We start from the raw sequence: 1,153,433 nt of genomic DNA, 5'->3' as shown, positions 1-1,153,433 counted from the left end.
CTGATTATTTCCTCAGTGGTGCCTGAAAGCTCATTGTCTCGCTCTGATACTTCAACACCAAGTTCATGAATAAACTGGGTTCTTCTGTGTGAAGCTGCTCTTGCTATCATCTTGGTTCTTTTTCACAATGATTATGGTCTTAAAGTATTCAGAATAATGGTTTCCCCTGCACCCTCCCCGACCAAATTGTCCACATTCTATTCTCCAGAACCTATGAATATGTTACTTTATGTGGCAAAGGGACTTTGTAGATGTGATTAAGCTAAATATTTTTAAATGGGGAGATTATCCTAGCTTATCCATATGGATCCAGTGTAACCGTAAGGAGTCTTATAGAGTGAAAGAGGGACACAGGAGGGTCAGAGAAGATGTGACAATGGAAGCAGAAGTCAGAGTGGCATGATTGCTGGCTTTGAAGATGGAAGAGGGTCACAAGATAAGGGCAGGCAACCTCTACATGCTATAAAAAGCAAGAGAATGAACTCTCCCACAGAGCCTCCAGAAGCATCACAGTCCTGCTGCACCTTGTTCTTAGCCAAGTGAAAGGCTGGTCTATATGGACTTCAGACCTCCAGAATTGTACAACAATAAATTTGGGTACTTTTAAGCCGCCAAGTTTGTTGTACATTATTACAGCAGCAAAAAGAAACTAATACATTTTGAGATGAGCTTTGTTTACTACCTTAACTGGATCTACACTGATTCATACTGAGATGTCCTGGCTTTCATATTTTCTTTCCACATGTTAGTGGACTAATTCAACCTTCAATTGTTAGTGCTCTTTTTGAGAGTTGCCCAAATGAAATAGAGAGCTGAGTTGATCAAATTAGGTTGCTTTTGCAGGCCAGGTACTGCTGGCCTTCTCCCACCACTGTTGCACAGTCAAGGAGACTCTCCAATGTTTTTGTCATATTCTTGCCTCATCAGGAATTGATGATCCTCCTCCTAGGGGGATGTGGTACTGGGGTGGGGTATGTTAGGGGTGGGGAGAAGTCCACACTCTCTCCTGCCTAAAAGGCAGAGGCTGGGGGAGTGGAGACAGGAGGATCTACCATCACTTTTCAAGAGGTGGTTTCTACTTCCAATTCTTCTAAACCTCTGGTGGGTAGAGGAGCTAGTAGCCTGGCTGCAGCTTTGGATGGTCCAGCTGGAAGGGAAGGCTGTGGAGAGAAGGAGGCTGCAAGCCTGTCTTTTGTTTTGGCCAGTTCAGCCTCACCTACAAGTCAAGAAACCTTTCCATGGAAAAAATTCACTCTACTCATTTTGAATAGCTTCACGTTACATGTTTTCTTCAATCAGAAACGTATAGAACCACAGCTCACTGATTATTTTGTTTGGGAATTAGTTCTCGGACTCCAACCACGGCAGAAGAGGCAGCTAACCATCTTTTGCTTTATTTACTGTATGTAAACGTGAATTGGAATACTTTTTCTGTAAAACTTCATCTTCACCTAAATATGGGTTACTTCACCACAGGCTGAATGTAAACAGTGCCTTTTAAATTAATACTTATTTTTTGGGTATGCAGTTTTGTAAATTTCTTATATTTATTACAGTGTTTAGTTTTGAAATGTAAACCCTAACTACTTACTAACAACTACCTACGAAACGTTTTTCTTTTTATGGTTACTTGCTACTACAATTACGGTAGTTTTCTATTTATAGAAAGGTTTACTTAAAAATAAATATTTATTTAGGAATAAAGGTGAATCAGTTTAAAGGACATATTAACTACATAATAACACAACTGGTTTGCACATACAACAAAGCTCGAGAGACGGTAGCAGCGCAAACACCAAATTTTATAAAGCAGGTTCAGCCTGGGTGATGGGGGCGCAGCGGGAGGCTACGGAAGCCGGGAAGGCCAAGGGGGAGGCTGCAGTTAAGCAGGATCTGGAGGAGAAGCCGGCCCCGCCTCCCCGAGTGCGGCGTAAAGCGCAGGCGCGGCGGCCTGCCTTTGCGGGCGCTGGGCTCACTGCGCAGGCGCGGCCGTCGGCGTGGGCCCCATGGAGCTGCTTTAGCTGAGCCGGCGCCGCCGTCAGCTTGCGAGATGAGCGCGGCTGAGGCCGACCGCTGGGCGTGGCTGCTGGTGCTCAGCTTCGTGTTTGGGTGCAATGTACTCAGGATCCTCCTCCCGTCCTTCTCCTCCTTCGTAAGTGGCTGCTTGGCCCTTCAGGGGCCGGTGGGCTCTCCGCCTCAGTCCCTGGCGAGCCTGATGTGGACACAGATAAGGGTCTCAAACTGGCCTGTTGAGGGCCGGATTCGGCCTGCGGAGGCCTCTTGGTTGGGCCGTTCTGTTTTTTAAGGTATTTTTGAGGTAGTTGCTAGCGTCTAACAGCTGTAAAGTTTTACTCTCAAATCCGGATTTCTGGATTATTGGGGAGAAGAAAAGAAATACCTGGCAACACTCGGCCACGTTTTCACGTGGCAACCCTCCCCAGGCTGAAGTTCCCAGTGCCCTGCCAGCCGCGCTCACTTCCGTTTCCCCTGGTCCCTGGGGGCATCGAGCAGCCTTGGGCTGCTGGGGGCCAGTGCCTGGGGCAGGACGGGGCCAGGGCTCCCTCGCATGCGGTGTTAGCTGTGCCATGTCCTGGAGGACGGACGCATCTCAAGTGCACGGGCCCCCATTCTTGGGGGGTGGGGTGGGGTGACTGACAGTGTAGACAGAGTCAGTGCTTTGTGATGTTTCCTGTACCTGAAGGAGCGACGGGCGCTTTGCCCATCATGAGTACTTTACCTCGTGTCCAGTTGCCACAGCTGCAGTGGCTGTCGTCTCATCTTCGTCACCTCTCGGAGGAGGTGTCTGACTCAGTCTAGTAGTTGTGCTAAGTCATCAAGCTAGTAGTGACTGTTGGGGTGGAGATTTGATCCTTGGTTTGTGATTCTCCGTTTGTGATTCTCCTCGGTCTGCCCTGCTTTTTGGAGCATGAATGGGGGTTTTGGTGGCAAATTTGATGGGAGGTGTGTAGGGGGAACATAGGGGGCTGATCCCTGGGGAAGGGCGCCCTCTGTATGCCCACTGTGGCAGTGAAGGACTGACTCGGAGACTTCAAAGATGGGGTGTACATGTAGCAGTGTCCTTGGAACTCAGTTCTGCCGCTTTTCTTTCCTGGTATAAAGTAGTGGTGGTGGGGTATTTAAGACTAGGCAGGATTTCTACTTTATGTTTCACCCTGTTGGTATCCATTGAGTGCCTGTTTTGTGTAAAAACTCTGTTCTAGGACCTTACCACTCAGGTTCTCCTGAGGCATAAGGCATTCTCTCTTAATGCTATCCCCCCCTCTTCAGATTCTTTCCTTATTTTACTTTGTCTTTAAGATGATGTCCCAAGCATTTAGCATGGCATAAAAGACTCCTGAAGAGCAAGCCCTTGCCCACCTGTCTTCTTATTAAAAAAAAATTGTGGTAAAATATACATAATAAAAGTAACCATTTTAACCATTTTTAGGTGTATATATAGCTCAGTGGCATTGAGTACATTCACATTGTTGTGCAATCATCACCACCATCCATTTCCAGAACTTTTTTATCTTCCTCAACTGAAACTCTGTCCACATTGAACACTGACTCCCAGTTCCTCCTTCCCCCAGAGCCTGGCAGCTACTATTCTACTCTGTCTTTATGAAGTTGACTACTCCAGGCACCTCATATAAATGAAATCATATAATATTTGTTCTTTTATATCTTGCTTATTTCATTCAGCATAATGTCCTTAGGGTTTGTAGCCTGTGTTAGGATTTCCCCTTTTTGAAGCTGAAAAATCCATTGTGTGTATATACCACATTTTGTCTGTCCATTCATCTTTTGATGGCCATTTAGGTTGTTTCCACCTTTTGACTATTGTGAGTAATGATGCTAGAATGTTGATGTACAAGTATTTATTCGAGTCTCTGCTTTCAGTTCTTTGGGTAAATACCCAGAAGTGGAATTGCTGGATCATATGGTAATTCTATTTTTAATGTTTTTGTGAAACTGCCATACTGTTTGCTGGAGTGGCTGCATCATTTTACATCCTCATCAACAATGCGCAAGAGCCCCAATTTCTCATTCTCCAACACTTGTTTTTTTAGATTTTTTTTGATAATAGCCATCCTAATGGATGCAAGTGGCATCTCATTGTGGTTTTGACTTGTATTTTCCTAATGATTGGTGATGTTGAACTTCATTTCATATGCAACTATCTATATTTTGAAAAATGTCTTTTTGGGTCCTTGGCCCACTTTTTAATGGGGCTTCAGGAGCTGTCCCTAGGGGAAGGGTGCCCTCTGGGGGCCCACATTGAATGTGAGGGGCTGTGTTTTTGTGGCTGAGTTAGGAATTCTTTATATAGTCTGGATGTTAACGCCTTATCAGCTATATGATTTGCAAATATTTTCTTCCATTCTGTGGGTTGCCTGCCCATCTTTCTTGCAACGTCACCTCCATTCTTCCTACCAACCCCATTTCACCTGATATTGGAACCACATGCGCAGCTAGTCTCAATTGTTCAAAGAGGCTGTGTTGGTTTTGTATTCCTCTATGAATTGTTGCTAATTTCTCATAAGCGGAGGGGGAAGGAGGAGTGTGTTTGCGGTATGGCAGCGGCTATAAATAAGACCTGTCATCATCTCTGGCTCCTTTGCCAAGGCTACAGCAAACCTGCGCTCCAGCACACTCTCCTAAGAAGCTACTACTGCAGCCTGCACATGCACGAGGCTCGTACCTATCAGGGTGGCTGTCATTTAGGTGAAAGAGCACTGGGTTCGCCCTTAGACCTGTGTCCGGCCTGTGCCGCATCCTACAGGCTGTACGGCCTCTCCAACCTCAAACCAGTTAGCTTCCTAAACCTGCTTCCCCTTGGTTGTAACACGGTTTGGTCAGAGTTGTTAGCCAGGTTCAAAAGCATAGCATTATTCTAACCGAGTACAGTCCCTGTTGTTGGCCTTCAAACCGGAAAAGTAATAAAGAGATCTGTTCCCCCTGGTCACTGGGTTTGTGCTGAGGGTCAGTGAAAAGCTGTAGGGAACGCACCGGTCCCGTGTAGCGTGAATTGCTGCCCCTGCACGGCCACTGGAGGCCGCCCCGTCAGGAGCTCTGATGTGAGGATGCAAGGGGAGACTCCGGATAAGCAGTTTGCCTGGGAATGTGCCATGCCGGTACTTCAGCCGTAACCTTCCCCCCAGCCAGAAGCAGGGGAGGGGCGCGCCACCCCACTAGTCAGGCAGGCCCTTGAGGAGATCTCTCAAGTATAAGAAGTCCTCACTTCAGCAAAGCGCTACAAGGACCTGGGTTGGGATCTCAGCCGAATACTGGGGTGCGGTGTTGGGGCGTGGATACGGACACCCAGTCCTTAGTGTTCACTTGATTAGAATTTTCCTGAGAGTTCTTTATTTTTTCCCCTTCAAGCTGGTCACAGGACACATGGATGAGAAAGCTTGGTTCATGTATGCGATCCAGGACTTTTCTACAGCCAAAGGCGTGGGAGGAAGGGACAAAAACGACCCTGGGTAGCACTGTGCTGCGCAGGTACCCCCAGATCTGGCGTGGCAAAGGGCGAGAGGAGGGTCCTAGTGAGCCACGTCCCCTGCGCAGGCGCCCCAAAACCTATGCGCTGGAGGGCGAGCCGCGTGCACTGCGCAGGCGCCCTAGGCTTGGCGTGGTGGAGGAGGGGTGAGGGTCCGGGAGAGCCAACCCGTCGCAGGCGCCCCAGGACCAACGGGCAGGAGGGCGGCCTGAAGGCCCCGGCGAGCCATGTGCACTGCGCAAGCGCCAACGGCCCCTCCCTCACAGACCAGCGTGTTACGGTCTTTGCACACGGGCACCGCGCAGGCTTCCGTTCTGGGAGTGATTTGTGTGGCTGACCACCACTTTTATATTTGACTTCAAAATTACTCTTAGTTTTCTGCTCTGAAAAGTGGCCGCCTCCCTTTCCCTCTAGGGGCCTGGGTCACTGAGGTGAGGGGTGGACACTGCAGGACCTGCCACTGCGGGTCTTCCTGAGACCCTCCCCGTTTCCAGGGAGCACGTCGTCTAGGGAGTTCTTGCTGTGGACCAGGCATGAGGATGGGCCCCAAGTATTAGTTGAGGAGATGACAAGAGGGGGCGATGGGGGTTGAGTACTCACGAGCAAGTGGGGCCTGGCTGATGGGGTCTTCCACGTGTGGGAGATCAGTGCCGCGAGGAGGGGGTCTGACTTGGTGGCCCTGGCCACGGGTGACATGTGGGCTTGTTCTGGGTCTGCAGCTTGGCAGGGGCCTTGGCCCCTTCCCGGGGTAAGGAGTCGGCCCCCGGTGTTAGGGACACACCTGAGCGTGTCATTGCCAGGGGCCCTTGCCGTTTTCCAAGAGGGACGAGCCTTCGAGCTGTAAGTGTCCTGCACAATGTTCACATGGGTCTGGTCCAGCGAATTCCAGCCAGTGAGTGGTGGAATGAGGATTTAAACCTCCCCAGTGTGACCCCAAGTTCAAGTCCTGGCATTTTGTTGGCAACGAGAATGTCGAACTTGGACAGGATCCTGAGGGGGATGCTGTGAGCTCACACCAAACAGCCAGCATCTGGGGACAAGAGTTACAAAAGGATTGGTTCTGCCCTTGTTTTCTCTCTAGATTCTCCAACCAGCCCATCATTTTGATAAGAATTTTAAAAAACTTACTGCTTTAGAGTTCTTTGTGAACCCATCTCCAGGTCCTTGAAAAGCTATACCCCATACAGCTTATCTTTTCCTGTAAAGCGGGAGATTTAATACACTTTTGAGTACATAAAACTTCAGAGATTTATTTTTGTTTTAAAAATTAGTATTAAGAATACATTTACATTCAAATCTTATTAAATCTTACAATTCAGTTAGTAATTCTGGTATATTTTAATGGTCATTTATAAAGAGCTCTTGGATTAATGTTGGTACCTACTGGCAAACACTTTTCAAAGTTTTTTTCATACCTCTTAATGCAATCCCCCACCCCCACCCCAGAGCACAATTGCCTGATTTTAACTATAGATCTTTTCGGTTGCCTTCAAGTTTATTATCCCACCTTCGTTCACCTTCCACTCCTGAGTAACCAGTTTTAACCAGTTTTTAATTGTTTTATGTACAGTGTACCTTGGAGATACTGAGGGTTCAGTTCCAGACCACTGCAGTAAAGTGAGTATCACAGTAAAGCGAGTTACACACTTTTCGGTTTGCCAGTGCATATAAAATTCACGTTTACACTATACTGTGATCTGTTAAGTGTACGATAGCGTTATGTCTAAAAACCCAGTGTACCTACCTTAATTAAAAAATACTTCATTGCTAAAAAAAATGCTAACCGTCTGAGCCCTCAGCAAGCTACAGTAGTAACATCAAAGATCACTAATCACAGATCACTGTAACAAATATAATAATAATGAAAAAGTTTGAAATAGTATGAGAATTATCAGAATGTAACAGACAAGAAGTGAGCAAATACTGTTGGAAAAACGGTGCGGATAAACTTGGTCAATGTAGGATTGCTCCAGGCCTTCAATTTGTTAAAAAAAAAATTGTGAAGCATAGCCTATTTTCTCTGTAGTGCTTATGTGTTTGCCCCTCTATTTCTTTTTAAATCCTAGTTTTAAAAGTCAGGCTTACTGATGTGTAATTTATATTCAACAAAATGCGCTTCTCGTAGGTGGGCAGTTTGATGAGTTCTGGCACACATAATCAGTAAGACAACCATCAAAACAGGATAATATCTCTGTCACCTCCAAATGTCCTTTCCCCACCTGTTTCTTGATTTACAAAGTTTAAGCAGCATCTGTAGAGTCCTTGCTCATTAAGATCATTCTCTGATTTTTAAGGATAATTTGCCTCATTCCTATTTTCTTCTCAGGGTGGATCAGGTTGGAGTTTATGTCCTTTAGTTAGAATGTTGGGTTGTGGTCAGTCCAGGACAAAGGGGAGAAGGCAGAGCCGAGTTTGAAGACCCCCTACTCCAGGCTTGGGGCCTGCAGGAAGTGGCACAGTGGTGAACACACCGTACTACTGCGCAGGCGCCCTCTGGAGACCAAAGGGCCTCGTTGCGCAGTCCCTGGACTGGCCTAGGAGACCCGCAGGAGGGGCTCCCCAGCTGGAACTGCAAAGTCGCCCTACTGTGCACCAGGCTGAGGGGACCGGGAGCTAGAGGGACAGGCTCACTTATTGTTGACAATAATAACTGTCAGTTGACAGACTCACTTGCTATGTGCCAGTACACTTAAATATATTATCCTCTTTCATCTTTTTTATTAATATATTAAAAAATTTTTGAAACAAAGGCAAATGTGCAGAAAAGTTACGCATACAATACAAAGAACTGGTTTTGTTTCCTGAGCCGTTTGTGAGTAAGTTGTCAGTCTGAGCGCCCTCTTTCTCTGATACTTCAGTGTCTAAGCAGGGGCCTTGCCCGCAGTACAGCCGTCAGGTACATTCCTGCTATCTGGATCAGGGTTTCTCCTCCCAGCGACGTCCTCTGGAGCAGAAGGACCGCAGTCAGTACTGTGCGTTGTACATGTTTGTCAAGTCTCTTCAGTCTAGAAGGAGTCTGGGTTTTTCCTTGGCTTGCATGGGCTGACATTTCCGAGTATCAGAGGGCAGTGATTTTGCTGAATGACGTTCCGTGGGCATCTCTGTCCGATGTCTGGTGGGGATGTCACATACAGGATGCTGTGTTCTCATTGCATCTCATCAGGTACTGTGGGCATTGATTTGGGCATGTACACTCATCATTAGGGGCAGGTGCCTGAGGAATTTTCAGTCCCCATGAGGCTGCCAGTGGACCTCCCCGCACCAGTGCGCTCTTGTGGTCTCCTTGCTCTCCTGGGACCCACACCTGTCCCCATGGTTTGTCGAGCGCCACCTGGCAGCCACTGCCATCTGGAGCCCTGCCACAGGTAGTGTTATGGCAGGTGTTGTGTGTGGGTGGGTGCATGGGGGATGCATCTGGGGACTGCGCGGCGGTGACCTTCACACTCGGGTCCGAGTCCGCTACACCTGGGGAGGGCGCCTGGGCCGGCTGTCTCCCATGTGGGGCCTTGCTGTCAGAAGTGCCACTTCACAAACATTTATGCCTGTTGTTTCCTCTGTGTATCTGTGGAAAACAGCGAGTTCACCCCATGTTTCCTATTCTAACCCGGCACCACAGGGCTCACTCTAGTTCTCTCCCGATCCTTATTTCCAAGCTCCCTTTTCTGACAGCGAGAGCACTGGCTCCCCTTTTCCTCAGTGTGTTTACTTGACTTACTCAGTTCTTTGTAACTGATCTGCCACCTCCACTACCTCCTCCGCAGTATGGATGCCCGCTGCCCCTCTGGGCTCTGACAGAGTGTTCTGCTGGGTGCCTTCCTCCCCTCTACCCTGACTCTCGTCCCAGGCAGCCCCTCTGCGGGAATACCCTCCCCACTGCACCACCAACTCATCCCTGACATCTGCCATCCTGAAGGGAAGAGAATGTACGGTCCTTGTCACCTGAATGCAGCTCTGAGAATGGCATCGGTTTTCACTTTATAATCACAATTTTACACCTAAAGTGAAGGATACGTGTGTACGGGAGCCATGCATGGACATACATGCGAAAGGAAAAACATAGCTGAGTAGAGACTCGCCTGGGAGGGAGTTCTTGTTTTTGTGGTTGCTGTGGGTAGGACAAGGACCAGGACCAGGACCAGGACCAGGACGAGGCAGCAGAGCCTGGCTCTGGAGGTAAAGGGCAGCTTGCCCAGCAGGAAGGAGCAGCGGGGTAGCATGGTGGAGGAGGTGAGGGGAAGGTGTACCCCACATGGAAAGGCACCAATCCCAGCTGTTTACTCCCCCAGATGTCCAGGGTGCTGCAGAAAGATGCAGAGCAGGAGTCCCAGATGCGGGCAGAGATCCAGGACATGAAGCAGGAGCTCTCCACTGTCAACATGATGGATGAGTTCGCCAGATACGCCAGGCTGGAGAGAAAGATCAACAAGATGACGGATAAGCTCAAAACTCATGGCATGGAAACACTTGTGGCATGGAAAGCTTCTTAAGGGCTGATTAATAGAGAATTCTTTATGGAAAGATTCATAGCATATCTGCTTTGATTCTTGAGTGTTCTCAGTGTTGATAGGAAGTTTTAAGTTGTCTAGAAGGGACCCAGTAATAATGATTACTTTCTCCTTAGTTGCTGGTGAACATTTGCTTTCTAAATGGAGAAACATCTAACATCCTCTTAGATTTTCTTCATTCTCTGTAGGTTGACATTTTCAAAATCAACACTTTTCTGAGAGAAGCCTAGAAAAATCCCATAGTGGATTCCTAGGGGCTTTTGTGAGCACTCTCTAAAAAATGCCTGGCGGTGTCCTTGTCTGAGTGTAGACTTCAGGGTAGGGATCAGGTCTTATCCAACTTTATGTTTGCCACCGTTCCTAACAGTCTCTGGGGATGGAGAGCACTTTTGTTGGACGGCCCGTGTGCCGAGAGTGTGCATGGCTGTGGAAACATACAGCAGGGCCTGCCCAGGCTGAGACAGACTAGCCTCCCACCTGCAGATTAGTGTGCCATGTAGACTGGGACATCGGGAAGAAAAGTTAGTCCTGTTGGTAACTGCATTGTAAAAAGGATCTCTGATATAGATGAATAGTTTTAAGATTTTTAAAGATTAAAGCCTCATATCTCATAGTCTGTGTGTGATTCTACTTTAAATAATAGCATAGCGGGTGACTTTTAAGAAATTCTATTTTATATTTTCTAGGTATATTGAGCACATACATAGTTAGAAAATATTTTATGAGAGGAAATAACACTTCTGTGTACTTGAATATTGTCTTCATTTTTGAGGACTAATATGATCATCATCCTGGTTTTCCTTTCAGTGAAAGCACGGACAGCTCAGCTGGCCAAGATAAAATGGGTGATAAGCGTTGCTTTCTACATATTGCAAGTAAGTGTCCTGTTGTGTCACCTGCAGCCGTTAAAGTTGATAATGGACTGTCCTCCAGAACTGTGTGGCCCCAGAAACCAGGCCTGGGAATTCAGGCTTTTCCACTTCCAGCCGTGGGGTTGAATGGTCCTGCAGGCATGCCAACTCTCAACACTCTGAATTTATAAGTTAAACTAAAAAAGAAAAAGTCTTTCTTCCTTTTAGTCTCTTTAGCCTTTCTCGTTTAGAGTTGTTAAATATTGGATTTTTTTAGCAAACGAGCTTCTCTGGAGTCTTTTCATATCATCTTTATTTCAGTGCAGTGTTGGGAGCCTGGGCGACCAAGTGAGGAAGCTTATTTAGACATGGTGTTTTCAGTGACTTGGGCCGCCTCTTGTCACATGGGGTGCGGACGCGTACATGAGTGTCCACGCTCCAGATGGGGGACACGCCAGTCACTGAAGTCCAGTATCACCGAGCCCCAACTTTCTTAGCCGGGGGATTTCTCCTTGTATCCTTTCCTGTGGGACTCTTCCTGCTGCTGCGTCCTCTAAGGTCCCGTGTCTGCTGCGTGTAGACTTCAGCGGCTGGTTTAAGTGATCGCTGAGGTTCGTGCTGGTGTGATCTCTGCTGGGGTGAAGGATGCGGGCCCAGCCCCCCACTGCGCAGGCTGCTTGGGTAGATTTGAGTGCGTTGATCCTGAGGCACTGTCACTTTGATTCGAGGTAGGTTTCCCGGGGACAGGAGTTAAGCGAGACGCCCTCTTTCAGTTCTGCTCATTTGAGTGGCATAGGCCACGAGGCGGATGAAAGACAGCTGAAGGAACGCTGCTGGGAACAGACGAGAAAGCCACGCTTCTCCACCCGCCTCGAGACTTAGCGGGCTCGGCTCTGCACGTGGGCGCCGGCACTCGTGCGCGGATGGAGAGCTAGCTAACATCGCTGACGAGGCGTGTTTAGCACAAGCTGGCTGCTTGAAGGAGATGCTCAATGAGAGGACACCTGTCTGATGGGAGATCTTGCTTAATTTATCAGCTAATTTAACAGCGTGTGCACGTGAGCGGTGGCTGTGCCTGTGTGTCTGTTGGTCGACAGAGCTTGAGATCGTTGATTTGGAGAGTTTCCGTTGTTTGCTTTCACGTTTCCCCACCTTTCATAGCGGTCGGTTGTGCGACAGACAGGATGTTCCCACTCACCAGCCGTGTCTCTGCAGGCGACCCTGATGGTCTCGCTCATTTGGAAGTATTATTCCGTCCCTGTGGCCGTGGTGCCGAGCAAATGGATAACTCCACTAGACCGCCTGGTGGCATTTCCTACTAGAGTGGCAGGTAAGAGGGTTCTGGAAACACAGTGGAAGAGCACGGACTGGCGTGTGTGGAGGTGTGTGGTGGGGACTCTGTCCGCGACGTCAGCCTGCCGCCCGTGGGCAGTGCCCTGTGTCTCAGCCCCGCACGAGGCCTGCAGTGAAGAAACTGACGTGTGGAGAAGCTCTTTAACTTGTCCAGTGCCACTGAAGTGTTCAGCAGCAGAGCTAGAGTTCAGCCCGAGCCTGCTCCCAGAACCCAAGCCCAGTTCCTGGGGTCTGATACCCCGTTTATTGAAGCACCACCTCTAATTCCCAACTCCTGTGCTTCCGTCTCAGGGCCCACGATGCTTAGCCTGTCCGCAGCATTTACTGCTATCAGCCACTTTCATTTTTGAAAGATAATTTCTTTCAGATGTTAAAATCAGTATATGTCATTGTAGAATGATTAGAAATAAAAGAACAGTGAAAAAAAAGTCTCACTATCTATGGATACCTCTTAACAAAAAGACTGTGGTATACCAGCTTTTTTTCTATCTGTTTTTATACAATAGAGGTCGTCTGACACGGGAACACTTTTGCCCCTTTTACTTTACGTTATGTATGCTTCTCCCGTATCAGTAAACTGCTGTGGATTAGGAGACTGGTGGTGCTGCTGGCTGTGCTGAGAGGACAGCTTAAGAAATTTCTTTATTAAGGGATTTTGAATAGCTGTTCTTCAGTTGGATGTACCCTAGTTTAACACGTCTCTCTGTTGAAGGATACTTATTTAGCTTCCGGACTTTTTGCTGTAGGGAATAGTGCAGGGCACATCCTTGTCGGTAGGCCTTTGGCTGCGATTTATGATAACGTGGAGGTGATTTCCTAAGCCAAAGGGATGACCGTTCCAAAGATTTCCAATTCAGTCACGCCCCCTGCCTCCCCTTCGCCCCTTCCCCTTTCCACACCCACCCAGGAGGGCTCTGCTGGTGGTTCTCTGGGTTGCTGAGCCCAGGAGCAAGAGGCCACCCTTCCAGGCATCTTGCCCCTGGTCTTCCTGTCTCTCAGCCGTCAGAGGGGCAGGAAAGGTGCGGGCAAACTGCTTGGTGTTTATAGTGCTTTTGTGAGAAGGGAAGAACAAATTGTCAGACAGGGTGGTTTTACAATCTGTTAATCTCCTAAATACTATCTCTCTGGCAGGAAAGAGAGGTTCGAATCAGTGTTCATTGTTCTGACTAATTCCTGCTTAATAAAGGCAGCTCTGTGAATCAGTAGAAAGTCTGAACATTTTGCACCACGGAACGCAGTCTTAGCCCAGCAGGACTCAGAAAGAACTGAAGTGCTCTTACTGCCTGTAAATAAGGTAGCAGAGGCAGGAAATGTGGGCGCAACTCCGGGCATGCTCTTACCTTATATTTCCTCGTTTTTAGGTGGTGTTGGAATTACCTGTTGGATTTTAGTCTGTAACAAAGTTGTGGCTATTGTGCTCCACCCTTTCAGCTGAAAAAGAAGTTGAATATAGCTCTGACACTTTAAAAAATGGATTTTCAGTTGGGAGGTTAAAAATCTGATTTATACTCTTTCATTGTTTTTTGTTTTTTAAAGGAAACACAAGTTAGTTTTTTGGTTGAACGTGTTTGTTCTTGGGCTTTGTCAGATTCTCGTAAGAATCGTGAATTTGGGTATTTGTCATGACCCGTAAATGTCAGTCTCACACGTAAGCACCGTCCAGCATGACACCAGATTTGTAGTAAGAAATGTGTGACATTGTGGGAGGTGGCATTTTGTTACTTGTGATTTACACTCTTGATATATTTTAAAGGTCACATTGACAGCTGGAAAGTCAAAGTTATTTAATAACTTAAGTACTTTAAAGACTTTGTGCTATTTTTAATCCTGACTAGAAAATAACTTAATTTTAATACCACTACTAGAGTTTGAAAATTTATTTTTTAATCTCATGCAGAACTTCTGAGAGAATAACACTAACTGACATTGCTTGTGTTCTTTCCTTCCTCTTGTTTAAAATGTCATTTGTTGGGCAGGACTTCATTTAGTATTGTCTACTTATTCGAAGCTGTTAATTTTTCATTATTGTGTTTTATAAATGTATTTCTGAGACCATAATGCATTGTTTTGTGCTTGAACTGTGTGTTTTATATTTAAAGCATTTCAAATGAAGGGTAATTTTAAAGCATTTAATATTTATACTCTGTATAAGGAACAAAGTTTAAAAACAACCTAGGAAATCTGATTAAATTAATTTGAATGGATATACATTTGGCCCATAAAATTTAATTCTGCTAAGTATTTTTAAAAACATTTTTTTCTAATTAAAGTTTTTGCAAGTGCTATGTGACTTCTTTCCTTGTGGCCACATATTTGCTACGACCAGTCTGTGGCAGAGGACCATACCCATTAACTAAGTGGGCCACAGCCACATAAAGCTGAATTCTGTCATCAGTTTTGACAAGGTCATTTTTGTATTCCTGTATTCTCTGATGGTGTAATAAGTTCGTTATTATTTCTGCTAATTGTGCTGTGAAAGACAGTGCTGTACTGCGTTAGTTTATCGTCACCAGAGTGGGTTTCATGGTCCCCTCCCCTCTCAGACATACGGGCACCCAGTTGACTTAGCTTTGAGGAAGGAGGCGGAGCAGGGGACATGGCCGTATTTATAGCGGACAAGCATCGTGGAGGACTCGGACACCAGCATCCCACATCCAGTCACCACACCGGGAACATTTTAGCCACCGAGGATGAGCAGCGACCTGCGGAGGAGTCGCCGCACGAGGAATCTGCAGGGGCTCAGGTCCCTTCGAGGCCACGTGCCCCACGCCTGTTTTTCGGGAGCTGCGGGCAGAAGTGGCAGGTCACACAGTGAACAGTCGGGTGGCCAGGGATGCGTGCCCGGGATGTCCTCGGACCACTGATCCGTGTAAAGCCTCCCTGACAGGACCCTTGTTTATCTGCTTACGGTATATTCTTTCAGTTAATCCTGCCAGGATTCTGACACGTTCACTAAGGCTGGGGGAAAGGATTTAGAGTTCACAGCTGCTAATTCTTTCCACGTTCATTAATAGTTTGTGAAGGTTAAGTAGGGGACATTTAAATATCCCTTGTGCTTCACATCATTGTGGTTTTTGAAAAATGGTGTTTGTTTTTAAATAGATAATAAACGTGGCACTGAATTCAGAAGATAGAGAAAGGGGTGTGATGAAGGTGCGTCTCCTGACCTGCTCTCACCTGGCCCAGGTTTCCGGGATTTCCTGCTGTAACCAGTTCCTGCGGTTCTTACAGTGATATTCCTTATGGTTATGAATACTGACGTGTGCTTTTAAAATAACTTTAAAAAATTATAAAAACAATACCTAAAAAAAACCCCACAAAAACTATTTGTCGCCTTTTTTTTTGTTTTGTTTTTAATCCTGCTTGGAAAGTACAGAGAAGGAGGAAGGAAGCAGAGTCGCCTCCGACTCCACAGAACTGGGACTCCTGATGTCACGTTCGTGCCCTTCGCTCCTCTAAAGTTGTATAGATAGCTCTAGGTTTTGTGCTTCTATTAAAGGTCCAGGATCTAGTTTATGGCTGCATATGAAAATAGACATGTGTTTGATTTAAAGTACAGCTGAAGCTCTCTTCGTGCAAGTTCGTTCTCCTTTCTATTTATGGTAAGTCAAGCAGGGAAATCTTTCTATTTACAAATCCACAGTCATTTCTGTCAGAGGTTAATATAGTTCTTCTGTTGCCACCGCAAGTGGGTGGAATGCTAACTAAACTCATTTACTCTTCCCTGACCTGGTCAGACTCTGGCCGCCCGTGGTTTTTCTTACACAAACATAGCTCTCTGTGGGGGCGGTGTGTGTGTGTGCGTGTGTGCGTGCGCACCCGGGCACGCTGATGTTCCTGTCAGTCTATATTTAATTGGCTTTAACACTGTATGAAGCCTTCTCTGGACCACCTTAGAGCATTGTGTTGTCTTTTTCCTTCCTCTCCTCACCTGAGCATCTTAAGTAGTATCAGTATGACTGATCTGCCACCTAATTGTGTATTGACTTGTGTCTGCTGTTACCTGTTTTTATTCCTAATGTTTTAGATGTTTTTGTGTGTGTGATAAAGGATTTTCTTCCTGTGAATGCGGCAAGTGCCTTCAGGGTCACCGACTGTTTCTTGGCCTTTTTGTACCCCTCCCAGCATGTCTTTAGTAATTACCCAGGAATATTTAATTTAAAAAAAGAAAAACTCAGGTAATCGTTTTCTACTAGGGCCATGTATACCTTTCACAGGAAGATTATTTTCATAGTTGAGGGGTTACCAATGAACACTTACTAGAATCTTGTAGGGTGCTGCTCTCTTACAAGTCTTCAGGACACAGCTGATCGGTGGTGTCACCAGATCCAAAGCTCCGTGTGTGGTGCTCTGCACACCCTGCGGATCCCGGGGCAGACGGCTCATTTTCTCTCTGGGTTCACTGTTCTTGTTTGGGTGGGTCCGCTTTTCTGCCCGCACGTCGGCAGCACAAAGTGTGTGCATCCCTCTTTCCACCCTCAGAATACTGACTCCTGCCACTGAGTTCAATCTTAAATTGAATGAATATTGTGTAGCTTTTGCAGTTATGTTTGTTGTTGCTTGTTCTTTTGGTGTCATCTCTAAGAATCCATTGCCAGAGCCAAGGTCAAAGACTTACACCTATGTTTTTGTCTAAGAGTTTCAGCTTTTACATTTAGGTCTTTGGTTCATTTTGAGTTAATTTTATATACAGAGAGGGGTAAGGGTTCAACTTTATTCTTTTGTATGTGGATATCCAGTTGTCCAAGCACCATTTATTGACGAGGTTATTTCCCCATTGAGTGGTCTTGGTAACCTTGTCAAAAGTCAGTTGACTGTTGATACGTGGGCTTATTTCTGGACTGGCAGTTCTATTCCATCCACGTGTCTGTCCTCACACCTGTTCCCCAATGTTTTGATTACTGTTACTTGGTAATAAGTTTTGAAATTGGGGAGTATGAACCCTCCAGTTTTGTTCTTTTTAAAGATCGTTTGGCAATCCTAGGTCCCTTGCAATTCCATATGAATTTTAGGATCAGCTTTTCAATTTCCACAAAGAAGCTGGGATTCTGTAGGGGCTGTTGAGTCTGTCAGTTTGGGGAGTACTGCTGTCTTAACGACATCAAGTCTTCCAACCCCTGAACATGGGTGCCTTTCCATTTATTTAGATCTTTAGTTTCTTTCAACAGTGTTCTGTAGTTTTCAGATGACAGGTTTTGTACTTATTTTGTTAAATTTATTCATTAAGTATTTTATTCTTTTCAATATGATAAGTGGAATTGTTGTGAAGTTTAATTTCAGGTTTTTTGTTACGAGTGTATAGAAATTGATACTTGTACATTGATCTTGTTTCATGCAACCTTCAGAACTCATTTAGCAGTTTCAGTAGTTTTTTAGTGGATTCCTTAGCATTTCCCATGTATAAGACCATGTCACCTGTGAACAGAGAGAGTTTTACTTCTTCCTTTCCAATGAACACTTTTTCTTCTTTTGTGTGCCTAACCGCTCTGGGGGAATGTCCAGTATGATGTTGAGTAGAAGTGATGAGTGTGGACTCACCTCTCTTCATCTGGTTTTGGTGTCAGGGTTCTGCAAGCCTTGTGAGAGTGAGCCAGAGAGTGTTTCTCCTGGTTTTGTATCCTGGGCCAGGTTGCTTAAGGTCTGAATGATTGACTCTTTGCAGGTATGTTGAACTTGCTGGTAAAAGCTGGGTTTTCTCTTATTTTTATTGGGAGGTTTTTAACTCCTGATTTCAGTTTCTTTAGTGATTGTAGGGTTATTCAGTTTAATGTTTCTTCTTGAGTCATATTAGGCATCTTAGTGTGGGGATTTATCTATTTCTTCTCAACTTCCAAATATACTGGGATACAATTGTAAATGCTCCGTATGTGATGGGAAATACAAGCTTTAAAATTGTGGGGGGTGGTCTTCTGTGTGTGTGTCCATTAGGTCAGACTTAACCAGTATCTTACCAAATCCTTATCTGTAGTTACACTACTGCTCTTTTATTTGCTGAGCTGTCCATTACTGATGAAGGCACTGTGATGTAGACTTGCAGTTATGTCAAGTTTTGCTGTGTGCTTCTAAGTTATTTTTAAATGTATGTATGTGTAGGACTTATGCGGCTTCCTAGTGGATTGGGCTCTTTTCTACGGTAACCTGTGTTTTCTCCAGTAATAATTTTTGCCTTCAGGTCTGTTTTTTTTGATAAACACCAACTCTCATTTGAATGGCCTTTGCCTGGCAAGCCTTTTGTCTCCCCGTGACTTTCTGTATCTCAGTGGCTTAGATATATGTGTAGAGAGCACACAGCTGTATTTTAAAAATCTAACCCATATTGTCTTTTAACTGGAACATATTGAAATTACTGATATATTCGGATTTATGCCATATTATTTTGTGCTTTTATTTTTGTTTTTATTTGTTCCACTTTTTTCTGTTTTCTTTTTTCTCCTTTTCAGCTGTTTCAGGAGAACCTGTAGTTCTTTCCTCCTCCTGTGTTTCTCCCGTGCAGTCCCTTCACTGCTCACACGGAACACTCTCCTCCTGACACTTCTGATCACCAAATGTGTGCGGCTTTTACCCCATAACAAGCAATTCTCGGGGACACCAGTGGGTGTCCAACAAGTTAACTCAATTCTGACACTCTTTACCTGGCGAGATCATCAGATCCCACAGGTTAAGGCCCATAGGACTGCTCCCCACTTCAGATGCCCGTCCCAAGTCCAGGTTGTCACCTGTGCCTCTGACTGATCAGCTGTAAGTCAGAGGGTCCCACGGCCCCCTCCTCAGGTTGGATTAATTTGCTAGAGTGACTCACAGAACTCAGGAAAACCGTTCACTTTCTGTTCACCAGATAATTATAAAAAGATGTGGTAAAGGACAGAGATGAATGTGCAGAGGAAGCGATGTGTGGGGAGGGTATGTGGGAAGGGGCAGGAGCTTCTGTGCCCTCTCTAGGCACGCCAGTCTCCCCAAACCTTCACGTGGTCACCAACCCAGAAGCTCCCCACCCTGCACTTCTGGGATTTCGTGGCGGCTCCATCCCGTAGGCGCGGTCAATCATTAACTCCATTTCCAGCCCTTGTCCCCTCTTGAGAATGTGGGGCAGGGCTGCAAGTTCTAAGCTTCTAACCACGGCTTGTTCTTTGTGGCGATCAGCTCCCATCCAGGAGCCACCCAGTCACCTCGTTAGAACAAAGGACACGCCTGTCACCCAGGGAGTGACAAGGGTTTCAGGAGTCCTGTGTCAGGAAGGGACCAGACGCTGGGACAAACGATGCTCCTGGTGCTCCTGTCACTTAGGAATTCCCAGGGTTCCAGGAGCTCCGGGCCGGGAAGCGGAGGCGGAGACCACCATACATTTTCTATTATCTCACCATTACTTTTGTTTTTCACGTCCCTCTGCCATACTTTTTGAAGTTATTTGATTTTTTTGTTTTAGTGCTTACACTAGAAAATTATCAATGTTTAAGTTAATATTTTACTGTCCCCATCTGCAGCGTAAGCCTAACTTCCCTCCTGTGCGCACCTGCGTGTAGTTAACGCGGTACAGCTATGCTGGGCTCCAGCTTCCGTTTTTGTAACCCCTCGAGGCAGCACTTGTGTACAACAGTGATGTCTGTTTAGAATTACTCACACATTTGCCACTGTCTTGCATGAGAGATCTTTTATCTCAAAATACCCTCCTTCTGCCTGAAGTCTATGTTAGAACAGGGTTAACAAACCACTATTTGAAAAACTAGGCAGCAGCTGGACGTGGCCCGTAGGCGGCAGCGTGTCTGTTTTATTGGAACGTAGTCAGGCCCGTTTACACGTCGTCTGGGCTTTTTCCTGGTGCAGCGGTGGAGCTGAGCAACGGTTATGACACAGGGTACCTGGCCCAGGCAGCCGAAAATATGTAGTATCTGGTCCTTTCCAGGAAAAGTTTGATCTTGTCACCAAACTGGGTTTGGATCCGCTTGCCCACGGCACAGCAAAGCCAACCTACTGACACCGGTTGTGATGAAGGAATGTACAGTGTTTATTTATTTGCAGGGTGCTGAGCAAGGAGAGTGGGCAGCTTGAGCTCAGAGGACCCGAACTCCCCGATGGACGGCTTTTAGGGGAGGGTTTTTATCTTATGTTTTAATTAAATATGAGGGGAGTAGGGGAGGGTTTTTAAAGGCAACATTCAGGGTGAGGGTTGCAGCTCACGGACTTCCTTCTGATTGGTAACAAGGTGGTTCTGAAAAATTTAATCATTAGCCATCTGGTTCCAACCAGTCTGGTGTCCGCTGCTGTTGGTCAGTGTATGGCCACCAGCCTCCACCTGGGTGAGGGTCTTAGTTTCTACAGAAGGACTCAAAGGTCTGCATCAGATGGTTACGTTTATTCCTTGAGGAGGAACGGGAACTCTGTTTTACTGCTGACTGTTGTTTAAACTGTTGTTACTTTCCTTGCTTGATTGCTTTTCCTTTGTTTCTGCCTGCCTTCACGTCCCTAATTAGTAACTGCTCGAGTCTGCTCTTTGGAACTCTGGGAAGGCCTAGGCGACTAAAGCCTTTTTCAATAAACAAGAAGCTGGGACATGGAGGGCCTTTTGTACCTGGGAGGGCCCCGCAGTGTCCTGCTGGGTCTCAGTCTCTGCTTTAGAATTTCCTTTGGAGAGGCTCTGATGGTGGCAAACTGTTTTCACTTCTCTGAAAATACATCTCATTCTTTTTTCCCCCGAATATGGAATGCTTCACAAGGTTCATGTCATCTTTGTGCAGGGGTGGTGCTCGTCTTCTCTGAATGGTTCTAATTTTCACGTGTGTGCTGTGGAAGTGAGCTCTCCGTTATTGTTGGTACTTTCAGAAGGTGTATGATTCTGGGGTAACAGTGCTTCTGTCAGCCTGTTAAAAATACTGGCCAGTCTCCTGCCTCCTTTGTTGCTCCTGAGAAGTGCAGTTGCTGCGCCTTTGATGATAAGCTTCTTTTTTCTTGTAGGCGCTTTTAAGATTTTCTCTTTGTGTTTGGTGCTCTGCATTTTCATTGTGATCTAGCTGGGGGTGAATTTCTTTTTATTTCTGCTTATTTCGTTTAGAGTTTATTAGGCTTTCTAAATCAACGGATTCATATTCTTTGTCAGTTCTGGAAACATTAGTCCTGCTCCATTCTTGAACTCGATCAGGACCCTGTGGGGCCCTTGAGTACCCAAGCCCCTCTGTGTCCCCTGTTTCTTATTTATAGGGAAAAAGTTTCAGTCTCCTAGACCTTCCTTGGGTTCCAAAGGGCAGATTCAAGTGGTTACTAATTAGGAAAGTGAGGAAATATAGAAACAAAGGAAAAGCAGTCAAGAACAATAGTGCAGTAATTGAGGGGGGGGCAGGGTATAGCTGTAGTGGTAGAGCACGTGCCTAGCATGCACGAGGTCCTGGGTTCCATCCCCAGCACCTCCATTAAAATAAATGAATAAATAAACCTAATTACCTTCGCCCCCAACAAAACAAAACAATAGAGCAGCAGTAAAGCAGAGCCCTAGTTCCTCCTCCAGGGGCATGCATAACAATCTGATGCACATCTTGGAGTTTTTTTTTACAGGAACTAAGGCTCCCCCCACGTGGAGGAGGGTAACTTTAGGCTGAGCACATGATTCCTGGAACATCTCTGTTACCTCCTCACCAACCAGTCAGAAAAAGTCACACCAAATTTTGCCTTTAAAAACTCTTCCCTAAGACCCATCAGGAAGTTGGAGTCTTTTGAGGACGAATGGCCCGTCCTCCTTGCTGGGCCCCGCAGCACACGTTTCTCTGCTCCAAAATGCGACATCTCGGCTTGTTTGGCCTCACGGGCATCAGGCACATGGACTTGGGTTCAACCACATTCTCTCTTCCTTCTTCTTCAGAAACAATGTGTTAAACTCTTTCTCTCTATTCGTGTCTGTGAACCTCATTCTGGTATTTTCCTTTTGCCTCGCTGAGCTTTCCTAGGGATCATTTCTTCAGCTCAGTCTTTCTACTTTCTTCAGTCTGGTCTCTTCTGCTGTTCAGCCTGTTTACTGAGTTAATTTAAATTAAAGTAGTATATGTCTTCTGAGGTTTTTGTTACATATACTGAGTAATTGTTCTTTTTATTCATATTTTTAAAAACTTTTATTTCTTGAAACATTTATTTTCTGTGTATTTTTAACTGGGGAAAAAATGCACAACATAAAAGTTGAGAATTATGTTTTGTTACTCCTGAGGACTATAGCCCGGGAAGGCAGCCTATCAGATAGCTCTGAAGGACTGTTCCAGAATAGTAAAGCAGGAGCCAGGATATATAGGAGTTTTTAGCTGGAAAAAAAAAAACAACCATGTAGTTGAACTTCAAAAGATTACTGCTAATCACAAAAAATGGGCATCTCAAGTTAATGATTTTAGTGCTTTTCTATGTATGGGAAGATGCAAGAGTCTGGGCTTTTAAAATTATTCCTTTAATATGCTTCTTAATTATCTAGGGCCTGTGTCCTGTCTTTCTCTGTCCTGAGTGCCCCTCAGGGTGCACCATCAGGGGCCCCTGCCGTGACTGATGGCTTTATGGCCACGACATCCTTTGTTTACTGAAGCTGCAGGTGACTTTCTTTGTCCCCATATACTACTACTAAAATGCAGAGTGTTTGCAAATCTGATCCTGTTGCTCCTTGCTTTCTTGTGTTTTTTCCTTACCTCTCTGGGGGAATTTCTTGAGGGCGGGGTTAAAGGTAGGTTCTTCTTGAGAAGATTTGCATTTCTACTGCCATGGGGGTACCACCAGCCTAGATCTCTTTAAACTTTAATTTTAGATTATAGAGACCAGGTAACCCAATTTCAGACTCTCCAGCAGGATGAGGGCTGCTTGTGGCTACAGAGGTTCAGAGTTAAGACAATTTTGGTAGCGCACGGCGGCTGGATGTCCCAGTTTGTGGGAAGGACCCCCTGTTGGGCACCTACTTGGGCTGACTTTGTCCTCTGGGTTTTGTCCTGAAGGCTTTTTGGATACTTAGCAAATGCCCGCTAGGCAGAAGCTGACTTCAGAGCTCTGCTTCCTTGCCACCCTGGGCACCCACTTTCCCTGGTGTTTACCAGCTGAGCAACTGATTAAAAAATATGTTTGTATAGTTAATACAGCATTTTTAGCTTTTTTACAGCAGGAGTGACAGAGTATCTTGTCTACCAGACTACAGGAAATGGATTTCTTGTTTTTATTTTAAAGCCTTTTTTTCTCCTGATTATAAAGGTATGTTCATTATAGAATATTGGGAGGAGGTGGGTGTAGCTCAGAGGCAGGGCATGTGCTTAGCATGCACGAGGTCCCAGCTTCAGTCCCCAGGACCTCCACTAAACGACAACAGCAACACAACCCAAACAAAAAAGGAAATCATAGTAGAAAAAATGCCAAGAATAAACTTAAAAATTGGCCACAATCTCATTCCTCAGAGATAAAAGGTTAGCATTTTAGTTTATTACCCTGTAACTTCCTATGCATATAATTTTAAAACAAGATGACTACAAAGTAACGGGCACAGATGATGTTTTTATTGAGTAATTCCCCACAGAAGCACTTTTAGGTAGCTCCGATTTAAAGTTATGATTTGTGCTTTTGTTGTGGGGAGGCATAAGGAAGAACCCCTTGAAAATTCCTCCATCCTCTGTAGAGTGGGGTTGGCGTCGTGAGACTGTGGTACCATGCTGGGCAGCGTTTCAGGAACGCTTTTAGTAAATGTCTCTGCATTTAGAGCTGGGCAGTTCTGTCCTTCCACGTGGGTTTGTGCATCTCCCTGTATGCGCCTCCAAGGATTCCAGCTCTCCTCCCCTCTCCTGCTCCCACTTTTGTCCTGCCTTCTCTTTCCCCCTCACTGTGGTTTTCATAAAGATCAAAGCTTATGCCAGTCGTAGTATGTATCTCATCTTTGGTTTTAAATGCAATTCTTTTTACACCACGACTTTCACTCCCTTTTGGAAGTTTATTTTACTGTTCTCAGTTTTCAAAAGTGTGTTGATATTGATGAAATACAATTCGTATTTTCTGGCAAGACAAGAAAATTCAAACATAAAAACTTTCTCTGCTGGTTGGGCCTCCCCCTCCCTTGGGTGTGTATCATACGTCTGCATTAACCAGTCTCCTGAGGAGACATTCCTTCTTAATCTCATGAAAGGTCATGACTCCTTAGAAGATAACCTTCCGTCTTAATCTGGTAAGGTGCAGTGACCCCACTGCTTTGTAGTGTAGATCTGGATTGTGTAAACTGTCAATAATACGTTTGACATATAACCTCTGTCTAAAAAACTTACATAACTGTGCTTTGACCTCTAATGGGCAGAACTGCCCTCAGAGCTTTCTGAAAGGCTGTCTCCCAGGTTGTAATCCTCAGCCTGGTTCAAATAAAATTTCCATTTCTTTCTTAGATCAACCATTATTTGCTCTTTTTGTCAAAAGTATTACACACCAACCCATAAACATGTTTGGAAATAGTATGGTCTAAATCATAAATAAGTTTCCCTTGTCAATAAATGAAGGTAAGTTAATGGATTAACACTGGGAGTACAGCCCCCTCTGTATAGTCCGAATATAAAATATTCCGGGTGTAACAAATACATTCATTAGGACTGAACAGCTCACTTGAATGGACACGAATTATACCATTATGCTTGTTTCTAAGAAGATTGACAGAAAAAGGGTCAAGGTACAGGTGTGCAACAAATATAAATAAAAAATGCTGAACCGTAGGTGTACATGAGGAAAGTGTCACCTACAAAGGCAGGACATTAGACGCCCAGTTTAGCGGAATAAGAGAACACTCAAAAATAATTTTCATAAAACCAAGCTTGGTCATCACTGCTTTTTTTAAAATTTAAATTTAAAGAGAGGCTTCTCATTATATGGGTTCCTTTCAGAGCTGCTTCCGTGGTTTTAAGTTAGAGTCATTTGACTCCTGACACAGTTCTCACTTGCAGGAGATGTGTATGTCTTGGGTTGACTAACTTACTGGCTACAGAGGCTCATGGAATATTGAACCATATGATAAATCAGTCTTCCAAAAGATAGTGGACATGTTTCAGTTGTAGGGAAAAAAAGATGTAATTTTGTTTTTGAAACGTTGTCCTTGGCTAATGTACAGTGGATTTTAAAGTCAGATGAGCACTAGAACAAAACCTTAATTATCCAAAGTCGATTTAAGTAGTGAAAACACATACACGTATGTAATTAAAATGGTAAGATTCAAGGCACATAAGACCAGAATATCAAACCAGAGTGGGTTAGGATATTGATTATATTTAAATAATTATTTTCCTCTTTCCTTCTGTCGGTGAAGATGACCTGATAGAACTGACCACAGTTACTTTAGAATCTCCGAAAGCATTGCTGGCGGAGGCCTGACCAGGAGGCACGCGGTGCATCTCACTCTGCAGCCTCTCCTCAGGCTCTTTAACGACCGCAGGACCAGCTTGGTCGTTTTTTAAGATGCAGCCTGAGCCGAAGAGCTCTTCCATCAGACTGCTTTTCTTCTCCCTGAAAGCCGTGTCCTTCGCGCTTGCTCGGGAGGACCTCCCGCAGGAGGGCGGGCCGGCGCCGGCCGGCCCCTCGGGCCTCGGCTCCCCCGCGGGCCCGCGACGCCGGCCGGTGCCGAGCGCGGCCCTGGCGCCGCCCGGGGCGGCCGCGCCCCCCGCGGCGGGAAGCCCCTGGTGCAGGTTTTCCGTGGCTTCTGTGAAGGAGTAACGCTTTCTCTGTCTGAAGGGTGTCTTGACACTTGGAGCGGCGTTTTTATCCGGCACGTCGCCCGTGTCATTGACTTCCGGACTTCGTCTAAACTCTTCTTTTCCTGGCTCGTCCTCCTGACCGCCTTCCCCTTCAGGATGGGTCATCTGAGCGCCTTTCGGTGGCAGTTCCTGTTCCTTCAGTAACGTGGGTTTCCTGTCTGGATCGGCCACTGTCTCTCTCTGCGGCCCAGCGTTCTCCAGAGACGGCTCTGCTTCCGGACGCCCCCCGTCCTGGGATAAGCCTGTGTTAGAAACGCAGCCAGCTTAGTGTCTTTAAGAGTGATGGGTTTCTACTGCAAGCTGGATACTTAGCACACTGAGCTACACCTCCGGTCGGGCACATTAAAATGACAAAAAGGAAAGAAAATACATGCATCTGACACTGGAATACAGAGGAAGGCGCTGTCATGTGAATTTATACACACACCGAATAAATGAGAATCATGAAACAAGAGAAAAATGGCATTCATAAAATTTGCGTGATCTCTCCCCCTTCCCCGGGCGTCTGCGGGGCACTCTGCCTGGAGTGCTCGTCTCGGATGACCCCGTGGGTCACTTCCTCCCTCCTTGCGAGTCCTACTGAGGTGCCATCGACACCCTCATCTCCCCACCACGGCCCCCTCCCCACCTCCTTCTCTGGCCCGTCTTTGCAGCGCCTGCCACCCGCTCACCTAAACGTCCCGCACATCTTCCCGCCCCGGGACACGCGCACCCAGGGCGGGCATGTTGCCCTCTCCGCTGCCCCCAACCCCCAATGCCTGGATCAGAGCCTGACACACAGCATATGCTCAGAAAATAGTTGTCGAGTGAGTGAGTCAACTTCCTAGGACGATATGAAGTACCAAAAGGACAAAAAAAAATAGGTGGAAAACGTCAATGGACCGGGGACCACAGCAGGACCTGCACCAGGCAGCGTGGCTTTCCGGGTGGGGCCCGGGGTGTTAATTAAACTTCATTCTAAGGCCACACCGCACAGCTCAGGTGTGGCCCCTCCCGGCCTGTACTGAGGCCCCTCCCCGCGGCTCCGGGGGAACCTGGGGGGCTATTCCCAGTGACTGCTCTCTCCAGGGAGGTTGGGCCTGCCCAGCCGTGTGCGGTTTCACCCGATTTCCCTTGAGCAATATGTTAACATGAAAACAACGGGGCAGCATCTTCAAAATTCTGAGGGAAAATGATCTCCAACCCGGAATTTTCTTTCTAGTCAATTATTAGTCAAGTCTAGGGTCGGATAATGACACCTCGGGATGAAAGGCACACAGATTTACCTCACACGCATCCATTCTCAGGGAGCAAGTAAGAGGTTGTGCTGGCAGGATGTGATGGTGTTAACCAAGGAAGGGGAGGATTTGGCGGAAGAAACAGAAGGCCCAGTGAAGAAGGGGCGCCAGGCGCCAGCGGGAAAGGTGAAGGGAGGCCCCAGGATGACAGCTGTGCTCCAGAGGGATGGGGCACAGGCCGGAGGCCAAGGGGCTTAAGCATTAAGGGCTGACCCTCCAGCCTCCAGCATCCCGGGTCCACTCTGACCAGGGCCTGGCGGAGGTGTCCCCACCCTCTGGTCCCGGCAGTCTGGGTTGGCCGAGGACCCTGGTTTCACCCCCCAGGAATGCTCTGCTCTGACAGACTCCTGAGAGCTGGACATCAGCTCTGGGATCTGAGCACAAGAAGCACCGAGCAGCCCACCCGGGACTCTCCCTGCACCTGCAGAGCAGCCCTGAGGCCACCCGGCTCCCATGGGCCCCTCCTCCCAGGACCCGTGACCAGGGCTCTGGCTGTGCCCCAGGCCTTCGGGAAGCTGCAGCCAGCCTCCGTCCAGCCTGCCTTCTCTGGATGCTTCGTTAGTCTCCATGAGGGGTAGTGCTGCCCTTGGCTCAGCTGGGTTTGGGTTTGTGACTCAGTTTTTCAGAACTGAACACGTTGTTGAAGGGTCCGCGCAGGATAGGGAGGGTGAGGAAAGGAAGGGATGACTGGCATCAAACTGAAGAGGGTGGTGTTTCTGGGGGGCAGGGGAGGGTTGTGGTCACGAGGGGCCCACGGGGTGTCCTAGGGGACACCCACGTTCTGCTGCTTAAGCAAGGAAGTGGCTTCACAGGTGTTCATTTTACAACGGTTCTTTAAATGGAAGATCTCTCTTTTATGTGTACTTTTATACACACACAGTAATTCACAATTAAAAGAATAAACTAAGCGTAAAGGAGACAAATCGACTCTACTTCAATTAAAAAAAAGACTAAAGGAGACTTAAAGAGCTGTTAAAATTACCTTCTTGTTTTCTCTTGGAATCCTCTTGGTTTGGGAATTTGCTGATACAGTGAGAAAGTGCATAGATTATTTCAGTTGGTTTTTCTTTATGCCCAATGTTTCCTGTTGTCTTTTTACCCTGTAATTTAGAAAAGCAGCAAAAACACATTTTGGAGGTACAGATAGTTTTACATTGTGTTTTATTCAATGAATACAAAATACCTTTTGTATAGAGCAAGTGATCATAGACTATTTTTGTAAAGAAATGTTTAATTAGACATTGCAAGAATTCAAATTTGCTGTACCTTAGTTGCCCAGAGATGGAACATCTTCTGATTTTTGGGTTTCCTGGTGTCTCACACTTGTAAAGGAAAAACTTCTCCTGTCTGCTTGTACTGACTTTGTTGAAGAAACTACAGAACAGGTAAATCATGTGTAAGAAACATATTTTACATTTGGAAGCAATATTGATTTTACATATAAAATAACACAGAAGTTTGTGATGTGATAATAAAACAAAATGTACTAGATATTTTCTAAAGGTTTTCAGTAAATTAATAACATTTGCCAGTTTCACTTTTTCACCTCCTATTTCCCCTGTTTTGTCTCATTTTGGGCCACAAGGGTTATGGGTTCCCAGGCAGAGAGCACCAAACAAGCAGGAGTTAGGCTGGGTCAGCACTGCTGTTGGAGGACACGGCTTCCCTGCTTGCAGAAGGGTTCAAAGCTGAAGACAGGCGGGGGGAGGGTATAGCTCAGGGGCAGAGCCCGTGCTTGGCATGCACGGGGTCCTGGGCTCAATCCCCAGTACCTCCATTAACAAAAAACACCAAAAACCAAAAACCAAAACTGTAGACATGCAATGGTGAGAGGGTGAGCCACCAAGGTCTCCTGTGCCAGAGTTCTTGGCCACTGATGGCTGCGCTGCCCACGCCAAAGGGCATGACCACTAAACCCAGCAGTCCCTTTCCTGGAAGTGTTATTCCATTTAAATGACCCCCTGCTTGATTTTAGCGTCCTCTCTGCTGGCTGTCACTCTGGTCTATGAGCCAGAAGGGAACAAAGGAAGGAAGGCCAGGAAATCTGAGGTCACAGCCTTTAAAAGTAAACATGTTGTTACTTCTAGCAAAATGAGAGGGGAGTGTTCCTACTGAACGTCTTCTGAGCAGAATCTTGGGCTGGGAGATCTGGAGGGGAAAATAAGGACGTCCTGTCCTGAAGGAAAAAATACTGCTCAGCAATAAAAAGGTGCAAACTAACCACATGGCGCAACATGGATGAATCTTAAAAACGTCATGCTGAACAAAAGCAGCCAGGCACAAGAGAGGACCTGCTGCATGAGCCCACGCAGGAAATTCCACAACAGGCAAACTAAGCTATTGTGACCCAAGGGAAACCAGAGGTGGCCGCAGGCCGGGGACGGGGGACCGCGGACTGCCAGGGCAGGAGGGGGCCTCCTGAGGAGATGGGATGTTCTGCATCTTGGCGGGGTGGTGGTTACGTGGGTACACGCGCTCGTCAGAACCTACTGAACTGCACACTTAAAATGCATGCATTTTATTGAGGTAAATTGTACTGAAATAAAGGTAACTTTAAACATCCACACACTGGCTAAGGGACATACTTAGAAAGGTCAGTATCTGGCAGACGTTTTGCTTCAAGCTGAAAAGTTACCCTCTAACCTGCCTGAGTAAGGACAGAGAGGACAGAGGATGGGAAGACAGGAAAGGATCTCTCTTCTCCTCTAGCTGTTTCAACCATGTTAGGTTTCATTATTCTAGAACCACAAAATGTTTCAATGCCTAATACAATGATTTTTTTTAAATAAAAAAATTTTTAAAAATTTTGATGATATAAATTAGGAAAATCTGACTAGAGACTTCAAAATAGATTCTGAGCAAACACAATGAAAACATACCTTACCTTTTGGATAATCTTCTTTGTCATGTAGATTTTTAAGTATCCGATTAGTATAGATGTTTCTAATTTCCAGCTCTCTGTCCTTCTCCTAAAGGGAATTGCAGTACCAACATTTCTATAAATGTTTGCTTTTTCTCAACCTGAGGTTCTTGTAAAAAACGATTTAGGGTGAGCTCAGCGGTCTTTGAGCAAAACTATAGATTCCAGCAGAAAGAGAAATGGGCCATTTTGTTATATATCATTTCTGACATCAGAAAGTACTAGCTTTTTAACAGTGACAAACCATTGTGATGGGGACAACATTTCTGAAGACTCTGCAAGCCAGTTCCTTTCACTGTAGTTTTTCTGTCCCCTGGGACTGTGTCATGAAGTTTTTGTTCTGTGTGGTCCAATACGGTGGCCACGAACCCCGCTGTGATTTAAATTAATTACAAAAAAATTCAGTCCTCAGTCATACGACCCATATTTCAAGCCCTCAGTCGCTGCATGTGAGTGGGGACCACAGTGTTGATCTGTGGGACCGAACACTCTCCTCACACAAAATTCTGTTAGACGGGGCTGCATTTACACAGCGAGTGCCAGAGGTGCAGCCTGCAACAAAGACATTGTTGTTCAGCTTTAAATCTCAGTGCTGACTTTTTAAAGTCTTGGCAAAACAAAAAGTTTGAAATCCTAGTTTGTTGAGGGAAAAAAAGGTGTTTTTTTTGTTTTTTAAATTGAAGTATAGTTGATGTACAATATACAAGTTACAGGTGAACAATATAGTGATTTACAATTTTTAAAGGTCATACTCCATGAATAGTTATTATAAAATATTGGCTGTATTCCCTGTGCTGTACAATATATCTTTGTAGCTTATTTTATACATAATAGTTTGGACTTCTTAATCCCCACCCCATTCTCCCCCTCCCCTCTCCCCACTGTTTGCTCTCTAGATCTGTGAATCTACATTTGTTTTGTTTTATTCACTAGTCTGCTGTATTTTTAAATTGAATGGGGTTCTGTGTCCCCTTAGGCTCAAATCTCTGGAATAGTCAGGAGTCTAAAACATCCTTAAAGTTTCTACTCCTCTTTCCCTTGGGTCGGCCCTAGAGGTGACCATGAAGCATGAAAGGCAGTCTCATCCTTCCGGATGAGACAGGACTGGTGGGAGGTAGGAGTATATCCTGAACGCAGGAGGGACCATCGGTGAGAGGCCTGGGTTCAATGACTGAGTCAGAGGAAGTGTCACAATGGGTGGTTTTAAATTACTTTGTGTAACACACTCCCTGGGTGTCTTATTTTTCTTCCATGTATTTTTTTTAACGTATCTTAAAAAAATATTTTATTTGTTATTGTATTATTTAATTATTTTCATTTTTGGTGGAGGTGGGGGGTTAGTTAGGTTTATTTATTTTTAGAGGATGTACTGGGGATTGAACCCAGGACCTCGGACATGCTAAGCATGCACTCTACTTGAGCTATTCCCTCCCCTCTGGCTTATTTCACTTAGAATGACGATCTCCAGGTCCATCCATGTTGCTGCAAATGGCATTATTTCAGTCTTTCTTATGGCTGAGTCGTATTCCACTGTGTGTGTGTGTGTGTGTGTGTGTGTGTGTGTATAAATATATATATATATACACCACAACTTTATCCAGTCATCTGTTGATGGACATTTAGGTTGTTTCCCTGTCTTGGCTATTGTAAATAGGCCAATACTTGTTTTTGATAGTAGCCATCCTCATGGTGGTTTTGATTTGTGTTTCCCTCATAAACACTTGAGCATCTTTTCATGTGCTAGTTGATCATTTGTCTATCTTTGGGGAAATGTCTATTTCAGTAATTTTTTTCATTTTTGAATTGGGTCATTTGTTTTTCCATTGTTGAGTTTTCCGTCATGGTCTCTTTTCTGTAAGTTCCCACCATCATCTCTTTTGTTTGTTTCACTTTGCTATTTATTTGTTGTGGAAACTGGGTTGTTTGTGCTGTAGAGTTTCCCACAGTGTGATGTTGATTGTGTCCCTGAGGTGTTATCTATCATGTTCCCCTGACCCCTGTATTTCTTTTAAATTGGTTGTTAGATCTAAATGTTTAATCAATCAAGGTATAGGTTTTTTTGGCAGGAACACTCCCTGGGTGGAGGTGTGTACAGGAGTCAGGAAGTGCACAGCGTCAGATGGTTTCCCTTTTGTGACGATCATTGCTTAGATTCACTAACTCATTAAAAGTTCCAAAATAGTGATATTGTCATCCTATCATTCCTTTGACATTATTGATCAGAATGCCTTTACAAAGAGGATCTTCCCTCCTCAGAAACTATTTGATTACTCCGGGTATGGGAAAGGTGAAAGTAATTGTTTCCTTTCCTTTATTTACCAGTTTTTGAAATAGTGTGCTAGGTTCCCTAGTATACTCAAGATGACTAATCACTGAGGTGTTCTGTTTTGTAAGCAGCCTTATGAACTTTTTGATTTCTATACATTTGATAAGTTTCTGTCCACGCAGTTCCCTTTATCAGTCCTTAAACCGCCTCATCTCTGGCCATTAGGAACCTATTCCAGACTGATGGCTCCTGAGTCTCTCTGACGTTCCCCTGATAGTTCTTACACTTTTCTTGCTTTTTTGTAGGACAGTGTCCCGGGCTCACATAGTACGTCTTTCATGCTCCAGACCTAGAATTTTTTTTTTAAGGTGACTCAGTTCTTTTTAGTGGGTTATGGATTTTGAAGAACAAGCTTGCACTAGGGGTGTTCCCTGCAGGTGAGTTGGTCGCATTAGGAAATATGTACTTATTTTTAAAGATAGAATGTCATAAATTCATACTTTCATTTAAATTCACAGCCAGGTCTACTATTTGACCTTATCTGACTTCTGTATTTTCTTTCTTCCATCCCCAAATCCCAGTTCTCAATGACATGAATATAGTTCACCATGTGGTTTATCTCCTAAGATATACACAACAGTCTCAAAATCACCATTCCTACACTGTCAGCGGGAGTGTGTTTCACTAGGCACATGCAGTGAAATTAACGTGCTTTAGGTCGCCTGGAATGGTGTCTCTCTGTGACATTATGCCAACAGTGAATATGCAGTGGGTTCATTTTTTTCCTTCATTTTACTTTGTATTTTTAGGGAATGATTTCCAATTTTTTTTACATTTCATTCTGCTTCATAATTATGCAAAACATTTACATGGTTCCAAAGTCAAATCTACCAAAAATATATTTGAGGAAACCTAGGTTCTACAGCTGTCCCTTCTACTTGCTGCTCTCTCCCCACTTCCGTTGTCATCCTACTACGGGTTTTTCTAATTATAAGCAAATATGTGGATGTATTTGTTCTGTCTCCTTTACTTACATGCTGGCATGCTGCACGCTCCTCTGCCTGCCTTTTTCATTTATCAATGTATCCTGGCGATTACTCATATTACAATGTAAAGAGTCCTCATTCCTTTTTACAGATGCACAGAAATCCATTGTGTGGAGGTATATTTACTTTTCTTTTTTAAAATAAATTTTGGATCTTTCTTTTCATTAAATATTTTATCAATCATTAAGCTTTTCTCCTGTCAAAATTGTTTTTTAATGACTGCATAGTATTTATGTGCATATGGTTGCATATGATAGCACAAATTTATTTTAAAATTCCCTGGTTGTGTCTCCGTGTGTGTGTGTGTGTTTGCCTCGACCAATGGATCTTGAAGCCTCTCCTGTTGGATTTCTAAGCTGGTGGTTATGGCCACGCCCATTTTCTGGCATATTCTCTCTGAAGTTTCCTGAGGCTCCAGAGAAGAAAGGAACAGGACTCTCTCCCTGCTTTACAAGGGAGAGCTTACATCCAGCTTTCTCCCCTAATATCCTTCCCCTGCCTCTCCGTGCTCTCATGGCTCCCAGGAAATCTGAACTCCCTACCTGTCATAAAAGTTAAAGATTCTTGTTTTAAAGAATCGAGCTTAAGATTTACTAGTTGAGGCTGAAAAGACCTGTGTTTCTTAAGTATCTTATCAAATACTTTAGAAATCTTCAAGGCAGAAAGAGCAAACTCTGAAAAAGTAAATATTTTTAATTCTCATTTTTTAGAGCACACTGTTAAAATATTGAAGTATAGTTGCTGTGCAATATGTAAATTACAAGTGTATAATACAGTGATTCATAATTTTTAAAGGTTATACTGCATTTATAGTTATTATAAAATACTGGCTATATCCCCCAAGTTGTACAATATATCCTTGTAGCTTATTTTATACCTAAGAGTTTGAACCTCCTACTCCCCTACCCCAGACTGCCCCTCCCCACCCCCCACCCTCACTGGTAACCACCGATTTATTCTCTGTATCTGTGATTCTGTGTCTTTTTTGTTACGTGCACTAGTTTGCTGTATTTTTCAGATCCCACATATAAGTGATCTCATACAGTATTTGTCTTTTTCTTATTTGACTTGTTTCACTTAGCATAATACCCTCCAAGTTAGAGCACACTTTAAAAGATAGTTTTGCAAGCGTATTGGCAAGTGAGACTGTAAAATGAATTTATGTATATATAAAATAGATATGCTAAAAGGGTTTACTGTATAGCACTGAGAACAGCATTCAATATCTTGTAATAACCTATAATGGAAAATAACCTGAAAAAAATAACTGAATCACTTTGCTGTATACCTGAAACTAACACAATATTGTAAATCAACTATACTTCAATTAAAAAAAAATAAAAAAATAAATAAAATGAATTTATGGGCCTCTAAAATTACTCTATTTTAATAATGTTAATTTTTTAATTGAAAAACTTATTTGGGTTTCCACTAAAGTGTTAACAAAAACCAGTAATATTACTTCATGTGATGACATAAAATGATAAAGTCTTTTTAATGATAGATTAGAGCTTTAATTTTTCTAATTACAGTACATACTCACCAGGCTGTTAACTCATTCTAATAATTTCAGATCCTCTATCTGTTCACATGATGGTAGGGAAAAAAGTTAATTTGAGAAAGATATTCCTAAAGTCAAGTAATTACAATTTATATTAGGCATAAATAGCTCTGATATTTTGGGAAGTGGAGTCTCAGAAATTCTGTTACATTTTGCTTTGCAAGAAGTACCTTAAGTTCCTGCTGCAGGCGCTTGACTTCCAGCTGCAGAGCGTTCGTAGCTGCGTGAGCTGCTAAGGTTTTCTGGCTCTCGCTGGCCAGCTGCCGGGTAAAGGCTTTGTTGTTCAGCCTCAGCTGTTTCTCCAAGTTCTGAAAACAGTATACATTTCAACTCTTCTAGAACCAATGTAACATTATACAAAACTTCAAACGTAATGGAACTAACTACATGTATGAAAAGAGCAAAATTTTAATACAATGTTAGTAGGTGGCTTGTCTAGAGGGTGTGTATTAGAACTAAAAAGCCCCCCTGCCCCCGACAAAGTGAAAAACCCCTGGTCCCAGCTTTAGAGAATAAATGTTTCCGGCCTAATGGTTTTTACATTCTGCACTTGATAAAAAAATTTTTTGAGCAGATCTTGAAAATCAGTAAATGTAATCAATGTCTTACTTTAAAACTAAACCAAAGCAGGTCTGTTGAAACGAAGTGTTTTGCTGACCTGGCACAGCGCACTCTCTAAAAGGCTTTCAAGCCTCTCTTGCCAGAGCTGACCAGTGTCAGCGCAGACCGTCCGGGACTACGATTCCCCGGAACTGAGACTGGAGGTTGTGATCGGAACTCAGAGCCACACCACTTAGATGGAGTAGAAGACAGCAAAAGGACTGATTTAGCACAGTGACCGTCTCCAAACACACAGGACTCACTGCTGCATAGCCACCTTCTCTCTGGGGTGAGACCTGTCTTACTGGAGAATTGTTTGATCTGGATTTTGACAGCAGCTTGGCTAAAAGGGCTTTTCTTTACCTTTTTTCCACAAAGTGTGGTCTCCCCCATTCTAACATTAATACTTTCTCATTAAAGAAAAGTGGGAAATATGGTAAGCTAATAGGGTGAAGTAATTGCTAAAAAATCCCACTTCCTGAAATACTAGTATTTTAAAAAATGCCTGTGTTTTAGCCCACAAACGTTTTCCCCCCACCAAATGCCCTACAACCAAATGAAAGTTCCCATACAACCAAGTGCTTCTGCCAGGAAAATAGCGAATTAGTTCTTGAATTCTTTTTGGCTTTGGTGACAGCATAAAAACAGGAATTACTTAAACATGTGTGTGTCAAAATCTGCGGATGAGAGAGAAACACACTTCCTGTTCCATGACAGAAGATGTTAAGATGAATCCAATTTACCTGAAAGGCCAAACAACGGAACTTTGGTCTAGTAGTTACATGACTGAAAAACGAGGTTGCTCTTTACTTTCTGTAGCTCACATGTCCATTTTATGTGAGAACAGAGGACGATTTTTACCCAAGAAGAAATAACTGAGATAAAAAAGGGGTTAAAGTGAACTTGATATCTTCTTACTACTTCAAGATCGTAGAAAATACTTGTCTCTCACCACTAAGGAATTAAACAGGAAATTGATTCCATTTATGTTCATGTCCATCGAGACCAAAAAATACCCAGTGTAAAACAGGCAGAATTCTCAATATAACTGACGCGTTTCTCCCAAATTACCCTTCATAACATAATCCCCAAGCTTTTGACAGCCGGACACGGCTGAGGAATATCAATCTATTCATTTCTTCAATGATTTAAATTCCTTTTCCATATTTGTTCCCAGGGATATTATTTGGGAAAAATTCCTGTTTCTAAAACACCAGAAGTGCCTCTGTGGTAGTGGCTGGACAAGCTGGTGAGGGGGTACCAGGAGAGGTGCTGAGGAGATGCAGTTTAGGGTTTAGGGAAGAGCCTTTTACTAAGCAGTTTGAAGTAGAGGGTTGCTTTCTGAGAGGTTTCACACAACACAACCCAACCCAGCAAAACCCCTTCAGCACACGAACAGACACCCCTGACACCAGCAGCTGGACTGCTGGAGAACGGTCATGTCCAGACAGTGAGCCCAGCCACAAAAGGAGCTGTTTCTGCCTCTCCTCCCTGCCCTCGCTGTCCCCCCTCCCCATCGGACACCACCATCCGTGTGCTGTGCCCAGTAAAGCAGCTGGTCACGCTTCACCCCACGGGGGCAAGCATGATGAATGTGCCCCCTCTTCATATTAATTTTGGAAACTGAACATTTCTAGGCCTCTGAAATACAGACCTGTATTTTTTTGTCATTTGCCTCCATTTTTGTCGTAAGAACAGACAATCTTTGAGTAAGTTCTTCCCTCTCTGCAAGGTTTTTGTCTTCAGAAAGCTTCTGCAGGGCCTGCAAGGCATCTTTCGTCTTCAACAGCTCGCTGTCTGTTTCTCTAAGTTTCCTAGACACAGTTCTCTCCTTTCCCTGGGATTTCCTAAGTAGCTGCCTTAAATTTTTTACTTCATTCTGATGTTTAACCATAATTTGAGGTAGATTATTTTGTGAATTCTCGTATTTTCCTATCGCTTTCAAGTGCCTAAACTGAAGTTGTTTCAGAAACTGGTTTTCTATGGCTGTGGCTTCCAGTTTGCGGTGTAGATCAGCTAATTCATTTCTCAGTTCTTTAATCTTATGAAGTCTTGCTGAGAGTACGCGGTGAGTCATAGCATCTCTTCTCTGCATAACCATATTGATTTGAGAATTAAAAAATGCAGTATTCCAGTTGTGCTTTTTTTCGGCTGAGATTTCCTGCTGGCCTGTGTGAGCAGATAACCCAGTTTGTTACTAGTGATATGTCTGTAGATATGTAGGTCCATAAATACACACGTATGTGTAATACCCCCCCCCCCACCACCACTCACATACACACGGACACACGCCAGCTGGAAGGGGAAGGAACTGACATTTAATGAATACCTGTGCTTTAGGCCAGGTATTTGTATTTAGCTATCTCATTTAATACAGTTCTGTAAGGTCAGTGGTAGTCCATTTTATAGCTAGAGATGATAAGTCATTTGTCCAAGGTTACATAACCAACCACAAAGTGACATAAAACAAATGGAAAGTAAGGTCTTCTCTGACACTAAAACCTGTATTTATTTCTATTATAAATCACAGCCGAGAGTCTAGACTCAGTAGAAGATGTAATACATTGTTGGATGAGCCCTTGTCATGAATCCCTGGGCCAGAGCGTTCCTGAATTTTGGGGGTTTATTTTTTGTGGTGCACCTATAGTGTTTCCATAGTACTCCCAGCAGGGTTGGCGACAGCGTACTTTCATCAAAGATGATTTCTGTGGTGAAATATATGACTATATTTCACTCTAAGTGAAATTAATAAAGATCGGTTTCATGTCAGTTCAAATTAGGTTTTTTACCAAATCAGTTTTGGTGCCAAAGATGTGAAAGACGTTTGGTTTTCAGAGCTTTGTAAATTTCAGATCCAGATAAGGGATTCGAACTGTGGAATCTAACTGTGCACGATGTATGTCCTGTTGTGATAATCTCTACAAACGGCCAGACAGACTTCTAACAGACTCTTCCGTCCTGGGCTTTGCCAGGGATGCGGGACCCCCACCTCTGGAGATAAAGGTCTGTTAACTTTTTGAGAATTTGGAGGGAAACTGTGGGTCCTCTTCTCCCTAGAAAAGTTCACAAATGCAAACAGAGACAAAAAATGCAAAGGATTTCCTGGGGTCCCCAGACATGGGTCTTAGATTAGGAGTCCTGGCTCTGTAACTAGGAATAAGGGGAACTGGAGAGTCTAGATGGTCCAGCAGTAGCACAGGGGGTCCCAGGCACAGCTGGTCATCGCAGGCTGGGGGTGGGAGACAGGCTCTGGGTAAACCTGACAGTAGATGTGCCCCGCAGAGAGGAGGCTCTTATTTCCCGCCTGGAGACTAGGGGCAATTCTTATGGTCATAGTGGGAAAAGAGTTCCAGCTATCTCTACATAGGGATTATTTACAAGCCTAGGATTGCCCACGTGTGAGTAATCACAGTCTGGGCAGGAGGTCAGGAGAGCGAGCAGATTGAGGATATCACACAGCCCATCCCAGTTTGGACCATTAGGAGCTGATGGTGTTGGCACTTTTAAAATCTACAAGGAAATGACATTATTAACAGCCTTTTGAACCAACTCTCTTTCTAAAGATCGTCTTTGCCAATATGCCTCACCGGACTCGAAGACCATCTTCCTGGGCTGTTGAGACAGATATTTACATTTCATTGGTGATGCAAACCTTGATCCTTCAGCTGAGATGAAAGGCAGAAACCCAGCGAAATCCAGGTACTGCGGTACTCTGCAACACAGCCTCCTGTTAACTGAAAACGGAACCAACCTCGCTAGTAGGCTGCAGGACGGGAAGTCGTGCCGGGGGCTAGGCTCTACATTCTGAGCCTAGCTTTCCATTCTTTTGTAATTATCCTTAATTTCTCTATTTCCTCATTCCTTCCATAAACATTCACTTATAACACACATTTTCAATCTAGGAAAACAGTAAAACTGAATATGGACCACTGCAAATACTAGTGCTTTAAATAACAATGTGATTATAACCAGAAATTTGGTCTTGGTTGGGAAATTTTGCTTCTTACCTTTAGGCTGGGAGATTTTAGACACATTATAGTTTTTCTTCTCCTCCTTTTTTTCTTTCACTACAAGCTTCTCTAAATAATTTTTAGTAACAGCTGTTTCTGAATATTCAGAGAGAAAGTCTTCTGAATAATCGTACTGAGAACTTAAACTTCTGCAGGAACACTGAGACCTGCTATAATCAACACTCTTATCCGAAGCGTTACTGTTTCTTTGAAAACTGGGGCTGTTCCTCCTGGACTGTGCAGACCTCCTGCCGTTTTCTAAGGCCACACTGGGGAAATGTCCGTCTAGATTTGTTTCTGGTAGATCAGCCAATGACATAGTAAACAACCTAATAGAAGAAAAGTATTTTTAGATTTACAGCTATTGACAGTCAAATGAACCTATGCTTTATTATATTTAGAAATGCGTAATCAGGAATGCAAGACAACACATTATTCTGAAGTATTTTCTGGAAAAATTTTCAATTTGGTTTTTATATTTTTTTCTACATAAAATATGACTCCTGAGACTGAACTTTGGTGCGATTACATTCACAGGAAATATAAAGTTCACACTGGATAACAGCAGTGACTACGATTTATAAGTGAGTGAATTACAGTCTCATTCTCCAAAGCTGGCTGTTGGTTGGGATTTTCTGCCTTGATCAGAACTGAAGACAATGACAGTATTTGCTAAGTTTGGAGGGCTGCTGTGAAATGCAGCATTTAAGGAAATTTGAACATATTTGTGGAGATACACACATTTTTATTTACTAATGATGAAATCACATACTTCGGAGATTAAATAAATAGAGTAGAATATAATTAATTTACTAGTTTTCTAGAGCTGCTGTTTGTTTTGAAATTAAACTCTTAGTTAATAGTGGGTTGTAAACTTGATCCATGATTATAAAGTTCTTTATACTTTAATTCAGGAAATTTGCTTTCCTTTCTAACCTTCATTTAAACTCTTCTGACATGAATATGACCTCCCTGATTATGTCCCATGTGACAACAGAAGAAACAGTTCAGAACATGCCAGCCTCCCTGGGAAAATCATCTGGGGCTTGGAACCTTTGGAAGGAAATCCACCCCATGGAAAATTTACGTTTATTTAATAAAGACCTGACCAGATTTTCATCCATACAAACCCCAAACTTTTATAAATAATGGATTTGGGAAATTCAAAAGTCAGTCTGTTTAATTATGAAAAATTTAACTGTTCAATGTGAAAAATCAAAATCTTTTTTGGGAACAAAACAATAGTAGAGTAAGGTAGCCTTCAAAGAAATGTGTTTAAAAGCCAAAAATGAAAATGAAGTTTGATGCTGTGATCCTAATTTCTAAAAACTAACTGCATTAAGATGTACATGGAGTCGCACTGCTTTTATTTAGGGTGAATTTGATTATAATTAAGTACATTTACAGTAATTTAAACATAGTAGTTCTTAATTTACAGATCAGGAATATTTTAGTTTAGTGAATTCATCCCCAAAGCAACTTCCACAGATGCTTCTGGGTTCTATGTAGCTAAAATAACTCTTCAACTTTTTGCTCCTAGCACCTCGCTTAAAATTCAGTGGAAAAATATTATGGTGTTTCATGTCCACTTTAAATTCTTGGTATAGGGCATAGGCGGTGGTATCAAAGTTGATGGAGCTGAATAATCTGTGCACAGACAAGGCTAGATGGTAATGTCTCTCATGTGTTTTGCACAAACTCTCCCACACTTGCAGGGGGTCTGCAATACTACACTGTGTTGTCCCCACAGTCTAAGGACTCTGGGAGAGGTGACAGCCCACAGTTAAATACACACTCTCTAACAATCCAAAAGTTTCATACAAAAGTTATCTCTGAAGAACACAGTGCAGCTCCACGATAGCTCAAGACGGCTACAAGAGAGCTTGTCACCGGTCCTGATCCTTGAAAATTTACAAATAGTGGATTCCAGTGCACACTGACTCCTGACACTGCTGATACGCCCTCTTAGTTGTCCAAAGTGAGAATTTAAAATGCAGAGAATAGGAAATCAAGCACAGAAGGACTTCAAATATATACTCCCCGTAAATAAGTAATATACCCTGGTTTAGTTACACACCAGATGGCTCCGCGTTTCTCTGTAATGCTGCCACCAGAATCCCTTTTATATGAGTCGACCTCAACCACAATTGAAACAAAGTAATCCATCTCCCAGGGGTCTTTAAAAGGGTTATCTTTTCACTCAGTACTTTGAATTCTCCTATTTTATCAAGAAAGTAAGAGAGAAATTAGCTGGCATCAGATCCTTCCTAAGAGGGGTCAAATATCACTCCCTCTGCTGAGAGGTTTTTCCTGTTAATCAGTTTCTGCCTCTTTCTGCATCTGATCGACCCTCAAGGTTTCTCCTCTTCTGATGAAATACATCAGGCAGTTCATAATCTCCCTACTACAGGAATCTTAGCCCATGCAATATTAGTGATACTAGCACTGTACTTAATATTTAACTAGTGCGTTTCTACCAACCACGTCCACACCATCTCATACTAAGCGCAGAAAGGGAACAGGCTCGGGCAGGGGAAGCGACTGTCCATGTTTTCCAGCTTCAGGGTCAGGACTTTTTTCATTAGGCATCATGACTGCGAACAACACATTGGTGGTAACACCACACAATCCTACAGCACAGAATCCATCCTTCCAGACACATTCTGCCGTGTAACTGGGCGGAAGCACAGGCAAAACCCTCAATTTTGAAGCTTTGCATCTGGGTTAAGAAGAGACCCGGATATTGATGTAAGAGACCCCGAGGGACCAAAAACGTTCTGCTGTAGCCCTCGCAGCCTCGCCTGTCCTCGTCCCTCGGAGCTGTTCCTCCTCACCCTCTTGCTCATGACCTCAGCCCCTAATTTCCTCCCCACCCACCTTGAGGAATCCAGGTTGCCCCAAAGTGGTTGCTAATCTGTAAGAATTTGTCTTTGACCAGCTGTTCCTGACACAAGCTACCCTTCAGATGACCCTTCCTGCTGAAGCCCCGTCAAAACCCCCTCCTTCTTCCCCAGCCTAGAACATGCCTTCTCGTGCCCGCCTTGGAGGATAAAGGCTTACTTCGAGTGCTCTCCGTGTGACAGTCCCAAGTTGTCCAACAGCTGCAAGAGTGGGAGTGTGACAGAGCGGAAGGTGACAGACATTTGAAGGCAGACTGACGTGGGTTTGAACCTTGGCCTGTCATTTACTTAGTTAAATGACCTTGGCCATCTGTAAAATGTGACGAACAACAGCGATTTTTTAGGGCTGTTAAAGGGGGAAGTAAGACAGTGTTGGAATCACAGTGCCTGTCACATAGTAAGCAATCAACAAATACTGGTTTCTCCTCTTGCAAGAGGAATTCTGGGGCAAATGCCAGGACCATCAAGGGCACTGCTGGCGTCTTCGTGTGGGAGGTGCAGACAGGAGTCAGTCTATTTGCCCCTCTACTGTTTTCCCGGGGACAGCAACTTGACCAATCCCATCTGATTGAAGACTCCCTGCAGACAGAGACTGGGCCTTGTTCCTGTTGTGACTTCAAGCCCAGCAGAGTGCTGCCCCACAGGCAGTATCTGTAAATGCCCGAATGATGGCCACGCCACCGCCATCACCTACTGTATGCCGAGCATGGAGGTAGGAGCTAACATACACTGCTTAATTAATCATGACAACAGCTCAGTGAAGTAGGTATCATTAACTCTACTTTATGGATGCAAACGAAGGCTCAGAATGATGAAGTAACTCGTCTGAGGTCACAAAGCCAGTGACTGGGAAGAACCAGGCTCTGGATCCAGGTCTGTCTGCCTTTAACCTTCCTTTCATTACACATACTGCTTGACCCCAAACAGACCTAGTTTGATCCAATTTGTTTATCATTGCAATCTCGCAATGTTAAATTGTGTCAAGACTTATGGGAAGCCTATGGGAATTACTTGCTACGTGGCTTTTCATTGTTTCAAAATCCTAGAATATGTGAAAATAACCACTTATTCCTTCATTTGTCAGACTTGGTAGGAACAGTGAGATGACGAAGGTAAGGAGGTCAGGGTGGGGAGGTGTCGTCTCCACTCCTAGATTAGAATGTTGAGGTAGGAGGATGTGGTCCTACCCCCCTATAATTAAAAAACCCTCCATCCGAATCACATGGTCATCAAAATGAGCTTTGACTGCCCCATGGCTGATACAGTAGAAAACTAGCCATCCTGGTCTCTCACTTTAACAAACATTGATGTAACACAGAAAAAGGGAGAAAAACTCTAATGGAAATCCATCGGAGCCACATAAACCTTAATGTCTATAAACATCTCTCCTAAAACAGTTGTACCAGATGAAAATGCACCCAGACGGAAGGCTGTCTAGGGTTAGCTGTAAGAGAGGGGCATTTAAAGGCTTCGTTGCCCCCTCCCTGTGGATTGGCAAGAGTCATGGCCTCTGTTGAGGGCTGCACTGTCCCCTGTGGGTCTCTATTTTGCACAGTCTCTATAGCAAGGAGACAGTAACTGTAGTTCTTTTAAAATGTTTGAAATATCACAATTAAAAATGTCTCAGTGACTAGGAATAGACTTACCATATGACCCAGTAATCCCGCTCCTGGGCATATATCCAGAAGGAACCCTACTTCAAAATGACACCTGCACCCCAGTGTTCAAAGCAGCACTATTTACAATAGCCAAGACATGGAAACAGCCTAAATGTCCATTGACAGGTGACTGGATAAAGAAGATGTGGTATTTATGCAATGAAATACTATTCAGCCATAAAAATGACAGCATAACGCTATTTGCAGCAACATGGATGTCCCTGGAGGATGTCATTCTAAGTGACATAAACCAGAAAGAGAAAGAAAAACACAATATGAAATCGCTCATATGTGGAATCTAAAAAAAAAAAAAAGAAGAAAGAAAAGAAGGAGACAAATGAACATAAATACAAAACAGAAACAGACTCACAGACGTAGAATACAAACTTGTGGTTGCCAGAGGGGAGAGGGGTGGAAAGGGACAGACTGAGTTTGAAATTTGTAGATACTGACAGGTATATATAGAGTAGATAAACAAGATTATACTGTATAGCACAGGGAAATATATGCAAGATTTTGTAGTAGCTCACAGTAAAAAAGAATGTGACAATGAATGTTGTTTGTTCATGTATAACTGAAAAATTGTGCTCTACACTGGAAGTTGACACAACATTGTAAACTGACTATAACTCAATAAAATAAAATAAAATAAAATAAAAAATAAATGTCTCAGTGAGAAGAAGCCTTGGTAGCAAAATTGCTTGTAATCTTTCCTGCTCGACAATTGGCTATTACTAGTCAGAATGAGATGTACCTTGAAAGCATCAAGCAGCTCTCTGGAATATTCAGTCTGTTAAACGGTGGTTTTTTCATTGGGCTGTTAAAAATTGATTGATGACTAATATCAGGTCTATAACTACACTTTTACGTTGATTAAGTTGTTTTAGAGTGTCTTTGTAGTAATAAAAATAGGCTACACCACATTGTTATCAGTAAAAAATGTAGGCAGTCTCCACACATATAGATTTCTGATTTTGTGGTGTATTATTGAAAAATCTAGGTTTTAAGCCAACCACCTAATTAATTGGCTAATTAATTTAAAGTGTTCAGTTAAGGAACATTTATTCAGTGTCTTCCAGGTACTGGGGTTAGGAAGAAGGCAAACTCTGTCTTCAAGGATTTGAAAATAAAGTTAGTAATTAGTGCTCACTATGTACTTAGCATACTAGTTTTTGATATATCAAATTTATGACAGTGTGGAGTTCAGATTTTTTTGGCAGCATCTATATTTTGAACAGTGTTTACAGCATAACTGTACCCATTTTATTGCACTTGAGGCATGATTTCATTATGTTCCTATCATTTTAGGGCTCATAGCAGTTTCCTTGCTGTCCGTCGGACTGAGGAGTACGACCCACAGGTGAAAACACTAATGGAAGGACATGATCCTGTCGATGATGCATCCTTTCTGGCATGCACGCACCATGGGGAAAAAGGATGGCCACTTATACGTACAATAAATGTGTATATCACATTCAGTTAATTATTTTTATTATAGTTTTTGTTTATCATTAACTATATTATAATTTTTATTATAATTATTCACTTAATTATAGAATGGGAAATAAGAATGTTCAAGATCAAGATATATATCTGAATAATTCTGAGTATTACAACATTGTGTAATTGCCTTCAATTTTGCTCTTATAACAGGGCAGACCAAAAATAAACATGTGCAAACACATTTTAAAAGGAACTAATGCATACCTGCCGTTTGTTACCAAATGTCCCTAAGATGTATGAGGATCAACTTTATGTTCTGAGAGGAGGGTTCTTCACACTGTAGTATTTATGAGGTTTCCAGGGTAGTGTTTATGGACATGCTTTGGTCTCTTTTTAAGAAAATAATGTATTTCAAAAAACCTAGAATGATATTACAAAAGGAAAATGTTAAAAGCTCACAAATAAACATTTATGTAAGAAGAAGAAGAACAAAAATGTGAACCAGTATCAATCTGTGTACATTTATTTGCATATGGATTGCTTCATACTTCATACCCTGTAAGGCTTTTTCTCTATCAAAGTGAATCAGCTGCTGGCAACTGATTGAAAAATTTTTGGTTGTAATTATCAAACAGTCCTGCTGAAACAAGATGTGAAGGTGCCCCAACAGAGCAGGGCCTCTCAAAATTTGGGGCATAAAACAAAAGATTCACATGGCTCACCTGTGCCTTCTTTCCAGTACAAAGTTGAACATGAGTAAGGAAAGGTTTTGGATTTTGTGTTATAGAAAATCCTAATTCTTAAAGGTAAATATTCTGTAGCAAAGTTATAATACTTCACAGGGACCATTTAGTTTTGGTTACGACCGTTTCCCAGCCCCAACTATTGTGTGGGTGGGAAACTGTATTATTCTTCACCAGTCCTGCTTCATGGGAAACAGCAGTGCGACTTACAAGATTTCCCTCTTTTCTCACCCATTCTCAACACTTCCTAGTCTCTTTCCCACTTTCTTTTTCCTCTTAGCACATAGCATCAATCTAATGTATGTATTTTACTTATTTAGTTGCCTGAACGTTGCCTGAACGCCCCACTGAACTGTACGCGTCATGGTGGCGGTACTGTTGACTGTTCTGTCTACTGCCGCATCCCCTGTGCCCAGAAGAGTCCCTGGGAAATAGTAAGGGTTCAACAAACATCGATGAAATAAATTAGTGTTCAAGGTGCCTCTGTTTCCTTAATTCCTGTCTCCATATCCACTACTCCTGGCAAACTTCTCGCTACTGCTGTCCCAACTCAAAATGCCCTAAACGAATGCTTTCCCAATATGATAAAGAAATACCTATCTCAAACTAAAAGATAACCGCATGCTTAAAAGTGAAACATTAATTTACATTGTTGTAAGGGTTAAGATAGAAATGCCAACTACCACTTCTGTTAATTAATTAATATTTTTCTGGAGGTACTAGCCAATGAAATTAGACATGAGAAAGAAATTACAGGTGTAAATACTGGAAAAGAAAAGGCAAATTATTTATTATGTGCACATAACATGATTTAAAACTTAGAAAGCCCCACACAACACTATAAAGAGAATTCAATAAAACTATAGGCTATTAGATATAAAAATCAATCTTTCTATATATTAATTAAAATGACTTAGAAAATAGATGAAGAGCTCCCACTTATCAGCTAAAAACTAATTAACTAGACAGGTTAATTCAAATAATACAAAGAAAACTCTAAAACAACTGAAAGAAATAAAAGAAGATTTATGTGAGTGGAAAGACATATTGTGTTCTTATATAAATAAGAAGGACCAAGGGGATAAAGATGTAAATTCTCCCTAATTTAATCTACATAATCAAAATACTCCTAGTAAAGATGTCAAGAGTAATTTTTTAGGAATTTGACAGAATTATCCTAAATTTATATAATTATGAATATGAAAAATAAATATGAGAGAACACAAAGGAATTTGAAAAAATGATGAGAAGGGACGACCTCTATCAGATACTGAGATATAAAGCTACAGTCATTAACAGAGCTGGATACCAGTGCTTGAATAGATAAAGCAATGTAATGAGATAAAGAGTTCAGAAACAGAAACAAATCCATGTGCAAACCTAGCATAAGATAAAGGTGGAGAGAAGCAGACATTCAGGAAATGAGAGTGAGTGGCAATGGGCTATACATCCGTCTGGAAATCAAAACAAAAATGAATCCTTATTTCATTTTTTATACTTGAATAAATGTTAGATGAATTAAAAATGTAAATGTTACTATATGTAAAATAGATAAACAACAAAGACCTACTGTATAGCACAGGGAACTATATTCAATATCTTGTAATAACCTGTACTAGAAAAGAATCTGAAAAAGAATGTACATAAATATGTATAACTGAATCACTTTGCTGTACAACCTGAAACACTGTAAATCAATTATACTTTAATAAAAAATGTAAATGTTAAAAACAAATCTTAAAAAGCATGGCATGTGTCAAGAAATAAAGCTCACAAACCACAAAAGAAACTAGTAAAACTAGCTACCTAAAATTAAAAAAAATTGAGTTATAATTGATTTACAATATTATGTAAGTTTCAGGTGTACAATATCATGGTTCTCACGTTTTTTAAAGGTTATACTCCATCTATAGTTATAAAATTTTGTCTATTTCCCTGTGCCGTACAATATATCCTTGTAGCTTATTTATTTTATACATTATTTGCGCCTCTTGATCCCCTACCCCAAACTTTTTCCTTCCCGCTTCCTTCTCCCCACTGGTAAGCACTAGTTTGTTCTCTATAACTGTGACTCTATTTCTTTTTAATATTCACTAGTTTTTAGTTTTAGATTCCACATATAAGTGATATCATACAATATTTGTCTTTCTCTGACTTACTTCATTTAGCATAATACCCTCCAAGTCCTATATATATCACATCTTCTTTATCCAGTCATCTAGTGACAGACACGTTGCTTCCAAATTTGGCTATTGTAAATAATACTGCTATGAACACTGAGGTGCATATATGTTTTTGAATTAATGTTTTCATTCTCTTCGGAAGTATTTCTAGGAGTGGAATTGCTGGGTCATGTGGTAATTCTATTTTTTATTTTTTTAGAAACCTCGTACTGTTTTCCACAGTGGCTGCACCAATTTACATTCCCATCAACAGTGCATGAGGGTTTCCTTTTCTCCACGTCCTCACCAATATTTATTATGTTTTTTTTTTTGACGATAAGTATTCTTTTTTGTGGGGGGGGGCAGGTAACTAGGTTTAGTTATTTATTTTATTTTTGGAGGAGGTACTGGAGATTGAACCCAGGACCTTGTTTATGCTAAGCATACGCTCTACCCCTTGAGCTATACCCTCCCCCATGATGATAAGTATTCTGACAGGTGTGAGGTGATATCTCATTGCAGTTCTGATTTGCATTTCTCTGATGATTAATGATGTTGAGCATCTTTTCATATGCCTTTTGGTCTTTTGTATGTCTTCTTTGAAAAAAGTCTACTCAGATGTTCTGTCCATTTTTTAATGGGGTTGTTTGTTTTTTTGTTGTCGAGTTGTATGAGCTGTTTATGTATTTGGATATTAACCTCTTATTGGTCATACCATTTGCAAATGAGTGTATCATTTGCAAATATTTTCTCCCATTCAATAGGCTTTTTGTTTTGTTGATGGCGTCCTTTGTTGTGCATAAGCTTTTAAGTTTAATTAGGTCTCACTTGTTTATTCTTGTTTTTGTTTCCTTTGCCTTAGGAGATAGGTCCAAAGAAATATCGCAACAATTTATGTCAAAGAGTGTTCTACCTGTTTTCTTCTAGGAGTTTTATGGTTTCCAGTCTTAACATTTAGGTCTTTAATCTATTTTGGGTTTATTTTTGTTTATGGTGTTGGAAAATGTTCTAATTTCAGTCTTTTACATGTAGCTGTCCAGTTTTCCCATCACCACTTACTGAAGAGACTGTCTTTTCTCCATGTATGTATGAACAGTACCAGCTCTGCCAGTACAACCAGCCATCTGGCCTCAACGGTTTAATGCATGAAATTTGATGACTGTTCTCAATGACTTCTCAGGTTCAGTCCAGCATGAAAATCCGTAAATTAAATAGACCTATATATATACATATGTGTGTGTGTGTGTGTGTGTGTGCGTGTGTGTGTGTGTGTGTATGTGTGTGTGTGTGTATATCAATCAGAAATTTCAAGCTTTATTGGATAACATGGAATTGTGCCATGGTCAGTTTGGGTGGTTATAGACAAGTTATGTAGGTTTCGGTTATTTAACAATTTTATATATTTTATGTATTTTTGACAAAAAGCTCAAATTCATTACCAGACTCAGCAACCAAAGAAACGCCTTCAGGGCTAGAAGCTGCGCCTCTCTACTCCCACCAAGTGGGGACAAATGCCACTACTGCACGGGCTAAAGGAAAAGTCAGCGCTCTCGGGCTAAATTTACAGAAGCACAAACTTTCAGCTCCCCCTCCTGGCCACTTCTTTTTAGTGTTGACCTGATTCTTTTTTACTAGAATTTTCATTCTATTTTAATAAAATTGCAAGACAATATCCCACATTTGACCTTACACATTTGCAATTTGCCCATTTCACCCATTCTTTCAACACACAGGTAAGAGTGGTTACCCTGTGCCAGGAGCTGTGTGAGGCGTGGGGGAAATAGAGAACACGGAAATGTTTCTGTTTCCGTGGACCTGATATGTCAGTAATAAAATAATCACCGTAGGGACTGTTCTCAGCGTTTTAAAGGAATGAGCTACAACTCTGTGAGGACGTATGACAAAGATCCAGACTGATCTAGACAGTGACCCGGGAAGCTCCCCCTAGAGGTGCCATCTGACTTGGGAACTAACTGGGCAAAGAAGAAGGGAGAGCAGGAAGGCAGAACACTGCAGACAGAGGGCAGTGCCGAGGCTGGCAGGGAGAGGAGGCCCACGTGGCTGGGGCCCAGGGGGAAGGGAAGGGTCGGTGGTCTTAGATGGGTCTCCAGAGGTAGGTGGGGTGAAGAGCTGCAGGGTCATGGGAAGGCAGGTTTATGATCTGGATCATTTATGGAAGAGCAATGGGCTATGAGCAGTAAACGAGAAAGAGAGCCTGGGGAAGGGATGACACCATCAGCTCTGCCTTTTGAAGAGGACTCTGGCTGCAGGGCGGAGGAGAGAACAGAGAAAAGGCAGAGAGACTCAGACTGCAGAAGGCTGGATAGAGGAAGGCGGGAGCTCAGACTAGGGTGCCCGTGACGATGAGGAGATGGGGAAGATGCAGAGGTGACAGTGTCACCACGGCTTGGTGACCCCTTGGATGCTGCGGTGAGGGAAAAGGTCAAGGAGGAATCCTAGGTTCCAGTGGAAGGGGGCCCCGCGGGGTGGGGGACTGTCTGGTCTTGAGGATGTAAAGTGTAGGTGTCTGGGAGGTATTAAGAGGCAATGCCACTCAGCTAGCTGGACTCGGGGGTCTCGCTCAGAGAAGGCCAAGCTGGAGAGATAAGGCTGGGGGGTCAAGAGCGCGTAGATGGCGAGCGTGGATTGGTGCCCCATGTCAGAATACAGGGCGCGTGGGAGGAGGACATGAGGACTGACACTGCACTTTGAGGAACTGCAATACGAAGGGGCCCAGGAGAGGAGAGCGAGCCGGGACGGAAGCAGGAAGAGCAGATGGCTGGGTGTCGGTGAAGGTGCCGAAGCCAAGGCAAGGCTGGGTTTCTAGAGTGGGATGTGAGCAGCAGCTTCAAATTTAAATGCTGCTGAGAGACGGAGCAAGAGGAGGCCTGGGACTGTCTGACTGGTGGTTTTTGTTTCACGGCAGAGATGACACTGGAAGGCAGACTGGAGGGGGCTGAGGAATAAGACAAGGGATGGGTGCACTGAATACAGCAATTTTTTACAGAAGTTTGCCCATCGAAGGGGATGAGAAATTGGGCCATAACTGGAAGATGAAGGGGAACTGGGGTAAGGGAGTTTGTGTGTTTGCTTTTTCTTCTTTCTTTTGTGATGAGAGGCTCGAGCATCTTGAAAAGCCCAGGTAAAGAGCCAGCTGAGATGGAACAGGTGATTACGCAGGCCAGAGAATCGAGAGCTGATAATGACAGCAGAGGGATTCTGACGAGCAGGAGGAGGGGAGATCCAGAGCACAGGGAGGTTTACAGCTGTGGCAGCTGGGGACCGAGGAGACTCCCACCACGTCGCTTTACCTGTCTCTCTGAAGTGATAGCCTGAGGGGAGGCAGGAGGGCGGACATCCCACAGTCCCTTTGCGAGTTTCAGCTGCCCTACATTGTTACTCTCGTCAGGCAGGGTTTCACTCCATGGAAAAAGAGACAATGGAGGCCGGGGTTTTTTGACTGGCAAGGAGACAGGTGTGTGGGGGCCGGAGGGCAGGGACCTGTCATATCCATCACTGTATCACTGTGACTGACTGGAATATCGGCGTCCAGGTACTTACTATCAAAGTGATCGGCACAGGAATGACCATTTGTCTCCATTTCAGTTTGCTTCTTTTGGTACTTCTCTAAAAAAACCAAGAAAGAAAGAATAGGGAACAAACAGAGCCTAAATTCCTACATGACTTCTTTTTCTCACTTGGAAGAAGTCTATGCATTCTTTTATTCTTCCGTATGGTCAGTTTTAAAGTTCTTGCCCTAGACACCCTGTCATATACTTAAGAAAGTTAAAGGGCATCTTTCCATTTTTAGCTGAATCCTAAGGTGCTAACTTAGCATCCTCTACTTGGTTTAAAAGTCGTAATTCTCAAAATACATATGAAAAAATACTGTATTCTTATCTATGGAAACTGTAAAATTCATATCCTTTTTTCCCCCAAAGCTTCTGTGAAATAACAGAGAAAGGAAAAATAGCATGGCTGTCTATTCTCAAGGCAGGGAGACCAAATAGGCCACTGAAATAACCCAGGCCAGGACCAGGGTGGTGATAGCCCGGGTTGGGAGAAACGGCAGGATTGTGCACCTATTCTGGGTACATTTTGAAAGATATGTTGACAGACTGAATGTGGGGAGGGAGAAAAACGGGAGTCAAGGAGGACACCAACGACCAGACAACTGGGAGAGAGATTTCCAGCGACTGGGGTGGATAAAGGTGTGGGAGGACCAGGTTTGGGGCAATGTTTTGGACTTGCTGTGTTGGAGATGCCTTAGACATCTAAGAAGAGATGTAGGCAGGCAGACATGGGTCTGAAGTTCAGAGGAGGGTCAGGGCTGGAGATACACCTTTGTGGTTCATTGGCATTTAGGTGGGTTTCGAGACTATGAAACAAGATGAATTCATCTAGAAAGTCATTCTAGATTAAAAAAGAAAAGGTTCAAGGTCATGCTCCGCAATGAAAAACTGGTCTGAAAAAAGTTACCTGTGGGCCAAAGCCTGCAAGTTGGGGGAGGGGGTAAAATCGGCCCCCGTCTGTCGGGGGTGGGCAGTGGGGTGGGGTGACTGGGGCCTGGCCCCTTCCCCTGGTGGTACCCGGGCCAGCTCCAGGCCCACCCCTGCCCGAACGCCTCCTGTGGCCGGACCGCGTGCGGGCGGGCCCCCGGGCCAGGGTGGCTTGTGAGGGTGCTGCGAAGGCGCAGTCACGCTGTCCGAGCAGGGAAGGACGCCGAGGGCGGCTCTCCACCAGGCTGCACGCGCTTTGCCGGAGGAAGGTGCGGGACGATCCGCTACGTTACCAACTCGAGTGAAAGCCAGGCAGCGAGGCCCGAGCTCGGCAGGGGCTAGGGTTGTGGGACCGGGCAACACCGGAAGGCTCGGAAAGTTTAGCAGGAGGCTCCGGCTGCAGCTGGGCGGAGACCTCGGGCTGCGGCGGCGGCGGCGGCGGCGGCGAGGCGAGGCGGTTACCTGCTCCGCGCGACTCCGCGGTAGCGCCAACCCCGCGGCCTCCGGGCTCGGACGCGTCGCCCTGGAAACTGGCACGAGGGGCCTCCTGGGACTGGTCTGAACAGGAGGGGAGGGGCCAGGGGCGGGGCCGCGAGGTCTGCGCGCACGCGCACTGGACACCAGGTCTCGCCGGGCAGGGGCCAGCGGTCTAGGGTCGGGGTGTGAGTCCCTCCCCACCTGACTGCCTAGACGTTTGCAAGCGGGCCTCCCGCCGTCCCTCGTTGGCGCCCTGGGCCCGCCTGCACCCTGGCCGCGCCCGATGCACATAGAGGGTTCCCAGCCTGGAAGGGGCGTGGACCGAGAGCGGAGCGCTCTTGTTAACGTCTCATAAAGATGGATTTCTTGGTGAAAGAAATTCTTGATAATAAAGCAGTATGTGTTGGTGTTGAGAATTTACAATGTATAGGAAAGTACCAAGAAAAAGTAAAAATCACCTCAATTTTAGAATTATAGGTGATTCTTATGCAGCGATTGCATAGACATTTTTAGTGATATAAGGGTATAATTAATGAATGTTAATATTACTCTCTTTTCTCTTCCTCACCTCCTCTTCCTCCTCACCTCTTCCATTGTATCAATGCCTTATTGAATGTCCTTGTATATGAATCTTAGGGGTCACCCTGTAATAGAAAAAACAAATCTGACTCCATATGAGATCTCTTCCTTTGCCTTTAACCCTGTGCCCTGTTTTCTGGGCTTAGTCTTGCCAGCCCTGCACTCACGTAAAGATAACAAGTTGCAGAACAGAGAATAGCATTTGTTTTGTTGGAGGTTTTGCAGGAGCACCGTGAGCTGGCCCACGCGGACAGCTGCAGGAACGAAGAGCTCCTACACCAAGAAGTTTGCAACAATCAACCACTCCCCCTCCCCTGTTTTCTTTGTATGTTGGGTTTTTTTGGTATAAAAGTAACCTGTATTCTGACTGGGGGAAGATGGTTCTCTAAGACGTTAGTCTGCCATCCTATCGTCTGCTGGCTTTTCCAATAAAGTCGCTATTCCTTGCCCCAACACCTCATCTCCCAATTTCTTGACCTGTCCTGGAGTGAGCAGAATGAGTTTGGACTCAGTAACAATCCCTGACTGTTTTCTTAGGATAAATTCCTCCAGGATGCCACAGCCGCCTCCTCCATGAGTAGCAAGAGACTTAAAATAAGACTCACTTATCTTAAGAGGACTTAAATATTCGCTCCCTCCTTTGCCCCTAAGACCCTTGGTCTTGATTTTGAAACCCATCAGAATTGGGTTGCTAGCATTTGAGCTTCTTACTAGATTTTTAATTCTTCTAATTTTCAACACAATTCATATTATCTATACAAATAAGATGGAGAGAGCCTGTTACAAATATCATTAATTTTCCCCCAACGTCTTGCTTGTTGGAGTCCCCGGTGCTGACAAGCCAACTACTTCCCTGCCTGGTCTGAGATGTCAGTGAAACCTTACACGGTCCTCCGCTTGTCAGCTTCTGTTCTTTAGGAGAAACAGGTGGGACAGGGAGAAAACTAGAAACAGGCCACTCATAAAGGAATCTATTGTCTGACAGTTCATTGAAGTTTTTTTCTTAATCTGCCAGAAAATTTTAAAGTAAGGAAGCCGCCCTTTATTTATTTAAAAACTCCTGTGGCAGGGCTGACTCTTCCTGTATGTTTGCCAAAAGCGCTGTAAACACAGCCTCCTGCGGCCCAAGACGGGGTTTTCTGAGCTTTTCCAGCTCCCGAGAGCGCCTCCCTCCTCCTTCCTCCTCCCTCCTCCCTCCGCCCGGAGGCATCTCTCCGCAGGGCTCTGATTGGTGCGCAGCTCAGCCTTGCCTTTTAGGGACTGCTGTCGGCCTTTTAAAATGATAAGGGAAAGAAAGGGTCCAGTGGCTGCTTTTATCAACCAATCAGATATTTTCCTAACAGATCCCCCCGTGTTCCCAGGCCAATGGAGGGGAGAGCCCAAGATGCCTGGGCTGCTCCTCGGAGAGGCAGGGCTTAAGTCGCGCGCGGGGCAGGAGCTCGGACAGCCCCGGGCCCCCGCCAGCCCCCACCTGGCGCTTGTCTGTGTCCCTGTCAGGATTTGTCCAGCGCCGCGTTCCCTCACAGGGGTGTGGGGGGGAGTCCTCTTCCCGACTATCAAAATGGTTATCAAAGTGTTTGTTGCCACATCTTCTGGGTCCATAGCGGTAGGTGTCTGATGGAATTTGGGGAAATTTCTTCCTGTCCTATTTTCCGAATAACTCAGACTTGGAGGTAGCAGGAGCGGGTATGGCCCAGCGCTGGCCTTAAATTTCTTTTTGAGGCGTGTGTAAGTAAACGCGGCTCTGCGGATGCCTGTGAGCCCTTTGCTTTCTGCCTTGGTTTGAATGGTGTTGAAGAAGTATTTATGTATTATCACACATTTATGTGTGTGATCCGGGGTAGCTGGGTGTGGAAGGGGACTCGAGGAAGGGGGCGTGTTTGATAGTAAAGCTTTTAACATGTGATGTGTGTCATGTTGTGCTGCATGTATGATAGACTCAGGGGCGCTTTTTTCTTCCTTTTCTTTTTTTTGTGGAGTGTTTCTGCCATTCATTCTTTAAGACTGAGACTAATTTAAAATTGCAAATAAATGGCACTTTGTGTAACAATATTTGGAGCAGATGATGGACCAGATCACTAAAATGACCCTGGGTGTGGGTGTAGTTACTTGCGTATGTGATGTAACCGTAAGGAAAGTGTAAAGTTAGCATGTGTAAAACTATTTATTATTTGAGGAAAATGATGTCACAGTCACAAGAGCAAACATCTCTAAGGCCACAGATTTAGATACCCTAGGAATCCACACAGACCCAAATTAGGGACTAAAAGCCAACCTCATAACATTGCTTTGTCTGATTTCCTTGCTAGGAATCACCCATCCACCTCTCCAAGTCCAGCCTGCGTTCTGTGCAGTGCAGACCTGCCTTAAGAAATAGGGGTAACAGAGGGACCCGTTTCTCCTTGGAAAGGACCCAGGCTTTAATTTTAGGCTTGAACCTGCAGTGTCTCCATGGGACTGAAATTTCCACCAGCATTTTAGCATAGGAGGCTGTGGGGAGAATACAGTTTTATTAATCCTGAGAGTTGGAGACCAGCAAAGGGGCTGTTTCCTTTTATATCTAGTTCCTGGGCCTTCTCAGCTTGCAGCTTGGGTTTCAGTGGTCACTCAGCCAGGGATGATAGCCTAGGCGAGTCGCTGGCAGGGGAAGGAGCCCTAACGGCATCTCCTGAATGCCGCCACCCCCAGCCCTGAAAGTTCTTATGGTTTCCACAGAGTGTAAGAAGAAAACACAAGAAAAGAGCCTGGTTGTCCCTTCTGAGCACAATTGATTGGCAACTGTGTAGTGATCTCTTGAACATCTTTTAACAGGAAAAGGTGAGGAGGAATTCTTAATGTAAAACTACAGAATCTCTTGTGGCTGTTGATGGATGACCTCAGAAACTTTCAGTTCATCTAAAAAAGCACATTTTTGGATCATTTAGATTAAAAAAAATTTTTTTAAAGAAAATGGCTTTGGTAGGTTTCAAATAGGCTGTTGATGCTCATTGCTGGAAACTTTTACCACTAACCTGCCAATCTTTTACATATGCTGTAGCCCAGGTTTGAGTGGCCGTGTGTATCCTTCCGGAGACAGTGGACAAATTGTATGGATTTCTTAGGATTATTTGGTATCCTACATTCTTGAAGTTTGGGAGCACGATTTAGTTAGCCTGGGAGGATCTGGAGGGGTACTGTTCATTCCAGGATCTCAGACAATCCAAGTTAATTCTGCTGCCCTAAGCACATGTTTTTGTGCCACTTTGGGCTGTATGACCTTGGGAAAGTTTCCTTCACCTTACTAAACCTCAAATTTCCTTAACTGTAAAATGCGGATAAGAATAGTATTCTTCACAGCATTGTCCTGAGGATTCTGAAAATAAGCGTGGAGGGCCCAGTGTAGTGCCAAGTAATAAATATCATCATTATTAATGTTGTAATTACTAGCTACGGTTAGCTAATATAATTGTTATAACCATCAGTTATTATAATTATTAGTGAGTGTTAGTTAATATTAATCAATATGATTGTAGTTATTATAATTATTAGTTATTATTAGATGTCTGCTTCTATGATGACATTTCAGAAGAATTGTGTCAAGCCACATGAATGGAAGAATTTCTGTCTTATCCTGAAGAATGAGAACTGGTTATTTCCACAGTGTCGGTGCTAATGGTTCTTCCTGGCTCGGGGAATTTCAGCCAGAAGCCTCTTTGCAGAAGAACCCAGCGCAGCTGCCTGTACTTACACTTTGTGCGTGGGGGTTGGTCTGCAAAACCTTTACCACTTATTTTTTTAGTCTGTAGACTTTAAAAATAGATTTTTGCCTGGAACCAAGGAGGTCACTATGACCTCTGTTGGATGAATGAAATAAATGAAAAAGGGAAAAAACACATGGTAATCTCTTTACAGGGATTAAATATGCAGCTGCATCTCGCATCTTTATTTTAACAGCTGATGCCAAAGTGTGCTCACATGTTTTACCACTTTACAGAGGGAGTTGGGTGACAGACCCTGGGAGCAGAAGAAGGCTGCATCTTCATGTGTGACCCTCCTCTCTTCCCGAAGACTGTTGTCACAGTGGGCAAAGGACAAAGGGAGAGAGGACAGTCCTCACTGTTTTCAAGGTGCAAAGATCCACCATCTTTAGGGACAGACCCTTAGGTGGCTCCTGGATTTCTCAATCTTTTTTCTAATTTGTTTTGTTTTGTTTTTCTTTCTTTGTTTTCATTTTGGGGGGAGGTAATTAGGTTTTTGTTTATTTATCTTTAGTGGAGGTACTGGGGAATGAACCCAGGACCTTGTGCATGCTAGGCATGCACTCTGCCCTCCCCCGTCCACCCCTTTTTCCAGTCTTGATTGAGTGTTAATATAGTGGGAAAAACATGGCTCTTAAATTAGATGGAGCTGGATGTGAACCTTGGAAAATTCTTTAATTCCCTGGCTCCTCAGCTTTGTTGTCTTAAAATGGTGATCAGAGTTCCTGCCTGGCATGGCAGTCAGGATGAGTGGATGGCATAAGAGTGTGCCGGGTGCCTGACGGCGCAGCTTCCAGACTGGTGGTGCAAAGTGATTTTCCACACATGCCTTGGTTCTCACCAACACCCGCCAAGAAGGCAGGGTTCTGTCCATTTTGCAGATGAGGCAATGGAAGAGCAGAGCCCCTGCCCAGATAGCAACTTTCCCAGCCAGGATGGAAACGCAGGGCACCTCTCACTCAAGTGCAGCGTGCTTTTTACTACAGTACAGTGACCTTGTTTGGAAAGGTTTCTAACTGTACAAGACAACAGACGGGAGGTGCCAAGTGAGTGACCCAAACATCACTCTGATGCATCGCAGTAACCAACAGTGGCCAGTGACTTCAAGGCAGAGAACAATACTTTTTGATGAATAAATGTAACAGGATAGGAAAACAGCACTCTGAGCCTCCACTGGGATCCCAAAGGCTCCAAGTGACAGACTCCAAGGACCCTGGACCCTCCAGAGGGGCTGCCCAGAAAGACCATGCAGACTGTGGGGCCAGCACTGGCCATGGTGCCCTGGAGAGGGGAGAAGGGCCGACAGGTGGAAGGGGAGTGTGTCTGGGGTGAGGACTACTGAGGTACTGTGCACGCCCCTCCCCTTGATGTCTTCAAGGCGAGGCTTCCTCTGGGAGCCGAGGCTGTGTCCCTGAGGTCAGCCCAGGAAGCCACGTGGAGAGGAGCTGTCCTTCGCCAGGGTCCAGTGGGGCTCCTTAACAAGGACCCACCAAGGAGGGGGACTACAGCGGGGTGCACCCCAACTCGGGTGGGCATCAGGGTGTGGGCCAGCCAGGTGAGCTCACGTGTTCCCCATGCCCCTGTCCCCTCCTATGGGCTCATCCTAAGACCCTTCTCCAGCCCTCGGCAGAAGCCAAGTTCTCCAAATAGCCAGATGAGTGATGTGATGCCTTTGGCTCAGTTTAAATCACTGGTGTTGGGGGAGTTCAGAGGGCCAGATTTCATTTTTCTACTCTTTTTTTGGGGGGGTGGTAAATAAAATTTAACACTCTATCATGCACCCAACAGTAAGTCAACTGCCCATAGATGTCATTGCTTGTCAGTAAACAGATCCATTTCCCTCTCCTGTTTTCTCCACGGCTCTTTGACTTTCCAGCAGAAGGAAACGTTAAGTCAGGACTTTGGGAAATGTTCTTCTTATGTTCAGAAATTGTAAAATCAAATGAAACCCTTTTTCATCCCACCCCAAGTCTTGACGCATGATAAATAGAGATGGAAATAATGCTGGTGATGGGGCAGTGGCTGAGGCTCCTGGGAGGGCATTTGAGGAGGGAAGACAGGAGTTTGGACAGAATAAAGGATGTTGCCTTCTGAATGTGTAATTAAAAGTCAGCCTGTCTAAAACAAAGACGTCTCTACTCTTTGAAACAGCAAAGTTATCTCTGAAAATAGCCAAAGGAGTAAGTAACTTATAAAGTGGCATGGATAATTACGGACAGGCTGGAAAGTACGTAGAGAAATCATGATTAGTTAAAATAATAATTTAGTCCAACAACCTGTCATCAGGTCTGGTGGGGTTTTGTAATATTCAGAAATTCAGCCGTGCAGCTATGGAATTTGGAGCACAGTTTCTGAGATGAGAAGCAGAAGGTTGGTCTGGGGTTTACCCCAGCGGAGCCTTGGGGGAGGGCCCGTCAGTGGAGAAATAGGCTGCTGGTCCTTTGATTCTGAGAGATGTGACACTCAGGAATGTGTCAGAGAACGTATGCCAGAAGCTAAAGGGACATTCCATCATTACATACTTGTCTGTATGACTTTTATTTTTATTTTTTGTCTACACTTGCCCCAAACTGAAATATTATCTTGGCCTGGATCTTCCTGATTATCTTAGGGCAGCTAAGAGCAGCCTTTAATTTATTGATCTCATGCTTTTAGTCACTTATTTTTGTTATGTTGATGGTACAAACGTTAATTAAAAAGTAAATGTGTGATTACCATTTACATATGTGTGTATAGGTAATTTATATACAAAATTTTATATATAATTTATATTTTTTATATATTAATTAAAATTTAAATTATGATATTTTATATTTATAATTAATATAATATATGCAATCAAGTTACCAACCAAACCAAATTATATAGAATTTAGTTTTGGTGGTGATTTTATTCCAGGACTTAAGCATCCAATATACACCTTACTTTTCCTTATATTAAAGAAGAAACACTCTTTTGGTTTTTTTTCTTTTTTGAATGGAGGAGGTAATTTCAGGTTTATTTAGTTCTTTAAACAGAGGTACCGAGGATCGAACCCAGGACCTTGTGCGTGCTAGGCATGCACTCTACCACTGAGCTATGCCCTCCCCCAGGGAAGAAACACTCTATACACAAGATGCTGATAGAATCATTCATTTTGGCAAAAATGAATAAGAAAAACATTTTTTTTGGCGTACAAATCTCTACAAAATGAATTGGGTTTAACCAAAAGAGAATTTGAATCTCGATGTTAGGTTTGGGATGGGTGTGTATCTTTTACAGCATTTGTTTGGAATCCTCAGTCTAGTCCCTCGCTGAGAAGCAAGTTACATGAAAGAGACAAGAAGCCTCAAAAAAGTCATTTTTAATGACTGTTTTCCTTATGAGACAATATTCTATTCAGGGTACTAAAAATTAAGATATTAGATATTTTCACATCAAAGGAAATTCTAATTTAAAATTTTAATCTTACTTTTAAGAAATGACCATATTCTACATCGTTAGCATCTTTGGTGTGATCTATACCTCGACTGTACAAATGAATTCTTGACATTTTTTTTCACCCAAATAAGCAGCTTATGAATCTGTTCATGTGAGGAGCTTGGCACTATGTTGTGTGCTGAGTAGGGGATCAATAAATAAGTATTGACTGGTTTGTTCAATTGATCTCTCCCAGAGTGCTTACAGCGGGGTCCACACAGTCTGCTGTAACCTGTTTACCAGTGTTTATGAAAGAGAGCATCGTGCCTTTCTGGGAGTGAATTCTCAGACCGATGAGAGAAAACTGTAATTGTTTCTGGGGAAGGAGTTCTGAGCTTTCAAGATGACCAAATGCACCATAAATGGTCGTTGTTAGATGCAGTCATTGCACGTGAACCGTGGGAAGGGAAAGGGCACTGGGGCATTGTCTTAGGTGTGGCTGGCACTTGACCTCAGGGAAGGAGTTGGGTGAGGGTCAGACAGGGGGAATCTGTGGGAGAAGGGGGTTATTTTACCGCGTTGCTCTTCAATGTGCTGGCAGAAATATCCACCAGCTTTTGTAGCTTTTTTTTTTGTCCTTCCCCCCAATAATCTCCACGTGGGCTTGTCAGCTTCCTGTATTATTTCTAAAGCTTACTCTTGTCCAACGTGACTCATGTTCCTATTTTCATAACTGTGAATGAAGGGCCTTTGAGGATGGGGGTACTGGGTATTTGAGTTTCCTAGCATCTGTTTCTTTGTAACCAGTTCTTATTTATCTATTTTTGGTGTTAAGGCTTAGCAGAAAATTGAAAGTTATTTGAGAACCTCAAATAAAGCTATGAGGAAATCACCATTATTCTTATTAGGTTGATTATACTGTGATTAAAACGTTGATGAGATTAAAAATTTCAGAATTTAAATGGTTACTCTGTTGATCCTTTATAATGAAGAGACGTGATTTTATTGTTTTCCTGGTTTAAATACTTAAAAGTATTCGTGTTGTATGGTGTAGTTGGAGAAAGGGTTTAATTTATGTAAACATAAGCAAAACAGTTGTTAGAAACAGCCTAACAGTCATCTTTCTCTACTCCTGAGCAGATTAGGAAGAAACAGCAAGAAGTAGTGGGCTTTCTGGAAGCTAATAAAATCGACTTTAAGGAATTCGATATTGCTGGCGATGAAGACAATAGGAAGTGGATGAGAGAGAATGTCCCTGGAGAGAAGAAACCTCAGAATGGGATTCCTTTGCCTCCCCAGATCTTTAACGAAGAGCAGTATTGTGGGGTGAGAGCTGATTTCTTAGAAAATTCTTCTGCGTGTGTATGTTTATCAGAAATTATTTAAAGCAGATCAATTTCGAGGCAGCATTTGCATCTATTCACATTTTTCAGGTCACGATCTATTTCTTCCATCCAACACCTGGATGGTAGGTCCATTGTGAAGAATCAATATTTAAGATTTACAAAATGATGGAAACAGTCAAATGATAATTCAGGAGTTCCTGGGATGATTTTAGGTTCCTTATTTTATTTTGAAGAATCGAGCTCACTGGTTCAAATAAAATATGCATTCAGTTGGAAAGAAATTCTGATCGGCCTTGCAGGGTGCTCCTTCATGCACTCACACAGAAACAGGGCTGGGTTTTCACTTTTGTAAAGAAATTGCAGAAGGAAAATCCTACTGCAGATACAAGAGCAGTTTGCGTAAATGCCTCTAAATAATTAGAAGCTGTTCTGGACGTTTTGATTACAACAGCAACTGTGTTTTATACCTTTAGTAGTTCATTTTACCATAAAAATCACTTTTCCCTCAGAGTTTACAGATTATACTTAGTAAGGCAACTTGTTGAAAAGAAACATTTAAAAACCCCAAGCATTGTAGAGCATGAGAGCTAGCCATCTTAGGGGCCATGCAGGACTTCTAGGCCGCTCTCCGGACTGCGGCAGCGGGTCCTGGAAGGTGGAGGCTGCTCAGGCCCGTGCTGCCTCTGAAGCCTGCAGCCTGGCGGGGGGACCTTGACTCACCTCTTCTCTTCTTGCTGCACAAAACTGCTGGTCGCTTAGCTTACGTTCTCTTTATGACATTTCTCTTCTGAAGCAGGTCCCACAGTCTAGCCTAGGGGCCAAGGCCTGCAGCTGCCCATTTTACGAAGTAAAGTTTTACTGGAGCAAAGTTTTACATCCACATGAATTCATTCACCTGTTGCCTACGGCTGATTTTGCACACAGCAGAGCCGAGCAGTTGTGACAGAGACCGCATGACCCACAAAAATATTTACTCTACACGTTTACAGAAAAGCTTCCTGGCCTCTGATTTGAAGCGTGGATTGTTCAGTTGTTAGGTTTTGTATTAGTGTCCTAAGGCTGAGGTAACAAAACAGCCCTGCCCCCAGATTCACAGGGTGAAGTCCCAGCGCCCAGTGTGGTGGTATCTGGAGACAGGGCCTTTGGGAGGGGGGGTTAGATGAGGTCACGAGGGTGGGGCCTTCACGCTGGGATCAGTGCCCCAGCAGAAAGAGGAGGCAGGACTGGCTCCCTCTCTCCTCGCCCTGTGAGCACACAGCTGGAGGCAGCCGTCTGTAAGCCAGGAAGAGCGCTCTGGTCAGAACCCGACTAGGCCACCTCTGGCCTCCGGAACTGGGAGAGGACACATTTCTCTTGCTCAAGCCCTGTCCTGTCGATGGTTTTTCGTTATGGCAGCCCAAGCTGACTATCACAGTGCTTTAAAGTAACGGAAATTTATTTTCCCGCAGTTCTAGAGGCCTGAAGTTTGAAATCAAGGTGCCAAGGGGGTTGGTGTCTTCTGGAAGCTCTGAGGGAAAAATCCATTTCCGGCCTCTCTCCTAGTTTCTGGTGGCGGCCAACAATCTTTGGCATTCCTTGGCTTGTTAAGGTGTCATGTCCAGCTCTGCCTCCAGCTTCACAGGGCCTCTCCTTGTGGGTCTCTCTGCATCTTCACAGGGCCTTCTTATAAGGACCACAGTCATTGGAACGGGCTCCACCCTAGTCCAATATGGCCTCACCATGACCAACTACATCTGTAAATATCCTTATTTCCAAATAAGGTCACCTTCTGAGGTTGTGGGTGGATGTGGATCTGTTGGGGGGCAGTACAGGGAGGTATGAATTTACATGGCTGTTCTTCAGAGGCTTGTCTCAAAGTCCTGTGGGTCTGTTTTCAGTCTTAATGTGGCCAGCACTTGTGTAGTGGAATGTAAATTCCAGTCCAGCTCTCCGGGATTTCAGCTGGAGTTTCAGGAGTGCAGAGAGCACTTCCTCTGTCAGGAAGAGCCCCTCCCTTACTCCCTGCCCTCCAGCCCTCCTGTCCCCCACTCCCCTCCAGACCTGTCACCTCCTGGCATCACTCCGCCCTGACCTGAATTTCTAAGAACTGTGGCTCTTGTTGGATGAGGAAAGGGAGAATTTTTCTGGGGGAGGGTAGTGGTGATGGACAATTTTTATTTATTTTATTTATTAAAATGTTTTTTGCTTTTGTTTTTTGAGGGGGGAGGTAATTAGGTTTATTTATTTTAATTTATTTTTTCATGGAGGTACTGGGGATTGAACCCAGAACCTCCTGCATGCTAAGCATGCACTCTACCACTGAGCTATATACCCTCCCCACTTATTTTATTTTTTATGAAATATTTTTTAATAATTGAAAAATGAATACACGTGCACACAGAACAATTAAAGCGGTTCAGAAGTTGCTTGCAGTGGAAATTATTCTTCCTCCCATTTCAGAGCCCTGTCACTCTGGTTCTGCCTCTGAGGTGGGCTGGCTTCACAGGCCTGCCGCCCGGGAAGTCACACAGGGCCGCATGCTCAAGAGAGCTCTCTGCCTAGTTTGATGCTCCACTGTCACTGTCTTGAAATTTATTATGATTTTTGAACAAGAGATACCTTGTGCTTTTTACACCAGCCCTGCAAATTATGTATCCAGTTCCTGCTCTGACCAATCAGCGTTGGCAATTTCTGGTTTGGCTTTCTAGAAATTTTTGATGTATATTAATGACTGTATATAACTTAAAAATGGGGGCGTACTCTATACAGTTCGTTCTTTTTACTTAATAATCGTATCTCAGGGAGCATTGCCTAGCTGCACATACTCCTGATTTTAATGGCTGCATAATGTTTCATTGATTGAGACGTTTATTATTGGCAGAGTCCTCTAAGGGGGAACGGTCTTTCACAGCTACAAATATTGCTGTAGAAACCCGCTTAGGCACCCAGAGCTTTGTATTCAGTCTGAGCATATATGTGTAGGATAAACTCCTAGAAGGTGTGCTGAGGTAGAGCATATATGCATATGCATATATACGCATCTCACGTTTCAGTAGATCTTGGCAAATGGCCCTGGACTGAAATGGCACCAGCTGACATTTTCAAACGTAGTTTGAGAATGGCTAGTTCCCTGCGACTTGGACAACACTGTACATGCAAACTTTTGGATCTCTGCCAATGTTTTAGATGAAAAATGTGTTCTCACTGCTTTGCCTTGGATTTCTGTCTTTATGGGTGAGGCCGAACGTCTCTTCCTCTGTTGATAAGCTGTCTGTGTTCTGTGACTGGCTGTTTTTCTGTTTGGTTACAGGTATTGTTTGTTGGTTTTTCTGTGTACGAAGGGAAGTCGCCCTTTCACTATCATAGATGTTGAAATAGTTTCCCATGTTTCTTATTTGTCTTTTAACTTTTTAAAGTGATTTTTTTGGAATAAAGAACTTAAAAAATTTTGAAATTTTTTTTAATGGTTCCCACACTCCTAGTCTTGTCTAGAAAATCGTTCTGTGCTCTAAAGTCATCAAGAGAATCATCTTATGTTTACTTCTAGTATTTTTCCAGTGAAAGTAGGATTTTTAACGTCTTACTTTTATTTTAACTGTCCTAGTTACAGTAGAGACAATATTGAGGTATTTTCTTTCAACCTATGTTAACTCCCAGGGTAAAAGGTTTGCAGGTATTTTTCTGCTATAAAAATAAAACTAAAACCTCAAAGGCATTTCTTACTCTGTTTTGCTGTGATCTAGCAATGTTTTTCATTTTAATTGTGGAGGAAAAAGAAAAGATTTTCCGAATAAGAAAAAAGACTTCAATTTTTAAGATGTATTTTCCTATTATAAGTATGGCTCTAGTGAAATAAGCATAGAAACTATTTTATGTTTAACTGTATTTAATTCTTTTCAGTTCTGCCTTCAGAGAAATATTAGTCGTTTATCTTACTTGCTGCTTTGCTAAATTTGCTTTTCTGCAGTCCGTGGATATTCTTAACAAAAAAGTGCATTAATGAGGCAGAGGGCTTTGTGTCTAGAAAGTAGTAAAAATGATTATTTGTATTGTAGGTGCAGATTTTAAAAGGAGACTCAAAGGTTCTGAAGGATATGTCAGGTTTAAAATGGCAGAAATCCAGATGGTAACTATTTCTTTCCACAAGATGGAAATGTGTTCTGTCGGAATAACTCTATTATTTAAGTTGACTCACTAGACTCTGGGGATTCTTGAATGGTCACCCAGAGGCCGTACCTGATGATGGCAGCAGGTAGAGGGGACGTCAAGGACAAGCAGTGGATTTCTCGGCACCAGGGCAGTGAGCAGACTGGAGGGCAGGGCTAGTCCTGAGTACCACCGTGCCCCTGCCAGGCTGAATGCCTGCTGCTCTGTGCAAAGCTGATGAAGACGTTATCCCAAGGGCATGGCAGACAGCTCTTAGCTAGAGAAAGGAGACACCAGATGGGAAGCCAGGCACAGCGGAGGCCAGGTTACCCGTCTGGCAGAGGAGTAGTAACTGGGGGTAGCAAACTGGTCTGGCGATGCCAAGTTGGAGTCTGTGCACCTTAGCCGAGGTGAGGGCTGGGATGCCTGCCTGGACCTGGACACAACCAAAGGGGACCTTGACCGTTCAACAGAGAGACAAGTATCTCTGGGGACTCCGGGCTGCAAGGGAGGACAGGATGCCCGCCCAATTAGGGCAGGGGGAGGGCGTTCTCAACACATCGATGCTACCGAACAAGCAACTTCATGTTATTAAAATTTTATTATGCAATATGCTGGAGATGAGAAAAACATATAGCTTATACACGAGTAATAAAAGTGAACAGCCGTGCACACACCATAGGTTTGAGAAGTGTGATATCCCCAGAAATTTAGAAGCACACTGAGTGCATCACCCCCTTCGCGTCTAGCTCCCTCGGCACGAGAGGGAGCCAGTGTCGTGAATTTTGTGTTCACCATTCCTTTTCTTTTCTTGCATCTCCCTTGTGTATATACCTAAGCAACAGGGTTATTGACTGGGCTTCCTGAGTGTAAGGACTGACATCTTCAACAAGTGTAGAAAATTATTAGGTATGTATTTTGAGTATGGCTTCTTCCCCATGATCTCTCTCTTTTAAAAAAATTTTAACTTAAAAAAATTTTTATTTTGGGGGGGGAATTAGTTTTATTTATTTATTTATTTATTTATTTATTTATTTATTTATTTACTTACTTACTTACTTACTTACTTACTTACTTAATGGCAGTATTGGGTATTGAACCCGGGACCTCAAGCACACACTCTACCCCTGAGCCCCTGAGCTATACCCCATCCCCCATATTATCTCTTAGTTTCTCCTAAAGCACCTGTAAGACGTGTGTTAGACCATCTCATTCTCTCTTCTCATTCTTCTCATTTTTCTATAATAATATTTCTTCTGCATTTCCCATCTTTTTTCTTTTTTCCTTCTCCAGGTAATGTCTTTGGTTGCATTTCCCAGTTAGCTAAGTTTTTCATCTGATGTGTCTGGTTGGCTATGTAACCCACATTTTCACTTTTAGGAGGACTTTTTGGTTCTTTTCCAAGTTTGCTTCCTTGTTTTCTCTAGTTTATTTCTTGTGTTTTCAGGCTTCTCTTTCATTTCTTTATCTATATTAAATATAGATATTTTATGCTTTCTGCCTGATAATTCCAGGCAGAGATCTGAGTGTGTGCTCCGCGATTTCTGCTGGCTTTCACTCATAGGCTATATCTACTTCCCTATTTATTTTGTCATTTTTGACTCTGAACTGTTCATTTTAAAAACGTTATTTGTGGATACTCTTTGAGGCCTGGAATTTGTTTCTGCTAGTTTCCTGGGAGCTCAATAAAAGCTAGAACCCTTTTACATTGGTTTCTGGACCACACATGCCTTGGGAATTTGGATCACAAGCTCTCATGAATTTTGGCTTGTGTTTAGAACGTCTCAGGGAAGAATGCCTTCTCTTTCACTGAGCACCAAAGTTGAATCAGGCAAGTTTCCTTCCTTTCTAGTTTTCATGGGAGGGTTATTTCTCATTTATACTTACATTGAGCATAGAGCCCTCAATGGGGTTCTAATGTGTGTGTGTGTGTGTGTGTGTGTGTATGTATATACGTGCATGTATGTGTATATCTCTGTCTGTATAGATATGTGTGTCTGTGTATATGTTTATATGCAAATATATGTATATGTATATGTGCACATATTTGCGTATATATGTATTTGTATGTGTATCTATGTATATGTGTATGTCATGTTCTTGCATGTGCATGTATATGTGTATATATGAGCATGTATGTGTATACATGTGTATGTATATGTGTGCACATGTTATATATGTGTGTGTATATATCTGTGCATGTACGTTCTCATATATTATGCATATATATGTGTATATGTATATATTATGTGTGTGTCTGTATGCATATCTATACATCTGTGTATAAATCTGTATGTATGTGTGTGCTTGTATGTGCATATGTATGTATGTGTATCTATATATGTGTATATGTATGTGTGTGTGTTTTATAAAACTCCACCTCAAGGAGACCCTGGCTTTAGCTCCGTCCCTGTTTTCTCTCTGTGGCATCAGAGTGGAAGATGAAGGTCTCCTGGGTTTGTAAGGAGCTCTCAGCCTGGATGGAAGCCTCGGTGTGTGCTTATTCTTAGGACTCTTGATCTCACGTGGCTATATTCTTTTTTTTTTTTGTACCAGTTTAGCAATGCTTTTATGATTTATTTTTTTCTTAATCTGATTTAAGTTTTTTTTTTGAGTTGGTGTTTCAGGGCATCTAATCTGCCATATTAACATAACTGGAAGTTGAAAAAAACATTTCATACTTACGATTTTCTACATCTATTTGTTAACATCAAGTAAAAAGCCCTGACCCACTGCTCTTCAGTCTGAAATTCTGAAGAAGCTATTTGGATTTAAGTTGAAGCAAAAGACAATCTCCTCAACTGTAGGAAAGCCTGTCTTGACTTGAAAGCTTCTACAGTTGGCAACTAGAGATGATCAGATATTTATCTATAGAATTTTGGGGAAATGGCATAAATTTACTTTATTACATTTTACCTACTTACTACTACTGCTGTTAATGCCTCTGTCCTGTAATCTTTTTAACACCACCTAGAAAGTGTGTGATCCAGGAGTCAATCAGAATTTCTGATACCAAAGAATCACTTACTCATGAAGCTGTATTTCCTTAGCTAAGATTTGAGGCAGCTTACAAAAATACTGTCAGTACAAAAGAATAAAATTAATCACTGAGAGAATCAAGGCAAGAGGTAGGAAAATAGTGAAGCTTTGGCTAGGATAAACACACAGGAATTACATAACATTTTCTTCCCAATAGAAGTGGCCTGTCTTTGGGTTTAAGCTCTTAACACACATGATAGTAGGGCAGGCAGTAACCCAACCATGTTGATTTGAGGGTTGTCCTGTTCATTCAGGCCAGACTCAACCATACCTGCTGAAGCCCTTGGCAACACTGTTTTTTTGTTAAATTTTTTTTGAGGGGGAGGTAATTAAGTTTATTTGTTTATTTATGTAATGGAAGCACTGGGGATCGAACCCAGGACCTCATGCGTGCTAGGCATGCGCTCTACCACTGAGCTAGTTTGTTTAGGGCTGGACCCACCTGGTGACATGCTGACCTGGGTGTGGCCTGGCGTGGGGGGCGGAACTTCACAGGTTTCACATCTCTCTATAGTTTTTCCCATTTTGGCAACACGAGTGTCTTTCTAAGCCTTCCACAATCCTGTGGCTCCTGGTATCGGAGGGGCCTGAGACAGGTCAGGTCTGGGCCCTTAGAGACTGCTGTGATACTAGCAGAGAAATCCTAAGTTGTCAGAGTCTTTTTAGTCCTGTGTTGTTTGGACCCCAATCAGAGTCCAAATCCATAGGAACAAATTACAGGGAAACCGGCTAAAGACGTGAAACTTTTGGAGAAGCCTTTTACTATGTATATCTGGGTCTTGTCAACAATTCCTGAACATGGATAATTTGTGTGTGTGTGTGAATTCTCACCGCACTGTAACAGGCAGAGTGAAAGGATGAAAAAAACAAATGTAAACTTCCTACCTTTTGGGGTTAGTCATCTCAGGCAAAGCAAGTGAGTGTAATCTTTTGTGTTAGCTCCTAACTTAATGAGTAATAAATATAAAGATCGACTTAGGTCAGTATTCTGGCTCACAAGTGTGCATTGGGTTTAATCATTCTTTTCCTTTGCTTCAAGGACTTTGACTCTTTCTTCTCTGCAAAAGAAGAGAATATTATTTATTCGTTCCTTGGCTTGGCTCCCCCTCCAGGCTCAAAGGTAAGCTTGGATACCCCCTTGGGGCCCAATACAGGTCATAAGAATTGAGGACAAATTTCACATCCAAGACTGTTTAATAAGTGGTGATCTTTAAATTAACATGGTTTTAATACACTTCTTATTCTGATGGAGTCTTTTGCATAGAGATAATGCATGGTTTCTACTAAAACATGTTTCAAAACTGTGCTTTTATTGTTTTTGCTCTGTTTACACCTTGTTACAGTAAGCTTTACAATACCTAAGTTAAGAAATATCATTGCATTAAATAATCTTAAGTGCATTAATTAAATATGTAAAAATATACATCCTCAGATTATGTCTATGAAATTACTTTGTTACAAATTTCTCATAACAGCTTATATTAGTTAATTTAATAGTGATCTGTGCTCCTAGATGAGTTATTTTTATTTAAAATAAATTGAATTTTGATTTTTTAGTCTGATAGGAGGGAAAAAGTAAGGTCTAGACTCAAGAACAAGATAAGTGTCATCAAGTTTTTCCCTCCCGTGTTGTTTCATCTTTGATTATGTATAATTATATCAGTTAGATAAATAATTATGCTAATAAAGCAAATACCATGAATTTGAGTGCCTAGTGGAGACCACCTGGATTCACTTTTTCTTGTCTTCACTGCATGCCTTGCCTCTTCCAAGTGTCTCATACAGGACTCTCCATAGATACAAGTCAAGCACACATTTGTCTAATTCAGTTACTTAATATTTTTTGGTGGAAGGAGGTAGTTAGGTTTGTTTGTTTGTTTGTTTGTTTATTTATTTATTTATTTATTTATTCAATGGAGGGATGGGGGATTGAACCCTGGACCTCGTGCATGCTAAGCACGTGCTCTACCACTGAGCTATACCTTCCCCTATTTCTTAATTAATTTGTTTGCTTGTGCCCAGAGTCATTTCAAGAGATTTGTGATGACTGAGTCCAAATTAATTCTCAGTGTAGGAGAAACAGCTCCAAGTCCTGCCTTATGGAGGCGGGTCTGTCTCAGAGGCAGGTGGGCGGGTGTCCATGTTCTTCAGATCACGCGTCTGCGGTTTCTTAGAACTTGGTTAACGTGTGCAGGTGCAGCACCAGATCCTTCTCCAAAAAGTAACATGTAGATTTCACAGTTGGTTAAGGGTTTTATAGGAGGAAGAAGCCTTGCCTTTTAATGAAATACCTTCTGGCTTTGGTCAACTTAAATGCAACATATTTCACACACTTTATTAACAGTTTTAAAAGTGCTAAAGGCATCACTTTATTTATTTGTTTTATTTGGTATAGGAGTTTGTTAACTGAGTCACCTTAGTTTAGCTGTTACGTTTAAGAGATGGCACCTAGTGTTAAGATACATTTCTTGGTGAGGACACTTCTGTCTTGAAGAAGGAAAGGAAGGGTGGAGGGAAGAGTGTTTTAGGCAACGGTAAAAGCAAGGGCAAAGGCCCTGAGGCAGGAAAGAGCTTGGCAATTTCTAAGACCTGCCATGAGGCCTGAGTCACTGGAGTGAGGGGAAGGGGCACCATGGGATGTGGGAAGGGCAGGTGGGTGGGCCATGGGCCACAGCAGGACTCTGGAGTCTATTTTAGATGCAGTGAAGACATTATTAGGGTTTTAAGCTGAGGGGTAAAGTCATCTTATTTCCTTCTCTGAAACTCTTTTGGCTACAATGGGATGAATGGATTGAAGAGGCACAAATTACTGTAGTTTTTTGGAAGAGATGATAGGGTGGCTTGGACCAGGGTGGTGGTGGGGAGTACAGTACAGAAGTGAATGACTTTAGTGTCTGTTTTGGAGGGAGAATGGGTAAGAATTGCTGATGAATTGAATTGTGATGGGGATGGAATGATTACTTCTAGCTGGTGGGTGTAGATACTCATTCTGAAGAAGGACCACATTTGGAAATGTGGTTGAACTGAGAGGGAGAGTCCAGTTTTTACAATCGAAGACTGCGTCGCGGTTTTCTAAACAAAATGGATTTTTCTATCCCTGGTCAATAATAATCCGGCAGAGCTTTGAAATGAGAGTTTTCCTTTAACCTTTCATAGGTCAAATTCTTAGAGCCACCCTCTCCACCCAGAGTCACAAAAACAGGACAGAAGAGTAATAGAAAAATATGTTCTCTCCATGTTCACAGCAAATCCCAGGAATCTTCATTTCTTCCCTTTGCACAGTTCTTTAATGTTTTTTTCATTCTTCTTCTTGTAACACTACAATTTTTAAACTGTGGCTATTGTCTTCATAATGATCTTTTGAAACTTTTGTCTAATGAGCTATTAAATTGTATCATGATCAACTTACTCATTGCTTTATTTTTAGTCTTATTAGTGTATCATCAACTTGTTTGTGCTGGCCTCGTGATGGTCCTTTATATAGCTTGTATAATACTCTATCAAGTTGGTGTGCCATAATTTTCTTTGCTTATATTTTTGAACATTTGTTGCTCACAGGTTTTTAAAAATTGTGAGTAACCCTTTCATAATTGTGGCCATGAAATTCCCAGAGCTTTTAGTGAGACAAAACTGCTTAAGTATTTTTATGGGCCAGAAATGTGCCACCCAGTAGCTCTCTGATAGGATGATAACTTTCACGGTGTACCAGCTTCACTAAATCAGTGATCGGTGTGTTTAATCCCCTCGATTTTAGGGCCATCAGATTCTATTTTAAAATTTGGCTTCTGATTTTGTTGTGCTACGAAAAGAAATTTGGTGTGATGAGTTTCTATCTTAAATGCATCTTTATAACCCAATGTGTATTTTCATTTCTCTACGAAAAGACTTCTTTGAATAATAAAATTTTATTTTTACCTGATTAATACATGCATAATATTGTAAAGGTCAAACAGTGAGGCCAGGATTATTACAGAAAGTGGTCGATGCTGCCTTGAATCCTCGCGTATGACTTTTCTTTAGTCGTTTATTTGTGCCTGTTTTTGTTTTTCTTGTTCCTGGGAGATTTTAGGATCTTCTTTTCGTTTTGAAGTTGTATGAGGAGCTGCTTGGAATTGATCTTTTCTTCCTCGTTTGTGCTGGGCATTTGCTGGGCTTTTTTAAAATCTGGAAAGTCATGTCCCTCAGTTCTCAGAAACACTGGGGGCACTATTTCTGTGGTCATTCTCTTCCCATTAGTTTCCATTTCCTTTGCTTTGCTCTTTTTGAAATTCCTTTTATTGGGATGTTGCCCCTCCTGGACTAATCATACAATATTTTATTCTTTGTTCTGGCTTTTTTTCACTTAGCTGTCAAGGTTCATCTGTGGGGCAGTACATGTCAGTACTGCTTTCCTTTTTATGGTGGGATAATATTCCATTGTACGAATAGACCACATTTTACGTACTCATTCCTCCGCTGATGGACATTTGGGTTGTTTCCACTTTGGGACCATTATGAAAAATGCAGCTATGTCCATTTGTGTATCTTTTGTTTAATTTTTCTTTAAATATTACTATGTTTTATTACAAGCTGCTTTGCAAAAGAATCACTTGGACAGTTTTTTAAAAACTCAGTTTTCAAATTTTTATTCATTTTTTTTTTTACATTTAAAAATTTTGGGGGGTTGGGGAGGTAATTAGTTTTGTTTGTTTGTTTATTTATTTATTCATTTATTTAGATGGAGGTGCTGGGGATTGAACCCAGGACTTCGAGCATGCTAAGCGTGTACTCTACCACTGAGCGATAATCTCTGCCCTAAAAAATTCAGTTTTTAAAAATGTAAGTGAATAAAAGCAGACAGTTGAAGTGTACATTCAATACCATCTCAACTACAAGGGGATAGACAAGGGACAAAAAAATATAATGAAAGGAATGATGAAAAAAAATGTTCACAGCGGGTTTCTTTAGGAAGATGGTGGGATTGTGGGTGATTTTTTTCTTTAAACAAAAATTCAGATGACAGAGTTCTACTTCAGACCTACTGACCCTCAATTATGAGGGGAGAGGGTCATGGATCTTCAGTTTTAAAAAGTTCCTTGGTTGATTCTGATGTACACTTCTGTTCAACAGCCACTAAGTTAGGGCTCACTTAGCAAATATTCATGTATATGCCTCTCTAAAGTGAATATGATGTCATATTTGCTTTAGTTAAAGAACTCAAACATTACAGAGAAACAATGGGGTCACTTTGTTCCTCTCCCCATCCCTGTTTCCCTCCTTTTTGGGGACCACCAACATCATGGATTTTTAAAAAAACTATATAAAACTATGTATTTATCTTCACAAGCAATACATATTTTTTTGTATTTTTAATGGTATTGCAATTTTTTGGAATGTTCTGCAGCTTCCTTTTTTCAAAATCAACATTATGTGTTGAGATACAGCCACACTAATGTATGTAATTCTGTTTCACCTTCTGCTGTGTTTCATCTTATTCAATTGAAAAAAAGGTTAATCTCAGTTTTTAGATCCTTCCCCCGCCCCAGTTTGTGCTTAGGTTCTGTCATATTGTGTGAAGTTCTGTTTGATTAAGTGGAAAAAGGGGATGGCCGTGGAATGATAAAGCCCAGCCCAGAGGGACCTGAGGGGACATCCAGTCCAGAGCCTTCTCTTTCTGGAGGAGGCGGCTGCAGCCCAAGGAACTTGGGTGGTTTGCGCTAATTAGCAGCACTGTCCGAGCTGGAACCTTTGGAGTTGTCAGCATTGCTCGGGTTTACAGGTGTTTATGCCTGGCACTCGGGCAAAGTCCTTCAAGTATCCTTTGGGTAGACGGACACTTGATGATTTATGGAAACGATGTTATTTGTCACAGTATCGTTTTGTAGTAAACAAGTCGTGGAGAAGTGTCAGCAAGGAAATTAATCTTGCTCAAGCTAAAAATAGACACTCTTGAGTATTATGGAGAGAATGTGTGCTTATACAATGATGTTCAGTATCATAAGCAGCATTACTGCTTTTAGAGCACGTTTCTTGTCTTAGGTGGGCTGTCCCAGGCCAAGGGCCAGGTCGGTTTTCCCGGGATAGCTCTGTAAGTATGCACTGTCTTCGTAAGGTCAACCCCAGCTCTTCACAAGCATCTGGTTGTGAGCATCACTCTTAATGCCACACTCAGGTGAGGCCTTGGTTGCATAACCAATTTCCAATTATGCCCCGGTAACAGGGGCACAGATTCTTACTGGACCTAGACAAATAATGATACTTCCATAAAAAGTAAAAAGAGTTGAGATTATAGTCATTACCTGTTAGAGAGTTTACAGGAGATTACTTGCCTGTACTGGGATTGGAATTGTCAGTGAAATTAGATTTTCACAACGATCGAGGCTAATGCTATTTATAACAATAAAATAATAATTCAAAGAAAAATAGAAATGAAGGGAATAAACAAACAAAAAGAAAGCTGGAGTGCATTAATAATATTATATGTAGAGGAATTCAAGACCAAAAGCATTAACTGAATAAAAGCACTAAGCTAGGTAAAAGAGGTCTTATATAATGAAAAATGTTAAAAATCTATGAAGAAAATATAACAGTCGTGGATCTTTATGGGTCGTACTACATGACAGTCAAGTACATAAATCAGAAACTCTTACAAATATAGTGAAACTTGTTAAAAACATACCTTTCAATAAACATATTGTACTTTGTACATATTACACACTATTTTAAGCATACAAACACATGGAATGAGCAAGCTTAATTTTTTCCAGCAAACTTAATTTTTAAAAATTTAAAACTTTTTTCTTCCAGCTTTATTGAGGTATATTTGACACGTAGCACAACAGTTTAAGGTACGCAGCATTGTGATCTGACATACATCTGTGATGGAATGAGCCACAGTAAGTATGGTGAACAGGCATCATCTCATATAGATACAGAATTAAAGAATAAGAAAAAAAGTTTTTCCTTGCGTGAGAACCCTTAGGATTTACTCTCTTAACAACTTTCATATATAATGTACAGCAGTGTTAATTATATTTATCATATTAGACAGTACACCCACAATACTTACCTTATAACTGGAGATATGTACCTTATGTCCACCTTTCATCCAACTCTCCTCCCTCTCCTCCTGCCTCTGGTAACCACAAATTGTTTCCTATGAGTTTGTTTGTTTTTGAAGTATACTTGACCAACAACACTATGTTAGTTCCTGGTACACAACATAGTGATTCAGTATATCGGTACATTTCAAAATGATCGCCATGGTAAGTCTAGTTACCATCAGTCATCATACAGAGATATTACAGCATTATTGACTATATTCCTCATACTGTACAGTTCATAACAGTGACTTCATTTATTTTGTAACTGAAAGTTTGTACCTCTGTTTATTCCCCTGAGCTCCTAGTTGACACTTTATTTGTAGGATAAAACTATTCTTGAAGCGACCTAAATCTCCAAGTGTTCTGAAAAACACTCAGGCACACCAGCAAGCATCTCGATTCAGGCTATAAATCACAGGCAGAAGAGTCAGCAGATTTTGAGAAGGGTCTCAGATTCTCTTGGCATCCTGCAAAGAGGCATCCTTGGACCCAGTTGCAGTTGGATGTACAATGGGGCTGTGCTCCATGAAGAAAGTTTGTCCTCTTAATCTCCCTTACCTACTTTTCTCCTCCCTCCATTCCCCTCCCCTCCGGCAACCATCTGTTTGTATCTATGACTCTGTTTCTGTTTGGTTATGTTTGTTCATTTGTTTTGTTTTTTAGATTTCACATATAAGTGAAATCGTACAGTATTTGTCTTTCTCTCTCTGACTTATTTTACTTGGCAGATCACCCTCTAGGTCCATCCATGTTGTTGCAAGATTCCACTCTTTTTTATGGCTGAGTAATATTCCATTGTATATAAATATACAAACCACATCTTCTTTATCCACTCATCTGTTGATGGGCACCTAAGTTGCTTTCATATCTTGACTATTGTAAATAATGCTGCAAGGAACATTGGGGTGCATATACTTTTTCAGATGAGTGTTTTCATTTTCTTCAGATAAATACCCAGGAGTAGAATTGCTGGAATATATGATAGTTCTATTTTTAATTCTTTGAGGAATCTCCATACTTTCTTCCGTAGTAACTGCGCCAATTTATAATTTCATCAGCAGTGTATGAGGGTTCCCTTTTCCCCACATTCTCACCAACTCTTGTTATTTGTTGTCTTTTTGATAATAGCCATTCTGACAGGTGTGAGGTGATATCTCATTGTGGTTTTGATTTGCATTTCCTTAGTAAGTAGTGATGTTGAGCATCTTTTCAGGTGCTGTTGGCCTTCGGTGTGTCTTCTTTGGAAAAATGTCTATTCAGGTCCTCTGCCCGTTAAAATTTTTTTTCATGTTGAGTAATATGGATTTTTTGTATATTTTGGATATTAATCCCTTACCAGATGTATTGTTTGCAAATATCTTCTCCCATTCAGTAGGCAGCCTTTTGTTTTGTTGATAGTTTCCTTTGCTGTGCAAAAGCTTTAAGTGTGATGTAGTCCACTTTGTGTTTGCTTTTGTTTCCCTTGTCTGAGGAGACGTATCCAAAAAAAATACCGCCAAGACTGATGTCAAAGAACATACTGCTTATGTTTTCTTCTAGAAATTTTATGGTTTCAGGTCTTACATTTAGGTCTTCACTCCATTTTGAGTTTGTTTCTGTACATGGTATGAGAAGGTACTCCAGTTTGATTCTTTTGCATGTAGCTGTTCAGTTTCCCAACACCATTTATTGAAGAGACTGTCTTTTTCTTGCTGTATATTCTTGCCTCCTTGTCATTGATTAAGTGACCATGAGTGTGTGAGTTTATTTCTGGGCTCTCTATTCTGTTCCATTGATCTGTGTGCCTGTTTTTGTGCCAGTGTCATGCTGTTTGATTTTGTGGCTTTGTAGTATAGTTTGAAACCAGGGAGCATGATACCTCTAGTTTTGTTTTTCCTTTTTAAGATGATTTTGGCTATTCGGGGTCTTTTGTGACAGCAAGCAATTTAATAGATATGTATAGGATATATGTACATACACACAAGAATAAAAGTATATTAGATAGATATTAATAGAATGTATCCTTCTCTTACACTTTCTGAACAATTTCCAAATCTATTATGTTCTTGGTTACAAAGAAAACCTTCATAAATTTCTAAAAGGGATGATTTTACAGACTACATTTTTATCCCAAGTGTATCATTACAACTTGAAAGAGAAATATCATAAAGGCTTAAGAAATAATTATATATACCATTTCAAATAACTCCATATCCAAGGGAAAATGAAATGGAGATTACAAATCATCAAATAATAAGCAAAAGAGATTATTTCATACCCCAAACCCAGTATCTAGCCAAATACCTATACAGAGGAAAATTGCTAACTTTAAATATTATTATAATTAAAAAGGAAAGGTAAAAATTTAGTAAAATAAATATTCAACTTATAAAAGTAGGAAAGCAGAAAAATAGAATAAAAATGTAGGCAGAGGATCAACAAATAGAAAAACCAAGATTAATTTAATACAAAAGGGAAGTATGTGTGCGCATCTCTGTGTGTATATATGTACATAACTTACATATAACTTGAGTACATTTATGTGTAATTTGACTATATATAATTTGAACAGACAAATGAAATAGGTGAAACCCCTGACCAGTTGACATGTTACTTAGAACACTTTCAGTTATACCTGGATCAAATTTTGTTATGCATTCAGAGGGGAAAAGTCTGAATAATACGTTAGTAAACTGTATCTAGCAATGAATTAAAGGCAATACCTCAAATTAAAGTAGAATTTATTTTATCAACATAGTTCATTATATGGAATTTTTAATGAAGAAAATCCATAAGATTGTGTCTATAAATACCAAGAAGATATTTTATATGTCATCAGATATTCCTAGTTAAAAGAAACATGGATTAAAATATAGTAGAAGTAAACTGATTAAATATGATAAATGTCAATTATCAAAAGACAGCTATATCATAATGAACCATGAAATATTGAAGCATTTCTCTTAAAATTGGAAGCAAGATAGGCATGCCTGTCACCATCACATCATTAAACATTGTTTTAGAGGCTGTAGTTATCACAATAAAGTAAAAAAATGAAGTATCTCATGTGTATATAACACATATGAAATATAAAAATTATCTTTATTTGTGCATGATATAATTGTATGCCTAGAAATCTCAAGAAACTCCAATAAAAGCCATTAGAATTAATAAGATAGTTTATGAAATTTCTGGGTAAAATAAAAACATACAAAAAGTAGTAGCCTTTATTTGTATCAACAATAATGGATAGGAAGTTAACATGTAGAAAACAAATCCCATTCAAAATGGTGATAAAAGTCTATAAAATGTTTAGAAATAAATTTATCTGAAAGGCAGACACCAACAAATACTAGTTAGAGAGACCTATGGTATCCTAGGATAGGATGCCTTGACAATAAGAAGTGAAACATTTCTAAAGTAATAAATACATTTACTACTACTTCAACGAAAAACCTATTAAAATATTTTTGACACTAGAAAAAGTGATCTTAAAATGTATTGGAATAGTGAATGCCTGAGGAGAGCCAAACATTTTTTGAAAAAGGAGACTTTGTGTAGCAACTTGCTTTTCTGAATATTAAAATTCATGTTAAAAACTACTGTGATAAAAGCTATATATTTACATGGGAACTGATAAATATGTCCATGGATATGTTTATATATTTATGTATAGACGAGTGTGTTAACGGATCCAAGTATACATATATAACTTAATAAATGACAAGAATAACATCTGTTTTTGACTTAATAGTGTTATTTTAAGTTTGTATATATACATTTGTTGAAATACAGTCAGTTTACAATGTTGTGTCAATATCTGATGTACAGCGTAATGCTTCAGTCATACATGTACAGACATATATTCATTTTCATGTTCTTTTTCACCACAGATTACTACAAGATATTGAATATAGTTCCCTGTGCTGTACAGTATGAACTTGTTGTTTATCTTAATTCAGTGGAAAATGATGGCATATAAATAGTACAGGCACAATTTGTCATCTGTCTGGAAAAAAACAGAGCCCTACTTAACATTATATACAAAATTAGATTCCAGGTGGGTTAAATCTGTAGATGTTAATAGCTGATATAAAATAATAAAACTACATTTCAGAGAATAAAAGTTAGCTAAATTTGTGTATAAAAGGCTACAAAACAAAAAATCACACAAGTTGTAAAAAATCATAGCCTGGAAAAAAAATTTGTGACCTGGTAAAGGCCTAATATTTCTATTATATAAAGAACCTCTGAATATTCACAGTAGAAGACAAACAACCCATAAAAACGGGCAAAACACGTGAAGGCATTTATCTGAACAGGAAATGTAAGTAGCTAAAACTCATGAAAAATATGCCCTTCCTTTTCAGTAAAGAGGAAAATGTAAATTAAGACAAAAATGAAATTCCAGTTTCTCCCCAACAGGTTGGCAAAGATTAAAGCGAGCAGTCGTCTTCACTGGTGACGAGGACAAAGGGGACGGGGACAGGCACCTTGTCCCGTGGGACTGTGAATTGTGGCAGTTTCTATTTTTAGAAGGAAATCTAATCTTCCCCACAATTTTATGCAGTTCAGTATAGTGTTGTTGGTAGAGGCACAGACGTGGGGACGTTCTGAATAACCATCAATCGGGAAATATTTGAATAAATGATTATATATTTAATATGAAGGAGATGTTAAAAATGGTGAGTTAGAACCACATGAATGAATCTGGACAAATGTCCATGAGACATCAAGCTAAAAAATTAAGCTGTGCATAGTGTGTTCCCATTTCTATTTTTAAAAAACCACAAAAATAAAACAAAAATAGCCTCCGTGTCTGTATTACAATAGAGTTAGGTACATGTAAAAATTCTGATAGTAAGTACTGTAGGAGCCTGGGGCTGGAGGGTGTGTATGTGGCTCAAATTGTTTCCAGGAGCTTGAAGGGCCTTTGTAATAAAAATAATCCCCCACCCCAGTTTTACTAAGGTATAATTAAAATGTAACATTGTATTAGTTTAAGGGGTACAGCATAATGATTTGGTATATATTTATTGCAAAATGATCACCACAATAAGTTTAGTTAGCATTCATCACCTCACATGGTTACAAGTTTTTTCCTTATGATGAGAAAAATAACCTACTATTTTAAAAGACTGGGAGCCACTGGATAAGTCAAGAAAACATAAAGTAGAAAGTGTATGCCAGCCCTGCCCCTAACTTGCAGTGTGACGCTTTTTTGCTTTTATTTTCTTGTCTCTAAGGTGTGAGCAGCAGGGACTGCCCTACCAACGTCGGTTTTGGTGGTGCGGTAAAGAGGAAGTGCGGGGTGAAGACAAACATACTTTGAATGATTAAACAATGTTGGGACACAAGCTACTATCCTCAAGAAAATTCTCAACCAGTCTTAATTTATATGATGCAGGTGACAAAATTGCCTGAGGAGGAGTCTTCCCTTCCCAGTGGTGACATGGCCGGAGAGGCACAGAGCGCTGCAGAGGTGAGAGTCGAGTCTCGAACCACCTTCCCAAAGACCTACTTCCTCAGAATGTAATCTTTCTAATCTTTCTAGAATCCTTCTACAGATTCTAATCTTTCCCTGTCTAGTTGTCCATCTACCTCCTCCATCTGTCTGTCTATCTGCCTGCCTGCCTATCTATCTACCTACGTATCTATCTATCTATCTATCTATCTATCTATCTATCTATCTATCTATCTATCTATCTATCTATCTATCCTTTCTATCATCTATCTTTTTCAGTCTTTAAAATTATAAAGCCCCTTTCCACGTAAGCAATAGAAAACCAATACTGCCTAAGTATGGAACCCTTTGGCATTGTCTTCATAAGCCTTAAATGGGTGAATGAACTTCTTGTTAGGGTCTGTCTTACCCTACATACACGGGAGTCGGCTCTGTTGACTGACACCGACAGATCCAATCAGCGACGTCGAAGTTGGCGACCCTGTCCTCTGGTGGCTGTGATTCATAGGTAGAGGTCCATGTTTGCTTCATTTACATGCTGTATGTCTTAAGTCAGAAAACCACAGCACACGTGGTCTGGTGTTTACCTGGAAGCTTATCCAAGGTTGGTGACACCATGGGTTTCCTTTCTGACCAGGGAACGGAGAAGACTGAAGAGAGTGGAGAGCACGGGGCAGAAAAAGAGGAGAATGAAGATGCGGGCGACCTCACCGGATCCCAGGAAAAGGATGTGAGTGTTTGCTGTTTTCACTGGCTTCAGTTCAGTTCCACAAGTGTTTTTGGAGCTCCTACCAGGTGTCGGCCGTCCTTCTGGGCACACAACAGTGAGTGTGAAAGTAGGGAGCTGAGGGTGTAGCCGGAAAAAAGCAGGCAATTTTCACTCAGTGCGCTAATTGCCATGTGGGAAGTGGGTAGGCGGCTTAAAGGAAGACTGAGAAAGGAGCCTGGACCCAGGCCTGGAGGGACAGGCTGCACAGGCTCCAACAACTGGTCGTTGTGTTGTTCAGATTAAGTTGGGTTCATGTTCTTTCTAACATGAGAGATCTTACGGTTTGGTTATGGGCCGTGACGGACTCCCAGAGTATATCCACCAAGAGGCTTTGTGGGGAGCCGACAGGAGCTGAGGACAAGAGGGGGGCTGTGGGGACGGAAGCCCATGCCAGCTCACATCCAGTCAGGGGAAGGGCAGGTCCTGGCGGAAGCAGGGCCTGTGATCTGATTCTAAAGGGATTCCAGCTCAGGGGCTGCAGGATAAAGGGCCAGGGGGAGACTATGTTGCTAGAAGCACCACGCTAAGGTAGCGGGCGATCAGACAGGCTGCTTATTCAAGGAATTCTGGAGATGTGGCTGGGAACCCAGGCAAGGTGGAGACCTTGGCATCCAGGGAGCCTGAATAGGGTGGGGTTGCCCGCATCCGACTGAGCTACCCCTTGGGGAATTTCAGTGTGCTTCTGCCTTGGTCCAGTGTAGCAAAGGCTGTTTACCAAACCCTGATCGTTTGCATTGATACCTATTTATTGATTCCAGGAGAGGCATGGACAGCTTTTAAAATGACTGGACCCTTGTTCCTAGCAGAAGGAATGTAGTTAGGAAAGGGGCCAAGACTGACAACCCCGCTTTGGAAAACGCGGGTTGTCATCAGTTTGTCTTTATCCTAAGAAATTTAAATTTGAGAGGAACCACGGCAGTAAATTCCCTCATATTTGAACACTGCTATTTCAGAATATTGATAATTTAAGACTCTTTGAAGTTTCTGCTTTGAAGAAACACAAGATCTTCAACCTTGACCTAGAAGTTAGGTAGAGTTTCATGGCAGCCTGTATAATTCAGAGATAATAAATTTAAAATGACATACAGTTTACTTATCTTATAATTTAAATAAATCCATGTTTTTATAATTTGAACTTTTCATGAATTTCCTAATGCACTCTTACAGCATTATTGATTTATGCATTGAAATTTAGTTTACTCCTTATAAGACAGAGACAAAGATAAAACACATTACACCCCAATCCCTTTTGCCTGGGAGACCAAGAGGAAGGTAGCGTGTTTATAATCAGACCCTGCCTCCCGCAGCAAGACTGGGATTTGCTTCAGAGGCTCAGCCGCTGGGCTGGTTAATCTGATGATGTGAAAAGCCATCCAGCCTGGCGATTCTCTTTGTAAATATTTTTTTAAAAAATCGTGAGCCCTTTATAAAGTAAATTATAATCTTGTGACTCCTATAGAAATTTAAAAAATCGTTTTGTTATTTTTGCACTGGCTGTGATGAAGAAGTAACTAAATAGGAGACATTCTTATTTTGGATGCACAGAGTATTAACATCAGTGACCCATTCTTTAATAATAGTTGCTCTGCGGGAAGATAGATTTTGACTTCTTCCCATCTGACAAGTCATACTCTTTGACTTACTGTAATTCAGTTAAATAAGAAAGAAAAAAAAAACCATGATCTGTCAGTGAACATGAAAAACGACATCATCACATGATCAGCTTTGGGACTGACTACATAGAAAACATGATTGAAATTTAAAAAGGAGGCAGAAACGACCTGATATTTAGAATACTCCTTGTGTTTCTGTGCTTCGAGAGCCTTCTGTCGGCATTTCTGGTTTCGGATTGTTTTTCAGGGTTAAGGTAGGAAGGCCGGCCTGGCCATTCGTCCTCACACCTTCCCCGCTGCGCACCCGGGCTTCCGTGGGCTCATTTGTGATGAACAGATAGGGCAACTCGAGCACCGTGTTCGACCTTCCTAACATGGATTTTTAAAGTACCAGTCACATCTTAGTAGGCTTTTCTGGATAATTACTGCCCAGATAAACCCAAGGCTTTTAGATAAAAACTGCTCTGTTGAAACCATCTGGAGAAGATTTCATGGCTTCTTACCTTCTGCTCCTCCCTGCCCATTTTGTATTTGTTTATTTTTGGGGGGAGGTAATTAGGTTCTTATTTATTTATTTATTTATTTATTATTTATTGGGAAGTAATTAGGTTTATGTGTTTATTTATTTCATGGCGACACCGGGAATTGAACCCAGGACCTCGTGCATGCTAAGCGTGTGCTCTGCACCTGAGCTGTACACCCCCGTACCCCACCACTGTCTTTACACAGCAGCTTCCCGTGCTCCCTTCTCTGACCAGCACGCTGTGAGGGAGGTAACACCCCATGATATTTGTGCGCTGAGATTTGGTTCCAGAGACTCATGTGCATGGAATGTTGGCGTCAGTGATTCCTCTGGACGTGATGAGATTCCTGCCTGCCCGCACCTCCCCCCGCAACCCCGGGCTGGCAGGAAATTCAATCCCGGCGAGGTGTTTGGGAGACTCAGTCTTCCCTAGGGACTCAGAGTCATCCTGGCTTCTCAGTGGTGGCGGGACGGGGCGAGGGCTCTGGTTCTTTGTGGTGGTCACGCTGGGACGTGGTTTATGCTGCTCGTTGCCACTGTTGAGAGCTGGTATCTCCGTGTGGGTCAGGCCCTCTGCCCTGGCTGGGCTCCAGCCCTCTGACCACATTCGGCTGCTCCCTGGGGCAGAGTGCCCAGGTGCTCCCCAGATGCCCCAGTGGTCCCTGACTCAGCCTCTGTATCGGGCGTCACTCCTGGGACACCCACCACCTTCTGCCCGCTTCTCTCTTCCACCTGGCTGCACCCATCTCAGCTCCAAGCTCTTCCTTCCAGGGAGCATCTAGCTTCATCGCCTCTCCGAGCCCAGGGCTTTGAAAAGCAAGGCCTATCACTTCTTCCCTAGGGACGGGGAACCAGAGCAGGCACGTGGCCATCTTCCTTGGAGTGTGGGGAGGGACAGTGGCTTTCTTCTCTCTCTAATTTTCTGTAGTAGGGAGAGCAAAGTGAGAGCTCACAGCCTGATTCAGCCCCACCATTCCTGATGAGGAAGTGTGAAAGTGTTTTAACCTTTTATCTGGAAACAGCTACACACTCGCAGGGACACAGTGCCGAGTCCTGTGTGCCCTTCCCCTGGCGTCCCCCAGGGGTGACATCTCAAATGACACAGTAGAGATGGAAACCAGGAATATCTCTGCTAGGTAGACTTACAGACCTTCTTCAGAGTTGGCCATTTTTCAAGCCTTTCATTTGTGTGTTAAGAACCATTTTCAAGTGTGCAGTGCTGACAGTTCCCTCCAGCGGCTGGCGGTGTTAAGCCGAGTGACAGACCCGCTAAGTGAGTGTCTGAGTCATGTTTGTCTCTGATCTCAACTATTGCCCGTGCTCACCCAGCACACACTTGTAGACACTCAGAGGGTGCTCTTTTAATGGGGAAAAATGTTTGTAGAAGAATATCACATTGATTAAAAAAATGAGAAATGTAGACAGAAACCATGGTCTCCTTTAATGACATGGATTTCCCCGTCCACCAACCCAAGCTTCTGGGGTTCTTAACCACAAGATGCTAAGATGTATATTACCTACTTGTTGACAGGTTGGGGCAGCATTTGGGAGGCAAGATGGTGAACACTGAAAAGACAATTAATTTCTGCCTAAGAAGATCTTACCTGTAGGACTTAACAGTCCCCTCCCCTGATGACCCAGGGAGGATGAGGAGACTCTTGTGAACGGTACTAGAAAAGTAAAGGAGGAAAGTGGAAGGTGACTTTGGCATCTGGGCACACCCTGAGAAAGGAACTGCAGACTGGGGGTGTTGTGAGAACTTTAGGAAACTCTGGACATATAAAAGATGCAGCTTATTCATCATTGCGTTTGGTTTTCATCGAGGTCAAAGGCTTTAAAGTTGCATTCTTTCCAACTCAGTGGTCCTCTTCAAAATCTTTTAAGACCTCGGCTTGACTGACTCCATGATTTTGGTCTGTACATCACTTCACTTGGCTTCCTCCGAAATCGGTCTTGAGGATGGTTGCTTAACTGGGAAGTAGGCGTTGGTTTAGGTCCTCAACCAGCTAGTGAGTCTAAGGTTGCATCCAAGTGGTGCCTGCAGATGGAGAGAACCCTTCTCTTGCCCTCAATCTCCGGCCTCCCTGAGATCGGCTGCCCTCCTCCGGTCACTCTGGGCTGGCCCTCCCCTTCCTCTCACACCAGCCACTGCCTGACACTCACCACGGCCGACACCTGTCCTTGGTCCTGGCCGTGTGCCACGTCAGCAGTCTGCCTCCCTGGCCAGGTTCCCAACAGAAATAGCGCTGGTGAGGTTCTAAGGCTTCCCACTCCAGAGGCTTCCTCTGACTAGCTTTCTTTGAAGCACAACAAGGTAAAATGATTTTGAGTTGTAGTTTCATCACGTGAATGGTTCACATCCTGTTCTAAGACCTTGCAAAAGCTTGGCTTAATGGACCATGAGATTATAATGATCTTAAACATAACCTTTTGCCCACAGTAATTATTTGCTAACCATAAAAATCAATTCAGGCATTATATCTAGATGACTTTTAAGGATCTGCCTAATTCTGATAGTTTACAATGCTGTGAGCTAAGGTTGGACATTTAAGTTTTTATCTAATTAGTATATCCCACCTCCTCCTAAGAAAGATTTCAGGCAGGAGTGGCATAAATACCTTCATTCGACGTTTTATTGACTGACTGAGTGCTGCCCTGTGCCCGGAAGTCCAGGGACTGGGGATGGAGGAATGAAAATGACCAAGTCCAACTCCCAGAGACCTTCTACTCTGGTAGAGCTGGTGATGGTCATATCTAAGATTCTTCAAAGCTTATTTGATTTTTTGAACGTAAGTAGTTCTATGAATTCTGTGAGCAGTTACTTTCTCAAATGTCTCTTTCAAGAAATTAAGGTATATTCAGATATTAATAAAAGTCCTAGTTCTCTTGGTAATTTCTGCTAACTAACCTGTAAAAAGTTGAGACTAGCACTTATAAGTAAGGCCCCCTGCTGCCCTCCAACCTAGCTCTAAGGATCCATTTTTAATAGTGTGTTTCTTGCTAATTCATTTGTTTCAGCTGTACACAATTAATAAAAATCATTGGATTTAGAAACATGTAAAACTCTGTACAGCTGATAATTCTGCATTGCATATCATGAATTTTAATTTGATCTCACGTGGATAGGAAAATTAATGTTGTTTGAGATCCAAAGAGTTAATGGCAGTCTTTATATGTTTATTTATCCAGTACCTTAACCCATTCATTGAGCTTGTACCTCGATTCTAGACAGTGGCAGGGTCCTGGAGATCCAAAAATAAATGAAGACACACTTTGTGCCCCAAGGAGCATACAGACTAGTTAGGGAGACAGATAAGTAAATGTTGATTTTGAGAGCCAATAAAGCCTTCTGGGTCAGGAAAGTCTTCCTTGAAAATATCATTTTAAGTAGTGTCCTGGAAGGTGTCCTGGAAAGTGTGGAGGAAGTTGCATGAGACTTGTCAGCTGAAATAAAGAATGATGAGCCTGAAGGGGTGAGTGGGGGCCAGATCATGATGGCCTTTCAGCCAGCCTAAGGTTTACGGATTTACCTTGATAAGGGAAAGGTGGGTTGTGTCTTAGAACGGTATCTCTGGCTACAGTGTGGAGAACAGGCTGGAGATAAGGAAGACCTGAGGTGGTGTAACCCCTGGAAGGGAAGATGGAGGTCATGGCCGATGAAGGTCAAGGTGTGAGCAGAATTAGGCGATTATAAAGAGGTGCAATCAACCAACACCTGAATTTGCAGCAAGAGCAGGACCCTCTTTTCCTGGATATTATTTTAACATTAAAATTTGGTGTTGCCTGGAATTTGTCTGGAGATTCCCAGTGCTGAGAAACCTCTTGGGCTGACTCAACCTGGGCCAGCTGGATCAGGTTTTCACATTTTGTCTTTTCTATTTTTGGGGGGGTTGTGTGGGGTAATTAGGTTCATTTATTTATTTATTGTTATTATTACTTTTTTAATGGAGGTGCTGGGGATTGAACTCACGACCTCAGGCATGTTGAGCATGCACTCTACCCCTGAGCCATACCCTCCCCCCTTACATTTGGTACTTTCCTTGCCAGAATCAGAAATCTGAGAATGTTACTCCAGAACTCCAAGACCGTGAGGCTGGGCCAGGGAAGGTGGCGGTGTGGCGGGTCCTCCATCACTTGCCTTCCATGATTCTACCTTTTCTGTTACTCATCTCAGAGGCAGCGTGGTAGAGTAGGAAGGACACTAAACTAGGAACCAGGAGTCTCAAAATGTTTCCTGGTTCTGTGACTTACTTGTTCTCTGATTGTTCGCAAATTACTTAAACTCTGTGGTCTCGGCGTCCTCATTTGTACAAAGAAGGGACTAAGTAAGAGGGTGTAAGTGAATATAAGATTGCTTTCAACTCCCCCAGTCTAAAATTCTGTGAGCTCACTGCCTGCGTTGTAAGGCCTTAGGGATTTTTAGGGACTGCTCTCCACTGAATTAAAGCAATTGTAGTCCTGTGGCTCCAGAGAGGCTTCTCAGAGGGCTGTTTTGGGGAGGGATGGAGAGGTTCTTACTTCCTTGCAATTTCAGGAGATATCACCTGGTTCTACTACTTTGATCCCGGGGAAAACAGAAATCCCAGTGTGTTGGCAGTGTAGAGACCTGTTTGAGCTGGGGATGGCCTCACCCTTTCTTACCTTAAAGTTTCTTTCTTTAACCAGAAATCAGTGTTAATACTACACGGTTCAGGAATGTTCCCATTTTGTTCTGATGGAGGAAGTTTTTGATCTGCTTTTATTAATTGGTTCAAAACTGAAGCAAAGGCATACTTATAAGGACACAAAGGCAGAAAAGACAATTTTATTCAAATTGTCTGACTGCTTACATATGTGGCCTGAATTTCCCCAGATAACTCTATAGATCTGCAATATGCTTTGGATATAGAGGCAGAATTAAACATGTAATTAAGCAGTACTACTAATGAATAGTATTTTCTCAGGAATGAAAGTGATGAAAATATGTCCTTAATCTTGTGAGATTCCAAGATGCATGAAATAAGTAGGCATTGCTGAGTTATCATATGTTTGCTGTTTTTTATTTTCTCAATAAACTAATATCTTTAATTTTGATGAAGCATGCATTTTATTATAGTTCACTTAATTTTTATTTATTTATTAAAATTATTTTTAATGAAGTATAGTTGATTTGCAATGTTTTGGGTGTACAGCAAAGTGATTCAGTTATATGTATTATGTGTATATATACATTTATTCATTTTCAGATTCTTTTCCATCATAGCTTATTAAAAGCTATTCAGCATAGTTTCCTGTGCTGTACAGCAGGTCCTTGTTTATGTGTTTTATGTAGGGTAGTGTTGTACATGTCAATCCTAAACTCCTAATTTATCCCTTCCTCCCTTCCCCTTGGGAAACCATAATAGTTTTCTGAATTTTTAAATTCAACTTAAAGCTTACATGAACTTCTATTTTTTCCTTTAATTTCTATTTATGGACCTAAGGAAGAAGAGGGAGAGACAGCCACGGAACAGGTACAGTAGCAAACTCCACGGTTGTGCTTAACAAAAACAGCTTTTAGGTGAGAGAATTGCAGCTTTGGCCTCATTCTCCTCGTGCTTCGTGATACAGAGAAGCTGATGCAACCCGTGCTCCCAGAACGTCCTCCTCTAGCTGCTGAGAAGAGAGAGATAAAATGAGTTGGAGGCTAATTTATCAAAGGGAAGTGGGCAGAAAAATAGGGAGTTTTGCTCCCTAGCAGGCACTGGGCGAGGAGTCCTTGATAAGGACCTTTAGGATAATTTTCACTAGTTGAGCATGACCAGGTCAGCACGCTGTTCTTGGATGGCTGACAACGTGGGAGAGGTGCTACCTGTCACAGTGATGCATAATTGAGATGCTTACCCGGCTGCTCGCCTGTTGAATCTGCGCTTTATTAGCTGGACACTGGGGAGTTGTAACTTTAAACTCTAACAGGGACAGAATCATGACAATGTGTAGACAGTTCAGAGAGTGTTGGTGGATTCTGGGGGCAGATCCCAAGTGACGTTCTCGAATTCTCCCTACTCTTACTTCATCCTCTCACGTTAGCTACATCGCAGCTACTTTCGTTGTAGTCAAGAGTTTTAAGAGTATTGTCTTTGAACATTTTTGGATTAATCACTTTAAAATGCTCATTGGAGAGCTAAATGAAAATCGAGAACGCAAAGATATGGAGAATATTGACCCAAAGTCATGTGTGTTGTCTGGGTATTTCAGGGCCGGGTCATCAACATTAGAAAGGGTCTCAGATGTCAAGAGAAACTCCCCCTCAAACTTGTGTTGATTTTTGAAATTGCAAATAATTCATGATCTTTACAGACAACTTAGAAAATACAGATAAAAGAAAAAAATAAAAATGGCTTATAAATGCATTTCCCAGAGATAACCACTAGCTACACACCCACACATGCACACACACACATTTATCAAACCTTGATGAATATACTTTTATAATCTACTTTTGTTCATGTAATTAATCTATATTTTGGGGGGATGGTAAATATAGATTGCTTCATTATTTTTAATGTTATTTCTATCAAAGTAGTCCCTGTTCTTAGACCTAAAAGTTATTTTTAGCCTATTCTATACCATGAGTCTTTTTTGCTTTTGTCAGTGAAGAACTTTTAATTGGAAGTGAGTGACACAAAACATAAACATAAAAATTCTAGATAGACTCTGTCAATGATAGCTGTGTAATGTGTGTATGTACATACACTGACAGTAGTCTGAAGGGGAACAGTATGTGCTGATAGCTTAGCTGTTTTACTATTTTTTATTAAAATTCTTTTATTCTAAAAGAGAAGGGAGTCATAATTGAGGCAATTCTATTATTTCATTGTCCATGATTTTTCATTATAAGTTACAGCTCTTCAATAATAATTCTTTAGTTTCTCTCTTGCTAGGCAAACTTCCATTTTTAAAAATCCCATTTTTATATATCATAGTAAGACAAACATGCTATTCATTTGGAAGTAATTCAGATTATATGTGTTGGTTGCTGAAAGCTTTGGCTTCAAGAAATTAGGGGGTTATAACAAACTATAACCAGCTTAAAACATTTAAAAGCCTCATCTTTTTGACAAAATTCTATTTGCTGAGATTCTTTTTGTATTTTATTCTCCCATCTGCCTTCTGAATTTTTAAAAGTCATTTGACGAGACTAGTCTGTTAATTTGAGTAAAGACTGTATGCTTAAGTGAAATCGTGAAACTCATCAGAAGTAATGCACTGCTCTGCAGAGCCATCCCAAATTGTGGGGTCTGTATTTGGGAGGATGATGTCTTTGTGTGTGTGTGTGTGTGTGTTATGTGTTGTGTGTGTATGGGTGTGTGTTGTGTGTGTGTTGTGTGTATGTGTGTTGTGTGTGTATGGGTGTGTGCTGTGTGTGTGTCAGGTGTGTACGTGTGTCCGGTGGGGGGTGCAGAAGGACCTCCACTCTAATCTGGTCTTTTACGCTCCTTTCCTCACTGTATCTGTTGACCCTGACTCTTCTCAATAACAATGTAATTTTTGTCAGAATGAGACGGAAGAAGTAACAGAGGAGGGAGCAGAAGGGGACGCAGAGGAAGCGGAGGCTGACAAGGGGCAGGAAGAGGAGCCCGGAGAAGAAGAAGAAGAGGAAGAAGATTCTTAGGCCTCCTCGTGCTTTGTGTGCCCGACGTTCCAGGTAGCCGCGTGGTTCTGGGGGTGAGGACTTGTGTGTCAGTCTCGTCTGGACCACATTCCACCTGGGGATAGGAGTGGAGTCCAGCTCAGCCTCTTGGTCTGGCTCCCCGAGGCCCTGGGCTGCGCCTTCTGGGGCCGCAAGGCTGGGGAAGCCTGTTTCTAGGGCGCAGTGGTTCATATGATTCCTTTAAAAAAGCCTAACTTTGAGACGAGTAGGGTTTGTGTTGCACTTGTCCCTGCCTCGTCCTCTTTGTTTAAGTGAAAGCACAGGAAATGTCCTGTTGTCAGCGTCCGATCACGTGGATTCCTTTACTGACCAGAACACTTGCATATCTACAGGGGAGTGACAGCTGATGTTCATAATGGTGGCAATAAATTATAACCTAAAATCCCCACAAAGCTGCCTGTTTATGAAAAAAATACTGCTGCTGGAGATTCAGTGATAAGGGCTTGATACTACATTTTCATTTATTCAATATTCGCCAGAGCACTCAGGTAGGAACACTTTGGAACATGGTGAAGTCACTGTAGGTATCTTTGGCAAGCCTGCTTACCACCTTGTAATTTTAAACTTCTACTGACGGTGAAAAAGAATGACGGCGTTCTCAACAGTCTGGTGAGTGTCACATAAACATATTAATAACGTAATGATAGTGGAGACTGAGGACACAGGGGACGTGCTCAAATATCATGGACCAAGCAGATAAGACGCTACACAAGAAAACACCTAAAGATCACTACGTGCTACAAAAACATCTGGTTCTAGCCGACACTTAGCCAGTAAAACGTTATGTTATTATTAACATTATTTGACCTTAAAACCAGATCTGAGGGCAGCCATTTATTTGTTCTCTAGGGCAGTGAAGCTGATAGTTTGTTCTGGTGCTATAAGGGTTCTTTTTAAAATTTAAAATAAAATAAAACTTTTTTTAGTCTCCTTATTGTCCATATTCTGCCTCTACTGAAACACGTAAGACAGATTTTGGGGCAGGAAGGAGAGCATGAGAGAGTAAGCACCAGGCACACAGTGGGTCTTCAGTTAAGGTCTGTGGTCAAACTCAGAGCCTTTCTAGGGAAGGACGGACAAAAGGACTCAGCTGGAGAAGGAAAAAGAAACCTTCGGTGTTTCTTAAATATCAGCTAACAAATAGCGCTGCTCTGAGTACCAAGGAGCGGTCTGAATAGTGTGAACCTCTCCTCTTCATCTCCTTAGGCTTACATACATAAGCATTAATATAAAAAATGGTGAATGTGTTTTTAGGAAACCTTGGAGCTGGTGAGAGTAGCCATCTCAATTTGTTCTTGGACCACTGAGGATTCATCACTCCTTTGTTCAGATTGCAAAGCCAGGCTAGCCCATCACTTGATCTTCTTCCACTGGTTTCTTCCCTGTTCTGGACACAGAGAACTTTACTTTAGGGCCAAGTGATTGTCATTTTGGAAGTGATCCCATTTGTTTATTTTTAATTTTCTTCTGTGGTTACTAGGGAGAAGTCTGTTTTCAGTCTTATTAGCCTCCCTAATAAGGGACCCAGTTTTAACAAAAGAAAAAAGACACATTTATCTTTAGAAATCCTGTCTGAAGAGTGATGAGAAAGGAAAAGATATTGATATTCATCATTATTCCCCAAAAGAAAAGCCCAAACAGCAAATACTGTTTAAATACATTTTTAAAAAACGTTTTTCTTCTTCTTCTTCTTATTGATTATAAATTTACTTTTTTGGGGGGTGGCGTGAGGTAATTAGGTTTATTTGTTTATTTATTTTTAAATGGAGGGACTGGGGACTGAACCCAGGACCTTGTGCATGCTAAGCACACTCTCTACCACTGAGGTATACCCTCCCCCATAAACCCATTTCTATTCACTCTGCTTGTAACGTTCGTTTAAAATCATGCAGTTTTAATGTGGTAATTAGAAAAAAAGAATTGAATGTGAAATGGCACATTGAGAGAGAATCCTTCATGTGGCCAAGCTGAATTTTTCTTTTTTTTGAAAGGCAAGTACAGTTATGACCAGCACATTTTGCCTGTTTCTCTGATGGTTTCTGGTTTGGAATTTAGTCCCTAATAGTCTGTTGGGAGGTCGACATGTCTGACAGTGAAGCCATGACTTCGGTACCTCCCTAAGTCCCACCCGACCCTGTGGAGAGATTCAATATCCTCCTTGGAAATGCAACCTGGCGGTGCAGTCATGCATTCAATGGGGCAAGACACTCTTCTTCCAAAGGCACACCCGCCCCAGAGCTCACGGATATACCAGGCATTTTATTTGAAAAGATGGTTTTTGGGAGAACGTGGCAATGAATGGAACTAGGAAAGATTTCTTGTGTCCTGTGTCTGTAATTGATGCTAAATGAACGTCCCAGGAGAAATAGTGTATAATATGAGATGAGTTCCGTCTCCTGAAAAGCTGCTGCTTAACACTGTCCTCTAGTCCAGCCGTGGACCGTTTAAATCTCCTCCTCCAGGGCTAAGCTATATACCCAGCCTCTCCATTTTCCATGGAAACGCAGTGGGGAAACTGTGTTTGGAGATGTCTGCTTCCTTTTGGTGTTTGATGATGTGTTGGTACAGAGAAAAGATAGAAATCTAGTCTGGTTTTCCCCGAGAAAAGCTGAGTTTCCTTTCTTTATGCTTGATGAGTAGTGGTTTCTAGAACAAGAGGCAGTGCTTCCCTTGGTTGCAAGTTAAATAATTAAGTTTGTGGTAAACTTTCTGTCGGTCTTGCACCATCTTCTCCCTAATCTTTCCCCTTTCTTTTAGGAAATCCAAGCACGAAGCACCATTTCAACTGTCTCCCCACAAACCGAACTCCACAAAATACTTTGGCTGGAAGCTACCCCCGCTCCCTCAGCCCACCCAGGGTTCACCAAGGAATTGTATGATCTGACACGGTTAGATGTACACCCATGTGTCTACTTAATCATATCAGCATGGAATTAGATGTGCAGACAACACACGCATCCCTTCATGGGCCTGACATGTGGCCTTTGGTTAATTTCTCTCTCTCTCTTTTTTTTTTTTTTTGCTCTGCATGAATAGACCTCGCTAATACCCTCTAAAAATGATCTCAAAATAGAGAACTTTGTAAAACGACCGAAGTGTTTCCTTGTATGTATCTATGCTTCCTTTCTCAGAATTAGCTTTCCAGAGATCAATCATACAAATAAAAATTAATAGCAAATATCTTGTCTCGAGGAGCATATTTCTTTTTTTCTTTTCTTTTTTTTTGGGTAAATGGTTTTACCCATTATCTTTTTTAAAATTAATTTATTTTTTATTGCAGTACAATCAGTTACAGTGTGTCAGTTTCTGGCACACAGCACGTCAAGGAGCATGTTTCTTCATTTATAGTCTCTGTGTAGCCGGAACTCTGTCTGTTGCCAAGTTTGAATTCTCGGTAGAGCTTCTCTGTCTCCACTGGGATGGATGTTTTTTGTGGCGCTGATTCTTTGGTCCAAATGACACTCATTGTCTTGTGATGTCACGTTTTGTGTTAGTCACTCTGCTGTGCATGTTATCTCCGAAGCTTTGTTCACGGGTAGCCATCACTGTCCACCGTGTGTAGAGATAATGGTGTGGACGAATAAATTTGCAACCTGGCATCCTTTGCACGATTCTCTGCCAACAGGAGTGGCTGCTTCTGCATCTCTTGCCCTTGACTGATTTGCAGCCATGGCTACGATGTGCAAAGCCTGTGGCTATAATTTTGCCTCCTGGTGCGGAGTGTCTGTTTACCAACAGCTGGTCCAGCCCCATGACTTTTTCACCAGGTAGATTTGAAGCATTTCTCTGCTCACCTTGCCCCACCTCAGTGTATGAGAGCTATTTTGTCTTTCTTGTAAGATTTTGCTGACACCTCTCCCCTCTCTGCGTCTAAATGCTACCTGGTATATTTCTCCTGCTGCAAACATCGCATTTGTACTGTCAGAAGGGCCCTTCTCCTGTCTGTTTTCCTATTTCAGGACAGTTATGGCCGTCAACTTGGAGTGGCCATAAACTTTTCCTTCTCCTGAATCTGCCTATTGATTAAAATATTTTTTTGGTTTTATTGAAATGTAATTGACACAGAACATTGTATTATTGTATTAGTTTTAGGAGTACAGCGTGATGACTTGATGGATGTAAACTGCCTATTGATTTTGCAGCTAAGCGTGTTTGTGGCTGTTGGAAATGTCATCCACGGTAGCAGAAGTCGTGTGGATCACGGGAACTCTGGAACAAACAGCTCTTTTCCTGTTACCCTGGCAACAAAAAGAGGCATTTAAAAGAGAATTAAGATTATTTTGTTCCAAATCATTGAAGTAGACAACTTTGGAAACAATTCTCCCTTTGTTAAAAATAGGATGAGAGACTGCAGTGAAATGGAAATTCATATAGCTGAAAATTAATGTCTCTTTTGTAGTTCATTGAGTTAAATTATGTCCTATCTGAAAAACGTGCACAGTTTTATAGAAACTCCATGCTCAAGTAGGCCCTAAGTGGTTGCTGTTGGGATGGAGACAGTTTATTTAGTGAGGTGCCAATTTTCCTCCTATTTCTCCTGTTTTTAAATGAAAATAAGTATTTGTGCTAATAAGCAAAAATAACAAACCAGGTCACTTATTTAAATTGAACTTTTTCCTATGTTGCCTTTCTATAGTCAGTAATGTTCTAGGAGAGCATTTTTATTTACCCATGTTTTATTTTCTTTATAAATTATTATTAAAATGCAAAAATCGCTTACATCAATAATATTATATGACTAGTATCACTTCTCTTCGAGATTTGGTTTCACCTGTCACACTAACCACCAGTGACTAGTGGCTCCAGTGGCCCAGTGACAAATATGGACTGTGTGATGTCAAAAGATAGTTTAGGGTGGGGGGTGTAGCTCAGTGGTAGAGCGCATGCCTGGTGTACACGAGGTCCTGGGTTCGATCCCCAGTGCTTCCATCAAGGGGGAAAAAAGTGAAAACCACACAGTGAAAAAGAAGGCAAGTGAGGAAAAGAGACATTTCTGACAGTACTATTTGAGACCTAGCCTCTTCACGAAATGAACCGTTACATTTCCTTAAAAAAAAAAAAAAAAAAAGAAGAGTTAAAAAAAGCCGCATGCTTTATCAATACAGGAAGCTTCTAGAAACTAAACAACATTATAAATATGTACAAAAGAATAACTCAAAAGGAAAACCCAAGTGAAAATAAACAAAATCCTTCTGCAAAAAAGAAAAGGCCAGCGACATGGAGTAATTATGTGATGATCTGAAGCCAATAGAAGGCTAGAGAGTTGATTTATTAGTCTACAGATGGAACATTCAAAGTAACAGTTTCTTTTTTAATTTGGAAAGCAAGTACACAAAAAACGGAGCACATTTTTCTAATGACCGAACAGTAAATGCTTTCTTCTCCTCATCTGTTCTCCACTCCCCTCACCTCCCCCTAGGGGTTTCCTAGTATTTTTTTTTAGGTTGAAATCTTCCTTTGGTTCAAGGATCTGAGATAAGAGTTAAGGGGGGGTTTGTGGTTGTCACTGAGTTTTCTGATCAAATGTGAAAGATGTAGAAAGGGAATGGAATGGATTGCCTACAAAATTCCTTGAAGAATGTTTTAAAATATTTTCTTTAAAAAACAGTGCGTAAGTGTCCAAGCTGCGCACAGCTGGTGAATGGAAGGTGACCCTAGTGAGCTGTAATAATAAAGAAGGACCACTAGGTGGTGATGAAAGAGAAGCTTCTTGATACAGTGTTGCTGTCCTGGGAGCTCCCCTGGTGCCTGCAGGTGAGGGTACTGTTGGGATCAGAAAGCGGGGGTTAGGTATTTGTCCACTGGACAGAGAAAAACAAACAAACACCCTCCACGCGAATTGGTCAGTCAATTAGTGTATCATTTAAAATGCTTTCATCCAAGATAATTAATTTTGGGCAAAATATTGTGCATTGTTAAAAGCTATTAAAACCCATCCTCCTCTTTGAATTTCACATCCGTAGGTCAGCTGTCTTCCAGAACTAGAGATCTGGAGGTTGTTTAAAGATGCAGTAATGCTTCCAGGGGTGGAATATTCAAACCGGACAGGGCTCAGCCAGGAGGTTGGGAGTAGCTTGGATGGAGGGGGTGTGGGGGTTGGGGAAGCATGTGGGGGGAACTCATTCAAGTCCAACAGATGCATCTTGTCAGCTCAGGAGTGGAATGCCTCCTCTCACCGACACATGAAGCAAACTTACAGTTTAGAATTAAAATTAGGTTGCTGATCATTGTGTTTCACAGTATTTTTATCCACTAGTGTTTATTGGGTGCCTATTGTGAGTCAGGCTCTGTATTAAGGGCTCTACGTGATCCCTACAGTAACTCGGTGAGGTAGACATGGTGCCCATTTTACGGATAAAGAAACTGAGGCAAGAGGACGTTCAGTACTCGTGTGAGGTCACACAGCCTGGAAATGGCCACGTGGGGACTGAGATCTATGTATGTCCCACTGCAAGGCCAGGACCAGCCTCCCCAGCAAAGCCTTTCCACTCTGTCCTTGACCACAGCCATGCCCCTGGGACAGTGCCTGGACGGGCGGAGGGCAGTGTGGGCCTTGTCCTAAGAGCGCCTTCTTCCCTGGAGTCCTCTGGTCCACATAGTCTGTCTTTAGACTCCACGTCACGGTCAAGGTATTCAGGCCCTGGAGGAAGGTGACCCGCCCTTCTCAGCTGTGATCTGTCGTGGGCTGATTTCTTAGTTAATCATCAGAGGGCAATTCCATTCCCTTCTCGCTGTGGCTACCAATGCCAGCCCCAGTTCTAGAGGGATCTGAACCACTGTCAGCCCACAGCACTCTAGAAATTGGTTGGTGGCTTCAGATCCTAAACCTTAGGTTATAGAGAAAAAACCCCTAAAAATTGTCATCTGCCTTTTCCAGTCTGGTTGTCCTGAGGTGCACCCCACCCACTGATGCTGAAGGATGCACCCAGAATCCTCTGGGGCTTACCTGTCAACTGCTGTCCAGTGATGCACCAGAAGCAGCCAGCCCCTCACGGTATTTGTAGCTGAGAGGATGGTTCCTTCTGGCCCCTAGTTGGGGATGACTTAATAAGGTGAATACGCCTTAATCCCAGCACATGAATTTTAGTTTGCCTGTTTTGTAGCAGGTCACCTTTCTCTGTGGTCCATTATAAAAAACGTTTATTTTCTTTGTCTACCCCCTGGAAAGAAACAAAAGTTATCTAAGGAGGAAAATAAAGCTTATATTAAAAAGCTTCACACTCATAGACTAATTTCTCCTCAGATTCTGCAAAAATAAAGCAGAGAAATGCAACCTGGTTTTATTTTTCTCTGAGGACTTCTCCTTAGGTAGTATCTACAGACAGCTTTCTCCAGGCTTTGACTAGATTCATAGAGATTTAAACCTTTAAATACTGGTAGGTCAAACCGACTAGAAATGCACCTTGATGGCGTTTCAGAGTAGTTACACAAAGATTTCTGTTGTTGATGAAAAAGTAATCAGTCAATCTGAGAAGGAAATGGAAATTTTTATTTGAGCCAAATTTGAGGATTATAACCTGGGAAGAGAATCTCAGAAAACTCTGAAAACTGGCCCACCAGTTAGAAATCAAGGTTTATAAGTTTTTCGAGACACAGGGCTGTACATCAAATGATGTATTACTGACAGTTTACACAATCCAGATCTAAGCGTCATCCTAACCCAGATCTAAGCGTCATCCGGTTGGGCGACTTACAAGATCAAGAAGGGATGTTATCTTCCAAGGAGCTGTCTTGTTGAGGCTGGGAGAATGTTGCTTTTGATGGTGGAGCAGGTGTTCCTGCCAGTGGGGGAGGTTTGGCCGATGCATGACACAGGTACACAACGCGCAGTCGGGGGAGAGGAGGTCAAAGGGCTGTGAAGACATTTTTTATGTTTAAATTTTTTCTTGTCTTGCCATAAGATAGGAATTTTATTTCACACTGTGCTATCTGGAGATTCTCTGTGCAACACTGAGGTAGGAGAATGGGAGTTCTGCGTGTCTCCTGAAGACACCTGTCGATGGTTCCCCACTTGGCTTGAATTTTTATTACCACGATGGCATCTTTGACCCACTATGAAGATTCTTGGTGGGGTTCAGACACCAAAGTATTCTTCGAAGCTCCTCAGATTATTAAGATGTGCACCTGGGTTTAAAAAATTCTGGCCAGAAGAAATTTAGACCCTGGGAACACCCAGTTCTTTCTCCCTTACCTGTAGGAGCCAATCAAATGGATCATTCCTGGTGGACTTTTACAGAGGAACCAGTGGTTTTCTAATGCATATTCTTTAAGCCATGGAACTCTTTGGTCAGAAGGATCTGCAGTGTGAAAATCAGACGGAGGGAGAGCCGCTCTGAGTATAATTGTGGAGACCTTGACCTCTATGGGGACTCAATTCAGGGTACAGTTTGAAAACCCTTTGTTTGGCGGTAGATTTTTTTCTTTTTCAATCAACTTCATTGAGGATTAATTTATATAGTAATAGGCACCTGTGCTGTTTTTGCAACACTAGCTGTTGGAGGACATGGCTGGCCGGTGCTGAGGGCGGTAAAAGAATTTACCAAAGACAAAGGGAAGTTTGAGAAACAAAGGAGAAGTTTCATAGACACGCTGCTAAAGGCAACAGTGGGCCACACAGATGAGAGGTGTCTGCGTGAGCACCGAGGGTGGATAGGGGAACACACTTTGACTGGCTATAAGTGAGGTAAGAGAGTTAGTGTCTGTGAAGAGACAGTGGGATTTATGACTCCGATAAGGAGGAAACACGGGCTGAGACAAGTCAGCCATTGTGAGGCTAGAAGTTTCCCAGGGCTGTTAATTCTGCCAGGGCAAACACACAGCAGGAAAGGGTGTACTTTGTTTTCTGAGGCATTTCAGGTGGACATCTGAGAGCCCAGGAGTGGGGGTGGCAGGGCCTCGGCAGACAGCAGTTGGCACTGCACTAGCCGGTTCTCCAATTTTCTGACACTAGCGGGATGTCTTACAATTCAATTCTGACACTAACCCCAGGGGTTAGCTCAGATCCTCCAGGTTAAGGGCTCAGTCCCATAAGACTGCCCCAACTTCAGATGCCAGCTGAAAATGGGGGCCCCAAGCTTTCTGCATTTCTGTCTGGAGGACTACAAATCAAGACATTCCCCCTGCCCTGCCCCAGGCTTGACAATTTGCTAAAATGACTCACAGAACTCAGTGAAGCACAATACACATAATCCATTATTTAAGGTACAAATGACCAGCCATACAGAGAAGGGTCCTGAGCATGCAACAGAGCAGGACCCCGTGGGGTCCTCCCTCGTACAGATCCTTTCCATGTCCTCCACTTCTTGTTAGTAGGACATAGGCTTCCTTCAGCCTCCTTGACCTTCCCTGAGTTCCAAGGGGCAGCTTCACACAGTTGCTAATCACGGAAGGGAGGGAACGCAGAGACAAGGGAGGAGCAGTCAAGAAACAACAGTGCAGCCTTGGGCAGGGTCCTGGTTCCTCCTCAAGGAACATACTTAACTGTATCTCTGAGATCTTCTGCAGGAACTAAGGCCCCCACCCACGTGGAGGATGGCAACTTCAGGCTGAGCACAAGGTTCCTGGAGTACCAGCCCTGTTATCTCCCCACCAGCCAATCAGAAGAAACACAACTGGCAGCCCCCACCCCAAATTTTGCCTATAGAAACTTCTCCCCCGAAAAGCATTGTGGAGTTCAGGGTTTTCGAGCATGAGCTACCCATTCTCCTTGCTCAGAATCACAGTAAACTTTTCTCTGCTCCAGACTCCAATGGTTTGGTTTGTTTGGCCTCACTCTGTGTCCAGCACACAAACGTTTTTGTTCAGGAACCTGCACAGGTGCCTCTGTCCCTGTGGAGCAGGAAGACACCACCCTCCCAGTTCACTGACATGCTCAGCAACTGGGAAGCTTCCCCTAACTTTCATTCATTTATTCCAGCAAGAAATGGATTTATTTCAGGATTCATTCATTTCAGTAAAAAATGGGTTCATTTTAGGGCTAACAGAGAATTGCAATACCAGGTCTGCAACCATGGGGAGCCACAAGCAAATTGTCTCATGGCAAGGGAGGGAAAACACTTTTCCTCTTTTTAAAATCAAGGTTTCTTTGTGTGGGCTCACGTGATTAAATCATTAGGTGGGTGAATGAACATAATCTTCAGCTCCTCTCCCTTCCTGGAAGATGGGGCAGGTGGTGCTGATCCGTTTAACCTTCTCATCACAAGGTTGGTTTTCCTGGAAACCAACTCTCAACCTGAAGCCACCTAAACTCCCCCCACACCTCTCCCCCTTCCCCAGTTATCTGATGATCCAAACGGGCTCCTTATGAATAACAAAGTCACTCCTGTGTCCTATCACTAGGAAGTTCCAAGGGTCTCAGGAGCTCTGTGCCAGGAATTGCAGATAAAGACCAGATATACAAAAACATTCCTATCTCTTATCACTAATGGAGTTCCAAGGGTCTCAGGAGCTCTGTTCCAGGAATTGCAGATAAAGACCAGATGTATTTCATATTATAACCACGGCACCAATGTTAATTGTTTGATGAGTTCTGAGAAATGTGCTTACTCATGTCCAACACCTCTGTCCATCAAGATCAGAACATTTCTATCACCGGGTACATTCTCTTGCATTCCTTTGCCTTCCAGCCCATCCACAGGCAACCACCACTCTGCTTTCTGACTCCATTGAGTTCCTTGTCTAGAACTTCAGATAAATGAGGAAAACAGCTATTTTCTCTTTGTCTGGCTTCCTTCCCTCTTGGAAATGTTTTGGAGATTCATCCATGTTGGTTTGTACCCTTCTGTTGCTGAATATGGGATTATCCTCTGGTAATTTGTTTCTTTATCTATCTGTTAATGGGCATCTGAGTCATTTCTAGTTTCTGGCTATTTTGATAAAAGCTGCCATAAATTTTTATGGAGAAGACTTTTCGTACACTAGTTTTTTTTTTATAACATTTTTATTGATTTATAATCATTTTACAATGTTGTGTCAAATTCCAGTGTAGAGCACAATTTTTCAGCTATACATGAACATATATATATTCATTGTCACTTTTTTTTTCTCTGTAAGTTACCATAAGATCTTGTGTATATTTCCCTGTGCTATACAGTATAACCTTGTTTATCTATTCTACATTTTGAAACCCCAGTCTATCCCTTCCCACCCCCCCGCCACCTTGGCAACCGTAAGTTTGTGTTCTATGAGTCTGTTTCCTTTTTGTATTTATGTTTTGGTTTTTTTTAGATTCCACATTTGAGCAATCTCATATGGTATTTTTCTTTCTGTTTCTGGCTTACTTCACTTTGAATGACATTCTCCAGGAACATCCATGTTGCTGCAAATGGTGTTATGTTGTCGGTTTTTATGGCTGAATACTATTCCATTGTATGAATATACCACCTCTTCTTTATCCATTTATCTGTTGATGGACTTTTAGGCTGTCTCCATGTCTTGGCTATTGTAAATAGTGCTGCTATGAATATTGGGATGCAGGTGTCATTTTGAAGTAGGGTTCCTTCTGATACATACCCAGGAGCGGGATTCCTGGGTCATACGGTAAGTCTATTCCTAGTCTTTTGAGAATCTCCATACTGTCTTCCACAGTGGCTGCACCAAACTGCATTCCCACCAGCAGTGTAGGAGGGTTCCCTTTTCTCCACAGCCTCTCCAGCATTTATCATTTGTGGATTTTTGTATGATGGCCATTCTGACTGGTGTGAGGTGATACCTCATTGTAGTTTTGATTTGCATTTCTCTGATAATTAGTGATTTTGAACATTTTTTCATGTGCCTATTGATCATTTGTATTTCTTCCTTGGAGAGTTGCTTGTTTAGGTCTTCTGCCCATTTTTGGATTGGGTTGTTTGTGTCTTTTGTATTAAGTCGTATGAGCTGCTTATATATTCTGGAGATCAAGAATTTGTCGGTTACATTTGCAAACATTTTCTCCCATTCTGTAGGTTGTCTTCTTGTTTTACTTATGGTTTTCTTTGGTGTGCAGAAGCTTGTAAGTTTCATTAGGTCCCATTTGTTTATTCTTGCTTTTATTTCTATTGCTTGGGTAGACTGTTCTAGGAGAACATTTTTGAGATGTGTGTCAGATAATGTTTTGCCTATATTTTCTTCTAGGAGGTTTATTGTATCTTGTCTTATGTTTAAGTCTTTGATCCATTTTGAGTTTATTTTTGTGTATGGTATAAGGGAATGTTGTAGCTTCATTGCTTTACATGCTGCTGTCCAGTTTTCCCAACAGCATTTGCTGAAGAGACTGTCTTTATTCCATTGTATATTCTTGCCTCCTTTGTCAAAGATGAGTTGACCAAAAGTTTGTGAGTTCATTTCTGGGCTCTCTATTCCATTGATCTATATGTCTGTTTTTGTATGAATACCATGCTGTCTTGATGACTGTAGCTCTATAGGATTGTCTGAAGTCTCGGAGAGTTATTCCTCCAGCCTCTTTCTTTTCCTTCAGTAGTGATTAGCAATTTTAGGTCTTTTGTGGCCCCATATAAATTTTATAATGCTTTGTTCTAGTTCTGTGAAATACGTCCTGGGTAATTTGATAGGGATTGCATTAAATTTGTAGATTGCCTTGGGCAGTGTGACCATTTTGACAATATTGATTCTTCCAATCCAAGAGCGTGGGATATCTTTCCATTTTTTAAAGTCTTCTTTAATTTCCTTCATCAATGGTTTATAGTTTTCTGTATGTAATTCTTTCACCTCCTTGGTTAGATTTATTCCTAGGTATCTTGTTACTTCAGGTGCTATTTTAAAGGGGATTGTTTCTTTACTTTCTTTTTCTGTTGATTCATTGTTAGTGTAAAGAAATGCCACTGATGTTTGAACGTTAATCTTGTAACCTGCTACCTTGCTGAATTCTTCGATCAGTTCTAGTAGTTTTTGTGTGGACCTTTTAGGGTTTTCTATATACAGTAACATGTCATCGGCATATAGTGACACTTTACCTCTTCTTTTCCAGTTTGGATCCCTTTTATTTCTCTCTCTTGCCTGATTGCTGTGGCTAGGACTTCCAAGACTATGTTGAATAGGAGTGGTGATAGTGGGTAGCCTTTTCTTGTCCCAGATTTTAGTGGGAAGGTTTTGAGTTTTTCACCGTTGAGTACTATGCTGGCTGTATGTTTGTCATATATAGCTTTTATTATGTTGAGATATGTTCCCTGTATACCCGCTTTGGTCAGAATTTTTGTCATAAATGGGTGTTGAATTTTATCAAATGGTTTTTCTGCATCTATTGAGATGATCATATGGTTTTTGTCCTTTTTCTTGTTGATGTGATGTATTATATTGATTGATTTGCATATGTTGAACCACCCTTGTGTCCCTGGCATGAACCCCACTTGGTCATGATGTATAATTTTTTTTTTATTGTCAGCTGGACTCTATTTGCTAATATTTTGGTGAGGATTTTTGCATCTATGTTCATCAGTGATATTGGCCTATAATTCTCTTTTTTGGTAGTGTCTTTGCCTGGTTTTGGTATCAGGGTGATTGTGGCTTCATAGAATGAGTTTGGGAGTATTCCCTCCTTTTCAATGTTCTGGAAGAGTTTGAGAAGGACTGGTATGAGTTATTCTTTGTATGGTAGAATTCCCCAGTGAAGCCGTCTGGTCCTGTACTTTCATTTGTAGGGAAGTTTTTTTTAATTGCTTATTCAATTTCATTTCTAGTGATCAGTTTGTTCAAGTGGTCAGTTTCTTCTTGGTTCAGTCTTGGTGGGCTGTATGTTTCCAGAAACTTGTCCATCTCCTTTAGGTTATCCAGCTTGGTTTCATATAGTTTTTCATAATATTCTCATATGATATTCTGTATTTCTATTTTATTTGTTGTAATTTCTCAATTTTCCCTTCTTATTTTGCTTATTTGTGCTCTCTCTTTTTTCTTTGTGAGTTTGGCTAGAGGTTTGTTGATTTTATCTACTTTTTAAAAAACCAGCCTTTGGTTTGATTTTTTTCTATGGTTTTTAAAAATCTCTATTTTGTATATTTCCTCCCTGATCTTTGTTATTTCCTTCCTTCTGTTGCCTTTTGGGATCTTTTGCTCTTCTTTTTCTAGTTCTTTTAGTTGGTGGGTTAGATTGTTGATTTGAGATTGTTCTTCTTTTTTGAGGAAGGCCTGTATCGCTATAAACTTCCCTTGCATCATTGCCTTTGCTGTGTCCCATAAATTTTGTGTGGTGGTGTTTTCATTTTCATTTGTCTCAAGGTATTTTTTAAATTTCAACTTTGATTTCTTCATTGACCATTCATTTTTTAATAGATTGTTGTTTAATCTCCATGCTTTCCTTTTTTTTTTATCTTTTGTTTCTCTGTAGTTGATTTCTAGTTTCATGGCATTGTGGTCAGTAAAGATGCTTCAGATCATTTCTATCTTCTTAAAATTGTTGAGGCTTCTTTTGTGCCCAAGTACATGATCAACCCTAGAAAATGTTCCATGTGCCCTTGGAAAGAATGTATATCCTATTTTAGGGGGGAGTGTAATGCTTTGAAGATATCCACCATATCTAATTTTTCTATTGTATTATTTAGATTCTCTGTTGCCTTATTTATTTTCTGTCTGGAAGATCTGTCTAGTGATGTTAATGTGGTGTTAAAATCTCAGACAATGATTGTATCCCCATCAATATCCCCCTTTATCTCTGTTAGTAATCATGTTATGTACTTAGGTACTCCTATATTGTGTGCATATATATTTATGAGTGTAATATCCTCACCTTGTATCACTCTTTTTTTCATTATAAAATGTCCTTCTTTATCTTACTTTATGGCCTTTGTTTTAAAGTCTATTTTGTCTGAAATCAGTACTGTTACACCTGCTGTTTTTGCTTTTCCATTTGCATGGAATATCCCTTCCATCTTTTCACTCTCAATCTTTGGAATGGTTTCTCCGCTTCTTCATCTTGCTCATATCTCTCTGGCACTGTGGCTTATGGAGTATCAGTTATCTATTGTCGTCCTTAAGGAGTTTATTTATCTATCTAATGCCTATGTAGGAATAAAACTTAAAAAAAAAAAGAGAGAGAGAGAGAGAGAAGGAGAATTTTAAAAGAAGGGAGAAGAAAGGTTTGAAAACAGTGTATAATCAATAATAGAGAGCAATTTGAATCAGACTAGCAATCGAGTTGAAATGTCTTTTTAAAAACCCTTAAAAGAAAGGAAAAAAGATTAAAAAAACAATATTTGAAACCCGAGTATAATCAATAACAGGAGATGAAAATCAAAAGAAATGAAAATGAAATCAGGTGGATTTAAAAAATAATAATATAACTACTTTAAAGAAAAGTTTAAAAGGAATTAAAACTGGACACATATACAATTATTCAGAAAGTAGAAATTAAAAAGGTAATAGAAAATGGAACAGATAAAAAAAATAAAGAGGGAATTTTAAAAGAAGGCAGAAAAAAAGATTTGAAAACAGTTTATAATGAATAATAGAAGAGCAAGTTGAAGCAGAATAGCAATCGGGTTGAGACATCTTTTAAAAACCTTTAAAAAAGGAGAAAAGAGGATAAAAATATTTGAAACCTGTGTATAATCAATTACAGTAGATTAAAACCAAGAGAAATAAAAATGAAATGACATGGACTCCATCGGGCAAGATGGCGGAGTAGAAGGATGCTTGTAGCTCACCCTCTCCCAGAAATACACCAAAACTCACAATTACAGGCCTATTCAGCCAACCAGAGCACCTGCTCAATTCCGACAGAACATTGCTGTCGTTGAAAGACAAAGACGCCAAAAATCTGGTAGGAGAAAAGGAAAAAAGAAAGAAGAAAAAGCAAAACAGTGCGGGACCAATCCTGCGGGGAGGGGGCGGGAAAGGAGGACTGGCGCTCGCTCGCTGGGTCTCCCCTCTCCAACAGAGAGGCCAGCGGGATGGAAGGGGAGCTTCTGAGGCTCAGATCTGCCCTGAGCACCCCTTGATCGACAGAACTGAGTTAAACAGGTATAAAGGGTGCACACGACACCCAGCCCGAGATGTGAGTTGGCAGCTGGGGCTGGGACAGGCTACCCAAACTGGGTAGAGGACTGGGGCGGCTGCACTGAGGCAGCCCCCAGGGACTGCAGGGGGCTGTGCGCTGTTACTGGGAGGGGATACGGAGCAGAACAACCTCGGTCCCCCATAAACTGCGAAAAAAGCAAAGCAACACGGCTGGTGTGCCCTGGAGGGAGGTGCGCTGTAGTCTTTGTCTCTTCAGACTTGCACCCCCAAGACTGGTGTTTCTTGCAAGAAGAGAGGCAGGGCGCAGCCACAGCCGCCATCTCTTCCTGTGCGCACGCCCGGGCAGGGGCAAGCCGAGCCCTGAATCCGCACCCGGGGGCTCCGGAACCTCCTAGGCAGGACTGAGACTTGTCTACAGCCCGTGGCAGATAGGATCTTTCTGCCCTGGCACCTCAGAGTAGTTGCGCCACCAAGACAAACAAGGAGATGAGATTTGGCATGGAGCAGGGGCAGAGCTGTTCCGTGGTCTTCCCCAAGCCTGCCTACAGAGTGCCAACCTGAGGCCGAGTGGGCAGCTGCACAGAGCAGCAGAGTGACTAGCACCAGGAGAGGGTGTGCGGCCACCCCAGTTCCTGGCAGGAACGCAGCACCTGACCACGGTGCTGGGAGGGGTGATCCACGCACCTGCCTCCCCCTGAGCACAGCATCTGACTGCGGCATCGGGAGGGGCAGTGACCCGCCTGCCCACCGGGTAAGAGCTCAGCTCCTGACCCAGTGTTGGGAGGGGGCATGATCTGCTAGCCGTCAGCCACTGGGAGCAGCACGGATGAGGGCACCAATAAAGGGCCTCTGGAAACAGCAAGCTGAGTTCGTGAAACAGGGCAAAGACACAAAGACCTCTTGAGAAAATCATTAAGAGCACATCGTCTCCAGGAGAACTAGATAACTGATACTCCTTAAGCCACAGTGCCAGAGAGATACGAGCAATATGAAGAAGCAGAGGAACCACTCCCAATTAAAAGAGCAAGGGAAATCCCCTGAAAGCACAATCAAAGACATAGACATTGATGGCCTACTAGATCAAGATTTCAAAAAAGAAGTTACCAAAGTACTGAAGGAACTAAAAGAAATAGTGTTTAGAGATATAAAATATGTCAAAAATGAAATAGAAGCTATAAAGAAGAGCCAAGTAGAATGAGTAAACTCATTTGCTGAGATGAGAGCTGACCCAAAGGCTGTGGAAAGCAGGCTGGATAATGCAGAGGAACGAATAAGTGACCTAGAAGACAGGACAACAGAAAGCACCGAATCAGAACAGCTGCGAGAAAAACAAATGAAAAACAATGAAAACAATATAAAGAACCTATACGATAATATAAAGTGTACCAATCTACGCATAATGGGGGTCCCAGAAGGGGAAGAAAGATAAAAGGGGATTGAAAAGGTATTTGAAGAAATCATGACTGAAAACTTCCCAAACCTAAAGAAGGAATCAGATATCCAAGTACAGGAGGCTCAGAGGGTCCCAAACAGGAAGAACCCAGACAGACCCACCCCAAGACATATCATAATCAAGATGGCCAGAGTCAAGGATAAAGAAATGATCCTAAAGGCCGCAAGAGAAAAACAAAGAGTGAGTTACAAGGGAACCCCCATAAGGCTCTCAGCGGATTTGTCTACACAAACACTACAGGCCAGAAGGGAGTGGCAAAATATATTCAAAGTCCTGAAAGAAAAAAACATGCAGCCTAGGGTACTCTATCCAGCAAGGCTATCCTTTAGAATAGAAGGAGAGATAACTTCACAGACAAGCAAATGCTAGAAGAGTTTAGCAACACTAAACCCATGCTAAAAGAAATATGGACAGGTCTACTCTAAATAGAAAAGAAGCAGGATGCTACAAAAATGAGAAACTCATAACTGGAAAGGAGATAACTGCCATGAATTACAAAAAGAATAAACACAAAATTGTAAAAGAAGACATCTAAATCATCAAGAGTGGGAGAGGGAAGCAAGGAAAGCCACTGTGGGAAACAGCAGGGAGATTCCTCAACAGACTAGGAATAGACTTACCATGTGACCCAGGAATCCCACTCCTGGGCATATATCCAGAAGGAACCCTACTTGCAAATGACACCTGCACCCCAATATTCATAGCAGCACTATTTACAATAGCCAAGACATGGAGACAGCCTAAAAGTCCATCAACAGATAAATGGATAAAGAAGAGGTGCTATATTTATATGATGGAATACTATTCAGCCACAAAAACTGACAGCATAACGCCATTTGCAGCAACATGGATGTTCCTGGAGAATGTCATTCAAAGTGAAGTAAGCCAGAAAGAGAAAGAAAAATATCATATGAGATTGCTTATAAGAGGAATCTTAAAAAAAAAACAACAAAAAAATCCCAAAACATAAATACAAAACAGAAACAGACTCAGACATAAAATACAAACTTGTGGTTGCCAAGGGGGAGGGGAGTGGGAAGGGACAGACTGGTATTTTAAAATGCAGAATAGATAAACAAGATTATACTGTATAGCACTGGGAAAAATATACAAGATCTTGTGGTAGCTCATAGTAAAAAAAAATGTGACAATGAATATATACATGTTCATGTATGACTGAAAAATTGTGCTCTACAGTAGAATTTGACACAACATTGTAAAATAGCTACTACTGAATAAAAAAAAAAGTTAAAAAAAATGAAATGACATGGATTTTTAAAAATAATAATAAAAAATATTTTAAAAGAAAAAATTTAAAAGGGAGTAAAACTGGAAGCATATATGATTGTTTAAAAAGTAAAAATTAAAAAGGTAACAGAAAATAGAACAGGTAAGAACAGATTAAAATAAACGGGGGTGTGTTCTCCTGGAGACTGTGTGCTCTTAATGAGAAGTCTTTCTGTCTTCGTCCGGTTTTGGAAGCTCAGCTTGCTGTTTCCAGAGGCCCTCCGTTGGCGCCCTCGTCAGGGCTGCTTCCAGTGCCGGTCGGCACGCAGATCGCGCCCCCTCCCAGCACTGGGTCAGGTGCAGCTCTCCTTCGCTGTGGACGGGCGGGCCACCGCCCCTCACGATGCCGCAGTCAGACACAGCAGACTGGCTCAGCAGGCAGGCTGATCGCGCCCTCCCAGCACGCGGTCAGATGCTGCCTTCCTGCCCGCAAGGCGGGGGCCGCCCGCCCTCTCCCGGCGCCGGTCGCTCCGCTGCTCTGTGCCGCTGCGCGCTCCGCCCCGGGTCGGCGCTCCGCAGGCGGGCTCGGGGACGACCGAGGAACAGCCCTGTCCCTGCTCATGGCCAAACCCCAGCTCCTTGTTTATCTTGGTGACTCGAATTCTCTGAGGTACCAGGACGGAAGGATCCTACCTGCCTCGGGCTGTAGACGAGTCTCCATCTGGCCCTTGAGGCTGCGGAGCCCTTAGGTGTGGATGCGGGTTTCGCCCCCGCCCCCGCCTGGGTGCTCAGCGCGGAGGTCATGGCGGCTGTGCCTGAGCCCCGTCTCTCTTTACCCGAAAACCTTCCGGAGGTTTTCAGAGATGGGGTGTGCATCCTTACCCCCAAGGGCACATCAGCCGTGCTGTTTCATGGAGGGCCCAGGTTGTTCTGCCCTGTGCACCCTCTCATCCACGGCTCACAGCGCCCTGCAGTCCCCAGGGCTGCCTCAGCGCAGCCGCCCCCGTCCTCCGCCCGGCTGGGGCGGCCTGTCCCGGCCCCCAGCTGCCGGCTTGCATCTCAGGCTGGGTGTCGCGGGGACCCTATGTGCCCGTTTAACTTAGTTCTGTCGGTCAAGGGGTGCTCCGTACAGATCCGAGCCTCGGAGGCTCCCCCTCTGTCCCGCTGGCCTCTCCATTGGAGAGGGGAGACCCAGCGAACAAGCGCCAGTCCTCCTTTGCTGCTCCCTCCCCGCAGGACCTGTCCTGCTCTGTTTTGCCTTTTCTTCTTTCCTTTTTCCTTTTCTCCTACCCGATTTTTGGCATCTTTGTCTTTTGAAGAGGGCGATGTTCTGTCGGAGCTCTGCAAGTGCTCTGATTGGCTGACTGGGTCCGTGGATGTGAGTCTTGGTGTATCGGCGAGAGAGGGTGAGCTATGAGCACCCTTCTACTCCACCATCTTGGCCTCTCCCTGTACACAAGTGTTTTTATTTCTCTTGAGTAAATACCAAGTAGGGAGATTTGATTGTAGGTGTTAGGGACAGAATGTACTTGTCATTCATTCACCTCTGTAACCAGAGCACTGTGCCTTAAGCCCAAGCATGAAGTGAATTTCTTGGTCAGGAAAGGGAACTCATATTTATTGAATGTTTGCTACATACCAGATACTCTTTAATGGACTTTTCATTTATTGTCTTATTTAATCCTTCCAATGGCTGTAAGACCTAAGTGTTATTTTTATAGAAGTTTATTTCCAGTTGGGGAAATAGAGGCTCCAAAAACTTAAGCATCCTGCTTAGAACACACACTAGGAAGTTGTAGACCTCGGATTCAAACCTCTGTTTGACTCTAAAGGGCAGTTTTCTTTGTTCCTACTATTTTTGGTCCCTTCCCACACAGCAAACGTGATCTAATCTGTGGGAGAATCCTTAAATTCTCCAGAGAGCCTCTTTGGGATCAGCAGAGACCTTCAGGTTAGGTCCTGCTGCAGTGACGTCTAAGAGTTAGCCCATAACCCTGGGACACTGATTGTTTTTGGCATCATTTACTGTTAAAAATAAGGCCATCATGAGCTGGGTTTAAATTTTCACCTGGGTTGCCTGTGTTGTCAACGTTTTGCTATTAAACTCATTCTCCCTGCCGCCTTGCGGAAGTTTAGACCAGTCACCTGGCACTTCATGTGTTCATTGACAAGAATGAACTCTTCCACCGTGTTCATTGGGTAGTCTGTATTCTGGAGCTCTTCTCTTGAGTCGTGGGAATCTTCGGGGCAAAAAAGGGAGTTTTGTGGGATCCAGTGTTCAAGACTTTATGTCCATCTGTCTTCTTCAAGTGGGCGTAAGATACAGGAGACGGGTCTCTGCAGAGTTCAGTGTGGCACCCACACCACAGTGAGGACAGAGTGGGCTGGAAGCAGGCTGCCCTTGCTGGAATGCCCTGGGTTGCTCATATTGATGAACAAAGTGTTGAAATACTTCTGCAGCAGTCGGTAAATAGTATCCTGCCCTGGCTCTCCTCCTGGGACGCCCTCCTCTCCACTGCCCCATGACCCAGCAACTAAAGGGTTAGCACCCAACTCTGCAGGGCCGCCCTCCCCCACCTGGTTCCAACGTCTTCGCCACCATCCACTCCCACTGATTGGCCACCATGACATGAAATTGCTAAGTCGTTTGAACATAACTCTTGAGTAAAAGTTATTTGCAAAACAGATTTATAGGCATTAGGTCACCTGTATTCTTACCTACTTTTCAGTATCAAAAAGCTGACAGCCCATTGTTTTATCCCTTTGTGTTTTATAATTTAAGTATAAACAGTTGGTTAAAGCTGATTTTCAAGTTTCTCTGGTCGTGCCAAAGCATAAGCAGACATTACAATATAACAGATATAAACATGAATTTTGGGGTCAGACAGCTTCACTTTTTAAAAATAATTTTTAAGTTTTTACAATTTTAAAGGTTACTTTCCACTTACAGTTACTACAAAACATTGGCTCTATGCTCTGTTTTGCACAATACATCCTTGAGCCTGTCTTACACCCAATAGTTTATACCTCCCAGCCCCCACCCTTATACTTCTCCTCCCTGCACCTCCTACTGGGAACCACTGGTTTGTTCGCTATGTCTGTGAACCTGCCTCTTCCATGTTACAGTCACTAGTTTGCTGCATTCTTTAGACTCTACGTAGAAGCACTGGAAGACAGCTTCACTTTTGATTTTTGGTTCCACTGCTACCTAACATGTGTGATCTCTGGTGAGTTATGGAGAGTCACACAACTTCTCTGTGCCTCAGTTTCCTGATCTGTAAAATGGATACAGTAATATCGACTTCACAGTTGTTAGGGAGAAGTGAGTTAATGGGTGCAAAGGCCTCACACCAAGTGCTCCCAACACGTTGGCTGCTGTATCTTGGTTGAATTCTTGTGGCTCCCTCTGATGAGTGCTGTTTTAAGACATTTGTGGCTCTAGCTGTTAATTCCAAAAGAGCTTCTTCTGTTGCTTCAGACTGACTTTGTCGAAGTTGATTTCAACTTCATGCTTTTCTGTCTTTATTTTTTGGTCAGAGATTCTTTCCCTAAGGATTAATTCATTTAAAATAGTAGAAAGTAAAGAGAAAACAGGCTTTACAAATGAAAAGCAAGCTTAATGCTTGAGTTTTGGTCCTTTTTTTTTTTGCCTATTGAATTGGAGGGGAGGAGGCCCTCACTGTGAGCCTTGCCTCTAAAGTCAACTGAGTACAAAGAAGTGTGGCTTTTCTGGGCAGAAACCCTGTGAACTCCTTAGGGTTTGAATCTTTGATTTTATTTATTTATTTATTTATTTATTTATTTATTTATTTATTTATTTATTTATTTATTTATTTATCTTTGATTTTAAATCATTAATGATAAATATGGCGATTTCTGTTCTGACCAGCCATTCTTTTCCTTGTATTTTTGAACTGAAGTAACAAAGCTTAAGGGCAAAAGCTATAGCAGCCTTCATTCTAAAAATGTCAGGGAGTTCCACTCTAAAAATGGAAAGACAGGCTTTGTTTTGTGTGTGTGTGTGCGCGTGCGTGCGCACGTGCATGCGTGTGTGTGTGTGTGTGTGTGTGTGTGAAGACGATAATAAGACCAATGAGATGGAGACACTGAGCAGGAAGTGGAGAGCAGGGAGCTTCCAGATCGAATGCACAGTCCTCACGATGGCCGTGCACTCAGACACTCGTCTTCCTTCTTCCACGCACAGACCCACGGAGAAATGGTTATGGACGGTCGAGAAAGTTTTTCTAAAAGATAACGATCATTTCCTATAAGAGTACTTCCTTTGTGAACACCTATTCTTGGTTCAAAGTTCATTTGATGTATCTTGGGGATGACAGGAAGAAACTAGAATTAGATCTAAGAAATGGAAAGTTTTTCTTTTTTGGTGACGGTGGTGGGAGATTCTTTCAAAAGATGCAATTGCAGATAAGGTTTTATTTTTTTTATGAAAAATAATAATACAGTAGCGGCCCCAGACTCCTCTTTCCATCTACCAGTATAATCTTGATGGCAGCTAAGGCTAGCTGTCCTTTAAGGTCTATTTAAATTTGGCTCAAACTCCTGTTTTGTTCATAGTAGAAAACCTGTCCTGCACTGGGAACTTTTCAAAGGAAAAGAATGTCTTAATGAGATGTTAGTGTACTGGAGAGAAGAGCTGCCATGACGATAGGTTTATGTGTACGTCGAACACGTGCGTGTACGTGTATCTGTTATAGCTGCTTTGCCTTATAAGACAAGTGGCATAATTTTGTTTGACTGAAATAATTTTTAAGTTAAAAGAATGGGAAGGCAAACCCCATGAAGATGGATTCTTTCCAAATAATTACAGCATCCATGTGGCTGAATTGGGACTGGTCGGATCTTGCCGTGTTTGGCTCACTGGGGTGTATTTGTGGGTATATTGGTGGCAGAGGCGGGACTCGAATATGGATATTATGACGTTGCACACTTCTCCTGGATGTGCCCTCTGAAATCATGGGGAGAACTGTGAATTTTATCTGAGTGCCTTTCTTCTGGTCTTGCCCATGTTCAATCTACTACCATCAGCGACATCAAACTTTATCACGTCACTTCCCTGCTTGAAATCCTTCCTTTCCTGCCTCCTGCTTTTAGCATGAAGTCTGGACTCTGTGTGTCCAACGAGGCTGTGCTGTCCGGAACTGCTCTCTCGCTACACTTCCCGTCACACTTGAACGATAGTGAATTGATTTTTTAAAAGTGTCTTATGTTCTCTTTTGCTTCTGAGCCACTGTCCCAGCTACTTTCTCCCCTAGGGTGCTTTTGCACATTTCATACCTAGAAAATCCTCATCATTCAAATTTTAGCCAAGACATCATTTCCTCCGTGCAGCCTCTCCTGATGACAACCCCCCTACCCCAATCTTTTCTGTGTCCAGCGAGCCTCTCTTAGCAGTTCACCCAGTCTGTTTGTTTAGAACTCTTATCACCTTGTTAAATGATAAACCCGAGGCCAGCCTGGGGTAACTGGGCAACGGCCACTGCGACCAAGGCTTCTAGGAGGGGCCCATCAGCTCACTCTTTAGTCTTCCTGGTTCACCAACACAGAAGAAGAGGTGATCCAGAAATGTCGTGCCCACGCCTCAGCCTGCTGGGGTCGGTGATCACACAGCCATCCCTGAACTGCTACTCAGTTGGCTTGGCCAGGGCTGGGGGACGGTGGGCACTGACAGTGTGTGGTGATGGGGTTTCTCGTACACCTCCCTTCCTTGGCTGGGGCAGCGGTGTGCCTGTACGTGCCACCCCCAACTCAGGGACAACTCTGTCATCGAGTCTTTGTCACAGAACCATCATGCACTTAACGTTGTGCATATTTCTTTATGAACCACGTCAGAAGAAGAAGGAATCATGGATGAAACTGGATGAAATCAGAATCAACCAGTGAAGGAAACTGTTATAAATAAATTGAGTTGAGAAGTTCAGTTCAGGAGGCTGGAACATGTAGTGCCATTTGCTCAAAAGCATGTTAATGGCTTGTGCTTGAATGTGAGATCTCTAAGTCAGTGGTTGGCTCTGCAGGGCAGTGTGTAGTCAGTCTCTCCCTTTGCTCTATTTCAGCCGCACAGGTGCACTTGGCTGTTCCTCAGACACCACACGTATGGCCTTGGTCTTGCCTCTGATCTTGCTGTTGTCTGCCTGGCCCTCCCCATCTCCATGGCTCATTTAGGTCATGAGTTTCAGACATCTGCTCAGTGTCATCTTATCAAGTCCTCCCCTGACCACTCAATTTTATTTGTTTGTTTGTTTATTTACTTATTTAGGTTGGGGAGGTAATTAGGTTTCTTTCTTTTATTTTTTTAAATGGAGGTACTGGGGACTGAACCCAGGACCTGCATGCTAAGTACGCACTCTACCACAGACTCTACCTTTCTCCGCTGACCATTCGGTTTAAAATGGAACTCTCCCCCCCCCAAATTAAACATAGAGTTACCATGTGACCCAGAAATTCCACGCACAGGTCTATCTCCAAGCAACATGAAAACATATGTCCACACAAGAACTTGTTCACCAATGTTCACAGCAGCATTACAAAGCAGAAACAGCCAGGTGTTCAGTCCACTGATGAACAGATTGTGGTCTCTGGGGAGCGTGGAGGGTTTTCAGCCACAACCTGGAACAGAGCTCAGAATGGAGTCCCGCACAGCCTGCAACGTGGGTGAACCTTAGAGACGTTGGGCTGATTGAAAGAAGCCAGACACCAAAGGCCACAAATGGTAAGATGCTATTTATATGAAATGTCCCAAATAGGCAAATCCAGAGACGGGTAGATCTGTGACTGCCAGGGACTGGGAAGAGGGGGCAGAGGGAAGTGGCTGCTAAGGGGTATTTTTTTTGTAGAGGGGCAATGGATAATGAAAATGTCCTGAAACTAAATTAGAGGGGATGGTTGCACAAGTCTAGTGAATACACTAGAAACCACAGAATTGGGCAATTTAAAAGGGTGAACTATATCCCAATAAAGCTGTTATTAAAAGACGTGAACTCTCGGAACTCCCTCCTGGTACTCATTATCTCCCTTTGCTGCTTCATTTTCCTGCTAATCCCCACTTACTGTACCATTTATTCTGTTTACTGCCTGTCTTACCCACCCTGGATTATTAACTCCATGCGATTGGAGAATTTTATCTGTGCTGTTCACGATTATATCCCTTGGGCCTAGATTAGTGTATACAGTAGGTGCTCAATAAATCTGGGTTGACTGATTGAATACATGTGACTATACAGCTGACCTTTGAACAATGTGGAGGTTAGGGGCAATGGCCTTCCACACAGTTGAGAATCTGACCTTAACTTATAGTTACTCTCAGTATCTGGGGCTCCAAATCTGCAGATTCAACCACTGTGGATGGTGCAGTACAGTGGTATTTACTACTGAAAAAAAAAAACCCATGTATAAGAGGAGCTGTGCGGTTCCAACCTGTGTTATTAAAGGGTCAACTGTATAAATTGAAGCTGGCACAAGGATGTCCTTTTGAAAAGATGATAAAAAGATGGTTGCTCAGATAATGAAAAGAGAATAAAAATGGAGACACTTCCGTGTTAGATGAGCATAAAAAAATGACTTAATGAAACTGAGTTTGAGTTGAAAACCTCAGTACAGAATTATGACCTAGTGTCAGACTCCATGCTCTGTGAATAACTGAACGTTCCTTTCTGGGGTCACTTTGCCTACAAATGTGTGGTCCAAGCAACTAATAATCAATCTTTCACTCTCTCTTCCTCCAGGAAAACTTTAGTTCCCTAATGTTTTAAAGTATAGTGTATTAAGAGAAAATTTAACTATTTACAATAGCCAAGACATGAAAACAACCTAAATGTCCATCAACAGATAAAGAAGATGTGATTTTTATACACACACACACACACACACACATGCACACACGCACACACTGGAATATTACTCAGCCATAAAAAAGAATGAAATAATGCCGTTTGCAGCAACATGGATGGACCTAGAGATGATCATATTAAGTGAAGTAAGTCAGACAGAGAAAGACAAATATCATATGCCATCACTTATATAAGGAATCTGAAAAAAATGGTACAAATTCTATTTACAAACCAAAAACAGACTCACAGACATAGAAAACAAACTATAGTTACCAAAATGGAAAGGATGGGGAGAGATAAATTAGGGGTTGGGGATTAACAGACACACGTTAGGATAGTATGAAATAGATAAACAACAAGGACTTACTATATAGCACAGGAAACTACATTCAATATCTTATAATAACATGTAATGGAAAAGAATCTGAAAAGAAAAAAAATATGTATAACTGAATCACTTTGCTGTACATCTGAAACTAACACAGTAAATCAACTAAACTTCAACAAAAATTTTAAAAAAAGAGAATTTGAGGTTCATTAAGACCAACCAATCAGCAGATGATTGCTACTGAAATGATAGTTTGTTACTCTCAGTTCCTGAAGGAGGGGGCACCCCGCGCCACGGGAGGGCTACACGGGAAAGCAGCCGAGTGGATCAGGAAGCAGAGGGACAGGGGGAAATGTGGGCAAGCGGCTTGATTGTGGTTCCTGTGGGAAGCAGCAGCCTAGGCAGGCAAGCTGGCTTAGGAAGGGTTAGTTTGAACAATTCCAGTGGACTCTGGGGCCTAGAGACGGCCTAATTGTCTGGTACCTGGACCTGGGGTGATTAGAGCAGGGGAATAGTGGTCCAGCATGTGAGAGGAAGTGGTCAGGGTGCGGGTTCCAGATCAGTTGGTTCTCATTTGGAAAGCATATAAGTTACTGGTTCTCTCTAGGAATTGGCTAGCCCTGGGAAGAGCAGTCTTTCCAGGGTCAGCAAGACCCCAGATGCCAAGGCATCAGAATACAGAAAATAAGTCATGGCTAATACACCTGAAGGGTGCATAGCACTAGAGCTCAGATCTTGGAAACCAAGATAATCCTGACATGTCTTGCTTTGAGAATACAGAAGCAATGGGGGTAAAGCATATGCTGGGGTGGGCACAGAGGTCATCCATGAGGAGGTTCCCAATGTGGGGTGGCCAAGTACTGGGGAATTGGGTCTGAAAAGCAATGATAACAGCCAGATGGAACAAGCCACATCTAGAAAAACCTTAAGTCTGTGAAGATGCTGAACAGATCCTGAAAAATGCCAGTGACTTGTGTCCTATCCTGGTCGTAATGTTCACAGGGGCTTATGAATTATCTGTTCCAGGCATACTGTAACATAGCTGAGCTAAGTTATGAGCTCTTCACTAAAATTTTGGCCGACACCCAGACATTATTAGTCTTTACACCCTTAGACCTGTTCAAGTCATTCTGTTGGAGGTTGTGAATGTATACAGTTCTTTTTTATTCTGGCCTACATGTATCTTTATTGAATAATGTGTTTGATACGTGTGAAAAGTCAGAGCTGATTTCTAACAATTTCTAACTATTAATTGTATTTCAAATGCTTAGCTTACACACACTGCACATGTACCTTCGCAGGCATGCTCGCACACACATGGTTGGATCTCCTGCTCCAAATTCCTAAAATGGCACCAGAACACTGCTCTTGGAATCAGGGAAATAACCCTGGTTCTTAGCTTGAAATATGCTGGGGAAATGTCTCAGCAAAAGATTAAAATCAGTGCACCATTATTTCCACAAGCCTTGTTTCTTTGCTAATTTACTCCCTGCCTCTCAGCTCTGAAGCCAACAATTGTTGCACAAAGCAGTAGATGACATCACATATCTCCTGCTCCTTGAAGTCCAGCCAATACTTGATTTCACTGTTGCTTGGTGGCATTTGGAGGGACATTTTATGAGGATGGTGGTTTGGTGGCCCCCACTAATTCTGAGCCATAACCCAGCCTCTGAGTCCCCCTCCTTGGCTTTGCTCTGGAGAATGGACATTGGAACAGAATGACTGTTCTGCAGAGAAAGAGAGTGAGACTGAGAGTTTCTAAAGCTGGATCCTTGTTTTGTTTTCTCCATAATGTTCCTGTTTAACTCAAGGGTGGTTGGGTGGAGTCTTTCCTTTAGTTAAGCTATAAGTAAAAAAGTGAACCTATGTGGTCTACAGGGAAGGCGAAACTAACACAGATGTTTCAGGGGTCACGAACAGATACATGTCAGACTCAGGATTTGAACTCAGGTCACTCCATATCTTGAGATAATGACTCAACTTCTCTGCCCTGTTTATACAAGACAGATATTGTAAACATTGTAACTACTCTCTCTGAAACTTTTCTCTCTTTCCTCTTCCTCCTGGTCGGGGCTCCTCCTTCCGATGCCCTCCCTCTTCCTCATCCTCCTCTCTTCCTTCTTCTTGTCATTCTTCTTCTCCCTTTCCTCCTCCTCCCCCACCGCCTTTCTTCTCATATTATCATTGTCGCCACATACCGAATGCTTACAATATGGTGTCTTGAGTCTCGTGTCACTGTTTTACCTTCCGTGTCTCATAAAGTCATACAATTGGTATCATCATTCCTATTCCAGCTGACACTCAGAAACATTACATGGTTCACCTCAGTTCTGACTGCTAGCAAGGGGCTGGGATTTGACCCCAGATCTGCCTATCTTCAAAGCTGGTGCCCTGAACTCTCATTGAGCACAGTGCCTTGATATCCACTTATCTGTGTCTTAATTGTGCAAAAAGAAAAAAAAAGCACATAGTTTTCCCCCTTGGAATGGGTTCAGCGGTGCTCAGTCCTTGTAGGTTTTGTAAAATTCCGAGGTCAGTAATAATGCCCCTCGTGTTGTTTTATACTTGTGTAGATTGGGTTGAAACTTCATAATGCCAGCCGGGATTCTGATGCCCACCCAGAGCTGGTCACATCTCAGCTTGTGTGACCCTCACATGGTTGATGTGTGGGGCCGGCTTCCAAAAGGTTCTCTGAGAGACCCCTCCTGGAGCTGGAGCTACTACAGTGACACAGATGGCCCCCCAGAGATCTTTGCTTTCCTTCAGGGCCCAGAATGATCCACCTGTGCTTCACCTTGAGTAATTCTGATCATCCGGAAAGAATTTATGCCTACAAAACATCAACTATGGGTTTTAGTTGGTCGCTGATATTTTTACTTTATTGTGTCAGTAATACATGTTTGAAGAGGAGTGTTTTTTTTTTCTTTATTGAAATAATTCATCATAGGAACCTCAGTAAGAGGCCCCACCAGGATGTGAAATAGTCATAAAGTAAAGACATTTACATAAAAACATAAATCCCATTCATCAAACCAAGCTGCGTGCATGGCTGTTGGTAAGACCACATCTCATTCACAGTGCTCTCCAATGCCAGATCTGAGACGGATTATTCTTTGATATCAGAGGGTCACGATGGTTTTAATCCAAGAATGCCACAGTAGAAAATGTGTGAATAGAAACCAAGATGCCAGTTTGTTTTTAAGCAGTATCTGTAATCTGGGAAGCAGGCTAGGAGGACCTGGTAACTATGGCAACAGCATTGCCACAGTGAAATGGCCCTCGGAGCTCAAGGCGGTCGGGCTGGGAGGCTGACTCCTACAACAAAGCCTTTTCTGTGTACAGTGAACCCAAGAAAGCTGTGGGCTATAACAGTGGCCATGATAAACCTACAACCTGAGGACCCATGAGGAAAAATGTGAGTCTTAATCATTGCACATTAATTATTTTAGGAAAAGATGAATGAAAAATGCTAGCAGATCTGATGAATGTTGCCACGTGATTCGAGCTCTTCTCCTAAAAGGTGTCTTGGCTTCATTTGACATAAGAGATTTGATGTTCGTGGTCCACAGAGTCTGGATGTGTTCTTTAACTAGTTTTTATTTTATGTACAAAGTGCATGGTGGCCAAAGCTATCTTGCAAATCTAGAAGGGACTGTAAAAGCCGTCTTTCCTACAGAGTTTGTTTTGAAATAACCCCCAGTTTAGAATATTCTACCTCCACGAGGTGCTATCTTCATTGGTTTTGCCATCAGTTCCCCATTCAGAAATTGAAGCAGGATTAAAAGTAGCACCTTTTTCGTTGTGTATGATTTCCAACGTTGTCTCCTGGAGTCACATTATTTAGGGAGTTTATTGTCAACAAACGGACGCTCAGCGTGTTATAAATTCAAGAGAAAAGATCCCAAGTTAATACAATATTTGGGATGGAAAGTACCGAGTCTGAAAAGGGGTTTAATTTGGAATTTTAAAGAAAGAGGAGTGACAGTAAAAATGTGTCTGAATTCCAGTTCATTCTGATCTATGACAATGGTCAGAAGTTACAGTGGTAAATCCTAGGCTTTGTGGTTTGATCTTGTTTTTTTTTTTTATTTTAGATGTTTTTTTTTTATTTTTCAGGTGTAAGATTTTGGGTGAATTACTTAATCTCTTTTTAGGTGAGTCTTTTTTTTTTTTTTAATTGAGGCAAACTTGGTATATAATATTATACGTTTCAGGCGTACAACATCATAATGTGACAGAGTGGTCACCAACAAGTCTAGTTACCACCCATTCCCACACAATTTACCCCCTTCACCCATTTTGCCCACCTCAACCTCCTTTCCCTCTGGTAACCACCAATCCATTCTCTGTATCTATGAGCTTGTTTTTGTTTTTCTTGTTCATTTGTTTTGTTTTAGATTCCACATATGAGTGAAATCATATGGTATTTGTCCTCTGCCTGACTTATTTCACTTCACGTAATATCCTCAAGGTTCCTGTATGCCGTCACAAACAGCAAGATTTCATTCTTTTTCATGGCTGAGTAGTTTTCCATTGTGTGTATGGAACCACAAATTCTTTATCCACTCATTCATTAATGGACCATCAGATTGTTTCCATATCTTGGCTATTGTAAATGATACTGCAATGAACATAGACGGTGTGTATATCTTTTCAAATTAGTGTTTTCATTTTCTTTGGATAAACACTCAGAAGTGGAATAGCTGGATTGTGTGGTAGCTCTATTTTTAATTTTTTGAGGAGTCTCCATACTCCAACTTACATTCTTACCATCAGTGCACAAAACTTTCCTTTCTTCTGCATCCTCACCAACACTTGTTATTTGTTGTCTTTTTGATAATAGCTGTTCTGACAGGTGATATCTCATTGTGGTTTTGATTAACATCTCCTTGATGATGAATGATGTTGAGCATCTTTTCATGTGCCTGTTGGCCATCTGTATGTCTTCTTTGGAAAAATGTCTATTCAAATCCTCTGCCTACTTTTTAATGTTTTTTTTTTTTGCTGTTATTGAGTTGTATGAGCTTTTTATATATTTTGGATTCTTTTAAAGGGGAAATAAAAATAATGTCACCCTTCAGAATGTTGTGAGCATTTAAATGACATAATCCACATGATGTGCTTAGCTCTGTGACAGGGTTCAGCACTGCTCTATAACATCAGTATACGTTAATGGAGCAATTATGGCTAAGTTAATCAGATCACGTGTGTGTATCTTGGAAACTATTATGCAGTATAGAATGTGTTGATGGAATGGTATAGTAAAAGTTAGCCTAACTCTCGGCTTGGGTTTGAAGATATTCAAGATGGTAGCTTCAATTTCTGGACTTGACAGCTCACCATAGGATTCACTATGGGATGGGAAAACCATTCTGCTTCATACTCAGCATCTTGCCCTGGAAATGGGAAGAAATTTTTTTTCCAACAGAGGAGAATTAGAAATGCACGTCTTAGTGAGTGGTATTCCTTGGGCAGCTGCCAGCCTGGGGTCTAGAACAGGGAAAAGGGGACACTAAGGGGAATTCCAAGGACAGGGAATCATAGACTATGGTCCAGGCCCATCTCCAACCTCTGGAAGCTTGAATTATGGCTAAGAGCCCAGCCCCATCCTCCCGTATCTTAGAGCCATGTCATCCTGTGTTTCACCTTCCCTTTATTTAGAGCCCCAAATTAGTCATCATTATTCTTGTTATTTTATACAGTCTGTGCTTTTCACTGACAGTAGAGTATTCTGTGAGTCTTAAACTTAAGAATGAAAACTGTTGGAAGTCTGACTGTGTCTTCCAGTAGATGGCTTGGGTGTTGGTTCCTCAAGTCATAAGGTCATAAGAACAAGATCTGCCACTCTTGTGTGAGGCGATAAGTCTAGGGCTCTGGGGGAGAAAGGACAGGCCTCCTGGCTCTTCTGCTTTTTGGTTGCATGGCCTGGAGTAGCCTTGGTTCATTAGGAAAGCCACGAAGAATACTAGCACCTAACCCACTGGGGTGACAGGAAGATTATATTAAAATATACCCCAAGTGCCCAGCATAACTCATGGTGCCTCCAATGTCCTCAGCTCAAATTAGCAAAAGTGCTTCCTAATACAGTGAGGGGGCTTCTAACTGTCCCGTAGCATCAAATTAGGTGAATGAATGAATGAACGAGCAAATGAATGAATGAGTGTAGGATGGGCTGAGATCCAGAGCAGAAAGTGTTAAAAAAAAATAGGTAAAATTTTATTGAAATCTTTTATTACTAACTAACGTCATATGAAGATTAACCATGGTGTGTAGAGTTAAAACCCAAAGGAGTATGTGTTTTTCTGGCAGGAAGGCAGTGAGGTCTCCACAGCCCTGAGAGTGGGGTCAATGCGGGGGTGGAAGGCGCCCCTTAGGGTGCAGGGCACTGAGGTCTTCGAGGGTCTTGGGTGGAAAGCCAAGTTCAAGGATTCCCACATATTGGGTAAGAGGACTGCTTGCTTTTTTTTTTTTTTTTCATTATATAAGACATATATCCTTGTTCCCTCCACCTGATGACATCTGTTGCCTGAGAAGGTAAACACTGTTGAAAGGGCCTCATAAATTTTAAATAATGTTAAATGATTTTTGTACCTTCTGTTTCACGACAGCCTCTATGCATATTGGAATGACAGAGTGCACGGAAGAACAAGACTCTTTTTCTGGGATGTGCACAACGTGGGGGGTGGGGGGCACACGGGGCAAAAACGCCTTTATAAAGCTCTCCACCCCTCAGCAGTTTGGAAACCCTGGGGAACTGAACATATCCTGGCTTCTGAGTCAGAGTTTCATATTTAAAGTTACATCCTGCCTCACAAAAGCTGTGTGATCGTGAGCAGGTCACGAGGAAAACTCTCTGAGGGAGCCTTGCTTTCTGGATCTGTAAATGGGGGGTAATGCTCATTCCCTTGTATGCTTCCTGTGAAGATGAACGCAGACAATGCAAGCCAAACAGCTGGCATACAGCAGGTGCTCAATAAAGGTAAGTGTCCTCTCTCTCGGCATGGGAGTTCCATTAAAATTCATATCCAATCATCAAAAGGCAAAAATCCTCCTTTGAGAAGAGGATCAATATGATTTTGAATATTTGATATCGAAATAGTTACTAGATAAATCAAGCTTTCTCTGCATGAGTTTGGAAGTGATGGTTTCTTTTTCTATTCTTTGGGTGGCTGTCCTTAAAACTGGACGAGGCACTCGTGACGGGAGCCCGAGGGTAATCCACCCTCTCACCTGCTGTGCGATGCAGACCTCACAGCGCGGAGCCCAGCCCCGTCCTCCCGCGTCGTAGGGCCATGCCACCCCGTGTTTCTCCTTCCCTTTATTTACAGCCCCAAGTTAGTCATCATTATTCTTGTTATTTTATACAGTCTGTGCTTTTCTTTTTCTTTCTTTCTTTTTTTAAGCTGTCCTTTTCCGTGAAAGTCTACTACTTTCTCTGTGGGGCGGGCATGGGATGGGCAGGGAGCTGTGGGATTCAGGGCTGTAGACACAAGGGTGCTCCCGCCCCCGCCCCGGTGGGCCACGAAAGTTGGTGGAGCCTCCCTGAACAACACATCTGGGAGAAGAAGGCAGCTTGCTAAGGGTTGTTACGCTCCTAGTGCTTCCAGAGGCCCCTGGGAAAGAACCGAGCCCTCCGCACTGGCTTAGAAGAGAGGGCTGGTAGCAGTTCTCTCCGTGTCCACCTGTCTCTTCCCCTGGGCCTCTCTTCCCCTCCTGCTGTTTCTGTCTGTGCCTCTCTCAGTAATGCAGCAATAGAAGCCGCAGGGCCTGGGCAGATCCTACCACACTCCACCCAACTCCGTATGTGTGTGTAATGACGACCCAAAGAAGGTCAAGAACATTCTCGAAGGGGTAAAGGCTCCAAAGTGTGGGTATGAACCATGTTGAGCATCAAAATGCATGCGTCTGCACCAAGTGCCCTTGACCTACACAGCGAGCCCGCCGCCATTCCCATCCCCCAACATCTGCATCATTTAAAAAAATTATGAATATAATACACGTTCATGATAAAAAAAAATTCCAACAGAAGGGAAAGTCAAAATTCACTTTCTCTTGCTGATCCTTTTCCTGGTCTTTAGAAGTAATAATAGTTTTTAATAATGGTTAATATTAGTAATGTATTCATAATTAATAAATACTAGTAACAGTTTTTGTATATTTTTTTTGGAATTCAAATATAAAGTTTTTGTAAGTGAAAAACCAAGTTGTAGAGTGGCAAGAAGACCACATGTAGTATAGGGTGGGATTATACATTCTGTTCTGACTTTTTTTCCTAATTGAAGTATCCAGGCAATCTTTCCAAATCAGCACATACAGATTTTTCTCTGTCTTTTAAAAAACCACGTAGTATTACTGTACTGACCTCCCCAGGCTTACCCTGTAGACTTTGGGGACAGTTTCTACTCATTTGCTGTAGTGAATAATGCTTCCACAAACACTTCTGTGCAGTCATTATTGTATATTTATGCAAATATCCATAGGCTAAACTCTTAAGCAGCATTTCAATAATTTAAACTGCGTGAGTTTGTACATTTTAAATACATGTTGCCAAATTCCTCCCCAGATATTGTACTGACGCTCCAGCCCACGCTGTATGGGAATGCTTGCTTCCCAAACTGAAACTTCAAACTTTTGCCAACATCGAGGGTAAATCATTTTCACTATTTTTGTCTTAGTTTCTGTAATCATGGCCAGTCTGGGACTGTTTTTCTGTGCTTTCATGTGAACTACCTATTCAAATCCTGGTTTTTTTTTTCTCCTCCCTATTGGGTGGCTCCTTACTGATTTGTAAGAGCTCTTTGTACAATGAAGAAATGGTTTCTTGTGCTCACAGACCATGTTTATTGAGACTAGTTTAATCATTTGTCATTTGTCTTCTGACTTCAGCTATGCTGTGTTTTTTTTCCCTCACGTAAAAACTGGGAAGGACTATGGAGTTGAACTCCCAGCCTCTTTTATGGCTGCTGGGTCGGTAGTCTTTCGCCAGGGAGGACCTTTGCATGAGGTTGACCTTGTGAGTGAGTGGTGGGAGGAGAAGCAGCTGTGTCTTGCAGAGCAATAGCTGCCGTCCTCACTTTACAGCCCCGAGGAAGTTGCTGGAAACCTAACCAAAACACCTCCGCCCTGCTGCTCCCAGGAGGGCTTCTGGCTCTGTGGTTATCCCCTCATGACAGGGGAACGCCTCTGCAGGTGTCTCCTTCAGGAATGACAGCTTGCTCTGCCTGATTTATTGAACGTCGTGGGATGTGGGCCTTTGGGGAAGCTCTGCTTGATCTGTGTGTTCCGCTGAGACAATTATTTGGGTGAAAACCCCAAAGAATGGGTGCAGAGGGAGTAGCATCTAAAATGCCTTCCTTTTCCCCTGTAAGCTCTGGGGAAACTCAAGGGACACCAGTTAAGTCAGATCCAGAGCCATTGGGCCTGTTAGTGACTCGGTCAGACTGTCTCTTGTCAGACATGGAATGACAGCTTAACAAACCATAATTATCAAAGTTTTCCAGTTTGGTGTTGTTTTATATGATTCTTTCAGATTATTTGCTTAGGAAGTATTTCCACGATGGTTCAAATAAGGTTCAGTTCTCCATGTTTAATTTAAATACATTAGTTTCCTAAGTAACAAATTACCATCAGCTTGGTGATTTAAAACAGCAGGAATCTATTGTCTCACAGACCTGGGGAAAAGAAGTCCAAAATCTAGGCGCCAGCAGGGCTGTGCTCCCTCTGAAGGCTCCAGGAAAGATCCTTTTTTGCTTCCGGTGACTCCAGGAATTCGCTGGTTTGTGGCTGCGTCATCCCAATCTCTGTGTCCCTATTCACGTGGCCTTTCCCTCTACATCTCTGTGTGTCCTCTCCTCTAATAAGGACACACTGGATTTAGGGTCCACTCTAAATCTAGAATGATCTCATCTTAAGATCTTCAACTTAATTGTATCTGCAAAGACTCAATTTCCATATAAAACAACATTCTGAGGCTGTGGTGGACATGAATTTTGGGGATTTGGTCCATTTAGTCCATCACATCACTATTCAGTTCATCACATCACTATTCAGTTCATTACATCAACTGAGGCAAACAATCTGAACACTTTGGGTGAATGCAGACTTATCTGCAATACTCTGATAACCTGAAAGCTGCAAGTAGCTGTTGAAGAATTGACATTGTTGAGAGTGAAATTTAAACTAGTGCAACAAGCTCCTGGAACCATTTTGAGAAGAAACTTATTGTCAACAAATTTCCCCCCCAAATGATAATGCCAAAGCAATAAAAGTCTTGAAGAGTCTTGGTAACTTCCCACAGGCAGGCACAATCTTTATCATGATCTTGGCAAGAGCCTTAGAGCCCCCATCTATAAAATGAGGGTAGCAGCGTGCTTTATTTACTGGAGTTGTCTGAGTTAAATAAGAAAAATGCGTTTGAAGTGTTTTGGTGCATATCTTGGAATATTGTAAATGTCCGGCAGAAGACAGCGTTCAAACTCTTAAGAACTGAGAAAAGACCCCCAGCACAGCATACACAATGAAAACGACGGGGATATAGGCGTTTCTTAAAAGCAAGTCATAAAATAAACACACCTAAGGGCCCAGGCATAGAGTTATAGATAGTTGGGTCTTATCAGTCAAGGTCCCCACAGAAAGTAAATCGCACAAGGGAAAGCCAAGAAGGGCTTGATAACAGTACTGGGTACAGAGGTGCACAGGCAGGTATAGGGAAACCATCAGGGTGAGTGCACTGATGAGGGCGGGTGGGAGGGAGTTGTACTGACTGTCACCATCCTAGCAGCAAGGAATGAGAAAGACGAAGTGGTCCAAGGGTTCTGGAAGGAGAAAACCTCTCTGTAGAAGGATTCGTTCTACCTTAATGAGAGCAGTGACTAAGTCACTCTGCAGGAGGCAGTTGAGGGAATAAACGCCATGAACGTACTGTTCTTCCTCCTTCCAGTCTCCTGCCAGGGATCCCCTTTGCTGAATCAATTTTGAAGCCAGAGAGCAAGGGGTGGGGGTGGGGGGCTTGGGGATCACCAGGGTGATGTGTGTGTTCAACCCAGCTCCCATAAAAGCCAACTCCCTGGGGCTGGGGACAGGGTGGAGAAGGCTGGGGACTAGGTCTTGGGGAGGCACACTGAAAGGACATCTGTCTGACTCACTCTCTTTATTGCTTGAGTTCTTGGTCAGATTGTGGCACGTCCTTTTTGTAGAATAATATTCGAGAATATTCTCTTGAATAACAGTCAGTTGGTGACTCAGCATTCTCTGCAATGACCGCATGCTGGCGTAGCTTCTGGTGACACCACTGGACAGGCTTCCCCGACAGGCTTATGGCATCAGCTAGCTTTGGCAAATGATGGAAGACTGTTGTGGGCAACATCGTGGTCTATGGCACCTTCAGGGATGGCTGTAGACACGTCCGTACCCCGAGGCAGCTCCTCCTGAGTCCTCTGGGAAGATACAATTCTGGGCTTACTCTCATGTGAATAATCAAAATTGCCTGGAGTACAGCAATTCACAGACTAAAGGGTTGGATCCTGGCTCCTGGAGAAGCACCCATCTCACTGGGTGGCACCTGGGTCGTACTGCTTCATTTCGGCTCCCTGCATCCCATCCCCTGCCCCACCCCTATGTACTTACAGCATGGGCTGACCTGGGACTGGATTCAACATCACTTGATTGTTTTCTGTGTAAGTTTAGTGCCCATATTCCCACCCATTTGTATACCCAAGGCTTTCCAAAAGATAGGTTCCAGGTGTGGTGGCTCAGCAGAAACTCTCTCCAAAGCAGGGTAGCTAGTGAGCGATTCGAATTCCACTTTCCAAGTCTGGGAAGTTTGGGGTGTCACCACTCAGCACACCTCAACCCAAGTGTCCCAAGTTGCTTCTAGGGCCAGAGTGAGCTCTTCCTGGGTCCATCTGCTTGAAGGTAAACCTCATCACCAATGTGTCCACCTCAGACTCAAGGGGGAGCTGGAAGGCTGCTTGGATCTGGGGGTCGGTAAGGGACAGAGCATCAGGGAGAAAAGAAGGGTTCAGGCTGTGATTCTGGTGTCTCACCGGCTCCCTTGATCTGGTCCACAATGTTAGGGGCCGTCTGCCTTGATGGAATCTTGTTTCCTCCAGCCCCCTCTACACACTTCTGCCAACATCCTATCCTAGGGTGTTGTTCTAAAACCTTACTGACCTGGCATTCAGAGATCAAGTTCAAGCTCTCAGTCTGGCTCCAACCTGTGTCCCCTGATTTACCTCCCACTGTGGCCCAACATAGACTCTCTACTTAAGCCTGGATGTTCAAGTAACACACCTCCTGTCACACCTGCACCCCACACACTTATTCACCATCATCCATCTCCCCAAGTGAAACCCTGTACCCACTGAACACTCATTCCCCATCCCTCCCCCCAGCCCCCGGCAGCCATCAGTCTCCTTCCTGCCGTGATGAGTCTGACCACTGCAGGCATCACATATAAGTGGGACCATGCAGTGTTTAGCCTTTTGTCATCTGTTTATTGCGGTAAATATTTTAAAACACGTCTCCACCATGAACTGTGTAAGAATTTCTACACCTGGGGTCAGAGTTGCTGGGTCATAAGGGTCATAAGGCTTAATTTCGCTAAGCTGGGCCAGACTGTGCTCCAGAAAGCACCCCCTGAGCCTTGACTCCCAGCAGCAGAGCCAGCAGAGCGGTCCCAGTATCCTTACATCCCTGCCAGTTCTTGGCATGAGCCAGCTTTTGAATTTGTGCCGGGCTAATGGGTGTAAAGTCAGTTTCCATAGGATAAATCTGCATTTCTCTGACTACGAATGCTTTTGAGCGTGCCTTCCCATGCAGGCCCCCATTCCCCGTCCCTCCTCTGTAAATGGCTTTTAACCATTCTTCTCTCACGGTTGTTGAAATGTTTGTGTTGCTTGCAGACATTTCTTGTTCCACACGTTTTGATAGCTTGTTGGTTTTCTTTGTCACAACATCTTCTCCCCCTCTGTCATCCATCATCTTAGTCTGTGGTGATCTTTTCTGGAGCAAAAGTCCTTCATTTTCATGTAATCAAGCTTACTAGCTTTTCTGTGCACCTGAAGTTCTGTCCAAGAAGCCCTCCCCCACTTGTTAATCATAAAGACATTCTCTTCTGTCTCTTTCTATCATCTTCATAGTTTTACCTCTCTCGGGGGTCTTAAGTCCATCTAGAGCACACCATTATTTAGGTACAGACTCAATTCTGTGTTGTTTGATTTACTTACAATTTCCTCAGTACCATCTGTGGAACAATTTACTCCTTGCTGACTAGTTTTTGCTACCACCATTACCATACATGACATTTCCATGTAGACCCAGGTTTTACTCTGCCCTCTCTATTCTGTCCTCTGAACACACTGTCTACTTTCCTGCCTTTTTTTTTATTACTATAACTTTGAGGTATGTCTTGGTACCCAGGTGGAGAAGCCCACTCCTTCACTTGGCTTTTGAAAAGCTGACTCAGCATTTACAGACCTTTCTTCCTCAGTGGTTCTTGATTTCCTCAAAACACCCACGTGAAATTTCCATTGTGATTGCACTGCATTCATGGGTTAATGTGGGAAGAATGATGTCTTTGTCTAGGGTTTTCCACCTAGGAGTTATACTTCATGGCCCTTGGCTCCTTCACACCCAGTGACGAGGGTCAAGAGCGACACCTGAGGGCTTGAAATGGGGCACTCCCGCCCCGGAAGGGGCGCATGTCTCTCCTGGTCCCTGCAATCCACCAGAATGGGTTTCAACAAGCCCAAGAGAGGGCCGCGAATGCTGTCTTCTCCCCAGGCCCCTCCTCCATCTGCGGGGGGCAGAGGGAGGGAACCGGATCATCTAATTCTTTCACCTCCAACACCCACAGACTCAGCACGCCCATGTGCCCGGTGACTCGTCTCCATGTGCCTTTTAGTCCATTTGTGTAGGTCACTGCCAGGCCCCCCAGAGTCCCAGGTCCTTCCTGCTCCCCTCACTCCGAGCACCCTGCGATGACAAGTAAGATTCTGGACCAAGACACAAACGCAAACAACCAAAAACACTTCCAGGCTCAGGAGAATGAAGAGAAGCAAGTGATTTAGGGTTGACCCTTGAAGGATGAGAAGGGAAGGGGACAAGTCACCCATTTTCATGGGGTTCAGCCTGGCAGCGTGGAGAAGACAAAAACTCCAATAAAAATCCCTGTTCGTTCTGGCCTGAAGAATCAGAGCAGAGTTTGGTGAAGCCACAGGCACTGAAGAGCCAGGGGAAACCCTGGGAAGGAGAGAGTCAGAGGGGGCTGTCCCCAGTTCTGGGCCTGAGTGTCACCTTCCTGTCTGACCCCTGAACCAAGCAGAGATGGGACAGAGCCCAGCTAAGGAAAAAGGAAGTCAACTGAGAAATGAGTTCCTGCTGGAGAGACAGTTTGCAGTTTGAGTCCAGGGAAATTAACTGTTTACTCAATAAACAAACATCCACATCCTTCGTAAGACGTGGTCTCCAAAGCACCAGGCTCATCACGTTCAGGGTCTGATACACAATTCTTCGGCGTATTTTTATTTCCCAGCCTCTGTTCTCACACATTCCTCCTCATAACAGCTGAGTTTTTCAGAGTGTAGTTTAAAATTTGTGATTTCTCAATTTTGACAACTTATCCTTCATAGAAGTGGTTCTCATCATTTGCAGCATGTTAAATTCACTGGGATTCTGATTCAGTTGATCTTGGAGGCAGCCCTGGCATCTCAGAGTATTAGCAGTGGCCCCAGCCCTCCTAATGGGCAGCTAAGGTTGACTGCCAGGGTCTGCCCTTCTCCCTGCTCCTCGGGGGCCCGCCCGCTCCCCACCCAGCTCACACTCACCGCTCCACCCAGGAAGGATCACCACTGGGACTGAGGGCAGGACGGCAGTGGAGTAAGAGGGGTCCAGCTGCCTGGCTGCTCCAAACCCCTGCTCAGGCACCGCCCCCCAGCCCCCCTGGGAAGTAGGCTGGGGCGTGAAGGGCCCTGAGAGCCATGACCCTCTTTGTGGATATCTGGGCGTTCCCAAACCAGCCCTTAACTTTCCGTCTTCCAAGGACCCTCCCCTAGTTTTCGGTCCTCAGATGACCCCTGGTTTTCCTGCTCAGTCCTGGGACCAGGGGCTGGAGGCGGGGCTGTAGCATCATCTTGGGCCAGAAGGTCGTCCACTCTCCCTTTAGTTATGAGTTCTCTTCTACCCGGTCTTTCGCTCTCTCTGGAACTCCTCGTGTTCACATCCCAGGTCTCCTGCACCTGGCTTCCGGACTCTGGCTTTCCCTCCTGGCTTCTGTTTCTTTGTGCTTTGTTTCGTGTTTGAGGTATTTCCTCCGTTTGACCTTCCTGAACCACAGTGTGGACCTCAGCTGTGGCCAGTCTCTCTGCTGCTCATCTTGCAGTTTTCAGTTAGGAAATTTCAGAATGTCTGTTTCTGCTCCGTCTCCCTCTGTGTCTTCCTTTTTCACTTGAAGGCACCTGAACCATCTGTTCAGCCTGGTCTTCCTCCTTCAAGTGGCTGGGAGATGCTGCATTTTAAAAATACTTTTGCCATCTTGCCAAACTGCTTTCAACAGGAGCTCGCTAATCACACCAGAAAATGAGTGTTGAAACATTTGATAAAAAATCCCATTATCCAGACATATTATCTGTGCCTTATTTGCCAGGCTTGGATGTGTCCTAAGGGTGAATTCATCTTCCACAAGAGAATATGACCATGACCCCAGTAGAGGGATTTGGACCCTCTTTTGAGCATTGTCAGTATGACTGTTGGGAATGTTAGAATGTCCTGCAGTGGCTGCCATGAGGACAGTCCTCACTGGGGTGTTCAGACTCGGACACCAAGCAGTCACACCTCAGCAGCATCCTGTAAACGGCACGCTCTGACATTGTGACGACTGTCCCTGTCTCTGCCAGTTACAGGAAAATCTAAGTACATATTCAACCAGATATTTTCCATTAGGATTTTAATAATTCCAAAAACAAAGACATATGAAAAAACACAGCCCCAGCTGTTAACACAGTGTTCACAGCTCCTTAGAGTCCCTTCTCCTGACTGTTACCTCATTATGTAATCACACGAACAGAAGTCAGTTACTTACATTAAAAGTAATCTAATCCAGCCTCCCAAATCATAGCTGAATCCACTTTACAGAATTTTATTTGGCTCAAAAGATTCTCTTTAGAGTAATTTAGACATTTAGAATGTCTCATTTAGACAAATGAGCCACTTGCCAAGATTTCAGAACTAAAAATGAATCTGGGTCACTAAACGTGTCCACCAAGCCAGGCAGCACCCTGCAACAAGGTGAAGTGATACTCCTTTTTTACTAAAACAGGCGTCATTTTGCTTGCCCCATCCCAGCCCTTGCTGAGAGAGTCTTCCGCCCCGCCACTCCCGCCACCACGAAGGAAAGGCGGTGCGCCAACCCGCTGCCTGCCAGCATCCAGTCAGCGCCTCTCTTGAGACTGTTTGAAAAAAGGATGCACTGGGTCAGACAGAGGTGAGGTCAGATCTGTAAGGCCTAGTAGCCCAGGGGCCGGTAGCCACTGGCCATCAGTCTGTGTGTGCTGATGAACCAACACCCAAAGCTGGAAGGTGAGTGAAGCGGACGTGCAGCAAAGAGCGTAGACATCTATGCGGCTGCGAGAAGGGAGTGTCTCCTGATGACTCCCCATTCCTGGGAGGCTCAGTCATACTTACAAGTCACCTTTTCACTGGATGTGATACTCCTGACAACCAAACCGGCCCTGCCCGGGATGAGAAAAAAAATTTAAAAGCAGTAATGCTGCTTAGAATCATATTACAAATATAAATTTTCTGTTCCTTTTAAAAATGGACTTCTTTTAGGTTAAATAAATATTTTTAAACATCTAAGTTCCTGCTGATTAAAAGAATTATATCTTTTTTGAGTTTTTCCCTTAGTGGTTGAGCTAGGTGTTACAATCTGACTGCAATTTCTTATAACGCACTTCAGACTAACACTCACTTAATTCTGGTAAAATACAGACTTTGCTCTAATATAGTTCTATTCCCTCCTCCAATTGTCCTGTTGCTATTATATATATTAAATCTATAAATGTTAGAAAACCAACAATACAGTGTTAGAGTTACTGCTTTGTAGCATCCAGTCTATTGAAGAAGTTAAGAGAGTAAGAGAGAAAAAATATATTTAGAGACATCAGCCTCCATGTTTACCATTTCCGGTGTTATTAATTTCTTTCTCTGGTTTTGTTACCAGCTGGGGTCATTTTCTTTCAGCCGGAAGGGCTTCTTTATTGTTTCTTGTAAGGCAGCTCTGCTGGCAACGAGTTCTTTCACTCTTTGTCCGGGAATATCTTTATTTTGCTTTCATTTTCGAAGAACAGATTTGCTGGATGTGGAATTCTTTCTACCCCCCCAACAGTTTTATTGAAGTATAGTTGACATCTAACATTGTGTTAGTTTTAGGTGTACATGGTGATTTGATATATGTGTATATTGCAAAATGGTTACCACAACAAGTAGAATTCTTGATTGATAGTTTTTTTTTAAAAAATTTTAAGCATATTGAATATGTCATTCTCCTACTTTCTGGCTTTCACTTGTCAGATAAAAAGACACCTATTAATCATTCATACTGATGCTCTTTGTGCCTGAATTGTTTTTCCCCAGATCTTTTCAATATTTCCTTAGTCTTTGTCATTCTACAATTTGCTATGCAGTGTATAGGTCTGGCTAGCTTTGAATTTATCCTATTCAATGTTCATTGGGCTTCTTGGATATGTAGATGTTAATGATTGAATATTTGGGTTCCTCCCCAGATTTATATAATGAAATCTAATTTCCATTGTGGTGGTATTGGAGGTGGGCTTTTGGGAGGTAATTAGGTGACTAGTGTCCGTATAAGGAGAGGCCAGAGAGCAAGCTTGCTCTTTTTCTGCCCTGTGCGGCCACAACAGGAAGTTGTATCTCATCGGAACCCAGCCGTGCTGGCACCCTGATTTGGATGCCACGTGAGAAGTAAATGCTTGATATTTACATTACCCGGCCTATGGTGATTGCTTTAGCAGACTGAATTAAGATGGTAGAGCAATGCCTTTTTGTAAATTTTGGAAAAACTTGGCCATTATTCCTTCAGTTTTTTTTCTGCCTTCTTTTTCTCTCTTCACCCTTTCTGGAATTTTCACTGCATGTAGATGTTACGTTTAATGATTTCTCACAGGTCTCTGAGGCCCTGTTTACTATTATTCAATCTTTCTTCTCTCTTATCTTCAGATTAGCAATTTCTATTGATCTGTCTTCAAGTCCATAGAAACGTTCTTCTGTCGTCTTAAATGTGTTGCTGGGCCCTTCTGGTGAAAGCTTCATTTCAGTTACTGAACTTTTCACCTCCAGAATTTCTGTGTTCCTTTTTATTTAGAATTTCTATCTCCTTATTGAAAGTCTCCATTTATTGATTCATTGTTGTATAATTTCTTTTAAATTTTGTACATGTGGTTTTCTTTAGTTCCTTGAATGTATTTATAATAACTGCTTTGGAGCTTTTGTCAGCTAAACCCAACCTTTGGGGACACTCAGTGACAGTGTTTATTGAATTTTTTCCCCTGGTGTTATGGGTCATTGTTTTATTTACATGTCTTGTAACTTTTTTTAAAACTTGGTATCTTAGACTGTATTTTGCATCAACTCTGAGTTCTGATTTTCCCCTAGATGTTTTTATTGGTCTTTTTTCCTTTGTTCCTTTGTTTAATGACTTATTTAGGCTAAATCTGTGAATTGGCTTTTTTTCCCTGTGGTATATAGCTGCTGTTGAATATGCTTTCTATAACTTTTGTTGTTGTTGTTTTGTTTAAAAGCCTGGTTTCTTAGGGTTCACTTCCCTATCTGTGCAGCTTAGCAGTCAGCCAGTGAGGCTGCACAAATATTGAACTCTGTTCATGGTAGAGTGGGTCTTGTCTAAGTACACAGATTCTGTCTCTGAAACTCTGTGTTGAAATTCAAAGTTGAGGAAAAAAAAGCGTTAGTGAGGGTCAAACTAGGAAATGGACTGATGAAAGCACACACTTAAAAAATTATTGATATATAATATATATTCAAAAAAGGGCATGTATCCTAAATATTCAGCTCAATGAATTTTCATAGGCAGAGCACACTTGTGAACTGGAACTCGGATTAAGACTCAGAACATAACCAGAACTCCAGATGTTCCCCTCAAACACACTTCTGCTCACTCTCATGCCACCAGGGTTGGCTGCTTTTCTGACTTCTAAAACTGGAGGTTAATATTGCCTGTTTTTGAATTTTGTGTCAATGGAAACTTACAGTAGGTCAGCTTTGCTGTCTGGCTTTTCTCCATGTTACGTCTGTGAGATTTCATCTACATTTCTGCGTGTTGTTGTAGATGGTGCATTCCTCTTTCTGTACGGACTTTCACTGCTTGAATCTGTGGTCTGCAAAGTACCCAATTTCCTAAGCACTCCCAGGTTTTACAACAGCAGAATATACAAATTTGCTCTTTGGGACCAAATGATATGCAGACTTTGATATCAGGCACATGAAAATATGCTCATCATTACTAATCGTCAGGGAAATGCAAATCAAAACCACAGTGAGGTCTCACCACACACCTGTCAGCATGGCTTTTATCAAAAAGACAAGAAATAACAAATGGTGGCAAGGATGTGGGGAAAAGGGAATCCTTGTATGCGGTGGCAGGAATGTAAATTGGTGCAACCACTATGGAAAACAGTATGGAAGTTCTTCAAAAAATTGAAAATAAAACTACCATATGGTCCAGCAATTCCACTCTTGGGTATTTATCCAGAAAGACAAAAATGAAAACATGAATTCAAAAAGGTATATGCAGTCCTATATTCATTGCAGCATTATTCACAATAGGCAAGATATGGAAGCAACCTAAGGGCCCATCAGTAAATGAATGGATAGAGATGTACTATATGTGATATATGATATATAAATATATATGTGTTTATATACATAAGACATAAAAAGAATGAAATCTTACCATTTACAACAACACGAATGGATTTAGAGGACATTATGCTAAGTGAAATAAGTCAGACAGAGGAGGACAAATATTGTATGATTTTACTTACATGTGGAATCTGAAAGACAAAACAAATAAACAAACACAACAAAACAGAAACAGAGTCATAGAAACAGAGGACAAATGGGTGGTTGCTAGAGATGGGGGAGGAGAGAAATAGGTAAGGGAGATTACGAGGTACAAGTGTGAAATTTACAATGTGGGGACTATAGTTAATTATGTAATATCTTCATATGGAAATGTCAAATCACTATGTTTTGTTACAGGAACTAACACAGTGTTGTAGGTCAATTATACTTTGAAAACAAACAACAGATGCATAGAAAAAGAGATCAGATTTGTGATGATCAGAGGCTGAGGGGGAGGACTGGATGAAGGTGAAAGGTACTAGCTTTCAGTTATAAGATCAGTAAGTATTAGGGATGTGATGTCCAACACGATAAATATAAGTAATGCTGCTGTCCATTATACATGCAAGTTGTTGAGAGTAAATCCTAAGTGTTCTCACTCAAGGAAAAAAAAATTTTTTCTGTTTCTTTTATTTTGTATGTATGTGAGTTGATGGATGTTTACCAAAGTTAGTGTGGTGATCATTTCATGATGTGTATAAGTCAAATCATTACACTGTCCACCTCAAACTTATTCCGTGCTGCATGTCAATTACATCTCCTAAAAATGGGAAGAGAGAAAAGAACTAAGGAAGCCCCAGAAAAGAATGAATGTGTTCTCCTTACAGAAAGCATCTCACAGCTCCAATCAGGGATTCAGAGAAGAAGAGGGCACTTGAAATTTACAGGAGATGAAGATGAGTTGGGGAAGCGGCTCTCTCAGCACATGGCTCTCATTTCCCTTTCAAACAATTTAGTTCCTTCAAAGTCCCTTGCAAGCTGACTGTTGTAGGTGCACGTCTTGTGGAGAGAGGAGGGAAAGCGGGTAACTCATTTCTCTTTCAGCATCAGTTCTTTGCTCTCCATTTCTCTCCCAGAAATGCTACAGACCAGGAGGAGAGGACACAGTGTTGTGGGGTGGAGTGAGGGAGAAGGAGATGGGAAAAGAAATATAAATACTGGTGAGAAATGAAAGAATGATGATTTTGACTAAATTTAGAATTTTTTGAAATATGGTTTATTTATTGTTTATAAATACATCCTGAAAAAAAATAGGGACAGACTTTAAAACCAGTGGATGGCTGTGTTTATTTTAATTTTGGGTGAAAGGTCAGAAGAAGTCTCCAGGGAATAGCTGGAAACAGATAGAAGCCAGTCCTTGGGTGAGTGGTTGGCCTGTCTGCAGAGAGAGCATCTGAGCACTAACAAAGAAAACCTTGAGTTGAGATGATAGGAAATTGAATTATGAACTCTTCTGGACCCCAATAAATGGATTATAAAATGACTGCTTTATGCCCTGAGCCAAACTTCTGTGTTTGGGCAGCTCCACTGATCTGCTGCCTGAGGATAGGTGGGTGTCTGTCACACTCAGGTAGGTTTCCACAAATGCATGGGAACACCTGCATTTTGCACATTGATATAATTCACATGGCAAGTTTTATACAAATAATAACAGAAGCTTTTATACACTGGCGGAAGAAAGACAGCCATAAACTGCTGCTTGAGAAATTACATTTTAGGAAATAGCGTTTTCCTTGGAGAAAACATCAAAATTAATGGCTTAGTAACTTTATCAAAATAATGCACTGAAGACAATATGGTGTCCTTAAGCCTAAAAAACCCATGCAGGTTGCAAACCCAGAGTCGATCATGGCTATTTAAATGGTATAGAAGTGGATTTTTAAAATGTGGAGAGGCAAATTTTACAATGTTACTGTGAATATTCATACCAAGCCAAGAATTTAATATGCTTTCTTTTATAATGTTGCAGCTCCTTCCTAAAGGGATGTGATTTTATGCTCTCAAAAGGCATTGTTGAAAAACTCCCCCAGGGGCCAGACGCGACCCGGACACACTTCTCTTGTGATGGCTACCTAAGTAATTTACAAATTGATGTGATTCAATCATTCACAATGTATTCAATCAAAACATTTGCAGTTATTGACGAATCTCAAAACTTTGTTATCAGAAACAAAATAATTTGGGGCTATGAAAGAAAAGCTGGTTCAGGAAAAAACCTGCAAAATAAATTGGCCCAAGTCTGGGAAAGTTGGTAAATAAGATCCTAAGGGAAGGGCAAGGCTGCTCTGCTGACCTTCATAGGCCCCCACCAGAGTTGGGGGGGGATAGCTCCGTAATAGAGCCTGTGCTCAGCATGCACAAGGTCCTGGGTTCAATCCCCAGTACCTCCATCAAAACAAACAAACAAACAAACAAACACAAAACCTTTAGGCACAGATCCCTTTTGGATACAGCTACATGGTCCACACAGGAATGGGGAGAAACTCGTCTCTGAGCCCCCAAATTACAAAGTCTTGATCAAAACCCATTCCATTTGCTTTTTAAAAAAAATTTTTTTTATTGAATTGTAGTTGATTTACAGTATTAGTTTCAGGTGTATAGCAAAGTGATTCAGTTATACATATACATACATATATATTTTTTCAGATTCTTTTCCATTATAGGTTAATACAAGATACTGAATGTTGTTCCTTGTGCTATATAGTAGGTCTTTGTTGTTTATCTATTTTGAATATAGTAATGTGTGTCTGTTAATCCCCAACCCCTAATTTGCCCCCTCCCTACCCTTTCCACTCTGGTAACCACTGTTTGTTTTCTATGTCCATGAGTGTTTTTGGTTTGTAAATTGAATCTGTATCTTTTTTTTTTTTTGGTTCCACATATAAGTGATATCATGACATTTGTCTTTGTCTGACTTACTTCACTCAATATGATAATCTCTAGGTCCATCCATATTGCTGCAAATGGCATTACTTCATTCTTTTTTATGGCTGAATAATATTCCAGTGTGTATATATACATATACACACATCTTCTTTATCCAGTCATCTTGTTGATGGACACTAAGTTTGCTTCCATGTCTAGGCTATTGTAAATAGTGCTGCCATGAACACTGGGGTGTATGTGCCTTTTCAAATTAGTTTTCTCTGAAAATGTCCCTTTTGCTTTTGACTTAGAACTCTACTTTCTGAAGGAGACCTCAGGGAGGGGCTGGGCTCCCCACATCCTCCCAGACTGTTCTCCTGGTTCCTTCCAAGCTTCTTCCCCAGGCCCCAAGCACCATCTCTTCCTTTCTCCTTTAACTCCAATGCCACCCTTTACAACTGTCTTATGAAAATGAATGCCTGGGTGGGGTGGAAGGAACCCCAGTCCCCCACCTCATCTGCACATGAGCTCCATTTGGACTCCAAGCTACAGTGAAGTGAAATATTTAGCACAATTCTTGGTATGGAGTAGCAGCTCAAAAAATAAATGAGGGCACACAGTGGACCAACGCTTGGGTTCCTTGCAAATTCACTCCCATGCCCTGCAATGCCTCACCCACATCTACAGCATAGGAGAGAACACGGCCCTCAGCGACAGGGAATGGTCTACATAACAATCTAGTTGGTAGGCTATGTCTGTCACCCTGCAGGTGTGAAATATGGCAGCTAAGACCCTGGGGTGCCTGTACAGGTCTGGATGGCCCGTGTGCGGAGTTCCTCTTGTCTGCTGTCAGGGTGCCTGGGCTCCCAGCCACGGGCACTGCTGACTCCTTCCCCAGAGTGGAGCTGCCTGGATGGGCTGAACGGACAGACCCTCAGCTGCTCCCTCTGCAGCTTTCCCCCTGCCGGGGAGACTTCTCCCTGTGCTTTTCTTTTCTTTTCTACTTTCTTCCTCCTTATACCTTCTGTGTTTCTTACTCTCCTGAGAAGGGCTGGTTTTCCACAGGTACTCAACCAGCTAGACCACAGATTTCTACAAGAACTGAGCGTAATCTTTGGAGCCTTGGTTCTTCTCTGATTTTGTCTTTTGATGCTGAAGACCTGCTTCTTCCAGATTAAAATGACTTTTGGGGTGGAAGCTGGAGGTGGGGGTGTGTTATAGGTTGAATTATGTAACCCCAATTCATAGACTGGAGTCCCTGACCCCCTAGTACCTCAGAGAGAGGCTGTTTTGGAGACAGGTTTTTACCAAGTTAAAATGAGGTCATTATGGCAGCCCTTCATTCAATATGACGAGTCCTTATAAAAAGGGGAAATTCGGAGACAGACTTGCTGATGGGGAGACATCCCGTGACCATGAAAAGAGCCATAGACAAGCCAAGGAGAGAGGCTGGACCAGATCTTTTCCTCGCAGCCCTCACAGGGAATCAACCCTGCCAACACCCTGATTTCAGATCGTAGTCTCCAGAAAGATGAGACAACGCGTTTCTGCTAGTTAAGCTGCCCAGTCTGGGCTACTCTGTTATGGCAGCCCAAGAACAATAAAACGGGGTGACTAACAGACTCAGAGCTATTTAGGAAACCTCGTGTTCAAGGTACGTGTGATGGCAAGAAAGAGGGATGTCTATGTATATATGTATACATACGTATGTATATTTGCAGATACATACATTTGTATAGTCTCATTTTATTTATGTATTATGAATGGGGTATCCTTTAAAACAGGAAAATATGCAAACCCCTCAGCAGGTGTATTTGGCTGGGGGCTCACCCACCAGCATCTGTCCTTCAGGAAGGGTGGGTTCGACAGCAACATTCTGAGCAGCTTCTTCAGAATTTCAGCTTGGATAGCTGCCCAGAAGACCGAATAACTCATTAAAAATGATTTTTGTAAATTTTGATTGAGAACATCCTGTTTGCCAAACATGACTACGTCTGAGGCTTCTGATACTTCTGCCATAAAAGCTCATTTGACCCTTCAGATTCAGTAAAGACTGTCTCAAAGAAATCCTCACATCTTAAGAAGATACATACAGAATTGTTCACCGTGGTTGTCTCTGGGTAGCGATCATGGCATTTGGGGAACTTGGCGCAGCTCCAGAATCTTTGGATTATTCCACAGCGAGCGTGTGTACTTTTGATGTTTTTAGTGCAAGTGTGGGAAAAACCCTGTGCCGTTTTGCTTTCATTCCCAAATACCCCTTTTACATTCCAATGAAAATAGAAGTGGCTTCCTGCTTTTGATGTGCTTGTATTAGAAATTCTGAATATGCTCGCTCTTCGTGGCCACAAACTTCTCAACTTATTTTCTTGGCATCCCCTCGACTTGATCTCTTGCTAGTATACAACTTTCCCTCCTTCCTGGATTTTTTCCTTCTCTTTATTTTAAAGAAATGTTAACATTCAGCAATCTAACTCCAGACTCTGAAAAGGGATATTTACCCATAAGGAATAGAAACTTTGAAAAAATAAAATGATGAATTAGAACTCACGAGTAATACTAAAGGGAAAGGCACCTAGAGAAGACAGAAGGCTGCACAGGACGGTCTTTGAGCTCAGCTTTATGAAATAATGTACGAAGGATGAGGGGAGGTGCTCTGTATAAATGGAATAAAACTCTTTGGCAGGGACCTGTAAGGAGAAGGTCAGGTGACTGAGAAGTGTAAGACCTCGGTGAGGAAGATGTTCTCGCGCCCTAGGTAGAGGAAAGCCAATGGAATCACTCAATCTGTGGTCTTCCAAAGAAGGTCTTCTGGCTGGAAAGAGTGGGACAATATATAAAGGGAGGGAGACATAGGAGAGATGAAAAGATAGTCAGAAAATTAATCCAGCATTTCAATGACAAGTGGACGCTTCAGCTCCAGACCAGTCACATCCCAGAGTATTTCTCAGAGCTCCTACCGGGCACCTGTGAGAAGCCGCAGTCGTGGGCAGTGACGGGGTCCAGACGAGGGGAAAAACAGAGAGTCTCTGTGCTGTTGAACTTAAAGTCAGTTCCTGGGAAACAGGTGGCATCTGAACATTTACAAGAGGAAATAGCGACCACCCTGGATAAAGAGTTTTGCTCCTCCCTGTCTTCTGTTGTTCAAATATGCATAAAAGCTGCCATGAAACAGAAGGTGCAGAATCATTTAACATTTATGAGGCCCTTTCAACAGTGTTTATCTTCTCAGGCAACAGATGCCATCAGGTGGGGGGAACAGAGGATATTTGTTTTATTTAAAAAAAAAAAAAGCAAACATTTCTCTTACCTACTATGTGGGAATCCTTGAACTTGGCTTTCCACGTAAGACCCTGGAAGACCTCAGCACCTTCACCTCAAGGGGTGCCTTCCACCCTCACGTTGACCCTGCTCTCAGGTGTGGAGACCTCACTGCCTTCCTGCCAGAAAGACACATGCTCCTTTTGTCAGAGCGGGCAGACAGCTAGATATGAGCAGAGAAAGGGGGACACAGACCAAATGGCAGGAATTGGGCAGAAAGGAGGGGCACAAGCCAAATGCAGGAAACCATACATCATGTAAGCACCTGGGGTCCCTGGGCAGAGAAAGAAGAGCGGGAGCCTTTGGGCTGATAAGTGGTCACCACTTTTGGGATGATGAATGGCCTGGAGATCGATAAAGAAAGGTGAGAAAAGGTAGGAATTCCCAGTGTCCGAATGTAACCTTTTGCTCATTATGCCCGCATTTCAATAAAATTAGCCTTGCGGATTAGAATTACCCATCATGCACCGTTGTCATGACACTTCCAATTGAGACTAAATAAGGACAGAAATCCCTCCTCCCTTTGGGAAGGTGGAGTTGGGATGATAATCTGGGAATGTGACCCCAAAACCTCCCCTCCCCAGTGAATATTCCACCCATTCATTTTTATACCATATGTAACTAACTTGCCAAAGAAACACAGGGCGGCCACTTACCTGAGCCTGCCCACTCTCCCCTTGAGCGTGTACTGTCCATCCCTTAATAAATCCTCACTTTACTTTTTTTGATCACTATGTCTTGCCCCTGAATTCTTTCTGGGATGGGTCAAGAACCTGGAACACCTGTTACATCCACCGGCAACACTTTGGGTTTTAACTCTACACGCCATGGTTAATCTTCGTATGATGTTAGCTAGCAATAAAACATTTCAATAAAATTTTACCTTTTTTTTTTTTTTTTTTAATACTTTTTGCTCTGGATCTCAGCCCATCCTACACTCATTCATTCATTCACTGGCTCACTTGCTCACCTAGCACTTGCTGAAGGCCACTGTGGGCCAGGCCCCGTTCTGATTGAGTCCACAGACAGCCCTGAGGTCTGACACCATCACAGTGGCTTGCCCAAGGTTAGGAGCTGGTACACGGAAGGGCCTTGCCTTAGATTCCTGGCATAAGGCTCTCTCATTTTATTGTACATATTTCTATTTAACTTCCTTTCTTTACTTGACAAATCTTTATCTAAATGGTTACTTGTTCCATATTTCCTGTACTTTATCAAAGGAGTTTTGCCTTTCTGTAACTCTTTTTTTGCTGGAGGCAATCTGGTCTGCTGTGAAGTCAGTCCAGGGACGAGGCAGATGGTGTCCCTGACAGTGTGGGGGACAGAAAGCTCAGGGTGGCTTCTAGCCCTGCCAGGGACACAGCTTAGGGTTGTCTCCAAGGACAGGGGCTCGAGTCTGAGCTGGAAGGATAAGTAGGCTTGGCCGCTGGGCAGCCTGGGTCTGTGTCTGAGAGAAGCGATTGGCTGAACACACTTGAAGCAGAATAGAGCTTCTGGCCCTCAGACCTGAGGGCCGTCCAGGGGGAGATGAGATTTGAGGGAAAATGGGTTCCAGAGGCTTTGCCAGCTCAGTCCAAGTTTATGCCTGGGGTCTCAGTGTCCTGCCCAATGAGCATTTGTGCTCTCTGTAAAGCAGCAGAATCTGAAAGATGACAGGTCAGTCTTCCTGACCTTTCTTGCCAATAAACGCAACCAGGCAGCTGGGCTGAGGGGCTGGGACTCACCTCCTGGGAGGTGCTGGCCGAGCTGTTGGCTGCTGCTGTCCCTGCTGGCCACTTCATGTACTAGCCAGTTGGCCAAGGTCCAGGCCAAGACCCGTGAACAGATGAACGGGACCCCTGCGCAAAAGCTGGAGAGACTCCGGGAATGTGGGATGTTTGTAAGTCAGATCCGAATGAGGGTGACAGTTTCTCTTGTCTACAGTTTTTATGAGAGTTAAATGGGAAAATGTACAAATTAGAGAATAAATAAATACCTAAACAAATAAACCACCAAAAACAGAGTTTATTATTTGCAGGTGGGAAAAGTGAGGGTTTTTTAGCTGCCAGAAAGGAGGCGTTCAGGTGGTTGGGTGATTAGGCACTGAGAGCTGCCCTCTAGGTAGAGTGGGTCAAAAGAAGACCCATCGTTCATGGGGTAGGAAATAACAGTCAGTTTTGATAACTCCTAGACAAGCGAGGCTGTAAGTAGGTTGGATTCTTTATAATTTCTCCTCTTGGGCCCACTTCCTGAGTCGATGGGGTGACCACATAAAAGGAAGGCAAATGGTCACACTTTCAAATCTCCTCTGTCATCTTGGTTTTGGTCTGTCATAGATTTAGGATGGTCAGAAAAGTTGGAAATAGAAACTTCATAACTAAACAATAGTGAACAAGTTAGATGTAAGTCTTATCTATTTGGAGTTATAATAATAATATCAGAATGAAAGAAAATTGTTTTCTTTAAGGCATAATGTATATAAATTTATAAGAATATTGTCAGTAATTACCTTAAAGTAGGAACATTATTATAGACAGCAAGGGTATTGACAGATTCCCAGCACTTTATCTTAAAATATAAAATGTGTTATAATTGTCCTTAACTGAAAGGTACTTAAATGTAGAAACAAAATCTTTCTTAAAAAAAAAAAAAAAAGCAGTGGGTAGGCGGTTAACATGTCAGCTTTTCTACATGAACATGACTATCCTTCTCAGCCTGAAAATTATGTAATCACTGACATAGCTTAATTAGCAACAAATTAATCCTATAAAATTAAGCTCAGGAAAATTAAATTTCTCTTTTAATTCGTTAGGTTTTTCTTATACACCAGGTTTGATAAACGAAAGAGCTCTCATGATAGTTTTGAATTAATTAAAGTCTGGAGAACACCAAACAAACTCAATTATTTTTGTTATTTCTTGTTTTATAAAGTGAAGGAGCCAATATTTATGTTTACTTAGAGGCTGTCCAGGAAACCCCAAAGATATTTTAGGTGTCAGAGACATCTTAACAGCTTCACGATTCTAAAATTGGTCTGAATTTGGGAGAATAATATTAAAATGACATGTTAGAAGAGATTGGTCACAGAACAAGAAACAGTCGTTGTCTTGGCATCCTCAGGAAGAGTGAAAAGACAGCATTTAAAATGAATACGACGGAAGCTAACATGACAGTAATTAAGAAGTAATATTAATATTAACCCTTACTAAGGAAGAATCTGTACCTGCTTCATCTAAAATGGCCTGACACCACCTTCTGGGGCTGGACCATGGGGTAAGCTTTTCTCCACCGCAGATTGCAGCGGTGAACTCCTGACAAAAGGCAAAGCAGTTACCTAACGCCTCTGGAAAGTGAAACCAGCCAGCGGGTTCAGCAGAGGGGTCAAAGCTTGAAGAAGTGACCCACATGGGGTGAATTTTCTGTTCTGTTTAGTTTTTTTAGTTTGTGTGTGTGCTGGGGGGGAGTAATGGGGTTTATTTATTTACATTTTTTTAGAGGAGGGACTGGGGGGTGAGCCCAGGACCTCGCACGTGCTAACTAAGCATGTGCTCTACCACTTTGCATTATACCATCCCCACTGTTTTTTTGTTTTTCTTTTATCTCTTCACCATTCAGCTCTGGCCTGTGGGTTGTCCTAGGTGTGGAACCGTGCACTGAGTGTCGGCAGCAAAAACTTGAAGAAAAGCCCCCCCCCCCTTTTTTTCCTGGCCAGAGTGCTGGGAAAAGAGGCCTCTGTAAACCTGACAGTGTGGTTGCAGAGACCTCCCCATATGGTTTCCCCTTTGACCATGTCCCACGTGGTGGTCCTAGTGTAGAGCTGTCTGAAGGTAACGCTGGTAGCTAACACTGTGGAAGAAACCCCATCTTCCTGGCAGACAGGAAAAGTTGGAGAAAGGGGCTCCTGTGTTCCAGAAAGTTATTTTTTCTCTCTCCTTTCTCTCACTGCTTTGCCCTAATAGAACTCCAGTTGCATAGAACTGCATGACAGCAATGCAGGCATCTAAAACTCTTATAGAAATGTATTTTTTTTTTGAACAAAAAAACCAGGAAAGGGTTCACTGGAAGCTGGAGAATGTAGAGATAATTCTGACTTTGAAAACTGAACCAACATTGAGACCATTGCCATAGGTTGTGAGACAAAACTTGTAGTCTGAAATTAACCAGGCTGATTGACTGCTAAAATGATAGCAGCAGCAGCAACAACAACAACAACAACAACAACAACAACAACAACAACAACAACAACGTCAATCTTCTCCAGAAGATTTTAACATAACCCAGAGTCTCCACATAATATTCAAACTGTCTGGGAAGTAATGCATGTTTACTTAACATATAAAGAACCAGGAAAATGTGACCAATTCTCAAGGGAAAACGCAATCAACAGATGCCAGCCCCACGATGACCCAAATGTTGGAATTACTGGCAAAGATGTGAAAGCAGCTGTTGTAATCATACTCCATGAAGTAAAGGTAAACAATCTTGAAATGAATGAGAAGTTAGAAATTCTCGTCAGAGAAATAGAAAGTATAAAAAGTAATCTGAAAAGTTCAGAACTGAAAAATGTGACTATCTGAAATTAAAAAAAAATTACTGATGAACTCAATAAAGATGACATAAAAAAAGAGTGAGGGAACTTGAAGAAGGATATAAATAGTGGCCAAAAACTCATCAAATTTGGTAAGACATAACTGAATAGACTCAAAACACTCAGCAAACTTCAAATAGGATAAAATGAACAAAAAACATATCCAGACATGGAATAACAAAATTGCTAAGAACCAAAGAAAAAGAAAAAAAAATTTAAAGCAGACACAGAACAATGAAAATTTACATATAGGGGAGTAACTGTTCAAATGACTTTAGATTTCTTATTTGAAACCTTGGAGGCCAGAAGACAGTGGAATAACATCTTTAACGTGTTGAAAGAAAAGAACTGTCAACTCAGACCTTCCCCCCATCCAAGTACTACCCAGGCCCAACCCTGCTTAGCTCTGGAGATCAGATGAGCTCAGGCACATTCAGGGTGGTTAGATTCCTACACCCAGTGAAAACATTCTTCAAGATTGATGGCAAACAGAAGATATTCTCAAATGACTGGAAACTGAGAGAGTTTGTCATCATCAGACCTGCTCTAGAAGAATTGCTAAAGGAAGTTCTTCAGGCCAAGGGAAAATGATACCAGAGGGATACTTAGAACAGGAGCAAAGGAAGGGTAATAAAAAAGGTAAATATCTGGGTAAATGCAGTAGACTTTTCTTCTCTTCTTAGGTATTTAAAAATATGCATTGCTATTGAAATACAAGGTAATAAGATTGATTATACTGAGTAAGATTGAAGAGATAATCCATATGACAACTACAAAATAAAGTAAGTTTATAATATAGACCATTTATAACTGTACGGTTATAAATAATATACATTTTACTTAAAGCAGTAAAATATTAACTCTAGGTAGACTGTGAAATCTTTATATACATATATATATAAATTTATATTATAATACCTAGAGAAATCACTAAAACATACTATGCATATAAAATATAGCCCAAAAGCCTACAGATAAGTAAAATGGAAATGAAAAACCACTGGAATAATCCAAGAGAAGACTGAAAGGAGGAAAATTGGATCAATAAACAAAAGGATAAAAATAGTCAATAAAATGGCACTTAGCCATATTAATAATTATGTGAGATGTAAATGATCTAAAAAATCAATTAAAAGTCAGAGATTGTCAGATTGGCTAATAAAACAAAACCTAACTGTATGATGACTGCAAGAAACCAATTGTTAAATATAATGACATAGTTAGGTTAAAGAGATGTAAAAGATATATCATGAAAATCCGAATCAATAGAAATGCAGAGTGGCTTTATTAATATCACACAAAGTAGACTGCAGAGCAAAGAAACTTACTGACATTTTGCATTGATAATGGCCAATCACCAAGAAGAATAACAATCCCAATACGTATACACTTAAACTTGAAAATACATGAAGCAAAACTGGACAGAATTAAAAGTAGAAGTAGTTAAATCCATACACTTGGGCACTTCAATACTCCTTTCTCAGCAGTTGAGAGAACAAATGACTCAGCAAGGACACAGAGGTTCTGAATAGCACTATGAACCAATTTGACATAAGTGACATTTATAGAACACTCCACGCACATATACATTGATTGCAAATGCACACAGAACACTGACCACGATAGACCATATTTTGGGTCACAGAACAAACATGAGCACGTTTAAAAGAATTAAAACCATTGGAAGTGTATTCTCTAATCATAATCGAATTATACTAGAAATCAATAGCAGAAAGTTACCTAGAAAACCCCCAAATACTTGGGAATTGCAAGTAATTACTTGAAGTTACTGACGTGACAAGGGAAATTAGAGTGTATTTTGAACTGAGTGAAAAGGAAAATATGGCTCATCAAAATTGGTGGAATTCAGCCAAAGCTCTGCATAGAAGGGATTTTTCTGGAATGAAATAGTCTAGTACTAAGTGCTTTTGATAGGAAGAAAGAGCTCTTATATCAACATTTTAAGCTTCCACCTTAAAAAACTAAACAAAGCTAAAAGTACATATAAAGGAAAAATAGATTATTCTAAAATTTATATAAAAAGGCAAAAGAACTAGAATAGCTATGACAATTCTGAAAAAGAATAAAATGGGAAGAGACAGTCTACTTGATTTCAAGATTTATTATATAGCCACAGTAATCAAAACAGTGTGGTACTGGCAGAGGGATGGACCCACAGATCAATAAAACAGAAGAGAAATCTAGAAATAGACCTGCGTAAGTAGGCTCAACTGGTTTTTGACAAAAGTGGAGCAATTCAGTGAGGAAAGGCAGACTTTTCAGGAAACGGTTCTGGAACAATTGGACATTCATAGGAAATTAAGCATAAATTAAGCACAAAAGTAAGCCTTGACATAAGTCTCACACTTTGTACAAAAATTAAGTCCAAATGGATCCTGAATGTAAATGTAAAACTACAAAAAATTTAAGAAAGAAATACAGAAGAAAAGCTTTGGGATCTAGGACTAGGCAAAGGGTTCTTAGACTTTGCATCAAAAGCAGAATCCATAAAAGGAAAGGCTGACAGACTGGACTTCACTGAAATGCAAAACTTTTGCTCCTTGAAAGACCCCATTAAGAGGATAAAACTACAGACAGAGAGAAAATATTTTCAAACCACACATCTGACAAAGGACTAATGTATATAAAGTAAAAATACTAGCAAATTATACACATATACATAGATGTACACATGTATAAAGAACTCTCAAAACTCAACTGTAATGTGAATGTTTTTAGACGTGATTAACATTTAAATCAGAAGGCTGTGAGTAAAGCAGATTTCCCTCAATACGTGGGTGGGCTTCGTCTAATCAGTTAGTGGACTGCCAGCCTACCTTGCAGATTTTGGATTTCCAGCCTTCACAATTGCATGAACCAATTCCTTAAAATCTCTGTCTCTTTCTTTTTCTGTTCACATCCTACTGGTCCTGTTTCTCTAGAAAACCCTGGCCAATACAAGTAGCTGCTTGAGGGGAAAATTCAGGGAGTTTTAAATTCCAGAAAGGGGAAGTTCATGAAAATCACGCTAATGAAGCACTGAATCTTGTCTTCTGGATAGGATGAGATGTTAGGTCTGTACACAGTTGGTCAAAAGAAGTCCCATTGTTCCTTGTTCAGGGAAGTGTCTTCAATTAAGTCCAGTGGGTTCTGACCCCCAGGTCCCTTCAGCTGGTCGAAGCCACTTGAGATGAAACATAACGTCTATTTTGATAAGTACTTGACAAGTGCTGCTGTGAAGTGGGGAGATTTTCTTTCTGTATGTTTGAAGCCCAGTGTCCAGCACACATTAGTTCTCAATAAAAGTTACGTTCAACTTTTCCCTTAAGATTCAAGCCATAAAATTGCCACATCAGGAAAAGAAGACTAGATCAAAAGGAAGGTAAGAAATAAACATGAAAGAAATTGAATAGGACCTTCCACTCTTTCCTCTTGATATGCTGATGTTAACCTTGGTCAGAAACCCTCGGAGTAGGAAGAGTTCAGATGACCTTTGGGCTTCATACTGTCGGAACCCTCAGCTCAGAAACCTGCGTGTTATGGTCTGAATTATGCCCCCCGCCCATTCTTATGTTGAAGCCCTACCCCGCAATGTGACTGTATTTGGGCCCACCAGGAGGTAATAAAGGTTAAATGAGTCCATAAGGGTGGGGCCCTAATCTAATGGGATTGATGTCCTTATCAGGAGAGGAAGAGAAACCAGAGAGCGCTCTCTCCAAGCATCCACGAGAAAAGGCCACGTGAGGACTTAGCAAGAAGGTGGCCTGGCTACAAGCTAGGAAGAGAGGCCTCTCCAGGAACTGACCCTGCTGGCACCTTGATCATGGACTTCTAACCTCCAGTTCCATCAGAAAATGAAGACCTGTTGTTAAGCCACCATTCTGTAGTACTCTGTATGGCAGCCCTAGCAGATGAGTATACTGAGATGACTTCCCCTTTGGACCAAGATCAGGGGAGCTAGACCTCTCCGGCCGGCCCACTAGTTAGGCTCCCGTGCACACAAGGCCAAAGATACATCTAATCCATCCTTCCACCATGTTTTACTTGAAAAATTCAAAGGTCCACCACTCCCTTGATTTAAGTCTTTCAGTGCTTTCTCAAAGGCTGCAAGATCACATGTTAAAAAAAGTTTCCTTAGTAAAAGATGTCATTTGCAGCAACATGGATGGCCCTGGAGATCGTCATACTAAGTGAAGTCAGCCAGAAAGAGAAAGAAAAATACCATATGATATAACTTATGTGTGGAATCTTAAAAAAACAAAAAGACACAAATGAACTTATTTACAAAACAGAAACAGACTCACAGACATAGAAAACAAACTTACAGTTACCAGGGGAAGCGGGTGGGAAGGGATAAATTGGGAGTTCGAGATTTGCAGACACTACTATATCTAAAACAAATGAACAAGTGTCTTCTGTACAGCACAGGGAACTATATTCAACACCTGGTAGGAACCTATAAGGAAAAGGCATATGAGAAGGAATATATGTCTGTACATGCATGACTGAAACATGAAGCTGTGCACCAGAAACTGACACCACATTGTAAACTGTCTATACTTCAATAATAATAAAAAATTTCCTTAGAAATCCTTTCAAAGGCCTCCACATGGTACCAGGTGCAGACCTTGGCCTGCACCCCTTCCACTCCATATACTCAGTCCCCCTGTGGGCGGATGCTGGGTGTGGTCAGCAGAGTCATGGTCCCCAAAGATGCCCACGCCCTCATCCCCCACACCAGTCGATACGCCACCTTTCATGGCAAGAGGGGCTTTGCAGGTACAATTCAGTCCACAGACCTTACGGTAGGGAGATTATTCTGGATCCTCAGGGTGGGAGCAGTCTAATCACACGGGCCCTTAAACGTGAAGGAGGAGGCAGAAAGGCCAGAGGGATGCTGAGAGAAGAGGCAGGAGAGGCTCAGAGAGGGACGGAGGCCTGACTGACTGATGCTGGCTGTGAAGACGAGGTGGGCCGCGAGCCGGGGAGGGAGGCAGCCTTCAGAAGCTGGGAACGTCCCTGGCCCCCAGCCAGCAAGCAAACAAGGCCTTCATTCCTATCACTCGATTCTGCCCACAGCCTGAGTGAGCCTGAGACTGGATTCTCCCCTAGAGCTCAGTCATGGCCACACCTTGATTTTTGCCTTGAGAGACTCCAACCAGCAGAGCCCACTGGCCTTCTCCCCTCCAGAGCTGCAGGGAAAGAAATCTGTGTTATTCGAAACCACTAGGTTTGTGGGGGTTTGTTTCAGCCGCAGTAGAAAACCGCACCCTGTACATTTGGGTATCTGTGGGCCTTTGCTCTTGTTACATGACTGCCAGGAACACCTTTTATGTTTCTCCACTTCCTGTGACGTTCCACCTGCCCTGCAAGGTCCCCTGAGCAGCCCTTCCCTCGTCCCAGGGCCGGGCAGAATCAGTCACGCCCTGCTTTTTATGTCAGAAGTGCTCCTAGGTCTGCACGCGATCACTCATTTGCACAATGGCCGCTCCTTGCCCTCTCTGACCTTCAGTGGCTGGTGTCCTTACCCCCAGCCTAGTGCCTGACAATCTGTCAATCAAGTATTTATCGAGGGACTGTGTTGTGCAGGGCAGATGCATCTTGGGGGGCGGGGGGGGCGTGACACAGTGACCCTGGAATCAGACCTGAGTCCCGTCCCCGTGGACCTTACAGGCTACACAAGGCCAGTGCCCAGAAACATTTGCTGAGTTAATGGGAGCAGTATGTTCCGGGTCAGCAGGAAGCAGGCTGGCCAGGTGTGCCTGTCGGGCAGCCTTCCCCCGGGCGGCGCAGCGTCTGCGGGCTGTGGGACCGGGTGCTGACTGGCGGGCTTTGTAGAAGCTGCCCACCACGATTTGCCTGGCGCGTAGTGATCGGCGCGCTGCTTTCTTTCTTTTTTTGTTAAACTTCCTTTTTCATATGATGGCTGAAATGAGAATATTTAGTTTCCAAACGGCTTTTCCACATTAACCTTACCATTGAATTTTCACAGGGTTATACACATACAGCTGAGAAATCTGATCCTGGAGGAGAATTTCTGAATAGACCTGAAGGGTATTGTGCTACGGGAAATAAGTCAGAGAAAGACAGATATGGCATGTTATTACTTGTATGTGGAATCTAAAAAATAAAACAAACAAATGAACATAACAAAACAGAAACAGACTCACCAATGCAGAGAACACGCTAGGCTGCTTCCATGTCTTGGCTATTGTACATAGTGCTGCTGTGAACACGGGAGTGCATGTGTCTTTTCGAACTAGAGTTTGTCTTTTCCAGATATATGGCCAGAAGTGGGATTGCTGGATCATACGGTGAGTCTGTTTTTAGTTTTTTAAGGAATCTCCATAATGTTCCCCATAGTGGCTGTGCCAAATTACATTCCCAGTTGTCTTTACTTCTTCACTTGCGTTTGTTTTTGTTATTTTAATGGGCAACGGGAAGTTCTGACTTGAGTCCCGAGAAGTTCTGCCTCAGACATGGAGTCTGGCGGCCTTGCTGGGCACACGGCCTCTCCATCCCAGAAGCTCTGCTCCTTTCTGTTCGCGGTGAAGCCGGGGGAAGGGTTGAACACGCCATATCCAAGATAACAGCTTCTGACAACGTGGGAGCGTAGCTGGGAAAGTGTTTCCCTTCAGAGAGCAGCAAGCCAGCCCCACAGACAGTTCAGGAGGGTGAGGCCAGGGCCTCTCGTCTTTGTAGGGGTACACAGTTAGCCCTAGAGAGGCCGTGCCTCTCCTCAGCCATTGGTAACCTCCCAGGAGGAAAGATGTGGAAATCTGTACCCGAGGAAGGGCGTTCTGAGGTTATATTACATGGCTCTGTTTGTGGGAGCTGAGGGGGATTGCAGAGGATGCTCAACAAAGCCACGCTTGGCTCCAATGCTTTCAGGCCCTCTTGAGGCAGCTCCGGTGCAAAGACGGTGAGAACGTGGTTCCGCCCTTGCTTGTTCGGAGGAGCCCCATGGGGAGGAACCAGGCTGTGTAAGTAATTGAACAGCAACTTCTCTCACCGATGGGGAGCTCTGACCAATTTCAGAACGGCAATTATCATCACTAAAAACACAGAGGCAGTGAAATTTATAGTGCTTCCTTTAGAGACTGGATCATTTAGGCGTTAAGCACTGACGCCATTTTCTGACACTATAAATGAGATTAATGATGTATCCTTTTTATGATCTTTTTTCTAAGATCAAAACCTTTGATGTGTCCCTGTTTTAAGACTGGCTGAATTACTTTAACCTCTCTGTCCACCACAGACGCCCACGTCCACTGTGAACTCTACCCTTCTTTTGTTTAAGTAAATAAAACTGATTATTCAGTTTTTGAGGTTTTCTAACTTATTAACTCCAGTGGTTCGATTCATTCCAGAATTTTATTCACTAACAGCATGACACTGCACTTTCTTGCTTGAGGAAGTTCTTTCATTGTTGGCAATGATTCTATCACCAGGAATACATGAAAATATCTTATTTATAGTTTTATAGGTGGAACTTGGTTAACCTAAGGCGTCCTGATTTGTTTGTCTGTGGCTTCCCATAAGGTACACAGCTAAAATAAAAAGGTACACAATTTTACTGCTTTTGAGCAGATAAATAAAAACTGATAGTTCACAGGGTCAAATAACTGCACTATGACCAAGGCTTGAAGTACGTGGCAACATGAACAAAAGCATCATTCCTCAAATATTGACCATGATGAAGCAAGACATCCCTCCCAGGCCCCTGTCACTGGCATTCCCTCCCCTCCTGCTGTCCCAGCCAGCAGCCCCTGGCACCGCAGGGGCTTCACCAAGGCCAAGGCTGCCGTCTCTGGTGCAGCTCGGCACGGCCCAAGCCACCGCTTCCCACTGAAATGTACCTGCCTTGAGTCTCAACACACACCCTAATGTGCCACTCCTTCTGCAAATAACACTCTATTTTTCAACATAGCTCTTCCACATTTTAGCCTAAATGACTGACAGCTGGCTGTGTCCAGTGATGAAGGTGAGAAACCCAGAACACAAAGAAACGTTGCTGCCTCTTCCTCCTCTTCCGTCTGCATGATGCAGCGGCTGGGCTTCTGGGGGGTCACAGCAAGGCAGGCAGCCATTTCCACGTGACAACACCATGCGTGGTTCGGGGGCATGAAAACAAAGGACATGAGGTCTCTGTTCCCAAGTGATGAAGTGACGAACGTGTGAGCCAGCAGCCAGCAGCCCCAGCAGGGCAATGTGGGGAGTGCTGCCGCACAGGCAGCGACCGATGTGGCAGGAGGCTGAAATCACTAACTCTGAGCTGGGGAGAGAAGGGGGGCATTTGATGTGGGTTCTGATGGCTGAATAGGAGTTTTCTAGGGACCTAAGGAAGGAAAGACTGGGCATGAGAGCAATAAATAATGCCAGAGTGTTATGTCATCAACATGGTTGGGAAGAGGGGCTGGGCAGGGCCTGGTTGGTACTGAGGCTGAGTGAGCAACTGAGGCCAAATCATGGTCTGTCAGTGTGGGCATGCATCTGGTTAGAAGCAACCACGGTTTTCAAGCAAGGGCCTGATTTAATTAGGTCAGCTTCTTCTAACAGTGGAGCTCAGGGGGAGGCCAATCATGGGTCACTTGCAAAGCACCAGCTACAGATGGTGAGGCCTGGACTGGGGTGGAATCAAAACATATGTTTAGAGAGAACTGACTGGATTTTGTGAGCGAGAGAGAGGAGGGACCCCAGGCTTCCGACCCGAGTGTCAGGATGGACGATAACATTGTCGGTCCAGGAAGGGGGTCGTAGGTCCATCTGGCTGGTGGAGAAGCTTGTGAGCCCAGTGATGGCGGCCGCTCCACTGGGGTCTCCCTCTGGGGCGGGAAGGCTCGCTAATGCATCTGTCAGCCCTCTCTGTCTCTCACCCCTTGCCCTGCCTACTTCACAGCCCTGTGCGCCTTGGCAATGTTAAAGAACAAAGAGATGATGGAAACTTGTGCAGAGGCAGAGCTGGGGTCCAAGCCCTCCCCAGCATGCCCGGGCTCCAAAGAGATGCAGCGGGAGGAGGTGTGACATGGCCGGGAGAAGCCCACCCACAGACGTCTGTTCTGGCATGGATTTGGGCTTGGGCTGGCGTTTCCATGCCTGGGCATTCTATAACGGGAGCCAGTCCATTGGCTAGGACTGAGGCTCTTCCAAACAAATAGATCTGGCGTGTCCTGGTTTTCCACTTGCTTTTTCTAGGACAAAGCACATAAGAGCGCTATCCTTGCTTGGCTGAGTTAGAGGCGTGGAAAGGCAGAAAAGGCCGAGAAAACATGTGCTCCTGGTTGCAGGAAGAGAAGAATCCAGTACTGTGCACAATGTGCATAACCACTTGGCTTTTATAATATTTAACTTTGTTTCCAAGTGTGGCCATTATTTTCTGCCCTGTGGACTTTGGTGACAGTGTCGTCCACCTGTGAATGTCAAAAACCAGGTTCACATCTCCGAGAGCCTCAACAAGTTTCCTTTTGTCTGTGCTTATGAACTTAAATGTCATGCTGTCAGACACAGTGGAAATGACAGGCATATCACACTATGATTCATTTCCCTTTGAGTGATTTTGCTTTAGAACACCATTCCCCAAAGCGAGGGCTTCAGAACATCCATCCTGCAACTGGTTCTTTGAACAATGAGTTGCATTATTAGATAGGTCTGGAAAAGCTGCATTCCTTATGCCCCACTTGAACATTCACAACTTACAATAAAGGCTCTGAGAAGTCCTGCACTGAAAAACTGCATAGACCGGCTCTCCCAGAGTTGTCAGTACACAAGACCTTAGACCTTGTTTTTAAATTTTTTTAAATACAATTTTAATGCCGAGGGGACAGACTTTTGTAAATGCTGCCCTTACACACAAACCAGACAAACCTTAAGAGTCGTGTTCTTAAGTCCATCAAAGAGGAAGACAAGAGGCAAAACCATGGGCAAGGGACACCAGGGCTGTCCCCAGACTTCTAGAGAGCACCTTACCCTTTTCTGCATGGCTCTTCTTTTCCTATTTTTACCCTGACTCTAATCAGCTGTTCTTACTGCTCTTCCACCTATTCCTCAATATTCCTTTCCTGAATGTTTTGTCTCAGAGGAAAATAGGGTAACTGGTTTCTTATCTCTTTGTCAAAGGCATCTTAGCCAGCCTCCAGCCCGGAGGCCAACTATGGCGCTAGGGATTTCTTCCTGGAACAAATCTCAGCTAACTTCTGCCAGCTTCCCATTCACTTCAGGCTAAAATGTGAGAAGTCATGTACATACATTACGACTTTAGGTTCTTTCTGGTTGGCCAGAGACTGCTTTCCAGGGGCCGACTGTTTGATTTCTCTGTAGCTTAGTTTCCTCAGCTGTAAAATGGGAATGGAACAGCATCTGCCTCACACAACTGTAGTGAACAGAAACGAGTTAAGGCTTGTAAAACATTTAGAGTCATGACTGACCCAGAGATGTAATAATAATAAATAATAATTTTACTCCTAGAAAAGAAAAGTGAGTGATGAGTTAGCCAGTCAATACCTACATTGACAATGAGTAATTCTTTGCCCAGGATTTACTCAATAAAACCAATAATGCAAAGTCCTGGATCATAGAGCCTTCCCATTACAGTGTCCTTCAATTACCCGGCAATAAAGGAATGTTAGCAGTTTTCACTTGATTTTGAAGATCAGAAGCGCTTCTCTGGGGACTCAAACAACCACACAAAGGACCCTGGAATAGCAGAGCTAGGGAAGGGGCACAAGGGGGGACTCAGAGGTCTGGGTCCCAGTCCTCAGCCCCCCACTTCCTAGAGACGTGCTGCCGGGTCAGGTACCCAGCCATCGGAGCAGCCGTGTGCGGAGGGCTCACGAGGTGCCGGGCAGAGTTCAGAACACGTCTCCTGCATCTCCTTTATGGGCACAGGACACGGAGGTGACAAGAGGCCACGGGGCTGGAAAGCGGCCTTGGGGCCCGTGACCTCAGCCACCACCGGGTCTCAGCTGCACCTGAAAAGCAGAAACATGTCCCGTGCACTCCAGCGGGTGGGATTATCCGCGGCCCGAACAAGACGCCTCACAGGCACGGCGCGTAGGAGGCGGGAGGGGCGCGGGAGCGTGAGAGACCCTCCCAGCCGAACGGAGCTGTTGGTTTTAGTGCGATTCCACCCCGCGGAAGGGAGCTGACAAGAGGTGCCCTGCCGATTAGTATTCCATTTCCTTGCCTTGCCCCGGCAGCCTCACCCAGGCGCTAAAGGGAAGGAATTGTCTAAAAAGTCGAAAACGGAGGGGAACTGGAGGGCCCCGCATATATTTTCGGAAGCAGCCGGTGCTCCGATTTCCCTTAGCCTCCTCCTCGTTCCGTACTTCGGTCCCTTAACCAGCGTGATAGAACCGGAAGGAGACGCCCTTGTCCTCGGATCTAGAGGTGCTGAGGCTCGTAGGCCGTAGTCCCAGGGGCATTAACCTGGTGTCTCTGGCATGATGGAAGGAAGAGGGGTGTTGAGTGGGCTGGGGTCACCCCCAACCCTCCAGCAGAACAACTCTGACCTAGCTTGTTTTGGGAAATTTGAAAAAGGAGTTTCTTTTTAAAAAAATTTTTTAATTGAAGTAGTCAGTCACACTGTGTCAATTTCTGGTGTACAGCACAGTGTCTCAGTCATGTATGTACATACTTGTATTTGTTTTCATGTTCTTTTTCATTAAAGGTTGTTACAGGGTATTGAACATAGTTCCCTGCACTATACAGAAGAAAATTTTTAAAAAATCTATTTTTATATATAGTGGCTAACATTTGCAAATCTCAAACTCCCAAATTTATCCCTTCCCAACCCTTTTCCCCGGTAGCCATAAGATTGTTTACTATGTCTGTGAGTTTGTTCCTGTTTGAAAAAGGAGTTTCTAATGCTTAAAAAAAAAAAAAAAAAAAAGGGAAAACACCTACTGTATAGTACAGAGAATTATATTCAATTTCTTATAATAACATATGATGGAAAAGAATCTGAAAAGAAAAATATATGTGTGTATGTTTATGCATCGCTGAATCACTTTGCTATACTCCTGAAACTAACATTGTAAATCTACTACACTTCAATAAAAATTTTTTTAAAGATGGAAAACAACGATGAAGTCCAACCCCCATTTATAACCAAATGGCTCTTCCTCGTTCTCCCACCCCATTTTGTTAAGCTTCTGTTAACATTCACGTCCAGATCCAGCTCCTAAAATCATCAGTTATTGATAAGTTGATCTCTCTTCTGCCACTGGGTGTCCCTGAAGGAGAAAGATGCTCACTTTTATCTTTTACTATGTCCTCCTCAAAGGACGATCGATGTATCAAGCCAATATTCCAGAATTTATACGCTTGGAATGAGTGTCCTCTCTTGCAAAGGGTCCCTGAGACTTGACCCTTTCTTCGGTGCCTCTCTGGTAGCTGTGAGCAGAGCGCACGGTACGTGAAACTCTCCTCAATCGTAAAAGAATCTTTGAGTGTGAAGTCGATTTCGACACCTCAGAAAAATCATTTCGTACTAGGTAGTTAGCTTTTCTGACCAGGATGGTGGGTACCTCTAAAGATGGGGGCGGTAAATGCTTCTGAGGACAATGTTGAGGTAAGTGTCGGTTGTACTATCTTATGTAACCCTTGTGACGACTGTTCAGATGCCCACTGTTCAGATGAGGAAGCTGCAGGAGCCACCTTCCAGAGCCAGAAGCTAGGAGGACCAGGACAGCTACGTGCTTTGTGGCCCCACCTCTCTGTCGCCTCCCTGGCCTGGAACCTCTGTCCTTAAGATACAGGATAAACACAATTTTTTTAGACTTTAGAATCTGGCGAGGTTTAGATGCTCCGGCCGTAACTGGAGGTGTCCATGAAAGCATATCCCCGCATGAATGATGGTGCACTATGCTAAGAATTTCGCACAAATAACCATCCCAACAGCTGAAAATCGTGGTCATTCTCTAAGAGTCCTTGGGTTTTCCATGTGTCATACAATTGCTTTATTCTGGAATAATCCTGAAATGAAATAAAATACTTATATTAAAGTACGAAATACAGAACTTCCTGATGCAAGCTTATATGCTGTTTACTACACTTGGGTGGTGGCCTGACGGCTGAAGGGCTCTGTTTTTTCAGAGGTGGCTGGGGTCATCTGAACTCAGCCTTCCTCCCTAACCTGACCCTCTTTAAATCAGTGTAGACCACCCTTTCTGGTCCCACTGAGTGTGATCCTTTCATGGCCTGGGAAGGTGTGGTCCCATTGACTTATAGGAATGAGGGACCATGCTCATCCTAACCTGCGGGCGTGACTGGCCACAGTCTTGTGTTATGACCATCCTGGCTCCGGCCAGTATTCTCTCCATGGGGCACATATTCTGGACCCTGAGCCACTTCTCTGAGCTCGGAATCTCAGTTTTCACAGTCCTTCATCTTGGACCGTGAGAGCTTTGTTTAACGCTTTAGAAAGCTGCTGTGGGCCCAAAAAACCTCTCTGGCACAGCGATTCTAATTAGGAGAGTGGCTACCCTGGGAGCACCATTTCCCAGGCCTGGAACCTCTGATGGGTTTTCTAAATTTGCGTGAGGGTCCCTGGGGCTGTCTCAGCCACGGATGATGGTTCCACCAGGTTCTTTAATCAGAAGCGCAGGATTTCTGCTGGCCGCAGCTCTAAGCTCTCTGAGATGAGTGCGAAGTATGGAAACCTCCACCTCCTGTGATCATCAGATGAGACAAGGAGGGAAAAGTTCTTCCCCCACCCCCCACAATACCCGAGACACAACCCAACAGCATAAATGGGGCTGGCTCCACTCCTTCCGGCTCCTACACGCATCCCTGCCGTTTGTCCATCCTCCCACTGCTCTATCCAACAAGTACTGTTCAAGCATGCACTCTGTGCCAGGCTGAGCTTCTGCCGAGTCCCTCACTCGGCGGCGTCAGGGGGCAGAGCAGGGTCAAGTAGGGGGACACAATAGAGGTGGTGAGAGTAGGAGGATGTGGGCATCAGACTCGGTTCAGGGAAGGCCTGTCTGGGAGGCAGCATCTGAGCAGAGATCTGAGTGAAGCCGGGGAGAGCCCAGTGGTTATCTGGGAGAATAACATTCCAGACAGAGAGGAGGTGCATAGCCTGATGAGCTCAACCAGTTTAAGGAGCACAGGAGGCAAGTGTGACTGGAAGGAGTGGACTTCAGCCAGGGGCCCTGTTATGGAGGGAAGCCTTCCAATCTGAGAAACAGCCCTTTTTCATGGGGCCATCACTGTAGCTATTGGCAGGCTGCTGGGGCCCAATCCTCCCTTTTAGAGCAGTGCTTCTCAATTGGGGGCAACTTTGCTCCCTGTGGGACATGTGGCCACGTCAGGAGACAGTCACTTGTGTGTGTGCGCTCCTGACGTCTAGTGGGAAGAGGCCAGGATCCTGCTAAACATCCTACAACACACGGGAGTCCCCACAACAAAGAGTTTGCTGATCCGAAACGTCAATTGTGTCTGGGCTGGGAACCCCTGGTCTGGGTCTCAGCAGCCTGGGAAGCCTGTCTGTTTAGACTGGCAGTCACGTGTGCCCTGCTCCAGAAAGGGAATGGGTGGGGGTGGGGGATGTATGGGCAGAGGTGCCTCTGCTTGTGCAAAAACCCTTTGCTCAGGGGGAGCAGTTTGCAAGATTCCCGGGTGAGACCCACCCTGAGCTGGAGGGGCGACAGCAGCCACTGCCTGGGCTTTTCCGGAAACTTAGCAGCACCAGCCAGCGGCCGAGCCTTAGACGGAGAGCTCTGGGTTGGGAGACTGTGCTTGCATTTTCCTACCTAACAGTGGTGCCCACGCTACACGATTTGTGCACACTGACCTCAGGGTCACCACCCAGTAATACTGAGTCCCGGGCAGGCAAATTGCAGCCTCAGGCTTCACTCTGCCAAGACGGCTTTTCATCTTTCCAGTCTCAGGGGACACTGGCTCCCCCACCCCTTGGTCCCCTTGTCCCCGGGTCCTCTTCTCTAGAACCTGCACCTTCCTTACTCCTCTCATAGCGATTAAAAGACACCTGGCCTGTGTCCCAGTCCCCGGGGAAGCCAGAAGCAGGCCGGTGAGCCCTCTGTGCTAAGGTGCCTGTGGCTGACAGAGGCTCGGCTCCGTACCACCGCGGAACAGAGGCGGCGCTAGGAAAAAAAGGCGGGATTGGGAGGGGCTTGAGGAGGGCTAGGGCTGGGGTGGGAGGCGAGGCTGGGCTTCAGCTCCCTCACCCTCTGGACACGGCCAGCCCCACCTAAGGGCTGCGGTGGCTGCATGCATCTGGCTATGCTGGCTAAAAAACGCTCAGCTGGGAGGCCCTTTCGGTGACTCCAGGAAACGTGCTGTACAAACCGAGTGCAGTGCAGAAGCGCGGGGGAGGCCGATCACCCCAGGCTCGGGATGGTGCTGCCCTGCCATTAGTGCTGATGACGTTCTGATCAGCCTCTTCCCGGGGCGGGTGCCCACCCTGCCACCCACAGCTCCGCACACTTGATCTCCTACCCGGCCTCTTCCTTCCTCTCCAACGCTGCAATGGTTCTGCACCTTTCAGGCGCTGGTGCGGCGGTGCACTAAATCTTTGGGGGGTCTCCTTCCTCCCTCTCCCCCACAATAGCTCACTTCATCTTCGCGCCGGAAGGATCACATGTTTTCCCAGGCAATTTTACTGTGCAGCCAGGATTGACAACCATTGAATTAGATAATTAACGCTATGTCAACTCCTAAAAAAATACATGTACATATTTGTACACGAATCTCCCTCCCTCCCTCTTTCCCCCTTTTTCCCTGCCAGACAGAGCTGAGGTCTCATTGGCACTTTCTCGTCCGACTCACTGCTCATCCTCCACCCCTTTAAAGCTCCTTAACTTCCCTGTGCCTCAGTTTGCTCATCTGTGAAGTAGGGAGAGGAATAGTGCATACGTCATCAGGCGGTCCTAAGGATTAAACAGCCCCTATAACTCCTCATTCCGTTATCTGACCTTGACTTTGCTCAGAACCAAACTGTTTGCTATGAAAACAGCATCTCTCAGCTGACAGGGGGAAGGGCCTTCATTCTAGGGGCATCTGGGGTTTGGGAAGCTCGGGACCGCGCGCCTTCCTGCACCGAGAGCGTTTTCAATGTTAACTTTGGGACCGTTTCCCAGGAGGGCAGGACGGTCAACTCAAAGCCTCGGCCTAAGGGGACCTGAGCAGACTCCACCATCGTGAACGTCTGGTGCTCCGTGAAAGATGCTCTTCCCTCGCGGGCGATGAAAGCGGAACACGGCAGACAGCGTCTGTCGCCTTCCCCCACCACCCGCGCGCGCTCCCGGCGATCGGCGCGTGGGTCCTGCCACTTTCCCGAGCCCTGCGTGGGGCGCTGACGCGGATTCGGGGCGCCCCGCCACCCCCAGCCGCTGCGCCCCGCGTCCCCGCCCGCCCGCCGCCTCGTCACCTATCAGATTTCCTGTGCGCACCGCGCACCGCTCCTCCCACCTCCTAAATGCTGTGCGGAGGGGACCGCAGTGCTCCGCCGGGACCCAGCTCCTCCGGGGACGGCGGGGATGCGGCTCTGAGGTCGCCGGAGTGCCGGGCTCACGGTGAGGGCCGGCGGGGCCGGGGGGTGCGAGGGCGCGGGAGGCGCGGCCCGGGGGACCCGGACCCGGACCCGGGCGCGGGGGCCCGCCAGCGCACGCCGGAGGACCGCGGACTGCGGGCTTGACGTCTTTTCTTTCTGTTTTAAATTAAGGAAAAGGAAATGGTTACAGACAAAATTACAGGTCTAACGGTGTATATTCGTATTTAAAATGTATCTTTTGTCATTGTTGTTGAGAACATTTAAGTTAGACTCTCTTTGGCAAGTTTCAGTTACACAACAGTGTTACCAACTCTAGTCACCTTGTTATATGTTAGATTCAGAACCTCCCCCTACTTCCCCCACCCCTCTAGCCTCTGGCAACCATTTTTTCTACTCTGTTTCTATGATTTCCACTTTTTAGAAAAGACTCCAGGTATGATTGATGCCGTTCAGTACTTGTTTTTCTCCCTATGGCTTATTTCACTAGGCGTAATGCCCCCGAGGGTTTGCATTTCCCAGACGGTTGGTGATGTTGAGCACATTTTTCATGTACCTGTTGGCCATTTTATGCCTTCTTCGGGAAAAAAAAAAGTCTGTTCAAGTTTCTTGCCCGTTTTTGAATTGGTTGATTTGCTTATTTCTTGCTATTGATAACAGTGTGTTTGTTTTGGAAGTGTTATCCCTAGCGACACTGCGCACCCAGGACGTTGTGTTACTGGGTGGGCACGGTGTGCTCGTAAGACTAGGGAATTAACTTGGATAGGGACGTCTCACAGTTAAAATGAATAACCCAATCTGAAAAAAAAAAACAAAACACCCCAAAACCCACTCCTTAGCACTCTGCACAGACAGCTCCCGGCAGCGTGGGCGTTTTGGAGGGTCTGACAGGCAATATGGTGAAAAGAGGCCTTTACACTGAATGTCTGTGGAGCTTTGACTTTGCGGAGGGGGCAAGGGACTCTCTTTGGGTCATTCCTAAATGCAGGGAGGTGCCTTACAATTTTATAACTGACATTTTTGCAATATCTCTGCCAGCTGTGTATGTGTGTGTGTGAGAGAGAGAGATATGAATGGAAAATAGTGCATCTAAAATTTAAAAAAAAATCCTGTTTCTGTTTCACTTTGTTTGTTTAGTTTTCTGACTTGTTAGGGTTAAATACAGCTTCCAAGAATAGAAGACCCTTTCCAAATCAGCAGCAATCAGATATGGTGAAGTTACTTTCCATTCTTCCTTTATATTAGTATGACAAACTTCAAAATAATTTTATGTATTTACCTTGTGTAAATATTAACATCACCTCTTATCTCCGTGTCTCTGTCGTTTACTGTTTCTGCTTTTGATGCAGGAGATGGAGGAGTAGAATTTAATGAAGATGAAGATCTGAGAAAGTGTCACATTCCAGTGAGCGCTGGGTTGGGGGTGGGGAGGGGTGGGGAATGGCTGCTGTGGATTTAATAGACAGGAAGTTCCTAGAGTCACATTTGTGGGTACAATGCATGCTGATTCTGCCCATCCTTACATGTCATAAAATGTTTCAGTTTAAGTTATACAGTCTTGTAGCTGCCTCATCTTTTATGGCTTTGCCTTTTAAACCCCTACATGTAATAGGCAGTTTGTTTCAATTTAGAGACAGCATTGAATATCTTCCTTTGAGAGAAAGAAATCAGAGAAAAATACTGTATGATCTCACTTATATGTGGAATCTAAAACAAACAAAAAACCAAAAAAAATCAACTCATAGAGAACAGACTGGTGGTTGGCAGAGGCTTGGGGTGGGGGTGGGGAGTGGGGGTGGGGCAGAGTCAGGGTGGGCAAAATGGGTGAAAGGGCTCAAAAGGTATAGATTACCAGTTACGAGAAGTAAATCCTGGGGATGTAATGTACAACATGGTTAAAAAAAAATCTATCTACCTCTCTCTCTTCTTTTAAAGGAATAGCTGCATATCTATTAAAGTCCTATTTTCTCCATCCTTTCATTTTTTTCCTTCTCAAATCAGTTCATCTTATATAGTTCCTTTGTTAGGTAAATTTAAAAATAATTAAGCTCTGATATGTGCAGAGAGGGTTTCAGTGTGAGGTCCACTGCTGTTTACCTTCTGGAAATGCAACTCAGAGTGTAAAGATATTTCACAACCTGTTACCTCAAAAAATTGACAGGGACAGGGCCATCTTTGCAAAGTTTCTTCCAGACACGGGCACGCTTTCTTTTGTAGGGTTTCTAAGTAGGTGTTATGAATAAACAAAGACCACAATTCATGTCTGGTTTCATGACCAGGTACATGCCTGGCCAGGCGTCCTTGCATGGGTGACAGTCTCCATCCTTTCACTGGGGACACCAGTGCACAGCCCTCCTTCCTCAGACTCAGACTCAGGTCAGTTCAGACCAGTCCTGGAAGAGGGTCAGGGGCTCCATCGCGTCCTACCTGGGCAGCCAGGCACTGGTGTCCCAGGGACCCCCCTCCTCCCCTACCATGCTTGTCCCTTTGATCAGGCTTCTGATCACATTTTTACTTGGTTCTCTGCCAGAACTAGATCCTCATCCAGGAACCTGGTTCCGGTGGTCAAAAATGCTGCTTGGCCCTGGTCAGCCTCTCCCCAGCTGCCTGGGATGCTAAGATGAACCTGGCAGTCTTTGAACCACCACAGCCCTCTCCCCCTGAATATAACTGTCAACAGTTCGTTGCTCACAGCTTTATTCCTGTCCACCCTCTCACTGGTGGTCTTGGGTGACCCAAGTTTGTAACTTCCTGTGGTGTCCTGTTGACCTTTCTCCTCTGCTGCCCCTCCCTGCCCCCCAGGAAAGTCCCTTGAATGGGCGAGGACTCCTTCCAACCCTCTCAATTCCAGACTTTTCTCCTTTGCCCTTGGCCTGAGGCTCCTTCCAGCTTGGTGGCTGGCCTCCTGTGGGTTTTGACAAGACTTCTCCTTGCTTACAGAGGGAGTGAGGGTTAACCTGAACCTGGGTTGGAAAAGGTGAGGTGAAGCAGTGGGTGAGGTGATGCATAGAGATTTTGACAACTAACGTGGCCTTCACTGAAAACCAGAATTAAGAGATAGGGGTATCATGGAGTGAGACTCATTCAATTAGAATTTTCATATCTAGTTTTGAACATTTTCCCTGGAGCCTCAATAGAAGAAAAAGAGCCATAAATCGTTTGAAATCAAGTTGTGCAAAGGAAGTAGCTGATGGTCTGTTCATGCGTTCATGGAGAGAGAGAGTTTGGGCTCTGAAGCCAGACATCTGGGTTCCCATCCCAGCTCCGTCGGGTACTTTTATGTGACCTTGGGCAAGTTACTTAATTTCTCTATGCCCCAATTTCCTCAATTGAAATCAAAGATAGTAATAGTATTTATTTCATCAGGGGTGTTACGAGGATTAAATGGTTACATTTATATTTCATTTGCTTATTATATGTCAAGCACTTAACCCTGTGGTATAAAATTGTTTTGGATCAAGAAAGAGGTGTGGGAGGGGAGGGTGTAGCTCAATTGGTAGAGTGCATGTTTAACATGCATGAGGTCCTGGGTTCAATTCCCAGTACCTCCATTAAGTAAGTAAATAAATAAATCAAATTACCTCCCTTCTCAAAAAAATAAATAAATAAATAAAAAAGAATGAGGTGTGAAAATAAAGTAACAAAACTAGTTTTCTTTCACTGAATTAAAAACCAAACCAAACCAAAAAAAACCCTTGTTTTAAAAGCAATTGCAAAAAAAAAAAAAAAAAAAAAAAAAAAAAAAGAAAAAAAAAAGTGCCCAAACTGTTTGAGCAACAGCAGAATTCCTGGAATAAAATTATTAATGTCAGGGGGCACCATGTTTAATTTGTTGTCTCAGTTTTGGTCCCTTTTATTTAACTTCTGACTGGGTAACTATTTGAAGCCATTCCTGAGTGTTACTGTTTAAGTTTTCAGCCCTGTCTTTTCTGTTTCTTCCTATTTCTAGTTCATCTATGGGTTTTGTGGAGGTGTTCCGCTCTCAGAGTGTTTCCTGAACTCTGGAGGTTACTTTTTAATCTCATTCCTTCCCCTTATCATCTCATGTTTCCTTACTTGTTTTGCTGATTGTATGTTTTTAGTTTCTTGGAGCAGCAGATCATTTACCATAAAAAAAAATTTTTTTTGTAGCTTAAGGTGTGGTCAATATTTTTAAAGCCTTAAGTGCGTGGTATTCCACAGACAGCTTTAAAAGTCATTGTTTTGAAGTAGTAATCCAGCTTCTAATGAAATATTCCAAGTTCATCTCAAAGCAAAAAATGATCCATCTAGAAGTGGGAGCAGGGATGATGAAATATCCATCCAGAGATACTTCTCTTGTGTTCGCTGAGCATCGCCAGGACCTGGGTGAGAACTCCCCACCCACTGCTGGGAGTGTATTTCCTTCCGCCCTGGCTCCTGCACTCTGCTTTCCCCTTTTCTTCTGTTGTTAGTACGTGTATACTCTCTACCAGCTCTTTTTATGCCAAGTATACTTAACAAGGGCAGGTTCACCTGTGCCTTCAGACATAATTTGAGTGGTGTGTCCTTGATTGCTTCTGTCCTTCTGTGAAATGTGCTTTCTTCCCAGGGCTTCCATTTGTGGGTATCAGGTTTTTCGCTGCCTTTTCGTTGCCTGATGAGTTGAAGGAGGAGCTGGAGATGGAATTGTGGATAATTACGATTTTATGGCTGGTGGACTTAGTCTCTTTGTTTTTCCTGTAATTTTATTCAAAGTTGCTCGGAAAGTTCTTGGAAATTCACAACATGACAGCAGCATTCTTGTATGCTTGTGTCACTTTTTGCACACATGTGTGAGTTTCCTTTAGAGTGCATTTCTAGAAAAGAATACTTGGGTGAAAGGCCGTGTTATTTCCATTCCTGGATACCAAAGAATGCTTTCCAAGGTGGTTGTAATACTTTAAACCCCCACCTACTGTATAACTCATAGCTTAGTTTCTGTTTCTCATCAAAACTTAGAATTATTGGGCTTTGAATTTTTTGTTCATTTGACGGGTTTGAAATAGTATCTGTTTTAATGTGCACTTGCCTGATTCTAGTAAAGCATCTGTTCATACATATGTATATATAATAATAAAAATACACATATTTATATCAAATAATCATTCTTCTGTAAACGGTCTATTTCCCCCCTTTAAGGTTTTAATTTTTTACTTTATTTATTGAGGTACAGTCAGTTTACAATGTTGTGTCAATTTCTGGTGTATAGCTCAATACTTCGGTCATTCATGAATATACATATATCCTCATTTTCATATTCTTTTTCACCATAAGCTACTACAAGATATTGAATATATTTCCCTGTGCTATAGGGTATAAACTTGTTTATATATTTTATATATACCAGTCAGTATCTGCAAATCTTGAACTCCCAGTTTATCCCTTCCCACTCGCCTCCCCTCGACAAGCACAAGTCTGAATTCTCTGTCTGTGAGTCTGTTTCTGTTTTATATATAAATTCATCCTTTCAAATTTTAAAGATAGTCTTGTCTATTTTGTTCTAAAAGCTTTCAAGTCCTGCTATTTATGTTTAGATTTTTGATCCTCCTTGGATTTATTTTTGATATGTAGTGAGCTAGGGATTCAAATTTAGTTTTTCCTTATGAATAGTCAGCAGTCCCAGCTCATTCATTCACAGGCAGTCCTTTCCCTGGTGACGTGTGATACCATTTCTGTGCACAGACGTGTGGATTTCTGGGCTATCTATTCTGTTTTATTGGTTGTCTTGACCTGCTCAGGCTGCCTTAGCAAAATGCTATGGACTGGGTGGTTTAAACCACAGAAATTAATTTTCTTACAGCTTCTGGAGGCTGGAAGTGGGAGAGCAGGGTGTCAGCAGGGCTGGGTTCTCATGAGATTTCTCTTGCTGGCTTGCGGATGGCAGCCTTCTGGCTGTGTCCTCATGTGAAAGAGTGAGGTCCTTCTCTCTTCCTATTCTTATAAGGCCATCATGTTGGGTTAGAACCCCATCCTTGATCTCACTTATCTTTAATTACCTCCCAAAAGCCCTGTGTTCAAATACAGTCACACTGGGCTTAGAGCTTTTTTGGGGGGGGAAATGCCATCCATAACTTTGGTCTATTTCTCTATAGCTCACAAATACCTCACTAACTTCATTAGGTTAGACTTACACTAAGTCACAATATATTAAGCAAAATTTCCCACTTGGTTTATCTTTATAGCGTATTTAGTTATTTTAGGTCTTTTATTCCACATATGGATTTTAGGTTCATTTGTCCTAAGTTTAAAAATTTGTGGGTCAGTTTCTGAGACTTCTATTCTGTTTGTCATGGTTTTGTGGTTTGCCTTGTCTCTGCGCCAGTACCACAGTGCTTTCTTTGTATGTCTTGCTCAGATAGGGTAAGTTTCCCCTGCTTGTTCTGGATTCTTTAGCTGTGGGGAGAAGTGACAGCATAGTTATGACATTGCATCTTCCATCTATACCTATGGTATGCCTACACATACTTCAAGTCTTTTTGTTATGTTTGTTATTTATTGTATCGCTACTTGTTACATTGTTCATTGAGTGTCCCTTAATAACATTTTATAAGAGAGCAGTCTTGCACATCTTTAGTTAGATTTAGTCCTTGATACCTTTCTTATAGTTTCTGATGCCCTTGTGAGTGAGATTTTTGTTGATAATGTATGCTGCTTTGAAAACTCTTTATTTTGAAATAATTCTGGACTTACAGGAAAGTTGCAAAACTTGCACAGAGAGTTCCTATGTATCTTTTGTCCAGCTTCCCCCTTACATGGTTATGCAAGATATTAACATTAATAGTTCAGTTATTGAGATCTGGAAATTAACATTGACACTGTACTCTTAATTAATCTTCCGACATTTCAATTTTGCCATTTTCCTTGCTAATGTCATTTTTCTGTTCTGGGATCCCAGCCAAAATCCCGTATTGCATTTGGTTGGCATGCCTTCTTAACCATCTTCAATCTGTAATAGTCCCTTAGTCCTTTTTCATCTTTCATAAACTTGACATTTTGGAAGAGTTCAGGGCAGTGACTTTGTAGCATGTTCCTCAGTTTGGATTTGCCTGACATTTTCTTAGGATTAGATTGAAGTTTCGTGTTTTTAATAATAATAACATAGAGGTTTGATAAATTTGATAAATTTTCTTATTGGTTATAATAATTTATATGTAGTCTTTATACCTGAGATTTTGGGGTGGTTTGTTAATGCGGCATAACCTAGACTATTGGGTTTGATACAGTATTTTCTGTAAATAATAGCTTAGTGTCTTTTCTTCTGATTCTTGTATCTCATTTCTTTTTCTGGTCTTATTGCATTGGCTAGGACCTTGAGTACAATATTTAATAAAAGCAGTGATAGTAGACATTCTTGTCTTGATCTTGACCTTAATGTGAATTCTCTCAAGTTTCACTACTAAGTATGACGTTCATGTTAGGAGTTTGATAAATACCCTTTTGTCAAATTAAGAAATTTCCCTCCTTTACTATGAATTAGTGTTGAATTTTATTGATTGTATGTATTTTTGGTTGCATCCTTAAAGACAATCATGTATTTTTTCCTTCTTTTAATTTACTTATATAGTATATTAATAAAAATCTAATATATTATTTAGGAACTTTCCTAATTATCTTTGAAGGAGATATTGATCATAATTTTCGTTTCCTTTACTTTCCCTATCTGAAGTTGAGATTTTTTCCCCCCTATTTCTCTGATGGAGCTTATACAAAAGAAGGATTTTTTTTGGGTTCCATTAAAATTTAGTAAAGTTTACCTCTGAGTCTTTTTGGATTTTGTCTTTCTTTTTGTCTAAGTCTTTCAGGGTGGGGTGAGGTAGAATTTTGATTACAGGTACAATATCTTTAATTGTTATTTATTGATTCAGGTTCTATTTCTTCTTCGAGTGAAAGTGCTGAAATTTATTACGTAAAGCTGTTCATAACATTCCATTATGATTTTTTAAATGTTTCTTTCTTTGTGGTTGTGACTTTTCCCATTTTCAGTCTGATTTATTTGTGCCCCCTTTCTCTTTTCTGGTTAAATATTTCTAGAACTTTACTTATTAGTGTTTCTAATAAACAGTTTTTGAATATGTAGATATCTTCTCTGTTTGTTTTATTCTGTATTTCATTCCTTGCTACTTATTTCCTCATTTCCCCTAGTTTTTGCCTTTTTTATGTTTATTGTCTTTTCTCTACCTTCTGGAATTATATGCTTAATTTATTTTATTTTTTATTTTTAAAATTTATTTTAAATCTTTCTTTTTCAACCTATAAATTTATTCCTAAGTGATTTTTAGTTGCATTCCATGGATTTTCATACTTTATTCTTTCATTGTTATTTGGTTTAAAATATCCATTGTGAAGTCCTCTTTAAGCCATAAATTATTTCATGTATACACTGAAAGGTTTCAAAACATACATTTTTTTCCATTATGCTTTTGTGTAGATTTTTAGTTCCTATAAATGGTACAAGTACAATTAAAAAGAATGTTTATTGTTTATTTCTCTATATAACTATTAAATGAAGTTTGTTTTCTTCATTAAATCATTATTATTACTGTCTGGTTTGCCTGTCATACTTTCTAAGAGGAATGTGTACAAATACAATTTATCCTTGTAATAGTGTCAGTTTTGGAGTTATATATTTTGAGGCTATGTTGTGAAAGGCTTACAGGTTTAGCCAGGATCCGTCTTATAAGATTAAATGGCGTACTGCTGTGTTGAGTTGCTGCTTTTGACTTGAATTCTCTACTGTGTCAAATAGCTTCGCTGGGCATCTCCCCCATCCCATCTCGCTGCCTGGCACTGCAGCTATCTGCCCCATCTCTTTTTGTACCTTTACTTTGGATGTGTTGTTTAGACCTACATATAGATGTGTTTCCCCCCAATCTAATAAATTCTGTTTTTGGATAAGTGCGTTTAATCCATTTATAATATGTATGATTTGTGAGGTTCTGGAATTTAATTCTATTATCTCATGTGTTTTTTCTTTACCAGCTTTTTTCCTTAGTTCTCTTTTCTTCATTTTTATACCTCCCATTGAATTGATAAAGTTGCCTATGTTTCCGTTTTTCTCCCTTTGCTGGTTTGCAAGCCACAGACTGTACTTGCATTATTTTAGTGATTAGCTATAATTTTGAGTCATGCTTTTTTAACCATATGTAGTTTAAAGTTTTTCAGTCTTTCTATCATTTTCCCTTTCATGACAAGGACCTTAGTACACTTTTAATTATCAAACAACCTCTTTCTTTTATTTTGTAACTGTTTCTGGAGTTTGGCTTTAACTTTCTGAACACGAAAAATTTGTTCTTTATATGGGACATAAATTGATTCAATCACATATTTGGTTAATTTCTATGCCATTGTGTTCTGTATCCCATGACATAGGTCTGAGTTTGTACATCTTGCTGAAGCGTATCCATTAATAACTATTTTAGTGATGCTACATGGGTCATAAATTTTCTTACTATTTGTGTGTTTGAAAAATGCCTGCATGTTAGTTTAAGTATAAAACTCTAGATTGGCAATTATTTCCTTCCAGCATTTTGAAATTAAGACTCTGTTATTATATTATCAGTCATGAGAAATTTCTGTCAATCTAATCATCAGGATTTTGTGGACACTTTGCCTTTCTCTCTGATAGCTTTTGAGACTTTCTCCCTATCCTCCTTGTTCTGCAGTTCCCCGTGATGTGCTGTGGTGCAGATTTATCTTTATTTATCATGCGGGGTACTTAGGGTGCAGTTTTGATTTGAGGACTTGTATCTTCAATTCTGGAAAAGTTTCAGCTCATGTTTCTTCTCTGCTATTCCCTCAGTTCTTTCCTTCTGGAACTCTTGCAAGATTGCGCCGACCCTCTCAGCTTCTCTGGAACATCTCCTCTGGTTTTCTGAGAAGTTCTGATTGTTGCTAGAGGTATCCCTGGGGGAAGATGCTGCTTCTCCTTGCAGTGGGGATCTCCCTTTCCCTGTGGAAAGCGAGAAGGCAAGTCTGGAGGCTTAATCTCATTTTACTCTAGAGGACCGTTTCCCGCAGGTTTCCCACTTCCACCTCTGTTCACTGTTCTACAGCCTGGCGAGGGAGGCAAGTAAGACTTTGATGAATTTCAGTTCCTGACCTTTTCTCATGTTCACCTCCCCGTTAAAGGTACACATAAAATTCTGGTGTTTTCAGCATTTTTCCCTGACCACTGCTTTCGAAGGTTATGCTGAGGGTTGTGTTCCTTCATTTGAGTGTTGCTTATATATTTTAGGCCCATTTGAACTTACTGTTTGCTTCATTTCAGTAGGTATAAAGTGCGGAAAGAAGTATCTCGCTGCCCTATCACGCAGTTAAGCAATAAGAGTTGCTAATATTATTCCACCCATCAGCAGTGGGTCAGAGTGGGTGTTCAAAGCCTGCTTTGTATGCAGTCTGGCACCATACCAAGGTGATTGGAATCTTTGGAAAGACACAATGACCCATTATAATTGGACGTGAATTAAGGAATTGAGAAATTCGAATGAGGCAAATAAATCGTAGAGAGATGGCTTTACTAAGGGGGAGGTGAGTACGGAAGGATGGTGTTTGACATTCCGTAGATACAGCCTGCCACAAATGCTCCACAGCTAACTCTCAGAGTTTTCTGGAGAACCCATACATAACTGAAACTGGATTTTTTGATACCCTTATTTGGCTTTCTCAAGAACAAAATGCCCAGATGCCCTCTTCACTAGTTAGTAACTAAGCAAGTTATCCCCTGAAAAAGTACAAGGAAGATTCATTATTCCAAGACTGAAGTTTTTTCTCTCTATCCTCACTCTCTTATAGATATTGTTCTTGCTCCTGCTCTAAAAGTCAGTTTACCAGCTGACTCCTGTGTGAGAAAATCATTTATAAGAAAGATAACTAAACTGCAAGGAAAATACGCAGTGTTCTCTGAGCTGCTCTTTGACAGACCTACACCTGCCATTTTAGACACGGTGTTGCACTTAGGTCCATCATCGCACACGCACTTTTTCAGTGTCTTGTTTTGCTGACTTCTAATGTACTCTTACCACTTGCCTTCAACTGAAGCTCCGTCTTGGATCATCTGTACAGTGGCCGAGCATTCTGCACTTGCTGTTCCATCAGGTTAAGCAGAGGAGCTTTTTCAGGCCGGCAAAAATCTACAGCGCCCAACACCATGTGGGAGATTTGAATAGTTAGAGAAGAAGACTGCTGAGGTTGGAAAGGCATTTTTCACGTGGTTGGCTACTCAGATTCATAGGGCCTGGCGGCTCTCACTCTCGCTGACCCCGGTCAGTCAGTCTTTTCTTTATCTGTTTGATTTCTTCATTAGTCTGTGGGATATGTTTCTCACACACTGTTTGAAGATCAAAGAAACTTGGGCAACCCTGCCTCTGAATCCTCTTTTGAGATTCACTCTGCATGTGAATTTTGTTAAGTTTCCAAGAAGTTTTGCAGTAAAGAAACCTGTTTAATTTTGTTCAATCTAGTGGTTCCCCAACTTGAAGTTCCACCTCCCTCCCACCCCCCACCCCACTGCCCTCAAACACACCCAGGTTGGCATGATGTCTAGGGGTGCCCAGTGTGGGAAAACCTGCCTTACTCTGTCAGAAAGGACTCTGTATTCCTTCTTACTCTAATTTTGGGCTTCTTTTCAATCTTTGATTCTTTCCTTTCTTTTTTATGAATAGTTTTATTGGAGTATAATATCCATAGCGTATATTTTATCCATGGAGTTTACAATTCCACAACAGTTGGTACATTCACAGTGTTTTGCAACCATCCCCACTGTCCAGTTGCAGAACATTTTCATCACCCCAAAGGAAACACTGGAACCACTGTCAGTCACTTCTTCACATAGTCCCCACCTTCTGGCAACCACCATTCTGCCTTCTGTCTTTATGGATTTGACCATTCCAGGGACCTCATATAAGTGGAATCACACAGTATTTGTCCTTCTGTGACTGGCTTATTTCACTCAGCATAATGTCTTCAAGTTTCATCCACGTTGTAGCGTGTGTCAGAATTTCTTTCCTTTTCAAGGCTGAATACTATTCCATTGTATGTATATGTTGTTTATCCATTCATCCATCAATGGAGACCTAGATTTCTTTCATGTTTTGGTTATTGTGAATAACCCTGTTATGAACGTGGGTGTTCAAATATTTGTTTCAGTCTCTGCTTTCATTTATTTTGGGTATATACTCAGAATTGGAATTACTGGATCATATGGTAATTTTATGTTTTGTTTTGTTTTGTTTTAGAAATTGCTACCCTGTTTTTTACAGTGCTGCACCATTTTACATTCCCACCAGCAGTGCACAGGGTGGGGTCCAGTTTCTTTACATATTTGCCAAAACTTGTTAATTTTAAAGAAGATGTATTTGTTTTTGTAATAACCATCCTGGTGAGTGCAAAGTAGTATCTCACTGCGGCTTTGATTTGCATTTCCCTAATGATTAGTGATGTTAAGCACTTTTTCATCAGTTTATTGGACGCCTGATATCTTCTGTGGAGAAATGTCTATTCAAGTCTTTTGCCCATTTTTTTAACACTTTTTATTGATTTATAATCATTTTACAATGTTGTGTCAAATTCCAGTGTAGAGCACAATTTTTCAGTTATACATGAACATATATATATTCATTGTCACATTTTTTTTCTCTGTGAGCTACCATAAGATCTTGTATCTATTTCCCTGTGCTATACAGTATAATCTTGTTTATCTATTCAACAATTTTGAAATCCCAGTCTATCTCTTCCCACCCCCTGCCCCCTTTTGCCCATTTTTAGATCAAGTTGTTTGTTTTTTTGTTGTTGTGGATGAGCCCCTGCTATTAACAGGTAAGATACTCTTACTGTCATGAATTTTATTTCTGGGAAAGATGTTTATTGGCATTTATTTCTTTTCTGCTTTTATCTCTCCATCATAGTTCCCCATCAGTTATCATGTTTTACTGTCCTAGTTTGTCCTGTCCTTAGGCTTGACCAGCAGATCTGTTCCTTCTCTCCCTTTTCCACACCCCATGTTTTGAATCTTTGTCTTTTAAACTGTTGGTTCTTTGTGTGGAAAGTTTTATTTAAGCCAACTTCTCCCTACCACCTTCTTTTTCTTCCTTAGGATTGTCATCTGCTGTCTGATTTTAGCCACAGTTCCTCCACTGAAGCTGCAATAGCTCTGGCTCCACAATTTTTTGTGCATTGATGATGACTCCTTCCTTCTTTAGTCTCCTTTGGTCCCTGGAACACTTCTCAGTGATGCCGAGGTGGGGAGTGAGCAGTGGGGTTTAGGACTGTGGACCTCTGCCTGGCTGTAGATGCTAATTTTGACCATTAATTCACTCTAGGACCCCGGCTGGTGACTTCACTCTGTGGAATTCCCCTTGGTGAAGGAGGACATTAGTGCCCACCTTGTAGGTGTGTGGCTGAAGACTGAATGAGTAAGCACATGAAATGTGCTTAGCACAGTAGCTTGTACACGGGAAGTGTTATGGTCAGACTTACAGTTACAGTTACGTTACAGCTTGCCCTCTGTATCTGTGGGTTTTGCATCCTTGAATTCAACTGACCATGGAGAGAAGACATTTGGGGGGAGAAGTTACAGAAAATATCAAAAAGCAAAACTTGGAGTTTACATAGCATTTACATTGTATTTACAACTATTGACATAGCACTTAAAGTGTGTTAAGTATTATAAGTTATCTAGAGATGATTTAAAGTAAACCAGAGGATGTGCCCAGGTTATGTGCAAATACTATGCCATTTTATATAAGAGACTTGAGCATCCTTGGATTCTGGTAGTCACGGGGATCCTGGACCCAATCCCTGGGGGACACCAAGGGACAACTCTAATCTGGCTTTTCTCATATGTGTCCAGTTGATCCCTTTCCACCTCCATTTGTCTTCCCACCCGACTCTTGTTCTAAATTCTGTTCTTTGCTCTTCATTATTTTCTTCCTAGATATTATCTTACTCTTGACATTTCAATGTCTGCCTTTATGCCTGCAGATTTTAACCAGGTCAGCTCTCTACATTTTAGTCGGAAGCTTCTTGTAGCATGAAACCGTGCTGTATGGACATAGTTTTTGGAGGACATTTTGACTTTAGTCAGATCAGTCCATGTTGGCTGCACCCTCACCAGCTTATGCACAGCCATGTCAGTTCCATTTCAGACTTGGAAGAATCTGACCTTTCACTAATTTCTATGAATTGCATTATCTTGAAGATGAAATTACAAGTGTCACCCTGCACAGTGGACCTAGCAGGGCCACACTAAGTGAGTATATCCTGAGCAGACGCAAGAAGGGATGGTAGGGCTTTACAGATCAAATGAACTAACGTCATGGGAGTCTTAGAATGATCTAGAATAATGCCTGAGAGCTTACTGGTTCCTGGATACTGTGAAGTACTGATCTGACTTTCACAAAAACCTTAGGAGGTAATCAGTATTATTTTCCATTTTACAAGTTTTCCATTTCTCATTTATAGAGAAACCTGAGTCTTAAGAAAGTAAATATGCTCAAGTCTCATAACCAGCAGGTGGCCGACTTAAGATTTGACTCAGTTCCCTTGGGTCCCAAACACAGAACTCTTAACATCTAGATTGTCTTCTCTATGTTATCATTTCCCATTTTTCCATTTCTCATTTTGTTTTTTCCTGTCCCTTCTTCTATACTGGATACGCTAGAGCTTAGTCCATTTCAAAGAGAGACTATATATGTACTTATCAATAATATCTTGTTTTAATGTTTAGATTAATTCAATCCTGCTTTTAGTTTTCTTATTCTTGCTCTTTTCTGTAATTTTTGTCTATTTTCTAAATTCTTTGAGAGCTTAGTCCTCTTCTTTCTTTTCTTTAATAATGGAAATACTTAAGGCTATGCATTGGCCTCTGAAAGCAACTTTGAACACATTCTAAAGAATCTTATCTAGTGTTCTTTTTTGTTTTGTTTTATTTTATAAGTGATCTGTTATTGTGCGTTTAATTTCCCCCCTTCCCTTATTTGTAAGTGGATGGGATTTTTGATGATCTTGTTAAACTTAATGTTAATCCGTGGCTTTCTTGCTCTATTGCCAGGACGATGGCCTGTTGTTTTCCTCTTGAGTCTACATACAGCGACCATATACAGTTGCTATTCAGGAGTACATGTAGTTATAATAATGGAAATGCAGGTTTAAAGTGAAAATGACTCAGATTTGAAAATGATGCTTATAACTCACTTATTTTAGTATACATTTGAGTTCTTGTTTCTCCAACTGGTATGTTTTGCTTCTTTTATTATTGAAATAAAAATACATATTCTCTGTAAAATCCTTAGGGCACATTTCCAGCTTTGGTTTTTATAGGAAAATGGTCCCAGCCTGTTCTGTAACAACCAGCACTCAGTGCCAGAGACCAGTGAAAAAATGAAGGGGTGTCATTAAGTGGAACAGTAGGTCTTGCTAACAAACCCATCAATGTTCAACAATTTTAATGAGCTTTTAAAAAGTGTCATATTTTCACTGTGAATCATTTCACATTAAAATCTGTGGCTTTCCTGCCAAAGTTATCTTTAATGAAATCTGTGTGCTTTCACGCAGATTTGGAGTGAAGTGAATGTGAGTGAGCAGGAAGCAGAATCCATAAGAAACCCACGTGTCTGAGGGGAAATTTCCTGAGCATCTGGGCCTTAGTTCTGTTCACTCCCTCTGGCAACCTCAGCCCCATTCTCCCGACACCCCATGTCAGGAACTCATTCAGGACTTCTTGAGAATTGGTGACTTAGGTCAGTGAACTGTCTCTCTCACACATTTCTGGCTCCTTCTGCTGCAGGAAAATGAGGGGCACGAGAGGACAGTCATGTCCCAGGTCTTGGGAGAGTCCCTGGGATGTGCCTTGTCAAGTGAGGGTCCTTGGCTTCTCATAGGAAAGAATTCGAGAGTAAGTCATAGTAAAGTGAAAGCAAGTTTGTTTAGAGAGATACACATTCCAAAGACAGAGTGCGGGCTGTCTCAGGAGACAAGAGAGGCGGCCTCAGGGCATGGGGTCATCTCAGGAAGTGAGAACAGCTTAGAAGATACACGTTCCATGGGCAGAATGCAGGCCATCTCAAGTGGCAATAGGCCTTGGGGTGCAGGGGTGATTAGTTTTATGAGCTTAGTACAGGTGGGAGGATTTTTCCAACTATTTCGGGCGTGGGACAGGGATTTCCCAGAACTGGTCCACTGCCCACATTTTGATCTTTTATAGTCAGCCTCAGAACCGTCATGGAACCTGTGGGTGTGTCATTTAGCAGCTAATGTGTTACAGTGGGCATATAAGGAGACTCAAGGTCCACTGGAAGTCAAATCCTCCGCCATCTTGGGCTGAGTTGGTTTTAACCAGTTTATGTTGCATCCTCAATTGCTGAGTCATTCCTTCCATGCTTGTGACCTACCTCCTCCCCTCCTGTCTCACAACCATCAGTGGATTCTGTGCTGGGTTTTCTGTGCAGTGAAAGGCACAGGAGGTGACTGGCATCTGACTAGGAGATGATGTTTGTAGGTTAGTACTCTTTTTTTTTTTTTTCCATTTCAGGAAAAGTGGTTTCTGTAGATTCACTGAAAAGCTGTGGTTACCTAGAGGTGGCCAGAGGAGACAGGGCAGTCCCTGGGAGGTAAGAGGAGGCAGAAAAAAACAGAGGAAGGATGGGACACAGAGGAATGAAAATAACCCCCAGCTGTTTTCGAGTCTTGAATGTTGTAACCCTTTGTCTACTTTTTGGAAACAGTTCCTCCCTATAGAGCTTTCTTTAAACAGAAATAAGAATCTAGTGGGGAAAATGTTTGGAAAACTTTGGAAAAACACTTTTCCTGTCAAAATATGCACAGAGAGAGGAGGAAGCATGTTCTGACAGATCTAAATGCAACGTTGCTTGTGGGCGGAATTCTGCCTAATACTGCTATTGTGTTTGCTGCTTAGCAAAGCTCGCACAAAGCCCGATGCAGATACTCAGATAATAACCACTTGAATAACTTTATTCATCTATTTACTTAGTAAGTGTATAGGTGTTCTAGGACTCACAGAACAAAGCACCACAGCGTGAATGGCTTGTCTCGCAGCTTTGGAGGCTGCAAGTCTGAGATCAAGGTGTCAGCAAGTTCTGAGGCTTTGAGGGAGAATCTGCTCCAGGCCCCTCCTCTAGCTGCATGATTTGATGACAAATTTTGATGTTCCTTGACTTGTAGAAGCACCACCCCGTCTTCATCTTCATGTGGTGTTCTCCCTGTGTCCGTGGCGTGTCCAGATTTCCCCCTTTTATAAGGACACCAGTCATACTGGATTAAGGGCCCATGCTATTCTGGTATGACCTCATCTTAACTAATTACATATGCAATGTCCCTATTTCTAAATAAGGTCACATTGAGGTCCTGAGGGTTAGGACTTCAGCATTTGGATTTGAGGGGAACACAATTCCACCCATAACAGGAAATATTTACTTATGCACCCAGTAAATGTTTAATGAGCATCTCTTATGTGAAAAGTACTTTATGAGGTATTGAGATTTAAGTAAATATGGATAAAATATTTCCTGTCCCAAGCCGCTTACAGCAGAGTAGGAGAGAGGCATATAAACATATAACTATAATTGGTGGTGGCATGGTAAAGGTACGTACAAGGGATTGTGGTGGATGGAAGGGGATGATTAAACCTACTTGTTGGAGGAGATGTCAGGGAAGCTTCACTGACGGGGCAAAGTTTGAGCTGGATCCAAAAGGATTAAAAGATCAGTCGGTAGACCATGGGCATTCTGGCCAGGGAGAGCAGCATGATGATCTGAAAGAAAATGATGCACTCTGGGACTTTAAACCGTCTTGTGGCAGGAGTGTCTGGGCACTGTGGAAGTGATGGGCTGTCACTGGAAAGCTTTAAGTGTTGGAATGACACTCGTGGACTCGTGGTTTTGAAAAATTCTGATTGACAGCACAGAGGCTGGAGTGGAGGTGGTTAAGTCTAAATTTGGGAGATAGAACAGTGGAAATGGGCACGAATCTGGTACTTGTGTCACTGAGTGGATCCTAATTTCCTTCAGCCTGAAGGGGGGAGTGAGGATGGTCCCTATTGCCTAACTCCAGATCCGAATGCCAAACCCTCCCTCATCAGTGCGTTCCTTGGCCAGGGGTCACGGTGTCTACATTTTGTCCAGAGCTTGGAGACAGGGATCTACTTCTGGCCAGGCCAAGAGATCTAGAACCCAATGGGCAGAAGTAATGAGATTTTCTCTATTTCTACTAGAAAAAAAAAAACTCATTTCCTAGTCATGTGTCATCAGTAGCATCCTCCCACTTTCTTAAAGACAATCAACAAGTAGTGACAAGCTGGAGGAAGCTATGTGATTACTGTATAGGAAAAAATGAGAGGCATAAGGAAATAGTCCACCACCTCGAGGTAGAAATCACCCACTCGTTACAAGATCATCCGCCGTGAAGTCAGAATGTTTCACCACACCTCCTGCAAGGGGACTGAGGGCCTGAAATAACCCACGGGCCAAAGGACATTCCAGCAGAAGAGAAACGATAGTGATTGCAGCGACCGCCGACAGCCTCAAGAGTAAGCCTGCCAGGGTGAGCGAGGGTGACGATGTGTGATTCAGCTTTTTTGCTTGTTTGTAGGTTTTTGTGGCTGCCTCCTGTCGGGCTTCAGAGGTAGCTGTGGGTGATGAACGCCATGGAGAGGAAGTGCTCCCACAGCTAGAGGAAGTGGCAGCTGCAGGGCGGTCTACGTGCGCCCCGGAGGATGCAGGTCTGCGCGCCGGGAGGCGGCTCTGCCGAGGCTGCACTGCTTCTGGGCCACTCCTGCTGTGCTGACAAATCAGGTAGGCTTTTGAATTTTGTGTTTGGACAGCCATGGTTTATTATTGGATGTGCACTATTTTCTGAACCAAGATTATCTTCCATCCTCTTAATCATCGTAAGCCTACCTCCTGGAGCCAGAGGGCAGAGGCTGCAACTTGTACCGTGGGGACCGTTAGCCCCCCATCTTTCTTCTCTGCACGGCTTTTTGTTCCCCTTCATGCTAAAGCATCCTGACAGGGGTTTCTGAGCGTTACCCAAACACCCCACGCTTTGCCTCTAGTAGCCCATCAGCCTCCCCCGTGTGAACGGTGGCGGGTGAAAGCCTTAATGTCACTTCTTCCTCTTCCATTGAAATAAGCCAGGTTCTACTTCTTCTGAGCAGTAAATGAAGTTGTTTGAAAGGCACATAAAGCCGAAATACCTAACGTGCTGAAAAATTTTGCAAACCTGTTTCATCCTCAGGAGAGGCCGCAGAAACCAAGCGCTCGTTTTCAGGTCAGGAACTGTATCCCAGTTACAAAGAAGCACCGTTTAGCTTTTGGAGACCTGGGCAACTTCTCTGTTGGTTCATTCACATCTTTCCTTTGGGCTTCTTTGTGTCAAATACTACGAGTCAGCAGCTGCGACAACGGTGGAAAACACAGAAAGTGGCCCCTGCTGTGTCTTTTTGGAGTTACTGACCAGTGGGAAGGGTGGGCGGTCGCCCAAGGTTTGCACAAAGAAATGATAAAATCCCATGGATAAAACTGATAACATAGCATCCGGTGAGTGGCACGGGGAGTGAAGGATCCCGGCTGCAAGGGGGACGCAGCAGGAGTGGGGTGCGGGGGGAGGGGGAGGGGAAACGCGCACAAAGCAGGACATTTGTACAGGAGGGAAGGAGAGAGTCTATTTAAGGATCTGAAAGGGAACAAGTGTGGCCTGAGAGCAGAAGCAGAAGGGAAGTCAGCCAGAACAGAGACTACACGACGTGGGCTGATGGATGAGGAACTCGTGGACGGGTGGATGGTCCTGTTGAAGATCGGCTGAGCTCGTTTGTCAAGAAATGAAAGTTCAAGCCATAGGGAGTTAGGGTGCGTTACAGACAGCACTGCCCCACCTGAATGCTCCCTGCTGTTCCCACGGCCTCTCGTTCAGGGCAGGTCCTAGAAACTGAAGGCTGGACAGGCCATGTTTCCGGAGTGATCACCCTCCTTTATTTTAATTATTTTTCTTCCCTGCTGGTGGTTTGCATGCTGAATTCCTGTCACTCTCAGATTCTGTCTTGAGACCTGACTCAAGCACCCAAGCTTCTGTGGCCCTGTCACTTAGACCGCCAGCGCCCAGAATAATCAGGGAGAAGGGGTTCTTAGGGAGGAACCGCTTGTGCTTGTTTTCAAAGTGACTTCTATGGGGCTAAAAAACGTTATCTTTCCTTTATGTCACCAGGCCCAGACAATCAAAGAGTTTTCCCCAAACTTTCAGGTTTTTCTAACCTGGTTTTTACACAGAATAATCAGCAACCATGTTTGTGACAATCTGCTCTATGCTTTTCTGGTCTATTATTAATTTGTTTTGTTCCATTTTTGGCTAGAAAAAAAGCCCCAATTCTTGGCTTATTGAAGTAGTCAGAAGCTTATTATTTTTAAGCCCATGGTAGACTGGCCTTCTTAAGTCTATGAGCACAAGTTTTTGTTCCTTTTGACACTGTGGATGAAACTGTTTAGTAAAGTTGAAATTGTTCAGTGCTATTTGGGCTATTCAGGAAAGAATGCTTCAGAGGTTTAAAAGAATCCGGTTTCAAAATACTTTGAGTTGTGCTCTTGGTTTCTTAAGAATTGGGAGCTGCACGTAAAGACACTTTTTTGGGTTTTTGTTTGTGTTTTTGTAAACAAGGCTTCAGCAGAGGGTAGATTGCAGAGCAAGGGTCCGGAAGCTGAACAGAGCACAGACCCCCCCCCCCCACTCCCATCTCTGTCTTACTGTCGGAGTTCGAATCTTGAGGTCCGGTGGGGCGCTCTTCTCCATCTCTGGGACAGAAGAAGAGACAGACGGCCCAGAAATAGAGCTTCGCAGGGAGAAGCACACCGATGGCCTGGAAAAGGGCGGTGCTTCCCTCTGCGCAGCAGTTTACGTGACTGAGGGAAATCCAAGGAGACCCCGGGAACATTCACAGTGACCAGTACTGCCTATCAGAGAGTCGGTGCCCTGGCAATGTTGGGAGGTGGTCCCTGCTGTGGACTGAATTTTGTCCCCCCCCCAACCCATATGTATTTGATAGTGTGTGGAGTTGGGCCTTTTGTGGGGTAATTGGATTTAGATTTAATGCACTCGCCCTGCCTCTGTCTCTCTGTCTCTCTCTCCCCCTCTCTCCCCCCATCTCTTCACCCCTGCCGGACGAGGGCTCTCGCCAGAACCCTGGCAGCCTGGTTTCTGACTCCCAGCCTCCAGCACTGTGAGAAAGTAAATGTCGGTGGTTTAAGCCTCTTTGTCTATGGCATTTTGTTATGACAGCCTGACGTGCTTCAATGTCAACCCCTAGAATGCCTTCCTAAAGCTCAGAAGTCATTGATTCTGAGATTGATGGTCACTGGTATGAATCTCTGGGCTCTGCTTCCCCAGTGCTTGGTTTAATGGGAGCTACCATACTCAAAGTCAGCAGGAGGCTTCTCTGTTGTATTAGGGATGGAGGAGAGAGGCCCCCTTGGGCCCCAGACTTAGCAGTCCCTAAAGCCTAGACCCCTGCGGACCGACCACTGATGTCCTCATAAAAGCCAGGCTCCTCCCATGCTCCTCCAGGCCACGCCGAGCTGCCCTGCCGGCCTCCAGCCTCACTTCCAAGCTTCCCCCCAACGCCTGCTGCCTGTTTCTGGAACCCACCAGGCTTTTCTAGATTCCTGCCTCTGCCCGTGTGCCTCCCCAGGGCAGCCACCCTGAACATCCTCAGGGGGACCTCTGTTCTCTCTTCCACCCTGTCTGAGTAAAGCCAGAGCTGGACCACAGCTACAGTGGCAGAAGCAGATTTTACTCCAGTACTATCAGGGGAAATGAGACCTCGGTGTAGAGCTGGGCTCAGCTCTGAATACAGCCCAGACACGGGGGATTTGTAGCCAAGGGCCAGGTTGGGGGATCAGCGGATGGGAAATCACTGGGAAGAGACATCAGGGGTTGGGGGATTCTGGCTAAACTGAACTTGACGAGATTCTGGCTGAAGGCAGCCCAGGGTGATCAGACACCAAGCCTGGGGGGATGAGGCGTTTGATCAGATATCATGGGTGGGGGGTTCTGGCGAGACCCACTTTGCAGGGTTCTTGCTGAAATTGGCTGATGCATAGATGACATGGGAGCCCAAGGCTGAGGCTTCGCCGAGAAGGGGGTTCAGAGGAGCCTGACTGCGGTTTGCTCAGGGAGGGTCTGCCAGGATCACACACCTCCTTGCTGGGTTGTGCCACAGCTCGTCCTGCAGGCTGCAAACCCCTCCAAAGTTTGTCTCCTTCATCCTTGGACTGCGGGCACCTGGACCCCGGCCTGCCACAGAGGAGGTGCCCAGAAGAGGTTTTCCGGGGCCGGAAAAGGGTCTGGGATGAGGGCGCAGTGCTCTCTCCCCCCTGACAGCCAGGGCCTGTTACGAAAGCTCTCCCAGTGCGACGTGCTCCTGTCTTAGCTGGTCAGCCTCCAAAGACGGGCGCAGGCTGCCCCCGAGACCATGCCAGTGGGGACACTTCCCCAGCATAATTTCCTCCGGCCTTCGGCAGCATGAAAGGTACATGATGAATGGGATTTTTGTCCACGGTTCTGGCCTGAGCTGATGAGGTGATGGGAGAGGCAGTGAAAGCCACTATTCCTCATGTGGCTGGGAATTTCAAATTCCCTCCTGACGAAAGAGGAGGTCGCAGGCGCCCCCTAAACGCCTCTGTGTGCAGACCTCGGCCACTGGCTCGGTGACGACCCACAGTGTCAAAGGCAGGTGGTGTGAATGGTCACAGCCCAAGGATACCACCTGGGGGGCTCAGCTGAGCGGCCACAGGAGCCGGGCTAGACGGCTTAGAACATGTTTTAAACAGGAGAGGGGTTGACAGAGTGGACGGTTTATTTCGGTAAGTAGGAATATTAAAAAAAAAAGAAAAAACACCTGTCAGCTACCATCACCACTTTTTTTCCCATAAAATTGAAAAACATATTTTAGAAAAAAAATGTGGTGAAAATGTGCAGCTCACAAAGGTTCCAGTCCACCTCAGCCCTGACTCCCAGGTCCCAGAGGGGAAGTCGGATAAAAGCAACAGCAAAAACCTTAAAGCGACTGCAAATGGGACGGTGATCTCACCCATGGCCTCAAACATCCACGATGCCATCTTCCCTCTCCTGGAGTCACTGTCGCTAGTTTTGAGGTGTGACCATCCCTCGGCTCAGGTGTATGAGCCCGTCTGCAGGTAAGCAGGTGACCCCGAGCACCAGAGCAGGACTAGTACTGTGAGGGCTGGCATCTCGGATGGGAAAAGAATTACGTTATTGTTTACATGAGCCTTTAATTGAAATGCAGTGCTTTCTTCCATCATGAATATGGGCGCTGTGTTAATTTCCTGGGGCTGTGGTAGCAGAGGACCACAGGCTGAGGCCTTCCGACCAGACGCGACCCAGATCCGGCGGTGTGGCCATAGACAGACAACAGATGTTTATTCCCTCACAGTCTAGAGGCCAGAAGTTGGAGGTCACGGTGTGCGCAGGGCCGGTTCCTTCTGAGGCTGCGAGGGAGAGTCTGTCCCAGGCTCTCCCCCAGCTTCTGGGGGCTGCTGGCATCCTTGAGGCTCCTCGGCCTGTGGAAGCATCACCCCGACCTCTGCCTCCGTCTCCACGTGGCGTTCTCCCTGTGTGCTCACTTGTGTCCAAATGCCCTCTTTTAATGAGAACACCAGTCACAACTCGATTAGGGCCCCCTCTAAGTGACCTCCTTGTAACTTAGTAAAGACACTCTCTCCAAATAAGGTCATATTCCTCGGTACTGGGGGTCAGGACTCCAACGTTTGAATTTGGAGGGTGGGGGCACAATTTACCCCCTAAAAGGCACTGACCCGCTCGGGAGAAGAGCCTGTGATCTTGTCTCCAAGAAGATTCATTGGTATTTTCACAACATAATAGTCATTGTGGACACTCTCAAATATGGGCGAAACTCATGCTGCCTTCAAAATTAAGATAATTATTCAACATGAAGCTAGAAATTATTATCAGATACAGAGCTGAAAAAGGGCATTCTGGCACAGAATATTGCTCGGGCACACTATAAAAAATATTTTGATGAATTTATGTCAGCATAGTTGATTTCCCCTGGACTCCCATATGTTTGGGTTTATGAACTGTGTTGGAAGGAGTCGTGGTCTAAAAATGTTTGTGGAGGGTTTGTAGCTCTTCCCCAGCTTCCACAGAGAACTGCAGCATCTTAAGCTGATTCGTGTTGGAAACTGGAGCAGGTCCTGATTTAACAATCAGTGAAATACTGAAGCACCCTTACAGCAACCTCACCCTGTGACCAAGGAGCCTGCCTTCCGTATCTGGCCAGCTGATGTTTTAAATAAGCCGATACTGTTTCAGAGTTTACGGAATAAGCCAACCCTGGACTTTACTTCCTGGGGTGATACTAATCCTATTTTTAATTTTCTGTATATTATGATGTTTTGACATCTTAAAAAACCTTTCTGGCTGGGGAGAAGAGCTAGCCAGTTCTTAGAGGTAACAAAGTGCCCAGCCGGAAGCAGGGCTTTACGCGCATGGGAACCCATCTGAAGCCACCCTTCCTCTCTGTGGCCCTGGGGCCCCAGGAGAATATTCCTCTGTCTCAATCTTCCCAGGGCCAGGTGCCAGGCAACTAAGGGCACCTCTTTAGTTCAAGGCCCGCCAAAATTATTCAGATTAGCCAGTCCTAAAGAGTTCACTCCGCCTTATCTGGAAGGGCCCCAGGCCTTTGTCCCTGTGAGATCTGGGATCTGCTGGCCCCCACAGCACAGGTCACCATCCTCAAAGAGAATGACCCCAGCGTGTCCTGTTTCAAAGGCAGGTCTCCTTGTGGTCACTTACTTTGCTGTTGTCCTCCATCCCACCCTTGGAGACCTGTGACTCAATACTTAGTAAGAAATAAACAAGGAGCAGTTGATCCCACCCGCTAAAGCCCCAGGGAGGTTTCTCAGCTCAGTTTTGACCACACGTCTCCCAGCTCACATCCTCAGGCACTTTTAGGTGTGGTGACCTACCAGCCCGCTCAATCTCCTCCTTAAACCAAATAGCCACAAGATCAGGATCCTGCCCACCGCAGGGACCACTTAGGACTGTGAAGAGCTTATCAGGTCAACATGCAAAAGGAGAAAAAAACAGACAAACGATGGCTGGGGATGGACAGGAGATGCAAAAGGAAAAGAAAATGAAAAAAGAAAAGTTAAGTGGCCTAGAAATACCAGCCAACCCGCCATTCTGAAAGATTTTGGGGGAAAAATAAAGGGGGAAGGGCTCATCCTAGGGCAAGGTCCCTGCAGACACAGGGCCTCCCTGCTGTCTTCTGACCCGCCTGAGAGAGGAACGGAAGACACGACTTCAGGTGGCTAAAACCTGAAACAGAAGACAAACCAGCCCGCCTCAAATACAGCTTTAGGAGGCTACAAGCCCAAGAGAGAGAAAAGAGAGAACTTGAAACTTCATTTACTGAACAAATGCCTGGTCTGACCAACATTACTCAAGCCCTAGGTTACTTAATGATTTCAAAACATACTGCTAGATGCAGAGGGAGAAATCAAGAGGCAATCAAATAAATTATAGATACACAGAATACTTTAATATAAATGTATGTTATGTAACCATGAAAGCAAGTTTATGATTAAAATGTTTACTATATTAATGAATGTTGACATTGAACAGATTTTTTATTATTTATAATATTAAATATTTAATTAGTAATATAATAAAAGTGATTATCTATCATTATATTATTAAATTAAATCAAAGCTTTTATATAAATAGGTACTAAGTTATAAAGAATTATGCAATGAAACAATGTTTCATAAACTGATCCAATTAAAAACCCAACATTTATATAATTAAAAAAATTGTATGACAAAAAAAAAGACACTGGTTCTCTTTTGTGACTGGCTTTTTGTGCTCTCTCTGGCCTCAGAGTGGATCATTGCTGTCCGCTCCAGATCTTTCCCTTCAGATCTGGGAAGCCACCCCCACCAACCCTCTTGAACTTAACTTTCCAGACCTTCCCCCTCTGGCTTTCCAGCCCTCGGGGATGTGGACTTCGGGATGCCTTTGTCTCCAGGCCTTGTAACCGTAGGTCCTTTAGCAGAAGCTGGAGTCCCTGGTCCTGTGTCACAGCATATAGACTCAGTCAAAGATGCAAATGCTTTGTAGTGGGGATTCCCAGGTACCAGCTGCGGAGAGTGTTTCTTGGTCACTGCACGGTAGGTAGGAAATTTGTTCCAACCGCACATGAAAGCGAGCGGCCCCAGGGAGCTCTGGCCAGTCTGGCCGCGGGGCGTGGTGTTTGCTCGGCCTCCTGCATGCCGTTTGGCGCCCGGCTAGAGACCAGAGCCGTGGCTGAGCCGAGCATCCCCTCCTGGGGACTGAGATTCATTCATGCGAAGGATCCCAGGAAGAGGCACAGGAGAGGGGATGAGAGCCAAGCTTTACTGCTGAGCCAGCTGCTGAGGGAAAGCCAACTCATCCAGGGAAGGAAGCAAAATAGAACAGAGAAATAATTGCATCTTTTTTCTGCGTTGGCTCTTAAGTTTCTCTCGCAAATGTATTGTGGGAAAAAATGCAGTTTGGTTCCCTTTACCCCTGCCCCCTGCCCCTGCTTCCCCTCCTCCCCACCGCCAAGATACACCACGCATCTGAGCCCTTCAGTAAACAAGCTCGCAAAGAAAGGGGTAGAATTCTTGGCACCCTGCAGGCTAAGACGCACCCTCAAAGTCCCTTTGCTTATGGCGGTGATTCCTCTGAAGTTGGTGGGGGCTCCAGCTGGTCAGGCATCCCACGGGGCGCCCAGAACAGGAGCTGGCCTGAGTCAGCCTCCAGAGAGTCGGCTAGTTCTGCAAAGCTCCATCCTTGTTCCATTTCTCTTGTGGGGAATGAATTTGGAACAGTTTTCCACTTGGTGAAATTTCGAGGTCCTCTTTTGCCATCAAAGTAACCAACCCTTTCTTCATTTCACTTGGCCACTTTCTTTTCGTGCTGGCCCCTCTGTCCTCTCGCTCAGGGTAACATTCTGAAAACGGACACTGAGTTGAGAATTGATGGGTTTCTTTCCTGTGTTAGGTTCTTTAAGCATCAGCTACAGACTCTGTTATGTAGAGAAGCTAAGTTATCAATATGAGAAGTTGGACTGTGATTGACTTATGATTACAGGTCTCCTTAAAAAGCTCTGGGTGTTGTCCTAACCCATTAGGCCAAAGAGATTCTCAGATATTCTCATGCTGTTATTATTATTGTTGACAGGTGAACCATGTGGTGGGGTTTGTCTTGATCATACCCATTTTACAGATAAGAAAAGTGAGGCTGAGATTCAACTTCTCATAGGTACGTAGGGCATTGGTCCTACAGCAAATGCTTCAGCCCAACAAATGGTGAAGAGCTGCTGGTGAGGCATGAGTGACTGGAGCAACACTATTCTTTTTTGTTTTTCCTTATAGGGTTTCCTGAGGAAGAGAATCATCTTTTTTTTTTTTTTTTTGGTAAACAAACCAAGCCCAGAAGCTGATAGTGCCGGACATCGTACGCTGACAGCTCTTTGGAAGGAATTTCCTCTTGGAATCTACCCTTTGGCTTAGTTTTCAAAACAGAGGTTCATCTCACCCAAGAAAGAGTGAGTTATTTGCTTTCTTAATGTTATAAGGCTGATGTGGATGATCCTGGATTTGTCGAGAATAAAAGAGATGGGTGAGCAGAAGATGAAAGAATCAGGAGATTATAAAAAGAAACCTAAAAACCAAACCAAAACAAAAAACAGCTACTGCCAGCAGGAATGGAATTCAAAGGCAGTTGTGGCGCATCTGAAAACTGGTCTTGCATCTCTCTGGGAGTGATGAAATGGTGCTTAAATCAATTAGAGAAGATTGCCAATGGCCCATCCTTTAGAGCTAGAAAGCCTGGTTTCCAGCCTTGCAGGCTCTCCAGCTGGATGCCATTGTGGAGTCAGTCCAGGCAGCACTGGCAGAACTTAGTGATGTGCTTCCGTATCCTTCTAGATTAGGAATCTGACGCTCCCATGGGTGAAGGCTGGCCAGCTCTGGAACCAGGACCAGTGCCCAGTTCCCTGTAGTCCTGATCTCCCACCGTGGAGGGAAAGATGCTGCCTCAGTGTGGGACCACAGCACTCCACTTCTGGGTGCAGTGAGATTCCAGAGTTTTCAAAACATGAGCCGTGAAACATGGATCTCTTTCCCCATCTCAGCCTCCCCGGGGAAAGCTAAACTTGCCCTCCTGCTTTCGAGGTCTGACTGTTTGACTTTGTTCCTTTCAGATGGCTTGTGTGAAGATGAGGTGGATTTATGTTTCCCTGGTGGTCCTGGGAGTCCTTTGTCTGTATCTTAGCCCGTACACTCTGAATCCTTTTGAAGAAGATTCATTTGTTTTCAAGAAAGAAAGTGGGAACTTCCTTCAGCTCCCAGATACAGACTGCAGGCAGGATCCCCCCTTCCTTGTCCTGCTGGTGACTTCGTCCCCCGAACAGGCATACGCTCGCATGATCATCCGGGACACATGGGGAAGAGAACAGACCGTGATGGGAAAACAAATAAAAACATTCTTCCTCTTGGGAACCACGCCCGATAAGGACATCTCGAAAAAAGTGGCCCAGGAGATCCAGCAGCACCGCGATGTTGTCCAGAAGGACTTCTTGGACGTTTATTTCAATCTGACTCTGAAGACCATGATGGGCTTAGAGTGGGTCCATCGCCTCTGTCCCCAGGCCGCTTTCGTGATGAAAACAGACACCGACATGTTTATTAACGTCTACTATCTGACCGAGCTGCTTCTCAAGAGAAACAGGACAAGTCGGTTTTTCACTGGCTACTTAAAACTGAACGAATTTCCCATTAGGAGTAGGTACAGTAAGTGGTTTGTGAGTAAACAGGAATATCCGTGGGACAAGTACCCACCCTTTTGCTCCGGCACCGGCTACGTCTTCTCCAGCGATGTGGCGAGTCAGGTGTACAATGTGGCTGAGAGCGTCCCGTTCATTAAGCTCGAAGATGTCTTTGTGGGGCTCTGCCTGGAAAAACTGAAAATCAAACTGGAGGAACTTCATTCTGAGCAGACTTTCTTCCCCAATGGGTTACCCTTCACCACGTGCCGTTATAAGAGGATCGTGGCCTGTCATCATATCAAGCCTCAAGATATCCTGAAGTATTGGCAGGCTCTGGAAAGTTCCTGGGAAGAAGAATGTCCACATAGCTGAGGGGAGCCCCAGGCACATCTGGACACGCTTCGGACAACTCCTGGTGATGGTTTTTGAAAGATCTTGGGTGGTGTTGCTAAGACTCCTCAGGGGGCAGGGAGGGAGTGAGGAAGGAGGAGGCAGAAGAAGAGGGGGCCGGAGCGGACGCCTGAACCACACGGCTGAGGAACCCCCACTTGGCGCCCTGAGCGATAACAGACAGCACCTCTTGAGTACCTACCTGTTGCACTGTGTCTGGTGGACACCTGCGTGGTCTCCTTTCAGGGGTCAGCATCCTCCAGAGGTGGCAGGTGGTACCATCCCCATATTACCCAGAAGGAAACAGCAGCTTCGAGAGGAACCGGAACCTGTGCCAAGGCGTAGGACCGACAGACACTGGAGCAGGGACGAGAATCCAGTGCTGTCAGCATCCAGGCAGCAGCCGCCAACTCAGCCCTCTCTGCCCCGGTGCTGCCTCCCTGGGAGAGGATGGTGGTGAGGAAGGCTGAGGGCAGTCTAGTTGCTGGCATCCATCAGGCCCTTTCTAGGGTCCCCTCCGCCTCAACTCCCATCCCTGTGCTTTTAGTATGGACACTGGGGTGGACAGATGCACCGCCAACTGCCTTCATTCACTTCGATGGGTCCAGTTAACCTGAGAGCCTGTTGGCAGCCTGGCACTCCACTCCTTGCAAAGCGCATCCTGGAAGATACCCCTACAGTGGCTGCAGCTCATCCCCGAAGAAACACCCAGCTCTAGACAGAAATCAGTTTTTATAGTTTTGGCTCAGAAATTACTATGAGGCTTGGCCCATGGTACAGACTTCTTGGTCCCTCTGCTGAGACCCCAAGAGTGTGGCATCTTCCCCCAGCCATCTTGGCAGCCCCGCCTGTTTGCCTGTTCACTCCACATGCCCTTGGTCTGCACTCCAGGTCTCCAAGTGTGGACTGAGGGGCAGTTGTCACCATATGTGAAGGATTCTGGGAGCTTTTTTGGGAATTCAGGTGGATTCAAATCAAGATACGCTCAAGAACCCCCTGGGACACTGAAAACTGAATGAGGTCTGGTCCCGGAGGGAGTCTCCCTGTGTCCATACCCCAAACCTCATCCCAGCTCAGCTTCTTTGAATTTCTCAGATGGCCAGGAAACAGCTGAGTTTTGTGGTGTGGAGTTTACCCTTTGATACTCGTCTCCAGAGGTTTGTACTAGCTTGTTCTACAGGGTGGTGTAGAAAGGAGGCACCTCTGCCCGTCAGCCACTGTCATGTGATGTGCAAAGCCATCTTGCTCCCGGTCATTGGATGACCGGTTCTTACTTTTCACTTTACAGGACTGGACTTTACCAGCACTCCAAGCCAGGACCTCATGTGGCTTGTAAGTGCTGGACGAAGCCCTTACCCAAACTCAGGAAGAGATGTTTGCTGCAAAATGTTCATGGCGATGTTGAACTGCAAAACGAGGTCTGGCACCCTAGTTTTCAGGGTATTTCTTGAGTCTGGATGGAGCTGCTTCTTGGGAGATGTGTTTCCTTATCCTGGCTGCTGTGAACATGCTCGGGTCATGTTCAGAAAAGCCACCTTCTCAGGTGGGAAAATCAGGGCGTAAGTTTCTCTTTTGAAGCCAGATATTGCCAGTGCCACACCCCTCGTAGGACTGGCTGCCTCGGATTTTGGAAACAATGATGGGTCTTGAGAGTGAAAGGTTTGTCTGGCAGTAGGGCTGGGTCGTGCGTTTATGTCCACCTTGTCTGGTATGCTTGTCCATGTGGCCACTGGGATGGGTAGTTGAGATGTGGCTAGCTCAGGGTCCGTCTTTTCAGCATCCGTCCAAACCCCACAGCCATAGGGAGCCCTGAGCACAGGCTCAGTTTCCCCCACAACCTCTATATGTTCTTAAAGGGTTTTCTGCAAAACACGTTTTTTCCCCGTCTAGTCTCTTTATGTAATGAAGTTTTTTTTTTCCCTTTAGGGAAAAATTACCTTGTGACTACAGAACTTGAAGGGGTCTTTGAGCTCCTGCCATCCTGCCTTTACATAGGGTGAAAAAAAAGCTCAAAGAGACCCAGAGACTTGCCCAGGACCTCACTAGTTATTTGTCATGGACTGCAGGTTCCAGAGGGAGTCGTCTTCCAGGACACAGTCTTGCCTGTGTGTGGGAGCAAGAAACTGGGGAGGCGTGAATTAGGAGGCAAAGCTTTTCCGGTAACACCCAACGTGAGTTTCGGAGTGGGAGAGGAGAGGAGTTGGCTGGTGGCACAGTGGCTTGTCTCATAGGCCTCCAGGGAGGAGTGCTGCTGAGAGATGGTGCTGTTGGCCAGGCCCTGAGATAGGGCTTTCCCAGCGTTACCTCCTTCAGTACTCACGACGGCTCCACCGGGGAGGTGACGACCACTTTCCCTGCTTTACAGGCGAGGAACCCGAGGTAGAGGAAGCGAGCAAGAACGGCTGGCCCAGCGTTATGTAGCTGAAAAGTAGCAGGAATAGGATGTGAAGACAAGCTGGGGGGCACCGTGCGCGGTGGGCGCACACAGGGCTGCGGCCCCTGGCCCTGAGCTGGCTCGAGGGGCGCAGGGAGCATCCCAGGGATGCAAGCGCCCACTGCCTTGGCACGTAGGCTGCACATCTGGCCCTTCCTCAGTCTCCCACCGCCACGCTTGCCCACCCTCCAGCATCTGAACCTCCCCCTCCTGTAGGAAGGAACCACTGGGGCTCCTATGGCACCAGCCCCTCCTGCTTTGGGGCTTCGTCCCCAGCTCATCTTACCTCTGCGAGAGCAAGACTCCTGCCCGGGCCTCGCTCTCGCCCTCGCCGTCCATCTCCCCTCGGCTGGACACCCCGCGTGCGCATAGGCGGGCCGTCGCTTTCCACCTTCCAAACCGTCTTAAGAATCCTTTCCCGCACTGCCCTGCTTCTGCTCCCTTTGCTTTGTTTGCCCCACAAGAGGATTTTCCATATTTGTCGACCCAAATTTGTCTCCTGGTCTGTCTGCAACCCCCCCTCATCAGTTTCTGGTGCTTGAGTCCCCCAGACGGGTCTCACTGAGGGCACTGAGGACCCGCGACGCCCCGCCCCCATCTTAGCGCTCTGGTCCCCGGTTCCAGGACACCTGGTGCTCTTGGTCCTTCCACTTGCAGGCCGCTCCTTTGCTTGTTCCACCGCCTCGCTCTGCATCCAAGAACGGGGCGCCCAGCGCTTGGCCTTGACCGCCTGCTTCCCTGGTTTACTCTGGTGGTCTCATCCAGCCCCAAGGTTTAAAATACCCTCTGTCCTGCTGATGGTGCCTGGCTATCTCCAGCCCAGAGCTCTCTCTTGCTCTTCAATCTCGTGTACTCCACAGCCTGCCTGACACCACGCAGTGAGCAAACTCAAACCTGAACTTGGGATGACCCTCTCCCCGACTCTTCCTGGGACACCCCAGGCATGCTCTGCCCGCCTCAGGGCCTTTGCATGGACTGTTCCCTCTGCTAGGGTCGCCCTATTTCTCAGTCTCATGGCCCACTCCTTTGCCTCTTCAAGTCTTTGGTCAGCTCTCTCCTTCTTGATGAGACCAACCCTGATCACCTTCTGTGGAATCGCATCGCCCAACCCTGTGTCCTCTTGCCCTGTGATCATTGCACTCATCACTTTCCAACAGAGTATACAATGTCTATTTATTGTAATGTGTCTTGTATTAAATTGACTGTTTATAGTTCATCTCACTTGAACAAAAGCTTGTGCAGGAATGGGGCTCTATTGTCTTCTTGATTTACTCAAATTCTTAGCACAGTTCCTGGCACACGATAGACGCTCAGTAAAGATCTGTTGAATGCAACTGAAGTGACCTTTATGGAAGGTGGTTTTAGAGGGGAAGAGGTGAACTGTGGCAGAAAGGGGAAGGATATTTAAAACGCAGCCAACACTGTGGTTACAACATACAGTTCCTCTACAAATCAGTAAGTGGGATCCTGAAATCCCCCTTCTGCTGAAAACTGGGACCTGAAACCCTAGCACTGCTGTATGGCAGGGCTTCTTGACCCACCCCCCCTTTTTCTAGAATGGAAAACCTCACGCACTGAGAAATGGATAGACCCCTATAATGTGCCTGTCCTCCAACCCCCGCACGGCTGACCTCCTCCCACCCACCACGTCCGTCTGTTTTCATGATTCTTGACACCTGCCTCTTTTCCTCAACCATATCCAGCTTTTAGTCCCAGGAGAATGACAGCAATAAACCATGTTGTCCAGAAGTAGATCAGGATCATGAGAATGACTTCAGTCCAGTTGTCTTCTGGGTAGAAGTAACTCCATACGTATGCATCCTTGGGACGTGAAAAACCACGCCATGCCAATATTCGAGGTTATTTTTTAAAACTGGAGCTACGGAGCAATGCCAGCTTTCTTGAGCTGTGCAAGTGAATTCTGGACTTGGGGGCCACTGCTTGGTGTCCCGGGATCTGGGCAGCCTGAGTGTCAGGAGTGTGGATGGTCCATGGTTACCCAGGAAGGGTGTCACCTTATGGGTCTATTTTGACCTCACTGAAGGGATTTAGCAGCTGAAAGCTGGGCCCTGGTTTAGGAGGCAATTTCCCTGATAAACAAGCCTTCAAGGACTATGTTTAATAATAGAAAAGTAAAGTTTAGTTGAACATGTCCTTGTTGACCTAAGAAACTGTATATACAGTGGCATGGAATAAACTGCTTGAATGTGGCAGCAAATTGCCCAACATTTTAACTTTACAAACTGCAGTCCTTCCCTTTTGTTTAATAACTGGACAGTGTTACCCTGCCGTCCAGTCTCAAAGACACCTAAGAGGAGTCACATCAGTCAGTTTGGGTGGAGACCCTAGTGTCACAGCGCCTCTTTGGAGGTTGCATTTTGCACACAGGTCTGATGGAATTATCCTAAAACTCCGGCCCCTTTCCTGCAAGCCCAGTCATTGAACTCTTTTGCAGAAGCCTTAGGTGCCCTGAAACGTCCTGCACACATTATATTCTTAAAAACATCTCTTCACATAGAATGCAAAGTCAGTCTGCCCTTACTTCCTGTTATGCTCTGAGGTTAACCACTTTCTCTGATACGGGTTCTTACCTTGACCCCAGGACTGGGGTTCTCCTTCTGACCCCACAGACCAGAGTTCTCAGCCTCATCCCATGTCCCAAGGTTCTCAGCCTGACCTCATGGACTGAGGGTCTCACCCCAAAAATGACGGGCCCTGGAAACCCCAAGACCCTCTCACTCTTCTTTTCCTGCTGCCAAGGTGTGTCTGGCCCGGGGTCACGGTCCTCATTTCTGTAGATGAGGACAGCTGGAATGAAAGGTGAGAAAACAGGTTCAGATGAAGGGAGAATTGCTGTGTTTCTGAACGTACAGGGGTTTTAGGGCTCTGGTCCCACCCCTTTCGTTTCGGCATGAAAACCAGAACTGGCAGAGTTCAAGCTTCAGCCCAGCACTCGGAGCGGCTCCTGGCCCTTGGCCTGATGCTACATCCATGGGGCAGAACTGCCTTTTCCTTAGTCTTGTTTTGAGCTAAATGTACTTACTTCCTATTTGTCTTCAAACACACCGTTGTGACCATGTAGCGCTCTGTAAAAAGGCAGGAAGGAAACACACAAACCAGCAAAACCTGTCAGGCCCCCTTTCCTACACTTGAGCTCCGTGTCTCGAGCCAGCAGCCCGAGTAGCCTCTGTTCCTGGAACCCCAACAGGTGCGTGTCTGAAATGCGCAGCTGGAACCAGACTCAGCTCCTCCTGCCCCCAAGCCCGGTCTCCCCTGGGGCTTCCGGTCTCAGGAAGCACTGTCACTGTCAGTCCCTTCAGCTCTGTGACTTCCCTCTGCCTTGCTTCGGTGCTGCCTTGCCTGACGGTTGCTGATTCCTGTGGGTTTGGCCCCTTTCCTCCGTGGCCAGCATTGTCACCTCGGTCCAGGCCACCACCTAGGCTCAGCTGGCCTCAGGCCACATACTCCTAATTGGCCTCACAGATCGGGTCATGTCACCTTCCAACCTGTCCTCCACTTTACCTCCGGAGTAATTTTTTTTTTTTTAAAGCAGACCTGATTAGGAAACTCAGAGACCCAGAGAAGCTGGGTGATCGCCCCAGGGGACTCTGTCCTCCTGTCCATAAGCTGTGGGCTGTTTCAGAGGTCAGACCAGGGATCCCCAGCTTCTGCTGGGCACCCCAGCACAGCTCCAATTACCCCTAAAGGCTAGCATCATATACTTTTAAAACACAGTGAATGAATTTTTATGAGAGTTCTTTGATCCTACTGAGTGTGGTTACTCTGTTGTTGGGCTGCCAGGGTTTGAATTCTACCTTCCTCCCTCCCTCTATAAGCAAATTACCTTTCCCCCAGTTGTTTCATCTGAAAAATGGGACCATAGTCATTCCCACCTCACAGGGTTATTGTGTGGTTTGAGACAATGTGTGTAAATTGCTTGATAATGTGAGTGCGTCCTGATGATTGGCGAGGTTTGGTCTGTGAATTGTGGTGCTCACTGTAGTGGCATGTTTATAGTGATCTGCAGGCAAATCAAGAGATCTTTGGGGTGAGTCTTTAAGACTTCATTTCAGCTCCTGCTCCGTTATCTTCTTGTAATCTTCCCTGGCACTCTAGCAGAAGTTATTACCTTCATGGCCTTCAAAATCTCAGATCCCAGTGTTTCTAGACTCGGTTAATTCAGTAAGTGTGACGAACTGAACAGGTTAAAAAAACAAATGGAGCTGGAGGTGCCTTAGAGATTTTCTGCACTTTAAAAAGCAGCCTCCTTTCTCCAGGTGAGAAAACCCAGGCTCAGGCTCAGGAAAATGGAGTCACTTTGCCAAGTCCTTCCATTAGCGGCTTCTCCAGGATTGGAAACCAGCATCAGAAAGCTCGTGTCAGCCATTCATTCTCTTATTTATTCATTCACTGGGCAAATATGCTCAATCCGTTTTATAGGACGTCAGGAATGAGGGTCAAGCTGAGGTTCACGGCCATTGAGTTCTGCAGACACACCTTGTCAAGAAGACGATGTGTTGACAACTGAAAGAAGTGTTTGTTCAGAGCCTTCTCTGTTGACAAACACCGTAGACCATTTCCACACCTGATGTGCCCTTGAGTCCTCAAAATAGCTCCTCTCATTATAATTAACCTCCTAGTTTTGAGTTGAGAAATCTGACGTTCAGAGTGACTCACTGTCTGACCAGGGAGGCTCAGATGTGGCAGAGACCACCCCCAACCCTGGACCTTCAATGCCTTGCCCTTCACCAGGGTGTGGTTGGTGAGTCCTCCCATGGCGCTTAGGGACTCCAAAGCCTCCTGGGTTCCCCACCGGAAGCTCAGGGCTGGCCCTGCCCAGCCGCCCACGGGGTCTGCCATCTTGTCTTTCTCCCACTTGCCATCACTTGTTTCCCAAGTGTTGACTGCATCTCTATCTGCTCCTTCCCTGTCCTCTTTGACCCTCTGAGACTTGACCCTTTGTCATCTGTGAAGTCCCCCAGAACCTCCTGTTTAGCTGGGTCCTCCAACTTGTCCTGACCAGCCCCATCTTGAGTTCATTCAAGTTCTCCATCTGACAGCTCCAACAAGTTCCTGGCTTCAGAATGCCAACTGAAATAAAATGTACAACCTGAAAGTTGAGAGTTATGTTTTATTTGGCCGACATTTCTCAGGACTTAAGACTTAAGCCCAGGATGACAGCCTCTCAGATTGCTTTGAGGGACTGTTCCTGAAAGAGGTAGGGGAGGAGCCAGGATATATAGGCATTTTTATAACAAAGACCAGGCAGTCAGAACATCAAAAGATTCCTGTTAATTAAACCAGACATCTCAAGTTAAATAGTTTAGCGCTTTTCTATGTATGAGAAGGTGCAAAGTTCTGAGCTCATTGAAATCACCCCTTTGATGTGCACCTTAGCTGCCCAGGGCCCGTGTCCTGTTCGTCCACACCCTGTGTCCCCTCAGGGGGCACCGCTGGGGGTGGCAGCAGAGGCGGGGCTGCCTGCTTGTCTGCATCCTGAGTTCCTTCTGCTCACTGCTGAGGGGGGATGGTAGTGGCTGATGACTTGATGGCCGCGGCATCTTTTGTTTACTGATACGTCTGGCAACATTTTCTGTTCACAGGAACATGAGCCCCTCCCGTCCAGTCCAGCCCACTTTCCACCTCTCTCTACCTAAAGCCCTTGCAAGACAAGCCATTTCTCGAAAGACTGTGGGTTTAACACTCCAGGCATTGGCTTCTATCAGTGTGTGTGTGTGTGTGTGTGTGTGTGTTTGTGTGTGTGTGTGAAGGTGTGATCCACGGCTCTACACAGAGGCACCACACTCGGGGAGAGCCGGTTTCTCTATGTTACCTGCCCTCCCCCGGAGTCCAGGAAGGGCAGTGAGGAGATCAAGGTGACTTTGCTCACGTGGGTTGTGAAGAGCAGGTGCCCTGGGGCTCTCAGCCTTCGGGGCAGCAGGGTGGAGCCTGAGAGGTCTCACCTGCCGCCTGTTACACAGCAAGCATGGGCCGTGCACTGTGCCTGGTGAGGCGGGAACACGGGTTGCGGGAATGGACCGCCGTCGCCTTGTTCCGAGATGTTCCTGAACTCCAACTTTCAGGCAGGAAGTTTAGAAAGAGTGAAATAAAGTGAAAGAGATCGGACAGCTTACTGGATATGGATGTACTTCTCAGAAACCAGGCCGTGCTCACGCTGCTGTTGAGAGCGGTCTGCACCGCGCCCGCGTCGCGCCCCGGCTGACCGGGGAAAGGCCAGCGTGGTGGCGCCCGGCCGCTCTCCCCGTGGACAGCGGGTGGCTCTGTAACAGGGCCAATAATTAACAAGCCTGCTTGACTGTAACGGCTGCCGTGCGCCTCGTTTTCAACATGGATGAGATGTTTACCTTTTCTGTGTGCGTCCCATTTGAAAGTATTTGTTTTCTCATTATTTTTTTAAGAAGAATTTTAGCATTTGTCTTATCAGGACTGACATTTCAGCAATTTCCTGATTGTTAACTTCTCCCGGGCGTCTCCGCCCTCCGCCCAGGCGCCTGGCGTGTGTCTGGCGGGGAGCGGGTGCTTGGTGATCAGCTGCCAGGTTAGGTATTCGGGCCTAGTGCTGGGCTGTCTGACTAAGCAGAGGATTAAGTGAACTGCGGGTCCCTTCAAACATTAGTTCCTGAAGTCTCTCTTATCGATTATTATTACCACTTATTTTTGTTTCTGTTGATTCTACCTGATCCAAAAATCTCTATGTGAACTTGATCTGAGGTGTCTTGGAAACAAACTCTCAATTCTGTGTCTGGGGATAGGAAACGTGCTCACATTTCTCTGTTTTGAATTTGATGGAAGGATTTGTAGCTTGTGGGAACTTAGGGGTTCCTCGATCTTCCTGGTTTGAAAGTATGACCATCAGGAAAAGAGGCTTTGTTCCCAGATTTGCCCTGAAACTGAGCCGTGAAGCTGCCTGCCCTCTCCCCCTCCCTCCCCCTCCCCCCTCCCCCAACCACCCTTTTGGGGCAAAGAGCCATGAAGGCTGGGCGGGCACAGGGGATGGGGGAGAAGCCTTGTGTCTTCATGCCTGCCAATTGGAAAACGGACAGACAAAAAATTTTTTTTAATTAATTAAAAAAAATGAATTCCTTTCTTACCAGGCACAGTCAACCTTAAATACAAGCAGAAACAAGAGCCAAAGGTAGTGCTTGCTGCACCAGTACTCTGCTTCGTCTGTCCACTCTGCTACCTCCACCCTCTGGTTTAAGAAGCCCGTGCCCACGCGGGCAGGTCCAGGTGGCCAGGGTGACGGCCCCCCAGCCTGGCCGTGGGCTCGTGCCTCGCACGCTAGCGGGAAGTCAGCGCAAGGTCTTCAAGGGCCCAGTGCTTTAGTTCCCAGACAAAGAGACAAACCAAAGAAGTAGTGATACTCTTAGTTAATTTGGGACTATATCAGATGGGGAGAATTGATTTATTTTCCACCTGGTCAAATGAGACAACAAGACAAATCTGGCTGTCTGGATTTCCATCTTCATGACTGGAAACTACTTAATGCCAACCGAGGACACTCTGTTTTCCTAAAAGAAAAGAAATAAACTACAGAATGACATTTGAAAACATTGTGTCCTTGTGTTTTAGGGGAATTTACTAGATTCTAATGTCATATTTTGGGAGTAGGCATATGTTTTTATTTATAATTTATTAATAATGGTATTTATCTTTAATCAAAATTAAATTATTACCGTAGCATAATGCACTTAATTACGTTTAATTCTAAGTTGTAGATAGAGCTGGTAAATGGGCTCTTCTTGAAAAGTCGGCAATGTAAGGTGGTAAACTGGACAATCTTTTTTTTTTTTTTTATCCCACATTGATGTTTTCTGTATTTATTTTGAGTTTGGGAAAATATTTTTTAAATTTGACTTTGATTGTATATGCTTAGAAAAATATGCTGACATGCTTATCTTTGTAAGAGATGGAGAGCTCCTGTTTCCTTTGAGTTTCAGAAGCACAGAAATGCTGACCCTGGCAGGGTGTTTGGTGGGGAGAGCCCGGGTGAGTGGGGCCGGTGAGGCCTCCCGTCAGGCACCAAGCTCAGGTGTTAGGAGGCAGGTGCCCTGTGGAATTGTCTTTCTCTCAGGTATATTTATATTTTTCAAAAGCTCTCATTTAAGTTTAAGAAATCAAGCCCCATGAATTGATGTAATTGTACCTTTAGAATCTTTGTGGTAACTCATCTCAAAGGCTTGGATTCGTGATCTTTCAAAGTGTCATTTCAATGGAAATAAAGCGATTGAAATGGATGTGTCTTTCTCTGACTTGAGTGTGTGGCTGCCACAATTCCTGTGCTGTTACGGGCCTGAAGTCACCGTTCACCCCTGGTCCCTGTGGGCTGCATCCTGGCCCGTCTCAGACCCAGAACAGAGGTGGGAGGGTCAGGGAGGGGCTGCAGGGCTGTGTGTCGGGGGCGTGGATGCCTGGCGGTGGGCAGAGCAGGGGACATCTTCAAAGAGTGGATGACCCTCCAGCCAGGCCTTGCCTTCCCTGCAATGACAACGTGGGGCTTTCCCTGGTTCCCTCAAAGGCCGGTCCTGTCCCACCTGCCACTCCCCTCCCAGACCCCACTCCCAGCATCGTCCCTTCCCCTACATCTGCAGCTCCAGTCACCCCCTCCTTTCTAGAACATTCTCACTGCACACAAACATGTTTTCATCTCCCACTCAAAGACGACTTTCTGGACCTCCCTCCTTTTCCAGTCCTGTCCCTTTTCTCTACTTTCCCTTAGTATGAAAACGTCTCCAAAGAACAGCTTTCCTCGCCTCACCCATCCTCACCTGGCCTCCACATCGACAGTTCTGGTGGAGGCCCGCGTCCTCCATCCGGCAGGCACCTGCGATTGGCTGGAGCCCTCAGGGCCATCTGACATCGCTGAGCCCGCTGTCCTCCCTCGGGCTCCCCTCCCGAGGCTTCCAGGACAGCACACTCGGCTGCATTCCCTCTCCTCACCTCACCTCTTGGCCTCTCCATCCTAGACTCCTTTGCTGATTTCACTTCTTCTTCCCAACCTTGCCAGCCAGCATTTGGAGCATCCCCGGGCCCAGACCTCAGACCTCAGACCTCTGCTCCATTGCTGCTTGCTCTGTCTGAGTCAAATGACCTCTTTCCATGTGTCCTAGTCTGCTCGGCTGTAGGAACCAAACACCACAGACTAGACAACTTAAACCACGGAAATGTATTTGCTCTCCATTCTGGATGCTTAAAGTTCTAGATCAAGGTGTTGGCAACCTTGGTTCCTTCTCAGGCCTCTTGGCTTGTAGATGGTCATCTTCTCCCTGTGTCCTAATCTTTGTAAGGACACCTGCCATACTGGATTAGGGCTCATGCTGACAAACTCATTTTACCTTAAAGACCCAGTCTCCAGCTAGCAGATAACCTTGTTGGGTCCTGCTGAATCATGCCCTCTGCCCGTGACAGGCATGGACGCTGGGGGCCACAGCCCACAGAAGGAGGGAACGTCTTTCCTAGCTTTGGTGGTTCAGTCCCTGCAGAGCCCTCTGACTGTCTTCTTTGGCCACAGGCCACGCCTGGGGCCAATCCGTGTTGCTGGGGAGGGGGGCGGAGGAGTTAGGAGGGGCCATGCCTGACCTGCGGCCCGTCCTTGTGGCCTTGAGGGGTTATAGACAGTGGCTGATACTGTCTCATCAGAACCACAGGGACTAGAGAGTGGGCTGCCTTGCCCTAAGGAAAGACCGCTACCTAGGCCAAGTAGGAGAGGCTGTCCACCACGGAGACCGTCAGGCAAAGGGCAGAAGCCAAAGGGGTAACGTTGTAGTAGAGAAACGGCAGAGCGCCTGGTGTGGGTCTGTCTTTGGGAGGAGATTGTCTCTTGCTCTTACCTCTTAAAAATTACTTCTTAAGTAGCCTCTACCTCTTCTGCCCATGAGTCCATGTCCTGAACAGCTTAAACGGTCCACTAATCACAAGCATTCTCTACATGTTAGTAATTGACTTAACACATACTGTTTCATTTAATGCCTATTTGAAACGCTACTGGAATTACCCCACTTTACAACAGACAAAGTGACCTGCATTAGATTATTAAGAAGCCAAAGGAGAAGTGGACTGTGACAGCAGTAATTCCCTTCACACTGGCCTGAGTTTCTCTGTCCACATAGAGCAGTGACTGAACTCAGGAATGTCCCTGGCTGTGACGAAGGCCTCACACAGCTGTACTGTTCCATGACGCAGAGCTGTGAGGTAGGTGCAGGGAGTCGGCTAGGCAGAAAACCACAGAGGCGACACACCCAGTGCGGCCCTTAAGGTTCTAGGTGGTGCCAGTCTGCATGTTCGTGCCTCAGGGCTGATGTCCATGAACCACGACAAAACACTCTTCTCATTAGGAGCCTGTGGCCACTCCCAGCTCTGGGGGGACAGATGTTTCTATTTGTTCTCTTGTTGTTTGAACAGCATCGTGGCCTTGAAGATTTTGGGGGAGGGTGCTGTCCTTTGTCAGTAGAGATGAAGATCGGAACTTAACAATTAGATTCCTGTTCAGGGATGAGAACCAGGCTGCATCTACATTAAGACAGTCTTTTAATTGGTGCTTTTAGCAGTAATGCCTTTAGTAATGCTGCTCATCTCGGGTAAGAAGTCAAGAGTATCAGACAGGAGAGGGACCTTGGCGCTCCACAGGTCCAGCTTCCTTATTGTAGAGATGATGAAACTGAGTCAGGATCTGATGTCTACAGGAGACAACACCAGAACAAGGATTTCCTACTCATTTCACATTAAACCATAGCATGTAAGATCAAATATCAGATCCTGTAATGTGTAAGCAAAGACCACAAAGTTAAAACCATCCAACTCAGAGGCTCAGAAACTTTAAATAATTTGCCCAAAGCTGTCCTTGCTCAGGTTTCTGTAGCAAAAATACCATAGACTGGGTGACTTAAACAAGAGAAATTTATAGCTCACAGCTCTGGTGGCTGGGATGTCCAAGATCAAGGTGCTGGCAGATTGAGCTCCTGGTGAGGCATGCTTCCTGGTTCTATCTTCACATGGTGGAGAGAGACAGAGAGGGCTTCAAAAGAAGAATCCGGGGGAAGGGGGCACAAACATTCAGTCCATAGCAAAGCTGGAAACTGATCCTGGAGTTCTAACTCCAACTGTAAAGCCTAGAATTCAAATTAGAGCCAGAGGTACACATTTTTAAAGCAAGTATATGCTTTGATTTCCAGCAGTTTACGACTGACAGTTGCTCCACATTAATTCATCAGATTTTTGTCTAATACTTACTGTGGGCCAGGGTTCCTGCCCTCTTGGAACTCACTTTTTATTAAAGAAAATGGTTTGGAGACAGGCATTCCCAGTGCAGAGTGATAAGGGCTTTGGTGAGCTTCATGCTGGGTGCAGTGGGTGCACGGAGATGGGGTACCTAACATATTCTTGAGGGACCAGGAACGCTCTCCAGGGAAAGTGAAATCTAACCTGAGACTTGTGTAAGACCCAGCCTCATGGGAGGAGCAGGAGGGCTTCAGAGAGAAAATCTATTGTGTGGAAAGGCTGGATGTGAGCAGGAGCGTGATGAATTGGGGAAAGAAATATTGTTCAACCCAGTAGAAGCAGAGTCCAAAGGGGTAAGACTGGCTGTGGACTGAATGGTTGTCCCCCCCAACCTCCTGCCCAAATTCACAAGTCAAATCCCTAGTCCCCAACATGATGACATTTCGAGTTGGGACCTTTGGGAGGTGACTAGGTTGTGAGGGTGGAGCCCTCCTGATGCGATTAGTGCCTTTATCTGAAGAGACATAAGAGAGATCATCTCTCTCCACCATGTGAGGATACAGCAAGAAGCCCAAGAAGGCATTTGTCTGAAAAGCAGGAAAGAGAATCTCTCACCAGGAACCGAATCTGCTGCTGCTTTGATTTTGGACTTCAGCCCCCAAAACCGTGAGAAACACATCTGTTCTTTAAGCCACCCAGGCTGTGGTATGGTTATGGGAGCTCAAGCTGACGAAGACAAGGCTAGGTCATTTGGAGCCAGATGATGAATAACTTCACAAGATGTGGTGGGACACAATCCACAATGGTCCTCCAGGACCTCCCACCCAAATCTCCAGGACTGTGAATATGATGAGACAGTACAGCCATGATTATGTTACATTACATGGAAAAAGGGGTTTTGCAGACACAGTTAAGGTTACTAATCATTGGCTTTGAGTTAATGAAAAGGGAGATTATCTGGGTGAGTCCAGTCTAATCAGACGAGCCCTTTAAAAGCAGAGAGTTTTTCCTGGCTGGTGGCAGAAGGAGATGTCAGAATGATGCCAAGATTGAGGGCAATACAACGTGCTGCTACTGGCTTAAGGATGGAGGCAGCCACTGTCAGGGAAGGTGGGCATCTTCAGCAAATGGCCAGAGTGGAAGTGGGACTTCAGTCCTACAGCTCTGAGGAACAGGACATGCCAACAACCTGGATGAACCTGGAAGTGGATTCTTTCCCAAAACTTTCAGATAAGGGCCCAGCCTGGCTGGCACCTTCACAATGATGTGAGGTCCTTAGCAGACCCCTGTCCAGCACATTCAGACTTCTTGCCTGCAGAGCTGTGAGATAATAAGTAGTGTGAGGTGATTTGTTACACAGCAACAGAGAACTCCTATTCAAGCCAAGTTAAAAACAGTTAGACATTATCTGAAAAAGATGAAGACAGTATCTTTTAAAAGTCCAGAGAGGGGGCCAGGATGGAGTGGCAGACTGGATAATAAAGCAAGAACCTTCAATAGGCTGCATACAAGAGACCCACTTTAGGGAGAAGGACACATATAGACTGAGAGGGAGAGGATGGAAAAGGATACTCCATGCAATTGAAAAGCCAAAAAAGCAGGTGTTGCAGTACTGATTTCAGACAAAATAGACTTTATAACAAAGGCCATAAAGAAAGGTAAAGAAGGACATTTTATAATGATTAAAGGAGTAATACAAGATGAGGATATTGCACTCGTTAACATACATGCACCCAATATAGGAGCACCTAAATACATAAAACAATTACTAACAGAGATAAAGGGGGATATTGATGGGAATACAATCATAGCTGGAGATTTTAACACCACATTAACATCACTACACAGATCTTCCAGATAGAAGATAAATGAGGCAACAGAGAATCTAAATAATACAATAGAAAAATTAGATTTGGTGGGTATTTTCAGAGCATTACACCCCCCAAAAATAGGATATACATTCTTTTCAAGTGCACATGGAACATTTTCTAGGGTTGATCATGTACTTGGGCACAAAAGAAACCTCAACAATTTTAAGAAGATAGAAATGATCTCAAGCATCTTTACTGACCACAATGCCATAAAACTAGAAGTCAACTACAGAGATACAAAAGATAAAAAAAGGAAAGCATGGAGATTAAACAACATGTTATTAAAAAAAAAAACCCAATGGGTCAATGATGAAATCAAAGTCAAAATTAAAAAATACCTTGAGACAAATGAAAATGAAAACACAACCACAAAAAGTTTATGGGATGCAGCAAAGGCAGTGCTACGAGGGAAGTTTATAGCGATACAGGCCTTCCTCAAAAAAGAAGAGCAATCTCAAATCAGCAATCTAACCCACCAGCTAAAAGATTTAGAAAAAGAAGAGCAAAAACCCCAAAAAGCAGCAGAAGGAAGAAAATAATAAAGATCAAGGAGGAAATAAATAAAATAGAGATTTAAAAAACAATAGAAAAAATCAATCAAACCAAAAGACAGTTTTTTGAAAGAGTAAATAAAATCGACAAACCTCTGGCCAAACTCACAAGGAAGAAAAAAGAGAGAGAGCACAAGTAAGCAAAATAAGAAAGAAAAATGGAGAAAGTACAACAAATAACATAGAAATACAAAATTTCATATGAGAATATTACAAAAAACTTTATGGAACCAAAATGGATAACCTAGAGGAGATGGACAAGTTTTTGGAAACATACAGTCCACCAAGACTGAACCAAGAAGAAACTGACCACTTAAACAAACCAATCACTAGAAATCAAATCAAATTAGCAATAAAAAAACCTCCATACAAATAAAAGTCCAGGACCGGACGGCTTCACGGGGGAATTCTACCAAACTTACAAAGAACAACCCATAACAGTCCTTCTCAAACTCTTCCAGAAGATTGAAAAGGAGGGAATACTCCCAAACTCATTCTATGAAGCCACCATCACCCTGATACCAAAACCAGGCAAAGACACTACAAAAAAAGAGAATTATAGGTCAATTATCACTGATGAACATAGATGCAAAAATCCTCACCAAAATATTAGCAAATAGAGTCCAACAGCACATAAAGAGATTATACATCATGATCAAGTGGGGTTCATCCCAGGGACACAAGGGTGGTTAAACATACAGAAATCAGTCAGTGTAATACATCACATCAACAAGAGGGAGGATAAAACCACATGATCATCTCAATAGATGCAGAAAAAGCATTAGATAAAATTCAACACCCATTTATGATAAAAACTCTCACCAAAGTGGGTATAGAGGGACCACATCTCAACCTAATAAAAGCTATATATGACAAACCTAAAGCCAGCATAGTACTCAATGGTGAAAAACTCAAAAGCTTCCCACTAAAATCTGGGACAAGACAAGGCTGCCCTCTATCACCACTCTTATTCAACATAGTCTTGGAAGTCCTAGCCATAGCAATCAGGCAAGAGAGAGAAATAAAAGGGATTCAAACTGGAAAAGAAGAGGTAAAAGTGTCACTATATGCCGATGACATGTTACTGTATATAGAAAACCCTAAAAGGTCCACACAAAAGCTACTAGAGCTGATTGAAGAATTCAGCAAGGTAGCAGGTTACAAGATTAATGTTCAAAAATCAGTTGCATTTCTTTACACTAATGATGAATCAACAGAAAAAGAAAGTAAAGAAACAATCCCCTTTAAAATAGCACCTGAAGTAATAAGATACCTAGGAATAAATCTAACCAAGGAGGTGAAAGAATTACATACAGAAAACTATAAACCATTGATGAAGGAAATTAAAGAAGACTTTAAAAAATGGAAAGCTATCCCATGCTCCTGGATTGGAAGAATCAATATTGTTAAAATGGTCACACTGCCCAAGGCAATCTACAAATTTAATGCAATCCCTATCAAATTACCCAGGACATATTTCACAGAACTAGAACAAAGCATTATAAAATTTATATGGAACCACAAAAGACTTAAAATTGCCAAAGCATTACTGAAGGAAAAGAAAGAGGCTGGAGGAATAACTCTCCCAGACTTCAGACAATACTATAGAGCTACAGTCATCAAGACAGCATGGTATTGGTACAAAAACAGACATATAGACCAACGGAACAGAATAGAGAGTCCAGAAATGAACCCACAAACTTCTGGTCAACTAATCTTCAACAAAAGAGGCAAGAATATACAATGGAATAAAGACAATCTCTTCAGCAAATGCTGTTGGGAAAACTGGGCAGGAGAATGTAAATCAGTGAAGCTAGTACACTGCCTTACACCATACACAAAAATAAACTCAAAATGGATCAAAGGCTTAAACATAAGACAAGATACAATAAACCTCTTAGAAGAAAATATAGGCAAAACATTATCTGACATACATCTCAAAAATGCTCTTCTGGGACAGTCTACCCAAGCAATAGAAATAAAGGCAAGAATAAACAAATAGGACCTAATTAAACTTACAAGCTTCTGCACAGCAAAGAAAACCATAAGTAAAATAAAACGACAACCTACGGAATGGGAGGACATTTTTGCAAATGAAACCGACAAATTCTTGATCTCCAGAATATACAAGCAGCTCATACGACTTAATAAGAAAAAACAAACAACCCAATCCAAAAACGGGCAGAAGATCTAAACAAGCAATTCTCCCAGGAATAAATACAAATGATCAATAGGAACATGAAAAAAAGCTCAATATCACTAATTATCAGAGAAATGCAAATCAAAACTACAATGAGGTATCACCTCACACCAGTCAGAATGGCCATCATTCAAAAATCCACAAATGACAAATGCTGGAGAGGCTGTGGAGAAAGGGGAACCCTCCTACACTATTGGTGGGAATTCAGTTTGGTGCAGCCACTGTGGAAGACAGTATGGAGATTCTCAAAAGACTAGGAATAGACTTACCGTATGACCCAGGAATCCCGCTCCTGGGCATGTATCAGAAGGAACCCTACTTCAAAATGACACCTGCACCCCAATGTTCACAGCAGCACTATTTACAATAGTCAAGACATGGAAACAGCCTAGATGTCCATCAACAGATGACTGGATAAAGAAGAAGTGGTATATTTATACAATGGAATACGATTCAGCCATAAAAACTGACAACATAACGCCATTTGCAGCAGCATGGATGTTCCAGGAGAATGTCATTCTAAGTGAAGTAAGCCAGAAAGAGAAAGAAAAATACCTTATGGGATCGCTCATATGTGGAATCTAAAAAACAAAACAAAACAAAACATAAATACAAAACAGAAACAGACTCATAGACATAGAATACGAACTTGTGGTTGCCAAGGGGCGGAGGGTTGGAAGGGATAGACTGGGATTTCAAAATGTAGAATAGATAAACAAGATGATACTGTATAGCACAGGGAAATACATACAAGATCTTATGGTAGCTCACGGAGGAAAAAAATGTGACAGTGAATATATGTATGTTCGTGTATAACTGAAAAATTGTGCTCTACACTGGAATTTGACACAACATTGTAAAATGACTAAACTCAATTAAAAAAGTTAAAAAAAAAGTCCAAATGTATCCAACAAGAATTTCAGGAGGACTGAGAGAATGGAGGCGGGGCAGTATGAGTATTCTCAGAGAGAGGAAGAAACAAAAGAAGGAGATGATTATTTTGCTAAAACAAGGCCTCTGTACCCCACTTACTGAGTTGAGACTAAAGGACAGGGTTTTGGATGAGGCAGAAAAGGCAGCTTTGTTTCTCTGCCATGCAAAAGAGGTCACAGTGGGCTAATGCTTCTAAGACTGTGAGCCTGCTGGGGAGAGAAGGCAGGGATTTTTACAGTAAAAGTGAAGAGTTCAAGGGTGGAGCTGGTTTCCATAGAGACCGCATGCAGGGTAACAAATTACTGCAAAGTTGTTTCTGTTTTTGCAGATGCCAACTTTCCCTTCCCTCTGCTGGGTATTAAGTTCAGTTCTGGCTTTAGGAGTCTCTTAATAGCCTTGTTTCTAGAACAAAGGATTCATAGGAAGGGACTCTGTGGAAAAGAGCTCTAGAGAGAAACTTGTGCAATTTAAAGTCAGGCTGATAAATGCTTTCAGCCTTTTAAGCAGGCTGAGGCCTGTAACCTCCTGCGGCAGGCTGAGGCCTACAGCTCCAACAATAGGATATAAGGAAACCACAAGGGGTTAGGAGCAGGGCACTGGAGTCAGAAGCAGGGCACTGAGCATGATCCTTGCACACAGCACCACAAGAGGGTTGGGTCGATGACAGAAACCCTTTAAACCAGTACACAGTTAAGCAGTTACAAAACCAGATTCTACAGGCCCTGCAAGCACTCAGCACACAGGGTGATGATCGAGCCCCACCAGCCACTGGGAGACACCAGCCACCAGGGTGTGTTTGAACACTCGGACAAAGAGAAGATCTCCAAAGCTCTGGAGAGAAAAAGAACACGTGTCAGAATTGTGCTGAATTTCTCAGTTTTACTCTCAGGGATTATTTCCAACCTAGACATTTTTACTTAGCCAAACTATCCATGGGGCGTAAAAGTAGAACGAACACATTTTTGAACATATATGGGTGAAAGAAAGGACTTTTTGTGTTAAAAATTGAGATTTTACTACTAATAGAGGTAAAGAATCACTGCATGATGGACTTCAGGAAGAAGCCTAGAAAAGCACACACAATTAATAACTCATGCTGGTTGACATCTCTCAATCCCTACACAGATAAAGGGAGAAATAAGTGTCTCTTCTCCCTCTCGCACAGGAAGAACACTGATAAATACCGCCCTGCCTCAGGCTATGGGGTAAATCTTAACAAATGCCTGAAGAGTGACTATCATGGGGACTGTATTTTCTGACCCCGGTGCAATATAAAAAAATGCCAAAAAGCCAGCCCCAAACCCCTCTTCCTTCCTCGCCATCACGTGTTTAGAAGCTGAAAAACATATCTCTAAAGAATTCATGTGCCAAAGGGGCCAAAACAGACATCACAAATGTAGAGGACTAAACACAAACTTACTTACCTACCACACTTTCGGGGCATGACTTGGGCTGCAGTTAGAGGGTTGTGCAGCTCATTCAGAGCATGAGGGCGCCGGAGAGGGGGTCGGGACACTAAAAATCTGTGGAGCTGAGTGGCATACTCCCAGAGGAAGGGCTTTTTTTTCTGTTACAAATAAGAGCGCCAGCCACTTGCCAAGCTGTGCCCCCAGGAAGCAGAGAGGCACCTTTAAAAGTCTGCACAAAGGGGCCCTAAGGGCTAGTGGAGCCCTGAATGAGGCTGGCATGGTACAGGGAAGCCAAGTTGTAACCCTGGAAGTGTTTGCTTAAAAAGAGAGTTTGGAAAGGCTCTAAACAGTCAGTACAAAAAAAATGCAATGAAATAATTGCAAAAAAAAAAAAAAGTAATGATAAGAAAATAATAAGAGCAGAAACCTATAAAACGGAAATTAAACAATCAAATATGAAACAGAGATTTAAAAGCCTCAAACTGGTTCTTTGAAAGTACTTTCAAAAAGCGGTATTTTTTTTTGTTGTGTTTTTTTTTTGGGGGGGGGGTAATTAGGCTTATTTATTATTGTTATTTTTTAATGGAGGTCCTGGGGATTGAACCAGGACCTAATGCCAAGTAACACTCTACCACTGAGCTATACTATTCCAGCCAAAGAGGTATATTTTTGGTATGAGGAATTAAGAAAAAAGGAGAGAAGCAACAGACAATATTAGGAGTTTTAAAGAGGAAATCCAATTATAGATTGAGTAGAAAGTGGAAAATTATAAGGGAGAGTATGAGCCAAAATATTGGAAAACATCTAAGAGCTGAGACAATTTTCTAGAAAAACAATGACCAAAACTGGCCCTAAGAAGAAACAGAACTACATCCACATGTAAGCACAACTTCATTATAAACACTGGATCGGTGGTCAATAAAAAGCTCAGGCATTTACAGGACATATTTTATCTTCCAAGATTCAATAACACCCATTGTATGCAAATTGTCCTAGAAAATAGAAAAAAGGACATCATTTTTCAATGAATATTATGAGGCTTGTGTGACATCAATACTAAAACCAGGCAGGCCCAGTACAAGAGAGGGAAATTTTGGACCAATCTCACCTACAAAAATAGATGTAAAGATCACGAATAATCTACTACTGAAATGAATGTTGCAGTATCTTAAAAAATATGATAGTATTGTTTAAGATGAGAAATGGTAGGTGTAATTTACAGTAACAGGATGTATTAGGGTGTAAGTTTGGCTCCTGGAACAGAGAGATCTAAAATAATAGCAACTTTAATAAGATAGAATTTCATGTCTTGAACAAAACTCTGGACAGGTGGTCTAGAGGCAGGGTGGTGACTCGTGATCAACAGTGACATAGACTCTGTCATTGCCTTGCCACCTTGAACATGTGGCTGCCATCGTGTGGTCCATATGGCCACTCCAGCCCCTGCCTTCGTGATATACTCTACGTAGAAAGAAGGGAGAATGGGCAAGCAGAGATCGTGCCTGCCTATCCCCTGGCCGCCCCCGCAACCCTGAAGGGCAAGAAGTGGAAATCACCCACACTTCTTCAAATCACAGCTCATAAGCCAGAACTAATTCATGTGGCCATGTCTACCTGCAAGGGATTTGGGGAAAGCATTGAGTAGGCATGTGTCCCCCTGAAATTTTACCACTGTGGAAGAAAAAAAGAACAGATAATAAGGGAAATCTAGCTGTCTCTGCCCCAAAGAGAGGAAAAAAAAGATTCTCTTATTGAATGCAGAGAAAACATTTAACAAAATTAAATCCCTTTTGTTATCAGTCAGTGTTCTCCAGATACGCAGAAAAAGTATATATTTCTACTCAAGTTTATATATTAACAGAGTGCATGTGTGTGTATGTGTGTATATACATACACACACAAACAGATTTATTTCAAGCAGTTGGCTTAGGTGATTGTGGAGGCTGGCAAGTCTGAAATCTGTAGGCAGGTCAGCAGACTGGAAACTCTCAGACAAGAGCTGACGTTGCAGTCTTGAGGCAGAAATTCTTTTCTAGGAAACTTCAGTATGCTCTTAAAGTCTTCAACTGATTAGATGAGGCCCACCCTCATCCAATTGGCGAGTACTTCATTGCGGTGTAATCTGCTTTACTTAAAGTCAACTGATTGTAGAGGCTGACCACATCTACAAAATATCTCCACTGCCACATCTCAATTAGTGTTTGACTGGATAACTGGGGACTCCAGCCTAGCTGAGTTGACTTTTACCAAACTAACCATCATACCACTCATGCAAAAAAAAAAAAAAAAAGGAAAAAGCAAGTAAATTAGGCTTTGAAAGTATTTCCTTAACCTGATAAAGGCAAATGCAGCCCATATTGGTTATGTTTTACATCTCAATATTTGTGCATATTTTTAGGCTGCCCAGCATCTGCATCTCCTTGGTACATTTGGGAATCCACCTTTCCGTGAATGTCAGTGAGAGTCTAGCCCCATTTACTACTCTAGAAACCCAAAAGGCCAGATCCCACCCCAACTCCTCCCCAGCCACTCTGTCTTTAAGTCTTGCTGATTGGATGGTCTACCAGTGACCTTGATCTGGAATGGGTTCCACAAAGAAGCAGCGCTAGCTAGGGACTGTCTCTGGTGGCAGCGGCAGAAGCATCTGGCCAGTGTCCTCACCAGGCTGCTCTTGGAAATTTCCCTGGGCCCTGGGTTTCCACCTGGCTTCTTTGGTTCATGCTTGTTCCCTAAGTCTGCTTTTTTCCTGCCTTCTTATTGATTCTGTCAGAAGCATGATACCTCTTTGTTGCTGTGGCTTTTGTGATCAGTTTAGCCTGAGTCAGTTTCTGCTGTTTGTAACCATAGACTCTAATTGGTATACACAGAAAGCTTACGGCGGAAATCAAACTTAATGGTGAAATGTTAGAACATCTTTTAGAGTGGTGTTTCTGGACTGGAACAGAGGCAATATTGCTTCCTGGGGGACACTTGGCAATGGCTGGAGGTTTTTCTTGTCCCAGCCTGGAGGAGCAGTGTGCAGGCGGCGGGGAGGGCTCTGTCCCAGGGCATCCAGCATCCGGTGGGTGGAGGCCAGGGGTGGTGCTGCACGTCCTGCAGAGTCAACAGTGCTGAGAGGGAGAAACTCTGCTTTACAGTAAGAACCAAGACAGGGAGCTTTGCTTTCAGTGTTTCTATTCAGTGTCATATTGGAGAATGTAGAAAGCAAAGTAAAATAAGTGAAAAAGAGATAGAAGGACTGCAAAGGGAAAAATGTTTATCTGCTGATGATATGATCTAATACCTGAAGATAACATCAGAAACTAGCAAAACCATAAACAGCTCATCACTGCTGCTGGATATAAGATCGACACGTGTAAGTCAATAACATGCCAACAACAACCACTTAAAAAGGAATAATAGTACTTCTCTGGGCTAGTTTGCAACTTCTTGTGAATATACAGTTATATCAAAATAAAAAGTTTTGAAAGCTAATTTCAAAAATTCCTTTAGTAACAGCAACAAGAAGTATATGATATTTCAGATTAATTTAGCAAAAGTATGTAAGAAGTTTATGAAGAAAATTACATATCTTAAATGAGGAACAAAATAAGAATTAAATAAGAGACATATCATATTCATATTTGGAAAAATCCAATGGGGGAGGATGTCATTTCTTTAAAAATTCCTCTATACATTCAATGCAGTGCCAACAAAAACCCCAGCAAGGTTTTTTTTTCTATAGAACTTGACACACTGACCATATGGAAGAGCAAAGGGCCAAATATGTAAACTCTGGGTTGTGTGTGCCTAGGTGTGTGCCAATTTAAAAAAGTTACAAGCAGAATCTTGCTCTGGCTTTCTCACATGGGTTGGGTTAAAAGCAGGTAGAACTGGAAGCAAGGAAATCCATGCTGCTAATCCAGGCAAGAGGAAATGACCAAAGCCAGGTGGGAATTGCATGGAAATATTTACGGAGTGAGATGTACAGATTGTGGCGATTAATTAAATATGCGGAACAAGAGAAGGAGGAGAATAGGATGATACCAAGGGTTTCAGATTTGCCAACTTGGTAGACAGTGATTCCATTTCCTGGCTTAGAAAACACAAAAGGAGGACTGGTTTTTGGGAGAGAAAATATTGACTGAGTGTAGGTTCTGTCGACGAAAATTCAATTAACTATCAAGTTAAGAGAAAAAAAGCAGGTGCATAACATAAATATATTTTTAAAACGTGGAATTAATATCAAAGAGCATAAAAATGATCCAACTGCATTAACATCTTTTAAAATACAGTCCCTTTCTAATAATAGTTAAGCAGTTTTGTAGCTTTAACACACGACCCAAAGCACAGGAAAGACTATGATGGCTCAGCACCACCCAATTTATCATTTCACTTACCAAGTAAAACTTCTTGTGTTATTCCTTAATTATTATTATTATTTACAAAATTCTTTAGCGAGTGCTGCTTTCAATTCATGTAGTTTCAAAGTGGGGAACCAAAGAGATTAAGTAATGTACTTTAAAAAGAAAAAAAAGAAAGCGAATTTTATTTGAGCCAAACTGAGGATTATAAGCCAGGAAGCAGATTCCCGGAAAGCTCTCAGAACAGTTCCTCCTTAAGAAGTCGAAAGTGTATCCATTTTCAAGACAAAAGATCGTACATCAAAATGACATAATTGATACTAATATTTTACAGAAAGTTCACAAAGGATGTGTAATCCAGGTAAGAGCATACAAAGCAAGAGCAGGTCACCAAGACCCCCTACAGAGGTGGGAAAGAACATTATTCTTTCAAGAAGTTACATTGCCAGTATCAGAAGAAAGGGAAAAATAATTGATCTTTATGCCCGAGCAGGCACTGCCATCTTTGAGGAGCTCTGGTTAATGTGTACTGAATATGCTCACTGCGTGCTAGGGAGGGAGAAGCCCCAGACAAACACACAGAGAGGATTTTATGTTTAATTTTTTCTTGTCCTGCCTTAAAATATAAGTTTTATTTTATCAGTTTGGGCAGAGAGAATTTGCACCGGGTGTGGCCATCCAAGTGGACGTGTCTGGGAGGTAGCTGACTGTACAGGCCTGAGAGCCCCAGAGAAAAATCTGGAGTGGAGACCTAAGTCTAGGACACCAGGTCATAATAGAAGCAGTAAAAATGAATGAAGATCACCAAAAACAGTCATTAGATAAGAAGAGGGTGTGATTAAGAACCCCGAGGAACAGGCAGAACAAGAAGGAAAAGAGAGTGAGGAGCACTCAGGGGGAGGAGGAAAGCAGAGGGCCCTCTGTCGCCGCGGCCAGGAGGAGACGTGGCGTGCGGGTGAGGCCAGCAGAGGCCCGTGGCCCAGGTTCACGGAGAAGAGGGCCTGCGATTGGGCACCTGGGTCCAGCAGCCGGGGCGTCATGGGAAACTTGGCAAGAGCCCTTTCAGAAGCACGGGAGGAGAGGAAGCCCGGATGGAGTGGATGGTGTGCACCAAAGGCGAGGAAGTGGGGACAGTGGCGTTTCTTTTCTCTCTTAACCAGTTTGGGTAACTGTGTGTGTGGAGTGGAGGTCAAGGACTGGCTGGTTATGAATGAGAGGCTTGGGAGCTAGGCCGAAGCTGAGGGCGCTGCAGTTCAGTCTCATTCTAGGTGCTGAAGAGGTGCGGAGACAGGGAATTTCAGCTTTCTTTATCCTGGGTCTGTCTGATGAGAATCAGTGATGAATTACAGAAGGCGGAAGCCATCTAGTTGTCCATCAGAAGACTCCCTTGCATAAAGCTGGACGCGTCCACACAGTGGATCACGCTGGAGAAGTGCAAAGGAACGGAGAAGGTTTCTCTATACAGATACGGGCTGATCTCCAGGCCATACTCGGTGAAACATGCAAGGTGCAGAGCCGTGTTCATGGTGTGCTGTTCCTCGTGTGAATGCATGTATTTGCTTATATTTTCAAGAAGAAAGCCTGGAAGGATACATAAAACTAATAGTGATGGTTATCCAAAGACAGGTGTGGAGGGAAGACGTCCATGAGTATATTTATTATATAGTCTTTCAAAAAAATACCTTTTGGGGGTGAGATAATTAGGTTTACCCATTTATATATTACTTTTGGTGGAGGTACTGGGGATTGAACCCGGGACCTCATGCCTGCGAGGCATGCACTCTACCACTGAGCTAGACCCTCCCCACTTTACATTTTAATATAGAGTGCCATCTTGGAACCATGCATATGTTTTATGTAGTTTAATACATTAAATCAAAGTAAGATAAAAAGCAATTTCTAAAAACTGGAAACAGTTGATCCTACCCCTATCAAGTTGTCACAGAACCGCACAGAAAAGAGATTTCCTTGGTGACTTTAAACACATTGTTTTGAATCTACATATCTAGGAAAAGGTGTTCTAAGGCTCAAAAGAAGAGTAAATACATCTTAAACTCCGTCAGTACTCTTACTGACAGTAGTAATAGTAATTCTGTTAATATGAGACTATTACATGTTATTAATATAAAGCAAATATGTAATTGTTGGACTGTCATTAGAAACCAAGATTTCTAGTATAAAAGAGATACAAGCATAAAGTCAAAGAATTTAAATAAAAACCTTCTAATACTAAATTTGAATGGGATATATCAAAATGGTCTTATGATTTTTTTTCCTCTTAGAAAATATTTCCAAGCTCTGTCCATCAAAAAGTCCAAGAAGCAATGACACCCAGACTGTGGTTTCTAATACAATTTCCCCGTGAAAGAAATCAGTTTTTTTTGTGGGGGGGGGGAAGAAAAGGACTGACTCGTGGTCTGAGAAAGAAAATGGACAAGGTGAGGCTCATCTTGTGTCAGAAAGCAAGGATGCTGTTCAAGGGGTACCACAGTGAGGACAATCAGGTGTCACAGGGCAGAGGAAGGACATACACCTAGGAATTTAGGTGGCAAATGGCTTATTAAAAAAATCCAGACTGGAACCTGGCTTCTGGCTCCCTAGCTCTGGATTTTGCCATCCCGTAAGACTTTTGTATAAAATAGAAAACTGCCCTGTCCTCCTGGCCGCTTAGCTAGGTGCCCTTGGGAAGATCATCTCCTGCATAAACTTAGGTGATGGCTGTATTAGTTAGCTAACACTATGTAACAAATTTCCACCACAGCAGCTTAAACCAACAACATCTGTTATCTCACAGTTTCTCTAAGAATCCAGGTATAGCTTAGCTGAGTGTCTCTGGCTCAGGGTCTCTTATAAGGCTGCAATCAAGGTGGCGGCTTATGTCTCATCCGAAGGTTTGACTGGGTGTGGACCCATGTCCAAACTCACTCAGCGGTTGTTGGCTGGATTCAGATCTGTATAATTTAGGGATCTACCAGAAAACAGAACCAGTAGGATATGTCTATGCCTATGTCCACATGCACATCTATGTCCAAATCCACACCAGCACCCACATCCACTTCAGCATCTGGACCCGCACCCACACCCACACCCACACCCACATCTACATCTCATCTCATCTCTGTCTATCTAGATCTATAAGTTGCAAGGAATTGGCTTAGTAATTGTGGTGGCTGGCTAGGTAAATCCGAAATCCAGAGGGTAGGCTGTCAGGAAGGCAGGTGAAATCTTTGGGCAGGAGCTGATGCTACAATCCACATCCTCAGGGAAACCTCAGTTCTGTGTTTAAGGGGTTTCAATTCATTGAATCAGACTCAGGCTATCCAGGAAAATCTCCTTTGCATAAAGTCAGCTGATTCTAGATGTTAATCACATCTATGAAATACCTTCACAACAACACCTGGATTAGTGTGTAATTGAATAGTTGGGTACTGCAGCCTGGCCAGGTTGACACATAAAACTGACCATCACAAATCCCACCCAGCCGGTGGGTGCTCTCAGTTCCCTGCCATGAGAGCTTCTCTATGGGGCAGCTCACAACACAGCAGCTGGCTTCCTCGGAGCAAGGGAGTGAGGAAGTCCAAGCTGGACAGAAGCTGTAGTTCTTTGTAACCTGATCTCTGGAGTGATGCCTCATCACTTTCGTTGTGTTCTTTTCATCAGAAGCAAATCTGTGGGTTCGGCCCACCCTCAAGGGGAGGAGATTACCCAAGGGCATGAGTAGGAGTCTGCAATCTCAGGGGCCCTACTCAGTAAATCCTGGAAGAGTGAGATAACGCGTGTGAAATATTTGAGTAAACCAGTAAGTAAATATTAGCTAGAATCACACAAAATTGCTGATATTAGATTGCTCATTTTTGAACTTACAGACATGTAAATGATTTCAGTAAAATAGGAAATAATAGGGCGTGAAACAACTTCAAAGGTTTTTTGAGGGGCCAGGTGTGAATGGAACCTTGGATAAATGGCAGAAGTGAGAGCGAGAAAAACATAGTGTCAATCGCATTAGGTTTGCGTTTGGCTTGTCTTCCTATCTAACTACCTACCTACCTACCTACCTACCTACCTACCATCTATCTACGTATCATCTATCAATCAATCATTTACCCATACCTGTCATTTACCTGTCTATCAGTCATTTATCTATTTCTGTCTATCAATAATCCTTATCTATTGACAGATCTATCTATCTATCTATCACCTATTTATTGTGTATTTTGACTGGTCAGCTACTGGGATTTGGGCATATTTAAAATGCAACCCAAGGCCAGTGCTTTGCAAATGTTTTGTCTGCACCTAGAGAAATGAGTTTCTTGTAAACTACAGAAGGACCCCCTTTTGCGGCATCTGTCCACGCTGGGAACAGTTTACCAGGGCACTTCCCTTTTCTGACTTCTGCTTCTTCTGAAGACAGACTCTGGACAGATCAGGGTGATCTATCACGGGACCCAGCCCTCTTGAATTTTCATTGTATTAATCCATTGTATTATCACTGTATCCCCCAGCAACCTGCAAACAGGGCTCTAACTAGTGTCCCCTTCATTTTGCAGGTGAGAATTAAGAGGTTTAAACTCAGCTGAGGGCACCCAGTCAGCAGGTGGCAGAGGTGGGAACTGAATACAGGCTATCTCAGTCCAGAAACTCCATAAACCACAATGACCATCTATAGCAACACACTTCTCCTTTCTCTAGGTGGGAAATGGGGTGCTTGGCCATGTGCATCTGAGCAAACAGTCAAAGGGAGGAGCTTGACAGGAAGCTGAGGGGGCCCAGAGCAAGCTGGAACCCACCAGCACATCTGTGTCTGTCACTGTACCTGGCCACGATGCTGCTCCGTCGTACCCTTCCAAACTTTGTTCAAACACCAATTCTGCCAACTCCACCCAGAACCCTACTATTAATGGGGATAATGGGAAACAAGAGTGTAATTTCACCAAGTTGGCCCCAGGAAACTACCGCAGGTTCTTTTGTGAAAGCTCCCGCTTTAGAGAAGGCCTGTGAGGGGCAGTTTGGCAGTCTCTACCGAAACCACAAATGCATCTGTCCTTTGACCAAGACATTCCAGTTCTGGGGATCTCTCCCAAAGCTACCTGGGCAAAAATACAAAGTGACTAATTCCTGGAGCACTGTTTGTTGCTCGGTGAAGAAAGTTTTGTTGGGGCACAACCACTCCTGCCTGTTTCGGGGTTGCTGGGGTGGCTTTCCTGCTGCAGCAGCAGAGCTGAGCAGCTCAGCAGAGACGTGTGGACCCCAGAGCTGACAGTGCTTACCACCTGGCCCCAGGGGAGGCTGACTGCATGTTCGCTGAGCGAAAGTTTCTTTTAACCGCTGTACTGAAGATCGTAAATAAAGGGAACATAGAACGGGAATGTTGCCATTTTGCAGCCCATAATTTACAAATGATAGAACCAAGCAATAATTATAAATGACTACTTATTGCAGAGAAAAGAAAGATAACTCAACATTATGGACCTTCTGATAGAATTGAACAATACTATCCATGAAGTATTCTTAAAACAAAACAAAACAAAACAAAACACAACTACCAGTGGGCAGGAAACACAGGGGACAGAAGAACCTGTGTGACAACACAGCACACAGCCAGTAAAGTCCCAGATGGTGGGAAACTCTATGGGACACACAACCCAGTCTCTGCCCGAAATACATTGTAAAGAGGAGAAAAGATGGTGATGTGGGGAGGATGCAATGAATTAAGAGAGAATGAAGCAGCATTTTGAACAACTGCAATTTATGGCCTGTTTTGGAGGGGAGTTCTTCTGATTCAAACACATAAAGTCTAATAAAACATTTCCAAGATAACCGCGGAAATAGGAATCCATACTGGCTATTCGATGATGTTACAGGATTACTATTAAATTAGAGCTGCGACAGTCGTGCCACGATTGTCTTTAAGAGTGGTTGTCTTTCACAGACATTTACTGGAACATTTAAGAATTGAAGGATAATGTCTGAGATTTGCTTCAAAATTATTTGGTGTGATTGAGAGGAAGTCGATGGGTGTGTCAATGAAGCAAGACGAGTGGGTAATTATTGAAGTTGGCCAATGGGTACAAGGGTTCTTATGCTGTTCTCTCTACTTTCATTTATGTGTTAGTTTTCTGAGTATTGTAAGAAATAACCAGAAAATTAATGACTTAAAACAACTTAAATTTATGATCTTACAGTTCAGCAGAACTCTGAGGTCTGGCATGGGCCTCTCTGGGGTAAGATCACGGTGCCAACAGGGCAGAGCTGCCTTCTTCCCCGGAGGCTGGAGGCGGGAGTCTGTTTCTTGCCCTTTCATCCTCTAGAAACTGTGTGTATTCCTAGGCTGCGACTCTCCTTCTTCCTTCATCTTCAAATCCTCCAAGGCAGGTTGAGTCCTTCTCACACTGCCATCACTCTGGTTCTCAGCAGCCAGGAAAGGCTTTCTGCTTTTAAGGACCCTTGTGATTCCATCGGGCCCCCCAGGTTTATCCAGGATAATCTCCCATCTTAAGGACAGCTGATGAGCAGCCTCGATTCCATCTGCAGCCTTAATCCCCCTGTGCTGCCTAACCTAACATATTCAGAGGTTCCAGGCATTCAGACGTAGACATCTTGGCAGGGGCATTCATTTGCCTACCCCCGTGTATATCAGGCATTTTCAAAAATAAAAAGTAAAAACAGACAAAAAAAAAAACATGCCAAAAAACATTTGTGAAAAACTACCCTCCTTGTATTCTTTAGACTGTTATTTGTAAGTCAATGGCACAACCATCTAGGCTTGGAGCAAAAACAAAACTTCCAGTTGAGTGTGGCCCATGCATGTGAGGATTCTATTTTTGCCCAATACATTGCACCAAGGAGGGAAAATGTGGGTGTTGTAATCTCATCACTACGTTCACTGCCTCTAAAGCATGAAACAGAAAGAGGAACCAACATAAGGTGATGTCACTGGTAAAATTTGGTTTGCCTAGTTTATTTCTTATTTTCAAAGCAAACTGTAACATGGTGCATTATATAAAAAGAAGCTAAAATTGGTAAAAACAACAACAACAAAAAAACCCCAACAACAACAACAAAACCCCCCATCAATTAAAAGGAGCACTTTACCACCACAAAACACTTTCACGTACAATCTCATTTGACTTCACGACAGCCTTTGATTTGGGCAGAACGAGTGTATTTTCTCCTTTTTTTTGCAGCTGAAGAACTTATTTGAGACGCAGCAGGACCCTGACTATCTTTAACTTTTGCTAGTTAATTGGCAGGATGGGGAACGGGACCACCCTTGTTTTACTCTGATGCCCTAAGCTGCCTTTGTAACCCCCAGAAAAAAAGCTAAATAGTGCCCAGAATACAGACACGCCCCGTGTTACGGTGCTTCACTTGATTGTGCGTTGTAGATATTGTGGTTTCCACAGACTGAAGACTTGTGACAACTCTGTGATGTCAAACGATGGGTAACATTTTTTAGCAATGAGGTATTCTTCAGTAGGTATGTGCCTTTTTAAAGACAATGCCATTGCACACCGAACAGCCTGCAGCGCAGTGTAAACAGCACTTCGATGTGCACCGCGAAGCCAAAGGTCTGTGCGCCTCGCTTCATTGTGACACTTGCTTTGTTGTGGCCTGGAGGTGAGTGGCCCGGTATTTCCGGCTTGCCTGCACTCTGTTTATTAAGGCAAAGACAAGTGGAAATCCACCTTGTTTCCAGAGACACTTGATACAGCAGGTGTGAACGTCAAGGTGTCTCCTTACAGTCGTTTGCTTTGAAGCCCTTCCTGCTGAGTTCCTGCGTCAGCCGATGAGCTCTGTGAGTTCCCAGTGAGCCTTTGTGTTTGTCTGTTAAGAGAGCCACAGTGTCACCAAATTCCATTTGTTTCCTCTTCCTGGTATGACAGAAGATGGCGTGACCTCTGCTGCCAGGTCGAGGTCAAATGACCAGTTCTAACCAGTAGCCTGCCAGGTGTGGCTTCTGGACTGAAGCATAAAAGAGCAGGTGTGATTTCTTCAGCCTTCTCCTTTGCCTTTGGTAGTGAGTTTGGGGGCCACTGCTGAGACGGTAGCACTCCAGTTGGGAAGTGGCTCACATCTCAGTGAACCACGAAAGTCTATTTGATGGTAGTATTGAGGGGCACATTTAAGGAAACTGAGTAGGAAACAGTGTGTGTCTTTCTTCCACAAAATCTTGGATGATCACAGTGAGCCAGGGTGTATATCCAATTGAATATTTTTTCTACAGTCTGTCATCAATATATCTTACTTTCTTATTAGAGATTCTTACCGCCATTAAAGAAAAAAAAGACTCGGCAAAGACTAAAATATATAGAGGTTAAGCAGTATTTGTAACTTTTGAGAATTACGAAGATGGGACAGAAAAATAATATAACTGGATTAGGAAGATAAGTATGCTAGAGATTTAAGTTAGTGGTGTAATTGACAATCATATTTAAAAGAAACCTGGTGGTTGGAGGCATAGCTCAGTGGTAGAGCATGTGCTTAGCATGCGTGAGGTCCTAGGTTCAATCCCCAGTGCCTCCACTAAAAAAAAATTAAGGAAGCCTTGCTCACGGATGAGAATGACGACTTGTGGGCTTACTTTACTGAGGACGGCAGCGTGCCTTCTGACCCCAACAGGAGCAGATGGCAAAAGATGAGGCAGGCGACCCACAACCGGTTTTTTTTTTTTTTTTTCCAGTCAGCTATTCAATTCACAAACCTTAGTTAAGACCTTTAAAAACAAAATGAATGATAAGGAAAACTTCTCCCAGCAATAACACGATAAAGAGATAGTAAACATGTTTATAGACTGATTTGGCAAAGAGCACACATGTCCACCTACCGATAATTTAAGAGCCTGCGTTTGTGTGCTGTTAATCATTTACAAAACCCATTTTCCTAGCACGTCTCAGGCCGACCCCGGGAAGCGGGCAGAGGGGCTAGAACCCCATTTCCTGAGGGCGCAGGTAAAATTCCAACACCTGACCCCTCCTCACTTTCCTTAGCCGTCCCCTTGCCTCTCCTGTCTGTTCCTTTGCAGACCCTGCTCTTCGGGGCTGTGCTGCCAGCTGAGCGTGTAAGTGCTTGCCTAGTAGTCTGTGAGCTCTTGTCAGCTTCCCAGCCTCCCTTGCAATGAGTTTGGGGACAACACCCCTGGCCAACGACCCAAGATGGAAGCCAGTTAAGAGATGATGTGCCTTATTCATTCTACTCTTCTCGGCAGAGGTGACCTTGGCTGGTGACGTGTTCCAGTTGACAGCTCCGTCCACAGCCTCCATCACACGTCCCACGAGTGAGCAGTAAGCCTTGACTGTGTGAGGTCTCTGACTCTCAGAGTTTATTTTGTTGTTTCCCCAGAATGTGTCCTGTCCCGGTTCACAGAAGTACCCCCCTGCCCTTCCAAGTGTGTGATTAAGACCTGTGCCCTGAAGAATCCAGAGAAGTCGGTCGCTCTGCGGTTGGGGTGCTGAACCACTTTAGAAGATTAGTAGTGTCGTTTCTACTTTTAAATTTATATGAATTTTCTGTAGGCACAATTTAAAAAAGTAATAGTGTTTATCAAGACAATACAGGTACATAGTGTAAAAGGCCACTGGTGCGGTAAGGCTTCAAGTAGTGAAAACCGCAGTCCTCTGCTTTCCACTCCCTTCCTCAGCCGGACCCCTCTGCTGTTTCTTCCAGCATTTATCCTGTATTTCAAGGTAACATGCTTACCACTATGTATTGTCACGTCACTTCAGACATTTTCTATTGACTTCCTATGACTGCAGATGAAGATTCAGCCACCTCATACCTCCCACCCCTCCTTTACCTCCCTCGTTTTCTCATTATAGCCCCATCTTTGCTTCCTATTTATTGTTTATGACCATGTAAATATCATTAACTGCTAGGAAAAGCAGTGCATTGTGGTTATACCTTTTGTTCTGTGAAAGTTCCTCCCACCCTGCTGGAATGAATGTTTACCTCATTTTCTTTTGCTTAGTTTACATACATAACCATCAACAATTCCTCCCTCTTCAACCAACTGCTTGTCAAGTCTATCTTCCACATGCCCGAAGGCAGTGGGAGTCTCCCTGTTGTAACTTGCCCTGCAGCCCTCTCTCTCAGAGCCCTTCTCACCCTGGTTGGATCTGGCTTGGTGGCTCTGTTACCAAAACTTGGGTCCAGCTGCTTGCTGCTTGAAAGCCAATACTCGAGAGGCACATATTTGTGGCAAGGAAAGTTTGCTGTATTCCGGAGGCCAGAAACCAGTGACGGGGTGGGAAGGGGTGGGAAGAGGGAGGGGAGGGGGGACAGGAAGGTGGACTCATGTCTAGAGGCCAACACCCCCCTTGGATAAGAGCTTTTAAAGGAGAATTTCAGGGGGTGTACAGGTGGAGGGAGGGGGCTACATGCAGAACATCGTATTCAGCTCTGACAGTCACCTTGAAGTTAGTCATGCCGTGGTCTGATCAGCGTCATCCTGATTTTTTAGGTACAGTTAATCTTCCGTTCCAGAGTCAGTTTGTTTCCATTCATTTGAGGCCAGTTCTTGGAATTGTGGCAGCTTATGTCATGACTACAGTCTGGTCATTGTATAGTTAACATCTTCCATGTGGTGGGGGTTTCAGTAGCTAGAAGACTGCTCAAAGGACGTGGCTCAGAATATTATCCGTAGCCCTTGGGGAGGAACTAAAGGTCCCTGACTTTGTTTAATGACTCAGTGATTATTTTTTGTTTTGCTTGACCATTTCCCTTTGTTTCTGTATTTTTAAAATTTCTCCAATTAGATTTATTCTTTGACTAACCTTTTTTTCAGATGTACAATTTGATGAATTTTGATAGATGTATATGCCTATGAAACCACCATCACAATCAAGATACCTAACATTTCCATCACTCCCCAAGAGGTGCAAATTTCAAACTCCCAATTTATCCCCCATCCCCAAAACCATAAGTTTGTTCTCTATGTCTGTGAGCCTGTTTCTCTTTTGTAAATAAGTTCATTTTTGTCTTTTTTTTTTTTTTTTTTAGATTCCACATATAAGCAATATCATATGGCATTTTTCTTTCTCTGTCTGGCTTACTTCACTTAGAATGATGATCTCCAGATCCATCCATGTTGCTGCAAATGGTATTATTTTATTCTTTTTATGGCTGAGTAGTACTCCATTGTATGTTTGTACCACAACTTCTTTCTCCATTCATTTGTTGATGGACATTTAGATTGTTTCTATGTCCTGGCTATTGTAAATAATGCTGCTATGAACATTGGGGTGCATGTGTCTTTTCAAATTAGATTTTTCTCCAGATATATGCCCAGGAGTGCAATTGCTAGATCGTATGGTAAGTTTATCTTTAGATTTTTAAGGAACCTTTATACTGTCCTCCATAGTGGCTGCACCGATTTACATTCCCACCAACAGTGTAGGAGTCCTTTCTCTCCACATCCTCTCCAGTATTTATTGTTTGTGGAATTTTTAGTGATGGCCAATCTGACTGGTGTGAAGCGGTACCTTGTTGTAGTTTTGATTTGCATTTCTCTGACAATTAGCGATGCTGAGCATCTTTTCATGTGTCTGTTAGCCATTTGGATGTCTTCTTTAGAGAAATGTCTGTTTAGGTCTTCTGCCCATGTTTTGATTGGGTTGGGTTGCTTGTTTTTTTCTGTTTGTTTGTTTTGTTTTTTGTTTTTGTTTTTTGATATTAAGCTGTATAAGCTGTTTGTACATTTTGGAAATTAGTTCCTTGTTGATTGCATCATTTGCAAATATTTTCTCCCATTCTGTAAGTTGTCTTTTCGTTTTGTTATGGTATCCTTAGCTGTGCAAAAGCTTTTAAGTTTAATTTTGTCTCATTTGTTAATTTTTATTTTTATTTCCATTGCTCTAGGAGCTGGTTTGAGAAAAGATGCTGTGATTTAGGTCAAAGAGTGTTCTGCCTGTGTTTTCCTTTAGGAGTTTTATATTATCCAGTCTTACATTTAGAGGTAGCTGTCCGGTTTTCCCAGCATCATTTATTGAAGAGATTGTCTTTTCACCATTGTGTATTCTTACCCACTTTGTTGTAGATTAATTGGCCATAAGTATGTAGGTTTATTTCTGGACTTTCTGTCCTGTTCCATTGATCTATGTATCTGCTTTTGTGCCAATACCATACTGTTTTGATTACTGTAGCTTTGTAGTATAGTCTGAAGTCAGGGAGTGTGATTCCCTTAGCTTCGTTCTCCCTTTTCAGCATCGTTTGGCTATTCAGAATCTTTTATGTTTCCATACAAATTTTAATATTTTTTTTCCAACTCTGTGAAAAATGTCATTGGTAATTTCATAGGGATCACATTAAATCTGTATAATGCCTTGGCCATTTTAACAATATTGATTCTTCCAAACCAAGAACACGGCATATCTTTCCATCCATTTATGTCATCTTTAATTTCTTTCATCAGTGTCTTATAGTTTTCAGAGTACAGGTCCTTTGCCTCCTTGGGTATGTTTATTCCTAGGTATTTTATTCTTTTTGGTGTGATGGTAAATGGGATTGTTTCCTTAATTTCTTTTTCTACTATTCCATTGTTAGTGTATAGAAATGCAACTGATTTCTGTATATTAATTTTGTATCCTGCAACTTTACTATGTTTATTGATGAGCCCTAGTAGTTTTCTGGCTGTGTCTTTAGGATTTTGTATGTATAGTACCATGTCATCTGCAAACAGTGACAGTTTTACTTCTTTTCCAACTTGAATTGCATTTATTTCTTTTTCTGCTCTGATTGCTATGGCTAGGACTTCCAAAACTATGTTGAATAAAAGTGGTGAGAGGGGGCATCTTTGTCGTGCTCCTAATCTTAGAGCAAATGCTTTCAGCTTTTCACCATTAAGTATGATGTTAGCTGTGGGTTTGTGATAGATGGCCTTTGTTATGTTGAGGTATGTTCCCTCTATGCCCACTTCCTAGAGAGTTTTTATCATAAATGGATATAAATGAAACTGGTAATTGTTTTCTTTCAATACACTGAAGATTTCATTCCAACCACTTTTGATTTTCACTGTTGCTCCTGAGAAAGCAGCTACCAGTCTGTTAATTTTTTGCTTTAAGATTTTTTTTGTCTGGTATTGTGCAGTTTCCTGTAGATGTGGATTTGCTTTTCTCTCTCCTTTTTGGAATCATTGGACTTCCTGAGTTTGTGAATTGGTGTCTTTCATAAATTTCTGGATCATTATTAGCCAATATCCTTTAATATATCATTTCTGCTGATTTTTCTCTCTGCTCTCCTTCTTAAACAACTGTTACATGGTCTCACACTACTCTTCTTTTTAATGTGTTTTTCATCTTTTTGTCTTTGTATAGAATTCCAAATAATTTCTTATATAATACAGCTTCTAGATCATGAATTCTCTCTTCTGATAGCTTACTATGCTGTCAAATTCATCTGTTTAGTTTAAATTTGGTTACTGTAGTTAAATTTGGTTCTTGTTATATAATGTATTAGTTCTTTTTGGCCACCGTTTTTGGTTTTCTGTTTGCTAATGATATTTCTAAGGTTGTCTTTCATTATTTGAACTTAGGAAACATGGATGTTTTATAATCTGATAATGCCAATATCTAAAGCCTATGCATGTCTGTTCAGCTGTTATGTTTGATATATCATTATGTCTGTTATATTGTGCTCTTGTGTGGTTGACTTTCTTTGATTACATGCTGCTCATTGTCTTTAAAATTATCTGTGAGATTCCTTGAGGTTTAGGATTAATATGTCTTCCTCTAGTGGGAGTTTGGCACGTAGGTTCACTACCAGTTTGGTGTATGTCAGCTTCACAACCCAAGGTTCCTTGTCTACTCCAGTGTGGTAAATTTGGGATTCAAATCTGCCAAACACCCACACATTTTGTGACAGATTTTTTTTATTTTCTTGTCTTTTCCTTTCTTTCCTTTCATCCCCTTTTCTTCTTTTATGTTTCCTTTTTTCTGACCCATGAAGCACCAACGGTTATAGTCTTCCCAGCCCTTTGTGGATGAAAGAAAAAGAGCAAGTCCATTCCAATGCTAAGGGTGTAACTTTTCATATGATAAACTACAGTTTGCTTGTCATCTTGAGTGATGACCCCTCAACAGCACACAAGCCCTGTACTTAGCCTTATCAAGAGAAACATATATATATTATTTCTCTATTTTTACACTATTCTACAGATGGAAATATTTAGCTAAAGAAATTTAAAAAAATAAGCAAAGAAACAAAAATGCGCATGGAGTAACTTTCCACTTGGCAGGTGCTCCCCCCGCATCCAGCGCAGGCCGGGGGGTGTGCGTAGGAGGAGGACCATGTGCTTGGCGTGAGCATCCCCCCCACTACTAGTCCTCTCCGGGATCACATTCCTGCAGTGATAGGAAAACACCTTGAGGACAGGGCTCTTATTTCACATGTGTTTGTGCCGTTCTTCAGAATTAAGCTTTGGGCCGATAAGCCACAGGTGCACAGTGAATATTTTTCTGGCTAAAATAATTCTGGTGCCATGGTCTCATAATTATTAAAAACTGGAAGTGTCAGAGTGATCACTTCCTTCCTGTTCCAGAGGATTACGTGCTTGCCAGTACAGCACTGTCTTTGGCTGCCAGCACAAGTCTCCCTCCCTGTTTCTCTGCAAACACTCCCCTCTGCTGACAGATGGGGGTGGGGGGGCACATGACCCAGTACTGGCCAATCAGAGAGCGTCCTCTGCCCAGAATGGTTCATGGATGGGAATATCAGGCAAGCTGGACTCCCCCGAGTCCTTTGAGAATGTTCTTGCTGGAATTTTGACAGCCTTCTGATGCTTTTGTCTGGGAGCTGGAAGGATGGGTTCCAGGCTGTTTTCTTCCATATTTCTTGGCATCTGGAGGAGAGGACACCAAGCAAACAAAAGACATGAGAGACAGAAAAGGGTCCTGTGGTACCAGCTCCCCTTTCCCTGTCTCTGGGTTCCCTGGAGATGTCTTGGCTCCTAAGCCTTTCCTTTAATTCTTTGACCTACCCAAGGCTCCTTTGAACAAATTACTCTTCCATTATCAATTCTCTTGAATTGTTTTTCTGCCATTCATAGCTGACACTTTTTTCCTAAGTTATATTTTAAAAAAAAGAAAGGAGTGGGCATAGTCAGAGGAAAGAAAGTTCACACCAGCTTTGATATAAGGTAGGGCAGGTAAACACACTTTTACCCATTTTCTTTGAGTGCAATTCTCTTGTCCCTCTGTTTCTTCTGTAGTTTTTCTTGGTCATTATCCTCAGATTCACATACCAACCATGCTTTCTTACCATCCAAGAAGGGCTGTGTTACTAATGGAAGAGAATGTTACCAGCAATGTGGGCTTTTTAAAACAACTTTGAGGGAACAGAAAATAACGCCACATGGTATCCAGAAATCCCAAATGTTACGCCCTGCCCACACCAAGAAAAAATCAATTTCATGGCACCAAATCCCTCTGGCTTACAGGATGACACTGAGGTTACACACCTGCTGTCCCCAACTCCTTCCCACTCAACCCCACCCCAATGCGGCCCGAGGGGGAGAAGCGTGAAGTTAAGTGAAGAGAAGGTATGTGTAGGAAACTGAGGTTTTCCTTTTCTTTTTTCTCCTTTAGTTGTTCTCATTCCCCCAAGACTTGCTCCTCCCCTTAATCCTTCTGTCTTCAAATAAAATATTGTCTTCTAAACCTGAATACAAGAAATATGATTAAGATTCAGGAATCGACTTCACCTATAGCAGGCACAGGTAAGTGCAGGGCAGCACTGTTCATTCTAGCCCCAGATGGGAAACAATCCAAATGGTATGATGGATCATACTGATGTGTTCATGTGGTGGAATACTATACAGCAAAGAAAACGAATGAACCAGCTCTACAGGCAACAATGTGGGTGAATCTCACAAACATGATATTGAGTGAAAATTACACAAAGGCAAAAGAAGAAAATGCATTTACAAAAATTCCCCAAACAGGCAAGACTAATCAGTGCTGTTGGAAGTCTGGACAGCGGTAATCTCTGAGAAGAAGGAGGAGGAGAGCAGCTGGGTAGGGGGTCTGAGAGGGGCCTCTGGGTGCTGACAACATTCTTTTGCTTTTATGACTTGGGTGTTCACACAGGTGTGGTCACTTTGTAAGAATTTATTGATTTGTGTACATACAGCTGGTGAACTTTTCTACATGTGACTTATACAGATAAAAAAGTTTAAAATAAAACCAGTACACTAATGGGAGAAAAACGTCATAAAGGAAGTAGCACACTTTGGAAAAGCTCCCCACAAATGCTCAGAAGTTGGCTGAGGGGAAAGCCAAGGAAAATTGGGTGGGATCAGGGTTGAGCAGATGTGATAGGAGAGAAATTGAATTCAGAGAATGAGTTCTTTCCCTGGACTCCCTTGGAGCTCTGATATAAGTGGAATTTGGGCAGAAAGATTGCTTTGCAATCCAAACTGAAGTCCTTGAAAGATTTCCAAATAACTCAGCCTATTGCCAAACTTAAAAAGAGAACAATTAATCAGCTCATCAACTTTTAGAGAGTGTGAAATCCAAAATCTGTACATAGTTCCAAAATGGTTCAGTGAAACTAAGCAAATCAGAGCCAAGGGCACATCATAACACTCAAAGAACACGGCCATCAGTCTAGCAGCTGGGCCTCAGGCCAGAGCAGGAACACAGGGCTGGGTTTGTCATTGTTCTGACACCAAATGCCATTTAAAAATTTCTCATGCAAAATAGTGGTATCTGTTGAGACCTGAGCCACCACGAAAGTACTTCCAAAAAGGTCTTCACCTCATTAAAGTGCAAACCCAGTGGGTCCTGCAGGACTGAGGCTGGAAGGGATATTTTCTTGCCTTCCTTGTCCTTCAGGGTCTCCTTTGTCTGTCCTTGATGGAGACTAGACCAACAGGAGAGGAGCTTCTCAGCCCCTTCCCCGCCCGGCCCTCCGCCCTGACCCGCACTGCCTTCCCTCCAGCAGCCGCTCCTCTTCTTCGTCAGGACCCCCATCTGAGGGCGTCGCCTCCTCAACACTCATGGAATCGACCCGGAGCTCACTTTCAGCCCCTCCCTCTCCCATCCAACGGGTCAGCAAACTCAGTGGCTTGCCCCTTCCCCCATCTCTGGAGCCGTGGTTTTCAACCTGAGCACACGCTGCAGTCACCTGCAGAGCTCGCTTTCAAGCACAGAGCCCTGGCCCTCACCCCCGGGGATTCTGATTCAGTTGGTCTGCAGGCCGAGCAGAGGCATCTGTACTTGGGAAGCCCCCTGAGTCTAACCTGCAGCCCAGGCTGAGAGCCTCGGCTCCAGGCCGGCCTCTTCCTCTCCGTCGTGGCACCGCCTTCCCTTGTTCTCAGCCTCAGTCTCTCTTCTTCCACTATTGCAACAGCCTCCTAACTGCTTTGCCAATGTCTGGTCTTCTTAATCATTTACCGTGTTCCGTTGGTGTCCTAGCCCAACATTCAAAGTCTGCCAAAAGTCACTCTTATCTATTTTTTAACCTTCTGTTACCCCACCCACCCGTCCCTGCCCCTCTAAGTACACAGGTGCGCTCCCTACCTGTCAGTGTACCCGTACTTTCCTGGTACCTGCTGAAGCTGGGTTGCCCATGCCTGCCCCTGAGAGATAAAGGGTCCTTGCCTTGCTTTATCTTGTGTTTATTTCAAAACACCAGTATTTGTCAGAGATGTTTTATAGCTGTGCTTCAAGAGATATGCAGTGGTTAACACTGTGAACCAGCTCTGACTGGGCCACAGATGCACAGATGAGATCTGGAGACGTCCGAAAGTTATGCTTTCTGCCTGAGGAGTGGGAGGGGAGACTGGCACTCTGCTAGGCACAAATCATGCAGAGTGCAAAGATGCCCGGAAGACTGAGCATGGCCCAGCTGCCCACAGGAATGTCCCCTCCTTTCCTAGAGCCCTGATGACATGCCTGCATCCTACCCCTTAAAATTCCTTTACTTCTCTCTCCTCCAGGAGAAGGTGTTTTTAGAGCGCAAGCCCTCACTTCTCCATTCCTTGATCAATGAATAAAGTTTCTGCTTTGTTGTATAGAACCTGGTTTTGTTTGGTTGGCATTTACAACTCTGGACAAAGTACCCATTGCGGGGTCTTTGGGGATCACAACACCCAGCTGGATCTCCATTCCTCTTGAAACCTTCCTAGGTCTTTCCATCGTTTAATGGCTCTCTTTCTTTTCCATTTTCTCCCAGTACATTGTTTATACCCAGGAGATACTCAGAGTCTGCCCAGTGTCCCCATGTATGAGTGGATTTTCTATTCCAATGAGATTGAGAGATTCTAGTAGACAAGGCCCCTCCATTGCAGGTGATGAGTGACCTGATCTCCTCTGCATCTCGGATGATGTGAGTAGAATTCCATCCAAGGGAGGGTTGAGCAATAGCCACTCAAATCATTCTCTGTGCTCTGTGGTTGGTCCCCAGCTGAGAAAGACCTTAAAAGTGGACGTTCTGTAAACTCGAAATACATGAGATTCTGCATCTGAATTCCAGAGACAATGGGATTGGAATCTGTGTTGGATCAATCATTCCACACCCTTTCCCCTCTTTCTTGCTCTACTCTCTACTCTAGAGGCCACCAAATAAAAATATTTAATTTTACAGGCTCCTTTGCAGCGAGGGTGGCTTTTTACAGAATTCTAGCTCAGGCAGAAGTCCCTGGGAGAGGCCTCTCTTGTGCTTACCCTCTTCTGTCTGCCTGGAATACAGATGTAATAGCTGGAGCAACAGCAGCCATTTTTTAACCCCTAGAGTCATGTGGTAGTAATGATGAAGCCAGAAGACACAGGATGACGTTGTTTGTGTCGGCCTTAGCCTATTGATAATGATGCTGTTGGCTAGGAATGCCTGGAGGCACCCACCTGAGCTCCTGCGGGAGTCCCCACAGACATTTCCCTGACCTGAGCCTATGCTGAGGCTGGGACTGGCCCTTGTGGTTCTTATTATGATTGCAAGATGCACCTCAGCATTAACCACTGAAAAAGCCAGGTTTATTACTTGTGGGTTCCGGAGGGCACACACCACACCTGAGGCTGCACAGTCGCAGGTGAGTGAGTGAGTGTGCACTCTCTTTGCTGGAGTTGAGGATGGGGTGCGTAGGGTGTGGCAGGCTCACTCTTTATTGGCAAATTTACATGAGTCAGGAATTCAAGTGCAGGAAGGGACACACAAGGTCACTCCAGTGGTCAGTTCTCTAGGTCACCCAGGGCTTTCTGAAAGGAGAACTTCATGGGTGCGACAGCCTGGTTCTTTACTTAGTTGTGTAGCTGGTAACGCATTTATTTGAGATGGAGTTCTTGGCAATCAAAAGCTCCATGTCAGCACTTAGAGTGCCCTCAGAAAGGCTAGTGGTCAGGCGTCCTCACTGCAAGTATCCTCGAGCGCTGGCATTGGCCTCGGACTGTTCACCACGAAACTTCACGTTACATGAGAAAAGTAAATCTCTTTACTTGTTTAAGCTATTCTGTGTCAAGTTTTCTGGTTTTGCCACACGCACACACACATACACAAGTGCCTGACATCTTTAACAGAGGAGTGAGAAAATTCTCTTCTTCCCTTCTAAGTTCCTTGGCTGGTTTAATAATTAAATCTACACAATACAGAGTACAGAGAAAATTTAATTACATACACATGTACGGGAATCCCATAAAAAGGTAAGACTCGAGAAGTGATCAGAGCAGGAAGCTTTTATATCTTTTGTACAAAGAAAATAAATTTGTGAAGAATTGACAAGCCAAAGGGGTTTAGGGGCTTGTGGTAGTAGATTGTGAAATAATAAGGTTTGTTTATACGGTTTTCTCTGCCCTAAATTCCCAGGCGCTGGTGATAAGGGTGACTTCTACCCTCCTGGTACAGGGAGGGCACCTTCACATGGGAGATTTCTCTCTTGCTTTCAGGGAGACAGAGGATCAGAGTGTTCTTGTGACAGCTGTTTCTCATATATCTTTAATTCAAAATAATCAATACACCAAAGCGGCATATTTTGGGGTGGCGTGTTCTGCTCTCCTTTGCTGGTCTTCGCAAAATCCTTCCCCCACGCTTCTGGTTAATTAAAGGAGAAGGTTCTTAAACTCGCCTGCTTTAAGCTAACGCCTTATGAGCAAGGTAGGCACATCCAACAGCAATAAGGTACTTGGCAAGTATTTTCTGCAGCACGTTTTCCTTTAGCCTCTGATAAGCCTCCTACACTTACTGAGAGATTTCTGAGCACTTGCTCTCAGCCGCGCTCTGGCTATGGAGTGGTCAGAAAGCCACATAGCGTCGCTGGCTGTGCTGTGCTGGTAAGTGGGCATGGGGGGACCTCTTCTGCGCATTTCCCGTTTCTGTGGTGTAAATACTGCCATCAGGTGGTTTCCAGCTTCCAACTGAGAAGCACACAACTGGCCCCGCGGGTCTGAATGCCGTCTGCAGCATGCCCCTGGGACTCAGTGCTCCCAAAGGTAGCACCATGGCTTTGCAAAAATTTCCTTAAGGGTGAGTCTTAAAACACACTTCTTCAGATAAAAGGCTCCCCATGACGAGATCCAAGCCCAGGGGGCTGAATGGCTTTGGCCTTGGCCAGTGGCTTTCCCAAAAGTCTTGTCAAGAGCTTCACAAACTTTCCACTCCCTTTCTTTCGTGTCATGCAGGTTATGAAACACCCCATCCTCACTCTCACTTCTTTTGGGGGAGGAATTTAATAGACCTATTTTTCTTTTAAAAAATTTTTTATTTTTAAAATTTATTTTTTTATTGAAGCATAGTCAATTTACAATGTTGAGTCAATTTCTGGTGTACAGCATGTTTCAGTCATACAAATACATACATCTATTCATTTTCACATTCTTTTTCATTATAGGTTACTACCAGATATTGAATATAGCTCCCTGTGCTGTGCAGTAGAAAATTGTTGCTCATCTATTATATATATAGTAGTAAATATCTGCAAATCTTGAACTCCCAATTTATCCCTTCCTGCTCCCTTCCCCTCTGGTAACCATAAGTTTATTTTCTATGTCTGTGAGTCTGTTTCTGTTTTGTAAATAAGTTCATTTGTGTCTTTTTTTTTTTCTTTTTAGAATCCACATATAAGTGATACCATATGGTGTTTTTCTTTCTCTTTCTGGCTGACTTCACTTAGAATGATGATCTCCAGGTCCATCCATGTTGCTGCAAATGGCATTGTTTTATTATTTTTTATGGCTGAGTAGCATTCCATTGTATAAATATACCACAGCTTCTTTATCCAGTCATCTGTCGATGGACTTTTAGGCTGTTTCCATGTCTTATTTCTTTCCTTTTTTTTTTTTTTTAACTTTTTTTTATTGAGTTATAGTCATTTTACAATGTTGTGTCAAATTCCAGCATAGAGCACAATTTTTCAGTTATACATGAACATACGTATATTCATTGTCACTTTTTTTTTTGCTGTGAGTGACCGCAAGATCTTGTATATACTTCCCTGTGCTGTACAGTATAATCTTGCTTATCTATTCTGCATATGCCTGTCAGTATCTACAAATTTTGTCTTAATAGGCCCATTTTTCTGACAGTTACGTTTGCTCATCTATTCCAGGCTGATCTGATGTGTTCAAAATTGCTATGAATTATTTCTGTCTTTGGTTATTAAACATACTATTTCTTTATGCTGAAGTTTGTGGAAGGAATTCTCCCACGAGGAAGCATATGCACCAAACGAGGCTGGCCCCACAGTGTTGCCGCCTGACTGTCGGTGAAGTGGGGAGGCCGCCTCCCCTCCATGTAGCCTCAGCTGCCCCAGTACTACCTGATCGCTTGGACTTAGGAACTTGCCCTTCCTCTTGGGCTGAGCTGGTGAGATCCTGATTATGTCACCTGAAGTTGTACGATTTCATTAATTGGACCTCATGACCTAGGGATTTGTGATAAGTCTCTGGGTTTAGCTCCTGTTTCCTGTTGTACTCTCGCACCGCACATCTGTTAGAATAGCTGTCATCCAAAACAGTAACAAACAAGGTAACAAATGCTGATAAGGATGCGGAGAAAAGGCTACGACCCTGCCCTGTAGGTGGGAAGTGTTTGCTAAGCAAATTAACAGTGTAATTGGGATCCCAGGGGGACTGTTTAAGGGACTGTCAAAGGCACATTACAATGGAGGATAATTACTGTTTAAATAAATACCTCAGAGTCTTTTCCTAGAAACATCTTGTGAGGCAAATGATCTTTGTTACCTTATACACCGAGAAACCATAAAAGCAGGCTTTTTTTTAAAAAAAACATTCTTCTGTAAATGCAGATTGATGTGACTTTACTCTAAATTGTCAAATGAGAACTTCTAGTACACTCCGAAGAAGGTTTACAGAAACACTAATTATATTCTACAAGGATTGTATTATTTTTAGCTCTAAACAAGATGTACAATGTTTCCATGTGACTCCAACTTCAGTGCAGAAAACTTGCTGGTCAATTCACTTCTATTGCTCGGTTTTCTCAGATTAAAAATAGCATTTATCTGCCCACACTGACCAGGACGTGAATGTTCGTGGCAGTTTTTATTTAGAGCAGCCCAAACTAGCAACAACCCAAATGGCCACCAACAGAAAAATGGATAAATAGGTTTTGATACATTCACACAATATAAATACTACTCAACCGTAAAAAGGAAATACTCACTATTTAGCCGACCGCAGTCTGCCCTCAGGCTCCCAAACAGTTGTGCCCATCCCACGTGCAAATTAGCCACCCCATGCCAGAGTCCCCGAGATTCTCAAATCTTTACAGCATCAACTCAAGTCCGTAATCTCATCTGTCTTATCGGCTCAGAAGTCCCAGATCTCATTATCTAAATCATGAAGTCAGGTATGGGTGAGACTCTGGGTATGACCCACATCCTGGGGCGAAATTCCTCTCCAACTGTGGGCGTGTAAAATTAGAAGACAAGCTGTCGGCTCCCAAAGTACCACAGTGGGGCAGGCGTAGGATGATGTTATAGATGTGCCTACGCAAAGGAGAAAATTAAGAGGAAGAGGGACTAACCGGTCCCAAGCAATTAGAAATCCAGCAGGAGAAACTCCACTAGGTTACAGGGCTGAAGGATAAGCCTTTGGGGAAATCATAAAACTCCTAGAAGAAAACGTAAGCAGGAAGCTCCTTGACATCAGTCTTGGCCATGATGTTTTTGGATCTGGCGTCCAAAGCAAAGGCAACAGTGGCAAAAATAAGCAAACGGGACTATCTCAAATTTTAAAAGCTCTTCACCGCAAAAAACCATCAACAGAATGAAAAGGCAACGTACTGAATGGGAGAAAGTATCTGCCAATCACATATCTGTCAAGGGGTTCATATCCAAAATATGTAAAGAGCTCATACAACTCAATAGCAAAACCCCAAACAATCCACTTAAAAAATAGGCAGAATATCTGTATAGATATTCATACAAAGAAGACACACAGATGGCCAACAGGTACATGAAAAGATGCTCAACATCACTCATCAGCAAATCAAAGCCACAATGAGCTATCATCTCGCACCTACCAGAATGGCTATCATCCAAAACAGAACAAATAAGAAAGCAAATGCTGATAAGGATGTGGAGAAAAGGCCATGACCCTGCGCTGTTGGTGGGAATGTAAATTGGTGCAGTCACTGTGGAAAACAGTATGGAGGTTCTTCAAAAAATTAAAAATAGGACTACCACATGATCCAGCAGTCCCACTTCTGGGCATTTATCTGAAGAAAATGAAAACACTGACTAGAAAAGACGTATGTACGAGCCTCTGTGTTCATGGCAGCGCTGTTACAACAGCCAAGATACGGAAGCAACCTAAATGCCCATTGACAGATAAATGGATAAAGAAAATTTGGCATATATATGTGTGTGTATATAACATTATTCAGCAAATGAAAAAGAATAAAATCCTACCATTTGCAGCAACATGGATGAAACTTGCTGACATTATGCTAAGTGAAGTAAGACAGAGAAAACAAATACTATGATCTCACTTACATGTGGAATTGGAAACAAACGAACAAAAAACCATGTTCAAAGATACAGAAAACAGATTGGTGGTTGCCAGAGGCTGGGGGTGGAAGGTGGGTCAAATGGATGAAGAGGGTCGAAAGGTACAAACCTCCAGTTATATCATAAGGAAGTCACGGAGCTGTAAGTTACCACGTGGTGACTATGGTTAATAATGCTGTACTGCATGTTTGAAAGCTGCTAAGAGAGTAGATCTTAAAAGTTCTCATCACAAGAAAAAAATCTAACTACGTATGAAGGATATTAACCAGACTCACTGTGGTGATCGTTTTGTAATATATACAAATATCAAACCATCGCGTTGCACGTTAGACCTCCATTAAAATAAGTTCAAAGGAAAAAGAATGTTTGGGGACTTGAGGCTCCACTCTCTGAGTCCACAGCTCCACCTCTGGGGACGGCCATCTGTTGTAGCCTGAGTCAGGATGTCTCCCATATAACGTAACAGACCGCCAGGTTCTAGGGACTAGGACACACACACACACACGTGGGGGCGTTATTATTCAGTTTATCACAGGTGGTTATACAAGTAAATCTGTTAAAATGCATCAGAATAGGTGCATTTTATCATATGTAAATTATACCTCAATAACATTGCTTTTTTTTTTTTTTTTTTTTTAAATAGGGTTGATTCTCCCTTGCCGTATTGTCACTAAGGATGTTTTTAGAGGTAAATGGCTTCAACACCACAAAGAAAGCTGCCATGGAATACGCAGGCCCCGTGTGTAATCATTATCGTAACTTACTGTAATTGTAAGACCGTACCTCTTATTTCAAAGTGGACTTCAGGTAGCAAGAGGCTCCTTAAAATGGGCGAACATTTTGGAAGGATTCTTTCCTGCGACCTAAGATGCCAAACGCGGTAAGGTTAGGAGAGCGTTTGAACTTTGGCGCTTAGACCTGTCTGGGCAGCTCAGCCTCGAGACTGAACTGGGAGGGGTCACGAGCAGGGTGTTGGGCTTTGCTCAAGGTTCCGTTATCCTTGCACGTGTGGTTCACCCGGCTCTCTGAAGGGAGTGAAGCCCTTGCTCACGGTGCTGTGTTTCTGGAGGCTCAGTCACCAAAGAGCGTGGGACTTGGAGCTGAGAACAGGTGTTGTTAACCCCAGTGAGCCACATGTCATTTTCATCCTGGAGTTCGCAGCTCCACAAGCGGCTTCTCTGCGGGGTCACCTGCCCCGGAATCCCCTCGGGGTGCACCAGAACTCCCCTGAACTGGTTGAAATGCACACTCCCCAGCCCCATGAAGATCTGTGAAACTGCAGTTTCCACGCGGTGGAGGCCTGGATTCTGCCTTTCCTAAGCTGCCCAGGTGAGCCTCTGCTCACCAAAGCCTGAGAACCACTAGACAGAAGAGGCTGAGAAAAAGTCGTCAGAGAGAGGAAGGACAAAGGCAGAAACATCCTAGAAACTAACAGCAGAGCTTTAGGAGGGGAATTGTGACACGATACTGTCCTGTGATGCTGGGAGGTGGAGTCAAATGTCACTGATGACCAGGAGGTCACGGGGGACTTCACTGGCGTGAGAGAGGCAGGCGAGGGTCAGCGGGGAGCGAGGAGAACTGGCTCTATTAAATGAAAGTGGACAAACTTTCTGGGTCCTGCCACCCCAGCTCTTGGTGGCTGCCCTGGCATTACATAACATACTTGCTCATGTGCACAGATGGATGTGCAGCGATGTTCCACTGAAAAATCATTTTTTGAAGAAAAATTTTAAAAAACTTTATTGTGGTACAATTACTGTACAGTAAATTACACATACTTCAGATGTACAGTTTGATGAATTTTGATAGATGTGTACAGCCATGAAACCACCACCACAGTCAAGATAGCTAACATTTCCATCGCTCCCCAAGAAGTGCAAATCTCAGGCTCCCAATTTATCCCTTCCCACCCCTGTCCCCTGCTGGTAACCGAAAGTTTGTTCTCAATGTCTGTGAGTCTGTTTCTGTTTTGTAAATAAGTTCATTTGTGTCTTTTTTAAAAATTCCACCTATAAGCCATATCATGTGGCATTTTTCATTCTCTTTGTGGCTCAGAATGATGATCTCCAGGTCCATTCATGTTTTGCAAATAACATTATTTCACTCTTTTTTATGGCCGAGTAGTATTCCACTGTATGTATGTATATGTGTGTGTGTGTGTGTGTATATATATATACTACAACTTCTGTACCTCTCCATTTACTGTCAAAACTGGACAGAGGAGCACTAACAGACACCTGAGTGGTGATGGGAATGGTGGAAACATTCTTCCTTCTATGTCACAGCATCCTCTTTGTGCTTAGGGTCAATTACTCCTGCCATAATGGTGATACTTTTCCTTGCCTGTGGGTCATACAACACCAAAAGCCTAAAATACCCAGGAGGCAGTTGTAGCTTAAAGTTCAATGAGACTCTTATTGTGTCTTTGAATGGAAAGAGTCCCCCTTTGGGAAGCAGGACCTCTTCCTGCAGGGTCCAGAGTTTCAGTGATGGGAAGAAAAATTCCCCAAGTGTGTCCTTGGAAGACGGTAAGTAGGACCACTGTTCCTTCCACACTTGATTCCCATGCTTGGATGTAATACTGACTGGGGACACAGTATCATGTTTGCTTGTTGATTTAGAGGGGGTACTACATCCTGGAGGGTGACAGCCACCCTCGTGGGGTACCACCTCCAAGCTGATGCTTTACCTGTGCCTTCCAAGGATTATTCCACTGTGCTATCAGGTCAGAGCCTCAGCGTGGTGCAGCAGGTGACTGGACCCGTGAATCTGTGGTCGTTTGCCCACTGTTAAACTTTTTTGCTCTAATGTGAGTCCTTAAGCCCAGTGAGATGTGTGGGATTTATATTGGTGCGTCAAATATTCTGTAAACCTCCTGAAGCCCTGTAGACGGGAAAGGCAAACTCACACAGGAATATGAGGTAATGCCTGTCACGTTGCCTCACTCCCTTCCAGGGTGGCTGGTTGGTCTCTGAATGATGGTACCATATTGAAAGTTCAGGGTGAGACCCCGTTGCTTGCAGCTGGACATTCGGCTGGACGTAGTAGCAGCTGGATCAGTCTTGGTGAGTCGGAGCCCACGCTCTCGAGCTCTTGAATAGCCTCCTTCCTGTCACCATGGCTGCTCTGTTCTTGTATCCATTTTGCAAACACTGGTGTGGTCAATGGATGAGGAGGGCTGCCCTCAGTTGGCTGGGGCATTTTATCTGCTTGGTTGTGTAATGTCTCTTCCATGGTGAACGCTCTCTGGTGGATGCTGGCATAGAACGCAAAGATTTTTACACTTACTGCCCACTCCTGCAGGATCATCACAGGCCTCCTTGTCCCTTAATCCTCAGATCTTCCTTCCCCCAGGCCACTGAAGCCAAGCCCACCGCCCATGAGTCCATACGCGTTCTAGCTTCAGGCCCCTTTTTCTGCTCCAAATGGATGACAGACGTCTGACGCTCTTCCCTCTGGGAGGATTCCATCCCCGTGACTTTCAGGGCCATCCATTCAGCGGCTGCAGTGCATCAGTAGCCCATTTTCAGGGAGTGCAGTGCAGCAAGCTGACTCATCGAGGAGCTAAAACTTAGCCTGTTACCTCCTCTTTCCCAGGTAATAAATGCACCCTCACCCATGTGGCCACAGGTGTGAGCTGCAGGAGAAACGCTGGTGCAACAGCAGTCAGTGACACGGGACTCTAGGCCACCTGCTGGTGCAACTTGCATTTCCCTTCCGGCCCTGCTGGTGCCTCGTGTCTGTAGGTTCCACTTTCATTGTAAGAATTATTTGCCTGTTGCTTGCCTGACCTCATGAGTGTGTGGGATCCTGACAGACCCCGAGTCATGATAGGGCAGTTATGGCTTCATTGGCCACTTGGTGTCTATAGCTAGGAACTCGGTCTCAGTTGAGACCCAGTAGCAGGACAAACGCTTTTTTTTTTTTTTTTTTCAAATAGTGTCTGTTTCTCTGCTGCAGTTGGCATGGTCTTGCTCTGGGATCCTAGAGGTCTACTCTGTGATTCTCCTGCTGGGGTTTGTCGTAAGTGACACTTAGCGTAGTACCTTCCCACCCTAGATATACAGGGTCTCCCAGGCTGCAGGCGCCGAGCTGCGGGCACACTGGCACCGCAGCCTGCAGCGCCCTGTCCCCCGCTGGGCATCCCTGAGAGCCGGCACCTCCATGTCACGTGGTAAATGTGTTAAGCAATATTCCCGCGTTAGAAACACGCTACTTCCAGAGCTGGGCTTCCTCCTCAGAGATGAGAGGTACAAGATGCAGTAATTCACCCTTTACTTTAGAGGGAAAGTCCCAGCAAGCCATTGACCCCTTAAAGTTTCCTAAATACCCCGCCCCCCCGAATCTTTATGGCATTTTCTCCCACGTCCTGGAGCACTTGTATCTTTCAGAAACTTCCAGCATCCTTGCCCCTTTTGTTTATTCAGTCTACTTAACATGTCATCTGGATGGTGGACCAATGTGATGCTCTGAGGAAGGTCCAGATGGTCCAGGTCTTTTCGGATTAAATTGTGATGCAGGGCAGGAGAATTAACACAGCCCTGAGGCAGAGCTATAAATAAATACTGATCTCCATCTCACGTGACTGTAAACTGCTTCTAATCTGCCTTCCTGAGAGAGGTGGAAATAATGCACTCATCAAATCAATGGCTGCGCATCAAATCCATGCTAATTGGCTCTAGAAAAGAGACCGCATCTGGCGCAGCAGTGCTCAGGCTACTGCACAGTCGGGTTGGCAGGAGCTCACATTTACCTTCCAAAATCTCTGCGATTTGGAAGGGGCCCAATGAGTAAATAAAATGGAGTCGTTTCTCTGGGAAATATAGTTTTTGATTTAGTTTCTTGGCCTGGAGGCAATTTTTTAAGTTTCTGCTGGACCTTGCCACTGTGGTAGCTCTTACCTCACGGGACAAGGAATCCAACGTGGTAGAGCAGAGTCCCGGGGCGTCTCAGACGAAGTGCCACAAGCCAAGCAGTTGAAACAAGTCATTCTCTCCCAGCTCTGGAGGCCAGAAGTCCACGGTCACGGTGTGGGCAGGGCCGTTTCCTTCCGAGGCTGCAAGGGAGAGTCTGTCCCAGGCTCTCCCCCAGCTTCTGGGGGCTGCTGGCATCCTTGACGTTCCTCGGCCTGTGGAAGCATCACCCCGACCTCTGCCTCCGTCTCCACATGGCGTTCTCCCTGTGTGTGTCTCTGGGTCCAATTTCTCTCTTTTACAAGGACACCAGTTAGAGCAGATCAGGGCCCTTCCTAATGGCCTTAACTGATTACATTTGCAACAGTCATTTCTAAATCAGGCCACGTTCTGAGGCACTGGGGATTAGAACTTCAGAATATGAATTCTGGGGGAAACACAATTCAACCTATCACATGTGGGTTCTGCCAGCTCCCAAGTCTGTCCATCCCAGTCATACGCGGAGGAAGGGGTCCGACCCCTGGGTAAGCCTGTGCACCTGCTGGTCCTGGGCCAAGTCTGTCTTTATTTTCTAGCCCCAACGTGCCCCCAGCTCCAACTGGGGTGGCCTGCTGATGCTGCGAATCCCTGAGTATCAACAATCATAAACAGCAGTCCTCGACCGCGACCGTCCCCTTTCCTCCATGTGCAGTCACCCACGTTGGTGGCTGGAGGTCCCTTTAGGGGGATGCCTGGGGAATTGTGACCAGATGCTTCCGCTGTGATGTTGAGGGTCTCTCCTCCCGAGAACCCAGCTTCTCCTTTAACGGGCTTCAGCCCTGAGGACTGGCTGAGGTACAGAAAGTGGGCAGGGGGCTGGTACCGGTCCTTGGCGGCTGCCCTCAGGGTCCCCATCACCCGTCCTGGATTTTGGTTGATTGTAGAGATAGGGCACTGCCCCACCGGCTGCTCGTCTGTGTTGCTCCTTGGAACACAGTCCTGGTACCACCACCTCCACCGCTCTCCTCGAGCTGCATCCCCAATCTTGTACCTGTGACGATAATTGCATTTGAGTGGCTGCTGACTGAGAAATGCTGCCCCCAGGCCTCTGAAGTTTGTGGGTTCCCTCCCACTGCTATCAGGGAGCCCCGACCTGCTGCAGCATCCTGATGTCAGCCACCCCTCAGCTGCCCAACAGTGCCAATGGCCTCTCACCTGAGGACTCCTCACCACTGTCCTCCAGACGGTCCCCAAGAACACAGCGGATGCTCGGCTGGGCTGGCGTGATCAGTGTGTTTGGCGTGCCCACGTCTCTGAGCCGTTTGAGCCTCCTCCGTCTTCTGCATCCTCAATTCTGGCATTTCTACTTCACTTAATATGGACTGTCCTCTCCACGTTTCCAAGGGCTTCTCCCAGGGGCACATCTGGAGGTCTTGGCAGGGCGCTGAACTCTGTGAATATCCCTGTGATGTAGGAGCATTTCCTTATGATCGTGAATTTATTCTGGACTAACAATACACATAGCTGGTTACCAAGTGGAATTTTCTTTTTGTTAAATTTCAAAAGGCCCACAGGACCCAATGTTCGAAAATGCTTCTCTTCTTCTGTTTTGCAGATGCACATTTTTGTAAGGTGCTTTTTCTGTGTGTGTCATTTATTAACAGAATTGTAAAAGGAATGATTTACTGTTTTCCCGGGTGCACTGGCCTGGAAAAATATTGTTCTCTTGGACCAGTTTTTGCTTAGTGTCTGCTGGTTCCTGAACACTGGGGTCTTCAAATCCCCCTTGAACGTGCTTTTCTCTCCTTTCCAATAAAGCGAGAAGAAAATCCTTCCTTTTTGTATTGAGCTTAGAATAAGCAAACATCGAGTTGGTGAATATTTTAGATTTTTATTCTAGTTGACCTCTTTTTCCCAAGGAGAGTATTTGATTCTCTCAAGACATAGAACTGATGCCGGATACCTCTCTCTAAATGTAAAGAAATATGTGCTTTTGTTTTCAACTGAGTCGTGTCATTCCCACTTTCAGAAAATTTCAGTCCGAGCTACCGAGGTCCATATATTTATCTTAATAATCAGCCCTGGTATGTGTGTATTCATTCATTCGTTCACTCATTCACTCACTTGTTCATCCATTCATTCACTCACTCGTTCAATCATTCCCTCACTCACTCATTTATCCTTTCATTTTTCATTCATTATCCATTGAGAACTTGTCTATCCCTGGTACTTTTCTAGAAGCTAATGATGTATTGCAAGCAAATGAGAAAATAGATCCTTGCCCTTGTAGAGTACAGAGAATGTTCTGACTAATTTTAGCCTGAATTATGAAAGTGGGAATACAATTTTAGTCTATTTGAGAAGAAAATATGGGTTTTATAATTAGCATTGTTTACAGTCGTCTTTTTTCTGTCCCAAATTTAAGGTGAGCATTCACAGAATTACTGAGTCATCCAGTCTCACTGAATAAAATGAAGAGTGTGTGTGTGTGTGTGTGTGTGTATAGGTGGGGAGTGACACCTAGATATGTTTATTAAGGTAAAATTTTATGTGCAACTTTCCCCTTCAGTTCATCACCCTGCAGTGCCATCTGGTGGTTGAAATTAAGGAAAACATTTCAACATACATGGAGACAATTACAGTATAAATTGTAATTGACAATTACAGTGTAAATTGTACAGTATAAACATTTGGTCCCTGTCCCTGTCGTGAACATATAAGCTATCATCCAAACTGGGAGAGTTTTCAGTGCAAAAACGGGAAACTATTAATGATTTCCCAGGAGCAACAGGGATAAACCAAGACTGTCAAAGGCAAACCTACACGAGATGGCAAGAGTCTGATGTTAATACATTGGGCATTTCTGATGCACCCATATTCTACATGGATTATTCAATAAAACCCACATAGCAACCTCATGAAGAGTAAGTTCAATTATTATCCTCATTTTGCTGTTGAAGTCATGGGACTTGCAGATTTTCCAGATGAAACAGAGGATGTCCATTTAATTTCAGACAATCCACCAATGAAGTTTTAGTATAAGTATGTCCCTAGCAGTCAGGTAAGCCAAAATCATTTTTAGTATAAGCATACCCTATGCAATGTTTAGGGCATATTTATACCAGAAAATTATCTGGTGTTTATCTGAAATTCAAATTTCACTGGATGGTCTATTTTTGTTGTTGGTGGCGCTGTTTTTTTCCCTAAACCTGGTAACTTGAGCTTGGGGAGGTTAAAGAACAAACTTAAAATCATTCAGACTGGAACTAGAATTTGAAACCAGCTCTTGCTTCAAGTGAAGCTCAGGCTCTCAAGTGCCTGACTTCCGTCTGGCAAACGCGACCCCTCCTGACCAAGGTAGGGAGGCGGCCGGCCGAGCTGCTCAACTGTTCTTCCTTCTCCAGTGAAAATGTAGGGCTGGGCTGTGTAGCATGTGAAGGCCCGGACAGTAATTTTTAGCAGTATAGTTTGTTTTAATTTAGTGACCTTCACAGAATTTGGGGGTAGAAAGTGTCTTTGAGCCGTGGAAGGATGCCGGGAGACTCGACAAAATTCCCACATGGTCAGATGGAGGTGCCAGTTTGGAACTTAGGTGCCATGATGGAGGATGTGAAGGCAGGAGAGTCACACTCAGAGCCCACAGTGTGAACCAGAAATTCTTTAAAAAGATTTTTTGATTAAAAAATGCTAAATTATTATTTCTAATTTTTTAATTAAAAATTTTTATGAACCAGAAATTTTAAAAAAATTTTAGTTAAAATTTTAGTTATTTATTTTTAAATTTTTAATTAAAATTTTTATGAATCAAGAATTCTTTAAAAAATTTTAATTAAAATTATTTATTAATTTCAATTTTTTATTAAAATATTTTTATGAACCACGTGTTCTTTTGTTGTTGTTGTTTTCAGCATCAGAGGATAGTTTCTGATGTGCAGGAATTCTTCCTTTTGAAAACCTTTTTTTTTACGTATATATTTTTCACATATATATATTTACATATATGTATTTTTTCTTTTCCATTAGAGCTCATCACCAGAAATTGAATATAGTTCCCTGTGCTATACAGTAGGTCCTTGTTGTTTATCTGTTTTATATATAGTAATGTTTATCTGTTAATCCCAAACTCCTAATTTATCCTCCCCCCCCCGCTCCCCCTGACCCCCAGCACATTTTGTTTTCTATGTCTGAGCAGGAATTCGTAAAGGGACTTTCCACACTCACTTCCCAGCAGGAGGGACACAGAGGAGGGGACACACTAAGGTCCCCAGGGATGGAGGCCTCTCTGATCCAGGCTGGAGGCCAGTCTGTGGTCGTGAGTGCTGGGCCTCAGCCTGAGCCACAAGCTTCTAGAATGTGTGTTTAGAGGAACCTCCTTGTCCACAAAGGCTTCTTAAGAAACTTACCCTCCAACCCACAGATAATACCCTGGCAGCTATTTTTGTACTTGGTGGCCCATCCCTGTGCCTACAACAGCAGGTGGCAGTGGGGACATCTGACCCAGGTGGGTGATCAGAGTCCATCCCCCAGGAACTTAGAACAGGGACCAAGACATGGGTTAGTCTCTAATGGGCCCTTGAGGAAGAGATGAAACCTGGGAGCTGGGAGAGGCCTGAGAGGGGGAAGGTGGGATGGAAGAGAAGGAGAAGGGATGGAGGGAGGAAGGGAGGAGAGAGGGAGGAAGGGAGGGAGCAGGGAAGGAGGAAGAGGGGGAACCTGTGGCTTCAGCAGCACCTGAGAGCCAGGCCTGGCTTCCTGTGGCCCCCAGCTCTGGGTCTGGAACCTGCTGCCCAACTGAGCATCATGTTCAGTTCTGGAAGCTCCTGAGACCTCCGTGCGCTCCCAGCAGCAGCTCAGCCTCCCTGTCTGTGTGATGCTCTCAGCACCGACATCCTGGGTGACATCCAGCACATGGCCCAAGAACCACAGCCCCTGCCCACAGGGCTCCCTCTCATGTTAGATGCAGAGGAAAACTGCGTTATCTCAATTTACCCAGAAACAGGCTTCTTTGGAGGCTATTCTCCCGGGACGTCTCCCCCATCAGTGAAATCCTGGATCTTAGCCTGAGAACCATGCCGAGTCTACCTCAATGACGTCAGAGTTCCTCAGAGGAGGCGGCCCTCGGGCCTGGGCTGCAGGGCCCTCACCCCAGGCCTCCGTGTCCGCTCCCCGCGTGAGCCCTGCCCTGCAGCCACGAGGGGTCTGTTACATTCCTGCCTCGGGAGCAGGCACTGTCCTAGTCTTCTGGGTATCCTCTCTGTGGGACTGGGGAGTCTGGTGTCAAAGAGGTAACAGGTGACTCTGGCTCCCTCTGAGGTCTTCGCCATCTAGTGGTCAGGTGTGGCCAGTGGCGAAGTAGTGCACAGGACAGATGGCGTCCGCTGGGAGGGTGAAGTAGTATCATCCGCGAGCCCCCAGGAGAGTCAGAGGGCCCCTGGGGACCAGCAAGTGCAGTCAGAAGCCACGTAAGTCAGAGAACAGGAGACTTGCATCTGTCGGCTGCAGCTAGAAACCTGGCCGTAGTGGACACAGTGTTGGCTTGGCCCCCATCACCCCGCTGTGGACTGTGTGGAGTGCTATTTCCTCTTGTGACCCTGCTCATCAGGCCACAGCGGACTCGCCTGGAGGTGAACACCAACTAAGATGGATCAGTGAGCTTCTGTCCTGGAGCTCTGGATGTGGCCGGAAGGATACAGTCAGCCTTTGTCCAGGGCTGGAGGTGAATGCCGATGGACTGGGGCTTTTGATGGAAGGACAGCAACAGGAGCTGGTCCTCATCCACACACAGAGGCGAGGGTGGCGGGGAGACGGAAGGGGTGTGGGGTCGGGCTCCCCCTGGGCCTGAAGCACGGCGCTGATTCTGTCCGCGATGTCGGGAGTCACTCGGCGGTCGGCGGTCCTTACAGTAAGTTGCTCACTTTTGTTCAGATGATCCGTGTTGGATTTCTGACACTGGCAGATGACCAGACTTGGATAAATGCACATTCAAAGCTAATGGTCACCCCCCTCAGTGAGTGCTGATCAGACCCCTGTCGTCAGGGAGCCGAGGCCCCTCCAGTCCCCTGAGGTCCTGGACAAGCTTGTGGGGAACCCGCCTGGCCGCGGGGTGGATGGAGGAGCCAAGGCCTCTGGGGTGACCTGAAGGGCGTTGGAAGGCCACGCATCCCCCTCCTGCCTACATACCTTCCCTTAGCACGTGTCCCAGCGCCTGGGACTCTCCCAGTGGGGACCCGTCACCCAGGTCTTGACTCTCCTCCCTCCTGACCATCCCCTAATACATACACCTTGCGGGAGGGCCAAACCGCATCGCCCACCCCTCGCTGCTGTTAGACTCCACACTTACACTTGTGGGATTCATTTTTATTGTACACCTTTCTCCTCCACCTGACTGTGAGCTCTCTGAGGGCAGAAACCATGTCTGTTTATGTCTGTGCGGCACGAAAACCAGACCCTGACAGGCAACAGGTGCTCCACAGTGTGCTGAGGAAATGAACGAGTATCGGGACTGCCTGTGTTGTAAACGACAAAATTCTGGAGGCGACTGCCCCTCTCCCAGGCTTCACTTGGGCCAGTTCTAGCACAGAAGGAGACCCCAGGCTCCCCCTGCCTACATGTTGGCTTAGCCGAGGGCCAGCCTGGCCTACTTCTCTCGCAGGTCAAGGTCAGGCTGATAACCGATGGGCGTTAACTGATGAGAGACAGAAGAAACAGACAAGAAATAGAACACATATATCTCTTGTGTATATAATACCCACAAATTCGATGCACACAGTGCTGCCCAATAAACGTCATTTGTCCCTAACACAAATATTACGTGTAGGCTACATGGGGCAGCCCGCTTGGCTTGGCATTCCTGTGCATTTTCCTTCCCGCTGTAGGTCCTGGTGTGCGCGCTGGCCCGGAGAGATAGAGACGTCATGCCCACCAGCACGTGAACGCCCAGCACTGATGCTAATGTCACAGAGCAAGTTTTGGCAATTTGACCCATGAAGATGGTTTCTTGATGATTTAGTTTTCAATTGACCATTTTTTTGGTCTTAGGTGTTTTAAAATAAACTTTAAATTTTAGAATTGCTTTATTTTTATTTTAATTTAAATTTTAACCCTTTTAATTGAAGTGTAGTCAGTTTACAATGTGGCATCAATCCCTGATGTGCAGCATAATGTTTCAGTCATACATGTATATACATATATTCCTTTTCGTGTTCTTTTTCATTATAGGTTAGTACAAGATATTGAATAGAGTTCCCTGTGCTCTACAGTAGAAAATTGTTGTTTATCTATTAGAATTGTTTTAGATTTACAGAAAAATTGCATATAGTCCAGAGGGTTTCTATATACTACCTGCTTAATTTCCCCTATGAAATGAACACCCCTATATCTGTATGGGACATGAAAAACATCCAACCCCAAATGAAGGACATTTTGCAAACTGTCTGTCTGGTTCTCCTGAAAACTGTCAAGGGCATCAAAAACAAGGAAAGTCTGAGAAGCTGTCACAGCTAAGAAGAGCCTAAAGAAACATGATGACTAAATGTCATATCGGATCCTGGATGGAATTCAGGAAAGAAAAAAGGACATCAGAGGAAAACAGGAAATCTGAGTAGAGCCTGGGCTTTAATTAATAAGAATGAATCGTTAACTGTGACAAGGGTACCAACTCTCTTGAGCTATTAGTAAGCAGGGAGGGGGTGGTACATGAGAACTCTCTGTACTATAAAAGGGATTTTTCAGTAAATTGAAAACTACTCTAAAATAAAAAGTTTATTTAACAAACAAAAAATCCATGTGGAATCCGAAAGAAACCAAGAAACCACCAAAAAACACCCCTAAGCTTTAGATACAGAGAACAGATTGGTGGTTCCCCAGAGACAGGGGGAGGGCGAAATGGGTGAAGGTGTCAAAAGTTACAAAATTCCAGTATAAGTCCTGGGGATGTCATGTACAGCATGGCAACTGTAGTTAATAATACTATATTGCATATTTGAAAGTTGCTAAGAGAGTAAATCTTGCAAGTTCTCATCAGAAGAAACAAATTTCGTTAACTATGTGAGGTGATGGATGTTAACTAGACTCACAGTGATAATTTCACACTATATACATGTATTGAATTATTATGTTATACACCTGAAATGAACATGTTATATGTCAATCATATCTCAATTTTGAAGAAGTCCAGATACTTAACAAAACAAGCCACCACCTCCCTACCAGAGAGGAACACTAGTATGCAGTGGTTGATGGGTTGACCAGCAGGGGGCAGGAACCTGGCCTGTAGAGAGACACCTGAAATCACATCTTTCAAGATAAGGGCAGTTTTCTGGGTGAAGGATTCGGTTAGTGAAGCACCTTCTAAACTTTACCATAAATTTCCTAATGAAAAGACTGTGCAGGAGAGCGGGAAGAGCTCGGGGAGACTTCAGAATCAGAGACAGAGGCAGAACTCCCGGCTTACTGATGGTGTGACTCTTGGCCATGCAATGAGATGTCTAGAGCCTCAGTTTTAGTCTCTGAAATGGGTATGATAATACCCACCTCTCACGACTGTTGGGCTGATTGAATGAGACTGTAGAAATGGCCCCCTACTCAGTGCTGGGCCCCGGGGAAGCAATTTCTCAACTGTTCACCAACATTGAGCCCCACAAGGGGTACAAATCACAGGGAAAGCACATTTGAAAGTGGAAATACTGTTTGAAAAACGTGTTTAGTTCAATAAGTTAGTTTTTTTTTCAAGTACCTATACTATCTAAAGCTGGAACACCAGTATTTTATTACCTGTTATAGGTAATTGGGATTTGCCTGCCAATAATTGATTAAAGTGCTTTAAAAATTATTTACAAAACAGAAACAGGTTCCTAGACATAGAAAACAAACTTTTGGTTACCAGAAGGGAAAGAGGTGGGGAGGGATAAATTGGCAGTTTGGGATTTGAAGATGTTAATTACTACATACAGAATAGATAAACAACAAGGACCTACTATATAGGACAGAAAACTATATTCAAATACCTTGTAATAACCTATAATAGAAAAGAATATGAAAAAAATACATATATGTACAACTGAGTCACTATGCTGTACACCAGAAAATACAACGTTGTAAATCAATTATATGTCATTAAAAAATTAAAAATAAATAAATTAAAAAATTATACTCTCTGCAGTAAACTTCTGTATTTTATTTGTGTTCTTAATTTGGTTCAGAACAGTTTAAGTTAATTCTAAGTTTGATATTACCATAAATTCCAAATTAAAGAAATCTAAATCCATGAGATTTTAATTTGTGGTGAAAATAACCAGGTACTTAAACAATGTGGTGTCCTCCGCTCCGTGGACCACATCCCTCTCCTGATAGCATCAGGTCTGCATCTAATGTGGCGGTGTCAAATACGAATAATGCACTTCTCTCCCACTGCTAAGCCAGGTGGTGTACTGATCAGTGGGGAGCAGGGAAACTCACATCCAGAACACCCTGGAAAGTGTCCGAAAGACCAAAAAGGACTCAGAGTGACATGGTAAAATAAACAAGCATCTAGCCAGCCAGGGTGGTTTCAAAAAACTTTCTTTGTTTTAACTTTGCCCACAATGATGCTTTAAATGTTGAGATGTGTGCTGAGAATCTTCTGTGAGAAGGAGGAGCAGAGAACTCCAAGGAGCTACAGCGTTTCCAGAATGATCCTCTTGCTTTCCCAGATGACAAAGTGGTATGTACATTTGTAGCAATCTTGGAATGCACAATTAAGAAAAAAGAGAAAAAAATGTAAACATCCTTTGTAGCTTTCCTTTTTCCTGCTCCTGCTACCAGCTGAGTCTACAGAGAAGACAGAAGGAAAGACTCTGTGAGCTGGTCCAGGACTCCTACCTCTGGACTGCTCTCTGCAGGAGAAAATGCCTTATGTGCATGAGCCCTGTCATCTGGGGTTTCTCTCAATATGTTTGAAGCACGTGTGGCTGACATCATAGCAAACATTTACAACCTAGGGATGTGTAATAACGAACCTATTTGCCGTCTCATCAGGTTAGCGAATGCTGTGAGGTGTTCAGTAAGACTCGGTTGGTCTATGTTTTGTTTTCTGCTAAATGTGCCTGATTCAGCCATTGTGATTTTCCACTCTTTCAAATAAAGAGATCAGGGCTCACTTGCCCCATGGCTTTATTACAGAGCCTGCCGTACCCAACTGGAATGGAAAACTCTACTTCTGTATTGGAGGCCAAGATGTTTAAACATTTTTGGATACTTTTTGCAAAGTCATAAAACACAACTAACACAGGAAATAGTAACAACTCACAAATAGCTCTTGTTGTTAATCATTTCAAACGGAACCAGGATATTTCTCCTTTCACTGTGCAAAGGCAAGCCCATTTGTTCCCCTGACATAGAAACTCCCAAGTGATTTTCAGCGTTTGAAAATGTTACCTCTTTCTTCTCTGCTGGGCTTAAAATAAAAGAGCTTCTGACAGTCCCAACATGTGAACCAAAAATTCACGTTTTAAACACTTCAACAGATTCAAAAAGAAGACAAGTTTCTTCCTCTGGAGACAAAACAGGACTAAATCTATAAAACTTGACTTTGGGCCAGATGACCACTTTTTCTACAACTAGTCCATTAAGTGAATTTGGAAGCACAAACACAATGTTAATTTTAGTAACTCTGACTTTATTTTAGTGTCAATTAGGAAATCATGCTCATAATTCCACAGATACTCCACATAGATTTAGGATGAGACCAAAGGAGGTAACTGTCTTTTAAGCCGGAAATCAAATCAAATTAAAGTATGAGGCACACACTGGCTGTGGGTGGCGGCTGCTCCTTCACGCTGGGCTCCACGGAAGGTGAAACTGGTCCAGGTGACAAGAGGTCACGGGCGCCGAGGACCTGCAGGATCCTGGAGGGAGTGCAGGCAAGGACGGTGCCAGGCACTGGCTGGTGCTTTAAGTCCCATCAGTCCATCTGAGTGAAATGTGATAGACATGTTTAATGTGAGGATTGACATTGACATGAGGTTGATATGAGAATGACACAGGGGCTGTGATTTTTCCGCCACTGCATGTTGTCTGGTCCCTAACTCCCTCTTACTGTACTAATTTTTAACCGTGTGTGTGTGTGTGTGCATGTACACATACGTGCAATCAACTCCAGCGGTTGGGGGTGGGGTGGTGCAGAGCGGGTAGAGTCAGAGAGGTGATGAGGAAAGACCTTGATTCATAGGTATGGACTTTGAGAGATCTCCCCCTCATTCAATCTGTGAGTCAGAGCAGTTAAAAAATTAACCAGAAATTCAGAAATTGGTTGGAGACCTCTGGTAGGGACCTAGAAGAAGGTATTGAGTATAGATTTCCTTGTGCTGTACAGTAGGACCTTGTTGCTTATCTATTTTACATACAGTAGTTAGTATCTGCAAATCCTGAACTCCCACTGTATCTCTCTACACACCCCTTTCCCCCCGGGAACCATAAGTTTGTTTTCTAGTGTTTGTGAGTGTTTCTGTTTTATAAATAAGTCCATTTGTGTCATTTTTTTGGAGATTTCACATATAAGTGATATCATATGGCATTTTTCTTTCTCTTTCTGGCTTACTTCACTTAGTATGATGGTCTCTAGGTCCATCCATGTTGCTGCAAATGGCATAATTTCATTCTTTTTTATGGCTGAGTAGTATTCCTTGTCTAAATATGCCACAACTTCTTTATCCAGTCATCTGTTGATGGACATTTAGGTTGTTTCCATGTCTTGGCTATTGTAAATAGTGCTGCTATGGACATTGGGGTACATGTGTCTTTTTGAATTAAGGTTCCTTCTGGATATATGCCCAGGAGTGGGATTACTGGGTCATATGGTAGTTCTATTTTTAGTTTTATGAGAAACCTCCATACTGTTTTCTGTCGTGGCTGCACCAAACTACATTCCCACCAACAATGTAGAAGAATCACTATTTTACAAAAGAGAAACTGGGTCTGGTAGTAACTTGCACCATTTATGGCCCTCAAATCCATATCCTTTCTAATTACCCAGGACCAAAACTTTGTGTAGCAAACCTTGAATTTCCCTAATGGTCTCCAGCTTTTACCCGTGAATCCTCTCATGTTGGTTGGCGTATAGATTTGGCTGCTAAAGAGACCAAAATAACAGTGTCTTGAACAAGGCAGATGTTTATTTCTCTATGCAAAAGCCTCCATGGGAGGCAGCCCTGCTCTCCAAGAGCCTCCTCAGATCCCTCTTAGTGCTCCCAATGCCCCTGGGGGTGTGGTTTACACTGGCTCCTTCTCACCCCACTCTCCAGCTGGTAGGAATGTGCGAAAACAGAGACAGGAGAACAGACTCCTCATTAAAGGCAAGATCCCCTCACATCCCACTGATGGGAATCGAGGTGCCCAGCCATGCTTCACTGCACAACAGAAGGGCTGGGGAATCAGCCTGTATTTGTGCACAACTGAAGAGCAGGATTCTGTTGCCATAGAATATGAGAAAGTGGATGTTGGGGCATGTCTGCCATCGTGCACAGGGTACCCCTTTGTGCATGGTGCTGTATCAAGCCTTGTTGGGAAGAGAAAGATGAACATATCTTAGTCCCTGAATTCCGAAGACAGAGACCACAAAGGGGAAGTTCTGTTAGCAGGCAGAGATGGCCAACGTGTTCCATGGAATGGGAAGAATACAGGAGCACAGATAACCCAAGTGTGATCAGCAGCACGTACTGGATGAGAGAAAACACACAAAAAGAAAGAAAGAGGGAAGAGAAAGTAATATTAAGCTAGTTCAAGACTTGAGATGCAGATCTCCTTGGGATATTATAAAAAACCCCGAACCACCCACTGACCTCAACTTCCATTTCTGAAGGCAATACAGCAGGTGAATAAATCAGAGTTGGGGCAGGAGAGAAATGAGACCAGAGAAGGTTCACTGGACTGGGGAATTTCAGTGACTGGTGGCAAGCCATTGGGGAAAACAGTGAGTTCAGCCAACACTGGTTTGTATCTTGGGGCTGCCAGAACAAAGAACCACACACTGAGCGGCTTGAAAGAACGGAAATGTATTGTCTCAGTTCGGAGGCCAGAAGAAAGAAACCAAGGTGTCTGCAGGGCCGCACTCTTTTTTTTTTCTCTCTATTTTTGTGGTTTCTTTCACTTATCATGTTGCTTTTATTTACTTATTTATTTATTTATTTAAACATTTTTTATTGATTTGTAATCATTTTACAATGTTGTGTCAAATTCCAATGTAGAGCACAATTTTTCAGTTATACATGAACATATATATATTCATTGTCACATTTTTTTCTCTGTGAGCTACCATAAGAGCTTGTATATACTTTCCTGTGCTATACAGTATAATCTTGTTTATCTATTCTACAATTTGGAAATCCTGGTCTATCCCTTCCCACCCCCCGCCCGCTTGGCAACCACAAGTTTGTATTCTATGTCTATGAGTCTATTTCTGTTTTGTATCTAAGCTTTGTTTGTTTGTTTGTTTGTTTTAGATTCCACATATGAGCGATCTCATATGGTATTTTTCTTTCTCTTTCTGCCTTACTTCACTTAGAATGACATTCTCCAGGAGCATCCGTGTTGCTGCAAATGGCTTTATGTTGTCAGTTTTTAATAGTATTGAATAGTATTCCGTTGTATAAAGATACCACATCTTCTTTGTCCAGTCAAGGGCCATACTCTTTCTATAAACCTATAGGGGAGCATCCTTCCTGGCCTCTCCCAGCTTCTGGTAGACCCAGACATTCCATGGTTGATGGCAACAGGATTTCAGTCCCTGCCTCTGTCTTCATGTAGCCTTCCCCCGGCGTCTCTTCCCACTGTCTTCCCTCGCCATATGTCTGTCTCTGTGTCCAAGTTTCTCCTTTTCATGAGGACATCAGCCAAGTTGGATAAAGGGCCAACTGAATGACCTCATTTCAACTTGATTGCTCCGTAAAGGCCTTATCTCCAAATCAGGACCACATTCTGAGGTCCTGCAGGTGTGGATTAAAACTTTTTTTGGGGGGAAACACAACTCAACCCATAATGGCTTGCTTGATAGATGTTCATAGCTGAAGGCAAAGTCAGTTTAACTCTCATCCTCAGAAGCAAGAAAGATCCCACGACCAGAGCCCACGTTACCATCCAGCGAGTTTCATTTCCCAGGCAGCTTGGAGCCCTTGTGTCAGCACGAATTGCCAAAAAAGGGCGATGTAATCATTTTTAAACCACACGCACCTGTGATGTGTCAAGCCATTTTGACATGCCTAAAATGAGAACTCTGCTGTAAAAATAGGAGAAATTAGATAATGGTGTTCCAAAGGCATTTGATACTTTCCTATGCTTTGGAATTCGTTTTCTAAAAAATTATTTGTCTTTGAATTGTCTACGTTCACTTTTAAGGGCTACTTTTATTTTGCTTTTTGTTCAACCGTTAATGTATGAACTGTATCAGGCCGTGAATAGGGCAGTAACTAAAATGCGGACCCCCTGGCTTGGGGCTAGGGCACCACTAGAAGACTCCCTAATTTAATAACTGCTTTGAAAAGATTTTGCACATTTTGAAGCCCTCTTACCCATCAGCAGGCACTACTCTTTGCCCAGCGACAGAAACCAGGTTGCCCTTAGAAAGCCTCTTGTCACATGGAGGACACCTGCTGCCTGAGGTCTAGAGCTGGGAGCCTGCTTGGTGAGGATGTCCTTGTAAACACAGGTCATCCCTGCCATTCCTTCAGGGTTTCTCCTCAAGCCAAGATGATCTGAGGGTGTGATGATTTTAAAACATTGACACCCCTTCCCCAAATTCTTTGACATCTTCCATTGAGGGGGCCTCCCTGAATCTGGATTCTGTGACTTCTCAGCCAATAGGATACAATGGGATGATTGCAGTAGGAAGAACTCTAATGACCCCGCAATAACCCCCATCTATGTACATCCTCTCCCCTTTGAGTGACGCCACTCCTTGATTATGTTACATTACAGGGTGAGAGGGAGACTGTCCAAGTGGACCCCGTCTAACCACATGTGCCTTTTAAAAGCAGAGCGGTTTCTCCAGCTGGCAGCACGGGGGAAGCTGGAGATTGGAAGCAGAAGGGGGTGTGATGCATCATTGTCGGCTTAGGAGATGGAGGGGGTCACGTGCCAGGGAAGGCAGGTGACCTTTAGGAGCAGGTAGTGGCCCTTGACTGACAGCCAGCAAGGGAACGGGGACCTCAGTCCTACAACCACAAGTAAGTGAATCTGGCTCCCAAAAGAAATAAATTGGCCAGACTTCTGACCTACAGCACTGTGAGATAGTAAATGGTATTGTTTTAAGTCACTAAATTTGTGGCAGTTTGTTATCAGTAACAGAAAACTAACACAGTGACATTGCCAGTTTCTAGGTCCAGGCTTTAAAAGACTAGTAGCTCCCCATCTCTTGTCTGATGGGGCAGTTGCTCTTGGAACCCAGTTGTCAGGCTGTGAGGGAGCCCAAGCAGTGCATCAAGAGGCCCATGTGGAAAGGAGTGAAGATCCTCAGCATCAGGACCAACCTTCCAGCGTGTGAATGAGCCACCTTGGAGGCTGGTCCAGCCCCGGCTGATCTGTCCCAGCTGACACTGTGTGATTCTGGGCAGGTCGTCTCTACTGAGCTCTGCCCAGGTTGCAAAATAAACGATGGCTCTTATTTTAAGGTACTAAGTTTTGGGGGTGATTTAAATAGAGTGTGAATTTTCTGCTGTTTGTCCTGGGCCAAGGCAGCTCATTATGTCCCTAGTGACATGATTGATGTTAGAAATAACCTAAATAAAGACATGCCTGCAGGAGAGGGCAAAATGGCCCTTGTGACTTTAAGGACACATTTTTCTAGTCAGCTTTCCTTCTGAGATTGTGTGATTGAGGAGTGCAATGGACAGAGAGCGTTCTGCGAATTCCTTCTTGCAGAGGGATGTATTACCTTTGTACCCCAGTTAACCGCACTCACGAGAACAGTGATCTTCAGTGCTGCTGAGGGGGTGGTGAGGGAAGCCGTCTCAGACACTGCATGGGCTTGTAAATTGGTGTAGTTCTGGAATTGAATTGAACTCTTTCAATAATTGTAAAATGAATAATGTTTGGACGTAGGATTCTAATTCAAAGGGCCCAAGATGAGGTACATTACCAAACGCAAATAAAAAGGCAAAAAACCCAACCCTCTACATAAACAAATACGTTCATCTCAGTATCATTCGCGATATTGAAAAGCTGGAAACAACATCGTGTTTAAGGGTTTGGGCATTCTCCCAGTTACTATGATTTACTTATAATGATATTATGCATCATCACGTAGCATATTACTATGAAGCTATTAAAGCAACCCTCATGCATGGTTTTTAATAATATGGAACGATACTTATTTATTGTTAAATTTAAAATGATTATAATATTGTACAAACAACATCATATTCTATTGTACAATACATGAAAGTATATATGGTTGTTCAAGGAAAAGATTTCTACCTATTAAAATACAGATGCAATAAACCCACACTTGGAAAAACAAAATGAAAAAAATAGAGATGCCAAAAAAAAAGTAAAAAAATACAGATGCAATTTAATGTTTAATAATAATTACTTAAATAACTGATAGGACATCCATAAAACATAACACTTTTTAATCCACTTAAAATTATTTCATAAAATGCATAAATTTATGGAGAAACACGGAAGCCATGCAGGCAAGTGGCTGCATGAGCTTCTTAGGGCTTCTATTACAAAGCACCACGTATTAGGGGACTTAGAACAACATGCGCTTATTGTCTCACAGACACGGAGGCTACAAGCCTGAAAGCAAGGTGTCTGCAGGGCCGGGCTCTCTCCGGAGGCTCTAGGGGAGGGCCCTTCCTTGCCTCTTCCAGCTTCTGGTGCTGGCTGGCAATCCTTGGTGCTCCTTGTCCTGGGACCGTATCCTTCCTGTCTCTGCGGCCGCCCTGTGTCTTCACATAATCTTCCCCCTGCGTGTGTCTCTGTGTCCACACGTCTCTCTCCTTGTAAGGACGCCAGTCATGCTGGATTTAGGGCCTTCTGTAAGCCAGTATGAGCTCACCTCGCTTTAACTAAACACTAAGACCCTATATCCAAATAAGGTCACCTTCGGAGGTTCTGGGTGGACACGCCTTCTGAGGGGGACACTATTCAAGCCAGTAGAGTAGATTAAGTGAAAAAAGGCAAGGTTTGTGGGCAAAAACATATATAATAATTCAATAAAAAGTTAAGAATGATCCATGACATACGCAGTCACACGCTCAGACCCACAGGTGCACATCCACACACGTAGAGGACTGGAGGGTTTATGGCACTCTATGGTGGGTCTCCTTGGGTGGCAAGGTCCTGCGTTCTGCTCAATGATCTTTGCGTACGTTTCTGAATTTCTACATTTTCTACATTGACAACACATTCTTTGTGTAATTAAAACAACAACGACTGAAAAAAATTTTGGCCATTTAAATTGTCAAAAATTAAAATAGCTGACGGTGTTGGGTGCATTGGACATTAGCTGCTAGGGGTAATGTAATTATCTTGGAGAGCGTTTTGCTAATCTAGGATGTTTCGGACTTCCTACAGTGTGCATGTCTTCCGACCTAGGGACTGCATTAAAAAGAAAAAAAAACTTTGTTCCTTAGTGTAGTTTTGGGTTCACAGCAAAACTGAACAGAAGACACAGAGAGTTCCCATGTATCCCCTGCCCTCACACACGTATAGCCTCCCCCCATCAGCCCCTCACCAGAGGGGTACATGTGTCGCAATTGATGAACCTACACTGAAACCATCCAAAGTCCTTAGCTGACCTTAGAGTTCACTCTTGGTGTTGTACATGCTATGGGTTTTAGAAAATGTAAAATGACATGCATCTAATATTATAGTCTCACACAGAGTATTTTCACTGCCCTAAAAATCCTCTTTCATCCTCCCACCCTTAAAGATCACCGATCCTTTTACTGTCTTTATTGGAGCAATTGCATTTTTCAGACCTGATCCCAAGGAAATCATTCAGTGTCTAAGCTCTGACCCAGCTGTGAGGACGTGCACCACCAAGTGTAATGGTCGGAAATGCAAGTTACGTGAAGCCCGACAGCAGGAATCTACTGAAATAGGTGACGCATCTTCATTTGACGAAATCACGCTTAGCCGTTAAAAATAATGCGAGCGTTCACTGACCGGGGCAGAAGCTTATAATGTATTAAGTAAATTATGATTACTAAGTAGTAGATAAAATATGAACCTTTTATTTTTAGCAGATACATGCCATGCTACTGACTGCTTGTCTTTACATGTTGAACTTGAGAGCAGTCAGTTTTAAAAATTTCCTCCCTTTCTGCTCACCTGAATTTTTTCTAGTTTCTCCATAGTTAATATATATCATTTGTAATAAGGAAAGTAATGGAAGCTACTTGTTAACAATCTATAATGCTTACCTAGGGGTCATGTTTTCAGATGAATTTTGTTTTCCTCTTTATATTAGGTTGAGCCTAATATGAAATTGCTGTCTCTGTAGGTGAAAAAGAGTTAAATGTGGGCACTTTTGTAACAGGGAAGAACAAATTTGACTTAATATTGGATCTGTTTCTTTTGCTTTAATCTTTGTATTCTATTGCTTTTGCTACAGGTTAATCACTAAAAGAATATTGCCTATGGCTGGATATATACAGGACAGCCCATTTTCAAGGCTTAGATCTTTAAAGGTACAACACTTTTCCATCCATACGGAGCTAAAAAGTTGCAGAAAAGAGAATAACATTTGTCTTGTTGGAGATTTATAGGAACATTGTGACCAGACCTGTGTGGGCAGCTGCAAGAACAAAGGATTCCAACACCAAGAAGTCTGTGACAACCAGCCACACCTGGCCCCTTTTTAATATAAAAGAAGCCTGAATTCTAACTCAAGTAAGTTTGCTCTTTGGGGTCCCAGTCCACCATCTTCTCAGCCTGCTGGCTTTCTGAATGAAGCTGTTATTACTTGCCCCCACACCTCATCTCCCGATTTATTGGCCTGTCATATGGTGAGCAGTATGAGCTTGGACTCGGCAACACTTTTATATGATTCAATCTAAATACTTTAAATATTTAAAAAGTATTCTGCAGAGATCACACCACATGTTCACTTAAATTCCTCAAAGAGCTCCTGTAATGGGTTTGAAATCATGGCTCTCATACAAATCTAATAGGAATGTGTCCCAGATTTTATTTAACTCAGTTAATAAGGGAACAAGCAAGGTGTTACAACAGATCCAATGGAAAATTCAAAGGACACACACGTCTATGTACCATCATGAATGCTGAAAAATTTACAAATAGATGCAAAACTGGTTGATATCTGCAGGGCAAAAGTCAGTTGCATGTTCACCAAGGTTCATTTGCATTTCTACACACTGGGATCATCTGTATTACCATCCGTTTGTTACAACTGTACATTAGTCAGTGTTCTCAGGGAGCAGAACCAATCGGTCATTCATTCACTCACTCATTATGAGAAATCGGCTCATGTGATTACAGAGGCTGAGAGTCCCACAGCTGCCAGCTCCCAGAAGAGCCCATGGTGTCATTCTAGCCCAAGTCTGAAGCCCTGAGCACTGAAGGACTGACTGTGTCAGTTGCAGTTTGAGTCCCAAGGCCTGAGAACCAGACGCACCAACATCCTAGGGCAAGAGAAGACTGGTGTCCCAGCCAAACGGTCCAAGAGACGGAGATTCCCGCTTCCTCCAGTTTCTGTTCTATTCAGGCCCCCTGTAGATTAGGGGAGGCCCTGCCCCCTCTGGGGAGGAATCTGCTTTACTCTGTCTACTGACTCAAGTGCCACCTTCGCAGACACAACCAGAAATAATGTTTAACCACGTATCTGGGTGCCCCATGATATGTCAAGTTGACACAAAAAGTAAGCATCAAAGAATTAGAATTTTCAGTAGCTCAAAGACAGCAGCTAACCCCACAAACTTCTTTGCCCATTTCAAAGTTTTTCCACTTACCCTTTTTATATCTGAAGATCAAGACCAGCCCCTTGCCTGAACCCTTGGTCTGGACCCTGTGTCCCCTCTGGGCTCATCTGAGGTCCCCTTGGCTCCCCACCTAGTAGCATTCAGGTTCCATAAGTCTCTTTAATGTTCTCAGGGTCCCAGGCCTCCTGCCACCTATCCTGCTGCGGAGGTGCACATTGTTCCCTCTGCCCCAGGAGTGGTTCCCCAGCCTCCACCTTCCTACCCAGTTAACTCCTGACATGCCCCCCACACCCACACTGACCCCGGCTCAAAGCCAGTTTCCTCAGAGAATCTCCCCCCTCCACCCCACCCTCTCATCAAAGCTGCCTTCAGAGATTTTACTGCAATTTGAATTACAGTGTAAATATGCTTTATGTAAATTTGAAGCTTTGTGATTTTAAAATAGCCCGGGCTAAAAATATTAGTAAAATCTCTGAAATGAGCACCTCCCAGATTAGAATTAAAAGTCCCTCAGGACCACACAACTTGAGCTGCATTTCCAGTGACTTGTAGGTAGTGTCTCCACTTTGCCCCGGGGTAGCCTCTCAGTAACTGGTGGACAGGAGTTACCCCCCCCCCCTCCCCGGGCTGGAGGGCCCTGCTCAGTGCTGTGGAACTTCTGGGCGTGGTTATGATCATTACACATGCAGAGCTGTTATGGCACTTGTAAGGGGTCAGAACGTGCAACTCTAAAGTATGCCACTTTGGCAAAGGATTATTTTAAGCTGAAGATAATTGAGAAACAGCAGACACCAAACAAACTCTCTGCCCTCCTTTCTCTTTTGTACCAGGAAGGGCAAAACGATCTTAATCGCCGGAGGCTTGTATCAGAATCCACATGACAAACCTTATCAAGACAACCCTTATCTTACAGTAGTTTCGCCCAGACGCTCACCTTCCTGCAGTTTGCCACCCCCCCCAAAGCCGAAACTCCTTTTCTTGTCACTTCTCTACGAATTCATTGTCTTGTTAGATACCATTTAAGCTTGAGCCCTAACTCACGCTTAGGGCTTGTTTCTCCTGCGTGTTTGTGTGCAGCATGTGTTAATAAACTCCTGCCAATCTCTTGTTTTTTTTCTTGTTAACTTAGCTTTGTCTATTTAATTTCTAGGGCCACAGCCATAGGCTGAGGGGGGTAAAGTGTTTTTCCCCCTCTCCATATGCACTTTGTTATTATAACTTGAAATTTTCTAGAAGCTCTAACAATATTCTCTCAGTAGTCAGTGCTGAGGCTGAGGGTAGGGCTAGAAATCTTGGTTGATACTGTGCTCTGAAAGCCAGTCCTCATGACTCCTGGTGCCGACTGATACTCTAAACATCAGGAAGGACTAAAACCAAGAAAATTAAAAAAAAAAAAAAAAAGCAAATTAGGACAATAACGAGCTACCTTGGCCTTAGATTTTTATTCCGTGGCTCATTGTTGGAATTATCTGAGTTTTGAATTATGCTAGGTCTTTGGGGACACAGCTCCTAAACAAGATCTACAATCTTACGTGTATTTATGAAGTTGTTTGATGAATATATTGACTCCCCAATTCTACCTGCCTATTCACCATTCTTCTGACCAGGTCCTAGTACAGAGCCTGGTAGGGAAGGGGAAAGAGTACTTTCCTCTACCCTTTTATGTTCTGTGAAAAAGGCTTGTGAATTAAACTGACAAAAGACAGATTAACAGGAGAAAAAAGTATATTTTGTGTGTATATGGGAGCCAACAAGGGAAGTACCTGACTCATTAAATGGTTAGGGTTAATGACTTAGTAGCTAATTTAGTAAGGGAAAGGGAAGGGGTAAGAAATATGGGAAGAACGTATACATTTCTTCAGGATGGACAGGCATTAAGAAAGCAGTAGTAATATTTGTCTGTGCAGGTATGAGCAGCCTTTCCATCTTCTTCGGCACCATAAATTCTGCTGCAGAAGGGATCTGGAGTAGATTTGTTTGTGTTCCCCTAGGGGGAGGAGATCCACCCTGGAGAGGAATTCATGGCAGCCTTGGAGTTGGTGGAGTTGCTGCTTTTAGTCAGAAAAAGGGAAGCTCTGGGAAGGCCTTTTTTTTTTTTTTTTTTTTTTCAATCTGTTCAATTTCAAAGGTCTTCATTTTAAAAATAATCCTTGTGCAAAAGTGGCATACTTCAGGGTGGCATATTCCAATCCCTTTCAACTGGAAGACGCAGCATTTCCCCCTATTTATTTGCTTCAGGACCTTCTCTAAGTGTATAGTCCACATGTCCCACTGGCACCTATTCTGTGCGGAAGCCCTGGACCCTGAGTCCCATGACAGAATTAGAATGTGGTGGGGACAAGCCACTTATTCCAAAAGAACCGTAAGAGAGCAGACAGTTCCATACAGTGCTGTGCTGCAGGATTTTGGGGGGTGGTCTTTTCTGGGAAGTGCCAGGGCTCTGAACAGCCAAGTTCCCTTGTTACTTCCAAGGGGCTGGGAGAGGGTGGGTGTCTGCAGAAACCTCTGAGCGGTGGCTCTGCTGGGAATTGAACTTGACTTCTAAACTGGCCCCATCCCGGAAGACTTCGCCCTCAGGACTATTTTTTTTCCTTTCACAAAAGAACTGTTCTTGTGAACATGGAGGAGCCGGGCTGGCCGAAGGAACCGGCTTGGCCAGCCTCGGGCCTGTGCTGGAGCCCAGGGAGCAAGGCTGGCGGGCAGCAGGCCACGTCCACGTGCACGTCCACGTGCACGTACACGGGCAGGAAGGGGCCGCCGGCCTCCCGCCCGGGCAACAGTGGGGCTGAGAAAGGCTCCGGGCCAGAGAGAGGGTGGAGGCCAAGTGCAAGGGCAGCCTTGGCCCCAAGGCGGGGCGTTCTCAGCTGGGCTGATGATTAACGAGGCGTCTGCTGCTCCGGAGGAAGGGAGGCCACCTCTGTGCGCACAGCCCGGCCTGTGACGCAAGCAACTTCCTGGTGACAGGTGAGCGCGGGCGGGATTCTCCGGTGGCTGGCAGATTTGAGCCTGCGTCTGCGTGAGGAGAGCTGGGAGGCAAGAGAGAAGCTTTTTGGGAATAGAGGACCTTTGTTGAAGCCCCGAGGTGCCGATCCACCTGCCAGAGGTGAGGCAGACCCTGGGCGCGTGCGGTGTGGCCAGCAGACTCCCCGCAGGTACCCGCTCTCCTCCCAGGAGCCGGTGCCCAGCCCCCGCCGGCCGCTGGCTGGTGTCCAGGGAAATGTTGGACGATCGAACGCGCATCTGTTTCCCAAATTGCACGGAGTTAAACATTAAAAGATCGGGCTGCTCTGTGAGTTTAGGAATTTGAGGCTATTTCTATCAAGCGTCCCTTCTCTGGGGATGCGTGGAAAGCCGGACTGGGCTGGAATGTGGGGAGATGGGGATTCAAAGGCTGGAAAATTCCCGGCTCTCGTGCTGTTCCCTGGACAGACTTTAAATGCCATTGTTCTTCCCCAGTGAGAGGCCTCATGGAAAGGAAATCGCTCTCAATCTCTGGAAGTTCGGAGACTCCCCAGGTCTGGCCAGCAGTGCCAAGACACCTCCGAATGTGGGGGCACCCAGAGCGGGGGTGCCGGGGTATAGGAGGGACCTCGGTGCCTGGCTCTGTGCACACAGAGGTTTGCAGGGACCCCCTCGCCTGGATTTCGCTGCAGCTGTTTCCCACTGAGCCCAAGAAACACCCTCCCTCCTTCTTTTTGGGTTTGGGCTTCATGCTGAGCCTAAAAACAGGATGTCTACAGCCTTTGATTTTGTGATATCAAGCTGTTTCCAAGAACCCAGACATAAAGATTTGTGTGTGGAGGGGTAAATGAGTGAGACGATCACATTTAGCAATTTTCTTCCCAAGATGACAAGGCTGGTGACCCCAGACAGGTCTTCTGAGTGTTTGTTTTCCCCTTGTTGGGGCATCGAGGAAGTGATTGGCATTTAAATCGTGTCTCTTTAAGGCACTTTAATAAGATTGAAGATTTAAAAAAGACTTTGCAGTTTTTTTGGCGAAAAGTTGGCAATTCAAATCTTCTATAGTGAAATGAATGAGAAGTTCCATCTCAGACTACTCCGCAGAAATATTAACTTGCAAATTACCTGGCAGAGGCCCTCATTTAATTAAAAGGACTTGTCTGAGTTCAGTTACGACTTGAACCAATTTGATGACAGTTCCTTCCTGCACCCACCCGTCAAATACCGTCCCCTCACAGATGCACATCTGGGACCCTGTAGGTCTCAAGGTGGTCCTGCCCCACCTGCCCTGGGGGCTCTGCTGGGCTCTTAGAAATGGACTCATTCTGTCATACAGAGAATAAGCAAGTTAAGTAATCCGGTCCTCGTCTGCCGCCTGGCTGACCTTGGTTTTCAGTGAGTAGAAGTGTTTCCTAGTGAACCTTAAGCTATGGCTGCAGTTTCAGTAACGTCGGGTCCACATGTCGCATTTATTGCTTTTGGTAGAATGTGTGACTCATAACTCGATGGCTCAGTTTCTCCTCCATCCTCTGCTGGGGCTAACACCCTAGATGACTGACTGGAGAGCGACTGGCTTATCCACTTGCATTCACTGAACCTTGAAAATGAGTAAATGATTTATACGGCATTCGGTTGTCGGGGATGTTGAATTGGCTCTGGGGAGCCTGCGATTTCAGTTCGGTCTGGGTTCAGCTGCTACACTGCTTGGTACTGAGTCAGGTTGGTAGGGATCCTCTGAGTCTGGTTTTGAGGATTGCCAGGGTTTGAGTCACACGGTGGGAAGGTCCTGCAGCCCAGGGTCTGTGACCCTTACATTACACCTGGCCGCTATGGTTTACTACACTGCCTGGACTTCGCCTCCCGAAGACATTAGAGAACAAAGAAGAGGAAACCCTATGTTCCCTCTCATGAGCTGTGAGCATCCAGTGACACACTGACATGTAAAACTGGGGGGAGGGTCTCGGGACAGGGTGTCCCTGAGCCTTCACACCCCGGCTCTGATTCATTCAGCACCTCCCATGAGGTGCCTTCCACAGGTGGAGACGGGTGGTTATTACCCGCGCCTGTCTTCCTTCTTGCATTCCTGCTTGTGCGAGGCTGTGGGGTCTGCCTCCTACAGCCCTTAAGAGAGGACAGGAGATCCATCCGTCACAGAATCCTGCATGGGGTCTCTGATGGAACCGGTGCCGCACGTGTTGGAGGGATGGGGTGGATCCCCCCACAGGGCTGTGAAATCTGTGTGGACGCCAAAGTGAAAACTACCCCCTAGGTCACGTCTCTGTGCTAAAGACATTTGAAATAAAGGGACACTTTCCTGAGGCCGAGGAGCCGAGTTTTTGCAGACAGTTCACAATACCTTCAGTGGCTGATTTAGCCCAAAGTGCTCCAGTGGCACCAAACGGTGCTGGTGACTGCCTTGAATGGGCCTGTCCCAGTGAGAAGGAGAAAATAAAAATAAAAAAATTCAGGGATGGAGAGTGAGCACAGGGTTTATCAAAGAGCAAAGGGGTTGGCAGAGAGGTGTACATGCCAGGGCCCGTGTGTGCAGCCAAGGGACCAGTAAGGCCTCACCTCATCTACTGTGACCTTACTCACACTGCTGTGACCTGCCCCTGCCCCTTGTCCCTCACTCTGCCCCAGCCACAAAGCTCTCTCTGCAACTCCTCAAATGCGCCAGGCATGGTCCCACCACAGGGCCTTTGCACCTGCAGTTCTAGCTGGGATGCTCTTTCGCACACGTGGCGGTCGTCTCCCCTTCTACACTTCATAGAGCCCCTTCTTGGGATCCTGTCTCTGACCTCCCTGTTCAGAACATCAGCCAGCCCATGAACACCCTCCCACCCGCCCCTGTTCTATTCTCCTCCCGACCTCTTACTACCTTCTAATAAGCTTATGCTCTAGTTCTTCATTCTTCGTCTGTTTTCCCTTTTGATAATGTAAATTTGTGGTGGGTAGGGTCTTTTTTTTTTTTTTTCTTTTTTTGTCCTGAATGATCAAAGCATCGTGATTGAAATGAGTGGCAGGAAGCCCACGCTCCTATCCCTCGGCCAGTAATTCTGTGGTAATGCTACAGCTTCTGCTTCCCCTGATTTATACACAGGCTTGGGAGCTACATCGTTTAATACAGTGATTCTCGAATGTGAGCGTCTACTGGGATCGGTGCACCGCTTAACTCTTCAGGCAGATTTCTGGGCTTGCCCCCAGAGTTTCTAATCCAGCAGGTCTGGGGTGGCCTGGAGAATTTTGCTTTTCCAGCAAGTTCCTGGATGAGGCTGGTGCCTTGGAGAGGTTAGTCAGGCTGAGGAGGGCTGACTAACCTCTCCAGGGACACATACGAGCAGGGAGGGTCCCCGTAATCTCTGGGTGGAGACACACAGTTACCTGCCTGCTTTGCTTCCCCAGGCTGACGAAGAACATTCGAGATGGAGGGCGGCTGCAGAGGCATCCTGGCCACGTTGGTCGTCCTGGCCGGGCTGGCAGGTAGGGCCCCAGGAGCTCGGTGGACAGTTCCTGGGCATCCATCTGGAGTGGGTAGAAGGGACCCGAGGAAGGCCACCTGGGTGTGTGGCTGCCAGGAGATTCTTCTTTAGGCACTTTCCACTGCGTCCCCTTCCCACCCCCACCTCGCCAGCGGGGACCACTCTAGTAGGTTCCTTCAGGTGCACCGGACCCCAGGGGTCCTCCTCACTGGGGTCTTTGCCCCCGGGGCTTGCTTTGCTACCTTCTCAAAGTCATTGCTCTTGTGGAAACATCCTGCCCCCAACCTGGATTTGCTCCTCTTCTGTTTCTCTCTGGTCTCCAAGGAAGACCAGACTCAGGTGTCACCTCCTCCCTGAAGCCCTCCTGACCTGGCAGTTTTCAGGGTGATAATCCCGGTTCCCATGACTGACAGGGTGGAGGACCCGCAGCCCTCCCAATTGCTCCTCCTCATCCTGGAGCTTTCCCAGGGTGTCCCAGGCTAGGGTGTCCTGATCAGACTCCGCACTGCAGGACACGGAGCGTTCAGACCACGGGGCCCGAAGGGTAACCGGAGTCTGTACCCTCAGCTTTATTTTGACTACATCTTGCCTTGATTTCATAGCTCCAGGTGCGTTTGTCTTGTTTTCCCAGTTAGGCTTCCGCCTCCTCAGGGCGCTCGTACCGCAGGGGTTTGAAGGCATTGTGTGGAAGGATGACATACCTGCAGAAAAGTGCTGAGTCACAGGTACAGCTCGACACACGTCTACAAACTGAGCGCCTTTGCGTACCCGCAGTGTGCCCCAGGGCCCTCCACAAACGCTTCCTGCAGTCCTCGCGCCCCTGCCTGCAGGGCCTGAGTTCTGGCTTCTGGCTGCACTGATCAGTCCCTCTTGCTTTATGCTTCATACACCTATAAGCTCTATTTCTGGTGGCTAGATAGTTAAAAAAAAACCACAAAAACAAATACAAAACTCTGTCCATGACAGCACTGAAAAAACAAAATCAATAAAATAGCGTAGTGACTGTCAGAGTGTGTCACGTGCGGTAAGGGCTGTTTTATAAATTTTGGTGCTGGGTATGTTTACATATTAAACCAAGGGGACGAGGCTGTGGTGATAACATGTATTTGGGGGCCAAAGATGTTTGGAAGCCCCTGTCTTGTCGTTGGAGGCACTAGGCGTTTAGTAAGTACTTGGCATTTGTTTGTAGAGGGGGAAGCAGCGTCCCTGCGGGGGTGGAGTCAGGGACCACGGGCTAGCAAGCCAGGCTCAGCACACGTTGCAGGGACGTGGTTCCGACGTAGGCTGCCCCAGCCACGCTGGCGAAAACATCTCTGCCCGTGGGAAACAGATAAGCTCTGGGTCTGCAGGTTTTCTGAGACATTTTCCCTGAAATACTGTTTTGAAGGCAGGGATGGCTTTGGTTGAGGCCTGGGTGTGGCTCTTCCAGGAGAGAAGAGGATTTGGGGCTAATTCTGGAGCCCCCTGGGGGATGGGGTCCATTGCAAGCATCTGAGCCCCTAGGATGCTTCATCTTGGAAAGAGCTGGCTAGAGACACCTCCATTTGTAGACTTGGCTTTGAATGACTGAAGGCAACCTCCATGTGCACCCAGAGGGCTCCTGCCCGCCCTCCCTTCTCCACCCCAGCATGATGGGTTATTAGAACTCGACCAACCTATTTGTTCACTCAGTGAATATTCGCTGAGGGCCTCTTATGTGCCATTTAGTTGCAGGCACTGGGATGCAGTGATGAGCAAAACCAGGCATAGTCCCTGCTAACAAAGAGCTTAGAGCCGGGCAGCGGATGGAGGTATCAACTGATAAAAAAATCAACATAAAATCACCACCATGACAATTACCTCACTGATTGAAAAACCTGCTATGGATAATTTGACCTAAGCAGGGCAGTCTGGGAAGGCTGGGAAGGCTGGGAAGACTTGACTGGGAGCTGAAGAGTAACTGAGACCAGCTCTCCAGGTGGTCACTGCCTGTGCAAAGGCCCTGGGGCCAGAAAGATTTGGTGAGTTTGAGACACTGAGACAGAAGACATAGTTTGGGGCAAAGTGAAGTTGGAGAGGAAGTTGATGTGAGACAAAGTAGGGTCTTAGGATAACGTCAAGGGTTATCTGGTCTGTATATAAATGATGGATATATTTTAAACAAGGTCTGGGCTGTGGAGGAGGGAGGAAGGGAAGGGCACCTGGCCACATGGGTGCGTTGAGAAGATCTATCTGGCGGAGAGCAGTTTTGGGCGGTGGCATAATAGTGATGCTGGCATCTCCTGCCGTGGTCCGCAGGACCCCTATTGGCAGCTCAGATCCACCTCCCTCCCTTCTCAGTGTCCTTCTGATGGTCCCAACCCCCAGTGTGCTTTGACTCCCATTTTCGTTTTTGGAGCTGCCTCACCTGAGCACTTCCCTTCCACTGCCCTTAGCTTTGTTTCCCTTTCTCCCTTCTGCTTTTGATTGTCTACTTTTCTATTCATCTCCAGTGTTAACTAAAAGAAGGGAGCAGGTGAGGGGTCTGTAGGTGCAGGAAGGAAGCCGGAGACGAGGCGAGTGGAAGAGCAGACTGGTTGGTGCAGACCCTCCATCCCCCATCCCCATGCCAGGGAGACACCAGCTGCTCTCCTAGGGAGCTGAGAAAAAGCCAACGCAGAAGAATGGTACTTATGTTTGGGATCACTCTCTGGAGGGCTGGGAGGGGCCCGGCAGCTGGCCAGTGTGCCGCCATATGAGTGATTTCAGTTTCCCAAGTGTTAGGACGCAGCAGGTGGAAGAGAAGCTTTTCAACCCTGGGTGGTGGCCAGTTGTTTACGCAGAGATGCTGATGGAGTAGGATTTGCAGGGCAGGAGAAAGCAAGGGCTGGAGCCCTGGGCTTGGCACTGGAGGGTGTTGGTGTGAGTAGGAATCTTGCAAGTGGATCAACTCCTATAACGGAGGACCCGGTGATGGGAGATCGCCGTAGCTGGTGGCCAGGGGCGGGTGGGGGGACACGGATCACTCCGTGGCTCTGCCCCCACGCGGGCCCTTTGCTCTACAAGGTGAAAGGGAGAGCACAGGAGAAAGGGAGGCTCTGCGCTGAGGTGGGGGACAGTTTGACTAAAGGTCTTATTTACAGTTTTCTCATATTTGCTCTGTGGAGGGCAGGTTACACACTCCATAGCTGATAGGATCCAGGTGAGAGAGCGGCGAGGTTCCAGGGCCCCACGTTACCAGAAACAGAGCTTCTGAGTCTCAGAAGCAGAGCCGGAGAGGTTTACTCCTGGGGGTGGCAGAGTGCAGGCCATGACGTCAGGGGGTTTAGTGATTAGGATTTGGTGCCGCCTGTTTAACTTAAAGGCTGAGTTCAAACTCCCACGTCCCTCCCTCCCTCGTTCCCCGCTGCACATTCAGGTACGTACCTGCGTGCATTCCTGGTCCCACATGCAGTCTAGAGGGGATCTACGCTTGGAGCGCATAGTGTTCTGAAGTGGATAAGCTACCTGGCACCAGGCAGTGATGGAACCTGGGTTTCAGATGCTTTGCTCATCCTGTTGGAGAGATTTAGACTCAGCTCCTGGCAGGACCAACCCAGGTGCCCCCGTCCTTGCCCTCCCAGCTCCCAGCCCCGCGGGCCCTGTCCAGCCAACCCCCAGGACCAGAGTCAGGAGTGGGGAAGGCTGCTATCTCAGTGCGGAGAGTGAGAGCGCGGCCTCGGGGTGTGGATGTGGCCGTTTCTTTTCGTTTCTTCTTAAGATGCAGTTCAGGGCTCGTGGAAAGATCCAAGTTGACACTGCAGCTGTGGCTTCCCTGGGGAATCATTTCTGACTTCCTTTCCTCAGGGATTTTTTTTTTCCTATTTTAAAATCCCAGCTCAAAGGGATCCTTGGATCAGAGAGCCGTGCCCAGGGGCAAGGGAGGATACCCAACTCGAGCCACATTTTCTCTCTTTTTCTATCACGCCCAGAGGCAAAACAAAGAATTGTGATCATGTTTACCCCCGAACGGGATTGGTCCCGGTTCATTCTGACCTTTCCTCAGTTCCGCCTCTTGGGAGCCTGCGGGCCCCTCCTTGACCCTGGCTGCCTCGCTGGCTGGTCCTGCCGGCCTCGGGGGCCCTGTCCCTGCAGCGCGTTCTCTCCCACGGGCCTGGCCCCGCAGTGGGCGTGCATCTCACAGTGCACGCTGGGTGCTCAGCTGGGTGACGGTGTGGTAACCGCGTGTCCGGCGGGGAGGCTCCTCCCCAGAAATCTTTAGAGGGGTAATGAGATTCTTTTAGAACTTGCCTTACAACTTGACCTGATAAGACTGGAAGTGCTAACTAAAAACTGGCACTTGCCATCTGCCTCTACAAGGATCGGATCACGTTGGCACTGGCCATCTACCTCTGCTTGGATTAAATCACGAGCCGCTGCAGCCACTGACCTCCTACACCCCCTGCACGGAGTTCAGGGTCGGGGTCAGGAATGAGGCGCTCTGCGCTCCGGGAAACATGGCTGAACAGGCCTTCAGATAATTAGATGTTTTCAGGAGAAGATTTTATGAGTCCAAATTCTTGCATCTCCTCATATCTCGAAAAGCACTAAAATCATTAACGGTGATGTCTGCTCCTTGTGACCAGCAGCAAGCCTCTGCCTGAGCATGTGCTTGACTGCACGTCCCCCCTTCACTGAAATCATACATAATGTTGAGTTGCCCCCGACTCTTTGGGACAGTTTCTCAGAGCTATCCAGGATCCTGTCTCCCAGGCTATAGTCCTCATTTTGCCCCAAATAAAACAACCCACAACCCTCATGTCGTGTGGTTTCATTGCAGTTGACAGAAGGAAGAAGGGGCTGCAATTATTTGGGGCTCCCAGTGGAGACGAGGGCTGCCTGGTGGACCCACAGGGGTCAGGTGGCTGCAGACAGTAGCGGGAGCGCATCGTGGTCTTACTGATGGTGGCAGGCATGGCTGCGGAGAAGCCGGGGGGTGGCCTGCCGGGGATCTCTTTGCCCTGAACTCAGAGTGAGATCAGAGTGGGTGAAGTGGGAAAGGGGGGAGATGCAGAGTGAGGAGGTCCTGCCTTGCGTCCCAGCACCACCGCTGTGATCACAAGTCCTGAGATGTTGCTGGTCTTCGTTTCCTCAGCATTAAAAGCAGGTGGTGAAAGATGAGAATCAGAAATCTGTATTTTATTCATTTTTTTAAAAAACTGAAGTACAGTCAGTTACAATGTGTCAGTCTCTGGTGTGCAGCATCATACGCCAGTCACACATATACAGACATATATTCATTTTCATATTCTTTTTCATTAAGGGTTATTACAAGATAGTGAATCTAGTTCCCTGTGCTGTACAGAAGAAATTTGTTTTTTAAATCTATTTTTATATATAGTAGTTAATATTTGCAAATCTTGAACTCCCAAATTTATCCCTTCCCACCCACCTCCCCCTGCCCACAACCATGAGATTGTTTACTACGTCTGCGAGTCTGTTTTGTAGATGAGTTCATTAGTATCTTCTTTTTTCTTTTTTTTAGATTCCACATATGAACGATCTCTTACGGTATTTTTCTTTCTCTTTCTGGCTTACTTCACTTAGAATGACGATCTCCAGGTCCATCCATGTTGCTGCAAATGGCATTATTTTGACAGAAACCTTGAAGGCTCTCAATTGCTATGCAAGTCCTACTCTGAATTATAACTACAAACATGGGAAAGTCTAGGAAAACCCTGGCCACCCATTTGCTCTTCTAGGGTGATAAGAAAATCAGTGTTAAATGCCCCCCAAATTTCTTGAGATCTTTAGGAGCAGAACAGGCTCCATCATGAGTGATTCTGACCAAGTTCCGGTGAGCCAGAGAGCTCTGGATGGAAGCCCAGGTGGAAAGTTTGTCAGAAGCTGTCATTTTGGTTAAAACCAGAGCATTTGGTGAGCAAAGAGTAGGATGCTGTGAAAAGTGTGAAGGCAACAATTTTACTTTAATCCAGGACTTTCTTGGCTCGTCTTGCAGGTCAACCCAGTCCCTTCTTCCAGGTCACATGATAGTGAGTGTTTACTGAGTGCTTGAGGGTCACCGGCACAAGGCTTTACACAGGTCATCTCACTGGGCCCCAAAGACACATTGCTGTGGTCCTAGTGTCCCTGCTTTGCAGCCGAGGGAGTGGGCACAGAGAACTCACCCAGTGAGCCAGGACTCGCTCCAGAGTCCACATTGTAGGTTCTAGAACCACCTACCCACCCGCTGGAGTTTTAAACTCAATACGAGATGTGAGACTCTCTCTGAGGCTGCCATGGGTGTCCCCTGACTCATTAAGGAGTCCCCCCTCCCACACACTTCTCCGTATTTCCCTCTCTGTGCCCCCCCCCCAACTCTGCCGTGTTTCTCCTAGTCCTGGGTAAGAGGGGTGTGGCCTCAGTGACACTTCTGCCCTAAGAGTCCAGGGAGCCGTGATCATGGCAAGCTGGGATTCCCCACCCTCTGTGTAAAGAGAGGCTACCCCCTGCCCTGTTCCCCCCTGAGCCTTGGGGTCTCCCAGAGGTGGAAATCACAGGTCCTTCCCATTTCACTGGGAAGGAAATTCTCATTTCATAGTGAGGCTGAAAAACTTGCCTAAAGTAACCGAGACAAGATAGTGGTGGCTCTCCAGGCCAGGCAGGGGTCAGATACTTAAGGTAACAGCCCTCCGGAGGTGGGAAAGGGGCACCGCTCCCTCCGCCCCCAGTCCTGCTGGGAGTGGTGTGGCTGTGGAGAGAGGGCACGGGCGAGGTCAGGAGGGCACGGGCTGGCTTCCTGTCCACTGGAAGCTCCCCACCCCCCTGGGACACCTGGTGTCAGGGCCAGTAGAACACGGAGTCTGGGTCATTGGATGGTCATGAGGGGCCACAGCTGGTCCGCAAAAGGGTTAAATCGTACACTTGACTTCTGTAGAGTCATCCACTCACCACCTTGAAACATCGGTTGTCTTTTAGCTTTTGGATCTGGCTATGAAATCATAGAAGGTCCCAAGAATGTCACAGTGCTGAAGGGCTCGGAGGCTCGTTTCAACTGCACCATCTCGCCGGGCTGGAAGCTCATCATGTGGGCTCTGAACGGCACGGTGGTTCTGAGCATCACGCCCAGGGAGCCCATCATCACCAACGACCGCTTCACCTCCGAGAGCTATGAGGTGGGCGGCAGCTTCATCTCCGAGATGATTATCCACAACGTGCAACTCAGCGATGCCGGGCAGGTCAAGTGCAGCCTCCAGAACAGTGACCGGGAGGGGGTTGCTTTCCTTTCCGTCCAAGGTGTGTATTCAGGTGGCTCCCAAGAGGAGCATCTGGGGTCCACTGGGTTGAATAGATGTCAGGGGCCTGGAAGGGACCTTCTGAAGTTCATGTCATACGTGGAGGCGTAGAGGGTCTAGCTTCAGCTGGTGCTGCACTTGGGCTTGCTCTGAGCTGGCCGATGTTTGCTGCTTTGCTGTTTGTCTGTCTCTCCCCTCCCGTCCCCACTGACCCTCTCCCTGCCTCCTTTCCTCCTTCTCTCTCCCGCTCCCCTTCCATCTTCCCTTCCCTTTCCTCTTATTACGACTATTGAAGACGGGTATTCATCACTTTCCCATCTGACCCACTTCAGAACTAACAGCTTTTCTGAAAATACACCAGGAAATTCCAGGGCCATTTGTAGTCACTTGTCTGATTTGGAGAGAGAGCTGATAATCATCCGCCCTTTTTCTAGTTCTTCATGTCCTTGACTCTATTTCTTTGCCTGACATCATGTATCCACTGTGAACCATGCTTTAACTTTTCCTCTTTCCAGATGAATTTTCCTAATCTAGTACCCTTTTCTGCCCCCCAGGGGACCTTAGAGTCAAAAGTGTGTGTTCACTAAACCATATTAAGTCTTTCAGAGAAAAGAAAAGAGTAAACACGATAGATACGATAGATATCTCAGTCTTCCTTTTATCATTTATTCATTTTCAAAGTAAGATTGTTTTGAGGTGCTGAAGATTCTGCTACATAGGGAAAAAAGTAAAAGGGTACTTTACAAGGATTCAGGACATCTTTATTGAAGTTTAATCACTTTGCATTCCTTAAAAATGTAATTATGTACATTTATAGATGCACTGGAGCTTTTAGAGGTCCTGATTTCACTGGCAACATTTCTTAAAACAGTCTAGAAACAGTGTCTTTGCTTTTTTTCTTACGCCTATTTGTTTGTCTAGGAGAAACGTCTAATGATTTGGTCTATATTCGTACTGCTATCAAATCAGATTTGATAACATTTCATGGAGATACATGTCTACCTATTATTTCTCTTTGTATTTTTTTTTAATTTAGCCAAATTGTTGTATCTTTACTTTTATATGTCTTTAATTTTGTGTGGTTTAATTAAGGGCACAATGATATTCTCTAAATAAGTGATTCTGTGCGGCTACCTGGATTTTTGACCTAGTTTGCATGACCAAATTGTTTTCATAGTCATTTGTGGTATAAAGGAAAGAACGCAGGGCAAGGAATCACAGATGAGAGTCCCGGCTTTGCTCTCATCAGTTAGCTATCTCAGTGACCCCTGACCTGGCTCGATGTCTTCACCTTTACGGTGGGGGTGAGTCTCCCCTGCCCACACCACCGGTTTACTGTGAGGATTAGATGGAAAAACCACTGAGGGCAGTTTGGAGACTCCAAAGCTCTGTCTGTTTCCACTTCCTGCACATGAGGCTTGGGGGCCAGGGTGGTCCAGTGGTTAACAGCACAGACCTGAGCCAGACCGCCAGGTTCAAGCACCAGCTTCGTCACTAACCATGTGACCTTGGGCAGGTTGCTCAATGACCCGGTGCCCTAGCTTCCTCATCACAGGGCAGCTGTGGGGCCAGGTGAGCAGGTCTGCACACAGCCTTTAGAACATCACCTAGTTCACGGCAGTCTTCATGCTGTCATTGGCTATTATTTACTGTGCTCCCCATAGGAGCACGCCATTGCGTTAGGCATTTAAGGGGGATTCAGGGTTAAATGGAATGAGACATAGTCCTGCCCTCAAGAACCTTACATGGAGAGCGGATAACTCAAGTGTGTGAGTACCAGTGGTGCAGTGTAGACGTTGGCAAGTCCGATGAGACGGAGCCAAGGCCAGGATCAAATTGGCAAGGGAGCGACTCAGCGAAGCCTTCTAGGATGACTCCATGGAGAAGGTACCATTTGAGATGTGCCTTGACGGTCTGTAGATGACAGGCAAAACGGGGAAGCGAGAGAGGAGGGCACCCGGGGTCAAGGCAACCCGATCAAAGGCGTGACTCACTGGTACACTTGTGGTCTGTTACGTTCATAAATCCATGTGGTTTTATAGCCTCTCCCCCAAAGCTCAACACCTGTAAAGTTGTCTGAACACCCCTAACATGCACGTTTATATGTTGGTAATTCCTTTTGCTTTTGGCTTTAACACAGCTGGAGGAACACGCGTCTAGGGAAGTTAAAGTCCTCCCCAAGGGCACACGGAAGGAACCCATAGAGCAGGACAGAACCCCGTCATCCATTTACCCTGGATGCGTTGGTCTGAATGGTGCTTTGCACTTAAAGGCAGAAAAGTTCGCGGAGCAACAGGGTCTCTTCAAGGGAAAAGAATCACAAAAAAGGAGGAAACATCCAATTTATTTCGCAAGTGAATTTTCCAAAGATTGTTTTTTTTTCCCTTCCCCAAGTGTCAACAAGAAAAATAAAGAGAACTTATATAATTCCACATTGAGTCTTCCAAAATCTGTGTGAATGTTCTAGCCATCACCCTGTGTGAAGTGTTTGTCCCGCTACTGGATAACCCTTGTGAAAGCCAGTGGGAAAAAGATGGATCTCAAATATATACTGAAAAAGGAAATGCTTCAGATTGCCACATTTGTCTGTTTTTTGCCCAATCCATCAATTAATCCAAACATACCAAACTCTAGACCTCCTGTGTTTTGAGGGCCACTAAAACTTAAGTTCAAGATCATCTGTTAACTGACTGAAATAATACCATCCCCGCCTGTCCCCCAGTGTCTCTCATCTTAAACCTCTCCGTCAAGGACACCGCGAACGAACAAGAATCAGCACAGAGCCCGTTCGCCTTAAGGGACAAGTCCGCTCCTTCCTCACCGTTGCATTTACAGTAATCCTTGCATTAACACAGGCGCTTTACTCGCTCCAGCACCTATTCAGGAAAGGAGTGGCTGGAAGTGTAACATCGCAGAGTGAGGAGAGCTTTCAGAGCCGAGCCAGCTCAGCCTAGTCTGGAAACTTCCAGGTGTCCCCTAGATCCTCTCAGGTTGGGCTGTGAGCTCACAACTGTTTTCACAGTAATAGTAAGATGTGACTTGCCTTTCCCACGCTCCTGGTCACCTGCGCACAGGGAGTTTTCCACGGTACATTCCAAGTGACTGGTGTCTAATGATACGAAATCAAACCAGGGTAAAAAATCCATTCAAAGTGACAGATAGAGCAATGGATTCCAATGTAACAGAATGAAAGTTCCTCTTTCATTTTTCAGTTTCCGCAGCGTAGCTAACCTTTAAGAAACCACTACTTGTTAAGTTTTGGTATAGGATCAGAGACAATCCATGATTATCTGAAAGGCCTTCTCACCATTTCAACTATATAGCTGCCCAAAGTCAGATTTTTTTTTTATATACTCTAAATAAAGCAATCCTTTTGCAACAGATTGAAGGCAGAAGCAGATATGAGAATCCAGCCATATGTTAAAGAGATTTGCATAAATATAAAGCAATGTCATTCTTCTTACTGGTTTATTTTGGTTTATAAATTTTTTTTCATAAAATATGTTAAGCCTATTAGCATGTAATGGGTTATTATTGGTATTTTAAAATAAATATTTAAAAATAAATATTTAATTCTAACTTCAAATATGGGAAATACTGATAGAACCCACATAAACCAGAAGTCTTTGGAGTCCTCAGTGCTTTTTTTTAAAAAGCATTTCCACCTCAGTAAAACCAATGATCTAGTTAAATTCTCTTGTTCAAAAAGTTCCAGCAGAGAGCCTGAACATTTCAGGGACTTGCCCAAGGTGATGGCAATTTTGGGGGGAAGCCAGGATTGAGAACAGATTTTTTTTTTTTTTTTTGGATTCTTAGTTCAGCGTTCTTTCCATTATACTACATGACACAGGGTTTTAGGATATTTTAATTCGAATGTTTCAATGTATATACATTTCGCTAAGGCTGTGTCTTTACCGGAGCCAGTCCTCAGGTTACTTTAGTGATATGAGCACACACAAGTGCTATTTGCAAATGAGTTCTTTACAGTGTGAACGCTGGCTTGTGCAACGGGGTGCTCACTAAAAAGTTTAAAATGATTTATCTGAGTCATATATTCTGACACATGATTTAAGGTAATTATTTCTCTGATTATATTAGATTTGATTTTTATTTAATTGGTACCTAGAAAAAGATTTTAAGGCAATATAAGTCATAGGAAAATGTATTTAAAATGTGTGACTCAAAAGTAAATGAAATGCATCTGACTGGCCAAAGGCCAGGAGAGACTTGCCTCTCACGAGATGCTGAGCTGTGTCCTCCTTACAGTGAAAAGAATGCAAAGGTTATTTCCCTTTTTGCTTTGGCTCCCAGGTCAGCCCCGGATGACTTTGGGATTCCACTGCTGTGGTCGTGTATCCGTCCACGACAGGCGCAGCTTCTCTCTCCTTCCCATGGAATTTGTATTCCCCCGGATCCTGATTCTTATTTACTCATTTTCTCTGATATTTATGCTTTCTGGGGAGCAACCTCACCTTCTTCTGTGAACCTGGCAGGTATAAATAAAAACAGATAAAACCTGAGCTCAGGTTTCCGGATTACAGACACAGCCAACTGGGGTTTGGGAAGATGGCTCTCACATAACGTGATTTGAAGGAAAAGTTTTTAAAAGTCTGGCACTGCAAGGCATGGATGTTTCTTCAGAACATTTCTCTTTTCTTCTTCAGTTGTGGGGCAGTTGCTCCTTCCTGGAGGCAGTCTGGTAGTCATTAAAGATGAGCCTTGTAACGTGACTTGCCGCGCAGTGGGCTGGACCCCACTCCCAGATATTTCCTGGGAAGTCGGGGTTCCGGCGAGCCATTGGAACTATTATTCCGTTCCGGAGCCGGATGGTCGTCAAAGTGCGGTGAGCGTCCTGGCGCTCACGCCCCAGGGCAGTGGCACTGTGACTTGTGTGGCTAACACGAAGGAGCTGCAAGTCCACGAGTCTGTAACTGTAAATCTGACTGTGGTTCAGCCTCCCTTGGGTAAGTGAAGACTTTCCACTTTATATAAAGTGCATCATTATTGCATGCTTTGTGCTTCCTCAGTGACGCCTGGGAAAATCATCGGCGACCTTGATTTCAGGCAGGGAAGGTAACGGAGACAAGTGTCTGGTGTCATGACCTTGTGATTTCACTTTTAAAATTTCATCTTCAGATGTTTCTTTTCTGTTTACATATGGACACCATTAAGAATCTTGACAATTAGTTACCATAAAACAGGATCAAGGTCAGATATAGATACTTAAATTCAATGTTTTTCTTCAGCTTTCACCTGTTGTTCTGGTCTGATTTCATTCCCCGGGCCAATAGGATGCAAGCTCTTTTAATATCTGAGAAGGATGTGCACGTTCTCAGGGATTCTGCCCAATCTTAGTGGAATTAAGAGGGTTCTTTTTTTAACAAATCCAGTGTATCTGAAAGTACTAGGTCTATGTATTTTTTTTTTTTAACTCAATAGAATGACTCAACAACAAGTTTAGATCCCAAAGAGAATTGTGGGAGGGTCCCTGGTAAACCCCAAACTTTGACCACACACGTTTACCTTCTGTACCCCTTGAATGACGCTATTGAGACCACGGCTTCCTGGCTTCCTTTTTAGCTCAGTCTCCGGCTACAAGGTCTGCCATCCCCAGAAAGAGAGAGTTAATAAATCCATTGGAGCACCCATGCTAAAAATCACTCCCCCCAAACAAACAAACAAACAAACAAACAAAAACAAAAACCAAACCCTTCACAGGGGCTATTGAGCTACTTGAGCTCAGAGGCTGTATTCCAGGTCACATGCGGACGGCACGGAGCGGCCCCAGCACAGGAGGAGCTTCTCCCTTGGTCCAAAGCTCTTCCCGCTATGAATACACCTTTACTTAAGATCTTCCAAAGTTTGGAACAAAGCTACAACCATAGCAAGGTTAATAATAATAATAATGATGATGATGATGATAATAATAATAAAAACAGCATTACTTATAAGTAAAGATACTCTTTTAAGCTGTTCTCAAATAGTAACCAGATTCTCCCGCACAGCATTCCTGTGAGTGACCCTGTTATTGGCTATTATTCCTGTTGTAAAGACCGGGTGACAGGGCTGCGGTGTTGTCTGGAACTTGCCCATGTTTATAGTAAATGGTGGAGGTGGCCCTGCCAGTTTGTCTCCAGAATCTGCTCGCCTGCCCCCCCCCCCCCCCAACGTGAGCAGCCCCTGGAAGGTGTGTGAGTGTCCTGGAGCGGCCGCGGCAAAGTGCCTCAGACTGGGGGCTTGAGCAGCAGATACAGTCTTTCACAGTTCTGGAGGCTGCAAGTCCAAGATCAGGGTGGTGGCAGGGCTGGTTCCTTCTGAGGACCGTGGGGGCAAACCTGTCTCAGGGGTCTCTCTGGCTTCTGGTGCATTGCTGACGCTCTCAGTGTCCTTTGGATTGTAGATGCCCCACCCTGATCTCTGTCTTCATCTTCACACGGCGTCTCCCTGTGCACGTGACGTGTCCAAATTCCCCCTTTTCATGAGGACATCTGTGATATTGGATCAGAGGCCACCCTGTCCAGTATGCCCTCATCTTAACTAAATTACAGCTGCAACAACCCTGTTTCCAAATAAAGTCACATTCTGATGTACTGGGAGTTAGTACTTTAACACACGAATTTTGAGGGGACATAATTCAACCCAATGTCTTTGTGAACCTGTGAAAAGCTATTCAGTGCCTGGTCTGTGGTCAGCACCGATAGCCTGTGCTCTGCCCTGCGGAGACTGACGCCCAGTGTAGTACCAGCACAGGCTCGTTCTCCTGATGTCTGGCCCTTGTCCCTTGTCTCCAACTCAGGGGTCTCCAAAGACCAGGCAGACAACAGAAATGAAAGCATGAGTGAATGCACATGTCAGGTGGAAGACAGAGTACAGGGGCCCGTTGCAAACCAGACAGCATGTTCCATCCACACACAGTAGTCATACCAACTCCAGCTGGTTGTTGCCAACAGAAATGGAGACCCATGACCTCTAGACCTTTGACCTAGTTCTGGTGAATACCAGTACTTTAGAGATTAAAATAACATAGAAATCTGTGCTTCTTTGGTTTTAAGTCAAGGTTAATTTATTTTAGCTTATTAAATTTAAAGGAATTTAACATATTTTCTACCAAGACTGTATATGAGGATGAAGCTAGAATTCAAATCTAGATTGCTTTTCTTTCTCTACATTGTTATTTTGAACAATTAAAAACCTTCAGAAAAGTTTCAAGAATAGAACCGTGAATACCAATGCACCCTCACCTAGATTCAACAGGTGTTAACACTTTGTCATGTTTGCTTCTCTCTCAACTTTTCTTCCCTTGTCTTCCTCCCTCCCTCCCTTCCTGTCTGCCTTCCTTCCTTCTCTCACCATCTGAGAGTTAGTTGAGGACTTTATAACATTTTACCCCTAAAAACCTCAGCACGTGTGTGATAAGAACAGGGCCGTTCTACACAACCCCAGTGTTGTTGGCAGTTTGGGGATTTAACATCGAAACAATACTATTGTACAATATTCAGTCCATGTTCAAATTTCTTCAGTTGTCCTTTACAGCTGTTTTTTTCCCCAAACCAGGATCCAGTTAAAGACCATGCTGTGCCTTGTCAGGTCTGCTTCAGTCTCCTTTCATGTCCAGTTTTCCTCCACCTTTTTTGTCTTTCCTGATATAAACGTCTTCAAAGGATCCAGGCTGTTTTTGCAAGATGCTCATCAATATGGATTTGTCTGAGTTTTTCCAACATACTTTGATTTAGGCTAAGTATTTTTGGCAAGACATAGGTAATGTCATGTGGGGACATGATGCCAGTTTCCTCTGTCATTGGTAATAAGTTTGATCACTTGGCTGGGGTGTTGTTCCCTGGATTTCTCTGTTGTAAAGCTACGTTTTTACCTTTATAATTAACACATAATCTATGAATACAGTGTGACTATCTTATTTCTGGACAGTCTATCACCTAATAACATTTGCATTTATCCATAAGTCATTACTTGAATCACTTATTTTTAAGGTGGGTGTAAAGGAATGATTTTATGGTTCCATCATTTTTCTGTATTTATTAGCATCCTTTTGTAAAAAAGAGACTTCCCTTTTTCCTTTTTTTTTTTTTTTACAGTTTTGGTATGGACATTATTTTTATTCAATACATTATAATTTACTTCTGTCATTGTTCATTTTGATGCTCAGATTGCTCCAGATCTGGCCAGTGGGAGTCCCTTCCAGCTGGCTCTGGTGTCCTTTTGATGTGTCCCTCTTAGTTTTTGAGCACTTGGCTCAGTAAGATGTCTCAAACTTTCTTTGTATTTCCCCTGTCCCAGCATGGAATCAGCCATCTCTCCAAGGAGCCAACCCAGCTTGCTTTTAAGCTATTTAAATTTGAAAAAGTGTGGTCCAGGCTTTGAATGGGAAGACTGGAAAAAAGTTCCATTAGCCCCAAACAGTGAGATGAAATAGTTTAAACCACGTCTTAACAAGGTGATAACGCAGCAGAGAGCGCTGGTCTGATTGAGGAGATGGATGTAGAGATTAGCTTGCCTGCAAAGTTTTCCTTTTGTGGGAGAAGCGCGAGGGGCGTCCGATTTCCCTCGATCAGGCCTGGTTCCGCTGAATCCCTCCCAGCCTGGGACCCGCGAAGTGAGCGGCCTTAATTACGGCAGCTGGGGTCCCAGCAGCCCCACAGAGGAGAGCGCGGTGGGTGCGTTGCGGTGAGCCTGACTTTATTGGGCTCATTTGGAGAAGGGTAATTTGTTTCTCAATTATTCATCAGGATCTAGAGCAGCTGGTGGCTGGCGGTGTTTTGTGTGTTTTATGCAAGGTTTAGTAGCTGAAGACCTCACTACGGCCTTGGCTGGCGGAGCCGGCTGGGGGCTGGTGACGGGCCGGCTTCAAGGAGCCCAGGCAGGTTTACGAAGCGCTGAGGATGCGCCAGGCTGTGCCTGTTCAGGCTTCCTCAGGACTTGGATAAGCATCAGTCCTGCCACCCATTTCCTGAGAGTGCAAGGAATTTGTGTCCTTTTCTGGAACCGTCCATCTGAGTCGTTGGAAGAATGGCCCTGGCGGTTTAGGAAGCCTCGCTACTTCAAGCCAAAAGGTTGTGTGAACTACTTATTGATTCTTTAAAGAAAAGCACATTGCTAGTGTTTTTAAAAAAGCCGATCTTCTCTATCATGGAGGTAATACAGATTTTAAGCACTGCAGACGTACGTGCTGGAAGAGGAAGGCCTGTCTTGCTCCTGCTTTGAGACAAGCCCCTCAGCCCTCTGTCTGACTGTCTGGGTTGTTTTCTCTATACGTTACCAAGTCCGAACTCGTCCTGCTCACCACACGACAGGCCAGTAAATCAGGAGACGAGGTATGAGGGCAAGGATTAACAACTTGATGCAGAAAGCCAGCAGGCTGAGAAGATGGGGGATGAATGTTCTGGAGAACCATCTTCCCCAGGTCAGAATTCAGGCTCCTTTTATACTAAAAAGGGGAGGGTCTGTGGCTAGTTGTTGCAAACTTGGTGTCAGAATCCTTGGTTTTTGCAGCTCTTCACGGGGGGCAGGTCACAATGTCCCTCTAAACCTCCAATGAGACAAGCGTTATTCTCTATTCTGCAACTTTTTAATCTCTATACGAATGGCAAAGTGTTCTACCCTTAAAGGTGAGAGCCTTGAGAATGGGCTCTCCTGCGGATTTCAAAAGGTGCCTCACCAGCAGGACTCAGTACAGGAGACAGAGCCCAGGGTTAGACCCAAAGGAACAGGTGTAATGTGGAGTCAGGTCTGTTCTTCACTATTACATTTATACGTACCCAAGTGTGAGGGCTGTGGAATGTGAAAATGAAGCAGTATTTCCAGGACACACGGTCAGCTTGTAGAATGGAGTGATTCCTGGTGTGATCTGAGTTCTGTGGGAAGGGGTAGTTTCGAAGGCAGGGGAGAGGGGCGGCAGTGACTGGGTGGTGGCTTCGGCACCAGCTGTGTGATGTTGGGCAAGTCACTGACCTTCAGGGCTCAGGTTTCTTGCCTGTAAAACAAGGTGCGGAGGAGAACAGGGCAGGTGCCCCTTCTCCTGGCTGCCCGTCAGCCTCTGGGGAGCTTTCACACATACGCTCAGGCCCCAGCCTGAGGTTCTGATTTAATTGGTCTGTGTAGGGCCTGGGAATTGGCATTTTAAAAAAAGCTCCCCAATTACTCTACAGGCTAGTCAGGGTTAGGGGGCTACTGAGATGGACGATCTCGAAGGCCCCACCTCATCAGGTGCTACTATCCACAGAAACTTGGACACTGGACAGCCTGGACTAAAACCCCAGCTTGCCTACTTATTTGCTGTGTGATTTTAGGCAAGAGACTTGACCTCTCTGTGCCTGAGTTTTCTCATCTGTAAAACTGAGATAATAATAATACCTACCTTATAGAGTTGTTGTTGGTGTGGGAAGTAAATGGGTTAAAACACCTAAAGCAATTAAGACCATCCCTGCCCCAGAGCCCACAGGACAGGAGAGTGAGTGATGGCTATCGTTTATTTTATTGATTCAGAGATCTCCCGTGTCCCTTTTAATCAGCACCCAGCATGCTTTGCATGTGCTGGTGGCCACATTTTGTAGTCACCCAGTTGGTTTTGAGAAATTCTATGTGCCCTTTTAGAACACCGAGCATTCCTGTGGGAGCATCTGGGAAACACTATTCTCCTTTTCCTCACAGATGGGAAAGGGACAGTCTGGGAGCTGAGTAAGGTCCCACAGTAAGTTCAGTCACGCAGCCCTAGCGTGCACACGGTGGTGTGAAGGAACGCAGGGAGGAGGGCAAGCGGTGTTGAACTTGGAGATAACCTTCCTTGGTCACTGTTTGTGGGTTCTCAGGCATGGTACCCTCACCCTCGCCAGCGGACCTGCCGTTCACCTTGCATCACCACGCCCACACCCCCCACTACAGTACAAGTCAGGGACTGGTGTCCACCTAGACTCCCCATTTCTTATAAGACCTGGAATCTAACTTCCCCAGAAGGAGCCTTCCACACTGGAGGCCCAGTGTGGCAGGACGGGGGGATGCGAGTCAGCGCCTGGGGCTCTCCTGCTCTCAGCACCCTTGACCCGCTGGCCGAGTCTCTTTGTCTGGAGTATCTTACCTGCGTGACACGGGGCTGGGCTATGGACGAGATCGTTCCAAGGGTCTGTTTTCTGTCCGCTGTCATGATTTTTGATTTATTGGTATGTGACTATGGTTTACTTTTCTTTGAACCCACCATACAGGTGCTCATTTAAAAATTAATCTCATACTCAACAAAAATACCCATGATACATGTGCCTGCGTGTATGTGAGTTCTAGATGGTAAATTGAAAGTTATTATTAAAATAAGAAAGGTTCTTCTGTGCAGCTCCAGTGCCAGATTGCACCTCTTCACAGCACAGACACCCTGCTTTGCTTGGGGCTCCCCTGGAGTGGAGGAAGGGCGTACAGTTTTCTTATGCGTGAAACTCCGTGGGAGATTCAGCCCCAAGTGGGGCGTGGCTGATGCCAGCTGCCATTGTGGGGGGCGCCTGGGGCTTTGGGGGGAGTGCAGGTGTCCCTTCACTGAGCTTGCTGGTTGAATTAAGGGACAAGGGAGGAAGGGAGGCCACACTGTCATCTGCTCTCTGCCTTGATTCTGTCTCCACCCTCAGCTGAGGTGGCCTCCCTTCCTTTAAGCAGGCCCTCCCTGAGGATGAGTGGCTGTCCCCATGTGAGACGAGAGGGAAGATTGTTACGCCAAGACTCAGCTGACAGAAGCCGGCACGCTGACAGTTCTCTCCAGGAAGAAACCACCCTGATAGGGAGGGCGTGAGTAAGCCAGTGGCGTGCTGACTTTCTCCAGGAAGAATTTCAAGCCTGTCTCTTGAATTTTGAGCCAGACCTTACTGTTTAACCCCCGTTGGCTCCTTTATTATGAAAGCTCCTATTACTTGCAAGCTTCAGTTTGTAAAGAGCTCATCAGACTGAATTAAGATGCCCACAGCAGTCTTGAACACGTGTGCCACAGCACGTGGACATGCATCCTTTGAGTCTCTGAACAGCCTGGTGGGGCAAGAATTGTTACCGATGAGCGAGCCAGAGGCCAAAGGGAGCACAAGCGCACGGCGGCCGTGAGAGCTGACTGGTTCCGTTAACATGAGGGCTGAAGGTCTTTGTCAGTTGTGAAGCTTCCACTGAGTAGCCTAATTTCAAACTGCAGGTTGTAAATATCCTAAATGCAGTTCTGGGCTTAGTGATTTTATCACCACGTCTGTGGGAGGGAGGCTAACCCTGTAATGTAATGGGCTGCTTGGGCAGCATTTACATTTTGGCTGCACACAGGGATGCTCAAAGCACCTGCATCGGTCACCTGGGGTTCCATCCCAGACCCCCGACTCAGCATCTCGGGAGGAGGGTTCTGAGTTGGTGCACGTAACAAGCATCCCAGGTGGTGCTCGGGATTCTGCCCTCGGTGGAGCAAGGGGATGAGCCATGTTATCGTCTGGATGTGAAGAGACTGGCTTGTTTTAAAGCTCCACTTATGGGGCTGGGAGGGGTGCCACGGGGAGGGTGTAATTCTGTTCCCTCCCCCTTCATCGTTCGTGGGGAGAAACTCTTGTCTTATCTGTCCATCCCAGCTCACCTCCGAAAAGTGGTGGGTGATGTGGAGATAGATGGTTTTAGTTTTCATTTTAAGTCCTGTAATTCTTCTCTGAGCATCTCAATATAGGGAGAAAGGTGAGGCCTAGGCCTGGCTCAGCTACAGCTGACTGCCTGGTGCACAGCGTTCTCTTCTCCATAGAGTCAGAAGGAACTCAGTCTCTTTGTCTGTCCATCCATCCATCCACCACGTCGCCCCATATGTGCCAGGTGCTTGGGGTCTCAGGAAAATAAGACACAGTCGTTGACCCTCAGGGGACTAGGTCTAGTTTAGGTAGTAGCAGAGGTGTGGAAAGAAATGGAAGTGACAGCGGTCCCTTTCAGAGACATTTAAGATGGCATCAGATGTGAGATGTTAAAAAAAAAAGAGAGAATTTAAACACCATTGCAGGTAATGCAGAGAAGCTTTGCACAAAGGGCAAAAGGAGGCAAATATCCCTTTCTGGTATGTAGTTCTTCGAAACACAGAGTTCCCTGAACTTTAGCACTTGCTTGGAGAGGAGTCTGTGGATAATCCTGCAGTGGGCAACTTATTCTGAGCATTTAACTTTGACACCGAGATAGAAAAGTGCGATTTCAAGGAAAAATCTAAGGAAGAACATCCAAGAGACCTTTTTCAACTATAATCTCTGGTTCCAAAGTGCTGGACGGCTACTGATTTAAAAGGAAACCTGATCTTCCTTCTAGGAAGTCTGTTGTTTTTAATATTTTTCTGATGACTAGCATCTAATAAAATAGCACGAACTTATACTGAGTTGCTACCCAAGCACTCAAGGCTGAGTGAGTGACTTTACTGACTAGCAATTCACATTTAAACAGATCGACCTAAAGGAGGCTTGACGTGTTTCTGCAGGGGAAGCGCTGCGGGATTGGGGCTTTTTGGAACATCGGTGCAGTTCCCGCAGCCCACGGCTAGGCGGCGCTGCCCCACGGGACTTCCCCAGATGGAGGCAGAGCTCCTTCCCCATCTGTAGCAACTGAGCCCTTGAAATGCGGCCAGTGGGACTGAGGCGCTCTGTACTTAATTGTATACAATTTAAATTAACTTAAATTTGAATTTAGACAGCAACATGGCGTGTATAGGAAAGTTCCGGCAGGGACATGGGCTGTGAGAAATCGAAATGTCTTTTCTTCTCTCCTTCTCTCCCCACCACCCCCCACCTTTTTTTTCCTGCCTGTCCTGCCCGACCTGAAACTTCCTCTCTCCCACCTCCGTGACTCCTGGATAAAACAAGAGGGCAAAGTAGACACTAAAGAAGGTGGGTCTTGGAGAGCCACGGAAGGAGCAGTTACTGGATGAGAAGCGAATGGAGGTTGGGGGTGGGTGGCGCTCGGGGGGAGCCTTGCCCTAAGTTCCTTCCGGAGTGACCCTCCCTGGGTTTGTCCTGATTTCCTCTCGGCTGGCTTTTGACTTTTGATGGGCGGGGACATGGAAGCAAGAACCAGCGTCACCCTTCCAGCCTTGTCCAGCAGTAGCGCCTCAAGAAATATTTCTTGAATGAACAAGGGATGCTGGAGCTTGGAAGTCACTGCTCCGACCGCAGGGCGTCATGGCCCAGCCCAGCCTATCTCCCTCTCGGGAATGTAAGAGGCGGTAACCAGCAAGTGCTTGGACCGTGTTCCTAAGCAGGCATCCACTGGGGGCATTAAGCGCTGTGATGGAATGTTGAGTGTTTAAGCACACTGAGCGGAACTTGGCCTTTGACACTTGGCCGTAGCAGACCGAATAGCTACATTATTGGAAAACATAATCTAGTTTACAGTGTGGCAGAACCATTGATCATACACCCTTGACACTGCCGAGCATCACTAAAACGTTTCTTTTTTCTTCTTTCGACCTTGTAGGCAGTATTGATAAACCAGAAGCATCGTTGCCTACCTGGGCCATAATTCTACTCGCAGTATCGTTGTCATTGCTTTTGATCCTGATGATTGTTCTGATTATAATATTCTGCTGCTGTTGTGCCTCCAGGAGCGAGAAAGAAGGTAATTTTTTAGTTCGTATCGATTTGTATGTATGTTTGAACTTTTGGTACACGCGTTTGAAGTTCATCAGCTCATTGGCTCTTTTAAAAGAGACACTGGCTTTTAGAGTTCTTGAAAGGACGCATGAAATTCACAAAGAGGGAAAGGACTTTCTCAATGAAGGAAGCCCTTCCTCCGGGGCCTGAGGCAACCCCTCCAGGAAGACAGATCTCCACACTTTGAGAAGGTAGAGAGGTGGTGCCAAAGATGCTGACTAGTTGAGTTTTGGGTTTATCTGCAAGGATATAAGGCTATCGCAGTCTGTCATTTAGATGCTGTGTTTTTTTTTTTTTTCCTAGAATAATTCCCACCTCTCTGAGCACATGAAAAGATTATTTTCTATTTTGTAGAATTTCCAGTCTCCTTTTGTAGGTGAATACTGTTGTAGTGGTAGAAAAAAAATATGGTCTTCTGTTAAGAAAATACAAATAAAATGAGTAAAAATAATCACACACTTCTTCTAAACGAGATCTTTTGACACAATTGAAGATAAATTTTGTTTGCGGGGCAGGCTCCGCCCTGGGCTGTCTCGCCAGCACTGGGGTGGTTTGTGAGTTCAGAAACCACAGGGTCTTCATCACGCGGACAGCTCAGGGCTTTCCAAGTGCTGAGTGTGTGTGTCCATCCTTGTCTCTCTCTCCTGAAACCGTCACCTACTTCTATTTGAATATTTTCTGAAGTTAAATTATCTTAAAGTCAGAGTTTTGACGTTTGGCTACATGTCAGTTTAATTGCACTTTTAATTATATTAATACTAATTGCCCTTCGATGAGCACTTTTGCAAGTCTGCCAGGCACCGTGTTACCTAACTCTTTTACCCGGAGCAGCTCTCTTAGTGAGATATTCCGTGTGAGCTGCGTGGTCCAGCATCGGGCTCATAGCCTAGCCTTAGCTCCTTCTTGGATTTGGGGAATTGATTCTGTGATAGGCTTTTATTCTCAAGGAAACAGAAATGAAAAGTAGTAAGCAACTGTTGACCCAGATATGATGGAAGTTTCTTTTTACCTGGGAATTACCCTGGACGCCACAAATGCGTTACTCAAAAAAAAAAAAAAAAAAAAAAAAAAACCAAAACACTGGATTTTAATGAAACTGTTGCATAACTTAAACTTTAATTCAGAACTGACGAGGATTGGTCGGTGCCTTCAGACGGTTGTTTTTGACATTAGCTCCTGTGGTGTAGCTGGAGAGCATCCTGGTGTGCGGACTTCAGCGTCTTTGAGGCTTGTGTCTGTTCCACACCAGTCCAGCAAATCTTGTGGTCCACACAGGATGTGCACTCAGGTGATGGTCTGAGTCCCAGCTCCTCATTTACAAAATGGGGCTAAATACCATCCTATATATTGGTTATGAGAATTAAATAAATGGATGTGATAAAAGTTCGTGTGATCTGTCCTAGATTTTATCCTTTATTTACCTTTGAGAGAAAAAGCTGATGCACAGCGGATTCCTTGACATAAATGTGAGGCGTCCAGTGAAGTCCTGGATTTCCCCATGATAATTATTTCTATGCTTAAAAATATTAAACATCAAGATTTTTAAAAAGTATTTTCTGGGGCTCTGCTTTCTTGGTGCCTGGAGGAGTCTCAGTGCTCTGGCTGGTTTCCGGGGGGCCGACTGAGGATGGCTGGGGCCCCCGTGCAGCGTGGCCTGGAGGCCGTGGGGTCTCAGCTTCTAGAGCAGGAGGACCAGGGCCCATCTCCCACAGCCTGGCCCTTGCGGTAACACTGGTGGCATCTCCCTATGACCAGAGGGAGACCAGACAATCTCTCTCCTTCAATTCAAATAAGATTGCTTCTGAGGTTCAGTTTGAGGCGTGACTCAGGAGATGTGATTAGAACAGAAAATAAGTGAGAACGGTATCAAAAAAAAGTAAAGAAAATGAGTCTTTTTTTGGATCTCAGTAAAGCTCAATGCTTTAAAAAAGGCAGAGGTGCAGAGCGCACTGGCTTTAGAGACAGATGGTGGGGGGCTGCCGTGTGGGCTCAGTGACCCCTCATTTTTAAATGCTAAACTCCCTCCAGTCCAAGAATCCATTGATTAAAACCATTAGCAATTTAATGAGAGCTTTTGGGGGATGGATACAACTGTCTGAATTGATACCATTGGTTCATACTGATTGAAAATGTGTTTTAAAATGAAAGAAATATAGTGCTTAAGGGATTTCATTCCTTATCTGTTAGAATATGGGTATATTTGTATAATAGTATCTAGTTTGTTAAAAATATGAGAACACTAACACCTGCTTCTTGGGTTGTTGTGACGTCTAAATGGGATAAGACCTTGCACGGTGCTGGCGTGGTTTCTGCACACGGTAAGTACTGAGTGACTGACAGCAGGGACTGGGAGCAGGGGACCTCTTCGTGGTGAACAAATGGAGTCTTTATAACCTCATGAATCAAATTCAGTATTCACTCAGCACGTATTGGGTATCTGCTCTATTTTGGGTACCTAGGTATTATAAATACTTATATTTATGATAGTGAATAGTGAATTCTACTTTCCTTATGCTTGGAAGTTATTTGATAGCTCATTGTGGGGGAACTTAATACCTACCAGATCCCAAATACTCAGTAATGTGCGTATTTAAAATCAGGGCGGTCTATAAAATTGATGAGATTTTATTTTCAAAATAACTATCCTGATTTTACTAATGTGATTTTATTTCTTTTTTCTTTTTTTGGCAGGATCTAGTTATCAAAGTGAAATAAGGTAAGTTTGAGATCACGTCAGTTTCCTAAATATAAGAAGAAACAAATGAAAACCAGCCAACACACACACACACACACACACACAAACAGCTGTGGGATTTTTAGGATTATGTTACTCAAAATTAAGTACTGAAAACGAACAACTCTGACAAACACATATGCCAATCACAAACTCATAGGGCAACATTAATTGTGGAATAAAGTAGATAGGTTCCTGCTGCCTAAGTTTGACTTGTGCACTTTGGAAAGTGGAGCCAACTTTTACTTGGCATCTGGCATTTGCAGCTCTTTCCACAAGAGGACGCTGTGCACCATGACTGTTGGCCCTCCTGCTTTGTGTCAAGGTTAAGGATGTGAGGACCGTTTCAAGGATGCTAAAGAACCAGGTGGAGGTCCTGCTGGAATTTCTGGGTGGTGGAGACCGTGGGGCCAGCTGGGTACCTTTGGGCAATGGAACAGAGCAGGTGGACAGATTAGGAGTTGTCACTGCTTGTAGCGCCCAGTGGGGAGGGAGGGAAAACTCCTGCCATTCTCACGGTTGCCTGGAAGTAGCTGCAAACACTTTTAAGGTAACTGTGTCAAGGACTACAATAATCAATTTAAATGTCTGCAATAATTATAAATAATTATAATTATAAATGCATGCAGGGGAGGGATTTTTAGGCAGCAATGGTTTAGTTGGGGGGTGTTAAAACAAAACCGCATCTAGCTTTCAGTATTTTATTAGATAATTTAGATTTTTTAAATGCTGTAATTTAAAACATCTTCCAGCTACATGTGGGGAATAAAGATTATATATAATCATCATGTAGCAGACTGTTGACTGTGTAACGTTTTTCATTTCTTCTTACAACAATTTTATTTATTTTTTGGAGGGGAGGTAATTAGGTTTATTTATTTATTCTTAGAGGGGGTGCTGGGGATTGAACCCAGAACCTCGTGTATGCTAAGCATACGCTCTAGGGCTCGAGCTATACCCTCCCCGCCACATTTCTCATTTCTTTTCTCTGGGGTCTTGGGTGATTTCAAAACCTAGTGCAGTGACCTACAACTGTTTGGGGAAATGGGTAGAGAATAATAATAACGCAACATCATCATGACGGGGGGGTGACAATAACACCTGATATATCCTGAGTGTCGGCACGTGTGCCAGGCACTGGTCTACACTGAGTAGAGGTCATCTTGCTGCTCACAATGATTTTATGAGGCTACGTTCCCTTCCTGTGGCTGAGGAAGCGGAGGGGCACAGACAGGTGAAGTGATGTGCCCGGAGACTCCGGAGCCCGCGGACCTGCTCAGGGCTTAGCGGCCCTCCGCCTGCAGCCTGGCCCTTAGATCCAAGTGCTCCAGGCCCAGGGAAGGAAGACGGGGCCGCTCCCTGGGGCCCCCGTGTTTACCTGCTTTCCCCTCCCACTGTGTCAGCACTGCTAACCTCGGTTGCTCACAGATTTCTTCTGTGTTAAAAGAACATCTGTATTTTTTCCCCATAGAATCAATGCATGTTTATTTTAGAAAAAATACTGATAGGTGTAAGCAATGGCTTTAAAATCACCCCTCATTCTGTTGCCCAGAAGTAATTATTGCTAAGTATCTACACACCTACACACGTGTGTTCACACAGACACACACACATGCATTTTGTGAAACTTGGATCATAATAAATGCCATTTTATATGTTGCGCCTCTCACTTGACACTATTCTGAAGAGAATTTCTGTTGACAAACACTTGCCTGTAATGTTCTCATTTCATTTGCTTGATAAAGTCTTTTTATTGAGATATAAGTGTACACACATCATAGGTGTGTGGCTTGATGAACGTTCACAAAGCATGTGCACCTGCACCTGGTCTGCAGATGTGCAGAACCCACACCCCAGCACCCCCACCTCTGCTCGGGCCCCCGTCAGATCATCTCCTGCCCCGTCCGCAGAGGTCACGTCTAATGACACCCACCCCCACATCCCCAGAGGTTAGAGTCACGTGAACTTGATATAAATGGAGGCATGTCCTGCTTCCTCATTCCCGCCTGCCTTCTTGAGCTTCACGCTGTGAGATGGAGCTACACTGTTAACGTAGCTGGTTTATTATTGCATAATCCCAAGTTCAGGGCGTGGACGTGATTTATTTTCCCATTTTACTTTCTAAGGGCATTTGGGGCCACGATGAACACTGCTGCACGAAGCAATCTAGTCCCTGTCTTTTGGTGACATGTCTGCCAGCATTAACTCCTGCTCTGTATCCTGTTGGGTGTAACCAATTAGTGAAAGTCGGGCCATGGGGTAGGGACGTGGTCAGTGCTAGGTGAGGCCGCCACGCAGTTTTCAAAGCAGGTGTAGCAGTTACACTTCTACCCGCAGCACGTGAGACTTCTCATCTACAATAATTCTCACAGTTGGCATGGAATTCCATTTCAGGGATGTCTCAGCATTTATTTCATGAGTCCCCTGTGGCTGGGCACCTGGCTTGTTTGCAATTTTTGTAACATAAGTAGCTCATGAATGAATCTTCTCTAGTGAATCTTTGCACATATCCTTGCTTATTTCTGTTGCTTATTATAATCAGTTCTTAGTAGTCAAATAAATATTTTAGATCTTTGGAAATCCATTGCCAAACTTCCTTCCCCTGGGAAGCTGCCATTTTTGCTTTATTTCAGGGGTTGGTATCCTTTTTTCTATAAAGGGGCAGATAGTAAATATTTTTGGTTTTTCAGGCCACGTGCTCTCTGTCCCAGCTCAACTCTGCTGCTGTAATAGGAAAGCAACCATAGACAAGATGGAAGCAGAAAGGTTCCAATAAAACTTTATTTACAAAAACAAATGGTGGGCCAGATCTGTGGGTCATAGCTGGCCAACCCTGCTCTATATGGTCACTGGTTTCTGAGAGCTGAGTACCGCCTGGGGACTGGACGCCATGCACCTATCATGATAAAATTCCATTTCTCCCTGCAGTGGGAGTGTGTGAGCAGACAGGCCGTCTACACAGCCATGTGGGGGGGCTGTTAGGGTCCAGCCTGACGCTGGCCACCCACCAGAGGCCAGCACCCGAGCTTCCACCTTGTGGAAAGTCCACCGTGGGAGAATGCTCTGGGTGGAGCAGGGTGATCAGGACATCTGTCGCTGATTAACATTTGGTTTTTTAAAATGGTCTAATTCTAGGAAATCTGCAAATGTGAAGACAAATAAAGAAACTTTTGAGACAAAGTTAAAAAGCGGAAATGAAAACTATGGCTACAGTTCCGATGAGCCAGGCACTGCCAGTGAGTGGGAATCGGGGGGGGGGCTGGGGGGAGGGGGGCAGAAAGATCTGGAAGGGTGCGTGTCGGGGGAGGGGCTGGCTCACCAAACACCGGCTTCTCAGGGCAGCTGCCTTACTTGGCTGTTGGTGGTCATTATTTTGGGGGTAATTTTTAGAAGAAGGAGAAATTCCAAAACTAGAAACACTCTAGGAGAAGGTAACAGTAAAAAATCTACCTATCTGCCTGACATTTAAAAGAAAGTGAGGTGGAAATCTAAGAGTTTTAAAAAATAATGTTCCAGTTTTTGTTTTTTTCATGCTTTTTCTTTAAAGGCGTCTACCTTAAAGTGTGTGAGGAGGACTTTTAATACATTTGAGGGTAACGTCCCCCAAATGTCAATGAAAATAGAAACTCAGCAAGAAATCTTTTCCTCTTCAACTTTACAGGCTGTTGGAGAATTCTGGAACCCTAAACCCGGCCTGGAAGCCTTTTTGCGGCACCCAAGTGTCTTACCTTTAGATGATGCAGTCATAACGGGGGAGGGGTGTCATATCGAAGCCACTGTCACTAGTGAGCAGCAGGGGTAGGATTTGAACCAAGAGCCTTTTGAAAGCAGAGAGAGAGAGTCTACAATGACTCCTTAGCAGTCGGGTAGGGAGACCAGCCCTAATGAGCTGCTAGCAAAACAAATTCCACGGGAAGACTCTTGGTTAACCGATTCTTGCCGAGAGGCCTGGAAACACTTTTTGCACTAAGCCTGGGACTGTCTTCTTGGTAGACCCTCTCTCCCCATCCTCCGGTGGGTGCCTTCCATGAGCGTTCCAAACTGTGTGCTTCAGACTCAAAAAATCCCACAGAGCATCAACAGTTTCCTTTGATAATCTGATCACAGCCTTTTGCAAAATTTCCCGTGGTAGAATATGTATTCATTAGTATTTTGAGTGATTAATCAAATAATTTTGCCCAAAATCATGGCCCAGACTGAACCTCTGGCTCCCTTCCCCCATTTCCCCCTGTGTTTATTTTCCTCCATCAACTGTTGAAACTATGGATTCATCTTGTCTCTGGATGAGACTAACAAGCCAAGAGAAGAATTGATTTCATTAGAAAGATAAAGTTCTAAAAGTATGTAACCTCAAGAAAACTTTAAAAGAAAACCTGTTTGTGGTTGAGGATGCTTTATGTCAGGGGAACTGCATAAAAGCGAACATATTTCTTTTTAAATCAAAATTGTTGTAATAGGTCATACGGTTTTCGGCACTTGCGACTCTCAGATCACTTTCTATTGCAGAGACGTCCTCTCTCCCTCCGAAGCCCGCGGAACCCGGCGTTCCCAAACAACACGGTGGCAGGCAGCCTCAGCAGGTGATTCAGACCGTCCTTCCCCATTTCGGGTTTTTCCTTTTTGCTGTTTAAAAGCCCCTGCCTTGTGGTAGGTGATTATAACACGGTGCTTGTTTTATGTTCGTGATGGAAGAATGTGGCCTTTGCTCACCTCCAAGTCACCTGCCAGCATGGAGGGAACGGGGCCAGGACACGTAGCATCTCTCCCTTTGTAGCGGTGTTTTTTTTTTTGGCGGGGGTGGGCTAGTAGTCTTGTGGTGTCTGTTTGACGTCCACACAGAGGTGTGGAGTGTGCAGGTGGGTGTGTGAGTCTGGGGTCCCAGGCTGAGGCTCAGTCACAGATATTGCTGTGGTTGACGCAACTTTTCTTGGGCGCCATCCTTCCACGGGACATTAACATAAAGCAAATAGTCAGCTGGGACCCGTGAGGACCCAGGACATTCATTTTCTGACAGGAAGTCAGTACTGGTTGTCAGTCATGAGTGAATCAGAGTTCATATGCAGAACATACGACTCTACATTCAGACGCCACATTAAGCAGATGTACGTGCAGCCAGGACTGCTTTGTGGCCTGTGCCGACGCAGCCTCAGAGGAGAGGCACTTGGATGCCATTCTGCGGTAGTGTCCCCATACGCAGGGATGTTCTCCCGTTTAATTTTGGGGAAAGCCAGGCTCTCAGACTGTGGTTCCAGCAGCTCAGTGGGTTACACGCCCTTGGCTTCGTTCTGCCTCAGACTCGCCTCGGGCCCGCGGTGCTGCCCGGCCGAGCGGGGGCCTTGGCGGCCCCACCCCTCCTTCCCGGCGCAGGGATTCATGTGCGTTTCCAGAAAGCTCCAGGCCGTAGTGTCCCTCCCTGCAGCTGGGCTTCAGCTCCGTACATCCATCTTGCCAGTGGTGTGTGCCTCCCAGGCCTCTGGGAGGAAGGGGAGCTTTGATGGACGCTCAGCCCTGCGTCGGGAGGAACTAAATGATGCTATTAGTGGCAACCCAGGTAGCCAGGCACCAAGACATATGAAGGGTCCTTGGCACAAAAGCAGTTGGGCCTACGTGATGAATCGTCAGCTTCCGGGACGAGTCAAGCTACTTCCTCAGGCCCCGCAGCAGGCCAACAGAGAGAGAAAATTCTTCCCATCAAGGCACATGTATCATCCGGCTGTGGAGATGGCAACCATCTTTCCTTCGAAGGGCCCATCTCTTGACTGAGAGGCGGTGGGTAGAAGGGAGTAATTGCCTGGCTGTGAAGGATGTTTCCTGTCCAGGTTCTACCTCCCGACCTGAGTGGGGGCTGTGGACTGATGTAAGGGGTTCTCTAGTGCCCCCTCACCCCTCCAAAAGTTGTCACCCCAAGAGCACATATAAGCCAATTGTTATTTCCGTGGCCTTTCTGTGGTTACCTTTTCAGCTGTGTGTCTTTCCACCAGACAAGCCACAGTGCTCGGGTCTGGGGTGATTCCGAAGTGGGTCATGTCAGATGGCTCCCCTCAACGTGAATGCGGAAAACCGGTAGCTCTCCATGCTTGCAGACACAGGAACGGGGGGGGGGGGGACGTCTGGGGCTCTGAATAGATGCTTCCTAAGCTTGAAGTGCTGCTTTGAAGCTGTGCCGGGTGAGAAATTTAAGAAGTTTCTGCTACTGAAACATGTAGCCGGTTAAATCATCTGTTGGTGGAAAAAGAACAGTGGCCACTGAGATGCTGGGCCCTGGGGGCTGGTCACACACACCTGTGCATCTTGAATTGTTTGTCCGGCTTCTAGGGGAGCTGGGCATCTCGGCCAGAGCAGCAGGGACCCTCAGAAACAGAGGATGCAAAGAGGATGGACTCTTCCGGTCTGAGCTAGAAACTGATGAAAGATTTTTGAAGAGCTGGAGTTTTCTCAGTGCGGGAACTTAGGACAAGCACATTTCTGAAGAGAACGGTCTTTGATCATTAAGCCAAGGGTTCCTGGGGGGATGGGCCCTGGCACTGCCTCCGGGATGCCCATTTGGAACCCGGATGTGAGGCACCGCCAGCGGGCTGTGCTTCCCTGGAGGCACTTAAGGGAGGGAGGGGGCAGGATGGGGGTAGCGGAGAGGGCTGGGATTTCAGGAGCTCCCTTCTGCGTCTTCAGTCCAAAGAAGACCTAGTCCTGTGTGTGGTCAGCTGCCACGTCTCGCAGCCACAGCTTGTAGACGCCGATCACCTTGACCCTGAGCCAGAGGCTCCTTGAGCACTTGCCAAGGCCAGGCATGCAGCCAGCCTGGTCTGTGTGGCCGCACCCCTGCTGTGCCGGCCACGCATGTGGGCCTCAGGGGCCGGTGGGCCTCCTGCCCAAGGAGCTGGCTCCTCAGCGTTCGGGATTGTTGACTCCAGATTACACAGTTTTGCAGAAAGTCTGCCCTAGGCTGGGGGCCTGAAAAGCCCGTAGGTTAAACCGAGAGATCTCCAGCCTTGAGTCAGCCTGCAGCAAGGACGTGGCCTGGCCTCCAGCTGTGGAGCTGGTGTGTCAGAAGGCGCGTCCCATCTGCCGAGACAGGGTGTGTCCGGCAGCACAGAGGCTCCGGCCCGGCGTGGACAGGTCTCAGAGCAGGGGGTCCTGGCTTCGGCTCACATATGCGTGTCCTCTGCATGCTGCCCCCTCACCTGCTCAGCCGGTGTCTTATCTGCCCTGAGCATTTTCAAGAGGTCTTACGTAGTGGACGGCCACTGACCACACGCGGTCTAGCACGGCCTTACTGGGCGCTCGTGACACAGTCATTCCTTCCGGTGGAGAGTGTCCCCAGCACCCAGCAGTTGTGGTGTCACAAGCAAGCCAACACCAGGAGTGCGTGTGCCAGGGGACTGATCATCACAGTGCTGTCACGATGAGAAGTGTGACTTGACCGGCGTCGACGAATATGCAACGTTATACTTTGGATCATTGGAGAAGAGTGAATAATTCCACATCAGAGTGTCATTTTACTCCTCTGTGGTCTTGGTCACTTTGGTTTCTTCAAGGCTGTCTTGTTCAAACAGGAGCCACGGCCGGGGCAGCCTGAAGGGCCAGGGCCTGCGTACCGGCTGAAGTAAACGACCTGGCCTTCGGGATGCCCAGATTCCGGGTCCTCACCTCCGGGCCTCCTGGCTCAGTAGAGCTGGGCTGGCCTGAGCGTCTTTGTGTTTTAGAACCACTTGGGGGCTGGGGTTCTGACACGTGGCTAGATGTAAGGGTTACTGGCTACCTTACCGTAAGGTGGAAGTGGGGCTTGCAGGAGGGGAGAGTGGGGCGTTGCCAAGATCAACTTGCGTACTTTGTAATTTCACCCCACCCAATACTTAGGATTTGCTCAGAGTCCAAGGCGTTTATGATAGCTGTGCTAACAAACTCCACTGGGCAGGGGCTGTCCCGGAGCCTCCCGGGGGTCGAGGGTACCTGTGCTCTTGCTGCAATCACGTGGCCTCCCCTACAAGGAGCGGAGGGTGCAGACACGGAGCCCTTCAGTCTGTGACCACGCCTGCTCAGGGCTGAGCCCAGGCGCCAAGGAGCAGGGCGTTTTCTGGGTCACTCTCAGCCTCACCTTCAGTCCCACGCAGAGCTCCACACATCTGTGTCTGCAACCCCAGGCTTCAGTGAGCTTCCACACGCTGTGTTTTCATCACGCACTGCCAAGCAGGATTGTAATTACATCTTACACCCAACAGTTACTAAAACAGGAGACTGGAATCTTAAGACTGTAGGAGGGGGCAGAACCCCCACCCGTCGCGGCACTGGCCTCCCACAGCTCTTGCTCCTACGACATCCTTCCGATTAGTCCAGAATGCCCGAGGCCCACACTGCCACGGGGGAGGTCAGGGTGAGATGTCGTGGGGGACTTTTTTTTTTTTCACATCTCCAGTTGTCTCTTGATGCTTTCAGTGCTGATGGTCCTTGGAAAACTTCAGAAGGGCTGAGGTCTCAGCTCAGGGACAGTGTCACTGGGGACCGGCTGGAGGCTGGAGGCTGGCCCCACCGAAGGCCAGGCACTGTGATCACAAGCTACAGGGAGGCTGTGGCAGATGCAGGTCAGGTCAACTGGGAGTCGATGGCTCGTGAACTATGGTAGGAAGGCGGCCCCTGCCGGCTGCCCGGCGTTCCCTCCCATGGTCATCCCCACCCCTCAGCCCCCAGCCCTGCGGGGTCTCCCCCGAACGTGGGCTCTTTATCAGAGGCGGAGATGGGGAGTCCTTGTTCCTGCCAACAACTGGTGGAAACGGCAGGTGCGTTTCCTGCATCCTGGATCCCAAAGGACGCTTGCTCAGAGGGCAGGTGCATCTAGTGCCTGTGAATGCCTCCATCTCGGTGCCTGGTGGCTGAGCAGTGGTTCTCAGGACAGAGAAGCGCTTCGAGTGCTTGTTAAAATACTGGCTCCTGAGCCTCGTCTGGACTTTCTGGGGCAGAATTTCTGGGAGACAGAGCTGAAGAGTGAGTATTTTTTACCACGTTCCCCAGTCAATCGTCTGGGGAAATTTTTTGTGGCTCAGTGTGAAAACAAAACAGATGTGCCCTGCATTGTTTCTCAGGGAAAGTCACCCCGGGGTTCTGGAGGTTTTCTTAAGACTGGAGTGACCTGTGTTTATGACCCCACTGCACCAAGATTTCCTCAAAACACAGAGAATTTGAGATGCTTGTATGCAGCTGTGATGAGGGTCAGGTGGACGAGTCTCGGCATGGAAATACTCCAGAACCAGGCGGCACCGTGGCTGGGGGACACTTAAAATCTCCCATGTGTTTTAGGGGGATCCTAAGGTGCAGTGCATTCAATGTGAATGAAAGAAAGAGGATTTTAGGCTATGGAGACCCCAGTCATGCACTAACTTGTAGGAAGGATCAGAAGGTTAAAAAAAGAGACTGATTTTCAAAACTGACATAAACCAAAATAGAACCCTTTATTTTAACCGATTATTTTTCTTCTGAAAATAATCTACAGTGAAGATATATACCTCTGACATTATTTTCCAGACAAGAGTTTCTGTTGGTGAAGTATAGTTAACGCAGGTTTAACTGTTCATGAAACATGTTAGTGCAAAACCAATAAGTAAAATCAGAAATTCTTCCTAAAAACAACAGTTCGTGGGAAAGGAAGGTGCCTTTTATTTTTATATGAAGCCATGGGGTTTGCCAATGTTTCACATTTTGAGGAATGCTTAAAACAAACAATCCTTCTTTTCCTCTTCTTGACTCACTGTCAGTCAATTTTTCTGGTTATTTCAGGCCATTCTGTGTCTTTTCTCTTGAGTCTGTTAGTTTTAGGGGGGAGAGCTTGGGAACAACTTGAAACCTGGAGATCACGTCTTCCCCCCTCATCTCTCCCCTTTTGAGATCAACTGAAATGAACTCGATAAATTTACAAAACGACAATGGCTCATGCAACCGTGTAGTGGGAACACAAGGCATATGACAGCAAAAATCCCAGACGTCATCACAGCAGGAGCACCACCTCGCAGCGCGAGGCTGAGGCAGCCCCGCAATCCCCCACAAGGGAAGGTCATCCCGGGGTCCTCCTTGTGTGATCGGGGGTCAGTGAATTAAGACCATGAGCCAGAGTGATTCCATCCCCAAGGCTCACTGACACTCTGCGGTGGTGTAAATAATTTAGGAGGCCCAGTTACATTATTGAAGATGTTAAATGCGGCTACGGTGCCCAGGAATCTGAACTGGCGTTGTCAGGACCGGCAGGGAAATGTGCTGCGTGTGTGTGGTTAAGGCAGTCCTCTCCCCCTGGCCCTGTGCCTCCGAGGAGGGAGTGGTCTGCGTGGGTCTCATTTCAGAATGAGAAGGACAAAGACTGCCTGCCTGCCTCCTGGAGGGGAGCCAGGACCCCACACTGTCCGAGGACACATGGGTCATCTACATGGAGTCAGTTCTTTAATTTTGCCTCTTTCCTTTAAAAAGAGTGTGTGTTATTTAAAGAAGGTTGGACAACAAGGACCTACAGTACAGCACAGGGAACTATAATCAATTTCTTGTAATCAGCTGTAATGGAAAAAATCCTGAAAAAAATATGTATGTATATGTATAACTGGACGTCTTTGCTGTACACCTGAAACTAACATTGCAAACTGACTGCACTTCAATCAGAAATATTAAAGAAGGTTAGAGATATTTGACATTTTCATACAATAGTGAGAATTTCCATAGGAATATTGAAAAAACAAAACAAAACACTGAATCTTTGCCATTAATTTGCCTTCACACACACACTGGATTCTTTGAATGAGATAGTTTTTTAGGCCCTGAACTCGAGAAACGTCTACAATGTGTGTTACTGAAAATAATAAAAGAAACACGTGTTAACATTCGTGTTCTGCTCTGTCCCTCATTTTATCTCATCGGACGAGTGGAGCCTCTTTCTCAAACACGCCCTTTACGGTGATCTCGACCACTAAACCCACCCTGTTCTCTCTGTCACCAGGGACCTGATGACCGCCGGCCGGCCCCAGCAAGTCCCCCACAGGTCTCCGTTTACTTGGGCAGTCCTAAGAAGGTCAGGAATGTGACTTTGGTATAGCACAGACGTCCCTTTGTCTCCACAAGGCACTTGGTGGACGACCTACGTCACGATGATGCCATCACTGCTCACGATGATGTCACTGTGCTCACAGTGACGTCACCATTGCTCTCCTGAAGTCCTCAGGCTGGGCTCCAGCTTTGCCAGCATGACCCGGAAGACACGATATTGCTTGGCATCATCAGAACGGATATGTTATAGCGAGAGAAGGAATCTATTTTCCCAGCTTCCAAAGCGGGATGTGACTTTTAAAATGTTTCAAGATTTCAGTGAATTCCATAGTGACTAAGTCAAAGCCGCACATTCATCATGACAGTGATCCTCATCACGCAACACTCCTGCTTGCTCATCCGACGGATGGTAGCTAAGTCTATATCCCACCATGACGTTTAAGAAGTTTTTGTTACCTTAAATTGTATGAAGATGATATTTATGTATCTTTAATATATAGATATTATTGCATATTGTCTGTGAAAAAAGAGGATAAAAATTAGAATGAACAAGGAGTCTAAAATTTCCCAGAAAACCAGAACTCACAGGTTATAAATAATATTACATTCTAAAGCTGACGTTCACCTTGCGAGATGCCTTGTTATTGGATATTTATACGAAGACATCATTTTTACCTGCTTCCTCGTCAGTCGTGCGCCCGTGTGCTGGAATGAGTTAGGTGTGGGTTATTCTTTGTGGGGGATGTCCCTCGAACCATGGAAAAACTGGCAATGGGCAATATAGTCTTTCATAAATAAAAGCCACCACAAAAGTTGTACTGCTTTTCTGAACTCTTTACTCTTTAGCTGGTAGTTAAAGCATCATAGGGTTTAGGAATCAAGCATTTTCCAAAAAACAAAACAGGAGACTTCCATACATTTTTTTTCTTTTTTCATGTGGAGATTCTCAGTGCATTTCACTGCACACCCCATCATTTCACATTTAACCTGGAGGCTGGGCGATTATTTGGCTGAGGTCCTTGCAGGTTGGTACAGATTTCTCTGATGGTGAGTAATTAGGAACTTCTCTGAACCCTCCATCACCCCCAAGCCCAACCATGCCATTGCCAAAGTAGAATTTGACTTTTAAATAGTGTTAAGACATTAGTGAATTCCTTAAAATTACCTAGCAAAAGACACAAATTCATCGTTTTGATGTTTCTTACCACTCAACACTCCCGGGTGCTAATCCATGGTTAGAGCAGTCTCTACAGGCAGACCTCGGAGATGCTGCAGGCTCAGTCCCAGATCGCAGCAACAGAGCAAGTCACATGAATTGTTCTGGTTTCCCAGTGCCTGTGAAAGCGGTGTGTACACTACACCATAGTCTATTAAATGTGCAACAGCATTATGTCTAAAAAACAATGCACATATATTAATTTAAAAATATTTTATTGCTAAAGAATGCTCACCATCATCTGAGGCTTCAGTGAGTCACAATCTTTTTGCAATAGTCACATCAAAGATGACTGGTCACAGATCGCCATAATAAATATAATAATAATAATGAAAAAGTTTGAAATATTGTGAGAATTACCAAAAAATGACACAGAGACTGGAAGTTAGCAAATGCTGTTGGGAAAATGGCACCCACAGACTTGCGCTGGGCTGTCACAAACCTTCAATTTGAAAATAATGCAGTATTTATGACACACAATAAAACAGAGCACAATAAATTGAGGTATGCCCATATATTATAATGATTTGTAAATTTTTTTTTAGCTTTAATCATATCAGCCCCTACCCTGGACTCCCTCTTATGAATCAACAACTAAATCAGGGATATTTATAATCTACTGCACAACACGGGGCTGTGTTGTCTTGTATCTGTTCTGATTGGCTGGTTCCCATACAGTATCCATTCTGATTGGTTGGTGCCCATACACTATCCATTCTGATTGGTTGGTGCCCATACACTATCGGTTCTGAGTGGATGGTGCTCCTGCCTTACAGGTTGTCCAATATTTTGAACATCACCACTTAGAGGATCTTGAAAAATAAAATCATCTCTTCTAAGACTGTGTCCCTGATGTGAGGGAACTGGTCACGTATTTTCTTTAGAGAAGAACTAAAAATGCAAAGCTTCAAAAACTGGTGACTATTGCTACATCCTTTTCCTATGAGTCCTTTTTATGGGAAAAATTGCCAATTCAACTGCTTAAAAATGAGACTCTTGTTTATTATAATGACTTCTTTACTCCCTGTCAACATGATTCTGTCTCCTGCCACCATCCTCAAATGGATACAAGTCAAGGAGGAAGATCAGAAACTCTAAGGACCCTTCAAGCAGAGCTGTTTGATGAGCGACCTCCATATTTTTTGCTTCATAGTTTACTCTCCTTAAATTGCCACAGAACCCGGATCCCAAGACAAGGCAAATGTCACGTCATTTATGCCTTTTGTAACCTTTACAGAAGCTGGCATTCAGTAGGCATTGAGTAAATATTGATCTCAAACAGGTTAATATTGAGAAAGACAGTATATTGAAGTATAATGAATATTTGCCATCTGCCTGCTGTAAGAATCATATTCCCGTGGGGTTATTTTAGGAGTCGGTGGGGGCGGGGGGGTATTGCATGTAAAATATAATTGAACTTAAAGTTTTAAACTCTGGAGAACAATGCCAGATGATATTTGTTGAAATTTCTCCAACTTGCTATGGGCTCAGTGAATCCGTCTATGTGATTTTTTCATTCTCCCAACTCTGGGAAGTTCTCCAGTGTCACTAGTAAACAGGTTCTTAATAGTAGCTTATTCCACAAACAAGTTTTCTCGAAAGGACCCCCAGCCAGATTCTATTTCACAAGAGGGATGTATATTTTGTGAATAGAACTACCTAGAGTTGCGCTGTTCAAAACCCTAGGCACATGCAGCTATTTGCACGTAAATTATTTGAAATTAAATAAAATAGAAGATTAATTTCCTCCATCCCACTGGCTACACATCAAGTGTGCAGTAGCCACGTGTGGCTAGTGTTTACTGTATTGGCCATGCAGATGACAGGTTTCATTGCTGCAGGAAGTTTTATTGGACCGTGCTGACCTAGAGCCAGCTCCTCGGAAATGACCTTGGCGTGTCCAGGATGGGCCCTTTTACACAAACACGTAATCCGTGTTTTCTCTCAGGGTTACGTCTGTGTACTTGCCAGTTTCTATTTAGGAGTCCTGCAAACCCCAAGGCAGCTCTCAGCTGATAATGGGATTTCACTGATGTGGTGGATTCATCGCTCACTCCGGCGATGTGGAGAGCTGAAGCAGGCTCAGGGGCTGGGGTGAGAGGGGTCGAAATGTCATGGCCAAGGGCATTTCTCAGAAAGATAGATGTGACTCTCTGCTCATGAATGGCCAGTGAAGCTAAGATAAATTAAACAGATTCCTCAGAGTCTCAGTCATAACATCCTACCCAGAGGGACCCCATCTGCCCATCTTTCCAGGGATCTTTGACCTTGGTTATGCGGTCACATTGCAAACCTACCCCATGAAGTCAGGGATTTTCCAGAGTTTACTTAGAGTAGGACTCACTTGAAAATGCCAACATATTGAAGATGATCGGAGCTCAAACAGATGCACCTCCTTTGCCATGTGCGGTCCTGATCTGGGAAAACCATTAGGGACGTTAAAGTTGTATTGCTAGTTCCTAGGCAGCGATGACCTAAAGGTGAGTGGATTTTGCCAAGCATCCGGGAGATGCTGTGTCAGCATCCGAACCTACCACTTAAGTGAGTAAAATGTCTCTGGATAAGAACGCCGTGTCCTGTGAGGAGCGGGAGTGTAGTCCTTTCTGGGGAACAGATAAGGATGCAGAGCTCAGAGATGAGAGAAGTCAGTGAGGGGCTGGAAGGAAGGGTTCAGGGGTGTGTAGGAGGGGATGGAAGGCGGTCTGGCATGCCTGAGGCAGGACCCGTGGGCCTGGGGGGCTGTTATGCTCCACAGGGCTCACAAGGCAGGGAGAGGAGGGCAGCCCTGGATGGAGAGGGCCCCTGCCAGTCGCTGGGGCACAGGTAGAGGGACACAGCCAAGTCGTGGAAGGGAGTCAGGCGACAAAGCCTCCGTCTCCTCACTTTCTTGCTCCCTGTCCCCAACCAGAGCCAGGGGTCCAGGTTGCCCACTGATACCATCGGGCTGGAGGAGGGTGACACACGGATGGGGAGAGGAGGCAGTGACACCCAGCCAGGAGGACGTGGATGTTTAGGAAATAGAAATCAGGGCCTCGAGAATGCGCCTGTGACGTCATGGGGAGGACGATGTGTCAGAAGGGTTCCACTTCTTCCTCTCCTTGGGATGAATCCATTTACCAAAAGAGGACACACGTGGGGGGAAAGGAATCTGGCGGCATTGAACTTGAGTGGGTCACGGCTCTGGTGACACATCGGTAGAACAGAGGGATTGAGTGCACCCCCATCCTACCTTCATGGAGATGTTCACACACACCCACACACACACCTGTGCCCTGTCCTCATCGGACACGGCCCGGCTTTTGGGACCGGGGCTGCCCCCCTGACTGCATTCAGGCCTCCCTCACTCCTGCAGCGTTTGGAGGGAGCCACGCTCCCCTGCAGATAGTAAATATTTAATTCTCATCTCACCCAGCTTGGAAATCATGCGGCAGACCATGACCTCGGGGAGACTCACTTTTCAGCGTTTACGAAGTAGGGGCTCCAGCCTCTCGGCCTGGAAGTGGGCAAACCCGAGGCAGCGGGCTGGGGCCCGAGCAGAAGAAGCCCCGCGTTGTCTTCTGTCTCTTGTTGAGTAAGACGTGTTATCTCTAAAAACGCAATGAGACTCTGAAGGGGCCGGTGGGACAATGTGTGAGAATCGTTGCTCAGCCAGTGGCTTCAGACGGAGAGATTCATGCCTGTCCTTGTAATCCACCTGGGTTGATAAAGCAGAAAATTTATAAGACTCCAGAAAAGTCTCTGGGGAGACACGTAGAACAGAAGGTGTGGATTTTATTCCTCCTCGGAAGCCTGAAGGATGTATGGTATTTCCTGGGGTAACAGTCTGGGAATTCAGTCACACTGGGCTTCACTTTCATGGCTAACACGGTCTCAGGGAGTTCAAATAATGGCGCGTGTTGTCTCAATCAGAAACAGATTTTAGAAACCGCAGTTGATCTAGTTTCTTTTTTTCTTTCCCTCAGAAAGTACACACTGGACTGGGTTAAGTGCAGTGTAGTCAGTGTCAAGCCTTGTATAGCGGCAGGAGCATCTTCACAGCTGTGTGTGTGTGTGTGCGCGTGCCTGTATACACGTGTGTGTGTGGTATGTATACACGTGTGTGTGCACACGAGTGTGTCAAGGGCCAGGGAAGGGGAGAGACGCTGGAATAAGTCATCCATTCTGCAGGCACTTAGCCACCCGTGCGGCCCTGGGGGCGGGGTCCCGGCTTCTGCAGGGCGCCTGCGCCACGGGGGGCTGGCGAGCTGAGGGAAAGGCAGGGGTCCCGGGCGTTCCTCCTGGGTCCAGGTCTGCGGGGCTGCTGGCCAGCTTCACCTCACGTCCCGCTCTTGTGCCGACGGTGTGTCTGCAGGGGCCGCGCACACCGTGGACATCACAGCTTCCCTCCCAGACCCTGGTTAGTGACTCTTTTCTGACCCTGTGAGCCTCCCCTTCTGGGCCTTTTCCTCCCCACCATCTCCTACGCTGTGGGAGGTGGGATCCAATAACGAATCCCTTATTCCCTGTCACTCAGAGCCTGGCGGGACTCTGACTCCCTCCCTGCTGGGCTAATGCCTCGACTGTATTACCACGTTGCCTTCGACGTCTCCTTCACTGTACTAATGATGTGCCTATGTAATCAATCACCGATTGCCTGCTTTCCCATTAAATTCCTCTAAGGTGGGCAGGCTTCACATCTGCCTGCTCCCCCGTGGCCCTGGCGCTGCTCCCATCAGGGCAGGGGTGTTTCGTGCGGTCGATAAATGCTTGCGGAATGAACGATTTATTCCAGAAGCAGCTTGGGGACATGGAAATGGGTTTTGCTCTTAGGCGATGGTTACCATTGTTTTCAGAACCTCCAGGCTGTCGAGGCCTGTTGGGTAACGTGTGTCAGAAGCCACTCTCCCCTCGTTGGCCCACCTGGTCCCACAGCATCTCCAGCAAAAGGGGCACAAGCACCCACCTGCAGCTGAAAGACACACCTTTAAGGTGACCATGAGGATTTGTTTGGTCTGGGGGAGCTGTTGTAGAGTTGGATTTTCCCTTGCAGAGGACACAGCCTGAAAACGAGCCATCGGGCTTGCAACCAACTTGCTGTGTGACCGTGGGCACGTTGCCTGACTTGTCCGAGCCACGGGCTCTTTGGTCAAAGGTGTGGCCCTTCCTCTGATGCACGTGTGATCCTTGAACTTCTTAGTGATTGACACGTGCTGGTGACTTTCAGTTGCGGGCGAGTTCCTAGATGCCCTGCCAGACTTGGGAGAAGCCACAAAACTTTCACCTGTCCCGTCAGGCGTCTATATAAGTGATAAATCTGTTTATCTGAGCCTATTTTTCACTATACATATTTCACAATAAATAAAAACATAGCATGTTTATCATGCGTGGAAATTACACTGAACTTTCCATGAAGGCAGCTACCCTGCAAATCAAGCAAAGATTAAAGTTGGTTTTGGGAGGAGCTTGCTCAAGAGTTGTTTGCCATTTTGGAAATCTGCACCACTAGGAGCACCGCCGCCGGCAGTGTCCGAGTTGCTAACACGATGCACAGGGGCCCGTCTGGGTGATAGTGGCTGCATCCCTGCATCCCTGGTGAGTCTAGGCTGGAGGCAGGAACTTCAGTACTTCCCGTCTTCTGGTGTGTCCCGTTGAGCGTTACACTTGCTGTCCTGTGAATCCTTTCATACCTCCTGTATCTCACATAGTGGGCGTTATGTTGGAGGTTTTCATCCTGAAATATAAATAAGTTATGTGATCTATGACTTCGATTTCAAAAAAGCAAAATGGGCATTGCAAAAGAATTGTGACTCCTATGGCACTGCATTTGAAAGCGTAAGAGACTTTAGACTATCTGTGTGTGAATATCCTTTTAAATTTAAAATATCTCTGCATTTCTCACCTTCCACAGCGTCACATGTGGCTTCTGAAGGAGGTTTGGTGAAGGAAAAAGAGAGGTTTTCCCCTGATTGTTTAGATTGGTTTAAGTAATCGTTTCTTCCCTTCCCCCTCTGTTGTTCTTCTCAACTGGATGTTTCCAAATTCCGGGTTATTCTTTGGAGCAATGGAGAAATATCAGTGATATCAGAGCCTCGTGGTAATTACAGTGCTGGGCTTGGCGTTGTCATGTTGGCAAAATACATCTCTGCTGGTGCAGAGCTCAGCATTTACCTCCAGCCAACGTGCCGCTTAAGACTGGACTTGGGTTCCTTTTCTGCCTGGAATGTAGAAAGCTGCAAGGACCATCACTCAGACCATCATGAGAAAAGGCTGGATAAGCTGCAAAATCAGAGCTTTTCCTGAGCCCAGTCAGAGGGGCAATCAAGCAGCCAGAAATCCAAGGTACTAGAGACTGGGGAGTTTAAAGCAGCAGAACTTAATTTTCTCACAGTTCTGGAGGCTGGAAGTCAAGGTCACAGTGTCGGCAGGGCTGGTTTCTCCTGAGCACTCTCTCCTTGGCTTACGGACGGCCGTCTCCTCCTGGGTCCTCATGTGGTCTGTCCTCTGTGCATGCGCATTCTTGGTGACTCTTCCTCTTTTTAAAAGGACACCAGTCAGATCGCCTTGGAGGTCACTCTTATGACTTCATTTAAGCTTTATTTCCTTTTTAAAGGTCCCATCTGCAAATGCAGTCTTGTTCTGAGGTTCTGGGGGTCAGGGCTTCCACAGGCAGACTTTTTGGGGAAACAGTTTGGCCTCTAACAGTAACAATAACTAAAACAACCCAAAGCCAGTTCAAGCCTAACTAGATTTACTCAACCCCCCATGTTTTTTTCAAAAAGTCACCTCTCATTATACTGCAAATATTTTCCCTGTTGCCGCACAGTCTTTGTAGTTGCCATTTTTAATGGCCACATAGTACTTCTCTGCGTGGCTTTGTCATTCTTATGCCCCTTACTGTTGTCTCGCATTTTAGGTTAGTTCCATATTTTTTTCTGTAAGAAAAAATCTTTTGACACACATTTTCCCTTTGTTTGGAATCCTTCCTTATGATAGGTCCTAAAAAGAGACATTGTTGCATCAAAGGGCAAGACCCCAGTCATGGACTGAATTGTGTCTCCCCCAAAATTCATGTGCTGTCCTAACCCTGATACGATGGTATTTAGAGGTGGGGCCTTTGAGAGGTAATTAGGGTTAAATAAGGTCATAAGAGTGGGGCCCTAATCTGAAGGGATTGGTGTCCCCGTAAGAGGAGGAGGAGACACAGAAAACTCTCTCTCTTTGCACTCACAGCCATGGAGGAGAGGCCACAGGAGCACAGAGAGAGGAGGCAGCCTCCTGCAAGTGAATTTCCTGGCACTTTGATCTTGGACTTCCAGCCTCCACTACTGTGAGAAAATAAATGCCTATAGTTAGAGCCATCCCTCCCATGAGATATTGTCTGGCAGCCTGAGCAGATTATTACAACCCCTTTATACACAGGCATTAACTTACCTATAAATTCCCTTGTCTATGAACAGCTATCTGCCTTTTTTTCTGGCTGTTTTCATGAACTTCTCTGTGCCTGCACCTTCACAATGGACTTTTCTGTCATCTATAAACATAGGATATTCGAATGTGCTTCCCTCATTTGAACAATTTTTGAAGATATATGCCAGATCCTAACACTGACATCCCATAATTCAAAATTATGAATTTTGTGTCTCTAAGCTTATCTGTAAAAGAGTGGTGCTGTCATTCTGATTATTTCTTTTTCTCTTTTTAAAATCATTCCTTTAACATACTAGGAAACAAACAAATGACCAAATGAATGAACAACTGAAGCAAAGAACAAAACTGAAAAAAAAAACCCCACACCGCCCAAACCAAAACACCCTAGAGTTACAGAAATTCACGTCTGGAGGGGAGGCTGCAGCTCAAGTGGCAGAGCACTGTGCTTAGCACGCACGAGGTCCTGGGTTCAGTCCCCAGGACCTCCTCTAAAAATAAATACATAAACCTAATTACCTCCCCTTCCCCACAAAACAAACTAAATAAAAACTAAATCCATGTCTAAACCATATATATATTTTAATATAGACATTTCTCAAAAGTATATTTTTATACCTTAATACACAAGGACTGTTATTTAAATACTTGCTTGCTATGACATGATTTGTGTTCATTTGAAAAATAGAGGGAAATTTTTGGAGCACAAGGGATTTTTAGGGCAAAGAAATTATTCTACATGATACTATAGTGGTGGCTATATTATGCATTTGTCAAAACCCATAGAATGTACAACATCAAGATGAACCCTAATGTAAACTATAGACTATGGTTGATAATAACGTGCCCACGCTGGTTCATCGATTGTACCAAATATGCCATACTGATGAGGGAGGCTGAGGGTAGGGGAGTATATATGTGTGGGTGGGGAGGGCTGTGTGCAACTCTTTGTATTTTCTGCTCAATTCTGTTGTGAACCTGAAATTGCTCTAAAAGAATAAAGTCTATTTTAAAAAATAGAGGAAACTTTTAATAAAACATTTTTCTGTCCTGTGAGTCAGCAAACGTGAGTGAAAGTCATATGATAATTAAAAATGAATAGTTGAGAAGAGATTTAACTTCATTGGGTGATCTGACTTCTAAGATAATCCTTTGATTTGCTCTGGGACAAAGCTTCTCGGGGGCTATAGACGTATCCCACCCATGGAAGGCCAAATTCGCTTCAGAACCTTTATTTTGCTATTATCAGTTGAACTTGAATAGCCAGTCAAATAGTCATTGATTTTCCAAGGTTCCTTTGGACACAAAGACTGAGACACTGTCCGCATCGACTTTTCCAGTCATTGGTTTGTCGAAGTCTTGCTTTGAGGTTGGCTGCTGCTTACCGTGGTCTCCCTGTGGACCTGCATTTGGGTTCTCACATGAGCTGATATTGTCTGAGAGGGACAAACACCTTCTCTGCTTCCTGGGCCTGCTTTCTGCTCCTTCTGAGACTGGCTATCTGGCAGCCAGCGTACCGGCAAGGGCTTTTTGAGGAGTTAGGGAGGGAAATTTTCACTTAACAAAATCGGCTCATAAATTCAGTTAGCCCTTCAGTCAATTTCCTGACTACACAAAATAGGTGGGGGGTGGGGCTTGGTTTGAGTTTTCACCTCCAGCAAAGAAGGGGATTCTGGGAGGCAGGAGGCGGGGAGAGGGGAGAGGGGAAGCCGACAAGCAGGTGTGGACATTCACCTGTAAAGCCAGCAGGGGTGCTCCAGCGCGGGAGCTCCTGCGAGGAGTAGGGAGCCCAGGAAAAGCCACGCCCCAGTCCCCCAAAAGGACAGGAGGCTGCAAAACTCGTTCAGCTGCTCCATCCCCATTGATGGGGACGTTAATTTCCTCCTCCTTCCCTCCAGCTCCTGAGAAGACCCTGCAGCACAAATGGGAAAGCCTCAAGGTGGCTGCCTGGGGCGGGAGCCGGGGGCACTGCCAAGTGTGCGATGAATCTGAGGCTCCCCTGATCCTTCACCTCGGGCCGAGAGACAGGGTCGAGGAGGCGGGGCTCCAGGCACCGGAGGCATCTGCCTCAGGCATCTTCCTCTCCCTTAACTTCGTTCTATCAATCCAGGACTCCGCAGTCAAACAGGCAAAGATTGGGGAGGCCTAGAAGAGGAGGACTTGGAAAATCTCAGACCTGAGGAATACAGCTTCTGGCACAAAGTGTTGGATACTTAAGTCTTTCTGCTTTATTGGAAAACCGCAGAGAAACTGTGCAGGGCACGCAGCTGCTCTTCGCTTATGATAGTTACTGAGGAAGCAAAGGAATGGAGAACCCTGGGGGGACTTCCTTATCACTGGTAAGCAATTGGTTCTCTCAGAGGCCTATGGGAGTAACAGGGCCGCAACATGAATGAGTGTAACCGGCTTTAAACTCGTTGTTTCAGGGCAAATGTGGGCAGGTGCAAACAGCGACCTGCAAAATGCAAACTTTAGATCTGTTCTCTGGAAAACGCACACTTCTAAGCTTCAGGGACCAATGGAAGATCGCGGTTACAGCTGGCCACACGTCAGGGTAGCGCCAATGTACTCTTGACTTTTTATTTCATCATGAAGATAAAAAATTGTAATGTCTAGAAAGATGTGATTTATGCCCTTCTTAAAAGCTTAAAATATTATATGTTTTATTTAAAACAATATATATTTATTATAAGGAATTAGCTCACATCATTATGGAGACTGAGAAGTTCCAATATCTCTCCAGCTGGCCAGCTGGAGACCCAGGCGAGCTGGTCTGTGTAAGGTCCCGTCCGGGTCTGAGTCTGAAGGCAGGAGGAGATTGCTGTTTCACCTCAAAGACAGTGAAGCAGAGGATAAGGATTCTTTCTTACTCAGCCTTTTATTTTATTCAGACCTTCCACTGATTAGACGAGGCTCACCCACACTGGGGAGGGCAACCAGCTTTCCTTGTATTGACCAGTTTATATGTCAATCTCCTCCAGAAACACTGGCACAGACATGCCCAGATTCACATTTAACCAAGTGTCTGGGAGCCCTGTGGCCCAGTCCAGCTGAGGCATAAAAACAGCCATCACCCCACACTTGTCACTGTCCTCAGCTCATTTTTGGGTCACTTCTCCTGGTTCATGGAAGGTTTGAACACTCAATTCATTCTTATTATCTGGGCACATGCTGAGAAAATATTTTTATGTCTCTGTCTAGTTAGGGTTCTCTGAATACATCTTACTGAAACTTGGGACTGGGGCTAAAAGAACAAGGCTGCGAGGTTAGGGGTGATGGGGTAGGGGCAGACCTTTCTGAGAGACTGCCCTCCCTGGAGGCGTGTGTTTATATTTCGAGCTGGGGCCGAGACTCGGGACCTTCACTCGTCCTGGGTCCGAAGCTGGAGACACTCATCTTCTCGCCTTCTTAGAGTCATTTATTTACATTCCGAAGGATAAGAACCCAGGATCCTTTCCAAGGAGGGTTTATTTACCTTAGGGAGTGACAAAGGTTCTTTCCTTGACCAATTTTAGTCAGAGTCCTGAGCCTTGTCCTAGATCCATCGGAGCATTTCCTTGTAGAAGCCAGTTTTGGCAAGAACCGTGCTAAGTCAGTTTAACCAGAAGGCCCCGTCCTTGCTATCTGACCCAGTTCCTTGTCCTCCACCATCCCCCGGATGGCGTCTGCTCGCCCAGGCTGCCTTCAGCAAGACCCTGATGGCTTAGTTTGCCCAGCAACCCCCGACCCCTGATGCTTCCTCTCAGTAATTTTCCCTCCGCTGTCCCCACTCAGCTCCCTGGCTGTAATTCCCAATTGTCCACATCATACTCAGAGTTGAACCTGGTCTATATGGAGGTCTCATTTTTTCCACAATTGCAGTCGTTCTGAATAAAATCTGTTTTTACCACTTTACCATCCAACTCTGTTTTTCCTTAGACAAGTTTTAATTTTCCTTTTTAGTAAGGGGAGGAGGGCTCCTATACCAGCCGTTCTATATAACAACTCAGATGCCCACATCTTCATTTGCAGCTGCAGTGTGCACAGGGGAGCATCTGGTGTGGCCCCCGTTGCATCACCCCGGGGACAAGAACTGGGCTGTGCGGGGAGGGGTGTGGTTATTATAAGTAAGTAAAACTTCATCTGTTCTTACTCTGGAAACTCACATCTACCTCCACCTTAACATGAGCAGATACGGCTACCGAGCACCGAGCACTGTCTTCAGCGCTGCTCTTCCGTTCTTGGTGTTTCAACATTCATGTCAAACCCGGCACGCCAGCTTCCCAGCTCCTTCATTTCCTCGCTGCTCACACACCAGGTTTTCTCTCCTGCGCCTCAGCCACCTGCTCCTTTGGTCATTTCTTAGACCTTCAAAATTTTAATCCTAAACGTGCTCCTCTCAGACTCCCACTTCTTATCTTGACTGGCTTGAGCCCGCTGCCCTCGCAATGCTTAGTCTACACTGGGACCACCGGTTTATTCCTCCTTTTTCACTATCTTTTTTTTTTTTTTTTTTTTTTTTACCCACTTTAGAATTCATGGTCCTTAACTATAATCACTCGCTTTGCAAACACCCTCAGCTCTTTGCCCCTCTTGACATCATTTGGCAAACCTCCAGCCTTGGCAGAAGTAAAGTTTCTGACTAATTCACACTTGCTTCCAAGCAACTGAATGTGGCTAGAAATGTTTTGCCAATAGTGCTCACTGGTCCCACTTTGAATTCATTTCATGATTTCCCTTAGTTCCTCAGCACTGCCCGGCTACCCTGTTACTTCCTCTGGTCAATTCTTTCTCTCACATCTTCACACTTTCTACTCTTCCTTGGAGCTGCCAGTATCCTTGTGCATCAGTCAGTTTTTGGCGTGTAACAAGCAAGTAGAAAATCCCCACTACATACAACAGCCAGTATTTGTGATTGCACCTACTAAGCCATGGATCAGCCAGGTTGTTTGTTCCATGTGTCTCTTCTTATTCTGGTGGCCAGAGAAACACTCTTCTCATGATGGTGGCAGAATCAAAGAGATCAGCCCAGCTGGGCCAGATCATTTCAATTCTCTGTTCACCTCACATTCACTCACATTCCATTGGCCAAACTAAGTCACAAGAGCAAGCCCCACATCAGTATGGTAGGAAAGTTTCCTCCTCAGGTGGAGATGTTGGAGGAAGGAAGTAAATATTTGCTGAAGGATAATCACTCCCAATTGGTGATCTTGCTTTAATTCCCTGAACAATCAAAAGACAACTACCTTATATTTTCCCCACCGAATCGCCAGCCCCACAATAGCCTCTGTCTGACTCATACCCTGTACCTACTTTCTTTGATAGAGTCTGCTGTGTCAAAACCACCCCCCACCCCAACGTGCTCTGGATCTTCTCTCTACTGGCTACTGTCAGTGGCTTCCGTGCACCATCAACATCCCCTTCTTGCTTGGATCACTGCCATCGGCAGATGTGTTGTACCACCTCCCACACCAAGACGTTGTCCTTCTTTGACTTTTCATCCCACTGTAGTCATCAACCCAATTTGCTGTTCTTTGTAACAAAAATCCTCAAGAGTTGTCCCAAATGACAATTCCTACTGTCTCATCTCCCTATTCCAATAAGCTTTTCACCTCCATATTAAAATCACACTGGTCAAGGTCTCCAACAACCACCATCTTATCAAATCCAATGGACGCCTGCAGCCTTCATCTTGCTTGACCCACTGGCAGTATTTGGTACAGTTGATCACTTCCTCCTTGAAATCTCTCATTTGGTTTCCATGAGGCTCCATTCTCCCCCTCCCACTTTACTAACTTCTTTTTCTATGTTATCTGTTTTGTAGGATTCTCCTCTTCTTGTGACGTCTAAATGTTGGTTCATTCTGGGCTGAGTTTTTATTCCTCTTCTCTATCTACAATCTTTTGCTAGATGGTTTCACATTTTACTTAGTCTCATGGCTTTAAAATCCATGCATAAGCTGATAGTTCTACATTTTTATATTTGTCCTTGACCTTCCTGCTAAACTTCACACTTGTTATCCAATTTACTACTTATCTCATTTTGCTGTTAAATAGATGCCTCAAATCTACCTATCTCCCCATTGCCCATCAGATCTACTGCTTCCCCAAATCTACTGCTCCTCGTTTCAGTAAATGATGCCACCTGGAGTCAGGCCACCTGGCTTTGGTTTTCCTCTTCAAATTTTTTATACATTTTCTTATTGGAAATATCCTTTAAATACATCTGGAATCCATCTACTGTCACCACCTCTGTGGTTGGCAGAATAATGGCTCCCCTCAAAGACGTCCATGCTCTAATCCCCAGAACCTACAAATGCCACCTTACATGGCAGCAGGGACTGTGCAGATGCACTTAAGGTTACAGACCTTGGATGGGAGGCTATCTTAGATTATCTAGGTGACCCAGGTTAATCATATGAGTCCTTAAAAATGAAAGAGGAAGGCAAAAGATGGATCAGAGAGAGATGACATGAGAAGGACTCAACCACTGTTGCTGGCTTTGAAGATAAAGAAAAGAGGCCATGAACTGAGGAACGCTGTAGCCCTCATTTTAGAGTCTGCAAAGAAAGAGGAACCTTGGCCCTGTAGCTGCAAGGAACGGAACTCTGACAACTCAGATGAGTAGGAAACAGTTTCTTCCCTAGAGTTCGTTCTGGACTATAAAGTAATAAATAAGTGTTGTTTTTAGGCACTAAGGCACTAAGTTTGTAGTGAATTGTCACAGCAGCCATAGAAAACTAATACAACCTCCATTACTATCAGCCTGTCAAAGGCAACACCATCTCTGGGCAGTAGCCTTCCAGCTGCTTCTGCTCCATACATTAACCAAAGTGGTATTTTAAAATTTAAACCAGGTCATGCCATTATCCTGCTCCAAAGCTATTCTGCTCTAAAAGCTTCTTTAAAAAAATTTTTTTTTAAATCCGATTTTTTTCATTATGACGCAGAAGTCTCTCCATGTCTGATGCCTGGGTAACTTTAGAATCTTGAATTCTTTCATGTCCTTCTCTCTCATTTTGCTCCAACCATGGAGCTCACAATTTCTAAAACAGGCCAAGCTCTCCCCTGCCTCAGAGCTTTTATCCTTGCAGCAACTTTTCCCTTAAATCCATGCTATTTTCCCAGATAGTCACCAGGTTGGTCCCCTCATTCCATTCAGTTCAGTGCTAACACGGCATCTCCATGGGCAAGACCCTTGGTTGGCTGTATCTATAATTGTCCCATGTCCCACTCCTGTCACCTCTGTTCCTTCACCTGTTATATTATTTTTGATAGCATTTATTAGTATTCAAAATGAGTGTGACAGGCTCATTCCTTTGCTAGTTTATTGTCTGTCTCTGCCAGTAGGAAATACGTTTCATGAGGGCCTCTAAAAGTTTGTCCTGTGTGTTGTTGCTTCGTGCACTGCTGGCCAGAACAACTTCTGGCAGGTAATGGGGGTTCAATATATTTTTGTTGAATGAATGAGGAAGGGCAGAGTGTAGCTAGAATATCCGGGTCTTTGATTCAATGAATCCGTCCCTCCCACATTTCAAGGGCTTGGAGAGGGAACAGAGAGACACGCCTTCAATTTTCTACATGGTTAATTGTTTATCAGGCAGGTTGACACCGCAGTGGCTCACTGGGTGGAAGGTCTCTGCAGAGCTTGGAAGGCAGTGGGGCTGGACTAGACGAGCACGTTGCTCATGTCCCAGCCCAGCAGGACCAGAGCTCAAGGGGGCAATTCACACGGGGGGAGCATCTGGTGGTGCTGGTCAGCTGCTGCCCCAGGGATCTGGGGCTCAGAGGTGTGAGAGGTCAAGGCATTTTGCTTGCTCCTTTGATTTTCCGCTGAAATGTTTTTGAATATAATGATGGCCTCCTCATACTTACAGAATGATCTGGCCCCATGCTGTCACAGCCTACAGGAGAGGTCACCGAGTTTGCCCTTCCAAGTAAGTCACACATCCAGCATCTTTCATTTCTGATGACACTGCTGAAGTGCGGAGACAGCAGGGCACGTGGTGTTAAAAGATACTTACTCACAGAACAGCTCCTTCGTCTAGGGAGGGTGCCCTCGGGTCTGCATGGCCAGCAGAACACCTCCATCTCACCGTGCACGTCTTCCTGCTTATGTTTCAGGACCCAACTGGCACAGAAAGACTCGAGCTTCTGCAGCCTGTTCATTTACACCAGGAGTTTTCTTGTGGTTTTGACCAAACATTTTTTATTATGACTGCAACATAGAAATTTACATTTCTTTCTATTAAAAATATTTTGTCCTGTTCAAGTTCTTCTGCTGGTACCCATTTCCTGGATGGAGTAGCATTTTGGAGTGCATGTTGACTTGAGGATTCCTGTCTGTAGCGATCTACAGCTTAGGAGTCTGCACAGGAACCATGCCTTGTGGTAGACAATGATGCATCCTGTCATCCATTGGCGCTGACTCTGCGCCGGGCTCTATGCTAAGAACAGCACCATATATGGACGGTGCCTCCTCCTCCATTCTCTTTCCCACTCAGTCTAGCTTCTGTCCCTGGTACATCAGGGAATCAGCTCATGGTCACCAACGACCACCATCTTGTCAGGATCCAGGACATCCACATGGGTTCCTTCAAAGGTCCTCTTGGCAGTGTTTGGCCCAATTGACCACTTACTTCTCCAGAAACACTTCCTTCTTTGGCTCCCAGGTTGCTTCATTCTCTAGATTTTCTTCCTCTCTCAGATTGCCTTCCTTATTGCTTGTTTTTACCATATGACATGTTGGAGAACTCTTGGTGGTTGCCCCTCCTTCCTTCTTCATTTATATTTTTCCCTGCGGTGGTTTGCTATGGTCCCATGACTCTAAATAACATCTACAAGGTCCTGTTCATCCCTCACCTCTTCCCTGAACTCTAGACTCATATATGCCGCTGCTCCCTTGCCATCTCTGTTTCAATGTCTACTAGGCTTCTAAACCAGAAAGTCTGAAACACAACTTTTGATCCCTTGTTATAAAATTTTAAAAATTCTAGAAATATTCCTTGGTTCTCCTCTTTCCAGTATGGCCACATCCCGATCCATGAGCAAGTCCTGCCAGCTCCACCTCCACAATGTACTTGCCCAGCCTACCCACTGGGCTCATCTTAACAGCTCCCAAGCATCAGCGCCACCTCTCTAGGTGCTCTAGCCTCTGTCCTGGTCTCCTTGTCTTCAGCCTAGCTCCAATATATGCCATTATCCAAACAGTAAGGAGAGTCTTTCAAAATGTAAATCAGATAAGACATATTCCTTTGTTAAACCATTCAATGGCTTCTCATCAGATTTAAAGAAAAATATCGTCCGAGCTCTCTTAACATGGCTGCACCTCATTTTTCTTACTTCAACGGCATGCCTACCCTGACATCACCCATCAACGTACTTACACAACGTGACCTTGTTTGGAAATAGGGTCTTTGCAGACGTAATAAAGTTAAAATGGGGTCATTAGAATGGGCCCTAAATCCATTAGGCTAGTGTCCTTACAAAACAGAAGATTTGGACACAGAAACACATGCACAGGGAGCCCCATGAAGACAGAGGCAGAGATTGGGGTGATATCTGTAAAAGTCCAGGATCAGCAAGGACAGTGGTAACCACCAGAAGCTGGAAGAGATAGAAGGTTCCTCCCCCAAAGTCTTCAGAGACAGCAGAGCCCTGCTGGTACTTTGACTTCAGTCGTCTGGCCTCTAGAACTGAGAGAGAATGTCTGTTTGTACAGACACGAAGGTTGTGGTCATTTGTTACGGGAGCCCCGGGAGACTGACGCAGTGCATCTAAGGAACTGGACAGCATCCGATGCTCAATGTAAGTACAAATCGCTGTTTTGGTTGTTGTTGAAGCAGCTTATTTTTATTTTAAAAAGTGGCTTCCAGCAATCTATATGGAGAGACAGTGCATTCACATGCTTCTCAATAAAAACAAGAATGCATGAAAAGCCTCGCTCCTTCTTCTGTCCCCATGTTTCCTCTCCACAGGCAATGCGTTTAAATTAGTTTCTTGTGGATTATTCCAGGAGAACATTGTGCATATACAAACAGTTCAAGGACATATTCTGCCCCCATTAAAAAATATCATAGCATGCTATACACTCTGCTTGGCACTTTGCTTTTTTTCACTCAATTATTTATCTTGGAACACTTTCCAAATGAATATATAAAGAGCATTTTGATTCATTTTTACAGTTGCAAAATATTCTACTGCATGCTGGGAAGGATGATTTATTTAACTGACCCTCTCCTGACGGCCATTTAGATAGCTTCCAATATTCTGAATAATGCTAATAATGCTAATAATGCTAAATAATGCTGTAACACATAAATTTGTATTTGTCATTTCATGTATTTGTGACTATTTGTAGGATTAACTCCACAAAAGCAAAATAGCATAATCCTAAAGGCATGTACATTTATTTTTAAAAATTATTTATTTTATTGTGATTAAATACACATAACATAGAATTCCCCATTTTAATGATTTTTAAGTGGCACTAAGCATAGCGTACATTTCAGTGGCTTTAAGTCCGTTCACATTGTTGTGTGACCATCACGCCATCCATCTCCAGAACTTTTTCATTTTCCCAAATTGAAACTCTGTATCCATTAAACGTTACCCTTCCCCTCTTTTCCGCTTCCTGTAGCTCCTGGCAACCACCTTTCTACTTACCGTCTCCGTGAATTTGACCATTCTAGGTACCTCATACAAGTGGAATCATATACTGTTGTCCTTTCGAGTCGGTGTATTCCACTTAGCTTGACGTCTTCAAGGCTTTTCATTGTTGGAGCATGTGTCAGAATCTCCTCCCTTTTTAAGGCTGAAAAATACTGCGTGGTATGTATATAAGACATTTGTTTTATTCATTCATCCATGAATGGACATCTGGATTGTTTCCATCTTTTGGTTATTATAAATAACACTGCTGTGAACATTGGTGTTCAAATATGCATTCAAGTCTCTGCTTTTCTTTCGGGTGTGTACTCAGAAGTTCCTCTCTGAGCCTGGATACTGGAGAGTCAAGGTTGCCACCTCTTGTGTTTTCCTTCCCAAATTTATAATGTCTCTGTTTTCCTATTTTGTTTTGAGTCAACAATTCAGTGTGCTTGTCCCCGAGAAAATGTTATTGGAAGACAGGCTTTGATCTGATGGATGAGTTCACACATCTGTTTGCATCTTGTTCATCTTTTATCCACAGCTCTTGCCACAGCACCTGGGACACAGTAGAGGCTCATAAAACATTAGCTGGATGAACGACTGAATTTACAGGAAGCTGGAGTCTGCAGCTTACCCATCTGGTGAAATAACCAACGCCCAGGCAAAGAGGGATACTCTGAGACACAGGGACTCATACATTCACTCATTCATTCATGCATTCATTCAACAAATGTTTATCTTTTAGACGAGGGGCATGATTCCCTGCCCCGGGGAACTTCCAGTCTCATGAGGGAGACATACCTTGGACAAATAAACAGTAACTATAAACTGATAAATACCAGGAAAGAGGGTGCAGGAAGGACTCAGTTGCATGGTCCCAGAATTGGCTGGTGCAGAGGTGGGGCGGAGCTCTGCGCTCAGTCACTCACCTTGGCGTCCTCCGAGCCCTGACACAGGTCCCCAAGGGGAAGGACCAAGGGGCCCAGGAATCTGCCAACCATGATGCATTAGGGGCCCTGGGTTCTTAGAGCGAACAGCTCTCTTCCAAGAGAGAGCAGTGCATTATCTAACACGCTCTGCGGGCAGAGCCAGCAGTTTGGATGGAGTGTGCTTTCTGACACCATTAAAATTTTATCTGCTGAGACTTCTGTTCCAAAGAGGCAATAAACTAAATATTTAAGAGAGCTCTGAATTAAAATTGATAGGCGGACCCAAAGAAGTCTCCTACTTTGTAATTATAAAAATTAGCATAGTTTCCACTTCATAAAAATGTACACTTACAGGCTTTATTGGTTCTCATTTTATGGTGGCTTAGCTAAATCTGAGCCCTCAGAGTTCGGAATTCTAAAAATTTTATAAAAAGCGTGACTTCATTCTCTTCTTTTTAAAGCTTTAATTTCTTTTCTCCTCTTTATGAAATGATGGGCCAGTTTCCAAATCCTCTTAAGACTTTGGAATGCTTATTCTGTTCTATTGGTTTTCCTTTTTCGTCTCCTCTCTTTCTCTCTCTGCAAAATATAAAATTTGAACCCTAAAATAAAACTCCTAAAATTAAACCCTAAAAAAAATCTAGAACCTGTATTCTCTTTACTAACACATTCCATAAAGTATTGAGGGCATAAGACAAAGGAGACCGTTTAAAGTCCCTTCTACTACAAGAATATTATAAAAGCCAGTACGTTTAAAGATTTAATCTTTAGTGATCCTCCCTTCATGTGACCGTAACATTGATTTCAAGGGGGTCAATATTGTCAGTTTTCCGTTTGCTTTTTTTAAAATTTATTTTTTATTTTTATTTTTTATTGAAGTACAGTCAGTTACAATGTGTCGATTTCTGTGTACAGCATAATGTCCCAGTCATGCCTGCACATACATATGTGTGCATTTTCATAAAAGGTTATTACAAGATATTGAATCCATTTGCTTTGGTATAGCAAATCTACCCATTGTTTATTCTTCCTCCCTGATCTCTGACGTTTGTGGACCCCTCATTTCTTCACTGGTCTTGGACAGTGTTTCTCAAATGTTCCTCTGTGTCCTCTTTGCAGCAGAGAGAGATGTATGTCCCCACGGTTCTGGGGGATCACCCAGGATGACTTGCCAAAAGCACAAAATTTTTGTGTAATCTCATATTTCAGTTTCCCATTTCCCCCATGATTTGCATGCTTACCATATTCCTACTTATTTTAACATGAAATTGTCTATTTTCCCAAACCCTCAAATCACGCTGGTCCTTTGGGATGCTGGGCCCGACAGCCATGCATCTGAGGAGCATTGGGAGTACTCGGCCCAGCTGAGCCGCACGGCATCTGGGGGTAGGACTTAGCCCAAGGTGGACTGAGAGTGCCACACTCTTGATGAGAGGGCGAGGACCAGAGCCTGGCCTCTGGTCGCCCCAGGAGCCTAGCAACAGGCTGTCTTGATAGTTTCTTCAGTCTCCTTCCACATCTCCAAATGTCATCTCCTTCCTGAGGTTTCCTGTATTATCCCAGCTAGAGGTGGACTCTCCCCTTCCTTTAAGTCCATATGGCAAAAAGCAAATCTGAACAAAACAAAGGGAGACAGAATTAGTTGGAAAATGATGGAATGAGAAAATTCTTATTTTGCAATGATCACTATAACCGAGTCAGCTGAAAGTCATGGGATGAAAGTTGTTGGGGAACAGGAGAGTCACACGGTCTTGGAGTAACCCTCCCTGGGTTATTCATTAATCACAAGGGGAAACTTCCCTTCCCAGCCCAGCCATCTGTCCGCATCAGGGTCATGCGAGGAGCTGACATCATGGGCTCATGCTCTGATGCAAGAGGAAGGGCCCAAGCATCAAATATTTAGCATTCTGGCCCAAATTGTTTTTAACCTGAATCTAACATTGAGGACACAGGACAAACTCAGACTGTAAGACCTTCTACAAAACAACTGGCCTGGATTCCAAAAATATGTTACAAAAAAATAAAACAGAAACATAGGCAAAGAGCCTGTTCTGGGTACAAGGAGGCTAAGGGACGAGTGACAAATACAAGGCATGATCCTTGATAGGGCCTTGGATGACCAAGACACTTGAATATGGACTGTGTATTTGCCAATATTATTTATTAGTGTTAAATTTCTTAGATGTGACAATGAGATTCAAGTGATGGAGGAAAACATCCTTTTTCTTAGAAAAAAATATTTGGGGATAAAACATTTGGGAATGAAATGTCATAATGACTTCAACTTACTTTCAAATGATAGGTGGGGAGAGAGAGAGAAAACACGTGCAAGTTGGGAAGATTTAACTGGTGAACTGGGATCAAGTGCATAGTTGTAAACTTTGGCTTGTTCTGCAGGTTTGAAGTTTTTCAAACTTCTGCAAAAAAAAAAAATTTAAACACCTGCGTAGCAACATCTCCATCTGCAACTCTCGCCTGGCAACGTTAACCTTGCCCTCCAGTTGTTTGTGGGCGTTCTACTGCCCCGATGAGATGCTGCCTTTTCTAGGATGAAGTCCCATCTCGTACACTCTCCAGGCACCCACAGGGGCTGATTCGTGGCTTTCCACACAAACTGTGTTCATTAAAGGTCACTTACATGAGTGCCGAGTACTCAATCTTCACCTGTTGAATGAATGAATGAACCCCTCCACCCATCCTAGGGCAGTAAAATGGCTCAGTTGCTGTTGCAAGGGGTAAGGAATTTTAACCTCTTGGGTCCTGAGGATCTTGTGAGCCTTTCCAGTAGGCTGGCCCCACATTTGGGATGCTGGACTTCTTGGCCTCGAAAGCCTGACCTTCATCTATACAAGATGAGATGTGTGTGCGTGTGTGTGTGTACACCTTGTGTGCGGGAGTGCCCCAATAGGCTGAGAGTTATGTAATAATAACGCTTTTATAATCGAGGAGGATGATGCACTAAGTTGCAGAGGCTGAAGTTTTTATGAAGTTCTGTTTTGAGGACATAGGGCGTGAACAATAGGAAGGAAACGCACATTTGAGTTAACGCGATCACAGTTTTTAGAGTGCTGTGTCTACCCAAGGCTCAGGGATGCTGTGGGCTTTTCTCATGCTCATGAGACTTGGGGAGACTTGATTTGTTTTCTGGAGGGGCTCAGTGATGGAGAGGGAGGGCTCCAAACCTTCACACGGCTTGTACCCTGTTTTACTGACTCCATCCTGGATGAGGTGGAGGTGGACGTATACAGTTTCTTCACTGAAGGGCCAGGTCTATTTTGGGAGACCGCTCCCCTTCCCTTAAGAGGACTGGTTTCTCCAGCATGGCCCCTCCACAGGGCTTGAATTCTGAGAGCCTCCAGGTTGGTCTGGATGCTAGTGGAGAACACCGCTGCTGCTGAGACCCCAGGGGAAGGGTCATTACTCTCCTGGGGGTGCGCAGACCAGACCCCCCACCTCTGGTTCAGTCCAACCATACAGGCAGCTGGCCGCCTTTCTAGCTCACCAGCAAAGCTGGCACACCTTGCCAAGAGAGTGCTATTTCTTTTTGGCGACAACGCAGTTGGTCTCACCCAATGAAAGCATGTTACTCCTATTACATGACCTTGTCATTGCCCCTTGCAAAACAATAAGCCCTGGCATCATTGTGCCCAGCAGTGCCTGGCTTCTCCCCAGGACCAGCTTCCATTACAAGTGCCTCCTCACTGGCTATGAATGGGTTTCTCTTCGCCCACAGGCAGGAGAAAGTTGCTCTAAAGAGATTGTTTTACCTCTAAATCTTCCCTGGTGATGGTACAAGGGCGGTGATAGGGGATATTATAAAGTATAACCATAGCCCCACATTATGTACCACTCTTTGTTTTTGTTTTTCCATTTTGATTCCATTTTGATGCTTTGATTCTACTCTGGACCCATGGGGACCAGCGAGGGAGAGGGCAGATGGATGTAATTCCCCAAGTCACACTGCTGTCTCTTTCATTCTGGGTCCCATTTTGTCCCAATGCTTGGCTTACTTGAATATTTAAATTTTACTTTATATTAATTTATTTGAACAGAAATCACATTTGCATGATACAAAATTCAAATCAATACAAAAGGCGTACTCTGAGATGTCTCCGCCCAACCCACCTCCCGCCTCCCCTGTGCCCTCCACTTGCCCTCCATGTCCATTCTCTACCCTCTTCTGCCTGCTCTGCCTGGAAGCTTCCCCATGGAGCACACAGACCAGGTTTCTTGGCTCTGTTTAGCCAGTGGGAGATGCTGACAGAGGTTCCTGAAGTTGTTGGTCTTGGGCAGTTAACTTCCTCTTCTGCTTTGTTAATCCTGCCTTGACTGGGTACAGCCTCTACAGTAAACTCTTTTCTGTTAAACCCATCTGAGTGGATTAACTGCTTATGGTCAGACCCAAATTGACTGAAGGGAGAGAGAGCAGGGCTCAAAGAGGTCACTCAGCTCTCTCAAAATCACACAGCTCCTTGTGGAGCAGAGTTCTGCTGTGGACTGAATGTTTGTGTCTGCTCTCATCCCCAATTTATATGTTAAAGCCCTAACCCTGAATGCGATGGTATTGGGAGGTGGGGCCTTTGGGAGGTGATTAGGGTGGGATAAGGTGATGAGGGTGGGGCCCTGTGATGGGATTAGTGCCCTTATAAGAAGAGGAAGAGACACAGGGGTTCTCTCTCCACAGGCAGGCACCAAGTAAAGGCCATGTGAGGACATAAGAAGAAGGTGGCCCCTGCAAGCCAGCAAGCAGATTCTCACCAGAAACCAAATCTGCCAGCACCTTGATCTTGGACTTCCAGCCTCCAGAACTGTGAGGAATCAAGTTCTGTTGTTTGAGTCCCTCAACCTGTGGTATTTTGTTAAGGTGGCCCAGGTGATCAAAACAATCCTGAAAGCCAGGAAGCCCTGTGTGTTTCCCTGACTTAGGACCCTCCATCCTCCTGAGGAGGGCATGGGGGTCAACAGGGGTTTGAGGTTCAGTGTGAGAAGTTCTAGAATCAGGGAGAAGCTGTTGATTTGATGGTGGCTCAGTGGAGATGGGAGGGCCTCAGCAGGAGGCCACTGGTTGGATTCTCTGAAGATGCAGAGATGGAGAACAGAGGGGACACCTGGGCAGGGCTTGAGGACAGCTGGACTGGGCAGGGGGCATGCCCCAGGCTGAGGGATTTGATCATGTGCACAGAGGTTCAGGTCTGTTTCCCCTCTGTCTGAGGAATGAGTGTCTTTGACCACAGAGTGGTCATGGTGGTGGTGTGGGGGGTTGCTCCTCTGCAAAGCTTCCTCCTCAGCTCTTTTGTCTGTAAGGATCTGGGGGCTTCTCAATTCTGTGACCTCAAGAGGTGCTAGGTGTCCAGCAGAAGAGCTACAAAGTGACCTACATTGGGGTCTATCAAATGAAAACAGATGCTTTTGCTACATTTGACCCAGGTTTTAGTTTATTTGTGGGGTGGATGTCCTCCCAGCATGGCACCCATCTGACATCACCTAATCATAGGAGCTGAAAGCCTCTGAACCTCTTTTCCTTTCCATTCTCAGTGGCTGACTTACTCTTATCAAGTAAGTGTTACCAGTACAATTTTCCTTCCTAGGAAGGAAAGGAAGGGAAGAAAAGGCTGGTTCTGGAAAAAGGAGGGAGAATATCTCAAAAGGAGGTTTTGGAGAGGAAAACGCCACAAGGTCTCGACGACTCAGGAGGCGCAGTAGAGAGGCACTGCTGTCCTCTGGGCGGCTCTGCACTGTGAGAGCGGCAAGGTGACGGGAGAAGAAGTCCCCTGATTTTCCTGCTGGGGATGTTTTTCTATGAGCTCTAGAAGCTTCTGAGTGTGGAGAAAATTCATTCTGACTTCGTGGCATTCCTACTTGCACTGAGAAAGCCAAGCTCTGTGGAGGGCGAAGCAGGAATAAACTAAAGAAGAGAATGGTCTGGAAGGGGGTCGGGTGCAGGACCATCTCCCAAAGGTGACCAGCCCGCCCCACTGGTCCTTTCTGCTGGCTGAGGTCCCCTTCCTCCCGAGGTTATCTTATAAAGGGGCCTTTAAATCTCAAGCCCTGGCGCCCAGGGATTGGGTATTAAATCTCGAGCCCTGGACCACAGGGGTTGGGTATAGCGGCCCTCACATCCCAGTTTCCTGAGACCAGAAGGGAAGAGAGCGGGCAGAGGTACACTTTTATCATCACCACTTTTCTAAACTGCAAGAAATAATTATCGAGGTCTTTTTTGAAACACATTAATTCCCTTGTCTGAATAGAGATTGAAATTTGTTAACTGATAATTAATGTCTTTTTTACCTTTTAATTAAAAGTTAACTGTCAGTGAAAAGTGCCAAGGAAATTCCTGGGCTGTACCCAGGCAGTTCATGCTCTCTGGGCTCTCCTGACCTGCCGGCCAGTTGGCAGCCCAGAAGGTGACATTTGTATGCAAGTAATTAGGGACTTGGGGAGCTTGGAAGAAAAGTTATTTCTTTTATGCAAAATTATGCAAGAGGTAAGGCTGAAATAAGGACAAATGAAAATCCTCTCCCCATCCACAGTGCCGTCTGCTACCAGCTGCGGCCCCACTTCCTTTGCTTCTGGAGAGGAGAGGAATGGCTTGCTTTGTCTTCCCAAGGATGAGGGATGAGTCATCATAATCGCTTTCTCCAGTGTCTTCCACAAGTGAAGGACAGCTGGCCACCATGCTGTAAGGCTCCACTGGGACAGTGCCTCCTTTTTGCCCTCCCGATTGTCATGAACTGTCACAGATGGCGTTTAACTAAAATTTCCCCAAAGGATACTTTCTTCCCACCATCGTTGGTACCTTAGTTCATGGCATGTGCTATGTTCTGTCCAAGGTTGGAAGGTGGAAGGCAATGTTTTTACCTAGAAGCTAATTTTTTTTATTGTATTTTGCACAATCCAAGTTTAATTTGCATCCTCAAAGAATTCATATTTACCATTTTTTGAGCTCTTATTATGTGCCGGGCACTGTGCTATCGCTCTGAACTCTTATGAATTTTATGAACTTTATGGAATTGCAGATTTCAACTGCAGTTTAACCTACAAAACCAGATACTTCCTATGGTTCAGCCTAAGATCTGGTTTCACTTTATCCTCACAGTAGGTCTATGGGGGAGGTATCGTTTATTAACTTTTGGGGTGGTGAGGAGCCACTGTTCAGGGAGGTTAGGGGGTTCGCTTAGGCTCGTGTGGCCAGAAGGCTGGCTTGCGTGAACTAGCTTGTGCTATTTTGCACCTTACTCTGGGGCTCAGGAACCGTACTGTGGGTTTCAAGAATTTTGGACTAAAATTCAGTGCTTTTCAACAGGATGCCGTGCTGTGCTTAAAACAAAGTAGGCAGGTTCAGAGTCACAGCAACTGGGGTGGGGGCCCTCCTAGCATTTACTGGGTGGGGCCAGGGGGCTCAGCATCCTGTAAAGGGTGGGGCGGTCCTGACCAATGATGAGTCATTCCAATCCAAGTGCCAGTTTCCTCCTCTTTAGGAACATGGGCTCGAGTGAATCCCAGGTTTCTTTAGCAGTAGAATCCAGCCATTCTGAGCCTTCAAAGGTGGTGCTTCTTTCCGTGAGTAGCTGACAGGCTGTCTGACCAGCCCCCCTTTGAGGATGTGCTGGTCCTGCCAGGCTCAGGGCTGGCTCCTGGGGAAGATGATTCTGGTTTGTGACCACATCCCCCAGGCATAGTTGACTCACCCAGGGGTGGACACCGAGCCAGGCTGATTTCTAGGAAATCTGACCACATGCACACACAGAGACCCCACCTGGCTGTAGCCACTGCGTATGAACTTGGGCTCGTGGCGGTCACCTTCCATCCATGTGGGCCTTGAGTAGCCGAGAAGCCCAGTTTGCAGTGGAGGAGGGTGGAAGCCACCTGTCAGAGCTTCCTTGACTCCCCAGCGGTCTCAGCCCCCACATCCAGCCTGCCTTGTCCATCATCTGCCTTCCTGTTCTTGGGTTCTAGGCGGCAGACTGCTTCCCTAAGACCAGTCCTCCTCTTTGGCTTAAGCCAGTTGGAAGTGGTTGCTGTTTTTCAAAACCAAAACAAGGTTGAGCAAGGGAGCTCTATCTGCTCTCCCTTCGCACTCACTGTGGAGGGGGGCTGTGAGGATGAGCAGGCTGCAGGCTCCATCCTTGGGAAATAAAGTTCAACTTCATGCAAATGTGAAGATGCTCATCTTAATTTGACTCCACAGGAGACTGATAGTTTTATAGTAGGAAAACTTAGCTTTCATTGATCGAGGTGAATTTTCCATAATTAAAAAGGCAAATTAACTTGTGAAACTGAAAGCTGCGATTAATTAACACATTTTACAAAGGAAAATCTCGTTTCCCAACTTAAACACATCTTTTTTCCCTTGAAATTCTTCTTTGAAATTGGCCTTGTTATTTGTCTAAAACTGTATCTAATATTCACTAATTTATTGTGCAGCTAATTTTAATAATGTGGACAAGCATGATCATAATTGAGCTATAATTCAAAGTAAGAACATAGGTGTTTTCCATATCAAATAACTATTACTTGTGAATGTTTTTCATCTTGTGGATTTTGGGGGGGCAATAAAAGCTATTTTCCTTATATTTAGATTGTCACTGCTAGAGTATTCCGACTTAATTACTTTCAAGGTTTTATCTTCATAAAAGTCACTGAACTACTTGGGAATAACAGTTTCAACATCCAGTGATAGAAATGTATGTGAAAAAATTCCATCCTCGGATGCTGAAAGAAATGATTACAGCAGTAGACATCTACACTCTGCTTCTTTTATTTTTATAATTAGAAGTACTGGAACCCATTATTATGAAAAAATAATATGCTTAATTTATTGAAAAATGGATTGTACCTGTTACATAATAGGAACCAGATTCTCAGCTCATCAGACAGTTAGGGAAATTCTCTGAGATACATGAATTTTCTGGAACAATTTTTTCTGCAGTTGACTTTCCAGGTGAGTCATCAGCAATCTAGATAACTTCTAGAATTTTAGAATGAAGCCCAGCTCCTGCAGAGGCCCCGGCTTTGCTTCATGTCTTGATCTGGATTGTTTACATCTGAACCCACTTCACTGATTTATTTTTCCTCACTCCTTCTGGGAGGTGGGGCAGGGAAGGGCTCATTGAGTAGAGTCTGGACGTCTCATGGTCCAAAAATGGTGGCAGAGTGCGTGTGTGTGTTTGAGAGAGAGAAATGCAGGGGAGTGGGTGGGGGCGCCACGATCTCCATCTTGGGTTTCACCTGCATCTGCTTGGCCGTCAGCCTTCATGACGATGATGTGATGGTCACAAAGGGTAAGATCAGCACCCTCATCAAAGCAGCCGGTGTGAACATTGACCCTTTCTGGCCAGGCTTGCTTGCAAAGGCTCCGGCCAATGCAGACACTGGGAGACTCTTCGGCAACGTAGGGGCTGGTGGACCTGCGCCAGCGGCTGGTGCTGCCCCAGCAGGAGGCCCTGCTCCCTCGGCCACTGCTGCCCTCGTTGAGTAGAAGAAAGTAGAAACAAAGAAAGAAGAATCTAAGGAGTCTGATGATGACATGGGTTTTGGTCGTTTTGACTAAACCTCTTTTGTAGCATGTTCAATAAGGAGCTGAACTCTTAACCTTGCCCCCCCCCCCAACTCCCCAAATGCAAAACCCCAGCAGCCTGTGGCGGTGGTTCTGCCCAGAGACCCTGATGCACACGTCCATGCGGATGGCGCCCCGGCTCCAGGCGTCTTAGTGGCTGCAGCGGCCCTTGTTCTTGCACTTCTCAGAGGTGGGCAGTGTGGTCAGCAGAATGATGACTCCCAAAATCTGCCCATGTCCTAATTCCCAGGGCAGGTGAATATGTTACCTTGCACGGCAAAGAAACTTTGCAGATGGGATTAAGTTAGTGATTTTGAGATGGGAAGGTTTTCCTGGATTAGCTGCATGGACCAATGTCATCACAAGGGTGCTCAGAAGATAGAAGAGGGGGTAGGAGGGTCAGAGGAGACGTGACAGCAGAAACAAGTTGGAGTGATGTAAGATCATGAGCCAAGGATTGAGGCAGCCTCTAGAAGATGGAAAAGACAAGAAAATAATTCTCTCCTCAGGCTTCCAGAGAAATGTAGCTCGACTCATTCACTTTAGACTCCTGGCATCTCGAACTATAAGATAGTAGATGCGTGTTGTTGGAAGCCACTAAGTTTGTGGTAACCTGTTACAGCAGCAATAGGAAACTAATACAGACAGATCGCTTCCCTTCTCTGAACCTCAGTTTTTTCATATTTAAAATGGGCTAATTCTGCCTGCCTCAAGGTGGGAGTAAATCTCATAAGGCAGATGAATGCATTGTAGAATCTAAAATAAGACACTAGGCCACTGAAACCTTTGCAGTGTGATCTGTCTGTGATGACAAGAGGCCATGAGGTCTGTAACCATGGGGCTGAAACGTGGGCCATCGATTGCTAGACATCTGGTTTCCACACTGATGCTGTCCCTTTGGGTTTGGGGGGCTTCCCCTATGTTCAGAGAGCAAACAGGCAAGGACAGGGGCACACACACACACACACACACTACAGAAGCTGAGCCGGGCTCACTGCCCAGGCCCCCGGGCTAAGGTGGAGGCACGTGGAGGTGAGCTGAGGCTTTGGAGCAGACTCCCTGGTGTTGAAAACCAACACCTGCTGGCTCTGAGGCCGCGGGCTGTGCTCAGCTGCGGTGAGCCTCATCTCTACCCTACGGTACTGCTCACCCTATTAGGATGCGGTGAGAAGTAAACGAGACTGTGGGTAAGAAATGCCAAGTGCAGGAGCCCTTGGTAATGTACCCACCTTGCATAACTCCTGCTTCCTGGGACAACCTGGCATTCCTGTCCCCGCCCAGGTTAACTCGGGGATGGGGGCGCGACTGGGTTGGTGGGGGGATAAACCCCGCACCTTCATCACCCCAGGGGGAATGGTTATCCACATAGTCACAGATGTGAAACCGAAATGCCATCTTCCCAAATAAAGTAAAATAAAACCTAGAACTGCCAGGACCGACACTGGAAGAAGAAGAAAGCTTCCTTTCTTTCTCCCGGGGAGTCTGCCTCCCTCAAGGCCTCTGGCTGATGCCCCCACTCTGCCGTCCGTGCCGGCCCTCAGAGCACGCTGTTCTCTTTTGCCATCTGTAGACGAAAGACCCTTTCCTGTAATCTCTGTTGCTCCAACAGGAGATTCATGTTCGAGAAGACTTTACAAGAACGGCTGGTGGATATTACAAAGGCAACATAGATCCGGAAGGACCAGGACCCTAAACATCTGACTCATGAGACAGAGCCTGTGGCCCAGGCTCCCAGGAACTCCATTCCTTCTGGGACTGACCCTCACCCTCTCTGGCTGCTGGCTCATGGGGAAAACCCAGACATCCTGGGACTCAGCAGGCAGGGACTCTAAAATAATGCCACTTGCAGTGACCAGTTTTGGTCACTCCATCCCCACTGGCCTCCTGCCTGGAAATGAGTGCCAGTGTCCCAGGAGCCCCTGGTGTCCACAGCCGTGTGAGAATCTGCCTCTGCTCGTCCTTCCTCTTGGCTCTGGCTCCCTCTTATTCACCATCGCTGCCTGCAAGCAGCATGTTACAGGTTCACCTCCGCCACCATGACAACCCCCATGGAAGGGCAGTCTTTAAGCTGAGATCTCTCCAGATGCACCCAGAACTTCAGACCCTCCAGGTGCTGGCCCCACGCCCAGGTAGGAATGGCCCCGGCTCTGGCTGTGAGCCACACTCGCTGCCACCAGGCTCCAGAAGCAGCTCTGCTCTGCACCTGGCCTCATCAGTCTCCTTCGAATGGGGGCACCAGACACCGACCATCACTCTGTGTCTAGGATCTCACCAAGACAGCTCTTTGAGCAGGTGGTGAGGCTCATGGAGAAGATGGTGGGGTTCATGCAGAAGGGGGTGCAGCTTCACACGACTTTCTCCCTAATCAAACTCTAGTCAAGCCCTCTGAGCCCTCTTCTTGAGTAAAACTCAAAGTCCCCCTGTAAAATCTGCAGCCTCTCAGCGCAAATGATTGAACCTCCCCGCTCCCCTTCCACCAGCATGCGTGCGCGCACACACACACACACACTCATTCAGAGGTTTCAACAAACAACTAAGAGAGTTTCTAACAGCTCAGGGCTGTGGACAGTAACGCAGCCCCCTTAAGTTCCCATCTGGGAGAGGTCAAGGGCGTCAAAGGAATGTACTTTCGCTCCAGGGAAAACCTGGTGATGGACAGAACCTACCTCCTCTGGACTCATAGAACTGTTACTTTGGAAAGTTTGTGATTATAGATCCTTTCTCTGCTCCTTTGAGATACAGATCTTCTACCACACACGACTGCCCTCTCAGGGACGCGAGTGCTGTCTTGAGCAGGACTCGTGGGGTTGACTCCTTACTCTCAGTCCCAGTCCCGGGGGTGTGGGGAACACCCAGCTTGGGTGGGCACCATGCTCTAACTTGAACCCCTACGTCCTTTCCTAAAGTCATGGGAAGTTTGTTTCTCTGAATAAGCACTGTGGACAAATCCAAGTGGCCTAGTCACCTAGACCCCCTCCTCTCTGCCCCCTTGTTGCCCCTCAGTGCCTTCTCTGCAGCATCTAGGCTTTTAAAGTCTCCTGGCTTTTGTGTTGGTGAAGCTGAATTCAATTCAAGCCAGTCCCTCTTCTCTGTTGCAAGAACGCGTGCTAATAAAATCCATCCTCGCCCCTTCAGCTACTGTCCGGCTTTATCTCAGACACGCTCATAGTTCCATCCATTTCCTGCCTCCACCCCGCAGAGAGGGACAGACTCATACTGCCTGCTTCATCCAGCCCCCATGTCTCCTTGGTCCCTCCTCATGGCCCAAAGTCTCACTCCTCCTGGAGCCTCAAACCAAAGCCCCTTCACAGGTGAATGAGGTGAGTCGTCTTAGCCACCGCTGCAGGGTACAGGGACGAATGTCGCCGGGCAGAACCTCTTTGTTGCCCTTGCTCTGGGGACCAGCCTGAGAAAGAGATGCCTTTTCTGTTCGCTCTGCAAACTCTGCTCTGGTTCTCCTGACTTCTGGAAGTGAGCGACCCCAGCGCGGTCCTGGTCCAGTGTTATAACCACACTGTGCTTTCAACTGGAGAGACACAATGGCCAGAAACGGAAGACGTGTTCCTAGAAAATGTCCTTTGGGTCGGCTCTCAGGCAGCCAGTACTGGTGCCCAAGAAGTTCCTCCCAGTTCACCCCTGAGTTTAGCCCAGTTTTCACCTGTAAGAATTCTCCATGCATAGTGGACACTCCAGGGTCTCATAGATGCAGTTTTTCCTCATCAGACCAATGTCCAGAACAGCCCCCCTTCTCCTGGCCGCCTGAGTCCGAGGTGCTGACCTCGCGGGCCCTGCCCAGCTCCTCTCACCCGAAGCACGAGGCACGTGCTCGTAACCCCGGCCCGCCTCCGTTCCTCGGCTCTGGCCTCTTCCCCTCTCCTGCACTCAGTGGCTCTTTGGGAGACTTTTGGGGGAAATTCCACTGGATACTCTCTTCCTGTATCTTTTAAAAGATTTTTAAAAATCTTTTTAAATTTTTTTTGTTGAGGGAGAGATAGTTAGGTGTATTTATTTATTTATTAAATGCAGGTACTGGGGATTGAACCCAGGACCTTGTGTGTGCTAGGCGTGCACTCTACCCCAAGCTATACCCACCCCCTTGTATCTTTTTTTTAGCTGAAGTATAGTCCTTGTACGATGTTGTGTTAGTTTCAGCTTAGTGATTCAGTTACATATTCATATCTATGTTCTTTCTCATATCCTTTTTCATTATGGGCTACTTACAAGGTATTGAGTATAGCTCCCTGTGCTGTGCAGTAGGACTTTGTTGTTTATTTTATATATAGTAGTTTGTACCTGCAAATTCCAAACTCCTAATTTATCCCTTCTTGTATCTTGACTCCACCCTCTCTCCAGTCTCCGCTGGTCCTTGGTCCTCCCAGGACAGACTTCACATATGGCGAGCGCCACAGAGCCACCCTCCGTCCCCACTGCTGGGCACCTCCCTTCTCCCGAGGGTGAAGCCTGGCCTGTAGCCATTCATCTCGCGCCTTCTGTCTACCCACCCTAGCCTGGTACTCTCACATATTCCAGGCTGCTCTTCCAATGGTTGAAGTACCTCATGAATTTTCGGTATCTTCCCATGGCCCTAGAGATCAGGGGATGCCCAGGCTCCTGGAGAGCCCCGTGTCCCCGTGGATCTTGTTAAAGGCGTTGCTGTCACTACTGTGGACTGTGTGCTCACGGGGAGTGGGCAGCCAGCCTGCGCACTTGAGTGCTTTGCATACGGATGTCGCTATAGGTGTCACTCTGGCCCTTAACCTGTTCAGGCCGGAAAAGGGCCACTGAATAGAATGTTATCACTCTAAATATGTTTTGACCTCTGGGTACCCGCTTGCCAAAACCATTTTTCAGAAGAGGAATGAGAGCTTTTTTTTTTCTGGTTAATTTCTCTATGTGATGAAAATGGCCTTGCCTTTCGGGACCCAAGTATACAATGACACTGAAGTATTTTTCAGCTTCTTTCTCCACAGTTATGCTTTAGTCCAAATGTCTCATTTATGAGGCTGGGGACTCTGTGGCCACTCTGGGAGAAACATCACACTTGTGCTCCCCCAACCCCCAGATGCTTAATTAGGGAATGAAATTTTTCTAAAGACTTTATTTCACTGACTTTAATTGACTGAGATCTTTTTTCTAATTTTACTACATCAGTAATAAGTTCTTCAGTGTGATTTAGCACTTGGAATTTTTTAAAGCAAATGTTCATATTAAGTGGAATGAACTTATCACTTTTTATGCTAATGGTTTGCAGTCTTGAAATGACTAAAATGACACGAAGGTTTTTCAGGAGATCAAATTTGGACATCATTTTTGCTTTCATTTTGAAAGATTCTAGCACAGTTTCCCAGGATCTATTGACATGTGCATGAGACCCAGATAGTGGGAACTATATATAATTCTTTAATGACCTATTTAAACGCTGTTCAATTTAGAAGGTGCCACTGGGACTATGTTATGGCTGTTTACTTTCTGCCTGCCCCTTTCTCCAGCCGCCACCGTTGAGACGCCCCCCACCCCCCAGATCTTTGTCCTGTTGGCTGGGCCAGCACAACCCCTAGTACAGGGAAGGGACTCTGTTAAGGATTCTGAGGGAACAAGACAGTGGTATCCGTTTTACACCCAAGAAGGAAAACCAGGATCGAATTTTAAAATTTTGCTATCATATAAACTTTTTTTTTACTTGAGGGTAAATGGTTGCATTTTCTGAACTCAGGGAATTCAAATTTATATTGTGGGTGAGTAACAACAGCTAAATCGCCTGTTCCCTGGTATTTTTATTTCCAGATCACTTGGGGTTTCTCACGGACATACTGTCTGAGGTGCAAGACACGTTTCATCCCACAGGACCCTGGTGGACTTTTCCTGGATGCTCTCTTGTGATCACAGACTGACCGGGCAGTACTTACAAATCCTACTAACCCCACTCCAGCCCCTGACGGACACTCCCCCACACCAGTGGGCCCAGGCGTGTTACCATGTGTGCCGCTACGCAGCCAAGCGCACAAATTTTGGAGTCAGTTTGTTTCTAAAAACAAGACTTCATAGTTACTAACTGTGGGACGCTGAGCAGATTACCAACTTCTCTGAACCACAGATTCTTTATCTGAAAAAATGAGGCTAATAAAATTACCTACCTCATTCAATTTTGTGAGCACTAAATGTAATATGGCATTTCAGGGGCTATACAGGTGGGTTAGATCAGGAGGCAGAAACCACACCAGTTTTCGCTCAGAGTGGAGTTAATATGAACATTGAGAATGTGGAGCAAAGTTGTTGGCTAGCTGACCGAAGCGGCAAAAAGAGAACTCTAAGATATTGTAGAGGGAGTGGGTACAGGGAGCAGCTCCTACCTGTAGGGCTGGGGGAACAAAGGGAGGAGTCAGGATTATTAAAATTTAGAAGCTTAGAGGAAGGGCCTCATGGAGCTGAAGTTTGGATCCTTGAGGTGGGGGGGTGCGGCTTGGCTTGTGTCTCTGGAGGGAGTGTGCTGAGGCTGGTTCTGTAAACATAGGGAAAATCACAAAGTAGCCAGGTAGAACCGCACTGCCAAGGTACAGAACGGCTGCCACCAACAGGAACAGGAATCAAACAGGAAGGGAGCAAAGGAAACATGAAGGAGGAAAAGGAAATAAAAAGGAGGAAGAGGAAACAGAAAGGAGGAAGAAGGAAACAGGAAGGAGGGAGAAGGAAACAGGAAGGAGGAAGAGGAAACAGAAAGGAGGAAGAAGGAAACAGGAAGGAGGGAGAAGGAAACAGGAAGGAGGAAGGAGGAAACAGGAAGGAGGAAGAAGGAAACAGGAAGGAGGAAGAGGAAACAGGAAGGATCACCTGCTGAGGAAACAAGAAGGAGGAAGAAGGAAACAGGAAGGAGGAAGGAGGAAACAGGAAGGAACACATCTCTCCTTCCTCCTCCAGCTTCGCGCAGTTCCTCCTCTGCTGCCTCTTGGCTGATTCCGGGAGCGAGTGGCTGGCCAACCTGAAATGTGCTTCGCAGCCCCCAGATAGAGGATGGCAGAGCAGAGGCACAGGAGAGCCTACTATTTCCATCCCTTCTGTGATTTGTTTCTGTGAAATGAACGAATCGTATTGTCCTGCTTTTTTTTGCCTGCCTGGTAGTTTTTGATGCCAGGCCCTATGAATGTCGTGTTGCTGGGTGTGAGATTTTACTGCATTCCTTCAAAGAGTGTTGGGTTACTTTTCTGGCACACAGTTACGTAACCTGTGGATCAGTGTGAGTTTTTGAGGCTTGCTGTCAGGCTTTGTTACGTGAGCCAAGAGGCGTCTTTGGGGCTAGTTTAACCCTAGTACCAAGGCCCAGCCCGCTGAGGCCGCAGCCTGATGCCTGTGTTGCCTGAGGCCACTCCTCTTTGGCTGGTGAGAGCAGGCATGGTTTCCAGTTCTGGGGGACCTTCCAGGAACTATTCAGGGGCTCTTTCCCCAGCGCTGGGAAGTTTCTTCCACTTTGACTTCAGTGAGTGTTTTTTGCACAGATCAGTGTTCAGATAGATTCAAGGGACCCTCTGCCCATCTCTGCAGCTCCATCCCTGCAGCAGCCTCCTTCCTGCTCTCCAATCTTGCAAACCTCGGGCTCCCTGCTGCCCCTGATTTCACACTTAGCCTTCAATTCCCGATTAATCAGCCCAGCCTGCTTTATTTCTCTCCAAAGCCTTGATTTCCCCAGCAGCAGCCATCTCATTCCATCATCCTTAAAGTTACCTTTCCTACTTATTTGTCTAAAGTCTGAGATGTGGCTCCCACCCTGTGCACTCACTTCCACAGGGAGACCACCCCACCTTACGTGATGAGTGTTTCAACCACCACCAGGCTGCACCCTTGGGGTCTTCGTGCCCCATCTGCTGCCACTGAGGGTTCTGGTGGCCATCTGGCCAGCAGGTGATCCAGCTCCCGACTCCAGGGCAGGGTCTGCTTTCTCCCGCCACCTGGTCCGACTGCGTCAGGTCGCACCTGTAAGCAGACCCGGGGGTGGAGGTTAGCAGGCAGGGTGATGCTCGGGGGTGCCCTGTCATCACACCCAGGGGGATGAAGGCCAGGATGGGGCAGAGGGGGAATGTGGACTGTGGTTCCAGCAGATCCCACAGGAAACTTTGGAGCTGGGATGGAGGACCCTGCAGAGTTCTCCCGAATTGGGACAAGGGGGCCAAGACTTTGTTGGATGTGTCTGAATGGCATGGTGACTCTGGGCGAGGCAGCTCCCTTGGGCTGAGAGCAGGCTCCCTGAGGACTGAGTGGAGCGCTGAGCCCATCACCATTGCCAACGGGCAGCAGCTGGGGAGTGAGCGCTTCCGTCCTGGGAGGGCGGGGGTCTGGGGCATCCAAAAGGGAGTCCTCTCCAGAAAGAACCTCAGCCACAGACTGGATGTCCCAGTCTGCTTGGGTTTCCACAACAGAGGGCCACAGATGGGGGCAGCTTAAACAGCAGACGCCTTTTCTTTCATGATTCTGGAGGCTGGACGGCCAAGATCAAAGTGCCAGCAGGGCTGGCGTCTCCTGGGGCTTCTCTCCTTGGGGTGAGGATGCCGTCTCCTCCCTGTGTCTTCACGTGGTTGCCCCTTGGTGTAGGCAGTCTGTGTCCTGACTCTTCTTACCAGGACACCAGACCTATTGGATTAGAGCCCATCCATACGACTTCATTTCACCTAATTCCCTCATTAAATAGTCCCACGGGTCTTAGGATTTCCATGTGTGCATGGGAGGGGGTGGGGGGCCATTACAGTTCAGCCCGTAGCACCGGACAAGTGGGCTGGCTCTGCAGAATCACTGATTTGTTGCTGGAGAGTGAACTGGAAGACTTCACCTGTGTCGGAAGCAAAGATAGAATAATTAAGGACACAACAAAGGACCCAACAAATTAAGGACCCAACAGTTCTGACCGCTGACCCTGCTGCGAGATGGGAGAGCCCTACCAGCAGGCCATCAGATTGGCCTTGAGCAAGGGACCCGGGCTGACGTGTCGGAGAAGGGGCTCTTTGAACACAAACACCCACTGACCTTTTCATCAAAGAGAGCGCTGTGGAGGGCAGGCATGCTGGCTCTGCGGGCCGTCCAGGCAGTCCCCATCCCAGGGGCAGATTTGGACATTTAATTGGGCGAAAGGGGCTGCCGGCTCTAAGGTGACCTTTTCATCCATAAACTGGGAGGGATTTAAACCTTAAGAATGGTAGAGGCTTCAGGTAAGATTGCAACCCTTGGAATTAGCCAATGAGATGAGCAGAGTTCTGTGGAACTGGGGCAGATGGATGTGACTGTACGTGTCCACCTCCTGCATAATCCCTCTTTCTCTCCTACTGGTGATGCCCTTTGCAAAGACAGAGTGACCTCACCGAGGGTCAAGGTGGGGTGGAGGGTTGGATATGTAAACGCAAGTTATTTTAGGTGAGAAAGAGACACAGGGGGCAACAGGGGGCAGAGAAGAGAGAACTCAAAGATAAACTTTCAATACCTCCCAGAAATAATAATATGTATGCATCTAGAGGGGAGGGTATAGCTCAGTGGTAGAGTGTGTGCCTAACATGCACGAGGTCCTGGGTTCAATCCCCAGTACCTCCATTAAAATAAATAAACCTAGTTACCCCTCCCCAAGTAAACTAGTTAATTAAACAATAAAACAAAATATTAAAAAATGTATACATCTATTATCCATGTTGGCCAGTGAAGGGCAACCTCTAGGGCAGAGAAGGGAGGGGACAACACACGTGTCAGGCTGGGGGGAGGAAGCGGGACTAAAATGCAAGGTATTTGCTAAACCCTTGGAAGGCCACCACTGAACATGTCTATTAATCTATTTTTTCTTTAAAAAGGCAGTAAAACCCAGTCATGTAGGTTGAAAGCAGGTCAGTCTTGACAGCAATTTTTTCAAAAAATGGTTTAAAAAGTTGGCTTAAACTCTGACGGCAGAGAGATGTTGGAAATACCCTCTTTTCTCATTTTCAAAAGAGAAAATTCTCAGATGTTAGCTTTGGAAAGTGAATCTAATTTTGTGGGGAAAAAAGAGTCTTCTTTACAGAGCGGTGTCCACACTCAGTGAGCGCAGAACACTGGCTTGTGCGGTCAGGGCGACAGCCGACAGGGGCGGGGTAGTTTCATGCTCCTGCAGGAGGTTTAAAAAGCCAAGGAGGTGGGAGACCAGACGTGGTAAACGGCACTCACAGGAAGGGAGCATTACAGTAAAGAAATGCTTCCAGGAGAGGTTTGTAGAATTAGGTTGCGTTTCCGCACTTGTAGGTAGAACCTGGGTAGCCTCCTGGCTCTGGGCCACGTGACGTTCAGAAGTTGGCACAGGGCTCCAGCCTGTAGGCGGGATTCACATTCAGGGTAGCAGGAAGCAAGGTGGGGGATGGCAGGCAGGAGCCCGCCGGGTCCGCCCATCAGGGTGGGGAGGGCTGAGTCTCTGGGGTGGGGACTGTGTAGTCACCAAGGGACTATATTTGGCTTGTGGTTGATGAGCAGTGAAGGCAGAAGGGAGGGATGACACCAGCCAGTGATGCTGGACCACGAATCCTCCATGATGGCCCTCCACAACCCTCCCGTTGTGAAGCCTTCCACATTCAGGGATTCGGATCGTGCTGTATGAAAGTCTGCTGGAAGGTGTTAGGTCATCAATATACACTGTCCCTATAAATAAGCCCAGAGGAAGATTTTGAAAGATTGCCTGGTCCAACCCAGTACCTTCCGGCAGGCTCACACTTCCAAGAAGATGAAAATAATCTATCCACATTACATATTTTTTCATAAATTACAGAACCACATGTCTGTATTTTAATTCAGCAAGGCTGAAGTATTCCCCTAGATCTAATATATGAAGCTGTAGATCTAATTCTCCTGAAGTTCTTTCAAAATTTATTTCCCAGCTCAATGTATTTAGTGTATATATTTTCGCTTAGGTTGGCAGGTATGAGGTTTTAATATCTCTATATTACCAGTGGGGGAAATGAGACACTGAGGGATGGACAGGCTTGGCCAAGGTCACAGAGAAAACTATCGCTCACTTCAAGGACCAAAGTCCTAAGCTTCTGGTTCATGATTCCATCTGCCATGTGATGTGGTGTTTGGCTGACCTGAGGAACATCGCATGGTAGTGATGTGCAGAAGCTGTTTAAATAGGATTGGTGCCTGTAAGAGCCAACAGGGGCCATGCAGATGCCAAAAGGAGGTGGGGTGGGGGAAGGGCAGATGGGCAGGAGGGAGCCTGGAAGTTTGGAAGGAGTGAATGAGTGACGTGTGTGTGTCCTATGACTGCCTCAAGCAGTGTTTCTCAGATCCGACTGCTCATCAGAACCTCACGGCCAGGTTTGAAGACCATCTGTTTATTATTACGCTGGTCCCTGGGGATTCCAAGACAAGGGTGGTGGAATCTTTGCAGTCCTTGGTCTGATGCAGTCATTGGTGTCACTGCCCCAAGAGAATGGATGGAGCTCGGAGGTGTGGTCCAGGTGCCCAACCTGGGACATGACAGAAGGAGCATTCAGTGCCTGGGGAGCTGGCCAGCGAGCACACGTGGAGATGTGCTGGGGGCACACTCATATGCATCGGGTGTAACCTGTGGGTGCTGATTTTCCCTTGGGCAGCTAGGTTCTCTCTCTCTGTGGCTGCACTCAGCATTTGCCTTGTGTTTTTTAGAACAGACACAAGCCCACAGGTCGATTTGCAAGAGGGCTCCCTGACCAGTGACCAGACCCAGCAGCCACACGCATCTCAGTTCCCATCACATTGGCCGTGATGTCTGCCTTGTACAAGTCCAGGGCCCACTTGGATGCTCTTCAGGGTCTCATGAGTCCAGGTGTGGGCCCAAGAATCTTCACAGCCAGGCTGGACAGGCAGATTCCAGGGTCAAAGCTGTGGTCACAGCGTGACTCTCCAAGTCCATGACGCCATCTGCTCACGTCCTCCTGCCAGGGGATGAGTACCCGGGGTACAAGCAGGCTGGCGGATATGGGGTTGGAGGAGAGGAGTGGAAAATATTCAGCTCTGAAGGCAGAGGCTTGTGCTACAAAGGCAGGGGAAACGGCAGCCCCGGAGAAAAGCAAGAGGCGGGTGAGATGCCTGGCCTCCGTGTTTCCAGAACAGCTCTTCCTTCGAGAAACAAGCCTCCAGTCCACTGCCACTGAACGTGCATTTTCCCACACGTCTAAGTCCTGTAACCTCTTGAAATCATGAACAATGGCAATCCTAGAATGATCTGTGTACCTTCGACTATGACTCTTTTTTTTAAATTGAAGTATAGTCAGTTACAATGTGTCAATTTATGGTGTACATAATGTCCCAGCCATGCATATACATGCATATATTGATTTTCAGATTCTTTTCTCATTAAAGGTTATTATAAGATATAGAATATAGTTCCCTGTGCTATACAGAAGAAATTTGGGGTTTCTTAATCTATTTTATATGTAATGATATGTATATTATTTGACTCTCTTGTAATCTGTCGTTTCTTCTCCCTGGCTGGGCTTGGAGCTGGGACCAAGCCCGCCTTCCTCCTTTGCTCCACTAGGTGGCCCTTGCTGCTCTCAGATATCTGCCAGGCGTTCAGACAGGTGAATGCATCTCATTGGCTCACGGGAGGCATGATGCTATCGGGCAGCCCTTTTTAAGAGAAAAGCCAGGACCGTGGAACAGCGACCCCTGAGCAGTGCTGTCCGTGCGAGCAGTGGGGATCCCGGAGCTGCTGTTAAGGCATCATGAGTGAGGTGAGCGGGGCTTCTACTCTCGCAGGGAAACTTGGGGGTGAGAAGGGGCTTTGCGGAGCAGCAAGGCTCAGCAAAATGAAGGGATTCCAAGTGGTGAGAGCACATCGACCCTGTGACTGTTGGCCTGGAGGACGGACACTCCTCCTGTCTCGGTTTGCATGGCAAGGGCAGAAATTGGTTAAGTTGGCAACTTTTAAACATTCACCTCAGATAGAGAGAGGGATTAACTGTTTGCTTCCGATTTAAAGGTGACTTTGGAAAGTGCTTTGAGATTTAGACCTCAGAAGAGAAAGCTGGGTTTTTTGGGGTTTTTTTCAGTCTCTTGTGAAGATTTGCGCTACACGCAGTGTGATTTCACGAGCCTTCCTTGGTGGGTACCTTTCAGAGCGCTAGCAGGCAGGCCATCTGGCAGACGTCAGTCTTGGAAGAGAAGTGAGGGAAGGATTGCAGTGCATGGCCGTGTGGACGCACTGCCTGCACAGACTACACCTGCAGTTAATCAGAGCACCAGTGGGAGAAATGCAGATGGTGTGAACCGCGAAATATCTGTGTGTGTGAGTGTGGGGCCCAAGACCCGAGAGACCCTGGCAGGAGACGAGCTCCAGTTTTCAATGAAAAGTCACTTCTCTGAATATGTTTATCCAGAAGATAGTTTGTTGGGGCAAACTGATAGTTCATTGTATTTTTAAATGATCACATTCTCTGTCTTCCTTTTAAAAATGGCAGATTTGGGGTTTGACAGCACCACCCTCTAATTTTACTTGGTAATCGAGACAAATTCATTTTCATTTCCTTTTGGTTGGCACTTAAATAATTACTTTTAAAAATCTTTTGTCTGTCTTTTTTTTTTTTTTCTTTTTTTGACAGACTGGTGATCCTTTTTTTGGACTCTAGAGTAAAATTAACAACTTCAGAAATAAAATGCCTCTTCCTGGCTTTTATCTCTCTGATGGGTGGTTTTTGGTATAAACATGACAGGAATCCTGAGCTGGCAAAACGTTATAAAATTTAGAAATGGGGTTTGGGATGGGGCCAAGGGCTTGGGCGAGGATGTGGGCAAGTGTGTGAGGAGGAGGGTGGGGAGGCTGAAACCATCCAGCAGCAACAGCAGTTATCACCACAGCAGCTCCCGCTTGCCCAGCGTCCCCAGTGCGCAGCAGGGTGTCTAGTTACCTTATTTGAACTTCCCTGACAACCTGTGAGGTAGGTGCCATTGTTATGCCCAGTTGACAGCTGAGGCATGGAGACGTTCAAGGTCAGCTGGCTCAAAGCCACCGGCTAGTGAAGGGCAGGGCTGGGACTTGGGAGGGTCTTGATGGCCAAACTGCGCGTGGAGTTCTCTGAACAGGGTGAACCATGGATGCCAGTGAAGGAGGAAGAGGCGGAGGGCGGGAGTGGGGATCCTCCCACTGGCTGTCACCCCGTCTTCAGCAGAGGCTCCTGAGCTTTCCAGAATGCCTCATCTTGGCGGTGTCCACTGCACAGTGGGTCCCCAGGGAGAGAGCACGGGTCCCAGAGCTCACCCATGATAAGGATCACAACCTCCTTCCTGCTGAATGTGTAATTAGGGCAGCTTTGCAGCCTCAGCCCCGCCCCCGCCTCCCCATTCCATCAGTAGGCAGGCAATTGCAAGAACTCTGCAGTAGTTCCCTTAATGTTGATACAATCCCACAATGTGAGCAGCTCACACCTTTGCCTCCCTTTGCTGCCCATCAGATGCCTTCCAGTTCCCTCCACCTTTCTCCCTCTGGTCCTGGTCCCGCCTGCTCCCATCCCCCCACCCCCACCTCCTGTGCAGCCCCCATCCTCTGGCCACCCGCTGAGTGACCAGCTCTTTGGCTGATCTCCAAGTTTCCAGAAGCGTGGTCCTCGGAGAGCGGGAATTTGTCCTTTGGCTAAAACTTAAATCTGCGTAAAACATTTAATAAAGTTGAACAGAAGCTCCTTTCTGGGAGGAGAACTGGATCCCTTCTCCACCCCCTCCCCAGTGTCTCCCCAAGCTTTTCTTTAGCTGGATGAGTTACACGTGGCTTCTAGTTTTAATAACTCTCAGCGGCGATGGATTTCAGATATTGTTGACGTACCCATGTAACTAATTACCCCGAGGGCTGAATAAATGGATTTTGTCAGACTTTCCTCCGACTTCAGGATTTACTTGATTCTGATGGGAAAACAGATCCTGATCCAGCTGTTAGGGCTTAGCTCCAGCTGCAGAAATTCCCAAGTTCACAGCTGCGTCTTGAGTCAGTGCAGGAGCTGGGCTGGGAGGAGAGGTTGCCGAAGAGCCAAGCGCTCCCCAGGGGTGGCGCTGTTCTTGCGGGGCCTGCGGCCTTTGGTGGGGGCGCTTCGCCTGGAGCTGGCTCTACACTGGGCGACTTTACAGGGGCAAAATGTCTTCTTTCTCCCCTTTGACATTGCTTTTTAGGGGGAACAGGCACGTGATTGAAAAGAGCAGCTCAAGTGTAGCGAGGAAAGTGAGGTCCAAATTTAGGGCAACGTGAGAGAATGGAGGTGGTTTGTGGGGGTGTCTGATTTGCATTTCAGTATTGAAGTGTGTCAGATGTGCCGGAACAGTCTACGAGATGAGCTGGAAGACAATTTAGCAGGGATCAAAATGCAGGCTTAGGTGCATTCGCTGGATCAGAAATCCTAACCACCAAGGTGGAAGTTTACAAAAGGCATTCTTGTCTCTCCCTGCTGGACTCCCTGCACAGAAGACGAAGAAAAAGAGCCTCCCTCTGTTTCAAACAGACCTAAACTGTTTGACAACAAGTCCCACCAACAATGACAGGCAACCCCGTTTTCTCATTCAGGCATCTGGTTTTAGGTTGCTTTTCAAAAGAACTTATTCAGAGGAGCTAGGAGCAACATTTGAATGCACAGAGGCACACATTTGGAGAGTTGATTTGAAACATGACACACACCATCACCCTGTGTGTGTGTGTGGGCCTCCCCGCTGTGTAACGCGTCAGCTGACAGCCATTAATTAGACTTGAGGCCCTTTGGGGGCACGGTCCCCAAATGCTTGTGTATTGCTGCCACAGCCTCTCTTCTTGCTTCGGCTTGGATGGGATGTTGCAACTCCGTGCCGGGCTTCTCGGCCTTTCTCCCATCCAGACATTGGCCACAACACAAGGACCACACCTGTCAGAGGCGTGGCTTGAATACACTGGGGGCATTTAAGGGCAAATCTTGAGACTCTCAGGGCTATCCTTCGCACAGAATCAGAAGCTACTTGCCTTACCATAAAATCTCTAAATGCAAGTGGAAAGCAGTGAACAGCATTGTTCCAGGACAGAGGTTGCCAGGGGAGGCTAATGCCACTTATGTCTTGGGATGAGGGCATGGAAAATAAATGATGTTTTCCCAAAAGGAGCCATTGATTTAAAAACCACATACGACGCTGGTTTAGGGCTTCACTTGTTAGCTGTCAGGGTGCCTCTTTGGTGAGACAAATAATAAGATGAAAAAGATCTAAAATAAGAATTACACTAGTTCCTATGATGTAACAGTGAGCCAAAATGCCAATGAGGGGGTAAAGGTCCTCAAGGGACCGTGCAATTTAGACCCGTTAAGCACAGATTCTGAGGGTTACTGTGTAAGACGTAGATTTTTGCACCTGGCCCCAAAGGCTTAGCAAGATGAGGTCCAATGAAAATTCAATTTCTTATGTCATTTTGACCTCCTTTGGGGTTGTACCTGCAGCCAGGAAGATCCAGAAAGATCCATACAGTTTTGCTGGATCACGTAATGGTAGATGCTCTCTCTACGCCGACTGGGGACGTTAGGTCTTGAAAGACACCGATTACAACTTGGGGTCAAGGTTCAACATTTCCCAAGTGGGAGGAGGCCACAGTTCAGCCAGAAGCTGTGTTTGCCAGGCTGATGACTGCAGTGGATCGCTGTAAGGTTCATTTCCCCAATCCTGCATGTTACTAACGCATGCTGTGGGACTGAGAAGCCTCACTGCTCTTCTCTTTTGAATTCTAAGAATGCCAGAATGCAAGATGGCTTGTTTTTTTTCAGAAAGAAAAATTGAATAAATGACTCACAATTGATTTAACTGAAGATTTGGTGGAATAGTGTGACCAGGATGAGGCAAAGAGTGTGGCTTTTTGTCACGGAAAGTGCCTTGAATTTACGATGAACACGTTTTCTCTGCAGTATTTTTTCAAATTCTAGTTTCTGCGCTCGGTGCTTTGTTGGGGGTGTTATAGGTGAAAGGCATTCATGGTTTGTCTGGGGTCCTTCTGTTCTTAGTCTACTGGGCACACTGTACTGTTTGAACACCTGAGTAATATGAGCCCAAGCCTGGGGTTTTCCATTAATTTAGAATGACTTTCTAGAAAGGGCCTCATAATGAGGGAGAAGAAGGACTTTCGGGGGTGAATATCTGCAGGTTTGTATCGTATTTGACTAATACTTTCATAAAACAGCAATAAGGTGATGCTGTCAAAGTGTTACCTTAATCTGTCTGGGCTGCTGTAACCAAGGACCACAGACTGAGTGGCTTATAAACAATAGAAATTTATTGCTCACAATTCTGGAGGCTGGGAGTCGGAGATCAGGTACAGCACGGTCGGGTGAGGGCTCCCTTCTGAGGGGCAGAGGTCCTGCGTCCTCACGTGGTGGGAGGGGTGAGGGAGCTCTCTGGGGTCTCTTTTATAAAGACACTAATCCCGTTCGTGAGGGCTCAGATCACCTCTCAGAGGCCCCGCCTCTTAATGCCATCACCTTCGAGTGTTGGGATTTCAGTGTGTGAATTTGGGGGGGACACAAACATCCAGATCATAGCAAGTATTACTGGCTACACTTTTTTTATTAGAACCACCTTACCTAGACTGTGAACATCCTGGCATCATCCACAGACTTGGCTCCTGGTTTGGCTCTTGGCAAACTTCAGTTACTGGATGAATTACGAGATTTCAGGGTGTAGACTTACCCGTTCATGTGACCAATGGACCAGCACCCTCTTTTCTAAATGTTGAGATTTGTGGTCCCGGTAGGTTTGGAGAGGAAAATTTCTCTCTTTTGTTCTTCACTCCAGGTTTGGAACCTGTGCTTGCCATTTAAATCCTTTTACATTGGAAATGGGTGCATTGTTACACCTGCAAAATAAATGCTTTCATGGCAGGCAAAGAAAATGAGAATCTCAACAGAAAGAACGCGTGACATTTGGGAAAATGTCAAGGAAAATAGGGATCTGAAGGAGGGATGGAGAATTCTAATATCCTCCAGTTTGGGGTTGTTCCCTGAGACTATTTCACTTCAGATAAGTTCTGTGAAATTCAAACAAAGAGGGATGGTGGCCCCAGGGGCAGAGCCCATGAATACCTTGAAGAAAACAGCTGCTGTGTTGAAATAAAAAACCAATTTGACTGGGGTTAGAGGAGAATAAGAAAGAGTCCAAGCTGATCTTTAGTAAGGTAGCTCCTTGTGCCCAACAATAGTCAGCCAAACCGTAAATTCTGGAAGATTGTTGAAGGCACAGTATATCTAGCATCCAGAAAACAAGTTGCATATTTAAATATTATAGTTAAATTGCCAATATTAATATTAATTAAAACAAATATTTTAACTATAGTTGCATATTTAAATATTATAGTTAAATTGCCAATATTAATATTGATTAGAACAAATATTTTAACTATGGTTGCATATTTAAATATTTCAGATTCACTTATATTTGAAATAGGAATATATGGCAATTCATATGCAAAAAAAGATCAACCCATATTTGTCCTCCTGGGAAGCTGGACACTGAACTGTGCGTCAGCACCACTCTGCAGTTTAATGGGGTCTCTCTCACTTTCCTATTATCTCCAGGCACAAAGTATTTATTATTCTTCCAATCTTTGCAATGAGATGAGGCATAAATAATGAATGGAGAAACGTTTTCCATTTGATTTGGTGCAGGCACCTTTTGGGTATGGATGTGAGAATGTTTTATAGCCCGTCGTTTTGTGTCATGCGTCAAAAACACCCATCAGTGGCCCAAACCCATAAATCCAACATCTATTTCTGGGCTGTTTTACACGAACGACTCAGCATGAGTTACACATTCCAGGCATCAGTCTGCTTGAATATTGTTTGTGCCTCGCAAATAGCCCTAAATTTATGCTTCAGAATCTCACTGAATTACTTCTTGTGCCGTTTCTGAAAGGGAAATGCTTGGCCATATTTATAACATTGCCAGTGGAAAAATCAATCACCCACTAAATGCCATTATTTTATATTTTACTCTTAAACTGCCACCTGGTAAGGAAAAGGAAGACAAATTAGAATCATAAAGCAGGAAGGTAATCACCCACAAATTGAAAACTCCCCTGCGGGTTATCTAAGGGGAAGATGCCAAAAGGCGTGAGCCAGCGGAACTACTCAAACGGGGTCATCCTCTCACGATGGCGCTATTATGGAGAGCAGGGGTCCTTCTCTCTGGGGGGGTCTCTGCTTCCAGTTTGAGGACACTGGTGGACTTCGCCAAATTTAAGATTCTTATGTATATCATTGCCTTATTAAGTAGTGTCCACTTTCTCATGAGGAGCTGTTAGAAAAACATTAATTTATCTTCTTGAGCCTGGTAAAATGGCTAAGGTACCTAGGATTTTCTTTTCCACATTTCCCCATGCCTCTTTTTTTTTAATTGAAATATAGTCAGTTCATAATGTTGTGTCAATTTCTGGTGTACAGCATAATGTTTCAGTCATCCATACACATACATATATTCGTTTTCATATTCTTTTTCATTATATGTTACTACAAATATTAAATATAGTTCTCTGTGCTATGCAGAAGAAACTTGTTGTGTAACTATTTTTCCCCATGCTTGTTTGGTGTGCAGAAGAGTCCCTGAGGCCATGAATTAGTCAAATTGTGAGTCAGCTGGAGATCACTCATGGTGTTGGCCGCCTCACCTGGGAGGGTCAGAGGTCATCTGTAGGCATGAGTGTTGACACAAACCTGCCCACATCCAAGGTGGCCAAGCGTGTTGAGCCCTGCTTTAAAAATCCTATCTCTTCATGTGTCTCAAAGCACTAAAGATGGAGATACAACAACAAAACTTCAAACCGTGACGCTGTAGGAACTCCTCCTGCAAACAATTCAAGGTGCTTTGAAAGGACTACGTTCTCTCCCTTGTGGATGCAAAAGGAAAGAAAGCGTCTATCCAAAGGGAGATTCTTTGACTTTTTACCATGAGCTGTCATTATTCTAATAATAACTATCCACAAGTATTTAAAAACTAACATTCAAAGCTTATCAACTTTTTGGGAACCATTGCCTCCGTCTTTCTGCAGATCCACGACAGAACAATGGCATAGTATCCACAGTGACCATCAGTATCAATCCTCAAAAAGTGTGGTCCTCAAAGTTTTTGATAGTGCACCCTCTCAGGAGGAAAATAAGAGCATGCATGCACAATACAGTTTTACTTACTTTAAAATTGTGTATGTACATGCTAATGTGCTCATATATTAGGTGCAGTTCTAAAGTATACAAAAATAAACATTGAAAAGAATGAGAGAATGATGATATAAACTATAGATACCTTGCTGATTGTGATGGCTTTACTAACCCAAGTCAAAATTTCAGGGCACCACATATACTCATGAGAGGTGATTGTTGATGGAAGAGCATGGAACTCTAGGATTCAAATAGTCTTGGTGACTTCATTTCTTTTTAAGCCGAATTTGTTGATCGTGGTTTTAAAGCTTGTATTGGTGCTTGTGTAGACATTCCAATAGTAGAAGGGTTATGTAGAGATTCCATCATTTCCTTGTTTCTTCAGCTGGGGGTATTCGTATTACTTTCAACCTGTGAAATTTTATGCAGGAATGTTTTAATTCCTGTAAAAAACATCATAAAATGTATCACCTTATTCATTTTTAAGTGTATCATTCAGTAGTGTGGTTCACTTACTTTGTTGGAAACAGATCTTCAGAACTTTTTCAATTGGCAAAACCGAAATTCTACCCAATGTACAACTCCCTTTTCCCCTCCGTCTATCCCCGCTAACCACCTGTCTGCTTTCTGTTTCTTTGAATTTGACTACTCTAGGTATCTCATATAAGTGGAACTATACTATATTTGTCTTTTTGTGTGTGTGTGTGTGACTGGCTTGTTTTATTTAGCATCATGTCCTCAAGTTTCATCCATGTTGTAGCAGGTGACCATGCAGGAATATTTTAAAGCCACTTACCTACTGCAGGGAGATTAGGTTGATTACAGGTAGATTGTATAAGCTATAAATCCTCTTACCCGAGTGCAAGGACCCGCAGTGCAGCACATTGTGATACGCCAAGAACAAGTTAAGGGTGAGGGTGTTCTGGACAATCCTCCATCATGGGAGTTCCACTCTTTCCTACCTACCAAATGATGGTGTCAATATCAATCCAGATATTGGCTGTTGATGAAATCTTATTTCTTTCTTATTGATCCTAAACTGATATAAATAGACATTCTAAAATTCTCTTTATCATGCATTGTTGTGAGAGTTGAGCACCTTATAACACCAGAAGTGTCATTCATACTGCAGTCGGTGTCAGTGGCGCCCCCTAGAGTTGTGCTGTGCACAGCCTGTGCAGCTGAACATGGTGGTCCTGTCCCTGCCTAGAGTGCAGCCGGCCTCCTTAAAGACTATTGACCTAGAGAAAGACTGTCATTTCTATAGTCCTGCTTAGAATTCAGGGAATTCAAGGAGGCTCTGTTGTCATTTCATTCAAAATAGTCATTTTAAAATAGGGAACTGAGTGCCAGAAGGCTAACTTTGTTCAGAATCACAGTTTCTTGAGGTAAAGCCAGGCCAGGTTTCGCTTACACATTTCCTGTCCCATTAAATTTCTCGTTTTCTGTCATATCCTGGATATAGCCCAATTTCTTTTATACCTGCCCCAATTCCATTCAGGACTTGGACATGAAATATATTAAAAATAATATCGTCCTGGATTTTTTTTTTAAGTCTTGAGTTAAAAAAAAGAACAACTACAGAAATCTTGACAATGTTGGCGTTGCTACCCCTGTGCAGTATCTCATAAGATCTCTGTTGACAAAGTTTTCTTCTGCCTCTCCTGAGAGATTTCCCTTGACTTTGAATTTACACCAATGGCCTTCATTCCTTACCTTGCCCTCCTGTATTCTGTTTTAATAAGAGAAACCATCCTGAATCCCCAAAGTAAAACTCATAGAAAACATCTGCCCAGGAAAGGGTGGCCTTTTCTATGGTCAAAATCATGACCAACCTCGGAGACACTGTGGATTCACTTCCACACCACCACAATAAGGCAAGTCACGTGATTTTTTGTTTTTGGTTTCCCAGTGTATGTAAAATTTATGTTTACACTGTACTGTAGTCTCTTAAGTGTGCAATAGCGTTATGTCTAAAAGAAAGTACATACCTTAATGGAAAATATTTTATTGCTAAACAATGCTAACCATCATCTGAGCCTTCAGAAAGTCATAATCCTTTTGCTGTAGACACATAAAAGATCACTGATCACAAATAGAATGATAACATAACAAAAAGAACGATAATGAGAAAGTTTGAAACATCCTGGGAATTACCAGAATGTGACCCAGAAACACCAAGTGAGCAGATGCTGTTGGAAAAATGGAACCGCTAGACTTACTTTATGCAAGGTGGCTGCAGCCTTCAGTTTGAAAAAAATGCAGTATTCTCAAAGTGCAATAAAAAGAGGTATGTCTAATCGGTAATCACTGACCTTGTCTGTCACATTTCTTCCTGCCTTCTAGATTATGAAACTTGAGAAGACAGAGACTGTCTTCTACACCCTTTCATCTCCCCAGCATGTACCATTCAACCCACAGGGATGAAGAATCCGTTATATGTTGGATATTGTGCTGGGTGAATGGCCCTACCTCTCAAAGAGCTTATAGGCTAGCAGGGGAGGCAGAGTCACCTAAAATTAACTGGATGATGGGGTCCATGCACAGTATAGGTCTACTCCCTATATAAACCAAGTGCCAGGGAAGTATTGGTTAACACCATTGTGATCAGGAAAGCCTTCCCAAAGGGTCAATGCTTACAAAAGTAGGGGCTCAGTTATATACTGGTTGGAGAATAACCTTCATAACTAATGGTTAATCTTAAGTCATGTATTTTAGAACCACCTGTGAATTTAGCAATCTTAAAGTCCAATGGATAAATACATGTCTATTAGGAAACTATTCAACCATCCCTCGGTATCTGAGAGGGACTGGTTCCAGGACCACCCTGTCCACAGATGGACACCAATCCAAAGACGGTCAAGTCCCTTGTATAAAACGGCCAAGTACTTGCATAGAACCTACACACATCCTCCCATGTGCTGTAACTCACCTCTAGGTTACTTATAATACCTAATGTAATATAAATGCTGTTTAAATAGTTGTAAGTGAAATGCAACTGTTATGTAAAGAGTTGCTGGCATGCAGCAAATTCAAGTTTTGCTTTTTGGAACTTTCTAGAATTTTTTAAAATATGTTTAATCTGTGATTGGTTGAATCCCAGATCCAGAACCATCAGATATGGGGGGCTGACTAGTTGATATCTCCCTAGAGATATAAATTCCTTTAAACGTGTTGGACATTTCCCCATCCTTACCAATGAATAATTGGGTTCTACTGACTTAACATATCTTCCTTCAAAAGTGTTGAGTGAAAAAAAATCTATTCAGGACTTTGGCAGCGGATTACGTAAGGACGATCAATAAGACTTTTGGAATTGTGCCTATTGTGTTTTTTTAAAAGTTCCATGCTCTAACGGTGAGAGACACCGACGTGAATTTAGATGTGCCTGTAATCTAGCTTCTGTGAGGGTATTAGTGTTTGTCCACGGCGGAGTATCACTGCACACCTGGTATCTCAGAGCCCCTGGCGGCTTCTTAACCATTATTACTATTTCCTTATCTCTCATGTTGGTTCCAGGCATGGGCTCATCCCTGTGTTTATAGCTCAGTTCTCACATACGCATAAATCCTGTCAAAGTATCGAGACAATGCAGCACCCCACCACAGATACCGTTCCTGGCGATGCTCTGTGCCTCGTCAATGTGGGCTATTTTCCCTCTTCTTGAAGATAGCGCCTTAAAACAGACGTGGCGGTTAGTCACTTTGTGCCCCTACCGAGTACCTCCTGCAAGTTCACTGTTATTTCTTCATGTAGATGTAACCTTTCCCGTCTTCCGAGCAGATACGTTTCACTTTGGGGGCACTGTTTCGTGAACTTCCATGTCATCGTTTATTCGCCGAGTTCTCGCTGAGTCTGATTTGGCTGAAGTACACGTGCGCGCTGCCCCACCGCCAAAGTTTGGAAGGGGATGTGGAATTCTCACGTGACAGACATCTAAAGGCAGCGTAACAGAGCGGTCGGGCTATAGGCAGTGCCCCCAGGGACCCTTCCCCGGCTCCCATGTCCCTTCAGAACTACAACAAGGAGGCGTGACAGGGGCGGGAGTCGGAGACGACTCTGGGATCCTTTGCTCCTGTCCACCTCTGCCATCAGCCTCTCTTGAGGTGACGGCAGCTCGGGGTGGGGAACTCTCAGTGAACCCGCAACTGGGCGGCAGGGATAGGACCGGCGAGAAATAGAAATGAGGTGCTCCATGTTGGACATTATTAAGAATCTCATGAGCATAAGACCACGTGCGGGCCCCTCTAATTGAGGGACCCTGTGTGCCTGCGTGGGTCACCCACCCACAAGGCTGGCCCTGGGAGGGCGGGGACAGGCAAGTGCTTGCTTTTTAGTGAAAAAAAAATGAAACAAAGCAAAAGAGAGAGAGACTGAGCTGATGAAACAGCATTCCAGTATCCCTTTGCAATGCCTGAAGTCTTTTATGTTTTTTTTCCCCTCTCTAAGCGGAAGTTTCTGGAATGGCTCAGGCCTGATTGTGGAAGCAGGTGGCTTGAGGGTCTCACCCACAAATCAGACGGTGTTTTCAGGCCAGCTTGGAGGATGACCACCCAGTGACACCCTTGAACAAGGAATGAAAGATGCTGGCTGACCCCACGTGGCTGTCGTGAGGATGGAATAATAAAACTAGTTCAAAAAGATGAGGAAAGCATGTATTTTGTGAAGACCACACAAATGCTAAACTCTAACCTCACTGAAAAGTTCCCCCAACTAGGATTCCAAATGTCTTTATTGAGTAAATGCTTTAAGTGGCCCGTTTTGTCCTGAGACTTTTCCTGTCCTTAAGCCTTCTGTCCTCACCCGTCTCTCCTTGCTTGTGTGATGTCAAGGGCACGGAGGACAAATGTGTCAGGCTTGTTCAATTATGAGACATTTTTGTGCTTGGGAAGCAAAAAGTTCTCACCGCAGGAAAAGCCGGGGTCAGCATGTGTAGGAAGGAAACAGCTGGGTGGTGTGAGTGTCTGTCATTTGAAACAGCCCTGTCCCTGTGAGGCAACCTATAACTAAATTATGGGTGGGTTTGTTCTCCAGCAAATGAAGTTGTTCTGGATTTCGGAAGGATTTGCAAATAAAATTTGGAGCAAGTATCTGTCATGAAGGGGATAAAGGTGCTAGACTGAGCTGGTCAGAGGGGCTGGGTGGCTCCGGGTGGCAGTGGGAGGTGTGTCTTTTGTTTTAAATGGAGAGAATGCTAGAATTTTCACCTCCCCCTGGTGGGGGCAGCTGATCAAATGGCCCGGATAGCTTCTATCCTGGCTTCTAGTCTCTGTCATTTCACTTCTTGAGCTGTGACAGCTGATTTAGGACAAAGCCCTGCCCTCTCTCCCAAAAGTATACAACCTCAGTCTTCTCCTGTGTTCTAAGGCTATTTTTGTTTTAGTTGAGTGGGGGCAAAAACCCTGGCTGCTTCTCTATTACCAAAAAAGAAAGCCTCTGGCTCCTGGTGCCTGGAGCCCCCCCCCCACCGCCCCTCGGAGAAGCATGTGGCACAGCGCCGGCAGCCAAGTCAACATCTGTGCTTTGTCTCGAGAAGTCATCGCGCGGGGACTGAGCTTTGCCCTTCGTAGGGGGAGTGTGTGTGCACGCAAGCGTCCATGGGGCTAGTTCGATGTGTGAAATAAATCCAGGGAGAGAGCTGTCTGCGTGGTCGCGGAGCCCTGTTCTAGCACTTTGCAGACCCCTGGGGCTTCCCAGGATGGCTGAGGCGGGTTAAATCGACTGTTGCCAGGGTGCACGGAGGTGGCTGCGTACTGACCCACGCACGCAGCCTTTTATTCAACCTCAGACGTGGGGAGGGTCTGCTGATTGGGTTAGGGCACCAACATTGTGGAAGGTGGTCCTTCCGGCATCCTTCCAGTTTCTTCCTTTGACCTTCAGCCTAACCTCCTCCCCCATCTTCTCTGTCTAGAAAAAAATAAAAGTAGTAACTTATACCAAGCAGAAACACATCCTCACTAGAAGCAAAGGCCCAGAAAACTTCACTGAAATCAATAGCTTACGAGCAAACAGGTAGAGGCTGCTTAATTTATGAAAAAAATGTTCATGCTAATATTTTGTCTTTGGAGTCTCATAATAGCCATGCGAAATGCATGCTTTATTTAATTGTACTTATTTTTTACTGAAGTTTAGTCAATGTACAATATTAGTTTTTCTTCTAATTGAAGAGCTGTCGATTTATAATGTTAGTTTCAAGTGCACAGCAAAGCGATTCAGTTACACATAGATATTTTTTCAGTTTCTTTTCCATTACAGCTCATTACAGGAAATTGAATACAGTTCCCTGTGCTGTACAGTAGGTCCTTGTTGTTTATTTTATATCTAGCAGGGTGTGCCTGTTAATCCCAAACTCCTAATTCTCCGTGAAAGGAAATTGAGCATGTGAAGTAGCCACGTGAAGTCACTCATTCAGGATCCTTCGGTCACTTCTGAGAGCCGGGCTTCATCCTTCTTCACACAGCTGAGCCTCCTGTGCTTCTGTTCCCTTAACTCACGACAAGTCGAATACGATGGGAAAGAAAGAGGGGCTGGTCTTTTCAAGCCTTTTACCATTACTTTGCAGCCTGACTTTTTTTAGGGACCGCATCCAGGCGATGTGACTCTTTTTGTCTCACTTAATTCTCACAACCTGATGAGGTAGGTGCATTGTCACTCCCATTTTATAGAAGCAGAAACTGAGGCTCAGAGAAGTTAAGTCAGGGTCACACAGCTGTTAAGTGACAGGGCTGGAGAGCCTGGACAGTCTGATACTAGGACATTTTTTTCATTCTTTTCTTTAAAAGTCAGGTTATTAAAGTATAGTTTATATATAGTAAAAATTACCCTTTTTAGTTGTACAGTTGATGCATTTTGACACATTTACAGTCTTATAATTTAGATGTAGACTATCTTATCATCACCAAAATTTATTTTGTGTCCTTTTGGAGTCAGTCCTCTGGCCCCACCCTTACCCCCAGAACCCACATTGTTGCCCCATCAGACGTTAAAGAAAAGTAAACCCAATTGGTGATGCAATGCATTTACACTGTCTGGAGAATGGCATGATCGCCCTGGGTTGCAAATAAGTTCAATCATATAGCGCAATCATTTCCAACTTTCCAGCTGAGAGCTGAAGTGGTGGAAATGTAAGAAAGTGGCCCAGGGAGTGGCGACAGTCCCGGAGCTCGTCCAGCACTCACGGAGCAAGCAGTCAGGCTGTGAAGCAGGGCAGCCTCAGCCCGGTCTCTGCCTGGGTTTCCGTCCTGCTCCCTAAACTGACACTCAGCATCACCACCTGCTCCCTTTTTCCTGAGGGCTGTTGAGGCAGGATCTGCTCCCGGTCTCTGCCCTTGGCATATAGCTGACCATCTTCTCCCTGTGTCCCTTTGCCTTGTCCTCCCTCTGCGTGTGTCTGTATCCAAATTTCCCCTTTTTATAAGGACACCAGCCTGCTGGATTAGGGGCCTGTCCTAATGACCTCACTTGAACTTGATTACCTCTGTAAGGACCCGATCTCCTAACAAGGCCACCTTCTGAGATACTGGGGGTCAGGACTCCAATCCCGAGGACACACAATTCAACAACTAACACTGCAGACGTGGTGGTGTCTTCCACCCCACTTCAAGGGCCACTTAGAACCTTCCACGCCATTCCTTCTCAAAGGTAAGTGACAGCCACATAGATGTCATTGCGACTCTTTGTTGAGCTATGCTGAATAAACAAAGCGAAGTGATTTTATTGGCATGTTTGAGATACATGGATTTGAAACGTAGAGGTGTTTACTGGAAATGACCTTCATAGGACATGCACTCATCCCATGATGAAGTCATAGGACACCATGTCATCATGTCGATACAATGGATAAAATGAAAGGATCCCACACAGAAGCCGTTAAACAGCAACTATTCTTTAAATGGCAACGTTCACTGGTTGTGAAACTGTATAGGTGTCATCCACCATTTTTATAAAACAGAAGCTGTATCTACCTGTGTCCATGTTGAAAAGAATGGGAAGCAAATACTCCAGAATATTTCACAGAATATTAACATGGATGGACTCTGAATTTCTGAATTATAAGTAGTTTTTAAATTCCTCTTTGTTCATTTATTTTCCAAAATTTTCATAGTGACCATATCTCACTTTTATAAATAGAAAACAGTGTATTCAGAAAGAAAATTGACACAGAGATTTTTAAGGGTAGAAAACACGAATTTAAAAATAAATGGCTATGGGATAAAGTATCAAGCAAACTGCAGCAAGACAAGCCACACATCCCTAAAAATGAAGGCTCTCTCATAAAAGGCCTGCCTACCGACAGCAAGGCTAATTACTTCTATTACCATAAAGGTCAGGATAAAAATGCTCGGAGCTGAATATAGCATTTGAGGCAGAATTATTTGGGTCTTTCAGAGGTGAGGGCGAGAGGAGGAAGAATTAGGAAGAATTATAAAGGCTAATGCACTTGCCACTGAAAGCCCATCATTTTGTTTTTAATCAACTTTTTTTTCTTTCTTTTGAACCCTTCCAGCTGAAATTCTCATCTGACATTGTTTTTCACACCGTTAGGGATTAAATTAGGGGATTTTTTTAATGCTCCATATTCAAAATATTACTGGGAGAATTATAGATGATTTTAAAATATCAGTGACAAGAAATTAAATCTATTCTGTCTTGATCACAAAATGTTGGCATAAAAGCCTCTTCCGCTCTTCAGACAAATTCGGGGCCTTTGATTTGCAAAAGGCCTTTAATGGTGTGCCTTTGATGTCTCTGAGAAGCCACTCCTTTCATGACTGTGGTGGCCCCAAGCAGTCACAGCCGCCTGGTGGCCGCCTGGGCTGTTTTTCCTATTTCCCTGTGTGATCGCCCTGGTCTCCCTCCTCTGTTCATTGAAAGCCTGATATTTCATCTGAGAGACTCACGATCTTTTGTCAATAAAACATTAAATATAATACCCTAGAAACAAGCTTTTTTGTTTTTTTATAAACACGGTGATCAAAAGAAAGCACAGAAAAAGATGCTCAGAATGGTGGACTGAGATCTTTGGGGCTGGTTCCCGTCTTGGTGTCTCTCCTGGGCAGGGTATTGATTCTGCAAAGAATATGAAACTTCCCGGTCCCTGAGTGCAGTCTATGAAAAAGACATGCGGATTGGTGTTTTCCCCCTTATTTATGACCCACCTGAGGAACTGCTTGTCACGATGCTATCATTTCAGGGGCGCCAGAGTCCCTGAACCCATTTGCAGTCTGAATTTCAGGATGCGACAGCATGAAAGGAAGACAGTGCCCCAGAGAAAAATGACTTAGGAGCAAATGCATCCAGCGGGGGAGCCGGGGCTCAGCAGCACTTGCTAACAAGCGCCTCCAAGCCGCCGTGGGAACAGGGTGGCGCTTTCTTTCTTTCTTTGGCCAAATCTCTGCAGCTAAGTGGTAGATAGAGTCCAGGGGAGGCCAGATATTGGGAACAGGGGGAAAATGCTAAAAAAAAAAAAAGAAAAATGCCTGGAAACAAGGACTGACTTTTTCTCTTGACACAGGGATGCTATCCACTTGATGTCACCAAATAATGCCTCTTCTGGAAAGCACTGTCACTGACGGGTGAGCGGGGAGGGCATGCCTACTGCATGTCAGGTGCCTACATGTGACCAGTAGGAGCCTGAGGTTATGATCTGTCCTTCTCAGACGGAGGGGACGCAGACTCTGATAAGGGTTTCCCCAGCCTCGCACAGCTGGTGGTGACTCATACTCCTCCCTCAAGATGGGGAACCCCCCTTTCCCCCATCCACTCCAATGTGAGTTGGGGGACCCTTGCCCATGCCCCTGACCCTGACCTTGGTCATCCTGGGTTAAGTCTCATCCACCATTTGAAATAGCTGGTTTAGTCTCCGTCAGTCCCTCCAGGCTATGAGCCAACTGATGTCAGAGAATGTGCCCTTCTCCTGGGGACCCTCAGGGACCGGCCCAGTGCCTGATTATCGAAGGATAAGTAAACCATTAGTCCAGGAGCGAGTCACCCCATGGGTTGAGTCTGGGTCTCTGTCTGACACTGAATCCATGACTTTCACTGCCAGTGATCTTGCACGTTGGTGAAGGTACATAATTTTGATTATCTGCTTTTGAAAACAACCTTTTATTTCTTAGCCTGGGAGAGACCGAAGTCCTCTTACTGGGGAATTTCCCGCACGTGGCAGCAGTGCCGGGCTGACCCAGGACGGTGAGGAGCCCCTTCACTTCCTCCCCTGCTGGTTCAGTCACGGTGCTGAAAAGAAATGTCTCCATGAGCCAAAGCCCTCTGAGGGCCCCTCTGTCCTTTGTCCCCTGTGGACCTGGCTCTGTGGCAGTTGCTGTATTTTCTCCAGTGTTGCCAAAGCAAATGCATGCTTGGAGCTCTTTCCAAAATTTTGTGACACAGTGGGCGAGTTGCTTGGGGAGATGGAGGAAGGAGGGGTGAAGAGTTGGGGGGAACTCTGGGGACTTCTGGGGACCCTGGGGATAGCCTGGGACCCTTACTGCTTCAGGAGGCTCTTGGTTCCCCAACTTTAAGGGGCCTTTGGAAGTGGTGACCCTCCAGTCAAGTCAAATCTCACCAAATACCAAGCCAAGTTCTTGGAGTGAAGGCAGGCTTGTCTAATTAAATGGTATAGGTGTCAATTCAGAAAATATTTTTGGACTGTCATTTGTGCCCCAAATTTTACCTACTGGAATTCGTTTCACATTTTATTCTCTTCAACTTTCTGCAATGAAAAATAAATGTCTTTTAATGGGAACTTGTGTTTTATCCTAAAGATGAAACAGCGTGTCCTGGCTGAATGCTTTTCCAAGCAGACATAATCTGTCTGGGGTTCTGAGTCCGCATTAACGAGGAAGCAGGTGTTTGTGATTCCGTTTCCCACATGACGTGTGGTTGGCGTACTCGGTTTTATGGGTATCATCGGCAAAGCATGAAAGATGGGACTCTCCACCGAAGTATTCTAGAAATCATATAATAAAAACTGGCAGAATGACAGCACAGAGTCGTAACCTACAGCCATGGCCCTTGAGACAGCTGTAAATGGGGGATTTCAAAGACCGTATTAAAATAATTTTCTAAATCCTTGAAATCACTTGACTTCTTGAATCTTTTACTTGCTTTAGGGAAACATGTGACCAGTGCCTGGTGGAGCCGTGCAGGAACCTCAGGCAAAAGAAGTATTAGTAATAGGATCGATCCTGTCTTTATGTAAATTTTGGTATTTCCTTTATCATGACTTTCTGCAGTACTTTTATTTTTATTTAAATTTAAAAATTTTTATTTTTATTTTTTTGATGGGGAGGTAATTAGGTTTATTTGTTTATTTATTTCTTAATGGAGGTACCAGGGGTTGAACCCAGGACCTCATACATGTTAAACAGGCACTCAACCACTGAGGTCTACCCTCCCCCTGCAGCACTTTTGATTTTCTAGAATATTGCATTAAAATAGTATTTATTTATTTTTTGCAGCTTTCATTGAAAAATAAAACATACTTGAAGCACACCACCAGATGAGTTGATACACGTGCACATTGTGGAAGGATTCCTACCATCGGGTTAATTACTGCATCCATTTACCTTCCTTTTGGCGAGAACCCTTAAGTTTCACTCTCTGGCAAATTTCAGTTACACAACTGAGTGGCCCCAACTACCATCCCCGTGTTACACACGAGATCCTCAGACTTAACTCACAACTGTGTGTTCGTACCCTTTTACCAGCTTCCTTTCCCCTACTCCAGCCCCTGGCAGCCACCGTCCTGCTCTGCTCCTATGAGTCTGACTGTTTTTGTTTTCCAGGTTCCACATAGAGGTGACTCCCCTGCAGCAGCTGTCTTGATTAACGAGTTTCTTGGTTCCCTCTTAACTTCCGTGCCTGAGGCGAATGCTCCACCCACCTTAGCCGACGGTGACCACTCCAAGAACACTAAGACTCTGTAGCAGATTTCACAAGGAGGAAGGGGGGGGGGAGTAACAGAGCCACTCATTTTCACAGGCGCATGGGCTTTGTGATGAGCACGCAGTGAGATTATTTTTGAGTCTGTCTGTGATGGTCCGGCTGCCAGCACACTTGCTATTCGAGCTGACACCGCTAAGACGGGTGTTAACTGCCGTGCGTACAGCTCCTCGGCGTAGCCTAGAAGGGGTGGGGTGATGCCCTCTCTAAGCTCAAAGTCCGGGAAGAAACGGCTCCAAAGCCAGTTAGGAACCGGGATGCTGGTGCGGCCTGTTCCACTGTGGCGTGTCTAGCGTGGAAGGGCTGTCTGTAACTTTGCAACTTGGTTGAAAAGAGCCCCGCAGCCAAGTTGATGTGCTGAGTCAGACACCTCTCCTGAGTCACTCCAGACCCTACCAGGGAGGCCCCTGCGGGTGGCCAGCTGGCATGGCTTCCGCAGGCTTCGAGCAGGTCTGACGTGACAGCACGTCACCGCCCGTCCACGCCGCGTGTCACTGCCTCTCCACCTCCTGCTGTGGGGCTTCCTCCTTGTCCCGGCCAGATGCCCAGTTGGAGACGTGGCCCAGTCTGAAAGCATCAGGTCCTGAGCTCCGTGGTGCTCATCTCGGACCAGTGAGAGACAGGAGCTGGGGGATACTCTCCCCCCTCACCAGAGGGCTGTCCCCAGACACGTTTGTCACCGCGTGCAGTGCAGGGTGGTGCAGGGTCAGGGGTCTGGGTGTGCCTGGCCGTGCCCGTGGATGACGAGTCCTCACGTGGGCTCTCCTGGCCCCACTTCCCATCCTGACCCCCTCATTTCCGGCATCTCCCTCTCCAACAAAGTTGTAGCCCAAACGGCATAGCCTCAGGCTCCGCTTCCCGGGAACCCGAGCTGTGATGTATTCCTTGTTCTTTTCCTGAAGCCCTCGGTGCAAGGGGGCTGTCAGGAAAAACCACTTCAAAAATCATCCCTTTCAATGCCAGTCCTGCCTTTTTATGAACACTTGGCACCTGCTGGATTACCAGAAGGAGCGATACATACTCACTCCTCATTTAGATGAAGCCCGTATTCACTGGGGTTTATGAAATTCTGGAACGCTGTCCTCTTATTTGTTGAGGTCATTGGAGAAGGGAACCTCCCTTCTGAGCCCGTGTGAGCTGCCCGGCCAGGGTTAAGGGCTGAGGACCCAGAGAAGACCTCTTCTGGCCGTGGTGCTGCCTCGTTCCCTGAGACCTCCCAGCCTGCGTGCCAGCCACCAGCGTGTGCTCACGAAGGCGACTTCTGCGTTGTGCTTTAAACTTGTGTCGTATCCTTAGATGGGGACCCAGCACGTCCTAATTGTGAAACAAGGGCAACAGAGAAGGAGAGGGGATTTTGAGGAAAATGCGTCTGTGTTCTAACGAGACCAGCGGTTTTCTTGCTGGTCTAGGATTAGTGATCGTACAGACAAGCTGTGTGAAATACCCTCCCCCCCCCCAAGACCCTCTGTACTTTAAAGAGGCCTTGGGGACGGTGACAGGGACGTGGTGTTGATGTGTGTGGAGTGGGAACGCCAGCGTCCCGAGGAGGTGGGCGCGGAGCTGGCTTGAGCAGCAGAGAGAGTTCTTCCAGACACGTAGGCAGCAGAGAAGGAAGGGGCGGTTCTAGACGCTTAGGAGAGGATGCAGGAAGGTCCCAGGTCTGTGGTGGGACACGATGCTGGGGAGGGTCCCACACAGGACTGTTTTATGAACCTGAGGTTGTTAGGGCAAAAGTGGGGCTGGAGTTGACCAGGGAAGTACCTGAAGGAGGACATCTGTGCCAAGCACCACGACCAGGGGCAAGAACCAGGGCCAGGCTCCTGGGAACTGAATTGGGAGGAGACCTGGCTCTGGTTTTGCTGTTGTTAAAACTGATGCTGATTTTTTTTGCCTGCACTTGCTCCCCCACCAAGGAAAAAAAATAAAAAGCCCATAGATTTCCACCACTGCTGATCTGGGCAGCCATCACGATTGACTCCCTAGATCAGTTTGAAAACATGGAAGCACATTTCTGCTGATAAGAAGGTGTGGGGTGGCACAAGTGGGAGGCTGTTCAGAGACACTGGTGCTTGGTTTTCTAGACCATTTCGACAGTGCAGCTGACACATCTGCTTTGACCTGGTCCTCGTGGCTGTGTACATTTCACTGATCAGAGAGGAGTTTTTTGCCCTCTGCGCATGCTAGCGCATGAGGCCGTGTTGATGTGCAAACTAAACGACGCAGTGGTGGTTCTCATGATAACACTGACTTCTTTCTGAAATTGCTGGAGAAGCCCTCAGAATCCCAGAATCTCACATCAGGGTTTGCTCTGAAGACAGTTCATAGTGTTCTTTCCCTTTAGCCTTTGATCTTGTTGTCAGTTTAGTTAGAACAGATGATGGTCTTGAGGTGTGGCTGCGTCCCTTCCTCAGGCAACACAGCTTCTCCGGGTGATGAACTCACGGTGGGGCCAAGGATGGAGGGTCTTCTCTCGCTTGGGGACAAGAGTAGGTGGGGAGTAAAGGCAGCTTCGTCCCCCCAGGGCGCTAACCTCTATCACTTTGTGAAAGAGAACCTTTTTCTTACTGGACTTTCGGAGAACATCCATCCATTCATTGATTTTTAGAGAATCTAGTTCTGAGTTCTTGTGTTATTTAAACTTTAAAAAAGATCTCACCACAACTCTGCAACTGAGCCCCTGACTGTTGGTTTGTCTCTGCTGCTTCTGGTTAAGTCAAGTGTCCTTAAAACTCTTGCCTGAGGGTGCTAATGAGGTCGCATTGACCTTCACGCAGGGATCTCCCCACCTGCCGAGGGGGAGGGTCTCAGGAGGTCACTGGGAGATGCGCAGGCTCAGTGGTTCAAGGGGAAACTCCGGTGCCAGTGTCTCTGGGTTGGGGTTCTGTCTCTGCCACCTCCCAGCTGTGTGACCTTGAGCAAGTCCTCTCTTTGCCTTAGTGTACAATGTGCAGAGCGAGGCCGATGAGGGCAGTGACAGTATCTACCTGGTTAGGGCTGTTATCAGAGTCCAGTGAGCCTGTGGTGCCCAGGGGCACTTGGAGGATGTCCGGCCTCGGGACCCAGCACCCAGCCTGACTCAGGTCCTCTCCAGAATGGGTCAGAGGAACTTCAGCCACCTCACCTGGTGATAAAACAATCATGTGTGGTGACCAGCACAGCCCGCAGGAGTAGGAAAGCTCTTGGATAGTTCCCCTACTGCTCTCAGCATTGCCTTAAAAATGTCTCGAGGTCTCGACGAACTCTGGAACGAGATGCTTTCAACGACGAGTTCTCTTTTGTCCGAATCATCTTCTGATCCAAGACAGCATCTCCTTATGACATCGATCGGCTTCATTTTGCCTCCAACAAATAAGACCTCACACAAAAGCTCGTCTTAGAAATCCTAAAAAAGGGAGTCCTTTTCTCCCCTGAGCACATTTCATTTTGCTTTTCTTCAGATTTCTAAAAGGTGATCTTTTATGGAATGAAGTATTCATGACATTTGAAAGCTGTCGATGGCTAAGGTCTTTGAAGAGAGTTGGGTTGAGTGGGCACCTAATTTGCACTTGTATAACATTTAATTTGACTTTATTCATCTCTAAAACCCTGTCCTTTTATTCTGCGGAATTTGCTTTGTTTTCCAAGTCATCTATGAATTCTGTGGGGAAGGATGGAGGGTTTAAACCCTGGACTAGTTCAGCCCCCAGTGATTTGACCCTTCACAATGGCGATCAGATTTCCATCGCAGGCAGCAAACTTACCAACTTTGCGTTTGAAAAGAGGAGACGAAATCTGCACAGGCAAGAAGAAAGTGGCAATTTACCTGCCAATCTGCTCTATTTAAGAAATGTGTAATTTGGTTTAAATCAAGAGGATGTGTTGTGGGGGATGGTATAGCCCAGTGGTAAAGCGCACGCTTAGCTTGCACAAGGTCCTGGGTTCAATCCCCAGGACCTCCATTAAAAATAAAAAATCAATAAAAATCAAAAAAAAATCAAGAGGATGTATATTACAGATTGAGTGCTTTAGATAATAATGCCATGAGCTGGGAAACTAAAAGGAGTTTATTGAAAAACAATTAATATTTGGCTAACAATTGCAACCTTCTTTTTATACGGGAGCGTGGGCAGGTCTGGATTCTGAAAACTCAAGATGTTTCAAATTAAATGTGAAGAAGGAACCCTCAAAAGCTAACCTTTCCAGCTTGTTGCCTTCCCTTCCCTTCCTGCCGGAGACAAGTGGTTTTTCTTCTCCTTACGAGGCACAGCATCACCCCCTCCCAACCCGACCTGGGTGGGCGTTTGCATACGCATGGACTGGGATGGGGTGTGTGTGTGTGTGTGTGTGCGTGTGTGTCTGTTTGTGGTGGGGCTGATGATAAACGGGAGACTTGACTTTGCCTCTCTCTCGAGATATCATCTGCACAAGGTGATGAGTGTACACAGGGTGGTTGACTTTGTTAACCTAAGTCTACGTCATTCACCCTAGTTATTTACACTAATCAGAACTTGAAAGCAAGATCCTCCCAGATGATTCAGCCACCATTAATCAAGGGTTGGCTAAGGACCTGAGAATTTCTCATGACAACATTGAACAATGATGGAAAGTGATTATTATTTTTTGCTATTGTTTTTAGGCTGAAGTCTTAGACCCAAATATAAAGTGTGAGGGCATGCTTGCTTACCGCCGGTGGGAGCCACCTGTGTTGCTTTTCTCCCTGTGCGGTGCCCTGCCTCTCCTTCCAGGATCCTGCTCAGACAGTTACATAACAATGACGATTCCTGCAAGACGCTAACCTTGGCAGGGAAGTCCAGTCTCCAGTCTCGACTGTGCCACCAATTAGCTATGTGACCTTGGACAAATCAGGCTCTCTGCCTGGACTCATTTCTTCTCCCTGAAAGTTAGAGACTTTACATTTGCTTCAATTTTTTCAAAGAGCATATTTTTTGATAATGACCAGGAAATTAGATTGACAAAATACTTCTCTCTCCACAGACTAGAACAATTCTGAACGTGTTATTTAAAAACAGTAGCTGGATAAGCTTTAGAAAACACGCTTCTATGTCTGCATAGGTAATGCATTGCTCAAGGCTCCCCAGACCACATAGCCAGAGACTCTTTCCTGAAGCTTCAAGACTAACCTTAAAGTATTCATCCTTTGAGTCAACCTGGCAGAATGAGAATACACAGAATAGGCATAAACACCGACAGAAAAATAACTCAACAATAGGAGAAACTCTGACTGTCGACATAAGATGTTTTTAGTTAATTAAAACTTATTTGAAGATAAGACATTGAACACAGCGATGAGAATAAGAACATAGCAATGAAATCACCGTCAAAAGCGACAGTTCTGACCTTCTCACATTCGGCACAGACTCTTGGCTGGTTCCCTCATATTTTTCAGCAAGCTTGTGCTCCATCAGCAGCCCCCCAGCTGGCTTCCCTTGTGACCAGTGAACTACATTCACAAAGCAGTGAACCTGGTCGAGGGAAGCAGCCTGTGGAATCTCAGCAGCTCCTTTCTTGGGTGAATCTTAGTTTCATGAGCATCACACTTTAACCACCTGAGCTGAGGTAACACAGAACTCGACACGATGCGAGAGGTATCTGAAACAGTAAGGGGGAGAAAAATAATTCTGAAACATGTCTGATAACAGTTTCTTTTCTCTCTTTTTCTTAACTGCCTTTAGCGACAAGGAGCTGGGGCAACCAATGGAAAAGACAAGACGCCTGGCGAAAATGGTAAGACCCCGTGAATTGTGGAGCTACTTACATTTTTTTCCCATCGGCAGCCTTGGGCATGTGGCAGGTGTGGATCGTGACTTCCTTGTAAATCAGCTGCTATATATTCTGCACATTGGTGTAGAGTGGATTTTAGCAATTTAAAGTGAGCACTGTGGTCTGGTTTTACAAAAACAACAACAAAACACAACAAAACTGAGCTAAATGTAGTGATAAGAATGTAGTCCAAAAGGAGGACTCCCATTTGGGGCGACATGATAATTGCAGTGCAAATATAGTTCTCTGCTTTCTTCATTAGGGTTGGTGAGAATCACCAGCGTTGTTGTGAGGAAAAAATGAGACCAAATGAGATAAGTGCTTTGAAAACTGTGAAGCGCTCAGCTAGGGAAGGAGGTTTCCAAACTGGCTTCGGCGCCCCGCGGTGTACAGAGCGCAGCGCTGGTCCCGGGGGTGGTCCTGGGTCAGCGAGTGTTGCTGCGGGATTCACCAGCAGATAAAAATAATAGCAGACAGAGCATTTGCATCCTTGAGTCCAGTCTCCACCTTGGCCTTAAATTGTAGGAATGATCGTCAGATTTTATGCATGGGGAAACAGGCTGCGAGTTAGGGAGCTGGGGTGTGGCTGGGAGTGGGAGGAGCACAGACTTTGAAGGAGCCGGAGCCGGGAGGAAGTGCAGCTCCCCAGTTTTAGCGGTTGTGATGGAGGATGACTGGCGATAGTGAAGAATCCCCAGTATGTGTCAAGGGTTCCGGTTCCGGTTCCGGTGAGGATAGATTCTGGGTGTTCTTACTTTTTGATAATTACAAAGTGAACTCATGCTCTGTGGAAGACTATTCATGCTTCCTGCCGGATGGAATTTGTGCTGGTGCTCACTTGTCCAACTGTGGACAATGCCAATCTCCAGCTGTAAGCATTCCTTAGGGGCCCCAGAACCACACTCTTGAGTTTGAGTAAGGCCTGAGCAAGGCAAAGTTCTAGAATGTTCCTTCATGGTGCACTCGTCTGGGGTCTGCTGGCTCACCCACCTACTTTGGCCATCCTACTGGGCGGGATCAGTGTGGTGACCCCTGGGGTGGAAAGGTCCTTGTAACAATAAGTAGAGGGGCTGGTGCTCAGGAATGTGCTGATCACAGTCCGGGGGTTGGGGCCGGGGGAGAAGGTAAGTTCTTTCACAAGCCTTTCACAACACCCACGGCTTTTCCCCTCTTCTCTGTATGGGCTGGCGTGGGTGTGGGCTATTGGCAAGGAGGTCGGACAGCAGAGGAGGAACAAATGACAGCTGCCCAAATGGAGAAGGATGGACTGCCAAACAGGACTGTCCCGATTTTCTGTGTTCATAGATTCACCTCCATCTTGTCATTGGAATTCCTGTCCATGGACCCTCCCAATCTCAGAATCATGGGGTTTTATAGTTGAAGGACTCCTGAGAGGTTCCCCTACTCCTGTGGCTGTTCTCAAACTTTTTGCTCTTATGACTTCTTTCCATTCTTAAAAATTCTCAAAGGCCCCAAAGAACTTTTGTTTCTGTTAGCTGTATTTACTGATGGTTTCCATATTAGAAATTAAACTGGAGAAATTTTTTAAAGGTCTACTTATTAATTCATTAAAAATAGGAACTATCTTCAATATCTTGTAATGCCTTATAACAAAAAAGAATCTGAAAAAGAATACATATATGTACATAAATGTATGATCAAATTACTATGCTGTACACCAGAAACTAACACCACATTGTAAGTCAACTATATGTCAATAAAAATAAATAAATAAATGACGGGTAACATAAACAACATTTAAAAAATAAAAAGTAATGATATTTTCCAAGACAGAAAAAAATACTTAGCAAAAGAGTTTTATATCTTTGCGAATCTCTTTAATGTCTGGCTTCATACATTCAATCTGTTATAACCGCAGGTTCTACATTCAGTGTGTTATAACATCCTGTGCTGTGTAGCTTCTAGAAAAGTCCACTGTGTACCTGTGAGAGGATGAAATTAAAAAAAAGCAGAATACCTTAATACTATAAAAAAAATAATTTTGATCTGGTGGGATCCCTCAAAGGAAGGAAGCGCCCCCAGGGTGCCCGGTCCACACTGTGGGAACCGCTGCTCTAGGGCAAGCCCTGTGTCATGCAGGAGGAGCCTGGAGTCGGGGTCAGGCCGAGTGGTGGCCAAGGCAGGACGAGATCCCTTGTGTTCGATGCCTCTGCAGCCCGGCTTTCCCCTGTCATCCGTAGATACTTCAGAGCAAGTCTTCATGCTCCGTGCCTTGTATGAGATGAAATTATCAGCTGTTACAGAAGACGCTACCTTCTGCTACGCTAAGGCATGAAATTTCTTTCAGATAAAAATCGATCCACTCTAGTGAAAATTCAGCGTGCCTTTTCTGAAGGTATAAAAGTTAATAGAAGGGAAAAAATCCAAGGTGCTAGGAGGTAAAGCTTCTCTTTATCTAATTCTAGATATTAGAGGATATTCATTTTTTGAGCAGAAGTCCGAGGTTATTTGGTAGTTATAGAATCATGGGGCTATGTAAACTCAAATTGTTACTAACATGTTCTACCTTCATTTCAGAAAAAAGTGCTCATTTTGATATCTGTACAGGATATTTTATTATAATACTAAGCTTGTGCTTTTGCCTCTAAAAACAGACAAAGATGAAAGTCAATAAAAACTCAACAAAAATTGGGGGAAAGATTTCTAGGTATGGTCTAAAAGACAGTTTTCTAAAAAATCTGAAGTTGCTTAATTCTTTATTCTTAAATTTGTTATATGAAAAGACCATCTTGGAATTTCTATTTTAACCTAAGATTGCATTCCCCTGAAATTCAAATTATGTAACTCCGCCATCGCAGGTGTCTAGAGAGACCTTTTATCTTAATGTATATTTCCTATTAATACAAATGAAGCTGCCTACATAGGGTGAAGGAAGAGGGACCCATGAGACTAGAAATACGAAGCAGAGATGATCAAAATGTTATGAGATTTAGATAGCAGTCAATTAATCATAAAGTGAATATTCCCACATTTCATTAGCTGACTAGAAGTCAGAATGTCCTTATTTTAACTAGTATAAATTGAGTCAAGGTCTTCGTTTAACAAAAAACAATGAAGACAAAGGGAGTTAATTACGGGTGCCTTGAAATTCTACTTTGGATCAGAAGACCCAAATCAGATACATTAAAACTCCAGAGGGATCCAAATTCTTGGGCTCTGCTGAAATTTTATTATATTAAGTATTATCTCAAGAGGGCCATTGGCTGGGATCTGAATTCTTCCAGGATTTGTTTTTGTGTTGTTGTTGCTGTGGTACTAACTGACGTGAAATATGACACATCCACCCCATACAATCCAGAACAACCCTGAAATCGTCCTTACTCTCAAGGATGCCAACCTCTGGATACACAACCCAGCAGATCCAGATGCCCCTCATCTCACCCGCAGTGTGAAGAAAGGTTTTTTTCTTTTTCCCAGAAATACTGGGGTTATATTAATTTTTTAATTTAAAAAATAAGTTAATTAGGATCTTGTTGGTTCAGAGATTTTCATTCCTAGATGCACAAAGTACCTTTATTATTTGATGAGTTTATGCGAAGGACGTCGTTTGTTTCTGGGTATAATGCCCTACTTGAGGGAAACAGTTTATAGCTCCGGTTACAATTCATCTGCTACATTAAATTCAAACGTGTTGATACGTACAGACACAACCGTCTGAATCTAGCTTATTCACCACTTTAGTTACCATTTGGACACAATCAAAAGTTTTTTTTGTAAGACAATAATTTGGCTGGGTATCTTGTTGTCAAAAGACACTTTATAAATCCTTTTTCTTTGTAGTTCTTAACTAGCTGGGTGTTCTGGCTGAATATCTTGATCTGTATCTCGATTCTCATCATCCATAGAGACTTCAAGAGTTAATGTTCTTTATTGACATACAAAAGTAGGAAAATGCTGGGAGGAGAGTGGCTGCTGGGAGACTTCCAAGGAAAGATTTATGAGTAATAAACTCAGATGGAGCTTACTTTTAGAGCTTGGAGGCTTACTCAAGCTAAATTGAATTTCTAAAGCTGGAATGGATTTCTCTTGACTTAGTGAGCGGTAACATATTTGTTTCCCAAATTCTGTCGTTGGAGGCAAAGGCATATGGACATACCTGATTTAGATAAGAGACTCCCGTCAGCCCAGGCTGCAGGCACAGGCTCAGAAGGCAGATCTTGTTCTGACCTACCTGTGGGGCTTGCAGCAATTCTCGTTTCTTTGAGGTGCAAGGAGCTGAGCAAAAATTCAACCACCATATGGAAAAGAGGTTATGGCTTGAGAAATTGCTAGAAGGTGTGGGAATATGCTAGGAGCACCTAAGACTCAGTTTGTGTCAATGTGATGACATCATTACTAATAATGAATAAGATGAAATGTTACCTGACTGGGTAATCTCCTCTCCTTGTTTTGAGTAAAACCAAAATCACAGACAGTTAAGTTTATCTCACCTTTGGATTTGAGGGAACACACACATGTGCGCGTGCACACACACACACACACACACACACACTCGCACAGAGAGTAATTTTATTTTTCTGCTATCAAGTAGTTGTAGAGAGAATTTGATTGAGAAGGACCTACATTCATAGATAAATAGATACCATTCATCTGAGTCTGATTTTCCAAATAAGAAGTAAAATTCAAGTATTTATTCCCAAAGCACCTCACACCCCACCCGTGCCCCCTCCCTCTTGGCTCCAGATTGCCCAGTTGATCCCCAGTTTTTTTTTCAGTGTCCTGGGTGATTTTTCCGTGCCTACAAATCGATTTGGGCAGATTTTACCTGGGATACCTTTAATCTATCACCGCTCCTTGGTTTGTGGAAGTGTGTGGGATGAGGTCTTTGTGCAAGGATGGAAGATCAGCTTGGAGAAAGCAGGGACCGCCTTTGGGGCCGGGAAGGAAAGGGGACTGTGCGCTCACTACCACACCCAAGAGAGACAGTCACTTCTGGTGGGAGATGCTGCTGGACTGATCTGGTTCCTGAACACAGGAGGTTGGGATGGGAGACAAGAAGAGGAAATGCAATTTCCAGAAAGACCACGGAGGGCTCACGGCCTGTAACTGCCTACAGCGGAGACGTGACTCAGTTCTGCCTAAGATACGGGATGTGACCGTTGAGTCCAGGGATGGATGCAGAGAATGTGGATGTGGTGTTTCTGCAGGCTGCTGTGGCAGGGGGCTGGAAGCCAGGGGCATGGGGAGCTCTGCTCCACACAGGATGTAATTCACCAATTCTGCCCAAATCTGGGTAGGAGTTTAGGTGGAAATTTACCATGCTTAATCCCTAATAAGCCTCTTCGAAAAGGGAAAGTGACACCTTAGAATGTTGAGCCGCCCTGCTCATCAGAAATGAGCTGGTTAAACTTTCAGACTGCATCTGGCTCTGGGAAAAGCACCTCCCCGAAGTTATCAATCACCAAGGTGTGCGACTGTTCCTGTGCCAGAAAGCTCTAAATTTGTTTCTTGCTAGAGCAATAAAACCGCGGGCTGCACGAAGCCCCGCATCCACCCGCGCTGAAGTGCTGTACGTGCTGCCGTGAATACCGCAGACACACAGAGCCTTCAAGGTGAAAAATCAGATGGCTCTGCTCTCCATCAGGGGTCGCCTGGCCCCTTTCCCCTTCTCTTTCTGTATTTGAAGTAACCAGAAAACAAATTCAAAACAAGGATGGATGAAACACTAACCGGCTTTCAGGCATTGTTAGCAGGATGTGCCCTCTGTGGTGTTGGCTCCGAACACGCCAAAGAATCTCTATTCCAGAAGGAATACGTGGATACACAAAGTTGCTTGTGATATTGAGTCAGACGGGGCTGGAATGAAATTGGAATTGCTTATTAAGCCAGGCCTTTCGACCGTCAGGTCTGCACACAAAGCTAGTCAATGGGTAATACTGTTCAACAAGTGAATCGATTCTTTGTGGGGCTCTGTTAGGGATCAGTGTTGACAGGGAATTTATTATTGCCAATCTCGGTTATAAGATTTTTTTTCCCCTTCAGGTGGAACATTATAATAACTTCAATGTGCTGGTAATACCTTCAATAAATACGATGCTTCTGACCCAGTGTCTAGGAGTAAACATGCTTGAAGCCTTGTTAATAAAAGCAGAGATTTTTACCTGTTCCTGGTTACGGTTCCCTACCTCTGTGTGCATTTGTGTAGGTTAAAACGCTCTCACACACAGCTGATTCCATGGCAGACTTGGGGGAGGGTAGGGAGGCCATGTCAGGCCAAGATCCTCAGGAAGTCAGGTGATAGGTCCAAGTGTTACCCAAAAGGGGAAGGGGAAAGACCCCAGTTCTTTTCTTACCTGAAAGAGAAGAATTCAGATGGGAGACAGGAGCATTGCGCAGCGAAAGATTTTAAAGGATTTATTAGCGGAGGGAAAGAACCCCTCCAAGCCTGGGAGGCCGGCTGACCCAGGGGTGGAGGGCAGTGGTCTTTGTCTGCCCCTACTTCTATACCCTCGCTCAGAGGGGGTCTCCTGATTGACTGATGGCTCTTGCCCCTGGCGTGCTTAGTCATGCTCGTCCCCTTTTGTGCGTGTCCTTACCCATGATGCACACAGAAAAGCGCGTGGGGGTGGCGTGCGGGGGAGCTAAACCGCAATGCTAATTATATTACAATGAGCATTGGGTTGTGTCTCGTTAGGTCCTTGTCACTATCGTGCAGTTGTGGCTGCCAGGTTCTAAGTGGTTTCTTGCTGGCACTCATTTAGAAGAAGTAAGGCCCCTTTATGCTGAAGATGGGCATAACGCCATCTTCCAGACCCTCCTCTCTCTCCTCCACCTTATCTCCCTGGTGTCCCCACTTACCTAACTACCTAACACAAGTCGCATAAATCAGAGGAGGGAAGACTGCAGGTCATCTGGCCCCCAGTCTAAACACACCAGGTGTCCCCAAGTACACTCTTTCCTGAGTTTTCTCTTGACCAGGTGGGTCTTGGTTGTAAACTGGCAGATAGGGTGGGCTGTGGTCGGAGCCCATATGACTGGAGGAGGTTAACAGACGTACATCTTGGCCAGGCTGGAAACCATAGTCTCAACAGAACCATCATGTCATCAGTGCAGTTAACTAGCCCCTGGCAAACAGGTGAGATCTTAGACTAATGACAGGGAAAGCCATGTTAATTTTCAAAACAAAAAAATGGAAGCGATGTTCTAATCTGTGGGCTTCTCTGTATTTTCTCTTTCCTCGCCTCCTTGCTTCCTTCCTTCTTTTTGAGATGAAACATTACTTAGCTTTAGACTAACTGAAGAAAGAATTTTGTGAAAACATGAGGTTAGAAATTATGCCAAAAGAATTGCCACTCCAGATCTGTTTTGGCTACGACGTAGCTTGTACCAGGACAATGGGGGCCCTTGTCTCTTTGGCTCCAATCAGGAGACAGGAATGTTTCATATTCACTCATCAATTATTTGTTTGGAAATAATACTTCTCCAAGTGCCTGGAAACATTTTGCTCTTTTAAGTTGGTGATGCATTCATAGTTTTATTTGTAGAATTAATTTGCACAGCAGCACGTTTTCAGAAGAGAGAACCAATTTCAGCCTGAGCTACATAATAAGATGGTTTAAATTTGTAGGGTTCCTATTGGGGGGGGTACATCTGTGATTATAAAGGTGTGTAGAAATGCTAACATTCCTTCTTCGGAAAGGATGTTTTCGAGCAAGACTTCCTCTTAGGCTGGACCTGCTCTTCTGTTTGAGTTGTGTGGGGGAAAGGCGCCTCCGAGCCCCTGTGAACGCCCCCAGGCACATCCTTAGAGCAACCATGGGACTTGCTCAGACCAGAGGGCCGAAGTCTCCTTGGGTCTCACACGAAAGCTTTCTGCCAGAGATTCTAGAACATAGCTTTGGCAGGAGCACCTGGGGATTGTTGTGAGCTTATGTAATGTCCACGCAACACAAATGATTGGTTTCTTCCAACTTCTTAATCAGTAATGAGTGGGAGTTTCGAATCGATATAATTAATTGTGAAGATTTGGCTCAATGCAGGTGATTCAGTCGAGAAATGGTGCTATTTCACTCCAAGTACAATTGATATTCTCTCCTAAGTGGGTCCTTTGTGCTCAGAAAGTGACCACTTTTCATTCAATTAGGCTAAGAACAGACTGGCTCTGAATCATCTTTCTTTTCTTAATTGTCTTTATTGAAATATAGTTAGGGTACAACATTATATAAGTTACAGATATACAATGTAGCAATTTACATTTTTAAAGATTATACTCCACTTATAGTTATTATAAAATGTTGGCGATAGTCCCTGTGTTGTACAACATATCTTTATAGCTTATTTTATATCTAATAGTTTGTACCTTTTAATTTCCTCCCCCTATCTTGCCTCTACTCTCGTCCCTCTTCCCACTGGGAACCACTAGTTTGTTCTCTCTATCTGTGAGTCTCCTTCTTTTTTGGTATAGTCACTAGTTTATTGTAGTTCTTAGATTCCACATATAAGTGATATCATACAGTATTTGTCTCTCTGACTTATTTCACTTAGCACAATGCCCTCCAAGTCCATTCATGTTGCTGCAAATGGCAAACTTTCATCCTTTTTAATGGCTGCATAGTATTCCATTGTAGATAGATGTATGCCACATATTTTTTATCCTGAATCCTCTTTTTAAGAGTGACTTCAAAGTGTGGTTGAGTTTTTTTGATCCTGGGCTAAAACCTAGTTTAGAGGATTGGCTGTATCAATGTGGCTTTCTCTCACAGAGGGAAGGTGCCTCCTGCTTTTTGGGGTGGAATCAGGAGAACAAAGTCCATGGGTCATCACATGGCAGAGTTTGTCTCGAGATTGGCATGACATCACCCAGCCACAGGCTCTGGAAGACAAGCCCCTATAAGCTCATTCTTAACTGTCCCTTACCTCTTTCGCTCTCTACCAAGGACAAGGGTCCAAGGGAAAATGGAAAACATAGGCTCGTTTCTAAAAAGTACTTAAACATTCTATTTGCAGAGGATAGATAGTTAGATTTATTTATTTATTTATGTATTTAATGGAAGTACTGGGGATTGAACCTAGGACCTTGTGCGTGCTAAGCACACACTCTACCACTGAGCTATACCCTCCCCCCTTAAAAAGTATTAAGCAGAGCATTAAACAAGCCTGGGCCTTCCTGAGAGTGGGTCCCTGCACACATTACCTGCCGTGATGCTGGTCTGAGGGTGTCACATACAAATGTATTTTTAAAAACAATTAAATATATATTATTCATTTCATGATATATTTTCCCCTCATGCTTTCTACACTGCTGTCCTGCAGCTAGGTCATTGGAAACCTTTTTGTATGGAAATTAATTTGACTCTAATTACTTTTCTAAGTCAGGGGCATAAAGCTTCCCTTCCTTTTATTATTATTGTATTTATTTATTTATTTGATTTTTAATTGAAGTATAGTTGATTGACAATGTTGTGTTAGTTCCTGGTGTACAGCATAGTGATTCAGTCATATATCTCTATCTCTATCTCTATCTGGATATAGATACAGATATAGATATATAGATATATTCTTTTCCATTCTAGGTTATGACCAGCTATTGAATATAGTTCCCTGTGCTGTACAGTAGGTCCTTGTTTATTTATTCTCTGTATAGTAGTATATTTTTCCTGACTTTAATCACCATGTGAATATTTCTGGATCACTTTGTGTACTGGCTGCGATTTTGTATGATTTCTGTTTTGGGATCAGATTTTGAAGAGGAGTAAAGACAGCTGCAGAGGAGAGGGAGTTCTAAGCCCCTCCTCTTGCTTCGGGCAGCTGGGACCCCTCAGGCCAACAGCACACAGCAGAGGGGAGGGAGGCCTGTGAGTTTCTGGGTTCAGACCTTAAGAAACTGGCACCTTCCACCTTTTTCTCTCTGGGAATGCTTGCTGTAGGAGAAGCCAGCTGCCACTCAAGAACTCCCACTACCTTAAAGCCATCGTGCTGTGAGGAAGCCCAGGCAGCCCGCGGGCAGCCCTGTGGACAGGTGCCCCCCAGCCCGCGGTCGTACCAGCTCTCCAGCCCGGCTGGCGGACGTGTGGGTGGAGGTCCTCCAGGTGCCTCAGCCGCAGGGCCGTCCGGCTGCAATCGCGTGGGGGACTTTGCCCAGGAGATGCCCCGCTGAGCCCACGCTGGGGGAGAGAATACTCGGTTCTGTGTTTAAGCTGCTAATCTGAAGTGACTCATGCTGCAGGGATAGTCAACTGGGATGCACGTAAACCGCTTCTTTGCTAACCCGTGGGCTCCTTCCCCTTCTCTTGCTCTGCCCTCCTTCACGTACATCCCAGACCGAGCTCTACTCTTTGCTAGTTGGAATAGAATCCCTCCTGGATACAGACCTTTAGGTCCTTAGTAACCAGACAAGGGAGGCCGTAAAGTACTCTGGACTCCAGCTTGGCGCTGAGCATTCATTCATTCATTCATTCAGGAAGTACTTGCTAGGCACCTGACATGTGCTGGAGAGGGCACTCAGAGCTGAGGATGGCGGACCTTGGAAGAGCAACACTGGGAGAGTGAAGCGGGGCATCCTTAGTGACGGGCGTGTCAGGCGTGGTCTGGGGAGGAGCTCCTCCACTAGCAATTTGAGGAGTGTTGACTACAAAGGGACCATTTGCAAAGGTGTTGGCAGGGTTTAGGGAAACTCACACAGACTGGCAGTGGCAGGGCCTGCAGGGAGGCCCAGAATCCAGAAAGGGTGTGTGCGGACGGGTAACCCACAGGGGCCGTGGTCTTTTGTTGAAGGACAGAGCTGATCTTTGGGCAATTTTGCAGACTCTTAGGGTTGCCAGATTTAGCCAATAAAAATACAGGGTGCCTCATTGAAGTTCAATGTCCAGTAAGCAAGAAACAAAATAGCATAAGTATATCCCACGGAATACTTGGGGGTATACTTACACTAAACATTTGTTATTGTTATTTGTTGTCGTTTACCTGCAATTCAAGTTTAACTGAATAGTCCACATTTTGTCTGGCAACCCTAGAAGAGAAGGGAGCAATGAAGTAAACCACCCAGAGCTCTCTTTTTCAGTTTTCTGATTACCTCTAGTATCACCCGCTGGAGGAATCCAACCAAAGCCACAGCACAAGGCTTAGGAGGAGTGGGGAAGGGTGGAGAGTGGGGAAGGGTGGAGAGTGGATCGGGGAGGGGGGGCAGGAGGTGACAAATTGCACTGCCTCTTACCCGTGCCTGCCCTTCTCTCGCTGGGCTCTGGGCCAGGTCGCCGGAAAGCCCCCCTCAGGCTTCCCTAATTACAGACGTAGCCTGCTATACTGTGCGACTGCAGCTTTACAAAGACAGAGCAGGCGTGATTTTTGTACACAAAGTCTAGACTAGTTTCAGGAAAAAAAGAAAAAATCAGGCCATCAATATCATCTTTCTATTTTAACTAGAGTGTCCTTGGTTGGCTTAATATTTTTAAAAGAAGGAAAACTGTCAGATATTTGAGGAAAAGAGGACATAGTCGACACTCTCAGAGCAATTAGGCTGCCTCTGTAAAGATCAATGTGTGTTCATGCTGTCAGTTTGAGCCACCCCCTGGCCCCGCTCAGGTGTCATTTGGAGCCAAGGGAGGTGGCCAGAGATGGAGGGGGCGGACGCAGAGGTGTGAACATCTCGGTCTGGTCTGAAGGGAAACCCTGCTGGAGACCGGCCCGCTGGGAATGGGGGTGTGAGCGCAGAGCAGGTCAGGTTCCCCCTGAATTCAACTGTGTCAGAGCAGGAGGGAGAGGACAGAAGCCTCCAGCCTCCTGGAATTTGGGGCCACCAGGGCCTGAACAGGGGTGAGCGGCATGGTCAGACCTCCTCCAATGAGCTGAGGCTGGAAGCCAGACACCACCCGTTGTGGGCTTCCAGAAAAGCTGCCTTCAGGAAGGGAGGGCACTGTGTCTGGGGAGACTCATTCAGCTGCTCTGGCCACCGGGAAGGTGGGGAGGAGCGGGACCGCCAGGACTCCAGGTGGCCCCGGGGGGAGGCTTGGACCAGCTGCCACGTGGCCTGGGGCTGAAGTGTTGATCTGCGGTGGACGGCCCTGTGCTCTCCCAGCCAGCGTTTCAGAAAAGAGACGCTAACATTTGCCTCCACTGTCCTGGGGAGGCATCAGGGAGAAGATTTGCTTTTTTTTAAGTCCCTCTTGGACTCCTGAGTTTCAGAACTTTGAGTTAAACTTCCAGCTTGTGACTGCGAGCCCAGCTGCTTAACAAAATACAAGGCATGACCATCCCTTTCTTTTAATTCAGTACGAAGCAGAGCCCAATCCTGCATTCCTCTTCCTCCCTGCACAACCAGGGGGATTGTTCTTTTGGGCACCATGGTGACAATATTTCCCAAAGAAATGAGGATTGGAGCCCCTTGAGTATAAGTCATACTTCAAAAGTTCAAGAGGGAAGAAGGATAACCAGTGTGTGGGGTCACTGAATATAAAAGGCGATTATTTATAGACTTTGCTTTTTCCAGCATTAATTTGGAGTATTTACTGTTATTGTTGCTGCTGTTGCTATTTACAAAATTGCCGCTTGTCAAGAGTGAGGGCAATTATTTGCATACTACTAGATTTAATTTAATAAGACATTAAAATTATATTTCTCTTGAAGATTACCCTCTTTCTCTAAAAGCTAACTAAAGAGGAGATGCTTCTCATCAACCCTCTGGGACTCCTTTGGGTTCTTGCCACTGCCGTCCTGTTGCAGCTGCCACCTTCCTTCTTCCTGCTGGGACCTGGAATCCAGGAGACCAGCGATCAGCTGAACTATGTACTGATCCCATAGCCCCCGATGAGGGGCCAGAGGAAGGGTGGAACCCGGGCCGACAGCGACATGGCCTCTGCACGTGTTTCTGAGAACGCTCCTTACTGTCACTTACCATTACGTGCGGTGGAAGCTTGCTGCTACTTCTGTGCTTGGCAAGTGGCTCCTTCAGTATTTCCAAGGCATATTCTTCTCTCTCTACCATTCCACCATCCCAGACCCTGGGGATAATTGAAAATTGAACCGTGCTCTGGCATTCATTTGGGAAGCAAAGTCTCCTCGGATGTCAGGGAGATGCTCGGTGCTGGTGCGAGTGAAGCCATTCCCGCTTCAGGCTCGTCCAGTCACACTCCGCTCACGGACCCAAGCGCGGTGGGACCGAGCGCCCTCCCCGGCAGAGCCCGTTTCCCTCCGCGCAGCAGGCGCTCAGTGTGCCAATCACGGTGAGACGCCGAGTCTGCCTGCCTCCGAGCTTTCTGAAACTTCAGGGTTTCAGAGCTTCAGTGCAAACATAAACCTCCTGGCAGTTGGAGTCCATGTGCCCTCACCGAAATCCAATTTCCCACCAGTCCGTAAAGACTGTGTTTTTACAGTGTGCTTTAAAAACAGGCAGGGTCATCAGAAACAGCCCCTGAAGATGCTTGCTTGTTATTATAATGCACTTTCTGGCCGTGAAGAGTGCTCTAAATGCTCCTCTCAGGCAGTTGTACTCAATAATTGTTGCCTGTTTCACAAAGAAGTAGAGAAACGTTTAGCATGAAATTTTCACTGGGTCTACTCATGGAAGAGCTGACACCAGGCTGCCTCCTTGGCAGTGCTTTTTCTGTTTTAGTCAATTGCTTTTAAGACCCTACTTTTTAGCCATTTCCTGATTGCTGCATCTCTTAGCCGGCACGGCTGCAGGGTCTGGCGAGAAAACCTTTTCTGATTCTTCATTTCCTCCTCGTAAAGGTGTGGGGGAAGGGTGAATCCCCAAGACCTCTGGTCCCAGCCATTCTGTGGTTTGGCCATTTGCTAGTGGGGGTTCACTCGTGGTGAATCGATTCATCTCTTTGGGTCCCAAGGTCCTCTTTGTGGGACGATGTTGTCTTTAGACTCTTGTCTAATTTTGACACTTTCTGATTCTGTCTTTTTCCCGGGACACTATAGCAGGTTTGACTTCTTTTGATCTTTCTGCACACATCAGGGGCTTGTTGCCTGGGAGTCCAGAGGGGAAATCACATGCTATTTCTTGGTGGAGGCCGTGGAAAGGAAAGAAGGTACAATGTCCAGAATCTGAACGGGATTGTTACTAGCCGGGAACATGTGATAACAAATAATGGAACTATTTCAACAAAATGGGTGAAAATGAAAAATACGGCCTTTTATAGGGACAAACTGTATTTCTAACCAGCTGATGGCCAAACATGGAAAGAGGGCTTATTTCTCTGGATGTTTCGGTAGTGTGCATTCGGGTTTGCAACAACCTGCCCTGCAGGTGACTGGCCTCCAGGCGAGGGCAGGTGTAGACAACAATGGCCCATGCATGATGGGAACACAAAGCAGTGGGTGGCCTCCTAGGGCTGAAATGGGCACACCTGTGCACATGAAGAGGCTGCTGTCAGCTCTCCCTTCACCCCTAAAATTAAATTGTTACTGTGGTTTTGCAGCCAGAAAGTATTCCAATTTTCTTTTGAAACTTGATAACCATTTCCCGTGTGGGTCTGGGAGCTGTCACCGGGTTCCCTGCCTCTTTGGAATCGTGTGTGAAGTTGCCGGCATGTACCTTCTCCAGCCCTGCGGCAATCGAATGTTGAGTTGCAGCTACTTCTTAAAAATGTCTCACTGGCATTTTCTACAAATCCAGCCCGGTGACATCTCCTTTTTTTTTTTTTTTTTAGTAATTTTTTTTTGTTAGTTTGTTTGCAGTGGGGAGGTAATTAAGTTTCTTTGGTTTTTCAGTGGAGGTACTGGGGATTGAACCCAGGACTTTGTGCTTGCTAAGCATGGGCTCTACCATGTGAGCTATACCCTCTCCCCACAGCCCAGTGATATCTTAAATGACAGCAGGGTGTGTAGGAATTGCACTATAATTTTGAAGTTATAAGCCAGATCTGTGTATGGAAGGCCCGAATGGGGTCTTAGAAGACAGTACTGAGACTCGTGCAAAAAAGATATTGTCTTTGTCTTTTCACACACCTCAGATTTGAACAAAACAAAACAAAACAAAAAAAATCTTGCCAATTACATATCTGGGCGGAAGCAGCCTGTTAAGCTGCCCTGGCCATTCCCAGCTGGCGGAGGAGAGCTCCCTGCCGTGTCGTGCCTCAGCGCAGCTTAAAGTGACTTCAGCAAAAGGTCAGATGCCGCCGCTCCGGGGAACCCTTCTATTCTCTAACAGACTGATGTTAGACACTTTCCCTCTAACGTTCTACCTAAATTGGTTTCTCTCATCCGTTTCTTGTCATCAGCCTCTATTTAATGCTCCCTTGAGCTGCTGCAACCAAAAAGGGCATTTTCTCACTGCTTCCATTTTTGATCTAGAAAGAAATGCTTCCACTACCTCTGTGAATAATTAGAATGCTTCAAAGGATGATCTTTCAAGGCTGGTCCTTTGAAAAAATATGTTTTATTAAAAAAATTATTTCAGAGTTGAATCATCATTCATCCTGTTGCCTGACACTGGAATTTGAGGCGGGGGCGGGGGTTGGAGTTCTTGAAATGAAAATATTCTGCTTGAGTTTTGGTTTATAAGAGCTTCTGGATGGGGGGCTTGGTGGCCCCCCTGTCACACTGTCACACGAAAGGTCTTGGCTAAGCAGTGGTGGTGGCTGTCCGACCAGGCACAGCCCACATCTGAATTCTTCGCCTGAATCTGTAGGAGTCTGGACTTCAGCAGTTGTCCACTTGCTGGAAAAACGTTCTTCCATGTCTCCTTGGGATTCGTTGTCAGCACATTATTATCAAATAATGCTTAAAATTAAAACCCAAACTCTACCGTGAGCTCATCCTTCTGACACAGAGGTGCTGTTTGTGGTTCGGCTCCCTAGCCCAGAAACCACATAACTTTATTTTTTCTTGGGTGTTTGATTTGATTCTCTTTTTACAAATATATGAGCCTGTCTTCCTGGTAAGTACGATAACAAAGCCCGAACCTTAAAAGGACTCGCCTCCAAAAAGCGCTTTCCGGCAAATCAACATGGGTCTGGCTGTGAGCCCTTAAGAAAGTATCACTTTAGAAAAAAGCAAATAGAAGCAATGTTTTTGCCTGAAATCTGCAAAAGGGAACATGGAAGGGAGACTGAGGCTGTGGGGCCAGGGGGCTGTGCATGCAGTTTAAACCCACAGAACAGCAGTTTCTGGAACTGAATGCAGGTCTCTGTTTACACGGAAATACACATTTATGAACAAAGGCACACGCCTCTGTGAAGAGCCCACCCTCGTCCTTCGGATATTTCAACGTGGACTGCCTGGTCATGGTCAGAACGTTTGGAGGGCATTTTAAAATATGGTAAGTCGGGGATGGACGTAGTCTCATCTGTTTCTGCTCCTCTTTTTTTTTTTTTTCTGTTGCAAAGGAAAAGGGTAAGGAATGAGGTGATGCATGACGGATGGGGGGTGGGTAGTCAAGGCTGACTGCAGTCCTGGGTTTGAAATGTTGAGCAGTAGCGAGCATTAATCAGCCCGGCTGCATCCGGACCTGCCTCTAGCTTTGCTTCACAGACCCCCTTTCAAAGCATCAGAGCTTTGCACCCAAAGTCAAATTCTTTATACACAACGGGCGCATCTGCCCGATAGCCTTGTGCGTCTAAGAAAGCTTGTAATCCCTGAAAATCCACAAAGGGAAACACCTGTCTGCCTGGATTAGAGGCACAGGGCTGAAGAGCCGGAAAGAGAATGTGTCCGGCAAGATAGCACAGCCCCTCGGCTCAGCTGCTGGCAGGGGTCCAGGAAGGATGCAGAGGAGCTGATCGGGGCTGATGCTCGATGCTGGTACGCTGCTGGAGAAAGTACCTCTAATCAGGCAGTGCTGCAGAGAGCACAGGGAAGGAGAAGAGTCTGAAAACAGCTTTGGTACCTTTCTGGCATCCTTGTGGTGATTTTTCAACCCACATTGCTGTTTGCTTTCCAAGGCATTCACAGAGCCTGACTAATTCCACGAGAGCCCTAAGGCATTCTGGCCTTTCTTCTTATCAGCCTTTTTCCTCCTGCACTGAGTCCCCGGAATGCAGTCCATCTGCCTGAGATCCTACTTTTCCGCTTTAAAGTCAAACTCTCTAGAATGATGGGGTGAGGGGAGGTGGACACTCAATGTTCTCAAGTCAAGTTTTTTATATTAATTAGGTGAACTAATTCTCCTTCAAGGCTACCTGAACATGTCCTGGGATTATGATTGCATTTGACTTTTCTTTCTATTTCAAACTGGGGAACTTTAGAAAATCCTCTATGGTGGTGAAATTTGCAGAGTTTAATCCTTTAAAATTGGTACTTTGGAGTTTAGAAGCTGGGGCCAACATGAGTCTGAGAAGGTTTCGCCCTTCTGAAAAGACAGGAAAACACTCAAATTATTCCAATGCTCTGAAAGGAAGAAAAAAGATGGACTTGGAGCAGAATGAAGGGAAGGGACTAAAACCTGGTTGGAGAGAATGCCTTCCTAGGAGCTGCACCTATTATTTCACATTTATTTCCTAGATTTTCAAACACATGAAAATCTATACACTTTCCAAATCTGTAAGGGGATGGGTAGTGGAGGAAAAACTGATGCCCCAGGAGAAGAAAAAGAATAAATGAAGCAGGGAAGACTGGAGAGTGATGGTTGGCAAAGGTTACAGGATATAGAAGCAATATTTCTGTAGGAAAAAAAACCCAAGATTTTTTTAAAAGTACTAAGTTCTATAAAGAAATGGCCATCCGTGTCAGAAACTGGGCAAATGTGTATATCAGAAGAATGATCATATAGTTAAGGGAAGAAAATGAAGCCATACTGTGCACAGGGATGTATATTTGAATTTCTGTTATCAGCCTAAAATGAAATGTTCTCAAATGAATTACATTTATTATAAGATATATGTCAGTAGATGAGGTTCATCTACAAGAAGCTGAAACTCTGAAATAACAATTGCTTAAAACAATAAAATTTATCCAACTCTCATATAAAAGGAGTCCAGAGGTAGGTAGTTAAGGGCAGTCAGAATAATTTCAAGGAGCATTTCAAGTATTACTGTTTTGCCATCCTCAGCATAAGACTTTCAACCTATGATCCAAAATGGCTGCCGGAGCACCAGCCATTGCATCTGCATTCCAATTAGTGCGAAACAGGAATAAGTAAAAAGGGCTAAGGGTGTCTGTCAGCTTTCTTTTAATGAGATTTCTTTCTTTTTAACCCACATCATATTGACTAGAACCTAGGTCACCAAATAGCAAGAAGGATGGAAACTTCATTCTGGGTAACTGTGTCCTCAGTCCCAAATCAGAGGTTTTTATAAGAAAAAGGGGGTAAGTAAAGGCAAGGAATAGTCTTGTCCACAACACATTTCAGCTAGTGGAGTTTCCTGAGCACTTACATACCTTGCTGGCTTGTGTGGAGTGCAGGTCTAAGGTGTTAGGTGACTGATTTGTTCTCCATCCTCCCCTCACCCCCCCGGGTCAGCTTCAAGTCTTCACAGCGGGAAGGGGGACAACTGTGGCTTTTCTGAGTGGTTTACTGTTAAGGAAGTTAGCTGCTGATCCCTGGGAAGGAATTTTCATTCTTTCCATGTGCTCAGAAGAGGAAAGAAACATTTGACGAGTTATCCTCACCTCCAAAAGGGTTCTTATTTACCTCCTTTTCTTCAAGTTATTCTCCAGGATGTACTAAAGAATTTTCTATGCAGGTAAAATGAAAGCCCCCATCTGATCTCAAAACACATGGCGTCGTTCTTTACCTTCCATAGCATCCCTCTCCTCCGCAGCCCCGTGTAAGCTCGGTGTGCCTGTGGGAGACGGTGGCTCAGAAAACAGAAGCAACTCTTGCTAGATTCAGCGGAAAGGGGTAACTACAGGGAATCCATGCCTTACAGAATTCCTGCATGGCCAGGACCAATGAATACAGAAACACTCGACCACACAGCAAGTTGTTCTAGCAGAAGCCCCACTACTGTCGCTGCTGCCTGGCCCATGACACTGGGCCCAGGACAATGGATGTCTGCCTGCTGCCCCAGAGAGACCCAGTCGATGCCTCTGCCTCTGTGCTTGCCAGAGGTGGGAGCTTCCTTTGTCTGGCTGCCTCCCCTGGGAGCTCACTTCTGCCCTCTCAGATCCTGCCCCAGGGCACCTGTTTGGCTGGCCCTACACCTGGGCAGCCAAATTCTACTCCCAGGACACCTGTGGTGGAGGGAAAAGATGGAAGGAGAGGGAACTGGGCGAGCCCGTCGGCAGGTCCCCGTCTTGGGTGATAGCCCCGCATCGCTCATTGTCATTCACACGATGCACACAGCCAGTGCGTGCTCTTCTTGCGCCTCTAAACATCTTGAGAGAGAAACAAGCCTCGATACATTCTCTCCCCTATTTCAAACCCAAGGGAGGAATGCGAACCTCAGAAAGGCAAATCTGACCTCGCTCAGTCAGTTGGAACTTGAATTTGAGCCTTGTCTAGTGAAGCTGTTTCGCATCATACCTCACCTGCTTGTCTGTTTTTTCCCCCTAGAAGGTGCAGGCATTTTGGCTACTGTTATGAGCTGCATTGTGTCCCCTCCTAAAATTCATATGTTGAAGCCCTAACACCTAGTGCTTCAGAATGTGACTGGATATAGAAATCTTTAAAGAGGCAATTAAGGTAAAATGAGGTCATTAGGGTGGGCTTTAATCCAAGGTGCCTGGTGTCCTTAAAAGAAGAAATTGGGGCACAGACACCCACAGAGGGAAGACACAAGGAGAAGACAGCCGCCCACTTTCCAAGGAGGGAGGCCTCAGAGGAGCCTGGCTCTCAGCACCGTGACCTTGGACTTCCGGCTTCCTGGACTGTGTGAGGATAAATTCCTGTTGTTTAGGACGACCAGCAGCCTGTGGTGTTTGTTAAGGCAGCCCCAGCGGACTGAAACAACTAGGAGCCAGCTTTGCCTTTCCAATAGGAAAACTACTTTTTTTGATGATATTTGTATCTTTAAAAATCTTTTAAACTAATTTATTTTTCAATAGAAGTACAGTCAGTTGCAATGTGTCAGTCCCTGGTGTGCAGCACAATGTCCCAGTCATACATTGTACCTTTTTTTGTCCTCTTCCTAGACTTAGTGAGTTTGGGGGAAGTTTTGATCCATCAGTGTTTATTCTTTTTCATTGATCCCCCCAGATGTGCACTCATCTGATTACCTGCATGCCGCAGCGGGGTGGGCATCTTTTCTGAACAAGGGGCATCCACAGAGGGGTGGGAGAAACAAGATAATGGGAGTCAGGGGACCTGGAGGGTTGGCAGGAAGCTGTCGCTCTCAGCTGATGCAGTGAGGCTTTGCAGCCACACAACCCTACGTGAACCTGTGGAGAACATGGCCTCTCTTTTAGGACGAAAGAGAATTTCTCTCTCTCGGTAAAAACTGTGAGGACCGAAAGGGCGCTAACTTGGGAAATGGGAAACTGAGAGAGATGGCAAATGGGTTTTCATTTGGTGCGAGAACACGGTGGAGGCAGAAAGCCCCCTTGCTGGCTAATGCCTGACCCCGCTCATTAATCTCTGCCACTTAGCAGAGACCTGGAAAATTGCAATTCTCTGCACCAGCAGCCTCCGTTCAATAAATCTCCAGCCAGCGGGCAGGAGCGAGAAACCGCCCGGAGCGCGGAGCTGGGCGCCAGCCTGCTGGGATTCCTCACTCCGGCCCAGCAGAGTTAAAACGCCCACTGTTTCAGCTCGGGAACGACTGTCTGAAAGCTCTGTGGCCTCCCCATGTTTATTTCCAGCTTTTTCCAGAACGTGATTTTCTTGACGTTTCTTTAAATGGATGCTCCATGCCATCATCATTAGGAACTAGATACACCAGTTTATGACTGTTTTTCCTCTGCAGGAGTGAACCTTTTCCCTAACACTAGATGCCTTGTTCTCTGCGTGGATTGTGATCCCACTTGAGGCTTAAGGGATAAAAATTCCAATGTCTTACTTGTCCCTTTGCTTTCCCTGCCTGGAGGGCTGGGTGGGTCCTTGCAAAGGAAGCCGCACTGGCCCTGGTGCGGGAGGGGGCGGGCGGCCAGCCCCGGGGCCAGGGAGCCCAAGCCCTCAGGTGTCAAGGACAGCAGATGTGGAAGACGTGCGCTCTTTGCAACTTAACATTTCACGTTGAAAGAAGGTAGGGCATTCTGCAAAACTTGGCATGGAAACACCCTATTTGCAAGTCATACTTAAGTTAAATGACTGTTATTTCTTGATGGCGTGCTAAAATTCAGGTCCTTTTATAGTACGCTCTGTGCTTTGCCTCCTAATCAAGGCGAACTCCTACTCAGCACAATTATATCCCAATTTACTGCTTATGTGCGAATTTCTGATCTACAGGATTAGGCCTTAGGAGGTAATTTGTGTCTATAAAATAAGCCTTAAAATATGGAGGGTTATAAGCATGTAAACGAAAGCCATTACCTCTGTGTGTGTGTGTGTGTCTGCGTGTGTGTGTGTGTGTGTGTGTGCTCACACGCCCCTGTGTTCACGACTTACTGCCAGTATGACTAGGCAATGACTTTACATCATTGTAAGCATAGAAACAAATATATTTGATATATTTGAGTTCCTGTGATCAAGCGTGTGGCTCGGCATGACGTATTTTAGAACGACGCTGGATTTCAAACTTTTAAAATCCTACCCGGAGTTGTTGCAGGTCCATGAATAGCGCTGCTATGCCCGGGACGACCGGATGTCTGTTAATTTCCGAAGAATTTATGCTAATGGGTTGAAGACTGCCACTTAGATTATAAATGCATGGGTGAAAAATAGTTTTTTCAAAAAGTGAAGAATAATTTTTCAAAAAGTGTTGTTTCTCGGGGAGGAAGGGCATCTGCCACCTCTCCCACCCTGGCAGGTGGGCCTTAGGCTCCCCTGGGGGACAGGCCTCTGCCCCACATCCGCCTCCGTCCCAGAGGCCGGACCTGACCACTTAAAGCATGCACACCCGCTCTCCCGCTTAGCACCCTGCTTTCTTCGTGGAATTTCAGAAATTCTGTTACTTATCCGTGCATTTACCTTCTAATTTTTTTTTTCCCAGGAGAGCAGGGTCTTGTGTGTGTCCCCAGCTCTCTCCCAGCTCCTAAGACAGTGAAGGGCCCAGTCAAGACGTTCCAGGCCATTTGCTGAGTGATGGAATTGGGTGTAAATTCTCCTGGACCGCCTGGTAAACGGGCAGATTTTCCAAGCTGGTAGACCATACCATGTGTTTCCACTTGGACTGTTTAAGTTTCTTTTCTCCCCTGAGCCACGTGAACTGGTCCACACAGAAGGCTGTCCTCCTGGCCTATGTCTAAGGAACTGCAAGTAATGATAGACCAGGGAAGAAAAACAAGATTTGGAGCAAGACAGGAATTCTGAATCAGCCGTTGGCCGCCACTCACCGGATGCTCTCTGGCAAGGCACATTACCGTCTCTGCGCCTTTGTAAAATGGGGACAGTGGATGTTTCCTGCAGATGCCAGATGAGACACAGAATACAAAGCTCCTTTAAAACCTATAAGGCCCCGAAATTAGATTAGGGGCTATTATGAACTGAGCTGTGTCTCCTCCCAAATATATACACTGAAGTCCTAACCCCCAGGACCCCAGAATGTGACTGTATTTGGATATAGGGTCCTTAAAGAGATGATTCAGTTAAAATGAGATCGTTAGAGTGGGTTCTAATCCAATCTAACTGGCGTCCTTAAGGAAGAGGAAGAGACCAGTTCATGTGAGAACATGGCCAGAAAGCGGCTACTGAAGCCAAGGAAGGGAGCCTCAGGAGGAACCACGTCATCTGAAACCTTGGTCTCGGGCTTCCAGGCTCCAGGATTTGGGGAAAATAAGTGTCTGTTGTTTAGGGCACCCAGTCTGTGGCATTTTGTCATGGCAGCCCTGCGGATTCCTAAAGGTGCCCAGGAAGAGCCGGCTGGTGGGCTGTAAGGCTGATCTGATGACCTCTCCTCTAGTGCTAGACTGTGTGTTTATCAGAATCAAGTCACGCCAACGGGACTTTAGTGCATCAGACCGTTTTCCCGTTCGATGGATTTTCATGACCACATCAGAGACGCGTAATATCCATTTGGGATTGTCTTCACCGCGTAGTAATTCCTTCCTCCAATATTTGCGATTCTCTATTTTTCATTTGCTGTCAAATGGTCCGTAAAAGAAAATCCACTTACGTCTGTGAGGGAGGAGCTCTTTAATGCTCCATGAAGACTGGTTCTTATTACAGTGACCTCTTTAAGAAGGGCTACCTGAACATTTCTCTTATGATGTCGTAAAATGCCAAACAGCAGAGCCATTTCCTGTCTCGGCTTCTGCAAGGAAAAGGCAATAGTATTCCAGGAAAGTGGCATGAGAAACACCTAGAGCCGTGCAGGATGTAACTCTGAACAGGACTGGGTTGCTTCCTGGTGGGGAGGTTGTGGCATTTCCGAGTCCTCAGATGTCCCGAGCCCCAGGGGGCGCCGTTTCTCCACTGGGCTCTCGTTGTCGGCAGAGCTCTGTGCTTTGGTTGTTTGAGGGAGTTTCTGCCCTTCAAAGGCAGGAAGGTCTGGTGGCTTGGGGCTGCTTTGCAGCTTGCCTTTTGTTCTGCGAGAGAAGACGGTTGGTGACATAGATGGATAAAGGAGAGGTAGACGGTGTGGACCGTGTCTGCTGCCCTGCCTGACAGATCCTGGTCCTCACATCCGTAGACTGCCTGGTGTCTTCGGGACCCAGTGCTCCAGGTAACAGACCTGGCAGTCTGGGTGAAGTCTGAAGGGCACGTGGGGGCCCTGCCCCTCAGGCACACAGAACATGGCCGTTTGGGGGTCCCTCTCACACCTCCTGAGCCATACAGTCAGGAAGCTGTTTTCCCTCCCATTCTCCAGGGCGGTTAGCAAGCCCTCTCTATATTAAATCAGCCGACGGGAATGGATAATCTCTAGACCATTCTCCTGGTCAGCTTCAGAGCCCCCTCACGGTGGGGACACACAGAAATGATAAACTTCCAGAGCCCGAGAGAGCTACGAAGGACAGCAGCCATGCGCGGTCCTGAGCAGTTTACAAAGCACACCGGCGAAACACTGCCCGCTTGGGCTGGGAAACCACCGCCAGGAACTGAGTGCCAGTGCGTTTTCCCTTCAGGCGGGGAGTGCTAAGTAAAACTGTCAGGTGCAGCCCACCCCGGCCACATGTGAGCCGGCAGACGTCTTCATGAAGCGGCAGCAGAGGATAGGGGTGGGGGTGGGCCGCAGAGCGATCCGGCACGAGGACGGCTGTGTCCCCGGCACGGCTCGCTCTGATCCGCCGCCCCTTCTGCTGGGGCCGCTGTGCTGAGCCGGGCGCCCCAGCCGCGGAGACCAGTCTCAGCCCTCTTTTGCGCCTGTCCCGGGTGCCCAGCCACAGGACTCGGGAGTCGTGGGCTGCACCGGTCTTTAGGCGTAGGAGTCTCCGTGTCCTGCTCTGCTGAGCAGTGACCATCCCAACACAAGCCCAGGGAATGCCACCCGCCACCCCAGAGCCTGGGCGGGGCCTGAAACTGCCGCACCCCTGCCTGGCTGTGTTTGATGGTTGCGTGGCCAGAACGGGAAAGCATTCCTTTCCCCTTTGCAATGGGGCCTGAGCTTCCAAGAGTCTCACCGCTGAGCAGACACAGGGCTCCGGCCAGGCCAGAGAACCACGTGATGGCCCACATCCTTCTCTGGCAGGGCAAGTCCTGCCCAACACCACTGGGCCCGCGTTTAATTTACACCATGGCCTTGATCTGCATGTGACGCTGGTGGCTGGGGGAGCAGGCTTTTAAAAAATAATTTTACTTCTCCATTTTTGAGATGAGCAAACTGAGACCCAGAGAAGCTAGGAACTTTCCCGAGGTCACAGAGCAGGCAGAGACACCCCCCAGTCCACCCTGAACCCACACACCTGATTCTGCTGGCTGCCTCACCTGGGTTGGGAGGGTCTGAGTGTTGGGGGGAGTCAGCCTCGCCCCCCCAGGAGGCCAGAGGGCGCTGTCTGCATGATGTGAGGCCTGCCTTCCATTTACCCCTCACCCTGGCGCTGGGGGCAGGCGCTGTCCTAGGCTTGCAAGGGCCAGAGCTCCCTGGCGTGGGAACCACCGTCACCGGGGAAGGTGCCCACCTCTGCACCCCTGTGTGCTCCGTCTCCCCGCCAGGGCCCTGACTGTTTCCTGCAGCCCTTCAGACAGCGCCTTCTGATGTCATTCCACGTGGCCGTGTCTCCCAGCCAGGAGAGAGGCCTCCCAGCTTCTTCCCTGTGTCCCCGTCCCCTGTGGGCGGTGCTCCCTGTGTCCTGGCCACGGAACTTCTTAGTCTCCTCCTTTCGAGGCCTGCTGCATGGAAATATAACGGTCACCACCAAGGGCCACTGGTGTGGCCCTTCGGGTGAAGGCCTGCACTGGACAGCTGCCTGTCTCATTAATGAATGGACTCACTTGTCATTATTGGTGACCCATTGAACACCTGCTCTGTCCTGTGCTAGCCGCTAGAACCAGACAGATGAAGTCTGGGACTTTATGGAGCTCACGCTGTGGTGGGGTGAAGGACCACAAACCAGGGAGGAGAGCAAGAAGTGAAATCGGATGGTGACTGCTCCGAGAGGAACCCTAGTGTGGGGACAGGGGATGGGGTGCGCCCTGCAGGGGCCACACCCCCCAGGACCCTTTCTGTCCCCAGCAGGCGTGGCTGAGGTTCTGCCTCTGGGCTTCAGCTGGTGCTGCCGGTGGGCACCCCAGCTCTGCCCTGGAGGGATGGGGAGGGGACCTCTCATACGGCTACCCTGCACCCCTCTGTTGCCACCATCGCCCTAGGTCGTGGGAGGGGAGCCTCGGCAAGCAGCTTGATGCCTGGGATTTGTGCAGGGCCTGGGGCTCTGTGGCCCTGGCTGGCTCCCTCCAGACACCCTCCTCCGTCTCCCTTTGCTCCTGCTGAGTCTGGGGTGCTCAGAGCTCTGCTTTTCTAGCTCTCAGGACCACATGGGCCATCTTCCGGCCTTAACATCGTTTGCATTCAGCCCTGTGACACTGAATCTAATTCGTTGTCCCTTCTCCACCACCATCGGGTCCCCCTCCTGCTTTGCACATCCCTGGTCAGCTCAGAGGAAGGACTAACAACTGCAGACCATCCCCCAAGAAATGCTTGACTCTACAAAGTAAAGGGAAAGTAACGATTCCCGAAATATTAGTGGTTTCTGTTTTAAACCCTGGAACATTTTTTCAAATGAGGAAGCAGTTGATGTATCACTTTTGGCTGAAGATATTAGTTTAAGACATAATTGTGAAATTCACTTTTATGACCCGTCCTTACTGTCTCATTATATATTCCCTAAATATACATAATTTTCTGCCTCTTCATTCATCATTTGTCAAAAAATAATATTGGCTGTTTTCTTCCATTATCATAAAAGGGAAAAGATGAACCAGGCCGTTCTGCAGCCTCAGGCTGCAGCCACATTTTAAATCTGAAAGAGAAATCTCCCGTTGCCTTTCGAATCAGAGCTCGTTCTGCCCCTTTGCAGCCATGGGACCACAGACGCAAGGGTTCCTTTGGGAGGAAAAGGACTTGGGACTCCAAGCCTCTTATGCCAATTCCTGGTGCAGAAGGTCCGGCCCTTCCTCCCTGGCCTGGGCAGGGGAGCTGGGGTAATTTGCACTTCAGGTTTGCCAGGTACGGGAGCTCCAGTCCCAGGCTCGTGGGATAACGTTAGGGAAATATTTTTAAAGGATGGACTTGAGCCTCAGGAAACTTGTCCCTCCCAGTGGTCCTGCCCCTCAGTAGAATCTCTGAGGAAAGCGCCCTGCGGTATGGATTGAAAGGCGAACAGCTACCCGATGCCATGAAAGACAACCCCACGTATTCTCTGTATCATCTGGGATCTCATGGGTTAAAACAGATCACCCCAAGTAGTCCCTAGACATCAGCGCACTCAAAATCTCTGCGCTTGTGAGCCTTGGCAGTCAATCTAGGACAGAGGAAAACAGTTCTACTGATTTAGGTGATTTAGGTCACGGACTGATCAGTCCTGCGAGGATTATAAAGTCCTCCCTTCCCAGATGGAGGCGGGGTTGGAAGGCTTGGGCGCAACCTGCTTGGTCTCTGGGAAAATTGAGAGCAGCCTGCTGAAGGGTCTGCAGAGGAAATCAGGCAGCCAGAGGCATCTATCTGTCATCTGTCTGTCTGTCTGTCTGTTTGTCTGCCTATCTATCTACCTGCCGACCTACCTATAGAGAGAGAATAGGACAGAGTTAGCAGGAGAGAAGGAACCTGCCTCACTTATATGTAATCCCAGTGTCCTGACCCTCTGTGCCGGGCGTCCTGCCTGAGCACTGTCCTCCAGAGGCACTGAGACAGGTTGTGAAGGATTGGACCACATTTAGGTTCAGTGATGAACTCATGCTGTCTGGTGACAAAGTCAGGAATAGAGCCCTGTCCCTGCTCCCTGGCTGGGCTTCTTCTCCTGCCTCAAATGCCCCTGATTCTGCCGTCCCCAAGCTGGACGTGCCCTCATGCTGTGGGGCCCCTCTGCTCCAGGTGTGGAAGCCCAGGGTGTCTATGTTGCTCTCAGCCCAGGTACCAAGCGGTGGGTTCTGGCCCCCAGTTCTTCCTTGAATTAACTTGAGGGCCTTGCTTGTTACTTCATCTCAAGTCAAGTAGCTGGATCTCCGTTCTGACTGTATCCTGGAATCATGTGAGAGCCTTCCAGAGGAAACTCTAATCCGAAAGGACACATGCAGCCTAGTGTTCATAGCAGCACTATTTACAACAGCCAGGATACGGAAGCAGCCTAAGTGTCCTTCGGCAGATGACTGGATAAAGTTGCAGTATATGTATATACAATGGAATACTACTCAGCTATAAATAAGACTAAAATAACGCCATTTGCAGCAACACGGATGGACCTAGAGATCATCGTACTAAGTGAAGTAAGCCAGAAAGAGAAAGAAAAATACCATATGATATCACTCATATGTGGAATCTAAAGAAAAAAAAAGACACAAATGAATCTATTCACAAAACAGAAACAGACTCACAGACATAGACATCAAACTTATGGTTACCAGTGGGGAGGAGCGGGGAGGGGAGGGATAAATTGGGAGTTTGGGACTTGCAGACACTAATTACTATATATAAAACAGACAAACAACAAAGTCCTACTGTACAGCACAGGGAAGTTTATTCAATGCCTTGTAATGTCCTATGATGAAAAAGAATATGAAAAGGAATATATATGTATAACTGAATCACTATGCTGTCCATCAGAAATTAACACAGCATTGTAAATGGACTGTACTTCAATTAAAAAAAAAAAGGTACGGCTGTTTGGCCCTGTCCCCAGGGAGGCTGGTCTATCTAACTTGGTCTTGTTCTCAGGAGCTCTTCCCGCCGTGGCCATACAGAGGGGCAGCCCTGGGTCTGGGGTGGGTCCTCGTGTCTGTATTTAAAAAAACCGCCTTTGACGATTCTGATGATCAGCCTTCCCTGGACTGAAGGAGTTTTGAAGGTTCTTCCCTTCTGTGACCAGAGGGCTTTGTTTATTTGTCTGTGTTCAGCATTTGGATGGAAAGCTACGCAGCACAGGGGGCAATCAGCACATGTTATCACCTCGCTTTGGTTTGTATCTTGTTTTCAGTGATCATAACTGTGAGTGATCTCAGTCTTCTGCCTTAGCAGACGAATTGCTAAGCCCACGTCATTTGGAACAAAGTGTAAGACTTGTGAGAGTTCAGCCTAATTGTGAAAGTCAAAGGGTGTCATCTGCCTGTGACAATGATGGAAACACAAGCCCTGATTCACTAAGTAAATCTCATCAGTCATAGAGGCATGTGTGCACAGAAACTCAGAGACTTTGTTAGCACAAGCTGTTGTGAGCATCACCAGCCATCAGCTCCACGTCTGTAGCACAGTTTACATTACCTATACGTGAGCAACCAGGGGTAAGGAACAGCAGAGCTGGCATTTTAACACTCTATGTAAAATGTGGCCGTGAGAAACAGACAATCACACACACAAGGTATCTAAGAGGTTGAGACCGTGTCCTTGAGTTTCTTTGTCCCTCCCTTGCAGGTGTAGAGTTCAGGCAGCCTCAAGCCGGCTGCTTCTGAGCTCTGATGAGGCTCAGGACACGCTCCACTGTACTTTGCAAACTAGGTCTTGTGCTGGGGGTGGTGAGCTTGAGCCCCGTGGTGCACCCGCGGCTTTGCTTTCCAGGGCTGCTGTCTGTCTTCCTGCGTGCAGCTCGGTGATTGCCGTCTGTTTGTGTTTTTCTTGCTGCAGATGGGCAGAAGAAAGTTCAGGAGGAATTCGACATCGACATGGACGCGCCAGAGACAGAACGCGCGGCAGTGGCCATTCAGTCTCAGTTCAGAAAATTTCAGAAGAAAAAGGCTGGCACCCAGTCCTAGGGGGAGAGCGCCTTCCTAGTCTGCCAGAAGACACCAAATTCACCCATCATCTGTCAAGAAATTAAAAGAACCAACCCCCTAGAGAGAAAGCGCCTGCACCTGGTACCCATGCACCCAGCATCCCACAATGCATGTAGAGACCCGTGATATTTATACCCTCGTAGGAAGGTGTAGACAGTGCCGTTGTGAGTGGCTTAAGCTCTGTTTATCTCCAGTATCATTCCTCCTGCAACTAATTATTTTCCTTGATGTTATAATAAAATGGAGTTAAGATGTGTGATTACAGTGTCTGCCTCCGTCTCTCCCCTTGTATTAATGCGGGCAGTTACCACTGTTAGAAGGGACTCCAGGCCAGGTGTTTGTTTTCTTCTCCCTCTAAGAAGAGTTAGAGCTGAAACAGGGCCCTCTGTGAGGAGCTCTCCTGCTGAGAAGGGGAGACCTGTTCTCAGCCTGCTTGTCCCATTTGGAGAGTCCTAACTGCTGACTGGCAATGGAGATGTGTTTTCTTCCCATGTTGGAAATAGAGTCTTGGACCCTGAGGGGAAGAGCAAAGATTCAGAAGGTTCCCTGGAGAATTGTGACTCATCAGGAGAACAAGAAGTGGGAGGGGGGCTGCGTCTGTTGGAAGGGTGTCGCCCAGGCTCACACAGCAGGTGCCTACAGCTTTCCGCACCTGTGGGGCTCCCGGGCCCGGTGGCTCTCTGGTGGCCCCTAACGCCCCCTCTCCCACCCTGAGCGCCTTACGCTCTTCAGGTAGCGATTTGCTACCTGCTAGGATTATTTAGCACAATCTGCAGTTTGCAGAAGCTGTGGGTTCTCCCTCACCCCATCTCGTCCCCTGCAAACCTTGTAGGTAAACTGCTTCCCACACCCCGAAGGGTAAGCAGTGAGGAGAGGGAGGCCTGCTACATGGGGCGGGCGCTGCACCGAGTCGGGAGCCAGGGGGCTGGGTGCGTGCCTGCTTTGTGGCCCCAGGTGGCAGGAGCCCCCAGTGCCCAAGTCTGGCTTTGAGTTTGCGCTTTGTCACGTGAGAGCCTGACATGGAAGCTGCATCCCGAGATGCTCTAGGACAGCATGGCGCACCGCTGTGGGGCGGCCGTTTTCTTTCCTTTGCCAGAAATTAACCAAGGATCAAGGCAGAGCCTTCCACTAACCAGAAGATAATGCAAAAGGGAGGAATCGTGTGCTGTATGTGTGTGTGTTCACACACGTATGCCTGGGGGTGACAGTGTAAAACACGGAGGTTGGAAGCTACCAGTGGGCAAGGCCACGACTCGCTACTCCTCCCACGGGGCCCCCAGCCTGGGGGCATGGCTCTCATACTCAGACTTGGGCGGCCAGCAGACAGGACCCCAGCACTCAGGATTCAAAACTGGATTCATTTCTGACCTACGGGTCAGCCAAGTGACCTCAGAGAAGTTATCTACCTTGTGCAGCTGGATTCTTTACCATCAAGGTGGTGATAAAATCTACTTGGCAAGGTGGATGGAACATGTCAGGAATTTAAAATGGCTCAAATGGGTGTCTGATAAATGGAAGGTCATTAATAGTAGACCCATGAGGTAAAGAGTCAGCCATTGCTCCACCACCAATATCCTTTTTCCTAACTCGATCCAGTTCATGGGACTCAGCTTCTCTTGGTCACAGCCAGTTGGACCAGCGGCGGGCGCCCGACCCAAGATGGGGCTCTGCCAATCAGAAGCTTTTCCTTGTGAGTCAGAACAAAGTGACTTGAACTGAGGCAGTTAATGGGAGGAGACGCCAAGCAGGGGCCAAAGCTATTGCTGCTGCCGGTCACAGCTGCGGAAAATGCTTAAAAAATAAACTTTTCTTTCCTTTTTTGCAAGAAAATGCAGAAGTTCATTTGGAGCAAGATGCAGGGAGATGTATGAAAGGATGCCAAGCCCAAGATATATGGGCCCACGAGAGGCGGAAGGGCAGCCCCGGTTGAGTTAGTCATTTGGTTGCCATGAGCAAAACCCCACTCACGTGACCCGATGAGAGAGAATTATTCAAGTCATCCAAGACCAGAACATCCAAGAGAAAAACAGAATGCCACAGGAATGCAGAATTACATTAAATTAATAACTAAACTGGGCACAGTGAGGGGAGAAGAACTGATGTCTTTATCTTATTGTCTATACAGCATTTTATGACCTTTTCAGTCAAGTTTGGTAGATACAGATATATCTTTCTTCATATAGGTCTTGCACATTTCTTTTGTTCTATTTCTAGGTATTTCAGAGTTTTTGTTGTTCTTCCAAATAGAATCTTTCCCCAGAGCATTCTCTGGCTGGTTTTGCTATTTTCTAGGAAAACTACTGATCTCTGTATATTTAACTCTAGAACTATACATCTTACTGAACTATGGAACATCCGGTCATTTTTCAGTAGATTCTTGAAAGATTTCCAAGTAGATAGTCCTGTAAATAGTAATTTTGTCTCTTCTTTTCTACTGTTTTTGGCTCCTCGCTTTATTCTTGTCTTGTCTACCTTCCACTCCATCCTTGTGTTTGGAGGGACATGTACGGACTGTTTCCATTTCAAGTGACAGTGAGAGACCATCTCATGCATGAGGTAGGCATTTTCATAGGTCATCTAAGCTTGATTTTAACTTCATAGGTCATCTTTTCCCAAGTCTGGTAAGCCCCTTTTATGTACCTCTGAATGCACACATTTTATGTAACCTGAGATTTAACCTTGATAAACTAATATGATTGTAAGGGAAGATTGGAGAGGGAGAAAGTGATTGGGTTAGAGCTTATTTAGGGCTTGTGTTTAGGGTGAGAATGCACATTAATGGCATGTTAAGGAGGTTTCACTTGATTCCAATTCAAATCACGGATGAGTAAGGTGGGGTTGCTTGGTCATTCTGCAGTGTCCAGTTTCTCAGCTTCCACCGCTCTAACAAAATGCCATAAACTGGGGGGCTTACCCAATCGATATTTATTTCTCATAGTTTTTGGGGCTGGAAGTCCGAGATCCAGGTGCCAGCAGATTTGATTCCACAGTCAGGGCTCTCTTCCTGGTTTGCAGACAGCCTCCTTCTCGCTGTGTCCTCACAGGGCGGTGAGAGAGGGAGAGAGCTTTGGTGTCTCTTCTTATAAGACCACTGATCTCATCATGGGGGCCACTCGCACGGCCTCCTGTAAACCCAGCTACCTCCCACAGGCACCCATCTCCTAACACCACCATGCCGGGAATTAGGGCTTAACCCTGTGAATCTGGGGGGAGGACACAAACACTCCATCCACTACGTCCACCTTCTTGGGAGCAGGGCTCGCCAGTTCTCCTGGATGACATTCACTATAATGTGCTCGGACTGAGCAACCCCCTGGACTTGACCCACAGCCCTGCTGACTTACTGCTGATGTGTTTTCACTGCCACTGTTTCCTCTGAGTCGCTGCTCTGATATTGGCTCTGCTTTTCTTACAGCTGTGACGGCGGACTCTGCTCACTGCCACGCGGCCCTTTTTGAAACAGTTTTTCTTTTGCTAACAGATACTTAATTGAATAAGAATGATACTGCTGCGCTTTATGTGACCTCCCCGGGAGTCAGGGGTCTGCAGGGCAGGGATAAGGATGGATTAGGGCAGGACCCCATCAGGCTCTATGGATAAAACAACCAGAGGATTGTTAAAAGTACAACCCCTGAAGGCGTCCTCTCTCTGCTCCTCGCCCTGTAAAGCTGATCTGAATATGGAGATTTTCAGCCCCAGTGCTGCTGGTCTCGCTATTTCTATGTGCTGGTGCTGCGGGGTTGCTGCCCCTGAGAGTTTAGAAAAATGCCATCACTATAACGACGGCCACTCACAAAGGATGGGTGGATGGAGAAGTGCTTCTCCGTTAGTGCTTTCTGGGTTTTGGGTAGGGGTTTTTCTTACAGCCCCTCAACTAAAGAATCATTTCCTAGCCCACCTGTGAGATGAACTGCCAAGCTCCAGTGAGACAATTGTCTTTTCCCAACCCTGTCTTTGACTTGTGAGATGGATTCCTGCACAGAGACAAGTTGACGCAGGTAAAATCACAGTGTTCACTTAGACTGGGGGAGTCTTCCGTGCCGTGTTCTTAAGTGAACCTTTCTGATGCCGAAAGCATCACCCTGATTGCACATTTCCCTCTGGTGCAGACATGGCCACCCGCATCCAGTCCTCTAACCATCCACAGTGGTGCGGAAGCCACAGATGGAGCATGTCCAGCTTGAGACAGGAGAGCTTGTGCCCCACTCTCTAATTACCCACTGGTCCAAAGGGCTAGAGAAAGCGGATAACTGGGAGAGAGACATGCCACTCCACACTGGAATCACTTTGTCGTTCCTGTGATTCCTCCACTTTGCACCCACGGCCCTCTTTCTAGGATGTTCCCCTGTGGCAGCCAGAGTAGTCTTTTAAAAATGTGCATCTGATCATGTCGCCTTTTCTTGCCTTCTTGCCCCCACGCTTAAAACCTTGCACCAGCTTCACTGAGCTCTTTGGATAAAGCCAATCACCTCGATGTGTCCTGTGAGGACCTGCACTGAGCTGATGTGTGACCTTCTGGAACAGCTGAGATAAAACGTACAGCTGGGAACGATCAGCCCCCGAATCCTGGAGGCTGCGCCCGATAGAAGCTTATTTCCCACCAGTGCAGAGCCTGAAGCAGGTGTTCCGAGTCGCGGCCATTCTCCAAGTGGGAGATGGCATCAAAGGTCTGCAGTGAGCCAGGCTTAGAAGGGACGCAGAGCAGCTCCCCTGGTCTGAACGCAGACACGTGGCCACGTGCAGCAGGAGATCAGCCTAGCCGTGTGTTCGGGGGGGAGAGGAAAGACACTGCACTTCTGCCACAGCCCCTCCCCTCGCACCCCATCCCACACATGAGGGCCTGTTCTTGAAGGCTCTTATTCAATCTTCAATTTCACAGGCATTTATGTGATTCTTCGATCCGTGCTCATCACCTCCTCTCAGCTCCACCAGGTCAGGGACGTCCGTTTGCCGGCAGGTTAGTTGCTCGGTAAATACTTGCCAAGAGAGTGCGTGAATAAACCCGTGCCCACGTTTGCTGCGAGCAGCCTGCAGGAATCGTATCTGAGGGCCTGAAGACCCATATGTGAGAGACATAGAGGAGCCCCATGTTTCGTTCAGTAACAGCCAAGAATGACCCTGCTTGGTCAGAGTTCAACGTCAGCCTGTACTCTTCATTTTACTTTCTTAAGAGGGTCTTAGAAAGGCAGCGCTGTTGAGGATTTTCTTGTCATCTGAGTTTACGATGGATAGACAGATATAAAATGGGATCAAGACAGACGGACAGATGGGCACTTAGACATGTACATTCTAGGCCACTTTCCTCCTAAAAAAAAAGCAAACAGATCCCCAAGCCTGTAGTGGCTGCAAAGACAGCAGGTTTCTGAACACTGCCAGTCCAGGATCCTGCTCAGCATATGTTTTTGTCATCCCTTCCAGGTGGAATGTAGCCCCTCCTCTCCACCCACCCTTCCCGGGGAGCAGACTACCCTGCACCTGTGGTCAGCAGAGCCAGACTTTGGCCCTGACTCAGTCTCTACCACCAGTGCTGTCCTGGGAAAGAACCATAACTTCTTCTGGCTTCAATCCCAATCTCAAAAGTGGGTATAATAGAGCCGCCAGGGTGGGAGGGAGGGAACGGAGTCCCTTCTGTGTCAGGCTGAAACAAACCACTGGGCACCTGATATGTGTGATCTCATTTAATCGTAATCATCTTATGTAGTAGGTGTTTTATCCCCACTTTACAGATGAGAAAACTAAGGCTCAGGGAGGACCAGGAAATGCTTAGGGTCATGCAGTTAGTGAGGGGCGAAGTGGGATTTCTCACTTGGCTCTGACTGGAGAGCCTGCAGTCTTTGACACCTGTATCAGCCAGTACACGGCACTGAAAACCAATTTCTTGTCCACATAGGCTGCCATTAGGGGCCCACAATCTTCAGTGACCCCCATGATGCTTTCCATCCATCCAAGACCTTAGGAAATCCTTTTGCCTCTGATTTCCGACAGTGGTGGTGGACAAAACGATGACCCCCGAAGATTCCCAGAAAATATAAATATGGCAAAAGGGACCTTGCAGACGTGCTTACGTGAAGGACCTTGAGGTGGGGAGAGTGTCCCGGTTGTCCGGGTGGCCCAGTGTCATCACTGGGGTCCTTATCAGAAGGAGACAGGAGGATCCCATCAGAGCAAGATATGACGAGGGAGTAGAAGCTGGAGCGGTGCCCTCTGAAGGTAAAGGAAGCGGTGGTGAGCCCAGGAGCGCAGGCGGCCTCGGGAAGCTGGGGAAGGTGAGGGAAGAGCTCGTCCCCCAGAGCATCCAGAAGGAACTCAGCCCTGCCCAGACCTCGATCTTCCACCCATAAAACTCATGTTGGACTCCTGGCCTCCACAACTGTGAGAGTAAATTTGTGTTGCTTGAAGGTACTAGATTTGTGGTAATTTGTTATGGCAGCAACAGGAGACTCACACACCGGTATTTTCTGTGTCCTGTCTCTGTGTCTTAGCCCTGCGTGTGGTCTTGTAACTTAACTGCTATGCATGTGGTCATTACTATCGCCCTGGCTAAGGGAGAGGCCCTTGGCGGGGGGTGTGGAGACCAGAGATTTTCCCCCTCCGTAAGGACAGTGCAGACCCATAAGACGGTCGAGTAGAAGTCTGTTGAGGTCCCAAACCATGAGCCAGTGGTGAGGCTGCTGAGATGACTGGCAGGTCACTGTGCCACCAGCGGGGCCTCTGGGATGGGAGCACTGGGAAGACCCTCCCCAGGTGGGCAGCACTGACGCTGAGCTGGGCCCGCAGCCTCAGGGCAGCTGCAGCTGGAACTCGGCCCGCAGAGGGGCCCAGACCCAGAGGCTGGCCCGGGGCAGCCCCGCTGTCACCGCAGACCTTCTCCTGGCTCAGATGTCACTGAGGCTCTTTGGCGTGCCATCTGTCTGCAGCCCAGCCAGGCAGCAGCCTCTGCAGCACCAGGGCCCAGAGCCAAAGCACAGGAACACAGCTGGAACGGCTGTGCTGCTGAGGAGCCACGGGCGAGAGGGAGCAGGGCGGGAGGTGGGAATGCTCCTCCAGCATCAGCAGCCTCCCGCTGCGCCTTCCTGGTGGCGGTGAACGCGGTGGGAAACCAGGAATTGGGTCCTTTGTTAACTTGAAAGCCTCCAGGGTGGGTGTGTGATGGTGGCGGGGCTCCATGGAGCTGTTTGTGGAGGGGCTTTTGTGACTGTCTGGGTCTAAATGAACTGCCCTGCGCTCAGTCCAGCACCCCCTTACTTGGCTCTCTCACCCCCATCAACAGCTCCCTTACGGGCCTTCCTGTTTATAAATCAAAGAGCGTTCAGTGCTGCGAGCTGCCGTAGGGGTCTCATCCGCTCCGGCATTTCATAAACTAATAAAGCAAGGCTCAGAGAAATGGAGGAGCTGGTCCACGGCCGCATGGCCCAGACCCCGCTGAGAGTCTTTCAGGGCCAGCGTGTCTTCTGATGGAGCTTAATCCACAAACACGGGCTGATGCCACCATCCTGACCTGCCATCGGAGACACGAGGCTGTGCTCTTGGCCAGCCTGGCCTCCAGAGGCCCCCAGCTGGCCGGGTTGCACAACCTTTTGCTGAAATTCCCTGGGAATGGAAGTGGAAGAAAGATCAGGAGTAAATAAATAGCAGGCCGCTCCACCACGATTTACGTCCAAATCTCAGAAGAGCGGAGAGGCGGGGGTGTGGCCATCAGGATTTAACTTCAGCTGCTTTAAAACACCCGGAATCAAAGTGGCTCCAGCAGGAGGTAGTGGCACCTGTGACTGTCTACATGAAGCGTCCCAGGGCTGGCAGGCTGGGAGGGCAGCTCCTGATAGAGAAACACATTCCTTCCGTCTCCTTGTTCTACCCCCTTTAGGTCCCGCCCTTTCCCGTCTGGTCTAGGATGGACCACCACGGCATTCACCTGTCCAGCTCCAGGAAGAGGAGACGAGAATGGACATCTCTGGGGGGGGGGATGTCAAGCAGCCTCTGCCACACGGGTCATCTTTCATGGCCTATGGAGACGGGCGTGTATGTGGCCCCAGTTCCCCAGACGGCTGGCTTCCCCCGACCTCTCTTGGCGCGTGTGGCCTGGGAGGTGTGGCTGATGTGGTGAGGCAGACACTTTACACACCCGCTCACATCTCCCCAGCACTGGTCACTCCAGTTAATACCGATGGCCTCCTCCCACAAGCACCTGTGCCCCTCAGGGGCACCTCCCAGCCTGCAAGCAGGGCCTGAGGGTGATGGGGCATCCCTGCTGGCCAGGGCAGTTTCCTGGCCAATGCCTGATGGGGTTGGAGGATAACCATCCTGGCTCCCTTGCTCCCCAGGTGGGATCACTCCAAGGCTGCTCCATCCTGCCCTCCAGAGATCCTAGTGTGTGGTGGGGTGGGCCCCAGACAGCACAGAGCCGCCTGCTGGACCACATGCTCTGTCCTTGGCTTTGCTGCCTTCCTGCCCCCTGCCCCCACCGCCCTCCCCATGCTCCCTCAGAGAGCCTCCCAGATAAACCACTCACATTCAAATCCTTGTCTCAAAGTTGGCTTCTCGGGTAATCCAACCCAAGACATATGGCAAGGGGGATGTGTGGGCATTTTTAGCCAAAACTCCAGGTTCCAAGAATTCTGGACATATGGATGATGCGTTTTGTTTATATCACAGTTTTTACAACCTCCTTTTATTAAGAAATCAGCTTCTTAAGACTTAAAAATGGGAAGAACTGACTTAGTTTTTATCCATGAAGAGTTTTTTTTCTTCCCGTCTTTGAAGGGAACACTTTCCTGTCTTGATGAAGGTAGGTGGAGTGAGATGGTGGAACCAATCTGCTGTGTGTGGGGCTCTGGCTACGTCTTGGATACAAAATGAGAGAGACCTGGCCTCTGTTTTTCCCGGGAGGTTTTCTCCAGTGGGAGACGAGGGCGTGCTTACTTCCTTAGTGTGAGAAGGTGAGTAGGATGCTGGCAGGGCAATGCAAGCTGTGTCTCAGTGGAGCTCTTGCTTATGAGATAGCGAGTGTGTCCTTGAGAACTGGAGAGGTCCCAGTGGGCGTGCTGGGAAGCCGGAAGCTTCTAGAACTGGAGACTTAGTGGGGAAGAGGTGGAAGGACATCCACGAATTAAGTGACGATGCCCATAACGAGACCACATGTTTCCGGAGCAGCCTCATCCACTCCGCCGGAACTTCAGCCACGGACCCCTCCCTCTGCTCCTTGGGCATTGCACTGCAGACGTCCCTCTGCTTTTTCAGGTCGGAGACCATGAATTTCAGGTTGTTTCAGGGGCAATGCCTTCTTTAATGATTTGTTATGACTTTGCGCCATCTGGGATTAAACTGGGTGCTGGTCTCTGCACACGTGCACCCCTCCCTCCCCTCAGTGATGCTCTCTGCCGCCCAAGCTCCCTGCTCCTTCCAGATGTCTGCTTCCTTGCTCTCTGTTGAGGCTCCCTCGGCCCCCTTACCCTCCAGATAATTCTCAAAATGGTCCTCGCTCCCTTGTGCTTGGTCCAGTCTAGTCAGCTCAGGACTCTGCCTGAGGGATAACTTCCTCAACACCTTGTGACAATACTTCTCAGATGGACAGAAGCTGCTGGCGGTCCTGGCTACAGAGGGGACTGAGGCTGTGGCCTGTCTCCCCATACCTCCGCTGTTCTAGGACCATGAGAAGATTCTCCAGTTAAAACCAGTTCAGTTTGGGTTGAGACTGATTACACTGTGGCCCCTCCTCTTTTCCTATAGTTTCTAAGCCCCTGGCTATGATTTCCCAGTTTTCTTAACAGGCAATTGAACAAGATAAGTTATCTTCTAGACAGATTAGATCATCTTTGTCTTGCTTTAACCTGGATGCCTCGCCTGCGCTGGAGCAGTCCTGGGTGTGCCTGATTTGGTTTGCTCTGACCTGAGACCACGTTCCTTCTCCATATGAGGTCTCCCTCGGACATCCCGTCGGACTTGACAGCTGTGTTCTGTAATAAGTGGGCTGACTTCATCTCTTGAGTCAGCGGTAGCACCGGTAGGCTTTAGGGATAAGGCGGGACTAGCCGGGTCTTGTGTATGGTCTGGATGAGAAAGACACAGAACTTGACGCCGCGTTGAGGACAAGGAAGCAGAACTGTGTATCTCCTCTTCTTTTCACCTTCCCTGCTCTCAGGTTGCTCTTCTGTTCTGACTCACCTGGATTCCTACGTTCCATCCCTTTATAATAATAGTTCCATTACTCAGAGTAATTAATGCTAGCTGCTGTGACAAACAACCCCACATCTCAATGGCTGGATACACAAGACGTGTGTTTCTCACTTCTCTACAGTCTGACGAGCACCAGACAGCTCTCCCAGGCAGCTCCCCATCCAGGCAGTGACTCAGGGATGCAGGCTCCCTCTCTTGGGGAGCTCTGCACCCTTTGGGCCATTCACTTTTGGGAGAAAGAGCTGGAGTGATTACCTGCTGTGTTACTTTCCAGGGGCTTCCATAACAAATGGATATAAACTGGGGCCTTAAAACAGCAGAAACTTGTGGTCCCACAGCTCTGGAGGCCAGAGTCCAAGATCAAGGTGTTGGTGGTGTTGGTTTCTTCTGGAGACACTGAGGGAGAATCCGTTCCTGGCCTCTGTCCTAGTGTCTTCTGCTTCTGGCAATTCCTGAGTTTCCTTGGCTTGTAGACATATAACTCCAGTCTCTGCCTCCGTCTTCACTTGGACCTCTTCTCTGTGTATCTGTGTGCTTCTCTCTCTCTCTCCTCTTATAATGATATCTGTCATTCGATTTAGGGTCTGCCCTAAACTTCAGAGTATCTCATCTCAAGTTCTTTGACTTAATTACATCTGCAAAGACCCCTTTGCCCAGAAAAGGTCACTTTCACAGGTTAGGGGCGTTAGGACTCGGATATATCTTTTTGGAAGCCACCATTTGACTCACATGGTTTGTTTTATTTTCAAGTCTAGAAGTGGCACACGAGTCCACCCACATTCCACTGGCCAGAGCTACTCACACAGCACAGCCCTAATGGCAAGGGAGCCCGGGGAACATAGGCTTCCTGCTTGCCCAGAGGCAGGAAATGGAGGTGGTGGGCATCTGGCTAGTCCCCAACATCTGCTGACACTCAGGGAGCACTCACTCTTTGCCAGGTGCCCTGCTAACGACTTCACCAGGATGATCTCATTTCAATCATTTTTATCCTCACAAGAAACTTGAGAGATAGATACTCTTGGTTATCCAAGTTTCAGCTAAGTAAACAGAAGCACAGAGTCCTCCGAAGAACTTCCCATGTCATTTGTAAATGGTGGGACCTCTGTTTTCAGGGCCTGTGTTTAGCTCCTGTGTGACTTGGTCTCAAACTGCACTGACTATAGGCTATTGGTCTCTGTGGGGCACAATTTTCCCCTTCCCCACACGTCCCCAAGTCTGGACTCAGACCTGTCTTTGCTCAGCACTGGGCACTGACCTGGCTGGGGTGAAGTGCTCACGGGGTAAAATGCTCTTTCCTTCCCTCTGGGAAATGCCTTATCTTTCTTCTCCCGGCTGTGACTTGTTCAAGGACACCTCAATGGACCATGATGAGACAGCTGAAGTTCTCACCGTCTATGTCAGTAACTGGGTGACACCAATCAACAAGGATGATGGTGCAGATTCCCCAAGTTTACTGAAGTACATGTGGACAAGTTCATCTGCCAAGAGCAGAAGCTGGCCAGGGTAGCCCGATGAGCATGCCCCAAGCACAGTGACTGACTTTTGAGTGAGAGGATTTATTTCTATCTTGGCTGCTCAGAGAACTGCATTTCGGCAGTGCTAGCACAATCCACATCAAGCTACAAAACATCAACTGGCAGCTTGTTTGAAGTGGATCCAAACTACCTTGTCTGAATGGAACACCACAGCACCTTGGTAAGCAAGAACACCTTGGATTCATGGCCAGTGGGGAGAAAAGGAGCAGGGTTACCCTCTCCCTGCTGCCCCTTCCATTCTGGAAAATTTGCTACTGGCTTGCAGAAGTCCAAAGAGGGGCAAACACGCTGTGTAACGTACCTCATTATGATTATTGATCCAGATTGTCTTGTACATAGAGAGACAAAGATATATTTTATCAAAGAATTAAAGTCCAGGAGAAGAGTGAAGATGGAGGATGGGTAAGAAGAAGGAAGAAAAGAATCAAAAAAAAAAAAAAAAAAAAGAGAAAAGAAAGAAAAAGGAAGAGAGGCAGGAAGGGAAGAGAAAAAAGGAAAGAAGAAATAATAGGAAAGAAAATAATTTCCCTCTAGCTGGATTTTGAGGTGAGGGAAAACTGTTTCTCACCATGCCCTTGGCAAGTGCTTAGTTAGGGGATATGTCTGCTAAAAGGTCTGGCAGATTCGCTCCCAGTTTCTGCAGATGCAGAAGATTTCGTCTTGGAGCTGGAGTCCTGTGATCAGTCCATGGATGGGGGCAGGGACACCTGAGGGCACCTGTTGACATCAGTTTACTTTGTACCCTGCTTATAGGAGGCATTGCATCGATTCTACGGGGACACAGAGAGAACGGCGTAATTAGGTACACCCCATCCTTTCAGGTCTGCTTTGATTAAGCACAATGTTAAGACATGACCATCTGTCTGCAAGGAGCTTGATTTTTAATGGTGGTGATGGATATGCCCACAAGTAAGGTAAAAGTGGCATGTTCTCTGGCAGACAGACAGAGAGACAGGGAATGGGAAGGGGATGAGATACATTTCAACCCAGAGAGTCTTGCATGGAGAAGTACAGGTCTTGAAGAAAGCACAGAAACTGAATGTGTGGAGATAGGGAAAGGCACATTCCAAGAGCGGCAGCCACAGGGGCGAGGAAACACTTTCGGGGATCCCAGCAGCTATTCCAATTTGGGAGACGTGTAGGGAGCTTAGAGTTGTGTGGTGGAGTTGATGCGTGAAGAGGCAGGTTAAAGCCAGGCCAGATGCCAGATGGCCACCGTGGCAGAGATAGCTAGCAGTTCACCTGCCTGTCTTCTCCTTGTTTTGGGAACACAGCCAGTCTACACTTCTCAGCCTTCCTCACAATTAGATGTGGCCAGGTGACTGAATCCCTAACAATGAAATGGGCAGGAGCCATCTGCCAGAAAAGAGGAGCAAATACCATGGATGGGTGGAAGGTGACCCTGCACAGCTGCATTCTTACCACGTCAACTGCTACCACTACCACCTTTACCATCATCACCACCACCACCAATACTGCTATCACCATCAACACCACCTCCACCACCGATCACCACCATCTCCATCACCATCATCAATATCACCATCATCACCACCGCTCTCATCATCACCTCCACCACCACCATCATCACCACCACCATCACCACCACCAATACCACCACCACCACCATCAGCACCACCTCCACCACTATCATCCCCACCTCCACCACCATCACCACCATCTCCATCACCATCATCATTATCAATATCACCACAACCACTCTCATCATCACCTTCACCACTGCCATCATCACCACCACTGTCACCACCATCAATACCACCACCACCACCATCAGCACCACCTCCACCACTATCATTCCCACCTCCACCACCAGCACAAATGGAAGAATCGTGCTTCAGGCTCTACACTCAGCATTCACTTCTTCTCTCCAAGATAATCTTGTTTATGCCCATAGCTTCCATCAGTTGGCTCCCAAATCTTCATCACCAGCTTTCTGGTTTTAAATGCTCAGGCTCCATATAAGGAACACCTGAAGGAAATAACTCTTTGGTTTTATGTAGGCGGACAAAGATGGTATTCAAAATACTGCTGTGATGGCTGGAGACACATGGCAGAGGGGAGCATGCTATCAGCCTGCTGTACTTCCTTAGTGAGTGCAAGCCATTAAGTGTAGAATACAGCCTTCTACCTCAACTAAAGACTCAGGGTGCCTACCCGTCTTCCACATGAAATCCATACCTTACTCTGTCTTGATTTGGGGCCTGTTTCATACCTAAACTGTTCATATTCTTCTGGTTCCCAAATTACCCTGAAATTACATTGTATGTTCTATTTTCTAAATTGGTAGATTATTTTTAGTACTTAGTAAGTGCATTATGGTATTTTTTTAATTATTATTTTTTATAGAGGTGTAGTCGATTTACAAGCGATTCAGTTACACACATACACACATATAAATACACTTTCAGATTCTTTTCCATTACAGCTCATTACAAGGAATTGAATATACTTCCCTGGGCTGTACAGTGGGTCTTTGTTCTTTACCTGTTTTGTATACAGTCATGTATATTTATTAATCCCAAACTCCTATTCTTCCCCCCCACTTCCTCCCTGGTAACCACAGTTTTTTTTTTTTTTTTTGAAATTACATTTTGTAGTCCAGCTGTAGCTAGGCCATAGAAATATGGTCTTTTATTCTTTTTAAGCTCAAAATGAAAGTGTAATTTTGTTTATTCTGTGGCTTGGAGCACAAGGGGCTAGCCAGACCTCTTCCAACTCCCACATTCACTCACGCGCTCGTTATGCTGCCCCTGGATTCAGTCTTGTTGCTGGCGTTCTCGGCTCTGGCTCAGACTAAACGCACCCACAGAGCTTCGGAAAAGCACCCTGGTTCAGGTTCCACCCTAGACCAGTTATGGGGCCTGGACTTCAGTGCTTTTGCATTGGTGCTTTTCATATGATTCAAATGTGCTGCCAGAGCTGAGAGCCACAGTTCCAGACGTTTTTTTTTTTTTTTTTTCCTTTGCCCAATTTGTATTCTCTCTTGGCCAAGATTCAAATCTTACTCTAGTGAGTCTCCAGCAATGCGTATATCAAAATCATCTCGAGCACTTATAAAGACAGATTTCTGAGCCTCACCCTTGGGGTTTCTGATTTGCTCGGTCTGGGGTGGGGCCCAAGAATTTTCATTTCTAACAAATTCCCAGGTGATGCTGACACTCTGGTCTGCGGACCACACTTTGAGAACCCACTCCATCTTAGTTAGGCCTAATCCTGCCTAAGAGTGTTGGTCTTCTGAAGTCTGCTTCTCAGAGTCAAGGTAACCAGCTAGTCCAAATGTTGGTGCCAAACATCCCACATCGTGGGGAACCCCGCAGGCTCTGGAAAACAGTTGGTCACCAAAATGGTATGTACACTTCCTAAGCTCTGGACCCTGTGAAAATCATCTTGTTATGAAAAAGGACCTTTGCCGATGTGAGTAAGTTAAAGATCTTGAGATGAGATGCCCACAACGGATTATCTGGGTGGCCCCAAAGCCAATGACAAGTGTCCTTAAGAGAATGAGGCAGAGGAAGATTATACGGACAGGAGAGGAGACGGCCACGCGGTCACAGAGTCAGAGAGTGGAGTGATCCTGTCACAAGGAGCTCCAGAAGCGAGAAGAAGTAAGGGCTGGACTCTCCCCTAGAGCCCCCAGAGGGAGTATGGCCCTGTCCGTACCTTGATTTTGGACTTCCCCAGAATTATGAGAGAATAATTTAGTACAGCAGCCACAGGAAGTTAATACAGTTGCCCTGATCACTGCTCTTCTCTTGGGGGTGTTTCTTGTCTCTTGTGCCTATCAAAAGTGAGATATTCACTTAGAATGACAATGTCCAGGTCTTAACAGGGAGTTCAAGATTTGCAGATACTAATTACTATGTAAATAATAGATATACACCAAGTTTCTACTGTAGAGCACAAGGAACTATATTCAATATCTTGTAGTAACCTACAATGAAAGAGTATGAAAAGGAATTTCTATGTGTGTATGTGTGACTGAAACATCGTGCTGTACACCAGAAACTGACATAATATTGTAAACTGACTATACTTCAATAAAAAAAAGTAAAAAATGAAAAAAATGACATATCTGGAAAATATATTGCCTCCACAGAGACTGGATGATTGACTAATGAATCTGTAAAAATATTTCCCAGAAAGAACGGGCTGGAAGTCAATGGAGTACAGCTAATCTGACATATTAAAAGTTCTGAAGATTGTCTCCAGTAGGTCATTAAGCAGCAAATGAACGAAACAGAAAGTCTATTAATATTAAATGTGCCACTTTGTTATGCAGGCTACGCAGCCCAGCAGTGGTGGGTGTCCTGTCAGGAATGTTCTGGAGCAGTGGGGCTCTGGGTCTGAAAAACAGACCAGGTAGAGAATCCGGAGCATGTTCGAACTCCCGACCAGCAGACCACCCGTAGAGTCAGGTGTTGAAGGGATTTCTGTGTTCTGAGAAGGTTCTGGTATCTTTACATCATTGGGCCACAGAGGGACAGAGCTCTTGTGAAAGGGCTGGGCCACCGTCAGGACACACCCTGTCAACTCTCGGTCACTCCTTGGGCCAAAATTCTTGGAAGGGGGAGGTTAAGATACATATGAAAATCCCAGAAATAGCAGCTTGCCCTGCAATGGTCTTTGAGTTCTATGCCCTGAGCTGGTTCTGCTCTGGAAAACCAGGTGTAGCTCTATCTGGGACCCCCTGACTGGCATCCTCCATTTTCTCCATCTCTTCTGGGTTTTCCGCTGGCTGCTCCTCAAGGAGACTCCGGCCCCTCCGTCCTTGCTGACGTCTGAGTCATGGTTTTCTCCTGACAGTCAACGTCTGGACTGGTCTCTGGACGTACCACTGTGTGAATTACCTTGTCCAGGCTGCCCATACTTAGTATATGCCCAGCATGTCCTGTGATGCGTCATACTTTTTCTTCTGTTAATTTTTTATTTTTTTTTTTTTGCGGGGGGAGGTAGTTAGGTTTAATATTTTTATTTATTAAAAAAAAATTTGAATGGAGGTACTGGGGATTGCACTCAGGACTTCATGCGTGCTAAGCATGGCTCTACCACTGAGCTAGACCCTCCCTCCTTGTCTATTTTTGTAAAGTTGTTTGTCAGTTGTCTCCTGTGTCCTCTTCTGCAAGTTGAGATTACTAATTATGTAACGACAAGGATCAGGCCCCCTGCCTTTTCTCATTTGCAAGACACCCACATCTGGCACCAGCACGAAGTAGGGTCTTATCTGGAACAGACATATTCACAGTTCCCCACCACAGTGTTGTTGTTTTTTTCATTCTTGGATCTACGTATTAATACAGCCTTCTGGTTCAGCTGTGAATTGAATGGGGTCCCCCTGAATGGGCCTCAGAAGGGGGTTGAATATTCTAGAATACAAAGACAGAGGACCAACACAGCAGACCCGGGAGAGGTGTGGGGAACCATGGGCCCTGCTCAGTATCTGGCACCTTTGCAAACACTCAGTGAATTTTTGCTGAATGAATGCTGCCTGAGAGAATTAGCCGTGTCCAACACCTCGTAACAGAGCACCTTGGGGTGTTTTTGCATTGCAGAGAAAATCTGCTTTGAAACTCAAGTTCTGCAAGTTCTTTTTGGATTTCATTTCTGCGACTGTAGAGGAGAAAACTCCAAGGTAAATTTAATGTCATGTTCAGCCTAAGACATGACAGGCTCAAAGGCCTGAGATTGGTTTGCAAGCTGGTGTTCTAGCCTCAAAACTCACACACACGTCTGTGCTATTCGCCAGTGTTTGCGTTGTAAATCACCCACCAGGGAAGAAAGCCAGTCTTCAGGGAAGATGGCTCTGTGTTTTGTTACTTTCTTTCCCTTTCTTTCTGAATCCTGGAGTTCAGGGTTCTCGTGCGTAGCCCTCAGATATGGCTGGTTCAGGCTACAGCTCTAAGGAATTGTGTTAAAATAGAGACATTAAAGAGGAAGTGACAGTTTATAAAATGTGAAGATGTAAGAGATACTTGGTTCTCCCAGCTACCTCTGGAGCAGCTATGAAGGATGCTCTCAGAGAAAATTTAAAGTGCTTATTGCTAAAACTAGAAGCCACCTGGCGAGATGCAGCGGGCTAGTGTCACAGGCTCTGTAACCTTTTCTCCAAAAAGCAGAATGGTCAGAAAGCTAAAACGCTGTGGGGTTTTAACTCACAGGTTTGCCACTGAACTTTTTACTTGGGAAGGCCAACATAAAAAATACTTTGCTTGCAAAGTGATCAGTAATTTAGGTGATGGTTTCTTTGGGGATTTATTCACTGATCTTACTGAGCCTTTGCAAGGTACAGAAGAGAGAGCAACAGTTTTTGAATATTGTTGAAATTATGCCACACAAAGGCTCTAAATTGGAAAAGAAGAGCTTAAAGGGAGATCAGAACACACTACCTCCTATTAGTGGGAAGAACAGGTTTAAGAAACTAAAAATCTTGTATCAGTCACTTTGGTGCAGAGTTAGGACAACCTTTATGTTGGTTCTTATAAATTTCCATTAGATTTGCTGTAGCATTCTGTTACTAAGTCCCAAATCCAAAGTGAATTTTGTAAAATGAATTTATTATACTAAAAAAAGAAAAAAGTGTATCCAAGGATAGTCAGGCTTCCTGCTGACAAAAAGTGGCTGTTTTCTCTTGGCTATTGTTCTAGGAACTATTTCTGGAAGCTTACTAATGTCTTTAAAACTTAGGATTGCGAGCCAGTGTCATGGAAATGAAATCAAGCTTATGAAAAATCAGTTTCTTTCTGGTTTTAGCACTCTCAATAAACAGTGCAAAATAGATTTTAAAAATAAGTTTTGACATTGGGGAATTATGGTGCATGGTAGAATAAAACAAAATGGAAATAGTATTTTTAAAAATTATGTGAGTCCACTAACTTTGTCCTTGGCTTTAAAGGTGTATTTAGCCTATAAGCCTCAATTTAAAGAAACCATGGTGAGAAATTAAGTTTCATGGAAAGAGGCAACACCTCTGTGGGTCTCAGGGTTAAGTTCATCTGAGGCTGAAGTCATGTCTATGGATGCGTGATTAAATCACGGAGCTCCATTTCAAGAGGCATCTAACAAGCCTTGGAGAGTTAACTGATGCTTCAGGTGCCTTACAGCCACATACCTGCAGCACACGTCAGCCCTAATTTCTCACAAATTATCACCTGTAGCTCCACAAGGTATAGATCACCATTAGGCAAACAGGCAGCATTAATTCTTCTTTTCCTTCTTTTTTTTAAGAAATGAATTATATTTATTGTACAATATTATATAAGTTACAGGTGTACAATTTAGTGATTCACAATTTTAAAAGGTTATACTCCATCGATAGTCATTATAAAATATTGGCTCTATTCCCAGTGTTGAACAGTTTATCTCTGTAGCTTATTTTATACCTAATAGTTTGTATCTCTTAATCCCCCACCCCTGTATTACCTCCCTCTTTCCCTCTCCCCACTAGTAACCACTAGTTTCTTCTCTAGATCTGAGTCTGCTTCTTTTTTGTTATATTCACTAGTTGTGTTTTTTAGATTCCACATACAAGTGATATCATACAGTATTTGTCTTTCTCGGTCTGACTTAATTTCACTTAGCAAAATGCCTGCCTGGTCCATCCATGTTGCTACAAATGGCAAAATTTCATTCCTTTTTTATGGCTGCATAGTATTCCACTGTGCGTGTGTGCACACATTGTGAGATATACGTATCTTGCATTTTCTTTATCCATTTATCTGTTGGTGGCCACTTCAGTTGCTTCCATATCTTGGCTATTATAAATAGTGCTGCTACTAACATTGGGGTGTATGTATCTTTTCAAATTAGTGCTTTGGGTTTTTTCAAATATCTACTCAGGAGTGGAATTGCTGGGTCATATGGTAGTTTCTATTTTTAGTTTTTTGAGAAAACTCCATATTGTTTTCCACGGTGCAGGCTGCATTAACAAACTGTTAAGTGAGGGTAGAGGGGAGGCTGTGGGGCTAAGGGCACAGACATCTTTGTTGCATTTTCCAAGTCACCTTTCCTCTGAGTTGTCCCAACAATCTGCTTCTATCAGTGCTGATGTTCTATGGAGCAGTTGAGCTGTCGGTCTGAGCTGGCTGTTCTGACTTGCTTCTCTTTTTGAAAAACGCTGACCTGATGTTTTCCACCTTGAATTTCAAGAGCCAGTGGATTTGGGGGAAGTTCAAATTCTGTAAGTTTGTATGTTACCTTTAGCGGGGGCTTGAAAAGCAAATAGATGGGCATTTATATAGGGTGACTTTTCAAAGAATGTTATGTCTATATTTTTATATTTAACAGTTTGACTAGACATTTAAAAAGATGGCTTCATGTCAGCAAGGAAACTTGCAGCATGAAACTTTTATTAAAAGTTAGAACTTAATGAAAAATCCCAGCAAAAACACTGCATTTTAGCGGAAGGTAGGAAACCGTGGGAGAAGATAAAGTATAGGGGAGGCTGTAGGGCTCTGAGCTGGGTTTTTAACTCAGATCTAAGGAAATGAAGAGACTGTTGGCTTCAGTTTTTCACCCGTCTTGACATCAGTGTTCTTCATTTGCATTTCATTTCAGAAACTTGTTCATGGCCTTTTTCTGGGTCTTATAATCGTGCAGAATTACTCTATTTTCAAGGAAGGCGCATTCCTCACCATGGCTGCAACCGTTGGTCTCTTCCTCTGTCTCACTCCAAATGTCCTTTTTTCCTCCATCAAACCAGCAGCTTACAACCTCCCCCCTTTTCTCCCAGTCCTTCAATCATTTTTTACTAGTTTCCCCACTTGGTCTGGCTGAGATGATCAACCATTTTCCATTTTAACTGTTCCCTTACTAGTGTCCTTAGTTTCAATATCTGCTTGATTTCTTCATCACCCATTTTGCTTTTGTCTAACATTGATAAAATTCTTGTGTGTGTGTGTGTGTGTGTGTGTGTGTGTGTGCCCATGAACACGCACATGTTTTTATAGTCTCGATGGTGAGCTTTTAGATACTATTAGAAAAAGATACTCAATAAAATTCATTACTCTCATCACAAAATTATTTTATATAACCTCAACTGAGGCCGCCTTGCTACTTGACATTTCTTATCAATTATTCTAGTTAATTCCCTAGTGAATTGCCCACAGTGGATGATCTACCCTTTTCTGTTCTCTTCAGTTATACTTACTTTCTAAAACTGCCTCACTCTGAAGGTGAACTTGTGCCCTGCTTCACTGAGAAGACACAGCTTCTTACACCTCAGTTTCAGAATTCCTCTTCATCCTCTCTTCTCTCTTGCTAATTAATATTTCAGAAGAGAAAATATCTCTCTTCCTTTTTTCATTGCTGCAAAATTCTCAGCCATTAATTGTTACTTCTGCCCAATTTTCTCCTCTGTGGGACACGAAATGTATGTATGTTGGAACTTCTGAGAGTATTCCATATGTCATTTATGCTCTTACTTGTTTTTCCCACTATTTTTTTCTGTCTGCAATTTGGACAATTTCTACTGGCTTTTCTTCCAAATTACTAATACTAAGTTCTGCATGTCCAGTCTGCTGTTAGCCTATCCACTATTATCTCAACTTGAGACATTATACTTTTAAAAGTTTTGGATGTCTGTTTGATATTTTATGAACATAAGTTCTTTGGAAAAAATCTTTATCTTTTTGTCTATATTATGATTCTTTCCCTTCATTTAAAGAAACATATTAATCAGGTTAAAATCCTTGATTGCCATCTCCAATATCTAGCTTATCTGTGTTTCTACTCCTATTGAATGTTTTTTCTACTGATTATTAGTCATAGGTCTTCTCTCTTTACATACCTGATTTAAAAATTCATATGATTTATAAAAGAACAGTAGACACTCCAGCTGATGTTATCTTCCTCCCAAAAGACTTGTTTTTTTTTTTCCCCCTCTTTAAGCAGAGAAGATAAGAGGCTGATCACTTTGGTATAACCAAGATTGAGCTGAGTTAGGGGCTGAGCTGCAATTTTAGTAAGATTCAGCTTACATCTGGCTTACCATGCTTCAGGCTTTTGATCCACAACCTAATAAGTCTTTATCTTAGCCCCGAAAGACCAGAAAGTTCAGTTCTGCCCTTCAGAGGTTTTTCAATTTAGCTCTTTAACTTTACCTATTTCTGCATCACTAATTACCCCAAACTTAGAAGCTTAAGAAGACAAGCATTATTGTCTCAGTTTCTGTGGGTCATGTATTTAGGAGCCACTTAGTGGGGTGATTTGGCTCAGGTTCTCTCCTGAGGCTGCAGTCAAGATGTTGGCTGGTGTTGCCATCAAGATCAAGACTGGACTGGAGCCAAGAGATTTGCTTGCAAGCTTGGTTACTTGGCTGTTGACCTGTGCCCTCTTTTTCCTCTCTGATTGTTGGCCAGAGGCCCCTTTTTCACAGTGTAGCCTCTCTATAGGACACTTGGGCATCCTTATGACATGGCAGATGGTTTCCCCCAGAAGGAGTGATTCAAGAGAGAGCAAGATGGAAGTCACAATGTCTCTATGACCTAAGCTTAAAAGTCACACCCCATTATGTCTGCCATATTCTATTCCCTAGAATTGTGTCACTGTGCAGAGCCCCCACTCAAGGGGAGGGAGATTCGTTCCATTAAGGGAAGAGTGTCAAAGCATTTGTGAACGTATTTTAACTCACCACACCTCCACACACAGTTTTCAAAATCTGGCAAATGTCTTCAGGGAAGCTCTGCCTTGTGTTCAAGGCAGACTCCCTTGTCTTTAAAGCACCAAGAGAATGCAGGTAAAGTCACTTAGTTGTTTAGAGATCTTGGCCAGCCTCCCCCATCTCCCAAGTGGCTCGGAACCCAGAGACTGTCCCAAGGCCCCTCTCATTTCCCGCTGCCACAGCAGCCTAGTTTGCTGTTAGAAACTTTGTTTCTCTCTGTTTCAACAGAAGCCTTCTGCTTGTCCTGATCTTCAGCACCCACCAGGAACAGAGCATCCCCAAGGGGAGAAATGGCTGGCCATCATCATTTAATCTGAGAATGACTTTCCCATGTTTGGAATCTTAGTTTGTCTAGGCCTTATTGCTTCTGCAGTTCTCTGATGCCTTGAAATTGTAGTTCTGTAATTTATCCACCTTGCTGTGGTTGCCACAGCAGGAGCGCTGGCCTGACTGCTACATCCTACCCCGCGGCAGAAGCAGACACTCTTCCTTTTAAAGGAAAAGTCCCATTTGTTGTCTTGCTGCTGAGTCCCCAGAAGCCCGGCACCATGAAGCGGACGCCCTCTCCCTGTTCTGCTCCCTTGGCTTAGAGACAGCTTTGTCTTTGCTCGGCTAAACAAATCTGCTTTTTATTTCAACGCTGACGACCCTTTACCACCACCCTCCCACGCCCCTTCCATGCCAGCTCTGCAGCTGCCTTAGCCTCGTGTCCCACGTGTGTCCCTTACACTCTGGTTTCTGAAAGCTCCACGGAAGGTCCTCAGGTGGCCTCTGGACAAAACCCAGAGGCTTCCCCGTGTCCCTCACCTCCAAAATTCCAGCCGGGTTTACTGTTCTTTTCTTTGGCGTTTCCCTTGAGGGGTCCTTTTGGGCACAATTTTGTTACTTGCTGTGCTCATTTCTCCTGCTCCTGGGTGTTCACTCCTAATTTCACTAAAACCCAGGGTTTCAACATCCCCTCCTCTTCGTGTGACCCCTGGGTTTTCATCTGTGGTCTTCTGCCTTTCCCTTGGACACTAAATCCAATGGTAAGGGCTAACCGGACATCTCCATAGGACTGGATAATTCTTACCCTAAAAACAATATTCTTCCCTAAAATTTGATTTTCACAATCTCCATTTATTTGTCAAGACTCAGATCCTGTTGTCCTGCTGACTGGCATCCATCTCTGGTCCCTTGGGCTGCTGGGGGCCGGACGGGGGTGGGGCTTCTCTGTGCGTCTCCATCATGCACTCACTACTGGGCTCTGCGTCATCTCCTCACTGTCCCTCTTGCTCCCCTAGAGCAGCAGTTCTCAACTAAGGGCCTTTTACAGCACTCCCTCCACCCAAGAGAATTTGACGATGCCTGGAGACATTTTATGTAGTGACTATATGGATGCTGTTACCGGCATCCAATGAGTAGAGGCCAGGGTTGTTGCTAAACATCTGATAATGCATAGGACAGCCCGGCAGCAAAGAATCATCCATCCCCAAATCTGGCTTCTAGTGCTGAGAAACTGCACTGGACTATGAGCCTTTCAGAAAGTAGTAGCGTGTTTCCCTGATCTGTGCACCTGCGGGGCTTGACTCACTGTGTGTGCCCAGGAGATGCCTGCTAAGTGTCTGAAAGAAAAGAAAATGTTAAATATGCTCCCCTGCCTTCCCTTCCAGATTCTGTAATATCTTATTTCCTCTTTGTTTACTAAAATCTTGTACATTCTTTATGATTCAGCTCAGATACCAGTCTCTCATGGTTCCTCCAGAATTCCTGTCTCCTACGTGCCTCCCACAGCAGTTTGCTCTCAGCTTTTATCACCTCTCCCGGAGAAGTATGTTTATTTGCTTCCGTGGTAACCTCCCTAAGTTAACTCAGAGGTCCCCTAAAGCTCTGTTGGCGAATTACTCTTTTTTGGAATGTTTTTCGGCCCAGTAAGTTGCCTCAGGAGAGTAGGCATGTTTTTTCATCATTAGTGAGTTGACTCAGTCTCTCCCACAGAGTCCTTTTTGTGGACCAGGTTGTGTCCCCTGAAAGGATGCAGAAACCAGTGGATCATTTGGACTTCCTGTTGGGTGTCATTGGTTGTCTGAGGATAAACGCCTAACTGAGAGCTGATGGGGGGCTGGTGATGCCCTGTGGTATTTGTTAAATAAATTCCAACAAAAAGGCTTCGGAAAACATCTTGCTCAACCACAGCATCAGAGGGATTAATACATATTTTTCCATAATGATGAATAATTTTTATTTCAATGTATAAATACGAGTATGTTTGCCAAAAATGAAAAAAAAAAAAAAAACCACAAAAATCAAGCATATCCCTCAACAGGCACACTTGGCCTACAGCACTGAAGGACAGGGGACTCTGCTGTCCCAAAATGTGCCACTTTGACTCGTTGATGAAAATAATCAGTAAACAGTCGATAAGTCTCATTATTATTTGAGCCAAACTGAGGACTATCCTGGAATCCGCTGCCCAGTGACTCTGAAAAACTGCTCCAAAGAAGCAGGGTTTCCAGCAGGGTTTTCTGTCTTGTCAGAACAAAGACCATTAAACAAGTCAGGGGTACATTTCATCAAGATTTCAAAAAAAAAACAAACAAAAAAAAAACACAGATCCACACGTACACACACATAGGCCACGTGGCCTCGGCACCTGGGAAGGGGTCTTGTCATCAAAGGAGGACCAGCTCTGGCGTCCTGGGAAGAGGGGCGCTTCATCTTTACATTTAACATGGACGTTCTTTACTTCTGGTCAATGTGCCCTTTTCTTTAGTAATTAAAACAGAGGTACAGGGTATGTTTGATAGGTTACAAACAGGCTGTTTTAGTCACCATCAAATTCAAGTGAACTCATGTATAAGCCCAAATGCCTTCCCTGTTTCTCAGAATGTGAACATATCGAGCAGATAGAAGGAAAGTTCCCCGCCCGACCCCATTTGCCTAAAAGCAAGATATAAATCTGTAAAGGTGCCCCCGCCCCTTCCCTTGCTACAAGGAAGGACAGAAGTTAATCCTTGGAGACAACACTGGACCTTTATCAGCCCAGTGGTGGCCCCAGAGCAATCTACAAGACACACCTTACTAGGTAGCACTTACCTCCCGTCTGTTCCCCGATACGTGCACCGTCCCAGAATTTGCCTTCCCTAGAAGCTCAGAGTCCTTTCCCTATGTCTTATCACTTGTCCAAAAATGTGTCATTCTTCTGTTAAGACGCTATACATGCCTGAGCTCCAACCCCCTTGAGTTATTCATCACTGGGTACTCTCTTGTGTAGATAAGCTGCACGTATCAATAAACTTCTGTTTATTTTTTACTTGCTAATCTGTCTCTGGTCAGTCTAACTTACACGGTTCTAACCAATAAACCTAAGATGGTAGAGGAGAAAAAAGTTAAGCTTTTCCTCCCCTCCAGGACATATCTAAAACATTATGAACAAGTTCAGAAGTATGGCTGTTTATTTAACAAGCCCCATGGGCTGGCGCTAGGCATATAATGGTATGGATAAAAAATGTTGCCTGTGTGTCAGCAGACAAAGGATGCTGTGCTCGTCAAGCCATCAACCATTACCACTGCCTCCGGTGGTGAGTCCGAGGGAACTCAGGATGGGGACAAACAGGCTGCCTGCTGCCAAGCCCTCAGCCTCTTCAGCCACCCACAACGGTGCACCCAGAGGGGACCCATGATGGGAAAGAACGGGACGCTGGCCCTGGACAGCTAAGGTGCACATCAGAGGAATGATTTCAATGAGCCCAGACTCTTGCATCTTCCTATACACAGACAAGTATTGCATTCATTAATCTGAGACGTCTGGTTTTCTCCAATTAACAATCATCTTTTGATGTTTCGACTACCTGGTCTTTGTTGCAGAAAACGTCTATATATCCTGGCTCCTCCCCTACCTCTTCTGAGCAGTTCCTCACAGCTGTCTGAAAGGCTGGCTAGAAGTCCTCTGAAAGTCCACCAAATAAAACATAACTCTCAGCTTTCAGGTTGTGCATTTTTTTCTCAGTTGACAGTGGTGAAAAAACAAATCCTTTCAAAGACGGACTCGTTCTTCTTCCCATTGGCAAATTCTTGCTCTTTGATGGTGGATTTGAATTTTTGAAATTGTCTGAAATCTTTCAGAGTTGAGAATAGTGAATAAAGGAGATTTGCCCTAGGCCTTCTCTGCAAGCTACAAACAGGGTATAAACAAAAAATTTAAGCTGTGTTTCTTGAGTTGCTTATAAACAAGTTCAGAAAGCCATTCCAACATGGTTTTGCATATTTCAGCATCACTGATACAGCTTCTGGAGACTTAAAATGACTACTTTGAGAGGGTCAAACTTATGTTCATATAAAAATTCTGTCAAAGTCTCATTATCTGCTATTCAAACCTTGTTTGGAAATGTGTTTAAGCACCTTGTGAAGAGGCAATTACTCCGACTCCATTAGGAAAGACTCGAATATTCAGAAGACTGGGGAAAAAGAAGAACATTCAACATCTTTCTTGTGAATGGCCCCTCAAAGTATTCCTATTGCTTTAAATCACGGTGTTGCTTTTTTTCTGCCTCTGTCTAGAAAACTTCCAGGCATTTTAGATTAGATTTTCTGTGCTTCCAACACAAGCGTATCATTGGGGAGCTAAATTACATTTAGAAGTTACATTTTTATTTTGATGATAGATTGTTGATTGACTTTGCACTCAATTTAATAGAGTGATCATCTTGCTCCCGAGGGTCTGTGACACCCTCAGTGTCCTAGGCCATGAGCCAGAATCAAGATCCTGTGTAAGAAAGCCATCAAGCTCTTTAAAGGAGAAAAGGAAGAGAATAGATTCTCTGCTGCACACCCTCCAGCCCCACCAGCTGTTTTGAACTCGCTTTCATTAGGTCTGCAGAATTAATAAATTATCTTTTCCGAAATAGCAATACCAGTTTACACAAATGGATGTGTCCTGAATGGACCAAATAGGTGTGTGTTTGTTTTGCAATAAGAAAGGCATGGACTTCCAAGGTTATAGTTTTAATGTTAGACGTTTAGTTCCATTTTTCTTTTCAAAATATGCACACACCCTCAGATACACAACAAATTGCAGTGAAAACTTTCAGAACATCTAATTTAATTCTGCAGTGCTGGGATAGGACTGCGATAGACACAATTCTACAGGGCCTCATCATTTACAGGGCCCATTTTGTGTTTTAGTTTATTCAGTTTCCAAAACTACCACTGGAGGTGAGATGAGAGAGTGATGGAGCCAGGAGCAAGTCGTCTGGCCCTGTTCCTCCACCCTCTTCTTTGTAAGAGTGTTTCCCAAACTTGAGTATTACACAGGCCCCTTTGAAATTAAGGATTTCTATGTTGCAGCCTCTAGCTGAACTCCTTCCTCTCTGGGAAAGCTTAGTCTTTGTTCTGAAGGCCTTCAACTGATTGGATGAGGCCCACCTGCATTACGGAGGGTAATCTGCTTTACTCAAAGTCTACTAACTTATTCTTATTCCTATCTACAAAATACCTTCATGGCAACATCGATGTTAGTGTTTGACTACCCAGCTGGGCATTCTGGCCTAGCCAAGTTGACATATAGTGTTAATCATTACACCCCTCCCTGCATGACTTGGCTCCAGAGGACAGACCAGCTTGGGCCCCTTCTCAGGACACCCATTGATCCTTAACTGTCAGGCATCCTTTTCTGTGATCCTTCACCCCAGCCTGGGGACAATTAAAAATTCTCCCATGGGGCAGGGAAAACTGGCTCTCACTTTATCCTATGTTCTTCCAACTCTGTTGCTTATGGTATAAAATGTCTTTCCCTGGGTCCTTCAGGATTGTGGCTTCTGTGACTCAAATGGCTTTTCTTATAAGACGTGGTTTCTCCAGTGAGTAGCAAAGGTTATTTTTCACTCAGAAACTGAGAGTTGATGCCCTGGTTCTGCTGTGTCATTGCAGAAGGAAGGATCACGCAGGGGAGGATCTCATGATGTTCAAGCTGCCTCCTGACCCAGGAAGCAGCAGAGGGAACAGGAAGAGTCCCTGGGAGTGAGGACACCAGTCCATCACATCAGCGGCTGCATTCCTAGGACATAATTATGTGCATCTGGACCAGAACCTCCTCTGTGGCCGCTTCTTCACCTTACTCATCTGCATTAACCACCGCTGGATTTCACTGAAAAGAAGTTGAATGGAACATTGGGAAGCTTCCAGGTTTTCCTCACCCCTGATTGACTGAGACAGGCTAGGGGGTACAGCAAGTATACATTTCTTTAAATAAGAACTCGAATTTCTTCCCATCTCTGGTTGGCACTGTTCTCTAAGGTGGCTGAATATTTTTACAACCACTGAGGCCAAAGGCTTAATGAATTGTCACTCCTCTCTTCATAAAGCCCTTGCTGATGGTAAGATTATAAAGCCAAAATCCATTTATTTTTGTCATTCAGATCAATTATTATAATTATGTTTTGAAAAATAAGACTTTCGAAGCACTGATATTGAATGAAGATTTAACTGCCTCACTCAGACTTAGTCCTCTGTGTCCTTGAACGAGTTTCTAATTTGTCTCAGGAAAGCTGGCTCTGTGAAATACAGCCTATCTTTAATTGCTGAGGAAGATCTGCATAAATCTAAGGCTCTATTTCTTTCTTCAGAGACATACCATCTTACAGAACCAGCGCAGAGGAGGCTCTCAGTATTATACGTTGAATGAAGGAACGCACATTAATAATACAGAAGCTCACATAAAACGTAAAACAGTCAGCGAGCCCCAGGGGAGACACAAACCCGTGTGGCTTAAATCATTGGTATTGTTGGCACAGATTTTACCATCTCCATTTTCTGATCTTGAGGGAATTTAATCAATGAGTAAATTGTCAGAATCTCTAGAGTGAAGCAGAGAGGAATTCACTGGAGGCTTCCAGAACTAAAGAGAAGGCTGGAGAACCTGACTCAGAGAAGGAGCAGAGAACAAAGTGGACTCAGCGGCAGGGCTGGAGCCAAGGGTCCTGCAGGCTGGTCATTGTTGCTGGCACTCTGCCCCCCCACCCCGGACACCAAACGCCAATGCTGACACACCCTGGGGCCGGAGGCCACCGTGTACCTGCCTCCGTGTGGCGGTCACTGTGAGTGATTTTCTCCATCTTCCCGGCATCTTTGGGTCACCCTCCCAGATGCGGAGGCTGGGGCAGGAGCTTCTTGTTGGCTGAATGGCAGTCACAAGCCTACTCAGAAGCCACCAGGGCGGCACGCCTGGCCTTGCCATCCATCAAGATTCACACAATTTGAGGACTCCCCTGTGTTCAGAATCCCGGGAAGCCAAACTCCCAGTGGCGCTCAATGATAGGCTGCAACTGAGCCATGAGCAAGTGGAGTTTCACAGAAATGAAAGCAGCACAACGCCGAGGGGAACACATTCTGCTCCTAAGGAGCCGCTTAGCACCTGAGGCGGGCCTGTAATAAACACTCAGCGAATATTGTCTCCTGCTGTTGCTTTATTATCTCATTGTTATCAGTAGGGCATCGTCCAGGTTCTTAAAAATGGTGGCTAGTCCATGGGCTGGCCCTTGGTCGAATGGTGAAGCCAGGGAATTTTACCTCCGGCATCCACTGCCCTGCATTGTCGCCACTCTATCCATCTCCCTCTTCCCGCCCCCACTTTCTTCCCCGCATTATCTGTTCCTCCTCCCAGTGCTATTGTGTTTTATTTATTCCTGGTGGTCAAGTCCCATTCCTTAAAGTAGTTAAGACTGAGAATGGCTTCCGTGCCAACTCTGCAGAGCTGTTAGTGTTTATACCACGAGCTTGCAAAGGTGTTAGAGTCTGCAAGGCCAAACGAACGAGTCTTCAATGGTGATACTTACTGTTGCAGGAAAAACGAGCATTCATCGAGGAAGCATCACATGTTGGCACCGAGCTAATGTTTTGAATGTATTACCCGCTAGGCATCAATGCGTTTAATCCTCAGGTTTGGGATCATTACTATTATTATTACTACCCTGATTTTCAGATGGGAAAACCAAGGCTCAGAGTTAAGGCTCAAACACAGTTTAGACTGATCTGCAGCTCATCCTGGGGGGTATAGTTCAAACTACCTCACTTTCAGCCTAATTTCTCATACTCCCAGGGCTGATTCTCAGCACTGCTGCACATTCAGTAAAGAAAATAACTTGTAGCACGTGGAGGAGTTCAGACTTAGTCAGGGTTCTCTGGAGAAATAGAACCAATTGGATGTATAAATATAAGGAATTGGCTCATATCTTGGGACATCCCAAGATCAACAGTAGACAAGCTGGAGTCCCAGGAGAGTTGATGGCATGGTTCTAGTCCAAGTCTGAGTCTGAAGACAGAAGACTGATGCCCCAGCTCCAGCAGCTCGGCAGAGAGAGAAGTTCCCTCTTACCCAGCCTGTTTATTCTCTTTAACTGATTGGACGAGACCCACCCACACTGGGCAGGCAATCTGTGATGCTCAGTCTACGACTCAAATGTCAATCTCATCCCCAAACACACTAGACACACATCCAGAATAACGTTGGAACAAATGTCTTAGGCACTCATGACCCTGTCAAGTTGACACATAAAATTCACCATCATAAATCCTCATTTTCTAAAGTGTTTTGAATTCCTCAAGGTCAAGGGCTAATTTTTACTCTTTTTTGGAGTTTTCTGCTATTTATTAGTATTCAGCACCCAGCTAGTTGAGTTGAATAAATCCACACCAGACTTAGTTCATGCATAGGAGTCACCCCAGTGGCTCTGGCGAGGAGTCCTGAGCCCAGATGTAGGAGCCGGAAGAGTCTGGCTTCAGCCTTGTGTCTGCAAAGAAGCAAGTGATTCTGCGTCTCCAAGTCTCCCTGTTTCCTCTATCGAATGGGGGATCTAGTTCCCAGGGTCACGGTGAAGGTTAGGGAGTCAGCAGGTGAAAGTCCCAGGCACACAGTAGGTCCACCTACTGGGTGCTGTTACACCTAAGAGAGGAGGAAACTGAAATCAATTTTGCTGGTAATGATCGAAGATGGCAGCATTTTACTTGAGCCCAAGCAGTTTAGGGAGAGGAGCATCCCCAAGCCTCTGTCCATTCACTGGCTGGGCCAGAGTTTTTCTCACAATCTATTCTGGATGGTTTCACTTTAAAGACACCCAGTATGCCTCCTTTTAAAAGATAACTCACTGAAGATATGACCTTTGTATTCCAAAGCAGCTTTGATCTGGGCCAACAAAATATTTGAAATGCTGAGAAAGCCTTTTATATAGAGACATTTACTGCTGACTGGCAGAGCCCGGGTAGATGACCTTTTAATTGACAGTGTACGGAGTTCTCAAAAATCAAGTTGAAAGTTAATTTGTTAAATAATGTTCCTTGAAAGAGTTAGAAGTTGTGATTTCTTTCTTGCTAATAACAACATAGGGCTTTACTTTTTTTTTTTTTTTCCACAAAGTATTTGCTCCCTGTTTTAACATCCCTCCCTTTCCCCCAAGCATCTCTGAGGCCTTGACATAGAAGTTAATTCTCTGTGGCTCGGGACCTCTGCTGAGATACCGCAGAGAAACAGATTAGTCTCCGAGACTCACAAAGACTTACAGAGAGTTCCCAAAGAAGCAGGAGGATAAATGCTGGGTCCGATGCTGCAGCTCACTGAAAATCTATAGTGCTACTCAGTCTTCCCGCTGAGCGCCCCTTGCTGAGTCTACATGGACGCGATGGTAGATGGTGGCTGTCGGTGGGAACACTTGGCCTCTGCCCTACCAAAGCAAGCACAATGCTCATTCAGGAGGAGGGGGTCGAAGGGTATTTCATTACTTGAAATAGACATTTCCTTTCTTACGTTACTCGGTCAAGACACCATTTCAACTTGACGCTTCCCTTTCCCAACTGCCCTTTGAACTGTGGATTCCCCAGGGACCATGGCTCTTGACCTTATTCCCAAGTATCTCTTTTGATGGGGAATTTTCTATTCTTTCAGTCACCATTATTTACGCAAATATTCAGATTTGTCTTTGTGTGTGTGTGTGTATGTTTGTTTAAATCCAATAGAACGTTTGACTGTGTGGGCTTCTAGAATGTTCCTTTTACTGCTGAGTTTGTTACCTACTCCTACTTTCTGGGCATCCTGGTTTGTCTCAAGTACACCAAGGCTATGAGTATAGATGGCCTGGGGTTTGGCCAGCATCCTGTGTTTGTCCAAAGGCATAAACTCAGAATGTTTACCATACTGGGCCACCTCTAACCTGAAGACATTCCTTTGATAAAGCCCCTACTGCCTCTCCCAGGGGAGGGTCAGCTTCTCTTCTGTCCTGCATCTCCCTCCCCTGGGGATGACCCACCGAGTCAGGGTACACAACTGCTTTTGGTGCCCTCGTCCCTCCACCCAAAGCACTCCTGACCCGGGAGGCTATTCCCCAGGGCCCCCCGCCACTGGAAATCATGTACAGTCAACTTCAGACTGAAGGAAATTGCTCCAGCCCAACGTATTTTTGGCTCAAGCTAGCTGAAAGCCATGAAATGCTGATTTTTTAAAAAATTTTATTTTTTTTTTGCCAGAAGCACATGGCTGCCTCTTTAAATTATTTCAGCTAACTTCCGTTGATGGTCTGTGGATAAACAAAAGTGCCAGTTGAACTGAATTTGTGGGGTGATTTCACACAAAAGAGGCATGGCGTGAGTAGGAGATCTGTACTCCAGAGCGTCTAATTAGGAAACCCTAACAACAGCCTCGGTAAATACCTCCCACGGATCCTGCATCCGAGCTCAATGCATACATTGCATATTAAAGATTCAGGGCTTTTGTGAGTCATTAAAAACTATGTAACAATCATAATGGCAGGTTCTCAGCTCTCGGGGAAAATGGAAGGCATGATTTGGGGTTTAAAAGTCATTGGCCTTTGTGTGTGTGTGTGTGTGTGTGTGTGTGACACAAAAATGCTCACTAGGAGACCTTTGCTCCAGCATGCCTCCTGCCTTGGCCCCCACCCTGTATTCTGCGTCTCCCCTACGGGCACCCATGTGGGATTTCATGTCATAGGTCCTCATTATTTTGCTAGCTGTCATGTTGGGGAAATGAACATCCACTAAGCTTTTTAAGATTTCGAGCAAACAAGTTTTAATATAGAGCTTCTGAACTGAAAATCTTTCCAGACCCACAAGGATTCATGTTGAATAACAGCCTGTGGGCTTCCGGAAGAGCTGATGGGAAGGTGATTGTGGTCAGACGTGTCCTCGCCTCACCTCTCAGTTCCCTCCATTCTGGAACGGAGTCCAAAATCGAGGTGTCGGCAGAGCCATGGCACCTTGGAGCCATGACGGCCTCTGAGGGCTCTAGCGGAGGATCCTTCCGCCTCTTCCAGCTTCTGGAGGCTCCATGTGGTCCTTGGTTTGTGGCTGCATCCCTCTGACCTCTGCCTCTGTGACCACACGACCTTCTCCTCTTCTGTGTAATTGCCCTCTGCTTCCCTCTTCCAAGGACACAGACCTTTGGATTTAGGATCCGCCTGGATCATCTCGGATGATCTTACCTTGAGATTCTTACCTTAGTTACACCTACAAAGACCTTTTTCCCAAATAAGGTCACATTCATGGTTCCAAGTGGACACATTTTTGGGGGAACACTAATCAATCCACTACCTATCTCAAAGCACAGTACACAACAGAGAAAAGGGCCACTACATTGCTCTAACTCAACTTCCAGGAGAAATCTGTTAGAAGGTCAAAGCTGGTACCAGCAGGAGCATCACTGTGTTGCCTCCACCTCCTTCCTTGCCTCCAAGATATTGTTCTGCAATTCCCAGCCTGATTCCTGGAGGATGACCCTTTGCATAGATCTGTGGCCAGCAGTTCCTTGGGGTAATGGTGAGCACTCTGGACTCTGAATCCAGCGATCCTTTGCATAGATCTGGAATTTTTAGTTTTTGCACCTAAAATTTGGAATCTGGGGATAAATCCTTGAATTAGGCAGTACTACTTGGACAATTTCTCATATATAAAAAAAGGGGTTTTATGAGTAAAAATCCCAAAGAATTAGCCTCAGATAATGGCATTTTATTTTCTTTTATTAAATTTTATTTTGTATTGAAGTGGAGTTGATTTACTATGTTAGTTTCAGGTGTACAGCAAAGCAATTCAGTTCTACATATACATATACATACACATATATATATTCTTTTCTATTATATGTTATTACAAGAAATTGAATATAGTTCTCTGTGCTATGTAGCAGGTCTTTGTTGTTTATGTACTTTATATATAGTGCTGTGTATCTGTTCATTCTAAACTCCTAATTTATCCCTCTCCTGCCCTTTCCCCTTTGGCCACCACAGTTTGCTTTCTTTAAAAAAAATGATACAAATTCTATTTACAAACCAAAAACAGAATCAGGGACATAGAAAACAAACCATAGAAAATCAAATAATGGCATTTCAGCTCCCTTAAAAATTAATGGGGCCTGATCTCTGTGGTCAGAGGTCACTCCTGTTGATTCTGGTTGGGGGGACCTGGCAGAGCAGCTCACCCTCCCCCTGTAAGAGGATCAGGGTCAGCGGGAACGAGAGGGTAAGAAGCAGGAAGAGCAAGGTGAGGCTGGAGAAGCAGAGGGAGAAGTGTGGGGACCACAATATGTCAGAAGGCAGGAAATGAACCCGAGGGGAGAAATGGAAGCGCAGGAAGAACGGGAGGCTTTGAAACAAAACATTGTGAGGATGCAAACTCTTTCTTAGGATGTGCTACATCCTGGAGCTTTTCCATGCCCTGATGTCAATGCGAAAGGCAACTAGAAACCATGCTAGTCTTCTCTGGATCTGGAATTCCGGCCTTGCGAGTCCTCACTTAGAGCCTGGACTTGGCTCAGAGCCGATCCAATGTAAAGCCATAAAGATCCAGCATGACCTGAAATCGAGGTGTACATTTACTTGTTTTCTTACCACCTTTCTTGTGAGAATGAAGGCTCCATGGGGCCAGAGCTCCTGTCCATCATGCTCACCCTCGGGAATAAGATACCCAGTTCCTAACCTCGATGTCTGACACGTAGCAGGTGCCCATAAATATGTGATAAATGAAGGAGTGACTGGTGACCTCAAGCTTTGTCTGCCTGTATTTTGTTCAGATTTGAATCTTTGAATTTTCTTTGACTTACTTCCTAGTCCTCGCTAGTGTCTGAGTTTCCCCCTGTTTGTCCCGCTGGTGGGGGATGCACTCTCTCCCTGGGGTTGTGGAGAAGTGTAGCAGGCAGGAGCTCTCCCCCAAATCACGTTACTCCTGGTGCTCATGTGTTAGGTGTTCACTTACATGGGTGCCATCTTCCCTCATCACAAACAACCAAATAATAATGTAATACAATAACATCAGTACTATTCTCATGTTTTTAGGAAAGTATAATATATTTGCAAAGAAAAGAGACTCTTTCTTGTCTTTGGAGTGAGACTGAGGGAAGTTCAACCAACCAGCTGACCCGGGAGAAGTTGCTTGACTTCTCTTAGCCTCAGTTCTTCATCTAAGTATGGAGAGTAAGGCTTTTACACAGATTAAATGTAAGGCAATATGATGTATAAACTTCCAGCCCAGCGTCTGGGGTGTACAAGGCTCTCCTTAATCATGATTATCTTCATCGTGATTGTGTGGCTAGTTCTTTTGAGACACATGTCTTAGCATAAAACATTCTTGAGAAAATACCAGTTTGCATGCATTTTAGAAGATAAAAAGGGCCACTGGGGGTGGGACAGTAGGCGTCATGGCCATATTCCAAATTGTAATGGCATGCTCCTTTGACAAAGTTCTAAGCACTGCTCTCTCCTTAATGATCATGCATACCTTCACACTTGCTTGCGGGTAAAGACTGAAGTCCATACATGTTTTGAACACACGTTTTGGCCATAAAGGATTGGGGCTCAGCCCTTCCCCTGGGTCCCACGGGAGGAGGTCAGCGTGGTTGACCCATGCTTGCTGTCTGGCTCCCCAGAAATCCTTTGTTTCCTCTTTCTCCCACCTTTTCTAGGCAGACTTCTAGGACGTGGTAGCCAGACCACATTCATCGGAGGGAAGATGAAAGGAAATCAGTGGTTCTGGCTTTACAGCCCACGTGGGAAATCTGTGCCCTTTCTCCAGGGGGTTTAATTTTTTTACATTATGAACTCTCTGGCAGGCAGTGAATTTCCTTTAAGACAGTCACTGCACGAAGCTTCTGTTGGCAGAAATAGCTTTGTGGAGCTATAAAAATTTTGGCAGAGTTCGAGAAACACACTGGTGGTCCCAGCCCATCTCCAAGGGACCGCTCCACCAAACCCCAGGAATCAAACAGTTTGGTCCAGGCCCCACTGACAGCGAGCATGATGCTGGAATTTATTACACAGTTCAGAGTCTAATGATCCTGGGAAACAATAAAGAAACAGAGATTAAATTCCCAGCCATGCAGCATAACTCTTCCAACAAATGGATCCGATCCTGTCTCTTATTGTGGACTCCCAAGATTGACTTTGAAGGTCTAGACATTTCTGTCGTGGGTGCTACTTAACAGAGAGGCTGGTTCCAAAATCATCGAGTGCTCTGTTGTAGAACAAATGGAGTCTTAATGACCCGCGGTGCCGCGTGAATACTGATGCTAACAGGTACTTTCCATTTAGGAAGTAAGGACAGGGTAACCCCAAATCAGCCCCTGATGGCCGGCTAGTGACTAGACAGGAGCAAACTGCCACATCCATTAAGGAAACTGAAGCGGCCGTCTTCTCTCGTCTACCTGCACTTTCTCCGCATCTGCTGAGCTTCCACAGTCTTCTGAATGTGTCTACCAGTTTTCTTCCAACCATTAAGTGCTCCGTTTCCCATTTACTGTTACTCAGTTAACAATAAAGGAACTCGATATAAAAAAACCTTAGTGCAAAGAGCCGAATACTTAAAACACATTAACTGGGTCCTTCAAGTAAGAGTGAGGCCTTGCAGATGGCCCAGGAGCTCTTGTGGGTTACCACTGCGTGCATCAGAACTGCCGTCGCTGAGCCCAGTTAAGAATGTAGGTTTCAAAACGTATAGAACCGGCTGGGTGGGAGGATGGATGGCTCTTCTGCATAATCGGACAAAGTGAAAGTAAAGGGCTCTCAGGATAAACAAAAATGATGACCTGTTAATTTCCCAGTCTTCAGTCAGAACCATGAGAATCATGTCTTGACCTACCAGCCGTCCCTCAAAATCAGTGTGTTAGACATCACAGCCTGCTTCCAGAGCTTGTCTGAAAAGAGTAAATTTTTTTTTGAAGTCCCAGCCATTGTTTGAGGGTTACTTTGCTTTCCGTTTTTCTTTTTAACCAAGAGTTAGTTACAGTCCAATAAGATCACCAGGACTGAGAGTCAGGCTACCTGAGTCTTAGCTCTGGTTCTGCCACTATCTAGTTTGGTGAACTACTGACAGACCTCTGAGTATTAACTCAGTGTCCTCGTCTCTGAAGTGGAGACATTGGACCAGATCACCTTCAGGGTCCACTTCTGTTTTAATACGCACTGAGACATTTAGACAACGGCGCTCCCCACCTGGTCAAACTTCTTCCCGCTTCCAAGCTCAAAAAGACACTTTAAGAACCAACACAAAACAGAAAAGAGAACAGAGTTCTGGGGTCTTGAACAGGACTGGAATACCCTAGGTGTGGAAATACAGTTTACACGCTTTAGCGCAGTGGTTCCCCTAATTTTCACCACGTACAATCCCGTCATTTGGAGATTGACTTCATACTTTGCCTATAAATGTACAACTTTGGGATCAGGACACACAAATTTCTCCAAAATACTTGAACTGTTTTTACTCACAACACTTCTGGTACCAAATGTGTGGGGTTTTCCATTCCAAGCAATTCCTCAAATTTTCCGAGGACACCAGCTGGGGGTCCTATAATTCGATTCAGTTCTGACACTAACTACTTGGAGGTAGCAGAGACCCCACAAGTTTAAGGCTCAGCCCACAGGCCTGCCCTCACTTCAGAGACCAGTTCCAAGTCCAGGCCACCCGTACATGGACCTGCCAGCTATAAACTGAGGGCTCCTACGACCCCTTCCTTGGGTTTATAACTTTCTAGAAGGCTCACAGAGCCAGGAAATCGTTTTACTTACTGTTCATTGGTTTATTATAAAGGATGTGACTCGGAACAGCCCGATGGAGGAGATGCGCGGGGCCAGGCACTGGAGGTTTGTGCTGGGCGTCCGTGCCCTCTCTGGTCTCAGTGACTCTCCCAGCACCCAGGAGCTCATCACGTCCTGTCCTTCAAGAGTTTTCACAGAGCTCAACCTCCAGCCCCATGTCCCCTTCCTGGGAGTCCGTGTGTGGGGCTGAGTTCCGGCCCTCCAATGCCTTGGTCTTTCTGGTGACCAGCCCCCCATCAGAGGCCAGCTGGGGACCCCACTCTAAGTCGCCTCATTAGCATGAACTCAGGTTTGATCAAAAGGGGCTCCTTAGGAACAACCAAAACCACTCCTATCACTCAGGAAATTCCAAGGGTTTTAGGAGCTCTGTGCCAAGAATGGGGACAGAGACCAACTATATTTAGTGCACGACACCACACTTCTTGGCTACGCAGCTGGGGTTCCCACAAACCCCTCTCCCTTTCAACTTCGATAGTTCGCTAGACTCACGGGACTCAGGGAAGTACTTTACTCACTGTGACTGACTTATTATAAAGGATACTATTCAGAAGCAGCCCAATGGGAGAGCCGCCCAGAGCAAGGTGTGCGGGGGGAGCACGGAGCTCCCGTGCCCTCTCTGGGCACGTGGTCTTCCCGGCATCTTGATGTGTCCCTCAACCCGGAAGTCTGCTGAACCCCAACGTGTGGTGGTTTTTATGGGGTTTCATTAAGTAGGCATGAGCGATTAAATCACCGGCCTTCGGTGACTGAACTCAGCCTTCAGACCTAGTCATGTAGGCTGCCCGGAATTCGTGCTGCAAAGGAAGGCATTTCATAGGATTCCATTGATGGGACTCAGAACTTAAGCATCCTTCTGCCACTTAATTAATAGATCAAAAAAAATGAAGTCTTTGTGTCGGAGACCACGTTTTACGCAGGAAGTGAATATATGATTAAGATAGGGTTCTTGTTCTCAGGGTGGGGGGAGGACACTCATTGTTCACCATTGTTTAAAGTGTCAAGACACAAAGGTACAGGCTGTATTGTGGGAGTTTAGCCTGAACTTCAGACCGAGAGTCAGGGCCTAACTCATTTTGTACTCAGCCATCAATGTCTTTGAATTTCAGCATCACATCCCTCTTCTGTGCCATTGCTGATGCAGTGAGTCTGCAGACAGTGATCAGCAGCCGTCCTGAGACTCCCTGCAGGGTTCAATGTGGCACTTCCCAGGACGGCTCAAGGGAGATTTCTGTTTAACAGTGGCACTTGCTTCATCACCAGATGATCTTTAACAAGAATGTTGAATCAAACATCGAAGCAAAAGAAGGGAGGGGAGGCAGCATGGTTTTGGAAACTCCCTGAATTCCCTTAAGAACACACAGAGCAACCAGGATAACAAAACCCAAAACCCACAGGCACCAACTTGAGATTTAGTGGTAAGGTAACCCCACAGATCCCGATATCTAAGCGAGTCAAAAGCCCGGGCCAACAGATGCCATCATGCCACCCCTTCCAGCTCATCTCCTCCTCAGGTCCTCACCATCTTTCCCTCCCTCCCTCCCTCCCTCCCTCCTTCCCTCATTCCTTCCCTCTTCCTTCCAAAAGGAGGGACAGAGGAAGTAATTTATTGGCCATTGCTCTCCCCCAGCCAGTGCCATCCACTGGACTCTCCTCAAATCTGAGGGTCACATGCATGGGATTTTCCAGAATCCCCTTGGTTTCATGTAATTTTATTCTTTTCAATAAAGTCAATTTGCTAAAAGCATAGAACGAAATGCTATTTTTGTAGGCTTGTAAAACTTCTCATAAATAAATTCATAAATCCTAAAAATAATCTTATTTCTAAAAGTGCACCATGACTATGGCTTGGGAAAAACAGTTTTTAGAGAGGACACAAAGGGACACATTTAAATTGAACAGCTGGAGAAAGAAGCTAGAAAAAACAGTTCCTCCTCTAAATAAGACAGAAGGATGTGATGGGCAGCGCAGTTCAGTGAAATCTGCTACGATTGCTTGTGAGATTTCACGGTGTTGGTTTGCGTTCCTGACGCGGCCCAGCTGTGACTGAAGTTTGAGTGGCCCAGGACTGTGTGCAGTTTTCTGCTACCAGGGGCTTCCTTTTCCTCACTTTGCTGACCCATCCCAGCCCCTCACTCTGCCAGGCGGAGTGAACGCATCCTTCCGAGTCCCTCACCAGCCCGTGGTACTCCCTGTTCCCTCCTTCCCTGGGGTCATCTCTGATGCTCACGCGTGTGCACAAAAACATGCCTGCAGACTCCCAGGCACACTTCTCTGGCCCTGACTGGTCTCCAGAATTCCAGACCCGTATTTCCAGGTAACTGGAGGACACCTCCAAGGAGGCTGGAACTTTGGAGCCTGGATCCGTGGGCACTTTTGGAGTCCAGGGATGGCGACTGGAGATCCACGTGCATTTTTCTGAGGAGATACATAGAATTTGTCAGATTTGTACGTGGTCCCTGGGGCCCCCTCCCTCAGCAAAGCTGATGCTCAGTGGGTGTGGACCTGGGTCAGGCATGGGTCCGAGCGCTTCATCTGAAATGCTACGTGATGCAGTGGTCCTTGTGCACCCTGAGTGGTCCCCTGTTTTGCCTATGACGAGATGGAGGAGCAGTGAAACCGTAAGCAGCCATGGTCAGAGCTAATGGACATGAAGGTCAGGTTCAGCTCCGGGCTTGTAGACTGCCCAAACGCAGGTTTTTAAGCCCCAGGGTTCTTCTGTCTCCTTTGCCTCCTAAAGTGAACAGCCCCCACTCTAATCCCATGCTCTCCACTGGACCCTGGTGTCATCGCTGTGACCCGTCCCATCCTCCAGGCCCTGCCTTTCCCTCCCTCAGCCAGTCATGGGATCTGTTCTTCTGCACTTTTGATCCTCTTCCGTCCAGATGTCTCTCATAGCCCCCGCTCCACTCTAACCCCAAATACCATGTCTGAGTTAGTTGGTCAGACCAAATTATCATCGCACTGGCCTCCTGCCCTTCCTTTTCACATCCATCTGCCACCTGCTGCCACCCTGTCTCTCTGAAGCATCGATCGGATTGATTGGCTCACATTCCTCTGCTCAGACACGTCCGTGGCTTTTAGTGAGAAGCCGAGTCACTCCATGATCAAGGTCACTCTGACCTTTCCAGCTGAAGTTCTGACCAGCTCACACACACACACACACACAGAACTGAGCCTTGTTCATGGTTCCTCCTCTGAGATGTGCCATCTAGCTCCTCTTTCTGGAATCTCTGTTGACTCAATCCCGTCCCCATCAAACCATACCAGTGGTCCATCACCTTTCCACGTGTGATCCCTCCTGAATCACCCCATTCAGAACACTCTCCTCCCTTCGGTCCCCAGGGCCTCACAGCAGGCGCCTGGTCTAAGGCGTTGTAGTCAGGGGTGTATGATTCTGTTCCCTCCAACACACAAATCAGGTCCCACTCAGCTTTTCCTCTGGCGCCCCTGTGCCAGTCCCTGACGTCTCCCAGTCTGTCTCCCCAGGTCTCCTGCAGGCGTCTGACACAGGACATTCAATGGCATCTCTGGTTGGAATGTGACCTCTTTTTCAGCTGCCACATTTTCCAAATGACAGCCACATGGTCGGATTGGTGGGTGGGGTGTGAAAGAAATACTAAGGGAGGTTTGCGCCCGTGGAAAGTCTGGGAACGCCCATCTGAGTGCTGGAACTCTCCAAGTCCTGCCGGTCCCTGAGCCTTGGACCCCTGGACCCACTGAGGGAGGAAACAATCACCAGTGAGGGAGAGGAAGGAGCGGAAGGGGGTGGGGTGGGGCAGACTGCGCCCCACGTGGAATGTCATGGACCCGTCCTGTCTGAGTTCAGGCAGCGACCGCTCAGAACACTCCTTGAGCTCCAGCCCCTCTGGGGAGGGGGACGCTCAACCCAGCTGTGCCTCTGAGATCCTTCACCCACCAATACCCCCAGCTGCTGGGGAAATGAAGGGGGCTCCGGGTGACCCACTGGGACACCAGCCATACCTTTATAACTCCAAACATAAGAGTCTTCTAGAACTTGTACGGGCACTAGAGATTCTCTAGTCCAAAAGTTTCATTTTATAAGTCAGAAAAATGAGGTCCAAATTCAGTAAAATGTCCATCCAAGTCAGTGGTGACACAGCTTTTCAGTGGCTGAGCCAGGACCAGAGGGCACCTCGCCTGCTTCGTGGTCCATCTCTTTTTCCACATGTGTAATGAACACCCACTGCCCCCCTCCCCACAATGGACCCAAGTTGCTTCTGGTGGTGGTGGGGTGTTCCCGTGTTGACAAACCACAGGTGACCAACCTGTAAGATCCTTTCTAAGTCTCTGCGAAGGAAGTCACAGGGCTGACACTCAGCACCCCTGCATGGAAGCAGCGAGACAGGCTGGAAGCATCTGCAGGATAAAAAGAAGGCATTAGAATTTTGAGCTTACCTCCAAACCTCTCGACAGTCGTGCCCAATGGCTACGAACTCCAGGAGGACAAGACCCCCCACCCAGTCATGGGCGTACCCCCAGCACCTAGCGCAGAGCTGGCACTTGGCGGGCCACACCAAAGGCTTTCTGAGCTAATAAACCTCTTCATAACTGGTAACTGGCTCATCCAAACTGCTAACATAGGCTCTCCTTCAAAAGTTCCCTCAGAAATTAGCATTATCTTCTCAAGTCTTATTCTGAACTAAAAAAAATGCTCTAAAATGAACATCATGATCTCATTCTATTCCAAGTCACCAACCTGCTGTCTTCCCACTGGGACTGTTATGATTTAGCACCTAGGAAATTCCCCAGCCAGCAGGTCCCATGGTGGGATGGAGGGCCAGAGACTCGCTGCGGTGTGTCCTGGGGAACAGTGCCTGCAAGGGAGGAGGGAAGCAGACCTGGGCAGAGGGAGATGCTGAGCTGAGAGGAAGGCACAAGGGAGGTCTTGGCTGGGGAGGGGGCTCTGGAACCAGGGTGCCCTCTCAGTCCTCTCAAGTCAAGGCTAAGGGTGAGGCCTCTGTGCTCTGCAGCGACCAGTCCTTGGACGCCAGCTGACCAGGGCAGGGAGCATCGCCATGGGTGGGGCAGCTCACTCCCCAGCTAGGGCTGGTCCTGGACCGTGTCTCAGCTGTGAGCCATGGCTTTGGTCTTGAAGCGGGTGACAGACACAGCATCGTCTGCATTCAGCGATTTGTTAATGTGTCTGGATATGACGAGGGGCCCGCTGCGGTCCCACAGCACCAGACAAGACTGATGCTCCTAGCACGTGCTGAGGCTCACGGTGCGGCCCACTCTGTGGGCACCTACAGCTGCCTCTGCTCTCGGCCCAGGTCACCCTCAATCTTTCCCTCATTCCCAAATTCCAAGGCTCTGCAGTACTGGGGGTTAGGACTTCAATATGGGAATACAATTCAACACATAACAAGAAGGAGGGGGGGAAGTGATTGTAAATACTATCGCTATAATTTATTTTCTCTACCTCTTGCCTAAGTACATAAGTCTTTGGAATCCCAGCTGGCCGTGGATATGGGCAATGTCAGAGAGTGGAGATTTTTGGTGGTGATCTAATGGTCCCTGGGCCAAAACAGGGCTTCTGGCTTTTACAATGAAACGTGTCCCTGGAAACTTCTTTGAAGGGCAGAGCTCCCCAAAGCAGACAGAGATGTGCACTGTGTTCATCTTTTGGTCTCTAGAAGTGTGTCTGCTTTTCAGATAAGGCATGCGGTGATTTGAGGTCAAGAGTTGGCCGAGGGCACCTGTAGCTGTAGCAACTGGTGTGTGTTTTCATTGTGTATTAATTGTAATAAGTGATAATAATGACTCTAACACTTTATTCGGGTTTCCTATGTGCTGGGCACTGGGCTGAATATTCTACACGTGTTATTTCACTTACGTTAGATGTGAAAATGGAGGATCAGAGAAGTCAAGACATGTGCCCAAGGTGAGCAGCCCGCAGACGCCCTGAGAGCCAGTCGGACAGCGGCGGGAGGAGGTATGAGGTGAGGCCCCCCACGTGGGGGAGGGGCTCCCAACTAAGTGAGAATCGAGGTCTGCCTCTGTTCCATGCACACCTGAACACCTGCTCTCGGGTGCCCTCCCAGGTGCCCTCCCAGGGGTCCTCAAGCCACTGCTGAGGGTGGCACTGTGCCCACCTCCTCACTTTTCTGCCTCTTCTACCCCAAACAGTGGTTCTCCAAGCCGGGCACCTGGGCCGGCAGCCTCAGCGCCACCTGAGCTCTTCTTAGTCATGCAGAGCCTGGGGCCCCTCCCCAGACACGCTGAGCCAGATACTCTGGGGTGGGGGCCAGAAATCTGTGCTTTTTCAAACCCTCCAGGTGAGACTGATGCACTCAAATCTGAAAGCACGAAGCCAAACTGCCAGGTTTACAAACCCTCGGCCAAGAATTGACTGAGAGGAATCTGCTTTTCAATTGGGATGGACTTCCCCTTGGATGCAGAAGACCCTGCTTCGCCCACTGGCCACGGACAGCTCCCCGGGCGGGGCGGCCGGGCTTCTGGGCTTGGGTCCCCGGTCCAGCATCTTTCTGCCCCACGGCATCCCTGCTTGTCTGGCTCATTCTTCCACAGCATTCTTAATGCCTGTCTGTGTAATAAGCATTTTTACTTTCCATCAGCAACCACACTTTAATTTTTGCTGTGAAATTAGTTTTAATGAATGGAAACCCTTTAGCACTTTGTGCTGTGTTTCCATGTTCCTGGAGAAGGGTCAAGTAGGAATGCTTATGGCGAGTTAATTAACATTTTGCAGTTAATTCAGAAATCCGAGGTTTTAAACATTTGACTCCCAGGGATGCTGAACACATCCCTTCAATAATTTATATGAAGGAGAGGATGGTCTTTGATCTGGCCATGACAGAAAGCAAATTAGATGGGCTCATTTTGTTTTGCCACTTGACAAGCGGCTCCCCCAACCCCATTCAGCTGCTTCACCAGCTACAGGGGTGGTGGGGGAGAACACCCAGACCATCTGGGCAGGGACAGGTCAGCGTTCAGGACCGAAGGGTGAGCACGGGCAGGTGAGTGCAGCCAGGTTCTGCCCCCCAACAGAAGCTGTTCCTAGTCCTCTGTCCACCCTGGGACTTATGAGTAGGAAGAGGGCAGACCTGGGGCCTCAAGTTCCTGAGCCTCTGATGCTGTGCTCCCATGACGCTGGGGAAAAGGGGCGAAGACAAGACCTGCCCAGCGTGGGTGCCGATGGTGTTACTGTCACTGGGTTTCAACCCAGATGCTGTCAATGTAACTGCGCAGTTTGATTGAATTAAATGCTCTTCCCCTGGGGGTCTTGTAATTCCCCCCAGCCCCCATGCTGAATGTTGAGATCTGTGTGGGGCAGGACTGGAACTGTCAGACCGCAGTGAGGTGGTCGGCTAGAAGGATGGGCGTTTAAGACAGGCGGGGTAGCCCAGTGGTCAAGGCCGTTGACGATGGGGTTGCTGCAGGGTGTGCGTCCCATCTCTGTGGCCTTGAGCAAGTTCCTTGGCCCCTTCTAGGCCTCAGTTTCTTCATCCACAGAGTGGAGATGGTGATAACCATCCCCACCTCATGGAACTGTCCTGCAAAACCCAAGACTCTGTATTCATCAAGTGCTCAGAACAGGCACTGAGTGTGAAAGTACAAGAGACTCAGCCAATGATCTGACTTGTTTTCTAGTGATTTCTTTTTCCTCCTAAAGACATAAGACAGAAACAATCATTCTGGTTAATGGAATTAATTGAGGGTTTTGGAGATGATGTAACTGAGAAGGATGCTGTGGGACCTTCCCAGGACAGACTCCCCCATGTCCTCCATCTGCCTCCTGGTTGTAGAGAAATTTTAGCCACCTTGGCCTTCCCCATTCCAAAGAATAAATTTAATCAGACAAATAAGAAAATGAAGAAACAAAGGAAAATAGTCAAGTAAGACAAAATAATAATAATAATAGTTTAGCCATTAACCTTTGGTTCCTCCTCAAGGGCTATAGATAATATTGTATGTCCTTTGAGCTACTTTGCAGACATTGAAACCCCTACCAGGTGGGAGAAGTTAACTGGACGCTGTCCACCAGCAGGTAGACCCCAGACTGACTGGGACCAGAAGGTTGATGAGGTTGACTCCGGATTACCTCACCACCAGCCAATCAGAAAAATGTCCGTGAGCTGATCATGAACCCCACAGCCCCCCTCCCTCACCCTGTCTTTAAAAACCTTTCCCTGAAAGCCATCAGGCCATTCTGGTCTTTTGAGCACTAGCTACCTGGGCTCCTTGCTTGGCGCCTGCAACAAACATGGCGCTTTCCTTCACCACAACCCGGGGTCAGTGGATTGCCTTTACTACACGGGCGAGCAGATCCAACTTTGGTTTGGTAACAATGACTTTGTATTAGTTTGCTAATGAAGCAAAATCATGGTAACAAATCATGGTGACAGTACCAGGCTTGCTGGCTTAAACAATAGAAACGTATTGCCTCCCTGTTCTGGAGGTGGGAAGTGTGAGATCAGGTGTGAGCAGGATTGGTTCCTTTGAGGCTGTGAGGGGAGGATGTGTGTCCCTCCTTGGCTTGTAGAAGCCCACCCTCTCCTTGGATCTTCATTGTCTTTTTGTGTGTCTATCTGTGTCCAAATTTCCCCTTCCTATAAGGACATCAGTCACACTGGATCAGAGTCACCCTGATGACCTCATTCTACCTCGATGACCTCTGTAAAGACTCTGTCTCCAAATACAGTTAGTTCTGAGGTCCTGGGAGTTAGGACTTCAATATAGCTTTTGGGGGGCCCACAATTCAACCCATGACAACCTTTAACCATTGTTTTGGTTTCTGTGATCATCTAAAGCTGTCACAAACTAGCTCCCCAAAAAGTCCTCCTTGCCACTAACTCAGCCTTCTCCAACACTGGCAATTTGCATTGGGATCTGTGCTCTGAACTCCTCTGGTCTCTGGCCATTTGGAATCCTAAATGAAATCAGTGTTTCCTCACAGATTTTTACAAGAGACTTGTACTTCCAGTTTTGAGGTCACCTCAGTGTGGTTTTGCTTTAATTGGTTTATTCTTTTCTGGTCTAGCCTGATTGCTACCAGCACTTGGCTTAGTGGACAAGCTTTGGGGATGCTCAGAAGTACGCAGCAGGCCAGAATCCGGCCCACGCAAAGGCTGGTGCAGGGCTGAGGGTCAGGCATGACTGTTAATGACAGTTATCACAGGGTGATGCTCAGAGCCAGTGTCATATTCAGAAACATTATTCCCCTCAGCATCTGCTCACTTGAAATACAGGCATGGGATATTTAAAGAATCAAATATTCAGAACACGCCTTTCTTCCCCCTGTTTCTGAGGAACTCAAATCACCATGACTCTGGCTTTCCATGGCACTTCATGATAACATGGCAACTTAAGGCACTAGGGAGTCAGATGTGGTTATACTGGGGTTACTGGAGTCCACACAGGCTGGGACGACTCACAGAGACATGCTCTGTGAAGCAGCAGGGAGACAGAAATAGGGATGCCAACATTGCTGACTCTTGGCCCTGTGTTCCAACTTCTGACCATACTTTATCTAGGTTGACCAAATTTGGAGACATCTGTCATTGCAAATCCCGTCTGTGCTCTGATGCGTGTCTTCTGCAAAGGCTTCGAGGAGCTTTGCTTTATGTGCTTTTTTAAATTATCCATCGCTGCCCTGAAGTACATCCTGGGTTGTCAAAATCCTGACATTTTTGGATGGTTCTTCAGTTGGCCAAGCAGATGCCAGGGACGCCCTGCTGCCAGGCCCCCGGTGTGTGGTGGGCCCGGTGGGTCCACATGCCCCTTTTCTTTCTGGAAAGACCCCTGCCACCTGGCGCCAAGAAAGACAGAATAAGGGGCCGTAGGGAGGGGTCAGTGGGGTCACATCTTCCCTCTTCTGACTTGTGAAATGTGTTTTTTTTTTTTTTTTTTTAATGAGCAAAATGAAACCAGCCTACCAACGATACCGAGACACTGTGGAATCCTGTGTTAGTTTCCTGGGGCTGCTGCACAAACTAGGTGGTTTAAACAACAGAAACTTACTCACAATCCTGGAGGCTGGAAGTCTGACATCAAGGTGTTGGGAGGGCGATATTCCGTCTGAGATTCTGGTTAGAGCCTCTCTTGCCTCTTCCTAGCGGCCGGTTGTGGCTGTTGCCCTTTGGCTTGCTTTAGTTTGTAGCTCTGTCACTTCAGTCTCTGCCTCTGTCATGACATGTGTTCTCCCGTGTGTCTCTGTGTCCAAATGTTGCTTCCCTTATAAGGACACCAGTCATGACACTTAAGGCCCCCTTTAATTCACTGGGACCCTACCTTAACTTGATTACATCTGCTAGGACTTTATTTCCAAGTGCAGTCACATGTCGGGGTGATCGGGGATTGAACCTTCAACATATCTTTTTGGAGGACACAATCCAGCCCAGGACACAGCCCATCATCCTCGCATGCACTCACTTGTCTTCTTGGCTTTTAGAAGCTTTATTTCAAGAATGTAAAGTCCTCAGAAAAATTGAAAATTATCTGACTTGGGGATTTTGATGCTGGGTTTTCAGTGGTCATGTGTCCTTTGTTGATAGGGGTAAGAATACAATTTGGAATGCTTTTTGGTTTGTAGGGATCAGGTCAGATGCCCAAAAGACAACTACCAAGCTGTCTGATCCCCACTCTGCTGCCATCAGAACTGGTAAACGCCCACTCAGACCCACAGCTGTGTTTCACTGGTGGAATTGTCTCTGTTGGAAAAGACTCCCCAGTGTTTCTATGTGTGGTGAGGGAGTTTGGGCAGGATCAACACTGAAATTAAAATAGCAAAGCAAAAAGCACGGGTGTTTTGTTAACAGCATTCTTTAGCATTCATTGGGAGTTGGAAAGTTTCATAAAGAAAAAACAGAAAAACTTGGGCAGTTGATTCACTTTTAGGAAGTTGACTGTCTCTTGTCCAGAGACACAGCCTGAAAAGAGGACACCCTGTCCATGTGGCTTCTCCATGCTTGTGTCGTTGAAGGAATAAAGGTGATGGACCCTCATACTCCCCACCAGGTTAAGAAGCCACCTGTGTGGACATTGAACTGGCAAGAAGACCCAGAGGATGTCCGTTGCATCTTTGGATTCACTTGGTTCTGACCTTGGGCAAAGCAATTCGACGCCTTTCTCTTTGCTTCTCTCAGTGTGAAGTGACGATCACAAGAAAGAAGCTCACACAAGAGAGGGTCCCCTTTGCTGTGTGGGAAATAGCAGGACCCTCAGAGCAGCTTATTGGGGTCTAGTGTGAATGGCATTCACAGCGAGGCTTTGAACACGCTCATTAATGTTTTCAGGGTACTAGGGCATTATTGAGTAAATTGCAACTTTAGGCATAAAAAATAAAATATAACTGAAAAATAATTCTAAAGATCCCAACAATTTTACATGAACTTTTTTTTTTTTAATAGGTAATTGGGACTTTCTAAATAGTTGGGCTGTGATGATTCTCCCACTCAAGGAATTCTCCCACAATCAGATTAACTGAAATAGTATAGGTCCTGAAACCTGCTTTGTAGCAAGTAGCTGAGTTTAAAGGACGTGTCTTTATGCAAATGTGGCTTTTTGCATATACATTTCATGTGTCTTTGTTAGGTAAAAGTAGCATTTGCCAAAACAGCCATTGTGGGAGAATTTCCACTCAACTGAAATCGAGGTTGCTGTGAATGAGGGAAAAGGGCTTCTGTTGTCACCTTAGAGCTTCTTAGGGCCACAGCAGGGGGAAAAGAAAATAACTCCATGAATTGTGTGTCTTATGCTCCTATTATCAAGCTAGTGATTTGCTATGTATTTGTTCATATTCCTTGATAAGCAACACCTGTAAAGGGACTGACTAAGCTTGAATCGTAGGTTTACGTGCACGTTTAAAATTCTTAACTTTTGGAAATTTGAACAGTTACTCACAGATGCGAGTTGAACTGGCTCCTTGTGAAGTGTCAGCTCATTAAGATGATGAACAAGAGCCCTGCAGTTTTATTTTTTCCCAATCTCTGTCCTTCCCCATTCTGCTGGGACGAACTCTCCCTCCAGGCAGCAGCTCCCTGGATCAGCTCCTGGACAGGACTGATTCCTTCTCAGTCCCTTTGATTCTTAGAGCTGTGTCACTCTGGTACCCAAGATTCAGGGTCGTTCCTTTGCAAACATCACTCTCAAGTTTGGTTCAAGTCTCTCTTCGCCTCACAGAGCAGGTCACACCTCCTTCTCATCTTCCTCCTCCCCCCCTCTTTCTCTTTTGGGTACTGGATCCTCTGAGGATGAGGTCAGGAGGTTGGCAGAAGGAGGTGGATGTTTCCTGGGTTGCCAGGTAAGACTCCGTTCTCCTGGCTGATGCTGACTGACCTCTGAGGCTCTTCTTAGGCTGAGAATCCAGGTGTTCGGTCCTTCATGGCTTAGACGCTCATGTGGTTCCTTGAAGGACCCTAGAGAGATCTTTGTCTCCTGGCCCCACCACAAGAAGTCCCATCCTTATATTCTTCCTGCTTTCATGGAAGACCCCTTCTTCACTCAGTCTCCACAAGTCAGCACCACCTTGAGATAATCAACCACAAGGAACTCAGTCACAAACGGTGGAGGAGCAGGCTGCTCCACGTGTGCTAGCTTAACAACCTCCCCACGGTCTTCACGGAGAAGGGGTGCTGCCCTACGTGGGTTGACTGGGGAGAGTGAGAGGAGATGGTGCGGAAGCTGGGTTTACGAAAAGCCCATGGGCTCCTCCCCACTCCTCTCCCACCCCTGAAGAAAGCCCGTGGGGGCCTGCAAAGCCAGCGGGCCCCTCAGCAGGCAGAGGGAGGCTTCCAGGCGAACCTCCTGACTGGCTGCAGAGTCATCTTCAAGTGAACCCCATGGTTTTTATCTTCACCATCAGTCTTGGATGGAAACACGCTGTCTACATAAATTTGCTTCCCACAGAAATTTCACAGGCTGAGAGGCTGATGAGTTCATTTTAAAGAAGAGGAAACATTCCAAGTACCAGGCTCCCCTCTTGTGTAATACTTTCCCTTCAGACACCTTCTCCTGGCACTTTCCATCGTTCCTCCTTCTGAGACAGAGATAACCACCTCCTTGAAGCCTCCCATGATTGGGTTGACCTTTATTGTCCTTCTTCCTGGATACTTAATTTGGCACTAAGTTTAATCTGTTTTGCCCTATTTTATCTGTCAACTGTATTGGTTTTGTTTCTCTAACCAGATGGTAAAATGTTTGAAGATGAGAATCACCTCTTCCAAGACGTATATTCTCCTCTTAATTACCTAGAAAATGCTGAAAAAAATTTAGGAGATATTTTAAAATAGTTCCTGATTGATGGGAAAGAGCAGCGCCCCAAACTAGTTTTAGAAGCTTGGATCATTCGGGCATTTCCTTGGATCCGTTTTTACGGGGCAAACTTTGATCCAGTTGAAGAGACCCGTGATTGATAGATGCCTCCATTTCCTTCATTTCATTTTACAGACAAACGTATGACCTTTGGCAGATCCAGCCAGGGCTGGGCCCCATTCAAACTCACCCCCGGGGAGGCGTCCCTGGACTGCCTGCTCTGAGACCCAGAACGTGCAGATGGCGGTAGCTGGGGTGTCCTGCCCTGCAGCTTCCTTAGTCTTCCTGGAAAGGTGCTCTCAACAGCGCCTCACAGAGACGTCCAAGGAGATGGCTGAGAGAGAGCGTAAGCGCACTGCGGCAAAGTGCGCGTGGCTTAATACGCAGGAGACGTCAGCGATAACGTGTGTGAGACCAGCGCCCCTCTGTGGTCGCAAGGAGAGTCTGATTCTGGTGCTGAGTGCGAATCAGTTCTCCCCGAAGGGCTGGGGAGACCTGAGCGACCATCTCTTTCCCATTCTTGCTTGACTCTCTTTTCCCCTCATCTGCTCCCGTGATGTCCCTGCGTCTCTTTCTGTCCTTCACTGAACTGCATTGGATGGGCAACTACTCGCATTTTGGCTGATTAAAATAAAACAGCAGCAAAGCCCTCATCCATTCAGGAATTCTTACTTAAGGTACTGACTTTAAAATACAGAGTTTCATGAATTTAACTCCTGCAACATTTGTGCTAAGGCAGCGGTCCCTAAAGTAACCAGAAGTGCAGTCTCCCCCCGGCCCCGACCGCGCAGTCCCCAGGCTGCAGTGTTTGCTCCTTCCCGAGGATGGCTCTTGTTTTCTCCTTGTTACCTCAGCGGCTGGAATCTGTGATCCCTTCCGGTGTCTGAGCAGATGAAAGCAATAATAGAGTCAGCCGGACATGGGTTCCGATCTCTACTTGGTTGCTTGTGAGCAGCAGTGACTTTGGTCAACTCACCTGATCTCACAGTGTCTTCACAATGCCACCCGTCATTCTGTGCACATCAGAGGGGACATGGGGCTCAAGGGTCAGAGCTCCCCAGCCTGCAGAGCCCCGTGGAAGGGGAGGGGACAAGGACCGCTGTTGCTGTCTCATGGTTTGGTGCCCACTTCCTTAAAGTCGCTTATGGTGACCTTTGTATAATAAACTAAAAAACTGCGTTGCCCCATGTGATGCAACATCAAAATAGCGATGCCGATGGTAACCTGGCAGTTGTAAATGCAATTTTTTCACGTGTACCATTACTTGGATTCTTATTTTTCACTGTCGCTAATTTTTGTCCGAGTATTTCACACGGTTTCCACAACGGCATTCTCGTTGACCACTGTGGATTTACACTCACTCCTCGCTTGAGTTTGAGGAAGGAACAGGTGGGTGTGGTGTCCCAGGGGCCTCTCACTGCGCTCAGGATGCTGTGAGCTGTGCCTCTGCGGTGAGTCTAGTGTGAGGGTCGGGTCAGCTTGACTGTGGAGGACAGAGTACTGAGCACCTGGAGGAGAAAACAGAAGGCAAGCCAGCCTTTAGGAGGGCTTAAGCCAAGTTCCAAGGTGAAAAGGGGGAAAAAATAGTAAAAACATTAAAAAAAAATCCTCATTAAACTGGAGGCATTTGGCCAAATCTAAATCTTTCACAAATTGCTCATTTGGGCCTCAACACAGATGTGTCCTAAGGCTGAAAATACCGAAAACACCAGCCTGAACTGTCACGTGACAGTCGTGACCCGTCAGCGGCGACGCTGTAGCTGAGCCCAGCCGCGCTCACCTCCGTGAGGGGACGTCCCGCTTAGGAGCAGGGTCTTCAGACTGGTCACAGCATCACGTTTGTTTCCTTCTGATAACAAACCTTTAAAACTTTCAGGAAAATAACAACAAAAAAGACTTTGTTGACACTCGTTGACCGGCGGGGCTGTGTCTGCGGGTGGCCTGGCTATGCAGCCAGGAGACAAGCTGCACATCCTCCCAGACTGAAGACGGAGCAGTGCTTCCCGAGGGCACCAGTCCTGCTTCCTCCCTCAGCGAAATCCATATGAAATCCATGGAGGGACAGGAGAGCTGTGGAGTCGCTGACACAAGCTGGGGGGTGGGGAGCTGAGCCTCGGCAGGTGCCGGCCGTCAGACGGCCTCGAGGATCATGTCCAGGGGCAGCGGGAAGTCACTGAAAATGTAAGTGGGAGAGCTATTTGATCATACTTCCGTTTCAGGAGGATGGGTTTTTAGGAATATGAAGGAGAGACTGGAGGGGGCACGACTGGGGTCAAAGAGGCTGGTTGGGAGCGCCGCCTTGCTGGGAGAAAGAACACCTGTCGCTCACGCAGACGATGAGATGGGCTCCTGCAGGCGCGGCGGGGGAGCGGGAAGGGCCAGAAATGGAGGCGGTTGAGTCTGGAGCAGACTGCGTCTAGAGCCACTGAGGGTGGGGGCTGAGGTGTCTGGAGGAGACAAGGCTGACGGGAGGGAGACGAGAGGCTCTGGCTGCTTGACATCTCAGCTCCTAGTCTTTATAATCTGTGCCTTTGGGCAAGTGAGTGTCTGCCAGCCTCAGTTTCCCCACAGGTAAGATGGGGGTAGTAACCCCTGCTTCGGGGGCTGGTTAGCACATCCGACAAGGGGCCGTGTGCCCAGATCATGGTGCCAGGAGCCTGAGGCCTGGCCGGAGTGCCCAGACCCAACACGTGCGGACGTCATCAGAATAGTCTGAGGCCATGTAAATAGAGAGGGTCGACCAACGACAACCGCGCAGTGATGTGAGGATTTGCCAAATGCAATTCTGGTCCCTATAAAAATGGGTCTTTGCTTCGCACACAGGAAAACTTTTGCCTGGATCCAAAGGGCGTCCTTATCCTGTCCAAGCTACAGAACTAGCTGCCACGAGCTTACGCAGACAGAGCACGGTCTCGCCCCGCAGGCGGCTGAGAGCCGGACGAGGGGGCTGCGGGCAGGATCGGAGAAGTCCGGGTGCGGGTCTCAGCATCGCCGCCACCTCCTGCTTACACCACCGAAGGCGAGTTTCTCGCCTTGTCTGCGTTGTGTTTCTTCGCCTGGAAAATGGGAATGCTCATGCTTGTTTTGGGAGGATTAGGGGTGACACGTGGCAAGACTCGGCCAACACTTACCATCAGTAGGGGAGCGGGCAGGCAATCACAGATAGTCACCTCGCACAGAACGGGGAGCACGCTCACAGGGGCAGGCTGTTTGGAAGTTCAGAGGAGAAGGGGACCATTTTCAGCTGAGACAGTCGGGAAGGCCTCCCCCTGGAGGAAACAGAACTTGCTCTGGGCTTGGAGGGGGCACTGTGTGGTGGCTTCACCGTGCAGACTTGGCCAAGCTGGACCTGCTTTTCCCAGCATCCCCTTCCTTGCGTAGGACTGGGTTGGGGGGGCCACGGGGCATTTGCCTGAGGTTTGGAAGGTGATGGAGAAGCAGCAGCCACGGTCCTTCAGACCTCGGGAGTTGATGCCCAGGGTCCAGGTGCGAGGCTGCACCCATGGTCCTCGTGTGCTGGCTCGTCTGGGTGGCGCAGCCGGGCCGGCCCCCACCAGGTGTGGGCTCTGCTTCTCCGACGCCTGGGGGTGGGGACGCAGGCTTAGCTCTGTGACAAAGAACACCAGCTTCTCTGGCAAAACACCCCGCATGCCTGTCATGGAAGTGGGAAGTTCGGAGGTGCAAGAGATTGGGGTAAGGTCTAAGTTACCTGTGCCCTCGCCACTGGGGAAACACAGGAGGGCCTCCCGTGGTCTCCTGCGGATGCAGTCCCCTGGCTAAACCGCTGTCCCGTCGTGGGGACCGGGTGCAGGGCACGCTGAGCCTTCAGCTGTCTGCCAGGCTGCCGGACTATCCAGGCCGACCCTCCATGGCCTCCCGGGGGAACTCTGCCTGGTGATCCTGCAGAGCCTCCTCCCTCCACCCCGGGGCTCACCCCGCTCCCGAGAGTAACCCCAACGCGGCCCTCCGCGGCGCGTGTGCCCTCCTCCCCGGGGGGGCGTGGGTGTGACCGATGCGCCGCAGCCGTCCCACTGTCCGGCGTCAGGCGCTGCGCGCTGGATGGGCCCCTCAGCCCTGCGGGCGGGGTGCTCCCTCCCCGGCGAGGCAGAGCGTCCGTGCTCAGCGGACACCCAGGCAGGTCCCGTCTGGCCGACGGACTCCTGCTCCAGTCGTGGTCCCGCTGTCCTCCTCCCCCTGGGCTCATGCCCATCCTTCCTTCCCCCCGCCTCCTTGGGGACCTCAAGCCCCAGCCCCAGACACAGAGGCCACGGCCCTGCGGGGACTGTTTAATCAGCTTCCAGAGCCGCACGAGTCAACGCGTGGGTCATAGAACTTAATTACTCCCCGGTGGCCCGTTTCTTCAAGGAGCAGAAACATAATCTCCCTAATTCAACTCTTCAGAAGGGGGAACATTCACTCTGGAGACCAGCATGGTGGCAGTTGTGCAGGGGAGGAGTTGGCCTCTGGCCGTCCGTACACACGGCCTCCTCTGCAGTGTTCAAGGTCAAGTTCTGCTGGTGCTTCTCTGCCCCATGCCCCGCTCAGGACGGCGACCCTCTCCTCCCACATTTGATCCTCCTGCCCTCTCTCAGGGGTTGGGGTCTCTCTGAGGCCACTTTGTGCCCTTGGCTTCAGCATCCCCTGCAGATGTCTGCTTGGTGCCCAGGGACCCCCAGGTCCTCGACTCTTGGGTCTTCAAACATACCAGAGGTGTTTCTGCCTCCTCCCCTTGGGGCTTGTCCTGGGCTGAGTTCATGGCTTCTTCTCAGAGACCTTGCATGCATCTAATTCTTCCCTTTTTCCTTTTTCTCTTCTGGTCTAAAGAGAGTATTTTTCCCTTTTAGGAGAAGCAAGTATTTCAAAAAATCTTATTATCTTTTCCTTGGGCTACAGCTTTAAAAAAGAGGGAAAAAATCCTCAGATATGAAGAACTTGACATCTTTCCTATTTCTTTCCAGTTGACCTGATGACTTTGGAGAAATGGCAGCCTCTGATACCAGCTGGGGAGGCCACAGGGCCAGTGAGGGAACAAAAGGCACACACACCACACAACCCTTCAAAATCCCAGATCGCAGAGGAGAGGTGCAGAACCCAGCATCATAGACTGAATGTCCATGTCCCCCCAGATCATATACTGAAGCCCTTACTTCCAATACAATGGCATTTGGAGGTGGGGACTTTGGGAGGTAATTAGGTTTCATTGAGGTCATGGGGGAGGAGCCCCGGCGATGGGCTAGCATGCTAGGAGGAGGAGGAGGAGACCCAGCCTGTGTGCACCCACCGAGGAAAGGCCACGGGAGGACCCAGCAAGGAGGCTGCCGTCCACAAGCCAGGAAGAGAGGCCTCATCAAGAACTGAGTCCATGGGCACCTGCTCTGGGCCTCCCGGCCTCCAGCACCATGAGGAGTAAGTGGCTGCTGCTAAGGCCCCGGCCGGTGATATTTCACTACAGCAGCCTGTGTGGACCAGGACCCTGGGGGAGCCAAGGGAGGGACTGGATTCCAAGGGAGAGCTGATGGGCAGCCGGCCCCCTTCTCTCGAGTCAGGAAGGCTGGGCCTGAGGAAGGCCATTCCATCTGACATGCAAGAGAGCATCTTGGGGAGAAGACCAGAGAGAAAACAAGACTGTAAAGGGTCATGAAGGAAGCAAGGACGGGAAGCACGGGCTGTGGCGTGTCAGCCTCCTACTTTCTAAGGCAGCCTAGTCAATACAAGTGAAGACAGACAACAGAAGACTTAGCGCCCTCAGGGGACAATCAGGTCCCAGCAAGGAGGATACTTTTAGGACAAGGGACACGTGGGTGTTCTGGTTGACAGGAGAAAAAGCCGAAGGTAAGGAAGAGATCAAACATGTAGTGACAAATCTCCACACTTGGAAATGGAAAACCTGTTTTGGAGTCTTGGCCACCATCCTGGCCAACGTGGTGGCCTTGGACAGGATAGTAAACCCCTCTGAGCTTCACTGTCCTCATCTGTATGACTTCTGCGGACGGCAACTCTGTCACAGGCTTGCTTTGAAATGTTTTGCTGTTGAATGAAAAGGACTTTGCCTAATACACCACCACTTCTACGAAGAGGGACACCAATATGGCCTCACTATGCATCAGGCCCTGCTCGCCGCCTTTAGCGTACACTGACTCACTGAACTGCGTTCACTGAGTGTCTTCCAGCTCACTTAATTCTCAGAGCAACACCGTAAGCTCGTCACTTTGATCATCTCCATCTTACAAATGAAGAACCGAGAGGTTCATAACTTGCTCAAGAACACAGAGCTTAACGAGGCAGAGAGACTGCCAACAACCTCTGCTCCTCACCGCTGTGCACACTGCCTCCTCCGAATGAGCTTTCAGGATGAAAACTGATTACATGGTGGATTGATGGGCTGAACAGAGAAAGACGAAGGATAATTTTCAGGAGACAACAGCAAAGAAGGAACTAAAGGGTGGGATCAGCAGCCCAAGAGGAAAGGATGACTTCTAAAGGGTGAAGGACAGAAGATGAAGAGATGGAGCTGCAGGCTGACAGTAACACTGTGCAAGCAGCTGTATCCAGCCGCTCCTGAAGCTGATCGGATCTCGTCCCCCAATTTCTGCCTGAGCCAACAAAATCTCTTTCTTGCTCAAATCAAGACAGACTGGATGTTCACCCACCTTGCCTCTGAAGGATGATAGCTGGGATGCCCATGGATTTTGGAAGAAAGGTGGATGGGCTGTCATTTAATGGACCTCGTCCAGCTGTCTGCATTAGTGTCCTGGGGCTGCCATGACAAGTTACACCAACTGAGTGGCTTAGAACAATAGGGATTTATTCTCTCATGGTTCTGGAGATGAGAATTGTGAAATCAAGGTGTTGGCAGGGGCAGGCTCCCTCTGAAGGCTGTAGAGAGAATCTGTTCCTTGTCTCTTCCTGGTTTTTGATGGTTTTGAGAATCCCTTGTGTTCCTTGGTTTGTAGATGCGTCACCCCACCTCGATCTCCCGCACCACGTGGCTGTTTGCCCTCTGCGTGTGTATCTTTTCTCTTATAAGGATACCGCTCATGTTGGAGCAGAGCCCACCCTGATCGAATATGACTTCATCTTAATTTGCTTGCAGCTGCAAAGAGTCTGTTTTGAAATAAGGTCACGTTGACAGGTACCGATTCACCACCCTTTGACATATTTGGGGGGAAACATAATTTGCTCACTACGTCCTCACAGCACGTTATACACAACCACTGCGGCAAACCATCGTTTTTATGTTTTTCCCATTTCCTCCTATCTTTCCACAAAAGTTCAGGCATCTTGCTGTCTCCCAGATCTCAAGGGGAAGGGATGATAACGTCTAGAACAAAAGCCAGATTCTGGGCTACGGGTTCCAAAACTGACTCTTGAAAGCCACTGTAAAGATAACAGTCTGAAAAATCAAGGGGTTTTTGATTGACAAGAACTGGGCTTTGTTGAAGGACAAAAGGATCTGTGAATTTCAGAGAGAAAGCTTTGATGGCTGAGCACAAAGAGTATAAAATAAGGCAGAGTCCGGGAGAAGACACGGAACACAAGGCAGTGGCAGCTTTTCGACTCCTTGCAGAGTGAAAGAAGCTTTCAACAAGCAGGGTGCTTAGGAGGCAACAAAGTTGGAACAGAGCTGTTGGTAGGCTTCTGTGAAGGCCTCCATCCTATACTCTGCTTCCTCCTGGAGTTAACACTCAAAAAAGGCAAGAATTCTGCAGCAGTTTGAGGAGCCCCAGAAGCACAGTTTGGGAACACTGCATGCCTCTTAGGATGGGCCAGAGCATCTGGCCCCGGGGTAGCAGGTGACCTAAGGTTGAGGGAGGTGTTTAGCCAGGCAGGTCGCAAGGCGGTCTCCAGGTCCCGCACGTCCCAGTGGGGAGCCAGCCTCCAGGCGGACTAAGTGCCCATACGGCCAGAACAGGGGGCAGAGCTGCCAGGGCAGGGACCGCAGACCTTAGCCGTGGCTGTTGGCATGAAATTCCCTAAGACCACGAGGGCTGCATCGCTGGGACTGAGGCAGAGGCAAGAGGCCAGCCCCCGCCCCAGGCAGCCTGTCCTGAGTAATGTGTGTGTTCCTTAAAGCGCACCCTCTCCCAGAACTTAGATTGTCACAAAGACAGGGACAAGAGGAGGGACAGGAGGGACCCCCCTGCAACAGGCTGAGCTCTAAACTGAACCTGATCAATTTCCTTGAATTAAGTTTTTATTTTTAATCATCAACTGAAATATAGGTTGAGTTCAGTTTTGGAGAAATAGAATGGCCACATCTTTACACACCTAAGGTTTCTTAACATATGTACCAGTTACCTACAGCTGTGTAACAAATGACTACACACTTAGCTGCTGAAAACCATACACGTTTATGATCTCAGGGTTTTTGTCTGTCAGGATTTGGGGTATGATGGACGTAGCTGGGCTCTCTGCTTTGGGGGTCCCACCAGGCTTCAATGAAGGTGTTGACTGGGGCTGAGGTCTCATCTGAGCACTCTGCGGGAGAAAAATTCACATCCAAGTTTGTACGGGTTGCTGGTAGATTCATTTACTTGTAGTTGTAAGACAAAGGCTGGTTGTTGGCTGGAGACTGCCTACAGCTTGTGGGGTTCCCCACAGGTCCCTGCCACCCGCCATTCACAACATGGCACATCCCCTCTGGAAGACCAGCAGGGGAGGGAAAGGGAGGTGTCTAGCAGGGTGGAGTCTTATGCAACATAATCATGGGAGTGACAAACCATCACCTTGGCCACATTCTATTTGCGGGAAGAAAGTCACGGGTGCTGCCCACACTCAGAGGAAGAGGATTCGTAAAGCCGTGGCTATCAGGAGGCAGGGATCACTGGGGGTTACCTAAGCGTCTGTCTGCTACAGTACATAAATTTTCAAACTTGCTCTATGTGTGCAATCGACTGCATATAGTTTTCATCCCAGTGTATGGGTTCGACAGTTTTCAGTGAAAGAGTATATTTGTTGAACTCTCTACAGAATTTATAAAGAAGCTGAGTAAATCGTATCCAACTTCTGAAGGATGGGAAAACTTGGATATGCAGGACTCTGTAGAGAGCACAGAAGGGATGTCTCCCAAGGTCTGCCACGTGGGTGTACTCTATGTTACAGTTCCCTGGACCACTAGGGTCCAAATGGACTGTTTCCTTTATCTACTCAGATGTTACTCAATATAATTTGGCTATTAAAAAAGGATATAACATTTGAGAAACAAGAACTTGTTTTTATTACTTTTATTAAATCTAGTAAATAAGAAATAAATGAGAACATGGAGCTACATGACTTTAGTGACCATTTCAGAATTTTAGATGTTCTTCCTTTAGGGAGATAATGGGGCTGCTGCTTTCAAAGTTGAAGTTATAAACGCTGTCACTTACACATTTCTGGTAGACATCCTTTAAGAAGTGGTTTCATTTAGTGCCTCTGCCCTCTTCCTTTCCCCATCCTTCCCCTTCCTCTTTCTTCTCTAATATATGTTAAAATAATTACCTTTAGGAACCAACCTGGTTCAGTGAAGCAGAAGACATGATCTAAAATTGAAAAGGAACTGCGTGGCTAAATGTTTAAACACAATTAAACAAATGCATTGTACATGCCGTTGGGCTGAGAACTGATTTCAGTACCACGGACAGGAGTCCAACCCTAAGCCCCCGGGAGCGTTGCCTTATGCCCAGATATACAAATATAATAAAATGACCCTTTTCAGCCCAAATGTTGAAACAGTGCTTGGGATGACTGAGTGGGATGTTTGTTGGGACATTCCCCATTGACAGGTGTTACTCACAATACATTGTCTTAAATCAGTGGGTCAAAAGGAATAGCTAATCACAACTGCTATCACTGATTGAGAACCTGTTATGTGCCAGACACTGGTTCTAAGCCTTTAAGATGCAGAACTTATTTCATACTCACAACATCCCTAAAAGGAGTTACCATTATTTCCCTTGCTTTACAGACAAGGAAATCAAGACCGGGAGGAACTTGCCCAAGGTTACAAGCTTATCCATGGTACAGCCTAGATCGGAACCCAGTAATCTGCCTCCAGATCTCACACTCCTAACCACTAGGTTTTAAGTTTCTGAGTGCACATGGGTCAATCCCTGTAAAAGTCTTTGGAATGACTGAAGAAAAGCAAGTCAGTCCTTTTAGAGCTGTTCCATTAAGTCTCAAAATTAACTGCTTAACAAAAAGACCAGGGTATGGTGTGCATTCAGGGTAGCAGAGTGGTTTCCATCTGGACAATGAGGCAAGTCCTGATGAAGCACATTCTCCTGGATTCATTATTTTTGGGCCAAAGCCTAGTTCATATTAACTTTGTGTGAAATGCTATCTTTTTTTGGCCCTGTTTTGAAATATTGTGCTCAGCTCAAGTCAACAATCTCTTGCCCCAGGTGTTAAAAACCCTGGGCTCTTCTTAGCCACAAAGGGAGCCTTAGAAGGAAGCCAAACTCAAATTCCGGGAAATGGTGTTAAAGGTTCCACATGTTTTGTAAGACGTATAAATATCTCATCTTCTATCTTAGCCCTTACTGCTAGTCCAAATGTTAATCCTCATTAGGTTAGAAACCTGGAAAGGATTTTGTCATCAAAGACAGTGCTACATTTGGATGCTTCCTAGCTGAGCCCAACCCTGCTAAAGAAACCGAATGACTTCCCTCTCCTGGGCATCAAAGCCCCAACAGATTTACCTCTTCCCCAAGCCTGCCAATCCAGAAGAAGAGGTCTTTGCTGAATGCCTGCTCTAGCAGCGTTCTGCCAGTTCTTCATCTGGGAGGGGGCCTGGCAGGGAAGGTTAAACCCGGAACCAGCCACCACCAGCCATGCGTCTGGCGCCATGTCAGGTGACTCTCATGCTGGTTCCCAATTGCCTTCCCTTCGTCTGATGGTGGGTGCGCAGCTGCAAAGCAGACCCTCCAGGCTGGCTCATGTTCATTTGAGACTGTAGAAAAGCATTTTGCATTTCAAGAGGATTTAATCTTACCCTTTCTCATTTACTTTTGGCCAAGATTTACTTGTACCATCCATCCAGAAATTCAGATATCATCCAATAAGCATCTCTCCAGAGATATCTTGATATGATTGAGAGCGATCATAATCATATTCCTTAATAAGGTGAATAAGAAAGGAGGCATTAACATTTGCAATGATATCTGATCTTAATTGTTTATTGTTAAATATGTATTGAACGTCTAACACACGCGCTAAGGTAGGTGTATGGGTAGAAAGAAGAGTAAGAATTAGGTAGGGCTCCCTGAAAATAGAGCTTGAGATGTGAATTTAAATGCAGATGATTTATTAAAGTGCTACCAGAAGAAAGCAGAGAGGGAGTGGAGAGGAAAGGCTGGAAAAGGGAAGAAGCAAGGATGTGATATCCGGCAAAGTCTCAGCTCCAGGTCAACCCCGCGGGGCGTTCTGGAGCATAAATGGCAGCTCAGCTCTGCTCCCTGTGGAGGCAAAGGAGCTCCGCACGTGTCACTCATCGGCCAAGCACTCTCCAGGGAGACGTGAACTCCCAGGCACTTGGACTCTCTGTGCTGGCAGGACAGGCACTCCCGGCAGCTCGAGAGCAGCCCAAGGGAAGTTCCAGGCGCTGCCGCTGGGAGGAAAGCACAGAGAATCCGGGGGACGAGCACACGGAGGCGCCAGAAGGGATCTGCGGGACGGGGTGGCACACCGCCAGGGGACCCCAGCCCAACCCTTGCTCTCTTTAGCTCTGCTCACTCCTCACAGTCTTGTATTGAGTTCACCCCATCCTGTCCCGGCTTCTTCAAGTCTGTGGCTGATTTCAGTTTCTGTGGAAAACCCTGCAAGAGGAGAAAGTAAGTGGGGCAAACTGTAGCTCCTTCTGCTGCACGTGGTCCCAGGGCAGGGTCTGGCCGTCAGCGCCTCTCCTCTGGCACCCATCCAAGGGCCCCTGCTCCTGCGGCGAGCGCTCCTGTGGTCTGGGTTGCCTGCTGGGCAAGGTCACCGAGACCTGCATCCCTGAGTGGACGGAGCCCTTGGTTAGTATCTCATTTAAGGCCCACATGCTGTTAACAATGGACGTGGGGCACCAGGAGATATCCACCCCGGTAAACCTCGTGAGTGCCAGACACGTTCCCCCTGCCCCTGTGGTGGAGAAACCCTGCCTTCTCAGGATGATGAGGGTCAGTTACTCTCGCCAGCGTGGTCACACCTTTTTGCCTGCTGACCTGCTGACCTGCTGTGAGAATCTAGAATGGCTGGGCAGTGGCTGTTGCTTTAAGTTCAGTGTGACTTTTACTGTGTCTCTCGATGGAGACATCTCACCTCTGGTACCTGGGGCTTCTGGACCCACTCAACCTGAAGTCGTGGGGATGAAATCACACATTTGCTTGTGAGTCACTGGGAGTGACAATGCGTGAGGTCACTCCTGCTTCCACACTTCTGTTTCTGGATCCGTGCATTTTACCAGTGAGGACTTAGCACCGTGTAACAGCTGTTGGCTTGAGATACATGCTGCTTCCCCAAGCACAGGACCCCAGCCGTGTGGGGTGTCACCTGCAACGTGGCATCTTGGCTGCATCTTTAAGATGCTATTACCAAGCTCTCTGGTAGCCTCTGGATGTAGCAGGACCAGTAGGTCCCATCGGCATGTGCCCAAAGCCATAATTTGTCAGCTGTAAGTGCGTCCCTTGGTTCCAGACACCATTTTGTTATGTGGGACCCCGTGGAGGTACATTCGTCATTCTACAATCTCTAAAGATGTCACACGAGCCTTGGCACTGGGGCAGGGAAGGCAGGGTGTTGTATGTTAATCCCAATCACAGTCGCTACTTTTTCCAGACCAGGGAAGAGGAAGGCAGATGTCAAACAGCAAAGATGTCACTTCCAGCGAAGTTCCAGGCTCAGAATTCTCTCTCAGGGAGAACTGGAGAGCAAGGTACAGCCCAGCAGAATGGTCGTTCTGCTCTTAAGCAAAGGGGCTTGGGTTCCCCGCGCCTGCACCAGGCTGCGGCTGGCCAAGGCCCCTTCACCAGGGTACATAAACTCCCAGTCACCTCCTGCTCTATTCGTTTGTGGGCAAAGTAGCCTCGGCAATCAAAGGGAATTCTCCCCAAAAGAATCACAAGTGTGGACACTTGAAGCAAGGGGATGGGAACGGAGGGTCTGAGGAAAAGGGGTCCAGGGAGATCTGGGCGAAGTGGAGCGTCTGTATCATGGGCCTGGTCCCTGGGTTCATGCAGGTCCCAGCCTTAGGGGAGTGGCAGCTTCTTTTCCATCACAGGTTACGACAAGCTCCTGGATCTAGTTCCCTGTGCTGCACGGTAGGTCCTTGTTGTTCGTCTGTTTTATATTCCCTAGTGCATATCTGCTAATCTCAGACCCTTAATTTATCCCTCCCCCCGGAAACCCCAAACTGTTAAAGGGGGTTGATGGCAACCCTACCTGCCAAATTGTGTGCCTCAGAAGGAGACACTGCTTTTATTATCCTGGTCAGCAAACAAGTCTGCTTTTTGCCCACCAAGAAACACCTCAATCTTCCAAGATGATTTGTTATATAAAATCCTTGAAGAGATAGGACAGAACGGAACCCACTCCTGCCCCTGCTCAGGAGACACACAGATGCCAGGGCCTCGTGGAGGACTGTTACTTCCCGCTCTCAAGCTGGATGACACTTGAGAGACCCAAGTGACGCTGAGGTGCACCGAGTCCCAGTCCCGGCCGGCTGGGGGCGAGGGGCTCAGCCAGGGTCCTGTCCCCCGATACCACTAACCGTGCTAGCCTGGGTTTGTCAGGCTCAGAAAGCCCTTCACCACTCAGGACTCCACCATCACAAGCCTCCTTCTCAACCAGGCGGTCGTACAGAGCAAACGCACACAGTTCTTGTGGGTCCCAGACTCCTTGACTGAAGCCCCGGGCAGGCATTCCGGTAGCTTGGTTTCTGCGAGCTGAAGAAAACCTTCACTCCAGCCTCATGCCTCCACTCTGTTGTTTGACAGGTCACTTTGGGCCAATGGGTGGAAAAGTAACGTGGGGCTTGGGACCCTTGGATATTAAATTGCTGACAGTCTTCCCAAGTGACCTTCAGAGAGCCGATGTCACCGTCTGAGACACATCCTTCGGACAGAGATGGCTTTGGGACGTGGTCGTGTGTTAGTTCCCTTTAAACCTTCGCAGAGCAGGTGACTGTAACGAACTTGCCCTCGGAGTCCTGATCCTGCTTCAGGCCCTGGAGGCGGCCCGCCCTGCCCACCGCTGATGGAAACAGAGGCAGGTCCCGCTGCTCCAGCGGAAGGCCTCTGCCATTTCTTTAAACTCTCATGAAGATGTTGGCACATGACGAATCCAAGCCCCAAGTCCGAGGGGCCTTAACTGAGTGATGACTGATTGCTTATTTTAAAGGCCACATATGTGAGTGTGTTTTCTTTTTTTAAATATAGATATATTATTGAAGTATGGTCAGTTTACAATGTGGTATCAGTTTCCGGTGTACAGCACAATGTTTCAGTCATAGATGTACAGACATATATTTGTTTTCATATTATTTTTCCCCATGAGTTACTACAAGATACTGAGTATAGTTCCCTGTGCTGTACAGTATAAACTTGCTGTTTATATATTTTATATATAGTAGTTAGTATCTGCAAATCTCGAACTCCCAATTTATCCCTTCCCACCCCCTTCCCCAGCTGGTAACCGTAAGTTTGTTTTCTATGTCAGTGAGTCTGTTTCTGTTTTGCAAATGAGTTCATTTGTCTTTTTTCTTTTTAAGATTCCATATAACTGTTATCATATGGTGTTTTTCTTTCTCTTTCTGGCTGACTTCACTTAGAACGACAATCTCCAGGTCCACCCATGTTGCTGCAAATAGCATTATTTTATTACTTTTTATGGCTGAGTAGTATTGTATTGTATAAATATACTATGACGTCTTCATCCAGTCATCTGCTGATGGGCTTTTAGGCTGTTTCCATGTCTTGGCTGTTGTAAATAGTGCTGCTGTGAGCACTGGGGTGCAGGTGTCTTTCTGAATTAAGGTTCCCTCTGGATATCTGCCCAGGAGTGGGATTGATGGATCATATGGTAAGTCTATTTTTAGTCTTCTGAGGAATCTCCATATGGTTTTCCACGTGGCTGCACCGAAATGCATTCCCACCAGCAGTGTAGGAGGGTTCCCTTTTCTCCATACTCTCTCCAGCATTTATCGTTTGTGGATTTTTGAATGACGGCCATTCTGACGGGTGTGAGGTGATCCCTTACTGTAGTTTTGATTTGCATTTCTCTCACAATTAGCGATGTTGAGCATTTTTTCATGTGTCTATTGGCCATTTGTACGTCTTCTTTGGAGAATTGCTTGTTTAGGTCTTCTGCTCATTTTTGGATTGGGTTATTTGTTTTTTTTTTGTTAGTAAGGTGTATGAGCTATTTATATATATTCTGGAAATCAAGCCCTTGTCAGTCTCATCTTTTGCAAACGTTATCTCCCATTCCGTAGGTTGTCTTTTTGTTTTGCTCTGCAAAAGCTTATAAGTTTAACTAGGTCCCATTTGTTTATTTTTGCTTTTGTTTCTATTGCCTGGGTAGACTGCCTTAGGAGAACATTGCTAAGACTTATGTCAGATAATGTTTTCCCTATGTTTTCTTCTAAGAGGTTTATAGTGTCTTGTCTTATATTTGAGTCTTCAAGCCATTTCAAGTTTATTTCAAGTTTATGGTGTGAGGGAGTGTTCTGACTTCATTGACATATATGCAGCTGTCCAGTTATCCCAACACCATTTGCTGAAGAGATGGGCTTTACTCCATTGTATGTCCTTGCCTCCTTTGTCAAAGATGTTCAATTGATCAGGTGTTTGTGGGTTTATTTTGGGGCTCTCTATTCTGTTCCATTGACCCATATGTCTGTTTTTATACTAATGCCATGTTGTTTTGATTACTGAAGCTCTGTAGTATTGTCTGAAGTGAGGGAGCATTACTCCTCCAGCTTCATTCTTTTTCTTCAGTATTGTTTTGGCAATTCTCGGTCTTTTGTGATTCCATATAAATTTTAGGATTATTTGTTCTAATTCTGTGAAAAATGTCCTGGGTAATTCGATAGAGATCACATTAAATCTGTAGGTTGCTTTAGGCAGTATGGCCATTTTAATAATATTCTTCCAATCCAAGAACATGCAACATCTTTCCATTTTAAGTCATCTTTAATTTCCTTAGTCAGTGTTTTGTAGTTCTCCACATGTAAGTCTTTTACTTCCTTGGTCAGATTTATTCTTAAGTATTTTATTTTTTTGGATGCATTTTTAAAAGGGATTGTTTCCTTGCTCTCCTTTTTTGATATTTCATTGTTACTGTAAAGAAATGCAACTGATTTCTGTATGTTAATCTTGTATCCTGCTACCTTGCTGAATTCTTTTATCAGCTCTAGTAGGTTTTGGAGCCTTTAGGGTTTTCTGTATACAGTATTATGTCATCTGTGTATAATGACAGTTTTACCGCTTCTTTTCCAATTCTTTTTCTTGTCTAATTGCTATGGCTAGGACTTCCAATACTACGTTGAATAGAAGTGGTAGTGGTGAGAGTGGGCATCCTTGTCTTGTTCCAGATTTTAGTGGGAAAGCTTTCAACTTTTCACATTGAGTATTATGCTGGCTTAGGTTTTCCATAAATAGCTTTTATTACATTGAGATGTGTTCCCTCTATACCCACTTTGGTAAGAGCTTTTTTTTTTTTTTTATCATAAATGGGTGTTCAATTCTATCAAATGCTTTTTCTGCATCTATTGAGATGACAGTGTGTCTTCAGTGTCTAAAGATATTATCAAGATTCTCTGTAGCAAAGACAGAAAGAACAATGGGATTAGAGCTTATCTGGGTGAGCCTGGGACCAGCTTTACAGCCTCTCACTCTTCTGTATTTTCCCGCCTCCATTCTCCATCTCCTTCTCTTTTGGGTGATGTGGCAGATGTGGGGACAAAGCAGGAGGCAGGCAGATGTGGGCGTTGAATGGAAGCATCATTGTACATTCCTGTGGCTGTACCAGTGCCGAGTGCTGTAGCCTGGCTGGAGGGTAACAGAAGACCTCACTCACTTCAGGAAGAAGGATGTTTTTCAGACTGCCAGCCAGATGGATGCCTCAGAGACCCAGTCCATTGACCCAATAGCTATTGTCCATTGACCCTATAGATTTTGGCCAGAAGATAAAGAATTTATCTGGCTTTCACCACTCTAAGATACAGCAATATGGTTGCAGACTCAGACTAATAAGGTGACCTCTGAAAGGCGTTATAAGTCAGATTAGAGATGGCAGAAGTCCAGAGGAGAAGTATTACTGCTCTCAGTAATGGTCTTTTAAGTACTCTGCGGCCCTTTACTCTGCACACCTGGATCTCTTTGTGGATGTGTATAACAGGCCCCTTCCTGAGTGGTAGGGTGGACTTCTGGATACAGTGCTTACGTGTCAAACTCATTTAAAAGAGCATTTTCAAGGCAGTATTATTGAAAACAATCCATTCCAGAGGCATACATGAGGTGGAATTTTTTATTTTTGCACAGCTTGAGATAGAAATTGAAATAAAAGGTAAACGTCTGAGTTTGGAGAATATAGAAGTTTTAAACTGATGAAAGACAGCGCTTTATTCCCCTCTGCCGAAAGTAGCATTTTACTTCTTTGCATTAAAAAAGCCCGTGAGAGTCGGTGGGGATGCAGAGAATAAGCTGTCAACATGAATTCTGAAGCCATGGCAAGAAAAAGACCAGTTCACATCCACGGAGTCATCTAATGTCAGTGCCAGCCGGTGGTCCTGACACGGTCCTGGACCTGCTGTGCAGACATGCTCGGTGTCACTGCATCCATGGAGGCAAATGGGCTTGCCTGGAAAAGAAATGGAAGGAAGAAATGATGGAAAAGGGGGATGGAAGGAGAGGAGGACAGAAGGAGAGAGGGAGGACAGGAAAAAAGTTTCCAACATGTCCCATGTGGCAGTAACTGGCCCCAGCCCATGCTGAGGGCTTAGAGGGGAGCCTGCAGATGTGAAGGGAGAGGAGGTGTTTGTGCAGTCTGCTACCTGGGCGACTTGGTCAAGGTTTCCAGTCAATGCCAAAGCCCTGACAAGAGACCTGAGAGAGTCCGGCCTGGGAGTGGGGGCCATGTGAGGATTATGTGCTCTTTCTAAAGCACCCCATGGGAGGGTCATGGGAAGAAGGGCGCAGTTCATACAATTTAAGAGTAAGTCCCCTGTTAGGATGAGCCATGTGGTGAATAATTTAAACAGAGGAAAGAGGAGAAAGTTAGGTCTCAGAGGAGCATCACTCACTCTGGACTCGCTGCGGACTCGCCTTCTCTGGGTGTAGAGGAGTGGGGCGGAGGTGACATCCACCAGGAAGGGCTGTTGCTCATTTAGACCCCAGTCCCTGTGGTGGCAGGACAGGTCCCTGAGGGCAGGGCGCCTGAACTTCTCTTGGGCCAGTCTTCTTTCCTCCAGCTGCGGGAGGGACTCTAGAGTAGGGGTCTGCCGACTTTTTCTATAAAAGGTCAGAGGCTAAATAGTTCCAGCTTTGAAGGCCAGACCATCTCCACTGTAACTGCTCAACGCCGCCATCATGGCACGAAACGGCCACAGACAGAATGCCAGTGGTGCGTATGACTGTTCTAATAAAACTGCATTTATATCAACAATGGTGGGCTGGATTGTCCCACAGGCCCTAGCCTGCCAACTCCTGGTCGAGCCAGAAGGCCAGGCGTCACTGGAGACAAGGGCAGCACGTGGGGGCGGGGTTAGGATACACGCCAGCCCCTCGTTAAGACTGGGACCCAGCGCACCTTCTGGGCCCCTCCCCGCCATCCCGGGCCGCTCGGGGTCTCGGTACCCTCTCTGCTCTGGGTTCAGCCCTGCTGTTTGCAGACACAGCATCCCTGGGAAGGGGACCCAGTGATCAGCAGGAGACGAGAGAAGCAGACATGGAAATAAAGGCCGACCACCTTTTCTTTTTTATTTCGCTTAGACAAAATGCAAAGAGTATCTCATTAAATTAAAAAATAAACCAAAAAGAAAACCAAATTGACCCCCCTACCCCTTCACTGACGCCACTCATCCTAAGTAACAACAGAAGAAGGTCAAACTGAGGACCCCGCTTCTAACGGGAAAGACAGGTGTGCAAACGAGACTAAAGCTGCCCCGCCCCCAAATCAATGTCCCCTGTAAATTCACAAAGCGGGTAAATTTTTTTTCCTGTTTTCTCTCTTGAATCTTGTGTGATAGAACCTCCAGTCAGAAGGTTTAATGAGTCCCCCATGCACTTTGTAGAAAATCAGTAAAAATGCAATAGCCTGTGAAGATCATAAAACTGGACTCTTTCCCAAAAAATCAGATGCCCAGGCGGATGGAGCTCACACTCAGACAGAAAAAAGGCAGGAGAGTCTTTGCACTGTCTGTGGCTTTTCAGTATTTTCTCTTTTTTTTTTAATATATTTTGGCAATTTTCTTTCATTATAAATATTGGAATTCCGTAAAAAAAAGGTAGCTTTGATTGAATTCTTTAAATCGTATGTACAACCGCTGTCCAGCCATGCTGTCTGTTATACCAAGGTGTAGGATTTTGCGTAGGGATTGTTGCCTTTCAAGTGGCCCCGCGAGTCCAGCAGGGATTCCTGGGAGCTGCTCATTTTGGCCGCCTGTCCCAGCTCCGCCCCTTCCCGCTGAGGTAATGTGGCCACGGCCCCCTGCTGCCACTGCTGTCCCTCCCGGGCGGAGGACGTGGAGGCGGCGGCTTCCATGGGGATGGGCTCGAGGACCGTGGGGCGCTTCAGGGTCCGACTTTTCTGAGGCTCCAAGCACGCCTGCCCTAAACTCAGGTCCCTGCTGGTGCCTGGACCACTTCGGTTCAACAAGAAGTCCATTCGAAGGTAGGGAGGCAAATGTATGAGGTCGCCTGGAAAGAGACACACAGGGTGAGTCGGCATCTTCACACGGTAAATGGGCGCCGGGGGCCCCTGGGCACACGTGGTGGGCCGCTCAGGGTTTAGAGGTGGGACTGTCACAGCACCTGCGTGCAAGTCCCGAGGCCCCTGTCAGAGCTCCTGCCCGCCATCGTCCTCATGGCTCTCCCACTGGACACAGGAAGAGCTGGCTTTTCTATGGCACATTCAGTTAAGCTCTTAAACGTCAGAGTTTAACCAGAGCAAGAGAGGTCACAAGAGCCTTTGAAACCCCACCAGGGGAAGAAAAACATACATCAAAGGCAACAGCGCACACTGGCTATAAACTGCTAGACCAAACCCTGCGTGTGGCGGCAGGTGCTCGGCAGAGCGCGGGGCTCAAGGAGGGGGGCACGGATGCCGAGGAACAGAGGGTGGAGGGCCGGCTCGAGCCTCAGCACTTCCACGGGCCATGCAGCCTGGACCGCCACTTAGTCATGGTTTCCACGACTGCTTTTGGTGGAATCGGAGAGCACGTGGCCTCCTTCCTGGGCTTTCCCTGCCTGCTAAATGGCTCGTACCTCTTCTGTTTCAGTTAGTGCCATGTACAGAGAGACAAGAACAGCTTAGACCTAAGTATTAGGGTTTCTGCTTCCTTCTCAGGACCTCTCACTTCGGCATCCATGGTCCCAGGCAAAGGCACCCTCTTCAGGAGAACTCACTGTGGGGTGAGAGGCTGGCGAGCAGACTCCAGCTGTGGCCCCGGACGCCGAGGCTATCTGTCCTCGGGGCTGCTCCCTGCACTACCTGACATGACAGGGTCTCCTGATGCCCGTCCCCCACCCGGTGCAGGATTTCTCCATGAGGGATTTGCTCAGGGCATCTCCATCATCCCAGCCGCAGGCTGCAGCCTCCTCAGCAGGGTCTTGCCGCTGAGGGTCCCCCTGCCCACTCCTTCCCTCCCTTTCTCCTCTCGCAGGTGTCACACCTTGTGTCATGGTCTGTGGGCCCTCCTTGCCTGCTCCTGCTGTAACTAAGCTGAACCCTGTGGGGCCTTCCTGGGACAGACTGCCCCCCTCCCCACTGTGTCCTCTGCCTGCCTCTTGTTTATAGAAAAACTTCAGCCTTCTAGGCCTTCCCTGAGTTCCAAAGGACAGATTTAATCAGAAAAATAAGAAAATGCAGAAAGGAAGGAAAATAGGCAAGCAAGACAAAATAAGAATAGTTTAGTCATTAAACAAAAGTGAAGGGCCTTTAGCTTCTCCTCAAGGATATAGATAATATTCTGGGCCATATCTTTGAGCTGTTTTCCAGATACTAAAACCCACACCAGGTGGAAGTTAACTGTATGCTGCCCACCAGCATGTAGACTCCAGACCAGGTGGAAACAGAATGTTGATGCTGCTGACTCCCAAGTACCTCACCAGCAGCCGATCAGAAGACTGTCCACCAGCTGATCACAGACCCCAGACCCTCTCCTCAGCACAGAGCCCCTTCCTCTTTTCCCTACAGAATCTCCCAGCAAAAGCTGGAGAAGGGGGAGCTGGTTCTTTGGGACATGAGTCCACCTTCTTCCCAGGACTGTCAGCTTCCTCAGTAAAGCTGTCTTTCCTTTAACCTAATACTTGTCTCTCAGTGTGGGATTCTTGAACAAAAAGCAGCAGAACCTGAGTTCAGTAACACTGCTACCTCTTTCTTTATTCTGCACAAGAATCTGCCCCCACCCCCAATCCCCTGCAGAGCTGATCTGTCTTGGCATCTGCTTCTTGGAAAATCAACTGGCACAGCTGCCATCACCATCAACTACTGAAACTGTTCTTTTGAAGTTCAACTATGACTTCTTTTTTAATGATTACATCACCTTTACTTACACTCATAACACTTTCTATGCTATATTCACTAATTTATATCTATAATTAGGGCTTGTTAATAAAGTATCATGCCATCAGAAAGCACAGGGCACAATGTTTGCAAAGGTAAAATAGCGTAATTCTGTCCTGATTCAACTATGACCTCTAATTGTCACATTCAGTGGTTTCTTCTTGGTCCTCACCAACTTGTAGCCCCGACATTTCACGCCGTTGATCTTTTGTTCTTGGGCCTCCAGCTTCCACGGCACTGTGCGCTCCCACATCTCTTCCTACATCTCTGACTGCCACCTGTCACTCTCCTTTCCTGGACCCTGCCCTCCATCCATCCTCTAAGACAGGGTTTTCTCCTCCATCCATCCTCTAAGACAGGGTTTTCCCAGTAGCCTGTGCTCAGCCCTCCAGGAGCTGCATCATCCCATTACGAATAGCTCTCATATCCATCTTTTCCATTTTGCTCTCTCTCCTGAGCCCTAGACTTGAATTTCAGATGCTTTGCTAGATATTTCTACATGAATGCCCATCATGAATTTTAAATGCCACAGTCTACCAACCCAGTTAATGAAGGCCTACCCAGACTCCCAAACTCATCCCCAAGTGCCTTTTTCTCCCTATCTTTTAAAAAGCCATCCTCATCTTCCCAGAAATTAATACTTGAATCCTCAGTGCTCTCACTGACACCTCCCTCTCCAGGTTACTTGTACTTGCAAAATATCTCTTGATTCCTTTTCGTTACCATCTTTATGACCCTGGTTCAAGGCTTTAACACATCTCATCAGCCCCCCGTAATGCATGAGTGCAATCAGGGCCCAGCTGCTGGACACAGGTTGCAAACGACATCCCCCAGGTTTGAGGTGGACTGAAGCCTGGATCCGACCCTCGGGCACTTTTGGAATAGACTGTGATCATCCCGCAGCCCAGTGCATCCCACCGGCCTCACTTCGAGATGCATGCAGACAAGGGGTATTTGTGCAGCACGCTGGGGTGAACGCAGGGGGATCTTCCTGGTCATGGTGGGGGCTGAGAGCCTCACCACCTTGGCTCACCTGTCCCTCCCTTGTGGCATAGTTGGTGAGCAGCTGTGGTGAGAAAACAGGTTGGGGGCTTACAGTCCCGGAGTCAAGAGCCGAGGTAGGAGGATGTGCAGGCAGGGGAGCCAGGACGACGGTCTGAGCTGGGAGGACGTCCACGGGAAGTGAGAGGGAGGGAAACCGTGAGGGCGGAGGAGGCGCAGGGCACTGGCCGCAGAACTGAGGACAAGCAGGGCCGGGGGAAGGGAGGGAGGGGCAGGGACGACTCCCTGCCAGGTTTCAAGCTTAGGGAACTGGATGGACTGTTCATTCCCTACGAAGCACTGCCAGGAGAAAGATCTTGTTTTGGTGGAAAAAGAGAATGGTTCGGACATGCTGAGTTAGACGTGGGTGGGGACACCCCAGAGGAGCTATCCAGTGGGCACGTCAGGCTTAATAACGTGTCTAAGGCAGAACTCATTCCTTCACTTTCTGACTCTAGAATAACTGGCAATTCCAGGTTCCTTTGCTTCAGAATGTTCCCTGCTTTCCTCACTGTTGCTCACGCCTGCCTCAGCCGGGCCTTTTGTGGGGGACAAGGGCCCTCCTGTGCCGGGCAGGGCTGCCCGTGGCTGGCTGTGCTAACAAAGTAGTGAAGTTCAGACAGTAACTGAAACCCCAGAGCTTCTGAAAATTCAAGCTGACTCATGGAATGGGAATAACCATTTAAACAGAAGGGAGAGACTGCTCAGTGGTACAGGAAAACCAGAAACAAAAGCAAGACAGGCTGAGAAACTACTGAAAAAATGCACACGCACAGTTTGAATGAGCACAAGAATCTTCAAAATGCTTGACTTCTCTTCAGATTTATTCTCCTCCCAGGGTACGAGGAACGATGACTTCATTTTGGGGAAATTTACCAAGCTGACGTCTGCGTCCTTGCATCCCACTGCGATGTCACTGGGGATTTACGATGCAAGAATCCACTTAGCATTTTCCTGTTGGCTTTCTCAGAATGTCTGTAACCCACCAAGCGATAGTGAGTAATTATAGGATTTTATTAATTTTTTTTGCATGTTATTTCACTAAAAGGGCCCCAGCAACGTCTGGGATTTGGCTCACTGAAATCACAGATACTCTGACTCAACGGTGGCTTCATACAGTGAACTGGATCAAAGGAAAACCCAGTAACAAATTCCTTGGCAATAATTTGGCTGTAACACTCTTAGAGAAAGAAATGATGTGACTTGGCATTACTGTGAAATGGGTTTTGGCAATGTGATATAGCTGGACTTCGGCTTAGGAAGGATGGTGGCATTAAGGTTATCATTACAGACTCCAGGGTTGAAGGTCTGCGTATGCTTGCTTTGTGTATTAGCTTTAGTCTTGAGAAGTAAAAGTATTTAATATTTAAAAGCAAAACCTTATGTCCCTAAAGCACTTCATGACGGCATTGAAAATTACGTGTCTTTGTTTATGGGAGTGATGTACATTCTTCAACCTTCCCTCTCGAGGGGTAATTGTTTACAAACAAATATCATGAAAGCATTAACAGAGATGTCATTAAAAATAAACTGAAAAATTCTTTCATAGTGTGAAGAATATTTTTTGTATATGAATCTATTACATCCTAACTTACTGATTTTGAAATTTGTGGATTTTTATAAATCCAATTTCCTAAAAGCGATGATCTGTCTTTAGTCTAAGTCCAATAAACAAATTAATTTGCTCTTTATTTATTTACATAACTAATATTATTTTTTAAATCATTTTGTCCAAATGATTGAGAAAATGTGGAAGGCATTTATCTCCAGGGTTATTTTAAAATATAGGTCAAGAGAGCCCGGAGAGCCATATGCTGCTTCTGAGACTCAGCTGAACCCCGAGCACTTGACCTGTCTGTAATCCACAGATTTAGGAAGGAGTCTAGCCCAGCAACTCCCCACTGAACGAACAGGGCTTATTAAGCCCCGAAAAGGCAACAGCATCTTGGCCTCAGCTGCCTTGCAGGATGCTCAGGTGTTAGACTGGATGGAACAAAGGTGTTTGTGGTTCTCCTGCACCACTGGAGCCCACGCGGGCTGCCCGCTGCCTGCAGGGGCTCTCACTTCACACCGAGTGATCGAGGTGGTGCCGGCAGCTGGGAAAGCTCGGTGAGAGCTGGAAATCCTTAATCATGGAGAGAAGCTCGGCACCACGTCTTTACACCCAAGGGCGTCCACGTTTGCTTGTGGCACGTCTGCCCAGCACCCCGAATACTCAGTGTCTCTGAGAGATCCGCTTTTTCACGCAAAGCTTTATTAAGTCGTATGAGGCTCTAATTAGCTCCTTTCAACAGTGTATGTTTTTTGATTGGCGCCCAAAGTAGCCCTTTCAAGTGTGTGAATTCTGCAAGCGAGCTCCCTTAATAATTCACGCACTCAGGCGGGAGAAAGCGCCGGAACAGTCGGTGGGGAGTGCTGTTCAGTAGAGGCATTTTATGGCCATTAAACCCCGATCCTTTGTGCTACTCCCAGTGCCAGTGCGGAGGCTGGATTCTCAAATCGTCTGTCTATCGTGTGTTCTTTGACGTCTACAGACGCCGAGACAGCCGTGCCCGGGTGACGCCGGACAGAGAACTGAAGTGAGACACTGCGGTGACAATCTCTCCCGCCTGAACAGGCAGACACAGGGCGCACGGGCTTTTCTCACCCTCCCTGCCCCGCATCTGCCTATTTTTCACGGGAGAGGCTGAACAATGCTTCTGACAGTGATGACTAAGAGGAGTCCGGACGACACCGCCGCACTGCATCTGACTGGTGTAAGTCTGGGCTCGGTTTCCTTATTCATAAAGTGGGACTAAGACCGGAGCCCACCGCGGAGGGCGGAGGTGAGGCCTTAGTTATCAGACGCACGTGGAAGTCTCACCGGCGGACGTCTAGCATGTCAGTGGGTCTGCAGTTATGGGAATGAGCTGGGAACTTTTCTTTTGACCTTAATTTCTGTCTTTTATGGGTTGATTAGTGCCCCCCACCAAAATAGGTCCATATCCTGACCCTCAGAATCTGTGAACGTGACCTTATTTGGAGAAAGGGTCTTTGTAGATGTAATTAAGTGAAGGATCTTGAGATGAGATCACCTGAATTGAAGGTGGGCTCTGAGTCCAATGGCAAGTGCCCCTATTCTTTAAAAAGCAGAGGGAGATTTGAGACACAAAGAGGGGAGGAGGCCACGTGGGGTGGAGGCAGAGGTTGGAGGGATGTGGCCACGAGCCAAGGCCCATCAGAGCCAGCAGAAGACAGGAAGGGGTTCTTCCTAGAATTTCTGGAGAGCGTGCCTCCCCAGCCCGCAAGTCGCACCCTTCGCCACAGCCTGCCAGAGCCCAGGCCCCGCTCTGACTCATGCCTGGAAGGGTGACAGGTGATTTAGCTATTTCCATGTTATGCCTTATTATTTGACGTAATGGTCCATTTCTCATCCTCCTGTCACTGCCTTCTGGGAACTTTCGGTGCCATTAATATCCCCCAAAATTCAGACTGAAGTCAGCATCGATTTCTCCCTTTGTCCCTAACCGCTTTGCTCACTGGTGCCTGGCCTCCGGCCCTGAACCAGCACGGATACCCCGGCCATCCCACGTCCACGCTCAGAGCTAGCCGCTCTCCGGCAGGGGGCCTTCCAGCCCTGCTCAGCCTGCTTATGTGAAAACTGCTGTATCAAACATGCCTCTTTTTAGCTGAAAACCAGGAGGCTCCTCCTTCCTATCAGGAAAGCAAAATGTCCTGAACTTTCTCAGTCTATTCAGACCCACATGCAAGGCTTGAATGAGTTTTAGCTTCGGAAGAAGACTGGCAAAGTCAACACTGAGACAGAATGAGAATGGGTCAGTTCAGAAAGCCTGTCGTAGATGCACATTCCCTGAGTCTGGCTCAGGCTCTGCCACCTGCCACTGGGGAAAGAAAGTCTTCGGTCTAGAATAGTCTCAGCTGAGAGCAATTTTGCCCCCCAGGGGGCACGTGGCCATGTCTGAAGGCTTCTTTGGATGTCAGGGTTGGTGAGACGGCTGCTACTGTCTTCTAGACAGAGGCCAGGGGTCCACTGGTCAACATCACACAAGGCACAGGCCAGCCCCGCACCACCATTGCCCAAAAGAATCACCCCATCCTGAATATTAATGGCGCTCCTGTTGAGAAAACCTGGTTTAGATGATCCAAGTTCCTAACTCCAAGTGGATCTTTATTTCACTTTAATTTTCCTTGAAAAGTGTCAGGTTCAATTAGAAGAAGGAACAGTACCCCTCTGCCTCTTCTAGACCACAAGGAATTACGGCCCCAGTTCTTTAGGGGAGAAAGTAAGGGACCGGCCCGATGGAGCAGCAGTTAGAAGGTCCGAGCCTGGCCTTACCTGACGAGGTGGGAGCTTAGAGCAACGGGAGGGGCACGGGTGGGAGACGGCTGAGCTTTGCCTCCCTCTGCCTCCAGGAGTTCCGTGACCCCTTCGCGTTTCAGTTCTCATCTCTAGTCAAGGGAAACAGGCATGATGATTTCCAGCGAAAGCCTTTAAGCCTAAAAGAATTTTTGTTAGGCACTGAACTATCTGGTTTGTGAGAACAGGTCAGGCACCTCTGCGTTCGGAATGGGGTTAAGTAAAGAATGAACAAATGCATTTCTGGGAGCCTAAAGTCCCAGGGGGCATGGCAGCAGCCTCCCCCCTGCGGTGCAATTCCTGGTTAGTCAGCAACCGTGCAGACAGGTGCATGCGTTCACAAAACGTCGTGCAGAGTGGAAATGCAGCAGCGTCCCCATGGGCTTCCGTCTCCTCCGGGGACACATCAAAAAGAACTTTCATCAACTTCTAACAAGGTCTGCGATCTCTGCTTGGATGGAGCTGGATACTGATGCAAAAGTGAGAAGCCAAGGATGCTTCCTCGAGTTCTAGCAATTTCCATAAAAACCACAGAGATCAGACTGGCAAAGACACTACAGTATCAAAGAGCCCGTCACAGAGGGGAGCGTGGCGTCCGCCCACGCCGGAGGCTGACAGGATCTAACACTTTCCCAGTTTAATATTAATGTTGCAGCTTGGTAATGAAAACCTGTAAACAGAACTCTCTCGGTAAATGCATCTTCACTCCCAAATGGCCCCCAGGAAAAACTCTAAATAAGTGATGTGAGATGGATATCGAGGTCCGTGTCCGCGGGCTCAGTTACGGCTCTTGGCTCGTCCCAGGGAGACTGCGTGCATTTTAAGAGCTCGTTGGTGTGATCCTCCCCCTCCCTCGCTGGTGAACTTTGAAAACTACACTGAGGTATGCAGCAGGCCTTTGTGCTTGGTGTGCTCCCCATTCTTCTGAAATTGAGTCTTTCTGAATAAAAAGTGGGATTGGAAAATCTGCTCAGAACGTGGGCAAGTGGAGAACTCGCCAGCGGGGATTTCGGAGCTCCTCGTGGGTAAGGGTCCATGAGGTTCAAAGCCAGCTCCAGCTCCCACGTGAGATGCCCCGGGACCCACACACTGGGTGCCCCCGAGGAGGACCCCTGGGGGGACTTGTACCTGCTCAGCCACGAGGCTGGCAGCCCCATCTCGATCACCCTGCGTGTCACCCCACAGGAGGCCTGAGGGAGCTGGAGAGAGGATTCCAGGCAGGGGAAATCAATGTTTAGGAGGCCAGAGAGTCGGAGCTCGGAGAGCAGGGATCAGATGTCGAGGAGGACGAAGCTGGCCTACCAAGAGCCCCCGAGGTCTCTACCCAGAAAGCAGTGGGTAGGCAAGGAAGGAATTTTAAAAAACTTTTTTTAATGAAGGGACTGGGGATTGAACCCAGGACCTTGTGCGTGCCAAGCATGCGCTCTGCCACTGAGCTGCACCCCACAGAAGGGACTTCAACACGAGGGGCTGGACTACATTGCTTGAATCCCGGTTTGCTGCGTCCCCGCCTGGGAGCAGGACGCACTGGAGCTTGGCGCCAGCCGCACCCACACGGGACCGCGGTGAGAGGCTGCCCTCTGCGCTCTACTTCCTTCCTTCTGTACCTTCTCAGGACCTTCAGGTTGCTCCGGCTTACCGTGACATCCCACCAGGCTGTGGCGGGGGGGGGGGGGGGAGGAGCCCCTGTCTTCCATAAGCTGGGCTTTGTCTTGTTTCTCGGACCTCCTCGGTTTTCTGTCTTGTGTCTTTGGGACCCTTTGTCTTCTGTCTATGGCACTACATGCTATTCTGGTTAAAATAAGGAGCCTGCTAGAGGGGGTGGCTTAATGCCTCTGATGTCTTAGGGTGATACCTGGAGTGGCATCTTTTACAGAGAAGATACTCGCTAGAGGTGGGTTGAGTAAGTGGGTGTATTACACTCGTGTTTGGACGGGGCATCTGGAGACGCAGCGCACTTGCAGGCAGGCGGTGAGCCTCTGCTGGGCATCCGTACGCCGCCCTGGAGTGCAGAGCTGCCTTCTGGTCACACAGCAGGACACAGGTGGCCATCCTGCCCTTCGTCACGGCCCAGGCCCCCTCCTCACCTTCCACCACCTTCTGCAGCAATGGGAGCTGAACCTTGATACATCAACCGAGGGAAACAGCAAGCCACCTACAGGCTCAGAAGCCAGAGCCAAGGCGGTCGGAATGAAAGGTGGGGGTGGGAAGGGAGGAACTGGGGGTTTGAGGTTTGCAGACACTAACTACTATGTATAAACTAGATAAACAATGAGTTTATACTGTGTAGCACAGGGAGCTATATTCAATATCTTATAGTAACTTATGGTTAAAAAGCACACGAAAACGAATAAATGTACGTCCCTATATGACTGAAGTACTGTGCTGTACACCAGAAATTGATACAACATTGTAAACTGACTATACTTCAATAAAAATATTTTTAAAAAAGAGAATGAGAGAGCAAATCTCTGTGTAGCTGGGGCTGCAGCAATAAAACAGCGGGAGCACGAAGTCGGCTCGGGGCTTCGGGGCTGTAAGCAGGCGGGGGCGACAGGCAGGCGGGCTGACAGTTCCAAGCCTGGGACCCTCGGAACAAGTCCTGCCATCGCTTTATGTGTCTGAGGGACATCGACAAAGAACAGACTAAAATTACAGACGGGTCCTTAAGAAGACAAAATTGCCAACGCGCATCGGGGAGGCTTGGTTTTCTAGCAGGAAGCCAGCTGGAATGGGCACATTCAAATGTTTAGGTCGACCTAGAGCTGCGTGAATAGCAATATTCAAAGGCGCTTCATGGCCCCAGGTCCTTCTAAGTTTAACTTCTAACTTTAGGTGGGACTGTTAGAAAGTTTCACTTTTGGCAGCTCAGAGGGAACTCCCCTTCTGTGATGGGGATGCCAAGTTCATTACTATCCGCCTTTCTCTCCGCTCCTCCCTTGGCCTGGACCACTGGCCCTCAGGGGCTCCCCTCCCCCCGCCCCCCGCGACTGACTGCCGATCACTCCTGTCTCCACTCCCGTCTCCAAAACGCCTCCTGCCAGACTTCATCCCCCTCCTCGGTTTACTTCTCTTCCCAGCACCGACCATGATCTGAAACAATATTACCTGTTTACTGGGTTAGTGTCTGGCACCCCCCAGGAATATAAGCTCCTTCCAAGTGGGGTCTTTGTGAATTTTGCCTACTGTTGACTCCCCGGCTCTGACAGCAGGGCCAGTCCTGGAATGGGCGCCAGGAAGCGCACACTGAGGGCGAGGGGAGCAGGGACGGTGTGGGGGGAGGAGCAGGGCCGTGTCTAGAAGGCGGAGGCCAGGGGAACACAGCAGCGTGCGGTGTGCGCGCATGCGTGTGTGTGCGTGACTGTGTGTGCAGGCATCCAAGATAGTTGCACATGAGACCCTTGCCGTAGCTCTTGGAATCACATTCATGACAGAAATTTCAAAATTGAATTTTAACGATGTGCCAAGAAGAGAAGGAGGATGTAAGCCCCTCATGGGGGTGGGGGCAGCCCCCGACCCAAGGAGAAAAAGAAAGAAGGAATATTCTTGCTTGAAGGGAAGGGGTGTGACACTTGGGTCCTGAGGTGGGAGCCCTGCACCCGTTTACCTGCCAGGAGCGGAGCTCAAGTCCTCAGGTGGTGAGGGAGATGCAGGTAGGGGAGGGGGTCGCTTGGCAGTGAAGCTCTGTGGATCATTCTGATTCATGAGCCAACAGGAGAGCCACGCAGGCTTCGAGGGGAGAAGAGCACGTCACGAGGACAGCTGAGAGCAAGGCCAGCCTTTGTGGGGGTGTGACCTGAGCAGAGGTCCGCTGGGCCTTCGGTGGGGGAGGGGGGCTGCCTCTCACTCCTCTCTCTTCTCTTCTGTTAAACACACACACCCAGAAGAGCATGAGGCATGGGACGACTGGATCCTAAAATTAAAATTCCAAACTGCTTTGCATAACTGGTTGTTCAGAGAAGCAGCAAGTTGGCGGCAGGCGGTGGCCACTTCCAGCTGGAACACCTCAGCCACGTTCATGGTGGTGGGGCTGCGGGCTGAGGTGCAGGTGTTTAAGGCTGGGGTCCCAGGGTCTAAGTGCAGAGATCTCATGGGCAGGTGCTTCTCCTGTTGCTGGCGGGGCCAGGCTGTATTAGGTTGCGTATTTGAAGCTTTAAATTGATTTAAGCAGCTCCCTGCAGTGGCAGCTTGACTGCACAGGATAAGCGTCATGAATAAAGAAGGAGCAGTAACCCAAGAACGTGAGACACTGGCTCCAGGTGCTCCCCGAAACCGAGAGAGGGACGGGCGTCAGAGAATCAGAGCATCAGAGCCACCTTGACCAAGAGGAAAAGAAGCTGCTAAACCTTCCAGCTATTTCTCAGGGGAACAGTTTTGTTTGTTTGTTTACTATGTTTTTTGTTTTTAAAGACGGAAAGAGTCTCGCCTTAGGGAAGAAAACAAATCACATGACTGGTATTGTATTTAAAATCCACTAGTCCTAGAAAGGCAGCTGATTCAAAATTCAGGTGTTGTTAAAAATCTAAAGCTGGATTCTGACGCCTGCCTTGGTACGAGCTGTCCACATTTCATGGCGAGCTCTTCCCCATCTGTGGAAGAGATTTCCTTTCAACTTCAGAGCAAGAATAGAAAATAAATCCCTTTGTTTCAAGTTAGGCTGGAAGAGGGCATAGACCTAAAGATACTCTTGCATTTTCCTCAAAATTTCTAACCATTGCAGTATGTGAACCGATTGGCCAATCTTGCCATCACAATCATGATACATTCATTTATTCAATAGCGTTTATGAAGCACCAAGTATGTATCAGACACAGTGTTAGGAGTCTATGTTCAGCACCATTATGTCAGTTAAAAATATTTCTTGAGCACTCACCCTGCTGACAGGTGTCTGCTAGACTCCGGGAGAGAAATACGGAGGTAACTAAGATACATTTCCTATTTTTTCAAAGTCACAAACTGGCCAAGTTCATTTAACTTAACCCCATTCACAGAGAATTTAGAAGTGTGAGACTGTGAAGGAAAAAAAAAAAGATCACAGAAGACGGAGAATTGATGGCGAGGAGAAGGAGTCCAGAGATCTGGACGGCTGACAGCACTCAGAACACAAGGAGCTGCAGGTAAGACTGGCGTGAGAGCCCCGCTCAGGGGACCGCTGGCCGGGGCACAGCCTCCAGCCAGCAGGACGGGAAACTGTGACTTGGGGTCTCGTGCTAAACTCCGTTCTGTTGTAAAGGAGCAAAACAAAGGCTTCCAGAAGGACGAACTAGTTTTCTAAAAGCATATCAAACGTCCAATAATAATACAGCCCTCTAGAGCGGACAAAACAAAGGCTGTCGGCATTGGAAGTCACACGGATTTAAAATCTTACTCAGACCTAAAGATGAAAACCATTTTAGTCTAAATAGAATCTTAAGACAGTCTTTTGTATCTCACTTAGCTGTGATCTTTCTGTTCCCACGGATCCAGGCAACAATGTCATGGGACTCGCTCACACATTTTTTTCAATATGAGTTGAACGACACGCCATCCAAAGGAAGCAGACTTTAATGACGTCAAGGTCTGCGCGCAGGACGGACGTTTGGCCCAGGGGATCATGCTCTGCCAGCGGGGGTGTGGCCCGTGCCTCCGATGGTAGCGTGAAGGACAGACTGGGAGGCCCACAAATGAGGTGGATGCTCTCCAGCAATCCGTGGCCACGGAAGGTAAATAAACCAAAGAAGGAAGGAGACGGGGGGGCCGGCAGCACGTCTGCCAAGCATCATGGGAGTCACCGTGGGAGCTCTGACAACAGGTAAAGGAGGCAGCGACTAAGGCTGGGGATGCCCGCACCCGGCGACCTACAGCTCACACAAGACCCCGATGGCGGGTGCTGATGGGACGCCCATTTCACAGATGGGGCAACTGCAGCCCAGCGAGACTAAACAACATGCTCGCGGGCACCCTTTCTCCTCTCTGGCCTTCCTCGCCCTCAAGCTGCATAGCCACAAAAAGCCATGGCATTTATCCTCCGTTTTCTGCATCTGCCTTGCAAATAAACGCCAACAACCAACAGTACTTGAATGCAAACACCCCACAAGTAACGACTCGTCCCCTTCCCGAGGAGAGGGACAGCATGGAAATAAATGAAGCCATCATTCTTTATTGTCTGTGGGCAGGGATCTTGGCTTGGTTTGGAAGATTAGTTGCCAGATAGACAATTCTTATTTTATGTATTTTTATGCATTTATAAAGCTCATTGCCGCTTGGCCGTATGCCATAAACCCCAAAGGGACCTTGGTAATTTAAAAAGAAGATAAATTTTTTAAATGGAACCTGTATGGTGGTTCAGAAAATGGGGACAAAGAGAGAAATAAAACTGGAGTCAACAAGAACGGATAGGCCGGTGCACGAAGCCAAGCCTACAGGCGGGTATTTCAGGGCTACGAAGAAAAAGCGATCCTTCAGACGAGACCCACAGCCCAGGCTGCAGCGGGGTGGACCCGACCTAAAGATGTGCTTTATTTGCCCCGCGCGATGGTTTGCAAATATCCGAGCAAACACTCAAAAACTACGAGTCTCCATCTAAAACCCAAATTTCTGCTTCTCTGGAGAAACTCGCTCGTCCTCGGCCCCACTTGGGATCAGCCAGCGGAGCTGCTAGAGTCCTCTTCCTCTAGATGGTCACTGACTCTTGAATTGTCCCTGTCTCCACCCCTCCCTCCACCTCCCTCCCCTTCCTCTTCGCTCATTTACATGATCTGCCAGGCCCTGCAGGTCTTAGAGTTGGCAGCTCCCACCCACACACCCAGAATACTCAAGGCAGAGACCAAACTACTGCTTTTCCCAACATTAGCCATTTACGGTCACTTGGGGTCACTCTGCGAAGCCAAGTCCCAAAGGCTGGCTCACTGGCGAGACTGCTCTCCTTCTGAAACCCTCAGGCCCCCACATTGTTGACGCTTCTCTCACTGAGCGGTAGAGAGCTCCCTCTCTAGAATCTGGGCTGCCTAGGGCAGAAGTGATGGGTCAGTGTCCAGGCCCTGCCTGAAGAAACTGGCAGTTTCCACTGTCTCTTGGGACGTTGGCTCCTAGAACTGAGTCACCATGACGTGAGGAAGCATGAGCCACCTCGCAGAGAAGCCCCTCTAGGGACGCTGTGCCCAGCACCGACTCTCTATGTGAGTGAGCTATTTTGAAAGTGGCTCCTGCAGCCCTAACTGAACCCCGCTGTGACACTGCTGGAACCGAGATGAGCATCCCCACGAAGCCCAGGCTGAATTTCTGATTCATAAACAAAATCAGTGATTGCTGTTGCCGTGTGCTTTGGGGGCACGGTTCTTTACGCAGCATGGGGCAAACAGAACACCAAGGGCTCTCACAGAGGACCGGTGGGAGTTGGGAAGACGCGCTTCCCTTGACAGTGGTCTGCGCAGCCTCGTCTCACCTGGCCGATGCGCCTTTGGAACCGCCATGTTCATCACTCGTCCTGCATCCTGAGGTTTGGGGGGAGATGCAGTGAACCTGCAGATCCCCGACTCTGAAGGGGTGCTGGAGGTCAGGCTGTCTGTGTACTCGTTTGTCCCTGCCGTCAACTGCTCGGAGGATGTGTCTGATATGAAGCACTCCGTGATGGTGAACTTGGCGTGCCGCAGCTGTTCCTCCATCTTGGCGTGCTCGTAGGCCCTGGCCAGCTCCTCGTACGTGGAGGAGGCACTCTCTGTGGAGACCATGCTGCTTCGTGCCCGATCTGTGCGGGCGGCGGTGGGGGGAGAGAAAACAAGGCAGGGGGTTTGTCAGCCCAGGTCTGCACTGACCGGTGGCTCTCTGGGGCTTGGGGCGCTCTGTCCCCGGACACCATGCGACCCTGCAGGACTCCCGGGTCTTTGTCTGAGGACTGCCTTTGTCACCGTGAGGCAAGCTTCTTGAGACTCAGCAAAGTGGCCTCAGGGTGTCAACTGAATCCCTGGAGTCAGAGGTCCCCAGCCGGGGACATACCCTGGGATCAGGAAGACACTCCCCTGGCAAAGTTCTGCCTCTAGATAAGACAACGGGGAGCCAGCGTAAATGAACTGCAGTGCCCCCTCCACCCCCCGCTCTGTCTCGCGAGTCCACTCGGACCCCAGAGCATCATTCATTCGGCGGGGAGGCCGCGAGCTCTGCGCTCAGCTGCTCAGGCCTCCGCGTGGCGGGAAGACGCAGTGATGGTCAGACGTGAAGCTGTGAACTGCAGGGAAACTGGCCCCTGGGCAGAAGTCCCCAGACCCCGGCTCCTCCTTTGTGTCTGCCACCGTTTCTGGGGCCCAGAAAACAGCCCGGGAGATGAATCTCTGCCTTGTAAGCTCACTAAAAAGTTCTCAAGTCACCTCTGTGGAACTCTGAGCTTCTTGTAACAGAAGTAACTGGCATAAAAATAAACGTACGTGGTGACACCCCACCTCTGGAAGACTATTTTTGAAGTATATCCTCCAGAACAAAAGAAAACGAGTATTCAAGCTCCCTACAGCTATTAAGTTGAGATATAATTTCTTTTCAAAATTTAAAGTTTGGTTGGGGAGGGAGGGTCACCCAGTGCTACACTCAGGCTGTCTCCTCTCCAGAGTGAAATCTGGCTGGTGGCTGGCAGAGACGAGGTGACTTACCTTGTCATCAGCCCTTGTTTAACAGTCAAATGGCTCAGCCACATCCCCTAGAGAGGGGGCCGTGACCTTGTCATGTAACTTCAAGTGCAGCGTCTTCATTCTGGAGGTGGCAGCGGGGCAGACGCCCTCAGGGTATAATCAGAATGATTGTAACCATGTGGGAGAACATTAAGACATTTCTGTGTTTTTCTCAGCAGGGCAGGAACTAAAAGGGGGGAGAGCACATGGGTCTGAGATTCGGGACGCCTGCAGAATAGATTCCCTTGGTTCTGTCTGCAGAATTCACCAGGCCCTGGACATCACCACTGCTGTACAGTGGCATTGGTAACTGTTAAGCACCTAACAATTTGAAAGTGGCCTTGAAAGGGAATAGGTGGGGGGCCCTGAGGCCCAGGGTGGGCCTTGCTCGTCCCAGGAGAGGAGGAGGCATGCAGACCCTACCTGTGTCTTGTGAGGGGCTGACGCTGTAACTGTCACTCTCCTTGTCCATCGACCCCGCAGCCCTGGGCGTTGGCAGCCTCCAGTCAGTGGTGAGGGTGTGTGTCGACACGGTGGGGTGGGGTCTGTTGAGAGTCCACTGGCTGGCGTATCGGTTTCTCGCCGTGGGCCCAGCCTTTGCGTTCCTCCTAGTGGTGGGATCTGGAAGGAACCAGAACAGGGTCTGTCTTTGTCTCTAGGCAGGTGGTGAGCCGTGATCAAGGTGCTGAGTGGGGTGCTCCCAACCCAGCCCTGTGACCCACCCAGCAGGTGGCTTCCTCCAGGAAGCCCTCCATGACTGCCCCTTTCTCTTATGGTCGGCCTGAAACATTCACGTGATACCTAAACACTTAACCCAGCCCTGTAGGGAAAGAATGTTCCATTTGGACTCAGGGAGTTACAGATTTGAGTCTTGCTCTTGGCTTTGAATAGTTTCATGACCCCCTCATATCACTTCCTGAGAATCACCACCTTCTGTCCAAGGAGGGAGTTAGGCCAAATACGCTCTCAGGTGGTTTCCTTTCTACGGTTTTGCCTGAAGGGGTTGAACTGTGTCCCCCAGATGAGATGCGCACATCCTATCCCCAGTACCTCAGACTTGCAATCTCGCTTGCAAATAGGGTCATTGCAGATGTAATTAGTTCAGATGAGGTCAGACTGGGGTCAGGTGGGTCCTGGAGCGAGCACGCCTGGTGTCCTCACAAGACAAGGAGATAGACCAGGGAGGAGGGAGCCGTGGGGTGATGGAGGCAGAGGCTGGAGTGCGGCAGCTGCAGGCCGATGCACCTGCAAGACTGCGGGCCACTGCCGCAGACTAGGAAGAGGCAGAGATGGGCCCGCCCCTGCAGGTTTCGGAGGGGGCATGGCCCTGTTGACACCTTGACTTTGGACTTCTGGCTAGCAGAACTGTGCAAAAACAAATTTCTGTTCTTTTAAGCCACCCAGTTTGTAGGATTTTGCTATAGCAGCTACAGGAAAGTAAGCAGGTGTCTCCTGAATGTATTGTCTTGTATTTACTCATTGCCTTTTATTCAGCAATTAAACTGCAAGTTCCTGGAGCAGGAGGAAGAGAGATCTCTAATCTCTCTGCATATGGTAGCATCTCTTCAATGGACTTGTCCGAACCTGGACAAAGACTTGGGTTATTCAGTGTGGGGAGCAAAGGGTTAATGCGTCTCTGGCTCTCACAGGTCCACCATCTTCAGAAACACACAGGTTTCTGGAAACAGAGGCGGGAGCCAGATGGGTTTCACGGTCTCTAAACCTGGAACCAGAGACAACAGGTCAATGGCGTGGATTGGGTTCTTAGCTCAACTCCTTGCTGAGCTAAGAAAAAAGATGTTCCAACAGCACAGAATGTTGGACACTGGAGTGGACGATCTTGCCTTTTCTGGAACTCTGTAGAGAAGGGGAGAGGCTCAGTTACCTGGAATGATTTTTCTGGGGATCCAGCCCAAAGGCCACATAAGGTCCTAGATACTTCTCTTCCACTTTGGAATTTGCTGCTTTTCATAGAGGAATTTTATGCAACAATATTTCAGTATGATTGGGCCACTTCTGAACACAGCAGCCTCTACTGACTGCTTACTAATAATTGGATTTCAAAAGAACAAAATCGAGAGGGCCGGCCCATAGCCTTATTACCCAGACTCAATTATGTGTGTTTATGAGCCTGAAAGTCTCTCCTGGGGACGGGGGCAAGGGTTACATCCTTGGATCATCCCGCAGAGCCTGCTGCAACCCCCGGCACAGAGCCCCCTGGGTGAACAGCTCAGGGTCACTCACAGATGAGGCAATGGAAGCTCAGAGAGGAGAAATGACACAGCTGTTAAGTGATAAAAATGGAGCTCAGGACTCCACCTGTCGGTTCAGAGATTACCCATTACTTGGCTGTAAGCATCCTCACGCCTGACATCTAAGTGTCCTAGTACAGGGTCTGCAGACCCTCACTCGTTTATAATTCCATGTTGGGTCATGGGAGGCAGACGCTTGAACATCATGGAGTGACTTTCTTTTTAAATGGAGGATTTTCCTTTTTGCAAGTTTCTAGTTATTGGACTTTGAACCTAATCCATCATTCGACAATCCTGGAGAGAGGCATTCACATGGCAGCCAAATCAATATATTTTAAGATTTCCTGGTTCATCAAAATGCACCGCCTTGGTGCATAATTCTCCGGGGCATTGATTTTTAAGACATATTTCATCCGTTACTTGCAAAATTCCACGGAAGACTTTATTGGAAGACTTTTTTTTTGCCTTGATTAGAATGTAAATGAGTTATGCTAGAACGCCAAGCTCTCTGGACAGCAAGGTATGAATGATAATTGGGTTTCTCTGCTGAAATGCTGAGAGAGAGAGATCCTCAAAGAGATAGAAAAACATTCGCCTGGGTGGAGGCTAAGTGCCCTCCAGGCGCTGCCGCCCGCCCGGTAAGTGGAGCTTAAACAGGGGAGCTTGTTATTTACATGCTAATGAATCTTTTCCAGAAAACCACCCAGTCCCTTACATAAGTTTTCAGGGTTCTCATTTTTATTCTTCTTTAAGTTTCTTATAACTACAGCTGTGAATCAGGTTTGCTCCCGGCGTGGATGCTTGTGAAAGAGGGGGTCAGACTGATAGTCCCACTTCAGGGACACAATTTCCTCAAACTCGCCAAACCCTCAGGACTGCGTCCCTCCTGCCCCGCTCGCCCACCAGTGGTGCGGCCGCGGCTTTCACGCGGACGGCCCTGTCCCGCCGAGATCACCCTGTTTGGAAAGTTTCATGATCAAGTTGCAAGTTTCAGCCTCTACTCAGGCCGGAAACCTTCTCATTAATTTTGTTCATGACCCCTGTTTTTCCTCGATGAGGACAGATTTACCAGCAGCCTGATAGCGCTGGGAAAGGAGGCCACGGTATTACCTGCTGTTCGTTCTGCTCTAAGCAAGCATCGTAGGCGCAAAGCTGTCTCAGTGGGTAGAATATTTGAGGAGTTGACACATTTGTTTTTTTAATAATCAGATTTTTTGGAGCTGTTTTGTACCTGAACTGAACTTTTCTGGGACAGCAGCTCAAATAAAACTGTTACTTGGACGGCATCGGCAGCCTCCTTTTTGGACCTTACAGGTAAATCCATTAACCAAATAAATGCTGGGGTTTACTGCCCCCGGGGGGAAAGTATTATTTGGGTCCCCAACATTCTAATATAAATAAAATTTAGTGATGAGGCATCATGCTTGCTAAACAGCCAACGAACAGAGGGTGAGTGATATAAATAACTCTTGGCCTTTCAGCCCTGGGTCTGAACCTGAATGAAGCTTCTGCTCATTGAATCAAATTATTTTAATTATCCTGAACTTGGGATAAGAGAGGATTTTGTGGATAATAGGGTTATAAAACATGCCACGTGTACTGTGACGATGGTATTAATCTGCTTTCAGTCTCTGCTGTTGCTTTTCATGTCTTACAGACGCCGAGCCCTCGGATTTGCGTGATGAATTACCAGTTGTCTCGCAGAGAAGATGAAGCCGGCAGGCCTGAACATTCCTATTATTTAATGAGCAAATATTCATCAAGGGCTTATTGTACACCAGACTGTCTTCACCCCATCAGGTATTTTCCTGCAGTATGTCTGGTACCATCTGAGGGGACAGAATATGCATTGTTTTAAAAGTTTCAACAAAAAAGATTTAATCCATGTCGTCAGCTTTCCTTATTTAATATGTATGTAAAGTCTATTATGTCCCTAGATGTCCTTTAAGAAGCGTCAGCCCCGTTTAGAGGCAGCTTGGAGGGGCTGAGAGCAGGGCCTGGGAGCGAGCTGAGTTTGATTCGGTTTCACTGCTCGCTGGCTGTGACCTCATCGATGTGCCCACTTCCTTCATCTCTGAGACTGGGGTGAGGACATCACCCACCACCAGTGCTGCTGGGAGGCAGACATGGGTGAGGCTGGCGGGCTGGGGCCTGCAGGTGTTGGGGGCGCAGTCAGTCTGGGGCTTCGCCCAGGATTCCTGAGTGACAAGCACTTGACAAGGGATGGGACATGTCCTGTTTAATGGGAAGATGGTGACGGGAGATTTGGTAGGTTGATCAGGAAGGCCAGAAACTCAACTTGGAGAGTTAGACAGAAAGATACCCATTAAAGCCCACAAAACTAGATACTAAGGGACACCTGCGATGCTGAAAGGTCTTAACTAGGAGAGCTGGGGAGGATGGAAGCCATGTCCTGCTCACTCTCCAGTCCAGCCCTGTGTAAACCAGGGGTGCTTGGTAAATGCTCTTTGCACGAATGTACGAATGATGAGTGAATGGATGACTTCCAGGAAAATATGACAAAACAAGCCTGGGTCAAATCTAATACTGACCGCTTCACATGTCTTGTACTCTTGCATAATTTGTGAGTAAAAAAGTGGATTCAGTTTCTCCAAAGCAATGATATCACTGATAAGTTTCTGCAAAGTGTCCTGGGAGGAGCTGAGTACATATGAAAAGAGACACGTCTAACTGGGTAAGGAGATACAGACACCCAGGCGGTCAGACGTCTCAGGAAACAGAGAGCAAAGGGGGAAGAAAGGGATTGCCCAACTCCTATTGAAAATTCTAAATATCCTTTCTCTTCCATTCCCTTTGAGACAGGAGGGAAGGGGGCAGGGAAAAACCTTTAAAAGAATGACACAGCCGTTGAGGATACGACCAAAACCAGATAGAACCTACTGGGCCCAAGACGGCGGAAGATTCTACTTCCAGTGGACCTCGAGCTCATTGTAATAATTAGCTGCTAAACGACACTCCTCCAGGCACCCTGACAGCTCCTGGGCGGACCGACGAAAGGCCAAAAAGTGGGCAGGGCCCCACTCCCGGAAACCCTTGCCCCTTCCCCAAAACAGCTGGAACAGTCCCCCACCTGTTAGCCTATGACATCCCCCAGAGCATGGAAACTAGGCACCCTGCCCCCGGGACTGCCCTCCCTTCTGAGACGGACCACATTCTGCCCACGGAGTGTGCATTTCTCTAATAAACTTGGCCTTCACTTTACTGTGGCTCGCTCTCGAATTCTTTCCTGCTCAAAGCCAAGGACCCTCTGGTCAGGGCACATCCCAGGGACACACCTGAGACCTGGGACATGGCTATCCTCTCACGCCTCGTTTTCCTGTAACATCTTACTCTTACTTCAGAAGCTGAAGTCAGGCAGTACTTAAATGTATTTACTGAAGGTCCACTGTGTGTTGGACCCTGTGGCAGGAGCTGGGGACACTGGCGTGAGTAGAACCCCAGCTTCCGAGTGCGCCCTAACCCACAGGAGGGACGAGAAGTGGCTAGAGCCAAGGACACAGCCGAGGCGGGAGCTCCCACAGGCTGAAGGAGAGGAGCAGCACATCACTGTTACTTCTCCCATCCTCGTGCTTAGAATTTTTGCAACTCTTTGGCAAAGTAATGAAATGCTTAGAAACGTAACTTCTACGATGCAATCATTCCAGTGTGCAAACAACATATTTTAAGTGTTCTCCTTAAAAATAAAAAATTTTAATAATAAAAAGTTAATTTATTAGCCCTGGTTTGGAGCCCAAGTGTCTGTACTTTGAAAAGCTTCCCGGGTTGTTCTGATGTACTGTTGGCACCGAGAACCACCAGTATATACAGAGGAAAATACAAGACCAGAGGGAAAAAACTCCTACAATAACCACATATTACAACAGAAGAATGTCTTCTGTAGCTGAGGAAACAGACCATGCATGGATCTCTGCAAATGCGCCAGATCGCAGTGAGAGGGACCTGTTCCAGGGGACAGAGGTGACACCGGGGCAACACCTGGGCACAGGTGACAAGCTCTGGGGCACCAGAAGCAAGCAGCGGACTGGGCTTCCGAAAGCGCAAGGCTTCAGCCTCCGGGATAACCTGCTGGGGGCGAGACACGCACCGTTTCTGCTTCCAAATAAAAAACGCAGTGCTCTTAGACCCTCACAATGCGGTTTTCAAGGAATTGCTGATGAACAAATGATCCCAGAGATCTTTTCCTAACGGAGAAAGTTCTGCAGATGCTAAATGAATAACTCTATTTTTTTTTGGAACTAGAGACTGAAGCTCAAATTTGAGTAGATTCGCCTTGTGTTTGTAAACATTATTTCAGTTCATCACAAATGAAAGCAGCACCATTCTACAGGCTGTAGCTGTTTCCATGGGATGTGACCGTCGCAAACCCCGGGCGAGCGCCCCAACCTGCTCAGATGGAATGGAAACGTGTCACTTCTGCCTGCAAGGTCCAGGGCGAGGTCCTACCAGCCCAGGGCGGCCGGGTCTCTGGCCCATCCTCACCCCCTTCCCCCTCGATCCCTGCACTCTCATCCCACTTCTGTCCCCAAAATGCCTTAGGTCTCCCTCCCAATCCTTCTGCCTGGCAGGCCGGCTCCCGCTGGTGACGCAGGCCGTGGCTCACACCTTCTCCGCCGTGCAGGTCTTCCCGGAGCCTCAGACTGAAGCAGCGCCGCCCACGGTCCCCCCGCCCCGCGGACTCTCCGTCACATCAGTCTGTTCTATTTTTCCCTAGTACAAACTGATAACCGATAAATGCTTCCGTTTCTTATTTAAGGTTTGGCTTCCTCCACTGAGATGCAGTGAATGTCTCTCTGCGCCTTGTGAGGTACCCCCATCGACTGAGCACCGGAGCCACATGGAAAGTCATTCCTTAATAAACACTTCTGAGTTTGAATGAAGGAATTCTTAACGTGCCCCAAGCACGCTCACACCCCTGGAGCCATGAGAGAGACACCTCCACGCCCCTTCCGTCGGCCTCGGGCCTGCCACACACCTCCCCCTGGCTGGACTTCTGCCTGTGGCTCGGACGCCGGTCTCTGCGGGTTTTCTGAACGGCCGTCACGTCGGCCTTCCCTCTGCTCTGGGGCCGACGGCGCGGCCGGAAGGCTCCCCGGGCTGGGGCGTCGCGGCCCCTCTCTGGCCTTCACTACTTATGACCAGCCTCTGTGTGTTTCTCCGCTCACTCAGCGTGGACAGGGATGTGGAAAGGCACTTCCTTTCACCTGGCGGGAAGGACTGATGTGACGGGAGCCCGGCAAGCTGGAGGGCTTCCATGTGGCAGCCCTGAAGGGGAGCAGACACGGTTCCTGGGGTTCTGTGTGACACACGTCTAACCCCTGGGGAAGCGTTTCTCAGCGAGGGGTCCAGGCCACCAGCACAGAATCACCCAGGGTGGCTGTTACAGTGCAGATTCCCGGCACCCACTCTAGACCAAGAGGATCAGACTCCCTAGGGGTGGAGGCCTGGAATGAGTGTTTTAAACACGCACCGGGGTAATTCCGCTGCACACAGAAGACTGGGAGCCAGCTACCTGGCGCATCTGTCCTGTTTTCTCTGCCTCTTTTTTCTTCTCCTGCTAATGTCTCCATTAACTTCCGCTCTGACTGGGACAAAGGAAGGCCGAGGTCAACGATCCATCCATCCATCCAAGTCCCCTGGGGTCTCGAATCTTTCCCTGGCTTTACGGCAGTAAGTGGCTCAGAAACCCAGCAGCGCAGCGTCCTGAAGCAGCCAGAAGCAGCCCAGGCAGCTCGGGATGGAAAAGACAGCTGCCGGAGAATGCCAGGGACCTCGGAGCAGTGTTTAAGAGCAAGGCTCTCGGTCCTACACTGCCTCTTCGCAAGCAAATCCTCACTGACACCACATTTATGTCTTCAGAATGGACTCATGTCACCAAAGAAGGGAGGAGGTGAGGTTACACAGAGGGGAGGACTGAGAGACGCCTTTAGAGAGTTCTTGAAAACAGTTTTCAAGTGAATTTCAGTGACTGCAGAACTGTTTTTCTACAGAGCGTGGTGGTATTCAGGAACCAACCCATTTGTTGCATAAACCTCAGTGCACTTTACAAACGCTTCCTAAGTCAGACATTGTAAAGAACAGCCGTCAATGGTATAATATTTACTTTTCTAATTATAGTGCTCTAAGAATGTAAGTTTTTGCAAAGAGAGTGATTAATGATTTAAAAGCTAGACATCAAAGCTTCCCAAAAGATAATCATCGGGACCTAAATTTCTCGGTCTTTAAGGAGATTTAGGAACAATTTCAATGATGAAGGAACAAGAATCTAATTAATAACTCTAGATACGTATTAGGGGATTTAATTTCATGGCAGTAATTTATTTCCATATAACATGGATGCAAATATTAATAACTAAACCAAACATAATCCCAGATTAGCCAGAAGTGTATTTTTCTCAAACAATGGTTCTGGAGAAAAAGCATGAGCTTGGAGGACAGACAGACCTGCAGCTGAATCCTGGTTTTACGATGTAGTATGTGTACAGCTTTGGGCTGGTTCCCTAACCTCTGTGAGATTCAGTTCTCCCATCCATAAAACAGGGGCTCTAATATCCACTGTGCAAGCAGGTGGCTTGCGGGGCTGTTGCAAAGGTAACAGACATGACCTCACCCTTCTGTCCCAGTCCTGGCACAGAGCAGATACCCACTAACGCTAACTCTTCTCCCATGCAGTCTAAATAAAAACAAGTAACAACTTGACCTGAAATTGCTAACACTTTCAGAATAAACCAATGCCAAGAGTTACTGGCTTCAACTGACACAATTTTACTAATAGCTAAAATCAGACAGTAAGAGCTCAACGTCCCAGCCAACGACGTTACCATCACTATTCGTTTCTTAGGCGCAGGGCTGAGAAGCTCCCCCGCCTTGTACTGGACAGGCACGCAGCGTTAACGCATGCTCAGCACGGACAACACTCACACAGGTTAACTGATGCTTGACTACTCACTGGTTCCCGGCCGAGCGTCTGAAACGTCTACCAAGGGCCCGGTGGCCTGCGACACCGATTGGTAGTGGACTGTGTGCGTCACCGTCAGGGACTTCTGTTTAGCTGCCTCTCCAAAGTCAGCATCCGTCAACAGGACCGTGGAGCGATCATCTACAGAACAGCGGGAACCCAGGAAGCCAGACACCGTTACCCACTGCTCAGGGACTCCCGGCCTCTCTCTCCTGGTGCTTGCGTTATTGTTAATAACAACGATGAAACAACAAAACAGTCAAGCACTGTATTAGAATTACTTGGGAATGCTAAAATAGACGATCACCCTCAGGGCTTGGCTTTGGAGCATGAATGAAAGAGAACGACCACAGCAGGGTCCCTCCTCTCTCCTGGGACTCGGTTTCTCCTCATCAAGCAAACATTGACTTGGGGAGCCTGCTGGGCGGCTGTCCCATTTAAAAGAGTTTGGGATTTATGTGTTTGTCAAGAGCTCTACTGAGACATCAACTGCCATGTCACCACCACCCGGGGACGGGACTGCCATTTAAAATAAGCTCTGTTTGCAGTCCTAGAAAAACTACACGGCGGTGGTCTATCCCGGGGTCACCTCTCATTCTGACCCTGGCAGGTGTCTGAGACGGGAGGTGGGGGAGGAGCAGACAGACCTGTCTTCAGGGTGTCTTGATTCCTGGACTGAAATGGCTCTGCAGTGTGTTACTTTTCTCCCCTCGTCTCCTGAGCTTTAACGACGCTAGAACACCCTTTAACAGACTTCTCAAAATGACTCCCTTGTCAGATTCCCCAGGTCCCATCAGCATAGGCACTTGAAGGTAGGGAGCTGGAGCCTGGGTGCAGGTGATGTGGAGGACTTTGGTGCTTGGAGAAGGAGTGGTTGGTTGGGCTTTGTGTCACTATTGGATCGTCTCAAGATTTTCCTTACTTTGTTATGATACTTTTCACACTTCCTTAGGAGCTTTTTGACTCCAAGGGAAAGTGGGTTAGAATGTACAAATTTTTCATACATTTTCAGGCACTGCAGCCTGGGATGATGCTCTTGTGAGTTTACCAGTCAGCCGGGACCACGCTGCAGCCTGCCCTGACACGCGACGGTGATGGGAAAGTCATAAACAACACAGCTAGACTTCTGTGCCCAAAAAAGGCCCTGAACAGAATGAACCTTACAAAATCCAATTACTCAGGGCTCTGGCAGGAAAGGAAAACCTCTTGAAGTTAGAATAAAATTTCTTGGCAGAGAAAAAGAGGCAGCCCTGCCAGGAAGTCTGCAGGAACTCTGCGCGTGGTGCAGCCCAGGCTGGTACTGCAGCGTGGGGAGCCGGGGCTCAGCTTGGGGGTCCTGGCCCGCAGCCCTCCCCCCCCCCCCCCGCAGATAGGGTGGCCTTTCCACCGAGACAGGTTCTTACGATTGGACCTGGTGTCAGAGGCCCAACACCCACGCCCGTTCTTCATCCAGAACACCGTGCTGCGGCTTCTACCGCGCAGCCCGGCCAGGAGCGCCCAGGGCACCTGTGGGGCTGGGCTTCCAATTTTAATGGGTCATTTCAAGCGCTGTCAGTTTGTGAAGTTAACCGTTCATTCTGGCTAGAAAATTGATGGCATTTTCCTATTGGATTCTTGTTGGCAGAGCCCAGAGCTCTTTAAAGCATCCAGTTTCTACTTCCCCAATAATTAGAAAATGCCATCGACCAAGCTGTCAGGCAGCACCGGGAGGTCAACGACTCTTGGTGATGGATGACCCTGCAAGGAATGGGCTGCATCCCTGGCCAGGGGTCGTTACTGTGTACAGAAATGACGGGCAGGCCTCCCTCCGGCGTGCGGTCAGTGGTGACTGGCTTTTAGGAGGCGATGCACTGCTCCCTGGATCTGCCTAGCCATCTGTTTTTTTCTTTTTCTTTTTATTGAAGTGTAGTCAGTTTACAGTGCGGTGTCAATTTCTGGTGCACAGCATTGTGTTTCAACCACACATATACACACACCTATTTGTTTCCATATTCTATTTCATTACAGGTTACTACAAGATACTGAATATAGTTCCTTGTGCTCTACAGCGGAAGCTTGTTTATCTATTTTATATATATAGTAGTTAGTATCTGCAAATCTTGAATTCCCAATGAATCCCTTCCCACCTCCTTTCCCCCTGGTAACCATTTAAGAGTGTTTTCTATGCCTACGTCTGTTTCTGTTTTGTAAATAAGTTCATTTGTGTCATTTTTTAAAGATTCCACATATGAGAGATCTCATATGGTATTTTCCTTTCTCTTTCTGGCTTAGTTCACTTAGAATGACAATCTCCAGGTCCATCCACATTGCTGCAAATGACATTATTTTCTTTAAACAGCCACAGGTAGAATTATTTGGACACAGGTGTTAACAGTCACCAAAGGCAAGGCAAGGGCCAGGCGGGGGCCCTGCCCGGTTCCGCTCCTAACTGTCCGAGTGACCTGCCAGCTGCGTCCCCTGTCCGCATCCCAGCTCCAAAGTGGTGCCTTTTCCCTAGGCTGCTCAGGAGGAGTAAGTTAACACACACAAAGTGCTTACAGAAGTGTGTAGAGCTCCTCTAAATGTTAGCTCTTCTTCTGATCGTTTCTGCGGTGGAAATAGAAAGTCTCTGATTCTAGAACAAATAGAACCATCTAGGTAAGCAGTGCAGGACAGCAAACTTCGAGTGGAAAGAAGCCAGAAGGAGTCAAGACACCGCGTTCTGGGTGGAAAGGCCGCTGAAAGCTCGCCAAGCGTCTGTTCTGCCGTCGTGAAACAAGGCGGCCGGGTCTTTCCCAAAGTACCTGGGCGGAAGCTATTCCAGGATGTTGAAGGGGCACTGGGGGTGGAGAAAAGATGCCTGTGCAAAGACCCCTGTTTGCTGAGTGTGAGGGGATTTCAAATGTTTCTTGAATAAAGGCCCTACTGGAGCTGTGGAGATTACATGAAGTGAACTTCCAAGCCGGATCTTAGTGTGAAGCCTTCCTCAGTTTGTTAGATTACAGACGTTGGTTCTTTGGAGCAGCACAATAGCCTCTCCAGGAAAGACCCAACTTGGGTCAGAGCTGGGGGACTCTGCTCAGCTGACCTCTGTGGAGTCTCTAAGTTCATTTCCTCCCATATTTGCTGGTACTTATTCGTCTCCTCAGTAAAAGCTGTCTACCTCCTAACTTCTCTGCTCATGTAGCATTCAAGATGGTCTCATGTCTCATACTTCCCATGGCCCAGGGTTTGGGCTGAGAGGGCATGGCTATAGCAGCCACGTTGTGTAAACAGGCAAACAGGGCACCTTACCGATGGTCTCCATGGTGTCTCTCTCCTCGATCAAAAGCTGAGCCCTGGGTATGTCAATGTGCATCCTCAGGGTCTGCTGTTGCTTGCTCAAGGTGTCCGAAGTCCGGGTGTTCTTACTGGGGATAAAACAGGGGGAGGCATCAACAAACTCAGTTCAGGGGTACATTAGGCCAACACGTGCTTGTCCACTAACTCGGCTTATTATCTAATTATGTGAATGCCTGTGGGGTGCGGAGGGGAGGGAAAGAGGCACATGATAGATTTTTCTTCCTTCATTCAATTGATATTTATTAATATTAAATTTCGACAGCCCATTGTGAGGTTTAGAAAATATAATCATCAGTAGGGATCGATTCTACATCGGTCGACGGAAATTTGGAGTTTCCCGTTCCTTGTGTAAAAGCCAAATGAAACACACACATGAGAAACCACTCATAAACCAACACATTTTCATTTGTCAGATATGAGTTATTCCAGTGACAGCAAGAGACGGAGCCTGGGTACTGGCTGTTCACTGACTAGGTTTGTATTTATATCTGGAGTCATTTTATTTTTGTTCTAGTAACAAATCATAAACCTTGTTAACTCCCCTTGCATTAGTTTAGTTTTCCTAGCCCAAATTACACTTTAGAATAGAAAAAAAGCAATTACTACAAGAATTTTACCTCAAAATTTGTGTACCAGAAAATTACTCTCAGAGTGAGCTGTCTTCTAAAAGTAAATGAAAACAAGTAGTAAAACTGCATGGCAGAATCAAAGGCAGCCACAGCGCGAAGTAACAACAAGTCTGCATGTTGGACAAAAACCCGCAGAAGTCGATGAAGACCTTAATTAACAATCCAATTAGAAGAATGGTTGCTCAGTCTTTGCAGAATTTTAAGAATTGAGTAGATTTAAAAAAACATCCTCCAGAAGCAGCAGCCATTCGGATAATTTAATCAATGTGGTGATCTATGGCATCCATAAATCCAGCTCAAAAATTGCCAAAATCTGTTTTGAAATGGTCTGTAGAGCCTCGTACACTCAGTGACGACTCATCGCCGTGTTGGCCACACTGAGTGGAGAGCAGTCAATGGGAAGCTGTACTGTATCTCAGATGCTTTTTGCTACAACCAAGCCTTCACCAGGAGGCCCAGATCCTTCCTCGTCCATGAGCACTCATCCACTCTTGAACTACGTGGCTGAAGAATGTTAATAACCTGAAGGTCAAGTTCACTCGAGAAGTTTAATGTTTGCAGTCAGGGGTCTATGTTAATATTCTAAATTTTTTTTAATGGCTCTTTCCTCACCTGAGTGTCAACAAAATAGCCCATGAAAATGACAGCTTTTGAAAGGCACAGGGGCCCAAGGTAGGACTTGCTCTTGAACCAGATTTCTTGCTCTGCAGACGAGTAACTGGGTTACGTAGCTAGATCATGCTAATTACGCAGAGCCCAAATTCAAGTGCCTTGGCCTGAATTTCTTGCATGGTCTACCGACTCTTTTCAATTATTTGCTTAACCAAGGCCTCATTTTATTTGTGTGTGTGTTTTAAAGCAAAGATTCAGATATTTACACAAAACAGAAAGCACTGGTGACCGCAGTTATGTCATGCGGAAACAAGCGCTCTTTCCAGGAAACACACGGGGAACTGCTCCTCGGTGAGTCTCTCGGAGTCTGTTTCGGAACCTCACTAGGGACGGGCGCTTGTCCTCGCACCAAAAACAGCAGCGCGAGCTCGTTCCTCCTGCTCACCTCCTGCTCGAGTAGGGATGAGGCGGCTCTGCTCAGCGGCTTGGAGCCCCGCCGGCCTTCCTCAGCCTCAGGGTCTGCTGCCCCTCGGCACTGGGCAGCAAACTACCCGCAGCCGTGCTCCACCGCGGCCGGCGCCCAGACTCAGCACATGATTTAACTTCGGGAACAAGGACAGTCAAAGCTGGAGGGAAATTCCCGCTCCCCCAAGGACTAAGCTGCCAAGCCCCGCTGCCGGAAGGCGAGGAAATGGCCCAATAAACCTTGAGATGCAGGGCTAACTGTTCCTCTCTCTCTTTGAACTTGCTGGTCCCTTTGCCTAGGACACACTCCCCCAGCTGGAGCCCACGTGGCCGGGTCCCCTCCTCCATCTCTTCAGGGGAGCCGGGCTGGCCCTGCGGCGGGGACACTCTGTGCTTCCTCCCCCGTCTCCACTCAGTCTTCTCCCCTTGTTGGGCACTTAATACTCCCCAGCAGGTGTTTAATGGATCCATCTCCTTTATTACCCCCCTCTCCCAACGGACTATCAGCTCCTTAAGGGATATTTTCATCCCTTCTGTCCCTGTGTATCCCTGGAATTTGGAACAGCATGTGACCAAAGTAGACACTGAACAAGTATTTGCGGAAAGTCTTGAATGAATTGCACTGTTTGGGGGCTGAGTGACGGTCCCAGAGCCCTTGTTTTGGGGGCAATAAGAGCCTTTTCATCTAAAAGGGTCCCAAGGAAGCTGTTTCTTTATCTTCACCTGCACTGCCATAGTTTACAATCTATTGTTATGTGATGGTTGATTCCCAAAATTGTAACAATTGATCATTAGGACAGCAGCAAACCTTCAAAAAAAAAAAAAAAAAAGCAATTTGGGAAAAAAAAAAAAAAACCTCATTTGTGACCTGGAAAAAGATTCTGGGTGTTTTCACTGTGGAAGCAAAAGTGCATCTTCATATGCTATGGGATCATGCTTAATGTATTAGTTATTATTGAAATACAAGTCGTCCACCATCCATTTGCCATCTGGTTGTCTGATTAAAATGACAGAGAGCTGACGATGGTTTGCAGAGGATGGTATTTCTGGGCTCAGCCAATAAATTACACGCACTTGCTACAGCTCTTTGAAGTCTTACTATTTCTTTAAGTTTTGTGGGAAAAAAAGTAATCATGGTGTTTGCATAGCATTCCCTTCTTCAAAATATGATATGGAACATCCCACAAGCATAAAATAACTGCGAGGGTATCGGCATCATCGCTCATTGTAATAGTCAGGTGGGCGTTTTTATCACCACGCGTATAAAAATATAAACATCAAAAACTAAACTAATTTAAACTCTCAACCAGAACCCTTCACTGTCTACAACTAGCTTTCTTAGGAATACTGGTCCTCGGACATTAACGACGCGTTGGTTAGTGCCTCAGGGCAAGCCAGTCTGACCTCTTAGAAGCCTGGTGTGTTTAAAAACCTTATTCTTGCCTAATCGTATAAAAGGAAAATCCTTCCTCTCTGAGCACGGTGGGGGTGGCACCAAGCAGGGGCCCCCCCGAAGGCTCTAGGATGTTGGTGTTTGCCCTGCAGTTGCCTCTGTCTGTCTGGCCCTGGGGGAACTAAGCTCGCCGAAATACTCGGATGCTTCCTTGTGGGACACGGACGGATAGTAAATGTCACATTCACCTGCATGTCACACAGAATGACAAAGCTAGAAACAATCTCAAATTCTTGTTTTCAGATGAGGAAAGCAGGACTCAGAGATGCAAAAGGATGCACCCCCCCATCCCAAAACCATCTCGTGGCAGCACTAGGCCTAAACCTAAGCTTGTGACTCTGTGTCCTCACGGCCCCAGCCTGCTAAGTCCTCAAGTCCTCGCCTTCCCAGAGAGAACACGGAGCAGGGGACAGCGAGGCAGTGCAACTCTGTACCAGTGGCCCTGACTCGCCTACACCTCCCGGGCCACGTCTGGAACGTGGCTTTCCTGACCCGGTCAGGCTGGGGCTGAGGCCTTCGGTTGCTTGGCCTGCTGACCTGCCAAACGTACATCGAGCTGGCCCTTCGTGAATAAAAGCAGTCGCTTTCACTTCTAAATTAATCCCAGAAAAATCCATCTATTTGAGGAACCCGGAAATTCCCTTCATTTTCAACCACATGCATCCTTTGGGAGAGAACCGCCTCGCACACCTGGAGCGGCCATAATCACTGGTGTCCATGTTCCTAACTTCATGCCGGCAGCTGCAAACCGCAAACATCGTCATTAGTTCTCGCTCTTGTCAGTGGGCGGTCTTCCAGCCACGCTGCCTGCCTGCTAACAGAGAAGGACGGGGATGCTCTCTAGCATCTAACCTGGGCTGACGAGCGCGGGTGCGGGGACGTCAGAGAAGCCAGCGCCAAGTCACCCTAACAAAGCAAATACTGACCGTGTTAGAAAACACGGACCCCGGGGTCACGGGCTTGGGCGGAGGCAGGGCTGATGGTCTGGGATGGATGAAGGAGGTGGCCAGGAGCTCTCTGGGGGAACGCGCAGCGCAGGAACCAGGCTGGGGAACACATCGGTGAGGAGGCCTGGGGTGGAGTCAGGGACGGGGCCACTGTGCTGAGCGGAAGCCTCACCCAAGTCTAAAGGGGGTGCTGGTAGCAGGTCCAGACATCCGTTATCACCTGGGCTGTGCCCAGTGCGACCAAGGGCATTTTCAGGAGAAGTCAGAAAGCCACCGTTTTATGTGAAATTTCTTGATTCTTAGACGCCATCAACAATTTCGTATTTTTAAGTCTACATTAGAAAATCTATTTTATTGGGTAGAGAACTATTATAAATCGAATGACTCTAGTTTATTTATTTGTTTTCCAGATGTTCTATCAGATTTGCTCAACACAAGTGCACACGTCTGGCTGCCTTCCACGTGACCACTAGCAAACAAGTACAGATATGCACAAGAGCACGGACTGAAGGCGTTTTATATAGATTTTCATAATCATGCAAGTTTGATCTAGCGTGATGTGGTTAGATAGACGAAGGATGTATTTTACAGACCATTTGTCTCTCTGAGCACTACTCTGAACTCCAGCTTCCTGCTACCAGCTACTTGACACCTTCACTGGACGTTTAAAAAATATCCCGAATTCAACACAATCCATGCAAGTCTTTTTGATCTGATCAACATGTCTTTCCTCCACCCTACAAAAAAGTCCACCCCAGCATCTATCTCCCTAATCCTGGCAAAGGGCATCAGTGTTTTTTGTTTTTTTTTTTTTAACATTTTTTATTGATTTATAATCATTTTACAATTTGTGTCAAATCTAATCACGCACACCAACTATTTCAGAGTCATCCTTGATTCCTGCACATCTGTTACCAACAATTCATACTGTTTTAAAACCAATAAAGACGCCCGTGGGAAATGTAACCTGTGAGCCAATGGTATTCAGCCTCTGACTTGGATCTTCAATGACACTGGTGATACGGGACATGACTCTCTGTGAATAACACAAAGTCCTAATTTTATATGCAAAGCTGGGGCAGGAAGTTAGAGCCAACTGCGGTGAGGTAGGGGATGGGAAGGGACCTACATCCCATCCACTTTATCTCCTACATTAGTCATCCTAAAATGACAATGTCAAGTTCACCATCACAGTCCTTGACATTTTTCTTACCTGGTTCCTAGACTCTGATTATCTCCCTTTCACTTTTGGTTTAATCACTACAATATAAAATACAAATACTGGAGTGCCTTCTATAGCTGTGAACATTCAACTACCCCTAGTCAGCCATCTACTCAATGGTTAAAAATGGGGCAACTCCAGTGCTGGGTACTCCTAAAACGGTGATGAAATAGGAGGCCGTGCCCTCCAAGACCAGACAGGGAGCAGACATTTGCAGCAGGAGTTGGTGAGTGCCTGGTGGAGGGATGCTGAAGGAGCTGTGGGAGCTGGGGACACGGAAGGTCCTTCTTGATCAGCCCATTGATTCTGGGGAGCACAACAGACAACCCATTTCACGAGGTGGGTTTCTTCTCGCCTGGCTGACTGCTAGCAAGAAGGCTTGGCCTCAAGGCGGCGTATCTGAGTGGAAGCAACACCAAAGCTGCTTATTCGTAACACGCCTCTCTATTCTCAGGTTTACGGGAAACACTCTATTGGTTGAGTCCAGGCTACAAGAAAACTACCTAGGCTGTGCAGAAGAGCGTAGTATCCTGGGATCTATGTATCCAACTCGGCATGACATGGATATTCCGGTCCATAGAATGAAAGCTGTATGTTAACCACAAAATGGGTTATCGACTTCAGACTGTCATTAAAAGGAAAGAAACCATCAAAGCAAGTTGGAGATTGTTCTTTTAAACATGACATTTGGGATGCTAGGTCTTGTTCTTACCTCATGAGCATCTCAGCCAAACTCTTCGCATCTGGGGAAAGAAAGTTGATATTAGTACATGATAAACAACTCATTAACATTCGCTTAAGCATTTGTGACAAATACTCTACAGATTCAGATGACAATGGCCATTTTTAAATGTGACTGTATATCCAAATTACTACTAATGACCAAAAGTTTTATGGATTCCTTATTTCTTCTAAATGAGGCACCTATCTATCTATCTGACAGCATAAAGAGATAGCCACAGATCTCTCAGATGCTTGCTAAAGGTTTTATTACAATCTATTCATTTGTCACTTTTTCAAAAACCCAATTTTACTTTCAGAAGGCAGAAATCAACATTTTGGAAGTAATTCATTATGTAATACAAATTCTACTCTCTTTGTTATCAAAATACCAAAATTAAAAAGATTATGATCACTTAACAAGGCATGTTATAGAGTTATGAGTCCCTTTGGCTGATCAAGGAATTGTATAAATGGAACATCACTGTGTCTGGAAACTTAGATGTTTATTTCAAATCAGAGATAAAACCCTTCTTTATTCCTTTTCTCTGAGGACACTGTTTACCAAGACCTGGTTATCACTCCTGACAAAAAGAAATCCTTCCTAAACATGATGCAAATCTTTTTTTTTTTTTTTTTTTACATTTTAATGGCATTGTTTTGAAATTCTCATTTCCCTTAAAATATAATTTCTTCTTTTTACACATTTTGTCCCAGCAAAAATGAATGTTTCCTTCCTTAGAACACAAAGGCCTTCTTTCTGTTTTTTTTTGTTGTTGTTGTGGCTCTCTAAAAGTCTCGATGTTACTACCTGCAGTGTTCAATGGACAGAACTTTCTGGAAATGGATTCAGCTGACTGTGTGACTGGCTCTAGAATGAAGACATGCGCATGCTGGAGCATTTCCATCTCTGGGCGCCTGACTTTTGAATGCAGTCGCTTTCACGTCAGGGAGCAGGAAGCTGTAACTGAGAGGTGTGGGCAGTGACAGGGCCAAGCACACGTGGCCCGGCACCCCATGACCTGCCAGGCCCGTTGCCACTGGCGACCTCACAACGAGGCCCCGAGTCTGTGCACAGATGGGCTCAGTCTGGGAAACGAAACAGCTCGCTTTACCCCACCCACATAGCAAAGCAAAGACAGCAAAGTCGCGTCCAGTCTCCCAGCTCATGCTGCTATATTTATCTGCAAAGACACAGTAAGTATGAGGAGCTTCTCCACTTCCAGAATGATTTCACACTTGCAAAGTAAACACACACATACACACACACACACACACACACACACACAGTGCCAGCAGCCTGGGATTAATTAGCTCTGTGTCGCAGCCGGGCCCTGGCTGGTTCAATTCTCTGAGTAAGAGAGGGGAACTCTGTGGAGCAGAATACTGCACAGCAGCTCACTGTGTGAGGGGAACTCGGACTCAAACGTCTCCAGAAGGGACCCGCTCTCCTCGTTTTGCCGGCACCGCTGTTCTTGTTCTACGCCTGACGTCAGTCATCAGAGTTTTCTCTCCTGTTTATCTCAGTGTGTAAGGAATGGTGGCGTCCGAGTGAGCACAGAGGTCCCTCGGGGACCGACATGCTCTAACTGCAGATCTTCCGTGTCTGCATCTAGCAGGCGCCTCCATCCCCACGCTTAGGGCCCAAGCCATCCTGGTCCACCCTCGCCACGCTTGTCATCTCACATCCCTTCCTCTTTTATCTTAGCTCCTACCTTCTCCTTCGGATTCATCTGAAGTTGTGAGACACATTATAGTCAGGGAAACTCACTTCTGTGAGTTCACCTTTAAGAAAGCTGAGAGCTGGTGGGGTTGAAAGCACAGTGATGGGGTCTGGACGGCACAGGTGGCACCATGGGCCAGCAGTGAATGGCTTCTGGGGAGTGGGGGACGGAGTGGACTGGGGTCACAGTGAAGCTCACGCCAGTTCCTTCTGGACGGCCGGCTCACGTCTGCTTGGTATCTGTCTCTGCCTGGGGGCTGTTATGCTCGCCTTTGGAAACCAGGAAACTGGGGCCCAGAGACGTTCAGTCATTTGCTGCAGCTGAGTGGGAAGTCATAGCGCATGTCTGTTGGTTCAATCTCTTTTTTAATCACTATCTCAAAGTCCTTTGTGGATTGAGTGCGATACACATCGTATCCGCAGGGACACCCAGAGGAGCAGGCGCCTCGTGCCAGGTGACTGAGGGACACAATCCCGGGAGGGCACTGTCTCAGGTGGGGTCAGTCTGAAAGGATGGAAGCCTGCCCCCACCTTCAAGGGAGCATAAACTCTCCTGGGAAGAGTGCGCCACGGCACAGAATGAATGTGTGCTGGGATTTGGCCCTCCTTCAGGAAGCAAGGAGAGGGTCAGGTTGACTACAGGGGTGGTGGTGAATTGGGGATGGTCAAGTCTTTAAGGAGCCAAGGGGATGCAACTTGGCACCACCGGTCATAATCCAGAAGCTTTTACCAGGGCCAAGCGGGGAAGTCGAGGAAGGAGGGCAGAGTGGGCAGTGATGAGTGGGTGTAAAACCAGCATTAATCAGACGGTCCAGCGCCTGAATGGGGGGCGGGCAGGGACTTGTTGGCAGGGGGCAGGGAGCGGACTGACATGATGGTAGACAGAGGGCATCTGCAAGAATCAGGGACCCACAGGCGTGGAGGGGACAGACAGAGGGGCCGCGAGGAGTCCAGGGGAGTGGTGAGATTTGGGACGTGTGCGGCTGGCTGTATGGTAGCGCGAGGGGCAGACACAGGAGTCAAAGACATGGAAGCAGGTGATTTGGGTGAAGGCGGAGGTGACTGGCTTCAAGCACAGTGAGTCCTCTAACATATTAATATAAAACGGCAACGTTAGGTGGAGCTGCTCAAGGCAGATTTGAAATCAAGTTTGGGAGCGAAGTCAGGGCTGAGGTGGGGCTTAGGGTCTTTCTCACACAGGGAGAGGGGAAGGAGAAGATGGAATTTCGGACTTGCTTCTGCTTAGGGGCGAGAAGATCTAGGACAAGTTAAGACGATATTTTCAGTCATGGAATCATAGTATCTTAAGAGCATGAAAGGCCTTTTGAAATCAGCCTCTTAGTAAATGTCCGAATCCCCTTCACAGCATCTTGGACAGATGTTAAGATGAGCTGGGGCTGTGGACACTCCAGGGAAGGGGCCGACACCCTTCCTGCAGGCACAGCGCCCCCTCTCACTCCCAGCACCGACCTGCCTACCACGTCTGTTGACGGCTCCCAGCTGCACAGGGAGCAGGGCCTTCTGCTGTTTCCTCTCTCAGTTCAGTTCTCACGGACTAGTCAGGACCTTCCCTGGCCTCCCCAGCTCCAGACGCCCAGCCCTCTGAGAGACACCCACACAGCAGGAGGGGTGATGGATCCGAAACACACCATCTGTGCTTTAAACCTCCCTGCCAACAGGACTCCTCAGTGCAGACGACCAGCCTTCTGTGCTGGGCCCAGGCTGCCTTTCCAGCTCGGCGGCCTCCTGCTTCCGACCTCCAGCCGTCTCTCTGAGTTTCCTGCGCTTGCGTTCCCTGCCGAGATGCCCGTGGCTCTGCTCCTCCAAGGCCGTCCTCCGCCCACACCGCTCTGTGCAGACACGACTTGCTCCGCACACCTCCCCAAGCCCAGCAGGGGACGGGGGTGGTCTGGTTCCCTGGGCTCCTGAGGACCCCTGCGCCGCAGCGAGGACAGCCTTCCCGGCTCGCGTGGGGACTCCCTGTTTTCATGCTGTCTCCCGTTGGCCCTTTTCTCTCTGTCTCCAGGCTCAGCCCAGTCCCTGGTACAGCAAAGCCACACGAAGTTTTTCCTGAGGATACAATTCATTGTGAGAGACACTTGCCTTCTCTGGTGTTGAAATCCTGTAATGTAATATCTACCTGGAGGAAGTGGCAGCACCTCTGGAATGACTGAAAAGCCGCTCGAATATTTCCAAGCAGCTATCATGTCCACTGTTTGGCTTCAGCATTCTCTTTTCCAGGTTGAATTCTTTAATTTTCTCAACCATTCCTCAGATGCATGATTTCCAGGTAACTCTCAACTTGGGACTCTCTTCTGTGAAAGACCTGTGATTTCTTATTGTCCTTTATTAAACGAGGCCAAGTGCAGAAACCAGAAATTTTTTGATGGTCTCTTTCCCCCGCACCAGTGAGAACACAATGCTCACTGTATGTTTTGTAAATGAATTTTCGCAACTTACACAGAAGACTTCACGATTATCCATATTGAATTTTATCTCCTTGGGTCTGGGCTTCATCCTCTAACACGTTAGCCTTCCCACGTGGATTGGCGCCATTTCAAAAATAGGTTTAGCCCGCCCGTGTTTCAGCCTGGCACTGCGGCCAGGTACTGTCCTCAGCCAGCCCTGTCAAACTGGGTGCCGGCCCAGCTTCTGGTGTGCCCCTTTACTTCTCTGACTGCTCACAAACTATCCTTTCTATAACCTAAACTAATTTATTTCAATCCGTAAGTTCTAGAATTTATTGTTTTCAAAAGTGGTATGGAGTACAACTGTTCTCTTAACAGGTCTGATGTGATTGTTCAAAGATAATCTACAAAGGTCTTTGGGATTATGTCTGGGAACATTTTGTTCAGAATCTTAAAACGTTATCTTTTTGGGTCTAGGGATGGGAGCCATGTGACCCCTTCCCCAATCATTCCAGTCAGAAAAAAAATCTTCCCCTTCGGTGGATTATCATGGCGTAGCCTGGTGCCCAGAGTTTCTACGTATCATTCAGAGCCTTTGTAATAGTTTGCTGTAAATATGGTTTGCCTCCCCTCATAGCAAAGGATTACAAATACTACTTTATGCAACATCCTCTCTCCTCCCCTGATAATGCCCAGGATATAGTAGGTTTTGAAAGAATAAGTCAATTTAAATCATCAGGGGCTCTCACGCACTGTCCCATCCAGGCCCTCACTTGGCCTACGGACTTCTTACCCATGTTCCTGGTTTGCAGGTTCATTGGTTCCTCAGCCCGTGACAGCTGAGGAGCCATGTCAAGGGTGTGGAGGAACTGTTGGAGTTGGAATGCTCCTGAGGGCCTGGCTTAGTGCTTGGCATTCTCTTAAACCTCAGAACAATGAGATTGGTACTTTCAGCCCCCATTTTACAGAGGTTGGAATGTACTGTTAAGGGATGGCCAAGACAGGGCAAGAGACGCAACAGCCGGAGGTCGGGAGGGGCCGGAGACCCGTGAAAGTAGCTTAGATCTGCCTTCACTTCACCTTGTACCTTGAGGGTTCCTATCACAACCCTGGGTCAGGAAGGGATTAATTTGGTTTATAATGTTTATATATTGTTTAGAATGTTTAACGAGAGCAAGAAGTTAATAAAAATTTTGGTGCCAAAAAAAAAAAAAAATCAGGGGTTCTCATTATTTTCTCAAGCAACCAACCTAAGTTTTCCTTTTTCCCTCCCCTTCCTTCCTTCCCTTCCTTCCTTCCCTTCCTCTCTTTCTTTCTTTCTCTTTCTTTCTTTTCCTTTCTCTCTCTCTCTCTCTCTCTCTCTCTTTCTTTTTCTTTCCTCCCTCCTTCCCTTCCTTCTTTCCTTCTTTCTTCCCTTCTTTCCTCCCTTCCTTCCCTGCTTCTAGGTCCCCCTCCACTCTTCCTCTCGCTCTTCCTTTCTTTTTTTATGCTTCTTGTTCCACGTTTCCGGCTTGAAGAGCACCTCTCCGTGCACATCAAAGCAAAGCAGACGTGGAGTCTCTCTTCCTCCACCTGCCGTCTGCTAACGTGAGAACATCACCCCAAGCCCCCTTCTTCTTGCCCAGCACAGCTAAATGGCCTCTTGTGTTGCCTGTCACATTTTCCCCCATAAATTTCGGCTCAGCCTGAGATTTAGACTTTGTGACACCTTTTCTAAAGCCCCCACTACTTCTGCGTCTCCACCCTTGGATTTGTGTTCTTCCCTGCATCTTTTGGGATGAGAAATGGTGGAGAACCACTACCAGGAAGTCTAGTGATACTGAAATGTGGAAGGGAGCAGTTTCAAAAAAATAACACGTGCTAACACTCTGTGCAAAAGAGGGCTAGAAAACGGTAACTGAAAGGAGAATTTGGGGATCAGAAAGTAATTGGTCATCTGCCTTTAGGAGAGCACTTTCGTTGGGGTAGGAGGAGGAGAGTGAGACCGTGAGGATGTGGGAGCTGGTGAGAGGCAATGCAGCTGAGCATCGAAGACCCTTTGAAGAATCCAGTGGGGAAAAGAAGTGAAGAGAGGCAGTAGGTTGAAGATATGCAAACAAGAAGGAATCCTAATTTTATTTTAATATAGGGGAGCCTGAGATGTAGTTAATATAAAGATAAAAGATAAATAAACCAAATATTTTTGGTGGGCAAGAATAAAATTATAAAGTAACTATTGATTCTGTGTCAATACAGCTTCTGATTCCATGTTCCATTGATAGATCTTTTTAAGCTAGCTTAGTGTGGATGGGACAGACTAGTTCTTTCTTGAATGTTCCAAAGCTGAAGAAGTTTCATGGAGAGAGAACAGGGGTGGACAACAGTGTTCTCAGTTCTGCTGGCTCTTCCCTGACTGAGCAGTGATTTTTGGATACGTTCCCTTCAGTCTTCTTGTCAGAAAAGTAGAGCATAATAATATTAAGTTCATTTGCACCTATTCACATAGCTACTTAGAGACTAAAACAGGATCGCGTATGGCAAAGAGTTACGGAACAGGAAGAAGAGAGAAAGCATGGAAGATGGCAGCTCTCTGTCGATTAAAACGTGGCTCGGCCAGTTCTGGGGACGAGGCGCCCGAGTGGGGCGAGGAGCGCCCCTGGTCCGGCCCGTGTGCTCTGCGGGTGGGCCACCGCTCCTCTGGGGTCTGCACGTGGCGCGGAGGTTCTTACTAACAAGGCACTGCGCTTGTGCCAGTCCTGAGAGTCTGAGCTGCCCCCTATTTCACAAGCCCACACATTTCTTTAAAAAAGAGACTCTCACTCATAGCCACTACACTTCCGTCTCCCAAGTTCTACGTACGTAAAACGGAAGCTGCGGAGGTGCGCACCTGTAGCGGGAAGTCACCGGTGCACACTCACAAAAACGCAGCATCAATCTGGGGACAGCAGGTTCCACCCTGCTTTACCATCTCTTGAACGCGCTTATTAGCAAGGTGCCTCGCAATATTCCCTGCCTTCCCGTGGAACTGAAAGGGTCTCTTAAAGTCACTATTTCACGAGGGCTAAAAACACACACTCACACTTCTACGGGACCACACACAGGACTTCCGGCCATCAGCATGCTCAAGTGAGAGCTGACTCCAAAACCACAGCAAACCATACGTGCCCCAGAGACCACCACGTGGACTTGCAACCTCAGAAACCTGCGTGCACAAACACGGATAAAACAGAACCCCTGGGCGGGGCCGAGCGCCAGGGCCAACGTCAGCTCCCTCCCTCCTGCCGGCCCACTGGCTGTCCTAGCTCCGTGGCTTGGCCCAGCCGAAGTCCCACTGCTTCTCTGCGTCCGCGTCTCAGAAACAGAAACTCTTTCCCCAGTTAGTTCTGCCCTAACACATTTGGAGTACTGAAAGGATAATTTTATTAAGAAATTAAGGTCAAAAGAAAAAAAAAAAAAAAAGGAAGGAAGGAAGGAAGGAAGAAAGAAAGGGAGGGAGGAAGGAAGGAAACAGCTGAGAACTAAAATTTCAGAGTCCAGGCTTCCAAGCCCACCTAAGCCACAATTTGGACATTAATCAGCCCGGCATGGAGGCTCTCGGGTGCTCACTCCCTCCTCGTCACTCAGGAACACTGGGGACCCTCTGCACACACAGGAGATCAAAGCATCAGTGTCAAGGCCACTTTTATTTGTCTACCTTGAGTCCAAGCGCCTTGGGGCTCCAAGATGCACACCCCTCTTCCTTTGGATTATTCAAGTTCAAGCTAACGTTTGGTCTTACGGATGAGGAGAGATCTAGTGCATTTGCAGAGCAGATAAATGGAATATGAGAACTTGGAAAGTGAAGACGACCCCTCGTGACCCACCCCTTAAACGGTGCCCACGTAGGACCGTAAGGCCAGATTCTCTCTGGGAACGGCCTTCTGGGACTGATCAGCGGCATAACTTGCATCCATTTCAGAGCCTCTTTAAAATAATCCGTATGTTTCTGTCTAAGGGGAGAAGAGCATTTTGCCTCTGAAACATGCTCAAATTTCATGTCCTCTACTGATTTTTGTCTTTAGCTTATTTGATACCCTGGGAGCAGCTTTTCGGTTTGGCTTTGACAGTTACCCATACCGGTTGGTGCCAACATAAAATTTTACCTCTTGGGTAAACTCACACTAAAGGAAGAAGCTTTTTGTGATCCTGGAATTGACTACTGACACGGGAATCACATTTTTATAAGCTTGAGGCTGCTGGGATGGTGGGCCCAGTCAGTGACTCATTCTGCAACCATGCGCTTTGAGGGACCTAGAGGTGGGGAAAAATCAGGGCATCATTAAAAGCACAATGTGGCTTCTGAACTCCCGGGTAAGGTTACAGGTTTTGTTTTTTTTTTTTTTTTTTAAATGTAGCACTTGAAGACAATTTAGACCTTAGGAGGTCGCTATGCTCTAAAATTAGTAAAGCGCTCAGGAAGGAAGAATATAGGTTGACTAAATTGCTTCAGTCCCATTTTTCTTTCTTTCCTTAAAAAAATTTTTTTTTACATAAAAGAACGTTCTGGTGCATTCATCTAACTAGGCTGCTCGTCTATACAGTGAAACAAACGCTGCTTATAAGCACCGAGTACTGACTAGCAATCAAACAAGGTCAACAATGTGAAGCTGACCTTACGGTGTTTATTAGAGACCCCTGCAGTATTACTCAAATTTTCTTATTTCCAGTTTTGATCCTGATCCGTGGTTGCTCAGGCAACACTGACAGATTATTAGAAATGTCCTTATTTTGCACAGTAAAATACCGTAGGAAGCAACTCTTTCCGTGGAATGTGTAAATATACTTGAACTCATTCTAACCCAGGGAGAGGATCTGCACCTTACGTGGGTCAGGCAGTAACTGGGTGACCGTACTAGCGAATTCTGTCTAATAGGTAGGCACTTACCACCTTAACCTCTGTGGCTGGATCTTTCCACAAGCAAATGGGAAATACCTTGTGTCACTAATTAACATCACATTTCAAGGGCCCTGCAGGCCCAAAAGACAAAGATCTTTTGGGGGCAAGGCCTGGCCTCTCAGATTCCCTCTTCATAACCCTGGTCACGTGCTCTGCCCTTTTACGACACAATTTTCAGCGTTATAAAAAGATGAGCCTGCCCCTTGTAAGCCCCTGCTGGCTGCCACTAGGACGTCCGTTTCCATAGCTCTGGGACAGGGCCTTAGGAAGCTTTTTTCTCTCCAGGACCTAGCCAAACTCTAGTGACCAAATAGAAATGTTAATAAGAAAACTTTACTGTTGGTTTTAAGAAATGTTCTGCCTGGTACCTGGGAGAGAATCAACAACGGTTTGCTGAGTTGAATATTTCAGTGCCTCCACAATAAAACCTGCCATCAGGAGAGGACGGGATTAGGCACCCAGTCCTTTGCATTCGTGCTGCCCTCTCATCAGATTCAAGCTTTTCTTCAGCCCGTACAGCATGCCAGACTGCAGATACCTCTGTGCATGTGAGCTGCTTCTCTGGAATTCTCTGCTCCTCAGCACCTCCCAGGAATACATCTTCTTTGCCTCAGCACTGATTTCCTTCCCACTGAAACCTTTGTGTTGGCTCTCTTTTCCAGCACAAAGAAAACAAAACCATTTCTGGGGAATGAAAGGCTGTTCCCTGTGATGTGACGAAGGGCTTTCTTTACCAAGACCAGTCACAAAATACTAGTGTCTAACAGAAGAGATGCCAACAACAAAAATGCCAGGTCTAGGATGTTTTCTGGACAGAGCCTTTGCAAAGCAATAACTAAATTACAAGGGACCTTTAAGAACCAAAAGAAAGGACTCCCAGCCACCATCAGCCTAACTCGAATGCACCTGGAAGAGTCAGCAACATCTTTAGCATCTTTTCCTCAACTCTTGGCAAAGAAGAGTGAGGTTGGCGTGCTTAAGTCATAAGTAGACTAGAAACACAAAACAATATAAATGCTACCAGAACAGACGGCCTTGGTACCTCAATGACAGTGTCCCCAAAGCCCGACTACGGGATTCTGTTTTTGGTGAAAGAGGGGTTACAAAAAGGTCCTTTTAGTATTTTAATGATGAAGCCTTGTGAATGGAATCCAGCACAGCTCACCTGATACTGAATTTCTCAATAGGTTAGGCAACATTATGTTTTTGTAGTGCTGTTTTCTGTAGCTCTTGAGTGGCCGCCCCTGCTCTCCCCAGCTGGGGTTCACCACCTCCTCTGTGGTGCTGACGGAGGATTGTTTGGAGCCCATGTTAGCCTTTGTGGCATTTTGGCTCTTTTTCTGGTCCATGCTTGTGTGTCTGCCTCCTACACTAAACCTCAAGTGTAGAAGGCTCTGTCTTTTCATCTTGTGCATGGAGCACCCAGCACAGTGCTTAGGGCATCGGATTCACTCAAGTGAATCTGCTAAATTAAAAGGTAAGTGGATAACATGATCGAGAAAGGATATTTCAGTAAGACCGATAGCTCATCTGAATGACTGGGCCGCAGAAGATTTAAACGAAAGGACTACTGAAGTGTGCAGGTGGAGTGCGACGCACTTCAATTGTTTTAATTTGTTGGCAAAGTGGAAGCCAATTGACAATAAAACGTGTTAGAGTCCCATCAAGCGGAGAGCTCGGGAGGCGCGAGGCGGGTGAGAGCAGCCCCGTGCTCCGCTGCGCTACCTGGACCAGGGTCCCATCCGGTATTTACATCTACACCAGAGGCTAGTGGTTCCCAAATCCACCAGCCAGCCTTCGGGCCATCGCAGGGGGCCTTTAAAGAGAGCGCTTCCAGACTTGCTCCGCAAATGCCACTTTGAAGGCTACACGGGACGTCTCATACTCCAGGCTGCATGGATATAAACATGCAAACAGCTCAGACATGCATGTTACCAAGAAGTGGCTTGGTTAAATACTCTGACAGGTAAAGAGGAGAACTCAGAACACTGTCTTGTGCAGGGTGTTGTATGTGAAGGAACTCACAGTCCTGACATTGCAGCCCAAGGGAAAGCAGGGCTGTTGGCCAGAAGCTGGAAGTCGCCCCGATGCGCAGAATCTGCAGTAATGATGGTGCCGCTGACAACGGCTCTCATCCAGCCTAAGGGCTCAGCTCCCATCATTTCTCATCTTAGTTAAAGCAAAACTTTTACAGTGGGCTTCGGCTCAAATGTCTAGCTCAGCAGTGTGTGCTTTCTGCTTCCCAGTGCTTTCCCAGTACCTTAAGCCCTCAATTTCCGCTTCCCAGTCATAAAAGCATTCTCATTCCGGCTCATTTCCAGGGCCAGTCTGACGGGTCTCTTTACAGGAGGCCGTCACGGGCGGCCCTGCGGCAGCAGCTGGAAGTGACAGTGGGACTGGTAAACCATGTGGAGACAATCCTCTTTGGGGGGCAGGTAGAGCACTCAGTGGTAGAGCACATGCTTAGCATGCACAAGGTCATAGGTTCAATACCCAGTACCTCCGTTAAACAAAAAACAAACAAAAAAACTAATAAATAAGTAAAACCAATTACCTCCCCCCCCAACAAAACAAAGCAAAGCAAAATTCTCTCTGCCTGCCCTGCTGACGGCTAGGACGCAGAAGACTTGAAAGAGGGGGACTATCGCTCGGTTTCTGAGTAGCTGCATTGATCTGAATTGCCCATGAGCCTCTGCGGTCCTGCTGAAGGCACATCACATGGGCAGGCAGTGGGGGGGCCTGGCCTGGAGAAGGAAGGTCATTCCGCTGGGGGTTAGGACCCTCCCAGCTGGCAGCGCGAGCCTGGACTCACCTCTCAGTCTCTTTAGCCTCTGCTCCCGCCTCCTTCTCCGAACTACCAGCAGAAGCACGGACAGCAGCAGGGCCCCCACCAAGATACAGGAGATGGTCACCAGCATCTTGAGCCCCTCGTTGGTCGTCAGCCCTTCATCGCTTTGGACAACTGACTTAATGAGTGGGGGGATTGTACCTGAAAGCAGGGTCATGATGTTAGGTGGCCGTTAATGACGTCAGGATGGCGGGTTACAAGAACGCCCGTGTGATCCGAGGGCGTCCGCGGTGATGAGCGATGAGAGGGACTCTTCCTCTGGGTCCTCCCTAATTTCTTGCCTTGCTCACTCGTCTCCTGTCTGTCCTACTTCAGACTTGCTCTCTGGAACATAAGACCAGGATCTACACCAAGGGCAAAGCCCACTTCTTTGAAAGGGACCTCACTGTGCAACGTACTGCTGGGTGCAGACACTGGAAAACATGATGTCCAGGCCGGGCGCTTAAAAAAGCCACACGCATTTGCCTGGAATTGAGTGTCACCCAGAGCACAACTGGGAGAGGCAGTTTGAAAAACTGCACATCAGAGCAGGGACAAAAGGTTTGGCAAGTGGACAGAAGGGAGTCTGCGGGGAGGCTGTACCAGATACGCTGGCTTAAAGGAGCTTAAAATCCTGGCTTTTTCATCACAGGTGTGACACCAAATCTACTTTTAAAACTCTCATTTCAGGGTATAAAAGCAAAGCCAACTTTTCAAAGGGGAGCCATCCAGGTCTCTAAAGCAAGCTACTTATGACCATATAATGCCATGAAATTCAGATTATTCAGAATCACAAGGAAACACCTAAGCAGACTGAACTCTAAGCTGTTTTAAGTTGCCTTCTGCACAGAGGCTGGAGGAGAGACAAACACAGGCATCCTTTTCTTCACGGGGCTTGTGTGGGGCCCACTATTATGTAAGATGGTCCCGCCCACTGTATTCTCCATGATTTAGGGAAAATAATGCAATTTCCTTCAGAGGAAAATGGTTAGTACCCTTCATTTACTGACTAGAGCAGGGACAACAGACCACCAGGCCCCTCTGCCATCTGCTAAGGCCAAGAAGAACATTCTTCCAACTTTACACATAGTGTTTTTCACTAGAAACCCAAGTCCGCAAATGCTCAGAACCCAGGTGAGAGGCACGTAAGGGGACGCAGGCGAGGGGGGGGTCTGCAAATCCAAGACCTACACAGGACAAGTGGAAGCGTTTGGCTAAGGAAATGGGGCAAGAAAGAGTCAAAGACATGGAAGAATCTGAAATGTGACTGGTAGAGGTACAAGGCTCATTCTCAATGTTTGTTTTTCCCAAAATGGAAAAAAAAAATTCTTCAGGCAGATGTAACAAAAGGGATATTAAAGCTATATCATCCACAAAATTAGTTCAAAGAAATATCTAACATTTTTCAAGGAAACAGAACCAAGTATTCTAATGTTTAGGGTAATAAAATCATTTCAGATTTCAGGACATTTTCAGTGTAGCTCCCAGGACTTTTTCCTGATTATAATCTATGATCTTGGGTAAAGTGAGAGCATTTTTTCTAGAAGACAAATATTTAAACCCTGCAGCGCACTTTGTAAGTCAGAACGACAGTTTCAAATTTTGCACATGAGCGGTTTCTAATTAAACAGTTAGCCGTGAACATATCACTGACATGCACCTTGAAGCTGAACGCACCGGCACCACACAGATTACGGAGAAGCTGAGCGCCAGGGTGCGACGCTCCGGAGGCAGTTAACAGAAGTCAATAGCCTGCAGTGAGCAATGTACTTACTGCCCAGACGTGGACCCTGTTAGCAAAGGACTTTGGGGAGCCCTTCAATGCTAGATAAAATGTTCGGTCTGTGTCAAAGTCCTTTATGTTGGAAGATCAAAGAATGAAACTGCGTTGGGGTGGAAAGTAATTTAGCTGCGCTGCTCTGCAGTGGGTGACGCTCTGCTATGAGACATCTCTGAATGAAGTCACTTGCGACTGAGGCTGGAAGGTTAGGGAGGGCGGCCCTCAGGGAGCAAACTCCTGAGGAGGGGCTGGGCCGGCCGCCCCAGGACTGTGGGACAGACGCGCCTTAGGGGCCAGGGCGGGGGGCTGGTGTCACCAGCACGAGGGGGCTCCGTCCTCAGAACCTTCCTGCATTCATGGGGCCTGGCCTGAGATGCTGGAGGCAACCCTGGGCTCTGGCTGAGACGGGCTTTGTCAGGGGATAACCTTGGGCAGAGATTCAGGGGTGGGTTTGCACAGGGTGCAGGTGGGAAGAACAGGCCAGGCCAGGAGAAAACGGCCAAGTGAGGAGCTGAGTCCACACCACCTCGTGAGCTTCCTCGGGTCGTGTCTGAGAGTCCTTGGCTTTATGGACACTCTTTTCTTAGGACAGTATAACCTGCATTTCAAGGAAGTTCCTGCCGGAGCTTTAATTAAATCCCAAGTGCACATAAGCAGAGAAGGTGTAGCGGTGAGCAGATATGGGGGAGTTTGCTCAGGTTCTGGCTTTCTGGGGAAGTCTTCCAACACCTGGTCCGACCTGATCAGAGGGGACGGGACAGAGGCTCCGAGGGGACCTCCAATCTGATGAACTGAGGCCGGTTGTACCCTGTGGTCACAGCACCTAGTCAGCCTCTGCCTTTCCTGAGTGAGGATCATGGCGAGGCTGCAGAGATCTGCAGCGAGGTGCTGCTGGGCAGGACTTTCTCACGTTCCCCACCACGTGGTGGTCAAGGGCACCCCACCTTTTAGCTTCACTGGGCTTGGCATTTTTCAGACATTAATAAATGGTCCTTGATAGCAGCCGTAGGAAAAAAAGGCTAAAAATCTGTGTCACTTATTTTCAGTTAACTAAATGTCACGAGACACCTCACCTGATTTTCAGAAGGCCCATGCAAACCGCCTGTGTGCACGCGAGTGTGCGTGTATATGTGTGCTCGCGTGTGCATGTTTGCACGTGTGCGTGCGTGTGTGTGCGTGTGCCCACTGCCACCCTATGACTTTACCCTATTTCCAACAGGGCCTCTATTTCTGCTCGGAGACTAACACAAGCCCCTTTACCATGGAAAACTGGTTTTGCACATGCAGTTTAAGGGCTAAATGAGCGCAGAAAAGAAAGTTGTTATGTGGGTTGGGATGGGGTGGGGGGAGGGGAGGGAGACAACAAAAGTAAGGTTAGCTCAGGGTCGTGGACCCGGCGCGCAACCACATGGTAGAGAAGCCTTCAGCCCGGAGAGAAGTCACTCCTGCACCAAGACTCCCTAAGGAGATTCCCGCAGGCCCTCAGCCCCCTTCCTGGGACGCAGCTGGGGTCACGTGGGAGCAGGGGCTGGGGAGCCCTGGAGGGGCCAGCTGAATGGCCCGAAGCCTAAGGGGCTGGGCGGGCAGTGTCACACTGTGCGGGGATGGCGGCGGGGCGGGAGCGGCCCCGCGCGGACTTACTGCCGTCGTAGTTGAGCGTGGCGAAGTTGGCCTGCTTCTCGGCGCAGCCAGCGCTGTTGCACACCCGCATCTGCAGCTCGTACCAGGTGGCCTCCTGCAGGTCGTACAGGATGTAGGACTTGGAGAGAGAGGTCCGCTGGGCTGTGGTCCAGACTGTGGTCCCGAAGGGCCTGTACTCGAGCGTGAAGGAGGTGATGGGGCAGCCGCCGTCGTTCCAGCCGATGAGGTTCAGCCTCACGCGTGTGGTGTTGATGGTGGCAAAGAGGTCTTGCTCCTTGGAGAACTGGGGCTCTGCGGGAGAAGGCACACGGTGGTCAGGATACCCAAGGGAAGGGCGTCAAGGTCACCCCACGTCTCCCTGGGGCAGCTGTCTGCCAGGCGGGGGGCTCACAGATCACCTGCTACTTGTCCACTATTTCTAGGGATGTTGTGGACCAAAGGGCTGGGCTGTCTCCAACCATAATAACCTGGGTGTGAAAGGGAGCGCTGGATGGGTGGAGGAGATTCTTGTGAATCTGAGAGTTCCCTGAAGAACAGCGCTATTCCCACGTGTGCGTTTCCTCGAGTGGTTTCAGAGGAAGCACTGCGGTGTGCTGGGCAGCCCCATGTCCTGCCGTGGACCTGGCTTCAGAGAAGACGGAGTGGGACTTGGGAAGTACCCGCAGGCCTCCTTCCCATCCCAGAGCTTCACGCTGGAGCCCGAGGATCCAGTGGGTGTATTTCCGCTACATCTGTCCCTCATCACCTGAACCCTGTTACGTGTTATCCAAAACTCAGGTGCTAGTTTATAACTAAAATAACACCCTCATCTCCCGCTCTCCTGCCGTCCGGGCCACTCGGTGGTGGGTAAGTTCAGAGGAGAGGAAACCTACAAAGACGCCCTTGGCCTCCTCACTGACACTCACGTGCAGCTGCCTCCCTCCCTCCTGGGGTTTCCGGGCTGCAAATTTCACTGCCAAACATCACTGCCCCCCGAAAGGGCAATGGTCACCTCCCTGAAGGTGCACGTTTCAGGGAAGAAAACCAACTCATGTTAAAGGTTAACAACCTACCACAGTGACTTCCCATCTGGAAAGCGGAGCCTAGGGGGCAATGTGAATATTATAGATGGGGGCATGGGGTTACCAAGGGAGAAGGTCACACCAGAACACAGTGAGAGGGCAAAGGTCACATTTCATGGCTGCTCAGCCTGGGACCTTTAATGTTGACACCAAAGCCCTCGCTTTTCAAATGAAAAAGGAGAACCAGAATATTCTGTAGGGACCGTCCATCTCTCTCAGTGCGCTGTAACACTGCCAAACCCATTTGGAGAAAAAAAAAGTGCAAAACTCACAAACATGCAAATACATGATGCATCTCTTGTGATTTCAATCTCCTCTTTGGTTTGGAAAATGGAGGGAATATAGAAACAAAAGAAGGCCGACCCACCTTTTCCTAATGTCTTCGCTTCGATGATCTCACTGATGCGGCCGGGGCCCACTCCATTTTGCGCAGTCAGAGTGAACTTGTACCAAGTACCACATTTCAGGTTTTCCAGGCGGTAAGAGCGTTCGCTTGGGCTGATTGGAAAGCTCCCCCACTGCTCACTGTTGTCTTCAGAATACTGCAGTATGTATCCTTCAGAAGACAAGACACGTTCGGAAGAGCACGATTAGGTTTCCGTCCGGGATGAGTTCCCAGCACCTCCCGTCTTTGGGAGAGAACGTCCCTGCTCTTCGCGATTCCAGGAAGCTCCCCCTAGGCCGGGAGAAGCACTGTGACGCTGTACCGAGGGTGAGGTACTGAGACCTCACCAGACGGGGGCGGTGCTGCTGGACAGTGCCACGAGGACAAAGCCCCTTCCTGCCCCTTCCCCTTTAAAGGTGTAAGTGGGCAGTGGGGAGTGGAGACTCCATCTCCAAACATCTGACCTTCAGAAAACGTGTGCCCGAATCCTGGGGCGTGGGCGTGCTCTGAAGCTGAGTTAATTTTTTCCTTTGTGTTTTGTTTTTATTCTGGAGTGGGGAGATAATCAGGTTTATTTATTTATTTATTTATTATTTAATGGAGGCACTGGGGATGGAACCCAGGACCTCGTGCGTGCCAAGCACGAGCTCTACCCCTGAGCTGTACCCTCCCCCCTTGAAGCTGAGTTATTTTTAAGAGAACCAACGCTCTGGAAAACGAGTAAGTTATCAACGGGGGCAGGGATATCCTCAACCACCCCACCCCGTCTGCAACCATGAAGCATCAAGCATGTCTGCAGTCTGTTACTCATATTACCTGACGTGACCCTGTGACATAGGAATTTTTACCTCCCCTGTGCTGATAAAGACACTGAGGTCCAAAGAGTTTAGGCGACCTCTAGAGTCTTATAAGCAAGATTCGAATCCCACCACGAGAATCTGAAGCCTGCCCTCCTGAACGCTGTGACGGCTGACATCTCTCCTTGTTACAGCCTTCGTCCCTGCCATCCTAACCACCTTCCTGGGGGCAAACATACGCTGTCGGCTCTGTCCCTGTCTCCTAAAGGTTCACACCCAGCAGCCCAGGCCTAGCCAGCCTGATGCACGATGCCCCCACACCAACGGACAAGTGTCTTCCATCCTGCCCACGAGTTCCATGGCTAACACAGCGAAGAAAGCGCTTCTCACCTCTGCGCTCCAGAGGCTCCTCGCGCCAGTGGGCAGCACTGAGTGGCTTCCACGCCTCTCACATGGAGCTCACCCACCTCTGGCTCCTTCTCCCTCAGCACCCTCCCCCGGGCTTCCTCCTTCTCTTTCCGGCCCTCTGCAGCCTGGGCCGGGGTAGGGGTGGTCCCCCTGCCTGCCTGGGCCTCGTCTCCCCTTCCCCGTCCCCGATCTGCACTCCTGGCAGCTCCTTCAGCCCCGGACAGGTGAGTGATGGATCAGGGCCCAGCTCCCACGGACACAGCCGGACTTCGCCACCTCCTCGGTGCCCTACGCTTCATGGGGACTGGGCTTTCCTTCTAACTTCCTCCATCTAAACCACGTCTAGGAAGCTTTTCTAACCCTTGGCGATGGGAACTTCTATGCCAACGGCTTTCGCCATCACTGGGTTCCAAGGATTGCTGGTTGATGTTGCCTGGAGACTGTTACTAAAGCTGGCTTCATCTCTAAGCCCGTCCACTCCCAGCCGTTCCAGTACGACCTCCCCTGTCACCTCCCACTTACAGAACCAGCCTTCACTTCACCGGGGCCTCGAGTGTGAGGGCCCCTTGAACTGTCCCCTCGGTGCCCCACTTTGCTTCTTTCAGAAGAAGGTCCTCCAGCCAGCCTAGAGCCCTTGGCAGGCCACCTCAATAAGGAGCCTGCTTTCACTCACTCTTGAGCCTGCTGCACTCACCCTGCCAGTCACCAGCTTTGGTCACCTGCAGTCCATCTGTCTGCCCAGCCATCCAGCATCACTGGAGAATGTCATTAAATGGTGATAACTGGGGCCACTACAACTTGCTGTTTATCTGCAGCTGGGGCCCGGCTCCTGCCTGGCAAAGCTTTGTTCATCTACTAACGACTCCCCGTGCGTTTCCCACAGCAGCTGTTGTAAATCTTCCCCACGCTCCCCAAACCCACCAGCACACCCTCACCCCTAGTCAATCTACTATTTAAAAAAAAAAAATCTCACCTTTTATTTTCCTAAGAAAAGGAAAGATCCTCCCCTTTGCCCAGTGGAATGCTAATCAGTGTTTAACAACTGGCTCTTGAGGGAAAAAAAAAAGAGCCCCAATGGCGAGCATTTCTGATTTCCGGCGGTGTGGAAACACCCCCAGCCGGGCCGAGGTCACTGAGAGCAAAGCTGGGAAGAGGGGCAGCTTTGACCCCACGAGCTGGGAGGGGCTGCTCCAGACACCGCTGGCCTCACCCAGGAACACTCCTGTATCTCCAGCTGTCCTCTCGCCTTCCTCTGTCAGAAGAAAGGATGTCCTGTGGAAATCCAAGCCGCCGTCCTCCCCCCACCTGCTCTCGGACCTCTTCCGTCACTCAGCTCCTTCATCCTGGGCCCCCTCAGTCTCCTCTGGAGCCTCTCCCCCGCCGTGGTCTACAACCTGCTCAGAACACCCTCCCGACGCCGCTGAGGCCGGGGTCATCACGCCATCTCGGCCCTTCAGTACAAACTTCCTTTATTCTTTTCCGCCCTGCACTAACTGAGAAAGATTTGTGCAAACAGACCATTTCCCATCTTTCGGGACTCTGTGGTCAGAACAGTAGCTTTGGTCGCTGGAGGGAAGGGTTGCGGACATGAACGGAGGATACAGCGCTGACAACACGAGGAAGACACACAACGTAGATCTCGGTGGGAGAGAGCACCACATTTGTTTTTTCTTTCTTTTTCATATTTGTTAATATTTCACTTAGTTTGGATGTTTGATACTCATTCTGTGGATGGACTTCCTTGGATGAATGATGAGTTTCAACAAATACTAGAAAAATAGATTTTTTTTGTCTAGGTAATGGAAGAATGAATTGTATGATGCGTTTTTTTGGAGGGAGAGATAAATTGACACATAACAATTATTTGATAAAGATGTGACACTAATCAGCCTGTGGATAATGACAATTAATCAACCACTGTGGGCAACTACGGCTTCTTACCTCTGATAGAGCTGCCCCCGTTGTCCCCAGGGAGCCACGAGAGGGTGATGGAGGACGATGTGGTTTTGGAAACGGTAAGGCGAGGCTGATCTGGTGGAACTAGATCGGAAACAGTTTTTAGAAAACAAGAGTTAGTTGTTCACATCTTCAGTCTTCTCTCACAGTCGTTTACTCAATGATTTTTAACAGCCATTTATTAAGTAAGTGTTTCGGGTTGACAAAATACGCAATTCACTTCTGTCAAAATGTCTGTTTCACTGATATTCTGGGCTAAAGAGACAGAACAGACTGAATCTATCACTTAAAGAGAACTCAGCCACATTTCCACTTGGAGTTATTTCCTCATTTTCCTCACCGACTCCTTGAATTTCTGAGTGCCTCATCACGAATTGAAATCTTCTGTGAACTTACTAAGGATCCATGCAGTATTTTAGTCTGAATTTCAGCCATGATTCAAGTGAGTAAGACCAGTGGCTTCCACTGAGCTGTTCTGTTCTCAGCGGTATGAGCGGGGGAGGGAAATGTGGCTAGTGGGAAGAAAACTGCAAAAACCCCCACTATTTTAGCTGCTCCCCAAGATGCAACACACACTCACACACACTCACACACACAGCTCCGAAATCAAAGGCGCGCACGTCACTGAGTGGCAGCATGTGAACTTGAACTGCCAAGCAAGGTCTGAAGAACACACACTTCTAATCAATGGGCTCAGTAATATTTTGGATTAGGTCTGTGGACAGAAACACTGAAGAAATTTAGGACTAGGTTATCCAAATTATGTAGAAAGTTTCCCATAAAATGTCCTTCTCTTTTTCTCCAAGAGAAGCTTGATATATTAACCAAAAGCCATGAAAAATGGATCCATCTCTTAATATAGTGTCTGTCTTCTAAAATGCCCTGGAATTCTCCTGACTTGAAGGTACTTGAAATTCCAGATCAATTTCGCATTATTTAAAAAATGTAATTCTTCTCCTGCCCTCCCCTCCCACTGACTGCGATGATTTTATTTTTACTTTCTGTGATTTATTAATGTGATGACACTGAAATCCAAAGAAGTACACACTTCGATTTTTTTCTACTGATACAATATCACTGTGCAGGCAAATCTGAACCCAATCAGTGGCCACGTGGGATTTTAGACACGATCTTAATCTGATGATCTTCAACTTGTCATGCACTTCTGGTGTGTGATATCAAGCAGCCTACACTGTATTCAACACACAGTTACATATTAATGCAACAGAGAGTTTCGGCTGGTGTCCTTTTTGCATGTATTGTATATAATAATTCAGTTGATTAGCAGACAAACCACTGCAGGGCAGCCTTATTTCCTGTTGGTGTTTTCCTGGATTACACTTGGACACACATGGAGTAAAACTGCAATCAGCAGATGTTACTAAGGAGGACTTTTTCAGCAACGTACACATAAAGAAAACTGAGAGTAGGCTGTCAACAGGAAAAGTTGTAAACTGTGTCATCTCTGGGAATATGAATGCTTTTAATTTACTCTGATTTGGTGACTCACACCACCCCCCCAAGTGAACATCTATGGTCTTGTGACGTAAAGGCGCCGGCTAGCCCTTCACAAAGGCTGATTCTGCAGTTCGCTCACATGCACTCTCCACACACAGGCGCGCCCACCAAAAGTATTAAAAAGGGTTCCAAAGTGCAATACCTTGTACTTGTAAATTTAAAATAATTTCGTCCGACCCCCAGTTGTTATTGACGATGCAGCTGTAGTAGCCGGAATCTTCCGCCTTCACCGTGCGGATGACGAAGCTCCCGTTGCTAAAGATGCTTCTCCGCCCATCAATTGTCACCAGGCTGGGTGTCCCGTTACTGCCTCACAGGAAGAAGAAGGCGCAGATTAAAGAAATTACAATCCAAGTTGGCTAAGGCTGGGGACAAGCACCAACACTGTCTCGGAAGCAAGCAACATGTTTGGAGGGTTACGCTGAGTGAGAGCTAAACTATGATTATACGAAGGAAACAGTCACAGAGCTGAGTTCTGGTCTTTGAAATAAACGCAATAAACGCTGTGTTGAGGTGAGGTCTGTGTGGTGGGGCCTGGATTTCAGCCCCGGACATGGGTCAGTGCTTGTCAAATCCCAGTGGGCCCCTCTCTCCTCCCCCAGGTAGGCACCGGGGGTGTCCGCTCTTTGGGAATTCCTTCTGTGAGCAGAAGTGCCATTTTGACCAAATCACCTGGGGACAACTAAATCTGGGGATCGCTTGTAGAGTCACTTAGAGTTATAGTTGCTAATGATTCTGGTATAAGAAGCGAGCCGGCTGTGTTGAGAGGGTGATGAGTTGACCCTCCTATAAAGAGTCCCCTTGGTGACATCACAGCCTTGGCAGTGGTGGGGACGGTCCAGTCACCTGGGGCCACCCCCACGTCCCACGGAAGGCCACTTGACCTTGAGAGCTTGCTTATTTCCTCTGGATTAACTAACTTGAAGAGAGATGAGAAAGTGGTCCCTGGACCAAGACCATTATTTCAGGAGTTTATGCCTTTTAAGCACTCTTGTTTGAAACTAGGAACTTCTGAATCCATTTGCTATTGAATCTCTATGCCCATCAGTGACTTCTCAGCCCTTTGTTTATATCTTAATTTCATCTTCTGAATAGAGATAAAGAACTTTATTTAAAAAGTCACCCAGGCAGGGTACATCTCACCCACTGTCTCCCTTCCATCACGATTGCTATTATTTTAGTAATTTCTACGAGCATGAAGACCAGATTTTACTTCCACTAAGTCCTAATGTATTCCATTCCTAAAGCCGTTTCTCAAGAGCATCTGAGTTAGGTTAGTTGGCCCATTATCTCAGAGAGGCAGATAACAGCTAAGTTGTGTGTAACCTTGGGTACGTCCATCTCAGATGTTTGGGGATTTTCGTGATAAGCACAGCAAACCTCCCCGGACATTACTGGACTGGTTAGACTATGTTCCTCGGGGGCGCTCTGCTATGAATTTAAAGCTCTGAATTTTTAGAGAACTGACAGAATAGATGGATCCCTTTAGTGCTAAAGTCAAGACTTCTCCCCCACTGTCGCCTCCCCACCTCGCTCCATCTCAGAAGAGTGGGCTGTGTTCCTGGAGCTTTTCGCCAGTGCAAACGTGAAGGAGACCACGGGGCCCAGCACAGCAGGCCTGCCGCCCGCTCTTAGAGCTTCACCGAGGGCGCACATTGGGTTACTGGTTACCTGTCTTTCATCCATTTTACCGCAGGAGCAGGGTCTCCAACAGCTTTGCAGGGCAAGGCGATGTCCTTCATCCACGGAGTAGTCACCGTGCCACTGAAGGTCAGGATTCGTGCAGGAGCTGGAACCCCAGACAGAGAGCTCAGTGGCCCCACAGGCTCATCTACACAGAGGCCCCGCGGACCCTCCCCGGCACAGCAATGGCCCAGAAAGGCGAGCGCAGCACAGCCGGTTCTCGTCACAGCCGTCCACACTGCCCCCAGTGTCGGGGCGCGCAAGGGATTGTTCCCGCAGGAAAACACAACGACCTGAAAATCCCCGATTGCCCCATTTTCTCCCCAGTATTGACGAAACACGAGGAGCCCAGATTAAATATATGGGACTTCACGAGCCCGGCAGCTCCACACCGTGCTCTCTATGAGCCCGATGATTTTTCAAAGCACTTTATTAAGCAATTTATCTCAACACCCCCGAACTGCACATTACAATGTATTTTTAATATTGGAGAGAATAGATGAAACAAAGCATAACGCCCCAAGACAGGAAGAAGTAAAACTGGAACAACTTCTATTTATCAATTTTGTGGGACTTTCCCAACTAATATAGCAACTTGATCTTCGGCACAGACGCCAAGAAAAACAAACGTTTCCAGAGCTGTGTCTCTTGGAGAACCACTGTTGGCCTGGGACAGTGATTCGAATGCTCAAGTGGGAGCACTGGCTGGGGACATCTGGCACTGGCCCAGTCCCTAGGCAGCAGGATGGCCCAGGAGGCGAGAGGAAAGAGCCCAGGATGGACCCGTGTCAGCAGGACCTCCTTGAGGACTGGGGGACCCCGTACTGACAGATTCCTAGCGCCAGCTTCTTGAGTGAGACACAGAAACCGACAGAGACATGAAGACACAGCTCTCCAGAGGCGACGACCTGCCTGGTCTTGGCCACTCACCGGGATGCTGCTTTCAGGGACTCTCCCTCCAGCAGCGCAGCCCCCAAAGATGCAGAGACAAGGAGACCACAGGTGGACGGTGGCTCCAGGCTGATTCTGGACCCACAAAGATGGGACCCCCGCTGGGACACCTGCACCACGCAGGGCTTGAGGGTTTAGGTCGGCCAGTGGGCATGAGGAACAGACTCCTCAGGAAAGCCCCGGAACTCCAGGAGAGGTGGGGTTCCCAGAGCCAGCTCATCAGGAAGTCATCCTGCTCTAGAACACAAGTCTCCTTCATCATTGAATCTGCCAGACAACGCCTGCTTTTGTTGATCTGAGCACCGGAGGCTAGAATAGAGAGAAAGAGGAAGGGCCAGGGGCTCAGACGCTGGGCCTGTTTTGTGCAGCAACTGTTACCACAGAACAGGCCCGAGTGTCAGAAGCGAGGTCCCCTGACTGCAGGGGCAGGCGACGCTCTCCCCGTTCGGCAGAGATGGCTCACAGGTGCCCCCCTGGATTCCAGAGGCCTCTTTATCAGTCAGTGACATTTCTGACTTTCTGTCACAATGACAAAAACATCCTGGTCCGGCAGCACTGGACTTCTGGCATGGAAGGATGGCAGCTCCCCTTTCAAGCCCTTCAGACCCCTTTCATATGACGAAGAATGTTCTTGCAGAAAAACGGGGTGATCAGGGAAACCCAACTAGAGTTGGGGGCTTTTATCTTTTTAACAGCCGCCTCCCCTCATAAGAAACACATTTGACAGTGACTCCCAGAAGCTACACACACAATGTGTCGGGGGGGATGGGAGCAAAGCTCTGCACGTCGGACTCTTACTGTGTGTGATGCGTTCTGCTGTTTTCTGCCTTTCTCCCCAAATCTAGTCTAGACTGTTGGGCTCTGCTCCGTTCTACCCCATTTAAGTGCTTTAACATGCCGGCCAGAATGCCTGAAATTAATTCCAGGACTTACGGATGATTTTCCACTAGCATTTTGAAAAACACTGGCTAAAACCAGTTTATCTTTAATCCCCACACACCCGGTTTCTGGAACGAAGGCTCGTTTATGGTGGCTGGAATTTACAGGCTCCTCCTCTGAGATTTTAAGACTGAGCAACAGAGCACACCAGAGCTGGTTTTCAAGCTGGAGCAGGGAACGGAAGCATCCGGAATCTTTGTGAGAAATGCAGACTCTTCTCTAGCTGAGCACTCCCTCTCATTCCAAGCATCTCTGGCGAATGCCTGACACTGCCCTCCTGGCCCTCCTCCTCCTCTCTGGCCCGACCCCTTTCCTCTGCCGGCCCCTGGGCCTCTGCCTCCCCAGGACGCCCCTCCAGCTGTCCCTGACCTGATCCTCTGCACCCCCTCTTCCTACAGGTGGGCTCTCCCCTCCCCGTCTGGGTGCCGACCCCTCTCCATCTCTGCCTCCTGCCAGATGTCCCTTAAGAGCCAGGACTTGCCCCCACCACACAGACTGCTCCAAGAGAACAGCTCTGTCACCTCAACGTGTCCAGATGTCCCCAGCTCCTGTCACCTGCCTCACAGCCCACTTCCTCTGCGGTCATCCTCTTCCATACATGATGCCTCCACCTACGGTAAGTTGGGCTAGAATCCGGGTGTTCATTCCCGCTCCCTCCCTGTCCACCCGCCGCGTATCTTCCACTGATTCCCGGAACTTCAGCGTGGTCTTCAAAACCACCCCTGCTGTGAGACGGCACAAACGCACCAGACCGACCAGATGTCAGAGATGGGAAAGCAGGTGCGAAGTGCACGGCAGCTCTGCTTACTGGCTTCACAACTTCTCCGTAAGCCTAAAGCTGTTCCGAAAAATAGTGTATTGCCTGTGCACACAAACTGGGTGGCGCCCCACACTGTCTTTCCATTTCACTTCGAATAGAACCTGAAATTCCTACCACAGCCTTGAGGGTCCAGCCTGGCCAGGCCCCTGCCTTCCTCCCCAGCCTCACTGAGACCACTCTCCCCTCCCCAGGCCCGTGGGGTCCAGTACCCCCGCCTCCAACACGCTAAACCCTTTCTAGGCTGGAGGCCTTCTAACACTGGGGTGCTTTTTCTTCCCTCGTCATGTAACTGCATTTACTCATCCTTGTGTGGCCAAGTCCATCCACCGCCTCTAAGGCTCTCAGGGGAGTCTGTTCTACACTGCCTTCTTTAAAGCACTGAATGCTGTCTGCATTTTTGTGGTGCTTTGTTCACTGACTATCTCCCCACCCAAGTTTGAGCCCCAGGAGGGCAGACAGTAAACAACTGTGCTTTATGTAATCTTTCCAAGAGACTCCTGTGTGCTCACCAAGCCCTGTTTCCTTTTGCTTCTGGACATCCAGCTTAGTTTCACGTTCCCGCTCCCTCCGCTTTGAAAACAGGTACAACAATGCTTCACTCTATGCAGTGGGATGTGGGTAAAAATGAAGTAAACATGTCCATGTCCGGCCTGTGAAAACCTCCTTGACCAGCCTCCACGCTGTCTTTCTCCATCTACAAGGCTGGACATAAAGGACCCCAGGACTACAAATCACAAGGTGGAAGCAGCCTGGATCCCTGAGTCACTGTGTGGACTGAGCCACCCAGGAAAGCCACCAGTCTGGAAACACCTGTGTTGGCCCATGTTATTCGGTGAAGCCACTGAAATGTACAGGATATCTGCTGCAGCCACTAAGGTTCCCTTGGTGAAATCACCCCTGAATGCCCCCACCCCCCGCATAATGCCTGCCACACGGTGAGCTCTCAAAATGATTTATTAAATGACCACATGGCAGTTAACCTCCCCAGACAAGTCCTGTTCCTGCAGAAGTAGCCACGTGCCAGTTGTGCCCCTCTGAGCCTGTCACCTTCTACATTAGCTGGGCCGTCCCGGCTGTGTCTGGTGAGAGAACATCGAACACACAAACGTAGAGAAGAGGTACAGCTATTGCCAACCCTACATCTCACAGTGCAGTTCCTTTTTTTTTTTAACCCGACAGTCTTTATGCCCTTTGATAATCATTGTTTTCTAACTGTTAAAGCGTGTATCCTAGGGGTGGCTGGATATCATGATATCAAGAGTAAAACAGACCCCAAATTCCACCGTTTACATTCCTCACCAGCAATGTGCTGATTGTCTGTATTTATGCTCAGAACGTGACGCCGCTCTCTTTCTACCCCTCACTCTGTGCCGCAGCCCCTTGCGCAGCCACCACGTCAACGAGCGAGTTCTCAAGAGCTCTTAGAGGGAAAGCTGGAACCTCAGAACGTTGATTTTCTCTGTCAGGCGCCTAGAAGCTTTATTAGTGATAAATGGCCATGTGGGGTATTCCAGAATCAGGGGCACCTCCTGTTGGTGTGGAATTATGAATTTTAAGTACAGTGACTGGTGACAGGTGCTAATTTAGGGGGCCACTAAACACTGCGTGGTAGCGATCACCAGAAACTGAGTAAGAACATTCTCTGCCTATACGGGCTTTGGAGGCCCAGCGTCACATCTCAATGCGAAGATACTGTATTCATTTTTAGGAACATTTTGTTTTTTGGTGAACGCAACTTTCTATTATTATTTAAAGTCTGTTTCCAGCTTCGTATCAGTAGAAGAAGAGGTTATGATCTCCTTATATTTGTAAGATTTCTAATTCCATAGACCAAAAGCCCGACATTTTTCTTTAAGAAGCATGATACCTGATTATGAAGAGAGCAGAACCTGCTCAGGAAGCCGCCACGTAGTGACTTTCACCCACGGAAAGGGGTGAATGGGGCTCCTTTTGCCAACTTTGCCCAAGGCCCATTCCTAGGAGGGCTCCTCTCTGGTTTGCACAAACGCTCAGTGCCGGCGAGCAGCAACCCTCTCCCCTGGGCTGAGATGTGATAACGTGATGTTCTGGTTTACTTGATTTTTAGGGCATTGTCAGCTTTATTGCAGAGAGAATAGGGACTTAAAATGGTAAATGATCGTGGGGACTGAGGTCCTCACTGCACACCTTTAGCTAACGGCTCCACCGTGATGATTTCACTGCTGTTGCCTCTCCCCGCCGAGGTCACGGCTACCACCCAGACGCTGTACTGACGATTCCGGCTCAGGTTAGGAATTCTGTAGGAAAATGAGTCAGGAGAGGCTTCAAATTCGCTGATCACCTGTGAGAGGAGACATAAATGTTCCCACATTCAAGGAGGCAAATGGCACAAATGGGTTTCCTAAAGGAACAGTTATGAACGTATTATCTCTTTTAAGAAACAAAAGCCACCACGAATCCTCCTCTTAAAGGGCTGGCTCTGCAGCGTCTACAGAGTCTGCCCTTCTTTGTGCAGCAGCTTTGACAACCAGCAATGAGTAATTTAACCCTTTAGATTACGGGGCACGTCTGTTTTCAGCAGGGATGGAGTAACAAGGACAGACGCCTCATCCTACCGGAAACAACCAAGGGACACATGAAATACACGCAATCAGTTTCAAAGGCACTGCACGCCAGCCAGCGAGGACAGTGATCACCTGCCTGAAACACGGGAAATACATGAGGGGAGGCCTACAGTTGCAAGGTTTGTACGTTTTTGTGAGAGTTTCCAGGGAACCCAGGAGGGGTCCAGCAGCCTCCCTGGGTTGAGAAGACAGTCCTGGGAGACTGGGAGGGACCTGGAGTCCACAGGACAGGGAACAGGAAGAGAGCGCCATACAGAGTAATATCCCTGGAGATCTAAAGAGGGTCCCACTTGGGTATTCAGCTGAGCGGATCTGTGCATGTGAGGAACCCATCTGAGGCCAGGGGAAGAGCCACCTGAAGGGACGGGAGGTCCCAGTGCCCAGCACTCACACAAGGCGGGGCAGAGTGCCCGTGCCCACCAGCCACGCTGGAAGCCCTCAAGATTCACGGGCCGGTGGTTACAGTGCATCAGGGTCTCACCTGGGTGGTGGGGGATATTAGTCCTAGACTGAACACCGCACTGGCACTGCCTAACAAATAGTAAAAGCAAGATCCATAAGGATCAAACTGTCACCAAGTAGCCGCAACCAAGAATGAAAGTCAAAAATATTTATAGAAATAAAAATACCCAGTACCCAACGAGGTGAAATCCATAATGTCTGACATTCAACACAAATTTTCTAGATGTGAATAACCCAAATATCTAGCAACTAATGGATGGATAAACAAGCGTGCTGCATCTATACAATGGAGTATTATTCAGCATTAGAAGGAAGAGAAGCACTGACACATGCTTAACTTGGAGACGTCTTGGTAGCATTATACTAAGGGAAAGAAGCCCAGCACGAGAAGCTGTAGGTCTATGATTACCTTGTATGAAATGTCTAGAATAGGCAAATCTACAGAGACAGGAAGTAGATTAGTGGCTGCCAGGGGTGGGGCGGGGCAGAAGATGGGAGGAGACTGTTAGTGGGTGCGGGTTGTTTGGGGAGGAGGGTGGATGTTCTAAAATTAGACAAAGATGGGGCTGTACAGCTCTCTGAGCCAAAAGCCACTAAACTGTACACTTCAAAGTATGAATTTCATGGTGTGTGAATTATAACTTACAAAAGCTGTTAAAAATTCTAGAAATGCAAAGAAATAAAAATGAATCATAAAGAAAACATAATTCAACAGTCAACTCGACCCATAATTGACATAGATATTAGATTTAGCAGACAAGGGCGTTGAAACTGCTATGATAATGTATTATAGCTGCATTATAACTATAGATGTTAAGAAACCTAAATAGATACATGAATGATATAAAAAGACCCAAGTCAAACTTGGGAGACGAAATTACAACATGTGAGATGAAAAATACACTGGATTAGATTAACAGCAGATTAGATCTTGCTGGAAAAAAAGCGTTAAATGAACTTGAAGACATATTAATAGATGAAGCACAGAGATAAAACAGAATACAATATTTAACACAGCATTAGTGAGCTCTGGGGCAACAGCAAGCAGCCTAACACACGTGTAACTGAAATCACTAAACGGGGAGAGAAGCAGAGAAGCAGGACAGAATTAGTGGCTAAACATTTTCCAAATTTGATGAAACCTAAAAATGGAGAGTCAAAAATCTCAAGAAATCCCAGCCACAAAAATATGAAGAAAACCACACCAAGGCACATCATAAACAAATTACTCAAAACCTAGTGATAGAGAGGAATCTTAAAAGTAGCCAGAGAAAGGACAAGTTATATATGGAGGAACAAAAACAAAGATGTCAGCAGACTTCTTGTCAAAAGCAGTCCAAGTGCGGTAGTCTGAGTGTCCCCTCTAAATTCATATATCGAGACCACATTCTCAAGGTGGGGTCTTTGGGAGCTGATTAGGTCGTGGGATCAGTGCCTCTCTCATAAGGGCACTTGTGAAAGTGGGTTGGGGCTGGAAGATTTTGAGATTGATGCTGGAAAAAGCTGACATTGCCATGAAGGGACTGCTAAAGGTGATTCTGGTGAGAGCTCAGAAAGAAAGAGGGGAGGTGGAGAGAGAGCCTCTATCTTCCTAGAGAATATGCAGATTACCATGAACAGACCGCTGGCTGACATGTGGGTGGTACGGGCCATTTTTGGATGTCTCGGACAGAAATCAGGAACGTGTTATTGGACAGTGGAGAACAGGTGGTCCTTGTTGCAAAGCGGCAAAGAACCTGGCTGAACTGCGGTCATGTTCTAGTATTTTGTGGAAGGTAAAAGCTCCAAGTGATGAAACTGGCTATTTAGCCAAGGAGATTTCTAAACAAAGTGTCGAAAAAGGGGCTTGGTTTCTACTGACAGTGGTAGTAAAAGTTGAGAAGAGAGACATACATTGAAGCAGGAATTGATAAGCAAAAAGGAACTAGAACTTAAAGATTTGGAAAATCCTCAGCCTCTCCGTATCGCAAGGAAACTAAGGCACAGAGTAAGCGACTCTCTGAGGTCACAGTGCCAGCCCAGGGCGAGCAGAGGCTCAAGCTCTGCTTCTAGTCACGCTCCGCACTGCCAATTACAAGCCACCAAACACAGGAAGGACTACACGTTTACCCATGTGAACTGCTAAGTAAACCTTATGTAGGCAGGAGGCTACAAAAGCCGCAGCCCCAGCTCTGCAATTAAACAGAGGACACAAATGTCAACTAGGCCTCTACATTGTCATAAAATCTATGTTCCCACAACAAAAAATAACATCAAAGAATTTCCCACTATCAAATATCTAACTTACAGGAACCCAGTGTCGGGTGGCTGAAGGGGGGCCACGGGGCTCCGGCACGGGCTGCTCAGAGGTACGGGCACACCAGGGGCGTGTGCGCCCGTGCGGGCACCCGTGCTTCTCGGGCCGCCTTCACCCACCCCGCCCCCCGCACACCAGCCTGTCTCCTCCTTAGGAAATCATGGGCAAAGTTAATTCCTCTAAAAGTCCACAGGGAATTTGGCTTGTTTCCTGGAAAACCGAGGAGACAATCCCATGACTGTGTGTGCTTGTGTTCTGCAACGTTCCAAGGCTGCGTTGCTGCCAAATTAATTTTACGAAGCTTAACGATGTGTGAATTATAACAACTGCTCTGATTGAACAGTCAGCATCAACAGAGCATTAAAATATAGTCACAAAATAAGGATTTTCCGTGAAGGGTGCATAGCTCTTCGTTAAAACTCAATCACTGTCCCGTCTATAAGGTGTAACTGGTCCTTGTTCAACTTCTACCTGAAACACAACGACTAGCTAAAACTGATGGTACAAATACGATGTCTTATGCAGTGGTACTTCTTCCACGCTTTATATAGAAGATAAACCAAAAGCTTAAGCAAAGGAAGGTTTATTTATAGAAGCTTCCTCCAGGTGGAATGACCTTTCTCTATAGATTAGACTGGAAAGTAAAAGTCAAGCTGTTCAGGGTTCCCATGGGTATCTGGGAACGTCAGCTGCACAGGTGCCGCTCTCCTTCGATGCCAGGACACCCCCAATGACTGCCATAACTGGGCACCATTTTCCTGTCCTCAGCAGAAGGGCAAGCAGAAAACTGACTGAACAATTTAAATAATTGAAGAATTGATTCATTTCCTTCATTATATATGTAACTGGATGTTTCTGTGAGTCTGTTTTCTTGAAATTTTAGCAATGGCCTTGAGAGGTGAGAGTCGTCCCCCAAATGCCAATACTTTCTTTCCTTACAGGAAATGTGAGACCACCTCTGCAGGCCTTTCTGAGTCTAATGTTTTGGCTGTCATCTATGTCTGGGCCTCGTAAGAGGCTGAGTCAGAAATAGGATATTTTTGTTGAGTGATGTCTGTGTTCACGCCCACCTGTGGGTGGTCGGGGCCTTTGAGCTCACCATAGGGACTGGTGGGTCATATGTGACAAGATTAAAGGCAAAGGCCTAGCCCTGCTCACAGCAGGAGAGAAGGCTGTGCCGGGACTGGCTGTCACTGCGGGTGGCTGGCGAAGGAGGCGCATGCGCGGACCCTGCAGGAGAGAGCAGGACAGGCTGTCTTCAGAGGGATGCTGAGAGATGCGAGGGAATGAGATGTCTCCAATAGAGGGGGTGCTGGAAATTATATAGTGTTTGTTTTAAACAGCATTACTTAACTATAGATGGTGCATAATTCAACCATCGTCAACAAGTCCAAGAGGTGGCAATAGGAAATGGGAGAAAAGATTAGTCAGAAGCTCATTCAGGGTAGTGAAGCGAATCGGTTTAAGTCCTTCTCCTTAATGCTCAGCCAAAACTGCTTGTTCTGAGAAAGAGGAAAGGTGAAGACTGTTTCCTTTGAAACATTTTCCTCAATTTTATATGATGTATAATAGCATTGGTTATGTTTCCCTAATTTTCTTTTTATTGGATAACAGGTTTTCTAACACAAGGATTGGATCATGTTTAAGCTGACTTTCTAGTTCATATATGCATTCTGTTTTGCTCTTTTTGCTATTGTTGCAGGAGGCAATTAGGTTTGTTTTGTTCGGTTTGTTCATTAATGGAGGCACTGGGGATTGAACCCAGGACCTCAGGCATGCCAAGCCTGCGCTCCACCACTGAGCTGTGCCCTCTCCATGCTAAAGCTCTTGCCACCATGCCTAGTGATAGCAAAAGCTCACGAGTAGCTTGCTGCGTTTGAATTCACAGACATTTATTGAGTTTAATGTCAGTGTATAGATTATAAGGTAAGTTTCTCCCCCACAAGGAACAAGATATGATCATGGCTGACAAATGGAGGGTTAATTAAAATACAGCAGCTGACAAACTCCTACTAAAATCTAGAAATACAATTATTTCAATTCCCTTCCCTGTCATAGTCAAGGACATGGACTCATATTTGTAAAATTCATAGGAAAATAAACGGAAACTTCAGGCATTTGATTTTTTTAAAATATTCCAGCAAGTTTTAACAAAGTTTCTGACATGTTTTCCTCCCTGAAAGTGGACCCGGAGTGGACACTGCAGCTAATGGCATACACCTGTGACACCCAAGCCAGACACACGTGTTCCCAGGGCTCTGCCTTTCCGCGTTACCGCTTTAGGTCTGGTGGGTGGAGTCGTGCATTTCTAAGGAACTCGACAGAATCCTCCTCAAAAGAATTTAAGGTTGCCTAGAAGGTTTGTCTCATCCTCGTGCTTCAATGTCACCCCATGAAAAGCCTGGGAACAGTGTCTTCCAGACCTACTTTGACTCCAGAATTATTCTTGTCTTGTGGTGCTGATGTATCATTTTTCCTTTCATCTAAGACACTTTTTAACTAGTAAATAAAATAAAGTTGGCCACAATGAGCTCCTTGAAATGCTCTTTAGTAACTTTCTCCAAAACTGGATGTGTACCCAATAATGGCTGAATCCTTCTCCAAATCCCTTACACTATGCAGTTCAGTGCACGAACTTGGAAAGCCTTGGATTTAATTCCCTCAGTCAGGTGTCATATTTGGCCTTTGTTCATCCATCCTTTGTGGTCCTTATCTTTACTCCACTTTGGATGATGGTTCTGCCTGTTCTTGCCATCTCTCCCCTGATGGACGGTCCAGGCTGTCTGAGTGGGCTTTGCCTCACCCTTTCCTCCACTTACCCCCCAGGGATCCCAGGTCAGACCATTACAGGGTTGGGACCCACTAACCCACTGGAGTGGACTGAGGAAATGTCTGTTGTGTTAGTGAGTTTAATAAGGACCTAGAAATTATTTGAATGCAACAGAGAAAAGTGCATAGAGAATGACTGTGGAGTCACAGCCTGCTCAGATCAAATTATCCAACGCTTCTGACAGATATAAAAGGAATTTCACTTTAAAAACATTTCAATTAACTTTTTAATGAAAAACTGATTCTATTAAAGAAATATGGTGCTTTAAAAAGCTTTAAAATCTAATTATTAACCTCCAATTTAAAAAAAAAATTGAATGCTCTGAGTTTGAGGATGGAACGTTAGCAGCAGTGATTAAAAAACAAACAAACAAAAAACTCCCCTAAAGCAGAATAAACAAAATGCTAGCTCCCTTCATCACAGGGCAACGACACTTTCAGAGCACATCAATCTTCCCGATTAGTGGCGGAGAAACAGCCTGGGTTGCAAATAAGCAGTTAGCTGGATCAGTTTAAGATTTGCTTCTTTTTAAAATTTCCGTGTATAATACATTTTGATCTGATTTCCATTTGATTTCACTACTTTCGCCTCTAGAAGAAGACAGTGTAGCACAAGGGTCTTCCTAACGGGACAGAGCAAGGTGCCAGCTCTCACAGAGAGAGCATTAAAGCTGCTTGTTTTCTCCTTTTGGTGGTTTCCTCTGTACTGCACCGAGATTACTGCAGCGGTCATGCTATGGGCTACTTTTAAAGAAGACTTCCAAACATAAAATATTTTATTTTTTGGCCTTCCAAATATAAAAACTATTGTTATAATGTTTTGCAAGTGAATTAAAGTTGATCTCCAGCAAAGATATGAAAGAAACTAGCTTCTCTGTGTTACTGTTTACAATCAGGCATCGTCCAATTAGCCAGACTCACGTCACAGGCTGCTTACATTTCCAGTCTCTTTCTAACAAAATTACCTCCATTTACTACAGTTTGGCTCATCCCTTCTGCCTTGTCATGCCATCTGCCATACAAATCCTCTCTCTGTAAAAGTGCTGTATTAACTAACTTGGCTGCTGTCACCTATTCAACAAATTTTGCACAAAAGGACCAGTGTAGCATTACGTAACTTCTCACGTGGAAGAAAAATTGTGAGATAGGCTATTCTCAGTAACAAACATAACATAGGTATAATATACAGCTTTGGGGAAAAAACAGCCATTCCATTAAGTCTTAATTTAAAAAGATTTGAAGCCGTTTATTTCCTTAACTAGTACTGCATGTCTGTATCAGGCCAAGTGAAAAAGATAAGATGTTTTCAAAGCTGGAATCTTTCAAAAGCTCCAAAAGCTAGTTGATCAAAAGGACATTTTAATCTGCGGCTACTTGGGAGGCAGTCAGCAGCAGTGGAGAAGCCACACTGGTCGTCCAGTCCAAATGGATGGCGGCGCAAAGCCAGAATACGTACTGGCAATTTGCAGTACAAAATTGGGCAGACGATCTTGTGAGACTGGGCCTGAAAAGAGTATCAGGGCTTGTTTCTGTACAGAAATTCCATCTGAGGACATGCTTCTGCTTCCCTTTGTTCAATAAAATGCAAAACTGGGCTCAGGATTTTAACGGCTAAGCTTTCTCCCAACCTTAGCATGAGCCACCTGATTTTGACCAACTATAGCAACTGGATAGCTTCACCTGATGCCCAGTGAAACAGAATGACCCCTGATGAATGATTTTCACAAAATTAAAATACGGACTTCACAGAAATACTGAGCAGTCAGTTATTGGCCAGGTCACTGAGGATAGGTAAGGGGGGAAGGAGGGCCACTTTTAAAGAACCAGATTATAAAAGATAAGATGTACTTCCCCTGACTCTCCGAAAAAGTTGGAATCTAAGTGGATGTAAACTGCAACATAAAAAAATTTAAAGCAGATTTAGAACATATTGCATCAGAACTGGCCGTGATAAACTGTAGTATTTCAAGGGAAGCTTCAAGAATATACTTCCCTGGAATTTTTATAAAACCAGAGTTAGCGTTCATAGGCTTAGGAGCAGGTATGTCTGAAGGACACTTGTCTAGTTTTTTCCCAGCCATATGATGATAAATGCTAGGGTAAAATCTGGTTAATCACAAGAGCAGAGAGGGCCTGAGATATGCCAGCCACCTCGAGGTGCTCAGCTAAGATGTGCTGACACGTAATTAATTGCATACATGTAAGTGGAATATGACTGTGCATTCTTTGGGTGACTTTTGGCATTTCTATATTTTCTGCTTTGCTGTTACAGAAAAAAAAAGAGGTCCAGCAATAGGTCATTGAGCTGGAACCATGGAAGAAGGTCCATGTCAGTGACTCAAAAGCATTTTAGTGAAATCCTTCTGGGATGGGATGTCTCCCAAAGTAAATAACACACTTTTCCTGCCTTATTAAGCAGCCACTTCATTAGACAACTTAACCTCTACTGGATGACTCACAGCCATCATCCATAAAATCTGACTCAACATAGCATTTGCTGAACATCCCCTCTTTCAGCAGAATACCAGGATTCCCCAGGGTATAGCAGCAACGAACTGTGGTTCCTGTACTTAGGAAACTGGCAAGCCACTACAGGAAACTAATATCCCCACCTAACAGTAATGCAGGATGTAATGGTTGCATCAAAGAGAGGTTGCTGGGGATCCCCGAGGCGAGACGGAGCCAGCTTCCCCGGGGAAGGCGGTAGGCTGTCGGGATGGGGGCCTGGATCCTGAGCTCAGACCCCTGTGGGCTGCAGACTGTCTTTACCTCGCTGAGCTGTGTGGCCCTGGCCAGACTGCACGATCTCCATTTCAGTACCAGTGCAGTGAAGAGAATATTAACAACTCCTGCCTGCACAATTAACCATCAGACTCACTGATGAGAAGCAGTATTTTTATACATGTGGGCCCTAGAAGCAGTTGAGTGGGCCTGACAATCATTTAAAAAATACAAGAAGAGAAAAAAATATCCAATAGAACAGAAACATCAGAGTGCATCATGTATGGTAAGTGTAAGATTTGTTTACAAAGCTTTTGTTGTATGGGTGTCCTGGGGTGTGATCCTGTTGTGAGTCATGGAAAGGACAAGTTTGGAAACCACAGGCAGAAAGCGTTTAGCACACAGTGCCTAGAATATGGCAGGTGCTCAGAAATGCTGGAGTAAATGATGTAGCATTTAAGTTGGGCCTTAAGAATAAACATTTCTACGTGGGAAGATGAGAGGGAAAAGATGAGGAGGACCCGATACCCAGGCACCCCCTCAACACACACACCCCACATCACACTCACACACACACACACACACACACACACACACACACACACACACGAGACATGCATGGCTCAGATTTTGGAGAGAGGAAGGTTAGTAGAATATGAGACTGGACAGGAGTCGGAGCTGAGTTGTGGAAATGGGTACAACTCATCTTGAGAATTTTGATCATTTTTAGGTAAAAACGGAGAAATCATCCAAGAAGTCTGCACAGAGGAATGACATGATTGGATACAGAATCTGGAAGAGTAATCATGACAGTGATGGAGACTGCAGACAGGAGTTGGGATCATAGTGGAAAGGCTTCTGCCCTAGTTTCGGTTTCCCAGGTGAGGACTTGAACCAAGGCAATGGCGGTGGGAGTGAAAGGAAGGGAGAGGATTAAAAAGACGTTGCAGAGAGAGCATCTACATAACACAATGTCACTTTGCAGATGTTATTTCCTCTGGTCATAAAACCCTTTCATCAGATAAAATTCTTCCCCTCCTACAAGCCAGGGCTGTGTACATGTCCTCAGTAACAGCCTCTGACCTGACTGAGTCACACTTCCCTTGCCTGGCTCCTGTGTCATCCTGTACTACTGCACCTACCACATCACACAGAATGGTGACACTCTCTGGTATTTTCTGCCCTCCTTAGAACCAAGAACTCTTCAAAGAAAGACACTCTATCCTTTGTCATTGCAGTTCTGTGGTTGTTGTTATAGCTATTTTCCAAAAATTCTGGTTTGCCTGTCTTCTCGGTACGTATTAGACTGTCCTTCCTGGTTCCCTTGTGGTTGGGTGAGGCTGTGCAATGAATTCTGGCCAGTGATTTGTGCTAGAGTATTTAATGCCTATGTCAGACCCTCCAGAGATTTCTTTCTCTCTGCCATAAAACTTGCATGGTTTTTTTTTCCTGGAGTGAGAATAACATGGGACAGAGCAACCACCAACTCACAATGGACATAAATGTGAAAGAAAAAGAAAGCTGTATGTTGGTGTAAATCACAGAGATTTTTTTTTTGTATGTTTGTTATGCAGCATAACTCAGCTTCTCCTAACTGATACACCTCAGAATCTGGCTCAGCCCTTGGCACAGAGTAGTGCTCTACATAGATTTGTGTGTAAATGAAGAAATGATCTGGTAACCAATCAGACAACAAGTGGAAAGAGAGAAGAGGAATCAAAGGTAATCTAAGGCTTCTGGTCAGAGGGCAAAGGATCTTGTTAGATCATTAGCTTAACTGGGAAACAGAAAGAGAAGAGGGGCAAGAATGAATTTGGTTCTGGACATGCTGGATGTGGTGGGATCTCCAAGAAGACATGGATGGTAGGAAGTTGGAAATAGAGAACTGATTGGTTCTCTAAGCTTGTCAGGGTTACAGAGAAACATTTTGAACCCACTAATTTCAGGTGAGAGTTAAATTATGCGAATAGATTCAGTTACTCATGTTGATACTAAAGAATATGAAAAGAGGTTAAATGAAGAGTATTGAAAAATGCCTACATTTAAGAGTGAGATATTGAGGGAGAGGGAGCAACAAAAGAGAAAGAATAAAAAGATAATGGAAGCTAAGAAAAACATTTAAAAACAAATAACTATATAACACTAAACATGCTGTGCTAAAACTTGAAATAGGAAGAACATTCTTAAGAGGTAATGCAGTTTCACAACCCGAAGGTCCCTGATGACTGCTGAGAGACAACCATCAAGATGCCATCATTATAGCTATAGATGGTCAGGTTAGAGCTCCTTGCCTGGTTCTGTTACGGCACTGTTTTTTGACTGGAGATTCCTGACCATTTCTGGTTCTCTGCAGCCACCCTCTCTCCTCCTCAGCCTCCCTGTGGCACTATGAAATGCAGTCTTGGGAGGCCCGGGAGGGAGAACCCACACCTGCTACCTTGGCCTGAATGTTGTCTGGACCTGGTGAACGTTCCTTTTCTGGCTTCCCAGAAGCCTTGCTGAGTTCTAAGTTATGGCTGCTCTGTGGAGAGTTAGTTGCCACAAGTCTCACTAGCTCATTCAGCAACATCTCCTGAGCCCTACTCTGTGCAGAAACTGGATGACCTTTTCATCTGAAACTAGAATCCCTGATGTGGTTCACAGCTTGTTGGTACAATTTAAAGGCCTTCTGATTTTTAGTCTTCATTAATGAGAAGTTTGTTCTATCTAATTTCTCATTTCTCAATCCTACTGCACACCAGCTTAGCAGTGGGAAATAGACAGTTTCTATAACCTAGTGCTTATGTGCTATGTAGCATTTTTCAGTCTGCTGCTACTATGCGGGGAGGGTCATTAAAGAGGAAATCCAGATTGGCTATACTTTTTATCTGGGTCCTCACAAGGTTAGCTCACTTATTTGGATTTCCACTGCTTATCATACAGTATGAATTGATCATTCAAACCACTGTATATTAATTAATAGCCACGGTCCAAAAATTACGTGGATGAGTTCCTGAATCAAACATATTTTGAGATTTTGCTCTGATTGGGTGGGGGTTGATGTTTTGTTGCATTTACTGGTCCCTCACAATGAGATTAATGTTTACCAAGCATGACTTTTAGACAGCCAGTCTTGAGATAAATTGATAGTTTCTTGTTGTGTGAATGAAAAATATTGCAGTCATATCAGTAAACAAAGGATGCTGTGGCCACCAAGTCATCAGCTGCTACCGCCGCCCCCGACAGTGAGCGGAGGGAACTCAGGATGGAGACAGGCAGGCAGCCCGGCCCCTGCAGCCGCCCCCAGCGGTGCCCCTGAGGGGACTCAGGATGCGAGAGAACAGGACACTGGCCCTGGACAGCTAAGATGCACATCAAAGGAGTGATTTCAGTGAGCCCAGACCTTTGCGCCTTCCCATACAGAGAAAAGCAGAAAATGCCTTAAGTTGAGAGGTCTGGTTTTCTTTAACCAGTAATCTTTTGACTACCTGGTCTTTGTTGCAAAAACTCCTATATATCCTGGCTCCTCCTCTGCCTCTTTGGAGCTGCGCCATCTGAGAGGCCACCTCCAGGGCTCAAGTCCTCAGAAAGTCCACCGAATAAAACACAACGCTCAGCTTTTAGGTTGTGCATTTCATTTCAGTCGATGTCTATCAACACAGTTTCCAACTCTAAAGACTTTTATTTCCTAAGCTGAACTGAGGGAACACCATGAAACCAATGCTTATAATCAGATAATGCATTTACATGGTAGAGAAAAGAACCTGTGTCTTTTAACAAGGAGGAGGATGGACGGAGGCTCTTGAGAGAAAATTTACATCAGCAACGACTTTAGCTGAGGGACTCTGATAAAGAAGATTAAATTACAGAGTGTGCTGTGTCCTAATTTATTGGTCCATGTTCTACATTCAGCTATGAAGTCATTTCAGAGGGAAAAAATCAGATATATGAGCAAGGAAAATGCACAGAGCTAGGGCTGCCCTCTGGTGTTCCTTGTGATACACAGGCAACCAGGTCGGAGCCTCTGAAAACTTGTTGGCATCCGGTTTTCTGACTTAAAATTAAATTACAAAAACTAAAGATGGGGGGAAAAAAAACCTTTTCCAGCAAGTTATAGTTTATTATTCATTCCATGTGAAAACACAGAATAGTAGGTGGGATTTTTCAAGGATTCGCCTCTGAAGAGAAGCGTGTCAGTTCTCTCTGATCTTCACCTGGAATGGTGTTGTTTTATTTTAAAAACAGGTCTCGTATGAGAAACCTCTGTGCCTCACACTCAGTTTTGCTGTCAGCCTAAAACTGCCCTGAAAAATGAGCTCTATTTAAAAACAGGCCTCGTACTCTTGAACGCTGTTTGAAGTAGGTGGATAGCAGCGTAGCTCTGGGGATGGCGTAGCCCTGGCTCTGGTTCACTTCACGTTACTGGGGCAGCTCCAGGGTTCTGGACCCTCCGTGCAAAGCTTAACCCAGAAGATCCGGGCACCTTGTGATAATCACATTTCCAGCTCACAGTGGGTTTTTGGCTTTTTTTTTTTTTTCTCAATACGGTCCAAAGGCAGCACAGACACACCTGCCAGTGGTTGTAAGACGTCAGTGAGGGAGAAATGGAGTTATTTCCCACCTTTTCTGGTTGGCCTGCTCGCATCACTTTGTTTCTGGAAGGCTCTTAATAGCATGTTTGAAACCAAATAAGGAACTCACATGGAAGTTCTGACGCCCAGCCGACACTGAGCACGCTACACCGAAGGCTCTCCTTCAGTGCCGGCGGTGCTGCTGTTGACCTAAAGCAGCAGAACTTACAACGTGATCTTTCTGAGCAGATGAGGACCCCTGGGAGTCACACACCTGCTCCCCCTCTGCTTTTTTGTTTTGTTTTGTTTAAGAAACAGTTAAATTCTGTAAGCATTCTTCAGCGGGAATAAAATTCATGGTAATCAATACCATAATGTGAAATATGGAGTGCTCTGACTTTTAATTCCTTCACAGTGAATTCAGGGCCACAGATTCTTCTTAAAGTCCCCCATTTGTCCCACAGCAGGGGCGGGCCTGTGCGCTGGCCCAGTCGGGGGTGGGCAGGGAGGGAAGCTGGGGGGCTGGGGGGCGGGGGGAGCAGAGGGAGGGCGGCGGGGGAAGCCTGAAGCCCCTTAATGACAATTCCAAGAGCCACATCAGTAGGTGTTGTCCACTATCAAGGCCTCTGGGCTTTGATTTTGATAAGCCGGCTGGCAGTTTTGTGGGAACTCACCAGATAAACAATAATTTCAGACGACTGTGACCCTTAGAAGGATTCAGACGCGTATTTTCAAAGGAGGACATTGATTTGTATGGGGAGACGACAGAGGGGGAAATAAAACCCCAGGAAAGACCCAAGTGGGCAGGAAAGAGGAGGGAGAATGCCCCACATGGGCCCCCCAGCTGGTTTCTGGGAGATGCTCGAGAGGCCCCTGGCTTTGCGGACTTACTGTGGGGTAGGGGTGGGAGCAGAACACCGTGTACTTCCGGATGACGCCGTTCAGCTTGAGCGGGGGGAGCCAGGACACGAAGACCATGGAGGCCGAGGCCGCGGCCGCCTTGACTCCCGCGGGAGGACCTGGAACTGGAAGGGCCGTGCGTTTAGTCCCCAAAATGGAGTGCCCCCCCCCCGGGGGCACCCCCCAGCAGCACCCCTGCACCCCCTGCACCCCCACTCCTCCTGCTCAGCTCTTCAGGAGTCGGTGGGGCGGGCTGAACTGTGTCCCCTCAAAACCCACGTGTTGAAGCCCTAACCCTACGGCCTCGGAATGTGGTCTTATTTGGAGACAGAATCTTTGCAGAGATGATTAACCAAGCTAGCCTGTGGTCACTAGGGTGAGCCCTGGCCCAGGATGGCTGGTGTCCTGTCCAAAAGGGAAAGGTGGACACAAAGCCACGTGTAAAGGGAAGACCACATGAAGACCCAGGGAGAAGATGACGGTCTACAAGCCAAAGAGAGAGGCCTGGGGACGGAGCCTCCCTCACGGCCCTCAACAGGCAGTAACCCTGCTGACACCTCGATCTTGGACTTCTCACCTCCAGAACCGTGAGACAATACATTCCTGTCCTTGAAGTCCCCCAGTCTGCCCTCCTTTGCTACAGCCTCCCTGGGACCTGACACAGTGTCTCTTGGACCAGTGACCCAAGAGCTCCACTGACCCCTCTCCTCGGGCCTGTCCTGTAAGAGCTCATCTTAGCAAGAATCCTGCTAAATCAGTTTAGCCAGAACCCCCAAGGTATCGGATCACCTTCGTTACCTGACTAAAGTCTTCATTCTCCCCCACCGCCAGGTAATAGCTGATCGTCCTCGCCTGCCTTCTGCAAAAGCCCTGTTAGGTCTACGCAGCCAGAATTGCGCTCATCCCTGAGTTTCCTCTTAGTCGCTGCTCACCCCATGACCCCACTCCCTCCCCTTCGCTCCTTGGCTATAAATCCCCACCTTCACCTGCTGTATTCAGAGCTGAGCCCCCTTTCTCGCCCCTGTTCAAAACCCCACCGTGGCTGTGTCCACACCGGCCACAACGGTTCCCCTGAAAACAGCCTGCCTTTCTGTCCTTTGACAAGCGTCAGGAATAACGGTTTCTTTAACAGAACTAATACAGTCAGTTCAAGTCCCCGTCTTCCTGGGAGCCTCCTCTGCCCTTTTCGGTCCCTGGTGACTTCCTGCCTCTGAAGAGGGAATTTAGCTTCTGGGTCATTCTGGATTGTGCTGCAGTGTTTGGCTTTGGACGGGCTGGGGTGGCACATCTTGCCTCCTGAGTCAGAGAGGAACGGGGGCAGTTACCTGTCTTCAGGGACCACCCTTCCGTGCCCAGCACCGTGTGGCCCAGGAGCGGTACGGAACCACTTGTTATGAGAATAGGTTTTACGTGAAAGGTTTGCAGAAAGTCCCCTCTTTAAATCATCTAAGAATACAGAAGAGGGTGTGAACAATACTAAGCATAATTTGGGAAGTGAGACTGAACTGAAGCGCCCCTCGCCCCATCCTTTTGTTTTCCCACAAGAAAGAAGAGGCAGGATGGGGTGGGGGGTGAGAAGGCAGGATAAAGGGGAAGAGTGTTGAACCTGCCATGAGGGGAGCGCCGAGGTCCTTGCTTGGTCCCTCACTGCTCTAACTGCACGCGAAGAGAGGCTCTCCGCTTGACGGAGACCTTCAAATTCAAACCAGTACGAGTCCCTTGTGAGCCCTGGAGGAAGCTTTGAGTCTCCTCCTGCTCCAACAACAACATAACTTCACAGTAAATATTTTTGGAGTTGAAGGTGTGTCTTATAATCGTGCCCTTGACTCTTCTAGGTCAAAGCGACAAGACTGACAGCTCTGGTGAGAGCTAACTCGGGCTGGACACAGTCATCCTTTGAACAGCTAGAATCTTGGGATCAGTTTTTGGCCAGTCCCACCCACCAACAGCAGAAGCTCAAGAAAAGGGAACACACATGAGAGGTGAAGGATGGACAAAAAGGTCCTTGGGAACAAGGTACCAGTGTCCCGAATATGCTGGGCATTTATGCCAAGTTTCCTACAGGTGAGGGCAGCTGCCAAGATGTCCACACCCTGGTTCAGAGCCACACGGGCGCCCCCTGAAGTCGTTGTAGATCAGACATTTGCTTCCTATTTCCACTCTAATGGATGCCCCAGCTTGGCCACACAATCAGTCTCTTCTGTAATGCAAGCACCCAGCTGCAGTCCACCAGGCCGGGCACTCCCTCGGCCTGGGACCCCCAAGGACTTGGCAGCAATCCCTTGGCTAGTTGCTCAACAAGACTCAGTCTGGTCGGTTGCACCCTGTTTACGACAATCGTAATTTACTGGAACCAATAAAATATGAGTACAAAAGAGAGCTGTTTTTATGACAATTGATGGGACTTTTTGGAAAAGCTTTCTAAAGCTTAGTTAGAATAAAAGAAACTTCAGGACCAGTGAGAAGAACAGGACACGTGGCAAAAAAACCAAGGCAAACAGGCAAGTTAAAAAGACAGGTTATTGGCCGGCAACTATATGCTTTTACTCCACTGTCAAGTAATTAAAGCGGAAGTTGCAGATGGTCCAGGATGAATACAGTTCAAGGAATGAAAGAACACAGAACTCTAATCGCTTCACCCGAAACAGCCTGGGGCATTCGATTAGCCAATGATTACATAATAGACATATATTTATATGTTTTAAGTTAAAATAGAATGGTTACGTCTCTTGGTCGCTGTACGATGCAGTGAATCTTTCTTTAGTTGATTATTTCCATTAACTTGCCTTGATCACATCAGATCAAAGCACTTCCATTGCACTTACTGTCTAAACCCCATCTGGCTTCTCAGACGCTGACTTGTGGTTTATCTCGTACAATCTCTCCTTGGAGGGTTATTAGAATTTGGCACAAGAAAATGGTAACTCTGTTGAAACTGAGGAACGAGACGTTCTGGAAGAATTTTCAGGATTGCTGAGCCAACCCTTTAAGAACCAGAAATAAATTTTTACTTCTGGTTTGGGTTATACCATAATGGTTAAAGGTCTGGGCCTTGCGGCCCCCGCGGCTGGCCCAGCTCCACCACTCGGGCCTACGTCCTGGGCGTGTTCACTAAGCTGCCTGTGTGAGTTTCAGTTTCCTCGTCTATGAAGCCGCAACAACACCTATTTACCATTTTACTGCTAGCATTATGAGGGCTAAAGAATTAACAGAGTCCTGAACACAATATGCACTAGATAGAGTCTAGCTATTGCTTGTAACACCCACTGTCATTTCTTTATATCGCATGTCGTTGAAGGAACCTGGCCTCTACTTTTGACTCAGGGTTGAATTACAAACACCAGATGCTGAGCGCGTAGGACGGTGTGTCTGGGACAGAGTTTGTGAAAACGCACCTAGCCATCAGGTCACATTTTGGTAATCCTTTTTCTTATGAAAAAGGCATGCTTAGGCAGCTTTCACAACTTTCCGGCCGCCATTTGGTGAATTTCTGACTCCAAAGTTGATTGGTTGAAGTAAAGCATGCAGCTGCCAAGAACCATCTCTCTCCAGTCTCCCAGTCTGCCTAGACCTCTCTCCGCTCCGCAGGTGCTTTTAGAATCATGTGTCTTGACTGCCAATGGCACTTGCACTTGGACGCATGGCATCTTACACCCGTCCTGCTCCAACCAGGGCTCAGCATCCTCTCTCCCAAGCTCCCTCCTCTCCTCCTCTATCGCCAGAAATGGCACAGCCATCTCCTCGGCTGCAAAAGCCAGGACCTAGAATTCTTCTCCCGTCCCCCTCCTCGCTCTCAGTGGATGTGTAAGGTCGGTGTGCCCTTCAGACCTCCGTGTGGACGTGTCAGGTCAGTGGCCAGGCTCTCTTCCACAGCCCTGGACCCCTTTTCAGGTCCCCAGATGTGGGATGTGGCATGCGTCGCCCACGTCAGGTCCTTGGCACGTGACGGCCGAGAGCCTTGGGCTCCCGCCTGGAACCGTCCCCACCCCACCTCGCCTCGGCAACTCTTACTCATCTCTCAGGTTCACTTTCTCAAGAAAGCTCTCGGTCACTAGCCTGGACTAGATCAGGGCTCCCATATTCTCTCTGAAGACCCCTCCTCCCAGCACTTATCACAGCTCGCTCCGGAGTGAGTAGTAAACCTGTGCCCCCACCAGCCTGCAGGCCCCACCTCGCCTGTGTTCTCTGCTGTGTCTCCAGGGCCTGGGCCAGGATCTGGAAATCCTAGGTCCTCCAAACAGATTTTCTCCACGAGCTCAGTGTGGTAGGCAGAATTCTCACCCCTGATGTACCTGCCTGTGTAATTACTTCCTGAGAATGTGGGCGGTCCCTGTCACTATGATGGATGGGTAACTCTCAAACTCAGGTGACATTCTGTGGCAAAGGTGAAGGGAGCTTGCAGATACAATCAAGGCTCTACTCAGCTGACTTTAAGTTAATCAAAAGGAGAGTATCTTGGGTGGGCCTGGCTTAATGAGACGAGCCTCTAGAGAGCCTAGAAGTCAGAGAGGGAAGAAGTGACAGCAGTTTGAAGCAGTAGAGACACGCTTCTGCTGGTGAGGGAGAGACAAACGGCCCTGCTCCGACCACATGACAATGTGACCCACTGGGGCCAGATGACAGGGGTTGTTGGTGGCCTCTGGGAACTGAGGAGCTGGTCTCAGCCCTCCAGACACGTGGACGGGGTCCTGCCGATCACCAGTGAGCTCGGGAGAGGATGGACCTCAGAGGGGACTCCAGGCCCAGCTGGCACTGTGACTTCAGCCTCTGAGATCCTGATCCAGGGGCCCTGCTGACTCACACCTGACTCCTGACCCAGGACACGGTGAGATAATAACGTGTTGTTTTAAGGTGCTAAATCTGTGATGATTTGTTCCGCAGCACAGAAGAGGGAGCCATGCAGTCAGGCCATCTCATATCTTAATGTGAAACATCAACGCCATTTTCTGTAAGAACATTGCCTTGATCTGAAGTAGGACAAAAGTCCAAGTCCCGACAGACACTTCTGACAGCTTCATTTAGGCATCATCGTTTTTCTGGTCTTGGTGATCAGCCGCAGGCAGGTGTGTGTGTGTATGTGTGTGGCTGTGGTTTGTGTGGTGTGTGTCTGTGATGTGTGCGGTGTGCGTGTATGTGACGCCTGTGGTGTGTGTGGTGTGTGTGTCTGTGGTGTGTGTGTATTGTGTATGGTGTGGGGTGTGGGTATGTGATCTTATGTGTAGTGTGTGTAAGTGATGCATGTGGTGTGTGTGATATCCGTGTGTATAATGTGTGTATATGTGATGTGTGTGGTGTGTGTACATCCGTGTTTGTGCATGTATGTGTGGTGTGTGTATGTAATCTGTGTGTGCAGTGTGTCTGTAACTGGTGAGTGTGATGTGTGTGTACACCCGTGTGTGTGTGTGTGTGTGTGTGCCCGTGTAACCCACCATGAAAACCAGATCCACCCAAACCCCAGAGTCCACAGTGGCTTCTCTGAGCCACGAGCAGATGACGTGACACACACAGACGTGCCCAGAACAGCAGGTGTCATCACGGCCAAGCAAGGCACACTTGTCCCTTTTCTCTTCCCATTTCCAGAAGACTCCACCATTTCTGGCCTTTGCTCTCAGGAGAGCAGTGGTTTTCAAACATCCTTTAAAGCAGACGATTCCTTCAGTGTGTCACGTGGGAAAGCAGTGTCTAACAAGGGAAGTGGGATGGCTCTTTCTGAAGCAGAGCAGGGAGCAGGGGGCCCAGGGGGCCTCTCCATCACTGCTGGGCGCCTCTGAGGCCCCCCAGGAGCACTGAGGCTTCACAGGAACCCATATGGGATCACCGCAATGCAGGCAGCTGTGACCTCCCAGGACATCCTGGTCTGCTGTGCGGCTGGTGTGCCTGCCACTGCACAGAGCACATCACAGCACTGCCAGATGCTCTCGGGCTGTGGAATCCTAAGCAGTATTGATACTGACTAGTTGATTGGCAGGTCATCCCAGGACACACACCTTCAGTGCCTACTGAGGGGCAGCACCGCTGGTGGTTAGGCAAACACACACACACACACACACACACGCCACACACAGGATCCCTCACTTCTAAGGTATCAAGATGCAGCTTCATCACCACCTGAGGACACACCATCCCTGCCTTCAAGAGAATGTGTGGCTCAAGACCCGGGGCCCAGAGGGCTCAGAAACATCCCGATACCCGTCTATCTTTCCCTTACTCGTAGCTCCACTTTCAGTCCTACCAGAGACGGTTAACGTGGCTGGAGGGACCAACGATCACGTGCCCCCCTCCTGCGGGTCTTCGTCCCACACACCACCTTACAGGGCTCTGTGCGTCAGCGACGCGCTCCATAAACAACTGCAGTAAGACCCAGCCGGCCACCGCTTTTACACAGACACAACGTTTACTCTGGCAGAAAAGCATCAGGGCTGAAACCACCTTCTGCCTGCGGAGTGAAGCCGACAACTAGACAGTTAACAGACTGCTGGTCTGTGTTCTCTTTCCCAGTGGCTTTGCTCAGATTACACTCTGAGCAAGCAGAGTGGTCTTAGGACCTCACAAACGTTACATAACTCAGAGTTAGTTGTCTTGTGTTCACAAACAGAAAGCTCGATAGGCAAGCAGCCTTCTGTGGCCTTGCAGCAGTGATAAAGGTGTGCGCTCTCACTGACTGAGCCGTCCTGGGAGGAGAACCTGAATCCTGAGCAGTTCTCACAGGCCCTGAGAACGTGCCCGCGGACCCAGGGCTGTACTTACAGATCTGAGACTGTGTCTATGGACTCAGGAGCATGTCCAAGGGTCCACTGGCTCAAGCATCCTTACAGAGGCTAAGAAACGACTTACGGCAAGAAGACTCGTTCTCTAAACAAAATTTCCACTGCTAACGGCCCTCTGTGAAAGTAAACTTCCTGTCTGCTTTATTTTTCAATTTTATGTATTTATTTAATCTATTTTAATTAACTAATTTATTATTTGATTCTGTTTTTGTCTCTTTCATGAGTAAGTGAAACATTTTTCCTTTTTTAAGGTGATCAGTGAACTAGCAACACAATTTAAAACTCCAGGCCCCTTGATACTGAGAGGTTTAAGAACAGTGCTGGACGCAGAGGATGGAATTGAATATTGTCATTAATGTGTTAGTATTTCTTCAGTTCCAAGAACATCAATAAACAAGGAAACTTCAACTTGTGCCTCTACTGAGGAAAAACTTAACAGATGTTGACAATTTTTGTTTTACTGGAATTCTATCCACATGTTTACATCATTTAACTGGAGTTGGCAGTGTAATCCAAATTGCAAAACTGTAAGACTTCATAGACGCGTAAGCAGGATCTGTACTCTGCATCTGACGAAGCATCTTTCAAGCAGACGCAAGTGGCACTCGGTTCTGTAAACTGCTTCAGTGCCTATTTAGATTAGATTTGGAGTCTATAAAGGTGGCTGGCACAGTTCTTCACCATTCCTAAATTAGTGAATTTTTCACGTGAATCTGGGAGATCAGCTTATTATTACACTAGTTTTTCTCTCCTTTTACCTAATCTCTGCTCTGCCTTTTTTTTGAAGATGTGATGATTTATCCCAAGTAAATACCGACATTCAGTTTTATAACACGCTTTGTTCCACACACTAAGCACAAGTGGAATTCTTCGCCTCCTCCCTGGGGCAACTGGTATACCAAAGGCAGGGCCTTCCAGAGTCAACGGCATCGCCACGCACCGTCAGCACTGGATATGAATGCACAGACTTCTTGATTGACAAATTAGACTTTGGGTCCCAGGGTAGGTCTTGAGACAGAACTCTACAACTTCTAAAACTGGAAGATCAATTAAAAATTGGCCCCAAATTACCAGTCAGTAAGGAGATGTGGGGAGCCTTTCCTCCTTATTGGATTTCTGTACATTCTTCTGAAAAATGCAGGTGTCAAAATGTATGTTGCTGATCAATTTGCCCTTTAAATAATAATTCCAGTGACATCTGTGTTATTGCTTAGCAATGCAAAAGAACGTTCCACCCTCGCTCTGCAGGCGTGGAGATCAAATAATCAGGTATCTCGTGTCAGGAGCCATCCCACCACATGTCAATCCAGGTGTTTGCACACATCACTTCACTTTTTATATCTTCCTTCTGAGCAGCCTGATTGTTACGGAGACTTTGCACACGGGGACAGTCCGGTTCAGAGGAGGGGCAAGGTGCCACAGTCCCAGAGCCAGCAGCTGGCAGAGCCAGCCTCCAGAGCAGCTCTGAGTCTATCACATTTTAAAAGCTAACTGTCTTCACTCGGGACATAGCTTTGTAGACTTCTCTATGTATGTGGGACTTCCTAATGGCATTGCATTCTGACCTTAGATTTCCCTAAATAATCCAATTTCTTTGAGCAGAATTGGCTGACACCTGCACATAACTGGGCATGATTACTTATGTGTTCTACAAAACCCCCCAAAACTGAAAGTAATGAGGTTTCATTTGGGTGCAGGAACTAGAATGCAAGAAGGGCTAGAGAGACAGTGAAGATACTGTCTGAGGGGAGATGGACGGGGCTGCTTGGGGGTGCAGGGCTGAGCAGAGAGTGGCTGACAATGTCAGCAAAGTGTTGAAAGGAGTCACAAAAGCTGAAGGGAAGAGTCTCTCCAGGCCTCTGAGTGCATGTCCCTCGCTTTGCTCCCACAGGACAGACAAGAAGCGAAGCAACAGCATGTTGATAATCTACATAGTAAAGGACACCAAACCTACCACTATGTGGTCAGTCACAGGCAATGGACAGCAGCCCCACCCCAATCCTACCCCACTTCCTGGGGAACAGAGTGGAAAAAATTGCAGAGCCAAATCAGCACAGAATTTAGGGACAGCAGTTCCCCCCAGTCCTGGCTCTGGAATCATTCTAAGCTCTGATTTGGAATTATTTCACACGGGTATCAATTTGCCATCAGTCGCTCCTTCCTTTTCTCACTATTGCTATTGTGCGTATTGGAACTTGAGTTATTCTTCAGAAAGCCTTGGATGAGACCCCTCAGGGTTTCCCTTAAAATAATACAAAAAACTACTTTGCATCCAGTTTTTGTGGGTTTGGGACATAGCCCTATAATCAAGTCCAAATTGTGTGGAACAGCAAGAATTAATGATCTGAAAAACATGCTATGGTTTAAAATTTTACTGAATCATCATAAATTCTTGTAATTAAAAAATCAAACATGAAGCTCTCAAATTGAGGGCTTACTCTCATGTTATTCTCAAGCTGGCATGGAACATGATGACTTAGACCATTATGTAATGTTTAAGTGGGGAGACGGAACTAATCAGAGCTTCCACTAACAGCTAAAGAGTCTAAAATTATTCTAATGGATAGAAGACAGGGATGGCGTGTATTATATAGCCCTGGGGTAAAAGGCATTTTTGTTTAAAATAATATGTGACACCCCCCCCCAAAAAAAAACAAGAAAAATTATAAGGGAAGAGAGAAACAATCGGTAAATCAAAGACTGCACAGGGAGTGACGGCCTGACTCGTGCTGGAGGATTTGAGAGGCAGCAAAAAGCTCTCGTGGAGCAAAGACCAGAATTGGTGGGTGAGTTCATGGCAGGCTCTCTGACCCAGCCTTCCTGATCATGGCTCCGGCCCCTGGGGTACCGCCTTCTGGCAGGAGCCTCCTGTGTGTCCCCCAGAGGTTCAGATGGGAACTGAGCTTTCTGCCCACAACCCCGTCTCTCACCATCCTCTTTGGTCCGGGTGAAGATCTGCTCACTTCGGACGCCGTCCCCAGCCCGGGTGAAGGCCAGCACCTGGATGCTATAGTTGGTGTATTTCTCCAGCCCGTCCAGCTCCAGAGAGGGCTGCGTGGTGGTGACGTTTTTAATCTCGCCCAGCTCTGGAGGACGGGAAAACAGACCCCGTTATCGCAGTGGCGGGCACGCGCCTTCCCCGCCCTGTCCTTGCTGCCAGCGCTGCCCCCGGCCTCCACCAGTCACGCCCTGAAATTACTCAGAGGGACACAGCCTTCATGCGGCGCCGACACTCTGTGGCCCTTTGGAAAAGGTTCTTTGCACCAAACTGCCACAGAGCACCAGGCAGAAATCGGGCCGAAAAACAGCAATTCACCCCAAGTTAAGTGTTATACATCCCCCGCCAGCGCTGTGGCTCCAGAAGGGTCCCCGCAGGAGCTGACCCCACACCCTGAAGCCAGGGACTGGGACCACGTGTGCTCCCTCCGTAGGGACTCTTCTAACTGCTCATCAAGAGGGTTAAGAAGCCAAACTGGCCTTCCATGTGCATGTGACTTTCAGGGCCTCACTTCTCAGACATCTGAGCGGAGCTGAGGAGGCTCGGCGAGCTCCTCCTGTCACCTGGAGTGAACTCCCCCCGCGTCCTCGCCGCAGTGACATGCTGGAGTGTCAGAAACTCGGCGACAGCTAAAAATGCTGCATGATCTGGGGTGGGATCCACTCGTACTGTGCAAAGACGGGACGATCTGCTCTCCCTTCTGAGGCCCAGGACACACGGCAATTTGAGAAAACTCCCAACCACGTGTGAAACACCTCCGCGGGCGCCCTGGGCTTTGAAATGAGCCGCCTGCAGGGGAGGCAGAGGAGAGGGGGGCCCGGGGAACTGCCCCCCACCCCCCGGGTCAAGTGGCCGTTGTGGAATGTCTGAGGGGGCAGCCTGGCCTGGTGTGTCCAGTCACTAAGAACCGGTGTGGGAGATGGGGTTCAGGAGACCGTCCTCCTCTATGGTTGGCTGTGGTGAGAGCCACCTCTGTGCACATCTGGACAGTGACGAGGCTGCCTGACGGCGTCTCTCACTCTCCCTGGCTTCAGTGAAGCCACCTCGAGCCGGCATGTGACTGAGGTGCCAGCCCTGTTCTGGGCACACACCTTAACTCATTTATCCCGCTCAACCATCCTCTGCTCTCCACAACCCATTCCTCTTATAGGTGAGGAAACTGAGGCAGAGAGAGGCTCCATTATCTTGCCCGAGGTCACGGATCCCAGCACGGGCCATGGAGCCACAGGGCTGGCCACGTGTCCCCAGTCCACGATCTCAGCCATGCGCTGTTGTCGCCCGGTGGAACTGCCACCGGGGCCAGATGAAACAGGCTTCTGCTGGTCTGGCTTTCTCCTCCTGCTGTTTTTCGATTCCCTGGTCCTTATAGCACAGGGCACATAAGCTCAGAGATGAACGGCCCCCTGTGTTGTGATTATGACGACTGTGTCTGTTTCGGCTTTTAGTCATCAAAAGGATCAGGGTTGACGTGGACACAGCAGAAAAGTCGAATTTAACGCAGTGGGTAGCCAAGGCTTGTCCTGTGAAGTCAGGGACCCCTGTGTGTGACGAGGGTTGGGAGAGGAGTGAAGAAATGGGTCCAAGAGAGATGAGTGAGCCACAGACTCAGCCCCAGACCCCGGCACCAGCCAAAGGTTCCCACCTGGAGCAGACAGGGGGCAAGTTCTGGGGGCAAGATGCTTCGCTGGGGGAAGAGAGCAGGGCAAGGGGGCAGCCCCCCAAAGATGTCTGTGGCCTAGTGTCTTCTGGGGGAGGCCAGCAGGTGGCAGACCTTTAGGGGCCACCATTTGGAAGCCACAGCAGATGGTTTATAAAAATAAGAAGAATGAATAAATTTAGAAATCATACTATTTAAATTACAAAAAGTTTTTTTAACTTTGTATTTTAAAACAATATAATTTTATGTGTTTATTTATACCCTCTCTTACTCTTAAATGGGTTTAAGGAAGAAATCAGAATAGGGGTAGAAATAACTTTTTTCCAAAGCCTGCCGCCACGGCAGCAGAATCCCCGGTTGGCACCTAAATGTTGCTTTGATTCAGAATCTGTCATTTTTGTCTTGAAGAAAGACAGAGAGGATGAAAAGTACCTCCAATTGCGATGGAAATGGTGAGTTTCTACAGTGTGCCCTCTTCCTAGCCATCTCTGACTCACTGCTTCTGTCAGGACTTAAAAATTATTTAATTTACAGATGATGCTAAGATACTCAGAAATTTCACCAACATCTTGTGTATGTAACCTGCCCTGTCAGATATCCTAACCGATTTTGTTTTATCTGATCACATTAACAAAGTATTTCAGGCAACTGCTAATCACAGAGGTAGAATAATCTTTCCTTCCCAGCCTACGTGTGTGTGTCTGTGCGTGTGTGCGTGCGTGTGTGTGTGTGTGTGTGTGATGTTCTCAAGGCTAGTGGAGATAGTTCCTTACACAATCACTCTGTAGTCTGTGTCTGTGGGAATCTTGGGGCCACAGCCTGAGGAGTTTGTGCAAAGCATCCAGTCATGCCATGAAATTGCCTGCTCGTGTCATGTCACCTCTCAGAGGAAGCAGCAGACAGGGAGTGATTGTTCGTAAGCAGGTTTATGTTTTTTTATGTTTCTGAGGGTTTTTTCTTATCTTTCGGAGACGGAGCATAGAACTTCTACTTTAGGCCTTAAGCTCATCACTTTGACCTGAATACAGTGAGTACAAGTGTCTTTAGGAACTGTTTGCCTTTCCCAGCATTCTTTACTTAAAGACTTTTATATTTTTAAATATTCAAGTTTTTAAAGCTTTAAAAGTGTAAAGTTGACTGAACCACGTTAACACATCCTCCATCGAAGAACTAAGGAGCTACGAGTGAAACGTGAAAATAAGATGAAGTCACCACTGGATTGTGGGAATATTTCCAACAAGAAGAAAAAAGGAGTGACTGTAGTGTAACGTGACCTTTAGGTGAGTACATTTCATCTCGTTCAAAAGGAGGATTAGAAACCAGAACAAGTCTGCATGGTATCTCATGGTACTGTGTCAGTAAAACAGATAATTTGCACATTTTCATTGCTTTATATTTTACATCAGTGGGGATTTTTAAATCTCTCTTTTGGGAGGAGGAGGGGCAGTGAGTCACCCGCCTGACTCCGTCCCACCGTGGGCGGGCGGTGCGCTGCGTGGCTCGCGGTTCTGTTTTCCCTACATCCTTCCGCACATCCAACGGGGCGGACACTGCGTCCTCAGCATCCAGCATGCACTTAGCATGGAGAAGATGCTCAGATAACATGTCTGCTCCGGGTCCAGCAGACGAATTAGAACGTCTCCCACTGGCGGTGCCGTGCAAAGTGCTGCATGCAAGAGGTCAGGTCCTCCGTGCGGAGAAGCACGTCTGGTTACAGGCACAGACAGCTAAGCCTCGGACTCTGCTACTGACCTAGAAATTGAGCTGAATTTGCCAACGTGTCTTCCTGCCTGTATCCTGGCACCAAGAGTGGCACCCCTGCAGCCTCCGAGGTCCGCTGTGCTCTGTCTACCTGGATGGAGACAGCCACCTGACTGGCAGAGCAGGCCCACGTGGGCCTAGGCAGGGGTGGCAGTGCCCTTGGGGCCTGGGCTGTGCTGGCTCGGACTCAGAGGGCAGCTGCCCCAGGAGGGACGTGCAGTCGGGAGGCCTGGGAGAAGCCCCAGACGGGGGATGTGGGGGGGGGCGGGAGGAGCTTGAAGGGGGCCAGGGGAAGGTGCCGGCTGCCTGAGAGTCTTGGGCCACCAGCAGAGAGCAGCCCTTGGCGGCCCTACCTTACTGGGGCTGTAGTGCAGGTGGGCCCAGGGTGCTCCCGGAGGGGGGCTCCACCTGGCTCAGCAACGTCCACCCCCCAAAAGCAGAGACACGGAGATGTGTTCTCCCCAAGATGCTTCGAGCCCCAGTCTCTGCCCCTTGAGCTGACACTCTCTCATGCAAAGTCTTGTCCCCAAACAGGAGAGTTTTGTCCTACAGCTTGAAAAGAAAAACTGAACACAAAGAAACAGGAAGAATGAAGGGAGAGAGGAAAGACAAAAAGAAAAAGGAGGAGACAGACATGGCAGGTCTGGGGGGAAACGGCTCCTCACGGGGAGTCATAATACTCCTCTCACGGTCCTGGCTTCCTCCTCCCCACTCTGTCGTGGCTCAACTGCAGGAGCTTAAGGCGTTTCCCTGCTGAGTCCTCCCGGGGAGCAGGAAGAGGTCAGCCTTTTAGGATACGCATCACGTAGAACCTTCTAGATACAGATCAAGGTTTTGGTGCTGCCTGCAGAGGCTTGACATAGATACCCATAATTACGAAAACACATCTATTCCTGGATTCCCCAGTGCCAGCCCCTCCCATCCTTCAAATTGCTTTGAAGGTAGATGATGGTTTCAAGAGCTGTACACACTTGTTTAAATGTCAGATGAGAGGTAAGAACAGAGTGATGAGGGGGAGAAGGAAAGCATCCACGGATAAAGACGTGCCCATCCTGTGCTGAATCCCACGGTGGGGGGCTGGGAGGGGGGCTCTGCAAATTCTATTGCTCATCCTTCGGGGCAAACTCAAAGCCCCAGTTTAATGCTCTTACCTCCGTCCATGAGGTTGGCCCAGTAAATGACTCTGAAGCCCTGGAGAATCCCATTCAAGGCTTCCTTGGAAAGTGTGGACCAGGATATTGATATGCTCTCTGGTGATGTTGCTATGGCTTGGACATTTTCAGGGGGGTAGCTGGGCACTGAAATTAGATAATTAGAATCTGCAATAACCGCGGGTGGTTTAATTAGCAAAGCAATACCAAATAAGCAACGTTAGTCTCATATTTCAGTGTGTAAGCAAAAGAAAAAACTTGCACTCAATTCTCAAAAGTAAGTGAGAAAAAAAAAAAAAAGAGCACCGTTTCCCTATGTAAGTATTATGGTCATTCGGTAAAGTGCGAGGAATCTGTGCTTCTGTCCGCACAGACCTCCTGTCTCTCCTTCCAGAAAAACTGCTTCACTTTTAAGGAGGTCGAGCTGGCCTTAAGGAGCTGCGAACATTTCTGATCTTACTGCGTGAGGAAAGGGCACTGCTGGCCTGGTTTATGCCCCATGACTCTCGCAAACTTCTGTTTTAAGTTACATGTCCTTTACACAGCGCCCCCCCTTTGGCAGGTAAACTGAAAATCCAGCTACTGAAAGCACTACAAAGCAGACAGGCAGCCGCACCTGCCGCCACCTCTCCAGCTGGCCCCCTCTCAATACTACAGCGTTCATCAGAGGAGAGAGAGAAAACGGACCAGGAGAGAGGCTAGAGAATATCTGAGATATTCTTCACGTCGAGTTTATGTAAACCGTAAACTCTGGCTGGGAGAGGGGGCGAAACAGTGACTGAGGCACAAACATCAATGGAAAACTGGCATCAAAGCTAAAACCGAGTGGCGTATTTAACCACAGCTGCCAAGATCGTCAAGATGGAAAGAAAACCCTGGACTTCAGGTTTCTGGTTATCTAGGACGTCTTTCCCTGTAAAAATGGTCAGAAATTATAGATGCAAATCACCGCATGTGTTCTCAAGCTCAGGACCAAGTGACTAGTTGCACAAGAGGCAACTGGTTGACCTGCAAGCTTGCTGCCAGAAAACCTACCACTTACGGCTGCATCTGACCCAGTATCTGACCTCTGCACCTGAAGGACTGTGCTTCTGGGCTCTTTTCAAGCACCCTTGGGAATATGAGCTTTCAGGTTGCGTGTCACGGTGGAAGGATACGTTAATGACTGGGCCACTAGGGGGCGCTCGGTCACCGTGAGATTTGCTCCAGGAAGCCTACTCATGCCTGCTCTCTGGTCTTAGAACACTTGAAAGTAGAAAGCAACAGGAGAGGAGAGGAGAGGGAAGGAGGAGGGGGAGGGGAGGGAAAGGAAGAGAAAAAAAGGAGGGAGGGAGAAAGAAAGAATCCTCCTTAACATAAATTTGTGAGAAATTCAAAAAGTTCTTAGAAAATCAGATTTCTACATTCTGGCCGGACTGCTGCAGTCACAGGGAGAGCCTTGGTTTCACTTGGGAAAAGCCCAGCCCTCGTGCAGGAAATGACAGAGAAAGATGCTGAAAAGGGGGCGGATTTGGCTTTGCAATCAAGATGTGTCCAGGATGAAACTGCCTGGGGTACTTTTTTGAAAGATGAGACTTCAGGTCCCTCCCCTGGGGCTTCTGCTTCAGCTCATCAGAATCAAAACCTGGAAATCTTTTTTTTTTTTGATTGAAGTATAGTCAGTTACAATGTGCCAGTTTCCGGTATACAGCATGGTGTTCCAGGCGTGCATATGTATATGCAGGCATTCGCTCCCACGTTCTTTTTCATTAAAGTTGTTGCAGAATGTCGAACGTGGCTCCCTGTGCTACACAGAAGATATTTGTTTTTTATCTATGTTTGTGTATGGTGGTTAACATTTGCAAATCTCAATTTTGACAAGCAGTTAAGGTGCATCTGTACTAGAACAAGCAAAAACTGCCCTTAAAAGAGGAATTTTAGGATACTAACCTACTCCTGTATCTTGTTAAATTTTGTTATTTTATAAGGGGAAAAAAGGAAAAAGAAAAAAAAAAAAAAAAAAGATGTGTCCAGGGCGGGATAATGAAAGCAGCTTCCCCTCGGGGACCTCCAGCTTCCGTTGTCACTGGGGGCCAGGCTGTGGGGACCTGGGAGGCGACCAGAACAAACCCTGGAGAAGGAAAGGCTCGGCACCCCTTCCCTGCGAACCTACCGTCCTCGAGGGTGGTGGTGATGATTTCCTGAGAAGAAGGCCCGGTCCCGGCACGGTTGCAGGCCTGCACCACCAGGCCATACTGCGTGAACTTATTCAGGTTGTCCAGGGTGTAAATCTCACTGTCCCCGGTGGTGTCAATACTGATAATGTTGAACTGGAAGTTGCCCCCGGTGCTGTACTCCCGGTAACCTATCTGGTAGCCACGGATAATCCCATTTTGTAAATGTTTCTTGGGAGCCTGAACAGGAAAGAAGAGAATCACTAAAGAACACTAAACGGACGCCAGTGGGGAAGCCAGGGCCCGCCCACCTCGTAGAGAAACACAAATGAAACACAAATGAAGCAGGAGCAGCGAGGTGTCTCCCAGAGCCGGCTCCTGGCCGGACGCCCTCCCTGTACCTGCGTGGACGCGCCCAGCACCCCTCCAACCCCGTCCCACATCCTGTGACAGCGCGACCAAGACCCTCACTGACGCAGGGGGCCACACACCTGAGGGACAGGAGGGGAATCTGGCCCCAGAGCCTGCGCGCTCAGCCCCTCCGTCCTGCTGCTGGGGTGGCCGCCTCCCCACGCGGCGCGGAGGTTTCCAAAAACAGGCCGAGCTCGCAGCGCCTCTGCGGCCGCCAGCCATCCTCGCGGGGGCCCGGCTCCACGCCTCCGCCCACAGCGTCTGCTGAGCTCTGCTCCGCCGGCCTGTCCCAGGCACTGGGGGACTGAAGGGATCTTTTGCTTTAAGGTCCCTGCCCTCGCAGAGCTTACACTCTAGTGGAATATCCCAGAATAAAGGTGTTTCCAGGTTGAAAGCCGGCTGTGAAGGGAGTCCCCAGGAAGGCAAACCTCTTTGATTCAGGTGAGTCATTCTGGAATAATTTTAGGTCGACTTTAGCTGAGCGAGCTGAGGCTGTATTTAGCGTCTCTCTGCCGAGGGTAAGGGGTCGCTGAGTGGAAGGCAGAACCGTTTTCACTGATAGGTTGGACTTTTTTAAGAATCCAGAATTTTTCAAGTCTGTTATGAGAGCAACATCGAAGCGATGCTCTAAAATAATAAAGGTGTTGTAGACTTTCAGGAAATCAGCAGGTGTATGTGTATGTGTATGTGTATTATGTCTGTGTACATGCATGTGAGCATATATGTGTATACATGTGCACGTGCGTGTGTGTATTTCAGTGCAAACCGTGGATTAAGGTCTCTTAGGGCTCTGAAAAGCTTTCTCAGCCCTGAAAATGCTTACAATCCAGTTGGAAAGAGGAAATAAACACGTGGGAAACTGTAGAGAAATCTGAAGCATCCAAGTGCATCCAAGTGTGTGTGACTAGACGGTGAAGACCAGCAGGCTTCCAAAAACTGGTGAAATGGGAGTGGCCTGGCGCAGGCAGAGAGGCCGGTCGAGGGACCCTGGAAGGGTGGCCAGGGCTCCAGGGGAGGCGAGGGGAGGCGAGGCTGCTGGGTGGGAGACACAGAGTGGCCAGAATGGACTGAGTGTGCTGGACCAACAGCAGTGGGGACTGGCAGAGAACAGACAAGGCGGACTGTTGGGGGCTGGTCCTGGATGCCCGGCCAGAAGAACTCTGTGAGCGGACAGCAGCATGAATGAGTCCAGCAGTCATTTGTGGACTGCTCACTACGCCAGCCTCCCAAGGGAATGAGATGTCTCCAGCTGTCTTTAGGCGTTGTCCGCGTTATACAAGAGCAGCCAAATTACATTTCTGTTTTTTCAAGCATGTTCCCTCACTTCTGGCCGTCTTGGATCCCACTTGCTCTTCTCAGCAACCCATCTAATCCATGCACTCACACGATGCTAATAGATGCCAGGGAGGTCGTCCTATAAACCGTCACTTCCGAAGTCAGGTTGGCGCAGTCAGACCTTGACGGAAGAGCTCATACCTTATGATGAGCTAACGTCTCTGCACCTGTTTCTGCATCGATGAACTGTAACTTTTCACTTTGCTTTCAAATTAGATTGAAAGAGTTCAGATTTTGAGAATTCCATTACCTGGAATTTGATTTATCTCAACCACTGAATTGCATTTGTATCATTTAATTAATTAACAAAATTAATTTCCTTCCCAAAGTCACAGATAAGACAAATAGAAAACAAAGATATTTCTACCAGTTTGCATAGTTTTTTTTAAATGAAGTGTAGTCAGTGTACAACGTTAGTTTCAAGTGTACAGCAGTGATTCAATTATACATATACACATATACATGTATATTTTTTTCAGTCTCTTTTCCATTACGGCTCTTTACAAGAGATTGAATACAGCTCCCTGTGCGATACAGTAGGTCCCTGTTGTTTATCTGTTTTATATATAGTAATGTGAACCTGTTAATACCAAACTCCTAATCTACTGCTCTGAATCTATAGTTTTTTACTGTTAAATACCATCATCCAAACATAACGGATTTTTTTAATTTTGAAAATTACTCTCATTTTTCAGTGGGCTTCCCTGTGACAATTTAAGCCTCCCCTTATAAGATACCAAGTCAGGATCACAGAACAGGGCCACGGAGCCAGGTCAGGAAGGAGGTGGACGGGGTGAAGGCAAAAGCCCACAAGAAACTGTTTACACACGGCACCCACTTTAGCTGAATCTTCTACAAGCAGTGGGACCTGCTTGCTGACTCCCACCTTCCGGGGCTTGGGGGGATTAATCGCGCCTGGGATCTGACTGCGCAGGTAGGTGGAGGAATCTTCTTTTGGCCCTTCTTCTCCCCGGGTGAACACACACTTTGACTAGGTTACATAGTTTAGAAACCACAGGGGGTTTCGTTCTGCTCAGTTTAGATATTTTGTACAAAATAAATAGAACATCTTTTACATTTTTCTTAGAACTAAATGTTAGTCCTACTAATTCTAGAGTGACACGAAGGTGATTTTTGTTTATTAAGTTTTCTGCCATATTTTGTGCATGTGGATTCAAGTTGAGAGCTGGCTCCTCTGCTCTCATAAGCGTGGTGGCCTGCCCATGAGGACGAGACCCAGGCAGGGTTTGGAGGGTCGGTTTCATCTCCCAGGCCCCGTCAGGGAAGAAACTAGCTTTGAAGGGCCAATTGGTTTGGACACTGTCGTCCACCTTTGTTTCCTGTTTAAAACAAGGGTTCCAGAGAGTCGTTTCACTTGCGCAGCCAGCCAGGGGGGTACATGTGTTTACAGTAAGGACCGCGGAAGGTGAACCTTTTGCTGGAGAATAAGTCCCTGTCTTACACAGGGAAGCATTTAAGAGCGAGGCACAGTAAAAGGAAGGTAAGTTTATTCAAGGAGACACGCACTCCACAGACAGAGCGTGGGCTGTCTCAACAGGCAAGAGGTGGCCCCAGCGCATGGGGTCAGCTAGGAAGTGGAGATCAGCCCCAGAGCATGGGGACGGCTCGTATGGGCTGCATGACTTCATATGCTGACAAGCAGGAGGATTATTCCAACTGTTTTGGGGAAGGGGTGGGGATCGCCAGGATTTGGGCTGCCGCCTACTTTTTGGCCTTTCATGGCCAGGTTTGGAAATGTCATGGTGCCTGTGGGTGTGTCATGTAGCAGCTAATACCTTACAATGAACCTAAAATGCGACTCAAGTTCCTCTGGAAGTCAGATCCTCCACCGTCTCAGGCTGAGCTGGTTCTAACCAGTTTATGTCTTGTCCTCAATTGCTGTGTCATTCGTTTAATGCCTGTGCCCTGCCCCTTCCCTCCTGTCTCAGACCTAAAGACTTACAGCAAATCTCACCTGGCAACCAGACCTCTTCATACATGTTAAAGGAAGACTGGGAAAATAGTGATTAGAAAAAGAAAGAAAGAAAGAAAGAAACTAAAGTGAAGGAGGGCTCCCTTCACTCCACAGTCAAGAATTCAGCCATCTGAGTCCCTTCCCATGCAGGAAGACGTCCTTATTGACAGATCGCTTTGATATGTGAGTGCTCTGTTTTTACCTTTTCTCAAATTCCTTCAAATGCACTACAGTTCGAAGAGAAGGCCTTCCCTATTCACTGTTGTGTTTCTCATGGAAGGAGTCACTGTTTTCCATGTTGAATTTTACTCTTGCTTCCCTTCGCCTTTGCATCCAGTGATGATCCTGACTCCTTTTCATCTGTCTCATTATCTGCCATCTGTGACTCTCTCTCCCCGCTTCCAGTCCTGACATTTTTTTTCTCCTGTGGTCTCCCTAAACAGCCTTCTTTCATCCTTCCAGGAGCCCTTTCTCCAGCCTCCAAATCCCTCCCCACCCCCTGCTTCCTTTAAGCCACTGTCTCTTTTGGTCTCCATGACAACAGGAACCCCGTGTCAATTTATTTGTGCGGTTTGCAAGTGCCTGTATTTTTTGTGTCCACCCAAATCAGCCTGCAAGCTGCCCATGGCAGATTCTTCGCTCTTTACAGAGATGGTAAAAGCAGGGGTGAGCAAATGCTCACAGCACCCGTGTGGATGTGAGTGATTAGAACAGGCATCTCTTCTGCAGAAAACCACCAGCCAGGCCTTGTTTCCGGCACGCTCCCCTCCCCCTTCCCACTGCTGGCGAATGGACTTTGCTCAGTGTCAGGCTCCGTCTGCTGACCCGGGGAGCCCACGCCTCCCCGGCAGGACTCTGCACTCCAAGAACACTGCTTCACTCCGGCACGTTGACTGACTTGGTTGAACGATGATTTGAAACATTTCCTTTTAGATTTCTCCAGATTCACTGCAAATGTAACCTGTTCTCATTTCCCTTTTATTACAGAGGTGGGGGGCTGTCTTTTTCATCTCTGTGTGCTTCCTCCAGCACCCCCTTCCATGCTCCCCAATATAAAGAGCATAAACTCAATAACTTGCTCAGGGAACGGATGCATTAAAGTGAACAGCCAGGAGCTGGTGCCTGTTCTATCCAAGGCATCGTGTGTAGGGGAGACCTACGGTGAATCCATGATTAGAGTCTGGTGCTTGCAGGGCGGAAGGTTTGCCCAGGGGACGATGGAAGGGAAAAGGGACGGCTTCCTTTTCCAAGTGGGGGCAGCACTATAGGAAACCAGTCAGTGTCCACAGCTGCGCTGAGAGATGACCTGGGAATGCAGAGCAGCCCGCAGTGACACTTTGGGGAGGTGTGTGTGGGGATCATCGGGGGCGGGGGGAAGGCAAGGGTGTAGGGAAACTGGGGAAAAGCTGGGCCCTGCCCAGACCTCCTGAAGCGGGAATACAGGCTGGCTGCAGGGGGGGGGGGGCGGGCTGGGGGCTCGTGTTTCAACAAGCCCCCTGGGATTCTGGTACACGCTCAAGTCCAAGGACCGCTGTTATCACTGGGAAGTCGTTAAAAGGTTTAGAATTGGCCTCACCTGGGATGGACTTTAGCCAAAAAGCAATGTCTGCACATTCCCTGATTTTTTAGGTCACCGATAACCCATGTATTTTCCTGGTGTCTTTGCAGAACAGAGGGAATGAGTGCGGACAGGGCTGGAGGCCCTCTGTGGTCCCAGGAGTCACACAGCAGCAGAGGGACAGCTGCACAGAGGGGCTGGGGTGGAGGAGGGGACAGCTGCCTCGCTGGACAGAATACTGCTGTGCCCCACAGCCACCACGGGCAGCCTCTCTGGATGAACGGACAGTGGGTTTTGAGGGAGAGAGGTCACAGAGAGGCGTCTGACATCCTTGCCTCAAAGCACATTTTCCTTCGGTCTCTCTCCTTTGAGTTGCATCGCACTATGCACGTTGTCAACCTTGCAGCTCTTGTGCAAGCAATATGTGTCACCATATGGCTCCCCGTCAATGTTAGTGTCCACTGAGGGACGCATGAAGAATGAGGAGGCCACATGTTAGGAAATCAAAAGTGGACACATGATCCGATAATGAGACATGTTTAGAACGAAGGAGCCTGAGAAGTCATGAGTAACCAAGTGTTGGAAGGTCTGCAGTGTCCCGAGGGGCCAAGAACGTGGACTTGGAGCTGACAGTCACCATGTTCTAGGCAAACTTGGCGGCCGAGGAGGAGATGGCAGCCAAGGGTGTTCCACCGGCTTGGAACACAAACGAGGACTTTCAGAAACAGGCTCAGAGAATGTTGTAGGATGAACTTGAGGTTAATGATTGCAAAACAGGGCTCCGTTTATTCAATTTCCAAACCATAGGGTGGCTCCCATTTCATTCACTCCCTCATTCATTCATCCATCCCACCAGCAGACTTTAGTCAAACAGCTACTCTGGGCCCTTCCTTGTTCTGAATCTTGCTGCCTTTTGCAAATCACACTCTCTGGTAACCACCTAGAGCACTTCGCGCCAGCCACGCCGGCTCGCCCATGACTTCTGCCAACGGCCTGACAGAGGGATTCCCAGCACACATGCAGACCGGGACTGGCTTCGTACATATCAGCTCCGAGGCCTCCGGGAGTTTCCCCCACTAACATCAGACCTCTAGATGTCCTGACTCAGGGAGCTGGCGAGGAGAGGGGGGTGGCTGCTGCAACCCAGCGAAGCCAGGGGAGACGTCCAAGTAGACTTGGCCAGAAGGGTGGTGGCTCAGTGTCTCAGAGCCTGGGAGTGGGGTCAGTCAGAGAGACATGGCAGGGAGAGGGACTCTGCCCTGGGTTCAGACCAGGGAAAGAGCAGGAGAGAGTGAGGAGGGGGGCTATGGAAGTTTCCGTGGCCAACAAGGCAGGCAGCCAAGGCCCAGGCAGGAAAGAATCCACCTGGAGACTGTGAGGTTTGGGAGACTGGTCCAGCCTGCACCGCCAAGCCTGCAGGTAATAGGGTTTAGAGGAAAAGCGGTTTTGATTTTGACGCCAAGAGACAGTGTGTACTAGACTGTGAGCATTAGGCTGGGGCCGCCATTTAGTAGCAGCTGAGTGATCCCAAAGGAGCTGGCTCCCCCCGTGCAACGGGCATCCAACCTGGAGTAGCTCCCCTGCAAGGAACAGGGGTCCCTGTGGATGGCAGAGTGGCCACGGAGGGCCAGAGGGACCCACCAGAAAGACACAGAGATCTGGGCGGGGGCACAGCTGACCCAGATCTGCTAAGCTTGTGCAGAAGGCAAGGAAGAGGTCGCTGGTGCTTTGAATCTCTGCCCAGGGGACCAGTGAAGAGGAAGCTACTGTGATGAGTTTCAGTTGTCTGTGGCTGCTTCTCCAGGTATCATCATGGTTTAGTAAACACAGCTGACAAACTACGGTCCTGGGGCCAAGTCAGATAGTCCTTGTTTTTCTATGGCTCTTAATTAAAACTGTACTTTTTTTTTTTTACATTTTTAAACAATTGCAAAAAATCAAAAGAAGAATAGTTTGTGACACATGAAAATTATCTGAGCTTCAAATTTCCCTGGACCTGAGTATGCTGTACTGGAGCCCAGACGCTCCCACTTAAGCACGCACATGCCATGTCTGCTTCGGGGCTACAGCGGCAGAGGAGCATGGCTGTGACAGAGACCTTTGGGCCCCGAAGTCTGGAGTATTTGCCCTCTGGCCCCTGACAGAGCCAGGGTGCAGACCCCTGGAGGACACAGCGCTGTGGACTGGCCCCTGCAGGTGGGATTCACTGGCTGGCTGGAGGCCGAGGGCGGGGAGGGAAGGGGGAGGAGGAGGGCGAGGAGAGGAGGGGCAGAGAGAGGCCAGGGTTTGGGTGAAATGAGAGTCAGCTCCCCTCCTTGCCAGGATGGCAAAACCCGAGCATCCGTTCAACTGGAGGACAAGGGGTGCGAGCACCAGCTGGCCTCTGGTCATGGACTGGTGTCTGCCAGGTGCACACTAGTGACGACGTCACTGCACGGCGGCACTGCGCCTGCAAACTGTTTAAGGAGAGTCTCTTGTCTGCATGACAAAGAAAGTTACTTGTCTGCATGACAAAGATTGTTTTTATTAAATGCAGAGACAGGAGCAATACTGAATTATGCTGAAGTCTAATCCAGTACTTTTCATACTGTACCAAAGTATTCTTATTATCTGTAATTTACCTGCTGTAGATGCATTTAACTTACGTGGCTCCTACTTTACCCATAATGCCATGGAATGCTGTCGAGCTATACTTTTACATGCACACTTTATTTTCAATGCAAATATCATATATTCATAAATATATGACACTGTAGGTTTTCATCACTAAATTATGCCGTGTACTAGATACACAATTGAATATATTTAACTTGATCCTGACTATAAGCAATTTTTAGCCTAATGTCCCAACTTTAGAAGCCAATCCACTTACAAAACCTGAGGTTGGTGTACTAAACAGAGACCCACGGCTGGTCACTAGCAAATGTCCAAAATGCTGCTTCAGTTCCAGCCTCATGGTTTCTACTCATTACCCCTATTTGCATTTCTGATAATACGTTCCGTCAGTCAAGGCAAAAATAACGATGCTAACCTTCTAACCTGTTGTAACCTAACAGTTCATAACTTGTTTATAATCAGAACAATGCAAGTGTCTGTCCTCAGATACCTTGCATTATGCCAGGTTCATCCAGGCTCAATGTGAAGCTTTCAGAGGAAACCATCCGAAAGGACTGCCAGCTGATGAACGGAGTTGGCCGTGATCTTAGCCCTTCATTCAAGTTCAGTTTACACCCTGTCAGGGTGAGTCAGCTGAGAGGCACAGCCTTTGCTCTGGGGCTGAATGGAGCCACCCCTCCTAGGCTGGGTCCCAGCCAGCCTGTCTTCCCAGCACGCCCAGGCGTAGACCTGGGTCCCACACTCTTGGCGCCAAGCAGCCTTTGGAAAGGTGGCCAGCATCTTTTCCCTGCACTTGAAGGCTGGGAGCCAGAAAGACAGCCTGCTTAGGGTGGGGGGCCAGCCGGGACCCTCTGGGCAGGCAGGCTGGCAGTTCTGCTCTGGGACAGAGAAATGGGGTCCCAACTCCGAGGACCCCAGGAAAAGACCGACCGATCACAGGGTTAAACCAAGAGGGCTAATCCAGTGGATACATGGGGAGAGATGTAGACTGTATTCTAAATGAAGCAAAAAAGTGATGAACGGTTTTATGAAAAGGATCTGTACGTTTTACGTATGTGCCAGAAAGTAGGATGCTAATATAGTCATGTAGGGCTTTTTATGGAGCCCCGAGGTCTCCAAAGGAAAGGCGCCCCTTCTAGATACGCATATCTGAACGTGAACAATGGGAGAAGTGGCTCCTGTATTTATTTAACAGGTATCTACTGCTCTTCTACTGGGATATTGCGAACGAACAACATAGGCCCTCTACCCTCCCTGAGCTCACGGTCTCGTCAACTGAAAGAAGCTGAGGGAGGGCAGTCCTCCATGTGGACGACCAAGAAGTTCTGAAATCAGTTTGGATTTTCCTTCTCTCATTATAAGGGGAAGAGCTTAGACTTGCTAACATGAGAAGGGCTGACAATTCCTTAAATATTTGTAAGGCATGTTGGTTGTCAGGATTTTTAATAAAACTGTTGAAAATCCAACTCTAGAACCAATTGATTAGCTCATAAAAGAAATGTAAATTTTGTAATTTTGCACAGCCTAAGGATGAAAGCGAGAGGTCAAAAATTAAGTAAAATTAACTCCAAGGCAACACTTCTGAATTTCAACTGACTTAGGAAAGAAGGGTGTGGGCTGACTGCTCAAGTTATGCTCAGGTGAAGTCTACAATTTGGAAAGAAAGTGGCAGTAGGTAGAAATGTGCATGTTACCTATTTTCTTTAACTTTAATGGGGATGGGTAAAATTTATAGCATGAGGTTGGAAGGAAAAGGAAACGGAAATAATATTTGTTGACCTTTCCGCGCACAAGCTCACTTCACGCGCATTAGCTTAGCAACTGCTTGGAAGAGCAGGCAGGCAGGCAGCCAGGCAGCCAGGGTAGGCAGGGCTTCTCCATCTGATAGTCACAAGCCCTCAGATCTTGGGCAAGTCCCTCCAACTTTGGAGGTTGTACACAACTAGGTCTACCTAGCGCACAGACCTCAGGGTAAAAAGCATGTCAGGGCTGAGCAGCGAGCCGGCCAGTGAGCGAGGACTCAGGAGGACAGGTCTCCCAGGAACCCCAGCCAGAAACGAGCAGCGCTGCCTGTAAGTCACCCTTCCCGCGCGGCACGTCTTACCCTGCGGGTGGAGGGACGCGGGTGTCTAAGGCAGGTGGAAGTTTATTACATCACTACTATGAAGGTCACAGGTAATAAGCGGCTTTATTTTTAAATGATAAACTAGGCTGTTTTCCCATCGTAAGAGCTCGTCTCTGAAACATTGAAATGAGTCCTCAAATAGTTGGAATTATTGTGCCTTGTGGAGATGCGGCACTCCAGTTAAAAGTACTCTTCAGATTACTAAAATTGAACTAAATCCCCAAATATTCAACGTTAATATTTTATGGACAGCATGTGTCTTTTCTGCAACACTGTTTATTCTAAATAAAATCCCAGTCAGAGACTAGGATACAGAAGAATAAGAAAGTGGCCACCTCATTATCAGGATTTTTACCCTGAGTCGTCAGTTTGACAATTGTTTTCAGCAAAGCAATGGAAAATTTCCATAATTCTCAGTTTTATTTGAACAATTGAAAGGTTCATATTTTCGGGATAGCCCATGGCTTTAAAAAGAGTTCTCACTCAAAACAAAACACAACACAACATTGAGGTCTACAGGAAAGAATGTCTCTGCCTTAAAATTGCGTTCTCTGGTAAATGTTTTGCGATATCTAGAGTAATTGAACAGTCTAAACTCTGAATGTCCCATGAGCTTATGTGAATAGTTATCAAACCATCCTTAATCTGCATAAAACAGGATCAGTTGATTCTGAGAGTGACCAGATTAGGTGACAGGAACTGTCAAAAGAAACACGTTCTGTCAGTGTTTTTACACTTAGGAGAGGGACTAAAATCAGAATTTTCTGAAAAGAACAGAGAATTCCCCTTTAGTTTTACAATTTTCAGGGACTTAATCAAATATATTGTTATCAATAATCTGTAGCTTTAAATATTCTCTCTGATTTTGAATAACCCCAGCAGAAACATACAGTAAACTATATCTGCTTATGCGAACCCTTCTGTTTTTCACGGGGTGTGGAGCAACAGTTACAAAGGGAAACTTTATTTTCATTTGCTTTATCTTTGTTTTACTTAGAACCCTTTGCTTTATATCTTGAGCTTTTGTTAAGGCATGGCTTAGCATTTTTGACTCAAAATATGTAACAGTATTGAGGAGGTTTCTGAGCTTATAAAATACAGACAATTTAATTCCTGGTTCCTGGCCATCTTCCTGGGGGCTCACACTTAAGTGATATGCTGCTGATGCCCATTTTCCCTACAATTTATCACACACTTATTAGATAATTATTGCCATTTTTTCCCCAATAAATTATAGTAGAAACCCACATGTAAACGGCCGGTCTGCCTGGTGCACGGAGCGTGGGTCGCGCCGCTGGGCGTCCACCACTGGACGCCCCACTCTGTTTCCTGCAGTGTGAACTAGACCCTCGCCGTGTTACAGCCTGGTGTTTGGAGAGCCTGAAAGCTAGGGTGCCTTCCTCACAGCAGCTTCTGAAAGACATGTGCTGCAGAGGCTAGTGTGACAAGAACACTTGTCATTTCCAACTCACATATGCACTCATTCATTCACGCAGAACCGCCAGGCGTGGGGACCAAAGACAACTGAGACACTCCCTGTCCCTAAGGAGCTCACAGAACAGCAGAGGAGATGCGACTGACGGGACCACAGAACGCGTGAGCTGGGGACTTCGTGGAGCCATCGCCGGGGTCAGGGTAGCTAAAGATGGAAGAGTTAATTCCACTTTGGAGATTCACGCGTCTTCACATCTTCATAGAGGGGTCAGGTGGGACCGGACGGGTGGGACCAGATGGGTGGGACCGCACGGGTAGGAGGGTGGGGTGCTACAAACAGGGTGAGCAGCAATGTCAGTGGAGGAGAGGAGATGACAGACCAGGGGGTCCCATATACCTGGGGAAGGAGAGGGCAGCAAACCTGAAACAGGGGCTGTGACCTGGTGCTGGTGGCTAGGCTGTCCTCTGGGGCTTGGCCTGTAGCCAGCAAGCCGCGGGGAACCTCTGCCGAACATGAAAATGGAAACATTTGACACTTTTCTTTGGTGAAAGAAATAACCAAGATAACCAGGGAAAGCTGTTATTTTGTTCACTGGAAGGTGTGCGTTACAGAAGTGTTGCTGGGTCAGTGAGAATTAAACTCATGGAACATGGCTCACTGGTGGCAGGAAACGGCCAAGAACGTGCCCCTGACCTTTAAGAGGGTTAGTTTCTTAAAGGGCTGGATTCCCACCCAAAGCCCGGAGCTGTTCTGCCCTCTACGTCCTGCCTCTCCACTGGGAGCATCTTTTACTTCTGATGGGTTGTCTCGTGACCCTAAATGAGTTTCCGCCTCCTTCTCCCCGATATTTCCATCCTGGCTGATGGATGTGCGGCCTCTTCCTTGGACTAATGCCATTTCTGTCTTTCTTTACTTTCTTCTTTTTCCTCCTTTCCTATCAGCCTAAAGAGGCTAATTACACAAAGCATAAATCTGGAATTTTTACACCATAAAATAAAAGCATGGTTTAGGCAACATATTGTACTTGGATTACCTAGAATTGTATGCAGGTTGGTTGAATCAGCGACGCGCTGTCATTACACGATCAGGCCAGTGTGAAACGACAGCCCGTCAACGGCAGCCCTATGTCACTCAGTGGTTCAATCACCCACACACCTGCCTGCGTTCTGACAGGCCGGGCAACGCCGGCAGCCCGCCACCCCGAGGTAACTCACTGTCCACAAACAGGACGTTACAATCCGCTCACCGTCTAAAGGAGACAAGGCCTCTTTTTTGACAGCCCACCACTTGTTCCTCCCTTTGACTCTAAGAAGAAATTTAACTGCAACCTACTGACTTCCTGCTGCTTTTCTATGGAGACAGAAAGGATTCCCTGCCTTTTAAAGCCTCCAGAGTTTCCACTTTTTAGATATAAGAGCTCTGTGGACAGACACGTCTCTGGTGCAGGACACAGAAAGCTCCAGGGGCCACCATAATAGCTGGTCTTGTCGTGCGAGAAAGTGCATGAAAAGACAGTGCAACGGAATGTGGGCGAAACTCCCCGTCTAACTCCAGGCGGAGTGAGTCAGCATTCCCCGGGCAGAGCGGCCGAGACGCGTGCGGGGCCGCGGCTCGCTGAGTGCGTTTCTCGCAGGGTATGTGATGCTCGCAGCTGGCGGACGCGCTCACAAAGACGGACGGCGCCCCTCCCCACACGGCTCAGCCTGCCCTGTCTGAGCCCTGAACAGACACAGACTGCCACCCGCTGGCATCACAGCTCCTTGGCTGGGCTGTGAGACTGCACAAAGCGGCTTGCTGCAGTAGTGTGTGTTAGCACCAAAGGTGGTGTCCACCCCAAGCAGGAAAACCCCCTTTTTGTTGTTACAGAGGCTGGTGGTTTTATGAAAGAGCTGAGGCTCAACCAACAACAGGCGCAACGGGCGAGGGTTTTCCGGGGGACAAGAGGAGTGTGGTTTGAAGACCTCACTCCGGCTGCCACCTTCTTCTTCGGGGAGAGCGCAGCGGAAAAGGGTGAGGAAGGAGGTAAGAAGAAAACGTGCAGTGAGAGAAACCCAGAACCGGAAAAGCAAGCGCACCTCTGCAGAAGTCCCGACCCAGCCACGGCACTCCAGATGACGTGGAACCTGCGCGGGAGCACAGGAAGGAGGTGGCCGGCTCCCCAGGCAGCTTCGCCGCCAGCCGAGGGACTTCAAGACCCCTGGGGCAGTGGCGCCGAGTGTGCTGGTTTGCAATGAACTTGGGCCAGAATATAAATCAGCGTCGCTTCCTTCCTTGAGAAAGTCTATTCATTCTATGATCTCTTTTGTACTGAAGTACAGTTGGTGGACGGTCCCACGTTAGTCTCCGGTGTACAGCGTGTGGATTCAGTCACACCACGGAAAACCCGTCGGCCGGACTCAGAGCCGCGTGCTGAGTGGTGTGGTCCTTTGCACTGCGGCAGGTTTTCTCCCCGCAGCGGGTGACAAGCTTTCCGCTCACCAGCAGCCTGTCTGCATCTGCTGGCCATGCCGGGGGCACCACGGCCTCCGACGGCAGCCGGCCCGTCAGCACCCCCGCCCCCGCCCCCGGGCATGTGCGAGGGCAGAGCTAGCTGGGGCTCAGCCAGCACTTCTCTCCTTTCTGCCACTTGGTGGACTGGCTACCATGCCAGGATTTGCCATTTAGAAAAAGCCGTTAGAAAGTTTCCGCTGGGCTGAAATGAACCCACAGAGTCATGCACATCCCCTGCACTACTCCTGTGGAGACCGACACTTAGGACCCAATCATGACTGAAAGACAAAAAACCAGACACCAATGACAACTCCACGCTCTGCAGATAACAGAACTGCTGTGGAAGTATTCCTGTGTGCATACACATGTCGGATTTCAGTAAGAGGGCTTTTCATCTAGCTTTGCAAAATGAAAGCTTCATAGAATGTTCCTGTCGGGGCATCAGAACACTTAACATGAGTGAGGTGCTCCCCGCTCCCCGCCCCGCACTCCCGTGGAAGAGAGCCCGAGACAAGTGTTTGCTGGGTTTACCTTCCAGGTGACCCTGATGCTCTGAGAAGATACGGGCTCCAGGTGAACTTCCTGGGGCGGGCCGTCGGGAGCTGAAAGACCAAGAGCCACGGGCCGGTTAGAGACGCGTCTGGGCGCAGACACCCCACAACCACACGCGGGCCCCGGGGACAGGCCCCGGCAGCACAGGCGAGCTTTCCGCTCTGGCAGGAAAGGCCACTTTGCAGAGTCCCGTGTACACACTTCGCCCTGGGCTCACTCATGCCGAGAGAAAATGAAGTTTCAGGACCTGTCCTCGTGCTTTCCTCCCCTTGTCTCTGACACCTTGATGAATAAACCCCAAGTTTGAGCACGTTAACCGGTGGGCCAGGAGGCTGTCACACAACCTGTCTCTGGGATCACTATGCAGTGCTTATAGGAGGCCCTTCTCGCTCCTTTGAAGCCTTGTGTAGGGACATGCTGAGGTCCTTGGGTTGCTCACAACTACTTGGGGAGGGGAAAAAAAAAGATTTCTCTGTCTTTGAGTCTCTCTGGTTGCTTTAGTTCTCCACTCTTTTCAATTAAAAACTCCTGTTGACCCGGGGCTGCAGCCAGAGGCAGAAGCAGAGGTGAAGGGTAAAGCAAAGTAGAGACTCTCACACACCCGCTCCCAGTGCTTGCGCAGGTGCCGATGACGCCCCAGGCACAGCCAGGCCCTCGGGACTAGGGGCAGACCGTGTCTGCGCACGCAACGCAGAGCTTAGAGAGAGGAGACATCCCTGGCCAGCAAGAGTCTAATCTCATCTGAACAACTGGATGAAGACACAACACAGCATATGCCCAAGTGTCTCTGGGAGCTGAAGGCAGTGGTCACCCAGGGGCCAGCAGGGAGAGACCCCTTTGGATGACAACGTTTTCAGTCACTGCTGAGCTGCACAAAGGGCCACTTCTCTGGATGCCAGTTTGCACGAGGGTCAGGAGCATGTGGGTGACAAAAAAGCAAGAATGATGGAGGGAAACCAGCCTGAGGGGCTTGGCAGCGAGAGAGGAAGGGAAGAGAGAAACGTCATTTTAGGGGAGAGGCGAGAGCAAGGGAAACACGTTTTCCTCTTCTCAGACAAAGAAGTTTTGAGTAGCATGGCCATGCAGCTGAAACTCAGAGCTTGTCCCCCCAGCAGGTCACGAGGACAGTTTTCTGGGGGACCCACAGCCTCTCAGGTTTATTGATTCTCCAGGCTAAAAGGCTGTGCTAGGCACTGAAGCTAATTTCTAAACAGTAACCAAGGGAGAGGCTGGCATTCAGCTAACTGTGATCATTGTTACGGCCCTGCACCAAATTTCTGCTCACATGGTCAAGCCCCTTATCAGATCCAGTGAAAACACGTGGGACAGATTTCCCTCACGCACAGATAATCCTGCGGTCGCGGAGAAGCATGCAGTTCATCCACAGAACCCTTGGGAGAATTATTTTGAGGGTCTGACAGCTATACCGATGCCAGATTATTTTAACTTAATTTTGCTAAATCCAGTTGAACAAGGAGCCTGCTTGCTCAGAAGCGGGGGCAAGGCTGGGGCACCCTCTGGGGGAGCGGAGCCACCGGCACAGCCTTTATTTTCTTGTTGAGATACATTCATAATCACAGACAAGGCACTAGAAGAGTGTTTCTAAAAAGCGCTTTCAATTCTATGAGAAAACAAAGTCAACGATGCAATTACGACTTGGGGACAATTTGTTTCTCGGCTGGCATTTTATGAAAGCCCCCTATGAAATGGGGGGAACAGTCCCTGTCTCCAAGACCACTTTTAAGAACCCAAGACCTTTTCCACTTAGACTAGCAATACTTCAGTGGTTTGTCAGTAATATTTTATTAGTCGGCCTCGTCTCTGAAGTGAGCGCATTCAGATCTTTCCTCGCTTAAAAATGAAGTGACAGAAACTATATGCATCCATCAAAACCCATCAAATTGTACATCTGAAATATGTGTAGTTTACTGTATAGGAATCATACTACAATAAAGGTGTTAAAATTTTTTAATTAAAAAAAATGGCAGAGGCTAAAATATTATAGCCCATAAACACACATTAGGGCTGTGCCCAATATAACTGGGTAGAGTCTTTGTCAGTTTGGGCACTGAATTTTCCACTCTAAATTTCTAAAACATTATAAGGAAAACCTTTTAAATGATATGAAAAATGAGTCGGCTTCAGAATTGTAGTGCTTTTCTTCCAACTCCTTAGCTATAATTTTTTCATGAGTCCTCATTTCATTGCGGAAGGACAATTTCTGTAAAATTATAATCCAAGGCAGACTGAATTCCCAACGCTAAAATGGCTGAAGATCAACCATTAGGCATCCATTTATTTAACTAAATTTGAAAATTGTGTTGACATTTGACATTTCAGAATTTATTTACATGCTCTTGAATTGAAGCTGCGCTATAAATAGAAAGCTTAGTTTCTTCTCCTTTTTTAAAATCAGAACGTTTAGCTTTTTCTGGCGGGAAAAAGGAGATGGCTAGAGGTAAGAATTAACAATGAATGTGATTTTCCAAAATAAATAATCTCTGCATTTCTACAGAAGCCAAAACTACTCAATCTGTAAAAGAGTAGTAAGTGAAGACTATATTTACAGTTCCTGAATGTTTTTTTCTGGGCAAGGCAACTTTCACGAATTCCTTTTGGCTAAAAACACAGCGATGACAGATTCTAACTGCCAAACCCACGATGGTCCTCTCTCGTTTCTAACCAGGGAACAAACGCCAAGACTCAAGCCTCAGCACTCCCCTCAGCCCCCAGATACCCTCTCCTCCACATATCTGTCTCCTGGCTCCACCCAGAGGCTTGGGGCGTAACTGCTCAGGGAGCTGGGCTGAGCCACCCCAGCAGGAAGCTCTCCCAAACTTCTCTCTCTGGTTCCTTTCTGAGGAATTTACTGAGGGCCTCTCGTGCGCCAGATCCAAAACTGGGCAAAGACTGGGGTGTAAAAGTGGGCAAAAAAAAAAAAAAAAAAAAGCCTGCGGTGCCCCTGCATGACCTCCGACCTCCCGCTCATCTCTGATAGCCTGGGTGAGCAGAATGTTCTTTGCTGGGCAAGGAGACCAAGATGCCATTCAGTAAAAATTAAAATAAAACCAAGAACAGTTGACGCCTCAACTGGGAAAAGATGAATTCATTTAATAATGATTTCTCAAATAAAGAGTGTATTCATTTAAACTCTTCTTTATTTAGGCCCTGCCATGTGCCAGACACTGCTCTACGTGTCTGGGAATAGCAGTGCACAAAACAGGCAGCTCTGCCTGCCTTTGAGGGACGGAGGGACCAAGAACAGGTCGTAAACAATATACGTCAGCAAACCGTATGGTATGCTGACGGAGATGGATTCCATTTTTTGCAAGGAAGGTGTTGAGGGAGGGAGGGGACCTGAGTGGGCGGTGGGTTGACATGAAATAGGGTGGTCAGGGTAGCACTCACTGAGAAGGTGATCCTGGAGCAAAGGTGTGAAGGAAATAGGGGAGGAGGGAAAGGACGCTCCAAAGCATTCCTGAATAATGCCAGAGTATCCCAGAACGACGGCTGACAGGAGTGCACTGGGCATGGATGAGGAGCAGTGAGGAGGGCAGTGATTATTTTGGCTTAATTTCCAGCATCTCTAAATAGAGGCTGGAGCACAGCAACACCTACGGAAGCAGGATGCTGAAGGCACAGGGACTCCTGCTTCTCGGCGGGCACCCCCTGTGTGTCTGACCCTCTCCTTGAACACAGATGGCACCACACTGGGCCCTCGCGTCTGCTGTTACATGTTGATGCCTTTTATTCACTAAGCCATCGTCACACTCCCTCCCCCTCTGCCTCCAGCTCAGCACACAGGACACTCTCCTTATAGATCAGACCAGCTATTCTGGAATGTGATGCAAGATGATGCAAGACTCGTCCACTCAGTGCGGGATCCAATGCAAACCCATCCCCTCCATGTGGTGACCCTTCCATAGTCCTGATCTTCCATTCTCTGATGAGTTTGAAAACTCACTGGTTATTCAATGAGCTTCGGCATCACTGAACATTCACGGTCTCGGGGCAGGTTCATAAAAGTGATGAAGAGATCAGCCACCCCAACTCGGTCACCACACTAAGTGACACTTGACCTTCAGGGCGCCGCTGCTGACGGGGAGGCTGGTCTTGGGTGAGGGTCAGCTGCGGACATGACCTGCTGCTTGGTGTCAAAGAAACCGGGCGTCTCAGGGCTCTTCTAGTCCTCTAGGAGCTAATCTCCTTAACTCCTGACCGTGTCTCCACTTTCTCTCTTGATTTCTCCTCTCCAGCGGACTAAGGATTGCTGAGGGGAGTCAGAAGGTGTGCTGGGCAGTGTGATCTGTGCTTCATGGCTATTTCCTGAGGTCAAGTGCATCAGAGGGTCTGATGATGCCCTTGTGACTCTAACGTGAAATTAACTGCACTGCTGTGCAGCTGGAACAATGCTTTTTCCAGCATTAGGTGGGGATGCTCTGTGAATGGCAGAGATTCCTTCTTCCCTCAGCTTTGCAGTGGATGATACAATGGGAATCCGAAACCCAAATCCCCTCTGTGGCAAGACCCGAGTTAAGAATCTGGAAACGTTTCCTGTAAGGGACCAAATTGTAAAGATTTAGGCTCTGCGAGCTATGTGCAGTCTCTGTGGCCTATTCTTCTTTTTCTTCTTTTTAAAATGTAAAAACTGTTCTTAGCTCGAGAGTTGTAAGTGGAATTTGGTCCATGGGTTGTGGTTTACTGAACCCTTACATGAAAGAGGGGTGGGGATGACAGTTAATCGGGGTGCATGGCCAGCCTAAAGGGTAACCAGCATCCGCGTGGCTCCGGCTGCCAGCTCGGATGCCTCCTTTGGTCCCAGCTAGAGTTCTGATGGGTGGACCTTCTTCCTTCTCTTGCCTCCTTCCTCCCCCCACCTTCTAGATCTACCCTTTTGCCTTTCCCTACCTTTCTCTCTTTATGATGCCACTCACGTCAGTGTGGTTTTAACCCTCCATAGATTTTCCTCACCACACACACACACACATGCACACACACACTGCTATTTGTCTGTGTCCTAAGACAATCCTACCAGGTATGTTTATGAACAATTCTCCCATGTGTACTGAGCCCTCTCCCTGTACCAGACACACACGAGGGGTAGAGACGCGAGGAGCATGTGGCCCTGGGGAGAAGTAACGATATGGCTTAAAGGCTGTTGTCAGAAAGGTTTCTCCTTGGTGCTGGGGGACAAGGCACAATGTCATCCAGGGAGACTGGAGAAGGTCCGGCACTGGGGGGCATGGCTGATCTGCACAGAAGGAGATGCGGACCTCGGAGGGCCCTCCAGACAGCGGTCGGCACAGTGTGCAGGCATAGGAGTGGGCAGGAAGGGGCAGGCTCATCTCTCATTGGGCCACAGGGAGGGAGAGGCACCCTCAGGTGCTGGGGACTTGAGGATGCCATTACCATAAAAATGAGTGGGTCTACAGCTTCCAGGAGCTTCCCTCTGAGGATTCTCACTGCTTAAAAGACAGGCCTCATTTCTTTAGGGAAAGGGGGCAGTAAGAGCAGGAACGGTTATCTCGAGATGCCTACGGCTCCCTAAAGGTGTGCCTTTGGGGATCCTGGCTGGTGTAAGCAGCTCTTTGACCCCTTTTCTGTTTTTTTGGCTCTGTTTTCCTCAGACCTTAATCAGAAAAATGAGATCACTAGGTAACACTGCACCTAACTTCTGAGTTCTGCTTTACCGAATGTACACCATGCCTGGCCTAACTTGCTGATTCTTTTCCTGGATTAAAAGGTGTAAGAATGAAGAATTAAGTAGTTAAGAGTAACCGATTCTCTACTCCCAGCTTCTCCCTTAGCAAATCTGCAGGTGGACCACGTGGGCCAGACAGCATCCAAAGGAAGCTCAGGAGGAGCCCATGGGTCTGCACGCAGTGGAACAGTGACGAGGAATTTGACCTCCTACCTCAATGATTAACTGAGATTGTTTCCCTTTTTTTCCTTTAAAAATTGTCATGACTGAGCAGAATCTTTGGAGGTGATCTTACGACATGAGTCCACTTTCTCCCCACACTGCTCGCTTTTCTGATTAAAGCACCTTTTCTTTCTACCGACACTTGCCTCTTGATTAGTGGTTTTTGAGCAGCAAGCAGTGGAGCCTAAGTTCGATAACACCAGGAGAGGGCAGGAGCAATGTGTGGTCAACACCTGTGGGAAGTTCTGGAGAGGGTGTCTTTGGTCAGGAGAGCTCCCCTCTGTTCTATGAGTCAGAGGAAACTTTTTCATTTCTATCACACAAAGCTACACACCCAGACAAAGCCAAATTCTGCTTTGTAGCTTTCCTTTGCTCAAGCCTTTCCTTTCCTTGCATGTTCCCTTAGCTCATCTGAGTAGTAAATGAGAGGGGCTGTGCGGCCGCCAGCAGCCAGCACCTGGGGAAAACCCAGAAGGCCGGCCCCGGAGCCAAGGAAGTGGCTCTGCATCTGTGTGTCTGCGGAGATGCTGGGAGTGGACTGCATGCTGGTGCCCAGCGACCAGGCGCGGCTGTTCACCTGCCTCCTGGCTGAAGAAAAGCACGTTACCATGGCAACAGCTGGCTGCAGGGAGGTCACCGAAGAGACAGCAGGAAAAGCAACCACAGCTGCCTTTGTCATGGCGACTGGGAAAGCAGCTCGAAAGGCATTGCCGGGAAAACAGGGCTACCTTGAGAAGGTTGTCGAGATGGGAAGAGTGGAAAAGTGGGTAAAGGAAGAAGGTTCAGCTCTGAGCCAGCGTTTTCCTTTCGGAGGCGGCTTATTCTCCCTAAATCTCCAGCATGATGAAATTCCAGGACGTGAGTGCATTGTTTACATAAATATTTAAATAATACTCTGTTTTTGCAGAAGCCTATGAACACTCATTTCCTACTTGTTTCTGAGCATGCAAAGGACTTTCGGAGACTGGAGTTTTTTTCAGTTCTCCAACTTGCGTGCGGTGAGGAGGAGAGAGGCATTACGCTCATTCTGCAGGATGAGAAGCCACGCAGGCTTGCCAAGTGCTGGAAGCGGCTCACCCTCGGACACAGGAGGGCGCAGCTACCCTGCCACCTGCCCGTGGAAACAATTTTCAAGAACCGACAAGTTCCAGAGTTGAGAAATGGATACAGGAAAAACAGTAAATTTTAACCTACATCCTTGAAGACCATGTTGACTATGCCTATCAAAAGAGTCATTTTTGCATTTGCTTTGATCCAGCCATCATACGTCTTGGAATTTACATGAAAAATCATGCCGGAAATGGTAAGAGATATATCACAAGGGTGTTCACTGCAGTAGTGCTGATGATTATGAAAAATAGAAGATAACTGACTTACTTAACGATATGGGATTTGTTTGAATGAAATGCTGGAAGGTATGAACACAAGTTGTAGGAAGCACTTAAGAGATACGGAAGAGTGACACCTATTCCAAGTCCATTGATGAGAGTAACTGAGAAGTTGGTGGGGGAGCACCAAGGACGACCCCAGGTGAAGGAGGCATCTGGCCTCTTGCGGAAGCTCCGTCATTTAGGCGCGATCACGTTAGTCTTGGAGATGGGCAGCTATGGATCTGAGACTAGGCTTCCAGCTTCCCCTCCACAGCAGGGACTGGCTGACGAAGCCCTGATTAGGGGCAGGAGAAGAAAAGCTAGGTTTGGGGCTGGACACTCTTCTGCCCCTAGAGATGAGCCAGGCCTTGGTTCCTGACCTTTTCTGCCCCAGAGAAGCCCAAGGGCAACCTGCTTCTTCCTCTCCTGCCGGGAGGAGGGCTGACAGTCAGCAGTCACTGCCTCTGCCTAACCGCTCAGTCCTCCACAAACAGGCTATTGTCACCGCGTAATCATGAGCGGACCCCCGTGTTGAAGGGCGTGTGTGTGTGTGCGCGCGCCTGTCTGTGTGTCTGCGCGGGTGAGCGTGCACGCATGCGTGTGTGCTGAACAAGTTAGTGACATCGACATGCTCAGGGTAACTCCTGGTGGTAGGACTGTAAGCTGTTTTGTCTTCAAAATCTTCTAAGTTTTCGACACTGAATACGAAATACTTTGTAACATGAAAAAGAGCAATACAGTTTATTCTAGGAATACTGACATTTCCAGTCAACAAAATAACCAGTGCTACCGTCCCCAACTCCCCACACAGAGAATGTTCTTGCTGCTCCCTAGTTATGCGACACTCCCTCAGCAGGCTGCACAGGGACTCGGACAAGACATACGGTCATGGTTCTCCATGCATCCAGACCAGGCACCATGAGAACAGCACGGTTCTTAAATCTCACCAGACTATTAGCCTCGTATGTCTTTCTTTTAAGTCTTAGCTATGAGAACCTTGGCCTAAGTCCTGTTTGACGAGCAGAGCCTTCCCAGTAGGAGGCAGAGCGCCGTCTATGTTTCTGATTGGGCATGGAGCCGTGGGGAGCAGCCATCAAAGGTGGGGTCCCGCACTGACCGCCTGAGCCCCGCGAGCCAGCTCCCGGCGCCTGGGCCCTGCCTGGCCGGCAGACCCACCTGCCTCGTCCGCAGTGATGGACAGCTCGTTGCTGGGCTCGCTCTTGCCGATCCGGTTCTTGGCGTACATGCGGATGCTGTAGGTGGAGGAAGGGTGGATATCAATGATGGTGGCCGAGTTCAGCTGAGGGGAAACATCTTTGGTTCTCTGAGCGGAATCCCAGGAGTCTTTTGGGTTTTGTTTTTCAAAAAAGAAGAGATAGAGACATGAGTTTTTTCCCTCTGCCTTTGAAAGTTCACAAGTAGGAATTTAAAAAAAAGAAAGAAAGAAAGAAGGAAAGAAAAAAAGTTACAACTCAAAGCGAATTCTCAAAGCAATGCTCCCAGTGTTCAGGTGGGCTGGCCATCAGAGGGGGCAGGACACCACACACTCATTATCCATGCGGAGGGGGACAAGTGCTGGGGGCAGCTGAGTTCAGGGAGGGACATCTGAGGCAACACTACAGACCTCCTGGCAGAGATCTCAGAGGAGAATACAAGCAGGGGATCTCAGGCCAGGAAACTGAAGAACAGCCACTTTTGAGCACTCATTGTACAAGATAATAAAAGAAATTACCATTTGAACAGCCCTTCACCCAAAAGGAAAAAAAAAAAAAAAAACAAAGAAAAAAACAAAACCCTTGTTCTAAAAGGTATTTGAAAACCAGCGACACCTGGAGCAGGTCAGATCCCTTCTTCTCCAAAAGGAGAGCGTTGACAATGAAACACTTACAGAAACTCTAGTCTCAGTCTCCAGCATCAACACTGCTCATCAGATGGACTTCTCAGTTCTACTTTTTGAAATCATTTAGTCTCAAATCCTTTACTGATTATGTTTTGAAAGAAAGAGATGATGCCAGTGATCAAGACTATTAGAATAGGGTTCAAAACGCTGGAGGGTGGATTCCTCAGCCAGAGGTCAAGAGGAGGAGAGAGAAAGAATGTGCTATTTAGAAGGATTTTTATTTTTATTTTTTAGGAGGGAGGTAGTTTGGTTTGTTTATTTATTTTTAGAGGAGGTGCTGGGGACTGAACCCAGGACCTTGTGCATGCTAAGCACTTGAGCTATACCCTCCTCCCTGGAAGGATTTTAAAGAAACTGATTGGAAAAGTCTAGTTAATCCCCAAATGCAGTCTCCCAAGTGGTAAGGCATCAGAGGAAGAATACCAACGGGGCAGTGAGTGGTGACCCAGGAGGAGAGTGAGACAGGCACTGAAAATGCTACTTCTGATCTCAGATGCTGACATGCAAACGGGCAGATCGTGGATCACAAAGTGTGCTTGAGAATATAACACTGGGAGTGAGAAACAATCACAGAGAGACCCTGACACTTGGCGCGGGGGTGGGGGTGAACCTGCAAATTGAAATACCAATATAACTAGCAAGAATAAGCCATAGACAAGATACAGAAGCTCCTCAGGAGGAGTGAGGCACAGAGAGGTGTGCCTGGAAATCCAAGAGCTAGCGGATGCGAGCGTGAATGGGGAGGCTTTGGGTGAAAGGAAGGGCCAGGGGAGGAACGATATGGCTGTGAGGGCTGATCGCCGGTCTCTCTGCCCAGTGGAGGAAGGCGCTGGTGGTTTCTGGATGTGGAGAGTCCATGCAGCACCAAGGGGGGGATTCTAAGCCATGCTGGAAGACGGTTTCCAAGGGCTCCACCCACCGAGGCGCGGGCTGGGCGAAGGGAGCCTGCAGCAGACGCTGAGCAAGAGTGGGGGCTTCTCCTTCTCGGGGCCGGAAGGGCCAAAGGGAAGGGACGGTGCTTCTGGGGTGTTGATGGGGCTGGAACCTCGGAGCAGGAGCCCAACAGAAGCTAGGCACACAGAACCCAGCCTCTTCAGGGCCCTTGTCTGAATCACTCTGAGTCTGCCCTCGGGGGAACCCAGCTAGAAGTCAGAGGGCAAGACAGCCTGAGTGGTGCGAGCCGTGGGAGGAGGAGACGGTGGGTCTGTGGTGGAAGTCAAGGCGGTGGTCAGAGAAATACCAGCAGCAAAGGGAACTCAGGCTTTGCAGGGGCATCTGCTTGCTGGCGCCATGCTGGGCACTTCACAAATGTGACTCCGGCAGCCCCCAAACCTGTGGGCACATGGCCAACACCTCCGAGCTTTCTGACAACTGCACTTTCAGAGCAACGCAATCAGAATCTCCTTGGGGAATGGTACCCCCACATCCGTGCTTTGATGAAGCTCTCTCTCTATGTCGTTCTGATGCACAGCGAGATTTGGACAGATTGCTTTGTTCGATTGGATTCTTACAACATCCTGGTGAGGTGGGGATTTTTATTTTCATTGTGAAGGTCAAGAAACTCAGACCCTGTTACAGAGCTGATCAGAAGCAGGGCTGGGAGTTGACCTCACCTGCGTTCTCTGCATGCCTGGGGCCATCTTCCTGCAGCACGTGACTTCCCCACAGTCTTTGCAGGATGCCCACGGAGACCGGGTTTCAGCCTCCAGGCACCTGCTGAGAGGCTCACATCCTTAGAGGAAGACTGGTGCCGGGTTTTGACTTGGCCGATTGACGAGGAGGAGGCAAGAGAGGGAAATGTTGGCCAAGAGTTATGGTAAATACTCTGGGTTTGTAGGAACCAAGGGTAGGTGAACAGTCAGATTTGTCTCTTGGTTTAGAAAGAAGCTGTCAGAAGCATTTGTTGAAAAAGTAGGTAGGACTCCATGTCCCGCCCCAGAGGGACATAGAAGAGAACGGAGCAGTTCAGAACCGCATTCCTGCCTCTGAAATTCCAATGGTCCCCTGTGGGAAAGGACTGGGGAGCCTATAGGAGCAGTGTGGTCACACTGGGTGCTCACTGGCGAGCCCAGCTTGGGGGTCAGACACCTCAAGTCAGACAGATGGCAGATCACCAGGGACAGATGGAATAGAGGGACGCTGATCTGAAGAAGGGCTGACATAGGCTAGAGTGGGTGCGGGGCACCCAGCGCTCCAGGGACAAAGCTACACAATAGGCAGAAAGAGAGGAGGCGGCTCCAAGATGGACAAGACTTACTGGCTGACAAACATGAAGGAGGCATCAGGACGCAGGGAAAGCTGCTTCGGCTCTGTCTTCCCCTCGGAGAAGAGCCTTCGGGTGAAGTGGGGACGGGGTCCCGAGAGAGGAGAAGGGGCTTGTGTCAGGGTGCTGAGGTGACCTGAGAGGCCTGGCGGAGAAGGGAAGAGGCCCCCCAGAGGGGACGGGGGACATGGCAGGCTGCCCTCGGGGGGAAGGACGTGAACGCAGCAGACTGCAGGCTGATGGCCAGCAGTGCGCACGGGGCAGGATGCTGGCAGGGGCTGTCGTGGGGGTTCTTGGCGTCACCTGGAGGAGAAGCAGGGGTTGCTAGGATCCAAGTCTGGCAGCCGAGGCAGTCAGCGGGATGCGGGCTGCACGAAGAAGGTCGAACATTCCAGATGAGGGGGCAATGGCTCCCTTGCACCTGTGCCTGGTCAGATGGCACGTGGGGTCTTGCCACTGGGCGTGATCAGAGAGAGATGGCCAGGAGACGTCATAGGAGATACTAGCAAAGAAACTTGGGATATTTTCTTTTTCTTGGTAAATAGAAAGCCAAGGAGTGTCATCTGTTTTCAGATCCTGGGAGGGATGTAATTTGACCACAGGGGTGGGAAGAGGGCTGCTGGATATAGGAAGGTCTCTTTTGGTGCAAGAAATGTAAGAACTTCTAACAGTCAAGGCTGGCTCAAGACAGACTCGTCCTTTCTTGGGGCTGATGAGTTTTTGCTGCCCGCCGGTTCAAACATAGACTGAACGATTGCTTGCAGGGACCCTCTTCATTAGGAATGTGACGTATGGTAATACATTGTATTCTTAACAATTGACAACAAAGTAGAAGGCGGCACCTTTGTGGGGGATGATTTCATTGCCTAAAACACAGGTTGAGAGTCAATCAGTCAACAGACGTGTCTTACGAGTCTAGTATGTGTGCTGGTGCTGCAGGGGACGCAGGGACATGGCACAGGGTTCCTCAGACGTAGTAGCTGCCCTGAGCGGTCACTAGATCCTTCAGAAGGACAAGTACCCAGCAGTGGAGACAGATATTAAATAAACAGTCCCAAGCCCACCACATGTTCCAAGGCATACAGGGCATTATATGAGTAGAGGAGGGCCATGTCATAAAAAAAATGGGTGGTCGGGGAAGGCTTCCTGGAGGAGGTGACATTAAAGCTGTGACTTGAAGGATCAGTTCTCTATGGACTCTGCCTATGAACTGCACTCACTTAAATCATGGCTGGACTGTTTATACATTCAAAACTTATTGAGAGAGCAACGAACACATGCAAATGCTGACTAACACATTTCCTACAGCAAGTGACCAGGATTCCTGCCGCCAGCATCGCCTCCCTGGACTTTCAGACTCAGAATGAAAGCGATGGAGGCCCTGGAGGGCCCTGGTGGAGACCACAGGCCGTGGAGCTGGGCCTGGCCTGGCCATGGGTTTTCCCCAGCGAGCCTCCTGGCACTCATTCTACCCCTCAGACGGCTGGGCCCCAGGGTTGCAAGAATGCAGGGGGCCCTGCGTATGGCTGAAGAGGAGTAGGAAGGATGGCAATACACCCCTTGATTCTGGCTGTGCCCAGCTTCACAGATGAGGAGCTTTCCTGATTTGGCTGCGTAGAGTCCAATCAGTTTACACATCTGAAAACACGGCTGGCAATAAGGATAATTCTCTGATTTGGACCGCGTGTCGACTGAATGCCACAAACACGACAGAGCGCTTCCTTCACGCAGGTGCTACGCCAGGTGCTGGGGACGCTCAGCAGTAGAGGTCCTGTCTTTGGGAAACTCCTGGGAAAGCTGGGAGTTTCTGAGGACTCTGAACGGGGCAAATCATTTAAGAAACACAGACAGTTCTAGAGGCCTTTGCCATGTGAGCGTGCTGGAGTAAGACTAAGAGCCACGCCTGTTAGATGTGTGCCCTGGGGTGACACGGGGTCAAGTGTGGTGGAAGCACACCCTCCTTAAGGAGAGCTCGCCAAATATCCACTGGGCGTGGACCCTGCGCTGGTCCCGCTCCAGGTGCCGGGGGGCGGGCTGGGCCCAGGGGCCCAAGAAGCTCCCAGTCTGTGCAGGGGACACGCTCCTCAACAGTCACAGCTTTGTGACACTGTTCCCCGGCGAGGTCACATTCTTTGGTACCAGGGGCTAGAACTTCAATGTGCATTTTTGATGGATCGAATCAGCCCAAGGCAACATCACAAAAATGTCAGTTTTCTCTGAAGTCAATGAACACATTTAATGTGGTCCCATTAACAAGAACAGAAAATGATTTTATGGAGCTAAACAGGTTGATCCTTCAGTTATGTGTGGAAAACTAAGGAAACATGGAGAAGGAAAAGCTGCGAGGGTGAAACTAGGCCTGTCAGATACGAAAACACAAAGCCTGCATGGTTAAAACACTGTGGTACTGGAGCACTGACAGACCAACTGGACGGACTGGAACCACAAACCCAGACACAGGCTGACACACAGGGGAAGTCAGTGCGCAACAAAGGCGGCGACGGAAGTCACCGAACAAAGGTGGTTTATAATAAGCAATGCTGGGGCAGCGGGGTCCCATCTGGGGAAGATGACACTAGATCTATCTCTCCCAGCATACACAAGAATAAATTCCAAACGGACTGGAAATCTAAATTGTGAAAAGAGAGAGAAAGAGAAACAACACAAAAGGCTGAATTACTTTATGGCCAGAGTGTACAGACTCCTTTTCTAACTTGACTCAAAACCCAGATATAGTAAAAGAAAATAGTGATAAATTTGAAAAAACAAACAAACAAAAACAAACAAAAACCCCAACAGCCCTGGCTTCAAACTTGGACCAGGGATGTGTCCCTGAGGAGGTGACATGGGAAGTAGGGCTGAGGAACAGGTAGATGTGATCACAGTAACCATGTGGCCCAGGTAAGGGAGGCAGCCTTTGAGAGGCCCTTGTCACAGGGAGACACTGTGCTATCCCATTTCCCAGAGGAGGAAGGCGAAGGGAGGCAAGAGACAGGGCAGCTGCTGAGCCAGGACGGGCTGGACCCCAGCCCTCCTTGGGGAACCACCGTGTCGTCACTAGTACCTAGAAATGAGCGATGCCCTAAGACAGGGAGGCACCAAGTTGCTCCCCTGAGAGGTCCCTGGGCTCCAAGACCCAAAGTCCTCTGGTCAGCGCTGGGCCAGAGAGACTGGCGGGGCCTGCCCCACTCTGGGGACTCCAAGTTCACGCCGCATTTTCATCGCTACTATCAGTTTCCGGGTCGTTCTCTGCAGGAACGTGCCTGCCTCACCTAAGAACTGCTTCCTTTACTTCAAGACCCAGATCTCAGAACCTGTAGCTCTTTGGTTCCCTCCTGACCTTATTTCTTCAGGGCAAAGGCAGGGCCTCCTCTCTTCCCTTGGCCCTGGGCGAGCCCGCTGGTCCTGGTTCCTGGAAGAGCCTCATGGGGTCTGCCCTGAGCTTGCTCACCGGGCCCCGGGTCCCTCCCCTTCACCTGCACCACATGCCACGTTTCCAGGGACCCTGTGACCACAGCCACCGGGCCCCTCTCTGGGAGCTTCCTCAGGTTCTGTGTAAGCGTCACCTCCCTTCTGGGTCTCTGGTTGCGACTCAAGGGATGCAGCTGAGCCGTCCCATTTGTCTTTTCTTACCCATTTCCAATCCACTGCTTATTGCAAGTCTTGGGCACTGCTGCGAAACCTCTGTTCCCGGTTTGATAGCGGCTGATTTCACCGTCCTGTGCTGCGTTCCTTACCACCACCCGCTCTCCCCGGGGGCCGCCCTCGGCCCGTCTCGCACCGTTTGCCTTCTCTGCCCCTTGCAGGCTCTCACTGAAATATTTCCTCCCTCCCGACCCGCCTTCCCAGCCACCTTCTGCTTCATTTTTCACTCCAGCTTCACCTCAAAAGATACTATGTGAGTCAGGACAGTAGGACCTGAAGCTAAGTTCGCTTGGTACCCAGAAAGCGGTCACTTGACTTCCATGGCCTCTGAGATGTTTGTTAACCCTTCACGTGCTGACGGCGCTCGACTTCCTTGTCTCTTTTGTGTAAAAGTCCAGACTAGAAGTCACAGCGGCAGTGGTATCCTACCCTCGGCCTGCAGGGTCACAACGTTCAAGGTGGCCTTATCACTGTCACTTTAAGACGATAAATAGACAGGCCTGTCATGGGCCTGACAGCTGGGTCTGCTTCATTTATGGGGCTGGCCACTTGCCGGCCCTGAGGCGGTACACGAGGGCTCGAGGTGCCATTCGTGCCATGGGCCAGTCCCTGGACGTCCGGGAGGGCCCTGCAGAGTCGGTGCTGGCCTTGCAAGACATGGCCCTCCTTTCTCGGCGCCAGAGCCACGGCACAGCTTGGCACTGAACACAGCTGGCGCTCAGGGGTTCGGACCCAAAGGAAGCAAAGAGAAGCAGGGGAGGCAGAAAAAATAGTGACGGTGGCCAGGGCTGGTCACAGCAGCCCACGTGCCAATCAGAGGCAAGAATGCAAAAGTGGCCCACGGGGAGCAAGACTGAGGTCCTGCTGGCTCGAAGAGAAAGGAGGCAGAGCTGAGCCGGCGGGGCCATCTCGGCACAGCAAAGGGAGCGTGGGTGTTCTTCGTGCAAGGAAGGAGGGGCGCTGGTCAAAGGAGCCCTCTGAGCTTCCTGGAGGCCAGGTTTATTCTTACAGGTAAAAACACATTAAAAAGGAGACCAATAAAAGGGCTGTTTAAAGTGGAAATAAAGCCGGAGGAAATCAAGGACTTACCTGATTTATTTTTGCATTCGATGTCATAGCCTGTGATGGGGCTGTTTCCATCGAATCCCATGGTCCACCGGAGGGTAATTGTGCGGGCCTTCACGTCCTTGATCTCAATTTCGGGAGGGTCTGGGGGCTCTGTGCAGGCAACAGGAAACCTGGGGTTAGCTCTGATGCGGCTCAGACATGAGACGCCGGTGGAAATGCGGAGTGCGAGTCCCCAGAGCTTTGTCAGCACTCGGCACTGGCAGATGGCTTTTGACCCTGAAGTAATTTTTTCCTAATCCCATTTTAAGACAGAAAAATTTCACTTTTCCAAATCTGCCAATTTTCACAGCATTTATAAAGCTGGACCAAACCTGGAGGGTTTAAATGCCACTCTTCTGACTTGGAATCTGTTAACCCAAAGATTATTTTGGCCCCAAATGTTAAACTCCCAACTTGGATCACCTAGTGTAAGGATCCCCAAAACTGAGCAAGGAAGGTGGCAAGAAAGCCCCGCGGTCCAGCCTGGCCCCTTCGTGGGCTTTGCTCTGGGGCTGCACCTCGACACGGCCCCAAGGCGAGCGCAACACTGCAGCAGTGCCAACTCTGTGGCTTTCAGGCTTTCCTGAGGGCTTGGGAGGCGCCCGAGCCTGGGCACACACTTACTGCCCGAAAATAGCTGTCTGTCCCCTAGGCTGTGCCCTTCCTACCTTGCACTGTGAGCTGAATTATTCCACGGTCCTCCCCGTAAGAATTGATGGCGTGGCAGGAGAAGAAGCCAGAGTCTTCTCTTACCGTTGGCAAGATCTACATGTAAAGCAGAAAGAAATCCGTCTTATCCAGTAGAACGGGGTGACGGAACAACTCAACAGGCTTTGGGCTGTAAAAATCTTCTGTCTGCTTTCACCCTCCTCCCACCCATAATTGCACGCACGCACGCACACACACACACGGACGTACACGGACACACAGTTCTAAGAGCAAATGATTTCAGCATCACTGTAAATGTGCAGGTGGATGGGTTCAGTGTACATCATCCATGTCTGTTGCCAGCTCGTTAAATTAGGTGTGCAGTTTCTGCAGAGTCTCATGGTCAGGTTGATATATATTGCACGCATATTTTTTTTCTCATAGTGAATTTTTAAAGCATCCAAACCAACCCTTGTTAAAAAGCACAGATCTTTAAATACTGCAACTGAGGTCTGATCTCCCAGGACTCTGGGATTGGACCCTGGGAGCGAATCAATAGAAGCATTTCAAACACAAGGTTTTTTTCCCCATGTGTGTTACAGCACCATTTCTCCCCCACGTTAAAGGAGTCACTCAGCTAACTACCACTATAAGAGACTGCAATATTTTTGTCGTTGAGTTTTTCTAAAGAAGCAAAATATTTTCCTTATCATATTTTTTATCCCACAGCCCATCTAATTTTTCCTTCTACAGGAAGTTAAAGCAGGTGCCCAGCATAGGCTGTCATTCCTCCAGGATTAACTGTCATTAAAAGACGCTATTTCTCCCGTCTGTTCTGGTTACAGTTGGACTCCCTGCTACGTTTGTAATAATTTTACTCTTCATAACACATTCGATAAAGCACTAGTCTTGCAGGCCACTCAGAAATCCTGTTGGATGAAGGGTGAGAGAGAGTGCTTCTTAAATAAGTTTCGAAAGATGGTTCATTGATTGCCACCCGCACGTACCCACTGAGGTGGAAGGACAGGCTCGTTCTGCCCGCGAGTCTGCCTGTGACTCTGCCGTGTTTGCCATGCCTTTACCTGCAGGGTGGAGATCACCTCCTCCCCCACCTCCTTGGTGGACACAAGGTAACGGGCCATCTCGGGGTTGATGATTCGGTCCTCCTTCTCCCAGCGGACGATGATGGGCTTCTCGCCGTGGGCCGTGCAGCTCATTTCCTTCTTCTGACCCTGAGTGGCCAGCGTGGTGTTCGGATAGGACGTAATCATCGCGGGAACTGAAAGCCCAAAAGTGACACAGCTTACTCGGTGAAGCAGGCGTCTCCGTTTTCCCCACCGGAACACGCGGCTCAGTCACACTTCGGGGTGGGGTGGGGGGTGGTTCTTTGAAACAAAATGTAGTCAAGAAACTGCTGAGCAAGAATCATGATCAAAATAATTGGAAGGTGGCAGAAAAATGAAACTGGACTCCATGAGCCCTCAGCGGGGCTGCCGTGTGCTGTCCTGCTGGAGGGGTGCTGCTCTCTTCCAGTCCCCGAGGAGGGGACACGTGGGTCACAGGGCACAGCCCACGGTGGCTCCTGAACACACAGGAAAGCGATTTGATTTGCTCATTGGACTGGAAAGGGGGGCTTCCTTAAGAACTGCAAAGAGGCAAAGTCCTACTGTGTCCTACTGTGTAGCACAGGGAGCTATATTCAATAGCTTGCAACAGCCTATAATGGAAAAGAATATGAAAAAGAACTTACACATGTATGACTGAATCACTTTTGCTGTTCACCAGAAACTAACAGACATTGCAAACCAACCACACTGCAGTTAAAGAGAAGAACCCCGCTCCTCCTTCTGCGATCGCCCGCACTTCTGACTCTTCTAACTCCACTTCAAGCAGGGAAGGAACCTTGCTAGTCAACTGGGGTGGCGCCTGGCGGCCGCCAACCAATCCCTGAAGTGACTGCTGCGCGTCCCCACCTCCCACAGCTGGCCCAAGCTCTGGCAGTCACGTGGAGACCTCAGACCTACCGTCCTCCCAAAGCTTATGGCAGGCGGGGGATCTCATCCCAGTGCACTGAGGGAGCAGGAAGCTTTATTTGGAAAACTTCTCAGTTCTCTCTCTCCATCTCAAAATGCATCTTTAGACTCCTGGGTGCTATGCTGGAGGCCACACCCCTATTCCACCAGCCACCAAGAAATGCTGGACAGCGTATAACAAATATCTTAAAAATACCTGCTAATCTTATACGGAAATGAGAGGAAATGCAGGAGCCAGAAACAGAAGTGGACGCTGAAAGGCCCAGGGTATCACGATGCTGGTGCTCTGACTACCTGAGAGGCCGGGCATTAAAGTGAAACCTGCAGACCAAGCTTCTCAAAGGGCTCTAACTTCAGAGCGAGCCTATCCCCCAAAATAAGTAAATAAGTAAAACCCACAACGGCAAAGGGAGAAGCAAACTGCCTTGGCTTGTGCTGTGAATGAAGGGAAAAATGTGTCCCCTGAGAATCTGTAGCTGGTCTGACTCCACATAGGTTTGGAGTCAAATTCATAGTAAAGGATTAATATGATGGTGAACCTAGTTTGGTAAAGGGCCTGAGGAACTCAGCGAAAGCAAACAAAAACACACTGTAGCGGGATGGGCCCTCCGTCCAGGCCCTTCGTGATTCTCCTAGATGAAGCTCTGCTAAACATGAGCTCACAAACCAAAACTCTAAAACACAGGAGAAAACAATCTACCCTCATTGAGAATCAAAGCCCCAAGGATTTTAGAATCACCAGATACAGACCCTAAATTATACATAAAAAGGCAAGATGCTCAAAAATGATGAGAAAGATTTGAAAAAGAACTAAAACAAATCTATAGCTCCTCCTGCTTTTTACCTCATTTTCCCAATCAACCTCATCTTTCCAAAGACCCTCCCTCATTTCCAAGGTCAAGCTCACATGTTGCTCTTTCTTGCCCACCTCAGAGCCCTCCAATGTCCTCTGGGCTCTTGACCATAGAAACATTGTCTTCTCCTGAGACTGGCACATCCTGGTCACATCTCCCCCAGGCAGGCCCGAATGGCTGGAGACACACCACAACCAGCCAGAGACCTACCAGTTGTGTAGCCGGGACACCCCTGGAAGAGCCTGCACCTTGCAATTTCTCCATAGTCAGCAGCATGCGGCAGAGAGAATAGCACGTGGGGCAGACAGACAGGGAGCCGAGGAAAAGCAGCATCGTGCATCCCACATTTTAAAGAAAGCTGCCTCTGACCACGGTGGGCGTATCCGAGATGCAGCAGAGCCGAGCCTACCATCTCCGACCTTCCCCTGGCCCTTCTTTTCCTCTCGCTTGTTTAAGGAAAACTTTAATCTTATGAACAGCTTCGCTGAGGTCTGATTTACTTACTATGAAGTGCACCTGCTTTAAGTGTAAAGTCATGGGTTTGAGGACTGTCTTTGCCTCCCGGCGTGGCTGTGACCAACTACCATGAGCTGAGCAGCCCCCCACAGACCTGCATCTCCTCATGGTTCTGGAGGTTCTGGGGGTCAGTCCAGAACTGAGGTGACAGCAGAACCCCGCTTCCCTGAGGATGCTGGGAAGAACTATGCTCACCTCTTCCAGTGCCTGGGGCCTTGGCACTGTGTGGCTTGTGGCAGCACTGTTCCCATCTCTGCCCCATCCTCACCAGGAGCTCCTCCTCCAACGTTTCTTTGTGTTTTCATATGGGTTTCTTACAGGGCACCAGTCACTGGATTTGAGACCCATCTTAGTGCAGTGTGACTTCATTTAACTAAGTCCACCTGCCAACGCCCTCTTTCTACATAAAGTCATATTCTGAGATGGACATGGGTTTTGAGGGAGCACTGTTCAACCACAAGCAAGGATATTCACAGCATCCAACACACGCACACACCATTACAACCCAACACAAGAATACAGAGCTGCACAATCATCGCTACACCAAATTTCAGAGCATTTACACCCCCCCTAAAGACTCCTCTTGTCCATTTAGGATTACTTTCCTTCCCCACTCTGGGTCCTACACAACCATCTAGATTTGCCTTTTCTAGACATTTCCTATAAACAGGATCTTATGACAAATGTTGTGTGTGTGTCTAGCTTTCTGGATTTTTTCCCACTGTGCATGTTTTCAAGGTTCATCCAGATTATAGTGTATACCAGTACTTTTTTTGCCCTTTTTGTTGCTGAATACTATTTCACTGCATGGATAGACTACATTTTGCTTCATTTTTGTCATTAATATATTCCCTATGGTTGAGGTTTAGTGAAATGATGCCACTGTAAGGAAAATTCTTATTCTATGTTTGAAGGACACCTGTGCCTGGGGCAGTGGGCCACACCCGCCTGTTGCATGGAGCCCCACCTGGGAGCCCAGCCTGCCCAGTGCACTATGATGGCTGGGATCACTCTTCTGAACATGGTCACGGGGAGAGGCCAGGTCAATCTGTGAGGTTTTTCTGATACATCTCCTTCTTCTATTTTCTCCTGTGCCAACCTGCAATCAGGATAGCTGGAGCAGCAGCTACTATCTTGGATCAGGAGGTGACTCTGAAGATGGGAGCTGGGGTCTTTGATGACACTCTGAAGCTGTGATCCCAAACTTGGCCTGCCTCACTCCAGAAAAAGAAAGTTTACATGACACAGAATTAAACTATTATGTTTATCCATTATTACTTTGTATTTTTCTATAACAGGAGACTGGGAATCGTTCTGAGCTGACCTTAATCATAGGTCTAGACTCTTTGGGAAAATATAGCATATGTTCTACATTGGAAAACAATTTCTATTGCATGACTCTGCAGAGAAGGATGTAGTACACAATGCATATTGTTTCCAAAACAAGCCCCCGCTGAATGCTCAGTGTTGATGGGTTGGGTTGTCATCAGCCTGTACGACGCAGTAGTTGCCTGAATCTGAATCCTCAGGTGTGACATTGGCTCACTGTGTGGCCCTAGACAGTCACTTAACTACTCTGTGCCTCAGTTTCATTTTTTGTCAAACGGAAATGGAAGTAATTATTGAGAGGATAAAAGAAGCCAGCCTACAGCACACAGTCAGCATTACCTGAGCAACAACAAGCATCTCCATGTGTCTGATGGTGGGGGATTCCTCACGCCCCAGGGGAGGTGGGGTCTTCAGATGGGGGACGGAGTGGGCTTTGGGCTTTGATTTGGGGGCTGTGGTCTGCTCAGGCCTTTGGCCACATCTTCTTCACGAGACTTCTTTACTGAAGACATTTTCATTTTTGCACCAAATCCACAAACCAAGATTTTTTTTCTCATAATGCCAGAGGACTAGGTCATGATCATTAAGGACCCCAAGGCCACCAAAAGTGACCTAAATTGCAAAAGTGTCAATAAGCCTGTTGTAGGCCTAAGAAGAAGAAAACAGCTACTTCTCATGTCTCCTTTCAAAGCCAGGAAACATGAAACCCACGTACAATTTAGCTTTGGCACGTGGCCCCCTGGTGCCTCCTGTCAAGAGCCCGATTCCCGGAAGCCCTGGGGCTGAGCCCAGAAGGGAGACACTCTGGCTGCGAAGCTGTGTTCTAGAAATCAGTCCGCGCTAATGCCTCCCGGGCCGTGAGCGTCTAAAGGCCTCAGAGAGGATTTCTCACTGTGCGGTATTTGCTAAAAGACAAGAAATTTGTAAAATGGCAGAGTATGAAAAAAACACAGATTTCTTGTGAGGAGCTGGAAGTGTGACCCTTCCTAGTCCGCGGCACTCTGTCACTCTCAGCCCGGACGCGTTGCTGCCCTACCCCGTGAGCCGCTACGCGCGGGAGCAAACGCACCGTGGAGGCCGGCGCTCATCCCGAGTGTGCAGACGTCCTGCTAGAAGAACACATGACTGGTCTCCAAGTAAACGCAGCAATGCTTTGAGCCTTGGTTGTTTTTGCTTTTTCCTTTTCTTACCAACGAAAAGCTTTATCGCACTCTACGTGGGAGAATAACCTTGACTAAATCATGGGCCCCTGGTTTATGTTTTGACTGACTTACTCTGCTAAAAAAAAAAAAAAAGCTTCTCTTTTACTCCTATTTCTCCTTTGGAAAAATGCCCCACTAAAATGGGTATTTTAGTTCTGGTGAATCATCAGAAATGGTCTGACAAACCCATGTTCTGTCCCACCCAAGTCTTTTCAGCTCTTTGAAGAAATGGTCAAAAGGATTTTTTTTAGAAAGTGACTGTTACCCTTGCTCTTTGCAGCGCTCATGTTTGAAGGCATGACCTTCTCACCCGTCACAGCCACAGGTGCTGAGAGATGACAACATCAGCAGAGCAGTGCTTTCTGCCAGGGTCCCGGATACAGAGCGAATGGCTGTGGGGGTGTAATGGGAACGGGCACCAAGGGGAGGCCGGGGAGGGAAGGAAATCCAGACCAAGAGGGCTTTGCTCACAGACTGCGTGCCACATGTTTTTCCTGGAAAACTGCCCATTTTGGAGAGTGCTGTTTTACTTTGGTACATTTCAGTTCATAAATTTCCTTCATAAACCAGGTATCGCCTAACAGCACCTTAATGTTCAGCAAATCTGCGTTCTTGCAGTATAGAGGCTCCTCCGACCTACCTGCTTGCAGCGTAAAGACGCAGTGGCACAGGGGAGCCGCGCCACCCACCAGGGAAAGCCGGTTCCGCACGCGGAGTTCAACTCTGCAGACCAGTGACGCCATCTATTTTGAAACTGGCAATGGTGGGAGGAGTTACAGCACTGGAACTGGCCAGTGCGAGAAATTAGGGCTTTCTTTCCTCCCTCCACCCCCATCAGCTAGTTGTTTAACATTTCCCAGAATTTCCCAGAACATTATGTAGGAGGGTATGTCGCTACAAAAATGATTTTAACAGATGTTTCCATCAAGCCAGAGGCACTGAGAAGATGGTGAGTTTACCTAAGAGCCATAACCAACCTTATTCATAACCATACATCCTGCAAATAGGAACAGCACATCACTGTACATTTCGACAGGAAATTCAGCAATAAATTGATGCACATATTAATTTTTCAACATATGGATATAGAGAAAATAAAACATATATTAATAAATCACTGATATTATGGATAATTTCTAAACTTTACTCTCCTGTTTTAATGCCTCTACCAATGATACAAAACTGAGCCTAATACAGTTTTGTTTCTTTTCTCCCTCCCTAGCTCTGCTTAAAAGACCACTTGAAAAGAAACAACAGGAAATACTAAATGTCTTGGATAAACTGGGCACTACGCCTGTCCAGATCGTCTGTTTAATCCCTTTATCCTGCAGAAAAAGAGAAAACCAGAGAAGAGGAAGGAGGGTCACAGGCCCAGATACCAGAGTCAAGCAGGTTCGGACTTTAATGGGCCCTGTCTGAAAACCGTCCTTGCCGTCACCAGTGGTGACCGCCAGCCTCCCCGAGCGCCCCGGACTTCCCATGCTTGAGCAGGCAAGACCTGCATCCTGCGAAGCCCCTCAGTCCTTCCACGTGGTCAGAACAGAGGTGGCAGAGGCGGGTGTGAGGCCAAGAACAAGGCCGCAAGGTTGCCCCAACACCCAAGATGGAAACTAGAGGCAGGGACACTCGGGTTTCTATTGGGAGGGCCAGGAAGGGAGGTGCTCTGAGACATGGGCACATTTTACAAGCTACTTCTTCTTCCTCTTTTTTTATGTCTTCCCGACAGTTGACTATAAAAATTTTCAAACACATAGAAAGTTGAACAGCCCTACGCTCACTCCTTGTGTCCGCAATGAACAGAGATTTGAATCAAAAGTTATTTTTGCTATTATTTCATCAATCAAAATTTGCTAGATACATAATTTTCATTATTCTGAATACATAAAAGAGACTTAGGTGAAACCGTGAAGCAGTGAGCGTCACAAAGATCAGGCACTGTCTTCTTGAGTTCTGCTGCTCAGGGTGGAGAGCCGTGGAAGTGCCTTGCTCTGGACTCTGCAGGTGTAGCTTGGGATCTAGTGGCTTTGGGTTAGAGCTCTGGTCCTCTCACCCATGTCCGATCAGGGGAGGAGGAGAGAAAGAGGGCTGGGAGGCTGGGCTCCAACATCACACCATCCACAGACACGCTGCTGTGAGTGGGCAAGACCATGGGCTGCCCTGGGGCCCTGTTTTCTCATCTGAGTCACAGGAGGGCTGAATGGGACCAGGTGCTTCAACCCGGGCTGCATCGCAGTGGTGGGAATCAGCTGAGGAGCTTTGAAAATATACCAATGCCAGGCCCCGGCCCAGACCAACTGCTCAGAGTCTCTTGGGGCGGGGCTCAGAAATGGGTTTCTTCAAAGCTCTCCAGGCACCCTAATATAATACACAGCCTGGACTGGAACAACTCGACTGGATGAGCTCCAAGTGCTTCCAGCTCTGACCGTCCTCTCCTTCCCTTTCTCTTTCTAATTTTCCCTTCACTCCCCCTCCCTCCTGTCCACCTTCCTTCCTTCTTTTCATTTTATCCCTCTTCCTCTTTCTCCTTCCCTCTCTCTCTTGATCATCACTCCATAATAACAATACTTATCTTTGATGTATGCCACGTGCTAGAAAATTTTTCATATACTCTGCACAACAGCCCGATGGGATAGAAACTCCGGTCCTAGAAGTGACCCAAGACATATTTACAGCTGCCATTTTAAGTGGGTTCCAAATTACACTACAAACATGTGTGAGAGATGGAGAAAAAACATTTCTAGCAGAATCATAGGATTTAAATTTATATGCAAATGATCAAAGAGAACCAGACTCCAAATACCTATTTTGAAGGGAAAAAAATTTGAGATGAAAATATAAAAGAATTTTAGGATTCATTCCCTGCTTGACATCCTGCCCCCTTCCTCTTTGTTTACACGTGAGGAAGCAGAGAACTGGAGGGTTGAAGGCTGGCTAAACTGGCACCTGCTCCTTTATGCCCCTCTCCTCCCCTAACGCAAAGCGCTATTTCATCTAGTAAGACTGAAGAAAAATCAGTGTCGCCATAAAAGTAATGTAGTAAAATGATCTTTACTCCCTGAGAGGATGACCCTTTCCCTCCCTTCCTTTCTGTCTCCAGGGTCTGCAGAAGTAGAGCAGGTCTAAGCTAAGCCACACAGAGTAAAGCACACACCTGGACCTCTGTGTCCATCAAGTTTCAGATCACTTCTACACGCGTGATCTCACAGAGACACAGGTGTTCTCAGCAGAGCAGGAACGCCTCATTCCACTCACCCACACTGACGCGGAGTCAGGCGAGGTAGGCAGTGAGCCTGAAGCCGTGCAACCAGTCAGCGGGAGACCTAGGAGGACACCCGGGCCTTCTGAACCCACGTCCAAAGCCTCTGCCAAACTGCAGCAGAGGCCCCAAGGCGGCTGGTCCTCGGCGCACAGAACCCTGCCTGCTGGGGCGAGGGGTGGCCAGAGTTTCCTTGGAAGATCCTCCATCGGGCGCTGGGCCCACTCAGGGGAGACTTCCCATGATATCCTTGACGGCTCCCTGTCCTCAGCTGCGGAATGAAGGTTCCAGCATCTCTCCTGCAAGCCTCTGGTGTATTTGAGTGATGATGCCGGCAGCACTGGCTACATGATTCTACCCCCTCTATTCTAATCACAAAGGTGGTGCAGACAGATGCAACCTGAATGAGGGAAGGGGTTAGACCCCTTTCAAATACGGTGCAACATACCAATGTGATCGTCCCTGTGACTGTGGTTCCCAGACTTACATCACCTGGGGACCATTGAGGACCTCCAGCCATGTTTCCCAGTCACAGCAAACACATGTTCTCCTTAGCATTCCTCTCCTTTTCAAAAAATTGGAGTGAAATGTACATAACATAAAATGGATCATTTTAGCCACAGCTCAGTGGCGTCGGGTGCATCCACACCGCTGCGCAGCCTTCACCAGCGCCAGCCGCTGCCCCCTCGGCCCTGGTGCTCCCTTCTACAGGACTCTCCCTGTGAATGTGACTGCCCCCAGCTCCTCATGTCGGTGGACTCACGCAGCACTTGTCCTTCTGTGACGGGCTTATTTTGCTTAGCATAATGTGCTCAAGGTTCATCCGTGTTGTCGTATGTGTCAGAATTGCCTTCCTTTTTAAGCCTGAATAACACTCTGTTGTGTGTAGGTACAATATTTTGTTTATCCATTCTTCCGCTGATGGACTCTTGGGTTGCTTTCCACCTTTTGCTACCGTGAATGATGCTGCGATGGTCACTGGGGTACAAAGCATTATTCTTGAAAATGTCAGTAGCCATTTGCTAGAGAAAACAGTTTGCAATTCTGTGCCTGCTTCTTCTCAACGTTCAAAGGCTGAGTGGCTTTTTCGCGGTTTGGGGTCCCTGCCTCTCAGCTGCACCTCCGTTTCCTCATCTGTAAGAACAATGGGGCCTCCAGCCTCCCGAGGCTGTGAGGAGGATTAATGAGATTGTGTTCGTGGACCCCACTGAGTGCGTCGCCAAGAAAGGCCCCGCAGAAACACAAAGTGCCATTATCGCTGCCGCAGAATCAGAAATCCCTCCTGTCCAAATCCACGTTGTTCATAAAAGTTTCAGCAAGTGAGGCTGCCTACTGGGCAGCTCTAATCCCCATAAAGAAAATGATTTCTCCAGCCAGGAATTAATAAGTTCTTAGCGCATCCTAAAATATCTCCTCGGCTGGGTTATTATGCTTGCATTTGATTATAACCATTAATCAAGCACAAGCGACAGTGGGCTGTACTTGATGCTAAACTTTAACCAGAGTGACAATGTCTCCACTTCCTGGCCGCTTTGCTGGGGCCTCGTGACATGATTAAATGTGTCAGGGGAAAGACAGAGGACACTTAGGGTTCTTTTTTTTTTTTTTTTTTGTCCCGTCTGGTCATGTGGAGAGATGCTACGTTTTGCCCAAAAAGAAAACTTTCTAATAATTAGATAGAAACCAAATATTGAGTAGACTTTGATTTTCTGCCAACAGTGATAGTAAAAAATAAATAAAAAATTGTGAGAAAACAGACCATCAAGTCATCATGAATTAAGTGAGGTCCAGAAAATTTATCAGAAAAAAAGTAACAATCAGCCAAGTGTCAGACAGCCCCCGAGAGGGTCCCCAGTGATCCCCACCCTTCTGGTACGCAAACCCTCCTACGGCCCCCTCCCACATTTCCGCAGAGTTGTCGGTCTCCGTGCCAATAGAAAACAGCAGAAATGGCGGTGTGTCACTCTGCGATTTGATCATAAAAGACTGAGCTTCCATCTTGGGCACTGGAGTCCCCTCTCTCTTCCTCTCTCTCCCATCACTCACTTGAGGACAGCCTGCCAACCTGTCACCAGGACACCCAGAGGCCCACAGAGTGGACCATGAGGGATGCAAGTGTCTGGCCAACCACCTGCAAGGACCCAACGCCAGCCAACAACCCGGTGCAGGATTGTTGAAGTGGATTCTCTCCAGCCAAGCCTCCCCTTCTAAAGTATTTGGATATGATTCCTGAAAGGCAAGAAGTTTCCATGGAAACAGGACCAGTGGTTTCCCATGGCTTAGGGATGGATACACAGAAGAGTTCGGTCCAAAGCCATGTTCTAATGTACAGGCAGGTGCTTGATACACAACTGTTTCTCAGGGAGAAGCAAAGAGAAGGAAGATAAACCATAATCCCACTAACGCTCCTGGTGGTGGCCTGCGCCTCACCCTGTAGGTATCGGCTGCAACGGCACATCGCCTGGGGCTCCCTGGAGTTCAGGGCCGTGTCTTCTGGCAGTTCTGCTCATGCCAGCCCCGTCTTCAGGGTATCCAGGGTCTTCCTCTACTTGAAGTTTCTTGTCAAATGACCACGACTTTGATCCTGCCGTGGACCCTGCCATCCCCACCATATTTTAAAATTTCTGACGTTTTGCCTTTTGCCTGAAGCCAATTTGACCACTTGGTCTTCATCTGTATCAGTATTCACTCCCCACAGCACTTCCGTATTTGGCCACGAGTGAGATGTTCCCATTAGCTTGCAAAAAATACACCATGTGCTTTTGTTAATTTGCTTATCTGGATTTGGTTATAACATCTGGCTTATTTACTCTGATTATCATTTTTTCCTGCATTTATCATTTGACTATGCTAGTATCAGGGATACAGAAAGTCCTGGTGTAATAATGATGATAATTATAGCTGGCCTGCACTAAGCCCTATGCTGGTCATTTTATTAGCTTTTAATCTTTACAGCAACTCTAGGAGGTAGGTGCTATTATTATCCTGATTTTATGAGCACAGAAATTGAGGCCTAGACAGACTGAATGAGTCATTCTGGGCCCCACAGTAAGTGGTGGAGCCTAAATTTTAACACAGTCATACAGGGAATGTGTCCGTAAATAGCTGAGTTTCGTCCTGCCTGGTTTTGAGTTATGTTTACAGTGGCATCACGCTGCACTGTCTTGTGTCCTCCAGCTTTCACTTCGCGTCATGCTTGAGTTTTGTGCGCGTATCTGTTATATCTGTCACATATACATGTGGTGCCTGCAGGCATTTGCATTGCTGTGTGCTATTTCTTCGCATGAATATTTATGGTTTACTTATTAGTAACATTTCAGAATTTGGCCATTGCAAACAATGCGACCATAAACATTTTTGTACATGAACCTGGTCCCTTGTACGTGAATTTCTCTAGGGAACACAGAGAGGAATGAAATTTCTAGTCAAGGTATATGTGTATCTTTAAATTTATGAGACAGTGCCAAACAGCCTTCAAAAATAGTTGGACAGATATGCATTCTTACAAGCTATTTTTGTTACTAATTTGTTCGAAACAGTGGTTCTTCAAGGGCGGTCCCTGAATGATCAGCAGAAGCGTCACCTGGGAACTTGCTCAAAACGCCAGTTTCCGGGCTGGCAATCTGTTTGAACCAGCACTCCAGGTGACTTGGGGCATGCTTACGGCTGAGGACCCCTTCCTCAGAACTGCCCTCTGCGTCATCTCTCCCTTCCCCGGCAAAGCACCCAGAGCCTTCCCCGAGCATCCTGTGAGGGTGCTGTGGAAACAGAGCAATATCTGAAATCAGAAGAGCTGCCTCTGAGTTTTGGCTCTGCTGGTTCTCGAGCTACACACTTAGGTGAGTGTCTACACTCTGAGCCTGGCTGCTCCGTGGGTACCATGGTGATGCCTCCCTCAGCACAGAACAGCTGCAAGGATCAAACACGTGAAAAGCCCTCTGTAGGCTGTGCAGGGTTTGTAGTATTAGTCCTTTTTCTTTAGCTAATATCTGCATCCATGACTTGTCTCCCCAACTGGACTTACATTCCACCAAGGCTAAAGGGCTTTTCACATACATGCCTATAGGCAAGGGCCAGAGGGAAAAACAAAACCAGTGTTACGATGAGGGGATCTTAGAGATTTTAAAGATTTAACAATGTTGTATGCTACCATAAGATATTGTGTATAGCTCATAGAGAAAAAAATGTGACAATGAATATATATATGTTCATGTATAACTGAAAAATTGTGCTCTACACTGGAATTTGACACAACATTGTAAAATGACTATAACTCAAAAAAAATGTTTAAAAAAACCATGTTGTATGGTTTTTATAAAGCTTGAGTGATAAAAAAATGTTTAAAAGTAAATTTCACTTTTGCAGGTTCTAAATGAAGTCTTTATAAATTTGGCAAATAATATAATGGCTGTATCCTTCGTATCACCTAGAAAACTGACAGCATAGGTTAAAAGGAAAAGCAGGTCTGTTTTTTTTTAAAGAGCTAAATTCTGGTAACTCAGTATGAAAAGAACAGACTGACGGTCTGCATACTCTCCAAGAAGAGGGTTTCCAGGGGCGTTTTCAAAGGGATCATTGCCGCAGATCAACAGACAGGTGGCGCATGTGTGTGCACGTGTGCCTGTAATTGTGCACAAGTGCCTGTATTCTTCTGTAAGTGCACAGGGTGCACATACGTGCATGCACATGTCACACACGTGCATGGATGTGAGCACACCTGTACGTGTGTGTGCTGGAGGCACAGAGGACAGTGCCTGAGCCCTTGGAGAATTTAAATTATCTGAAATTCTTTCTGCAAAATTTTATACGAATGCCATATGGAGGTGCAAAATATCACCAACAATTTTGCCGACAGGGAAACACCTCTTCTGAAGGAACCAGCAACACAGCTAAACCCATCCTGGTGGGAGCCCAAACTACCTGCCTTTTCTTTCTTAATTCAAAGTGGAGAGAATTCCCCTCACGTACTGAATTGTAGGATTAATGATGCTAAGGGGTGGAGATCGTGTCCCAGCTCAGGACCAGACGCCAGGATAAGTAAATGCACACGCACACCTCGCACACAGGCACCTAAAATCAATGCTTTCCCGTGCTCTGTGCTGTGGGCTTATGAGCTTCAGATCCAGGCATAGCATCAGTAAACCCCCGCTTGGCACATTTGCAGGGATATTTTCAGCATAACTGCTGGCAGGTGGCATCCCTCAGTGTCTCCTGTTTATGGCAGCTAATAAATCTAAACAAAGGAAGAAACAGAAAGGAGCAAGGTGTTCTTGGCAAACAGCGCTGTTACTCAGAAGATACTTTATGACCCAGCGGCTCTCTGGGGGTTTTAAGATTTCAGAGGCTTGAGAAGGGACATGTGTCACTGTCCCTCCCAGGGGAGGCGAGCAGGCACTAATTGAGGCATTGACGGCTCTAAATGAAGCAGAAACCCGCCAGGAAGACTCAGCTCCTATGGAAATGAGTGCTGCGGGCAGTGCATGCCGGGTTGTTGGTGGTTTTCATTCATGGCTCGTTCACGCCAGGAAGCGCACGCGTCAGCACAGTGACTCGGGCTCTGACAGCACAAGATTGGAGCAGAACAGCCGCCAAAATGATGCTCAAGAATTAAAAACACCTCCTTTCTGATTTCCTAAATTCACAGTCTTTGGGGATGTACATTTATATCGTGCATTTCCCCGTTCGCATGTGCAAGACAGGCGTAGGATGCATTTAAGCATGCCTCAAAGTAGGCGGAGGAAAGAAAGAACGCTTAACAGCATCACTTCAGTTCCCCGTGAAGAAAGATTGTAGCATTATTCTTCCCACCCCCGTGGGCAGCATTCATGCAACAGGCGCTGGAGTTTTGCCTCATCTGACCTTCCGTATTAAACGTGGAAACAGCACGCCTGCAGAGGCTTCCAGGCGCTTGCACCAGCACCGGCTTCCTTGCCAGAGAGCCTTGGGGCCTGATGGGGAGGGAATTGTGAGTTCTGACTCAACATTCAATCTGTGTGTTAACAGTGGCGCTCTTTCTAAAATCCACCAGGTTCTAAGAGTAAGTCGTGTCAATGCACGCGTGTAGCTAGGGCTTTAAACGTGTGTTTGTGTGCATGCTTGTGAACAGCAAATGAGCTGTAAGTAAAATGTCCTCTTCTAAGTGGGTGTGTCCCCAGTGACAGGGACAGAATGTCAGGTTTAACCCCTGGAAGCTGCTCTGGGGAAACACAGGGGAGGTCTGGGGGTAGCTCCGTCTGCCGCAGCCAGAGCAGCGGCACATTGGGCTGGAGCTGCTTCAGCATCACCCAGCAGCCGGGTTGAAGCAGTGATGACTGGGCTCTGCTGTATTTGATTCAGCAGGTGCAGGGAGGGGCCCCAGGATCTGCACGTCTAACAGTTCCCATGAGACGGTGGTGCTGCTGACCACACATAGGGACCCACCAGCCAGAGGAATGGGTGACTCCAGCACCAAACATCTCCTGACCTGTTCTGATGCAGCTATTTAGATGTGTTATCAAAAAGCATAAACACCATTTCTTTTAATTCCAAATATTGTGTGTAGAAAACATTCCCTCACCCTTGCTTTCCCAATGATACTTAGAAAATTTTCAAAAGAAATTTAGGTGCATACTCTGGGGAAAAGAAAAAGCATTATGCATGGAATGCAAGCCAGAAACTAGGAAGTAAAATCTTGATGGATCTGATTATATAACAATTTAGGAATTCCGTATGGCAATAAGCAAGCAAGCAGTTAAGCAAGACAACATGAAAAGGAAAATGGCAAATTGGAAAAGATACTGTAACATAATATAACAGAGAAAGAGGGGTGGGTAGAGCTTAGTGGTAGAACACATGCTTAGCATGCTGGAGTCCTGGGTTGAATCCCCAGCACCTCCATTAAAATTAATTAATTAATTAATTAAAATTTAAAAAAAGAGAAAGGATTATCATCTGATAACAGGAATTTTTAAATATTAAGAAAAACAAAACATCTCAGAAAAATATAACAAAGGATACAGAGAGGCTATTTAAAAAGAAGAAATGGAAATTTCAATAATCAAATATCAAGATACTTAACTCCTTCTGTGATGAAATTAAATGGCCATTTTTGCCTACAAATGCAGAGCAAGCTAAAGACTGAGCACTTCCAGTTTGGGAGGAGGTGGAGATGCTGGCTCTTAACTCCTGCACATGGAAATGGCAGTTGGTATAGCCATTTGGGAAGCTGGCTGGGCCACCTGTGACACAGTTTGGCACCAGCACATCTTCTGACCCTGCAATTCCATTCGAGTATTTTACCCTAAGAATTGATCTCACATATGTGCACAGTTTATGGATAAGGATGCTCATTGCCACCTTGTTTATAATAAAAACCTTTAGGCACAACTTAGAGGTTCATGATCATTTAAATAAGTAATTGCATAGCCACAGAATGGAACATTATTTGGCCATTAAACACCGAAAACTATATATATATATATATATAAAGTCCCATAATACAGGTATTGTTTGCTGGGCTACCATAACAATACACCACAGATTGTGTGGCTTAAACCAGAAAACTGATTTTCTCACAGTTCTGGATGCTGGAATTTTGAGATCAAGGCGTTTGCAGGTTTGGTCTTCCCTTGGCTTGCAGACAGCTGTCTTCCCCGTGTCCTCACATGTCTCTTCTCTGCACGTGAATTCCTGGTGTCTCTTCCTCTTCTACAAGGACATCAGTTCTACTGGATCAGGGCTTCACCCTCATGACCTCATTGAATCTTAATTACCTCATTAAAGTTCCTGACTCCACATGCAGTCACATGAGGGGCCAGGGCTTTAACACATGAATTCTGGGGGACACAATTCAGTCCATAACAATACCAATAATATATCATCAATTGACTGAAAAGGTCTATAAGACACAATCTTTTTTGTTTTAAAAAAGTGTATTTATAAAGTCCTATCTCTCCCCTCACCTCTCTCTCTATCTCTCTGTATATAAACAAATCTAAACATCTATATGTAGGAAAAAAATTAAAATATCTTAAAATATATAGTAAATATGTTAACAGTAGTGAATAACATTCACTTTCTATTCTATTTTTTCTGATTTGTCTGCATCTGTTAGAATAAACACATTTGCTTTTATAAACAAAAAACATACACGTTCTTTGGTTTCGATATAATAATATGAGCTTAGTGGCTGGCTTTTAAGGTCCCATTAAAATAGCCCAGATTCATAGCTGAGCAGCACAGTGCCCCCCTGAGAAAAGATGCATCCCCATGCCTTTCAGCCCTGGCTGAAGACTCTCCCGGAGGCTACACTGTGGGTTAAATCAGGCCATAGTTCTATGGTCTGTGCAAAGGGCAGCAAATCTCAAAGGTTTTCGGTTGGTCGCACAGTCTCTCCCATTCAGACAGTGCTTCACAGACGTTGCACATTTTTTCCAAGGAGCTCAAACTGCTGTATGTTCCCATATTGCTAAACGGTCAGGGTTCTCATCCAGTTGGGAAAAGCCAGGAAAAGCAGCAGCGTTTTCTCTCCCTCTTGCACGTGAAGGGGCACGTGCGCATGGTGAGGACACGCAGAAAGCTCTCCCGAGCAAATGCTCTCAACAGGACGGTCTGATTCAGCGCCAAGCGGAATTCCCTTGGGGCGCACCGTGCAGCTATGGAGAGGCAGCTGCGGACTCCTGCTTAGAAAACCTCCCATCTGGCCCACTCCCCCTCCTCTTCTCACCCTCTTATTATGAACCAAACAGCAACAGGAAACAGGCCGCTCTAATCCTCCAGGGAGCTCTAAGAAATGTTTGCTGGTGAGGACACGCATGCCTCCACCTCCAGCTAAGGGAGAAGGCCCCTTAGTAAACAGCCCCAAAGACAAGGTCTGAGCTATTGTGGTCTCATTCTGGAAGCTCTAATTGCAAGGAAGCTGACAGCCAAATGAGGGGGCCCACGTTTGAGAACTTGCAATCAGGATTAATTGTGGAGACAAAGCTCTGCGGGCTTGGAGAGGCTGCCTGTAGCCACTTGGACAATGAATGGCTCTCCCCTCATCTTCCTGCATTTGGGACGCTCGGAGCTGTTGCTATGGCTGATGAAGTGCACCTGCTTCCGCCTTGACACCAGCCTGTGGCAGGAGCTTGTTAAGGAATCAGTGGGGAGGGCGAGTGAGGGTTTTGCAGGGTACGCAGCCAAGCCTGGACCTGTCGAGGATGCTGTCAGGCTTTGAACAAAAGGAGGAGGGGAGGAAGGGCGAATCGAAGACTGTTTCTTACTTTCTAGACCCCGTATCAGGAGTGTTCACACAGGTAAGTGCTTCCACTTCTTTCCTTCTTCCTCCACTCTTGTCTTTCCCTTGTAGATCTCACTTGCCTGGGCTGTTCTGACAATTCATTATAAAGCCCTGACCCACCCTGTTTCCAGCTGCGGGCTCACATCTCTGGAAGTCAGCTCGATATTTCCCACTGGATGGCACGCCTCCACCTCAACGTGGGTGAAATGAGATGTGGCACCTTCTCCTCAAAACTCCCCTCCCCGTCCTCGCACCCCAGGCTCAGTCCTGCGTGGATTACAGGCGTCCACATCCCATCAGTGACCTGGTTCTTTCCCTTCCCCAATGACATCATCTTTCAAATCAGATGTGTCCTTTTTCGTCCCACGACCGTCACCGTAGTTCGAGCCCTAATCAGGACGCCCGCGCTGGGCTGTTGCAGCGGTGTTCTAATCGATTGGTCTGCCCCTGCCTTTCTCTCCCCACTCCAGTTTATTCTAAATTCCTGCCAGGCTCAGCTTCTGAAGAGGCCGCTTTTCGTACGACAGTCTCTCACTTGCAGTTTACAATGGCTTCTCACTATCCACTCTGTGTCTCCACAGCTTAAAATCTGCAGCCGATGTTTCCGGTCAGTAACAAACTCTTCCTTCAACTGAACAATCTTCTGCACTCAGACCCACTGTGTGTGTGGCTCCACCGCTCTCATCCCACATGTGTGGTCTGGGAACACGTGTCCCCTTCTCCACGCATCGCTGGGGGGCACTGTGCGGCCTTGCTTGTCTCCAGTTCTCCAGTTTGATTTCCACTCGTCCTTCGGTGTTACGCTCAATTCCTTCTTCCCCATAGCCTCCCCTGACCTCACCTCTCCAAGGTGACCTCTCCTCTCTGATCTCCCACAACACTGGCATGTCTATGTGATGCATATTTTACATATATTTTTGTATTTTGGAAATTTGGGACATTACTTATTAATATTATTTAATTTTCATAGAACCACAGGAAGTCTGAACTATAGAAATACAGACTCTCAGAGAGCTGCAAAATAGTATCAGGTCCCGTGTGCCTCTCACCCAGCCTCTCCCAATACTGAGATTCTGTGTAGCCATGGTCAGTCTGCGAACCAGGAAACTGACTTTGGAACGTTACTATTAACTAGTAGTCAGTTTTCACCATTTTGAAATGAACCTGCATTCATTTCTGTGTGTGTGTGTGTGTGTGTGTGTGTGTGTGTGTGTCTCTAAGTAACTATCTGATAGTAACTCATCACCACAGGCAATGCACACAACCACCCCATCACCACGAAAGCAGCACCTGTTGCTACCTCTTCATATCTGCACCTGGCCCACACCAGCCCTCCCTGTCCCCTGGTAACCGTTAAATGATTCTTCATCTCTGCAGTTTTGTCATTTTGAGATTAAACATAACTTTTTGAGATCAACTGTTTTCACTAAGCATGTCTTTCAGGCCCATCCAGGTTGTTACATGTATCAACAGTTCATTTCTTTTCACTGCTAAGTAACAGTATTTCGTTGTGTGGATGAACCAGAGACTTTTCAACCATTCACCTTTTGAAGGACATTTGGCTTCTCCCCAGAATCTGGCTATAATACATAAAGCTGCTATGAACATTCATGTACAGGTCTTTGGGGGAACATATTTTTTTCATGTCTCTGGGGTAAATGCCCAGGAGTGTGATTGCTGGGTTGTGTGATAAGTGCATGCTTAGTTTTATAAGAAACTGCCAAACTATTTGCCAGAGTGGTTGCACCATTTTACAGCAATGTATGAGAGACCCAGTTTCTCCACAGCTTTGCCAACATGTGATATTATAACTGATTTTAAAAAAGGAATCCAACAACACATAGAAAAAATCATACACCATGATCAGGTTGAATTCATCCCAGGATTATAAAGTTGGTTCAACATATGCAAATCAATTAATGTGATATACTACATCAACAAAAGAAAAGACAAAAACCACATGATCATCTCAATAGATGCAGGAAAAGCATTTAAATGGAAACACAGAATATCATATGAGAATATTACAAAAAACTATATGGAACCAAACTGGATAACCTAGAGGAGATGGACAAGTTTCTGGAAACATACTGTCCACCAAGACTGAATCAAGAAGAATCTGAACACTTGAACAAACCGATCACTAGAAAGGAAATAGAAATAGCAACAAAAAACCTCCCTACAAATAAAAGTCCAGGACTGGACGGTTCACTGGGGAATTATACCAAACATACAAAGAAGAACTCATACCAGTCCTTCTCAAACTCTTCCAGAAGACTGAAAAGGAGGGAATACTCCCAAACTCATTCTATGAAGCCACCATCACCCTGATACCAAAACCAGGCAAAGACACTACCAAAAAAGATAATTATAGGCCAATATCACTGATGAACATAGATGCCAAAATCCTCACCAAAATATTAGCAAATAGAGTCCAACAGCACATAAAAAAGATTATACATCATGACCAAGTGGGGTTCATCCCAGGGACACAAGAGTGGTTCAATGTATGCAAATCAATCAATATAATACATCACATCAACAAGAGAAAGGACAAAAACCACATGATCATCTCAATCGATGCAGAAAAAGCACTTGATAAAATTCAACATCCATTTATGATAAAAACTCTCACCAAAGTGGGTATAGAGGGACTACATCTCAAACTAATAAAAGCTATATATGACAAACCTACAGCCAGCATAGCACTCAACAGTGAAAAACTCAAAAGCTTCCCACTAAAATCTGGGACAAGACAAGGATGCCCACTATCACCACCCCTATTCAACATAGTCTTGGAAGTCCTAGCCACAGCAATCAGGCAAGAGAGAGAAATCAAAGGGATCTAAACTGGAAAAGAAGAGGTAAAAGTGTCACTGTATGCAGATGACATGATATTACATATAGAAAACCCTAAAAGGTCCACACAAAAACTATTAGAGCTGATTGAAGAATTCAGCAAGGTAGCAGGTTGCAAGATTAACGATCAAAAACCAGTTGCATTTCTTTACACGAACGATGAATCAACAGGAAAAGAAAGTAAAGAAACAATCCCCTTTAAAATAGCACCCAAAGTAATAAAATACTTAGGAATAAATCTCACCAAGGAGGTGAAAGAATTATACACAGAAAACTATAAACCATTGATGAAGGAAATTAAAGAAGACTTTAAAAAATGGAAAGATATCCCATGCTCCTGGATTGGAAGAATCAATACTGTTAAAATGGTACACTGCCCAAGGCATTCTACAGATTTAATGCAATCCCTGTCAAATTACCCAGGACATATTTCACAGAACTAGAAAAAAGCATAATAAAATTTATATGGAACCATCAAAGACCTAGAATTGCCAAAGCATTACTGAAGAGAAACAGAGTCTGGAGGAATAACTCTCCCAGACTTCAGACAATACTATAGAGCTACAGTCATCAAGACAGCATTGTATTGGGACAAAAACAGACATATAGGCCATTGGAACAGAACAGAGAGCCCAGAAATGAACCCACAAACTTTTGGTCAACTAATCTTTGACAAAGGAGGCAAGAATATACAATGGAATAAAGACAGTCTCTTCAGCAAATGGTGTTGGGAAAACTGGACAGCAGCATGTAAAGCAGTGAAGCTAGAACACTCCCTTACACCATACACAAAAATAAACTCAAAATGGATCAAAGACTTAAACATAAGACAAGATACAATAAACCTCCTAGAGGAAAATATAGGCAAAACATTATCTCACATATGTCTCAGAAATGCTTTTTTCTTTGTTTCATTTTTTGAACAGTAATTAATCCTTTAGGTCATCTGCTGATGATGAAGGTGCCTGGGGAGCCTGGTGTTACTCAGCACTGCTCTGTTTGGTGGCTGGAGCAGAGTCCTCATATGGTGCTTCACCTGCTTCAGTCTCTTTGCCATCTTGCAAAGTAATACATATATATATATTCAGATTCTATACCATTATAGATTATTACAAGATATCAAATATAGTTCCCTGTGCTGTACAGTAGGTCCTTGCTGTTTATCTACTCATACATAGTAGTATGTGTCAGTTAATCCCAAACTCCTAATTTATTCCTAGACTCCTTTCCTCTTTGGTAACTGTAAGTTTGCTTTCCATGTCTGTAAGTCTATTTCTGTTTTGTAAATAAGCTCATTTGTGTCATTTTTTTTAGATTCCACATGTAAGTGATATCATGTGATATTAGTCTTTCTCTTTCTGACTTACTTAACTTAGTGTGATGATCTCTAGTTCCATCCATGTTGCTTCAAATGGCATTATTTCATTCTTTTTATGGCCAAGTAGTATTCCATTGCATATAATATACCACTACTCTTTTATCCATTCATTGGTCAGTGGACACTTAGGTTGCTTCCATGTCTTGGCTACTGTACATAGTGCTGCTATGGACTTGATGTGCATGCATCTCTCCTAATTAGAGTTTTCCTTTTTTCTGGATATATGTCCAGGAGTGGAATTGATGGATCATATGATAACTCTATTTTTAGGTTTTTGAGGAACCTCAATACTGTTTTCCATAGTGGCTGCACTAAATTACATTCCCACCAACAGTATAGGAGAGTTCCCTTTTCTCCACATTCTCTCCAGCATTTATTATTTGTAGACTTTTTAATGATGGCCATTCTGACCAGTGTGAGGTGGTACCTCATTATAGTTTTGATTTGCATTCTCTAATAATTAGTGATATTGAGCATCTTTTTATGTGCCTATTGGCCATCTGTATGTCTTCTTTGGAGAAATGTCTATTTAGGTCTTCTGCCCATTTTTTGGATTGGATTTTTTTTTTATATCATACGAGCTGTTTGTATATCTTGGAAATCAAGCCCTTGTCAGTTGCATCATTTGCAAATATTTTCTCCCATTCCGTAGGTTGTCTTTTTGTTTTGTTTATTGTTTCCTTTGCTGTGCAAAACCTTATAAGTTTAATTAGGTCCCATTTGTTTATGTTTGCTTTTATTTCTTTGGCTTTGGGAGACTGACCTAAGAAAACATTGCTACAATATATGTCAGAGAATGTTTTGCCTATATTCTCTTCTAGGAGCTTATGGTGTCAGGTCTTATATTTGTCTGTTGACTAAAAAGAAATGTACAACCTAAAAGTTGAAAATTATGTTTTATTTGACAGACTTTCTGAGGACTTCAGGCCCAAGAAGCAGCCTCTCAGAATAGCTCTGGGGAACTGCTCTGAAGAGGTAAGGGAGGAGCCACGATACACAGGGGCTTTTGCAACAAAGACCAGGTAGTTGGAACATCAAAAGATTACTGTTAATTAAAGAAAATCAGGTATCTGAAGTAAATAAATTTAGCACTTGTCTATGTATAGGAAGATGCAAGAGTCTGGGCTCATTGAAATCATTCCTGTGATGTGCACCTTAGCTGTCCAGGGCCAACGTACTGTTCTTTCTTTCCCATTCTGAGCCCCTCTGGATGCACCATTAGGGATGGCTGCAGTGGCTGAGGGCTTGGCAACAGGGAGCCCATTTGTCTCCATCCTCATTTCCCTCAGGGCTCACTGTTGGGGACAGCTGTAGTGGCTTGACGGCTGCAAGATCCTTTGTTTACTGATATAGCAGGCAATATTTTTCAGTCTCAAGTCTTTAAGCTGTTTTGAGATTATTTTTGTATGCAGTGTGAGAGAGTGTTCTAACTCCATTGATTTACATGTGGCTGTCCAGTTTTCCCAACATCACTTGCTGAAGAAATAGGCTTTTCTCCATTGTATATACTTGCCTCCTTTGTCAAAGATTAATTGGCCATAGGTGTGTGGGTTTATTTCTGGGCTCTCTATTCTGTTCCATTGCTCCATATGTCTGATTTTCTGCCAATACCATGTAGTATTGTCTGAAGTCTGAGAGGGTTATTCCTCCAGCTTCATTCTTTGTCTTCAGTATTGCTTTGGCAATTCTGGGTCTTTTGTGGTTCCATATAAATTTTAGGATTGTTTGTTCTCGTTCTCTAAAAAATGTCATGGGTAATTTGATAGGGGTCACATTAAATCTGTAGATGCTTTGAATAGTGTGGCCATTTTGACAATATTAATTCTTGCAATCCAAGAGCATGGGATGTCTTTCCATTTCTTTGAATCATCTTCAGTCTCCTTTGTCAGTATTTTATAGTCCTCAGCATGTAAGTCTTTCAACTCCTTGGTCTGGCTTATTCCTAAATCAGGTTTGTCCTGCACTTCTGTGTGTTAATCCTGGGTCCTGCTACCTTTTTAAATTGGTTTATCAGTCCTAGTAGTTTTTGTGTGGAGTCTCTGTGGTTTTCTATACGTAGTATCATGTCATCTGCATATAGTGACAGTTTTACCTGTTTCCTTCCAATTTGGATCCTTTTCTTTCTTTTTCTTATCTGATTGCTATTCAAATACTATGTTGAATAGAAGCGGTGAGCGTGGGCCTCCTTGTCTTGTTCCAAACGTTAACAGGAAGGCTTTCAGCTTTTCCCTGTTGAATGTTATGTTGGGTTTGTCATAAATACCTTTTATTATGTTGAGATATGTTCCCTCTGTATCCACATTCATGATTTTTATCATAAATGAATGTTGAATTTTATCTGCAAAAAATGTTCTCCCATTCTGTAGGTTGTCGTTTTGTTTTGCTTATGGTTTCCTTTGCTGCGCAGAAGCTTGTAAGTTTCATTAGGTCCCATTTGTTTATTCTTCCTTCTATTTCTATTGCTTGAGTAGACTGTTCTAGGAGAATATTTTTGAGAGGTATGTAAGATAATGTTTTGCCTATATTTTCCTCTAGGAGGTTTATTGTATCTTGTCTTATGTTTAAGTCTTTGATCCACTTTGAGTTTATTTTTGTGTATGGTGTAAGGGAGTGTTCTAGCTTCACTGCTTTACATGCTGCTGTCCAGTTTTCCCAACACCATTTGCTGAAGAGACTGTCTTTATTCCATTGTATATTCTTGCCTCCTTTGTCAAAGATTAGTTGACCAAAAGTTTGTGGGTTCATTTCTGGGCTCTCTGTTCTGTTCCAATGGTCTATATGTCTGTTTTTGTCCCAATACCATGCTGTCTTGATGACTGTAGCTCTGTAGTATTGTCTGAAGTCTGGGAGAGTTATTCCTCCAGACTCTGTTTCTCTTCAGTAATGCTTTGGCAATTCTAGGTCTTTGATGGTTCCATATAAATTTTATTATGCTTTTTTCTAGTTCTGTGAAATATGTCCTGGGTAATTTGACAGGGATTGCATTAAATCTGTAGAATGCCTTGGGCAGTGTACCATTTTAACAGTATTGATTCTTCCAATCCAGGAGCATGGGATATCTTTCCATTTTTTAAAGTCTTCTTTAATTTCCTTCATCAATGGTTTATAGTTTTCTGTGTATAATTCTTTCACCTCCTTGGTGAGATTTATTCCTAAGTATTTTATTACTTTGGGTGCTATTTTAAAGGGGATTGTTTCTTTACTTTCTTTTCCTGTTGATTCATCGTTCGTGTAAAGAAATGCAACTGGTTTTTGATCGTTAATCTTGCAACCTGCTACCTTGCTGAATTCTTCAATCAGCTCTAATAGTTTTTGTGTGGACCTTTTAGGGTTTTCTATATGCAGTATCATGTCATCTGCATACAGTGACACTTTTACCTCTTCTTTTCCAGTTTAGATCCCTTTGATTTCTCTCTCTTGCCTGATTGCTGTGGCTAGGATTTCCAAGACTATGTTGAATAGGGGTGGTGATAGTGGGCATCCTTGTCTTGTCCAGATTTTAGTGGGAAGCTTTTGAGTTTCTCACCATTGAGTACAAAAATGTTCTTCTAGGGCAGTCTACCCAAGCTATAGAAATAAAAGCAAGAATAAACAAATGGGACCTAATTAGACTTACAAGCTTCTGCACAGCAAAGGAAACCAAAAGTAAAACAAAATGACAATGTACAGAATGAGAGAAAATTTTTGCAAAAGATGAAACTGACAAAGGCTTGATCTCCAGAATATATAAGCTGCCCATACGACTTAATAAGAAAAAGACAAACACCCAATCCAAAAATGGACAAAAGACCTAAACAAGCAATTCTCCAAGGAAGAAATACAAATATCAATAGGCACATGAAAAAATGCTCAATAACACTAATTATCTGAGAAATGCAAATCAAAACTACATGAGGTATCATCTCACACCAGCCAGAATGGCCATCATTCAAAAGTCCACAATGACAAATGCTGGAGAGGCTGTGGAGAAAGGGGAACCCTCCTACATGGCAGGTAGGAATGCAGTTTGGTGCAGCCACTGTGGAAAACAGTATGGAGATTCCTCAAAAGACTAGGAATAGACTTACCATATGACCTGGGAATCCTGCTCCTGGGCATATATTCAGAAGGAACCCTACTTCAAAAAGACACCTGCACCCCAGTGTTCAAAGCAGCACTATTTACAATAGCCAAGACATGGAAACAGCCTATATGTCCATCGACAGATGACTGGATAAAGAAGATGGTATATTTATACAATGGAATACTACTGAGCCATAAAAACCGACAACATAACGCCATTTACAGCAACATGGATGTCCCTGGAGAATGTCATTCTAAGTGAAGTAAGCCAGAAAGAGAAAGAAAAATACCAGAGAGAACGGAGAAGATGGCGGAGTAGAGGGACGCTTGTGGCTCACCCTCTCCCACAGATACACCAAGACCCACATCTACAGACCCACTAAGCCAACCAGAGCACCTGCGGAACTCCGACAGAACATCGCCCTCTTCAAAAGACAAAGACGCCAAAAATCTGGTAGGAGAAAAGGAAAAAAGAAAGAAGAAAAGGCAAAACAGAGCGGAACGGGTCCCACGGGGAGAGAGCAGCAAAGGAGGACTGGCGCTAGCTCGCTGGGTCTCCCCTCTCCAACCGAGAGGCCAGCGGGTCGGAGGGGGAACCTCCGAGGCTCAGATCTGTACAGAGCAGCCCTTGACTGACAGAACTAAGTTAAATAGGCACAGAGGGTCCCCGTGACACCCAGTCCAAGACGCTGGCCAGCAGCTGGGGGCAGGGTCAGGCTGCCCGAGCTGGGCGGAGGATGGCGACGGCTGCACTGAGGCAGCCCTGGGGACCGCAGGGCGCTATGAGCCGTGGTTGTGGGTGCACAGGCCAGAACAACCTGGGCCCTCCATGAAACAGCACGGCTGATGTGCCCTAGGGGTAAGGGCGCATACCCCATCTCTGAAAACCCGTGCAAAGTTTTCAGGTAAAGAGAGGCGGGGCTCAGGCATAGCCGCCATATCCTCCTGCGCTGAGCACGCAGGCGGAGGCGGGGGCAAAACTCCCATCCGCACCTAAGGGCTCAGCAGCCTCAAGGGCCAGACGGAGACTCGTCTACAGCCCGAGGCAAACAGGATCCTTCTGTCCTGGTCCCTCAAAGAACTTGCTCCGCCAAGACAAACAAGGAGCTGGGTTTTGGCCCGGAGCAGGGACAGGGCTGTTCGTTGGTGTTCCCAGAGCCCGCCTTGTGGAGCACAGACCGGAGGCAAAGCCCGGAGCGCGCAGCAGCACAGAGCAGCGGAGCGACGGCGCCGGGAGAGGGCAGGCGGCACCCCGCCTTTCCGGCAGGAACGGAGCACCTGACCGTGGTGCTGGGAGGGGGCGCGACCCACCCTCCTACCTGGCCAGTCTGCAACATCTGACTAAGGCATCGGGAGGGGCAGTGACCTGCCCGTCCGCAGCAAAGGAGAGCTGCACCTGACCACGTGTTGGGAGGAGGCGCGATCGGCTTGACTACCAGCACTGGGAGCAGCACAGAGGAGGGCGCCAATGGAGGGCCTCTGGAAACAGCAAGCTGAGCTTCCAAAACAGAACGAAGACAGAAAGACTTCACATTAAAAGCACACAGTCTCCAGAAGAACACCGACCCCCCCCCTTTTACTTTTAAATCTGTTTTACCTGTTCTATTTTGTATTACCCTTTTAATTTTTACTTCTCAAACAATTATATATACACCCAGTTTTAATCCCTTTAAAATTTTTTAAAAAATATTTTTATTATTATTTTTAAAAATTCTGCTTCAACTTGCTCTTCTATTATTCATTATACACTGTTTTCAAACCTTTTTTTCTCCCTTCTTTTAAAATTCTCTCTCTCTCTCTTTTTTTTTCCTTTCTAAGTTTTATTCCTACATACTCATTAGATAGATAAACTCCTTAAGGACCACAATAGATAACTGATACTCCATAAACCACAGTGCCAGAGAGGTATGAGCAAGATGAAGGAGAGAAAGCATTACCAATTAAAAGAACAAGAGAAATCCCCTGAAAGAAAGATCAATGAAATAGACATTGATGGCCTACTAGATCAAGATTTCAAAAAAGGAGTGATCAAAGTACTGAAGAAACTAAAAGAGATAGTGTTTAGAGATATAAAATATGTCAAAAATGAAATTGAAGCTATAAAGAAGAACCAAGTAGAACTGGTAAACTCATTGGCTGAGATGAGGAATGATCTAAAGGCTGTGCAAAGCTGGCTAGATAATGCAGAGGAACGAATTAGTGACCTAGAAGACAGGACAACAGAAAGCACCCAATCAGAAGAGCTAAAGATAAACAAATAAAAACAAATGAAAATAGCATAAGGGACCTATGGGATAATATAAAGCGTGCCAATCTTCACATAATAGGGGTCCCAAAAGGGGAAGAAAGATCAAAGGGGATTGAAAAGGTTTTTGAAGAAATCATGACTGAAAACGTCCCAAACTTAAAGAAGGAATCAGATATCCAAGTACAGGAAGCTCAGAGGGTCCCAAACAGGAAGAACCCAGACAGACCCACCCCAAGACATCATAATCAAGATGGCCAGAGTCAAGGATAAAGAAAGGATCCTAAAAGCAGCAAGAGAAAAGCAAAGAGTGAGTTACAAGGGAACCCCCCATAAGGCTCTCAGCTGATTTCTCTATACAAACACTACAGGCCAGAAGGGAGTGGCAACATATATTCAAAGTCCTGAATGAAAGAATGATGCAGCCTAGGATACTTTATACAGCAAGGCTATCATTTAGGATAGAAGGAGAGATAAAGAATTTCACAGACAAGAAAAACCTACAAGAGTTTAGCAACACTAAACCCATGCTAAAAGAAATATTGACAGGTCTACTCTAAATAGAAAAGCAGCAGGATGCTACAGAAATGAGAAACTCACAATTGGAAAGGTGATAACTCATGAATTACAAATAAAATAAACACGAAATTATAAAAGAAGACATACAAATCACTGAGAGTGGGAGAGGGAGGCAGGGAAATATAGAATATTTTTTTTCTCTCTTTTTTTAAATTTTTTTTAACAGTAGGAGGGGTTTGAGATCATGTTACTATCAGTTTAATAAAAACAGTTATAGTAATGGGCTAATAGACTTACAAAAAAGGGTAACCACAAGCCAAAAATTTACAAGGGAGTCACAAAAAATAAATAAAATCCAAGATAATACAAAGGAAAATTACCAAACCACAAAAGGAAGAAGAAAGGAACAAAGAGGATATACCAATTCAACTGCAAAGATAAGTTCAAAAGGGCAATAAACACACATCTATCATAAATTACTGTAAATGTTAATGGACTAAATGCTCCAGTCAAAAGACATAGAGTGGCAGACTGGATAATAAAGCAAGAACCTTCAATATGCTGCACAGAAGAGACCCACTTTAGGGAGAAGGACACATATAGAGAGTGAAAGGATGGAAAAGGATATTCCATGCAAATGGAAAAGCCAGAAAAGCAGGTGTTGCAGTACTGATTTCAGACAAAATAGACTTTATAACAAAGGCCATAAAGAAAGACAAAGAAGGACATTTTATAATGATTAAAGGAGTGATACAAGATGAGGATATTACACTCGTTAATATATATGCACCCAATATAGGAGCACCTAAGTACATAGAACAATTACTAACAGAGATTAAGGGGGATATTGATGGGAATACAATCATAGTTGGAGATTTTAACACTGCATTAACATCACTAGACAGATCTTCCAGACAGAAAATAAACAAGGCAACAGAGAAATTAAATAATACAATAGAAAAACTAGATTTGGTGGATATTTTCAGAGCATTACACCCCCCAAAAATAGGATATACATTCTTTTCAAGTGCACATGGAACATTTTCCAGGATCGATCATGTACTTGGGCACAAAAGAAACCTCAACAATTTTAAGAAGATAGAAATTATCTCAAGCATCTTTACTGACCACAATGCCATGAAACTGGAAATCAACAACAGAGAAACAAAGGAGAAAAAAAGGAAAGCATGGAGATTAAACAATATGTTATTGAAAAAACAATGGGTCAATGAGGAAATCAAAGCTGAAATTAAAAAATACCTTGAGACAAATGATAATGAAAGCACAACCACTCAAAACCTATGGGACACAGCAAAGGCAGTGGTAAGAGGGAAGTTTATAGCGATACAGGCCTTCCTCAAAAAAGAAGAACAATCTCAGATAAACAATTTAACCCACCACCTGAATGAATTAGAAAAAGAAGAACAAAAAGCCCCAAAAAGCAGCAGAAGGAAGGAAATAACAAAGATCAGAGAGGAATTAAATACAATAGAGATTATCAAGACCATAGAAAAAATCAACCAAACCAAAAGCTGGTTTTTTGAAAAAGTAAATAAAATCGACAAACCTCTGGCCAAACTCACAAAGAAGAAAAAAGAGAGAGCACAAATTAGCAAAATAAGAAAGGAAAATGGAGAAATTACAACAAATAAAATAGAAATACAGAATATCATACAAGAATATTATGAAAAACTATATGGAACCAAACTGGATAACCTAGAGGAGATGGACAAGTTTCTGGAAACATACTGTCCACCAAGACTGAATCAAGAAGAATCTGAACACTTGAACAATCCGATCACTAGAAAGGAAATAGAAATAGCAATTAAAAACCTCCTTACAAATAAAAGTCCAGGACTGGACGGCTTCACCGGGGAATTATACCAAACATACAAAGAAGAACTCATACCAGTCCTTCTCAAACTCTTCCAGACGATTGAAAAGGAGGGAGTACTCCCAAACTCATTCTATGAAGCCACCATCACCCTGATACCAAAACCAGGCAAAGACACTACAAAAAAAGATAATTATAGGCCAATATCACTGATGAACATAGATGCCAAAATCCTCACCAAAATATTAGCAAATAGAGTCCAACAGCACATAAAAAAGATTATACATCATGACCAAGTGGGGTTCATCCCAGGGACACAAGAGTGGTTCAACATATGCAAATCAATCAATGTAATACATCACATCAACAAGAGAAAGAATAAAAACCACATGATCATCTCAATCGATGCAGAAAAACCATTTGATAAAATTCAACACCCATTTATGATCAAAACTCTCGCCAGAGTGGGTATAGAGGGAACATATCTCAACATAATAAAAGCTATATATGACAAACCTATAGCCAGCATAGTACTCAACAGTGAAAAACTCAAAAGCTTCCCACTAAAATCTGGGACAAGACAAGGATGTCCAGTATCACCACTCCTATTCAACATAGTCCTGGAAGTCCTAGCCACAGCAGTCAGGCAAGAGAAAGAAATAAAAGGGATCCAAATTGGAAAAGAAGAGGTAAAAGTGTCATTATATGCTGATGACATGTTACCATATATAGAAAACCCTAAAAGGTCCACACAAAAGCTACTAGAGCTGATTGAAGAATTCAGCAAGGTAGCAGGTTACAAAATTAACGTTCAAAAATCAGTTGCATTTCTTTACACTAACGATAAATCAACAGGAAAAGAAAGTAAAGAAACAATCCCCTTTAAAATAGCACCCAAAGTAATAAAATACTTAGGAATAAATCTCACCAAGTAGGTGAAAGAATTATACACAGAAAACTATAAACCATTGATGAAGGAAATTAAAGAAGACTTTAAAAAATGGAAAGATATTCCATGCTCTTGGATTGGAAGAATCAATATTGTTAAAATGGTCACACTGCCGAAGGCAATCTACAGATTTAATGCGATCCCTATCAAATTACCCAGGACATATTTCACAGAACTAGAACAAATCATAATAAAATTCATATGGAACCATCAAAGACCTAGAATTGCCAAAGCATTACTGAAGAGAAAGAAAGAGGCTGGAAGAATAACTCTCCCAGACTTCAGACAATACTACAGAGCTACAGTCATCAAGACAGCATGGTATTGGGACAAAAACAGACATATAGACCAATGGAACAGAATAGAGAGCCCAGAAATGAACCCACAAACTTTTGGTCAACTCATCTTCAACAAAGGAGGCAAGAATATACGATGGAATAAAGACAGTCTCTTCAGCAAATGGTGTTGGGAAAACGGGACAGCAGCATGTAAAACAATGAAGCTAGAACACTCCCTTACACCATATACAAAAATCAACTCAAAATGGATCAAAGACTTAAACATAAGACAAGATACAATAAACCTCCTAGAGGAAAACATAGGCAAAACATTATCTGACATACATTTCAAAAATTTTCTCCTAGAAGAAATAAAAGCAAGAATAAACAAATGGAACCTAATGAAACTTACAAGCTCCTGCACAGCAAAGGAAACCAGAAATAAAACAAGAAGAAAACCTACGGAATGGGAGAAAATTTTTGCAAGTGAAACCGACAAAGGCTTGATCTCCAAAGTATATAAGCAGCTCATACGACTCAATAAGAAAAAAATAAACAACCCAATCCAAAAATATGCAGAAGACCTAAACAAGCAATTCTCTAAGGAAGACATATAAATAATCAAAAAGCACATGAAAAAATGCTCAATATCACTAATTATCAGAGAAATGCAAATCAAAACTACAATGAGGTATCACCTCACACCAGTCAGAATGGCCGTCATTCAAAAATCCACAAATGACAAATGCTGGAGAGGCTGTGGAGAAAGGGGAACCCTCCTACACTGCTGGTGGGAATGCAGTTTGGTGCAGCCACTATGGAAAACAGTGTGGAGATTCCTCAAAAGACTAGGAATAGACTTACCATATGACCCAGGAATCCCACTCCTGGGCTTGTATCCAGAAGGAAATCTACTTCAGGATGACACCTGCACCCCAATGTTCATAGCAGCACTATTTACAATAGCCAAAACATGGAAACAGCCTAAATGTTCATCAACAGGTGACTGGATAAAGAAGAGGTGGTATATTTATACAAGGGAATACTACTCAGCCATAAAAACCGACAACATAATGCCATTAGCAGCATCATGGATGCTCCTGGAGAATGTCATTCTAAGTGAAGTAAGCCAGAAAGAGAAAGAAAAATACCATATGAGATCGCTCATATGTGGAATCTAAAAAACAAAAACAAAAACAAACAAACAAACAAAAACAAAGCATAAATACAGGACAGAAATAGACTCACAGACAGAGAATACAGACTTGTGGTTACCAGGGGGGTGGAGGGTGGGAAGGGATAGACTGGGATTTCAAAATTGTAGAATAGATAAACAAGATTACACTGTATAGCACAGGGAAATATACACAAAATGTTATGATAACTCACAGAGAAAAAAATGTGACAATGAGTGTGTATATGTCCATGAATGACTGAAAAATTGTGCTGAACACTGGAATTTGACACAACATTGTAAAATGATTATAAATCAATAAAAAATGTTAAAAAAAGAAAAATACCATATGAGATTGCTCATATGTGGAATTAAAAAAAAAAGAACATAAATACAAAACAGAAACAGACTCATAGACATAGAATACAAACTTGTGGTTGCCAAGGGGACAGGGGGTGGGAAAGGACAGACTGGGAGTTTAAAATTTGTAGATACAGTCAGGCATATATAAAATAGAGAAACAAGATTATACTGTGTAGCACAGGGAAATATATACAAGATCTTGTGGTAGCTCACAACGAAAAAGAATGTGACAATGAGTATATGTGTGTTCATGTGTAACTGAAAAATTGTGCTCTACACTGGAAATTGACACAACATTGTAAACTGACTATAACTCAATAAAAATGTAAAAAAAAAAAATAAAGTGACTCTGGAGGTGCTCAAAAAAAAAAAAAAAAAAAAAAAGCAAAAAGCAGACCACAACCTTACCAACACCAAAGGAATGTCCAGCAGTGAAGTGGAAGACTAATAACCAAGATGCGGAGATTAGAATGTTTACTATTATTCCTTACAAAATGAACAACTACACAAGGAAAGTATCAGCCATTTTTTCCAGGAACCTGAGATCCTGGGAATGCCTTCAAGAACAAGAGAGCAACCACCCCAGTTTCAACCACCAATAGATTTATATTTTAACCCTGGTCTGTACTGTTTTGGTAATATGAATTGAAAGAATAAAAATTAACACCACATGGGGAGACCCCCAGTGAAAGAAATCTGAAATATATACTAAATGTTTTTCTTCCCCCCCCTTTTTTTTTGTTCATTTTGGATGCTGTTGCTAAACTTCCGAATGTCGTGATTTTAAAATAAATTGTATGCCCTTCTTATTTACTTCTAGGATGAGGGGAGGATAACATTTTGTTTTCTTTCCTGACTCTCTTTGAAAATGTGCAATATGAAGTTTCTCAAAAATAACATTTTACCCTTAAAAGGTAAAAAAATATCCTGCTGCTCTTATAAATGTGTAGCAAGACATCACATGTTCAATGTGCAGAACTGTCTGTTCATAAATCAGGCAGGGGGCTGAGCACTCCCAAAGTCAGTTACATGCGCTTTGTAGCCCTACTGCTCCTTAACATCTGCGGACCAAGTGCATTTCCCTGCAACTCCTGCCACACCTCTCAGTTCAGACTCTGTCAAGTGGACATTTTTATCCATGCCTCACTCCATCTCTACCTCTCCCCTCCAGATGGTGAACTCCATGAGGTCAAAGATCATGTCTCAATTGTGTAGACCCAATTGTTGGCATGTAGTAGCTGATACATGTAGTCATGTGAGACTAAAATTCTGGAACTTCTGTCCAAGGAAGGGTGTTTGAGGCAGAGAAGGCAGCACATTCAAAGGCACGGAGGTATACAGTGTGGATCATGTGAGCAACTTAAGGTTGCTCCATACAACTGGACTGCAGAGAAAATGTTGGGAAAGGTCAAGACTGGGGCTTGGGGCAGACCATGAAGGACCTTCTGGGCCAGGCCAAGGTGTCTAGATTTAACATGAAGGACATGACAATCTATTTAAGAATTCTAAGCAGGAATCAAATATCCAATTTTTTCATACATTGTGGTCAAAGAACATATCCCATATAATGCATTTTATTTTATTTTTTCTTGTTTGAAATGGAGTTTTTCCTTAATCTTTGATATTCTGCTATTAACTTCACTAATCACACTGTTTAGGACCTCTTTGCCTGCCTGCTTGTCTGCCTCCCTCCCTCATCTTCCCTCTCTCTCTTTTTGTTTGTTTGTTTCTCTTTCTCTATTTCTTTTCTCTCTCTCTCTCTCTCCATTTTTTAAGAGAAGTTTAAGTTTCATAGCAAAATTGAGGGAGGAGTATAGAAATTTACCATATGCTTCCTGCCCCTTCCTTATTTTTGTTCAGTTTGATCTGTCAGAGGTGGAGAGGCATGTGCTGAAACCCCTCTGCATTCTGTTTCTTTGACTTCCTGTTGTATTCTAGCAGGGTTTCTTATGTTCGGATACCACAGTCAGTATAAAGCCCTCCTACCACCCTCAGATTATCAGCTCTCCATTTGGTCAATATAGGACCATCCTATTTGTCTAGATAAATGCTTTCTTCCTGGGATTCTGTTTTGTTTGAATCAAGATTGCATTGCCTGCCTTTTTGTGCATTCATTTCCTTGACATGTCTTTGCCCATCATTTCTGAGAAGCACTGTTTTCTCCTCAAAGGCTTTTTGCTTCTGATGTGGCAGATTCTCTGAGGTACAAAGAAGAGACATTGTTCTTTGGAATCTTCCAGGTACCGAAGCTCTTCTGAGCTCTTTACCAAGAGGAGAAGACTGCCTCTGTCTCTCTGGTAATAAAGGATCCACTTCATCTGACAGACTTGCTCTATCAGACCTCAATGCACTTGAATTGCAGCAGTTGATGCAGCAGGTTGAGCTAAGCCTCCTGCTACTCAGATAGTCAATGATGTTGGCAGAGTGCTCAGGAATACCAGATGCCCACGGATGAATCAACAGCTTCCCTACACATCAGCCATGGCTCCCTGGGCATTACTATGGTGGGAATATGGGGGATAACATTTTCCTTGTAACAGCATGAACACGCACTCAATTTGTCATATTTTTCTATTGAATGCTGTTACATGTATTCTCATAATTTATTAGAAAATATTCCATTTTTATAAAAAGAAATAGAGAATAATAAATGAATATCCATATGCCCAAATAAACATTGTCATCATGTGACCCTAGATGACTGCTTATCTTTACTTTCCTGACCCTCAAGGCCATGTGGTGTGGGGGCTATGCAGTGAGAAGAAACGAGGATGTTTATTTACCAATGCAATATTCCCATGTGACTTCCTTTTTCTTTGGAGACTTTTTATAGAGTTTCAGGTTTACATTATAATTGCGAGGAAGGTAGAGACGCCCCACATACCTCCTGCTTCCACCTGCAGAGTCTCTCTTATTACCAATATCGCTCATCGGAATGGCACATTTTTACCAAATGTACCTACATCGGTAAATGTAGAATGAACCTACACTGACACACCATTTTCACTCAAAGTCCTTAGTTCACCTAAGAGTTCACTCTTGGTATTGGACATTTGTGAGTTTGCACAAACGTATACTGACATGTATCCAACATTACAGTACCATTCAGAGTATTTTCACTGCCTTAAACATCCTGTGTTCTGCCCATTCATCTCTCTCCCCTGCCCACCCCGGCAACCACTGAGCTTTTTACGTTTTACTGTTTTGCCTTTTCTAGAATGCTATACAGTTGGAATCACACAGTATTTAGCTTTTTCAGATTGGCTTCTTTCACTTAGAAATATGCATTTAAGGTTCCTCTGTGTCTTTATGTTTTGATAGCTCATTTCTTTTTAGCACTGAATAATATTCCACTGTCTGAATATACCACAGTTTATCTATCCACCTACTGAAGGACATCTTTATTGCTTCCAAGTTTTGGCAATTATGAATAAAATGGCTGTAAACATCCATGTGCAGGTTTTGGCATGGGCATAGTTTTCAACTCCTTTGGTAAATACCAAGGAGCTGCAACTGCTGGATAGTGTGGTTAAGGGTATGTTTAGTTTTGTATCAACATCTCATACAATGCATGAGAGTTTCTGTTTCTCCATATCCTTGTCAGCCTTAGGTATTGGCAGTGTTCCGTATTTTGTCCATAATAATAGGTGTGTAGTGGTATCACATCATTGTTTTAATTTGAATTCCCCTGATGACATAAGATGTAGAGAATCTTTTCATAGGCTTTTCACCATATGTATATTTTTTTTGGTGAAGTACCTGTTAAGATATTGGATCCATTTTTCAATTGGGTTGTTTGTTTTCTTATCGTTGACTTTTTAAAAATTCTTTATATATTTTGGATAACAACTCTTTATCAGATGTGATTTTTGCAAATATTTTCTGCCAGTCTGTGGCTTGTCTTCTAATTCTTTTGATATCATCTATCACAGAGCAGAAGTTTTTTAATTTTAATAAAATCCAACTTATCAATTAACTATTTTCATGGTTCATATCTTTGATGTTATATCTAAGACGGCATCACCATACCCAAGGTCATGTAGATTTTCTCTTATGTTATCTCTTAGGAGTTTAATAGCTTTGTATTTTACACTAACGTCTGTGGTCCACTTTGAGTTAATTTTTATGATGACTGTAAATTCTGTGTCTAGATTCCTGTTTTTCGCAGGTTAATGCCCAGTTGTTCCAGTGCCATTTGTTGAGAAGACCATCTTTGTCCCATTGTACTGCCTTTGCTCCTTTGTCAAAGATCAGTTGACTATATTTACGTGGGCCTATTTCTAGGCTCTTTATTCTGTTCCATTGATCTATTTGTCTTTTCTTTCACCAGCACCACACTGCTTTGGTTACTGTACCTTTATAGTAAGTCTTGAAGTCAGGCAGCATCAGTCCTCCAACTTCATTCTTCTTCTTCAATATTGTATCGGTTATTCTGGGTCTTTGCCTCTCCATATAAACTTTATAATCCGCTTGTCAATAACCATAAAATAACTTGCTGGGACTTTGATTTGGATTGCAATGAATCTATAGAGCAACCTGGGAAGAACTTACATTAACAAAATTGGGTCTTTCTATCCATGAACATGGAATATATCTCCATTTATTTAATTCTTTGATTTTGTGCATCCCAGTTTTGTAGTTTTCCTCATATAGATCTTGTATTTACTTTGTGAAATTTATACCTAAATATTTCTGTTCTTTGGATTATAATGTAAATGATACTGTGTTTTTAATTTTAAATTCCTAAATGTTAATGTTACGTATATAGGAGAGCAAATGACTTTTGTATATTAACCTTATATCCTGAAACCCTGTTTTAATAACATTAGTTCCAGGACTCTTTTTGTCCATTCATCCAGATTTTCACAAACATGTCATCTGCAAACAAAGGCAACTTTGTCTTTTTTCTTCATCTAGATACCTTTTATTTCCATTTCTTATTTTATTGCATAATTTAAAACATTCAATACAGGAGTGGCTAGAGGGGACACACTTATCTTGTACCTGGTCTTAGTGGGAAAGCTTTGAGTTTCTCACCATTAAGTATGATGTTGGCTAAAACTTTGTTTTATAGATTATCAAGTTGAGAAAGTTCTTTCTATTTCTAGTTTACTGATTCACTGAGAGTTTTGTCACAGCTGGATGCTGGATTTTTGTCAAATTTTTTTCCTACATCTATTGATATGATGTGACTTTTCTTTTTTAGTCTATTGATGTGATAGGTTACATTAATTGATTTTCAAATGTTGAACCAGGAATAAATACCACTTGATCATGGTGTACAGTTCTTTTTATAGTTTTTCGATTCAGTTTGCTAACATTTTGTTGATGACTTTGCATCTATGTTCATGGGAGATATTGATTACTAGCTTTATTTTCTTGTAATGTCTTTTTCTGGTTTTAGTATTAGGACAATGCTGGTACGGCATTCCCTCTGCTTTTATTCTCTGAAAGAGACATGGAGAATTGGTATAATTTCTTCATTCAATGTTTCATTGCGTGCACTGGTGAACCACTCTGGGCCTGGTGCTTTCTTTTTGGAAGGTTATTAATTATTGATTCAATTTATTTAATAGATATAGGTCTACTCATATAATCTATTTCTTCTGTTGTGAGTTTTGTCAGATTGAGTCTTTCAAGGAATTGGTCCATTTAGCCTCATTTGCCCAGGCAGAGACAAATTAGGGTGAGTAAGAATGGAGATAACTGATTCTACTGCATGGCACATGCCCAAAGCTCATGACATGCCAGCCACAGGCAGACATGCGGTGACCACGCACCACCCTCTGCCAGGTATGACAGCATGTCTGTACTTGAACCTGTGGGAGGCCTTATTAACTCTCATCTTGCCAGAATGGTTTTCCCTTAAGTTTTACCTCAGCTCCTGCACTGTACCCTCAAAACAGAGTTTAAATTTCCTTTCTTCTTCCTATCTTTTGCACTCAAAAGTGAACCTTACACAAATTCATTAAATTTGTTTAATGTAATGTGTCTTAATTTATATATCTATCAATCTAAAGAGGAACTAATCTTTAGACTTCTTCAGATTTGTGTACTGGTCGAGGGAGTATACAGTGATAACAATTAGGGGCCCCAGGAACCAGAGAGATAAGGTACTTGTGACGTAGCCCACGCTGGCCTAGAGCAGAAATACGTACGCATAGTAGGAATTCTTAGCCAGGGTTCCACCGATCCTTAGGGAATTACAAATGGAACTCCAAGGTTTGATTTTGGGTCAAAGCAAGAAGCTGTAGTTACCCTCTCATGCTCAAAGGGGTCTATGACCTCCAAATTTCCAAATTTTTGCTCTAAAGCCACAGATTGGCCCAGAGAACCAAAGTTGGCTGTGACCTGACTATAAACCTATCAAGGAACCTAGAGAAAGAGAGTGTCCATATGAAGGAGATTGACAGCTAAGAAAAGAGGAAAAATGAACACAAAGAAGGTGCTGTCTATGTTCCTTCCAGAACAGAGGAATCCTGACCCCCAAACGTCAAGCATTAGGGTCAGATTGGCAACACATCCACAGCGGCAGGCAATGCAGAGCAGCCAGGCTGACCAGTGTGATTAAATGCTATGTTTCTGTTTCTAGTGCCTCTGTTCTGATTCTGATTGTGCCCAGCCCTCTCTGGCGGTCCTCTGGCTTCGATGTGGGGCTGATTTGAGGACAAATCCATGTCAGTGCACAAAAACAGTCCCGAGCCAAGGAGCACGGGCTGTGGCAATCCCACCAGGGCATGAATGACAGGAGGAGGTGACATCTATAGCCCTTGGCATTCCTGCGGAGGGAGCACCTTTCCTAGGAACTTCCCTGACTGTGTGACGCGTAGGGATGCTACACAGTGACGAGAACCTATTACTGTTTGAAGACTTGACACTTATATGGATCTTTAATGACTAGTGATGAACTTTCTTGAGATCAAAACAAAGATGCCACTTTAAATGCACTTTAAGACCTTTGTCCCTCTTTCCCAACAATATCCTCAAGGCAAATCAATCCCATTCATTTCCCAATGAAACTAGTAAGTTAAATCGCTCAGGCAATCAACACAGTGCCAGAAGGGAAGACACAGTGAACTTGGAAACAAAGCTTGAAAATGCCCCTCATGCCAACACTTTCTGTTGAGTATCAGGATGCCATCCTCACCAGGAAATGCTTTCAAGCCAACTGCTGCTGCATTTCTTTACGGCCGTGAGAATGTGTATCACCACGGGAACGAGAAGACACACACCTCTGCAGAGTTTAGGCTGCTTCTTTGGCTTCTCATCCTTCTCACACAGGAAGACATCTAGTTTGTTTCCATGAGGAATTTAAACATTTTTCCCTGGATGCGCCATCTTCTCTTGAGTCTCAGTGTTCATCCTTAGAACCTCTGAAGCCCTGACTGCGCAGTGCCACCCCCTCCCACACCCACAACATTCTGCCAAGAAACTCAGTCCCCAGACCCTCTTTTTGGCACTGTTTTTTCTCCACCATGATTTTCAAGAGTGAGAAGGCTCAGGCCAACTGCAATTCACTGTCCCAGACACCAAAGTTGCCATGACTTTTGCTGAGAGCTGTTTCAGGGCCTTAGAATGCAGAGTTCCTGAAGTTCAAAGCAACACCCAGGGAATACAGATATTCTGATCTGATGGAGGCAACTCAGGGGACCCCATACCCCATTAACCCTTCACGCTTCTGGCCACTAACAGGCAGCAGTGTCAGCCTCATTGGTGAGGGGCTCCCCCAGTCTTGCTGTGCAGTGGCCCAGCATCTGGTACAGACCCGGGGCACACTGCTGCTGAATGAATGCATGGTGGGGGCATGAGTTCTGGGCAATCCACAGTGACTGATGCCCTTAGATCCGTGTAAAGATGCTATGAACTTGAGTCCAGGGGATGTTGTGTTGGGAGCAGAGAGTTGGCTTTGGGGTCCAGAGACCTGGCTCTCTGCTGGGGCTGCCTCTCCTGCTGTGGGAAGCACCTGCGGGGAGCCCTTCACCGGCCAGTTCATTTGTACAATCTGGGGCTTGACCGAGTGGCTGTAAGGTCTTTCCCGCCAGGAGATGCTGACTTCGTTTGGCACTTTCAGCCTTCTGCCAGATGGGGTTCCTGAAGGAGTCATCCCACATTGGGGGTAAGTAAGGCGTCCACTTTAACAAAGGAAAGGGTAACTGCCCAGCTTTACATGGGTCCAGAGCTGGCGTAAAAGCTCAAGCAATACAAACAGAATAGAGATCTGCACTCATTTCACTTAAGCTGGTGTGAACCCTCAGGACAGTCTCTGTACAACACGATGTTAGTTTAATATTGTTTCCTTTATTCCCGAGTAAAGATCTCAAAGCTCTTTAAAAGAAATGAGATGGGGTCCATCTCATCTCTTATTTGAACAATAGTAGTTTACTGAATATTAGATGATTAAAACGTGGCTGGCTAAGCAAAAAGACCAAATCAAGAATAAATTACTACCATTTGTCTGTTTGCTTTACAGAAAAGATAAAGCTGACCCTTTTTTCCTCCTTTTTTTAAAAAAACCTCTATGTTTGTATTCAAGACTCTCTTCAGATGGACCCAGCCATTAAAATGCATTTCATTGCAATACTCGTTCTGCAGAATAAGTGATAAGCTTAAGTGAGCTGAGGAAAGCCATCATTTCGTTTGGGCTCCTATCAACATCATTCCATTTTTAATGAAATTTATATGAAATCAGTTGCTTCCTGAAAACTCTTAAAAGATGTCTAGAGGCGAGCTCTGCTGATTCTAGAATCTTGTTTGAAATCACTGAGACACATATGTGGCTGTCCATAACCAGCACTTCCTATTAATCTATAATCAGTTACAACAGTGAGAGCGGGGTGTGTGTGAAAAGACGTCCATTAACAGCTTAGAATTAGATTTACGTGACCGTGAGTGAAGTCACTCAAACAGTTAATCACAGGAGAGCAGACAGCACTTTGCTTACAACACAGCCCAGGGAGCACCCAGGAGCGAGGCTGGGGGACCCCTAATGCAGATGACCAGGGCAGCCTGTGCATGAGGAAGCAGCTCTGTGTGGGGACCTCTTGCCTGGAGCTGCTGCCCTGTTAGAATGTGGCGGCAGAGACGAGACAGCTTGGCAGCACTAGATGACAAATGTCTCTTTCTGGCTGAGAATTAGCATCATTTGCCTTATTTTTCAAAGTCAGTTTCCATAAGGGGAAAACAAAGATCACTGGGTCTGAAAACTGAACAGAACCAATGATCCCCCACTACGCTGGGAAAGGGTCCAGTGGATAGATTTCTCTCACACATCCTTTCTTAAAAAGAACCTCTCTTATGTGGTATATTTATACAATGGAATATTACTCAGCCACAAAAAAGAATGAAATAATGCCATTTGCAGCAACATGGATGGACCTAGAGATTATCATATTAAGCGAGGTAAGTCAGACAAAAACAAATATTGTATGTTATCACTTATATATGGAATCTGAAAAAAATGATGCAATTCTACTTACAAACCAAAAACAGACTCACAGACATAGAAAATAAGTTATGTTTACCAAAGGGGGAAGTGAGGGGGATAAATTAGGAGTTCGGGATTAAAAGATACACATTACTATATATAAAATAGATAAACAACAAGGACTTGCTGTATAGCACAGGAAACTATATTCAATTTCTTGTAATAACCTGTAATGGAAAAGAATCTGAAAAATATATAAATGCATGTATATGTATAACTGAATCACTTTGCTGTATACTTGAAACTAACATTGTAAATCAACTACACTTCAATAAAGAAGAGGACATCTCTTACTCCTTTCTTAAAAGTGTTGTGAAGAAGATTTTCATCACTTCCAGACTGCTTCATATTCAGCAACTCAGAAGGCAACATATATTCATAATATTCTATTATATTTGTTTATTATTTTTTCCTGTGTTTTTTTTTTTTTTTCAGATAAAAAAATGAAGTCTTTAGGGGAGGAGATTATGGGGGGTTGAGCACTGGGCTGGTTGGCTTGTTTTACTTTTGTAAAGAAACCTGGGACCCAAAGGCACCGAATCTTTGGGATTAACAGATACACACTACTATACATAAAACAGATGGACAGCAAGGACCTGCTGCACAGCACAGGGAACTATATTCAGTATCCTGTAATAGCCTACAATGGAAAAGAATCTGAAAAAGAATGCATATGTACATATATAATGTATGTATAACTGAGTAACTTTGCTGAACATGTTAAACACTGTAAATCAACTATACTTCAATTTTTAAAAAGGCACAGAATCTACTCTTTCATGTACTTATTTTTCTTTTTTAACTAGTGACAGGTAGTGGAGAGGGAAAGAAACGAGGAGTTTTACCAAAGCTAGCTTCACAGATACTACCTCAGCACAAAATGAAAATGTGGAGCCCCTTGTTCAAAACTATTAAGAATTTTCAGACAACGACAGCAGAGTGTTGGTTGGAGCACATGCCAGCCCTGCTTGTAACATGGTAGCCTTTCAAGATTCTAGAACATGTTTTGCTTTTGCAAACTTTGTTCCTGCGCTGTATTCCATGACCACGGAGAGCACAGGGCGATGGCAGCTGAATTAGACCGTCAACTCTGGAGGAGAAAGAGATGAGGCAAAGACAGAGAGGAACTCTCTGTCCAGCAGCCACTCCTTATCACCCCATTAGTTCCCCCGTGTCATACAGAGGGCCCACGGTGGCAGTGACCCCCACAAGGAGCAGAGGGAGGGATCTCTCGGGGGTCTACCTGGCATTTCCCATCCGTGATGCTCAATTTAGCCCTGTCAACCTCAGAATGCCGGGCCAAGGGAAAGCAGAAATCAATGGCCCTCTGTGCCCTCATGAATTCTTATTTTCACATTTAGACAACACCTGGGGGAGACGATTTCTCAGCTGGTGTGCTGCCCTATAGACACTGACCGTTCTCTCATCATGGCCTGACAACCTACCTCTTTTATCCTACAGGCTCCAGCAGAACAGTTATTAAAATTCACAGTTTTGCTGCCGTCAGCTATCTCCCATTTAATCACTTTCTTAAGACTCTGTGCCTGTTCTGCGTTTCGTTTTTCATTATGCAGTCCTAAGGGGTGTCAGAGATAAACTCTGAAGGAACAAAAGCAATATAAACGATGAAGGAGTAGCTATGGAGGTAGGAGCCCTGCTCGGGTGGCAGGGGGCACCAGGGGTGGGCAAGGCAGGCCAAAAAACACAGAGGTGATCAGATGTGCATTCTGGAGCAGGCCTCACTTTTCTCCAGCAGCCAGTGGAGAGGTGGACAAAAGCAGGGTTTTAAAAAGCAAGACCAGTCAGGGCTGTCGTGATTTGCATGCAGAAATGTTTGAAATTCTGCCCGGACAATTATTTAACAAGACAGCACTCAGCCCACTGACTGCCGAGGGCCAGACCTCACTGAGAGTCCAACAAGGCTCCAGGAGGTGATGCGAAGGACCTCCAGAGGGACAAAGAGGGCGAGCCTGCTTTCCACCAGCTTCCTCGAGCTCACTCCCTTCCACCCCGTGGCAGAGGGTGCCCCGTTGCCCGAGGGCCCCCAGCTGCCTCAGAATAGCTGGGAGGGAGAATCAGCAAAGGATTGCTCCAGCGACTTTCAGCCGATTTACTGGCATGTGTGTCTTGGGGCTGTTGCCACCAGTCGGGGTAATGACACATGATGGGTGATTAAAGGGCACGTCCTTAAATCAAAGCTGTGCCAATGGTTGGGAAAGGTAGCAAACAGCTCTGGGAGCTAGCTCACCCCTCCAACAGGAGGACCTCATGAGGACAAAAAGGGGCCTGTCATCCTAAAAGAGCGAGCCTCCCATCTGAGAACCTTCTCCTGTTTGCAGGAATTCCTTGAGCTCCTCGGGGATGCCTGAGAGAAGAGGGGGCTGGGAGAGCGGCCAGAGCATCACAGCTCGCCAGGCATCAGCACAGCACAACCTCTGCAGACCCCAACTCCCCGCCTCCACCCCTCCCGCAGAGGCCTGAGGGATGAAGGGCAGTTGCCAGGCAACAGTCCTGGAGCACAGCCTGCCCCTCTGTGTCTCTCCTTCCAGGTGGGTGCTGGCAGGGAGGGTGGCCTGAGCCATTGGAGCTCATAATTCCTCCTTTCCCTTGATCCCAGGAGTCCAGAAGTGAGGAAAATATGGTACCTGGGCCTGTCCAAGCAGGTAAATGAATCTCTGGACTGCTGTGGGCTCCACATCCCTCATCATTCAATGATGCTTGCAGCTTTCATGACGACCTAGCCAGGATGGGGGATGGGGGCAGTGGAGAAGGAACAATCTTCCAGTTCGGACAAGATCCAGGTTCCTGCTCCTTACAGGGTCATCAGGAGGCATCTCCAGGGGGTCTGAGTGAACAGGGGTCCCCTACCCACTTTCCCCTCTCCCAACAAGGAGCAGGGCCAACCAAAGCAGAGGCCCCAGCCGAACAGGACCTGGGGTGGGTGGGTGTGCGCCGCTAAGGACTTGGTGGCGATGGAACTAACATGGAGGAAAAGCAGAGCACTGATTAAGACTCTGAAGAGCAGAACTGGAAAAACAGGCGGAAGCCTTGGTGAGCGGCCTGGAAGAACAAAGGTTAAACCTCAGCTCCTTCACTTCCTGCTGTGTCGGGACACTGAATTTTTAATGCTAAAACCGAGAATGTCAGGCAAACCAGGACAGCTGATCACCCTGTATGTGACCTTGAGTCCATCTTAACCTTCAAGAACATCAGTTTATCATCTGAACCAAGGCAAACAGATGACTGCGGTGCTGTTGGAAATCAGCATATAAATATATTGAAAATATCTAGCATGTTTCCTAGAATAGTGTAGGAATTCAATAGTATTGTCCAAAATGACGGTCATGATATTTCAGTTAGAGTAAGATGCCTGTAAATGTGGTGAGTTCTCTGCCAATGGATGCATTCAAACCAAGGCTAGATGAGATTCTTCCCCGGTTGCTGGAGGGAGCTGAAGCCTCAAGCAGGACCAGGGGACTGGGTGAGGTCCCTTCCTGCTGGGGAGTCCAGACTTCTGGAATGGAGGATCTGCTGTGTAGCAAACAAGGACACACGTGGAGCCAACGTCCCAGGAGGTTCCGGAGGTTGTCTGTGACGGCAGCTGTTCCTCTGAAGTGTGGGGTGGGCTGGGTTTCCAGGGGCAGGAGTGAGGCAAAAACTCTCTTTGTAGCCTGGGATGCCCAGACTTGAGGTCACAACTTCACAGGGAAGGAGAGAGATCTTGTGCGACCACTGCCTGATGGAGAGGAAGGGGGATCCCCTGGCCTGGAAGGGGCATGCTGCCCATTGGTGGTGAGAGAACCCAGAGGTGGCGCTGGCTCCGGAGCACAAGATCCTAATACTGCTAGAACCTGCATCAAGGGCTGGGCCTCCGAGCCAGGCCACTCAGCACTGTTGTCCTTCAGGGGCACGAGGCCTCCATGTGGACACAGGTCTCAGGCCTGGCAGAGCTGTTGTGAGTAAACACTGTGGTCTCCTTGTTGATTTATTTTTTTTAATTAAAGTACAGTTGATTTACAATGTTGTATTAGTTTCTGGTGCACAGCATAGTGATTCAGTCATACACATACATATAGAAACTGACACATTGTAACTGACTATACTTCAATTAAAAATACATATATATACATAATCTTTTTCATTATAGGCTATTACAAGGCATTTAATATAGTTCCCAGTGCTATACAGAAGGACCCTGTTGTTTATCTCTTTTGCATATCATAGTTTGTATCTGCTAATCCCAAACTCCTAATTTATCCTCACCACCCCCTTTCCCCGCTGGTGACCATAAGTTGGTTTTCTATGTCTGTGAGTCTATTTCTGTTTTGTAAATTAGTTCATTCGTCTCATTTCCTTGTTGATTTTTAAGCCCAGCTGTTTTTGCAGAATCTACTTCGGCTGTCACCTCCTGCTGTTTTTGCAGATTCCACTCACCGTGACCTTGACTTCATGATCTTTGCACTTAAATCTGAGACTGCATATGTCCTGGCAGGGCCCTGCAATACAAGGCTCAGGCAGGCAGAGCGATCCAGGAAAGGCTGGAAATTCTTGGACTCTGTTCTGAGCTTCATCCATGCAGCCTCTGGGAAGCCAACGATTCTTTCTGGGTCTGAGATCTCTGAAACATTCCTACAGGGCTGAACAGTTTTATTTTAAGGAAAAGTCAGGTGCGTGGATGAGAAACATGGGGACAGGGAGATGAGGACCCTTGGCTGAAGGATGTGTGGGGGCAGGAAGGGAAGGTATCAAGAGAGGAGAGGAGGTAAATGGCGCTGCTTCGAGAGCTGGAGATGAAACACTTTAAATTATCCCGATGCATCTTCTGTGGTTTGTTTTAATTGTTTCAACATCCCACACTGACAGTGGACGTTGTGATGAATGGCCTGCCAACGCAGGGCAACATGTGGGCCTGTCCTACTTCCTCAGGAAGAATCAGCCCAGAATTTCTGAATCCCCAGATGGCCTCGCTGTGGCCTCCTTTTATCTCTGCTGCTCATCAGTGAAAGGGCAACTTGCACATTAAGACAGCGCTGAGGTGCCCTGGTGGTGGGGCCGGCTGCTGAGCCGCGCTGGGTCATGATGACGTTCCCAGCCTCGCCGCTAATGAGAACATTTGAAGGATTACTGACAGCCGGTGTCCATGGAGGTTGCTGGAAGTAATTAAGCAGTGCTTCAATGATGGCCTTCATTGGCACATTTGAGACTTGAATGATAAATGAGTGAGAGGCTGGGTTGTGAGCAAACTTTACCTGCCTCCGGCGTCTCCAAGACCCTCTCCTTCCTGGCATCCTTCCCAGCTAATCAGGTCAGTGTCAGGGACAGCTGGACTACCAAGCACCTCCAGTCTCCACCCTGTGATATCACGAGATGTGCAGTGGAGGCCTCTCTGCGGATTTCTGGGCTCCCACCTCCTTTGTCTGGAGCACGTAGCCTGAAATGTCTTTGTGCATCGATGAAATGTGGTGTAGAAGCTGTGCTGTTGATACAGCAAAAAAAAAAAAAAAAAAAAAAAAAAGGCAAAACTGGCCACCAAGGACAGGGCTAAACCCACACAGGACTAGCCAAGTGATGGAGAGGGCAGACCACTAAAAAGCCCATGGCAGCATCACACTGAATGACAGAAAATTGTCGACAGCACGTAGATCAGAACAAGGGTGGGTGATCCAAGAGTAATTTCCGATATTTGTAGGATTAGAAAAATGTATAAGCACGTGCAGAGAGAAAGCAGACGTCTGCTTGTGCTGTGCTGGAGGGAAGAGATGCTTCCCAGCACCCTGCCGCGCTCCTCCTTCCACAGGGTCAGCTCTCCGGTGTAACACTCCTCGCCTCCCCTACTGCCACCCCGGCTGGGGAGAAGGAGTGGGTTCGGAGGGAGGAACAGGAGTACATTGCGCTGCCTTTTCCTCCGCTTCTTGTTGGGGGGCTCGCAGAAACACGCACCTTCTGGTGGGCAGACTTTAGAACGGCCCCCAGTGATCCTGCCTCTGGCACCCACGACCTCAAGGAATCCCTTCCTCTTGAGTGGGGGCAGCACGACAAACGTGATACAGTGTCACTTCCGTGCTCAGGTGACAGAGATCCTAACTTCCATCTTGCGACTCTCTGCTGCCTCCTCAACTCACACGTTTTGGTGAAGCGAGCAGCCACGGTGGAGACACCCTCCCTGCAAGGAACTAAGGGCGGCTTCTGGCCAACAGCCAAGTGGGAACTGAGGTCTTCAGTCCAACAGCCCGCAAGGAACTCAGTCCTGACACCAACCACGGGAACTTGGAAGCACAGGCTTCCCCAGTGGAGCCTTCAGGTGACACCTTGGCAAGGCTGACAAGTTGACTGCGGCCTCAAGAGACACTGAAGAAGGCTCCGGGAAACTGTCCCTGGTCTCCTGACCCTTGGACACTAGGAGCTGCTAAGTTTGTGTTGTTCTAAACAGCTAAGTCCGGGGTACTTCGCTGCAAAGCCGTCGGTACCCGTGGTGCTGTGAAGCGTGCGTGGTGGGTCTGTGCTTTGGGTGGGCAGAGGCCGCCAGGATGCGAGGGATCCTTAGGGTGGCCTGGGAGCAACTGTTGGAGTCTTGGCTCCAGTCAGGAAGTTCACTTCCTCGTAGATGTAAGCAGCACTGTCCCACGTCACTTCTGTCAGTGACAAATGAAATGCTATTATTTGACTCCTTTGTCTCATTCACATTTTTCAGATCTTGGGCAGGAAAAGAGAGTTCCTTCTATGAGGCATCCTTTAAAACACCATCTGTGAATGCTGGGGTCAGGGGAGATTCTTCTGCTTTTTAACGTATTATTCCATTTAAAAAGACCTGGGAACGTGTATAATTATTATAATCAGGAAAAAAGCATTTTCCTAAAAAGGGTCGGCTAGGTGGCCAAGAAAATGCAAGTGGATGCCAAGCAGGACTTTTACTACTGTCCCTGATGTGGTTTCTGTGACACACGCTGTCATGTCCTTAAACTTTCTAGAATCTTGGGACCAGATTCCCACTAAGCTCTGCTACTTCCAACCACCATCCCAGTCCCCATCCTTTTCCACTGCATAAAACAAAATTGGGATAAATGGAAGATGAAGAGGAAGTGGTCCTGAGTTATGAGAGTGCCATGGCTTGTGTCACCTGTCCCCCTCAAACTCAAGTGAGGGGGCAACAAGAGAATCCCCACAGAGGTTGGGAGAACAGAGGTCATGTTCCGCAACTGCTGCTTCAGTAGGAGGTGACATGTTCGTCCACTGTACACCTACCTGAGCAGAGAAAAGTAAGTCAGAGGGAGAGAGATGTCAGATGGAGGGAGAGGTAGGACAAGGGCGCATGGGACTCCACCAGCACTGCAGAAACTGTCCGCGCTTGACTGGTGCCTTATCCAGGACAGCTGGTTACCAGGAGCAGGTCCAAAGGCCAGTATCTCTGCATGAGAGTGGGGAGCATCGTGGGGGGGGCAGTTATTTATCTCTTTGTCATCCCCCTGAAAATCACCTGCCAAATAAGTCACACATGTTTTCAGAATGGAGCCCGTGTCTGGCTATGTGCTCTAATAAGGAATATACCTGGTCTTTGACCTTGAGTCTTGGCACAGAGCTTCAAAATTCTTGGAAATCCCTGAATGCTGAGAACGTCTTCTGTTATTCACAATGAACTCCTTTCTGCCTAGCAGGATTTGTGTTAATGAGGTAACTCTAGGTGGACCCTCTGGCAGTTTCTAGGGAGGGGCTGGTCATGCCAAGAAGACAAAGCATCTGATTAGCGAATAGTGATCATTCCCACTCCCAACCTCTGGGGAAGGGAGCAGGGCTGGAGACTGAGTTCCATCACGGTCTCATCAGTCACATCCAGTAATGAAGCTTAGATAACAGCTCTGAGCAAAGAGCCTTGGAGACCTTCCTGGTTTTGAACGTTATCGATGTACTGGGTGAGTGACCTGCCCCGCCCTACAGGGACAGAAACTCCCGTGCCCAGCACCAGATCTATGCTGTACACCTGTTCACCCGGCTGTTCATTCAGATCCTTTCAAATAGAACACTCATTGTTAAGCAGAGCACTCTTCTGAGTTCTGTGAGTCCTTCCAGCAAAATATCAAACCCGAGGGGATGGTAGGAAGCCCCTAATTTGTAGCTGGCCTTGCACACCTGTGGGGGGCCTGGGGACCCCACTTAATGCTGGCCTCTGAAGTGAGGGCAGTTCTGTGGGACCAAGTCCTTTAATTTTGTGGGGTCAGACACTAAGCACAGGTAGTTAGTGTCAGATCTGAATTGTACTGGAGGACACCCAGCTGGTGTCAGAGAACGGGGTTGGAGTGTAGGCCTTTTGCCATTTAGAGAACTTTGATAGGTAAGTATCAGAGAAATTACAAGTCGAGATAAATAAGGGCCCCTTTGTCCCTCACCGTCTCCTCCTGTAACCCAACTCAAGACAAGAAGGTGACCAGAATGAAAGACCAGACTCTTCAGCCAGGGGGAGCGTGCAGTGTCACAGTCTAAGTCAGACCGGCCATTATGATGCAAGGAAGCAAGCGGCAAGCTCTAGGACCTGCCCGGGAAGTTGTCACAGGAGATTCAACAGAACCCAGTTGAAGGCAGTCATGCGAGAAAACACGAATTGATTCGTTACACTTCCCCAACCAGGCCCCATCAAGACCACATTTTTCAATAATTCTCTTTGTAGAAAATATACAGTGGATAGTATTAAATGTATTTGATTATTATAGTTGCAAGGTTTTCTAATCACTAGAAGCATACATTACACCAAGTCCAAGAGATTTGAGGCGCACTGCAACTTAACACAGAGAGCCAAGGTGACTGGCTGATGGGCGTGAGAGCCAGGCCTTCAGCCTCGGCAGGGCCAGGTCAGCTCCACAGCTCTCTGCAGAGTCAGCAAGGGCCCCGCTTGCACCTGCTCCCCAGCGTCTCCCTCTGTCCGTACCTCCTGCCTCCCTCATAGGCACCAACCCCAAGTGCCCCACAGTCAGCTTCCTGCACACAAATTCCCACCTCCGAGTCTCCCTCCCCTGGAAGCCAGCTCACGACACCCCTCTTTGTTTTCAGCTTTCCATCTCTAAGTCAGCGACCTCTGAGTCTCCTTCTCACTCATCCCGCACGGGGCCTTCACCACATGCCGCCAGAGCACCTGCTGTACTGCTTCCACAGCACTAGTCGTGTGTTTAACCATCGTTTATTCATCTGGATACACGTCAGTGCCAGACTGGAGGCGCCATGAGGGAAAGGCCCCCGGTCTGTTCACCGCTGACTCCCCAGGGCCCAGCGTCGAACATAGTCTGGAGCGTATCTTCAACATGTACTTATGCAGTGAACAAGTGAATAAAGGATGCCACATCACCCTGCAGGATAATTTCATTATCTGTAGTCTTCTGCTCAACTTTTATTTCTACTCACTCATTCATTCAACCACTGAGCACCTACTGTGTATGTGGCAGTGCACTGGGTATTGTGGGTTGGGGGCAATGGCACCGACAGCTCCTGCTCCACTGTTGTCATGTGATTCCTGAAGCCAGATGCCACCCTACAACTCCCTGTCATTGTCTGCCATGGTATTATGACAGATCTGTCATTGGCCCATGACTCTTTTCTCTGGTGAACCATAAGGGCTCCTAGCAGGTGTCGAGGCAGAATAGTGGCATCCTCAAGATCTCTGGAATATGAATATGTTACCTTATGCGACGAAATGTAATTCTCAGATGGAATTAAGGTTGCTAATGCTGACCTGAAAATAGGGAGATGGTTCTGAATTATCTGGGTGGTTCAATGTCATCACATGGCCCTTGGACCTACAGGTGGAAGAGGACAGCAGAGGACCCGGATAAGTCTGTGCAGCAGCAGGAGAGGCGGGAGGGGTGGGGCAGGAGGAGAGTCAGAGGATCGGAAGTGGGAGAAGGACTCAACCTGAGCTTGCTGCCTCCTGACATGCAAGTGATCTCACGCAAGGGACGGAAAGGCTTCATGGGATGAAGGGCGCTCCCTCGGGTGGCAGCCAGCCCAGAAACAAGGACCTCAGTCCTACAGCCACAAGGAGCAAAATTCTGCCAACAGCCTGAACAGCCTGGAAGTGGATTCTCCCCCAGAGCCTCAGAATGGAACGCAACCCCAGTGACACTTTGATTCTGGTTTTGTGAGATGAAAGCAGAGAAGCCAGCTGAGCCCACTAGATTTCTAAACCTGCAAAGTCTGAGATCATGAATGGGAGCGTTTTATTTTGTTTAAGTCACTAAGTGACGGTTATTTGTTACGGCAGCGAGAGAAACTAAATGTAGTAGGTATCCAATGCATATTTCCAACTTTAAATTGGGGGTATTCCCAAATCAAAAGCCTGACCCTGAGTGCCTGTAGAGAATATTTTTAGTTCCAACTCTGCGTAAACAATATGGGACTTCCATGGCACGTTAACACGTACGACTTTGCGGAAGCCACCGCTACAAGGTGCGTGTGGACACATGGTCCCTCCTGAGCTGCCAGCCGCTAGCACCAAAGTCTATATCTACAGGACCCTCTGGAGAAAGAGAACTGACAGGGTGGAGGTACCAACAGATTTGTGCTAAGGAATAGGCTCACGTGATTATGAGGACTGGCAAGTCCAAAATCCACAGGGCAGGCTGGCAGGGTGGAGACCCCGGGAAGAGTTACTTTGGCAGCTCCAGTGAGAAGGCAGCTGGAAGGCAGAAGTCCTTCTCCCTCTGGGCAACTCAGTCTGTTTTCTCTAAGAACTTCTAACTGATTGGACAAGGCCCACCCACATTAAGGAGGGAAATCTGCTTTTCTCAAAGTCTATTGATTCAAATGTTAATCTCATCCAAAAAAACACCTTCACAGCATCATCTGAATGGTGTTTGACCACACACCTGAGCACCACAGCCCAGTCAAGACATATAAGATTAACCATTGCAAGCTCACCGTGTGTCAACTCAGCACCGATACACGCTTCCTTACACCACACTTCATCGCTGAGTAAAGACAACAGCCAGGCCATACTTCCACCTAACACGATAGAACTGTCCTGTGTACGACCTAAACCGCTCCAACCCCTTCCTCAGAAGAGGAGGTAAAGTACCTGGGGACAACATTCACTCCTCCCCTTGATGTCTTATAACTTAAACACAATGATGTAAAGTTAATGTGTCTTTATTATAAAATACGGAGAGAAGAGAGAGAAGAAAACAAAGGTAATTGTTACAGGCACACAGACACACACCCAAGACCGCTGCCTGGGGGATAGGATCGCCCGAGCAGAGGGGATCCACTTAGCATCTGCACAGTAACAGTAACAACGTGGGAGGCAGTCGTTACACCCCTACTTTTTACAGTTGCAGAAATAATTCCACGGGGTGCGTGAGAAAGGGGGGCTCATCGGCGGTCTCAGGAGTGACTCTGCAGACAACTCAGGAGACGGCAACTATTTCAGTGGTCCTGGGCTTATCCTGACTCTCCTCCGCTCTCAACACAAGGACAAGGTAGCAGTGTGACAAAGTGACAGCAGTCACCATTGCCATGCACCTGTTAACACAACAGACGGTCACCAAACTCCCTTTTCTCCTCATTCTTTTCAGAGGGCTGTGCCTTTCCTCTAATGTATTATCAATAGCCTTGAAGAAAATGTGCTTTTTCTCTCCTTTGTCACATTCAAAATTAATAGCTATGGACTCAGAATTGCAAAGCACATCTGACTTATTCTGGTTCGATTTTCTAGCAACGGCCCATTCGTATCACATCTATAGCTGAGCCACAGAGGACTGGGCGTGTGACCTGTGTCTCTGGGGAGAAAAAACTGTTCTCCAGGAGCAAGTAGCTGAAAAGTGCAGAAATGATGAAAACCGAAAAATACACATTCTGAAAAACGTGCCCTCAGGGTCTGCTACGGTCTGGCCTCAGCTTTCTTGCTCATTCCCTGCTGCGTTTCTTCCCGCTGCAAACAGTGGGGAGGACCCACTTACAAGGCCCAGAGGAGGTTATTCTCAAGGGACACGAACACACGAATTGGTTCCCAAGCTGAATGTCTAAGAAAAGAACGGATATAAAAGTGATGCCAAACCATGCAGTGAAATGTGATGCACTTGTTAGAAATAATGAGATGGAGTAAACAAACAAACAGCCTAATTACCTTCCCCCCAAAGTAAATAAAAAAGTATAAACAAGCAAAAAAAAAAACCCTAAAAATTAATAGAAAGTTTAAAAAAATGAAAAAAAATGAGATGAAGCTACACATATTTACCTAGAAAGACAACTAGGAGATACTGTCAAACAAAAAAGCAGACGCAAACCAAAGTATCTCACGTGATTTCATTTTTTTAAAGACAAAGCTGACACAGATACACTCACTAGGAGAAAGGACAGAGGACAAGGCTTATCCAAGGACAGATCCTCGTGGGCTGTAAGGGCTTCATCCCGGCCCCTCCTCCCAGAACTCTGTCCTCTGCGCCGGTCGCACCACAAAAGAGACACATCAAGCTTTCTCCTGCTCCCGGCTCCCCTCTCATGAACAATCAGGACTCCACTCCGAGCAAGGACATGAGCTAAGTAACAAGGTACAGGGAGCAGGGCGGGGACTTCTCTGGATGGACTTCCGCAGTGAGAACCAGGCCCCACCAGCAGGAAGCGATGCCTTTGGGCCATTTCCTTAGGCAGAAGGCTAAATTAGAATCACCTGAATAATGTTTACCTTATGGGTCTCCTTAGAGAAAATAAAGAGTATTGAGTCAGTCATTCTCAGCAATGCTTGCATCATGCTTACAAACCTTGTGTGGTCCTCCAGTGCTTGATACAGAACACTGACCGTTAAAACCACACTCTGGTGCCCAGGATGAGCTAAAAATCAGGTACCTGTTCCGCTCACACAGCTTCAGAGTGAGGGGGATTGTACTTGTCTGTGTGTAAATGGGCTCTGCTCCTCTGTGACCCCCTGAAGATCAGCAGCTACGTGGACAGACGCATGTGCCAGAACCTCCCCCTTGAGGTGCTGGCATGAACTGGCTAAGGGTGTGGGATTTAACTGAATAAATGGGAAAACATATACTCAAAGGCTCACTTCCCACCTCCTGACACAACTATGTCTGGAACTGCAAAGAGCAGACGGCCAGTCACTCCCTGGTGGCCAGGGCATCCCCCCAGGACCTGCCCTTGCATTACAGATGTTCCTCAGTCACCCTTCTTTGGGGCTGCTGTCTTTGGATGTGTCCTAATGTGAGTAGTTCGGACTGCCTTGCAGAAAGTCAACCCTGGGAGTCCCCAAGAGAACAGCGAGCATTTCAGCACAGATACCCAGACTCTACATGGTATAAGGCATCAGAGGAACATCTCTAAGCCTCATCTTTCCGTTAGCTTTTTTCCATGCACCTGTTCACAAGGTCCATAACAAGACAGATGGGCTGTAAGCTTATTCCCACTGAAGTCACAATAAAAATGGTCTGGAGCGAGGCTATAGCTCAGTGGTGGAGCGCATGCCTAGCGTGCGTGAGGTCCTGGGTTCAATTCCCAGTACCTCCATTAAAAAAAAAATAATAAAATAAACCTAATTACCTCTCCCCTCCAAAAAGTGGTCCAGTAGTCCCTGAAGATGGCATTTATCTGTAGCTGCTTTTCTTTCCTTTTGTTGTGTTTAAACAGAACTACCCATTGTCTTCCGCATTCTTTTCCAAGGGAATTACGTTAAATCAGCGACGTGACAGCAATGATTCAGAGAAACACAAGAGAGAAAGGCAGCCCCTGAGGTCCAGGAGCCGGCTGAGAATTCCCGGCCGGGCTTGGTGCTCTCTCGTTGAATGTAAACAGTTTCACAGAACAGCAACAGCAAACAAGGCTACTTCGGGGCTGAGATGGAACAAGATGAAACAAGCCCACTCCATCATCATGTGTGAACACAGACACAGCATGAGTACCGTCGTCTAAATACACAACAGAATGACCAAACATTCACTGTCCTCGCTCATCTGAGTGACGACTGCATTTTACTAACCACAGCTTCGGCCTGGCTCCATCCCTCCCAAGCCATGGATGAGATTTACAAGATATCCAATTGTGGAATCACCCCCATTGCCTACAGCATCCAATCCCGAGCCGAGTGCTGCTTCCTTGACCCTTGCTCCAAATCCCTTAACACAGGCCCAGGTATCCAGTACATCCTTTCTGACACCCTCATATGTAGACACCCCACTGGTCTCCATAGTGTGTGTTCTCCAGCATGACAAGAAAAAACCCAACTTCGTCTACTACTTGTGTGAGGCTGGTGGGCTGTGGCTGGCAGGCATGGACCCACCATTAAATGGGAGCACAGAGGTTTGCGAAATCCCAGCTCAGATGCGTGACTGACTTCCTGGCACATAGAGGAATGTAGCAAATGTTTGCTGAATGAATGAAAGGATGAGTCAGCTACTATTGAAACTGAAATGCATATATCTTTGAGACTTCTGGTCACAGATCATCCCACCATGAAGCTGTTAAAACTGCAAAAACATTCCAACAACATTTGGAGTCTGATAATAACATAAAATTATTAAGAACTGGGGAATCAACTGTACACATAAAAGGGAAAGGCAAAATATCTACTTAAAATAGCATACAAAATTCAAAATTCTGTGGGGAAAAATAATAAAATATGCCTATGTCCCAGATGGAGAAACCTGCACACCTCCAGTAAGGGACACGCAGGCAGAACAGAGAAAGCACAAGCTCCACATTCCTGGATGTGAGGACTCAGCGCTGTAAAGATGTGGGTCCCCCACCCCAAATTATTCTACAAATGCAATGAAATTTTAGTCACCCCCAATGATTGTTTTTTTTTTTGAAATAGACAAACGTTTATCTGGAAGAATAAACACATGAGGAAAGCAAAGAAAATTTCAAGTAACAGTGAGGGGAGGACAGGCAGGTTCCTATCAAATCTTTACCGTGTCACACAGACACAACTGTTTTACCACGTGACGAGAGCATAGGAACTTTTTGAAAAAAGAACAACAAACAAACTCAATGCAAAAGTATCCATGAGCATGTAGGGTCTGAGTGCAGCCACTTCTGCTAATGAAGACCTGGTCCTTCCTCCTTCTAGAGACACTCACTGCCAGAACATTCTATCACTTGATCCTCACAGCTTTAGACAGTCTGCACAATTATTTCCGTTTTACAGGAGAGGAACACGGGGCTTGGAAAGGTTAGAGAACTCCCCCAAGTTTATATAACTAAGAAGCCATGGAACTGGGACCTGAAAACAGATTATCAAATTTCAAAACCTAAACTCTGAACAACTGTGGCACAGATTCATTAGAAATTGCTGGATATTCTAGGATTTTTTTAAAAAAATAGCTTTGTTAAGGTGTAATTCACATACCATAAAACTCATGTTTACAGTGTATAGTTGAGTGTTTTTTAGTCTATTCACAGAATTCTGCAACATTCACCACTTTCTAATTCCAGAACATTCCACATCCCCAAACGAAACCCTGTTCCCTTTAGCAGTAACTCTCCGTGGGCCCACCCCTCCAGCCCTTGGTAACCACTAATCTTTTTTCTGTTTCAATGGATTTGCCTGTTTTGGACATTTCATATGAATGGGATCCTATGATATACGGTCATTTGTGCCCGGTTTCACTTACTGGAATGTTCTCAAGGTACATCCATGTTGCAGAATGCATCGTGGCTTCACTTGCCGGTATGACTGAGTGACATTCTATTACATGATATACTACATTTTGTTTATCTGTTTACCACTTGACGGCCATCTGAATTGTTTTCACTTTTTAGCTCTTATGGATAATGTTGCTATAAACATTCATATACAGGTATCCATGTAGACACAGGTTTTCATTTATCTCAGGTATATACCCAGGAGTGGAATTGTTGGGTCATATGATAACTGCATGTTTAACTTTTTGAGGAAGCGCTAAACTGCTGTCCAGAGCGGCTGGACCGCTGCACGTTCCCACCACCTATCAGCTCCACATACAGAGGACAGAGTGAGGACCGGCAGAGCCATCAGAACGTCAGGGGGAAACCCTGGGAAGAAGGGAGTCACAGAGAGTATAAGTCCTAGTATTTGCATATACAATCTGCCCAAATCTTGGATGACAACTAACAATTCAGGAGATCACAGGGGCTCAGGGGAAAAGCATCACCAGAGGCTGGAAGAATGGCCCAGAGACTTCAACTGCAGCCCAAGGCAAGGGAGGGGGGTAATTTTGGAGGTCAAGTCCAGCTAACTGAGGTTCTGCTAACACAAAGGCCACCCTTTGGAGGGACATGCCAAAATCTAGAGTCTCTGCAGTGTGTCACCTACAACATCCAGTATCTGATTTTAAAAAATTACCAGACACGCAAAACAACGGGGAAAACGTGCCCCACGCTAAAACAACAGTGGTCAACAGAAACCGACCAGAAAAACACTCAGGTGTAAATAACAAACAAGGATTTAAACAACTATCATAAATATGTCCATCATCACAAATTAATATATATGCATCATAATTAGACAGATTGGAAATTCATCAAAGAAATAGAGAATACAAAAAACGAAATCCCAGAGCTGAAGATTGAAATAACTAAAATGAACACCTCAGCACAGGTGTGCATGAGCTTACAATATGTTGGAGAAAGATGAAGGAAGAGCCAGGAATGACTAAAGTAGATTTAAAAACATGCAACCTAATGAGAGAGAAAAATGATTGAAGAAAAATGACCTAAGAACCAGAAATCTTGATATTGGGAAAATATCAAGTGAGCTAACATGTGTTCTAGAATGAGAGGCAAAGAAGAATAGGACAAAAAAATTACTTGAAGAAATAAGAGTTGTAAACATCTCAGCTTTGATTCCCTGTGCCTGATACAAGCCTGAGTAACATCAGGGGAGGACAGCCCAGAACCTTCCTTGCTGCGGTATCTGGAAGACTCCTGTTACACCACAGGGGTGCATGGCAGCAGGGAACCAGCTCTGCCCTCCCCACCGTCAGATCGGAGCCAGCACTCTCTGTTCCCACTGCTTCCCGTTTTCTCAGTAGAACAGCAGATCTCCCATTGCCATGTGCATAGCCTAATGCATCAGTTTTCAGGCACATAATAATCCTGTCAAGCAAACACACAAGGAACAAACGGGAGTCATCCCTGTGTTGTTTTGTTTCAAGGGTACCGCCCGAGGGACAGATATGTTCACGGGACATCTTTTCTCTTCATGCTCCTATGTCTCTTTATTAAATTATTATTATTTTTCACTTTTCAGAATTTAAATATTACAATTTTAAAGGGTTAAAAATACTGGATGCCTGAAACAAGAAATAATTTATAAAGCCACGTGAGGGTTATCAAGAACTGGTAAAATGAACTGTGACATAAATGTTCCTCTCCACTAGTCGTTTGTGAGATTGAAGAGGGAGAAGCTAAGACTGGCCAACTCTAGGAACCATTTTTCTGTGATGAACACTCACTGTAAATGTTTCTTTCTCTAAGCCCCCTCCACGCACTGGGTACAACATTCAAACACAGTTACCTCTTGCCTTGGGTCTCTGATTTCTTACATCTGCTCTCTCTGTTCCCTCTCCCTCCAGTACCTCTGTTTACCTTCAACAATCTTATCGTTTGGAATCCACTGCGTTCCTTAGGACTGAACTCAGATGCTGGACATCCATACAATAGAATATTATTCACCAGTAAAAGGAGCTACTCAATACAACATACATTTATTATGCTAAGTGAAAAGACAGTTCATATGAGCAATTCTACTCATATAATAGCCTGGAAAGGCTAAACTAAAAGAACTGCAGTGTATCAATAGTTGTCATGAATGGGGAGAAGAGATGCCCTCAGAGGCATAAGGGAATTTTATGGGATGATGAAAAATGTTCAATATGCTAATTTTGGTGGTAGTTATACACTTACATATATTTATGAAAATTCATGGAATTGTACACCTAAAAGAGTGAATCTTACTCTATGTAAGTTATTCTTCAGTGAATCTAATGTTTAAAAAAACCCAGATCTATTTTTCTAAAGAAAACTCAGATGCCACGTTTCATCCTGTCATCACTGATCCTACAAGCAAGTATAAACCGCACCCTCGTCTGTGCATTCCCAGAGTCCTGCTCTCTGTCCCGTGGTGGGTTCAGCTGGACAGGAGTTACCCACACCCAGGCCTGACGGCCCCACAAGACAGAAAGCTCACTCGGGGCCAGGGGATAACTTTGTAGTCCTACGTCCACTACCAGCATCAAAGGTATGGAGAGAGGAGCTGAGGAGAAAACCTTCAGTTTCTGCATTTTTAAATTCTACCCATCTCTAAAGATTGTTAGCCCTCTCTTAATCCCCTCAGAACAACAGTGCTGTCCTCCTTTGAGAGACACATCAGCGTGCACCTCCCTCCGCACCTTGTACCACAACCAGCAGGCTCAACGGGCTGCCGTGCTCTCTCCCTTCTCAAAACGTAAGCACTTTCGCTCACGAAGGTAAGGTCCATGGTTTGCTGTACTTACATCCTTCACAGGGTCCTGTATCTATTAGAGCCCAGATACACTCGAGTGGGATAAAAAAAGTTCTATAAATTTAAAATACATAAAAGCAATTGCAAAATATATTCCTTTCATTGGGTAAATATGGATCAACACTGGTCAATACTGGTCTTCAGATCTTGGGTTTCCTTTATATTTCACCAATATATTATTTTAAAAAATTACCATTTCAACCTTGGATTTAAGTAATATGATCATTTGTCTTCAGATTCTTGCAGATCAGTTCCTCTAGAGCATAAAATTTAGAAGTTAAAACTATGTATTGGATATGTGCCCAATATATTTCAAGGCAACCTTATTTCAGAACTATAATTTTCTAAGATACGGAAGTATAGCAAATAGGTGGCTTGATATTTTCATTGTTCTGTTAGAAAGAATGGATTAACCAGAATAAATTCTTAGTAAAATAGGATGGATACAAGTCTTTGTGTAGCTAGCCTTTAAATCTTTTTCTCTCTCTCACACACCCCACTGAAATTCACTTTTGAATCCAATACCCCTAATGAATGACATGGCAGAGATCCTTGACAACCTATCAACAGCATATTTAAAATAAAAAGACGAAGCCTGATCAAAGCCTTTAGTCAGAAACAAACCACCATTTACCCAATAGAAAAGAACATGAATGGAGAAAGATGTAAGTCCTTTGCCGTAAGTTAGACACACCCATTTGCTAGCAAGCAGCGCTCAGTAAAAGTTGGTCCACTTCGTGTCCTTTCTTTGGTGGTTCAGTTACCAAAGTATAAAAATAATTCCACTGTAAGGTGCCCCGTCCTATAAAATGGGTCAGCAACATGGACCCGGAGCAGAGCACTACATGTTTTAGCTCATCGTAGGGATGTGTGTGTGTGCGCGTGTGTGTGTTGATAAGGAAGTTTCCAGTTTCTTGATTTCATAAGGATCTTAAAAAGAAAACCTATGGACAAGCCAGCTTGCAAATGACAGAAAGCATGAAAAAATAGACATCTGAAAAGAACACAGCTGAGACTGGGTTCTAGGCCTTTCCATAATACAACCAACAGGAGAGAAATGTGGGTGCGAAAGGCAGAGAGCCGCTGGTGGGCTGGGGGGCCCAGAGCCCGTGCCCATCTCCCTCAAGTCAGGGGAATCCCAAAGAGAGAAGCACGTGGCTCCCTGCCCCAGACACGAGGGGACAGGCATGCTGTGACAACCAGCTGGACTTCTACCGTCCTCTCCACTCTGCTTTTAGGACAGCAAAATCTCAAACCCCGGCTGCAGCAAACCACATTTTGTTTCTGTTGTGTTGTTTTGAAACAGTGTGTGTGGAGAGCACTGCAGATAGAAGCCCCCAGAGACCTCTTTAGTTAAAACAAAGTGTTCTTCTTCCTTACTTTTCACCGTGAGGTACATGGACTTGCTGACGTCCGCGCCCACATCGTTGCTGACCTTGCAGAGGTAGTAGCCGCTGTCTTCTTCCACGACGTGCTTGATCAGCAAAGACCCGTTGCTGAGGACCTGAATTCGGCCATTCAGGGCGATTGGTTGGAACTGGGGGACCCCAGCACCTGGAACAGAATAAAAGAGGAGTGGTGATGCAAACACCACTATGGGGAGGCAATGAGCTCAGGCCACCTCAGCCAGTAGAGGAAGTGGTGGATTCCGAACACGCATCATAGAAAACAGGCACCAGATACACCAAGCTTTTTTTTTCTTTCCTCCAACGTTGAAATTCTTGTCTAGGGAAAAACACATTTATTCAAAATGACTGTATTTCAAATTCTGACATAAAGAGTAAGAGACCCTACAGATAGTTTCTACCTAAAAAGCCAGATTTGATGAGTGTTAAGTAGTTCTTGAATTACTCACAGAAGTCACAGTAGAATGACTACAGAAATTGACATCTCTCGTGTGACTAAACACATTTTTTGTGTTCCTAGGGACTTAACATGAATGCAAACAAGGAGTGCTTCAGGGACACGGCATCTGAAGACCTCCTGTGATGCACACATCTGAGACAACAAGGAGAATCCCAGCACTGCAGACTTCTCTCCTACGTGTGTCGCTTCCAGCCTAGAAATATGATGCACTGCTGGCATCATTTAATGTCACTGAAACAAATAAGTCAGGTCATTGCACTAAGACAGCACAAACCCAAAACACTACTCTCTTCAGAGTGCTTGCGTTCAAAGAGATAATTGTGCAGATGTGATATGCTATGATCATAGATGTGATGAATGAAGGATATGAAAGACCCATGTGAAACCATTCTGGAAAATCAACTTAGAAATAATAACCCAGGATTAAGGTCTCAGGAGATTTGGGGGAAGATGGTAGTTGGATTAACCTGCTATGTTGCCCGTCCCTCTTCTGGGACTAAGAGGATGCAGTCCAGGCCTTGCAAGGCTGATAGAGCTTCTCTCTTCTCTGACCTGAGTCAGAAGATTTCGGGGGTAACACTCACGGGTAAGGACCAATTCCACCTTCCTGGGGAAAGCCCGAAGTGTGGACCGAATGTGTGTTCCAGACAGGAGCTGCTAGTCTCTGTGTCCCCAGAACCTACACAGGAGCTGAACAGGTGGGCAGTCACCTGTTTATGCAGGAAATGTCAGGCTTTGCATCCGGGGAACGAGAGGGGGATGCACTTCCTTCCATTGTCTCCACACCAAACTGACCATTTACCTCTTGGCAACCCTCAGCTCACAGTGGCAGAGACTTGGCCGTGCCTTCCCTCCCTTACTCCTACTTCAGATATCTGGGCCCCTAAAGAGACAAAGGAAATTAATAATGTATCTAAGGGGACCTTTCACAGGGAACAAGAAGGGCAAGCAGAATCCCTCCAACAGGTGGTTTCTATCAAAACAGAACAACTAGAGAGGATGTATGTGTATCCATGACTGGGACAGCGTGCTGCACACCAGAAACTGACACATTGTAACTGACTGCACTTCAATTAAAACAAAACAAAACAAAAACAAACAAACAAAAAAATATATATATATAACAGGGTTCCATTTCCACTAAGGATGGAGTAAGACACAAAAGAATAACACTTCCAGGAGGTTTATTGTATCTTGTCTTATGTTTAAGTCTTTGATCCATTTTGAGCTTATTTTTGTGTGTGGTGTAAGGGAGTGTTCTAGCTTCACTGATTTACATGCTGCTGTCTAGTTTTCCCAACACCATTTGCTGAAGAGACTGTCTTTATTCCATTGTATATTCTTGCCTCTTTTGTTGAAGATTAGTTGACCAAAAGTTTGTGGGTTCATTTCTGGACTCTCTGTTCTGTTCCATTGGTCTATATGTCTGTTTTGTACCAATACCATGCTGTCTTGATGACTGTAGCTCTGTAGTATTGTCTGAAGTCTGGGAGAGTTATTCCTCCAGCCTCTTTCTTTTTCTTCAGTAATGCTTTGGCAACTCTAGGTCTTTTGTGGTTCTATATAAATTTTATTATGCTTTGTTCTAGTTCTGTGAAATATGTCCTGGCAAGATACAATAAACCTCCTAGAAGAAAATATAGGCAAAACATTATCTGACATACATCTCAAAAATGTTCTCCTAGGGCAGTCTATCCAAGCAATAGAAATAAAAGCAAGAATAACCAAATGGGACCTAAGGAAACTTACAAGCTTCTGCACAGCAAAGGAAACCATAAGTAAAACAAAACGACAACCTACAAAATGGGAGAAAGTTTTTGCAAACAATGAAGCCAATAAAGGCTTGATCTCCAGAATATACAAGCAGCTCATATGGCTTAATAAGAAAGACACAAACAACCAAATCTAAAAATGGGCAGAAGACCTAAACAAGCAATTCTCCAAGGAAGAAATACAAATGATCAATAGGCACATGAAAAAATGCTCAATATCACTAATTATCAGAGAAATGCAAATCAAAACTACAATGAGGTATCACCTCACACCAGCCAGAATGGCCATCATTCAAAAGTCCACAAATGACAAATGCTGGAGAGGCTGTGGAGAAAAGGGAACTCTCCTACACTGCTGGTGGGAATGCAGTTTGGTGCAGCCACTATGGAAAACAGGATGGAGATTCCTCAAAAGACTAGGACTAGACTTACCATGTGACCCAGGAATCCCGCTCCTGGGCATATATCCAGAAGAAACCATACTTCAAAAAGACACCTGCACCCCAATGTTCGTAGAAGCACTATGTACAATAGCCAAGACATGGAAACAGCCTAAATGTCCATCAACAGATGACTGGATAAAGAAGATGGTATATTTATACAATGGAATACTACTCAGCCATAAAAACCGACAACATAACGCCATTTACAGCAACATGGATGTCCCTGGAGAATGTCATTCTAAGTGAAGTAAGCCAGAAAGAGAAAGAAAAATATGATATGAGATCGCTCATATGTGGAATTAAAAAAAAAACATAAATACAAAACAGAAACAGACTCATAGACAGAATACAAATTTGTGGTTGTCAAGCGGGCAGGGGGTGGGAAGGGACAGACTGGGATTTCAAAATTTGTAGATACTGACAGGCATATGTAGAATAGAGAAACAAGATTATACTGTATAGCACAGGGAAATATATACAAGATCTTGTGGTAGCTCACAGTGAAAAAAAAAATGTGACTATGAATATATGTATGTTCATGTATAACTGAAAAATTGTGCTCTACACTGGAATTTGACACAACATGGTAAAATGACTATAACTCAATAAAAATGTTTTAAAAAAAGAATAACACTTCCATTCTAATAACAAAAAAACTGTTAATCTACAAAATCATACTTTCCTTTGAATGAATCAGAAAGTTGGAGTCACAGGCAAACTACTAGGTAGACCTCATTGCAAAGCATGAAAAACCCTGCAAGGAGATAAGGCACAGGTAAAGAATTTTATCTTTGGCACATGGTGAAAGCACAAGGTCCTGGGCATGAAAGCAGGTAAGAAGTAAAGAACTGGAAAAAAGCATAACCTACTTCAGTTTCTACTCTTTACGCACCATGGCCAAAATTCAATAAAATATGACACACACACAAAAAGTCAGAAAAAAAGAATCAGAGAAGAAATCATCAATAGTTTTGAAAACTTGGTATGGAACTATCAGACAGGGACTTTACAATGACTGTGATTAATACCCATATATAGGTGGGGGATTCAGAAAGAATATTAAAAAATACATGAAAGAGACAGATAAATAAAATGTCAAAAATAACAAACACAATATTAAGTCTAAAGAATTCCTTAAGCTAATCAGTAGATTGGACATGGCAGAGAACATAACTTGAAGCTAAGTCAATAGAAATTATCCAGATTAAAACAAAAAGTGCAAAAGAGTGAAAAATAAAGAATAGATTATCCTAGAGCTCTAGCACAATATCAAATGTTCTAACATTGAGCAATTACAGCCTAAAAAGAGAAGCAAAAAAGATAGGAGTCGAAGAAATAATATGTGAAATATGGAAGTCTCTAATACCACCATCAATCAATTTGACTTCACTGACATTTACAGAGCTCTGCACCCTGCATTAGCAGAATGCATACTGGCTGGGAGTACACGTGGAACTGCTATCCAAAGAGACAAGACTGTGGGCCATAATACAACATGCTGTAAGATAAAATAATACAAATTATATTCTAAGTCCAGAGAAAAACTGAAATTGCAATCAATAGCAGAACTATACCCGGGAAAACCTCAAATATTTGAACATTAAATAATATACATCTAAATAACTCATGAGTCCAAGAATAAATCATGAATAAGTAGAAATATATATATTTAGAGTTGAATAAGAATGTGAAAACAACATATCAGAATGTGTGGGATGCAGTTAAAAGCAACACGTAGATGAAAGTTTGTAGCATTAAATATTTGTATTGGAAAAGGAAAAAATCACAAATCAATGATTAAAGCATTCACCTTAAGAGGCTACTATAAGAAGAGCAAATAAAACCCAAAGAAGGGGTAAGGAAGAAAATAATGAGGAAAACTAAAATCAATGAAATAAAAAACAGAAAAACTATAGAGAAAATAAATAAAACCAAAAGCCAGTTCTTTGGGGAAAAAAGTAGATAAGCCTCTAGTTGGACTGATCAAGAAAAAAGAAGGCACAAGTTACAAATAACTATAATGAAAGAGGCCATCACTGTAGACACTACTTGAATTAAAAGGATAATAGAAAAAAATATTAGGAATAACTTTGTGCCAATAAATTTGAAAACTTACATTAAATAGATAAATTTCTGGAAAGATACAAATTCTCAAAGATCACTCAAGAAAAATTAGATAACCTTAATAATCCTCTATCTATAAATAAATTTTATTTTTAGTCAATAACCATCCACAAATAACATTCAGAGCCCAGACAGCTTCATTAGTGAATACTATCTAACACTTAAAGAAAAACATTATCAATTTTACACAAAGTCTTTCAAAAAATACAAGACGAGGGAATACTTTACCACTGATTTTATGAGGCCAGTATCATTTTGATACCAAAATCAAAGACCTTAAAACTCTAGACCAATATCCCTAATGAACACAGACGTAGAGATCCTTAACCAAACATTAGGATTTATCAGCAATAATATGTCATCATCAAGAGAGAATTACTCTGTGAATGCAAGGTTGGTTTAAATTCAAAAATTAGTCAGTGAAATTCATCATATCAACAAAGAGAAAAAGAAGCACAATATAATTACTTGAATAGATAAAAAGAAAAAAGAAAAAATATTTTATAGAATGAAACATCCTGATAAAATCTCATAGTAAACTAGTCACAGAATGGAATAACTTGGCAAAAGGTTTCAAAAGACTCACAGCTAACATTATACTTAATTGTAAAAAAAAAAGAAATTATTTTCCATCAGAGATCAAGAAAGAGATAAGGATGTCTGGTCTTGCTCTGTTTATTCAACATTGTTCTAAAGAATCTAGCAAGAGCAATAAAAAAAGAAAATGAAATAAAATACATATGATTTAGAAAAGAAGACTATAACTGTCTTCATTCACAGATGATATATTTACTTGGATAATCAAAGAGTCTACAAAAATGTTGCTGTAAGTGCTTTTAGTAAAATCACAGGATACATCAAAATACAAAATTCAAAAATAATTTTATTTTATATATTAGTAACAAGCAATTGGAAATTGAAATAAAAAATAAATTTGCATTAAAACATTAAATATTTAGAGACAAATTTAACAAGTCTGGCCTACTGAAAACTATAAAAGTTACTGATAATTACGGAAGACCTAAATACATGTTTATGGAGCACTATACCATGTTCATGGAAAAAGTTCTCAATATTTTCAGACAGTGATTGAAAATTTTTTTCTATAAAGGCCAAGTAATAGGTATTTTATGGTTTGCACGCCATATGGTTTGTCACAAGTACTTATTTCTGCCACTGAAGCATGAAAGTAGCTAGAGAAAATACATAAACAAAATCAGCATGATTGTGGTCCAATAACATTTATTTACAAAAGCAGGTTTTGGGCAGAATTTGACTTGTTGGCTGACATCTGATACAATGGTATGTGAAAAGCATAGATGTAATATAATTGTAAAGTTGGAAGTGGGGATATACTAACGATACTCACATATTTGGATTAGTTCTTTATCTCCTACCTAATGTATGAAATACAACACCATTCTAAGTAGAAAAAAATTTAATTCACCTTATTTGTAAAGAATTCAAAATCATGGATGAAAAAGTCTTTAAAATATAATAATATTTTAAAATAATTTCAATACGTTGCTTTCCTCAGTATCAGCTACTGAATATTTTATAAAGTGAGACAAAACGAACAAAATCATTCTTATCCCTGTATCTGTTCATTCCTTGGGAAAAGTTAAAAAGTTGTCAAAATGTATAAAATGTGAAATTACAAGAGAAACATTATAATACAGATCATTTAAAACTTAATTCATATGAAAATTCACAGAAGATTTAAACAAGTATTTGATGAATAATGAACATATCAGTAAATGTGTGACTGATTTTGGAAAATAATGAAAGCTATCTACTAGTTTACCTATTGGGGTTTTAAAACATGAGAATTTCAGATTAGGAAACTGAATTTTTTTCTCAAAAATTTAAACAGTGAAACAAGTAGCTGCCCTCTTTTCTCCTCAAGATTCCATTATCCTGGGGGATTAAAGCATTCCTAATCTTTTATAAGCCCATATAAAATTGTGGTTTGTCTTTACCAAATGGTTTTTATTGTCCAATTATTAAGCACCTACTCTGTGGTGGATCTTGGGCAAGTAGCTATGGTTACAAAAGTTTGTGGCCTCTTTCTAAATCTCTCTCTCTGAGGTCAGAACTCACTCTGCAGAAATGTGAGCTGCCATATTGTGAGTGCCCTAATGGAGAGGCTTCCAATAGGGACTCCCTCAACCTACCATCTGTGAGAAACTGAGTTCTGCCAGCAACCACATGAGTGGGTTGGAAGATCTTCCCCAGTTGAGCCTTGATATGACTGTATCCCTGGCCAACAATCTGACTGGTAATTTGTTACACAGCAATTACATTGTGAGAAACTAGGTAATTAGGTAACCTTTATTTCCTTTACTTCCACCTGTAAAATGGAGGTAACAGAATCTCCTTCATAGGGTGGTGTATGCATTTATATTTAAACTAGGGTATGGCATATAGAAATCCCACATGATTGTTGTTTGTTTTTTCTAATTTCTGCTTCTAATTATTTAATCATTTTATGAGTAGTTGACTTTATGTCTTTCCCACTCCACAAGACTAAGGATCATGTTGAAATGAACCTCTCCACTTATCAATCAACATCAATAGAGAGAAAGATACAATGGTAGCCATTCTCTTGGGTTAATCCTTGAAGTGGAATTTTGTACCTTTAAGTGTTAAAATATACTGCTAAGTTGCTTAGTAAAAAGTAGGAGCAATTTTATTTCCACTGGTGCTGGCTAAGGTTAATTATTTTCCTCACACATATATACTATTAATCTTCTTGATCTTCATCAATACAGCATATATCTCATCAGTTTACATGATTTTACTAATCTTGGGGTTGCGTTTGCTTATAGATAAGTTTAAGCATCTTGTCATGAATGTATCAGTAGTTTGTACTTGCTCTTTGGTGAACACTCTATCTTCTTTGCTCATGTATCTTTTCGTCTTTTTTTCTTTCATTTGTCAAAGCACTTTGGGTTCTAAAAAGTGCTCCTATATTCCTATTTAACAAAACTTAATTTTTGTACTTGTTGTTTTAATTAAGATTGGATCTTGAATATTATTAATACCTTTTTATCATCTATTGAGATGATCGTATGTTTTTCTCCTATAAAATTTATTGTATCTTTTAAGGATTTGATTTCACAAATTATAAAATGCCTTCTTATGGATAATATGTTCTTTAGGGTAAGGATAAAGAATATTATTGGAACTTAAAAATCAAAGAAAAAATCTTTAATTTTTATTTAAGTGCTTAAATTTGGTCATTTGAGAATCTATAAAGGCTGTTGATGGTTTCTTCAAGTTACTGCAAATTTGAAGCGAGATCTAGTTTAGTACACACAACCTGAAAATTCAGCCAAATGTAGAATTAAAAAATACATCTACAGTACAGCAAACCAGAACATCTGAAAACACTATGAGAGTTACTAATTATGTAAAACCGTGTTACAATCCTGAAAATCTAATGAAATACTGATAGAATGTGAGAAAGTTATAGGATTATACATGTCAAAACCATAAATGTTTCCTTTTCCTCAAAGAATTTTCACCAGAAAAATACTTATAATAGTTGACATATTCATACTAAAGAATTACAATATAAAATTTAGCTACCTTGCTAAGCTTTCTGAATTAAATAGCTGAAAAGGATTATCTAATAATTCCTATCTGGACCAAGGGAAGCCTCTGCATTACTAAAAGGTCCTCATGGAGACAGATAAAGCACAAATGCAATTGAAAACAATTAAATTTTTTTTTAATCTGAAAATGAACCTAACTTGAAGGGTTCCATGATTTATAAATGCAATCACTCTTGCTAACAGAACAACGGTGAACCAGTTCATCCACCCTAAGGACAACAGTCCCAAGGTCAGTACTGGTTAATTTGAGGGAAGTGGACCTGACCATGGTTTGACAGAATTCTTGGTCATCTATTTTAGATTCATCATTATTGTACCGAGCGATATTTAACACAGTGCATGCTATATTTCAAAACTTTACAATCTTGTTAGCAGAAGGTAAGCACTCTGGGTAATTAGCTGGAAGACAGATGTATAGCAACCAGAAGTCATTAATTAAAAAGCTGTCAGTTTTCTGAGGATAGCTGGGGTCAAGTGGGGACAATTTTAATGCTCCATTTCATGAAAAAGAAACATTCAGGCATTAGGTGAGGCACACACTGACTTACTGGGCGTGTTAATACAGTGGGACCTTTCTTATTTATTGGAAAAATACGCCCAGCAGTGTTCTCAAGGACTTAGTGGGTGGGAAGAGCAGAAAAAGGATTGCTTCCTGTCACCAAGTGAGCCTGCTTTGAAGGAGCCGCAAATACAGTCATTGGTCCATCTTTTCTTACACTCTGAAGTCTTGGCTGGTCTGCAGTGAGAACACTTGACTAAGAGCCAGAAGAGCTGGGTCCTAATGCTGTCTCTGAAACTTATGAAATGTGCCCTTGAGCAAGGGGCCGATTCTCACGGTATTGTTAATTTTATCACATATGAAACGGGAAGAAGACTCCATTTACAGAGTATACAGATCGTTCACACGAAAGGAAGCAAGGCTGCATGAAGGTAAGTGAGTGTCCATGCCCACATGCTGGGACCAGAAGAAGGTGGTCCACGAGCACATGCAGAGTCCCCCAGCAGGGTGGACGAAGATCGATTTGGAGTAGAATATAATAGGAGAGAGGAGATCACTTTTATGCTCCTGGGGTTGCACACAAATGCTAAGGCTGGAAGCGACTCCTTCTCCTCACCAAGGAATCAAATCACAGTCCCTTTCGTCCTTATGGAGAGGGTGCCGTTGTCCTGAGGAATGAGTTTGTTTCCTTGTTCAGGGAGAGGGCGCTCCTTCTCTGAGAACAGCTGGCGGGTTGAAGGGAGTGAGTAGGTACAAAGACAGAGGTGGGGTGGGACAAGGAGAGAGCAGGTGCCCATAGCAACAGCAGACGCACCTCTTTCAGGCATAGCAGCTGGGAACGGAATCTTGATCTGTGATAGATGGCTGGGTTCTGGGGGTCCTGTTCCAGAGAAGAACCCTGAAGTGGACAGAGGCACAGTACTGAAGCACGGGTCCAGTTCCAGGCTGGGGGGCTATTCCCAAGACCAAAGAAAGAAGCTTCCACGTGGTACAAAATGCGCCTGTCATGTTTTGTATATCTGCATCTTCGCATCAGACATTGTCTGCCGATCCTTAGCACTACTGCTGTCCTTCTAAACTCTTCTCTAATTTACAGCGACGGGAAGCCTGAGGAAAACATTTCCCCAGCTGATTGCGTCCCAGGTTCTGGTTTGTATTTCTTCAGTAAGAGGCACTTGAATATGATTTGGAAGATGCCAGGAAGGAGAAATCACCTTCTCCTTTAGAAGCAGTGAGTTGACGTGTGGGCAAGATGCCAAACATCCAAGTCCCGGAGAACAAACCACTGCTTTAGTTCTCTGGGCGGCTGTAGCCACAGATGGGAGGGGCTTCTTGTGGTTCCCACATTTCTCAAATTCCTTAAAGGTAGCTGGATTCCTCCCATCTGTCTACAAATTTGCACGCATCTAATTCCCCGTACTCAATTTCTTCTTAATAAAACACCACACCCTAACTGGGACAGCGTCAAGGTTATTTCTTTTGTACATCTGTATGTTATTGTGTTCACTGTGTAATTCTTTCTTTCTTTAATTTCTTCCTGTCTGTCCCGAAGAATCCTATCCAATGAAAACAAATGAATTCAGGTGGCCTAGATTAGGGCCTGCCCAGAGGTTGTTAGAACTTGGTGGTCCACTAGTTTATCACATCAGTTTCATGACTTCAACTCTGTACCTAACCTGTAAGGATCCTTATTTATCATCAGGATGGAATATTTGTTCCTCGTTCACTTATCAGAAAGTAGAACCATGAACTGACACAAATCAGCACTTACTGATGGGACAAGTGATGCTGGAGGCAGCTTAAGCGGCTGGACTTGGCTGGTGCCACCTGGGCTTTGCACTGGGACTGTGGGCAGTGAGGCACCCCTGCAGCTATGTCTACCATACCGAGTCCTCAGCCACCTGAAGCAAGAGCTCCCCAAACATCTGTCCTCGGTGGGGCTGTCTCTAACCACAGAGGACTGCTAGAAAGTTCCTGGGGAAAGACGAGAAAGGAGAAAGACAGAGGAGTGGAGAAAAAAGAAGGGAAGGGAAGGCAAGATGGACCCTGGGGCCCAGCATCCTGGTGACTCTACCAAGGCTCGGGTAACTGCAGCTTCCTTGGGTGGGAGTAGGGGTCGGTCTAAGATGGTCTCAGAGTAGCTCCCAGAGCCACAAAGACTCCACTTATTTTGGCAGAGAGAATGGCTGAAGTTTTCTATCCCCAGTGAGTTTTATTCTATCATCACAGGAAGAAAATAAAACAATATGTTGAACACCTATCGTCTCTGTTCTGCTCACCGTCCTTTTCCAAGAGCTCATTGTTGCTCAGTGAGACCCACTGTTCCCACTTGGCGACGAGACAAGCAGAGCTGCTTTGTGGTACCTGCGGAGTCATGTTTGACTTCGAAGTTGGGTTTATTTTCACCACTAATGTCACAGGTGTGCTACAGCTAAGAGCAGGAAGGGCACAGGGAGAGGGGTGAGAGAAACAGGCAGGAAAGGGGGAGTCCCATCCCACTGCAGCCCTCTGTATGTGTTAGAAGAGTGGAAGAAAAAAAGGACTCCGCAAATTAAGAACAACTTCACCTTTGCCCGTAAAAGAAAGAGACACAGACAGCTGCAGAGTCAATAAACACTGGCTGTGGATGTAACACCTTTCCACACAGAAAACCAAAGAGGATCAACGAAAACTGTAGGCAGAAGCTTACAAATACTCACTACCACAGACCAAAGTAAAAAAGCAATAGAATTACAGTGGACATAAAAAACATCTGAGTAAATGGACTCTCCATGATACTGTCTGGGAGGCTCAACAGGTGAGTGATGCTGCTGTTCTCCATGGCAACCTTTAAGTTTATTACCATCTGCTGAGCTTTCCAGAATATTATCTTTCAGTTTGATAAAATTTGCCTAACATTTATCTAGAGGAAACACACAAACAAAAATTCATGTGAGAAATCTAGGACATTAAAAAAAAACTTTAGGGGAGGTGGTAACTAGGTTTATTTATTTACTTATTTTAATGGAGGCACTGGGGATTGAACCCAGGACCTCATGCATGTTGACCAGGCACTCTACCACTGAGCTATACCCTCCCCTCCAGGACGTTTTTGAAAAAGAAAAATAATGAGGGGAGGATTGTTGTATGAGATATTAAAACACATTAGGAAGAGACAGACCTCTGATATGCATGGTCCTGGGGCAAGAAAGATGGGTCACTGCAACAGAGAGAGGGATTCAAAAACAGACTTCAGCAGATGCTTGTTTTTTCATAGACTATAAAGGAATTCAAGTTAGCGGGGAAAGGCTGGGCTGCTCAACACACGGTTTTAGGACAACTGGCTGACCATGTGAGCCGGTGATGATGACAATACTGATGGTAACAGATAATGTGTACTGACTAACTGCTGTGTGCCAGGCACCATGAATCATCTTCTTAAGTCATCACATTAATCTCCTTATTTCATTGGCTTCCCATAGGAGGGCGCTGTGGTTCATGCAGTAATTTTCCTGTAGTAACCCAGAAAGATGGTGTATGTCTGGGGTTTGAACTCAGCTCACTTTAAGTGATGATTTCTACTACCTCTCCTTTATTTTTCTGAAATAAAGTCCAAATTTAATAAAGCTTGGTATATAAACAATAGGATTTAAGTTTAAAGGGTTTAAAGGTGGCAGCATAAAATCAGCATTTCTTTTCTTCCTGGAAACCATACAAAAGCAAATGGGAGAAACAGGAATAGAAAATACAAACTCTTTTATTTTTTTTGCATGAAATTAGAAAATGGCTAAAACTCAACCACAAAATAGTTAACTGGGCAACCAACAGTGTACACTGAGTAGAGGTACAAGCAGAAGACAAGGAGAGATGGACCATGGCTGGAACTCTGAGCAAACATCAGCAGAGTATGCACTGTACAAGTTGGGGGCACATCAGAGAGACAAAATGGACATCAGTGACCACAGTGCGCCCGGGCTGGGTGGGGCAGGAGCCTCCTTGGACCTAGTGTGGTCTTAGAACCAGTGAAGGAGGGCTCAGTGAGGCACCAGGCATTTTCACAAAGCAATTTCTTTCTGAGGATATGTATTTTCTCCATGTGAACACTAAAGAGGAAGCTAGCAAGGAGCAAATGAGCAAAGACACCACAGAAGAAAATGGAAGAATAAAACAGGGAGAGGAATCAGATTACAAACTCTCATCCGAAAAATGTCATGATTTAGACAATAACTGTGAATTAAACAGCCACATGTCTATGAAGCGAGAACTTGAGAAAGAATGGTGAGCTGGCAGAACTAGAGAAAGAAGGGGAAAAATAAAATCACAAAAATGAGGGCAAAACTGGAGAGAGCACAAAGGAGAACAGATTTTGTGGGGGGAGAAACAGAGAATAAACATAAAAAAATTAAAAATGGAAATTAAGTAAGTTAAAAAATCAGAGAGAAAATGACAGCTCTGGAGGACAGGTCAAGGGAATCTAATGCCACCATAATTGGAGACACTGAAAACAAAATGCAAACATTGACAAGAAGAAATATTTAAAGATATGATTCAAGAAAAATTTTCTTACATGCAAGGTGATTTGAATCTGCATATGAAATAGGCATGCCACAACTGTGGGAAAATTGACCCCAAATGAATAACATCAAGGAACAGACTATAAATTTACTGGACTTCAAAGTCAGCTCTTTGGTGTATTCAGGGGAAAAAAAATAAAGTTCTTTCTAAGAGGAAATCAGGCAGCCTCCATTCTCTCCCTGGAAGTAATGCAAGCTACTAATCTCCTTCCAACTAAACTGACTAAAGTGCAAAAAGGCAGGAATCAATATGAACAAAGAACCTGGGATATTCCTCACTGGAAAATGACAGCTGAAGGATGAGTGTTGAACACAGATCAATCTGACATGGAACTGAGGTGATGCTAATGTGGGCCATATGGTGGCAGAGCAGAATGTAGAAGGGATAAGCCCTGACCACGGAGAAAGTGTTCATCAATAAAAAAATAATTAGGGTATTTGAAAATGTATCATTGCTTAGAATACTGGGAATTGGGCTGTGTCTACAGAGAGAGAGGCCCAAACTCCTGATGTTGACCCCAGGCTGAAATGACACCTCCACCCCCTCTCAAAGACCCGGACTTCATATTTAGCTCCTCCCTTTCTCTCGAACATCCAGTCCATCAGCCAGATAGATTCAGAAACCAACTGCCCCTTCTTGACTGCTGGTTCACCCAAGCCACATCACAGCAAAGGCCTCCTAACAGGTCTTCAGCTGCAAATCCCTCCCTCCATACAGTCTGCTTTCAACAGCAGGGCCAACTGGATCCTATTAAAACACTGCTCGAGATTTTCAAATATTAACTACTATATATAAAAATAGATTTAAAAAAACCCAATTTCTTCTGGAAAGGACATGGAACTGTATTCAATGTCTTGTAATAACCTTTAATGAAAAAGAATATGAAAGTGAATATATGTGTGTATATATATATATGCATGACTGGGACATTATGCTGTACACTAAAAATTGACACTGTAACTGCCTATAGTTCAATTAAAAAAATGCTATGCAGAGCACACAGCTTCCCTTCATTACTCCAGTAGCCTCCTAAGTTGTGGTTTCCACTCCGTAGAGGAGGAGAGGAGAACATCACTGTCACGACTGATTCTAATCCCCACTGCCTGCACTCCCCCCACCCCCACACCCCCAGGCAAAGCTACATCTTTAAAATGACTGATGAGGAATCTGACCTGCTGGGACCTCTAGAACCTCCTTTTACTCACTCTGCAGTGAGTGAGCAGGACCCCACTCCAATGTCTTCCTTAGTGTGTCTGAAACATTCCAGGTATAGACCCACTTCTGTCCCTGGCTGTGGTCACCTGACCTTCAGTGCTCCCTCAGATATGCACTTGGCTCATCTCCCATTTCTTTTAAGTTTTTGCTCAAATGTCACCTTCTTCTGAGTCCTTCTCTGACCACCTTATTTTAAATGCAAATTACTCCCCACTGCTCTCTCACCCCCTACACCTGGCATGCCTTGACTCTTGTCCTTGGACATGGCTATGACCACAGCTTCCATGGAAGTCAGAAGTGGTCCTATCTGTGGGCAGCCAGAGAGCAAAGGATGTCCAAGCCAACCATGGGTTGGTGATCTGTGTATCGCTTGCATTAGCAGCCCCTGTTTGTCCCCCAGAAGCTAACAAGGGGATGGCTCCAGTCCCCAGAACAGCAATTGAAACCTATTTCCTCCAGTGTAAATGACACACATTTGTTTAGCTATGGAGTTCTGGGAGCACAGGTGAGGTCCACCACGGTATTAAGCCCTGATTTTTTTTCCAATCCCTTTTAGACAAGAGACCATTTGTTCATGTAAAAGAAAAAGAAATCAGGAGACAGAATTGAATATCTTAGACTTTGTGTATCCAGACCCAAGGTCAAAAATGTAATAACATTATTTTTCAACAAAGATTGTTTCATTTCTGCAATAGCTGCCCTTAAACCACTGCAATTTACTTTGGAATTCTGCCGCCCCAGGATTAAATTGTTGCATCTCACAGAGGAACAGCCTGCGTACGTTTATTTATTTTATTTTTTTTCTCTTTTTTGGTGTGTGTCACACATAGGGGAGCTGTACTTATGCTCTTAGTGACTATTTGATTATGGGAAACACATTCCACAGTGTGGCTGAATTTTTCTTAAGAAACATCTTTATTACTTGCACAATTAAAATAATAATATACAATTTCCCCCTATTCTATTGAAAAATATTTTAAAACCAAGCATAATAACTGGTATTATTTTCATTGTTAAAAACAGGCAATACTATAAACTGCGGGAGGGCGCATAAGTGAAAACGATGATGACCAGCGGCCAATGCATACTGAAATCTATAGAAATTGATTATTCTTTGAGCCAGCAATTCTACTTATAGAAATTTATCCCCAGAAATAAAATGGACACATGTACAAAGATCAGTGAGACAGAAGTCACTGTGACATTTTTATAACTGAAAAACTGGAAGAATCAAACACAATATCCAGCAATAGAATTGGACACCCTTAGTTGCCTAGAGTCCATCCTCCCCTCTCACTTAGTGAAATAGCTTGTGTTGTAGTCATGATGTCCACAGGCTTAGCTATAATACAGCCTGCAGACCACCCCTGGGCAGTGAGCAGAATAGATTTATGAGGTATTCTGGATAGATCCTTAGAGGGAACTGACTCTGTGTGCTCTTCCTCCTCCATGGAAATGCAGAAATGGTCATTGGACCTCAGTGGCCATTGACTGATGGTAGGAGATGCTTTTGAAGAGTGGCAGAGAGGAAGATGTAAACAGTGGGGGTCTCTGATGACTCGGGAGAAAAACTAATCCTGACCTATCTATACCCAGACTCCTCTTATGAGAAGGAATAAACCCTTGTAGCATTAGGTCACTGAACTCAGTCCTAATAAAGGCAAGAGAAGTTAGGCGTACTCATTGATATATGAATATAAACTCAACAGAGATATTAAAAAGTCATGCTGAACACCCATATTTGTTGTCATGGAAAGACATTCACAGCCCATTAACTGCAGAAAGAAGATTATAGGTCAGAAAGAATCATATGCTCACAATTTTTTAGAAAAACACAAAATTACATGCATATCTACAGATGTGTGTGTGTATATATACACACACACTTGCCGGGGTATGAACTTGAAAAACTAGATAAAATTGTTTACAGTATTTATCTTTGATTATCTCTAAGTGATGTTATTCAAGTGGAATTTTAACTTTTAAAAAATTTGCTCAAATTTCTAATTTTTCTTTAATGATTTTAAGTTGCATGCAAATTTCAAAGATAAAAAGGCTTCTATAATTTAATCTGCACATCAGTGATGGGAAGGAATAAAGTGTCTGTAACGCGCGTAACAGTCAAAGGGTTATTTAATCTATGAGAAACACTTACAAATAAATGAGACAGGGAGATAAGTGTACAAGTAGCATGAATATGAAATTCCCTAAAGGGGAAACAAAAGTGGCCCATAAAAAAGAATAAAACATTTTAAACATCATTAGTAATCTAAATTTGTAAATTAAAATGGGAAGCATTTCACCCAACACATGGTCAAAATCATGGAAAAAAAGGCTACTATCTGGCGAGAATGCAAGAAACACACAGCCTCCTACTACTGGTCAGTGAGTCAATTGCCCTAATATTTTCCAGTGTGTCCTGATCCAGAGGAGATCAAGAACGTGGTCACAGTATTTATAGGAATTTGCCTCAAGAAAGTAATGACACATATGCACATTGATTAACACACAAGGACGCTCAGTGCTGCAGTGCTCGCAGCAGTGAGAAGCAGGAAGCACCCTAAGGGGGAGGGAACATCGCACAACAGCAAACATTAGAAATTATTTTGAAGAAGAAAAGTGTCACGGAAAATGTTTGTCATATCACATAGTCTCATTATATAAACTAAAATTAAATGTATGCTGTTTGTTTGCATGTAAGGCAACACAGGGGTACAAATGTGCCCCAAATAAAAAGTTTCATGGGCAGATACTCGGAATAACAGGCTTTTATTTGGGGATAAAGTGCTTTTCACACAGACAATGTATGCTCCGTGCTACAGGGGAGTAGCCTTAGGAATTTAAAACAAGTTTAACTGATTCTTCCCCCCACTAAATGGTATCAGCACTCTCTTTCCTCCCTCTGCTCTCTCTCTCTCTAGTATTTATTTATTTGTTGTTTGTTTATTTATCCCATCAGCATATATTTGGCCCTCAACTGTTTAATAAATAAGTTACTGGATTAAGATATGTAAATGAGAAAAGAAAGAGAATTGTCAATACTTTAGTAAGCAGAGTTAAGGAAACTTTCCTGGAGAAGTTGATAGGATTGACATAAATTATTCTTATGGTGTCCAGAACGGCTTCCCCGTTGGTTTCCACATTGCACATTTCTATTCATGTAATGTTTACAGTGTTACCTTACCACTGAGAAATGCTGCTTTGCTTTTGAAGAGAAAACATGATTAAGGGTGAAAGTTTGTTATTAAAAAGAGAATACTAAGGAGATGATGGGTCATTTTTTATATCTAAGGCATCTAGGTAAATAAAGCAACCAGTCATTTTATTTTAACCTTCTAAAACCACTTAAGCTTACTTGTCTAAATACTGGGGAAATAATTTTCCAAAGATGAGTAATTCTGACAATTTATACTGTGTCTCCAGATGTGTGGGCTTGCAGGGGTCTCCAAGCAGATCGTGGTTATCCAACATAGGCAGTCAAGGTAGAGCTTTCCCAGGTGCTGAAATAACATACATGAACCACCTGCCTTCCCTACGTGGTCTTTCCAGGGGTATGTTACACAGGACACTTCATGGTCTGAATGAAAACACTCAGGTGGGTTTCTAGGGGTGTATATGAGGGAAGGAGTGTGGCACATATCTACTTGCAAGAAACATCTCTGGAAAAAATGCTCATCTCATCCTTTAGAACATAACATACATTCGGTAGATACCAAGCAAATCAAGTAACTTAAACTCATACCTTTAGAGAATTTCCACACAATAGTGGGGACAGGATAACCCTCAGCTGAGCAATTGAGGATAACAGCTTTGCCATAAATCCCATCCTGGTCCCGTGGCTGAACCACGAACTTGGGAGGAACTGAAAAGAGAAAAATGTTACCAGTAATTCAGACAAGATTGTGACTTATTAAAGGTGTGATTTTAAGAAATCCAAGAATTATAATGAACATTAAAATATAGAGAATGCTTTACATATATGGAAAAATAAAACACAAGGTTTGTAATTTGGGATCAATTAAGGAAGGAACCTCAGTGCAGGTGATTTTTCTTATTTATATCAATGATCTTATGCAGCTGGAAGTTGCTTTGCACTGGGGAACACTGGACCCCTGAGTGTGGCAGTTTGACTAAAGCCAGGGAATATGGTATTCTGTCTTTGATTTGTGTGATGGAAGATCTTCAGGGATCCATTCTTGGGTGTGAAATGTTTAAAACACCTGATATCTTGTCTTCCTCTAACAAGAGATGAAGGGAGAATTACTAGGCCCTTTCTAAACACAAAAAGGAATAAACACGGTATTGCACTTTCCCAAAAACCTGATGAAGACACATACAACATTGTTCCTGATGTCAGTACCCTTCTAGGCCAAAAGAGGCCTATGGAGGCCAGCTGAAGTGAGGTACCATGATGGCTCTACAGAGCATGTATTTTTTTTTAAATCAAGTTAAGTAATTACTTATTTGGTGAGTTTTGTGAGGCACTGAAAATACCCCATCCCTACACAAAACAGACACATGCATTCTGTTTACAACATACCTGCCAAGAGAAAGCAAATGCTTTAAGTTATTGTGACTGTAAGAGTATTCAAGTCTTCTCTTAAAGAGAAGATATAGATTCTTCTAAGAAAGGCAGCATCTAAAAGTGTTAAAATCCCCAAGTATTTTCCAGCAGATCAGTGATTAATTATAGGATGGATATACAATGAGACATTCCCAAGACTATGTGACACGATATGGATTATGTCCACCATATATTAGATACTCAGCAAATGTGGGTGTTCTTCTCCTTCTCACAATTCCCAGTAAGACTAATCTTTTCTGTCTTGCAATTTCCAGAATTCTTCATTTTGAGGCAGAAATGTGGGCCTAGGTGCTACAGATATCTAGGAATTGGAGCCACCACATGAAGTGGACTGGGAGAAGGTTAGAGTCTACAATAGTTAGGCTCTTAGAAGTACGCTGAAATGCTATGAGCCATAGTCAACATCAATTTGCCTACAAAACAGCCAAGGAGGAGAAAACAATATCAAGACAAGAAACAGCTGGAGATGGAACTCTCTGCTGTGTCCCTGGAAGCAACAACAGAGTGATGACTAATAGCACAGAGCCAAAGGCTAAACACCTGGGTTTGATCTTTTGCTCTTCAACTTTGCTACTCTTAGCTGAATGATCTTGCACAAGTTATCAAATGTCTCTTGGCTTTGATTTCCTTATCTGAAAACTGGGGACTCATTTCATAGAAGTGGTATGGGGATAAAATGAATCAAGATTATAACATTTCTCAGAACAGTGCCTGATAGATATTAAGTGTTGTTAAGAGTGTCGGTTAATTTAGTAAATGTAGGTATGTCCAGCTTTAACATATTAACAAACACAGTTTCCAACTCGCAAACTAAGTAATTTACACAGCCGAGGGGTCTTTTCAACATTGCTTAATTAGTAAGAAATTTTACCTCATTTATTTTGAGATGGTATTCTGAGACAAATGTCAATAAAATGCAAATATATTTAAAATAAGGTGATAAGGATTGTCTGTCTCATGGTGAGAAAATTATTCCTAGAAAAAAAAATGCTGGAGATTTTCTAGAGCAAAGTCTTCTAGTAAAATTAATCAAACAACCTCAAGGATAGATTATAAAGTTTAAGACATCATGTCAGAATCAGTCTGTCCAGGGTGGAAGGTAAATATGCAGTCATCTGCATTCTGTGTCCATTTGACTCAAATTCTGTTAAGAACAAGGAATCTCTTGTCAAATGGGCAAGATAACTAACCTCTTGCATTCTCTCCTGCTGAATGTCTAATTATAATTGATCCACGATCCTTCCCGCAGTTTGGTTCTAATCCAAAGAAATGTTACTTAAAAACTGATCATAGATGTTTACACAGGAAATAATCATTGACAAATTATATATAAGGTAATTACAGATGGAAATATCCTATTAAAATTGAGAATTATCTGTCATATGCCCCTCTTTAATCTCCTTGTATTGGGTACTGGTTCTTCCTTGAAAATGTGTCACGTATCCTCAAACTCTCCTCAGTGCTGTGTCCTAGTCATGACAGGAAGGCAGAGTGGGTGGTGAAGTGCTACATGCCTTTTGTCCATCTAGTTTCAGCACTTCTAGCTTGGACAGCTCCACACATCTTGTCTGAGCATCAAGAACAGGAGTCTCTTTGTTGTCTCAGGGCCTTAAAGCAATGAATATTCACCCTTACAGGTGCAGTCCATTGGTGTGGGAGACTATCATCTACCAATGAGGGAGGGGCGTCAGGATAAATGCCCTGCCTCTCCATCCTCTAATCCTGTGGGACAATTCTGAGGTGTGTTCTATGCCTGCGCTGCTCAAACATCAGAGGGAATCTGAGTCACCTGAAGAGCTGATTAAAACCCAAATTGTTGAACTCTGTCCCCAAAAATTTTGACTCTGGAGGTCTGAGATAAGATGCAAGATTCTGCCTTTCCCCATAAGCTCTCAGGTCATGCTGAGACCAACTTTGAGAATCATTGCTCTGTGTGATTCCTTGGAGGGTTCCCAGGAGGATCCTATCCTCACACTTTGCTTTCAGGGGAACTTAGCCTGAGACAAGGCCAAAACTGGCTCTTATCTGGCTTTCTGAAATAGCTTCCTAACTGGTCTACCTGCTGCTGACTGCCCTACTTGAATCCATTCTCCACACACTAGCCTGAAAGATCCTTCTAAGACACAAATTGCATAATATGACTTCACTGCTTAAAAATCATCAGTGCTGTCCCATTGTCCCTTGATACAATCCAAACCCTCACAGTATTCTGAAGGCTGTTTATGACTTGGGTTCTTGGTCTCCAGTATCATCTCTTGACATTCTCCTCTTGCAGGTTTTGTTCCAGACTGCCTATTCTCCAGTTCCCCCTGGGTCTTCACACATGCTTCTGCATTTCTTTGTTTAACATATAAATTATTATTTACATCTCCCCTCAAATTTCACTTAGTCTGGGACACCTTTTCAGATGCTGTGGACAAGACTTAGTGCCTCCACAGAATCCTGTGTTACTCTGTCATAGCCTTTACCACACTTGTTTGGTATTGTTGGTTTAAATGCCTGTCCCCCACATTCAGCTGTACACCCCAGGGCAAATAAGAATCATCCGTTTCTTGCAGACCATTGCACCCCAGCACACAGCACAGTGCTGAAACATATAAAGTATTCTGCAAATGTTTGTTGAATGGACAAATGAATAAAGGGATATTATTATTATAGTTTTAAAGAGTAAGAAATAGACCTTATCCAAGCAGCATGGCTCAATTAATAACTCAGATCAGAAGGACATCAGTGCACAAAGTCTTTGAGTAGGATGGCTCCAAAAACACCGTATGATGGAAGAAAGCAGAGAGTACTATAGGAAAATTTTGGCCATTAAGATACAGAACAGGAGGTGGAAGGATGGAGAGCCACCAAGACTGTGACAACTTGGGCCAAAACTTATGATTGGACCCAAAGACTGAAGACTCTGTACTGTCTTGGTTATAATTCCCCAAAGTTGCAGGTTTCCTTTAAAAAAATTCTATTTTGGTTTCCTTTTATTTGCATAACACCTAATTTTTAGTGAACATAGCTACCAATATAGTTGGATTTCCAACAGTGAGGCTTTTCCAGTGGGGATGAGGGTGATTCAAGAGGTAAAAGGAATGGGTTCAACCAAACAATTAAGTCACATCCCCAAAAGGCAGTGTAGGCCTTGTTGCCATGCATTTCTCTGAACCACAGTTGGATGCACATCACTCCTGCCCCCCTAAAAAGAGTAATTTGAGATACATGTTTTAAAACACCCAAATCCTGTCATGGGACCCATGTGATTCGACAGTATTTGAAGTCCCAAAGGGATTCCTTTGAGGGAGAGCTGCCTGCCCATGATGCTTAAAATGAGGGTTGTTTAAAATACATGATCTTTGGCTTGGTCTGTTTCTTAAAGGAAAGAATTATTTTTGCTGTTTGTAAGGGAGATATAGTATGTTTATCCTAGGACAGGTATTTTTCAGTCTTAGGTGCAGACCGTTGTTTTATGTTTGGAATTCATGGCCTCTAAGTAGCTGTATATCTCTGAAGAATGGATGCAGGCTTCCCTAGCTGACAACAGGGACAGGGATTCAGTTTTACTGAATAAAACTCGAAGCTATTTGGTGTTGGCAGTGGATGGTGGGGGTGCTGTGTAGATAAATACTGCCATTTTCTGCTGGATGGCATTTAGTCAAGACAGTGACTAATCAAAGTCTAGGTAAGATTTAATTTATGACACTGGAAACTAAACTCCAATGGCTTCCCATCACACTCAGAATTGATGACTTGACTCCTGCCTTCAAACCTTCCCCTACTTTCCTACTGAGTGGTTTCTTGCTGTCCTTTGAAGGCACAAAACTCACTCCTGACTCAGGGTCTTTGTTCTTGTTGGTTTCTGACTGTAACTCGCTTCCTATAGAGAGACCTGTGTTTCACCCCTTTTTGGTCAAGTCTCTTCTCAAAATTCTCTCTGGAAAGTCTTATCCTCCCCATCCTAACATGCCATCCCCTCATCGCTCACAATCCTCTTTCCAGGATTTACTTTTCACAGCACAGGTAGACACCTGACATCGTTTGTGTGTTATTCTCTCTCTTCCACTGGAATGTGAGTTTTACAGGGCGGGGACTTGGTCTCTCTGTGTCAGTCATCACTGTGCCCCCAGCACTCAGAACATCTATTACAAAATAGGTGCTTGGTAAATATTTGTTGGAAAAAGTGATCGGATGCATGAAGCAAAATGATAGCGTGAATATGGTATCAAAAACTGGACCCATAAACAGCAACAAGATAGCGGCCTCATATAATTTCTATTTTTCCTGCCAAGTAAAGGGCAAGTAGGGGCTTTTTAGATAGCATGTTTGTTTCTCTACGTGGCAGTTCATCATTAAAAGCCAGAAACAACAGACGCGTCAGAAGATACAAAGAAGTGTAAGAAAACTGACCTTTGGAATCACAGATAGGAAATCATAGTATTGGCAGCTTTTCTCTCAGTGGTGCAGAGCCAATAATAGGAAGCAAAGGGCAGGTGCTTTTTGCCATTAAGTCCAGTACTTTCCCTCCAAATGGCTTCATCAATGCCAAGGTCACCCAACTGAGCAAGACATTAGGGTGATTATCAGTCCACCGCCAGTGCTTAAGCCCTGGGGCATGTATATAAGAGCTAATGGCATTTTATCTTTTAATTTCACTTATGATAACAGCAATTTATTTTAAATTAAGTCTTCATAAATCTTCCCAGTGACCCAAACTACCAAAAACGTGCTAAGCTTTACAATGGCCCAAAGTCATATGACTCTGGTATAAGAAATAACCAGGAACTGGGTCTTGAAATTCCATTTCAATCATACCCCCATTCTTCCCACACCTCAGCTTTAACCTCCAACTCCCACACACAAATTCTCCCCAACTGCTGTAGATTCTTCAAAAATATATTGTAATTTTACCTTTTTGACTGTGTTCCCAAGGCCATCATTCTAATTAATCGCCTGATACTTGGATTATCCTCAGCCTTTTCTATGTAATGTGTCCTCAATCATGTTCCAAAGTTATGTAGATGTGAGTAGATGTAGCAGGAAGGGAAAGACAGAAGGAGAAGAGCCAGGGAAGAGAGTCACCATCCCCTGAGGGCTCATTATGTGTCAGGGGCTGTGATAAATAAATACATTATTTTATTTAACCTCCAGAAAACCTCTATTATCCTGCTTTAGGAATAAGAAAACAGAGGTAAACGTAAGTTAAGAAATTTACTCAAGGTCACACAGCTAATAGGTGTCAAATTGTGATAAGGATGCAATTAAAACAGAGAGGAGCGGGGAGCAGGGCAGAGGTCTGAGGAGTCGGGCCTGCAGGCCGGGGGCCTTTCCCTGGTGCCCGCATCTGCAGAGGCACAGCCCACTAATGGCTGCCAGGCTGGTCCCCTCACCCCAAGGCAATCAGCTCCAGGGCTTCTGGAGTTACCATCACTTCTGTAAAGCAGGTGCTTGTTCATGGCAACAAGCGTATGAGCTAATCGGACGATGGCATGGCTTTTATGTCTTATCTGGTGCTGTTTATCCCTCATTGACCCCAGAAAATATGCTTGAATGCCTCTGTCTTCCTTCTACTCATTTATTAAATGGAGAGGAAAGGGAGAGTCCTGCTACCAGCCAGGTGCTACGGACAAAGCAATCGTTACCTAATTCCATTTTCTCAGCAACTCCAAGAAGTAAGTCTCATTATTTCTATTTTACGTATGAGGAAACCAAGGCTAAGAGAAATTCAATCACAGTCCCAAAGTCATACAGAAAATGAACAAGTAGAAATGTGGACCTTGGTTTATTTACTGAAAGTTCCATGTTGCTGTGTTTTTAATTTTCTTTCTAAACCCTACTTACACATCAAGGCTGATGATGTACTCGCTCCTTCCATGAAATCTATCACACAATGAGCTCTCCCTGCTCAGAGTCTGTTTTACTCTTGTCATTAACAGTCTTATCACTTGGAGACTTTCCAACCACCCAGTTGTGACCATGCAACTTCAAGGTCTCAAAACTTCTTATTCTACTTCTGCTTTTCCCAAGCTACATCTCAGGCCAAAAACTTTAAAGCCTCTAAGAGGAAAACATTTCCCAATTCGAGTTAAAGGTTTAAATAACAACCCATATTCTCTAACACTGTTGCTATTTTCATGTGGGTTTTGTTTCCTCAACTATATCTTTGCATTTTTTTCCCACGAATAAAAGGACAGATTATGTCCCAAAGGTAGTAAATCTACAGTTTGCAATACGGAATGCACTTTATTCTAAAAGACAATAATAGATGATAAGATCTTTCATTTTACCTAAAGATCTATATTTAGCTTTTTCAGAATGTGATCTAGCTAAAGTGGTGGTAAAATTCGACTACTTGACCATTCAAATTAAAACTTACAATTCTGAGAGTAGCTGCCTGATCTCTACCTATCAGAGAAAAGAGGCTGTCACCCACAGCGGGCACTAGTCCCCCAGGGAGAAAGACCCCTGGCCCAATCATTATGTACTAAAGGCAGAGGGGAAACAGATGAGACGGGAAGATATTCCACAACTGGAGCAACTCCCTACTCCAACACCCAGCACAGACCTTGGCCAGCTGCTCTTGGATGTCTGTCCTCAAGACTTTTCACACATTCCCCTTGCACAACTGGCCATTAGATCCTGCGCAGTATCTTCTGATTTTGCCCATCCTTGCCATCCCTACTAGGACCACCTTAGCTCCGATCACCACCACTTCTCATGTGGACTAAAAAGACGTCCCTTCAGGCTTTTGTGCTTCTGGTCTCATTTTATTCCAATGCATGATGTGTCCTGCGATGGACCATATGATTTTTCTGCTTTAGATCACTTCATTCTTCATTTCTTTCCTAGGACAGAAAACCTTCAAGATGTGGACCAGAGTTAGCTCCGAAGTCTCATCCTTCCTCATTTTGCTCCCTAGCCACACCATTCCATCAGACACAGGGAAATAAACGTATCTGCTCTGTCAAGCCTTCCTACCATTGCAGGTAATAGATCTTCTTCCAGGAATGTGTTATCTTCCTTTTTCTCTTCTTAACTATTTGCTGTATTTTCCAGTCCTTCAGGATCCTTCCCTCCCTTCCTGAATCTGCCTCACTCCCACTGGAGCAGGAGTTCTCAACGGGAGGAAATGAGCTTTTCTCATCTCAGCAACCACCCCGAGGACCGCCAGTTAGGAGTATGTGCTAAATACTTTGTTGCTTCATGATAGAACAAGGGAAAGATGAAGTAATGAAGGACAGAACAAATGCAGTGTATTGGGAGTGGGGTTAAAGATTATATTTGTATCTACCCACTGATGCTTTGAAGAGGTAATGCTTAGTAATTTTTTTTTTTCTTTTGCAGGCAAGTAAAACACAAGAAAACATCAAACTCATGGGATTGGGAAGTTTCTGAAAAAACAAGCAAAATAAAATGCTACAGATAAGGACTTTAAAATAGAGAACACTTCATTAGAGAGTTAAGACTGTCTTGTAACCTTTATTTAATTAACTCATTTTAGCCATTGCCATGCCAACTGTAATTAGACGTAGGCTCAAAGAAAGCTGCCTTGACTTTATTAAGGTGAATTTAAAGGTGATTGATTTTCTGAAATCAGAATGATGATCCATTATGGTATTTTTACAACATGAGCTCAAGAATTGGGCCAGGTTTAAATTTTAATCCGATGAATCATAAACCCATCTCCACTGCAGCATGGATTAAGGGAAGCTGTATACCTCATGTGCCTTATTTATGTTATTAAATAGAATTAACAAATAGATACATTTACCTAAAGTCATGCTGAAACTAGAATATTTTCCATATGTGTTATAAAATACGATACAGCCTGTGAGGGAGGAGTGCAAATAAGAGCCTTTAATTTTAAGTCACTGAGCATTAATGCCAGAAGCAAAGCTCCTATTTACTGAGATCAGCCACTAACCTATGACACCTACACCTTTCATACAATTCCTTTCAAAACATAGTTTAGCTTTTGGTAAATGATGTCTCCTCTGCTGGTAGGAAAGTTAGTATTTTGCAAAGCAAATTATTTCATTATTTCATTTTTGAAGGGTTTTGAACATTAGAAAATTTATATTTAAAAATTTTAAAAACTAGAGGGGGAAGCAAGATGCTGGAGTAGAAGGACACTTGTAGCTCACTCTCCCCCACAAATACACCAAAACTCACATCTACAGACCTACTCAGCCAACCAGAGCACCTGCCGAACTCCGACATAACATCACTCTCTTTGAAAGACAAAGATGCCAAAAATCTGGTAGGAGAAAAGGAAAAAAGAAAGAAGAAAAAGCAAAACAGTGTGAGACTGATCCCACGGGGAGGGAGCAGCAAAGGAGGACTGGCGCTCGTTCACTGGGTCTCCCCTCTCTGACGGAGAGGCCAGCGGGGCGAAGGGGGATCCTCCAAGGCTCAGATCAGTCCCGAGCACCCCTTGACCAACAAAACTAAGTTGAACGGCACAAAGGGTCCCAATGACACCCAGCCCGAGATGCGAGCCAGCAGCTGGGGCCAGGACAGGCTGCCTGAGCTGGGCGGAGGTTGGGGCGGCTGCACTGAGGCAGCCCCAGGGGACTGCAGGGTGCTGCACGCCGTGGCTGGGAGGGGATACCGAACAAAACAACCTCAGTTCCCTATAAATTGCGAAAAAAGCAAAGCAACACGGCTTGTGTGCCCTGGGGGAAGGGGCACTGTAGCCTTTGTCTCCTCAGACCTGCACCGCCATTACTGGTGCTTCTAGCGAGAAGAGAGATGGGGCGCAGCCAGAGCTGCCATCTCCTCCTGTGCGCACGCCTGGGCAGGTGCAGGGCCAAGACCTGAATCCGCACCCAGGGGCTCCGCAACCTCCTAGGCAGGACTGAGACTTGTTTACAGCCCAAGGCAGATAGGATCTTTCTGCCCTGGCACCTCAGAGAACTCGCGCTGCCAAGACAAACAAGGAGCTGAGATTTGGCACGGAGCAGGGGTGGAGCTGTTCCGCGGTCTTCCCCAAGCCCACCTCTCGAGCACTGACGCAAAGCAGAGTGGGAAGCTGCATAGAGCAGCAGAGCAACAGGCACCGGGAGAGGGCAGGCGGCCACCCACCTTCCTGGCAGGAATGCAGCACATGATCCCGGTCCTGGGAGGGGGCATGATCCACCCACCTGCCTCGTCAGAGCACAGCATCTGACTGTGGCATCGGGAGGGGGAGTGACACACCCGCCCACCGGGTAAGAGCTCAGTACCTGACCCAGTGTTGGGAGGGGGCATGATCTGTTAGCTGACAGCCACTGAGAGCAGTACACACAAGGGTGCCAACAAAGGGCCTCTGGAAACAGCAAGCTCAGTTCGTGAAACAGGGCAAAGACACAAAGACCTCTTGATAAAATCATTAAGAGCACATCATCTCCAGGAGAACTAGATAACTGATACTCCTTAAGCCACAGTGCCAGAGAGATATGAGCAATATGAAGAAGCAGAGGAATCACTCCCAATTAAAAGAGCAAGAGAAATCCCCTGAAAGCACGATTAAGGAAATAGACATTGATGGCCTACTAGATCAAGATTTCAAAAAAGAAGTGATAAAAGTACTGAAGGAACTAAAAGAAACAGTATTTAGAGATATAAAATATGTCAAAATGAAGTTGAAGCTATAAACAAGAGCCAAGTAGAATGAGTAAACTCATTTGCTGAGATAAGAGCTGACCTAAAGGCTGTACAAAGCAGGCTAGATAATGCAAAAGAACGAATAAGTGACCTAGAAGACAGGACAACAGAAAGCACCCAATCAGAACAGCTGAGGGAAAAACAAATAAAAAACAATGAAAATGATATAAGGGACCTATGGGATAATATAAAGTGTGCCAATCTGTGCATAACAGGGGTTCCAGAAGGGGAAGAAAGAACAAAGGGGATTGAAAAGGTATTGGAAGAAATCATAACTGAAAACTTCCCAAACCTAAAGAAAGAATCAGATATCCAAGTACAGGAGGCTCAGAGGGTCCCAAACAGGAAGAACCCAGACAGACCCACCCCAAGACATATAATCAAGATGGCCAGAGTCAAGGATAAAGAAATGATCCTAAAGGCAGCAAGAGAAAAACAAAGAGTGAGTTACAAGGGAACCCCCATAAGGCGCTCAGCTGATTTCTCTACACAAACACTACAGGCCAGAAAGGAGTGGCAAGATACATTCAAAGTCCTGAATGAAAAAATGATGCAGGCTAGGATACTCTATCCAGCAAAGCCATCCTTTAGAATAGAAGGAGAGATAAAGAACTTCACAGACAAGCAAAAACTAAAAGAGTTTAGCAACACTAAACCCATGCTAAAAAAATATTGACAGGTCTACTCTAAATAGAAAAGCAGCAGGATGCTACAAAAATGAGAAACTCATAACTGGAAAGGTGGTAACTACCATGAATTCCAAATAGAATAAACACAAAATTGTAAAAGAAGACATCTAAATCATTAAGAGTGGGAGAGGGAAGCAAGGAAAGCCACTGTGGAAAACAGTATGGAGATTCCTCAAAAGACTAGGAATTGACTTACCATGTGACCCAGGAATCCCACTCCTGGGCATATATCCAGAAGGAACCCTACTTCAAAATGACACCTGCATCCCAATGTTAATAGCAGCACTATTTACAATAGCCAAGACATGGAAACAGCTTAAATGTCCATCAGCAGATGACCGGATGAAGAAGAAGTGCTACATTTATACAATAGAATACTAGTCAGCCACAAAAACCAACAACATAATGCCATTTGCAGCAACATGGATGTCCCTGGAGAATGTCATTCTAAGTGAAGTAAGCCAGAAAGAGAAAAATACCATATGAGATCGCTTATATGAGGAATCTAAAAAAACAAAGCAAAACATAAATATAAAACAGAAACAAACTCATACACATAGAATACAAACTTGTGGTTGCCAAGGGGGCGGGGGATGGGAAGGGACAGACTGGGATTTTAAAATGCAGAATAGACAAACAAGATTATACTGTATAGCACAGGGAAATACATACAAGATCTTGTGGTAGCTCATAGTGGAAAAAAAATGTGACAATGAATATATATATGTTCATGTATAACTGAAAAATTGTGCTCTACACTAGAATTTGACACAACATTGTAAAATGACTATTACTCAATAAATATAAAAAATTTTTTTTTAATTTTTAAATTTTAAAAACTGAGATGCAATTTATATATAGTAATATGCACAGGCTTTAAGTGTACAGTTTGATAGGTTTTGCACAAATCTGTGAAACCCACACCCTTATTAAGATTTAGAATATTTCTATACTCCCGGAAAGTTTCCTCATGTCCACTCCTTATCAATTGCCCATCTCCCTTTGCAGTAGCAACTACTATTCAGATTTGTACATTCATTAAATAGTTTCCTATTTTATTCTTACAAAGAGAATCTTAGAATATGTTACTCTTTTTGCTCTGGCTTCTTTTACTCAGCATTCATGAATGTTCTGGGTATTTCAGCAGTCTGTTCTATTTACATTTAAAGTAATTCTTGATAGGTAAAAATTTACCATTGCCATTATCAAAATTTTTTTGTTTGTTTTGTTCTCTTGTCTCTCTTTTCCTCTCTGTCTTCCTTTTTTCTGTTTTTTTTTTTCTGTATTGATACACTTCAATTCCTTTCTTTTTTTCCTTTGTGCATTGGTAAATTTCATAACATTTTTCTGTACATATCTATGCCCTCAGCAAATGTAAGTACATTTATGCCTACCATTAAAAATGTTATCCCTTATTTCTTTTTCTTGCCAAGTGCAAAGGCTATGACCTTGAGAACAATGCTGAATAGAAATGTTAAGAGCAGACATGCTTATCTTGCTCATAAACATGAGGATAAAAAGTGTAAGACACTATGGTTCTTCATAGGTATCTTTTATTATATTGAGACTGTTAACCTTCTATTACTTGCTTGAGAGTTTGTTTTTTCTTTTTTAATCAGGGATAGATGTTGAATTCTGGAAAATTCTTTTCATCTATTTTATTCATGTTTGTGACTTTTCTACTTTATTGTGTTAGTATGGTGATTTCTACTGATTAATTTTTAAATATTACACCAAAATGGCAATCTGATGATAAAGCCCACTTTCTCACTATATGCTATCCTCTGATTATAGTGCTAATTTAATATGTTAGTATGTTAAAGTTTTTGCATCTATATTTATGAGAAACATGTATAAATTTGTATAAATTTTTCTGGGTAATGTCTTCGCAACTTTTTATATTAGAGTTATGTTGTATCATAAACCAATTTGGGAACTCTTCCTTATCCTTTATCTGAAGGAATTTGTAGATGAGTGTTATTATTTCTTCTTAAACGTCTGTTAGGATTTATCAATGAAGCTATCTTGACTTTCAGTTTTCTTATGACAGATGTAGGGCTATTCTGATTTTCTCTTTTATCTCATGTCCATTTTGATAAGTTGTATCATTCAAATCATTGACCATTTGATCTAAATTATGAAATATATTGGCATAAAATTCTCCAAAGTATTTCTTTATTATCCTTTTAATTAATGTATGCAGAAACTATAGTAATGTTTGTCTTTGTATTAGTTTTCTATGGATGCTGCAATAAATTAAAATAAAATTCACACAAATTATTGTCTTACTGTTTGGGTGATCAGACATCTACATACGTATTCTGCAGTTGTTGGGTATAACATTCTATAAACATCAATTAAGTTACATTGGTTGATAGTGTTCTTTAAATCTTCCCCATTCTTACTGATTTTCTGTCTCCTTGCTCTACCAAATACTGAGGAAGGACTGTTTAAAACCCAACTGTTACTGATGATTACCAGAATTTGTATCATGTGTTTGGACTTCTGCTATTAGGTGCATACATATTTAGGTTTTTATGTCTTTCTGATGAACTTACCATTTTATTATTATAACAAATCCTTATTTGCTTTTAGTAATATTCCTTGTTAAAAGATTTATTTCATCTAATACTAACACATCCAATCAAGATTCTTTGATTGGTGTTTTATATCATTTTACTTGAAATTTTTTATATCTTTATATTTGAAGTATAGCAGCAGATACTTGAATCTTGCTTTTAGATTGTCAGTCTTTGCTTTTCAATTGGTATATTTAGTCCATTTATACTTAATGCAGGTATTGATATGGTTATGTTTACTTTTTCCATCTACTTATTTCTTTTACATTTTTTTCCAACTCTTGTTACCTGTTCTCTTCTTTCCTATAGTCTGTTTAATTGAGCAATTTTAATGTTCTTTTATCTGTTCTGTATAATAGCTATGCCTATTTGTTTCATTTTTGATCAGTGCTCAAGAATTTACACTGTACATACTTAATTAACAAAATCTATGTTCAAATAATATTATACCACGTTATGTATAATGTAGGAAGAATTTTGGAATAGTAAAATTCCATTTTCTTTCTTCCTGTACCTTCTGTTATTATTATTTGTATATTTTATTTTCATGTTATAAATCCCACAATAAATTATTACTATTTAAACATCTAAATATTTTCAAAGGAAATAAAATGTCTTTTATCTTAGCCATAAATTTATCACATCTAGAGATCTTCATTCTTCTTGACTATCAAAATTTCTGTCTGGAATTGTTTCTTTTAGTGCAAGAAAATTCTTCAATATTTATTGTATTGAGCTTTCATTAGTAATTAATTCTCGCAACCTTTGCTTGTCCCAAAATGCCTTATTTATCCTTTATTTTTGAAGAATTTTTTCCTGATTATAGAATCCTAGGTTGGCAGTTTGTTTCCTCTGCCATCTCCTCCTTTTAGCCCTTTAAAAATACTGTTCCATTCTCTTCTGGCTTGAATTGTTTTGGACGCCTAGTCTGAAGTTTTCTTCCCTGGTTCCCTTGTATGTAATGAGTCTAATTTCTCTGGCTGCTTTTAATATTTTATCATTAGTTTTTAACAATTTGATTATGATGTGCTATGGCATGGTTTTTCTTCATGCTTTTTTTCCTTGGGTTTCATTAATCATTTAGATCTGTAGATTAATATTTTTCATCACATTTGAAAATTTTCAAGTCATTATTACTTAGATATGTTTTTTCCTGCCCTTTGTCTGAGACTATAACTATATTTATATCAGACTCTTGACATTTCTCCAAGTTCACTGAGGCATTGCTTACCATTTTCAGTCTGCAAAAAAAAAAAAATATATATATATATTTCTCTTGCCCTCTTTTCAAGTTCAGTTATCCTTTGTTCTGTAGTGTCCAATATCTAACTAAATATATCCAGCTAATTTTTCATTTCAGATTGTGTTTTTTTCAGATCTATAGTTTCCTTCTGGTTCTTTTGAAAAAAAGTGTTTTACACTTCTCTCCTTGCATTCCCTATGTATTCACTTATTGCACACATCTTTTCATTTGAATTTCTGAAAATGTTTATGAAAGCTACTTTAAAGCCTTGCCTGCTAATTCCAACATCTGTGTCTCCATTAATCAGTTTCTTTTATTTTTTTTCCTTTTATTTATGGCTCACATTTTCCTGTTTTTTCTCATACCCAGTAATTATGTGCAAAGCATTGTGTATATGCTATGATATTGAGAGTCTGTGTTTTGTTGTCTTCCGTTTAAGAGTGTTGAATATTCTTCTTGCAGAAAATTAATTTACTGGTGAAGAAGTTTTATTCTGTCAAGGTGACCTTTGCGTTTTTTATTAGGGCTGATCTAGAGTAGCTCTTATTCCAGGACTAGATTTGGCCTTCTTCTATAGTGTGACCTCTCCAAAATTTCAACTGAATTCTCCATGTGTTCTCTACTCTGGCTAGTCAGAACTCCAACATTTCTCAACACTGTGCAACTTCTGGAGTCTTTATTCATCTCACATACTCTTGGCAGTTGTTCTCTGCTAGATTTCATAGCATCTCATCCTATGTACATGAAGTGTGGTATTCAGCTAAAGACTCAAAGGGAGCCTTATACAGATTTTTTTTAGAAATATTTCTTTGAACAGCTCCCTACTCTCTAGCACTCTGCCCTTCAATATCCAGGGCCTCAAAAGTTCTTTCTATCTTTGGTTTTCTTCACCAAAAATATCACTATTATCCATTTGGGCTCTGCATCCCTGTACTGTGGTTTGGAAAGTGCACCAGGAAGAAATCTGGGGTGAATTTGGAGCTTAACTCAAACACACCTTTCCTCTCAAAGATCACAGCTCCCTGTTTCACTGCCTGAAATGGTTACTTTATAAATTTTTGTCCAGTTTTATAATCATTTATGGTAGGAGAATAAATCCATTATATGTTACTCTCTGATGACCCCATTCAATAAATTTTAAATTTATCTTTTAAGTTACTTGACCCAAATCTGTCTCCCTGAAATTTCCTGCCATTTCTGTTGGTTCTAACTTCTGGAGACCTAACATGGTTATTACTATTCTAAACTAGTGTAGTGGACTTAATCCACCGGTGCAAAGAACCCAATTCACTAACTCAAGGACTCGGGTCCTATAATTCTCTCTTTATCCTGCTACATTTTTTCCCTGTCTATTGGCTCATTCCCATCAGTGTGTAAGCTTCTTTTGTCTCATGTCCATCTCTAATTTCCTGTCCATTTTTCTTCCTCCTGTCATTGCAACATTCCCGAAAATGTAAAAATAGTCATATTTTATTCAGTTTCCACACATTCATTTACCTCCCTTTCTTTCCTCAAGCCCAGTAATCAGGCATTCACTGCAGCCACGCCACTCTGCAAGTTCACAAACAATATCCTTCTTCCTAAAACTCTGACCAATATTGATTTTCCTCTTTTTCTACTTTCAGTGGGACTTGATATACTTTATTACCTATCTTCCTTGCTATATTTCCCGTTTTGCTTTCAGGGGCCCAGAGTCCACTGGATTTTTTCTTACTTCACTGGCTTCTCCTTCTCCCTGTTTCCTTTGCTGACTCCTCCTCTTATTCTGAAATTTTAAATTTTGAAATGCCTTAGGTCTAGACCCTCTTGTTTCTTCCATATCATTGTTTCCCTTGGGACAACTGCTACTTTTTGCATCTTCTCCACTTGCACTGAAGACACTTTCACATTTACCTTATTAGGCAAAATATGTGCTTCAGTTAAGGATTCCTCTTTCTCTCACTTGCTACATTCACCTTATACACTTTTTGTTTGCTTTGCCTCCAAAACAGTATTTTATATTCAACTGTTTCTCATTACCTTGACCATGACCACCCTCATTCAAGGCACTATTTATCTTGCCTCAATTTCTGAAATAGCCTCTTACTCACTATCCTTGCTTTCTGGACAGCTGCTAGTGTGATAATTAAAAACATAAATCAGGCCTCGTTAAAGGTACAAATGGCCTCTCTTTGCATTTAGAAAAAAAAATCCAGACTTCTAAAATAGCTGCATATTCAAATTATGCAGGGTGCTTAGACTTAAACTTAGCTGCATATTAGATTCAACTTGGGGAAATTCCTGGTACCTGGGTCTCACCTCTAAAGATGTTTATTTAATTGAACTTCAACCTGGACATCAAGAATTTTTTAAAGCTCCCCACATAATTCTAATGTGTGACAAAACTTGAGAACCACTAACAGGGGAGTTTTGAATTGAAAAAAAAAAAACGCCCCAGAGATCTGGGAGATAGATCTATACTCAAAGATTAGGATTTAACTTGGCCTAGTTAGGACCAGAAAATAGTCATCAATGTTTTCATAAATCTCTCAGGAGATCTTATGGTGAAGTCCAGATCAAGAACCGCTGCCCCACATCATCTTGCCCTTGACTCCTTATCTAGTCACTGACCTGCTTGTGAAGCACATTTTCTTTCTCGGGACTATATTAGCTACCTAGTGATTTAACATTAATTTCATAGACGCTTACTTAACAGATTTGAAGAACAACATGGACACAAACTGCATCATCCTGAATGGCCAGGCTCAATTTCAGTTCAACTGACCTTTCTCTCAGTCAAAAAAGCCTGGTTGCCTTTCCTGCCAAAGCAAGAGATTCAAAGAATATCCAAGGATATTTTTATCTAGTATTTCTGTTCTCTGACCTGGATCCTTCAGAGCAGATTATGTAGGGAACAGGCTGATGCACTCCCTGCTTTGCCCTTCACAGATGATAGTCAGAGTCAATTCTTATGAGAAAACCCTTGGGAAGCAGTACCAAATTGGCTTCCATTTTTATTTATCTTCAAAAATGGGGAAAAAATTCATGCATCCCAATTATTATCAGCATAAAGCCATTTCTGCCTTTAGTTTGTGTCTATCTTTCTTACTTACTCACTCAGGGAAAATCTCTTCCACAAATACAAAGTTGCTGTCTTCATGTAAATTCTAAACATGCTTTGCTTTCTTTTGTTGGCAAATAGACAAAATGGGGATTCCTTTTCAGCCAGAAAGGTAGGAGAGGTATCATGGAGACAAGGTGGAAGGACCGAGGAAAGGCATGGGAATCTACTGCTCAAGAAAGAGTCTGCTCAGACAAATGGACTATCCTGAAAGCCATGAAAATCATTCCCTCCTGACAATTACAATAAGAGCCCAATATTCAAGAACTTTAAAAGGCAAATAATCAACATTAATATAAACCTTTAATTTCATCCAGTTACTTTTGCAATGTGGATGAATATTGTGCTGGTGGATGAATGCACACAGTTCTTGGAGAATCATAAAATCACAGAATATCCATGCTCAACGCTCAACGGACTTTGTAGAACACTAGCTGCTCATGTTGCAAATGGTAAGTGTGAACCTTAGCGGGCGTCTGGCGACCTGGACTGGGATTTGCAGTAAGACGGCTGCTTACATTTTAGGTGCACTGTGAGCAAGCCCTGATAAAGTTCTCTGCAAGTTAAACTACCTTATCTTAATTTTTTCATAAATATTACCACACTTTGCTTAATTTATTAAGTATTATTTATTAAACATCCTCCCAAAATGATGAGAGATTTAATGCTCAATAGAAGAGAGGAAGTAAGAAAACTGTATTTCTAAAACTGAAACAAAAAATATAAAAAGCTACTATTTTTTGACATTAGAAAATGTGATATATGGCTTTGAGAAATATTTTTAAAAGTCATCAATCTAAATAATAATATAAAAAGTGCTATCTAAAATAAATACAACACAGCAACAGCTCATGGACTTTCGTCCTCAAAAAACATTGAGTTAATGTAGGGACGCTCTATTTCATGAATTAAATCCGATGACCCCCACATCTTCATTCACACATTTCTTCTCTAATTTTTGGAAGCTTCATACTTTAGGTAAATAAAACCTGGCTTGGAGTTTAGGGGAGTCCATAGTTGGTATCTATAGCTGTGTGTGTGTGTGTGTGTGTGTGTGTGTGTGTGTGTGTGTTTTAAGTGGAATGACAGCAAATTTTGTGAATTCTGGTTATTTTCAAATTTCAAGCAAACACCATCGGTGAGTGCTGTTGAATCTGCCGCATAGATGCCAGGCTTCCTCAGTCATTCCTTACCTCTTACAATTAGCTGGCTTTGGTGTTCCACAGCCGCTGCCTCGTTTCGGGCTATGCAGGTGTAATTCCCATTGTGCATCAGGGAGAGATTGGAAATCCTTAAGGAGCTCGTGAAGTCGATGTTGTCAATGGTCACCCCGAGGCTCGCTGGGATTGGCCGGCCATCCTTCTGCCAGGTGATCGTGATGGGTAGGTCCCCTGAGACCACGACACACGGGATGAAGACCCGCTGTCCGATGGAGAATCTTGGAAACTCAAAAGGTTGGATAAAAGGTGGGACTGAAAGGAAAGAAAAGAAAAAGTAATCAAAGGGAGATGACAAGGAACTGTGTAACATCCTACACTCTCCTCCCCTTAACCCTTTTGCATGACACTGAAGGGTAATACAATCACTGCTACAGCGTGTAAGTATCTGAACTAGTAGAAGATGTAAAACTGCTCTCTTCTTATTTGAATTTTCTCATTGATCTAAATGAAAAGTGTGGCTTGATTTGTACTTCAGCAAATATGCTTAATCTAATTTATTTTGATAAATTAATACAATAATCATTTCAGATTCTGTACTTTTCAGTGTAAATACTGTGAAAGAGGGATTGGGTTTGGTTTCCTCCTGGAAGTTTTAAAACTATGTGTATGAGAGACTTCCTTCCTGCTTTGCTAATATTAGCACTACAATTCCTGTTCCCCCTTCAATCCATCCCATGTCTTGTTAATTGGTGTATATACTTTAAGCTTATTGAAGAAGGAGAGATTCCAGTTTTACTGTTAAACATTTTTTAATACTCAATGTCCAACTAATAGCAAATGTTAATTTAAAAGATTGACATTAGGACAATTGCATCTTTACTCTGCATCCCTCAATTTTACACATTCCTTGTACATGACCTTAAAGTATGAACTGGTCTATTACCAGTTTGCTGAGTGGTTAAGATGTGTTGCTACTGAGGACAAGGTTATAGCCTTCAGTCCGGCCAGCCATGGACACAGCCAAGCTCAATCTGGAAAGCTCTTTCCTGATTCAATCTCCCTAAAAAACTCCTATTTATCCTTCTTGCCTCAGGACCATTCTTCCTCAGCAACTTCCTAGACGGCCTCACAGGGTATCAGCATCATAAAGTGGTCAAAATGGAGCCAGTGGTGCCCACTCTGAATCCTATTTTGGTTCCTTGTGAGTCATGGGCTCATGGGCAAGTTGTCAGTATGCTCTTCCAATCAGCATCTCAGAGTAGTAATTCATAGATTATTAAATTATTAAGACCATAATAGCTTAATATAAACCAGTTATTTTAGTAGGTGATTTTACAGGATGAAGTTATTAAATAGCAGGGTGTCTGCAGACTTTATTCATTAAATCAACTGTAATCTCATTTAATGATCAGCTCAGGGGAGTGTTAGGGATCCAGCTGAGAAACAACTGAATGAAAACCATTCACTCACTCATTCATTCATTCATTCTCTCAAGAAGTGCTTGCTGAGCACCCGGGATGTGCTTGACCACACTGTCTGTGCTGGACAGACAGCAGTGAACACAGTATACCATCTCTACCCACTGGGGCCGTCATGCACAGTCATAGGCAGCGGACATCAACAAAGTAAAGCAGCGGCTATTCTGCTATTCAATACTATGACTACTACTATATGCTTTTAAAATAAGTTGGAAGCTCTATCTCTGAATTGCAAATACAGCCAGAGTAATTGGGCAGGTGGCTCATCAGGTCTCATCAGAGAAACAAGCAGGCAAACAAACCACTGAAAGTACAGACAAGCATATTCAACGTCAAAACTGCTGGGGGTCATCAGTGAAAAGTCAGAACTCCGGGTGTGCAGGAAGCTGATCTTATGCGAAGAGAAAAAGATCTCAGGATGAGGGTCTACGTGATGCTTAACACCAAAGAGTCAGTGACACTTCAGAAATGTGGGTAACATGAGTTTTGTTTTTGTTTTCTTTTTTAACTGATTCCTCTGCAGCTAACTCTTGCCTCTGTTCTTGTAAAATTGAGACCTTCCTCTATCTTGTAACTTTCTTCTACTGTAAGGAGACATTCTTATATTTAATAATCATGGACAGCCGACATCCTGCCCAGTGTCTGTTCACAGTTGCCATCAGACACGGAAAGTGCCGCTGTAGCAAAAGTGCTTGTGTTTCTCTAAATCTTGCCCCAAGTGTCACAGATGTTCACTCCATCTGTAAATATTAACACTTAATAAATTGCCATTTTTTAAAAATGAACTACATTTCATCTTCTTTGGTTTCTTACACACAGAAACCTATTGTGAGTCTACTCAGACTCGGCACCCACTGCTGGCTTGGTGCTGCTCCTTATCTGATTTACAGATCATTTTTCTAGTTAGAACTTTGGGGCCAGATGCCTTGGGTTTAAGTCCAGCTGTGCCACTGGCTAAAGTCGTTAACACATCTCTGTGCCTCAGTTTCCACTCCCAGGAGTGTCGCTGTGAGCAGTGAGTGAGTTAGCACAGGGGTTCACAAACCTTCACATGCACCTGAATCAGTTGTTGAGCACTGATTCTATTTCATAAGGAAGTAGAGGGGAAAAAACATAACAGTCAAGTGAAACATTATTGGGCCAGGGAGAGCACTCAATTTCTCTTATAATAGGGAGAAGGAAGAAATACATAAGGACTTACTTTCTATTCCCCAGATCAAGAAAGAAAAGCAAGACATAGCACATTTTGATCTGTTTAATAAGAAAACAACATGGAGTGCAGGCTGTCAATAATTATTAAATATGAGTGTCTTCTTTATAGCAGAAGAAAATTATAGAATAGAAAAAGGGCACATACCTATTATTTTTCAAGAACAGAGGCAAGACATAGCTACAAGGGAATCAGTTAAAAAAGAAAAAAAATAGAATTCATGCGTTCCATAATTCTAAAATATCTGTAATTTATTGGTTTATAGAATTCTAAGAAATAGAATTATAGTTACAGAAGTGAATTTCAGAGTGTTTTGCCAAGAAGCAACATTGTTAGTAATGAAGACCCATGCCTCCAAAGCAGTGAAAACACAGGTCAGAAAGCGCAGGCACTAACACTCCCCCACGTCACTCAAAGGATAACCCCTCGTTTTGAACGTCCTTTGTTAGACTGTTGCAACACTCTTAGTTATCTCATTTCTTGGTCTAAACCAGATGCTGATATTTCAGGCTTACTGATGAAGGCTCAGTAAGAAGCCATGGTTGGTAAGCCAAAGATGGGGAGAAACTACAAAAAGAGCAGACACAGTGCAACACACATAGCGGCTGGGGGACACTGCCCTTCATAGCCAGTTTGTTTTGGCAGTTAATACAATAGCATAGTGCCTGATTAAGACTCTGAATCATGTTGCAGTCAATATATCTAATGGGGAAAATATTTTTATGTATTTTTACTTATATATTTATATATCTAAAATGTTTTAAAACATATTTATAAAAAAAACTTTCCAAGATATTTTAAACAAAAATGTTCATGATGGAAGAAAGGATTTATTTAGAGGGAAATGTCATTTTCGCAGAATAATGTCAGAATCAGTTTTGTGGCTTGTTCTTTTGCTTGCCACGTTACATTGGGATGCACTTTTTCTTAATTGAAGTAGTCGGTTTCTAATGTGTTTCTAGTGTACAGCATAGTGATTCAGATACACACACACACACACACACACACACACACACACACACATATTCCTTTTCATATTCTTTTTTATTATAGGCTATTACAAGGTATTGAATAGAGTTTCCTAAATGCAAATCAAATCAAAAGACCTATGTATCAATCATATCACTTCTCTCCTCACTACATACATTGTTGTCTCCTTTGCTTCAGCCATGACTCACAAGTCAACTATATAAAATATTTAAAAATGTCTTAAAAGGTCCTAAATCTTGTATTTTACATCCAGAAGATAGAATATTGGAGGCAAAAAGTAAACCAAGTGATGCAAAAACTCCTGTAATGATATTGGTAAAGCCAAATCACTTGTTTGAGACCCATTGCTTTATCTGATTCACTATATCACCTTTGGAGGTAAAATCTCTGAATATTCTTGACAGTGAAACCTTGAAACATTACAGGAGCAGAAATTCTGAAAGTGATCTGCAGCAGGTTTCCACATAACCTTCCTACATGAAGTATGTAAGTATCTGCTAAACGTCACTTCTTACCAAGTCTGTATATTTCATTCTACGCAATAGTGGGGGTTCCTTTCCCTGAGGCAGTTCAGAGCCACTGAACATTGCCAAATGCTAATTTAGACTCATTCTTTTCAAACCATTAACAATGGCATTAAATCAGGCTAATATATTTCTGTGTCCTGTCCCTCAAAAATTAACAATATATTCTTTTTCATAAGGCACAAAATAATTTTTATTTTTCTCCCCAGAGCAGAGTATGATATATTGAAAGAAACATCAGTTGAGTGTTGGCCAATCTTGGGTAGTTGGCAGTGTTATCTTGATTCAGCTTTTTCAACTCTATGATTCCATTTCTTCATGTGTAAAATGTTGACAGTGCAACAATTCATGAGTGCTGGGGGAGGCTTTCTGTAACACGCCAGCCCCAGAGCCCAGGTGGTGCATAGAAGTAGCTCAATTTAGCATCCTTCTACCTCCCCTTTTCCTAACTCTTTTTTTCCTTTTTGTCCCAACGCCCAGAATTCATTGGGAGAATCAAATGTATTACATGCATGTTGAGACACATAAGGCTCTATTTCCATTGCCATATATAATTTCATCAATTCCATATTCTGCCATTTCATTTCCAGTGGTAATTTAACTCCACGAGTCTTCATACAATTCTCAGGTTGACAGCTTTCGGTATCAGACTGCTCAAGAAGTCTGCTTGAAGCCAAAGTCCTCTGAGTCGTGGCTGCAGATGTTTTAATTTTCCCAGCTCCTTCTCTCCATTCTGTTTAATAAGCCCTTTCTTCCCAGCCTTTAAGAAGTTTTTCATAAAGTCTTCATAAAGTCTCCTCTGAGTCGTGGCTGCAGATGTTTTAATTTTCCCAGCTCCTTCTCTCCATTCTGTTTAATAAGCCCTTTCTTCCCAGCCTTTAAGAAGTTTTTCATAAAGTCTTCATAAAGTCTCCAAAAATTGCATCTCCTAGTCCTGCCCATTATGGGAATGCAAATCCCATGGCTGGTCTCTGAGAGTTCAGTCCCAATTACCTACCCATCTTAGGTGCCATATGCCCACCAGGTATGCCTAGAACCTGTACAAGCTTAGAACTCTGGACTGTCCACTATCTGTGGCTCCACAACTGTGATGCTGAGGCACATATGTGACCTGTGGGTTGAGCACGTCGCTTAATGGACTGTCAACCCATAAGACAGATTACTTGCCCAATTCTGCTACTTTACAATGTGCTTCAGGTTCCAAAATTGTAAATTACTGACCCTGGGTGATACAGTCAGTCCTCCACTCTGCTCACACAATTGAAGTCTTTCTCCATCCACCCCAAGTTCAAGATTCTACAATGAAATGCATGACTCACTCATGAGTATAGTGATCAAAGTACATGCCTCTTTCCTGAGTGACCCGGGAGACAGGAGATATAGCGAGTTTATCTTTTTTATTTCCCACAACTAGTGGAATAAATAGCATCTTACTCATTGTAATTGCATAATAGGTTTTGAAAATATCTTTCAGAGGTGATGATGAGCATGTGTTTCTGCCCTGCACATCAGACAATCCTGAAGTTATGAATACAAAGGGAGACATGCCCAGGACATAACAGTGATGAGATGTGAAGGACAAAGGTGAGGCTCCTACTCTGTCTGATTAACTGAGGGACCAGGACTTCTCACTAGCAGATCCACTGAGCCATGTCTCCCACTGCTGGTACAGCAAGCTGGGGAGATGCAGTCAAGACCCGGCGGTGTATTCAGGTATAGCCATCCGTGCCAACTCTGAACCACCCTGTGAGCTTGTTCCCCTGAGCTGGGCTGCCTCTGGCTTACCATGAATTAGACTGCCGGTCCTCGGCTGGTGCCTGCTAGAGGAGGAAGGGCAACGGGTAGCTATTCAGGGGGGATGATGCAGGAGCAAGAAGGGCATGGCTGGGAGTCAGCAGGTGCTACATAAAACAAAGCTCCTGTGTGTGCACATAAACGTGGGCTCCTTGGGAAGCCCTTCTTGACTTCTCTGTCTAAGCTCCCCTGGGGTTCAGTATGAACTGATTTTAACTGACACACAAATACTGACCTAGAAATAAAAGGCAGGCGTGAGCCAGCAGGGTGTTCTCTGACGCTGCTACTGGGTGGGAAGGACAGAGGAGTGAGGCGTGGTCCCTCTGGGGCAGTAGGACTGCTTTCAGGGTCCATCTATAACGTTTCCTAAGGGAGTTGTGAATTGGGCATACTTATGACAGCCGAAACCATATAAAATATTAGAAATTAAATAGGTTAAAAGTATCTATTTTTCTTTAGCCAGAGATTGAATATACCATATTTATATTTCTGTAGCTGAGTTAAGTGGGAAGTTTGGATACATTGAGGGAAATTCACAACCATGCATTACTTAAGTCATGCTGAACTGAGGAGAGAATCCCTGCTTGGCTGAGAACTCTGTAAGACAGGCGTCATTACAGAAACAGTAAGCTGGAGTTTCAGAGATTACTCAGCTCCAGCCACATTCTAAGTGATAGGCAACATTCTCCACGGACAGAAAACAACCGTGGGACCAAATTACACAGATTTACCCCAATTTCAGAAAGCTCTAGGTTCAAGGAACCTGCCCTGACTTGAAGGACTGTTTACAATTAAAACAAATGAACACACAAAATCATATAGACAAATTTCACAATTCCCACTAAAGATGAGTACCTACAGTCCTCAGTCTCTGCACAACTGTCCTACTGCGGTTAGAACATCGTGTACTGCAGATATTGCTGTGGTAAAACACACCTTTTCTCAGATTACACTGCAATTTTGACAACGAGTTGGAACTATTTTGTTTTCTGTTGTTATTTTTTAATGCCTGTTATTTTTTCAATGTAGAATTATTGTCCTCATTTTACTCAATGAAGAGTTCAAGATAGCCAATGAGGCGTTAGGGTTTTTTGTTTTGTTTTGTTTTTCAATTATTAGAATTGAATTGCAAAGTGTTTGTATGGTAAATATGATTCAAAATTATCTAATTTAATTAAATGGACTAGTAGAGTAGGAATAATAAATGTTGTCACCATCTCTGCTTGCTTATGAGTGTCTATAAATCCTAGACAACTGTCTATAAGAGTTTAGAAGAGTTCCTAGATTCCATAGCAAAGGGATAGGGACCTCGTTCACTTGAAAAATTCATACAGAGTATGAAGAATATTAAAAACCTTAAATAAGCAGTTCATCAATTCGAATGGAGCCTGTGTGCCCCTGACTAACAGATCTCACCTACCCACTCTGTTCCATTTGTCAGCTCACTGCCGTTGATTTGCCTCATCTCCATTTTCATCCAAAACTCCTTCCCAACTTCCTGCCTGCTTGTTCACTTATCTGCTAAGATCTTCATCTTGAGGTCCCAGAAGCATCTCAAATTCCAAACCAAATGTGTCATGTTTCCCCTTGATGTAAGCCTCTCTTTCAATTCTCTGTTCCTATTAGTGCTAGCCAAGTCTCCCAGCTGCAAGAAGCTCAGAATAATAAAAGTTACTATATAAAGCTTGTATGTAATGTAATGTAATGTAATGTAATGTAATGTAACAGAACAGAACAGAATAGACTTTTCCTAGCTGTAGCTTCCTCTGTATCTCCAACCACTCTCAGGGCTGCAATGTCTTGTCTGCTCCATTTCTCAGTATCTCTTGCATCTGGCTCCTTTCCCCCCCGCCCCAAACACACTACCATCACCTTCTATTAAAACATTTCAATTGTGTCTTAACTACTGGTCTTCCTAAATTTTTTTTCTTTGTAGACTGCCATCCATCTCATATACCTCAACGTATTAATTTTTCTAAAACACTACTGTGAGTACCTACGCCCTGCTTCAGTCACTTCACTGCCTTTAGGAACAAGCAGGGACCACCAAACGCTACAAGATCTGATACTGTCTCTGTGCTGGCCCACACCGTCCACCTACAGGGAGTAGCCTTCAGTTCAGCCACACTGACTCTGAATGTGAAGGCTGCACCCTGCCCTCCTTCTGTCCCTAACTCCTACTTGGCCCCACTCTCACCCCTACCAGCTTAAAGTGTGAAAACACAACTCAGCTGTCACCTGCTTTGGAGATTTTTTTCAGGCTGTAGACCCCTTGGAGCCTCAACTCAGTTTCTCTTGGAAACTTTTTTTTGACTCTAGACTTTATGTCCAGAACTGGCTAGATGTCCATCTGCTCTGCTTCCAAAACCTCTCACACATGTTTCTTTGATGACATTGTGCAGAAATCAGTGATTTTCTTACTTGTCTATCTGTTCTCCCATGACTGGTTGAAATGTTTTGTTTCTCACCCTGTGCTGTTTTTCTCATTTCCTACCTCCTGCCATGTATTAGTTATTTGTCTGAAGGTCCTCCCACTGACCCCAGTCTCTCAATACTTGATCTCAGTAACAGTAGATGCACAGACATTACCTGAATAAGTCAAAGAAATCATAGGAATCAAAGAGATTCTATGAGTTAAAAACTGTTTTCATGACAAAGATCTAGTCTAATTTTGCTACTATCATACACTGTGACAGTTTTCATCTCCTTTTTCAAATATTGGACTAATGTTATTAGAGAAAGTAGAAGCAATTTAATGAAGACATAATTTCAGGAAAACGTGTTTGACATGCACATCTATAGCTGTTTGCCAACTGTGTAAGTGGTGGCCTCTGATATACGTGAAGACACATCTACGTGGCCCAGAGTCCTTTGAGGACGTGTGCCCCAGATTCTGCAAGTGATGTCAGGTAGTACCCTCTAGTCATCAGCCACTTCAAATATGGCCCCAGCTGCAGTGACCCACCTCATCCAAGCACAATTCCTTTCTGGGGTGGCCTGTATCCAATGAGTGACTGAAGAGGCCACTTTTGCCCCCACTTAGGACAACTCTGAAGAAACACTCTTTCTCCAGAGCTCCCTGTAGAGTTGGATGAGTCTGTCATCGACCTGCATCACAGTTCATCTTCTTCCTCTGCCCACTCCTTCCCCCTTTCCCTCCATCCACACATGTTGATTGCAAGGACGCTCCCTGATAAATACCCTGCACACTGAACTCCATCTCAGAGATGGCTCCCTGGAGAACACAACCTGCAAGACTTTGCTTCATTTAAAATGAAAAACCAATCTACTATTGATAACACAACCACGTTTGTTTGTAACACATTGCCTCTGCATACTCCACCCATCCATCCACGTTGCTATTATTCATTTTGGATTGTAACCAGGGGACAGTTACCACGTGTGCTGGGTTCTCTTTTAATAAGACCCCTCTGGATGTGACTATCAGTGTGTTCCCATGCTCCTGAAGAACAGAAAAGGGATGACAGAAACAAGGGAAAAAGTAATTTGAAAATTCAAGACTGCTGCTCATAACCTTTAAAAAGTCTGTGCTTGTTTATTCATTTGTTCATTTTACTAATTTTCCTGCCCCAAGTTGAGCCAGTGTTCAGAACTGAATTTTTGTCTTTATCTATAATATGGGGATATGCATATTCACAAGCTCAGTAAGGATATGTGGAAAAAATGAGGAAGAATTCAATGCCAATATCTGAATTAGAGCCCAAGAGATCCCAAAAGACTCAACTTAGAAATACAAGAAAACCTGGCAAATAAAAATCACATACACACACACATACACAGATACCCAAGCACACACACATACCGCATACACTGCATCCTGGATTTCCAGTAGATGACGCCAAAAGCCCAGGGAGGGTTCATGAGCTGAACACAAGCCAACAGAGCAGCACAGCTGACGTAAGAACAGTGTAAATAAGCCCAGGCACTTACAGGCAATTAACCTACAACAAAGCAGGCAAGAAGATGCAATGGAGACAAGACAGTCTCTTCAGTAAGTGGCGCTGGGAGAACTGGACAGCCGCCTGCAAGCAAATGAAAGTAGAGCATTCTCTAACACCACATACAAAAATAAACTCAAAATCGGGTAAAAACCTAAATGTACGACCAGATACTATAAAACCAGAGGAAAACAAAGGCAAAACACTCTTTGACATAAATCGCAGCAACGGTTTTTTTAGATTCATCTCCTAGAGTAATGGAAATAAAAGCAAAAATAAACAAATGGGACCTAATTAAACTTAAAAGCTTTTGCACAGCAAAGGAAACCATAAACAAAAACAGAAAGACAACCTATGGAATGGGAGAAAATATTTGCAAATAATACGACCAACAAGGGATTAATTTCTAAAATATACAAACAGCTCATACAGCTCAATATAAAAAAAATAAAACAACCCAATCAAAAAACGGGCAGAAGACCTAAGTAGATATTTCTCCAAAATGATACAGAGATGGCCAACAAGACACATGAAAATATGCTCAACACTGCTAATTATCAAAAATATGCAAGTCAAAACTGTGATGAGGTATCACCTCACACAGGTCAGAATGGCCATCATCAAAAAGTCTACAAATAATAAATGCTAGAGAGGGTATGGAGAAAAGGGAACCCTCCTACACTGTTGGTGGAAATGGAATTTAGTGCAGCCACTATGGAAAATAGTATGGAGGTTCCTTAAAAAACTGAAAATAGACTTACTATCTGATACGGCAATCCCATTCTTGGGCAAATATCCAGAAAAGACAAAAACTCTATTTCGGAAAAATACATGCACTTCAATGTTCATAGAAGCACAATTTACAACAGCCAAGATATGGAATCAACCTAAGTGTCCATCGACAGATGAGTGGATAAAGAAAATGTGGTATATTTATACAATGGAATACTACTTAGCCATAAAAAGAAGGAAATAATGCCATTTGCAGCAATGTGGATCGTCCTAGAGATGATCATACTAAGTGAAGTAAGTCAGACAGAGAAAGACAAATACCATATATCACTTATATGTGCAATCTAAAAACTGATACAAATGAACTTATTTACAAAACAGAAACAGACAGAAAACAAACTTATGGTTACTGAAGGGGAAAGATTGGAGGGGGCATAAATTAGGAGTTTTGGATTAACAGACACACATTACTATCCATAAAATAGATAAACAACTGTATAGCACAGGAAACTATTCAACATCTTTTAATAACCTATAATGGAAAAGAATCTCAAAAGAATATGTGTGTGTATATATATATATGTATGTAACTGAATCACTTTGCTGTACACCTGAAAGTAACACAACATTGTAAATCATCTCTACTTTAATAAAAAAAGAAATAAAAAATAGAAAAGTGTAACGGGAATAAATCAGAGATAAGAGTAGCTAACTCTTCCATGACTAGCAAGGTAGTTCTTAAGTAGGATGCTTATCCTGGAATACCAGATGGTGAGAAGAACCGGAGAGCCATAACTATGACAACTTAAGTAGAAAGGTAAGAAAAATAAATAAGTAAGTAAGTAAGTAAGTAAATAAATAAATAAATATATAGATAGATAGATATTAAATTACCAATAAATCAATGAGCAAAAATACAATTAAAACATTTTAGAAAGAAAAAAATCCATAAGGCATAATGGAGACATATAATAAGAGAAACAAGAACTGTTCTTTCATCAGCTGGAAAGATGTACTTTAGACATAAAGGAGAGAAAAGACAAACTGCTTGAAATTTGAGGAAGCAAAACACTAAAACAAGCTACAAGAAACATGACAGCATCTCCTTTCAAAGCACTTTCGAGAAAAATGAATTACCTGTGCTCTTGTTAACCAGATGTCTGCAGTGAGAAATGGGGGAAGGAATTGGGTGGTTTCTTCAGGTGATTTTTATTTTTAGTCAATGAGACATTCCTTCAAGGATTTTCATGGAAGGTGTTTTATAGCTATAACCATATTATGTTGAAATAAATAGTTTCTTTAACATTTAAAAATGATGAACAACTTCAGAATTCATGAGAATTTCCATCTTTAACAATCAGAGTTACCTTGGACTTAGGAGCACAGGTTACTTTTCCCCTGGTTGGGGGCAATAACATATTTACTCAGAGACTTGTTAATAAAACAGTAGTTTTCTAATTAACCCAAACGAGCTTGCATCTCTAATATTTAAAGAAAAGCCATTTGAATCATGATGCCATCAAGAAAATGAACCATAGCTCATGTTGTCCTAACCCAGGTGGAGAAAAGACTCATCCAGATGGGTTACACTTATTTTATTTATATGGACTATCAATGCAGGCAAAGCCAGAGGACTCCAACTAGGGGTGATGGCAGCTAGGTTAAATGACAGGGACAGCCAAGATCCATAAAATCACTGTCATTCATTTTAAGACTTATCTTGTTTTCCCCATTAGCTTCTTTATGATAATTGTTAGTAATAGCTAGGTATTTACTTGAGGAGTATTTTTCATGACCTTGACTTACAAAAAGGTCATCCTTTTTTAGAACACTGGTTATTAATCATATAATTGATAATTCAACAAAACTGTAAGTCAATGAAATTTGGAAATTTCAGGGCACTGAATTAGTGATATAATGAAAAAGGAATACTATTAAATGCCTGAAAATAGGCCAATTAAAGACTTGTTCCTCTATATTCTACCCACATAATATTCACAGCAGCATAGATCTATGCAAAATGAATTCTATAGACACCCCCCCTCTCTACTCCTTCAGCCAACTCTGTGTTCCTGCACAAGTCTCTTCAATTCTCTGAATCTCAATTTCCTCTTGATGAGACTCAGACAAGATGGCTTTAAGCACTAATATGTTTTGATTCTTTGAATGGAAGGTACAGAGTGAAATTTTCCAAGTATTTGTATCACTTGTAGACAAATTGGAAAATTCAGGTCTGCAAAACCAAGGTATTCTATTGTGAAGCCTAGATTAATACACATTATAAGTAACTAGCTCCTGCTTGACGAAATTAACAAATTCTTTCACTGACTTGAGTAGTTAGTACAAGGAAATCTATGTGCCTGGAGATATGATTGCAGCATATTTATGGTCATCAAGTATCAACAGATTTTATTATAAATCTAATTATCAGTATGTGAAGAATCCTATCTAGTGCAAAGAGAGAACAGGAAATAGAGAGTAAATTAAAAATATAAAATAATTTGACTAAAATAATTTCTGATATAAAATTAATTCAAATAAACATACATGTTAAACATGTATCAAAAGTCACACACACACATTGGATTAAAAACTGAGTTCAAGCAACATCATAAAATAAAAGGCTACAGAAAAGCAGGAGTTGAAAAAAAAAATGGGAAAAGATCTACCAGGCACAAAGGAGAGTAATTTTTAAACCATATAATAGATAATACAAGGCAAAAAATACCAGAGGTCATAGCAGAAAATAGATAAATCAATTGTCTTTGGTAATATTAACACCCACTCTGATAAATTGATTATTAATCAATTTATCAGAGGACTAAAAAATCAGCAAAGCTAGAGATGAGATATAATATAATTATTAAATTTAATCTGACACATACAAATTTATACCCAACAAATATAAGAAAAAACAGATATTCACTAAATAGATGAAACATTCATAAAGAAAGCTTCAATTCAATTTACAGACTAAAATGATCTCTGACCACACCACCATGATCTCTTGATACACGGAGAAGAGTGGGAAGTATGGGTCACTCACTAGATGATATTAAGGGAACTGACTCAATAGACAAAGAAGACACTGGGCACTCACTTCTACTGTGTCTACAGTCCTCAATGTGCACCGAAGACCTACACGTAGGTGGTGGAATATAAACATAGAGCAAAAACACGAAAAAATGTAGGAACGTATCTTCCATGAGCTCAGAGACTTCTTAAACATGATCCCAATGAAGACCATCAAAGATAAAGAGTCAAAAGACAGAGCTGGAAAATATATCGACAACCATTTCTAAGTAACAAGAGTTTCTTATTTACATTAAAGAACTATAGCCAAGCTGGGAGAAGTAGCAGGAAGACAGATATAAAACGGGCAAAGGAAATGCACAGATGGGACACCAAATAGCTAAAAAGAATATGAAGAGATGCCCAGCCTCAGTCGTGATGGAAGAAGTAACAAATTAAGACACTGCATCCATTATATTTGTTAGTGAGCCCAGAAGAATGTCTCAACAGTGGGGACTTGGGTTACAACAAACGAATCTTGGTGTCAGGACGGAGGTGATGCTCTCATTTCCCTCTTTAAGACATTCAAAAATTCCTAGAGGGCTGTGTTTCTTTGAGAGTAGACAGATGCATCAATGTATCCTTATAGAGGAAACTAGTTTCTGAGTTTGTTGTACGACGCAGTTGAAGGAACGAGGATGTTAAAGAATGTGAGGGAATAAAGTATGAACTTGTTGTGTATCTATTTTATATGTATTAGTTAGTATCTGCAAACTATAGTTCAATAAAAATATATATTTAAGAGTTTCTTTAAAAAAAAGACAGCGAGGCAGGAAGGCAGTGGCTCACTGCTGTCCCCAACTGGTGGCTTCTGTGGAGAAGGGGGAGAATTCCTTGGAGCTGCCCTGGAGGGAACAAGGGGACCAGAAAGAAAGGGGAGACTACAGAAGACAACGTGCATCCAACAGGAGGAAGACATGTCTGATAGCCACGGCCAAAATCTGAGCACAGCTGAGGGGCAAGCTGTGGATCACACAGGAAGCTGGTCTAGATGAACTCCAACTTCAGGTGTGTTGCTGAAGTTCTATCCTTGTGTCATCTATTTGCACATTGGTAGGCATATATTAGATATACTTATCTATGTCTATCTACATATGAATATAATACACATAAATATTATACATGATTTTAACACACGCAAATACTTCATGTGTGAATGTAATATCTTCCTATTTATAAATAAGTATAATACACATGGATATTATTTATGTCATATTGTGCATGTGCATAAACTATACAATTCTGTTGAATTTATATATTTTTACAAATTACTTTTGTTCGTACCAATCCATATTGAATGATTTTGGGTAATTGAGAGTTATTTTTTCCTGATTTAAAATATCATCAGAGAACTCTCACTTAGCTACCAAAGTTCTTCCTGCGTGTGTGCATATCTGCACAGAGACTGATTATGAGTGAGGCACTGAAAGTGTGAGGAATCTTCTTGCCGTTTTTTCCTTCCTTTTTCCTCTACTTAATTCTCTCCTCTTTTAAGTCTCCATGTTTAACAAGCATAATAAATACTGCGAAACACTGTTTCTCCTACAATTTTAATTTTAACCGAGTAAAAATTTGCATTCTTTGACTTCAGAACAAACCCAATACCTCATCTCTTTCTTTTCCTCTACTTGGAGGAAAGCAATTTGAGATATTATTTCTTAAAAAATGTAATACAGTGTTTCCTTAAAGAAAGGTACCAGTCTCATTTTCCAGAATGGAAGAAAAATTACAAAGCAATCTACCTCCAACACAAATCTGTCTGAAGTAAGCACTCAGGCTGAGTCTCCAGCTCAATTTTGACATCTTAACCAAAGTAAAGAACTCTTCCGTGGAGGTCTGAGAGAATGAATCCTCAGGTCAGGCGAGTAAACGCGGCCATTTAAGCACATCTGAATGTGAGTGCTTCTCTGGTAGTTTGGAAAGGAGGGATAGTGAAAACTCCCTACTTGATCAGCCTTCTTCTGTCACATTAGGGTGTTAAACTAGCAAAGAGAACGTAAATTTGAAATCATAAATGACCACAAAAATGTTACACATTTCTTGTATTCCCTTTATATTCCCTCAGCAGATCTATTATCTTCTGTTATTCATAATACAAGCTATACATTCCCTAAGTAGTTGTTGAAAATCGACATAAAAGTTATGCCAATGACTAAAATTTTGGTCACAGAAGACCCTAGCAAATAGGACCCTAAATTAAACATTGCTCATCTTTAACAACGCACCTAAAAGAGAAAAATAACCTGGAAATGTTATGTTTTCTATAAACAGTATCGCAAACAACTCCAGTAGCTGGAGAGAGGAGAGTGTGAGAAAGCGAAAGCGGTGAATTCGGACTCCCCTCCCCCGGCGGAGCTGGGTTTAGTACCGGCTGGGAGCGGACGGTGCTCTGGTTGGAACAGCACATGAGAAGATGTCGGAAAGCGGGAGCGGGTGACACGGCCAAGGTGGTTTCCGCGCACAGAGCTGTAGCTCTGCCTGGGCCAAATGCCATTAGCTGTCAGGGGCCCTTGAAGAATGATGTCATTAGAAGACCTCACTCCTGGCTGCTCACTTAGAGATGGAGACATTCTCAGCAGCATTTTTAACACAGCGTCCACTCCTCCAACGGCACCAGCGCGGCCTGCCAGACTGCTGCGATGCCAGTCAGGTGAAATGCAGCCTATGGTCCGAAGCAGGAACTTCGTGCCAAATCGTGCAGCAGAGGGTCTCCGCTAGGCTGCGGAACACAAAGGGTCACCGCCGTAAGGGTCGGAAACGCTGTCGACGACGCCTAATTCTTCAACCAGTTTGAAGCAGGACACGATAAAAATCTGTCTCAGATTAGAACTGGAAAAGTGCTACAAATATGAGCACTGAAATGAGACATGGAAGAGTGAGTTCTGTGATTGCTTTTGCTGCATTTCTAACATCATCATCTCCTCTCATTATTGGCAAACGTTAATTTTAAAAACTCACAAAATACAACTCTGAAAGTTAGGTGCTTCTTAGACTACAACTGCACCCATCTCTCTCTGCTAATTTTAGCCCACTCCCCAAATCCATACTTCAAAGTTCCCCTGGTCTGAATCCAGAATGGTGGTCCACAGACACTTGATAACCAAACTCTACCCTTCTTAAGACTCTCCCAAGCCTCTCATATTTTAGGTTCCCTCTCTTGGCCTTTCCATCAACCAGATTACAACTTCTGGAGTCATCTTTGGTTCTTAACCACCCTCACTCACCAAATCCATTCCCTCCTCTTAATCTCTTCAATTTAACTAATGCTCTCTCTCTCTCCTAAAATAGGTGCTCAATATTTCATGCCCTTATTTCTAAAATAGTCTCAGGTCAAGAAACTTGACTTTTTAAATAGTGTTCTTCCTAGGCTTTTGGACTTAATTTCTTCTCACTTCAATCCTGGCTTCCCACTGCCATGTAGCTTACTTTTCAAAAACACACCACGGGGTAGTACTGAATGCAAGGATGTGTGTTTGAGTCTTGAATACATCACTAGACAACCCTGAGCAAGTCTCCTGCTCACTCTTACTCTGTTTCTCTGATGATGCTTTATCTACATGACAGAGTCACTGTGAGTATTAATTAAGGTGACACATATGAAAGTGTTTTGTAAACGACGAAGTTTTATATAAATATAAATATAAGGTGACATTTTTATCTAGTAGCCAATTAACTTTCTTGGCAGTGTTGGTCCCTAGCAATTAGAACACTCAATTAGGCTACTGTTCAAGTTCAATGTGGTGCCTAAAATGAGGCAGGGAAAGCTGTGAAATGTGTTAAATATAACACTGCCTGTTAAACTGAAATGAAGTGAAAGAAGGGATTCTGACTTTTATTTCTCCCTACAAGTTTGAAGGCAGCACAATTGTCTTCTGATTAATATATTTTTGAACTGCTGAAGTTTCCACCATTATCAATGATTAACGTGTCATTTACATCAATCTTTGAGGGTTTTTTTTTTTTTTCCAAATTTCCCAAGTCATATGCTACAAAATAAATGAAGGGGACAAAAAAGCAAAAAAGACATGACAGAAAAATAGTATTGTTTCCAAATGTCAGCCAAACACCGCTCCCCTCCACACACACACACACACACACACACACACACACACACACACCACTCTATTCAGGTTAAAAGAAGAACTTCCAGGAAACAAGATAAAAATGGCTGGTTTCACAGTTTGCAGCATTATTCATGGGAAAAAGTGGGACCTTTTCCAATGAACTTTTGAGGTATCATATTTGCTCCTCTATAATTATCTGAATAAAATATTCACTGTGTATTCTACCAGCAAAGGTAACGGAGTTGTATTTATATGCATAAAATAAGAAAGACTGTCTTCTGATCCTGATCCACAGAGAGTCAAAAAATCTGTCTTTTCCTGTAATTCAGTTGATTTCTTATCTCTCCCTTTATCATAATACTTATCATAATTGAAAACAGCAAAGGTTATTAATTTTTTAAAAGCTTTGATGGACTGTACTCCTAACCACTAGAGTATGATTTAATTTACATGTTTTATTTCAAAACATTTTAAAATTCAAATTGAAGTGTTCAGAAGTTAATTTGGTTACAACCTTTCTTGTGACATCTGAGGAAAGGCTAATATTATTAATGGTGTATAATTGTTACTATATATTGAAAGTTAGAAGTCATCTTAAGCAAGAAATGCAAGTAGTATCTTAAATCAAATTACTCTGAGTAATTTTGCTAGAGTGCAGTGCATGTGAATCTGATTAGCAAAAAAGCATGCCCTAGGCTGACATACAGGAATCCAGAACTTACTATTCTTCACCTGGGAAGCCCCATGCAGCAGGCCCCTCCCCAGCCTTCCCTATCCATGGTCGTACTTGGCTTCCATTGTCTAACACAGTTCTTTTTACCTCTGAGGTTGGTTTCCTGTTGGAGAGAATTCTTCATCATTGGGTGGGACTTACTTTCTGAGGTGCTGGGCTGCTCGGGGGCCTTCTTTATGGGGCATATTTTAATAAATATAGTGAATTCACAAACTAGAGTCACTGTCAGTCCTGTTCATACTTTAATTCACTGTCTTAAGACAACCTGAAATGTCTGTTGTCTTCAATTCCCCCCCCTTCTTCTGATAACCGCGTCTTCTCCCTGGTTTGGGGGTGCAGGTGGAGGCAGGCAGCCGATCCAGGCACCCGCTGTCCTGGCCACTGTGACTGGAGCAGCAGTGGGCTGTGGCTGAGTGAGCTGACCCAAGTCCCTCCCTAGGCTCTTCCTAAGCAGAATGGCTGGGGAAGGGCTCTTTTCTTTACTGTAGCTCGTGGGCATGTGAGTCCAGAGATGTCTAGGGCCAGTCTTCCTGCCACCTGGAGAAACTGCTCTGAGGGAAGTAAGCCAATGTTAAGAGGGAAGTGCCAAAAAGAGACGAAGGAAGGTTCAAATGGCAACTGAGAGCCTAGATCAGCCTCCTTGACTCCTACACGCTCCATGTCCGCCCCTCTCAAAGTCTGGCTCAATATGTCAGTCTCCATCCCTACCTCCCCCAACACACTGTTGTAACTGCTGTTAAATTAGTTTGATTTGGGTTCCTGCACTTTGAAATCAATAGGATAATGTTTAATAATAAATTGATTCATTCTAATCTAGGAAATTTAAAAAGAGACAAATTTAAATTTCAAACAGTCCTTATTTGAATGTTTGTCAGACTTTACCTTCAGATTTTTAGTGAATAGGTTTTACCGTGAATCTGACTAAGGGATTGGTAAGTCTGTCTGTATGAAGTTAAACCCTGCAGTGAGGCACGCAGAGTCCCCTGATGGTCACACCTAGTCGCCGGCTTTACACATCGTCTATTCACAGATGTCTCCAAATCCACAGCTTGGATTCCTAAACTCCACCCTCACATATACAGATAATTTCCTACTTTATGGGCCCACCTGTTTGTCTAATGTGTGTTTTAACCTCAACACATCAAAAACCAGAGTCCTAATTTCTTCCCTCAAACTCCTCCATTGCATCTTTTGCCAAATCGTGGATGACAGCGCTGTTCTTCTCTTGCTCAAACCAGAATTTTGCAGTTGTCTTTCCATCTTTATTCCTCTGACAACCACATCCAATCCATTAGGAAATGCTGCTGATTAGATCTTAAAAATAGACCCAGAGTTTGTCTTGCACCGGCGACCTCTACTGCTACTCCCTGCTCCAGGCGCCCTCCCTCTCACCTGGATCAGCTCTCTGACAGGCTCCTCTGCTTGTCCCTTTGGCCCAGTCTCAGCACAGGAGTCAGAAGCATTCTTCTAAAACCTAAGTCAGGCCATATGACATCTCTGTTTAAAATCATCTGATAAATGTCCTCATCTTATTCAGAAGACAGACTCAAGTCCTCTTAACCCAACCCCTGGTGTACCAGGCCCTCCATGAAACAGCCTTGCTAATTCTGACCTCCTCTCCTATTAATTTCCCCCTTGTCCACTCTGCTCAGGCCACACGACCCTCTCGGCTGTTCCTCAAGTTTGCCAGGCACACTCCTGTTTTTGTTCTGTCTGTTCTCTTTGATAAGAATGTGTTTCCCCCAGGTATCTACTTGGTATCTTGCACACCTCCATGTCATTGCTCAAATCTCACCTCCTCAGAGAACCCTTCCCTGACCCCCCTGTTAAATACTGCAAATCCTAAATCCCAACAACTGCCCTGGCTCACCATCAGCCACTTCTCACCAGTCACCTACAATGAAATACTGCACAAAATAACATTGTCCACACAAGACAGGAGGGAAGGGGCAGGGGCAGCCATTAAAAGAGTGACGCAGCAGTTAGTATCACGATGACGGCAGATCCGACTCCCAGTAGAACTGGTGCTTCAATACGCGCTCATTGAAATGCAACAGCTGCTAAATGGCAGCCCCACGGGCGCCTCGGCAGCTTCAAGGCTGACCACAGAAGGTCAGAAAGTGGGCAGTGGCCCAGTTCCTGGGAATCCCAGCCCCATCCCGAGGTAGCTGGAACAATCCTCCCGCTTGTTAGCACATGAAGCTACTGAGCCCATAAGAACTAACAGCGCTGCACCTCGTGGCCTTTTCTCTTGCCTTTGCGAAGTGTGTGTTCGCTTTTGCTCTAACCACCCCCTCAGCTTGTGAACTCTCTGGGCTTCTGAGAAGACCTACACTTGCTCTGTGGAGTGTGCATCTCTCTGAGTAAGTCTCCCTTCACCCAACTACGGCTCGCTCTTGAATTCTGTCCTGTGAGAAGCCGAGGACCCTCACCTGGTGGGACACGTCCCTGGGACTCCCCTGCGCCTGGGACAGGGCTGTCCTCTCATGCCCCATTTTTCCTGTACCCTCCTTTTGTTTGGCAGTCCTTGCAAAGAAGCTGAAAGTGTCTATATTATGTAACATATGCTAAAATAAAGGAAACTCCTGAAAATAAAACATTTGATTAAATTGTTTCCTAAAATCATAGATACACTGGTTACAAGAGCCAATAAATTCTCCTTTGCAGCACATGCCAGTTTGAGGTGGTGTCTTTCACTTACAGTCAAAAGACTTGAGACTAATACACTGATGGATGCTGGTCTGGAAACTTTAAGAATAAAAGATTCGAGTGGCTGTTGTTTGAATTTATGTCTCTTAGAAAACTGGCATTGAACTACTTATATTCATTTATTCAGTGGCCATATTTCTGGCAACTTTTTGCTGAAAGAAATAATATTAAAACTAGATAAAGCTAATGCATAAAGCAGTTCATTTGATACATCATTTATCACGGTTAAACATGAGAAATTAAATAGTTAGCACTTAAACAGACATTTTCAAAATGCAGATTGCAGACCCCAGGGCATCACAGAGACTCTTTTAGGGGGTTTACAAGAAGACGATGATTCTCATTGTGATACCGACACAATTTGCCTTTCTCGTGTTGACATCTGCATAGATGTGCAAAAGTGAGTAAGACTGCTGAGGTCTTAGCACAGATCTCGGCAGTGACCCCAAGTGTACCAACAGGCATTCTACTGTTACCATCACATACTCCCAATCTTGTTTTTTTTTAAACCAGTTTCATGTAAGAACACTTGATGAATCAGTAAAAAATTGACTATTTCAATAAACCTTAACCCTTAAGTTAAAGTCATTTCTAATGTTCTATGATCTGTGTAATAAAATGCAAAGAATGCACAAAGCACCGTGCTGCTTACTGGATAGAGGGGTGACCTGAAGCAACGTATTTATGCACTGGCTTGTGTTACAAGCTCAACTAGCTACTTTTTTTCCATGGAATTCTAATTTTTCTTCAAAGAATGGATACTTATAAATTATAGTTAGTCAGGCTCGTGTAATTGGCAGATGTTTTTGTGGAAAAGAAATAAATGAGCACATCACTCTTAAAACTGATCACAGCAGATCGTGTCTGTTGCAGATAATGATATTCAAACTTCCAAGCAAAAAAAGAAAAAGAATAGATCTTTGGAAAACATGTATCTGCCACCATGAGCTTGACAGCTTCCCAACAGTTAAAGGTTTTTTTGGATGAGATCATGGTGATATTTTGATATTGTATAATGAATTGTGTCAACATTTCGAAGACTTGTACAATTCAGTGAATCAATAATTTCCAAATGATCAACTTGTTGATCATGTTACAAAACTATGTGTGGGTAAAACATTCATTCAAAGGGCATGATGGATCAGTCGACTTTAAGATAGCGGAGTACCATAGCTTCACTGCTATGGCTTCTAGTTCTCAGCTGTAGCCAATCATTAAGGTGCTGCCATGTGGTCATTCTTTACATAGTACTGAATACTAGCAGGTATTTTATGGGTATTTACTCGTTTTAGTTGTTTACTGTTCATCTGTCCTGACTGGAAGGAGGGCTCCATGAGAGAAAGGACTTCGTCTATCTTTCCATCATTGTTTTCCTTAATGCCTACAGTAGTTTAGGGCACAGAGTAGATGTTCCATCCATCATGGTTAAAGAAATGAATACAATCACAAAATGAAGTTTTACGCAGCTATAACCAATCTGGCTTACCAAGAACTTTTAATGATTTGAGAAAATTCTCAAGATATGTGGTTATTATAAAAAGATTCAAAACTATTTATGTGCAGGTATATCTAATAATATAATACATAACACAAGTTATATAACACATACTACATGATATATCACATACTGTGTGTGTTGGAGGGGTGTAGTTACAGGTGTTCCTAAACAGGTGAGCTAACAGGGTTTGTGAGAAAAGATGGTTGGGGAAGACCATGGGAAACCCGTGCAACTTTGTAACCAGGATACTCAGAGACAATCACTGGCACTGAAACAGGTAACTGGGCAGCTCCGGCAGACAGCTTAGCCCGGTAGGAGGCTGCTTCTATGTATTTTTGATACTGTTTCATCACACATTAGAGCTACTTCTATGACCCGCTTCGTGCAATTATTTACATAATTGAAAATTTCCATTTTACGTTCAGTTGAGGAAGCTGAATTGGGGAGTGGAAGAAATGGGTCCCCCCAAGGGTCTACCACTACAGGCTGTGTGTCCCCGGGTGGGTCTTGTCACTATTGGGCTTTACTGACGAGGAGGTTGGAGTTGAGGTGCATGAGCTCCAAAACTCATCCTGATGGTTCGAGTCCACGACTGTCTGCGGCATGATGCCATGACATGAAGTATAATCTAAAAGCCAGGAAACTTTTCTCTGAGGACCTTTAGTCAAGTAACTCCTATGGTGTTGCTTTGACCTGCTCATCTACTTTGTCTGAAGTCTTTATCCATCTTAAAATCTCCTCCAGGTGGATTCTAAGAATTCACTTTTAGGAGTTCTTAGGAAAACAAAGCTATTGCGCTTTAAAATGATCTGCCAGACAGCTAGATAACCAAGCCAATGACATGTTTCTTCTTCCTATGGTATGCTGAACAACACACAGCCTCTGGGAAACCAAGCCAAAAATTCACACGAAAAGAAGCCTGCATCAACCACAAGTCTTGTGAAGATGCATGAGCAGAGAGAACAGAGCATCTAACGATGTACTTTAACACGGCTCTCAACATGCAGGCCCTCAGGTTACTCCACTCCTCATCGCTGGTCTGGTGAAACGGGAGAGCTAAGTGATGGCGAGCTGCGTGGGGACACTGGGGAGAAAAGCCTTACCTTTGACTGTCACGTGGACACTCTGGCTGGTGGAGAGCTGAGGCTGAACCAGCACGTTGCACGTGTACTCGCCCTCGTCCACTTCCTTCTGCACATCCGAGAGCTTCAGAGTCCCGTTGTTCTCAAATGCCACTTGGCGGTGGTTAAAAGGCAGCAGATTAGAGTTCTTGTACCATTTGATGGAGTAATATGGATAGCCAATCACCCGACAGTGAATGTACGTGTCCCGTCCTGCTATTGCTGTGATATTTTTCATTGGTCGAATGCTTGCAGGCCCTGGAGAGACACAGAGAAACTCTTGAAAATGATTTAAGGGTACAGCTTACGTGTGGAAGTGGGCACACTTTCCCCTGAATTAAAAATGTCAATTATTTTCATGTAAGGACGTCTTTTGAGATTAAATGCATTTTTTCTGCATTTGGCATTTTCTACTAAGAAGGGTTTTTTTTTTCCCTTCTAATTTCATTACATTCAAATGAATTGAAGGAGTGTTAAATGCTTTAATGATCAACTACTTCTATTAAAACATTTTGAATTACAGGATAAAAGGCAATTTAGTCAATAAAAAGTAACTAGCTGTACTGAACGACCGTGCTCCTTTGGTGAAAACGCTGGCAGCAACTCAATTGTTTAGCTCTCTCTAGAAAATCGATTATGAGGATGGAGGTTATGCCACGTTGCACTATGAATGTAAGTTAAATTCTACGTACATGAAGGTTTGCCATGAATGCAGTAGGACGGAGGAAGAGGAGGAAAGCATGCAGAGCATAAACCAGGGAAAGAAAGCTCTGGAGGACAAGTCTAAGAGAAAACAAGAGGCCGAGCTGACTGCAGAAACCGAGATGCCATCTCCAACAGTGACCCCGCCACTGCCACTCTGAGTGGGAAGGAGAGGGTCGGAAATGGGGAGGACAGTCACTTTGCTCCGGCATTCCAAGACTCGGCTCAGTGCATGCAGAAACCTTCTCCACTACAATGAGTTATGTGTGTTTTTTGAGGAGCTGATTTGACAAGCACCTCTTACGTTTATTCGAGCCTGGTACAGGACGACTCCCGCCGAGTTGTTGGCAGTGCAGCGGTAGACGCCCCCGTCCCGGACCTGAGAGCTGGAGATGTTCAGGTAGCTGACCACATTCCCCTCAGACGTGATCATCTGGCTGATGCGGTGGCCGCCGCCCTTGAGAATCGGGTCGTCATCCAGGGTCCATGTGATCGTGGGCAGCGGCGTCCCCTTCACGTTGCACATGAGGGACACCGGTTCTGCCGGACTCACCACTTTTTCACTAAAGGCAGAAATAATTTTGGGAGTTCCATCTGCAGGAAGACAAATCATGGAAGGAAGTGGCGATACAAATAATTAAACGACTTCCAGGTACGTTTAGTTAATGGTTAGGCGGTGGATGCAGGGATTCTCAAACGCGACTCAAAGGTCTGGTTTTACAGATGAAGCTAAGTCCCAATCAGAACAAAATTTCCTTTTCAAAATAAGTGAACACCCCATTTGCAACCTTTAATGACTCTCTTGTGTATTTCCTGATTGTCATAACAAGAAGCAAGATAATGCAACTCAGATGTTCATGTTAAAACAATGTCATCTGCCACCAGGTTTATAACTCAAAACTGGTATGTTCCCAGCCAAAGTTATAAATGTGGAAGAAATCCACACAGCCCCACTGGTTACTTTAGCTTTCTAGTTCCCGCAAGTTAACTAGGCATGGCCTCCCAGGGAACTGTTTAGAGGAATAAAAGAAAGAGCTAAGAGACTGAGTATCTCATCTTTATCATTTTCTCATAAGAAATCACCTTTTATAGTTTTAATGGCAAGTCATAAACGTATGTGAATTTCCATGAAGGCTCTGAGGATGGGTAGATGCTAAATAAGGTTTGACTTCCAGCATGTATTAAATATCTCCAAAAGTATCTCCTGAAGCATGGCCATATAATTTATCATCCATCCTGAAATACTTTTGAGAATAAAATGGATACCAGGAACAATAACACTAGGAGAACACGCACAACCCAAGACTGTCCCAGGCAAACGCGGAGCTCAGTCTTAGGGGAGTTTCCATAGGAATTTCCAACATTTTCGACAAAGATCAAATTTTTATATTCCATTATTTTTCTATCATTCATATATATATATATATATATAAAATTTCCTCATACTGTCTGATAGTAATTACAAATGCATGTTTCTCTTATATATATATACATATATATGTATATGTGTGTGTGTGTGTGTGTATATATATATATATACATCTCCATTAAAAGAGATACATACACATTAGAGAAAAATGTATCAAAACTAATGGCCAAGCAGCCTCAGGCATATAAATCAACACTGTGACATGTTTTCCTAGGCGTTAAGTGGGTCATTTTGACATAACTGTGACCACATGCAGCAGGATTTCTGAGTCAGGTAATAAACCTTGCTGGAGGAGATATTAAAAACTTTGGAGCTAACTTTAACGGTTTATCAGTGATGAAAGACGAAGATTAAGAGAGTTTTTTTAAGCTTTTAATTATAAAAGTTACGTACATTCACTGTTGAAAAATTTGAAAGTACAGGTAAGCAAATGAAATGCAAAAAACAAAACTGAAGATGCCTCGCAGGCCTCATCATGGAAAGCTAAGTGTTGACGCTTCCAAACACTCCTGAGGGGAGCGGCACCCATCGTCCCCAGACCTGAGGCCTGTTTCGGCAGCACTGAGCCAGGAGGCTTCCCTGCAGCTCTCTACCACCTTTTAATTTGCAAATCCCTGAACCTTAACTTCTTAATTCCACCTCTGCTTTGGGAGGCTGGAGAAGGCTTTCAAGCATGTTTGTTTTGTTTTTCCTCCCCAGAGGCATTCAGAAGTAGCGCCTATCAGGCCCCTTGGACTGCAAACACCTTTCCAATTGCTGGTGCTTCGGAGTGTTGAAGTTATTTTATTTGACCCTACAATTCAACATTTTTTTCCATGATGTGTTTAGCTGTAAATTCCTTTTCAGTGATTTTTACACTAAACACTAAAATCTCTAAGTCTTCTTTTAATATGTTTAGGAAAGCTTTCATCAGTTACTCTTTTTTTTAAAGATAAAGTTTACCTACAGTGAAATGTATAGCTCTTCAATGTGCAAATACTGGGTTTTGTTAAACACATACACTTGTGTAACCTCCGAAATACCTGATGAGAAGCCGTCCATCAACTGTACTGATGGCCTCCTTTAAGTAGTGTTTTCCTCCCCCAGAATGATAAGATGTTCCATTTATCCCTGGTTTTTAGCTCTGTTGCGCCTGCATGTGGTTTTCTGCGTATTTATTCTTTTTGGGGTTTGCGGGGGTTCTGAGATCTGCAACTTTATTTTATACACCAAATTTGGGGAAATTGTGGCCATTGTATCTTTAAATATTTTTTCTCCCCCATTCTGTCTTCTATTTTGCTGAGCCTCTAATTATCTGCATGTCAGGACATCTGACAAATGTCCCATATGAATAAAGCTCTGTTCACCTTCTGTGCCATCTTCCTTCTCTCCGTGCTTCAAGTTGGAGACGTGATTTTAATGTCTTCAGTTTCATGGATGCTTTTTCCTTCCTTCTCCAGTCTTCCACCGAAGCCAATGCATTTTCACGTCTGCTGGCTCCTTTTAGACCCCACTGCCCCGCTGGCCTTCCCGTCTGCTCACGCTTTACGCCCAGGTTCCCCTCTACGCTGTTGAGCAGACTTCAAGCAGCAGCTCTGAAAGCCTTGCTGGCTGGGTCCTTCCCAGGGCCTGTTCCTATTCTTCTTGGTCTCTGGTCACAGTAACCTATTTGTTTTTCATGCTTGGCTATTCTTATTGTAGACTTGGGTTCTCCTTCACATTTCTGCAGTTCATGTGTCAACCAAGTTTTTCAAGGAAGTTTATTTTCAGATTTTAGGATTCCCTACTGTTATTTCCTTCTTCCTGAAATCTCCACTCACCTCCCTCAGTTTGCAGGTAATCTGACAGCCCAGCCCTCTGTCCTTCTACACCTCAGTCCCACCAAAACTGCAGTTTTCTGCTTTTCTTTTTCTGTTTTAGATTCCCCACGCCCTCATCCCACCGGGACTGGAAACTCTCCTTAGGGGAAATGTGGTATCAGTGTAGAAATCACCTAATTTTCCCCCTTCTTTCAAGGATCAAATTCTTTCTGCCTGTTTGCTGGTGTCTCCCCAGTGTCTGCATACAAGTTTGCATTTCCCGAAGCTCATAATTTTCATCTTCTTGTAGGTTAGTCTGACACATGCTACTCTATCATCTCCAGAAATAGGTCCTTATTCTCTTTTATTATTTCATTTTCCAGATGTTCTGGCTTGATCTTGAACCTACAATTACTAGATCCCAGTTTCTTTAGACTTCCATCCAGCTTCCTTGTCCTCATAGGGAACATTCCCAGATTCTACATTACGTCAATGGCCACTCTTAGTTCCCGGTATTGTAAGAGTTTATCATCTGTGTAAATCCATAGCTACTATAGGAGGTCACGTCGGAGGATACTAGTTAGACATCATTTTAAGGCAGTTACTAGATGTGTATTTGTAATTCCATTTCTGCTGTCTCTGGCTACATTAGCACCGTCATCTCTCAGAAAAGAAAAAATAAAATGAAGCTTCTTGTCCTGAATGGAAACTGACATACAACAAATAAATCCGTGCTCCTCTGCCCCCTCTTTCTATTCAAGTGACAGGCTGTTTTGGAGATGAAAACAGACATAATTTTCCCAGTGAGATCTGTGTGTCAGAAATCTTTCTCGCTGTCACTCTCTGATAACCTGAACTCTTTCGACATCATTATGGATTATCAATATGCTTTTTAGGTCTCCCTCGTCACACGAGATGGTTGCCAAGGTAACCAGGCCTAGACAGGTAATCTCTCCCTTTTCTACAAAGAATCTAAAAATAGTGACTACGTGAGGACTACAGGGCATTGGCCCACTGGCTCTGTGCAAACTGATTACTTTCTGCACTTAATTACTATATGTGCGCCACAGTGTCAGGCTTCTAATCTGAGTGCCATGCCTTCAGCTAATTTCACCTCTGCTTTAAAACACTCATTGTCTGCAAAGAAATGCTTGAATCAAAATAAGGATGCTATTCTAAGCTTGCTTCTTCTTAAAAATTGGCTAAGGTTAAAAAAGTAAGAAGAGAAATCTCCTCTTAGCATCAAGACATACTTTAACTTATTTTCATACAAAAATGAATTTCTCTTTTTCCCCCTTTAGGTTATATGAAAGTCATGTAATTATTTTAATCAGCTGATAACAGATGAATTTTAAATTATATATAAAGACACAATTTCCAACAGCACATGCAAATATACAGATAAATGCTAGTTCAATTATCTGATGATAAACATGTATCTCTCAAATGAATGTTACCTTGATAGCTTCTTTCCCTGGCTGATGATAAGCCTGAAGATGTAAGTTAAGAGAAGAAAACACGTAACGTACCTAAACCCATGATGACACCCCCAGGGAATTCCTCAAAACTTCCAATCACCTACATCTGTGACAATTCGGACACAAACAGGGACAACCCTACAACCCAAATGCCATTTTTCACTCCACCGAGCACTGCACTGAAGTGCTGCTCTGCATTTTGCCTCTAAAGCTGTGTTTCTCAATGAGGGACATCTGGCAATGTCTAGGACATTTTTGGTTGTCACGACTGGAGGGTGGGTACTGCCAGCATCTGGTGAGCAGAGGCCAGAGACACTGCTAAACATCCTGCGGTGCATGAAGCAGCCCCCAAGCCAAGCATCACTGACAGACCCTGGTCTAGAGAATAATGAACTGTCAACCCAACCGTGAGTCTCGAGTTTCTTAGGCCTATATCTTGACAGGTAACTTCAAACACGTGAGTAGGCAACATTTATGTTACTGAACTTTTATGTTAAACCACATTCCTTATGTTACTTCTACCCTGGACAAATTTCACTTCACCAGAATTTATTCTTTAATCTGCCCGATTTAGTTTGAAAAACTAGGGTAGAGTCATTAGCTGGTCAGATGGATGGAAACCTTAAAACTGAGTTATGAGCAATGCTTCACCCTTCACTCTTCCTTTTGGGTGCTCTGGGTTTGGGTTCTTTTTCAGCTGAACCCTGTAACAAGGCCCACTGACCTTCAAGGACCACCTGCACATAGTCTTGAGCGGACAGCTTATCCTTGCGCACAAAGCACTGGTACGCGCCCCCGTCACTTCTGACCATGTGATCCATTATAAGGTTTTCGTGGTTGATCCCTGTGATCCTCACATTTTTTCCAGGGTTGAGGATTTCACCGTTTCGGTACCAGGAGAGTTCCTGGTCCTCACTTCCTGTCACGCTGCAGGACAAGGAGACCTGGCTGCCCACGCTGCTTTTAACCTTCCTGGGGCTGATGGTAGCTTTCAGCGGCTCTGGAGTTTTTGGTAAAAGAAGAGAAAAAGGTAAAAAACATCACGTATGTAGAGACTGTTTCGACCACAGGGTGGACTTCTGACAAGACAAACGCATCGTGGCAAGCACACCGCATAATTTCGTATTTCAGTAGTATTTCATGGGGCACCGTTTTGCTTGGGAACGCTCTCACTCCTATTTGTCTTTTTTTTTTTTTTTTACTGGCCTTCTTTCTTTCTCTGTGTAGCGAATAGACTGCTGTTGGTCAAATCTCTTTCTCATCAAATCAATGTGAGTGTTAATCCACTGACAATGAGAAATGCAATGTGCTGGTTATCGGCAAGGACAGAAATATTTGAATATTTCAATCCTATTTGCCTGGTCCCCCAATGTGACACTGATGGGTTTGCTCTGGGCTGTTCTCTCACACATATATACTCACTCACATCCCCTATGTGGCTTAACCAGGGTCCATGACACAGCTGTAAGAAAGCAGGCTGATATTATAATTTGCAACCATGAAACAGGATATTTTTCTTTAAAATGAAGCTAACTGCTTTGGACAGTGTTGTTAACTCTCATCCTTGACTTCTTATGTTTTCATTCAACAAACCCAATTCAATGCAGTAAGCATTTATTGAACATCTACTGTATGCCAAGGACGGGGTTAAACTCACAGGTGAGACAAAGATGAATAACTCTTGTATGCAGCTAGCATGTGTCATAAAGTTACCAAGTATCCCCTGTACATTATTTAAGTCAGTCTTCCCACAGTCCTGTGAGTTTTGTATTATCTCCATTTTACAGATGAAGAAATGGTTATTCAGAGAGATTAATTAATTTAACCAAATCCACTCAACATGCAGATGGCAAAAAACAGCTGTTTACCCCAATGGTTACTGACTTCTCATGTCACCACACTGTGAAGTCTTTAAGGAGCTCAGTCTTGTAAGTGGGTAAGACAAATATGAAAGCGAAGGATAGTAACCAAAAGGGTCCATGAGAGGTGTACAATCTGTGCAAGAGGATCAAAAGAAAGTCCTCAGACATCAAGGACGGACAGAGCCGAGGCCAGTGGGAGTGCAGAGCGCACGGCGTGCAGAGCAGGGACCGCATGAATTAGAGCACGAAGCAGAGCCATGTCTTAGGAAGAGCTCTGCATCAGTCTGGATGCAACACAGGGTCTCTGAAGGAGACCAGCGGGAGAAAAATGACAAAGGCAGTCTGGGACAATCCTGCAAAGGGCTTTGAGATTTTGGAATCAAATCAGAGGGAACTAAAGAAAGCTCTCCAGAATTTTTAGCAAGTTAGCACTATAGGCAAACACACTTTTAGGAGAATCGACTGATCATATTGCGTTGGACAGGTGAGAGTGGGGAAACTGGTCAGCAAAGGGGCAATGCCGACGTCCAGTTGTGGCGCAGTTAAAACCTGACCTCGGACCGGGCAGAGGTGGAGAGCACAGCTGAGGAGCGCTGTGAGGCACAGCCTCTAGGTCGTGGCAGGATGTGGTTGCAGAAAGGAAAGTCTGAAAGGGGATCCAGGACTTAAAGCCTGCATCTGGAGGATTCGGGGGTGGGAGAGGTCTAGAACACCAAGAGCCATTTGCAAGGTGGAGACTGATGGTGGAGAACAGTTTGGGACATTGTTCTTCAGAAGTGCCAGCTAAACATCAGATATAAAATTGGGAGACATAGTCATTTGACACTCAACACGGAAGCTCAGGCTAAGCCAGCAAATTCAAGGCTGTTTTCAGAGGGGAGGAATTCGAAGCCCTAAAATAAAAGAGAGCACCAGAAGAAAAGAGAAGAGATAGAAGAGAAGGCGGTTCTGAATTTGGAACCCAAGAGCATGCTTTCCTCCTAGAGAAGAGACCAAACAAAGGAGCAATCAGAAGGGGGAGGGGGGACATGAGAGAATCATCTAGAACTTCGCTGGATGTGGCAGAAGAGTACAAAGATGAAAACAAGCACCGCCAGAAAGAAAACCTTTCCACTGATAACTCTTAAAATGTAGACAGTGATAAATGCTTTCAGAGAGAAAGCCACAGGATGCTCTGAGGGTTGAGCAGTAAATAGGAGGACAGTGGGGAACGTTTGGGGAAGGAGGCGTTGCATTTAACTTAGATGGGACATTTTAGACATTCAAGTACTTGAAAACCATCTTCCATATGGAGAGAGCAGCATGGCCTGCGATTAGAGAAGGAATGGGTTTATATGGGGAAAAGGAAGAAGTTAGATTTTGCGGGAATGGGTTTTTTTTGAAGTAAAACTCTGGGAAATATGACCCTACAGGTTTACATGAGATGCTTTCCATACTATCCTAAGTTATCAACTTCATTCAACAGAAACTGGGGAGCCATGAAAGGTGGTTCTGATCCTGCCTGTTGGAACACTTCTTCCTAGCCGCCCAGTGCTGCGCTGCTTCGCCTGCAAACCACAGAAATACAACCGTGCAGATGTTATCCTCTGGCTCCTTCTCATCCCACCCAGCCTGAGCTTGTCTGAACGACACTTGCAGGACTGAGCATGGGCAGCACGTCCCAGGCAGGCACTGGGATACTTGCTCTGAATGTATTCACTTGGCTGGTGCTGTGCTTAAGCAGTCTACACCCCCGGTGACACTGACGAGTCAGTTCCACAAGAGGCAGAAGGCTGGAAAAAAGCCAGGGTAAGGAAATGCCTCCCTTTTCAATGCTAGACTCTGGTATTCAGTTTGCTTAGGTTAGTTCATCAGATTTTTACACATATGCACATAAATATATATGACATCATACTGGCAACTAAGAGGCATGTATTTTGACCTAAGTTCTGCGACTCATTTCTGGCCATGTGATCACTTTGATTTGGTTTCTAAGTAAGTAAAATTAAGCCTGTTTAGCCAGAGTCCTTCCTTCCAGTCCACCTTCGGCAGTCTTCTCAACACCCTCCTCAAGTCAGTCACTCCAAGTCAACTGGAGATGACACATATCCAGCATACTTGGCTAAATGATCAATAATATTGAGTCCAAGTCCAATATAGCTAATAATGGTCCCACTTAGGAATTTAAAGTAGCGTCTGGAAACAGGCAAGGACAACTCCTTGGACCTGACTGCCATCGCTTATGTGGACAGCACAGTCCTGCCCCTCTTCCTACATCAATTTTTAGACAGGCTGACTGTCCTGAATTCAACAGCTCAGTACTGTCATCTTCGAAATGTATCCTGCGTCTTAATGGAAATCTTGGATGTTTGGGATTAGACAGACCTGAAGTCACCCTAAGCTCCGAGTCTCCAGCCGTGTAACCTTGAGCAATTTGAGCCTCAATTTCTTCATCTGCAAAATGGGGCTGAGATGAGCCTCAACAGGACTGTTGTGAGGGTTCGTGGGGGCTGCAGAGAAAGCCCAGAGGTCGTTCTGAAGCAAGAGCTCCACCAGGGGCAACCAGCATCACCGCTGCAAGTTACCACCCAACTTACGTTTCACGTACAGGTGGCCTATCACCTTAGCAGTTCCGTATCTGTTGGACACTTCACACACATAGCTGCCCGAGTCTGAGGGACGAGTGTGCTCAATAAGCAGCCCCGTCACGGTCTTCTGGAACCTTCCAGAAAGTTCCAGGGGCATGTTGTCCTTCAGCCAGCGGTAATCTGGCTCAGGGTGCCCAAGCGCTTTGCAGGGCAACTCCACACGCTGCCCTGCCATGGCTTTGCGATGGTCAAACCCATCCAGTATGGATGGGGCTGAGTTCGCTGGGTCTGCAGAAGGGAAAAAAAAAAAAAAATTCTTAGATATGATGCATGAGTTAAAGTAGTCATGCAGAATCATAGGGCTGTCTATATAATTCAAATTCCATGTATCAGACCAACTACTGATGCAGATCTTTCAGGTTTTAGATACCTATGAACAGAAAAAAAAAAGACCTATTCATGTAAATTTCTTCCCCTCAGAATTTGCAGAAAGTTGAAGCAGATGTATCACCAAAGGAGGTATACAAACGACGAATAAGCACATGGAAAGATGCTCAGTATCATTAGCCACTAGGGTAATGCAATGAAAAACACTATGACAGCTACCTCACACCTGCTAGGATGGCTATGATAACAATAAAAAACACAAACAATAACAAGGGCTCGTGAGGATGCGGAGAAGAAACTGGAACCTTCACACACTGCTGATGGGAATATAAAATGGTGCAGCCACTTTGGACAAGAATTTGGCAGTTTCTTAAAATGTTAAGCTTCAGTTTACCTTAAGGGCCCAAAGCTCCACTCGTAGGTACCTACCCTAGACCTAAATGAAAACCTATGTCCACTCAAAGACTTGTTCACAAATGTTCATAGTGGGATTATTCATAACAGCCAAAAAGTGGAAATAGTCCAAAAAGCCACTATTTAGTGAATGGATAAGCAAAATGTGAATACACACACATACTACTCAGCATGCAAAAGAGTGAACCACTGACACATAGTACAACATGGATGGACCTCAAAAGATGATGTTTGGAGAAAGAAGCTAGATGCAGAGCCCCGTATTGTAGGATTTGATTTATATGAAACATGAAGAAAATGCAAATCTATAGAGACAGATGGTAGGTTAATAGTTGCCTAGAGCTGGGATTGAACTGACTGTTGCGAATGGGCAGCAGCAATCTTTCTGGCTGATAAAAATGTTCTAAAATTGGATTACAGCGATAGTTGCAAACTCTATACATTTACTAAAATCATTGAATAGTTTGTGTAAAATGAGTGAAGTGTATGTTTGGTAAACTGCATCTCAATAAAACTATTTTACAAGAAAAGAATGGGGCATTTCTTTTACATTTTATTTATTTATTTATATAAGGATTTTTATTTTTTGTTGTTTAATTTGCTTTTATTTGATGATCACATTTATTGTACATTTTTATTTCTTGTTTATAATTGTCTCTTCATGCCAATAGCCTTTGGTTCTTTTTTTGTTTTCTGGTTTTTTTTATTGAATTATAGTCATTTTACAATGTTGTGTCAAATTCCAGTGTAGAGCACAATTTTTCAGTTATACATGAACATACATGTATTCATTGTCACATGTTTTTTCGCTGTGAGCTACCACAAGATCCTGCATCTATTTCCCTGTGCTATACAGTATAATCTTGTTTATTTTTTAAATAGACAATGTAAGCAATGCTTGAGACATGCTCTCATGGGGATATGTGGTCAGACATAGAATTAGTACAACCACATAACACTGGATTTAATTTCCATGTTTTGTCTTCAAACTTTTAATCTACACTTTTAAAAATTAGCTTTTATCATAAAAATTTGCAAACTCACACAGAAGTAGAGGAAATAATATAATGCATCCCATATATTTATCGGCCAGATGCAGCAGGAATCACAGCATGTTTAACTGTCGCCTGCGTCTCTGCAGTCTGTGCTTTTGGTGCTAACACGCTTGTCAAGTCATAGAATCTACGTTATTTTCTCATGAATCATTAGTATGTTTCTCTGATGGAAATTAGATTTGTCTTACATAACCACAATGTCAGTATCACACAAGAATAGTAATAACCTTTTGGTATCATCTATTATCTACTCCATACTCATTTTTTTCCTTATAAAAAGTCATATTTTTATTTTTACAACTCATCTAATTAAATCAGAATTGTTCTACAGTTAACATTTAGTTATGCCTCCTTTTTAAATGTTTTTCAGCTTTATTGAGGTATAACTGGCAAAAATTATATGCACTTAAGGTGTACAATGTGATGGCTTCATATAAATATAAATTTTGAAATGATCACCACAGTCAAGCTAATTAGCATCCACTATCTCACATAGTTACCTTTTTTTTTTTCTTTTCATCCCCTGACCTCCCTCCCCTCTGACAGCCACCCATTTATTTTCTGTACTGATGAATCTGGTTGTTTTGTTATTCACTTGTTTTAGATTTCACATATAAGTGAAATCATACAATATTTGTCTTTGTCTGACTTTTTCATTTAGCATAATGCCCTCTATGTCCATCCATGTTGTCACAAATGGCAAGATTTCACTTTTTATGGCTGAATAATATTTCATTGTATATTTATATCACATCTTCTTTATCCATTCATCTATTGATGGACACTTAGGTTGCTTTCATATCTTGGCTAGTGGAAATAATGTTGCAATGAATATAGGGGCGCATATATCTTTTCAAATTAATGTTTCTGTTTTCTTCTGATAAATACTCAGACATGGAGATGCTGGATCATATGGCAGTTCTATTTTAAATTCTTTGAAAAATCTCCATACTCTTTTCTACAGTGGCTGTTCAGTGCATGACAGTTCCTATTTTCCACATTCTTGCCAACATTTGTCTTTTTGATAATAGCCACTCTGACAGGTAGGTGTGTAGTGATATCTCTTTGTGGTTTTCATTTGCATTTTCCTGATGACGAGTGTGTTGAGCATCTTTTTATGTGCCTGTTGGCCATCTGTATTACCTTCTTTGGAAAACTGTCTATTCAGTTCCTCCACCCATTTTTAATTGAGTTGTTTTCTTGATGTTGAATTGTATTAGCTTTTGTATATTTTGGATATTAATCCCTTATCATGTAACTTCTTTTTCATTTCTGATTTTATTGATTTGGGCCCTCTCCCTTTTTTTTTTTTTTGATAAGTCTGGCAAAAGGTTTATCAGTTTTGCTTATATCCTCCCTTTCAGTCTGTGTGTGCCTGTAGGTCTGAAGTGAGTCTTGCAGGCAGCATATACCTGAGTCTTTTCTTATCCATTGGGCCACTCAATGTCTTTTGATTAGAGGTGGTCAATCTACATTTAAAGTAATTATTGATAGGTATATATTTATTGCCATTTCGTTCACTGTTTTCTGGTTGTTTTGTTCTTTTTTGTTCCTTTCTTCTTTTCATGCTTGCTTCCCTTGTGATTTGATGACTATCTTTAGTGTTATGTTTGGTTTGCTTTCTCTTTATCTGTTTACCTATTACAGATTTCAGTTTGTGGTTATCATGGTGTGTGTGTGTGTGTGTGTGTGTGTGTATGCATATGATTATTTTAAGTTGACGATCTCTTAAGTTGGAACACATTCTAACAACCTTGCAGTTTTACCTCCTCCTGTTTAATATATTTGACTTTATCTTTTACATCTTTCTGTTTTCTGTATCCCCAGCCACGTATTGTGGGTATAAGTGACCTTGTTGCTTTCATCTTTTAACCTGTTTACTGGCTTGATAAGTAGTTGATCTACTGCCTTTACCGTACGTTTGCCTTTACAAACGAGTTTTCTTCTTTCATAATTTTCATATTTGCAGGTGTGGTCTATTCTCTTTTGCTTAGAGAAATCCCTTTTTCATTCCTTGTAAAATATGTTTAGTGGTGCCTTAAATCTTTTAGCTTTTGCTTGTCTGTAAACCTCTCTATCTCACCTTCGTAGAGTATTCTTTGTTTCTTTCCTTTCATCACTTTAAATGTATCATTCCACTCCTTTCTGGCCTGCAAAGTTTCTGCTGTAAAGTCAGCTGACATTCTTATGGGAGTTTCTTTGTACTTAACTGTTCCCTTTCCCTAGCTATGTTGAAGATTCTTGCTTTATCTTTAATTTTTGCCCTTTTAATTGCAGTCTGTCTTGGTGTGGCTCTGTGATTCATCTTGTTTGGGACTCTCTGTGCTTCCTGGACCTGGATATGTGTTTACTTTCTCTAGATTGGGACGTTTTCAGCTATTATTCCTTCAAATAAATGGTCTTCCTCTTTCTCTCTTCTCCTGGAAGCCCTATCATGACAAAGTTAGTATGCTTGATGCTGTCCCAGAGGTCTCTTAAGCTCTCTTCATTTTTAAATTCTTTTTTCTTTTTTCAGCTTAGCTTGAGTGATTTCCACTGTCTCCCAGTTCGCTGATCTGTTCCCCTGTATCATCTAATCTACTGCTGATTCCTTCAGTGTGTTGTCATTTCGGGTGCTGTGTTCTTTAGCCCTGTTCGGCTCTTCTTCACATTTTCTAGCTCTTTGTTAGACTTCCCTAGGGGCTCATCCATTCTGCTCTTGAGTTTGCTGAGCATCTTTATGATCATTATCTTTAGCTCCTTATTAGTAGATTGTTACCCCCACTTCACTTAGTTCTTTTTCTGGGACTTTATCTTGTACTTTTGTTTGCAATATATTCATCAGGTGCTTCATTTTGCCTAATTCTCTGTTTCTGTTCCTATGTGTTAGGTAGGTCAGTTACATTTCCTGATCTTGGGAAAGTGGCCTTATGTAGGAGACGTCCTGTGGGTCCCAGCAGCATGCTCCTCTGGTCACCAGAGCTGTATACTCTAAGAGGCCTCCCCTGTGTGGGCTGCGTGGGCCCTCTGCTGTGCTGGGGCTGACTGCTGTGGGCGCACTGGGAGGCAGGGTCAGACCGCAACCTGGCTGGCTGGCAAGCCCTACCTCGTACAGAGCCTGCTGCCCCCCTGGTGGGTGGGTTTGGGTCTTCATGCAGCTGGCTGCTAGCCTTGGGGGCGGGGTAAGCTTCCAGCAGTAAGACGCAAAAGGGAGAACTCTAAAATGGCACTTGCCAGCACTAGTGTCCGTGTGGTAGAATGAGGTCTGCTGCCACCAGCATCTGTACCCCAGGGGGAGTCCCATGTGCCTGCTGCCTCTGCAGGAGGGTCTCCAAGATCAGCAAGTGGGTCTCATCCAGGTTCCTTTCAAATTACGGCCTCTCGCAGGTCTCAGTGGGTGAGCCCTGTAAGAGTCCTACTTAGCCCTCCAGCTCTACGGTCTCATTCCTCCAGCACGAACTATCTCCTCCCTCAATTACTTCATTAAGACTTCTGTGACAGAAGCCATCAGAGTTATGTGTCACATGCAATGGAATCTCTTTTGGAGCCTTTTGATTACGTGTGATTGACCGCTTCCTTCTCCTCGCAACTATCAAGTGCACCTTCAACCCCAGATGTTCGGTCTTACTCTGTCTCTCCTCTTCTGCTGTGTCTAAGTGTGTGATACTCCCTCATTAGGTTATGCTCTGATGCCCCTCACTTCTCCTCACAAATGCTCACGAGGCTATTGGACTCCCACCACTTCCATGGTGACCCAGTGGTCATGAGTCCTGCTGCCTGTGTTTTCTGAAACATCAGTGAGAACATCATTCTTAAAATTTTTTAAGTAAATAAATAAATAATAACCCTAGGTTTAAGAAAAGCAAATATTCCTTTCCAACTCTGAGAGTTAAATTTGAAAACCAGTACTAATTTAGAGTAGAGATACACAAGGTTATCTTTCTGGGTTTCTCACTTTTTTTTTTTAAAGGTTTTCTCTTTCTTTTCAGGTTTCTCTTTAGAGAAGGATGAGCTCCCGGATTATCATCACTTGGCTCACTTTTTTTTTGGGATGGAGAAATGATTATTTGCTTCTTTCGTGAAGTCCAAATTAATCTTATATCCAGCTCCATCACACCCCCTGAAGCCTTCTCCTTTCTTGTCTCAATATTGTCATGAAGCTCCCCTTCAAGGCAAGCAAGACCTCTCCTTGGCTATTCTGAACAAGTAGACCATTGTGCTGTCATTAAAGCTGCTGCAGAGTAGATGGCAGATGCCATCCACTTTCTAATTCATCTTCTCTACAGTTTTTTCTTAACTGAGCATATTTTCACTGCTGAGTACTCTTGCCCTTAACAGAGCCAACAAGACGTAACTGTAACACAAGGGATAAAGTAACACTTGACTTGAAAAAGAACAGGTAAAGAAAAAGCGCTTTCAGGCTCAGAGGGTAAATCACTTACTTCTGACTTACGTTGTGCCACACCTTAAAAGACAGGTGGGTGTTGCCTGTTTTAAAGACTTAAATAGGGAGGAGGAACCCAGGCAGAGCGCTATGAAGAGCAGTAAGTGGCTGTTCAGAGGGCAATGTTTTAACTGCCCCAACGTTTAACAACTTCCCATCACTTCTTCCTCACAAAACATCACTATAATTGAAATAGATATTCATCACATGGATCAATTTAGGGCAAAGGTCATATATTTTGCACTTGATTTCTAGTACTGAGATGGTCATGTCATGCTTTTCAACTGCTGCATGAAGTGCTAATGCATCACTGTATGAATGGATTGCTGATTTGTTCACAGATGGGCCAAAAGCAAGTAGACTGCAGAGACTGTGTGCAAGGTCAGTATTTTCTCAACGTCGAAGTCTCATTAACAAGGGCACAAAACTGATGTATTTATCAGAGTGGAATAAACTGCTCTGGGGTTTCCTTCACTTGAGAATAATCCTGTAAGGGGGTGAGAGGGTGTGAATATTCCCTTAACTTTAAATGTGGACAATCTCCCTGCTGCTGTTAGACACAGTATAGAAGAGCAGGTGGTGTGTTCTGTGTGCCTCCGTTCTGCCCCCTCAGAGCTGTGGGTGGTCTGAAGCATCGTGAAGCTGGCTGCTGTTGCCAGTGACAGAAGATACAAATTATAGGACAAGGAAGCATTGTCAATAAAATAGAAATCATATTGGGTCAAAGGAACTCAGAATTTTACAAAATGTAAAATTACTTCATTTGGAATATCTATTTTTGCATTGTATTATATTGTATTATATCAGTATTTATTGCTTTAACAAATCTCACATTGCTGAAATGTTTTGGGGAAAAAAAAGGCTTCATTTTAGTCATGAATTCTATAATTTTGATTACGTCCTCCCTGGGGAACTAACAAAGGAAAACAGAAATAGGAAGCACACTCTTGATGAGTTTTTACCTGATACAAAAAGTCTAGCGCTGTTACTCTGCCTCGTCTCCCCAGTGTATCTGTGCCGCGTGATACAGCGGTAGTTATACAATCCATCTTCATTCTGTACATCTTTAATATACAAGGCTCCCGTGGATGTGATGAGAAATCTAGATCCTGAAACAGAAGGAAATAGTTACCCAATTAAAATAGAACAAAAGCAACCCAGTGATATAAACAAAGTCACTGCAGAGTGTTTCTTTATGTGAAGGAAACTCGCGCTAAGGCAAATAATAGGTGTACGTGTTCAGTAAGGATTCAAGCTATATTAATTTTTCAACTATCCTAAATTAGGAGTTTTAGTAAGTGTGCTACACAATAAATCATATCCTTGTAAAACCCAATCTCATGAATTAATTTTTCAGGTCATGGATTTATTTAACACCAACAAAGCTGACGTATAATTGGTATGTAGCTGATTTAGCAGATTTTCTTTGATCATCGCTTTTCTCTTAGAATGTGACAAATTAAAGGAATATTAACTTCCAGTTGTAAGTTCCTACCTCAGGTAAGTATAAACTTTTGCCTCAATTTGAAGTATTTCAATAAAAACACAAAAATGTTAGATTATAAAGCAATAAAATACTCCACGAACTTCCAGGAAAGATGGTCTTATCTTCTCAGTAATAACCAACACCTACCTCCATATTCTAAGATAAAGATCAATTCCGCCTATATTCAATGTTTTAGAGAATCCTGATATTTCCTAATTACTACTCAATTAATGATGACAACATTTTCACCTTGGGGAGAAAAAGTCATACTCAGCCGTTTCTCCTTCATATCAGCGCAGGACACAATGTGCTCACTATGACCTGTGATTTTTGCCTGGACATCTCTAGTTGTACAGAAATGGCCAACATTAAGAGATCAAATACCAGTGTTACTTGAAGAAGAATAAAGAGGATTTTTCCTTTGAAAATGTAAATATCTAAAGGTAATTTTTCACTGTTCAATTATAATTTGATGATAAATCAAATAAAAGCAGCCCAGGTGAGTTGTAGCACCTACATCGTAGGTAACTCAAAATACTTTCTGCCACTGTTAGACTTTTCCTATTTCCTATGGAATTTCCTATGGAATATTCCTGCATCTGATGCAATTCTACTGGAAAGATAACGTGATTTTTGTCTCTTTGGGAAAAGACTAAATTGCCAAAAATTCACCTCCTTTTATTGTTTGTTTTCCTTAGGTTCATTTGAAACATTCTTTGGTTTATTTTCATCAGAATTTGCCAGGAGTCTTGACTTCATTAATTTTAGGTCTCAGATATTTATTTAGGTTGTGAACACAGTTCTTACAGCCCTGTTATTTCTTGTAAGAACTATATTCCATTTATAGATCAGATGCTCAGATAAGATAAAAATGGCTTATTATTCTTACATAATACAAAAACAATTCAATAGACATGAATAACTGAAAAATCATAAAACAAATACTGATCTAGCATAAGCTTTTCAAAAGAACACCAGTTAATTACTAAAGTATATAAAATATCTTTAAGTAATAAATTTACTTTTTAAATAATTATACTTAGTTACTTATTTTAAAATAGGCTACAAATATGCTAAATATTAGAATAGCTGCAAAAGTGAATGCTTTTTCTAGATATTTTTGCTTTATCCTTTCCTCCAAAAGAAACTAAAAATACCTTTACCACTTGTCATATGTCATCATATGCCAAGCATTTCTTACCAGTATATATTGTAATTGAAACAGTTTTCTCCTTTCATATATTTTGCATACTTACATAATGCTGTAATAGCCAGTTCCTTTAAAGTGCAGAGTGATAGACAGAAAAGAAGGACAGAAAACATACTGTATTAACACCTGTCACCTCTCTAACATGGAGCATCTTCATGAGAATTGGCAGGCCATCAGCAGTGGTGGAATGTGAGTGACAGCATCCGTGCCCCATTTTTCACAAGTGTCCAGAGACGCACAGCACAGGGTTGCAGCCGCCGCCTACACTCAGGACTGCTCATCCCTGCCAGGGCTCCAGTCTTGGGGCACATTTAATTTAATCACTCACTTTGCTCCTGTAATATCTGACTTCTTTTTACCCACTTAGCATGCTAAATAAGACTCTCTTAAGACCTGCTGTTTCAGGAGGAGAGGGTATATAGCTCAGTGGTAGAGCATGTGGTTAGAATGCATGGGGTCCTGGGTTCAATCCCTAGTACCTCCACGAAATAAATAAATAAATCTAATTACTCCAAAAAAAAAAAAAACCCTAAAATAAAATAAATCGATTAAGAAAGACGTTGTTTCAGAGAAACGTAAACCTTGTTTGTCTTAAACATCTTCTGAAATATTCACAGGAAGGCAGAAGGAGTTGACTGAATTTCTGTACTAATTTCAATGATCTCTGTCCAGCTCTTCATTTCTCCCTGAAACCCATCCTCAAACTGATCAGCATTTTAAAATCTAAAATAAGGACAAAGAATAGAAGCCTTTGATTAGGAGAGGACAACAAAGACCTAGGGTCTCTGGGTTCAGCCTGAACTCCCAAGATACGTGGAATTCTCAGGACAATGAGCACAGCAAAGCCAGGAGAACATCTTGACTCTGTGGTGACAGGGACCCTGGGAACTTGCCCCTGCACTCCCCAACTTGCCCCTGCACCCCTCTCCACGCCAGTGTCATGCAACAGAGAACTACCCGGTGTGGAAAGATGTAAACAAGGCCCCAAGAGTAGCTGCATACACCCCAGGGAGGGGCTGTGGGGGGAACAGGGTCATGTAGACAATGTCATCAGAAATCCCTTCTGCAGTAGAAAGAAGCTGGGTTGAAACTAGGTGGAGAGATAAAGCGTAGACAGACAGAGAGAGGGAGCAGATGAAGACTCAGGGACATCCTCCATCATCATCGTGAAGCTGTGTGAGTAAGAACATTCCTTGGCGTATTAGTCAACATCTGAACCCAAGACACATATTCTGAAGTTTTCCAAATGAGTCGTTCCTACCCTCATATGATGTCCCCAGAACATCCTTCAGTTCCTATCTCTACAATACAGCCTGAATGGTCCACTTCGGTCTTGGTGGCACCACCGAGGTCTGAGGATCCCCGCCTTCTAACAGTCTCCACTCCTGCTCCTTTTCAGCCCATTCTCCACTCAACATCCACGCAGACCCTTCAGTGTCTTGACGGAGTCCCGCTAGACCGAATTATTCATGGTGGACACGGTGGTTCAGGTTTGGCCATCTCTCTCTCTGAGAGTCCTTCATCTGCTCTCTCCCTCCGTCCTGCCCCGGCCACACTCTATTCTTTTAGTCGCTCTACCTGCAGGGCCCTGAACCCCAATATTTCCCTGGCTGGCACCATCCTTCTGACCTCAGTTCCTGAATCAATGTTCCAGCAATGTCAGCCCACACGAACCACATCATGGTCACTCATGCTCAGAGCACTTGATTTTATTACATCTGTGTGAAGTTACCCTGCATGCGTCTGAGATTGCTTTAACATTTCTCCCCTCCGACTAGAACAGCAGGAGCTTGATTTGTCATCTCTATGACACAGAGCAGTGCCTGGCTATGCTATTTGAAAATATTTGTTAAAGAGATGGGTGGATGAAACACTTTATCATGACTTGTACACAAAATGTCTCTTCTTAAGTCTGGGTAAAAAGAAAGCAAGCTAAAACTCTTCTTTTTAGATTTCAACATGAAATCTCCGTATGTATAACACATAAAGAGTCTCCCCCACCCAGGAATGGCTATAATGTATTCTTACATGAAAAACGAGCACGCTTAAGATTTTGATGTTAATTATGCTTTCATTATGCTCTCTGGCTTTTTCCCGCACAGCTGAGCTGTTAGATCTACAATAAGGACCACATTATTTTCAGGAAGATTTTAAAAGCATATCTGATTTTTCATTAGTCAGAAACATATCTTTGGGCTCTTTTTTTTGGCTATTGCAATCTCAACTGAGTTAATAATAATTAAAAGAACAGACGGTTCTTTTAATAAGATGCCAAATGGCAGCACAACACAGTGAGACTCCTATCAGCTGTGCCTGCCACCTCCAATCGACATCCGTGCTGTGTAACGAAACTGTGCTTTCTCCTAAGCAGTTTTCATAACAGTTTCTGAAAAATTAGAGGAACACAAGATTGAAATCTAAGCTCTAAGTATATGGCACTAGAAATGAGGTGAGCCTCTGAATGGATCTTATGTTTTTATTTTGAAAGTTAAATTAGCAGTAACTAAAATAGAAGTGGAACTAGAAAAAGATATATATGCATATAAAAGATAAGGATATGTACATATATATACACATAGATAATCCATGATAAAACTTTAAAGCCATCAGTTTCTCTTGATTTGGATGTAGACTGGAATTTAACTCATTTCAGTGGTTCTGAGCTGCGTCTATTCTGTGATGTGATGGGTGGGTGCCTATCCGTAATTAGATGTAGGCATGAAGGAGCCATGGATACTTCTTGAGCAATTCAGTGGCCTGATAAAAATTATGGTTTTAAAACATTATGTGGAGAGCCTCACATACGAGAGAGAAAGGAGTAGGCCCTCACAGTAAGATGTCTCACCAGTTGTTAACGGGTTGAACTGTGTTCCCTCCAAGAATCGTAAGTTGAGTTCTAAACCCCAGGACCTCAGAATGTGACCTTATTTGGAAACAGGGTCACTGCAGATGTCATTAGTTAAGATGCGGTCATCCCGGAGTAGAGTGCGCCCTAATCCAATGGCATGGTTGTCCTTATAAAACAAGAGGAGATGTAGACACAGAGACATCTGGCTATTAATCCTAATCCTAATCAGAGCCGATAGGTATTCTGTGCTTACTGTGAGCCACCACTGCTCTAAATGCCATACGTTTTGACCCATTTAGTTCTTAACAACAACCTACAGGCAGGAACTATTATTATTCCCATTTTTACAGACGAGAAAAGTGAGGAACAGAGGTTAAGCGACTGCGTATGTTCACACAAGTAGACGCATCCAGGCCAGGACGACATCCTGGTGTTTAAGCTGAGAGCTCAGGCCCTTATCCACTGTGCTCTCTGGCCCGGGCCACACCAGAGGGGAGACGGGAAGGCCTGGGCAGAGCAGAGGAACAACTGTAGGAACAAAAGTGACTTGCACAGAAACATATTTACACTGAAGGAGCAACAAAAACTGGCTGGGGAGAGAAGCGCTCCAAGTACTGAGTCTGAAGGGCCCCTGGGGTTAGGACAGCACTGACGGAGCAGAGAGCTTGGGCGAGGATGTCTCTGTTTTGGGGGAGACAGGAGTTCAGCCCTGAACATGCTGGGTCCTTAGGGTGGATGACAGAAGTGGAGCTGGAGACAGAACTTTGGGAATCAAGCTGTGATGTCGAGGAATCACTTATGGGAACCGATGCCCAGGAATCCCCTGGGGCGGGAGTAAGGGAAGAGGCCAGAGAAAGACAGCAAGAGAGCGGAGAGCAGAGGCCCAGGAGGCGTGGAGCTCTAAACCCGGTGTGCTGGGGGGGCGGGGGGAGGACTTCAGAAAAGGATAACGCAAACATCTCAGTTCCGTGTCTTCCTGTCAGTATAACCAAGAACACAAATAGAGCCTAACAGAGCCTCAGTTTCCTTATTGTACAATGGAGCAATAGTACCATCTTGGGAATATTGTGGGATTAAATAAGAATGTTCATGTAAGTTTCTGCTAGAGAAAGGCACACTAGAATAGCTGTAATCTGAAATAAAATATAATAGTAAAATATCCAACTTGCTAGGTCAATAAAAATATTAAATACCTAGGCATAAACAGCTAGTAATATAGAAAATGAATTTAAAGAAGACTACCAATCATTACCAAAGGGAATAATGGAAGTCCTGGATAAACAGCAAAGCAGATCAAATCCCAGGATTAGACAGCTTGAAATTGAAAAAAAAGTCAATTTTTCATAAATGAAATTATTTTTAATTGATTTATGATCAGAATTTATGTACAGTTTTACCAAATCAATGCAGATTAAAACAAAATGCTATTTTTCATACAGAAAATTAGAAAAAATTAAAATATTTGATAGTATGTAGTCTTGACTAGGGTGTGGGGAAGTGAATACCTACTGGTAAGTGTGTAAACTGGTGAAGCCTTTTGCTCTTTGGTGGGTAATCTATGAGCCTATTTTACATGTAAGAATTGCATACATTTTGATCTGGCCTGTCCCCTTCAAAGCCTATCCGATGGGGACATTCATACACGTGCACAGATCAATGTATGCACAAGTAGCCCACTGCAGCATTGTTTAAGAAATGAAAAACTGAAAACGAGTCCAATTGCCAATCAAGGGTGAACACATTAATAATTAGGGTGTATCCATATTATGTAGCCATTTAAAAGTAAGTTAAATCTAGGATACTCCATGGAAAGATCTCCAAGACATAACATACAGTAATTACAGAACATTATATAATGTCATACACAAAAGACAATGAATGTGTGCACACGTGTGTGTGTGTGGGGGGGATTTCCGTATATATGTGAACAGATATCCTGCCAAAATGTTAACTGTATTTGCTTCTAAAGCCATGAGTGGATTAGGAGAAGGGAAGGGGGAATTACATGTTCCATTTCATAGTCTCCTGTACTTGAATACCCTAAAAGTGCACTACTTGTGCAGATGAAATTTACTTTGAAGAAAGTGTCAGTATGTGGTGAGCGTATGGACCGGACGCAGCAGGTGTAGCCCAAACTCACATGAGCCGCATGGCAGAGGGGAAGGAGACAAGTCTCCAATAGTATTTATGTTGAGAGCAAATGTGTCAAAAGACAGACTTTCGTTTTGCTTGGTTTTCAACCCAATCACATATGTGCCTGCTCACAACCAGAAGGAGAGGCTTTCAATACTTACCCTGGTCTTTGTAATCCTTCCCCTCCAAGCACCTAACCCCAGTGCCTACGCCATCATCTAGAGGAGCTCCCGGTCTTCCTGAACTATGTTGTGACACACGACTTCACAGCTACCCGCTTTCGGTCTGCTCAGTTGTGTCAGTGTTAGCGCTGCCTTCCCCAGAGGACAGCAGCCTGTCCAAATACAAGGTGATCGCATGTTCGCCTTTCTTACCTGATGCTTCCCTGACCTGGTATGATGCTGAATGAAGTGCCTGATGATATACATTGAATTTTCCCCGAAAAAAAAAAAAATAGCCTCAGTACAACAAGGCATACTACCATTGGGGCCTGCCATATTTATGAAAATATCAAGATATCTAAGAGACAGAAAATTCCTGAAGCCCCAGCTTGGACTTTGAGCTGCTTGGAAGCCCACTTGGCCGGAAAGGGTGAGGTTACCTCTGCACATGGGGCAGGAGGTTGGACTTGATCTGCAGAGTGATTTGGCAGATAGATGTCTAAATTCTCCCAAAGCAATCTCACTCAGACATTTTCCTCATGTAAATAAAATTCTCTCAGTGGAATTCTCCTGCAGTTAAATTAGGGCTCAATTATACACTGCTAATTTAAGCCTCGGTGCTCCATTCCGACTGTATACCTAATTACCCCATTTAGGCTGTTAATGATCAGATCAGCTCTTGAGCAGATATTTGAGTCTGTCATTAATCTTTCCTCTAGTTAGATTTCTAGTTCTTTAAAAAACTAAATCCTTGGAAAGGACAGAATTTTGTTTTTAAAGATATTATTTCAAGGAATTTTTTTAAAGAGCCAAAGAAACTTATAAAACTTGAGTTGTATCTATTCATGTATATGATGAACAAAAAGAGTTTTGGCCCCTGACCTCTAGGAGCAAGTATTTTAGTTGGAGAGAGAGAAAAAATTAGAAAATAGACCAAAATTTTTTTTTTAATAAACTGTGAAAAAAATGTTAAAAAAATACACTGTGAAAAGTGCTTGTAAGAGGATTAAGCCAAGATGGTTGAATCCAGATGGAGAACTGCTGTGTAGACGTGGGTGTTGGGAGGCAGGGTTTCTGTGGAGGGCGCATTTCGGACGGAGCACAGTGGATGAGAAGAGCAGGGCTGCGAAACAAAAAGAGAGAAAATGTGCAGAAGTCCTGAGTGCAGCGGCCTGGATGCCAGGATGAGGCAAAGGGACGTGGTCAAAGGTAGCTCCCCCATTTTGGGGAGGTGCTGACTGGCTGGAGAAGGACGCCTTTGCTGGGAAAGAGACTTGGATGGGGTGTTGGTTGTCCGTGGGTGACATATTTTGAACTTCTGGGATCAAAAGTGGCCCCTTGTAGATTGTAGGAAACATAAGGAGAAGAACGTCGTGGAGTCTGCTTGCTGTGTCAGGTTAACTAATCCTTAGAAGAAGTGTATCAACACTATTTCCTGTCCCCCGAGATCTCTGATTTTGAGGCTGAAAGGGAATTCATATTTCATGCTGATCATGTGTCCCGGTTGAGGTAGGTGCTGATTAAAAGGCAACAAGTTCAAAAAGGAAAAGAAAGTGAAGAAAGAACAAAGCCCCACACTTGGATCCTCAATGATTGCGCTTTTCCTGTCTTTTATGTTATAGACCCACTTGGAATTGAAGACCCTGGGCTTACTGGTGAAACGCAGTGAAAATTAATCATAAGGAAAGTCTGTCTGATGCAGATGACAGATGGTTATGGGAGAGAACGTAGAAAAACAGGAACCATTAAGAATGAAATAGACACTACATTGTGGCCACTTAATATCATGGGGTAATGGTTTTTCACGTGGTAGGGAATGACCTATTAATGGGTTGTGAAATCAATTTCACGGACTGTAACTTTACTTTTAAAAAATAAAGTAGAGTAGATAGAACGAATCAGCGTGCCTCACAAACAGTCGGTTAAATACTCATGAAGGCTTTGTTTTAGTTCTAATGTGCCTGTGCAGGGTCGTGTGTGTCAGACAAAGAAAGGCAAATCACATATGACATCACTTATATGCAGACTATAAAAAAAAGATACAAATGAACTTTTTAAAAAGCAGAAACAGACTCCTAGACTTAGAAAACAAACTTATGGTTACCAAAGGGGAAAGGTTGAAGGAGGGATAAACTAGGAGTTGGGGATTAATAGATATACACTGTTATAAATAAAATAGATAAACAACAAGGACCTACTGTACAGCACAGGGAACTATATTCAATATGTCATAATAACCCAGAGTGGAAAAGAACCTGAAAAAAATATATGTATGCATATGTGTAACTGAATTACTTTGCTGTACACCTGAGACTAACACAACATTGTTAACCAATTATGTTTTAATTAAAAAAACTTACATAAATATCTTACCATTTACTATGGAAAAACTTGTTTTTTCCACCCAATGTTACGTGTTCTTAAGTTTTATCCATGTTGCTATAGAGAAATCTAGTCCATTCTTTTTAATAGAAATATAGTATCATTCTGTATAAACATAACTCACTCTAACAACTGCAACGGACCTTACTCGGCATATGAGTTTTTCCAGTTTTTTTCACTGCTGTAAATTTAGCATACAGAACAGTTCAGGGCACATACATACCAGTTATCTATCAAATGAACGAATGAATCCATTCATTCCACTACTGATGGACCTTAAGACTGATGTCAATAGTCCACTATTGCAACAACAAAAAAAGGTTCTTCAAACTTTGACACGATTTCCTCGGCCCAGATGAGAGAGTTTCACTAGCATGTCTACCTAGATCTGTAATCACTGGGTTGAGAGGTTTTGTGTTTTCCATTTTCCTGGGTCCTCTGCAACGCTATGCACCTCCCGACGGCCTGGTGTGACGCACTGTTGGTGTGGGTCCCTGCTCTGGCTGGGTGACCGATGCTCACGAGACCACTGAAGACAGGGTCAGGGCACTGGCTGCTGCTTTGCAATGCCTCTGCCTCTTCAACTGTAGCTTTGTCTTTTCTTCAAAAGCATTAGACACATTTAAAAAAATTGATGAATCTTCATCAGAAAGATGAAGTTGAGTTATTCCAAATAATGAAATAATTCTAAGTATAAAAAAGGGGTAAAATGATTCACAGCCAGTGACAGGGGCCTCTTTGGGCTGTCGGGGTACTGCCATCAATATTGTCTCAGAGCCCTAAAGCAGAGTCCCTTTCTGCCAAGAGTTGGCAGCAGTAACAATAAGCTCAAGGTGGCTCTAGCCTGGACCATCACACCCCGAGTGCCACAGGTAAACGTTAATGCACGTCGCTGTGTAAAAGCAATACCACGCTCCATTAATCACACCTGCTGCCGTGTAATAGCCTTGTAGATCTTACCACGGTGCTGCTTTTATTTCGTTTTGCCTCGGGCCACCTCCCAGGCAAATATAAAAGAAATAAGGCTTTTGAAAAGGAATAAACACTTGAATAAAACATACATACTTCTCATTGCAAAGCAACCCTTAATGGGTTTTGTAACCTCCTTAGGAAAATTAAAAGGACCCTAAGTCTTTTTGCAGATTTTCAGATTCTGAGACTTTGGTTAAAGGCAATTTTAAAGGCTGTTTCTGACACTTACTGTGAATATGAATGATTGTTATTCACTGCAGAAGGACTGGCGTGGTGCTGAGGACTCCGTGGTCAGGCATTTGAGGGGCTGCCCACACCGGGCCACTGTGGGGAGAGCGCTTGGCACCCTGCTGGTCTGTCTGAGGCCCAGAGGACACGGCTGAACACATGTGTGGTGTGGGTGATGCTCTCAGAAATTAAATAGTGAATTCCTGAGGATTTGCGCCACCTTAATACTTCCTCATTAATGACACATGATTCTTGCTTTGTTAACCTATAACCACTTCCTATGTTTACTCCTTCTGAGGCTCTGATAGAAACTGGTGATCAGCAAAATTCTATTTTCCCAGGTACCTTGTCAAATTACTTTTCAATTTAAAGGGTAAGCAATTATTCTTCTCAATTCCACCTACATTTCTTTTTCATTATTATTTTAATTGCAGTTTTATTATACAACCATCTAATGGATTTTCTTTTAGAATACTGAGAAAAAACTCCTCCTTGAATTGATTTTTGGGTATTTCTGTCATGAAAATGGTTTCTTATTTGGAATCTTATTTTCCTTTTTTCTCAAATAGTTTAATATGGTTAATAAGTCAAATGTGCACTGGAGAAGCTTTCATTTCTGACAATATAAAGGTTGATTATTATGAAATACTTCCTGGTATAAAAAGTTAAATTCTGGATAAGTATAATAAATACACATTTAAATAAATAGCAGAGTTCTCAAACGAGGAAAATCCTTGGGGTTCTATAATGAAGAGGGAATTGAACACTTAGAGCAAAAAGTGTGGCCACAGTTGCTATGGGACATTTTCTCTTCTAGGAAGAAATGAGGAAAGAAGAGAGAAGATTTTAGGCCTACACAAATTGAGGAAACCTCTACAGAAAACGGTAAACTCACTGAAGGGATAGACCAAAAAAAAAAAAATCTTAGCAAACACCCATGCCTGTTCCTGCCTAAGCTTTGGGTAAAAAATATGTCTAACCATAGTACTAGCCTTCTCAAGTTTGGTGTTTAGATTTACCCTCTGCCGGGTCTAAGAAACCTCATGCCAAGATATTAACATACAGTGACTCAGTTTCCAAGAGTGTCTTGCAGAAGCAAAGGCAAATTTTCCCTGGAGGACTGAGCCTCCAGGATGTCTACAGATAAAGCCCCAATCCTTCCTTCCAATCTGAGCTCCCAGTCCCAAACCACTGAACATATAGGGAACAGATTACCATAAAAGTCAGAAAAAACAAGAGAGACTTCAGATAATGAAACAACTGAATATAGATTATTCAATAAATATTTTTGAAATGTTTGCAGAAAAAGAAAAGTGAATCAAGAACAAGATAAAGGAACAGACTGGTGTCAGAAAAAAAGATAAATCAGATAAAGAATGAAATAGAATGTGCAGGAGTAAAAAAAAAAAAAAATAACCCTTGATATAAATATTTAGATTAAACACCATTGGGGAGATTAGTACACAGTAAAATAAATCTAAAGGAATTAGTACCCAGATTATTGCTTAAAGAGAAAAAGAAACATAAACACGAGAGAGAATAAAGACAGACGAGGGATGCAGATCATATGGCCAATGACAATTTCAGGAAGAGAAAGTAGAAAAAAGTGGCAGACAAACAATATTTGGAGGAAAATCTGAAAATTTGCGAGGATTTGATAAAAACTGAGAGTTTGCCCATAACAGGCTCTCCTCTGGAACTAAAAGACGTGCATCAGGAAAAGCAAGTGTATTCAAGGATGGAATGATTAACAAAGAAGCTGGTATGACTGCAGAACTCTAAGCAAATAATGACTGGATATACTGATTATAATAATGACTAGTATGACAGGCATGAAAAAATAAGACATCTCCAGAACACTGGACAGCAACAGCCTTTAAGGTGGGAGGGATGTCATAAGAGGCAGGGTATTCTGAGGTCCCGTGTTACCCAGCGTGCGGTAGGTCAGTGATGTTGTATCTGTACTTGGAGAAAAGCAATCTCTCTAGTACAGTTATGATACTGACCCACAAATTCCATTTCACTCAGGTCTTCATTGAGCAGGCACCTACTCACTATTTGAGAATCCAGACCATGCGCCTTATAGCTTACAAAGGGGTTTTATGAATCATCATAGAAAACTACGGGAATAAAGGCCATTTTAAGACCTTCCATTTTCCACTGATTAGTCAGGCTGTGTTTGAAAATATTTGATAAAATTCTAAGCATTGTCAACTTTACATTTTGAGAATTATGTCCAGTCTTACTAAAAACTATTAGAAATGATTACTAGGGGAAAAGGGGTGGGAAGTGATAAATTTGGGAGTTTGAGATTTGCAAATGTTAACCACTATATATAAAAATAGATAAAAAATAAATTTCTTCTGTGTAGCACAGGGAATATATTCAACATCTTGTAATAACCTTTAATGAAAAAGAATATATGTATCCAAATGCATGTACATTTCTTGTGCACCAAAAATCGACACATTGTAACTGACTACACTTCAATTAAAAAAAAAAGTTTAACATTTGGAACAATGACAAGAAAGTAAACACAAATAAAGAATAAAACCTATTAGAATGCATTCCAATGCTAATGAAGTACTGGAGTATTGTTGTATGAATTCACTGCTCTAGGGTAAAGTAAATCTTGCTTTTTTTTTAAATTCCCCACATCTTCTTCCCACATTTTCCCACCGAGTAACTTTTTAAATTCCATGTAGAACATTCATTTTCTATTGGCTTCTATGAGCGATTCTCACAGTGTAACATGGTGCACATTCAGAAATCCCATACAACATGGTAAACTTACTCTTCCTTTCAATCTAACTCAACACGTATTTAATAAAGGGAGGATATTTCTTTATAAAGGACAAATAAAAATTCCTTGTTTTAAGATAACTTGCTCTCTTCTTGAGAGAGTATGAAAGGGTTTTCTCCAACATACATTTTACTCATTTTGATCTCTTCTGATAAATTATTCTCACATCATGCTGAGAAAACTTCCACTTGTCATTTGAGCAAGGATGTGATAAAGTCATTGTAAATGTCTAGCATTGAAGCCATTTTTCTTTCATTTCTTGCTATTAAATTTTAACTAGAGAATATCCTTTTAAAATAACCAATATTTTATGAGGAGAAGTAGCATAAATGAGGGCCAAAAGGAAAAAGCTAATGTCATAAAAAAGACATCTGATGAATGAGCACCACTTTTTCTCTGGTCCATTCCAAACTGAATCACTGTATATGACAAAAACTGAAAAGGGTTACACCAAATTAGTGCTGAATTTCCATCATAGATCTTTAAGCATGCATTCATACTTTCCAAGTACATTTACAAAATTTTTTTTGTTGAATTCCCCAAATCATTTTAACTACATGAACCAAGTTGATGAGGATTCAACCATCAAAAAAAAAATAATCTTGAATCTAGAGAAATCTAGATTCAACTGACTTACAGTAATGAAAGGAGTTATAAAGCATACCCTCAATTCTTGTTCTAAAAAGAAAATATAACCTGTTATAATCACTGGATGGATAAGCACATCCCCAACTGTTTTGCCTGCACTGTTTCCCATTCAGTGGTCACTGCACACATTGTCACAATGCTCACTTGTTGTGTAAGAGGAAACTTGAGGAGAGACATTTCGTGAGACTGTGGGGTGGAGAACGTGCGTGCAGCTGAGGGAAAGGACAATACATGGGAGTGAATGGCTCCTTGGAGGAGGACAGATGTGTGACCACTGTCTTGGGGATCATCATTACACAGTACTGAGAATCAACCCCAAGTGTCATCACATGTCCACGTGTTCATCATGTGGCTCTCCCTCCTGTTCCCATGAAAACCTCTCGGAGAGGAAGTCATCGTATGTGGGAGGGAGAGGCTGATGTCATCCCAGTTTAGTTTTGTCTAATCAAGTTTTTTGACTTCTCTTGCCCAGTTTCATATTCAAACCTTCTCAGCAGGTGTGTGAGCCTAATCTCAAAATTCAGTCAAAAACTCAATTCTTGTTCTTTTTTTCCCTCCACTGCACACAAGTAAAGACCTGGAGTCTGTCAGTCATCTGTTAGACAGAAACAATTTTAGAAGGATCTGTAATAGTCAACCAAGAGATGAAAATCTTGGTTTTTGAATGGACAGGAACAAAAACAAAGGACTTGAATAATTCATGGCAAGAAGATGGAAGATCTGTGAAGAGTTGATTGCCATTGAAACTTGTTTTGTGTTTTACCCTTGGCTTCATCTTTCAATGTGGCATCTGTATTAGTTCTTAGGGCTGCCATAAAAAAAAGTATATATAAAAAAAAACACAAACTAGGTGGCTTAAACCACAGAAATGTCTTCTCTCACATTTCTGGAGGCCAGAAGTATGAAACCAGGTTAGTGGCAGGGCCATACTCCCTTGAAAGCCTCCAGGCAGGGCTCCTTCCTTTCTTCTTCCAGCTCCTGCGAGCCCCGAGCATTCCTTGGCTTCTGTTCACATAGCTCGAACTCTGCCTCTTCACATGGCCTGTCCTCTCTAAATCTGTGTCCAGATTTCCCTTTTGTTATAAGGATGCAGTAGTATTGGATTAAGGGCCCCATACTCGTGTCTCACCTCATCTTCATTTAACTAGTCACATCTGTAACAGTCTATCTCCAAGTAAGGTCACATTCTGAGGCACTGAGGGTGAGGGCTTTAATGTATCATTTTAGGGGACACGATTTAACCTATAACAACAACTCAAAGCAGTTCATCCTCTGCCTTCATGAAGAATGAGTTTAAAATAAGAGTGAGCAAACTCAACCTACAGTTCTTTGCAAGGGAAGAGAGGTGGGGAGAGAGTTTCTCCTAAGAGAATGGCTTTATTATGAAGAAAGATTTCAAGGTATATAACATTTCACATCAGATGAGTTAGGTGTGTGAAATCACTGTACTCTGGGACCCCTCCAAGGAGCACCAGTCACCTGAGCAGCCACTGCCAGGTAAGCTGTGTTCATACACAGGTGTAGAGGCTCTTACCCTTGGTAGACCTTGTGGCTGTTAGAATGGGTGTCGATGTTCATTTACCCACTCAGATGAGCTTTACATAAGAAGCCAATTCTATACTTAAAATCTATAGGTGCATAAACACAAAACACAGAAATCTTGAGGGAAATAATTTTAGGCAATATGCCCACCTCCTCTTTGAGATAAAAATGTCACAGTTATTAACACCAATTATAAGCCAAGAGTGCAGATCAGTGAGAACATGAAAGAACTCTCAACTTGCTCTAATCAAATGAAATAACGTGCCTGCAAGAGATTTAAAAGTACAACTACAAAGCATTCTCATTTTTCTTCCTTTGGGGAAAAACACTTTTAATTTTGTCAGCTCGGACTGACAGGTATCCTTCTTTGCAAGTTTGCACCCACCATGGAGTCTCCTCTAGGCAAGCATAAGTACAATGTCAATGACATGACCTCTCCAGACGGCCCACTCCATATGAACTGGTGCAGGGAGGTGTCCTCCACTGTGTCCCACACAGCATTAGCCATGTTCACTCAATAAATCCTTGCTTACTGACAATGTCTGGAGAAGTATATAATCCCACTGCTTTTCTTGGAAATTCCTTACCATAAAAATTTGAAGAACGTTTAGCCCTATAACATTACTTTGAGTAGAGTGTGTTAGAACAACGCGCAGAGACTAGGAGCTGGAACGTGGCTGTGGCTCATCTCGGATGAAAGGAACTTGACTAACCCCTTCGCTCTTGCCCTCCCGGGCAGCAGCAGGTGTGTAGAGCAGCGGTGGGCTTGGGGCTGCGGGAGCTAATACGCATTAAACAACCACCTGAGGTTGAGTCTTCACTTCTTTATCGTTCTTTTCAGGAGCATTGTTTTACTCCAGTCATTGTCTCCGCGGTCATTCTACACATCCTCATCCAACAGCCCATACGTTTCTTCAAATCCCATACCTGAACACTCAATGAAGGAGATAAAGTCCTGAGTAACTAGTCTTCTGTGCGTCCTAAGTAGGTAAGCTTATCAATTCCACTTTGTAAAGAAACCCTCCTGTGATACATAGTTATAGCATTTATCAAGACTCTAAAAATCATTTAGTGCCCTAGTGTGGACTACAAAGGAACAACTTTTTAAAATTAATTTATTTTTTAATTTTTTTAAATTAAATTATAGTCAGTTACAATGTGTCAATTTTTGGTGTATAGCCCAATGAACAACATTTGGTAAGCATTTGGAAAATGCAAATACCTATAAACCACCCTCAGATGATCAGATCAGAGGTTCATCTATAAGTCATATGCTTCCTAAAACAAAATATGTATGTGTGTGTGTATCTGTCTTAAGCATCCCTCAGAATCACAAACAAGGATAAAACACAAATTCATACAACAGCCTAAACTCCAGGATGGAGAATGTGCTACATCTCTTTGATTTGGGGGGAAGACGAGCCACGTGTGAGACAGAGAACCCTCTGGGCCTGCTCTGAACACTGAGTGTCCTCCCTTGGTTTCTGCCAAGCTCTATGAGATCCAACTGAAGAGATGCTTTCCACAAAGGACCAAACAGCAACATCATAGGGAATATAACTTCAGAAGCAAGGGTTATGACTCAGCGAGGTTCTTTAAACCGCGATGCAGGTAAAAAGATAAAGCAAGCACACACATGATTAGCACTCCCAGAGGCTTCTGTTCATAAGATAGTATCAATTTTAGGTGAGCCGAATTTAACAATGAAAAAATATTTTAAAAATACAAACATTCAAAAGATAGTAAAATCTACCACTCCTAAAACAAGCATTAAAAGAGCCATGAGGTGATAAATATGTACAGAACTGAACATTCATGCATTGGGTGATAAACGTCACTCAAACTCTGCTTCCTTTTGTCCAATATAAGCCTGCATTTAATGCACACGGAGTGCACATCGATGACGTTCTCTACGTCGACTCCACACTGAGACCACCAGAATCTTCTTGGGTGAAAGGTTTAGAAGGCCTTCAAATCTAAAGAGTTCAAAATCAGAGAAATACAGCCTAGAGAACACACTGATTTCCCAACCCTGCCCACTTCTCAAAGCCACGTCCAAAGAACCTGGTATATACTCCTCACCAGCCGAAGATCTTTCAGGACCTGAGCACGCAGCCTCAGCACAGAGCAGCACTCAGTGAACATTAGTTATAAGAAAAGTGACAAATTAATGAATTTCTACCAAGAAGTGAAGTGGTATTTAAAACATGAAAAGACACATTCCAAGCCCTTGGCAGTTTATATTTTATAGGAGGAGAAAATACAAAGAAAACTCTACCTGAAGAATAACTTTATTAAATGTATACGTTTATCAGCATATATTTAAAGATTCCAGCCTGTAGAAATCCATATTTTCATTTTTATAAGGTTTTTTAAATGACTTTAATGACAAATAGAATTTGGCACAGTGTGAAAATTCTGAAAAACACATAAATGTAGAAGAATAAAATGTAAATCCTTCATAATTCCATGACCAAGACACAAGAGCTGTCTGACAAAGAACTGACCACTATTAACATATTTTTGTATTTACTTCTATTAATTTTTCTACATATATATGTATGTACATTCATATAACTGATATTACATTGTTATTTAAATAGCTTTGCATTCAGTTTATTTTACTCAGTATTTTTATTATGTGTATATTCAATGGATATTATATGACTGTTACTGAATCATGAATGATTTCCTGTCACTAAAATGCTTTAATACACCATTTTAATACTGTGCAATAATCCATTGAGTAGATACACAATAATTTAATTAACCTATCTACTCCTGGGTGCTTCTAATATTTCACTATTATAATTAAAATAAAATAACATAAAAGTCTCTTATAGATCTTTATCTGTATTTCTAATTATTTCTTTACCTAGGTCCCTAAAGTAAAGTTTCTGGGCTCAAACCTATACTTTTTAAAGAAAGACATTAAACTGATGAGTTTTTAGAATAGTTAAGACGTAAGTTCCACAACGTCGCTGTTGGGTGGTTGAACACAAAGGCAATCTGCTTGGCATCTAAATACAGCCGTGGACCCACACTGTCCCCTTCACTCAAAGTGTTTATGAACATAAGGGGAGACAAAGAGAAAGCAGTGATTTTCATTGATTACTGCATTCCAGGCATTTTGCATATCTCCTCATTTAATTCCCCCAACACTCTCCCGAGTTGAATGAGGGTCTGAGGTTCAGTACAGTCACATGACTTGAGACTAAGGTCACGTAACACAGGTTTGCCCAACTGCCAAGGCCACACTCTTGCCACTAGGCCAAACAACATGGCTCTTAATAGTTAAGATGAACAAATGGTAGTTCATGGATCTGGACCTCCCTTGATGCCCCAGACAGTATCCCAACCACTTCCAGAGCCTGGAACAAAAGTATCTGAGAAGAGGGCTTTTTGCTTCTAAGTCAGCCCAGCAGGGAAACCAGAAGGAGGTGAAGATGCACGTTGAGCAATCCAAACAAAGCCCCTGCTCACAGGGAGATACTTCCAGAAGAGGCAGCAAAGATGAGGGCCAAGCCTTCTTTCCCGAGGAGGGAGGATGGGGGAGCCTCTACCTTATGCTGAACTTTTGAAAAAATGGATGAATTTCACCCAAAGCACAGGGGAGAGGAGGATTTTCAACAGAACTATAGGACCGAAGGTGCACAAGTTCATACTTGGAGGGGTGTGTGTGTGTGTGTGTAATTGGGGAGCACTAGGAAGAATTAGGATTGAAAGATATGTCGTCCTAGATGGGAGAAGAGTTTAAAAATCAGTGAATCCCAGGATCTTTTATATACATGTTATATACATAACTTACTTCTCCAAGGGACCCTACTACAAATTTAAAAGAAGTAAGATAATTTTTTACATGGTTAAATTGGCATGGGGGCAGCAAGAAGGATGTTTATTATCATAATTGATATGAGTATTACTGAGTCCAGTTAGTTTAATTTGCCAAAAGACTTGCAAGATTTTTATGAAAACTCTAACTCCAATAAGAAATGGCAGTTTATGATATTCGAACTTCATCCTTTTTTTCCCTTTCGTGGCTGGTTCCAGAAATAATTGGATGTGGCTCTGTATTTTTAACTTGAGAAGAGGCTATTCTGGGATGTTCTTTTTATTATATTTTTATTTTTATTTTAATGAAAAAGAATGAAAGTCAGATTTGAAGACAAGAAATTTTTCTCTTCAAAGGTCAGATCTATTTTTATTTCAGATTTTTTTTTGATCAAAAATTCAGCATCTTTGGTATCTGGCTTTAAAATGAAGCAAGTTTTTCTACCTGGAGATTGTAACATTTTCGTCTGTTTTAAGTTGAAAGGGTTGACAGCAATTTGTAAGTTCACATTTTAGGACCACTGAAATTAGGTAGATTGGTATAATAACACAATTTAGAGATGTCTGTGTAGATTCCAAAGTTGCCTTTGCAAAGCATTTCTCTTTGCTTTCTTTTTCTTAAATCACAAAATTTTAAAAAACAAAGAAACTCAGAAATACTGAGATCTTGCTATTAGTTTTCTTTTCTCTTTGTATAAGTGAACACAAAGAAAACAGACAATAAGGCAGTTCTACAAAAGAAGCACTCTCTATAGAGAAAATTCTGTTAAGGTTTCTTGGTGCCTGCAGTTCATTTTTATTTTATTTTATTTTATCAGTTTTGTTTTTTGCCCAGGGGCCCTCCTGCGGAACAGGTTGGGTGGGGGGTATTGGCATTTACTGTGTGATTGACTGTGTGTCCTGTTTATTTGCCAAGTCTTGTTAAAAGTCCCTGAAATCACTGCATATCTTGGCCCTTTCCCTCGATCAGCCATCAATTCAGAATGTCCAACCTGATTACCAGGACTCTTGCTGAAGCCCCTTCTAAGCCATTAGCGGAGAGAAAGCTGTGTCTTGGTGCCTGTGTGGATGTAAATGTAGCTCATCAAGGTTTCCAACTCCAGGGCAACTCACTACGCTTCAGAACAGCACCGACAGTGCTGACTTCCTAAATCAAGGGAGCATTTACAATTTCAAATTTTAACTTAATAGAAGGATTTTGTTTATTTCTGTCTTCATTGCTACTATATCACATCAAAAAACAATTTTAATTCAAATTCTAAAATATTTAGTTCACAAAAATATGTTAAAAGGATGTTTACAGGAAACAACCGTGTGACAAAATTTCACTATCACCCATAACAAGAGACTAGATAAAAGAGATTCTTCACAATTTTGCCAACTTTCCAAACAAATTCTAACCTTGGGAATTAGCTAAATTTAGTTAGATCAGATTTAGCACTCATTAATACATTATGCTAAGAATGATTTCTAAAAACAACGATGGTGTTGATTTGTTGTGGTGGTTTCAGTTGAGTGAGGAGGGAGACTGCCAGGTGGAAAATACACTTGTTTGGAGCAACTTACATTCTCTGTCCCCTGGGAAGTTCCAGAACTGGGCGCTCATCAAGTGTAAAACACTCAACTTGAAATGGCCACAGACACTCACGTGAGGAAAACACTGGTGAATGAAGGGCCCTAAATACTGCTACTGCTGTTTCCACCACTGGCGCGTTATTCTACCCCTCCGTGAGGGCAGCTGCAGTATTAGCGGCTCTCCGCTTCTACAGCAAGTCAGTTTACAAGGCAGTGTCACCACAGGACCTCACTGAGGACACTGCATTCAGCTGCCTGTTGCCAAAAACACTTGTTTGAATTCCCTGGTACTGGGGCTACCGGCAGCTTACAGAATCCTTGCCCTCTGGGCTCTTACACACCTGGGGCGACGTGTCACTTACATTTAGCATTTTAAGAAGTGACTCATTTTAATGGCCGCTCAGTGCTTCTGAGCAAAGTGTAGCGCTTACCCCAAAGTTCAGGGTTGCCTTAAACTTGATCTTATCCCACATCCTAACCTACAACCTATACCTTTTTTTCAGTTGGCTACAAATGGCCCTTCGTTCTCACTATTCATTTCCTCTTCCTAACATGTCAGAACACTACCAGCTCTTCATCCCGTGTTTAAAACAGTGAATCACTTGTTCATGATCACACAGCTGAAGAAAACTGTTAGAGCCAGGTTTAAAGTAAGTCTCCCAGGCTCCAACATCCGCGCTCTGCCTCCCACGATCATTTTGGAACCGGGCATACATACTGAGATCTGCACGATGAGACTAGGAGTTTTTTTTTAACACCTTTATTGTGGTGTGGTTCCTGTACTGTAAACTACACATATTTCAGATGTACAGTTTGATGAATTTTGATAGATGTATACAGCCATGAAACCACCACCACAATCAAGATAGAGAACATTTTCATCCCTCGTCAAGAGGTGCAATTTTCGAGTTCTCAGTTTATCCCTTCCCACCTCCTTTACCCCCTGGTAACTGTAAGTTTGTTCTTTGTGTCTGGACCTGGAGATCGTCATTCTAAGTGAAGTTAGCCAGAAAGAGAAAGAAAAATGCCATATGGTATCACTTACATGTGGACTCTAAAAAAAAAGGACACAAATGAACTTACCTACAAAACAGAAACAGACTCAACAGAGATGAGGAGTTTCGTATAAGAAAATGCAGTGTTGTTTTCTTTGTATCTCTTGAGTAAACACTCATTGTTTGAGGAATGAATGATTCAGCCAAATGGGAGGCCAAAGATCCTACTGACAAACAGGTATTTCACATTGCTTTGGGGGGTGTAGGCAGGAAGGGGGTTTCTGTATTGGAAGCTGGGTCACTTTTAATTTCTAAACATGCTTAGAGCTCTTGAGGGAAACCATCCGCTTAAACTGCAGATCAGGGTCCTTAATTCCTTATGTGCCTGCTATTTGATCAGACTAGCCTTTTATAATCTTTACATTTCGCTATGTTCGAGAAGTGGGACATTTAAAGAGAATACCTACCCAATGGAATTCAGAAATCTAAAGGGGTCCTCCCTGAACCTGAGTTGGACAAACATCCTGGATCTCTGGGCTCAAGTCACATCAACCTGGGTACCTGCCTAGCAATGGGACCTGCAAATATGTCATCATTCGTGGTTGTTTATGCACTTATTTTTACTTAACAAGCACTTATACGAACTTAGCAGTGGTAAGAATGTTCTAAGTGTGTTACAGACATTGACTCCCATGAATCTTACACTGTTAAAAGGTAGGGGAAACAATTACATGTGTGTTTTTTGTCTGACATGGCAAGTGAAACGTAATGGTTTATTTTCTGTCTCTGAACTCCTCTGCTCCAGGAATGTATTTCTAAATTTTACATTGATGTGGAATGGATTCTTCCAATGGGATTTTACACAGAATCCCAGATGAACAACAGTCACCAATCTGCTGTGATGGAGGCAGGCACAGTGGGGTGAGTGGTCCCCAGTGTCACTTGTTTCCCTCCATTCCAGAGGCGCCTCCTCCAAGGCCTTACTGTAGCAGGTCTCAAATTTTTAAATCTCTGGACCCCTTTTTACACTCATACAGATTATGGAGGACCTCAAAGAGCCTTGGATAGCTGTTCTAATTTAGTGTGGCAGAAATTTCAGAAGATTTTGAAATATATATTTATTAATTATTTTAAGGAATGAAGCAGTAACTGGCTACATGTTAACATAAATAAACATTTTTAATGGAAAATAACTACAATTTTAAAACAAAAAATGGTGAAAAGAGTGACACTGTTTCCATTTTTCCATTTTTATAAATCTTTGCAATCTCTGTCTTCATAGGCTCTTGGGATGTGTTGTTTTGGTGGAGGGATATCAAGACAAAATGGCTTCACACAGATGTAGTGAGAAAAGGGAGGAGTGTTTTAATAGCTTTCGCAGATAATTATTGATAGTCTTTGGTAGTTTCTTAAAGGTTAGTTGCAGTGATCTTTTCATACTCTGTTACAGTAAAATTCACTGCTCAAAGTTCTGCTTAAACTGTGAACAGATGTATAACTGGTGCATGACTGTTGTGATATCATGCATTAGTCATTTATAGAGTATTGGATCAGTGAATTATATAGATCTCCTAAATGTTGACACATTTCAATATCCAATATCGAAAAATAATAACTGTGAATATCATCACTGATCTCATCAGAAAAATCTTTAAATACTGGGAAGCTGTCATGGGGAAGCACACCATGGTAGATAGAAATTTTTCAGAGTTTTAATTTTTGCTCAAATGTTTAAATTACACCATTGAACTAATACTGTCGGCAACTCGCCTTGACGTGACAGGCTCACCTCGGCTCCTTTTTAAGAAACGGTCTTCTAAGTATCTATAGTCTGAATAATCATCGTTTTCCCATCCATTTCTCTTTTAAGTAAAAGGGCTGTTCCATGAAAAAAATCCCGGAATTCAGCTCGTTTCTCCTTGAGGTAACTCCCTACTAGTGTGTGTTGCCGAAGTACTTTATGCAAACCTCCCAGCCCTTCACAAAATTAAAGGTCATGAACTCAAGGGTTGAGATTTAATAAAATTAACACTTTATGGCTGCATAAGGGATATTCCTTCTTTTTTCTATGAGTGTGTGCAGGGAAGAATATCTAGTACAAGACTTACACAATCTGAGAACAGCTGGATCCCAGCCCTTGATCTGTGCTGAGCCATCAGCAGTTTTACCCATCACGGCAAATATCAAAACAGTGAAGAAGGCAAACAGAACATTAGCATTGTTTTGAAAATACTTTTGACGTTGCAGATCCAGACAAGTGTCTTGGAGACACTCAGGGGTCCAAGGTCACATATGAAGAATTGCTGCTCTTTGGCATTATGATTCAAAGTGTGCGTTTTTGATCATATTACGTTTAGAAAGGATGAAAGACTAGACATGATGGTGCTGTCCCAGCCATGCTCCCTTGGGGCCATGTGCAGCGAGTGAAGTCCAGCACTTCCTAAGGCTCTGCCTCCTAAACTTGTCCCCTCTCCATCTCTGGAGAATGCTCACCTGGTGACCTACTGAGGGCCAGTTTTGCTGGCTCTCCTGGTTCTTTCTACAGAGGCTGTTCAGCTTGTGAGCAGTATTTCAAACAGACAGAGCAGAGCAGTGCTGGGAAAGAACTGAATGGTTCACCTTTTTAAACTCCCAAGTAGGGAACCATTATGATTTCTAAATAGTTATGCAAATTTTATTCTTTCAAGGACAGATGATATTTGATTCCTAGGAAGTGATTTTAGGTATCTCAGATTATGATGACAAGTATCTGCTTTGAGAAGAAGAAAACTTCTTAAGAGCTTAAATATGAAACAATTTCTAAATGGAAGAAAGACTATTTTTCCAAAGAGAATAAAATATCTGTATATTTCCAAATGATACTGTTTTTCTTTACCTGAGGTCAGGCAGGCTCTGAGATAAAAAATGGAACTATCTCAAAATTGACATCATCTTTGTCCCTTTGTTTTTAATAACTATTTCTTAAGGGGGGGAAGCTCTAAATGCAGTGAATTCTAATACATATATTTGGATTTTAATTTTAGGAAAACAGGTCCATACTACACTAACTTTTTTTTTCCCTGTTGAAAAGCAAAACTTTAAGACTTGATTTTAATTAAATACTAAAAGTCAGAGTAATATAGCAGCCAGCAATAAATCATCTCTTTACATCCCCTGAGAGAGACAAGTTGAGAAAAAATGAATGAACACATTGGAGAAAATTTAGAAGACATCTCATGCCTCTCTCTCCCTCCTTCTCCACTTCCTTATCACAGTCCAGTTTAATCATCTATCCGTCCCCTCCAACAGCCTCTGAATAAATGCACTTCCTATAATGTGCTCATCATAGTCTTTCCATCAAGCACATACCTTACACACAACATGCATCAACAAGGAAATGATCAGAACAGAGGTATCTATAAAAGTCACCGTTAGATATTACCGATGATCCCTTAAAATACCAAAAAGGAAACTGTATCAGTGAACTAGGATACCCAATAGAGAATGTGCATTTATACATTAACATAACATTGTAACAAATTTTTAAGTATAAGTGATTAGTAAATCTACATATTTCCCAAACAATAGATTAAAGATGAAGTTCACTGCAATTTTCCCTGGAATTACACACCTTAAAAATCAGATGTGTAGTTTACCAAACGGTGCCCTAGACACCCTTGTTCTTACACGGGTGGTTTGCCAGTTTGATGTGGTTAATACGCTTGCAGCTGGAGACAAGAGAAGGCTGCCTGCAAGACAACAGGGGAGCACTCCAGGTGTCATTCGCCTTCTACCGTGACGTCCACTTCCTGCGGTGATACTGAAGCATCATTATCATCAGTGTGCACACATGCGCACAGCATGCACACGGGGACACAAACGCATGCGTGCATGCACTTCTGCTCTTACGAGCATCCCAGATGCTGTCCATGATACCAATCACAAAAATCAGGCAAAATCCCCTGGGGCCTGTCACGTTGGTAGGGGCCCTAGACTTGAAAGCTGGTAAAGGCATCATGCTCTTTAACGCAGCCTGAGTATTGGATGTGCTCTTGAACATTTTCCATTTAAGTGCTCAGAAAAACTGACTAATACAACATCTTAGAAAAGAGTATGAAATTCAGGCATTTCTGTTTTCATGTAATTAACCATCATCATCATCATCAGGACGACCACTCATTAAACTCCCTGATAATCAATGTGCCAAGTAACACCAGAGCATAGATGGTCTGATTTAACTCCCTAGTGCCTTGGTCCGCTCAGGCTGCCAGAACAAAACTAGCATACACTGGGTGGCTTATAAACAACATAAACTTATTTCTCACAGGTCTAGGGGCCAGAAGTCCAAGATCAAGGCACCTACAGATTTGGTGTCTGGCGTCGGCCTTATTCCTGGTTCTGAGACAGCTACCTTCTTCCTGTGATTTCACAGGGTGGAAGGAGCAGGGAGCTCCCTGGAGTCTTTTTCAAAATGTCACTGATCCCATTTAAAAGGCTCCCCTCCCCTTATGAATTAATCACCTCCTAAAGGCTCCACCTTCAAGTACTATCACATTGGGGTTAGGTTTCATCATATGAATTTTGGGGAGACACAAACCTTCAGTGTATGATAAAGCTCCGAGATGAACTTCAGTTTCTCAGGCTGATTTCCTCTTAGACCTCTCTCTTACCTCTTTCTGATTTTTTGTGAATACAAGTTCACATATGTACCTTGACAACTGTCTCACTGAGAGTTAATTTCAAAGGGATTCATCTCTGGCTTAAAGAAAAAACTGCTGTGAAACACTTTACATTTGCAAAAATGTTCTGGAAATGTACATGAATGGCAAAAGGGAAAGGATTCAGACACTGCATTTACCATAATCTTTCAGATTCTGTGAACAAAGGGAAGGCTGGAGATCTGTTAAAGCAAAGATTTCAAAGGAAGTTTGAGACATTAGATAAAATTTTGCAAATGAGCTCCTAAGATCCAGCCTCTCGACTAGTCAGGGACACCTGTGTGCTCACGTGGTGTCTTGAGGACTGGAGACCGAAGATTGAGCATGAGGATAAGAGTGTTTCCTTGGAAACAAGGTGCTTCTTCAATATAGCAGACATCACACATTTTCTGTGTGTCTAGAAATCTGCTGTATGAGTTGTACTTCAGTATTTTTTACTGTTTTTTTTTTAATTGAAGTATAGTCAGTTTACAACATTGTGTCAGTTTCTGGTGTACGGCTTAATAGTTGAGTTATCCATTTGAACTTCATTTAAATGAATAAACATGCAGAAGAATTCGACTTTTAGATATTCTCTTTAGAAAGTTCTACTGTTGCCTTAACTCCATTCAGCAAATCGGCACCAGGCTGCATGCCCAAGGCCGGAATAGAAGGATGCTCAGAGGAAGATGTGGTCTTCCCTGGACTGGGGCTTATCGTTTTGTCACTGTCTAAGAAAGGCTCTTCAATTTGTTTGCCTGGCGTTGTTTTCTTTGTACTAATTTCCATTTTGATTCAATGAATGGGTCCTCTCTCCTACAATGACCACATTCATGAGGTCTGCAGGCATAACCGGTCCACACAATCATACTTATTTTATGTGGCAGAATAAAACCGTTGAACGGAATGCTATTTTAGCTCCGACTGTTACTTAGATCAAGAGGAGCCTTGCAAAAACCTTAGTCATAGGAGGATACAAGAAGCTCTCTATGTGCCATGGGGGAAACAGAACAAAATCTTCACTGCCTTTGAAACACTGCTTTTATTCATATGTTAGATTACGACACAGAGAAGATCTAGGCTCTGGAAGATATGGAAAAATCATCTAATCTGGGGGCAGTAAGAATTTTAATTTAGTTCCACACAAAATACATATTATTAAAGTTGAGTTATTTATTTTCATTCAGTGAACATATAGCTCCTATACAATAGGAGACACGCCAAGTGTGGGAGATGTACAAAGGAGAGCATCCCTGGGCCCCAGGAACTGAGAGTCTAGTAGGAGGGACAGTCGAGTAAAAAGTCTAATTTCCTACTGAGTGACACTTGTATTCTCAGGGCACTGGACACAGGGGACTCTGGGAAGCATACTAGGGGCTCTTAGCCCATCTGGCTGGGATCAGAGGAGCCATCTCATCATTTTATCCTTCGGAGACTGTACGTGTATAACAGTTATGTTTAAATTTAGAAGTTGTGCTATTTATCATGACCTAGAATTAGAGTCCCTGGTGTAGTCTTGGGATAAGCCTTAGTGATATGTGTTAAAAGTGGTCCCCAGGACATCAGGCCTCTCTGTGTCAACACTCCTCCTGTGATGTGACTTTGCCTTGAATCCCAGATTCAAGGGGCAGAGTCTATGCCCCCAACCTATGAGTCTGGGAATGGTCCTGTCACTTGCTTTGACCAAAAGAATGACATGCAGGTGATGTAATGGGAGTTCAGGGCCATCACTTGAGAGGTCCTGTAGCCTTCACTTGATTCAGGTAGAATCCGGCAGCCACAGGAGGGAGTCTAAGCAACCCTGATGGAAAGAGGTCATGTGGAAGGGGGACTCTGGAGCTCCAGATGCTCCAGGTAAAGATAAAAGTCACATGAAGGAGAAGCAAGGCTCCAGGCATCAGAGGGCCCAGCTGTCTGGGTTGCCTTGTCTGAGGCTCTAGACTGGTGGGAAGGCTGCCTTCAGCCTTGAGTCCAGTTGACCCCATGAGGAGCAGAGACAAGCAGTCCTCCTGTGCCCTGCTCAGCTCCCTGTCCCAGAAGATCACGAGCTACAAAATAACGTTTATCTTAGGCGTGAAGTTACAGGGCGAACCTGTTAAGCACCTATTGATAACCGACACAGTCCTTCTGGGTAGGAACCAGACACTAGTGAGTCACTGCAGGGCACACAATACTGTCTTTTAAGGGTCCCATGAAAGGAATCCAGCTCTTTACAAGGGTCTCTGGCTCCTCGGTGGGTTTGTGCCCACCGAGTTGTTAACAACAACAACAGCAACAAAAGACGCTGTCCACCTTTGCCTGAAAGTAGGCTCGTACTGTTAAGGGACACGGGACAATTGAGTCCCAGGCCAATGGACTGTCCAACATGAGAATAAATCATGAAGAAATAAAGAAGTGTTAATAAAGCATATGTTAAATAAGAGAAATAATAAAAGACTCCAAACTAACACTGACAATGTTTGTCAAAGATGTCGATGGTGAGAAAGAAGAAAGGGTATTAAGTTTGAAGGTGCAAGATAGGCTGGGTAGGATGGCAAACTCTAAGACAAGTGGAATTTAATGTAACTTAGTAAGATGGACTGGAGTCAGAATCAAAAACAATGAATAAAGTGTGAACTGTGAGGTTTCAGGGGTTGTACTAAGTAGCAGTAAAAGCTACTTATTAATAATATGAAAGAAAATGCTGGTTATGAGGTATTTGGCAGAAAAAGCTCCAGGGCTGAGTGAACGATGGTAAGAGGTCACCTCGGGGCATCACGTTCAGTTTTGGGGACCATTTAAAGAGAGACAGTGACAACCTGAAAACTGACTAGCTTCTAGTTCTGACATAACAACAGAACTTCAACAGTCTTAAATTGGTATTAGCTCTCCCTGAAGGGTTCTCGTACCCTAGGGTGCAGTTAAGCAATTTATGGAAATGGAAACTTAGTAGGCTTTGTTTTGCCTATCGGCTGACTCTGAATTTTCCTTCCCTGAGTCTGTTTATTCACCTGGGGGATGTACAGGGGTGCACAGGACCCCGTTTCTGTAACACAAGCAGAATGGTGGCTAATCGAGGTGTCCACTCATGCATGCAACACAGTATGCCAAGTGCCCTGTGATGTCAGTCATGATTTTAAATGACATAACTTGTGTTCTTAGGATGATGTGGTTTTGATTAATGAGGCATTTGTTCTCTATCAAGTAGCAATTTAAAATAGTCCATTTTTGATGAGTTATGGGTGGAATTTGAATATTATCCTCCGTCCTGTCTAGATCTTTAAGTGATTTGTGGTTATCTTTTTCTATTGAGAAATCACTTACTATTGCTTTGAATAACAGTGTCATGGCCCAGTATTAATGCTCGTGGAGGAAAAAACATGGTAACCATAAAGAGTAATTTACGTACTTCAGTGTGGATTTAAATACAACTTCCAAATGTTCATTCATATAAAAATTCCACAGTAAATAATGGCAATACTTTCAGTCCCTGAATATTGAGAGCTTTAGCATTTTCGCTACAGAGTTATTTGGACTTTTTAGATGTTCAGTTATGTAGCAGTCACTTCCACTTTCAGCCGTGGTGGAGTAACAGGGTGCATATTTAGCCTCTCATCTTAAACACTTGAGAAATGAACAAGATATTTAAAATAATGTTTACAGGATTGGAAAAGAGGGAGCACAGGACCATGAGCCCCGAGAGAGAAAAAAAATGAGATATCTCTGTGATCTCCCTAGACTACTGTCTGGAGACAGGTTCTTGGCCACAGTGCAGGGAAGGAGACTCCCAAAGCCTAATGGTCTCCCCTCTGAGTTGAGAGCACAGTTTTGAAGAGGCCAAGGCAGCTAGAATTTACAAGAGGAGGATATTGTGCAGTGCAAATACCTGACAATTGGGTTTTTTAAAAAAAATTTTGTTGTAACCTAAGTGCCTGACATTAAGCTTTTGATTGTCAAGGCATCTGACTCAAAGACATCCATCTCCAATAAACATCTTGCCAGTTACACAACTAGATAAAGCACCAGGCCACCCCACCCATGCAACTACTTGGTTTTAGACTAATTATAGAGTTATGCAACAAGATGGTGTATTACCAGCATAAAAAAATACAGGTCAATAGAACTGAATGGAGTCCAGAACAACTGACAAACATGGCCAACTGATTTTTGACTGATGTTCCTAGGTAATTCAATGGGAAAGAAAAGTTTGCAAGATAACTTAGACATCCATATGCCAAATATGGGCCTTAATTATTCCTTCAGACCATACACAAAAGTTTACACAGTGGATCACAGACCTAAATGGAAGCTATAACTATAGCTATAACACTTCTAGAAGAAAACACTGAAGTTATTAAAGTGACTTAGGCAAAGACGTTTTATTAAAGATGCAAAAGAAACCATAAAACTGAAAAATTTGATAAAACAAATTTCATTACAATTAAATACACTTGTTCTTCCAAAATCACTATTAAAAATGAAAAGTTTCATTGCAGATTGAGAGAAAATATTCACAAAGCATTTTTTATTTCTGATGAAAGACTTGTATTAGAATATATGAAGAATTCTTAGAATTCAATAGTAAGATGATAAATATCCCAATAAAAAATGTCCAAAATATTTAAAGAGACACTGCATCAAAGAAGATATATGAATGACCACGAGTGAAGTGATTAATATCATTAATACAAAATGAAATCACAATTAGATACTACTGCACAGTTCCTAGAACAGCAAGAATGAAAAGCTGTTGGTGAGGAAGTGAGGTAACCAACCTCTTGTATGTTACTTGTGGGGATGCAAAATGTCCATAAATAATCTACTGCTTTTACATGAGATGCATTCAGAGAGTTCTAGCCCATCCTTTTCTATATCTTTTTATTTAATGCTTGTCTGGAAACACCACATTTATTTCATATCCAACAATGGGTTGCAACCGTGGTTTGAAATACACTTACCCAGTCAGCAACATAGGCATGTCTTGAAAACCACAGGTTATTATAATCAAGGTGCAGAGAAGATCTGGAAGAAGTTACTCGCCTGCCAACACAAACCTGCCTAAGGCTACAAAGTGTTCTGTAAACCACCAGGTAAACCATCAGGCCTTAAAGCTAAAGAGATTTGTCAAGAAATGGGAGAAAAGAGGAAAGAGATATTTAACAGTCCAGCTTCATTCAGCATGTAAGTATTCACGAGGGACTGAGGGGATACTTTCTCGCCCTCAGTAACATATACCCACAGTTACATATAGCCGGACTTGTGACACACACTGGAAACTTTTCCCATAATCAAGTCCACACATACAAGGTATGATTAGTGAAAGTGAAGGAAGAAATTTCTCAGGAGAAAGAGAATTATCTAAAATTTGATTTGGACATGTTTTGCATATGTTAGGCACTCAATAAAACTTACTTATTAATATTAATACTAAAAATTATCATCTAAGAATGTTGATGTTTTGACTGAAAGATCATGCTGTACACCAGAAATTGAAGCAACATTGTAAACTGACTATGTATCAACAAAAAAATAAAATAAAAATTTTAAAAAAGAAATTTTTCTAACTGAAGGCTTTGCATATAATTTAATGAGGTAGACATGATTTTATAATAGCTATTATAAAAAAGAAAACACAGATGGAATTTAAATGGACTCAAATTCTAGTACAAAATAGCAGTGTACATGCCTGAATACAAGAGGTAGTGTCATCTTTGGCCTCCTTAATAGAATTCCCCAGGAAGTGGTAGCACTGTGGTTAGCCTGTACTGTAAGTGGGATTAATATACTAAGTCCCAGACATATCTGAGTAAGAATTGAATAAATGGTTGAGAAACCAAAGGACTTCCCAGCAGCAGATGGTCACCATGCAAGACGCTGGGGAGGTAGACCAGTTTGTAAGGAGCACAGTGTAGTGGGTGTGGTGACTGGGAGGCAGTGGTAACTACGAGAACAGAGGTCCCGAGTCCTGGAAGGACAAGGAAGCTGGCCCAGGCCTGGACAGAGAGGCAGCCCAGGACCCAGAGAAAGAAATGAGCTCCGATCTGCATACCAGCCCATGTCCCACCTTCCAATAATGGCTAAGAAGTCACCAAGGGGCACCCTTCACAGATGCTCCCTAGTGAGCAGGTGAGACGCACTCGGGAGGCCTTCTCACACTCAGTGGGCCACTTCCTTTCTCTATTCTCACCCCACCATGATCCCCATGCACGCCTCCACCTCACCCCCCACCTCCAGCAGGGCACAACTGTGTTACGCATCTGTCATACTGTCCACTTTTCCCCAGCTTTACTGAGGTATAATTGACAAATAAAAACTGTGTGTATTTAAGTTATACAATACTACACACTTTTATTAGCAATATGTGTGTCTTTGATAACTCAGATTTTCCTTTTTTAGATGGAAAAAAGTCTGAGACCTTCTACACAAAGAATTGTGTTCAAACTCTTGAAACTGGCACAAGAGGCATTCACCATCCAGATGCCACAGTCTCTCTGGCACACAAACATCTTAGTTCAACAAGGAGACCCACACACTCTAGCTCACGTATAACCTGAAGAGTCCTGCTCTGGCTGGACACTGAGGTTATTCTCTTTTTCTGGACTTGTATCTTTGATGTAACTCTTAAATTCCTACCTAAACTTCAAGCATGGGTTCCCTTCCACTTCCCTGTTTCCTCTGGGAGTCTCCTCAGCCACCCTCATTCAGAGCTGACTTCTTCCTCTTCCCTATTCTCTGTCCCAACTTCTTGGTCTCCATCAATCTCTAGACCCACCACGTTCAGCCTGAGATTATGTCTTCAACTGTCTGTGTGCGCTTCATCAACTAAGGAGGGGGAAGCCTTGTAATTATTTGTAGAGACACACAAAGCAGTGCCCTGCACCTGTAGGTTCTTCATGTTTAACAGATGCTTGTTAAATTTCCATCTCATAGACAAAACACATTTCTCCAACCATTTCTTGCTTAAATGCCGGTTGTTTTGCTAAAATAAGCAGAAATATAGTATGGAGATAAGACTGAAATGCACGCTTCTTATATTTCAAGACAAAATAAAAATTTTGCAGGCTCTTTCAGGATTTGGGGGAAATCACATTTGGCTACTTAAAAAGAAAACTATAGAGACTGATCTTAAGGTCAGTTGAATTGATCGAGTTAGTAAAATAAAAGAAAAGAATTGACTGAGTTAGTAAAATAAAAGAAAATAATAAAGATGCTATATTGAAAAACTGCAGTAATTTTTCATGCCTGATGATGTCTAGGTACAGTATTACACTACTCTCTAGTGGCCAGATTATAGAGCAGGATGCTTTCAGCTTCAATTTAGGATACCTTTATAAAGAGTAACGTATATAACATTTAAGATATTATTATTTAATGAAAATTTTGTAAAAAAATTTCTGTATAATTTAAACATTAAAGACCTCCTCATGTAATTATCTATCATTATATGTGCAAATCGAAGGACTCTGAATGCATAAAGCTCCTTCAGGATTTTTCAGTCTCGTATTCTCTCATCTGGAAAGGTGGCACTGGTGTGATGTGGTACAGGTATCTGGTTACACACGTGACTTTGATGTCCATATTTTCATTTCCTTTATGACCATTTCTAACTGTGTAGGGAATTCCCTAAAATTATTGTCTTAATAGCACATAAAGTTGTAAGAATTGATTAAATACCTATTTTTCATCTTTGCTTTTATTTTTCATTGCCAATATATTTCACACAGATTTTGTTTCCGTTGATCAAAAGCCATTTTCTAGACATAAGGCAGAAGAAATAAATGGTTTTTAATAATCATAAAGATTTTGCAAAGAACCAGTGAATTTTTGAAAACAACGGAAAACACACTAGAATCTACTTCAGAAACATGACCACAAGTTAATTATTATGTTTGACATAATACTGGATTTGATATTTGATGAAGACAAAAAAACAGATACATACAGCCATGTATATATCCGTATTAGACAGTAAATAACTAAAACTTTATCTTACTATTGTAAGGTGAAATTTAGCTACAATAGCCGCCCAGATATTTCTGATATGTTTTCAGGTATATAAGGTGTATTTAATTCAGTTTAACTCAGCAAATAATAATCACTGTGCTTAATAAATGTTACCTAGAAAAAGAACACAAAGATTACTGAAGAAAGATCCCTGTCACATAAATCAAATCACCGTGCATAACGGACATGGATGGTCACAACAGTAAAAGATAGCACACTTTGTCGTAGATCATAGTATCTCTTTATTCTTAAGAAGAACGGTCCTCTATCATGACCCCCGTGTATGAACGAGAAGTGCAAGGCTCCAGATGGTTACCACTTTGCCAAGAATCACTCAGCGAACCAGTGGCTGATGCAGACTCAAACCTAGATCTTTTGCTTGATCATGTGTGCTCTTTCTTCTGCACAAAGACATCTCAATAAAAGGTGAGGAAACTTCCTTGGGAGTGACCACTGCTACTAATGTAGGGGTTTTGGAGAGAGTGAAGATTCTCTGTGACCATGAAGAGATCCAGTGAGACCAGAGTATCAAGTGTGTTGGGCAGATTTCTACACTATCCATCTCCGATTCTGGCAAATTATCACCAGTTTGGAAGTCAGGAAAAATAAGGTTGGGTAGAGAAAAGGATTAAATGAAATTACTCTAAACTCTCACATGCTACCTGAGCAAAACACCCTGTTTAAAAAGGATTATGTTTGAATCAGTCAGTCAGTTTTGATTAAAGCTCAAATTAAGATGAAGATGCTCAAATAAACTAGACAATCTGTAAATCTAATTCTTACAATAGTTCTAGAGCCTCGCCTAGAATTTTGTAACATTCCAGGAAAGGTGAGGTGTGACTGGAGCCACAAGAACATGGGATTTATTTTCAATGAAGACAAGCCCTCTCCAGCTCAGGACTTCCAATCCTGGCGGGCACAGGTATGAATGTTTTAGCAAACAGTACAAAAGTAGATGGTTTTAGAAAGAGACTACTTAATTATCCCAAGATAGAGAAGGCTTTACATATATGAAACTAGAATAACCTACTGAAGTGAAGGGACAAGCTGGGATAAGGATGAATTGATTGGGTGGCACTGAAAACATAATTACTGAACTAAAAATTCTAAGTAGAAGATCAAATATTGCATAAAACTGAATGAGTGGGATAAAAGAAAAACTTAAAATTTCACTGACAAGAGTGAAAATTAAAATGCTGATGTACTTAAAAAACTAAGAAGTGGGCATGAAGATATAACCTACTTTGGCCATAAATCTTAGTAATTGAGAATTTAAAAAAGGGAAATCATAATTTTTAAAAACTAGGAACTCACAAATCCTGTGCTTTCAAATAGAGCTCATGATGTATCAGGTATCAGGCAATTTTACTGAAAATAAAAGAATTCTTAAGCATATACTGAAGACATTTTGAAATGTCTCCTAATTATAGGCTGGCAAAACAAGTTATCTATAAATGGAGCAAAATATACGGCCCTCTAAGTAAATTTCTGCACCCAGCAAACTCAATAACATATTGTGTGATTTACAATAAACTCATTTAAATATAAATTAGGTAAAAATATGTGTTATTGATATGCTTATAAAACAATAAAATGATTAAATAATTCTCTCATCATCATCATGTAAAGTCTCAGATTGTTGCTATTAAAACAAGGTACTGGCATGAAAAGACTAACAAAATCAAAAGGACACTGAATTCCTCCCCTCACACCCAAGAAACACGTATATACATTTTGTTCTGGGCATTTATCACTAGAAAAATACATGTGCATGTATCTATATAAAATTTGAAAGTAACATTAGTAGAATAAGTACTGAATGCACGCCTTTCAAATCTCTAGAGAAAGAGTATGAAAGTAGTCATATAGAAAAAGTTAAGAAAAAGGACATATTAAATGAGTAAAAATAGAGCACAACAAAAACATTAAGCACAAAGCAATAAGAGACCAACTATAATGATATAACTCAATGAAACCCGTGTTTTCAAGAACATTGAATAGTTTGATGAAATAATCACAGTATACCAATTAGTGAGATAAGCTGGGTAAGAAACTGTAAAAATTCTAGTTCTCATTTTAAAATATGTATGTATATGAAGTATGTTCGTACTTGAAGTATGTGTCTTTATGTATATGAAGAACTAGGAGGAAACAGGCAATCACGCACATGGACTTTGTGTCTCAAGGTCTGTGATTGAGGGTCTGTGATTTTGTTTACTTTGTCCTTTTCAAATGCTTCTAAATTTGCTAAACTGAGAAAGTATTACATTTATAATCAAGAAAATTAATACTTTTTTCTTGTGGGTTTTTTTTTTTTAAGATGGAAAGCAACAAGGATATATGGTACAGCACAGGGGACTACAGGCATTCCTTTGTAGTAACTTTAAATGGAGTATAAGTTATAAATATATTGAATCACTATGCTATACACCTGAAATCAACATAACATTGTAAATCAACAATACTTCAATTTTTTAAAAAAGATGGAAAAAACTGAAATCTTAAGGAGCTGAAGGAATGAGATTGAATTTCATGAAACTGCTTGCTCTGAGGAGGATCAGAAGTCTGCAGAGTTGGGGAAACAGGGAAAATCATAGGTTTGAACCTTAGTGTAAACTTTGGCAGGGGTTGAATTCTTCCCTCAAAATTTCTATGCTGAAGCCCTCATCCACAGTACCTCAAAGTGTGACCTGATTTAGAGATAAGGTCTTTGCAGATGTAATTAATTAAATTGAGATGAGGTCATTAGGGTGGGCCTTAATCCAAATGAAGCCCACAAGATGTATGAGGAATTTGGCTACTTTCATTTCATGTGCATGGATAGAAAGTTTTATTTTAAAAGGCTTAATGCAAAGTCTAATTTTTAAAACTTTATATATTTTATTTAGGATTTTAAGTAACAACTTGCAGAAATCATACTTTTTATTTTTTTCCAAACAAGGCAGTCACTAAACCAAAATCTCTTTGCAGGTTTTTCCAACAGTAAAAGGTTTTACAGAAAAAGTAAACTTTCAGATACCTTCTCAATATGCAATGAACCTCAATAAAATGTGCATCCATAGACACAGAATACTGTTGTCTAATAAGGTCTTTTACTAAGTAATTATAATGACAGAATTTTATCAGTAAAGGTTAAGTATCTTTATCTGAGCAGAATCCGATGAAATTAGTCCTGATGTAATAAGTACCATTTGTCACTATTAGAGCAAGAGGTGTTGACAGGACTTGGATGTCTCCATGGCAACCCCAGTGTTCCGCTTCTTTTTTCTGTAACCTTAGACACTAACAAGGCATAAAAGTCCAGAGGGCATAGGAGGTATTGCCTGGGTAATTTATTTACCCTTTTCTGACTTTACCAGGCAGTGGCATATGCGAGATTCTGGAAACATTTTATATCAAATAGGTGTTTCTTTCCAACTTTGACTCTGCTGATGAACATTTTAAATAGAAATACTGTACACAGGTTTTTATAACAAAGAGAATCATTAACATTTAAGTGAGTCATTATCCATTAGGCAAGAGAAAGACAGAGAGGGAATGTGTAAACAAAATATAGATTTCTCCATTTCAGAAGTTTATAAGAATAAATATCCCTAAGCAATGCTACATGTTCCACTAAAATTAACCAATTTTAATGAAGTGCTAGGTATAGCTCACGTCTCAAATAAGGCCATTTGTGGAGTAGAGCATCCTAAGGGGGCACATTTGCATCTATGCTTGAAGTAGTAGGACTTACTAGGAGATCCCAGCCAGTACAAAGGCACTGGGGCTCTTATATCACAAAAGATCCCCCTTCAGTTTCTGAATCAGCTGTAGCTCAGTTTCCAGACAAAATAATTCCTGAAAACATGGACACACAACTTGAAGGTTTCCATTTGGGCCAAAATCTGTGACAAAATAAAATTATTAATGGCACCTTATAGATGTTTCTGTTATCAATATTATTGGGCAATGATCCAAGAGTGGAGGGCTGTGCGGTCAGGTGAAGGGTGAACACTAATAAACATGCAGAGAAATAGTGCAAATGAAATCTTATATATAATTTGTTTCCCATTGCTTTTATAAATAGCAAATTGTTTTCCACTTTAATAGACAAATATGAAAAGTAATCACTTATTTTAAAAAAATGTGAAGTTAAAATGTAATTATTCCATTTAAAAAATTTGTATGCATGGATAACCAAACTTGGAACACTATTCATGAGCAGATACCTTAGCAGCATGGCATGTTGTTTAAAATTTATTTATTTTTTTCCATTTAGAACTTATAAGTTGTGTCCCTTCTCCCCCCAAATATGTTAAAGTTTTAATCCCAAAACCTCAGAATATGAATTTATTTAGAGCCAGGGCCTCTACAGAGGTTTCAAGTTAAGATGAGGTCATTAGTGTGGGCTCTAATCCAGTAGGACCAGTGTCCTTATAAAAAGGGGAAATCTGGACACAGACAGACATGCACCCCAGGAAATGATGTGAAGACATGAGGAGAAGGTGGCCACGTGACTGGGGGATACAGCTACAAGCCAAGGGACGCCAAGGATGCTGACAACACCAGAAGCTGCCAAGAGGCAAGGAAGGACCCTCCCCTAGAGTTAATGAGTGTGCATGGCCCTGCCGACTCCTTAATTTCAGGCTTCCAGACTCCAGACTGTGAAAGAATAAATTTCTGTTGTTTTAAGCCATGCAATTTTTAGTAATTAGTTGTGGTAGCCACAGGAAACGAATACAATTTACTTTGGATTAAGATAAAGTATCTAATTCCAGACTATAATGACAGTTAAGACTTCAACATTGATGTCATCCTACCACGTAGTAAATGACAGTGGGTCACAAATGAATGCTAAGGTAAAAAGTTAAGAAAAAACTTAATACTACGGCCAGGATTAAAATTCTCTGTCATAAATTTCTTGTTTACTTCATAATTTAAAATCAGATTACAACATTTTTTTCTGTTTTACTAAATTATAAATATATTTACTTCAAATCTTGTTCACAAATGTATATATGAACAATATGCTTGTGAGTATGTTTATATATATGCTAAATGTGTGTCAGCTACATCATGTATGCATGGATATATGTGTATATATTTTTATATATGTATATATTTTATATATGTGTATTTTTTTGCCAAAAGGGAGGATAAGGAAGCTAAACTTTTCAAATAAATTAGAGGTCTTCAGAAACATCACTTTGTCTGCTAGTCAAAAACAACTTCTCTAAACCTTGTGGTTGGTTCTTACATTTGCAGACAACCATGGGCCCAGGAGCAAGAGTGTGGCAAGACCAGGTCCATGGGCAGCCCCAGAAAAAAGATCAGCCCAAGATCACGTCCAGCAAAGCTGGTGCAGAGATACGGATCCTGTCTGGGGCTGGGTCCCCCGTGGCCAGGGCTGGAGGCACACTTAATGTCAGTTGCATGGATAAGTCAGCTTGCAACGGTCACATGTGGTCTCACGTCACATTCCAGGCTCATCAATTCCACGCAGCGAGCCTCCCTGAAGAGGAGCAGCAGGGGGACAGGGCCTGCCTCTTCCCGCTGACCACTGTCCCTGGCACATCTGTTCCCACGCTGGCGGGCTGGAGCACTCTGAGGCCCCCATCCGCTGTGTTCACAGGAGCTAGAGTTCCCCAACTCCCAGTATCATCACATCTGGAGCAGTACGAGGATTGCACCCCGATCCTAGAAGGCCAAGGTCAGGCCTCAGGTAGGAGAGATCTGCCAAAGGCAGTGGCCCCTTGATGTAAGCGTCAGGATCCCTCTGCATCCCTGAGGATGAAGGTTCCTGCTCTGTCAACTTGCAGCTTTCGATTTGAAATCTCTGCGGTGCAGAAGACGCAGGGAAAACAGGCCAGGAAAGGCCCGTCCCCCATACCAGCTCCACCATCCAGAGGCTGCCAGGGATCCTCACCCAGGGAGTGTGTCAGACGAAACAAAAGAAAAGCTCGTCCGGCTCCCTCAGTTGCGCCTGCTGCGCTGTTCTTTCTTTCTGTGACATCTGATTGGTGACACGACTGTTTAAGTCAGCCAAGTATTGTGTTTCTGGTGAATATCGACATGTTAGGCAGAAAGCCCTGTTTTCCCAAAGGGAATTCTCTAAGGGATATGGATCTGATGAATTTTGACTCTAAATGGTTCTAGTTCTCTACCAATTATACTTCGACCCTTGTCCATCCCGGAGGAAGCGCCTCACTCCCACCTTTTTGTCTGTCCTCGGAGTTCTGTTCAGCTTGATCTCTTATGATGGTGAGTCTGCCTCCTAAATTCCTGAACTCTCCTTTGATCTCTGAGCTAGGCATGCAGCAGGCTGGCGTGTTCCTCCTCTGTCTCACCCTCAGACAGATGTTCCAGCACAGATTTACTCACTCTCCACGCTCTACAAAGACGCTGGCCCTCAGTTGTGTGAACAATGAATCCAAACCTTACTTTATGACCAGTTGTTAAACTGCAGTTGTGGGTGTTTTTATTGAGTCTAAGACAACTCGGGACTACATAGGGAGACAGAAGTATCTCCAAGTGTGACATGAAACACAAGATCCGCTCTAGAACACACATCCCTATTCAGTGTGGGGTATCATGACACTTGCCGTTCCACACAGTGGCCCAATACAGGTGCACATACACATCTAGACACACCCCACATCACATGATTCATTTCCTTCAAGAAAATAAATTACAGTAAAAGAGGAATTAAATCAGTGTGTAAAAATCTTGCATTTTAGGCACTTCTCACAAGTATACTTGTCACCCCCTACAACCTGATGACTTTCACAGTCAACACATATTTAACTTCGACCTACAATACTTGAAGTCTCACGTAATAGGCTGCATTAGCTTCCTTTCACTGCTGTAAACAATGACCTGGTTTAAGGCAACGCAAATTGATTCTTCTACGGTTCTGAAGGACAGAAATCTGAAACCAAGGTGTTGGCAGTGCTGTTCTTTTCTGGAGGCTCCAGGGGAGATACTGTTCCTTGCCTCTTCCACACTCTGGCTGTTGGCTTCCACCAACATTCCTTGACTCCTTGGCCACCACTCATCTCTGCTTCTGTCCTCAAGCTACCTGCTCCCTCGTTGACTTTCTCCCTTCCCTCTTACAGGGACCCTTGTGCTTACATTTAGGGCTCCCCCATAATCCAGGATAATCTTCCTACATCTCAAGATCCTTAACGTAACCACATCTGCAAAGTCCCTTTTACCATGTGAGAGAACATTCACAGGTTCCTGAAATTTAGAGTGCGGACATTTTTAGAGGAGAGGGGGCGTTATTCAGCCTACAAGGGCCCAGGGCAAAGTTAATTAACCTTAATGCAGAATGCCCTTTTTCATAAATGAAGCAAAAAATTAGCCATGAGCAGGTACAATAAAGGCAAATAATAGTCAGTAGCCTTCATTCCACCACCTGTCAACCTACTGGACCTCCATCGTTCAGCAGCCCTGTGGTCTAGGTTTCACCACCTCTGTGACACAGATGAGGAAACTGAGGTCCAGAGGGCGAAGTTTCTTGCCTGATTCCAGGGCTGCCAAGTGGGGTTTGCACTCAATTCTCTGAACACAAAGCCTGTTCTTGTCACCTGGGCCACACGTGCCCTCCTGGTTCACGCTTCTCTCCCTGTTGTAAAAGGCAACATTTCTGCTATCACCACTACACGTTTTCTATTTGTCTCCAGTTATCAGCACCTTGCAGGTATGGAAAAAAATCAGTCCCATTGCTCCTTCATGAATGCAGCCATCAAAAATAAAATAAAATGAGCACAGATGGCCCGCACAGCACTGGCCACTCGAGGTGCTGTGCGGCACCGACGGTGAGAGCCCAGCACCGGCCCCTTCATACGCTGCTCCTGCGCAGACACCCCCCGTCTCCAGTCCACACACGCCTTTATTTCTCTTGGAGGACTGTCTTCCTAAAACCCAGCGGCGACTTGGAAGCTTGCTCACACTGCGGGCTGGGGGCAGAACCAGGATGCACCTCCCCTACCTCTCCTTCCGCCTGGGCGCTGGCCTGGACAATGGACTGGATGACCCCCCACATCAAGGCCACCAGCTTCCCTTGGGAGAAGCCAGTGACCTTCAGGGCATATTGGACCCCACCTTATTTCTTAACTGGGTCCTTCAGCACAGCCTTCCCTTGGGCTCTTGTCCTAGTTATTAAGTTACTCAGCCCACGCAACTCCGTAACTTTCCCTACCAACCACTTCATCACTATTTTCTTTCTCAGGAATATTTGCACACTCGTCATAATTTAGTGGCAGGAAACACTTATTCTCAAATGACACTGCCTCGCAAAGTTCACCACGAGATTATACATTTACCGTCACGTTGATGGACGTGTAGGGGAAGGAACTAACTGCCATCCCTTCAGCTTACACAGCCGGAGCACGTGTGAGCAAACAACTGGCAGGTGGAGAGAGAATGTCAGCACACCTCAAAATGGGGTGGAGAAATAGCTTAAAATATCAGCAAATGTGAACTAGTCCATCAGCTCCCAGTGTCTTGGGGTTAACCAAAACGCCTCTCTTGAAAACAGACTATTTGAATTTAGAGGCTTGAAATCAAGTGGCTGAACTCAAAATCCTTCTGGACGCTGGGAAGGCCATGCTCACTTTGGGACAGAAGCTCAGCTGGAGGCTGGGGGCATGGACTCTCCAATAATTGTTCCTGGTGATGGCACATTATGCAAGGAAAACACTGTGAGCAATTTTCCTAATCAGGCCATCAAGTGGAAATAATTAAACAAAATAACGCCACAGTGCCTCAATTATAATTACAAAAAAGCAATTTCAATAGGCCCTGTGTATGAAGAAGGAAAAGGACTTCTGGATTTGCATAATTATTTATTATTCTCAATAAACTTATATTAATTATCAGCAATACACTGGGTGTCACAAGAAATACCTGATTAGACATCAGACCAAGATCTTCTGGAGAGCATACTATTACCAAAATGATCTACAAGGCCTATTCCAGCTACCAATTGTTAGGTTATTTTCTCGTAATGTTGAAAATTAGCCACAATTATGCTCATTTGTAGATTGGGGCTCATAGAAGATGAAGAGAGAGTTTGAACCTAGGGTCACCTGTCTCTAAAGACCCACAATTCCCCTTACAATGCTCTGGAGACCTTTCCAATGATGGGACGGATCAGCTCTAACAGAAAGTCCAGCACAGACAGGGGTCTTTACATTAGGCCGGAGACCGAAGGAGATTACTCCAGAATCGGGCTTTTCCAGCTCTTAGGTTCAGTGACTGAGGTACAATGCGGCGTGCGACCCGGGGCCTCGCTGCGCAGCTGCCGAGCTGAGTGGCCTTGGCTGGGAGGACGCCCACCGGGCAGCAGGCTCTGTGACCGCTGGGTCTGAAGCACAAGCTAGCTGGCTCGTACGGCCCTTTCGGGCTTTCAGATTCTATACTTTTGGTTTGGTTTAGTTGGGATTATGCTTTAAACAAAAGCGAGTTTTACAATTTTACATTTAAGTCTGTGATCTATTTTGAGTTAATTTTTGTGTAAGATACAAGGTTTAGGTCGAGGTCCTTTTTATTCTCTTTTATTTTTTTTGCCTATGGCTGTCCAATTGCTGGCTCTAGCACCAATTACTGGAGGGAAAAGATGATCCTTCCTCCACTGAATTGCTTTTGCATCTTTGTCAAAAATGAACTGGGCATATGCGGATGAGTCTACTTCTGGGCTCTCTATCTTGTTCTACTGATCTGTGTTCATCCCTCCAGCAAAACTATAAAAATTTTAAAATCACCTTTGTGCTATTTTGTGCAATTGCTGGATCGATTATAGGCAATGCACCTAAAAATAGTCTTATAACTCAGAAATTCATAAAGCTGAATTTGGGGACTGTCCCCCTTGAGATGCTTAGCTTATACAAATTACACTTAAGTCATACTTTCTGGCTTAAGTGACCAGTTATAGTCCTTTGGGGGAAGAACCCAGAACTCTGGTTCTCAAAACAAGGCTGGGGTCACTTCTGTCCAGCAAGCCAAGCACCAGGTCCTTCTAATCGCTTGGCCCTGTGTGACTGCACGGGTCACATATCCATGAAGCTGTCCCTGAGGTGTGTTTCTTGCTCAAATAAGTTGTAGAATTGAGCTTTCATTACCCCAGCACTTTCTGGAGACTTTAATAAGCTACTGTAAATTCTGAGTTTCCAGGAAAGGGATGTATTGTTTTTCAAATGGGGGTGTGTGTGTGTGTGTGTGTGTGTGTGTGTGTGTGTGTGTGTGTGTGTGTGGTGACTGCATTATGGGAACTACTGTGTTACAACCACCACAGGTTGACTGCGGACGGATTGAATTTAACTAAAAAGGTAGGGATTTATTTTCAGAATTCTTGAAAATGGTCAAATTCAAGAATGTGGAGTTAAGTAACTTAAAAAATACTCTCTAGACAGCTTTCTTCAGAAGTGTAAGCAGATTCAACAGCATGGTCACCATTTGGTTCATGGTGAGGACAGCTGTCAAATAAGGGGCATTCTGCAGTGGAACGTCCCACCCTGAGAATCCCAAAGGGAGGATCTCAAACTCGACCACACGAGGTGTTCACAGTCACGTAACAGTAACAGCAGTCATCATAGCAGCTAAGTTTTACCAAGTGCCCACCAGGGGGCAGGCACGAAGCTTCCAGGAATGACATCATAATCTTGGTGAGAATCCCACATGATCTCTATCATTACCCCCACTGCAAAGAGAGGAACAGACACAGAGGGGTGGGGTGACTTTCCCGAGTTCCACCCCCAGGAAGAAGAGTCAGAGCTGGAGCCCTGGCAGTCTGGCCCTCAAGTCTAGGACCTGATAAAATTTAAATCTTTGGCAGTAGTAACAGACCCACAACTAGGAACCTAGGGACACAGGATCTGGGTTCTGCCACAGACTGACCATGTGACCTGCAGAAGTCACTATGTCACTGAGTTTAAAATGAGGACAAAATAATATCTGAGGTTCCTTTTTAACCCTAAAGTGCTGTAATCTCATTTAATGATCCAGCACAATAAGACAGAGCTTGTGCTTCGATCCAGGGCAAAACTAGTCTAGAACATAAATTTGTTGAGGGCAAGGATCATGTCTTATGTCGATCTTGACATCTTGAAGGTCTAGACCAGCGCCTGACACACAGGAGGCTTTCAAACGTTTATTGAGTTGATGAGTGAATGAGTGAACAAGTGAACGAATAGTGAATGAGTTAATAAACGAGAGTAGCCAATAATCCAGCACATAGCAAATGATCATAACAGCCAGCCCTCTGTATTCACAGGTTTTGCATCTGTGGATTCAACCAACTGTGACTTGAAAATATTTTTTAAAAATCCAGAAAGTTCCAAAAGGCAAAACTTGAATTTTCCATGTGCAGGCAACTATTTACATAGCATTTTACATTGTCTTTACAACTATTTGCAAAGCATTTAACTTGTACTAGGTTTTATAAATAATCTAGAGATGATTTACAGCATAAGGGAGGGAGGATGCATGTAGGTTCTATGCAAATACTGCACCGCTTTACATAAGGGGCTTGAGCATCTGTAGATCTTGGTACTGGCATAGGGTCCCGAAACCAATTGCCCTTGGATACTGCGGGATGACTGTATATGTTCTCAGAAGCCTCACACAACATGGCACCAAGTGAAGCCTGCACTTACAGCATGGTCTTGGCCAGCCTCAATGTCAGAAGTCCCATTTAGTTACGGGACATATCGTTGCTGGTTACGGGAACTCACGAGCACTGTATCTAGGTGACAGCTTTCCTGTCGCCCTGAGGAAGACATTCATTCGGCCTTTGTTTGGTGCCAAGAGCATAAGGAACAGGGGCTGACTGAGATGACATAATTTTGCACTTAAGAATCAGTGTGTCTTCTGGCACCTTTTGATATTAAGCAGAGCTTCACTCTCCCATGAGGCACTAAACGTAGGTGCAAAGTGCAGGGTCGGTGGAGTTAGTCTTCATGGCTTTACTGGCCTCTGCACTTTGCAGATACTGACACCTTAATTCATATATTTTTATGACTTTTTTTTCCAGAGGGTGGCAATAGAATAGTATGTTCTAATAAAATCAGTATATTCTGATAACTCTTTAACTGGAAGATCTTTTTCTCTTTCACAGAGTTGCCATGTGGACTAGCTACATCCCTGTTTACCATGCATTTGCTGTGTGTATTCAGGCTTAACCTCTCTAGGCCTCAATTTAGTCATTTCTAAAATGAAGACATTAATAGTACCTCCTGCATCACGGAGATATTGTGCAAATTAAGTGAGAAACTAGATGTTAAAGCATCGGTGACAGTGTCTGCAGACTTCAAGTAAGTGCTCCAACACTTAGTTACTATTAGCTTCACCAACACATACACGGGCGAAACTTAGTCTCCTAAGTTCTGATCCCTGTGAGAAAACGTTTCCAGCCCAGACGAGGCCTGGATCCGACTGTTCAGTTAATTCTACAGATGGACTAGCATCAAGTTAGAAAGGTCGGATTAGAAGTAGGACACCTTAAGTGAAAGCTGTCTGGATGAGGGCAGGACCAGCATCACTTCTGGGGTTTGGACAGAAAGAATTCAGTGCTGAGTCCTTAGTGTGCATGTGTTTGGAACCTCAGACCGATGCTCGCTGAGTGCTGAGTCCCCTGCACACAGCACAGCCACTGAGCCATCCTCAAATACAGCATTTTGTCTGGACCCTGTCTCAATGCAGGAATCAGACAGGATCACACTGTTCTCAACAATTAGCTTTCCATTGCAGCTGAGTCTTTAGAGAAGGGCTCTTATCTCTGAACCCTTCAAAGTCTTCTCTGATGAGCTGGTAGTGGGACATAAGAGGAGCTTGGTCCCAGACGCCGGTATCAGTAAGGACTCCAGCCCTTTTCAAAGCAGGGGTCCAGGAGGGCCCTCGCCCAGCTCCGGCTTTTGATATATACACTTGCTCCCTACCATCACAAGAGTCCCCAGCAAAGGCCACTTCATTGAAAAGCTCAAACCTAGGAAAGCCAGGTGAGGTGAGTGTTAATAAAGCTGATGCCTTGTTCAAGGTAAACCATATTAAATATGGAGAAAAGCTTTTTTTTACTATAAGGCTACTTGGGCCACAGGGTGGAAATTTTCTGAAAATGTAAGTTGTTGGGACATATAACTGTCACATTAATAACATGAGTGGCCATCATGAAACTGGCATGCAAAATCCCAATCCTTGGAAACTGACTCATTGTTCAATTCAATGATAGTTCTCACCCATGGAGAGAGGCATTCAAAGAAAGGGTTAATAGCAAATCTTAAAGGCTCTAGAATCCAAAAGGTGTAGGATTAAGTCCTGGCTGTGTGACACTGAGCAACTTACTTAACCTCTCTGAGCCTCAGGGCCACCTTATAAAACAGAAACTGCCACATAAAATTGTAAAGGAGACTGAATGAGTTGATGTGTGAATTATGTCTTGAACAACACTTGGCACATGTGTTAGCTATGCCTATTATTAATAGCTATCGTTGATGTCCCTAGACTGGGCCATCTGGAGCCTTGAAGAAACTCTTCAGAGCGGGGTCTGGGGCCTAGAGTGTTAGCGGGCTGGGGAGCATCCTCAGTCCTCCCCCAACACCGGGCTGTTTCACTGGATGTATGTTCCTGCCATTCTGAGGGCAAGAAATGGTAGACCCAGGGGAGGCCCCACCCAAATACAGAGGAAACGGAAAGTCTGTCTGAGTCCATGGCAGACCCAGTCTAGACCCTGACCCCAGGGTTCCTAGGAGGAGGCAACCCTGAGGCCATCTTCCCTGAGAGCCTGACCCAGGAAGGCAGAGCCCCAGCTGTGGAACTGTTCCTCTGAAAGGAACAGTCTTTCCTGTGGTCAGCACCCATCCCTACCCGGGGGCTGAGCTGGGTTAGAGCCCTGAGTGCACAGGAGTTATCCTGTGACTCTTAACCGCCGGGTTATCAGTCGTGACTTAATTATCCGAGCTATAGAAACCTGTCATCTTTTTTTTTTTTTTCCAGCTCATTTTGGTAATAAAGAAATAGCCCACAATGTGGAGAAGGGTTAAGTAATGTCAGACATATATTTGTAAATTTATGAAGCCATTTACAACACAACGTGCTTCACAGCGGATTCTTCCACCCACCATCTCCCCTAGACTTCCTCCCACAAAGCCATCAATTAACTTCCTGTTCTGAAACACGGATCATGCCCCTCCCTTGCACTAAAGATATGAAATGATTTTAGGATAAAATTTAAACTCCTCGCCCTTCCCTGTAAAGAAAGCCTCAGTCTTTGGCTCACCGTGTTCACCCCCACATCTTCTCTTTCTTACTCACCAACCCCTCTCCTGCTTCAGGGTCTTGCACACGCAGGGTTCCCTTCTCATTGAATTATTCCTGAGTTCTCTGGCAACCTGCCTCCCAGTTCTGCTCTGCACACTCTCACCTGCCGTAGGTCTCTGTCCTGGCACCCTGGCTACTTTGCTTCTGTAACAACCCATAACACTTCCTTTCACTGCACTCTATTTTGCTTGCATAACATGTATCACAATTTGGAATTACAGACTTATATATCTGGTTCCTTATCAACGATTATTTTCTTCTCTAGACTGTAGGTCCAGAGGATACAGGTTATGAACACAGCTGAATAATCTCACCTACCAAAGGGAGGACTCATTGAAAGGGACCAAAACTATTTCTGCAGAAAGAGTGAATTGCTATACGAATATATTTATTAACAGAGAAAATGATTCATAACATATTGCTGAGTAAAACAGTGCATGAGAAAACATCAGATACTGTGTGACTCCTTTAAAAATATATATGTAAAATGTCCGTGTATAGAACTTTTATATGCACTTACATGCAAATGTGAAAAAACAAGTCTGGATGTAGAGACTGAAATAGTCACAGTCTCCACCTAGGCTTGGTGGCATTAGAGTGATTTTATTTTATTTTATTTTTTACTTTACTAATCTATATCTCCTAGTTTTTTAAAAATGGGCATGTACAACTTATGTATTAAATATTTTAAAATGAATAAAATGTAATTTAAAATCCCTGAGTTACTTAATTTTTGATTACCGTCTAGACTCCCCCTGGCATACATACTCTCTGATGGAGGAAACTACACAATACATCTATGAACACCTACTTTTTCTACCAGTTCGTGTGTGTGTGCATGGAACAAAAGTACAAAAAATAGCAGATGGAGTATAATTCGTATTTGTGTAAATTAGTAGATGGTGAAATGCCAAGATGCATAAATCAGCACTACAGTTTCCCTAGTCATTTCTTTATGTCTGCTCACACATCTGTAGGTTGCTTGGTGATGTTGGTGAAAGAAATCTATGTGAGTGGCAGGGAGATCGTGTGCATCTTCTAAGTACTGGCTAATTTATGTACTTCGCTTAATCAACTTCTTATACCACTATAAAACGCTAACTCATTCCAAAATAAAAAAATTTTGAACAAGGTTTTAATTAACATTTGTATTGCTATGGGCATAAATCCACATAATGTTCCTTGAGTGGTCTATGGATTTATACTGTAATGGAGGATCAGTAAAAAGCTGTTGAAAATCCTTTATTTTGGCAATATTTCATTATGTGGCAATACTGTAACATCTCCTAATTAAAGAGAATGCTCATATGGCCTCATTGTGAGTGAGAGGGTAGGGACTGTAGGTGGATTAAGGGGTCCCCTTCCTGGTGGTCTGTGTTTGCACCTGTGTCCCGCTGGGGATGCCAGCTGCCCAGGGTTCCACTGCTCATCACATCCCTAGGTTGCTACATTATCACAATAAAACCCAGGTTGATGTCATCACCTGAATGTCCAAATGGAGTTCATCGCTATTTTTAAAAAGTAGAATCACATTAGCCATCTATGACTTTTCATTTGGGCCAACATAATTCCACTGGCAAAACCAAGAACAGGGAAAGGCAATGTCCTAATAATAAATACTAGCAGACAGAAGATGGGTGCTATTTCCTCCAGCTTTACATCAGTCCTACTACTGACGTGATGACAGGTGACAGCAGCATGAAATACTCTAGTGTTTTAATTACTCTACCAGATTTACAATGCCTCTACCTCATGCTTATATTCCTATTCACTCCACAAAGTTGACAAACAGGCATTTGTGTTAAGCTTTTTGGCTGTTAACTTGATATTTTCATGGAGAATTCAGAAGTGGGTGGAGGAAGAATACTTAAATACCTTGAATTTGTGCTGACTGAAGATTTCATTAGGATAAACAATGCACAGGACTAAAGAAAAACTACTGCTTTTTCTTTTTTTTTTTTTTTTCTCTCTTACTTTTGGCAAAATCAACAGAAGCTACTCTTCCCTTTCTCAACTTTAAAATATGCTAAAACATGCTTGTGGAAGGATCAATAATTAATCTGTGAGACTCAGGATACCAGACTATAGTCAATCCATCATTGGTCTCTCCCTTCACCAGTCCTGCATTTAAGAAAGTACAAATTTTTCAGTGCCTCTAATGTTAGACTTGAACAAGTGACTTACAGTCAAGATCATGCTAGCAAAGTGTCTGGACCAGAGGTTTTAAATGTGCTCACATGGCTTGACATGATTCTGATGCAGCTGTGATCTGCCCTAAGTACAGAAAACCCCATATACCTGCTGGTCCAAGGAGAAGGAAAATCAGTGGAACCCACCTGGCCTAATCTGATACTTAGTAACAAGCCCAGTCCAGCCCAATCTAGCTGAGGTCAGCCAATTCCCAGCTAGCCAGGAAACTCAAAACCAAGAGAGAGAAATTTTTAGATTTAGGGATTATTTGTTATACTGCATTATTGCAAACATAGCTGACCAATACACAACCTTATTTTTAAAATACTGAGTTATAGTATCATATGTTAAAGACTGAACAGGAACTGAAGTGATCATCTGGACCTGATCCTCTCATTTGGTAGGTGAGAATACTGAAGCTCAAAATCAGTAACCTACTCCGAAGTACAGATGAGGAGAGTAGGATTTGGGTCTCCTGATTCCTGGCGCCTTTGCTGACAGAACAATGGCAGATTCTGGTTAGCATGGATCTTTGTTATGAGCCCCAGATTATACTGTCCACCTCCCTGATTTACACGCTCTTCACTCTCTGACCCACTCTCCTCCCTCCTTCCATCCCTCCCTCCCTAGTGCTTTTCCATCATCGATCTTCAGTTGTCCTCAGAGTTTGCTATGATTTCTACTTGGTAACCTCACAAGCCCTCACTGCGTGCTGGCCTCTGGGCTGTGACATGGCTCAGTTCACTCTCGGATAACACAAAGATAGGTCTGTTCCAAGATTGGTGACTTAAGTGAAATAGATTTTGTTTTTATTTGTTTATTTTGTTATCCCAAACCACTTTCCAAATCTCACATTTAATTCTTAGAATCACAGAATCTCACAGTCCCATGGGGTCTTGAGGTTACCTCATCCCACTCCATCCTAAGTGGGTTTTAGAGGAGAGGGAGAGTTCTTAACACATCTGAGGCCTGAGTCAAAACGTCTAGAAGTCAGTAAAAATCCAACACAAGCAGATTTTTCTTTTGTTAAGCATTGTGGTGGTGATATTATTCAACACTGTGATCATTTCTCTCTCCATTGCTTTGAAAACACAGTCCTTGAACATCTTCCCATCTCCTGCAGACTTCATTTGATCATTTCATTACTCTCCGTAGGGCTGAAGCTTACAGTTCAGGACCTTTAAAGATCTCCTCCATGAGCTCCCCCCAATAAGTACTGTTTCTCTTAAAAAACATACTGAGTGCAGCCAAAGTTTTACTCTGCACATGGTGCCCCAACCCATAAAATGCTTTGTGGGATCTCTTCTGACCTGTGTATAAACCAAAGCTACATAGTCCATTGCTCCCTTAGACCAGGTCCCTTGATTTGACCAACCCAGGTGTGCTGACCCCCAAAAGGTTCACCCAATGATCTCATCAGTTCAGGATTCCATGTTAGCCTCTAATCCATTTTATACATATCTCTCTGACTCTCCATTAGGATTTGCCTTTTATCTCTATAGAAACCCTGTGTATCATATAATGTTAAGATCACATTAATTTACTGGAAAGTCACATGAAGCTGACTTTGCCCAAGAGAACATCTTAGCATGTCCTCCTCTGTGTGTGTGATGGTCCTGGGTCAGTGAGATAGGAGAAATCAACAACTGGGCAGGCCAAGCCTGGCAGGCTGGAGCTGGCATTGAGGGACCAGGGGGAGTGGGATACAGGGCAAATCAAATCCCTTTAGGCACATTCTGGGCTCTTGGCAAACAGAATAGACAGGAGTCTGCCCCCATGGAGCTTAGCACCTAATCAGGGAGTCAGAATATAATGTAAATGCGCATGCAAATAAATTGTTGCATAATTAAAGCTCACAATGCTGGCGAGGAGAAAATGATGGGCTCGGGCAAGTAGAGGTCTTTCTCTTTGAGACCTAAAGGCTGAATGCAAGAGTTGGCTGGACGGATAGGGAGCTGGAGCCACATTTGTGAAGACTCTGAGTCAAGGAAAAGGTGGTGATTCGGGGACCTGAAAGTAGTGAGTGTGGCTGGAACTGGCAGAACTAGATGTTGGGTGCTGGGAAAGGAGGCTACAGACATAGCCAGGGCCAGATCAGTGAGGCTGGTGGATTCTGTTAGGAATCCTGGTTTATCCTTAAACAGAAGAGGCATCCAGTACAGTCTGCTCCTGATTAAGGAGAAATGAATAACAGATTGACCTAAAGACTGTGCCAAGAAGTCAGACCAAATGTAGAGAATGGAACATCCACAACAGTTGTGGGAAGTCTCCCTTCTGCCCAGACAACTGCTACCACTTACTCTGGGAACACCTGTCCTCTTGCAGACCTTATTGAAGGCAATTTCTCCCACTTCTTCCTTTTCACTAGGGCATCTTTGAGATGGTGATAAAGGATAGTGGGACTTCTGTGCATTGTGTGGGTCTACTTAGTCATAGAAAGGATGGGCCAAGTCATTGGTTTATAGCAATTAAGTCATTTCAGAGGATAATGCAAAGTTGACAATCAGCTCACACTAAAATGGCATGCATACCTTTCCGCTTGACTGTGCTGTCAGTCAAGGAAACACCGGACTCCGCTAAGGCCATATCGTGGGATCTAACAAAGAGGGTTCATTCCTAAGGGCACCAGGGCTGGCCAATCTCCAAAGTTATCATGGAAACCCTAACCACACATAGCGATTCACTGGTGATCACACACAACCCAGTATCCCCCAGCTGATCTTCTGTTAAGCTCACTGGGCCTCCTTGGCAATATAGCAGCTAATCAATTTTATTAAGAAGGAGCCATTCCCTGTCAGTGCTACTGCTGAGAAATAGTAAAACTGGCAACAAAAAAGCAAATGCATTCAGCTTATGGTTTACAATGGCCAGAACAGATTCTGACCAAGTCACAAAGTGAATCTCATTTAAGAATCCTCAACAACTCAAGGATCTAGCTTTTCCCCCAAAAGAACTCATTCTACTCGCTACCACAAAAGGAATAATGCTTGGTCCCAACATGAGACAGAGCAACTGTACGTTTTCTAAGAAACCTAAAGTCTTACATTGGAAATTGTATTTAGGAATAAAAATATGAATCCCCACAACCTTCAGAGTGATAATGACAATGACAATGCCAGCTCTAAATGCATCAAGGGCATGCCTCACGTAAACAAACAGAAAGGACTGAGGGTTACTGTGGACCCCGTGTTTCCTCCTTTATCATGTGGACAGCCTGCCTGTCAGGAGTGTCCTCTCTTTCTGTCACCTCCTGTGCTCCTGTGTTATGCTGACTTCTTCCTGCTCAGCAGGAGAGGGGCAGAATGGTGGCGGGGTCCCATTCCAAGCATCCTTGGTGGTCCTTTACAGTCCACTCTTCCTTGGGATGGAGGAGGAACTACTCATCTGGTTAAGGGTGGACACGTGGGTAAATGAAGCCCCACCCCTTCAATGACTGAGGTTTTCACACCTGGTGGGGGCTTACTGTGTAAGACGTGGGAGACCCCTGTACTAACAACGCCAAATCGAAGACCCACAATTTCCTTCTAAAATCCCTATTTTTCCACTTTTGGCTCTAGAAGATCTAGGGTAAGTAGAAACCAAAAGTAATTTAAAACATATTTATGGTATTTTCAATAGACAAGTTGAAACACTTATTCTTTATTTACTGGGGACCAATACTGTTTCATACACTTTATGGCTTAAAAATAATGAACCACCTCCCTCTAGGGCTGAAGTGAATAAGAAGCAACTCAGGATTAGAGAAATATTGCTCAAGCTGAGACAAAGCATCTTAGACATTCCAGAACAACTAAATGGGAGGATTGGTTCCCCACAGGTTCATCCCAAAGGCCATGGCAAATTTCCTTCTCTTTGTTTTTCTAATTAATAAAAACAGGTTCATCATATAACATATCTCATTCCAGTGCCGATACCCTGAAAGCGAGACCTTGTACCTTCAGCAGCAATAGTCCTCTTTGAAAGAACACCCCATTTCTGTTGGTGTTAACTGACAATTTCTTTCTCCTAAATTAGACAACTTCTTTGTGAAAAGGTCTATTCTCACATAAAGATACACCACAAAGCAAAGCTGCTTAGTTAGTAATCAGCTGTGTGATGCTTGTATCAACCAACCTCAAACCTACTTGGAAATTTTGAGGAAAAAAAAAAACAGTCAAAACTGTATTTTTATGAGATGGTTTTACTCTTAAAACTCCATCTGCTTCACCAAAGAGGATTTTTGATCACACAGACTTTTGTCCCTATGGCTGCTGGGATATTGGCCTAAGAAAATTAAACATTTCTTGCAAATCCCAAGGAAAATACAGTATGAAGGCCAAGTTCCTTGGTTCTATCAACGTGGAAATCAACCATGTGTGTTTACTCTTCAAACATAAAGCCTGTTTCTCCTGTTTGGAGGGGCTGCACTTCCACCAACGACTCTGAAACACGGTGCTTACAGCTCTGTCTCTGCGCTGAGGGAGAGAACACTACGTTATGCTCCCGTCTGCGTGGGTTTCCTGGGGCTCCGCTGACACTGGACCACAAGGTCGTGCCCGCGGCAGCACAGGGTCATCATCTTACACTTGCGGACGTCAGGAGCTGGACATGAGTCTCATGAAGGCAAGGAGGGCTGCGTTCATTCTGAAGCCCCTGAAGGAAAAATATGTAGGGTTTTGGGTTTTTTGGGTTTTTTTTTTTTGCCCTTTTTAGCTTTCAGAGGCCCCCTGAACTTTATAGCATGTGGCCTTTTTTCATCTTCAAGTCCAGTACCATTGCTTCTCTGACAAATCTTCTGTGGTCACACCTCCCTCTGACCACACCCAGGAAAGGCTTTCTGCTTCTAAGGGCTTGTGTGATTAAATGCGCCCATCTGGACCATCTAAGATAATCTCCCCCTCTCAAGGTCACGTAATTGTATCTGTAACTTCAATTCCCTTTTGCCAAGTAATGCACCATATTCACAGGTTTTGGGGATTGGAATGTGGGCATCTTTGGGAGGATATTATTCTGCTTCCTCAGTATCTCTCTATATACATAATTACCTTTCTGAAATATTGCCCTATGTATAAAAATTTTGCATACCACAATGCTAGGTATATGCTCATGATACTAATTTGTATTCTCATACTCTCAGAAATCAAAGATGGAAAAGAAAACACATGGAGTCATCACACTGACTCTTCAGTAATCAAAATGAAGTTTCCCCTGACAGACTTTCAGGTATGGGCAAAACAAGTGTTTCACAAGTCATCAGTGATGTATTCCTCAATGCTATATTCTAAATAGTAATTGAACAGATTTTTTAAAGACAGTTTTACTGTATCACATAAGCTTACACCTGTATTTATCTGTTCGTAGTTTTTGTTGAAGGCACAAAGACATCAAAGCCTTGGAGTTAAAATAATCAGAGGAGCTAAACTCTAACCTAGCTTCCTTCCTACCTAACCTTGATTAAAGCTCCTTAATTAGAAAAAAATAAAAGATTTAAAAATTCTTAATAAAGATTACATTTACCTTTCTTGGTAGGAATTCTCACAATTACATATTTGATTTTAGTCTATTTTTATTAATTCTAAATCATTATAGTTTAAAACAAGATGGCTACATCTACAGTATCTAAAGCAACTAGAAGCATTCCTTAAAGGCAGAAATAAAATCAAATACATTGTTTGATTTTGTTTGTTTGTTCCTTTTAAATAAGTTCTGACTGCATTATACAGAAATAACAAGCCAAAAAAGCAGTTAATGACACAACAAAATGGTTAATATATATTAACACAGATGTTAATAAGTCCTGGGAAGTTCTATAATGTTCTACAGGAATCAGTTAACAAGTTAACTCTGATATTCTTTTGGGGATCTTTTTGAGTGGCACATCATGGAACTATAGCACTTTTGTAAACAAAACCAAAGTAAAAAACATAACATGAACTAAAGTGTGAGGATTCCTCCTTGGCTTGAATACTGGGAACACCAGCAGAACCAGTCAGGCTCTGTTTCCTGAGGAGCCTGAATCTTCTGAATGTCCTGGGCCCAGACTAGCCCTTGGAAACAGTCTATGATATGCCATTGCCTGCTTCAAATTCTGGCCAGAATCTCACTCATTCATTCACAACTACATGATGATACTTGGCATTTTACTTCTGGTAACACACTAAATGTTATTGACTCATAAATGCAAGTTTAATGGCTTTGGAAAATAAATATTTATAGGAATAAAGTTTGAGCTTAAGATTCCATGTAGCTTTCATGGACAATGACTTCCAAAACATTTGACTAACTGCCAACATTTTTACCTAGGTTTTAATTCAGAAATGAACTTGGTTTGCAAATTTTTGAGATTTTGTCTTTCACGTGCATTAAGTTTATCTAAGGCGGCAGGGCTCACCAGTTCCTGTTATACATGGCTTTTATAAAGCACATTGAGACTTTATTGAAGGTGTATTTTGTTGTTGTTGCTGTTTTTTAATTGCAGACATCATTTCAGCCCTGAAAGGAAATGTTTAGGAAGCTGCTAATTTATATAGAATTCACATGGAAATTTCTGTCTTTGCATCTTAGGATTTAAATCGTGTTCTGTAAATGTATGAATCTCTTGTGGCTCACCTGCCTTCCTGCCAGAAATTTTGTCCCATTGGTTGGTGTCCTGGCCAGTAGGCTGAGCTGAGCAAGTCCAGGATACATTAAAGTTTCTATGTCTTGTTCCTCAAGTACAGAGCTATAAATAATCCTGCAGTTTTCCTACTGTACACTGCAGTGGGGAGGGCGCAGGAAGATGAAAGATTTCTGATATGTTTAGCAAGTCATCTTGGTCATTCAGCCTCATCATCCAAAGATTCTGCCCAGCTGGAACTTGAGTCTCCACTGAATGGCTAAGAAATCGTTCAGACTCCAAAGGACCTTAATATAAGAGAAGGCCAGGCTCCAGGATTTGTAAAAGAAAGCAGATGGACTTTTAATGAAAGAAGCGTGCTTACCTGTCATAGTCTAGCACCCCCTGGTGGTTTCTACTATCATCCCTTCTCTTTGAAAGAAATATCAATCTTCATAAAAGATTAAGGGGCTGCTTTAATGGCCTATAAAAGGTAACAGACATAGGGTACCGAGGGAATTTCCATATCAAATACATGCGACAACTGAGTGTCTGTTGGTTCCACATCCATGTGTTGTATTCTTAAGAATCACGTGCAAGTGTATGGTGCATGGCTTGTCTCATATTAAGTCTGTACCAGGTATATATAGTTGTCAGAATAAATTAAGTTGAAATCACTCTCAACTGCATCAAACATCAATGTAGTTAAACCACAATAATGATAGTAATTTAGCCACAACTGTTTCCAGGAGAACACGTGCTGGACTGCACTGGAGTGCACAAATAAATCAGATCACGATGGTTAGAATCTGACGATAGCTACAAGATGTGTGCATACCAGACACTATGTGGACAGTCAATACAAATGCAATACTTAAGAAGGAATTATTAGTCACTGTGGATACCAGCTATGACTGCCAGGACCCTCAATAGTCACAATAGTCACCCTCAATATCTTTAACCAGGACCCTGCTTAAAGATACCAATTTCACTACCTCCTAAAGCTCAGGTACCGATAGGCACCTCAACCAGATGAACTTCAACATGAAATTTACTTTTTGCCTACCTACACAGAATCAAGATAATTAAAATATGAAGAAAATGCATAAGCAATGCAGATACAGAGCACTAAATATATATACCAAGAAAGAGTTATCCCGGAAAATACCCTACAAATCATCAATCTAACTTGTGAAACAGAAATTCAATATTCAAAACAGATTTCTGAACAACTGTTACCTTACACAAGCTGGTTTCGGACATGAAAAAGTTTAAGATATTTTAGTGGAGTTTCGAAATTAAATAGTGATATTACATGCAATTCTTGCTTTACCATGTAAACATTTTTATATTAAAATGAGTTTCAATGTTATTCTAACAACCTATTAATATTACACAAAGTATGAAATATATTATCTGGCTATTGGTATAGAGCAAAATGTTTATATTTTATTTCCATAAAGCATGCAGTGTGGCATTCACATTCAGGTAAAGAGTGAGATGGTACTGTCAGCGCAGGCAGGTAGCTAGATATGAAAAGAGAACAGGGGATGCCAAATGGCAGGAAACCATACATCATATAAACAATGGCTGTTGGGAAGAAAAAGAGAACCAGGAACTTCCGAACTGACAAGAAATCACAAATTTTGGGGTGACGACTGTCCTGAAGGCAGGCAAAGAAAGGTGAGAAAAGGCAGGACTCTCCAGTGTCCAAATGTAACCTTCTGCTCATTATGCCCTCATTTCAATAAAATTAGCTTTGCAGATTAGAAGTACCCATCATGCACTGATGCCATGACACTTCCATCTGGACTAAATAAGGACAAAAATCCCTCCTTCCTTCAGGAAGGTGGAGCTGGGATGAAAATCAGGGAATATGATCCCAAACCTCTCCTTCCCCAATGAATATTCTGCCCATTCATTTTTACACTCTGTGTAACCAACTTGCCAAAGAAACTCAGCTCAGCTGCTCACCTGAGCCTGCCCACTCTCCCTTTGAGAGTGTACTGTCCATCCCTTAATAAATCTGCACTTTACTTTCTTAACCTCCACATCCCATCTCTGAATTCTTTCTACGATGAGACAAGAAACTAGCTGCTGACAACACTACCAGGTTATATGGGGTATCAATGTGTGTAAGGGATCTCCCAGCAGAAAAGGAGGAACTGGATATTCGGGATTTTTTTTTTTTTTTTTTTGGAATACATGATGAAAACAATTCTCTGTCCAGGCTAATACTTAGTAATACAGCTGCAAAGGATGTCTGATCTAGGATTTGTGCCAAATGCTACATTCTGTACAGGAAAACAGAATAAATCTGCAAAATTCTGGCTGAGGCTGAAATTAGTAGTTTATGTCTCAGTTATTCAATCAGATATAATTAGATAACTCTCACTGAATTCAGAACGACATTTAAAATGAGTTCTGGTATTTCCAGTCTTTCCTACCAGGAGCTGAAAGATGGCTGCCTCTGGTTCTGAAGTTTATGGGCTGGGCGTGTGTGAGCGTGTTTCGGTGGAGATGTACACACACAAGTTCTATCACACAAGCATGTATGTTACTGCATAAAGTACATCTTAATTAATGCATAAGCCTCCCAGCTGTTTTCTGAGCTTGTGGGACTGATCTGTGATAAATACGCTCTTTCAAAACATACTCTTTCTTGAGGAGATGAGGAGGATGGGGAGACTTACTGAAAAAGCAATGCACAGTTCTGTCATCCTATCTTAGTGTGACATAAAATTCCATGGCATGTGACACTAGGAAAGGTCACACTGACAAGCTGACGGCTGCAATTCTGGCGAATTCTGTAGCATAACTGGCAAATGACTTTATGTCCTTACTGCACAAAATGCCTGCAACAACAAAATGTATGCTTTCCACTGCATTTTCCCCAGAAAGCTGCATTTGCCTCAACCTTCCTTCAGCCATCCTTGGGGACCATTGCCCATCTCCTGATCCACTTTGTTAGGATGAAAATTTACCATGTGAGTATTGGTTAGTACAATGTCAATAGATATTTACTATAGTCAATGATGATGGAGAAATAAAAGTAGGACATCAAAAATGCTACGACCCCTTAAGAAAGGATAACATCCAATTAAGAAATATTTATACAACAACTTAAAATGCTTGAAGCACTGAAAATGTATAACGAGCCAACAGCCTTGTCAAGTTCTCCTAACTGAAAAGATCAGGAGATGAACTGATTACTTACTAATAAGACTGAAGTAAGAGCCCTGAATCGGCAAAGACATTCCTTGTGTCTAAGAACAGAAGAGGAGGGGTGCGTCCTTGGATGAGACTATTCACATCACATGAAAGCCATTCCTCTCTCCAACAGGGCCCCAACGTGGCAACAAGGTCCATAAGTGGCCCCGAATCCCTGCCCGGCTGGGATAAAGATAATCACATATTAATGAGCAGAATCATATACTGAAATGGAAAGATATCTACGAGCCAATTAGACAGTCTGTCACCATGGCAAAGCCTGCTCATGATAAATAAAGGCAATTTTCTATTTTCTCTAATCTATTTCAAATGTCAAATCTCTCACCGTGTTCTGAGGGCTGTTTCTCTTCGTAAGTTTGGGTTCTTTTCCCAGTTTTGAGAGGTGGTGTACTGAAGTGATGAAGGATGCCAGGAACTCAGCCCTGCTATGTTTAGCCATGGGGCATTGGCCATGGCACGTGATCTACCTGACTTTCCTTTGTTCATCTATAAAATGAGGATACCAATGCCTACTTTGAAGGCCTGTCAAAGGATAGAATGCAACTGCATATGTGAAAGTCTTCTGTCAGCACTACTCTGAAGGAAGCACCTGACTTTCAATTATCCAAATTTCTCACCTTTGAAAAGGTAGGAGTAAAACAGAAAAAGCAATAAACAACTTTAAAGACTCTACATAGAACAGAAAGAAGCTCTGTGAGAAGTAAGAGGAAGGATGGCTGTGCATACACTTTGCAAATGGAGGAGTGTTTTCAGATGGAAGAAATCCATCAAGTCATATACAATTTGCCTTAAAAAAAAAAAAAAACTAAAAGATTTCCATAAACTCAAATCACCAGAGCAAAACAAATGGGAACGCAGGAAGTGACCATGAAGAGATATATGTAGTGACTCAGGCACAGCCAGCAAAGCCTCCTTCTCATAGCAGGGGATTGTCCTGAAAGGAGTAACTACTCATGGTAATCACAAACTTCAGTAATATGATGACAGGCTACTGGTGAGAGTTTTTCCAGAGTTTGTTTGACACCATAAAACACCAAGAGAGGTGGGACTGGATAATTACTATCTTTATCTCTACAGAAAATGGGTGGAGAAGAGATACTCAGAATTAGGAGCTGCCTAGGACCTGCTGACTTCTGTTGGCTGGAGAGAAGTGGAAAATAATTCACACATTAACATAACCATATGTCAGAAGTTGCTTCATTATAAATTGTGAATAATTCTTGTTAATCTGTTATGGTTCCATCCTAAGCAAATCAGGTACTTTCCTAAGTACTTGATCCTGGATGGCCTTTTATCAAAAGGTGTGAAATAAATCAAAAAGTTCCCAGCACAGGGTTTATATAAATACAATACAAGACAAGGCTAGGAAAAGCACTGAAAAAACAAATGGAACATAAACACTCAACCAGAAAAGGTAGTTACTTAGCGGATGCACTGTTTATATTTAAACATATAGCCATGAATGAAAAATAAAATAATAAGGTGGAAGGGCATAGCTCATGTGGTAGAGCACATGCTCAGCACCCAAGAGGTCAGGGGTTCAGTCCCCAGGACCTCCTCCAAGCAGAAATCAATGAAGAAACCTAATTACCACCCCCTCATAAGACAAACAATGCAAGCCAAAAATGTGTGCTTTCATTTTAAAAAAAATAGAAAGAAAAATAAAATAATGAACAATCTGATAGTTGAAAACAGAGGTATAGGGCTAATCGCAGACAAGAAGGAAGTGGAACATAAACCATTTAAGAGCATGGGAGAGAAAAAAAGAGATTTTCTTTTATTCACAAACTGACTGCTATGTTGTGATCAGCCCAAAGAAAGTCAGCACAGTCCATATATGTAGGACTGGTTTATAAAAATAGCCTAGGGAGACACTGGGTAGATAGATAGTTCAAAAGGGCTTGAGAGAGTTACGTAAGGAAGAAGAGAAGGACTTTCAAAATCTGCATAACTGCTGTTCCTGGGTAAGAGAGGCATACATATTAACCGAAAAGTACTAAAAATGTTATTTAGGAAATAATGCAGAAATATTAAGGTAAGAAGACTTGAACACATAAATTAAAAAGGTCACAATGTCCTAAGAATAGCTGATATAGAAAAGTCAACAAAAATTTTATCTCTATTAGGATTTATTTTATAGGACTTTTTAAAATAAGTAAGCATTTTATAATTGGGTTAAAGAGAAAAAAGTCAAGTCACTTAAGAGAAGAAGGTAAATCATAATTATACACATGTTTATCACAATAACATCCCATTTTTGAAGACAGGGAGACAATGTAAAATATTCACGGAAATAAAATGTTATAGGCAGGCAAAGTAGCATTCAATTATAAAGACTTCAGAGCACATTTCCAAATAGAAATACAGTTACAAATTATAGCTACTGTGAAATCGTCCTGACAATTGGAAAAAGAATTAGCTAATGGAAAAATTGAATGATGACTATTAATATTAAACTCTAGTTAATGATGTGTATGCTGAAGCGCAAATTACTTTGAAATTCATATCTGCAGATTATTTTGGAATGCATCAAGAAGTAAGGAGGATTGATGATTACAGGGATCAATAAATGGATTGCTAGTTGATAAAGCAAATACAGTAAATGTCAAGTGTAGAATTGAGGTAATGGTTAATGGTGTTCACTATACAATTATTTTAATTTTTCTATATGTCTGAAAGTGTTCAAAATAAAAATACGGAAAAATCATAGAAAAAGATTGGCTGTCCCTGCATCAATTCTGTTTTACTATAGGATTAGGAGAAAAATAACTATGGAAATTTTAGAACAGAAATCAATTGTTTTAAATAATGGCAATTTAGAATTACTATAACAAAAATTTATAGGGGAAGGGAGATAGCAGGTAATGTTTATAACCAGGGATAAAATATAGATCCTATAATAGTCATAAATCAATTGATTAAGATATAAATGTATGTTATATATTTGGGGGGGGTTAGGTTTATTTATTTTTAATGGAGGTACTAGGATTGAACCCAGGACCTCAGACATGCCAAGCACGCACTCTACCACTGAGCTATATCCAAAAAGATACATGCACTTCAATGTTCACAGCAGCACTATTTACAATAGGCAAGACATAGAAACAATCTAAATGCCATCAACAGATGATTGGATAAAGAAGTTGTGGTATATTTATACAATGGAGTAGTACTCAGCCATAAAAAAGAATAAAATAATGCCATTTGCAGCAACATCAATAAGAGCTGTAGATCATCATTCTAAGTGAAGTAAGCCAGAAAGAGAAAGAAAAATACCATATATCACTTATATGTGGGATCTAAAAAAAAAATTAAAAAAGACACAAATGAACTTATTTACAAAACAGAAACAGACTCACAGACATAGAAAATAAACTTACAGTTACCAAAAGGGAAAGGAGGTGGGAAGGGATAAATTGGGAGTAACTAAAAGAACTTTTTTTAACAAGAAAGAAAGAAAATACATAAATGTAAATACCAGGAGAACCGATATATATACAATCAAGTAAAATTGAAGGGTGGCATATTCAGGATACTTCATAATTTCATCACAGGTCATTGTGAAGGCTTGACAGTCTTTTCAGAAAAAGAGTATCAAGTATCTTACAGAAATTTGTAATTACAGGTTAGCTATTATAAGAACTAAAAACAGCCCATCAACATTTTATAACATAAAAAGAAATAAACACATGCCAGAAATAAAGGAAGGGGGAGCGATGAACAAAAGAATATAAGGGACAGCATAACATAAAATATGATATATGGCAAAAAAATTTGCTCACCTCACTCTCATATTGGATTGAAAATTTAATGACATACTATTTTAGTGAGTTTTAAGGCAATTTAAAGTACTAAGTATTAAGGATGTGGAAGGGCACATAAGGCAATGCAAACACAGAGATGGCACTGCTCACACTCTTAAGTAGTAGACAAGGTTAAAACTAGGATGGACACCGTTTGTGTGACAAAGAGTGACCCTTTATGATGGCAAAGGGTGTAATCTGCAACAAAGATATAAGAGGTATAAATATCTACACATAATGCAAATATCACATCAAAATTCATAAAGCAAAAAAATGTACAGGAATAAGAGACAAACAGCTTGGGCCAAGATGGCGGAGTAGAAGGACGCTCGTAGCTCACCCTCTCCCACAAATGCACCAAGACTCACATCCACAGACCCACTCAGCCAACCAGAGCACCTGTGAAACTCCGACAGAACATTGTCCTCTTCAAAAGACAGAGACGCCAAAAATCTGGTAGGAGAAAAGGAAAAAAGAAAGAAGAAAAGGCAAAACAGAGCAGGACGGGTCCCGCGGGGAGAGAGCAGCAAAGGAGGACTGGCGCTCGCTCGCTAGGTCTCCCCTCTCCAACCGAGAGGCCAGCGGGTCGGAGGGGGAACCTCCGAGGCTCGGATCTGTACAGAGCAGCCCTTGACTGACAGAACTAAGTTAAATAGGCACAGAGGGTCCCCGTGACACCCAGTCCAAGACGCTGGCCAGCAGCTGGGGGCAGGGTCAGGCTGCCCGAGCTGGGCGGAGGATGGCGACGGCTGCACTGAGGCAGCCCTGGGGACTGCAGGGCGCTATGAGCCGTGGTTGTGGGTGCACAGGCCAGAACAACCTGGGCCCTCCATGAAACAGCACGGCTGATGTGCCCTAGGGGTAAGGGCGCATACCCCATCTCTGAAAACCCGTGCAAAGTTTTCAGGTAAAGAGAGGCGGGGCTCAGGCATAGCCGCCATATCCTCCTGCGCTGAGCACCCAGGCGGAGGCGGGGGCAAAACTCCCATCCGCACCTAAGGGCTCAGCAGCCTCAAGGGCCAGACGGAGACTCGTCTACAGCCCGAGGCAAACAGGATCCTTCTGTCCTGGTCCCTCAAAGAACTTGCTCCGCCAAGACAAACAAGGAGCTGGGTTTTGGCCCGGAGCAGGGACAGGGCTGTTCGTTGGTGTTCCCAGAGCCCGCCTGTGGAGCACAGACCGGAGGCAAAGCCCGGAGCGCGCAGCAGCACAGAGCAGCGGAGCGACGGCGCCGGAAGAGGGCAGGCGGCCCCCCGCCTTTCCGGCAGGAACGGAGCACCTGACCGTGGTGCTGGGAGGGGGCGCGACCCACCCTCCTACCTGGCCAGTCTGCAACATCTGACTAAGGCATCGGGAGGGGCAGTGACCTGCCCGTCCGCAGCAAAGGAGAGCTGCACCTGACCACGTGTTGGGAGGAGGCGCGATCGGCTTGACTACCAGCACTGGGAGCAGCACAGAGGAGGGCGCCAATGGAGGGCCTCTGGAAACAGCAAGCTGAGCTTCCAAAACAGAACGAAGACAGAAAGACTTCACATTAAAAGCACACAGTCTCCAGAAGAACACCGACCCCCCCCCTTTTACTTTTAAATCTGTTTTACCTGTTCTATTTTGTATTACCCTTTTAATTTTTACTTCTCAAACAATTATATATACACCCAGTTTTAATCCCTTTAAAAATTTTTAAAAAATATTTTTATTATTATATTTAAAAATTCTGCTTCAACTTGCTCTTCTATTATTCATTATACACTGTTTTCAAACCTTTTTTTCTCCCTTCTTTTAAAATTCTCTCTCTCTCTCTTTTTTTTTCCTTTCTAAGTTTTATTCCTACATACTCATTAGATAGATAAACTCCTTAAGGACCACAATAGATAACTGATACTCCATAAACCACAGTGCCAGAGAGGTATGAGCAAGATGAAGAAGGAGAGAAAGCATTACCAATTAAAAGAACAAGAGAAATCCCCTGAAAGAAAGATCAATGAAATAGACATTGATGGCCTACTAGATCAAGATTTCAAAAAAGGAGTGATCAAAGTACTGAAGAAACTAAAAGAGATAGTGTTTAGAGATATAAAATATGTCAAAAATGAAATTGAAGCTATAAAGAAGAACCAAGTAGAACTGGTAAACTCATTGGCTGAGATGAGGAATGATCTAAAGGCTGTGCAAAGCTGGCTAGATAATGCAGAGGAACGAATTAGTGACCTAGAAGACAGGACAACAGAAAGCACCCAATCAGAAGAGCTAAAGATAAACAAATAAAAACAAATGAAAATAGCATAAGGGACCTATGGGATAATATAAAGCGTGCCAATCTTCACATAATAGGGGTCCCAGAAGGGGAAGAAAGATCAAAGGGGATTGAAAAGGTTTTTGAAGAAATCATGACTGAAAACGTCCCAAACTTAAAGAAGGAATCAGATATCCAAGTACAGGAAGCTCAGAGGGTCCCAAACAGGAAGAACCCAAACAGACCCACACCAAGACATATCATAATCAAGATGGCCAGAGTCAAGGATAAAGAAAGGATCCTAAAAGCAGCAAGAGAAAAGCAAAGAGTGAGTTACAAGGGAACCCCCCATAAGGCTCTCAGCTGATTTCTCTATACAAACACTACAGGCCAGAAGGGAGTGGCAACATATATTCAAAGTCCTGAATGAAAGAATGATGCAGCCTAGGATACTTTATACAGCAAGGCTATCATTTAGGATAGAAGGAGAGATAAAGAATTTCACAGACAAGAAAAACCTACAAGAGTTTAGCAACACTAAACCCATGCTAAAAGAAATATTGAAAGGTCTACTCTAAATAGAAAAGCAGCAGGATGCTACAGAAATGAGAAACTCACAACTGGAAAGGTGATAACTCATGAATTACAAATAAAATAAACCCAAAATTATAAAAGAAGACATACAAATCATTGAGAGTGGGAGAGGGAGGCAGGAAAATACAGAATTTTTTTTCTTTCTTTTTAAAATTTTTTGTTCTTGGTAGGATGGGTATGAGATCATGTTACTATAAGTTTAATAAAAACAGTTATAGTAATGGGCTAATAGACTTACAAAAAAGGGTAACCACAAGCCAAATATTTACAAGGGAGTCACAAAAAATAAATAAAATCCATGACAACACAAAGAAAAATTACCAAACCATAAAAGGAAGAAGAAAGCAACAAAGAGGAAATTACAAATCAACTGCAAAGATAAGTTCAAAATGGCAATAAACACACATCTATCATAAATTACTGTAAATGTTAATGGATTAAATGCTCCAGTCAAAAGACATAGAGTGGCAGACTGGATAATAAAGCAAGAACCTTCAATAGGCTGCATACAAGAGACCAACTTTAGGGAGAAGGACACATAATAGATTGAGAGTGAAAGGATGGAAAAGGATATTCCATGCAAATGGAAAAGCCAGAAAAGCAGGTGTTGCAGTACTGATTTCAGACAAAATAGACTTTATAACAAAGGCCATAAAGAAAGATAAAGAAGGACATTTTATAATGATTAAAGGAGTGATACAAGATGAGGATATTACACTCGTTAATATATATGCACCCAATATACGAGCACCTAAGTACATAAAACAATTACTAACAGAGATAAAGGGGGATATTGATAGGAATACAATCATAGTTGGAGATTTTAACACCACATTAACATCACTAGACAGATCTTCCAGACACAAAATAAATAAGGCAACAGAGAAATTAAATAATACAATAGAAAAATTAGATTTGGTGGATATTTTCAGAGCATTACACCCCCCAAAAATAGGATACACATTCTTTTCAAGTGCACATGGAACATTTTCCAGGATTGATCATGTACTTGGGCACAAAAGAAACCTCAGCAATTTTAAGAAGATAGAAATTATCTCAAGTATCTTTACTGACCACAATGAAATGAAACTAGAAATCAACAACAGAGAAACAAAGGAGAACAAAGGAAGGCATGGATATTAAACAATATGTTATTATAAAACCAATAGGTCAATGAGGAAGTCAAAGCTGAAATTAAAAAATACCTTGAGACAAATGAAAATGAAAGCACAACCACACAAAATTTATGGGACACAGCAAAGGCAGTGCTAAGAGGGAAGTTTATAGCGATACAGGCCTTCCTCAAAAAAGAAGAACAATCTCAAATAAACAATTTAACCCACCAGCTGAATGAACTAGAAAAAGAAGAACAAAAATCCCCAAAAGGCAGCAGAAGGAAGGAAATTATAAAGATTAGGGAGGAAATAAATATAATACAGGTTAAAAAGACCATAGAAAAATCAACCAAACCAAAAGCTGGTTTTTTGAAAAAGTAAACAAAATCGACAAACCTCTGGCCAAACTCACAGGAAGAAAAAAGAGAGAGCACAAATTAGCAAAATAAGAAGGGAGAATGGAGAAATTACAACAAATAAAATAGAAATACAGAATATCATATGAGAATATTATGAAAAACTATATGGAACCGAACTGGATAATCTAGAGGAGATGGACATGTTTCTGGAAACATACTGTCTACCAAGACTGAATCAAGAAGAAACTGAACACTTGAACAAACCGAACACTAGAAATGTAATCGAATTAGCAATAAAAAACGTCCCTACAAATAAAAGTCCAGGATCGGATAGCTTCACCGGGGAATTCTACCAAGCATTCAAAGAAGAATTCACACCAGTCCTTCTCAGACTCTTCCAGAAGATTGAAAAGGAGGGAATACTCCCAAACTCATTCTGTTAAGCCACCATCACCCTGATACCAAAAACACTACTTTACCAGGCAAAGACACTACCAAAAATGAGAATTATAGGCCAATATCACTGATGAACATAGATACCAAAATCCTCACCAAAATATTAGCAAATAGAATCCAACAACACATAAAAAAGATTACACATCATGACAAAGTGGGGTTCATTCCAGGGACACAAGGGTGGTTCAACAAATGCAAATCAATCAATGTAATACATCACATCAACAAGACAAAGGACAAAAACCACATGATCATCTCAATCGATGCAGAAAAAGCATTTGATAAAATTCAACACCCATTTATGATCAAAACTCTCACCAAAGTGGGTATAGAGGGAACATGTCTCAACATAATAAAAGCTATATATGACAAACCTACAGCCAGCATAGTACTCAATGGTGAAAAACTCAAAAGCTTCCCACTAAAAGCTGGGACAAGGCTGCCCACTATCACCACTCCTATTCAACATAGTCTTGGAAGTCCTAGCCACAGCAATCAGACAAGAGAGAGAAATAAAAGGGATCCAAATTGGAAAAGAAGAGGTAAAAGTGTCACTATATGCCAACGACATGTTGCTACATATAGAAAACCCTAAAAGGTCCACAAAAAAACTACCAGAGCTGATCAAAGAATTCAGCAAGGTAGCAGGTTACAAGATTAATGTTCAAAAGTCAGTGGCATTTCTTTACATTAATGATGAATCAACAGAAAAACAAAGTAAAGAAACAATCTCCTTTAAAATAGCACCCAAAGTAATAAAATACTTAGGAATAAATCTCACCAAGGAGGTGAAAGAATTATACACAGACAACTATAAACCAGTGATGAAGGAAATTAAAGAAGACTTTAAAAAATGGAAAGATATTCCACGCTCTTGGATTGGAAGAATCAATATTGTTAAAATGGTCACACTGCCGAAGGCAATCTACAGATTTAATGCAATCCCTATCAAATTACCCAGGACATATTTCACAGAACTAGAACAAATCATGATAAAATTTATATGGAACCATCAAAGACCTAGAATTGCCAAAGCATTACTGAAGAAAAAGAGGCTGGAGGAATAACTCTCCCAGACTTCAGACAATACTATAGAGGTACAGTCATCAAGACAGCATGGTATTGGTACAAAAACAGACATACAGACCAATGGAACAGAATAGAGAGCCCAGAAATGAACCCACAAACTTTTGGTCAACTAATCTTTGACAAAGGAGGCAAGAACATACAGTGAAATAAAGACAGTCTCTTCACCAAATGGTATTGGGAAAACTGGACAGCAGCATGTAAAGCAATGAAGCTAGAACACTCCCTTACACCATACACAAAAACAAACTCAAAATGGATCGAAGAGTTAAACATAAGACAAGATACAATAAACCTCCTAGAGGAAAATATAGGCAAAACATTATCTGACATACCTCTCAAAAATTTTCTCCCAGAAGAAATAAAAGCAAGAATAAACAAATGAGACTTAATTAAACTTACAAGCTCCTGCACAGCAAAAGAAACCATAAGTAAAACAAAAAGACAACCTACGGAATGGAAAAAAATTTTTGCAAATGAAACCGACAAAGGCTTGATCTCCAGAATATATAAGCAGCTCATACGACTCAATAAGAAAAAAATAAACAACCCAATCCAAAAATGGGAAGAAGACCTAAACAAGCAATTCTCCAAGGAAGACATACAAATGATCAATAGGCACATGAAAAAATGCTCAATATCACTAATTATCAGAGAAATGAAATCAAAACTACATTGAGGTATCACCTCACACCAGTTAGAATGGCCATCATTCAAAAATCCACAAATGACAAATGCTGGAGAGGCTGTGGAGAAAAGGGAACCCTCCTTCACTGCTGGTGGGGATGCAGTTTGGTACAGCCACTGTGGAACACTCCACAGTATGGAGATTCCTCATAAGACTAGGAATAGACTTACCATATGACCCAGGAATCCCGCTCCTGGGCATATATCCAGAAGGAACCTTACTTTAGGATGACACCTGCACCCCAATGTTCATAGCAGCATTATTTACAATAGCCAAGACATGGAAACAGCCTAAATGTCCATCAACAGGTGACTGGATAAAGAAAATGTGGTGTATTTATACAATGGAATACTTCTCAGCCATAAAGACCGACTACGTAACGCCATTTGCAGCAGCATGGATGCTCCTGGAGAATGTCATTCTAAGTGAAGTAAGCCAGAAAGAGAAAGAAAAATACCATATGAGATTGCTCATATGTGGAATCTAAAAACAAACAAAGCATAAATACAAAACAGAAATAGACTCACAGACATAGAATATAAACTTGTGGTTGCCAAGGGGGCGGAGGGTGGGAAGAGAGAGACTGGGATTTCAAAATTGTAAAAGAGATAAACAAGATTATACTGTATAGCATAGGGAAATATATACAAGATCTTATGGTAGCTCACAAAGAAAAAAATGTGACAATGAATATATACATGTTCATGTATAACTGAAAATTTGTGCTCTACCCTGGAATCTGACACAACATTGTAAAATGATTATAAATCAATAAAAAACGTTAAAAAATAAACAATAATAATAAAAAAAAGACAGGCAAAAATACGTTAGTAGCAAGATATTTTAATTTACCTCTCTCAGCCCATGACTGATCAAATACTCATAAACAGTGAAGTTAATGAAGATTTAAACCACATAGTTAACATGTTAGATCTGTATTTAACTTACTTACTTCCAGAACCCAAGGAAAAAAACTGCCAATCTTGAAGACATGTTAGGCCACCAAAAAAATTCATTAAATTTTTGCATGTAGAAATGATACAAAACAGAACTTTCTTTGAACACAATATGACAGAACTGCTATTAAACAGGATTTCCCACATGGAATTTGCTCTTGAGTCACAAAAAAGACCAAAACGGAGATTGGAGAACATCTGTAAAATAACGTCAGTGTGTTTAGTTCATGTCAGAACCGATGTACTATACCAAAATCAATACTCAGAAGAAATTTTATAGCCTTGCACAGTCATATAAGGAATAAGAAAGCATGAAAATCAGTACCCAATTTAAATAATTCAGAAAAAGATCAATAAAATATATACAAGTGAAACAGGAGAAAATTAATTAAAAATAAAATAAATGTAAGAATCAATGCATTAGAAAGCAAACTGATATTAGAACTATTAAATAGACATAAAGTTTTAAATAACAAAATAGATAAATGATTGGTTAAACTAACCAAGAAAAGGGAAACGAATCACAGACAGTGATAAAATTAACTGCGATAACACACAACTTGATAAGAGACAGAAATTAGAACCATGCATATTAAAAAAAAAGAAATTATCATTCTTTGGATACAATATAATTGCATAACTGAAAAGTTAATGAGAATCAATTGAAAAACTATTACAAATAGTAAAAATAATTCTGCAAAGTGACTGAGTATAAAATAAAAGGTAAAAATAGACTGCCAAAGGATATGCAAACAACCACCCTTTTTGAATCTAAGATCCTAGTCACAACAGGAACAGAAGAATAAATGTATACAAACCATATGAACAACATGTTGAAATACTTCTCAGATATACAAAAGGACATTTGAATAAGTGGAATGACAGATCTTTTTTATGATGAGAGCACTTGACGCCCTAAAAAAAGGCAATTCTTGAATTAGTCTATACCTTTCAGCCAACAATAATGAAATACCAAACAGATTTTTTCCAGACAGATAATCTAATTTCAGAGCAAACATGTAAAAACAGCCAGAAAAATTAATCTTCAAAAAATGAGTAAATAAGTCAGAAATATATCTACCAGATATTTAAACATATTTTAAGACTGTGGCAGGGTGCACTGATAGACAGAAGAATAGAACTGAAAGGAAAGACCAGAAAGACAAATAAATATAATTTTTTTAGTGCATGATAAACACTTTGGAAAAAAATTGAAGTGGTACACCTAACCAACTTGTCAAATTAAAACAATTTCCAGAGATTTAAAAAACACAAATAAAATAATGCAATCAAGAGAAGAAAAGTGGAAAATTTTTGTTTTATATAACCTAAGACAGGGAACATTTTTCTAAGTATGATGCAAAACTGTGATGTCATAAAACAATTTGTAAATTCAGTCACATAAAAATAAAATATTTCAGTAAGGCAAAATCAAAGGCAAACAAAGTAAGAAAAATTTTTGTAATTCATATCATGGGAAAGATAGTTCCTTAAACTGTGATAAAATCCTACAAATAAGTCATGAAAGAGAAAATCAACCACTCAAAAGAAACATAGATGAAGGATCTAAATCAATGGTTAACTGAAAAAGAAATATGATTGTGAAGGAATATATGAAAAAACACTTGATTCATTCATCAGAGATGTTAATCAATTATATGAGATACTGTTTTCACCTCACACGGAGGCAGAAATAAAAATGACTGATGACACGAGCTAGCTAAGAATGTGCAGACACACACATACAGCACCGATAGGTGTGAAAGTGGACAGAAGACCTCAAGAGACATAACTTGGCAATCTGTATCAGATTTTAACCTTTGATTCATAAGGTTCAGTTCCTGAAATTGATATAACAGATACACAGGCCATATGCAAACTTACTAATTTATAAGAATATTAATTTAGCCCTGTTTGTAATTATCAAAGAACTGAACAATACAATGTTCATCAACAAAGGACTGGCTAAGTAAACTGAAGTACATTTATGAAATAGAAACTATACAGCCATTGAAAAGAATGAGGAAGCTGATGTGAATTAAATTATTATTCAGAAAAATGAGTTATAGTCTACCACTTGTGCAAATAAATTATATATTTGCATATGTTTGTAGATGCAAAGAACATCTTCCAAAGGATACCCAATGAACTAGTAACAATTTGCCTATGAAGTAGCGAATTGGTGACTGCAGGCAGAGATGTATAACTCTTATAAAACAGTGACAGTTACACAACAATAATAATAGCTAAGATTTTCTAAAATTCCCTTGCCAGAATCTGGTCTGTCTATCTATCTATCTATCTATCTATCTATCTATCTATCTATCTATCTATCTATCTATCTATCTATACATCCATCCATCCATCCATCCATCTATCATCATCTATCTAAATAAAAACCCACATATTTAATCTTATCTTAACACTGTGAGGCAGGTACATTAAGTCCTTGACTTCTAGCAATTTAGAGAAGTTCAATAATCTGCTCCAGGTCACCCCACCCTGCTCTGAAGTGTAAAGCTGGCTTCACAGTCAATCTCTCAGCCCCTGGATTTTGGAGTCGAGAAGGCAAGTGTGATAGGCAGAACATTGCCCAGAGACGTTCACATCCAGTTCCCAGAACCTGTGAATAAATCAGCTGATCTTAAAGTAGGAAGATTATGCAGGATTATTCAGGTGGGCCCAATGTAAAGATGAGGGTCCTCAAAGGTGCAAGTGAGAATCCGAAGAGTCAATGTCAGAAAGACTTGATCAGCCATTGATGCCTTTGAAGACAGAAGGGGACTGCGAGCTAAGGAATGCAGGTAGTCTATAGAAGCTGGAAAAGGCAAGAAACCTTTTTCTCCTCTGGAGCCTCCAGAAGGAGACACGGCCCTGCCAACAACCTGATTTTAGCCCAGTGAGACCCATGTAGCCCACTGGACTGCTGGTGTCCACACCTGGAAGACACTAGCCTTGTGTTGTCCTAAGCTACTTATATTTGTACTATTTTGTTAAATCAGCAACAGGAAATTAATACAGTGGATAAGAACAGAAAAATGACTATAGGAAGGTAAGAAGGCAGGAGGGAGCAGAAGGGATTTAAACCCGCTTCCTTCCTCCTAGAAGCCCCTTCCTGCAAGCGCCCACAAGCTTTCACACAGGCACTATGTGAGACCGCAGCAGTACCGCCTGCAGGCAAACCCAGGTGTGTCCCTCAGCCGAGCTCAGTGGCTCTCGTGGATGGTCCTCACACCGGCAGCAGTGCCACCTGAGAACTGGTTACAAAAGCAAATTCTTGGACCCCTCTTAGGATATCTGGAATCAGAAACTATGAGAGTGGTGGCCAACAATCTGGTTTAACAAGCCCTACAAGTAATTCTGAAGTGATGCTTGTCCGAGAACCATTGCCTTAATGTAGCTGTTGGTTGAGGCTGGGCAGTGACTCCTAAACTTTACAGCATGTTGGAATCACTTGGAGCTTTTAAAAAAAATCCCAGTGCCCAGCTGCAACTGAATTAAAATGTTCAAGCGTGGGAGGTAGGTATCAGAAAAATAACCCATTCAAATTGATATATATCAACACTAGAAACTGTGTCTGATTAAAAATAATGAGTTGAGTTGACTCATTCACTCGGAGAATAAAATTATGTTCTTTTTAAAGGGCACTGCAGCTAAGTCTTGAGATATTTAAGAAAGGAACAGTGACCCTTTCTTCTGGAACAACTTGTTTGACTATAAGCATGTTTGGTAAAAAAAAATATTTTCTGCAAGATTGTCAAATTCTCAGGTCTGTTTGTTTTTTTAAAGCATAAAAATAAAAGAAGAGCATATCCTTGCTGTTTTGGGTGACAGAATCATGCCTGCAAAAATCTCAAAAAGACCGTGAAATATGCAGATGTGGTCACAAGGGGTGCAATATAAATGGAACTGTTGCTCAAAAAGAAATGCCAGCATCCCACAGACATATGCACAGTCCCATCTGTGATTCTAAATTCATTGCTCATGAACAACTAGGGAATTGCTGGGGATCAGAAGCGATCTGCACGTTCATGCTTTCAGAAACAAGGCAACATACAGCCTAGATACATCTACCCTCCTGGAACTTGAGATAAATGACACTCGCCCCGGTCTAGACCCACTTCTGCACTAAACACCACCTTCCAGTCCTGAAACTCTTTGATTTAAGCAGACAGCCTCCAATGCCATCGGCAACTTCTGCAGGACTGGTAATCTGTAACCCACACAGTCCCAGGGCTGGAGGTTGAGGAGGGACAGTATAGTCCAGGCCATTCTTTGAAAGCCTGAATCCCCTCCATGGCAATTCTGACAAGCAGGTCTCCATCTTCTGCTTGAATACTCACAGAGATGGGGAACTCACTACCTCATAAGGCAGCCCATTCTATTTTTTAAAATATTGTTTTTAATAGTTCAATTCTTCCTTACATGGACCTGAAACTGCTTTTTTCCCCCAGCTTCATATTTCTGCCTTCACTGTTCAAGTGAGAAGGGGAATCACTATGACAAATGTGTCCTTCTGACCCTTGCAGATAACTAACACACCTCTTTTCTCCACTTTACATACCCTTCACTTTTCTCAAGGCAAAATGATAGCAACTCTTTGGGGCCATCTCAAAGGGCTTCTGAACTGCTGAGAGGGGACATCAAGGCTCCAAGGACATTGGGACTCCTCCATGACCTAACATACAGGTTTGATTTCTCTGGTTTCCAGAAACATTCATAAGAACTTAATTAAAATTAGCTGATCATCATCTCAAAAAAAAAAAAACTTAGTTTTTCCCTAATGCAGTTATATTTGAAAGTTTCAAAAAATTTTTAGTTAACTTTGTTATTCTTTTTATTAATTTTTTTCTATATTTTCAGGAACTTTAAAATAACTGGATCTCATGAATCTAGAATTTAAGCTGAAGGATAAATATACTAGGCTGTATCTAACTTTACCACCAGAGGGCTCCCACATTTTGGTTATTAGTACTTTACCCGCATTTAAACAATTAAGAAAATAAAGAGGATTTGTAGAAACAGCAATCAAGTTTAAATGTAAGTCGTTACTGACACAACAATAAATCAGAATTTTTAAAATTTGATTTGCCTTTGTTTCTTAACCCCAACACCGTAACTCTTTACACACACACATGCACACACATTTAACCCAACTTACGTAGTAGTTAATAGATCTTTATCCACAAATGTATTTAATTTTTAAATTTTTTTTCTAAATTTTTTAAGGTTATTTTCCATTTAGAGTTATTACAAAATATTGGTTCTATTCCCTGTGTCGTACGATGCATCCCTGAGCTTGTCTTACACCCAGCAGTTCGCACCTCCCAGTCCCTACCCCGATACTGCCTCCCCCCACACTAGTTTGTTCTCTGTATCTGTGAGTCTGCTTCTTTTTTTATTATAGTTTCACTAGTTTGTGGTATGTTTTAGACTCCATGTATAAGTGGTATCATACAGTATGTCTTTCTTTGTCTGACTTACTTCACTTAGCACAATGTCCTCCAAGTCCATCCCTGTTGCTGCAAATGGCAAAATTTTATTCTTTTTTTAATGTTTAAGTAGTATTGTATTGTATATACACTCAGCCATTAAACAAATAATACATGTATATATCACACCTTCTTTATCCAGTCATCTGGTGATGGGCATTTAGGTTGCTTCCATGTCTTGCCTATCGTAAATAATGTTGTGATGAACACTGGGGAGCTGACTATGGGACAAACTAACTCTATCGCATTATGATCCAGCTATGGAAAAAAAAAGTCCTTTGTCGAACAGGAAAAAAAAATGCTCCCTCTAAACATGTATTGAAAATAAATTTTATTTATAAATGAGAAGACTGAGGGCAAGATACTGATTCAGAAATCCTTCAGTGTAATAAAAGAAGAGGAAATGACATGCCTCCTGAGATCTGAAGAAAAACAATGCAGCAAAAGAAAGTTCTTCACATTAGAACATGTATCATTGCATCACATTTATTTATTTTTCTAGATATTTTTATGGTCCTTAATAAAAATAATAAAAATTTAAAAAACTCACAAATCTATTTAAATTTTTATCATCTGTTTGTCTATATCTGTAGAAATTATCACTATTTACGTGGAAGAATGAATGCTCTACTTTCAGAAATATATAGCTTTGCAAAGGCATATATTCAGAAGTATGAAAGAAGGCATGAAGTGAATTTGCCTATCAAATTGAAAATGATAAGAGATAATGCTTAAAGTTGGGAACCGTAAGAGTTGAGCCATCACTCTTATACAAACTTGTTAGAAATGCAATTTGTTTATTTTGGAGGGTAATTTGGAAAATTACGGTATACTGTAAAAAATGCATGCATTTTAATTGGAGTACCTCATCTAGGCGTGGATAAAAGAGACATGCACAAATATTGGATTTTTTTCTAACAACAATGTTTATAGCAGTGAAAATGGAGGGAGAAGACTAAAGGTTCATCAACAAGAAATTAGTTTAAAAAAACAATTCCATAGTAGAGAGAGACTGAGAGAGACAAGAAGCAAGAGAAGGAGATGAAGGGGAAGAGAGAAGGGACAGAGAGGAAAACAAATACCAGTTTGGAGCCTCCAGTATTTTGGGGCCACTACAAAACGTCCACAAGCCCAAGGCCCACTCTCTGAAGCAGGACGCGGATGGAAGAGCAGCAGGTGTGTACACATAAGGATGGGTAACCAAGGATAACTTTTTTTTCTGCCCACACAGAAGCCTGGAACAACCCAGGGACTGGGGGCACCAGATACTTGTGATGTTTGGTGTGAGCAGGGGCTTGACAAGGAGACACTCCTGAAAACCCCAAGGTCCTCATCACCCCCACACATTCACACGACCACCCTTCTCTCACCTTCTCAGTAGCCTAAAGATTTACTCTCTGGCTACATAGAAACAGAGCTTTTGGGTATTTAAAATATAAGTGTAACTTATGGTTACCAGGGAGTGGGAAGGGATAAATTGGGAGCTCGAGATTTACAGATACACACTAGTACAGATAAAATAGATAAACAGCAAGTTTCCACTGTGCAGCACAGGGAACTCTTCAGTATCTTGTAGTAATCTATAATGAAAAAGAATATGAAAACAAATATACGTATGTATAGGTATGACTGAACTATTATGCTGTACACCGGAAATTGACACCACACTGTAAACTGACTATACTTCAACAAAAAAAGAGAAAAATAAAAATTAATTAATTAATTAAGATGTAGAATATTTTAGAAAGTTAATATGAAGACAAGAAGAAAAAGCTGAAGAAATTTTCTGGACTGTCAAGCAAAAAAGACAAGATTTGGAGAATTAAAGAATAAAGATTTAAAATATGAGCAAACAATGGAGTCCCAGCAGGGAAGAAGGCTGGAAATTGCTGGGGAGGGGGATTGTCCAAGAAGTGCTAAGAGGGAACTGCCCCGCCTTGAGGGTCAGGAATGTTTGCACTGTGGTGGTCACTTAACGTCCAGTGTAGTGAATGAAGCAAGACCTACAGCTGGAGTCATCCTCATAACATTACGGGATGTCAGGGATTAAGAGAAAGGCCTGGATATTTCCAAGGAGAAAAAATAAAAGTGTGTTTACTACCAAAGATCAGGAAATGAAATGGCAACAACCTTGGGGTCTAATAAGCAATGAAAAAATTATTTCATATGAAATGATTTTAAGTTTCTGAGAGAAGAATTATTTTCAGATTTATTAAATTCTTTTACCAAACTTAAGTTCTTAAAAATGTACTTCCCATGCACCCTTTCTTGGAAGTGACCAGATGGAGGAGAGAGAAAGATAACCCAGAGGGAGATACAGAAAATCTAACATCTAACAACAGGGACAAGTGCACGGACACCTGAGGGTCACAGGACGGGGCGGAGGCCCCGCCAGGAGGCGGGGAGGCAGCGGCCACTTCAGACTGGCAGCGAGCGGAGGGGCTGAGGAAGCCCTTTGCCGGGAAAACAAACTGGAACTGATAAATTCCCTGACACACCTGGCCATGCAGAAAACTGTTCTGGGCTGTGCACTGTGGAAGTCTTAGCTGTTTAAAGCAAAAAAGGGGAAATGCAATCATAGTATACTACCTGTCTCAGCAGTTAATACTTATTTACATGGTTATAATGGATATGACTAAAAACTGAGAAATACTAGGAGCATGGTGATACGGGGTATGTGACTAAATTTCTCGTCTATCATAACATGAAGTCAGTTGATACATAAATCAAAGTAAATACCAAAAAGACTAGTAAAAACAATGAAAGTGATTGCCTTTATGGAGGGAAGTTGGGGAACGTTATTACAAATTCTTTTTTTCTTTAATTTTTTTTCCTTCCAGTTTTATTGAGATATAATTGACATACAGCCCTGTATACTTTTTCCCCCCGGGGGGAGGTAATTAAGATTTTTTAATGGAGGCGCTGGGGATTGAACCCAGGACCTCATGCTTACTAGGCATATGTTCTACAACTGAGCTATAGCCTCCCTCCTATAAATTCTTTATAATGATATGACATTCAAATTATTTACATATAATGTTTGATTTAAAAAGTCCAATGAAGCAAAGGTACTTTGTGCAAAAGTGTTTTAATAGGTTCAGTAGGGGAAAAAATGTAACCTTACATATTATCATGGGAGAAAACCTAAGTAAGGCTACTTCAACACGCTTAAACGGTTCATCTCTGGGGCACAGGATTATAGGGTCTCTCACTTTTTAATATCATTCCTGTTTGCTGTACATCTATCTTTTGTCTTTTACCAAAAATTACATAATTAATATAAATGTGATAATTCATACAAAGTAATGCAGTTATATGTTTTGTTTATTTCAGGTTTGGCCACAAAAGGAAATGTTCTGTAGCTCAATACAGTTCAAAGAGCTTTGTAACCAATGAAAATTCAGTAAATATGACTAAAACCAAGAACTCTATTAGGCCATTAATTTAATGTTTCTGCTTTACAGGACAAAGCCATGGAAACAGAGTATCCAAGAGCCTTGAATCTTGCAATTTATGCTGGGGGTAGGCTTACAACAGTGTCACAACAAAGCCACCTGTCCTGTTCAGTGCTTTCCTCACCATGGGCAAGATGTGCTTGTTGAAGGTGATTCAAGAGCTTTATGCCACCCCGTCTCCAGCAGGACCAACTGCAAAGTAACACGTAGCTCAGTCTCCCATCTGTCCTTCCTGACTGTTCATATTTTGAACTCAGACCTGAAGTTATTCTTAGTCATGAAGCTTAAAGTTGTGTTTTTTTAGTTAATATGACTAATTCAAGGGTAACAAGGGAGTCACAGCCTGAAACCAGCAGCTTTGGGATGCCACAGGTACAAGATGCAGTGCTAGGAGTTACTTCGGTTTTGTTCAGCAACTTTACTTTCATACGGGTATTTTACGGTCCTCCTGGTCTACACTCTAGTTGTCATATTCAGTTGTATCTACCCACTTCCTTTCTGGTATTTTCTCCCTTTAATGTGCCAGAGAGGGTGGCATGTACCTGGTAAAGCTCTGCACCTGGAGACTTTCTTTTCAGGGATTTAGCGTAAGCAACGTGAACTCTGACCAGTTAGGAGCAAGTTACCCCTTCTACTCCAGCAAGATTTTACTTCTCAGGTTCTTAACCTCACACGCAGAGAAAAGTGGGCTGTTCTCAAGCCAGAGAAACAAGCTCACGTCAATCGCTTTACGCAGCAGGCAGGGACCAACCGACTACAGAGTCAGGGCCGTTTTGGACCCGCCCTCATTTTACAGCCAGGTGGTGGCCTTAGACCCACACTGGTTTTTAACCCAGTGTTTTTAAAACAGTAACAGCAACTAGCTGTGCATGGAGTGGTTCTAGGGCCCTGACTCTGTGCTAAGTGCTTTGCAGGGATGAAATCACTTAATCCTCCACAGCAACCTGATCGGCAGGATGTTATTTTCCTTGCTTTATTGATGGAGAAACTGAGAACAGAGGATGCAAAAACCACCTGCCCAAGGGCACATGGCTGAGAAGCCATGGAGCCAGCCCTTGATTCAGGTAACCCGGCTCCACACCCCACGAAGCTGTGATCACATCAGATCCGGGCTTAGAGGGAGAAGTTCTGCTCCACTGTTTTACCAGGAGGGAAAGCTCAGAGGAGCAAAGAGACTGTCCAAGCGCCTCGTCACTTGTCTGGTGACAAAGCTGGTCTGGAGCTCATTTTTCTGACCCTTAAGTCTCATTGTGGCCACTTTTAGTTCTATTATGTCATTTAGAATGAGAAAGAAACGTTGTGTCTGTGCATAAATATGGGAGTGAGGACATGTCACCCTTCAGTTTTTAAATTTAGAACAGAAGCTTACATCACATCCCAAAACATATGTTCCTCAGGAGATGGGTGCAAAGAATTTTTTCATATTGAATCACAGTTTGAATCATCATGAAGAGCTATTTGAAGTTACCCTGAAGTATTCCGTATTTTAAACTAAAGATAAACTTTTGGGAAATAATCATCTTTTAATCTACCAGTATACCAGTCCTAATTTTCATAAATTTGTTTTAGTTGACTGGAGATACACAGGCATCTTGTTACATTGGCTATATTGTTTCCTAAACGAAAGAGAGAGAGAGAGGGAGGGAGAGAGAGAGAGAGAGAATGGTAAACTTCACTTTGAAATCATTTTATCCTGACTTTTCAATTATTAGGGAACTCGGAGAGTTAAGATGATATTGTAGATAGTTCAAAGTCAAATACAAGAATAGTTCATTCACTCTGTTTTCTGTGTGGATTTGTTTCAGAGTGGGTGGTTTATTTTTTATCTTTGTACGTTAAAAGGTTTTTTTGGTTAAAAAAAAGAATCACTAGTACTTATATCTCAAAACAAGTTCACGATGTGTCTCCTGTCCTATTCCCTCCAGAAGGCTTCCTCTCCCCTGATCTGCACGCCCACTGCAGAAACTGGGCGCAGCTACCGTGTACCACCGTGATGCGGGAGACCAGAAGGGAAAGCATGGCCTCCCAAGCTCATTGGCACAAACGCAGTGGCGCACTTGATATTTTTGTTATAAAGGTCATATGGGTCGGCCCTCTCAATGAAGGATGAACCTATTTTCCAGCAAACAAGACAGTCCATATGCAGCACAAATTTATTTGAGCAGATGCACCCATGTCACTTTGGGGGAATAAAGGGACAGTTCATCCAACTGGCAGAGACCTTGCTAAAAAAGCAGACACTGTAACTCGGTTTACCCTGCTGGCAAGAACCACTACCTTATCTCAGTTAATGGTTGGGAATTTATCAGCCAGACTGAAATAGAAAGACAGGATGACCTGCACGCATGGAAGAGTGGCACAGTCTTTTCGGACCTACAGATGATCAAGGATATATCAAACATGCAATTTGAAGGAGACAAATACTGGAATTCTCTGTGAAGCCTGTTGAGGACCTACCACTGAGATAAGCAGGAACTAAAGAAAGGGGAGGGCGCAGAAGAAGCCACCGACAATGAAACAGGCCAACCTGAAGGCAGCTGTGCTTTCCACCTGCTGGAAGGTGAAATACGACCATAAATGAGGGCTCTGAAATGGGGCTGTGGCCTTTATAATGTAAGTCACAGAGATTCTCTGTGATGCAGAATGTGCATGCACAACTTTTTAGATGATGGACTAAACTGTGTCCCTGCAAATCTTATGTTGAAGCCCTAACTCCCAGTACTTCAGAGTGTGATTGGATTTGGATGTGAGATCTTTAAAGGGCTTACCTCTTTAAAGCCATGAGGGTGGGCCCTAATCTAATGACAGGTGCCCTTGTAAGAAGAGATCAGGACACAGACCCACACAGAGGGAAGACTACATGAGGATACAGGGAGGAGACAGCCGCCCACAAGCCAAGGAGAAACATAGCCTCGAAGAAATCAGCCCTGCCAGCACCCGGATTTTGGACTTCTGGATTCCAGAACTGGTAAAAAAGGAAGTGTCTGTTGTTTGGGCTCCCAGTCCACGGTACTTTGTTATGGCAGCCCTAGCAAACAAATACAGATGACTGAAAATAAAAACACACACAGACGAGTCTAGAAGATTCCAGAAAATGGTCCAAGAACTCCCCTGGCATGCTCCTTTCAACATATACAATTCCATCCAATTGTTTTCTACCTATTTTTTTTTATAGACAACACTTACTTGTCTTCATCCAAAATATTAACAAGAATTATAAACAGATAAACACAGAAAATAGCTAATGGAGCAGCACCCACCGGGAGCTGCGGCCCTCCCCCTCCTCCTGGAGCCAGCGCTGCCCTCCAGCAGAGCAGAGTTTGAAAAATGCTGCTTCCATCCTGGTGCCTCACAAAGATCTAATATGTCAGCAAATTACCTCAGGTTTGCACATTATCATTAATCATGGTTGTCACTGGGGATGGCCGCGTTCCCCTAGACATAATAAATAATGATGACCTTAAGGCTTGTGCAGGCAGAGTCAGTGTGCATGTGTGTTTGTGTATGCGTGTGCATGGGGGAAGGGGGGTCCAAGTCCATTAGAGACAAAGGGAAACGCTGTTCTTGACATCTTCTTGACCCTCTGAGGGTCCCTACAAGGAGACCATCAGAAGCCTGGCCCCTGCAGACACCCAGAGCAGGTGAAGCAGCAGGACCCAGGCCAACAACCTTCAGAGTGGTTCTGCAGGCTCTCAGGGGCATCTGAAGATTTGCATCTCTACAAAAAAAAAAAAAAAATAATAATGCCCGTCATCCCAAACAAGAACACGGCTTCTGTCACCTCTCCTATCCTCAGTCCTGGATGCTGAAGAGCACTTGACTCTCCGAAGCGTCTCCAGCAGGGGGGCGCCCCCATCCGTCAGCCGGCCATTCACAATTACTGACAAGCTTTCATTTCCTAGGGCATGAGCACTTCACTCAGCTCTTCTGGGGCTCCCCTGAGTTCATTCTCTGTTTAAGACTTCAAATTGCTTTGATTTAGGTCTTAATATTTAGATGGGTGCCCTTCAGAAGGACATGAGGGTGGCATATCCTAACTTCCAGGGTAACTGGACCCGCATGGCTCCTTCTGTAGAACCCGTGATCACACGTGGTGGGGAGGCTTCTCCCGGAATGGGGTTGGGCCCGTCTGTCTCATGATTGTAGGCTGGAGTCAGGGGCTCTTTCTGACACCTTCATCCCAGTTTAGTTATTTTTTGTATTGTGTTACTCTCAGTTGTATTATCAACATGTTCCTTAATAAATGTGCACACCTTTGAGTGTAAAACTGCCAGCCTGTTCAGCTTGGATAGTTTCGAGTTTCCTTGGCCTTTCATTTCATTCTTGATTTTGTAGGGGACTCAAAACTATTTTTAAGTTATTAATTACCCAACACTCTAGGCTACTTTATTCCACATCATGTTTCATCTTTGTGTAAATGCTGCTTCACTCACAGGCTGGACCAGAAACCTCATGGGAGAGGTTTCTCACGGGAGGAAGTTTACGTGAAACGTCCTAGTATCTCTACTGAGGCATCTCTGTTTAAAGACATTTAGTCAAGGTACACTGATAATTTTAGGGAAGCAACACAGCGTGAGGAAGGCCAGTTCACTCTGAGTTTGAACTTCACCTCAACTATTCATTGCTGATGTGCCCCTGGACAATTCCTTAACTTTAACTATCCTGAGACTTGGTTTCTTCTTCTGCAAGATGGGGCTAGTATCACCCATTGATGTTATAAGGTTCAAATACTTAGATAATGGATGCAAAAGGCACAGCTAAATGCCTGTCACATAGTAATCAATTAATAATGATCATATTGATGGTGATGATGATGACAGTGATAATGATCACAAATATTTATAAAATGTAGAGTTTAAAGTAGAGTTTGCTAACAACTTAATCAGATAAAGTGTCTGTGGTCTTAAGGAACCAACCAAAGAGATTTTGAGTGTGTTTATGGAGGTCAAATCAATATGATCAATGCAGTTGACCATGAACTGAGAAACAAACTTGAGGGGAAGCTGGGAGGGAGAAGTGAGGTTTATTCCCTCACCTTAGTCCAGTGACTATTGTTTTGACAACTCTAGACCTCATAAAAATACTGTTTATTTATTTATTTCTAAAACATATTTATCTCCAAGTTTAAATTACAAAGTAACACATTTTCATTGCATAAAATTGGGATACGTGGAAGAGCTAGAGAAGAAAACAAAAGTTCTAGAACTTCTTTAAAAGTGTTTAATGATGACTGAAGCTAGGCCGTATGCATTTATGATCTCAGTGAGGAAAGGCACAAAATGCATTATAATTTACCAACAAATTTCCCAAATACGTCAGTTTGAGCCTCACTGACACAATACTCATAAATTAAGAGGAATATGAGAATAATCCCTTTTCACTGAATATCCTCGAAAAATAAAAACAGTTCTCTATCCACATAGAAGACTCAAACTTGATCTAATGAAAGGTAAGAACCAAAAAAAAAAAAAAAGGAATGGGATAAAGAAGAAATCCTATCCTTAAAAAATGAAGTAAAACAAAAATGGCTGACAGTGTTTATCTGCTAGCCTTTTCTATAGTAGAACTTTGTAATTTCTCTAATGTTCAGCACTAGAGTTCCAAGTGAATGTTTAATTCCCATTGATGCTTATGAATCACCTGTAATTATTTCCACCATATGTACTTACATCCTCTCTGATGAACCCACCAATTAGAAGAGCATTCTAAACATAACGTTTCACTTTTTTTCTGTTTTGCAAGGAAATGCTAACCCACAGTAACTGATGTGCTCAATTACATATAGTGTCCATCAACATTGAGAGGTATGCTTTAAATCTGAGCCCAAATTTATTATTATTTTAGAATGATATCAAAATTATATGTTTAATTTCAAATCCAAGCATATATTTCCATTTAAATTGTTAAAATTGTTTTCTATGTTTTAAAAGACAAAAATGAAACATTTCAAGCACTGACCTTTTTTTGTATTACTTTTTAAAAACTTGCTAGTAAAGTATAAGACACTTAGAGAAGAGTACATTTATTTTAAGTGAATAGTTCAATTAGATTTTCACCCACCAGCCCCATACCATACCAAGGAAGCAATGAGCAGATCAAGAAGCAATAAATGGCCAGCACCCCTGAGTGCCCCCTCCCCCTAACGTCCAGAGTCATCCACACTCTAACTTCTAACAGCACAGGTTGCTTTTGCCTGTTTCTGAACTTCATGAAAACAGAACCACACGGTACGTATCTTTCCGTGTCTGGCTCCGTTCACTCAACGTTGCTTTTGTGAGATTCACCCGTGTTATGTGTGGCTGCTGGACTTTCATTCCCATCTCCTTGTGGTGTTAGATGAGTGTGAACATACCTCAGTTTACCTCTCCAGTTAGCTGTTTGGGGTATGTGGGTGGCTTCCTGTTTGGGGCTCTTATAAAGAGTGCTGCACCCGTGTATTGTGAACAAAGGTGACTATTTCTGTTGGGGATGTACCTCGGTATGGAATGGCTTTGTCACTGGGCAGGTATATGATCAGCTTTATAAGATACTGACAGTTTTCCACAGTGGTTGTTCATACTTACTTTTTATATGCCAAGTAAAGCAGTAAATTACAAAAATGTTATGTTATACTGAAGTTATGACCATTTCTTGGTTACATGTAATTTTCAAAACCTATAGAGAACCCTAAAAAATCAATTCTTGACAAGAGGGAAGACTTGCAATTTCAGATGAACAAAAAATTATATATCTAACTGACTGTCACTAATACTACCATCACAACAACGACAATGACCAACTACAGCATCTACAACAACATAACTAATAACGGGAGCTTCTCTGTGCCAGGCAGCAAGGCACTTCATCTTCTCAGTAATCCTGCAGGTTCTACTCCTGGCCCCCATTATCCACTATGAAACCAGAGACTCGCACTAAGAGTAACCTGACTGAGATCACGAAGCTCCACACCCAGCTCTCCCTGTCCTCTGAAGCCCACGCTCCTGTTTCTGCTCCAGGAAACACATGAACCGCTATCAAAATACAAACGGAGGCGTGGTCGTATATCACTCATCTGGGTTTCCTGTTGTGGTTAATTCCTTAGTCCTAGAGGGATTCTCTACATGGGATGTCATAAATACATTTTCTTGTAAGTGTATAACTTTGTATCTAGCCGTAGAGAGAAATAGGTGGCAAATATTTCATGTTTCATTTCCATACACGTGCGAACACACACAGACACAAATGTAACGGTCTTTTGTTATCAGGTAAATGATAGCAACGTGTGTGAGCTATGACAAAAATAAAATCAGACTCCCATTACCATGCTGTTTGTATAACTTAGCAAAACTGAATGTTGTGTGAACAAATAGCATGTCAGAGACTGATACAGGCTGTTCGCAGACTCATACACATTACATCAAATTCTGTGCATGACAAATTGAGAAGATTTTTAGAACATCATAGACTTGGTTTCCTAAGCACCTGAGACATGGTCGAGATGAATTTTAAACCATTGTAGAAATTATTTATTTCTCATATACATTCCAAATTAAAACATATCTATACCCCAATGTTCATAGAAGCATTATTTACAATAGTCAAGACATGGAAGTAACCAAATGCCCATCAACAGATGAATGGATAAAGAGTTGTGGTATACTTATACAATGGAATACTACTCAGCCATAAAAAAGAAGGTAATAATGCCATTTGCAGCAACATGGTTGGCCCTAGAGATTATCATATTAAGTAAAGTATGGCAAAGAGAGAAAGACAAATATTATATGGTATAACTTATATGTGGAATCTAGAAAATAATATAAATGAACTTATTTACAAAATAGAAATAGGCTCACAGACATAGAAAACAAACTTACAGTTACCAAAGGGAAAAGGTAGGGGGGATAAATTGGAGTATGGGATTAACAGACACACACTACTATATATAAAATAAATAAGGATTTACTGTATAGCACAGGGAACTGTATTTAATATCTTACAATAACCTATAATAGAAAAGAACCTGAAAAAGAATATATATGTGTGTGTATAACTGAATCACTTTGCTATACACCAGAAATTAACACAATATTGTAAATCAACTATACTTCAATTACAAAAATGTCTGAATATGGAATGTATATGATTTTGACGGTAGAAATTTGGTTCTACTGTTGCAGAAAGGTACGAACTTAGGGCCCAGCGCTAGACTGAGTTACTATTACAGGATGATGTGCCTTACATTTTGAGAGCAGAATGTTAAAGCAAGAATATATATAAATATATATGCTAGGAAGGCCATTATTAATCCCCACTTAAGACTTCAGGTAACTTAAATTATAATATGGGGTTAAGGACAAAAGACACGCTTAGATACTAGTATCTATATATTTTCTCTATGTGCAATTGGAAAACATTTTAGTAGATCTACCAAATATATTGTTTTGGAAAAGATTTAACAATGTCATTCATCTAGGAAAAAATTGATTTTAAAGCTGTTAAAATAAAGCTATTCACTTTTAGCTCCTCCCACAGCAGTCCATGCAACAGAAGCCACTTATTGTAGAAAGTTCATAGGAGTGAAGGAAAGCCTTGCTCAGGAATATGAAATGTACTCAAGACCAATGTCATTCAAAAGATAATCAACAATGCTACCAAAGTATAATTTCCTTCTATTTTTTTTAAATGTACAATAAAGCCTGCCACATTCACTAGTGCAAACAGTAAATTATGACAATAAAAGCACTGTCCAAACTCACATGTAGCCTGGGCACTTCATTAGAATTTGGGTTTGGGGTCACATAACTAACTACTCCCTCTGAGAGGCTGACTGGATAGGTATCAGACACTCCTGAAGGCAGGAGGCAGCTGAGTGAGGGACAGAACAACTTCATGGGACTACAGGCGAATGAAGGACAGAGCAGGAACAGGAGACCACCGCACTGGCTGTTGATACAAGGCTGTTCCCCTCACCCTACAGAGTCCACCTGTGGTTCCCAGCTGAGGGTAAAACAAGAAAACTCAGAAGTTGCTGAAGTCACTATATTATGGTGGAGCAACACAATTCTGATACGAAGAACAAGTGTGGTCTCTCTCCTCCCTGTGAGCTTGTCTCTCATTTATTCATATCTGAAAACTGCAACACCACCCTTTTGTGGGGATTCTTACAATGGAAATGAAGACCATTCTAGCCTCTTTACTGGCACAATTAGATTTCTTCCCTATATTTCATGATTATATACTATGGCCTTGCTAACCAGCACTGCAAACATGACTGCTGTATACTTACCCACTCTATGGAGACCTTCTCCAGTGCGTGCTTAATTTTTGCCTTTATAGCAAGAGTAACAAAACTAAACTGGACATGTTTTCTTTGAACACATTTAAAACACATGCCTAGCCCCCAAACTAATAACTATGATTATTTTTGCCACATGTAGATATTTCATGCTTTACTTTTCCCCCTTGTCTTCTCTAGGCTCAACTTTTTTTTTTTAAACTTAAAAGTAGAGAATTTCTCAGAATTTTTCCTCACTATGGCCTAGGCATCATTCAAAACAATTTCAGGTTTTTAAAAATGGACTAAAGAAAACTTTGTTGGATTTGAGAATCAAGACCAGAGCAATCATGACTTTTCCCATTTTCTGGACCTATTTCAGAAAGAAATAGAGCAAAAAGTAACCTATGTTCCCAGAGGCTGGGCCCTGACAGGGGAGGGCAATAAATGCTTGGATTCTGCAATTTTTGATTCCCTTTGTTTACATTATATGTGAGGCCCCTGTGTTTTTTACCAGAGAATTTCAGCAAAACAACTTACAACTCTCAGCACTCTGCCTCTTCACCCTCCTAGGTGTGAAATAGAGGAGAGGGGAGACCCAGAGTGGCTTATTTCCAACAGACTGTGCTTGAAATAAGGTGATAACACACAGAATGCTATCAGGGAGCCTCATGATACACTGCCTGCCTAACTGTGCAAATGCAATTAAGGTAGAGTGCCTGCACCACCCATGTAATTACTTTCAGAAATACATCTGACTCGCTTTTCATATACTGATTGACTGTGTCAGTGAAAGACCGCTCATAAAATTTAACAACGAATTACTCGTGACTCATTTTAAAAAAGCACAAATGATTCTTCTTAATTTCTAGTTAGAAATGTATAATGAAATGCAGTTTGTGGGAAAGCAAACATGCATGTACGTATTATATGCACCCAAAGCACAGATTTCTACTGATTTTGTGTTACTTAGACAATAGCAAATATCTATTTAAAATTTTTCAAAAGCATTTCACTAGTCTGAGATTTTATTTTGATTTAATTTTGATTCTATTTTCAAAATAAGGAGGAAAGAGTAAACATTTATTGAGATCCCGTTATGGATAAATATGGTTTTAATCATTTAAAATATCATTATAGTTTTTTTTTATTTGAAGAGAAAATCAAGCTAGACGGGCAATGAATTGATTTAAGGATTAAGTCGGCTTGGTTTTAATGCCATTGGGCTAAACACTTTGACAAGAACTGTGATGGGAATTTTTCTTGGCAGTTTTATTGAATGGAATGACATGGCATGGTATCTTCAGTTAAATAACTATGAAAAATTTCTCTTTAATAATATCTGCTGTTTTCCCATAGAATAGAGGCAAATTATAATTAAACATATACAACAAATCTGTTTAAGCTGCTAATCAGGCATGTTTTATATAATTCATTTAACAACTATGAATGTCCATGAAGAAACCTAGATGGCTATTTTCCATTTAAAGAGTCGCATCTCTGGGTCGGGCAGGAGAGTATGTCCCTGGTTTCCTGATCATGTTAACAGCAGAGTGGAAACACACCTGGGCTGCCCAGTATATAGATATCTCTTGGGAATTGGTAAAACTTTCTGTGGAGAAGAGTTCCATGATTGTGCTTCTTTCAAAATCAAATGGAAGTTTAAACATCGGATAGTTAATCATTTCATTTCCTACCACGCCACCGAGTGAGCACTTTAAACATTTTTAGGAATTTAGCTATTTTAGCCTCCATATTTCCACTATTGGCCAATATTTATGAATTATTCATTCCATGGAGTAGTGGGGTCCTGCTGGATGAAAAACTAGGTGCAGTTCTTGCTTTCAAGGATGTCCCAACTCCACCCAAGCCCTTCTAACCTTCAGACGTCTCCCCACCTGTGAACAAAGTCCGAATCTAAAGATTGCGAAGATTACGAGTTGGGGTTAAGTCCAATATTTCACCATTTTAAGTATGATGTCAGGAAAAATTGTAAAAGATTGAAATGGGCAAAAAGTGATTCAGTGGGCATTGTGCGTGCTTATTTAGCTCACCACCCGGGCTGTCTTGACTTTTGCTTGTCCTTCACTAGGCTTTTTACAACTCCGCAGACAGAAGTTAACTGATAGAAAACACAGAGCAATGCAAACATTTCCTGCCTATAACAATGCAAAGGACTCCCGCTCACGGTGATGCAAATAGATTCTGTCCAGTAGACAATACAAACCCCCCAGTAAATTAAACACTCAGCTGAATCAGCTGTAACAGCTTACCCGTCGTTCCCTCATTAATAAATGAGTTAAGTAAAATCTTTGACTTTGGTTCACTTTGTGTTTGCATGAGAATTACGATTTTACTTCCAACAAAAAACAAAATCCCATAATCCAACTTGTTGCTCTTTGCTCTGGTTTCCTGCTGGGTGTGTCAGCTCCTAACAGCTCTTGTCCCTCCTCTGTCTGGTGTGACACCAAGCGCGACACACAAATTCCCCAGAACACTACTGACATAAGCCTGCCATGGTTACCTGGCTTTTTTCTGGGGTCTAGGATCGTAGCGTGAAGGGGCCCACAACTGTGCAAGATTATTTTAAACTTCGTCTTTTCGCCTTGAAACGCACACAGATCTTGTATCCTAGCTCACGTTACAGCAGCATTTTACCATTAAAACTAACACTTCGAATTTCTGTGGAGTAAACCGGTATTCCAGGGGGCCGGGCAGCACTTCCTTTCCGGTTTCCCGCGTCCCCTGAAGGGCATCAGCCTGCATCCTGTGATCCACACCAGACATCAAACAGTGCTGGAAGTAAGCTCACATCAGGGGGGTGTCTGTGGGGCAGCTGCACCCTGTGGGCTCCTCTGAGCTCCTGCTTGGCTCTTTATAGGATTTCTCTCCATCCTCAGTGCCTGACCTGGCCCCTGGTGTGGAGGCATCAGTGCTGGCTTCAGCCACCGGCTCATCCTGCTTTCTGTTTCTAGGAGGCTGGGAGCATCAGGTATTGAGGTAAGAGACACACCAAAAGAAGAGTATAAGACCGTGATGAGCTCTCCTGAGCCTGAAGTGGAGGATCCTTCGCTCAAAGGCTCAGTCCTTTCAAATTCAGCCTTCATGGGTCTTTTATTTAGTTCCTGGTTCTGAACTTCCGATGAGCCAGCTGAACAGTCTGCAGAAGGAGGAGGTCTCCTTCCTCCTCTCACTCCCTCTCCTCCTTCCTTCCCTCTCTCCATCTCTCTCTGTTTACAGATAGGGGTATGCATATCAGCAGCTGTTAAGACTTCACCAGGTAAAGGGCACTGCTGTCCTTTCTCAAATCGACTTGGGAGTCGCTGGAGGGGCCAACTGGAACCGCATGCCTCGCGACGGGATGCCACACCAAGCAGAGTGGACTTACCCCGAGATCCATGGGGAGCCGCTCCAGCCTTTTCAGCAGGGAGGTAACATGAACAGATTGGAATTTTAGCAAAATCAGCATGACTGTGGGGTAGGGAATCCACTGGAAGGGAGCCAGGGTGAAGGCAAAGAAGCCATGAGAAGGCTGGAGATCTGAGAGAGAGAAGCAGGGCGGTGGAGTGAAGACAGGCAGCTTCTAGAGAGAAACGGCAGAGCTGCTGTGAGGGGCTTCCTGAAAGCTGGCCAGGTGTTTGGCCCTGGGACTAGTGGATGGTTTGCTGTTCCCTGAGTTAAGGAGCATGGGAGAGGCAGCAGAGTTGGAGTGAGCGTGAGCGGAGAGGCTATTGCCAGTAAACCATAGTCAAATTCATGAGTTCTAGTTGGTGGGCAGTCTGAACCAGTGCTTCTTAAACCCTAATACACATTCCATTTGCATCCCCTAGGCACTTCGTTAAACAGACTGATTCAGGAAGTCTGGGGTGGGGCAGAGGTTTCCACCTTTTCTAACAAGCCCCCAGGCGATGTTGAGGCTGCTGGTCCAGGAACCAGACTTTGAATTAAGGCTCTTGATTAATCAAAACCTTTCTGTTGATGCTTCAGCTCTCCGTGAACTTATCCAGAACTCCATAAGGGCATTCGCCTCTCCATCCTCCGCACCTAGAATGGCAGCAGTGGCTGGCGGGCTGTAGTAGACACACACAAATGCACTGTGAGTCCCAGCACCCACGGCAAAGCCCTCCCTCCCGCCAGCCCTCCTGTTTCCACACGGAGAGGTGAGGCAGCTGAAATGGAGCCAAAGGGTCTGAGACATCTCGGTGGAGGTCACAGCTCCTCCCCATGCTGGGGACACAGGAGGACTGTCTTTGGTCTCCATTAACTTCCACTGGAAGACTCAGTCATGTCCAGCGTTCTCTTTCAGCATCAGACTGTCTGACAGTTGGGATAAAGAAAACCTTCAGCTCTGAAGTCTGACTCTGCTCTGCATTTGAGGGGGAGGAATAAGCTTTTTATCCTTTTCTGGCTTCATGGACACCGAATAACACACGCACATCAGGAAGAGTTCGAGAAAGCCACCCACCCCAAAGAGAAGGGAGTAAACCTCAGTTATCCTACTCAGGATGCCATTCTGAAGAGAGAGCCCTTCAAGGATGACAGCTGGAAACCTCTAACTTGGGAGGGAGACAGAATCATCCTGATTGTACCCTGAAGAGTAGAAAGGAAAACCTTAATTGTACTATTCTCTGCTCTAACTCCTACGCTCATCCAAAGATTTATAAAATGATTTATTTTCCCTCAGTTTCATTTCCAGAATCATCCTCAGCAGACATAATTTAAATTCTAGATATTTCCCCAGCAAAAGGCAAAAAAAGACCCTTTCAGGAGAGTGCACAGAGATTTGAAACAAAGTTCACGGGGATTCACCAGCTATGTGTAAAGAATACTATATGAGATTTACCACACTATGCTAGACTCGTGTGTAATTGATAGTCAGAAACTATGGGCCACTATGTCCTTTTTTAAAAAGTAATGCTATAAAATATGCACAAAGGAAAAAAAGAAACCTTCCATTTCCTAAATTTTAGAAATGGAAATAAAGATGAAAGATACATTGTTTTAGCCAGGACACAATGTGAACCTTTGGAGGTCTGTCTGATTTGCTGAGAAGAGTACTGTTCATGATAAATGTAGCTCGTTTTTTAAAAACTGAATCTGCTACTGGAGTCTGGACATTTTTATTTTCCACTTATCATGTTCATACAGTGGAGCAGCGTTACATCAATCTTAATGCTTAGTCCTTTCCTACTTTGAGTCCCATCATCATACGCTCTGCTCCCTGGTCAGAAGTGCCAGGTGGAGGTGAGAGAAGGGTGAGGGCAGGGATGTGCTGGGACCCCTCCTCCCTCTGACTGCCCTAGCGTTACTTCCACCTAATTACTGAAAAAGGATCTGGAGAGCTCTGCCTGGAATCTTCGAATTCAAACCACAAGTAATCCTCCCACCTGGACATCACAGGGAGGTTGTATGGAGTGAATGAACTACTGCCAGTGGTACCTGGTACTCCTGGTGGTAGCTTGTGGTTCCGATGTTAATTTCCTTTCTTTATTGTCCTCTGGGCTCCATACTCTTTGCCATCCTCTTGGGATTGTGTACATTTTGAATGTAATTTTCTTTACAAGAATAAATATCTTCTAGTGAAAAATCTATTTTGCATTTTGATAGTAGTGATGTAAAACATCAGGGAGTTACTGTTAATTGCTTTCTTTTGTTCGTATCTCACATCCAGGTCACCAACAAGTTCCGTTCACTCTACCTGCAAAACAGATCCAGATCTGGATCCCTTCCACCTACCTCCACTGCTGTCACCCACTGTCACACGGTCATTTACTGCTGTGACTCCTGCAAAAGCCTGCACATGGGTCTCCCTCTTTCTAGTCTTGAGACATCATTCGCGCCCCTCAACTTGTCTTTTCTCAACTCAGTAGCCACTGAAGTTTCTAAAACAGAAGTCAGATCCTCTGCTGAAATTCCTGCAGTGTCTCCACACACCACAGAGATCCTACGGGGAGCACTGCCCTGGGCTCCCCGTTTCCTCTCTGAGAAGCCTGCAGCTCCACCCCCCACCTCATTCATCAACACTCCAGTCAGGCCCTCGCCCTAAGACCTCTGCGTTTCTCTCTGCTGGGAAAGCTCTTGCCCCAAATACATTTCACCAGACACCTCTTTCCTTGTGTGTCTCCTCAAATGCCACCTTCTCAGCGAGGCCCATTTCAACCACCAGCCCCTATTTAGACCTGCTGCCTGACACACCATTATTCTTTCCCTGTTTCCAGGTTTCTTTCACCCACAGTGCTTATCACCATCTAATATATGACATGATTAGTATATTAATGATGTTTAAGTAGATTTTGGGGGGGGGGGTAATTGGGTTTATTAATTTTTTAATGGAGGTACTAGGCACCGAAGCTAGGACCTTGTGCATGCTAAGCATGTGTTCTACCACTGACCTCTACCCTCTCCACCATGTGAATGGTGTTTAATACCCCTCCCCACAACAGAAGTCCCATTAAGGGAGATTTTTGTCAGTTTTGTTCACTGAAGTATCCCAGACACCTAGAACAGTGACGCGTATCATAGGCACTCAATAAATATCTCTTGAATAAATCAAGTTCTTTCATTATTTTAGGGGAATGTCATTCCAGAGCTTCAGAGTTTTAGTAAATTCTACTTTATGATGCCTATATTATTAGGTATATATTATACATGATGAAGATAAGCTCCACTGAAATTAAGAAACTGGTTCACTTTGGATTTGTGTTTCCTTGAATTGTAATGTAGGTCACTGAAGGCCAAGTACATAAAAATAAGAGAAAGGAAATAGTTGAGCACAAGGCTCACTTTCCACCCACCCCCCAGAGCAGATGACTTCCACTTTTTCTGATCCCTTACCTCTGATTATGTGTCTTTTAACAGCAAGATGTATCTTTCCTTCTCGCCCTGCCACAGGAGACCAGAAAGGGCCCCCTTCACCACCTGAACAGGGTAGGACTCTCAGACAGGCACAGGACAGGGCTCCCACGTCCATTGGCTTCACATGGCTTAACAGAGATTAAGCAGAAACCCACAGAAAGACATCACAGAAACATAAATGAGAGAGCCACAACAGCAAAGCCTAGACTGTGTAGCATCCCACGGCCAGAAGGTAAGAGTAAATGTTTTCATTAGAAGGCAATCATCCCCTTGACATGGGAGCGCACCAGAAATCGTTTCAATGGTATACTTTCAACTGGTCATTCTCCAGCAAGCATTTAACCAATTTATTCTCCTTGACTGAATAAATATAAATGATTCAGAGCACGCTTTCAAATTTTCTACAATTAGCATTTACTATATATGTCACTTTCCTCTCAACAAAAATTCAACATTGCACTCCTGTTCCAAGGAACTCAGATTTAAAGATAATTAGGATATTTGCGTTCCATAAAAATCAGGTATATACATTTGCCTTGGCATAGCTTTGTGTCATCAAAGAGAAGCTTATTTCTAACTTGCATTTCCAGCTAACATTGGGAAAGACTAACATGGTCTGTCAAAGGGCCATGAATTTTCAAACCATTGCAGTCGTGAAATGTGAAGTATTAGATTTCCAAAGGAGTATATCCTTGATGGTTCTCCCAATATACTCATAAAAGTTGAACACCTCAAAGGCCACAAAATCTAGGGTAAAGACATGGGCTCTGTCAATAGATCTGGGCTTAAATTCGACCTGGGACTTAACCTTGCTTAGTCTCAGTTTCTTCATTTGTAAAATAGGATTAATAATTACATTTACTTTTTATCACTAGCCTAAATGCTCAACACAGTGCCTGCTTCACAGCGGGTATTCAGGGACAGTCAGCCATCATCATCACAAGGCTCACTACTGCCATTTCGTATGCATGTTCTGACACTAGCGTCCCTCGCTCAGTGCCCTTGGAAAGCTTAAGCCTTAGTCTGTTCATCAGAAATTGGGGATAACACCACCTGCTCTACAAGACTGCTGGGAAGGCTAAACAGAGTAATGCATGTAAAGAACCGAACATAATGACTGGCCCAGGGTAGGGAGTCCAAAGACAGGGGGTCTTGCCTTCTCTTTCTTTTACATAAGGGTGTTTTGGACACATTTTCTGTAAGAGTGGAAGAAAAAACGATAGATAAGTCAGTGAGATTATCAATGAACAAGTATCTACCATTGTTCAGAATTTGTAAGCAGATCTACAAGAACTACACCTTAAGATTATACATACATATAATATATAATATTTTATGTATGTATCCATCACCAATATATGAGAAAGGTAGCAAATATTAAAATGGGAATAAACACTACTGTAATTCTCAAATAGAACTCTAGAATGCACGGAATTCCTGAAGCCATGCACCAGGGGAGAGCAACTAGAACACAAGAGAGTTCCTCATTACAGCAACATGACTTGCAGCCGCTCCTGAGTAAGTAAGAGAGCCGGAGCTTTACATACATCACAGAGGTCGGGTAACAACCCCTGGAAAAATTATCTGGGAATAAACCAGATTATTAACTCAGTATTAAGTAAAATCACCTAAATTTACCTAAGCTAGAAAACAGACTACATTGAGATAAGCGTATGAATACTTACAAACTATAAAGGACTGAGAACAAACGATTCTATCTGTCTGTGTGGTCTTAGTACAATGATGTAAAACACAACATGTAAGACATGGAGAGCTAACTCAACACACAAGTGATTCCAGCCACAGCGTTTATCAAGGTTGAAGAGTTTTGACAAGAACAGCCAATCTCTTCACTCATTTCTCTCCTGCCTTCTACCACCTTGCTCCAATATTCAAATTAAAAGAAACAAAAAACCTGGATCTCCAAAGCATATTGGATGATGGCAGCTGGAACCTTTCAATCTGGGCCAACTTTAAGTGAAAGATCCCAGGTCTTAATTAAGAAGCCACCCACTGGCAAGGTGTTTGTCTTCTTTACTGTGTGGGACAGGCCACGGTCAATACGTCTGCCAAATCTTTGCAAGAGTTCAGAGAAATAATTAGGGATTTTAACTTATTCTGCTGTCACTTCTCTCCCAATCACATCTAAGACAACTGGGTCAAAGGAGCAGAAATGCAGTTAAATTTAGCAAGTACTTCTTGAAAACCTACTAGATGCACAGAAAGGAATCATCCAGGTTTCTGGGCTGGAGGTGAAGGGCTGAGCACCGTTCTTTGAGAAGAGACCCCCAACAGCGCTGGGAGGGAGGAGCAGGGGGGGCGGAGACAGCAGGAAGGCGTGTCACAAGACAACTTAGTTTTTCTCTCTCACTTACTAAATATTCTGATTTCTAAATTTTCTGAAGAGATCTCCTTAAATGCATACCTTCTATAAACATAGGCTTCATGGTCTTGTTTTATGGGGGACACAGGCATTCATTTGAGTGATACATTTCTTATTTACATAGAGGTTATTTTCTAAATTTTTTCTGGCTGATGAAGACTCCCACTTCCATTCATTCCTTCCAGGAATCTTTCAGGACTAGATGTCCACTTCACATGGGCAATCACGTGCCCGTCAAGACCTCGCCATCCGAAGGGCACAGCCAGAACGCCAGCTCTGTCGTTTTCTCTTCCAGCCTTTTCTTCTTTCTAACTCATGCTGTCCTGGTCACAGATCACACCATTGATACCGGATATCTATCACACACCTCGCTGTACGAGGGTCCAGCAGGGGAAGAGATGGGCCCTCCAGCCCAGTACTCTGAGAAGAATCTAAAAAGGGATGATGGACAAAGGCAGTCAGAGTCCAGGGCCGAGAGCAGCTCAAAGCTGTTATCTCCTCAAGGACCAAAGGGTTAACGGGAGCCTGACAGGATCCACAACCTGGCAAGGAAGGAGCCAGTGAAACAAAATAAACACCCCAACCAAGCTCTTCTCCTGCTCTCAGGTCTCCTGCTGGTGCCTCCCAGGAGCTGAATCCAACAGGAAGCCAGGTAACCATGGAGCCCATTGATGTGTCCAGCCTCCAGGGGCCCAGAGCAGCGCAGAGACAGGTGAGAGAGTAGACCTGGAGAAGCATGTAGAAGGCGTGCAGCCAAGGCCACTCTTTACAAACAAGGCAAGGTCAAAGAGGATGGTGGATGCAGGGATACTCAACACACTCTCCCTCTGCTACGGCAAAAACCACTCCCTTCTCATAGCCTAGAGATGATGGTCAATAGTCTCTTCTTTGTAGGTTTGGCAGATTTAGTTAACAATACCGGATACCAGTTAAATCTGAATTTCTGATAAGCAATGGGTAGTTTTTAGTGTAAGTATGCCCCATGCAATATTTGGGATATCAATATGCTAACATTATTTATTGTTACTGAGTGTCCTAATTTAATCTGACAACCCTTTCTCTTTGTATAAAATTATTACTTCTGTCTCAGAAGACAAGGGCAAACAATGAGTTTCTACAAGTATGTTGCTATATTTAGTATTAATCCTGTGAGTTGCATATTTCTGCTTTCCTTTCCAACTTAATTCTTGAGTCCTCCCTTTTTAAAAATTACACTCTCTATTTTTATTCATTGTGATATATAAAAACTCTCCGCTGAGAATGTACTGATTTTATTCTCACTGAGGTCATCTGTGAATTGCCTCTTTTCTCATGAGAATACATTTTTAAAAGAGCATTAAGCTTACTATTCTGTTGCAAGGCAATGAAGTTTTGTTATGTGTCTTCTGTGTGCAAATGGAAATGTGAATTTTAAAGATGAGTTCTCATTTAAGAATCTTCAGAATACTTCTAAAGATAAGAAACCTATGAATCTATAGAAATCAACAGAAGAGCAAGCAAGAACCTTTGAGGTTCCACAGCCCCAAAGGATTCCAGGGCGGGGGTTGAATGACGGAAAAGTAATCTTCGGGATGGTTTAAAGCATGAACATTCTGGAAACTCTGCTTTCAGGAAGCCAACACAGTTCCTCAGCTCACCAGCCCTGAGAGAGAAGAGGGGCCCCAGTGGCCAGGGCTGGGCGGAGACAGAGGGGCAGATACAAGGTAAGAGCAGAGATAATGTCTGCCTCCCCCTTCCACTTGCCTTCTGTAGGCTCCTTAAATGATTCCCATCTCGCTCAGAATAAAGCCCAGAGTCCTCACGGGACTTTTCATGACCTGCTCTCCAACACTCAGGTCTCCTCTATTCTCTTCTCTTCTCTTCTCTTCTTCCTACCTTCTCACCTTCAGCGACACTGACCTGCCTCTGAAGTCCTGAATTTCCAGGTGCACAACTGTGGCAGCCGGGTTCCCGCACCTGCTCCTCCTTCTCCCTAGACCCCCCCTCCTTTCCATCGGCTCCATACCCTCACTCCCTCATTTTTACAGTCTTACCTGACCAGTTCCTTTAAAATGGTGCCCTGTCCATCACTCCCTGACCCTGTACCTTGCTTTCCTTTACTTGTGGGCATTGATCATCAGCTACTAATACATGATTATTTATCTATCTCCCGACTTTGGAATGAGACCTCCATCAGAACGGGGATATCTGTCTTTTGTTTTTGTCTACTACTATATAGCTAATGTCTACAGCAGTCCCCTGCACACAGGGCATCCAACATATTGGCATAAAGCCCCAACCCTCCTGGGACATCACACCACATGTTTATTCTAAAGATATGCATGCCGTATTCACCAGCGGGCTTTGCAGGTGACCATTAATTAAGGTCACCTCCACGTGATCAAGAGACTAGATCTTTCCTTTCTTTTTCCATAGTAGCTAAATTCAAATTGGATTGGAGTAGGATGCTATCAACATCAAAGCCTAGTATCTAACCTATATTGACCAGCAACCAACCCCCCCATCCTTCTGTTGTTGTTCACTTGATTTTACCCTTTAATACACTGCATCACCCTGTGGAGTTACACTGACAGTCTTGCTGGTTCTTCAACAATACGAACTCACTGCATACTTTGGGAGATGACTGGTCATACCCCACTGTATTGAAAAGTGTATTTAACAGCTGTTGACCCTCTACCTACAGGCCACTAAACAGCTTCAGTCTTATCATGAAGTTACTCTTATTTTCCCTGAAAATGTTTCCATGAATTGAAGCCTTGAGAATCTGCTTCTCCATGTCTCATCCTCCTAGCTTAAGTTCACCACAGAGTGAACTCTTCCTCAACACAAGACGTATCAGCCCCATTGGTAGCCCCATCAATGTCTTTTGGTTTTGTGTAAATTTTCCTTTCTTTCTTTGTTTTTTGGGGGAGGGAGGCAATTAGGTTTATTTATTTATTTTTTTAATGGAGGTACTGGGAGTTGAACCCAGGACCCTGTGCATGCTAAACACATGCTCCACCACTGAGCTACACCTATAGGTTTTATTTAGAAATGCACCAAATAATAATTCCCGACATCCATACAGTATATTTGAATTTATAAAACATATTTGAGATGCATTGTCTTATTTCATCTGTACAGTAGGATCCATGATGGATTCTTTCCCCAGTTTTACAGAGTAGGAAACTTGCCAGGTTGAGAGGCCAACTGCCAAGTGATAAGCAGGGCCAATGGCTATGTGCAGCCCTATGGGAGCTCTTCCCTCACAGCAGGCATGAGGCTGGGCAGCAGACTCTGCTTATAAGTGACTTGGCCCACAGGTTACTTCAGCAGAGAAGGCAGTGGTATATGATTACAGAATCTACATCAGGCATTTTTCCTGATTGTCAGCAGTTCTTACACATACAATAAAAGGATCCCTTAAGCAACTGTTCATGATCAAAGTGCCTTAGTGGGGAGCTGGCCCCCTGCATATACCACGTAGACATATTTTTCTCACAACCCAGTGAAATATTTCTACAAATGGTATTTTAATTTATATTAACTTATTCTGGAAGTGGGCATTTTGGCATCCACAAAGAGTCATCTTGGGCACTCATGCACAGAGACACAATCTGGTCTTTGATGTCACCCATATATGGATGACACAGCCCTTGGAGCCCAAGATTTTAGAGCTGGAAGAGACCAGAGGCAATGCAGCCCCACAGTTCCCAAACAGAGGTACTGGTAATTGGGTGACAGGATATGAATCCAGGGTATAAGCACAGTCCATAATACCAAAGCTTCATTGTCATGTAATAATAAGTGATTCCAAATATTATTTGTTATTAAACCAAACACATATAATGTGACAAAGAATAAAAATCCACATGAATTTTCAAGACTTAATACAACTTTCACAGATGGTTTCAGCTAATATCAGGCTGCTTTGGGCAAATCCCAAACCCTCTGGGGTTTTATGTTACATTGCCCTTAGGGGCAGGCAACTGGAAAGATTTCAGAAAAGCTAAACCTCCTCAATTAGCAGCTGAAAAAACTTGAGATCTAGACAAGCAAAATGACTAATACAGATGTTGGAATTCGCTACCAGACGCCATGCCTCTCCTGCTTTTTATAGGATGATATGCCTAGTGTCGGAACTGGCTGAGTGATGAAACTGGTCTGGAGCACGTTAAAGGAGTGATGTCAGTGCTAGGAATGCCGGAACAGTGTAGTGCTGCAAACAGAGTGGCTTAAGCAGCAGTTCTGGAGGCTAGAAGTCAGAGGTCAAGATGTCAGGAGGGCTGTGCTCCCTCGGAAGTCTCTAGGGAAGGCTGTGTTGTTCTAGGCCTCTCTCCGGGGTCTGCTAGTTCCTTGGCTTGTGGCAGCATAACTCCAGTCTTGACGGGTGTGTGTGTGTGTGTGTGTGTGTGTGTGTGTGTGTGTGTGTGTGTGTGTCTGAACCCAAATGTCCCCATTTTATAAGGACACCAGTCATTCTGGATTAGGGTCCTACCCTACCCCAGTATGGCCTCACTTTAATGTAACTAATGACATCTGCAATGATCCTATTTCCAAATAAGTTCACATTCTGAGGTCCTGGGGGTTAGGACTTCAACATGTGAACTGGTGAGGGGACATAATTCAACCCTAACATAAGTCAGGTCCATTTGGCCCAGACTCAGTGAAACAAGTGATTCTGAAAAATGGTAGCCAGGTTCAAGGTCTATCATGAAGGTCTCCTTAAGTTCAAAATTTACAATTTACTTCATCCTCAAAATTCATTGCAACTGCACAATCTAAGACTTTCAACTTGATATCTGACCTGTGGAATCCTAAAGAGTCTATCTTTGCAGAGCTTTGGCTAGTCTCAGGTTAAGATATGCAGGAAAAATAAGCAATGGAGGTTTGAGCTAGTTGCCCATAAGAGAGGAGAAATCCATTTGCTGGCACTGCATTCCAAAGAAGGCTTTTTTGGGATCCTAAATATTTGTGACGTGATAAGCAAGGGATGGAAAAGTCTCAGTCACTCTTGATCTGACTCATCTTTTATTTTCGGAATCAAGACTTGGATTTATTTTCATGGACTGTGTATTCCTGCATTTTTATTGAAGAAGTCAGGTCATTCCCTATCACTGAAGACTCAAGACCTAGTCTGGAAGAAGTACTTGGAGACAGTGTTCTGTGTTCTGGCTTCAGTGCTGTGTTGGCTTTTGCTCATCTTCATGTGTGCAAATGACCCTGAACTCCTCCCTATGGCCAGTCTTCCAGCATTGGAGTAATGAGGGCTATTTAGCAATGGCTACTTTTGAACCCTTCCTGAAATGTTTCTCCTTTTATTGAAAGTAGAGGTTTACAACAAGCAGAATTTGAAAAATGCTAGTTCTACTTCTGAATACATTAGCACATTTTCCCTCACGATAAACATGCCACCAAGAAATAAGAGTTGTAATTTCAAAGCAGTTACTTTAACCAATTAGATGTCAACTCAGTTATGTTTCTATGGCTCTAGGAAATGAGACTTTGAAAAATTGTCTCTTAAAAATACATTTTAATGTCACACTGGAGTATCTAAATTAACAAAGGTTCAACATTGACCATCACTCACAGTAAAAGTGATTCTTTGATTCAGCAAAACTGCAGTATTCACAGATACCCAGGACAATCTCCTTATGTCAGAAACGTCTGATCAGCAACCTTAATTCCTTCTTCCCAGGTCACATAAAATAGTCACAGGATCTGGGGATTAGGACAGGAACACCTTTGGGAGCCATTACTCTGTCTACCACAGACACTAGTAAACACCTGATAAATGACTCCGTCCATAACACTACGCATTTTGTTTACACGTCTAGAAGCGCTGACCTGAGGGAGGGTCTGCAGATTTCATCAGATTGCCAAAGAGCTTTGCAACATGCAACAGGGTAAAAGCCCCTGATTCCAGACAGTGAAGCTGCGGACTTCCTGTAACGAAGCATCACCCACAAAGGCACTGGCATATAATTATGAGTGAGTGATGGTGAGCTAATTCTTACTTAATTAATTCTTATTTACCTACAAACTTCTGCAGTAAGAGGATTTATTAGGTTAGTTTCGTAGATGAGGAAACTACGGTCTGGAGAGTGATTTGCCAAAGGCCACACTGCTGATGAGTTTGCCGAGCTGAATTCAAAGAGCGCTCTGCTGTTCCCTGAGTTGAGAGGCTCCCCCTGCATCTGGGATGTTTACATCATCATGTGTCCATTTACTGCCTGATACACTTAGACTAAGAAAAAAATTAGTATTAACATAAGCCTGCAATTCCCCCCCCCCTACCTTACTAATTAATGCATCTGACCAGAGTGGAAAAACATTTTTGAAAAATCAACTTCCATTACTTTTGTCACACACTTTCTGATATCATCAGAGACCTCGTTAACATGCGTACATGAGGTGTGTTTCTCCTGCTGTAGCAAGAATAAGCCAGTGAGCAGGTGCCAATGCTCTCAAGGAGCTGTCAGATACAAACTACCCACAAGATCACTTTTTCAGTCTGTTACCTTCTCCAGGTAGCTATAAGAAATCACTGAAATTAAAATACATTGAAGGTCTTTAAGGTCTAATACAATCTTTAAGTCATTGATGATCAATCTCTTTAATTGAATGGTTTAATCAGGATTCTATTTCCTTTGGATTTTTCAGCTCACCAAGATGGAGATCTAGTTCTGCCTATTTTTTGCTATTGTTTGTTTGTTTGCTTTGTAAAAGCTGGATAACATCTTCACTGTGTAACTTAAAATTCAGCCCAGAATTGCACACTGATCTCTTGCTATTGTGCATTGGTTATCCTTGATTACTACGGTAGTTTATCGCTGTCACTAGTTCACTGACTAGGAGGACTTCTCTTTCAAGCTTTCAAAGGAAAGGTGCTATTCGCTTATTTTGTAACAGCTCCAAAGTTTCTCATTAGCAGCATTTAAGCATGTCTGGTAGAGCCAACCCACAGGACACAGACTTCTCACCCTCACTGTCCGCTTGGTCAGCTTTATAAGCTCGTGTCCCATGACTGGAATAGTGAGGGAAAGAAAGTGAAGACAAAAGGAAAGGAGCAGAGAGAAGATGAGAGGAGAGGAGGAGGAAGGAGGGAAGGGGACGTAAAAGAGACTTTGCTCATCATCCAGTACCAAGTCTGTACTGGGGACGGCGGCTGACTCCCAGGCCAGTGGAACCCAGGACTCGGGTCACAACCGTGGTCGTGGCTGTGAGGACTGAGCTGGACATGAGGCCTCCAGCCCTGCCTTCATTCTTCCTTTTTTTCTTCTCCAAGTCCCAGCACTTTTTCCTGTCTCAGCCCTTCCCCAGGTGAACAGAATTCTTGAAGTGGAATTCTATGGTCAGCAGGCACGACATGATGGTATACAAGACAAAGCAAGCTTTAAACTGGCGGTCTGGCTTGATACCAATTTTGTAAAGCAAAAGAAAAACCAGAGAGGTTCTGGAAAAGACTCGAACGTCACATACCATCAAGTGATAGTGGGGGTTCCGACCCCCGAGCCGCTCAAGTTCAGGGGCCGCCTTCTACACTGTGCTCTATGTGAATTTGGACTCCCCTCTTGGAATTGGGCCTGATTAATTACCTTGGGGTGAAGCAGTGAAACTATAAGTGCTTTTTATTTTCTTCTCGTATTTCTCTGTAGGTTTTAAACTATCCAAATGAAATGTATATTATTTTTATTGTCAGAAAAAAATCCCATTATTAAAAAAAATCTAGTGAAAATGGTATGTCACACCAGCTTTCATGTTTTCCTCTGTGGGAGATGCCCGGGGTAGTTATATGGTCCTCTGGTGTCACAGGACTCAGAAGAGCAAGGTAAGACTGAGGCTTCTGCCAGGTGGAAAGGAAGGTAAGACCTTGTTCATGATTTGGTTTCGTGGCTACCACTGTCTCCCATAACCTGCCTACGCGTTTCATAGTTAGTTGACAGAAGAGAAAAGCTCTGAGACAACCTCAGCAAGATAGAGTTGGAGGAACCAGTGGAAATGGACTTAGCTCACCATCACTCACAGGGTATGTCCAGACCCAAACTGCTAGGGGCAGGCAGCTGAGTCCAGAAATTGTCAGAAAATCAGCACAGTTTTAAAACCACAATGTTTCATCATGTTATCCTGCAAAGGTAAATAGAAAAGAACCATGTCCGTGGAGGTAAGTACTCTCACATGATAAAACTTCCTTCCAGTTATTTTTAACTGGTTTATTTACTGTTTAATTAAGCTAGGAAAGTCCAGAGTTGTTTATAATTCATTCATAACATTCTGCGAAAACATCTGGTAAATTCTAAGAAAACTTCTATCACTCGGACTTTTCTCAATCCTTCACAACTGCTTTTTGCTGCCTCTGCCTCGTAGAATTCCAGAGAACACCTCTATGGCAAATGCTATACTGAGTTTTCTCCGCTTGATGAACACTGGGGGTCCCGTAATCTCCCCCCATTTACAGGAACCCTTACATTACCGAGTGAACAGGGTGGTGCTAAGGTATGAGGTAGGCTGTCAGAAACTTTTAGCTCCAAACATGTCAATTAAACTACTCTTTGGGATCTCAGCTCGGCATGAAGGATCTCCCCGGGAGTTGCTGATGACCGTGACACGCAGTGTTCCTCACTTAAAACCCCACTGCGACTCCCATACTCAGTCCCTCTGCATGTGCTGATCCCAGCACCTGTGACTTCTAACACTCCACCAGCAACTCTATTAATCAAGTGTCTATCTATGAAATGAGCAAAGTAACTATAGCTCTTTTTCATTCTGGAAAATGTTTAAAATGCTGCCAAGAACCATTAAAAAAAAAAGACACAAAATCATCCACTGTAAAGTATAAATTGAAGATAACATTCTTAACTAACTTGTGTTTCTTTTGAGACTCTTAAAGGTTTACTGGGAAAGCTTTGTAATGAATGCACTGCATGCTTGCATTCAAAGATATGCAACCAGTTTTATAAGCAGCTCTGTTAATCTCCAAGACAAACGAGCACTGTCAAGACTTCCTCACCGCTGATCTCAACAGCCAAGCTAGCGTGCGCTGGGGACAGGTGACGACATCTATCACACGGGTTTTCAGACAAGCAATAAAGAATGAGTATTCCAGCTAATTAGATCCCTGGTTTGAAGGTTTGAGGCCATTTTCTAGAACCCCTGCTGCCCCGGGCTTTCCCTGATAGACATGAAAAATGCCAATGGGAGCTGCTGACTCACTGACTTCATAGAAGAAAGATGAAAGAATCCAAGGCTGTTTGACCACTTTATTTGCTCCATCTCGCTGGAGTGGGAAAACTGAGAGGCTCAGAGTCGGCTTCATTCGGATACAGAGTGGTACACGGTATTTGAGGATCAATTACTGACTGAAAGCAGCAGATTAGGAAGAGTTAGGAGCCCTTTCTACACCCCAAAACCTCGTGTGCTCACCAAAATGTCAAGTTTATAGATGTGGCCAAAGGAAATGGTGGTTCTCTAGGAAGAGAAAACATATCTTTTTTGCCTTATTGTGTTGGTAAAACATTGACTCCAAGTATAATATGGAAAATGTTGATCAGGTAGTAATCAAAGGAGGAAAAATATACTTTGCCTTACTGTTACTAAAACATTAACCGCAAATATAAAGCATATTATGAGAGAAGTGACACTTTGATTTGAAAATAGACCTTCCTTGTTAAAACAACAGCAACCATTATTAAATGCCAGGGTCTGATTTCAGAGAATAAGTAGTCTCTTATGTCATTAAAACAGGCAGCTCTTCCGTTTAACCATGGATGACAAACAGTAGTCACACATTTACATACAGGGTGCTTGCTGTCTTGATATAGCGGTTAACTCATGCACTTCTGATGTATATTTCCCTTTTCTTCTTTTTTAAATAAGCTGCATTTACAGGAGGTGGTTAGATCTGCCCTCTGTGCAGACCTATGTGGCAACTTCCTCTGTGTCCCTCAGCCTCTAGCTCTCTTCCACACACTTGTGAACTGATGCCTCCTGATACAGCTGCTTTACAGAAACACCAATCCCTGTACCTTTGGGATCAGAAATCCACAGGTATTTGCTAAATGTAGTTGTGAAAAGATGGGCAGAGTTTAATGTTTTGTTTTGCTTTGTTTTATTTGCTAAAGTGGAACAACTTTAAATCAACAGATCGTCTTTAATCTGGTTATAGGGAAGGGTGTGACAGGATACACATCACACCATCAGACAGGAAGGAGACTGTTACCTGTGGGTATTCACCATACAATTTACCAAATCGTTCAACTCGCAAAACCAAGCAAGAACTGCTTGTGGGACTTTTGGAAAATAAATGAAATAAATCCATAATGAAATAGGTCAAATGGAATATGCTGAGATTTACACTTCATCCACATTTCAAATGGACATTAACATGCTACCTACAACTCAAAAGGAGACGGGGAAATATCCCCAAAGTCTATTTTTTATTATTAGAATAAACCCAATTGTTAAATGCAATCTGGTCATGGTAAAAAGATCCCAAGCACAGGTTAATTTAAATCAAATTGAAATAAGCTAACTAAAGAGTTTGGCATTTAAATATGCAGAAAAACATTTTGATGGGAAGAATAATGGCCAAATGATGCATTTCTGAAGCAAAGTTTGGATCTTGAGTACTAAGAACATGGTAAGAACAGGACCAGGGCCCAACACGGGTAAGCTGTCCAATGTCTAAAACACAAAGTTCTCACTGCTTCCTCTTGCAACTGCACTTTGCACTCATTGAAAAAGTTGTTTCCACCTCTATCCCCCAAATTCTGCCTCTTTGATGTTGTTCTAGTGGAGTCGTATGCCACACGGGAAAGGGGAAAGCTTTCACTGGACTCTCAGTTTCCTAAAGCACAGTCATTTGCAGCCACAGATTCCAAGGAAATAAAACAGTAAGCAGAATGTAAAAGCCATGTGGATAGTGAACCCCAAAGACCTGAGATGATGCCAAATCTCTCCACCACTTCCTACTGATCTACTGATTAGCGAAGGCTCTTTGACCAAGATGCTTCTCTTTTGCACTAGAGGCTGGAGAAATCGCTGGCAGACCCTGCCAGCATGCAGATGCCTGAGGGACCGCATTTTCCATTCTTCACTGAGAGGACTTTGCGGGGGTGCTCTTTGCTCATCTCACTCAGAGGCAGGGGACTGTCCCTGATTTCCCAGGGGGCCCGGGCACGTTCACCCCAATAGCAGATGCCAATAATGCAGTGGACGCAGCTTGACAAGGAAGACCTGACACAGACGTGGACCCCGCAATGAGCGGCTGGCCAGTGGCAATCCTGTGTGAGAATCGCATCGCATCACATTAAAGAGCAAGGATAAGGCCTAAGCACAATACCTTAATGACTCGTAAAGCTCTAAAAATTTCATACGTGCATTGTGAAGCAAAAAAAAAACTAGAAGACAAAGCAACTTGCATAAGAAATGCTTGGAAATTTTTTTTTCCGAAAGATCCCAAAACTGCCCCCCAAACATTCCAAGATAAATAACAAAACGATCACTATAAAACACTTATAAATACAGATAAATCTAACATAGAAATAAACACTGTATTGGTTATGCTTCAATCAAAGACAATCACATTTAGAGGAGAATTTATTTCTGTCAGTAGGGTTGGTATTTTTATCCCTAATAGTCTAGTTGCGTAGTCAGACATCAGCAGTTGTTGCCTTCTAATAAATACTTTTGACAATTAAAATATATCTTTACTTTTAAATAATGAGTTGTTCAAGATATCAGTACTGTACTTATCTACATATTAGAATAAAAGCAAGAAATTTTTATTTGAGAAAAGTTTATCATGTTTATGCTATAGTTCAAAAATTCCATAAAATTCCTGCCTTTTAAAAATATGTCAGAATTGTTTTGTGCACATATGTGTTAATCATAAAAGTTACATTTATTGGGAGGATAATAAAATTCTATTAATTTGCTTAATTCTGTTTGTGGAATAGGGCTTTTCCAGTTCAGCAATTGCTTTCCCATGTTCTCAGCCACTCTTGAGAAAGGAGAGAGAGAACAGATAATTTCATGCCCATTTTACAGATAAAGAAATGAAAAGAAATTTTTTAACAGCCCTCATGAAAGTGATGTTAAAAATATAGTCACATATAGATACAATCAAAGGCAAAGAATTAAGGTCATTCCATGAATTTCTTGGTTAGAGTAACACATGAGAGCTCCCACTGAAAAAAAACATTATAAATTTAATGTATGTTACTTAATAACAAAAATAATCAAGACAGAACATGATTCTGGTTGAGCCAAATTAACCATTTCTTCAAAGAAAACAGCTCTTCAATCAAAAAAAAAATGCAAAGGATCAAACCAGAATCAAATTATTAATGAAACTCCCATGAGTCTCTTTATCTTATAATTCTTCACTGAATAAAATTAGAATCCTGTACTTCCACCAAAACAAGCCACTCACAACTCTGATTATCAGCTGACCTAAAAGGTACTAGAGTTGAGGTCCAGCTGCAAGGAAAAGACTTGCACACAGAGTAGCATTCTCTGGAAGGAGGACAGAGGGAAGCAGGTTGTATAGTTTTGCAAGAAGGTGTGTGTGTGTGTCTGGACAAGAGAATCCACCTAACAGTGTTGTCCTTCTAATTAAACTTGATTCAACGGTCGCAAATGAGAAGAAATTAATTTGTCCATTCTACCTGGACTGAATCCTGCTCTTTCACACTCACAAGAACAACTGAGTCTATTTCCCTTCATTTCTACCATTTAACAAATATCAATTTAACACCTGCTCAGGGTAGTCACCCCACTGCACGTTGGAGATACAACAGCAAGTAGACAAGCATAATCATTGTCCTTCTAAACCTTACAGCTATGACTTCAAGCTGTTGGAAATATGGACATCTTGCGATGTTCTGGAGCCAAAAATGTCAGAGACAGAGACATTTAATGATCTTCAAGGCCTGTAGGAGAAGGGAGAGGGCAGCGTGTGGGAGACTTTCTTCAAGTTGCGTTATTCTATGTCCATCTATTGCCAAGAGCAAGTAGATCTCAGGTTTCCTATAATTAGACATTTCTTAGGAAAGCACCAACTTCTGACTACTTGGTTAATCAGTAATGAAAATCGTCATCAATTTGTTAATTTGTACCTTTGCATATCATCTTTAAATCTCACTGTATGTTTCATCTTTGGCGAATGCATACCACCCTGTATAGTTACATGCTTTAGGAGTAATAGCGCATTAGCCTCCCCTGTTCATACTCGGGCAGTGCCCCCTGCTGGACCTTTTAACAGCACAACCGCATCCTGGAAGGCTCTGAGATCAGCAGGGAAGGGACTACAGATACTTCCAGCAGCCTCAGTGCTTGCCCATTTGCTCCAAAACTTCTGACTGCAAGCCTCAATGGTGCATAAAAGGGGCTCTCATGTTCCCCTCCTCTATCTTTTTCTTACTACCTCTTTCTTTTCTCTCTCACTTTTGTCTGTCTGTCTTCCTGGCATCCTCCTCTGCTTTACTCAGCCCACCTTGTCTTTTTGTCTTCTCTTCTCTCCACCCCACCATGAATACTATGGAATTTCACTCTGAGCAGACAGGTGTTATTCTCCACAACAAAGAACATGCATTAATGTTCTCCTACAGCAGTCTACCCAAGCAACAGAAATAAAAGCAAAAATAAACAAATGGGACCTAATTAAACTTACAAGCTTTTGCACAGCAAAGGAAACCATCCAAAAGCAAAACAAAATGACAACCTATGGAATGGGACAAAATATTTGCAAAAGATTAAAACTGGCAAGGGCTTGATTTCCAGACTATATAAATAGCTCACATGACTTGATAAGAAAAAAACAACCCAATCCAAAAATGGGCAGAAGACCTAAACAAGCAATTCTCCAAGGAAGAAATACAAATGATCAACAGGCACATGAAAAAATGCTCAATATCACTAATTATCAGAGAAATGCAAATCAAAACTACAATGAGGTGTCACCTCACACCAGCCAGAATGGCCATCATTCGAAAGTCCACAAATGACAAATGCTGGAGAGGCTGTGGAGAAAAGGGAACCCTCCTACACTGCTGGTAGGAATGCAGTTTGGTGCAGCCACTGTGGAAAACAGTATGGAGATTCCTCAAAAGACTAGGAATAGACTTATCATATGACCCAGCAATCCCACTCCTGGGCATATATCCAGAGGGAACTCTAATTCAGAAAGACACCTGCACCCCAGTGTTCATAGCAGCACTATGTACAATAGCCAAGACATGGAAACAACCTAAATGTTTCCATCAACAGATGACTAGATAAAGAAGTTGTGGTACAATTTATACAATGGAATACTACTCATCCATAAAAATGATAAAATAATGCCATTTGCAGCAACATGGATGTTACTGGAGAATGCCATTCTAAGTGAAGTAAGCCAGAAAGCAGAAGAAAGATACCATATGAGATCACTCATATGTGAAATTTAAAAAAAAAATAAAAAGCCAAATGAACTTACATATAAAACAGAAACAGACTCACAGACATAGAATACAGACTTGTGGTTGCCAGCGGGGAGGAGGGTGGGAAGGGATAAACTGGGAGTTTGAGATTTGCAGATACTGACTGGTATATATGAAACAGATAAACAAGTTTATACTTTGTAGCACAGGGAAGCAGATTCAATACCTTGTAGTAGCTTACAGTGAAAAAGAAAATGAAAAATTTATATTTATATATATATATGTATATATATATTCATGTATGATAGGATTGTGCTGTACACCAGAAATGGACACAACCTTGTAAACTGACTATAACTCAATAATAAATGAAACAGTTAGAACTTCTCACTCAGATCACTCACCTCTCTGAGATGTAATTTGCCCTTGAACAAAAAGAGGTTGCTGTCAGGGCATCCTGTCAAGACAGGAGTAAAATCACGCCCAGGATATACGGGTACATCGTTCACACAAGTGCAGGAACGACAGTGGTCAAGAGAATGAAAATCCCTCTCGGGAACAAACAAAAATTTAAGAACTAAAACAGGTGTATGGGTGTCAACTAAATGGAGATAATACAAGAAAAATAACATATTTAGAAGTCAGATTTAAAAATCAGAAAATGCATATAATAATGAAGAAAACATAAGAACAGTCAAAAACAGTCATACAGTTCTCCAGGAACCGAATCACAGATTGGAAGAGGCAACAGAAAGGCACTTCATAAATTCCTGAGGCTTTGGTCTCAAAACTGCTGGGTAAATAGGCGGTGAGAGACTGTACAGAATCCATATGGAAATCCGAGGCCACGTGTGTAAGCAGAGACAGGCGTCAGCTGGGCACGAACCAGCAGTCACACATTTTTCTTAAAAATGTCGCCTTTGAAAAAATGAAAACTTCCTGAGATAATTTAAGAGAAACCGTGACAAGTACAAAGACAATCCAATGAATATGGTAATCCATACCCCATGTTCCCGCAGGGTTACCTTAGAGCTGCCAGGGTCACCTCCATCCTACCTGCTCTATTTACAATTCCAGAAACACCTTTCCTCCCACCGAGCCAGGTGTCCTGCGGTGCTTCAACATCCCAGGGAAAATGAACAAGGTTGTCTTACTAATTTTACTATATCACACTTACTCCTCTTAAAACACAGCTCACTGTTAGAACTCTGGATGAGTAAAATGCCCCAGGCTGCAACTTAACACATCAGAAAATCGGAGCCCATCTCCTTACTCAAAAGAAAGCTCAGCACCTCTGGATCTTGGTTTTCCCTCCTGACGTTGCATAAAGCAGGTAGAGATTTCAGTAAACTACAGTCAGACAACCCAGGTTGTATCAGTGCATATTCCAATGCTCTGTGGCAATATCTAACAGTGTAAAGGAGATGAAAAAAATATTGACATTCATTTAAATATGAAAGCAGATCTTTTTTTCTTTATAGCGCAAAGTAACAGCATGCACAGATGGACCTGAGAGCAGTCTGATTTCATTCTTTGTTTTCTCTTCTGTAGTAGTAAATGTGATAGAAATGTGTGATATCTGCTAAGTAATAGTGGTTATTAAACCATCTCTAATACAGGTTTATGGACGAGCTAATCAAACTCTGGGTATTCTTGTCCCGTGAGACTCTGAAGAGAGCAGCTCTGATTGACATGGACAGATGTTGAGTGGGTCAGCTGATCACTCCATTCCAGAACAGTGGCACGTGTGTAGTTTGGGAAGGAAGAGGGGAAAGAACATACAACAGTGTTTTTAAGAAGAGGTGGGCAGTGTGCAGAATTTATTTTTATTTTTCCTTAAAGAATGAGTTCCCAGACTTTATTAAAATCTAGACCTTCTATATGTAGAAGTATACCACTTCCCTAGGTCTCTGAATGTAACAGAAATGTCTCTATTGATATTCTGAAATGGGAAATAGCCTTTTCTGAATGTGTCAAATGTTTTGAAGGAGTACCATTTCTACAGCAATGGTTTCTTAATGCTGTTTCTGAAATTTTGAAAATGATCATTTTATCAAAAGCTATATACTCCATTAATTGTTAACTTATAATTTTGGAAAAAATACAAAGAAACATCTACAAAAGTGATCATTTCATCTGCAGCGTAGCTTTCACTGAGCGTTGCTACTTGATAACAATTTGTCACTTTTTCTCCATCATTTTCTCTTTTTCTATCTGCAATAATAATATTGTTCTTGCTGCTGTTCCACAATTTAAAAGTAAGCTGTATATCTGATGCCCCTTTGCCCCTAAATACTTCCACACTGTCTTCTAAGAATAAGGACAGGCATTTATATACTACAAAACATTGATCAGTTTTCGAAAATGAAGATTTAACTGTGAATGCCTTTGAATTTAGTAATGTACAAATGGTAGTGTCATAAAACTCCAATCGCAGGCAAAGATACTTTTCCTTAACTATAAATGGTCTTTTCTGACTCCTCACTCCAGGAAACTAAGAGTAAAAGCTTCCTGAGGGCAAAGATTGTCTTTCTTATTCCCAGGTGCCCGGGAGCTCCCAGGAGAGCCTCACAACAGTACACGTGTAGACAATGCTTAATGACTTCAAAAATTATTCTTCAAATTGCATTTAATGACTAAAGTATCCCACATGTCTAGAGTAATGTATTAAGTGATTCTCGGGTATGTCCAATGTCAATAAGGTTGACATGAACCCATGTATTTGGCAATGTGGTCGTTTTTCTGAACATGAGCATTTTTTTCCCCACATATAACCCTCAAACATCACCCTGATTCTTGATCAATTCTGAAAAGCCCTTGGCATCTGTACCATTGATTTGGACTTTCACCATCCAGTGCAAACACCCACGGATAAGGATGGTTATCATTTTAGGTTGATCATGGGATCACTGAATTGGGATATCCTTTTATCTCCCTTCAGTGTCAAAAAGAAAAAAAAAAATCTTTCAAAAAGTAAAGCAAGACTCTCCAAACTGACTTCTATGAAAATTAATTTTTTAATAACTGCTCGGTTTTATCACTACTTCCCCCAATGCTAATTAATTCTAACTCTAAACTATGTAATTATAATACTTCTGCTGAAATACAAATTATCTGGTGCCCCTGGGGTGAACAAGTTGGAATATATTTCACGTTCCATTCAGCGATTTCTGAGACCATGGAAACAATGTAGCCGCCCCCGGCGGGCGCCCCTCCCCCCAAACGTTTGCAGTTCTGTTTCTTCCTCTTTAGCAAGAAGATGGCAACGGAGCTGACAGTTGGCATCCAGTCAGTTTAATGCCTCTCTCTACACGGCTGGGAGGCACGGTGGCATGCCAAGTTATTTTTGGCCAGGCACCGAAACGCACAGAACCTTCAGGAGCCTTCATTTAGTCAGTGGCCTAAGTGGCCGCCCATACACCTGCAGAATGTGAATTGACGTTGCCATGGAAATAGAACAACTCTTCCCGGTTCTGTCAAAATTCATCTCTATCTGCAACTAGGCAGGGGTCAGGAAGGGAAGAAACACCAGCTCCAGGGAGAAAACAGGCGGGAGGGACTGCAGCACCCGACAGCACTGGAAGAACCCAAATGGCTTCTGCTGCTAACAGAGTCAACACATGTTATTGCCTTTAGAAGCCAAATCTCCTTTTTTTTCTTTCTTTCATTAGATGGTAGCTAATCCAAGTTTTTTTGTTGTTTTTTTTTCCTGTAACCTCAAACCAGCATTCACAGGGCTGCCATGTAACATCTTTAGGGCCCTGGTTCCTCCACTGTCATGTGACCAGATGCTTGCAGAACCCTCTGATTAGTTATTTCCACAATATGCTATTTAATGTTCTGTTTTCAGTCTTAACAGACATCAATTAGCCCATTCTGCCTGGAACCTGAACAGAAATGTCACCATTTAAGTACAAGGCAATAGGGCCTGGCATGAAGGAACAGCAAGCAAGTAAGAGCCTTGAAAGGAGCCGAGATGACTTCTGTGGGCCTCCGGGTTGCAGTTCTGTGATGATGCTCAGGCCTTAGCACTTGAGAATGCAGCAGACAGGTCGGAAGCGTGCTGTCCATGACAAGGCCTGGCCTCCCATCCCTGTCACTGGGAACCTGCAGGTGCAGCCTGGTCCTGCTTTTGGCCTGGAGCCAGCCCACTGGTCTCACCTTGAGTCAACTGCTCCGGCCCACATGTGGCTCTGAGGCCCAGCTCTCGAGCCCAGGCTCGGGGCCCCACGCTCTGCTGGCCCAGCCCCGGGCTGACCACCTACTATTGCAGAGGTATTGCTACTTCACGTGCACCCACTGTCCAGCAGTGCAGCCCAAGGAGGGGATGCGGAACCTTGACAATGGTGATACCACACACGTGTGAACATTGGGTACCCCAGTTCCGTAGGAATCTGTGTGCCCATTCTAGCAGACCCGTAGCATAGAAGGACATCACCCTTGTGTCTGACCACTTACAAGAGGCCCCAAAGGCCTGAGACATGTCCTGCTTTGCTATTTGAATGAAGCATGAGCCCAGTCATCAGCTGACATGGGGCAGCCAGTCAGTTAAACAGCCTTGAAGACCATATGACACAGGTGGTCAATGAGCCTATGCCCTTATCTACATGCCATCCCCACCTGAAATGTCTATGAAGCTATATGCCAATTTCAGGAAGAAAATCCATGCAGCATCACACGTATGAACCTGGTAATTCAAGAAAATGTTCAAGTAGCCCTCTATTTTAGCCCCCGTAGATGTGTGCGGGGGCGGCATGCAGGTATGTGGTGGTCAGTTTTAAGTCAACGTGGCCAGAATGCAGAACCCAGTTATTTCATCAAATACTAATCTAGATGTTGCTGTGAAGGTACTTTGCAGATGTGGTGAAGATCTGCATCAGCTGGCTTTACTGAAAAGACATCCTTGATGGTAGAGGTGGGCCTCATCCAGCCAGCTGAAGGCTTTAAGAGCAAGCACTGAGTTTCCTGGAGACAAAATTCTTATTTAAGACTAGAGGATAGAACTCCTGCCTGAACTGTCAGTCCATAAGCATGTGAGCCAGTTCTTAAAATCAACCTCTGTGTCTGTGTGTGTGCGCGCGCAAGCATGTGTGTGTGTGCCCATGTGCGTGTGTGTATCTTACTGGTTGTGTTTCTCATGCATGTGTGTGTGTGCCCGTGTGTGTATCTTATTGGTTGTGTTTCTCTGAAGAACCCTAATACAATGTATCCTTGCCTAACGTTTGAACAAAAACAAAAAAACAAAAAAATTACATACCTTTGAAACTTAAGTCACCTGGGTAATTTAGGTCACAAAACATGACTTGCCTTCTCAATGGGGTCATCCTAGACCCCATCTGCAGCCCCTGCCTCCTGATACAAGTGAATACTTCCATTATTTCCCATCCCTCATGAATTAGAAAGCATTTAACTCCTCTGAACCAGCATGTTTCGGGAGTGATGTTACTCACTGGCCTGCATTATGCATGAAGTAGACTGGCCAGCAGTGCAGGGATCAGGGATCAGGTTCTACTCGCAGAAATTCTGTGAGCCACAGACCTGCAAACTCCGAGGTGGACTTAATCGGTGCACTGAAAGGCCCATGTGCAGACAGCACATGTGACAGCAGCTCTGCCTTACTTTAAGTACCTTCCCTCTTCAAGACAAAGTGATTTTCTATAATCATTATAGCTGAGGCCAGCAGGAAGGGCAGGACTGACAGATGCCATTGTGTTCCCGCAAATACACTGTCCATGAAAGTGTTTCAAAATCAAAGTTTGCCGTCAACAGTTTACATGCCGTATGTATGTTTATACATTTATAGGCTCTCGATGGGGAGGGGGAAATAGCAACACTAAACTGAGAACGGATGAAAAAGTATACACAGAGTGTACATAAGGCATCACAAATAATGACACGAGTTAGCCCATGGAAACTGAGCCGAAGTGGGCTTTGTTTGCTCAGCTTCTAATAGACTCTAATCAAATCAGTTTGCGAGGGACTCCTGGAAGCATTTTCTCTCTGTGTGGTTTTACAATAATCCTACAACCCCTGTTGTATCTAGAACAGTGGTTCTGTCCTGGGGGCAGTTCTGCCCTTCAGAGGACGTTGGGTACTATCTGGGGATACTCTGGGTCACAAGTGGCAGTGGGAGGATGGGTGATGCTGACATCTAGTGGGCAGAGGCCGGGGATGCCGCTAAGTATCTTAGATACACAGGACAGGCTGCTACCCCCAGAACAAGAATCACCTGGCCCCAGATGCCAGCCGTGCTGAGGCTGAGAAAGCGTGCCCTGCTCTAGAACAAAGCTAGGCATAAAGCATGTCCTTTCCACTGGGATGTGTTCCATTGAAGTGAAGAGGGAGCTGGAACTTTGGATTAAAGCCGGGGCGATGCCAGGCAGTCAGTAGGTGGGAAGCTGGTGTAAACTGAAGTAAGTGGCTTGCTGTCCTCCTTAGGAGAGCTGAGCAAACACAGCCCACTGCTGCCCTGCTGCCACGAGCTAACTCAAATCAACAAGAAGGGAGAATAGCAATGCAATTTGTTCCACTTGATTACAGTTCATTTTGCTCAATAGAGAAGTCAGATTTGATGTTCGTGATCATCAAGCAGCCATCCTACAAAATGTATTTAATGAGAATGCAGTGTAGTTTTAAATGCTTTCATTAATTTGATTTTTCCCCTTTTAAGACAATAAATGCCAATAACTAAGTCTGAGTCACGTTACCACTCTGAGTTTCAGTGCCTTGGTTTTAATAGTGGAGAGTTCTACTTGCTGAGTCTTTCCAAACTGGAGGTCAGGAACCCTTGCTGACAGGACACACACTTTCCCTTGGAAAGGCAAGAGCTGATATCTGTGGTCAGTTGTGAGTAAAACTCATTTCACTCTAGGAAGGTAATAAATCTCTTCATCTAAAGGGTGTGTTTGGTCAGGGGTGGGTAGAACTCAGATGCCAGGGGCTGGCAGTAGAGAATGTCCTGGTCCATCCACGTTGCCACCTTGGCAGCCAGAAATGGGGGTAGCCTGGCACTCGGGGTTGGGAGTGCAGAAGCCACATGTAACTGTCCCATAGGCATGAAGTCCATAAATCAACAATGCGGTAACATTCAAAGAGCAATGGACACTGAAGAGTAAGGTATGGGTTTTGTGCTTAGATCACACACAGCACAGACAACTTTCCATCAGGCATCAAGAGACCAAGACTCCGATGAAGCATTTATATTTATGAATTTTACCGACCCTGGAGAAGTAACTTTACTCCTCTGAGTTTCCTAATAAATTAACACTTGCAGAAACCCAAATACTTTTTAACCTTTAAAAACAACAGTATTTCTAATTAATTTAAGATAAAGTGTCTCAAGAACTTTTCGAATGAATGTGAGAGCTTCATTTGATGAAAGGAATCTGGTTTATAACAAAAAGTGCCAGCATGTTTCTTTAGAAAAACAGCTAATGGAAGTTCTGGTCCCTAAGAAAATTTAGATCATGAGCAACTTGAAGTTAGAATTTTCATGAACAATTCTTCAAAATTAAGCTTTATTTTTTAATTTTTTATTTTCCAATATTATTCCTCAAAAATTTTTTAAATTTGGAAAATTAACCAAGTACTATTCAAAAATTTTTACTGTTTCTGTGGTTATGGGAGAATACTACACATATGGATTCTCTTTTTTCCTTTCCTCTTCTGTGTTTTTATTTCTAAACTTTTCACCAATTTTACTAGTGCAAATTTGCTAATTCACAAAAATAACATATTAAGAATTTGTACAGTGACAGTCTCATTTTTTCGCTTTGATTAATGAAGGAACTCAAAATATTAGATATTTTTTCAAAGTTTGCATAATGGAAAAAGTAGTATTACATATAACGTTAAGTGCTTATATATACATGAATAACCATTTTACCTAGAGTTAAGATTTTTCATCAATGTGTTTCTATATGTGTGAGTGTAGCCAGTGAAAACTCTTGGTATGTAATATGTCAGCCAAACACAGAATCTGAACTAGCAAACTAATTCATTAAATTTTTTGGTTGAGCTTTCCAGTGAAAGGGGATTTAGGCTCAGGAAAATCTTTTTATAAAACTGGATGGAAAAATGGAAAGGCACCTTTTTAAATAAACAACTTAAATTTCTGATGACAGAGGACTGGTAAAGAAGCTGTGGTATATTTATACAATGGACTACTACTCAGCCATAAAAAAGAATAAAATAATGCCATATGTAGCAACATGGATGGATCTGGAGATCATCATTCTAAGTGAAGTAAGCCAAAAAGAGAAAGAAATATGATATCGCTTATGTGCGGAATTAAAAAAAGAAAAGAAAAGAAAAAAGAAGACACTAATGAACTTACCTACAAAACAGAAACAGACTCACAGACATAGTAAACAAACATGGTTACAGGGGTAAAAGGGGGTGCTAAGGGATAAAGTGGCAATTTGAGATTTGCAGATGTTAACTACTATATATTAAATAGATAAAAAAACAAATTTCTTCAGTTTAGCACAGGAAATTATATTCAGTATCTTGTAGTAACCTATAATGAAAAAGAATATGAAAATGAAAATATGTATGTATGCATATGACTGAAACATTATGCTGTGCATCAGAAATTGGCACATTGTAACTGACTATACTTCAATAAAAAAATAAAATGAAAAAGAAAGAAAGAAATGCATTATTAAAAAATTCACGGATACCTGTGAAACTCAAGCAACTCTGTTTAATTCACATGGCATCGATACCACTGACATGCCAGAGAGATCTTAGAAAAGTTCATCATAATTTTACAAATACATACGTTTGTACTATTTGTGTTTTTAAATACTGTTCTTAAAGTGGATCTTTATTTGTGATGTATTTATTTCACACAAGCATATACATATAATAGAGCATAAAATAAATCTACTTGGGAACAAAAAACTAAACTGAAGAGTGACACCATCCCTCCAGCATTTGGGGGACAGAGAGTGTCTCCCTCTTTCCTGTATAGCAGCAGGCAGGGACGCAATTACAGCCAGATCAAAACAGATGCCGTAGAGGGCCAGCTCTGTGTGGGGTGATATACACAGAACCACCACCGTCCATCACAGAACTTGGGGCTTTCTGTTACAGGCCCCAAATCATCATGAAACAAGCATTATTTGGGTAAGAAGGACAATTATGCATTGTTGAATCAGTCCTCCCCAGATTTTATCAGTGGTTTGCTAAGATATTAAAGCAATAACTTTTCAGAATAAGTTTGGTTTTCATCACCAGGCCTCTGTGCACGGAGGAAATATCATTGTCTTGAATCTGAACGCTCCAGCTCTTCGTTTATTATCAGTTTCTCTCCTCTCCTGCTCTTTCTCATTTTGCTTACTTGCTGTCCGTCTCTGCAATGTCCAGCTGGTCATCCTCAGTGCCCTCGGGCTGCTCACGTTCACAGCCTCTTCCCCAGCACCATCTGCTGCTTTGGTCTTCTCTTTCCCTTCTTGGGCATCGCACTGTCTGTGGTTGGAATGGGGTCTCATCCAGTGAAAAAGAACATGGACTGGAAAGTCAGGCAGGTTCTGTTCTTGGATGTGTGGCCTCACAAAGTCTGCCAAATGCTCTGCGGCACCCCTTTTCCAGTTCCAGCCAACAGGGCTCCTAATGCAAACACCTGTACCCTGACCTGACCTGAGAGTCTTCTCCAGCCAGCAAATAGGACAGGGGGTGCTGGCGGTCAGAGCCCCAGGAGCAGCCCGCACGCAGCCCTTGACAGAGCAGGTTCCTCCTCCCTAGGTCTGACCACTCTGAAGTGTGCTGGGCCAGCTCTCTCAGGGCTCCCATGTGAGACCGAGCCCCATTACAAAGGGCAGCCCCACTGGACAACAAGCGCAATTGGCTGCTTCCATTCCCCAGTTCCTCAGGGTATTTTCTGGCACTGCCTCTGAAAGCAACTGTCTGCACTCAATTTCCCATCTTGGGGTCTACTTCTGGGGGACCCCAGCCTACGAGAGGACCGGTCAGCAGCTCAGACGGGGAACAGCCCCCATATGTGGTACTCTCTCTCCTAGGGCCAGGCTGTGCTCACCCAGAGCCCTGTGAGCACTTGGCAGGGACCAAGCTTCCTCCAGAGAACCCTAAGTGTAGATGAGAAAGCATGTGTGACTTAGCACAAGACAGTTTCCAGGGAAGGGCCCCCGCCCCAAGCCAAATCACACTCACTCTGACTCGGCTAATTCAGGCTGAGGGCGCAGGGGCTGTTTGGGGTGAGAGGGCCCCAGGCCTCGCAAATGCTCATCTTGTGATGATGGGATGAGAGCATTAAACAGGATCCTCCCACTGTCCCCCCTTGACCAGCCCAGGAGAAGACAAAGCATCGTCCAGGAGAGGGCTGGGGTGAGAGCTGGTGTGGCAGAGGGTGGGATTTGGGGTATGGAAGACAATGAGAGCAATCCAAGCGCCTGCAGGAGGGCCAGGCACTCTCCAGCCTGATTCTAGGGTAGTTTGGAGAGAACCACAGGAGGTGGCCTTGGATCTTGCATTGACCCCTAGCACGTGGTAGAGTCTCTCTATGTCAGCAGGGAGCTGGGCTTTCAAGGGGCCTTGGGCACTTCTGCTGTCTCTGAGTTCTGCTGTGGTGCCCTGTGCACAGCCCAGGCTGGCCTGCTGGCTGACAGGACAACAGCCCTAGCACGCAGCTGGCCGGCCACCTCCCTGACCGGCCGCCGATCACAAACTCATGGCTGAGCCCAGCTGAGCCCAGCCTGAACTGCCAGCCTACAGAAGCATGAGCTAAATAAAGAGCTATCGTTTCAAGACACTGACTTTGGGAGGTTCGTCACACACTGATGGATGACTGTGCACCCTGGATCAAGTCTAACATGCCCATCTTGCAGTGCCCATTTTGGCTGCTCTGGCTTCTGGGGCAAAGGGAATACGAAGTCACTCTTGGCTCTGTAAGAGGGATCTTGTGTGAAATTCTGAGATGGGAGCCCTATGCGTGGTCTCCCATCTTTTTCTCTGAAGACTGCACTCCTCGAAGTCGGGGGACCCCAGAGTGAGCCTCCAGTCCAGTCATCAGGGAGATTTCCACACTGTAAAGTGACACATGCTGGTAGCCATCCTCCATCTTTGGGTCCCAAAATCTCACAGCCCCATTTAAAAATTCTAAGCCCCAAAGCAATCCCGTTGCACTGGGGTGTCTCAGTACCAAAGACCACAGTATTCCTGCAAAGGCCTGGTGATGATTTTTGGTAAATTATCATTGATTTAACCTCACAAAGATCTAATATAAACATACAGCCACAGCCACAAGTCCTGGGTCATATTTGATGGCGAAATGCCAGAATTCCCTTATATGCTGGATTCTCTTCTTTAGTCTCTGTGGCTCAGATAAGACGTAAGAGACATAGGCAAGACTCACGATGTTCATTTAAGGACGGAAGCAGCCCCTAAGAACATCATGAATTCATTCTGCTATATTAATTCTGGGTTTCTTTTATTTTATTGTACATATTCAATGATTATAAAAAAAATGCTTTTTACAGGTAGAATATGCATAAACATTTGCCCTGACTTTTCCAGGACAGCTCTGATTTAGCCTATCCCTTCCCAATATTACACTGGCTGGCGTCCTTCCTTGAACTGAACAAAGGAATCGCTTCCTATAGTCTCCACGTCCTGACATGGCGGCACTGCTGTCCTAGATCACGGATAGACTGTGTCTGCTTCTGCCTCATCTGCCTAACAAATGTTCAGTTCCTCAAGGTCACAAGGCTGGAGGAATGCCCTCTTATATCGCCCCTCCCTTGCTGAAGGATAGTGAGGGTATGTTTTTGCCTTTGCTGAGCTGGCCTTAATAAATCACCTTCTAAGTCAGTGTCTCTGATTTCAAAATTCTGGAAGACAGAGAGTGTAGCAACAAGTAGTTGGGGGTAAGAAGCAGTCAGAGAGTCTCCCAGGTAAGACGTGTTTTGTCCTTGACAGTGTCATCTCCATTTTCAGCCTCTCCTCTTTCTCAGAGTACACAGGACACACAGCTTTGGGGAGAGCGTCCAGTGAGCCACCAGGAAGCCTTCACCTGCCTCCCAATAGAAAAGGACCTGACATGCCTCTCTCATGAGTGGTGTATGTTTCTATCACAGAACATGGTCTTGGTGGCTGTTGATAGCTTTCAATCTGGAATATGAATGATGTTGGCAAAGATTCCACTCCAAGTTCTAATATTTGCCTGTGTTAATGAGGAATTACCTTATCTTAAAAGTCTTGGATCCTTTCCGTGCCTTTCAGAGGCAGACAGGTCTTCTTAATTCAAAGCACTCAGCCGATCAAAGAGGTCTGCACCTCATCCTCCAAGCCTAGTGGTCCCTCCTGTCCATCAACCAATAGTTCACAGTTGTCGCCTCACATCAGCTCCTACTTGGACCACAATATGATTGGGTAAGAAACATTCGAGGTAGATTTCTGAACTTTTTAGCTCTTTAGATATAAAAAGCTTGAAGAGTGTTGGAAGTTTCCCAGTGTGGAAGAGTGTTTGTAACCACCTTCAGAACCCCCTTTCTTCTCAAAGGGGATCTTTCTTTTCTATAAAAGCATCAGAGTATTAGGATGACCCTTGGCCACCTATCCCTGTGCTACCCCCTCTTTCTTCCCTTTATGCTAAGAGAACAGAACTAAGACCCTTTATTTACCCAGAAAGCACAGTTACAGGAGGCAATAAAGTTTATGTAAACAGGCTTGCCATTTTTATTCCCCAGTGGCCCCAGTGATATTTTGAAGAAACAATTTCTACATTAAAGATACATTGTTTTAACTCTAAGGGTGCTGTTTATTTTCAAGAGATGCCTTACAATGAGAATGAAATAAGAAGAAGAACGAAGCATCCTTTCCAGTCGCCTCAGGCCCACTTCAGTCACCCTCTGGTTCAGCTCAGCACTGCCCCTCAAAGAGGCTGGACCAGACAGAACACACTAGATACACATCCACTGCTGCTTCCTGACATGTGTATCTTCCTAGACTAATTGTTCTCATGCTGGAATTGACCTTCCTGTTCTCCTTTGTGGAGTCACATACAGACCTGACAAGCTCTTTCTTCTTCAGCTGACCTCTGTTGGTAAACAAGAAATGCTTTTTATGATCAAGAAGAGAAAGAAGCCCTAGCCCTTGAGTTGACCAGTTGTCTACAGCTTTATCTACTGGGAGCCCTGGTTTTATGAGGATCCTCTAACTGTTTTTACATCATTGAATGTAAGCCTTCTGCCCCATTCTGTCATGATAAGACAATTCTGAATGATCCCACATTCCCCCTATAAAAGTGCCTAACAAATTTAAAACAGCAGATAACCTAAAATAATCTCTTTTCACATTAAAATATTCCCAGAGAACATTTAGCAGGAGGACAGAAATAGGTGAGGGAGATTAAGAGGTACAGAATTCCAGTTGCAAAATAAACGAGTCACGGGTATGAAATACACAGTGTGAGGAACATAGTTAATAATTATGTAATATCTTTGTGTGGTGTCAGATTATAACTAGACTTATCATGGTGATCATTTTGAAATGTACAGAAATGTCAAATCACTGCCATGTAACAGGAACTAATGTAGTGTTGTAGGTCAATTATACTCCAAAAACAGACAAACCCATAGAAAAAGAGATCAGATTTGTGGTTACCAGAGGTGGAGGGGGATGGAGGCAGTTAAATGGTACAAACTCCCAGTTATAAGATAAATAAGTACTAGGGAAGTAATATACGGCATGATTGCTATAATTAACATAGCTGTATGTTATACATAAAAGCTGTTAAGAGAGTAAATCGTAAGAGGTCTCATCACAAAGAAGGAAACATTTTCTATTTCTTTAACTTTCTATCTTTATAAGACAATGTTCACTAAACTTACTGTGATAATGACTTTACGATGTATGTAAGTCAAATCATTATGCTGTACTGCATACCTTAACCTTGTACAGGGCTGTATGTCAAATTACACCTCAATAAAATTGGAAGGAAAAAATGTTCCCAGAGGAAATATATTTTCTCATATACAAAACCAGTCTCACTCCACCAGGAAACTGCAGGGACAATTTGAAGTCAATCCATCCAATACTGAACTCCGCCAGCTCCACCTTAAACTCACTCTTCAAATGGTTCCCTCTATGCAGGTCCAAATTTCCATCACCCACCCTGTTACCTGATGAGGAAGTTACCACACCCTCCCTATTTGTTCCTTCTCCCTCTCAGCACCCACAGTGTCACCAAAACCATGTGGTTTTCTGCCATAGCATCTCCCAGCTCCACCTGCTCTCTGCATCCCCACTTGTCCAGTGGTTCAAGGCCTCCCCTAACTCTTCCCAGATTAGGACACATTTCGTATGCTTATATTTACCCTCCTTCTGGTGCTGGCCTGCCCAATTCCCCCAACCATTTGCCACACCTCAGGCAGGGTAAAATTTATACTATGTTTGATTGTGTCTCTCCCAAGCAATGATCTCTCTGTGTCTCTTCAATACTAAGAGGACCATTATCACGGCATTCAGGACATGAGAGGTTAAGTACCTGCTGGCATCAGCAGCCTTGCCTTCTGCTCAGGCTGTTCCTCACCTCAAGCGTACCAGACTCTCTCTGGTCTCCAGGTTCCCTCTGCGTGATTCACCTCCACCCCTGCTTGCCATCAGTTTGTCTCACCCCTATTTCTCTTCCCAGGTCTCAGTCTGCTCACCTTTTCCTACAGGTGACGTGCCCACGGGTCCCCATCACTTATCCCGCCACTAGCATACATCACCGTTCCACCACAGCCTGCGGGCGTCAGCGCCTGCACTGCAGACAGGTGAGCAGGGCCCCTGTCAACATCGGGCCCCTGTGCCTGGCGGTTTCCTGCTCAGAGAGGCAGCTGCTCAGACAGTATGGGGTGAAGGCAGGACAGAGTGGATTCCACCGTCCAACACGAGGTGACTCGTAGACGCGGCACTGGGCTTGGGAGGGATAAATGTTGAGTCCAAGGATGTTCAGCCACAAGGAAGCAGAACTGGGGTCCGACTGCCCTCCCAGACTTTTGAGAACGTTTACCTTATGTTTTAATAAACTTTTAAAAACTCTTATCACTGCTTAAGAGAAAACTCATACACATTGAGTAGTTCTAAATCAATGTTTGTATAAAAGAGGTTGTCTTCAATATTTTACACAAAGAAGTTCTAAACGTCAAACTGGTTCACACGTCACACTTGGTGGGGAAAACCAAGAATGAGCTGTGAGGCTGAAGCACTAACACACTTCAGTGAGGACAGCTGCTGGTTTCCAGTAAAACAAATCGTTTGCCTCATCCCTCCTCCCAAACCAAATTCTATCTGCTCTTTCAAGGCAGAAATCTCTCTGGCCCCGTTTTAGGAGCTGGAGGCACATCACTGAATGAGCAGAGCATAGGCCCTGGGTGTGGGGGACACGGGCCACCAACCACATAAGTGTACATGGAGTTTGTGTGGCAGTAACGAACGTTACAGAGGAAAACGAAAGGAAGAGTCGTAAGAAATGTCCATGCAGTCCTGGTTTCAAATATGGTGGTCAGACAGGTTTTTCTGGAGGCACACGAAGCTCTGGACCAAAAAAAAATCAGGGATAGGACATCGAGGGTGGTGGGTGTGCTATGATGTAAGATGGTCACTGTGAGGAGCAGAGACACAGAGGAAAAGGGTGAGAGAGGCTGTGATTAGCTGGGGGAGAGCTTTCTCATCAGAGACGCCTACGAATGGAACCACTGAGACAGCATGTGGGAGTGTCTGGAGTGGACTAAGGAGAGAGGGACCCCGAGGCCAGGTCCCAAGGCTCGGGGACATCTCACAGTGCCCTGGGGACCACCGCAGAAGCCTCAGTCAATGATGGAGTCAGAGCTAAGCCTAGATGTGTGTGTGTGTTAAAACAAAGAATGTCGTGTGATTTGACTGACTTCTACCAGAAGGACAGAAAAATACCTCACTTGTAGCTGGACAGCAAGGGCAGGGAAGCTGAGTAAACAGGGACATGGAAGATGTTACAGCTGTGTCCGGATAAGGTAAACTCAGTGGGAACTCATCATCCTTCATAGTGATCAAAATACCCTCATCTCTGGCCTGGGTGTGTGATTAGCGCCAGACATCTGTGAATGCATAGTAAAACCACTTTCTTTGTGTTCTGCTATAAACATACAGACTTACAATAGCTGACTTATTCCACACCTATTTAAAAACTGGTTCCCTTTCTTCAGTTTCCTAATTAAAGATCTGAAGCGTAAAACTTAACCAACGTCCAAGTATTGTTCAAAGAAATGAATCCAGCTCTCTATCCATTTTCCCATCCATTCATTCATCCAAACCCCACTCCCATCCATCCCTGCAACTATCCATCCCTCCTCCCTCCACTGAAGTTTGAAAATTAGTCCCTAAAGCCTATTTAGGTGCTTATAGCACATTACCGCTCACAACACTCTGGCTGCTTAGGAGTTAACTTCCTGAAACAGGTTACCTCGTAAGAGTTCTTCGGATTGTCTGTGAGGTCTTCCCTTACCAATACCTGGTGCCTTGTAAGTATGATTTGAATGTAAAGTGGTCCAATATTTTAAAATTTACTTGAGTGACTTTGCTTTTACTTTATTCCTAAGGAAGATCAGAAGTTTATAAAAGAGAGGATAAACTCTTAACGCCAATGCTCTGTACTAAAATAAAAATTTAAACAGGCAACTATAAGCAGTTTTTTACCCACTGAAATTAGGATAGTCCCAAGTTATGGCATGTGAATTTTTTTCATGAAAATTGACTTTTGTAACAAGAATGGAAAATTTCACCCCAGGTGGCAAAATCAATTCCGATTCCTTCTGACATTTTCTAACCTTCGGATTTCTCTAGGAGCAAAGTAGCTGTATAAAGATTATATTCTTGGATATTAATTATTTCGAGGAATTTCCGAGGGGGATAAAAGTAAATGTCATTTGTGACAGTTCAGAATAAAGTCAAGGTTTGCTTTCTCTGGCTTATAAGAGGGAAGAAAAATAGGAAGATCGAGTAGAAAATGCATGCATCTCAGCTATAGCTGAAGGGGGCCTCCCGCATCACGAGAGGATGCAAGGTGACCCACCGTGCAGACTCTGAGATGGTAACCCGAACTCCTGCAGGCATGTCCCCAGCCTTTTCATTTCACTCTTCAGGGCGATGACATATGTCATCAGGTGTTCCTTTTTAGGAACAGATTTCATAAGATGCTGCCTTGACCAACATTCTTTTCACTTCAAGAGCATTAATCCCATTTATTATCCAGAACAACTATTTAGGAGTGACATGTACCTTTTAATTTATCCATCATTTTACTCAATAATTCTGTATAAGATAATGAGCCCACATCACTTTCAGTATTACTTTCACTTTATTTAGTATTTATGAGCCTCTGATTTGGAAATAACGCACCAGACAGCGGGTGGACATGATGCTCTCTCCCAGCACTGCCTCTGGAGCCCTCACAGCATTTTAATCAAGTCTCTGAACCTCGGTGATGTCATCTAACACAGGATAAGAAAAAGAGAACTCTAGTTTGGGGGAAGAAGGATGGACTTTAGTGACAGATATCCCTGGATTTGACCAAATCTCCATTTCCCCAAAAGGGGGTCAGGGGTCAGAGTGATACCAAGTCATTGGGTTTTAATCCTGATCTGCCATTTATTTCTATCTAATCCGCTTGTGTACTTATATCCTCTGTGCCTAATTATTCTAATTTGTAGAACGGATATAATGACACTCCCTGTTCTAAAGGTTTATTGGAGAATTAAGTAAAATCATCCATATCATAAGGCTTGGAACAGTGCTTCATATAGAGTAAGCACTAAACCAATGTTTACTCTTCTTATTGTAACACAGAGGGACTTGGGCAAATAATTTCCCTAGATTTATGTCCTCATCCATAAAGTCAGGCCAAAATAAGAACAGAATCATTTAAAAAAAAAATTTTAACAGAGGTACTGGGAATTGAACCCAGGACCTCATGCACACTAAGCATTCACTCTACCACTGAGCTAGACCCACCCCCCTAAATTTAGGAGTCTGAGATTTGCAAATGTTAGCCACTATATACAAAAATAGATTTAAAAAAATGTCTTCTGTATAGCACAGGGAACTATATTCAACATCTTATAACAACCTTTAATGAAAAAGAATATAAAAACAATATATGTATGGCTATGCGTGACTGGTACACTGTGCTGTACACCAGAAACTGACACATTGTTACTGACTATACTTCAATAAAAAAAAATAAGAAAGAACAGAGTCAGAATGAGGATGAACAGTGGTAGCATGTGCTGAGTGCCTGTCAATGCTGGCTGCATCTCAATAATCATTAGTTTCCCAATCACCTTCATTCCTCATTTGCTCATCAGGACATGAGATTTACAATGTTTGATGGGGTCAAAGAACAAATTATCAGCATTGTGAATATTCTGGAAATTGCCATTAACTTTGTGTATGATAACTAGATTTTTCAAAAATGTATTCATTACAATTCTTAACACATATTAATTGAGCATCTGCTACATACTAGGCACTGTGCTGGGTGCATAGGATACAAGGATGTATAAAAGTCAGTTCCCATCCACGAGAAGCTCAAGGTCTAGTGGGATGGACAGGAAGATGGACATGTGACACACCAGGGGCTGGTGGGAGCCCTGAGGAGATTTTAGCAGAGACACAGGTGCTGAACAGAAAACCTCTATGAGGGTGGAAAACGAATTCTCCTCTGCTCCAAATGTTCACAGCAAGATTGGTCTGGAACAGAATCCCACTCTGACAGGCCTGCATACGGTTCTAAAGAGATTTATCAGAGGAACTGTGGCCAAAATGAGGCAGCCTCAGGCAGGAATACTAGGACTGAACTTGGACTCCCTGGCATCTATTTCAGCCACCTTCTAGTGATGTGATTTGGGGCAAATAGATGTCTCAAATTTCATATTATTAAAAAAAAGTATAGTATTCCTACAGGTTTGTGCTTGATAATCAAAAGAGATAATATATGCTTTTTAAAAACTCCTAATTTGGGAAACACAGTGCGAAGGCAGGCACTGTGGCATAGGAAACACAACCTTTTGCTGTGAGGCATTCCGCCGTCTCCTCAGCAGAGGGAGCTGCAGCTGACCCCCGAGTTCTGCTTTGCCCGCAGATTGTCGTGTCTGTGGTGACAAAGTCCCCTGGTGCAAACTGATGCCTAAACAAATCTCTCAGGTACCCTCATTTAAACCATCACATGATCTTTGCTATTCCCATCTTTGGTTTTTGTTTTTTTAATGCTGCTTTTTACAATTCTGATCATAAAGGTAACTCGTGTTCATGATAGAAAACTTCAAAAGAAACAGAAAAGGAATAAAGATGTTACAATCTGCTAAGTTGGTGCTTCTTGCATAACACAGGCCCTGACTTAGAGCTTTACAATACTAACCACGGAGCCCTTGCAGTCACCCATGAGGCTGGTACAGTGGTCATCCCCATTTCCAGATGAAGAAATGAAAGCCCAGAGAAGTGAGCTCATGTGCCCACCATGCAGGTCAGAAACGCGCCCGGCAGTCATGAGGGCTCAAGTGAAGCCCTGTCTGTGCAGCCCTGCCTTCCAGGGTTGTCACTCGCCGTCTGCTGATGCATATGCTTCCCAGTCCTTATGCTTTTGTCCAGCCACCTCCACCACTTACAGAAGAGAAACCCTCTGCGCAGGGGCCATCCCACACACTGAGGAGGAAGCAGCCAACCAAACAGCTCCCAGAGCAGCGTACCTTGCAGTGGCGGAAGGCAGATGACAAGCAAAGACAAGCATGACATGGTAGATGGCTTTAAGGTTACAGAAGTCAGAAGGAGGCAGGTTACAATTTATTGCATGGAACATAAGAAAGAACTTTTGGGAACTTTGGTCTTTCCTCTAATGAAAGACATTGGATAAAGAAGTTGTGGTGTATTTATACAATGGAATACTACCCAGCCATAAAAAGAATAAAATAATGCCATTTGTAGCAACATGGATGGACCTAAAGATCGTCATCTAAGTGAAGTAAGCCAGAAAGAGAAAGAAAAACACCATATGATTCACTTACATGTGGAATCTTAAAAAAAAAAAAAAGCCACTATAAACTCATCTACAAAACAGAAACAGCAGACATAGTAGACAATCTACAGGGGAAGGGGGGTGAGAAGGAATAAATTTGGGAGTTTGAGATTTACAAATGTTAGCCACTGTATATACAAATAGATTTTTAAAAAGTTTCTTCTGTATAGCATAAGGAACTAGGCTCAGTATCTTGTAATAACCTTTTATGGAAATGAATATATGTATGTATAGCATGACTGGGACATTGTGCTGTACGTCAGAGATTTACACACTGTAACTGGCTGTACTTCAATTAAAAAAAAGAAACACAAAGCCATCAGAGGGTTGTCAGTAGACGGTATGATTTTACTTATGTATTATTTTTTTTAAATCACTCCATCCATCAATGAACAAAGCGCTTAGATGGAAAGAAAAAAGGAGAAAGGAATTATCCCCAACATGTGAATGTTGGGGGAGAGGGGCACAATTCAATCCTTAACAGGTAGCATTCTCTTCTGTGAATTAATTTTTTCTTGTGATGTTACATCTGCCACAAGTGAAAGAACAGTTACAGTTTTCCCACAATTATTTGAAAGTCCTGACCATTTCTGAAAATGTTTGCAAGGATAGAAGTAGTACTAACCTATGCACAACACTGGTCTGTCATTTCTCTCTCTCTCCCTCTCTCTTCCCACCTCCCTTCCTTTTTACACACACACTGACTTAACTTGGGGTTGAGGGAATATGGTATTTCTAGCCCCCAGGACTTCAGACCCTCAAGTGGAAACAGGGCTGTGGAAGACGTAATTAGACAAGACGAGGTTATATTGGAGTAGGGTGGCTCTTACTCCATGGGAAGATGAAGGCAGATATTTGAGGTGTTGCATCTACAACTCAAGGAACACCAAGGACGCCAGAAAACCAGCAGAAGCTAGAGGGGCGAGGGACAGATTCTCCCTCACAGCCCTCGGATGGAACCAACCCTGCCGACACCCTGGTCTTGGACGTCCAGTCTCCAGAGCTGGGAGAGAACATGCTTCTGTCGTTTAAGCCCTCTGGTTCACGGTACTTCCTTTCAGCAGCCTTAGCAAACAAGTGCACTTCCCAATCACCTTTCGCATTATACAAATCACACCTCTTTCTTCCATGTGGCTTTAGAGCTTCTTGAAGTGAGTATTCCCCTGTGGAACCGAGACAGAGGGCTCAGTAAACGCTAACTAGGAGGTGAGTGAGTGAGCTAGTGAGCGAGCTTGGGAATGAAAGAAAGGACAGGCGGAAGGTCTGGCTATCATGGAAGCAGAGCAGGGGCTGCCCTCCTGGAAAAAGAAAGGTGTGTTTGACAGTTAAATAATGTGGGGTAACCCTTTGGGTCTCTCACCCTCAGAGCCCCCTGCTTTCTCCACTGAGAGGACACAGGTTGTTAAAGAGATGAGGTTTTAGTGCTTCTTCATTTGCAGTTGAGAGAGATGGTAAGAGCCTTACTTCATTCCAAACACAACCCAAGGGATAGTGAAAAGTAGGGCATTAAATGTAACAGGGTCAGCTCCATCAGTCCAGGGCCATCCTATAGGAACACGAGCTGTTGAGTACTCCAAATGGGGCAGAATCCCCAATAACATTACTTATTATAACAGCCCCAAACTGTAAAATGTCCAAGTTTTAAATCATTCCTTTCAAAAGAATTCTGATTTCTTCAGTTTGGTGCTAAGTAGAATTTGGCCCAAACCTCAAAGGGAGCAATTCCTAAGTATGAAATGAAAATTTGCTTTGACATGGTGCTTCCTTTCTGTGTTTGTCATCCTATAGATTCCAGAGCAATGATTTCATTTTTCTGTTGTTTTTTTTTTTCCTCTTTGTCCCACCTGCTGTTAAAATCAACAGGGAGGCAGTTTTCAAATCAGACGTGATGGCCCCTCAGACAGACTTGCTCCTCAGGAGTGGGGCACATGTACAGAGGGAGAAACAGGGTAATGCCCTGCATTTTAATTAACTATCCAGCTGATTCACACCCACTAATGGCTGGGATCTATTTCTCTGGGCTCTTTTTTCCTTACACAAAATAAAGTATCAGAGGATGAAGATGGTACTAGGAAAATTAATTTATATACTGAAGAGAGGGACTTTCACTTTGCAGCATGAAAAGAAAACCAGAAACACTGTTCTAGGTCAGGATAGGGGCCAAGGAGGGCAGCTCATGACCATAGGCCAGGGGTTGCTTAGGGAGCCCACACACCAGGAGTCCCATATTTTTTAGAGAAGCCTTAGGGATCTCCAGGGAAGAGCATGTGGTGCGGATTCAGGGCAGGCTGGACTGCAGATGTCCACATGGGGTCAACCAGAGTATCTCTGAGATTATCTGTTAGAATATTGGGATTTCAAGTGAGATTCTTACTTGAGAAAGGAATTTATTGCTTGAAAACAACTTTGCCAGCCTATGACCACTTGCAAATAAAACAAATAGAATCACAGTAAGATGGAATATGGCTAAAATCACCTAATATTCACGCCAGAGCTGGAGCAAGAGCTCCATTTTCCTTCCTTTGTATCTGCTTTCCACAGGACGAGAAAAATGCCATGAGAAGTCAGTTCAAAAAAATTCCTGAATTTTTTGAAAAAGGAAAATGTGGCATAGATATCTACATTTAGATCAAGACATATTCTCCATATCTGGACATAATCCAGGGCAGTCCCAGTGTGTCTTGTTTTTGTCTAATGCCTTTATTAATAAAAAGTCCTTTTTACAAATATTCACAAATGTTTTTACATTTCCATTTTTTTCTTAGATACTATGGGAAAACATGATTAAAAAGACACTGTTCTTATGTGCATAGTGCCTCTAATTTTAGATAGAATAAATAAGTTTTCTGCAGATGTTTTTACACTGAGTTACATTATACATTTAAAGATGCTTTATTTTCACGTATGATCCAACCTCAATGCCCTTATTAGAATTCACGAACTCTTAACAAATATTGACCAGTTAACAGCTGTCAAGCTTACGGACTGTTCCTCTTCTACTGGATGCTGGCCCACTTCCCTGTCATGTGCTCAACCTCAAAACAGAAAAATGAAATTCTCTCTGTTCACTAACTCATCCACTAAACATTAAGGTTTGCTTAGATTCTCAAGAAAGTAGAATACAGATTAAACAACAAGTCCTTAAGAATCCTCCATTGATTTTCCAGATGGAACCAATTTCTCTCTCCTACTCCCACAGGACTCGGAGGGTCTCCTTTCACACATGGAATAATCTTCTTTCTGTCGATCTTAATTACTAAGTCCATTCCTCCCATCACCCCCACAGGTGCCGGCAGCTTCTGGAGTACCACAGCCAGGTTTTATTTTCTTTGTGTGTTCTACTCTCAACAAATGTGACTTTAATCCTTCCAAATTGTATGAAGCTTGGTAACAGAGCCAACAAGTGCAATTTTCTAGATACAAGAGCTTAAAACATGTAAATCAGAAAAAGACTGATAATAAACATTTACAAAATGATTTTTTTTTTAGTCTTACCGCCCTGTTTTGTCTCCTTAGCTTTATGTCAAAATGCCCTAAATGGGTTTTCCACCCTTTTTTGCCACCCTGTTTCCTCTTGGATGCTCTCCCACCTAATTTTAGCCATGTTACTCCACCAACAAATAATACTGAGCCCATCACCTAACCACTGAGAGAAAACATTTTATTAAAAGAAACTATATATATAACATGGATTCAAGGTTTAAAATGAAGTGCTGGCAGTGCTGGAAGAAAATGCAGCTGCCTCTCAAAACAACCTGGATACAGAGGGCATCTTTCCATACGTCAAAATATTAATGAATGCCTTTATTTTTACAGGCAGTCTTTATTTTTATTTTTGTTTATCTGTGTTTTCCACCTATTACAGAAAGAACATGTATGCATTTTCAAGGAGAAAGCAACTCACATCGCTACAATCTAATCAACCCAGAAGTTTCTGCAAGGGAGGCTACTTCAATATTTGCTCTACACTGTGCTTTAGTACCAGATACATGTGAGCATTTCTTGGAACAAACAAAATAAGGCCTACCCTCATAAGCATTAGACAATAAATGTTTCAAATACATGAGAATACACTGCAAAGCTCAAATTCAAGTATTTTAGGAGGAGAGTCATAACAATAGCACTCCTCACAAGCTGCTGTTGGCACCATTTCTTTTGGTGCAGTTTACTTTTTACACTGAAAGTTATTTTCTTGCTAAGGACATGAATAGGGGTCTTTTCCAGAGCTGCACTTTAAACATGCTTATTAGGAGACACTGAAATGTGTACATCACTCTTAGGCAGTGGGTTTATATGATTTTAGGAATGGATTTTCCTTTCTTATAGGTTCTCAAGTCTGAGGCACTATGCATATATGAATTTTGAAATCTGTTAAGAAGTAAGAGAATACAGAGAGCCAGAAATTAAAAAGTTAAAACACAGTAAAAGGAAATAATAGTTTGGGCTAACATCTGCAACCCTGTGGGTTTTCAGATACAGATACACATACATACATATATATGCACATAAATATATGTATTATAAGACCTACAGCCAATTTTTTGCAAGTTGTAGTGTTATTAAATCTATTAAAATGAACTTTAATAAATGAAACAGTAAGACTCTCCCTAAGGAAGAGTCTTTTTCAATATATTGCTGTCTAAAAAGAAAGACTTTGAAGGAATGCATTCAAATTCAGCAACATTTACTGCTCTGAAAGTCATAGGAAGTGAGTAATTGGAGGTCAATCTAAATTCATCTTTGCTTTGGATCTGGTAGATGACACAATGGACAACAGGAGTGTCTGGCTGGTCTTAAAGTCTGTCGCTTAATATGGGAGGAACCCATTTGGGGTTTCGCTGTAGCCCTGATGCTTAGGAAGAAAGCCACCCGCACAAGTCAGCAGCTGGAAACAAAGAAAAAGCCAAAGAGAACACACACAAAAAAAGGTGGAAAAAGGGCACAGTAGCTCAAAGACTGAATAAGGGAAACGACTTTTCTGAAAGCACATGACACTTCTGCTTCCCTTCTTACTTATAGAGACCACCTGTCTCCTGATCTTTGATTTTGGAAGAGGTACTCAGTGATTCGAAATCTACAGAATGTCTCAAAAATAAATATGTAATCTCAATAGAGGAAAGTTAAAATGCCATTTATAGACATGGTTGGAAATGACCTATTAATGTGCATTCGAAGCTATAATGAAAGAAAATATTTAGGTTTAAGCATGTCACAAGGAACACATGCCAGCTGGATATACTCACACATAATGCACAAATTAGAAGGACGATTTTCAAACTATGCTCCGAGGAGTCAGGGGAATGAGAGTCCTCTGGAAGCAGGGACCGTGGCAGGAGCATGGTCAGAGCATCTCCTTTCTTATCCATTTTATGTATTTGGCATGCACTTAAGAAGAGAAGGCCTCGTATATCTTTCAATTTGTAGGTAGTTTTTATTCTTTTGAGATGGAAGCCATGCATTTTTAAATGATTAACTTAATAAAAGTTGAGAAGAAAGGATGCAGAGAGAAACAGAGAAGACCTTGTGATGACGGAGCAAAGACTGGAAAGATTCTACAAACCAAAGAACACCAGGGACCGCCAGCAATCACCAGAAGCTGGACAAGGCCAGACAGGATTTCATTCCTCCTAAGAGCTTCAGGAGGGAGCCAACCCTGCCAACACCTTGATTTTGGATTTCTAGGCTTTAGGTATACGAGAGCATAAATTTCTCTTGTTTAAAAGCCTCCCAGTGGGTGCTAGTATGTTAGGGCAGCCCCAGGACACGAACACTGTAGCCATTATTACTGTTGTTGTGATTAATTTATCAGTTGAACCTTTCCAAATGAAAATTACCTTTCAAAATTGAACTTGGGAGGCAGGTATCAAGCTTTTTCCAAATAAAGAAACTGAGCCATGTATTCATCATCATTTAATTAAAACGATGTAAAACAAGGTAGAATGGGGCCAGAAGTTAAAGCCTAACAAGCTACCAAATGTTCGTTAATCTTCACAAATCCAAATCCCGAAAACCATTTCTCCTCTGAGATCCCTCAGTGACGTTATCAGGCTCTGCGATTTCTGGACCTTCACACGTGTTGGCTCCCTAGCAAGTGAAAAGCCTTACTTGTAAGCCCCACCTGTTTTTCCAAGTCTTTGTTTTACTATTTTATAAAAGCCAAAAACACATGAGAAGTCAAAGAGGCTGAGAGCAGGGACCAGAAGCACGGTCTTTGAACCTCCCACTGACTCCTCAGGAGCCTTGGTTTCCTGAGCTACAGGATGGATGCACTGTGACACCAGGGCTGGGACCTGTGTGAGACAGTGAGTGAGGGGCACATCCCAGCCCAGCACAGCAAGCAGGGCTGCAGAGTTGCACGGAGCCATGCCAGGCATCAGCTCTCAACGTTTACTGCATGAAGGAGGGAAGGGCTATGTCAAAGAGTAGGCACCCTCTGGAACTTCTGAATGACACCAGAAGCGATTTGGAAGCAGAACATGTATTTCTAGCCATTAGTGGTGCTTCTGAACATTTGTCCCCATTCGTCCACTGCAATAATCTCAGCCCCTCCACCCTCCCTGTGTGGCCGGGGTTACCTGTTAGGGAGGAAAACAATCACCTGGGGGACAGGGTGGCAAGCCAACGCCTTTGGTGACAGAGAGTTGGATCCAGTCTGGGCTTCTCCTCTGGGCACACAACCCTGGAGGGTTTCTCAGCCTTTCTAAGCCTTTGCTCCTTCCTCTGCAAATGAAGACTCCAGTAATTTCTAATGAGACAGTCATGAGACTTAAATTAGGATCACAGATTATGATGCAGTACCCAAGGCCTGGCCTAGGATGGGTTTCCATCTTCCCTTACAAGACTCCCTGCAAAAAACTCAGACTGAGGACTCTCCTTCTTCTAGCACACAGGTATTTTAAGAGGGCCAATGTGTAAGGAAAGTCCATTTCCTGGGGAAAATGGATTTCAAGACCTCCAGGGGAAATCCTTGGGGTAGAAAACCAGGAAGGGGGGTGGGGAGTGGCTTCCTGGAGGCGGTGAACTCAGTATAATTGTAGGCAGTATTTCACTGGCCAAGGGAACTATCTGGTGAAAAGTCCCAGCCAGGTTAGGGACTTCACCACCAGCACACTGGGCAAGCTCCGGCCACAGCAAGATGCAAAGTGGCCAACAGACTATGGGCTTGGAGACAGTTCTGGGTCAGAATGTCACCACGTCACCACGTCCTCTTGACCTTGGGCGAGCTGCTAAGACTTCTCTGAACTTTAGTTTCCACACGTGGATAATGGGTAACATCTACACCACAGGATCTGAACCCCCCTGAGCACAGCTCTTGGCACGGACGGGAACACAAATAAATGGAGTCCCCCAGCTGACCTACAGGCCTTAAAATCCTTTGGTTTTTCCTGTTTTGTTTTTTTAAATTCCTTTGAGATGCAGTCTATTGATTTAAAAAAAAAAGGTAACTTTGATTAAGTTTAAAGTTTGTAGATGACACTCCCTAAAGTTGAATTTGTGACTCATTTAATATTTATTAGGATCAAGTCACTGCTGGCCTCACCCCAGAACTCATCTAGAAAAGCAGGAAGCGCAGGTATTTTCAGGAAAGTCCCCACAGTACCTTTTCGGGAGAGAACTAGAGAGAAGAGGGCTTTGTCCTGGTGGTCAGGCCTGGGGATACTTTAAGAAGGCTGACATCCAGTTTTGGGGGTGACTGGGGAGCATTTCTTCTTGAGACCTAAGTCAGCCCCGTCCAAATCCTCCCTAGTCAGACCAAGCTGAGCAACCAAAATGGTGCCCAAAAGCAAGCGACTCTCAGTCAGGAAGGGCTCTTTCCCATCCTCTTCACCCCTAACCCCACCCATCCCAGGGAGGACAGGACCACACTGCCCCTGGGGAGGAGGTTCAGCTCAGCGGGGAGCAGTGCCGCCCCCTCACCCTCTCTGCAATCCCTTGTGCTCCACACCGCCCCCCACCCTAGCCTTCCTCCTTCCTTCTCAAGCTCCTGCTGTCGGAAAGGTCTTAATCCCGGTGACTGAGGGAAACATGAAATGATGGCTCAAAATCAGATCAGCCCAGAAGCCAACCTGCTCCCAAACCCATCACCTGAAGGCACCTGAAAGCTAATTCCTCAAAAGCACAACACAGTCATCTCCTTTTCAAAGCCCTGGGATTCAGCTGTCAGGCCACATGAGAACTATTCTCCTCAAGGTTAAAATTTTAATGCACTGTTTACACATTGAAGCAAAAGAGGTTTGCATAATTAATAGAGCACAGAAAATTGAGAGACAGAGCACAAAGTGTGTTTTAAAGGAAAAAAAAAAAAAAGCTGAGAGGGAGGACAGCTCAGCCTCCTGACTTGTTCTGTGCAACTACAGAAAGCTCAATGGAATCAGATGACAGGAGCCTCTCCCACTTCTATAGGGCAGTGACCCAGCCACAGAGGACCTCTTTCCAAAGGCTGCCACTCCAGCAGCGGGCACAGGAAGGTGCACAGAAACGGAGCACCTGGTCAGTTTCCGGGGCAAAGCTTCCACTGTCCTCCAAACACACATCAGATCCTTTAAGCAGACTCAGTGTCTCTGCCACATTCCCTAACAATGGGCAGCTCTCCCTGGGAAGGCAGCGGAAGGAGGCAGCAGGCATACACAGCTCCTCTGCAGACGGTGCTCCGTGGGCCCACAGCCCCACATCGGGCAGGAATTCCTTCTTGTGTCATCAGCAAGGGGCACCCAGCAGAGGCAGCCTGGCATATGGTGTCTGCAATTTTTTTAGTGACAAGTGGCGTGTTAGCAGAACCGCAGAGGAGCAGGAAGAGCGCCGGTTGGCTAATCACTCCCCGTTGCCTGCACCCTCAGGCAGAATCATATTGCTTTATGCAGATGAGCTCATAACAGTTTCTTCAATTTGGCTTTTATATAAAAAAGTGCCAGCTCCTCACACTGTGTCAACAGCCGCCCGAGGGCCTACCACTTTACAACGCCAGTGTATTACTATTTAAAGACAAGCTTTTAGCTGAACATCAGTGCTGCCTTCAGAGTTTAATTACCGCCCTCCCCATGGGGCCCAATGAGCCAGCGACTCCTCCCAAGGGGGTTCTGCTCGGTGATGATCTTTAACTAAGTAAGTAAATGCCAAACCGGCTGGGCTTAAAGCGCCCGCGTCTGATTTCCTGCTCCACTGTGAGACTGTGGGTGACTGGTAATGATCCCTGCGCAGCTCAGCATCCTGGGGCAATTCATTCCCATTGGAAAAAAAAAAAAAACTAGTAGAACATATACAATAAACTGGTAGAATATAATATATGTATATATACTATTACATCTATGTTAAAATATATATTAAGTTTTTATTTCCTCTTCCGAGTTACCAGAGAAAAAACTCAGTGGCAGAAGCAAGCACATGAAACCACTTCTAATTTTATTAAAGCCGTCATTTAACTCCAATACCAAAAGAGGGCCTTCTCCTCTTAAAATCCTTGCTCAATGCACTGAATTGAACTAAGTGGATTTGAAAGGCTGGGTCCTGGCTTCTTTGCTTCCTACCTAGTGATCATTAAACTAGCTCTTTCTTCCAACCACCATCAAGTAGGCACGGATTGGGGATCTATCACTGTCTGTTAGAGGACAAACTGACATGTCAAGAGTAGTACACGTTGAAATTTTATCTGAAAGTGGTCCGTCCAGAGAGTGAAAAACCTAGTAAAAGCTACCCAAGTGTTGAAATAGGCCAAAAGATAAAGAATGCCTTTTATCTTCTTGTTTTTCAAAATTACAGAAAAAAATATTTAAGATGAATCGAGACATGAATTTCATTTTTAACTAAACAGAGCTTGGCAGAATGGTCCTAAGGTGCTGACTAAGCTCCACATAGGCCAAGGTATTAAGTTTTCACTCCAGAAACTTCCAGGAGGTTTTTCAGTCACCTACTTTGGGATTGAAAAGCACCCAAGATTGTTCAGCTGTGCTGATGAAGGGTGCAGAGAGTGGCTAAGTAGGGTAAGTGGTGGTCTCTCAGCATCCGCGTAACCAAACTAAGTAAAATAAAACTTCCTGAAACCTCTGTTTGCGGCACTGAGTCAAATAAGTCCTGAGTTTATTTTAAAATGTTTGAGGTGGTGAGGCAGAGTGAAGGGGCTTCCTCTTGGGATCAGAAGACTCAAGTTCTAGTCCTGCCTCTTCTGTTTAGGAGTGAAATCTGAGAACAAGTCCTACACTAGCCTCAGGACCCTCTTTACTTAACAAAAGGCTATATTTGTTATACAGCATTTTGGAAGCCCATCTAAGCAAGTGGAGAGCAGGGCTGGGACAAACCACTTGGAGGAACCCCAGACAAGACACTGCTGCTGAGTAATGGTCTACAAGCTGACACAGGGCGTCAGCCAAATCATAGATTAACGTCATGCTGACATGTACAAAAGTTAACGAATGAAACGTTGAAATGGATGAAATGATGTTGAAATGGGTAAACTAATGAGAAGTTAGGAAAGAGCCTGGCTTTATTGAATGTCTATGAAGTACTGAGCCCTACACTTGGTCCTTTGTGTACTTGACCTCATTCACTTACAAACAGAACCCCATCAGAATACCAGCCCTCCTTTAAGGAAACGGCCAGTATCACCCAGCTGGATCCCAAAGCCAAGCCAATATCCAGCCTCAACCTTGCCACTCAACTTGACTCAACCAATATCCTTTTTCTGAGCTGCCCTGCCCTCTGCTTTCTACCTCTCACACACTGAGATTAAAAAAAATTTATGAAAAGATCAGTAAAATACTGCATAGTCTTTACAAATCCCTTTGCTGATAAAAACTGTGTTTTCATCAAAATTGCTACCAAGTGAGGTGGGCCCTGGCCACTCCCCTTCTCCTCACTCAACGCGCTGTCCCCACCTACCGCGCGGCAGGCACCGTGTAGTGCTTTTCTAGAGCTCTAGGTGCCGAGGTATATGATGACTGCAGCCACCCCTCAAAGGTGAGGGCCAGGGCCTCGGGTCCACAAGACAGGGACACGCAAGGTGACTGGTGGGGGAGGGGGTGTGGCAGGTGGATGGCAGGCTCCAGGCAGCCTGAGCTACACCACCCAGTCACCAGGCCTCAGCTCTCTTACTCTGAGCTTTATAGATGAGAGGGGAGAGCGCTGAGGGTCCCTCACACCCCACTAAGTGTTCGTCAGGGCCCAGACTTCCCAAACAGAGGGTGTTTCCAACCACACTCATCTTCTGAGGGGTGGGCCAGCAAATCAAGGTGGGGGTGAAATCAGCAAACTGGGAGAAAGGTGTGCTCCTGAGGCTCACGGCATAGAAGGTTGTCCTTCCACTCAGACATGAACACCTGCCCAGTCCCCGGGGAGCTGCCATTGTCACAGGCCTGAGGAACACTTTGTGCAAGGGCAGCACCCGGGGGAGTTGAGACCCAGAGAGGCCAAAGCCCCAACTCCAAAGGGAGCTGGTGAGGCCGCCCTGGGGTCGTATGGCCGCCGCCTCCTGTCCACCCCATCAGGCCCAGTAAGCCGGTGGGGACTGTAGTGATCAGGACCAAGTCAGGACCACAGGAGCTCCTTATGTTATCTCAACAGAGAGATTAATGCCAAGAACTGTCAACCAGCTACTGGAGAACAGGAAAGGCCCAGGGGAGATGCTGCAGCTTCAGAGAGTTGTAACCGCGGGGCTGAGAGAATGAAAGGAAACTAACTGGAACCCAGAGGCCTGAGGAAAGGACCCATGGCGCTGGACATACAAGGTGAACATCCTGGTGGCTGGCAGATGCTGGAACCTCGGGAGCTCAGAAGAGGGACCTTGTAAATTCAGACCTCTGAACAGAGGAGGCAGCTGGCTGACATTTGCATCCCAAGAGGGTGCAACGAGGGTGACTTTGCAAGTGTAGAGTGGAAGCCCTGCAGGCTGAAACTGAGTGTGGACTGACCCACCACTGCTGGGCAATGTTGAGGTTCCACTGACCCAAACTGGAGCCCGTGAGTGGGATGTGCCCCGTCTTTGCCTCTCTGCCAGCCTCGCAGACAACACAGGTGGCCCTGATGGGCAGAGCCCAACAGAGCAGCTTGTGAAAGGGAAGGGGGTTTGTAGAACCCCAGCCTTAGCACCACAGTGCAGAACAGAGAGGGTGGAGATGAAGCAGTTAGTCAGAGAAACAGCATGGTCCAGCTGACTGCCGCTGGGCCTGAGCACTAGTTTTCCGTCGCTGTGGACAAAGCCTCACCAGCTCAGAAGCTTACCGGCGCACCCACTGTGGGCTCGGGGCGCTGCCCGTCGGGTCCTGCACGCCCTGGAGGGGCTCTCTGCTCAGGAGAGCAGGCTGAAGTCAAGGTGATAGCCAGGCTGCTGTCTCAGGGGGAGGCTCTGGGCAAAACTCCACTCCCAAGCTCTTTTTTGTTGTTGGCAGTACTCAGTCTCTTGAGGTTTTTGGCACTGAGGCCTCTGTTTTCTTGCTGGTTGTCAGCTGGAGGCTGTTCTCAGCTCCTAGAGGTCACCCTTGCCATGTGGCCCTCTCCCAAAAATTTCTTCTCATGCTCTGTCTGACCTCCAGTACAAGTTTAAAGGTCAGGCTTATACCGATAATCTCCCTACCCAAGGTCAGCTTACTTGGGACCTTAATCACATCCACAAAATCCTCTTTGCCACTGGATGTAACAATCACAGGAGAGAGCTCTCATCATCCTCAGGGGTCCTCCCACTCAAAGGGAGGAAATCATACACGGGCAAGGGTCTTTATAGGTCACCTTAGAATTCTGCCGGCCACAAGAAGCATGTAGGAAATCCCTTCTGTTCTTTTAATTTAAAGAGTGAGAATTCACGGGGAATTTTACCAGGTATTCCAAGTGGGCCCAAGCTAAGTTCTGGTCAAAGGTAAAGCTAAATTCTTAGAAGAAATGCACTTAGATCTTGAATATAGTTCCCTGTGCTATACAGTAGGTCCTTGTTTATCTGCTTTATATATAGAATTGTGTATATGTTCCTATGTTCAATATCTTGCAATAACCTATAACGGAAAAGAATCTGAAAAGAATGTATATGGGTCACTGAATCACGATGCTGTACACCTGAAACTAACCCAACACTGTAAATCAACTACACTTCAATTAAAAAAAAAAAAAACAGAAAAGCTCTCAGATCAAAACTTAGACCACTTGAAATATTTCGAATAAGATGTTAAATTGTGGGGCAAGGGAAGCTCTGTAGCAGTATTTTGTAGCCTCTGGGTAATCTCAGCAGAGGCGGTGAGGGACAAGTATGCTGTGTGTGGGTAGGAGTTGGGCTGGCCACACCTACTGCTTCCCTGCATGTGGAAGCTGCACCCTGCAAGCTGGTCGTAGGTCAGGTTTTAAACAACAAGGACGAGTCTTCTTACTTAGCTATTCTGCACGATGGAGAGGCAAGGCTAACGATGAGGACCAGCGCTACTCAGCTCCAGAACTTGCTGCCACCATCCTGTCCTCAGAGGAGCATCAGGGCTCCAAAAGTGGAAAGAGAAACAGACAAACAGAAAGCGGAAGTTCCTAAAGAGAGAGCCAGAAGAATCACAGCAGCCGTTTCCCCAGCCCCAGACCCATCCAAAGTAGGAGGTGAACCCTTAGTTCTACAGTGAGAGTCGGGACGGGTGGGCTTCAGCACATGACATCCCAGTGTGAGCAGCACCTAGAGTCTGCCTGTTGTCCTGAAATCCTGTGTGTTAGAAATATCATCTTTAAGCATCGAATATTCTGTATATGAATATTCAGTCATTCCCTCTGCATGCTGTTGCCAAAGGTTAACTGCTTCATGTACTTTCCATCTGAACCAGATCTCAAACTATATTTAAATCTAACAGCCCTGACCAAATCTGAGGAATAATTCTTTCATTCTTTGTTTTTAATTTAGAGGAACTGGCACTTAGACAATCTTTATGCATTTTCACCTTTTTACGTACCTTGGCGAACTAATTTCACTATGATGTGTACCATACAGATAGTCTTGAGATGCGTAGTGTTCTTAAAAAGCTTTCTCCTCGCCCAACATAGTTACAAGCATTATTTCCTATGCTTAAGGACTCCTGGAGTATCGCAGCGGTTTTCATAAAAGTGCATTACAGATCATCTGCAGTCTCCTAATTTTTTTTTTTAGTCTAGGATTAAGGATGCAAATCCAACCCGGAAATTGAACCATTCCTAAACTGCATTATTGTTTATCTGATTACTGCTCAAAACCATCTGCACTTAATTGTAAGACAACAAATCTTTTAACAATCAGCGAGGATTAAAGAACAGAGCCTCTTAGGAACAGTCTGTATGGATAGAATTTAAGCACAGAAGTAACAGCACATATCCCAACATTTCTTTCTAGATTTTAAAACTCCATCAAGAGTTGTTGTTGGTGTATCTGAGTAGTGCCATTGTGGAAGTACTGGACGGCTTGTCTTGTATTTGTATCCCAGAAGGGACACACACACCACCTGAGGATCAACTCTGCCCTTCTGAGAATTTGCAGTGAGCTCTAGAGACCAACACAGTAACAGCATCTCATTCAAAACAGCATTTCATCCGGAAGGGCTGGTGGTGACATGGCAGGAGTCTGCCGTGGCTTCTGTGAGTGGAAAGGACACATTCTGTGTGGAAGTTCTGGAGCTGTGTGAGGAAGGGAGGCCTCTGCATTAGAACACGTAACACAGGAAAATACATATTTTCTTCTCTTAACTGCAAACAAATAAGGTATACTTTTTATATTATTAAACCAAATCCATATTCAGCTCTCCTCTAACCAATCCTTGCTCTTCTCACCACGTATTGTGGAAAGATATTGAAACGCTACTCATTCTTAATTCTCAGGACAGTCTTCACCCAAGAATATATTGGAAACACTTGCCAGTAATTTCTATTTCAGTTCTCAAATCCAGTTGAACCTGTAACTTTTTTCTTCTGTATTTTTTTTAACCATGCTAAGGCAAAATCTTATTATCACTGAAATAAGACTATTAGAAATGAAAGGTCCCCAAGAGATTGCTTAGTCCAATTTCCTCATTTAACACATGATGAAACAGAGGTCCAAGGAGTTACCTGATTTGCCTGGGCCACAGGAAGTGGCAAAGCCAAGCCAGGAGGAAACCAAAAGAATCCCCAATCCCTCACGAGAGTGCTTGTCATCTTGTCATTTGTAGAAGTTGATTTTTTTTAATTTTTAAAATTTGATTGTTAGGTATTTTTGTTTGGGTTTTTTTGATTGTTTTTACTGAAGTATAGTCAGTTTACAATGTTGTGTCCATTTCTGGTGTACAGCATCATGTTTCAGTCATACATGTACTGACATGTATTTCTTTTCATATTCTTTTTCCTAATAGGTTACTACAAGGGTATTGAATATAGTTCCCTGTGCTGTACAGTAGGACCTTGTTGTTCACCTATTTTATATACAGCACTTAGTATCTACAAATCTCAAACTAGTTTGTTTTTTATGATAATAATACAAATTATTGTGTTGAGTTAATTTTTAAAGTTCTGGAACATAATTGCAAACTGAACAAAACTGGTCCATTTTGCAGTAAAGTCTTATTTAGGTAGAAGTTCCAGGGGAAAGGGTAGCTATCATTTTTAAAATTTGAAGACAAGATGATTTCAGCGTATCGTGAAGCCTGTCACTGACTGTAGAAACTTTTGCTCCTGGCCAGTTCTGAGGAGGATGTTCCTGTGTGAACCCAGCCTCAAGGCCCCTCAAGTCTCTAACCATGTGGGCAGTTCTGGGGAAATCAGGCCAATTTTGACAGTCATCTGGTCAAAAATAACTGGAATTCCATTGTGTACTGAATATGATATTGAGTAAAGAAGATAAACAGAAATCCTCACACAGAAAATTATACAGAGATGGTTACTCCACTCATATAGAAATATACACAGTCCTCATAATATTCCACTGAATTCTGTTTTTAAAAATTACAGAAGTTATTTATCTTTTTAGGTGTACTTGAAAGATAGCAGACCAAATTACATGTGAAATATTAAATGTATTTTGGTAACTTTCTTTAGGTTACTAAGTGTAATCTCTCTGTTCCCATAAATATCTCATAGCTTTCTGTAACAATTAACACATTGTATTGGAATTTATCACTTAGCACATTGTGTTGGAATTATGTATTTAATTTTTAGTTTCCTCTGTTTACACTGTGAGAAACTTAAGGACAGTGTCTGAATTATTTTTCAGCACCTAGAACCAAGCCCACATCTTCGCACATTCCATACATGGTTGGTAAATGATGGAATCAATCAATCAATCAATCAATCAATCGATGAGTGAGCGAATGAAATGATAAATGGCTTATATTCCAAAACACTTCATGGTTTTTAAATTGCTGATGTGCACTTTTTTAAATGCAATATTCAAGCACTGCTGTCCCCACTTAGACTAACCTGACAAGGCTGGGTGACTAGCTCAGGTTTGCATTGCTACTACATGAAATGGCATGAGAAAGCCAGATCTAAAATCCAAGCAGTTCTCCATCTGCCCAGGGAACCCAGGAAAGGTAAGAGAGCATAAAACACACAGACCTGGACTCAAGCAGATATTTTATAGCAGCATATAAAAGTGTTTCAACGGTAAAACGCCAAGAGCAGTAATCATTCCTCACTACCAGAAACCTATTACTGATCACTTGTATGGTACTGAGCTACTGAAGACACTATTTAATTGGCTTCTGAAATGTGCTTAAAATCAAGATTCAGTTGAAGTAGCACTTTTTAATAATGCCAAAATAAGAATCAGAATGAAAATTTGATCACTGGTCCAAATAAAATTCTATTTGGTTATAGAAAGTGACATATTAATTTAATTGTCTCATATAAAATAATTATTCCAAATGTGAGTGAAAGACACTTTGGCAAACTTTAAACCAGGTTTTGTTCTAACAGTAGAAAATGTATTAGTTGGGTGAGAGAGGTATCAATTGGATAATATTGTTATATATGAAGTCACATTTCTGTCATTAAGAAAAACAGAATGTATAGAATGAAAAGTGGTATATAACATTTGCTTCAATTTGCTCCCGACTATTTTCCATCTCTACTCTATAGAATCACTACCTTTAAGGAAAGACATATGTCTGATTTTAATGCTGGTATAAAATTCAGGAGATGAGATTATTTACACAGGAATCTCACAAGTACTACTAGTGAGATGCCAGAAAGATCCAACGTGGATTGATAGAGTTGTTTTGTTTGTGTTTCTGTTTGTTTTGTTGCCTTTGTTTTTGGTGTCAAATTGAAAAAATCATCACCAACACCAATGTCAAGGAAATATATGTATATTTAAATATAGTTACATCTCTCTAGATACACAGCATCTCTCTCTATATATTATTGAGGCATAACTGATATATAACATTGTATTAGTTTCAGTGGTGCAATAGTATTTAACTACAAGTATTAGGTTTACCTGATTCGTGGTTTGACAGTATTTTGATATACAGTTGCATTTCACCTTTGTGCCCTTGGGCACATAGGACAATATTTTTAAAAGACCTTGTGTTTTTGTATACATGATACAAGTCTACCTAAATGACTAGTATCCAAGGATCATTAGATACATGAATGCCCATCCCTTTCTTCAATATTTTTATCACTGAGAAAAGTATGTCACTTAATACTTCCTTTATCAGTTATGGCTAAATTAATCTAAGTTAATTGTATTTATCAACTACAGATTCCTATCCAGTGGGTCAGTTTGTAGCAAGAAATGGGACTGTGTTTGCAAGTAAAGAAAATCCAGCCTGCAAACTGACAACCAAGTGATCCAGGGTCCCACCAGACATTTCTCATTTACAGCAAGACAGAAACACTGACAGTTCTCTTAGTAGCATAAACATTGATAAAAACAAATATTGGAAGATTTCTTCTTTACATTTATTCTCAAAGAGGCAGTCCTCTTTCTCTCTGTAAATTGTGAGACACTTTCAATGCTATTTTTTACCAAGTTTTCATTCCTTTCCAAAAACCACCCTGGTTATTTTATCGCCTTTGGAAATCTAAACCTTGATTGTTCTTAGCAGCACATGGAGAAATGTCCTTCACTAGGGACACCAGGATAAAGTGAATTTATGAACCCATACATAGATCTGATAAGCAGGCAGAAATCATCTTTATCGTGTACATAAAACAATGCCTGATTAAAGGACAGCCACATTCTTCCCTGACAACCTGTCTGTGTCACTCCAGAAAAAAAAAAAAAAAGGCTTTCTTTTTAAAGGCAACCTTACAAGAAACTTAACTTTAAAATGGAAAACTATAAAATATAAAGGTAAGAGATGCGATTAAGCAAGGAAGTCACAAATATTTAGGAATATTTGGAGAATAAACTCTGACAGTTAAGGACAGTACAGTGACAACAAATGATTATAAGCAGAATAAGAAGGTAAGAGAAATGGATGCACATTTTGAGCACTTCACAGGATCCACAGTCTTGCCAACCTTTAAGAGTGAATTCAGACCTTCTTAAGTGAAACAGACTTCAGTAGATCTCGGCTCCAAAGTCATGTTTAGAATTTGAGATTTATCATAATTATATGCAAAATAACTAAAGAAGTAAAACCATGTTCTACTTGGTGATGGCCAAGATGAGTGCCTTGGTCAGCACCTTTTATAATGGGAGGAGAAGGAAAAAAGGAATGAGATAAATGTTACCCTGTGTTTTGTTTCTTATAGGAATTAAGAAAACTATTAACAGAAAAAGCAATTTTAAACCAACAATTAGTAAGAAAAAGATGGAAACAAAACTATGGTCCTTGAATGACTGACTACATGGCAGAAGAAAATGAGTGAGAAGTGATTTTTTCAAATGGTATTGGCAAGTCAGTGAACAAATGCATGGCTGAGTTTCATAATAATATTTTTAAAGTACTAATATCTCACTGCTTGTATATGAAAAAAATCACATTTATACATCTTTTTTAAGATTAATATGCACAAACATACATTTTTAAGATGTATATATATATGCACCAAACATATATACGTGTTTATTTTTCAAACGGTCAGTAAGATGAAATAATCCCTGAAAAAAGAAGTCAAGTCCTAACCAGCAGACAGGTTCAAAGGCAGAGGGTCTCCAAGTTTCAGCTGGGAGCCTGAGTCCATATCCCTATCCTTTTCTAAGACTCTGTGTGTGTTTGTGTGCGTGTGCGTGTTCGTGCTGGGAGGAGAGCTGACCTAGGCTTCACATTTTTAGACTTCTCTGGGAGATTATTAATACTTTGAGAAACCAATGTTTCAAAGATGTCAAAAACTCAACCTGAATTTTGCTACGACCTAGGCACCCAGCAACTTTCACTTTGAGGAGCACAAATCTCATCCCCACCCCACCGCCCACTCCAAGGCAGGCCAGGTCACCTCAAGGGGAGGGGCGCTCTTCTCCAGACAGCCCCTCCAACTGCCTTCTCCTGCTTCCAATGAGAAATATTCCCTTATCTGACCATGACTTCCCAGCAAGGGGGCGATGCTAGGGAAATTAATATGTGCTGTCCTCCGACCAGGCCTGCTGATTTCAGCTTCTGAGTTCTGTCAGCTCAGTAGGGGAGCTGGGGGGGGGGGTCTGTGCAGCTAAAGGCTTAGCTCCTGCCCCAGGGCTCCCCAATTTCCTCTCCAGCCTTTCTGCAGCACTGAGTAAAAAATGACCTGGTTTCTGACTTCCTCGTTGGCTAATTTTGAGGATTCCCACTGCGATTTTTTTCTCTGTTGGAGTTTTTTCCCAGTGGGATCATAAAGCAGGAGTGGCAGGGAGCAACATTTTACTTCCCTGTCTATCAATTAAATCAACTCAAATATTACTATCAGAATTGGTCTCATTTTGTTAACCTTTTTTAAAAAATTAAGCTATAGTTAGTTTACAATATTGTGTTAGTCTCAGGCAAACTGCAAAGTGATTCAGTTATATATACATAAACATATACCAGGAGATATATATAATCTTTTTCAGATTATTTTCCATTATAGGTTATTACAAGTTATTGAATATAGTTCCCTGTGCTATACATTAAATCTTTATTGCTTATCTATTTTATATATAGTAATGTGTACCTGTTAATCCCATACTCCTAATTTATCCCTCCCCGTCTTTCCTCTTTGGTAACCATAAGTTCGCTTTCTGTGTCTGTGAGTCTGTTCCTGTTTTGTAAGTAAGTTCATCCGTATTGTTTTTTAGATTCCACACATGAGATATCATACAATATGTGTCTTTTTCTATCTGATTTACTTAGTGTGGTTAATACCTAGGTCCATCCATTATTTTCTTTTAATAAAGGCAACAGCTGACAATCTGTTACCCTTGTCTCTTGGGCATCAGAATACAGTCAAGAAAAGAAAAATATTTATCTTCCACCTCACGCTACCAAAACAAATTAGAATCACTTGAACTAACAGTTTTTGGAAGCCATATTAAAATATTCTTTTTAATTATTATTTTTTCCTTTATTTCTCCTGTGCCACTTGACAAACTATCACTAAGAGAATGAGAAAAATATACAGTTGACCCTTGAACAAGGCAGGGGTTAGGGACCCTGCCTCCCTGCACAGTCCAAAATCTGAATATAATTTACAGTTGGCCCTCCAGATCTGTGGTTCTGTGTCCATGGATTGAACTAATCATGGATTGTGTAGAACCACAGTATTTACTATTGAAAAAAATCCAAGTGTAAGTGGACCCACACACTTCAAACTTGTGTTGTTCAAGGGTCGCCTGTATACATAAGAACGCATCTGAAACTGCGGTTCTTGTTCCTTCTGCTTTGCTGTAAAGTACAGACAGCCCTGTAAGTTGGTATCTTTGGGTGTGTGTAGGGGTATCAGTAGGAAGTGCCCATTATAGAAAACGATGAAAATTCCCCACATGAGGGTGAAGAAGCAGAACTCATTAGAAGTCCATGTTGTAGTTCTGGGGCCTGAGGATCTCATTTACACAACAGATAAAATTTTGCAAGTATAAAATATCAATGGTTCAAGACATACAAGTCATATGAAAGTCATCTTATTACTCCTGAAATGGAGCAGCACAAAGATTCTCTAGCACCTTGTCACTCCCTATAAAGGCTGTATTTCTGCTTTCAAAATTTTCTGCTTTTTAGACTCAACACTTTGGCCAAATTCTCATCCACTATTGCTCTTGGAACAGTAAGATGAGAAGGTGTCACAACCACGTGGCAGGCTTCCCCGTGAGTTCACATACGTCGCCTCAACACACGGAAGGCTCCTATGTGCATCAATGGAATAAGGTGCCTGTGAAGTAGGACGTGCCTGGAAAACCTCAGAGCAGGACTGGAAAAAAAGCAGTCAGGAAGGCCAAAGGGCTCTTCCAGGGACTCCTGCTTTGGGTGGGGAGCTGGAGGGTGCCATCTGGAAATCCCTGGCTAGCTCCAAATTCCATGACCCCATGTTTCTGTGACTAGCCACAAGCACCTTGAGGCTGACATCTGTCCCATGCTGAACCAGGTGAAGACATGAGCGTTTTCAGTCTCCCACTGTTAATCTTATACTAAGTCCTCACTGTTTGTGGGGATTACACTAGGTGTCAGGGGTTGACAAACACTGATAAATGCTTCTTTGGGGAAAGAAAGAAAAATCTGCAATAGCCAACTTTGACGCTGCCAACAGTAGATTGAATGGCAGAGTATAATAGCTAAGGATTCAGATTTTGGATTGATAAGGAGATGATGGTCTGTAGCCTAGGCGGGGTGACCCTCATTTCCATACCTGCCTCATGACCTGAGCTAAAGGTGGTGATAACTAGTCAAAAATGGAACCCTTGTTGGAAACCGTTTAGTCGTTCAGACTAAATATGCATGTACTCAGCACTCCCTTGTGACAACATATTCCACACACAACAGTTCTTTTCAGGGGTACACAAATCCCCAGAAAGTACAATCTACAGAAAGTGTGTTCTCATGCACATGTTAAATACATGTCATTCATTTTCTCACAGGCAGAAAGTTCGTAGGAAGAACGTAAACCACCCTGTTTTTATTTAAGTCTGTTTCAGCTAGCTCTGTTTACACAGTGACAGATCACTGCTTTCAGGGCTGCTATTGGAGACCATTTATATGGTCAGCCTTCAACTTTTGTTTGGTGAAATGACACCTCATTTCCTCTATTTCCTCTGGCTTTTCTTTAAATGGTTTACATCTTAGTAAAACATGGGATTTGTGGAGGACTGTCACAGGGAAATAGTCTTCTTTTCTTTCTCTCTTTTTTCCAAATTTTAGTTCAAAATCCCAGATCTCACAATGACACTCTTTCATGAAATAGAGTAATGACCAAAGCAAATGGACAAAGTAGTTGATTCCATTTTTGGAGACGAGAAGGCATATACAGGCAGTTACTGAAATTGCTTCAGAAATTAACAGAACTAGTAGTAAAAGTACTAAGGGAGCCTCGATTTGGGAGCCCTTTGTGTATATTTTGATTTTTTAAAACAACATCTAGGCATATTTCACTTTTTAAACTGTTCATTTTACATACTTTTCATTATTTAAAAGGGACTTCAATTATAGTTGCCAAATCTTAGAAGTAATCAAGATATCCTTCAGCTTGAAGGGATAAATAAACTGGTACATCCAGACAATGGACGTATTAATCAGTGATAAAAAGGAAACTATCAAGCCGTGAAAAGACAGATATGAAACTTAAATGCATATTATTAAATGAAAGAAACCAATCTGAAAAGACCATGAACTGGATGATTCCAACTCCATGACATTCTGGAAAAGGCAAAATTACAGAGAGAGTAAAAAGATTAGTGGTTGCCAACAGCTGGGGGTGAGGGAAGGGAGGGAATGAAACGGTTAACAGAGGATTTTAGGACACTGAAATGATTTTTTTGGGTACTGTAATGGTAGAAACATGTCATTGTACAATTTTCCAAACCTACAGAAATTACAGCACCAAGAGAGAACCCGGATGTAAACTACGGACTCTGGAGGACAATGATGAACTGATGTAGGTTCACGGATTGTAACAAATGCACCACTTTAATGGGGACGTTGACCCTGGGGGAGGCTGGGTGTGTGTCGGAGCAGAGAGTATATGGAAATTCTCTGTACCTTCCCCTCCGTACCTTCTACTTCTCCTTCTTAATTTTGAGTGAACCTAAAACTGCTCAGAAATATAAAGTCTTTAAATAAAAAGGCTCCTCTGACTTCTTCAGAAACTAAACAAACCTGGCCATCTGCCCATTTTACTGACTTTCCCCACATATTGGCCTCACTTAATGAGGGGTGTGTTCAACTCCTGTGACATAATCTCCCTCTTTTTGGGGTCCTCACAGCATCACGTAGTGGCTCCCTCCCCAGACGAGCACAGCCTCAGAGAAAGCTGAGAGCTGTGTTCGCCTCTAAGCCCTCCCCCCCTCACTCATCACTTTCCTATTTATTTCCTTCACAACATCATCTCTTCCTGAACTGATTTTTCTACTACCTCTGCAAATAACAGCTCATTAGAAAGTCATCAGAGATTGAGTGAGCAATTGAATATAATTACACAAAATTATACAGATCCTAAGCCGGCGCTCCACCGTGTGTCTGCGTGTGGAAAGCCAAAGTCTTGTGTTTTACCACCCGGTGCTGCTGGAGGTCACCCGGAGAGCCTTAAAAGGGTAAAGGGAAGGGAGCTGTCACCACAATACACACAGAACCTGCCCTAGAAAAAGGACCATGGAGGTGACAGTGGTGGGACTTCGGCAGTCCACACACAGAAACTCAGTGGACAGGAGGGAGATGCTAAAAAAAAGCATGTCTGGATTCTGGCTGACAGAGGCAGTGGCTGATGGGCATGAGGCAGGCTGACTCCTTCCGCAGTAAAGCTCACACAGAGAGGAGGAGGCCACTGTCAGGGGGGCAGCTGCATCACAAAGTGGCAACACTGCCAGGAAATACTTGCAAATTGAAACAACTTGGAGGGTGACTAACCTGCCCGGTTTGCCCAGGATTGTCCAGGTTTTTATGCTGAAAGTCATTCATCCTGATTACCCCTCTGTCCCTGGATGACCTGGTCAGTTAGTCACCCTACTTAAAGTTACCCGAAGTCATGCAATCTACAAGCACATGGTAGTGAGGAAATGAAAAACCAATCTAGGAGTTGGCAAAGGTCTACCAGATCAATGCTGTTACCTTGTTTTTGAAAAACATATATACTATATATGTTTTATAAAATGTCAGTGAATGAAAACCTACAGCTGGTTTAGTAACTCATGGTTTCAGTCACATGTTTGGAAGCAAAGCTATAAAATCATGAAAACTAAAACAACAACAAAAAATGCGTCCTATAAAAGTGCATTGTAATGGAGAAGTGGCAGGGGTAGTCCAGAATAAAAAGCTGAAAGTGTGATTTTAAGGCTCAGTCACTGCCTGAGACCAGGACCGGAACTCTCTGAGCCTCAGCCTTTCTCCTCATCAATTAATGAGACACCTACTCTCTCCCCGTCGTTAAATTTAATCATTACGGCAATACATGCATTGGGTCAGGCTTCCCAAATATGGAAAAAGAAATCACCATAAAATATTTTTGGCAGTTTTTCCCCAAATTTGTTTTGGAGAGAAGCATACAGTTACCACACTGGGGACAAAGGGCTTTAGTGTCAAAACAGACCATCTGCAGGAAAAAAAATTATCAAGCACGAATTTTCTCATGAAGAGCAGAAATGAAAACAACGGTAAGTCTGTTTTATCCAGGTTCTTCCCGGAAGCCGAGTACTTAATCTTCAGAGTAAATCTGGGGGAACACACAGATAAGCTAGAGTGGACAGGCGGGGCTGTTGTATTTATTCAGTGCTCCTCCCACCACCCTCTTCCTGCTACTTTTCTATCAGCGTCTCCGGCTCTTCTTTGTCCTGTTTTGGGGCACAGCCTTGGGGAGGGTACTGAGTACCTCCCAGCCATGCCTCCTACAGTCCAGGTGGCTGTGGGCCACTTTGCTCCCCTCTCCGAGGCTGCCCTAGTTCCCGGGACTGTTGCCCAGACACCGCGGAGGGAGCCTGCCCAACAGGAGTGTGATGACTGACACACATAAACAGCCAGTGAACGTCCGACTTTGTCGGTCCTGTCTGCACAGTGTCACTGAGGAGTTTCCATCATGCTATACACCAGAAATTGACACAATATTGTAAACTGACTATATGTCAATAAGAAATTTTTTAAAAAGGTGGGGGGAGGTTCCATGTTCAAGGCGACTCTGAAAACCTGTGGGGATTGTGTGTTCCCTTATGACTGGAGCCCAGTGGAGGGAGACGCAGGGATTCCAGAGGCCCTAAGTATGCAGGCCAACCCCACATAGTGAATAACCATCCCCGAGTCTCACAAGCCTTTTGTATGTTAACATAGATGAGGAACCTGTTTATCATTATCAGAACCTACAGTCTAATTCTATTTAGCTTACGAGTATTTTTTGTACCCAGTTCTAAAGTGTACTGAAATTTTCAAGAATGTGACTACTCTGTCAGCTAAAGGAAGGCAATATGTTTTTGTAGCTCAGAACTTCACTAGGGTCATTCACCCATTTAGAGACACCAACGGTACTCTTGAAAATAAAAACCGGTATCACTTTCCTAACCACGCAGTGACTGAACATTTGTAAGGGTCTCCTGTACAGGTATTTGTAGCATCATCACTTATGACTCATGAATGGCTAAACAAAAGGCGACATATCCACATGGGAAATATTTTTTAACAATAAAAAGGAACAAAGTACTGCCACAATTTCAAAAGCATTATGATAAGTGAAAATCAACAGATATAAAAAACAACAGAAAGTAGATTAGAGGTTGCCTAAGGTTGGGGCAGAAATGTGGAATGACTGCTCATGGCGTGGTGGGTTTTCTTTATGGGTTAATGGAAATGTTTCAAAATTAGATTTTGGTTGAGGTTTCATAACTCTGTAAATATACTAAACATTAAATTGTACATGTAAAATGGGTGAATTTAATGATATGTAATTTCAGCCTGAATAAAGCTATTAAAAACTCAATATGTTGAATTAATAATCATCTAAAGACAGGATTCACAAAAACCAGTTTTTAATAAAATATGTGTTTCACTACATACATGCTCAAGCACAAGAGGCTGGAGGTTTGCCCCTCCACGCTGAATCCCTGTTGATGAGACACCCAGAAATGCAGACCAGGTATGTGGGCAGGTGGGAAATATTACTTATAAATTTCACTTCAGTAAGTTGAGAGTTTTTCCAAAATATTTGTTATCAAAAGGGTAGTTAGACTTAGTGTTGAGAGCAACTGGTCTTGTTATTTCTTTTAATCACTGCATTCTTTCTTGTCTCTCTTCTGGAAATAACCTCAAAGGGGTTGAATAAATTAGCCAAACTCATGCCTGCAGATACAATCCTGGTTTATCCATTTCCCAAGGCCAGACCCCCAAACACTGGGCTGCACTCAGCCTCCCGCATTATCTCCACTCAAGGAAGCTCTCCTGTCTCCTCTGCATGTAACCCTCTGTGGTTTTCATGGTAAACAGGAGCATCTGTATGGTTCTCAAGCCTTATTTTAAGGTGAGCTCCATAGCCTACAGCAGCAGGTGAAAGAAGGGTTGAGTTAAAAACTGCACAGAAGACAGAGAGAGAGAGAGAAATGGCCCCTAAGGAGAGAAAGGGGGAGCTGACTGCAGGTCAGACCATGCAGCGGGGCCCCTAGGCCCCCATGGCCCTGTCTGAGAAGCTCTGAAAAGCTCCCTGATCCTGTCCCCCCAGGTCTCTGTCCTGAAGGGTCATGCTTTGTCCTACAAGACTCACCTTCCTGCCACAGCTGTTTGGTCCTGAGGCTGGCCTGTAGGGGAGGGCTGTGCCCTGCGAGACCCTCCGCCTGGGGAGCTTCCATGGTTGACCTGCAAAGGTATCAGCAGACAGGGAGCAGGCAGAAGCTGAAAGGTGGGTGGACAGCGGTCTGAAGAACAGAAGCCCTGACACACTGAGAAAAGGAGAGGACTGACTTTGGCAGAAGAGGAGAGAGAGAGGTGAAGACACAGCCTGAAACACCGTAACAGACTCACAGCTTTGAAATAGTGACAGGAAACTGACCAGGCCAGATCCTCAAGTGTCCTCTTGCAGATACCAAATTTCTTGAAGTTTGTGTCTGACGCAAAAATGTGTGAAACCACGTTTTATCCATAGTATGTGCCAGTTTTTTCTAATACAGAATTAGCATGAGAAATTATCTTGCATTAAGGAAAATTGGTGTGCCTACAAAATGCACTGTATTGATCTAGTTTCTTTCCCTGCACCCAGGATGGGTACCTGGAAGCTGGAGGGGAGGGAGGCAGGGTTTCGGATGGGCAGGGGTAGGGTACAGAGAGAATGCTGCTTCCCCCAAGCACATTACCCCAAGGTGGTACCTCTTCAATAATACTTTAAGGTAATAATGCTGCTGAGACTACCAAGTAAAGACACAAGACTGTAGCTTTTGCCCACATGCTCTCCTCTGCCAGCCAAGGTACAGGCTTCTCTTCTTGGGACAGGCCATGCCCCAGGGATGCTGGACATCTATGTCTGAATGACCCATGTGGCCAGTGAAGCCTCTATCACCTAACAATTTGGCAGCATCTGGGGCAATTAGTTAAGAAGACACTGTAACTTGGAGAACAGAACAAAGAGGAAGGTCTACTCTCATAGAAACGAGAAGAAGCCATCTGTAGCTACAAGATAAACTCTCAGTGGTCAGAGTGGGGGTCCTGGGTCTTTGAACTGGCTCCAGACCATCCAGGATTTCAGACATCTGATTGATGTCAATCCCAACAAAAGAATGCTAAGATGCTAATGTGCTATGGAGAAGGCTCACGACTGTCGCCATAGAGATAAGTCCTACAAGAGGAACAGCCAGGATAAGTAACATATCAGATTTAAACTGGAATTTATTTCCACAAAGCTCAATTGTTGTCCCTACGTTATAAATGGCTTCTGAATTATCATCAACTCTCATATGTTTGCAGTCAGTGCCTTGAGGTCTTCAAGATGTACAAAGGCAGCAGCCAGACTCCCTCTCTGTGGAAGGGCTCATGGTTCCTGTCCACATTTTTCTTTAACATTATGTAAAAAGGCAAGATTCAACTTTAAGAGAGGGGAGATAGTTCCTAATGACTCAATTTCAGCTACAGTTAGGGATCCATAAAGATCTTCCTCCAAACCCCCAGCCTTTCACTGGAAAACTGGACCACTATATCTCCTGTCATTTCCACATGTGCCCGTCCCCCACTCCCGATACACACACACCGACAAATATGCATCCTTTTATGTAAACTTTGCTTGCCCGCTAACAGAAGCTTCATGAAAAGAGGCATAAATAAAGCTGAAATGTGAATTCTCAAACTGAGAGGGTAGACATTTAAGTCCCGATTTAAGCCCAGTTCTATTTCCCCTCTGCTAAATGGACCATTTAGCTTTCATCCTTTTCCCACTTTCACACATGTTATTATTGTCCTAAATTTCATGGTTCAGGGTTTTCCAATTAGCCTACCGTAAGCATGTGCTTCAGGAGACGGTGCAGAAGCATTTGGCACCGTTGATGCCGGAACACTGCAGCTCTGGAAGAGCCAGGCCTGTCTGAGAATATTTTCTGAGGTGGTGGCAGGATGCCACAGCCCAACATATGCTTAACACTTCATCGCACAGGCAAGGGAAAAGATGAAAATATGATGGAACCTCAATAACATCATCAAGGGAATCCCATGTAAACTGCTCTACATTAAAAGACTGGGACATTGTGCTACTCACCAGAAATGGACACAATGTAACTGACTATACTTCAATTAAAAAAAAAAAAAAAAAGATGGCGATGGCTGGACCTGTGACCCTCAATGGCACCTAAATGGTTTAAGTCTCTCTAGGGGGTCAGTGATTCTCAAGAATCAAGTTTATCATGATTTGGCTTTCCACCCTGATGCTCACCACCCAATACAGTCTTCACTGCTCAAAAGTAACTTGAATTTATCAAGGACTGGATTTAGCAAGTTTATCTTTATCTGAGTTCCAAATTATTTCTAATTCTCCCTTTGGTTCAAGGCAGCAGGCATGGTGTGGTACAGAATGCTTTTAAAACAACCTCATTGTTTGAAATATTCAGTGGGGTTGGTGCCACATTTCTCTGAAACAAAAAGCAGTCAGTGAAAGAGAAAAGGAAATAACATCATCACCACCACCACAGGCATCCATTCATTCACTCATCCATTCATTCACTCAAGCACTCATCCACTCATTTATTCACTTAAGAATTTATTAATTCACTTAATCATTCACAGAAGTATTTACTCATTCATTAGCTCAAGCATTCATTCATTCACTCAATTATTCACTCATTTAAGAGACATGCATGCCAGTGCTGCCTGGCGCTGGGCACTGTGCAAGGTGACAGTTGGCCTCAGTGCTCCTCCGTAGGCATCTCTTTATGGTGCATGAGAAGGCATGAGTGCAGGTTGATGCCCCCATTCTATATGCATAAGCATCTTTCCTTCAGTGTGAAGGAGAAATGCCAAATAGTAACAAAACAGAAGGAGGGGGTGTTGGCAATATTACTGTGAAAGGCACAGGGCTGTGGGTAGTGCCACATTAAGACATTCATGGGTCTTTCCTCCGTGAAAACTGTTAAAAATTATATTTTATGACTGGCAGTAGAAAGACAAATGCAGTCTGGGCTAGAATAGGTTCATTTTTTTCTTCTGATTTAAAAAAAATTAAAACACTTTCATGGGCTCCTAAAATTATTGTGGCCCTAGACACTGTGCCTACTGCGTTAGCCGGTAAGTCGGCCAGGCTTCGGGGTCGCTCAGGCCAGCAGTCCAGTCTTTCAACAACCATAATGGCACAGCCCTTGCACAAAGCCATGCACTTCTTCATGCCACGTGTCTTTGTTGCTAAGACACAACCAGGGCTCTTGTTTCTGCTTCTCCTCTCTCCATCAAAGAGCAAGAAAAATGTAATCCACTCTGCAGGCCAGTGAACACTGAGTGGCGAGATCACAGAAGTCTCTCATTGTTTACTCCTAAGACCAAACTGGATCATTCAGACTAAGTAAATATCATGAAATTGGAGCCATTTTCGTCAGTTACCCACGACAAAGTGGGCTAAACCAAACAGGTCCCACTTCAGGGAAAGGATCAAGTAGCACCTTTGTATTTTCTCTTATGATAATTCTCACTTTACAGCCCACTTCTCCTCCTCAACTCTGCCTTCTTTAATTATCACTTTTAACATACTTCATAACTGACTTATGTGTTGTGACCGTCACCTGACCCTCCTCACTGGAACATTAGCTCTACAAGGGCAAGCATTAGCATGTTTCATTCACTGTTGTACTATTATTCCTGACACCTAGGTTAGTGTCAGGCACAACGCAAGCACTAGGTGAGTATTACCTGTTAAATTGAATCATTCGAGAATTATCAGAAACTGGTTTGAAAAACGTTAAAATTCAGACTTTAGGATATTTTTGTTATTTTCTATGAGGATTTTTTCCCTACGAAACTGCAACTCTTGATCTAGCATTCCTGGTAGTGTAGCCTAATATTTTTTCTGTCTGTTCATCTTTTCCCTTCTGCTATACAAACTATATCTAACTAAAGTGTTCAGCAAGGGATGCAGAATGCGTGTGTCCCACCCTTTGTTTCCCCTTTCAAATTCTTATGTGCCAGAATTTCTTATCTAAATTTTATACCAATCTGACAGTTTCTTATAAAGCAAAAAGAACAGAGAGCATATTAGCAAAGTTACTGAGCTAAATTTATTAGGGAACAAGGTGTTTTAGGATATGATTCAATTTTTTTTCTTTAAGGTTGGCTGGTCTAGTTTTTTTTAAAAAAAAAAAGACACCAACTTTGGATTAACCATTTCCAATACCCTGTATGTACAAGGTATCCCGTTCCCCACAAAGGGGAGCTCTCGAGGTTTAGAGCATTCTTTGTTGTCCCCATGGACCACTGTGATCCCCAGACACTCCAGGATGGACACTGAGGGAGAAGCTCACAGGAATTACAGGTGGACTTATGGAAAAGAAACAAATGTTAAGAATTCTATTTTCTTCCTCAAGGAATATAAACCCATTTCCATTTTCGTTCAAAATGCTAATAGTTGTATTGTTTTTTATTATAAAATTAATATATTCACATTGTAAAAACTTCTGTAAATAAAGGTAGGAAAAAAAATGAACCATGATCACATAATCATAGCTTGCCAAAACAAAACGCCTTCTGTTAACATTCTGATGTATACCCTATAGACTGTTCTGGTGCAGTGAGCAGAATAATCTGAGAGTGGCCCTGGGGGTTCACTCAGGACAGTGGGCCAACTGGAAGCAGGGCCCCCTCCTGCTGGCATAAGGGCTGTATCTGAGTAAGGCTTCTCCCCCTGACAGAAGGGACTGCACCTTCCCATGGGCCTGGGGGTCTCCAGGTGCTGGGCTGCTGGCTCTCTCAGAATATTCCAGTAGCAGCTGATACCTAAACCCAGACAGAATGTTTATCCCCCTGCTTAGTAGGATTTCTCTCAGGCTTATAAGAAAGGAGAGTCACGATACACAGAGAGGGTCCCCAATTCCCAGCCCTATGCCCTGTCCACAGTACTCAGCCCAGCATGAATTTCTGTGGAATGATGAACAGATGAGGAACCCTTTCATTTTCTCCCTTACACAAGGTTCATGACTTCACACGTACTGTACCCCGTTGTAGAATATACCCTTACCTATCAAGACAGCCAGTTTTATGTGTCAATTTGGAGCTGGGCTGTAGCACCCATATATTCAGCCAAACACTAGTCTAGGAGTTGCCAAAAAGGTACTCTGCAGGTACAGTAAACATCAGCAGTTGGCTGACTTGTTTACGTAAAGGAGATGACCCTGGATAATCTGAGTCAGCATCATCTTATCAGTGAAAAGACCTTAAAGTAGAAATGGGCTTTCCCTGAGAAAGAAGACATTTTCCCTGTAGACTGCAGCATCAGCTCCTGCCCCAGTTCCCAGCCTGCCCCGATGGCTTACCCTAAGGACTTCAGACTTACCCACTGCAGCTCCATAACTGTGTGAGCCTAATCCCCTGAAATGCATCTCTGTCTGTCCATCACCTATCCATCTCCTACAGGTTCTGCTTCTGTAGTGGACCCTGACTGGCACACTCACCTAGCACCAGAGCTATATAGTTTCTTTCATAAGCTTCTGTTTAAGTGAGAAATGATCTATTTAGGTAAGGTTTAAGAAACTTGGACATTTTTCCCCATTTATTTGCTTCTTTGTTTTTTATGCCTCCCTCTTTCCCCCAAACTGGGTTTAAGATATCAATATAGCAAGATATCATACATTTTAATACAACAATAACAAAACATAGGATATTTCTTATCACATAATTAATACATAGCCAAAGGAAGTTTATGATAGGAAAGTAAGGAGGCAAGAATACATTTAGCGAACAAAATTGTTGCCTAAAGGTGGGAGAAGCGTGGAAGAACTGAGATGAGATTCCTACGAAGATCACTGGATGTTCACCAAGTACAAAGGTTGAGGGCAGAGCCAGAGGCAGAGATGCGCTCAGGTGCAGAGAGCCATGCATAGATCTAGAGAATAAAGAATGCACCAGAAACTCAGAATGCTGACAGGATGGCTCTGTGGCAGAAAGAGCATTCCTATGGTTTGGAAAGCTTGTGGCTGGCCCCATAAAGCACAAAGAGATCTAAAGAGTCTTGCTAGTGCACAGATCCTAAGCCCTCTGAAGGCAAAGTTTCAACCTCACCTTCATAACATGTGACGTTTGTAGTGAACTGAATCTAACTTCAGATTCCAACTCTGCAACAGAGTTCAGGAACAACTCAGCTACGTGTGAAATTGATGCAGCCTTGCACCATCAGCCTGACAGGGGGCATGTCCCTCCAAGAGGTAAATATCCCTTTACCCCAAAGGGACAAAATTTAGCATAAAAAATAAAAAAAAACCCACAAGATACACAAAGAAATGAGAAAAAGAGGCTGACATTTACAAAAGGAAATAGTTCATGGAAACAAATATGGCAATGACCCAGATGTTTGAATTATCACTCAGAGATTCTAAAGTATCTGTGATGAAGGATCTCGAGGAAGATGCTGACAACCAGTAAGAAGTAGATGATGAATTTCACCACATAAATGGAAAGTGTAAAAACGAAAATCAAACGGAACTATCAGAGTGGAATTATGTGATGTCAGAGAGGAAGAAGAGTTGATAGGCTGATTAGCAGACTGGACCCAGCAAAGAAAAGAATCGGTGAAATCAAAGGCAGCTCAATAGACACCATCTAGACAGAGAAATAAAAAAGTAAAGAGAATTAAAAGTAAAATAAAATAAGGCAAAGCATTCAATCAAGCAATGCAAAAAAAAATTGGAGTCCCAGAAGGAGAGAAGAAAGACGTAGGAGAAAAAAATATTTTGAGACAACAGTCACTACATTTTAAATTGATGAAATACATCAATATACATATCCAAGAAGCTCAGCAAACCACAAACATGATAAATCTTTTAAAAATAATGTAAAAAAAACTTCAGGGTGAAGACTATGACTCCAGATAGACGCACAAGTCTGCAGATAAAAAAAGAAAACCACAGAAAGAACAATATATAGGTAAAAATAAATGATCTATTTACTATCTTTTTTATGTGTGTGTTTGTACAGATACATATCTATGTTTGTGTAATATATATAACATATTTATAGGTAGATAAACATATATATGTGTGTATATATATATAACATATACAGATTAAAGCTGCAACTGTTTGAGTAAAAGTAGTAACAACATGTTGTGGAGTTTACTGGTTCATAGAACACAGAAGAATAAAAGAGCACAAAAAGTGGGAGGGGAATAAATGGATTTATATTTACAATCATGAAGTTCCTACATTTTGTATAGAGTTTGATATAATTGGAAATCGGACTCTGGTAAGTTAAAGACACATATTTTAATTTCTAGCAACCTCTAAAAACTTATATAAAAATGACATTTAAAAAGTTAATAGAATTAAATAATTACTTGGTCATTTAAAATAAGGCAGGAGATTAAAATAAGAAACATATACCAAGATGAAAGATCTAAACACAAGTATATTGATAATTACATTAAATATGAATAAACTAAACACCACTTAAAGACTAGTTAAAAAAGCAAAATCCAAATGTATTCATTCTACAAGAAGTACATTTAGAATGTAAAGAAACAGATGGCTGAAAATAAAATGTTTAAAAACAACATACTATCCAGCCACTGTGCATCATAAATCTAGATGGCTTTGTTTATACCAGACATAGTATAATTCAAGACAAATGTAGCATCAGAGATAGAGAGGAGTATTTCATATTATTAAGAGTCACTCCACCAAGAATGAATAACAAACCTAACTTTATATGCACCTAACAAAATAGCTAAAACATGATGCAAAAGTTGACAGATTAAAAAAAAGCTCAAATTCTTAATGGGAGATTTTAAATGCCTCTCCTTATGACTGATAAAACAAGTAGAAAAAAAATTGAAAAAAATTTGAATATTTGGTTAACACTATAAACCAATTTAACACAATAAACATTTAAAGAACACTCCACTCAACAATTATATAACACAGATTCTTAACAAGAGCACATGAAATATTAAGAAAGAAAAATCATATTCTTTGACATTAAAAAAATCCTCAAAATATTCAAAGAATAGTCATTGAAGCTATGTTCTCTGAAAACAAAATTAAAATTGAAATGATAGTAATAGAATAGCTTTAAAAATACTCAATTAGTTGGAAATTAAACAATGTATTGCTAAACAGGTGATGGCCTGCAGAATCCATGAGGGAAAACAGAAAATATTCTGGATTGAATGACAATGAAAATACAATATATCAAAATGTGTGGAATACAGAGAAAGAGGTTCTTATAGGGCAGTTTATAGCTTTAACTGTTCAAAAAGAAAAAAAAAGGTATAAAATTAAAAATCTAGGCTTCTATCTTAACAAGCTAAAATAGAATAAAGGAAACAACCAAAACTATAGAGAAATTAATAAACTAAAAACAGATAAAAAGTTCAGTAAATCAACAATCTGAAAAGTTAGTTTTCTAAAAAGATTAATAAAATTGATAAGACTCTAGCAAAACTGTCCAAAGGGAAAAAAAAGAGAGAGAGAAAATTACCCATATTAGGAATGAAGGATGCAACATCTCTCCATATCCTACAGGTATTTAAAAAGTAATCAGAGAATATTCTAAACAATTTTATGCCAATAATTATGACCACTTACATAAAATGGACAAATTCCTTGAAAATCACATCTTACCACAACTGACACAAGAAGAAAGAAAATCTAAATAGCCCAACATCCATTAAATAAATTACTTATCATCAGACGTCTTCCCATGAAAACAAAACAAAAAAGAAAAAAAAAAAAAAAAACCTGCAATCCAGATGTCAAATTTGAGGAAGAATATCAGATACCAATCTTCACAAATTTATTTTAGAAAATAAAGACAGGAGGATTATTTCCCAAATAATTTTCTGAGGCTATTTCTGTCTGCTATTAAAAGCTGACAAAGATATTATAAGATAAAAATAGTAAACAATATACATCATGAACATATAGACAAAAATCATTAAAATATTAGCAATTGAATGCCATAAACATAAAAATAATAATACATCATGACCAAGTAGAGTTTATCCCAGAAATACAAAAACAGTTTAGGAATCAAAAAATTAATCAAAATAATTCATATCAACAGAATAAAAGAAAAAATTTATATAATTATCTCAATATACACAGAAAAAAAATTGACAAAATGAACCCCATAAAACTCTCAGAAAACTTAGAATAGGAGGAAACTTCCATAATGTGATAAGGGGCATTTATAGAAAACATGTAAATAATTTTATATCTAATACTGAATTATTAAACATTTTCTCCTTATGATTGGGAACAAGACAAAGTTGTTCACACATCACTTTTATTCACATTCTAATCCAACATTGTACTAGAAGTCCTAGCTAGTGCAATACAGCAAGAAAATAAAATCAAAAAGTCAAAGCAACCTCAAAAAAGAAAATCACTTATAGTACCTGATTTTTAATACTGCAATAAAGCTTTAGTAATCAAGACAGGATAGGCCAAACCACTCCAAAAAAAAAAAGTTCCATGATTTGATGTTTAGACCAACCACACATAATTAAAACAGTGTGGAGTTGACGAGTATAGACAAATAAATCCATGAAACAGAATAAAGATCCACACACATATGATTATTATTTTTTTAACTAAGATGCAAAGTTGATTAAATGGGTGAGGAGGAGGAAAGTCTTTTTCACAGATAATTCAGTAACAATCAGATAAACAGATGGAGGAAAATGAACCTTGAATCCTACCTTACTTTTTATGTAAAAATTAATTAAAAATGGATCATTAAGACTTAAATGTAAAAGCTGTAACCATATATTTCTGATGCAAAACATAGAGGAATATGTTTACAATCCTTAAGATAAGCAAATATTTTTGTTAGACAGACAAAAGGCACTAATCATAAAAAAGAAAAAAGAAATCAAAGAGTTAGAGTTCATCAATTTTTTAAAATTTGCTAACTGAAAAGCACCATTAATAAAATACATGGTCAGGTCATCTGACCCACTCTCACCTCAAATACATAGTGAGGCAGGCTACAAACAGGAAACAAAATATTATACCTGACAACTGATTCATCTCCAAAAAATATAAAGAACTCTTACAACTTAGTAGTAAGACAAACAGCCCAATACAAATTAGGTAAAATACATGAACAGTTACTTCACAGAAGAAGATGTACTATAGCCAATAAGTGCATGCAACAGCATCACTAGTAATTATGTATATGCAAAATAAAACCATAATAAAATACCATTTCATACACACTGGAATGGTTAAGTTATAAATAGTGTCATAAAAGTTGGTGACAATGTGGAGCAGTAAGAACTATCACACAATTTTGGAAGAGTTTAAGTGGTACCTTTTTGAAGTTTCTTACAAAATTAAACACGTAATCCACACCTAGTATTTACCCAAGAGAAATACTACCATATGTCCACAAAAATATTCATAGCAATCTTTCTCATATTAGTCAAAGACTGGAAAAAGCCTAAAAGTCTGGCATCAGGAGAATGGGAGTTTTTTTCTTTCTTTTTAAGAAAAGAACAAACTTCTAAAGCTGGTAACAACATGTGTGAATTTCATAAGTATTATACTGAGAAAAGGAAGCTAGTTACCAAAGAAGGATACAGCTTAATTCTATTTATATGAAGCCCAGAAATAGGTAAAATTACTTTGTGTTGACAGAAATAAAAAGCGGTTTGACAAGTGAGGTGTGACTGGTAATAGGAACAAGGGAACTTTCTGTGGTGATTTGAAACATTCTACATCTTGTTTTGGGTGGTGTTAACATGAGTGTATTTAAATGGCAAAACACATTAAGTTGGAAAATTGTCATCAGTGCATTTTATTGTATATAATTATAACCCAAAAAAATAAATAAGAAAAACTAAGGACTTCAGTTTAATGCAGGAGACCATGGAGAAAGTTAAAATAGTAACAGGATAGGAGAAGATATTTTAATGTACAAAATCAAAAAACTTCATAGAATATACATAAAACTCCTGAAAATCAAAAGAAACAGATGGAAACATCAATGTAACATAACAAAGGCTATAAATCATCAATTTTTAGAAGAGAAAACCCATAAGGTTCAAATAAATATAAATAAATCCTAAAAATTTTTAGTTATTATAAAAATAATAATTAAAATAATTAGATATTCATTTATCAAAAATTTGAGCTTTTCATCTATCAAAAATTAGAAAACCAGATATTTCCCAGTGCTAGCAAAAATATACAAATACGAGAATCCTCATGCAAAAAAAGAGTGCAGGCTAATGCAGTCATGGTGCTGAACAGTCTGGTAATATTTAGTCAAATCATCTTCTATTTAGAGAAAGAAACTCTAACATGGGTCCAGAAAGGGACAAATACAAGGATATTAATTGTAGTAATATTTGTGGTGGTGGGATCTTGAAGATTTAATTTACACACAGCAATGTGGAAGAATTCCAAACACACAGTGCTCATGAAAATTGAAAGATGTTTTACACCATTTGATTATGCAAATGTAAATTAAAACCAACATTTGCACAACCAACAATACAAAAATATATACAAAAATGCATTCAACACACTAGCACACTTCAAATGGGGGGGATCCTAGAGGGAGTGGACAATAGGAATAAAAGGAAATAAACAGAACAAAAGGGGAAAGAATCTCACATAGACCAAAGACCATCATGGGCTGTAAAATGAGAGCAGAGTGCCAGAATCCCCTGAAACTGACCTCAAACAAACAAAAAATGTAACAAACTTCAGACTAGACACAGAAGAAATAGGAAGAGTGAAGAAAAATGCTGATATGATGAATCACCAGAGTGCAACAGAGTAGAGTCAGACACCGTGGAAGAGAAGTTAGGAGAAACAGAGAAAAGAATAACAAATTCCAAAGCATTTTTAATAGGGACCCTGGAAGAAGACAATGAGACAGACAATATTTGAAGAGATTAAAGCTGAAGGAATTTCCAGAATTGATAAATGGCATGAATCTTCAGATTCCAGAAATATTACAAGCCAAGCAGAATTAAAACAAATAAACAAACAAATAAAAATGGATATTTTAACCAGATGAAACTATAGATCATCATTGAGAAAGAAAACATCATTAAAACCTATTGGAGAGAAAAGATTACTAGCAAAGTAAGGACAAATAAATTGACAGCAGACTGCTCATTAGCAATAATATAAGTGAGAAAATCATAAGAAGATACCACCAAAATTCTAAGGAAAGGAAATGTCAATATAGAATTCTATACCCAGCTATGTTATCAGTCAAAAATGAAGCATGACAGAGATCTTTTAAGACATGAAAAGAATGAGAGAACTTACTACTCCTAGACTCTTACTGAAGAAACTATTGAACACTATACTTCATCAGGAAGTAGTCCTGCAGTATCCGGTGGACCCTTAGCCAGTGTGGTCAGCATACCCGGCCACGCCCATTCTGACTGGTCAGGACTCTGTCTGGATTGGTTACAGTCCATGGCTTACAGATTTTAACTATTCAGACCATCTTAGCAGAAGCAAACATAAGAAAAGAACTCTGTGAATACGATGGTAAACCCAAATAAATATTAACTTTAAAAAATACTGATAGGGATGTTACAAAAATTAAAATTCTAAACAAAACAACATAGAAAGTAGGATAAAGAGATCAGAATTAAAGAAGTTAAGTTCAGGAGAAGGGTAGACAAGATCACTAGCTTTGTGTGTGAAGGATACATGTCAAAGTCATTGGGTTAGTAACAAAGAATAGAAATAGAATTTTGTAGCTTCCACACCAACAGAGGAAATAAAGAGAATCCGACCTAGCAATCTAACAGACAGCAGGAAAGTTTGGTAGGGGAGCAGGAGAATCAACAACACTGATAAATGGAAAATACCAAATATACCAGAAATTCAAAGAAATATAAATGTGCTTAAATGGTCTACTACAAATAAACAACAGTGTATTTTTAAAAGTATCTTGTGAAGTATAGCTATAGTGCCTTGTTGGAAATTTATAGCTTGAAATGCATTTCCTTTTAAAAAAGTTTTTATTAAAGTGTGGTTGATTATAATGTTAGTTTCAGGTGTACAGCAAAGTGATTCAGTTATAATATACATACACATATATATTTTCTTTTCAGATTCTTTTCCATTATATGTTATTCAAGAAATTGAATATAGTTCCCTGTGCTGCACAGGGAAATGCATTTCCTTTTTAAAAAGAAAAAGACTGGAAACAAATCACTCAAAAACTCAATTCCGTAAAATAGAAGAACGAAGCCAATTCAAAATCAGAAGGAAGACATAAAATACAAAATAAGAAATTAAAATGAAACAAAAGTTACATTTTTAAAAAGACTAATACTATAGAAGAAAATCTCAAGCACAGGTAATAAATGGGAATGAGGAAGGAGACACTACTATGGCTTAAAACAGGTCTTTTAAATCACAAGAGAATCCTTTAAATGAAGAAGGTAATATGGCGGTCCTCTCTCAAAGTTCAGCGGTTGCCCTGCAGCCTCAGCGTGTGGCCAGAAGTCTAGTGTTCCTCTTAACACCCAGAGGCCTCCTTGTGCCAGTGTTGGGCATGGCTACTGCCCCATGGCCGTTCTGAGTTATGGGGCTTTGGGTCAAGCTCTGATCCAGAAGTGTCCACACAGTACCTGTTTGCATCTTTAACAGTGATGGGGTAAGGACATCATCCCTGTTCCACAGGTAAGGAAACAAAGAGGCCCGGTGTGTGAAACAGCACACCTACACTCACCCAGCTAGTTAGGGGGGGGGGGGGAAGCCATGTCTCAAATTCAGGTTTGTCTCAGTTCAAAACATATAATCCCCAAACTGCAGCAACCTTCAGTTTCTCCCAGATGTGAGTGTAGGGGAGCTGGGTTAGGATGAGAAATACAAGGAAGTGTCAGGTTAGCAGATAAGCTTTCCTTCCCTCTTTCCAAAATGTGACTTTCTAGTTTTCTCTGGCACGGGGTATTTTCCCACTGTGGCACTGAAGCCTTCCAGGGTACACTAGAATCTGAATACATATGTCTCAACATGAAACAGATGGAAAGGTATTCAAATCGGCAATTCATAGCTAATACTGACTTAGTCTCATCCTCTTTTAAAGCCTAACAATGACGCCTTCGTATTAATAAAATTTATTTCTTAAAATTTTTCCTTTTAAAATATATAAACAAGTAACTCAAACATATTTTCACTTCCAGAATCACATTTATCTGATCTGCTTCTTATTTTTAATTCCCTGATCCCGTATGCTTGTGAGATTAGCAAATACTTCTGAAGTGTGCTGGAGTCACAAGACAATTACTTTAGATAAATGTCATTCTGTGGTTTAGGATTATGGCCCTAAGTCCAGCTTTTAATGGGGCCTGATTAAGCCCTCCTTGGATTGGCTAGATGGTCCTGGAGACTATATATAATAAAATCCCACAAAGTAACGCATTCATACATCAGTTCTGATGTGCATACTCCCCAACGGCTGCGTTCATGCCTAAATTCAAATCTTTACGTCAAATGTCAGTGAGCAGGGGTGAACCAGCTTGTACAATCGTGTTTAAATAATGAGAATGTTATTCAAAATGCACACATCAAAAAACACCTATATCAAATGTGTTCACTTTCAGTTTGGGGGCATTTTGTATGTGTGCCAAAATGGTATAAAACATACAAAGAAACACATACTCTCAAGCACACACACTCCAGATTCAGAAATCAAGATAATATTCTCAGCAAGAAGGAGCAAAATTAAAATATTACCGGGTTATACGTCCTAAACATCATGTAGTAAATATGTCCTTGGTAGCGACACCCAGAAAGTGTTCTTAAAATGCACCATTAGGCAGAGGAGGAGAGAGAGCAACGTGGAGAGATGGATATGGACACACATAATAAATGTTTCAGGGATTTCCAGCCATTGGGAATCTGTACATATCCCCTGCACATAAAGATAAGGTCTAGAGAAAATGAAACTCTGGTCAGGTAACAGAAAACCTTACTCATAAATACTTACTAGAAGCTGAGATGGTATTGTAAACATTGCCTACCTAAAAGCAAAATGTGGGTGTTTAAAACAAAGTGCTCTAGATTTGGAAGAACACGTAAGTGAGCAGAACCCTGGACCAGATGGAAGAAGAGGTATGACACAGAATGATAGTCCTTAAGTAAACAGAGGGATAACCTTCATATAGACTGCACACTGATATCTGAGCAATGGGACAGACTATGAATTTTACACAAATTTTTAGAAAGCAATAAAAAAAGACCAAGACAACAGATTATGTATGAACGATTGAAGAAAACCCATGTAAGAGTTCAGAAAAGTACAGGATGGAATCGTAAAAGGATGCCTCCAAAATCAGTACTGCATTTTCCAAGAGACCCACTTTATAAATGGAAGGGCATGGCATGTAATGGGTCTGGCTGGCAAGACAAAAGGCTATCTGGGGCAAGCACACACTGTACCATCCAAAGCACTTGCTAGTTTCCAGGTTGAGAACAGATTATATCAACAATTCCAGGCTGGGTTTGATTTCCATTGATTTAATGCTTGGTCATTCAACTCGTATTTGTGGCGTATCAACTTTCAGGACTAACGGCCACAAATAAACCCTCAGACACAAATATGTTTCTGGGCATGACCAGTGAAGGAAATATGTACTTCCTCTGCCCTCCTTTCTTCCACTATGCCCCTGTACCTGCCTCAGCTGTCCCCAGTGGTCTACTCCCAACATCACTGCATCTCTGATGGTCCTCAGACCAACTAGAGAAAAAAGGCAGGAGAAAATAGAAAAGTGCAAAGAGGGAGAGAATATCTTGTGTTTTATTTTTAATGTGAACTTCCTTTTGGTTGGCCAACTAGCTCTAAGGGAAATTCCTTGATTCTTTTCTTTGATTCAGTGAAACCAACAGAATAATTGGATAAACTCAGGAGAATGTTGAAGAACTGTGTTCGTGTGCCTGTATAAAGAATGGGTTCTCGTATAGGGCATAGAAGGCAGGATCTAGAATATTCTGGTTGTATTCTCCATCATCTGTGTGTTCCAGATGATGGAGCTAAATTTCAGAAACGTTGGCTGACTTGATCTCCATCTTCTTACTTAGTGTGATGTTGTGTAGCCCATGAACATGGCCAATGATGGAGCAAAAGCCTTCTTTACACAGAAGAAAGTCATTCCATTTGTGAAGGAAAACCACCAACTTAAAAAAACAAAACAAAACAAAACAAAATCCCCACTGTTATCATCTCATAGCTCCACCTCTGTTCCATTCCTGAGTATGTTTGTAGGCCCAAGTGGCCTGGAACTGACAGACCAGTGCACAAATGTCGGGGTCTCATGTCAGCAAGGTCAAGTCATCGAGCGTGTGGACTCACGTTCAAACTGGGTGTGTGGCATCTCAGAACTTAACCATCAGGCTTCTTTCTGAACTTGGCAAAAAAGGACCGTAAATGATCAAAGTGAGTAAAATTTAGTGATGAGAGAGTTTCTAGGTTTTGAAAGGCAAGATTACTACGCATTAAGGAATGAGGCAAAATTGCTGGTGTGGATGGAATTATGCCTCATGTAAACTGAAGGGAAAAACAATTCCATGTCAGTCAGAGAAAGACCCACAACTGATCTGCTCTGCTCATGTGTGTCATGTTGAAATTTGTTTTAAAAAGGAGAACAGGAAATTCCATAATTGTCCCATGAACCCCCTTGTGGGTTCCTTTCCTTGATGTTATATGGGGGTTTGGGCAGAGCTCAACTGAGGCACCAGTAGCTCCAGCTCAAAGCCCTAGAGGTGAGTTACCTGGTGGTAGAGGTCACTGGGTCAGGCCTGGAGAGTAAACAGATGACATATATTTTGCAAATCTGTCTGTAAAATGAAAGGCAATCTGGATTTAGCTCTAGACACGAAGCTAGAATGTTACAATGACAAGGACCGAAATCAACTCCCATCTCAGAAGTGATGGCAGAGGGGAAGGAGGTGCTGGGAAAAGCATGGATCTGTGAAATTAGCAAGAGGTGCAGAATGGAAGGAGAAAGCAAAGGGTACCCATGGTGACATGAGGAACCCTGGGCAGTTGGTGAAGTGCTTTTTTATCCATCAGCATCATTAGTTCTCATTCCATCCCCATCACTCAAAGAAGAGACAGGACTCTGCAAAGTCGGGTTAACAGGACCCAAACATGCCACATTGCCAGAAACCATTGAGATTTTCACAGGTACCAATGTCTGGGGCCTGTGGTCTAAGGGAAGCTCTGGAGGTGGGCACTGTGAACCTGGAACTGTGAGGAACCCATCTTGGTGATTCTGATGATTCGTAGGTATAAGAACAAAAAAGGTGCTGAGAGATGGGAAGTATTGGCACCCATTAGGTCCACGAGGAAATTCTATTAAATGTTAAAGAATAATGCTTATAAAGACTTATATTCAAAAAATTGTGAGTATTTATATGTCTACATGTTCTTTTTTTCAGCATGTCAATACAATAGCAAGAAACAAGGATGATTTCAGAGAGGTTTTATTTTTCCTCATTTAATGCTCCAGGGAAAATAACCCCTTACACCTCTCATCAGTAATGACAGATGAAAGGAGAGGGTCCTCTCTGACTCTTCCATGTCCCAGAGGCAAAGTCGGTTAAGGAAAACAACAGCTGCATCCTAGGAAGAGACATTCAGAAACTCCCGGCCCAAGGCTGAGATGAAGGAGAAGGATGTTGTAGAGCAGCTTCTCAAACCTGAGTGTGTGTAAAAATCACCTGAGGACTGTTAAAGTGTGGATGCTGATTCAGGAGATATGAGGCAGGACATGAGTGTCTGCATTTCTGACCAGATTCCAAGTGATGCAGAAAGCCACACAACACCCTGGGGTGTAGTGAGATGTTCCTGGAGGCAGAGCAGTATATATTTGGAAGAAAGGCAGAAAGAGTGTGGACAAAGACCCATGCTTGAAACCCAACTTTTGTGGCAATCCATTGACCACTGCAGAAAGGAGCATGGTCTCTCAATTATCTCTGCAGTCCTCAATTTGTGTCTAAAGCAAATTTCTGTAACGAATAATTCATATTCCAATCATAAAATCATAAAATTAAACAACAAGGAAGCTGGTTTCTAAATAGCAGCGAAGATGATATCTGGGGCAGCAACCACATTACGTGGCATCTAAAAAAAGACGAGGCATTGATTCCGTTACACAAAAATTTAAAAGAGCAGATGAGTGATTCAAAAGGTCCGTTAAAGGGTACAGCCTTTTCCAAAAATTAAAAAGAAAAATCTTGTAAAATCATTTTACTTAAAAAATAGATAATAACAACATACATACAAAAAAGAGAATAATCTTTGGGAGGAAATTAATAATAACAACACCTGTAATAATCTTATCAATGAAGCAAAGATTCATTGGAGAGGCTATGAGGAAGATCACAGATCACAGACTTTCAGCTAGCAATTACCTTGAAATCATCTACGTTTTTTCTACACATCTTCTGAGTAGAAAACTAGGGTCATGTCTGAGCCTAAAGCACTTAATTTTCATGACAAAAACCTAGGCTATAACTCATATAACTACATATATTTTCTAACGTAAATACTAATTTACACACTAATTTTTTTAATTAGGCATTCACAATATAGGTTAATTGTAGTATGTATTCATGTTGGAAAATATTTTCTATGTTTATCAAGTTTTATACAATATTTTATCAGCATCAGTTAATTAAAGAAAAAAGATGATGTGTAGCTCGTAACTGGTTGCATCACCGAAAGAGTAGAACGTACACGGTCTTCAGCACAAAAGACTAAACTTGTCATTTGGTAAGTCCTTTCCAAATTCTAGTAAGGCCTCCAAATAACAGCATCTCTACTTAACACATATCTACCACTGAAGTCTTGTAAGAATCATCAGCTGTATTATATAACTTAAAACATTTAAGATGCCGCAATTTAAGTTTTAGCTCATTCAACTGAATAGTCTGTAAAAATCAACATTTTCTGATTTACAAACCAGGATTTTCTCTTCATGCACTTGAAAAGCCTTCAGGCATGAGCTGGAATTGAAAGTTAAACATCTATTTGCATTTGGTTTAGGAAATCCTCGTCACCTTCCCATGAAATTTCAGCTGTCTCCGTGGATGTGGCGAAGATCAAAGCCCCCACGCTCAGCGAGCTCGTTTTAATCCCTGCCAACAGTCAATCATTTGATTCCCGAGTACAAAGAGCTACTTCTGGTGCAGCGCGGCCCGTGCAGCTCCGACTTCACATGGCCTTGTTTTCACTGACTTCCAGTCAATGGGATTCCTGGGTTCCAGGTACTGCAGGGACTCTACAAAACTGACACAAGGAGAATCTCACAAGCAGACTCCTGCTCAGAACTCAGTGACAGAAAACACTGACGGAAGCCCTTCCCTTCTCTTCTGAGGGTGAGCAGGGCCCTGGGTAGTGCTGTCAGGCGAGGGCTTACATCACCCCTGATCTGTGCACCTCAGGTGTACACCCAAGGACCTTGGCAGGGCCTGCGACCACACCAGGGAGAGGCAGAGGCCCTCTGACTTCAAAGTCTACCCCCTCCTTCAACTGCATCACATAACCTCATGACATTACATTTTGTCATATTTTCAGAAAAAATCACTTTGTGTGTATCATCTGGCTAATATCAACATTGGTCAGAGCATCTTTAAATAGGGGGAATACGCTTGTAATTAATCTCGAACAGTGGACCAGGATGGTAAAAGTTTTTATAAGCATCGATAGATACCATAATTTCAGCTAGTGGTGATGGGGAAAACTGCAGTGAAACTGCCATTTTTAGAACAATAGGATCTTTCTTGAAATCATGAAAACTCTATTTTTGTTTTTGTTTTACTATAGATTCATAAAAAAACGGATAACAATGACTGATAAGTAAAGCAATAAATAATGATAACTTAATATACATAATTACAGTATAGAATGCTCATGAATATTCTAGTCTTTCTTCCATGATCTGGACAAAAGAAAAAAATAGAATTTTTTTCCAGGCATACTGTTCAATTTGTTCTATTCTGCATGTGGAAAATGTTTAAAAAGAAAAATAACTGAGTAAGAATAAAGGAAATTATCTTGACCAAGGGTGAAGAAGAAAAACTTTATTCTCATAGAAAAGAAAGTGAAATCATTTATGTGAAGAAAAAGGAATCACAATCAATTATCATTATCTGCAGTCTGATTTTCAAGAGCTGAATTTTCCATCTTAATAATTAGGAACACAAGACTATATTTTTATGGAAAAAAGAAGACTCAGGCAAGTTATTTCATGTGGCACATCACAGCCCTGCCAGTGTAGCCCTCTCTACTTCTAGGTGCTGTTTTTCAAAGATCATGAAAATAATGATTATTTACAACGGAACTGTAATCTATCAACAAGTCACTTTTTCCATGGGAATAACTGATGAAGAAATAGCAATATACCCTGCAGCTCTGATCTCCAAAATTTGATTTCTATACTTTGGCAGTCAATACAATGTGATCAATGTTTTATTCATGCTTCCTCACCAAGTAAAATAAAAATAAAAAACAAACGATAATGAATTACCATCCTTTTAAGACATAAGGTGTTGCACCTAAGAAAAGAAAAAGCAAACAAACAAACAAAAGCAAACCGACAAACCAAAAACCCACCAAGCTTGTAATTTTTGAAATCATTTTCAAAAATGAGTATGACATTATCAAATGTGCAGAGATGAAGTACAGAGCTTGCAATCAAACACCTGTAATCATCACAAAACCACTCTTATCACTAAATTTCTCAACACAAACTATTTTAAAAATAACAGACATAGATACAAACTGCTATATATGAAATATATAAACAGAAAGGTCCTACTCTATAGCACAGGGAACTATATTCAGTATCTTATAATAACCTATAGTGAAAAAGAATATATCACTATGCTGTACACCAGAAACTAACATAACACTGTAAATCAACTATACTTCATTAAAAAAAAGAAATACATAATAGACATATATTATTTTGTCCTCTGGTGGCTTATGTCTGGATAGCATAGCCCAAAATTCTATACAAATGGAATGGCTCTACTTTTTATTCCACCATTATAAATTAATACATCCTTTTCCCTCCATCCACCAGTTTCTTCTAAAACATTAAAATCTAAGCATATAACCCCTCTTCCCCAGAATTGAATTGATGGAGACTGGCAGGCAGTTTCTGCCAGTTAGTAAGACAGCCCACATGCTTGATCTGAAGCCCCAGGGCACCTAAGAAATGGACCCAATACGAAACAGTTTTCATACCCAAAGGAAAGGCCATGCCTGGAGTCAAAGGCCTAGATGCATATACTAAGTCTGCATCTTACTCAAGAATATATAAAAATGGAATATTTTAAAATGGAATATTAATATAATGTTGGACAGTGACACTTTGGAAAAATGTGAGTTTATAATATCCCCTATTTTATGGTCCACTATTAGATCCCCTTCCCTCCCAGGCTTGGGCACATTAACCATTCACAGGTCTCTGCAAGGCTTCTACTCTGTGTACTGAGATCACGATCTAATTCTTGATCCACCACTTTGATAACTGTGTGAGCATCAGGGAAGTTAAGCACACTCTCAGATTTCTCACACATAAATGGTGTGAATAACAGCCCTGACTTCACAGAATTACTGGAAAGAGTAAATAGGATAATGTATTTAAAAGGTGGCTGGGAAAATAACCTGCCGAGAGATAGTATAGCTAGTAATAGCAATAATGGTATCACTTAATATTATTTTGAACAGTATGTCTCAAAGTTGAAAATACTTAAAAACTGACAAGAGACCATACCTGGTGTCTTCCTTTTTTAAAAATAAATTCGCGTTGTATTTTTCCCTTCCAGTTTTATTGAGATATAATTGGCACACAGTACTGTATTAAGTTAAAGTGTTATCACACATTTTGCTTACATACATCATGAAATGACTACCACAGTAAGTTTAGTGAACATCAATCATTTCACATCAATACAAAATAAAAGAAATAGAAAAAAATTATATTATGGTAAGAACTCAAAGGGTTTACTCTCTTAACTTTCATGTAACATACAGCAGTCTTAATTACATTAATCATGTCATATATTACATCCCTAGTACTTACTATTTTATAACTGGAAGTTTGTACCTTTTGACCATATTTATCCAACTCCCCCTCCCCTCCAACTCCTGCCAAAATCTGATTCTTTTTTCTATGAGTTTGTTTGTTTGTTTTTGAAGTATAATTGACCTACAACACTATGTTAGTTCCTGGTACACAACACAGTGGTTCGATATTTCTATGCATTTCAAAACGATCGCCATGATGTCTAGTTACCACCTATCACCATACAAAGATGTTACATTTCGACTATATTCCTCGCACTGTACATTTCATACCTGTGACTCATTTGTATAGTAACTAGAAGTCTGTACCTCTTAATCTCCCTCACTTATTTTTCTCAACCCTCTCACCCCTCTTTTTTAAGATAACTTTTTGAACATTATGTCACTACCGAGAGCCCTACCCAAAGATTATCAGTCTCTTAGATGAGAAAACAACTTAGAGGGTCTGTTTCTAGTCCAAGCCATCCAGCTACCCAGGCTGGGGGCCAGGGTTCTTCTCTTTCCTCAGCTCTATCTCTGAGAGACGTACTCCAGGTAACCTTTCAGAGAGAGGGGTAATGAACGTAAATCAGTCACCCGGTCGTCACTCATGGATTTGAGCACTGTGCAGGGGACACAGTAGCAGCGAGCTGAGCAGAGAAGAGCCCTGTCCCTCAGGAGCTTCCCTTCTGAAGAGGACAAACAGCAGACACAGCAGTGTATCACGTACCATGAGGTAGCGATCACTCTTCAGGAAGGCAGCATGAGAAGAGGGACAGTGATGCGGTGCTGGCAGCCAGGGCAGTGGGAGTGCTTCCAGAAGGAGACAGCCAATGGCTGAGTGAGACTGGAGTGAAGCGATGGGCTTTTCTCGGGCTAAGAGAAAATTCTGGGGCACTTTTTCAGTTTTTCCAATAGCCCTTTTCACATAAAGAGTTTTCTGACTTTGCCAGTTCTGTGACACTACTCTCAATTTCAGAAATCTGACGTGAATAAAGAAAACCCTAGGGCTTTGATCATTTGGAAAAAAGAGACATGACCATCTTGCAGTCCAGTGGCCCTCTTGTTCAGATAAGGGGATGGCGCCCTCAGGAAATGAAGTCCCAGCACATGTGCTTGGGGCTGGAGAAAGAGCTAGAACTCAAGTCTTTAGACCTTCCCATCCTGTCTGGGTCATCCTACCTCCTGTCCATGAAGGCAAAGGTTCTCCCACTGACTGAAATCTCACAAAGGTAGGAAAAGAGAAGGCCTGCAAAACAGAGATTTCCTTCTCACACCCGAGTAGGGACTTGGTGAAAGCCTGATCTGAGCAAATGATGTTCACAGGAAGAGAAAACTCAACTATAATAAATTAAAGAAAGCAAATATAGTCAGCATCAGGATTTCAGCTGATTGAATTCATATGTTAAAAAAACAACCTTCTAGAGGTCTCCCAACATCACCAACTTAAATAATCATCTAAAACCTCCCATCAGGTGGACCTGATAAAGGATGGCAGAAAAGAAACCACAAATCTTCCTTCTGATGAGGAAGGGACTCTGGAGCACAGGGAGATGTGTATTTATGGTGCCAACAAACAAAAACAGCCATCAGCACCACTGCCAAAGAAGGACCGAGCCACCACGTGCTACCTCAACACGCAACACTGGTTTTATATAAAATCATTTGTTAAAAGTCTCCTTATCACCGAAACCCATACATTCATTTGATTAAAGTCAGAAAACATCATTTAGCTTGGATTCTATTAGAAATGTTTGAAACACACAGAGGGACTGCCCTGGGAGGGTAAGTTATGCTGAGAGAAGGAAAGTGTGCACCAGGGTTACGATTCTCGGCGTAATTCTATTCAACATGAGTTCTGAAAGAACCAAGTGAGCCTACAGAGGATGGGTATTCAGGGACTTCCAGAGTCATCCCAGGGCACTGTTTGTGGCTATGGTGGGGACATGCTGAATTCTAATTTAATGATTTCCATTTCAATATCTTAATCACATTGACAATACGAATGGTCCAGGACATTTGGAGAAATCGCCTTGGACTTATAATGACATTTTAACAGCTTATCAATCATTCCCCTACACGTCAGCTTGCTGAACCCTTCTAGTACATCTATGAAACCGACACCAGCCCCATTTTACAAATGAGAGAATTGCATGCCATAGAAATCACATGATCTGCCCAAGAAAAACACAGCAAGAAGTGGCAGGGCCTCACTCAGACCTCACTCAGCCCGGACTCTTCCTCACAGCCCAGCTGCCCAGGGGCATTCGGAATTGCTACATATGCCACATTTAAGGAGGTCTACACCTTCCAGGATGGGGATGATAGCACAATAGAGTTTTAGCACTAAATGTAATTTTGTTATTTTTTAATCTGACTTTTACATATGCAAATGGTATATTTTTTTCAGATAAGAAATTAGCCTTAGAATATGACTGTTCCCCAAGGAGTTCTGATGTTTTTCCTAAGTCAAGGTACCAGTTATTCCAAAAGACTGGAAATCATCATCTTTATAGGTGATGGATAAAGAAACCCCATTAGCTAAATGTCAATCAATTACCACATAGTTGCATGGGCTTGTGCATCTTAATGACATTTTTAATAAGCAGAAGAGATTCAAATTGGTAGCAGAAGGGCAAACTTACTTGGTTTGGGGCAGTGGCTTCCTTCTGCAATTAAAATAAAGCGTGAATGCCTCAACGTAAGTCTACAAGGCTCAACTTAATTTCTGCCCTGCCAGTCTCTCCCACTTCACATTTAAGCCATCCTCCTCCTGACCTGTTCTCTCTGAAGCAGCCATTCTCCCTGTCCTTCAGGTACACTGAGCTCCTTCCTACTTCTCCACCTTTGCTGATGCTGTTCCCTCTGCCAGGCTTCTTCCTTCTCACTCAGGTCTGACTAAAGTCTCACTTGCTCAGAGAACCCTTAGAGAACTCTTATTCTCTTCTATCATCCTCCACCCCAGGTCCTCTCAGCACATTAGCCTGGGTCATTGCCTTCAGCACTCTTGTCGGAATCCCTTTTGATTATAAATTGATTGTCTTTCTTACAGAATGTAAATAAGCCCCATGAAGGAACAGATCTCATTCTTACAAATCTCTGCCCCAGCCCTTATAAAAACTCCTAGGAATTCATCACGGGCACTCAATAAATATTTGTTGAGTCAATGAACGGCAGAGTGTATTAGTGATTCAACTGAATTAAGATTTGGGAACACACAAAACAAAATACATCTGTCTAACTTAAATGTTTAAAGAACAAAAACAGATCCTGAATTGTTCAAAATCAGGACAAATATTTCCTTCCCCAAAATTGAAGTTTGCAACTGCCTCAGAAACTTTTTGATTGACTTAAACCACACTGAATACATATGAATTAAAGTATATACTTTTTATGTTGGTACTTCACAAAAAAGGTTTGCTATGTTATTTTTGTTATTAAGTCTCTGCTATTAGTAATTTTTGAAATTACTGACCCATAGAATAAAGTGCAAATTCCTACACTTAAGTCATCATGACTTGGCAGGCTCACCTGTCAGCCTTCCAAACCCCACCTTCACATAATATGCTTCAATATCATGAAACTGAAAAGATCTGACACCATCATTCAGTTTTAAGTCTCTGGAAAGAGAAATATTAAGGATGGTGTTTTGTCCGAGATCACTGACGAGCGAAAGGTAGAGCCAGGATCAGAGCCCTGGTCTGGGCCAACTGCACAGACCATGCTTTTCCATCTCCCAGCTTTCACTGTGGCTCCACACAATACCAGGGGGGAAGGTATGGACAGGAAGGCAGGGCTCACAGGTGTTCTAAGACCAGGAATGGCGATCCAGACTCACTTTCAGGTCCAAGCACGACCAGGGGGCGTGTGGAGGAACTGGGGGGGAGGCAACAGCAAGTTGCTGACATGTGTCGTGTGCAAGGAGAGAAAGGCTGCGTGGCTGCCCTTGACCCTTGATGTCTCATCAATTTCTAATGTGAGAAACTACACTTTAACTCGCTCAGCTGGCCTCACAACCACACCCTGTTCACGAGAGTTCTTGACATCATGTCACTGTTCAGTCCTAGAACTCCTAGGCAGAGTAATCTGACCAGGTGCGCACCCTTTAAACACATGACACATGGGCTGAAATTTCCAGGTGACCCTTTTCTGGTGTTCATCATTGAGTTAGACTTAGATCTTAAGTAGCTGCTAACTTTGGCACTTATCTGCATGTTTTCCACTGACTCTAATATTCCAAAGCGGAATCTTAAATCTGCTCCTGGGAATTCAGGTTAGACAGTGTCATGTTATTTATTGTTGTTTTCTTGTGTTTCACTTATTTTCAGAAAATCACTTCAGTCCGCTTATACACTACAGAATATTTGATACAAAATTCTGCTATTTCTCATAAGTCCCTTTTCAGTTGAATGCATGCGCTATACTATTGAAAATCATGAGGAATTGTTTTCATCTGTAAAGTCTATTGGAAGATGCCCTCGCTGAAAAAAAAGATTGGAATAAGGTCAAAAAAGGATCACCCTCTAAAATGTAAAAAAGAAAAAAGCATAACCAATACTAGATTTGGCATAATATACACTGTGCAGTAGGATTTAGAAATGTGTTGCTGGGAGCTTCTGCAGAGCCATGAGTCACTGAAAGGTGACCGGCACGTGTGTGTGACACAGATTGGCAGGACATCATGGTAGATGGGTGCCTGGGATTGGAGTCCGCTCACATGGGTATTAATACTGGTTCTGTCCTATTTGGAATTTGACCTTGGGCAAGGCACTTACATCTTTGAATCTCTCACATTCTATCATCTGAAAAATAAAAACACTCAACACTGTCTCATTAGATTGTTGTGAGTATTAAGTGAAACGACATTTGTAAGACCATTAATGCAATGTTTTGCATGGAATGTGGGGGCTGAATAAATGGTAGCTTCTGTGATAATGTTGAAGGTGATAATGGAGAGAGGATGCCGGAGCAGAGGGGGCCACGACCCAGTGCCACTTGCCACACCACAACCAAGCTGCCTACAGCGCAAAAATGTGGTATCTCAACAGGGCACAGCGATGGGAACCAAGGAGCAGGAACAGATTCCTGTGATGGTGGTACTGTTCAGGAGCTGATGCCAATAAAGCAACCAGTCCTTCTGGCGGGTACTTCTAATGCTTAAGGGGTATCGCTTGAGAATGTTCCATGCTCTCGGCCCTAACTCTGCATGCTTTCTGATGGGATAGCGGGCAGGAACTGGGTTAGGTGAGGTAATCTACAGTCACTAAGTTCACCTCCCCTCTTCAGCACTTTCTGAAGTCCCTCCGGCCCCAGGCAGCACTGATCATGCCCTCCTTGGCACTGCCACGTGTCCTTATGTTCACCTTTTACTTTATCATCCTTATTCATTTCTCCCCATCCCATCCATCTACCTCTATGTACCAGAAATTGACTCTTTTCAGAATTTAATCTGAGACAGCACTGAGTCCATGGTAAGTATGTCACAATGGATGAACAGAGGAATACATAATTATATTTGCTTCTTTGCATTAAGAACTTGCTAGGGAAAGGCACATACTGGGTTATAAGGAAACATATCTACTGGAAGGCATACGCAGGCTTGCGCTGCTGAAGGGACAGCCAGGCTCCCCACGCAGCACAGAGCACGCAGGTCCGCTTGGTCAGGAGCATGAATGCGCTTTCTTACCTGAGGTCCATCAATTCTTCAGGGCCACCCCCCAACATAATTTATCCTTCCTAATAACTTATTGTCACTATAAACAACTAGAGCCACTCTTATTTTCTCACTTGAAATTTGTCATAAACTTTCAGGGATGGTCTTCTGAATGTACTGAACAACATGTGTGACATTCCACCTTGCTGTTAAAGATCCCTGACTTTGGCTGAATACCATTTCAAAACAGTGCCACAGCAGTGTTTTGATATATTTGTAACACGGTTATTCAAAATAGACTGAGTTGCTGAGAAGATCAAAACTACACAGATGCACACACCTATGTGTGTGCATTTACTTATACTGGAATAGCAGCTAGAAAAACTTTTTCACCCACAAGAAAGTCACATTTGATTTGTTTACTTCCATTTCATCCACACAAACTATAAATGTTACAGGTACTTCTTAAGTGAAATGGTTTCTTTCTTGGAGAGGAAAGTGTTCAGTATTTTGCTTACCAGATCAGCTCATATTTAATTCATTGCTTCTCTGGCCAACTCTATAAAGAACAAAGCCAAAAAGAGGAGGCACAAGTCAACCACACATCACATACAGGTTCTGGTTTATAAGGGGACCAGATCCAAATTCTATTCAATGTTATATTAGAAGGAAAGTTCTGAAAACTCAACATTTTTAAAAGAAAGAAAACAGGGAAAAAGAAAGGAAGCAAGCAGGTTGCAATATCACAATAGCCCTAGGACATGGGCATCACTGATGATAAACTCTTTGTTAGACAAAGTTTATGATACAGACAAGATGCAGTATTCTGGCATCTAATGTCGTCACTATTGCTAATGGAATATATGTTCCAGCAAATTGTGGTCTCTTTGTTCTGTGTGTGTGTGTGTAGTTTTTTTCTTATTTCCCAGCTGGCCTCTGACTTTACTTTGGAAAAAGACTAGGGAGACAAAGCACTCTGAGCAGCCCATCGCCCCTGCAGTGGTTTCCTGAGCCCTGCACTAGGGACACACCTTGAAACGGTACGTGAGTTTGAGCAAGAAATACCCTGATACTGACACATCAACGTGGCCATCTCTCTTGTTCCATAAAAATAGTGTTTATGGAAAAGTAGGTGTTTCAGAAAAATGATTTTATATTCACAGGATTGGTCATACTATCAAACTTCCTGATACTTACTTTCAAATACAAACTTGCTTCCTATAAATAACAATCTTTTAAAAAAGTATTAATTTTAAAGCATATTAGAGCCAATATTCTTATTTCACTGACAGGTGGAAGGTGATGAATCTGAGGCTACTCAAGAGCCTTGATGCTCACACTTGGTCAGAGTTTATTGCATTTTTCAGTTATTAATTTATTCTGTTCAGAGAAAAAAGGAAACTCTTGTCTATTCAGAGTTCTACAACATGAGAAACCAAAGGTCTTTACTGGAGAGGCTGGGAAGAGTAAATAGGCTGTATGATTTACAGGTAAGTATCCTGGGGGAAAAAACAATAACAACAAAAGAAAACAGAATACAGAATTGTGGTGATTCCTTGCAGCAAGAAAATATTCTTGAACATTAATCCCCCCAAACAATCTAGATGATACCAAATTTATACATTAAGAAAAACTACTGAACTCTATTCAGACAAATTTTAAGGGCAATAAAATGCTTCTTCTGTGATTTAAGGCCTGGATCACATGACAGTTTCATAGCTTAAAATCACTCTTCAGGAAAAATAAAACAGCTCATGTAGGCCTCATTTCTTGAATATATCATACAAATATATGCATAGCTGTGTTCCTCAGTGTTTCAGAATCCATCACAAGATAAAAGGTGAGTCAATGTGATGTTATGTTAAAAATAAAATAAATAGCATTGTCTTCTGCACTTGTCTTGCCCTTAAAACAAAACGCTTTATAATTCTTTGTAATTAAGGCTCTTCCAGATTATACACACACACACACACACATATGATATGGAAGAAAACTAATTTATTATGTATTGGCATATACATAATATATATAAACTAATTGATATATGTATCTTCTTTTACCAACCCTAATACTTTGACCTATTTTCAGAATCTACAATCATTTCACACAATTCTCCTTTCATAAACAGTAAGCACTGACAACATACAGAAAATATTTTTGCAATCATTTCTAAGCCAGTTTGGCTCTTGCTGGTTTAAACTAGCTTTTGCCTGATCAGATGTCACTGCTAAGTCTCAAGTGTAATAGTATATAAGGAAAATAAAAATAATCTACCTTCCCTATGTCAAGTGGCCTTGTATATTTGACACTGGAGCTTGATTTCTTGGAAAAACACTCTCTTCAAACAAATGAAAACTTACCACATTGATACAAGATGTTAATAGGGAAATTGCAGGAAGAGGTAGAGAGTGGTGTAAGGGGATTCTGTACAATCTACTCATTTTTTTCTATAAAGTTACTTTTTCTACAACTGTTAGAGAAATAAATTCTAATAATTTTTAAAAGATAAGTTAAAAAAATGATTTGCCAATCCTGGTCTGGCGCCATGGACCTTTCTCTATTAAAACCCTGTGAGATGCTTGGTAAATATGTTACAACTAATAAACCTCTATTAATACATTATTAAATAAAGTACCTACTTTATGGTAAGCTTCACCCTTTGTCTTGTACATTCTATGGGTTTTGATAAATGCATAATGTCATGTATTCACCATCACGGTCCATCATACAGAATAGTTTAACTACCCTAAAAATCCTGTTTAACGTATTTTTCTCTGGCCCTTGCCTCAAACCCCTGATCTTTTTGTCTCTGTAGTTTCAACTTTTCCAGAATGTCATACAGTTGGAATCATACAGTCTATAACTTTTACAGACTGTCTGTCTTCATTTAGTAGTACACATGTAAGATTCTTCCATGTCTTTTTGTAGTTTGATAACATATTTCTTTTTTTCACTAAATAATATTCCACTGTATGGATGCACCAGTTTGCACATCCCATTCAATTACTGAAGGACATTTTGGTTGCTTCCAATTTGAAGCAATTACAAGTAAAATTTCAATAATGACTTGTGCGCATGCTTTTGTGTAGACATAAGTTATCCACTCATTTGACTAAATACTTAGGAACGTGATTAATGGATGGTACAGTAAGACTTCCTTTAGTTTGAAAGACTGTCAGCCTTTTTTGAAAGCAGCTCTATCATTCTGTATTCCTACCAGCAATGAAAGAAAGCTTCCTGTTGCTCCACATCCTCATCAGCATTTGGTACTGTCAGGTTTTGGGATTTTAGTCATTTTTATAGATACATAGTGGTATTTCATCATTGTCTGAATTTGCAATTCCCCAATGATATAAGATGTTGAGCATCTTCTCATATGCTTATTTGTCATCCACATGTATTTTCTTGGTGAAATGTCTGTTCATGTCTTTGGCCCTTTTAAAATTGGATTTTTGTTTTCTTATTGTTAAATTTCAAAGGTTCTTTTTTTATTTGCAATGCAAATATTTTTCAGATCATTGTTTTGCAAAGATCTTCTCCTAGTATGTGGCTTGTCTTATTATGCTCTTAACACTGTCTTTTGCAGAGCATAACTGTTTAATGAAGCCCAACATCCTATTTTTTTTCTTTCATGGATCATGCTTTTGTGGTTTTATCTTAAAAGTAATAACCGAGTAAAATCTGAGGTCACCCAGATTTACTACTATAGTATATTCTAGAAGTTATATAGTTTTGCATCTATATTTAAGTCTGTAACTTATTTTGAGTAACTTTTGTAAAATCAAGTTTTGTAAAATTTTTGTTAAATTTTGTGTCTCGATTCTTTTTTTAATATGGACGTCCAATTGTGTTTGGCACCATTTATTGAAAAGACTGTCTTTTCACCATTAAACTGTCTTTGCTGTCAAGAATCAGTTGAATATAATTATGTGGATCTGTTTCTCGGCTCCCCATTCTGTTCCATTATTCTATTTGAATATTCTTTTGTCAATCCCAAAATGGCCCAATCACTGGAACTCTTGAAGTCAGGTAGTGGTAGTGCTCTAACTTTGTTCTTCTACAATATTGAGTTGGCTATTCTGAGTCTTTTGACTTTCCATAACTTTAGAGTCAATTTACTGATATGCAAAAATTAACTTGCTGGGTTTTTTACATTGAGATTGCACTGAATCTATAAAACAAGTTGAAAAGAACTGACATTTCAGCAAGACTGAATCTCTCTATTCATGAATATGGAATATTTCTCCAATTATGTAGCTCTCTGATTTCTTTAGTCAGAGTTAGTGTTTGTAAATTCCGTACCTATTTTGTTAGATTAATGCCTAAATGTTTCTCTTTCTTGGTGCTCATGGAAATGGTATGGTGTCTTTAACTTTGAATCCCAATAATTTATTGCTAGTATATAGGAAAGCAATTGAATTCAGATATTAACTTGTATCCTGAAACTTTGCTATAACCAGTTATTAGTTTCGGGAGTTGTTTATTCTTTGAGATATTCTAAATTGATAATATGTCACCTTTGAACAAAGACAGTTTTATTTCTCTCATCCAAATCTGCATATCTTTTATTTCCTTTTCCTGTCTTATTGCATTAGCTTGGAATTCCAGTATGATGGTGAGTAGGAGTGGTGGGAAAGGACATACATCCTTGCCTTGTTCCCAATCTTAGAGGGAAAGCACTTAGTTTCTCACCATTAAGTATGATGTTTGCTATAAATATTCTGTAGGTATAGATCTTTGACTTACAATCAGTTATGTTCTAATAAATCCCTTGTAGGTTGAAAATATCATAAGTCAAAAAAGCATTTAATTCACCTAACACACTAAACATCATAGTTTAGCCCTACCTACCTCTAATGTGTCCAGAACATATATATTAGTCTATAGTTGGGCAAAATCATCTAACATAAAGCCTGTTTTACAATAATGTGTTAAATATCTTACGTAATTTATTAAATTCTGAACTGAAGGTGAAAAACAGAATGACTGTATTGGTATAAAGTGGATATATCTGTTGTTTACTCTCATGATTGCATGGCTGACCAGGAGCTGCAGCTCACTGCCTCTGTCCAGCATAAGAATAGAATATCATACTGCATATCACTAGCCGGGAAAAAGATCAAAATTCAAAACGTGAATGTATATCTCTTTCACACCATTGAAAGGTTGAAAAATCATAAGTGGAACCTTCATAAGTTTGGGACCATCTGTATTCTTTTTCAAGGTGAGAAAGTTCTTCAATATTCCTAATTTGCTGGGAATTTTTTATCAGGCATGGATGTTGGTTTTACCAAATGCTTTCTTTGCACTAGTGTTATGATCATATGATTTTTTTTTTCTTTAGCTTGTTAATGTGATGGGTTATAGTCACTGATTTCCAAATGCTGAAAAAGCCTTCCATACCTGGAATAAATCAACTTGGTCATGGTGTATAATTCTTTTTATACACTGTTAGATCTACTAATATTTCATTGGAGAATTTTGTACCTATGTTCAGAGGAGTTGTTCCGTATTTTTTTTTTCCTTATGTTTTTAACTGGTGTCGGTGTTAGGGTAACACTGCTCTCCTGGAGGGCATTACGAACTATGTCCTCTGTTTCTATTCTTAGGAAGAGAATTGGTATCATTTCTTCCTTAAATAGCTGGTAAAATTCACCAGTGAAACCATTTGGACCTACTGTTATCTTTTTTAGAAGGCTATTAATTATTGACTCAATTTCTTTAATAGAAATAGGCCTATTCAGATGATCTACTTCTCCTTGCACAAATTTTGGCAGTTTGTCTCCTCCAGGAATTAGTTCATTTCCTCTGAGCTATCAAATTTGTGGCATAGGGTTTTTCATAATATTCCTTTATCATTTTAATGTTCATAGGAACATTGGTGATGACCTCTCTTTAATTTCTAATATTACTAATTTGTGTCTTTTCTCTGTTCTCTTGGTAACCTAGCAGGTAGTGTACCAGTTTTATTGATCTTTTCAAATAACTAGATTTTAGTTTTGTTGATCTTTTTCTATTGGCTTCCTGCTTTCAATTTAAATAATTTCTGCTCTAATTTTTATTATTTTTCCCTTGCTTTAGGCTTGCATTGCACTTCTTTCTCTATTTGCCTAGGGCAGAAGCTTGTATGACTAACTTCAGATCTTTCCTGTTTTCTAATATATACACTGTTACAGTTATGTTATGTTAAAGCAATGCCTTCATTGCATCCCACAAATTTTTATAAGTTTTAGTTTTATTCTTATTTAGTTTAAAATATATTTAAATTTATCTCAAGACCTTTATATGACTTATGTGTTACCTAGAAATGTATTTTTATTCTTCAAATATTTAGGAATTTTCTAGCTATTTTTCTGTGATTAAATTAAATTAAAGTTTATTATAGTTTAATTCTATTATAGTGTGAGGCCATGCATGATTTCTACTATTTTAAATTTGCTGTGGTACATTTAATGGCCAAAATGTGGTCTTGGTGAATAATTTGTTTGAAAAGAATATGTATTCTGCTGTTGTTGATAAAGTATCCTATAAATGTCAATTACATTCAGTTGATTGATGGTACTGTTTGGATCAACTATATCCTTACTGATTTGCTGCGTGCTGGCTCTGTCAGTCACTGATAGTGGTGTTAAAGTCCATATAACTGTGGATTTCTCTATTTCTCCTTGAAAATGTTATTTTATCATTGTTTATTCCTTCCATGATGCTTCTCCTTTCTTTAAGTAGATCCAAGTTCCTGACGTAATCATTTTCTTTCTTGCCAAATAACTTATTTTAATATTTTCTATGAGGCAGTCTTAATGGGGATGAATTCCCTCAGTTTTTTGTTTATCTAAGAAAATATTTCTCCTTCACTGTTGAAAATCACTCTAACGGATATTAGAATCCTATGCTGGTAGATTTCTTTTTCTTTCACTACATTACATATTTCACTACACACTCTTGCTTATACAGTTTGTGGCCAAAAGTCCATTGTAATTCTTATCCTCGTCCTTTTACACGTAAAACTATAGCTTCTTTCAATATTTTCTCATTTTCTTTGGTTTTCTGAAGTTTAAATCTGACATGCTTAGGTGAAGACATTTTTAGTGTTCATCCTGCTTGGTGTTATCTGAAACTCTTGGATCTGTAATTTGGTGTGTGTCATTAATTTTGGAAAATTCTCAGCTATCATTTCTTCAAGTATTTCTTCTGCTCCTTTTTCTCTTTCTTCGCCTTCTGGTATTCACATTATATCTGTGTTATGCCTTTTGTAAGTTTCCCATATTTCTTAGGTATTCCCCTTTTTCCTCTTTGCTTTTCAGTTTATGAAGTTCTGTTGACATAACTTCAAGCTCACTGATTCTTTCTTGGCTAGACCCAGTCAACTAATGAGCTCATCAAAGGCATTCTTCATTTCTGTTGCATTGGTTTTGATTCCTAAGATTTCCTTTTGATTCTTACTTAGAATTTCCTTCACTCTGCTTACATTACCCATCTGTTCCTGAATGTCATCTATTTTTCCCATTATTGCCCTCAACATATTAATCATAATTAATTTAAATTCCATTCTGATATTTTCAGGCTCCCTTACACCTGAGTCTGGTGCTGACTTTTGCTTCACGTGTTTTTATTTGTCTTTTATTCTTTGTAATTTTTTTCTTGACAGACATGTTATGTAAGTAACAGAAACTGGGATAATTAGACTTTTAGTGTAAATTTTTATGTGAGTCTGCTGAGGATCTGTGCTGTATTTAATGTTGGATGTAGCTGTAACTGACCAGAGGCTTCAGTTTCCTCTAATTTCCTTGTTCCATTTTCTTCTCTCCTATTTCCTGTGTTCCCCTAGGGACTCCTTCTTAGATACAGTCTGTGTCCTATAGCTGTCTCAATTGTAATGCACTGCTACTATTTTGGAGCCCTGTTGATGTGGCGGGAAGGTGTTAGGAAGGGGAAGCTTTCTGTAATCTTATGAATAAATCTCAGTTTTTATTGTTCCCAAGTCTCTAGGTTGTATTCTTCAGAAGTTTTTGTTGTTTTTGTTTGTTTTAAACATTTTACCTCCCCTTTTGTGAGATAAGAGGAAAGCCAGAGGGGGCTGCAATTGGCTAATTGCTCCTTCCCAGGTCAGACAAGCCTCTGATCAAGTAATTTCTGTAGGAAGATAGGGCTTTCTGATTGAGAAGGCACTGGGCTTATTTCAAATGGTGACCTTCTATTTGCTTAAAACAAAAGGGGTTTTTACTCTGGCCTTCAGGTGTGAACATGATGAGGTGCCTAGAGGTAAAACTCAGGAAAATATAGGGCTCCTGGGAAATTTTAATTCTCAAGCCATCCACATTTAGTTGCCAGCGATTTGTCACACTTACCAAGTAAGTGTTCCTGCTAGTTCTGTTCCCAATAAGCTGATCATGGCTGTCATTCTCTGGGCCTCCCCAGATTTCAGAGTGGTGGTTTGCCCTGTGACCTCAATTCTCTGATGGATCTAAGACACTGATTTTTAGTTTGTTCAGCTTTTTTCTTGTTGTGAGGGAATAAAGGATAACCTCCAGGCTTTATACATGTCAGAGCTGAAAGTGAAAGTCAGCAAACTTTTTCAGTAGAGGGCCAAATAATAAGAGTTTAGGCTTTGTAAGATACGCAGTCTTTACTGCGGCTACTTAACTCTACAGTTGGAATGTGAAAACAGCTACAGACAATATGCAAATAAATGGGCACAGCTGTGTCCCAATAAAAATTTATCTACAGAAACAGGTGGCAGGCTGAATTTGGCCTGTGGGCCACAGTTTGGTACCCCCTGCTCTAGACTAAAGGCCACAAACTGAAATTTGATCAGGGGACAATACGATAGCAAACATGAGCAAACTTCAGTGGGTTTTAAATAAAAAACAAAGACTCGAGTTATATATGAAACACTTATTTTTATGTCCACACAGAAAAAAATACACTCTATCTCATTTTTCTTGAAACAAATATTTTGCTTTGCATAGAAATGTGGGTACCGCAGATCACTTAATCCTTCTAAATTACTATAGGAAAACGGCAGCACCTTGTGAAGGTAAATGGTGACTGCTACTATGTCTGAGTGTCAGGGACACCCGGGGGTGGTGGGGAATTTGATAAACGGCAGAGGAGAGCACTAGAGCCCAGCCAGTTGCTGCCTGGTGGGAGTAAGACTGCATCTCCAGACTTAGTTTTTCAAGAAGAATAAAAGTCTAGATTGTGTGGTACTCTAACAACTTTAAATGATGACAACTAAACTTTTAAGCATCATACAGGTAAACATTGTGTAGCTCAAACACAAATATTCTAGCTGCTGAACCTGGCTCTTGGTTGAACTGGTCCTCCAATCTAGGTCTACCCGCAGGTTTGCCAGAAGAAAACCTGGGAGTTAAAGAACTTGTTCAGCATCACTCAGCCAGGGATGGCCAAGTAGACCACTTCTCTGGGTCAGCTCACAGTTCACATGAAATGCACCATTTAGCCTCCATGGAATTAAAGTCTCCCTGCTCCTTATTTACTCCTGGCCACTGTGCCATTTTCTTTCACTGATATCAATAATTCCCAGGCATACAATTCTAGGTAGCTTTTCAAAATCAACTAACTTCATAATTTTAATTTTTTTTCAGAGAGCACAATTATATTTCACTTAATCAGCAAAGAACCAATAAAGCAGTCACAATTCTGACTGCCCTGTGTAACATAATCCTGCTTAATTCTAAATTGGTCTAGAAGCATTTTCATCTTTCCAGGGATTTCAGCTTACTAGAAAGCAATATGAGAGATATAAAAGGAATCCAAATTGGAAAAGAAGAGGTAAAAGTGTCACTATATACAGATGACATGATACTATATATAGAAACCTTAAAAGGTCCACACAAAAACTATTAGAGCTGATCGAAGAATTCAGCAAGGTAGCAGGTTACAAGATTAACATACAAAAATTAGTTGCATTTCTTTACACTAATGATGAATCAACAGGAAAAGAAAGTAAAGAAACAATCCCCTTTAAAATAGCACCCAAATAAAATACCTAGGAATAAATCTAACCAGAGAGGTGAAAGACTTATACACGGAGAACTACAAAACACTGATGAAGGAAATTAAAGAAGACTTTAAAAAATGGAAAGATATCTCATGCTCCTGGATTGGAAGAATCAACAGTGTTAAAACGGTCATACTGCCCAAGGCAATTTACAGATTTAATGCAATCCCTATCAAATTACCCAGGACATATTGCACAGAATTAGAACAAATCATAATAAAATTTATATGGAATTACAAAAGACCTACAATTGCTGAAGAAAAAGAAAGAAAGAGGAATAACTCTCCCAGACTTCAGATAGTACTATAGAGCTACAGTAATCAAAACAGCTTGGTATTGGTACAAAAACAGACATATGGACCAATGGAACAGAACAGAGAGCCCAGAAATGAACCCACAAACTTTTGGTCAACTAATCTTCGACAAAGGAGGCAAGAATATACAGTGGAATAAAGACAGTCTCTTCAGCAAATGGTGCTGGGAAAACTGGACAGCAGCATGTAAAGCAATGAAGCTAGAACACTCCCTTACACCATACACAAAAATAAACTCAAAATGGATCAAAGACTTAAACATAAGACAAGATACAATAAACCTTCTAGAAGAAAATATAGGCAAAATATTATCTCACATACATCTCAAAAATGTTCTCTTAGGGCAGTCTACCCAAGCAATAGAAATAAAAGCAAGAATAAACAAATGGGACCTAATGAAACTTACAAGCTTCTACACAGCAAAGGAAACAATAAGCAAAACAAAACAACCTACAGAATGGGAGAAAATTTTTGCAGATGAAACTGACAAAGGCTTGATCTCCAGAATATATAAGCAGCTCATACAACTTAATAAGAAAAAGACAAACAACCCAATCCAAAAATGGGCAGAAGACCTAAACAAGCAATTCTCCAAGGAAGAAATACAAATGATCAATAAGCACATGAAATGACAAATACTGGAGAGGCTGTGGAGAAAAGGGAACCTTCCTACACTGCTGGTCGGAATGCAGTTTGGTGCAGCCACTGTGGAAAACAGTATGGAGATTCCTCAAAAGACAAGGAATAGACTTACCATATGACCCAGTAATCCCGCTCCTGGGCATATATCCAGAAGGAACCCTACCTCAAAAAGACACCTGCACCCCAATGTTCATAGCAGCACTATTTACAATAGCCAAGACATGGAAACAGCCTAAATGTCCATCAACAGATGACTGGATAAAGAAGATGTGGTATATTTATACAATGGAATACTACTCATCCATAAAAAATGACAACATAACGCCATTTGCAACAACATGGATGTCCCTGGAAAATGTCATTCTAAGTGAAGTAAGCCAGAAAGCAAAAGAAAAAAAACCATATGAGATCACTCATATGTGGAATCTTAAAAAAAAAAAAAAAAAAAAAAAAGAACATAAATACAAAACAGAAACAGACTCATAGACATAGAATACAAACTTGTGGTTGCCAAGGGTGCTGGGGGTGGGAAGGAATAGACAGGGAGTTCAAAATTTGTGGATACTGACAGACATATGTAGAATAGATAGACAAGATTATAATGTATAGCACAAGGAAATATATACAAGATCTTGTGGTAGATCACAGCAAAAAACAAAATGTGACAATGAATATACGTATGTTCATGTATAACTGAAAAACTGTGCTCTACATTGGAATTTGACACAACATTGTAAAATGACTATAACTCAATAAAAAATGCTTAAAAAAAGGAAAGCAATATGAAGTCTTTTAGGGGCAAAATGAAAATAAGCGAGTGGTGAGACTAGTCTCGCCCAGGCAGGTCTCTTTCACTGTGCGCTGTCCTGAACAGGGAAGGCAGTGGTACAGAGACCATGCCCAAGGAGACTGATAGATCTGACGGTGGAGGGGCAGTGAGGAATGTGGAGATTTCAGTGGGGAGGACGGGTTGTGGGAGGGCTCCCATTGCCATAAATAAGAACCTTCTATTCTAATCCTTTGACTTGGAGTTCTTCAAAAGAGAGCTGTGTCAACTCTAAAAACCACCACAAATGGTCAGAAGAGACTAATGATGAACTATACACCATCATAATGAACTCTACAGAAATATGTTCTTATCAACAGCAGTACAAAGAATGGTCCTAAAAACCTGGTGCGGTGACATTATATATAATCATTGCTATAATTTTGGAATTCCATAGAAGTATTTTTTAACAGAGTTAGGTATGAAAACTGATATTTCAAAAATATATTTTAAGCCAGAATGGACAACAAAATATCTGTGATTAAATGCATTCAGTAAAATTAAGGAGAAATGGCTGGGTCTGCTGAGCAGAGTAACAAAAAGAAACCATCCCATCCCACACCAGGCATCAATGTATAATTTAGCATTTCCTCAACAGGCAGTCTGAGAAAAAATAAGATATGGCTCAAAACAAATTGTTTTATGCCCAAACAGGTTTTGGAAATGCAGGTTAGATATAATTAAATAGGCATTTTTACTACAAACTCTCAGAGCACTTGTTTTTTAATTGAAGTACAGTTGTGTTAGTTTTTGGTGCACAGGAAAGTGATTCAGTTATACAGACACACACACATATTCTTTTTCAGATTCTTTTCCATTATAGATTATTATAAGATACTGAATATAGTTCCCTGTGCTATACAGTAGGACCCTGTTGTTTATTTTCTATAGTAGAATCTGTTAATTTCAAACTCCTAATTTATCCTCTCATCTCCTTTCCCCTTTGTAATCATGTTTGTTTTGTATGTCTGTGAGTTGATTTCTGTTTTGTAAATGAGTTCATTTGTATCATTTTTTTTCAGATTCCACACATAAGTGATATATGACATTTGTCTGACTTACTTCACTTAGTATAATAATCTCTAGGTCCACCTATGTTGCTGCAAATGGCATTATTTTCATTCTTTTTTAATGTTGTTAATAACCCATACACACACACACACACACACACACACACACACCACATCTTCTTTATTTAGTTTGCTAAACATTTAGTTTGCTTCCATGTCTTGGCTATTGTAAATCATGCTGCTATGAACACTGGGGTGCATGTATGTTTTCAAGTTAGAGTTTTCTCCGAATATCTGCCCAGGAGTGGGACTGCTGGATCAAGTGGTAAGTCTAGTTTTAGTTTTGTAAGGAACCTCCATCCTGTTCTCCACAGTGGCTCTCAGCACTTTTACTGGGCTTTATGCGTTGCACTCTCAAAAAGAGATCTCTGTTCTGAAGTAATTTTCAGATCCATTATCGTCAAAGCCCATATTCAAATGCACAAATTCCAAATTCTCCCAGAGAAGTGTTTAATGGAACTAAATCTGAAAAATAATGATTTATTTGTTGACAAACTTAAATAATAATCTTACATATTAAGAAGTTAAATTTTGAATTTTCTTAAATGATGCAGCATTTTTTGGTTATAAGGATACTAGGCCATGTTTTTTTCTCTTCTTCCTTAAATTTAGATTATTCATTCTAGGGGCTATCATTGGTTCACACCCAGTGCAATTCTCATCTTCTTTCTGTGTAAAATATTTTGAATATAATGAATTGTTTCAGATTTGTAAATCAGAGAATTCTTTCCAACTGGGTCTAGAAAGTGTTAAAATACGCACATCATTTGGAATTTTAAATGCCAGAAGAAGCAATTAAGCAAAGTTGATGTCGTAAAATTTATACTGAAGCAAGACAGAACACCTGGTTAGTTATCAATTAATACTTTTTATTATGCTCTTCCTGGCTTTCTTTCTTCTGATGTATGATGATATTTGGGCTAGGGTTATTTATGATTTATAGGAAAGATGGAAATTAAGATTTATGCTCAAAGGAAATGGTTTGCATCTCTGCTCTGTGTAGAACAACAAAATGAAGCATTCTTTCTAATCACACAGTGGGGAGGTAATCCGAAACTCAGTGAGAAAAGGAAGATGATTTGGGAACAGGAGAGATTTGTTAAAGAAAGGGGCAAAAATGACATTGGAGATGATGACTGAAGGGGAAGGAAAGCTCTAAAATTGGAACGTTTCATTGGAATTAGGTGCTGAGGGGGAGGCCAGTGTTGTCTTTGACAAAGGGGGTAAGCAGAGCTTACCTGGGAAAAGTTAGTCTCAGGATGAACAGAAGGAAATGAGACTGTCAAGAGCCCCTCAAGCTCAGATTAGAATTCTTTCCTCTCAGCGCTCTTAAAGCAGGATGATTCTGGTAATAGTCTATCAAAGAGGGTCACAGTGCTCGTGGGACTGATTTATAAAATGCTAACAAAACTTCCTTATTACTATAATTATAGTAATATAATTACTATATAGATATAATATAGTAATATAATTACTATATGGGGAGATGGACTATATCCCAGGCTCAAAGGGCTGCAGAACACCTTTCATGAGGACCAAACATCTTTAAACAAAAATGGGGCTCAGGACATAGTCCAAGGCAATCCTGAGGATTCTGGGTTGAGCAATGGCACATTTATGTCTCTTGTCTTCCCAGTTAAGAACTAAATTTGGAATGCCCAGTGAGGAAACCCCACCATTTACGGTAGAAAGAACTGCAGGGCAACATGGCGGGTTCACTGTAACACACCCTACATTTCTTCCCTCCACGCCTCATCTCTTGAACACTCCTCTCCATGCACAGTACACATCTGAAGTTGTACCTGGCTTTGATTTGCCTCTTCAGCAAACTAAAGCAAACTAGAGAAATAAAGCAAACTAAGAAACAGCCCAGACCTCTGTGAAGAGCCCAGTATGGGCAGCCCAAAGCCCTGGCGCTGGCAAAACTCTGTCCACCTCAGAGCAGATATAACTTCCAGCACCCAGAACACACATGCTTTGTGCAACTCTGGGAGAGCCCTTGTATCTGGCTCTCTCCTGCACGGCCCCTCCTCCCAACAAGGAGGCCCTTCAGTAGGCTCTGCTTCTAATTTCCGTAATGAGATTAAGTATTGCTCGAACCATGCCCATGCCTTCAAATTAAGCCACCTTGGAGCAGGTACCTAACCAAGTTCCCCTAAGTGTGTTTCATGGAAGACAAATATACATGATGCTGAAAAGAACAGATCCCAAATCACTTCAAAAAAAATTAGGTTAAAGTAAACATGTATCTTGTCCCAGGACTTCTCAGTGCCTTTGCCATGTTCATTATAAACCGTCCAGAGAATGAGTGTTTGCAGCATTTCTTCAAGTATATGTCATCCCAGAATCCTGTCTAGAACAGCATTAGAAATATGACGTGATCCACAAATGAGAACCATGTATGTGATTTTGGATTTTAAGAAAGCCACATTAAAATGTAGAAAATAAATGGATGAATTTAATTTTAATAGTATATTTCACTGACCTGGTATTCGAAAAATTATTACCATTTCAACATGCAATTTATATAAAATATTATTAATGAAATAACTTAAGTTCTCTTTTGTTGTACTGTATCTTCGAAATATGGTTTACATTTACAACACTCACCTTCAGACCAGCCATGTTTCCAGTGTTCAGTGCAGCATCACAAGAGGCCATGGCTACCCCACTGGATGGTACATGGAGACAACTGTTGCACAAAATTGGTATAATTTGGGATGCACAGATAGGCACTATTTCTGGATTTGGGGTAATGTGATGTTGACTCATTTAATAAATATTTATTTGTGCTAGGTGCTAGAGAAATAGTACTGGACATCATAAGAACACCCTTCCTTCATGAGCTTTCACTCCCATGAGGAATACAAGCACTAAATTCCACGATTTAAGCATTTAACAACACCAAGTGCTGAGAAAGGATATGAGAGAGAAGTCTGATTGCTCCTGGGGGCCAATGAAGGCTTCCCCAACAAGTGGCATTTAAATGGACACCTGGAAGATATTTTGGCTTTAGTTAGACAGCACACAAAGAGAAGATCATGAGGTTGGAAAAACCATTATAGTTCAAGGAAATAAACATTGGGATACTGAAATACAGAGAGCAGAGTCTGGCGGAGCCCTCTGAGATGAGGCTGGTCAGCAGGAACATGTCGCATTTCAGGACAGTGTTAGATTGTGTCTATAAAGCAATGGGAAGCCTTGGAGGGGTTTAAGCCAGAGAGTGACACCATCCAACGTGTTTTTGTGAGAAATGAAAGACAGCTCACATTATTTGCTACACCTCTCATTGAGAGCTGGGATCTAACTCCTTTCTCTTTGAATCCAAGTTGATCTTAATGCTTGACCAAGAGAATTCAGTAGAGATGAAGTTCTGGGCATTTCCAAGGCCATTTCATAAGAAGCCTTACGGCTTCACCCTGGTCTTTGGGAATACTCTCTGCTAAGCTCTGAACCATGGTGTGAGAGACAGACTACTGCAAGAGAGCCCTACTCAAGTACCATGTGCAAAGGACATAAGGCAATGAGCTGAAGAGAGAAGGAGAGAAAGGGAGGTCAGCTCATGACTAAGAACAGTTCCTACAAGTCCCCAAATCAGCCTTGCCCCAAGGAGAGAACAGATTTCCCTTCTACTAGTCATTCATGCCATCCCAGCTGAGTCCCACACATCTCAGAGAGGAGGTGAGTTGCTCTACTAAGCCCTGCCCAAATTTCACGATCATGGTAAACATAGTAAATGGTCGTTATTTTAAGCCACCAATTTTGGAGATGGTTGTTACACAGCAGTGGGTGACTGGATGGTTTTGATGATCCCTTTGGCTACGTGTGGAGGTGGACTCCAAGGGAATAAGGACACACGTGGAAAAAGGTAGCTGAGCCAGAAAGTGGCAGTGGGTGAGGAGGGAAGTGGCTGAAGTAAGTCACATTGAGGAGGCAGAACTGGAAACCCCGTGTGCCTTGATTCAGCAACATGTGTCCTTTTCTTCATTTTTGCTTTCTTCTCCATAATTTTTTCTTTTTGAGTTAGAACACTAAGATAAGGATCTTTGATTCTCTTTCCTTTGCTACTTCCCCCATGTTTTCAGGGGTCTCAAGAGCGCCAGTGGCTACTTGGCCATGAAAACAACACAGAAATGATATGAACAGATGGCAGTACATCAGGGTAAAACACCCATCATTCCATTCTCAGGAAGAAGCTATTTGGGCTTATTGAAAACTATACTTCCAGGGTTGGCTGGCTTAAGAAATAATGAAAGCAATCTAGAAAAAATATAACATTTACTTTCACCTCGTGCCTAATTACAAACTACTAAAATGTTTTTTAAGTGGGAACAAGTGTTATTAGCAGTGAAGTGGTGAGAGGGAAGAGAGTTCCGAACAACTGATTTTCCATTGGGTGCATTTGCCTGGAGTCAGTACATCAATGCAAAGCCATATCCTAGCACCATTTTGGAAAATAAATGTAACAGAATTTTGTTTAATTGAGTCACTCAACAGTGATATTTTTGCTTCTGTCTATTCTTAGTGGTTTTATATTCCTAATTCTTAAAGAAGCTTTTTGTGTGTGAAGTGCAATGCTAAGTTAAGCAAGAGATTTCTCAGAAGTTTCTAAGAAAACTTTCTTGCATCAGTGAAGGCTACTGTTTTAAATTCATCAGTATAATTAATTGCAATCACATTTTTAAAGGAAAATTGCTAGAACGGCGATCTGGATGTAGAACTTGCCCCTGCATGCAGTACTGCTGAGAGGAGGTATGACGGCCCACTTTTCCACTTCACATTCAGGGGATCTGTAGCTATTATTTCTTACTTTTGAAGTAAAATTGACTGCACCTGGGCGTATTATTAGCTGCTCACCACAGGGAACCTCTTGCTGATGGGCTATAATTTAGCAGAGAAGAAAAAAAGGCAAGCCAATTAAAATGAAGTGCATCACTTGATGCCCTTTCGCTGATTGTTTGTCAGAATTTATGATCTTATATTGAACAAATAAGGGATAATTAGAAAAGGAATAAGTGTGACATAATCAAAATTTGGGGAACATATTACCTCTCCTGCACATGAAGAAAAAGTCTCTCTGAGCCCTCAAAATTGGTCCTGCCCAAGGAGGAAAGCACACCACACTGACTGGTAACCCCCAGAGAACTTGAGAGAAGCCCATTAACCAGGTCCCGACCTCACCGCCAGGGGTTTGGGTCATCTGCACCAACATTATGATACACGGTGGCCACCAGCTTTTCTTCTGGTGGTATGTGACCATGTGAGCAGCCCCCCAAAAGCGCTGACTCCAAGACTGAAGCGGGCTTCCCCCTCTGGGCAACTTGGCACGTGTCACACAGTTCATGACCGGAGGAATAAGCGTGTCCTGTGTAATTAATGGGGAGGACTTTGCAAGCCAGTGCCAGCTCTCATCCAGACTCTGCCCGATGTGTCTTTTCCCTTTAGTGACTCTGTTGTATAGTCTCTCACTGGAATAAACTGCCCCTAGGTCCTAAGCTATGAGTCACTAAACTTGAGGGTGGCCATAGGACACCAAAAAAGAAGGCCAGATAGAAGTCAAGGCTGAGGACAAAAGAAAGTCACAGAGTGGACAGGGGCTGCTGGCACCACTGAACACCAGAGGCCACAGCCAGCCCACTCCCAGCCCTGACTAACACCGGCATCAGACACTGGACCATCACTACCCTGGACACCCAAAGGCCTGTGATCAAAATGGACCCAAAGTTCCTATTTCCTGGCCTCACCAACTCCCATATATTGCAGCTCAGAGCAGAATTTCTCAGCCTCGGCACAGGAGACATTCAGGGCCAGATAATTCTTTGTGAGACATTCTGTCCATCGTAGATGGCAATATCCATGATCTCTTCACACTAGATGCCACCAGCTCCCTCCCAATCGTGATCATCAGAAGTATCTACTGACATTGCCACAGGACTCCTGGGGGCAAACCACCCCTGGCTGAGGACCACAGTAGTAGCTGCACTCACACCTGGAAACTGACTCTGCTAACTCACCTTCTACTGTGTCCCCCCTCCCACCAAAGCTCGCATGGCAGACCCATTCCCAGACAGAGAAAGGGCGTCCAGGAGTAAGGTCCCCGGGCGCTTCGCGCACCATCAGGGCCTCCATCCTTGCGGTTGCCTGGGTTAAAGTGAAAAGTGAAAGGCAATGGGAAGTGTAATCTACTTTCTCAAGGACGTTTTCTTCACTCACATTCCGGCACCTGAATTGAGAGCTGTGTGGGACTGATTAAAGTATGGTGTTGTCTTAAGAAATTAAAGCCTATGTTTCAATAAACATCTCTGATAAGAAGAAAATTGCTGGTCAGTGCACATAAAATCAATAGGCTTCTTGACATCTCTCATGTGTGCTCTATTTTCATAAAATCTAAATGAAGATTGAATCGATGCATTTTTAAAAAGCTACCTGATGAGGTCCACCCTGAACTCTCCATGGTCTCTGCCCTTGTGGAACTTCCACCCAGTATGGTCTGAGGAGAGGTGGGAGGAGGGATGGAGAAGGTGCCCCAGGGCGGGGTGGGCTGGACTGGAAGGCTGTACCACGATGCTGCATCCTCACCGCATGTGCTGCTGTTACCTGCCATCTGAGACTGGGAAGGGGCAGGATGAGGGAGGACCATAAATCTCCATCCTGGACAGCTGGGTTTGTTCTGCCCAAGTTTTTTTCCGCATATTTGTGCTCTGTCAGATATAATCTACAGAGCACTTGATAAATTCTGAATGACTTAATGTGAATATCATAGGTTAAGAACATCACTCCAAATTGACAGAATTTAAAAAATCAGTATTTTAGGGGTAATGCTTTTCAACAGTATATAATTCACTCTAATTTTATTGTTATTCAGTCCACATTTCTCCATTTTGTTCACAAGTATGAAATAAAATATTGCACCTATTAAATTATTCTAATACAAAATTTAACTAACTCATCAAAAAGAAAGGAAATAGGGTCCCTCTGACATAACTTATTCTTAGTGAAGGCTTCTGTTGATTACCACTTTGTTTAGTATCTACTCCAAAACAATCTACAAAATAACATGTTCTAGATGTCTGTTTTCCCATCACATTCACAAGCACTGTAAATATGCAAGACCATAGTTTCTGGACTTAATGTATTCTTCTTCTGTGAAAGAGAAAATCTGAATTGGAAAGTTGTTTTTAAAAATCCCAGTCAAAGGGGGAGGGTGTAGCTCAGTGGTAGAGCACACGCCCAGCACACATGAGGCCCTGGTCAACCCCCAGTACCTCCAGTAAAGTAAAAATCCCAGTCAAAAGAGTCTAACAGATACTTCAATAAAGAAAATACAAAAATAGCAAATATGCACATTGGGGGATAAAACCTCCAACATATTAGTCATTAAATCCTTTAAATTAGTCAATTTAAATCACTTGAGGCAACACTATGACACCTAATAGGATGACAAGAAAGAAAAAGAAGAGGGTACAACACCTATTAGAAAGGAGAGGGGGAGGAAGGAGGGAAGGAAGGCAGGAAGGAAGGAAGGCAGGGAGGCAGGAAGGAAGGAAGGAGGAGGGAAAAAAGAAAGAAAAGATGGAAATCTAACAACATCAAGTGCTGGTGAGGATATGAGGATAGGGAGCAACTGGGAGTCTCATACATTGCTGGTGGGAACTGAAAATTAATTAGCCATTTTGGAAAATAATTTGACAGTTTTTAACGAAGCTACGTATTCACTTAGCATACAACTCAGAAATGCTATGCCTAGGTATTTAATCAAGTGGAATAAAAACAATGTTCACATAAAAATCTATAAATGAATGTTTATAATGGCAGTATTCATGACCTCAAGTGCTTTATGAGAAGTGAAAGAAGCCAGACTCAAAAGGCTATGAGACTTGGGGCTTTTGGTGGGGGGTGGTTGGGGGAGTGTGGGGAAGAGGGAGAGAGGAAGTTGACTGCAAAGGGATGCCAGGGGATTGGGGGGGGGGGGGTAAACGTCAGTGTTCTATACCTGATCATGGCAGTGGTTATATGACTACGCATTTGTCAAATTTTGCAGAAATAAACATTAAAAACAGTGAATTTTGTTATAGGTAAATTATACATTCATAAAGAGAGAAAAACAACACTTTGGTTGCAATAATGGAGCCTGGATTTTGAGGTGAGCTTACGAATAGTGGCCCAGGGTGCTGGCCTCCTACCAAACATCCTCTGGATTTCTCCCCTACATTTCAGCCTTCAGGGTTTGAGACAGGGTTCCCAAAGAGCCTTTCAGAAAACCTGTTTCAGGTGACATGTCAACCTACCTCCACAAGGGGTGCCATCTCCTTGTGACAACTGAGGAAAACAGCAAGATGGACATCTTAGGAAAGCAGAACACTCCCCACGACACAGTTGAAAGAGGCTCTAATTTACAGAACCATGTCGGTGCACCCCTGACCAGCAGGCACCAGGCCAGGGCTGTCGAGCCCTCTATGTTCCTCATGCTGACCAGGAGGGACAGCTGTTTGCTGAAAGAGGTCACGTCACGGCCTGGGGAGGCATAGTTCACCAGAGCCCAGCTTTCCCGACTCCTCCTTTCGTGAGTATCCATTCATCTCCATTTCGATTTGGGGTCAAGGGTATCTGGTAAATTTATTTGGAGGTAGTGCACAAACATCACATCTGAGTAGTAATTAGGAATTGTTCTTATGCAAAGTCGGAGGTACAGAAAGGAATCAGGGAGGAGGTAAGGACTGGCACTGAACCAAGTCATGGATCAGCTGCGGAAATAGAACATGTAAGAGAGAAAATCAAGGAATGAGGAAAGTCACTTTTTAACGTCAGCTACCACCATCATGAAAATGATCTCTAAAAAAGACAAAAGCCTTTTAAATACTCAGTTGATGGGTTGTCTAATTTAGACTGAAGTTTGTGCATGTTCCCACAAACAGTACTGGGAACCCACAATTACCACCTTCCTTCTCTCTTGTTACTCCTTGATCTTCACCTGGTCCCCTAAGTCAGGGTACTTTCTTTTAAAGCCAAAAGAAAAAAAAAAAAAAAGGAAAAAAGAAATTGAGTGGCAGCCACCTTGTTGGCAATACAGGAAAAATGTGTGCTTCAGTGGAAAACTTTTAACAGAAAGGTCAGTGCGAGCCACCTCTCCCTAACCCTAAGGGTAGGGATCCAGTTTGGAGGTAGGATTTGAAGGTTCCTTTCAGTCCACACTGGGTGCCTTTGGGCTCTTTGAGCCTTGAGGTCAGGACTAGACTAAACCCAGCTCTGTCTTTCTTTCTTTTTTTATATTTTATTTCTTATTGAAGTGTAGTTGATTTACAGTGTTAGTTTCAGGTGTACAGCAAAGCAATTCAGTTATATATATATAAATATATATATATAATACACATGTATTTTCATATTCTTTTCCACTATAGCTTATTACAAGAAATTGAATATAGTTCCCTGTGCAATACAGTAGGTCCTTGTTGTTTATCTATTTTATATGTAGTAGTACGTATCTGCAAATCCCAACCTCCTAATTTATCCATCCTCCCCTCCCCCATTGGTAACTATAGTTTATTTTCTATGTCCGTGAGTCTATTTCTGGTTTGTAAATAAAATGTGTATTTTTTTTTAGATTCTACATATAAGTGATATCATATGTTATTTGTCTTTCTCTGTCTGACTTACTTCACTTAATATGATAATCTCTAGGTCCATCCATGTTCAGCTCTGTCTTTCTGGCCATGCTTTTGACTGAGCTGGCTCAGAACCTGTCCTCAGGAAGTATTTGTTTAGAACTAAACACACTGAACACTGATTTGTATGTATCTAATACCGAAAGAAGAAGAAGGAGAAGAAGGAGAAGGAGAAGAAGGAGAAGAAGAAACACCCAACATAAAGGGTTACAATACACTTACTCCTTGTAATATAATTGGACCTAATAAAGAAACATCACATTAGTTATCTAAGTAAATTTCTATTCATTACTAAATTAATAGCTATCTTCACGTACATCAAATATTGTCAACACTTTCCTGGAAGCTAAATATAAATGTAACCACTTAAATATTTAATGGAAGTAAAATGACTTTTATACAACGGAATGGATATCAGATGCATGTACTTGCTCTATGAAACCCCTCCTTTTTCTACAATGCACCATTTTCTAAGAAGGAGATCTAAAGGTGGACCTGGGCTGCCTCTTTCATTGAAGACTGCATAAAATATTTTGAAGCTATTCAGAGGGAATACATTAAAAACAACTTTCCTACCAGAGGTTAAGTGGCAGAAATCTTTATAGAGAAGAGTCTTTTGTTTTGTATGCTATTCCGTGAGTGCGATGAACTTACTAAGCACTTTGATGTAGTAAAAATTGTGATGTGCATATGTACAAATGATCCCAACACAGCAAAAAGCAGCTGAAAAAAATCAATAAAGCAGCTTTTTAACAAATGCATTCGGACCTGGATCAAGGGATAGCCTCGCAGCTATATGCTGTGGGTCTAACATTCATTACATTTTCCTTTCAAGGAAACATCTTTTGCAACAGAAAGGTGAAGTCTGTCTGTAATGAGCTTCTTCTAAGGCAGGAGGAAAGCTTCTTTTCAAATGAGATCAAATAAACACAGCGCCTGCGTGAGGCTCGGCAAACAGAAGGGTGTGGAGGGCTCACCTTTGAAACAGAGGCCGCCCCTTGAAAACAGCTGCAGATTCAAAGGGTGAGCTTTGCAATCATGCTTTCATCTTTGTCCTACCCCAGAACAGACTGCAGTTATGTAAATATGTGGCAAGAGAAAACACTTGCCTGGGGAGACTGGGTATTTTTGTTTTGTTTTGTTTCTGTTGTTGAAGGTACAGTCAAACACTGGAAACTGTATGCTACCAAAAGCTCACCCCAATCTGATCTGATAAGAATGCTTACCACTCATCCTACAGCCCAACGGGTGGTCTCCTCTCAGAATTTTTTAAAGCACAGAATTTTTCAAATGAGTTCACGCTTAGAAGTTTCGTTTGTTTTCCAATATTCATGTGGAGTGAGGCCTCAGGGCGATTTGGGGGCTGCATTCTGAACATACACCCCCATTCTGAGTTATCTTACCAGGGCTGCCTGCTCACTGCGGCACCATCACATCCTAACAGAACACTGGGCTCATCAGGTCCCCCCCGGACCCCTCTGCACCCCTCACAGTCTCTCTACACCTCATTTTCCATTTCGCTAACATGGAAAATTGTCCTTGCCTATTTCATTGGGCTACAATGAAACAAAACAGAACTGACTCTCAATTAGCTTCTAGCACTAAAACACAAGTAGCAGACAGACGAATAAGGCTCAGACATAAAATCTTCCTTCAGACCTGTCTTATATGAGAATCTACCTCAAATAACATGTACCCAGCAATGCCCTAAGATAACCAGATTGAAAAAAAGACAAGTTTCTCCCCAGGCCCTCAAAATGGAGGCAAAGGATTGCAGAAAGTGGAGAAGTAAACAGCATAATCTCCAGATGAGGTGGTGGGCACCTGGACCGCACGACATGCCAAAGATGCTTAGTGGCGGCGTCTCATGGAAGGCAGACTGTTCTTCCAAAGAAAAGAAGGGAGCCAAGTGGAACATGAAAGTCAATACTAGTGTTTTTTGGGTCCTTAAACCTGGCCCACCAGAAGGGCCAGGGTATCTGAGGAAGCTTCTAGTTTGTCTTCTTTTTGACTATAATTTACCCGCATTGGCTCTTATTGACTCTAATACGTAGTTAAATATTCCAAGGAAATACCAGAGTAGGCAAGAAGAAGTCTGCGTGTACGCAGACACCTTCAGGTCTGCCAAACGTTAAGGGAAGAGCAAATTGTGAAATATCTCAAATATATTTTGAAAAAGATGAGAAGGTACAATTAATCAAACAATTTTCCCAACAGTTTATTTATACCAATCATTTTACAAGTAAAGTAGAAAAAATCTCTGATTACATGTTAGAATGAGTTTTTATAATCTAAGTATGTGTATTGTGTTAGTTTTTGCCATTTTGATACATCTATTACACAATTATAGTCTTAATTATAATATACAATAACATATAAATCTTGAAGTTAAGTAAAATTTTATTTTAAGTCATTGTTTTTCAAGTGTCCCACTTTGACAAATGAACATAATTTCTGAAAGAAGAATGAGTGACCCGGAAAAATGAGAGATGTTTAAGAAATTCAACAGATACAAAAGCCACAGTAAAATTAACATAGGGGTGAAAAACACAGAGATATACACAGAGTCCACCTTTGTCCAGATTCTCCAAAGGAAAATGAGGAATCTTGGGGAATAAGAGAAAAATATTATATCAAGATGCACTATAATGCACAGTAAGGTTATACTTAAATTCTCCAGAAGCCAGCTCTCCACGAGCCTTCCTCACACAGAAGAGTCAATCCACAGAGGAACACAATCCTGTGTAGAGGAGGCTTCTGCCTTCTTTCCATCATCCTGAGACAAGATTTTAAGTTTCTCATCTCTGTCTTCTCTCTTAAAAGCTCTCACAAGGCCCTCTCCCACCCTTTGTCTAAACAGAAACTTTATCTTAAACGTCCTCAGTTAGAATCTCCCTCAGCTCTACACCCATGCCCCGTTAGCTCCTCCAGGCAGACTTCTTGCCATAGCGCTGGGCCCCCACCCTGTGGCTTCCTCACTCCTGCTTGCTTTTCGCCCTGGTATCTGCTCCTCAGTTTCCTATTCTCTATGGGATCACTGTGCCCATCATGAAACACGCTTGCTGTATCTCATCTTTAAAAAATACACATAAATAACAACAATAAACCCAAATTCCCTTTACTAAGTATTCTCCTTTACTCCTGTCCCATTTTTTGTTTTTTGGGTTTTGGGGTTTTTTGGTTTTTTTTTTTTTTTTGCTTCTCAATCACATTTATTTCAAATGAGCAAGTCACAGATTCAACTTCACAGCCTCACCATCCATTCACCTTCACCCTCTTCAATATGATGTCTGCCCCACCACTCTGCAGAAATTGGCCTTATCCAGATCTCTGATCATTTTGATGGTGCCAAACCTTCATGGGTCTCATCGTGACCTCTCAGAAGTATCTGATGCAGTGAAAGACTCCTTACCATTTCTCTCTTGAAGTCCATGACACCCCCACATTCCGATGTTTCCTCCTAATCTATTGGGTGCTCCACTGAGGTCTCCTCCTTCTTTGCCTGATCTCTGTTACAGTTTTCAGGAATTCTTCCTGGGCTCTCTTCTTTTATCCATAGAGCATCTCATTCAATCAGTTACTTTAGAAACAATTATACAGTTGACTACTTGCAGATTTATGTAGCTAGATAAAGTTCATATATCCACCTGGCCCCTCTACATGAGAGTCTATTATATTTAAAACTCAACCTATTTAAAATTTCATTCCTCTCAGAAACTGGGACCGCCATTCACCCACTACCCAAGCCAGGAATCATTCTTGATTTCACCATCCTCCTGCCTCTAAGCTCCTTCTTCCCTCACATCCCACCTCAACACAGCCTTCTACAGATCCTGTTCCTTCTATCTGCAAAACACAGCTCAGATCTGTCCATTTACCTCTACCTCAGTCCATGTGACCATTATCTCTTAGGTGGACATTTGAAATAGCCCCCTAACTGGCCTCTCTATATCCACATTACAGTTTATTCCTTCTTTTCTTCATTAGTGTGAGTGACTGCTTTAACCCAACGTCAGATCATGTCATACTCCTGGTTAAAATTCTTTGCTGAATTTCCACTGAACTTAGAATAAAATCAAAATTCTTTCCATTGCAACTCAGCCTCTGTCGAATCTGAACCACCTCTCTCTGTGACTTTGACTCTTTTTAAGTCACTCAGATCCAGCCACACAACCTTCCTGTATTCTTCACTGATGGATGGCACCCTCTACTCTTTGAGTGACTGTTTCTTTCTCATTCCTCAGGACATGGAGAAACTTCCATTCTTCTCTAATTTAAAACAGATGCTCTCCCACCCTGTCCCAACACTCTCTCTCCCTTCCTTTTTTTCTGGAACATTTATAACAAACTGTAATTATTTCAATTTATATGTTTCATTTATTGCTTTTTATTTCCTATCTCCTCCATTAGACTGCAAGCTCCCTGAAGACAGTTCCTGGCTATACAATTTTCCACTGTATCCCCAGAGTGTCCATCACATAGTAGATGTTAAATAAATATTTGTTGGTAGAATGATAAAGAATTAAGAGGCTAGGGGAAATAAAAAACTTTTCAATGAGGTTAAGATAGGTAGTACAAAGCCAACGGTCTAAAATTAGAAAACTTTATTCATTAAAAAAAATTCATTAAAAAAGTTGAGTTGTTAGTTTCTTTCTTTGCATCCCAAGAAAACAGTAATTCAAATAAACTGGACATCTGGCTTCTAGATCTTTAGCAAAGTAGGAAAGAAAGAAGAGTTTCTGTTGCCTCCAAATCATTCCAATTCCAATGGAGAAGAGAGAGATGTAATAAGTGAGGACAGGAGTCATGTCTGTTTCATTTTTCATTATCTTTGCTTCCTTAGTAGCTAGTACATTGCCTGCCCTATAGCAGACAACTACATATCGATTGAATGAATGAACAAGCAAATGAACTCTAGTAACCTCTGGCAAATAGAGGACAGTACAAACGACTAGGGAAGGACAGAAGAAACAGTGACAAGTAGAGTTTGGGAGATCATTACGATAACTGAGCGAGCCAAGTCTTAAAAATTAGGTAGCATTACTATGATCCAGCAATCCCACTCCTGGACATGTATCCAGAGGAAACCCTGATTTGAAAAGATACACGCACCCCAATGTTCACAGCATCACTATTTGCAGTAGCCAAGACATAGAAGCAACCTAAATGTCCACCAACAGATGACTGCATAAAAAAGTTGTAGTATATATAAATAATGGAATACTATTCAGCCATAAAAAGAATTAAATAATTCCATTTGCAGCAACTTGGATGGAACTGGAGATCATCATACTAAGTTAAGTAAACCAGAAAGAGAAAGAAAAATACCATATGACATCACTTATATGTGGAATCTTAAAAGGGGGGGGGGGATGCAAATGAACTTATTTACAAAACAGACACAGACTCACAGACATAAAAAACAAATTTATGTTTATGGGAGGGAGTGGGGGTGGGGAGGGATAAACTGGAAGTTTGGGATTTATAGATACTATTATATATAAAATAGATAAACAGCAAGGTCCTACTGTACACCACAGGGAACTATATGCAGTATCTTGTAATGGCGTATAATGGAAAAGAATATAAAAAGATAGGTAGATAGATAGATAGATAGATAGATAGATAGGGATAGACAGAAATGAATCACTATGCTGTATACCAGAAATTAACACAACATTGAAAGTCGAATATGCTTCAATAAAAAGAAAAGTTAGGTAGCATTACAACAAGCAGAAAAGGTAAAGAAGGCTGCTCCCACAAGAGGATCCACAGGAGCAAAGCTGACTTCTTTTGCCATCACTTTAGGAGTAAAGGTGCTATGGAGATTCTGAACAATTCCGAGTCTTCTAGAAAATCACTTGAGATTTAAAGAGCTGGTCATTTTCCTTAAATAAGTATGAGCAACTTGTAATTATATGACTCTCAACTGCAGTTAGTATATGTTTAGAGCCTTCTCCCTTTATATGCAATCAACCACACTTCAGTCACCTAGAAATACAGCAAAAGTTAACCCCTACCCTGACCAACATAGATAGCAATGATTCCTCACATATCTATAGGGTGTCGTAATTCTTGCAACACTTGCATTTACTTAAACTCCTCTATTATTCACAGCACACCTTTAAGTAGATATCTTATCTCCATCGCTCAGAGGAGAAAACTCATAGAGAAGGGGGCAGAGTGCTTTGTGCGTGGTCACATGGCAAGACTGAGTGACCATCGCTAGGATTCAGCTCGTCTAACTTGAAGCCAGCTGTTTCCTACTCCCCTCCCCCACACCACAGTCGCTCTTTCTCATCCTGGGACAGAGTTTCTCTGCTTTTTATTCTACCCTGGAGGGGAGGCATCAGGAAAAAACCTGAACGTACCCCAAGTTGTAAGTAAGTGAATGCTAGCAACCACGAGACGGCACAATTTGACCACTCTGTGTATTACCAGTTGTGTATCTAGTATGGTGAAGCAAGGCACACAACCCCAGCAGCTCGAATAGTATGTCTTTGTCTAGATGGCAAAAGAGATCACCCATAAAATGGCCAGGCCATTAAGTATCTGGGAAGCCAATCTCTTTCTTCCGATCCACACTTCAATAGTTTATCTGAATTCACCAGAACAGCATCACCAGAGAAGCAATGGATCCTAACTTAGGCACATGGACCCTAAAGCCAGACTGCCTTGTTCAAAGCTCAGCTCCCCCACTTACCAGCTGGGTGATCTCTTGTAAGTTACTGCGCCACTAGGAGCTCTGGCTTTTTTGTCTACAAAATGAGGCTAACACGACTGTCATAAGGACAAAATACGTTAACACAGGGGTCAACAAACTACAGCCCATGAGTCAAGTCAGCTTGCTTCTATAAACAAATATATTAAAACACAGCCATGCTCCTTTGCTCACCTATTGTCTATAGCTGCTTTTGCACTACAACGGCAGAGTCACAGTTATAACACAGATTTCATGGCTCACAAAGCCTAAAATATTTAGCACCTGCCACTTGACAGAAAAAAGTTTGCTGATTCTTGAGTAAGCACACGTAAAACAGGTAGACTTTTCTCTGGCATATAATAAGTACTTTCTATCTATCTATCTATCTATCTATCTATCTAACCACCTCTGCACACATGTATCGTATTACACAGTCTATGAGAAGTTCTGGGGTACATATGGCACTGCTTGCTCTTTGAAACAATTCAGTCTCTGCCCCACACAAAGGTCCAGGGGTCAAACATCCCTGGAACTTAATGAGACTATCCTTATAAATTTCCGTGAGCCCTTTGATTCTGGGGTAGTCAACATTAAATTGAAATAAAATTAGCAGAATTTGCCTCTTCAGAAGGATTGAGTCTTAGGAAAACACGTAATTGTGCATCTTTTGTATGCAGGCTATCTATCCGGGTAAGTGATACCCAGTCAAACTCCTCTGGGGAAGATCACACACCCACGGTCTACTGATCTCAGAACTGGCCGTGTGACTTGTTTTGGCCAAGGGTGTGCTAGAGTGCTATCTGAAAGTAGACAGACAATTGCAATATAATTTGATTTTGAATAAGGGCTCTTAGAGCACATTCGGTTGAGAAATGTAGAGAACACAGTCCTCGGTCTCTGAACATCCGCAGGAGGAAGAACAGGAGTCAGAGCTAATGAGCCCTGCGGAGGTAGGTCGCCTGGGAAGTCAGATAAAAAGAATGGGTTTTAGAGGCTGGCCAGGGAGAGAAGCCTCCACAGAGACCCCAGGTTAAGTGACTAACAAAAGAAAGACCTTGGGAGTTGAAGCATCTCTGTAATAAATCTGGAGAGTAAAAGTACTATCGTTTTCAAAATCAAATAACATAACTCTCTCCCCAGGCCCTTCAGCAGCTATGAACATTAAATACACCAAATGATTAAGTAGGAACTTTGTATGCCAGTGTTGAACCTTCTGGACTTACACGTTTCTGCCAAGTCACTTGTAATTATTTTATAGGCACACCCCCCTGACACACACCCCATGCCCCTCCGCATGGCTCTGGCCTCCCCTCCACCAGCCTGCAGGTCAACACTGCCCTCTGAATCCCCTGCACCACCTCCTTTGTCTGCTTGGTCCCTGGGTGACTCTTCTTGGCAAGTTACCCCACCTAATAATTAAACCAGTTAGTTATCTGCTCCACTAGATCATATTCCCATCTCCAACTTTCAGATTCGTTCTAATAAACTGACCCCATAGCTTATTCATTAACAAAATATGTTATTTCTTCACAATAAAATGTGCCAGCTTTCCTGGGCTTGATTTTTGGGTTGTGTTCTAGGCTCCTCGTGGACTCAGATTGTGCATGTGGGTGATTCACTGTTTTCCTCCCACTGACCCAGCATCTTTGCGGCCCCAATATGATTTCCCAGGATCGTTTCTTCCTTTGTCCTCCCTCCTGTGCCTCATAATGATGGGACTGGTAAGAAGGAGTTAAAGACATGGGAATACGTCATTTAAACAGATAACCACTCTGTTCACTTTAGCACAATTTAGGTGGTTTCCATGTTTAGCCGAATGTGTCTGGAAGACAGAATTTCAGAACCAAGAGGGCAAGGGAAGTCATCAGCTATTATCTCTGTCTCAAACTAAAAATTAATGAGCAGCAACATGTGACCATTCAGCCTCTGTCTGCACCTCACTCTCCAGGAGGCCTCCCAGTCTCCCATGAGATGCCCGGTTATGGTGCAGAAGGGAAGATAATGGGTTGGTGGTGACTAGACGGAAGCCCTAAGCCAGAGACCTGGATCTGACACTATCCCTGCCTCAATGGGCAAGTTCTTCAAACTTTCTGCATCTCAGTGCTTTGCTTATAGAACGGGGACACCAGCCATGCCTGCCTCCCTGTGCGCTGGAAGGTTAGACAAGAGCATGCCTTTGGAAGCACGTGTTCATGCAGCAGAAGTGGGCGTTACCTTACAGGTGTGAGTTTGCAAGGGTAGCTCTCTGGCCATGCACAGGGCCTCTGAGGAGGTGCGCTTGCTTCTGGAACTGCTGACACCGGTGCTGAGGGAAGTGATCCTGAACGATACCCGATGGCTGTAATCACCTGGCTTTGCAGGTTTTTTGGACATAGGAGAGCAAAAATAATCAATAAAATCACCCCTCAAATGAGTCCAGCTATTGTAGCCCTCTGACAGAATTGATCTATGCCTGACTGTATTAATATTTATCATTCCGTAAATAAATGAAGATGTAGAGAAAGCAGTTCGCAAGATTCAAAGGCAATTGAGAGGAGGAGAGAGAAAGAGGAAGGGAGGGTAGGGGGAAGGAAAGGGAAACAGAGCGAGCAGAAGAGAGAGAGATCATTAGAGGGAATGAGGCTCTGACGCCGTGGCTCCCTCAGGGAGCTTTTCCAAGAAGCGGGAAAGCCAGGAAAAGCTGAATGGGCGGTCTCAGCAAATGGCCCCTAGAAGGGTATGGTCCAAATGTCTGGGAGTCCTGTGTCTCCCCATACTTGGGAACCTCCGCTGTCCCTGCCCAAGGCCAGCAGGGGACCAGCTGAGCCTCCCAGTAGTCAGGGAGGGCCCCATTTGTCAGCACCCTTGACAGCAGCCAGCCACTGGCCAGGAAGGACACTTGCACCACCAGTTGAGTCGGGCCCACCTGGGTGTCCCCTGTGGGCACCTCCCTGCCTCACCAGCAGCCCATTTGTCCATAAAAGAAGGTAGGAGGGGTGGGCGCTGCCCCCACCATGACTGCCTTGTCCACTTCCGGTCACTCTAGGCCACCCAAGAGCACTGACAGCTGTGGACACACCAGAGGCTCCTTCATACACTCTGCTCTCCTTGACTCGCCCCTGGCTTTGAACCTTGGCTGCTCGGCCGTAACATCGAGAAGCTTCTTGATGGTCTTATCTTCCTTTTAGCAGCATGTCCCAGGCAGAATATTCACCACCAAGTTTCTGTCCACGCCAGTGCCCCCATCTCAGGCACAGCAGCCTCTTCACTCTGCCTGGGACTCTCAACCACGAAGTGAGGGGCCCAGCCTGCCTTCCAAACACCTCAGTGAAGTAAGGTCTCTGCTAAGTGTCCCCTCACTCTCTAGAGCTCTGACCACCTTGTGACAAAGAAAGGAAAAGAAGAAAGTACGCAACAGCGTGTGTGGGTGGTCCAAGCGAAAAAGGGGATCAGGGCTCTCTCCCAAAAGAGCCCACTCTGGCACCCTTCAGAGATTCCTAAACACCCTAGCCCTAACTTGGATGTAACATGTAAAATGTATTACATATTAAATTAGCAGTTTATATAAAAGCTGCGAGAAATGTACATGAAGGGTAACTGGCTCCTGTAAAGCCCGAGATTTGATACTGAGTCAAAGTTCTTTTTAGAAACGCACCAGTTAAAGCAAATTCTGATGTGACCCAATACTTCACTCTACAGACGAACAGTGCCGGAGGCCAGAGGTAAATGAATAAGGCAATGTTCTCACAGAATTAATTTAAACTGAAAGAGCCAAGTAGCAATGAGAATATAACCCAGAAACTGAGAGAGAGCAGGACTGTTAGGAAGTGTGGCACGGAACCAAGATGTCAGAATCTGAGAGCAGGACTGAGGCAGAGAAGAAAGGCCCGGTGCAACGTGGCATCTCCTGACATGTTCACTGCTGCCCCTACGGTGGAGGCATCTGAACTCCCCTAATGGCTTTGCTACCCTCCCCTCCCATACAGGTGACTTAGGACTTTATGTTACAGTTAGTGACTGCATCTGTTTTCCTACCTACTTAATTCTGATCTCCTTAAACACAAAGACTAAGCTGTATTAGACTTTGTTGCTGAACTAAGTTTAAAATAGGGCCTTGCTGTATAAAGTGAGTGCTCAAAAATAGCTTTGAAACAAAGAATGAATAAACATGTCACTCTGCATACACTGCACACACACTTACGGTCCCATGAGTCTGCAGAAGGCATAGCTCTGACATTCTCATGTCCTTCCCCCTCTGTCCTCCCTGCTTGGTGCCTCTTCATCTGTCAGAGCTGGGCTCGCAGTCACAAATGGCCATGCTCACAGAACCGTGACATCCATCATCGCGTCGCTGGTAGCCATTTATGTATCTCTTGGACCGTAAAAACCACAAGGACCCCATCTCTGGACCCTGGCACAGACTGTCACGTGTTAGTCACTCAGTGGATGTTTACCCAGATAAATGGAGAAGAGAATTAAGGAAGGTCAGAATAGCTTAGAGCTATTTTTGGATTCATCAGAAAAATCACTTTAAATATCATTTCTTTTAAATCTTGGTATACTGACTCTATCACAAGAACGTGATGAATGACAGTCTGAAACTGTAACTATTAACCAGGGAAAGGCCACGGATCTCTTTCAGAAAGAGAAGAAAACCCTGAAGGCTCTGACCTGGGGTTTCAGTGCAGAGAGTTTGGGAGCTGAGGAGGGACTGAGTGCCTGGAGGAGGCAGCAATATGGCTTTCCTTCTATCTCTTCACCAGGAACCACCTTGGGACTATGTCTATGCATTGGTTAGAGAGACATCTTTTCTATGCCCACATTTAATAAGATACCAAGAAGCGTAACTGTACAGAAAATCTACCTGTTTATATATTGGCCCATCAGAGCTGCCCACCTAGAAAGGTAAAGTGCAGTCTCTGCAGGCCGGGGGGGGGGTGGGGTCCCTGGTGCACCCCTAGGTCCCCACCTAGTAGACAGGGGCCCTCAGCAAGTGGAGTTCCTGTCTGTAAAATGGGAAGAATAGCAGTCCCTACTCAGCAGGATCCTTTTACACACATGCACTTGCACAAAAGAGCCCTTATACATGTATACACGTGTGTACACGCATACAGGCGTAAGTACACACGTGTGTACATATATACACATGCATTAGAGAGTGGTGTTATATATGTACATACTATGAAACATATATAGTGTATACATACATAACACATTAAAGGATACACATATATACACACATATATTAAAGGATTGTTCTGTACACACATGTTAAAGTGTTTTATATACAGATATGCATACATATCCTAGAGGTCTCTTATACCGACGCACAAACACATTAACATAAAGTGCCCAACAGGTCCTGCTAGTGCTCCACGTATGAGGGTTATTATAATTGTCCTTAATCCATCAAACACCAAGTCCAGAAGGAAATAACATGATGTGCTTATTGGGAGGACACGACCACATTACAGTGTTGAAATTGCTCAGTTCATCGTGTAAGTGCTCTCATTTGCTCCTTATTTCCAAACCTGCAGTTTTTCTGTCTTGGTTTTGTGCAGTACTTTCAGAAAGAGGGAGCCGCCCAATTGCACCAGATGAGCAGGAAGCCCAGTAGCTTTGCAGCTGAGAAAAGGGTGTGACCACGTGAGAGTCCCTCCAAGGGGGTGGGCATTACTTCAACATGCACACTATATGACCGCACAAATACTGGAATGATTTTGGGTACAAATGCTCAAATAATTTGCTTAAGTTTTCACCTGCATCACTTTTTCCTTTTACTGGTCCTAGTGGGATTTATTCCTGGAGATTTTGCAAAAATTCCATGGAGGAGAGTTAATTATCCATTTCCTGGTCATTGCCAACATTCATTGTTCTAAAGCAGTTTGCTATCCTAAACCCCCTTTAAATTGTTTATTGCTGTTTTCCCAGTTTTTGGTTCTCCCTTATTTAATATGTCATCACCAGAGAACAAAAACAAATGCTGAATGATAGTTTCTTTAATAGATTCCAACTCTGAATGTGATACTTGGGTTTCAGAAGTGGAGAGTGGCAGTCTGAAATGATTTCTTCTATACCACCTGTCATACGTCATGGAGGAACTATACCCAACACGATCAAATGCTGGTGGTCCTGGGAGGCAGGTGATGACTCCACAAGATCAAACAGTAAGACCCACTCACAGGTCGCTTCTGCATGTGCAGTATTTGACATATGGAGATCACACACACTCTCACCACAGCTCAGAGGCAACAGTGCAGCTGTTCCAAACATCTTGCCTCACTTTTCACTCTCTAAATGTCCTGGAAATTCCTATTCTTGGCAAATAGCATCTGAATAAAACAAATTAGCAATCAGTAAAATAAAATACGCAAAAATCTAAAATAATTATTTGGAAAATGCCTGCTTAAGGAAATGTGTTAATTTCAACGTATTAGTTCAGAGCCTGTATAGCCATCGTTATTTTCTTAGCACACACCCACACGGATTCTCCTACTTGAGCAGTTAACTGACTGGGAAGAAAGGAGGGGGTTAGCAAGAAATTGGGGATAAAATCACAACCCATAAAGGGCATCAGTTAGGACTATAGCTTAAGAACAACCTGGGGACAATTTGAGAAATAGAGCAAACCCACAAGGGTCCGGGTGAGCTGTGGGAGGGAGTGTCTAACAGTATAAGATGCTGGGGTGTGGGTGAGTCAGAGAGAGCCGCATACAGAAAACACAAGCTTGTTTTCTCTCAAAGGAAGTACATGATGAATTTGCCCCCCACTTTATTTTGACCAAGGAACATACACTAACTTAAAAAAAAAAAAAACAGGAAACCTTAGCAGCTATCTCTTTTTTAAGTACATTGGAGTATGTTCCTTTTGTCTTCAAGATACAACATGAAAGCATCTCTCTTTAAAGATACTGGAGAACGGCCGTCCAGCTTGCTCTGCCCAGGACCGTGGTGTCTGCTCTGCATGTGCACAGAGCCAGCCCAGCCTGTCTCCATGTGAGCAAGTGGGACTTCCTGGTAGCAGCTTGAACCTGGGTTCTTGGGGGCTTCACTCCACAGCCCAGGGCGTATTATGGCTTCTCCCATTGAAATGCAGTATCACGAATTTTCCATTTTACACTTAAGATTCTGTCTGCCTGCAAGGCTCTTCCTCCAAATATACTCACATCTTTGCTGTAATAGCCACCTCTCTGAGACCCCTTCACAGACCACCCTATTCAAAGTGTGAAACAGCCTAAACCTCTTACCCTTCCTTGGCTTACTTTTCTCTACAGCACTTGTCAGCAAATACGCCATATTTTACATGTTTATCTTAAAAGTTGTCTATCTGCTTCCCCTACTGTAGTGCAGGCTCCATGAAGACAGGAACTTTGATCTTTTTTTATTCTCTATCATATTCCCAGTCCCCAAAACAGTCTCCAGCACATATAAGGGTCTTAGGATGTATCCGTGGAATAAAAGAGCGAATGCATGTGGGAATAGCTAATACAGAGGTCACAGTTTAAGGAAGAAGGGGCACAGAGAAAGGGGGCAGCCAGGGAAGAAGAACCAAGAGGAATCCTATCAGCAGGAAAGAAAGGGGGAAATAAAAATGACAAAGGGAGAGAAACAGAAGAGAGCAAGGGATAGGAGGCTCTCAGGAAGAAAAGGCTAAGACAGCAACACCAAATGCCAGGGGGTCCAGTAGGGTGATAACCATGGCATTTCAAAATTAAACAGTTGTGGGTGACTTTCAAGAAAGTGGATGGTCCAGACTGAAAATTATTAAAAAGTTAAAGGGAAGATTCAGAAACTAGAGTTAATGGAAATAATCAAATTGAAAAAGAAAGAGGGAGTGAGGGAGGCAGGCTAGCCAGCTCGTCTTAACAGCACAGAGAGAAGGCTTATTATTTAGGACTTATATACCAGTGTGTGTGTGTGAATCTGAATGTGTGTTGTGAGTGTCTGATAGTGTGTGTGTGAGTGTGTAAGCATCTGAGTGTGTGTGTTGGTAGAGAAGGTGGTGTATGACCCAGGAATAGTCCTTTCAAGTACACAAGAACTCACTTTGCCACATTTTCTTGTATAAGTAAATGGGAGAAATAAACAGAGTGAAAAAGCCATTGACACTGTGAACTTTAGTTTCTATATTTCAATTCCAGGAGGTAAGATATCACAATGTTCACACTGTAATTTATTGAGGACCTTTTTAGAAAATACTTTAGCCATAGCTAAGAACTAAGTTTCCAAGTTAAATAATTTGATCTAAACACGAGTTGTTGACTAAAACAGAGAATAGCGGGAACAAAGTAAAAATTAAAAAAAAAAAAAAAAAAAGAGAGAGAGAGAGAAAGAAAAAAGACAAAAACTCTGCATTAAAATAAATAAATAAAACAAGCGAAAAGACCCACAGGACCCCGAAGGCAGAGGCAAAATAAATTCTCTGAAGAGGAAAATGCATTTTGTTCTAATATTCTCTTAATAGATTTTTTTAAACATGGTAAGAAGGTTGAAAGAAACCTGGGTGACTCTAGAGAGATTATGCAAATACTCATTTCATTTCTCTGCTTTTGGGTGAAGTATCAGCACCATTTTTAAAGCTGAAACACTCCCTATCTCTGCTCCCCAGCTGGTGAGCACAACCAAAGGATTATGCATGGCGCTCGTGATCCCTGGCAGCACAGACATTTATGTGGAGCTCAAAAGAATCTGGGATGCTGCAGCTCTCGGGGGCTTAGAAGGAAGATTTTTAAAATACGGTTCCGTAATTTTCAGCAGCTTATCTCAACCCAGAGGTTAAATATTCTCTCTCTTCTGCACCTTGCTCTCTCGGTGGGGGGAGGGGATTCATTGCTTCTGCAACTAGGAATGGAAACGACTTTGATTCTTTGATTTCAGGTTGTCTAATAACCACAAAGGCCTTCCTTCATCGCCCCTCTTTTTGAAAGTGTGAGGTTTACGCCAGTGAATATGCCACACCAAATTTTGCCATAATCATTATTTTTTAGGATAGTATCTTTAACATAGAAAAATATGCCCTGCTATCACTTAGGCTAAGAGGAATCAAAATGAACAATATGTTATGCTTTCATTGTCTCCTGAAACTCAAATGACTTGACATGCTTGGCAAAAACATACCACGCCAGTCCAAGTGTTTTAGTCTAGGATTCCCAGGACTTTTTACATCATCTCCCTCAACAAATACTCCATGGCTCGCAAATGTGCCTCTCTTATAAGCATTCCTGTCATCAGTGTTCCTTGAGCAAGGCATGCTGTAAATTCAGGTTTCATTAGGAACATTCCCAGAACCCAGTGATCAATGCAGAATCCAGCTCACCCTCAAATCACAAACACCATCTTTGTCTGCAGGGAGTTATAGTTCCCTATCTAGACCAAAGAAAAGGATCCGAATAGAATTAATCCAGAAATATCCATCTTTGCTAAAACAGTCATAGGCAAAGGCATCCACAGTCTCCGTTCTTCCAGTGAGAACATGATCAAGCACAGTCTTTCTTAAGTGAACCTTGGAGATAAGATGATGTATTAGAGAAATGAGTAAACTGCAGCTATATTTATATTTGCCTGAATGCTTCGACATGTGCCAAAAGGAAAAGATCAAGGAAGATGCTTCTTTTCTATATTTGCTCTATAATGTGTACTGTCAGGTACTGACTACCCAAGCGTAATCCTGAACTTTCAAAAAGAATTTCCTTGATTACAAGATGGGAATATAACCACTCATAGAGCCCTGGATAGGAATAAACTATGTATAACTTTAACAAATATGATTTAAAGGGAGATGGTCTGCTTGGATTGTTTGTAGCAAAAACCACCTCATGAGTTCATCATAGGAAATAGATTCAAGATGATTAATTTAAAAATAAATTGTAATTCAAAACAGAATGATAAGCTCTGTGGTTTAACATTTGGGTGGGAAGGGAACCTGGAGCTTACAAAATTCAAATTAAATAGCCAGTCACCATTCTATGCAAGCAGTCAGGGTTAATTCAGATCGCTTTCTCGGCTCCTGCCTTCCCTGATTTCGAGCTCGGCAAAGCGGGGCTATAATTAGGGAGTGGGCAGTACTCACTGTTCACCAGTTGGGTGTAAGCTTTAAACTAATAACTCAGCAATTACGAGAAAAATGAGCAGTAATTACACCCATTTTACTCGCGGCTAGACAGATGGAACATTTTCTTCTCGTTATTGGCAAACTGTCACCACATTTATTTCATTTTTACTGTTTACTATTTGTTGTACTTTGATTAAGAGTAATTACAGGCTATGAAAATATGAAAAACATGAATGTTGGGTATTTTTTTAAATAGAAGGACACCCTTCTCCTCAATCTGTACTGAGGGAGCTCTCATTTTAGATCCTATTGAAATGATACCAGCATTCTCAAGATATTTTGAGGCAGCCTCGTTTCTGTGATGGCTCTTTAGCAGGGAATTTCCACATTTACGAATTATTCAGATCATCACAGACCCCAAAAATCCCTGCGTTTGTTTTCTTACAACAGCCCACCTTGTCCCATATACTCTCCCCTCTTGTGCCCAGGATCAGGTAAAGTGGAATTTCACCTGTGTCTGGAATAAAACAATCAATGCAAAAATAGATCATTGCTACTGTTTTCCCGGCTTTTTGGAAGAGAAGCCTCTTTTCCTCCCATCATCGTAAAATAATTTAATATACATGTCCAGGAAAAGATAGTAAGAGTTTCTTAATAAAAATTTCTTTCTGAAGCCCTGTCATGTAAGTGTCATCAGTTTTAAAAATCACATGTTATTTACACGTTTGTGGCTGACAAAGAACAAGCAGTGTTGATAACACCAGTGGGGAAAATACACTTGAATTCATTTTCAGCAACCATGTTTCTAGCCGGTGCTGTTCATTTTTAATTTATGTAGGCCAGAAAATTGTACTATTTTTAAAGAAATACTTATGACAAAAGAGCACATATAAAATCATTGTTTACTAAATGTAGATTTCAGCTAATATTAAACATGGAATCCATTTTAGAGTAGGTCTCTGTGTGTAAAATGACACGTTATCCATTCCTATGATTCTCTGTGATGCTTTAAAAAAATGCAAATTGTGATTACCAAGGATGCAAGTCCAAATTCTAATCTTTAATGACACAGTCCCAAGAGAAATAATAAAAGACATCACAGTCCACAGCTGGCCCATAGAAAAGCATGATTTTGCAGGATAAAAATTCTTTCTCCCCTTCCTAAAAGGCATACTTGAAAACATCTGAAAACTTGTTTCTAGCATCCGTTTTTCTTAAAGGAAGAAAAAAAAAAGCCCAGGCTCTGTTCTACAAGGGCTCCATATTGATTCATGGAAATGCCATGTGTTAATGCACTGCCTCGCTAATGGCTCTGCCTGTGTGGTAATCTGCTGTGCTAGTGCAACGCATGGAATTGATTAGTTCCCTTAATGAGCCTCTGATTGTGCTGCTACCAGGATGCAGAATGCAAAGCAGGGTGAGTGTGCAGCTGGATGAAACCACCTCAAGACAGCCATCGAGAGGGAAGCCAAGGGGCAGAAAACACAGAAGGGGCGTGGCTTGAGGCAAGGACGCCTTTCTCTTTCAGGAGATGCTGCAGCTTTTGCTTCCTGGACTTTCTCCCTGACCGGGCAGGGTGATGCTCAGACCTCCCTCGGCAGCAGTAACCACGTGCAGCTCCCAGACCAGCTGGAGTCACACAGACCAGCAGTGGACTCTTGCCTCTGCACCTTACCCTCATGGAACCCTAAACCTCCCCTCCCCGACCCCCAGCTTCCTGTGAATGAGAAAGAGCGGGGAATGACAGGCCTTATCTTCAGCTGTGTGTAAATGGCACCATAAAATTTTAGCCAGAGATGCACTAGAGAAAGTAAGTAATGTAAAGCTATTAAGAAAGTCAGTTTGGTTACTGGACAGCCAAGGATGATGTGAGTGGGGCGGGGAGAGGTGGGTACTCCAGGAAGCCAGTTGTGAAGGCAGCGGGAGCACAGAAAACAGAGGTGTGGATGGAGAGGCCATCTCAGACACGCTCCATCTGTGCCAGGGCTCATCTGCCCTCAGTCCCTTGCATCAGTGCCCACAAGGTCACAAAGCCAGGAAGAAGGAAAGAAAGAGCAGAACCAAAGAGCTCCCTCGGTCCTTACTGTTCCCTCAACACTCACACCACACACTCACCACACACAACACACACTCACCACACGCACATCACATACTCACCACACGACACCACACACTCACCATACACACTACACACACACATACCACACACACACTACACACACATACACCACACACACACTACACACATATACCACACACACTACACATACACCACACACTACACACATATATCACACACTACACACACATATACCACACATACACTACACACACACCACACACACTACACATATATACCACACACACTATACACACAATACCACACATACACTACATACACATACACCACACACACACTACACACACATACACCACACACACACTACACACATATACCACACACTACACATACACCACACACACTACACACATATATACCACACATACACTACACACACACCACACACACTACACACATATATACCACACACACTATACACACAATACCACACATAACTACATACACATACACCACACACACACTACACACATATACCACACACTACACATACACCACACACACTACACACATATATACCACATATACACTACACACACACCACACACACTACACACATATATACCACACACACTATACACACAATACCACACATACACTACATACACATACACCACACACACTACACACATATATACCACACACTACACACACATATACCACACACAGTACACACACATGCACCACACACACTACACACACATACACCACACATATACCACACATACACTACACACACATACACCACACACACTACACATATATACGCCACACACACTACAACACATATACCACACACACTACACACACATATACCACATACACTACACACACATACACCACACACACTACACACACATATACTACACACACACTCCACACAAAACACATGCCCCTCAAGCACACGTACAGAAGAAGAAGAAAAATATTAGATAAGCTGCCAAGAACTTCTGGATTTTTTAAATAGTATATAGAAAAAGAAATTTAGGAAAACATTTCTACTTTCAAAAAGCAATAAAAACAGACACTATCGCCCACTCCACTGCGCTCATGTCGGAAGAAGACAGCCACATGAGGCCCCATCTTGCGGAGGAGAAACCCCATCCTCAGTGAGAGTCCATCCCCGGGAGCACACAGCGGAACACCCTGCACGAACCTGCACGTGTGTCAGTCGGCGTGGGCTTCCCTCTTGCCTTCATTAAGCATGAAAGGGTTTCCTAATGAACAGAGCCTGTGGGTGAGAGGCGTCCAGCCAGCCCTGCTACAGTCTTGATGGCAGCATCAGTGTGTGGTCTGCGTGGTGGACATTTAAACTCACATCACTGAAACCACACGGATGCTGGAAGTAGAAAAGGGGAGACAGAAAAGACACAGGAACGAACAGGGGAAAAGGTATCTTGATTAAGCGTCGAGGATGCTTCCTCTTCCTCTAGATGCTCTAAAGGGGCTCTTTGTTCCACGTCCATATGAGGGATCGTACTTAAGTGAAGCAGACAGTCATCTGAGTGAAAACAATCCAAAACGCTTTTTCTCATTTTAGTTGTTTTATTTCGGTAATCAGAGACCACTGGCTTTCAAAAAAGCTTTCTTTTCCTTTGCTTTTAACTTCGTAATACAAAGAACTAATACAACTGAAACGTCTAGGAAAAAAGTTCTAGAATAATTTATTCCTGAGACTTCAGATAAGAATTCATTTGCTTCCAATTCAGAGAAGTTTTTTGCTCTGAAATGGAAATTGTTACAGATTGATAAAAGCCAGGTTAGTATGTGTTTCAAAGACATTCAGTAGCAAAAAAATAATAATAATAGCAGTAATTTGAATCACTATTTTGATCCTTAAGAATTATAAGTAATAATATCACTTTTCCAAAACATACCAATACATCATATGGCATCAACTAATTAAGGATGTTGTGCAAAGTTAAATTGGAAAGGCAAGCATAACCTCAAGAGTATGGGGTCCCAAGGCTGTCATCGTCTTGTAATATTCAGTCCTGTGGGCTTGCAGATATCCCACAGGGGGAGTCACTTCAACAGTGTGCATTAAACAGCAACTATGTGCCAAACGTCTCCTCTGGGTCAGAAACTATGAGAACAAACAGGAAGTAAAGTGCAGTTTCTCCTTTAAATGAATTTATAACAGCTGGAGAAAAATCAGTGTTTTTAAAGTTTTTTTTAATGGTTCAAGTTCCTCTTGTTTGTTTTTGCTTTTGTTGTTTTGTTTTTGCTTTTGCTGTTTTGTTTTAATGTTTTTTGTTCAAGTTCTTTTGAACCAGACAGTAACAGAAGGTGGTAAAATTCAATGGCAGTGGTATCATTTCCCGTGGACGCACTCCTACTGGGTGCCAATACTCCACAGAATGATTTGTAGACATTCTCCTATTTATCCTTCTGACATCTCTACAACATCTGAATTATTATTAATGTGTTGGCTCTTGGATGGGACAGTGGAGGCTCAGAGAGGGGAAGTAATTTGTCCAGGGTCACACATGTAATGATACAGCTGAATCCTGGCTTTTGGACCCCACTACCCAGAAAGAACTCAGAGATGAAAATCTCAGTATTGGCTTTAGCCACAAAGTAGGCTTCACAGATGATGAGAGGCCGATGCTGATGTACAGAGTGAAGAAATGGGGAGGAGAACAGCACTGCAGTGCTGTGGGAGCAGGTGGCAGGGAAGGACTGCACCACATCCTGTGAGAAGCAGTGAGAGATGAAATTGGAAAGAGCTGTGGTCTAGAACTCCAACTTCCAGCCCACCTGCCTCAGAATCACCTGCAGAGCTTCCAAAAACATAAATATTTCTGCCCCCAGTCACAGGAGGTTCTGGTTCTGGAGGTGAATGATGAGGTCAGGAGGAAGCTTTTTTTTAAAAATACTATTGAAGCACAGTCAGTTTGCAATGCTGTGTCCATTTCTGGTGTACAGCATACTGTTTCACTCATACACATACATACATATATTCCTTTTCATATCCTTTTTCATTATAGATTACTACAAGATATTGAATATAGTTCCTTGTGCTATACAGAAGACACCTGCTATGTATCTATTTTATATATAGTAGTGTGTATCTGCAAATCTCGAGGAAGCTTTTTGATCAGCTCCCCTGTGACGGTGATATGCTGGCCATGAGTCTGGGAACCAGGGGGCCAAGGACCCTGCGAAGCCAATGAGGGGGTTATATTTGCTGTGATAAGACTAGAACTGGGGCTCTGTGATTACAGGTACCTGGCGGTCTTGCATCTCCAGCACCTAGCGCAGTATCTGGAGCAGAGTGAAACATTTTCTAACGGATGTGTGAGCAGATGGGCGGTGGATGGAGGAGGAACCTGAGCTGACTCCACTTGGTCCACATTTGCTCTAGAGACCACCAGCCTCATTGTGCATAAGAGTCATTGTCAGGGGTAGGAAGGGAGAACTGGAGGATGGTGGCCAGAAGGTACACACTTCCAGTTATAAGATAAGCCCTAGGGACGTGAAGCACAATGTTAACACAGCTGTATGCTGTGTTTGTATGTTAACAAAGCTGTTAAGAAAGCAGACCCTAAGAATCCTCATCCCAAAAAGAACTTTTTCTTTTCTTTTCTTTTTATTGTATCTATAGAAGACGATGGATAGTAACTAAACTCATTGTGCTAATCACATTATATGTAAATCAAACCATCATGCAGTGTACCTTAAACTGCACATTGGTGTATGTTACTGATTCCTCAATAAAACTGGAAAAAATTAAGTGAGAAGAAAAGCAGCAATCATTGTGGACCTTGTTAAACTCCCAAGTTCCCAAAGCCCAGCCCAGAGAATCTGATTCGGTTGTTCCAAGACAGGGATTCAGCATGACGGTGGTTTTAGAACTCCACTTAGATTTCACCTCCTGGCAGACCAAGAAGAACCTGTGAATAGTACGCAGTGGGCCAATGAACTACCCCTTTCTAGTAAGAGCGTAAAGCCAAACCTGAATTTTATGACACTTCTCACTTCAGCGAATAGTGTTTGGGGGAAGACTGAAGCAATTTATCTGCAGCTGGGCCTCTCTTAGTGTGGACACAAACGTGAAAAGCCCAGAATACGAAAGGATGAGAGGTACAGTTTAACATCTGACGGGATTTACAATGCTTGTTTCGTTTAAAAATAGATTAAAAAATAAAGCTGCAAGATTTTAAAAATTATTTTTGAGGTAACTAGAAGCCAGACCCTCATATTCTTTTATTACATTGTACAAATATGGATCCATGGGGGAAAAAAAGCTGTGTTTTGTTCAGGCTTCAGGTTTGGCCACAGATGCACACACCAGGAGCTGTCACTTCAGTGACATTTTCCTAGTGTAACAGTATAATGGAGTCTTTCATGAAGAGTTTATACTCTCTTCCTGCATGTTTTCTCCCTAATATTTCCCCTTTCTTCCCACTTCGATGGTTGTTTGATGTCCTGGAAGCTACAGCAATTAAGGAAAACGTTCTTGGGCACAGAAATAACAATCAGCACCGTCTCTCATGGTTTTGATGATTTAATGTGCTACACAGGCACTCAAAGCCACAAAAGATGCAATGATCAAATCTGAAGTCGCTAACAAAGAGTGACATAAACCATGAACCAAGAGAAAAAGATTTTATTAGAGATGATGATACGTATAGATGAAATTTAGCTAGAGTGTAGAAGGCTGTTAATTGAACCATGGGAAAGCGGTGAAAGCATTATTTATGGAATAATGTGGTGCGTGTGCACTGTTCTTTCTGAGGCATCCCCTAGTCAGTTACCTTAGCTCTAAATATAAGGATCCCAACTTAGATTTACTGGTAACAGGAGAGTGAGTGGGTGAGAAGAGGCCCCAAATCCCATGGCCAGGCCCCAAGATCACAAGGTCCTTCCTTCCTGTTTTATGTGATAAGCTCACATTACTTTCCTTTGTCTGGGGCAAACATTCCCATAATTTGCAAAACACTGTCACATTTAGTGATAATTGGGTCGAGGGCCTAGATACCATGTGCTTATTATACAGTTATTTTACCCCATTCACTTCTCTCTCCCCCCGCCTCTAATGGCGGTACTAGGGATTGCACCCAGGACTTCACATGCATGCTAAGCCCAGGCTCTGCCACTGAGCTATATCCTCCCCCTTATCCTGTTCACTCTTAAAGCCCACTCAATTTAGCAAGAGGGAGAAATGGAACCTCAAACACGAAAGAGTATTCATCATGGTTTCTTGGTAAACTAAAGATATTTCATGAGGAAGAGAAGGAGGGAAGGCTGGAAGAAGGAAAGAAAATGCCATTCAAACTAAAACATACTTTGTTTTGTTCATGGAATATCCCACATCCAATGGATTATTTGAACAATCTGTGGCATTAAAGGTATTTCCTCCAAAAAGTGTAACAGGTGCAGAGTGGTCAATGATGATGAAAACTGCACATCAGTTATAACCCCGTGGGCTTCGGGCTAGAACATTAACTGCATTAACTAAAGAGATAGCCTTATCAGAGAGGAGGCTGGGGATAAAGGGCCAAGGCCAGGGATAAAGGGCCAAGAGACTGTTCTAATGAAGGAAGCCAGCTGGGAAAAGAGAGACATTATGGGTGGAGTAAAGGCCCAGAACTGAATTACCTCAAAAATCACTGAAAGAAGTGGGTGTTCACCTGATCTCCTGAACTCTGATTTCTTGTTCCCAAGGAGAAATACTGAGGCTTTGGCTCAGACTAGAGTCGGTTTCTGTTGCCCACTGACAACGTCATACGGTTTCTTTGCTCTGAGTTTATCTAGTTTTTCTTCCTTGGGTGAAACATTTAGAAGTAACAGAAATATTAACCTCAAATAGAAAGTATCTAAAAGGAAAGTCAGCAAGCAGAAAAGATTACAGGAGAAAATGGAACATGGAATAAATGTGGTAGAGAGCTCGTGTGTGGTTAAATTTCAGGGGGTTAGCACACCTTGCTCCCAAGGCCAGGGACCAGACTCCCCAGGGGGTACTGGACTGTCCCCCGAATCCCGAACAAGGGCTGCTGAGGAGCTGCGTGCCTCACCTCCCACACGTGATGGGAAGTCATGCTCCGGTACGGACCCCAGGTTTTCTTGCAAAGTTTCTCTTTGCTCTAAGCTATGACCCTATGCATTCTTGCTGAGAATCTATAACATTGTAGAGACACAAAGCTGTTGAAACTCTGCTCTGGGTTTTCAAAGGAGGAAAAGTTCCAGCTACGACTACTCCCTGGGTTATGCTAATTTATCACTGTGAGGTTAAGTTTCCTGATCCTTTAACCATCATTGTATCGGTGTCTGCATTGAAGGAGTTGTTGAAATTCACAGGACTGACATCAGCCAAATGTTACTGTAGAGATGTGTATACTATAATTACAACTTGGAAAAGCCAGTCAATTGCTCCTAAATTATAAATGCAACAATCTTTGCCTAGACCCTATGTTTCTCTGGTAATTATATTTATATCCTCATTTCTACAAAATGTTCTTGAAACTTCTGTAATGTTTCTCTATCGGACATATTTAAGAAAACAACTATAAAAATAGCCTATTAAATGTTCCCAAACTAATAGTTCAAAAAATCTGATTAAACACCAAGTAACATTTGATGTATTTATTATAAATTTTATGTAAGTTTTTATTATTATTAAATAAGTTTCTGACTGACCTTGGAGAAATTCCAGTACCTAAACCATACTCCAGGGTCTAAAACGGCAAAATTTGTAGGGACAGGACAAAGATTTAACAGTGCCAGCATAGTTACAAAACAGAACCTTTGGCAGAGTTAGAATATAAACTACACATCAAGTGAAATATCATGTCCATTCAAAATATACCTTATGCAAATGTTCATCTTCAAAACTCATCATATTACAGTATGTGACAGCTACTTATTTTTTCCTGACTCAGAAACTCAGAAAAGACTTTCAACACTAACCAAATTTGGCTGGTTTATGTGATACCATTCATTGGCATGAAAAATAAGGCACTGAACATCATCCTGCTGCTTTCAAATATCCAGATTTTCTGGAATGATCCAAGCATGTGAGTCTTGCAGATTGGAAGTGCCACCCAACAATGTGCAGTGGGCAGACATTAACGTTTGCTGGAGAAACAAAATGAGGTAAGTTGGTAAGTCGGTGCATGCATGAGAACATGTGCAGACTGAGAAGAAAAATAAATGGAAAAACAGAGATAACAAACTGGTATATTTTGCATTCTTGCAACAGTTAAAATTAGGATTTTGAAAAAGTAGAATAAAAGAGTTGGTAACTACCACACTGTACAGGGGTGATATTAAAATATTCAATAACCCATATAATTGTATAAATTATTAATTAAGTAAAAATTAAAAAATTTTCTCCAATCTTTTTCTTTGACTATATATATATACATATGTATATACATACATATGTATCTGCACACATACATGCACATGCGCACACACACAGTAAAACCTCTCAGCAAGTGACTAAAACTATAGCACCAATTGTTCACTAAGTCCTTACACTTCTGATTTTTACAAACTGCCAGTGTGAGGGTTCATTTGCCGAGACTGTCCCCAGATGAACTGTGCCCCTAGCTGAGCCATGACTAGGCATCATACACTTTCATCACCTCCCCAGAAGTCGACAGTGGTTAGGCCCCTGCACCTGGCTGCAGAGCAGGTGTTTTGGCTGGATGTGCCCCCCAGATGCCAGGAATTTCCGTATCAACTAGACTTAAAAGACTGGTGTCTCGGCCCCAAGCCTAATTCCCCAATGTTGCCTTCAGCCCCTCACCTATTTTGCTGTCCCACCACCTCTGGACACCCTCAGAGCAGCAGTGGCATCGCACACACCCTGCCTCTAACCTTCATCTCTGTCCCCATCTAAGACAGCCCTACTCCCAGAACCTCACTACCTCTGTGGCCTCCATGGGGCAATGCCATTAGATCCTTTGTAGTCTCAATTAGTAGACTATTTCTGTTTATTAAGTGCTACAGAAGAACATTTTAAAGAATATATAACCATAGGTAATGTTATATTGCACACTGTGTATCAGTTGAATATATTGTCTGCTCTAAATATATTGTCCCTTTTGCCCTGGCAATGAAACCTCAATACAACAGCCTGGAAATGAGAACAAGAGTAAGCAGTGATTGAGAACCATGTGACCAGGCAGTTCTATGTTAGAGGTGGTCTAGGAAGAAGTCTGGGAGGTGACCTGTAAGGTCACTAGAGAGAGAAGCTGTGCAGGAAGGTTAAGTGGAGCCCAAGTGCACCACAGGCCAGGTGTCCCCTCTCGGTTTGGTTGATACCAGTTCCACTTTGCACTTCACTTTGCTTCACCTGTTCTACCTGTAGGCATCGCCTGCTGGAAGGAGACGTGGAGAAGAAAGTGGCCTTTGCTCCGTGTGCACAGCTGGAGAGGCAGTGGCTCTGATAGCCTTCCTTGCTACTTCCAGTGTGCCGTGAGCTCCAACAGCAGGGGTGAGAAGCCCAGAGGGGGAGGTGGGACTCTCACCAGGGCAGAACACAGCTCACTGCGGGTGATGGGGGTGGGGGGGTGAGGAATAGGCAGTGGCCACATACCACTTTATGTGGTGCCGCGGAATCACAGATGGGGACTTTTCTTGTCTCCTTTTGAATTGAACTGCTTCCAGAGGTCAAACACCAAAAACAAATACCTTTTCTTTTGGAGGAAGGCTTTGTTTTCATCCAAGCATCTGCAAGCATTTATCACCTACCCATCATATTTTTGCATGATGCTTGAGGCAACATTTCTACTTATCATTAACTAAGTGCTTTCGCTCCAGCTAAGTGAGGATGCTTATTACCTGTCAGGGGTGGAGGTATTTAGTCCATTTTTACCCATGACATCATGCCTGGCTCCAAGAAGGAAGCCTTGAATGTGCGAGAATGTTAATGGGGATGTCGGGAAGAGGAGTGACCAGGGAGTAGGTAAGGCAGGAGCTTAGTTTAGGAGCTTTCCCAGGTTCCCACTGCCAACCAGCTGTCCAGCTCAGGAGCCGCAGCACAACCTGGCCTGGAGGAAGAGCCCAGCCTCTCCTGGAACAGTACGGCTGGGACGGTGGGGCAGCTTTGGGTGCACACAAGCCACAGGTTCTGCAGTTCAGGTATTCAGCTCCAAACTCTGGGCATACAGATCCATCTCAGGGAGAAGCAGCTCTTGCAGGGACAGCCCAACTAGGTTTGGTTTTGAATCATAATGTGTAAGGCTGCCAGGTTTTGAGGGTCCTCAGTAAATTGCTGAGCATAATTATGATGGCAGGAGCTAATGGAATCTTTAAAAATAGCAGCAGAAGATTATGAAATTTGCTTCTCGTGAGCCTCCTATTTGATTCAAAAGTTCACACATCCTTGTTCGGTCCCGAGAGCCTTGATATAAGGCCATGAACTGCTCTAAGCACTGACAAGTCTTGGTTCTCATTTGAAAAGAGGTAAGGCCAGGATATTTGCTCGTATCTCATCTGCATCATCTCAACAATCATTTCCCACCTCTCTGATTTACACTTGTAAAAGCAACTCACTTGTTTCTTCCAACCTGAAGAATGATGAGAAGTCCTTGGAGTAGAGTTACTTGGTCATTTAAAGATTTAAATTATCTTGTCAACTGCAAACTCTACTGCAGCTTAACCAGGGCTGTAGTGTATTATACCCTGTATTTTTTCTATATCAGACATTATTGATTGATTACCTAAGAGCTATCTCAATTTAGTTTTGAAGGAAATATACTGTTTTAGGGGATGAATTATATTTTATTTAAATCAAACACACCAAACTAAATCCCTCTGTCAGTGGTTGATCTAGGTGGGCCTGTGACCCAATTCTGGCCAGTGAGATAAAAGGGGGACATCTTCTAGGTGCTTGGGACAAGGTTTTCCTCCTTAACAAGGAACAAACACAAGAGGAGAGAGCTGTCCCTACCATCTGATCTTGTCATGTCCTCTGGGCCCACACATCCCCATTTAGTGCGCGCCATTCTTTCTCCTCCACTGTATGCTCTGTCCTTTGCTGTTTTAATCTGAATCCTCTCACTGTAAACTATAACCTGAGAAGAACAGCTTTTCAGAAATCCATGGGTCCTTTCAGTAATTGCCAAACCTGGGAATGCTCCTGGGGACCTCAACAGAGCCTGACTTTCCTATTTGGGTTCTGCTTGACAACATGGCCTGGAAGCAGTAGAGAAAAGACAACAACTTTAGTGTGTCCAGTTGGGACAGCCTCAGAGTGCCTACCTCCATTGGGTGTGGTGAGCAATCAGGCATTTTCAGAGTACAGGGCCACAGAAGCTGTGAGAGAACCCTTTCTGGAGAGGCATTAAATTAATAGTTAAGACCACACGAGGCCACAGGCAATCTGCTGAGACTGACGGGAGTATGAAAGATCCAGCAGCTGCTGAGGGTGATCACGGATTGTCATCAGTGATGCAGAGAAGTCCATATCCTCCAGCTCCCTGCTCTAATGCATCAGTTTCAGGTTGAACTGCTGAACACAGTAGAAGTCCCCTAGATGGAGGCTGGAGGAGACCCCAAATTGACTGAGCAATCCCTGAACTGAATATGATCATCACGAACTACATACATTCAGGTTCCACCATCTGGGGTAATTCAGTATATGTTACAAATTAAGTTGAGCTATACAAAAATAAAATACCAGTTCTAACACATGCTATGCTTGTGGCTTAAGATACACATCTATTACATACATTAAAAATTTTTAGTTTTTTAAGAAAGAAAAATAGCATATGAATAAAACTCATGTGGAACTTATTTACGAAACAGAAACAGACTCACAGACATAGAAAACAAACTTAAGGTTACTAGCGGGGAAGGAGTGGGAAGGGATAAATTGGAAGTTTGAGATCTGCAGATACTGACTGGTATATATGAAATAGATAAACAAGTTTATACTGTATAGCACAGGGAACTATATTCGATATCTTGTAGAGCTTATGGTTAAAAAGAATATTAAAACAAATGTATGTATGTTCATGAATGACTGAAGCCTTGTGCTGTACCCCAGAAATTGACACAACATTGTAAACTGGCTATATTTCAATAAAAAAAGAAAGCTATATTTCAATTAAAAAAAAAAAAGTTAAAGTTTTTTTAACCCAGTCACCTAGGCAATAATCCTAAGGGAAAATCTTTTTGTTTTTCCTTACAAATCATATTGACTATCAGGCAGATGAACACAAACATTAGATGTGCAAGATCAAGCCCCATTTAGCAACTTAAGTAGAAATGGATTTCTAGGCTGTGTTTGTGGAAGTGTGTGTTCAGTGTTCCAGTGTTGGCGCAGGATCACCGGCAGCATTTCCTGACACTGCTTTGGTCCCGGCATGTCACAGCTGATGTGCAGCAAGGATATCCAGCCCATTTTGATTGCTTATTGTATCAGTTTCCTCTTGTGGTTGCAACAAATCACCACAACCTTGTGGCTTAAAACAACACAAATTTAGTATCTTATGGATTTAGAGAGCAGAATCCTAAATGGTATCACTGGGCTAAAATCAAGGTGTGGGCAGGGGTGTGTTCCTTCGGAAGGCTCCAAGGGAAAGTCTGTTCCCTGCCTTTTCCAACTTCAAAAGGTTGCCTGCATTCCTTGCCTTGTGGCCCCTTTCTCGATCTTCAAATCCAGCATGACAGGCTGATTCCTTATCACCTTGCCTCTCTTGAAAGAGTCTGGCCCTCCTGCCCCCTCTTTGCCTTATAAGGACCCTTGTGATTACATCAGGCCCACCCGTATAATCCAGAGTACTCTCCCCATCTCAAGGACCTTAATCACATCTGCACAAAGTCCCTTTTGCCCTGTAAGCTTACATAATCACAAGTCCTGAAAATGAGGATATTGGCATCCTTGGGACTAATTATTCTGCTGAACACACTTAGTAAGTACCAGCCTCTGGTCCAGAAGTTAAGATGCAGCCGTGAATTAAAGTATCCCCTCTGCCATCAAGGTGCTCTCAGTTTAGACAGGGAGATAAACATGGAAATGTGATCACTGCTTTAAGCAACCAGAGGAGAAGAGAGCCCCTGGCTCCAGGCTTCCTGCAGTGTGCAGTCCAAGGCATGAAGCACATGTTAGACATCCCGCCAGAAACTAGATGTTTAAGGACAATGCATCTTTCTTGTTCCCTACTTCCAGAAGCTAAAATATCACTCTCATTTCATTTCATCATTTTTACTCCCTTTTAAAGGCTATATTTTATCTTTCTTGACATTTCTATTTTATTTTCATACACAAATGCTAACGACCTCCAGGTCCCTTCAAAATCCTAACAGGGAAAATTTTCATCTACTTTTGCAAACCTCACAGCTAAGCCCTGTTGTGCATGAGCAAATGCTATTGTCACTTCCTCCATTAGTAATTGCACTGCCAAACAAGCGGTGTGTTATTTCTTCGCTCCAGTCCCAAGCTGACAGGGAAGCCGAAATGCCCTATTAGACAGTTTAATACAAAAAGTGTTTGTCCGCACAAGCCTGCTATGTTTTTCTTGTTTTGTTTTGTTTTTTTAAGAACAAGATGGATCATTTTTGTGCCATTCCTGCCACATTTCTCTATCATTTTGTTGTGGCTGCTACCTCAAGACAATGAATTGCAATAATATAATTTTTCTTCTTAGCTGTCTTTGATGTTGGCAATTTAAAGGCTAGAGTTTAATTGCATATGACATAGGGACAAAAATGACTATGCCTACTGATTTCAGACGCACAGCGAGGAAAGCAAGAAATAGAAACCGGCAGAATCCCATCAGCTCAGCTTAAGTAAGGGTATGATGGTGGAATGTATCTTATTTTATATTATCTTATAGATCAAAATTGAGAATACATCAGTTTTTTCATTAGACAAAGCATATTAAGGCCAACTACATACAAAGCACTATTATACATTAACCCTTAATGCAAGTATAGTACCCCAATCATTTCATATCTATCCATAAAAAAGTAACTATTTTAAAAATTAAGATACTTGCTTAATAAAGTTTTCAAAAAAATTTAAATGCCTATTCTAGACAAATCATATATATTATAAGAAAGTCTGTGCAACAGTGAGCTGATCTGATGTCTCTTTCTAGACCATAACAGAATGTAGATCAGCTCTGTGTGACCTTGAGAGGACTGAAGCTTACAGAGTCATGAGCACTGCTGTTTCAGGGGCAGGGATACCCTACCTAATCTTCCATCCCCAGGGGTTCCTTACAGGCTGACATGAGGAATACATCAATAATTAGCCCTTAAGATGCGATTCTCTGTTGGCCTAATTATTTGGGCCATTTTCATAGACAATAAAAGCAAATAAATGAGAATACAACTCTTTTCAAATGTAAAGGGAGTTAAAAAGCAACATCAGGGGGCTAGTTCAAGTGCCTTTCAAACTGAAAAAAAAAGTGAAATGGAACAAGTCTAAGGTTCTATTTTCAGTTGAGAACAAGAGAGCCAGAGAGCTGCATGAAAGTAGGAGTAACCACAGACTCTGAGGACTTAAGTGTCCTCAGTCCTAAAGCAACCTGGCTACTATTTCCTGGAAACCACGTGGACAGGCAGAAACATATCTTCTAGAATGTGGCAGTTAGATTAGGGAGGGCTCAGCAGGAGAACCAATGCTGTGCTGGTTTGGTAAGTACCAGTGGTACAAAGTGATAACACTTTTTACAAATGTCTGGAAGGACAGACAAGAAATGAATAGCCATAGCTACCTATCTGAGGGTAGGGTATGCCCATCTGGGATCAGAGCCGTGAGGGGCTTGTGGTGGGACTATAATTTTCTCTATATAATTTTTTATACTTTTTGAGTTTTGAATAATGAATGCATTGTCTATTTACAAAAGTAAATAAAATAACAAGAATAAGCCGACAGTCATCTCCAATTTAGAAGATGTCACACGGTGGGAACAAATTGGTCAGGTAAAGCTTTCTTGACTGGAGCTGTCACCAAAGAGCTGTCTATGAGGAAGAAGCCCTGTTCAGTTACACAGAAGTTGGCTCATCCCAAGATTTTGCAGGACAAAGCCAATCACAGAAGAAGAAATCATAACAAAGGCAATTCCACAAATGTCACCTCCTCTCAAGTTCATAGCATTAGCATTTAATTCCTGAATGTCCCCGGATCTGTGACGATATAGGCCTTCTCATTTTTTGTCAAGCCCTCTGGACAAAAGCGCTTCTCAGACAGCTCCTACCAAGGCTCAAAGATGAACTGATATGTGGTTTGCATTTCATCTGAGTAAACGCGGTGCTGCACTTGAGCCCAACTGACACTCTAATAGGTCACAGCGAGCCGAGAAGGAATTTTATTGCAAATCCTCACCATGGGGCACCGTGGGAATTCTATGAAAATCTTCATATTCATGAAGCTTAATTATATCAAAATTGCCAATCTGTAAAATACGGCTGCATTTGAATACTACTTTCAAGTCTGAAACATGAACAAGGAGACTATGGTCCCCTGGAGACACCCCTGCAGTATGTGCAGAGAAATACAAGTGAAAGGGAATTAGTGGGGGAAAAAAGGAAGAAAAACAGAAACAGACCAAGAGGCACTCTATTTAACCAGAAAAATGATAATGCCAATCACAGAAACAGGTCCTATTATGTACTTGTAATCAACCATAATATTCAAATTGGTGAATAAAGAATCAAATAAAATCACGAATTTAAGATATTAGTCCTAAAGACAATACAAATTTTAGTACTGAGATGAATAGGAAGTTGCAAAGGCTGCGTGCTCATCCCATCTGTTTAATAATAGGCCAAATGAGGCTCTATCTTTAAGCCCCTGCAATAATCAACTTGAAATCCTAAGCGCTCCTTTCGGGGAGGGGGGTGAAGCATCTTGAAATAACCGGGACTGAAGGGTTTCAGCAGAGAATGAGCAGAATGATCACAAGTACCGCTTTGCCTACAGAGATCTGCCAATGTGTCTTTTAGAATCAAAACCACATGTGTCTACCTATTTAATTAAAATTGAGGCAATTAAATTCTGGCAGGGTTACAGATTTTTAGCAAAGAAATAACCTCTGACCATATGAATTCTTCCCTTGGCCCTATTGGAAAGATTCTCTGATGTGCTCTGGTCCATGGTAAATTTGGAATCCCATGGTGGTTAATGGCATTTCCTGTCCACAGTTTGGGGTTCAGATGAATATCTACCTATATATCTATGAATCATCCATCTATCTACCTATCATTCGTATCTATCTATCTATCTATCTATCTATCTATCTATCTATCTATCTATCCACTACCCATCTCCAGCTAGCTGCGTATCCATCTATCTCTCCATCTATAACTCACAGAAGACAGCATTTATGCTCCTGGCGTGGCAAAGCATGGTTGTGTGCCACATGCCCTCAGATAACATTTAAAGCTCAGGCTGATGAAGATGACTGTAATGGATGATATTTTCAGGCAGGTATAGCCAAATAACTCACATGTAAGCAAAGACCTAATGTATTTCAACACATACACAAATAAATGCGAATAAGTTCATTGTTTAAAAAAGAACAGCACATGCGGGTGTAGGACATGGTAAAGGCAGCAAAACAGCATTTGTCCTTCACTGACTGCTAGTTATGGGCTGGGAGCCACGGTCAGCATTTTCATACCCATCATCTCATTGTGTCTTCACAACACCCCCAAGGAGGAGGTAGATGTGATAAATATCTCAGGAAACAAGCCCCAGGAGTGACATGGAACAATAGTAAAGCAGGCAGAGAGCAGCAGAAACAGAATGTGGCCACAGATCTGTTTGACTTCAAAACCTGAGTCTTTAAAGACCATTCAGTGCTGCCTCTCTCCAAATCCTAATGAAATAACCAAAGACAGGAAGAGAGGAAGGAGGGGATGGAGGGAGGGAGGAAAGAAGGGAGAAAGGAAGGGTCTGAGTCAGGCTGAAAAGCAGGAGATGATGCCGTCAACCGGCAAGAAAGTGTATGAATTTACAATAATAAATAATAATAACAACAACAACAACAACAATAATAATAAAATAATACAAATCCACAATCTCTATCTGCAATCCCCAAATTGAAAAATATGTTAAAACTGAAAAAGTGTGTTTATGATGCACTTGCCGGTAAAACCTGGCCCAGATGAACAGAAAACTCTGTTTAGTCCTTGTTTATCCCACTCAGAATGAAAATTTCAAAGTTCTGCTGCAGAAATATTGAAGCAATATTGTTCCATGCTCCATTGGGGGGTGTAGGAAACATTCAGAATGTGCACAGGTTCACCTGTCTAAAATATAAGAAATTCTGAAACACATTTGGCTCCCAAGGTTCGGACAGGGCTGAGAGTATGTAGTGTTTGCTGACCCAGAAAATCCCTCTGTCATGAAATGTCCTTGACAATCAAAGCAAGCAGAAAACAACTTGTGCTCAAAGCCAAACCAGCAATGTCAGAAACTTGATGGGAAAAGGAACATATATCTCAATAATTGATAAAAAAAAAAATCAGCTTGCTCTATTGCAAGGAGAACCCAAGGCACTGCTATCACATTAAAATCTGACATCATCCTCTCTCCTCTCCAGGTTAATTTCATAACTCAGTTTAGTTTGAGCCCAAGGACAGCCACTTCTGGACCCTGATTACATTTGCAACCCCTAAGTTCACCAACCCCAGACCTTGAGGTTTCAGAAAGCAGAATATTTTGGTGCACAGTTTCTGTAGAAAAACAGAGAGAATATGGAGAAATGATTTAAAAGAAACCTAAAGGTAAATCTTAACATGCATGATATCATGTACATACATCTTAAAATCCACCAAGTAATAGCTTCTCTGCTTTATGGACTCATAAATAGGTTGTCAAGGTATCAAAATATGAACAGAAAATATGAGTGGGACTTTAGTTCTTTCCAACGTTATTATTTATGAAAAAATGAATAAAATGTAGCAAGGTATAAACATCTGTCTCTATGTTAGATTTAAGTGCCTATTTCATTATTCTCTGTCTTTTTCTGTTTATTTAAAATACATTTATCCATTCAACATCATTTCAGCAAAAATAATTCTCCTTGAATACCTACTGTGCCAGACACAGAATAAGATGAGGGAAAAAACAGAGAAAAATCCCTGCTTGAAAAGTTTTATAATTAAAATTTTAAAACATATTCTTTTTTGCCTCTTTTTAGGACTAGAAAACAAACTGACTTTTCTTAGTATAGATGAGAATTGTGCTGATTTGTTTATTTGCTTTTAGTGGAATTTAGACTGATAAAATAAATACTGACAGATTTCTCTAACAAAATGGATATTTCCTCAAACTATACTGAAACATTGGGGTGTTATCAGGCCGTGCAGGAAGGACGGGAGACTAAAAGACATCTGTTGTAAGTAGAATCTCTGCTTCAGATGTGCCCAAAGGGACGAAGGCAACATGAAAACAGAGAGATGCTTAACTCCATTTTCCAGAACAGGACTCTTACTTTGAGCAAAAGTTCCTTAGCTGACAAATAACTGCAAAGAATATAGTAAATTAATATTTGAAAAACTAAAACTGTAAAATTGGAATTTTTCATTACTTACAATATTCCTATCCAGATGTTCTTTTTTTTTTTCAATCCACTACTGTACACATAGGATTAGAGCATGGGGATTAGCACATGGTGTTACAAAGATGCCCTAAAAGCAAAAAGATTGAGGACATTCAGTGGTTAAAATTTTTTTGTAAAGGGAAAAAAAGCACTGGTTTATGAGCATCAGCAATTATATAAGAAACAAATGTCTAAAAGAAGTTTGCTGATAATATTTCTTCTTTGAAAGATATAATCCTGGCTATCTTTTTTCAGTTCTATAGATTTTTCCTCTTTATTTATAATCTATCAAAATTATTATCCTGACAGGTATGTCCATCTAAATATGTGGGGTTTTTTTTTTAACATAGTGAGCTCTGTATTTTATCTTGAAAGTGGTATATTTGAATTTGAGAGCAAACAAAGTGTTGCAGTTTGGTCCAAAGTGAATTCCAGCCCCAAATCTTACCTCCAAGTGCATGTATGGAGAGATGTCAGGTACAGGCCTCTCCAGGCTCTACTTTCCTCAAAATATACCATTGCGTTTGGTTAGCTCCCTTCCAAGGCACTTAGTAGAAATGGAAATAAATAGAAAAAAACAAAGGGGTGAGTGCTGAGATGCTCATCAGAAGTCCTAGAGGGGCTCTGGAAATCCACAGGGGCTTCCTTTATTTGTAAGTAATAGTGTGTGTGTGTGTGTGTGTGTGTGTGTGTGTGTGTGTGTGTCGTCCCATCGGCATGAGTGCCCAGGGCCACCCCACCAGGCTCAGGTCAGTTCTTCACCACGTGGAGTTGTCCACAAGGCCGACACTCTCCTCCCACCCCTTAAATGCTAGTTGATGGATATCTGTCATTTTTGTCTCAGAGCACCCATTTCTCCCTCTAAGATAAGAACACCTGGGTTTTCCTGGGAGGAATCATCCATCTTTGGCATGGGACCAAGGTCACTGTGGCCACATCCCTAGACAGAGTGAGTGGTTCATAGACGGGTATGTGACATGAGCGCATCCCAGTGACCATGGAGGAAGAGAACTCTTTCCCTCTGGTGCTGAGCTGCTACTGGCAGTGAGAAGTGTGCTGCACTCAGCCTGCCAAGGGGCCAGGAAATCTCAGTACAGCGAGACTAACAACAAGAGTGAGATGTGCTCTTATCAGAGATTGTCTAAACACCTTGATCCAGCTAGGCCTGAAGTTGGTCACTCCTGGAATTTTTAGTCATGTGAGCCAATAACATCTTTTTTTGATTCCTGCTTCTCATTGGTCATCAAAGAGTCCTGACTAATTCAAATGATTGCCCAAATCCTAAACTCAGCTTACTGCTGCAAAATAAATAAAACCCACTACTTCTGAAGTATAAGTTAATGACATGCTGGCAAATACGTATTCAGATGCCAATCTGCCCAGATATCAGCAGGCTACCATGTATGCACAAATTACACATTCATGTTCACACAGCCTGAGTTCCCCTCCTTAAGTGTCTGTCCCGATCTGCAAATACCCTCTTGCCCATGGCCTGAGATAACAGAAGCAGACTCTTCTCACAGGCTGAGATGCCCTCTGTAGTCCATCACATTTGCAGAGAACCAGCTGTGAAGTCTAAGAAATCTGTACTTTTACAGAGGAGTAAGGTGGGTCCTTCCACTCAGACTCCCAGGTTTTCTTGCCATGTTTGTAAAGATCTGGTCACTCTCCGTGTATGCTGTCATTGCCATCAAGATGTGGTTTTTTTTTGCATGAGTTTGCCTCCCTGCATCATTAGTCATGGAGGAGGCAGGTTCCTACCCGTTTCCACAAAGATGGAGATGCAGATTCCTTGGACTGTAATCCTGCCTCCAGAGACATGGATGGAAATCACCAGTGTTAGCCTCGCAGGGGACAGAGCAGCAGCCGTCTTGAGAGAGGAGAGCCCTGCTCCTGGCAACATAAGCCTTCTGGGGAGTGCCTCTTTTCACCATCACTGGGGTAGCACCCACCACACACTGAAGAATGAATGCCCATGAAATGTCCTGAGGGGTGACAAAGGTAATTAAAGAACAACACAGAGGCTGCAAGCAGGCTGACAGAGCAAAGTCCTCACCCTTCCTTTCAGCCCCTGTCTACCCCTCCCTGCTGCTTTTCAGGCTCCAGGACCCAAAATAGGTGACCTAACCAACCAACTAGCCAAAGTCAGTCAATTGTGCCCAGAACCTCACTGCAAACTCATTCTATGTATTTGACTTGTGAATGGAGGTGTCTTTTATGTTGTTTTATCATTGAAACTTTGGCCATACCAGAAACCACCATCCCGTGTCCCATGGATAGGGAGTGCCTACTATGCACCAGGCACTGTTTTAACTTTGGGGGATGCACTGGACACGACAAAGGACCTACTTTTAGGGGCTTTCATTCCGAGGCGGACAGGCTTCCGGCCTCTGTCAGCTCTTGCCCCAGCATCTCCCCACCTCTGGGTCCTCTCATGTGGTTCCCCTGCCCAAAGTGACCCTGCCCCACCTCATCACTCTCTGATCTAAAGCACTGCCCATCATGAACACATCCCCGAACTCCTCAAGGCCAGGTGTCTGAGGTACCTTCTGACAAGTCCCACCCCTCTTCCCATCTCCAGTGTGTCTCATGAGCATAACCAGGGAGTTATTTGCATGGTTAGCTGAGGTTTCCCCAGGACCATAGCCAATGAGGACAGGAGCCCAACACTACTGCTCACCCCCCACCCCCTGCACTTCATCCACACAATGCTGGGCTCATGGCTGTGCCCAACAAACACTCCTGGAATAAACCAACGAATGAACAGCGACTCATATGCAGCCTGTTCTCTCTGAAAGACATGACCATCATGTTGGTTGTAAAGACTTGGATGAGGAGATTTCAGAATGATGGTTAGACACCTGCCATAGCCTCCCCTGAATATCTTTTGTCACCTGTCCCTTTGGCCCAAAGGTGAGTTAGGTGCAGCGTCGGCCTCAGTGTTCCCCCAGCTTCCATTTGGCAGACATGGCCCCTGCTTCACACCTGCCTGAGGACCAGCCTGCGACCACTGCCTCTTCTCAGTCGGGACCTTCAATCAACTAACAGTGACCTGACGAGACCAACTGCACCTCGAAAATGCCAGGCAAGAAGCTTTCCTCCTGCCCCTGTCCCTTCACCCACATACTGACCATGGTCAGCCACAGTAAAGAACTGTAATTGGGAGGATGGTAATACTCACACGCCATGCGTGCCAAGCCCTGATATGAGGACTTCCCCTGCAATATCTTACGTAATCCTTAAAACAACCCTATAAAAGGGCTGTATCATCATCATCATTTTCCAGAAGAAGAAACCAAGGTGCAGAGGGGCTAAGTAACTTGCCCAAGATCACACAGTAAGGATATGACAGAGCCTGAATCCCAGGTGGCCATGCTCTCAGCCCCTGTGTGACGTTGCCTTGCAATGACCTGGACACCCCCATCAAACCTCACCAGCTCTTCCTCTCCCTGCTTGCACAGTGGCTCCTTCTGCACACCCTCAGGGCAGCCACGCCTCCATTTGAAATGGTTCCTTTTACAAGAAAAGGAAAGTCCTCAGTGAGTTTTCCTGTCCCTTTGTCCTTGAAGCATGGCTGTCTATCATTCTACCCACCCATTCATTATCTATCCATCATAGACATTAACTTACTCTTCCACCACCTTCTTTCCAATGCCTCTCCCAATTTTCACCTGGGAGTACAAGGCCCCTATCTCCCTCCATGAACACCATCGTCCAACTGCCGGCATGTTTAGGGATACTGATATGCTAAGGCTGCAGCACTGGACCACCGCCGTAATCTACAATGTCTAGAAATTAACACTCACTAGCCCAACCAACATATTTCAGAACACTAGTCCCTGTGCTGGGTGCTGTCTTTGGACAATTTCTCCAGCCTTCCTTGCACCCTTAAAAGACACTGAAATTCACCAAATCGCAGCAGTGGATGCAGTTACATGGTGACAGACAAGTGACAATTGTGTTTGCCCAGGGCTGTGACCTTCAGTGCTGGTAGCACATTAAACTCATTTGTTTTTACAAATACAGATGTTGGGGCCAAGCCTAGACCAATTTAAGTGAACCCCTAAGAACAGGGCATCAGTATTTATAAAACTCCACCCAGGAGGTTACAAGGTACAGGCAGGGCTGAGAATCTATAGCCTTGCCACCCACAGTGCAGCCTATGGACCAGCATATTTGGTAAGACCTGGGAGCTCATCAGAAATGCTGAGTCTCAGGCCCTGCCCTGAACTACGGAATCAAAACCTGTTTTACCAAAACCCACCGGAGTGATTCATGTGCACAATGCAGTTTAGGAAACACTGTTCTAGATGATTAGAAAATAAAACTTTATATCTGTTGAATTAATAAGTTGTATTACAGGAGGCTGCCTATCACATCATTTTCAGAAACTAACACCTGTGTATAACAACTTGAATGTAAGATGTAGATCTCTCCAGATCAACTGGAAATGCCAAAGGACCCTACATTTTTTTCTTAGGAAAATCCACCAAGAGACTGTGAATGGGAAAAAATAAAATTAAAATACAAAATTTGGGACTAAGATGAGGCGGTGTGGTAGACAGGGGTTTGCACAGAGCAGGTGTTCACTAAATATATATTGACTAATTTAGTGTCCTCTGTTGGGAGACCTGTTATTTATTTTTGAGACAGTGGACCAATCTCTCCGCCCCTCTATTTTTCAGAGTTTTCATCCAAATGATCTGCTTAAATTATTTAAGCCGAGATACAAAATACCTAGCAACTAAAAGCTCACTGATAAGTAATGTTGCAATAAACAAACAAAAGGAAGGCCCCAATATCTAGAAAGCACCGTGTGCCTGGTTGAGGAGTCTACGCTTCTCAGACCACATGATCAAGTGGTATTTAGTACCTGGATACCTTTGACATGCAGTCATTAAACATACACTGAGTTTATACTATGTGCCAGTGGCTATTCTAGACAGTAACACAACAGATCCAAATCCTTGCTTTCTTGTAGTTTATGTACCAGTTGTGTATCACTCAGTCAACCATAGTGTTAAAGAAAATAAAGACTAGTAACATTACTATCATATTTTCCCTGAACAGTATCACAATTTTCAAGTCTATTTATAGCTATAATTTATTAAAAATCCAAATTCAATGTCATCAACCACATTTTAAAAAATACTAGGAAATAGTAATACTTATGATTTTTGAAGCTGTTGGTAAAATACAATGTTACACATGCTATACTATTTAATCAATTCATCCAGGTGTTTATGAATAAAATCAACTTTCCCATGAAGTTATTTAAAGGGGAAGGGTGCAATCATTTATTTAACGTTTAATTGGGGTGAAATAGATATAAAATTCAACCATATTAAACATTTTCAAGAGTAAAGGTCAGTAGTTTTAAGTATATTTCCATTATCGTGCATCCAATCTCCTGAACTTTTTCATCTTGCAAAACCGAAACTCTGTACACATTAAGCAACAATTCCCAATTTCCCTCCTCCCCTCCCCCACTCCAGTCCCTAGTAGCCACCATTATATTTTATGTGTTTCTGAATTTGGCTATACTAGATACCTCATAAAAGTGAAATCATGCAGTATTTATCTCTCTGTGACTGGCCTATTTCACTCAGCGTAGTGTCCTGAAAGTTCATGTTGCAACATGTGTCAGAATTTTCTTTCTTTCTAAGGCTGAATAGTATTCTCTTGCATGGATATACCACATTCTGTTTATCCAGTCATTGGTTGATGGACACATGGGTTGCTTCCACCTTTTGCCTATTGTGAATAATGCTACTGTGAACATGGGTGTACAAATATCTCAACAATGTATTTTTATTTTTTATTTTATACAATTTCTAAAGGTTATGCTCCATTTACAATTATTACAAAATATTGGCTATTGTTCCTGTGTCATACAATACAACCTTGTAGCCTATCTTACACCCAATATTTTATACCTCCCACGCCACCACCCCTGTGTTACCCTTCCCTCCCTTACCCACTGGTAACCACTAGTTTGTTCTCTGTATCTATGTCATAAGTGTCAATCAACAGATGAATGGATAAAAAAATTGTGGTATATATACACAATGGAATACTACTCAGCTGTAAAAAATGGATGAAATTTTGCCATTTGCATCAACATAGACAGTACTGGAGGGCATTATACTAAGTGAAATAAGTCAGACAGAGAAAGACAAATACTATTTGATATCACTTATATGTGGAATCTAAAAAATACAACAAACCAGTGAATATAACTCAACAACTTATTTTTTTTAATTAATCTCCAGTTGCTTTTGCAAAGGTGACTGAGCATTCCTACCCAAAACGCAATCTGAACAATAAAAGAAAAGACAAGTCAAATACAAATTTTTCAGGTAACTTGTACAGAAGAAATTAGTCCACCTCCACCAAATAATATTAACATTCCATTATAAGAAAACACATTCTGCTTGAAGGTAGAGCTAAGAAGAACTTAAGAGCATTGCTCAGCAATGCAGAGAGTGAAACAAGCTGAAAAGGATCTGCTTCACATCCATGAGCATATGAAGTTTCTCCAAAGAAACTCAATTATAGTCTTTGATCACATTTACTTTCTTGAAAGTATTTTGGAAGGAAATGTATGCACTGATTTTAATGGAGGAAAATTGGAGAGAGATCACAGTGAGCAAAGAAAATGAACCAAAGGTTGGAAATTGTGAGACATACGGAGAGGTTAAAAGAATGTCTTCTAAAAAAGAAAAACCTTAGTGTAGCCAAGTGGATAAAAAAAGAAATCTCCACACACTAAATAAGAATAAGGAAAGGGATGACTATAGGCAAAGTAGAAACAGTTGAAACTTATAAAAATGAATTAAAAAGTTAGACCACTTGGAAGCTCTATGGAAATTGAACACAGAAGAGTAAGGAAAATATAAGATAGCCCTTCGAGAAACTACATTTAGACAAAGAGCAGGAAGTGTTCTCAGTGTTTTTACAGTTAGTTTAAATAAATTAAGCAAATGAAACAGTGAAATAATAATGACTGTCAACTGTGGTATCCAGAGTTTTCAGAGTGGGGTGATTGAGAAGAGGGGCCACCATCTCCCTTTTTGCCCCAAATGCCTAAACCAATCACTTTCCTTTATTTGGATGAATCTGAAACCAGTCAAGAGAATGTACTGAAGTCAGTGGTGAGGATGAATCAGAGGAAGTCGGATCAAGCCCACAATCAAGCAGAACAAAGAAAACAGTTTGAGCATAGGTAGGAGGCAGGAATAAGGGTCCTGTGAAAGTATTGGCAAAGCCACATTCAGAAAGACACTTTTGGTGTGCTTTAGGGGCTAAAAGGACTCCTCTCCTACCCCCACCAAGAAGAGAGTCCCTAAAGGGCTTTGCCTATTATTAAAGATATTTCTGATAAATTTCTGATTAATAAATAATGTTTCGCCACCTGTTAACAGTACCACCATTCACTAAGTTCCTTAAAGCAAAAATCTCAGTTGTCCTTGATGGTCGTCTCTCTTTCACCCCTCACAGCCAATCTATCAGCCAATGTACCAAATCTTCCCCAAACATTTCCTAAATCTGTCCTCTTTCCTCTGCCCCCATATCTGCTACTCCAGTTAATGCTCCAGTGTCTCTTGTAATCACTCATTCAATAATACATTTGCTCCCCACTCACAACTGTTCTCTAATTCAGTAACCATGGTCACATTGTCCGCCTGCCCAGATTTCAACAGTTTTCCATTGTCCCTACAAGCTCTTTGACTGGCCTGAGAAGGCCTCCCATTTTCTGACCTGCCTACCTCTCAGCCCTACGTCTCCAAGCTCATCCCCCTTAGGGGGTCTTTGCCCACCCTGAGGACCCACACAGGGCTGAGTCCCTTTTTGCTGTTACATCCCAGCATCACCATAGACCTTTTCCTCTCGACTCCATACTTGGCCATTCTGGACCTGACCATACTGGTACCTTGCTTTACAGTAGTATGAATAAAAATAATGCCAGAAAGGTACAAAATAGAATCTGAATCCAATAAAACCTAAAACATCATAAACTAGATTCTAGAAATAGAATTTTCAGATTTGTCCTACCCAAAAGTGATGTCTGTTCCTATGAAAACATCTAGCTCAGACTTAATCTTTAATCATTGTATCTAAGGCTTCAAAGAACACTACTTTTATATAAATCACCTTTGGTTGCCTTAAATTCTAAAGTAGTATCTTCCAAGTTGGAAAGGATTATCATGGGTTATCTAAATGGATAAAAGTAAATAAAAATTAAAATTGCCACAATCATCCAGGATTTGTGGTGCACAGTCCCATCATAAAGAACTGTGTTGCTATTGTTTAATATATTATTTCCTAAAAATTTTTGAACTCAGAATCCACATGATCTTTTTCCTATCCTAATCTTAGCCTCTCCATGGACACAGCAGGAGAAATGCTGGAAATACCCCATTTTATGAACCTGCAGGGAACACGCTTGGAAAAGCATCATTCATTTAAAGGACATTTTCCTATGGTCCTAGTCTTGCCCCAGAATTTCAGAGCTCATAACCAGCAGGAAAACAACACTTCACTTAATGTAGCATTAATTTTTAAACTATGACATTCATAATCTGCCTATTCCTGGCTTGATGGTGTGCCAACTGTGCGTGTTTAACCATGTACTCTGAAGGTTCAGCTAAAAACTCTTGTTATCCAGGTGTACTTTCCTCAAGTTTTCATTATAGAACATTTTAAACATACATAAAGACAAAAATGAGTACAATGAACCTCCATGTACCCACCATCCCTTTCAACAACGGTCGAGTCTTGCTGTGCCCCACCCCCACACACTGGAGCAATTTGGAGCAAATCACAGATATCATAAAGGCATTTTTAAAGAACTACATATTGGTGAATGACTGTTACCAAGAATAAAAAAAGCCACAACTTCCATGGTCAACATTTATACATACATAAACACACATACACACAAATTCACATTTGTTAAAACAAATTAATTCCAGCCGCTTCTGATCTTAGGCTGGCATCTCTGAATTCATTTCATGGCCTGGGAATGTGTGCTAATGAATCTGTCTCTTATGTTCAGTTACTGTTGATGAGGACTAGGTATAAAATATTTGTTCCAGACCACGGGCACCAATACGGTAGCACACGTATGACTGTCAGAGCTGTCTGATCCACACAAACCTGCCAACAAAAGCAGGTCAGCAGGCTAGAGTGGAGAAGAAAATCAATAAATCTTTGAATTAATCATGCAGCCGTCAGAGAGAATAAGGGTACACAGAATGAAATGTATATGTATGGCCTATTTGCTTTTTCTTTCTTCCTTTAGTTTTTCTTTCATTTCCATCTGATACGTGGTCCCTCTTATAGGACACCCACTCCAATCATTTTCACTTCCATAACTGAGTTCAGATAATTGTGCTTAATTTACAGTTTCTGTCTCACCTAATTCTTTGAAAAAAGGATCTGAGACTAAGGATAGATACTCCAAATTTATTTAAAAGTGCATTCTAAATTGCTGTTTTTCCACCAGTCTTTAAATGCTGGTCCCATATGATAGTTATTAATAAGCAACTATGCTTCTCCATAAGACTGGATTTTGCATCCTGTGTAATAACCTGACAAACACAAAGACTTTTACTGAAGCTTTTACACATTGGGTCTAAAATATCTGACATTCATTCTGCCTCAATTTAATGGGCCCTCCAAAAGAGAAATATCCTAAATCATGTGTCTGCAGGCCTTCCTGTTCTATTTCTGAATAACTATTTCACAACGCTATACATAAAAATCTATAAACCAATAGCCACTATTAGCGAAAAGCTTAATCTTAAATCCTGAATTTAAAATGAAAGCAACTTTGGATGCATTTTCTTCCCATGTACAGCAAACAGCTGTAAGATTTGAGATTATCAGTGATGAATGTGCAATAAATATATATTTTTTAAATACATGAAATGTGTTTTTTTCCGGTTTAATTATTTTTCTTTAAAAGATTAATAACTATGCATGTACTTACTATCTACAAAGTGTTTTTTAATCTCAATTAAAGGTATTTAAAATAAACATTTTGATAATTTTGGATAAAGGAAGAGAGGAACACATATGTATTTATCTTTTGTTTCAACAAATCAAACCCAGTAAATAAGATCAAGAGATTCAGGGAAATAAACCTGGATTCATGTGTTCAGGACATTAATAAATCATGTAAGCAGTCCAGTTAAAGATCATTCATCAGGCCTCAAAAAAACCAGAGGTTCTGTGTGTCTCACATGTAAAATCAACTTCAGAGTTTCATGGAAACCTTCACTGCAGAATCACTGAAGGCAGAACCAGAAATGGGATGTTTAGATTTTCTTCACTTAGTGATGAGATGGTGCAGAATTTAGCAGAAGAAGAAATGACTGATATATACATTGGTATATTTTTTCTTCATTGAATGGCAAGAGATAGAGGAGAATTTAGCAGAAGAGGGAATAACTGGGACAACAGACTGCTAGAAAATAATGACAATGCAAAGTTTATGTACCCTGAATAAATTCTGTGGATAACTTAAAAATTATCTGCAAGGCTGAAATATACTGGTTATTCATGGTAAGAACTTACAATATAAAAAAAATTTTTTTAAAGAGCCTGAATTCTAGAATAATTTTTTACCAAACATTACTTGGAAGTCAGAGCTGTAGAAATGTCACATGCATCCAGAGTGTGTGCGCTCTGGCTTTCCGCGGAGGGCTGGAGCCTGGCTGCGTTCCCTTTTGGGAAATGGTTCCGAGTTCACTGGGCTTTTTTCAATGATAGGGTTTCAAAGCAAGCAGATAACAATGCCAAGAACTAAAAATGTCACCATCTAATTAGGGAGGGGGAACTCAGGATGGCCTTTCTTTCTTAATATCATCTGCAGTTTGAAAATAACTTGATGAAGGCTTTTTATAAAAACCCCTCACTTTTCCTGGTACAAGAACAATTGTAGTGAAAGTTACTGGTATGATGCAATGAGCACCAAAGGAGGAAAACATGTGTGCATAACAGATGGAGCAAAGGAAGCAAGGACAAATGAGAGACGAGAATAAGGGCGAGGCTGAAAGTTTTAATATAAAACTTAGTTCAAAAAGAGAGAGAGAGAAAGAGAGACACTACCCAACATCTCTATCACAAAGTCTAACGTGGTGTGAATACCCAGTGAACCTAGGTTAGGGGAAGTAACAGTGGGGTTAGGAGGGTATAAGAACTGGGTGGCAAGGCTGAAGGGAAGGGAAAAGGTTTGGAATTAATGCAGGTTTGAGGACTAATGTGTTTTTCTGGGGACCCACTGTTCCATTCATTACCTCCTCAGCACATTCCTGATCCAAAAAAGGTCAAGAAATATTGATTTAAGGACATTTCTATCTATCTACATCTATCTATCTGTCTATCCATCTATGTGTGTACCATATATATAGAAACTACCAATAAACATTCCCAGATATACAACATATTATTTGCATCAAAATGCATTTTAAATATTTGATATTGAAATAAAACTTAGAAAGTCAGAATTTTAAGTCTATTTCAAAGTGATTCATTTTGAGAAGTACAATTTTCAATGGCTGTTTTATTATAGCTTAGTCAGTTTACAATGTTGTGTCAATTTCTGGTATAGATCATAATGTTTCAATCATACATATACATATGTATATTCCTTTTCATATCCTTTTTCATTATAGGTTACTACAGGATACTGAAAATAGTTATAGTTTCCTGTGCTCAATGAACTTCTTTTAAATCAATTATTAAAGGCACTTCGTTAGCCTTTGCCATTCGTTCAATATGGTAAACCTACTGACTTCATTTTTTTTTATATTTTTTATTGAGTTATAGTCATTTTACATTGTTGTGTCAAATTCCAGTATAGAGCACAATTTTTCAGTTAAACATGAACATATGTATATTCATTGTCACATTTTTTTTCACTGTGAGCTACCACAAAATCTTGTATGTATTTCCCTATGCTATACAGTATAATCTTGTGTATCTATTCTGCATATGCCTGCCAGTATCTACAAATTTTGAAATACCAGTCTGTCCCTTCCCACCCCCCGACCCCTTGGCAACCACAAGTTTGTATTCTGTGTCTATGAGTCTGTTTCTGTTTTGTATTTATGTTCTTTTTTTTTTTTTTTAAGATTCCACATATAAGCGATCTCATATGGTATTTTTCTTTCTCTTTCTGGCTTACTTCACTTAGAATGACATTCTCCAGGAACATCCATGCTGCTGCAAATGGCATTATGTTGTCTTTCTTATGGCTGAATAGTATTCTATTGTATAAATATACCACATTTTCTTTATCCAGTCATCTGTCGATGGACATTTAGGCTGTCTCCATGTCTTGGCTATTGTAAATAGTGCTGCTATGAACATTGGGGTGCAGGTGTCATCCTGAAGTAGGGTTCCTTCTGGATATAAGCCCAGGAGCGGGATTCCTGGGTCATATGGTAAGTCTATTCCTAGTCTTTTGAGGAATCTCCATACTGTCTTCCACAGTGGCTGCACCAAACTGCATTCCCACCAATAGTGTAGGAGGGCTCCCTTTTCTCCACAGCCTCTCCAGCATTTGTCATTTGTGGACTTTCGAATGATGGCCATTCTGGCTGGTGTGAGGTGATACCTCATTGTAGTTTTGATTTGCATTTCTCTGATAATTAGTGATATTGAGCATTTTTTCATGCGCCTATTGATCATTTGTATTTCTTCCTTGGAGAACTGCTTGTTTCCTACTGACTTTAAATAAGTTATTTCTGTGTGCCTCTAGCTCACCTGTGCCCTTTTAAAATGGCTCACATAATTTAAAGTGGCAACTTTAAAAACAATGCCTTCTGCATATATTAAATGCTTACATGACAGCAATGAAGGAATTAAAAATTACTTGTGCAAAAACAACCACACAAAATCCCAGGTTTGAGTCCCCACTTTGCCAACTCATTGCCCAGATGTCTCTTTCTTCCTATAAGAAATGATCTTCTGATGCAAAATCTAATCCTGTGACACAGATAGGACGGTCCAGACCACATTCCCATCCTCATTCAGGTTCACATCTGGGAGCCCCCTGATGCTAACCATGTGACCTTCCCATGGCTCCACCTTCCAGTTCAGGAAGATAGTCCGAAGCTCTTCCACAGAGAAATCTACAAAGTTTAGATGCAGCATCATAAATTGGTAGAGCACATTTGCCTCTGATTTGCCCACCTATACGCTCTTCGCATTGGAAGGAGAGGTTGATGTGAAACTGTACTTTGCAGTAGTAGGAAAAAAATAGAAAAGTAAAAGCTCTAAATAAAGCATTAACAATAATTTGAAAGGAAATAGCACCACCATTTTGATGGAAAAGATACTCATTCAGCATTCAGTCAACAAATATTTATTAAGCCTTATTAGGTACTAGGCATCATAATATTACACTTGAAGTCAATGGGAAGGGCCAATTTTAAATAAAATTGAAATGAAGAAAATTATTTGCATCCTAGACAGTTTCATCTATTTTGGGTTTTTTTGTTGTTGTTGTGCAGTATTGTTTCGAGAGATTTAAAGTCCTTAAACTTGTCCTCAAACCACAATAAAGTGCTTTCAGCAGATCAAATGTCCAGAAAGTTAAGCCTAGTTTGGATCATATCATATTTGAAAATATTTTATTTGCTTAAACAAGTTCCTACTCTCAAGTTAAGGGTGTTATAGGTTGTGTGTCAGTCAGTTGACAAATTTTCGTTGACTCATGAATTTATGTACTGCAGGAAACTGAAAGGAAGTTTTTAAAAACACAAATCTCTGTCTTTTAGAGGGGGGAATTGCAAGGTAGGATCTTGTGCAAGTTACTGAAATTCTCTGTGCCTCAGTTTCTTCATCAGTAAAGTGGGCTGATGAGAATAACCACCCATGGGATTGTTGTGAGGTTGTCAGACACAATCTGACACACATTGTCAGCTATTTAATAACCCAAATGTGTTGCAAGTGTTTAAATTTAGGTCCAAACCCTCCCTGCAAGCATATATTCTGATTTATCTGTGATGGTTAAGGCAAAAAATAAGATCATTTCATTGCAGTTTTTCGGTCATTTTACATCATCCAATTTCTGTTCCAAAAAAGTAAACATTTAATAAAGAGTTGTTTATTTTGTTAAAATTACTATTAGTTCAGTAGCATTCTAATGCTCTTCCACTGAATTTGTAAGATTTTAGATCATTTATCCATGACTTTTTCAGCCTACCTTGAATTTTAACAGCTCTTCTTAAATAGAATTATTTCTGCTTTTACTCCCTTCACACAAGCAACTCCTTTGTTTTGGAGCAAGGAGTCTTGACTACCCAGTTTCTGGAGTAGGAACACGTCAGATTGGTGGAAGATAATAATATCACAACGACGACACCAATATTTATGGCAAACGCTGTTCTAAGCACTTTACACACATCAACTCATTGAAATGCTACAACGTTTTACTATCGTTCCCATTTCATGACTGAGGACACTGAGGCATAGAAAAATTACGTGATTAGCCCATTGGTCTGTGGTGGGTCTGGAACACGGACCTACACCCTGGCTTCAGACTCCAGCCTCTCACAGCTAGAGATCAAGACCTGGCTAAATATGTAGAATTCATGGAGCACCTGTCCCGAAATTTCTAATCTTTAAACACTGTACCCAGTTCCAAAGAGAGGCAATCAGTTGTTGAAGTTCTCACAGCTGTGAAACTGGAACCCAAAGCCCGGCCTCCCTGAATTCAAACTCAAGCCCTCATGTAGACATGCCAAAATAGAAGTCTGGCAGAAGCCTGAACATATGACCCACCTGGGAAATTTTTAAAAGTCTGTTTTGGTTTATTTACTGTATTTGCTTATCAGCTTTTCTGAAAAGAATATCTCAACGAGGCTCTCCTGCATAGCCATGTGTGCTGGTTTTCAGTCTTCATACAGCCCAACTCTGAACAGTCAATACTATCATCATCCCAATGTTCCAGAAACTACACAGACTGAAACAGTCTGTAGTCTTCTCATTATGTCCCTGCGTGTGGACACAGCAATTCTCAATGCAATTTTCCAAATATGGTTCAGTTATAGACGTTCCAGTACTAAGTGACTGTTTATCCAATATAACTACGGTGACCTTGGAACTGACTTTGGGATTTGGGGTATTCAGGGAAAAAAGAATTTTATTGCATGTAAGTTTTCAGACCACTAATCATTTGGGAAATTTACAGTAGTCCCTTCTTATCCACAGTTCTACTTTCTAAGGTTTCAATACCTACTGTCAACTGCGGCTCAAAAATATTAAAATTTCAGAAAAAAAAACTGTAACTTTTAAATTGTGCACCATTCTCAGTAGCGTGATGAAGTTTTACGCCATCCCGCTCCATCCTGCGTGGGATATGAATCATCCCTTTGTCCAGAGTATCCACAGAGAATGAGCTACCCACCAGTCAGTCACTTAGCAGCCCTCTTGGTTCTAGTAACCCTTATTTTACTTAACAGTGGCCCCAAAATGCAAGAGTAGTGACGCTGGCACTTCAGATATTCTCTTATTGGGCCTAATTTATTATTAAATGTTAACATAGGTATGTGTATACAGGAGAAAGCATAGTATATGTAGGGTCTGCTGCCCTCTGCAGTCTCGGGCACCCACTGGAATGTATCTTGGAGTGTATCCCCCATGGATGGGGGAGCCGCTATATTATTCATTCTTCCACTGATAAATAACACCCTTTACTTTAGAGAAGGGAAACACAGGACTCTGAGAAGCCAGATAATCCACTATATCTGAAAATAGAATCATTTCTCAAAAACAAGAGTGCTCACTGTGTCATCGCACTGCTTCATATCACCTTCTGTGGTATTACACAGCCCAGAACGTTGAGTAGGGAAGCACTGTAACGTGGGCTTCAGAAATTGCAGAATTAGATTCAGAAAGTGAGTTTATATGCATATTATCCACGTTATTCATCTTGGGCTGCCATAACAAAATACCACAGACTGGGGGCCTTAAACAGCAGACATTTATTTCTCACAGCTCTGGAGGCTGAAGGTCTGAGATTAGGGTCTCAGCACAGTTGGGTTCTGGTGAAATCTCTCCTCCTTGCTGGGTACTCATACGTCTCTCTTCCTCTTACACAGTCCCGTTGGATTCGGGCCCAACCCTTATGACCTCATCTAATGTTAATCACCATCTAAAGACCCCCATCTCAAATATAGCCACACTGGGTGTCAGGCCTTATGAATCTGGGGGTGGGCGGCACGATCCAGTCCACAGCATGATCTGAAAATGCAAGTCAAGCAGTTTGCCTACAGCCCCTAATGTCTTGGCCCTGGACCATCTTGATTCTGTCTCCATCCTGGCCTCCAGCCCAGTGTGACACACACAGCTGAAGGAGAGGCAGCTGATGGGGTGGCTGCCAGATGGCATTCTGACCCTGTGGGGCGGGGCTGGGGCCGCACAGGAACAGCCAGGGATTCACACTTCTCGTCACACTGCTGAGGCTTTCTGCTTTTTGTTTCCTTCCTTTTAAAATAATTTTTGTAAGGGTCTCCTTTATACACATTTATCAGTTGTCTATTCTGTGTCAAGCAGGAGGTATAAAGATATAAAATATGTGAAAGAGACAGTCAAAAGGAAATGGAAGTACTTGTTAAGGTAGTGGGCTGAACAGTGTTCTCCCAAAATTTCTTCCTTCCCAGAACCTCAGAAGGTGACCTTATTTGGAAATAGGGTCATTGCAAATGTAATTAGTCAAGATGAGATCATATTGGGGTAGGGTGGGTCCTTAATCCAAAGGGACTGGTGTCCTTATAAGAAGAGACACAGAGTCACACACAGAGGAAGACAGACACGTAATGACAGAGACAGAGATTGGAGTGGTGTGTCTACAAGCTAAGGAGCACCAAGGCTGCAGGAAGCAGCAGAGGCAGGGACAGACTGTGGAATAATTTCTCCCCTAGAGCCTCCAGAGAGAGCACAATCTTCCAGACATCTTGATCTTAGACTTCTGTCTCCCATGGCTGTGACAATAAACTTCTGTTGTTTTAAGCCACCTAGGTTGTGATACTCTGGAAACTAATAGTCACTATCTGGAAAAAAAAAAAGTAACATGAGGGCAAATTCGTTCATGGTGCGGGAAATGCTGAGTCTGTGTTAGTTACGCTCTGCTGGAAATGGCAGGGGGTGGAGGGCAGGCAGTGGGGAGTAATCAAGCCCAGGAGAAAAGGAAGGTCCAAAGTCAGGGTCATCTATGTAGAAGTGATGGATGGAGCCTGGGAAAGGAATGACAAGAACAACAGAGAAAGTGGAGATTGAGAGGGGAAGGAAGTGAGGACTGAGTTTGAGGGTCAATTCACATTTCTGAGCAGGGAAGAAAAGATGTGAACTCAAGGAAAGAGACAGTGCAGAAATAGAGACAAAAAAGTCAGCCAGGGCAGTGAAGGAGGGCAGCTGTTTTAGCTTGAAGATGAAGATAATATAAGCAGTATTGTCATCACTGCCTGATAATATTTCATGAATGATCCAGCTAGTCTCTTCAACTTTCCTGAAATGAAATCTCACAAATGAGCAAGAGACCAAAAAATGCACTTAGGTCCAAATTACATCTGATTAAACTCAGCTGACTGTCTGTTCCTTATGTTCAGAAAGAACCAAACATCACAGGTAGAGAACAGATCGAGGAGGAGGTCCCTAATAGCAGAACATAAAATGATACTGACATCCACGTGGAGCAAGGAAAGGATCTGGGTCAATGTGTTTGGGGATATTAAAGAATTTGGGGTGAGATCTAGCTAAAGCCTGTGACTATATGTCTATTAGGTAACAAAATCCTCAAAGTACAGATTGTCTTATTCACTTGATTTCTCCAGCATTTGGTGGTGGGCATATTCCAAAAGTGATGGTTGAGTGAGTGGAAAAAAATGAGTGAGAATAATGAGGATGGATCCATCCCTGATGGATAAGAGTGGTTCACTGAGCCTAGACTGTATGACTAGTAGGGTTTAGACTCAACACCTGCTTTCCTTCTAGGAGTCTGGAATCTGGGGACATTCCAGGCACTTGCCTACCTGATCAGCTCCCCCAGTAAAAACTTTGGGCACCAAGTCTTTAAAGAGCTCCCTGGTGGATTGTATTTTGTATCCACCTGTTGTCACTGCTTTTAGCCAGGGGAATTAAGCACATCCCCTGTGACTTGATGGGGAAAGAAGTCTTGGAAGCTTGCACCTGGTTTCCTCCAGACTTCTCCCTATGTGACTTTTCCCTTTGCCGATTTTGCTCTGAGTTCTTTCACACTGTGATAACAGGAAGACTATATGCAGAGTCCTGAGAGTCTTCCTAGCGAATGACCCAACCCCTGACACATGCATAAAATTAAAGTTCTATGAGATTAAATATAAGAAGAAAAAATTAATAACTTGGAAACCCGTTGGCTTGAGAAGTGGAATATTCAATTTGAGATTTTAGTATCCTCCTATTTTATCTTGAGGAGAACCAGTGAAACCAACTTTTATCCTATGTGGAAACTGCAGCAAAAAAAAAAAAAAGGAAGCATTTCCCTATGTCACCCAGCTAATCTGAGCCAGAGCTGCAATTAGAAGCCATATTCTCGGAGTAATACTTGGAGTAGGAAATCAAGGGGCATTTTAGGCTGACCTAATGACCCAACAGCTTCAGCTTCAGAGCAGATGGGGTGTTTTACACACACACACACACACACACACACACACACACACACACACACACACACTCCCTCCCTCTCTCTCTCTCTCTCCAGAGATGCTCCAGGCTCAATCTGCTACTTACTTTCCAGGCTCAATACTTTCTTGGGGTTGTTTTCTTTGTTTAAATATAATGTTAACACATCTATTGCTAAAGGGTCTGTCTCCCTGTCTCATGAGTTTAGAAGTCAGAAACATCATTTTCTTTTGTTTCAGGCTATAATCTACAATGCACAGTTTCTAATTTTGAGAATGGGAATTTGTCTTCTTCATGAATGCTGTTAGTAGGCTTTCTGTTTGCTCTGGGTCTTCCAGGGTCTCATTAGTGGGTCATTTTGGAATGTCAGGCTTGAGCTGCTGCTCATCTAAAATGACCTCTATTCTCACTGTCATGTGAACTTCCTCCAGATCTGTAAACAATCCTGTTTTTAATTACTTTCAGATGGCTGTAGAGTAACACGTAAAAACTCATTTAGGAGCAACAGACTTAAATGGCAAAATTATCATCCATTAATGGCTTTTAAAAAGAAAAAGAACAGAACCCCCTCTTCCAGTAAACTTTCACCTGAAATATATTTTTCAGTTGTCCTACTCCCCAAAAATACAGCACAGTGAAAATATTATATCTCTCCACTTTTTGAATTCCAGTCTCCTGCATACCTCCTGTACTAAGAATAATTAATAATTAATTATTAATAAATAATAACTAGTATTAATAATAGGTCAATGGATGGAGAGAGAGTGATTTCTCTTACAGTTTCCACTTGGTCCTATAAATTTCTTTTCAGTGAATGTTAAATAAATGCTTTTTTAATTGTGGAATTCTGTGGTACCTTAAAAATCAAAGATGAAGCTTTCAGGTGAAGCTACAGGTCTGCTCCTTAATCATTTTGATGTTGGTCTCATTCCTTTTACTCATAAGCACATTGAGGGCAGAACTGGGTCTCATCACCATGGCAACCTGAGTAGCTATGTAGCAGATTGCCTTGAAAATGCCCAATGACTAGAAGTAAAAGTAAAATGCAAGTGCCTGAGAAAGAGGGAGCATGGGCTCCCAGAGCTGTGTGTGATGGTAACAGAGCCACAGGTCCTGCACCACCGACCACAGCATCACCCTCTCTGCCCCCAACAGCTGTGCTCCGAAGAGAAAAGATCACATCGCTGGTTTTAGTTTGTTAGCTGAAACGTGCTTAAAGAAAACCTTGCCTCATATCTATAATGTAATTGTTCTCCCCATCCTAAAATGCACAGACTTTCTTAAATGCTCACATCTTTTGTGAAACATCCCCTACCTCCTCAGGCAAAATCATTCCAAGGTCTGTGTTCCTGTAACGTTTGCCCACAGCACTCACACCCCACACAGTGCAGTAATCTCTCCCCGGAGCTCTCTAAGAGCAGAAGCCATCTCCCAGGGCCCTGGAGAGGGGGATGCTTCTTAAAGCACAGGTCCTACCTTATCTATGATGACCGGACCCAAATGCGGCATCCAAAAACCACAACAAATGTTTCATGTGAAGTGCTGGGCTGATGTACTTTGATATTTAATGTGGGCAAAAAATTGTTCACTTTTACCTGAAATACAGGACAAAGATAATCATCCTTGGACTTGAACTCATTGATCCTAAGAGATAAAATTCTCCTTGAGTCATCACCAGCAGAGGTGTTCAGATGGGAAATTGTCACAGAAAATTGGGCCAGCCAGTGCTAAAGAGGGAGGCAGATTCTCGGGGAACAGTAAAATGTTTGCTTTTTCTATTTTCCAAATCTGGTTACCCTTGGGCTGTGTCTTTGATGTTAATGTAACTAAACCCTCCGTAAGATTCTCAGAATTTTATCATAGGAAACAGACACGGAATGCTGGGCTCTCTCGTTGCTGGCCTCCCTGATGGGGAAGAAATTCATAATAGGCCATTCAGTGAAGCTCCAACGTGAAGCTGGTGCTCTTGTGCTCCTGCAGGACGGGGGCCCAGGTACCTGCTCGGCATCAGCAGCACCCCCAAAGCACGTCCCCACCCAAACTACACCTTTTCACTGGGCTACAGTTGTATCTGATATTCAAAAGGTTCTCATTTTTGCTTAGAGGAAGAGCAGGGATAAGGGTGCTTTAAAAATGCTCTCAGACCTCACCACTCTCGTTTATCCTAGCTCATTTCAGTTAGGTAAGACAGCATGTTAACGGAGGACCTTGGATGCACAGTGTGTGCCCGGGCCTTAGACATTTGTTCCCCACACAGTTACAAGCCTTGGAGCATCTGCTGTGCCGGAATCCAAGAGTGAAGGTCAAGCTCGCAGTGAGTGCCCTGGGGTCAGGAAGGAGCCCAGGCAGAGGTGAAGCAGGGACACGGCATCATCACAGGTGATGAGACTTTCCTTGCTCTGGTGGGGATTATGGGATTCCTTCCTTCAGTCCTGTCCCAGATGGCACCCCAGCTGCTGCCCACAGACAGAGTGGCGTAAACAACATACGCTTTCTTCCGACAGTTCTGGACGAGGGAAGTCTGAGATGTGGGTGCCGGTGTGGTGGGGGATGTAGTAAGAGCCTTCTTCTGGGCTGCAGATAGCCGCCTTTCACCACATCCTCACATGAAGGGGAGAGAGCTCTGTTCTCTTCTTATAAGGACACTAATCCCATCCCTGGGGCCCCACCCTAGTGATCACATCTCACCCTCATCACCTCCCAAAGGCACCCCCTCTCCAAACACCACCTCACTGGAGGTTAGGCCCGCAACATGAAGGACGCATTCAAGCTATAACAAGACCACTGGAGTATTCCTTCCCAAGATTGTTCAAAATACATGAATGCATTTACATTCTTAACATCATTGAGCTAATGACCTCATATGACAAAGAGGCACAACTTGATTCCTGAGTCGACATTCAGGCCAACTCAAACCTGCCCTAGGAAGAAATCAATGCATGACCCAATGTGCACTAAGCTAATGAATGCCACTGTCAGAATGGCTAGTGACACCACACTGCTCCCATGGAAACCCAGACGGACCTTGGCTGTGTTCTCACCCCTACAAGAACGTAACCCAGTCATTTATTCTCTCAACCAAGATAAAGGGCAAAATTAGTAAGCTGTGCCAAAAGAAACCTTTTTATTTCTTTTTATAGGAATACAACCATGTTAATTTTTGTTTCATTAGAAAGGAATGACCAGACAACAGATACTCATTGACCTTAGCCAAGATTTACAAAGAGCCCTGGCTTCAAGCCCCAAGGCTCCCCTGATAATAGCAGCCCTTCACTGCTCTGCCTCCCCTAGGGGTGCTCTGAACCACGAAGCTGAGCAGTGGTACCCAACATCCTCACAGTAGACAGGTCTCACCTGCATGGACCACTTTCCGCACCCTCTCCTGACTGACGTTAGCTCCGAGCTTTCTCAAGTCAGCCACCACCTGCACGCCTCTAATCCTACCCCCAAATCACTACTTAGGATCCTTACGCTGGCTTGTTTTGTGGCTGATTTAGTTCATTGCTTTTCTCCACCAGGAGAACCAGAACTAAAGGAAGTGGTCCATGCAGAGTCGGCGTGCTTCCTGGGACAAACTTCCCAGCCAGATTCACTATCCAGGGAAGGGAGAGGTGGAGTGACAGCCAATGACAATGACTAAATCTAAACAAGTTCAACAAGGAGCTTCAGGAATTATCAGCGTATTTACCAAGTAAAGACAAATTAACCTTTTACAGCCCATCTGCTGTGCATATAGCATCCAGATGGCTTTCCGGAACTCAGAGCCAGTTCAGGCAGGAAAAGTCCCTTGGTCCCTGGGACCTCTCTGCTGTGCAGTGTCTTCCCCTATAGTCAAGAATCCCCAGCGCTTCCCCCACCACCAGGCCTTTGGGACGTGTTGGAGCAAGGTCCCAGCCTCCTCCTCTGAGCCTCCCTGCCTCCTATGTGTGGCTACCTGTGCCCTGCCACAGTCTGGGCTCTGGACCCTAAAGAGAAATTCACTTAAACCACTCCAAACTGGTTTTTATTGAGTCCCACTCTTTTAACTATTTTTCCATTTCTAGTGGCTTCATCACCTCCTTCCCTGAGCATTTTTGCAGCCTCAGAGGATGGGGCTGAGGCACAAGAGGAGGGTCTGACTGTAAGCGATAGTAAGTCCCATTATGAGGCTTAACTCTGGACTTTCTACTTGCAGATTATAACATGGCTATGGGGCCCTGTTCTCAGGTTCAACTAGCTGAGTATAAACACCTTTCTCTTTCTTTCTGTATACTTCTCTCTCTCTCTCTATGCCATGTGGAGCATCTTGGGGACAACTTATGTCTGTTTAAATGGCTCACTTATAAACAAACAAAAACTTACTATGGATGTATTCCTTAATGAGGCAAAAGCCTGTATAATATTGGTTTTCTGATACTTTTGTGAAAAAAGAAAAGCCCAGTGCTTATCCACTGTCCACGCTGTTGCTTTAAAAATTTTGCCAAAGGACAAAGTGCCAATATGATTGAGGAGGGGACACGGGGCCATCAGTTCTTATCAGCAGGATGTCAACTGTGTATTTGCACGTCAGCATCCTCTCCAAGCACCAGATACAAAACTCCTCTCGTTTTATTTTAATTAGGTTCATGTTGGAAGGAGAAAAAAGTCTATTCACATAGATTACAAAAAGGTGAAACCTGCATATAAACATAACACTAATTAAAGACATCTGGGAAACATAACAGATACAGATACTGATACAGATACAGATACATGACCTCATGGTAGATATTTCTGTTTCTCACCCAGATTCCCAGTTCAGGCACACTCCTTTCAGGCACATGTCTTACTGAAGTCAGACGTGGCCATGTGACTTGCTTTGGCTGATTAAATATGAACAGAAATGACATGTGTCATCTCTAAGTAGAAGCACTCAGAGACAGTTTGTAATTCTGGTAATTCTCCCCTGCTCTCGCCCCCTTCCAGGGCAGACGCTGAGGCTGCATCTTTGACGGCTGCTACAAGATGGTAGAGACTGAACAGGCCTAGACCTCTGAGTGTGGGAGACTGCAAATATCTCCCCAGTTTCTCCCCTTCCCCAAACCCACAAGCCCTCGCCGTGTACACTGAATGCTCCTGACTCTGCTTCTGGGCTCAGCCAGACCGACTTGTCATCAAATCTCTCCATCTGCGGTCAAGAAACTGAAATGACCTCTAAAGAAGAGCAATTAAGGCCCTTAAGCAATTAAAATTAGCAAATAAAATTGTACAGGTGAGTCTCTATTCTGACTATGGCAATCACATTTCAGGTTTTAAGCTGAGTATTTTTTCAGTATTCTAAGTTAACAAATTACTATGATTAATCAACATAACAGCAAGGAATTTATTGTTCAGTGAAGTGTGAGAGACTTCAAATTCACTGTGAAGATGATATTAAAGAAAGCCAAAAACATCTATTACTTCATAGTTTACTGTAATGCTGCTTTAAAGACCAAAGATTTAATTTTTCATTTGGACTTTTTAATGGTTTAATGATTTTTTAATGTTCCTTGTTATAATAGTAACCTGTACTGTCTAGCAAATCAATAAGCCAAAAAACAAAAAAGCTCCATCACCGTGAGAGTTTAGCTCCAGTTTCTCATCTCTATAAGTCGACACAATGTTGGTAGTATCCATGAGTTACATTAGAATGTGTGTGTGCAGGCACAAAGACACAGAAAGAGAAGCAATCATTTATAACCTTTTATACCATATTCAATGCTCATTACGATTCTTGTCCAAAAGCAGCCAACAGTCATTATCCAAAGATGTGCAAAACAGGAAAACTGAGCATAGTACCCACCTTGGCCTTTCCCGGCAAGTAACAAGGAGCAAGAATTCAGCTTAAAAACCATGAGAAAAGAAGAGCCACAGATTCTTAGAAGCTAAATTTCAGCTGTATCATTTCTAGATACCAAAAATAAATGAGGAAATTATTTAGGTACAAATACTTATATACAAAAAACACAAAAAAATACTTATATTTGTACCTAAATAACATATTATTTATATATTCTATCTCACTATCAGATATATATACATATAGTATCATATATATATATATATATATAAATCTCTCTCAGTATCAGTGCTGGATATATATTCTGAATAGAATGTTCAAGAAAGAGGCCAGAGATACCACACTGCTCTGAAGACACCTCAGAGAATCAGGACAGCATGAAATCAGGACTTCCATAGTTTCACGATATCAGTCCTCAGTATCGCCGAGGTCTCCCACAGACACTAATCAACCTACCTCCCTGTTCCTGGGAGCAGCAATAAAACCCAACTTTCCTAATATGCACAGTGAGAGAAGTGAATTTCCATCCATCAGTCAACTCACTGCAGAATGTCTGATTCGAGCTGCATAAACCAATATGAAACACTAATAACACATTTAATCATGAAACAGCATCAACCTTCAGCATACTAATTCTTAGTTATAATGAGCAGATACGTGGAGACCCAATCAGACACCCAGAACAAGCTGTGACTGACAAGCCTGGTAGCCCAGGGCCTACCTGAGATGAGTGAGACGGTGTCTTTCTCCCATGAGACGACGGTGATGTACGCCTCCACGGAGGAGGGGATAATGCACTTGAAGACCGCGACATTGCCTCTCATGGTTTTCTGGTCCTCCACACGGACTGTATAGGGCTCCCGTAAAACTGCAAGGCAAGAAGAGGATGCCGGTAACACACATATCCTCATTCTGAAAGTATCTCTCCAGAACATACACATTGTATCTTACATGGATTAACTGCATCAAATATATTTAGTGGAAAAATATTTAAGAAACCTACATTTCCTGACTTAAAGACCTTCATTCTGTTAACAATAAACTACACTTAGAACTAAAGGGCATGAGTATGCCTAAAAATAGTTCATCTACCCCCTAAGCGCATCTGGATGTGAGAAGTAGTTTCTTAAACAGAAGCTATGATGATAGGGAACTTCCCTCCATGTCCTCTGAGGACCAAGGGAGAAAAATCAGACCATCAAGAAAGAGTTAAAAAATCAGGACAGCAACCTCTCCTGGGAATCCTTGAAACTATGCAACAATTAAAATAACTCTTCATCAGTGAATTGTTTCACGACAGTCGCAAAGCAGTTTTGTAAACAGTCATTCTGCCCCCATCACTGAGGGAAGGATGCTGATAAGGGAGCCTGCCCAAACACTCCCAGAAAAGTGCTCCGAGGGGACATCCACAAACTAGAGGTCTGGGCTAGAGCACGGGAGTGCTGGGGTCCAGTGCCCATCCTGCAAGCCCACCTGCCTGAGTTCAAATCCAGGCTCTACCACTCACCCAGTTAGCAGTTCTCTTGCCAACTATATGATGGAGACTTTGATAAAAGTATTCACCGAGTAAGTCCATTCTGATGACTCAATCAGTTAATGTGGATAAAGCTCCAGAAACATGCCTGCCATGAACAGGCTGGGTAAAGCTACTTGGACCCACACCATCTCCCAATGTGGGGAAGACCATGGCCTCCAGGATAAGGAGACACTGGTGTGTCCAACCCAGGTTATGCCTCCCTCTAACTCTGTAAGTGTAGGTATAAGCCTTACCTCTCCAGAGTTTCATTTCCTCAAATTTGAAATGAGGGCGTTGGGATAGGAAGATTCCAAGGTCTGAATTCTAAAAGTCTATGATTTTCTAAGATATCCACAGAGACAACTTATCTTACCATCTAATCAGCTCTTAAAAAGTTTTAGTCATTTATGGGACAAATATATGTCAAGAAAACTGGCCATGAAATTAATTTCAAAAGAAATGAATATATCAACAGAGGTAAGAGTGAGCTTCTGAAGGGAGATCTCCTAATGGGCAGACGTAAAGAATGCTCTAAAAGAAGTACTTTTAAGATCGGTGCTAGCTCCGTGGTTTGCTAAGTATTCCAGCATTGGAGAGTGTCATTGTTAAAAGTACTGATAAGAGGATTGATCCCAGTCCCATTTTTAACATTAGTATTTTGTATTTTCCTAAGTTGGAGAATTATTTTCATTCTCATCTCAAACCGGAGAGACTTTCAGAAGTTTAGGGATCTTCCAAGACCCTCATTCCTGCACTCTGTGTGCAGTGTGATGTGATGTTCATGTGACAATTCCACATCTGCAAGAGATCCATTGGGCAATGATTCAGGTACTCAAGGGCCTGACCCCAGAAACATCATTATACACAGAGGGGGAAACTGCCTGCACAGAAAAATACCTCGATGAACAGACCTTTGTGGAGAGTGGAGTCTATGGCCATAAGTTGGAAAGAGGCAACAGAGACAGGTGAACTAATCAAACTCATCAGTGAATAAGAATTTGCTCCTAGTGGACAGTGGGAGACAGAAAAGGCAGAGAATAGAAGAGAACAGGTCAGTGGCGAAGGCCTGCAGGAAGAGTCCATTATCCCAGGGACAGGGTCACCTAAGCAGGGGTATGAGTCCAAATGAAGTTTATGTGTCTGCATGATATTTGTTTGTAAGCTATAAAATCAATCCATCTCCCCAAACCTTCAGTAAACAAATGGCTCAGGTGGAGGAATTTTTAATGGAAATCAAGGAAAGGAGCCAAGTTCTATGTCTCAGCCAGGAGACAACAGAAACAAGAGAAAGTGCCCAGGTGGAGATAGAGGAAGTGTCTTTCCTCCACGAGGCCTCATCACAGGAGCCACAAACCTAGAGTTTGGGCACCTTCTCTGTTAGCATCCAAAGTCCCGCATCCTGAGAACCCTCAGTCCCAGTAACGTGCACACATACCATGGAGTGCCCTCTCCCTTTAGCTGACTATTGGCCTCACCAGCATCAGGACCACTGCACTGTCATAGTTAAAAATCTCTGCAACTGTTTCATCTCCCCATCTCCCAATCCAGCCCCAGATCTTCTCAAAGCAGGAATACTCCTATGGTGCACTGAACCCCATCTGCTCAGAATGGTATGTGGACGGAAATTCTCCACTCCTCTCAGGCTCCCGAGACCCTCCATGACTCAGCACAAACAGCCCACCTGTTGAAGGGCCTGCTTCCTGCCAGTTGCTGCCTTGATGCTCCACGCCCCCGTCAGGATGGGAAAGGCAATCTCCTCTTCCCATATGCACAAACGTTGCCCCAACCCACAATAGACAAGTGACCCCTAAGGGGTTGCAACCTCCATGCCTGGACACTCTTGGTCTCTGATGGAAGGTGGGTAAGAGACATTCCCCAGGCAAGTTGCTTGCAAATGCACTGTGGTGCTGCTAGCCTAGGGCAGGGACAGCATCCTCCATGCCCAACTTTCAAGTGTGTGCACCCGCTCCACCCACACCCCTGCCCACCAAGACACAGGGTGTCAGTGTTTGCTGGACAGCGCAAGGAGGAAGGGACTAGGAAGGGCTCGGGGTACCAGAGGGATCAGAGGGGCAGCAGTGGTCACTGGGAGGGATTAGGGAGGTGGAGGCAAAATGCGGCTTGGGGCATTGTGTATGAGGTAGATGCAAGAGACAATTAAGGGGGTTATTGTGGGCTGGGCAGAGAGGTACAGAGATGTCCACCATCTGTGCAACTATTATTACCTAATGCTATTATATGAACATCAAGACAACTCTAATAGGTCAGACACATGCTATCACTTGCCTTTTCTTAAACACCTTTATAAGATATAACCGGCATTCAACAAGCTGCAAATGTTTATTGATGTTTTAACATACGCACACACCCAAGAAGCCACCACCATAATTAAGATTAAAAACAGATCCATCATCCAAAAGTCTATGTATCCCCCTATGTAATCCCTCCTTCCCCCACTTCACAAGGCAACCACTGAAGTGCTTTCCACCGTTATGGATTAGTCTGCATGTTTTAGAGTTTTATATAAATAAGATCACATAGTACACACATTTTTACCTGGTTTTTTTCTATTCAGTATAACTGTTTTGAAATTCCACCCTGCTACTGTCTCATCAATAATCCATTCCTTTTCATCCACTTGTGTAAGTAAGTAACAATCTGTTTACTCATTTATCTGATGGTGGGCTCGGACTCATTTTTGGCTAGTACAAATAAAGCTGAACACTCATATCAAACTCTTTGTGTGGACATATGTTTTGAGTAAGTACCTAAGAACAGAATGGATGGAATATATGGTAGGTGTTCCTCTTTTTAAGAAACTGCCAAACTTCCAAAAAGGCTGTATCATTTTCCTACCAGAAGTTTATGAGAGTCCCATGTGTTTCATATTCTCATTAACACTTGGTCTAGTCATTGTTTTTAATTTTAAATATGTAGAGGGATCGACAGTATTGTGGTGTTAATTCGCATTTCCTTGAAGATTAACGATGCTAAGCAAATTTCCAATGTGCTCATTAGCCATTGTATATCTTTTTTGTTGCGGTATCTCTCCAAATCTTTTTCCCATTTCTTAAAATAGGGGTGTTTGTTTTCTTATGATTGAGTATTTAGATGTCATATTTCTGAACAAAAGGCCTTTAACAGATATATGTCTTGGAAGCATTTTCTCCCAGGCAGGGGCTTGCCTTTTTATTTTCCTAACAGTATCCTTAAATAAACAGAAGTTTTTAATCTTGATAAAATCCAATGTAACAATTTGTTTTCTATGGATTGAGATTTTCGTGCCATGTCTAAGAAATCTTTACATAACTCAAGGTTGCAAAGATTTTCTCCCATTTTTCTTTAAAAGTTTATTGATTTATATTTAGATCTATGATCCATTTTGAGTTAATTTTGTACACGGTACAAAGTATGGATTGAAACTTTTTTTTGCATGTGGATATAAAAATTTTCCTGCATCATTTATTGAAATAACATTTTTTTTCACTCAATTGTCTTTGCACCTTTATCAAATTTCAGTTGTCCATATATGTATGGATCAATTTCTGGATTCTATTATTTAGGTTTATAATACATCAAAGTCAAGAAGTGTTAACCCTCTTGAATTATTATTTCTACTCTTTAGAGTTCTTTGGGCTATTCCAGGTCCTCTGTATTTCAATATAAATTTTAGAATCAACTAATTAATCTCTGTTTGTTTTTAAAAAAAAAGGCTTCTGGGTTTTCACTGGGATTGTATTGAATCTATAGGTTATTTGGGGGAGAACTGACATCTTAACAATACCAAAACCTCCAAATCATTAAAAAATTTTTTTTTCTTTTATGTCTCTCAGAAATGTTTTGAAATTTTCAGTTGAAGTGTTCCACACTTTGAGTCAGACTTATCCCTAAGTATTTCTTGTTTTTTGATGCTATTATAAACAGTATTTAAATTTTTTTTCTACCTACAATGTGTGTGTGTGTTGATCTTGTATACTTCTATTTTGATAAATTCACATATTTGAATAGCTTTTTTTGTAGATGCCATCAGACTTTTTTAAATCAAAGATTGGCATCTACATTTGTAGATGATGAATTTTTTCTTTATAATCAGGATGCCATTTGTTTACTTTTCTGGCCATACTGCATTGGGTGCAACCTCCAGCACAATGTTGAATAGAAGTGGTTAAAGCATACATCCTTGTAGTCATCATCTTTGGAGGAAAGCATGTAGTCATTCACCACTAAGCATGGTATCAGCTGCAGTAGAATTTCCTTAGCTGCTTTTTATCAAATTGAGAAATCTCCCTTCTATTCCTGAGTGTTCTGAGAGTTTTTATCATAGGAGGATGTTGTATTTTGTCAATGATTTTCTGCACCTACTGAAGTGATCACATGTGTTTTATTTTTAATATGTTAATATAGTGAATTACCTTGATTAATTTGCAAATTTAAAATCAACTTTGCATCCTGGAGCTAATAAGCCCTTTTGATATGTTGTTGTATTATCCTTTTTATATGCCACTGGATTCAATTTGATAAAATTTTGTTCAGAATTTTTACATATATATTCATGGGAAATATTTGTGGTTTTTTTCTCTTATAATATCTTTGTCTTGTTTTATTATCAGGGTAATGCTGATCTCATAAAATAACTTGGGAAGTATTCTTTCCACTTCAACTTTCTGGAAGAATTTGTGTAGAATTTTATTATTTCTTCCTCAAGTATTTGGTAGAATAAAGAGGGAACCAAAATGAATATGAAAAGGAATATATATATATATTATAAAATAATATAACAAATATAAAATATAATAATATAAATATAACTGAATCACTATGCTGTATACCAGAAATTAACACAACATCGTAAACTGACTGCACTTCAATTAAAAAACAAAAGAGTGAATCAATTTGAGTCTGGAATTCCATTGTAGGAAAATTTTCTGTTACAAATTCAAATTCCTTAATAGATATGGGGCTATTCAGCCCATTTCTTCTTGAATGAGTTCTGACATTTTATATTTTTCAAAAAATGTATAATTTCATTTGAGTTGTTGGATTTATTGACATATTCATGTTCTTAAAATTCTTTTATTATGGTTTAAATATATGCAGAATGATGACTAATGTAAAATATTAATGACTATATATATATATTGATTACATCTGTAGGATAGTAGTGTAACCTCTTGACATTGATAATTTGTCTTCTCTCTTTTATTTTCCTCTTAAGTGGATCAATTTTATTGATTTTACTGATCTTTTTCAAAGAAATAACTTTTGGCTCCACAGATTTCCTTTGTTTTATAATATACTAATTTCCACTCTGATCTTTATTATTTCCTTTTTGCTCATATTGGTTTGAATTTAGTCTTTTTTTCTGGAGTTAAGATCACTTGAGATCACTAAGAGAGACCATTTTTCATTTCTAATGTAAGTTTTTAGAACTATAAACTTCTCCCCCTAAACATTACTTTAATGACATTCTCCAAATTCTTAGATTGTTCTTTCATTTTTACTCAGTTCAAAATACTTTATTTACCTCCTGCTTTTTCTTTGACATAGATCATTTAGAAGTATTTTTTTAGTATCCAAGTATTTGAGGATTTCCCAGAAATTATACTGTTAGTAACTCTAATTTAATTCCACTGTAGTCAAATAACATACTTTATATGACTTAACATTTAAAAAATTCATCTGACCAGTTTCATTCACAATATGGTTTATTTTAATAAATATCTGTGTGTTCTTAAAGAGAATGTGTATTGTGCTATCATTGGATGGAATGTTCTGTATTTAAGCATCATTTGGGTCAAGTTGATTAACAGTGCCATTCAAGCATTTTTATTCTTGCTCATTTTCTGTCTACTTCTGCCAGTTACTAAGAGAGGGACACTGAAATCTCCAACTATACATTTTGATTTGTCTGTTTCTTTTTGCAGTTTCATCAGTTATTATGTCATCTATTGTAAAGTTATGTTTTAGGTGCATAAAAATTTGTAATAGTCATACTCTCTTAATTAATTAACCTCTTTTACATAATGACTTCCTTTAGCCCTGATAATATTCTTTCCTCTGAAATATATTTTGTTCATATTAACATAGGATACTCCAGCTTTCTTTTGATATTTGCTTTTAATTAGATTTATCTGATTTGATGAACATGGTATACCTTTTCCCATTCCTTTACCTTTGTCACATCTATGTCTTCATATTTAAAGTGTGTTTCTTTTAAGCAGCATTTGAATCTAACTTGGCAATCTCTGACCTCAATTCAGATTATTGGAACATTTATGTTTAATGTTGATTATCAGTATCATTAATTTTAAGTCTACAATCTTGTTATTTGATTTCTATTTTCACCATATGTTGTTTTCTTTTTCCTATTCTTTGTTTTGGATTAAGCATTTTTTCTCTTTTGTTGGCTGATTAGCCATAACTCTTTGTTTTGTTACTTTAGTGATTGCTTTAGGTTTTATAATATACATCTATAACTTGTCACCATCTATAGCCAGGTGATATAAATGGAAAAAGAACTTTACAATACTCTATGTCTTTACTCCAGGACTTAGTGCCATTGTTGTCACCCATTTTACTTCTATCTATATTAACATAAGACATTGCTACTATTTTTGCTTAAACAGTCAATTATCTTTTAAAGTATGAAGTTTAAATAACCAAAAATGTACATGATTTATTTACCCATGTAACTGCCATTTCTATCAATCTTCTTTCCTTTGAGTAGCTCTAAGATCCCACCTGGTGTCATTTTCCTTCTGATTGTAATACTCTCTTTAAGATTTCTACCAGTAAATGTCAGCTGCTGATGAATACTTTCAGCTTTTATGTGTCTAAGAAAGCCTTTATTTCACCTTTATTTTTAAAAGATACTTCCACTGGATATAGATTTCCAGATTTCCAGATCACTTTTCTTTCAGTACTTTAAAGATATTGCCTCACTATTTTCTCACATTGATTCTGATGAGAAATCTATTGTCATTCTTATCTTTGTTCCTCTGTGTATAATGTGCCTTTTTTCCTCTGGCTGTTTTAACATTTTCTCTTCATTATTGGTTCTGAGCAATTTGATTATGATGTGTCTTGATATATTTCTCTTTATGTATCTTGTGCTTGAGGTTTGTTGAGCTCCTTGTATCTGTGGGTTTATACTTTTCATCAAATTTGGAAAATTTTGGCTAATCTTTCTTCTACATTGTTTTTTATTTCAACATCTATTCCTTTGGGACATATGTTCCTATTCTATTTGTATATTAAGCTACTTGAAGCATAAGTAAAACAAAAAGACAAACTACAGAATGGGAGAAAATTTTTGCAAATGAAACCAACAAACGCTTGATCTCCAGAATATATAAGCAGCTCATACAACTTCATAAGAAACAACCAAACAACCCAATCCAAAAATGGGCAAAAGACTTAAACAAGCAATTCTCCAAGGAAGACATATAAATGATCAATAGGCACATGAAAAAATGCTCAATATCACTAATTATCAGAGAAATGCAAATCAAAACTACAATCAGGTATCACCTCACATCAGTCAGAATGGCCATCATTCAAAAATCCATAAATGACAAATGCTGGAGAGGCTGTGGAGAAAGAGGAACCCTCCTACACTGCTGGTGGGAATGCAGTTTGGTGCAGCCACTGTGGAAAACAGTATGGAGATTCCTCAAAAGACTAGGAAAAGACTTACCGTATGACCCAGGAATCCCACTCCTGGGCATATATCCAGAAGGAACCCTACTTCAGGATGACACCTGCACCCCAATGTTCATAGCAGCACTATTTACAATAGCCAAGACATGGAGACAGCCTCAATGTCCATCAACAGATGACTGGATAAAGAAGATATGGTATATTTATACAATGGAATACTACTCAGCCATAAAAACCAACAACATAACGCCATTTGCAGCAACATGGATGCTACTGGAGAATGTCATTCTAAGTGAAGTAAGTCAGAAAGAGAAAGAAAAATACCATATGAGATTGCTCATATGTGGAATCTAAAACAAACAAACAAACAAACAAACAAAGCATAAATACTGAACAGAAACAGACTCATAGACATAGAATACAAACTTGTGGTTGCCAATGGGGCGGAGGGTGGGAAGGGACAGACAGGATTTCAAAATTGTAGAATAGATAAACAAGATTATACTGTATAGCACAGGGAAATGTACACAAGATCTTATGGTAGCTCACAGAGAAAAAAATGTGACAATGAATATATATATGTTCATGTATAACTGAAAAATTGTGCTCTACACTGGAATTTGACACAACATTGTAAAATTATTATAAATCAATAAAAGATTTTAATTAAAAAAAGCATTTTTCAATTTTTTGAATACTTTTTAAGAGCATTTTTAAGTTTAAAGAAAAATTTCACTAAAAGTAGAGATAGTTCCCATATACCTGTCCCCACACCCTACAGTTTCTCTCATTATTAGCAATTTGCATTAGTGTGATACATTTGTTGTAGTTAATGAACCAATATTTAGACATTACTATTAACCAAAGTCCATGGTTTACACTGAGGTTCAATCTGTGCTGCACAGTTCTATGAATAATGTCATGTGTCTGCCATTAAAGTATTATATAGAATAGTTTCACTGCCCTAAAAATGTCCAGTGATCCACTTATTCACCTTCCTTCCCTCCTCCAACCCCTGGTAATGACTGATCTTTTTACTGTCTCCACAGTTTTGACTCTTCCACAATGTCATATAGTTCGAATCACACAGTATACAGCCTTTTCAGATTGGCTGCTTTCACATAATAGTATGCATTTAAGTTTCCTCCATGTCTTTTCGTGGTTTGATAGCTCATTTCTTTCTATCACTAACACTCCATTGCATGGATATACTAGTTTGCTTATTGTTAAAGAAAAATTATTTCTGATACTTGTTAAAATGTAAAGGATGACTTTACTCAAGACTTTTGCAATAGGGCTCATGAATATTCCAGTTGAGAGAGAATTTTTTCTCAACTCCAAATATAGTAAGAACAAGTGAGGATTTATAGCCAACAAGCAGAGTGAGGGGGTTAGTGGATGGAAAATTACTAAGAGGAGACATCAAGGTTGAGGAGATTCTTGCCAAAGGCAGGCCCAAGACTTATTCACATCAAAGGTAAGATGATAAACATGACTGGATGTCAAGAGTGATCAGGTATCAAAGGTGGGGAATGACTTAGCAGGATTCTTGCTAAAACTGGGCTCAGGGATAACAGACACAGAAGGTCAAGGTCAAGGACTATTCAAGAAAAGGGCTCAGAGGAGCCTGACTCAAGTTTAGTCAAGGAGAGGATCTGTCACTCTTCATTCACATGCTGAAATACATCTTTGTTGTGTCCAATTTTTGGCAAGTATGAATAAAGCCACTGTAAATTTCAAATGCAGGTGATTCTGTCCTCTATCTGGAAACTTAAGGCAGTAAACCGGGGCAATCACTGGGCTCAGCTGTTTCTTCCAGTTTCTCACGGACCACTTTCCTTCACCAACTGATGGCCAGTCTTGAAAACTGTTGCTTTTTATGTTTTGTCTGTGTGCTGTTGTTGTTTCAGATAAATGGGTAAATTTGGTCTCTGCTACTCTATCTTGGCCATAAGCAGAAGCCCCAGTCAAACGTTATTAACCACAATTTACTAAGGAGAGAACAATCACTAGAAATGTTTTGACTTGCCCAAGGTCATGTAGCTAATTACTATTTGCTAAGGAGAAACATAACACAGCAGGGCAGTGCTGTTTCAAGTCGCCCATCTGTACTTCAGTCCTCAGAACAAAAAGGGCAAGAAAGCATTTTATTTAAAGGAGAACTAGGATTGCTGATTAAGGAGACGATGGATGAACCTTTCTTGTTTTGTTGACAGTCAGACCTAAATCAAAGTCACTGAAAACTGTTAAAAATAAGAATTCCATGTACTTCCAAAGGAGAGATTATGAGGCCATTTTACCTAATGGATTATTCCAGGAAAACCACAATGCCAGTCGAGAGGGACACTGAGACATTTTGGAGAATACGCCCTGAGTCGTTCTGCTCAAACCTGCAGTACAGCCATCACTGAGTAACATAAATATCCCTTACCTGACCTTCCAAATAGACATCCAGCTCTGTACTAGCATCGACATAACAATGGTGAAACCAGATTTTCAAGCACCCAATAAATAATCTAAAAGGCTACTGCAACCATAATGTGCTCATAAGAAGTTGTAAAATTAAATGAGAAAAGAGATTTCATTTGGGCAACATGACTATCGGTCTTGTGTGTTCTAACTGACATGGCAGTGGTGTGTACGACAGACTCAGGTGTAAGAACACCAGCACATAAACAGCAAGCATGCGGCAGCATGGAAGGGGGAAGGCCGCATAGATGTCAGATAAGATGGAGGAATTTCCACCCCTCTAAAACTCACATGGTCCATTCCATGACAAATTTAGAAAACAGCAGTTAAAACAGAAGTAAGCATTTAATTCTTTTATCTGACAGGAAACCCAAGGCAGAAATAACAGATTAACACCTACAAGTATAGCTGTTTGAAGTTTCAGGTTTTACTATAAGTGGTACTTTGTAGTTTATAAAAATGTTTTTATGACACATCATTAACCTTGTCAGCCTGCCAGGGAGAAGGCATTCACTATGTCTCCCTGTTTGTCAGCCTTAGAAGTTCCTATACAAATTTCATGTGCTTTATTTTAATTATTTGGGGTATCAACTTTTCACAACGCCAATTGATTAAAGCCAATGTTTTTCTCCCTTTCTTAACCGCATTTTCATGCAAGTCTTGGATTCATGAGCATGTCATGGAGATCAAGCTAGAGTTGGGAAATGACTAGCTAGCAGAACGAGTCGTAGTCTGATGTTTGATTGCTTACATCAAAGAGATCACATGCAGGAATTCAGAAACATCTCATATTATGTTCATGTTGTGATGACTTCAAGTAGCACCTTCACACTTGCTGCAGAAATTATTACAAAGCTCCCCCAGCTACCTGGTGCCTAAGACAATAATCAAAGTCACATTTTCTTTACCCCATCATTATACAATGTCAGTCTACCATAGTATTTGGAAGGCTAAGCTTTAAGAAAGGTAGCAACATTGTTTGCTAACTGGAGTCTAGCTGCGTTTATTATTTTCTGGGCTTTATTAAAGGTACAGAATGACACTGTGTCCTGTATGTATAACCGTCAACGTCTCTGAACCTCAGATTGTATTCCTGGTTTGGCTTGTAGCAATGGCAATTTAAAAAATGCAGTATGATGTTAAAAGGAATGTAATCGATTCAGGGTTTATTTATTGACAGCACTTTAACATGTGACAGTCAAAAATGTTAAAAGAGCCTTTTTTTAAAAACTTCACAAAGACTGTAACAATATTAGATTGATACTGTTTCACTAACAATAAACACTGATGCAACAGTTTTATTCCATCAATTCCTTGTCCACTGTTCTCCCTTTGCCCTCCCTACTCCCCTGCTGCCTGCCTTTAGGATGGAGTCATAGGGGAAAGAGCAGAGAGGGGGACATGAAAGCAAACACAATGGGTGTGAAATACTAAAACTTAGTATCAATTAGTTAAAATACAGTAAGTTTGGGATATAGTTTAGACCTTATCGACTTGATATCATTAATTTCAAGTTCTAGTTCCAGCAACGTGAAGCACTCCAAAATCCAGTCAAAAGATGCTCTGACATCTCAAAGCAGCATCTCAGTCAGTATTAGACTGAACTGATGATAGGATTTCCACTGATTCTCAGCTGATGACTTTTTCTCTCCCCATTTTTTTTTACAACATCCTCAGAAAATACCATAATGCCTGGAACAGAAGCCAACTTTCCATTATAACTGTGACCCAACTTGATTTATTTGTCCATTGTCTGACTCCCTCATTAGAACATAAGTTCTGTGAGGAAGGAACCCATGCTTTTCCCCCCATCCACCCTGTGTACCTGGCACAGTGCCTGAATCAAAACAGAAGCTCAAGGAGTATTTGTTGAGTGACTACATTAAAACTGACCCAAGAATGGTATTGCAAACTTAATGTTAGTTCCACTGAAGGATTTCTCCCTTTTTCAGTGTTTGGTGATTTACAGAAACAGGGTTGTTAGGGAATATGTCTGCATTGAATGGGGTTGTTCTTGACATGTCTTTGTTCAAACAGCAAAAACGTTGACTAAAAATAGAAATACCTCAGCAAGAAAAAAGCTACAGGTGAATTTAGAGGAATCTGTATATTTGTTTCACTGAGGACGAGAACCACTAATTTGAGTTTTAGTTCCAACAGTAAATAAGGCACTCTAGGATCCAGTCAAGAGATGCTCTGACATCTCAAAGCAGCCATTAGAAGAGTGGACAAATGAGAGGATTTTCATGGGTTCTCAGCTGTTGGCATATTGTCTGTCATTACTCATCCAGATCCCCGGCAGGCACAGAAGGAACAAAGTTCAAGGAACCGTACTCACCAGCCTTGATGTGGACATCCTGACTTCTAATTTTCCCTGAAGGATTTTCAGCTGTGCAATAGTAAGTATTATCATGGATTAAGGTACTAAAGCTTGAAGGAGGGAAGGGGAAGATTTGGAGAGTGCCGTTGGGGTGGACGTGGCGGATCCCGGGGACATCGTAGATCTCCTCACCCGTAGCTAGGTACCATCTGAGAGACACAGGAGGGATGCCTGCAGCGGGGCAGGGCACCAGGGTCCCCGTGGTGCTCGCAAACACTACCTCTTGCAGAGATGCATTGACAAAGTAGAGGCTGGAGTGAAGGTCCTCACTGAAAACTACAAGAAGACAACACAAGAATATGTCAGTAAAGTGCACCTTCTGAACTCATCCTTCAATCAGCTTGGCCTCAGGTGGTTATGCTGAGAAACTGTCATGAGGCTAATCTACACCGAAATAATTCAAAATTGCTCAATCTATTATAGACAGAGAGGCCAGTACTGAAAAATGTGGCCCATGTTTATCTCATATTTTGTCCACAGGCTAAGTTATCCTGGATCTTAACTTTGAAAAGATTACTCTTCAACCCCCTGCCCCACACCCTGTTCCATCTCCAAGATACTGACCACTACTGGAATTTACATTGTGCATTTCGTATTCATTTATTGAATGATATAGGCCCTCAAGAACAAAAGGCCCATTAAGAGCAATGCCATGATTTGCTCACACTATTGAATAGGGCACAGAGCAGAACAGCCAGTGGGTACTTAATAAGAAGGTACTGACTGAATGACTAAATCTAGTTGCTAGGATCAAACTGCTCTGGTTGAAAGGTACATTGAGAGCTAATTCTGAGTGAAATTCATCACAGTTTTTTTAATTAAAATTAAAGATCATACGTAAAGCATTTTAAAAAGCACAGTTGGTTTTCTGAACATAGTGTCCAATTAACAATGCATTTTTTTAAAAAAACAAATGCATTTTTAAAATATATTTTTTATTGAAGCATAGTTGGTTTACAACGTGCTAATTCCTGGTATACAGCTTAGAGATTCAGTTACACATACACATATTCCTTCTCATATTTTTTTCATTATAGGCTACTACAAGATACTGAATATCATTCCCTGTGCGATACAGTAGGTCCTTACTGTTCATCTATTTTTATATAGTAGTTAGTATCTGCAGATACTAGCAATGCATTTTTCATTGAAAATATGTAGCACTAATAAAGAGAACTTTGACAAAAGTAACATTCAATTCCACCAGCCTATGACAGATTCTGTTTCAATTTTTCTCTTCTGATCCATCTGCCTACATGCCCATATAATTAAACTATGTCATAATGTGCATACATAAAACATGCAGTTGTTACAGATTCTGCTTCATTCTCTTAACATTACTTCATGTACATAATGCCATGTTTCACAGACTTCACAAGTACAGCTGACCCTGGACAACATCAGTTTGAACTGCATGGGTCCACTTACATACAGACTGTTTTACAGTATTACACTATCTGCAGGTAGTTGAATCTTTGGATGCAGAGGAACATCAGATATAGATAGTGGACTGTAAGTTACATGGGTATGGACATTTTATATAATATGATTTTCTAAACTATTTCCCTAATCTGGGCTACTTAAGTTGTTTCTGTTTTGATTACTACAAATAAAATGTCTGCAAACCTGTTCACATACATTTGGCTTTTTCATTTATTGAATGCCTCATTCATTTATGGAGTATCCTTTATGTGAACCAAAGAAAATTAACTTGTAGAATCCAAAAATTAAACAAAAGATGTAAAAACGCCATGAAGACCTACTTCCCAGATGTCTGTGCTTATATATGGCTTTCTAAAAACAAGTGCATACCCAGTCACATATTCACAAGAGAAAAAAGAAGCCCTAGACATTGGAATTCATGTCACTGGGCAGAGATGAGAGTAACATTTATTATGCCCACACCGTACCTGGCCATGTCATGAAACTCAAGGTGTTATTTCATTTACTCTTGTGAACAACAGCCCTGCCAGGTGAGCACAGGTTCTTCTCTGCAGAAGATGAGGTGGAGACTCAGAGGAGTCACTTGAGCCAGAATTCAAGGCTAGGAGGTTGCAGAACCAGGACTCAGTCTTCCTGATGCAGGTTTTATTTCATCATATGGCTGTCCTTACTGTACAAAGCCCAGTCTTGGGGGAGCTGTATTCATGAGATTTGCTGCCCTCCAGATATCTTACTTGGACATCCATCCGCTTTCTCTCGGTCTCTGTCACCAGAAGGACCATGAGTTTGCCCCATGGCCAGTACTGGCTATCTCTGAGCTGGCAGCAGAGTGAACGCCATTTGTCAAAAGATAGTGGAGAAAAATACACTTTATAAAAGTGACAGATTTTTCTCAAAGAGAAGCCAGGCAGTGGTGTTCATCAAATAGTAATCATTTGATGGTTTTCTCCCCGAAACATAACCAAAGTCTTTAGCAATGCTCCATAAATCAGAATATCAACATCATTTCTAACTAAGAAATTAGTTCAGACCAGAAGCATAGTTATCAGTTAAACACTGCAGCTTTCCACTCAAATAAAAATGCTGATAGTACCACTGTGATTTTGAGTTTTCTAGGAATTAGACATTACCCAAAACATACTGTTAGGAATGAGGTAACTGTCACTCTTGAGGCTAATTAATTCCACCCAGATTCATTCTTTCCCCTCCCCACATTACTAGTCTGTCAACTGAACTGTGGGTAATTCAAACTAAATGAAATTTAGTCATACTGGAATTTGCTCTCTTGTATCATAAAAATAGCCTTGTTAAGAATGGCAGTTTTTGAAAATATAAGTGTGTATAAAAATATTTCTTAATTAAATGTAGAGTTTCATCTTGTAAGCCACATTCTAAGACTCAGCTTATGAAATTATTTAAATGACTGTGAGAAAAATGCAAAATAAATGTTTAATCCTAGTAGTTAAAGAGATAAGTGACCTGTGGGGGATTACTGTCACTTCTCCTTACATTTTTTTAGGTATTTCACATGAGTCTTTCTATTTCACACCACTGAGCTTAATAATGTAACATAAACTCATTCTCTAAGATACACATCATATGGCCACAAGCAAAAGAAAACCCAAACTATATTCCAACAGCTTTTATTTCTTCCATCTAAGGGACCATCCATCTGCTTAAACAATGGTACTTCATTTTATGGAGGGCTGCATGCACTTTAAATACAGTAACATTTGCTCCCTCCAGTAAGGGCACAGGCAATCTTAATGTGAATTGTGTGTATATATGAAAGTTCCTTAAAAATAATTGCAGTTTATTAACAGAAAAGCTAAACAAAACATTTTGTAGAATATTGTTGTGAGATTCAAGGTATAAAATCCTGGGGTATGAACACTAAGGGCACTAAAGGAAGGGGCTCTGGAGAACTGTTTCTTCGCATGCAGATTTCTCCATATTTTATATCATTATAACAGATGGTATAACCAAGGCTCCAGTGATAAACAGAAAGGAGAATGTTACTCTAAAAAGAAAAATAAGTCAATATTGCTTTCTTTAAAATTCAAATACGGCAAAGTGAAAGGAAGAAATGTGGGAGAAACTGTACAGGAAGCAATGCCATGAGCATTCATTCATGCAACAGTATTTATTGAGCAACTGTTATGTGCAAGGCCCTGTGCAAGGTCTCAGTTACACAGATCTGTAGGAGTCATGTTACTGCTCTCAAGGAATTTTTGGTCTAGAGGGTGCCATGCTCATGTTAGGAGATCAAAGATAACTGTTTGCTGAGTGTTGTGACAGAATTAGCAACAAAGTGCTACAGAAACATAAATGATGGAGAAATTAACCCAACCTGGGGAAAATGAGGAAAGCTTCCCAAAGGAGAAGGGAAAGCGTATTCTAGGCAGAGGGCAAAGACATGTTAGGACACTGAGTTGTCACAGGCAGGAGAAAAGTCAGAAGATACTGGATACCAGGAACTTCAGGGCAGAACTGACAGTCACACAGAATCTTGTAGAGGAAGCTTCAGGGTCTTAATAATCACTGCTTCTGTACATACTTACTCAGCACCTAGCAAGTACCTGTCACTTGCTAAAGCCTTGGGATATGCTTATGCCCAAGGTTTGAAGGGTGATCCTTGGAAGCTTCCATTTCAAAAGTTTATTGTGAAGTCTAGATCATAAGCGTGTCAGACCTCAAGCTAAGAAGCATGTGCTTAATTCTGGGGACAATAGGGAGCCCCATCCCTAGGCATACATCCAAGAGGAATGAACACATGTCTGTGCAAAAACTTGTGTACAAATGCTGAAAGCAGTATTATATCTAATAGTCAATGTGGAAACAACTCAAGTGTCCATCAACTGAAGAATGGATGAACAAAATGTGGTATACCCATGCAACGGAATTATACTCAGCAATAAAGAGAAACGAAACCCTGACGTGTGTTATACTCAGGGATGACTCCTAATGACATTATGCTAAGTGAAAAGAGTAAGTCACAAAAGAGCACATACTACATGATTACACTCACGTGAAATGCCCCGAAAAGGGAACTCTATATAGAGACAGAAAGTGGACGAGTGGTTTACTTAAGGGTGGAGGTGAGGGTGAATGGGGAGGAGGGTGACAGACACAGAGTGTCTTCCTGAGATGATTAAAATGGTCTAAAACTGACTGTGGCAAAGGTTGTACATACCTGAGAATTGACTAACAAAAACCCCTGAAATGTACAAATAAGTGAAAGGTTTTATGTGTAAATTATACCTCAATAAAGTTGCTTTAAAAACAGTCAATGAAAGTTTTGAAATAGAACAAGCAATTTTATGGAATATAGTTTTAGAAAGTAAACACTGGGTAGATGAGGAGTGAAGACTAGAGGCAGGAAGTCTGCTGTGGGAGTGGCCCAGTCCTTCCTGGGCATGGGTGGTGTGAAGGGAGGAGAAAACCCAACTATACAGATATGTCTGATACGATCTGCCAGAATTCATGGGCAAGGCATGGAAGTAATGAGAGTGAGGACAAGAAATAAGTGAATATGCCTGATTGCATAGTTACAGTGAGCTGCGCAGAGAACATACAGGGCAGAGCCAGCTGGGTAAACAACGTTAGCTCTACTGAGGTTAAGTGGGCACTGACCCTTCGGCCACCCACTAGCAAGTTGAGGACAGGGGTGTGTGAGGTCTCAGAGAGAGTCTACACTTCGGGAAGCTGAAGCCAACCACTGGGTGAGATACACCAAGAAGAATGTAAAGAATCAGAAGAGACAAAAACCAATGATGGATCCTCAGAGATAGTTAATATATAAAAGGTGAGCAAAGGATATGGGACCATAGACTTGCACGCCAAATACATAATGAACTCCTACATGTCAATAAGAAAAAATAATCTATTAAAAAATGGGCAAAAGACTTAGATGGTCACTTCACAAACTGCAATGTATAAATGGCCAATAAGCACATGGAAAAATATTCAATGTCACTAGTTATCAGGGAACTGCAAATTAAGGAGTTACCACTACACACTTGTCTGAATGACTGAAATGGAAAAAATAGGATATACTGAGTGTCTCAAGGATGTGGAGCAACATGAAACACACACACACTGCAAGCAGGAACGTAAACTGATAAAACTGTTCTGGAAAGCAGTTCATCAGTATTTACTACAGCTAAACCTAATCATACCTTATGACTCAACAATTCAACTGGTAGGTATTTATCCAACTGAATGTATGCATATGCTCACAAAAAATGCACACTGGAATATTCATAGCAGTACTATTTGTGAGTCCCAAACTGGAAATCACTCAAATATCCATCAATAGTCAAAAAAATTGATAAATATATTGTGATCTATTTGCACACTGAATCAATATACAAAAATAAGAATGAAATAACTACAATGACAAACAAAAATATTATGAATCTCAAAGCCATAATGTTGAAGAAAAGTAAATAAACACAAGAGTACATATTATATTATTCCATTTATATCAAGCATAAACTAGGAAAAATTAACCTATGATGTTAAGAGTCAGGATAATGGTTTTCATGGGGTGGGAGATGGACATGGAGAACAGAAATGGTATGAGGGGGCACAGGCTGCTGGCTGTGTTCATTTTCTTGATCTGGGTGTTGGGTACACTGATGTGCTCAGCTGATGAAAATTTCATTGAGATGTACTCTGTTATATGCATACTTCTATGTATGTATTCTATACTTCAATTAAAACATTAAATATTTTAAAGAAATGGGAAAAGAAAGAAATATAAAGATAAAGAAGAAATTATGAGATCCATAGCCCAAATCCTAGAGAGAATGAAGCTCTTAGGAAAAGGACAGCATTTTGAAAAGTCAACCAACAGTTTTCAACAGTGTCAGTTGCTCCACAGATATCAGAAAACATAAAAACTAAAACAGACTATTAGATTTGCAAATTGGGTATTTTTATTTGGAATGGAAAACCCATTTAGGACCAAAACACTTTTATTGATTTCATAGGAAAATGTGAGTGGATAGGCTTAGTAAAATGAATTACTTCTATAAAGGCCTTCCAAAATGAAAAGAAATACACCTAAGCCTTAGGTAGACATTATCTAGAAAGTATAACCGTCAGCTCATTCTGAGACTCCAGAATGTTTTCAGGTTTGAATAAACACTTTGAAATTTAATGTCATCTTGATTAGACAATCTGAAAGGAGATAAATGGATGTCCTCATAATGACTTGGAAAGCATTCCAACTGTCTACAAAATAATTCCAATTAAGTTACAAAAATATGCTTATCTGTTATAGCAATTGTGCATATAACTCTAATACATTTCAATCATTCTGTCTACTCCCCAGCACTGAAGGAGCAATGCAACCGTCTTCATGAATAAGAATTGGATAAAACTTCACAATGACATAGAACTTAAAAATATGAAATTCTGTCTCTGCCCATGATGAAACAACAAAACAGGAGCTGGATTTACCCTCCTGCAAGTAAACATTCAGTCAATACAAAGCAGTAAGCTGTGAAAGAAGGAAACAAGTGAGATGGGCCCCACTCGCATCCAGCTTAATGCCTGGAGAAAGTTACCACATCATCTCTAAAAAGAACTTGGCGGAATTTTTGAGTTGAGTAGACCAAATGTGAGGCTTGGGGCGGTCAAGACTGCCAAGTTTACAAAGCAAAGAGAAGGAAGCTGCATGTTGGAGAAGCTTGAGAGTGTGAAGAAGATTCCTTTTGATGAGTCTTTAGCTGTGGACCGATATTTACATATGTGTGAGGAAACTACTAATGCTGGCTAAGAAACACTACAATGGAGCAGGTAGAAAAATCCCTGAAGCTCAAATCAGGGAGGGTCTAGTCCATGTTCCAGCCACAGTGGAAGAACTAATGCATGGGGTATCAGACAGAATACTCAGAAGTGTGTCACCATAACAGATAAACTCACCATAACAAGGTTTTAAAAGGATCCTCAAATGGATTCCAGAAGAGATTAAATTGATTCCAAGTAATTTAACTGCACAACAAATAAATTTCAATGCTGATTAATGAAGAAGAACAAAATCCAACAATCGATAATGTGAAGTTTACAACAGTCTGGCATCCAAGAAACTGGACACAAGTAGGAAAATATGACCTATTATCAGAAGTAAATTTATTCAATACAAGCAGACACAGAAATGACAGATGACAGAATTAGCAGGCATGGACATTAAAAGAGCTGTTATAAATATCCCAATATCTTCGAGATAGTAGAGGAAAGCAAGGGCATACTGATGAGAGAAATGGAGAATATAAAAACAGCCAAAATGAAACTTCTTGAGATGAAAACTACTTGAGATTGAAAATTTCTTGAAGTAAAAAACAGGCAAGTGGAATTAACAGAAAATTAGATTTTGTAGAAGAAAATATCAATGAACCAGAAGGCAAAGAAATAGAAGATACACACACACAAAAAAATAAAACAAAGGAAAAAGGCTCAAAGACAATAAACGTAAAATCAGTGAGAGGTGGGACAATATCATGTGGCCTAATATATGTATAATTGGAGTTCCAGAAGGAAGAACTCAGACAGAAAAATTTTTTTGTGGATTAATACCCAACATTTTCAAAATTTAATGAATGTCAAAATCCCAAATATCCCATAAATTTAATGGATACCAAACAGAAGAAAGCATGAAGAAAATCACACCATGACACATCATAATTAAATTGCTGAAAGCCAGCAATAAACAGAAAAATATTAAAAGCAGCAAATTTTTTAAAAAATAAACATTACAATGCAGAAAAACAAAAGTAAGAATGATGACAAACTAATCAGAAACAAAGTAAGCCAGAAGTGGAGAAAAAAAATTAAAGGATTATTTAAAGAGAAAAAAATCTTTCAATTTAAAATTCTATACCTAGCAAAAAAAAATCATAAATGAAGGCAAAATAATGACTTTCCAGATATTCAAAAGCTAAGAGATTTCACTGACAGTGGACCAGCAGTATAATGAATGTTAAAGAAAGTCTTTCAGGTAAAAGGAAATTGATACCAGACAGAAGTTTTTGACTTCTCAAAGGAAATGAAGAATGTCAAAAATGATAAATATGTGAGTAAATATAACAAACATATTTCCTCATTTAAAAAAATCATCAAAAGACAATTTACTGTTTAAAGCAAAGATGATAATACATTGTGAAGTTATATAGAGAGAGATAAAATGAATAACAATATTAGCACAAAGACAGGTGGGAGGAGGGAAATAACAATCTATGGTTGTAAATTTCTTCTATTATACATTGCTTTATAATAGTATTTGAAAGAAGATCATGTTAGTTTAAAGACAAATATTGTAAACCCTAAAGCAAACCTTAAGAAACAAACAAAATGAAACTTAGACATTAAACAAACCATTATTGTAGATAAAATTGATAATTTAAAAAATTCCATTAATCCAAAAAGAGACAAGGAAAGAAAAAAAAAAGAACACAGTAGATGAAATAAATAGGAAGTAATTATCAAGATGGTAGATTTAAATCTAACCAAATTGATGTTCACATTAAACATAAATGGCCTAAATACTTCAATTAAAAGGCAGAAATTGTCAAACTGGATGAAAAAAATCAAGATTTAACTCTATGTAATCTAGGAAATCCATTTTAATTAAAAGATAAGTAGTTTAAAAGAAAAGGGATAGAAAAACATACCAGTCTAACACTACTCAAAAGAAAGCTGGAGTGGCTACATTAATATCAAAGTAGATTTCAGGATAAGGAATATTGCTAAATGGTTACTTTCTAATGATAAAACGGTCGATTCATCAAAAATACTTAACAATCCTAAATGTTTAAGTATCTAATCAGAACTTTAAAGCACACAAAGCAATTCTGCTAGAATTAGAGGGAGAAATATCAAATCCAAAAGGAGAACTGGAAACTGAGTTTCTTTTTTAGTGCTGATTGGTATTGGGGTGATATATCAGTTTTTTGTTGAGATTTTATCTGCCTTATTAAATTTTGATATTAATAAACTGTTCACAGAAAAAAAAAATCCAACTTAATCTTATGCTGATGGTTTACTAGGGTCCAGCCATACCAGTCTCCTCAGTGCCTTGGGGTCCTCAAACCACTTCTCATCCCAACATAGATACTGAATGCCTAGCTGGAATATTTCACCATCCTTCACCCAATTTGCTACTACTCATTTTTTGACTCTCAGCTTAAACATCAATTCCTTGGGATTTACTCCTGGTCTTCTACCTCTCAGACTGAACCCCATGCCCTTCTTCTCAGCTTCCTACTCCATTTTTTCAGTCTCTTCTCAGTTGTTTGGTATGTGTTCCCAACTCTCAAAATCTTCAAGAGGGGCACTGCATTATAGATGATGCAAACTTATTCCTGGTATTTAGTGCACTGACTGGTACATAATAGAAATCCTCAAATTCATACTGAATAAATAAATAAATACTAAATTTTAAAATATTACGGTTTTCAGACCATATATAGCTAAAAGATTCCTTTTAAGGAATATTTAATATGTATTTCATATGTATCATCTATTATAATCTAAATTCCATTATGCAAATCTCAAGGGACAACAAGAATTAGTGGCTGAAAAGAAAAGAATTTCTCAGATATTATAAGAAGAACACATTTATGATATTTTAGCTACTCTATGTAAGAATGTTCTTTTTATCTGATATGTGTGCAGATTTTGCAACAAGGAAGGAAAAAAGCTCAATTTTGCTGTGTGTTTTACAAATCTCCAAAGGGAAAAAATAAGAAAAATGTCAACATTTTGCCCACATTTGTCTAAGTATTGTTTGCAATATCCTTCTAGAGAGTAAATTCCATGTATGTCTAGGGAATTCACTTTAGAGATGAAGTCTCTCTGTCCCTTTGGATGGATGAAAGTCACCTGCAGTAACATTGCTAGTAGTTAAGTGTACAATTTCAGAGAAAAATACAGACTATGTAATGAATAATACGTATGTAGTTTGCTATGTTCCAGCATTTACATTTTAAGCTCAAAGGTTTCAAAAGGCATGAAAGTGGCTAGTGATTTGGAAGAAGCAGAAGACACTCTGGGAATAATGATCACAAGCAGTAAAGCACATGAATAAACCAAAATGATGTAAATGACTCCTTAGGATTGGGGAGTACAAAAATGATGGAACAAAAATAGAACAAATTAATGAAGAATGAGGGATGAGTGCAGATTCACACAAGGAATTACAAATTAAGAAAATCATCAGAAAAAGAGAGTGAGAAATGGAGCTGACAACACAGTAATGTTGACAGAATTGATTCCTGCAAATTAAAAGGCTTGGAGAGAGGGGGAAATTACCAAAAAAGAATGTCCAAAAACACAGTAATATGGACTAGAAACAAACCAGCAAAGCAAGAATAAAAATCAGACTATCAGTGGGAGGGAAAGAGTGAATTCACTGAAACCAACTTATTCACCCATTCTACGATTAAATAACAAAATGAATTAAAACCAGAGACTACAATGGTACCTCAACAGGAAAATGTAAAATCTAAGTCCAGTAATGAAACATGATAAAAAAGACACACATTTTTCTTAGTTAATCTCACTACTACAACAGTGTTCAGCATCATTTTCTTTTGCTAGAGCTTCACCATGCTCAGAGGCACTGAATTTTCCATTTCGCTCTGGCCTTAGGACTTACATAAGTCTAATTTTTAAGGTAATTTATTTTTTCAGGTAATGCACAGGTTTTACTTTGTGTTTCAGTGAAAAAATGAATGATTATTCTCATAATGGTAAATATACCCTAAGTGGTGGGTGGCAACAATCTTTTGAATTAGAAAGACTCCTAGAGGATTGACTCTAGTCCAGCCTGGTCCCTCCAATTTACCAATCTGAGTTAGAGATCTGGTCACTGGATTCCTTCCCCTTGTGTGACTCCTTGAGTTTTCTCCAGTGTGTTAAATCAGGGACCACTCACTCATTCACCACCATTGGCATCTTATGGCTGCCACCATCTTGCATCTTTTCCTCTTTGTCCTTAGGATTATGTGTAAATTCCTTTATTATCATTTTAACGGAGTTTCGGGGCAGGGTGGGTGAACAATGTTGGAGCATAGATGTTTGGTTGTTTTGTTTTACCGGCAATGCCTACTTTCTCCAAAGCAGTGATGGGAAAAAACTGTGTCTAGGTTCCAGGTATGATACACCCCTCTGTCTTCCCACAGCACACTGGGGAACATTGCACAGAACCCAGCTGACTTCATCATTCTCTGTACTTTCATGCCAGCTAATCCATTCTTGCATTTTCTGCCCTTGCTTCATCAAGATACTGCTCATTTATGTGACTTTGTTCATTGCTGAAACGTTAGTACCCTGGATACAGCAAAAGGGACATTATCACCCTTGTACACCATCTGCTTATGTAGCACTGAGTACATAGATCATGCAATGAACACTTAAATGTAACTCAAGTCAGGTCTCCCTTGAAGAAGAAAGGACATTTCTTTGGGACAAAAAAAGTGCCATCCTCGTGGGGCTTCTCCATAGTGGAAGCCTGCTGTCAGGACTCTGGTCTATGACAGCGTGGGGGTCAGGGCCAGCTCTTTCACCTCTCTGGACCTCAGCGTGCCCATTTACAGAAGAAGACGTGGGACTGACCTATAATTCTACACCCAGAGTATCAAGCAATGGAGTGAAGACATTTTTAGATAATGCAAAATCAAAAATTTTACCTCTCATGCACTCTATTCAAAAACTTATGGAAGATGAATAAAAAGGCAGCAAACCAAGAAAGAAAAATATATGACATCCATGAAACAGAGACTCAACACAGCTGATGAGAAACAAAAGGAATTTCCAGAGTGACTGTGAAAGATTCCAAGATAAGAACTGTATAGTGGAAGCTAGTCTAGACTGGTGCAGAAAGAAGGCTCCCAGGGAGATGTTTTAAAGAAAAACATAAACATTCAAAGACCTTGATGTACCTGAATGTGTTCAGAGCAGTATTTTGTCCTGTTGGAGAATTTGGGGGATGAATTAGTTACACATGCAGTGAAAACTAAGTAAGCAAAAAAGTAAGTAATTATTAATCTTAGGAAACACACAAAGCTATAATAGAAAGGAAAGTGTTTACAGTATACTATGTGACTCAGCTGTAGCTGAGCTATGTATAAATATTTACGTAGTTATAATAATACAAACCCCCAATACTGATTTAACACCAAATGGTAATACATGGAAAAAATATCAGAAGGTAAGGAGGGAGGGCATTAATAGTCCAAATAATTAAGTTAAATATATACCTAAACCTGAAAAATTAAATATTTCAATGTAAATAGAATTTGAAAGTGAAGATCTGAATACTGGAAGAAAGAGCTTAAAAAGGAAAAAACACACAGAAAGCAAAAACTATAGGTAAACGTGTTTCTAGAGACTGTATCTCTCTGATCACACTAAGGCAGCCCTAACCAACCCTTACATTCAACGATGCTGTCCACGTGTACGAATCACAGTGTGTCTGATCTCACCCTACATCAGCCAACACTGAGCCCAATGACACACCACAGGCTCTCCTACTTACGAGTCTCAAACATTTAAGAAAAAATAATCTGTTGACTGGGACCCTGATAAATTGATGCTCTAGTTTCCTGGTCCACTCAGTTACATTCACATTCTGGGATCAGCATTCTTAACATATCACATTCAGGAAGTTCTCTTACCTTCCTCCTCTTCCACAGGATTCTTTTTCACACTTACTAAAATTTCAGAAAGAGATAAATTAGAACCACACAAGGTACAAAACTATGCTATCCACAAAGTATTAGTTTTTAAGTAAAAGAGCTAAAGACCACTCATTCTTACAGTTGCTCAGAGCAAACACTTGGAGTCCACCCGATGACCCTCTTTTTCTCATGCCTTAAATTCACTGCATCGGGAAGTCCATTAGCTGCACCTTCAAAATAGACTCCAAGTCAGCTACCTGCTAACTCTTCTGCCACCTCCCTGGTCCAAGCCACCGTCCCTCCTCCTGGGATTGCCATGACGGTGCCCTATAGATCTCTCTGCCCCTACCACTGCCCCCAACTCATACTCACTGATCCATCAGCCAGATAAACCCAGTTACACATGCCAGGTCCTCTCTCTCCTCTGCTCAGAGCCCTCCAGGGCCCCCATTCTCCCGCATAAAAGCCAGTCTTTCTCTGTGATCCATGCTCACTGTTCCTCTCTGACATGACCCCTTATTCCTCCCCCTTGCTCATTCTGCTCCAGCCACATCTCTAGAGCATCCTCACCAGCTCCATCTCTGTCTTTACACATTCCCCCCTCTGCCTAGGATGATGTCTATCTTCTCACCAAAACCACCTGGCTCACTCCCTCACCTTTTCAAGGCTTTGCTGAGCTGTCTCCCCCTCAATGGGGCTTGCTGACTTATTTAAGTAGAAATTCTCTCCACCACAGTGAGTGCTCCCAATTGCCCTCATCTGCTCTTTCTCTCCACAGCCTCTATCACATTTTAGTACACTGCATAATTTACTCACTTACATTTGATTGTCTGTCTCTCCCTCCCTTTCAATGTTTAGTTCCTAAAGGGTAGATACTTGATTGGTTTCATTCCCTGATGTCTCCAACTCCTTGAGCAGTTTCCAGCATGTAGTAGAATCTTAATGAACATGCTTTGAATTCATGACTGTCTTATTAAATGCAATTAAATATAAATAAATAAATCTCAGTGAATTACATCTTAAAATGAATGTTTCACCATAAATGATTCATGATTCCACCTGGGTAGGTATAGAGTACTTTATTTAAAGTGCTTTTACTTCGAAGCATTTTCTCCCACCACCATCTGATTAAGTCGCCATAGCGTTTGTTGTTACATACCGTATGTGGGGAGAAGAAGGCGTAGACGGGGGAGGGAGTCAGTTCTCCAGGATCTCATGTTGTGTGTTTCAGGCAGCACAGAGACTAGAGAGTGCTCCCAACAATTGGTGGGGTGCATCTATATATGACATTATTGTAATCTCCACTTACATGGCTGGCTAGTCTCATTTCTAGCAAGACAGTATCACAAAGTGCATAATTAACTTTAAATTTAGTTTAAATCTATCATTATTGTTTCCATTTTGGGTGTAAATGAATAGCTAACATTTACTGAATATGTATTTTGTGCTAGGACTATGCTAAAGTACCGTAATACAAAACTTCATGAATCCTGAAAACAAATCTTACAGCAGCTATTGTTGCTATTTTCACATTAGGGATGAGAAACCACACGAACTTTGAACCTCGTAGTGAGGGAGAGACATGGGATGTGGTCCAGGACTCATTTAAGCAGTTTGGGCTCAGGTCCCTCTGAGAATAAGAGGCTTGTCCTGGGCTCTCTCCTCTGAAGGGAGGCCAAGGCACCTACAGTTCTGAGTTCAATTCCTTAAGGGACAAAATTCTCAAGTTAGCGACCTTTGATCTAAACATCATTGCAGAATAATGATTTATGCTGCTCATAATAAAATGTGCTTGGCTAGGTACACTGTGTTTCTTGGGGCTCATATCAAAGACTTTGTCATCTTTCATCTTTGTAATCTTTTACCTTTAGATAGAAGCTCAGCAATAATAATCTTAGACTAGAACTGCACAAAAAATGGAGAATAAAAAAAAAAAAAAACCACAAAACTCTGCCACTGAAATGCCTTTGATTATAGCTCTTACTTCCTCTTTCTTTTCTTTCTTTTCTTTTTGTTCTAGAAAATCTTAATAATGTACCATGGTGTACTTCTTCCAAAAATTAAAACTATAATTAAGGACTGAAACAACCAAACCAGAAAACATGATTTCCAGAGTGGTTTCCTCTAAAGACATCTAAGCCCAAATCCACAGTGAAAATGCAGCATGTTCAAAACATATTGTGGCATTAAGGCTAATTTACAACCACACGAGGTTTTTCCCTGGAGGGACCGAATCTCGGTTGGAATTCGTTAATTTTGACACTTTGCCTATCACAGTAGAACGGATTTGCTGAGTCACAGAGACTTCTCTGAGAAGAAAAGAATCACAATCGCCTTACTATTAAGTATTCATTACAGAGTGGAGTTTGAACATTCTCAAGGCAACCAGATGCACCATTAATAACGCCAGAACCTATGAAATGTGGCTTGGGCTTCGCCAAGCAGAAACCCTGCCGCCACTTGAGTCCCTTTCAGTAATAAACCTAATATCCACCAGTCAACTGTGTAATGGGCCCAAGCACTCCCTGGGGCGCAGAAGAAGGTCATAAAATAGAGTCCATTATCCCACATTGGAAATTCAACTTGATACGGATTTGACACTTCATTTGGAGAAATGTCCTGAAGGCATATCTTTTCTAGAAGGTTAGGGCTGGAGTGGGTGGCTGGCTGTTGCCAAATTAATTCTGCAGAACACTTTTAAACTTAAAGGAGTTAAGATTTTTAAAATATTCCCTTCGTGATGACTTCTGAAAATTAAATTGAGTTGTAACATCTGAGAGTTATTACTAGAATGTTTTAAATTAAACCAACATGGCATCACTCATTTCCAAGAAGGAGCATGAAGACAGTGCCAGACACAGCATCTTTCAGTATTTCATTAAAAAAAAAATCAAATCCTATTTGTAAAGAGAAAGTAGTTCTAACCTTATATGGATCATAATGAGGAAATAATGACCACATAGCCTATCAAAGGACACCCAGGACCACACGCCTGGCATGCCCTTGATCCCGTTGTGACTGTCTCCACAGACAGAATAACCTAGTGTGAGATGCCAGCAAGAAAGTGCAGGAGAGGGGACAGGTGGCTAGGACCAGACTCAATACCAACTTCTAAATCAGTGGTGCCTTCACTTGCATGTTTTGAATGGCTACCGTATCATATTGACATCATACATGGAACTCAGTCACGACTACCGAAGACCAACACAAGTACAATCAGGAAATAATAGAAAGCAGTTCTATTACTATTAGGGAAATTTTAGCCAATAGAAATAAACCCATGATCCCAAGGAACCATCATCACAAGAACTATTTTTACATTTGCACATTTGGACCAACTCTATGCACTTAAAAGCAAAGTAAATATCTTTGAATATTTTTTTTTCAAAATATGAGACCAGTCAACAAGAAGAATGCCAGATACAACACAACCAAATTTCAATAAGGGATGTAGGCACACAACAAAGGAGCCCCAAGTATGAATGTCTGAAGAGGTGTTTAGGAATAGATCAAAGACAACCTTACAGAAACACTGAAGTGGCATGAGACTGACCATAACTTTGTCTTATTTAATAATTTATTAGTTACTTAAATAAATATAATGTTAGGAATGATCCTGAGAATCCTGTTACCAAAAGGAGCATTCATTAAATACTGTGCCTGAAACCACTCATTATCTCCTGGGACCTGCCAGCCCACAGGGCAGGTGCTATTATTAGAGAGAGAAGTTGAGGCAGGACGCCAACAAGTTACACCATGGAGGATGCAGAGAGGAGGTACCAGTCTGCTCAAGCTGCTGTAACAAACTACCACAGACTTGGATGACTTCAACAACAAAATTGTGTTTTCTGAACATTCTGGAGGCTAGAAGTCCCAGATCCATGTGTGAGCAGCACTGAGACTGCTCTCCTGGTCTTGTAGATGACAGTCTTCTGACTATATCCTCACATGGGCGCCGCTCTGTGCATGTATCTCCCTGTTGTCTATCTTTGTGTCCAAATTTCCTCTTTTTATAAGGTCCTCTATCATTTGCGGCTAGAATCTCATACTAATGGCCTCATTTAATCACCTCTTTAAAGGCTTTATCTCCAATATAGTCATATTATGAGAAACTAGAGGTTAGGGCTTCAACATACAAATTTTGGGAGGACACACTCCAGCCCATCACAGGAGGCAAAAACGTGGAGGCATGAGAAAAAGAAAATCTGGAACAACCATAATAAAAGAATTCTGAAGATTTCGCAGTGACCACTATGGTAAGAAGATGAAATGTTCTCTAGGCCCCCAGACCTTCAGGAAGAAAGTTAAAGGCAGGTAGACTTTGCTCCACGTGTGGCGGACTGTTCTGACGGTTAGAGCTGCCCAACACTGAGCCAGTGTTAGAACGTTTCAGAGAAAAATGATGTATTGGTGCAGCCAAGGGCCTTGAGGGTTGACTGGACAACTTCTAGGTTCTTAGACCTTTTTACTAAGAAGCAGAAGATAACTTAAGTGACATGTTATTTCTCTACCTTGGAATAGACATGTTGATTTTATAACTTGATCCCCTTGAAAGCTTTTCTGAGTGATGGGAACAAGGATGTTGTACTTAATTATATACTAACTCTAATTCCTCAAATAACTGATAGAAGTATTGATACAATTTCAAATGAACATGTTTTGCAAAATGTTACTTTTTGCCCCTAAACTAGTCCTAATTAGCTACATGTATCCTATAACTGGAAAATCATAGCTCGAATCCAAGAGAAAAACATAAGAATGATGTATGAAAACACTTTTTGAGAGGAATCAAAATGATGCTGGCAAAATATATGACCACTATCCCTATTTAATGGCACTCTGTGCTAAGCCAGGGCTTGCAGCCAGCACCATGACTACAACAATCACTTGCTACTCTTCCCACTATTTTCAGAGTCCCTGCTTTTTGTGCTGGGTAAGATCTATGCATTCGGCAGGTCACACAAATGCACAGAATGTTTGGAGGGGTGGGGAAATGCATAGACAGCTAAATATTTACATGGAAAAATGTTCACATCCATTTTTCTTCTAATATCTGAAAAAAATCCCCTAAAACCAATACCACCACACACACACGAGGCCTTTCTGTGAACACCAAGGGCTGGGGCAGGCACTGGGAGGGGTAAAGAGGTGCACGTGGGTACTCAAGAAACACAAGGCCAGGCAGCTGCTGTCTTCATGCCAATCCACAAGTGACAGGAATTATAAGGGAAGAAGAAGGAAACAGGAGGGAGGCAGCAGACACAGGGAGCTGGGGGAGAGCTGAGGAGGGCAGTGAGTCCTGCCTGCTGGGATTAGGAGGGACAATGAGGAGGATGCAGCTTTAATTTCCCATTCCGGGGCTTTTCTTTCATTTGAAGGGTCCTTATATTGGAGAAGTGGTTCTCCACTGGGGGACATTCGGCAATGCCTAGGACACTGTTGACTGTCCCAACGGGGAAGTTGGGTGGTGGTATGGTATCTAGTGAGTACAGGCCAACGGTGCTGCTAAACATCCTACAATGGACAGGACAAGTCCTTAGAATAAAGAACTATCAAGCCCCAAATTCAGTAGTCCCACAGTACAGAAACCCTGCATTGGAGTATATGACCCGCAGACTTTCTATCCTTCCCTCCTTCACCTCAGACAAGAGGTGAGTTTGGGAGAAGAGAGTAGCACATTCTCATTTTCTCCTTCTCTGAGTGGCACCTGTCTGGCTGCAGGGAACGTGTCCTTTAGTCTGTATCCTCCAAGTGGTAAACCAAGCAGGGTGCAGCTTGGCCTGGTTCTGGGGTTCAAACTCAGACTTTGTCATAAAAAGATGTTATTTTAATCTCCATCTGACTCACTCTCTCTCTCCTAATTGGTTCCAAGTGTGGAAAGAAAACCCCAGGATGTCTCATTGGCTTCCTTAAAATCCCAACATCAGTTACCCTCGAATCTAAAATACATGACTGGCCTTAACTAAATTCTCCGAATGTCAGCGCTTAATAAACGATGACTAGATTAAGCTCGGTGAGTATTGAATTAGATGTGCATTGACTTGGAGTCATTTGGAGATCCACATCACCCTGAGGAATTCTGAAAGCAGCCTGAAGATGAAATCGAGGACCTCAAATCCAAGGAAACCCTAATTACAGGCTCTCGGTTTTAATAGCTTCTAAAGATATCAGAGTGTAGGGCTACTCTAGAAAAGCCTTTAAAATGTTTTTTAAATTAAAAACAAAATAACGTGTAACTCTGTGTGGTGATGGATGTTAACTAGATTATGGTGATCATTTCCAAATATATACATATATCAAATCATTAAGTTGTACACCTGAAATTAATGTAATATTATATGTCAATTCTCTTAATACAAAATTAAAATTTTAAAGTGATATTTTTTAGATGATCCATCACCACCATGGAAAAGGTCTCTTTTAATGGCCAGAGCCTAGAGTTAAGCCATGAGAACAAAAATCCTTCCTTTCTTCCTTCCAAGGACTGCAGCACGAATGTAAATCACAGCACTTCTTTTCACCTTATTGCAGTGTGAGCCTGGTCTGCCTCTTTGAATGTAAATAGAATTGTTTATGAAGTCTGCATATAATGTACCAGCAGCCTTGTCTCTGAAAATTCAATTAAGCCCTCCATCCCATCTTTGCAGTCAGAGACTTTCAATACATTTGGTTCCCACTTGATTTTCCAAGACCTTCTTTTCAGTTAGGATCTTATTTTTGAAGAATGCTACATGTACATGGAGAGTATAGAAGTGGTTTACCTGCTTGCTTAATATACGCAATCTCTCCCCCCGACTCCTTTCAGCTCTGTCAACTCCACCTTCTAGGACTCCAGAAGGTGAGGCTTTGCCTCACATATTTATGTAGAAGAAAAATACAACGTGCTTTTGGAAGAGAGGAGAGCAGACAGAGTAAGAGAATTCGCGGTTTTGACTCATTATGTTCATTTACATCTATGACACAAAACAGAAATGCTCATTGGTTTAAAATTTAATTTATCAACTATTCACAAATCAATTTTAAAAACTGCTAAGGCATCCAGAGATAAATTGGCAAAGGAATTAATCACTCTCTCCTCATCCCATGTCCACGTGCCTGTAATTGCGTGGATAGCACTGAGTTATATTGATTCCCGTTGCTCGTCTTTCTCTCCCACTAGAATAAAGGTTTCAGAGAGGCAAGGACTGTAACCCATTCATCCTAGGGTTCCTAACATCTAGCCCAGTACAGACACAAATGAGGTACTTCATAATTTTTTACTGAATTTAATTCAATTCAAAGATATATGACAATATATGACACATGAAATGTGACAATGAGTGTGTATATGTCCATGAATGACTGAAAAATTGTGCTGAACACTGGAATTTGACACATTGTAAAATGATTATAAATCAATAAAAAATGTTAAAAAAAAAAAAACAAAGGATATATGAGCAAAGAAGTCACAAAAGAGGAAACACAACTGATTAAAGAACATGTAGAATTTATAGCAACTAAAGAAATGCAGAGATAGCCACATTGTTTAAAATGCACTTGCACTCACTTAAAGGAAAGTGTATGCACATTTTAAAAAGCAACGTGGTAATAAATACCAAGATGCTGAAAAATGTTATCTTTCACTCAGTATTTCTGCTTTGAGAAACCTACTTTATAATACTATAATACTAAAATGTACTATTTGAAGTACTTAAGTACAAGTGTGCTGAGAAACTTTGAATGTCATTGTATCTTTTAATCCTCAAAAGACAATACAACAATCTTATGGGGTAAAGAGTAGTCTAATTTTAAGAATGAGAAACAGAGGCTCCTGGCTGTTACCTAAAATAAAGAGACCATGGGGGCCACATGGTTGCAGAGTGGCAGAGCCACGATTCAAACCAGATCTGCGGAATTTCCAAGCTTTTTCACTTGTGATGTATTTTGTTGTTATGATCTTAAACAGCATAGATGTTTCTACCCCAAAGTATTCTTCTCAATCTTATTTAAAACCTTACAAAGTGGGAAATTATCTAAATAAACCATAAGAAGAAAATAACTCAGGTGCATTTGCTTAGTAGGTATATTATTTATAGATTAAAAATCATATTTAAAAATTATATTATATTATGAAATACTATAGAAAATAAGATACAATGTTAAGCAGAAAGCACAATTGTGTTTTCAATTAAAAAACAAGTTTATATGTAGAAAAGAAGACTATGAGGAATATTCTAGTATTATGGGAGTTAGGACTATAAAAGATGTTTCCCCTTAATGTCTTGTTTTTACTAGTGGATGGTTTTAACTAATGGATTTCTTGAGTTCTGACTGTTAGTTATAAAGGCAGGTTTTGATTTCATTTGAAGGCAGAAATGATGTACATTACAAGACTGCACGGTTGTTAAAACACTTTACCCAGCCACGGAAGAAGTTTGCATTTAAAAGCTCAGCAACCTCTATGTCTTGGGTCAACAACTAATTACAGGGCTGGTGGCACTAAGACACAGGGAGGAGAGAGCAATCCTCAGTCTCTTCTTCTGATGACCCTAAAAGCCAGGACTTATTAGGAGGAGAAAGCCGGGGGCAGCCTCTTCTTGACTGTGTGTTTGCTTTCTCTGACATTATTGTACTGACCACCGTCTTGCTAAAGTTTTGTGGGACGATTCTATTTGCTGGGCTGCTTGGCTGGATCTCTGTTTAGCCCAACAACAGCAATGGGACTTAAGAGTAAAGAATTTATCCAAATCTCAAGTTATTTATCACTAAAATGGGACTGAAAAAAAAAAACTGGCTTATATTTATGTAAGTAAATATGTATATTGAGTGTTACTGCTGGCCAATAAATGTTCGATGAAGGATAGGTACTATTATTAGCATTAAAATAGTAGCAGTAATAAAGAAAACAATGCTGATAATAAAATAGCCACGGAATTAAAAATTACTACGTTTCAAGTGTCAATGGGTGCAATGCTACTGATGGATGTCCTTTACTGGCCGGAGTCTCTTTCTAGCTCTTCGTCCCTCCTTCCCTCCCTCTGTATGAAGAGCTGGGAATCTTTCTACCCATCTGCTCATATCTTTGGCCACCCAAATATACCCACACCCTGATTCCTCCCACAAGACCTCGAAGAGTGGTGGCTAAGAACATTCCAGAACTAGACTAGACTACCCAGGTTTGCATCTTAGATCTACCACATTCCAACCACATGACTGCGGGTAAGGTAATGACCTTCTGGCTGCCTCTCTTTCCACATTGTTAAGATTAAGGTATTACTAGAACTGACCTCACAAGGTTACTGTGATCATTAAGTGGGCCAGCATGAGGGAGCATTCAGAACAGTGTGGGCATGTAGCACATGGTCAGTCAACACGGTCCTGTATCTTCATCAAGATGCTAATACCGGGAGGCAGGCTGCAGCTTTTAAAATGGTTCACTTAATCACCTTTGACAACAAAAACAAAACAGAAATAAAAAGAATACAAGAAGCCTATGATAGTTGATTTTATATGTCAATGTGCCTGGGCAACAGTACCCAGATACTTAGTTAAACATTATTCTGTATGTTTCTGTTAAGGTGTTTTTTGGATGAGGGTAACGTTTAAATCAGTGGGCGTTAAGTCAAGCAGATTGTCCTCCAGAATGTAAGTGTGTTTCATCCAATCACTTGAAGGTCTTAGCAGAACCAAAAGGCTGACCCACCCCAAGCAAGAAGGAATTCTGCCAGCAGGTGATCTTTGGACTTGAACTGCAACTCTTCCCTGGGTCTCCGGCCTGCCAGCCTACGCTGCAGGTGTTGTGCTTACCAAGCCTCCACAACCACGTGAACTGATTCCTTAAAACAACTCCCTACCCACCTGTCTGTCTGTCTGTCTGTCTACATGCACACACACACACACACGGCACACCACATAAACACACCCTTCTGTTCTGTTTCTCTACATAAACCTAACACAAAATACAAAACAGCTTGCTTTACAAAGGATGGATGAGCTCTTAAGTGATCTTGGCAGGACTTCTCCTCAGCTTGCCCTTCTGCACCTCGCCCCAGGAGAAAAATTCCTCAAGGATTAGCTCCTTGAAGGCAGAAACAGTGTCTCATTCTCTTCAGGCTCTCCAGCGCCTTCTTCTGATCCCTCGTCCCCTAGCCCAGTGGCTCTCAAACTGGAGAATGATCAGAATCCCCATGAGAGCTTGGTAAAAGACAGACTGCTGAGCCCCTCCCCAGAGTATCTGACTCAGTAGGTCAGAAGCAGGCACTGAGCTGCCAAGTGATCCTGATGAGGATGGTGGGGGACCACCCATGCATGGAGTACCATCACTCTCCATCCAGCCAGTGGAGAAGTTAGAGAGCTTGGAGAAACACAGCCCCTGTTTAACATTCAAGGCCCAGCAGTGGCATCACTTCAATTCACTCCCCAGCACCAAGGACCAGTCACAGGGAACCAACCCCCCTAACCCACCCAGGGGAAAGCAGGTAGGAAATGTGGTCTGTGGCTGGGCTGCTGCTCTTCACACCGATTCTGTGATGGATGGGGCAGGGGTCCTGGTGGGGACTGAGCCATCCCTGTAGGCTCCAGTTAGTCTTTGACAGAACTAGCTGTACTCGTGACGGATTCTGAAAGGTCATGTTCCGTTTCTCTGGATCTTCTGCGCATTTGGTTTGCTTTGCAGGCTTCGGCTAAGGAGAGAATGATGTTCCCTTCCCCCCTCATCTTTCTTTATCTTAGCCATTGACAAAGGCGAGGAAGGGGTACAAGCCAACTAGACAGGTGGCAAGAGGACAGAGATGGAGGCGTCCTGCCGTGTGGACTTGGACAAACTCTACCACACGGGGCAGGCAGTGATTGAGAGTGACTTGTTTGTACAGGAAAGGGGTGTGGGTACTCAAAATTTCTGTCTTTCTTGGTGTTAATTTAATCCGAGTGTCTTGGTTTGCTCGGGCCACCATAACAAAGTACTTGGGGGCTTTAACAGTAGAGCTTTATTTTCTCACAGTTCTGGAGGCTTAAAGTCCAAAGTCAAGGTACCAGCAGGTTTGATTTTTTTCTGAGGCTTCTCTCCTGGGCTTGTAGGTGGTCGCCTTCTCCCTGTGTCCTCATATGGTCTTCCTTCCGACTGTGCCTGCATCCTAATCTCTTCATTTTATAAGGACACTAATCATATGGGATTAGGGCCCAGTCTCATGGCATCATTGTAACTTAATTATCTCTGTAAATGCCTGATCTCCAAGTCCAGTCACATTCTGAGACACCGGGGGTCAGAGCTTCTGTATAAGAATTTGAGGTGGTAGGGAACACAATTCAATCCCTAATGCTGAGGCTAAAACGTAGCTTTTATTTCCCATAGTCATTGTGTTGCTTAAAACTTATAGATTACAGTTTTCTCCAGCAAAAAAAAAATCTCTTAAATCTAGCAGGCAATTTAGTCTCAGTTACTTATTTCACTTGGGCCTACAGTTTTCAGACATGATTTTCAACAGGCAGCCCATTGTCATGGGTGGAAACATTCCTCAGGAAGGACCATCTCTGGGAGATGCAGGAAGCCTTCTTCCTGCCAGCATCCCAGCCAAGAGCCACAGCAAACCTTCTTTATAAGCAAATGCTTACTGGTCTCTAACCTGAGAACTGTGGGGACACCAGGATGTAAGCATAGGAAACCCCTGTAGCCCACAGCCCTTTAAAGTGACGGCTTGAAAGACCTAAAATCATGCTCTGTAAATTTTACACAAATGAAAGTTCAAGTCCTTGTAAGGAGGAGATAACTGATACAGAGTTCGTCTTCTGCATTTGAGATGTGAAGTTTCAACTGTTCATAGTTAGCTTTGAGCCATGCCAGCCCAGATATGATCTGCCTGATGGCAGCCTCCTTGCAAAGCTAAAGAGAGCTGTGGGGATGGATGGTTTGTTCAGAAACCCAAAGATGTGTGTTTAGTCTCTGCAAGATAAACTAACAGCAGCCCAGGTAAGGAGGTTAGGGAATTGTCCACATCATTTGTTGTCCTTAGCTGTCCCCTAACCCAATATAGTCCCATATATGAGAGTCATTACAAGCTCCTCTTTAAAATTCAAGATTTCCATGGAGCATCATGCCTCATTTACATCTGAGTGCATATCACTTTAATCCTACCATCTTCTGTATCAGATGAGTGCTGCTGTTTCAAGAATGGGCAATTTCAGTTTGAATAAAGTCAATGGAAGGGAGGTTTTGGATCCATCTGGATGGCATCTGGCATCAAGGTTTTTGACCCAAGCAAGGCAGGCTGGGGACCACAGACTTCCAAGAAGTAGGGACACCGGGGGTGAGAGGGGGGCTCCGAAAAATAGGAGGGCAGCCAGCAAGGAGTGACTCCTGTGAAATTTTGCCCAGAGGCTTTGAGATAAGTGGTATGGCCCCAAAAATGTCTCTTGTCATTTAAAAGGTCCTAGTCAAAGTATCAAAAGTTGAGAATGATGCTCAGCTCAGCAAAGATCAAATTGGTGTCATTTCCCATGTGTGGGTTAGTCAGCGTTCAGAATCTCTATTCAAGTCGATGCAAGATACCTTAGCTAAGCAGCCACTGTGCTGTGCAGGGAGGAGAGGCTGCTTCCCTCACAGAGAGTTAGTGAGGGGACTGGACCAGCTCCAAGGGCCCTCTCACAGCAGCCACCTAGAGTCCAGGGAGGGACAGTGACCAGAGATGGAGAAAGAAGATGAACACAAAATAGCAAAAATGTCTCTAGTCTCCTAGAAGGTACGACTTTGTGACATATGAAAAGATGAAGCATGACGAGCAAAATTCACCTCCTTGGTTTTCTGGTTTGTCAGCTAAAAATTGAAAATTAATCATGCCTACCTTGAAAGGCTGTTGCATTGAAGGAATAAAATTAGATATTTAAAATGCACAGAGTGGGTGTTGAATATCTTTTGTATCTGCATAAACATGCACATTCTTCCAGAATGGCCCCCAAACTATCTGCCCTGGTGCATATCCAAGGGGCTTACGTACTACCTTCCAGAGCAGTAGTTCTCAAAGCATGTTCCCCCGCTCCAACAGCATCAGTCTCACCTGGGAGTTTGCCAGAAATGCGTATCTCAGCACCCAAGCCCAGCCCTATGGAATCAGAAAACCTGTGCTTTACTGAGCCCTCCAGGTGATTCTGATACTGAAGATTGAGAACCACTATTCTAGACCAATGGGTAGCTACCTAGCTGCACAGTCGAGTCACCTGGGATATTTCTAAAAAAAAAGTAGTAATACCACAGCCACAACCAGTCCAAATAAACCAGAATCTCTGCGAATAGAGTGCAGGCCCAGAACTTTCCCTTTAAAGGTCCTTCTCAAATGGTTCTAACATGCAGACAGTGCTGAGAAACTGCTATTCTAGGTACCAGAGATGTGGAGGTATTCAGTGATTCTTTTCATTTGTTTCTCTAAATACAAATGCCAGCTCTATGCCAAACACTAAAGTGGGTAATACGGATGCAAGACAGACATAGGCCACGTGTTTCTGGAGTACACAGCCCAATGGGCATCACAAAAAATCCTCCATTTACAGTCACACAAATTGAGCACTGCAAACTCTAACCAGTGTCCTTCACATCTTCATATACAAACTCTGAAGCCACATACAGCATCTGAGGTTGAAGCCCAAGGTAATCCTGGCATCTAGAGATGTAGAATATGTATCTTTCCAGCAGCTTTAGCCTCTTCTATGTGCACCACCAAAGGCCTCACAGGAAGTCCCAGCAGGACTGAAGCCAGTGAACTGATTCCTCATCACTCTGTTACAGATAATCACTACACTTTTTAATTTAATGAGGGACATTATGTGCAATATGACTTGCTGAGCATGATAGTTTTACTTTGTAATGAACTGGTACCACTATAATGTGTTTGCATTTGGAACTGAATTTATTCTAATCGTGGTAGGCTGAATAACCTTTCCCCAAAGATATACAGGTCTTAATCCCTGAAACCAGTGAATGTTTTCTTATATGGCAACAAGAACTTTGCAGATGTGATTATGTTAAAGGTCTTAGACTCTTGGGGTGGGCTATCATGCAGTCACAAGTGTCCTAACAAGAGAAGGGCAGAGAGCTGGCTCCTACGTGAGCCCTGGCCTCTCCCTCCACGCTCTCTAACCTCTCCTCTCTTGGTTTTCCCCACTCCATAAGTGGCACTTCGGCCAGCTTATTGCTCAGCCTACAGAAATTAGAATTAGACTCAGAAAGTAATTGTCCTTTCTCTGCCACCGTAAATCCAACTCATCAGAAAATCCTAACGTTCAACCTGAAACATGACACCTTTTACCAGGTGCATACTCTCTCTCCTTAACATGCCTGCAGTGACTGGCTCCATGCACTAGATAGAGAAATCTGGTTAGGACTCTAGTTGTGTGATGAACGTCACTCTGCTCAAACACCTCCAGAGCTTTCTATCCCCCACTTCTCTCAGCCCTCACCTCCTCCTCCTGCACCCCCTTGTGTACCCAGTTCCCTCCACCACAGCCTCCCCAACAGTCCTTGAAACACACTGGACACAAGGCTGCTGCAGGGCTTTGGCGCTCGCTGTTTCCTCTGCCAGGAAAGTTCTTCCCCTGACATCTCCACGACTCTCTCCCTCACCTTCCCCAGGTTTTCACTTAAATATCCCCTTCTTTTTTATTGAAGTATAGTTGATTTACAATGTTATGTTAGTTTCTGGAGTATAGCAAAGTGATTCAGTTATATATATACATATATATATATAATATATATATATTATTTTTTAGATTCTTTTCCATTATAGGTTATTACAAGATATTGAATACAGTTTCCTGTGTTACACAGGTTTTTGTTATCTATTTTATATATAGTACTGTGTATCTGCAAATCCCAAACTCCCAATTTATCCCACCCTGCCACCCCTTTCCCCTTTGGTAACCATAGTTTGTTTTCTGTCTGTGAGTCTATTTCTGGTTTATACATAAGTTCATTTATGTCATTTTTTTAGATTGCACATGAGAGATATCATATGATATTTGTCTTTGTCTGGCTTATTTCACTTAATACTATAATCTCTAGGTCCATCCATGTTGCTACAAATGACATTATTCTATTTTTTGTGGCTGAGTAATATTCCATTGTGTACATATACCACTATTTCTTTATCCAGTCATCTGTTGACGGACACTTAGGTTGCTTCCATGTCTTGGCTACTGTAAATAGTGCTGCTATGAACACTGGAGTGCATGCATCTTTCCAAGTTATAGTTTCCTACAAATACATGTCCAGGAATGGGATTGCTGGATCTTATGGTAAGTCTATTTTTAGGTTTTTGAGGAATCTCCACACTGTCCTCCATAGTGGCTGCACCAAAGTACATTCCCACCAATAGTCTAAGAGGGCTTCCTTTTCTCCACACTCTCTCCAACATTTATTATTTGTAGACTTTTAAATGATGGCCATTCTCACTGGTGTGAAGTGATACCTCATTGTAGTTTTGATTTATGTTTGTCTATTAGTGATATTGAGCATCTTTTCATGTGCCTGTTGACCATTTGGATGTCTCCCTTGTAAAATGTCCCCTTCTTAGCCCCCCATCAGAAACCCCTAATCCCCCTAACATTACTCTTCTTCACTGTTTCAGTGTCCCCTTTCACCAGTTACAACCTAATGGGTACATGTTCTATTCATCACATTTATTGCCGCTACCCTGTCATTCACTAGAATGAAGCTGCCTTAGGATATGGGGTCGCCTGTTTTGTTCACTCTCTATCTGCAGACCTAGAATCAATGTGCACCATAATTGCACAAATAAGTATTTGTTGAATGGATAAATCTCAAAGCAATAATGTTGAGAACAAAGCCAGTCCCAGAAGAACACCTCTCTGTGAAGCTAATTACATAAAGTTCAAGAGCATGTACATCTTAGCAAGACTTTACTTAGGGCTACAAATATGCAGCACAACTACAAAGAAAAGCCAGGATTAACTAACATCAGGTTTGGGAGTGAGGTCCCCTCTGGGAGAGGGGCGCTTGGAGAGGAGCACACAGGGGGCTTTCCAAGGACACCCTTCTGTTTCTTAACTTCAGCAGTACACATGCTTGTAATTTGTCAGTGTAGTCAATTTTTAAGTTGCATTTCAAAAAGACAAGAAAAATAACTTAGAGCACAACAGACCAGATCATTCCTTTGGAACCCAGCATTTGTGACACCAGACTCAGCACGGGCCCATCGCACTGACACAGGCTCTGTCCTGCCTCCTTGTGCAGCAGCATCAGTTCACTCACTCCTGGCTCCACAGCCCAAACAGGCGGCAAAGCTCTCACCCCAAGAGACTGGCCTCTACGAACAGTTGAGGCAAGAAGAAGGTGAAAGTTCTCTCTGATTCTGCACCCTCGACAGCACTTTGTATAAGGGAACAATGAAATAAGTAACTGCTGATGAATTACACAAACTACAGGATTTTACTTAGCAGCATGAGGGTTTACACCAAGAATGGAGAATGGATTCCCAAAGACTTTGTCAAAAGTGGGGGCTTCCTTTCTGCACCCCCTCCTCTTCTCAGAAGCCCGAGAGCAGCTCCCCTCCCCAACCCACTTGCACCACACACTACACACACACACCACACGCACACACACACACACCACACACACGTACATACACGGGTCCCCACAGGCTCCCGCAGTGAAAAACTCCATTAAATGTTCTTTGGGAAAAGTACCTGTGACTCCACTGACATCTGACAATTTGGCATGAACACCAAGAAGATCTCAGGCAGTAAGTGAGAAAACATGCAGTTATTTAAAAAATTTGTGTAACACTGGATAAGAATGCAAATGTTTAAATTAAGCCCTGTGAATAAAGCTCAGGGAAATAAACAAATTAGATAGATAGATAGATAGATAGATAGATAGATAGATAGATAGATAGATAGATAGGCAGACAGACAGACAGACAGGCAGGCAGGCAGGCAGACAAACGGACAGACACACAGACAGAAAGATAGATAAGTAAATAAACAGAGGAGAAAAGAAAGGAAGGAAGTCTGCTGGGCTCCTTAGCACATCCCCAGCAACTATTATATAATAGACATTCAACAAATATTTGTCAAATGAATGAATGAAGTAATGATGTCAAACAAGATAAAATATGGTCCAACGTTTCTAACACCTTGTCAGATATCCTACACCCGAAAATGTACAATGAGCCCTTCAGCCTTCACTACGTGTGGCAACACTCAGGTAAACGTGCGTTTTGCGTCCTTCTCTTGAATCCCAGGCCTTTGGGAAGCCAGCCTACTCTCTGCTGTGTTCCTGTGTTCCTGCTACATGGCACATGCTTGATGAATAAATTGTTTTAATCACCGTGTATTTGGGGAGAGTATCTACAAGAATCCATCCAGTTTAGTGTTATCAGGAGGTTTTCCTTGGTCCCTTAGATACCAGAAAATGACCTCACTCCAGGGAGAATCTGGTGGTACCTGGTGAGTCCAATATGGTGACACTAAGACCTATATCTCTGGACTACAAGAAGCCTTGGAGTGGTCAAAAACTTCCATGGCTCAGCTGAAGTTCACTATCCTCTGGAGCCAAGCCATCCAATATGGCAGCCACCAGCCACGTGAGACTGTTGAACTCAAATTCATCAAAATTAAATAAAATGAGTAATTCCATTCTTTAGTCACTCTAACCACATTTCAAATGCTCAACAGTCACACTGCCTAGTGGCTACCAGCCACTAAATGGCTTAGTGTTCTAGAGCATTTCCATCATCACAGAAAGTTGCTTAGACAGGGCTGGGCTGGCATGTGGCCTGATGTTATGGAATCACCTTCACTTGGGATTGATTGCACCTTAATGGATACTGAAGATAAATCAGATAGAAATCCTTAAAACTACAAACAGGGATTAAAATGATTTAATAAGGATTATGGAACTAAAAAAAGACATGAGTTATAGTTTGGAAAGCAAAAATACAAATGAAGTAACCTTCCGTGGGGGAAGGGGATGAGTAAATTCTCCACTTAAAGATGAAACAACACATTTATACAAAGTATAAACAGAAACTAGTGACACTCTTTAGACCTATATTATACTGAATTTAAAGCAAATGCATTGGTCAAGAAATAAACTAATCCACTTACAAACTAATTGGATTGTTAGGTGCACATTACTATCAGTAGCCTGAGGTAGCACTTCCATCTAATGGTAGCAATTGCTTTTAAACAACCTTAAGATGAGTACAGTCATCTCAAATGTCCTACTTAACTCCCTTTTCTATTGTAGAAATTACGCTTTAGGTCAGCCTAATGGGGACACACACCTAATATGCATGCAGAGGACAACTGAACAGTCAAGAAGTAAAAAAGTTTAAAAATGAAGCTCTGTAGGAAGAATTAAGATAAATAGACATCAGCACTGCCCTTGGAGCAGAGCCGGGCTGGTCCCCATTCATATTCCTGGTTTTGCACTTGGGAGCTTTGGGACAGTGAGTTTGCCACTGAGCCTCCTTGCACTTCAAACGTTCCACCTGTAAACCGAATAGGGTTGTGAGAGTGCTTGACATTTCCTTCTTTTCTTAGGGAATCTGTGACCATGGCAGTGACAACATGGGAAGGAAGAGTGTAGCCAAGTCTTCCTCATCATCAGGCCTGCTCCTCTCATGCTCAGCTCAGTTGGAGGCACCAACATCTTCCCCATCACCTTCCCCAGACATCTGGGGCCCAGGCTCCAGCCTTCTGCTGACCTTGCCATTATCCTGCCCTCCTGATTGCACCCCACAGCCTACAGGCAAAGGACCCTCCAGCAGGACCACAGCAGCCTCCCCTCTGCCACTTCTGCAAGGCACCGCCCACTGAGCTAACAGGGACTTCCCCTAAAACATCTGCAATGGGAGGGATACTTCTGACACATCAGATCTGTTTCCCTCTTGACTCCCTCAAAAGGTCCTGTGACAGGGACACAAGTGAAAGTAGTCTATTTGGGAGTTGTTTTTAGGAAATCCAGAGGGAAAGTGAGACAGGAGAGGGAGGATGGCCCATGAAGGCTGAGTTATCAGGCACGTCACCACCATGTGCAGCTATAGCTTAATCTTTGGGGCCCCCTGAGAGCCAAAGTAGAGGTGCACCTCAGTGAGCCCACCTGTGAGGCCCAGGCAGGTTATCACCAAGTCCCAGCAGTCACCGGTGGGGAGCTGCCCCCAGCAGTCAGTTCCCAGGGGTAGGGGCCATCTCCCAGGGGGAGCCCTCAGGCCGAGCACAGCGCAGCCTAGCCGCCATGGCAGCTGGGAATCGGCAGCTGGGAATCAGCTGCTGACGGGAACGCTATGCACTGAGGGGTCTGGGCAGGCACCCCAGCATCTGCTCCAAAATCAGGCGTTGTCACTTCCTCAGTGTCCTTCGGCTCCTTCTCACACCAAGAAGACAGCAGCCAGTAGGTCAGAGCAGATAGATACTTCTAGAATGAGGGGTCATGTCTCAGCTCTGAGTCTCTGATTTTGTTTCTTGAGTCAGTGATAAAAGAAAGCAAGGCTTTATGGGGTGACTGAGAGGGAAGAGAATTTTCTAAATCCCCAAATCCTTGTCCTGTATCAATGGCAAACACACTTGGAGATGTAGTGATGGACTGTGGCTATAAGACACGGTGTTGGGGACACGGAGGGTAGGACTCAGAACAGAGCTCCTGCAGCGTGGAGGAGAGGAGGGTAACACAGCAGGGACTCGGTGCGAGTGAGACTGAGGGGAAGGTGTTGCCCAGGTTCCTGAGGGAGGTCTTAACTCTGAGGGGAGGGGTGTTTGGAGATAACAGAAACTCTGTACAGGCTGACAGGAGGCTGAAATAAGAGGGATCTCCCTCCCCTGAGAGGTCACAGCAGGATGGGAATGGTGGGATGGGTGATAAGGCAGAGCAGAGTATGCCCTGCCCATTTTTAACTGGGCTGTTTGTTCCTTTGATGTTGAGCTGGGTCAGCTGTCTATTTATGTTGGATATTAATCCCTTATTAAACATATCATCTGCAAATATTCTCTCCCTGTCAGTTGTCATTTTGTTTTGTCAGTGGTTTCCTTTGCTGTGTAAAAGCTTTTAAGTTTAATTAGGTCCCATTTGTTTCTTTTTGCTTTATTTCCTTTACTTTGGGAGATGGATCCCAGAAGATATTGCTGTGATTCATGTCAAAGAGTGTTCTGCCCATGCTTTCCTCTAGGAGTTTTATAGTATACAGTCTTAAATTTAGGTCTTCAATCCATTTTGAGTTTATGAACAGGATAGAGCTCAGAAATAAACCCCATGCACTTATGGTCAATTAATCTACGACAAAGGAGGCAAGAACACACACATTAGCAGACATGTGACTTCAAGAGCAAGACAAGATACTCATTAAAACAGGTAGCATTTATTTAGTAGCTGCAATGCACTAAGTACTGTGCTAAATGCTTTTGTACCTTAACTCACTCCATCCCTAGGAAGGAGGTATTTTCGTTCCCATCTTACAGATGAGGAAACCAAGGCACAGGAAGGTTGGTGAAAGATCATACAGTTTGCATGTCATGAAGCTAGAATCACAACCCAGGCCATGTAGCTCACAAGCCTAAGCAATTAATTTCTAGAATATTCTACAGCTCTGCAAAGAAAGTTACCAAACAAGTGGTAATACATACCCATTTTCCTATATCACATATACAAGAGATCATGTCACTCACATGCTATTATCTGTGGAAAATGGCTGCAATTAATTTTTTAGTCCCTCTGTATGTGTCCTTTGCAATGTGGCTGCAGCTCCTCCCATGAAGAGGTGATTCTACTTCTCAAATTCTTGAATCTGGGCTTGGCCATGTGACTTGCTTTAACCAATGGAATTTGACAAATGTGATTCAAGCAGAGATCTGAAAAGAACTTGTGCGTGGGACTCACTGGAGACATGGGATGAACCTCCTGCAGATAAGCTAGGGAGCTCACGGGGAGATAAGAAACGCAAGTAGAGGCTCAGCAGTCCCAACAGAAGCCCTTGGTCTGACCAGGTGCTTTGAGAATGATCTGCAATGCTCTCTGACTTTTGCTTTCTAATGCCAGGTTTTCTCATTGACTCCTTCACCAAGACTTGGTCAAGCACTCCCTATACATCTGGCATTGTTTTGGGTGGAGGACCCTGTATACATAGTACAGTGAGCAGGACTGTGTCTCCCAGAAAGGTATGCTCAAGGGATAATGCTATGAAAGTGACTTTATTTGGAAATAGGGTCTATGCAGATACAATCAAAGATCCAGAGATGCAGAGACAGACATACCAGGAGAACAGCATGTGATGACAGAGGCAGAGACTGGAGTGACATAGCCACAAACAGAGGGTTGCTGGCAACCACTAGAATCTGGGATTGAAGCCTGGAACAGATACCCCCTTAGAGCCTCCAGAAGGAACTAACTCTGCCAACACCTCAATTTCAGACTTCTGGCCTCCAGAACTGTAAGACAATCCATTTTTCTTGTCTTAAGCCACTCAATTTGTGGTACGTTGTTACAGCAGCCTAGGGAATTAATACATACATATTCTGGGAGATAAAGAAAAAGAACCTAAGGAAGAAAGAAAGATCACAAAATAAGAAACCAAAACTGAGATACAAAGATAGGAGGTGCAGTAACTTCTAGCATAAAATTGAAGGCATCATTTGGGTTACACCTGTTCTTCTTTGGGGCCAACTCTGGCTTAGCAGTCAGCTGCTTGCTTGGTTGACGACTAGTAGAGTCATCCTGTCACCCTGGGACAGCAAGGTGTTAACCCAGATCCTAAACGAGCCTTGACATCCCAAGAGATTTTGTCTTTCTTCCAGCCAAGACATGCCTGGCAGAAATTCAGGAGAAACAGGCTTCTTCAGAGGACCTGGTTAAGACACTCTCGTCCACCCTAGTGGGTGGTATTAAGGCAGACACCTGATCTGTAGCTCTTCATATGGCCTGAACCCAAACATTTATCCTAGCTAATAAGTTACCCCCAAGCAAAGAACTCAGATGCACTTGCGACATTCCTTGCAGCAGAGGGATCTACATCACAGAAGTCTGCCTGAAAGGAGTACTGGGGTGTGAGGTAGAGGATAGAACCATGTGGGAGAGAGAAGGGGGCAGGGTAAGGTAAGGAGAGAGATAAGCAGAAGAAATCACAACAGCTCTTTCCCAGCACAAGTCTTTGCCTTTTGCCCCATCCCACTTTCTGGGTGTTGAGTCTCCCTGGAATGAGAACTAACTGCCCAGGTGGACTACAGACTCAGTTCCACACTCCTCGGTCCTTCCAACTATCTCATACTCTAATTCCATCCTGTGTATCACATCTCACCTCCCACTGCTCCCCAAAATCCCATCAATCAAGACCCCCCCTACTGTCCCCTAATTCTTCCAACATCACAGCAGCCTCATAGCCAACTCTACTCTGGGTTCCTCATGGTACCCTGGAGTCTCTGTGGGTTGGCTTACACCTTGTTGAAGACTGAATAACCAACTGAACAACCTGTCAAGTGTGTGTATCTCCTACATGCCATTCCAATCACTGATTAATGCTCACATTACTGAGAGCAGCCTGCTGGCCAGCCTGTCTTATTCTCTTCCTCTTCTAGCTGAGGAACACCAAGGGTGTGTTCCGTAGATTAATATTCCTGTAAATGGAGAACTGTGCTGCTAAGACCCTTCTATGCTGCCTTCAGCACAGATTCAATCCTATTCTCAATTGCTGGATTGGTTGTTGGGGCTGGTGGACCCCAGAGTACTTGCTCTATGAGCCTGAGAACCAGTTGACTCTGACTCAACCATGAGTGGTCACAGTTTGCTCACGCCCTGCCCCTATCTCTGAGACAACTTCCTAGTGGCAGTCAGTACACAGCATGGGCTGGTGCCTCTGCTTTCGGCACCACCTCTCCTCTCTCCTACCCTCTGTCTCAGAATTTACAGTCCCAGACTGAAATCCAGCCCTCACCCTCAACACCTCAACAAAGGGAGGTGGTGAGAGGCAGCGTTCACCTTTTTGAACCCACTTAGGGTCAGGCACTGCAAATGATACTTCTACATCCACTGATTTCATTGGTCCTTGCCTCAATCCTGCATCCAGTATTACAAGATGATTCCCATTTTTTTTAAGATAAGGAAACCAAGGCTGAGAGAGGCACCGTAACTTGCACAAAAATCCACAGATCATATACAACAGAATTTAGGTTGCCTTCCAGCCAGCCTTGTCCCCGAGACAATGCTCTTTCCACCAGACCATGGAGGCCTGGCTGCAGGCCACTCACCAGTTTAAAATCGCCACTTAAGAGACACTCAAAGCCACCAGCAGCATCACTGCTTTGCCCCAGTTAGGCAGACAAGAGCCAGGGAGGTCACCACAGCTGTGACATTCTGCTGCACAGATTCTCTATGACCCCCTCCGTCCTGCTGGCCCAGTGCCTTACCTGGCTGTCCCCTGTTCCTGGAGTCACACATGACTCCCACACAGGGTCTCTGGGGAACAGTGCACCAACTGTGTCTACACTGGTGCCTTTCTGCATCTAAGCCTGTAGTGCCTGACTGGCAAACTGCCCTCCCATCCCTTAATTCTCAGCTGGGGCTCCAGCTTAACTAGAAAAGGGTTCCCCAAGACACGTTGCTGAGAGTCAACTCAATCACGCACCCCCAGTGACTGTGTGTGTGTACATATAAAAGAGAGAGAGAGAGAGAGAAACTGTGGAGCTTTGGGCTGTGCTTCAAAAGGGATGGGAGGCCTTACTTTAAATCTCAAGATTCCTGGACCACAGCTTGGTATTCACCTCTTCTTCTCTTCTTTCCCTCGTGTGATACAGGAATCACTGCTGAATTTCCACCTTCCAGGCTTCACTGACTCCCTCCTATCTGTAACCTGCCAACTCCCTATGTAGAACCAGCTGGTCTGGTATCTGAATTGAATGGAACCTAGGTGGGGGCTTGAAAATGGTTAGTGAGTGACTCTAAGTCAAGCCTTAGGCTTCATCCATACTCTTTCCAGGTAATGGTTTTTATCATCTATTACTCTGTGCAGCTTTGCTAAACCCAAGCCCACCAGCTTGGTACCTGCATTAGTTTCCTATTTGGTGGTATAACAAATCACCACATACTTAGTGGCTTTAAATAACAGATTTATTAGCTTATAGTTCTAGGTTAGAAGATCAAATGGGTGGACACAGCTATGCTCCTTCTAAAGGCTGTAGAGGAGAAACTGTTTCCTTGTCTTTGCTCCTAGAGACTGCCTGTAGTCCTTGGCTTGTGGCCCTTTCTTCCATCTTCTCTCTCTCTCTCTCTCTCTCTTTCCTCTTTCTCTCTCTCCCTCTTGCTTTCCTCTTACAAGAACCCTTGTGATTACCTTGGGCCCACGTAGATAATCTCCCCACTCAAGCTCCTTAATTTAATCCCATCTGCAAAGTCCTCACTGTCATGTAAGGCACCATATTGATAGGCTCCAGGATTCGGACATGGACTTTGTGGGGGCTTCCACAGTGCCCATATGTGCCATGACCTGTAAAAGACCCTGCGGACTCACAGGGCAGGAGCCATATCTTCTAAAGTTTTGCATCTCACAGGACCTTGGTCCTTGATGGCCATTTGATACGTAGTTCTTGAGTAAATGAATGGACAATGTGCGGACTGAATAGTGTCCCTTCAAAATTCAGATATTGAAATCATAATCCCCATTAGCTCGGAATGTCACTTTATTTAAAGATATGATCTTTATAGAAGCTATCAAGGTAAAATGAGGTCACTTGGGTGGGCTCTAATCCATTATGTCTCTGTCCTTATAAAAAGGGGAAACTTGGACACAGACACACACACACAGGGAGAAAGCCTGCAGGTCAAGGAAGCATGGAATTTACTTTTTTACACAGTCCCCAGAAGGATCCAACACCTTGAATGTCTACTGTTTAAAGTCACCCAGATTGTGGTGCCTGTTACAACAGCCCCAGTAAATGAGTGCACATAGTAAAGCTCCTAATTAGAGAGTGTCCTGATATGCTGAAAGTAAGATTTTTTTAAAAACTAATTTGTCAGAAAGTTCTGTGCCACCAGAAATATTTTACACTAATTGTTAGTTTGGAGAGGCAGAGGAGGTGGGTGGTGGTGGCAGAGCTTAGGACATCATTTCTTGTGGCCCAGGGCGCCTGCCCCTCTTCCAGAGAGATGGTCTGGCACGAGCAGAGGATGCTACCTCTGGGGACTGCAGGCTTCTCCCTGCACAGAGCAAGGCCAGCCTGGAGGCAAACTTTGAAGGAGCTGCCAGGCCTCTCTGGTCCCTGGTAGCCCTCCTGGTCCTCCTGCTGCCTCTGTGGGACCTCCTGTGTGGTCTCCACCACATGTCTGGCATCAGGTGTAACTCTCCCCTCAAGCCTAGAGCTCTGTGCGGGCCATCCACACCTTTATTATGTGTTGTTTATTCTCCAGGGTGCCTGTGGCCACAAGTGATAACCCCAGTTAAGAAAAACAGCCAAAAAAGTGTCCCCTGAGGAAAAAAACACTGAGGCACTGGAGAAGTGGTGGGCTAAAGGACTTGGGGGGTATCAAGTCTTCACGGTAGGATATGGCCCCTTCACGAGACCATCCTTGAAGTCTTGTAAGATGTTCAAGAAGGCATTTTCTCCAGAAGAAATTAGTTCAGTGTCATCTTGCTAGAAATAGGCTAAGTCTCTGCTGGAGGTCACCAATAAGACAGGTGCTGATTTGTTTTGATGTCCACGCCCAAAGCTGACCCCTCTTCCTGCGCTGCCAGTGTGTCTATTAAAGCCAGGGAAGGATCTACATCTCTGGATGCCCCTCACTTCTCATCTTACACACCAGTTGTAGAGAATTTCTTCCTGGTCAATTGTGGGGAAAGCAATTAGCTTCCCTCTACCCAGTCTAATTATGGAGTGCATCACTCAGGCAACCCCGTGTAGGGGTGAATGGCAGCCCACCTCCACCCTGCTTCCCAGGCCCGTGGGGAGGCAGAAAGTGAGTGCATTCCGGTGACAGCTGGCAAGCCAGCCTCTGGGAATAAAGCATTTTAGCACTTCATAAATTTCTAACAAGGTTTCAAATTGCCGCCGTTTCCCTCCTCTCAGCTCTGTCAACTAGCGAAAGGGAGGGGGGAAAAGACTAATTAAATCTACAGTGGGAAAGTGCTACTGGTAAGATTGCTACTTATTAAGAATAATGAACTGTTAGGACCAAATTGCAAAGTAAGGTGAAATTCTCCTCATTTGCCTCAAATATAAAAAAATATAAAATATGCCCTTCTAATTGTATATATATTGGGTATACATGGATTGTATATCAAAGAACTAAATATGTCAGAACAGAACATCTGATATATGACATTCTTAAACCTAATGGAAGATGACAGATAATAAAGTAAAACATTGAGAGACTATGTAATAATACTAAATATCATTAAGGCTTGATATCATTTATAAAGTAGGTCATTTCAGATTCTTTTCCCATATGATTTTTGTTGCAAGAAAAATTATTGCTGGTGAGGCTTCAAATGGAGAGAAACACAGCCTTGAAAGCCTTCCTGAAATGACAATTTCCAAGTTTTGATCACCATCGCTAATTTTTAAAAATAACAACACTAAAACTTTCTTAATTCTTCTGCTCCCTGTTTTAAAAGGAAAGATATTCAACTGGGGATATGCAAGGCTGATGGGCAGGGAGAGCACTGGAGAGGGAAAGAGAAAGGAAAATAATTCACAAAGATGCTTCACTGTCAACAAAAAAGCGTGGTAGCAGCCTAGTGCAAGGGGTGAGTTCAGAAAAATAAAAGATAAAATTTTAAAGAACTTTACTCTGAGAAAAGCAACACACATTCCTGGTTCTATTGGCACAAGTGAGGAACTGCAGCTGCCTTCAGCCTGTAGGTGTATCTCATACAATAACCATTCAGCCTGAGATGCGGGGCATAGAACCGGACATGTGAATAGAACAGGGCAAAAACTAGGGCACTGACAATCCTGCCAGTAACTCGAGGTCCAGGTCCCCTGGAGCAAAGCACAAAGCAGGTACTGGACAATGAGCAGCTGCTGGACTTGGGTTACCAGTGCTCCCCACCCACCAGCCCACCAGTCTGACACCCACTCCACAGGTCTGTTTCACCTGATGCCTGCTTTCTTTTTCAGCCTGAGAAAGTTGACCTAAAGGATGACATATATAAATAAGCTTCTGCAGCTAGGATGGGAGGAAAAAAATGCAAAGAAGATGTGCCCTATTTACGCTTGGGAAAACAAATACACCTTTATAGCCGATGCTATAGCTGACACTCAGAACAGCGACTGACCTCAGGATTGGAAATCTCACATTGGCTCCCGATTGAATTTCAGACACAAATGATTAATTCTTGCTAATACTTGGTCCTGGGCATCCCAGCTAATTGGCGGGAAGAACTGCCAGTTCCACGGATGGAGGTCCCATGTGACATCTGGGATCTTTTGAGTGATAGAACCCACAGTCGCTCGCTATTGCCAGTTTGCCAATTATGATCCTTGATACTTTGCTTGGCACGTTCTCCCTTCTCTTTCCCCTGCCCCTCCTCTTCCCTCGCAACCTCTCTCTCTTCGTGTGTTTTCACTTAGAGATTTATCACGTTTTATTTTCCCTACTTAGGCAAAGGTTTGGTGACAGGGACAAAAAGAAAAGACATAAAGAATAAAGAGTGGATAAATTGGGAATTCAAAATTTGCACCTCTTGGGGAGTGATGGAAATGTTAGCTATCTTGATTGTGGTGGTGGTTTCATGACTGCATACATCTATCAAAATTCATCAAATTATACACCTGAAATATGTGTAGTTTACTGTACAGGAACCATACCAAAATAAAGGTGCTAAAACAAACAAACAAACAAGCAAAGAGTGTGATGAAGAGGAAAACTACTTATAAAACACTCCAATGTTGACTAATAATGGCAAACATTAAAATCATGTTAGAAATTCATCCAGGCTTTTAACATATAGACTGTGACTTCACTAAAGAAAACAAAGTCAAGCTGGGCAGCAACTCTCACCCAGGTTACAGCCGGAGGCCACTAAAGGGGACCCATCCCCGTGGCCCATTACTTTACCAGGACACTCCCTGTGGGGGCTGCAGCATGATCCTTCTGTGCACAGCATCATAACATATATTTGTCCTGCATTTTTATGCAAATTTCCAAGTGATTTTATGGGCATTGTCTAATCTAATGCTCACCACCATTACATCCATCATGTCTTTCACCAGCAGGATCTGATCCTTCTCTCCCCGTCTCCAGGCAATTCCTCCAGGGCATAACCGGTGAGGACAAGACTAGCGACCAGCCAGTATCTGGGGCTTAGTGACTATATCTGATCTGAGTGTATTCTCATCATACAAATTTCCACTTCCTGGTGTTTACAAGGTTCAGCTAACATCAAGTGAAGGTCTTTCCCTGGTAAATTTAGAAATCCATCTGCTGCTGCAGCACCCACGCATTTCAATCACCAGATCTAAAAGTGTTTCAAGGTAAAAGCTTCCCAAAGAACATGCCGCTGATTATAAGAGTGAAGCCAGCGGTTACCAAGAACTGAAGTCGAGCCCTGAACCTTGGGCATGACTTGGGGTACAGAGGAGCTTGTGGAGAACGAGAAAAATTGCTTTTTCTTCGGAAAGGGAGGTGGAGATCTCTGTGGGATGTGGCTGAACATATCTGAAAGGGGGACGTTATCAGAGGTTGTTTAACTGACATTAAATACAGCAGTGAGAGACCTCCTGCAACACCAGGGTTAAGCGTTTTAGGGCTGAAAACTCAGACCCGTCTCTAGAGGGTGGTCTCTAGAGGCTCCTGTCTGCAGTCTCCTCCAAGGCTCTGAATGGCCACGAGCAGCACCAGATGCCCCTTCCCCCAGCATCGCCCCGGAGCACAGCAGGTGAGGATGCTCAGCACTGCCCTCTCACGGAGAGAACCCTGCAGGGACCTCCCCAGGCTGGCCCCACTGCAGTCACCCAGGAGAGATGGTCTTGCAGCTTTGCCAGGGCATCTGGTGTTTAGACACACAGAACTCCTCCCCAAGTGAAACCAAGGAACACCCTCTACATTATACCCATTACCTTCCTAAAAATAAAACTGTTACATAACTGGTCTTCGTTATCCCCCAAGACAAGAAGAAACATTCTTTACCCTCTATTTTTCAAAGTCTCCTCATATTTATGGAAATCTGAAAATCGAAGTTAGCCATCTCTTTTCTCTATTGGCAGTATGCTGGGACTCACAGCTCCAGTGCCCAAGAGATCAGTAAATTCATGCACAAGCACCTCTTCCAGGTTTAGGACCCCGGGATACAGGATGGTCTTGCACTAGTTTTGAAACATGCCCATAAGAAGTCGTTATTTGAGTTTTCTCCATCAACTCAGTGTGATATCATCAGTCACTTCAGGGCGGGACACTCTCTGCATCTTCTCAGACAGATCGAGGACGCAGCTCACATTCACCACCTGCAACTGGCCAGAAGCTGCTCCAAATCTTCTATGTGCACGAACTCACTGAATTCTCACAGCGGCCCCACAGGAGGCAGATGTTATTATTACCCTGACTTTCCAGATGAGAAAACAGGCACAGAACCGTTGGGTGAGTTGCCCAAGCCATACAGCTGGTAAGAAGAGGCACAGGGCCTGAAACCCTGAAATATGGGCCGCCCGATTAGGAAAGTTTTTCACAATTACTAAGAAGCAGCTAAAGCACGTTAAGCATGTTGGGGGCATAAGTACAGTGTAAAATATAAAAGAGGTAAAAAGTTGCCAGGTTGGAGAGCATATGAGGACCTGGGCAGTCTTTTTGGAAACTCCCAGAAAGATTTAGGGGGAAAAAAAGCAGCCTTTGAAGGGAAGGTAATAGAATAAACATAAAGCTACGTAGGGATGGGGAGGGGCAGGACATCGCTCCCAGACTGGGTGGCGGCAGACTCCCAGGTAAACAGGGTGAATGGATAAAGACATTTAGACCTGATACAGGAGGAAACTGGCTGTCAAGATGTCCCCAATACAGGAGGAACAAAAGGGCTATGTAAGGAAAGAAGGCTTCATCAGCCCAAGAACAAGGTGGCTCATTTTATCAGGTCTTCTTTGAGTAAGCGCTAGGCTGGGTGTCCCTCAAGGACCTCAGCACACGCTCAGCCACTGTCATGATGCCGTAATGAACTGAGATGGAACTAGATGAAGAGGGTAGTCCCAGGAATGGAAGGGAGAGAAGGTCATCTCAAAGAATAGCACATCTTTTGCAATTTTTCTGAGAGGTGCAGTTTTGAAAACAGAGCTCCTTGAAGATGTGTGCTGTGCTCCCCAACCAGGACTGTGAACAAGTTACCTCTCAGCACCAACACCAGGTGAGACAGGGAGCCCCCTGGACCCCACTTCTGCCAGGTGCACTTCCATAGCTGATGGAAGTTACACTATAACTTTCTCAGTCGGCTGTCTCTGTCCCTCAGTGTATGGTTCATTTCCATTTGAACTGCGCCACTAAGTAAATCAAGCACAAGCTAAAGAAAGTATGAAGATATAACAAGGAACCCTGAACAATACATTTTTATTCTCAATTACTTTGGGTAAAACTCTGAAACCAATTTGTTTGATTTGTGATGCTATTGTTACAGCCTCAAAAACTGTTTCTGATTTGGAAAGACATTCAAGTAGGTACACCAGGGAACACAACCTAAAGCAGCCAGGTAATTTAATTTTACATGCCTGTTTTATTTCCAGGAAAAATGCATACGTTGCACGTAATGGAGAGAGAAAAAAATCAGAGACTGCAGTTTATGATGTCATCTTCATGTGAATGTTCTTTATTATTTCATAAAATGTGACCATATTAATGGCAAAGAGGTCATGAAAAACATTCATTTTTTGCTACACATGCTAGTGTGAATAAAAAATATTTCAATTAATCTTGACAAAGGAGGCAAGAACATACAATGGAATAAAGACAGTCTCTTCAGCAAACGGTGCTGGGAAAACTGGACAGCAGCATGTATGTAAATCAATGAAGTTAGAACACTCCCTTACACCATACACAAAAATAAACTCGAAATGGATCAAAGACTTAAACAGAAGACAAGATACAAAAAACCTCCTAGAAGAAAATATAGGCAAAATATTATCTCACATACATCTCAGCAATGTTCTCCTAGAACAGTCTACCCAAGCAATAGAAATAAAAGCAAAAATAAACAAACAGGACCTAATTAAACTTACAAGCTTTTGCACAGCAAGGGAAACCATAAGCAAATAAAACGACAACCTATGGAATGCGAGAAAATATTTTCAAAAGATGAAACTGACAAGGGTTTGATTTCCATAATATATAAACAATTCATATGACTTAAGAAAAAAAACAAACAACCCAATCCAAAAATGGGCAGAAGACCTAAATAAGCAATTCTCCAGTGAAGACATATGAATGACCAATAGGCACATGAAAAAATGTTCAATATCACTAATTATTAGAGAAATTCAAATCAAAACTACAATGGGATATCACCTCACAACAGTCAGAATGGCCATCATTCAAAAGTCCACAAATGACAAATGCTGGAGAGGGTGTGGAGAAAAGGGAACCCGCCTACTCTGTTGGTGGGAATGCAGTTTGGTGCAGCCATTGTGGAAAACAGTATAGAGATTCCTCAAAAGACTAAAATTAGACTTACCATATGACCCAGCGATCCCACTCCTGGGCATATATCCAGAGGGAACTCTAATTCAAAAAGACACCTGCACCCCAATGTTCATAGCAGCACTATTTACAATAGCCAAGACATGAAAACAAACTAAACGTCCATCGACAGATGATTAGATAAAGAAGATGTGGTATATTTATACAATGGAATACTACTCAGCCATAAGAAGATAAAATAATACCATTTGCAGCAACATGGATGTTACTTGAGAATGTCATTCTAAGTGAAGTAAGCCAGAAAGAGAAAGAAAAATACCATATGAGATCACTCATATGTGGAATCTAAAATAAAAAAGACAAATGAACTTATACATAAAACAGAAACAGACTCACAGACATAGAATACAGACTTGTGGTTGCCAAGGGATGGTAGAGGGGTGGGGAATGGATAAACTGGGGGATTTGCAGATACTGACTGGTATATATGAAATAGATAAACAAGTTTATATTGTATAGCACAGGGAAATATACTCAGTATCTTGTAGTAGCTTATGGTGAAAAAGAATATGAAAATGAATATATGTATATTCATGTATGACTGAAGAATTGTGCTGTACACCAGAAATTGTTATATTGTAAACCGACTATACCTCAATTATATATATATATATATATATATAGCCAGCCCTATCAGTAAACAAAGGACACTGTGGCCATCATGTCATGAGCTACTACCACCACCCCCAACAGTTAGCAGAGGAAACTCAGAATGCAGACAAGCAGTCAGCCTGGCCTCTGCAGCCACCCCGGCAGTGCATCCAGAGAGAGGCATACTGGCCCTAGGCAGATAAGGTGCACATCAAAGGAATGATTTCAATGAGCCCAGACTTTTGCACCTTCCCATACATAGCACTAAATTCCTTAACTTGAGATATCTGGTTTTCTTTAACAGTAATATTTTGATGTTTCGACTAACTGATCTTTGTTGCAAAAACTCCTGTATATCCCAGCTTCTTCCTTGCCTTGGTGGAATAGTCTCTTAGAGTGATCTGAGAGGCTGCCTCCTGGGCGCAAGTCCTCAGAAAGTCTGCCTGATAAAACATAAGTCTCAACTTATAGGTTGTGCACTTTATTTCAGTTGACACTGGTAACCACAAAATAAGATGGACAGGAACTGATAATAGAATTTTTGTAATAAGGATTGATACTATGTCCTATTGTGTCAACACAAATTCAATTCCTTGTTTTTGTTATTAAATGTTTTGTGAGTAATGAATGAAAAAGCAATTCACTGGTTATCATCTATCTCCTTCCTCTCAGCTAAGGTATTTCAGACCTGCATCTGTACCTTCAGCTGGTCATGGTTCTGTATGGAGCTCAGCCAGTTTCAGGCACTGCCTTAGTTCCTCCCCTTAGCAGGAGCCCACCCCTCTCCAATGGCCTCTGTTGGTTCATGAGCCTCTTCAGCCAAATCCCCTGCACCTCTCTGGTTCATGTGACTCCCCTCCCCAACTGCAGAGAGCTGAAGAATGGTGAGCATCTGATGTGCTGGGCAACATGGTACCATTTGGGGGGTGTTTCCCGTCATGCAAATTGGTTGCTACTCATCACATATCAGGACCTATAACAAATTCCACAACTTCACCAGATTTGGATTAAGAAACCATTACTGGCATAGTAGAAGCTATGATGACTGGCACACTAGAAGCTGTGGTTGACCAGCACAGAGCCCCTTTTCCAAGCTGGTGTACCCCTCTCCTAGCTGCTGTGAGTGTCAGCCACCCATGCTCTTCAGCTGTACCTCACCCCCACCCTCACCCCAGAGACTTCTCTGCCAAATGAGAACCAGCTCACCCCACCCCTCCCTGGAGCCCACAGTCAGTCACTGGCTAACCCAGGGTTCAAAAGGGTGCCACCTCACAGGTGGCATACATCCTGCAGGAGGACACTGTCTGTCCAGAGCTCTCCTGTGAGGTCAGGTTGAGTCCAGTCTCCAGGTGAAACCATCCCTGACTCAGCGAGCTCCTCACTTGGCCCTTCCTCAATCAACCCTTCAATCCTTGCACGAGAATCCCCTTCTCAGGCTCTGCTTCTAGGGAACCCCATTCCTATGGCTGCTGTCACAAAAGACCACCAACTGGGTGGCTTAAAACAACAATTTATTCTCTTGTGGTCTGGAGACCAGAAGCCTGAAATTTGGCTGTAGATAGGACTGGTATTTCTGAAGGCTCTGAGGAAGGAAACACCTCATGTCTTTCCTGGCTTCTGGGATTTGCCAGCAATCCTCGGTTTACCTTGGCTTGTAGATACATCACTCCACTGTCTGCCTCCATCTTCACGTGGCTTCCTCTCTCTCTGTCTCTGGTTCCACATCTTCCTCTACTTTCCCTCATAAGGATGACAGGTACTAGATTTAGAGCCCATCCTAAATCCATGATGGTTTCATCTCCAGATCCTTCCTGGATCTGAAGACCCTATGTTCAAATAAGGTCACATATCCTGAGGTTCCAGGTAAAAATGGATTTGGGGGACAGGTCAACTCACTACACCAAAACTAAAACAATTAAGCAAAGTATCTCCAAGCCAGGGTTAGCAAGAGAAAGCACAGGACACCTGACCTTCAATCTGACCCCATAGAAAGGCACACTGGGTCAGGACACTATGACGGACATGTGGTGTGGCTGTGAATTCCAGGGAGGTCCCCTCCACCCTGCTGCTCTTCCTTCTTATAAGGCAATGTATAAGCACAATCTTGCATGCAAGGAAATAATCAGTCCACTGGGGCCCAAGACATGTGGGTTTAGATGCCAGCTGTCTGCAGCAGTTGTTTGGGGAGGTTGGATGCAGCACCTCGGAGCCTGGGAGACCCACTGGAAGCTGGGTTCAGGTGCACCCCCAATAGGAAGGAAGCCATTGGTCCCACAGGAAGCTGACACTGGGCTGAGCCCCTCCACACACACACCCCAGGAGAGGCGCCAGCTGGGACACTGCCTGCAGGCAGGAGAGGGCCCCCAGAGCACCTTCAGACAGTCGTGCTTTGTATACTGCACTGTCCAGGGACCTTCAGCCTGGGACTCGGTTACTGCGAGAGCTCTGTCATTAGATCGGTCTTCTCTTTCTGAGTTTCTAATATAAAATACAGAGTTGAAGAGCATCAAAGTGATACTGAGAAAGAACATGCATGCTTCATAGTGGGCAGTGAGATCAGAGGCACGCAGGTAAAAGCAGCTGTGCCCAGAACCCACATGAGTGACCTGAACAGCGGGAACCACAGTGCAGGTGTGTGAACCGCACAGGAGGGCTCGGCGGGATGACGTGCTCTCCAGAGCTGTCGGGGAGCTTCAGTCATCTTCCAGTTCTAGTTTCCAGAAGGTCCACCTGCGTATCAGTTCCTTTTCTTCCCTGATACCTGGTCACATCGCTGAGGATCCTGGTGTTCTCACTCCAAGTGGATAGTTTACAATAAACAATCATTACCTGTAATGATGTGAGTCAGTCTTATTCTAGCGCATTATAATGAGGCAACAGTATATCCCAGAAAATTATGAGGATAAAATTGGTCCAAATATGTGACACTACGTTAAAAACCTTACATGTAAAGCATCTTTACCCTGGAAGCCACATTAATCACTATTTAGTCTTAACTTGTGTCTCAAGATGAGTCTGAGATACATTTAACGAAACATCTTGCCATGATCACTCAATGAGCTCAACTCAGATCTTCTAAATAGCCTCAGAAAGCAGGCTGAGGTGGACCACTAAGGTCCTTTGCTACTATTACCCACCTGCCATTCATTTATGCATTTGTTCAGTAAGTGAAGACTGGGGAATAAAATGGTAAGCAGTCAGATGTAAGTATTACGATGCTCATATTTGTACATGAGGCAGATTTAACCAAATTATCATGGAAACAAAAGTAAAATTACATCTCTGATAAGCGTTACAAAAGATGTCTGATGTTATGAGCTATTTACAAGGGTAATTTTATCAATTCTAGGGTCAGGGATTGAGAAAGCCAGAAGGAGGAAAAAAAGGTCTTTCAGACAGAGAGAATAGGATGTGTGCAAATCCCTGAGACACTAAAGGAAGCAGAAAGGGTACTGCAATCAAGATGGAGCATGACTTAAGATTAGGCTGCAAATTCATCTGGGGAGAAAGCTATTTAGAGCCTTGGGGAATCAAGGTGAGGATACTTGTCTTTGTTCTGTTGGCAATTAGCATGCTTTAAGCAAGAGACTAATATGATGAAACTATTCTTTAAAAAAAAAAAAAACCTCACACTGGGCTTTTAATTCAAGGTGTCAGAATAAGTCTACTCATGTTGCCTCTTCTCTCCCGAAGTTTCCTTCAAACACGAATAATAGGCTAAGGAAAAGGGAAAATAACATCACTATGGTGAACAAAATGGATCTATCAGTAATCAAGAGATCACAACAGATTCTGAAGTGCAGATCTCTCTCATCAGAGGCAAAGATGGCTATTCCACAAGCCCTGACCCCTTACATGATGCTCCCAGTTTCTCTTCCTATTACTTGATCTTGAATATAAATGGACAACCAATGGCCATCAGATATTCAAGGAATGCTCATGTCATAAATGAGTAAGACCATGATAAATAAACATGAAAAAAAAAACCCTGGATGAGACATAATTCAGAAAACAAAAGAAAATTAAAATCACCTCCATCATCATCATCTCTAATAAATATCCAGCAAGGAATTCTAGAAGGTAACTTACTGTAAGATGGGAACAGAACAGAAATGGAGAAAATGAGATACATTAACAGAAATGAACTGATTGAAAAAGGCAGATACACATCTAACCAGAATCTCAAGAATATAAAAATGAATGCAAATAAATAATTAAAAGAAAGTAATGGATAAAATTTTCTGGACCAACATAAAACATGGAACAAAAAATCCCCAAAGCACAATATGCTAAGTTAAATAAAAGTTCAAAGTTAAAAGTCATGTCCAAGTGCACTGAGATAAAAATTACAGAACATCAAATACAAAGGGAAGATCTTAAATGTAGCCAGAGAAAAAGGGGAATTGATCTACAAAAGGGAAACAATTTAAATGACAGCTAACATCCCAACTATACCAATGAAATCCAGAGACAGTGAGACATTACCTTCAAAGTGTAGAGGGAAAATAACAGTCAATGTAGAAATGTGTATCCAGCCAAGTACCCTTTCATGAAAAGGATGAAATAAGGACAGTCAGAGATAACAGAAACCAAGAGAGTATACTACAAAGAGACTGGAAATAAAGGAAAATCTAAAGAATATACTTGAAGAAAAAGGAACATGACACCACAAGGATGGTCTGAGATCCAAGTAGGAATGAACAAATGAAATGATGAAGCTGTAGATAAATCCAAATAATGTTATCTGACTAAGGTAATAATAAAATAATGACTGATTTCTGGATTAAAAAACAAAATGCAGAAATTCACAAAACAATAAGCATATGTATGTCTTGAGATGGGTAATCAAAATCAATGTAGTCCCAAACTCTGTCTCCAACAGATGACCACAGACCAGGTGGCTTATAACAACAGACACTTATTTCTCACAGTTCTGGAAGCTGGAAGTGCAAGATCTAGGCACCAGTGGATTCAGTGTCTGGTGAGGGTCCCCTTCGGTTCATAGAAGGCACCTGTTTGATGCATCTGTACATGGCAGAAGAGGTGAAGGAGCTCTCTGGGCCTCTTTTATTAGGGCACTGATCCCATTCATGAGGGCTCCATCTTCATGACTTAATTACCTCTGAAAGGCCCCACCACCAAGTACCATCACACTGGGCATTAGGTTTCAACATACGAATTTTAGGTAGACATAAACATTCAACCTACAGCACCTATTTTTTTTTTTGTTTCGTTTTGTTTTGTTTTGTTTTTTTCCTGTGGAGGAAGGTGGCTAGGTTATTATTTAACTATAGACGTTTGTTAGTATAAATGCACATGATAAAATTCCAATGTAAACCTGAACATACAGAAATAGAAAACATTAAGTCCTAAACAAGTAGAACAAAAAAGAAAAACTCATTAAACAAATACAGAAAAGTGAAATACAATAAAGTCAAAAAGTAAGGCAGGAGAAAGAAGTTCAATATATCAATCATCACAATGAATGCAAGGAGATGAAACTCGAGTTTCGTAGCCCTGTCCTAGTTTGGGACAGTAAACTATTGTTTTCCAGTATACTAAACTAAGTTTTAACCACGATCAATTTAATAAGATTTTTTTTTCAAAAAAAGGAATAAGAGATAATCTTGGCTGAACTATGAAAAAAGAGAATATAGAGATGAAAGGTTGTATGTCAGGATGTTATGACAGTAGCCTGAGTGAGAGATGATAAACATACTTAAACTTTTTGAGAACATCCTCAGTTATGTCCATGGAATAAATTCTAAGGATAAAAAATTCTGAGGTCAAACAGATGCCAGTACTTGTGGCCTTTAATATGTATTGTCGAGTTCCCCTCCAGGAAGTGTGCATCATTTAATGCTGCTGCACTGTGTACAAATACTCTTGTTAAAGTTCTTGTTGCATAGGTACCAAGAGCAGGCACTGTTCTAGTTCATAGTAGGGAACGAGGCAGACAAAACTCCTGTCCTCATGGATCTACCATTTCATGCAGGGAGGGGAAGAAGACAGACAAAATAAAAAGTGAATCCATAAATAATAATTCCAGATAATAAAATGTTATGAGGAAAATAAAATAGGTGAGTTGATGGGCAGTGACTTCAGAGTGTGTCGTCAGTGAAGGTCTCTCTGAGCCAGGACTTGGGTGATCTGGAAGAAGAGGATCCCTGCAGAGGTATGGCAGTGTGAAGGCTGTCAAGTAGAAGTCCTTTGCTCATGGTAGAAGTTCCACCAAGAGCAAAGGTCATGGCCAGGGAATAGAAAAATGCTTGTGTGGCCAGTGTATAATGAGGGAGGGGCTGGGTGGGCTTTTCTTTCAAACAGAAGACTAAGATTTACATAGACACTCGTGTCCATGAGGAAGGAGGGGAAGACAAAGATAACTGATGGGTAGATCAGACCCATAAGTGTGTCTTCGTTCACACAACGTAGGGATCTCACCTTTAGTGAGCATTCTTCTGTGCTTGGGACTTTATGTGCCAGCTCTTCAATTATAACAGTCAGAGACATCCTCTCCTCCTTTTAATGTTGAGGAAACAGAGTCAGAGGGCTTGTAAGTCACACAGCATGTAAGTGGTGGAGTCTGGCTTCACACCCAAGAAGTGCTGACTCCAAAGTTCATGGTGTTTCCACCATGAGCAAAGGGACCATTGACTTGGACACTAACACTGTGATGAGCTTTAGAAACTGATATGCAACCTCTTCAGCATGTAAACTTGTTAAGGTGAGATGGTTTTCATCACTTTATTTACTATTTATAATTTTATGAACACCTATTTCCAAATTATATATACTAATTATTGACTCTATTATTTAATATATATCCTACATATAACTGAAAGGTAATTATTATGGAAAACTAAAGAGCAGAAAAAAATAAGTATGGCAGCATCCTAGGGTGAACTGGTCATTACAAGTAGGAATTAAATTTATCTCTAGTTAATCATCACTATGTCTAGGGTCAAACTAAAAATTGTTGTGCCTGATAGTCTTGCTACCTCATGTAATAATAAATTCTGATTCTACTAATTACTAACTTATCTTTAGATTGAGACTTATAATACTGACAGTGACTATCTCATGTTAAGATTTTAAAGAGTAAATTGTGTTTATATAAGCCCTTTGGGATGTGGGATATACAAGTGAAAACTGAGTGGTTGTGATGGGTTTCAAATGTTTTCAAGTGAGCTGGAAGAGGGAGGCTAGCAGTGACCACTGGTGCACAAGAATCTGAAGGATCCTTACCCAAGACACATACCACAATTAGATGAAAAGAAAACTTTAGAAAACATTTACAAGGAAGCCCCAACACACTTATGTGTATGTGAGATCAGGAAACTCAAGGGTTTCCATATCGAACACGGGCTAACTACTTTGTGAGATCATAATAAAGGAGAATGCTTGTATAATTAAACACAGGAAAGAGTACAACAAAGATTTGGGCCCATCATTCAGGAGAAGACTTAGCAATTCTAGTGAACAGAAATCTCTTGAGCCCTCGTCTGTGGCTGAAGGATATGGATTTGATTTTTAAACCCTATAGGATCACAGAATCACTGCTGGAGAGAATTCTGGAAAGACTGAGCAGAGAGGCAGGACCTTGGTGGGATACAAACTACCTTTCCTATTCATCACCAGGGATGTTTTCCCCAAAAGCTACTCCAGGGGCAGTGTTGTCCTCAACACCTATGGATGAACTCAAAACCTCTTAGTAGCAGCCAATACAATTCATTCATTCAACTTTTTTAAACTGATGATTTATTTTTAATGCTCATAGTAAAACATTTATGAAGTATAGGATAGTATAAATTGAGAGCAAAAATGTACCTTTACACTCCTGATCTCAATTACCAAAAGAGGAAACCATAGGTAATAGTTTCATATAAACTCTTCTGGATCAAAAGCATATAGTATGTGAAAGTATATAATATGTATGTACTTTTGAAACACACAAACAGGACTAAAATATTATGATATTATATACCCTATTTTTGTCATTTGATAACCTATTGTTTTGTCAGTGCACATCTACCTCATTCTTTTTAGTGGCAGTATGATATTTTATCATATGGTTGCTTCCTATTTTTTGTTACCCTATTGCTGCATAAATATTGTTACTTATGTCTATTGCATGAGACTATCACAGAGTAAATTCCAAGCAAATAAATCATTGGGTGTTTCCATTTTTTTAAAATATTTATTTATTTATTTAAATTTTTTTAACTTTCACACATTTTTAAAGGTTACACTCTATTTATAGTTATTACAAAATATCAGCTATACTTCCCACATTGTACACCCAATAGTTTGTACCTCTCATTACCCCTCTCACTGGTCCCACCTGTCCCACTGGTAGCTACCAGTTTGTTTTCTCTGTAAGTCTGCTTATTTTTTAGTTACATTCACTAGTTTGTTGCATATTTTTAGATTCCACATATAAGTGATATACAGTATTTGTCTTTCTCTGTCTGACTTATTTCACTTAGCATAGTGCCCTCCAAGTCTATTCATGTTGCTACAAATGGCAACTTTTCATTCTTTTTAATGGCTGAGTAGTATTCTACTGTATATATACACCACATTTGCTTTATCCATTCATCTGGTGATGGACACTTAGGTTTCTTCCATATCTTGGCTATTGTAAATAATGCTGTGTGGACATCTGGGTGCATGTATCTTTTGAACTGGTGTTTTTGTGTTTTTTGGATATTTATACCCAGGAGTTGAATTGCTGGATCATATGAATGTGTTCTATTTTTAGGTTTTTGAGAAACCGCCATTCTGTTTTCCATAGTGGCTGCACTAATTTGCATTTTTACCAGCAGTGTACCAGTGTTCCCTTTTCTCCATATCCTTGACAAAATTCGTTATTTGTGTTCTCTTTTTTTAAATTTGTTTTAATTTTCTTTGGGGGGGGTAGGTAATTAGGTTTATTAATTTTTTAATGGAGGTACTGGGGATTGAACCCAGGACCTCATGCATGCTAAGCATACACTCTACCACTGAGCTATACCCTCCTCCCATATTTGTGTTCTTTTTGATGACGGCCATTCTGACAGGTGTAAGGTGATATCTCATTGTGGTTTTGATGTGCACTTCCCTGATGATTAGTGATGTTGAGTATCTTTTCATATGCCTGTTAGCCATCTGCATTTCCTCTCTGGAAAAATGTCTATTCAATTCTTCTATCCATTTTTTAATTGGGTTGTTTGTTCTTTTGATGTTGAGTTGTATGAACTGGTTATATAGGTTGGTAATTAATCTTTTATCAGTCATATCATTTGCAAATATTTTCTCCCCTTCAGTAGGTTGTCTTTTTGTTTTTGTTAATGGTTTCCTTTGCTGTGCAAAAGTTTTTAAGTTTAATTAGGTCCCATTTGTTTATTTTTGCCTTTATTTCCTTTACTTTAGGAGATGGATCTGAAAAGATACTACTGAGATTTGTCTAAAAGCATTCTGCTTGTGTTTTCCTCTAGAAGTTTTATAATATCCAGTCTTACAGTTAGGTCTTTAATCCATTTTGAGTTTATGAACAGAAAAGAGAGATCAGAAATAAACCCACACACTTATGGACAATTAATCTACAACAAAGGAGTCAAGAATATACAATGGAGGAAAGACAGTCTCTTCAATAAGTGGTGCTGGGAGAACTGGACAGCTATATGCAAACAAATGAAATTAGAACATTCTCTAAGGCCATATACAAAAATCAACTCAAAAAGAGTGTAACCATTTTGAATGTTGGGAGATATTGCTTCATGCAAGGTTGCTCCAATCAACATTTCCATAAGAAGTGGGGAGTAAGGAGACCTGTTCCTGATACCCATGCTAATGCAGTAGAAAATTTCCATTTCCATTTTTGCCCATTTAGTAGATAAAACAGGGCATGGCATTGTTTCGATTTCTAATTCTTTAACTGTAAGAGGAGCTCAGCCTATTTTCATGTTGTTATTGGACATTCAGGTTGCGTTTAGGTATTTGCCTGTCCATGTGCTTTGTTCATTTTTCTGTTGGGTATTCATGTTGGTCTTTTTCATTTTAAACATTTTTTAAAAAAGAAGAATATTAGTTCTTTGTCATATATATATATTATTACAAATATTTTCCCAGAATTCCATGTGTATATTTATTTTATAGTATTTATTAAAATTATAGGTAGTCCATGAGTGTTATGTCAAGAGAGTTTTTCCCTACTACAACATTATTTTTTGACAGAAACATATTTTTCTAGCACTTTTTTGTTCACATTTTAAAGATAAATATTTAATTTATAATTCACTTGGGTGTAAGAAGTTAGATACAGATTTAGCCCTATTTTTGCCTAAATAACTACACAGTTGCTCCAATTTTATTCACTGAAGATTCATCTTTCTGTTGCTGATTCAAGCTGCCTTTATTGTATAATAAATCCTATGTTATGTTGGACCTATTTCTGAACTTCCTTCTATTCCATTTAACTAGTTCTGCACCTAAGACAGGCTGAATAGTAAGTCCAAATCATCTAATCCCCACTTCACACTTCTTTTATGAAACTTTCCTGCCTTTTCCCAAAAGGACTAGACTGGTTAAAACCCCACCACTTCCATTTCCTGGGTATCTTCCACTTAAGCCTAAGTTATTTACCTCTCTCTTTCTCAGTGTTCTCATGTAAAAAACACTGATATGAACTGAACACGCTACCTAAGATACTTCTGAGGAGTAAATGATTTAAAGCAATTAGAAAGCAGCAAGTAAAATAAGCGCTCAAACATTGTCCACCATTGCATTCATTATTATTCATCTGTCTATGGATTGATGTTGCTCTGTTGTGTGCATTTTAAAAAATAATTTTGAAGCTTTATACTTAGTTTTAGTTCTTCTAGTGGTTATAATTATAATTGTATTTAATATTAAAAATGTATTACTTTCTTTAGTGATTTCAAGCAGTATCTCTTAGTTCTTAGTTGTCTGCTATTTCATATTCCTCCTCATCCGATTTTAATATATATTATTCTGTATATTTATATTCAATTAAATTATTTCACAAATAAATAATATATATTTAATAACATTTAATCACATTTAAATTATATAACTGTAACTCTGCAATTAAAACTCATGACTATTGCTGCTCTATTACTGAGTTATTTTGGATTATACCTTACTTGACTGGATTTTACCATCTGTTGTGGACTGAACTGTGATCCTTTAAATTCATATGTTGAACTCCTGAATCCCAGGACCTCAGAATGTGACTATATTTTGAGACAGGTCTTTTAGAAGTAATTAAGGCAAAATGAGGTCATGTCGGTGGGCCTTAATCTAATATGACTAGTATCCTTATAAGAAGATGAGATTAGGACACTGATGCAGGGGTGACCACGTGAGGACAGGTGAGATGGTGGCCATCTACAAGTCAAAGAGAGAGGAGAAGAAACCAGAAGAAGAAATCAGAAGAAACCAACTATGCTGACACCTTGATCTTGGGCATCCAGCCTCCAGAACTGTGAGGAAATAAACCCTCCCAGCCTGTGATACTTCACTATGGCAGCCCGAGCAATCTGATACACCATCAGACTGTTCGTTGTTTGTTTTGTTTTGTTTCTTCAACAAATAGCTAAGGGTTCTATTTTTTATGACTTCTTGCACAAATGAAATGTCTGCTGCTTTTAAAAATACTGGAGCAACAACCGAACTGGGTATAAAATTCTTGAGCTAAATTTTCTTTGCCATAGAACTTGTAAACACTGCTTTAACTGTCTTCTGGCATTAAGTGTTTGTGGGAGATGTCTTAGAACAACCTGATAGGTCATTTTTGCTTGCTGCTCTTTGGCTGAGATATTTAAGTATTTCTTCTTAATCCTTGAATTTTGGCAAATCCACTCCTGTAATGCCTCGGGTTTAATTTTTGTATCAATTTTCCCCAGAGCACAGCATGACTTTTTGATCTGCATCTTTACTACTTAATTCATCACATGTTTACTGAGTACCGACTGTGGGTGCACACTGCTCTAGGCTGTGCCAAGGAAGACTGGGGTGATGCAACTAAAAGATAAAGAACATCTGGGGCTACCAAAAGCCAGGAAAGCCATATGGAACAGACCTTTCCCTCACAACCCTTAGAAGGAGCCAATCCTGATGACACTCTTAATCTCAGACTTCTGGCCTCCACAACTGTGAAATGATACATCTCTGGTGTTTAAGTCACACAGTTGTGACATCTCCTGAGTGATTTTGGATGGTCTTACATTAGAACACAAAATGACCTAAGTATCTTTGATTACAGCTGCCACTTGCCATCTACCTCAGGTCTGACTTGGGCCATTCATTGGATGTTTGTGAAATACTGTCTAATTTACCATAGAATCATCCCGGGAAGACTTCCAAATGTCTTCTGTCATCCATCTGCATTTCTTATGTAAGAAGTCAGGGGCCTCAGCTTAAATTTGCATCATGCACTATTTATACCAAATGCCAACATTAACCCAATAGAGTTGTAGAAACAAAGTGGGAGTAGATCAAATTACCAGATTTGCTACCAAATGCCTGTGTGAGTATGGGCAAGTTAGGTATCTTTCCTCTGCCGCCATGTGGGGTCCTTGGCAGAAAATAGCACCAAAGAACAAAAGATTCTGTTTTATAATCTTTTGGAGGGAGAGCTTCCCTTACTTAGAAAGACTCAGTTCAGAAAATGTTCCTCAGGTTTGCAAAAACGAAACACGGGCCTCCATCTTCAAATGTTAATAACACAGGTTGAAACAAAAGAAGCACAGTAGATTTCTTTTTCTCTTTGAAGAGAGATTAAAGAGCAGAGGGAGGGAAGAAAAGGTGAATGAAGAAAATTTCAAACACATGACTTGAGTTTATAATAATTTGGTTTCCCTGTAAATTTACAAAAAGCTCTTCAATACGGAACCACCTTCCCAGAGGTAACCACAAGGAGAGAGTTGACAGCAGTCAATCATTACCAAACATTATGTCCAAAGCAGTTTGGACTTGGATGACCAGAGGCTGGGAGTTCTGAATGGAACAGCAAGCCAGATAACCTGTTCCCAGAACCTTGTGGCCCTTTAAGAGTTCCATCCAGAGGAAGAAGTAACAGTCAACAAGTAAAGGGATTATTTCCATGATGCCAAAGAAGAAGCAAGTGGGTTGCCTTACAAAGGAGTTCCAGATGCCCATATTCAGACTATGACTTTCACAGAGAAGACTTTTCCCCAAAATGATTGCTCTGAATTTGACAGTGATATGCCAAAGCAACATTGTCTAAGGTGCATTCATTTCATCGCTTCTTTGTAGAAACAACTCATTTTCCTGTCTTAACACTTCAGCTACTAAAAAGCCAAATATGTGGAGTCTTACAGAGTGATTTGTGTCCTCCCAAAAATGTACATGCTGAAGTCCTGACGCCCCGCTGCCTTAGAATATAAGTGTATTTGGAGATATGACCTTTAAAGAGGTATTTAAGGTGAGGAAGTCCCTAGGCTGGGCCCTAATCCAATCTGACGTGTCCTTATAAAAAGAGATTAAGGCACAAGCACATGCAGAAGGAAGACCATGTGACGGCACAGGGAGAAGATGGCCATGTGCAAGCCAAGGAAAGAGGCCTCAGGAGAAATTAAATCTGCTAATACCATGATCTCAGTCACCTAGACTCCAGAATTGTGAGCAAATAAATTAATGTTGTTTAAGAATTTATATATACTAAAGGTGCTATTCAATATTGGAATATTTCTGAGTCCACATTTAAGGTGATTCATTTAGTTAAATTCTGCAAAACCAAAATAGGTTGTTAAACACTTATGTCTCGAATTATTACCAGTATTTTAAAAATAACTCAACAATGGCACGTCCCATGTATTTTTGTATGGTACATCTGGTTGGAAATACAGGTGGGTCACCTGTCAATGTTCCTGCCGTGCACCTGACTACTGTAGCCATAAAGTCACCTGCCTTCATGAAACATATGTAAAAAGTTCAGACCACAGAGCTCATGATCTCAGCCTGTCAGGTAGCTAGCTGGTGGTTCTACTGGGATTGTTTTCTGCCCTCCAGATAAACAGCACAACCAAATTATTGTAAGAAAAGAGAGAGGAGAAGGAATGAAAATCATCCTTGGAGAAAGCCCAAATCAATAGTAACATTCTAATGAAGGAGTCAGAAATTGCTGAAGCTGTTACATGGCAACATTAACTAGTCCCAGTTCTCAATCCAGGGAAGCAATCTACCCAAAGCCTAGTGTTGATTTACTAGAGACTGGTGGTCACTGGCTTTTCCAGTTCTGACCAGGAGCAGCACATGTAACTGTAGTAATATGTGCAGCAATGTACCTATTTGTCATCACAAAGCTGCACCTATGCACTTGAAAAGCAACAGATGGGATGAGACTGGATTTTGCATATGCAGTTTTAAACTTCCTACTGGGGGGGGGGGAGCAAGTAACAAACCACTGAAAGGCTTCAGTTCTGCCCTTGAAAGCTCATTCTTTGAAAGAATTTTAAGTGCAAAAGTAATTCTCCAGTGGGAGACAAAGGAAGAACATTCCTGGAGTCATGAGAAACATAAAAATTAAGCGCTAAAACTCTCTCAAATCACTGCACATAAAATTGGAGCAACAAACTGGATATAACCAGTATGATGAAAGTCATGGATAGTATCTTGAACTCAGCACACATAAATCTGCATAAAAATGTCCTTCCTTACATCCACTGGCACTAAATGCTTGAAAGCAAATGGCTGTGATGCTTTGAGGATGCCCAATTTGAAGAATTTATTGCTTTCCAAAAGCATCTGTTTGAAGGTCATACCCCCAAAGTACCTGATGAAACTGCCTCCCCTTCTTCTCACACACACTTTTAAAATACTGGGAAAGAAAAACTTGAATCTGTATATAATTTAACGGGGAGGAGTATTTGGTGAGTTAAGGAAAAAAATTGTTTTAAGGAAGTTTTTTTTAAAACAACTCATATGCCTTATTTTATTAGAGCATATAAAAAACATGCTTCAGATTAATTTATGGGAAAAAGTCAACATTTATTAGAATCACCTTTGCATAAATACATTTATTCTAGGCAAGACCATATTATGGCATACTCTATTAATCTGATGCTTTTGGTTACCCACTAAACATACACCATTAGCTAATAAAGCCTCAATACACAGAAAGATAGTGTCCAAACAAACTGAGTGATTCTGCACTAAATTTTTTTTGTAAGTAGAGGCCAAGACAATTACAGTAGAAATAAACTTACATTTAGGTCAAAGCAATTTGTTTTGAGCCACAAACATCAACTATTTCTGGTGAAGTTCAAAGCTGTAAACAGGAGCTCACACCACACTGATGGAGTCGCCCGCAGGACACAACTTGAGGACCTTCCCACTTGACTCTGCACTGCCCCAGGAGCTGTGGTAACATACCAGTAATAAAATGCTCTCATGTGGAGATCTGGAGGGGCTATAAGTGAAGAGGTAACTGGGCCCATCCACATGCCCTTCCAAGAGCTCCCTATGAAATTACTCACAGAAAATTGCCTGCACTGTCCCACCTGTTCTTGGTGCTCCTGAAGTTGCATAAAATAAAATGCAGGAATGGCCTCAGCAGGCCAGCACTCTTATTAGAAGAATATTAGTAAAGACTTAACTGGCAGAAAATAAAAATACTGTCAGTAAATGATATGTAGAAGTAATATTTTTGTATGTCACCTAAGTCCTAATATTGTACTTGTCTTTCGGTTACCATAGTCTGGTTTTCCCCAAACCTCTAGAGTGTGACATCTGGTGAGACATCCAGGAAAAAAAAGGCTTGGGGTCCTTTCATCCATTCATTCACTCATTCACTCACTCAGTCATTAGGTATGTATTGATCTGCCTGCGTGACAGCAGGAGAAGCACTGGGTTTTCAGGGACACAACGGTGAGAAAGCTAACATGTCTCTCTCCTCGAGAGCATAGTCTAGAGGGGTGGAGATAGTCATATCATCAAAACCTCACATAACATAGCGCACTCGGTGTCTGTCCTCTGCACACGTTCCTGTGTGTCTTCCTATCATCAAGGAGATGATATACTGTTCCTACTGCTGATACAGGATTATTTCATCTAAGAAAACCGCCTAGATAAAAATTTCACGAGTAAAGTTACAACATTCACATTCTCTGAGTCCTTGCTCCCTATTAGGAGGTCCATGAGCTGGCAGCATCAGCATCACATGGGAGCTTCTTAGAAACAGAGTCCTGAGCCTACCCTGGACCAAATGAATCAGAATTTGCACTTTAATAAGAGCCCCATGAGATCTGTATGCACAGTAAATTTTTTGAGGAGTACTGCTCTAAGATGCATTTCTCAAGGTGCATTCCAGGGAACACTGCATATTTACTCCTCAGACACACCTAAAAATTAGGTATTGTTGTTCTCATTTTTCCTATCGGAAATCTGAAGCTCAGAAAAGCTAAGTGATTTTCTCAAGATAACACAGCTAACAATTTACCAACTGGGATTAGAACCCAGCCCTGCCTGAAACCAAAGATCAAGAGCTCCAATGGAAATTTACAGCAGTTTTCTAAACATATTTGATCACTGAACTTCCCCCAACATGGACACAGCTTTTTTACTATTTTGTAAAGATCATATAGGACTAGTCTATGAAATGGTTGGCGAAGTCTTTTGTAAAAACATAAAATTTGCCATAGTGTGTCACACCCATAGTTCAGGAGGAGAAGCCCCCAGTGGTGTGAGGTCAGGGTACCATCAAAAGTGATGTCAATTTTAAATGAGAGGCTTGCATTCCAGCTGTTCCAGGGTCAGAACAATCGAAGGGTTTCCTTCAGACGTAGGACACTGGTTACACCCTTTCAAGTTATCCTTGTCTACAGTGACATGCCACTGTCATATATAGCATAATAATCATATGTAGTCTAGTTCAGACACACAGTGGACTTCAGGACTCTCCTCCCATTGTTGCTCAACAGCTAGTACAAATGGATCTCCCACATGCTCATATCATGCTTGGGACTTACACTCTGTACCATTTCTCAGGTAAAGATTCAAGCTCCTTATAATGTCAAAATGCTTGGGTTGTCCTATAGTGTTTAAAATTGAATAGAGGTCCATCTTAGTATCCATTCAACCATGGTTTATTCACATGCATTCAGTCTTATTCATCCATCCGAACCTATTTATTGAGCTCCTACAATGTGCCGAGAAGCAGTTCAATGTAGCCTGAGGCTCTTCACATTTACAATTATGATCTACTCAACCCCAAATCTCTATACATTCAACAATGGAAGCCATTCAACTATCTTCTTATATAACATTATATCCATGGAGAGACCTGGGGAATGGAAGGGTCAGAATTCAAGGTCAAACCTAGATTATACACAGGGAGAAAATTACACTACACTAGTCATCTTCTCTACTCCTCCTGCAATTCTATGCTGAGGAGATCAGCATTAATATCATTAACAGCAAAGTTGACGTAGGAAAAGAAGACACAGAAAAATGGACACATGGCAAGTAAGCAGGAATGAAGACCCTTCCGCTGGCTGACAAAGCTGACCCAGAGTTAAGGATCTGTTTTGCTCTACAGAACTCTGACTATCTCTGTGTGTAACACTCAAATTAACACCAGAATCAAAAATGCCTTTCACTTTCCTCACCTCTCTTCCAAGAATTCCTTAAATATTCACAATTAACTAAATGTGTTTAGTTCTGAAATAAATACCTGCTATTCACTAAGAAAACATTATTACCCAAGTGGATCTTAATTTTTTCTAAATCTGTATCTCTGTGTTCTGAGTAAAACTAAATGCCTAACATGTATCAGTGGAACAGAAAAGAGAGCCCAGAAATAAACCCACAGATTATAGTCAATTAATCTTTGACAAAGGAGGCAAAAATACACAATGGAGTAAAGACAGTCTCTTTAGCAAGTGGTGTTGGAAAAACTGGACAGCTGCATGTAAATCAATGAAGTTAGAACACTCTCTCACATTATGCACAAAAATAAACTCAAAATGGCTTAAAGACTCAAACATAAGACAAGACACTGTAAACCCTCTTAGATGAAAACATAGGCAAAACATTTTCTGACACAAATCTTAGCAATGTTCTCCTAGGGAAGTCTACCCAGGCAATAGAAATAAAAGCAAAAATAAACCAATGGGACCTAATTAAACTTATAAGCTTTTGCACAGCAAAGGAAACCATAAGCAAAACAAAAAGACAACCTACAGAACTGGAGAAAATATTTGCAAATGATGAGACTGACAAGGGCTTAATTTACAGAATATATAAACAGCTCATACAACTTAATAACAAAAACCAAAGAACTCAACCCAAAAATGGGCAGAAGACTTAAGCAAGTAATTCTCCAATGAAGATATATAAATGGCCAGAAGAGTTAAGCAAGTAATTCTCCAATGAAGATATATAAATGGCCAATAGGCACATGAAAAAATGTTCAATATCACTAATTATCAGAGAAATGCAAATCAAAACTACATGAGGTATCACCTCACACCAGTCAGAATACCCATCATTCAAAAGTCCACAAATGATAAATGCTGGAGACAGTGTGGAGAAAAGGGAACCCTCCCACACTGTTGGTGGGAATGTAGTTTGGTGCAGCCATTATGGAAAACAGTATGGAGATTCCTCAAAAATAGACTTACCTTATGATCCATCAATCCCATTCCTGGGCATATATCCAGAGGGAACTCTAATTTGAAAAGATACATGTACCCCAATGTTCATAGCAGCACTATTTACAATAGCCAAGATATGGAAACAACCTAAATGTATATTGACAGATGACTGGATAAATAATCTATGGTATATTTATACAATGGAATACTACTCTGCCATAAAAAATAAAATAATGCCATTTGCAGCGACACAGATGGACCTGGAGATTATCGTTCTAAGTGAAGTAACCCAGAAAGAGAAAGAAAAATACCATATCACTCATACATGGAATCTAAAAAAAAGACACAAATGAACTCATTTACAAATCAGAAACAGAATCACAGACATAGAAAACAAACTTATGGTTACCAGGGGAGAAAGGGGATGAGAAGAGATAAATTGGGAGTTCGAGATTTGCAGATACTAACTACTATATATAAAATAGATAAAACAAGTTTCTTCTATATAGCACAGGGAACTATATTCAGTATCTTGTAGTAACCTATAATGAAAAAGAATATGAAAATATGTATGTGTGTGTATATGACTGAAACATTATGCTGTACATCAGAAATTGACACATTATAAACTGATTATGTTACAATAAAAAATGTCTAAACAGCACATATTTCTTTTTCATCTAGAAGGACAACATTATGAAAATTCAATAGAGACATGACCCTGCTTAGTCTAATTTGGTTTTTTGTTTGTAAATAAATTTGGTTCCCCTTTGGGTTAAAGTGTAATTTTGATTTATAACACAAAGAACTTTTGTTTTATAGCTTCATGGGAAGAAATACTGTATCTTCACAATCCCAGGCCAAAATGGAAGCTTGACCCATATAAATCCATTCTTTCTGGTTCATTTTGAGTTGGCATCACTGGTTCTTATCTCCAACTTCCCTGCCCTAAAGGTAGTAACATCAAGTAACTTCTAGCAGTAGCTATTTTTAATCACTTTCTCCAAACTCTAGGGTCCTCTAAATTGAGCAATTTGGGCACACAATATCTGTAACTCCTCAGAGAATATCATATGTGTATTTTCCTTTAATATCAGAATTCCTTTACCATAAAAACATATGGAAGGGATTCTATGATTTAAATCTAAAGCCACACTCCAACTTTTAATTTAAACCAGATTACTAGGAGGGAATGCACTAATCAATCAAAAGATTAATTTAGCAATGTATCTTTTCTACACTTTTTTATGGTGTAATGTAACCATTTAATATTTAACCATTAGAAGAATTGTTTTCTACGTAGTGATCAGAATCAAAGTCTAGAATTTTTATTAGAAAAATATTCTTATTGCAATGTCATTGTTTCATACATGGTTGGTACTCATGAAAGTTGAAACAGTACTAAGATATTACTGAGGACCTGAGAAAAGTTATTTTACTATAAATGCTTCATCTTGTCCTTTGGAGTAATTAGAGAATATTACACACTCACCTGTTGGAAGGCTATTGGTAGAACAGATTGGTTTCATGCTACCTTAAAAAGACACAGTGAAACCAGAGAAGCACTGAGGTGATCAAGAAGGTGAAGAAAGATAACTGACTGCTGGAGAAGACAACTGAGATAAAAATGAACCACACTTTAGAGGATCACGCAAATCTTAATCCTTTGGCTCCAAAGAAACAGTGACAGAAATGGGGTGGTTGTCTGAGTTGGACAATAAATTCAGGCTTAACACCTGCTCTAGAACCTAAGCATGCTAGTTGTGACAATGACAATATTTAAGCAGCTGTGCAGCTTTGTCAATAATTGGGGCAAAATTCCATGATATAACAGCTGCTTCATTATGTCCTGATAAGCTGCCTAGGTAATTAAAATGCCACACGTGATGCAGAAGAGCAGACTGATTTTTCTGCTCTACTTCTTAAAGTCAGATGTTCACTCCCAGCCTCAGTGAGGGGAGCTGACTGAGCAGGCACTATCTACGTGGCTCTGATGAGCATCTCAGCCAGTTGAGCACACGTAGGTCTTGTTCGAAGCTTCCCAACTAAGGCTGAGACTTTGCTTTGAGAGCTCGGTACAGGAATGGATAATTCATGTTCCTTCCCAATATTAAAGGTTCACAAGCCACTACCCAGAACTCAAAGGAGCCTCAAATCTTTCAGTTAAGAGCTCCCCCAGGATGTAAATGTTATCTTTTATCAAGGTGGATCTCCTCATTGACCCTGATTAAAGTCCAATTTATCTTACACATCATGGAACCCATACTGGTCCTGATGACTTATTTGCTCTCTACAACAGAATTAACTTCAGAATTCATCACCCTTCTATGTGCTTGAAATTTAAAGAATACTATATGCAGTAAGTTTGTGTAAATGGTTTCTATTGAGGCTGTCTGATGCTCAGAGACCTATCATCCTGGTATATGGAATCACATGAATTTGTTAACTCTTGGAGAGAATAATCGTGTGTGTGTGTGTTTGAATACATGTGCACATGTGAGTATGCTGCCTCTGGAGCAATTAAACACTAAAGATGCCTGGGGTATGATAGGATAGAACATAACATAACTTAAATAACAATTTATAAAAATTTATAGGAATCATACAGCAAGTAGAAAGTGTTCTATTCGTATTTAATGTTTGCTCATAATGCACGCTTTATGCTTCATGCAATGGGGAAGTGACCGCCTGATGGAAGGAAAGGCCTTTACATAGACAGATGGGGGGTGGGCTGTGTTTGTATCTCTCTTCCAAGAGGCTCTAATAAACTGAAGAGAACAGATAACCTGCAATACTCTGACAACACTCTCTTAAGCAGTCACAGCGTCAGGAGTTGTTTGTATAATAAACAGAATAATGAAACATCAAAATATGTCATTTTTGTTCTTAGAGTCAGGACACAGTGAAATGATTTCTTGTCCTGTTCCTAAGAGGCTACATAATCATCTGAGCTATAACTAAATGCACTACTCTTCACTGTCTTAATCCCAACCCCGGGCACCGGGGCCACGAAGCACAGAACTGCAGGCATGTCCCCCCACTCTCTGGACATGAATTGACCTGACCCTCGACTGTGCTCCCCAGGTCTGTCCTGTCACTCTACCCCTCACAGGGCTCAACTAAGGGAACAAAACAACGCCTCCCTCAAGAACACAAGTCAGAAAGGGAAGATAAGGACTCACTCCATTTGAGGCCTTTTTGATTTTCTTTAGATTTATAGAGGATTCTTATTTAATGGTTGTTAGGTACGGAGATGAGCCTGTGTTGTGGGCTGGATTATGTCTCCTTGAAATTCCTATGTGGAAGTCTTAACTCTCGGCACCTCAGAATGTGACCCTGTTTGGAAATAGAATTTAGTTAAGATGAGGTCAGAATGGAGTAGGGTGGCCCCTAATCCAATATGATTGGTGTTCTTATAAAAAGTGGACATTTGGAAATGGAAACAGGCAAAAAGGAAGTATGCCATGTAAAGATGAAGGCAGAGATCTGTAAGCCCAGGGTCACTAAAATTGCCAGCTAACCACCAGAAGCTCAGGGACAGCCTGGGACAGGGTCCCCTTCACAGCCTCAGAAGGAACCAGCCTTGCCAACACCTTGATCTCAGACTTCCAGCCTCCAGACTGTGAGAGAATGAACATCTGTGGTTTAAGCTCCTGGTCTGTGGCTCTCTGCTGTGGCCACCCTAGGAAACAGCCCGTGACATCTGGAGAGGAGGAAACCCACAAATGGGCAAATCAAAGAAATAAACACCCTGTTGGCCAAACAAAACACATCTGTCTTCAACCTCTGTTGCAGGATTTCTGGAAACTTTCAAAATTAATTGAAAAGGGCTTGGACTGGCATCAGGAACTCAGCTGGTGTTCACCTGTTTTGTGTTTGCTTTTTGTTGGGTGGTGAGGATTCGTTTGTTTGGGGATGGAGGGCAGAGGGGAAGATGATTGATAGCCTACATTTAGTTCCCACAGATGTATCTGTAGGTACAACAGGTAAGATACGTGCGTCACTCAATTTCCTTAAATATTTACTTCTGGCCTTTAATTTCTATATATCAGAGCAGAAACAGTTCATTCCTACAGCCTGAACTAAAACATCATGTGACAGATATTTGCATGCAGTTAACAAACCAGACAAATTGTTAATATGCAAGACAGATATTATCAAATTCTCAGTTCTTCGGATCCTCAGTCAGATGGCAAGTAGGTTTCATGCCACATGCCTATTCTGATCAACTAGCACTGATTGCCTGGAGTCCTGTGATAAGAAGGATTCTGAGGTTCAGACTAAACCCACAAAAGTCAGTGTTGTCATCCATTAGCTGTTTCTGTCAGGGATGGCAGAGGGAGGGCCTTGCCGCACCAGGACACGAAAGCACAGCACTCAAACCAGCTTTCGAGGACACTATGTCTTGGATAAGATCCAGCGTGGCTTCAGCCAGACAAATCCCTCACTTTGCAGAAGCAACAAAGGGGAGAGTGCCTACTGTGTTTCAGGAGGCCGACAAGCACAAAAAAGAGAATTATTTTGGGGGCATAGAAGAAAATTAAGATCATGTGAAATATAAGTAGCACACTCACTCTATGATTTTAATATGAAATTCAAAGAAACAAATGTTTATCAGTATTTTTTTGTTTGAGAGGTTGGTGGTTAGTATTTTGTGGCTCTGACTTAAAAAAATTATCTGTAATAAGCTTATTGATTTTTTTTCCTCTTAAAATAAGTAATGTTCTGTGGGAAAAGGCCAACCTTTCTTGGCACTACCTCTTTTTTCTGGAGATTATTAATTTCTTTTTAATAGACCTCATACTGCAAAATCAAATTTTTATATCACAAAGGGATTTACATTTATCTTGGGCTGCACACTTTTTGTCATCCATCAAACTGAGTTTAAGTTTCTAATTGAAATAATTTTTCAAGTGTTGGGCAATAAAGAGGCAATAAGTGATATGTTTAAATTATTTATTCATCTTATTCATAATTAATTCGGTTTTGTTCCTTGCTGCACAGTGAGGCTAACTCGATGTGTTTGATTTTCAAATCTTTTCTACCATTAGGCAACAACAGAAGTGCTGTTTTTTTCCACTCTGCTTGAGTTTCATTGGCCCCTGGGGACTCAGGCAACATCAATTTAAATCACAGCTAAATTTAACACATTAATTTTGTTTTACAACACACTGTTCCAAAAACAGAGATTCATAAATAGATCATGCCTCTTCTTAGTCAAATCGGAAAAAAAAATTATTCACCATGTGAGATGAGCCATTGCATCAACAAAGATTTTATGCTTCAGCATTTAAGGACTGTATATGCTTTGGCCCGTACTCTTCCCTGAGTTAAGGCTGCTAAGATTAAGACTTGATACACCTTTAACATGTGTTCTACAATGGATCCTCAACCAGCTGATCTGGTTAACTGGTCTGAAGATTACCTGAAACCCTTCTTCCAACATCGCTATCCCTTTTGCAACACAAACTCATGACCAGATCGAGTGCATCGTTTCCACCCTCACTTAAACCATTTGTCTGCTCATGATTCCTCTTTCTGATTACGGCATTATGACCACCTTCAGAGTTCTCAGGCCACTGGTTACTCTCTCCTCCAACATCCACAGACATCCCAGCCCCAATCACTCCACCACTGCTCTATGTCCCATCCCTATAACCTCTCCTGCACCAAGTTCCCAAGAACTGGACACTCCTACAGCCTATACATGTACATACGACCACAAGTTTTCCCCCAAAGCCCAGGTAACCTACCTGCTCTGCTCACAAACCTATAATGATGCCCCTGGGCTCAATGGAGATGCCTGAGCTTCCCAGCTTCCCATTTATTCAGGCTGGATCCCAACTTTGTAGCATCATCCACCACCACTTGGCAACTGGACAGTAATGAACAAAGGCTTACATCTCAGGGACACTCATAAGTCCTCATACAACAGTACCACACTTTTTATGTGTCTCTGCTGCTCATGTGACATCTGATATAACTGGATACTCAATAAATACCCATAGAATGAAAGGCCAAACAGTGGGTCATAAGACAAAAATACAGGGAACAGAGCAATCAAGTGATCTGAAACTCGAGGCAAAAACTCAGAAAATGTGATAAGCAGGAAGATTAAGCCATGGCCTAAAATTACTGGGAAATAACTGATTGTGTGATAACCCAGCCACCTAGAACTGCAGGCAAGCGCCTAAATGACCAAATGCCTGACTGTTCTGTCCATAGGCGGCCTCTACATGTTTGATGTGTCATGGCAGGCAAGAATGGGGACCTTCCTCAGCCTGGAAGATGCAGCAACTTGGCAGTGAGGATCAAGGTGAGGTACAAGAACAAAAACAATAGCAATTACGACTACAAACACTTATTGAGCTTCTCCTATGTGCCAGGTACCGTATGCTATCCATTTCAGTTCACCCAGCCCTGAAAGCAACCCCATGAAAATGTCGAGTGCGTAACAGCTGAGTGGCTTCTGAAAGACCATGTTCCTGTCCCAACTGTAGGGAGCGATACATCCCTGTCTGCCACCTTGCAGGAGGAGCTGGCTTCCCTGCCTACAGACGTGAGGCTCAGACATGTGATTTTCTCTGGACAATGGCAAGTGAGCAGACATGAAGTATGCAAATGCAAGCAGAAGTTTTAGGAGCCAATGCAGGTTCCCAACAGATCTGGGGGAAATGGCATACCCCACCCAGATAAGGATGCCTTCAGAGTGGTCCTAAATGAGCAGAGTTGTAGCCGACACCCTGCCTGACACACCATGGGAGCAAAAAACAAATGTTTGTTGTTGTTGTTGGCTACAGAAACTTCGGGGTGGGTTATTACTACCCAACACTTAGCAACGGCAGAGCCAGGACTCACAGCCAGAGCCTACATGTTCATTCATTACATTCTTCTGCCCCCTTAAGCACATACCCTATTATTAGAGGAGGCCCTAAGTCCACTTCTGTTGGGCTCTGCTCCCTCCTTCCTGCAACCTGGTATCAGCATGTGCTCAGAGCAGTCCAAGGACCAGAAACAGTATGTGTCACCTGGAAGCTGGTTAGATGTAGAATCTCAGCTCCCCACACCAGAATCAGCATTTTGACAAAATCTCCAAGTGATGCATGTTCACAATGAAGTATGCGAAGTGCCTGTTGAACATATCTGAATGAATGCCTTGCTTCATGAAAGGGCAAGATCAAAGGGCCATGAACTGGAAATGGAAAGACACCAGCATCCATGTATTTTCCTTGCTGCTTAGACCTCAGAGGGGGAGGAGCCACGCGCTGTACTACCAGGATGTTTCTGTGAGATTTTCTAGTATGTGCTCCAGACGCCAAATGATGTCTTTTGATAGAGGAGCTCACACCTCACTGCTGGCTGTGCTGACCTCTTGTTCACAACCCAATGGCTTGTTTATTGAAGAAATAAACATTCGGGACTATTAGTCCTCACTAGGGGCTGTTGGTATGTGAAAAAATGACACATTGCATTTATCTTTACTCTCCTGTTCCAAGATCCCATTACTGGTTTATCACCCTTTTGATGGGTGACAGTGACCATTAACCATAACAGTAAACACCACAGTTTCCCAAGCACAAGTTATCATCATGATTAGAACAGGAATATAGCCTTTACCCAGCTGCATAGCTGAGAACTCAATGTCATGGCTTCCTCTCCACATGGTCCTAAAACCCAGTGGCAGTGAGCCAGAGTATCCAAATAGTAACAGAAAAGAGTAATGATCTTTCAAGATGGCGAATGCTATAGGTGAAACAACCACCCCTGCATCTGAGACACTTTCTCCCCAGTGAAAGCTGAGGCTTTTGACAGGCTGGTTTATGAATAAATTCATGACATGAGACAGTTCCAAAATGTCTGTTAAGAACCAATTCAAAATGAAGTCATCAAAATTACTGCAAAATGTATACTTTAAATTCAAACAGCCGGGGGAAAGATTGTGCTTGTTATGTAGAATTCATTATCAGTATTTCGGAGCACAGCCTCTATAAACATTTGTTTAGTATTGCTTTTATGCAATTGTTTGGAACATAAGCAGAGAAAGAACTGAATGGGAAATTCCAGAAGCCCAGAGCTTATTCAGCCTGGGTTTTTTTTTTCCCCTGCCTTGTTAGAAAGAAATCATTTCTTTTTCTTCAAAATATTACTGCAATTGGAAGAATCTGATATTTTCTAATTTATCAGTTTGTGTTATTAAGAGTAAGGGCATCACTTCAATGTGGGAAATAGAAGCCATATAATAGGGGATTTCTCTTTCACTATTATGTGGGGGTAAAAAAAAGACCCTTTATTAGATCCAAATTACTTTTCACAGGTATTTAATTCACAATGTAAGTGTGTGCACATTCACAGACTCATTATATTGATCCTTATATATTTTGAATTCAGCCTGGAGCTGCTAAAAGGTGATGTCACATGGTCAAACAATCATATTAGGCAACAGAGGAGATTTAGGGTCAAAAATATGCTACGGCTAAAAAAACAAAAAACAAAAAACAAAACACTGTCCTTAACATAGAATGAATGAACTAAGTGGTTGGTTAAGGATCAGAAATACCACTGTGGTACCATGAGGAAAAAAAGTTGTTTTGATTTAAGAGGAGAAGCTGGTTAAGATCTGATATGCCATCAGAATTAAAGAAAATCAATCTGTAAATAATAGGGAATATAAATCACCACAGACACACCCAAAAAGGAAAAGCCAGATATTTTAGAGTACATAAAATTTAGTAATATTTATATGTTAAAGAAGTTCACCATAAACAAAATTAAACTGCAAACAATGAACTTCAACATTGTACACATCTGTTAAAAATTAATAACCCTAACATACAACAACAACAAAAAACTCCCAAACGTATTTTTCAAACAACATACCAAAAAAGAAATGGGCAAAGCACATGAACAGGCAACAGTAAAATTCCAGGAACAATCTAAATACACAACAGTAGCGGAACTGGCTAAGTAAATTGTGGAAGATACATATAATAAAATAGAATGCTGCCACTATAAAATTATATTATAGGATTATATATATTGATGTGAGGAAATGTTCAGAAAGCAGTAAAAAAAAAAATCAGACAGCATCTAATTATAAACATTTGACAAAAGATACCCCAAAATGTTAACAGTATCTATCTCTACATCGTAGAACTACGAGTGTTTTCTTGTGTCTTGGGCTTGTGCACAAATAGTTTACATTCAGTATTTACTTTCAACTTGAAAAAATGAAAATAAATATTTTAAAAGGTTTAAAACTGAAACAATTTAGATCAAAGACTTAAGCATAAATGAGAGAGAAATTCTTCCCAATTTTACAAATCATAGCCTAAGCCACTGAAATATTTTACTTTCAAGAGTAGAATGAGATAGTATTTTCCACAAATATCATTACCCTATGCTTATATTTTTAGATACAACCAACTATGGTTGTAGGCAAAAGACAACACTGAGTCACATATATAAGGAGAAAGTCTGGACCAAAAGGAAAATTTCCTGTGCTTAATTCAGAGTCTGTGTTTGCCACATCTGTGTTTCTCCTGCCAGAATACTTGCTATATTCTGGAGTGGTCTGGGTTGACAGGACCAGACTGCTGTGGCTTAAATTTGGTGGTGCCTCCTCACTAACTTTGCTTCTACACTGTCAACAGGTTGGGATGGGAGCTAACACATCAATTCAAGTTTATTTCTGGCATCACCTCCCCGGTCCCCTCACATGAAAATCAATCACGTGAATTCATCAGGGTAACTGACCAGGGAAACACAAGGGAGAAAACCTCCAAATAAATTATCTTTCAATATTAGTTTCCTGCTGTTACTGTAATGGCCTAACACAAATCTGGCAGCTTAACGCAATACCAATACATTCTCTTACAGTTCTGGAGACCGGAAGTCCAAGATCCCTTTCATGGGACTAACATCAAGGGTCAGGAGACCTGTGCACCCTCTGTAGGCTCTGGGAGGAAGCTGGTTCCTTGCCTTTTCCAGCGTCTTGAGGCTGCCTGCATTCCTTCGCTTGTGACCCCCTCCTCACATCACTCCAGGCTCCTGTTCCATCATCACATCCCCAGATGTCCCTCTGATCTTAGAAGGATCCCTGTGATCACATCAAACCTAATAGCTAATCCAGGATAACCTTAATACATATGCAAAAATCTCTTTGGCCATATGAAAAAATATCCACCAGCTATGGAGGTTAGGACGTGGGCATCTTGGGGATGTTACAGCATTATTCAGCCTACCACACCTACCAATCAGCCAGGCAGGGCCCAGCCCACAGAATTCCTCTTCTCAGAGCAGCAATTTGGCACAATTTTGTTGATATTTTAAAGTCCTGACACACTATGCGTCTCTTCAGAAGTACTAAATTGAAAGTAAGTCAGGTAAGTGGGCTTCTGGGAGGAAAAGAAATACTCCTTCCTAAATTTCCTGTTCTTTCCCCCCAAGTCTCTGATGAGGGCTGCGCAGCTGAAAACGCGTATGTTTAAAAGAAAAAAAGAACAATCACAGCACATCTGCCATATGGAAGATACACATGTGATCAGAAGCTCTTGCTTTACAAATGCAAACAATGCCTTTGCCTTTCCTGTGGCCTCTTTCTGCTTGGAAGGCAGTGCAATGATGAGAACACCTCTCTGCCACTGTGTGAACCACATGAGCCACATGTGCCACCCCAAGCCCAAGAAGATAACGGAGGGCAACTGCAGCAGGCAGTGGAGGTGACTGAACATCTGCTAAAGACAGAGAGACTTTAGGTTCCTTAGTGAGACAGGGCTGAGCACCTGAAAGGTATTTTCACCATCACCACATCCATGAGTGACCCATCACGGGCCTCCAGCCTTTCCCTCCTCTCTCTGAGAGTTCACCACCTGTAAAGGTGACATATTTGTGTTTCTATGACCACTAAACCACTGAGTTGTTTGGGGAGTTAGCAATTACTAGAGTTACTAACTAAAGCCGAAAATAAGACATATGCTAAATTCTGACTTGGACAGATTATGAGGGAAGAAGCAGAGAGGAAGCAGAGAATGGGAAAAAGTCACCTTCATGCCCATATCTGGACCCTTCAGTGTAGCTGGAGAAAATAATACAAGTGGGAGGATTTGTGTCACAATAAACACGTGGTCACTAACCTGCCCAGGCCCCTCCATGTCTCCCAAGAAATGCCTCTCTCCAGCTCTTCACAATGGCCCTGTCACCTTCTCTAACCTCCCCAAGCCTGAGACCCCCTCAATCTCAGGAGCCAGTCTGCCCTCCTTCTTTATAAAGAAAAGGGGAAAACAGTCACTGAAAATGACTTTAATCATCTCACAACCACCACCTAGTCTGCAAATGCTCCAGGATCTGATCCGTTCTTCCCTCACTTGGATTAGAATGGAGACAGTGGCCTGTTTGGTACAAAGCAGTCCTCCAGTCATGTCCATAGGGAGATTGGAAGACAGGTTCCCTGCAGTTCTGAGTGTGGAGATGGCCTTACTGATGCTGAGTTTGGTTCAGAATCAGAAGAGCCCAGAGTCTGCAAACCTCCTTTTAACAGAAGCACAGACATTATTCTTCCAGAGGGTGATGCTTCCTGGGGATGGACGCTCAGCGGGGTAGCAAGGCTTCTTCTTCATTCCAACTTTTCCCGTGATACCCGGTTCCTCCTGGATCCCTGTCCTCTCCATCATCACTGATTATCCACTGACTCTGCTCATGCTCTAAATCCAGTGTTCCCTGCATCAATAAACGGCATGTCCACCCAGCTTCCCAAACCAGACTCTTGTAAATACATCTCAGATTGGCTCACTTTTCCCCAGCTGCATTGCTAGCCCCTCGTCCAAGCTCCCATCATCTCTCTTAATGAGCTGTCATGACCCCCTTCCAGAATCCACTCTCTCACACCTCTCAAATCCATCTTCTACTCTGCTCCCTCACTACCTTCCTATAATAATATGATCACATGGCTCCCCTGCTTAAATACCTTAATAACTGCCCAATGGCTCTTGTAATAACCTTTAATGAAAAAGAACATGAAAACAAATATATGTATGTATATGCATGACTGGGACATTGCGTTGTACACCAGAAATCGACACATTGTAACTGACTGTACTTCAATTAAAAAAAAAAAAAAACTTAATCCTTGATTTAAACCAACCACCTCATTATAATCTGGCCACTGTCCACTTCTCCAGTCCTCTCTGTGTCCCTCTTCTTCCTCTGGGAAGATCCCTTCGGTATGCTCATCTACATTCCCTTCCACCCTGCTCTCTGGCCCAGGAGGATGACCAGTATTGACTATATCAGAGAGCTGCCCATGCCCTCTGGCTTCCCGAGGGCTCAGGGCAGTGGGCACCCTTAAAGGAGAGCAGAGGTGGGAAGGAAAGTGGAGTCAGTCACTAATCCCATGGCTCACTTCCTGATGGGCCTCCTTAGCTTGCTGCATTTGCCAACCAAAGATCACTCCTCCTATAAAGCGGTCCTCTCCTTCCAAGTTCTGGGAACCACTCCATCATCCCCTGACCCTACCAGGCTTAAGGATGGTGACAAGTCGGCCATCACAGGACTCAGGACATTGTACCATCCTTTGTACTCTCTTGACACCCAGCCCACACCTTCATAAATGGCGCCTTTATTAAACATTCCTGAGCGTGCCATCCGTTTACCACTGGGATCCTGCCTGGTGTATCCCCATCCTCTGCACACCAGTCCTGCTGACCTTTTCTCAGATCCTTCAGTATGCCATGGAGGCCTTGCCACAATTGAGATGGGTCCCACAGGCTAGATTAAGTGCCCCACTAGGCACTCCCAGTGCGCATTCTCCTCTGTTACCAATGAACTCTGGAATGCTGCCATTACTGATTTATCTCTTTAACGTCAACTCCACAAGGGCAGGGACCGTGTGGGTGACCCCATTTCCCCTCAGTGCCTGGCACCCGGCAGGTGCTCAATAAATATGTGTTGCCCAACAAACTCAAGTTTTGTTTCTCCAAGTTTACCTAGTGGGTATCTGATAATATTTAAAGTCTCATTCTAGCTTGAGTATTTTGCATGTAGAATTGCTACACAAGTAGCTTTGGATGACCTTGGGTAAAAAGTGACATCACTTATTTCCAAGTCTGAGAGGTATTCAAACCTTATCTTTCATTTTGACAGTCGTGAAGTCCAAAAATGTATGAATGCTACAATATATATAAATATATTCAAGGGCTGGATTCCCATTAATTTCACCTTCATAAGAAATTAGTCTTGCATAGCAGACCTGAAGTAATATTTAATGAAAAGCATTATAAATATTTGATTAGTTGTTTATTATTGCATTCTGTTGCTGGTTGACCACCTAATCATGTGGTATCCAAATTCCTAAAATGTTAGACGTAAGTTTACCATATGGCCTAGCATTTCTCCTCCTAGGTACAGACCCAAGAACAATGAAAACATAGCTTCACACAAAAACCTGTATGCAAATTTTCACAGGAAAACTGATCACCCACACCTGGAGCTTTCCATGTTGCTCAACCTTCTCTACAGCTTTCTTAAATAAAAAGAATAGGAGAAAAATAAGCAAAAGATCTGAAGGAACATTTCACCTAAAATATATTTAAAAATAGATAGCAAGCACATGAAAAGATGTTCAACAGTATGTCTTTAGGGAAATGCAAATTAAAACCACCCTGAGATACCACTTCACACCCAGTAGAAGGGCCGTAATAAAGGAGATAAGCAATAATAGTGTTGACAAGGATGTGGAGAAACTGGAATCGTCACACACTGCTGGTCGGAATGTAAAATGGATGCATCTGCTTTGGAAACAGTTTGGTGGTTTCTTAAAATGTTAGACATAAGTTGACCATTTCTACTCCTAGGTATAGACCCAATAAAAATTAAAACATAGCTCCACACAAAAGCTTGTACACTAATTTTCATAGCAGCATTATTCATAGCCAAAAGCAGAAACAATCCAAATGTCCATCAACTAGATAATGGATAAACAAAATGTGGTTAGTCCATATGATAGAATATTATTTGGCAATAAAAAGGAATGAAGCACTGATAAATGCTACAACATGGATGGACCTCAAAAACATTACAGTAAGTGAAGAAACTAGTCAACAGACCACATATTATGAGATTCCATTTATGTGAAATACAGAGAAAAGGCCAGTCTATAAAGGAAGGAGAGTAGAGGTTGTTGCCTAAAACTGGGGGCTTGGAGGTGGGGATGAGGAGTGACTGCAAATAAGCATGAGGGATATTTTTGGGTGGTGGAGAAATATTTTTGAGTGGTTCTAAAATTGGATTGTGGCAACAGTTGTACAACTCTGTAAACTTAACTAAAAATCAGTGAATTGTACTTAAAACAAGTGAATCATATGCTACATAAATTACACTTCAGTGAAGATGTTTAAAATATGAAAATAAAAGAAAAAGGTAGATAAAAAAGCTGACTCTTGTGATCACCGAGCATAGACCCTACCCTGCCTCTGACTAGAGTTAGCTAACATGTGTCTGTGTCTCCACTGAGACTAACCCTTCTTGTCACCTGGTGTTTTCTTCTTTGTTATATTCACAGCAGAGTCTCTTGACTACAGTCATCACTCAATAATTATTTTTTGAACTTTAATGGAGAGTTAAAAAAAAGACTTTTTTCTGGACATCAAAATAATACTTTAAAAAAAAAGGTCTCATAAAACCCTTCCCCCCAAATATCCTCATGTAAGTGACTCAGGAGCACCATGTCTAGGGAAAGTGTGATGACGTGGGTCTGAGAAGCAGATATGACATTTAGCTGAAGACCCAGCAAGTCTGTCTTTGGGGGAAAAAAATGTATCAGTGAATGTATGTCACCTCCTGATTTGGGGCCAGATAACAGTAGTGCTGCAGAAGGGGCAGCCATCCGTCCACCATGCCACAATGCCAGAGGCTGCTGGCTCCTCTGCTAAAACTGTCAGATTACAGCCCACGTGGCTGAACTTGTGGACAAAGAAGACAGCTGAAGCTGCTTTCCATTTTAGTCTAAATGGTACTGTGCATCTCCTTGCGGGACACTGATGAATGCAGCCTCTGTTCTGATGAAGCCTGTCGCTGGACCAATCAGAAGTTCCTGAGTAGAATCCTTCACCCACAGGCCTGCACTCAGGAGGAATGGCACAGTAATACTCAGGGGAAGAAAGTTCTCTTGGAGGAGTGTAAGTTGTTTTACTTCTGGAGGTTCACTGAAAAGGGGCTCAGAGGCATACCAAAAGAAAAGGATTTGTTGGAAACTCTCCTTGGCCCAGGAGGTCCAGACTACTCCTGATGGGAGTAGAGTTTTCAGCCAGGAACGTAGGTGGATGCGTAGGGAGTTCAGGCTTTAGGGTCTGAGAGATCTGGGTTTGGATCCTGGCCCCATCAGTTATTAGCTGCACAGCTCTAACTTCCCTGGACCCCAGTTTTCTCACTTGTGCAACTGGTATACTAATACAAATCTACTCAGGGTTCTTGCAGGATTGAAATGAGAGGATATACCATGACTGGGGAGAGGGGGTAGGAAATACTCAGCTTGGTGCCACCGGGCCCCTAGGGAAGAGCCCTGGTGCAGCCGGTCATCAGATAAAACTGAGAAGCTCGGTGTGCCCTTGGTGAGGGCTTCAAAAGCCCTTTCTAGTAAACATCAAAGAGGAGAAGGTCTGATTTCATCACTTTCATGCTGTAACATGCAGACTCTCAAGGAGGAAGAAAAAGAGCCCCCATGTGATATTTGAAGACTGGCTTTTTAAGAGTATTACTGAAACCAAGCAAGGCTCTGCTAGGCCTTTCTAGGACAGACTCCTTCTCCCCCAACTCCCTACCCACCTCTTATTTATAGAAAAGCTTTAGCCTCCTAGGCCTTTCCTGAGTTCCAAAGAGCAAATTTAATCAGAGAAGTAAAAAAATACAAAAGCAAAGAAAAATAGTCAAACAATTCAAAATAATAATAATACTTTATCTATAAAACAAGGTCAAGGAAACTTTACTTCCTCCTCAAGGGCTACAGATAACATCCCGGGCCACATGCTTTAGTTCTCTTGCAGATACTAAAACCCCTAACAGGTGGAAGAATTTCACTGCATGCTGACCACAAGCACAAAGACCCCAGACTGGATGAAACCAGACGGTTGGTGATGTTAATTCCCTAACCACCACCCTGTTATCTCACCACCAACAATCAGAAGAGCATCCATGAGCATCCAGGCAACCACAACCCTCACCCCTCATGTTGCCTTTAAAAACTTCCCTTGAAAACTTCATCGGGGAGTTCATGTCTGTTGAGCATGAACCTCCTGTTCTCCCTGCTTGATGACCGCAATTAACACTGTACTTTCCTTCACCACAATCTGGTGTCAGTAGACTGGTTTTACTGTATGATGGGCAAACAGACTCAAGTTTGGTTCCATAAAATTATGTATTAGTCAGAACCCCAAAATTAGTATCTGCAGCTCTGCGTTTAGAGAGCCAACATGTCAAGTGAGCATTTTGCAAACTTTTTTTTATTGTAGTATAGCCAGTTACAATGTGTCAATTTCGGTGTACAACACAATGTCCCAGTCATCCATATACATACATATATGAGTTTTCATATTCTTTTTCATCAAAGGTTATTACAAGATATTGAATATAGTTCCCTGTGCTATACAGAAGAAATCTTTTATCTATTTTGCTAACATTTTGCACATCTCAAACTCCCAAATTTATCCCTTCCCACCCTCTTTCCCCCAGTAACCATAAGATTATTTACTATGTCTGCAAGTCCTTTCTGTTTTGTAGATAAGTTCATTAGGGTCTTCTTTTTTTCTTTTTTTAGATTCCACATATGAGAGATCTCATATGGTATTTTTCTTTCTCTTTCTGGCTGACTTCACTTAGAATGACAATCTCTAGGTCCATCCATGTTGCTGCAAATGGCAACATTTCATTCTTTGTATGGCTGAGTAATATTCCATCATATATAAATACCAGAACTTCTTTGTCCAGTCATCTGTCAATGGACACTTAGGCTGCTCCCATGTCTTGGCTATTTTAAATAGTGTTGCTGTGAGCACTGGGGTGTGTGTATCTTTTCAAATTAGAGTTTTTGTCTTTTCTGAATATATGCCCAGAAGTAAGATTGCTGGATCTGAAGTTTCCTTTAGATAGAGAAAAGTAACCAAGGGGCAAGAAGCAGCACCAGAGTGTGATAACAGCCAGAAATCCTTAGCATTTGCTCTCACAAACTGCCTCATGCCAAAGAGCCACTCTGAACAAGAAATAAACCTTTTCCCTTTCAATGCACATGCTCAGGTCCAAAATAATCATACCAGAGTATGTGGAAGATGATGATGGCTCACCCAGTCTTCCAGGTAACCCCCCAGTGCTCACGTCTTCAGATCAGGAGCCCATGTGCTGCACTCTGCATGTCCCTAACACCCAGACAACCATCCTTGCCACCACAGCCCTCAACAAACATCACATCCAGGGCTCCAGGGGCACCTGAGCTTCCTCCTACCTCCCATGCTCTCTTTATGTCTACATATGTACGATTCTTAACCACACCATTTTGGCATGGCTATTTGTGGGGAACAGAGGGAGAAGATGGAATTTGGATTGGAGTATTAGCTTTAGAAGTGATTTTGAGAGTTTCAAGTGGCTATGTCCAGACAACTGAAACCCAGGTTAGAGCTGAAAACTGTAAGCAATGGGCATGTATTTTACTACCCAGGAAAAGAGTAGAGAATAAAAACATAAGAGAAACTGGGCTTGAGCATTAGGGAATTCTAACACTGAAAGATCATACATGAGCCGGCCAAGCAGACTAGTCAGAGACCACAAAAATAAAAGAGAAAGCAGAAGAGTGATGGAAGTTGGAAGCAAAAGGAAGAAACCGTTTTAATGAGGAAGAAGTGGTCACCAGTGTTGGGTGTAAGGATGGAGAACTGTCCACTGAATATGGCACTGTGGAAGTCACTGGCGACCTTGGAGTAAACTGAGTGAAGGGAAAGGGCTGACTGGAGTTGACACATTGGGTGTTGAGTGAGTACAAAGTAAGAACACAGGGCTAGAGAGTGTAGACATGTCTTTAGAGAAATTTGACTCTGAAGAGTTAAAAAGGAAGAAAAGAGGATAGTAGAAAATGAGGTAGACAACAAAGAGCATATTTGCATTAAAATGCAGCCAAATATATTTGGTGATGTTCGAAACAACAGAAATGAAAATACCATTTCATTCCACAAAAGACTAGAGGATGAGTTAACTGGATTTGAACCCACATCTTTTTGACCTAAAGACCATGTTTGAGCAAGAGAATAGAAGCCCATGAGACTGAACATATGGCCATTAATCCAAATAACTGTAATACATGAAGACAGGGGTCTAGGGCAGGACTGATTCACTGAATCTTTTGGCCACTTGCGATTTTCTAGTGGTCACATGGACACAGCTGAAATGCACTGCTGCAGCCAAGCAAGCACATAAATGCCCAAGAGGACACAGACTGCAAAGGCCCCAACAGCCATCTGTAGCCAGAATGCACCTGGACTGCACTGAGAAACAGCTTTATTTGTGCCACCAAACTAGGGTTTGAGTGTGCCAAGTGTCTAGTTCTACACATGGAGAACCAAACCATGTAGACTCTCCAGCTGTGCATGCTTCCAGTTACACCCTTCAGAACTCTTTAAAAAAATTTTTCAGTGTTTAACTTCAAGCTAAGATGCTTCAAGCTGTACTAATGTTGTCAGTGATATCTTACGAACAACTGGAACGGGAGTCCCATCTATTAGTAAAGACCAACGTTAGAAGTGCTGAAATCTCTCCTGAAAAGACATGCTATGAAGAAAGAAATATTACTTTTTCTGTTACATCTAATAGAAATTTTAAAAGCTCATACAAAGATATGCATTGATGTTGGTTATCTCCATTGCGTTGGTACTGAAGGCTGCAAAGCAACACTGACAAATAAATAGTTCACTGATGTTGAGAGATTTTAGTTAATCTTGGGGGAAGAGGTTATAATGGAAGCATAAGATGAGACACTGACCTGTAGATATGATTGACTTGGAACCACATCCTTGCAGTTGTACAGGCAGAAATAAAAACACTGGGACCATCCACCAGAGGCAATGAGGCAATTCAGTTAATAGGAGGTAGACCAGATAACTGAAATGTCCACACTTCACATACTGACCTTCAATTATTTTATGGCCATGAAAAATACTGGGAAGGCCTACTGATCTCATATTAACCAAAAACAGCAATTCATAAGGCAATTGCGGTGTTTAACAATAGGATGAAGATTTACAAGTTCAAAATGAACACAAATAAAAATAAGTTCTTGAGAGGATACATATCACATCTTCCAAACATGACTTAACCTGCTTCTGAAGGAGAATGCTCAAATACTACAGCAGGTAATGGAGGCAGGCAGTTAAAACTGACAATTTAGGGGCTGAGTGGAGAAAAAAGACCTACTGTCACCACCCTCACCCTTCAGGTTGTTGCCATTTTGTTGATTTCTAGTTGTAAAAAAAAAAAAAAGAAATCTTAAAGCAACCTCAGTCTAAACTGTGTTTGTATACCAGGAGAGGCCTATTGCCTAGCAATTTCCTCAGGACAAACAGGAATGGTCAGACCATCACAAGATAAGGTTATTTTCACCCTAAACAAAGCTCGTTTGTTTCAACCAGCCGCCCCCACTCCTGGAGCCCACCACCTGGCTGACACAGATAACGCAGCAGAGGCAGGCTGCTCACCCACCGAGACACAGAAAGCCCTCGCGCATGTGAACAAATGGAGGTCTCTTTATCTCCAGGATAAAGCTGGCACCAACCTTCGCTGGAAAACTTAAAAGACAAAATTTCCCAATGCTCATCAAATCTCTTCCACTTAAGAAGCACCAATGTCTCTCAGGGAAGCTGCTATTATTTGTGTTTTACAAATGAAATCCTGAGAAAGCGGCAGTGATGGTAGTGTGACACACCAAGATGCATTTCCTTTTTTCGAAGGATGTTCACGTGCAACACGACCATTTGATTTGATGTTAACAATAATTTCGTGATTGAAATAGACATAGGAAGCAGTATGAGCCAGGTTTTAGGAATTTGGGATAAAAATGCTGGTCCTGAGTCAGAAGACCTGGGTTCAACCTGACTACCCACCTTGAGTGACACTGGGCAAGTTCCTCAGCCTTTCTGTGATTCAGTTTGCTCATCTGTAAAGGGCAGAGAGGTAAAATGAAGGATTTCTATGAGAGTTAAATGTGACCATCACAGACGGGGGCTACAGTCCGCAGCATAACGCAAGTCCCCAACAGACCGCCAGCTATCCCTGCACCTGTCCTCGCAGTGCTCACCGCCGGTGAGGCGACCTGGTTGAGACCTCAACAGATTCCAAAGTTAGAGACTCAACCAGAAATAGAAGCTGCAGCTCCTGACGTCCCAGTCTCTCACTTCTTCCAGTCTACCATGGAAACAACTTAAAAAACAGCAAAAAAAACTTTTATTAAAGGGTGGGGCTCTCATGTTAAATGTGTATTTTAAATAAATGAAGGTCAAAATCCTACAAGAAGAGCAGTAGTGTGTTTTGAAACTTGAGTAAAGGTGAAAAAAATGACAGTGGTTTGTCCTTAGCCCTGCCCCTAAATTTGTGACAATGAATTTGAGATGTCAAGATGCGAGAAGCTTCTTCTGCCTCCCAAATTAAAAAAAAAAAATTTTTTTTAAGGGAGGGGTGTTGATCATCTGTATCAAGAGGTGCAGTGACAGAAGAGAACCTGGTCATCTCCTACATCAGAGACTCAGCATCCTCCTAGGAAACAAAGTCCTAGCCCAGCAGACAGCACTTTGTTATTCTGAAAGCCACACGGCGGGGGTTGTCTTCAGAACATGAATGAATGAATGAATGAATGAATGAATGAATACTCGTATTCATTTTAATTTTTCAGATACTCAATATTTCTGAGGGCTCAAAGACACCAAAAATTATCCCAGAATAACAAGAATACATCCAGGAGAAGAAAATAAAAGACAAAGATCTATACATACTTTCCAGTACCACTTCTTTTTTGAACGTCTTCTCTACTACATCTTATGCTGAACATTGGAGGTGAACTTCACAGCATTTAAAGTCACTACATTCACTTCTGCAATAGGTAAGGATTGAAATCTCGTAGGCCAAATAATGGGTTATCTTTATTTAAAGATATGCAGTAAATTAGATTTTTTTTTTCCTGGTGCCAACAATTAGGAATACATACTTCCTGTTTCTAAGCAATTTCAGGTTTAATTAGGATTCTCTAAGCCCCATTTGTCTTAACAGTTTGACAGCTCTGGCTTCCCCTTCCACACCCACACTTTTCCTTTTTTACACTCTTCCCCATTTGTAGTATTTCATTCCGTATAAACGCCAGGAGGAAAGGGAAGCCAGCACAAATGCAAATCAGATCACTTCTTTCTTCTGTGAACATGCCACTTTCAAGGCACCTCTGATAAAAGGTCCCTTGACTGACAATTATCTCTAGGCTAATTATTAAAGTGTCTTATTAAAATGTGCATGTTTGAGGGGCTTCCACGGGAGGTGTTGATGAAACCTCCTAGAAGAAGAATATGACATCACAGGGAAGATGTGCAGGAGAGCACCCTGTTTGTCCGTTTAAATTAGTTTCATCATCCATAACAAGTGTTTAAAAAGCAGAAAAGCAAGCATGATGCATAATGCATTGTGTCATGATGCATAATAATTAGGACTGCTCCCCACCACCCTGTCTCCCAAGACTTAAAAATCTCTCCGAGTAAGCATTTTGTTCTAAAGGCTTTGACAAAAATGCCATTTAGGGACTTTCAAATTTACAACCAGGCAATTTGTCATCATTTATATGAGAGGGAAGAAGGTAAAAGGAATATAATGCCGCACAGTTCATCACTTCTCAAACCTCCTGGTGACGAAAGCTTCCAGGCCTCACACTGCAATAAAGCAGCAGCCTGTCCCTGCGGGACTACATGCATGCAGCCCCTCCCCATGCCATACACTGCTGTTTCTTTAAAAAACAAGAAAGCCATGTAACACATTCATTCCACACTCAAACACGGGCAGAACTGTTTGCTCTTGGAATAGCCAAAGTTAACTGAAGGTTTGGAAATAAATTCCCAACTTCACGTGTGCTTCTCCAATTCACGAAGACTAGGGTTGAGGGTGGCAAGGCATTCCAAACATTATTCTAAAGCATCACTTTTAGAAGACATGATAAAATCTAAGAGAACACTAAATTTATGTAACAACTAACACACAGGTGGACCAAAAAAGAAAACAGACTTTCTTTGGAATGAGACACTGTTACTTTAAGATGATCAATTATTTTATAAGAGCGAGCTTTTTCTGGATGTAGAATAAAATTGAGGTCTGAAGTACAAACGTTACATTCCCCGTTGAAGCAAGAAACAAAATTAGGATGCGATCGAATAAGCCGTACAGAGTCTATTCAACACTGAACATCTAATGCATGTGGATTCTTTACCAGGGACCAGGGCTACGTGCCCAAGAAAACCTAAATGAGAAATAACACAGAACAGAAAGATACTTAAAAGCTGATTATTAGGACTAGTTGGGAAGGGTTAATGTAAATGATTTAATGAGTGAACAACTAATGGGGTCCAAAAGGCAGACTCAAGTAACCAGAAAAATTCTCATTCAGCTAGCTTAACGTTTTACCATAATTGAACACAGATCGCCTGGAGCCAGGGCTCTGCGGTGGGGGCTGTGTTAACTCCTCCCAAACAACACGGAAGTCCTTGTCACTAGACCATCTTCCTGGACTTTCACAAAGACCTCGGAGAAAAATGCAAGGACCAAACAAGGTAATAACCGTGTCCATGTTTCCAATGCAGACTTACCTAGCATTCGTTAAGCCAAGAATTTAAAAAACACAGAGCTGATGCCATGTAATCACCAATTCTCACAAACTTCCAGCAGAATGAACCCACTGCATTTGGCCAAGGAGACCGTCCTGGGCCGAGCTGTCAGGAGAGATCACACGAGATCACATGTGTGCGCTGATCCGCTTTGACCTACATGTTTCTCTCTGATTTCTTCTACTCCCCTCCCCATTCACGCATCCAGCATGGCAGAAACTGGAGCCTGGAGGCAGGTCAGCTTGGTTTGAAGCCTAGCTCTGGCCAAATCCTATTGCGTCTTCTGAAAGAGGTCAATTTGTATCTTTGATCCTCCTTTCACACAATGGTTTGACAGGTGATTGTCAAGTCTTTTCATTGCTAACTGCCTTAATCCTCCCAAACTAAGGGTGTCCTTGTCAGGATTAGGTGGGAAGGTGAAAATTTGTGGAGGAAGATAGTGTGTGTTGGGACAGATAAATGAAGGCCCCCTGCATGTGACCAGAAATGTAAAAAGGACCTGGATTAAAGACTAGAGTCATCATATATATTGAGGGGGAAAAAAAAAACTGTATCTTAAAGCACAGAACCATGAGCAAAGATAAAGAAAGTGGGGTCTTTGGGTGAGGGGCACAGCCAAGTCTACCCAGGGTTTGCCAACTTAAACATTGGTGACCTCAGAGGTTTGAGTGTGGGAACCAGCATTAATCTCCTGATTAGGCAATAACTTCTTAGAGCACAGTAATAGACTGCATTTTATTATGCCTTTAACTTCGTGAATCGCTTCAAAATCTACTGTCAATAATCTCATATGGCAAGTATCTTCAGCCCAACGTGGCAAATATGTTTACTTGATGATTTCTTGAATCATCTTCACTGTTTTGATTTTGTAAAGTTGCCATTTTTTTATTACTTTTTACATCCTCAGTCAGGACATTTTTAGTGTTATCCTTTTCTCTCTCTTGCATGATTACTATGCAGCCCAAACATTCATCTTCTCACACCACTGGTCATTACAGCAGTAGCCTAGCGAAATTTTCACCTTCAAGTCTTCCATGTTTCAATCGTTCCTTCATGCCACTTCCAGAATATCTTTCCAAAAACACCATTCAACAAGTCACCACAGTAGAACTTTAAAAAAATAGAATCACTTTTTTTTATAAAGGGAAAATATGGAGTAAGGAATGTTAAGTCTCTCTTTAGGAGATGAGTCCACTTTAATCAAGGGAAAACTGCAGCAGACCACTTGGACACTCAGATGTGCTGACAGGGAAGCTAAACGACATCATGTAATTACAAGTCAGAGAACTAAAATATAAATCTGATTTACTCACTAAAAGGGCTACCATGAAGGTCTCAAGTAACACTAAATTTGACTAGGTTATAACTTTGATTAATAATTAAAGATCATTTTTCCCCAAACACTGCTCATGTAGGTTGATAAGGATTCTCTTAAAGTCAAATCATCTTAGCTCAGATTTTGCCTTTACTCATTCCATCAGCAGTGTGAGCCTCTACGTGTATACATCAAGGTCTGCAAAGCAAAGTTGAGATAATTATGGAAATCTTAAAACAGTGGCTGGTGTTAGAATACTGAGAGGTCATAAATTTTACCTTTTGTAAATCTCTTCATTTCATTTCTTTGTAACTGACAGGGAACACACTGTCATCTTTTCCTGACTGGAACTAAAACTCTTCACTTTACACATTGTAAAAACTCAGAGCCAATCCCAGGGTCTGAAGTAGCAGCAATGGCGCTGCCCGGGACCACAGCTGTTTGCCACAAGTGTGAATCCTGTCCAAGCACTTCTGACCGTTTCTAAATGCCTCACCATAACATGAAACTGAACTTTCCCCACCCAGCCTTGCTCTGAAAGTCTCTGAAAGTTCTTGCTGCAGCCTGAAGTTTGCTCCTACACACACGTCATTGCTGTCAATACCCAGCCTATTTCTCAAACTGCTGTCCAGCACTGGTCCCTGCCCTGTAGGAGTCTGCTGAAGCCACTCCTCTTTCAGGAAAACTTCCTTGGCTTCAGCTAACAAAGCATGCTCTTCTATTTTTAAGTTAAATGTCTTTTCTGAACCATCAGCAACTCACTTTTTAACTTAACTAAATTAGATTACCCAGTTTATCTCATTTTATTAGCTTATAATACCTCAATTTTAAAAAGATTTTGTTTCCTTCTAATTGTATATGTCATGATTTCCCAAGTAAATGGCCAATGCCAGACAGAAGAACAGAAATCTTCTTTATACTTTTCTTCTCTTATTTCATATTCCCAAAAGGCATAAAAATAAGCATAGTATATATTTTCAGGTTAATTATGAAACACTCTCCTTCTAAGAAAGCCCACTGGTGAGTTTATGTTGGTTTTATGATCAGTCCTCAGTAACATCAGTAACATTCTGTCACTAATGATCAGCCACTGTGGATACTGCCAGTCAGTCATAATCTGTATCATGCAGATACAGATTGTGACAATTACAACCCTCTACTCCTTACGCCTCATCTCAATTTTCAGTTTTGAAAACACAGTTCGATCAGTAAATACAAAAGCAAAAGAGGCTTTAATAAACGTATTATAAGAAATAATGTTTAATGTAAGAACACACAGATCAAGTGTGTGCATGAACCAGTGTAGTTAGTGAGGAGAGAAAGAAATAAAGAAAAGAAAATGAAAAAAGAGCTAAATCACAAAATAAACCCTGTTAGTTGCATACAGACACAAAATGAGACTGAGAACATGAACTGAGTTGTAAAGTATTTTGAGGTTGAAGTTACACTAAGTTGAATTCTAAATTCACTTTTTTTTCTTTTTTTCTTCTTTTTTTATTGCAGTATAGGCAGTTACATTTTTCAACTCTATCATAGGTTTCTATGTAGCAAGTATATAAACAAGAGAAAATGGATGTTCAGGTGATGACATTTTAAAACTGGTGCGTCCTAAGGTTAATTTAGTTACACTGCCTGACAAAAATTACAAATCTTCATTGCAGTGGTCACCCCTTCCTTTTCTGGTGAATACAGAACTCAAACAGGTTCACACTAAAGGAAACTAAAGTTGAGCTCAGTTAGCTATAAAATAATATATGGTGATTGTTACAGTGGAGCCTTAGCCCAAACTCGCCGTCAATTTTAAATTTTTGTTTGCTTTACTTTCAAGAGAGACATGAAAACTAGAAGAAAGTACAACTGTTGGTTCTTTGTTGATTTAAGCTGATCAGTTCATCTTTCGGGGCATGCCCTCTGATTGTGGTCCAGTTTTCAGCATCTCTTGGGTCATGCTGTGATAAAGCAGCTGCAGAATGGCTCCCATCAGGTGCTATAAAATACCCCCATCAGTGAACCCACTATGGTACACAGTCTGCAGATAGGCACGTTTCATAAGGTCTTAAGAAAAAAGCACTGAAGTGAAGCAGTACGGACAGCAATTAAGTATATAACTTATTTATGACTTCAGTTTTCTAGGAAGTTCACGTAGTAAGATGCTCCCATAGGGATAAACCAGACCTAACCTTACTTGCAGTCAAGCTGGGGCTACCATCCAACTCCCTCTGACCCCTCCTCCCCACTCTTCTGGTACCCAGTCAACCACCACCATCCTGGTGGCAGAGCGTCTCCTTCCTGCACCCCTGGAATAGCCTCTGTGTGGTCACACGTCCACTGAGTCTCTACTCTGCACACTCTCCTATGCACCACAGCCCAAACACGACACACTCACATGACACTGAGATTATGATCTTAACACATAAATCTTACATTCAATTAATCTGAATTTGAATTCAGATGCCTCCATACTCTGCTTCCTCCCACATTTGTAGTGTCTCTTCCACTATGACGTGCACAGAAACTTAGTGGAGCTGCTACACGCCTCCCCTCCACATCCTGGCTTCTCACCTTTACTCTGGCCAATCTCTCTGCTGCCCACCTTGTCCAGTTAAACACATACACAGCCCTAAAGTTCAGTTTTGAAACTTCCTTCTCCTTGAAGCCCTTTATGGACAATCAGAAGTTGTTTCTGTTTCCATAAACACTACAGAACTTTCTCTGTAAGTCCAACATGGTAATCATGATCATGTCCAGCCTTTTTATAGTTGGAGTTTGTCCTCTCTTCCTTGGGACTTTGCTATGACCTACAAAACAGGGAATGGCCTGATTTCTTGCACAGTCCTCAGCATAATGATTTTCCATCATTTATTCATTCAACAAATGTTTAAAGAGCAACCTATCTGCCAGACCCTGTTCTAGGATATGGAGATACTGTGATAGACAGCACAAAATCCCTGATGTCTAGGAGCTTACAGCTTAGTGCGCATAACAGGTGCTCAGTAAGCATTTGCTAGAAAATTGTTGAACCAAATATATTTGTATTTACCAAAATGCACATAATAGTTCCATAATTATATAGCTATTCAATTCTTTTAAACCAAGGTATCTTTTTAAATTTTTTATTGATTCATAATCATTTTACAATGTTGTGTCAAATTCCAGCGTAGAGCACAATTTTTCAGTCATACATAAACATATATATATTCATTGAGACTTTTTTTTCTCTGTGAGCTACCATAAGATCTTGTGTATATTTCCCTGTGCTAAATACAAAACAGAAATAGATTCATAAATATAGAATACAAACTTGTGGTTGCCAAGGGGGTGGAGGGTGGGAAGGGATAGACGGGATTTCAAAATTGTATAATAGATAAACAAGATTATACTGTATAAACCAAGGTATTTTTATTGTTATGCCTCTAGGAATAGGTCGGAGTTGAAAATTCTTGGGCATAATGCTTGCTGACCTTTCAATCAATATGCATGTCTACATCTTCCACATGAAGAAAACCTGGCAAAGAGAGAGGGCCTGTCACTCCATCAGGAGGAAGAAAGCAAAATGGAATTAAAGAGAGAGCAATGACTTCAGGCCCATAAGAGTCATATCCCTCTAAATAGCACTCATCACTTTATCATTTATTCAATAAATATTTACTGGGCACCTAAAGTCTTCAGTAACTCTTCTAGGTGCCCGTGATGCAGAGGTGAGTACAGGAGACAAGATGATAATCAAGCAAATAACCATATTATTCCAACACTCATAGCTGCTACGAAGAAACAAAGCACAGCAAGGAGAAACAGTATTATCAAGGAGGTCACTTTATGTTAGATCAAGTGGGAGATGATATTTAGGCAGAGAATGCAGTGAAAAACCACAGCACAATAAGGCCCAGGGCAGAGCATTCCAGAAAGAAAAAGTAGGGAGTGAAAATTGCTGACCCAGGAACAAGCTGAGAATGCTGGAGGCCTGTGTGGCAGAAGTGGAGGGTGTGTGGTGTGGCCAGCCAGAGCCAGATCACCAAGGGCCTTTTAGGGTACAGTGAGAAAGGCTGGGTTAATATTAGGAATGAGGGAATGCCCTACAGGCTCTGAGCAGAGGAATGACACGGCCTGATTTACAATTTAAAGAGGTCCCTCTGGCTACTGGGTAGAACTCCAACTGCAAAAGTAGAAGCAAAGAAGCCAGCTGGCAAGTGGTTGCAGAGACCAGCCCAGGCAAGTGAGGAGACAAGCTTGAATTGAAGTAGCGCTGGATGAAGTGGTCATATTCTGAGAGCAGAGTCAACAGGATGTGCTGGAGGTTGGAATACAAGATGTGAAGGAAACAGAGCAATCAAGGATGACTCCAGAGCAGAGGATCTCTAGTGATGCGTGACTTGGATGACAAAATCATGAGATAGGAGCAGGTTTGGGGAGAAAGATCCAAGAGCTCTGTTTCAGACAGGTTAAAGTCTGACAGGCCTGGAAGATTTCTAAGTGAGGGTGTTGAGTATGCAGTTGGATTTGAGGGCCTGAATTTGAGCTCAGAGGGGCAGTTGTGGATAAAGATATGAATGTGGACGTCATTAGCATATAGATGGTATTTAATGCCTCAGCCGAGATTAAATCCTACAGAGAGTAAGCGTAGACAGGAAAGCAAGGTAGGGGAGTGGGTGGTGAAAAGGGGAAGAAAAGTCAGGAGAAGAGGGCTGAGAACAGAGCCCTCGGGTACTGCATCATTTAGCACGTGACTAGAAAGGAGACATCAGGAAAGGCAACCAGGAGAAACCAGGGGAACCAGCGAGGCAGAAGGGAGATCTAAAGAGAGTGCTATCCAGGACCCAAGTAAAGGTGCTTCAAGGACAGAGTGATGTGCTCTGTCAAAAGCTGCTGAGAAGGTGAACAAGGTGAAGGCTAGAAACACGATTCCAAGGAACTTGGGAAGAGGACACTAATCGTACTGTATTTAAGAGGGACTGGGGGATGAAGGCGTAAAGTGGACTCAGACAGCCCTGGTCAAAGTGTGCACAGACCCGCTGCTTGTTTCCTGTTTACAATCAGACAAATATGGAAATTGAGGTGTCGCTGCACCCTACAAGGGTGTGCTCTGTGCCCTTGGGTCTCGGTGAGTGGGGGACAGACAGCTTCGCTCACTGCTCAGCTCCCGTGCTGGGAAGCTCATGGAACAACCTGTGTCCCAGGCATGGACTATAGGATTTCACATCCATCTGCAACAGATCAGAAATTGAGAAACAAATCCCTCACCTCTGTTAATCTGAGAAACATGAGCATATGCAACTCTTTCCAGTGGTTTTGCCACAAGAGTGTAAGACATGAGGAATGTGACGAGAACGGTGACAAGAGTGGTGCCTGTTAGCGTGTTTCACATGTTAGCATGTTACATGAGAGATGGCCTGGTGTTGGCATGCTACCCAGAAGAGAGGAAAACTGGGAGATTCTTGAGGGTGAGATCATAAATGTGAGGGCAGAGTCCTTCAGTGGATGGGAGAAGAAGGGATTCTGGACATGGGCAGAGGTCCCAGCCTTCCAGGGAGATAGGCCAGTGTTTCCATTGTCAGGGGAGGGAAGGCAGTGTAGACAGGTATTTTGGTGTAGCATCTGAAATTAAGGTTCAATATTAAGTGTTGTCTCGACATTTGGCAAAATGGAAAAGACCTCAAATGGCTTAACCACACACTCTCCTCTCTCCTTCTGCTCCCACAGACACAGTCTCGCTAAATGACCCTCCTTATCAAGGGACCAGGCATGGTGTCTGCTTATTCCTAAGCAGCAGGTGTTAGTTCCCTGCCAACCAGCCCAACTACTCAAACAAGCCAATCACATCCTCCTGAAGGAACCAGAAGGCACCTCACCCTCATGATAACTGCAAAGCCTCCTCCCACAGCCCCTGGATGTTCAGTCTGTTCCCAAGTGCAACCCCCACGTGGCCCTGCAAGGCTGGATGTCCTCCTCACCTGGGCTGTGAGTATACATGACAAAAATACTGCCATTGACCTCACCACCTGCCCAGGCCAGGAGTCGGTGATCAGTCATCCCCACAACTGAATCCCTCCCTCACCCCTGGGGTAAAAGGGAGCAATCAAAACAGGTATACACACATGCAAACGGATAACTCAGTGTGGGGGAGGGGAAGAGATATCACTTGGGTCTGCTGATTTCTTGGTAAGAGAAACAAGGTCAACTGAGAGTCTGGAAAGGGAAGGGGAGTTTGAGGTTTTCAGATAAGGAGGAACGAGAAGATGCGAAATAGTTTTCTCACAGGAGCAGGAAGCAACAGGGCAGTCAAGGGGGGCTGAGGGCAGAGCTAAGGGCTCACTTGAGGTCTGTGGTCACAACTTAAAATGAGACCAGTCAGAAGGGCAGTGTGTAGAGTTTCTCCAGTCAGGCTCTGCTGCTCTCCTGTGGCTTGGGTTTTATCAGGTCGATCCTAAAGTCTAGTCTCTGACACAAGGAGAATGTAGGGTAGACATGAGCACCTGTGTGAAATGGGTCAGAGGGAGAGCATGTTGGAAAGAAGGCATCCAGCAACGCCAGCTGTCAGGTGAGGCAACAGACAAGGTTCTGAGATCCCTAAGGGTTGTCGTCACCTTGCGTTGCCTACTGAAACTTGGGAGAGTTTAATTTTTAATTCATACACCCCAGAAATGGATACATGACACGGGACACACGCTGCACCATGGGAAGTGGAGGTAATCTGTCCTTAGCAACACAGGGTGGGCAGCACGTGCTTGGTGACACTTTAGTGACAGAGCATCTTACCTCAGGAATGAGCTAAGATTTTAGAAATTAAAACAAACAAACCATGAAACTTCCAAAACTGCTTGCATTGCCTCAGTTTTTCCAACATCTTCCTTCAATAAAACTTAAGAAAGCATTGTTTGCTACCTGGCCCATCCCCACTCTCTAGTATAACTCATATTTCTGGCTCTCCAGACAATTACTGCCACTTAAAACAGTGTGTGTGCTCAGGAGCCAGCCCAGATTCCAGGAGCTAGTCAACTGAGGAGTACAGCATGGTCGCCAAGTGCAGGCATTCTGGAATTAGACTACCCACTTTCAAACCCTGCCTTCACCACTAGCTGGATATATGACTTTAGGGAATTTACTTTATCTCTGTGAGCTCTGATTTCTGCCAAGTGTACAATGAGGATAATATGAATAAGTATCTCAAAAACTCGTTTGAAGATTAAATGAGACAGTACAATAAAGCACTCAGCCCAGGTCCTGGCACATAGTAAGAGCTCAGTGACTATCAGCGATTATTACAGATAGGTTCATTCAGCACTGCATAAAAAAGTGACTCGGCAAGCATCATCACAGCCCATAAACTTCAGGTTACTTAGCCAGTAGAGAGGATGTCAAATATCTTTTCATTTCTCTTCAGTCAGGCCCTCTTTGGGACCACAATCCAAGGTTTAGGATATGGCTAATTAGATAAGATTGGAGGAAAACTCCAAGACAGGGATCTAACTAGAGGTCCAGGCCATGACTCCACTAGAACCTCATACTAATGAACCCCAGGCAGGGTATGTAGTGCAAGGAGGCCACCCAGACAATAAACAGAGCTCCTCCACCTTGCGGCCACCAGCTAAGGGAAGCTTGGGCCATATAAGGTCTGAGCACTGACAGAACTGGGCTATTTTCATCACATCTGGACAATGAAGTTTCCTACACTCCACAGAAGGTAAATATGTCATGTATGCGTAACTGGTCCTCAGGTTACCCAAATGTCTGAGAACAGTAAGAATGTCATCACTGCACGGTACATGGGTGCACACACGCATGTACACACATATACTATTCTTAATTATTATAAGAGCTTTAATTCAAGCTCATTAAGTAAGACTGTCCAAGCAGGAATTTTCTAAACTCTTCAAGATACATGTCCCATGGATACTTCAGTGAAATAATTCGGTTGCAATTATAAGATTCAGATGTATATGCACAAAACTGGTTTGTGTCTTTTTACATAAGACATAAAGTCACATCCAATTTCAGTCTCCAATTACCTATTTCAAAAAAATTTATTCTAATATTTTGGCATTGAAAAAATTGTGTTCAGTTGAGGACAGATGAAATGTAAAGACAGATACACAATTTAAACTTGGGAGGTGGGGAAGACCCCATGGTGCAATATAGATATAATATAAATGTCATCCCTTCTCCAATTTCATTTTGAAGAACACCAACAATAGAATATAATACCATGAAATAGTTCCACCATTGAAATGGATAAAAGTTAATTAAACTGTCTCTACTTAACCTCAAATAGGTGAATAAGGGTTGACAAGGAAAAGTAAATGAATTTTCCCAATTTATACACTGATTCTTAAAAGGTGATATTTCACTTTCTCAAAACAACTCTTTATGGCTCAACTTTAAAGCAAATTTAATCTCATCATTTTCAAAGTTTAAAGAAGATGTGTATAAATGTGGCTTTGTTTAGAAGACTTGGGGATACTCATGATGTGGATTGAACAAATCTGTGACTTGAGATAACAGGGGCTCAAAATGCTGCCCTTGAATCACAGGTCCCATCTGACCTCAGGTCCATGTCCAGCATCTCCAAACCCCAGTCTCAAATTCTGTAAAACTGAGATTAAAAGTACTTATTCATTCAGCTGTTGGAGGGTAAATGTAGGCCATACAGTGGTTTGGGTTTGTAAACAGATGTGGGCTTAGGCCTTGTTCTACCTTTTAGTTGCTGGGGTACCCACAGCACTCACTTAATGCCACTTTATTTACAACAGTGATAATAACAATGCCTACATTCCTATACAACTTCGAGCATTATAGGAAATACACTTACAATCCGCACATCCAGCAACAAATAATGTTAGCTATTATTTCTGATGGTATCATCACTATTATTATTTATAATAATAACTGGTGCATATAGTATCATAAGCCCGGTGCCTGCACACTTCAGCTGCTCAATAAATATGAGTTTTCTCTTACTCTCATCCTTTTTTTTATGGGAAGAGTTACAAGCAGAAGTAATTTCTTCAAGGAAAACCAAGAGATTTTAATCTCTCTGATGACATAGCACAATTTTTGGAGTGGGGGATTTGCAGATTTAAGAAGATATTTACTCCCTATATTGTCATTAATTTTTTTGATGGCCCAGAAGTTCTCAGGAAGAGGCACACAGAACCAATAATACATGGTATCATCTTGTGGCCCATTCTTAAATGAAAAATGCCAAAAGTTCCAGCAAGATCAAAACACATGCACATTCTGATAGGGAAAAACAACTATACATAATCTAAACACTCGCATTTCTGGTAACCAGACAATCCCACTAGGCTAATAATGTAAGGGGCAAACAAGTGACAGCATATACAGAAAAATCCAATCATTACTAAGCCCACTTAACTACATCATGAGCCGTGGTAACCTCTTGTCATAGAGTAGAAATCCATTAATAACACACTGCCATCAATATTTTTCACTCACGTTCCTTCCCACCCATTCAAAATTTTCTTGTATCAGAAAGCACTGCCTAAGCATTTAACTCAACAAACCTCAGAGTCACCCAAAGTAAAGCAGTGGGCTTGGAAAAGTAGACTCACTAAGTGAGCACCATCACCCTAAGCTATGTTGGTAAAACACAAAACAAAAATAAAATGGTAGAACCCTGTTTTGAAGGAAATACACACTTGAAATAAACATAGAGAACACCATTCCACCACCATCACAGACACAAGCAGCTTATGTTCACAGGACAAATGGACAATAGAGACAGATGCACACAGGAAGTCCTCTCCCAGGGAAAACAGCCTGGTGGCCTTTGCAGCCACAGGGCTTCCTCTTCCATGTTTCTCTGCATCCTATAGCTTCAAATAATGGGTGCTTCTAACCCGGGTTTCCAGTTTCCAGAGACCTCTTCAGTCCAGCCTTCGCCTGGGAGAACAGGTGACAAAATATTCCCCCTCCCTTTCCCAGGCAACAAAGAGGATTTGCACCGCTTTGAAAACAGAGATCCACATGTTCAGGAAGACCAGGCCTCCGTCCGCCTGCAGAATAGGGTGCTTCGGGCAGAAAGTAACCAGGCGAGAGAAAATGCATTCCGAGCAGTTAGCACAGAGGATTAATCGAATTATAATTTAATCATCTGATCAAACACTAATTAGCATAATCACTTGGGAAAATGGCTGGAAGAACCCAGGAACACTTTGGCACTCATGTTCTTAGGGACTGGTGAAAAGGGGTACTCATAGATTTGGGGTTTTTTCTTTTTGTTCAGGGAAAAAAAAGAAAGAAAAGAAAATCAATGACAAGCACTACCAGCTATGGTTTTTGCAGCCAAAGGGATTATAACTGAGATTCAGAACTTCCTCCTCTTGCTTTCCCTTCAGCACCACACTAGAATCCACAGAAAAGCACAAAACCGATATATTGTAGCAACGAGGCTCTAAACTATTTAACTTGTGTTTCTCAACCTCCGCACTGCTGCCATTTTGGACCAGACAATTCCTTGTCCCACGCACTGGAGGATGTTGAACAGCATCCCTGGCCTCTACCCACTAGATGCCAGTGGCATCCCCTTCTCCCCAGAATTGTGACAACTCAAAATGTTTCCAGATGTTGCCCAATACCCGCCAGGGGTGATACTGCCCTGGTTAGAACCCTGATATAACTGAAGAACACATTGTCAGAAGTATTAAGAATGATCAAATCGCAAAAGGAGGAAAGGAGACTTACTCCCACCTGCCAAAAAATAATGAGCCTAAAATAATAATTCCACAGAGCTCCATGGAGTCTACTTTGTATCTGATGTCTCTATTTAGAGCTTTATAATAACTCATAACACATATGGTTCTGCACTTCAGAAAAAATAATTATAAATACCAGCCCCTCCCCATTCAGAGATCTCTAGAGAGACACAGCAGACTTCCAGCGGCAACCCCTGAGGGGGACACCCACAGGCTGAAGAAACACCAACCCTTGCTTCCAGACTTCAGTGCATCCTGAGCAGCTGAGGGACCACAGCAGTCCCTCCACCAGCCCAGGTGAGGGCAAACCACCTGTGACTCTGGAAATCCGTAGAGGCAGCAAAGGCCCCCAGACTCCAGGGAAATATCACTTCCTGCCTACACTCTCACTGTATGCATGTAAGTCTGACAGTTGCTCCAAGGAGGGAGAGAGAAAGGTGAAAATGATGAGGAGAGGCTAAATACAAAAGGCCTTTCTGTTTCTTGCAAATTCATCTCACTGCAATAAATTCGTTGCTCTGCCTTAAACTGCTTCGGCCATTAGGTGAACTGTACCTAGTAATGTTCATTCATAAGAACAGATGTTAAAAACCTAAGGGAAAAAACACTCAACACTTATTAATGCAATAAATATTTTCTATGAGTTAAGGTGATTTGTTCTAGTAATAAATCTGAGTCACACAATCTCTCATTTTTATTTTTTCTAAGTATTTAACCATTTACAATTATTTGCTGGTCTCTTGCAGGTTATTAAACTTGATGATGGAAATATTTATGACCTTTCCATGGAGGAGAGATGAAAAAAGGTTAACCTAATCGGCTACAAAATTTAAGAGCTAGCAGTCTGTCCAAGCAGTGGAGGTTATGAAAACTCCAAATCAGAGAGGAACCGTGAGCTATTTTTAAAGGATATCTTCTTCTACAAACTCCCTTGGCGGAGCTTGTGACTTCCAAACACAACACCCTCCCCACTTTTTACAGGAACACTGGTGCAGGAGCCCAGGGCTGCACAGAAAGAGCGCCTACCCAAATTCGGCTACTTATGAGTAAGCAGAAGTTACATTTCTTCAGCCCACAATGTCTTTTCGTCTAAAGCTAAAAATCAAAACAGCTGCTCTGAAAGATAATTTCTATAGTGAATCACAATAAAACCACCAAAGGATTATAACATTCGACTTGTTTCAGATGCCTATAAGGGAAAGTTATTTTAATATTATCTAAAATAAGATCTCAGGACACAAAAAGTTATTTTTAAGGTTCTGAATTTAGGCCTCTCTCCAGCACACATTTGTGTCTATTTTAGTTCAAAAAATCAAGGACAAGGTGTTTGGAAAAGATTATCCTGCCACTGATAACTGTCCTCAATTTTATCATACATGCGACAAGGTCTAAAATGCGTGTATGTCCTTATATGCCATTTTCTCTTTTTTATAACAACCTAGTGTAACGACAGTACTTTGATAAATACAGTCCACTCAGGGTCATTTACCTAAAAGAAGGGAGCAGAGGCCAAGAAAACCCAAAAGAGCAAAGCACCAAGATCCTTATACCTGGCTTTGGAAGGAGCTTGTGCACTGATACTGGAAAGAAGGCATGTAACATTCCCAGGTTGGCATCCAGGCAAAATCTCAAGATGCAAACAGACTCACATTCCCGTCCTGTCATTTCAGCCCTAGCGTTCTCTTATGCTCTTTCAATACGATAACCCAAACGGTTTCCCACTATTGATCTCTTGCTGGGAGCAATGCGGCTACATTTAGGTTCAAAAGGCTTTTCTGCTAGGACTCCAGCTGCTAGCAAAGAAAGGGTCAATTCCAAAAAACACAGTAGAACCAAGTCCATCAGCAAAGCACGTGCTAGCAATAAGCCTGGATATCAAATATGCTAAAACAAAAAAAAAAATGTACGCAACACACATACACACACACACACACACACACATTCAGATACAAATATGCACAGATATTAGATACACATACAAAAGATTCTTAAGCTACCAGCATCCAAATTAGAAATCCCTGGTTGGGATCACACCTCCCTCTACTCAGGGTCTTTCCTGTTACCAGCTCCAACCACTAACTCTCCCCAAATCTGCCCAAACCCTTATGGCAGTCAGTGCAGCTCTAACACTGCATACATGCACCCTCCCCAGTAAATCACTGCTCAATGCAGAGCTCCCCGATGGTGCATTCGGTCTACCTGAAACTTTACTGGAGCAACGTCCCAGCTACTGTCTGACCAGCTACCTCAGTCAGGGGCTGGGCAGTCTCTTTCCAAGTGTGTGTTTTTCCAAAGGTGGAGTATGCCACCTGGATCAGAATAATAATGCAGATTCCTAGGCCATGCCTATTCCAGAGCTGCAGAACCAGACTCTCTGGGAAACAGCCGGGAAACTATATAACAAATGATATAAAAGATCACGGGAACCTTATAATGCTGTCAAGTTGGGGATCCCATGCGGCAAAGAAAAAGATGGCAAAGGTACTTATCAGAATGAGACCTGGGGAGCTTTTCAAACTACAGCCCGTTCCCAGAATTGTGCCGGCATTGGAATCCCAGGCTCCTGAGGGGAAAAGCCATCTAAGAAATGCCCAACTTTCTTCCTCCTTGACCAAGCCCACCTGGGCTTTGAGAACCAGTGGCCCTGATCGTTGCCTGAAAGATCCAGACAGAGGCCTGTTAAATGGGACACGGTTCAAGGGCATCACCAGCCTGTGGCCTCCAGGCAACCCACATCCTCCTTCCCCCTCACACTCCCATTAACCCGACATGGGGCAGCCCTTCCTCTGTACACTTGGTCTTCCCATAAAACTTTATTTCCATGGCCTCCAAGCATCTAATACCACAGAATTCTGCACCTGTTCTCACCCTCCCATCTCCAGCAATGGGGCAATGGGGTAGGGGGAGAATGAGGGGTCTTGTGACTACAGATCAGAGGTGGTTGTGGCTGGTGAAGTGAGATCCCATAAGACACAGATGAACTGACCACCAATCAAAGTAATTACTCAAAACAAATACGAAGATCACCCCTAGGTCAATTTTTTTCTATACATAAGTATCCATCAAGCCTATTGTAAAACAGTAGCCAGCAAAGATTTAAGAGCTACTGATTCTGGTGAATACACATGCACACACGTCTGCTAATTAAGCATCCTACTGAATTTCTGCTGTCATGTCAAGGTACCAGACAAACGCTGCTAATTTGGGTTTTACCAGCCTGAATAATTTCTGAAAGAACCATTCTTTTCCTTAGACAACATTACCCATTTTTCACACATTTCCTTTTCCCTGGCTAATGAACTAGACAAATGGCTACCCTCTGCAGGAACTGGCCGTGACGAGGTCTAGAAGGGGTGGTGAAAATCACTGCTGAGCCCTCTCTGTGGGGTCTAGGTGCCTGTTTCTCTGGTAAAGTCAGTTGTGGTTGCTGTTGCTGTTGTTGGGGTCTTCAGTTCATCCCTGAAGTCTCACACATAATATTTACAAAGCATTGTTATTTCTACCCTGGCAGCTACAAATCAGTTATTAAAAATGCTCTGCAGATGATATTAAGAAATAAACACTGTAATTAAGCAGACTGGGACTTGGGGGTTTTGCTGTCTTATGGGAACTCAAGATCAAATCATGCCACAGTGGGGCTACTGTGGAGAGAAGAAATGGATCTCGAGTTTCTCTAATGAGAAAATATGTTTACTCGAAAGCTTCCACAATAGAGGTCAGGTCTTTACGTAAAGAAAAAAAAAAGAGTAAAATTAAAAAACACATCAAATTGCAGTGATTCTAATTATCTTCATACTTTGCCTTTCTCTTGTGAATTGTAAAATTTTTCCCATTTCCCTGAAGTCCATGCAATGAGTGAAAAAACAGGTCTCATGAGAAAAATCAATGTTTTACTCAATATTAGGAAAAGAATCAATGGTAAGAGCCTCCACTGCCCTCAGCCATTTCCAATGACGTGGCTTTTCAGGGTGTGACACAGGCCACCTTAGTCAGTCTCCTATGGATGGGAAGCCACCCATTCACATTGGTTCTAACCCCAGCTTTAACATGGTCATCAACTGGTCCCATGAGGATGCAGAAAGGGACCTGGGGACCCTGAGGTCACCAATGGGAGTGTTATCACCGCTGTTGTTTTGCAGAAGCATCTAATAATTTGAGATTCAAGTATCTAGTATTCAAGTATTCAAGTATCTAGAAAGAACTATAAACTCACTTCACTGTATTTATGCACAGAGGACGGCAAGAAGAATGGCTTAAGTTTTGTGTAAAGTCAAGCTTAAAATTGCTTCCTGGTTCATCATGTTAATATTAAAAGAGGCACGGTTCATGTGCATGAAAATCTGCAATGAAATTGTTCAAATCTCCTCATCAAACCTGCCCGTTCCACAGTCTGGGGAGATTGGCTACCACTGTATAGATGATTCTTCATAAGATTAAAAACAATTTTTTCACAGTGTCATACTCTGGGGTAGGTCTGCCTTTTTTTCAGACTTCGAACCTGTAAACCAGCAGTAGGTCGATACAAATTCAAGGATCCTACCCTTAACAGAAAATAAGGTGCACCTGGGACCAGTAAAACCAAGACATTACATGGAACAAATGCAGTCCTAAGAAGGAAGACTATTTAAATCCTAAGAGCAAGTGTGTTCTTTTTTCATTGTCCGGGAACATTTATATCAATCGAGCAGCCTGTGATGACATTTCCTACCCATCTGGACTAATTAATTATGAGAGCACACACCAAATTTCAAATCTCTAGAATTTAATAAGTGATTAATATGGGGGGACCTGTGATAATCACAAGATCCTAAATTTGAACCCTGCTCTTGGGAATTGCTCTGCTCTAAACGGATTCTACCCTCCTACTTTCTGCTGTTGAGCATCTTCAAGGAAGGCAGCGCTTACTGTCGAATAAATATTCGTAGCAGTGCTGCACGTTCAGCATGCTCCCTTCACCTTCAGTCCTCTGCTCAGACCTACCCAAGCCCAGTTTCCAAGTAATACATGGATTGGCTCCCCACCCCCACTTTCCAAGTCTTGACATGGCCTTAAACCCTGAGAGCATTTCAAGAATATTCTGCAGAGTCTGATGTAGTTTCTCTGTATTTCAGAAAGGCTTGGTATGCTTTTTCTTCTCCAAAAAAATCTCTATGATGCTGGGAGAAGGTAGGGGAAGCCAGGCATTTAGTATGGAAGTGAGCTTACATTTTCCTTTCTTTCACTTTCCCAGCCGCTGCATTTAAAAACGGCTTTCTATAAATAGGACTGCTTGCTCACTCTTAAATCTTACTCACTGTCTTCTGCGTAAAAATAACTTAAATAGGGATGCAGGCAAGATTCATTAATCCCTGTCATTCTGTCTCTCTGTGTAGTAGCCTCTCTCCGTCTTATCTCATCATCTATCTTGTCAACCCCATTCATCCCTCTCTGTTGCACCAAGATATGTATTTACATAACCCAGGGGGGCTTAAAGACCAAAAATTAATCCAATTGAATGACTTTTTAAGACATAAATTTTGACCAATATAGCATAAAAAAGACAGATCTCCAAAAATCAAACAATGATAAATATTGTAGGCTCCAAGACACCTGATTTTATTCTTATATTTGAATACAAATAATAATTTTAACAAGTAAAACATATTCCTTTCATGTAACTCTGACGAAGGAAACAACTTTTACGTTTAGTTTTGCTGGAAAATAGGGGGGAAAAGATAACAATGAGACAGACACCCATAAATCAATAGAATGCTTAAGAAAATAGTAGTGTGATTTTTTTTTTTTTAAAGACAATGAAGACCTAAGAAACTGAGCTCTGTTTTGATGTCTTGGGTGGCTCTTTGATGAAAAAATGAATTCCCAGGAACCCCTAGGGAAACTTACGTGTTGGTTTGATGTTTCGGACTGGCTTTCAGAATGCGACAGGGCATTAAACCTCATACAGGATTTTTGAATCCTGCCACTTAACAGCGTACACTTGAGAACAGTGTATCCAACACATTTATTAACTTATTTTCTGTGCCATTTAACCCAATCCAAGGCACAAAGAGCACCTAAAGTAATTGTATCGTTGTTATGTAACTGTGATGAAGTTTTATCACATATTTCAAATGTGAATCCATTTTGGAAAAGAGAAGAAAAAGCCCCAGAAGCATTGCTAGAAAATACACATTTCTGCAGCCATCAAGTTAGTGTGTCCAGCAAAGTGGCAGGAGCCAAGGAACCCACACTGTTGCTTCTGTGTGTTTCTCACAATGGTTTCCACAGTAGAATTAGAGATCTAGGCAGAGAAGCAGCAAACTCGGCAAGGAAGGATAAGACAGAGGCGGGAGAGAGGCAGATGGGAGAGAGGAGGGGGCCAGGGAGGGGAGAGAGGCTCTGCACATTATCTGTCTCTTCTTCCTCGCAGTCAGAGAACATCTATCCCCACCTACTCTGCATGCACTTTGCTCTGTGCTGACACGCTCTGGAACTGCAGAAGCCTCATCTCTGGACATTGCCATCGAGTGAGGGAGACAGTCACTAGCCAAACAAGCACCAAATAAATAAGCAGGGTTACACATTGCCCTAGACACTATCAAGGAAATGAGCAGGGTTTTATGAAAGAGTTATAATGCAGGAATCTAATTTGGAGGGAACAGGTCTTTGAATTCCGTCCTAACAAACATCCTGCTCAGAAGCTAGCTAACCTCTGTACCCAAAATCGGCCATCTACACCTTCCTTGGGGTGCTGCCCTCCTGCCTGCCGCCTCGGTGTACATGGTGCCACCGGCACAAGGAACCCCCTGCACTGCACACTGGGAATTCAGACATGCACAGCGGGTACAAGTCGGGCTGCTGGAATCTTCCATTCCCCCCGTCTTAATCTTAATCCATACATTCAGTAAGGGACATGCAACTTCGAATGTTTTCATATTTTCAAAACATTAAAAAGAACCTAAATACAGGGGGAGGGACAAGAGAGAGAAGAGGAGAATGGAAGATGAGAATTTCCGTGCTCGGCTCTCTGGAATGTGAAGAGTTAACACCTGGTCCAGGCGAATAGGGGCTGTCCATTTTGCCTGGGGGAGCATGGCCGGGGTCCTGGACACCCGCAGGCGGCCGCGGAGCTGGACGAACTGCAGAGGGGCGGGAGCGTCAGCTTCACCCGCGTCCCCAGCTGCAGGAGAAGGAGCTGCGCCTCCTGGAATGACATTGGAAGGTCAGCCAATCAGGAGCGGGGCTGCTCCGGAGCCGCCACCTCGGCCGGGAGGAGGCGCACGCCCAGGCCGGGCTCCCCTGCCAGCTGGAAGCTGGGAGGCCGATGCGCCCTCCGCGGCCCACCAGCCCTGGACACTGTCTGTTCCTTTTTCTGCACCTTCTAGATTTCAGTGTGTTGCGGTGAACACGGGCCTGCTTTGTAAAGTTGGAAACAAAGACGGCGGACCCTGCCTCGCCTGCCATAGCCTTTGCATTCGTTGCTCCCACTGGACTGAACTCCGGGAGCTGGGAGTCTGGGCCCGGCGAACTTGAGGAGCCGCGAGAGGAAGGCGCAGTGCGCTCACTGCTCCTCGGAGGCGGCGCTTTCGTCTGCTCTGCTGAAGGCTGGCTGCACCAGTCTTGTGAGGTTTGCCGCCCACTAGTGTCCTGTAGCAGGGACACAATTGACATGCAGGTAGCACCACCTCACTATCTCTCAGGCCTCCGATGGAGCCGGTCACCGAGAGCCAGAATGCGCGGCAGCGCGGCGCCCAGAAAATGCCCAGACACGGCGTCCTCCTGGGAAGGCCAGGGGCCTCCCTGCCTGCTCCGCCAAACACACTTGGAAACCCAGAAAACCCACGTGCCCGCCTCTGAAAGGCTGCTGAGTGCTCTGCCTAACCTAATGCTAACTGTATTATTTTCACTGCTATTAATTATTTATGAGGCACATTCATAATCTCAGCCGTAGAATTCAGCTAATTTTGTGACATTGGGATGCCGCAGATTTTGTAAATACATCCACTGAAAAATCTGTCATTTTATTTTTTCAGATACAAATTTCTAGTCTCCTGCAGTGTTCTTAGGTCTCTCTTTATAAAATGACCTTCTCTATTTTCTTCTCTCTCTCCCCACCCCCTCTCTCTCCTTCACATGGGTTTCAATGCCTACTGCATTAGGTCTCTTAACGAAATACTCACTACACCTCATCCCAGACACATCAGTGATAAAATACTCTGACAGCTACGTGGAAGTCCAGGAATTAGGGATTTAGATTGGCTTTTTTCCCTTGGTCAAAATTATTTCCCCTATCAGCATGCTGTATTGTACCAGATCTGCCGTGAGTCCCTGGTTCCCTGAGGCAGCAACAAACTGTGGTCACACTAAAGTGGCATCCAGGAGAGAGTAATAAGTCGAGAAGAATCAGCTGGCATTTATTAAAGGTCTGCATGGCATTTTGTTTTCCTACAGAGGGCATCTTGCAGGGGCACGCAGCTTAAGAGACCTAGAAATTTTAGATGAACCCTGTCACTCAGGGATAGAATTTTAATCTACTTAATAAAAATAGGAGAAGGAGAAAGAGGAGGAAGCCCTGAATCTATTCACCTAATAACCTTTTTCTACTTCCACATATTCACACCAATTAAATAAAAATCACCTTAAAGTCCACAAGGTGCATTTGCAGTCACAAACATCTGCTCCTAAATTTAAATCAAATACAAGTTTGCAGTATGTAATTTCCTGTGATGACAGGTGACACGGAAAGGTGCCACACAGCCCAATTTCCCTATGACGAGCACCCTTCTCTCTCCTCACACCCAGCTTCTCTAAGCTCCACGGGCTCCCTGAAAACGGCACAGCGGCAAAGCCCAGAACTGCACGGCTCAGGGAAAGATGTCAGGGACACATGTGTACATAATAACAGAGATGCAGGAAAGAGCACAGATGTATTCTATAGACCAAGTCTGCTGATTAGTCATTGTTCTGCGTGTCTGGAGGCCCACCTATGCTCTTCACAAGAATCGTAAATGAGAATGTGCTCATGGGGGTTAAAATCAAGAGAAACTGTGATAACACACAACACACTGTGATCCCATCCCATGGAAATGTTGCAGTATGTGTATGCACATATGTGCAGACCCATTCCAGTGCACTGCAACTGAAGCTCTCCTGAGAGCATTTTCAGAACATCGCAGGACAAGTTGACTGCTTTAAAACATGATGACTGTCCCTGATCAGGTGAGGTAATTCAATCAAGGATTTAACCCATGAAGGGACTGCTCTCTGACTTCTGCTTTTTTTACCCAACATACTGTCTGCAGCCTATCTAGCAATCATACTTTCATTAAGAAATAAAGGTGCATCCCATTACATCAGTAGGAAAAATGCAGATACACTGTGGCCTTATTTGATTAGTACCCCAAAATATCAAACTGAACAATCTTTTACAAATAGATTGTTTTATCATACCAGACATTTTGATGTTTGAGGCCTAGCAGTAATCAGTTTAGGTATTAGAATTCATAGATCTTTTATCACACACATTCAGGAATTTTTCAAAATTAAGGAAGACCAAAATATGACAGTTATTGGGGGGAAAATGCCTCCATTTTTTTTCCAAGTCTCGCTCAAATAGGTAAGAACCATTTAATTTCACATTTTTGAAATACCATCCTATGAACAGGCATCATTCCAAACTGGACTCTTATTTGATTTTGACATGACTATACATTTTATGATCCTTTCCAAACTATGCATTGAACATCATTCCTTGAAAAACTCTTTAAAGCTAGTTCCCCCTCAAAATGAAAGAGTCCAAAGCTCTACAGTCAGGCCTTTTTTTTTTTTTTTAAATGCTTGAACATATAAAGAGAAGGCCATTTTATATAAGAGAGTACCATAGCCTTCTGGTAGACAGTATTAGAGCATGCAATAGAGCAATGTAAAATATTAATTGGCATGTACAGTATCTATCTCATACTGTGAAATCTACCTGTATCCATTACAGTATCAATAATGGTGATTATCAATCAATTTTAAGGGTCATGAAAAAGGTGTAAGAAGACAGTGCTCATAGGACTCAGTATATATGCACATACCTAGTCATTGCACATACTGTCCATAGACTAGATTATTTGAAGTTTTGTATGATTTTCTCACTATACATGATTCTATCATGATTATTTTAGTAAAACTGATTGCAAAAAAAGTCACACATTTTAGTACCTCCCTTTCAGAGACTGTACCAGAAATTCTTCCATACTATTTCTGTCATATGTAACTGGGAAACTGTAAAATAGATACCAATTGACTGACAATCTGAAGCACAACCTCTTTCGTCTCCCTGAAATACATACTTGCCAATAGGGTGGAAATTATGCTTCATCCTATAATCCAGGCCCTTCTGAGGAGTCCGGAGATGTACGTCCTGACAGGTAAAACAGGCCGTCAAGGCTTTGTGGCATGTATGTGAGCATTTTCACATTTTCTCTGAGTTCACATTAGCAGAGCAGTATAAAGGGCTGACTTTCCTGATGCATCATTGCACATTAGCTAAAGCAGATCTATCCCCCAAGGTAAATTCCCACGAGGCTGCAGAAGAGGTATAGTGCCCTCTGGGAAAGATGGGTGTCATGTCAGAACTTGTTGCAATTCTTTCCTGCTAGGAAATCTCAAAATGAAAAGTTTTGAACACTTTGCTTTAGGTTATATTAGAGAGCAAAGTATCATTTTAATGTTAATTTCAGGACTTCCTTCTTGCAGTGCTATCTTTTCTTAGTCATCTTTTTTTTTAATTTTACAAAGTTTATACATTTCCTCTGGCCCATCAGTGTGTCAATTCTTTAAGTACTACCTTGATAGGCAAAGAAAACGCACCCCTATGCAGCTGACACTTAGAGCTGCCCTGTGCCTCTTCCAGGAAAATCTTACAACCTCCCCTTGGCTTCTGGTATTTTCTCACAAGGGCGAGATTTCCTTCCTTTCTCTCTCTCTCCTCCCCATCCCCCCTCCCTTCTGGGTAGTGGATTCTGCTTAATGGTTTAATTTTAACTGTCAGCAAGTCATACATTTTATGCAGATTTGTGTTCCGAAATTTGAAATGGGAATTTAAGCTGTAGCTACTCCCAGGCAATGCCAAATGATGACAATTTCCTCTCATTCCCAAATGAGAGGAAGCCATTCATACACGCAAGTTCATATTTACGCGGTGACAGGCAACCGAAGGTGCAGTCACACTTACTAATTGGATCTGACTCAGTCAAGAGCAATAGCTTTTCAAATATCCAGGAAGAAAGCATTTCAAGATATAATATTAGACGGGCATGAGGAAAGGAATGCTATTTACAACATTCATTTTTACAACCATACAGGTGTTTTAAAGAATTTGTCAACATTTCAGATGATGTAATGCTTATCGGTGCATATTTTTACATAGATGACTGAGGACTCTGTAGTACCAAGAGGGTGGGGGGTCTGGGAGGGGGGAGGTGGAAGGATAGATCTTTCCTAAAGGCGTTCTTGCTGCTGGAGATGAATTGTAGCAGAATTTAAGCACATGTTTTAAAAGCTCAAAAAGCTTTGAATCTGAAGGCAAACGCTCTCAACTGACCCCTCCACCTGCCTGCACTTGGAATGTCATGACCCTTTCAGGCTGTGATGTGTCAAAGTGGCGATCTTTCCCTTCTCTCCTCCTCTCACCAAACCTGGTTTATTCTGAATGAGGTAGTACTGGAGTTAGCTCAGAGCTGTCACTTTGCTAGGTAAGCGCCTTTAAATGATTACAGAGCAATTTTCCCCCTGCCTCTCTTCACTGCCTCTTCTCCTCCCCAAATAAAGATGATTAATATTTTTAAAAAATAAAAGCATGAAAATATCAACACAGAGACAGGAGGGAAAGGGAAAGACTTCACCCATGCATCCAATCCCCCTACACTCCGGTCAGTACAAATGAAATTCATCACAAATCGAAAGGCTCACCATTCGCGAAGCTCTGGAACAAGGAGAGAGCCAGTATCCACATGCCCCTGCTGCTCCCCGGCCTCCCGCGAGCGCCGCGCCGGCCTCGCCCCCCGCGCTCCGCCCGGCTCCGCTCGCTCGCCACCTGCCCAAGGGCCGCTGCCCGCCCGCCGCCGCCGCTGCCGAGCCGCCCGGGCACGCGGCGCGGCCGGGCTCCGGGGCGAGGGCTGCGCTCGCCGCGCGCTGCGCTCCTGCACACCTGCTCCCGGGCGCCGCGCCCAACGCTGCGGCCAGAGCGGGCCGGCGGGGCTGCAGCCCAGGTGCGCCGTCAGCTCAGGCGGCCGCCGGCAGGTCGGCAGGTGGACAGAGCCGCAGACGCGGGCGTGAGCTCATCCCGGGCACCCGGCGCCCCGAATGCGCAGCAAGCGGCCTCCCGTGCGCCAGCCCTCAGCCTCCACATCCAGGCAGCAGGCGGGCGGGCAGGCTCATCTTTCCTCTCCTGCGGCCCGAATCACATTGATCCCTCGCTAACCTTCCCTGCCTGGGAGGCGGGCGGGCGGGCGAGGAGCGAGCGGAGAGGAGGCGAGCGGGGACCCCCTCCCCTGCCTCTGGCCGCTGGGGCGCTCTGCAGTCTTAAAGCAGCAGCGGATAAGTGGAACCGAACTGGAGGCAGGACCGGCGAGAGCGCAGCCACCACACAGTCAACGCACAGTCATCAAGATGCATTTCTTCGAGGCTTAAATAATCATTTCAACAGCCGATTATTTTTAGTTATTTTCTTGCCGGCTGCTAATAAGATATGGCCAGGGGTGACTATTCCGGAAGGTTGCCAGATAAGCAGAGGTGACCATGAAACCTTAGCAGTTTAAATAAAATGTACAGCTAGATTTAGATTTCGTATTTACTGTCATAAAAGTCCAGTTCATTTGCCTAGAGGGAAAAGCAGCTTCCAAATCCTGCTGCTACTATGAAGATCTCTATGGTTTCACCGGCTAATTTTTAATTATCTCAGATACATCCTAGACTACAAACACAGGCAATTCTAATTTTGCTTTCTGAATGGTGAAAAAAAAACTGATTAAAATTGCTGATAATTTGAGTAATTCCAAACATATAACCCCTTTCACATCACTGTGAAATGCCAATGTGACAACATTTCCTGAATGTTCTGTATGGTCGTTAAAGTCATAATAATATTTAAATACAACCTTTAAAAAGGGCATGCTTCCATATTCCATCCCTTTTCAGAATAATGACCAACAGGGCTGGAATGCACCTCAATTTAGGATCCCACATAGAATTTGAGAGGCAAGGCGGGAAAGACTGAGAGAAGCATTTGAGGAGGAGGGCAGTCTCATGGGAAATTAGTGGGCTTCCAAGGCCCTGGGTATCGTGCTAAGCTCCATGCACCCCTCCAAGTACAAGGGGGATTCAGCACACCTAGAGCAGCTCACAAAATAACAGGAAAAGCAAATGGTGAGGCAGAAACAAAATGGTGTTTTACCAGAGTTGGGCACAAGATGGCCAGGCCCCATGTATGAGGAAGGGCCAGCTGAGCCAGTGATGCTGCTGCGAGCTGCTCGCCATCGCTCTGCAGCTGCAGGTGGTCACGTGCTGCCGCCCACTAGGGGCCAGCCCAGCCCTGCCATACCACACTCCCCAGTGTCCTCTGGCTTTGCCTGCCCCGGGTGCTCATGCTCTGGTCTTTCCTAAATGCAGTCCAGGAAGGCAGGTAACGGGTGATTTCTGCTCCCGCATCCGTCTCCTCCACCCATCCATTCGAATCACAAATTCTTAACTGCATACCAGCCATCTGTGAGGCTCCACTCAGCCTTAGGAGTTAGACACTCCAGCTCTGGGGTCAGACACACTCCGGGTCTGAGCACCGCTTATCCACTTACCCAATGCGGGCTTGTGCACGTTACTCGGGCCTCATCCTCATATGCAGAATTATCAAGGTTCCTAATGCGGTTGTGAAGGTCCGATGACATATTCCTAGCATGTGGTCACCGTGATAGATGATGCTGTGGTTATTACTGAGTTTAGCAGCAGGGACGGTTACATAATTTGCAGGGTCCAGTGCAAAATGAAAAGGGGAGGGGGGCTCTTTTCACAAAAAGGATAAAAGTGCCACTTAAGGTGCTAAAGTATAAAGTCTTTCCCTTTCTTTCTCAGTCTCTCCCAACCTGTCAGGGTGTTTTTTATTTGCTGTTTAACGCCATGCTGCCTCCGGCACAGGAATAGTCCCGGGTGAGTGATGTGACTCAGGGAAGCACCAGTGGCCCCATCTATGACCGCCAGTGGACCATTCGGGAGGGGGAAGTCGGTCTCCCCTTCCTGCAGGCTGCAGCCCCAGCACGCAGTGGACAGGAGATCCCAGAGGGAATGCAGGCTCCGTGCTGGGCAGCACTTGACCCTGGCTCGGAGGAGGCCCTGGCCAAGGCGCCTGGGGAGTACGCCCTGGGGAGGGCGGGGTGGGGCGGGGCGGGCACCGCCGGGCTGCGCCCTGGCACACCGCGCTGGTTCACGTGCCCAGCCTCAACCTCCCCGTGCGGTCCCAAGGCCCCCCGCACGGGCGGAGGGCACAGCAGAACCCAGCCTGCTCCTGCAGCACGACCCGGAGCAGGAGTGACCGCAGGCTGGGGAGGTGGAGGTGGCCAAGGCCCAGGGCACCACGGCCTGGGGAAGTGGGCGGCCAAGAGCCCCTCCTGAGGAGGTGACGGGAGGCAGGAGGGCGCGGGAGCCAGAAATGCAGGGATAACATTAATTTTAAAATTCAGTGAAAATTTCAAGATGGCAACTACAGAGCACTTAACCACAAGGGCCGGCTTTTCTCAGAAGGGGTGATTCCAGGGCAAGTTCATTTCTCACCCCTCTGGGGTCCCCGGGGCGGGGAATAAGATGGAGTCTGGGAAATAAGATAAGGTCTAACCTTTTGTGCTTAGTTGAGATCCAGTTGCCGACAGCGTCCCGAATACAGACGCCTTATCCCTGACACGTCACAACCGCGGCCGACTTCGTGTGAGGAGAAGCGCGGAACCCCGCACCGCAGCCCAAGATGGCGGCGGCCGGCTGTGCGCAGAGAGGCTGCACTTTGCGTGAAACACGCATGCGCAGACTGCAGTGACTCCGCCCCTCTCGCCTGCAAAGCAGCCCCGCCTTTCGCAAGAGCCTGTGCTCTAAAGCCAGAGCCCACACCACTCCGTTCTTTGTTGGAGTTGTAAAACCTTCCTTTGCTCCTGGACCCAACTCAGTCTCATTCTGTTGGTGTGAGCGGCACTGGGTCGAAGGGCCCTTGTTGGGGCCCAACTCAAAAGGGTCTGTAACATCACGAAGCCAGCCCTCTGTGTTACCCCTCTAATGCATCTGCCACAGACTGAGTTGGTTAATGACCTAGAATGGGCCTACCAGAGCACCAACCTCTCTTCTTGCAAATATTTTTAGAACATACTTCAGTATAAAAACGTACTTATATCCCACAAAATGGTGAGCTTCCTGAGATCAGATGTTGCATCTCTCCTGTTCCAGAAGCTGTCCCCAAAGCCGGGCACACGCACAGAGAATGCTGGTGAAAAGCAATGTAGATTCTGATGCAGGCGGAAGGCCAAGCCTGCTCTGTGATACGTACACAGAGTGCTTCGTAGTCACCCTTGGAGAAGTCTTCTGGGGCACATGGCAATTTAGCTGAGCCAGCAAGTGCATTTAAGATGTTAACATGCAACACTAAGTCAAGGAAAGGGGGCATTCTACTCTGACCCAGCAGACATCAGGAAAAGCCAGCTTTATTGAGATACGGAGGTTTAACGTGGGTTGGTTGGAAACCTGGGGGGTTCCCTGGGTGACTGGCTCCAGAGAGAGAGAGAAAAGACAGAGGAAGCCACACTGGAAGGCAGGTGGCAGGTGTAATAAGCAAGTGGACTTACATAGGAAGCTTGTCTTGGGTGTCTCAAGATAGGTAGGTCTTTGCACCCACCCCTAGAATCTTAAAAGTGTATTACAAGAAGACTTACTGGGGTTCAGTCACATATCCAGTCCAGACAGTCGCAACACCTAGTTCCCTCAAGGTTGCGTCCCTGAAGCAGCACCTAGTACAGAAAGGCATGAGATGGGGGGCTGGCAGGAAGCAGCCTCTGATTGCCTGGGTCCAGCTTGAGGGTCAACTGGGGGTGGGGTCCTCTTGATGACCTCCACCAACAATGTAATTCTTATTTTTGGTTCTTCTGATTAATGTAAATCTTGGCCTCCTAAAGATCAGCCTTTGACCTGAGAGCATTCCACGTGGAATTTCCCCCCAACACACACACACACACTCACACACTCACACACACTCACAACACTCACACACAGTCTGTCCTCTTTCTGCTTGGGTCAGCCTTCCTGGCAGAAGAGACACAGAGTCAAAGAGGCTAATTTTGTGTCCACCAGAATGATGCCAAATAAGAAACAACACTCACTTGAGAAGCATCATCATCCAAGTTTCATGGTCGGTTACTCCTCCCTTTTTTGTTGCAGAATCAAGAAGAGCATCTCTGAAGAGGTGGCATTTGAGCTGCGTTCTAGAGGAGGGGCCAAGGGTTGCACGTTGATGGGGACAAGTGAGGAGGACATTACAGGTGGCAAGGTCATCAGTGGACAAAGTGGAAAGGCTCCCCCCTTCTGATGCATGGAGTGGATTCTGACCAAGAGGATACAGAGTTGCCCAAATGGGAGCTGTGTTAGTGTCCTCAGGCTGATTACCACAAACCAGATGACTTAACACAACAGAAATTTATCGTCTCAATTCTGGAGGACAGAATCAAGCTTTTGACAGGGCTACACTTGTGAAACCTGCACGGGAGCATCCTTCCTACCTCTTCCAGCTTCTGATGGTGGCCGGCAGTCCTTAGCGTTCCCTGGCTTGTAGAGGTATCACTCCAGTCTCTGTCTTTACATGGCCTTCTTCCTCTGTGTTTCTCTGCCTTCTTCCCTTCTTCTTATAAGAACAGCAGTCATATTTCATGAGGGACTCACCCTAATTCAGTGTGACCTCATCTTAACTGATTACATCTGCAACTTGCAAAGAGCCTACTTCCGAATAAGGTCACATCTGAGATATCGGGGGCTAGGATTTCAATATCATTTGGAAGAGACACAATTCAACCCATAACAGGACCCAAGATGCCTGAACTCAAAAGACGAGAGACATGGGAAGAGTTTCCTAAGAGAAAGGAACATGGACTTGGTTGGGGACTCCAGGGTCTTAGTGCACTTCTCACTTGCACCATGAGGACCCGAGGGCCATTTGTGGTGTATGTGCCCAAGAGAGTTTGGAATTCACCCTGGATTCTCAGGTTCTCCCTTTGGAAAATGAAATAATCATGCCTGCTCTTCTTATCTTCAAGGATTGTTGGGATGATCAAATGAGATAAGGGAACTGGCTTCGATAAGGATTACACAGAGAACAACTACATGGAATCATTACTGTCTACAACTGGACCTGCAGAAACATTTGGAGTAAATTTATTACTTGATAAAGCCTCATTCTGGCCTGCTGCTGCTTTGATTAAATTGAAGTCAGGCACTATTACACCTCTGGTCTCAGAACAGCAAAGGGCAGAGACAGTCAAGAATGTCAGCGGTGGCCCATACAATTCTTCCTCCAGTGAACTGATGGAGACGTTCAACAAATATTTGGAACACACCTGCTACCTCCAAGTTGCTCTAATGACTCCTGGGAGCTTAAAGATGAGTAAGTGTGGACTGGGAGAGGCACTCTGGTGCCTCTGGGCTGCTTGAAATACCCCCTGTCTGACTCTGTCTGGGTGAAAGTTACAAGAATACACAGACACATAAAAATTCATCAGGCTGTACACTTAAGATTAGTTGCTGTATGTAAAAAAACTAACTGGCACAGTCCCTACTAACCTCAGAGTTTAGTGGATCTGAATTATAATCACTTGATCAGATAAGCTCTATAATTGGGAGGCTGTAATTGGCACATGTAGCTCAGCCAGCTAAGGGTGTGTGTGTGGTGTGGGAGCAAGCATGTCAGGAAGTGAGACAGGCAACAGAAGGACTGGTGCAATGAGGTGTTTGAACTTTGTCCTAAAGGCGAGAGGAAGCAGGAAGTGACACGATCAGATTTACATTTTGGGAACATTCCTTCCTAGGGACACAGTGGAGAATGGCCTGAGGGTTTCAAGGACACAAGGAGACCGTTAGAAAATCAGCCTGAGTCCAAAGGGAAATGATTAAGGCCTGGTGAAAGCCATGGCCCTGGGATGAAGGCACTTGCATAGGTTGGAGATATTTAAAAGGCGAGAGGATCAGACTTAGAACTACTACTAACATGGTGAGAGTTGCTGTCACCATGAACCTAGTGGCTCTTCAGTACATCACTGGCATTTACTCAGCACTGGCCTGTCCAGTTCTGTACCAGGTGCTGCACGTGCTCACCCAGACCAATTCCTGTCCCTGCGACAAGAGCTGTTCCTGTCGTTCCCATTCTTCAGACGGGAAGACTCTGCTCAGAGAGGCCCAGAAACTTGCACTGCAGCACCCAGCCCTAAAGGCAGAACTTGGCTGGAACCCAAGCACGATTCTATGGGCCTGGTGACGATGGGTCTCCTCTGAACAGGGAGACAGGGAGGAGCTGGTGGGAGAGACAGAAAGTGGTGAGAGATAGGGAGGAACTGGTGGGAGAGAGAGACCAGAAGTGGGAGCGTCAGGAAGTGGGGACAGACAGGCAAGGAAGTGGTGAGTGATAGACAGGAAGTGATGAGAGACAGGCAGGAAGTGGTGAGTGATAGGGAGGAGGTGGTGAGAGGTAGGGAGGACACCTAGATGACTCCCAGGATTCCATCTGGGTTGCCTGTGTGGACAGGGAAGCCACTGACCAGAAACAGGGACATCATCATCTCTCAGAGGCTTCCAGTGCTCCTCCCACATCTACCCTCACCCCCACAGTCTAGTCTCTGTAAAACAGCCAGCATGATCTTCTTCTACACAAACGCACAGATCACAGGAAGCCCTATTCCAAACTCTCCATTGTCTTCTGATCTTTCACAGCATGAAATTCAAAGTCCCTACCGTGACCGTGGCCATGGGCCTGTGCTCGCGACCCCCTCTTCCTCCTCTGGCACCACCTCCACCACCCTGTCATGTGGGTCTCCTGCTGCACACTCAGCCCCGCTTCCCTGACTTTCCTCAAACACATTGGACATATTCCCACACTCTACAGGTTTCCCTCAGATGCCCCTGGCGTTCACTCCCTACTATCTTACCCCCAGCTCCAACGCCTTCTCCTCAGAGTGGCTTTCCTGACAACCACCGACCCCCCGTACCAATAGCATTTCTACCCTGTCAACATTTATCCTCTGAGCTTTATTTTTCTCTATTTGTCTAGTAAAGACGTATATTTACTAACTGGCTTACCCACCTCTGTGAAAGCTGGGACTGGTGCATTCCCCACACCCACAACAATGCTCAGCACATAGTAAATGCTCAGTGGATGTCTGCTGAGTGATGAAATAGAAAGACTAGGTTTTCAAGAGAAACTTCATTAGAAGCAAAACCTCTCGGACCCTCACTTATGTCTCATCTGTTCCACTTTCTGGGAGACGTGTTGAATAGGAATAGCCAAAAAGACACCCAGAAGGAGGGGGTAAAACAACCTTCTTATCCATCAAATAATCTCAATGTGCGTAAACATTTCATCAAAATAAATATTTCTTTACTCCCCACTGGGCAGGTGGCTGGCTAATAGGCACGCTAACCGGTTATTTTCCAAATGAAGACAGTTACCAAGTCTAGGGATTTGGATTGTAAGAGAAGGTCGAGGCGAGGTTTGCATCAAACACGTTTTAGAAGCGGAGAACACTTCAAAGGGAAACATGAGCCTGTATGGAGAGTGCTAATCACAGCAGCCCACAGGGTTTCCAGCACAGGGAAGAGGGGCGGCCAGGGAGGGGCCACAGAAGAGGGGAGATGGGGGGAGCTGGACTGTAGATCCTGCGGGATCCAGGCCAGTCCCCTGTGTCTGCCCAGGGCTAAAACCAGGGTTTGCGAATGTTCCCCAAAGACTAGTGTTCCCTCAACATTCCTGGGGATGTGAGAAGTTCAGGTAGCTGTGTTCTGGATCTCATTACAGGAGGTGCCTCAGCTCTGAATGTGGGGAAGGATTCCTTCTGGGTCTGAGCATGAAGCTTTGACATCATGAGACATGACTCCATGTGGCCCTAGGGAAGCCACAGGGAAAACAGTCCAGTGTTCCTGGGTGACCCCCGAGTGCCCAGGCACAGCTCCCGCCTGTGGCTTCATGGGCTGCACACCAGACACCACGGGATGGAGATGTAGTGCCTCAAGGGCCCCATCATTACCTGGGGGGATAGCGGATGGGGAGGAACAGGGACCAAAACACCAGTAGGAAAGGCCAGGGGGGCAAGCCTCTGTTCCCAGTGGATGTGTGTTTGGAGCACTGTGGTCAGATGACTGTGGTCAGATGACTGTGAAGTCAGGCCCTGGAACTGCCACTGAACTGTGTGACCCTTGGAGTGGGGTGGTGGTGTGGAATTAGCCTCTGGCTTCAAAAGACAGTTCTGTTAACCCTATTTATGCCACAGGGCCGCCAGGACGATTAGCTGAGGTAGATTGTGTAAAGCACCCAGAACAATGCACGCTTCCAACAGCATAACGTCACAGAACAAGGTGGATGACAAGTGAAGGCTGGGCAAGGGGACACACGCGGGACAGACAAAAGCCAAATGTCAATAAAAGACTGAACACAGAATTGATAACAAAAAGACAATCAAGCCAATAGAAAAAATAGGCTCAGATCTTGAATTTGACAGTTCATGGAAGAGAAGGTAGCTAGGTAACCTGAGAAGTCACTCAACCACATTCATAGGCAACAAAATGTAAGTTTTGATAACAACAAGATGTTGCTTCTTACCACCAAATCACAAGGAATTAAAAGAAGTGGAAGTTCTAGGGAAGGGAGGGTATAGCTCAGTGGTCGGGTGTGCACTTGGCATGCATGAGGTCGTGGGTTCAATCCCCAGTACCTCTGTTTAAAAAAAAAAAGAAGTGGAAATTCTAATGTTGGCAAGATGCGGGGAGAAAGGGCACTTTCAGACATTGCTGGTGGCAATGGGATGCTTTTGCAGCTTCCTTTATTTTTAACAGATTCTGGCAATATGTATTTTTAAAAAAACAAAATGCAAAAGTATGCTTCCCTTTCAACTTAGCAATCCTACTCTTGGGAATCTATCCTATTGAGGTAAAAAATAACTAGTACTTAAAAGCTATTTGTACAGTGCTATCCATTGCAGCATCGTTTGCTGGGACAACAGAAAGAGGGAAAAAAGAAAGAAAAAAGATACAGAAAGAAAATCATCTGAGTGCCCATCAATGAGGGATATTGAATAAATTTTGGAACATAAAAATATTGCGACATTACAGTAAAAAAAAGTGATGTGAGGACACTTCTACCACATTTAATTGAAAAGAGCAAGATGTGGAGGACTACATAAAACATCTCATTTTTTGTAAAACAAACAATAACAGAAACCCTGTATCTTTGTGCGCTTGTGTGTGTGTGCGTAAGCGAGTATGTGGATGTGTGCAGTCTTGTAAGAGTGGAAGATGATGACACCACTGCAAGTGTTTGTTACTGATTGGGCTGAGGTGGGGAGAGTGGGAGAAAGAAGGGAGAAAATAACTTAAAGAAAATAAGAAAGGCTGATTTAGGAAAAAATACAGAATGCATAACATGATCTCATTTATGTAAAATATAAATGTCAAACTGAAAATAGTAGTTATCTATGTACTGGAATATCTACTTTTTACTTGTTTACTATCCTTTTTGGGCTGTTTGATCCTGTTTATTTTCTTGATAAGAGTATCTTAAATTAAATTGAAAGACGATAATGACATAAAATAAAGAACATTAGGAAGCCTGACAAGGTCTGGGTACCACAGTAACCACAGGGAGCATCCTAGTGCGCATGCTGCCCCAAGAAGGCCATGTTCTCTGTCTCCCTCTCTCTTGACC

General features: G+C 43.6%; 7 protein-coding genes, 3 long non-coding RNA genes and 5 other non-coding genes across 27 annotated transcripts; 10 read left to right on the top strand and 5 right to left on the bottom strand.

The window, feature by feature from the left end:
• The first annotated feature begins 1,964 nt into the window (after positions 1 to 1,964).
• GET1 (guided entry of tail-anchored proteins factor 1) lies at positions 1,965 to 15,538 on the top strand. 4 transcript variants are annotated; one of them, XM_032463803.1, is made up of 7 exons: positions 2,011 to 2,152; positions 7,074 to 7,120; positions 8,708 to 9,676; positions 9,790 to 9,955; positions 10,816 to 10,883; positions 12,075 to 12,189; positions 13,574 to 15,538. In XM_032463803.1, exons 4-7 carry the CDS (start codon positions 9,790 to 9,792, stop codon positions 13,645 to 13,647), a joined length of 423 nt encoding a protein of 140 aa, XP_032319694.1. In that variant the 5' UTR covers positions 2,011 to 2,152; positions 7,074 to 7,120; positions 8,708 to 9,676; the 3' UTR covers positions 13,648 to 15,538. The 4 variants fall into 4 exon arrangements, with proteins under 4 accessions (XP_006187118.1, XP_032319694.1, XP_032319586.1 ...); XM_032463695.1 differs by lacking the exon at positions 8,708 to 9,676; XM_006187056.3 differs by lacking the exons at positions 7,074 to 7,120; positions 8,708 to 9,676 and having other exon boundaries at positions 1,965 to 2,152.
• A 5,362-nt stretch (positions 15,539 to 20,900) lies between these two features.
• LOC116666884 lies at positions 20,901 to 21,006 on the bottom strand. Its single transcript, XR_004323689.1, has one exon. It is a non-coding gene; the product is annotated as a U6 spliceosomal RNA (small nuclear RNA).
• Positions 21,007 to 25,450: 4,444 nt separating this feature from the next.
• On the bottom strand, positions 25,451 to 45,985 carry LCA5L (lebercilin LCA5 like). The gene is given in 9 exon segments (XM_032463531.1): positions 25,451 to 26,175; positions 28,193 to 28,310; positions 28,477 to 28,488; positions 28,490 to 28,584; positions 30,095 to 30,179; positions 35,174 to 35,311; positions 37,258 to 37,772; positions 39,611 to 39,942; positions 45,879 to 45,985. Coding segments are annotated over 8 exon segments (2,010 nt in total). The 5' UTR covers positions 39,933 to 39,942; positions 45,879 to 45,985.
• Positions 45,986 to 55,461: 9,476 nt separating this feature from the next.
• LOC102510001 (SH3 domain-binding glutamic acid-rich protein) lies at positions 55,462 to 96,002 on the top strand. Its single transcript, XM_014561224.2, has 8 exons — positions 55,462 to 55,680; positions 62,351 to 62,536; positions 70,760 to 70,840; positions 82,189 to 82,263; positions 82,883 to 82,975; positions 90,613 to 90,642; positions 92,667 to 92,816; positions 95,580 to 96,002. The coding sequence occupies exons 1-7, from the start codon at positions 55,636 to 55,638 to the stop codon at positions 92,781 to 92,783; spliced, it is 627 nt and encodes a 208-aa protein (XP_014416710.1). The 5' UTR covers positions 55,462 to 55,635; the 3' UTR covers positions 92,784 to 92,816; positions 95,580 to 96,002.
• A 1,677-nt stretch (positions 96,003 to 97,679) lies between these two features.
• TRNAT-GGU lies at positions 97,680 to 97,751 on the top strand. The gene has a single exon. It is a non-coding gene; the product is annotated as a tRNA-Thr (tRNA).
• Positions 97,752 to 166,202: 68,451 nt separating this feature from the next.
• B3GALT5 (beta-1,3-galactosyltransferase 5) lies at positions 166,203 to 245,633 on the top strand. Of its 5 annotated transcripts, none has more exons than XR_004313773.1 (5): positions 166,203 to 166,845; positions 185,421 to 185,623; positions 194,258 to 194,430; positions 195,088 to 197,198; positions 245,614 to 245,633. XR_004313773.1 is itself a non-coding variant. In XM_032463380.1 (4 exons), the coding sequence occupies exon 4, from the start codon at positions 195,088 to 195,090 to the stop codon at positions 196,021 to 196,023; it is 936 nt and encodes a 311-aa protein (XP_032319271.1). In that variant the 5' UTR covers positions 166,203 to 166,845; positions 185,421 to 185,623; positions 194,258 to 194,430; the 3' UTR covers positions 196,024 to 206,748. The 5 variants fall into 5 exon arrangements, 3 of the variants coding, with proteins under 3 accessions (XP_032319271.1, XP_032319365.1, XP_032319315.1); XR_004313764.1 differs by lacking the exon at positions 245,614 to 245,633 and adding an exon at positions 197,330 to 206,748; XM_032463380.1 differs by lacking the exon at positions 245,614 to 245,633 and having other exon boundaries at positions 195,088 to 206,748.
• Positions 170,299 to 170,371, top strand: TRNAV-AAC. The gene has a single exon. It is a non-coding gene; the product is annotated as a tRNA-Val (tRNA).
• Positions 222,752 to 222,823, bottom strand: TRNAA-CGC. Its single transcript has one exon. It is a non-coding gene; the product is annotated as a tRNA-Ala (tRNA).
• Positions 245,634 to 272,578: 26,945 nt separating the features above from the next.
• IGSF5 (immunoglobulin superfamily member 5) lies at positions 272,579 to 312,642 on the top strand. Of its 6 annotated transcripts, XM_032463190.1 has the most exons (10): positions 272,579 to 272,881; positions 276,142 to 276,219; positions 276,850 to 276,943; positions 283,134 to 283,451; positions 288,115 to 288,414; positions 297,908 to 298,048; positions 300,775 to 300,799; positions 303,953 to 304,053; positions 305,324 to 305,397; positions 311,787 to 312,642. In XM_032463190.1, the coding sequence occupies exons 4-10, from the start codon at positions 283,241 to 283,243 to the stop codon at positions 311,880 to 311,882; spliced, it is 948 nt and encodes a 315-aa protein (XP_032319081.1). In that variant the 5' UTR covers positions 272,579 to 272,881; positions 276,142 to 276,219; positions 276,850 to 276,943; positions 283,134 to 283,240; the 3' UTR covers positions 311,883 to 312,642. The 6 variants fall into 6 exon arrangements, with proteins under 6 accessions (XP_032319081.1, XP_032319022.1, XP_014415388.1 ...); XM_014559902.2 differs by lacking the exon at positions 276,850 to 276,943 and having other exon boundaries at positions 272,585 to 272,881; XM_032463131.1 differs by lacking the exons at positions 276,142 to 276,219; positions 276,850 to 276,943.
• Positions 312,643 to 351,061: 38,419 nt separating this feature from the next.
• Positions 351,062 to 351,133, top strand: TRNAV-AAC. The gene has a single exon. It is a non-coding gene; the product is annotated as a tRNA-Val (tRNA).
• A 3,033-nt stretch (positions 351,134 to 354,166) lies between these two features.
• On the top strand, positions 354,167 to 408,932 carry PCP4 (Purkinje cell protein 4). Its single transcript, XM_032462928.1, has 3 exons — positions 354,167 to 354,273; positions 379,290 to 379,341; positions 408,525 to 408,932. Exons 1-3 carry the CDS (start codon positions 354,265 to 354,267, stop codon positions 408,650 to 408,652), a joined length of 189 nt encoding a protein of 62 aa, XP_032318819.1. The 5' UTR covers positions 354,167 to 354,264; the 3' UTR covers positions 408,653 to 408,932.
• Positions 408,933 to 479,266: 70,334 nt separating this feature from the next.
• DSCAM (DS cell adhesion molecule) lies at positions 479,267 to 1,143,545 on the bottom strand. The gene is made up of 34 exons (XM_032462442.1): positions 1,143,425 to 1,143,545; positions 1,032,574 to 1,032,891; positions 1,019,313 to 1,019,459; positions 746,867 to 747,013; positions 739,635 to 739,913; positions 735,921 to 736,196; positions 730,809 to 731,105; positions 729,792 to 730,067; positions 705,959 to 706,237; positions 686,679 to 686,798; positions 668,227 to 668,400; positions 605,878 to 606,074; positions 604,816 to 604,912; positions 604,130 to 604,258; positions 596,409 to 596,576; positions 587,919 to 587,989; positions 573,442 to 573,682; positions 571,290 to 571,436; positions 566,653 to 566,808; positions 556,947 to 557,080; positions 542,761 to 542,914; positions 537,873 to 537,990; positions 536,344 to 536,507; positions 534,669 to 534,767; positions 531,505 to 531,693; positions 530,077 to 530,367; positions 526,641 to 526,817; positions 514,775 to 514,805; positions 512,584 to 512,634; positions 508,687 to 508,802; positions 505,405 to 505,554; positions 496,609 to 496,806; positions 494,973 to 495,275; positions 479,267 to 480,284 (listed from the first exon to the last, which is right to left on the bottom strand). The coding sequence occupies exons 1-34, from the start codon at positions 1,143,465 to 1,143,467 to the stop codon at positions 479,932 to 479,934; spliced, it is 6,090 nt and encodes a 2,029-aa protein (XP_032318333.1). The 5' UTR covers positions 1,143,468 to 1,143,545; the 3' UTR covers positions 479,267 to 479,931.
• On the top strand, positions 553,175 to 578,847 carry LOC116658250. The gene is made up of 5 exons (XR_004313537.1): positions 553,175 to 553,416; positions 559,081 to 559,082; positions 565,562 to 565,567; positions 578,300 to 578,308; positions 578,837 to 578,847. It is a non-coding gene; the product is annotated as an uncharacterized LOC116658250 (long non-coding RNA).
• Positions 834,043 to 854,209, bottom strand: LOC116658240. The gene is made up of 3 exons (XR_004313512.1): positions 854,199 to 854,209; positions 853,353 to 853,355; positions 834,043 to 834,465 (listed from the first exon to the last, which is right to left on the bottom strand). It is a non-coding gene; the product is annotated as an uncharacterized LOC116658240 (long non-coding RNA).
• Positions 890,184 to 895,957, top strand: LOC116658245. Its single transcript, XR_004313521.1, has 3 exons — positions 890,184 to 890,194; positions 895,105 to 895,107; positions 895,568 to 895,957. It is a non-coding gene; the product is annotated as an uncharacterized LOC116658245 (long non-coding RNA).
• Positions 1,143,546 to 1,153,433: the final 9,888 nt, after the last annotated feature.

The sequence above is a fragment of the Camelus ferus genome, chromosome 1, assembly GCF_009834535.1.
Source record: "Camelus ferus isolate YT-003-E chromosome 1, BCGSAC_Cfer_1.0, whole genome shotgun sequence".
NCBI lineage: Eukaryota > Metazoa > Chordata > Mammalia > Artiodactyla > Camelidae > Camelus > Camelus ferus.
Note: the sequence above shows the minus strand (reverse complement) of the source record. Positions and strands in the feature narration are given on the sequence as shown.

Coding starts and splice junctions, on each gene's coding strand:
- GET1 (XM_006187056.3), top strand. CDS start 2,051: ATGAGCGCGGCTGAGGCCGACCGCTGGGCGTGGCTGCTGGTGCTCAGC. Junction 10,884..12,074: donor TTGCTTTCTACATATTGCAA/GTAAGTGTCCTG, acceptor GTGTCTCTGCAG/GCGACCCTGATGGTCTCGCT. Junction 12,190..13,573: donor ATTTCCTACTAGAGTGGCAG/GTAAGAGGGTTC, acceptor CCTCGTTTTTAG/GTGGTGTTGGAATTACCTGT.
- LOC102510001 (XM_014561224.2), top strand. CDS start 55,636: ATGGTTATCAAAGTGTTTGTTGCCACATCTTCTGGGTCCATAGCG. Junction 70,841..82,188: donor CTCCCCCTCCAGGCTCAAAG/GTAAGCTTGGAT, acceptor TATATGATGCAG/GTGACAAAATTGCCTGAGGA. Junction 82,976..90,612: donor CCGGATCCCAGGAAAAGGAT/GTGAGTGTTTGC, acceptor TATGGACCTAAG/GAAGAAGAGGGAGAGACAGC.
- B3GALT5 (XM_032463380.1), top strand. CDS start 195,088: ATGGCTTGTGTGAAGATGAGGTGGATTTATGTTTCCCTGGTGGTCCTG.
- IGSF5 (XM_014559902.2), top strand. CDS start 276,162: ATGGAGGGCGGCTGCAGAGGCATCCTGGCCACGTTGGTCGTCCTGGCC. Junction 288,415..297,907: donor TGTGGTTCAGCCTCCCTTGG/GTAAGTGAAGAC, acceptor TCGACCTTGTAG/GCAGTATTGATAAACCAGAA. Junction 305,398..311,786: donor GTGGCAGGCAGCCTCAGCAG/GTGATTCAGACC, acceptor CTCTGTCACCAG/GGACCTGATGACCGCCGGCC.
- PCP4 (XM_032462928.1), top strand. Junction 379,342..408,524: donor CAAGACGCCTGGCGAAAATG/GTAAGACCCCGT, acceptor TTCTTGCTGCAG/ATGGGCAGAAGAAAGTTCAG.
- DSCAM (XM_032462442.1), bottom strand. CDS start 1,143,467: ATGTGGATACTGGCTCTCTCCTTGTTCCAGAGCTTCGCGAATG. Junction 731,106..735,920: donor TGTGCAGGTGGTCCTTGAAG/GTCAGTGGGCCT, acceptor GTCTTCCTGCAG/ATGGAACTCCCAAAATTATT. Junction 534,768..536,343: donor TTTAAATTTACAAGTACAAG/GTATTGCACTTT, acceptor TTTCCGATCTAG/TTCCACCAGATCAGCCTCGC.